Source organism: Anopheles coluzzii, chromosome 3, assembly GCF_943734685.1.
Source record: "Anopheles coluzzii chromosome 3, AcolN3, whole genome shotgun sequence".
Classification (NCBI taxonomy): Eukaryota; Metazoa; Arthropoda; class Insecta; order Diptera; family Culicidae; genus Anopheles; species Anopheles coluzzii.
This window is the reverse complement of record NC_064671.1, coordinates 68,478,280-69,631,257: the sequence shown is the minus strand read 5'-3', so window position 1 is coordinate 69,631,257 and position 1,152,978 is coordinate 68,478,280. Positions and strand designations below refer to the sequence as shown.

The 1,152,978-nt window shown below is 45.4% G+C and overlaps 49 protein-coding genes and 2 long non-coding RNA genes across 93 annotated transcripts in view; 32 read left to right on the top strand and 19 right to left on the bottom strand.

Moving 5' to 3' along the window:
• Positions 1 to 103,608: 103,608 nt before the first annotated feature.
• On the bottom strand, positions 103,609 to 105,817 carry LOC120958370 (RNA-binding protein 45-like). 4 transcript variants are annotated; one of them, XR_005752037.2, is made up of 4 exons: positions 105,412 to 105,817; positions 104,867 to 105,345; positions 104,215 to 104,823; positions 103,609 to 104,124 (listed from the first exon to the last, which is right to left on the bottom strand). XR_005752037.2 is itself a non-coding variant. In XM_040381116.2 (4 exons), the coding sequence occupies exons 1-3, from the start codon at positions 105,693 to 105,695 to the stop codon at positions 104,339 to 104,341; spliced, it is 1,248 nt and encodes a 415-aa protein (XP_040237050.2). In that variant the 5' UTR covers positions 105,696 to 105,817; the 3' UTR covers positions 103,609 to 104,124; positions 104,312 to 104,338. The 4 variants fall into 4 exon arrangements, 3 of the variants coding, with proteins under 3 accessions (XP_040237050.2, XP_040237048.2, XP_040237051.2); XM_040381116.2 differs by having other exon boundaries at positions 104,312 to 104,823; XM_040381114.2 differs by having other exon boundaries at positions 103,609 to 104,823.
• A 126-nt stretch (positions 105,818 to 105,943) lies between these two features.
• Positions 105,944 to 107,229, bottom strand: LOC125907348 (phenoloxidase-activating factor 1-like; the record flags this gene model as incomplete). The annotated part of the gene is made up of 2 exons (XM_049608987.1): positions 105,944 to 106,710; positions 106,887 to 107,229. Coding segments are annotated over 2 exons (705 nt in total), but the record flags the coding sequence as incomplete, so codon positions are not given.
• Positions 107,230 to 107,921: 692 nt separating this feature from the next.
• Positions 107,922 to 109,421, bottom strand: LOC125907525 (uncharacterized). The gene is made up of 3 exons (XM_049610331.1): positions 108,812 to 109,421; positions 108,326 to 108,732; positions 107,922 to 108,237 (listed from the first exon to the last, which is right to left on the bottom strand). Exons 2-3 carry the CDS (start codon positions 108,703 to 108,705, stop codon positions 107,988 to 107,990), a joined length of 630 nt encoding a protein of 209 aa, XP_049466288.1. The 5' UTR covers positions 108,706 to 108,732; positions 108,812 to 109,421; the 3' UTR covers positions 107,922 to 107,987.
• Positions 109,422 to 110,968: 1,547 nt separating this feature from the next.
• On the bottom strand, positions 110,969 to 115,544 carry LOC120956246 (uncharacterized). Its single transcript, XM_049608986.1, has 12 exons — positions 115,379 to 115,544; positions 114,942 to 115,019; positions 114,732 to 114,809; positions 114,542 to 114,598; positions 114,168 to 114,306; positions 113,948 to 114,103; positions 113,732 to 113,875; positions 113,203 to 113,322; positions 112,873 to 113,114; positions 112,206 to 112,792; positions 111,765 to 112,101; positions 110,969 to 111,660 (listed from the first exon to the last, which is right to left on the bottom strand). The coding sequence occupies exons 1-12, from the start codon at positions 115,464 to 115,466 to the stop codon at positions 111,299 to 111,301; spliced, it is 2,388 nt and encodes a 795-aa protein (XP_049464943.1). The 5' UTR covers positions 115,467 to 115,544; the 3' UTR covers positions 110,969 to 111,298.
• A 2,084-nt stretch (positions 115,545 to 117,628) lies between these two features.
• LOC120959407 (serine protease snake-like) lies at positions 117,629 to 118,529 on the top strand. The gene is made up of 3 exons (XM_040382725.2): positions 117,629 to 117,707; positions 117,829 to 117,980; positions 118,053 to 118,529. Exons 1-3 carry the CDS (start codon positions 117,629 to 117,631, stop codon positions 118,434 to 118,436), a joined length of 615 nt encoding a protein of 204 aa, XP_040238659.2. The 3' UTR covers positions 118,437 to 118,529.
• A 37-nt stretch (positions 118,530 to 118,566) lies between these two features.
• On the top strand, positions 118,567 to 120,579 carry LOC125907523 (serine protease snake-like). The gene is made up of 2 exons (XM_049610329.1): positions 118,567 to 119,753; positions 119,824 to 120,579. The coding sequence occupies exons 1-2, from the start codon at positions 119,091 to 119,093 to the stop codon at positions 120,169 to 120,171; spliced, it is 1,011 nt and encodes a 336-aa protein (XP_049466286.1). The 5' UTR covers positions 118,567 to 119,090; the 3' UTR covers positions 120,172 to 120,579.
• A 3,121-nt stretch (positions 120,580 to 123,700) lies between these two features.
• Positions 123,701 to 133,776, top strand: LOC125907522 (spaetzle-processing enzyme-like). 6 transcript variants are annotated; one of them, XM_049610324.1, is made up of 3 exons: positions 123,705 to 124,552; positions 124,625 to 126,325; positions 126,396 to 127,188. In XM_049610324.1, exons 2-3 carry the CDS (start codon positions 125,663 to 125,665, stop codon positions 126,741 to 126,743), a joined length of 1,011 nt encoding a protein of 336 aa, XP_049466281.1. In that variant the 5' UTR covers positions 123,705 to 124,552; positions 124,625 to 125,662; the 3' UTR covers positions 126,744 to 127,188. The 6 variants fall into 6 exon arrangements, with proteins under 6 accessions (XP_049466284.1, XP_049466281.1, XP_049466282.1 ...); XM_049610326.1 differs by lacking the exons at positions 124,625 to 126,325; positions 126,396 to 127,188 and adding exons at positions 131,197 to 132,897; positions 132,968 to 133,776 and having other exon boundaries at positions 123,706 to 124,552; XM_049610323.1 differs by lacking the exons at positions 123,705 to 124,552; positions 124,625 to 126,325; positions 126,396 to 127,188 and adding exons at positions 130,390 to 131,124; positions 131,197 to 132,897; positions 132,968 to 133,776.
• Positions 133,777 to 140,633: 6,857 nt separating this feature from the next.
• LOC125907526 (uncharacterized) lies at positions 140,634 to 141,261 on the top strand. Its single transcript, XM_049610332.1, has 3 exons — positions 140,634 to 140,754; positions 140,829 to 140,870; positions 140,954 to 141,261. The coding sequence occupies exons 1-3, from the start codon at positions 140,694 to 140,696 to the stop codon at positions 141,160 to 141,162; spliced, it is 312 nt and encodes a 103-aa protein (XP_049466289.1). The 5' UTR covers positions 140,634 to 140,693; the 3' UTR covers positions 141,163 to 141,261.
• A 282-nt stretch (positions 141,262 to 141,543) lies between these two features.
• LOC120958868 (serine protease 48-like) lies at positions 141,544 to 143,207 on the top strand. Its single transcript, XM_040381936.2, has 3 exons — positions 141,544 to 141,634; positions 142,205 to 142,365; positions 142,536 to 143,207. Exons 2-3 carry the CDS (start codon positions 142,297 to 142,299, stop codon positions 142,920 to 142,922), a joined length of 456 nt encoding a protein of 151 aa, XP_040237870.1. The 5' UTR covers positions 141,544 to 141,634; positions 142,205 to 142,296; the 3' UTR covers positions 142,923 to 143,207.
• A 195-nt stretch (positions 143,208 to 143,402) lies between these two features.
• Positions 143,403 to 145,155, top strand: LOC125907524 (mast cell protease 4-like). The gene is made up of 3 exons (XM_049610330.1): positions 143,403 to 144,079; positions 144,144 to 144,489; positions 144,675 to 145,155. The coding sequence occupies exons 1-3, from the start codon at positions 144,023 to 144,025 to the stop codon at positions 145,022 to 145,024; spliced, it is 753 nt and encodes a 250-aa protein (XP_049466287.1). The 5' UTR covers positions 143,403 to 144,022; the 3' UTR covers positions 145,025 to 145,155.
• A 150-nt stretch (positions 145,156 to 145,305) lies between these two features.
• On the bottom strand, positions 145,306 to 146,489 carry LOC120956729 (RNA-binding protein 45-like). The gene is made up of 2 exons (XM_040378439.2): positions 146,084 to 146,489; positions 145,306 to 146,010 (listed from the first exon to the last, which is right to left on the bottom strand). The coding sequence occupies exons 1-2, from the start codon at positions 146,386 to 146,388 to the stop codon at positions 145,440 to 145,442; spliced, it is 876 nt and encodes a 291-aa protein (XP_040234373.2). The 5' UTR covers positions 146,389 to 146,489; the 3' UTR covers positions 145,306 to 145,439.
• Positions 146,490 to 166,042: 19,553 nt separating this feature from the next.
• Positions 166,043 to 167,843, top strand: LOC125907527 (uncharacterized). The gene is made up of 2 exons (XR_007452742.1): positions 166,043 to 166,434; positions 167,299 to 167,843. It is a non-coding gene; the product is annotated as an uncharacterized LOC125907527 (long non-coding RNA).
• Positions 167,844 to 193,370: 25,527 nt separating this feature from the next.
• On the bottom strand, positions 193,371 to 288,870 carry LOC120957409 (cyclic AMP response element-binding protein A). Of its 2 annotated transcripts, none has more exons than XM_040379611.2 (7): positions 288,596 to 288,870; positions 285,685 to 288,114; positions 212,924 to 213,152; positions 199,142 to 199,776; positions 198,552 to 199,064; positions 198,333 to 198,476; positions 193,371 to 198,254 (listed from the first exon to the last, which is right to left on the bottom strand). In XM_040379611.2, exons 2-7 carry the CDS (start codon positions 285,736 to 285,738, stop codon positions 198,057 to 198,059), a joined length of 1,773 nt encoding a protein of 590 aa, XP_040235545.2. In that variant the 5' UTR covers positions 285,739 to 288,114; positions 288,596 to 288,870; the 3' UTR covers positions 193,371 to 198,056. The 2 variants fall into 2 exon arrangements, with proteins under 2 accessions (XP_040235545.2, XP_040235547.2); XM_040379613.2 differs by having other exon boundaries at positions 199,142 to 199,773.
• Positions 288,871 to 289,203: 333 nt separating this feature from the next.
• On the bottom strand, positions 289,204 to 304,262 carry LOC120957408 (phosphatidylinositol 4-phosphate 3-kinase C2 domain-containing subunit beta). 3 transcript variants are annotated; one of them, XM_040379610.2, is made up of 11 exons: positions 304,067 to 304,262; positions 302,139 to 302,690; positions 301,190 to 302,058; positions 298,748 to 299,281; positions 297,891 to 298,079; positions 295,098 to 297,813; positions 294,044 to 294,436; positions 293,773 to 293,973; positions 290,375 to 290,571; positions 290,053 to 290,297; positions 289,204 to 289,984 (listed from the first exon to the last, which is right to left on the bottom strand). In XM_040379610.2, the coding sequence occupies exons 2-11, from the start codon at positions 302,591 to 302,593 to the stop codon at positions 289,805 to 289,807; spliced, it is 5,979 nt and encodes a 1,992-aa protein (XP_040235544.2). In that variant the 5' UTR covers positions 302,594 to 302,690; positions 304,067 to 304,262; the 3' UTR covers positions 289,204 to 289,804. The 3 variants fall into 3 exon arrangements, with proteins under 3 accessions (XP_040235544.2, XP_049466271.1, XP_049466272.1); XM_049610314.1 differs by lacking the exon at positions 304,067 to 304,262 and adding an exon at positions 303,922 to 304,023; XM_049610315.1 differs by lacking the exons at positions 301,190 to 302,058; positions 302,139 to 302,690; positions 304,067 to 304,262 and adding an exon at positions 299,406 to 299,492.
• Positions 290,856 to 293,483, top strand: LOC120957410 (uncharacterized). Its single transcript, XM_040379614.2, has 3 exons — positions 290,856 to 291,608; positions 291,689 to 291,803; positions 291,886 to 293,483. Exons 1-3 carry the CDS (start codon positions 291,522 to 291,524, stop codon positions 293,439 to 293,441), a joined length of 1,758 nt encoding a protein of 585 aa, XP_040235548.2. The 5' UTR covers positions 290,856 to 291,521; the 3' UTR covers positions 293,442 to 293,483.
• Positions 304,263 to 304,523: 261 nt separating the features above from the next.
• Positions 304,524 to 305,592, top strand: LOC120958853 (splicing factor 3A subunit 2). Its single transcript, XM_040381917.2, has 2 exons — positions 304,524 to 304,630; positions 304,711 to 305,592. The coding sequence occupies exon 2, from the start codon at positions 304,715 to 304,717 to the stop codon at positions 305,483 to 305,485; it is 771 nt and encodes a 256-aa protein (XP_040237851.1). The 5' UTR covers positions 304,524 to 304,630; positions 304,711 to 304,714; the 3' UTR covers positions 305,486 to 305,592.
• A 2,325-nt stretch (positions 305,593 to 307,917) lies between these two features.
• Positions 307,918 to 820,665, bottom strand: LOC120957583 (teneurin-m). Of its 8 annotated transcripts, XM_040379858.2 has the most exons (14): positions 819,290 to 820,665; positions 796,113 to 796,596; positions 755,647 to 755,940; positions 410,668 to 410,847; positions 331,206 to 331,472; positions 329,348 to 329,656; positions 326,657 to 326,934; positions 325,048 to 325,264; positions 324,772 to 324,966; positions 324,020 to 324,431; positions 323,818 to 323,951; positions 323,503 to 323,710; positions 320,822 to 320,848; positions 307,918 to 317,892 (listed from the first exon to the last, which is right to left on the bottom strand). In XM_040379858.2, the coding sequence occupies exons 2-14, from the start codon at positions 796,132 to 796,134 to the stop codon at positions 311,997 to 311,999; spliced, it is 8,439 nt and encodes a 2,812-aa protein (XP_040235792.2). In that variant the 5' UTR covers positions 796,135 to 796,596; positions 819,290 to 820,665; the 3' UTR covers positions 307,918 to 311,996. The 8 variants fall into 8 exon arrangements, with proteins under 8 accessions (XP_040235792.2, XP_040235793.2, XP_040235796.2 ...); XM_040379859.2 differs by lacking the exons at positions 755,647 to 755,940; positions 796,113 to 796,596; positions 819,290 to 820,665 and adding exons at positions 478,645 to 479,271; positions 483,131 to 483,938; XM_040379862.2 differs by lacking the exons at positions 755,647 to 755,940; positions 796,113 to 796,596; positions 819,290 to 820,665 and adding exons at positions 443,299 to 443,681; positions 483,131 to 483,938.
• LOC120957586 (probable endochitinase) lies at positions 713,759 to 718,245 on the top strand. Its single transcript, XM_040379868.2, has 5 exons — positions 713,759 to 714,047; positions 714,452 to 715,110; positions 715,181 to 715,854; positions 716,170 to 717,546; positions 717,622 to 718,245. Exons 1-5 carry the CDS (start codon positions 713,984 to 713,986, stop codon positions 717,716 to 717,718), a joined length of 2,871 nt encoding a protein of 956 aa, XP_040235802.2. The 5' UTR covers positions 713,759 to 713,983; the 3' UTR covers positions 717,719 to 718,245.
• LOC120957585 (radial spoke head protein 9 homolog) lies at positions 811,965 to 813,145 on the bottom strand. Its single transcript, XM_040379867.2, has one exon. It carries the CDS (start codon positions 812,827 to 812,829, stop codon positions 812,014 to 812,016), a length of 816 nt encoding a protein of 271 aa, XP_040235801.1. The 5' UTR covers positions 812,830 to 813,145; the 3' UTR covers positions 811,965 to 812,013.
• Positions 820,666 to 841,444: 20,779 nt separating the features above from the next.
• Positions 841,445 to 859,485, bottom strand: LOC120958291 (ras association domain-containing protein 10). Of its 4 annotated transcripts, none has more exons than XM_040380977.2 (5): positions 859,130 to 859,485; positions 856,559 to 857,591; positions 843,816 to 844,453; positions 842,693 to 843,009; positions 841,445 to 842,600 (listed from the first exon to the last, which is right to left on the bottom strand). In XM_040380977.2, the coding sequence occupies exons 3-5, from the start codon at positions 844,347 to 844,349 to the stop codon at positions 841,550 to 841,552; spliced, it is 1,902 nt and encodes a 633-aa protein (XP_040236911.2). In that variant the 5' UTR covers positions 844,350 to 844,453; positions 856,559 to 857,591; positions 859,130 to 859,485; the 3' UTR covers positions 841,445 to 841,549. The 4 variants fall into 4 exon arrangements, with proteins under 4 accessions (XP_040236911.2, XP_040236912.2, XP_040236913.2 ...); XM_040380978.2 differs by having other exon boundaries at positions 857,312 to 857,591; XM_040380979.2 differs by having other exon boundaries at positions 859,137 to 859,485.
• A 74,160-nt stretch (positions 859,486 to 933,645) lies between these two features.
• Positions 933,646 to 933,899, bottom strand: LOC120959687 (uncharacterized). Its single transcript, XR_005752233.2, has 2 exons — positions 933,788 to 933,899; positions 933,646 to 933,726 (listed from the first exon to the last, which is right to left on the bottom strand). It is a non-coding gene; the product is annotated as an uncharacterized LOC120959687 (long non-coding RNA).
• Positions 933,900 to 934,007: 108 nt separating this feature from the next.
• Positions 934,008 to 944,945, top strand: LOC120959686 (microtubule-associated serine/threonine-protein kinase 2). Of its 2 annotated transcripts, XM_049610426.1 has the most exons (3): positions 934,008 to 934,117; positions 934,407 to 941,385; positions 941,470 to 944,945. In XM_049610426.1, exons 2-3 carry the CDS (start codon positions 934,497 to 934,499, stop codon positions 941,484 to 941,486), a joined length of 6,906 nt encoding a protein of 2,301 aa, XP_049466383.1. In that variant the 5' UTR covers positions 934,008 to 934,117; positions 934,407 to 934,496; the 3' UTR covers positions 941,487 to 944,945. The 2 variants fall into 2 exon arrangements, with proteins under 2 accessions (XP_049466383.1, XP_040239210.2); XM_040383276.2 differs by having other exon boundaries at positions 934,407 to 944,945.
• Positions 944,946 to 956,076: 11,131 nt separating this feature from the next.
• Positions 956,077 to 959,006, top strand: LOC120958977 (probable cytochrome P450 6a13). Its single transcript, XM_040382073.2, has 2 exons — positions 956,077 to 957,589; positions 957,656 to 959,006. Exons 1-2 carry the CDS (start codon positions 956,332 to 956,334, stop codon positions 958,081 to 958,083), a joined length of 1,686 nt encoding a protein of 561 aa, XP_040238007.2. The 5' UTR covers positions 956,077 to 956,331; the 3' UTR covers positions 958,084 to 959,006.
• A 12,346-nt stretch (positions 959,007 to 971,352) lies between these two features.
• On the bottom strand, positions 971,353 to 972,323 carry LOC120959742 (uncharacterized). Its single transcript, XM_040383369.2, has 3 exons — positions 972,147 to 972,323; positions 971,740 to 972,054; positions 971,353 to 971,667 (listed from the first exon to the last, which is right to left on the bottom strand). Exons 1-3 carry the CDS (start codon positions 972,210 to 972,212, stop codon positions 971,503 to 971,505), a joined length of 546 nt encoding a protein of 181 aa, XP_040239303.1. The 5' UTR covers positions 972,213 to 972,323; the 3' UTR covers positions 971,353 to 971,502.
• A 495-nt stretch (positions 972,324 to 972,818) lies between these two features.
• LOC120959725 (apyrase-like) lies at positions 972,819 to 975,103 on the top strand. Its single transcript, XM_040383341.2, has 7 exons — positions 972,819 to 973,003; positions 973,073 to 973,298; positions 973,375 to 973,584; positions 973,675 to 973,965; positions 974,038 to 974,322; positions 974,394 to 974,466; positions 974,534 to 975,103. The coding sequence occupies exons 1-7, from the start codon at positions 972,864 to 972,866 to the stop codon at positions 975,019 to 975,021; spliced, it is 1,713 nt and encodes a 570-aa protein (XP_040239275.2). The 5' UTR covers positions 972,819 to 972,863; the 3' UTR covers positions 975,022 to 975,103.
• A 1-nt stretch (position 975,104) lies between these two features.
• LOC120959727 (uncharacterized) lies at positions 975,105 to 977,471 on the bottom strand. Its single transcript, XM_040383345.2, has 2 exons — positions 976,852 to 977,471; positions 975,105 to 976,766 (listed from the first exon to the last, which is right to left on the bottom strand). The coding sequence occupies exons 1-2, from the start codon at positions 977,003 to 977,005 to the stop codon at positions 975,610 to 975,612; spliced, it is 1,311 nt and encodes a 436-aa protein (XP_040239279.2). The 5' UTR covers positions 977,006 to 977,471; the 3' UTR covers positions 975,105 to 975,609.
• A 336-nt stretch (positions 977,472 to 977,807) lies between these two features.
• Positions 977,808 to 978,925, top strand: LOC120959736 (uncharacterized). The gene is made up of 2 exons (XM_040383361.2): positions 977,808 to 978,125; positions 978,186 to 978,925. The coding sequence occupies exons 1-2, from the start codon at positions 977,985 to 977,987 to the stop codon at positions 978,657 to 978,659; spliced, it is 615 nt and encodes a 204-aa protein (XP_040239295.2). The 5' UTR covers positions 977,808 to 977,984; the 3' UTR covers positions 978,660 to 978,925.
• A 48,375-nt stretch (positions 978,926 to 1,027,300) lies between these two features.
• Positions 1,027,301 to 1,033,164, top strand: LOC120959735 (uncharacterized). 2 transcript variants are annotated; one of them, XM_049609497.1, is made up of 3 exons: positions 1,027,301 to 1,027,873; positions 1,027,949 to 1,028,092; positions 1,028,178 to 1,033,164. In XM_049609497.1, exons 1-3 carry the CDS (start codon positions 1,027,802 to 1,027,804, stop codon positions 1,028,511 to 1,028,513), a joined length of 552 nt encoding a protein of 183 aa, XP_049465454.1. In that variant the 5' UTR covers positions 1,027,301 to 1,027,801; the 3' UTR covers positions 1,028,514 to 1,033,164. The 2 variants fall into 2 exon arrangements, with proteins under 2 accessions (XP_049465454.1, XP_049465453.1); XM_049609496.1 differs by having other exon boundaries at positions 1,027,301 to 1,028,092.
• Positions 1,033,165 to 1,034,731: 1,567 nt separating this feature from the next.
• LOC120959738 (uncharacterized) lies at positions 1,034,732 to 1,035,984 on the top strand. Its single transcript, XM_040383363.2, has 2 exons — positions 1,034,732 to 1,035,102; positions 1,035,177 to 1,035,984. Exons 1-2 carry the CDS (start codon positions 1,034,875 to 1,034,877, stop codon positions 1,035,525 to 1,035,527), a joined length of 579 nt encoding a protein of 192 aa, XP_040239297.1. The 5' UTR covers positions 1,034,732 to 1,034,874; the 3' UTR covers positions 1,035,528 to 1,035,984.
• A 474-nt stretch (positions 1,035,985 to 1,036,458) lies between these two features.
• LOC120959737 (uncharacterized) lies at positions 1,036,459 to 1,038,565 on the top strand. The gene is made up of 2 exons (XM_040383362.2): positions 1,036,459 to 1,037,647; positions 1,037,729 to 1,038,565. The coding sequence occupies exons 1-2, from the start codon at positions 1,037,423 to 1,037,425 to the stop codon at positions 1,038,080 to 1,038,082; spliced, it is 579 nt and encodes a 192-aa protein (XP_040239296.2). The 5' UTR covers positions 1,036,459 to 1,037,422; the 3' UTR covers positions 1,038,083 to 1,038,565.
• A 1,203-nt stretch (positions 1,038,566 to 1,039,768) lies between these two features.
• Positions 1,039,769 to 1,040,783, top strand: LOC120959746 (uncharacterized). The gene has a single exon (XM_040383373.2). It carries the CDS (start codon positions 1,040,136 to 1,040,138, stop codon positions 1,040,778 to 1,040,780), a length of 645 nt encoding a protein of 214 aa, XP_040239307.2. The 5' UTR covers positions 1,039,769 to 1,040,135; the 3' UTR covers positions 1,040,781 to 1,040,783.
• Positions 1,040,784 to 1,041,587: 804 nt separating this feature from the next.
• On the top strand, positions 1,041,588 to 1,041,979 carry LOC120959740 (uncharacterized). The gene has a single exon (XM_049610175.1). The coding sequence runs from the start codon at positions 1,041,605 to 1,041,607 to the stop codon at positions 1,041,950 to 1,041,952; it is 348 nt and encodes a 115-aa protein (XP_049466132.1). The 5' UTR covers positions 1,041,588 to 1,041,604; the 3' UTR covers positions 1,041,953 to 1,041,979.
• A 143-nt stretch (positions 1,041,980 to 1,042,122) lies between these two features.
• LOC120956245 (uncharacterized) lies at positions 1,042,123 to 1,043,300 on the bottom strand. Its single transcript, XM_049608985.1, has 2 exons — positions 1,043,208 to 1,043,300; positions 1,042,123 to 1,042,485 (listed from the first exon to the last, which is right to left on the bottom strand). Exons 1-2 carry the CDS (start codon positions 1,043,298 to 1,043,300, stop codon positions 1,042,123 to 1,042,125), a joined length of 456 nt encoding a protein of 151 aa, XP_049464942.1.
• Positions 1,042,932 to 1,043,784, top strand: LOC120959741 (uncharacterized). The gene is made up of 2 exons (XM_049610174.1): positions 1,042,932 to 1,043,163; positions 1,043,226 to 1,043,784. Exon 2 carries the CDS (start codon positions 1,043,452 to 1,043,454, stop codon positions 1,043,782 to 1,043,784), a length of 333 nt encoding a protein of 110 aa, XP_049466131.1. The 5' UTR covers positions 1,042,932 to 1,043,163; positions 1,043,226 to 1,043,451.
• A 109-nt stretch (positions 1,043,785 to 1,043,893) lies between these two features.
• Positions 1,043,894 to 1,044,584, bottom strand: LOC120959744 (uncharacterized). The gene is made up of 2 exons (XM_040383371.2): positions 1,044,378 to 1,044,584; positions 1,043,894 to 1,044,323 (listed from the first exon to the last, which is right to left on the bottom strand). Exons 1-2 carry the CDS (start codon positions 1,044,579 to 1,044,581, stop codon positions 1,044,003 to 1,044,005), a joined length of 525 nt encoding a protein of 174 aa, XP_040239305.1. The 5' UTR covers positions 1,044,582 to 1,044,584; the 3' UTR covers positions 1,043,894 to 1,044,002.
• Positions 1,044,585 to 1,045,087: 503 nt separating this feature from the next.
• On the bottom strand, positions 1,045,088 to 1,078,852 carry LOC120959724 (centrosomal protein of 135 kDa). 2 transcript variants are annotated; one of them, XM_040383340.2, is made up of 14 exons: positions 1,078,500 to 1,078,852; positions 1,078,069 to 1,078,336; positions 1,077,582 to 1,077,796; positions 1,065,330 to 1,066,606; positions 1,065,053 to 1,065,263; positions 1,064,863 to 1,064,978; positions 1,049,215 to 1,049,340; positions 1,048,478 to 1,048,631; positions 1,048,054 to 1,048,160; positions 1,046,627 to 1,047,286; positions 1,046,339 to 1,046,520; positions 1,046,044 to 1,046,258; positions 1,045,348 to 1,045,807; positions 1,045,088 to 1,045,266 (listed from the first exon to the last, which is right to left on the bottom strand). In XM_040383340.2, exons 1-14 carry the CDS (start codon positions 1,078,668 to 1,078,670, stop codon positions 1,045,103 to 1,045,105), a joined length of 4,326 nt encoding a protein of 1,441 aa, XP_040239274.2. In that variant the 5' UTR covers positions 1,078,671 to 1,078,852; the 3' UTR covers positions 1,045,088 to 1,045,102. The 2 variants fall into 2 exon arrangements, with proteins under 2 accessions (XP_040239274.2, XP_049466125.1); XM_049610168.1 differs by having other exon boundaries at positions 1,046,339 to 1,046,514.
• LOC120959726 (uncharacterized) lies at positions 1,049,985 to 1,064,843 on the top strand. 2 transcript variants are annotated; one of them, XM_040383344.2, is made up of 5 exons: positions 1,049,986 to 1,051,584; positions 1,062,247 to 1,062,642; positions 1,062,723 to 1,062,882; positions 1,062,970 to 1,063,790; positions 1,064,025 to 1,064,843. In XM_040383344.2, exons 2-5 carry the CDS (start codon positions 1,062,254 to 1,062,256, stop codon positions 1,064,074 to 1,064,076), a joined length of 1,422 nt encoding a protein of 473 aa, XP_040239278.2. In that variant the 5' UTR covers positions 1,049,986 to 1,051,584; positions 1,062,247 to 1,062,253; the 3' UTR covers positions 1,064,077 to 1,064,843. The 2 variants fall into 2 exon arrangements, with proteins under 2 accessions (XP_040239277.2, XP_040239278.2); XM_040383343.2 differs by having other exon boundaries at positions 1,049,985 to 1,051,584; positions 1,062,970 to 1,064,843.
• Positions 1,066,942 to 1,068,399, top strand: LOC120959729 (luciferin sulfotransferase-like). Its single transcript, XM_040383348.2, has 5 exons — positions 1,066,942 to 1,067,349; positions 1,067,413 to 1,067,761; positions 1,067,827 to 1,067,932; positions 1,068,012 to 1,068,093; positions 1,068,182 to 1,068,399. The coding sequence occupies exons 1-5, from the start codon at positions 1,067,003 to 1,067,005 to the stop codon at positions 1,068,300 to 1,068,302; spliced, it is 1,005 nt and encodes a 334-aa protein (XP_040239282.2). The 5' UTR covers positions 1,066,942 to 1,067,002; the 3' UTR covers positions 1,068,303 to 1,068,399.
• On the top strand, positions 1,068,524 to 1,084,502 carry LOC120959732 (luciferin sulfotransferase-like). Of its 4 annotated transcripts, none has more exons than XM_049610171.1 (5): positions 1,068,524 to 1,068,966; positions 1,069,038 to 1,069,386; positions 1,069,451 to 1,069,556; positions 1,069,622 to 1,069,683; positions 1,069,767 to 1,070,060. In XM_049610171.1, exons 1-5 carry the CDS (start codon positions 1,068,635 to 1,068,637, stop codon positions 1,069,800 to 1,069,802), a joined length of 885 nt encoding a protein of 294 aa, XP_049466128.1. In that variant the 5' UTR covers positions 1,068,524 to 1,068,634; the 3' UTR covers positions 1,069,803 to 1,070,060. The 4 variants fall into 4 exon arrangements, with proteins under 4 accessions (XP_049466128.1, XP_049466127.1, XP_049466129.1 ...); XM_049610170.1 differs by having other exon boundaries at positions 1,069,622 to 1,069,697; XM_049610172.1 differs by lacking the exons at positions 1,069,451 to 1,069,556; positions 1,069,622 to 1,069,683; positions 1,069,767 to 1,070,060 and adding an exon at positions 1,084,338 to 1,084,502.
• Positions 1,070,078 to 1,071,848, top strand: LOC120959728 (sulfotransferase 1B1-like). 2 transcript variants are annotated; one of them, XM_040383347.2, is made up of 3 exons: positions 1,070,078 to 1,070,248; positions 1,070,326 to 1,070,687; positions 1,070,757 to 1,071,848. In XM_040383347.2, the coding sequence occupies exons 1-3, from the start codon at positions 1,070,084 to 1,070,086 to the stop codon at positions 1,071,424 to 1,071,426; spliced, it is 1,197 nt and encodes a 398-aa protein (XP_040239281.2). In that variant the 5' UTR covers positions 1,070,078 to 1,070,083; the 3' UTR covers positions 1,071,427 to 1,071,848. The 2 variants fall into 2 exon arrangements, with proteins under 2 accessions (XP_040239281.2, XP_040239280.2); XM_040383346.2 differs by having other exon boundaries at positions 1,070,326 to 1,071,848.
• On the top strand, positions 1,071,959 to 1,074,085 carry LOC120959731 (luciferin sulfotransferase-like). The gene is made up of 5 exons (XM_040383350.2): positions 1,071,959 to 1,072,394; positions 1,072,480 to 1,072,828; positions 1,072,905 to 1,073,010; positions 1,073,073 to 1,073,148; positions 1,073,223 to 1,074,085. Exons 1-5 carry the CDS (start codon positions 1,072,063 to 1,072,065, stop codon positions 1,073,341 to 1,073,343), a joined length of 984 nt encoding a protein of 327 aa, XP_040239284.2. The 5' UTR covers positions 1,071,959 to 1,072,062; the 3' UTR covers positions 1,073,344 to 1,074,085.
• LOC120959730 (luciferin sulfotransferase-like) lies at positions 1,074,375 to 1,075,847 on the top strand. Its single transcript, XM_049610169.1, has 5 exons — positions 1,074,375 to 1,074,908; positions 1,074,984 to 1,075,332; positions 1,075,389 to 1,075,494; positions 1,075,567 to 1,075,642; positions 1,075,720 to 1,075,847. Exons 1-5 carry the CDS (start codon positions 1,074,430 to 1,074,432, stop codon positions 1,075,841 to 1,075,843), a joined length of 1,134 nt encoding a protein of 377 aa, XP_049466126.1. The 5' UTR covers positions 1,074,375 to 1,074,429; the 3' UTR covers positions 1,075,844 to 1,075,847.
• LOC120959733 (luciferin sulfotransferase-like) lies at positions 1,076,300 to 1,077,580 on the top strand. The gene is made up of 4 exons (XM_040383353.2): positions 1,076,300 to 1,076,592; positions 1,076,674 to 1,077,137; positions 1,077,199 to 1,077,292; positions 1,077,371 to 1,077,580. Exons 1-4 carry the CDS (start codon positions 1,076,300 to 1,076,302, stop codon positions 1,077,489 to 1,077,491), a joined length of 972 nt encoding a protein of 323 aa, XP_040239287.2. The 3' UTR covers positions 1,077,492 to 1,077,580.
• On the top strand, positions 1,079,103 to 1,081,053 carry LOC120955846 (general transcription factor IIH subunit 4). The gene is made up of 3 exons (XM_040377035.2): positions 1,079,103 to 1,079,506; positions 1,079,581 to 1,079,685; positions 1,079,757 to 1,081,053. The coding sequence occupies exons 1-3, from the start codon at positions 1,079,103 to 1,079,105 to the stop codon at positions 1,080,964 to 1,080,966; spliced, it is 1,719 nt and encodes a 572-aa protein (XP_040232969.2). The 3' UTR covers positions 1,080,967 to 1,081,053.
• LOC120955847 (BAG family molecular chaperone regulator 2) lies at positions 1,081,837 to 1,087,341 on the bottom strand. 3 transcript variants are annotated; one of them, XM_040377036.2, is made up of 4 exons: positions 1,087,046 to 1,087,341; positions 1,084,509 to 1,085,037; positions 1,084,101 to 1,084,243; positions 1,081,837 to 1,082,948 (listed from the first exon to the last, which is right to left on the bottom strand). In XM_040377036.2, the coding sequence occupies exons 2-4, from the start codon at positions 1,084,745 to 1,084,747 to the stop codon at positions 1,082,584 to 1,082,586; spliced, it is 747 nt and encodes a 248-aa protein (XP_040232970.2). In that variant the 5' UTR covers positions 1,084,748 to 1,085,037; positions 1,087,046 to 1,087,341; the 3' UTR covers positions 1,081,837 to 1,082,583. The 3 variants fall into 3 exon arrangements, with proteins under 3 accessions (XP_040232970.2, XP_040232971.2, XP_040232972.1); XM_040377037.2 differs by lacking the exon at positions 1,087,046 to 1,087,341 and adding an exon at positions 1,085,944 to 1,086,161; XM_040377038.2 differs by lacking the exons at positions 1,084,509 to 1,085,037; positions 1,087,046 to 1,087,341 and adding an exon at positions 1,085,194 to 1,086,161.
• A 2,101-nt stretch (positions 1,087,342 to 1,089,442) lies between these two features.
• LOC120957386 (zinc finger protein 668-like) lies at positions 1,089,443 to 1,096,627 on the bottom strand. Its single transcript, XM_040379577.2, has 2 exons — positions 1,094,391 to 1,096,627; positions 1,089,443 to 1,090,639 (listed from the first exon to the last, which is right to left on the bottom strand). The coding sequence occupies exons 1-2, from the start codon at positions 1,096,348 to 1,096,350 to the stop codon at positions 1,089,858 to 1,089,860; spliced, it is 2,742 nt and encodes a 913-aa protein (XP_040235511.2). The 5' UTR covers positions 1,096,351 to 1,096,627; the 3' UTR covers positions 1,089,443 to 1,089,857.
• A 1,695-nt stretch (positions 1,096,628 to 1,098,322) lies between these two features.
• On the top strand, positions 1,098,323 to 1,113,914 carry LOC120957453 (uncharacterized). 7 transcript variants are annotated; one of them, XM_040379667.2, is made up of 7 exons: positions 1,098,323 to 1,098,672; positions 1,099,893 to 1,103,614; positions 1,104,431 to 1,107,102; positions 1,107,180 to 1,109,436; positions 1,110,486 to 1,110,608; positions 1,110,718 to 1,110,760; positions 1,110,865 to 1,113,914. In XM_040379667.2, the coding sequence occupies exons 2-7, from the start codon at positions 1,100,902 to 1,100,904 to the stop codon at positions 1,110,908 to 1,110,910; spliced, it is 7,854 nt and encodes a 2,617-aa protein (XP_040235601.2). In that variant the 5' UTR covers positions 1,098,323 to 1,098,672; positions 1,099,893 to 1,100,901; the 3' UTR covers positions 1,110,911 to 1,113,914. The 7 variants fall into 7 exon arrangements, with proteins under 7 accessions (XP_040235601.2, XP_049465603.1, XP_049465600.1 ...); XM_049609646.1 differs by lacking the exon at positions 1,098,323 to 1,098,672 and adding an exon at positions 1,098,679 to 1,098,815; XM_049609643.1 differs by lacking the exon at positions 1,098,323 to 1,098,672 and adding an exon at positions 1,098,822 to 1,099,102.
• A 1,470-nt stretch (positions 1,113,915 to 1,115,384) lies between these two features.
• Positions 1,115,385 to 1,131,618, top strand: LOC120956244 (uncharacterized). The gene is made up of 20 exons (XM_049608984.1): positions 1,115,385 to 1,117,066; positions 1,117,141 to 1,117,257; positions 1,117,328 to 1,117,364; positions 1,117,436 to 1,117,832; positions 1,118,371 to 1,119,571; positions 1,119,647 to 1,119,763; positions 1,119,851 to 1,119,887; positions 1,119,954 to 1,120,313; positions 1,121,945 to 1,123,290; positions 1,123,378 to 1,123,494; positions 1,123,564 to 1,123,600; positions 1,123,669 to 1,123,996; positions 1,125,611 to 1,126,793; positions 1,126,862 to 1,126,978; positions 1,127,054 to 1,127,090; positions 1,127,155 to 1,127,524; positions 1,129,066 to 1,130,338; positions 1,130,417 to 1,130,533; positions 1,130,612 to 1,130,648; positions 1,130,728 to 1,131,618. The coding sequence occupies exons 1-20, from the start codon at positions 1,115,656 to 1,115,658 to the stop codon at positions 1,130,978 to 1,130,980; spliced, it is 8,892 nt and encodes a 2,963-aa protein (XP_049464941.1). The 5' UTR covers positions 1,115,385 to 1,115,655; the 3' UTR covers positions 1,130,981 to 1,131,618.
• Positions 1,131,619 to 1,131,706: 88 nt separating this feature from the next.
• On the bottom strand, positions 1,131,707 to 1,133,192 carry LOC120957452 (nuclear pore glycoprotein p62). The gene has a single exon (XM_040379666.2). The coding sequence runs from the start codon at positions 1,133,071 to 1,133,073 to the stop codon at positions 1,131,778 to 1,131,780; it is 1,296 nt and encodes a 431-aa protein (XP_040235600.2). The 5' UTR covers positions 1,133,074 to 1,133,192; the 3' UTR covers positions 1,131,707 to 1,131,777.
• Positions 1,133,193 to 1,135,939: 2,747 nt separating this feature from the next.
• LOC120956905 (sodium/potassium/calcium exchanger 4) lies at positions 1,135,940 to 1,151,740 on the top strand. Of its 6 annotated transcripts, none has more exons than XM_040378717.2 (8): positions 1,135,940 to 1,136,324; positions 1,145,931 to 1,146,104; positions 1,146,319 to 1,146,506; positions 1,146,585 to 1,146,771; positions 1,147,219 to 1,147,296; positions 1,147,507 to 1,148,259; positions 1,149,918 to 1,150,019; positions 1,150,099 to 1,151,740. In XM_040378717.2, the coding sequence occupies exons 2-8, from the start codon at positions 1,145,933 to 1,145,935 to the stop codon at positions 1,150,431 to 1,150,433; spliced, it is 1,815 nt and encodes a 604-aa protein (XP_040234651.2). In that variant the 5' UTR covers positions 1,135,940 to 1,136,324; positions 1,145,931 to 1,145,932; the 3' UTR covers positions 1,150,434 to 1,151,740. The 6 variants fall into 6 exon arrangements, with proteins under 6 accessions (XP_040234651.2, XP_040234650.2, XP_040234655.2 ...); XM_040378716.2 differs by lacking the exon at positions 1,135,940 to 1,136,324 and adding an exon at positions 1,136,365 to 1,136,729; XM_040378715.2 differs by lacking the exon at positions 1,135,940 to 1,136,324 and adding an exon at positions 1,136,794 to 1,136,944.
• A 938-nt stretch (positions 1,151,741 to 1,152,678) lies between these two features.
• The window catches only part of LOC120956907 (sodium/potassium/calcium exchanger 3-like), a 3,687-nt gene continuing 3,387 nt past the window's right edge, over positions 1,152,679 to 1,152,978 (top strand). Inside the window, exon 1 of the mRNA XM_040378723.2 lies at positions 1,152,679 to 1,152,978. This exon is cut by the window's right edge and continues 445 nt beyond it. Within this exon, the coding sequence (XP_040234657.2) occupies positions 1,152,913 to 1,152,978 (66 nt within the window). The 5' untranslated portion in view covers positions 1,152,679 to 1,152,912.

Genomic DNA, 1,152,978 nt, shown 5'->3' with positions numbered 1-1,152,978 from the left:
CTCGGGAACAAACCACTCCGGGTTTGCTGTGGAGCCCGATCGCTGGAAAGGAACGGTAAGCAAAATGACAGTAATTGTATGAAGAAGCTTATCAAGAAGCATACCCAGATGAATAATTATAAAAGTCTATCAGCTACAAGCGCAGGTAAGAGCGCGAGGGCACACAGCACCACCAAGCAAAGGTTGGGGTGAGCTTATGCTGGAAATGGATTCCCACCACTTCCTGGTACCGGGGCTTGGCTTGACTTGTACACCGGTGCGGATGTATCGATCCATAAATGTAACACAAATTTGCCGGTTTGCGCAACAACAAAAAAAAAAAAAAAAATAACGCTTTCCCATGAATGTTGTTAGAGAAAATTTCACTAAAAGTTTCCTGGAACGGCGATGGGTGATTCGCCACCACCACCTTTTGCACCGTGTGCCAATTTTCGATAGCTCGCAATGCTATTGTATGGGGGAAAAGGGATAATTGATTCCTAGCAATAATGGAACTATGCGCAAAACAATTGGAATGAAATGAACACGTTTTGAGCATGTTTTTGCCACAAATTTTAGCCACCGCCACCGCCCAGAGCGTATAACACAGGCGCGCGCGTTCGACGGTTGAGTGGAGGTGAGCCGTGGATTGCGGGAAGGCATACATTTAGGCGCTTATACGGGAAGGAACGCTGCGATTCGTTTGCTGTTTAGTAGCGGATCCGTTTATTATTTGATTTTGATCTGTTTGGTTGTTTAGTTTGAATGTTTTTAAGTAAATAAAGTATATTATACTTTACATAATGTTTTAAAAATGAGAACAATTTACCCGTCTTACTAGCAAACAGTTGTGTGACGATCGGTTCCTTTTAACGTCCATCAAACGTCGCTCCCGCTTCCGGTTGCTAGCACGCGTAACGTTTCGTCACGCGTCACACGACCAGTGAAACCTCGAAACCTCGTGATGGATTGTTTTGAGTGCGTCAAGCAAAAATAGGACGGGCGCACAGCCGTACAGTGCTTACCTCCTTCACTCGGATGAATCACTTCAGCACTGCAGGGACTGCTCGGTACGCATGCAATCACGCCCGCCGTGTACGTAAGCAAGACGGGTTAAGGTGGGTTGGCCTATGCTCATTTCCAATGCTCTCTTATGTAAGATGCAAACTGAAGCGCTAAAGCGTACATTAGCTAATTAACACCTGCGCTCTCGGCGAATTTCTGAATCGTTTAGAGGCAGTGTTTTGTGGAGATAAATCAATAAAATAATCTTATCCCGCTGATTTGAGCGGATTAAATCGAGTGAAAATGTGCTATGGAGCAGGTGACAACATTGTTGGCTGGTTCTCCTGCTTCGCCTTCCACGGAATCCGACGGAGAAGATAATTTGATGCGGACAGATCCCAAAGGAGACGCGGGAGAAGAAGCATTTAGTATTTATAAACATAAATGAGAAACGGCTCCGAGTTGCCTCTTGCCGATTCAGAGAAGCGATGGAGCGTCGTGGAGATTAGCGATGGATTTATAGACACCCCAGCTGGGATAAGACAACCCCATCTATAGGATGTGGTGTTGTTAAAATGGGAGCAGATTAGATAAATCCTTCTCCCTTATGGGCGCTATAAATTAGTGAGCCGTTTTCAAAGAACGTAAAGTCAATAGATTCCACCACTACAAAATCAATAAAATGGACACGCGAGTGATTAAATTATCACAAGCGCGTTGATTGACCGGTGTGATGAGGATGTTTACGAATACGAAGGTGTTGTTAGGACTGCCCCGATTGGATTACACCAAAGATCGATTACCAGCACGCGCACGATCAAAGTTTCAAACGCGTGGCAGCACTGTACGCAACCTCCTCTTCTCGCCTCCCATTAATTCGATGCGTTCTTTTGGGGGGCAATTTATGCAGCAACAGGTGTGTTTTCGCGTGCGCGCCCCTCTGTGACACTGTGTGCGTTCGTTGATTGGTTTGCTTAAATGCGCCGGTTGGCGGTTGATATTTGTTGAAATTATGCCATCCGTACGGGGCCGTCGCCGTCGCTGCCGTCCCGGGGCTTGTAGTGTGTGGGGGGGCCGGTGTGGGCATGATGATTTATGTTTCGGTGAAGGGAAGCGCGGTGTGATGGTGTAAAAGAAAATAAACAAAATTAAAGTCACAGTCCCGGTCGGCTTTTGGGCGTGCATAATTGTCACAGCTGGATGGAGAAGCGAGATCGTGTCGTCGCAGTTGCAGCAGGTGCTTTGCGTGACTTTGGGTTGGGTTGTACCGAGAGTTAGATTGCCTTTTTGAATTGCCAAAACTACTGTCGGTATTGTTAAAATAAAAATCATCAAAAATAATTTAATTGACTAATAATGTAACAAACTTGAAACCATTGAATGTAGCTGAACAGCATATTTTAAACAATAATTTAAACTTATCTAGCTTTCCTGTAAACCCCTGAAACCCTTTCTCACTTCTGCAAAGGTGGCACGGCGTCATTCCAACACCACGTTCCAACTATTCCTCCAGGCCAGCGCTCACCGCACACACACACTCTCCACTACTCAATCCCCCTCCGCAGGGCACTTGACAGATGGCACTCGACTGACATTAATTAAGCTGCTAGAGCAGTTGCAGTTGCCGTCAGTGCAGAACATCACGCGGCTCGCTTGCTCCAATGCTCCGTCCCGGCTCGCCCGGATCGACTGGCGCCAGGTGTGCGAATGCGAACGCTTGGGCCACTGGGCAGGAAGGAAATGTCAATTTCCACTACACCAGGTACAACGGGCCTTTGGGCCGACGACACTGCACGGAAGAGTTTTCGGTGGACGTTGAGAAATGGTTTGTAATTGAGCGTCCACAATTTGACGGATGGCACGTTTCGTGCATCGCGAACATACTCCATGCGCGGGTTGGTGGACACTTTTAATTGCTACCGGGGTAGGTGATTTGATGCTACATTAGACGTGAAGGGAGAGGGGTTTTCTTTTTGAAGAGATTTAACTATTGCATGTGCTTTAATTATAACAACTTAATACTTTAAATTTAATAAGTATTTTCGTTTAATTTATTGAGCGACCAGGCGTCTCCATTAAACTCAAGACCACGTGGTTCATACTAATCGTTTGACTGTGCTACTATAAATGGTTAATATAGACAATTTCTATTATTAAATGTTCTTTACTTTTTTTTCCCTTCGTCTTAGTTGAAAATTTCCCCACTTTCATACGCTTTATTGTCCCTAAAACGACCGTTCTAGATAGAACCAAACCTAGACGCAACACACAGCTCGCATTACCCGACCGCTTACTAGCACACTAACGGCAGAAACGGCGCCACCCCGGGGGAAATGTTATTGTTAGAATAAACCGTCGAGCATTGTTAGGAAATGGCAGTTTTCGGTCCCGGTCTCTTACTCGGGCGAAACTCGGGCGACTTTTCTTGGCGTTTGTGGAACCGCGCTGTACGGTCTCGCTTAACTGATAAATCCTCGGCCGGCGCATAGATTGTCCAACTGCCATATGTCGGTTCTCTTTCTCTCTCAGTGTCTCTCTGTCTCTCTCTCTGTGTCATAGGAGTCCACCTTCACCAACGCCAAGTTCTCTTTCACTCTTTCTTCATTGGAGTCGTCTCTGAGACCGAAAATCCCACATTTAGCTTAACTAACGCTAGTCGAGCACGTACGCGAATGTACTAAGCAATGCGGCCCCCGCCCGGACAGGCTCAATCAGACAGATGGCTTCTGTACTAAGCTAATCTACAACTATATCAATTTTAATGAATTTTTGTTATACCCTTAATCAAAAGAGAATTCGATTTCCTTGACAAGGGTAGTTTTTACAGACACATAACAAGAGTGAACGCAAACCAAAAAGATCTTGGAGGGTGTGTTACTAACGCGAGCAACAAGTGAAACATACACATTTATTACTGCTAAGCTGCGTGGTGTGAGTGGTGGTGGTACGTACAATCGGTGCAACACAACCGTTGGCTGATATCAATTAATCAAGCCGCTATGGCTTGCGCTCGGAGCAAGCGGATTTTAGACAAAGTTTCGCGCCTGTCGTACGGTTTGTCATAACGCGTCATGCACCGTTTTAGCTTGAGGTCTTGATGAGCGCATAAAATATGAGTTTGGCCGAGGCAATGGCAAATTTTATGGGCCATTGTGAATATTTTGCTGTTTATATTGTCGGCTCATAAATATTGCGCCTGGTGGCTGGTGCAGTTTTTTTGGTGCGGCGTTTTGGTTGTTTTTTTTTGCACAGTTTTAGAGTAAGATAATAAAACTTTGAGTTGCTTCATGGTGGTCCAAATTTTTCAGCCATGAAACGTCTTAACGCCGCCTAATTAAGCACAATGTGAGGTTATGCTGCAAGATAAATCATCTAAATGAACATTTTTTATTTTAAAACGTTGGAGAAGACAACATCTTGAGGAATAATTTACAATGAAATACAGTAAAATATTATTGTCATTATCATTTTAGATGATTTTATATAAAATTATAAAAAAACATAACATTTTTAAGAAAAAAAAATTAATTAAAAACATACCAACTAAACCAAACCACCAAAAAGAACGAAGTAAAAGTGAAAGTTCATCTCAAAAAAGACAATAGAATACCAACTAATATAGCTGTCATTATTGCAGTTGCCTTCCTAGTGACAGCACGACAAATATGCACCCCAAAAAGTGCACTCTTGCAGCCAAAAACCGACCGTCGCACCTTTTACTGAATACCACTCAACGCTTGCACGTGAACATTCTCATGAGCAAATTCTTCCACGCCGCGATTTGTCAATTGTCCAAATTCTTGGCGTTTGTGCCGCAAACGCAGCGTCCGGGCGGGTTTTTGGCCCGCCGCCAAACTCACCTTCCTCTGACACAGCCTATTAGTGTAATGCGATGATGTTTTGTATTCATTACAAGTGCTGTTGTGTTTGTGCAAAGAAAACGAACAATCTTTGTTCTTGTGCGTGTTTTTGCATTTGATGAAATGTAAAGCAAGCATTCTTCTTCAACCGAAAAGTAACAATTTTTACGCCTATTCTGGTTCGCCAAGCAACTGCTCAAATCGGGTTCTATTAGTTAATAATACTTCTTCTTTGAGCTCGCTTTGAGCAGGGCGTGAAGACACGGAAGACAAACCCACTCGACGGCGCCTGGCCTAGACAACCGTGACGAGAACGTGACGGCTGGTACGGATTTATTAATGTTTTCCAAAAACACAAACGACATAATCAAACTCGCCCGCGGGCGGCCACGTTCGGCCATGACGACCAGGGATGGCGCGCGATGCGTTACGGCACATCTGTGCGGCGTATCGTTTGTTGCCTTTTTTTTGTTTTTCGACACGCGGCCGGGCTGGGGCATCATCGATCATCGCTTTATGGGGGTTGACGGAGAACCATGGGAGAACATGGTGCGTTAACGCTCGGTACACAAAGTTGCAACCGGAGGCTGCTGTGTCGTTTGCGATCGCTCGGCAAAGGTTTTACAAAGTGTTACAACATTGGGGATTAGAAATAGATTTGTGGGACGCGTGCTTGTAGCGGCGTGTTTTTATCAATCCGGAGTTTCGGTGAAGGGAGCATTTATCAAACTGTGTTATGAAATGCGCTTGAAATGATTTGTGGTTTACGTTTGCACATTTAATTGGTTGTTTAATTGTAGAACACAATGGACTGCTGTTAAGTAGTATTTATGGATACAACAGTAAAATGACTTTAGCTACTTACAATGCTTGCTTTAAAATCATATCATTGAAAATTTTGAATTAATAGGCAGTTTTGATATTTTCTTATTGCAGTTTTGTTTGCGCCTAAATGCATGTAATTTTGCTTTAGTATCTGCTTTACAAGCCAAGAAGTAATGACTTGCGCAACATTTGTAAGGCTCCACCGCACTTTTTTTTGAATGGTAACGTTTTTAATGTCAATCATTTAACAAAAGACATTCGTTTCATCGCTTTTTGTTGTATCAAGGATTATTCCTATCGCCTGTAAGTATCAGAAACGTGATATACTTATTAAAATCGTTCAAAAACAGTGCTAACAGCCTAAAAGCAACAATCAAACTGTGAAACACTTAAGGTAGGTAATAGTTCTTCAATTTCCCTAAACCACCAAACCCATCGCGACCCTCTCGCAACCTTGTCCCAGTTCCATCAATCGTGGTAAAAGCCACACACACACACATCAAACAGCACCCGTCCACGGCCAGCTATTGACATGTTTTCGTTCAAACTTCCTCCCGACGGCGTGTGAGCTGCGTTCGTGGGAGCGTCGAAAACCTTTTCCGGGCGTCCGTCGCACGTGCGACAGCTAGCAACCGGTACGGGTACGGTCGTCTAGTAAATGCGATGTTAATTATCACACCTCGTCCATCATCGATTGGTGTGGACACACGCGTACACACTGCGTCTTCGGTTACTGCCGGTTACTGAAGAAACCTGAAACGCTAGCCAACGCTGGCAGCTCGGCAGCAGGCACAAATGCACGACCGATTGAAGACCCTTGAAAAGGTTGAACATTTACGTTCCTCGAACGCTAAAACGCCGTTCGCCGCGGCAAAAAAGGAAACCAGCAACCACTCAAGCAAGATCCATCGAAACGAACTACTTCACTTCTGCTAGTTGAATAGGGTAATGGAAATGGATCTTAAAATAAATCATCACCCGCCCCAGCATCGAGGTTCGATTCGGTGCGGAAATAAGGCCCGTAGTCTAATGGAAATTGAAGCAACTTTCAAGCGCCTGGTTTGGGATGATTTCCATTTCAAAGCGGCATTCGATGTGGAATGTGCGAATGTGAGTGCAACGGTTAGGTCATGTGCAGGAATTTCACACCCCACCTTTGGGGCCTTTCCCGACGCGTAGTACCGTGATTCGTGTCACAACATGCATGTGCATTACATACGCGTGCCTGCGCACATACGCGGGGTTTGCGTATTTGATGTTTGCGACCCGCCGGCGAACAGTGTACAGCTGGCGTGCAACCTACCGACCCGTACCCGACCAAAACAGCTGAGCGATATTTCGAGCCTTTCGGTACGAATTTTGCCTCTTTCCCCCGGCGGAAGGTTTGCTGTTTTTGCTTGTGTTTATTTTTCGCCTTTACCTTCAAGAGTTTTGCGTTTCCGCTTCAGTCCGTCTCGGCCTGGCGGCGTAATGGGTGTGAGATAAACGTTGTTTTTAAACGCGGGCAAAGCGGGTCCGTATTTACGCGGGGAAGGAAGGCATACGGCTATGACATACGGCACATGTGTCGGCTCACTTGCTGGGCCAATACTGGGCGGTAGTGGGGGATGTTTCGGATTCGGGGCGACTAATTATGTGCTGAAAGATAAACAGCATCGACTTGTTGAGCGTAATTTTACATAAGACAAAATCATTCTCTCGCCGCCTCAATTGTGGCGAAGATGAATTAATTATGTGGGGCGGGAACAGGGCGGACAGCGTGCTGTATTTAAGCGATGTTTGATTTTGTGCCATTGGAATCGATATTTCTATTTCGAATTTTGATTAATGGCGATTTGTCATAAAATATTCTCAGAATAACATAAAGGGATTACTAATATCACTTTGAAAATTGGAAAATTTTAGCATAATTTTTTCAACAGTAATTTTGAGGTGAATATGTTTTTTTTTGTGATTATAACTATTATTGGGTTAAGCAATAACGTCGAATCCGTTCCTTCTGAATAACAAAATCTGTTAAGGCCGGGCTACATTGATCGTACTCGCACGCGTAATTTTGATTTTCACTAGCGCATCTGGCGGCGGCTGACCGAAGCATTTTGCCAAACAATTTGGAGCCGCTCCAGAAAATACGTTAATTTTCCATGTTTTTTACTTAAATCGGAGGAGAAAAGTTTTGTAAAACGTAGATACACATGTCTTGCACGCATTGCATCCATTTTTGCAATAAAAAACGATGGAAAAACTACTTAATTTTGAGATCCGGCTGGTCCATTCCCTCGATACCCAAAAAAAGCTTCCACCAGCCGCCGCCAGATGCGCTAGTGAAAATCAAAATTACACTTGCGAGTACGATCTATGTAGCCCGGCCTTTAAGGCCTGGGGACGTTGTACGTACTCGCTAGTGTAATTTAGATCTTCACTAACACATCTGGCGGCGGCTGACCGAAGCATTTTGCCTGACAATTTGGAGCCGCTTCAGAAACTATGTTATTTTTCCATGTTTTTATTTAAACTGGACTGGAAAAGCATTGTAAGTGATAGATAAACATGTTTTGCACGCATTGCATACCTTTTCGCATTGGAAAATGATGAAAATAATACTTAATTTTGAGATCTAGTACGACCATTACCTCGATGACCAAAACAATATTCCACCAGCTGCCGCCAGATGCGCTAGTGAAAATCTAAATTACACTAGCGAGTACGGACAATGTCCCCTGGCCTTATCAGCCCCTTAGACGACTCTTAGCAATAATTAAAAGTACTCATACACATTAGTTTTTGGAACAGTTGTAAGGCTTTGTTTCAGCTTGTAGCAGTTTACGAGGAGTAGCATTTTTTTTTGTAAATAAATTAATCATTGTTTTATTTATACTCAATAAAGATACAAATTTTTTAAAAAATAATTGATTTGTAACATTTTCGTAATGTGGCGTTATTTCTCTTTTATAGCAAGTAATACTCGCTTATTTCAAGGTAACATGTTACAAATGTAAAGTGTTGAAAATTGAGCCTATATTTCCATATTATTGGGCTAAACTTTGGTCCATTCTTCGTCAATCAACCAAACAAACTGTAAAGGCCGGGCTACATTGATCGTACTCGCAAGCGTAATTTTGATTTTCACTAGCGCATCTGGCGGCGGCTGGTGGAAGCTTTTTTTGGTCATCGAGGGAATGGACCTGCGAGATCTCAAAATTTAGTAGTTTTTCCATCGTTTTCCATTGCAAAAATGGATGCAATGCGTGCAAGACATGTGTATCTACGTTTTACAAAACTTTTCTCCTCCGATTTAAGTAAAAAAAATGGAAAATTAACGTATTTTCTGGAGCGGTTCCAAATTGTTTGGCAAAATGCTTCGGTCAGTCGCCGCCAGATGCGCTAGTGAAAATCAAAATTACGCGTGCGAGTACGATCAATGTAGCCCGGCCTTAATAATATTAAATTTAGAAAACTCTACCACACCGCCGGGTCCTTTTTTCGTCCGCCACTGTGCGTTACCGCAACTACTAAAGCGTGTGTGTCTTGATCCGTTTCATTGGCGGGAATGTAAAGCATCGGGGCTTAAAATATCACTGCGAGTAGGGGACGCTGCAACTATAAAACCGCACCGCCGTCGAAAACCGTGCTTACATTTCTCCGTAACGGCCAATAACTGTTGCATAAATCTTCCGAAAAATGAGTTACTCCTACAGCATGCAGCTGTAGAAGATGAAGTTAGAATCCATGTTAGAAAAATGGATTAACGCAAAAGCAACAAAAAAGAAAGAAAACAAGGAAAACAAAAACACCCGAAGACGTGTGTTGCGTTGGAGGATTTGTTAGACCGCTGCTGCGGTGTGACAGGTGAAGCTGGGCGAAGTGTTGATCGAGGTGACGAGATTTACATAAAAACATACATAATGTTAAACACGCCGTGCCGGATCGCGATGTGGAATGCCTGTGTATGTGTGTGCGCACACTATGGTAAGATTTGCCGCGCTTGTTCACGCTTGCGTCAAACCAACGCTGCTTGAGGAATTGGTTGCAATCATCTTATCTTCGACCTTATCGTCCGTTGAATGGAGCTTGTGGAGGAAGACACACCTGGCACACACCTGGCTGTGAAGACGTTATTGGCCGCTTTGGGATGAGTGTTTGTGAGCGTGTAGGAAACGAAAACAAGCGCCAAATGGGGTTTTGTGGGGCCTTTGTTGGTGAGACAGTGACGATCCTCGTACGTCATGCTCGTATCTAATGCGCCCCTGCGCGCTTGTTGTTGGCCACCGCACTGTGAAGGTGTGAATGGTGGTTGGTTCTAAAAATATTCGTGATTTCTGTTGAGGTTGAACCGGGGCTGTGTGTGTACGTGTATCTAACAGTCGAACGAACGAGCAATGTTATACATCGCTTACACAGCACAGCCCATGATGCTTATAAAAGGAGCTGGTGCAGCGCGTCCGCTCATAATCGTTGATCATCACAATTAGCTTCAAATATTGCGATAGCCAAAATACGTTACTTTACACGGTAAAACCTACATATTTTGCTATCGATTTTTGGGTTTGTCTTCAGCAGCAGAGAATTAAATTTCCTTGCTGGAGCGTAACCGAACTAGGAAGTACATTAGCATTCCATTTTTGCTTATATTGCTTATAATCTTACATCGTTTCCTATTGTTTGTAATTAAATTCGACAATCAATACAACGCGACGAGCGTGACGCATTTGTCTCTACAGTGTTGTATAATCGTTTTTCTAATGTCTGTCGGTTTTGTCGAATTCAAATGCCTTTTGTGTCTGTAGAAACTGTGCATTTTTAACAATAAATCATGAATTAATTTAAATTTTCGATAGAAGCACGATAGTTTCGATCAACGCCATCTATGCGTGAGACCGAGTACTAGCAAGTGTAAAAAAGCTTTCAAAAAGCATGTTGTAACAAAACTGTTGTAAGGTTTTGCATAATCACAGTGGGTCATTTAAGTGTTGCTAGTAGAATTTCGAACGATCTAACTAGTAACGATTTTTATTTTTGGGTTTATTTGAGAGAAAATTTAATTATGCAAATGCATTTTTTGTGATTTTATTTTTTTTCTAAATCCGTCAAGGCAACAAATAGAAAGAAGCAAAATAAGACGTAGCGGAATTGGGTCTAGTGTGCCATAGGGGCAAGAGTGCCACCAAGCATTTTTTCCATAAAAACTTTAGTTTAATGATCAATTGTATACACAATTGTTTGCGTTCCAATGACTAGATATACTGAGCCGAATTTCATATAAGCTCTAAAAATCATGGGAACAATCAACCGAGAAAATATTTACACCACCGTAAAGCTAAGAAAATGTGAAAAATTTTGTGGGGTTAGTTCAAAAACACTTTTTGTCACTGAAAAATCCAAATTCAAAAAAGTTATAACTTTTGGGGCAAAAGAGCCACCTCTATTTGGGGCAAGTGTGCCACCATCTTTCATAGGTGCGAGCTGTCAAAAATGTAAACATTGTTGTAGCGTGCAGCGGTACGGTGCACTTTTACGAGCGGATTCTACTCCGGAAAAACAGACCAGCAACAACCCATATTGCGATACAGTTTGTGATGAAAAGGGGTTCATTGGTGACTCAAGACATGTAGGAATACATACACTAGTGGTACAAACGTAATATTCCAATTATCTAAGAAATACGGTTATTTTAACCAGTTGGCCGTCCAGCCCCATACGAGTGACACACTTGTCCCATCAAAACACAACGTCTTTTTGGACCCTTTTTAAAACCCTTCAAAAATAGTTTTGTTTACACTTTTTTCAAACGAAACTCATTTATAAGTGAGGAAAAATATGTAAAATGGTTATGAGATTTAAATCAGCTTTTGACAAACACGTTTCAGTGAGTGATGCTTAAGGTGGCACACTTGCCCCAAATTTCGCTAATTATATTCCTTAAAAAATCTTCTTTGATTCTCAACTATTTTGATTTCTTTTTGAGTTTTATTGGTGTCATATATTTTTGTTTTGTTTTCATTCTATTATGCTTATTAATGTTTATTTGGTATATGTTATTCTTCATATTAGAAGATACTACTAACATACTTATCAGTATTTTTATAGCAATTGTCATATTAACTATACTATTACTAACTGCAAAAATAATAGACTGATGAAAGTTAGTAACTGATATTAGTAACGAATAAGTAAGATTTATATTATTTAGATGAAGATGTTATTGCTCAATGCTTTTACAGTAAACTATGATGATTCATCTTCTTTGACAAAACCCAAAATTAGCATAACCATATTTATTCAGCAAAAAAGAACAAAACAAATAATCAAGAGCAGGTGGGCCTACAAAGACACTCATATGCTCCCCTCACCCCCCAAATCGTACCTAATTTATCACATCCTAATCACATTTTTTCACACACACAAATACAGAACGTATGTACGTGAGCTCTCTGCAAACCCCCCCCCCCAAAATCTCACCCGAGTCAAACTGCTTTCAATTAGCGAACACATTCACACCACCAAAAAGCAGTAACGAAGTTACAGCAACTTCCGGTTTCCTAGCGGAGTGGGAGTTTTCTAATTTCTTCTAATTCCAACCCTTGATGCCTTCGGTGCCAAGTGCCAACAATCAACCCAGCTCACGGTGCATCACACCGGCCCGGTTGGTGTGAAAAACAAACGAAAACAAATTGAATGCCGCTGGAAAAGCGTTTCCTTAATTCTGCGTACCCCCTCCTCCCTCTCTTACATGCGTACTGATGAGGCCGAAGGTAGAAGTTTTGTGATTTCAAACCATGACACAGCGGGAAGCATTCCGTTGCTTTTGTGCACCGTTTTTGGCACTGTTTCTATGCCAAATGAAGGGTGTGACGCGTCGAGTTAGAGAAATATAGAGCGAAAAAACCTCCCCGAAAAGGAGCAACATTGAGTTCCCTACACCCGTAGGCTACGCCCGGAAATGGAACAATTTTCCACAGTCAATTTGCAAAACGCGTCAATTAGATTTCCTGCTCCTGTTGGTGGGAGGAAGTTTTTAAAATATGCCTTCAAGGCACAGTCGGGACGACCGAAGCGGCTACTCGGTACACTTCGAGTCGGATTTTCCACCTGTTGCGCGCTCCCGTGTTCGGGATAACAAAAGAGCACGATTGTGTTCTGTGTGTCAGTTGCTTGCAGCTCCGAGCTCGGTATCTCGGGTTGAAGAGAAAACCCGAATGTGTTGTTATTTCGTTGCCGGTAGATTCCTTCATTGTTTGCAGTGATTTCAATGCCACCGAGCAGGGGAAAACGAGTTCACCTTTCTTTGTTGCCTAAAGGTTTCTTCTTCTTTTATTGGCGGCTGAGGTTGTGATGAGAATTTTAATGAGCACTATATTCAGGTAAAACTCTGCAACTGAAAGAAACTCACCACTTTTGAATGATTGGAAACAATTTTCATGAAATTAATTTTCTTTCCCAATGGCGAGATTTTGCTGGGCGCATAATCTGTCTTAAGTGCAGTGCGGAAGGGGGAAGCGGTGATCCATTGTTACCGACCTTCATTAACACGTGTACTCATATTTGTTCTGCGGATGGAAAATCCCCCGCAGCTAAAGGTGCTTAAGGTTTTGCCTTCGGGGTGCGTTTTGTTGAATGACTTTATGCCGGAGGAGGAGGCTTCGGAAATGGAAACACTGTTTTCCTTCACTGCCGACAGGTGGAAGCAAAACCTGGCAGAAGGAACGGTTCCCTTTTGTCCAGACGGCTGTTGCGAGCGAGATGTAATCCGCTTGTTGTGTTTGTGGCACCCTTTTGTGGCGGATTTGCGTTTTGTGAATGAAAGGAGATTTAGTGATTGCGTTCTTTCATGGACATCAGGAAGAGGTCTGTTGAGATTTCTTCTTGCAATAATCGCGAACTTTGTTGAAGATATTATGTTCTAGTTTTGTAACAGTCCATTTACTCAAAGTTACATTCAAAGCTTCACACACTTTATGTATCATTTCAGCAAAAGCGACTAGACAGATTAATGCCAATCTTTCCTCCCCTTCCTCCTTAAGAGGTCACCGTAAATGGACGGCGACACTATTTGGTTTCGGTGACACAACAAAAGCAACGCCCCATTTCAATGAACCATTCATCTCCGGCTTTTTCATTCATACGCACACAGCGACGTTCACAAAGGGCAACAAACGGCTTCCTTTTGCACTGTGAGGCAACGTTTTGCTTGCCTTCATCCAATGGTCAATTGGAAGTGTAGGGGGAAATGTTGGAAAAGCTACCGCATGCTTGTGTAAATGTATTTTTGATGTCCTGCTGGGCAATCGGGCAGGGTTTGCTGTGAAGCTATGAAGCGCCCGAAGTTATGCAATCGTTTGTTTTATTATGTGGAAAATATGATGCAAAGAAGGGGATAGTCTACAATTAAAATAAATAATTATAAAAATAGTTTGCGAGTCCTGAAAAGTTTACGAATTGAATGTAACACTTTTGTAACCAATATGAATTTCGTAAAACTTTATAGAAGAAAACTGAAGTTTAAATTTATAGAAAAAAGGTTCAAATTTAAAAAAAAAGGTAAAAATTGAAAGAAAGTTGGAAAGTACAAGACAACGTTTGAATTAAATGCTTCATACAGGGTTTCCCACGATTTATTGGTCAGTTCCCATAATTTTTTGATGCGTTCCCATGATTTTTTGATCGTATCCCAAAGATTTTTGGTTCGTGCCCATTCTGGTAAACGGCCCAAAAATTTATTTATTTTTATTATTATTATTATTATTATTATTATTATTATTATTATTGTTACTATTATTATTATTATTATTATTATTAGTATTATTATTATTATTATTATTATTATTATTATTATTATTATTATTATTATTATTATTATTATTATTATTATTATTATTATTATTATTATTATTATTATTATTATTATTATTATTATTATTATTATTATTATTATTATTATTATTATTATTATTATTATTATTATTATTATTATTATTATTATTATTATTATTATTATTATTATTATTATTAATATTATTATTCCATTCACTGGCACCGCGTTAATTCCTGTGATTCCCGTAAAATTGCAAATATATGCAATTTTGATTAACGTTGAAACAAAAAATACAAAATCCTCCAAAATAAAGGACATTTTCTACAAAAAGATTTCTTTTCTTTTTTTTATAGAGACTTTAAGCCAATTGGCCTCAATAGTCTCTTAAAAAAAGGTAAAAACATTATTTGTCACACAAAATTGTAGAAATTTAATGCAAAAAAGTAAAAAAAAATGGAATTTTTCAAACCATTCCAAAAAACCCTGCAAAACTGTCTAGGACAAGAAATCCTAGGCTGGGAAAGCGAGGAAAATGTATTAATATTTATTGTGTGCAAAATGATGTTTCTTCTGCTTACATAAGCGTGTTCTTTCGCCCCCTTTCCCATAGAGTCCTTGCTTGGTGCTTGGGTGCCCTTTGGCTGGACAAATATGTGACGGTTTTATTATTAGACTGGTTTAACATGGCACACCATACCGGGGGCAAGGCAATGCGTAATTATGCACATGAGCTGCTTAGATGCATGAAAAAGCGAAAGAGAGAGAGAGAGAAAGCGAGAAATGGGCAGAGCGAGAACGACGAATAAAACATAATCTTTTTGGCATTTCCTGTCTCTGAATTCAAGAATGGAAGCAGTATGCGGAGGAAAGAAAAACTGTCCCCCGGCACATGTGTGCGGCAGAGAGTGATCATAAGCTGTCCGAAAATAAACTCCAAATCTGTCTGCCGGTATCGGTATGATTTGCAAAAAGCCACCCCTCTTCCCTTGGCAAATGAGTGGAATTGCTTTGCTACGTACAAGATGCGTGCACGGTAACGGTCTTTTTCTGCGAGATCTGCGCGATCTGAGCGAATTCTAAATTTAACGAACGAAACACCGCGGCACCGCTGATCCAGTGCGCGAGTTTTGCGCGGAGTGGAAGAGTTAACGCAGAAGAGATCGCGATGAATGGGGCGGACAGTTTATGAAGTGGGAATATTTTAGATGTTCTGTGAAATGCTGCTCGCTATTCATCACACGGGCTGCGAGCAGAAAGACGATACACTTCTTCCCGAGCAGTGCGTAACATATCCACTTCCTGCTGTGTGCGCTGGTTGCTTGTGTCGGCTCATTATGGGATTCATTGTTTGTAGTAACCCCTTTTTATTCGCATTTTGAAAGCGCTGCGTGGCTCATTACTCTTCACGTGCGGTGCAGATTTCGTGGCGACACTTTTCAAATCCATTCATTTGTTTCTGTCTTGAGGAATGCTCCCCTAGTGGGTTGCTTGGGGATCTCGTGCGGGTTTCTGATGAATGGTTATGAATGAGTTGTGTGCTAAGGCGTTCGTAAACAATTTTGTTGTGTGATAGAAGCTTTAGAAAAATATTCATATTATTCACATTATCTTATGATAAATTTTAACTTTTTTTAAACCAAAACGCTGACAAAAGTATCCGTCTGATGCACAGATTTATTTTAAGCACTTCATTGACTCATTTTCCCGCAAAAAAACAACACAATTTGCAATACCACACAATCCCTCTTTTGTCACCCATTCACCCACAACCCTACAAAACGGGAAGGCAGGACTGTGATTCGTTTGCTCATTAATCCTTCAAAGGGATATTTGTCGCCTCACCCACGGTAATAAACAATTCACGGCGCACTGCTTCCACCGTGAACTCATCGCCGGGTGTTACCTTATCTGTGCTTTCCCATCAGCGTGCTTAATAATAATGCAATGATGAGTGCGATGCAACACTAAAAAGGGGCACCCCTAAATGAGCACTTTTGCAGCGCATTAATAAATAAGCAATTACTTAATTTATACTCTCCGCGCTCGGCGAGACACACGCGGTTTGCGAAGAGTGGCGGAAATGCTTGAAAACTTTACATCAAATCAAAATCAAATGTGATCTGTTTAATGCTTGCTAATGAGGCAAAGCAAAGCAGCCGAAATGAAATTATCTTTTGAGTGAAGTTTGTCGTGCTCTATTCCCACTCGGTGGTATGGAAAACAGTGGAAAAAAGTGGAATCATTATATGATTATTCTTGATGTGTTTTTTTGCAGTTGCTTTCCTTCACTGACAACGATACTCTCGTTCGAGTCTCATTTACTGCCAATAAATAAACAACCATGAAAACGATGACCGTAGAGGAGAGAGAGAGAGGGATGCCCAAGAGAGCACGAGAAAAAGGTCCAGTGAATCCTGTGAATCCATTCATTTGTTCGCCTATTCAGAAGTTTTCCACTGCGCCCGGAAGGAAGCGAAGATATGGGAACAAAAGTTTTTCCCTCTGGTGAATGGTGGCGGGAGCGGTTGCTCGGGCAGATGAAAAACAGAGGCCGGACAATTGCACCTTACGTTGTCGCAGGAGAGGGTGCGCGCTATGCCAATGAAAACGGAAGCATATTTGCTTTGATGATGGGTGAAATTGGTCGCTATTTTGTTTTTCCGTCGTGATGATAACTCCCAATACACCTAGAGGGTATATTGAGTTCTTTTTTGTGTGAAATGTCTGAAGTTAGCACAAAGTAAATCGTTATTTCCACTTTCATAATAAACATATTAATGTAAAAATGACACAGAAACCTTTCTGCATTTTTATAAATTATTCTCATTTCGAATTCCACACTAATTCCAATACCTTTACACCCTTCTCAGCAAGAACCGTACCCTTCAATAGTCTTCACGGGCTATTGTACCGCTGAAGAGGACACCGATGCCCGTAAACCGAGGGCAAAGGTCGCGGAGGAGTTCGTTAATCAGGTCAGAAAATCTCCACCACTGCCTATCTCTCTGTTCATGCTGTCGTTTCCCCCATGTTCCCTTTTTGTTTCGTTTTTATTTTGCTCTATTTTGGCAGATCCTTATCACAGTGTAGCATATGAACCATTATCGTAACACTGCTTAAAATCGCACGCGGAAACAGAAGCGTTGAAGGAAGGTTGATTATTACATCGACGTATGATGGGGACTACCGCCGATGGATCATAAGACGCGGGGCTTGGACGGAGTTGCTTTCGGTTGAATAGAGCACAAATTACAGCGAATAATGTCACCGTTGATGACGTCAAATTAGAGCATATTATTAGTTAATAGACCCCGGGGTGGCACTGGACCAAACGGGCAGAGAGCGGGAGTTCATCGTTCGGAGTTTTTCTACGGCGATTGAGGCGGAATATTACTCTCTTTCCCATTAGATTTTTCTAAGCGAGTGTGTGCGTTGCTCTACTCATACCTACATCCCATCCATCCATCACTTCACGGTCCATTGGATGGTTGATTCGCCGTGTAGGAGCGATGCGTGTGTGTGTGTGTGTCCACTACCTTTGACATTTTGCGTCTGCAAAGCAATAATTAAAGCGACTCCCAGAAAGCATTAAAAATTAAAACCAAACGAGCGGCTGTGCAAAAGGGAGGATTTTGAGCCGATGAGTTGATCAAGATTTAGACGAGGAGGAGTACTTTTGATGTGTTTAAATTATAATAAAATATTTTGGTGGGTTATGAGGAAACAATTAATGAAGCGAATGATGTATTTATTGTAGTATTTGTTTAAATTTAATGGATATAATTATTAAATTAATTTAATAAATAAATTAATTAAATTTTTAAATTAAATAAAATAATTGATTATTAATAAAATTAATAAATTAATAAAATAAAGAAAAAAAAACTCATCACCACTGTAAGCGCTCTACTTATACCTCTTTTAGTCATCTTTTTCGTAGAGGGTTTAACCCACCACCAAAGGCTATAAAAAACACGCTAATAAAACTGATTGTAGCTTTATTTTAATTTCAATTCACTTTACTATCATCCCTCACACACTAATGTGAACGTCCAGCAGACTTTGCTTGATCGTTCCCGAAAACGATTCCACCTCTTTTTAACAGCATCAGCGGGGGACGCTTTTAAATGAAATTGAGAACATCAACCGAACGACATGCCGTACATAATGACAGATACGTTTCGGGGGGTATTCTTAAAAAAAAAAAAAAACAACAACAGCCACACTAGGAATGTGCGACCACGTACATGGAGGTGTGTTTAAAAGAGGGCAAAATGGCTCACAAATAAAAGCTTTAATCGCAAGCACCCCTTTTCATTGAGCGGATGCTGAAACAGTCTGAGGATGTGTGTTAAAGGCTCGCTTTAGCTGCTGGCTCATCACCCGCATGGGGGGGGAATAGAGTTTAATGGAGGCGATGTTGTCGAAGGCAGGAGATAAACGAGATGCGTGAACAGTATCAGAGTGGCAAAAGCATGGGAAGACAAAGAAATGATGAGGTTCTGGAATTCTGAGCATTAGTTTAGATTTCTTTTTGGAGGTTGAGGTAATGAAGGTTGGTGTAAAAGCGAGAGCTTTCTCATGTTGAGAATGATATTTCAAGAAACGAATTCCCCCATTCAATTCCAGCTACTTTTCAATCCACATTCCCCCTCATTCACATCTCCCACAATCGCAAAGGGAACCTGTTAAAGGAGACGCGCTTGGGTTTTTTTTCTTCGAAATCGTTCACAGCCGCTAACGACTGACCGCGGCTTTAGCTTTCAGCACAACGTCGAACCAGAGCTTAGCGGCGAGGTGAGTCCGCGGAATATGAGTCCTCTGCTGCTGCCCTTCCATTCGCCAATGCCAATGCAAAACAACAACACCCGATCCGAACCGGCGTCCGATACGATCTGCTCGGCCGGAGCTTTGCAGTCGAAGTGGTTGAGATGCAAACAAATAAAAGTTTAAGATGAAACAATAAAACATGATAAAAAATTACTCCCCATTTACATCGAGGGCACCTTCCACCGCCACACCATGCGGTGGATTCCTCTCAAGCCGCCTGAAACAATATTTGGAGCGAGGGGGAAGGAAACTGGTTTCGTTTGCTGCGCGCTTGTGCGCTGCCGTATTATGCTGATTGCGTTGCACACGCCGATTTTAATGGAATAATTACAATTTATTAACTCATTATTAAACGATGCAGTTGAATGTTGGTATTTTTTTTGGTTAGAAATATTGTAAATTTTTTTTAAAGATAATTGTGTACAAAATGTGTGGCAAAAAAGGTTTGCAGAGATCAAGCTTGATCTTCAGTGGATATAAATTCTTCTAAACACTCCATATAAGGCAACCAAAGTGGTTGAGTTATGGTTCGCTAATGAAGATCCAGTACGCACACATGCAGTCGACCGAAACGAGCAAATGCGTGTTACCTTTGCTTGTTAGGCCTTTCCTTTTACAGCGAGTTGAATCCATAAGGTAAGGGAATTCCAGCGCTATAGCGGGATTACTCAGTGACGAGTCGACGAGTAGACAGGGCTAGATGCAATAGGCAAGCCACAGCAAGTACAGCGTGTTCGTTAAAGCGATCGGGAAGAGTTGAAGAACCTGTGGGAAGCTCTACGGGAAACAGGTTGCACCAAAGACACTACCAGATTGGAGCCCCAAGATGTCCACCTTCCACGACAGCGACGAGCGTGAGCCCTAAGACCTTCGGGGGAAAGAGTCCAGTCAGGATTACTAATCTTTGCACTATCTACACAGCTCTGCACCGGTTGCAGAGTTGCATCGGGGAAACGTTCACAAACCAAAACCTGCTTCTTCTCGTGCCGATGGACCGAGGGGCAGGTTTTTTTGCAGGTCCTCCTTTCCTACCGGTTCTGGTTCATTGGCCCACTCGTGCTAACGGACAACATGTATAGAGTTGCAATCGCAATTGGACTCGAAGATGGCTTTGGAGCGCATGATCATTTATGATCGCGAAGGCAATTGAGGGCGAGTATGGGACTTTTGGTTGATTTTCAATAACTGTTTAACGCAAACAAGTCTCTTTTCGAATTGTAATACAATTCATTTATGGCATGAAATGTTAATTACAAAGAACCACAGCATCAGTAACACATTTTCAACTTCACTCCTGTGACTTCGCCTCGGGATGCATTCCTGTTTCTCCCTGCTCCGCAGTCCGCGCGTAAGATACCAACAACCTTTGGGATTATATTTTTATTGTGAATTGTTCACCTCTCCCAACCTGTTCGCCAACTCTTCTCCACCCTTCGAAGCGATCCCTTGCAGGGGATTGTCTCGGCACCGGTCCAGAAACGGGGAAACATTTTTCGATAAGCAATCGCTCGCGCGCTGTTGTTCGCCTTCCAATGCAATGCAACATGCTGGGATTCGTTTCCACTTTTTTTTTGCTTTTTCCTTCTGTGCATATTTGCATATGCTTGCAGAATGTGTTGCACTTGATCGCTCAAGAGACTGAGACTGTGGCCACACATCGAAATCGTTGGTATCGTTGTTCGTTTTGAAGGTCACGGCTGGCTGGCAGGTTTCCCGAGGGTCGCCTCGTTTTTTTTTTTTGCATATTCGGAGGATATTGCTGCAAGCCACTGTGAAACGCGCAGTTGAGCTGGGTTGGAAGTTTTAATAAAATTTTACTTTTCTTTGTGTCTGTATATTCGCTGCCATGCCATTGAGCATCCCACAGGGACAGTTTTGCCTGGGAATGATTATTCATCGTTAAAAAGTTGAGCAAACGGCTTCAATTTGTCATCGATTTTGTCAAAGATTTTCTGATGAAAACAAGACCTTGGATGAATGAAATTAGATGTTTAGAGGAATCTATTTCCTGACACAGAAAAAAAAATCCGAAAATTGCTTCACTTCCGTCTGGTACGCTGGCGAACAGCGTGGCGTGATTCGATTTTTCTTTCCCTCCGCGTGCTCAATCACCTGTCAATGGGAAGATCCAATCGAAGAAGAGCGCATTGGGTACAAAAAAACTTTGTTCGGCTTCCCAGCGGGACGCATATTGCTCTAATTTCCCTCCCTTCGCCGTCCGTGTAGCCACGGGTGAGGGTGAGCCCCCCCACGTTGAGCAAATCGGCGCGCCAATTGTTCGGAAATTACCATGTACCGTAGAGGGAAAATATGATTATAATTTCGCGAGCAACAGGAAGATCCGGGTGGGTGTGTTTGTGCGCGTGTGAAGCAAAGGAAGAGATTTGAACGCAAAAAAGATTCATTTGGAAGGACAAATTTATTTTTTTCTATCAATTTGGGCTTTGTCCTTTGAGGTAAAACGAGTTTTTTGTTCTTTTGGAAGATGATTGAATATTGTATTAAAGAAAAATTAGCTTTCTCCAACAACAAAAAGCAACATTAAACGATCGAGCAAATGAGTGACATTCTTAGAATTACGGCAGGTCGTCGTCCAATCTTCAGGTGATTGCGGAGGGATTTTCTTTTCCTTTATGCTGTGCGTGTGTGAGCCAAAACTTGTCCTTCCCGTTGCAGTCGTAGGGCTTTGCTAATCTTTCCCAACCCGAGACACACAGCTTCTGCTGCTGACAAGCGCGCTAATGGAAAAATGCCAAAGGCGAAAGCCCTCGCGAACCAACTACCTCGGGTAGTGGAGATGTGTGCTGTGCGTCAAACTTTAGCCCGTTGTGTAGCATAATTCCGTAATGACTTTTGCTGTCGGATTAAGAGCCTGAGTAGTATTGCGAACATCAAAACTTGTTCGCATTATTTCGTGTGAGGTGGACACGCCACTGTACGCCACACGAAGGGAGCAGGAGCATTAAACGTGTGGCTCACATATGATGGGTGCAAGTGGTCAGAAAATATTTATGTCCGATCGTTAACGCACAGCGAGAGATTACGCTGGTCGCTGGTTGGGTATGTTTTAAGTAGTTGGGGTACTAAAAACAAATGTATAAGCATCTTGAAGATGTAGTGGGAATTCAGATTTGTTAATTAGAAAACGACATTGAGGTAAAGCGAACTTTGTTACGTACTCCTCAAGCTGCAAACATACTTCAACATTCCAATTGAGTTGAATGGAACGATAAATGAACCTTGAGAATCAAAAAGCAGGAAATGAACCATTAAAAACCAGCTAATTAAAAGATGAATTTTGAGCCAGAACACGTTGAATGCAATTATATGCTCCGAGGTACTGCAAAAAGCTATATTTAAAGAGTAATAAAATGAAAAACCTCAAAGCGGGTCCTTAAGGTCTCTTTGAGCAAAACAAGAAAGGTATAGTGAGAGGGAGAGAGATTAAAAGAGAGCATATTCTCTGTTATGACCAGTTTTATCTTTAACAGATAATTTTCACATTAAATTTATTTAAAGCATCCCGATTTCTCAAAGGATTTGATCTCAAGAAGTCATTGTACTTTCAAGCGAGAGTCCCAAGATATCATTACTTTCAAGCCTCTGTAAAAGTATTACACAGCCTTTTAAGACTTATTTTTTACAATTAGACCGGAATGCTAGTCCTTGCTAAGCGAGATCTGGATAGGAATTGAGCTCATCCGGTCTTATAAGACACTCTTCATCATTATAATGTATCTGCTTAATGTGTATTCATATAAGACCTGGAAGATCTGACCGATAGTCAAAATTGGTAAGCTAGATCCTTAAAGTCTGATGAAATATTTCCAAGAAAATATCTACATCTATTAATGGATGAAACATAATCCTGCATGCTTGAAACATATCAAACAGAATGTAGCTGACATAAACATGTAAACCAATTCCCATGCATTCCTCGTCCCCGTTGAAAGGTTTCTCCGTCACCAAACGACGCTCATTAAACCGTTTGTTGTGCTGTCAAAAAGTCATTCCCAGAAGGTGTCCGGTGACTGTGCTGCGCTTTAGGCGGAATATCGCCGGAGGCCCCCGTCGACAATCCGGCGTTCGACGCGTCATTCCGAAGTGGACCAAAACAGCTCGTCCACAAAAAAATAAAGGGAAGATGTTGAAAATTTACGATCCCAAACTGTTTTCCAAACCGATGCCAAGATTGCCCTTGACATCGGGCGAAACAGCAGACGACGATCGGTGCCTAGATGGCGATCATCCAATGTGTTTGTTTGCGTCGTTTGTGCGGGCTGATGTCATGCTTTTAATTTCGGCCATATATAGGTCCACATCACACGGGCGGGCACAATCGTTTGTGTTGTTGTGACACAGCGTTACCCCGTTTTTTTTTGTGACGCTTCGTGGCCAGACACAGCAGCTGTTGATCATATGTGTCGCTGGAAGAACTCGTGACGCCGTTTTGCTCATCATCTCCAAACGGCCGATCGTATGTAACCAACAAGTCCTGTCCGCTGTCTTCCCGTGCTCTGGACAATGACAATGAAAGATCATTGTTCTGGCAAACAAAATCCGCATTACAGTAGGCTCTTTTGTTTTGTTGGAAGAATCCCCCGGTTGCTGCTACTGCCGCCTCCGCCCGCGTTGTGGGTCGTCACGGTGCGTCCGATGCAAACGTGACCAGCGAACTCCTCCAGCGAACCGGTTGACCTCGGATGCAGCGCATCCGGACAAAGCTCTGGCCACTCAGGGCTGTAGAACAATCGAGTTGATTGTGCTCGGGCTGACGCGGGCATCGTACCTCGCAGCGCAGCACCGCTGATGATGTTTTAATTGTGCCCACCACTCCAGGCAGCAGATCGCCCTGAGGTATTTTAGCTCGTTTTCGTGTCGGAATATTGGGACTAAGACTGAGACTATTCGGGGCTGCGCTATAAACCGAAACCGGTTCACTTGGATGCTGCGGACAAACTGAACCGTCCGTCCGTGCTGGCGGCCACCGCCAGTGATGGTAATCCGACCCACTGGAACTACTGCTCCCTCCCGTACATTTTTTTGTTGACTCCTCTCTCTCTCTCTTTAGCGCTCTAGCGCATTGCTACTTGTTTGACTTCAACCGACGACTGCGCACTGCTCGACACTGCCGCAAGTTGCATCGTTCCAAAGCCGCGCTACCATGGTAGCGAGATGAACTGCGACCGGTTGGATTTATCAATCGCTAGCGCAGCATGTCCCACTGCCTATAGAGCGGGCCGGTGGATGCTGCGTCCGAACTGCCGGAATTTGTAGCATCGAGCATCGATGGTGCGGGTGAAGATGAGATCGTCCTGAAAGCGCTTCGGAGTGTCTGGTTCGGCCCGGGGGTTTTACCCCTCCTACCGCCTGTCCAAGCCGGTGTTGGTCACCTTTCCAGCCATTGGAGTTATCGGAGGTCCTACTGGTTGGAGGTTGTTTCCCAAGATCTTGTCGGAAAGCCCAACGCCATCGTCGCGCCATTGCGCGACCCGTCGGTCAGTTTTGGGTTGCAGTTGTGGCGGGTGGAACGAGTTGTAGTTTTGTGTTGTGATAAGTTCTAAGACTTCCTGTGCGTGTGTGTGTGTGTGGCCTTTAAAGGTTCGGTGCGAAGGTGTGTCACACATCCGGGTGAGAGTCAGTGCGCGTGTTGGTTAGTGTCTGTCTGGTGGATTCGTCTGTGGCATTTTATCTATCCGTGGAGTCTACGTGTGAAGTCCAACTCATTTTCTGGAGACGATTTCAGGACTCAAACCCGTCGGAGGAATGCCTTCGAGTGGGGGTTGCTTGGGTCTCTGAAGCGTCCCTAGAATTGGGAAGGATTTGCCTGTAGACATCCAACGGATGGGTAGTGTCATGGCAACTCCACCAGCAACACACGACAGGTGGCAACTGGCTTTTGTTCGGGGTTTGATCATCTTTTCCGTCCTTTATTGGTACCCCCTCCACATACGGACAGGTCCTTAGAGCCTAATCACAAACACAGGCACATACTTCGTCTCCACTCCCTGCTGCTCTGAAGCTGTCGGCGGTGTCCGCGGTGGTGCTGGTGGTGTTGGTGTGGAACGCAAGGGAAAGGAAGCTCCCCGATCGGTGGCTCCCCGAGGCTTCCTGGTTGGCACTACGGGTTGGTGTGCTGGGCCGGCAGGGTAGCGTCCACGCTGCCCGGACAGGCACCAGGTACGGTGCGGTCGCCAGACGTATCCGCCCGTTTCGTGTGCGAGCGCTTCGGGAACGGTTGACTTTTCCACCCGCGTCCATTATGAATCGTCATAGAGAGATTGATAGTATCACTTGTGTTTTTAATTCACTTGCCGAATTTTAAATGCAATATTGAACAAAATAACATATAAAAACTCGTTTTTGGAAAGTCCTTTAACAGCAGAGAATTCAATTTCCTCGTTAAAGGTATAAGCAAATAACAAACAAAACAAAACAAAACAACCATACAAATCAAACACACAATAAATCACAAAACTGCATGGCATGGCTACAGCCTTGTCCAAGTTGAAGCGTGATAAGAATTTACATAATTTCTTCCATCAAGACTTCTTCCTTTATTTGTTTTACCGCCCGTAATTCATCGACAAAAGACATACAAAAAAACAACTGTTGAGGTAGGCTTATCGCTTGCCCGGCTAGACGAACAATAAAAAATCACAACCGAATTGCTCAATGAAGCTCAATCACGGGGCATGTTATCATGTTTTGAGTTTTTTTTTCTGTCTAGTGGTTAGAAGATCAATTTCAAAAGGTTATGAAATGTGCTGTTTTCACTCCGATCGGTGTTGTTTTGACGGCAAAACACATCGCTTGGTTTGCTGCTAGCAAGCTGGTTTAAATCTAGTAAAATTATTTTAATGTAAAATCATCTTCCATGTCTTAGACGGCATCTCCAAAGAAACAAATATGATTGACACTAACGATGACGTAATTAAAATCTGGTAAGAATCGAAGAGAAACATGACCATCGCTTTCTAAATCTGGAACATCAAAAACCGGCCCTGGGGGAAGTGTTCCGGAGTTGTAATAAATCCAACCAAATACTCCCCATGTTCCACCAAACCATCGCAAGCTCCAATGATTGGAAGCATTTCTCCCCGAAAATTACACCCATTAATCACGCGGATGAGTCAAGTGTAGCGTGGAAGTTCATAAACGTGCATAAGAATTTAGATGGACTTCTAAAATTAGTTCACTGCTAGATGGCTGTTACTGCGGCTGCTTTCACACGATGGAACCAGCGAACGGTTCCATATCTCTCTGTCTACTCTTCTTCTACTCTTCCTGCCCATGCCATTGCTAGATGAACTATCTATCTTAGGCCCCTCAGCACCCAGGAAACCATATGGTTCTTGTTTGAATGGGAGCTGCTCTGCTCTCGTCGCCCGCCTGTCAACTTGATCGGTTGATCGGAACCATTCAGCAGTGTGCAGTGCGAAGCAAGCGAAGGATGTTTTTGTAAGATTAATCTGTTTTTTTTTGTTGTTGTTGTTGCTGTTGCTTCTTTCACTCACTGATGCTGGCAAGAAAATTCAATGGAGCTAGTGCTAGATGTTTGACTGTACGATCGTTTGATGATCGTCTACGGTCTAAGAGAGCTTCCTGTACTGTTTATTTATTTCATTTACGCTCGATCTTAAGATCATCCGTCATGTTGTCGTGTGTTCTTCGTGTGAGACATGTCGAGAAAAGGGTTGAGCTAGTTCCACGCGTTTGTTGTTTCGCCGGATGTCTGGAAATGCGATCTAGCGGGTTGATCGGAACACTTGCGTTAGCGTAAGAATGATCTGCATTGTGCGATGTTCTACAGCGGTTTTGGAGATACACGCACAAGACTTTCATTGAAGATGAAGAATGTAAGGCGTCCTCTTGAACTGCTCCAATCGAACGACTTTCTTCAATATTTCAGACGCGTTCAAGGATACCAGAAGAAGCAGACCGAAACATCTCGCTCCTCGATTATACATCCATCGATACCTCCGATGCTTCACTTAGTATGATCAAAGTGAAGTAGTTTTCGTTTCTGCTTCTCGTTTCCCCAAAAAGCAAGGATGCGGCGAAAAAGTCAATAATCGTAATGAATGGCTAACATTTCGGGAGTGGTGTTTTTTTTTTTGGTCGATCCCTCCAAATCCACTTGAAGTTGATTCCCCGCGTTCACCTGGTTCAAGGGAAACCCGCCACAAATTTCACGGCTATACACATTTCCATACAGAAATGGCTTGTTTTGCTCTGTTCTCTGCTCTCCCTTGCTTTTCCCTTTTCCCCTCGCATCGGGCGGGTTCTATTTTCGGACGAAAGACCAAAGACCAAACAAATGCATGTTGTGTAGCACGTCATCAATGAAAAGTCGGCAATCGGTTGGGGGTTTGTGGTGTGTGTTTTTTTTCTCTGTGAAGTTCTCTTTGCACTTCCAGAATTCCAGCAGTCAAGAGGTGGGTCCGTCCGATGCATAATAGATGGATGTACTTTGCGGGGTATTTTTTCGTTTTTTTAAGAGTTTTACCTTTTCCAGGAAAATAGATATGCTAGCTCGAGTAGATCATCCCGAGGGCTGGATAGTAATAATTATACTAGTCTTATTTTTCGTAAATTTTGTTATTTCAAAACAGACTATTCGTGGCAGTCTTAAAGTAGAAACTGGTATAGAGAAAGGAAAAGATGGAGCCGGAGGTAAGCAAGCTAGCAAGACCTGCTGGAACGAGCCCCGTATCGTATGTATCCGTAGCCAAACGCACCTTTCAACTCCACGCGTGGAGCGATTTACGACGCCGAGCGAGTCTCTGGATGTGTGGCGTTTTATTTATAGCAAAAGGGGACTTCTTCCACTTTATTCTCCAGCCGTCACAAGTGCAGCGTACCTTTACCGCAACTCGAACGAAGAAACGAGCTGGATCGCGCCCGGAAACTTCCCGCGAATGACTCAAACACTCCGATGACGGATGCTGTTAGGCTTGTGTTATTTCCCATACCGTCCACCAGTTTCCAAGCAAAAGGGTGGTAAAAGGGTGACAAACCATACCGTCAGAGACATTTCCGGACGCTACATGTTCCAAAACCGAGCTCGGAAGCGCCATGGAAGTTCTTCCCTAGTGACCATGAATTTAAAATTGCATCTCATTTAGAGTGAAAAACAAACCCTGCGTAGAAATGGCTGCAGAATGTAAAATCTTGCCCCAAAAAAGGTGTGAAAGATACGTGCAAAATCCATAAAGAGACTATTTGTTGCGTTCAAGACGCATTTCTTATGCTCATCTCGAAGCGGTTTGATGTTTGTTGCCAAACTAAATTCACCTTTTTGACATCAACGCAACTCTCCGCAGCAAACGGCGCGGCCTAATTCGTATGCAAAACAGCGTCCGCTCTGGGTCATGCATAAATAATGTCGTTGTCTCCGTCGTCCGATGGATTCGAGCCGTGTTTTAGGGAGCAGGTTTTTGAAGATGGATTGGACTTTAAGTGAAATTAAATGTGTGTAGAGTGTGGCGATTAAGCGAGATAATTGTAACTCGGCGTTTCTAACACACACACACATCAATAAGATGTCTGTCCACCGATAAGGTAAGGTTATGATCTGTAAAGCGGCGTGCGGCTCATCAACCCCAAAAACCCATCGCCATCCGAGAACGGATTAAAAACGGGTGAGTTTATTTGAATATATACATCCCACTTGCAAGTATGGTACGATCCTTATCGTCGTCGCAACTGTCACGGTGATGTCGCTTGCGTACGCAAATAGCCTACGGATGCCCAAATGTTGCGTTTCCCCGTCTGTTAGCGGTAGCGCAAAACAGTGAGCAAACAGTGGAATATCATCATCCATCAAGGATGGAAATCTCAGCAGCACACGGGACTACAACGGGAGCGGCACAAGGGACAGAGGTTTTTCAATTTATTTTACACTTGAAATGGGAAGGCTTTTTAAAGGTTATGTTTTTCTTTTGTGTCGTTTCTTTATTCTTTCGTTCAAGTGCCTTCCTTTTTTTCTCGATTTGCACGACTACTTACCGAGTGTACGATGATAAATGAGTTTCCAATGATGGCTTAAGGGAAGCTGGAGAAGTAGGTAGAGCCATCGATTCGCCCATTGTTGCCAAACGGAGGAAATATTGTAACGAACGTGTATTGTGTGAAGGATTAATGAAGGAACGAGGGGCGAACGAAGCGGGGAGAGCTTAAGAGGTGTAGATGAGTTTGAGCAAATGAAAAGAAATAATTTTCCATCACCTCTTCTCAGCAAGGCAAGCAGCGTGGTCCTCTCGGGAAAACACGCGCCTTTTAAAGGATGTGTATGTGGTTTCTCTGTCTCTATTTGTCGCCCTCAACCCAGCTCCAGTACGGCTAACAAATGATCCTTTGCGGTTCACCTTATTGCTCCCCGCACGAAGCGATTCATTGCGGGGAAACAATTAACATTGCATGCCCCTTTCCGGGCGTGATTCTACTGTTGTGGTGTCGTGGCTTGGCTGTGGTTTTACCGGCACGTGCAAAGGGCACTCTTTGGTGAGGATCTGTTTCAGGAGGAATTTTTGCACAGAAAGTGGGAAAACTTGTTGACTTTGAATGGATTCTTATGAAGGGAGGAAGTGAGAGGAATGTGGAACCACAATGGGTTCCATTCGTATGAATTTCGAGAGGGCGTGTGTTGAAATGTTACTAATTATGATATTCTGATATTTTAGAGGGAGCTAAGAGCAATTGTTTCCTTTCAGAAGATAAAATATGAAATAAAAATTTAAAAGTCTTAATTTTTAGCCATAAGACCATGTTAAGACTTTAAAATCCCTTGGCTCCCCTGAAAATGGCGGCATTTTCACAAAAGATTCCGTTCACAAATTCAATTACAACCAATACGCTTAATCCGGATTTGGGCTCCCCGTGTAAAGACCTGTCGTCAATAAATCCTTCCGCGGTTGGAATTCGCTGGCGGCATCGGGCACTGTACGCAAAAGCTCCGAACTTCAATCGAAACCGACCGGCCCGATTGTTCGACAAAGCGGAACAATCGAGCGTCCGTTTTGGGTGGGCTGGGGGGGGGGGGGGAGTGAGTCGAGCGTATGCAAATTTCAATTACGGTAGCACATTTTTCCAATTGTCCTCACGTTCTTGTCCCAGCTTACAGTGCAGAAAGGTGGACAACGGATGAAGTGTGCTTTGTGTGAGCATTTTTACTTTTTTTTCATTCGCATTTTTTTTCAATGTCCCTCGACCCAATTATGCTGTGGGTGAGTCCAACATCGGACCTCGGTCACTCTCTTTGAGGTCCGTTTTGTCCACAGCACAACACATCATTGTAATGTCAGCCGAAGCAGCCGAAAGTGCGGTAACAGTTGCAAAAAGTAATTTAAATATCCTTTTAATCGACTGCTGAAATCACAACAACAGGGCGGGCGCGCTCGAGGCGCGGGTCCTTTGATATGAAAAGTGATCCGAATGTCAAACAGAAAACTACAAAGCACCACTTCCCCCCCACAAGGGACGATACAAACCGAAAACTGGACAAACAATCCGTACCGGTAGGTAGCAGGGGAAAAACAGGCATAAAAGGGAAAACATTATTACACCGCCATACATTATGTATATGATTATGCAAACACAATAACACACACACACACAAACACTGTGGTAGGCAAATGTGAGAAGCGAGTGAAAAGTGGCACCCAGATCAACATTACGATGAGGATGAGGATGATGGGTGATGACAAAACTTCGCCGCGCGAGTGTTGTTTGGTTTTCTTTTATTGCCTGGGTAGCTTCCTGCATTTTTTTTATTAGCTTTCTCGCTTCTTTCATCCTAAGAAAAGGGAGCAGTATTGCTATCACTTTCCCTTACAATAATGTTTTTTGTGTGTTGAGGTTGTTGTTTTTGTCTCCTGCTAGACTATCACGGGGTTTCACGGTCGGGATTAAAAGAACACGGTGTTCTTCTTTCAGTTCCCCTCTTTGTTCAAATAGTGACACCAGGGGAATCGATGTGCCGGAGTTAGTTTAGAGGGAAGTAAAGTGTTTGTGAAGCGTTTCGCTGACAAAAAGGGAAACCCCTTTTCGATGATGATCTACCGTCTGTGTGGTAGGTACAGTGAGGGGAATATTTTTAAGTGATTATGTTCGAAAATTGTATCTAAAGTTATTTTGAGGCAAACAGGCTTGATTTAAGGGTTTGAGCTCTGGAAAAATGAGAAATACTTAATACAGTTTAATTTGGTTTTTAGAATTACACAACAAATGACTTTTCTTCGAATTGAACTTCCAAAAAACAAAATAATCATGATTTAAAGAAGCTGAATACAAACATAACACACTCTTTTTCTATTTAAAATTATTTTAATTTAAAAAAAGTACTAAATGGACTTATAATTATGCTCACCACTGTACGGCAATGCCTACATTCCCCTTGACCAATGCACCAGAGCACCCGGGCTCAATTGCTACCGGATGGTGTAAAGAACCGTGACCGTCGCTGTGTTATCCTTTCCCTCTTTCCATAAGTCGAGCTACCCGAGCAAACCCGCTTTCTGCCTACTGTACTACTGCACACCGGAAGCTCTCGAAGTCCTTAATCGACCGGTGAGTGAGGACAGTGTGATTTATTGTAATCGAATGTATCCTGTCGTGTCGGCTTGCCTCTTCGGCACCATCGCTTAGGTAAATCGCTTTCGATAGATGGATTAGAGAGAGAAAGAGAGCGATGGCAAACATTCCTTTAGAGCGACCGTGCGGCCATCCAACGGTGGTCAATTGATGAGAACTGTAGGGGTCAATTTAGGGGAAGCCTTTGGGGAGTTGCTACCGGAAGAAAAGGTAACCTTCCCAAAGGGAGAAAGGGTTTGCTTCTTTTTCGGGGATAAATTATGCAGGACCTTTTAAATTGAGGTCAAATTATGACAATAAAGGTATTTGAGGACATTTTCAAGTGGTTTTTGGCTAGCTGTTTCAATGGAAAAAAGGTAAAAATAAATAAATTATCTTAAAAACGTAGCTTTGAGTGAATGAATATGCGTTACATTCTGTCTACAAGCTTACCATTTCCATTCGGTTTGACTGCTTTGTCCACTTTGTCGATAGTTTGCTGCCTCTAATTACTTTCTGTTCCAGAGGACACCACACACACCAGCACACAAACCTAAAAGGACACTGGAGGCTTCAATACTCCGGGGACTAATGTTTGATTGACAAAGTTTTCCTTCCGGCTTTCTTGTACTTTTAGCACTTCACAATCTTCCAACATCACACACACACACACGCGACCAAGAGGATTACACGGGCCCAAATACCATGGAATTGAGCCCTTCGTCTCCCCCCCCCCCTCCTGCCGTAAGCATTTCCCTTTCTTATCGATGCGTCACCATCGACAGATTTCGCCGTTTTCCCGATACCATGATAGAGGGATTAGTGTCAAAAGCTGGCGATGTTGTTTTCGGGTGCAAAAATTATGCTTCTCATGTTTCGGATGACGGTAGCGTTTTATCGCCCACCACCAAACTGCCACGGTACGATTAGGATGATAATGAGATGAGCGCTGCGGGTATTACACACACGTTCCCAGACTCCATTATCGCGCTGTGCAGCTTGTCAAGCAGTGTATTACATGATCGTTATGATTGCATTATGGTGGTCAGGGGTGTGTGTGTGTGTCTGTGTGGATTGGGAAGAATAACTTACGGTAGAGACAGAGGGACAGGCAGAGCCGTTAAATCAAAGCCCGTTGGCAATGCGACGGGCATGACTGTTGGCAGTGATGCTCATGAGACAAGCAAAAAAGCATCCGGAAAAACATTGCGCATGACGAGACTCGTGCTTGTCTATGTGAAAAATGTTTTTATTTTAAATTTTCGCAGCACAAGCCGTATTGCATTCAAAGAAAGAATTAGAGTACATCAATATTTACCTTTTTTGTGAACATTTTTCTGTTTCAATTATACTTTTTTTATACAAAAAACAAACGCTCTCACGTGCGTTCACCGAAAGTAAAAATATGTTTTTGCGCCACCACTTCAAAATGGATGACCCGTTCCATGGCAATGCGCCAAAGTGACCGACGTCACTAGGGAGAAATCGATAAATGTCACCAGCATAGCAGGATCCATAGCACACTGCGCTTCACGGAAAACCCAATGGAAATTGGAAAATGAAGAGCGGCGCTGACGGTTGTTCAAGTGACCGGTCCCTCTCGTTGCCTTTCCATCCATCCATCGACCGAGTGTATAAATGTTTAATTTTTATGATAATTGAAAAAGGAAGAAACCTTGACAGAGGGCCCGAGACTCACGAAACCTCACTGGAATCGTGAAACTGTGGTCATGTTGTGGTTTCGATTTCGCCAATCGAGCTAAGCGGAGCATTGGCAAAGGGGTAAAGTGGGGGCATTTCCTGTAAATTTATACGATTGAACCGTTCCCCGAAATCGAACCTAATCAACCCATAAGGATGCGGTGGCGGCGGCGGCGGCCAGTGCTTAATGGTTGATTTATGCGTCCTTGGTGTCCGTTGGTAACTGGACACCGTTTTCATAATTTACTCCTTGTGCTTTAAAAAGGAAATATCGGACCTTTTTTTCTCAAGAATTGTAAGAAGTGTGCAAGAGAAAAAAAGGACTCGTAAAATTCGTACGAGTTGATTGGTCAAATAAAAATTTCATACCAGTGTGGGTAGATAAAAAATCGAAGTCCGTGGGGCGAGCGAAGTCTTTCAACGTGATTAGTACCTTTATCGGTAAGTTCCGACGCAAGTAGTGGAGGATGTGAGGGATAAAAATCCCCTTTTTAAAAAGAAATACACAGTCCCGAGCTGCCCTAAAAAAGGATCAAATAACGCAACAGTCGGTCGATGGCGTTTCCTCCGGTCAATTGTAAAGGCATGCCGGGAATATCTGGCCTGCTGGTGAATGTCCACTTACGAGAGCTGTTTAGAGGGCTTTTTTTACTTGAAGATATCTACCATGCGAGTGTCTCTATGTGCTTGGACTGTTCACTTTTCGATCCCTCTTCCTGCTAGCCTGCCTCGTAAAGTGAGGTTAGTAATGCACATGGCACACGTTTTGTGGGTTTGCGTACGCTGGCGTTCGATGCGTAATTGAGTGGGCAGAAAGTGGTTCCATTTCAATGCTTGTTCGTTGATTTGTCGTTTGTCGGATTGTGTTTTCGAATGGGTGGCAAGGGTCGTTTGTGTGTGGGTTCGTTTTTTGTTGTTGTAGTTGTTGGTTGCATTGAATGTAAGTGGTCTGGGGATGTGGGGTGATTAAGGGATGGTTTATTGAACCATCAAAAGGCTAATGATTTCCTAATGAAAGTGCCAACACAAAAACCGGGAAGGGGAAAATGGAGTTGGAAGGCTCAAAAGGACGAGCTGGACGCGCTGACCGGTGCAGTCGAGCGTTGGGAATGGAAATGCGTTAACATAATAACGCTTAAAAGCACCAAATGCATCGCATGGGCTGTCGGGTTCGTCCGTTTGCTTGATCCTTTTGTTGTGTCGGGGATCAAACGATTTCCGTTTTGTATCAGCACAAAAATATGAACAGTCTTTGAAGAAGGTCATGTTTCATTAATGATGTGCAAAGACTTGTGCTATGCAATGTATTGAAATAATTAATTATGTTTTAATTAACAGAAAAAGCAAGGCCGCAAAAGTGTTCTTTCAATAAAAGGGTGTCATAATACTTTCTAAATTCGTAAGATATTTAGTTTAAGAGAGTAAAAACTGACCAAAAGATAAAATATGCAGAATATGAAAAGAATATGTTCATACTTTTTATTTATTATTAAAAAAGATGAATGGAGCGAACTACCACCAACGAACCAGTCGGTTCAAAAGACCGTTCACACCGGAAACCTCAATCGTAATCTTAATCGTCCGTTCTTCCTTCCGCTGATAGCACAAAGAGCCAGCGACACCAGCGACAACGCACAACAACACTCCGTGCTCTTGACTTTCGTACTTTTTATACATACTTTGCGATAAAAAAAGCACGGAAAAAGCAACATTCTCTTCCATTCGTTTCTGCTCTCAATATACCCCGACACCCCGTTTTGTTGGCTTTTCCGATTACCGCATTTTCAGCGACATTGTGCGTCGCCTGTCGTCTCTCTGTTCCTTTCTATTGATCCGGTGCAATGAATGGGAACGATCCGCCGAGAGGCCGTGGGGGAGGGGAGAATGGGAGACCGGAAACCCTAAATCGTTCGAAATTTCCTTTTCCCATTTGCAAACCCATTGTTGGGCCATTCGCGCGCTCAATGGATCAATGGACCGAAGGCCTTGTCATCATCAGTTATCTTGGTGAACAAACCGGAGTGTGGAGGAAGCTTTTCACTTCCTACATCGGAAAAAGTCCTTTTTTGTCATCCTTGGTAGTTTTTTTTGTTGCTGTTTTAGTTGCTGCTTGGGCGACGAAGAGTCAATAAATCGAAGTGTGCCAATGGTGGGAAATACACATCACTCTCTCTCTCTCGCTCTGCTCTGCGCTGTATGGGAAACAGGGGCTCTTTGCATGACTTGCTACGATTGTTTACCATGTTGTTCGCTGGGTGCATGTGTGTTCGCAAGTGTGTTTACGTTGACTTGTTTGTGCTACAATAACTGTCGGAACGGAAGCGCGTTTGACGTTCCTTTTGATGTTCGGATTCGGTTATTTATTTTACAACAACCTACTGGCCGCCCAGAAGGGGGAGCGGTTTAGTGATGGTGGAAAGGCTAAAGGGGGGAATTATTTGAATAGCTGTGTGATAGGAATACATGCCAAATGAGGAATATTTTCCAAACATGTGGATTTTGTATGTAAAAATTAATCCTCATTAGATGGAATGAGAAAAACTCTTGTGTCATCATTGGATGAAAAAATGAGGTAAAGATAACTTGCATCATTAATAATGAGAGATAAGGATGCGCAAACTTTATGATGATAAGCACAACCAACCTTATTGAATTTGCGTTTTGCATGTCATTGCTGCACGAGTTTCTTGTTATCTCAAAGGTTGGAATGCGCCGTTTAAAATATCTGTTCGTCAAATAAAAATGAAAAAGGGTTCGATAGTGTTAAATTCCAAAAATATGTTTAAGTGAAAAACAGCTAAAAATAAATTCAAATCGACGAAATAATGACAGTCAAAACCTTGGCGCAATATAGCATCGTCATCGTTGCACAAACCGTAAAGTGAAAATTGCAAGTAAAATGCCATTTAAACCGTAAAAATTTTTCAACGAGCACGCGAAAGCAGCGAAAGAAAAGCGGCAAACGATGCCAAAGAGCACATTCCGTCATGGAAAACCAACCAAGACAATTTCTCACCTTTCATTCACTCCCCGCGAAAAAGAAAAATGAGAGAAGAAAATCTTCTCCGTCGCTTTCGTTGTTAATTATCGCTAACGAGATACGGGGAAATTGTGTTTACTTTTGTAACCTTTCATCCTCGTTTCACCTGCAACATCACATTACTCCCCTCCCATTACGGGTTCCCCCTTCTCCTTCACCTTCACTATTGATGTGCGTCATTCTCCTAACGAGGGCGGAACCAAAGCATGGAAAAAAGATCAAACGGGGTAAAAGTTTTGCTTAAACAAATTTATCTACAAAACGACTCCCGTCCTTTTCCTGCTTCCCCGACACCCCGGCATCCCCGATACCTTCTCAGTGTGCAGTGTCTCTTTAGAATCATTTGAATTTCGGGTCCTTTTTCTCCTTCGGGAATTCAGCTCGCTAGGGTGACGAGACTGAGAGAAGCGCAAATAGAACCGATGGTACCGGTACCGTGTATGGGTGCTTGAAAATTAAACAAAAGAGCGTGCTGGAAAAACAAAAGAATCAAACCTAAGTAAGGATATCAGTCGGAGGGATGTACTAGACAAATAAATTGAAATTGAATAGACATTGAACCAACAAGGCTACGACGACGGAAAATCATTCTAATGAGCAGGAAAAACAACATAATCGAGAGGGGAAAGACAAAGCGAAAAGCAGCCACGAATCACTGCACAGACAATGGCCATTGACGTATCGCGTGCGATCTTTATGCCAACATTTTCCACCAAGCAAGAACGCTAGCAAGAATGACAGGGATTGATCCACCTTGCAAAGAGGAAAATTCCGGTTCGTTGCCAACAAAAATACCTTCACGCGTCAGGTCGCCGGTGTTTAGTTCTCTGCAGGATTCGCTGCGGCTCCGTGTTAAAGGGCAACCGGGTATTGTTCGCCTATCAGTTTGGCTCGAACACGCAATCCATTTCACTCACTCGACCGTGCGGATTTTCCACCCTCTGTTGACGCGTTTTAGCGAAGAGGAGGCGCTACAACCAGGCGCCCACCCGAACGGGGTTTCATAACAATGCGCTGCGCATTGTCAGCGCACACAACAATGGGGCGGAAGAGAGCAGGAGTTTTTCTCGCACATTCACCCTTCAAGGAATTGTGGGAAAACTCGCTCGATTGTTGCTGCGCTCCGAGGTTAAGAAAAAAGTAGGTGGAGCTTCTGTGGAGAAAACGTATCTTTTGTTGTCAATGAGCATTGTTGTACATGTTTTGAATGTCTTATGAGTGATGAGGTCCTAACCATTTGATTTGGGGGAAAAATGGGTCTATGAAAGTAGCTACATTTTGACATCACTGCGGAAATATTCATTTATATTGTTTAAAATTGTCATGAAACGATGAAAAACTAAATCAAAATTCATTTTATTTTCACGACTAACTATTACTCTTACTACTGTCTGGTACATCATTATAATTCCACTAGTCAAAACATCGTGTGATAAGCAATTCCTGTGCTCTCTTCTGAATTTCTAGGTCAAACGGATGTGTTACGAAATGATTTCGACTCTCACAACACCTCACATTGTAAGCCACATTCCACCACAACATTGTTGGGCTCGTGTATCATCCCCAACCACGGATGCTGGAAGTCTGGCAAACATGTTTGAACAAACAAGTACTGTTGTCTAAGCAACAGTCTACCAATGACAAAACAATCCAGCTTCATTGTCGATCCACTGGCGCCCTCTAGGTCATACTCGTGGTCTACGCTGATAAGCGTAGATGCAACATGGTGAAATGCAATGAGGAACTGTTTGCCGCACTTTTTGGCACACACAGCCAGAGCGCACATTCTCCGGACCTTTAAAACTCATTCGAAATCAATTCATCAACAGCAGACCGCTTTGTTTTGTTGTAAAGGGCCCCCCTCTCTAATGACAGTGACACCGACATGATTGATCGTCTGTGGCAAAAGGAAAGGGCTGCCGTTACTGCCTGTGAGTTGTGGAGTCTAATTACCACCCAATCGGGGTTGTAATTATTCCCGATGAAAGGACGGCAGTATCGGTTTGTCTTGGAGCTGGAACTTTGAACTCAGGAGAGATAGACGAAAAAAAGGCATTGGATTATCGTTGGCTCAATTTCCAACCGGCGAGGTCGTGTCTCGTCGGCCTGTCTGTGTCTTTTGCTTTGGTGACGCGTTTTTTCTCACGACTGACATTGATCGATCGAGGGACGATGGATTAGAAAACCCGGCATAGATCAAGCGACCCTTTTCGAGAGGGCCGATCGATTGACGGCTGACGTATAAAAATGTGACCCCTTGTGGCCGATCGAAATATGCAAAACGGAACGGATAGATGATGAAGATTTAGACTCTTATCTTTGTTTCGGCGCTCATCAAACGCCTGAAACCATCATCACCACCGTGGATTAATTGTGGTGATAATATTTGTTGATATTATGTATTTCAAATAATATTATTCGCCCAGCGCACTTCATGGTCGTCGTCTTGGCCTTTCGAATTCTGTCTTCTTTCCCTTGTCATTGGAGTCTCTCTCTGTCTCCCCGAACGCTGATAATGCCGCATTGCGCTACGCGAAGCTCGCACTACGCATGCACGGCATTTCCTTCGCAAAGCGCAAGGTCATGGCAAAAATTGCAGCATGGCTCCCCATGCACCCCACGCACGCAGCAGCAGCAGCACCAGCAGAGGTCTTTGTTGGATGTTTTCTGCATTGGAGCTTCCATGTCCAATGCTACCTTTCATTTGATATTATCCGCTTATTTATGTGTTGTGCGTGTTTCTTTCCCTTGGTCATCCTACTTCCCACTGGTAGGACTAGACAAAGAAAGACCTGCGCTGTCTAGCTGGGGCTTCTGGCCTTTTCCCATAAAGGATGGCGGCGAAGGAATGCGTAAAGAAGAGGCGGCAAAAATAGTCATGTGGGAATTGCACGAGAAAAATAATTAAAACAAAAACTTGTTTTACTGAGCATTCTGTGCAACCGAGGGTTGTCTTGAGCCTGTGTTCCAATTACGGATAAAATCAATCTAATAACAATCTTATAGGGGTGTTCTGTATACCTTTGAGATTGAGTGATGTGAAGAATATTGTAATTATATGAATAACATTAAAGGTAAGCAACTAAGTAGATAAAAATAAAGGAGATATTTGAAGAAAATTCAAAAGAGTTAATAAAAAGTGCTATTGTTTGACCGATTTTCTCGTTCCTCTGAACTATTGTGCAACGGAGCTCTACAAATGTTGCACTGCACCAGATGGCGCTGTTTCACACAGCATCCGAAGATGAGCAACGGCTTTTGCAAACATTATTTTATACTTTTTATTTCAAATCTCATGTTCCTTTCGCGAGGAATGTTTTGGTTTGGATAAATCCTCACAAAACTTTCACTATTGCGAAAGGATTTCAAAAATAGCTATCCCCACCCATACACCAGAGCCCACAGCAACAGCGAGATCGACGACTCTGCACGCTGGACGCTGGATGTTTGGCAGGGACATTTGGGAAAAATACGATTAACAGGTAACGTGTTTTCGCTCAACACATCGTAAAACGGTGCATCTTGGTGCTGGTTTAGTTATATACTGGCGCCCAAAATAACCCGTCATTGATTTATCAACACCGGATCGTTCGAGTTTTATTAGTTTTGCATTATTATTTGTTTTGCCCTGGTAAAAGGTATGCGTTGCTTTTGCTTTCTTTTTCTTCCTTCGTTTGCTGAGCTATCGATTTAAGCTTGATGGACTAATTAAAATATTAATATCAGATTACATCCGAGACTGCTGGACCGTTGGGTTGGGCTGACGAGATGTCAAACCTACTGATCGGAGGGTGAAACTTGCCGAAAAAAGGGGGATAGGGAAACGAGAACAGCACGGCAAAGCATAAACGTATTAGCAGCAACATAACTGAACCGTTCATCGTTTGACTTTGTATGGGTCCTTCTTTTCGGTTTTCAAGTTTGCAACGATTTTCGGATTTCTTCTTTGCCTTACAATCTTGCTCAAGTTGTTCGCCGTGCATCGTCGTAAGAAAAGTGTCATGTTTCATTCAAATTCCAATTTTTGACATGCGGTGACGTTTTAATTGTGCGTCGCTCAGCGGGTGAAGCAAAAAAAAACGTGGCGGGAACATTTAGAGGGTGGCGTTGAAATGGTGATGTGTGCTACCAGCGAGAAGGAACGAGGAATTTCGCTCGCTAGAGCTTTTGTCCAGCGTGATGCTTTAAGGAGCAAAAGCATGAAAGCACAGCACGGCCACAGTGCTTACCACGTTTTCGTTTCAAAATATTTCACTATTTTTGAAGTTCTTTTTAGTGAAATATTTCATGGGCTTATAGTAATCAAGTTACAAGTTTGATTGTAAAAGGCTGGTAAAACATGAAACCAACTTTACATGTTTTACACACTTTTGGTATTTGCTTACATAGTTTGTAATATATGTATTGGATATTTTTAAACCACGTTTATGCTGCTATCGTGCTAAAAGATGAAAACATGATAGCTTAGTTTACCTTACTTCATGAATTTAAAATAAAAAAAATATATATATATTTTTCTGACACTTTAATGGCCCTCTCCGAGGAAATTGAATTCACTGCTGCGAGAGGACAAGCCAAAAACTGTTGATTTCCATAAAGTGATATGTCTGTAGTTGTAGCGTTATTTTGTTCTACAATTTTGAATCAGCCTCCACGAACGTTCGCGGCAGACGTTTATCAATTGGTCGACATTCTCCACTAGCGATTTGTAAAAGAAATCGTCTCCAACGAAAAAAGTATATCCGTAGTGCGAGGCCAAAAGCCAAAAGCATGGGAAAAATGTCGCGACATCGTGTCTGGCGCCAGCATGTCTGAGCGACGAAGCACAAACAAGACAAGCCCAGCAGTAGGGCACAGCATCATCCAGAGATGGTTGTAAGCGTCATTTGAAGATGTGTAAAGGAAAGACTGAGTTTGTTGTTTCGAAAAGAGGAATTGATTGATTTTAAAGTCAATAGTTAAGACAGGTCAATTAGTGATGTATACATTGTAACTAGCTAATTATTCCTGTATTTAATTTAATATTCAAGCATTCATTTTTAACTGTTATTTAAGATGTAAACCAAATAGAAATTGTATAAATTATTACAGAAATTATTAAATTATTAAATTATTCAAATGTCTAGACATTTACATTACACCTATTACAACATTGCTTTGAAACTAACGGTTTCACCCGGAGATGATGTTTATTCTTGCCTACCTTCAGGCGTTGATGTAACTAGAAAGCGCCATCTACTGGAAACTAGCAAACACTCTGGCATACTGTCATACTGAAAATTTTAGACATGGACGCGTAGTATGCGTCTGTTTACAAGATTCTCTATTATTTAGAATTTATTACAAAGAAAAACAAAAAGGCTGTACTCGCAATATACTCAAATAACTTTTTATAACTAATTTAAGCTTCACTCTAAAGCTAGCACGAAAAGCATACATCAGATAATACAAACTTTTCAACTGTTATACATTTTCTAATGGTTGTCATAAAAAAGTATTGATTTTAACTACACTCTGCGCATGTGCTAGAATCAACACCAAACAATTTCCTGTATTTTTTTCAATTTATTACAACATTATGAGTGCTATACGTATTGAATGTTTTGTATAAGGAAAATAACGCCTAACGAGTTCTGCCAAAGGATTTTACTGATGAAATGTAACTATCTTTACAGTATATTTATTCGATAAAATGGCATTAAATGGATTCCAGTCAAATATAGAAAGACATTTGACTCATACAACTAGCAGCGTACATCTCTCCGGTTATACATCGCTAGCGGAACACATCAATTGTCGGATAAACCGACCTGCTCGAAGCCTCACTTGACAATATGTCAAATTTCCATACTAGCTCTTGCTAGTTTCAACGTAAGTTGAAAGGATATTTAAGGTGTTTTTCGGCAAACCTCAGACAGTAGTGAATTAAATTTCCTCGCTGAGGAGTAGTACATTGAAAGAAGGGGATCTTCAAGACCTGGTAGAGTTAGGTTTGAAGCTTCATCGGTAACGGAATCATTAATATCAAGCTAGGAGCATTGTACTGAGGACATTCTAGCAGAATATTAGTTTTGTATCAGTAGTTATTGATTTTGTGTTTACTATCATCGATGATTCATTTGGGTTTTCAGGGAAAGTGCGCATAAGCATGGAAAAAGTGCATTTTCCAATGGAGGGGAAACTCATGATGCTCTGTTCGGTTGTGTGTGGCACAGGGTGGTTGTGATATTATGGAAACTGATTTAAAACAATATTTTAAAACAATTTTTCATACAAAATATTAGTCTCTTTTATTAGTAGTCAAAGGTGCTTTAGAAACTGGAAATTGTTTCCAAATCCTCCAAGAATCTCAAACGGTTCATTTTGCTCAGAAACTTACCTCCTCATTTGTTCTAAATTAGTAATCTAAGCAAGCTTATGCAAATGAGCATCAGCACGCCCGGTATCATATCCCTCGAGGCTTACGGGACTTTGCAATCGAACCAGATACTGAGATCTCAGTGGAAGAACCATCCGAACCAAAGCCAACCCGATAGAATAACATTAATTATAAACTAATTATCTACTTTGTGCCAGCTGTTGTTCGAGCTTGTACCCGTTCGGAATGACAAGAAGCTTCCCTTTCGCATGGACAAAAGGAGTGTGGAGCAAATGTACTCTTTCCCTCATAGAAAATGACTACCTCTTTTAAGAATGAGAAGAAACAGTGTCCTCGTCATTGCGATAAAATAAAGGCTGACTTGTAGGGAAAGTTGGGGCTGTTGTACCTGTTATAATTCAACCAAACTCGGTTCCTTTCCGTGCCTTCTCTTGCACAATAGTGCTTCAAAGAAGGGGGAAAAGTTTTCCGGCACCCGGCGGAATTTTTAATAACTTCCCTGTAAAGCTGTAATCTGTTATTGGGCTGAAGAAGAATTTCCCAACTTTGCGGTGCCGGTGGAGCGTATTTTTCCCCCATTCTTTTTTATGCCCATTTCCTCTCTGGTCGTTCAAAGCAAACGTCACAATTGAGAGAGTGGCAACTTTTTTCATTAAACTTAGTGTTCTTGTTTTGTTCGTAGCTCTGCTCACCACACACACACCGTCGCGAGTTGAAGAAAGTGATGCCGACGAAATGGCACCAAGCGTAGCGCGCTTAGGTAAATATTGAAGTAATCCACACTTCCAACCACCGACCACGGATTTGACGTAAATCGGAAAATCCGCCACGAAGCCACCATTAATCAAATCCAGCTCAAACGGTTTTTGGTTGTTTTTCGTCCTTTCCTTCTTAAAGAGAAAATTCGCAAGAATTCAAATACCGAAGCCCACTTCCTTCCGCCCTGGCTTCCTGTTGGGCGCGACTCGACTGGGAATATTTTCGCAAGGAGGATAAGTTAAAGTAACAACACTTAAGACAAACTTCTGCTTCTTCTCTTTTTGCTGAGGCTGGAATGTCGGGTTTTACAGAACACTGGAAAAAACAACACGCAGCAGAAGGTAGACGTACGCGTTTGCTCGACAACATTCCAGACATGGTCGTAAATTTGCTTCCCCAAAACATAACCTCTCTCTCTCTCTCTCTGTGTTGCTCCCTCCCTTCAGGCATGATCATAATCGTTTGCTCGACTCGCCAAATACGATAAAATAACAGCCAAACGGTGAAACGGCAACCGTCACAGCAGCCGGCAACTGTTGTAACGCGACATGAATTTAAGTCCTTTCCCATGCTCACGTACACCCCTTTTGCGTGTGGACATAAATTTCGCACAGCAAAAGCAAAGAAAAAAGCACAATTTTGTGGGTGTGTTTTAGGGGAACGAAGGAGAACACGGAGGAAGAGGATTATACTTTCGCAATATTAATGCAACAAATTAAATTAAAATATCAATCCATGGGGTTTCAGTTTTATTGCTTTTGGTGCGCGGGACACATGATTGAAAGGATGATGATCGACCACCATTTGTGAAGCGGTGCGGGAACGACAGTTGGCCAACAGGGACCACACCATTTTCTACCATTAAACCACCACCATACTCTCCACTTTCTCTGTGTGTGTGTGTGGGAGAATCGATAGCTTTTCCTCTTTGCACAACCCAGGCCCGTATTAATGGCCGCTATTTAATGGGTGCCTTTTTCCATCCATCGTAAAGCAAATGCTGCTGAAGAGTACTGCAAACAAACGTCGAACAGCAGCAGTGAAACCGTTTGGCACCAACAGGGGGGCGGTAAGGAAACTGGTACTGGAGGGATTGTAAATTTTGTGATTTTGATTGACCGAACGGTGCGAGGGCACTGGCTTTAAATCCACACTAGGATCAAATCCTTCCCTCGGGGGACGACGACGATATGGTTTAACTCATCCAACAATAGCAAAGCCGCTCCACTCAGACACATGGTAGCGATGGTAGCATATTGAAACGATTTAAATCACACGCACCTCTAAATCCCGCCAACGGGACAGGTTTGCCTTGCTGATGGTTTGGGCTGTAAAAACACATTAATGAAACACCTGTTCCGGGGCTGATGGCCTCTCGTTAAGGGTGGGGGATGGATGTGGAAAGGTGTGAGGCAATGAGTAAGAAGCTCGGAGTGGTGGGGTAAAAGTAAACATTCCCAACAGACGGTATGGATGGTCATACACACGCGCGCGCGTGTACCGTCTGAGGCAGCTTACAGTTGTTGCTGTTGATGTGAGGTTCAAGAGGTGGATTTTGTCTACTTTCTAGAATTACTTTTAATCTATTTTGACTCATTAATCTTCACTTATTAATCACTTATTCTCGTCTTTTGGCTGGTCTGGTGGTACAGTCGTCAACTCGTATGACTGAACAACATGCCCGTCATGGGTTCAAGCCTCGAATAGACCGTGCCTCATACGTAGGACTGACTATCCTGCTATGGTAACAATAAGTCACTGAAACCCAAGTTCACTTAACTAGTGGGTACAAAGGCAGGCCTTGACCGACAACGGTTGTTGTGCTAAAGAAGAAGAAGAAGAATTTTCTGATTAAAAATTAATCAGACAAAAACTATACCAATTATCAGGTTACAATATGCCTCAATACTTTCCCACATCAAACTTTTTAGATTTCTTTGAGGCTTACTTCGGAAGGATTTCATAGTCTTACACCGTTGCTCCCTAAAATAGGATACTCACTTTAATAATTGAATTTAAAAGGAGAATTTTGTCCATGAGTAACATGAGTTACACAGGGTTTTCCATGATTTATTGTTCTGTACCCATAATTGTTTGGGCTCGTCTCACGATTTATTCATCGCATCCCATAGATATTTGGTTGTTTCCCATAAACTATTGGTAAAGTCTGATTGGAGATCAATACAATTGAACCAAAAAATTCTGGGAACCGGACAAAAAATCTTGGGAACACACTAAAAATATATATGAGAAGCAACCAAAAAATTATGGGAACCGACCAATAAATCGTTCCATAATAAAGTTCCATAGGAATAATTATGCAAAAGTTGACAAGCAATTGAAGCAGAAAAGACCCATAACTCAGACTTGTTTATGTAGCTCTCATCCTCACCCTTAGCTCTGAATTCCTTGGATAGGTGTATTTTTAGAACGATACAACAAACCATTAATTGACGGTATCATCCAATCAATAGTTCATAACATAGGACTATTCTCATAGAAGAACAGACACTGAAGAAGAAGCGTCTAAATAATATCAAGATCTTATCTTTAACTCATATCTACATGAAAGTTCTTTAAAATTCCTCACAATGGCTGTTAATTCTTTAAAATGAAATCAAATGAATGAGACATTGCTGGAAAGACATTGAACTGAACAGCAAACAAAGCCTAACGTTCTTTATTTGCCACCAACAAAGCCGCACTTGCAAAATTGCCCATCACTGTAATCCAAACAGCATTGCCTCTCTTTCGCTTCTCCTCTCTGTAACCAGCTTTACCTTCTGTAGCCGATTGACCGAATTTGATGGAAAGAGGTTGTATAAACAGTTTTCCCTATCCTGCGGGAAGAAAACTGCAGCCGCAGCACGGTGTGAAGCAGAGCGGCCAAAATGTTGTTATATTCCCTGTGGCCAGCATACTCAGCTCCTCGCATACCGACCACCGACATGCCGTGATGCAAGGTGAAAGAAAGAGAAGAGAGTGAAATTCCTCACGAGCGTACGAGTATGTGGGAATTCCGCCAGCTGGTTGCAAGGTGTGGTAGGACCGATCGTTGTGAGCCGGAGTGTGTCTGACCATTGGTGCTGTGCTATGCAGCAAAATTGTTTGTGGCCAACGTTTATGACATTCATTACAAAACCGGGAGCAGCCCGCTTTGGCGGGCATTTTATTTGGCAAATTGGCACTCACCCGCCGGCAGATCGACGACCGAGACGTGTGAGTTAAGATCTATTAATCATTGTCAGTGGGAATGCCGATGTCGTTACCGTCTTGAAATGTCTTTGATGAATGCGCTGACACAAGGGTAAAAGCGACGCTCATGCTCCAAATCGATACAGAATCGTCAAAGTTCTACGGCGCCTGGGAAGTGAGCTGCGTTCTGCCGTGAGATAGGTCCCCTTTTCATTTGCCCCAAGAACGGGGCAACGCCTCCCGCACCGATGGTGAAGATGAAAAATCGATATCTTATTGCTTCCGTCTTGGCCGTCCAGGGGACAGGGACAGACGTGCACAAAATTGATGACGCAAGACGTTAAGCGCCACCAGTCGTGTGAAGCCGTTGGCCGAACAGTTTTCCACATTCGCGAATTTGCGAATCGTACGGATCGCACCAAACACCAACCCCCCAAAAACGGCAGACACGTTCCACTTTCGGCACACGATTTATACCGGCGGCTGTCGCTAATGATTCAATTATAATAAATTTCAACAGGGAAGCATTTCCGCCGCGCGCACAGCAAACGTGCTCGTAAGCGAAGAACTGCCTCATCAGCAGCCACGTCGGGGTGAAAAATCCTTTTCCCATTCCCTGACGGCGCCCGCTTCGCTTATAAGTGCTGATGGGTAGGGCTTAATGGGATTACTTTACGATTTCTTCTTTCCTGTTTCCGATCGCCGTCAGAGGAAAAGGGAGCCCTACCAGCCGCAGGGGCGAACGATACTGTTATTGATCTGATTCCTTTTTCTTGCCCGGGCGAAGGCAACGGAAGGGCAATTTATATTGATGCCCGTTGGATGCTATGCAAATTTATGCTGACGCACCGAGAGCGTTTGGCGTTTGCTTGTGAGTGAAGTTTTGCAACACAGTCGGCGTTTTTGTGTGTGTTCCTGTCCTGTTCAAGCTGGTTCATTATGCAAAGCAAGCGAGAAAAATCACCTTGGGTGTCCCTTTTCGTTTGTTACTTTTTTATTGCAGTCCGGCTACAAGCAATATTCGGAAATAAATCAATACGGATGACTAGTTATCTGTCTTCCAAGGAAAGATAAATCATTATTGGAGGAAAAAACTTCTTCAAATAACGCGCTGTTGTAAGGTATTGTTATTTTTTTCAATTTTTGAAAGAACTGTTGTAGGGTTTCGTCGTTTCTGTTAGTAAATAAGATGTTCATTTAGTTTTTTTGGCTTTTTTATTCTTTGTTTCAATGCTCCATATTAGCCATGTTAAAAGATTATAAGATTTAATTTGATTCAAATAACTTTGTTTACACTTTATTAAACATTTGATGATTCGCTCGATCTGTTTCATCCTTCTCCCTCACCATACAAAGTAAATTCGGCACGTGAGTCAGCCGATGCTCCATTTGAAACGTTCCTGATACACGGCTCACGGCTGAATTACTGCGCTGGCCAGCTGCCAACCGAAATATGGCAAAATAATTCGCCTTCCTACACTTCCCTTTTCGCCCCCAGCTCGACTCTCAACGATCACTACTGCGGCGAATGAGGCATTAAGCGAGAAAATATACACTGATGTCATGCGGCAATCGTTTCTGTGGCATTGCAAACCACTTCAATATCCGGGCGGCCGTGCCGAGCGTGAGTGTGTGATTTGATGTGGAGGAAAACACATTTCCATAATAAAAGGTTTGGAGATCCACTTCACTAAGCCATTGCATTGCGTCTTTACGGTTACAGCGGCAGCAATGTAGTTTTACGATCGATAAAGCCATGTACTTAGATCGATTATTTGTGCATAAAGCCTCCATTGCTCTCGAGTTTTGGTAGTGAAATAAATTGAAATCTTTACTGTTTCACTTGCGGTATAAAGTCACAGACGTGCACCCATCTATTTGCAATTATCATAAATCTCCAGCGCATGTAAAGCGAACGCGATAACCGTGTAGTGAAAGTAATGAGAAACAAAATTCAAATTATTCGTCCCGGGCTTAAACCAACCTCCCGATTCCGTGTGGTAAGGAAGTAGTGCTGCAAAAGAGGCAGTTCGTTAGCATAACCGTTGCACATTTGGTGTATGTTTGAGGAACGGATCCAAACGGTTCAAAGGCACGGTGGAGCGCGGTACGAATAAATCACAAATGCTCCACCACAATAACAAGCAGCAAGGATTTTGCCCACTCTCACACAGCTCGTACCATTCTGCACCAGCCCAAGGACGACGCATCCGGCTGTGAGACGATAAAACTTTTCCTTCCGCCTAACGAGCAGCGAGCAAACACACCGGGACCGAGTTGTTTTTCACGAAGTTGTCGGTCCGGGAAGCAGTTCTGTGTGTGGAGGGAAACCGTTTGCAATCAACGTAGAATTTGTTCACCACACATGTAGCTGTCCCGGCGTGGTATACATTCCGGGAGGCCACAAGAAGACACCGTTGTCTGGAGAACAGCCGCCGTCGTCTTTACCATTACGGATCTCGAAGACAGCTTTAATAACGTTTGCGGTTTGACTCAGTGAAGGGCATCGTAAAACGATTTCCTGGTGGCAAAAGTCCCACCATCCCGCCGTACGATGGAGTAGAGTCGTGCCCTCCTTTCATGATGAGGCAATTAAATTGTACTTTGGGAGTTTGGCCCAAAGGATAGGATAGGGAATATTGACCTTTTTTATTGAACGCACAGACACTCCTTTTTGTCTACCGTTTTCAGATGCTATAAAATGCATCTATGGCGTTTTGTTAAGAATCTCCTCAGAGCATGGCAGTAAAAAGACACATACAATCGATACGGAATGGAAATCATTCTACACAACACACATGGTTCATGAAAAAAAGATTTCCCATAAATATCACCATATTTCATCGGGCACAAAACGAGCATGGGGATATATGAACTGCTTGAAGACTTCATCTAAAATCAACTCAAAACGAAACCGACTACCAGCTTTCGTAGTATTATGGTCATTACTCTGAACGATTCTGAAAAGGGAAAGAAAAAAAGCCACTGCTCTCGCAACAAATGCTGCATCGTCAATCATCATCAGCATTGACGAGCTGTCAGCACAAAATAAGAAGAGAGCTAGCGAGCGAAAGAGGAGGGCAAACGCAAACATCTTTGAGGTTGTGCCCTTTTGCCACCACTACTATCCATAGTGAACTTGAACCAACGACGGCAACGGAAGAAAAGTGTTGACGTTTCACCATCAATTAGACTTATCAGGATAAAGGAAGGAACTAGAGCTGGTTGTTAGCGGTAGAGATGTATACATTCTGGTGTGTCAGCAAAATACCGACACTCAAGCGGGCATGTTTCACTCTTTGTTCAGGTTTCGGGAGTCGTATGGCTGACCTTGGCCGGTTCGCTCACTAACAGCTGCTACGGAAGATTGTCACTAGATGGCGCTGGTAGCAAATTACTTCATTTTTCTTCCCACCCAAGCAACCCCACACGGGTTGAACCGTTGAAAGACACTTCAGAGACACAGCAAACTCAATAAAATTACCGATTATCTTAAATACGTTTCCTCCGCTTTCCGGCTCATCTACGGTGGCAGCACACCTCGGTACGGCTCGGATTATCTCGACAGTTTCATCTGAACGCAAAAGTTTGCCCGGGCGTCTAGACGAACTGGCGAAAAGTTATTCGCAACGCGTGCAAAACACGGCTGTCCCTTGTTAGGTAGGCTCTTCACCGCAAATGATGTTTACCTTGCGGTGCGGTTTGGTCTTATCTCGATGGAGCTGGGGGTTTCCATTCCATTGGGTAGATAAGTGTTGGATGATTTAGTCTTTAAGAAGAGTTTATCTGATTGGGGGGCTTAATTTGTAAATTGACAAAGGAGAAAAGGGAACAGCTGTGCTGGTAGAGAATAAGTATTCCTTAAATATTTTGGTTTATTCTTGCAATATCTGTTTTTTTTGTAACATACAACATCGAGCTCGTTTGCAATAAATTGACACAAAAGATCATTCCTGCTCCAAAGTTCAAACCCCAAAAACACATTGCGACGCATTAGCATAGATGTAAAATCGTTTGCAACTTCTGGTTATCGTAACGTCTTCCTTCTGGGGGGTGTAAGATTTACGACATCTGTCCTACGACGCATAGGGTTTTCCGGCTTATCTACGTCACGCAAGATGCAAAAAACGGTACGCAAACCCAACCATCCAACAAGACTTCCTCGGGTTTCGGCGACCGTTTTGGCAATCGAGCAAGAAACGGATGTTGTTGGACAAGATCTCTGGAAAAGCACCACCACGTTCATCTTCTGTGGTGCATACTTCTCTCCAGGGCTTTGTGGCGTGTCAGTGAAAGATGTTTTCATTTCCTGCCACTCGACATCAATCTGGCTTTAGGCGTTTGGATAACAAAGTAAGATGCCACATTAATAAAGACCGGAAGAACCAAGGACAAACCCTGTCACCTTTAATTCCAAGGCGTGTTTACCTTTCCCACTCGCTATTATCTCTCACCAAACAGTTTAATACAGCTGGCTTGTATTATCACAACACTCACTGCACTGTGGTCGTCAGGCAAACGAAGGCCCCATTAAAACCACTGGGTGAAAGTTTAAATTACTTAAAACCTATTAATTGGTCACCCTTGTCGTTGTGGATTAGGCTCAGTTGGCAGTGACACAGGAAGTGAAAAAAACGGAAACCAAAACCACCTCGGGGCATAATTTTCTTCGGCTACGCTTTGCCTCAACCAAGGGAGTCTATTAAATTTCCATAAAGTAGCTCAAATCGGCAGTTGCTGTAAAAAATCAATTTCCATGATACGCAAACATCCATTAGCCGACCGGATCGCCTTTCCCGGGCAGACAGTAAGTGGATAAAGAAGCCCTTAGGGTGTGTGAGTGGAGTAAAATAAAGGAAAACCCCTCGGAATGAGACATTCTCACACAAAAAAAGATGCATAATCAAATGGAAAAAAGGCACGCTCGAATAAGCAGAAGCTTGTTTAAAACGGTACCATATCGCACTAATTTCCTCCCGCTCCAGTACGAAAGCGAGTTGCTGTACGCTACGAGCTACCAGGCGTCCGCTTTAAATCCGTCGTCTCGTTCATTCTTTCCTCTCTTTCTTCCCATTATCACGAGCTGACCATTGCCTTGGGGGGATGTTGTTTCAACAAAACCCGCCGTACACGGTAGGGTTCGGTACGTACTTCCTGCCTCGAGTGGCATGTAAATGCACACCCTTTTCTGGTTCTCGTTAACAGCGTCTGTCGTGTGGTCGTGGATGAATGGCGCGTCGAAGGGAGTGTTTTTTGTGCAGCGTGAAACGAAACATAGGAGCGGAGCGGTGGGGAAGACAGTTCCAAAAGACAACCGGCACCGGCGATGACTCCATTGTTTGTGAATTTAATTACATTTCCACTGCTTTTTTGTGTAAAGACTGTGCAGAGTGAGAAAGGGAGAACGTGAAACGGTGAAGCATGGGGAGGTAAGTAATCCCCGGGAAAGGACGACATTGATCACTCGTTTGCCACTTCATCTCGTTGCTAGGGAGAGCTTTGGTATAGGAAAAATGTTTGGTTGGATCTGTTTCACTGTACAATTAAGACTTTTTATGTAAATAAAATAGAAAGAGGAAAAATCAAGTAAAAACGCGATACAATATATAAGCAACATAAATTAAAAACATAAAATTAAAGAGGATAAATGGCTTTGGCAAACAATTGGACATTATGGAAAAGAAAGAAATTTACATAAAATAAGTGAAATATTATGAATAACAATATAAACATAAAATTTAAATCAAACCATTTCATTGCAATAAAATAAAACTAAGAAAATGTGTAGATTATCATATCAAGATTTAAGCAAGTAATTCGTACTCCTGCACTACTTTTCGTTCAACCCAATCGAACCGCGCCACCAATCTCCTCAATCGCGACCGACGACCGAGCACCTACGATGATGACGCTGAACGCAAAATATCTACGGCAAACAATGGTCTCCCCGTACCGGCTCGCTATCTGTTTGCACTTTAGCCTTCGGGATGGCTGCTCCATTGGGAGGAAGGATTTGCTATCGTTGTTCCACACATCCTCCACCCTGTCCCTAAAGTCCCTGGCGCAAAAGATGGCGCAAAGGAGTCGAAGCAATAGCCGGCTTTGGGCGTGTTTGTTTCATTTTCTTTTCTCATTTTGTACTTGCTTGCTCTTATCGGTGGTCTGTCGCAGGAGATTTTCAGTAGACGAATCAGTGGATGTGTTTTGTTTTCCCCTTTTGCTCGGAGCTTCAGTATTGTTTTTGTCCCGTTTTATTGCTCATTCTGTTTTGGGTTTTGCTCTGACAAAAAAGTGGTCGAATCGGTGTCGATTTTCCTCTCCACTTCGACTCTACGTTCATCTCTGATTGCCTGGCCAGTTTCACTGCAATCGTTTGTTTTTGTTTCAATTAGTCTTCGTTTTGGTGTTCTTCTTTAATTCTTCACTTTTTCGTGCGGTGTTTTGTCGTGTTGTTGCCTTTTTGTTGCCCCAAACCCGGTTCATCCACGGTAGTTGAAATATCTCACATTTCGTTCGTTGCCACCGTGGATGGCTTGTTCGCGCCATTGCACATACACATACACGGTTTGGCTTTTGGCTGGCGGTTAGGATTTTCCTCTACATCGTGTGGCAACATTCGTTCGAATTATGGTGGACGGGTTTTATGTTGTTTGTTACGGTTTGCTCTTGTTGCTACAGTGATGTGTAAAAACAGCCGTAACGAGCGCTGACACTAGGTGGAGGGATTAGTACACGACAGTGCTTATCGAACGAGGGTTGTGTATCGTACCACCAAACAGTACGGACGGGGTACCCCATAATCGATCGCAGTGAAAAGGCAAAACATCAGCTAAATGGAAGCAATTTTCTTTCGCTGCAAAATAAACAACAAGTGTAACACATACATTTTGCCATTGTTCATTTTATTTCCTTCCACCACGCCGGTGGGGGAAAAACGGTCATCCATTTTCGTGACCCAACAGTAATCATTGTCCCATAAATCAGATAAAATAAATAAACAGTCTCATTCCGGCTTCTTTTTGCGATCTTCTTCGAGAATGTTATACTGGGAGGCGTGCTGCCTCTTTTTTGACATTTATTTATTATTTCCGAGGTAAACATGTCAGAATCGTTTAAAAAGAAAATGTACCGGACGTGGATGTAGCAAGTTAAAATTAACAATAAAACTAGTAAAACATATATAGGGCGGTGTCAGCTTGGCAAATAACATTTTACTATGCCCCACAAGCGTTTTAAAATCAATAACCCTCGAATGATACATTAGAATCGTTGCCTTAAACGATGATGCCTTACCGGTACCCCTTTCTTCCTTCCCGTGCCGTCCAAAATCAACATGCTGAATAAATATTTACCCAACATCGTTGACCGACAAGGGACGGCCCACGATGGTCGATGTGGGAGGTCAGCAAACCGATGTGTCCGGCCGTTTGCCTCCGGTGAGAGGACCAACTGGGCCAATTCGAACATTGATTTATCAAACGTCGTCATTAGCTAATGACAGGAAGGTTAAATAAACACACGGCAAGGGTTCCGGGATGGGTTTGGGGTTTTGTATCAGTAATGTAATCATTTGTTTAGTTGAAATGGGCTGAAAATTAAGTTGGCAGAGTTACTGCACCACGCTTGTAGGATGCAAAATGATTTGTTTATTTCGAATTAGTATAGTAGAAATTGATTATTATAATTTTGGCTTCATTTAACCGGTTTTTACAATGATGAAGATAATTCAATTATTTTTGTAATCATGGACACACTTGCAACAATTTCACAATCACACCAATCAGTCTGACAAACTGCGTAAAGCAGCTTGCGTAAATGCTCTTGTCGGTGCGCTATTCTTATCCACCCCGAAACCCAATTAATTATACGCGCTACACTGACTGGCTGGCCGTAGGAATTAATCTTCTACTAAGTATAGTTTTGCGCCTGTGTGTCACTGTGTGTGCTTACCGATAAACACTCACAGAGCTCCCTTGAAGGCTGGCAAGCTGTTGGCGAGCGCCAAACCCGTTGATGCAATCACGCATGAAATAACGGCCGACGGAGGCGACACAATAGCGACACCGCCGGTCACCGCACATTCCTGCAGAGATTAAATAGTTGGCAGCACAAATAACAGCAAGGTTTGTGCAATGTCAGCCAAGCATTCCTGATAGAAATCCCAGTCTTAAGCCCCAGTTTTTGTTTTTGGTTGATTATTACCCACTCTATCAGCCACCGGCAACCGAACAAACCAACGGCGAACGGCGGAAACAAAACGTACTGGGGGGGAAATAACTTCAAAACCACAAATGCCACAAAACCGAGGCCCAACTACGATACGAGAGTTCCGCCGTTCCTCGAGGGAGTGGGTCAACTGCCGGTGGGGTTTGTGCCGATAGAAAGAGGGTTTTTGACAAAAATTCTAGAAGATCTTACATTCAATCGAGAAATGTTTTATATCAAGACATGATTTCGGTACAATGAGCCGGCCCCGGGGACGACCAGTACACTTTGCGCCGTTTGCCGCATGCTCTGCTAGCGATGCGTTAAAAACCATCGCTCGTCGGGATCGTCGTTGTGTTCGGCCCGTCCAAGACAAGCCGAACCCACGTTCGTTCGATCGTGTACGATCAGATAAGAGAAGCTGCCGAACAAAGACGGCATGACGGTTATTCGAAGCATGCGGGGCAGCGCATCCTCAGCTGCATGATCGTGGAAAGCGTGTCAGGCGATGATCGTGCAGTGTGTACTCGAACGTGGAGCGACAGATACTTGCCGCATTTCCCCCCTCTCGTCGTAGTAGGGACATGTGGAATGAGCGGAGAAAATTTACGATCGCCTCTGCCATTCTTTGCCAGCCCGGCAGCGCGGTAAGGGCGGTGAGAGAACAAGTCGCGCACGACCGCGGGCGACAACATTTCCGCCATTTACATCCCGATTTTGTAATGCTCCAGAAATAAATCATTCACCAAGCAGGAAGCGTTGCAGGCAGTGTGTGGTGTCGTGTAGTAGTAGTTCTTTTTTTCCCTGAGTGGATTTAGTTTTAATTGCTTTATGCCTTGGGAAGTTGTTAGCCAAATGTTCAACGGGGACATCTGTTTTGTATTAACAAGTTCGAAAAAAGTTAAAAGATCGTTCCGATTTCCTACAACGGCAAAGGAAAAGTGAATGAATGGTGTGTTCTTTTAGAGTTCTACTCACAATACATCTGGATGGGCAAGATGGATTGAACAAGCATCTACTGGCATGCCTAATGGTGAAATGGTGAAGGTGTTTACTGTCTTTCCGGTGTCAGTTAGAGGAAAAAACCGAGGAAGCAAAAGCAGCAGCCGTTAGTTGGCTGGTCAAAAACCTCGCCACACTGCACCTGACATTGACCTACAAAATTTTGGACCTCGCCACACGGTTTGGCGACCGTTCGAGTGGGTGTTTGTTGACGAGTTGATTGCATTTCTCTTTTCGCAGACGAGAAAAAAACTCGGGGGAAATATTTGCCAAATGAATGGGTTGAGTGTGTGTGTGTGTGAGTTTGTGGATAAAAAGGGGAATATTATTTATGGGTAGCGATTTGGCTAGAGGTTAAGGGGTTTTGGTGCAAATTTGATGGAGTAAAAATTGTTTAAAAATAGGGATGCGTTCGAGAACATTAACCTGATTTTTGGTAGTTAAAAAAAACATTTTAAAATGCGAATAGTATACAGGCAGTATTGTAAACCGGTAGCTGTTGATTATATGAGCAATGAGCCCATAGTTCTACTAAGAAAAGGCTCAATAGGGCCTAGCTAACTTAAAAAAAATGTAAATTATAAACAATTTCAACACAACTTACAATACAATACCATACAATATATTACAATATATTGTTTACTATTCACAATGACGTACACCGTCCTCATGTACGTCACTGTGCACGGTTTTAAGCACTTCTTCGCATACGCGTCTTCATCCATATTCCTTCCGGAACGTGCTATTGAATGCATGAACGTGCTAGTGCTGACGGACGATGGCGTCAACGGTCGAAAGCGTCATTTAATAGGCCTGCTCATATCGATACCCCGGGACCGAAAACTCGTCAAACAAACACGCACATTTCCACATTTCCCATCTGCCCGCAAACGTGCAGTGTTGATGGATCTGTTTTGCCGCGTGTGTGTTGAGGAAAAATGAAATAAAAAAGAGTAAAGCAAAATCCACACAACGAAGGTCGGACGGAACGAAGGTTTATTTTTCTTCGGCGGCGTCCGATGTGTATCTTCTTTGCTAACAGCACGTTTACAGACTTTGTTTTTCCTATTGAAGTTTTTTTTACACTTGTCCGAAGCTGTAGAGAGCATTGATTTTGTTGTGGCATAAAACACACGCCACCTCTTGATCGTCTAGAGCGGTGTCTGGTTTGTTCTTTCTGAACTGGTTGAATTGATAAAATGATTTTTCAAAAGATTGACTCTTGACCCCATGGAGGGATTTATTCCTAGATTTGGAAAGCGAATTTAAGTGCTTTATTTGATTGATTCGAGCAGCATTGCATCGTACGACTACTCTATACGTTGAATTGGAAAAATATTGATTTTCTCTTAAGTCAAAAATCCAGTCGAAATGGAACCATTCAGATGGAACAGACATGACCAACGATCATCATGCTACTTGAAAATGGAGCGGGAAAAAGCATCCCAAAACCCCAGGCAACACCGTTGAATGTGTCGAATGTGACAGTGATGTATTTGGAATGTAAAACGTGTTCCCTTTCTAGCCGCCTTTCCCTCCACATTTCCTGCATATTTGGGACCTTTCGAACAAACTAGTACGATAGGCGTTGAAACCCTCTTTTTGCATTGGCTTCGCCACACAAATCATGGAAACAGGGGGCAACACATTGTGTCCTTTTTCCCGGGGCCTGACGGAAGCAATCAAATGGCAAAAGCTTCTTTCAGCACTTCTTGCATTTTGGGGTAAAAAGGTTGAGGTAAGGTCCTTTAGAAGGTATGTGTGTGGTGAAATCTATTCGCCTTTTTTCATTGATTTCGTCTCCGATGGAGGAGCCGATTCACAAAAAGGAAAATCAATAGGAAACTGTTTGCAAAATGTTGGGTTGTTTCGGAAGTAAACCTTTTGATGATTAGGGTACAGACATTTTTATGTGTTATGGAAAGGTTGGAAGTATGAAAGCAACTAAAGAAAATAAGAATGCCTTTATGAAGAATTTGGGATAAAATATTTATTTTTAAACATTTCTTTCATTCGCTGATCTCTACCAAGCGTTCAATATTCATCAATCACTATTGCTTAGCACTTTTGTTCTCTTCCCTTGTGTCCAATTTCCAAGACAGACCATCCTGCACAATTTTAGAAAATATATAGCATCTCATTTATTTTATCTCGATGTCCCCCAATAGCACTTGATAAGTGGCAAATACAGTCCGACGGCAAAGCAACGGTCATTGCTGCTGCTTCCCCCGCGTTAAGCAGCGTCTGCCAAGATGCCGAGTCAAGATAATTGGAAAAACATTTTTTTTCACTTTTTTGGAATACAGAAAGATGAGTGGTGGAGAGCTAAAAGAAAAGAAAAGATCTTCCCTCTGTCTGTCTAATGATAAAGGAAAACAAAAGCGGAAAAGAAAATCACCGACGGCCACTTCGCGACTTTGGCGAAGTTATTAAGTTCCGCTCGATTTCACTGCATTTTAATTTGCGCGAGCATTGGGTAGAAGACTGTAGACCAAGTATAGGGGAGGAGGATCGTTTTGTTCGCGATGGTGCGCGTACGTATAAAACAAAAGTAATGTGGTCGTGGAGGACGATTATTCAAATTTTTTCTCCTCCCGCTCCGGTCCGAGGTTTTGGAATTTCCGCGTCGTTACTCGCCTTGCATCTGTTTGATTTCATGCCCCATGTTAGTCGCGGTTTGTTAAGCGAACGATTCATTTTTTGAGTTGAGTTGGGCCCGCGACCAGGAAGCGGAAATCGGCCGACACAGGGCGGGGTAAATTATTTTCGTAATAAATTTTGCCCGAAGCAGCTACAAAGGCGTAGCATCGTGGCAAGGAATTATTGACCCACAGGTTGACGAGCAAACCGGGCGACATTGTTTTAAGACACTGTTTTTGGTCTCGGAAAAGAAGAAAACATTCGGTTAGCTTCCGTTACAGGGAGCTACATTGTCACAGACATAGAGCACACACACGCATGAGTTTGTTTTTCGCGTTGGCGTTAGCACATAAAATTAATTCACCGTACGCGACACGAGCCGTGTCGTTTGTTAATCCGTGACAGCGATTTGTGCGTGAATATTATCATTAGTACGCAACAATTACGGAGCGTCGGCACACAGTCACTCGGCGGCAACGCTCAATTGAGGACAATTAGAGGTGGCGGGTGCTATTTTCAGGGCGAGCCACGTACCGAGCAAGCCATTTTCACGTGCAAAAGACACCGTGGGCACGTTTATTTCGGCTGACATCATAACAATTAACAGTAAGTGAGTCTTTTTGACAATAATTGAGCTAGTTTGTATGACTTGGAATTAAATTGTATGATCATTATCATGTCTGCCACATTGTTTCACTTGTTATGATTCGCTCAAAGCTTTGCTAAACGATCACTTTGTTCAAATTGTTCACTGGTCTTTAATCTTCTTAAGAACAACACTGTTTTTTAATTTATTTTCTTAACACCCAGTGCGAGGAAATTTAATTCACTTCTGCCACTGGGACTTTCCAAAAAACTGGTTTTGTATTTTAATGATACCCTTCTCGACTATGCTGCGGGAGCATAGTCGCTGCTTGCAAAAATATTTCTGTCCGGAAAATGTCCATGCATGCAACGCATGCCTCCAACACCAGCAGCAGCACAAATAGCAACAGGATCGAAAGAAAACGCAGGAAAATGGGTTCGAGAGAAAACAAACGCTGAAGAAACGCTCATTGCTAACGCCACCGCATTGGAAATTGGGAGGGAAAAAGGCTTCAATAAGATAGTGGAGGAAAAATAGTGGGAAATAAAGGAGGTACTGCCCGTCACCCATTTAAGGGTGACGGTAAGGAACAGGAAACAAACATAAGAATTGCCCGGTGAGGATGTGTGCTTTTCCTTTCAAAAAATATTTTTGTTTGCTAGAACGAGTAGAACAATGACTGCGAGCCTGCCGGGAGCGATCGTGCCGACCTTCATCGAGCGAGCTCCGTGCTGCACTAGCGAATTGTAACGTTTGTTTGTTGGCTAGGAGTTGATAAAAATCAACACGATTTGTGGATCTGTCTGTGTGCGTGTGTCTGTGTGTGTGTTTTCTTCGCATCCTGTGGCATTTCATTTGGATTTCGAACCGCCGTTGGCGCGTATACCGCCTTTCATGGTCATGATTTGTCCCGCCAAACCCGGGAAAGTGAACCGTGATTGAGTGTTCATTTCAACCCCAAACGGTGGTAAATACAAACAAACAAGATGGGAAGCTTTTTGATGGAATCAACATGCAGTCGACTTCCACTACTTCCAGTCAACGGTGTGTATCCTTTTGGGCCGCCTGCGGGCAATAACAATCAGTATCGTTTAGCCGGTGGAGGGGAACGAATCAGCTGGGAAAATGAATGGCGAATGAATTCGTGGTTGATGTCTCGTGTCGATATAAGCATTATTGGAGCGTCCGATGAAGGGGAAATATGGAATGAATCCTTGGAAGAAGTGCATCGGCAGAATATTGCGCATGTACAGGAATTCCTTCTACGGGAAAGCAACTGATTGGTGGATTGGAATGAATAGTGCACGGTTTTTGTGCGGTTTTTTAATCATGAATATTATGTTGAATTCCTAGTTAATTTAATCTAAAGGTTCATAGTATCTGCTTTGAAATATTGTATCCAAAGCATGATTTTAACTTTATCATAATTATAGAGGTAAAATTATATAATAGTGCAACTGAATCTGGAATTGTTTTAGTTTCAAAATTTGAACATTATTTTAAACAAATATAATTTAAGCCTTTGAGAGATGAATTTGTTCTGCTGTGAGAAGCAATCATTGCCACAGTACATATACCACAGCTTATACCATGGAACTTGCCTTTCATGCAACTAGAAAAGCTCATAATAACATGCATGCAATGTCAATAATCGGATGCTTTACAAGTTTCCGAAACACTACAAATGTTACATTGGCGGAATGATGGGACTCATGTTTTTTTTTTCTAATTTCAGGAGTATTTTAGACAAAAATTATTAAATTAAAGATAACAGTTTTGTATGAAGCTTAGCATCTTTCTGGTTCATGTCTTAAACGGTAAGAAGCATAGCTAATGTGTAAATTACAATAAAAGATTGAAATAAACCATTGATTCCGGAAAGTTTATACATCGCTAGCACAACATAACCAACTGTTTTCAAAACCTACCCTCTTTCCCGCATTGTGTTTCTCTAGCCTAACCCAATTCGTTCGGCCATCGCTCTCGTTAATCAAATCAAACATAATCATCCAATACACTCTCCAATGTGACTTCGATTCAATTCCCCTCACAGCTCGCATCTTTGAAGTTGTTTCATGAAAGGAGCAGTTGCTTCGTTCGTTTGTAAATGCATCGTCGTGCTTTCTTTCTTTTGGCGTGCTTCCACCGCACCATACGCTTTGTTCGGTCGCCGGGGTGAAGGATGTGGTAAAGTGATGCACTCATACACAGGTGGGCACTAGCGTACCATCGCTCAGAGTGTTTATGTGTGTGTGTACGACTTTGTGGGTTGTTTGTATTGCGCCGGCGTGCGCCCGACAGGCAAAAAGCGGCTGAGAATACGGAAAGAAGCACGTTGGTAACAGAATTACGCTAGCAACGGCACAATTTTATTCTGCTTTTGGCATAGACATTTTCTTGTAAAGTTTGTTGAACATCGCAGTTAAAAAATAGAATCAAGTTTAGCAAACATATGTACAACTTTTTTCAACAACATCTCAAACTCTCTTCCGGATTTTGAACACACAACTTTACATTGAACACACTCGCAATCTTTTCTGCTTCCCATACTTTGTTTAAAAAAAAACGCACACATAATGCGTCACGATTTTCCACTTCGAGACTGACTCAAAACGCAAGACGCTGACTGTTATGACGACCAACAACAGCAGCACGTCGGTAGAGAAAAATCGATACCGACCAAGAAAGCTTCGCTCAGTTGTGTCTGTTCTTTTTGTAGGGTTTGGTGAATGGATTTTGGATTCGGCTTCGTTTCTTTTTTATCAAGGGAAGCGAAGGAATCAAAATTAGCGTGACTAATGGTAATTTGAACATAAATTGACGCTCTAACAATTACTGAGTTTCAGATTTAAGGATATTAAATCCCTGTAAGAGTGTGAGAACGACAGTATGAATTTGCAGTTTGATTTTTTACAATTTGACAATTTGACAATTTGACAACAAGAGAGTTTGAGGTGATTGACGTAGAGCGGTATAATTTTTTTTATAAAAAATGTTTGTTTTTCGTCCGTTTCTCTTGTAATATTTAAACTTTCCCCCTTTTATTTGATATTTTCTTCCCAAAATGACCCGCATAATGGTGACACGTTCTTTGCATATTCTCACGAACCTAAGCCGCGTTTTCCACGTTCCAACAAATCAGATAACGTCCACGACGCTCACCCTCCCACCTCAACACGCCCTACCATTAGCGTTGATCCAATCAGTATCAATTAAAATTCATTGAACCAATTCACGAACCGAACGGTCGAAATCTGGTCGCCCTCACTGATTTACACAGTCGTGACGTCGGTAGCCCAATACCACGGGTCCGTCGCACATGGGGCACACGGAGGACGGAAAGGAAGAAAGCTCGCACTTAATTTGTTGCATGCTCGAGCGTGACGAAATTGTCGCCATCATGACCCATAAAAACAGCATTACACGGCTGTGCTGGAACGGGAAGAGAAACAGAACAGAGCGAGAAACTGCCACCGTCGAGGCCTAATAAAAATTCATTCGACTGTAATGACCAAGTTCCGTCGGGGTTTCTGTTTTGCGTGGTTTGGGCTTTTGTTTTTGTGTGGTAAAATGAAACATAGCAAGATTTTTGAAATAAAGGTAGATAAAGGGGGAAATGATTGATTAAAAATCATATATTTCTCTTGTAAGTGTCTTAAAAAGAAGCATTTCGGTCGGCTTAATATTATTTGCAACCATGTCCAAAGGAAAAAAGAGCAAACCTCACGGAAAGAAAAACAGCCCGCTAAAACATTCATCGAGAAAGTCAACGAGGTGCTAATGAAGTCAGAAACCAACAGCAGGAACCGATGTAGTCCGATAAGACGGACGCGAGACACGAGAGCAGCCGCCCAGCCCGGGCGCTTGAGTGCATTAAGTCAAGACAAGCGCAAATAAACCATTCAACCTCCGCACTGACCCCAGGGGCGGTCCAGGGCGGGTTTGGTGGCAGTTACCAGAAAAAAAAGGCCCGACATGAAAAACATACACACAACAAGGGCAGCGGAATGGAAAGAACAAATTAAGAATACCCGCACCAAAACACATAAAGGAGCAGCTACAGCAGCGGCGAAAAAAGAAAGCGAACGGGTAGCGATTGAGCAGGTCGCCCGGGACCTGCCCAACGTCACACCCGACAACATAATTAATTAAGCGCTAATGTTTACAGGAATTTCGACGGCGAATCACGCCTTCTTGTGCGAGAAGCTGATGAGATGATGGAAGGGTGTGTGTGTTTTTGAATGTTTTTTTTTTATTGTACTACGTTTTCTGGATTTTCATGCCTGCTTGAGTGGTTTTTTCCCAAGACGTGGGACGAATGAAAACTTAGGAAATGAATATAGATTTACGTGTTAAGAAAATTAAAACTTTCTTTGATAATAAATATGCATTTCCTTTTTTATACTTGTTGGAATAAATCGATGTGGAAAAGGCATGTTTAAGTGTCGATGGAAAAAAAGGTAATAAAAGTATAACAGAAATATACAATCGACGCTCTAAAATATGCTTTTAATATATTACAAATACCATAAGCCATTTTAATAAGTTCGTTCAAATATGTATAGAATTGAACATCTTTCATAACTATAGTCAAGCAAATCAAAGCTAATAACAGCGTCACTGCAGCTAAGTAACCAAGAAAACAAATTAATGTATGTTAAGTAAAAACAGAGTATTAAAACTATTTGAAATCAAAACTGATTGTGGAAAACAACAATGTACAATAAATTCATAAAATATTACAACAAAGTAATGAAAAAACGATAACTAACAAGTGAAGAAGCAAACCTACAAGAGAAAAAAACTTTTTTCATACCTTATCAAACTTTCCCCTAGTCAGAACGGATAAAAAGCATAATTTATTCATCAAAGTTTCCCTCTACAAGCATAAAAACGATAAAAAATAAATGTCATGGTAAAAAACCGCTAACCACACACAGCACCACCAATTAAGTCATTCCGTGCTCAACACCCGGCATCGTTAAAATGTCTTTGCAACAGGCGCTAGGTGCAGCCACTAAAACCACTAAGCACAAACTACAAGCGCAATAAAAGAAGGCGCCCTCACCGATAGTCTAGCCACCCCTTTTTTCATTCATTAAATCTCAACCCCGAGCGTTAATGAATGAACTGTTTGTGTGTATGTGTTGCTACCAAGCGAAAGCATCGTACGATAGAACAACAAACAAACAAACATCGTTCGGAGGCCAACTGGCTAGACGTTGTCGTAGGTCCCGGCTGCAAAACTAACCACCAAAGGGTGTGTTTTAGTTAATGAGTGAGACCGCGAAAGAGTTGGCAATCCGCAAGACAGCCGAGAAAAGAGCGAGAGAAAGACGCGCATCACCCAACAAGGACGCGCTTTCGGGTCTTGCTAGTCTTCAATGGAAGCAGCAGGATAAAACGAAATGAAAATACGAGTAATTTCGCTGTTGTTGGACTTTTTCTCCGAGCAGGGAAACAGTGGAAAAAACGGTTCGGAAAAACTCATCCCCCCTGCGAACGAACAGCGACAGAAAGAGCAAACCATCGAAGCACAGCTTCCTGCGCTGTGTGTTTGTTTTAATTGCCCAACTCGGTACTGAGGGAACATCCTGGCGCTGATGAGTGTAAGAGCGAGAGAGAAGTCGACTATGAGCGAGCGAGACGGTGGGAGGTTTTTCCCCGTTCATGGTAGAGTAATTATCCTTCCCACGTTGAGCGATCGAGCGAGTGTTCGTCCGAAAGGGATAAATTCCCAACCCGTCGGACGCACACAAACAAACCTTAGGACGCAGGATCCCACCCTGATAAGGATTCTGTGTGCTCCCCACGCTGGTTTTTCCCATCCTCCCGTTGCGCTGTGATTGGTTGGTTTGCTTAATTACTCACACCATGGGGACGATGCTGCGATGTAAGGGAAAATGTGCTGCCGGACGAGCGAGTGGAGAGCAAAGTAAATGAAATCTCCCCAACGGAAAGAGAAACACTCTGGCTGAAAGAGGCGTCTCTTGAGGGTTTTTAGATGTCAATACAGAGCCTCTTCGGGGGGACGCTTGTGCGGAATGCCCTGAGAGCAAAATGTGCGAGTAAAACAAACGCGCTTCGGGAAGGATGTTAATTAAAAGAGAAAAAGTTGGGTCCTGAGCAATCGTTCCGATGCGCCTGTCTGCATTTTGTGTTCGTTTGGGGTCGTTTTAGCTTCGTATAACAGTGTTGCTGTTGTAAGTTCTGCCTTCTTTTTCTTCTTCACGGGGCTCTTGCTCCACGGTGGAGCTTTTCGCTCTACTGGCCCCCCCACCGGAAAGCTTAATTAATTAACTCGTTCACTCATTAGCGCGAGCGGGACGACCGGTTGCGTCGGTTTGCTTCGCTTTCCCGCTTGCTCGTGCACGCCGGTCGAACTTTGTCTTCTCATTCGTTGATTTGCTTTAGCGTGTGGCGGCGCAGGTTTTATTTTTTTTCAACAGCAGCCGTCTTTGTTTTAATTAAGACACAATTTGCGCCGTTTTGTTTTGGCTTTTTTTCTGCTCCGGGTGTGTGTGTGTGTGTTTGTTTTGCTTGCAGCAAATCAGCGAACATGCTAAGAGAGAGTTGAGTTGATTGAGTCACGAACCTGAAGCTGGTGACATGCTTCGCCTCACAGCAGATCTCCACTCCTGGTGGGTGCTTGATTTTTCCTTTTTAAGGGAATTTATTGCAAAAAGCTCGATTTCAGACTATGATAAGACACATTTGCAGCTCAAAGGGGTTGTAAAAAGAGGGCGTAACCATCGCTTCACTGGTGGGGACAGTGGTTTTGTTCTGGTGTGGAGGTCAACGGGGTGCAAAAACCGGACCGGAGTTAATTATCAAGATGCCAAGGGAGGCCACTTCTTCCATATTGATGGACGCCATGTTGGTTCTTGGGAGTTGAAGGACACGTAAGGACTGTATTCAGAGTAGTTTCTGTAAAGGTATAATGAAACTGAGGCGTAAAAACAGCCAGATTGGCTCATGCAACATTTCCGAAACACGCCAAACAAAGCGTCTCTTTGTGCGCGTTGCGTTGAAGCAAGATATCGATTTTTCTTTCCATCGTGGTCTCGAACAATCGTCGGAATTTAAATAATACATTATATTCATTCCTACGCTCTTCTCTCGGTACCATGATGGCAGGCAAAACCCAGTGCCTTGTTGTGTGTCTTATCATGGCGGCAGTGGAGCAATGAGTAGAAGAGAATTTCAGCTGAGCTCGAAAACGAAAAGCTCAGCGTTTACCATCTTAAGACCCGTTTCTCTCGCTTGAGAAGATGTGAAACCTTTTTTCTTATGTTACTGTCGCTATCCTTGACACATGCTCTCAAGACGTTCAACCCAAGGACTGAGTGTGCACTCTGCTAGGCGGCGCCTTGTTCTCTCAACGCGGGAGTAAAAATCCTTCCACATATTCACTGCGAATATTGATTTTGTTGAGCCACGGTACCAAGAACAACAACGCGCTCAAAAACAGTTTCCAAGGCCAACCCAGCCCGGAATAATGGATACCGTACCAGTCAGTAAATATTCATGACGACCGGTTTGTGGACGTTAATAATTGTGGACCGAGTTCGTGATCGTGCCCCGAGAGACAATGTATGTGTGTAGTATGGTGGTATCGATAAATCGAACCCGAAATCGATTCATCAAAAACAACACGCATTTGCGTGAAATATCCCTCCTGCGAAGGATGCGCACCAGCAGCATGGTCGGTGGTGGTGAATTTTGATTGATTATCCTAAGGTACGATAGGCTGCGTGGAGAGGGTAGAGAGAGAGGGCGCGATTTATTTGTTTGTGCTGCAGCAAAATTCAAAGCGGTAATTCGGTTCGTTTTTCACTCCCCGATGACGCAATTCTATGTACAATGGGATGTGAGATATTGTTGGGTTTTAGGCTCTGTGGGTGCCTTCGGAATTGGTTTAAAAGAATAGAACTTTGTATGAAGATTTTACAGCAAAGTATATGCATATTGGGCTTAAAGGAAAGAGAGTTTTAATGCGATTATTTCTTTGTTTTTTTTTGTATGAATGCTACTGAATCAGCCTTCAATTGTTGAAATGTTTTTAAAAGTAAAATGACTAAAACTTGAAGCCAGCTCTTACGCCTTGAAATGCTTAATAATACAACCAACAATTGGGACAAAATAGGACCTCCAAACAATACCAAAAACTGAAACCTTGACATGAATAACTGTGCCAATAACTCATCAAATATGAATCTTTAAGTTCTTTACCCTTTTTTTCTTAGACAAAAACACCGAAATTGTTTTTTTGTGTGTACCAAAACCGCGTTCCGGGAGGTAATTTATCACAGCTTGGAGCCTCCCTCCCCACAAGCTCATTAAAAGTGACATGTTGCGAACGCGAGTCACTCTAATACCTTCGGTTCAGTTCAATTACTCCACACGCATTACCGAAATTACCGACTCCCAAGTACCAGAGCCAAAAAAAAAGATAGAAATCACCCAAAAACCTCGAACCACGAAAAGGCAACAACGTAATGACCCTTTTTCGTGATCGTACATTGTTCGGAGGGGGGTTTACTGCTGTGTGCACCGCTTCATCAAATCATTTCGTTTGGGTTTTGAATTTCATGCTGGTTCTCTCTAAATGCTGACTAGCGCTGGTCGGTACGGACTGGTGGTCCGTTGGTACTTGCTCCGTCATTGTGTTTAACGAGTCCGCCGATCAAGTGTTTCGCGCGCCCTGAACGTGAACCTAATGCCCCGTTTATTCGGGATGTTGGTTGGTTTCCGCCCGCAAACGGATTGGAGGGCCTCGCTAGGCCCTGATGTTATAATTACTCAAATTTACTTCGGCTTTTGTAGGGACCTCGAGAACGAGTTGTTTCTTGAAGATGGGCTATGGGATATCTGAAGAGTACTTGAAACAATTCACTGGAATAGCTTATTTCGAAACAATTTATTACTTTGAACAACGCATTTGAGTGTTTCTTTGAAATTGAATGTCTCTTACGCACCGACAAATACTTCGAATAAAAATCCCCACCTTGAAAAAGATGGGTCCTAAGTCGCGAACTCCCCCATCAGCTCCCAAAACGGTGCATTAATCGCGAATTTTATTCCATCTCACCGCTTGCGCGTGTTTGTTGAGCAAACGAGAAGACAAGCGTTCAATTTCACCCTTACCCTCCGGGTGCGAGAGCGAGCACTACGCAACCCTCCTCGACTGTAGCAGTGCACGAACAAGACAGCAGCAAGCCATGGAAGCCATTCTCATCTCGCTTGCGTACACAGCGTGCATAGCTGGAAGCTTTCCCTTGCGTACCCGCGCTTAGCAATCGCTAGCGTAGCATGTCGCGTTGTTTACTAGGGTTACCGCCATTCGGCCCAAAGCTTTTGTTCGTACGCATTTCGGTGTGGTCGGAGGTCCGTCCCGTCGCGTTCCTTTGCCGGTGGTCGCCGTGGTGGTGGGACCATGGGGAGCGTCCATGGCTTGGGGGCTGGTGTTCGGTTTCTTGGGACGGTGCGTTAGGTGGTGGTGGTGGTAGTGACGGTGCGGTGACCCGGGGTGCAACGTTACGGTGTGTCCCTTGACGGTGTGTGCGAGTGTACTGTGAGTGTTTGTGTGAGCATCTGCATGTGGATAGTGCATTAGAAGGAGATCGAGAGGGGAGATTGGTCCCAAGAGATGGTTTGGTCGAAGGATGACTACCTTTCAGAGAACTTTATGCGCGTGTGAGTGTATGTGTGGTGGGGTTTGAAGGACGACCAGGGACGAAGACTACTTGGGTAGAGTGTCGGACAAAAAGGACTCCGGAAGTGGGGGGTGCAGTTCCGCTAGCGTGCATTTCCTGTGGGAACATTCGCATCCAGTGGCTTTGGTGGTCCAGATCCTCAGGATCTCGTGTGTACCATTATCGCAGGATCACGTTGGTGATAACTCACTTCTCAGCTTCCGCTTTGCCCTACGTCCACCATCCTGCCCGGTTGTTGCCGTCCAGGTTCGATCCTTCTCTCTCCCTCTCCTGCATCGCGGGCGCGTATCGTCTCCTGGTTCGGTTAGTCCTCCCAAAGCCTCCCACTTCGCGGGGCATAGTCCTCCCTCATCGGTCTTCTTCGGTCACATCCTCACGTGCTCATCTCACTGCTCACGCACGCTCCTCCCCATCAAGATCGCGCCACCCGTTGTTTCTCGCGATCCAATCCCCACACCCCTGCCGCCCCTTTCCATCCACTCTCTAGAGCCGGCCCAACTTCCCCCCCAGGTCAGCTCCTCTCCTCCCGCCCCGCACAGATTCATCCGGTCGGGGGGGCTGCGGCATACGGGGTGCGGCACGGCCCGCTGGCTTGTCGTACGCATCGGCGTTTTGCGTGTCTAACGGCGCACAACACAGACAAACAACGCTTGTTCAAGAGAATCCAACGCAAGATGAAATCCAACGTAGAATACAAAAAAATAACACAGTTTTTGAATACCCTCAAGTCACAGAAGAGAATTTGATTTCCTCGTGAGGGGTTATTATCATACCAAACAAAAAGTGGGAACAAAAGGGGAGAAGGGAGGGGGGGGGGGGGGTTTGCTACATCGTCGGGTCTCCGCAGGGTGTGGAGCCGGCCCATCGCGCATCTCCGCTGCTTCGCGTCCGATTACGCTGATGTTTTGTGGTGAAGAGAAGATGAGGTTTGATGCCCGCAAGGCGTAGAATTCTACGCCACAGTGTGCTCTCGCACTCTCTTGCTCACTCTCTCTGCATTGGTGTATTTCGACTGCGCAGTGGTATGATGCGAGGAGGAAAAATTATTATAAATTACTATAATTAAGCTATTGTTCGACGAATTTACCTTCCAAAAGCAGACGAACGGATGCGCGTCCCGTCTACGAGAGTTGCCCCGAAACATTAAAAAAAATCATCCCCGATAAGTGGCCTACCAACTGGTCTGGAGCTGGGCAGATTGGAGGACGAATGAAACGCGTGGCGCGGAAGCGGACGGCCACCGGGAATGGAAGGCTACGGAATGTGCGGACAACAAATCAACAACGTCCGCCTTTCATCAATCAAGCATCGCGCTTGACTCACACTCCCGTCATCTCCCGCACAAGCAGAAGAGTGTGGCCAAAGTGAATTCCAAGAGAACCCTGCGGTGCCGTTTCTTCAACAGATTTGTGGTGGAAGTGGTGGTGGTAGAGCCATTGCCCTGTGACATTACAAACCGTGGTGAGCTATTGGACTACGCGGGTAGCGCGTGAAGCATAATTAATGGTGAATTAGTGTCGGCTTTGTAGCTTCTTGGGTTTCCAACGTGCAACTCCGGTTGGAGCATTCAAGTGACCTGAACTGTGGGTAGGAGCTGTGGAATTAGAGTGAACCTGAGAACCCTCGCCCTACTGTGCCACCGTGACAATTGATCGAGCGTGACTCAGGTGAAATAAGCGTGGTGTGCGGTTTCCGGGCGGCTAGCCTAATGTCTGACGTGAAGTAAAGCTTTGATTTCAGTTCTAAGCGTTAATTGTACCTTTTGCTAGCTTCCGGACATTGACATTGATGGATGGATGATGTCCGGAAGAGATTTCTAAGCATAATGAACAAAAAGGAAAGCTTTAAAAGGTTTAATGTCGCTCAAACTCGGACTTTCTACATCTCTTCTAGCGAATGTCACAGAGAAAAGAGAATAAAAGAGCGCTCCAAAGTGATGGCAGTGATTTGAAAGAGAGCATTGCCTGTTTCGTGTCCCCAACACCCGAACGATAAGAGAAGAGAAGATGCACAAGATACGCACACAAACGCACAGATCCAGTTCGATTGAATCCCACACTGCGGGAGAGTGAGTGAGCAAGAGCAAAAGTTTGCTCCAGATTTGCTGGCTGCAATTGCAGTTCAGACCCCCTCTTTCGGGAACTGGGAGGAGCTTCACGCAAAATTTAATCCAAAGTGCAGTTCCCCTCCACCCAATAAAAAGGGTTGGGAGTAGTTTTGTTAGTGATTGTGATTGCATAAACCGTAACGTGATCATTATTTGCAGCATTGGCCGGTGAAACTTTGTTGCATTCCATTGTTCACAAAATTGTGCGCTGGGTCTGTGTGTCTGTGGAAGGAAGTGGTTCAACATTGAATGGGCAATTGTTTACTTTAAATTGATGCTAAATGCTGTTCAACTGGTAAATCAATTAGAGAGAACAGCGTTGTATCTGACTTTGCTGTGTTGCTAACTCCATTCAAAATGCTAAAGAAATATTTCCCCTTTCATTTTCATGAAGAAATCGCCGCTTCAAAATCCATTAAAAACACTCAAAATATGAATAATGTCCGTTCCAATCGAACATCATTTAAATCATTCGCCGCTCTTCTCTTACGTCCACTCATCTCGCATTCTTCCAGCATCATCATTATTCATCGTTTCGCGTTACTTTTTGTAACAATGTCGCACCACCGAAGTGGTCGATGCAATCACCAAAACATCTTCTCCCAGCAGAAGACTCCAGGGAGCTGCAAAAAAAGTAACAAACTCCACACGAAAAGCAAGAAACCACCCGTGATGGTCATTATCATTCGTTTGCCAAACTTTTGTCTGTGGCCGAGATGAATACCCCCTTACCCTGGGCGTTGCACATGCGTTGCCCATCGAGAAGGAGACATTGTGGTGTCGATGATGACACGCAACAAAACTTCCTGCCCGCCTCGAAAATGCTACCAGAATTGGGATGCACAGAGCACCTGAAAAAACAACGCAGACCAGACAAGGCAAGAAACGGCCTGGCAAACGGATGCAAACGATCGTTCATTAGTCGGAGCAGTTGAGGCCGGATTTTATGTGGCCCGGGCCCCACGTGAGTTTGATCGGACGGAGAAGACAAACAGATAAGCGATTCGTTCGTTCATTCGTTTGGTGTGTGTGTGTGTGTGTGTGAAGGTGAACAGGGAGAACTTCAAATTTACACGTTTCCGTAACGTTTCAAGGATGGATTATTGATGCCTTCATCAAGCGAAGAGCGAAGACATTCATCAGAAGGAGACGATCACAAAAGGCAAACGCCAAAAAGAAAGGAAGCTAACAGGAAGGAGCTTCTTGGAAGGATTGGGGATGTTATTTTTAGTTACTGATGCAATTTTCTTGTTGCATAAAGGCGAATGCAAATCAAGCTCTCCTTCACCTTATTGATGGTATTGTAGCTTCGAGCCCCCTTTCAAGGTTCATTTTAAAGCCTCCCCTGTCCTTCATACACACGCCTTCAGCGCCGTAAAGGTGTTTGCTTGCAAGACAACGCTGTAATAGCGCTGCCATAAAACAGTTGCTGACCATCGCCCAAGAAGAGTCACCACTTCTATGCAAAGTATCCTTCCCTTGGTTCGAGTGTTGTACGCCTACGGACAGCACCTGGTCGAGGTTGCTAGCCAGAGTTTATGCGGATAATTTTTTTTTGCTATCGACTCCCTTCAACAGCTGAAAAAAACACGCTCAACCCATCATCCATGTCCATCTGTTTTGCATGATTCATGTGTTCTTCCACTTATTCACCTCTCTCGGCAATCGGTTGCAATCGACACTTTTGACTGTCTGGAGGGTGTGGATGGATTTCTCACTTCCCTTGGCACGGTCACGGTCACACTTTCCAAAAGGGATATCATTGTAACGACTGCCTCGCCTTCAGACGGTATTAATGCCGACCGGTCGATTAATGCTTTCTTGCAGGGGACTCACAAACGCGGAAGATGGGCAAGGTGTAGAAAGGCAAAAAACGGTGAAGGATAATAAAAACACACGGCGAAAGGAAGTGCAATCTCGCAGAAGGCGGATGTTTTTGGTGCATATCGAATTAAAATAAATTATTCTATCGTTTTTTTTATTCTCCGTTTTTCACTTCTTTTTTTCCAACAACTCCCCCAGTGAAAGATCGCCTAAGGTGGGAGGTGAGGATTCTCTTTTTTCTCCCCCTTTGTTTTGATGTGGACTTATTATAGGTGAGGCAGTTTTTGCCGCACTCATCACTTCCGCTTTCCACGTTACAGCGAAGGATTCACAAAAAGGGATAGCCAGCATTGCAGGTCCAGCAATCCAGATCGATGGTTCGATTGTTCGGCATACAAACTGCTTGTATTTTCGAATGAAATCCCGCGCAAAAGCGAATTCAAAACAAAGGAAAAGTCGGTTTGTGTGTGTGTGCTGAGGCAGATGGACACAAAAAACAAAACCGCTCCCCAGCTTATAGCTTCAATGTCCTGCCAATCGCCGGCCTGAAATTGATGCCGTATCCTGGTCACGGCACCAGCAAGCGGGATTTTCGTCGAATTAAAGAACAAGACGACGAGCGAAAGAGGCATTACAATAATTCCAGTACGGGGCAAGGAGATGGGACTGGATGGGACTGTCGATTGTGTCTCGATACGTTTTCTTACCCCCTGCTCTCCCTCCCTCTTTGACTGCAACCCCCGTGGAAAGAATGGACTAACGAAAACGTATCACAATAAGCCTTGGAGCGCACGGGAGGCACTCTCGCGTTCGACCGTTGGAGCCTCTTAATTTTACGATCGTTTGGAACTGACCAGTTCCAAGCCTGGGATAGGGAGAAAAGGAAAGGAGCCAAAAAACACACCACGGACGTGACGCGCTTAACCTCGCCTCGCCGTGTTTCGCGCGCTCGTTCGTTCTCCTTAGTTCGCGCGAAACCGGAGCCGGAGCAAATGCATCATAAAGAATGCCGCGCTATATTTTTAATGGTGTTTTATGATTTATGCAAAAACGTAGCATTCTGCCACCGAGAGACACCGAGGTGAGTTGCGAGCGGGCGAGCCCCGTGGCTACCTTTTTCGTTCCAGAGCATTCGTTCCGCCGGTCGTGCCGGAATCGTTTGGCCAAATCAACCTTCACAATGGGAAGAAAGAATCTTCTTGGCTTTTGCTGGCGCGCACCGAGCTCGGGCTTGTGACAAGGGCTCATCAACCGCGGTGGTTTGAGGGGTTTTTGCGTTTTTTTGTTGTTACAGAATCCTTGCACCGAAAGGTGGTTTGTTGTAGGGCTGTGATGCTTTTTCTTCGACCGTTCCCCGTACACACTAAGCCAACATGTTTATGGCGATGGTTAGTGGTGGCGAGCCGTTTTATGCCGAGGGGAGAAAGATTGAACTCAAATTTGTTTTCCATCTTCATGGCTGATCGGTTATTTTTACGATGCTTTGCTACACACGGCTTTGCTGATGAAATGTGAGTTCAACGCGTAATGAGTTCCGATAATGAGCAGCATCGTCATAAAGGGACATGTTATGAGAACGTTTTACATAAGTAATAGTTTGTTCACTGCTGAATTGTATAACCAATTGGATTTTTAAATGCAAAACTGCACAATCTACCACCTTTTACTACAAATCGAGCAAATTTCCACAAAAGCCATACATTTTCATTTCTTCAATAACGGTTGATTAACAACCTTTTTAAATTAACGGTTGATTAACAACCAATTCTTTAAATTGTCGATGTTAAAAGCTGGTATTAGTTGAATACTGTGTTTAAAAAAGTTAAACAAAAAAATGCTAAAATAAGAACACAGTTTAGATTGATAAGCATAGTCTATGGGAGTCTGCAACATGACAGTCTCCCGATCGAATTCGAATTGAACTGGAATTAATTTTAACATTATTTACAACTATAATTGATGTCCAAAATTTTAAACCAACCAACTGACTTATAACGATAAAAAAGATAATGATAAGAATGAGAATCTAAAGAAGACTGACAGTAATCAACTTTGACCAAAATTGCATCGATGTTTGTATAACCTTGATGCACAACTCTTTACAAATAATAGGTCCTTTATACAATAAAAATAAAAAAAATCCCATTGCTACAATTAAAATCAAATCACAACTAATTGACCCAAGCAAGCAAGTTTCACTCTTTCAGGAAAGAACTCACACCCAAAACCCCAGTACCACGTGATAGTTAACGCGAGCGCCAGCACTAAAACTCTCCGTAACAATTATGATTTCCTCAACAATTATCGTGTAACAGCACACACGTGGGCCCCTGGAATCACATTAAAAAACGTTCTAGCACCCTTTCAACAGTCTGGCTCGGTGTGTTCCTGGACCGACAGCACAGCAGTCACAGCACGCTATCATACACGCCAGCCCTAAATGCGTGTGTGCGAGTGAAACGTAAATGAAAACCGGCCCAAGAGAACCAACTCACCCCATGCTGGTGGTGGTAGAGCCCCAAAAATCAAATCTTCCGCGAGCAATCAAATGATCGTGAGAGCCTTTTCGGGACGGGGCATGGGACGGCGAAGTGTAATTACACCTGCGATTATCTTCACTTTTCACTGGCCCTGCTTTGCTGGCACGACGAGGGCGCGCGCGCCCGAAACCCTTTCCTAAAGGCGATCGTGATAGCTTGGTGTTTGCAGCATGTGTGTGTGTGTGTTTTGTTGTTCTTCCGTTGTTGCGCTGTTTTTCATTTTCTTTGTTCACGGTTTGATCCCTTCGTCGCTGGCCGCGAACCACTTGCCACACCTTCAGCTTGAATCCTTGCGTTCGAAAACGCTCCAATAATCCTTTGGAGTATGGAATGCTAATCGAACAAATACACACACACACACACGAACAGCGTAACCCTTCTTGCTACAAGCGTTCCAAGGGCGAGTCCAATCATGAACCGATCCGGGCAGTTTGTTGAGCAAGTGTATAAAAACTGGTGCAAAACCCGTCGCCCGTCTCCAAAATGCAACAACGCTCCAACGGATTTCTGTTTCCCATTCCCCCACCACAAGAAAAGGGACAAAGGAACTTGCTTCGACCCAACCCATTCCCTCCCTCTGCCGCACGTACGAAAGCCAAGGCATTAGCTGATCCGGTTGGCTCCCAAAATTGCCTTCAAATTGATTTAATGATATAGAAAAGAATGTAAGTTTGAAACCTTTTTCTGCTTCGATTATAATTAAATCCGCAACCCCGGACGTTCTTCCCTTGCGGAAGGTTTTGCATTGCATTGCGTCCAGTTCCAGCCCGTTTTGTCGTATTCAACGTGTTGGTCCACCGTACGTATCCTTGCGCACCACAAGGCACAGGCCCAACCGGCAACTAACAACAATAGAACGGCAATGACTTCTTCGTAAAACCCATAATCCTGCCGTTCACCTCCACCGCGGTTTTTTACCCTCGACACATCGGTCCACTTCCATGGTCATCATTATTATGCTTTGATATCCAGATCCTTCGCGGCATGCGGACTTTCTTACGGTTAAGGTTTTAATCCCTGGACGCCCTCCCGTTCCCTTCGGTGTAAAGAGGTTAGTGCAAGAAAAAAGGGCAAAGAGCGCACGGTTGCGTCGCGTCCTTTGTGCTGCGGAATCGAACTCTGGGGGTGTGTGGTTGTTCTGGGGCAGAAACGCAAAACCGGGATGGAATTTGTATGGAGGCCGGGAGGCCGTTTACCGCGAAACCGTTGGCGCACGATTCGCTTTTTCGGCAAGCTTTGTGTGTGTATGTTTTTTCTTATTATTTTCATTTTTATCCACCCGAATCCTGCTACCAGCAGGAAGGAAAGAAAAAAAAATGCGTACACACAAATTGGATAGCCGTTAAGGAGGAAAGAATCTTCCCTTTTTTGTCAGTTCGTTTCTACTTCATTTTGCATTAGAAAAAGCTGGGAGGGAACTGTGATGCCCAAGGTAAGAAATCGCATTTGCCTATAAGAGGTATTAAGTCTTAAAAAGAACTGTGAACATTGAACTTATTATCATCAATTCAGAACTTATTGCCAACACAGATAATTTGAACACATAATGTTGATTGAATTGCACTTACACGTAAATGATAACGATATTAGGAAAAAAGGTTAAGTTTGAAATCGTTTTATAACTCTCTGTCCCTGAGTTCATGACATGGTGTCGTGCCTTGGTATTAAGACTACTGTATGAAAGGTCTTGGGTTCAAAACTAAACAATATAAAAAACTCTTCATAATGACGAGATCTGTTGAGTCGAATGTTGGCACGTGACTTCCCAAAAACAGAATTCCAACATGATTTCAACAAGTAGAAGAAAAAGATCTTAAATTCTTAGATCGTTGTTTCATAGCTGACAGTTTGGCAACTAAAATATAAAATGTATTTCATCCTTGATTGCATTATATCTTGCAAGCGGTCTTTACGAAATATGTTTTTTTATGTTGGTAGGAAAATCGTATAGGATTAATCAGATTCATTTAAAAAATATCAAATACAACATTAAACACCCAACTGGTATGATTAATTTAATTATACATCGACTTAATCGTATCATGAAAACATATTCGTAACATACTTTGATAGCAGATATCTTTCCAAAGTTCAAACATATTGCAACCAAACACAAAGTTACATCGCCACATGTTCCACCCGTGCCCCAAACACATCCACACAAGGGATTCACACTTCCCATGCTCACTCTCCCCGGTCACTAAGCTTCTTTTGCACCTTTCCCGGGATCTGGGATGTGTCGGCGACTTGCCCGTATCCGTATGGCGGCTCGTGTTTTGTCTCGTCCTCGAGCCAGCAAACGAACCGCAGCCAAACGTGATCGCCTTACGCGCCTCATCTGCTGCCCGTTTTGACGCTCTCCGGCTGGCGTAGTTTTTTTGTGTGGCTGTTGTTGTTGCCGCCTATCCCTTCTTCTAAGGAAGTCAAACCGTACGGGCATATCGTTGCAGAAACGTCCCATCGACTTCCCCCCTTTGCTTGCCGATGCGGTCAAACCGCGGCAACGGAGAGCGAGCGGAGATCGAAAATAATAATAATAATAAACTACCATTTCCAACAATGGCCACAAAATGGTTGTCCTCCCCGTCTCTGCCATCCCCTTCAGCCCTTCGCCGAATGGTTTTTCTGTGGCTTATCGCGACGATCAGCGCACGGAGTCATCACACAGGCGCGCGCGCGCGGAAACGACGCTGGGACATTGGTGCCGGTAAAGGGATGAATCGAAAGTAAAGTAAACACAGCAACAACGAAGGCAAAAAAGGCCCACAAACTATCCGCACTTGCGCCGAAGGAAGGATCGCGGTGACCGCCTTCTTCCATGATCGTTGGGCCGTGTGTGGTTGTGTTTTTGCTGCCGGTACGAACGTGCCATGAATGGGATGGGAAGAAATATCACACGTCTTTCACGTCGGGACGGCAGAAGGTACAAACGATCCTTCGGGGACGTCCAGAGCATCCAGAGTCGTTTCCAGTCGCACCGGGCGGAAAGATGCGTATCATCAAAGTGACCGTTTTTGGGGTCGTCGTTGGAGAACGCAGCCCATAAGGGTCGGGGCAAAGGAGATCCTGGGCCAGTACACAGCGCAACAAAAGGGCTAAACGAGATAACCTTCCCATCCTTCCACGGTGCATTGCACAGCAGAAGAAGGAGGAGTAGCAGAGCATTAACACGGTAGCCTTCTGGTGTCAACTGTCATCACTGGGGTGTGGAGAGTGTGTGGTATGAACGCTTCTTAATTTAATTAGCACCAAACGTCAAGCAGCCAGCGATCAAGGTTTGTCGCTGGTGCGAGCATCGAAGTCATCGAGTAATTAAAACAGACTCCCCCTTGTTTCGAAGCGGAGGGGGAGCCACTCATTAATTCACTGCACAATCAGGACGCGATGCTGATGCTGGAAAAGGTGCGCGTGCGCTTTGTCTGGTGCGGTATCTTCTCACAAATTGAGATGTTGAACGAATCGGTTAATTAACGGCCAAAAGGGTGTTTGGTTGTAAGTGTTTATTGCCTGCGACAGTGCAATCGCAGATTCAGATAAATCAACCGAGAAAGGCGCATCGGGCATGGGCTTTTATTGCAAATTGCAAGCTGGTAAATGTCTTAATATCACTCCCAGTTTTATTGCACCCTTTAAGCTAGATTGCCCTCACAACGGTTTCAATTAAAATTCCACTCCATCGCTCAGAACACCGTCCTACACTCGAAAGCTTCCCAGATATGACAAACGTTCGCATCATAAGTGTCACCTGATGATGCGTCGAAAATTCCCAATGCCACTACATTCGTATGGTCACTGATTGTGGGTTCGTTTCGTGATCACCATGCATAATTGCGTCCTACTAAAAAAAATATACGGTACCAACGAAGGCCAGTAGCAAACGGAACAGAGAAAAAAGCACAAAATAAATGGCCAACCAGCCGACGAGAGATTCTCCTTCTGTGCCCTGTGTTCACACAAATCAACGTGACACATGAATAGAACCCGTCGTTTGTCCAATTCCGCGCACCGGAGCCCGTCAGAAATGTCATTACGCGCGATGCGTCGTTGCATAATGCATCATGATGACCGCTCCGCTTGCTTGGCGATGAAGTGGGGAGGACGAAAAAGCACACCAGATGACCTCTTTCCCGTTCGGTGTCCTCTCCCTCGGGACGGTAGGAGCAGGAGGGTTTGGTTTTGCTTCGTAAATAATAAAAATACCGACGCTCTCGGCCGAGCTACGACGAGTTGAAACCTCTCCCAGAAAAAAAACCTTGGCAACTCGGTTCAATAACACCCCCGTGTGTTGCACATAGTTTTATGGGTGCCCTTGTCCAGCCGGTCGGTGCCCCGAGGGTACGCGGTTTGGGGTGAGGAAAAACGAAAACAAATCGATGATGAATTCCGGAACGAACCAACCGAATCCAAATCGACCACAAAAACCGCTGGAGCACCGCAGAAGAGAAGAAGAAGGTAGATAGAGATTGGATAGAGAGAGAGACAGAGAGAGAGAGAGAGCGAAAAAAAGCGGACCCAGCCCAGCAAAGATACAGTAAAATGTATGTTCTATTCAAAAGATGAAACTCATTGTAAATTTGAATTTATTTCACCGCTACACCCAGCCCACCACACCCACTGGTCCAAGAAGAGCTGTCGAATTTGGAGGGTACGTACGTACTCCTTTCGATTCCCACCCGTTGGGAATCCCGCACAACACAGACAAAACACGGCTCCGCGATCGGACGCATTGCGAGGGACAATTATCTTCACCTTCCACCATCCACCCACAGTGCGGGACGAATTTTGTGCACTCGTTAGTAAAAGGTGGGCTGTTGTAAGTCTGATTATTTTGATAATTCATTTAAATGTAGTCTGTAAGGTTCTTAAGAAGCCTAAGACAGGTTCTAAGGTCATATATCAAGCGCTTGGATTTGAATTCGATTCAAGTTCACTAATGTTGGACTGTAAAGAAGCTGAAGAATATTACACCGTTTTAGAGCTCAAGCAAACAAAGTTAGGGCTCTTTTGAAAATTGTTCAACTGCAAGTAAACATTTTACGTCCAACTGACATCTCTTATTGGTCTGCTCACGTTGGAGCACGTCGTTGTAAAATGGCACAGTCAACAATTATTCTCTCGGATGCTCGGTCCCTGGCTGCAGCTTCCTATCCATGTCCTTCCTTCCTATCCTATCCACCCGATCTTCGACTGAAATACTGCCTATTTGAACATAGTTCAATCGTTACTAACCATATGCTTTCTCCAATATTAACGTACGTCTATATTGCCCGGGTTCAATTCTTGGAGGTTCATTTTGTTGCATTTAATTTATGTTTTACATAATCAAAAAACTGCACTGCATGAAGCAAACAGATCAACTTCGGGATTTCAATTGTTTAGTTACGATTGAACAAAGTTCAGAGAGACGTCAGTATTTCAGATGACTGTCAAATGTATACTTACAGATGAACTATGTTCAAAAGCAGTTTAATATTGTGTACTTGGGCCCGAAAACGGTGTTATTGAACGAAAGAAGAAGAAAGGAGTTAGTCTGAATTTCACTGTTAAAGAGCTTATACAAGAAACATTCAATTGCAGTAGTTTAAGATGTTCATTCATTTAATAATTGAAACTTTTTAAGCCAAATGACATTTAGCATTAAAAAACGCTTAAAAAGACTTTTCAACTTCGTGAGACTTATTGTAAACAATTGCATTTTCGTAAAACTGTATCGTTTGCTTTATTCGTAGTGAATAAAACATTGAGTGTTGCCGAATTTTGCACTGCATTGTACCCTTATGCTGGACCGATTTTTTTATTCTCCTCCTTGCCACCAACAAGCCCTCATCAGCGACGAATCGTCGATCGCAGTAAATCTCCTCCACCGCCGCTTCAGCCCCATTGTTACACCCTTCACGTGCCCCCTGCGTCTCTTTCCCCTCTCCGCACGAACGATCGTGCACGGCTCGGAGGATCGGTCAACGATCAACGGGGATCATTTTCATAATCATCATCGAAAATAAATCACTGTCCATTTATGATCGACGAATTTCGTCGTCTCCGTCTGATGGATAGGCCTGCATTATTTGTGTATTTGTGCCGTTCGTCCGTTCGGTTTTCTTTGCTCCGAGTAATTGCGAGTAAGAATGAGCTTCGCTCGTCACCAAGGGCAAGGAGAGGAGCGTGTTTGCGTTAGCGATTTGCAAAAGCGCAAAAAACGGGACCGAATCGTAAGCGGGCAAGGAAAAGCGGGTGAAGATAAAAACCAAAATTATAAGCCACAACAGCAGCGAACGCCGTTCGTCGTGGGCCGGATTCGAGTCCGGGTTTCGCTTTAATTCGCGATACGAATCGGGATCCCGGGGTCGATGAAACGAGTTCCCCCCGCGCACAAAAAACGCGCGCCAAACAATCGAACCCGGCCGCGCGCGCACTTTTGACCATTCTAATCACGCGCCGGCACGGTGTTTTGGAACCTCGCCAAGACGACCGGCGAGTGTAGGGGGAGAACGAGTAGCAATCATAAAGCGATACCACTCCCTCGCGCCCGGGAATAGATGTAGGACAACATTCCTCCAGCGCCACGGCAACGCTGGATCCAGCTGGCACACACACCGAGCGCGTACCACCGAGCATCATCAATTATGTTTTGCGGTGTCCGGGTTCGACACCGTGACAAGCGATGCCATGATTAAACGTGTCTTTGTGGGCGTGTGTGTGTGTGTGTGTGCATTGGTGGTGGACTTTAGCGGTGGTCATGTGTTGGTGTTAGGCCAACCATTATCAATATCGTTCCTGTCTCACCTCTCTGGGCGAGCCGGTTTGCTTTTATTATTTGCTACAGGCTCCACCAAGGAGCGAACGTCGTCTTCATGGTATGTCTTTACGTCAGCTTCGTCTTGAGGTTACCCTTCCTTTCTCACACCTTTCTCTGATCGGGGAGTAAAGCTCTTTCCACACAATGCTCACGACGAACGCCCATTCTGCTGCCTCCGGGAAGAACGAAGAACCGATCTGGTGGGTTCGATGTTTTAATGTGTTCTTTTACAATTCTAATTTCAAACACCTCGAGGGGGATGGAAGCTAAAGTTGAGGCGACCCAAGAATTGTATGTGTGTGTTTTCTTCTGCATTTTGTGCTCTTGGTTGTTCTGATGGTCGTGGAGCTTAAGGCGGCAACCAGTACAGTGTGGGACAAAACATATCGATGGGAAGATTTTGAAACACTTTTCTCGAATTCAGGCATCTTCAGTTAGGTACTGGATATAGGGACACATACAAAACAAGATATTGTCAAACAAACATACACCCTAACATGATCACACCTTCACGCACAGCACTGTATTCGACTACTGTCACGTTGCCGTGTCACCCAGCTCGCGCGATCGCGCCACGGAACACACCGCCCGGCATTCCGGGACGCTCCTGGTCTCTCGTGTCTCTCACCTTTTTCTCACCTTAATCCGTCCGCCAAACCCACACAGAACAAAAGGTGTCGGAAAACCCGTTCTGGCCGAACATAACAATACAGTAAATTTTTCAACTTTTGAATGAATTGAAATAAAAATAAACCCTGACAGCGTGCGGGATGAGCAGTGGCGTAGTGGAGAGGAACCACCGACATGAACCATCAGCTCGAGCAGCAGGACACACAGCTTGGAAGCAACAAAAAAAAAAGGTGTAGATAATGGGAATGCGATACCCAAAACAAAGTGGCTTTGCAGTCACTCTCGCCTCGTCTGTCTCTTACCCGTTTCAGCTGGTCTACGGGACAGAGACACACCGTCACAGCTCAAAATCAGAGCATCCCGGAACGGTTTTGGCCGAAGCTGAAGAGGAAGGAAGCGACGGAAAGACCCAGAAAGGATAATAAAACACGAAACAAAGTGTGGCCAGCGGGCGCACCTGAAACGAACGGCGCACCGTGGTTTGGTTGTGGGGTTTTGTGTGGCGAGCTCGCTGGCTCGATGAGGTCAGAAAAGAGAGATGTAAGCGGCGACGACCAGGAGACGACGATCCGGATTCCAGCACGCTGCCCCGAGGTGTGGGTAGAAACATAAAATATACGAGAAACGATCAAAATAATAATAATAAGCATCACCTTCTCGTGCCTGGGCGGATGGGTGTGCATGGGGGACAAGAGGTTGACTATCATGAGCATCCGTGGAGCAAGAGGACGGACACGCGGTAAGCTTAAAATTAATAATTCCAAAAACCCAGGGCAACAAGCAGTGATGAGTTAAAGAAGACGATCATAACATCCCAACCAACGAAAAAAAAAACGACATCAAACCAGCAAACGTTTCTTAAAAATTGGGACAAAAATTATGATTATAAGCCCATCCCGTAGTCATGGGATGGACGCATCCGTCCATCACGCGGCCGTGAGCGTCATTTTGGGTGATAATTTTAATGATAAATAATACTCGGTTACTATCTCCACTGGCCGAATACCGAAACGAATCTTTCCAGAACTTTAGCCTGACTTGTTTCTTCTTTTTGAAAAAAAGTTCCATACACTCTTCCACCGTTATTCAATCAGCCACCAAATTATGTGTGGAGCCCGCGCGGTGGAAGATTGATTTTGCTGCGGTAATAATATTGATGTGCTCGCTGTCGCGGGTTGCAAATTAAATATCAATGTCCTGGGTGCTCTTGCTGACGCAGTGCGGACGTTGCGCGCAAAATAAAAAAAGCCCCGTTGCGACTCGTGCTATTAGCGAGAAATCAATATGATTAATGGTTTGGGTAGGGGCCTTTTGCGAGCGAGATAATTAATGGGGCAGCCGGGAAGGAAAGCTGTTGTGCGGTGATATATTTTGCCCGTTGATTATTAGCATTTGTCATTCGTCCCAGTTTTTGCTTGGTCTTGAAAGGCTGAGAGTAATTCAATTAAAATAAACTTGATGTATCTATGTGTTGGATTCCAGAAATTGGCACTCTGCTGGCTTTGAAGTTTGATATTCTGGAGAGACCTATTGTTTTAAAAGCACTAACCGGTTATGCTGAGGATCTGAGGATCGTTAAATATAGCTTTTGAGACGAATGCTTTAACACCATCTAACGTACATCGACCTGGACGACTTTAATCGTCAAAGACCTTGATCGTAAATCTTTGTGAAGTCTACCCAGTGATTCAGGAGAACAGACTAATTTGAGGCCCAATCATACTGAACCTCCTTTTAGTATCGAAAGTTGCACAAATCTTTCAATTATTTGCCATTTTTAGAGACTCTGCTTCAAGACGCCTCTGTTAACTTCACTTCCTACGGCTGTGATACAGATTTTGTAAGCAAAATAATACAAGAAACCACTTCCAACCCGCGATCAAATTGTAATAAAGACTTCTCAAGAGTATATCGTATCTTCCCAGCTTAAAGCCTCGTAGCCAATGATAGGACTTAAATGTCGAAAACCTCCAAAGTTCAGCGACCAAACATAAGCGACCTCTCGAAAAAGCGTACAAGAATTTTAAAGACTCTTGTTTATCATATTAATAAAAAAAAGGCAAGACGACAACAACCCCAAGCACATTTCAACTTTTGAGTGTGTATTTGTGTGTGTTCATTTAATGGGTTGCAGCAACAAAGTGCATCTCCGAACAGGACAGCGACGGTCCGAAAACAGTCCCCGAAAACAAGGTACAAATGGAAAAGTCAAATAACTTAACACTTCGGTACAAGATTATCGAATTGGTTATTTATGTTTTCTACCCCCATTCCGTACGATGCGTGTGACTGTGTGTGTTTGTGTGTGTCTGTATCTCTCCGGGTGTCTCCCCGTCTAAGGAGTTGGTCAACGACAACGTGCTTCGGGCACGTCCGCACTAATTTGTCTTTCCTCTTATCGACCGGAACGCGAAAACATCATCCGTGACTTCTTCGTTACGGGTTCGATCTGTGGTACAGCAGTCGATCGATCTAGCGAACGAAACACGACAAAGAAGTGTAGAGCTGAAGTTGCGGAAGAAAGCTTAGGTTGGTATCGTGGCTGAACCCAGCGGTGGTACACACACACCGGATCTTCACGCCCCAAGCCCAAAGCGTTCGAAAATCTTCCAAGCTGATAATTTACTAATTTCACGTTAAATTTACCATCAATCTGTGTACCGTTCTGCGGTAAAAAGGGTTGCGGTAGGATGGTAAGAGCACGGCGAGAAGGTGATAAGTGATTTGTTAAATACACTCTCGAACACACACACACACTCTCGGCCAAGGCATCCGTCCACAAATGCATTCGCTGGCTGGCCGAGTAGCTGCGTGGCATGATGTTATGTTACGCCTTTTTCGGGGAGAGAGGCATGGGACGGTAAAATACATTTTAGCAATCTTGGGTGAGAGCTTTACAGTGATGAACACGGAAAACTTCGGTTTAAAATTTAAAATGTTAAAAGAACATGAATAATATCACAGTTACCCTAATTAATGCGAATCTTTACGGTTAACTGTAAATCAAATTGACTTCAACAGACCATGAAATATTGATGTTAAACCATGATAATCAAATCTACCTCCAAAACGGCACACTTTAACACCTTCAAACCTCGTCAATCGCATTAATCGCACACGCACTGTACTGTGAAAGTGCTAACGTGCCTCGCGCGCGCACTGACCGTCTGTCTCTCACTGTCTATCGGCAGGAGGTGCCGCTGATGATGGTCAGTGTGAGGATCAGATTCCCAACCACAGGGAACCTTTGGAAAGAGGGTAGAAAGAGAGAGCAAGAGCGAGCGTCCGGCTTTTCCGAAAAGGTATGGTTTGAGTAAATTAATTATGGTTCAGGGTTCCACGGGGAGGGAAGCGTTCCAGAAGCTGGCCTGGGAGTACCTAAACTCCTGAAAGCCCGAAAGAGAAGCGAGAACAGCAGACGAGCGGTGGTTATTATACGCGGATTACGGAATAATTATTACGGTCCGAGCGACGGCTGACCTCACTCTCTCTCTCTCTGCGAGGGGGAAACACGGGGACGACAGTGAAACGGATCCCGTCAGGTTCTGGCTTTTTGGTCAGTTTGCTACGCAAGAAGGGTGCGAAAAACCAACTGTTGCGTTGCGACCAAAACGGATGGGAGCGCACTGTGTCCCGTCCTGTTTGTTTGTTCTCTGTACGTCTTCTTCCCCTTCGATGTCAGCGTTTTTGCACACACACACACACGGACAGAGTCCATCTGAACTGTGACGGAATTGACGCGATTACAACCGCTCGTGTGTTGTGTTTCTATTGTTTGTGTTTGACTTTTCCATGCCCAAAATGGTTCACCAATTAACGGGAGGGAGAAAGTTCTTCTTTCTCTTGCAGTCCCTATGCAAGGTGCTACGCGCTACACAACAGGGGTGCAACAGGGGACACACTCAAGACACAAACAACCACCGTCATCGTGGCTTCGTCTATTGTTATTGCTTGAATTCGATGCTTCCGTCATCCTGCGACGTGCAAGCCCAAACGACAGTTGGGACAATGAACAAACGCAAAGGGAAGCATTTAATTGACGGTTCTCGGATGAAGAACTACGGACATTGGTTGTCTTGAGTTTATTTTCTTCCTGCTTCGGGACAGGACATTCCGTTTGAGGTTTGGCAACAGCTTGCAGACGGCTGGCAGCAAATAAACAAGTCCATCATCCCTCATGGTCAATGAAATTCAACGCCCAAGGTGCTGGACAACTGTTGGTCGTGGTCGTTGCTCGGTACTTCCTCCCCCAAACAGCACATCCACCCAGGATCATCAACAGAACATTAGCTCCATTTCACGCCGCATACCAAGGAGTGCAAGGCAGGCGAACTTCTACAGAAGAAGTCACCTCCTGACTTTGAAGTAAATCTTATTTAAATCCCACTTGCCCTCCACACCATTGACGAAGCAGCCAAAGTCCATCCGGCCGTAGCCGCTGGCCAGTAGCCTATAATTAAAAATGCTTCCTCTGGCCCGAAGTGGCTCCTGTGTGAGCCTGTAAGACTGCAAGGAGGACAATTTTGTTGGACGGGGTTCGCGTCCCGCCGAGCTTAAGGTGTGATTATGTTTTACGACTACTTAGACGGCGTTGTTTTTGCTGCCCCGCGTTCATTACAAAGCATTTTCTAACGAACTTCCCCCACCGAAAGAACTGGCGCTATTTTGTTAATTCGAATGAAATCTTAACGGCGGCCCAAAAACAAAAAGCGAAGCTTAAAATGTACTCGAATTAATTCCTACTTCCTTTCCTACTGAGCACCACACCGAGTTGCAGACAGAAGAACATCCTTGGAAAGGTGGAAGCGTATAATTATTCTTCTACACTCTAAGCGGCATCTCTCCGCAGAGCAAAAAAAAAAACATCAAAATATAGAGAGCAAAGGAGAGAGCTAAGTAATTTGTTTTTGTTTTGCTGCTACAGGTCCTACCGACGAAAGCTAGGACCGCGCTCTTAGATTATACTTTTCCTCCGCCCGGAGTTCTGTGGTTTTTGTGTTTTTTTTCTTTGATTTCCTTCTGCAATGGGTTCTGCGTGGTTTCGTTTCGCTGGACGATTCCAAAACGGTCTGAAAACTGCCCTTTCTTGGCTGAAGAAGTATATAAAAGCCAGTTTGAGGAAGCAAAAAAACCTCATTCTGAAACAACGTTTGTGGTCTTTTCTGGTGGAAAATGACTTGTAATTATCAGGAAGTCCGTATGGTCCGGAGTTTATCGGTCTTGATGACTTGATGATCAGCGCACACGGTGACATCAGCCTCGCTCGGCCAGCGATAAACACGTTCGGAATGAGGAACATCGCTCCTTTTTGTCTGTTATTGTCGTGCTGCCTGCTGTCTGGTTAGAAACGCTGTCGTCTTCGTCTAAATGAGAAGTTTCAGCTACTTGAAAAGCGGGGCATCGTCGTCGAAAAAGGCACCGTACCCCGTGTGCGTGAAGAAGCTATGCCTTCGAGCGTGAAATTGTAGGGGATTTTTTTTGTTTTACTAGCCAACGTCACACAAACGGTTGTAAAGTGGTTTCCGGTGGAAGCGCTCTAATGCTGACCGGTGCGGGGAAACACGCGAACAAATCGGACGCGGCCAGATGACATTGTCACGGCATGAAATCAATGGTTTTAGGAGCGGCAGCGGTTTTTGTGTTTGTGTGTGTGTTGCTTGATAGATGATTGTTTTGATGAGTGTAGGAGTGACATCCGGTGGAAATACAAGGGGAGAAAGAACTGGTGATGGAACGCACGCACCGTGGGATGATAGAAATTATCGTGCCAGTGGCCGAGTTAATGAAGGTTGAATGCTGGTTGCTATCGAGGGACATGTAAATTTGTGACATTATTTTCCAATTTAGTGACATTTGCTGTATTTAGTCATAGTGGAAGGTTGGTTTGGGAATTTATAGACGAAATGAAGCTTTAGCTAATATCAACGTAGTTCCAGCTTGAAGTTCTGCAGAAAAGAACACTATTAGAGACACATATGAGGCTTCTTTTACGCTATCTTATTTGTTCCAATTGTTGCTCTCAATTACGATTTCCCATAATATATTGTAATCGAACCCCTAACACAAGAGCTCATTTATTACACGTGTCGTCCTTTCTTAATTCGCACACACAATCACAAATCAAACATTGTTTAGCGGCACCGTTACATAAATACGTCCATTTGCCTCTACCCACGGAACGCACCACAAGAACATGCCGAAAAATGTGTCCCTCCTTGCTTTTAATAACACGCGCGCATCTTGCCGTGGTAGAACAATCAACAGATTTATGACATTCATCCACGGCTGCCACTCCCAGGAGAGACGCGCAGCGACGACCACCATCACCACCATCGACCATCGGGAAATTACATCAATTCAACACCGGGAGCATATTCCCAATCAACTGATGGGCCAACGACGACTTCGACCTTCCACTACTAATGACTCAACCGAGAGAGTAATGAGACAGCAGCAGCAGCAGCATAATGCTCATGGCATCGGCACGAGACGGTGACCCGCCCGGAGGCATCTCATCGGTGTCGGTCGCTCATCATCAGCGTCGGGGCAGCATTTTGCGCAATAAACTAATAGGATCAAGATAAAGCGTGCGGACGAGGGAGCGATACGTTTGTTAACTCATTTTCACGCCCCCTTTACACAGGCGGATCTCGTCCAGCAGGTTACGCCTGGTGTGAGAGATTCAATGCCAGTCCGAAATTCGCACGGGTGGCAATGGGAAGGAACCTACCCTTTCCGGTCACCGTTTTTGATGGTGGTGACGACAACCCTTTTTTCTCCTTCGAGAGGATGTTTCAAGAAGCAAGGGTTATTATGGAGATTTGTTCTGCGAGTGAAGGGATTAATCAGCTCGGGGTCGGTTTTACATTCATCATCGTGTGTTTTCGGGTTTTTGTACGATGCCGTTGGTGAGGTGGTGCATAGCGAGAAAGAGTGATGAACAAATTGGACATCAAGTTGCAAATAAACGGTAAGGGGTTTTGGATGGATAATTGTGTTGATGTTGGGAGATTGTTGTCCTATTAATGAACATGGAATGTACAGACTTGCTTTGTTAATCGCCGGAAGCGTTAAAAAAGTTGGACATCACGTTCCAAATATGTTTGAAGTCTGGACGAGGATGTCAAAAAGTTTGAAGATTTTGATGATTTTTTGGAAATTTATTGAAGTTTGACATTCATTTATGTCATGTTGTAAGATGTGCATATCTACAGTCTTTCTAGGACAAATTTCTCTTGGCTACAATAGAGATTAGGCCATCAAGATTATCTAATTTGATGTATTGAATGACATGTCATAGAAAAACTCGAGACTGCGGTCAAATCCAGCCATATTTTAACACTTAATTTGTTGAATATGTGCACTCCTAAGTTGTAGGTCCTATCGAGTTTCACCTTAGACACTCTTCACTGTATTATTACTTAAGAATTATTTAAATTTTCATCACAATATCACCTCACCAGCTCGACTAGACCATAGTCCAGACAACACTCGCACTGACATTCAAATCAAAGTCAAGTGATGTAAACCAGCGTTACGTGCCATTTTGCAACTTGGCAACGCTACGCACATTTAGCAATACGTCCAATTCCGGAAGACCCGTCCCGCCTCTATCCGGAAATGACCCACGTGTCCAGCAGCAGCAGATGATCCTTTTTTGGTGATTTCTATGCCACCGCTTTCCCTTGTGGTATGTCAGTTTACTCGACCTAATATGACAGCGCGAACCAACATCTAGCCGACTCCAATTTCACCCACACGTCAGCAAATCCCGTCTGTAATCGGACACATCGCTTTTGTGTGCAAAATTCACTCCCATCTCTTCTCCCCTCCCTCCCGTAGGTCAGGATAACGATTAATTATATGTAAATAAGAATCACCCCCACCGGAAACAGCAGGCAGTAGGGAGCAGTGAAGCGATCAGCTTCTTTCGGAAAAAGGAACAGTAGCAAGCTCACGGTTGGCTGCTAACGAAGCGGGCGCTGACCGGGTGGGGCGGCACAGGATAACGAGATCGAGATAAAAATTCATTTCGATGAATTTCATTAAGGAAATGTTGCAATTCGTCTTTCACCAAGGGGCCCGTGCAGAAATCATTAAATCGAACTCGGGCGCCATACAGCACAATCGTTACAATAGCGTTTTGCTGATGAGTCGGTCGGATCGCTCGAAAGGGAAGAGAAGGCAGGCATTTCCTGATTTTCCTGCTGATTGCTTTCCCCGAGCCCATCATGCCAATATTTTAATTAAAAATGAATTTATTATGCATGTGAAAGTGAGCTCGCAAAGGGGGGGGGGGGGGCGAACATAAAGGAGGAGTGAGCATAAATGACAAACGGGAACCGGGAACTATCGGGTCCAGAAATTCGTGGAGTTGTTCGCTTCTCGTGTTTCGTTTTCTTCACTGTTTTGAGGGGGGATAGGAACAGCAGACCCACAAGTTTATGGCTCATTTTTGCGTAATTTGTTTGCGATGTACAGTGTGGAACAATTTTTCTCTTCATAGGTTTTGAAGGTTATTGGAAGGTGTCCTAGAATTTAAGAGTTAGTCCATTATTGCAAGGTACTCTTTAGTAACGCATAATTTAGAAGATTTTTTCTAAAGGTCCTGTCTCCTGTGCTACACTAAAAATCTGCCACCTACTGTACTCCCATCCCAATCAACCACTGAGTGCATTGTTTCGCTATTCCTCTGTGTGCTTGTTGAATTGAACGAAGAACCCTCCCAAGGACGATGGTCCCACAAGGACTCTCCACGTGTACCGTTCGTGCCCTGAACACGAGGGGGTGTTTTGAGGCTAGAAAAAAAAAACACCCATCGTAACCAATGCCGCCTCTCCTGTCGCGTAATCTCATCACACACTACCGCGTCGGAGTATCCCGGAGCCCTGCCAGCCTGAGTGTTATTCGGCACCGAGTTCGAACACCGGATTCACTGCCATTAAATCAGATGATTTGCGCCCGTGAAGAAGCACCGCGTAGAGTTTTTTTCCCTATTTCCCCCATTTCGTATGCCTCGCCTCTTGTGGCGATTGTTGTTTGTTTGAGGATATTTTTCTTTTTTTGTTTAGGGGAGGTTTCGTTGCTTTCTTCGTCTCAGTGGAATTGAGGTCGCGAAGGGCTACCTCCGAAGCTGCAGCCTCAGCCTGTAAAACCGTGAAAAATTGTTATCCCTCAAAACGTGCTACCGTTGTGGTCGTGATGAGGGAGAGCATTTTTTTACGCAGGAGAATAGAAAAAAGTTCCAAAAAAATATGCTTTGCTTGCGCAGTGTTGCCAGAGTGCGTCGTAGAAGTTCAAAACAATAGGAATATACACCAAAAATGGGTTTTAAATCACCTTGCACCCCGTTTTGATTCCAGTTTCAGGTGCTCATAAAGTTTGAAACAATAAAAGCCCCTTTGGAACATCATTCCAAACCTATAAACACACACACATGCCGCATTCAGACCGATCGATAGAACTGCCAGTGGTGGCAAAATGTTATTTAAATTACATACAGCAACAGACAGGCACGTCCGTGACAATTCCCAACCGCCCCGTGCTTTGCTCCCAGTTTCAATGCATTGCCCCTTACCCCACCGCATCGTATACATGTCTCGCATGCGGAAGCCCAATAACGACGCCAACCTATAATGCCCATAAATTACCGAAACGAAACTCCGAACACTCCGCTACTTATATGTCGCCCATCAGACCCATCAGACAGAGCGCCCGCACAACGCACGGGTTCGTACATGTGTACTGGGGCTTTTGGTTTTTCATGTTGTTGTTTTTTTTTTGTTGGTGTACATGGAGGAAAGGAGGGAAAGGTATAAATACTGTTGCAATCGCATGTCTGGACGATTTCCGATCGATTTTCTTACCGATTGTGATTATTAGCCAAACAGCACTCGGTGTAATGTAGCAGAAGAGGCGTGTGCCGTTGTTTTACCGTATGCACCCGAGATCGACGATTTCTAGGTGGAGTAAAGCTTAATTTGTGTGTGTGTGTGTTACGAACAGATAATTATAGATCGATTATCAGTTTAATTGATCGATAAGAGAGCATTGTGTGTGTGTGGAACTCGGCACAGGTGAAGCAGATCTCATTTCTATTCATTATGAACCGTAGGTTAAAGCAGGGTCAGTGTATAGGTAGCGTTTAAAATGAATTTAATGACGGACTGACGATTGGATAAGAGCTTAATTTACGTGATCAGAAATGAATCAGGAGCAATCAAAGCATAATAAAGCATTTTTTAAATTATAATAATTTTCAAATGTGACTCATTGAAGTAACGTCAAAATGACGCCATATTTACTCTGATTATACTAATTGATTAAATATGAAATATAGTTCAATTTAAGCAGATTGCACTGGATAATTGTAAAATAAAAATTAATTCGATCGTAACAAGTAAATAACTATTTATGTCACTATGCATCGACAAATTAACAAATTGAAAAATATCACAGTCATGTTTGGCAACACTGCCCCCAATCATTCTTTATCTCTTCAGCCCAAACAGCTCAGCTTGTTTCGCTGCAAATATGAGAAAAATAAGATTTTCCACTGCAGTAAAAAAAATCAAAATTGTGGGGGACACATCTCATGCTCACCCACAGATGGTGCCCCTAAGTGCCTAGGTTGTGTTGGTTGGTTGGTTGTACGAAAGTTTCAAAATCTCTTTGTGTGTGTGTTTGGATATTGGTCCCGTAGTCGTCATAATTTAATATCGCATTACACACAACCATCGTTGTGCCGAAAGCATGACATTAAACAAGGGCAAGGAGAAAGAGAGGAGAGATATAAGAAAGGAGGAGGTAAAAATTTACTAAATCACCAATTTCTTCCTGACGTGAAACGATGTCGTCCTTGGGCGCTTACCCTCACACAAAGCTGCTTCATTTTTTCGTTCAGCTCACCCACGATTTGAAGCAGCTAGAAGAAGAAAACCAAAAAAAAAAAAGATGCTTCACTCCGGAAGGAAAGTGGAAAATTTTCCAATCGCCAGTGGGTGAAAAGCACATTACTCACACACACCAACACATACGTAGAGTGATGGAAAAAAATAGACAGGGACGCAGGTGGTTCAAGACGAGGGAAAGTCTTTGAGGTTAGACGAAGGGCGAAGAAAACGATCAAGCTGTAAAGGCCAGAGAGAAGAGCGAGAAAAAAAATCGCAATAAGGGAAGACCGATTTCGGCGCCGGTTTGCGTTTTTGGCCACGAGCGAGCAACAATCCAACCCCGTTCTTCCCACCCCTGCTCTTATATCGTCACATTTTCCGTACCAAGCGACCAAAAAACCCAAATGAAGCATATACTAACATAAATGGGACGTTTTTTTTCTTCCTGTTTGTACCCTACTGTGCTCTTCAGTGGAAAATCTTCCCTCCCGGCTTGCTGTCGCTCCGTTCGTCCCCTTCAGTTTTTTTGCGTACACATAAAAAATGACACCCATACAGCGATGGGTGAAAACGCAAGGAGGAACGGCCTTTAGAATGTATTTCGAAAAAAATGCTGCTGCGTCGAAAAAAAAAGAACGCGGTTGCAGTTTTTTTTCGTCGTTTTCTGAGGGGTAGGATTTGCGTTTGTATGTGTGTTTCGTCCTACCCACAAAGGGTGACTCTCTGTATTTTTAGGGGATTGGAAAACTCGTGAGCAGCACCGAAAAAAAAACTCCTGCATATAACTGTACCCTTCATGCTGTGCGAGACTATTGAGGACAGTGAGTGCAGTTGCAGTTTTTTTTTCTACAAGCACCGTGGTTTTTGTGTTTATTTATGTTGCAACGGACGCAGCTCTAAAAGACTCTCCCAAAAAAAAGTCCCCTTTTTGGTATTGGAAATAGCAAAAATCGAACTATTCTTTTGTCAGGGGTTCGATCAGTTGATGCGTGCGTCTTATATGTGCGTCACATGCTTTTTTATTAATTTCATTTTCATGCCAGATGGTAGATGGTTCGCGCTGTGGGCATCCTAGGCTTCGGTTTCGGTTCGATTCCAATAATAGTTTTAGTGTGCCACGACGGCACACTACCGATGCCGAATCGAACACAGTGTGTGTGTGCCGAACGAGTGATTGAAAGGGTGCATAGTTAATCAGGCGTAACCGTGTGTCTGCAGCGTCTGATGCTATGAGGGCGCACCGTACACTCGTGCGACCACCTGGGTACGTCGTTTGCGCCTGTACGCAAATCGTTTGCTGCCAAGATGCTCTTCTAGGGGTCTTTGTTGAGTGTATGGAAAAGGGCCGTAGGGAAAGGTAGCCGACAGGGATATAATTACGCGTGTGCTATGTAGCGTGTGCCCGGAAAAGGACTCGTGCCTTCGAATAATGGGACGCGATCGACGTAATAATAATCGACACCCGGACCCAGCGCAGAGAGAGGTTTGCCTAGGAGGGACTGTTTTGTGCGGTAAATGCGTGTTGGAAAGAGATTTTAACACAAAAAAATGGTACCGGTACACATGCTATTTTCACTCATGCATGGGTTAAGAGTAACGGGTTGTGATTTACCAAATGTAAAAAAAAGAGATATTTCAATTAAAATTCCAAACTGTGATAAGCTGTACATAGCTTAGCAAGGAAGGGATGATGCATTGATCACTGATTTATTCAACTGCCAATAAAAAGGAAGCAAAAAACAACATAGATGTGAGCAACAAGAGATTTGTAATAGTAAACGAAATACATGCCTAAAACACAAAAAACAGGTATTATGTTCTCTTACCATGAGTATAATGCAACGAGATATTGACTATAGATTGAAATTTAAGGTAAGAAATGGTGATAAATCACTGAAATAAACATACTTTTGATATTAGCTACTTCAATTCGATTCGTTATAATTTGGTATTATAGGCTCTCAGTTTTATTTGTATAACAACAACAGTTAATATTCAAAATAGACCCAATGGAAACATTTGTAGTGTTCTGAAAGCTTTCTGTTTTATTGATAGAGCTTTTGTATAACAGGAAATGCCACTTGCAGCTTTCCACTGACAGATGCATTCAATGTTGCGGTGCTACAAAAGCTCGAACAACAGCTTGCATACAATTTTATGCACTTTGAAGCTTACCTGTGAGATGTAATTTTGCACTTTGCCTTGCCTGCTCGTGGCGTCTGCGAAACTTGTACAACTACCTTCGATATGCTTGAGATATCTATATTGGGTCAGAAATCTATCGGATTCTTCTCTTTGTCTCTCTGTCTCTGGCTCTTTCCCTCTCTCTCTCTTTTTCGCTCTTTCTCATTCTTTTAAATACAAATTATTTTTTCTATGGTTTATGTCGTTTGCAAGGAAATTGAATTCTCTTTTGCAAACGTACTTTCAAAAACCGTTTTTGCCGCCGCCGGGATCACCGGGTGTCTCCTCGGCGGCGCACAAGATCACGAACGTTATTCACCGGACATGGGAGCAGCACCGATGTTTCTCGAGATTGTTCCCACCGCTTGAGCAGAAGTGGTTGGAGAAGTGGCCGCTTCTATTGTCGCTTCTGTCGCTTTGGCCACCGGCCCGGACCGTTTGCAAGCCGGCGGACCCGTTTGCGGGAACGGGTCGGCCGCGGATGCAGCCTCGCCACTCGCCAGCAAACGGGTCACGGGCCAGCAACAGCCCGGCAACAGCAGAACCGTGCAACCGTGGGTACAAATCAAGAATGATCCCACAGTCGGCCCGGGCACCAGTCAATGAAACCGTGCGTGCATGGTGCGTTAGCGATGGCTAAGGGTCTTGCCATTTCCTTCATTTTCCTTCTTTCTCTTTCGTCCTTTGCAGAGATGCATTGCAGCAGCCTCGCATCTCCCACGGCTCTCCTTATCACCCGCTTTAAATGCACATGCCACGAAGGAGGAGGAGTGAAACATAATTAAACTTTGGCGCGGTCGCGCGGCAAAAGTAAATAGCGTACGCGCGCAGCCTTAAATAACGCTTCCAAAACCGCCTTTTCCGAACAGTAAATAAACCAATCACAATCCTTTGCCAGAGATTGCTGGTGGAAGTACATGGTTTGATGGAACATATATTTTGTGTCTTTTGTCGGTTTAAGTTTTGCTGAAATTATTTATAAATACGATTGCTGATATTTAACACATCTAAATAAAACACCTCAAAAATTACGTATTGCTAAATGGATATCTGTCCTTAGCATTTCATAGTGTGCACTCTATGTACAGAAAAAGAAAGAGGCGGAGCTTACTGACTAGTACCGAAACCTGCCGCCAGAGATATTTATGGCGCTTTTCAGAACAAACTAAGAGAAAGATGCTTAGTACATGGAACATTTTCAAACATTTTTGCCGCTTTGGTACAGTTAGTTATAATGAATAAGACTTATAAATGATTTAATATTTCTTACAGTTAATTTCAGCTTGGTGGATTGCAACAATTCAGAAATTATAATTCAATATTACAGTTTGATACATTATTCTCATGATTTGTTTGCAATAATTTAATATAATATTTTTTCATCGATAGAAGTAACAAAAATGAATACAACATTTAATAAATGCTTCATCCTCGCTTGCGCAATTTGCATAAAGTACTCCTTATGCCTGACGTAAATGATTTAATATGAAGTTTTCCACCTTCATCCTTTTGCAAAGAGAAACACTATCCATCAGTATTATCCGATTAAATTACACTGCAGCGCTACAATGGATAAATGCCTCATCCTTCACAAACAGCACTCTCTCCCACGGTAATAAACCACTCGAACGAAACGTCCTCTCTACCGACTGCACCGCCAAAAGCCAACCCGGACCATTATTTTCCCGGTGCCCGGTAGATCATTTGGTAGGAAAATTGAAAAATGAATAATAAAGTGAACTCACCACCAGCGCCCGGCTCATCCGACCGTGCCCGGGGGGTTTGCGTAGCCGAATCAGCGCACACCAGCGATAGAAAGGATGATTGCGAACTTCACGCTCACCGATAATCAACTCAATTTGTATTTAATTAATTTTCACACCACAAATCGCATTCAATTACGCCCTAGCTTGCTGTTCATCCCGGTCGTACGCTTCACGCGTTCCCCTTCCTAGTGAAGAGACATAAATGGTGATGCTGAGGAGAAAAACGCAAGCCTTTTCACCTCCTCAGGGAAAAACCACGCATAGCGCAGCGTAATTGGGTGTGGTGGTGGGTGGTTCGATGTTCTCATTTATTTTCCCGCTGGTTCAGGACACAACCCGGGTACCCGGAAAAGTCAACCTGACGGAGTGGTGGATTGTTTGTTTTTTTGCGAGAAGAAGGGCGGCAAAGTAAACGATAATGATTGTCAGGATCGTTAGGAGTGTAATACGAAATAAAGAGAGAGAGAGAGAAAAAGAACCAAGGTAGTGAAAAAGACCAAGAGCCAGATGGTTACTCATTCCACTGGACGTTTGTAGGAAAATCAATAGTCTTGTTTAAATTCTATTACCTCCACACAATGGCGGATGGTTGAATGAAGCTTATAAAACAATTATATGTAACCGTAACAAAGGCGCGGCGAGAAGCACCAGCGGATGAGAAAGGAGACGAGCGAAAGGATGTCTAAATTCGTGACAAGCTACGTCATTTATTAAATACACTGCAGACAAACACACACGGGTCGCTTTTGTTCGTAAAGAATCGCCGCCCGGTGAATGACGCCCGTAAAAGGTAATGAACGAGTAGCACCGGCTGTCCTATTTCCTTTCCAGTATGTGTAATTGAATTTTGTAGTAGCAAGCTAGTAGCCGTACAATCACGCCCCTCCGAACCGTAGATCGACCAATCAGCGGCCGAGACGCGGGAGCCATTCCTTTGCGTAACGTTTAGGCGTGCGCGCAGCAGTGCTTCACATTCCTGCCACTGCGAGCAATTATGTCGCTTCAGTGATTATTGTTCCCCCGAGGACGAGCTCCCACACACTCCAATGCCCCCTGCAGGAGTTTGCTAAATTGTGAAGCAATTTCCCATTATCTCCGTCACGCTGGTCGATCTGTTGCGTGTCGGCCCGGCCTGGCTTGGCGCCAGGCACATTTTCGACCAGCGCGGCTCACACAGTTACTAAAGCCGTCGGCATTAGACACTACCATCGCCGACGTGTGCCGTACCACAGATGACACGCATCCGCGTAAGGATCGTTCAAATATTCAACAGACTGTCGTTCTTGATCGGGATGCTATAGTGCCGTGTAGATGTGTGATGTGCATTGAAGTGGCCACTATTGTGGCGTTTACAATGTGAAAGTGTTCTTGGGCGATTGGCCTTACGATTCGCATTTGCTACAAACAAATGCTGTTTCTGACTGAATGGCAGTGATGATGTTGATGATGAGCAGTTTGCAGTTGGAAGTGAAAGTGTCCGTTCGTGAGTGTTGAATAGAATTTCTAAATTGTACCAATGTCGTTCGATTCCTGATCATGTACTGGTGATGAGGTTCTATAAACAAAGAGTGTGCCGTATTTTGTGGAATGAGGAATGTGCAACAGGTGGAAATGCCATGTCGAATACTAAAATCAGTTTGAAATGGAAAATATTTGCATCTCTTACAATAGAAAAGTGTAGAAGAGTATAGATGTTCTTACCGAATTTTAACTATGAAGAATATTGGATGGAAGTATCTTTTTCAAGTTAAAGAAGATTTCTAGGTCTCATTTCTAAAAGAGACATACACAGAAACTGTTCACAGATTCACAGCTGTTTTCTTCCCATTTTTGGAGAAGTCACTATATAATTAATAAGCACTGTCCTTGTTCAGTCTTGTGTAAGTTGGACTTGTCTCATACGATATTTGACCCCAGAATCCACCCCGAAGCAATCAGATTAGTCTGAAACAAAAAAAAGTATTTTTTAAGGTAGGAAGTAAAGCTATTTTCTAGAAAAAAAAAGCCATTACTTTCGTTGGTGAAACCTTTAGGCACTCACATCATGAGCATACGTTCTATCATTCTTAATGTTGAAAAACTATAGAGATACAGAGCCCTTAAAAAAAACATCTAGAAGGCCAGCTCCAGGACCCGAACCTTGTTGAAATCTGTTAAAAATCATCCATTTCATTTCATTTATTTAATCCAATATCCGCCATTATGGCTAAATGAAACAGACTTAAACTAGTTAAACACTAACTGTTGGAAACTGTTATAAGGTTCCTACGGACTGTCAGTCAAGGCGATATTTTGTGCATACACAAAGAGATAAAAAGGCAAGGAAACCACATAAACAGGGCAATAGCAAGAAAATAACCAAGAGTGAATAAGCGATAAAAGAGAATAAAGGTAAACTAATTTTTTGGTGCACCTGTAGTGCCAACCTAATAAATTAATTTTGTTAAATTTTTCCGAGTTGGAGAGGCAGTTTCTAACACTAACAAATAAACAAAATCATTCATGAAAAAAGCCTAACTAGACTGGTCCTGGCCTAGCAAAACACATAAGAAAAAAACACAGCAACTTTCATAAACTTAGAGAAATAAGAGAATAGAGAACTAACAAGAAAAATAAAAGAAAATTAGAAGAAAGAAGACGGTTACGGAAAGTGTTAAAAGAGGAGTCGAAATCAAAGAGATAGTAGAAGTGGTTAAACAACCTGAAACAGGATAGAAGAGGATCATTGAAAGTATAAAGAGTATGACGTGTTTCACTTGATAGAGGATCACGTGGACGAAGAGAACATGAGGAAACATACAGCGAGATGGACGAGAGTAAATCAGGAGCATCAGTAGTAGAAAGTAATAAACCACCAATGAAACATGCCTGAAACGCTTGGCGGCGAAAGCTTTAAGAATGAAGATTGAATAACTGCAATCGCGTTTCATAGGAAGGTAGTGTCCAATTCATGACCAATATCCTCAGAACTTATGTGTGGCCTTACATGACAACGTGATGTATTCACACTAGTAGTTACACAACTAGTAGTTACATGAACTAGTAGTTACACAATTTACTAATCTTACATTAAGGCCTTTAAGAAGGTGGCAAAAAGGCTTCACGGCATTTAAACCAAGAAACAGTTTACAGACTTCGTAGTAGTTATCTTTCCATATCCAGGACTGTTAGTAAGAGTAAAGTAAATGACACAGTAAGTGGCAGAAGGAAATGCTTTTCATCTCCATAAAGAAGCCTATAATTGATCACACATCAAGTGAGGATCATCCGTTATATTCATGAATTTCCAAAATACTATAATATTCAACCTCCAAACCACTCTAACAAATCTTCTCATAAAAAAACCTACCGAAAAGGTTATCAATTCCACAACATCTTGGCCTCCGAAAACACATCATCACAGCTAGCAAAAAATATGCTCGGTCATAATTGCACCTCGTTACCTTCCCTTCCATTACAAGATATATATCACAACTAAGCCGATAACAACGATACAATCCTTCGAAGCAATCAAAACCAAACAAATGCCGTGCCGGTCAGGACCGGGGTAGAAGCTGACACACCCTCCCCGTTGAGTGAGTGTGCCAGCTTTAACGATTCAATTACACCCTTCATCTGGAAAGGCTATGAAGTGTTACCAACTTTACGACGCGCAGTCTGCCCTTTTGAACGTTCCACCGGTAGGCTCCTTAGTGTCGAAAGAAAACCCCTTTTTTACTTGTCGTGAAAAGCATTCAAAACCGTCGGATTTACGCTACATTTAACGCTCCTTCCTAGTGCGTAACGCCTTCATCATTTGCTGTTTGCAAAGCAGGGGAAGTTGAAGCACCCCGAGAGATAGTTTGTTTACTACGAGTGCCGCTAAACAAATCCACCTCTCGCCACACACACGCCGGCTTAGCAGTTGTCGGAAAGGTGGAAGTATTTAAGGTACTTAATTTTGTTTCTTCCTTTTCCATTCTTTTCTCAGGCTTGTAGAACTTGGCGGACGGCAGTTGCTTTGCTGTAGGAGCAATTATTTCATTACGAACTCATCATTATCCGAATCATCATTTGCTTAAGAAGCAGCCGTCGCAAGATCGGTGGCAATTCTTACTTCTTTTCCACGGTAACGACCGAAAGCGGAGCTTAAAATTGAATTGTCGAATTGATATAAATGTATAATTAATTTCATCAATTATTCAGCACCAATTAACGCAGCCAAGCAACAGGAGCGTAACGCTGGGAGCGAATCCCCTGGGAAGCATCGACATTTGACAGCATTTCTTGCTGCAGTTTGGGTTTGATAACGAAATTGATCTTGTTTTTTTTTAATAAACATAATTACATATTACATACCAAGTGACAAAAGTGTGACAAAATGTGACAACAATCGTGAATTTTAATGCCTAATTACACACGAAAGGATTTGCACCAGTTCATTCGATATTGCAATTAACTTGGTGAATCCTTTCCGTTTTATGTCGATCAAATTTGATGATGAATTAAAATCTCTTCTCGGCTTTTAATTCTTTCCTATCAGCGAGGATTACCATCACCATCAGCGTTGCACGTACTGTCCAACAGAGACCGTACCGATCGCCTGTCCCCCGGACTGTTTCTGCAAACACCCTCCCGATGACGGTCGGGATCATATCTAAACACTGCAAGCAACCTATTGCAAACCTATTGCAACGTGCAATTCACACGCAAACTTCACTCACAGAAATAAAAGCAATTTTAATATAGTCCAGGGGGTAATGTATCGACATCACACAGCTACGATATGGCAGGAGGTTTGTAAGACAGTAAATAGCTACCCTTTTCGAGCACACAAAGGATCGCTTGTTGCGATGTTTTGCTTTTAAGTTTTTGCTATCTTTTTGGTGCATAGTTGATCAGTTTAGGTCACAATACTCGTCGGTGTAAACTACTTTGTCGTACAGCTTTATTCTAGCATCCAGGAGCAGAATTAGGTATTAGCCAACCGGTAGTTCTTCCCTTTAAATGGTAATCTTACAGCAGTCTTGCATATGAATAGAGCCCAGTAAGCTTTCGTTTTTGCAATCAAGCTCGTCAATCCAGTGTAACTGATTACTCAGCTCTAAATCGAGGTCTAATAGTACGGTGCAGTAAATTGTATCAGAAAATATTATCGTCAAGTAACAACAGTGAAATAACAGTGAAATAAACATAAAAACAATCTCATCCACATTTCAACACACGGCGTCAATTCATTCGTACTTTAATTTTATTTTTTGTTTTACAGGCATCAAAAGGGATTATGGTAAATCCCTTTACCATAAATATAAATTTATATTTTGATATGCAAGCCTGGTTCCAATTCTATTGAAATATCTGTAGTTTTGTAAATGATTGTTAATTAAACGCCAACAAATTCATCATCTTGAATTAAAAGAAAAGTTGATTCTTTCGACAAAATATTACCTTCTATTTAAAATTAGCATTGATTTTTGCAATAATAAAACAGGTAAGTAACAACTTAACAGATATTTGATACAGGAAATATGCAGTGAAAACATTACATTGACTGCCGGACATGCGCAGTGCCTTCCGATGTCTACAAAAGAGGCCGCATTCGAAAACCGGACACTTCAGTTGCTGTTACACCTCTGTACCGTACGGTTATCTCGATTTTGCAGACAAAAAACACTTACTTTATCTTTTGTTGAATTACTTAACTCATCTGGGACATAGTTGAACATGGAAGAAACTAAAAATGGATCAATCTGAACTTTGTTTTTCTCATTTTCTATTTATGAATAGAATAAAAAATTGATTTATACAACAATCAAGTTCTCAGGTTTATTCCATGTTCGTTAGTTAGGCACGAATGTTATAGGAGTCGACTGTGTTGAAGTACTTACTAGTGTTAATAATTATTACAGTATTCCACCCAAGTCAAATTTCTACAATGTTTGAGTTGTGCAGTGTACCGGTTATTACAACATTTCAAGTTGATTCTTCCATTCCATAGTTTCTCCCGTTTGAATTGTACAAATTGCTTAAGAAATTGTTTGTTAAAGGTTAATTAAATTTTAATTTCCTACGTTCTAGCATTTCTTTTAGTATTTGCGATTCGATGTATTTTAACAACTATAAAACAGTACTTCAGAGAATAGGTTACAGCAATACATCCAGAAGTCATTCATAGTCCTCATTTCAAACATACTATTTACTTCCTATTATTCATTCTTCCAATGCAGTATTTCGTTGTAGTCAGTTGTACATTCGCTTACAGTACCATTACAGGGATTTCAAACGTCATGAGTACATACCTGCAAACAAATAGCTTCAATTAGTTATGGCAACAGCTCTTTGATGCGGCCAACAGTAGAACAATCGCGTTTGCCGTCCGCTCCACGTACACTACTCCACAAGACGCAACACATCTGCAAAAGAACGGAAAAGGAAACAGAAAAGCAAACAGAACGCCAAAAAATCATGACTACCGCAGCAACTCACCCGCCGGCTAGTTGATGTTCGGTGAGTTTAGTGCTCCATCCGGTTCCGTTTCTGGTCCCCCGTGTACTCGGCACACTCCAGCACCTTTAGCCGGCAATCGCCCAGCTGCATACCGTGCAGCTGCTGAATAGCACGTTTGGCCGCAACATCGCTCGCAAACTCCGCATAGCCGTGCCGTTTGCCCGGTACGAGATACACCTTGATCAGATCACCGAACCGGCAAAACGCATCCGTCAGCAGCTTCACCGACACGGCCTCGGGCATGCAGATGAAGAACGCTTTCTTCACAAACTGCACCGCGTCCGGCACGAGCGGCTTCGGCGGTCCAAACTGTGTCAGTGTATCCTTCGTGATGAGTTCCTCTTTCAGCTCCTCCTCGAACCGCACAATGATCCGTTCGCCGAGCGGATACTCTAGGCCGTGGATTTTATCGACCGCCCGCTGTGCTTCCTGCCGGCTTGAATACACGACTGCTGCTGTTATATTGATCTCACCTGTAAGATATAACAACACTAGAATTATTTATGCATCAAGCAAATCATTAGCAAATCTTACTAGCTGTGATAATGCTGCAGTACTTCATCCCAGGGCATATGTCAAACAGGCGCCACAATCGGTCCTGATTGAGCTGGTTGCTACAGATCACGACCAGCTTCGTGTCACCCCGAACCGTCGACAGCCGATCGGGCGAATGGGCACGCTTCCGGTTGAACGGGTCCGGTGACAGCTGCCCCTTCTGTTCCCGCTCCTGCTGTAGCTTGCTGCGCGGTACACAAAATTTTGCTTTGTACTGAGGGTTGCAGTTCTCGATGGCCAGGGCCGTCTCAAGGAAGGTGGGAAACTTAATGTACGCCGCACACTGTTTGTCGTTCTTTTTGTCCGGCACTAGGCGTACTTGCGTTACCGTCCCGTGCGTGCCAAACTCTTCCTTCAGCTTTTCCTCCGTACGGTTGCTCGGCACGATTGCAAACAGGCGCAGAAATTGGTTTTCATTCACGTCCGCCGACGTATCGCTGTTCTTGTCACGGTTGTAGCTGGAAATATGAACCAGATTACCACACTGTCGAAGAAATCCTGTTTTCTTCTAGTCACGGACTTACCTTGCGGATATCATCACTTTAATTGGTCGCGTATCACCCTCCACAACAGTGCCATTCTTTCTCAGCCCACGGGCAGCAGACGACGTTTTGGTGAACTTTACGTAGGCGACCCCCTTGCCCTGACCGGTCTTGCGATCCGTTATCACAACACACTCTTCGATTGTGCCGTCCGGTTCGAAGTGTTTTATTAGCTGCTCCTTCGTGATTTGCTTGCCGCAAATCACGAACAGCCTGGACATTGGCGGTTCCTCGGAGATTTCTTTCGCGCGGTTCACATCCGACATGGTGTTATTACTACTTGTGTCCGACACTGGATGGACAATCGGAAAACACGGTATTTAACTGAGTAAAAGCACACAGAACATGCAGTAAACTTTCCGAAATTGTCTTCGTCACCAGCGGCAGCAGCGACTGTAAACAAACTGGTTCTTGTGGACGACAAATGTCAAAATCAGCTGACTGCCTGGCTAGAAGCTGAAACGCACTATGGGTATATATCATTCTATTGAAAGGACAATATAGTAAAACGTGCATTATCCACAGGCCGATTAATCGTGTGCGTGAAATCGACCGCTATTCAAATGAAACGAAAATTTCCAACAAAAGTGAGGTTGGTAATAATTGTTTCTATTCAAATATATGGTGTCTATTGGTGGTTTTGAATTAATTTTTTGTTTAAAAATATTTCTCTCATATTCTCAAATTCTCCCTTTATTTAAAACTCACGCAGAAGAACGAAAATTTATTTCGTTTTGATGTGAGGTTCTGATTGCTGGAAGGCTTATTTATTGCTTGTTTTGCTGTTTGTTGAGGAAGCATAAAGAATCTTATGGTTTGCTGGAGCGCGATTCATTGTATGATACTACGTATCATACAAAGTTCAATAGCTTTGTTTAAACATATTCAGTACCTCTCACTATGCTATTGCTTCAAATAATTAATTGAGTACTTTTACAAACCAATAGACGTAAGCTTCTATACGAAAAATGAAGTGAATTTCTTTTGCGTCACATTCTCTGTATCCATGTATACCAAACAAGTAATTTACAGGAATGATTTCGTCGTCCAGTATGCCTTTTAGTATAATAGGAGTACCAGGGTTTATACAGCTACTGCAGCTTTCACCATCATCTTCGGCAAACTTACACTTTACAGCAGAATGTTTCAATGCAGGAATATAGTACAACGAACAGGATCGTGTAAAGGGATCATAGATGCACATTTCAGATTCCACTGTCGGATACTTCGATATCACTTTGCATTCCTGTTGACTCAATGAATGAAAACGGCACTCATGTTCTGCAAAGTTTGCCAAAAGAATAAAATTATCAGCAATGAGCTTTTGATACATCGTGAAGCGTTGGTTACATTAACATTTGTTCAAAGAACCGATCGATTCAGCTGTTCGCAGATTTCACCATGGAAATGAGAAGCAAACCAAACCTCAATTATTTTTGCAATGCTGCATTACTTACCTTTTAAGACAGCAAACAAACTACCTTGCTGGAGTTGTTCATTGAAGCGGCTTTGCCATAGGCAAACCGGAAATAGGTTCACCGTTATGTAGTCTTCCCTCGACAGCTTTATCAGAGCAATATCATGCGAACGATCCGTTTCGTTGTATTCTGGATGAATGTGTACGGATGCTATCGGTACAACAATCCTATCAGTAGGGTGTACGTTACGCACGATGTTTGGATAAGCAAATTTCGCTTTCACACAAGAGGCCGATGTTACAACTCCCCGACTGCTGATCAGGTAACCAAGACAATCGAAAAGCTTAAAACGATCATATTCCCATCCAAGCTCCACCTGAAATTAGTAGTGCAAATTTAAAAAAATGGTCATATGATTATTTAAATATTTTCAGCATGCATTTCTGGTGCTCGTACTACAAACCAAATGGGGTGAATGGAAAGTTTTGTTCGTTTTGACATAAACGTGTGATTTTCTGAGGAAACGATATCGGTCTTCACATTCGTTGAGCTCAGTTTCGATAGCATTTGGCTGAATTTGCTCGAAGATGGCAACCCGACGAGGGCAACAGATAAGCTCTCGATGGTTGCAGTAAATACGCGTTTGAAACGGTGGAATAAGCTCATCAGCGTCATCACAGCGTGTTTCTTCGTCACAGTATCCGTCGACTCCTCCAGGATACACGCAGCTGTCGTGATAATGCAAATCCTTTCTTAATTTTATGATACGAGGTTGCAAAACAGACCTCAACCATCTTTGGTGTGCACTCAGACGCACCGCAACTATTGGTTTGCTCATATTACAGTCATGCTGCAGTAAATTCAATCCGTAAATATTATTGAAAGTTTCGTTCGAAACGACCAGTGCAGCTCCTTTGTTGATGATGCAAGTGTCCAAAGCCGTGGCTGACTTTACTTCCAGACAAAGATGCTGTGTGTTATTGTTGTGCCGTGAATGTAGTTTATCGAAACATTCTGCGTTTTGGAGCACGGTTGCGTAAACGGATGCAGACTCAAATGTCTCGTTTCCTACACATGAGGGTGTGAAGATTGTTTCAGCAATTAGTTGTTGTTTTCTAATGCTCTACCGCCGTAGCAAAACTACTCACTGGATGGATCACAATTCGGAAGCATGCGTTCCTTATAGTCTCCGGAGATCCACATTTCTTCACTGGCCAATGTATCTTCGTACCACCCCGTAGAGACAGAAAAGAACGGCACGGGATATTCCAGCATCAACACCGCTATGTTGTTAACGAAGATGTCACTAGCGTCGCCAAACTCTGGATGCACAACAACGTCTCGAACATTCATGGAAAAATCGGAAAACGCAACTCTCAGTTCATCGGCGCTGAAAATACAACAAAGCATATTGTGATCAGCACAATAATTTCACACGATCTCTTACATCAACACATTCGAAGCATTAGTATATTTACCTAAGATTCACGACGCATTCCGCTAAAGTGACCACAGCATTACGTTGAACGAGAGCTCCGTAACAGACGATGTTGTTGTTCTCGTTATCATCTGTTTGAACGATTCGTACTTGATGGTCGCTTTTTTCAAAATGCGCTTCGCATGGGTCAAATATAGGATTGCCATTAGGAACATTAAAATCATAAGCACGTATGTCATAGTGGTTATCGGGGCATGAATCTAGTTCGATGAATTCGAAATATTGTTTCGTACTGTTCTGTCGCAATACTTCCGTTATCCAGGGTAACAGTGTAGCGATGGGCATCAATGTTTTCGTGGCAGATGTTTCACAGCTGACAGCAACCAAGTGAGGCACATGTTTTTCCTTCTGTTTGACCATCGCAAAAATAAACTTTGATCTTTTGGGCTGAATAAAAATGAGACAAATGGTCATAAGCTCAATCTGTGAGGAAGCATATATGAAAGCATCTTTTAAATCAACTTACCTTGCAGTTGTTGTGTTTTGTCTTCGCGGTTGGAGTAACGTACTCAGTTTTGTTAAAGTGATCAAATGTATAAAAGTATGAGTCTAACTTTCTTCCCAGTCCCGTGGATACAACAGCGTGCGCTGACTGATCAACTGGCAATTCATTCTCCTTCCATAAACATGCAGGTATTGCGTCTAGACTTGTGCTGTTATAATAAAAATTGTAAAAAAGTGTTAGAGGCGAAAGCGATGATACCACTCCTGAATGACCTTACGGGACGCTTTTGTCCAGCTTTATTAATGCTATGTTGTATATTGCCTGGTTGCGCTGCGGGTAGTAAGGATGCGTAAACGTTTGTGCAATTTTACGTGTTAGGCAGCTCTCCTGATCCAGACTGTTTATTGCTATTTCTAAACCAGCGATGGAATGGCTGCACAAAATAGAATACTCAATTTAGTTTAAATTATCATGCATATAGACGTTGTTTTTCGTACCTTGTTATACATTCCGCAACTGTGAGCACAAAATCATCCCATATGAGGGATCCAATGCACGATAAGGAATATCGATTAGTTATAAAAACTAGGTGGGGATATTGCCACTGAGAAACAGAGGATGGAAAGTCATCTAAAAAGTAAATTAAAACAGCATTCAATATAAGAATCATTTAGTGGCTAACAAGGTATAATACTCAAAGCATAAAAATTGATTTTTTTTTTTCAGAACAAATATATCCAAACCACAATTGAACACTGTATTCACTGACCTTTTAGCTCGCCTTGAAAACACTTTGCGAACACAAATCGATGCGAAAGTGCCACTGATCCGAAGATCCAAAACACCAACAAACCAGAACCCATCTGCACAGGTTGATCTCAGAAACACGAATGGGACAAATTTGCCAAAAACTAACTATGTTCAACACCTTATGAGCCAGAAAACTTGTTTCCGTTAAGCAGATGCGTAACATACAGGGTTCTTTTCGTATATTATACATCGCCAATTTCATTTTCCGATTCTGTTTTTTAGTTGTTTTTGTCTAATGTTCTTCCTAGGACCCAATGTTCAATCATTTCAGGTTGGAATAGAAATTGTGATGAATGTATTATACATGGATGTTTTATTGAAGTCAGCAGGCGAAAAGGCTTGAGAAACACTGCCAGAACTAGCATGGCATGGCGGTGATGTGCTGGAGTGTTAATTGTTTGATATCAATTTATTATTCAACAATCGAGTTTTGTGTTTTAAAACTTGCTTTTTAAGCTTTTGGAGATTTGCGCCTTTTTGCGAACCGGTTCATAATGCGAGACATTCAAATTCGGTTTGCAGAATGCAGCAAAAAGTTTGATCCATAGAGCGGAAAGAGACAAAGCTCACCGTAAGACCTGTTTCATGGCACTATCATGCCATCGCTCACGGCGTTCATTGTTAAAATCTCCTAAACCTTGGCAATTCATTGCAACCTCTCCGCATAGAACCAGTTTTGATTAAAACAAACAAAACCCGCAAAGCCAAATAAAACATAAGCAGCTTAGCCCGACAGGAGGAATGGATCGAGGTGCTGCAGGCATAACAGCAGAAGTGAGACAATACCACTGACAATCCAGATGGCACGATACTTGATGATCATTGTTGGATGCGGCTTTGTCCCTTTCCCGGATAGTCTTGAATACACAAACTTGGTCGAGTCGGTGAGTCGGTACCAGCTGTTTCACTGTTTGAAGCGATATTTCCTCGATCAACGAACAGAAGATCCCATTTCCGGTCCCTGGTTGCAACCACCCATCTATGTAGACATCCGATCTTCAAAAGGCCTTGCTTCGCCCGACGTACTCTGACACGCATCTAGTGCCGAACAGGGTATCGCTGACGATCTTATTGGTGGGGTATTGAGTCCAGCATCCTAATAAAATGCTCTAGCCATCCAGATCTCCTGGCCTTGTGATGTTGATTATGGTATTGATACTAGAAGCATGCAATTTTACAAGCTGTTGCATTGGAATATAATGCACAATGTTGAATGGAGTTTAAAGGTTAATATTTAAAATAGAATTTTGTCATCTGTGATCAAAATAGTTCTAATCAAAATTTGAAAATCATTCAATCATATTGAAATTTATTCCGCGATTTGGAATTGATGTTGTTGGTTGCATCACACATTTACGATCTTCACACATTTACGATCTTCACACATTTATGGTAACTCTAAATAATATGGAAATCACTTTTGGTTTTGGTATTGAAACACATATTTAATCATCAGATATGGTCTTTTGTTTTTCAATGTGACCAAAAACCCCCAGTAGCTTTGAAGGATATATTTTTTTGCGATTGTGTTGACATGAGTATGAGTGTTTAGTGAGATAGTTTTACAAAAATTGTGTTTAAGCCAGGTTTTTTTTCCTTTCTAGGTTTATTCGCTCCATAGGATATTCTATCATACATGAGTCACTGTGATTGTTGTTCAATGCGCTCATACAGTTGAAGATTTTTACTCTGTACAACTTACTTCAGCACTTTTGCAAACCAATCGATGTAATATGCGGTACGAAGAATGAAGCGAATATCCTTTGTGTCACATTCTCTAGCTCCGTGTATGCCATACAAGTAAGTTACGGGAATATCTTCGACGTCCAGTAAGTTTTTCAGTATAATAGGAGTACCAGGGTTTATACAGCTACCACAGAGCTTACTATCATCTTCGGCAAACTTACACTTTACAGCAGAATGTTTCAATGCAGGAATATAGTACAACGAACAGGAGCGCACAAACGGATCATAGGGACACAGTTCAGACTCCACTGTCGGGTATTTCGATATCACATTGCATTCCTGTTGACTCATTGGCTTGAGCCGGCATTCATGTTCTATGAAGATGCAAAAAATAAAATATTAGCAGTTAGTAGCTTTTGATACATTGTGTGGTTGCTAGCTGTATCTTGAATTATTTTTGCAAAGCTACATTACTTACCTTTTAAGACAGCAAGCAAATGACCTTGTCGCTGGAATTGCTCATTGAAGCTCTGCCATAGGCAAACTGGGAATAAATTCACCGTCATGTAGTCTTCCGTCGAAAGTTTTATCAGAGCAATATCATGCGCTTCACCCGTTTCGTTATATTCTGGATGAATGTGTACGGATTCTATCGGTACAACAATCCTATCAGTAGGGTGTACGTTACGCACGATGTTTGGATAAGCAAATTTCGCTTTCACACAAGAGGCCGATGTTACAACTCCCCGGCTGCTGATCAGGTAACCAAGACAATCGAAAAGCTTAAAACGATCATATTCCCATCCAAGCTCGACCTTTAAATGAGGAAGGTGGAGCAAATTAAAGAAATGATAAGATTTCGCTAAATACAGATATTGAAATAATGATGATTGAAATGTCTAGTTTTCATACTACATACCAGATGAGGTGACTGAAAGGATTGGGCGACAAGCGACTGTCTTAGATGACGATATCGGTTTTCACATTCATTGAACTCCGTTTCAATTGCATTTAGCTGTGGCTGCACTTTATCTGGGCAGCAAATAACCGATCGATTGCTGCAGAACATAGGCGGTAGGGACGGCGGGATACGCTCATCAGCACCGGGACACTCTTGCTCTTCGGCGCACTGTCCCTTGACTCCTCCTGGATACGTGCAGCGGTCGTTAAGATGCAAATCCTGTCTTATGTTTACACTCGAAGTTTGTAAAACAGACCTCAACCAACTTTGGTGTGCACTTAGACGCACTGCAACTATTGGTTTGCTCATATCACAATCATGCTGCAATAAATTCAATCCGTAAATATTATTGAAAGTTTCGTTCGAAACGACCAGTGCAGCTCCTTTGTTGATGTTGCAAGTGTCCAAAGCAGTGGCTGACTTTACTTCCAGACAAAGATGCTGTGTGTTATTATTTTGCCGTGAAAGCTGAGGTAGTTTATCGAAACATTCTGCGTTTTGGGGCACGGTTGCGTAAACGGATGCAGACTCAAATGTCTCGTTTCCTACACATGAGGGTGTAAAGATTGTTTCGGCAATTAGTTGTTGTTTTCTAATGCTCTACCGCCGTAGCAAAACTACTCACTGGATGGATCACAATTCGGAAGCATGCGTTCCTTATACTCTCCGGAGATCCACATTTCTTCACTGGCCAATGTATCTTCGTACCACCCCGTAGAGACAGAAAAGAACGGCACGGGATATTCCAGCATCAACACCGCTATGTTGTTAACGAAGATGTCACTAGCGTCGCCAAACTCAGGATGCACAACAACGTCTCGAACATTCATGGAAAAATCGGAAAACGCAACTCTCAGTTCATCGGCGCTGAAAATACAACAAAGCATATTGTGATCAGCACAATAATTTCACACGATCTCTTACATCAACACATTCGAAGCTTTAGTATATTTACCTAAGATTCACGACGCATTCCGCTAAAGTGACCACAGCATTACGTTGAACGAGAGCTCCGTAACAGACGATGTTGTTGTTCTCGTTATCATCTGTTTGATCGATTCGTACTTGATGGTCGCTTTTTTCAAAATGCGCTTCGCATGGGTTAAATATAGGATTGCCATTAGGAACATTGAAATCATAAGCACGTATGTCATAGTGGTTATCGGGGCATGAATCTAGTTCGATGAATTCGAAATATTGTTTCGTACTGTTCTGTCGCAATACTTCCGTTATCCAGGGTAACAGTGTAGCGATGGGCATCAATGTTTTCGTGGCAGATGTTTCACAGCTTACAGCAACCAAGTGAGGCACATGTTTTTCCTTCTGTTTGACCATCGCAAAAATAAACTTTGATCTTTTGGGCTGAATAAAAATAAGACAAATGGTCATAAGCTCAATCTGTGAGGTAGCAACAAGGAAAGTATCTTTGAAATGAATTTACCATGCAGTTGTTGTGTTTTGTCCTTGCGGATGGAGTAACGTACTCAGTTTTGTTCAAGTGACCCGTATAACTTGACTTGATACGAGATGACTTCATGTCACCTTCTACAACAAGTATGTCCGTTGACCCATCAACTGGAAATTTGTCGTTCATCCAAAAGCATGTGGGAATTACATGTAGTTTTACACTGTGACGATATAAAATGCAGATTAGAAGAGAATTCAAATATAAAATGGCTGATATCCCTCAATGAGCTTACGGGACGCTTTTGTCCAGCTTTATTAATGCTATGTTGTATATTGCCTGGTTGCGCTGCGGGTAGTAAGGATGCGTAAACGTTTGTGCTATTTTACGCATTAGGCAGCTCGCCTGATTCGGGTTGTTTATAGCTATTTGTAAGCGAGCGACGGGACGGCTGCACAACAGAGAATACGCAATTTAGTATAAATTATAAAATAGCTGTTAGCACTTTGTTATACCTTGATATACATTCCGTCACTGTGAGTACAAAATCATCCCATATGAGGGATCCAATGCACAATGCCTCACGCTTTTTTACGTCAACCACCGAAACTATGTGGGGATATTCCCACACAGAAGCATTGAATGGGCAAGGGACTACGAAATGAAATAAATACCTTATTTAATGTACAAAGCAATAATCCGAAGTATTGATATTGAGTAAATTTTCCAATGCTATATTGAAAAAAAAAGACAAACCTCCACATCAATAGGATTGTTCAAAAGAAACTCGGACTGTTGAAAATTGTTTGTTAGTTCTGTAGAGGCTATTGAAGTCAGTTAAATAATTCCCTATAATCGGGGAGAAGCATCTTTTGTTATAAATACATACCAGGTGTGATCAGTTTTGTTTGGGAAGGTGAGTCGAAATCCATCTTGTTGAATCCATCTGTAAGAGAGTGAAAAGAAAAACTGTTGGAGCAGTATTTATTGATTTCTACTAGTTTTACATCCCCTGCTGTTGAGATGAGTTACGGAGGAATTGTTATAAACGAGATTATTATGTTTTGGAGAATAAATACCAATTTCTAGCAACAGCGCATCTAAGGCATGATACTGGGTTGTTTCGTTTAACCGATCTTCTTTGAGATCAGTTTCAACTGTAAAAGAGTGATAAAAATATTTGTTAGAGTAGTATGTTTTAGCTCAACTAGTTGCATTGATCCGGTTACAAGGCTATGCACCAAAAGTTTGTTTCTATACTATAATATTATTTGTTTGAGAATAAATACCTGATTCGAGCAACAACGCATCTAGGGCATGATACTGGGTTGTTTCGTTTAACCGATCTCCGTCATAATCAGCTTCAACTTTGAGAGAGTGATAAAAATATTTGCTAGAGTAGTATGATTTAAGCTCAACTAGTTACTCAATACAACAGTCAGATGTTGTGAGACGCATATGCAGTGTGCTACCTATGCGGGATAGGAATATAGTTTTGTTTATGTACGATTAGAGGAAGAGATGGAACTAACGAAAAAATAATAAAACTAGCAATGAGTATTTTAAAGAGAACACAAGTATCCCTTATGTTTTGTGTTTGTAGTGAAAACATTGAGAAGACAACTTCTTTTTTTCCAAGCAACAGAAGCAGCCAAATTATCTTCATCTATAAACTTATTTAAAACTGTTCAGTTATCCATTATTATTTGCTACATTTTTAGCTTACCATTCTCACTTCTTACGAGTACAAATCGATGCGAAAGCGCAACCGATCCGAAGATCCAAAACACCAATAAACCACAACCCATCTGCATAGGTTGATTTCAGAAACACGAATGAAATAAACCTGCCAAAAGCTCACTATGCCCAACACCCTAGGAACCACAAACTTGTTTCCGTTAAGCAGATGCGTAAAATGCAGGGGTTCTCTCTTGAATTGAACTTTGTTAGCTTCATTTTCCATTTCAACAGATTTAGTTATTCATCGAATGTAGTAGAGCTTAGCATCGAAAGACAGATTATTATTGGCTACTGTGGATATATGTTGAAATTTGTTTAATGCTTTTTTATATTATTGACACAATGATTGAGATGGTTTGAGAAACACTGCACAAGCTAGAATAGTACGACGGTGATGTGCGTGGGTTTTTCTTGAATGTTGATATGACTTTGTTATTCATCAATGTTATATGTTATATCACTTTCCAACCGGCTATGTTGGTTTTTGAAGATCAGCGGATGTGTTAGGTGTTGTGCACCATACGTGAGATACATATTGAGGGATCGCTCCATAGTACAATGGAGTAGCCAAGTTAAGCTCATACAGTAGAATGCGACAAGGTTTGCCTTCAGATCTGTGTCATAGTATTACCATTCTATTTCTCACGGTGTTAATTGTGAGGAATACAACCTCTCAAACACAAATTAAAAAAAAAAAACTTATCAATTTGTGACCGTGGAAATCTCTTTCGACCAGGTCAAATCTTGCATTAAAAAAGGGACACATGGTAGCAATGCTCATCCGATTCGATTTCAGTTGGCTGTTTAAAGAGTTAGATCACAGAAAAAAACTTTTAGCATTCGATTGCAGCGGTACCGATATATTCTTGACAAATTTGCAGTGTAAAGCTAACCTTAGTGGTATTCGCATAACAGCTTTTTGCCAAATTTGTCATGAATATTCATACGATTTCTTTTTGATTTTTTATTTGCATTCTTCATAAAATGATAAAACTGGTTTTCGTGGTCCCCTCTGGTGTCGTGAATTTCGGAGGCTTCCAAGTCATCCATATAAAGCTGTGGTGTCTTCCACGAAGGTCATTTCTCTTAGTGATCTGTTGGAATGAAGAGCATACTCTACGTTGTGCGACTGGTTACGTTTGTTTGCGTGTTATGCGCTTGCGGTAGGTTTTCAGTTTTGATAGCAAGTGCTGGCTGACGCTTGGTGACATTGTTTGATCAGTGCTGATGCTAGGTTTACTGTAGTTAGTGATATTGTACGTTGTCTTTGTTTGTTCAGATGTTTCCTGCGAATATTTTATGCCATATGAGAGAACATCTATCGACGGTAAAGGAACTTCATGGGCGGAGTATAGCAGAATTGTCGTGTCTAATTGATTGTTTCTTTGTATCATGCAGATTGCAATTTACGATATACCCTTCCACCTTCATCTAAATCTTCTGCTACGGCAATTGGAAGACCCAGTAAACCCGGAGAATTTTCTGCAATTGCAGCTATTGGCTGGACAACACCAGGTGGCACAGTCAACTGGAACTGTGGAGGATCGCTGATATGGGCAAATTTCATTCTCACAGCAGCACACTGTACTAAAGATCGAGACACGTGAGTTTCACTTATTTCTGCTTTGGCACAACAACCGTTGTTGGTTAAGGCTTGCCTGTATCACTAGTGAATTTAACTTTCAGTGACTTATTGATTACAGTAGGATAGGTAGTCTTATGTATCGCGGCACAGTCCATCAGGGACTTGAACGCATGAGGGGCATGTAGTTAAGTCGTACGAGGCCGGCCAAGTAACACTTATTATGAGCTTACCAAATGTAGCATTATTATTACAATGTTCACAAATGGAAGCCTTTCCTCTTAGTAAATATCAGAAACAATCCTTGCCTCTCGTTTGACTCAAGTCCATCAACGCGAAGATAGCTTTATCCACGAAGGGGAACCCATAGCCTCATGTAATGTGTATGTGCATTTTTTTTACAGTTTACTTCCACCAGATGTAATTCGAATAGGCGATTTGAATCTCTATGACGATCGAGAAGATGCATTAGTGCAGGAACGAACAATTATACGCGTAATACGTCATCCGCTCTACAATACTTCTTCGGTTTTCTATGACATTGCACTGTTGATGCTGAATGAAAAAGTCAAGTGAGTTTCTTAGTGAAAATTTGGAAACAATTTCCTATAATAATTAGCCAAATGTCCATATTTAAGTATATATTTTGAAGTTATGCCAACGTGTTTATGGTTGGACGACAATATACCGTTCTCAAAGGTCGAGGCTGCTGGATGGGGTACTAGCGGATTTGGTGAGTTTATGCTTCATAATATAGAAACTGCGTAGCAAAATTATGATGCTGTATTAACGCCATTGCTTAAGGACTTAGCGACGCTTTTATGTGAAAATTCATTCTTTTTTTTTGTAATCAGGATATGGCAAAACAAATATTCTCATAAAAGCAGAGCTGAAGCTAATGGCAAACAAAGATTGTGAGTCATATTATAGTCAAGTTGCTTCAGTAAAAAATGGTCTGATGGATCACCAGCTCTGTGCCTGGGATAAAGTAATGGACACATGCCCGGTAAGTCTTCGATAAAGAACTACAAGTGATGATTTCTTTCGAACTTAACATTATGATAACAAATAATGCTAGGGAGATTCCGGAGGACCGCTACAGCACAAACTAATCTTTGGAGACTATAAAGTTCCGTTTCTGGTCGGTGTAACATCGTTTGGTCTGTCGTGTGGAAATTCTCAACCAGGTGTGTACGTAAAGGTGTCCAAGTTTGGAAGTTGGATTGTTGAAACGCTACAACAACATGGAGAACGAGTGACGGCCGCCATGTTTGAGCCACTGGCTTGTGCTGGTAGGTACTTCTATCATCGTGAAAGATATGGACCATCTATATTTGACATACGGCCTCACAATGTGCAACTCATATGGCCGAAACAGCCATCTCCCGAAAGATGTTCTGGTCTGCTTACTGAGCCCGATGCCGTCCTTACGACGGCTCAATGCGTCACATTATATGGGTAAGTAGATGAGTCCAATAATTCACAAGATTTAACACTTTAAGCGTCGCGTCCAATGAAAGCGTATGACGGGTTTGCTCACCTCTCAGCATTGTATCAGACGCTCAGTGATATTCTTTGGAACGAATGAGGGAGGAAAGGAAGAACGAGAACGACATGCGATACGCCAATTATCGCAATGAAACAAAAGAGCGATAAAAGTCGCACGAAACATTGACACTCTCATCACTCTCTTGCCATACGTTACGTGCTCGCTCGAAAAACTGTGACGGTAGGCCGGCGGTCAATGTTTTAATGAATGATTTTGTTAAATGTTAAATCTTAGCTATTCAAAGAGCTGCAAAGTCCTCTCTATACTGTTTATATCTGCAATGTACAATAACGAAGTAAAATAAATACTTTATTTACAGAACTGCTCCTACCCATGTGAAATTGCACGGCTCGGAGGTGATCGGTATCGAGGAAATTGTTGTGCATGAAAACTACACAGGCAATCTTTTGTACAATAATATTGCCATTTTAAAACTTAACAGGTCTTCCCTGCATCGTCCGGATTGTATAGAATACGATATGCATCCATTGGATGCAAATGAATTAATTACAACTGGAATCCTTCCAAAAATAACATACGCCAAGGACGAAAAACAACCGACTGGTAATGAGTTCAAAGTCACTGTCAATTTTACAATATATTTTATTTATTTCTTGTCTTGCAGACATCCGTTATGAGCCGGTTGAAATCAATGTATCATTATACGAAAACATGAAATGCAATCTATCTAGCGAATTTCAAAACGAGCATTATTGTTTCGGCGTAGACGAGTTTATTGTACCGGGATCGTGTGATCTTTTACTGGGTGGACCAATTGGAGCTCCAGGATTAAAAGGAATGAATATTTTCGGGAATGATTGTGGATTTCCAAAACCGGCAGTAGCGTTGAATTTTGTATCCCACAAGTCATGGCTCGAGTCAGTTATTCTACCAACGAAGAGTCTGCGAGATAAACCTGCAAATGCTGATGTGTTGTCGTACCACGATGAAGATCTGGAACACGGATCTCAATGTAGCTATTCCAACGAGGTGAACGGTACATGTGTGCATATTGGCAACTGCTCCTCAATAATTGATATAGAATACGCCCAGAAAAGAGTTATATTCTGCAAAAGTAGCTCTGTTGTCTGCTGCCCAACCAATCTGTTGAAAATGCAGCCAAGTGCAATAGAGGTCGAATTTAGCGAGTGTGAATCACGATACAAAAGCCTCAGCAAGTTACGGATGGAAAAAATAGCAACTGATAGGTCGCTTCAATATTCACACACGGTAGGTTCGTTTGAAGTGGCCTAGGGGATAATTAAAAGTCATGTTGACTGTTTTTTTCACTATGCTTCAGGTTGCGATAGGTTGGGAAACCGAAACCGATATGAAATTCGAGTGCTACGGATATCTCATCAGTACTCGCGGAGTGGTTACGGCTGCTTCTTGTTTGCGGCTTCGATCTAGCAATCCCACAATCGTACGTCTTGGAGAACAGGGATGGACTAATAGCCACCTCATATTTAGACTGATCGAAGCTACAACCGTGCATCCGAAGTACAACGAAACGACTGGAGAGCATGATATCGCTGTGATAAAGCTAAAGGAAGCTATCCATCCTTTCGTCCATCTGTTTCCAGTGTGTTTGTGGCAGAATACAACCCACTCTCCAGTACATCAAGGCATTATGCATAGCGGTGAGTAAATAAAAGTTGTTTACAGTACAGTCATTATAATTGATGATTGGATAACGCATTTTTCATCTACAGCCTCTGGTGTGCTTATCCCCATTCATCCGATGTACAATTCGGACTGTGAAAAGCGTTTGAATCGTTCGTTTACAATCCCTGGAATGGGTTGTATGCATACGGAGCATGAAACGTTTATAGCATACATTAATCAAGAATGCTTAAAAATGCAAAAGTATACCAATCTTGATCGTAACACTTACGGACGCTTCAAAGCGGGAAATCCTATAATATGGCGAGAATATAACAAAACTGGAGAAGCGAGCTTTACTGAGTTTCTGGTCAACATCTACAGCTATGGAGACTGTGTTGATGGATTTCCATTACACATTGTGCATCATGTTGCATTCTACGTGGAGTGGTTCGCGAAAGTGTTGCAATAAAATAGAGTATAAATCATTCTAACTTGTTAACTTACACGGTGTTATTTATCTGTCTGATCTAAAAACTCAATCAGCTGTAATGAATTGGAATTTTCTTACACCCTTTTTGATATTTATTCAAGCTAAACGTATCCATCAAAGAAGTATCGTAAATACATCACTATCATTGACCGATATTGAAGCATTCAAGCTAAAATCATCAAAAGGGCCGTTATTATAATAAAAAAATCTACGAACGAGAAGGCGAGTTGCAGTTTTATCCAGGCGTATAATAGAGTCTTTCAGTGAGATATAAAATTGTTCGGAAGTAGCCTATATAGGGTAGATGTACCTATAGTGGTGGTAGTACCAATAGTGGTGGTATTGCACTAAAATGTGGTTCATACGGCAAATTACAAGTAATTAAGTTATTTACGCTAGTGTGAAATGTTCTTTACCCTTTAACAAAGGGTTTAAAAGTTAAATAGGGCCATTCCGTTACTTAATGACCGAAAAACCCCATTATTTTGTGAGATGTGTCAACATTTTTCCAAAATCCTTAGGATTCCTTAACGAAACTCATATTTCTGTTAACGATCTAAATGACCACATAACCACGCAATTACTAGTTTTTCAACATAACTGTTATGAAATGTTATTGTTTTACTAAAATTATTTGCCTTTTGACCATATTTAGGCATTTTTGAGTGTTTTTTACCATAGTGCCATTATAGGTACACAAAACAGGCATGTTCCTATAGTGGTTATAGTTATAAAATCAATAAAAACAAGTCGTTTTAGATTTTTTCGAGGATATTTTTGACATGTCGTACTGTTTTCACCAAAATAAGCAACATAAATGAGTTTTATGTAGGTAATTTACCAAAAACAGGCCAAAATTCGCTTATATGGCTGAATGAAAAATTGACTTCAAATCAAGCACATTCTTCCGGGTGTATGTTGACGACAGGTGTAATGCAGTACTTTAGTCAATAGTTTCATCGATCAAATTTATACATTTTTTTACGATCAAATTACGCAATAAACCAATATTATGGCAGTAATCGTTGCTATTCATACGAAAACAGCTTCGAAACTAAGTTATATTGACATTATACACTGTTTTTGATGCATCTTTGTTTACCACCACTATAGGAACACAATACGACGACTATAGGAACCATACCACCATTATAGGTACAACGAAGCAGTCACAAAAATATGTATTTTTTCATAAATTTGATGTATTTCATGGTAAAAATGGTTGTGATTGCGAAGATAAAACATATTCCAATTGCTATGTGTTAAAATATTCAGAAATTGTCCTTCCTGACACTTTAAATCCATTAAAACACATCGGTACCTCTACAAATTGCACCACTATTGGTACATTTACCCTATTCCTCAACCATTCAATTCTGTATTACCTTTGTGTTGCATAGGTGTATAGATCGCTCATACATTTTACATTAGACATTAGACGACAGCGCTCATAGATCGACATTGCCGTGTAATGTCATTCGACAGTGGAAAATAAGAGTAGGTTTCAAGCTTTAACACCTTATAAACAACGAATTTGTGTCCAAGATACGAAACATGCAAGAGTTCTCTCTTGAGTTGAACATTGGCATCTTCATGTTTCAATCTTACAGTGTTCGTTACTTGTCGAAATAAGAACCTAGCATCCAAAGACAGATTAATATTGGCAACCACGGTGAAATGTGTTGTAGGATTGTTTTTTAATTTAATTACTGATACAAGCAATTAAGTTGGTTTGAGAAACACTGCATCATCTAGAATAGTACAACGGCGATGTTTGGGGTATTTCCTGAACGTTCATCAATCGCGAAATGTTGCTTACAAACCTGTTTTGTTCGCTTTTGCCGTTTGACGCCGGTTTTTGCGAACCAGCTTATGATGACAGATTTACATTTTCGGCTTGCAGTTAAAGAGTGCAGTAGTAAGTGATAGTAACCGATCCCTCCACCAACCTAAGGAATAGCCAAGTTGGCTTCATGCAATAGAAAGTGACCATATGCGCCGTAATGCCTGTTCCTATCTCTCACGGTGTTCATTGTTATGAGCAGAACTTCTAAAAAAACTCGTCAATTTGAGGAAGGCCGTAAAGGTCAAATTTTGCGTTAAAACAGGAACACATGATGGCATCCTATTCGATTTAAGAATAAGAGCAGTTTAAATGATCGCATGATCGCGACAACCAATCGTAGAAAAAAAAACTTCTTGCATTCGAGTCAACAGTACCGATTTATTCCAATACCTGCACGTCGAATTTGGAGAGTTATGCAAACTCCGCTCTAAGCAAAACAGCCTTTTGCAAAATTTATCATGAATATTCATACGATTTCTTTTTGATTTTTTATTTGCACTCTTCATAAAATGATAAAACTGGTTTTCGTGGTCCCCTCTGGTGTCGTGAATTTCGGAGGCTTCCAAGTCATCCATATAAAGCTGTGGTGTCTTCCACGAAGGTCATTTCTCTTAGTGATCTGTTGGAATGAAGAGCATACTCTACGTTGTGCGACTGGTTACGTTTGTTTGCGTGTTATGCGCTTGCGGTAGGTTTTCAGTTTTGATAGCAAGTGCTGGCTGACGCTTGGTGACATTGTTTGATCAGTGCTGATGCTAGGTTTACTGTAGTTAGTGATATTGTTCGTTGTCTTTGTTTGTTCAGATGTTTCCTGCGAATATTTTATGCCATATGAGAGAACATCTATTGATGGTAAGGCATATTCACAGCTGATAATAAGCAGATCTATTATTACTAATTGATTGTTTCTTTGTATCATGCAGATTGCAATTTACGATATATTCGCCCAAAGAGCAAGAATTTTGAAGTCAAGGCAATTGGAAATCCCAGCAAACCTGGAGATTTTTCTGCAATTGCAGCTATTGGCTGGACAACACCAGGTGGTACAGTCAACTGGAACTGTGGAGGATCGCTGATATGGGCAAATTTCATTCTCACAGCAGCACACTGTACTAAAGATCGAGACACGTGAGTTTCACTTATTTCTGCTTTGACACAACAACCGTTGTTGGTCAAGGCATGTCTGTACCACTAGTGAACTTAGCTTTCAATGTCTTATTGATTACCTACAGTAGGATAGTTAGTCTTACGTATCGCGGCAAGGTCCATCAGGGGCTTGAACTCATGAAGGTTATGTTGTCAAGTCGTACGAGTAGACGACTGTACCACGAGGCCGGTCAGATAACAGTTATTACAAACTTACCGAATGTAAATATCAGAAATAGTCCTTACTTCTCGTTTGATTCGTCCATCAACGCGAAGATAACTTTACCCACGAAGGGGATCCCATAGCCTCATGTAATGTGTATGTACATTTTATTTTACAGTTTACTTCCACCAGATGTAATTCGAATAGGCGATTTGAATCTCTATGACGATCGAGAAGATGCATTAGTGCAGGAACGAACAATTATACGCGTAATACGTCATCCGCTCTACAATACTTCTTCGGTTTTCTATGACATTGCACTGTTGATGCTGAATGAAAAAGTCAAGTGAGTTTCTTAGTGAAAATTTGGAAACAATTTCCTATAATAATTAGCCAAATGTCCATATTTAAGTATATATTTTGAAGTTATGCCAACGTGTTTATGGTTGGACGACAATATACCGTTCTCAAAGGTCGAGGCTGCTGGATGGGGTACTAGCGGATTTGGTGAGTTTATGCTTCATAATATAGAAACTGCGTAGCAGAATTATGATGCTGTATTAACGCCATTGCTTAAGGACTTAGCGACGCTTTTATGTGAAAATTCATTCTTTTTTTTGTAATCAGGATATGGCAAAACAAATATTCTCATAAAAGCAGAGCTGAAGCTAATGGCAAACAAAGATTGTGAGTCATATTATAGTCAAGTTGCTTCAGTAAAAAATGGTCTGATGGATCACCAGCTCTGTGCCTGGGATAAAGTAATGGACACATGCCCGGTAAGTCTTCGATAAAGAACTACAAGTGATGATTTCTTTCGAACTTAACATTATGATAACAAATAATGCTAGGGAGATTCCGGAGGACCGCTACAGCACAAACTAATCTTTGGAGACTATAAAGTTCCGTTTCTGGTCGGTGTAACATCGTTTGGTCTGTCGTGTGGAAATTCTCAACCAGGTGTGTACGTAAAGGTGTCCAAGTTTGGAAGTTGGATTGTTGAAACGCTACAACAACATGGAGAACGAGTGACGGCCGCCATGTTTGAGCCACTGGCTTGTGCTGGTAGGTACTTCTATCATCGTGAAAGATATGGACCATCTATATTTGACATACGGCCTCACAATGTGCAACTCATATGGCCGAAACAGCCATCTCCCGAAAGATGTTCTGGTCTGCTTACTGAGCCCGATGCCGTCCTTACGACGGCTCAATGCGTCACATTATATGGGTAAGTAGATGAGTCCAATAATTCACAAGATTTAACACTTTAAGCGTCGCGTCCAATGAAAGCGTATGACGGGTTTGCTCACCTCTCAGCATTGTATCAGACGCTCAGTGATTTTCTTTGGAACGAATGAGGGAGGAAAGGAAGAACGAGAACGACATGCGATACGCCAATTATCGCAATGAAACAAAAGAGCGATAAAAGTCGCACGAAACATTGACACTCTCATCACTCTCTTGCCATACGTTACGTGCTCGCTCGAAAAACTGTGACGGTAGGCCGGCGGTCAATGTTTTAATGAATGATTTTGTTAAATGTTAAATCTTAGCTATTCAAAGAGCTGCAAAGTCCTCTCTATACTGTTTATATCTGCAATGTACAATAACGAAGTAAAATAAATACTTTATTTACAGAACTGCTCCTACCCATGTGAAATTGCACGGCTCGGAGGTGATCGGTATCGAGGAAATTGTTGTGCATGAAAACTACACAGGCAATCTTTTGTACAATAATATTGCCATTTTAAAACTTAACAGGTCTTCCCTGCATCGTCCGGATTGTATAGAATACGATATGCATCCATTGGATGCAAATGAATTAATTACAACTGGAATCCTTCCAAAAATAACATACGCCAAGGACGAAAAACAACCGACTGGTAATGAGTTCAAAGTCACTGTCAATTTTACAATATATTTTATTTATTTCTTGTCTTGCAGACATCCGTTATGAGCCGGTTGAAATCAATGTATCATTATACGAAAACATGAAATGCAATCTATCTAGCGAATTTCAAAACGAGCATTATTGTTTCGGCGTAGACGAGTTTATTGTACCGGGATCGTGTGATCTTTTACTGGGTGGACCAATTGGAGCTCCAGGATTAAAAGGAATGAATATTTTCGGGAATGATTGTGGATTTCCAAAACCGGCAGTAGCGTTGAATTTTGTATCCCACAAGTCATGGCTCGAGTCAGTTATTCTACCAACGAAGAGTCTGCGAGATAAACCTGCAAATGCTGATGTGTTGTCGTACCACGATGAAGATCTGGAACACGGATCTCAATGTAGCTATTCCAACGAGGTGAACGGTACATGTGTGCATATTGGCAACTGCTCCTCAATAATTGATATAGAATACGCCCAGAAAAGAGTTATATTCTGCAAAAGTAGCTCTGTTGTCTGCTGCCCAACCAATCTGTTGAAAATGCAGCCAAGTGCAATAGAGGTCGAATTTAGCGAGTGTGAATCACGATACAAAAGCCTCAGCAAGTTACGGATGGAAAAAATAGCAACTGATAGGTCGCTTCAATATTCACACACGGTAGGTTCGTTTGAAGTGGCCTAGGGGATAATTAAAAGTCATGTTGACTGTTTTTTTCACTATGCTTCAGGTTGCGATAGGTTGGGAAACCGAAACCGATATGAAATTCGAGTGCTACGGATATCTCATCAGTACTCGCGGAGTGGTTACGGCTGCTTCTTGTTTGCGGCTTCGATCTAGCAATCCCACAATCGTACGTCTTGGAGAACAGGGATGGACTAATAGCCACCTCATATTTAGACTGATCGAAGCTACAACCGTGCATCCGAAGTACAACGAAACGACTGGAGAGCATGATATCGCTGTGATAAAGCTAAAGGAAGCTATCCATCCTTTCGTCCATCTGTTTCCAGTGTGTTTGTGGCAGAATACAACCCACTCTCCAGTACATCAAGGCATTATGCATAGCGGTGAGTAAATAAAAGTTGTTTACAGTACAGTCATTATAATTGATGATTGGATAACGCATTTTTCATCTACAGCCTCTGGTGTGCTTATCCCCATTCATCCGATGTACAATTCGGACTGTGAAAAGCGTTTGAATCGTTCGTTTACAATCCCTGGAATGGGTTGTATGCATACGGAGCATGAAACGTTTATAGCATACATTAATCAAGAATGCTTAAAAATGCAAAAGTATACCAATCTTGATCGTAACACTTACGGACGCTTCAAAGCGGGAAATCCTATAATATGGCGAGAATATAACAAAACTGGAGAAGCGAGCTTTACTGAGTTTCTGGTCAACATCTACAGCTATGGAGACTGTGTTGATGGATTTCCATTACACATTGTGCATCATGTTGCATTCTACGTGGAGTGGTTCGCGAAAGTGTTGCAATAAAATAGAGTATAAATCATTCTAACTTGTTAACTTACACGGTGTTATTTATCTGTCTGATCTAAAAACTCAATCAGCTGTAATGAATTGGAATTTTCTTACACCCTTTTTGATATTTATTCAAGCTAAACGTATCCATCAAAGAAGTATCGTAAATACATCACTATCATTGACCGATATTGAAGCATTCAAGCTAAAATCATCAAAAGGGCCGTTATTATAATAAAAAAATCTACGAACGAGAAGGCGAGTTGCAGTTTTATCCAGGCGTATAATAGAGTCTTTCAGTGAGATATAAAATTGTTCGGAAGTAGCCTATATAGGGTAGATGTACCTATAGTGGTGGTAGTACCAATAGTGGTGGTATTGCACTAAAATGTGGTTCATACGGCAAATTACAAGTAATTAAGTTATTTACGCTAGTGTGAAATGTTCTTTACCCTTTAACAAAGGGTTTAAAAGTTAAATAGGGCCATTCCGTTACTTAATGACCGAAAAACCCCATTATTTTGTGAGATGTGTCAACATTTTTCCAAAATCCTTAGGATTCCTTAACGAAACTCATATTTCTGTTAACGATCTAAATGACCACATAACCACGCAATTACTAGTTTTTCAACATAACTGTTATGAAATGTTATTGTTTTACTAAAATTATTTGCCTTTTGACCATATTTAGGCATTTTTGAGTGTTTTTTACCATAGTGCCATTATAGGTACACAAAACAGGCATGTTCCTATAGTGGTTATAGTTATAAAATCAATAAAAACAAGTCGTTTTAGATTTTTTCGAGGATATTTTTGACATGTCGTACTGTTTTCACCAAAATAAGCAACATAAATGAGTTTTATGTAGGTAATTTACCAAAAACAGGCCAAAATTCGCTTATATGGCTGAATGAAAAATTGACTTCAAATCAAGCACATTCTTCCGGGTGTATGTTGACGACAGGTGTAATGCAGTACTTTAGTCAATAGTTTCATCGATCAAATTTATACATTTTTTTACGATCAAATTACGCAATAAACCAATATTATGGCAGTAATCGTTGCTATTCATACGAAAACAGCTTCGAAACTAAGTTATATTGACATTATACACTGTTTTTGATGCATCTTTGTTTACCACCACTATAGGAACACAATACGACGACTATAGGAACCATACCACCATTATAGGTACAACGAAGCAGTCACAAAAATATGTATTTTTTCATAAATTTGATGTATTTCATGGTAAAAATGGTTGTGATTGCGAAGATAAAACATATTCCAATTGCTATGTGTTAAAATATTCAGAAATTGTCCTTCCTGACACTTTAAATCCATTAAAACACATCGGTACCTCTACAAATTGCACCACTATTGGTACATTTACCCTATTCCTCAACCATTCAATTCTGTATTACCTTTGTGTTGCATAGGTGTATAGATCGCTCATACATTTTACATTAGACATTAGACGACAGCGCTCATAGATCGACATTGCCGTGTAATGTCATTCGACAGTGGAAAATAAGAGTAGGTTTCAAGCTTTAACACCTTATAAACAACGAATTTGTGTCCAAGATACGAAACATGCAAGAGTTCTCTCTTGAGTTGAACATTGGCATCTTCATGTTTCAATCTTACAGTGTTCGTTACTTGTCGAAATAAGAACCTAGCATCCAAAGACAGATTAATATTGGCAACCACGGTGAAATGTGTTGTAGGATTGTTTTTTAATTTAATTACTGATACAAGCAATTAAGTTGGTTTGAGAAACACTGCATCATCTAGAATAGTACAACGGCGATGTTTGGGGTATTTCCTGAACGTTCATCAATCGCGAAATGTTGCTTACAAACCTGTTTTGTTCGCTTTTGCCGTTTGACGCCGGTTTTTGCGAACCAGCTTATGATGACAGATTTACATTTTCGGCTTGCAGTTAAAGAGTGCAGTAGTAAGTGATAGTAACCGATCCCTCCACCAACCTAAGGAATAGCCAAGTTGGCTTCATGCAATAGAAAGTGACCATATGCGCCGTAATGCCTGTTCCTATCTCTCACGGTGTTCATTGTTATGAGCAGAACTTCTAAAAAAACTCGTCAATTTGAGGAAGGCCGTAAAGGTCAAATTTTGCGTTAAAACAGGAACACATGATGGCATCCTATTCGATTTAAGAATAAGAGCAGTTTAAATGATCGCATGATCGCGACAACCAATCGTAGAAAAAAAAACTTCTTGCATTCGAGTCAACAGTACCGATTTATTCCAATACCTGCACGTCGAATTTGGAGAGTTATGCAAACTCCGCTCTAAGCAAAACAGCCTTTTGCAAAATTTATCATGAATATTCATACGATTTCTTTTTGATTTTTTATTTGCACTCTTCATAAAATGATAAAACTGGTTTTCGTGGTCCCCTCTGGTGTCGTGAATTTCGGAGGCTTCCAAGTCATCCATATAAAGCTGTGGTGTCTTCCACGAAGGTCATTTCTCTTAGTGATCTGTTGGAATGAAGAGCATACTCTACGTTGTGCGACTGGTTACGTTTGTTTGCGTGTTATGCGCTTGCGGTAGGTTTTCAGTTTTGATAGCAAGTGCTGGCTGACGCTTGGTGACATTGTTTGATCAGTGCTGATGCTAGGTTTACTGTAGTTAGTGATATTGTTCGTTGTCTTTGTTTGTTCAGATGTTTCCTGCGAATATTTTATGCCATATGAGAGAACATCTATTGATGGTAAGGCATATTCACAGCTGATAATAAGCAGATCTATTATTACTAATTGATTGTTTCTTTGTATCATGCAGATTGCAATTTACGATATATTCGCCCAAAGAGCAAGAATTTTGAAGTCAAGGCAATTGGAAATCCCAGCAAACCTGGAGATTTTTCTGCAATTGCAGCTATTGGCTGGACAACACCAGGTGGTACAGTCAACTGGAACTGTGGAGGATCGCTGATATGGGCAAATTTCATTCTCACAGCAGCACACTGTACTAAAGATCGAGACACGTGAGTTTCACTTATTTCTGCTTTGACACAACAACCGTTGTTGGTCAAGGCATGTCTGTACCACTAGTGAACTTAGCTTTCAATGTCTTATTGATTACCTACAGTAGGATAGTTAGTCTTACGTATCGCGGCAAGGTCCATCAGGGGCTTGAACTCATGAAGGTTATGTTGTCAAGTCGTACGAGTAGACGACTGTACCACGAGGCCGGTCAGATAACAGTTATTACAAACTTACCGAATGTAAATATCAGAAATAGTCCTTACTTCTCGTTTGATTCGTCCATCAACGCGAAGATAACTTTACCCACGAAGGGGATCCCATAGCCTCATGTAATGTGTATGTACATTTTATTTTACAGTTTACTTCCACCAGATGTAATTCGAATAGGCGATTTGAATCTCTATGACGATCGAGAAGATGCATTAGTGCAGGAACGAACAATTATACGCGTAATACGTCATCCGCTCTACAATACTTCTTCGGTTTTCTATGACATTGCACTGTTGATGCTGAATGAAAAAGTCAAGTGAGTTTCTTAGTGAAAATTTGGAAACAATTTCCTATAATAATTAGCCAAATGTCCATATTTAAGTATATATTTTGAAGTTATGCCAACGTGTTTATGGTTGGACGACAATATACCGTTCTCAAAGGTCGAGGCTGCTGGATGGGGTACTAGCGGATTTGGTGAGTTTATGCTTCATAATATAGAAACTGCGTAGCAGAATTATGATGCTGTATTAACGCCATTGCTTAAGGACTTAGCGACGCTTTTATGTGAAAATTCATTCTTTTTTTTGTAATCAGGATATGGCAAAACAAATATTCTCATAAAAGCAGAGCTGAAGCTAATGGCAAACAAAGATTGTGAGTCATATTATAGTCAAGTTGCTTCAGTAAAAAATGGTCTGATGGATCACCAGCTCTGTGCCTGGGATAAAGTAATGGACACATGCCCGGTAAGTCTTCGATAAAGAACTACAAGTGATGATTTCTTTCGAACTTAACATTATGATAACAAATAATGCTAGGGAGATTCCGGAGGACCGCTACAGCACAAACTAATCTTTGGAGACTATAAAGTTCCGTTTCTGGTCGGTGTAACATCGTTTGGTCTGTCGTGTGGAAATTCTCAACCAGGTGTGTACGTAAAGGTGTCCAAGTTTGGAAGTTGGATTGTTGAAACGCTACAACAACATGGAGAACGAGTGACGGCCGCCATGTTTGAGCCACTGGCTTGTGCTGGTAGGTACTTCTATCATCGTGAAAGATATGGACCATCTATATTTGACATACGGCCTCACAATGTGCAACTCATATGGCCGAAACAGCCATCTCCCGAAAGATGTTCTGGTCTGCTTACTGAGCCCGATGCCGTCCTTACGACGGCTCAATGCGTCACATTATATGGGTAAGTAGATGAGTCCAATAATTCACAAGATTTAACACTTTAAGCGTCGCGTCCAATGAAAGCGTATGACGGGTTTGCTCACCTCTCAGCATTGTATCAGACGCTCAGTGATTTTCTTTGGAACGAATGAGGGAGGAAAGGAAGAACGAGAACGACATGCGATACGCCAATTATCGCAATGAAACAAAAGAGCGATAAAAGTCGCACGAAACATTGACACTCTCATCACTCTCTTGCCATACGTTACGTGCTCGCTCGAAAAACTGTGACGGTAGGCCGGCGGTCAATGTTTTAATGAATGATTTTGTTAAATGTTAAATCTTAGCTATTCAAAGAGCTGCAAAGTCCTCTCTATACTGTTTATATCTGCAATGTACAATAACGAAGTAAAATAAATACTTTATTTACAGAACTGCTCCTACCCATGTGAAATTGCACGGCTCGGAGGTGATCGGTATCGAGGAAATTGTTGTGCATGAAAACTACACAGGCAATCTTTTGTACAATAATATTGCCATTTTAAAACTTAACAGGTCTTCCCTGCATCGTCCGGATTGTATAGAATACGATATGCATCCATTGGATGCAAATGAATTAATTACAACTGGAATCCTTCCAAAAATAACATACGCCAAGGACGAAAAACAACCGACTGGTAATGAGTTCAAAGTCACTGTCAATTTTACAATATATTTTATTTATTTCTTGTCTTGCAGACATCCGTTATGAGCCGGTTGAAATCAATGTATCATTATACGAAAACATGAAATGCAATCTATCTAGCGAATTTCAAAACGAGCATTATTGTTTCGGCGTAGACGAGTTTATTGTACCGGGATCGTGTGATCTTTTACTGGGTGGACCAATTGGAGCTCCAGGATTAAAAGGAATGAATATTTTCGGGAATGATTGTGGATTTCCAAAACCGGCAGTAGCGTTGAATTTTGTATCCCACAAGTCATGGCTCGAGTCAGTTATTCTACCAACGAAGAGTCTGCGAGATAAACCTGCAAATGCTGATGTGTTGTCGTACCACGATGAAGATCTGGAACACGGATCTCAATGTAGCTATTCCAACGAGGTGAACGGTACATGTGTGCATATTGGCAACTGCTCCTCAATAATTGATATAGAATACGCCCAGAAAAGAGTTATATTCTGCAAAAGTAGCTCTGTTGTCTGCTGCCCAACCAATCTGTTGAAAATGCAGCCAAGTGCAATAGAGGTCGAATTTAGCGAGTGTGAATCACGATACAAAAGCCTCAGCAAGTTACGGATGGAAAAAATAGCAACTGATAGGTCGCTTCAATATTCACACACGGTAGGTTCGTTTGAAGTGGCCTAGGGGATAATTAAAAGTCATGTTGACTGTTTTTTTCACTATGCTTCAGGTTGCGATAGGTTGGGAAACCGAAACCGATATGAAATTCGAGTGCTACGGATATCTCATCAGTACTCGCGGAGTGGTTACGGCTGCTTCTTGTTTGCGGCTTCGATCTAGCAATCCCACAATCGTACGTCTTGGAGAACAGGGATGGACTAATAGCCACCTCATATTTAGACTGATCGAAGCTACAACCGTGCATCCGAAGTACAACGAAACGACTGGAGAGCATGATATCGCTGTGATAAAGCTAAAGGAAGCTATCCATCCTTTCGTCCATCTGTTTCCAGTGTGTTTGTGGCAGAATACAACCCACTCTCCAGTACATCAAGGCATTATGCATAGCGGTGAGTAAATAAAAGTTGTTTACAGTACAGTCATTATAATTGATGATTGGATAACGCATTTTTCATCTACAGCCTCTGGTGTGCTTATCCCCATTCATCCGATGTACAATTCGGACTGTGAAAAGCGTTTGAATCGTTCGTTTACAATCCCTGGAATGGGTTGTATGCATACGGAGCATGAATCGTTTCTTGCAGACATTCATAGAGAATGCTTAAACATGCAAAAGTATAAAAATCTTGACCGTAACACTTACGGACGCTTCAAAACAGGAAATCCTATAATATGGCGAGAATACAACAAAACTGGAGAAGCGAGTCTTACTGAGTTTCTGGTCAACATCTACAGCTATGGAGACTGTGTTGATGGATTTCCATTACACATTGTGCATCATGTTGCATTCTACGTGGAGTGGTTCGCGAAAGTGTTGCAATAATTCGATAATAAAATAATTTGGTTTGAGCTCTCAGGATCAATTTCTTTTTCGGTTATCAATATGTATTGTGCTCACCTATCCTAAATATTTTAAAGTGCTTCAAATTCGCCGGAGCGTTGCATTGCAGCCATTGCATTAAAGATTCCAGCATTTGATGCTGACATCGAATTTTTATGCTGTGTCAGATACGTGTTTTCTAGTGGTCTATGGTTGTTTTTGTAGGGTTTCGACAGTGGCTCTTTTAACCTGTCTCGGCACACGCAGACATCATCCGGTAGAGAAAACTGATCGCGCAGGCGGCATCTTAGTAAAGGAAAACGTTAAAGAATTGAATGAAAGCTTGTACTTAAAATGTTAAGGGTGTTTTATTGTAACTGCGTTACGTATTTCTGCAACAGAAAACATTATTTATTCGATGAATCGTTAACCAACTATGGACCGTACAACGAAAATCACTATAAGATTCAAATACATTCTTCATAGTATTGCAAATAGTTTCGCCCTAAACCGGAACCGCTAACGAATGATTTCTACTTTTGGTGTTTAGCACTTTGACGGCCGCGTACAACACAGGTTAACTATTCAGTAGTTGCATTGCAGAGCGCTATTCATTAGTTAACTGCTATTTAGCAAACGATACTGCTACAGTAAATAGAATGGTACAGCTAGAACCCAAACAAATTACTCGGAACAGGAGAAAACAGAAAATACGAACGATAGATGACAGGCAATAGCAAAGCACCATCAAAACGAGTCGACGATACACCGTTAAGAAGAATTACGGAACTTTATAATGAAAAGAGAGCGAATCGTGTGCCCGTTAAAGTGTTAATTACTACAAAAAATACATTATACAACTCCTGTTGGTTGGGATGTCATTGATGATGATTTCCATTTCATCAAGATTGAAATGGAAGAATCTATCACACTTAACATTTTTGCCTTGAATGATATGACAATTATACTTATATTTCAACGGTGCTCCTAGCGAAACGGCACCTCGAACCATCACATCTGCACACCTCGAAATCAGAAACGCGAATGAGCCAAAATAGATCCACGATCGCTCTGCACATCCAGCTGATAACCTGTTTAGCTGGCGTAACCTTGACTTAAAGTTTGGAAACAGGTTTTTAGTTAAGGTGATGGGTAGAAGCTTTAAAACACGCTACAGTTGGGATGATTCTGGGGGATTCCCCCAAAATTTTGGCGATGAGAATCATTCACTCATTAGTGTGCTTGTGTCGCGTTTTGGATAGCACCTTGATCACCAAAGGAGATTGGCGGATTTTATAGACCCGCTGTGAAAATCTTTTCCGGGTATCTAACCACAGGGTATCCATTGAGAGTCACCAAACGTAAACCAAACGATCAACCATTTGCACTCCCTATCTCGCTCACTCTCTTCTTCCTTCTCTCTCTCTCTCTCGCTCTCTCTCCCACTCTCTGTCTCTAACTCTCATTCTCTCTCACCTCTATGTCTATCTGTAGGTCTATTTGATTGTTGTCACTTGTTCCGATCGTTGAACTGCGTACGATTTCAGTGTTTTTGTTTTGCCAACGATACTTCTGTGCTGCTTTGGCCATTTCATTCGCTCATTCATTGACTCATTCATTCATTTTCGAAGAGATTAAAGCATTCATCACATCGTAAAAACAGGTTTCATACTACACGTTTCATCTTCGCTTTTACTTTCAGTCGATTAGTTCAATCAACAACAGCTTCTCCTGAATACCAATAACTGTTGGAAATACATTTTAAATCTATTTCCAAATATATGTAGTAACATCGATCCATAGTCGGGTGTCAATTGCCTAGTTGTTAAGGAGTATAAGTATTATTAGGAGTATAAGTGGCGAACCAGGAGGGGGGTGGGTATCCCGGGAAACCGAGTGCCTGAACGTTGGGGGGGGGGGGGGGCAGCCCGATGCTAAACAAAACGGTCACGTGTTCGCGGGGCCAGCCACCCAGTCCCATGAATTTACGACTACGGAAAGCTATAGGAGAATTACAAACGGAACTCACGTAACCGACCATACGCAATGCCCCCGGACTACTCTAAAAATGGGCTTATGGAACGTACGAACTCTAAGCGAAGCCGGAGCCTTGAAAAAACTTGATGATGCCCTGAAAAAACTTGATGATAGCCACACTGAGCATGGACCTCGTAGCTCTACAAGAGATTCGGTGGCTAGGAAACGGTGTGCAGAACAGGCGTGGTAAGCGTTGCTACGACATATACTACAGCTGCCACGACCGCCACCGCGTGCTCGGAACGGGTTTCGCCGTAGGTCCCCGGTTGAAACCGGCAATCATGGATTTCAAGACTATAAACGATAGGCTATGCACCCTGCGCATGCGAGGCAAATTCTTCAATATAAGCCTCATAAACGTTCACGCCACTACCGAAGATAAAGAGGAAGAGGAGAAGGACCTTTTTTACGGCCGCCTCGCTAGAATCGTAGATGCGTGCCCCAGGCATGACCTCATAATCATCCTGGGGGACTTCAACGCAAAAGTCGGTAGGGAGCCAATGTACCGCCAATACACTGGCTGTCACAGTCTGCATGAGCACAGTAACGATAATGGTAGTAGATTGGTCCAGTTCGCCGCAGCGAACAATCTGGTTGTAGGAAGTACCAAATTTGCGCGCAAGAAAATCCACAAGATTACATGGGCGCACTCGCGTGGAGAATCCTTCAACCAGATCGACCACGTGTTAATAAACCGCTGACGACAGTCGAGTCTGTTAAATGTCAGAACATATCGAGGAGCCAATATCGATATCGAGTAGTGATCGGTACTTGGTAAGCTTAGTGATACGTTGTAGAATCGCCCGCCCCCGCGGCAATGGGGGTGGAGAAAACACGCAGCCTCGGCTAAACACGGACTCTATAAGGGACATTACTGTCCAACAGGAATTCAAAGCCGCTTTAGACGAGTCTCTACTAACAGAAAACAGTTATGAAACTACGAGCGAGAGGTGGAACGCTCCAAAAACAAAAATAATAAACAGTGCAAGAAATATACTCCCACCACGTCGTGGCAACACCAAATCTGGCTGGTTCGACGATGAATGCAGACTAGTGACCGAACGTAAGAATACTGCATACCGAGCAATGCAGCAACGGCATAGAATGCGGGCATGCACAGAGGAATATTCACGGCTCAGACGTGAAGAGAAAAGAGTTCACCTCTTCAAGAAGCATGCTTTGGAAGAGCAAAACATGCGGGAACTCGAGCAAACCAGAGAGGCGTACGGACCGACACGAAAGTTTTACCAAGCGATAGCAGGTCACCGAAACAACGTTGTACCTAAGGTAACCTGCTGTCGCAACAAGGATGGAGATCTGGTCAGTAACCAGCCAGAGGCCAGTACTTTGATGAATTGCTCAATGACTAGGTTAGCGAACAGCTAGAAGCGCCACTATCAGATAGTGTCATGCTACTGCCACCTAGCATAGAAAAAACACGAAAGGCTATCCGTCGGCTGAAAAATAACAAGGCACCCAGAACCGACGGAATTGCAGCTGAACTGGTCAAGAAGGAGGTGCACGACTACACAACGAGATTCATCAAATTGTTACTGAGGTGTGGGATAGTGAATCGATGCCTTGTGATTGGAATCTTGGCATCATCTACCCCATATACAAGAAGGGAGATAGGTTGGACTGCAACAACTACAGGGGTACTACGGTGTTGAATACCGCCTATAAAATATTCTCCCTGATCCTTCAGGATCGCTTTGTCCCGCACGCCGAAGAGATAGTAGGAAACTATCAAAGACGATTCCGAAACGGAAAATAAACCACTGATCATATCTTCACCAAGCGGCAGATCTTGGAGAAGATGGCTGAATACAGACACGACACATACCATCTCTTCATTGACTTCAAAGCCACATATGATAGCATAGCCAGGGTAAAACTGTATGACGCTATCAGCTCTTTTGGATAACCGGCCAAACTGATAAGGCTAGTTAGAATGACTATGACCAACGTCACATGCCAGGTGAGGGTGGATGGAAAACTCTCAGGACCTTTTGCTACCACCAAGGGTCTGCGCCAGGGGGACGGGCTTGCCTGTCTCCTATTCAACTTGGCGCTAGTGAGGGCTATCCGCGACTCGAGGGTGGAGACTACGGGAACCATCTTCTATAAGTCAACCCAGATCCTGGCATACGCTGATGATATAGACATCATTGGTCTGCGGCTCTCCTGTGTAGCAAAAGCATACCAAGGGATCGAGCAGACGACAGAGAACCTTGGATTGCAGATAAACGAGGTAAAGACCAAACTGATGGTGGCAACATCAGCGGACCTACCAAAAAAATCCAATCTTACGTAGGCGTGACGTACAGATAGGTGAACGCACTTTTAAAGTTGTCCCAGAATTCACCTATCTTGGGTCAAAGGTCAGCAACGACAACAGCATGGAAACTGAGTTGCGCGCAAGGATGGTGGCTGCCAACCGGTCATTCTACAGCCTGAAAAAGCAGTTCACCTTAAAGAACCTGTCGCGACGGACGAAGCTGGGACTATATAGTACCTATATAGTACCAGTACTCACATGCGCCTCTGAGACGTGGACACTGTCCAAATCTGACGAAACCCTCTTAGCCGCGTTCGAGAGGAAGATGCTCAGAAGGATACTTGACCCCGTATGTGTGGAAGGACAATGGAGGAGCCGTTATAATGACGAGCTATACGAGATGTACGGCGACCTCACTGTCGTACAGCGTATAAAGCTCGCCAGGCTCCGGAGGGCTGGCCATGTTGTACAGTGGAAACGGACGACTCAGCCCGTAAAGTCTTTTTAGGCCGTTTCCAAGGATAGAGGAGGCGTGGTAGGCCCAAATTGAGGTGGCAAGATGGCGTGGAGGCGTCCGCCATTAAGACCGGGATAACGAACTGGCAGACGAAGGCGCGAGATCGTGAGCGGTTTCGGACACTCCTGAGGCAGGCGAAGACCGCAAAGCGGTTGTAGTGCCGGATAAGTAAGTAAGTAAGTAAATGGAGTTTACTTTGTTGTCTTGGTTCTCATTTCTATCCTATTCAAAAAATCTCAGTATAAGAAAAGCAATGGGAATCATTGGAGAGCAATTGAATGAAATGTATACTTTTCATTTGTTTCATTTTAAGCATGAAAATCCATTTCCAGGATGCTTAAAATGTTCGATAAAAACATCAAATTTGTAATCAAAATTGATAATTTATTTTAAAGTTTGTGACATAACAAACTGTTAATTAGACAACGAAATGATGATACATTTGAATAAAACCTATTGCAGACCCAGTATTATGTTGCACACTCTGCTCTGATGAATACGTAAACATCACCAATGAAAAGCACTTTATCTGTGTCTATGCATGGAAAAATGCGCAGTTTGAACTTCGCAACGTATGTAAGGTCGCTTACCCTGTCTAAACACAACCTCACATGGACAAAGTATGGTAAAACAAAGCAGAAAGTTGTGTTGGTAATATGTGATTCATCGCAAAAGATTAACTTTTTTAACCTCAAATAAAATCATAGATTAAACGTTTAAGGCCGAAAATACACGGACCGGAATTTCGCGGCCCCATAATTCCGCCTGCTGTCAAACCCATATACAAAGTGTCAACGGCAACTTTCCCGAACTGTCATATACATACATTTTTTCAGCAAGCGGAATTCCGCGGCCGCAAAATTCCAGTCCGTGTATTTTCGGCCTTACGTATAATCGCTAAAAGCTTCCGAAACGCTGCTAAAATATCTATGGACTGGCTCTAATAGTTTGATAGTAAAAGAGGTCGAAACCCTGGTGAATGTTTTGACCTTGAAAATCATAGTATCTAGCTTTGGTTACGACGCGTTTAAAAACCATCATGCGGTGATGGTGTTATCTTTGGGGTTTCTCGAGACTTTTTTCTGTGAGGAACTAATTAATTGATCACACGAAACCACGCGTTCAGATCCCTTAAAACTGAATCCGTGGACGTATATTGATATCATCGTACTTTAACCCTTTCACGACCATAATATTTCAAGGACTGAATAATCCAATACAATACTATTGTCAACATAACCGTAAGAAGATTTAGTTTTTATTGGTTTAGAAATGAATTTTCCACCAGCGAAATATATTTTATTTTGACATAGTGTCATAAATATTGGTTGAATAGCACTTCAAGAACCGATAGAGAATTTATTTTAATTTCGGGGGGATATGTAACAAATTTCATAAATTTGAAAATATTTTACATGATCCTGCAAGGGTTAACATACCAATCACCTAGCCAAATCGTCTATTTTTAGTGGGAAACACACAAAAAATAAAACAAAACGAAATTCGCGAAGAGCCAGATAACGTAGCTTTGGTATTTTTGGTGGAATTTATTCGGTCAAGCCATCGATGCATTAGTTTATTTTTCTACCATCTCAAGAAACGCTTCCTATGGCTTTTAATCTTGAATGTAATCCATTGAAGTTTAAAGATTTTTTTTTAAATTTTAATGTGACGTTTATATGACGTTAACCCAATAGTGCAAGTGAAGTGTTCAAAATATTTATAAGAAAGACTAACTAATCTCCAATCAGCAGATTTGCTTGGTTAAATTAAACAATGGACCTATGGACAACACGACTTGGGAAAGAATAGTTAATGTTAAAATACAGTGAAATATTTTTGATAAATTTTTGATCTTTACATTGAAGTTAACCAAAGCATTTTAGCTACAAAAAGTCTCTTAAAACTCGTCAACTAGCGAATCTGATTTCTAATGAACATAGTGTTGAGCAGTATTCTTGAATAGGAAAATGAATTCTTGAATAGGATAAAGATCCGGTTTTACTGTCGCACGTTGTGATCGCGACATTTTTATACATTTTTTTTTGGTTTGAAAGTTTTGGAGATAGATATAAAGCTATGGCACATCCACACTGGATCAGTTTGTTTTAGAATCTTGTGGAATGAAGATGATACTTTACCTGACGTTACTCGCAGCGATCGTGTGTGGAGTTTTTGGTGACGGTTAGTTTGCTGCAGTTTTGAATTCGAGAAGATATTTGAGGCTGAAAGTTGTATTTTTTTCTGTTTGTGTTTAGATGATGGTTTAATGATTCCGCATGAAAGGACAACTATTGACGGTAACGTTTGGCAGTGAGATTTAAGAACAAAAAGGAGCTTAAATTAAACTGTGTGATCGGTGATATCTTTTTTTTTATTGCAGATTGTAAAATACGTTACTACGCGGACATTTCGGTAGGCTTTAGTGCTCCTGCATTGGGACACATATCAATGCGTCTTGAGCATACCCACGCAGCAGCTATCGGTTGGCTGAACGAAAAAGGCAAAATTGAGTTTGGCTGCGGTGGTTTACTCATATTGGAAAGCTTCGTTCTTACAGCAGCACACTGTATGGATAATCCAAATACGTGAGTTGAAAACAAGGTTTTTGGAAAACATTATTTTTTAACTTAAGATTTGTAGCAAGCGCACAATGCGAGGCTCACCCTTGCTGTTGCCAAACCATAAACTATCGAAGCAGAATCACATAAAAGTTAAGTGTTCATATCATTTTCCAGACTCGAAAGACCATTAGTAGTTCGATTAGGCGATCGCAATCTGATACACAGTAAGGATTCTGAATATGCACAAGAAATAAAAATAAGAGATATAATACCTCATCCAAAGTATAACAGATCAACCTCCCATTTTGATATTGCCTTACTGGTGTTGGATAAACCTGCAAGGTAAGACATTTAAATATAATTTGAAGTGACACGTGGTAAGTGAATAGTGTTTCTATATTCCAGAAGAGTGTTTGGAGTTATACCGGCGTGTCTGTGGCTAGAAGATGAACTCCCCATCTCGACATTTTATGCCGCCGGCTGGGGAGCAAATGGGTTTGGTAAGTACTATTAACATCTTGCAATATGCAAAAGGTGATTGTAGCTGTCTACAGACATTTTCAAATGGGCGGTAGTTTCAATCGAGGGGAAGTTAGTCGCCGCTAAAGCTAACATTACTCAGGGGTCGCTAAATAACTCCCCGCAGAAGTTTGGTTCTCGAGAGCATGTAATGCGACCCGCGTTGAGTTTTTAAAGGCTACAAAAATATTAATTATTTTTACCAATGTATTTTTCATTGTGTATTTAAAGGCAAACCTCAAGTTTGACCTAGAACTAGGTATTTTTAGGTATTGAAATACTTTAGCTTATATAATCTTATCAAAACAACATGTGAACGTTCACCCATTAGCTAAAGGTAACGTCAAAAGTTGTCGACGTCGGTTTGGAGACCCTTGATATTGATTTGTTATTAGTTTAAATGTTAACATGCTGAAACTAGTAGTAAAACAACTGTGCTCGTCTGCTGTTCAAGGAGCTACCGCTTCTATCCATAAACTTTCAAGTAATGCAGCAGCATAATTTGGGAACAATTGTTTAGTAAAACGTATTTTGTTTTTATGATTTTGCAGATAAAAAACCCACCAACTATCTCGTGACAGCATTGCTTTTCCCCGTGACAAACGAAGAATGTATAGTTAATCTTACAGGTCAGGTTCCCCGAATGAAACTAGCCAATGGTATAAGCGATCACCAGCTATGCGCAGCAGGTATCGAAATGGACACTTGCAAGGTAATTGAGGACAATTAGCTCCAACTTACTATACACAGTCATGTTTACGGGATGGCTCATATGTTGTTTCACCTTTATCATCTCACGTGCATATGTGCCATCGTGTGTACATGGTGCTGCTCACATGTTGATAGAAGAATAATACATATCTTACGTGACCCATTTATCAGGGAGACTCTGGAGGACCTCTGTATAGCAAACTAAATTTTGCAAACAAACTAGTTCCATTTCTTGTCGGCCTGACGTCGTATGGCGGACCATGTGGATTTTCGCAGCCGGGTGTGTATGTGCGGGTGTCCAAATTTAGAGATTGGATTATCGAAACGATACGACAGTTTAATCCATCGGTGACTGCATCCACGTTTGACCCTATGAGTTGTGCAAAAAGAAACCTTTTCTTGCGTGAAGCCGATGTGCTGACGATGTTCCAAGAGAGAGAGCCAAACAGTGTGCAACTTTTATATCCGCAACAACCGTCTCGTGTCGATTGTGGAGGCATTTTGGCTGAGCCTGATGCTGTTATAACGTTGGCCACTTGCGTGAAATGGAATGGGTAAGTAGATGGCTCTAATGTATGAAAAGCTTTAATGGTCGATTTTATACAATTCTTAATATCGCAGTGCTGATCCTACCCGCGTAAAGTTGTTCGATTCGGAGGTGATTGATGTAGATGATATTGTTTACCATCCAAATTTTGGGGGAAATCTTTACAATAATATTGCAATTATAAAGCTTAAGCGCTTTTCCAACTTTCGTCCGCATTGCATTGAGTACGATACACTAGAAGATATTGCTTTGGAGCTTCCCGTAATTATCCCTACTCCCCTAAATATTATCAAAGAACGAAGTGAGTACTTATTGTTAGCCATTTTATATATGTATATGTGCTATCTTATATATGTATAATCTTATATATCTTATATCTTATATCTTATATATATATATATATATATATATATATATATATATATATATATATATATATATATATATATATATATATATATATATATATATATTGTGTCTTCCAGCACCGTTCACGTATAATCCTGCGAGGTTGCAGGCAATGTCATATGAGAATCCCAAATGCAGTAATATTACGCAATCCTTTGGTGCGTCACCTCAAGGTTTACAAAGTGAGCTGTTTTGTTTTGGCAACTATCGGTCTGTCGCACCTGGTGCATGTCATCTGGTGTTGGGTGGACCCATTTACACATCTCTTTCTAAATTTCCCTATGGTTTAAACCTTCACGGGCGCGATTGTGGATTCGGAAAACCGGCGGTGGGTTTGCTGCTTAAGTCCTACAAATCATGGTTCGAATCAGTCTTTCTACCAAGGAAAGGTCAAGGAGGAACCGGCTTGACTGCTGCCTCGGTATCCAGTGCTGCCTCGCTATCGAGTGCTGCCGCGGTGTCCAGTTTTTATCATAATCCAAACCAGGGAGATCAATGTGTTTTCAATGGAGTGAAGGGTGTGTGAGTACCGGTTGGTAGTTGCTCCACCCAAACAATAACGATCCAGAACAGCTTTCTTTTGTGCAAGAGTAGCTCGTATGTCTGTTGCCCGTACCAGCTCCAGGCTAGCAGTGTCCTGCAGCAACCGACTAAAATAGATCTAGAACTTAACGAATGTAAGACACGCTACCAACAATTTAGGATGGAGCGGCAGAATCGATGGCGAAACGATTCACGCACGCTTCAATATTCACACACGGTACGTTTAATTGGGTTGTAAATCTGAGAAGTGTTTCACAATCAAATTGTTCACTATTCTACAGGCTGCGATAGGATTTCAATATGCGACTGAATTCAAACCTGTTTGTCCAGGATATCTTATCAGTACTCGCGGTGTGGTTACCGCTGCTTCCTGTTTGGGCAAATTATCAATCGACCAAATGATGGTGCGCCTCGGCTGGCATGGCGAGGAAAGCGTTCCTTCAACAATCAGATTTGAGCCGGTTCATTCTAGAAACGTACATCCATTGTACAATGAAACGACTGGAGCGCACAACATCGCTGTGATAAAGCTAAAGAACGCTATCCAACCTAACGTTCATTTGTTTCCTGCGTGCTTATGGTCGGATAGATTAGAGTCACCAGTAATGCAACGCATACTGTTCGATGGTGAGTATGACAAAAAAAAATTCTTTATATTACCATGTTTTGCTAGCGGGGAGGTTCTATTCTGCGGTCCGTGTTTTACTTAAACGATACAGGAATGCATCAAGTATACAGTCCCGCTAGCACATATGCAGTTTTGAGGCAGATGATTTACGTTCTAAATTGACATAACGTACGTTTGATTGCAGAGTTTGAAGGGTTTGAACTAATACACCCGTTATACAAAACGGACTGCGAGAAACGTTTGAATTGTCCGCCGCTACCACAAGAAATCGTTTGTATGCGTATTGCGGATGAAATATGCAGGTCATCATCAAAATCGAGAGAATACGCTTGCAACGATCGCTTAAAATTAAAATTAAAGAAAAACTGCTATCAGGGTGGCAATCCTATCGTATGGAGAAAGGAAGACCATACCGGCCTTACCGAATACCTATTAGGAGTCTACAGCATCGGAGATTGCAAATCGGAAGTTTCGCTGCACATTGTGCAGCGGGTGGCATTCTACATCGACTGGATTGCTAAAGTGCTGCTTTGAAATCTTGTACCTTGTATACTTGTATCTTGTGTTTGGTTGTAGTGCAAATAAATGATACAATTTGAGCAAAAAGATCATTTTCATTCATTGTTTCAGGGACAGCAGTTCCTGAGTGTCATACAATTCGTTGAACCACATGTCACATTGTTTTTGGATGATTCGGGAAAGTTTCCCACGGACTTGATATAAAGGGGGAAATTCTGTTTTACTTACTTTAAAAAGTTTAATAGTCGCATAAAGTTTAAAAAGGGGTTTCACAGTGAAATATATGTAGATCGCCCTCAAACTGTTCCAAAGTGTTTCTGTTTTATTGAGCTATCATTCATGGCAAACTTTTTGTACAAGACAAGCATAGAAAACCTAACAAATGAAAGAAAGAAAAAAAAAGAGAGATATTTGGGGTACAAATATTCCCCTATTCACTACCATCGCGCACCACGATCCGCTCGCCGATAGGATACTCGAACTTGTGCAGCTTCTCCCGTGCGTACTTCGCCGACTGCGTGTTGTTGTACGTGACGGTGGCGGACGAGATCGAACCACCGTCGTGCGAGATGGAACAGTTCATCAGCCCGGGGATGATGTCGAACAGGCGCCAGATCTGGTTCTGCGTCAGCGTGGAGCTGCACAGCACGGTCAGCTTGGTCGGCGGCAGCAGCGTGGACGAGCGCCGCCTGGTGACGGGCCGGAAGAAACTGCGCGCCTCCTGCGGCTGCACCGACTCGAGGCTGACCTTGCGCGGTTTAATCTTGGCAAATTTGGCCTTGTGCTCGGGTTTGGCCGTCTCGAACGCGAGCGCCGCATCGAGGAACGACTCGAAGGTCAGGTAGGCGACGTTGTTGCCCGGCGACTTCTTGTCCGGCACCAGCTGCACACTGTTGACGGCGGAGATCTTGCCAAACTCGGCCTTCACCGCGTCGGCGTCCAGCTCGGCCGCGCATTTCACCTTCAGCCGCAAACAGTCCAGCGGTTTCGACTCGATTGTGCTGGTAGCGGGATGAGTGAGGAGAGTGTTACAGATACCCTAGAAGAAGCGTTTTTTTTACACCTGCAACTCACCTGGAAGCAATCTCGACCTTGATCGGTTTCAGCTCCGGTTCGATATGTTTTCCGTCTGCCTCCTTAAGTGCTCGGGCCGCCTGGGACGTTTTCTGGAACTTGACGAACCCGATACCCTTCGACTGGCCGGTGCTTTGATCGTACACGATGTGGCACTGTTCGACCGTGCCGTACGGCGAGAAGAACTTCTCCAGCGCGCCTACGGTAACTTGCTTACCGCAGAGTACAAACAGGCGTGAAAAGGGTGGCGAGTTCAGGTCTGGTACGGTGGTGGTGGTGCTGCTGCTGGACTGTTCCTGAGCCATGGTGGGTGAAGGCTAGAGCGCGCGTGCGGTGTCAGTGCGTTGTGTGCTGGAACTGAAGTGATGCGGCACGGCACGTTGTTAAGATGGCCCACCACCTGTACTGCTACAGACACAAGCTGTCTGCTGGCCTGATGTTTCAGATGAAACGGATTCATTGTTTTCCGGTGGTCTGAATTTCAGTTCAACGAGGTGACGAGCAGAAATTGCTGAATAACCGGTCATTGAACAGAAAGAAAACCATACTACTGTTGCTGCTACTGCTTGTTGACAAATCGACACACCCTCCCGACGCGTTCTCTCTAATCTCCGGCCTTTCCATCAAACCGAACGAACCGGTCGAACCGTATGCCCTCCGGTTAAATAATTTATCAATTCATTACTTCGAAATGAAGCAATGTTTCGCAAGTTGCACTCCCCATTTAGGCCGAGTGTGAAGAAAAAAGTGCACTTGTACGCTCGGTGCGAGGTAATCCAGCTCACCTTCGAACGAGCCACCCGAAATAACAATGCTTTTTTTTTCACCAGCTGCAATCCCTGCGCTTATCCGATTTGCTAAATTGATTTTTTCCTTACACTTTACACGCTCGGAACAAAGGGGAGGAACCCTGGGCACACTGCAAAACATTCTCTTGCGAAATTAATCGCCGATTAGTAGTGTTGGACTCAAGCGGGGCCAGCTCAAACGGGGTACCACTGCACTATTCATCGGGCGAAGCGCAGGCACTGGTATGCATTTTGCAATTTCACGCTCGAGATTTTGATCGCATGGGAGTGAGAGTAGGGAAGAAAACAGGCAAAGGATGGCTAGTGGGATTTTGGGATTTTTTTTTTTTCAATTCAACCACACAAAGTCAGCCTCGGCTCTCAACCGAGCTGAGGGTATAAATCCGCTTAAAGGACAGCATAAAAAAATAAACACAATCCATTGGCGTGGTGTTTGTTACAAAGTGGTAGTGAATGAGTAAAAACAGAAGTCGTTAGGTTTTATGTTTGCACAAGTGTCTAATTGCTTACAAAAATGAGTAGTTTTGTGTTAGAGGTCAACGTTTTGCAATGGCCATGATTTGAATCTGTGGCTGGAATTAATTAGATTTATGTTTAGTCCATTGATTCTATTAGTGATAGGTAAATAAACGTGTGAAATGAATGCTAGAAAAATCAACTATCAATTTAAAACTGAAAGAGTATGATAAGAGTTGAGACTGAGGGATAAGAAATATAACCATATCTTACATAAAAAAATGTAAGAAATAAAAAATAAGCCTTAAAGTATACTGCATAAACTGAAGCATGCAAAAAATAAATAAAGAAAAGTGTTGAAGTACTAGGGTAAACGTACCTATAGTGGTGGTAGTACCAATAGTGTTGGTATTGCACTAAAATGCGTTTCATACAATAAGTTTAACGTAATTAAGTTATTTATGTCAGTGTAAAATGGTCTCTGGCCTTTAACAAAGGGTTTTAAAGTAAAATGAGACCATTCCATTACTTAATGATTTAAAAAATCCATTATTTTGTGATATGTGTCAGCATTTTTTCCAAAATCCTTAGGATTTCATAACATAACTCATATCTTTGTTAACGTTCTAAATGACCACATAACAACGCAATTATTAGTTTTTTTTTAACATAATTGTTATTAAATGATATTGTTTTACTAAAATGTATTGCCTTTTGACCATATTTACATATTTTAAGTGTTTTTTTACGATAGTGCCGTAATAGGTACGGAAAATAGGCATGTTTCTATAGTGGTATTAGATATAAAATCAATAAAAACATGACATTATAAGTTTTTTCCGACGATATTTTTGACACGTCGTACTGAGTTCATTAAAATAAGCAACAGAAATGAGTTTTTTGTATGTAATTTACCAAACAAAGACCAAAATTCGCTTATCTGGCTGAGTGAAAAATCGACTAAATCAAATCAAGCTTTCTCTTCCGGGTGTGGGTTGACGGCTGGTACTACAGTACAGTACATACAGTACTTTAGTCAATATTTTCATCAACCAAATGCATGCATTTTTTACGATCAAATTATGTAAGAAATCGAAATTATGGCTGTAATCTTTGCTATTCATACAAAAACAGTTTCAAAACTAAGTTCCATTGATATTATACACTGTTTTTGAGGCATCTTTGTTTACCACCACTATAGGAACACAATACGACGACTATAGGAACTATACCACCAATATAGGTACAACGAAGCAGTCACAAAAATATGTATTTTTTCGTAAAATTTATGTGTTTCATGTTAAAAATGGTTATAATTGCGAAGATAAAACATATTCCAATTGCCATGTGTTAAGACATTAATAAATTTCCCTTCCTGACACATAAAATCCATTAAAACACATCTGTACCACTACAAATTGCACCACTATTGGTACATTTACCCTATAGCATGATTGCTTTCTACAATAAAAATATTGACTATATGTGAAGAATGGAAACAGAGTGAAGTAAGGGCTATATTTTGGAAAACAGTAGAACAGTAGAACATTACAAAACATCAAAACTAAGCACGTTGATAAAACAAATCTGTAAAGAGTATGAAAATGTAATACATATTAAGAATATTATACAACAATTTGCATTGTATAAAACCAAGATCAACACTGAAAAAAATCAAGAGAAGTGCTTGAAATATGTTGACTAGTGAACTTAAATACATAAAACTACTAGATATTGTAGTACGTTTGGAAGTTAGTTACGGTCGCCATTACTTTATCAGGTGTTGTTTTTTCTTCACATCTTCTCTTTATATCACTGATTAATTCATTAAAAGTTGTTATATTGCTAGGTAACCCTATTCTAGCCTTACCAGTCAGTCTGGTTCTTATGAATTTTACGAGCATTTCTTCATGGTATGGATTTAACTCGAACAATAGTGTGGAAGCGTCCTCAAATGCATTAAAGGTATCGGGTGACCCGTCATATGTGGGTACAAGACCTGTGGCTGTTTTAATATCAAAATTAGCCATTTTAATTTTTTTATGCAGCTTTAGTAAGACAAATATGATCTGAGCTAAGAGTTTAAATGATAATCTACTGGATGTTAACAGTGTTAAATTGATATTTTTATCCTCTGAGCTATTTGTAGAAAAATCAGATGACTTGTTACGTGAATCGTCGTTGGTTTTTGATGTGCTCATAGCAATGATATTTTGTATTAATGCATTAGAAATTTTGCTAAATTCTAATAGTTTGTTAAAAGTATATTTGTATCTATTTTTTTCGATGTTTTAATTGCTTCCTATTTCCTATTTCCTAGCTTTAAAACCCATTAGATTATATTTCAAAGTAACAATACCTTAATGGAATGTGCGGCGTGCATTTTGTTGCTGCTGATGATGATGCTACGCTGTTTTTATACCGGTGCTTGGTGTTTAATTGGTGTTTGGTACATACTCGATGTTTGATGTGAATTTTTTTTTTTTACGATGTCATCAGTCTTCACTCGATGTCTTGTCGGGGTTGGGACACTTGTCCATTCTCGCCTGCCAATCCAGATTGGGCAGGGAGCTCCCCTTGTCTTTTCGTCTTCCACGGTGGGAACGGTTGTTCCTTTCAATCACGCTGACCACAACTTGTTTCGCGCTGCACTTTATTGTTCCATATCACTTGCTCCACGAATCGTATAGATTACCAAAATTAGATAGGCAGTTGCATGTTATTGATTGCATCACGTTTTGCTAGAGTTTTCAATATTTTGAAAATGGTTTTAATTACTTTTTGCATGAGTATGATAGCAAGAAGTATCAGCACAATATTCAGTTTTAACTCATGGGCTTCATGGTGCTCTGAGTGAACATTTTGTGTTTGAATAATGGTAAGATCATTATCGCCATTGACATTAGCTTTAGGGTTTGATGCGTTGTTACCCATTTTATAAATCTGTGCTGTACTGTGGGTTATTGTGAAAAGTTATAATTGTTTTAAACTTTCATCGTTTCTCATTTCAACGTTACTCTACTTGGTAAATCGATCGCAAGAGCGTTCATACGTTTTTACACATTGGGATAGGTTCTCACAACACTGTGTACGGATAATGACAGTGTGTATTATAATAAGTTGTGTATAGTAGATATGCTACAATATATATACGACGAATTATATATTAAACAGCTACAAACATAGTTCAAATAATACTTTAAACATGTACATTGTAGGCATTTATTTATTTAGGTATACTGCTGGATAACTTTGAATTAAATAAATAAATAAATAAATCAATATATAAATAAATAAATAAATAAATAAATAAATCAATCAATAAATAAATCAATAAATAAATAAATAAATAAATAAATACATAAATAAATAAATAAATAAATCAATAAGTAAATAAATAAATAAATAAATAAATAAATAAATAAATAAATAAATAAATAAATAAATAAATAAATCAATAAATCAATAAATAAATAAACAAATACATTCAGCCATTTGTGGATGATTTTCCCGAAAAAAATAATAGCTCAACATGCATCGCAAACCAAAACATTCCAAAGCAGCTTTTAACATTCTCGGGCAGTGTTTCTACCCTCTGCAGGTTACAGCCAGATGCTTACCACGTGTAAGTGAACATGTAATCCGCTTTCCGCTCTCCGCAACCCCAACACAAACTCACAAACCCCCGGGCACAGTACAGCGTGCAGCATATTTGCGCTGAGGATTATTTGCGTCTCGATCGGTTTTGTCGACCGAGTCAAGCTGCCGACAGGCGAACGTATAGAGCAAATCAGCAAATGCTGCCTCGGTTCAAGATGATTTATTTTTGCCGATGTATCGCTCTTCTTTGTGCCGGAAAGGGAGGACGGCAGATCGGCGCTGCTGCTGTGTGTGTGGTCAATTCAGTAAATTGAATTAGTGCGAGATGTTATCTTGTTATTGTTATCAGCTTATTGGTCATTTGTGGCGTCTTGGAATGTCCGAAGAAATGTGTTTAGAGAAGGAAAGGTTTGATTTATTTTCTTTGCACAAGAAAAAAACCCACCCACTCTAAGCTGGCAGATGTTTAAAGGCGTCGAGGGCATTTTTTCTATTACAATTTTCCTAACCTTAGTACCTCATAAGTACCTCATGCAATTTGTTTTGACTCCTTTTCTTGGAATGGTGAGCACAAAAAAATAGGAAAAAAGAAAAATCATTTACCAAGATCAGCCACCGTGACCGAATGCTAGGTAGGATGCGCTCGCTCCATTCGCTCGAAGCGAAAACGAGAAATAATTAGGAAGCAAGTGCCTTCAACCAGTGTATACCATTTGCATAATTCGAACATAATCGTTTTTCCCCTTGCTGCCGAACCCTTGGCGAAGCAGCAGCGGAGGTTGCGAAAAAAACAACCCAAAAATAATCATAATTGAACTAAACTAAATCAGAACACAATGGAATTGGACGGCAGCAACCGAGGGAGGCGTTGTTGCTACGGGTGGGAAATCGTCTCAACAGTTTCCTCGGGACTTTGGGACCGGCAAGTTCCCATGGGAATCGGCACGAGTACACTGCACAGTAGCAACAGTGAGGGGAGAATGAAGTTAAGCGTTGTTTGTTTAGCAATTGATGATTTGAAGATTCGTTCCGCAAACGGGAAAGGAATGGGATGGTATGGGTGTTTGTGTGTTTTTGTTATCATCTGGTGTCAAGAGTGAATACTTCAGCGTTAGTAACATTTTAACGCTCGTGTAATTAAGTGAAATCATTTTTAAGGGTAGGAAAATATAAATAAACATCATTTGTACGACAAAAAGATGGATTTTTTCAGGCTCTGTTAGAACCAAATAAATGATGTTCAACCAATAAAACGGAAAGAAAGCAACCATAATAACACATTCCCGTCACGGCTGATCTAAATCGAACATTTGTAACCAGTTAAGTGGACAATCTGTTTCCGCTAAGGATGGCACTGTAAGACGAAAATGGCAGAAAACGGACACAGAGCACGTGTTTGTTTTGCGCCTCACTTCTTCAACCAGCACAACATTGTGCGAAAATGAGCTCCCCTGGGTGTAGTTTGGTTTTGTTTGTCGCCTTCAGTTCACAGCTGTGGAACGTGGTCCTGGAACGAACTAAAGGGACGCCAATGGTTCAATAAAGGACAGCTTTATGTCTCGCACCCAAACGGATCGTAATGAACATCATCATCAGTCCGGGAAAAGGTTGCAAAAGAAAAAAAAGCAGAACAAACATGAAATTGATTCAATTGAGGTAAGGGAGTGTGTGAGAGCGTGTGGTTGTTTAAACAAATTTCAATTACCATTAAACCGAGGAAAGCGATAAAGCGAAGCGGCGAGTTGAAGCCGCCTTTTAATACCCTTGCAATTGTGCCTGTCCACTGCGTATCAATTTCATAAAGCTGATTAATCTACCCATTTGAAAATGTGTCCCCAAACGCGCCAAACATTGCCGCGACACGTGTATCCGTTGTTACAGCTTTTCACCTTCCCTGTAAACGCTTCGGCGCGCGCGCTCGGATGGCACAGTTGACGAAAGGTGTGTGGTAGGCGAACAGTGGGTGTGATATTTACTTATGAATTATGGTATGAAAATGATGATGGAGATGGCATTTGCCGCGTGGCAGCCGGGGCGAGACGAATAAAAAGGTCACTCAAACGGTTGGGGGGGAGGTGACAGTTTGTAATAAAAAGGTTGCTGCTGTGATCGGCATCCTCATCACCATCATCATCATCATCGGCTAATTGCCAAGCAATCGGATTACGGCTGCCGCTGCTGGTGGAGGTAACACATCAAATGAAGCGAAAGCGGCTTACAAGATAATGAAAAGACCGTTTGATGATACGAAGGGAGCATGATAAAAAACGGAAATATTTGAAAATGTATCCCAATATTTATTCTTTCGATATAAATTTCTTGGAACTGTATTTTGAGAGTTGAGTTGAACAATGGAAAAGTTGCTCAAGCGTGACATTGGGAGAAGCTAAGTGCTTGAGAGTGAGATAAACTTGAAAAAGTAGTACAGAACTCGTGTTTGTAATTGCTGTAAACAATGATTTAGCGTGTTCGATTGATAAGAACATGGCGTTGGCTGTATGCCACGATCGATACAATCAATAATGGGTTCTATTCATTCGCCCAAACCTCACGCAGTAACACAGTTGAGGATGAGAGTTTAAACGAGATAATTATTTCTATCTTTTGCGTTGCAAATAGGGCTACAGTTTACCGATAAAGTAGAGATATTAAATACTAAACAAGTTCGGAATGCCGCAACAAACAACTGAAGATATCCACTCTATTCCAGAAACAACAAGTTCGAAAAGGCCACGCTCCTACTACAAGCAAAGTTGTTCAACCGTAGCTAATTGACTTTCACACGACTTTTGTAATGCTTCACTCGGAAATTGTGCATCCCTTCAATCGCCCTTAAAACAAAACAAAAAAAAAACACCAGCCATCGTATCGTTTAAATTCAATCAAACAATCACATCACGTAAAAACGACAACGACACCCAAGCCAGTGTATGGCCACATCCCGCGGGACTCGTTTGTCATGCTGCCGATCACCGGTAGCGTGTACTGGGTGGCGTACGAGACACGGGGCTGAGATTTGGTAGTACAGCAAGCTGGGCGCCCGTGCGTTAATGATGGCCGGTGGCAGGGCTCTTCCCATTGGTTGTTTGTGCTGTACATAGCAGAGCGATGGTGTGGAGCAAAGAAGGGGAAGATGCTAGCGCCAACGCTGCATGTAGTGGTGGGTGTCCGAACCATCACAGTGTTTGGGTGGGCGAAGGTTTGCTGAAAAGAAAAACATGACTTGCATGGTAAGGAAAACTCGCCTCCCAGCAGTGCATTAAATTTTACGTGAAGTTGCATGCAATTGAGATTGGAAAACTTGGGAAGTTTTCTTTTATGTTCTAAAAATTGTATGAAAAAGCTGGAGAGAAATTTTCTTTACGAATTTGCGCTTTTAAAATGCATACAATAACAGCTTTATGATTGGAATTTGTTTTGAAGATTTTTTAAATTTCATGATAAAAAGGCAAACGACGTTTTCATATTATTGCCTCATAAAGTTTGTCAAAAATAAAGCTGTTTAATGTGGGATTGTATGACAATATTGTTTTAAAAAAACTGGTTTAAAGTAATGTTATAACTGTCTATCTAATTGATATCGATAGGTAAGTACTAGGTCAAGGTAAGCTTACATATAATAGTGACAAAGTTACACTACATTCTATGAATAATGAATAGAAAAAAGCTACCATAAAGTAAATCAATTACCTCCCAACACCATAAAGCGGGCCCTCAATTATCTACCCTCAGCAAACATTTACAGCACGCCCGATACATCTTCCAAACACTCCATTGCAGCTTCGAAAGGCAGGAAAGTTCACGACCGCAAGCTACCATTTCACCATAGCGCCACAGCAATCACAGCCCCTTCGCACAGGCTGGACAAATTGCGTCAGAAACAAACAGCGCAAGCAGCACCCACTTCACGGTGGACTTGGTCGTAAAATTTCATTACCAATCTCTCGTGCCTTCTTCTTCACTTGCACACTGTGCACTAGCAACACACGCGGTACACCGGGCTCCACCAACACTACGAGGCTTGCAGCAAGTCAGGCTAAGCAAATCTAATTAAATGGTCACTTTATTGCCCTTCTTTTCTGCACTAGCCAAGCCCCGGCTGAGGCGTACGGTGGGCGACAGCTAACGGTGTGCAATGTAATGGAGAACGGAATAGAGTCCCTAAAAGACAACCACACACACACATATACAGGACAGTGGAAGCAGAAATCGTTCGTGTGTGCAAGAAAGCCGTTCATGCGGGGCAAACAAAAATCTCTTGCAGCGGCACCGAGAGGTAGAGTTCGACCTTCGAGTGTAGCGAAAATGAACAAAAATCAGCATAAAAAAGGGCACATTGTATGTGATGTTTCGGTACAGGTAAATTGAAAAGGGAGAGACGGTACGCTAGGTAATATGGAACGTCACCAACGCGAACAGATGGTGCGATATGGAAAAGGAAATGAGAACATTAAAAACGGAGTTTGCATTTTAAAAATGAGGCAATCAGGAGAGACGTGAGAGTTGGTGCTTGATTAAAATGTTTCGATTGCAATGAAATGTTTTGCATAAAGTGTATTTTTAATATGCTCTAAATTGCTATAGGAACAGCTCTAAATATTATAAAATGGTAAAATTCTATTCCTATCACAACCCACAAAGCAATCAATCAAATGCTACATGGCTTCCCTCCACGCAGCAATCGATAGGAGGCAAACAAATAATTTACTCATCTATCGATCCGAAACAGTCCAGCAATCGAGTGGTTTCGATAACGACGACGACTGCAGGAAACACACAAAGCAAAACCAAAGCATCAGCCCTGCCAGACCGTTGTGGGACGCGCTCCATGGTAATAATTTAATCCCCAATTCGAACCAGATCATAAACTCACACACATACAGTATTAGAGCCTTGTAGGTGTGGAAGAGAGCAAGCCAAAAGAAAAAGGAAACAGAATTTTATTCTCTTTGATGTGGGCTGGGGTACGGCGAATTCATTCCTCCCCCAGAGACAGAGAGCCGGTCTGAAGTCCGCAGTCGGAGGAAAAAACTTTTTTCCCACTGCATTAGTTTGTGGGAGGGTGGCTGAAATGGATCCTTCCATGCGAAAACTCGTCACCCGTGTGAATGGTAACCGATTGGGATGGGGGGGGGGGGGGGGGGGAAACACACACTCACAAACCGGCCACATCATCCATCAACCATCGGACTTGGGTGTGGCGGGACCTTTGCTTGTTTTGTTCGACGCGTGCGAGTGGTGTAACGCTCCCAAGTAACGCTCCCATCCGCCGCGTTGCTATGGTAACGGCAAGCGTTACGAGCTGATGATAAGAGAGCGTTTGCATCTGTGTGAGAGAGCGAAAGCGAGAAAGAGAGCGAGAGTGGCGTTTGATGTTTCATCCAACGGCGCCTAGAACGGGGATGCCTTCGCATTATCGGGATAACGTTTGCCAAAAACCACCTGTTGCCCGTAATGGGCGGAAAACTTGGACCAAACTTTACTCTCCGCTTGTTCGTGTGTTTATGTGTGTGTGTGTGTTTTTTTTTCTGTTCGTTGTTACTGAAAATGACGTTCAAAGATTGCTTTCATATATTTTTGTTTCCCTTTTTTCTTTTCGCTCGCTCACTCTTGCCTTCGTTGCACGCACCGTGCTGTCCGCTTTGGGTAGCGTCACGCTGCATGGATGATGGAGAACGAATTTCCTTTTTTTTGCACACACACCCACACAAACACACACACACACACACAATTCCCATTCTTGCCTTTTAGTTGGGATGCTGCGTTCGTCTCTTTGTTCGGGTGGTTTTTGGTTAAGGACGGACGGGTGGGTGGGTGGTTCTGTAGATGGAAACAGGCTCATGGGAAATGGCGATGCGATGAATGCGCGAACTGCAGAGCTTTGTTTCCGTGCCGTGCAGTGTCACGTGACATGAATTTTCCATGAAGCCGCACCCTCGCGCCAGCGCCACGTGCGTACGTGCTATCGTTACGTAACGGCGCCGAGTAACGGGGCACCATCGAACAAACGTTTATTGGTGTTGTGAGGGGATGAAGATTACAACGAAGTACCACAACAGCAACAACAAAAAAACACACACAAAACGGAAGCAGCTGAACAAGATCCACTTAACGGCGCGCCGGAATTTCGAAATCGATCCCATCAAAACGATTCAATCTGTCGGCAAGCGTTATCGCTCGTATCGTAACGTTACAGCAAAATAAAAAAGGAGGAAAAAACGGTGAATATAAAGTATCTCGAATGAGGCGGATCGATTGCATCGCTTCCATATGGCAAGTAAATTGTGGGTGGAAGCATCATCGAATGTCAATAGCATGCGATAAGCGACTGTATAACACGAGGCAAGGGGAGCAAAGCATAAACCTTCATTTAACAAGCGCTTGCGTTGCTTGCTTTGTCTCTATTTTTCTTCTATTCACTCGCCTCACTATCATGCTTGGACGGCTTTCGAACGTGGCAGCAGGTGTTTTGTGGGTGTAATTTTAGTCACACACAAAAAAGTGCCCGTGCGTGACCGAGCCGCTGACCGGTCCGAGCATCCAAGCCTCCCTCGGACCGAACGGGATGGGTGGTTTGCTTTGTTTTTTGCTGATCCTTTTCTCCCATTATTTTGCCACCGCTTCGTTAAATGCTCGAATTAAGACCATAGATTAAGCGGCCGGATTTTGTTCGACAATTTGTCCAACACGTCATCGAGGTTGTTTGGTTGAGCGGGAGCCTGACGGGAGCTTGCGTTTTCTTCCACCCACTTCCATCGTTCGTGTCACACGGCTGGAACCACAAATCAAACGCAATTTGCTCCACCGGGCCCCAGTAATTGCTGGTCGGCACGCAACCCCTCGGGTAGAGTGGTTTGTGGATCATCGTATGTCGTTTTTTTGTTGTTGTGTTCCATCCTATCTACGCCACATGCCGCCAGCCAGAAGGGACGGTAAACAACCAAACCGAGCGAACGAACAAACTCCAGGCCGGATGGAAAATCATGTCAATATCATAATCGAAAGCAAACGATTATGTCTTCCTTATGGTCTGTTTGCGTGTTTGCATCGCTGGTTTCCCTTCCACAATGATTCCCTTCCACAATGGTTCCCTTCCACCTACACTTTGCCCCCCACTTATAATTATAATTTTGTTATATTTTTTATCAACCTTTCGCGAGGAAATTGAATTCTCTGCTGCGGAAAGGTTTGTTCAAAAAGAAGGTTTTTTTTTTACTTTGTATTTTCAGCCACCGTTTATGCACGCGCTCTCTTGCACCACCTTCCCCGTCCACAACGCGCGACCACGGATGACACGCCTTTATGCGCCTCTTTTCACTTTTAACGGTCATTTGCGCCACTTTCACCGCATCATCGATGGGTTTGCTTGCCCGCAACACGATCTCGCTCGCGCGCGTACAATAAACAAACCACAGCGATCAGCTTCGAAGCACGCAACCCAGTGTGTGTGTGAAACCAATGCACGTGTGAGAGGTGGACAAGGATCAAGATAAGTCCTTGAAACTTGAACGCCCACAAAACACGATTATTGGTCTATCACTGCACGAGTTACGCTACGAGCGCTTCGGTGGAAAGTGTCGTCAAAGGAGGCCGGCCCAAAAGCTACTTCCAAGCAGACGCACACCACACGGGCACGACGATATGGGAACAAAGGAAGATGGAGAGCAGAGGACGGCAGGTGGCTGATGGTTTTGGTTTTGTTGGAGTAATGCGATATAGTTTCTTCGGTAAAAGGCGCGCGACTACCGCCCAGTATCATGAAGAGTCGGCGACGTGCTGCGCTAGTGATGCCTTATTCACGGTTGTGGCGCGCTTTCAAAAGTAACACAGCACAAGAGAGGCTGCCTGAGGGTGAGAGCAAGAGAGAGAGAGAGGAAAAAAGGAGGAAGCGAAAATGACCCTCCCTTTCCATGCAGGCTAGATTATCGACTACACTAAAGCGCTTTCGCAGCATGGGCAGGCGCCAAGCAGTACGAGGACGGAGAACACGACGACCACGACAACACACTACATTCCAGCAGCGTCATTATCGCCCTCTCTTGTGAAGTGGTCGGGCAAAGAGACGAGGAAAACAAAGGAAGAACAGGAGAGTGTGTGAGAGAGAGAGAGAGAGCGAGCAAAGGCGCGGATGGTAGCCACTCACTGTGAAATAGGCCACGTGGGCTATTCAAAATTGCTTCAACGCGTGGGGATGGCGCGGGAAACCCACCGTGCGGTGGCACCTGCATGGTAGTACCCGCAACAAAAGGCCACACAGGCCAGAAAAATGGCATGCAGATGGAGTAAAATGGAGCAGCAAAAACAAGAGCGAGAACGGGAACAGGAAGAAAAGGAAAACGAAGCCTCTTTAAAAATACAATGTGCCAGCCAACATAGTGCGGCAACGGGCCTAACATTGTGACGACAGATAATGCAGATAGTCGTGCCAAGTGGTCCGACCCGCCCAATTCGGCTCAAGCACCGAGAGCGCTCGTTTTGTGCAGTCTTTTGTGCGATGGGAAGAAAAAAAACACCTCCTCGTCACATGACCTGCATTGAGTAGGCTTGCTGGAAAGGAGTGTTTTTCCAAGCGGAGGGCGGGCCAGCGAGCGGGCATTATCACCCGGCGTTTTCCGCACGTCAGCAGCCGTATGAGCGGAAGGGGAAGAAGAAGGAGTTTTCCCGGTTGGCGCCCAACAATGCTGTTTATTTACGATTGTCGCCAGACAACTAACTCGCTCTTCTGCACAGTGGGGTGGAGTATATGTGTATGTGTGTGTGTGTGTGTGTGAAATGTGATACACTTTCCCCCTTCCCCCGAGTGGTTGTCTTGGCGATAGCGGGGTGCGCTCTCCCGAGAGACACACATGCGCACAGATGTTGTTTGTGTGTAAGTGTGTGCAAAAACGCTCTCTTTCTCTCTTGCTTAATTTCCCTGGTGAGTAGGCGTGCGCAAGAAAGAGAGAGAGCGTGAAAAACTCCATACGATATATTTCCGTTCGCATTATCGTTTGCCGTAACGATGCACATGCCGTTGTGAATGGATACTGAGGTGGATTTTTTTTTGTGTGTGAAGCGGAACCTTACAAATGTTTTTTGTTTGTTCGGAAATAGCTTTGCGGGAAGCTTCAAACTACGGAGCGAACTTCGTTAGTTTGCATTTGGCACGAGAAGGAAAGGTTTTCACTGTCGGTTCGGGGTGAAATATTTCCCTCCCGCAGGCGTCGTGGCAGCAGAAAGAAGTTTGGGTAGATTATTCCCACCGGCTGCATCAAGTCTTTTATTGAAGCAGTTTGGTGTTGATTAAACCATTTCATCTTTGTGCTGCTTTGCACTGTGTGTTTTTGTAGAAATGCAATATGTTGAAGGTTATGTTTCATACCAAATATGTTCTAACACATTTCTGCATCTGTTTTTCTTATCATTCTAGGTACAACATACAGTCTCTGACATTGTTCGTTAAACGTTTTATGGACTCGAGAGATTTTTTTTCTTTATTTTTATAGAGACTTTGAGCCGTTTTGTCTCATTCGCCTCTTTTAGTAATTTAATTAATTCTATACTTAACATCTAACATTCTTCCTTGCAAGCCATTTGTGTGACTAGGAATTCAGCACAATGTGATTTGGTGTGAATTCGGTATATTGCACTGTCGGTAAAAATTACGTCAGGTTTGTCTCTGCGCAGGCCTTCGTCAGCTGCAATATCCATTGCTTCTGCGGTGAAGATTGAGGTATGGTCTGGTAGTCGGATGGCACTATTGTCGCTGCTGGAGTAGATTGCCAGAGGAACCGTTTGGTACTGATCCGTCTGTGAATATGAGATGGTGGTTGTGGTATTTTTGCTGAACGAGTTCGGCAAAATGACGGTTAGCGATGACACTATTGCATGCGCTCAAGAGTGTCATTCGCACTTACGAGAGCTCTCTACAAATTGACTGGAACTTATGTGTTTGTAAATTATAATGAGATGTGTTTTTCATTTAACCTTGCTGAGTTTCTTTTGATTCTATATTGATTTGTTCATTTTCAACACATATTTATGATGATGCAAAATCCAGATTTATGTTTGAGTCGTTGTTTAAGCTATCATTAGATAGCTTGTTATTAGTTTTTATTCTCTAAATTATCTTTTATCTCCATCCTACATCACACAAACATAAACAAAACTGATGATTTTTCGAGCCGTACCCCCGTATATTGCACCTTAATTTCTTCAAAAACCTCCTAACATCACCGACCATCATCCCCCACCCGGTTGAATTCCGAGCATTTTCCCACAATCTATGTCGCCCGGTGCCGTCTTAAATCATCTTAAAATTCCCAAAACATACCTTACCCGGCTCGTTTGTCGTGTCAGCAAAACAGCACACAGAACGCCCATCCACCCAAAACCTCGGCTCTCTCTCTCTTCCCGATGAAAACCATTCGAAAACATGCTAGCGGGCAGTTTGTTGTGTGTGTGTGCGTGGTGTTTGCCCTCACTCGACGGAGCCGAGCGGATATCACCTCCAATAACTGTCACATTGCCCTGTCCCTGTCCAATTTTTGTTTTTTACGAAAAAGAAGAAGAAGAAGGGAAAAACACGGACCCAACGAGATACTCAACCTCCAATACCATTAAGCGAACACCCTTGCGAGTCAGCGGCCATAATTTTCCGCCCCGGTTTTTTTTTCCAGCAAACTCCCTCTGCGCGGTGGTGTGGTGGTAAAGGTTGTCCTTTTCGCTGTAAAATTTTCCAAAATAATAAATACAAAAAACTTTTTCCAACCTATCAAAACGAAGTGGAAGTGGAATGTGAGATCAAAACCAGGGCAAGGTTGTTGCGGGTTTGTCCGTTGTGACCGCCGTCGTCGAAAACTTATCATAAATCCGCACCGCTCCAAACAACGCCGAACGAAATGTTGCATCCAACGCAGAATGGGAGCGTAAAGTATGGCTTGTTCCACTCGGGGAATCGGTGGAGCAGCGGGAAGGGAAACCTTGTTTATCGTGCTAGCTGGCGCGATCAACGCAAGACCGAGAACATCGCTCCAACACAGCCCACGTTATGATTATGATTTCATTCTCTTGCCACGTCTTGGCACGCCGTGTTCTGTTGCTGCGCGGGCGAGTTGCTGTGCAGTAAACAGGGGGTTTAAAAATAGCTTCTCTCTTACGGCCGAGCCGTGAAACAACAAGGTGTGCTGTTTTGTTGCGGTTTTCTGAACACCCCGCGGTCCAGCCGAACGGAATGGTGTAAGATTTTCGTACCCCGTTCGTACGCGGCTGTGCTCGACGCACGGAAAACCGATTACGAGAATGCGTGCTACAGCCGGTGCCGTAAAGTGGTTGCCTTCGGCTACGCTTGGTATGCCCATTAGCAGCGCTCTTCATTAGCATTATCTGCAGAAACACTTTCCACTGGAAGCACTTGAGCTAACGCTTTAGAATGGGGTAGTAAACATGGTGCTTGAGTTCGATCGCTCTTGGGACCGATTTCTCTGCGCAAAGTGTTTATTGCTCTTGTGCTTGTAAGCGATACTCGTACAAAGGGGGAAGTGTCTGTTAGCAGTGAACGACGTGTCTCACGGCCGCACAATTGACAGGTGCCAATGGTTTGACAGCTAGCGGCGACATTGATTGATGTGGACGGGACACATTAACGCTATCCCGTGCGTGACGGATTTGGGATCGGGTGAAAGCGCGCATCCCGGATGAATGGATGCTAATTGAGATGTTGTCGGCTGCGGTTTGGCTTTCTCCCCCCACGTACCTGTTGGCAAAGGGGACGGTACCGCCAAGAAATTGCTGCCCTAATAATCCTCTCCCGTTTGCCCAATTACTTCCAAATGTACGGCCAGAGCGTGCTGCATCGTGCGAGGAAAATGAGGCCGAGATTAATCGCCACAGCAAAAGCAGCCCTCCGCTCTCGTGGCATTTCCGCTGCATCGTCATGCTATTCGCGGTGCGGCATCATGTACGGCGCTAACAGGCCGTAGATCATGTGCGCACATTGCACGAGTCGGTGCGTTTTGTTGCGAATGCTCGTGAAGGAGCCGGTTTCGGCTTCACTGCGCTCCGGAAATGAGGCAAAAAGGGGAGGGACGCCTTTGGAGAGGAGTGGCAGACCGATACGACGAGTTTAAAATGAGCACTCAGGGAGTCGTCAGCACTTCGTGCAGGTGCAGATCTGTGTTGAACCGGATGAATACCGTGAGACCGTGACCTGTCAAACAAACCATTTCGGATGGGAAAATTGTACACGAAAGAAGGAAATGGGAAAACAGGCAGCATCAAGATCACGATTGTTTAACTGTTTGAAGGGATTTCCGTGCTGTCAGCATGATTTGTAGTTGCACGGTAATAAAGGCACACATTTTTATTGTTGGCTTAGAACAAGCTTACTATGAAGTGGTTAAGTGATTTATGGAGTGATTATATTATTTTGAAAATAAATCTTTGTTTAGCTATTGTAAATGGTTAAAATGAGCTTTTTTCGTTAAATTTGTTTTAATTAAGAATCTAACTAATTTAATAAAATACATCTTTTAGATCATTTTAAACTTATACAAAAGCCATCAATTCTATTTGAGTTGACCTAAATAAAGCTGCACCATGGCTTTGTTTACCTTCTTTGCGACAAATTGTACCCCAATTTTTCTCAACCTTGACCAAACTCAAACCCCAAACCATGTCTGAAACCCAAATAAAATCTGAAACAATTTGCTTTCCCACAAATTTCAATGCAAAAAACCCCTCCTCACGCGCAATGTCATGTATGTGCGCCGCATGATAAAATACTCGCTACACGATACACGCACGAGAAAGTAAACCTGCATCATCTCGCCAACCGTGCGAGTATTACCCTCCCGGGAGAGCCCGAAGATGAACGGGGCGGAAACATATCATAAGTCATCTGCTTATGCTACATCATGACGGATGTACTTGCTCGGTGGCACACAACATTCAGGCGAGATGCGTGCAATTTTATCGTTCGCCAAAAAACGAGAAAGCCAGAAACGCGTGAAGACAGTACGCGTCCGCGGTCGGCTATTAATTATTGCATCGTTCGCCCGTTCGCGGCGTGACATCGACGATAAATCTTGGCCCCCGGGAGGGTTTTGACTGTCGCGCGTTAGACGCGCGAGCACTAGCGGCAATCGCAGCCAGTGGTTTACGAGGGGTGCGAAATGGAAGGGACACATTTTATGGCGCTTTTGGTTGACGGTGGAGATGGTGGTGGTGGTGGTGGCCTAATATTCGCTCAAAATTTGTATTATTACAATTATGAGCTCAGTGCAGGGGGTGGCAAGGAGGAGATTGCTACAATTTGAAACATGAAACGAGTGCAATGAGGAAAGCAAAACCAATATAATGTTGGACTTCTTAGGATAGAATGTCATATGAAAGCAATAATTGAGTGATCAAACTCAGTTTTGACTAAACATCTTGGATAGCGATTGTGTTGTACACAATGGCTTCATACATGATGAACCATCGAATGGAGAATCATGGAAGATAATCATGGATGGGATAGAACTAGCCAAGAAGATCAGGATTGTGTCAAAATCATTACTCTTGTTACTTTTACACACCTGCCTTTTTAATGCTTGTACATGATTGCATGGAGCCGCATGGTACTTTGTGGAGCTGCATGGTACTGTGTGGAGCCGCATGGTACTTTGTGGAGCCACATGGTCTCCATAGGATGGAGACGACTGGTGTTTTATGAACGATCAGCACATGGAGACGCATGGTACTTTGTGATCGATCAGATGGAGCCAATATTGACAAGCTAAAGATCGCTGCTTGAATTCACATTTTGCAGTAGATAAACAGCATCAAAGTTTCAGATGGGTCCTGCTAACTAGCGCCTAAGCAGCTGCTTTATGCCAGGGTGCCGTGGACTATTTTATTTTCAAGCAAGCGTCATCGAAATAAACAACATGATTTATCTCGTTTAGGTACTTGTGTATATTGTTAATTCTTTAATATTTATGAAATATACAAAAATCCACACAATTTACTGTACAATCACAATCACTTTATTCAATATTATTTCTCCGATGAAGTTATCTAATTTATGCAGCAGCATCAGTCTTTGACACTTTGACAAGAGCCAATGTCATGCATCAAAAAGCTGTGAAATTCCACCAAGTTCGGCACACGTTCTTAACAAGCCTTCAGGTTCTAAACCATACAAATCAGGCGAACCAGCTGCAAGGTTTCAGAGAGTGCCAAGTTCTTGTTAAGAAGTTCCATAGTGACGTAAAGTACCGCCTATCTCTTAATCACCCACAAAATACGACATCGAAACGGGGTTTCGTTAAACAGTCCCATATCAGCTATAAAGTACGAGCTGGCTATTTGCGATGACACTGTAAGTTCCATAATCGAACTAATTTTGAAATGCAAGTCACTCAATAACCAAAGAACACATTCACTTAAATTACAGACTGATCCACTTAATATTATCCCTCTGAAAAACCCGCAAACAGTACAAACAGATAAAGTATTTTGTTAAATGATCTCCTTTCCCGAGGAAATTGAATTCGCTTCTGAGGAAAGGTGTTGCAAAAATCGGGACGACCGACGTGTCCGGCCTGGTTGCGGGGCTTGTCGACGAGCGGTAGCCAGTCGCTGGCCATTCCGGCATCTGATGGTCCGGCACGAGTGGGTTTTGCGGGTCAATGCAAAGCCACGGCCAGCACCATCCTCAGCCGAAAGACCAAACACGACCATACCGTTGGACCCCGAACGCAGGGCCAGCTTCCGTCGGCACGTTCCTTGTGTACGATTTACTCAAATGCTAACTTTCTACATCGATTGTGTGAGCTGGCGTCGGGGCGTGCTCGTGCTCTTCCCTGCTGTCGGACGTGCTGTGCTAGCGATCGTTAAGCGAATAAACTTTCTTACGATCGCACGGCATCAAGATGCATTTTGCGCTCGGCGAGCAGCAGTGGGATGTGGCCGGACCACACCTTGTATATACCTCCCTTCCCAAACCTTGGTGGAGACGCTGGGTGATGGAGGCGCCCAGCCACCCAGTGCAGAACGGTTTCACAGAAACGTGCGTGAAACTAAGAGCAGTTTTTTGTGTCCCTCCTTCCTCTCATTTTCTCCCACACAGACCGTTGCGATCGTTGGCAGGGGTAAAATAAAGGAGTGAAAAGTTATAATTTATAGCCCACCATCAAATATCTGTTCCCTTTTCTCCGCATCGGTTACCCACGGTCAGTTAGAAAGCGGGCGGGTGCGAACGGTGAGCAGCGTAACGAATGCACGGGTGCTGAGAGAATGGATTTCATGGCGTGTGCAAAGTGATGATCGGTCAGTGCGGGATTTTCACCATTCCACACCGCGTACCGAATGCGTTTGTGTTGGTGGCACGCTGGAAGATCGTCCGATCGGCGCCGGTAGGTCGGCCTCGGTCCAGTTTGTTTGGTACGTTCTGGTGGGTCGGTTTATTGTTTCTTCACTCGGGCGAGTAAACAAACCCGCCGCGTGTGTTCATTTCAGAAAAAGGTAAACGGAAGGTTTGGACTGAGACTTTGCTACGAGTTGTGAGGTTGCTTTGAACTCAACGACGGCGAATGAAAATGATCATGTTTAATTCAGTTTTGGCTTTTGATATTTGTGATATAAAATTGCTTTAATGTTTTGAAAGAAATATATAACTAAATAAATTTAAAAAAATCATAAAAATTCTTTAAAATGTTTTTGATCAATTACATTGATGTTCATGTCCGTAAAATATTGGCCCTTAGGTATCAATTATTTACAGTGGCCATCAATTTTATCGTCTGAAGCATCAATTTTTTATTCTAATGGAGACATTTTTCAGAACTGCAATAATTTTATAAGCTACTTGGGCCGATTTAAAACAATTGTAATTTTATATTACCTAAACAAAACATGCATTATTTGATTTTTTTTTTTATGTAAAAATAATAAAATTTTATAAATTTTAATGCTTGAAAATACATCCCAACTTATTTCGCTTTATTAAAACTTCCATAATTGGCAAACAACTTGTATATTTTACTTTTATTTTACTTCAAAGAAATTATTAACACCTTAACTTAATTTCCATCAATTGGGAGCTAACAGATTCAGAAAAAATGTAAAATTTTGTGGATAAAGCGATTGACTTACAATCGAAGATTGAAGTTCAAAAGAAACCAGAATTATAAACCCAAAATTCGTGTCTAAATGTCAAAAACAAATGAATCAGAGCCATCATTTTTAGCATCGTCTATATCGCTATTAATCGTATAGATAAATCTATTCCGTTGCGTCAACATAAAATATTGGAAATATTTTCAAGATTGTTTTTTTTTTAATTTAATATTTCAGTTGACAGCTTTTTTTAAATTTTATGTTCCTCAGATCAGAAAGTCCCAACATTCCTCGCTCACCATTCAAGCGAACACAACAGAATGCGTGCGAATGCTGGCGCGAATTTGTTACATTCCGGAAAGTGTCGCACTCGCAACCGACACTCGATCCAAGACACCGTACCGACGCCTTCCTTCGCCTAGTCTTTCCTGGTCGGATGCACACGGTGGGAAACTCACTTCACCCATAATTAACCCGGCTCAAGAACGCATCGCCCCACAGTTGTCAAACGCAGTAGCGTGGACCAATCTTCTTGGGCGATCGCTACGTTGTGTGCGATCATTCTGCATTGCGGTTTGGCAACTTCTTCGCTCGCTGCACGCTGGGCACGTGACGAAATGGCTTTTGTAGGTGTGACCACCGATGCTAGCGCCGAGGAAGGATGGGAAAGCAAATAGGAAGAAAAACGGGTTTGCACTACGGTGCAGTCACTTGCCAGGAAGTGGAATCAGTTCATCAGCGCGCTAAATAGACCTATTTTTAGTGTGATCCTACACCGCACACTGCGCCACAATGCACGTTGGTGGTGCATTTTTTTGCCTTGCAAAAAATGTTTGCGAACGGGAATGTAAGACGGCTGTGGTGCACGATCGGTGTTGGTCAAGCCCGTCCGGCAAGGTGGCAGATTGTCATCTTAATAAAGCGGAACGGCTCTTGGGACGAAATTTTAGTCATGGATCGGTAGCTTGATAGTTGGGCAAGAGGATTGCATCGCACCGAAGCAGTTGATTGTAGCGCAAGCATTTGGGTTTGAGGTTACAGCTGATGTTGTGATATTGAAATGAAACAGTCATGAAATCAAGAACGTTAGATAGTGGTTATTTCTCTTCTAATTGTGTTTATTGAAATTTTGTGTTCACTTGAAAAATGCAGTTATCTTTGGTCAATCTTTTTCCATATCACAAACTGTAATATATGATGAATCAACCGGAAAATCATCAAATTTACGATCACATCTTCCATAACGAGCAAAATCTAGTTCGCTTTTTATGGCAATCATCCTCCGAGAGCCAATAAAACATCAATTTCATCATCCCAAAGGGGGCTGAACAGAAGAAGCAAATAGAATATAATCGTTAAAATTAGAGAGCAAAATGAAAATGGCTTTTCAACACATCATAAAACGAAATTGACGATGAGAAGGAAACACATACAAAGTATTAAAACGTGAAGCGATTCCTTCATCCAAACGATCAAAGATAAAAAATGCTCCTCAAAATGTTAGTGCCCGCTGTCATGTTGGACGTCCTTTTCGTTTCCAATTTTTCAAAACTTTAAAACGATGTATCATTTGTTCGCGTCGTAGACCCTTCGAACCAGAAACCCTCCATTCTTGGCTTCGATTCACATCGGAAACGGCCACAACAAACGCATCGGGCCGATTCCATTGATCATTCGGCCCACTCGGTCACGTCCATCATATTCCAATCTATCTTCGTACGAAACAACAATTTCCGTCCAGCTCTTGTCAGAAAACTGTCGCCAAACGGTGCGAAGCAGTACGGTACCAGAAAGTCACGACCCCCACGACCGTCCATGTCACGCCGAGCACTTGACAGACTAATTGAATGTGTCTGTTTGTTGCCGGTGTGCCGGGCCAAAAGACACTTTCTTGTAGGGGATCTTTACCAACCGTGAAAGAAACAGATCATGCAGCAAAGGAACACATTTTCTATCCCGGCGAACGCGATCATCGCTTATACTAAGAGTGTGTCTGTGTGTTGTTTTGATTTCCATGGGCGAGCGTCGTCAGCGTGGTAGGAGTTGAAAGTGTTTGTGTTTTCGTCCACACCCACTCTCCGAACTCCGACGAACATGTTTCAGATTTAATGAAAACTGATACACATCCCAAACCAAACGTCGACTGCTGTACAGCCATGGAAAAACACGCACACACACGCCAGCTTATGATGAACACGCATTCGAGCGCGCATTTCGGAAGAGGCAAACATAAAAATACCAACACTCAGAGCGTTCGAAAACACTCCCATCCCATTCCCCCACGGCATGTCTTTGATGTGGGCGTACACGAACAACAGCAACACACTGCTGAAAGTGATCGCGTTCGCCTCGTTTCCATCCAAAAGCCGGTTGTTGTTGATTAATGAATGGTATTTTTTCCTCTCTGAAAGCGTTTGTGGGCAAAACTTGGGCCACCTAAAAAGTGGCCATTAATTTCTAACCTCTCCCGGTTTTGGTCGATGCAATCTCTCCTGGATTCTACCCAGCCGGGTAATAGTTTATCGCTTCCTGGATGACAAATTTCCGACGCACGGAGTCGACGGATTACGGGCTTCTGGTATCGTAGAGGCGACTTTTAAAAAATGAATGAATGAAATCAAAAGCACAGGGTCATAAATTGTTTGCCTTCGGGCACATAATCGTACATAATATTTTGGCATTAAATGAGTTTAACACATCACTTGGGAGACGCTGTGTGGAAGTGTTGGGCAGTTTATGCTCACAACAAGAGCATAAAGTTATTAAATAATCGATTAATTGTTTTGAGGCTTATTAGAACGAAAAAAAACGATTTATTTCAGGTTTATAGCAGAAAACTTTCTAGGACTCACTTTGAAGCCATTTTAGGCATAAATGTGTTTTAAATATGAATACAGTTTTTCTTCAATTAATATAAAAATCGCCGATGTAAAAGAGAAATCATTAAAATTTAAACATAAACAACAAAAAGACGACTTTATACATAAAAGATCAATTTCTAAATCTACTTATTTCATTTAAAATAATCAAAACACAAATTATGCACAAATTGTGGCACACACCGTAACATCATATCCATCTTCACCAACGGTCTGAGTTTTCACTCCACCAACCATTGAAACCGTCCTTCTACACCTTTGCGAAAATCGTAAGCTGTCACTTCCTTTCGACACATTCGCTTAAGAAGCTCAAATCACTCCCGACTTTACATTTCAACTCACTACTGGTGCTGATGTGCTGGCAAGCTCCGTGGCCGTGTCGGCGTCGCCATCATCGCCATCATCATCATCATCATCGTCATCGTCGGTGTTCCACAACACCTTCTAATAGCGCAACCGAAACCCGCTGCTTCGAAAAGGTACTCTCAGCGTACACAGGCAATGGCTTTCCGCTTTGTGACAGGTCGTGTAAAACGGCTGACTTTCCCCCTTATTTTCCCTGCCAAAAGGGGATCTTGTATCATATTACCGGTGCCGGTGGTCGGTATGGATGGATCGAACCCGGGGCCAAATTCACCGCATCTGTGCTGTGTGATTGTAGGTGACGTCCAGCTCATCCCATCGATCCGCTTGTTTTGCCGCAGGCACGCACGCACGCATGACAGGTGCCGCGCAGCGTCACGCAGCGGTTTGACCACGGGTGCGTCTATTTTTGTACCCATTCCGGTTCTCCGGTTTTGGTGCGGTCCGCCAACCGTCTCGCGGTTGTCTGGCTTGGAGTGCATTGGTTTGGTGGTGGCTATTTTGACATACAGCCGTCTAGGTCCTTCTACCGAGAAACCGTTCCGTTTCCCTGAGGACGTCAAAAATTGTTTTTTTTTTCGATTTAAAAGAAAGCTATTTTGTGTTAGGGGAAAAAACAAGCGCTGAGAGGGTGTCGCACGAGCTACGGACTTATACCTGGACCGGTCGTGCATGACTAGTGATGCTCAAAAATTGGAACCAACCGCCAGATCGTCACCGTTGAGTGTGTGTAAGATTATGATTTGGATGATTTGGTGGATTGCTTGAGAAGATTAAAAATTCAGATTCAATTTTTTGTATCGAATCATTTGATTGACGTTCAAATGGCAACGATTCAATTGCAGATCATCAGTGTCTAGACGAGTACACATTCATTTTAAACATCGTAATTGATGCATTTTAAAATGTCTTCCTTCAGTTATACATACACGCCTCAATAACTATATTTTCAATAACATGTCAGACCTATACATCTGAACAATGGAAATATATTTAGTAATATTCAAATTGTAGAAATATTTTCAAATATAGTTTCATGATTCTTATTCGAACATTCATCGTCACACGACTTCTCCAGGCAAACCGGCTCTCAAGGTAACATTTGTAGTGTTCTATGTCAGGGTTTAGCAACGATTGCGAAATAACCCTCATTGCCATTCGCAGAAACATAGCATAAAGCAAATAATTAATAAAACTCACATTGGTTTCTATGCATTTTAGTTTGAGTTATTACTTATTCGTTGTACTTAAATAATATCAAAAGTTGGCTTTACCATTTCTGCTCAAGAAAAAGGGCATATTTTATTACTGATAATTTCCCCTCTAAAGAAATTTTGTTCTACTTGGTTGTTGTCTTAGATAGGTGGGTATTTTAGCCAATACCTAAACCATATATACATTACACTTGGTTCAGGTATGTGGAAAAAATTAAAATAATTGAAAGTGGTGTTCAACTTTTGGTTTAAGCAATCGCAAATTAAGTTTATCACCTACTAATAAAACTATTACAGAAATGTTGATTGAAAAATTTGATTCCATTTCAATTGAATCATCATGTTGTGTATAATTTATAAGTTGTTTAGTTTTTATTCTTAATTTGTTTTTATAGTTATTAATTGTTTATAATTTGTTAAATTGCAGACAACGATTGCAAACCTCTTTAATATTATTTTTTTTAATATTTATAAAAAGTCAGAAATAACGAATACTTATTGAAATTATCTTTCCCTTATTCTCATTTTATTTTTCATTTTTCTTTCCCGACAGCACAACAAACCAATTTGTTGCAAAGATCACAATGTCAGCTGAAAAATCAATTACACACTGCGCGTGACATTTACGACCCACCCGTGCAGTCACTGTCCACGGGCGGTTGATCTAATTTATTCCGCCCAAATTTGGACGCCACCAAACCGTTCAAAAGTCGCGCAGCGAGAGGCTGCCCGCTGTTGCTGTTTCTTTTACTACGGTGTTTCATCTTTCTCCTACACACCGTTTTCGGTGCGTTATTATAATTCCACACAGTTGGAATGCTTCTCGAGTTGTTTTGTTTGGAGACGCAGCGTCCACTCCGGCCGTCGTGACCCCGTCGGCTCAAATCAGACTCAATCGCGGAACAAACCATTAAGCTCAAGATGACGAAACGGCGATAAAACGGTCAAACACAAATACCCGTTGCCACGCTTGGTCACGATCTTTACCGGATCGCCGGTCGGTGCGGGACCGGAAAGCATGCCGTATTACCAAAAACCGCAGCCACCCGCCATTAGAGTGGGTGTACCACTTTCGGTAGTTTGGTGGACACAGCTACCCACGGTTTGATTTCTCCGTCCCTGTTTGCTGTTCCCGCTGGTTTGGTGGCGGGAGTTTGCCAGCTGTTAAGCGTGCTTGACCATCGCTAGCTGGTAACGATCGCTAGCGCAGCACGTTCGGGATCTTTGAAGATGATCTGCTCCGGCACGGTAACACACTATGATTATGGTTTTGTGATTCACCTTTCCGCGCAGACGCGGTGGAACACCGTCCGTTACATTCACAACTGAACGCAAACCTCCGTAGATGGCAAGAACGAGCGGACCTCCGACTTCTCGCGATCTTCTCCGTCCCGCATTGCATTGTCCAGTCGATCGATGCAGTCGCGTGCTCCCGCAAAGGAAGTGAAATTATTTCATTTTCCATTTTGGGAGGCTAACGGCTGATCGATTGCTTAGAGTGGCGTGCGGTTCTGGCGGGACGGATGGAGTGCAACCACGAGAGGATAGGTTCACCGGTCACCGTTTAAGCCACCGCGCAGAGGTTTGTGTCCCCTTTTTTGTAAAGCCCCTACGCAACAGTGAATTCAATTTCCTCGCGTGGGGTAATCAACCACATTAGAAACAATTAGCTCGCAGACAGAAAAGAAAGCAACGCATTGTGAGAAGTGTCTCTAATGAAGCAAAACGGCTTGCTTCGGAGGGACGGAAGACACGAACGAACGACCACAAAAGAGTTAATCGATAAAACATGCTAATTAACGAGCCACTTCAGCCGTCACGTGGGCAGCGCAATGGTGAGATCTTTCTTGCGCATCATTGTGTCACTCATCACCTCCCGCGTGTCTCGGAACCCGCTTCACTGTCAGCCAGAAGCCACCGCGACACTAATTGGGCCCCTGGTCGGGTTTGTTTGGCTGAGAATGCATTCTCAGCCATGTGATGGAAACTGGTTGACAACGGGGAACAGCTTGATACGCTTGATTTGGGAACTTGTTCTTCGGAAAGCATCGATTGACGTGCCCCAAAATGGAACCGATAGCCGTACCGCTACCGTAATAGGTACATGAGGCAGATGAAGCTACATAGCGGGAATTGGAATGATATTTGAGTAATTTTTATTTATTTTCATGTGTCTGTTGAGTGTGATAACAATAATGCTCATTGGAAGGATTGTAAATTGTACAGATTTATGTCCTAAGTTAAGGTGTGTGAAAGACTGGTTTTACTACTCAAACAGGAAATGCATGAGATGGATGGACGGACAAGCGTATGTAGATGAAGATGATCGTACAACGAGGTTGTAAAATATTGTTAAACAGAAAATAAATATTTGATGTGATTAAGCAGAAGTAAAAAGATAAATTTTCCATTATGGACTGTAGGACAATTTACTATGATTGCATTCAGTTTTTATAATTTTAAATTTTTATTCCATTCCAGCCGTACTCTAGATTTAGAACAAATCTAATATAAACTTCATTATGACTTATGCTTACGCTAAGTATGATTCCGTTGCAATAGAAATTGTATGCATAAAGCCAAAATTCATAGCGGAGCACTACAAATGTCGTCATAGCGTAAGCTGTGATGCGTTGAAAAGCGTCTTTAGTTTGAAGCTTTTCAAGCGCCTTAAAGTATGCAATATCGAAGCTTTCGTAGTTGTACCGCACAGTGAGCTCATGATAGATGAAATTGAAAAGTATATTATTATTTTAGTGGTTCTTTTTATAATTTTTAATTATACTAAAAATTGCGTGTTTTTCTCAACTTGTGTAGTTTTTATCATTTTGTTAAATCATCTCAAACATACTCGCATCGTATATGTCCGTTGATTCGATTGAAACAATTAATTAATACCTTCAGGGATCCTAACCTAAGGGCTAATATTTTTGGCAACAGTTCATAATAGTTGCATGACAAATTCCTTATATTATTCATTAGAACCTTAGTCACTGCCTGTTAAAGATTTTTCATCACGCAAGCGCACTCCTCAATGTTGCCGCATTGTTTCCACCTTCAAAGAAGATTATTTTTGGACCGTTTATTATCTCGTTCGTCTCGCAGCAGCCCTGTCTCAAGCTGTCCCGCTGCCTACGACAAATGTTGACGAACGTATTGAGCTGCTGCTAGCAACAGCCAACTACATCACTCTTCCCCCAATCAGGTGCACGACTGAGGGCTGCGCTTTCAGCACTAAGTACCGCCTGAACAGTCCACCTGACTGTTTACATATGTTGTGCCAGTGTAGTCAGGAACAATTTCCTTACATCATAATTCGCTCACATTTATGAACGATTCCGTGCCGGCGTGCTTGTCCGTGTGCCAAAAACTTCATATATTTGTCGTTTTCTTCCTTCCATTTACACCTGACGGGAGGACGCACGGTTTTGCGCGGACGACATAAATCTTCATCTCATTTTAATCGCTTAACCCCCTTCGTTTTGCATTTTTGCCCAGTTGATGAAGTGACCGCCCTACCGGTTTTGAGCATGACTAAGCCAGGGAGAAATATTAAAATGTGAAAATAATCAATTAACTGAGAGGAACCAAGCCGTTGAGGGCGTGCCAAATGTGAGGTCAGGTAAGATAGTTGATGCCGTTTGGCGCCTTTGTACATTTGAACGGATGAAAGTGATGGTGAGGGAGATTTGCAATGCGACAGCGTAAATTTGACGATCCATGACGAACGAGATCGTGGTAATAAGATCTGCGCTCAAGTGTACCTGAGACGGTGCACAGACGGTTATTTCTAGCGCTGGAAGTAAATAAATGGGCTTCTTGAAGTATTTCTCTGCGTTGTGATGAAAAATAGAGGTGTTTTCCACATATTTTACCAAATCAATATTTCTCATCGAGAAATAAATGAGAAACAAAGTGTTAAATAAACGAATGTCATGTTTCGCTCTTCACGCTACAAGCTTGCCAATGTTTTTGGCAAGCGCCTGTTGCCATTTCTCATTTTGCAATCGATAGTCAGAATATTAATAGTCTCAACATTCCTTCGAAACTGACAGTTTTTTGCACAATTTCATGCTTCTTTTACAATCATAACATTCTGTTTTGACTCTCCATCTCACCTTCTCAGCTGATAATTGCTTAACCAATCGAAAACCTTTGCCTCAGTTCTACATGAATGATTTACTCATTAGTAACCACCACCAAACCGTCCATCAAACACGCTTGGCAAAACAACACAAATTATTGTAAAATGAGCTGCGCACGAAAATAAACCATCGGTGTTCTAGTTTCTTGCGCAAACTTCCCTTCCCAAGTAACCGTTTTCAAACGCCAGACGCGTTTTTCGTCAGAGCTATTCCAAAACCCCCCAAACAAACAAGAAGTCTCCGTTGTCCACGGGGACGAGGTCAAACCGTGCCAGCTCGAACAACTCACACACCGACACCGAGGGAAGATCACGATCTTGGATGGTGTGTCTATTTTTATCCCTCTTTTCATTCTCGTGTTGAGCGGGAGTGAAAACAATTTCTATTCTATCCGGCTTTGTTTTCCACTTTTTATTAAAATTTTGTATTTTATTGTTATATACCTTCCCCGAGGAAATTGAATTCTCTGTTGGAGGAAGGTATTCCAAAAACGGGTTATTTGCACTCTCTCAGCTGATGCAAACCGGCGTTAGCGAGGGGGGTTGCACCTTAGCCTGCTACTCCATCCGCCACCGCCACAAAACTCAACTGCAGCCCGCTCGACAATTTCACAGCCCACGAGCGTTTTTATCTGGATGGATGGAACCGCCCGCGATCTGACCCCGCGTTCGATGGAGAGCCGAGCTGTGGATACGTTTGATCCACCCGATCGAAGGATCAACCAAACGTCTCCACTAAGCGCCCGCAATCGTCTCCACCTTCCGTTGGGCCGAAGCGTCAAGCGTCCACCATCCAGCGTCGAGGCTGTGTTTGATTGCCGGCGTGCAATAGCGTGAGTGATGGGGTGCGCAATGTGTGGCGGTTGGTAAGGCGGTCTCCGCTCTCTGGGCCGGTTCCGATGAAGCTGGGCAGTGCTAAAGTTTTGCTTTTGATAGAACACGGTCTGTCGTAGATGGAAAAAGTCAAAGTTCAGGTTAGGTTTCTTCAAAGTGCGGCCGCGTGCTGTACTAGCGATGGATAGAGCTAAGTAGACGATCGTCTAAGTATGAGTGGAGTGTGAGGTATTTAAATCAATATCGTTATGGGAAGATCACAAACACATAGGAGAGCAATGGAGGTGTCTGTTTATGTTTATTGGAATGAGGACATAATAAAATATGAAATAAAATGTAATGTCCAGAAATCTCTTCTGTTTCGAACAAAATCCAATCCAAGAATCCAAGAAAATGGTTTAGTTATAAACAAATATTTATAAATTTGAGGATTTGAAGACTGTAATATATTTTCATATGAATCAGGGGTTTGTTCAAAAATATTTCATTAACTCCATTAAATCTAACAAATTGGTTTTTAGAATCTTAAGCGCTCTAGGAGGATAGTGTCTTGACTTTCTTACAACGAATACCACCAACGAGACCTCTGCTGACCGTCTGCATAACGCGTGCGCAAACCATTAGCGTCTCCACACCCTGACCCAACCGTTCAAGCGTGTATGAGTGTGTGTGTCCAAACCAGATGAACAGCAAACCCTGTGAGGGACCCAAACCGAAACGCACTCGCCCTCAGTCGTTCACGAACAATTAACGGAAAAATGTAGTTTCTTGTCCACAGGAGTGTGTTTTCCCCCCGGGTTCAAATCAATCCACTTCTTGGGTTTGGGTCTTGCTGCTCTATTTTTGGTCCAAGCGCGAGTGTCTCTGAGCCAACCGAGGACGGGTTTTTCGGATATGGATAGTTAAGAAACGTTACGTTCCGAAAACCTGTGTACCTTGCCTAGGATGGAGAAGTTTTGTGCATCACGTCTGGCATGGAATTTAACGAACCATGTTGGATGTTTCAGTTAGAGCGATGCAGTTAGCACATCGTTTCGGGCTGATGGATACGCTTGTGAAATTAAATCGACGCTGACCCGAGCGTTCCCCAAATGTGATTGAGATCGTTACGCCACTAAACTAGCCTGCCGTAGTGACCGTGTTTGCAAGCCGGATCTGCTAAAGGTGTCCCAAAATAGAGTCCAACAAAATGGTGGGAAAATGTGGAAAAATTGAACGCAAGTTCAATTACACCACCTTGCTCCACCTACATCATCTGTGTTGTTTTTATTTTTGCCAGAAAAAAGACAAAGTTTCCCACTGACCAATGAAAGGGTCGAATTTTACCCCAAAGCATACTTTCACAGGAACACAAAAAACAACCCAGAAAACGTATTCTATTCTCTTCTAAGCGTGGCCAAAAAAATATTCAATTCCATTTACTTTCTTTTTCCTTCGTCTCTTCGCCTAAGGGTTTTTTGCCCCCAATCAACCAATGGCGTAGTAGACGAATCATCCTTTTGTGGATAAAAATTCCTATTTCCTTTCTTCGCCTTCCACTACGGAGAATCTTTCTAACTCAATAAATAAGTAAGTGCCACAGAGCACCACAAAACAAATAAACAAGTTCTTTCTGCCACTTCTTTCCCACCATGACGATAACAACTACGCGTTGGTAAATAACAAATTTTTCTCCCCCGGTCACAGCCAACTGTGGGTGAACTCCCACCCCCATCGGTGGTGGAAATGGGAAACAGCGAATACTCGAAGAAAAAAAAAAGCATGGTGAACTGGTGCGAAAGGGAGCAATGGATACCTTCCGGTAGGAAATGGTACGCACACGCTGCAGAGGAAATGAACTGGCTAGTGCAATGGGCAAGGAAGGAAAAAAAAATCTGTGGGCTGGGTTGAGCGAAAAGAAAAAAACACTCCCTGCACACTCCACCGACACGGGAGCACCGAAGTACATAACGGGCGTAACAGTGGGACGTACTGCTCGTGGTTTCGGTCGTTCGAAAAGGACTCGGAAAAGGAAGATAGAGAGAAAAGCAAATGGATAAAAGAGAGGCAAAAAAAACCTTTTTTTCAATTGTGAAAGCGCCTGGAGGACTGCTACACCGTAGCTGGCAAAAGTGTTTCCTTTTTGGCCACACGCTGAGACACATTTTTATTTTTATTTTTTATATAAACGTCCTTGAGATTTGGAACACGTTATGATTGGACGATGCAAAAAAATCTCCTTTTAGAGGAGGGTTTTTTTTTGCTTATGGCTGGCTGGCTGCGGTGATTTGCAAAGATTTTTTTAACAAATTAAACGCTTTGGCGCATTATGACACCCTTTTGCGCAGCTGCGTTTTAACCGTTTGCGTCATGTAACACAGACGATTAGCAATTCTGATTCATTCTTTACAACCAGCTCTTTTAATGACAAGTTGTTGTTTACTGAAACATACTTAACGATTTCATCAGGGCTGCGAGGCTTATATTTAATCATGTTTTTTAAAAACATGAAAACATGAAAACATTCTTTAAAAAAACAAAGTCAATCAAAAGTTCTTGTATAACTTTGTAGGATGATGACTGTTCATGTCATGATTGTCCTTGTCGAACTCTCCGTTATCGTGTATTGTTAAGCTTCATTCGATGGAGAAACATTTATGAACATAATAAAAAAAAAATAAAAAAAAATATATAGGCCATTCGATGTCTGTTAAGCAGCCAAAATAAAAATATCTCCTGCGCGGCAAGGCTAAACGCCTGAAAGTATGCAATCTTTGTTTTTTAATTGTTCTTATGAATTTTGATAAAGCGTGGCCGTTTCTCCCGAACAAAAACTGTAATGAAAACCCGAATATAAATATTTCATGAGTAAATTTCACAAAACGTTTCGAAATAAATTCCAAATTATTATAAAAAAAACAGCTGCCAATTTCGCTTTAAAGCCTGCAATGAACATTTACAGTCGTACATTCTTTTTTAATTTTGCATCTGACATTGTCTGTTGATGATAGTGCAAGATATGCAGCATTCATTTGGACATATTCCAAATGAAATAGAAACCTGTGAAGAACAACTATCGCCTTTACAAAATGTTTCTAAGGCTCAAATGAATCACGACGTTGGACGGGTGACAAATTCAAGCGCTGCCAAAAAGGAAGACCATCTACAAAACAAATTTCCCTTCACAATCATCTCAGACAATCGCGCGTCTCACACACGTCTGGCTTACTGTGGCAGCAATCCTTTCGTACATATGCAAGAAAAACACTTAAAATAGCGCACGTACAGTATTTAATAAGCAATTTCTCAACGCTTACAAATGCCCGTCAAATAAGTCTTAACTGCAGGTCGCTTTGTCACGCATCCCGAAACTATTCTCTATTATTTGCGGAAGAACGTTGGGCGTTGATGAGTTGCGAGATTTTAATATTTTCACCCCGTCGCACTCATCCTCCGTTCACCGTCGGCACACATCAAGATGGTGCGCTCGAGCGAATCGGGGCACATAAATTGCGCCTCATTTAGATGAATCGCCCATCCCCGACTAGCCGTCTGCCGGTGTCTAAGCTGCGGTAGGGCGGACATATTTTCTACCGCCCTGTCTGGGCGATTCACTCTCAGGCCCAGCCTACGTCGTTGCCAGCAAACATGCCAGAAATAGTTTCACCGCGATGCTGCTGCTAAAACCGAACGTACATCTTAACCGTCGGTTGCAATTGCAGCCAACATGCAGCACACATTTCGGTACGAAATAACGCAACACTTGTTCGCAATGCAGTCGCTGTGTGGTGTCCTCGGGTACGGAGCGCCACGCGGAAGGTGATATGTGTGTATGTGTTTTTTTTTTGTTTCCGCTGCTGGTTCACTTTCTTCAAAAATCTCACGTGTCCACTCGCAGGAATTCCGAGGCCCGGCTCGGCGCGTTTCTAGCCAGGCAATAAATTGGTAATTTGTCAACATATGTGATTTTAATTAATTCACATATCATCACAAGCCATCGCCGTCCCAATGGGAAATGGGAAGCGCCAATTTATCTCCATTACACACCAGCGATCACGATCGCTCGATCGTGGCGGTTAAGGTATTTGAGTAATGCGATCCGTTTAAAATACCGCCCAAAGGGGAGCTTTGGTATTTTAACAGCCTTGCGAGTAGGATCGTTTTACAGGTATGTCATCGGAATGAGCAGGTTGATTAAGATGGTGAACTATAATGCCAAACGATCGTGTGCACTGCCGAATGCTTGTTTGGCAGTGGGCCATGCGGACAAAAAGTGGGGAAAGTAGAATAAAGTAGGGACTTGTCATTTATTTCAAACACAGCTTGTCCTGCTAATTGAGTTTTAATTACCCTTGAAGGATATTTATAATTGTAAAGAGTTGGGAAATAAAAATAATCCCATTAATTTCAATTGCTTTAGCAAAACAACAACTTGAGAAAAATAAGAAAATCCATATTTAAATCAATCTCCAGTCTTTTGGACGTATTTTGAATAAATGGGTCTTTAGTAACAACAGTTACTCGCTAAAGGTTAATCGGTTCGACAATCTTAGCCTTCGATTGACGTCCAATATTCACTCGAGGCTGTAATTAAGAGCCGCGAAAATCACCCGACACCGATCCAGTACCCTTTTCCACTCGGCAGACAGTTGACGGCCGGAAGCCAACGGGGGGTTTTGATGAGTTTGACGCATGAACAGGATCATCTACTTGAATGGCTTGGAAGCGCTGACAAGGCGAGCAGAGAGAGATTCAATTTATTCGTCGATTGAGAAAAGCTATTTTCGCGCGAACCGTTCGGCTGTGATGCGTGAGGCGAAGCACTTTCTTTGGAAGCATCACCGACAAGATGAAGTAGATCCATGTTCCAGTACATTTAAGATTTAATTTCATGAGCGGGACTAGATTTTTCCAGTGGAATGGACGAGATAATGTTAATGCTAGAAAAGATAATATTTTCTAGCTTTATTCTGCCCGGAAAAGTATGATTCAAAATGAACTTTTCGATTTTCATTTTGATGTGCTTTTGTAACTCCAACAAAACTCAGTTCTTCCTACCAACGCCCTAACAAAAACCACAAACAGCTTGACTCAAAAATCGATACTCATTCTCTATCTCCTCCAGATGGATCCGACTCCTTCCTTCGTGAACAACTTCTTAAAACTCCAAAATTACATTAACCCTTTAAAACCCTCAAAACTCGAGCGTGTGTGTGACATTATTTACTTCCAGCCTTGCATCTCATCCTCCCGAAAAACTATGTAATTAAACGCCACATATGTAATCTCAGCGCTCTGTCGAGAAAGTTTCATTGCCTAGCCTCTCTCTCTCTCTCTCTCTCTCTCTCTCTCTCTCTCGCACACACACACGCACACACACCCACACATAAACACACATCCCAAACAGGTTTCCTATTATAATGAAAACCAGAAAAAAGGACGAAACTGTGGTCGTGAATGTCTTAACTTTGGTGAAACTGTCTTTCTACCGGAAGCGCTACCCAAACCCAACTACCAACTGGCACCCAAACCATTGCTTTTTTTAGGGAATCGGGCAGGGGTTTTCCATCCCAATTCTGGTTGTGTGTGTAGTGCCCCCCAAGAGGATGAGGTTGTGTCCCGGTGGATTTTTTGACGCGTCCCAAACGTGTCTGTTTTAGGGTAAACGACCGTCGACGGATGGTTGAAAGGAGATGAGCTGGGAGCATTAATGTTCTAATTTTCACACATGTTTGCACCCTTTCGCTTCCTTTTATCTTGCACAGGGCCAGCACTTTTAATGAATCAGTGACGAAGCAATGCCCTTCACACCTTCGCCGTATCCTCAAACGGGACGGGCTGCTGCCCGATGCTGTGGCGGAGGCGCAACTCTTCCCTCCGAACGCCCAAAAAGGGGTGAGGGGTTGTTTTAAAAATCAATAATTTTAAAGGAGCTCAGCACGGCGGGACCGACGGGTGCAGAAACTAAACTGCTCGACTGTGTTACTCCCGGCTGCTCGTCAACTGCTCGGCTTCTGGAGCGGATGTGTTTAGTGGTGCCGTCGCCGTTATTCCCATTTCATTAAACAACTTTCACAACTTGGCGCTCCACCGACGTCGAACAAGCGGAACCGAACTTTCCAACCCCGGGACTTGCAGCTCCTGTCCCGTCTGAAGGATTGGCACACTGCAACGGCTCACACACACACCGTTCAATTAGCCAAGCGTCCCATCCTGAGACACCGTGCAGTGGTCAGCGTGAAAAGAGGGAGAGAACACACAAAAAAACACACTCAGTCGAATCTACATACTGCACCTTTGGGTTGACCGACAAAAGCGGTCAAAAGGGTTGAACCCCTCGCTCACTGTTGCGTTTGAGCGGGGGATGCGTCCGCTAGCGAAAAAAAGGGATCGGCACGCGCCAACAACTCGGACACCTTACCATTTGGTCACAGCCGGCTGGACGGTGTGTAGCGGTGGGAAAATGCAGCAGCGGTGGTGGTGGTACTGGTGTTTGCTTCTTACCTTCACATTGCACCCACGGCAGGCTGCAGAAGGATGCGCTTCGAGTCGTTCCGATGCGTTTTGGTCGGTTGTTTAATAGGCGAGCGATGTGTGTTCGTGGCGCAACGGTCGCGAATTCTAATCTGGGACAGATAGTGGGTGACTGGTGAGATGAAGGGACTTTGGAAAGGTTGAAACAATTTTTCCGTTTATTCACAAAGTCTTGTGAAAAACTATTATGTTTGTTTGTTCGTTCAATAGAAAATTAAGTTTCTTTATATAAACAATTTTCTGATGAAACAATGTTAAAAAAAAACCATCAATAGAAAATGAGTGATTGATTCAGCAATAAACTTTATGTTTAAACAATTTGTTAAAAGTAACCTTCTGAATTGCAGATGTAAAACTTTAGACGGTTGTATGTTTTGTCGTAGGGAAATTTTAATTCAGCCGATTACTAGTTTATTATTTTATCATCTGATAGGAACATATAAGAAATCAAGTGATACAGGGTTTCCCATGAGTTATTGGTCGAGGTCCATATTTTTTTCGGCTCGTCTCATGATTTATTCATAACATCCCATAGATGTTTAGTTCGTTCTCATATCTTATTGGAATTTGTCCGATTGGATATCAATACAATTGAACCAATCTGGGAAACGACCAATAAATCGCGGGAAAGACCCTGTAAATAATCAAATAATTAAAATAGTGATAACAAAACAGTAAGAGTAATTAAAAGTACAGTCAAAATGACAAAAAAACAGAAGTTAATAATATAATAACTATAGAAACGAAAGTATGACAATTAAAACAAATAAATAATGAATTGATTCAAAGAATTATCATTTAAATTTTAATTATATCATATGCAATAGTATGTTGCTCGTAGATGTTGCAATCATTGCATAAATATATTAACCTTATATATATTTACACCTATATTATTACCTTTAAAATAATTATTCATTTTAATAATTTTACAATAATTTTATTATTGACAAAATACCACTCCGATTCATTATATGTTCAACTAACATCATAACAGGCTTGATTTGGAATATAATTAAAATAACTTTCAAAATTACCCACAAAAAGTATTAAAAATCCCCTTCATCTCGGTCTCGCCCAACTCTCGTACATTCTACCACTCGGGATTTACAGCATCTGCATACAGACGATCACACATATGCAAGAGAAGAAAAAAAGCAACAACACAAACCCAAACAGCGCCATGTAAATCCCAGTGTCGCCGGAGCAGTGTGGTGGTACGTTTCTGCGATCCTCTCTCTCTCTGTTTCCCGTCCCAAAGAAACCCCTCTGCTCCCCCTGAATCAACAAGCACCAGAACTAAACAGATGATCATGTCTTAGTGCGCGAGAAAGTACCCTCCGCTCCACTCTCTTATCCTCCCCTACTTGTGCACATTCGCAACGACTGCGCTGCCCCAGCCCCCTCCAACCAACCGCAAGGCAAACGACAGAATGCAACTTTTATTGCATTACTTGACTCCTTCACCCTTTCGCCCGCGCAGCCTGCCCCGTTTGGAGGCGGATTTTAATTTACATCCCATGTTCCTCCGCCGTTTCTACTGCTCTCCCATCGGTGTTTTCCCCCTCCCTCCTCTTTAGCAGCAGTGAATGAATCGGAGACGAATGGAGCGTCTCGCGTATGAGATGATGCCTTTAAGTTATGGCCGTGTTTCTTTGCAGTGTAGCTCTCTGCACTTTTCGCTGGGTTCTTGTGCGCTTGTTGCGGTTTGAGACAGTTTCTATGTGTTGCTGTGCACCTTGGAACATGCGTGTAGTATGAAATAAAGTAAAAAAAAATGCACAAGAAGGTTTATATGGTAATAAAAATAACGCATGCAGAAAGGGAAAGAAGAAAAAAAACATAAAAACGCACAGTCACATAAAAACATCTGAAGGTAGAAATGGAATAAAATTCATCTGAAAGAAGAAAAGAGAACATGAAACACCTTTGGAAAGGATAAAACATGTCATACAAGTGAACTCACTTAAAAAAAACTAATCAAATTGAGGCAAAAGAAATGAGAAACGATGTTGAAAGTAAAACAAAAAAGAGGATACAACATTATTCCACAACGTATTATAACTGACGCACGCGTTTATGTTTAAAATTTTGTTTGTGTTTTTTGCTGTCGTTTCTGGTCTCACTTGGTGCAGGAATTGTTGCAAACTGGTCGGAGCTCCAAAGCAAAACAAACCACCCACCGTACAATATGCAACAACGCTGCTGGAACAACAACTTACCAAGGCGATCTTAAGTGTATGTGTGCCGAGTGCGAATGGGGATTCAACAAAGCCCCCCAGTCAGCAGCTCGTGGGAACGTAGCGCCGTGCACGAGCAGGATAGAGCGGAGTAGGAAGCGTTGTGCGTTAAAGCGAAAGCAAACGAGGACCTTCTCGCATCGGCGTGGCGGGTGGCCGAGGACAGGGGGAAACTGTGCTAAGGGCGAAACAACCCTTTTTGGCTTCGGCGAGCTTGTCGAGCTCGCTAGCAATCGCTAGCGCAGCACGTTGGGAAACCTTCAACACGTCCGCATCCATCTGCCGGAGCGGAACTGTGTGAGAGGAATTCGTGCTGCACTACCGTTTTCTCGATTTCCGTGGCCGATCCGGTCCATGGGTAACCGTCCGACCGTGCGGAGGAGGGGCTGTACCCTCCCCGCCCCGCACGGGAACGTGTGCCCTGGGCGTGTGGGTTGGACGCGGAAAAGCTCCATCGACGACGACGACAACAAGCCGTAGCTAGTAGTGGTGGTCCACAATTGAGAGTTCCATCCCCGTGACACTATAGAATGCCATCAGATCAATCAGCGCGAGAAAGCGAGGACATCTCGCTGGCCACAGCACCTTCCCCTGCACCATGACCACCCGGTGCGGTACTGATCTGGCCGGATCGTAACGGCTCGGCTTTCGAGTCGAGATTCGATCAGAAAGGTGCGCCCAGGGCATGGTCGCAACGGGTAGGCTGCCGGCATGGCGCCAAGATCGTCCTTTAGCTTTCCGATCGAATATTTTGTTAGTCCTTTCACAGCAGCGAATTCAATTTCCTCGTGAAAGGCGGTCATTTACAAACAAAAATAATTACAAATTAACAAAGGTAGTTACACTGATTGAAGTCTACTGGCTTCCAGCAGAAGTGTGTTTGAGTGTGAATGAGTGTGAATGAATGAGTGTGCAAGAAAGTGAACGATTGTGAGTGAGTCAAAGCGCAAAGACAGTGCTGATAACCGTTTGATTGCTGCTGTGATTATCAGAAGACACAGACGTACTCTTTGGACTAGATGAGCCTACAGCAAAGAGTGTGAATTTAAATCTTGCAACAAAACCCATCTCAAAAGACATCTCAGTTCCTCAAAATGCGAGTGCATTACAGACGCATTCAGTCTCGCTCTCTCGCTCGCTTTGTGCACTTTAATGCATAATTCACCCCCTTCGCAGCCATTTCTCTTGATCACGATCTTGAACGCTGCTGGAACGATGGTTTGACGCACTCGTGCAGTGCGTTGTGGCTGTTTTTTTTTTGCACTCGCGCCTATATTTGCCCTATAAATAGAGATGCCGTTGCAGTACAACCCCGTTTGCCCCCCTGCCAACGCCCTTTTGCCACAGTGCCAATTGCATTTGCACCAGCGCCGTTGTTGCTGCATCTCGCAGCAAAGTGCATCTTTTGTTGACTTTTTCCTGGTGCCCCTGGTTTGTTGGAATGGCCCCGATCGGGATCGTGTGTAGATGGAGTACATTTGCCTAGCAATTGTGGCGTTTGGAAGATGTAGATGTAGAGTGCTGCTGTGGTGCTGGTGTTTGCTAAACGTGTTGAGGTTTTGTCTAGGCAATAGCTCGGCAAGAGTGGCAAGATTTTCTTACACAAAGTCTTAGGAACAGTGTCTTTAATTTAATATATGGAAGAGTTTTGTCTATTTATTTGATATGAAACATGAACAGAAATGCTCTTGCTTGTCCTTTTAATTACCTTGAGCATTCTCAATCGCTAAAGGTGTATAATATTATGTAGAATAGGGTGCTTAAATTAACCAATTAATTTGTTCAACCATTAATTTGATGATTATTTAGACTGTTTTTGAGATATCTACAATGTCTCTTTCATTATCATACGACCATTTATCTTCTATATGGTTTTCTTCATGCTCGGGAAACTATTGAAGGGAAGGAAGTCAGTCGATGGGATATTTGTGGATTTAAATCAATGTCAAAAAGCAAACTTTAATCATTCATTCGATCATTAAAGTACCATTAACAGTGACGTACGAATTGAAACTATTTTAAACGAATGAAATATAGCAATTTAAAATAGAAATCCCTTTTCTGTTAATTTATTTAGCCATCCTTGGGCTGGAATGGAAATTAAAACAGTCTATTGATTATTTTCTCCAACATACCCCAAGGAAACTCACACACGCTCTCTCTACAAGCATATAGCGACCTTTCCTCTCGGTCATGTGTGTATTCCTTGCAACAGTACCTGAAGCACAATCTTGGCTGTTTCTTCTACTTTCAGCACGATCCTTACTACGAAAAATCGAATTACATACAACTGCAAACCCCCCATCGTATGTATGCAGAAACGAGACAACCACACCAACGGAACGTCTTGGAGGTGCAGTATCCTTTTTCTTTAGCCTTTCCTCCGCACGGTGGTGGAAAATTTATGAAGACATGCGCCCTGACATGTACAAGTTCTCTTCCACATGGCCCCAAGGAGCTCGCAAGGGACGCTCTTCCTCGCTAACTTTCGTGCTCTCTTCGCAAGCTAGCAAGTCCCCGGGAACGTTGATTAGCATCGCTCGGGCGCGCTAGAAACTCAAAACAATAAAAACAGCTCCCCGTTCTCTCTCTCTCTCTTCTCTTAACACGGGGAAAGCTAAGAAGAAAGCAAAACTCTCATGCAAAGGAAACGTTTTATCAATTTCCAATCCACCACCAAGCGCCAAAGTCCCGGGCCTGGGTCTTTGTTTTTGGCTGCGAGTGCGAAAAACTTGAATTTCGAGCACAACTTTCCACTCCACCAGATCACCACCTTGTTGGAAGTCGTCGTTTCTTACCGTTTCTTATGTAAATATAATTTACGCCAGGGCAACTTTTGAATCGATTATTTTTCTCATTATGTGAAAGACTGGTACTGGAAGCTCCCAGCGATGGTGAGAAGCGGGCAGCAGGACCTTTGGAGCGTGAAGTATTGCTCCCCCCATCCGGTGCTAAATCTCAAGACCAAAGTCTGGTTGTTTCTTGAACTCAACCCACCCAGCTTCAACCTACCAACTTGAACGCTCGTCTGTCTCTGAGACAGCTAGCACCCAAAATTAAAACAACACAACGCGGCATTTTGAGTTTCTTCGTTCCAGCTCCGACGAAATGCCGACGGGAATTCGGCGGACGAGGAGCTGAAGGGGTTTTTCATCGTGCTTCAAAAATTGAAAAACTCGCCCCATTCCTTCATGGCCCCAACACGCTGGAACCGTTCTCACGTCCCCACGCCGCCATGAACGCAATGATGATAGCCGCCGATTTAAGAATTGTGCCGCTGAAGGTTTAAAGTTTGGCGCTTTGTGCTATGGGTGGGGGACACCTTTCCGGTGCTTTTTTATCAGGATCTGGTTCCTTTTGCTAGAATCTCTCTTTTTCTCACAACGCCCTAGCCCCTTCTCTAATAGCGCAAACCAAATGGCCTTTCACAGGAAGAAACTTTTGCCAAAGTAGAAATCTCCTTAGGCCTTCCTCCTTTTTGGTTGCTGACGACAGCCGTAACGATGCCGCTTTGCGCTGGACGGTCCAATTTTCCAACTTCAACACCAAATTCTATCTTTCCCCGTACTGAACGTGTGGATGGAGTGGAATGGAGTGGTGGGAGAAATTTATGCAATTTTATCTATCTTTGGAATGAAAGAGTTGGCAAAATACGGGTGCCTTGGAGGGAACTTCTTTTATCGCACGCGTATCTGCCGGTCTGCGGGGACACACTGCTTATTTGGTTCACGAAAAGCAGCTACTTTTTAGTGTGTCCTTGAAGGTGTTGGAAGGTAGGTGAGTATTCAAAGAATTTTCCCAGCTTTTCTTCGACCGAACGACAAACAGGGCTGGAAACACATTTGTCTTGCAAATTTAAATAAATTCAATTCAATTAGATGACGCATTTGCTTTGCAAAGTTGGACTGTTGGGTGCAACGGTTTTAAGTGCAAATGTTTCATTGTGTTGTTAGGGAGCAATGAGAATATTTGTAGTGTCTTTTGTATCAATTATGTGTTATTTTAAGCAAGCATAAAATGTCCATTAGTTACTAATTGACAATTTGCAGTTATATAAACAATTTGAACCAATTTTGTCAATCTGATATATTTCAGAACTATGCTATTATATGTTCTTTGCATAACTCTCTATGTCTTTATTTCTAGTAAGATTAAAAACACATCCACACATTACGCTCAATGACCCATGAATGACAACCTTCACGGTCTAAAACCCTTTGGACTCTTATCGCCTAGGTGTCTTACAGGGTTTCTCAATCTAGCACCAAACAACACAAGCAACTAATTATATTAAACCTAGCTCGTAACTCGTGCTGCTTTGACTAGCAATTGACAGACAATTGACAATGAGAATCGTAATGATACGAAGGAAATGATGCCGAAGATTTTGAACTCACTCAAAGAATTATGTATTTAGAAGACTGGAAAAAATGAGTTGAATGCTGCAATGATGTGATCTACTTTGTGTGATAATTTCTCAACAAACATCTCAAACAATTATGTGGATGTGAGAGAGAACTAAAAGTTCCATTAAGCGATTGAAAACCTTAATCGTAAATCTGAACAAAAAGGATGTTTTCAATACCTAGAAACTCGTACTTCAAACTGATCCGTAAGACAATATCAACCTCAACATGAACACCAGTTTCAAACAATTCTCTAGACCTGCACCCTGCTTTAATATTCAAACCAACCAAGGTACCCTAAAACAGCAACCACCCGGTCAGATGAATGACAATAACTTTACGTTTAAGCACCTTAATAAAATGGCACCTGTGGCCTTTAGCCCAGGAATACCTTCCTCAAATTACTTCCGAAGCAAACCGACTGACCCCTTTGTTCAGACGAAGGATTTTTTCTACTGTACAAATACCCTAAGACGTTCCGAGGAAACGCTGAGCTGCTCCGAAACAATCAGCAATCATCGCTAATTCCATTTACCTTGACTTAAGTACACTTTTTATTGGACATTTCTGTCATCATTGCATATTGTGGAAAGAGGGGGGAAAAGAAATCTCATTCCATAGCGCTTCGGGTTAACCATCCCAAAGGGCAAGAGTTAAACCATTCCCCCATTACAGGCCCGCGACCCCATCAAGGATACGACTAGCACGGCTATCTTAAGTGCATGGAACGTCTTCAGTGGGCAGCAAAAAAAGCAAAAATATCATCGCGAAAACTTCACGTTTAATTATTCATCTATTTTTCCTCGCAATTACCCTGTCATTGGAAGCAATTTCGACGGGTTGTGTCCTTGACCAACGCACCTCATCCCCGTTGCAGGTAGCAAGACCGTTGCCCACCGTATGCGGCAACCCGGAGTCAAGTGTCACCGAGCATCCGGAATTTATTATTTTTCTTTACACCGGAAAGGTTTAAACACAAGAGGGTAAAAGGAAGAGGGGAAATAACAACCCCAAACCCGCTTATGCAAAGAAGCGCGGCTAGCGGGAAACAAATTGTTTTCTAAACACTCCGGATTGAAGACCCTCGGTTAGGGAAACGGGATGGAATGGACCGAAAAAAAAAGATGTTTTAATTTTTGCTGCTACCGTAGAAGGGTTACAGGGCAAACAGTAAGATTGGTTGAAGGTTTTGGTAACGGAGGCAAGAATAATAAAGATAAATGGGATCGACACAACGGGCAAGTGTGCCGAAGTTTGATAAGTGTGTCAATGTTAGGTTGCATCTGTTTGTATTGCAAACATGTTTGATAACTTGATATTCAAACATAATTCAAATGCTTTAAAAACATATCGAAAAAGGCGTTACAACACTTTTTCAAGATCAAAACTGTCATCTTACATAGGAATAAATGGCAAGCAATTAGTTTTGCCCATTTTTTTACGTTGCTTTTACGCCGGTTTTAAATGCAATTAGACATCAATTAATCACGTTTCATTAACCGAACGCCGAACCATTTATGAAACGTCTTGCCTGAGTACCTCATTTGGCTATTTTAACAGCTTCGCTGCAGGTTGCAAAAGAGGTTGTTTGGCTCAAAATCTTGGAATGCTTTTTTTCTCTCCCGCGAAAATGGGGACGTTGTCCTTTTTTTTCTTCTTCCTTGAAGTGCAGAAGGCCACTCCCACAGAATGTTTTTTTCTGCCAAGTAAATCCTGGGCGAGAGAGTCCTTGAGGGCATCGCAAAAAAACTGTGTTGGGGGAAATCAGTTTCTCTCGTTTATCCTCACACAAAAGCTCGGTCCGTTTCGTCGACGTTAGAGGTTAAGGGTGTCTAGCCTTGGTCATTGGAGTTCCTAATCTACACAAACCTGTACGATTTTATATCTTTTTTTATGTCATTTGCATTAGCCATATGCTAATATCATGAAATAAAAGAGAGATGAAATTCAACATTAACATCCGCTCATTTCTTCACAAATTTTACGACCTCCTGATGCAGCAGCGTGATGCGCATCCGCAAACGAAACTGCATCGAAAGAAAAAGATGAACCAAGCATGCTCCTACAAGACAGATGAACCGAGAGAGTGCGATTCAGAGTGCAAACGAGCGTCCAACAAGCCGCCGAAGCCAGCCCACGATGTGCAATTTAACTGCAACTGCGCGCGCGAAAGAAACGAGTTTTTTTGCAGTGATAGTACAGTAAACAAAACACGATACCACAACACCAACACCGGCGCAACAAAAACAATCCTGTTTTAAAGAGACAGAGAAGAATGCGAGAAAAGGGATGGGAAACGGTTGAATATCATCCCGAAACGAAAGAGTTTGCGCCAAGGTCAACCAGAGCCCGGTTGTCGGGGGTCAGGAATTTTGTACGCGAACGGTGAAGGAAACAAGCGTTTACATAAACGTGGCGTGCTGTTTACAACTGACCGAACGGGTTGTGTTGTGTGTTTGTTGACGCAGAATCTGCATGCAGGTATGTCTGTTTATAACAAAATAAATACTTTTTGTAGCTGAAAATTCCTTATCAACTATTGGCACATTATTTTTCAAAATAATACATTTAAGGGTCATTGAGGACCGAACAAATTGTTATTCAACCGATTGTCTTTGACATAGCAAGCTAAAGAACAGATTTCAGTGCAACCAATGCAAATTATCTTTACAAAATATCCAATACACCAACCACCAAGCAGTACCTCTAGCGGATGCTATTAGAAGCAATGAAGCTCATAGCTCAAGCTTTTTTCCAGCAGGTAGCGCTCTGTATTTAAAAATGTTCGTTGAACGAAGTAAAACATACACGCATCATATAAGAACATAAAACATACTTACAGGAAATATTAAGTACAATAGTTAATGACAGATTTAATTTCTCACTGCATCTCACTGGATGACGAGTTCATTTGAACAGTCATTTAAATTCATAGAGGAATGCTTTCCTTATTGACATGTGTAGTAATTTGACTCGCATTCGTATCATTAATTTGCTTGAAATAAGAGCAAAACAAGCTCCGAAATCATTTACAGTAAAGCAATAACCATTATCAAGAAAACCCTACAACAGTGACAGAAAAGAAGGCCTAACTTTGTAAGCTCCCGTTGTGGAAAATCACAACTTTTCCCCCAAAAAGCTCCAATTTTCCTACGCTCCCATGTCCCATTGCCTTGCCGCCGCACAAGAGAAAAACTATTGCCGTATAGTTGGGCCACAGATGCAGTTGGATGCTGCGCAGTTTATCCGGTTTCGCATCACGCCAAAACTATCGCCGACCGAGCACGTCGCCGTGCAAACATTAGCTTAGCATCTCCCAGCCAGCCAGCGAGACGTTAATATCGATTTGGTCACAGAATCACAACCGTTCACAGCTGTTCGAAGGATAAGGACGTTTCCTTTACCCTTTGGGTTTTAATTCTTTTTTATCTCAACATTCCCAACTGTTTCCGGGCTGGGTCTGGGACCCGTCTTCTCCACTCACCAGTTTTCCGTTTTCCAACCATCACCGTCGAATGGCTTTGTATGGGGAGAGAGTGTTTTTCCGGTCCGCGACCCTGTCCGGAAAAATGCTCCCCGAGGTTCTGCTGCACGAATCGAAACGACCGACCGTTCTCAATAGGAATCTTTCGTTTATGAACAATATTTTTTGACATCCCTCTCGCTCGCATATGCCGGTACGTACGCGCGTACGTTGGCATCGTGCTCGGAGGGAAGAATAAAACAGACGCAAAAGACACTGGCAAGTGTTCAGGTTACTCTTTACAATAATGTAAGTGAGGAAATTTTATTTCTGACCCCGCGTATTGGAATTGGTTTTTCCACATTTATCTTGGTACAACACCGCTTGCGGTTGCATATTGTAGTGGCTCGGGCTTCTCTCCACATGTGGTACGCATTTGCCCGAGGCACTGTCGCATCGCTCTCTATCTCTCTCGCCCTTCTCTTCTATCGGTCAAATTAAACGTTGCATTAAACAAATCGAACAAAACAATAATTAAATCTGTCTTAAACGCTAGGCCACGAAAGAAAAAAACACGGTAATGCTAGTTGGAACGATACCTTAGCCTAAACGCTTAATGGAGAGACGATACGAAACGAAAAGACACGGCTCTGATTGTATGGGAACAAACATACCAACGAAAAGAAGAAAAACAAACCTATCCTTAACATAAAGTCTTACGCTAGGCTTATGCTATTGTCTAAGTCCCAAAACATGTCCTGCACATTCTTCACACACAAACACACATACACATTATCAATATCCGGCATGCCATCTTTAGTTGTGAGAGCTACTCACTCTCTTTCACTCTCTTCTAAGTGTCCACGCGGCTATGATTCTGGCGCGACTGTAATCGGTCTGGCAACTTCCTGTCTGTCTCGAAACCCCTCTGTTGTGTTTATACCGTCTCTTCTCTTCCTGTTAAATGCATTTTTTCTTCTTTTTCCCCCTTTTTTTTGCTCTGTTTGATAGTGCAGTTTCATGAAGTCAACGACTACTTCTAGCCAAAAAAAAACAACCCACTCCGGCCCACTGATCTTTGCACCGACGACTAACTGTGAGGCACGGTCTAAAAATAGTGCCTGCATGGTGCAGTTTCGCGGGCCGTGGATGCAGATGTGCCCGTCCGTCCGTTACCGCCTGCATGAGGCCCGCTGAAGGTGGGGTTGCAAATACCAGGCCGGTTGGAATTGGTTTTAGACATTTTCACCTTCGACTCGAGCGCGCATTGCTTTCGAGTGTCGGAGAGCACATGTGTGTATGGGGGTTTTGTTTTTACAACTTCCTGCACAAGATGATTTCATCTAACCTAGGTTAGGGTTGAACGGAGAAGAAGGTAGATATTTTTAAACCACCTCAAGTGCCACCGTTTTTGCATTCTTATGCCTTCTGCACGCTCCCACTGCAATCCACCGCTAGGTAACATAATAAATCGTTCACTGTATATGGAAACCGGGTTTCCCTCGCTATCGATCCCTTCTGTTTCGATTGTTTGGTGTTTTTAATTGCCTATTAGAAGCTACTTAATAGAAAGAAAAAAAAAGTAACCACTAAACAGTGCAGTGCGTATTTTGATGACTTTGAAGACGCGCCAAAATTATCATAAAAATAATGATAAACAAATTTAAGGTAGCTTTTTTCTGCGACTGCAAAAAAATCGAACAAAAAAAGAAGTAAACCGAAAAACAACAAGTAACAAAACAATACGAATAAGTTTAATATCTTTAGAATTGCACAGAAGTGTAATGGTTTGCACACAAAAAGTTTGATGATTGCACCTTTGAAAATGTAAACTATGACGGACAAATAGAATGGAGAAACAAATAAAATCGAAACAGTGAACAGTGAATCAGTCAAATTAGATACTAAGTCAAACAAGTAGTAGAGGAAACATCTTTAAAACAAATGCAATATATATAACGTTCATCTTCAACGCCGAAACGTTCTCCAGTGTTTTTTGTTTTTGTCCCGCTTTTAAATTGCATATTTTCTGCTGGTAATGTAAAAAGGGTTGTTTTTTTCCTTCTAAAAGACTAATAAATTAACTTCAAATATAAACAATTGCATTTCTAACGTACGCTTAAACTAAACGACAAAATAATAAGACTCTAAAGCTAGCGAATGTATGTATGCATGTACGTGTGTGTGTAACTAAATTCAAAATAAACCTTAATTTGCCTCTCACTCTTGCCTGTCCTGTGCACGCGACTGTGAGCCAGTGCTTCTCAACCGTTTGCGTTGCCGCTGCTGCTCGCAAGGCGTCTCCGAATGTAAGGCTATTAAATAATTAAAATGGCAGATTTTGATGCTTCCCGAATCGATGCTTGCAAAAAAGGTCCGAAAAAGGTTGCTTCGTGTAGTACAGTTCACTCAAGAGTTCGCCGTGTATTATTCCCTATCCGATACATTGACAGTACTGAAACCCAAAGCTTAACCTACACGTAAGTAAACGCTACCCGACAAACGAAACGTTAGGCGGATTGGATAGTATTTAGTACTGAATGAATATGAATTCCCAGCAGTTTTGGATTGCAATTGCCACACCACACCTATACCCCAGTTTGCTCGTTGTGAGAAGTAGTGCTTGTTTTCCTCAAAGGCTCATTTTGCTTATCCTTGTGTGTTTTTTTCTTCTTCCTTAAATCAATACATACTATAAGCTAATCAATTTACATGCTATATACTTAAGTCATCGATTGGTTCCACAGTAACATTGTCTATAAATAGGTAGTTTGTTATCTTTTACATCGCACTAAGTTCGCGTAGGTATGTTTTTGTTTTGTATAATTGTGTGATTACTCCACTAAGCGCACTGAACAGTTTAACAATCTGCTTGTTCAATTGTCTATTTAAGCGCGTCTCATAAGTCGTCTCCGTATTGACAATAGCTCGGTGATGAGCATTTAGTCTAAGTAACACCAAATGGTTGTATGGATGGATGTGTTTATGGGATTTAAAATGTATTCATTTATCTCACCACACATCCTCGTTGTAAATAGGCTACTATTATCTCTCTCTCTCTCTCTCTCTTCCTCTTCTTATCTATCTCTATCTGCATCTCTTTTAATTATAATTTCCTAACGCGTATAAGTATAAAAAGCGGTAGACGACTGTGTGCCTTTCGAAAAGCAAAGGCGTATGAAAATATGCGTCTCTCTGTTGTGTTCCGCACCAGCAAATACTAGCTCAAGTATGATAAGTACCACTTCGCTTCAAACCCAGCACTACCCGGGCAAGGGGGAAGGAACGTTCTTTTCGCACACTTTAGAACAAACAAAATGACTCAAAAGGTTTGACACTCGAGAGAAAAAGTTCCAGCGGTTCCGATAATCGGGAATCGCGCTTGCTGAACCAGTATGTACAGTATGATTAAATCCACTACATCTTCCCGACACACACGATGTTAAACATCGAACAAATGCTAATTACTGAATACATTTTGCATTACGATGGTGGTTGTCTAGCATGCAGCTTATTTTGTTTTGTGCTAGTAAATATTTCCTCCTCTAAAACCAAACACGGTCAAGCGTATAGCCATCCCTCACAACGCATCCCATCTGTGTAATACGTACTTGCTAACCACACTGTACAGGGTGCTTAAACGTAGTCATTGTTTTTATGCCCACTTACTCGAAAGTAATCTAAAAAAACAAACGGACAGCTTCTAGCAATGCAAATGAATGTCACTTACAACTAATCAAACAACCCAACAAACATCAAACAAACAAACAACAAGCAAATGTAAACCAAATGCGTAGTAGAAAGTAATTAGTGTTTACCCGAATCAGTCCCGAACTGTTGTCTCGCTGCAGCAGTTCCCATTTCATGCCGTTTTTTTGCGGCGAAGGAAATTGGAACCAGGTGCTTTATTTACATTTGCTACATTTGCTGATCGGTGGCAGCCAACAGCATGTAATGCCATTTTCTGTACACACACTCCTTTCTGCGTCATCTCAAAACAACGTTACAAATCAATAGTAAATATGCGTTACGTAAAGAGAAAAAGAAAACCTTGCTCTAAAAGTAACATAGGACCGGAAAATGTGTTCAAAATAATTGGATCGCATTTGAGAAACACTGCTTTCGTTGATTGGCTTGCACTAGCGACCGCTAGATGGCGCGCACGAGCGCGCAGGCGTTGTCGTACGGCTCCAACATCGCTGGACGCGTTTGCCAATAAATGCTAAGTTAAAAATTCAAGCGAGGTAACAACCTATATCAAGAAAAGCACAACCAAACTTTTTAAAACCGTTCGTCCATTCTCGCATGTAATGGAGTCATTTTTGGGCGTGAGAGTCACGCTGTTTTTTGAAGGGACAGGCAAGTATGGGTAGGAGATTGCCCACAGTGAACGGTACCTACAAAACAACAAGGCACACGTTATCAGGAACCCAACCCTCTTCTACCGCCTCTCCGTTTTTTGATAAAGATCTTGCTATAGCAACCTACACCTTCTTTCTATCTATATTATCCTGTGCAGTACCGGTCGGGTCTTTTAAAAATAGACTACAAACGCCACCTCGGCTCTGGTTTTGGAATGTTAACTACGTTCGCTTCTTGCTTGTTAGGCCTCGAAGACACAAGCACCCCTCACTGCCACAGTGTCTAATCCATCCTTTCATCCTTAACATTACTACTTACGCGCTACGAAATAACAACACTTCATCCTTACGGGGGCCTAGAACCGATGCGCTCGCGCGGAAGACTTCACCCCGAAACCGTGGGATCGGCACTTCTGACGAGGTACTCACATCCTGGAGAGACCCCACCTATCGTACGAAAGCCTTTCTAGCTTATTGCACGAAAACTGTTTCATGTTCCCCTATCCCACCCGATTCCTCACACGACCCGGCGTGTCTTCGGGACATTAGCATTAGTTTGTACATTTGTGTATGTGTGCCTGTGTGATTTTCACACTCACAAAAACAGCACATTAGGACGCCTTCCGCGCACCCTGTCGGCTGATGAGCTGGCGCAGCTTGGACAGCTCGGTCTGCAGGTTCTGGTTGCAGTCCTCGAGCGCCTCGACCCGCTTGCGGTACTCGAGATTCTCCGACACCAGTATGTCGACCCGGCGCTCCAGCTGGTCCATGTACTCCTTCTTCTTCCTTCGGCTTTCTTGGGCGGAGATCTGAGAAGGTTGGAAGAATTAGCAATTAATTTTTGCGAACTTTGAGCAGATCTTGTGGAGCAGAACTTTTCCACCTACCTTATTCTTGATCTTCCGCCGGATCTTTTTGAGAGATTTCTCCTCGGCCTTGGTCAGCGGAAGCCGGGTAGGGATGGGGTAGCCCTCTGCTAGCAGTGTTCGCTTCTCCTCTTCCGTCAAGATGAGCGTTCCCGTGGAACCCTTCTGCAAATTACACCGAATGACGTTAGTACTTCTGCGGATCTTTTGGTGTTGTTCCGTCCTCGTGGAAGGACGTACCGGTTGACTACTGATGAGCGGGGTGTGAATAGGCTGCCTCGACGAGCTGCTGGCGGACGGTGATGATGCAGCTGAGCTGTGGTGACTAGCTGTGGAGGACGACTGGCGGGAGGTAGAGTTGCCCGATTGGCTGCCACCGGCGGTGCTGCCGATCGATGAGCCGGCCCCTGTACCACCGCTCGCGTGCAGTGATGTGCGGCGGCTCGAGGCGGTCGAGTTGGCGCCGCTCGACGTGCTGCCGTGATCGGTCGGCGGTGACATGGGGGAAACGTGATGTTCGGGGCTCTGGTTGCCTTCCGACTCGTCGCTCGGCAATGAGGAGGGCGGTGTCGGTGGCAGCCCGAACGCGGTGGAGGACTGTGGTTCCATCTTGATGTTCAGCTTGGACATCACGAGCTTCTGCTGCTGCTGGGTTGAGGCCGTTGAGTTTTGCTGGGGAATGCTGGACGCGATCATGATCTGCTGATTCTTGAGCAGACTCTGTGTGGCGGATGACAGCTGGAGGGAACCGTTCTGGAGAGGGAAAGAGAGAGAGCGAGAGAAAAGTCTTAGGATGCTTCTTCATGTCTGTTGGTTGCGCCGGACACTACCTTATGCTCGAGGACAAGATCCGAGTGCGTGTAGCCGGCCATATTTCCGCCGAGACTAACGGCCGAGGCGGAAAAGCTGTTCAGGAGGGAGCCTCCACCACCTTCACCACTTCCACCACCACCACCACCGCAGCCCGAACCGATGGGGGACGGTGGACAACTCGAACTGGGCGACAGTGGCTCTTCCTTGACCGTCGTCTCATCGATATCGATGTCCGATGCGTTGCTGGCGGAGGTGGATGAGGATGAGTCGTGGCAGGACGAGCTGGAACCGAACCCGGCCAGCCCCTTCAGCCCGACGATGCTCTCCTTCAGGTTGAGGTTGTGATTCACCGCCAGATGGTTATTGTTGTTATTGCTGAGCAGACTGCCGAAGGGACCGTTCGCACCCAACGGTGCCGTCTGTTGCTGCTGCTGCTGGTGCTGTTGCTGGGCTGTCACCAAACCGTTCGACAGCATGGCACCGGCACCGTTTGTCAACAGGGACATCCCGGCGAAGGAGGGTGGCTTGCTGTCGCGCGTCTGCCCGTTGACCAGCAACGAGTTGGCATGGTGCTGCTGTCTGTGAATGATGTGCTGATGTTTGCTGCTGCCATTCATGCTGATTGCCGGATAGCATTCCTCATCCATATCTGCTGAGATGTCGTAATGGCGGAGTGGAATGGAAGGGAGAGCAAGAGCAAGAAGAAAAGACACAAAGAAACACAATTAAAAGCCATCCGTGGGTACTCTATAACTAAGCTAGGGAGTTATAAATATATCTTTTCCCCGCAAATTGATGCAAAGAAACTGCCTCAAGATACATATTCAGGTCAAAGCGAATCAGCTGCATGCACGCGCAAATGTCAGTCGCAGTTCGCGTTGTCCGTTGTTTTGACAGGTGTATTCGGAATTCGGAATAGTAGGTTTTGTTTGAACGCCTGCGCGGGACCGGGCGGTGTTTTATTTGCTGCTCCTGTTTTCTCGAGCACTCTAGAGAACGGGTTGGCTTTGCGGTGTTACATAAGACGACGGGAGGATGATGTAAATTGAGGGGGAAGCAGGAATATGGACGCAGCTTGGGGTCTTCTTAAACTTCATCTCATGGACGGGGCAGCAATTCAGGGAATTGCTTTAAGTTTCATCAGAATATGAACATGAGCGAAACCGAATGATTCAATTTTAAATTTGAAGTTCAGAGTGTACTAAACCCGACTTTTTTGTAAGTATAAACATGAAATTACTTTAAACAACTAATAAAAAATCATCTCAGATTTAGTCTTATTGAATAAGAAAATAACAAAAATCATTATTCATACATCAATTCTAATTATTGAAAACATAGAATATCATTATCCAACACAGTATGTAACAATAAATAACCGACATCAAACCAACAAACTGCAAATTCAAACCGAAACAAGGCAAAACGGCCCGATCGATTAATATTTCACCCAGCTACCGACACAATGTTGCAGCTAAATGCCCAACAAGGCATTCGACCTGTCCAAATCTTCACACCACACCGCAGCTCGTTTAGCAAAACAGGCTCCGGCACAGGGGCGGAGGACGAGATCGGGTAGCAATCGGCAGCAGAAGCAATCCTCATAAACGATAATTAATATGGTCGCTCGTAAAAGTCATCCGCCAGGGGGACCTCCCCGAGTCGCGAACGCGAGCGCGCGCAAACGCGTCGTCCACTAACGAGCCACTACCGGCCGGTAAAAAGCTTCTGTCGAGGCAAGCGGAGGCATCGGAAGAGCCCAAAATGTCAACCGATCTTGCCTCTTGGATCACACACGCGAGCCTGCACGCCAGCTACATGATTATGATCGCTTGGGGTTTGCGTTATCGTGGGCCTCGCGAAGAATGTCTACATGCTTGGCCTGTGTGTCTGTGCCTTTTCTCCCTTTCTCTCCCACTCTCTCTCTCTCTCTCTCTCTCTCTCTCTCTCTCTCTCTCTCTCTCTTGCTACACGGTAGCGTACCGGGAAGGTTGCACAGGTGAAAATGATCTTCATCTAATTAATAACCATAATAAATCGCAGCATCGAGCGCCTGGACCGGCACCACGCGTGGCTGCAACAGCGCAGTACTGTTGCAATGCAGGGAGCAAAACCGGCAAAATCCAAAACCCGTTCCAAAGATGGTATTTGCTGGTCCGGTCACTGCGCGTCGGTTCGGCCTTGCCGAGAGAGAAAGAGGGAGAGAGAAAAAAAAGCCTTCCCCCGAGCGTGCAGAAAATCAGCGCGCAATCCTTTCCCTAATTGAATGATTACAATATTGAAAGAGCTAGTTGAAAGTTGGCGTTCCCCCTCTCTCCGTTGGGCAGCGAGTCAGCGCACCGAAAGGGTCGCATTTTTCGTACTAATTGACAACTTGCTCTCCTCGTTCGTATAAGAGCTTTTCCTCGTGGAAAAGTCTCACATAATCGCCGTCGCGATCAATCGATCAAGCGTGAGCGTGCGCGCGCGCGAGCCTTTCGCGCCACGCTCGGGACGGAAATTCATTAAATTTTAATTGAAATAGTTGTGATTCCGAGGCTGGTGGCAGCGCTGGTGTAGGGTTTGAAGTAGGTTAGAGAGGCCACACGGTGCTTCAATCGACCGCATCCATTGACATTCCATCATCATCATCATCGTCATCATCGAGGAGCAAGTTTTCCGATGCACCACAACCTACACTGGCGCTGCACTTTTGCAACACTCGTCGATCGGGGTAAGGATCGGGATCGGGAGGCAAACCGTCGTCGTCTTGCAATCATAATCATAACCGCAAACTCCCGCTCCGGACCCCTCGATGCTCGATGTGAAATGACGTAAACCACACTAAATGACGCTCTTTCGATCCGTTTCGAAGGCGTGCGTTGTTGTTTTTTGTCTCTTGCCGTCTGTGCCATAGCTCGTGATCGGGCTCGTGGTGTCGTCTTCACCACGGACGTCATAATTGCCTGCCACGATGAGTCATGAGGCAGGATTTCTCTGGATTGAGGTGTGAAGGAACGGATCGTGATTTGTGACCGTCAGTTGGCAAATAGCGGTGATGTGGTTTGTGGTCTGTTTTTGTTGATTCGAGTCGCTTAAGCGCTTCTTTTAAATGATTTTGAAGGCCTTTCAAAGCACTCAAACGAACGAGTTCGACCCTTTGATTTGCTTTGCCCTAATAAATTAGTACAATCTCGATCGAGTTGCACGATACCACGCAGTTTTCCAATCGTAGCTGGGCGATCGTTTACTTTCACTAAAAGCGTCATCAGACACCGCGAATCAAACAGGCGAAGGCGAACCATCGCGCGTCACCGTCACAGACGGTGCATCACTTCATTTCGATACTTTCAAATATCACCCCAAAAAACCTACAAGCGGTGGTTGAGTTCGATTTCCATTCCACCGGCAGTTGTTACCGTTCCAACTGAGTGATGCGCGTAATGCTGTGGAGACGGTGGAGAAATGCTGTCGACACCTTTATGGCTCCGCTTTTCTTTCCTGAGTGAAGTTGCGCACAGCTCAAAGTGCACTATTTTATGGAGTCAACGCTACGCAAAGGAAAGAAACATTGAAGTTTGAAAATCTGGGAGGACTTTGATTCCTAATCTTAATTTAAAGAAAATTTCCAAACCAAACTCAACAAACGCTGCTGACTTTCTACCACTAAAAGGCAAAGGTAAATGCAGTTCGATTAACCGAAACCACCCCTCCCAAATGGAACTTGCCCTTCTTGTCCTTCTTGCCTTTCCGTTCCCCAAAAACTTCCACTCAATCACGCAAAGATCGCTTTCATTTCCATCCATCCTTCACGAAACACACGCGGGGCGTCATAAATAGTGCACCAATTCACACAGCAGCAGCAGCAGCAGCGCCAGTGTGTCCGGTAGGGCGATTGTTTCCCTTTCCCAACTGGGTGGGGGCCGATAAAACTGCCATTGTTTGAACTCGGTCAACGGCGGGCGGTGTACTGTACTGTCTATTTCCGGCACGAAAAACGATCCGAAAACGAAACGGGGAAAAGAAAATTCCACCTTTCCATTCTCTTTTTTCGGCCCGTCCCCCCTGATGCACTTTCGCTAGCCGCCATTATCAATCGCTCCCATTTTATCGCACTTTTTTTGCGCGCGGAATTCTACTCCTTTCTTCCCCCTTTTCCCATTAGATGAGCTCTTGGCAAACGGTTCGGATCCACTCACTTTGCCCAAACCCTTTAAAGAAAAAAAGATGTTTCCACCGTCATTTTTCGCGTCATAAATCGTGGCAGGCTCAATGGAACGAGACCGGGAATGTACTCCTTTTGCACACCCACACCCGTAGGGCACTCTCAGCACATTCCTACCCAAACAACCATTTTGTGCTGGTTGCTGTGGTTTACTGGGTAAAACGAACGGCGTTTCGGCGCTGCTTGCTTCAGCACATTTTTCCGTGCGTTTCGGTGCGTTTGCTTGCAAAATCGGCCCGCGGGCTGCGCTCCCGTCGCTGCCCGAACCGAAGCGGAAAACAATCGACTTTTCGTTTGAGACACAGCTTTGCAACAATGTTGCCGGAAGTATGCGACTTCAAACAGTGCCCGAAGAAACCTTTGAAGCTGTAAGCAAAAAGCCCTCTGAAACCGCCGCGGCGATGTGTGCGATCAATTTTCTCCCGATCTCCCGATAGCGCTGTGATCGTGTACGCGCGCTGCCAACACAAAAGCGACGTCGGCGGCAAAGACGGTCGATGAGCACGGTGTAATGGCACATGGTGCAGAAATGGAACATTTGTCAAAGGCGGCTTCGTTGTATTTTTTTTAATACAGATTGAAAGTGAGATTTATCGCGAGCCGTGGAGAAGTGATGCCGTGCAGCCCCGCTGGGGTTTTATATGACTTATTTGCAGGGGGAGAGCGTGGAAGGTGGATTAGAGCGATGCGAAACCGCACCAGGCAGTATACTGTGTGCAAGTGCAGTTGCGTGCAATCGATGTAACAAATCGTCCATCATGCCCGCACTCTCTTTCGTTCTCTCTCTCTCTCCCTTTCTCTGTCCGTTCCGCTCGTGGTCTCGTGCTCAGAATTTCATAATCTCGATGCGCTTGATGTGGAGCTGTTTGTCGCCCTTCGTCGCCCCGGGCCTTTTTCCAGCCTTAGACCCAGCGGTAACGCCCGGCAAACATGATGGAAGTGACAAATGCAATTGGCTGCAGATAAATCATGCATGGTACTGTGCAGCGGCTGTACAATTATTGTCATTTCCATTGCATTGGTTCCTACCCGCCGTTTCCCTTGGGCGGGTGTGATCGTTGCCTTGGGCTCGGACTGCTCTGGTTGATCTGGGTGGTGCTCTTCCTCCAGCGGACCATTTCACAACGAACGGAACGGCTACGGGAACGGCAGGACGGCGCAGCAAGATGTTTGATTGATTGTGGGCTATGGGAAGCGGTGTGTATGGACAAATAGTACAGCATACACGGTTGTATTTCCTCATTCAAGGCAAGGCTAGTGAGTGTGCAGGTGTTGGAAACAATTAAATCAATAAAAATGTCAAGAGCACCTTTATACTCCTTTATATGAAGCTATAACATAAATAACTGCTGGAGGGATGGTACTTATTATTTAATAAGAAATTGAATGCATCCAATACAATGAAAAATGAGATAATAAACGAACAAAATGGACTTCAAAACAAGTGTTACAGTCCATTCAAAACATGATATTAACAAAAACAAATGGCAGGATAGAGAAAACCATAATAAAAGAAATACACAAATTGAACAGTGACTTGTGAAAACCCTTCCACACATCATTGGCAGAACATTAACGAGCTCCATCACACCCAACAGTTGGAATGGCAAACGCTTTCGGACATTTATCACAACCTCACGCCGAACCGGGCATGAATAAATCTCTCCCGTTGCGTCATAATTCATCTTAAGCGCTGCTAAATGGCTGATCTGTCAGACTTTATCGCTCGATGTGCGTGCGAGGTACTGAAACGAACTGAACCCGGCCGTACCGTCGCACCACAGCCTGTTCGATCATCAGCATTAAAAGCAATCATACTCGAAGCCCGCTGCTGCTCCATTCCATTACCTTCCTTCCACGCACAGAGTGTGTGTGTGTCATTTAGCGACACTTTTTATGTCTTTAATTGGCTGTAAACACGTGCTAAGACGTCCCACCACCACGCTGCACGCACGCTGCCAAAGAAACGTTCGACCTGGCACGGACAGCAATTATAATGCGTAAGAGGATTTGTTTCCTTTTGCGCCTGCTTCTTCTTTGCTATTCAAAGCAGCAGCCCCTAGAAGAAGAAGGTTCAATGACATTGTGTCTCGAGAGGAGTTCGGCATGGAGATAAATCAATGGATCGTTTACAATGCTTCCACAAATGCCCCGTAGACGGGACCACCCGAGCATTTGGGTTGAAAATATCAACACGAGCATAGAAAAAAAAACCCACACACCAACAACACGCAACACCTCTCGATAGACTTGCTCGGGGATGGCTGGAACGATTGATCACGATCCTCAGACACTCCCATTCGTGCGTGTGTGTGTGTGTGTGTGTGTGTGTCTGTGTGCCTTCAAATCTATGAGCTATGACTCAATCTTCGTACCTCGCATACCTACTCGAGCCCGTCGTCTGTCAGCACGGGTTACGCTGCGTTACCTTGCTGCGGGCGAGCAAGCGACGAACCCTCTTTTTCCCCTTTCGAGATCGCGATCTCTAAAACCATTTGCTCCAGCAATTCCAGCGCCAAAGAGATTGCAATCGAAGATCGTGAGTCGATAGTGCGCAAAAACGAGAGGAGATGATGAGGGAAGTAGAAAGAGAGACAGAAAGGGAAGACAAAAAACGAGAGCACTTCACAGCGCCGGGTGAGCGGTCAGGAGAGCCCGCGCGACCCAAAGTGAAATGGATCCATCCCAAGTGCAGTGAAGTGGTTTGTGCTATTTTATTCCATGAATGAATTTTCATTCAGCATCACTCAAGAACGGCGTCAACGGTTTTGCTTTTATTTCTGTTCATTGAAGTGGAGGCAGCAAGAGGGAAAAGGGTGCTCACGCACACCCCTAGCAAACCACACGGATGTCGGCATTAAGAACAGGGGGAGATGAAACGCCAGGGGAAGCAATCAGTGTGGCTCACCGTTGGGCCCAATAGTGACATCAATGCAATCTCGTAGATCCGTGAGACATAAACGGCTACGGGCTAAGGTGCCCCGGAGCACCCGGAGCACCCGGAGCACTCGGAGCGCTATTTGAGATGAAAACAAATACCTGGGAAGAAAGCGCAGAAATTATGTCAATTTTTTTGTGGTGCGTTGAGCGTGTGTGTTTAAAATTACTTCTCGGAGGGAATGTGTTTCCCTTGTTTCGTCTTTTCTGTTTGTGGCGGCTACCTTTCCATTTTCCTAGGAAGCTGGGAAGGTGTGAAGAAGAGCTAGGAAGAGTTAACCACCATTCTCTCCCATTTCTAAGTTCTACGCGCAAACGGGAATAAGTGTTTGAGAACCAGTGTCACCAGTGGACACAAGCATTAGCCTCCAAGCGTATCAGCACACGGCACTTGGACCAGCGGATAGACAATGAAAGAAATGGTAAAGTCATAACTATCATATCGAAGTTGAGTGTTGAGTAGAGAGGCCAGCTAAAGAAGAAACTGTGGGCCTTCCCACAGTTACTGGGATGGGATGGTTGGTTGAAGCAACACCCAGATCCAGACTGTCAGCTTTGAGCGGCTGATCCAACAGAGAGTACAATAAAGCCTACTCAAATGTCTCTATCTGGTGTCATTTGAATTGTTTGAGGTCAGTCTGGTGAAATCAAATCCCATCAGAATTGTAGAACATTTCAAATGCGTGAATGCTCATTGGAAAGATCTGTTACCACACTTCAGGTGCGTTGATCAAGTACGGAGACAATTGAGGTAAAAATATTTGAATTAAGAAGAAAAAAAGATGAAGAACTTAAGGTATCAAAAAGGGAGATATTCCTTAACCTAATACTACGATTTCAAAACATACGGTATCATTCCTTCTTACAAGACGTACAAATGTATCTTCTCTCCCTCTGAGGCGCGCGTGGAAACCACAGAAAAGCAAATCATTAAATAACAATCAGCACATAACAGTACTTTAGCTTTTTTTATTACTATTTTTTGTTTGTGTGTGTTGTCGTTCGTTTTTTCGCTAAAACGAAAAGGCCGAAAACATACACACAGCTACAATAAAATCCTCAATAAACCTGTCAAACGCGAGCCATCGTTAGGCAGGGGGCCCCAACAAGGGGCACTTGATTGAAAAAATAAAATAAAACAAACGCAGAAAGGCATCCGCCCGTTGTTCGAGCAGAAAAAAGAGCTGTAAGCTGTCAAATGTGGCTCTCGATATCGTTTGCCTGCCGGAGCTTCCCAGCACTTTCTTGCCCATTTCTTCGCCTTATCACACGGCGAATGATCGGACTTGATCGCATTTTTTATTTAAAAATAACCTAAGAAGCAATTTCTGATGTCTTCAAAATTCTTATTAGCATACGTGAAAAGAAGAGCAGAAAAATATTCCCAAAACTATAAAGCACAGCTCGAACGATGGCGTAGAAAGGGCGCGTCAATGGAAGTGCGGCGCGGACGCACTCTGCCGCAGCAAAGGGCTAAAGAGCTTCCCAACGCAAATGCTCCGTTCTACTTCATTAACATATTTGCTAAGCCATTAAAATGCTCGCTTCTCAGGTGTGTGTGTCAGTGCGTATACCCGATTTTCTGGTTTTTGCCGAAAAGACAAACAACAAATGGTATGAAATAAAAGTTTCATAGCTGTGCGAAACGCGACAGTGAGTGGTTGAAAAAAAAACGAGGAGAATTAAACCCAAAAATCTTTAAACCGCGTCGGGCTCGCGCTTGCGCACAGGAACAAGTTTTGCTTCGCGTTTTCCGCCGCACGAAGCTTTAGTGAGAAACTGGTGGTGGTGGCGCGAAATGTTGCTTACGGTCAGCATAATTCAATCGACCTCAGAACCAGCCCCACTCTTGAGAAGGGGGAAGGAAAACCGGGTAAGATAATCGGGGCGGCATGTGCGCAAAGCAAACAAATTCGCAAATAAGTTATGCAATCTTGTCGAAAAGTTTTATTGTTTTCACTTTTGAAACCGAGTCAATTTCGAGCCTTGGGGTAAAGGGAAGAGGTTTAATGCGGGGTGCGTGTTCCGGTTGCCCTCGCCTACCTCCCCTCCCGGCTAGCCATTAAAAAAAGACCGGCAGTCCCCGGGAGTGTTCTGGTCCGCGCGGGTGGGAAATGCGAAACGAGTTTGCTTTGCGACGTTTTTTTGTGCTTTTCACTCATTTGCTTCTTATTTGTTTTCTTTCGCATATAACTCGTCCATTAAAAAAAAAAAACAAAAAAATCTGGGCAAATAACTAAAATTTCGCACGCAGTGTAAAATGAAAAAAAAAATGCGCTTCACGCATCAAAAGCAAATTGGTTTCAGATTTTACCATTCGCGGGGTTCGCTCAGCTGTGTTGCCTTTTTTACTTAATTGTGTCTGTGGGTGCACAAATTTGGGGTGGGGACAAGAGTGATATTTTGGGGAGTGTATAGCGCGTTTCAAAAGGAAAACTGGTAAATCGAAAAGGGCATAAATGTATAAGTGCCACAACGCGACTGATAGTGCGAGTTGTGCGAATTGTTTTATGCCACTCTTCCAATGCCGAACGCCTTCCAAGGCGCCTGAGCCGGCGTGAGTCTGGGAAAAGCGGCCGGGAATAGGAGCGGGAGGTTAGGTTCAATGAACTGGAAGAGATTTTATGATTCTAAAACAAAAGTAAACCCTTTAAGAAGACAATTAAGACACACATTTGAAGCATTAACAGTAAATGTTTTAAGTTGTTTAAGGTCATAGTTTTCTACTGCATTTCTTAAATATTGTTTCAAACAGTGGTCAGGAAATAAAACGTAAAGCAGTCACACAATGATTGGATAAAACGCTGCCATCAGTGCTGCGTGTTTTTTTTTTCTTCAACACTTTATCCAAAAATAGCCTTCCCTTACTTCCGGTTGGTTGCACCGAATCGAAAATCTCCCACCGAAAAAAAAGCGAAAAATAAAACACAAGAAGCCAAAAGCCAGCCTCAAATTCAAATTTCTCACGCACCATGCACAAACACCCGTTTAATGCCCCCCCTTAACGAGTTTGTCACATTTGGGTTTGGGCCGAGCTTAAAGTGGCGTCGCGCACACGTACGTTCGAAAGTTTTGCGACCAAATCCGAGCGATCGAGAAGACGACGGAACAAAATCCAAAATTAAAAAAAAAAAAAACGACCCAAAAGGAAAAGCGCTCGAAAACACTCTTGTCCAATATATCCAATTTGTCGATAAAGCTGAGCGAAAATTGCGTCGTTTCGGGGAGCGTTGGGCTTGCGCTAAGATGGTAAGCGACGAACGCCGCACGAGCTGGACGCCCCCTCTCTCTCTCTACATTGTAGCGGTATTTAGCCGTTGCCGGGTCGAACAGTGGCCCAAATAGAAGAGCAAAAAAAACGAGCACTTCCCCGTATTTGGAGGGCATGAGAGAGCAGCAAAATGGTTGTGGCGGATGCGGAAGAGTAGCGGAACCGATGCAAAAACGAATCAAGAAAAACGATCACACACCCCCTCGACTGTTCGGGATGCCGAGCACGTGCATTATCTTTGCGCAAACGAATGTGCGAATGCGCATTAAGCTGCGCTCAAAAGTTTGGAACGTTAAGATTCATTGATCAACGAGGTTCGCGAATACAATTGGATCATTCTTCTTGTTGGCAGATAAAGCGTTTGGCTGAGGAAATAACAGCAAAGTTAAACTGCTCGAGGAAGCAAATTGACTTCAATATAGCTTTATTAATTGGCTGTTTGTAGAATCAGAAGTGATAGTTGTCTATGCCAAACAACGGCCGCGGATTAGCGTTGCAATTTGTACTTAACGACGTTAACAAAAACATCATTTTTTGCCTGCATTACTTATCCTTGAATAATGCCAGTTCAACTTTCAAATTGTTTGTTAATGCCACATGCGCTTGGAAGAAAGATTTGTGCACCCCAAAGAGAGGCTAGAGGCGCCCAACCTCCTGGTAACTATGTACCACTATTCGCAAGTTTTTGGGGCGATTTTTTTTGTGAGCGTGCGTTCTTATCCTGTTTCATTTATCGCGGAACAAGTTGGGCGACTATTATGACATTTTAAGACAACTTTCGCACCGCACCAACTCCACAGTATACGTGCGTCACTGACATTTTGACTGTTAAGGTGACGGGTGCCCGAGGTGAGGTGAAACATATTCAACAAGAAGCCGGAGCAGTAAGACAAAATAGAGCACACGCGCTGTCTTTGGGTAGTGTTTTTTTTTTGTTTTGCTTTACTTTTCCCACATCTCGTTTAATCGAGAGGGAAAGAAAGAGAGCGCAAGGAGACGTTGTTGAATTTGTCAAACCGATCACGTCTGTGCGTTTGCTTGGGGCACCGAGACTTGCAAGATATTTCGCTGATCAACCGCTGATCACGAGAAAGCGCATTTCGATCGCAATACGCACATACACACACCCGCACGGGCTTGATTCGGCCGGACCAATTTCTTATTCACATTCGCCACCTGGATCGCCCAAATCAAGGGGGTTGAAAATGACTCAATCTGAGTACACACGGTACTGCTGTAGAGGCTGTTTTGCGATCAACTTCATGCGTTTCAATTTGCAACGGGCCTTTCCCAGGCTCAAACGAATCGATCCGATTGCAATCGTACCGATAGCGTAATGTATTTCTATTCCACCACGACCGCTACACACTCCGATGCTGAGTCATCCAGATGCTGAGCGAGGGGAATACCCCTTTACCAAGCCAAGGACAGGACGTACATAATCCTAAACATGGACGAAAAAATAAATAAAAGGGAACGTGCGCCACTCTAGGACACAGCCAAAACAATGCAAACATCGATCACCCCCGGGTTGGCTCGATCTCAAACGCCGATTAGGGTCGACTCCTCCACAATCCCGGGGCTTCACGCAAAAAGAAAAAAAGCTGTGGCTAGAGAATACACTGCGAGTGAATTTCTCATGTTAGTTCCCAGACGAAGAGTTCTCCCTACTGGAACTTCAAGCGCCACTCGTAAATCGTGATGCTGATCGATCGTGAACGTACTCCACAAAGCATCCGTACAATCAATTAACATCTCATCTGGCATTAAGGAGGTCTCGAGGGATACGGCTAGCGCAAGACGCCGAAGAAGGGGCGAGCTAAGAGATCGTGGCCCCCGGGGGAGCTGATCGAGCTTTCATCATCGCTGCAACACTGTTGCAAACGAACCAAACAACCAGAGAGTTTCCCATTCCCAGTTGCAATTGAGCTGCAGCGTGTGTGTGCAGACACAGCAGCCAAACCAAACCGGTAACCGCATGCAGCGCCAACCGACAAAACAGCAGCTTAATGTCACTGCAGCCGCCGGCTTTATTAGTCACCTCGCGGGGCTGCTGCATTTCAGTCGCTATTAAATAATTGTAATCGCATTCCGGCTAACCGATTACTCGACAACCTCAGCTCCCCGAGTTAACGGTTCTGCTGTACAGGGAATGACGAGGACATTGGGGAGAAAAACGTTTCATTCACCTATCCGGGTTTGAAAAGTGCTGCTGCCGTTGAGCACTATGTGCTCAGGATGTCTTTCAAAAAACAAAACAATTTGTTGAAAATTTTAGAACCTTCTTGTTTCGATATCGACACTCTCACTTTCGGAAACCTTGAATATGGGTTGAGCAAATTAAAGACATTTGCCTTTTTTTGGTTAGGTAACCTTGTCGCGGTACTACAAATATGCATAGCAGAGCCCAAGAGACACTAGAGGCACTGTTTGATCAGATGGTTGAGACTCTTGTTCCTTGTTTTGTCGTATTTTGCCCATAGTGGTGCTCCGGCTGACTGTTGGAAGCAAAACCACACAGCCTAACCTCAACTCCGACGTCTAGCTTCGGCCGTGTTGGGATTAAATAACTAATCCTTGTCTCCCTCACTCAAGTTTGAAGCTCACTCAGGCAACTCTGGAACGTGTTAGCACCGGAAGCAATGCAATCGATCTCGCTGCACGCGAGGCTGCACGCCTTGCAAAGCTGCCATGCTTTTTGCAATGCTTTCCAGAGGAACCATTAGTAGGAGGACCTACCACACGACAAAACATGCCAGACGTTTCCACCTAATCGTCTGTTAGGACCTAATTCCAATCAGTTCTTAGACAAATGAAGTGACATTTCAGCACCGACTAGGGTATTAGATACTCAAAACAAACAAGGGAGTAGAAGGTTGCAAAAAAAAAAACCTTAAGCGGGACCATCGAAAATGTTAACCAGATCGAATATTATTCGGAGAATAAGCGTGCTGCGTTTTGTATCTAATCGTACTACCGAGATGAGGTTTAAGACGCACACTTGGGCAAATATTTTCCATCCTTTCCTCTCTCGGCAGCCTCTCGAACGAAGCTTCGAGCGTTAATATCTAGAACAGTCGATGGGAGGAAGAAGAGACCATGCACGGTTAACAAAAAAAGCCTTGACAAGCTCCCGTGTACGTCATTGTAAGCCTTCAACTCAGCGCTTCAGTTGACAGTTGCTCCATTTGTTGCGGTGGTGCTGAGCAACACACGGCGAAGACAGTGTGGCGTGCTGTACAAATGCCAATATTGATTCAAGTGATCGCATCCAGCCATCCCGTACCCGGGCATTACGTAAAGCCGGCCCCAGGCTGATGGGGGAGTATATCACATACCGGAGTACCCGGAAACACTGGCAACCGCTCTAGGGACCAGCAAACTTACCATCCATCTTGTTCTGCAGGCTGTGCGGGGAGTCGGGAATGGTGTCCGGCAGCGAATCGCCGTCCGAGTTGAGGCTGTACGAGTGTTCGGTTTTGATCGGCATGCACGTCCCGATGATGGCGTCCGTCATCAGCTTGTCGTTCAGGATGACCGGCGGCAGCTTCGAGTGTGGATCCATCCAGTCCTGGATGTCCGGATAGTTGGACATCTTCAGCGTGTCCTGGAGGTTCTGTTGGAAATTGGGAGAACACAATACAACACGATCAGTTTCTAATTGAATCGAACAAAAACAAAACAACAGCACTGTTTGTTTGCATTATGTTAAGTGAGTATGGAAATGATGTTGTGAGTGCTTGCTATTTGCCTCTCCCGGAAGCCAATGGGAACGGTCAAAGATGCTGCCATCACGCTTCGATGATCTCACGTGCCATCTTTCGCGTATGCAGTCGTATAAATTATTCATCTTCGGGTGCAGGTTGAATGTATCGTTCGATTGAAGTTGTGCCGCACGAAAGTAAACATAGCGAGAGAGAGAGATCAAGAGAGAAGGAGAGGAAGCGCCTCGCAAGGTGCATCGAGCGAGCCCATTCTTGTACAATCTTCAAGAGGGGATCTGTTTCATTCAAGCAGCACCAACTCGAGTGAGCTTACTCCCATCGCCGTTTCTTTCATCTTTGGCGCGGCGCCTTAAACGTCACATAGCTGCCATCAATTTCAGCCTTTTATGAGCGATCTGTATCACAAACGCTCCATTTCTGGAAGCGCAATGAGCGGTTAAACGGCCGCTTGATCAACTTCCAATCGAGCTGATCGAGCTGAATTGCTCTGGTCGCGCGGCATCACCTGGCGCCCAAAGTAATTTGTCCACCCGTGGCCCAACATTCCGACCGTTCCTAAAGTCACACATTCTCCCTGCATACGGTTCTCAAACGGTACAAGCACAAAACATTCAAACCCCACGGGACAGCTTAAACATCAATTAAAGTGTCTCTCGAATCGCATCGAGGGGGTTCGTTCTTTACGCGCTCGCTGCAGTCTATCGTTTTGTGTGTGCGCTGTACAATAAATCGATCTCGTTCCAGCCACCCGGTACGGGTATGGCTTTTGAAATAATTATCCTCACAATCGGAATGTGGGCCATATGACAAATCGCTGTTACATATTCCCACCCAAAAAAAAAAACGGATCAAACGACTTCAATGCACGTCGAGCGGGGTTGGCGTACAATTTTAAACGATTTAGTAGATTCGATGATTTTGAAAGTTCTTTAACAGCTTTCGAAAGTGCGTGCATGCACTTTCCTTTCCCTTTGCGCCCCTCGCCACGACTGCACCCGAACGGGGGCAACAGAACGCAGGGCTCGGCAATGATGATGATGATGGATTTAGCTTAAAACAAAAAACAGCCCCAAGATTAAGTTGTTCAGCTGCTGCCCCACCCCGTGGCAAAGAGAGCGAGTGGAACCGGTCCTTTTGTGAAGAAGGAAAAGACGCTTCGTATTGCATGGGTAACGGTAACGGCGTTGTGTATTCCCTTCCCTTGCGAGCGCTCACATTCCCGGCCACATTCCCAGTCGCATTCCCGGGCAAAGGGTATTAGTTTTTTTTGTATTATTTCACTTGCTTTTAAATACCAATCAAAGGGCATACATACACAAAAAACAGAATGGAAAACATACGCATCGAGCATTAATGTTCACAGCGAGAAAAACGGTTTTTTCCCCGTCCCGGTTTTTGCAGCAACATTCTAAGCGCACATCAGCAGCGAAACAAATGAACCTTCTATCGCGGGGCGGCAAACCCGATCATTAGCATACGTAAGGGTGTAAGTAGGGTTGGTCCCATACCGAAACGGGTCTTCTCTATACGCACCTGTTGGTTCCAAATTTGCTCCCATGCATTCCCAGTGAGACCCAGTTTTTTTTTTTTTTTATTTAAACGGGAGCACACTGCACATTCGTGAGGCATGGTTGTTCATCATTTTCACAGGTCCCATCCATCCCTTCGCTATTTATTGCCTTGTGAGGTGAGTAAACACTGATTTGACTCCGTCCGTTTGCATGTGAACGAACTGCTAATCATAACAACAAAAGGGCGGCATTTTTATTTCCCCTCACCGACAGCTTCATTTAATTGACTTCACGTCCGTTGTTGCTGCTTGCTAGTGCATTTAAATTGGAATTAAAACGAACGATTTGAACTGTTCAAGCGGCGACGAACCTTTTATTTGATTTCTTTTTGCTTTTCTTTATTTTCAGACAGTAACATTTTCTAATATTTTTTTTCAATCGAAACTGTGTTTTATTGTGGACAAGACCATCCGCTGCTTTACTTTATTCCCCAGGCAAAGACGCTCAAAAGGCCGATCGCGACCGAGAAAAGCACGATCGGTCGAACCCTCTCTCCAAAATGCGCGCGCGTACCATCAGAACAAAGCCATTTCCATTTGAAGAAAGGAAAGGTCGCACATTTGTGTTTACCTTTCTTCTTTGCTGTCCGCCCTTTGCACCACCACCACCACCATTCCACCCATTTCACACGTGCATCCGAGCGCAGTTCGATAACGCGTAACGCCGCATCGATGGCGGTGCGGTGCGACACTTTGCCGCGAACATCGAAACAGGTAGAACTACTTTCATTTTCCAAACCTGATATCCCTTTTGCGCTCACTATCACCCTTTTTATCCCCGCACACCCCCCGTCCGTCATCCACCCCTTTGTAAACACACACACACACACACATACTGCACTATCTAGATCCTTTCCTTTCACCGCGGAGCCGCGGCCCTTTTCGGGGTTGGTCCGGACCGGCACACAAACGAGCCCTTTACAGTTTCCTTTATGCGCAACGCATAAACTTGTGGCACTTTGTGTGGCACAGGGGAAAGATGGCTTTTTGCTTTTTGCTCTCTCTCCCTCTCCTTCTCTTTCTCCTTTCCTCGACACCTTTCTTTTACTTTTGCTCTTCACATATCTCCAGCATATCCGTGTTTGATCCTTTCGTTTTTCTCTCTTTCTCCGCTTACTTGCGGACCGTTGTATTAATCGAACAGCAAAGGCTCAAGAAATGCAATAAAAGAATCTCAAACGAGCACTGTCCTTTTCCGGAGTTTTTTTTTGTTCAAGACAGGCACCGTTTAATTCTACACGCTGAGGACACTGTGCGTGACTTTTTGTAACTCAACCAGTGGACGTTTCCCAGCGTGCCCATTGAAGGTATGCATTTTCTCATCATTCTTCGCTTTCTTCTCCCTCTTCTTTTTTACTTCCACACGTTCCATTCCGATCGGTGAAAGAAAAGTGCTATCGCCGTACAACTACCGCACTTAAAATCGATCGAGTTTTCGGGATGGGGATTTTGAAAAAAAAACCCCGGCCGCGATGAAAAGAGGCAGAAGCGTGAAGAAGGCAAACGAAGCAAACAGAACCGAAAAGGCCGCCCAAAACCGAAATGATCCGGGGCGCACAGCGCGGCGTGGAAAAATACCGAAACCGATTATCGCTTATTATTTTAGTGCGTAGTACACGATTATGATTATTAAAGAGGCAGAAAACAATCTTATTAATCGATACCTGCGTGCGTGACTGCCGGGTCGAGGTGGGCCGGTGATATTGGTCGGCATATTTCGTCCTGCTTCGCTGTTGAAAGCGCGCTCCATTGCTTCAAAAGGGGGAATGTATTTAAAACAGATCTTGCTGTGCTTTTTTTCTCCCTCGTGAAGGACAATTTCTTGTTGAGGAAAAAAAGGAGAAAAAGTCCTTTTTCTCATGCCTATAAAATGGTTTCAAAATTAAACCATTCGTTACAGGATTGCTTTAGAGGGAAGGAGGGCAATTTCAGGCACATCATGTCACAGACCGGAAGCTCCAATACGCTGCTTAAGGATGGTGGAATTGAGAAATAATAATGATGCTCGTTCAGTGTCATTCTGATTAAATAATATGAAATATATCAAGGGAAAGAAGACGTCGAAGAGCTGATGCTACGTTCAATCTATTTCAAGTGAACGGTTTCTATTTATCTTCTGAAATTAATCTTCGTTTGCACCGTTCAAAGGTTAAATAGGAAAGGGTATGAAAGAATGCTAGCCACCCTCATCAATTCCACCAAACAAGCACACACACACACACAGACACACACAAACACACCTTCTAAAATTCGCCTACATTTCGCCCTCCCGTGCCGAAACCATGACGAACGACTTTGCGAAACGATACGTTAGGCAACCCCGTGTTAGAAAAAAATCCCCGTGTTGCCGCGTCTAACGCGCTTGTCGGCTGTTTTGTGACTTTCACTGCTTGAACTATTTCACCCCTCGCTTCAACGTCCTTCCCCGTCGGTCTGCCCCTTGTTGACGTACGCAAATTCCTAAACTGCATGCATGCGCCTTCTGCATCCCTCCCGCGCGAGCACGATCTATCTAGCGCTATGCCCAATCCATTTCACCTTCTTAGGCGGGACCAAGCGAGCGTATTCGCCGATCAATACCCAACAAAACCAACCACCCTGCATGGGGTGGAGTCTCGCACTCTCGGCCCTAAGTGATCTTGTTTCTCTTGCTGTCAAGAACTGAGCTTCCTCCGGGCTTGCCCCACCCTACGCGCTCCGGCGATGATTGGGCCCAAAATGATCTGTTTCGCTGTAGCGTAGGGCTTTTGTAACGGGGGTGACCTAACCACCAAGAGCCGAGGAGTGTGTGTGTGTGTGTGCCAACGGCTCGCTGGACCCGCGCAGGACGCGCCCGAAATCCTAACGCCCCGAAACAGTTTCACATTTGACCCAGAAAGTGGCCACAACTTCCAAATTGAAGCTGGACACAGTTTTAGCTACAGACCGAGTGTGTGCGCAAAAAACATCGGTTTCTTACACGGGTCGTATTTGTGTTTTTTTTTTGGTTTGCAAAAATTCACGATTACACAATCCGCAATCTCCGGTCACACCGGGCTTGCGTGGTGTTTGAAAACACGGGAGGTGTTTTATTTTTCCATCCGCTCCATCGTACCCGAGCGTGACAGAAACAGCCTGTATCGACACGGAGAGGAAATCAATCGATTTTTATGTTTTCGGTGTTTCTTTCACGCAGGGAAATGAAAGGTTTACGCAATAATGTTGCGAGTGTATGCCCTCAGGGGGAAACGGCAAGACCGGTAGCGGCGAGAGAAACCAAATTTTAACCTCAAAACTCAATCTCACTTTCATCGGTTTTTTTATCACAGTTTCCAAAGCGTTCCTTAGTGTTGGCCACCAATAAGTTTGAGTTTTGGTAGACAGAACGGTGACGAATTCACGTCACTCGATGCAAACTGTGGCCAAGCGAGTCAAGAAATCCTTCAGCTTGTGTAAATATTGAACAATTTTGAGGTTCCTTTTCGGCCACCGTGTGGAGCGTTTGCATGCGCGTTTAATGCATGAAGCGCATCGAATACTGCCGGCCGTCACGCTACAAGTAATCTACCCAAAAAAGGAGACGGAAGAATAATAGACCATCATGACGTTGGCACAACGAAGGCTCCCCAAAACGAATAGTGCAGCTTAGAAGATGCACATACACACACAACAAATAAAACGCTCAAACTAACATTGAAAGTGAAGCTGCCGCTTCGTTCCCATTCATTTGCAAATTGTGTGTACCTTCAACTGAGCTGAAGAGTGCATAATGTGTTGACATTTCAGAATCCGACGAAGGCGAAAGGGGTGGAATTGTGACAAACAACAACAAGAATGAAGACAACCTCTGGCAAGAAAAAAAAACAAATCCGGACTTACAGCGTACACGAAATGAAGCGAAAATTTAAATAAATCGCCTCTCACCAGACTAGGCCGCGGGCATCATTTTTCACCGTGCTGCGGCACCTTTCCATTATGTGGCTGCGAAACGAGTTTGCCAATTTTTGGAGCACAGGCTGAGCGTGCGGGCCACCCCCCTTCTCTCTTCCCCGTCAAATGTCAAACGGTCCTCATCTATCTTTCACTTGTGATTCACTTACTGTCTAAAATCGAAAGCAAACGCTTGCTCCGTACGGGGGATGGTTGGCAATACGCTAAGCAACGGGCGATTCATAGCGAGCTGCACCCAGCAGAAACTGCACGATCATCTTCATTACTACACGGCTGCTGATTGATTTGATGACACATTTTTCGCTCCATTCGATGGAATATGTAGAACCGAATCATAACTCACACACACGGGGCGAAGGGCGATAATTGTGTGTTTTGCTTCCCCAAAATGAAGATCAAGGAATATGGTAGAGAAAGAAAGGCTATTCTCACGGAAATTTAAAACTCTTTAAAAATTATTACCATACCATTAAACTGATTAAAAGCTCAAAACAAATTATGAAGCACATAAAACATAACCACCCATAAGCCGGATGCAGCCATGTTATTAGCAACAATAAAATAAAACTCAATTTCCAACGCGTTCAGTTCCATTTCACCTTCTGCTTGTTGCCAAGCGCCCGTCGCAAGCGCATTTCAGTTGTACTGAACACTGCAACACAATTTGCATATGATCCCTTCTTTAACACCGCCACACTCGATCGTACAATCGTAGTAGGGCCGTCACGGTGTAAACCTTTCGCCTTTTCGCGGTTCACAAGAGCTTTAATTTTCGCAACAAAAAAATGCCAACAAAACAGTATCGATCAGCCTCCTCCCCGGAGGCACCGAGCTACAAAAGATTGATCGCCCTGCAGACGACGAACCCGGTGGAGAAGAAAGTGTGTTTGTATGTAATTAATCGTGATTGATTTTTTCGCGAATAATGCGCAAAGACAGCAACAAAAAAAAGCAAAAAAAAACCACACACACACACACGGTTACGCCCTGCACGCTTTTTTTTTATTGATTTTTGAGCCCTTTTTCTTCTGCTCGATTTTATAATGCCCTATACACCCTTCTGGTCGCTCGGACTGATAAGCGGGCAGTTGACTTTCTCCTTTCATATTTTCGCTCTCCTTCGCTCCTCACCTTTTGAGCTTCCGGAGCAACAGGGAGCAGGGGAGTAACGAACTCATTTCCCTTCCACTCACTCTCTGATTAGCGTGCGGCCGCAATTTTGTGCAAACGGTGTAATTTTGGTTCGGCACCGAACGACGAACCCGATCCAGGTGGGGGAATTTGAACAAAATCGTGGCAAACTACTACGAAACGAGTGATCCTGCTTATTAGCAAGATCTATTTGAACGTACACACGCTCCACAGCAACGATAATACGTTCTCTGCTTATCGCGCCATGCCATTTTAACACAGCACTCCACCAGCGCTCTTATCGGTCAAGGGCCGACTGCACGAAGATCAAGTGCAGCAAACGCGTGTACGGATTATTCATCCAACGGCTCTCGTGTTTCACAGCCCCACGTGATCGCTACCCGCTGCAACTGCAGTTGTTTGTCCGAGCAAGCAAAAAACCCCGAACGCAGCATGCATCTCTTCAGTCACATTGTTTGTTCATTCATAAAAAACGGTGAAGGTTCGGTGAGGGAGACGGTAAGGTGCGAATATGACTAGCGTGTTCTGTATCAGGGTGTTTGGATTTATGAATGAAACTTGAGAGGAAGGGTTGGTACAGAACAAGACCATTTCTTGGGACAGTCGACGGAGTTGAGTTTCGCGTTGCATTGAGCGAATGGTTGTTTGGTTGATTTTTGCACCGATTTGTATGATTTGCTTACAGACTGGTTTCCAGGTTTGGGAAAACCCCAGCAACCCTATGTCGCCAAAGATGACGCAAGCCTCAGCGCCACAGATCTCCATATCTTAAAGCGTGTTAGCCACTCACGCTCTCTTTCTCTTAAAAAAAAAAGCCTAAGCTAAGCTAATCTCGGCATGACACGATGACTCACTCCATTTGCACCAGCCTCCTAATACATTACTCAACATTCGCTTGGAAATTGCAGTGTCGTTGCAGGTTCCACACGCGCCCCAAAGCCAGCGCCAAACCTCTTTTCTCCACCAGAACAACCACGATGACGCCCAGTGCCTTTCGAAAACTCCCAACCGGATCGAACAATCGAACCCTGGGTGGCTGTCGCTGCTAGGGGCATAACGGTTTCTTGGCGCAGACCCTATTACCTTCCCGCCTGTGTCGCCTGGGTCACCGCTGGGAGCGACGCAATTCCTCGACCTCTCGAACGGTTGAGACATATCGCCGGCAGCGTCTCCTAAGCGCCAAACGACTCTCGGGTCCAGCGGATCTTGTGCCCGTACGATGTTACATTCTTCGTGGTACAAGGGAGCAACCGACGAACACCACCAGCTACCGTGTGCACAATGGCCCGCGGACAGGTTCGTTCTTTGGAACCCGCTGCACACATTCCAACTGCGGGCAGGTAAGAATGTGCGGAATGTTTGGCCTTTTGGTGCACTTCGGGAATCAAGGGCAGCTTACGACTTACGGCGGTAGCGAGAGACAGAGAGACAGAGTGAACCAGTTTCGATCAGCAGGAATTAAACTGAAGTTTACCCACTGCTGATCTGTTTCTTTTGTAGAAGTTTAGCAATGCTCGTGTCTCGCTTCGTGTGCGTTAGGTGAAGAAACTCTGGTGCCACACCCGTCCTTGACATCGTTCCGCCAACTGTGCCCGATGGCAATGAACTTCCGCACGATTAGTCACCACCATCAACCTGTTGAAGCTAATCGGCACCGTACGCTGTTGTTCGCAAACTTATGCTAAGTAGATGAGTAAGCATCACACACACACGAATCCCACTCCACCATACCTTCCTCCCATTTTTAGCATGCCGCACACATCAAACTTTCAAACTATCAAAAAACAAGCAGCATGGGTGGGAACACCTCACACTCAATCCTTTGGCACCCGTATTTGTTCCCAGTGTTGTAGAATCTACGCCGCAAATAAATAGATGCACCGCCGCAACACACACAGGGTCTGCCCCGGGATTACCCCCGGATTGTGAAAGTAGGTCAAACTCCACACGGGTAGGATAGGTAGCACCGCTGGGGTGTGCAAAATACCACCCGAAAAACAGCGCGCCCAAGAATGTGTGCAACCAATATAACAAGAACTCCCCATCATTACAAGGCCCCCTCCCTGTAGTCCGTGTTCGATGAGCAATACCCGCTGGAATCTACTACGCCGTAGCGCGCGCCGCTGGAACTTTCTGACAAATTGGGGCCTTAACTGTCGCTAAATGGGCCAACAACATCCGAGTTTTGCTGGACAGATTTTGCGACGCTGATTGCGGTGCAGCGTCCGATCCACTGCGGCCGAGTGAATTATTATGAATGAGGTGGGAGTGTGTGTGTGTGTGCCGGTCGCTTAATCCGTCAAAGCTCGGCGTAAGGAGGGGAACGAAGATGTCAATGAACCTCCGCTCGGACTCCGCTGGGTATTAAATTGATGCTTACTCATCGCCACTGACCGGAATCGTCGTCGTCTTTGCACGGCTGTCGCGTTTAATTTATGCGGCAGCACCGTTTGTGATGCGAATAATACTCCTCCTCCGAAAACGGGGCAGAGGGTGATCCGATGACAACTGGACAGATGCTTCACAGATTGGAGCAAATCGGTCCACCACTTGTGGCGGATGCGTACAACCTGGGCGTGCACTTGATGATGCAGCTCACAGTCCCAGAACTGCAGTCACGATCGCGTCAAAAAGCTGTCGGTGGGTCTCTGGACTCCAACCGCTGCGGCACGCACGAACCGGATCGTCTGTCAAAGAGTGTGGTGGTTTTTGGGAACATTGAATCATTGGAGGAGGTCGCGTGAAGGCCTTTCAAAATTCTTCAAGAATACCCACCAGCAACTCCCAAAAGGGCGTTATGTTTGGTGCGAAATCTTCTGAATACTTCTCTATTGACACCCCTTGCGCTTCCTCGTCAATGTTTGTTTTCCATCCAAAGAGTTGTATTCCTCTATCTCTTCCTCCATCTCTCCCCATGTCCAAGAAGATTATCCAAATTGGGCGTGAGGGAGTGTCGAACTCAAGAAGTGAAATGAGTAAGACACAGGCACCGAACCGGGAGAACGTGAAGTGTGTGTGTGTGTGTGAAGTCAACTGAGGAACGTAGTCAGAACGTACCTGATGAGCCGGTCGAAATTGCGAGGTGAACGTTCTGCGTTTACCTCATCATCGTCACCGCTCTGTCCCGGTTTCCAACGGCTCAGTCCGTCGGCAAGTTTAATGCTTCCCTAAAGGCCGGAGTCCTACGTCTCGAGTGGATTTATGAGTTTGGTGTGGACAAAGGCAGCAATCAATTTAAATGAAGGTAAATTTTTATTCAAATTCCGCAACAGGTTGACGGCCCCTGTGCGTTGCCGCTGGACGCAGTAGAATGATGAAAGCAGAAAAGAATTCCACCAAGAATGGGGAGTCGCGATATTCCACCTTCCCAAAGACAATGCGTGTGAAGGGTTGTGTTCGATGCGTTTGTTGTTATTAGAAAGAACATTCGGTAACATGTATAATGTTGGAGTTCATAATCTTTTTGGAGTAAAATGAAGGATCAAATTCTAGAAATCCAGCCTTTAATGGTACAAATATCCACCAGATGTTGACAGATATAACGATAAGAGAAAGGTAAAAAATTCCCCGTAAAACCCCATTTGCCCTCTCTCTCGCCGGGCTGCAAGCTCCAATATCTGTACGGGACAAGATGCCATCTCGGTCACGCATCTGGCCGCATGGTTCCACTCATCCGTTGGGGCGTAAATTCTAGCTCCTCTGCGCATAACCTCACTTATCATGCGTAGTCATCCATTAATCTCGCAGACTCTCTCTCTCTCTCTCTCTCTCTCTCTCTGTCTCGTGGTCCTCCACTCATTCTTTGGAGGTTCGTTTCGTGTGTGTGTGTGCCAGTGTGTGTGTGTGTTTCTCTGTTTTATGTGCTCCTTTCATAAGCCGGTTGATGCGATATTATCGATACGTGAGGGCTCTCGAGAGCCGCCAACAAGCCAGCAGCGAGTAACGGCATCCCCGCTTTTGTCAATTTCGACACCGTGATATCTGCCTGCTTCCCTTCCCCATAGAGCCTGTGCACGCCAAAGTTCTGCGGGAGTGGCCCGGACCGGTTAGTGTCCATAGCAAGCGTGTCGGGCTGTCCGGGCCGCTTTTTGGAAACACGTTTTTTTCGGTGGCCAACGCCTCGGGACGAAGACGACGACGCCCTTTCAGCTTCCAAAAAAAAATCTCCAACATTCCCTGGACACACACTGTGCATGCGTGTGTGTGTGTTTGTGACCAAAACAAAAGGCAAACAACCTTAGCGGGAATGGACACTCGCGGCCAGAACCGGACCACGCCGATAAGCTATGTTGAAGCGTTGTATGCGAAAGGACGAGAGAGAGAGAGAAAGAGAGGAGAGGACAAAACACACAACAAAACATACACGCATTTCAATCATGTGACGTCTTGTTTCGCCCGCCTGACCAGATCCCTCAGGTCTCCGGTTGTGCGGCACTTACAAACAGGTTGTAATCTCGTCCAAAGTTTCGGCTCGCCCCGCACGCAGTGAAGTACACGCGCAAAAGTCCACTTTCACATACGGTGGTCCTGGAGAGTTCCCGGGGCCACGAGACTGGACTGGAGCAACGCACTCCGAGTTCGGGGTAATGATAAGCTGTCAAAGAAGACTAAATCATGCTACACTCCATCACCACAACCACCACCACTATTACCGTTGCCCAATTTCTCGAGCAGCTCCGAGAACGAGATCCCCTCCGGGGACTTGCCCAATAACGATCACAGAAAGCAGAAAGCCAAAACCCTCCACAAAGAAAGCGAACCGGGCATGCCGAAAATAATTCATCACGCACCCGCGTGTACGCACTTCCTGTACCCGTGTGCGCTGCTTGCCTGTGAGAGCTGTCTCCTCAATTTTCGGTGATTTTGTCGTGACGCGTGACGCAAAAACGCAATCCCACTGCTCGCATGGCACCAGCAATACCTGAAACGCCCCGAGGGCACATGAAATGTAGCTTCTTTTTGGCTAAATTGTTGATAATTTCCTTTCTCCAACGGTCCACCAAAGGGAGAGTGGCGAGACGGAGCAAGAGCGCTTGAAAATGGAATCCAGATGAAGATAATGATAGAGATCTACTTCAAATAAAAAGCTCTTCACTGTGCCGCTGCCGTTGCCCGCTTAGATAAGCATGAAAGCTTTATGAAGTTCTGGTGTCTGGTCCATTGGGCGTGTGTGTGCTTGCGCCTGCGGAACTATCGCTGCCCGAAAATGCAGATCCGTGGAGGTCGGTGGCAAATCACGAGCATCGACATGCTTTTAGAGCTTGCAGAATTGGAAGAGGAGCTACCAGGGCTGATCATTCCTCGAGTCTGTAATGCACCTGTTCGTGTTCGTGCAAACGTTTCCGCAAGGTTGCATGTGTGTGGCTGTTAAAGCTCTTCTGCCGACGGACGCACCAGACCGTGACCATGTTCTGGAGGTACAGGCCCCCGCCGGCGTCGGCACACGAACCCTATCTGTGATGCAACACTGTATCGACGCCAGAATACACCTAGAGAAGATGGAGCATGTGTATAGCACTTTTACCCCGGTGGAACGTGCGCATCACATGTGTTCTTCCGCCCGTGCAAGACAACATTCCACCGCTCAGCAGAACATTGGGTAACGGTCAGAAGAACCATTCAGCTGCAATTGAAGCATGAAACGATCGCCAGACTTTATACAACCTATCTTTTGCACCCACAGAGAGGGGCACATGTGGTCACTCGCCGCGTTTCCAATAGGCGATATACGTTTGGTTTGGATTCGTTCGTTCGTACGTTTAAATAATGGTGAATTGGAGAGGTGGTGCCGGCCCGACGACCCCTCAATCCTGGTCGTCCAACTGCACCTGTAACGGCGGTGGCAGCGGCAACAACCCTGGAGGGTTGTGTAATTTGCGTTATCAGTCATGGGGAAAACAGGTTTCCCCATGCTTGCAACGGTTGAGACAACTTCTAAAACATAATTATAAGCGGACTGGCAGGGCGACCTCGCAAAAAGCCTGGAACTTCTCTTGCTCTTCATTTTATGCGTGTATTCCGTGAAAATATTTTTGGAGTATATGCGGCTAAGTGAGCTTTAGAAGACGTTATCATTATCTAACTGGTTTTAATTTTTCAAATGTTTCACAATGCTCTAACTTCAAACAATACCCACCCATCACGGACAACGCTAACAACCAGATCACAACCTTTCATCATCACGAGATCTTTGGGACATTAGCATACTTTCCCGGGCCATTCTTAAGTTCTTCTCTTCGTCTCGTCTCTTCGGCTTTTGCTGTGACAGTTCCACAGCACTGTTGGGGATTATTCTGTCACGATTACGACACCCAGTCCCGTAGCAACGTAATCGTAGCTGCGTATGTAGGTCAGCGATCGTTAGTCAATGTAGTGTGGCCGGTCTGCGGCATATCGACAGAGCCGGAACTAGTTGTTATGTGTGGCATTGGTTGGAGATTTACCGCAGAAGCGAAAGCCAGGCTGCAGGCACCACGCCCTTTTGCCAGCAATCTTGGGCCCCTCATCCCATGTCGTTGCTGCATCGAACCATACCTGAACACGAATGAGCTCTGATGAATCTGACGAGGCCTCGCAGACATCGAATCGCAAAATCGCAAGTCGTGCAATTTTCCCAACCATCAAAAGGGGTATAGTTAATCCGGTAGCACCGAAGTTGCACTTAATTTGGCTGCCGATGCTTGGCTCCGAATTAGACCCCAAACACATCCCCAAACATGGGCCAGAAATCACAATCACCTAAAAACTGACATCAGGCACACGTGCCTGGGCAACGCACAAAAACATACAACCCCCGTCACGTCGTCATCTGGCGAGCTTAGGAGCTGCACCATAAATCAACGACCGTTCCGTTGTTTGCCGGATTTTCGCAAAGGATTTTGCGGGTCTTGGGGCACACAGCGAAAAAAAAAACCACACACAACCTCAAACACACACGCGAGGCTTTCGCGTTCTCCTTACCAGTGAAGCCTTACAAATAAAAAACTGTAAAACCGCTCACCGCTTCTCTCCCGAGCCGCTGAAGGAGGAGAGCAGCAAGAAATGGCGTTATGCAATGTGACTTTAAAACAGTAACGCGCAAACTTTTTGCCACTCGCAACCTGATTTATGGGGCGCGAGATATTACGTTGATATTCCTGCAATTATTCCTGCCTCTAAATGTAACTCGTGCCATGAAACGTTGACCTCTCAGAAGAACGTTTTCCCAGCGGAGGTCACTATTCGCAGAACAGCTCGCGTGGTTTTCCGATTTGCTCTCTTTGTGGCGATTTGTGCCGTTACTGATTCTATCATCCGGCATGACACATATCGGTTATGTCATCGAGAGAACCACTTTTGATGTCTTTTTCATGTGTTCGGTCCCGGGGTCGGTTCGGGTTCTGTTTCCACCCTTCGTTGCCGGTCCGGCGCGTAAGAATGCAACAACAAACAAAAAAATCCCCGAATGACCATTTGCTGTTTATTTGCGTTTTGCGCGTTCCGGTATATGCGGCGTACATACATGCCCGGTGCCACAGAGACCGTACCGTGCTCCAAACCATTTCCACCGCATCCGTAGAAGTTCTCAATACAACAGGCACAAAAAAAAAGAACACTTCGTACAAGCGCACGCGGATCGCGCGAGTTATAATTTGTGTGAAGTAACGTTTCGGCGGACCTGGGGGCCGCTTTTGTAGGGCATCTCGGTGTCTATGTAATTATTTTTTTGCACGCCGCTTCCCCGCGCTTCGCTAGAATACAAGAAGAGAGAGCGAGAGAGCGACGAAGATGACAGACGAAGAAGTCAAGAGCAGAAGTGGGATCAATCACGCTACACGCAGTGTACAGCCATCGGTTCGGTTTCGGTTTGCATCGTCGACCTACATTGGATCAAGCTTCACGACACGCTCGTCTCGTCTAACAACTAACCGCAAAACATAACCCCACGCAACGAGAGCTCACCCACCACGGGGTGAAGCGGAGAAGGGACGCACGAAAAGTGACTCAAGCCTGTAATGCGTTTTCCTTCTCCCGGGGGCGCTCTCGACAGTTTCATTCATCGATTCCGGACGCACGAAGAAATTTGATTCGTCCGGCGCCGTTTACTTCGCGCCATTCATGTCGCTACTTCTACTACTACTGCTGCGATGTTGAGCGAACCAATGTACCCTCCTAGGGTGGGCGTTTGCAGGAGCTTTCCTTTTATTGTCACTTCCTTCTCTTCCCCCATCCGAGATAGAGAGCCACCATGCCGTGCCGTGCACAGTGACGTCGCGGGGAAATAAAATCTTTCCACGGGAAATTCGATCACCGCTCGGTGCGAAACGTTGCCGCCGGACGGGATGGAGCGGAAAAATGGCCACGACAGATTCTCATGGTCAATGGCCGTAGGTCGGATGAATGGAAACGGAAGGAACCGGCAGTTACAGACACTTAGTTTTGCAACGCATTTTTTCGGTTGTTATGGGGTTTTCCTTTCTCAAGAAGGAAATATAATTATAATGAGTCTTGGAGCTCTTCGTTTCGGTTCACTGCTAGATCAAAGCGAGTAGGAACGTGGAGCGTTTAAACTGAGAAACAGAGCAGAAGTTGCTACGCAATATATAAGAGAGCTATTCAGAGACGGCAGAAGTGTATAAGAAATTGTCATCGACAAGACATATCCATCCACGAATTCTGATCTTGCTGGCACACTTTAGGACTTTTGGAGTTAATGTTCCAATGGATTTCACGCTCAGTAGTAACGCTTTTTAACTTCAAAACTAACAAATGATGACATTTAAAAGGTAAGTTTACCAACTGTCCCCTTGGCTTTACAAATTTGAGCATAACAAATTACGAAATTAATGAAGTAGCCTTGTCCAAACGAGCAACTGCCATTTCCGAAACTCATTTCAAAGTTCCCGTTGTATTAAATGTTTGTTTTCCGAGATTTCACTCATCAGTTACAGTCCAGCAGGGTTTCGTTTTGGGCTATCAATCTCCGCACCAAACGGTTATCGAGGAAAGAGAAGATAAAAAGTACCAAAATAAACAGATGATCGGCAAATGAGCAGGAACGAAGTATCATCTGCAGCTGTAGATGAAGTTTGAAATGTTTCTAGGCATTTGTTTTCTTGCAATGTTCACTGTGCTATGTCCAACCCAACCGGGATAGATCTCTGTTTCTTCTGAAACGTTATCAAATTTACAACATTTCACATCTGTCTTCCTGTCATTACCCACAGACGCTTATCTTGCCGATCGCCCGCCACATGGCCACATGTTTTGCCACGACTAGAAAAATGCAAATTTCAGCAGTCAACACCCAATCTCAGCAACAGGGTGTTTTTGGGCATCCCAAGATACCCCAGAGAGGTCGGCACACAACCTACACGAAGGTGACATTTGACGAAATACAGCGGCCGCGCGTGGAAAGGAAATGTGACATTAATCCCTCGAGGTTCAGCCTCTAACCCTGTCTCTGGACCGGATGTAGATGGTTTGAGGGAACTCAGGGAATGGCTTCAGAGGAGAGAGATAGACCGACGATACCAACACCAAAAAAACGCGTCTCTTTGATTGATGGTTCCGTTTCGGACCGTCGACATTCGGCATGCCGTTAAGCTACATGCAGAAACAAGCCCCGAAGAAAGGGGACGAAGGCAATGGAAAGGAAAACCATCACAACGTCCCATAAACACACACACACACACACACAAGCCGTAGTTTGCAAATCGCGATTCGCGAAATTGATGGCAGACTTGCTGTCGGCACTCGAGGGGTTTGATGGACCACAGCCAAAAACGTCTTGTTTCGTTTTGTATCTGATGATCGCTAGGTTAGGCTCCACTAACGGGCTACCGGCTCGCCAAAGGGGTAATTCAAAATTATCCTCCAAAATAGAAACCCACAACAACAACACGCCACGAAATTGAGAATTAACCTCATTCCGGTGGTGAATCGTTTGCTATTTTTGCCCGCCACTCGCGATCTCGAAGCCTCCGCACTTTCGGCATGCTGCTGCGCTTTGCTGTTTTAATAGCACCTCCTGTGTTCGTGACGATCGCTTCCAGTGATTAACTTCTGGGTGGAATTTTGCAAAAAAAACGGCACAAAAACATCGCCCGAACGATCGAGGATGGATCTTACGGAAGGGGCTGCTTCGATGATGAGAGTGGAGACGATTCTACTTTAATTGAATTAGGCAAACGGCCATGCTTCAAAAGCACAGTCCCCTCTCCCTTGGTTTCAGGGATCGTACACGATCGTAAATCTTCCAACAGAGCGGGCGGAGAGTGCTTGCGATCCGCCACCGCAATCGAAAGCTTAATTAAATCAACACGAACCAATCTTTGCTAACCGGCAATCAATACCGCCAGCCAATCCAAACCCGAGCAGAAGGGAAAGATGGGATAGATTATTACAATGTAGGCGCACACAATTCCCCATTCACTTCGGAAGACCTCCAAGCAAGGGCCACCACTGCAGGCCTGCAGAACGGCTCCGCAGACAGGATGGCTACAAGTTTCGGCGCTCCCGGCTACGGATCGCCTGTCCCGTAGACTTGTTTTGACCGGGACCACAACACTCACCGGTCACGATTTGCCAATCGAGCGACCTTCTAATCCGCACAGCCGCATCCGGAACGCGGGCGACGATGATGAATGAGATCTGGTGGCGTGGTGGTGGTCCTCCTGAGGGAGAAAGGAGACCTAAGCCCCGAAAGGGTCGTTCCGGTTGACTCCGATCAATCGGCCGTGTTCGGAGGGGCAAAGATCGTGCCTTTCTCCCGGCACCGAAAGAACAAACCAGCGGTGGAGGTAAGGGCTCCACTTTTACAAAACGATCGGGGTGTCTTCTGCCTCTGGGTTCGGAAAAGCCGTGAAAAACGCTCCCCCGATGTACCGATGCAGATTGAACACCATCAATGCAGGAGAGATTGGAAAAGGCATTCTAAAATTAATTTCATTACCATCCGCACCGGCGCACCGCTCTGGAATAGAGCATTTTTGCAAATGCTTCGGTGGCCCGCAGAGAAGAGTAATCAGTAAGGTCTTGGCCTCGGGACCACCGGACGAGGGACCTACTATCCCGCAAACGTGCCAATTGCATACCCGAAGCCAAAGCCACGCAAACGAGCCGCTCACGACCAGCAGTGGACAAGTGTATTAATTTGCTCTCCTCGCCTTTGTGCAGCCTCCAACTCCTCCAGGCTCCGACTTTGCGCCCTTCTGCAGCTTGTAAACTACTGCCAACGTCCCAACGTTTTCCTGGGGATTGTTTTTTTTAGAAACGATCACTTGCTGCACAACGCCAGCAACTGAACCATTCTCAGGATCCGGGTGCACGGCCAACTTTCACCGAAAATCCTGAACGAACCCTGAGCCACCACCACAGGGTTGTGCGTGTGTGTGTGTGAAAAACGTGATCAGAAGTTGATCGGAGCCGCCCGTGTTTGATCTGCGAAAGTGATCGAATTTGTCATGGGAGTCGCTGGGCTGGGTGGCACACGGTGGCTTTCGCAGGCTTTGCGGGCCGCCGTACCAAAAGGGAAGATAATGACCGTTCGGTTACAGAGCGTGCGACGCGTAATTTACCACCAGCACCACCACCACCACCACCAAGTGCCCTCACTGAGTGTCCTGAGAAAGCAACGCAACGGCTTACGCAGAACATCCGTGGAGGGGGAAAAGAGTCCACGCCACACCCAAATCGCGCTTGCAGCAACACATAACACTACCGCCAGTGTGCCGCACGGCCAGTTAAGCGAGATCCAGATCTCGAGTGCAAATTGGCAAAAAGGGCCCCTGGTGGTGGTGCTAGAGGGGCCGCGCGTTTGTGATGCCTGCAAAATTTACGGTGAAATGTTGGGTGTGCGTTTTCCCCTGCTTCCCTGCTTTTTGCTGCGGCGTCCCTTTTGTTGTGTGCTCCTACCAGCGACGTTCCTTCGCTTCTGACGAACGGGTATAATGTTTTGTTGGTTTTTTTGGAGTAAATGCTGGAACTTGTTGCTCTTGTTTCGTGGTTTTTTTCCTTCCTGCCCATTTGTACTTATGCGGCTGTTATTTATACGGGTTTATTGCCGTCCACGACAAAAGGAGGAGGTTAAAGGAAATTTAAGTCACATTTAAAACATGCCTTAAATTAAGGAATTTAAAACTCGATTCCGGTACGCCGGTGGAGTCGGTGACACTCTGTTTGATGGTTGATTCGAGTGGAGAATAAACCGAAAGTGTCAATATCGTTGAGGCTTGTTCTTGAGTTCGATGACTCGGATGGCAACTGTCTTCAATGTTTGAACTCTTGAACACCCAGAAACTTTCAAGAATAATATCTAAGGGTATATTGGTCATCAAGATTATGTCTTCACGGATTGCAACAATTTGGACATTTGATTCGGAGCTTTTTAATTCTAACACCCGAGAATCCCGCAGTTATGTTTCAAATCCTGAAGGTTTAAAATCTAAATCTAAATTAAATCACAAAGTACACTCCAAAGTATTAGAAAATTGTCATGAAATTGTCAATTACAAAACCATTAACATGACGCGTGCAAATGAGCGAAGTATTAATTCGACTCACAAGGAAGAACAGAAATCATTTTTAAATTATAAATTCCTTCATTGACCTACATTGCTCCTATTTGCTTCAGGCCGCAAAGACTTATCCTACCTTTTCGTTAGCTGCCCTGCTCTAGGAAAAAGAAACCCCCACCCAAATCTTCCCCCCGGATAGAAGACGTCAGCTGAAAGGCTCATTATTTATGATACGACAAACTTCCATCCCGATCGGCGTCGCTTTCGGTTCCGACTCACTGAGCTTGGTTCGCGCGAATGTGTGCCCCCGTTGATTACGGTATAATTAAAAGCGACTGCTCTCTCCCGGCTGCTGCTGCGGGAAAACCCGGCCCATCCTTGAGCGTTTTGCCGGGTGACATTTCAGAGTCCGTTGCCGTTAGCGGCGTTAGCCACCCACACGCAGAAAGAATCCCAAAGTTTGGCGGAATGGGGAAAACAATAGATGCTTTCCTACACGCAGCACCGAACTACACCGAGGCGAGGTGTTTTGTGTCGTTTGCTTTAGCGTTTTCCACCCAGTGGTTGCTTTCTCGGGAGTTGTTTGCCAGTTGTTGTGTCCTGCCGGGCAGCTGGAAATAGCACCAGCAGCGAGTGGATAAAAATAGACACAGACGACAACCAGAGTGTGTGTTTGCGCCTACGCACCGGCGCGTCCTTTTACGTGACGCAATCCGGCACGACCCATTACAGCTTCACGCGCGGACGCATGATGAATGGAGATGAACGAGCAAAAGCAGAAGAAGAAGAAGAAGAAAACATACAGCACTGGGAATCGAAATTACTGGTTGCGAATGGAGCTGGCTGGGATAACGAGCGGCAGCATCTAAGCAGGCTTTGCTTACGCACGCCACGAATCCTTTGGCTTTGGAGAGCAACAGTTAGCAGCAGGATTGGAGCAGTTTCGCCAGCTGTTTGCCGTTCGAAACCGCTCGCTCTTCCAATCGAATTACATCATCGGTGTACGCCACCCACCGGTCAGGGTTCGTCGACCCAGACCCTTTTCCCCTCATTTTCCTGCCTCTCCTCTCTGCTTAACACGAACATCGGCGGAAGCAACAGGCGTACATGCTGCGACTTACTTGTGACCGTCCTTGGGCCAACTTGCCGACACTGCATCGCCATCGCGTTCCGGATCATCGGTCAGGCGTGAAAATTAAATAAAAACACACACACATACACACCCACACCCGCACCGCTCGTGAGCCTGAGCCGGGACACCCTCCTGCGGTGTGACGTGATATTTTTGACGCCAACGGGGCCCAGGAAGTTGGGCAATGCTTCGGCTCGGCCAGTCCTCGGAAGTCCTCGAGACGCTTGGCAACAGATTTTCGCGTCTGGCTTTTGTTCGGGGAGTTTTTGAAGTTTGTTGGCTGGGGAGAGGGGGGGGGGGGGGTAGATGTAAAGAGGTAGGGAGTAACAGTGGGGACTCTCGCGGGGTATAAGTTTGATGGAAAAACAGCTGGCACGTGGAAAACTGAGCTGAAGGAGTTAAATCGCTACTGGGCGCTTTGCTGATGACGTCATTAACCCTTAAGGGACAGATAGAAATTCTACTCTACTTGCTAGCACATTGCAAAGAGCAGCTCCAGAATGCTGTCAATCTCTTCAGTATAAATTTAAAAAAAATATTACAAGTAAGGTTAAACAAATAAATCCATTTGTGAGGAATACAATCCAACTTTCCCCTTCAAGAGTTAACTGTTATTCTTCTCAAATTGTGCCCCGTCCGAGCGTACCGAATCGCAAAACAACCGGCCGAAAATGCGCACACGAAACATCTAATTGTCTCATTAGCAGAACATAGATTTGCAATCAATTTCCCCATTTCCTTTCCTCCAACGCAATCGTTTGAGCATTGTTACGCAATGCCCCTTTTTTGTCCACAGCCTTCCGGTGTCTTTCGCCATGAGACACGCGACCCACACAATTGCCCCGCAAACCTTCTCCGATAACGGCCAGAGCGTGGGCGCCGTTTAATACATCATCACCGTCGTCACACTTGTTAGGGCGCGCGATAAGCTGCTCGTTGCTGTCCGATCGATGACGTCACGGCGGTGGAAACGCGCGTGGGAAGGAAAATCATGCTCGTCGCCAAAACCAAAGGTCAGAAAGCGTGTGGGCGCCAGGGGAAAACATATGGTTGGTCTGAAAATCGGCAAACCAGAAAAAAACTCCCTTACCTGTAAAGAGATGGAGTGAAAGAGAGAGAAAAAAGGAAAATTATTAGAGGAGAGTTTGAAGGCACCACAGTGGCAGCTACAGAATGGGATGAAAAAGCGACATGGACGATGGAAACGATTCGGTAGAGCGCAGACAGCGCCATACTCCGCATGTAACGAGTGAAGAGCGTGAGAACCGTCCACCGGTCACCGTCCTCCAATGCTTCAAACTCCCCTCTTTTTCTCAGTGGACAGCATTTGCCGGAGCATTGAAGCATAGAAGGGTAACGGTGCTTCATCGACAACGCTGGCCGATTGGACAGCCAAGAAAGCGAGTGCGAACAACTCGCCGGGAATGATAATTGACTAATGAGTGGCAGTAGACTTCGATTGGCAGCGGGTACGGTGGAGAGCTACCCCTACAACCCGTTGCTATGACGCATAATACCTCACAACGCCGAATGCTCTGCTGCAACGTTCTTCAAAGCCCTGTGCCCTATGGAAGGTTATGCGATGGTGCATGTAATAAAGCAATCATACAGAAATGAAGACGGATGAGCAATCAAAACGACATAAAAGCCGTCCCGTGTATGGGGAAGGTTCGTGGTTGAGGCAAGACGGAAGGGGCCGGATATGGGAACGCTATGGGGGCCCATTTGCGATCGGCAGCGACCGACAGAACGTTAGACACGAGCATTGTAAAATGAACAGCATTAAAACGCTTTCTGTCTGGACGGTTGTCGGCGCAATAGCGGTCTGTATTGAAAAGCCCGGCAAAGAATGCAACTTCTTTCACCCGCGTGAGACAAAACAACTGTTCTAACACCGTTCTAACACCGAACCGCTCCGGCAGATTAACGCAACTCATGCCACCGTTCATGGGCGGAAGCGAATGGAAAGGATTGTTTTGCAGGTCGTACGGAGAAGACACAATATTTCAAGGGCCTTTTGGGCCTGCTGTTTATTGCCGTACAAATTTTGGGTACCGGAGGTGATGAAATCTTCAGTTTGTTTTTTTTTCTACCACTCTCCCCGTTAGAACATCATAAATAGCTCTTTTAATAAAACCGATTGAAAAAGATGGCGTTGTGTGAGATGCAGAGTTTTTGTTTACAATCGTGTTTGATAATAGCGTCCTGTGTTGCCCACAAGGCACGTGCTGATGTTCTGCGCCGTCCAATGCTACCAAAAAAGATACAAAGTACGGGCACCAAATTGCGTGATAGGAAAATAACGATTGCTATTGAAAAACATTTACAGAAGCTTCAAAATTGGAAGTAATAGAAACAGAGGGCCTGAGATAGATCTTGTACATTTTCATTCGTTTCTTTATGTGACGCGTGTCTGAAAGAGCGATGTGCCTAAGAATAAGTAAATGAGTTGAATCTTACAGATGAAAGTATGGACTAAATTCTGGACAAAAAGTGTAAAAATTTTGCCAAGAATTTCTGAAAAGAGTAAATATTCCTATCTAAAGTCTATAGTATTAATGGATATAGTTGGTGGTCCGATAATTTCGGAACCGACTCCGGGAGGTAGACCCGACTAGCATTATCCGAAGTCGTTCAGAATTGACTGGAGTCGTCTGGTGTCGCCCGGAGTTGTCCGGAGGCATCTGTAGTCATCAGAAATTGTCCAGAGTCGTCCGGAGTCATGCGGAGTCAGCTCCAATTGACTGCGACCGACTCCAATCAACTCTGGACGACTCCAAATGACTCTGACTCCGAAAGACTTCGGACGACTCTGACTCCAGAAGACTTCGGATGACTCTGGACGATTCCGGATGACTCCAGACAACTCCAGACAACTCCAGACAACTCCAGACGACTCCGACTCCGGAAGACTACGGACGACTTCCGATGACTCCGCAAGACACCGACTCCCGACGACTTCAACTTCGAACGACTCCCGACGACTTCAACTCCGAACTCCGACTTCAACTCCAACTCCGGGCGGAGCTAGTGGTTCCGATTCGACAAACAATAGCTGGAGTCGGATTGGAGTCGTGGATGTGCTCCAGAGAGCACCTCACCAGTCTGTAGATTTGGTAGTTTGAGGCATATGCGGATATATCGAGCCCTGGAAGACTTCTTTTTCATGTCAAATACATCACGAAAATTGTAATAGGAAGCTCTGCTCGAATCTTCGATATTTATTCGAAAAACACTTCATTTCCAAAATGATGCGTTTTTTTTTCATTCACAGTTTCAATGGATTCCCTGATAATGAGAAGCGTAAAATTGCTGTGTTCCTCACCAATCAGTCACTGTGGCAATGTCCCATGGCAACGACAAGCGACACTTTCCACACTGCGACACTTTTACCGGTGTCGGTCGGTATCGACACACGTGGCACACGATTTGTGGGCCACCATTAAAACCGGCCAACCGGTGGCAGCCCCCATTCGCATCGTGCTCGTTTTATTATCAACCACGCTACAGCCAAAACGTGCAAAACTGGCACCACCACCGTACGGCAGCGTTGGGCTCCACTTTTAACCGCACGCGCAGTGCGTCGTAAAAGTGGCCATTTCTCCAAAGCCACGAGCGATTGTTCGAAATCGAAACCTAAAAGAGTGTGTGTGTGTGTGTGCTAACGTTATCGCCACCCAACGGGGACATGAAGTTTGACCGCAAATGTCGAACAGTTTTGCACTAATAGTGTAGAAAGAAATAAAACGATCACATAAAAAAAGGTAAACCGTCCGCACGAAGTCGTCGGTCAGATCCGTCAAGCTGATTCCTTCGAATTGTGTCGCCCAAACACTTCGGAAATCGTGTTTTTAATGCTTTGTAGTTATCCCCTACCCAACATTCTGCGTCTGAATGTCACCCGAGTGTCCGTCAACTTTGCCCGACCAACGGAGACCGGTTGATCGACTCTTGACCGAAATGTCCCGAAAACATGCTCTTGTGTGTGCCGGTTTTTCGGGACGACATGCCGAGACTTTCGCACTGCCGTGGATTTGATAAAAAAAAAAGTAAAACGATCGAGTTGGAAGTTTCGTTCGCTTTATGATGGCTTCAAGTGAAGCTTATGCTCGACTTCTCTTCGGCCTGCTTTGCCTTGCTCGAAAGAAACCAAAGAAAGAAATGGTATGACTTCATCAACCTACGATCCCCGTACGATCCGCCCACGCATTTGCGAGGCAAAGTAAAGCAAAAGATAAAGCGAACTCATTAAAACTATCCTATCGTTTGCAAACGAACACGCAAAAACAAAAAAACGAGTTGACTTCTCATATGAAATTCATACCCTCCGCGCGCTGACACCGAGAGAGGATATCGATTAGAAAAAAAGGCATGGCAAACGGGGCGACAGACGGGGGCAAGTAACCAAGTTTAAACTTTTCCGCCCACGTACCCTTCTTCTTCGCCCACCCCGGGAGTGTCTCGTGGTATGAATGATAATTTCCCGCAGATAACAAAACGTGCCCGTGGAGAGAGAGAGAGACCTGCCAGGCAGCAGAAAGGCGATCGTATAATCGCATAGCAAAAAAGGGGGGGGGGGGGACGCACCTCAACCTCAAACACACAGACAAAAAAGCACCTTCCCTTTCCTTCCTTCTCTTTCTCTCTTTCGCTCTCTGTGTGCAAAACCCTCCGCAGCATAATGCTCGCGGGGCAGGCTGCCTACAACAACCAGTGCACAAGTGTCGTGAGTTTTACGATCGCCGTCAGTTCTCACCGAAGGGAATGGATGCGGGAGGAAGCGGGGGGGATGGACTAGGGAGGGAGAGGGAACGGGTCTGATAATAGTTATAACGAAATTGCATGACATGCATGGCATCCACCTAATCATAGGCGACCTATCTTTCTCTCTCTCTCTCTCTTCCCCGCTAGAAGCCAAACGCCCGGCCTTCCGCAGACAGCGAGCGTCATCGAGCGAAAGCACCCAGGGGTAATTGAGCGACTATCGCAGAGAGACGGGTAAGTGGTGAACAGGGTGAATGCGAACTTGCGACGCCCACGGGAAGTCCTACTGCATTGGTCGGAGGGAAGAAAACGGCGAAAACGGTGTAACAGATAGGCGTGTTGCAAAAAAAAAATTAAGAGACGCTGGCAAACTACTACCCGACCAAGAATGACGTAGGTCGAAGAAGTAGAAGACAAGTGTGCCCTTTTTGCACGGGGGTACACCGAGACGAGACCTCAAACCACCACCAGCACCAGTCAGCCAGTCAGACACCTTCCGTTCCGGACGCCTCGGTGGTTGGTTCCGTTCCAGCTCGTTCCGGTTTCCGGCTTTCCGGACGGCGATGGGAGGGCCGGAGACGGCTGGTTGCGGTGACACTGCAGTTCCGTCCCCGCTGACTGGCAGTCACTGGCCTGGCCGGAAGCAGGAATTAATTATTATTGCGTTTTCGTCCACACCGCCGTTCTTGCCCGTCTGGGGAGGCGCTTGTTGGAAGGGTTTGTCGCCTGCGCCGCGCCACCCAAGTCTTTTGTTTTCTGTTTTACTGTTGCTTTCTGCACACCCACTGCAAAAGGCCGAAAATGTCGGACGGAACGTTTTGGAAACGATTAGTGTTAAAGAGTGTTGTAGCTTCCCTTCCGCTCGAAAAACCGAACACTGCGCCCTAAAAAAACACAAACTTTGTATGCTCAATCAATGCTCTTCTCCCGCCCCAGCAAGGCGATCGTGGGCAATGGGGGGGGGCACCGGAAGGGCACAGCGAAAAGGGAAAGGGGGTGAAACGACACAAGAATTGCATAATTAGCTGCGACGATAAAGCGCACGAACAGGTTCCTTTCGGGGGAACGATTGGCCCTTTACAACTGGGGGTTGGTGGTTTTGTTGTTTGTCATTCGCTCTCTCTCTCTCTCTCTGCCTCTCTGAACGGCACAGGATGTGCCTGCTATCCGGAGAAGAGGAAGCGAAGGGGAGGTCTTTCCCACCGCTTGTTAGCGCGGGTCATGCCTGATAATGGTTCGGGTGTTTATTTTACGCACGGAAACGTCTGGAGAAAAGCGACCGCACTCGAAGCAAACAAACACCGAATGCCCGTAAAAGCGTGCTAAAAGCTACTTCTGTTGTCACGAGGAAAAGGGGTGGTGCTGAAAGCGATACTAGCGCCACCTGTGTAGCGTTTGGGTGGCAATAGTTCATTAGCTCACTTGATTGAAGTGACTTGAGTTGTTTTGTGACGCTAAAGGAATGCGTTTGGTACGTTTTGGGTCAAATGCCAGAAGCTCTTTAGTAGCGAGAGACCTGCCGGGAGACCTGCAATCGACAACGCAGCTGGAATGCTACAGCTATTGATCTAAGCGTACGATGTACCGCGATCAAGTGATCGATCGATCAATCCAAAGATGGAACCCATTTTTAGTTCTTCCCTTTTGTGGCATTAGCTTCTCGCGACCATTCAAGCCAAGCGCTCCCGGCGCCACGCACTCGTCTCGTGTGGACGTATTTCAAAGAAGATGAAAACACTTCTTCCCAGAAAATCCCTTCTCAAGCACCGCTCGCTAACATTCCCGTTTCATCCACCCCATCCTTTGTCGATCAATCAGGCTTCGAGAACCGGGAGGAATTTGTCTAAGTCATGTTTCTTCGTGCTCGGGCCTTTCCAAATGTTTGCTTTCCACACAAACACAATCCAGGGGCTTTCACTTCACGTCTGTGTGTGCTGCTGTCTGACCCGAACGAACGTCCAAAACGAAGAACGTAATGTGGCAACAAACAACAAAAAAAACTCAGAAATCTCCCACAGAATGAGCGCACACATATTATTCGCCGCTGCCAGAGATCGAAGTAAATTTATGCAAAATTTATGAAGTGAACGACCCGTCAAGCGCTAGCGTTTTCAAACACATAAAAAAAGAACTAGTCAGGGTGAGGGTGGAAAGATGCTGCTGATGGTTTGTTATCCCGTGCGCCCGTCGCTGCGATCTCTGTTCGTTTGTTATCCTCTTTGCCCAACAAGATGTTTAGCGCGTCTTGAGCTTTTGTGTGTTGCTGATGTTGTTAAGGTAGAATAATTTGTCTGAATCCCCCTTTTCCTGAGCGTTCTTTGCGCTACACTACAGCCTCGGCTGCGCACCTATGCAAAAGTTACCACAGACAAACAAAAAAGGGGCGTATGAAAAGTTTCGAGTAACGACTCCCTTGGAAGATACAAACACTGACAGCATGTCTTGGCGAGATAAAAAGAGATAAATATATATTGCTGTAGCCATGTTTTCTGGCACGCGTCCCAGTTGTTGAGGACTGGGAGGGGAAAGAGGGTAGAACATTCTTCCACCCTTTACCCTTACGCCACTCCGCTTGCGCTCCCAAAAGCACACCGGAGGCTCTTTAATGCTGCATTTCACGCAATCTCGAGTACCCACGGGTGAGCATCCCGAGAACATCATTATTAGCCACGGTAAAGCTTGGGCATGCGCGGCGCAGCACACTTCCTTCCACGCTTCGCTCGTGCGTTCCTTCGTTTGCGCGGGAAAATTGAAAAGAAAAACAAACGTAAAACATTGAGCGTGGCAAGCAAAATCACTATCCTCTAAACCCCGGGCGAGGAATGAAAGCGGCGAACCCCGGGAATAGAACCTTGACCGGAACGGGACGCCCTCCGGAGGTTAGAGCCACTCTTCCCGTGCACGCTCGGGAGGTCATTTTGGGAGGGAGTGGAGTGGAAAACATTTCCAGCAGAATTTTCCGCTCGAGAGCAAAACGCAAGAGCCCGAGCAACAAGCGAGGCGTGTGCGTCAAAACAACGCACGTATCGTAACAGGTGGTCGTCGCCATTTGCCTTTCCGCCCATCAGATCCTCCTCCTGGCTGGCTGGCCGGTACCGTACAGTACTTTTTTGTTCGAACATAATATGCACACGAATCGTAGCATGATCGACGACCGGGCGATGTTGTATGTTGATGCTTGTGCCGTTGCGTTATGATTTATCGGTCTGCAGACGCGCTTCCGCTCGCCCCACGCTCGGGAAAGGTGAAGCCAGAGCGCGCGCGCGCGTGTGTGTTTGCTGCGTATGGGAAATTAATTTCTACAACGGAGGCAACAACACCCAATCTCATTACCGCGCGAGCGCAAAACCCATTTTGCGCACCCAATTGCAACTGCGCGCGAACCCCCGCGCAAGGCAACAGCCCGCTCGGCCGTTCCGCTTGGATAGGAAATTAAATAGCACTCTGGATGTTGGCAAGGCGGAAGCAGCAAGGAGAAAGAGGGTGGTACATTCATGGTTGTATTTATACAGTTTTTTTCTGCCTCCTTAAAATCCGATCACTGGAAGCTACCGCAGCAGCAGGAACCACAGATACCACAACTCCCTTTTGGTTCCGGCCATTCCGCGGTCCACACGGGCGGGAAAAGCGGTATCAATTTTCCACCATTTTTTCCCGACCACTACGCGGGCAGCGTCAAGACTTCTCTCGCCAAGCGTGGCGGTGGGTTTTTTTTCATTTGTTTGTATGTGTGTTTGAGGGTTTTTTCATGCTCCTTACCACCTAAAACATCCGTCTCTCTCTCTCCCGGTTTCTCGTTGGACGTTGTCCGTGGCTAGATGAGTTCAAAGGCCTTTTGGGATCTGCTAGATAGCAATGCCGTGTGATCGAACAGTTCGGATTGCTGGCAGACCGTTTTCAACACCTCTTGACGCTTGCAAGCTATCGCACCATCCATCATCTTCCACGGCTAGAGTGAGCTGCGCTGTGATGTGATCTATTGGTCAGTAGCGAACGAGCGGAAAAGGGGAAGCGACAAAAGTTGCACAAGGAGAAAAGAAAATTTAAAAAAACCCAGCTATATGGCATGTCGCGTGCAAACTTTGTAAATCAAAATAGAAGCGCCATCTATATGGCATGTCTTATATAAATGCTGTCAACATCAACATCAAAAATTTTGTTAGACACTTCAGCAAAGTATTTAGATACTTTGGACACTAATACAGCAGCGTTATAAGAACATCTCGAACAAAAATATGACACTTGTAGAAGATTCTGCTAGAGGGCACTGCCTTAAAAAGAACGAATCACATAGATGGCGCTGCAACCAGTACTGCAAAATGTTATAAGCATCACGTGACTATCAACACAATCAAAAGCTTGAGTATAACGCGATACTCTGACGATCATGACTATTTCTGACTGTGAACAGTACTGCCAAATGCAACTTTTTCAGTCACCAACACTTATGAATGAAACGAAGTTCAAGTCAGCTCACGTACCACTGTAATGATCAGGGGTGAGACTCAAACAATTAGGTAAACCAATCGCAAGCTCGGTGACATGTTTTGTAGCATCCAACGCTTGACCACTCACTTGGTCGTGACATTTTCTTCTTATTTTAATCACGATATTGTTGGGACATACTTGGCGAGTGGTAAAAAATGATCATGCTTTCTCACTCTGTCCACTTTGATGATCTGTTGGGTAAAATTATGTCAAATGTCGCGACCAAGTGACTGACCAAGCGTTGATTGCTAAAATGTCACCAAGCATGTATTAATCACACCAACTCATTGAGCATCACCTCTGATCATCACAATTGAGTACGTGTGGTGGACATGGATTTTGTTTCAGTCAGAATTTTTAACATTGACATTGACAGTGCCATCCTGCAACACCGGCTCCAACCTAAGATCTCTTTTAGGATGTTAAACATTAGCAAATAACCTTTTCTCCTGTTTTCCCACAATTTTCACCACATTCTTATCACGTCCACGGTCATCCACTTCTCGCACGTGATTGTACGTGCGCAAGTGTTGCACACATTCGTACGAGATATGTACGCCGGCGAACAGGAATGCAGAATTACGCGTCAACCCAACATCGAATAGCTCGAAAGCGGGCATCCAAATCCATCAACCAGAAGCCCCTGCCAAGGGCCGTCGTCAAAATTCGCGACATCAACCCCGGACGCACGCGGTGTGGTGCAGATACGGTGAAAGAAGTTGTGTCCAGTTAGCTGGACAAAATTCCAGAACACTCGTGAAAGACAAGCGCGGCCGTACGCAAATCGACGCGCAAACCAATGCGTTGCTCTGCGTTACGTTCCACCGATGACGTAGCGTGGAAGGTCTTTGAACCTTTCGACAACGGGTTGTGTGTGTGCGTCGGACGTTCCTCCCACCTTCTCCACACCGCACTTTAGCGAATGTGTACAGCCGAAATAACGTGCGCGCGTCTCGGAATGCCTCTGAAACCACAACGTGTGGAGAGAGAAAACCAAGGCAGGGTGTGAAATAGTCGTAATATCCGTGACATAAATTTAATTAGCATAGATCCGAAGACGATCCACTGGGCCCAGCTGGAGCTGGCCGATCGGGACGCATCTTCACGCTGGCGCGTTCTAATTCAAATTCAATCCCCGTGCCAGGCTGGTTTGTTCCCCAGCCCCCTTTTCTGGCTTTGCTTTCTAGCTCTCTCGCTTCTCGCTGCTGCTTAAAATGTAGCCCCAGACCTGAAATAAACCACCCCCCAGGCAACCTGTTTTTGTGGGGGGGGGGAAGATTTTTGCGCCGCACGAACCCAGATTCCTCCCGACTTTCTTCGCCGGGCTGCTTATCGCTTCCCGCAGGCACCGTCAGAACGAACTGCTTGACTGCTGAAGTTGACGGCTGCCCAACCGGACTTATCACCTGACAGGGCGCACTGGCGTGCCGTGTATACGTGTATGTGTGTGTGTCTTTCGCTCTTGCCAAAGGTCGAAGTCATCGCACTTGGCAAATCGCTGACTGTGCAATCGCTCTCCAAGCGCCAAACACTTGGGAACAGTGCATGCAACCTGAACCTGAAACCGGCTGCCCTTCCCTGGCCGAACTGCTTACACTGCACCATGCACACTGCTCACTTCCTCTTCTTTTTCCTCCTTTTGCTTTGGGGAAGTTGTACATAATCACCCTGTCCAACCGATTACGCAAGCACAAACGTGCATGCGGTTCGCCTGCAACATGCCATTCCTCTCTCAGCCTCTCTCTTTCCCGCTCTCTCTCTCTCTCTTTCCCTTGTCTCCATCGTTGTCGATAAGCGTGACCGGGCGCGTTAGCTGCGATCAGCTAAATTTGGCAATTTGCGCCTCACCATAAACCATCAACAACGCCCGAGAGTTGCCCCCGGACCTGGAACTTTGCCTGCCCGGCTACCGGCCAGACAGCCTTGATCATGACCGAGGTGTGATTGCACTCTCCGTGAATGGCGTTTTACTGAATGGATGATGGCAGCAGGGTGGGCGTAGTGACCGCCCGCGAATGCACCTCCGCGCACGCGACCGGGGTGGTAGCCGCGTATCGATCCGCCTGTGTTTGCTGGTGTGGTGAGTAGAGGAGCATCAAACACTCTCGGACTCGCCTCAGCGTGGAGGCTCGTTTTTTATTTGAGCTAAGCCAAAATTGCTACTTTTGTTGAGGATATTAATCTAATCAACACAATGCCTGACTCGACTCGAGCACCACACAACACCAGCGTTTGCCATAAAACTCGCCTCAGCTTGTATCGACACTCAATCCGTGTTTGATGAGCTTTTCATTGCGGTGTTTGGCTCTTCGTTCGAAAAAAAAACACGCAAACCTATCAATGAGTTCATCAAGCAACGCCATAAGCTACAACACCGAAGATACCAAAACAACCCTAAAGGGTTTGGCTTTAACAGGAAATTAACGCATCAATAAAGTGTACAAATCCAACCTCTCCGTAGAGAGAACACAAGAAAACACACGCTTCTCTTGCTTCTTGCCGTTGAGAGGAAGGACAGGAAGCTTGTGCTGCTCCATCCACCAGCGACTGGTTGGAAATTAATTAATCGTTATTCGTTGGGCTGGATCATCCGCAGCCCACCTGGACTGTGGTGCGCCAGTCCTCCCGGATGATGCAGCGGAAAAAAGCAGAGGTAACTGAACATGAAACAAAAATACACTTTTCAGCTGAGATGTAACAGCGTATTTTCTAAGGCTGATGGTTGATTGGAATGGAGCGAAGAAGCCAGAAATTAAATGTTCAATCACTGCAGTGTGTTATTGTTGGTAGAACCAGAAATCCCATTCGGTAGTTTGAAGTTGTTGTAGAAGATTAATCAAAAACAATCTTAGATTTACCGGCAAACGCTTGAGAGCGCTACTTGCATGCCCTCATCATTTGCATTGCTTGCGAGAGAGTCAAGACAGGGAAAGGGAAAATCCCATAGTTAACCAATAAAATGAAAGATGTTGAAACATTGCTTGGGTACATCACAATTTTACCGCAGAATATACAAAACACCCAAGTGTCAGCACTCGTCTTCTTTCTTCGTTCGTTTGCGTTCCAAACTCGAGAAGCTTCGCAGACTCGACGCATTTCAGAGTGGCAACACCGAACAAGCGGTGCGATGGTTTTCACCGTCCACTACCAACCAGAGCTTGCGGCACTGTGGAATGTAAATGTTTTGAGGGCAAAACGCCAAAACACGCTGCTGTCAACGCAACGGAAAGACGGGTACCGACGGTCTGGCGCGGTGTGCAGAAAACCTGCTGACGGTGCACTGGACCTCAAGCACCAGGCAGCAGGAAAATTGTGGCCCTGTAAACAAGGGAGGACGTTTTTTTTTCTTTTTGCAATCCAATCTAGAACGAGACTTCGACCCTCAAACACACACACACAGCCAATGGGGGCAATGGGGTGGAAACGAAGAGGACAAGATTTTTATTCCAAACTGATACGAGCCCGTACGTCAGCTTGAGGGCAATAGAACACACATCTCTTGGCTCGTGGCTAAATGAGGGCAATGCACCGCCGTCTGATGCACGAGGATGAGACTGATTTCGAAGATCTTGTAGAAGAAGAGATAGAAGGTGAGATTGGAGCATAGAGGAGCATGCAATCAGGATGCAACGACGGCAACGCACAGCAGTGAGAAGGTCAAGTTCAGGCTAGGTGAACCACTCGCCAAAACGGCGCAGCTGATAAGAGTTCCTGTACAGTACACACGAAACGGCTCGCCCGGTTCGGTGATTAACACTCGAGCAGAGCACTGAGTGGATTATGTAACTGATAAGCCGAATCACTCCTGATTAGAGTGGAAAGAAGCAGCAATCAAACCACCTCCTCCCGTATGGAGTTGGTGTTGTACGCGAGTTCGAAAGGCAGTTTGTTTGTTTTTTTGGAGGACTCACTACTGACACTCTGCTGACACGTTTATCTCCTACGAAATTATATTCCAATAGGGCTAATACAAAGTAATTGCTGCAGCGGTGTCAGTTACGGTGTCGAACAGATTAAACTCATTTGATTTTGAAGCAAAAAACAAATGCTATCTAATTTCATTGTGTGTGACGCTTCCCCTCTTACATTGCATCAACACACAATGTACTCCGCCTTCTTCCTGTTGTCGCACAGCACACACGTATCCGGTAATCGTTGCCTTCTGTTATGCCATCGCAACGAAGCGAATGTCACCGCGATGGCATTGCAAAATACCAACGATGAACAGGCACCGATTGGTGCCGATCTTGCTCACGTGAGCCTCACAAAACGTGGCCGCTGCTGAAGCAGCAAAACATTGGAAAGCGATTTGGGGAACTCCAAAAAACAAAACCGTTCAACATGCACACACACCCCCTCGCGAGAATACCTGGAATACGTTACGCCATCGGGGTTTTGTGAATCGTTTTCTGATATTGATCCCTCTAAGCTTCGGCTATATATGAACGGCACAGCACAGGCATCGATCGCCCCTGAACTTGCTCCAATTTGCTGCGTGCTTCGTCCATTACCCTCGAGTAGGTGGGAGTAGAGAAGTCCAAGAGGACTTCCAGCTGTCAGCTCCCGAACGCCGACCGACCAGACAGACATACAGTAAAATATTGGAGCCCGTTTGCCCTCGAAGGTAACGCGCGGGTTGTGTTGTTGTAGGATTTCGTAGGTGTGAATGGCTTCCCGTCCGTTCGGCCGGACGGATAGGCAAGCAGCATGGTAAAAATAAATCTATTTGCATTGCTTTTCAGGCGTTATTTAATTTTGCCATCCATTGACTCCCAGGCCCCCGGGAAAAATGGTCCGTCCATGGAAGTGTGAGAGCCAGTGGGACATCTATTCCGCGAAGGTGTAGTATGCGTGTACGTGGTTTGTTTTACCTTTTACACTCGCTCACCACGTGAAAGCAACATTGCATGTCATGCCTAGGCAGTGGCAGTGGCGGCCCAGCTGAAGCCAGCCCAACAGCCACACGAAAGCTTATCGTGGCTTAGGTCGGGTTGCGCTCCCGGTCAAGCAGGTTCCCGCTCACACACACATAGCTTCTCAATGTCGAGATCATCCCCAACGGGAATAATGCTGGAACCAAGCTGAAGCATAATTAACCTCTCGTCTGGAGAGGTTCAAACGGCTGTCGTGGGCCAAGGTGTGAATTGGTCGTCAATCAACCGACCGCATCCGACACACGACTCCGACGACCCAGTTCTAAGAGATGCAAACAAGAGACACAACCCACAGGGTACGTTTGCGCCTAGTTTGTTGTCGTCGCACATCGGAATACAATGTTGTAACAATGGGGCCCCGAGCCTGACCGATTCCTAGGAGGCTCGTGGGAGAGTGCACGCTTTGATGTCTTTAATTAGTAGGAGTGTCCGACGCAGGAGTGCTTTTTTCCTCACAGAGGCGGTTTGTTTGCACAGTAGCGGAACTGGAACTGTGCGGGCACGATACGGCACAGACACACACACACCGATTTTTCTTCGTGAAGCCCACAGCTACAATGTGTGAGGAGCATAATTTGTCCGGACGTCCCTAACCGGATGAACCGGAGTGGATTTCTTTGACGGCGTGGAACTGGCTTGGCACTAATTGACCGACTCATGAGGGAAACGCAACACGCCACAATGTCCAAACATTGTAGACGGCTGATTACGGAGCTGTCGGAGAATGATGATAGTAGCAATATTGTTGCAGCAGAACGCAAAACCATTTCGGCGTGATCTTAACGAGCTTTGTGGAGATCGAATGTGAAGCTTATCTTTGCAAGTTATGGGAATGGTTCTATCTGCTATTCTGTTTTGTGATAATTAAGCTTGTGTCATGCTAGAATGCACTTCACATCTTCTGTTCATGGAAATTGTTCCTGCTTCTCCTAGTATTGCTAGCACTTCGAATGTCTCAATTCGATTAATCTACATGATCTGGTCTGACAAATGGTTGGACCTCAAAGCACACAACTTCCAGCGCTATTGCTTCCTGGAACAAATTCCTGCAGGTTCTTGAGCTCTCGCGAGTTCACGTCCGCGTTAAGATTGAAATATGATCGCAATTCTTGTATCAGCCGGGCGCCCTTCGTTGAGGAGGACCGCACAGTCCACCACTGACCTAGTTCTCATCATGAACCGTGGAGTGTGGAACACTCCTTTGCGTTCGTTTTCTTATCCTGAGTCTCGTGCAACCAACTCGGCGCAATATCTTGCGATATTCCCTGTGTCCCGATGTTTGGGGGTAACAACTTTTGGAATGTTTCTCTTTTTGTACGATCCCCTGGTCCAGCTTCGTGCATGCCCCGGGGGCCCAACGCTCCGCGACGCACATTCGATAATGCTGACGACATATGTATGTGTGTGTGTGTGTGTGTGTATGTATTCCACACTAAAACTGGTTATCGATGATGATTTCGTCTTGCCGCTTGCTTTGCGTACTGTCCCGTTGTTCTTCCAGTGCAGTGGGACTTTGAATCTACAGGAATCTCCAAAAATCATTCCCGACCGAGCGGCGGCTTGAACAGGTTGATCAAAGCCGGCAATCGCACACACACGCACACCAACATTAAAATCGTTCGTGTTTCTTGGCTTCCCTCTCCCTTCACCAATGATCGAGAGTGTCCATGATCATGATCTAGCCAATATTGAGGTACTGCCTGTCCTGTCCACCACTCTTATGGAAACGAAAGTCCGAACGAAAGAAATGCCATTTCGTCACGTGCTTTTCTTTTTTGGAGGGGCTTACAAGACAACACGATGGATGCGAGATCAGCATCACGCATTTTTTCATGTATAGCCTGCGTGAGTGAGTGAGTGTATGTGTGTGCTTTTATTTCACCGTTGTTTGCGGACATTCCGGACTTCTTTTGGAGCTGGCCGATTCGCCGCTTTGACCTATGCTTGGTGCTTTTGCGCGCGACCCAGTGACATTTAAGCGTGCGTTTCAGGGGGTTTTTTTGTTGGTTGCGTTGCAAATCTTCTCTTTTGTTGAGCTATTACTTTCTATGAGCACACTTTTTATTTTATCAACCTTTTCAGTGGAAGGATTAAGAGAGACTTCAATGCTCCATAAGTCAATGGAAGTCTTGCCGTCGGGTACGCAATAGAAAGTATTTCGTGTAAGGTTTGCGATCGGGGAATGTTTTCCAAAGGAATAGAACCACATAGCGATTTCCATAGTTCCATACACTATGCTTTAAATCATAAAATAACCGTTACGTCAGGACACATTAATGATCATTTTTTTGGTTGCTTTCGAGCGCCACTCGGAATGCTGTTTAAGGTGAGAATATTTTTCAATCATGTGATTTTATCGCCCAAAAACGATGATTTAAATTGCTGTTAATTCTAGATTGAAGCGTGAGAACGCAACGAACCCAATAGGAGATCATCGGGAATCACATAAATCCCAGTAATGATGGGCTTTTTTCTCGCTCACTCGCACACTCCAGATCTTGTTGGACACATGTTATTTTCCAACATGAGAGCAAATTCAAGAGCAGGTTTCAGATCGTTTGATTTCTTTTTCCTATTTTCTCACCCAACTAGACCTCCCATGATCGAACTACATATGATCAAGAACCACACATCACCCAAAGAAGCTTCACCAATCTGATCCCGCCTAGAAACTATCCCCAAAAAAACAAGAAGAAAAAACACCCTTTTGGGACACATCTTGGAAGCAGCGGACAGTTGCGGACCCCCTCTCTTTTGGGCAATAAATAAAACATTGAACTCCCCGAAAGGCCCATTCGGTGGTCACCGCCCTTTCCCGCGCGCATATACACAGCGCGGCGCAGGCAAACCGGCCAAACCAGTGTTGGCATTTATATATTTCGCCCATTCCTACCATATTCTGGCGAGTTTGTGTGTTTTATTTCAGTTTTCCCTTTCCCAGTGCAGCACAACATTGTTTAACATGTGTGCAATGCAAACTTACAAAGGGAGAAAGGAGGAGAAGTATCAGAATCATCACCACGGTCTCGAGATTGGGTTGATATGTTTTGGGACGAAAGCGCGCACCAATGATCGCGGATATTCCTGGCAATCTTGACATTTTTTTTTTTTTGTGTTACTGCCAGGCATTTCCTTTCCATTTTCTTTTTTTTTTTTGCTGGTTTGCCGGTTTGTCTTTAAACGCCGAATTTCAATGCTACATTCTCCCGGGGGAGTGTTGGTTGGTCTTTGGCCATAAACTACAGGGAAAATGAAAGAAAAACAACAACTACTTGAAAAGAACAGAAAAAAGCGATTTCGATCGGTCGCCTTTCTCCTGCTGAAAACGGACCACGAAAAGGAAAACATTTGAATGCCGTTGCCTGAAACGAGCGCGTCACATTGGCGGTGATTGAGGAAGAGAGAACAAGCTTTTGAGACCGATCACCGGAGAGAACGAGACAACACCACGCTAACTTCGTCCGTCGCGTGCGTATTTGTGCGAGAGAGCGAGTGTGTACGCAATTTGGAGTTTTGGAATGCTGACCAGTTCTTTTTCTTAATACGCCTAATGGCTGCTAAAAACTGCTGTTGGTTCTGCTGTATTCTCTCATACATACATACACAGGCTTGGGTTGCAAAAATCAATCTCCTTTCACTCTGGTTCCGGTAGGCAAAGAAGGCAAAAGTTTCGTAACCAGCACATGGGTGGAGGAAGCGCGAACCCTAAAGGCAGGCATGAGAGGAACCCGCACCGAACGAGTGCGTTTGACCTAAGAGCAGAACCACTGAAAGAAGCTTCAGCAAAACAAAACAAAAAATCAACAACCTTTTCATCTCGATGAAGTAAAAAAAATGAGAGAAAAATTCCAACCTCACACACCAACCCCAATTTTTGGACATCAAAAGAAAGAGAGAGAAAGAGAGAGAGAGAAAGAAAGAGAAAGAGAGAGAGAAAGAGAGCAAGAAGTAAAATCATGCTAAATCGAGAAATTTACCAAAGAAAATCTGTTGCGGAGACTCGAAGAAAAGACTTCCAAAAATAAAAGCTTCTTCTCGTGCATCGAGAAAGAGAGAATGAGAGAGGGCGTGCAAGAGAGAAGGGCAAATAACAGAGAAGAAAGGAAAAATGGGAGAAACGGCAAGCTTTCGGAAAACAGGTGAATGAACCTAGTGGGTTTACAGGCCCCTACGAAAAGAAAAAAAAAACAAGCGGTGCGCCCCGGAATAGACCGAAACAAAATATAAACAAGAAATCAAATCATTCAAGTAGCGAAAGGAGAAGAGGTGTGGTGGGGCACTCGTGAAAAGGGGTAGATGAAAATGGACCCCTTGGCGCTTACAGTGGACGGGGAATGAGCACGTGGTTGGATGAGGAAGAGCAACGAGCAACTGGCAAGTGAAAGAGAGCGAGAGATGCAATCGCTGTTCCCAAATTTCTGTATCTGTGTGTGTATTGTGAGTTCATCTTCACCTGTATGTGTGTGTGTGTGTTTTTTTTTTTGTTGGCTTTTTCAGTTTTGCCTCCAAAAAACAACCCCCAAAAACGGGGCGAATGAACGAAACGGACCGAAGCAGCGAATGAATGACGAACTTGAGAAGTTAGATAATAGTCCACATCCACACCGCACAACCGGCTCCTCTTCATCTTCAAAGCCCCATCTTCAGCGGCGAACATGGCGTGCCCGGATTTGGTCACTTTGGTTTGTAGCATTTTTTTGTTTTGTTTTTCTTTCTTCTGCTAGCCATTCTCCTTCTTTTCGTTCTCTCTCTCTCTCTCTCTCTCTCTCTCTCTCTCTCTCTCTATCTCTCCTCTATTCCAAAACCCAACCCCGAGGAAACGTCCCCGTTGTCACACTCGATTCGATCATGTGCGCGATCGTCATCAACGTGTGCGTATATATCTGTTGTGCCCTGTTACGGATTGATTTGGGATCGTTGAACTCCCAGATCACGCCGGATCCAGTTCTATTCGGTTCTGGATTTGGATGTTATTTCCAACCCATTACCGCCAACCAACCAACCAAACCGCAGCAAAAAAGAGGCGATTTTATTACGAGTACTAGCACGCTTCGACGCGTTGAACTAACGAAAGACTTCAATGATCATACAAGCGATGAACCACGCAACCGTTCGACCGATCACCGGATCGGATTGTATTCGCAGTTTTGGGGACGATTTCAGTGGTGCAATACATCGGAGTGCTTGTTTTATGACTCCTTAGCACCATAGTTACTGTATCGTGCAGCAAATTTGACCAAAAACCAGCGACTGGGTTCGATTTGTTCCAATGCCTGCACACGATCGTGTCGTGCCAAACTGCGCTGTTGCCCGGTTTGATGACAAACAAACCCGCTACTACATCCCACTACTCTATCAAGTGTGTGTGTGTGTGTGTGCAGTTGTGGTGAGAAAATGAAATGAACCAATAAACCAGCTCAGTTTGATCCTCCCTTTCCCCGTTGTGCGCAAACGTGACGAAAGTTTAGAGACGCGCCAGCGTGAGAACTGATCCCGGCTCAGCAGTTCACCCACACAGTGTCATCAAAAAAAAAAAAAAGTCAAAAAGAAAAACAAAACATGCCAAACGTTGCACACGAAAATTCGCAATCGCAATCATCGCATCGCGTGTGAATTTCCCTTGGTGGTGGCGGTGGTGGTGCAAAATCTCGCCATTGCATTGCAGCGGAGAGCAGAGCGTGCATCCGTCACCGAAATGTTTGACGTGAGTGTGTGCGCAACCACGCTGCGCTTGTAATTCAATTATGTAACCCCGGGCGACATTCACAGGCACTGCACGGCCGGTTGGTGGCTCGGAAGCCCATTCCGGGACAAAAGCCCAAACGATGGCTTCCCCCCAGCGGTTGTGCTGCAGTTAATTGAATTACGAAATTGGTAACATCGCGACACGAAAAAAAATACATAACTTGGGAATGAGTTTGCCCTCTTCTTTCGCTTGCTTCTTCCCATCCCGCAATCGCTTTGCCACGCTGTGCACTACCAAAAACCTTAAAATAATAATAATAAAACAAAACAACCTTATTATAATTACTCACAACATGGCAACAGCCACGCGCGATGACATCGAAAGCTGTGTTGAGTGGAGGCTTTTGAAGGGCACAAGGCAGTGTCCTAAATCTCATCACCCCCATCGTACTACCTCGTTTGTAAGGGGTATAATTCTGTTCCAGATTTCAACTTCACCCCGCACCAAAAAGCGCGAGATTCAAAAACTATTTTTGGTCTCAGCGATGATGATTCAGCGCGATCATCTACCAAATCTTGCCTCCCTGGTGCTGCTGCATCGTCTACCGTACATTTCTCATCAAGCGCCACACTTACCTGCGGGAGAGGAGAAGGAAATAATAATAATAAAAAAACACAATATTAATAAAGAGTGAGAAACTGAAGGAAAATTAGTTTAGGAGCAAAGTAAACGAAACAGGCTCTCCCCACTATTGTTCCCGCGCGCCCCCGGTGCCTAATTTGAGGGCAGAGGAAATTGTTTCATTTCATGTTTCAGTGTTTCTGCTGCTTGTTCAACTGTTTAACTTTCTCACTTGCCCGGTCGTGGAAAACTGAGGGCTTGAGGGGAAAATGGGAGAAAAGACTAAAACAAAAAAGCCCCAAAACGACCAGTGCACCGGTTTGAGTTTTATCTCACTCGATCAGATCTGATTCAAAACCCTCCATCGAGACCAATTAAAGCGAAGATCTAGATGACAAACGGAAAGAGTGAAATGCCTTTTCTATTCCATTCAAATGCTGTTTCTAACCGATCATTACCAGAGACACTTTAAAATGCCGTTCGTTTCGGGGGTTAAAACCCGTTAGTGTAGTGTACATTTCTGTCCCCTCGCTCCTTCCCGAATACATTCCATCACATGCACGCACAGGTGAAGTTTGTTGTTAATCAATCGCTTTTTTTTTGTTCTTTCCCAGGCTCTACGTCGCCTCAATTAATTAACATTCTCGTACAACCGAGCATTGCCAGTTACAGATGAGACACTGCACCGCACTGGCTCCTCACGAAACGTGCAGCAAATCTGGTTCAACGGTGATCGTGTGGTTAAACAATTCACTCCACGATTCTGCCATATAATACACGCATACACCTGATCGATCACCCCATCTTCCTCGGAGGACCTGATCATCGATGCATACCGCAGCGCGGCTGGCTATCAAATAGCAATAAAATCTTCTTTGCATTCCGTTGCGTCCCATGGGAGGGCATTCTTTCGCCGTCACACCTCCCTGCGCGTCGTGTGGAAGAAAGTTCTTTTGCGCGCAGGGAACTACACACCTGTGGAAGCCGTCACCGACGGTCCTTCACCAGGTCGACCAGCGTCGTGACCGTGCAGTTGCAGTCTTCTGAGGCACCAAACGAGGGATTCGCCTATGCTTCTTGCCCCTTGTTACATTGCATATGCAAAACCAAGCTCATAGGCTTTGAATAGACGACAAAGTGGTGAAGAATTCATCTGCTCTTCGCTGTCTGCCTCTCTCTCTCTCTTTCTCGCTGTGTCGTCGTTCGGTCTTCACTTTTCACACCTTGTCTTCTCCGTTACGGCTCGCCAAAAGGTACCGTTTTGCTGTGAAGAAGTCTCATGTCGCTTGTCGCTGCTCACCAAGCCGTCCAAGACATCGCACATACACACAAAAAACAGGCAAATAGCATACCACAATTTGCATAGCATTAATGCACACCGGACGATGCTGCCCTTCCAGGAAAGCATCAGCGCGTGTTCGACGAGCGCTAGAAACGAAGCGAAGCGAAGGGGACAAATTGAGGGTTCAAACAATTAGTGGCGAATTGAGATAGTCCGCTTTGCCGAGATTAAAAATAGAGCACACAACAGCGCGACAAAAAATGTGATTTAATACGACACGAAAAGTTTAGATAAAAAACGAAATAGCTCCGAACGCAAATCGAAGCAGCGCAACGGAAGGAGGGCACGAGACATGCGTTCCCCGAACTAGCACCCAAGCACCGCCAAGCACCGGAAAAGGGACGTGCTCTCTGGCAGCCCCATGGCGTCGATGAGAAAGCGAGAAGCTTGCCCGGGCGAATGAATATTCATTCACAAGTCTAGCCGAGTGCCGCGCGCGCACGTGAATTGCTCCATGGCGGCCAGAAGTTTGCATGTCCAATCTGGAAGCCCTCCGGGACCTCTGGTGCCTTCCCGCAGCTCCCGGAGCCGGTCTGTGATGGCTGAGAGTAAAACTCTTCCCCACGGGTGCGTCTCGAGGTTTTGGAATATGCAACCCCACATCGGTGTGTATGACCGTGTGCCCTAAAACAAGAAAAAAGAAAAAGCTCCTCTATTCCGCTCTCTTCAAGCGCGTCGTGCCGGGGCCGCCATAATTCGCCTGCGAGGTTAACTGCAGTTTTTCGGTTTTGTTGTTGAAGCGTGAGAAACAACACCAGCATTACACACGACCGCAGCAAAGCCGCCACCCATGGGTAGGAGGAGGAGAGATGGTTTTATTGGATTTTCATGCCGTTCGGTGTTTTTTTATGAGAACTACGGGCTACTGGGACGCCATCATCACCACCCTGGCTGCTACTCCAGGTTTTCCATGTAGATCGTCTACGAAAATCTGAACGAGCCAACGGCACTTGCGCGTTTGACACGCCATTGCTGAGGAAGTGTGATCACGCACGATGAGAGATGTCTATTGTTTTTCGATGAAAGAGCGCATGAGATATTCGGAGCAGGGAAAATAGAGCCGATTGGATCTTAAAGGCACTAAAAGATAAGGAATTTCTTCCAAAAAGCTTTTCTGATTCAATATTGTAGCTAAAAAGAGAGGCTCAACCTAATCCAGTTTGCCCTATTCCTTCTGTTTTGCAAAATCACGCGTCATATGCCGCTTTCTATGCCGCCCCTAACCTAATTTGTCGGTTCCACTATACCCGTCGACCTTGTTGAGACACAGACAATGTTGCAGGGTCACCACCGCCAACAGCACCCGGAAACGGTGCAGCAATTGCACGAGCGTGGCCAAGCATTGGAACTCCACCCCAAAACTACCGGAGGCTCTATTTCCTGCACCAACTCCACAATGCAACGCCCAGACACAAAAGATAGCCTTCACTATGGCGGCGTACATCCTACATGTTGTGGCGAAGCGTGCATACCGAAACCAGCGCCTTCTTCCCCGGAGGGCAAACCATGTTGCAGCTTGTTTAGTCTGCAAAGGATTTCGCCCAAAAGCTCCTAAATAAAACACACAGTTGTAGACCCTCACACTGCAGGTCACATTTGCATCTGACATTTCCAAAATTCCGCACACCTTGAGTATTTCCCCAGCATTGAATGTGTGTGTGTGTTTTGCAAAGTTCAACCAGTTTTGTGATCGAACGGGATTCGATCTATTGGCATTCGCTGGCAGGATCCGATCGATACGGGAACAGCAGCAGCAGGCGACGAACCGCCTGGGTGGTAATTTATGCAGACTCACGCGATCGATCGTCATCGCGTCAAGCGCAGCGCGCGTCAAATGGAAAAGGTGTCCCGCGCGAAAGGAATGTCTTCTAGCCTGTCTTGCAGACACTTCATAGCGCGCCGACAGGCGTAAGTTGGAACTAATTGCATGTAACGGCGACAAATGACTTCGCTTTTGGGAGGGGGAAAAAGAGGAAGACAGCCGGATAGTTGTCAGCTCCCGTGGGCGTTATGAGTGTCTGGGAAGGGTGTGTTTATGTCCTGGCTTGTCGATGCCTTGTCGGTACGTCTCACTCGCGTTGTCATTTTGATGTTATGCATATTGCGATCGTCAATCAGAGCAAATAAAAACGCTCCACCATGATAAGGCCTCACACCTTTACCTTTACTTTTTAACGCCACCACGATGCATTCGGCCGTCTAGACTGGCTAATCGGTAAACGCGAACCTGCAAGCAGTGCACAGCACACGCCAAACTGCTGTCTCAGCGTCAGCGGTGCATTAGAAACGCTGCATATGCCACGCTGGAGACGCTTCGACAGCAAGTGTTTTACCACGAGTCATAAAAATCCACACCGGTCGAGCCAGCACCAAAAGCCGTGTATAAACCGACCCAATAAAACGACGGTTCATTCAAGACATTCCAGTCCGGGCTAATTCGTTTGACATTTCGCCCAGAACATATTGGCTCGCTGGGATGGCTGGCTTTTTCGCAAAAAAAAATCAAAAACGGGGCCACCAACATTAAAGAGCATTAGCGGTTGGAGTGCGAGGAATTAAATATCAAAACTCGGTCCGAAGCCTTCCGCAAAGGGCAGAAGAAAGGTTAACGAAAGGTGCAACCAACACTGGTGGGCAGCGGTACCCCCGGAAGGCAAAGGAAAACCCGCCGCCGCAGCCACTGGTCAGCGAACCATCACTGGTCGGTCAGACGGCCACCTCCCATGGGTTCATACCAATTAGCTGCACACCCGCATTCCTTGCCCTTTCTCATTGATCGCCTTTAGAGGGAGCAAGAAAGAGAGACAGAGGGAGACAGAGAGATGATTAATACGCTTGCGCTTCTAATCTGCGCCAATTAGCCAATCGAAGCCCGCGAGAAGCGCCAGACTTCAAAATGTTACGGATGCCTCTTTTGCAACGGGTTCGCCGCTTACCTGCAGGTTGATGCGCAGTGAGTGATCGCAAAGAGCGCACACAAACATACACACACGTGCGAGCACTCACATGACATGGTTAATGTGGTAGAGATATGATTTATGAAGAAGCAACGCACGCAACACAACATTAGTGAAGTCTTCGTTTCCGAGCCATGATTGATGGAAATCGAGCCTAACAAGCGCCCTCTTAGGACGTATGATCGAAGAGGTTAACGCGGGTTGTTGCAATGCACCGTGTGCACTAGAAAAACCAACATCTCTTCTAGCTGCCGCCCGATCGACATCGATTTGAAAGGGGGCCAGATCGTGCCGAACAATAATCGCGCGTGTGTCGTAAGGGTTCTTCAGAAGATATCTCCAAGATACCTCAGATATGCAATGAGCACCTATAATTCCCCCTGCAGCAGCGCCATGATTCATGTCAGCTTCAAGCTTTTATTAATTGAATCATTTAGCCAATCCGTTTAGCGGGTCCGAGATCTTCTCGGTGATTTATGGTAACCAGTTTCCACTTAGTGTGGCAGAACCAGCCGAGCCGCTTAGGACGACTCTCTCGACCTCGGCAATAAAGCGGTATTTTTTAATATCCTACTCATCGCAACACTTTCCTTTTGCTGTTCCCCTTTTTCCAGGGGGGGATTTTACACTTTTCTCCGCATGCGCGCACATAACAAGAACAACAGACAGAAGCACACGTCTAATCCATTAGCCAGTGCCAAACCCCTGGCTGCACGACGAAACGACGAGATATTGAACCGGTGTGCTTTGCGGAATGAAGGTCACTTCGATGCCTCTCAACATACTTCCCACGAGACCGACGGCGACAACGACGACGACGCCGACAGTAAGTCTGTCGAGGCAGCAGCCACGGTGCCAGGTCACCGCCGAATAGTCCACCCCGAGGAAGGGGTCCGGAGATCCGGACAGGGGATCGCTAATGTTTATTGGGTTACCTTTGCAAAAGACGCGGCATTTCGACGGCCGTCGTGCATTTTGTCGTGCGCAAAGGCCTCCTCCGGCGCAGGTAGGGATGAACAATCCGGTCTGCGCTTTATTGCGGCCGACGCGCGACCGCTCCAAGACCCCGGCGGATGCCGTAACCATAGTCAACCGGTGAAAATACCGGTATTTTGCATGGCACGTCATCCCCTCGACGGGTTTATGTATGCTGCTGCTGCTGCTGTCCCTTTCGGTTCGTTGTTGATCTTCTTGTGCGCTTGTCTAATAAAATCCATTAGGCACACCGAGATGATGCCATCCCAGCCGAGGGCGAAGATGCGCCCGTGCTGCTCGATCTTGATGTACTCCTTTTTCCTGGTACCATCATCACCGCTGTGGCATTTAGCGATGATGACTCGTTGCTCGGTGGTATTTTCAAACTCTTGCGATGGCGGTGGGGGAGGGCACATAATTTACACATCCACACAGCGTACATACACACACATCGGGGGAAAGTGTAGCAAACACTGGGCCCCAAGCCCATTGATCTTGTTCCCCCGGAAACTCCCCGAGGAAGTTTGCTCGCGATCGGGTGTAATTGTACAGTCCCCCACGAGCGCAGCGATGATAACTGTCATCAGCAGCGTTTATCGGGCTGCGTCTATAATGTACCGTTAAAGGTTCGAACGTGCCTACAGCACTGCTCACTCGCTAGACCGTTCATCAAATCCTTATAATTCACTTAAAACCTCATCGCCGTGTTAAACGCAGCGAAGATGCAAGATAAATCTTCAACACTTCCGCGTGTGCGTTTCGTACGCTGGGAGACGCTGGATAATTAAGCCGACGATCACACCACATTAAGATCCCATTTGCTGCGGGACGGATGACACACACAGCCAACCACCAACCGGAATCAACGTTCTCGCCACACACCCCCAGTGGCATAGAATGGCTTTCGGAAATGCCTCACGAGCAGCTGATTTATGGCCTACCGGTGGCTACGGGTGCGACCTTTTCTTTGGGTTCTCTCTCTCTCTTTCTCTCTCTCGGTCTCTCTCTCTCTCTATGTGAGTCTTCCTCTGGGTGACAGATTACTACACCTTCGAAGGGTATGCGTTCCAACGGGTTCATGATACGGGGATCTAAAATCCAACTTCTTTCTGCCCAGGAAGCACCCAAAACAAAGGTATCCATCCCTTCCCGAACAGCCAATGAACCAGCGACACAAACACAAAAAATCGCTGTTGAAATTGATACACTCTTTTCGGTTAAATCCCCTGATCGGAAGGTTCCTCTTGGAATGGTGCAGAGAGGCGAGAGAAAGGAAATTAATCACCCATATAAGCCTTCGAACTCTCCGCCAGCGGGGGCAGAAGCAGAAGCGATGCAGGTCGACCATGTAGGTCGATAGATCAAACGGTTGCCCCCTCGTTAATTCGACACGAGCGGAACGGATGCATGTACGAAATTTAGGGCCTCTGGAGAAGGAGGACCCGCCGGTAGCGTTTAGTCATGGAGCCCGTGAAGCCTGTTCCTGGGAATTCGTCCAGTGGGACGGTACAAAACGATGTAGATATCAGTTCAGTTTTTCACTAAATTTGCACACACATACACATACACACACACTCGTTCGATCGATCACGTAGTTAGCGCTTCGTAACGAAAAGGTGCGAGAAGTTTGCTGGGGGTTTTCTAAATCGTGAAACACGATTCCGCAAGGTATTGATCAAATTTCCGTACCCATGCAGTACTGGGAGAGACGGGAATGGAGCTATACGAAGCTTGAAGTTTTTCCCAGAACCAATGAAGATCTGCTTAGAAAGATCCGCTTCCATGGAAGTGTGGGATATTGTGGAGTATAGGGCGATTGGAGAAGATGCCAAGATGCAACAGGTTGCAAAAAAAAGCTCTCCAGGAACTCTACTGTAGCTGCATTCCTGAAGTGTTAGGATGCAAGAATCCAAGATTCCATACAACCAGCTAGGTTCAACTAATCCCCGCTGGGCCAACGCCGCGGTTTTCATGGACAACAAAAAATAACAGCTCACCCCTGTAGGCTCTTCACTCCCGGTAGTTGTCGGAAGCGAACGAAAAAAGAAAACCGGTTCCATATCATTGATGATATCACTAATGATGCTGACGGTTGCTGCAACAAGCGGAACCGCTGGAGGTATCCCAAATAGCCCGAAACCCTCTACAGCCTAACCTACAGCCCGATAATGTGCCCGCTCGGAACACTCAACTCCTCTAAACCGCCGTCTCCTAAGGGATAGCATACGACCGCAAAGGCAAAACGACGATAGGCACAAATCAGAAAGAAGCGCAACGATATGATAATCTCTATTAAGGTCCGATGCGCGGAGGCCCTATAGAGGCGCACAGGTTTTCTTGTTCTGCTCGGCTGTCATAATCAATATCCCATGCCGCGCATCCTCCGGTACAGCAGCTTGTACATTCCATTCCAGCACCTGTCCAGACGATGCTCCGACGGCGAGGGGAGCTTCAGAGCCACACAAATTCTTGATTTGAATAAATAAATATTCCTATCGGTCGGAGGTCCAGCCCCCCGGGTGCCCTACGGAACAGCAGCAGCTAGTGGGACGTGTTGGACATATATTTTTTTCGGAGCTGGAGGCCCAAAAACCAGTCACATCGTGTTTGAAAACTTCTTGCGCCAGGAACTGGTCTTCGAGCAGGACGGAGCAGATTGCTCTGATGTGCTCTGGCTGGTGTAATGTGGTAATTAATTTCACAATTAGCAGCTCGTTATGTGTGCTGGATGTCCCAAGGTCCTCTAAACATGACGCTCAGGGAGAAAACCGGACCGGTCTTCTCACTCGCGGCCCGAACGCCGATAATATATTGATAAGAGGTAACAAGAGGGCTAGTAAAAGTAAATAATTAATTTAAAAGCAAACGCGCAACACACTCACTATTTATGCACCGCGTGTACTGACAAAACAGACAACTAGTGTTTGCCAGCGTTCCATTATCGATCGAGATCTTGACAAATTGATAGACTGGTTCGTCGCCCAGTTCTTGGGTAGGTGGGAATCGATCGACTTGAGGAGTGGGAAGAACCAAAACACACATACACACAGAGACAACGCTTCAAATCCTCCCCGAACACTGATTCCGAACTGCTGCTCAAGTATGCGATTAAGATTGCTATCATGCAAAGGGAACCTAAACAGCCTTCCTCAAGCCTACAACCTGCTGCATGCGCATCTCGCCGGCTCGGTGGTGCATCCACCGGCACTGTGATGTGCTGGAACAGGGAGGGAAGCGACGACGCAGGGAGAGATTATGCTGTGAAGCGAATCGGAAAAATTAACGATCGGGATCGGGCTACGTACGGGGCGCCTTTAGCCACATCTAGCCTCACGGCCACAGGCCACCACCACCAGACATGCGGCGAAGATACGGCGAAGAGAGCGAGCGCACACAAGAGAAGAATCTTTAACATAAATTAACAAGCAACATTCTTCTCCAGCCGTTTTTTTTTCTCTTCAGTTTTTTGTTGTACTGCGCCTTATATATGCTTCTCCTTCTTCAACGCGATCGGGATGTTGAGATGGGAAGTGGAAAGGGTTGGTGCCGATTATGCGCACACGGTAAGATAATATTCTTGTGTATTTATGTAAATCCCACAAGCTTTTTTCCCTCGATCGCGGCTGGAAGACCGAGCCCGTGTGTGAGGTTCCGGTTCGAACGCTTACATAAGGCGGGCTTCCTGTGCGAGGGTCCCTGCGTAGTTAAGAAGGTGCTTGCCTTTGCCTAATGAACTGAAGCGATTACTTCAGGAGATCCTCCTTTATTTCTAAGCTCCTATCACATAACTCAACCGCTTCTGGTGCGACATCTTCATCCAAAGTAAAGCCTGTCGAACGAAAGATACCACAAGGAGTCTTCCAATTTTCAAAACAGATCTCCACCAAACTTCCAACACTCGTCCAAACCCTTACTGTCCCCATTTTTTTTTTTTGTTCCTGCAATGGATCGCGAATGGAAGGTTGATAAATCGTTCGCGCACCATCGGTTTTGCGAAAGTAAACGAAAGTACTTTCTATCGTCAGGTGAGAAACAAGCGCAACACGGAGATCACGGAACACATTTCACCGGATATTTCTTCTTTTGGGGCCGGCCCGGTCGGTCAGGTGAAGAATTGCTGCCGCCCCTACGGCCCCGGGTGTGTTTTGTTTTTGTTTGGCCGTTTGAAGTGGTGGGGATTTTTGCTTCCGTTTCGAAGGGGGGAGAGGGAGGGAAACACAACCACACATGCATGGTCGCTCTAAGGGAGAGAAGAGCTTTTTTGCTACCTTCCTACGATGCTACAGCTAGTAAAGGCCACAAACCCACTTGAATGCCAAACAATCTCACTGCGCACTGCTCTTGCGATGCCTCCCCGCCCTTGTAGCATTTCTTCTTGGCCCGGATGTGTCGTCTTGTGCTGTCTTTGCCGGTGCTCGTGTTCATGCCACGCGGTGGCTTCATCCACTTGTGCCTTGTGCCGCGTACATTGCAGCGTGGTTTGGTGTGCGCGTGGTGCGCCCCGGTAACTAAGGTTATCTGAGCCTAGTCACCTCGGAGAAGGATGTACAACAGGTGGGGAGGCGTTTCGGGTCTCTCTTTTGCTCTCACTCGCTGTAGTCTCCAATACACAGCAAAAGCTAGGACCCACGAAGGGGAGAAAGATCGGCACGATTTGGATGAAAATGCCATCGTCGCTGCAACAGTGTTGCAACAGTTCAATTCCAGCCCGCACTCCGAAAGCGATTGGATTGGAGCGCACTCACAAGAGTATGCAGCATTCCAAAAATACACAATTTCACACATGCTTTCAGCTAAACCTCCCAAGTCACGGGGAGGAGAAGAAGCATGGTAAATCTTTGGCGGCCTTGCCGCGTATCGCCACTCCCCCCACCTTTAGCGAAATGAATAATTCAACACACCTCAAATGAGCCATCAACCTCGTGGGGTCTTTCACTCTGAGAAAATGCCAACCAACGTCGAGACCCCAATCACACACGCGCGCGCAGTCTCGCTGTGACTGTAAACCTTTCTCCTCGCCGGGGAGCACCGCAGCACCAGCCTTTTTCTGCTTCCAAGTCCAATCCCGTCCCAGTCATGCATCAGAGCAAGGTGAAATGCTGCACCGAAAGGCCAATTGGACCTGGTTTTGGTGAGCTGCCCGCTGCTGACCGTTTGCAAGTGCAAGGCCACAGGCAAGCACACACACACACGCACGTAGAGACGTACCGATCGCCTCGGGGCGATAAGCTACAGAGTGCGACTTTCCATCTTTCCGAAAGGTAAAAGAGAATTCTTCCTATGCCACCCATTGCTCTATACACTGGGAGAGGAGGAAAGATTGATTAACTTAATCGGTCAACGGTCCCCCAGTTCCTCTGCTGCACTGTACCCCTGTTCTCGAAAAGAAAAACCCAAGGAGCACAATCTAATCACAACACACGCTCTAAACTGTACACCTTCTCGCGGTGTGTTTTCGCGCGAGGAGACCTTGAGACGGCGAATAAAACACCCCCTACACCCACACACATGGAGGGTTAGAGCTGCACCTAATTAACCTCCGGATCGGATGTTTCGTTCTGCTCGCGTTGCAACATGATTTGTGTGTCGCCGGGGGGGTTGAAACCGCACACCACCATGCATCTACATCTCCAAATCTAATTTGACGCTGCTCAAAAGGCAAAGCGAAAAGAAGAAAAAACGCTCAGCTTTCGTTACACCGGAGCTGATAAGGACCGCTGGACTGCGGTGCAATGTTGTATAACTCAACCATTCGTTAGAGCCTCGTGGCTGGGGTTCAGACTCCATGGTGCACTATGGGTCTTAGAGCTCGGAAAGGTGGAAACGAAAAATAGCTTTCAGAAGTCCTGTTTTTTTGTTCTCTACGCAAAGAAACAACAAACCTTTTGCTACTAATGCACTGTAATTGTTTAATATATCTAACGAACCGTAGCAGAACGTTTAATGGGCGTTTAAGGCCTTCCGATTATAGCCTTCTGTTCAGATTTATTTTTCTAGCAAGGTTTTTTTTCTAGTAAGGTGCCTCTTGTCCTACAACACCTTACAGTTCCAGGAAACCCATAATATCCCCCCCGAGAAGGTGTTAATACTTTGTTTATTTATTTTCATTTACCTACCGGCCCACTGCAGCTTTTCGCGCAGCCCGTTTTCCAAGGGTGAGGGCATTTACACATGGACTACACACATAGGCCGGCACATGCAGACACACACACACACAACAAAAAGAAGGCCCCGGTACTGGCACCCAGGGAAACCCAGGGAGAGCAGCCTGGATCAACAACAGCCGCTCAGCGAAGCGGGTCAGAACCTGCGTGTGTTTTGCTGTTCGGAAAGATAACTTCTAATTGGTGTTATTACCTTCATCGGCTACCCCCTTGGCCATACCGTACCGGGCAGCTGAGTTTTGCGGCTTACGGAACCGTATCACCTCCTCCCCGGCCGGTAGAGGGTGATCGTTAACGCATAACGTACGATCGCGAGCCGGGATCGATGACCAGACCGAAAGTGGTTTCTAGCTCGCCTCAACTACTGGCGGGAAGGCGTATATGAAGACGTTTCGGTGATCGATTCGAGCCAGCGCAGAGCAAGTTTAAAGGCCCCGATGTTCTGCTGAACTCTACAGCGCGCGTCTAGCAGAATGAAAACCTCCACGCAAGGTACCAATTAGAGGCTCTACCGGTCAGTTTTTGCTGTTTGCTCACTGGAAAAGGCTTTCTTTTCATTGCTTGAAGAAGAGAGCCAGCTGCAAACCTTTCGGTATAGATTCGGACGTGCTAGATGAGATTTAAGATGTAAGTAGCATGTCTTATTGCTGCTTCATTGTCGGTATTATTCAAGAAATTCTAAGGCACCTGATAAGTTTGCGTTTTTGAACTTCATTGTGAATGGAGAGCTCCAACCAAATTAAATGCGATTTCGAAACTAAATAGAATTTTGGCAAACTTGCAAAACAACGTTCAAGAGTGATGTCCCTAGAAATTCGTTACAAAACAAAAGACATCTTCACGCCAGTCAAATGTGTCGTAAGGTCTTGTTCTCCATTCGTAGTCCATTAACTGTCCCTCCAAATAGGGCTGCAAGCCTGCACACCTTTGGCGTTACGGCATAATAATCGACCGATTTGCGGCAAGCGAAAGTAGGCAAAGAATCGTCCACCAAACGACAAATGCTCTCCCAACCATCGCGCGCCCATCCTGCGACATGCTCGGTTCTTGTGTCTGCGGTGACCCGGAATGCAGCCAGCCGAACCGATCGTGACTGTCGAGCTGTCACTTTGTTGTATCCCGTGATCTTCCGACGCTGTTGGTGCAATCCCAGCCGGCATGTCACCGTGACACACAGGTTGGTCGTCCACAGTCGCAAGGCTCGTCTGCTGTGTCTTAGACGCTTGCTCGGTGCTCTGGCGTCCATCACGCGGCGCCTGATTGCACCAGTTGCTCCGCGCAACGCGAATCACCTGCGAAAGCGTTCGATTGTGTTTGTTTTGGTGGGTAGTCGGATAGATGCGGTCGGATGACGCAACGCCCGGTGAGCGTGTTCTGCTGCGGAGTGAGAGTTATCCAAGCATCCATTCCTTAATTTGGATGCTTTCCAGCAGGGCCACCATTAACGATTGCCATGGCCAGAGTGCTCGCTTTACCATTATGTGTTGTGCTCTGTAGCCAGCAAACAAACGCTCCGAGCAGAAACAAATTGTCCACCGCGGTTAAAGCCTGTCGGATGTTTGCACATTGCCGCACGTCCCACCGTTTTGCGATGAATTTTCCCGTCTGGTGCAAAATGGTGGCGTTTTTCTTTATGGTTTGTTGCTTCTGCCGGCTCGCGACACAACCTGTTGACACGTAGGCAACCTTCCCTCCACGGCCTGACCCGGAATGGCTTCTTTCACACGCATAATTTGCACTTTTCGACACCGAGGGTACCGTTCTGTTTTGCCTTATCGGCTGGAATTGCTGAGGTGTATAGGTCGTTATGCCTGACTATGCCGTCCCGCGGACGGGCACGTTTGCATTGGGGTTTTGTCGCCCGGGACGTACGTCCCATCGTCACGCACTCCAATTCCAGTGGCGATCCCATCCAGGGGGGGGAGGCAAAGCAAAAAGCTGCCAGACTGCCTGAAATTAAGGTCGATTAGTTTGGAGCGTCGTTTTTCTTTCCAACTGAATAATTTGGTTTGGGTTTGCAAAAAAAAACTGAAAATGAAACAACCAACAAGTCGTTTATCTTTCAATCACGACCACCGGGACCTTTAGCGACCTTTTTCAGAACACTTTCGCTTTCACAAACACTTCATTTTCGGAGCCCTGGAATTTACAACCACAACGCGTTGACAGTTCAACAGTGTTTGGGATTTGTCTGTCGAGATAATTTGAACATAAAATCTTTTGTCACGAGTTTGTCCTGCCGAGGGCTTTCCCACGCATCTTACCGGACCGAAAGTCACTGTTCAGACTTATTTCCTTAAGTAATGTTCCAAAATGTCCAAACTAAAGGCAATACATGCCAAAGGCCAGACACAAATACCGGATCTCAGGCAATGAAGTCATCCATTTCACTTTTCAGTCGGAATCAGATCAGCATTTGCGATCTCTACCGATTTGATCGATCGATTGGCGCGGCGCAGACAACGAACCTTGACGTGACGGTGTTGATTGCGAAAAGCCTATCCAACCCTACCATGGGAGGTCTTGTCCACTGCAACCACCCTAGCTCTTACCCTTAGTATTCAGTGCCATCCTTATCAGTGACATAACATTGTCATTTATCGTTTATCGAGGAAGAGGGAGACGCTTCTCCGGAGATACCGCTGCATGTACTGCACCATCTCCCGCGGGAAGTCACCCAAAGACGATGGTCCACTCCTCTTTGATGTTGTCCCGCTGGGTTGTTGGGTGGTTGTGCGTTATCAATTAATTGAAAGTTTTGAAGACGACTTCCCCCCCCCCCCCACCACAACCATCTGTGGTGTTGTGTTTTACTCCCTTCCGCTTCCCGCACGACGATAAAATTCGAAACGATCTCGCCCGTACCTGACGACCCGCGGACGTTTTTCAAAACACTAATTGATAGCTCATCAGCGCGTACATCGGCCGGGTCTGTCAGCGGGCAGCCGCGTACAATGATAAAGCGTTGTCTGCCATCTCGCAACCACTACCGACCCCACCTACCCCTAAGGGAAACGGTCGCGATTGCATGCTTCATTACCCCCCGGAAAGTGACCCATGTGCACGCTTCTCACGGCGTTCCGGAACGTTATCACTCAAACTGCGCATCGTTCAATTTCGCTTCGATGGACCTATTCTGTTTGCTGTAGTTTGGCGACGACCTGCTCCAAGGGAGGGGAAAACCGCGTGAAGTGGCCTGAAAATCTGCCGGCAAAACATGCGTTTTCGATACCCAAACGTAGAATGAAAACAATTTCGAGGTCAACCGGCTCTGCGTACTGCGCACACGTTCTCCTGCCACAACACCAGCCCTCCCAGAAAAAAAGAAATGCACCGCACCTCGGTGGAACGCAAAACAGGGACACAGCAACAATCTTCAAATGACCTCGCAAACCCCGGGGGCTGGGTGATATAATGTAAATTTAATACCACATCCAGCAGAGAGCTTGTGACCTGGACGCTACACACGTGCCTCCTCCCTGGAACGACGATGATCATCGGTCTGCCGGCCGGCTTTTAGCCACTTTTGCCTTCTTTTTCTGCTACAGCTCCCCAACTGGAGCTGGAACTGGTTTTCGGGGATAAGAAGACGAGAAGTTGAGTGCATTAACTTGGTCGTTTTTTTTTTACTGCACAGGACCTACTGGAGGGTCATCACGTGAAGATGCATGTGTGTGGATTTATTATTAGGTAGGTTCGGACGAAGGACGACACATACGCGTACGCGTGCTGTGACGCTGTGCACTGCGCGTTTTATCATTATGATATGTTCTCCGGGTCAGGATCTGGTACATCGGCCAAGGAGATCAAGACATCAGCGTGTCTGCGGCGTTGGGACAAATTCGACGCAACGGACGCACTCCCAGGGAAGATTGACCCTGTCCAGTAACTGACTCCAACATCTTTCTCCCCATGATACCTAATTATGGATGGTCGACGGATGCTGGCAAGGAAACGGAAGAGCTCCATACCATCCGCTCCACGAAGAGGGATCTCTTGCGTCTGCTTTAATTACCGGTTAAGAGGCGACAGACATCCAGAGTTCCCCAATTGGTTTGAACGATCGAGTTGTAGAAGCCCCACGTTCCAGCAAGTCAACGCGTTTATCAGCCTACTAGTATGTGGTAAGCCTCTCGAGAGCCTCTCTCTCTCTATCTTTCCATTACATGACAGGCGGATAACGATGGGGTACTTCACGGGGCAAGTAAATTCCCTGTTGCCCTCTTCTGCGTGCTCTTCAATTTGTGCAACTCCAGAAGATTGCCACAACACAAACAAGACTCTGTATACAAGGGTAAATTTATTGCAACACAGCAGAAGGTTACAACAATAAGTCCCGTGAGAAAGTGATACGAAAGTGAATTAATAGTTGCCGGCACTCCGCGTTACATTTAAAGCCCCACGCCACACTATATCACCTTGAGCACCCGGGCAAATGGAAATTGGGCACTCTCACCTTCCGGTCGGTGATTTTGTTCATAACAATAGATGTCACCTAATAGAATTCTGAAGGTCGCCGACACATACACACACAAAATGACACACAGAAGGGGGAAGAGAATAAAAAAACACAATCATCATCAAAATCCCATGTTTTGTTAATGGTGCGGACACACTGCTCCAAACGTGTGCCGGAGACCATTAACAGTCCCAATTTTCTGGGCTATTTTGTGGGAAATTAACACACACATATGAATTGAAATGGGTTTGCATTGGGTCATTCTCACTCCTCCTAATTCTAATGCGCTCCATCACACGTGTTACAGTTTTGTATTTAAATTCAAATTTGTATGTAAATTCCCGTTTTGTGCGTGTGTGTGTGTGTGTGATGTTAAATCAATCATGCTCGCTAAGTAGCATCCGAAAACCTTTCTAGAGCGTTTCGAGGGCACAGTGAAGCACAGTTTCTCGCTTTTCCACCGTTTGAAGTTCTCATCGAGATGGGGCTCTCGACGGTCATCTGGCAGTAGCGGGTTTTGCGGGCCCGGTATTAACTCATTTAATTTTGCGTTTCTTGCTGTTTCCTATTTTTGGAGAGGGCTTTGCCAAAACTGCATGACGAAAATTTGCAAAACATCCTCCAACCGTGCGTGACGGACGGCTGCAAAAAACCCCGGAATGAACCGTGGAGAGCAATTGCCCAATTTCGCTGGCAGGCTGGACGCACAAAAACCTCGGCGGAAAATCCCATATGAGGCTGTCCGCTTTTTGCGTGCTGAGCGTATCCGAGTGGAATGGGAAGCGTCGCTACAGTGTTTCCCTTCCGGATCCGGATCTAGTCGGTCGATTTGGCGGCCGAAAAAGAGGTTGATTGCATCTCACCGGCTATGATGAATCGCTTGCTCGGTGGTTGCGAAAGTGTAAGCAGCAGCAGCAGCAGTAAGGTAGAAGTAGCAGCAGAAGCTGCCGTGGAAGAAGAACTCCCGAAAGCCTCCGGTGGAAAACTTAGTGTGCCCTTTTCCAATTACTGCGGCAGTCGATTGCGGGGCAAAAAATGGGGGTAGAGAATGGGGTGTGGAAAACAAACGGAAACGCATGAACAATTCGCACAGCATTTTCGGCCAAGCAGCCAGAGAGCGTCAGCGGCTTAATATGCTTCCCACCGTGCCCATATAGCCCACAAACCCGCCGCGGGAGAGTCGCCCCAGTTCTGTCTGCTCTGCTTTGCTGTGTGCTTTTTTTCTCCTACCCGTTGGTATGCGCACGCCTAACAAATCAAACCTCAAGATCTGGCTGGAGCTTTCGCGGCATCTGCTTTCCCACCAGATGCGGCAGTTCTTTGAAGAGCCATTGCCAAGCAAACGGCGGTTTCGTGCCAAAAACGAACTGAATCGTGCGCTCCGTGCAGGGTGTTTTGGCGAGTGTCAAAGGTAAAAAGGGTAACCCGCTCGCTCGCAAGTTCCCAAGCGAAGCGTTCGCGCAAGCAGTATCGCTCCCAGAAGCAGCGGGAACTAACACCCATTCACATCATCTTCATTTGTGTGTTGGGAATCGAGCGAGAGACGCAAAGTCAAATATCTAATTTATGTCTTCTATTAATATTTATACATTCATCAACATCAACTTTGCGTGGTGCGTGCTGCCTGAGCTTCTCTGTTGATCCTCCAGATCTCAAGATCTCCACTCCACTCGAGCTGCTAAGCGAATGGGGCTTGAATGTAAACATACAGAGAGCAACAAAAAAAAAAGGAAGATTCACCCAAAACCTAGGTTCGAGCGAAAGGTCAACGATTTTCATTCACCTGTAACGGCGAGATCCCACCATCCAACAAGCAGGCCAGAGGCACACACACACACGCTTTTCCTTTCTCCCGAACGCTCCAAACATAAACTCCAGCAAACTCCGGCTTGAAGTAGGCGAGGATTAGATTCACTTTACAACCCCTTACGCTCTGGCAAGTCGTCGACAGTCGTTCCCCCAGTTATGGTTTGCGAATTCCAAGCGGCTTTCAAACTCCTCGGAGCGATCTGACATTTTCCGCACACACACCCACAAACAATTTTGAAGATGAGTCGGGGTACCGAAACTTTCAATCTCGCACTCTCCCCTAAATTGCCCCCTGCCTCCAACAAAAAACAAAACGGCAAATCAGCGGGTTTGTGACGACGTGCGGAATGATTGATCGTTCACCCACAGGGACCCGATCGGTTGATCGTTAATCACAAGACAAGGGCTGCCGCCGCCGGGGCAGGAAGAAGAAGCAGCGCTGGGAATTTCTGGGAAGCAGTCACTCGCGTCACAGGCCACGAACCCGTGACGAACCCAAACAGCGAACGGCACAAAATGTCAAGTGTGAAGTACGCGTGGTGGAGAACCTCGTACACCGGTGAAAGGGAGAAGAAGCTTGTTTGGGGACCACACCAAGAAACAGTATTTTGCTTTTACACAGGCCTTACTTGTCATAAAAAAAGACAATCATATTTAAACAATCAATCGCTTTCTGATGAACGCTTTGAGGTTGCCTCCACGCATCACATCGAACTAACTCCAGCACTTCCTTTAGGCATCTCTCTTCCCTTCGGTGCATACTAATCAATTAACTTACGGGAGCTGAGTGCGGCAGGTGAGCAATAAATTCGTAAAAAATGGTTAACAGCCCTCATAAAACATAACCTGTAGCCCCAACACAATCACACAGCAAACTTATCCGCAAGACGGAAATATGTCATAACATTACGCGTCCTCAGCAAACCCAATATATCTCGGCACACACGTCAGTGCGATTACCGTTTGACCATCGGTACATGTATTGTTTCTCCCCACAACAACAACAACAACAACAACAACGACGACCCCCGAACGCAATCAACCGCTCCAAGTTGATTTTTTTGTTGTTGTTTGTCAGCGCAATGTGGCGTTAGGTAGTGTGCTTTTTACTTTTCATTTTGTTTAGTGCGATCTTGATGGTGATCATCTCACTCTCTCGGGGAAACTACACACCCCGCAATAGCGGAAACATTACAAAACTGTTGGATGAACCGTGATCTGGCTCCGCGCTCAATCTCCGGTAAATCCCCGACCTGTTTGATGGTGGCAAAAGGGAAGGTGGAGTAAGATGGCGCCCTTAAACAAGTGTACAAAATGAGTTCCTAACAACAGATTTCAATGTACAGAGGCAAAAAAAAGAAACATTATTGTTCATGGACAAAGTGTTTTAGTTTTATGGTCCATTAAATGTTGGACGGTTGCTGAAGTAAGAAGCATATTTTAATCTTTTAAGATTACAATATTCACTCTCAGTTTGGTACGCCTTTGAGCCAAACATTGAGCCCGCAAAGAGTGATTTACGTGTGAAATTCGTTACACACTGTCTGAATGGTTTGCTTTTGCAAAGAAAGCACAACACATTTTGAGCTTGTCACTTTCAATTAATAGCAAATAGATTGTTTTCAAGCGTAATGTCTGGTGTGATTTGATAACGATTTCTATCAAATGTGTTGTTATCGATACATCAGTTTATTTTAAAACATTTTGATATAACTTCTGTTTAAGTTGGGTACAATGAAAGAAAATGATTACTCTAAAGACCTCGTTTGTTGTTGTTGCTAACCTTATTCCAGTATTTTATTATGTTGTTTGTTCTTGAAGAAGACAAGTAGTGTTTATTGTTTTTTGGCCAAATGTTTTCTATAAAGGTAACGTTTTTGGATTTATAGATGTGTTGCTTGTCATTTAGTAAACAAATTCAAACAAAGAACACATGTGAGGAATGTTGCAGCTTTTGAAAAATGAAACCAATTTGTTTAGAGTGACCTTTATGTCCTTACTTCCATTAATTGCGATGCTTCATGAAACGCGCTCTCGAACGTGATATTCTACCATATTTGTTAAAGCGATGTTGGAGTTTACCCCAAAAAAAATCTAGCAACACTGCTCAACAAGCCTGGACAGTACCTGAACAAACCCATCCTTTGCTTCTCGATTTCAATTATGGCTGTCAACGGACGTTGCGAAATGGTGTGCACCACACGTTGCTTCTTCGCTTAAGTATGCAAACTACTACTACTACCATCCACCAACTGCTCCTCTCGCTTCTTCAGCTGCTGCGACAGGATGCTGAGAGCACATCTTCCTCCAGGATCACACCCTGCTATCACTCCACCTCGGCTCCAGGGTCATGCGTGAGGACTCCCGCCGACTGGAACTCGGTCGCCTTGTCATCTTGTGCGCGAACCATTAACCATGTCCGATGCGCAAGATGCGCGCGCGCGCTCCCGCCCGAGCTTGTTTTGTTGTACGCTGACTTGTTTTCGTCTCACCGGCACATCCTTCCCCCATCCCTCTATCACAAGAAGGCGATTTATGCTGCAGCCTTTATTACCCCGTCGGACGCACAGCGGGTATGTAGTGACATAATTTACACCGATCTGATACCGTTCCTCCTTCCTGTCGGCAAAACCGACAGGCCGCCTAGCGCCCGGAAAGTGCCATAAAATGTCAACCATCATCAGCATCATCGTCGGCGGCCGCCGACCAGACGACGAACCGGGGTTTGAAGTTAAAAGAATTAAAATTAATTATTTGCATGTCTCGACACGGGTCTGTCCCTTCGGTTCCTTTTTCCGTTCCTCAGCAACAATGCTCCGCTCTAACGTTGCTTCCACCAGTACCGCACACACAAATAGGCACACGCATCGGTGGTCCTAAACGACCTGCAACCGTTCAACAGGCGGGCAGAAAATTGAGGTGAAGTGAGATAATCATTTCGCGCGCAAACCGAACGTGAACCTGGCAAAAGTGATAAGAGAAAGAGGATACTCTTGACGACTGCGCAACAAAAAACGCACTCATTTCCATTGTAGAAATTCCATTCGCGCACACTCACACACAAAATAAAAACAGTAAAAAGCTAATACATACCAACCGCCGTCCCAGAAGAGCGCCCGTGCAATTGTTGCGAAAGTTTGCAAAATAGCATAGCCGGGCACATGCGGGTTTTCTGGCGGGACCCGCGGGGAGGGAATCGATTTATTTTAAATTTCAAACCATTTCGCGCGGCAATCGCAATGGTGGTGGTTGTGCATTTTTTTTTTCTTAATTTTCTGTTCACCCCATTGGATGTGGAGTTAAGGAACTAGCGTCAGCAAAAAAAAGCGCACACAAACGTACTTGGCTCCACACTCTGGGAGGGGAAGGCACTGGCCTAGAAAAAGTGGTGCTACAGGTGAACTACACACACACACACACACACACACACACGCAGGAATGGGTGGTGAAAAGCCTCCGAAACAGAAGCAAATGCGTGTTGCATTTTCGGTGCTTGCGTTGCACAAACCTACCAAACAAACAAGAATAACGAAAGAAAAACAAACAAGGAAAAAGCTCGCGAAAATCGCCAAACCGAAAGTGCATTCACCTGCACACTGTGAGCAGGCGAAAGATCGTAAAACGGGGTGATGACAAGATTGAGGTTCGCACCTTCGTTCGGTGCAGAGAGATAGCGAAAGTTTTCATCACTTTTTTTTGGGAGGTTTTTTTGTAGAGACAAATAAGCCAACCCGAGGAAGAAGTGCAGTTTCTGCGTTCACAATTAAACTGAAGTTAGCGAAGCACATGGAGGCACCAAAATATCAAGCAAACCGGCACAAAACTACCCCCACGAAGCAGAGACCGGATTGTGGGGCCACAAGAAATCGATTTGCCAAAATTGTAAATCACCCCAAAATCCGATTGGGAGCGATCTGGGGGAAAAGACCATCGAGCGGATCCAAATTTAGCTGCAATTGGAAACGGAACGGAATTTGAATTGGATGCGGTTTTACTTTTTTCTACTGCAAATTTCAAACGCGCAGGTTGGTTTTGGAACCGTCCAAGGTCTCGATGATCTCGTTGTTTTTGTTATTTAAAGGAAAATATTTAAATTTACCTTTCAAATAAATCGCTTTGAAAGTGTCGCCAGCAAAACTCATTTTCTCACACGGTTGGTTCTTCGGTGCAAGGAGAAAGAGGAACAACAAACGCTACTCACCCCTTTCTGATCGTTTTTGTTTATTGCTCACCCACCCACTCGATCCGTGGCCAACGATCCAACGGCCCCCCCAAAAACAGATCGTACCGAGACTGATGCATCTCGCAGTCGCAGCAGAGGAGCGTGGGGCGACGACACACGCTGAGCTATTTTTAGGAGATGTGTACATTCAATTGAAAGCGAAAAATTGTTAATGTGAAAAGAAACTCATTGCTACGGTACGGTACCAAAAGAAAATTGTATCACCAGTGAACAGATCACCAACAACAAAAAAACAACACGATCTTCACCAGGAAGCGATCACTGATGGTGGTCGGTGGCGGTGGACGGGAACTAAAATGGAAAGCCAAAGAAAGCGGAGCTGGGAAAGAAATGCCGATCAAACGCTGCTGCTGCTCGCGGGTCGATTAGATGATGATGTATAATAAATGAATACACGCACAGATACCCAACATCGAGATAAGCTGTGTTACGTTACGGAGGAAACGTCAAAATCCCCCGAAGGGAGAAAAACAAAACGGTGGGAACAGGGGAAGGGCATTTTTTTTTTAACTGATCATAGGTTTTTTTTTTGGGAAAATCTCAACCCTGCTTAAAAGGGAGAATAAATTATTTTTGACACCATCATTGACAAACAAAACCCAAATGCAACTGATGAAAGGTTTGTGATTAGCTAAAGAAGTTTTAATTTCCCATTTAAAAAAGTGATAGTTTTAGTGAAAGTACACAAAGAAAAGTAAAAGATAATACTTATTTGGAACACAGAAGCCCTTATTATAAAAGTAAATCACGATCAGTGATCTAAGATCGCCTCGAAAATGGTAGAACTGGTCCCAATGACAGCGTTTGGCAACACTGCTCCATCGCTTGCGCCTACCTTCGACGAGATCATTTGAATATTCCCGTTCATCTGTGTTTTTTTTTTTTTTGCTCCTCTCTGATGTCAATTCGCACCGATCGCCGCTACTCTGATCTCCGATGTGACGCGGGGGGAGATGTGAAATACGCGCCCGTGCACGAGAACAAATCCCGATTCTCCACATTTATTCAAATTCAAAGCGATTAGTAAGCAAAAGGAACGATTCCACCCGAGCGCCGCGCGTTTGATGCTCGACCTCTAGACGCCGAGAGACGAAGATCGTGCCATATTCCAGCGCGTCTTTAGGTTCGTTGTCTTGTTTGCTCGTCGGTGGTTTTGGGCATCTCATCTCGTTTCCATTTCCGAAATCTACACCAGCGCACACATGACACAGCTACAAAATGTCTCAACAACGCGTCTCAGCAACGAGCAACAATCCCGGAGAGTTGAATTTAATCTTCCCGACGACGTCAAGACGCACACACACACACACACACGCCGTAAGGTTTACCATTTTTGCAGCATCAGAAGACATCAGCAGCGTGGAAGGTGTGTATAAATTATGAGCTAATACTAAAGGTCGCGTTGTAGGTCTTCTCTCCTGAAACGTTCCGCCGCGCGTTTTTTCTATCTCACTGCGTCCTCACTTTTTTGTACGCCAATAAGCCGGCCGGTAATTCCAGGTTTCAGTCCGGTTCGCTGAACACACACAAACACATACACGTCTTCCTCCAATAGCGTCGTGTGATACGCGCGTGAGCGTCACCGAACACGTGTTCGAGCGGGCGCGGAAGATGTGATCGGGGACCGCTTGCCGCGCGGGTCCGGTTTCGACCGTTCGCGAGAGTCGAAGCATTCCAGGCATCCGATCGATACACTCGATTCGCTCAAGATGGGTAGTGCCGATGCATCGATAAGGAAGATTCAAGATCAAGATCCCAGGCTCCAATACTTCTGGATATTGGAGCTCAACGCAGATTAGATTCAGGCGTCTCTGCCACTTTGTCCATTTGTCATGATGTCCGGACCCAGTCCGGAGCGCTCATTGTACGGCGTTATTGGATATGGTACCGTGCAGAAGAAGTTCGGAACATAACTCACTGAGGTGAGACTCGCTCTCCAAAAAATGCAAATCTTGAGACATTTAGCGCGATGCAGTCCAGACAGTCAGACTCGCCCGTCCAGCGGGTATAGCCTGACTGCAGCGAAACTCCCTCCTCTCTCTCCCTGTTGAGTCTCATTGCTTCTCAATCCCAACATCCGGGAGCTGCTCTGCACCTGTGCGAAAGGGCCTGCGTCACTTGGTGGAGGTGGAGGCCAGAGCCGTGTGGAAGGCAATAAATATTGATGACGGATTGTAAATCACGGCACCCGAAGCAGAGTCGACGAATAAACAGAGTCACACACACATATGCTTGCAGTGCACACACACACGCAATCATTCCCTATCTACAGCTCGATGGAAAAGCAGTAAAGGCATGTGTGCAGTGTGCGCTACACGTGCGCAAACATACAATTTCCTTGCGTTCCGTTCCATCTGCTTCGGCTTCAGCTTCAGCACCCTGCACCCTCCACCCACTCAGCTCTCGTAGAAGGATTCTTTCATCTCCCCTTCACCCTCTTCCACCCTCTTCTCCCCCTTTCTACAAACTCACTTGGGTACATGCATACTTGTACCACTTTAGACCATGTTCCCTTTTAGCTACTTCCTTTCCATTCTTTGCCGCAAGCGAGCGCACGGGAGATTGGTAAAGGGAAAGCAACTACCAACCCCCCCCCCCCCCCCCCCTGATGTGGTCTTGACGGGGGTATGGGAATAAGGGAGGCGAGGAGCTGCATTCATAAAGTAATTTACAATCTCCGTTCCCTTTTGCTCGCTCGCTGTATCGCTCTATCTCTGTTGCGTACTTCGCTCACTCTTTCGCCTCCACTGCCAGTGATCGGTCGTTCATTTTTAACTTCCGCTTTGATCGTCGCTTGCCTGCAGAGACCGCGGTGGAGCAAATTTCCACTCAGAAGACGAATGGGAAGCGTCGTTGGAAGAAGGGGCGGCGAAACGAAGGGAAAGCATTTCCTTTTTGCTGGCCGCCGGGAGTAAACCCATGTTGGGGAGAGGGAGCGATCGCGATCGTTCCTTGGAGGCGCGCACGCGGATGCCTCTATGCACTCGCAGGTTCATTCGCGCGTTGCCATGGCAGCAGCATGGAGCCGCGCCGCACGCGATCATCACGATTCAACCCACACACACACACAGACACATATACACATGCGCCTCCCGCCGTCTTCTCTTATCTTTCACTCTCTCTTTCTCCCGTTGATTGTGTGTTCTCTTTTGTATCGTGTTCCAGGCCCCAAAAGACTGTTCCTCACCACGTCGTCCCACAGCATGGAGTCGTCCAGCTTCATGGCTCGTCTATTAGACTGACCACTAGCAGCTACATCTTTCTGTGTGTGTGTGTTTGTGTGCTTTTTATGCGTCTGTCTAGTGCTTTTTTTTTCTTCATCCAGCATGTTTCTCCGTGTTTGTGTCTATTCGTGTGTTCCCGCCCGTTCGAGCGTGACGAGATTCACCGGGCGGCCGGCCGCCCAACCTTTCCCACCTTCCGCAAGCCGCAGCGAACCAGACCTGCGGCTCAAGAATGTGCCCATCATCGCAATCTATCTTCACGTTTATTTATCTACTAATGCTAGCTTTTATAACGGTGCTTTCTTACGCTCGTGTCCACCATCTACAACCACCACGGCAGCTCTCAGGCACCTCCAGAATCATCGGAACTCCACAGTCCAGTCGTTTGTCAGATCCCACACACACATACACACACACTCACGCCTTCTAACATGTGACCATTTCTTGCCCGAGGAATTGCACTCGATTGTTAACTTCCGCAATCAGAGCATCAGAGGCGGTGGTGATGGATTGGAGCCGGGGCAGGGTGGTCGACCAGACACTTGACTTGTCGACTTTACGCCACTACATTGTTGGAGAGAGGCTCTCCCATCTTCATCACACATGGTCACGGTCCCTCCTCTCAGGGTTAACACGAACTAATGAAGATACAGAAGATCCGGGAGAGATCCGGGGGAATCGAAAGGAAGCGAGCGAGAGTGAGCGCATTTATGAGTCACGAGCAGTTGCACCCGAGACACATCTTTTGCACCTTTTTCAGGATTTGGCGTCCTCTTCCCTTCTAGCAACTCACCTTCGACATATTGGACACATTGTTACGCAAATAATAGTCGTCTGTTTCCGTTCTGCTAGGTCTCGCTTTAACGGAAGTAATGTTTAATCACCTACAGCCACCGGGGGTTGTGACAACATCACTTATCAGACTCATGGAGGCGAAATAAAAAGGTGTTCAGGTCTACTACGGGTTGTAAAAATTAAACCCCTAAATTGGTTTTTTGTTCCTCCCGTAACAAACTGGGCAATAGGACCGAGAAGTCGTCGTGCACACGAGAGAGTGATTAACTTCACGTCCGTAGCTGAGTGGTCGGAGACCGTACCGGCTGGGAGGTGTTATCTCAATCCTCGCATTAGTGACTGGGCCCCAACAAGTGCCCCAAGTGGACATTGTATTTGCCGTATCAACCTTCAAACTCTAGACCTATCCCGCCCACACGGGTCTACAGTCGTCCAATTCCCAGGCTCTGGATCGCTAGAGATGTCCAGGTTCTGATCTGTCCGGGCAAAATATGCGAAGAACATGAACGGGCGCGTAAGATGACTTTCCTGTCCTGCCCTAGAACCACCTCGAGACACACCCAACCGGACCGATTATCGCTAACCAACCTACGCGCAAACGTTGTAGTACGCCGCCAGACTTCTCTCGCGCCCCTACCAGAACTCGTTTCCGTCAAGAAGATAGGCTCAAGGTCGCCATCATTCAATGGGTGCTCCCAAGTTTTTGTTTTTTTGACACTTTCCCTTTTTGTTTTATTGAAGGCGGGGAGGGTGGTCTCACAACCACCTCTCAGGTGGCAATTTATTGAAGCCCGAAAGGGTCTCCCCCACTCGGCGGTGCGAGCTGGCACACCACCAGTTTCCAGAACAATCTCTCCTTCTCTCCCTCGGCTCTGGTTGGAGCACAGCGTAGTCAAGCGCACACGATTAGCGAATAATTGATTACAGGCCGGGTCCAAAAAGTGTGAAGAACACAAAAATCGTATCGAACCCACCGAAACGGCCGGATCCGAAATCTCGTAATGCCCTCGCTTCACCCTCGGTGGTACCTGGCGATAAGCCACCAATCGTCGGGACCACTGGGCAGTGGGAAACCCAAAGGCGCCACCACTGTACACTACAGTATTACGGCATTGGGATGATGATTGGTATTGGTAGTGCTATGACTCGGCTTATCGCCCGGGGTATACGCACGTCAAGTCCGCATCACACAAATTGCCCCTATAAAAACAGAGTTGATTTCCAAGAACACAACCAGGTCCTGAACTCTGCTGGGCTGCTGAAATCTTCTCAATAGGCGTACCAACATTCACGCATTTGTATCGGTTTTCCTCTGCGATTGGAAGACCCGCAAGAGAAGGGATAATTTCTTGAGCACTTGAGCTTGATTAGCAACACGTGTGGCCACTATCACCACCACCAGGCTATCCTTTGCCCGATGCGGCAACACCGCTTGGAGGCCCTCTTTCACTAAACATGCCCCCACTCTCACCTAATTGTCCCACACTTCATTATCGGCCCAGGTGGTCCGAGACCGGGGTAATATACAAGCCGAGGGCCGCAACAAATGCAATGCATATCGCGCACCGATCGCGTCGCCTTATCAAACCGCTCACATCACACCACACCAAACGGTGGTGGTTGCGTGCAAGGTGTTGTTGGTCAACATCGGGCACCACTTTCGAAAGGTTAAACACGACCAGGCACTGCATCCGGTGAGTACTGCAGTATGTGTACTGGATGTAGAATGTAAAGCGTTTCTCAAGAATTCCTACAATCTTGGGACAGAGTCCGATTGGGGCAGTAGCTAAGGGTGCGAGAGAGGCCAACCTCCCGAGAAGGGATTCCCGGAATCTGGAAAACAACAACAAAGTTCCAGAGGGAGATCGTGCGCGCTTCTCCGCGTGATCACTTGTCCGTTGGGCACTCTCTGTCTATGTCACCCTTCCATGGGGGGAATTCTCTCCCTGGAGAGCTGCGTCGCTGTAGAGGAGAGGGATAGAGTGGGACTATCATCACACAATGACGAGCAATGTCCATTAGCTAGCTTATCAGCTGGAAGTGGTTGCTGCTACCTGCCCTTTCTCCTCGGTGCGGTAGTAGTTTGTTTGGGACATCACTTGAATGCTCCACTCACTAGCCGTACACTCCCACTCCCAGAGGACGGACGCATCGCTCGTAACAACACCGGAGAGTCCCTCTCTTCGCTCGGTCCTCACTAATCCCCCAAACCCGTGCGTTACTCGTGCTCCAACTCCAACATGCTACCAACGCCATAAATCTAGGTCATGATGCGCGGTAAATTATATGCTTCCAAATTACGCTGGCAGACTAGATTCGCAAGCAAGACAAGGCCTAGCACAGCATCCATCCAGACATTCATTCAACAAAGATATTTTCAGAACATGACCCTCTAGTTGGTTGTTTTGCTTCTCGCCTCCCATCACAGTGGTTGTTGTTATAGTGGGTGTGCGGTTTTCCCCAAGCTGCCGCACAGTAGATCATCACCCTCGTAAAGTCCCACCACACAGCCACGATGACGCACTTCAATAAGAGACGACAATTCTTCTACCACCGAAAGCTCGGAGTCGGAGATTCCCGGTGTGCCCTTATCTTGAACCTTCAGTCACCGGATGCAATACCCCGGTCGTTTGTTTTGGTGTTTGTACGTCTCGATTTTTCGACCATTTGGGGCAGCCCACCTCCTATCCCTAATCCCAAAGTGGTTGTGGAAGTGAAGTGGACTCCAATTCTTTATTCCCCTCCTTTTTATTCACGGTCCATTTCGCGTCCAGCTCCATATCGGGAAAGGTGTGCTGTGTGCGTTATAATGATACATTCCCGCTCCCTTTCCAATGCCTTGGTCTTCTCCTCCTGCTCCTCGGACGCCCGCGTTGATAAGATTGTCTTCGTTTGTAGGGCCATGCGCTGCGTGGGCTTGGGAAGGGCGCAGAGTTCGGCTTGCATAAGCGCCTTCAAGCCGTGCGCCGTTCCATAATTACCCGATTACGTTTGAGATTACACGCACTTAGCGTCACGTATCGATCATAAATTGATAAAAATAACAGGGATAGATTTTCTGTGCTTCCCACTCCGTTTTGTTAGGAGCAGCCAATGTGTTTAGAGATGATTGAATTTGTTGTTTTAATTCCTGGAAGAGTTCTGATGCCGCATCGAAGCCATTGTATCAATCCACGATCCCAGAGCCAATCGTTTGGTAGATAGATTGTTGATAAAATACCTTTGTAAAGCTCACCACAACAGTTGACATTAACACCAACGATACAATAGCGATCGATTAGCTGCGCTGCAATCATAACCAATGCAATAATCGCATAGATCACTCTCGCATACAGACGAGAAAGGCCAGACACAAACCCCGGGCCGGAGAGACTCGCAGGAAATCCAAAGGGCTGCAAGTGAAAGGCAGGAATGTTACGACCGACACCCTTACGGACCACACCCTTTCGAAAGGCGCACAAAAACGCAACACAGTGACTAGAGGTCCATTATGGGCGCTGGTGTGGAAGTTTGCCCAGTGTCGCGGAACGGATGAGGCACAAACGGAACCGATCCTGATCGAAATTGGAGAAATTCAAGTGCACGGTGGAAGTGGCATCCAAAACGCCCCAAACCGTTAAACAAGGGGTTAACACACAGGCGAGCAAATCACTGTAGGCGACGAAATATTCTATTACTTTGTTCGATGGCAAAAAATTTTGGAGGCCCTGTCGGCCCTGTTTAACAGCTCAATTGCAAAGCGGTGGTGGTTGATGGTTGGTGTGGTATACCATGCACGATGGCAGAAGGTGATGAAGGTGGAACACCTCATAAAACATGCGTGCCGGAGCATGCCATCATCAGCATCAGCACCAGTCAACAGGTATAAAGACATTGATGAAAATGATGGCATTTCGGTGTGATTGCTTTTTTGTTCATTTCACTCTATAGAGATAGAGACAGGGGGAGATACAGTGAGGAGGGCAGGTGAAGTGTCATGATTTCTATTGTTGTTACCTCACCATGAGCATTAGCCGATCACGGGACAAACGAGTTCGGCCGGAATGTGCTGGGAGGGCGATGTGGGGATTTTTTTTACTATCAACCAGCCCGACCAGATTGGATGAATGGAAAGGAGAACCCCTTTCCCCCCTTCTCCTCAGCCACTTTTTCGCTCTCCCAGCAGGAAAAACTAAGCTCCCAAAGCGAGCAAAGTGCAGCGCACCGCCACCACACCATCATCATCGTGGGCAATCAGTAACGGTCGGTTGCGCGCATGGAATTGGGCTGTTGGAGTAGCCGGCTGGAGGGCGAGAGAATGAGGAAGAGGGCGTCTACAGAGAGAGAGAGAGAGAAAGGGTACGACAAATAAGCCTTCAATTGCACACCACTACCACCACACAAATGTTTAAGTGAATATTGTACGCGTAAATGGAAAACCTCAAATGGTTTGGGAAGGAAAAAAAAACAGGGTTGGGAAAAGTGTGACGGCGCTGCTGTTGCCTAATCGATTTAGTGTCTCACACACACACACACGCAGGCTTTTGTGTTCTATATGTCCTCCCCTTTGGGAGGTGGGTAGGTGTCTGTCGAAAGCGAACCACACTGGAGGGTGTTTGTGCCGCCCAGTCAATTCCCTTTTGGGGCTCAGGACGACAGGACGACCTGTGCAATGTGTGTGCGTGTACCAGACATTCCAAAAGAAAAAGCGCAATGCACCTTAAAGGAAAGGAAGGAGAAGCGGTGTCACTTTCACTTCACTTCGGAAGCAACCGACCACGAGAAGCGGAAGTGAAGTAATAAGCAATAACGCCCGAAAAATTGATTAGTTTCCGATCGAAAGTCCCAAATCAATCTTTTGGCCCAGGGGCGCACCGTCTAAACACACATGTGTGCGTGCATGTGTGTGACCCATTTCCAGCGGGAGTGGGGGGGGGGGGGGAGCTAGAGAGCATAAATCGAACAACACATGTGCTCACTTGGCACTGGCCGCGCCGCCGACTTTACGATCGTCTATCTCGAAACGCCCGCCCGCTCTATCCAGTCCGGTGCCGCGCCGCAGACGACGAGACCACGACTTGAAAACTCCAACCCCGGCGGGTGGGTGTCGGGAACAGGCCGGAGCAAGTATCGTGCACATGTGTTTCAATTACTTTACCAGCAGCAGCGTGTGTGTGTATATGCTGCTGCTGTGTGGCGGCCTTTTCCGGCCGGCTTCTCTAATCTCTAAACCGTCCAGCTCTGCTCTCGACACCCGCAGCAGGCAAAACTTTAAGGGACCCAAGAGCGGGGAGCGGGGGGGGGGGAGGGGGATAACTCCGCTTCAAGAAGAAAGTGAGAACAGCGACAAACCCCCTACGCACACGCATATTTCCATTCAACGCTATTTATAGTGTTTTTTTTTCTGATGCAGCATTATGCATAGTACATTGGTTTGTACACGAGCGGGCGCCCACAGCGGGACCCTAAACCCACACGCATATCCACTGCTCACAGTCAAGAGAGAGAGAGAGAGTGCATTAGTCATTCGCAGCTTTTGGGAAGAAAAGAAACAAATACAGGAAATGCATCGAGAGAAGTTCTGTTCAACTGGTCGCCTCAAGATCTTCCCCAATACTCCCTCCAAATGCAGTGGACAACTTCAAAGTGATGAGCTCCAAAGGCAAAAAAACATCTGGTTTTACGATTTCATGACGACTTACCGCATCGAGATCGGTGTCCCAAATGTCCTTCAGGTCCCCGTCGTCGAAATCCATCGCGTTTAGGTAATCCAGCTTGACGGCCGTTGCTGGGCGACTGCTCCCAGTAGCAAGGTAGTAGAAGCAAAGGTAGCGAGATATTCCACCACAAACACACAAACACTACCACGGATCTTTGGTGAAGATTCGCGGATTCTTGTTGTTTTTTTTTTCTTCTTCTTCGGGCTTAATCCCGAATATCTTCAAGAACTTCTGCACTTCGGGACAAACCCGCTCTGGCGTTTGCGGATGTCGTTGAGCGATTATTAAGAAGGGCTCTCACACGCACCAATTCATTGAAGAAGCACTGTCACTGACCGGTTCACGTACTTGTTGGGTACACATTCCACCTTGGGGCCAACCAGAGGACCCAACTCAACCCTGACCACACTCACCGGGTATACACACACACAGCGACACAAACACACCCACACACATGGAACGCACTGAGAAACACACAGAGATGCACGGAGAATACACACAAGAGCACGTGGTCGTCGTCTCACCGGGTCACTTGAGAACACTGAACGGTCGCACGCACTTCCACACACAAACACCACAGGAGAGATCCCTCAGGAACTGCCCGCTAATAAGGATCGCCTCGATCGGAGAGCACACGTTTGCCGGACGTTGGTGGTCGGAACTGCGTGATCAGTAGGGCGTAACTGATCGCACCGAGAGACAGCGAGAGAAAGAGCGAGAGACGCCGTGTTCGGTGCTAATTAGCTCTAATTATGTTGCGCTTTTGCGCTCGTTCCAGACCCACACTCACTAGGAGACGAGCAGTACACACGACTCTTCTATTCAGCAGGTCGGCAATTTTTCAGGGTCGTTCTTGGTGGATAGTGAAACTTCTGCACGCTACTCCGCACAGCTCATCAAAATGCCTTCCGAAATCGATCATCCAACACGGTAGTCGGGCACTGGACTGGAGAAACGGTGGCTAAGTTCCACACACCAGGATGTGTGTTTGTGTGCCTCGCAGTCAGTAAACCACTTGTTGCTATACTCCGCAGAATAGGGAATAATGAATTCGGCCCTTTTGTCGGTTGCAGATGATGATGGTGGTGGTATGTTTGGCTATGCTGGGCCACACACAAGAAAACGAGGCGAGACACACTCTGTGCGTACGGCGGAGACGATTATGTTGCTGCCAATGGAGAGTAGTTATCAGCATAAGTACGCGCGGGTGACATACGGGCGACGCGGGCCTTGCCTTCTGCCCACGGGAGGGTGGTGGTTGGTTGGCGTTCACCCGAAATCAAAAAAAGAAACGCAGGAAGAGCGGGAAGTTGATTATCTCCGCACGCAGCAAATGATTAGCTCTTGCCCTTCCCTAGAGCAGCAGCATCAAACGCATCGAAAGCGCCACCGAGGGAACCGAGCAGTTTTCAACTGCTTGGACGCTTCCATATGTGTTTGGAGCGCCGACAGTTTTTCCTTCGCTCAGTCCCGTTTCACCTCGTTCACTTTCCCGTTTCGCCGGTAAATTGGAGACACGATTGTTATTGCACTCTATCCCAACGCAAACACACACACACTCACACAAAATACACGGCAACACTCACAGCATGGGAGTGGGTCGGAAAATCCGTTAGTGTAATTTTCCCACTACACTCTCTTTTTACTGTTGGGCAAATGTTTGGCTTTGGAAGAGCGACGAAAAGGGGGTTTGCCGGTGCCGGGATCTCTTATCAATATTTCTGCACACTTTCTTCGTTTCGGCGGGAAACTATGCCGGTTCCGGTGACAATTTTTTAAATCACTTTACACTTTCGTTAACCGTTGTTTTCTTATGCTCACTTGCAACACGTTTTTATTTTAAATATTTTCTATGCAAACCATTCTTTAACCGTTTTTTTTTTTATTTTTTTTTATAAACTTTTTTTTAATGAAAACAATTAAATCGCTTTCTCTCCGGAAGGAACGGAAAGCCCAAGACAAAAACAAAATACCAGAGCCAAGAACCAAGAAGCACGGGGAAATTTTGTTATGCGCGCCGGGTTCGGGGTACGTCCGCTCGGTAACGCAGCTTTCGGTGAAATAAAAAGTTCATTACCCAACGTTCATTTTGAAGCGAAAGCTATACCCTGTTTGACAGTTCGCTGCCTCCTACTCTCTTCCCACATACACTCTCTCTCTCTCTCTCTCTCACCGCTCGCACACTCTACTCCTAACCGGTGTCGGTTGGAGTGAGGCAGATGGCGATATAGCGCTCGCTCGGTTGTTTGATATCGGCTTTTGCTCTCGCTTCCACCTGCGGGGAAGGCAGTAGCCTATGTTGTACGATTGGAAAGGGATGGGGAATGGTTGGGCCGGTTTGAAGGCTTGAATGAACACCTCTTCAAGCTGGACGAGGGTTGACGTTTCATGCTCGGCATCAGATGGTTGGAGCTTTTGGTTTAATTGTTCGGTTGAAAGGATGATTTTAGATGCCGGTTGGGTGGAAAAATAAAGATTAAAATTCATAATTTCGACAATACGCTATTAAAGTGTTTAACGTTTATACGTTTACGTTTTTAGTTCACTTAGTCAGTTTCAAATGATCAAATCGAATGTTATATTTGATCATTTGAAACTGACTAAGTGAACTAAAAACGTATCTAATCTGTTTGCACATCAACATATTTAGCTTGAAGAAATGTATAAAATCTTAAAGTGAAAAAGTGATTCATAAAGTAAATAATCGTATTTTATCGCTATGTGAATGAATTGGTCATGAATCATTTCTCATTTATGGACGTTTCTGAACGTTTATCCAAAATGTGTAAAATTGCAAAAAGGTAGTACAAGATTCTGATTATAAACTATTAAAAAGGTGCAAATGAAAACACGAAAAACAGTAGCACAGAAAACTTGTCAAAAACAAACTCACCTGAACACTCCTAATGGCGCCATGGAAGACCGGGTGCCTTCCGACCATCCAGTGAATTGAGCCAAAGCACCTTATCACCTTCTTCAAGACAAGCTCCTGTACTTACACTTCGGTGATGTTATGTAGCAACTCCTCTTTTTTTCTCTCTCTTTGCCGGCAATCAAATACACCTCCCCGGACGATCATCAAGATACGATAGGGAGCGAAATATTTCTCACCCTCGCCAACGCTGTGTGTATATAAATTGATAAGAACATCCGTCCGTATCGCGCAACACTTAAATTTCTTTCGCATCGCGGCCCAATCGCATTCGCTGCATCTACAGGGCGCCAGAGAGTTCGTTCGTGGCAGAATTTTCGATTTAGTATAGATATATTTTCTCTCCATTTATCTTCTTTCTTCGAAACGAATTCAACATCAGGTCACGGACACACGCACACACACCCACGGTGCGAGTGTTTCGTTTCGAGCCCATGTTTCGCTCGTTCGAGGTGCAAGTATACAATAATAAATAAAATATCCTCTTGTTAATGGATCACCACGCCCGAGCACACGTGAACGAGGCGCGGTAAGTTGCAAGCACAGCAACAAAAAATAAAGCACGAAACTACATAGACGCGCGTGTATATCTTGTTTTGCAACGAACGCTACCCCACAGTATAACACACAGGCTCGTCCTATTTGATTTGGACGAAAAATGCACACAATTAAACACAATTAGTAAAGTTATTGCTTCTGATCACGCGTTGATAAGACTCTAATAAGAAAAGGCTTGCATTGCATTGCGCTGTTCTCTAAAGGCGAATTGTGAAATGATTGTAAAGTTGTGGTAATGGTGCCTAATTGCAGGAAGCTAAACCAGTAACAAGAATACAGCTCGAGTGTCGATCAAATGATTCACCCTTGTCGTGTCTCACTACACAGCTCGTTAATATTTGCTTTCACAACCCTGGTTACCGACTCGCTAGTCTCACTCTCTTTCTCTCCTTTCTTTCCCGGATTTTTTTGAGTATACTGTGACAAGCTAAGCGAATGAGCATCAACACAACATCAAAACATATAAGAGCAATTACAATCAAATGCACAGCAATAGTAGCAATACGATAGTGCGAAAGGAAGGGGTGAGGCAAAAACGAAACCCCCGCCTAGATACGTGATACATTGGTCCAGTGCGAGACGACGAACCCGGTCCCTTTTTTGTTTGTTTGTTTAAACCCGCGTTAGGTACCCGAGCTGGTGCCACTGTATCGTTTCGCGACGTAAATCTATTTCGGCAAGCGGCAGCTCAATGCCACCGAGGAATGCATTCTCCTGCAGCGAGTCGTGCGACCAGATCGTCACCTGCAGCACCTTCTTCTGGATAAACTCGAGCGGTAGCCGATATTCCAACTGCAAATTAAAACGGATTGTGGGTGAACTCTCGCTGCATAACCCTAGACAGGCAACGTTCCGCTTACCGTTTCCATAAAGCTAGGGTTGCAGTTCTTCCGCACCACTTTGGTTTTGCGCTTGGTCGCCTTGGAGCTGTCCGGCTTAAGGTACACCTTCACGTACGTGTTGGGCGGCTGGCCACCGGGCGTGTTGGGCAGCGCGACCACATGGTGTATCATCACGATCAGCGTGTCCCGGTGGTACTGCATTGAAATCTTGATCTTTCCACCGACCTGGGGCGGCTGCCCGTCCTCCATCGCTGCCGGTATACCTGCGCAAAACAGACAAAAAAGTATTGCGGAATAAAAATGCGTCCGTTCTTGGAGCTTCCCCAATCTGCAGACTTACCTTTCACCTTGGCCGAACTGATGTCTGCTTCCTGCTGGTCGCGCAACAGCGGATGGAAGAAGGTGTAAACTAGATCGGAATGTGCAATTTCATCCGCCGAGTTGAACAACGAGATGAGAAACTGGCGTATCTCTGGAAGACGACGTTCGGCGACCACCTTCACGTTCGAGCGCCCGACATGGATGCCCGAGGGCAGGCTGTTTTTACAGAATCGATAGCAAAAATGGGATTAGAATAGAACAAAGCTCGCTAAAATGGGTCTGATAGCGAAAGGGAAATAAACATCGACACAAACACAAAAAAGCCGCCAAAGAACCCCACGAGTATATACGGGTATATGGCAAATAGCAAAAGAGCCCACTTGTCAATTAAGATAACGACCACCACATTAAGTGGGCTCCTCCACAGCGTTTAAGCTTGCTGTAGTTTTAATACCCCAACAAAGTCCTCAAGTAGGTTCCTCGCATTTCGTAACACAATCAGTATCAGAGTTAAACAAGAAGCATCATCTCGTCCAAGTTCGCCGTCACGTATTGATTAGGAAACTAGTTTGCAGTTTACAATCTACAACATCGAATTCCTGCATTAATCTATGATCGGTCCTACAGGCACAATTGCACGCTATCTTTCCATCCATCCCCTCCGAATTTCTTTGATCCGGGAAATAAAACGCTTCCAATCTGTCGCCGCACAAAACAAAACTTATCCTTGCCCGATTGGCTTCAATGGAATTTCCCTTGCACCTTCTACCACCTTTTTGTATCGACCAACACACCACACACGCACACACCGGCGTTCGTTGTGGTCGGTTATTTCATTGAAACAATATTCGGTGATAAGATATCGCCAAACGATCGACCGTGTTACAATCGACACCTTCTCCAGGAACGCATGTGCTGGAGGAGAAGGGAGAGGGGTCACAGATGGTGGTATCATTCCTCCGTGATACCATTATCTACCAGTTGTGGGGCGGAGAATCGGTGTAGACAGTGCAGAGTCGTGTCGAACGAACTTCGGATTGAGACTCTCAGTCGTAAAGTGTCATTGCGTTCGAGAGGTGCCTACAGATATTGGTGCCTATCTCTTCAGACATTGGAGAAAAGAGTACAAGACATCACACAAGAGCTCTTGCAAACATTCAGGGACAATGGGATTGAAGTTGAAATGGTTTCGGCGAAGGATAACCTTCGACGGTGTGCCACCGGCACCGGAAAGGGACATTCGCCGAAAGGAGGTAGGTGTAGTTGACGAAATTCCAAGAAATCTGTGTGACCTATACTACTGAACTGTACCAAATTCTACGCCCAATAACAGGCAACGGCCGGAACAGTGATTGGGGTGTACCGCCAAAGCACACACTTTGAGGACTTTATCGAGCCAGTTCGTTCGTCCTACTGGGAACCGCCTCCGCAAGCAATCGCCCGTGCCAGTAAGTATCTTAGCAAACGACTCCACGCTCTCCCTCTCTGTGCCAACGTCTACAAAATTCGTCCACTTTGTTTCCCCCTCAGCAATGCGTGCGAATGGCAATCTACCCACCACGTCTACAAACAGTCCCACCGCCAACTCGATATCTTCTGCCGCCTCCTCCTCCTCCACGGTACGGGCGCGTGTGACAGCGGCCCGGTCGTCCCCACCGGCACCGGCACCCATCATACCGACTGGAATCTCTTCCGTCAGCAGGCCCGTTTCAATGACCAATGTCGCCGCCGAAGCTGATAGCCGTGATAAGATAGCACCACACACTCCAGTCGACCGTTTGCAGCAGCTTAGTGCTGACGACTACGAGATGCCGCCCGAGCCGAACTATGCCGCCCCGAAGCCGCCGGTAAGGAAGGGAGTTTCCAAGGCAAAGTCGCTTATGAACCTTGCCAACTCCCTGGAGGACGCAAACGGATTTGAAAAGAGACAGCAAGAAGTGCTGCAGCAGCACGAGCTACGATCACCACAATCGGTGGAGGTGTTGAGTGATCCGTATCCAAGGGCATCATCACCAATCCATGTAGTGCCTATTACGCCGGTTCCGAGGACGACTTCCAGTAACTCGCTCCCACTACGTGAGGATGCTCCGAGTCCTGTAAAACGAGAAGTTAGCACAGAGCCCGAATACATAGTGCCGCTCGCTGCTGAGGAACCGTTCGAGGAACCAATCTATGACTCATTCGAAGCCATCTTCGAGCGAGTGAAAGCTCGCAAACCAATCAGTCCTGGTTCGGAACGGTCCAACATCTCGGCAAGACCTGAAACATCATCTCCTCTACCTAATCGAGAACCTGCGGAGAAGAGTCCGCAAGATGATGGCGTGATATTTGAGCGTGTAAAGCTTCGCAACTCTACGCCACCTGACTCGCTGAGATCTAGCACGACTGGTTCGCTATCATCTGCAAGCTCTCCATCACCTCCACCACAGCGAAAACCGGTGCTACAGGTCACTACCGCCGCATCCAGCCCACCACCGCCAACATCTCCTCCCCAGCCCAAATCAATCCTCAAGAAACGAGCTCCACCACCGCCACAGATCCCAGTCGAGGCCACATCCAGCATGGTTGAGTTTTCCAACGAAATAGTCACAGCGATCCCAACCCCTCCACCGCGCTCCATCCGAGCGACTACCCTGAAAGATGCTCCGGAACCCTCGCCACCTGTCACACCGCCAGAACGAAAGCAAGAACCTCCGGCGCGTCCAGAAACTTCCATGAAAATTACGAACGGAAACGACCACGAATCCGATTCCGACTCGGACGATGACTTCAACTGGGACTTTGTGCAGAAGCACCGCTCCAGCATCAATCAAACGGTGGCCGCACAAACACAGATCGACCCCGAGGTGCTACGGAATGCTCCCGCCTCACTGCGGAGTGGCATGGTGCAGCCGGTGGCAGCTGTGCCGTCACCGCGCAACCTGCCCGAACCGATCGCACAGCCCCGGACGCTTCGTGGCATGCGAAACCAGCGGGCTCACGCACAGCTAGAAAGCAGTGGCAGGCAGCAGGACGCGCCGGCAGTACAAATTCCACCACCAAGGGCACGTGCCAGTGACTCAAACGCGTCGGAAACTTCCGCTTAGAGTGTAACGAGCGAGTGTGACGAATAAAAAGGATGCAAAGCATTATCTTGGAATTGGAATTGGTAACTAGATTAATTAATTATGTGATTAGCGTTTGGTTGCATGAGTTATAGAACGACCACAACACACTGACTCACCCACGTGTGAGTCATAAGCAAGATACTTAAACGCTTTTTATCGAATTATCAGTAAAAGCCCTCTCTGATATCATCTGGTATGTTGTCTGATACATGCTGATACTGTATCAAAACCAAAACAAACGTTGTCGCAGGTCGCTGTTTGTCCCGTTTTTTCACCGTTCGAGTGATTAAGGCTTACGTACGACACTTACCTATGCAGCTTGGCTAGCGGGAAGTGCATGCAGAGCTTCTGGTGAAACTCGCAAAACTCTTTGTACGAGCGGAACAGATAGGCGGCGTCCGGCTGATGCTGTCGCTCCACCCGCAGAATGTACGTGTAATACTTTTCCTGGTCGTATCGCTTCTGATACCCGTGCACGTAAACCGTCTTCAATCGTCCGTCCTGGGCCATCCTTTAGTACAACGAGACGTAACAAAACATTAAAGTGTCTTGAGGTATCTGAAATTGCACCCCGAACTTACGTGTAAACGCGCGGTATAAAGCTCAGCAGCTCGCCGTCGCCCGATTCGGCGGAAAACTTCATCTGCGCAATGTTGTGCAGGAAGAAGTTAAACTGCGTAAACCACGACTTGAGCGAGATGTGTATCATCTTCGCAAACGTGGCCGCCGCCTCCGGGTTCGACTGGCCGGGCAGCAGCGCATTGCGCACGTAGTTGACCGCCTCGACCGTGACGCCCGGTATGCCGGACGTCGCCATCAGCGCGAACATGTGCAGCAGCAGATCGCTGTGCCGCCGGACGATGTTGAACGCGGTGCAGCACAGGTCGACGAACTGGTGGAACTTGGCCGATGGGCGATCGCCACCGTTTATCACATACGCCATGTCGGACGTCAGCACGAATGGCGTTCGATCACTGGAAGAAAGCAGAAATGAGTTAGACGGGGCTTACAGGGGTTTCCGAGCCAATTTCTACAACATTTTTCATTGTTTACGAGGTGCATTCCTCAACAGCTGTCAAATGTTGTATTTACATCACAATATTTTTTAGTTCTTCCACATGATTTTCAACACGTCTCAAGCTGGACTGAATTTGACAGTTGATTGTGACGTATTGAAAATCATGTGTAAGAATTGAAATTTTATTAAACAGAATTTTCCGGGTCAATTTAGAATGTCAACAACATTTTTCAATGCTTGTGAGATGTTTTTCAACAGCTGTCAAATGTTGTATTTGCATCACAATAATGTATCAGTTCTTTCGCATGATTTTCAACACAACACGGGGGATTTTCAACACAACCTATCCACTGCTGTGATGTGTTTAAAAATCATGTGTAAGAATTTAAATGTTATTGTGATGCAAATAAAACAGGTGACAGCTGTTGAAAAACATCTTGCTAGCAGTGAAAAATGCTGTTCAGATTGGAGAGTGACTGTAGAAACCCGTGTAATGCAAATACATCATTTGACAGCTGTTGAAAAACATCTTGCAGGCGGTGAATAATGATGAGCACTTTCGAAAGTGAGTTGAAAACCCCTGTATATGAACGATATCGAACGTCTCTGCTACTTACCGTTTAAAGTTACCGAACATCTGCGCATCACCGAGAAACTTGCCGAAATCGATGTGAAACAAATGTCCGGACGTTTTGAGCATAATGTTATCGTTATGCCTATCACAAATGCCGAGTATGTAGGTCGCGACCGAGTACCCTGCGCACGAGCGCGTAAAGTTCTCCACCGCCCGCTGGTACTCGAGCTGGCTCGGGTTCTGCTTCGCCAGCCACTCCGCGATCGATTTGTCCTTGAACGATCCGGTCACGCCCCACTCGACCTGTATCTTGCGCAGCGTTTCCGACTCGGACACCAGCTCGATCATGCCCTTCTTGTACGCGGTCGGCACACAGTTGAACGTGACCATCTTCAGGTCGAGCCCCTCGCGCAACCACATCTTGTCCATGATGCGCACCATCTGGATGGTCAGTGCGTCCTGCTGCAGGTCGTCCCCGGCCTTGAAAATGGCCGGCACCACCACCCGGTCCGGCCCGGCAAAGTTGATCTTCAGCGGCAGCGTGTTCGAGTTGAAGTAGTTGCAGCTGCGCACGATCACGCCCGTCACCTCGGCGCCCGGCTCGAGCGGCAGCACGGTCGGCCCATCGATCAGCAGCTGGTTGACCGACTCCAGGCCCTGCTTCAGCACCTGCAGCCGGTGCGAATCCTTCGCCAGCTTCACGCTCTGTGCCACCTCCCCCAGCCGCTTGCACATCATGTTCTGGGAGAGGAAGCGGCCCGTTAGCTTCTCGCCGCAGATCGCTAGCAGCGCGCGCAGCATCAGCTGATTGCGCCGATGGTAGCGGGCCTGATTCATCAGCACCGCATCGCAGGCCGTCTCCTGTGCGTCGATCATGTTTTGGGGCGCTTCGCCCGGCAAGCTGTGCAGCAGCAGCCAGTACAGATGGTGCGCGATGCGGGGCGATTCGAGCGATTTGCGCAGCAGCAGCATCGCTAGCGGCGACCCTTCGTACGTGTCGTGCTTGAGGGCCTGCAGCAGCTGGGGCAGATAGTCGACGAACTCATCGTTCGGCATGGCGGCGATCCATTCCACCGCCTGGCGGCGCACCTCGAGGTCTGGGTAGCGCGGCAACAGCAGCTCCAGCGCCTGCACGGGACTGAGCGCCGTCCAGGATTTGATCAGCGCGTGCAGATCGGACAGACAGGCGTAGTCCCAGCTGTGGGCCGCGTGCAATATCTTCGGCAGGGCGTGCGGGAACCGATGCAGATAGTGACGCTTCTCCCACAGCACCTCGCGCTTCTCCAGCTTGTCCGGCGAGTAGCCCTGCTCGGCCGTGTCGATCAGTTCCTGCTGCAGATTGCGATCGAGGCTGGCAAAGTCGAGCTGCACCACCGGGGGCAGGTTGCGTATGGGTTCGGGGAACACTACCGCCCCACCGTAGCTCGGTATCTCGATGCTCAGTATCGGGAAGCTGCCCCCGATCGGGTACGTGCCCTTGGACGGTGCCGGGCCGAAGAATTTATCCGTCGTCGGGGGCCACATCGGCAGCAGATACGAGCCCTGTACCATCTTGCGCTCAAAGTCGAAAAACTGCAGCGAGCTCCAGCCCAGCTCCACCTTGGTCATGCGCCCTTCTGACCCACCCGGATCGTTCACACCCGGCGCTGCTCCTCCTGACGCGCCACCACCGGTTCCACCTGAAGCTCCACCTCCATCGCTCGTACCACCACCGTCGACCGGTTCCCGCACACACCCGTACAGTACCACCACGAGCCGAGCTTCGCGCGGCAACGTACACACCGGATTGCGGAACATGATCCACGAGTTGAACGTGAGCCGCGGGTAAATCCCCGACAGCTCGTTCGAGCACTGCACCACGTAAGGCTCACTAATGTATCGCGCGCCGTGATAGATCTGCACGCCCAGATTGTACTCGTCGTGCCGCCAGTGCAGCGGGGGCCGGTGCAGACACGACACGTTCACCATCACCGCCTGCGAGATGTTACAGATCGAGATCGGGTTCGCATTGTACTCCGGCACGTTCACGCTAAAGTTCACCCGGAACGCTTGCGCGTAAATCTCCAGCAAGCTCTGGATGGCGTGCCGCACCTCGTTGCACCGGTAGCGGATCTGCTCGGCGACCGTGCGCGGCCGCAGCTTCACCTCCGCATAGTCCCCACTCTCCGACACGATCGCCAAACTACCGTTGCTGTACGCTTCGTCACTCACCACACTGTCCCGGTAGCTGTACACCGTCTGGCCCTGATCGCAGCAAGCCCTCAAATCCTCGATCGACTTTGCAATCTCGAGCGTATCGAGCGGGCCGAGCAGATTGCAGATCGCCTTCACCGCCTGTATCACCCCAGAGCAGGTCAGTATGGTGCGGCCCGATGGGCCATCGTCCGCCGACGACTGCAGCTTGTCGATTTCCGCCTCGAGCGTCTCGAGCAGTATCATCAGATCGTCGTACCCGATCGCGTGCGACGTTTCCTTCGGCAGCAGATGCTCCAGCCGCATGTCCGCGTCGCGCCCATCGTCCTGGGCGGTACGGGCAATCACCCGCATCGTGCGCGCCGTTTTCGCCACAAAGCCCAGCTGCACGTCGTGCTCGAGCTTGATGCTGTCGTGCACGCACTGGAGCTGGTTGAGGCGCGAGCGCACGCACAGGATTTCCTGTATGCCGATCGCTTTCAGCGCGTAATCGCTCACCGTGTTGCGTATCTGGCCCTCGAGCGCACAGTACACCTGGGCAATCACGTGCTCTACCGTAGTCGTTACTTGAGAGAGAGGAATGGATAGAAGGCCACGGTTAGTAGGAGTTGATTAATGATTCAAAGAGAGCAGCGGCACTCACTATCACAGGTAAATGGTATCGGTGGACCGTAGCCATCGATCTGTCCCTTGGTTTGTTCCCCACCGGCAAAGCAGTCGAGGGCCGGATGCACCAACAGCTTGATGCTCGTGCCCTCCACGTACCGATTCTCGATCTCCGCTGCGACGATATGTCCCACGTTGGTGGCTTCATCGTCGTGCCGATATTGGGCTGAAAAAAAAGAAGAGAGAAAACATTTTAACGACAAACTTCACCATTAGCGATGGGAGCTCGGAATCGGACCTACTCGATTCCGATTCCGTATTCGGAATCAATTCTGTGTCCGATTCCGATGCTGGAATCGATTCCGATTCCGAAGTCGATTCCTGAGCCGATTCCGGAGTCGATTCCTGAGCCGATTCCGGAGTCGATTCCTGAGCCGATTACGGAGTCGATTCCTCATCTGATTCCGGAGTCGATTCCGGATCTGATTCCGGAGCCGATTCCGGAGCCGATTTCGGAACCGATTCCGGATCTGATTCGAAGAACGATTCCGGAGCCGACTTCGGAGCCAATTCTGCGGTTGGCTTCGGAGCTGCTTCTGGATTTCATTTTAAAGCTGATTCCAGAGCCGATTCTGGAACCAATTCCGGAGTCGATTCCGATTCCAGATCCGGTTCCGATTCCGGATCCGAATCCGATTTCGGACACGATTCCTATTCCGGACTCGATTCCGATTTCGGAGTCGATCCCGGAGACGATTCCGGATTCTTATTCCGGACCTACTATCCGGTATCGATTCCAGAAAACTTCGGAGCTACCCGGAATTGATTCCGACGAAAACTTCCTTCTTCCCATCACTATTCAGCATTAAATAATGAAAACAAAAGCGAACCTACCTCTCAACTGCTTCACCATGCTGTAGAAAGCGATCAATTCCTTGTCGTAGCTCTTGGCAATCACCACGTTCTCGTACAGCTTGTACGGTGTAGCCCGCCGCTCCACGCCGCTGGCCGGGGCATGCTTCCGCTGCATGATCTCGTAGTTCGACTGCTCGTCCGCCTGGCCCGCTGGAATGCCGCGCAGCATCGTGTGGCTGTACCCGGCGGCGGCGGCGGTCGAGTTGCGCGGTGGCAGTGGCGGTGGCTCCCCATCTCCACCGCCCACCGGTGACTGGGTGGAGGAGCTGGAGGACGCTTCGACCGGTGCGTTTACCCACCCGTACGTACAGCTGCCGCCGGGTGTACCGGGCGGTGGCGGCAGCACACCGACCGCACCGTACAGCGACGCAGGCGGTGACAGTGGTGTGCCCGTTTTGTCCGACAGGGAGCGATTGACGACGGCGTCGTAGACGGGATCGGAGTACTGTGTGCCGCCGGAGTAGATGTAGTCGAACGGATCGTAATCTTCGTAGTAGGTCGACGCCGTGTCATCTGTTGTTTGTTGGGGAAGAGAAGAAGAGAGAGAGAGAGAGAGTTTGCGTTAGTATACGGTGAAACAAAGTGCACAGCGGAGAGTGAATGAACGCTTAAACGCTAACGCTTTCGACGCTTAAACCTTTTGACTTTCTACCAATACCACCACCACCACCGTTGGACGCCACGGACGACTTTCGAGCACGCAACATTTTCATCATTTCTTCGCACTCACAGACACGTGTGTCGTGGAATTTCATTCGAACAGTAAAACATAAACGGCCAGAGCATGATTTTCCGGGAGAAAACGTAGCAGGAGAGGTAAGGTGAGGTAAGAGTAAACTAGCTTTATTGCGTGTTTTGTGGTTCGTTTTTCGTCAATTATTTTTGTGTTTCTTGTCTAGCTCAAAACCTATCTACTTCTGTCTACGCTGCCGGCCTTGGACGTTGCCACCGTTGCAGGTGTGTCAAGTTCGTGACTGTGCGCGTCTGCGGCCCCCTGAACAATGTGTGCTGTGCCGCCGCCCTTATCAATTTCGGTTCGAGTACTGGCAATATAAGAACAGAGCACTTGTCTATACAGCACCAATGAGCGGTAACCTCCTCAGCGGGCACTATTATGTCTACGGAACACGTGTCTCTTTTTCTCTCCTGTTTTTCCTTTTCTTTTGTCCCTACAAACTTTAACCACCTTACCACCACTCCTTCCCGCCGCTCCGCTTGATAGTTTCCATTGAAAGGCACACATTTCTTCTTAAGGACACTGGCACACACACACTTGAAGTGCACTGCAGGAAAAGGAAACGCACTTTCCCTTTGTACGGTATGGCTGTTTTTTTCGCGTCGAAAAAAGGTTCGAATCGGATAAAACTATGTTTCTGCGTTTTAGTGTTAGAGCACCACGGACCACACCACACAAAGCGCGACAAAGCGCACGCGAGCCCGGTTACTCCCTAACTGATAAGATTATACTAAGATAAAGGCATTACGCGGTTGGGATTTTTGTTGTTGTGTGAAACACAAACAGAAGGGCCAAAAGGGTCCGTTCTACTGTAGTTGTGAATTTTAAAAGAAAATTATTCAATCGATTCTAATTAAAAAGGGAAGCAATAACACCGAAAGATTTGTTCTTTTCGACAAACTATAAACAATTGCACATTTGAAGTAAATATACTTCATAGTAAAGGCATATAACACTCATTCGGAAATGAGTAGATGCACTCCTAATCCAAACAAAGCATTATCCAACCCACACATACACTCCCACAGCCGACGAGTACGACTAGTGTGTGTCTGTGCAATTAAATCTCTCCGCTTGAGGAAACAACGAGCGTGATAAAAAAAGCGCAATTGCTTCCAGAATTGCCCAGCAGCGGGTGCGGAACGGGTGGCACGGCTAATAATAAGCCGATGTGGAGTGGTCGGCTAATTATGAATGTATGTCGCAATTGTGTGACGGAGTTTGTTGTCGTACTCGGAAAGTTAGTAATTTGTAAATCTACTGTCCCGGGGAATTTGGTGCCGTGACTGGGATATTTAGAGTGAAGCTGTGTTTGTTTTTGTGCGCAATATCTTACACATTCGCGTTCGAAACTGTAAAGCTAGCTAATTCAGTAGAGAACAGAGCCAAATGTAGCTCTCGTTTGCACTTTACCTCTAAGAGAGCGCGGCTAGTCGCGTAAAGCCTTACAGAATGTGCATATTTCTAGCAATACGGGCAGTGCGCGAGTCTAAACTACGTGCGCGAACGATCTTACGGTCTAAAAGCCTTATTGTCTCTTCCCTGTCACTTGTATCTTATTGTCAAGATACCCCTTTTCTCTCTCGTTCTCTCACTCTCTCTCTAATTCTCTATTCTCTACGCGCGCTTGAGCAAAAAGTGTGTATGTATGTGTGTGTGCGGTTTTGTTCAATACGCCCGTTTACCTTTATCGTCATCGCCACTGCTGCCGCTGGACGACCGATTACCGCACAGCAGCGGATCGAACGCTTCCAGCACCGACACGCGCGGATTGTCCTCGAAGCCGAGATCGATCAGATCCGTTCCCTTGGCCCCGAGCCGCTGCTGCTGCGAAGGGCCTGCACCCCCATTGGCTGGATCACTTTTCGGGCGCATCACGACGGCCGGTTGCTCGCCCCTGGCCGGCGACGCTTGGCGTCTCAGTGCGCTCGCCAGGACGGCTTGCGGTTGGGAGTAGGAGCGCCCGGCAGCACCCAGCTTTGGCACGTGCACGAGGGCCGTTTCCGGATTGGCAACCGTGGAGGAGGAGGTGGAGGTGGTACTGCCGGTGGTTCCATTCATTCCGGTGGTTTGTTGCAGTGCTGGGTAGAGCGGAGTGCCCGGTGTGCCACCCACCCCAAAGGGTGCAGCACCGGCCGATGGTTGAGGTAGTGGTGCTTGGTGAGCCGGTCCATAGTTGGCCATCGTTGGCACCGTGCCGTACGCCGGCACGCCACCGTACGCGACGGTGCCGGGATAGGCCGGTGGCACTACCATCGCCGCTGGGCCTCCGGCCGTTGCCACCGCGTACATCGGCGGGCTGTTGTACAGCCGGTGCAGCTCGTCCGGTGTGAGTGGTTTCGGTTTCGCCGCCTGGCTGCTGAAGGGTACCAGCTGCATTGCGGCCGCATTGTACGGGCCCTGCAGGTGGGCTTGCCCGGGTACGCCGACCGGTTGATAGGCCGCCTGGTGGAAGCCGTAGCTTGCAGCCGACATGCTAAGGCTGCGCTGCGTCTTAAAGCCCTGCTCGTACTGTCCAACGGGCGGTTGTGGTGGTGGTGCCTGTGTGTTGAGACTAAAACGAGAAGAGAGAATGAATTAAATGATAAAAAAAAAATCCTCAAAATCCCAGCGAAAAACGCAGCCACCACATACCGATGCATCTGTTCCACCAATTCCTTCAGATTGTTGCGCGCTTCCTCCTTCGGGTCGGGCGGTTTCGGGACGGCACTGAACGATATCAGGTCCGCTTCGTCCTTTCCGCGCGCCGGCGGCCCCTGTATGCCCGGGTTGCGCGAGTCACTGTGCCGCCGGACAGCCGGACCACCGCCGGGTGGTGGTTCCAGCGTGCTGCTGGATGTGCCGGCACCTGGCGCCGGTGTCGCCGCCACCTTGCCCGTGCCGCACGCGACACGCCGCTGCAGATAGGCCCGGTACTCTTCGAGCGTTTGCGAGACGGCTTTCGGATCGTTCGCCAGCTCCGGCGTCATCTGGCGCTGCCTCGCCCGTATCTTTTCCAGCTCGAGCGTTTCCAGGCTCAGCGCCATGGCCCGCTCGATGTCCGCCAGGTACTTCTTTTCAAACTCCAGGTCATTCGGATTCGTTGCCATGGTTGTGATTGGGTGTGTGCGTGTTGTGTTAATGTAGATGTGATGTGTGATGTCTGAGTGCGTTTGTTTGTGTTTGTAATGCTTCTGGCAGTGTGATCTATAGATAGAAGAAAAGAAAGATAAACATTAGCGGTAATTTAATTGATTTAAAAAAAACATTAAAAAACCCAATGGACGATATTTCGTAACAAGAAAGAAACTGTAAACTCATTTCCACCGCAGAACGACTGATTAGCTCGTTTTTGCGGTTTGTTTATCTTTTCGCATTCTTCGCGCTTTATGTGTGTGCTTCGTTTTCTTTTGCTTATCGCGGCAGGCCCCGTCGTCGGTTTTATGGTTGAAATGACGGCGAAGTACAAAATGATAGAAAAAAGACGAGCAGGAAGCCATTCAAAGGGCTTGCAACAAGTGTGCCGAGGAATTGCAGTGCCCCGTCATGGGCACGTAATGCGTCCACCATCACCACCACCACCACCACCACGACCGGAAACAAATTCTTTCCCCTGCTCTAACCAATTTTCCCCCCATTCTTCCCTTGCTAAGCGGCTGATGTAAACAAACCAGCAAGTTTCGTACTCATTTTTCTCGCACAGAAATAGCAAAACAACATCGATACGGTTTTTGCAAAACAAAACGAAATGAAAACGAACACGCATTTTCTGGTCGTGTTTTTGCTGCCGATTCGCCATGCCACATTCTGATTGAAGCTATAATCATAACAACTTCGCGGCCACAGAAAAGCAAACAAATCAAGTGACCAGTGCAATCGAAGAGTGCGTTGGCAGGCGAACACAAGAAATGCGTACACACACACACTCTTTCCTTCTCTTTTCAGCTACTTTTGCAAATTAAAATGCACACAAATTACAAACGGACAGGACGGGAGGCGCTGGATGGCCTTTTGACCGAACGCGAGGTCAAACCGCGGATTTGTTTGTACGAGAAGAGGGTGCCGTTCCCTCTCCAGTTTTTGTTCTCCCTTTTCCTTCACATTGGTGTTAATGTGTGCCATCTGTACACGATTAGTAGGTAGGCCGTATGTTGGTGTACGAAAAGAAAAGTAGGCGCTGGCCCGAACCTTCATGAATGAATGTGATTAATAGTCGGGCCAGCCGGCACTGCTACGGGAGGGAACACTCATCCCGTATGACTCAAGCGGGAAGAAAACATGGATCAATTTAGGTGTGTACATTTGAGCGAAATAAGTATTGCAGCTTTTCAGAGAATGTACAAAAAAAGGGGGCAAAATCCTTAAAATTCCAGCACGGCACGGGAACGTGGCACGGGTGGCACAACAGTCTTGCTTTTCGTCTTGTTTCAACACACACCACTGATGATGCACAGATGCACCGAAAAATCGACGTGGAGCAATTGCTGCTGCTGCCGTCCGTACGCGTCTTTGCCAAATGGTACGCCTCGCCCAATTACGACCAATTTCCGGCTGCCAGCACGGGCGGCCCAGCTTCCAGCTACCTTTCTGCACTGCCCTTTGGTTCTGCCTGTTCCGCTAAAGCTTCGGGGACTTCGTTTCGGGGGTAATTTGCAGCATTTTCAAACCGTTTTAACAACACCAACCACCAGGAGCACTTTTCTATTTACACAAAAAAAACATACGAACAAATTTCGCGACTGTACTCGAACTGTGTCACAACCCTACTGGGGGTCATACCGTTTGACAGTTGGCGGTTGTAAATTTGATGTTTGAAATCAGCTGTCAAGTAGGGCTGTTTGGTGAACGATTTTTTTTTTATTGAATTCTTGTTAAAAAAGAATAGTACAACATTTTACACGTAGAAAAATCCCACTTTCGTAATATTTTGTTTAGAAAAATACATTTTTGAATTTGAAAAGACGTTTTTTCCTTGATTTGTAATTCAAGCCTCCGCTATCATCCGCTGTATAGCAAATGGCGCTGCTACGTATGGCTTGAGCTGTCAAATCGCATTTATTGTTTACCTGGCGAAAGACGCGTTGTTTGTTGATTATCGGAGGAATTAAAACACATTTTTACTAAAATCCGGTTAAATACAGCGTGTGGTAAGTGTTTTTCCATTATCCAATAAACTACACCTTCCAGTGAACAGCAAAGTAACGTAATTTCCTCCCACCCTTTCCAGTGCGATGGATTTCCAGAACCGTGCCGGTGGCAAAACCGGCGGCGGCGGTGTCGCCTCCTGGTCCGAAAGCAACCGGGATCGGCGCGAGCGGCTCCGCCAGCTCGCCCTCGAAACGATCGACCTGAACAAGGATCCGTACTTTATGAAAAACCATCTCGGCTCGTACGAGTGTAAGCTCTGCCTGACGCTGCACAACAACGAGGGCAGCTACCTGTCCCACACGCAGGGCAAAAAGCATCAGGCCAATCTGGCACGCCGTGCGGCCAAGGAGGCGAAGGAAGCACCGTGGGTCATTCAGCCGGAGAAGCCGCGCATTGAGCCGAAAAAGTTCGTGAAAATTGGTCGGCCCGGCTACCGGGTGACGAAGCAGCGCGATCCGGAGAACGGCCAGCAGTCGCTGCTGTTCCAGATCGACTATCCGGAAATAACGGACGGCATCGTGCCGCGGCACCGGTTCATGTCGGCGTACGAGCAAAAGATAGAGCCGCCGGACCGCAAGTGGCAGTACCTGCTGTTTGCCGCCGAACCGTACGAAACGATCGCGTTCAAGGTGCCGTCTCGCGAGGTGGAGAAAACGGAGGGCAAGTTCTGGACGCACTGGAACAAAAACACGAAGCAATTTTTCCTCCAGTTTTCGTTCAAGCTCGAGCCGAAGATTATACCGCCGCCGCCCCCGAACGTGCACCGCATGCCGCATCCGGGCCGGCCGATGTTTAATCCGGTGCCGCCGCCGCCGATGGGCGTGATGCCGGTGCCGGCACCGCCGCACATGTAAGTGAGGAAGGGCGAGGGGAGGAAAGAGAGAGCTAGGGGAGGGAACCAATAATCTAATCTTCACGATATCTGTATGGATTAATACATAACTTTAATAACAAAGTGAAACACCAAGATGTCTTTTTTAAGCTAAATGAAATGATGACCTTTAAACTGTAGCTCAAAGGATCCTAGAAGAAGTCTCCGGGAAGTGTGTTGTAGTGATGGGAGCTCGGAATCGGACCTACTCGATTCCGTATTCGGCATCAATTCAGGAGTCGATTCCGAAATTTACTCCGGAGCCGATTCTGGAGTTGACTCTGGAAACGATTCAGAATCCGGATTCTCCGGATTCAGAATCGGAATCGCAATACAGGGTTTCCCACGATGTATTGGTCAGTTCCCATGATTTTTTGGTAGGTTCCCATCAATTTTTGGTGGGTTCGCATAGATTTTTGGTTCGTTCCCATAATTTATTGGTATTTTCCAATTGGATATCAATTTTATTGGACCAAAAAATTCTGGGAAACGGCCAAAAAATCGTGGGAACGTACCAAAAAAATATGGGGACTCACCAAAAATTGATGAGATCCAACCAATAAATCGTGGGAAACCCTGTATGCTCCGGAAGCGGAATCAGAATTAACTCCAGATTCGGGATTAGCTCCGGAATGAGAATCAGTTCTTGAAATGAAATAAGAAGTTTTAGAAGCGAAATCAGTCCGGGAATCTCCATGAGAATGGATCGTTAACGATTTGGATTCTTTGTGACCATCAATGCGTAGCATCATTAGACCCAAACGCTAATTCTTATCGAGATGCCGAAACTGATTCTGATTCCGAAGCCGACTCTGATACCGGAGCCGATTCCGGAGCCAATACCGGAGCCAATACCGGAATCGATTCTGGAATTGATTTTACTATCCAGAATCGTTTCCAGAAAACTTCTGAGCTAGCCGGAATCGACTCCGACGAAAACATATTTTTTCCCATCCCTCAGCCTGTGCCAACCGGTTATGCTATACACAGAGAACCATATCATTCCAAAGAACCTTTTTTGGGACCCATATCGCATGTTTATTTATAGTAGCAGTATTCAGATATGCCTCTATTTAATGAATACTGTCCAAATCTGATGAAAATCTCTTAAAAAACCGCGTTCGAGAGGAAGACGGTAAGAATAATGTTTGACCCAATATGTATGAAAGGGTCATGCAGAACTCCCTACATGGAGATGCTGCGTGGTCTGCAAGGGACAGAATGACTCAGACCGTAATATCATTAAAGGCAATCCACAAGAACAGAGGAGTAGTGTTAGGTCCAAGTTGAGTTGGCAATCATGTGTAGAGATTTTCCAGTTATAAGGCCGGGATAACGGAATTAGTCTGTGAGCTGTAACTGGTTTTGGACACTCCTACAGCAGGTCCTCAAGACCTCAAAGCAGTTCTAGCGCCAGATAGGTAAGAACCTGAAAGAGTATCTGAATCTCACCGATAATGGGTGCTGTAGGCATGCTTCTTCTATTTGGCGTCCTACGTCCTATGAGTACATTGTAGGCTTGAACCCATGACCTCATGACGAGCATGTTATTGCCACTATACCACAGGGCGGCCCCAAGGCTGTAGGCTTTCTATGAATCTGTAAATCGAATATGGTCCTTGGATAACTTTGAAGTTAGCACCTAAAGAAGAACCTAATGGTTTTGTGACTAAAGTCCATTGAACTGCTCTTCCCTTTATAAGTACCCAATATACTAACACAAGAACATAAGAAATTAAAAGTGTCCACACACTCTGATCAGGAGAAGAGCAGGTCCTCTGGCAAGAATAGATCTTCTTGTAAAGAGTTATTAGAAGAGTCATTCCTCTTGTTTTACAAAAGCCTCAAGATCTTCAGGGCAATTAACCGCCCATAAGGACTTAGTGGGAAGGACAATGTCTTTGCCACTTTCCAGGGCTAGGAACTAGGACCTATTACTGTACTAGCCATGGTCATACATTACATACCAGACATGGACATTTCATGAGAATGATAAAACATCCAACTAGTTCAGTCAAACCGCCACAACAATCCCGTTCAAACCCCACCTTTGCTTTCTTTCACCAACTTTCCCAAAATACCCCAAAAAGTAAAAAAAACTCCATTTTATTTTTTTTTATTATTTTTTATGTTTATTTTTCCTCATTAGTTTTATGAATAATAATAATAATGAATAATCGTAATAATATTGCCGCACCGCTCACATGTGAGCGTGCGCTTGCGTTTTTTTTTTGTTTGTTTGCTTGTTTTGTTTCACTTTCACTCCTCTGTTCTGTTTGATGTTATTATTAACGCGGCGTTGCCTTTCTGCGCGTTTGTTTTGCAACTTTTTGTTTGCTCTTCTTCCTTTCTCTACACCACAACGGATCTCACATTTTGTTTGCTACTATTTGTGTATTTTTTTGCCTTTTTTTCTTTTACTTTTGCTTTTGCTTTTGTTTGTTTAAACTTATTTTACGTGGATTTCTTCTTCTTCTCTTTGCTTTTTTCAACGGTTCCTACTGTCGCGGCTTTTGCTCGCGCTTCTCCAATTCGTTTCGTTCCACTACTATACCTTAGGTAAAATTTATACAATTTTCACGACACAACATTGCCCTCCGTCCTAGGGCTTGTCTGTTTGTGTGTGTGTGTTTGTTATCTTATCTCCATTTGAGAATTTCCCATCAGCAAACGGAGAGAGAAAGAGCGAGTCACAGGGAAGAAAAAAAATCAAATCTACATACACACCCCGCACAGTTCACCAATGAGCGCTGCCAAGGTGACGCGGGTGCTTGACGCACAGTTTTACTTGTTCTGTGCTAAACTTTCTTTAATTCTTTCTACAACTACTACGTTCGAGTTTCGATCCGGTGTTTTTTCTCCCTCTCTCTCTCTTTCTCTTTGCTTTCCTTCTTCATTTTTTTTCCTTCTTTCGCTACTACAATTCTCACTTACTAATGTGTTCTTCTGTTTACTCTGCAGTTCTCTTCCACGTTTTAAATTCACAACAGCTTTCACACTGCTTTAATGTGTTTCGTCTCACGTCAAATATTGCGTTATAATTAGTTTTTGGTATATTTACAAAAAAAACGGTTTCACCGACCCCTCCTCTTCCCACCATGACTTTTCCTTCAAAGGGCCCGCGCGAAAAGAGGGGAGGGGGGGGGGGAGCGGAAAGGAGATGTGTGATCATCTCCGTGTTCCAGTTCAATGTTTTAAAAAATGTCATGTTTCTTGCGTTCATGTTCAAATGTTTTCGCTTTTGTTTTTATCTCATTTGTCTCCTTCTTTCTTTAACTGCTTTCCTTAGTCACGGACGTTTTTCTTTATCGTTTGTTATGTTTTCGTCTTTGTTTTTTTTTCACTCTGTTTTCTTTACAACTTATTTCTTATCGCTTTTTCGCTTCCTCGTCACTCTTCCTGTTTTCTTTTTTATTCCCTTCTTTTTATCACTAAACAATATATTTACAAAGTTTTACATGCATGCAAGACGACACACTCACAGTAGCCGCGTCACCAATTAGCCTTAAACACTACTTGTGTCTGGGGAAGGAGGAGTAGGAGCAGGGTTTTTATTTTCCACATTTTGCATTATCATGCGAGTAGCTCCACTTTCTATACTCTACCGAATGATTTTTGTATGCGTGTGTGTACGTGTTTTAGAGGAAAGTAACGGATACGGAAGGCATGGGAGTAGTCGTCTCTAGTCGCTAAAGATGAACTTAACACGTAAAACAAATCTTTTTCAAACAAACACATTCATCCATCCATGAAGCACTTTTGCACCTAATGAAGGTGCGTTTTTTTGTTCAACTCTAGTTTGCTGCTCTTACAAGCTACTCTACAATGTCACGATTTCCGTAATGTTTCTTCTTCTTTTTTCGCTTTGTGTTAGTTACTTCCACTCTTTTCGTTTTTTTTCTCTTTGATTGCACAACTTTCATTTGCCTACTTGAAAATACGCAAACGAACCTTTTTTTGTCTCATTTTTGTATCATTTCACACATTTTGTTTCTTTAGGGTTTTCTGGATGGAAGATATTCTTTTGTTTTTTTTTTTGTTTTTGTTTTAGGATTGGAAAATAGCTCACGCTTTAGTTAGAAAGGGAAGGGAAATGACAGGGGATGGGAGAGAAAACAAGAATTCATCTACAGTTTCACAACGTTTACGACCGAGCTCTGACGCGTTCGGTGACATTTTTGTTTTTAGTAGTATTTTTTTTTCCACAGGTTTTTTAGTACACACTACCAGTATCTGCTTACTACAGGGGCGCTTGCCACCAGTTTTCTTTTTCGCTCGTCACTTTCTATATTGCTTTTAAGATTTCATCCATCAACCTTTGCTCCCACCCTCCCAACCCCCTGACTCGTGTGTGTATGTATGTGTGATCTGTGTGTGATCGTGTGGGAGCGACATCTATTACATAGTAGTTCTCCTGCTGCAATCGCTTGCGTCTATAAGACCTAATATTCCTATTCCGTTCCGCATCCTTTCGGACTTCGCATGGTCGTTACTCAACCTTCCCATTCTCGTTTAAACCCCACAGACACACCACAATCATTGTTACACATGCCCACGACACGATCGCACACTTTCGTCCTTCTCGTTGCTAAAACCACGCACGCATCCTCACACTCATTTCCTTGCTACTAATGTCGAATCAGTCATACTAAGAGAGAAAGCTCCTCGATCACTTTCTATGCTGAGATTCACCTCTCTTACACACTCACAAACACACATGAACAAACAATTACACGGATTTCCTATGCCTGGGGGCGATTGATAAGCGGATAAGACTCTCTCTCACTTCCACATACCTCAAAGAGTGATCTAATGACGATATGCAATGTCACGGAATGAAACAAAGGAAAGAGAAAGTGGAAAACACAAAGATACTCACAACTACAACACTTTTCTGCTCTAATTTACTGTTTTAGTGTGTGTGTGTGCTGTTTTGTTCGCTTGTCTCCTTTCACACGTTTAGTTTTGCTGAGTTCTACAATTTTTTTACCTATTCTTTGCGCTCGCTTTCCGCTTCTTGTTTTTGTTCGTTACACATTTGCACACTATTCTAGGCTTTACTTGTCTATTGGTTTACAATGTTTTGTTTATTCTTCTTTCGCTCTATTCTGCTTCCTTCTCCTCCTCCTGCATCCTCCGTTACAAATACCCTGTAGAAGCCAAAGAAATGGAAATGCGAATGTAACGAACCAGCCAGGTTCGGCGACAACGTGACTTTTAAAGTTTAATCAACCATTTGAGTGGTAGTAGTTTCATGTCTTGAGTTTACTCTAGTGTTGTGTTGTATGGATCTGTCTGTCTGTCTGCCTGTCTGTGTGTCTGTGCTTAGTTTACTCTGCAATATATTATTTGGTGGGTTTTCTTATGTGTTGTGTATGACCTGTATGAGGCGCTACAGAGAGAGATTAGCTAATAGAGAAAACGAAAGAAACGAGTGAAGTTGTGTGCAGCGTGTTGTGTGTGATTTCATTGATTTCATTAGACGATGAGTTTGACAATGAAACAAAAGCAAACCCCCTAAAGCCCTGTTCCTTTGCTATGGCGTGTGCTTTCGGTTTTACAATTGTAGTAAATAGTCTATGCGAGTCTGTACAATCATTCCGAGTTTCTCTCTTGGAGCTCCCAAACCTCCTGCTGAGAGGCCCAACGTGGACGTTAGCGCGCCAAATACTTATACAATGCTTTCTGTGATTGTGTGTGTGTTTTTTTCTCTCTCTGCAAATGGAACGGGTACAATTATGGCACGGCTAACACGGTACTAGCGGCGCTTCCATCCGACGTTTATTGCGCTTCTCAACGATTGGGCAGGAAAAAGAGATAAATAGAGAGAGACCTAGCGAGCGAGCGAGTAACCCTGCAGCGCAGTGAAACATCGCAGTCTTTAAAACACTCCATCTACTGTTTTATGAGACGATTAAAAAGAAATTCAACGTTCGCTGCTTGTGCCACGTCGTGGTTGAGATTCTCAAATGATCCTACCGCACGATGGGTAGTAAGTGTCTGTTGGTGTGTTTGTGTGTTAATTACCTATAGCTATACATCTCAATATGCGCTGCTAAACGTAACGTTACGTTAAGTAACGCCTCTACTAGTCAATGTGTCACTGTGAAGGAATGGCGTCTCTTTCTCTCTCTTAAAAAAAGCAAATCGATCGATGATCGTGAGATGATCTGTCCCACTGTGTGAGTGTCATCCATCGCTCTGTGTGATACGTGTGATACGTGATCTACGAATCTTCCAGAAAGGGGAGACATTTGGGGGATTTGATTTTTTGTTTGTTCTGCCTACACTTTTACACAACGATTAGCGCGATCTTACAAAACATGCTCCATAAAACGTAAGAAACATACACATACATACATACACACACACACACTGACGGGGTAAACCGAAAAGTACGGCGCAAAACGGAAAGTAACTCCTATGTATATCACAATATCTAGAACATCCTATGCTGCGGGAAGCAGACGACGAACCCCCCTCACCTAGGGGCTTCACGTGGAGGCGCTCGGCCGTACCGTTGCTGCCGAGGCTGACGTCACTACGACGGCCGGCACCGAAGATGGCACCGAGGACGCGGAAGTAGGCGCCGACGATGACGCCGCTGACGCTGACGATGCTACCGAGGAGGAAGCAGGCGCTGACGCTGACGTTGACGTAGCGGACGACATGGAAGAAGTCGGCACGGAAGTCGATGGTGCAACGGACGCCACCGGCAATGGCAGTATGATCGTCTCGTGACGATGCTCTCGCTTTGCCTTATGACCACCGCCGCCACCACCGCTAGAAGTTCCACCGCTCTTTCGGCGCTTCCGCTTCGAGTCCCGCTGGAACGCCACATTGCCCGGATCGTCCGCCAGCTGCGGATACTTGTGAATGCTGTGTATGTCCACCCCGATCCATCCGTCCACATCGCCGTGCGAGATCAGCTCCTCCTTCTCCTCCTCCGTCCAATCGCCACGGCCCTGGAACCCGGCCGCTACCAGCTGCTTCTCCAGCTCCCACGCCCGCTCGACCGCCCGTTTGTGCGCGTGCTTCAAAATCCGATGACGCTCCTGCTCAGGATCAACTCCGTACTTGATGATCACGACCGCGTCGGGACCGTGCAGACGCAGTTCCTTCCCATTCGCTCCACCATGATCGTTGATTTCGTGCGCGGAAATGTTAAACATACCGCCAAGCCGGCGCAACTCCTCCGTATCATCGCGCAGCTTCATCACGTTGTCCTTCACGAAGTAGAACACGTCCTGATCGTGGATGCTGAAGTGCAGATCGAGGAAGTGGGAGTTGTTGAACACGGACGACACCACGTCCTGCACCACGCTGTTCGAACCGTCCACCACGCTCACCAGTGCCCGGCCATCGATGCGCGAGATCAGCACACCCTCGCCGAACACGCCGCGCCGGTAGGCAACGCGCGGCAGCAAGTTGCGCGTCTTCAGCTCCATCTTCAGCAGCGGCTTCGGGATGAACCCAAAGTCGGCAAACTTCTCGTCCACCTTCTCCACGATGCACTGCAGCCCGGACATGACGCCAAAGTCGGGCGCCAGCTGGGGCGACTTGATCGTGGCCGTCGGCCGGTAGATCATGTCCCGCGTGTACCGCGATCCCTGCATCTTCGTCACGTCGTACCCGAACAGCTTCAGCCAGGAGCGCAGATCGTTCATGTAGTTACCCTCCGGTTCGCGCCGATTGATCGGATCATTGTTGTGGAACCGGTAGATAAACACGTCCGTCGGGTGGCGCATCTCCGTCGCCAGCTGCTCCCAGGCCGGTGTCATCCACTGGCCCACGCCCGTATCGTACAGCCGCTGCTCCATGTACACTAGCCGCGTGTTGGGATCGAGCAGTCCACCGTGGAAATCAATCGGCACGAACAGTCCCGGATTGGTGTCCTTCACAATCTTGCCGAACGGAGTGCGGCGGATCTCCTTCACGATCGCACCACCGACATCGAACAGTGCAATCGGTGAACCGTTTTGATCCGTCGCAACGTAGTACCGCTGATCACCCGTCTCGATGGCGATCAACATGTGCCGATCGTCGTACAGCAGTCTAGATGTACGGCCCGCCTTCGGGTAGTGGATGTGCGTGATCAGCTCCGGTGCGTTCAGATTCGCGTAGAAGTACTGCGTCACATTGCCCTTCTCATCGTGGCACGCCACCAGCCGGCCGAGATCATCGTAGAAGTACCACGTCTGGAACCGATCACGCTCCATCGCATGGATCAACTGACCCCGGTTGTTGTAGCGATACTTCTGCTCACCTCGGCGCACTACGTATCCACGTGCATCGTAGCTATTGAACTCAACATCTCCAACCTGCACCACCCGATCACCCGTATCGTAGCCGAGATTCGTCTTATCACCCTGCTCCAGAATGCCAATGATGTTACCATTCTCATCGTACACGTATTTCCAGCTGTTCGTGCCAACTACTTCCATCACGTGACCGTCCGCGTTGTAGTTCACCTTGTCGAGGGAAGTCGACCGGCCCACCATCACCTTGTGCGTGCGGATACGGTTTCGCAGATCGTAATCCAGCTCCAACCGGTACACATCAAACGACTTGATGTTGATCAGCACACTCTTCACCCGGCCATGCTCGTCAAAGTCCGTAATCGTGAAGAATTGCTTCGAAGTGTCCTGCACCACGGTACGATTGAAGGCGTTGCGGGTGATGCGCAGATCGCTCACCGCATCCAGCGTACCTTGAGCCGGCCCGTACTTGAACCTCACGATCGGCAGCTCCTTCCCGTTCACATCCATCTCGATGCCACTGAGCCTGGCATTGCCATCGTACTGGTACTTGAAGTGTGCCGACGCCAGTCCACTCTTCGAGCCAAACTTCAGCTTCTCGTCCTTCAACACCCCGGCATGGTACTTGAACTCGCGCCGCAACTCAAATCCAGGCTCGAGCACCTCCACTTGCTTCACCAGACTCGTGCTCTCCTGGTACGTGTACTGCGTGGAGGACAACCCTGCCAGGATCGTCTCCAACCTTCCAGCACTGTCATGCACGAACGCCACCTTCCCGCTCTGGTGTGGATGAATCTTTGCCAGTATCTGTCCCTCATCGCTGTACAGAATCTCAAACGGATGTCGATTGATCGGCGAGTAGTACTGATACTTGAAGAACCCGAGCGAAGTTTGCAGCGAGAACGCGTGAATGTGTCCGCGTGGAGTCGTGAGGGATTGTAGCGCACCCGCATCATCGTACTGCAGCAGATAGTCCGACCGGCGCGGTGTCGTCACCTTGAGCGGCAAACTACTGAACGTGTCCTTGAACGCGTACACGATCGAGCTGCCGTCACCGTACTTGATCTCGTTCAGCCGACCGGCCCGATCGAACGTGTACTCCTCCTTCAGGTTGCCCCACTTCCACGAGATCAACCGGCCGAACCGATCGTACTCCAGATCGACGTCCGCGTACTCGCCCGACTGTGGTCTGTACGCGATCGGGCGCGATGACTTATCGTACGTAACGTTCAGCAGCTCGGTCTTATCGTCCACGGAGACTGTGATCGAGGATGTATCCTTCTCGTACTCAAACGTGAGCAGGTTTTCTCCGTTTACGCGCAACTTCCTTCCAACCTGTGTGAGTGTGCGTGCATTCTTGCCCCTCACCGGTACATGGCGGATGAAGTAACGCCACTCGAAGCGATTCGAAAGATCACCATTGATCTCTGTGCGTTGTTTCGAGGGTACCGGGTAGCTTTCACCGAGAAGTGGATCAACTTCCGCAAGCAGTACGTACGGGACAGACTCAACCGACACGGCGTTACCCCAGGGGGAAACGCTCGTAGTACCACCGTCGAGCATTACCGTCGTCTTGGTAGCCGCTTCTCCCACCTTCGACACCACCGACGAGCCCTGGATCAGCATCGACACTTCGCGCTGCGAGTTCTCCGTCACCTTCACGGTGGCGCCCTGCACGCTCAGATCAAACGTCAGATCAATCACCTTGCCAGTAGGCGTCACCGCCGACGTTAGCCTTCCAAACTCATCGTAATTGTACACGTACGAACGACCAGTCGAATCAAGCTTCGTCTTCAGCAGCCCAGTAGGCCCGTGGTACTCAAACGTGACGTTGTAGTTGTCCGGTGTGTTTAGCTCGTGCAGCATCTTCATGCGCGTCATGCGCAGCCGACACTTTTGACCCTTCGTGTTCTCGATCGAGTTCACCTGGGAGGTGTAGTCGCGCAGCAGGAACACCTTATTTCCCGCCGCATCCGTCACCGTGCTCAGCTTGCCGTTCGAGGTGTTCACGTTGTACAGGAAGCTGTACACCGTCTCGCCCGTCATGATGTTCTTGGTTGCGATGTGCTGGCCGAAGCGATTGAAGACGTAGATCTCCTGTGCGTTCGGGGCGTAGATCTCGTACTCCTTGGAGGTTCCCGCTTCCGGAAGACTTGAAATAACGGAGCGGATGCGATAGTTGGCCTGATCCGCGATGTGAACATGTCCGTCTGGTGTCACAGTAATGGCAGATATCGTATTAAACTTGGCACTGATCGCTAGGTAGTGGTCGGCTTCATAGCAATCGCATCCCCGCTCGAGACAGTTACACTTTGACTCTGCACCGGCGTATGGAGATATCTTCCCGTCTGTTCCGATCACGCGGATACGATTGATGCGCTGAGAGTCACTTTCCGCCACGTAAAGATCACCAGAAGGAGCAAAGGCAATGCTCTGCGGCATAACGAGAGTTGCGTGGATCGCAAGATCTGTGTCGTAGCTGAGCGAAGCAACAGAGGAGGCTCCACTTACACCCGTGCTAACACCCGTGCCGGATCCACTAGCAGTGGCACAGTGCATCGGCCTTCCAGCAATGACTCTAACTCGACCATCCGGTGTCATGCGCAGGATCATATGGTCGTCGATTATGTGCAGCGTATCATCCAGCGGATTGATCGTCAGTTCTGTCGGCCAACGCAGATGCATCTCTTCAATCTTCAGAGTACCCTCACACGGGACCGGCTTCCAGTGGGACTTGTGCATATGGTTGCCGATCAGTGTGCTGATCACACCGTCACGATCCACCATGCGAATGTTCGTACCATCGGCAAAGTACAGAATGTTGTCAGACGAGATCGCAACACCCTTCGGATAGGCAAGCTTCGCATCCCGTGCCAGCCCGCCATCTCCACAGTGAGCTTCGTCGCCGGGAAGACAGCGTTCACCACTGCCCACCACCGGCTCCCAGTTGTGATCGGGATCGTGCGTATCGTCCTTGTTGCGCACCTTGATGATCTGATGCGACTCGGGGTCCGAAACGTACAGCGATCCATCGAGCGGACTCAACGCCATATGATAGCGGTAAGAGACGCGCGTCGCATTCAGCTTCACCACCGTCCGTACCGTACCGTCGATCATGATCCGTCGGATGTAGTTAAAGTCCCCAACGTAAAGACTACCGTCCGGGGCTGCCGCTAGCGCAACCGGCGCCAGCAGTCGCTGCTTCGTCGCCACACCATTACAATCACCACACTCGAGCGGTCGCTGATGTCCATCGCCCATCGCGGTCAGTATAACGCGCGGCTTGTGCTTCAGGTAAATGTTCGACCCATCGCCCTTCTGCAGGATGCCCTCGTGGAAGTTGTACCGATGGTGAATGTCCAGGTTCCAGCCTCCCACCTCCGAGATGCTCATGTCGTGCCCGCTCAGCTTCGTCGTCTGCACGTCCCACACCACGTCCTTGCAGTCGGTGTACTGGTAGCCCACCTTAACGACCGCAGTCGTGATGCCGTACACACGCTGCCGGTAGATGTTGAGCCGATTCCAGGGGTAGGTGAACTTAATGCCAGGGTCCGCTTCAAACACACGCTCGAACAGAATGCCCTCGATAGTGATGCGCAGGTAGATGAGCTTCAGGGTCGGCGGGATCACGTCCGGTGTGAGCTGCAGCTTGATCGTCGACAGATAGCCAGCCGCACGGGAGCTATGGTAGACAAGGTTTAGCCCAGTTCCGGGGATGGCGAGCGATTCCTGGATGACTTGCGACTCTGCCAAGATGGCACTACGATCAGGGCAAGCTCCCTGGAATCCATGCTTCCACGTGGCCAACACAACCGGCTTCATCAGATCGTAGTCGTGCGAAAAGCAAGTGTGCGGTGGCCCATGGTGCGATTTGTCGTCCGAGGTGGACATCACAACCGTGTCGATGATGACGACCTCATTCCAGGGTACCTGAACGATGCGCGTCTGCGGTCGGAAGGGCGAGCGGCCAAACTGGAGCGTGATGGCACCGCCACCGTTCACCATCAGATCGAACCACCCATCGTCCCGGGTGAGGGTGAAGCCTTCCAGCGGGGTCGAGGTGCTGACACGCACTCCGACCAGTCCCATGTTGAGCGAGGTAACTACGCGCCCACGTATGACGGCGGAACGGCTGTAAGGGACAAAACCAGAAACCATATTAGAGTGTTATCTTGCATTTGGGGAAAGCAGGCAGTTGTGGTCCCTCCGGGGACGTGTACGGGCATTTGCGAGCGAATTCTCTCTGGAGCGGCTGCTCCCGAGAGTCCTGAGCTTCTCTAGTCTTGTATACTATAAAATCTTAATTGCTAAACACAGCTTTTGCACAAAGGACAAACAGATTGGAGATTTGTTGGAGCGAAATGCGGTTGTTGGGGAGATGTTGTTGTTGTTGTTGGGAAGAAAATGAATGCGATAAAATCAAACATAATTGAACGCGATTTTGTAGTGTCGTATCAAGCTAAAAGAAGGAACCAAAAAATCGCTACTCTAAATCGCATGCAAAGCCTGAGCCATGTAACTGAATTAAGCGAAATGATGTTGCGTTCGTGATACACACAAACATCGTAATCTACGCGGCAGTCTGGCAGTCCCTTGGAATTCGGCGAACTCCAATGGTCCGCTGGACTCCCTTTCCGGAACGATAAATAAATGAACTGATAATAGAATTAAGCGTTCAACGTACGGCATGGTACAAAAACATTACGTGACCAGCCGGGTCCTAAAACAAGCGAATTCTTATTAAGAAAAAAACCCAAACAAAAAACCAAAAAACATGGCCGCTAATGCATCCACGCAAGCTGAAAAGTATATTTTCTATGTAATAGCATTAAAATGTTCAAACATGACATAAACGCACACACACACTTTCGGACAACGTACAGCTACAATTTAGGTGGCAACATGCGTTCTCCACGCGATAATGTGCAATATCTGACCCGCTTTTCCCGCCGTTGGGAGGGTTGTTTTTTTGCACATTTATTGCACATTGCGCGCTCCAGTTTTATGCAGCTGCAGCACCCAATCAGCAGTACACAATCTACATGCTGACCTCACTCAACCGCTGGCTATATACACCTCGGGTGATAAATTTCGGGTTTATGAAGCCCCGGAGTTCTTCTCCCCGCATTGCACTGCCACGATTTTCGGGGCCCGGAGGCTGTGGGATAGGCGCAAACCGCAACTGCAACATGCAGCGTCCCATTAAAAATTTCCACATGAATAACTGGCCGGGCGGCATGCACGGAGGGGGACGACAGCATGGACCTCGGCCAAGTTGGCAGGATCGTACGGTACCGAAAATGATTCGGTTATATTTTATTTACGTGTGCAGCAACGAGGTGCCTGGTGTTTGGGCTAAAATTGGGTTACTACTGGTTGAGCTGTGAGTGTATGAGCAGCAGTAGCAGTACGCCGTTGCTGTCATATATCCACTGGTGAGCGCCACTGTTGCTTTCTGGGGTTGGAGGGCTTTTTTTCAGCTCCAGCAATCCAGCAGGGACACACACAGTAGGCATGTTTTCCAGTGTTGGTGCTCCAACATCTGAATAAAGTGGGTCATATGTTACGGGGCACGCACAGATACACAGCTATCGTGTAAAGTCATTTGTCGGGGTCGTCTGCCCCTGCTGAGCCCGTTTCACACGGGCCTTGACAGGTTGGCAGCATTTCTTTTGCAGAAAAAAATGTAATTACCCGTTACGCACGTTTGGGCCAGCACAGTGTGGTGCGTGTACGTTAATAAACACATACAGCAAACAAAGGGAATCCTGTTGGACCAAGTGTGACACTGGCAGTGCCATGTAGGCATTTGATGGACAGTCTGTTCCTGAGTTATACGCGATTGGTGCGTTCCGAAGACAGCAGCGCAACACGAATGTTCGGGTCAGTTGAACATCTCAAATATCAATTTTCAATCAAAAATATCCCAATAACAGTGGTCTTCAATGTTCAAGGCAGAAAGAGCCTAAATTTACAACTAAAAAAAAACCCGTAGAAATCCATGTATAGATCCGGTTTGATATACCAACTTCTTCAGGCAGTTCTTAGAAGCTACAAAGAACTGATCCAATATTGGAAGAACTTCCATTAAGTATTTTTGTTTTGAATTTAAATACAAGTTACTAATTTGAACTACTAAATGAAGTACCTTGGTGGATTCTTGCAAAAAATATAAATTATAGATTTTTAAATGATTGAACGAGTCAAATCAGTACAAAATTGCACCAAAAATAGAATATTTGAAGACCTTTGTAGCTCTGGAACAGACTGTACTCTTTTATTTAGTACAACGCACATTCATAGAAATTATACTCTTTTTCACACATACACACACATACATACGCACGTACACACACATACAAACGAAGAAATGTAATACAGATAATACAGTACGATCTACTTAAAAAATGCAACTAAAACGGACACTACAAAACACAAATCGCTCGCAATGTCAGTAAGTTCACTAGAACGCATTTGGCAGTGTTGGTGAACACAATTCATACAAAACATAAATTCGGTATCACGGTACACAAAACTAAAGATCAAAATGGGTAAGGGGAAACGGGGGAGGGTTTTGGAACATATAGGAAGTATATGGCTTGGGACTTAGGCTTGGAACACATGCAGAATGTTACTCAAGAGCACAGGACAGGAACGAGAGTAACATTCGATGGGAGTTGTTTAGGGAAATTCTGGGGAAGGCATGAATGCTAGCAGCAAGGTGATGGGTGTGTAGGTAGCGGAAAGGGTTTTGTTGAAGTAGAAAGGTATGTGTGTGGATGGATGAAGGAATTATTCCGCAACAGTTTGATTACAACCCCTACTGGTTTTGTTTGCTTTGACCTGTGGTACTGGTGTGTTATACTCGTGTGTTATACGCTACGCGGGCGGTGTTAGTATTAGTTAGGTTAGCTTGCTCGACTTTCGCTCGTCTCTAGCTACATGCTCTAAGTGACTTGTTTTTCCTTTCTCGCTCGAATATGCGGACACGACCCCCAAAGGTTTACTCTTATTTTTCGTTTTTTGACATTTTTTTGTGGTTTCTTTTTCCGGGGTCTTACCTTGCATTAAAATGATTCCAAAAAACGCTGCACATTCACGAAGCGAATAGTAGTAGTAGTAGGTAGTGATGGTGAGGTAGTAGAGGTAGAAGTAGTAGTAGTTGTTGTTTAGTAGTGGTTAGTTTTAGCAGTGGTTAGCCGAGATTTTGTTTACGAAGATAGAGAGAGATAGAAATGGAAGGAGAAAAGCAAAAATGGAATACGTGGTTAGATTGCGTGGTTTCTCTCGATAAGTGGGAATGAATTTAGTACAAATTATGGGAACTTTGTTAGTACATTTTATGGATGGAACTGGTGTAGAGTTAACTATTGATTTTGGACCCTTTATTATCAACCAAATTGGGACTTGTTTTGTGATTAATTTCAACGATTAAGCTGTCTAAGTACCTTAGTAGCCTTTTAGTGTACTAATTAAATACACTGATAGCAACAAAAACCTATCATTACGTAACAAAGTTGCTATAAACAGGGGTTCATTCTCTGTGGCTTACAGTGTAGAAGGCAATCTGGGTGGGATGGTGGCAAAAAATAAATGCCAATGTTCAACCGGCTGTTACCCGATGGCTGGCCTCCCTCTGTGCAGGATATTGCCTCCCCTCATTCGCTCCATCACGACTGGTCGGCAGAAAGCCAATCCAGCTGGACCAACACGGCACCACTATCATGGCGCTGCTGGCTCGCTCGGGGGGCTCACTGGTAATAATTAAAATATTATCGCATTAAGTGCTGGTGTTATAATCATCATCATCGAGCGATTGAGTATGAATTAATTTTTCACGGCCTTTTTACCCGCCGTTGTGCCGTGTGTGCGGTTTCCTTCACCAGGCGGAAAGTCAACACTCGCAGGCACACTAGAGAAAAAGCTAGAGTGTGAGAGAGAGAGAGAGAGCTTCTCATGAACTCGAATCCGATCGATCTCGCGCGGCCACATTCGCGAATGGAATTTTGCTAGCGTGTGTGATGGTTTTCCACCACACCACCTGCTGGGAAAATATGACAAACGCTGTCCCCTCAGGCCGAGTGGGTGGCCCCATCAGCCACGGAACTTCAGGAGTAAAGGTTTCATTTTTTGCTGCTTGCTGTTATTGCTGTTTTCGTACTTTGCTGCTCGCAGCTCGATGATGATTAATATTTAATGTATTAATTTGCGATACATAATGGAAAATCCTGCACACAGGGAGTGTGGCGCATGGAGGCAATATCACGAACAAAGCACACAGATTTGTAGGGAGCACAACAAGAAAAAGAAGAAGAGCAAATTGCATGATAAAGCGATCTGCGAGTATTCTCTGATTGTGTGATGCACAGCGAGAGAGAACTGTTCCGAACTGTTTGCATTGCGCATTGTTTCACGGAAACGGTTTCACAATGCACATCTCTTTACGCAAACATTAAAGCGCGAAACTGAAATTGTCGCATTGGTGTTGGCCACCCCCCCCGAAGGAGTCAATTTGCACTGCGCCAATGTGGGCTTTTTTTTGTTTTGTTATTGCTCAAATTTGCCTTTAATGGTGGGAGTGTTTTAATTTATCTTCCTTTCACAGAGAGAATTGTGTGAGTTTCTGGGACTGTGTTCTGTGTTTTTGTGTTCTCAGGATGCGCGGCTCTGCAGAATCTCTCATTTTGATACATTGTAAATGACAATTTTGCTTGTGTTTTGTTCCCTCTGTTTCGTTGCTTTCAAAAAACCATCACTTCTTGTACGCTTTTGTTTGTTTTGTTGGTATTTTTCACAATCCTTTTTTGTCATGGTTGGGAATTGGGTAAAAGGGTAAAAGGTGTCACTTTTGTTTTAATTTATTTTCCATTTTCCTTCTTTTTTTCTTGTTTGTTTCTTTTTTTTTTGGTTGATGCGGAACATTGAAAATCAAAACAAATGGCAATTAGCGGGAGGATGTATAAATAGACGGGGGCACAACATAATATATTTATATAGTAATTGTATGTATATATACGATAAAATAACAGAACGTGAGTGAATATTTATATGTATAATTATTTATGTTACGGCAGTGGTGCGTCGAGGCAGTGTGGACTTTTAAATTCTTCATTCACTCTGATAGCTCATTGGTGAGTTTTTAATGATTGAAATTTTGAATAAAATAATACTAATATTACCAATATAACTGACAGAGTAGAAGAATAGTTCAAGAAATTGATGACGAACAGTTGCCATTAAAGTTGTGAAGTACAAAGAGAGAACACTTAACATAAAACAATGAACAACTCTTCACAAAACAGAAGAGCGATTAAAGCAAATATTGAAACATGGAAAATAAAACAAACAAAAACGAACGATACATACAACAGTGTATCAATTCGATAAAGTGTGTGTGTGTGTAAACATTTACAAAGTTAATGGGAGAAAACAGGAGCGAAAAGGATATAAAAAAAGAAAACAAAACACACACATGTTAATGCAAAACTGTTCGTCATCGAGTGCCACACGACTCATTTGCCTTGTTTTTTTGCTGCTTTCGCACAAATTAGCATTTTCAATTGCTATAAAAATATAATCATTGATCTCTCGCACCGCGCATTGTGGCGGTGGGTGGGGTTCAATGCGCAAAATTAAACACGAAAACAGAGAGTATTTAAAAATTAAATCGTAATGGAACAGAACAGAAGAACAAATAAAAAAAAACAACAAACTGTGGTTGGTTTGGACGCGTAACGCTTACCTTTCGTTGAACGTTTCCAGCTTGGCGTAGTTCTGCAGGCTACCCTCGTCGATCAGGAACTTCATGCGCTCGAAGAAGGAGGCGGTAATGGCGGGCGGTTGCTTGCGCAGCAGCACGTCGATCGGTTTCGGGGCGGACACGCACAGTTGGCTCGTTTTGCACGAGTGACTGCCGCAGCACTCCGGATCTTCACAGTCGACTAGGCCATCTTTTATGTAGCGAGAGAGAGAGAGAGAGAGAGATGAATCATACAGATGGCGCTTTATTATCTAAAGTCTCGCTTAACAGAGAGAGTCCTTTAGAGGGGCTACTTACCACGATCGTTATCCTTATTGTCGCCACAGTTTTGCTCGAGCGGTACCGAACAGTCGGCACCGTCCCAGCCCTCGTAGCAGCGACATTCCCACATCAGCTCGCCACTCACATGACACTGGCCGTGCTGGGAGCAGCTGTAAATCCAACAAGAACATGAATTCTTAAAACCACTCCAAACCAACGTGCCAACCTTTAACCTTACCCGCTCGGACATCCTTCCAGTGTGCAGTGCTTCCCGTTCCATCCGGTCACGCACAGGCAGGTTCCGTTCTTGCACTGGCCATGCTCGTTGCACCGTGGATCGCACAGCTTGTTGTTGCAGTACTCGCCGCCCCATCCGGCATCACAGCTGCACGTCTCGCCGACGCATCGCCCGTGCTGGCCACAGTTCAGATCGCACAGCTCCTTGGAGCAATCCTCACCGCTCCACTTGGGCTCGCAGGTGCAGGTTTGCGTGTCCAGATCGAATGTACCGTGGCCGGAGCAGTCGGGCAGACATTGCAGTGCGTCCTGGTCCATCGTGGCACAGTCCGGGCCCTTCCAGCCCTTCTTGCAGATGCAGGTACCCTCGGCACAGAACCCATGCCCGGTACAGGTCGGATGGGGACAGTCAACTGGAATGGAAGAGAGAGAGAGAGAGCGGGAGAGTATTCGATTAGCAAGAGTTATTGAATTTTAATGCTTATTGCTTTCTCAATGTTGCTGGAAAGCTGGGATTAGTAAATGATAAGCTACTGGTGTGTTTGGGTCTCTACTTCGGTGTAGTCAGTGGCATCTACAGCGCGAGATGATGATCTCTACTTCTGTTAGTTTTAGTACACGGTTTTAGTACAACGGATAAGGGCGCGATAGAGAAAAGAGAACAAATAGGAAAGACATTTGCACCCGAAACTCGGGGCCATACTCCGGGGGTGTAGCTCCCAAACACGGGAAAAAGTATCCAGAAGGATTTACCTTCTTCACAGTATTTGCCCTTGTAGCCGCGCACACAGCCGCACTTGCCGCTGACACAGTGTCCATGGCCATTGCAGTCCGGCACTTCGCACTCATCGTGACGCAGCGAGCACTCCTTGCCCTTCCAGCCCGGATTGCACTGACATTCGCCGTTAATGTATTCGCCACGCTGCGAGCACAGGACGGGACAGACGCCTGGAAGAGAAGAGAGTATCGTTTGTTAGTGCCCCACGTCCTTGATATTCCTTTTTGCTTGCCAGCAGCAGCATCACTTACTCTCACTGCAATCGTCGCCACCGAAGCCGGGATTGCACTGGCAGTGTCCGAGCAGACACTGACCATTGCCGGAGCAGCCGTTCGGGCAGTTCTGGGTCATATCCTCCGCGACGACCGCGTAGAACGCAATCTCCTGCGCGTCACCATCGTCGTTGTAGATTGACAGGAACCAGTGGCCCGGCTCCATGTAGCGGGTGACCTCTCGACGCATCGATGGCTGTTTGGGAGAACGTTGGGAAACCGGGTAAGCGATACATCGTTAATAATAATTTATACAGCAACAAGAAAATGGGAAGTAGATTGCTTTTTCTGCTGTCTAGAGTCAGTAGGAGGGGTGTGTTCGATCAAATCATGGGCCCCCGTTTTCTTCCGTGAGCTAATATTCATGTTTAGCTAACGGATATTCACGCCCCGTTAGTACGCAGCAGCAAAAAAGGCCTCATGACCTCATGGCGCTTCCTGTGTCCACTCGTGGGCCACATTAAACTTCCATTCGTTGGACGACTATTTTTATCAATATTTGCTCAGTGACCTTGTCGCACCGCTCTGCCGTCAAATCAGCGCTCACGGGCGACTGGGGGAAACGGACGAACAGAGGACGTTTTAGGGTTGTTTAGTTAACTTTTCATTATCGCTCGATCGCACACGCAAGCTGAAGCAAGGAGCACGCTTGTTACAAGCGACCGGGAGCGCTGGATATAAATCGCTCAACAAATGAGGTTGACCTGTGAGGTCGTCCTGCCGCTGCTGCATAGGAAATCGGTAAAGGATGGACAGACACGCAACCCTCTACAGCTGAGCACGGAGAGGGGTCAGGACGTACATATGTGTGGTCGGGACAAGTTACGTAAGTGGCCGTTAAGAGGATAAGAGAAAATAGAGGAGTTGGATAATGGGAATGCAGGGTCTACCGAATCATTTTTAAATGTTTGAATTGCCTGATGACTTAAGACTACCGATAGATCCCTGGTTGCAACCTTTCAATTTAATTTTTACTGATAAAACCCAAGATAAAAGCTTTTCTACAATGGTTGACGCGAGTATTGTTGTGAATGTGGTCATAACAAATTAGATTAAAAACAAAATGTAATGAAACTGTTCTTATTGAACAAAATACAATGAATAGATTGGACTAAAATTATTCAAACAAAATGTATCAAATAATGTTGAATAACTCCGAGCGTAAGACTCCCAGCTAACCCTGTAAACACACTAACGCGCAGCGCGCGGGGACATTCAATTACTAGCACGAGAATCGAACCCGAAATCCAAAACGCGATTAGAAGCGGGATCTAAAACGAGAAACACCGGGTGCCGGCACTCGTCGTGGCTATATCGTTCTAATTAATCAGTTTTGTCTGATCTTGATGGATCGTAAAAGAAGGAAGGGACCTGCGAAGGGAGAGGGAGAGTATTTCAATCCCAACAAAAAAAGCGGAGGGTTGTGAATTTGTTTTCTATTCCCAGGGTGTGGTGTATTCTTACACATGTCCGTTTGGCACCACTTTACCAGCTGCTTAAATTCAATCCCCTACCCCTACCAAAGACTTCAAGACTTAATAGGACAGACTTGATGATGATGATGATGTTGGCAGAGGACGATACTTACGTGAGTGGCACGTGTCTGGCGAGCATTGAATCCGCTCAGGACCTCTTTGAAGTGATACTGCGTGTGCGTCGGCAGGGCGTTGCGGCGCGCGTACACACCTATCGAGGCGCCCCGGGGGATGCTGTAATCGAACTTGACGTACGCCGGCTCCGACTGGTAGAACTGCATGTTCCAGTAGCTGTACGGTGTGATCTCCTTCGACAGCCGCTGGCCGAGCGTGATCTGCGAGAAGGTGGTACCGTCCGGTGGGAAGCTTCGCGCCGGGAACGTTCTTGCACCTGTAGTAGTTGTTGTTCATTGTGGTTGGTGGGTTGTGTGGGTTGGTTTTTTAAGTACGACCATTCACCCCACACAATGATCAAATCGGGGAAAATGAAGGTAGTAACGAAAAAGTACATAAAAAAGGAAGGCAGGTCGCCAACCAAAAAAGGTAAATGGTTAAGGGAAATAATAAAAATAGAAAAAAAGAAGTAGAAAATAAAAAAATAGTAAAGAATGTGTAGAAGAGAGAAACAGCGGGTACAAGAAAGGGAAGAGAAGCGAATTGGAATAAAAAAGTTAGTTAGTATGTATGTTGGTACAAGAGATTCGTTCAAGCCATCGACTACATGGGAATAGTTAGTGTGGTCTCTGCGTTGCTCCGGAAAAGACAGGATAACCTAAACTACACATACGATAGGAGCACGCTGTGCATACTAATTAGTGTGCAGTGAGAAGCTACACTATCAGACACACACATACAATGTAATGTACATGCAACAAAACAAAGCAACAAAAAAAGCCGAACTCGAGGCTAAAGGTGTAATGCGGCTCAAATCAAGCGAAAAGCGTTGGTGAACTAAAGCATGCGGCTAAAGGCGTATTTATACAGATGGGAAGGCTTAAAAGCCGGATGATGGTGTTAGTGTGTGCAGGCACCGCAGCTGTGTGACGGTCGCTTCGTTGAATTTCAAGCAGCGCTTTTGTTCATCCTTGCCCCACACACACAGAAGAGAGAGAGAGAGACACACACACAGTTTTTGAGGTTGAGCTTCCGTTTCGGTTCATTTTAGCGACTTTCAGGGCACACGCTGGGACGCGGCGTATCGATTGCTGCCTGATGAAGACACTCTTCTGTTCGCTGGATAGTGTGAGAGGCGGGCTTGTATGTACAGGGACGTCAGGGTCAAGCGGGAAGGTGTGATGATGAGATCATGGGGAAACGCTGCTGCTTGCTGATGCTACTCTGCTCACCTTCCAGGATGAGAATGGGCGGTGGCGTTACCTCGGGACATTGCGCTGCGGATGTGGTCGACGCTACTACGCTACTGAGGCTGGAGCTAGTAGTAGCTTCGTCATCATCATGCTTCTCCTCCTCCTGCTCATCAGCAGTAAGTTCAGGCAGCCGTTGGGCTGTGGTAAATTCTTGCGTCAAACCATCGTTGGCTTCCGTGAGCGCTTCGGGCGGCTCGGTGGATGATGGTTCACCCAGCCCGGTGTCCACCAACTCGCCCTCCAAACCATCCTCATCAATCTCGACAAACTCGCTATCGTCCTCGACCGGTACGGCGACGACGCGATAGCGAGCGAACGCCGAATCCGAGGGACATTTGATTGGGCAGGGTGGTGCTGGCGGTGGTTCCGGTGGACACTGTACGGGGGGCGGAACAGCCAAGTTCGCCGGTGGTGGTGGTGACTCTGGAGACTCTACCGGGGGTCGTGGCATATGTTCCGGCGGTGTTGGGATAGACACCTGCAGGACGTAGACGGAGTGCTGCACGGTGCCCGAGCCGTGATCGGTGGCGATGGAAATGTTTACCAGCAGTCGGGGCAGCTCCTCTTGAGCTCCGTTTGAGGCATCTTCGCGGGAAGATGACGTACCGTTTGGTTCGTTGATAAGGTACACCGGCACGGCCGTTGGCTGCACCGGAACCACCGACGGGGGGAGTGTGTGAATTCTTACCTCTTCCTGAAGCTTCGATGCATCACCGTCATCATCATCGCCCGCTTTGATCGCCACCTGTTCGATGGTTTTGTAGTAGTGCTTATCACGCTCCCTGCCCAGCTCCAGACCATCCTCGAGGCTTACCAGCGCTACCTCGGACTGGTCTAGCGGTACGTGCGCGTACACCACCGCAGCCGATGGGTCATCGTTGGCCCATTTCTCATCCTCGGTCGTCGGTCGTGCGTCAATAATAGCTTGCTCCGTGGAAGACTCCACCGGCGCACCAACAGGAGACAAGTCATTATCATTAGTGATAAAAGTGCCATCATCTTCTGGTGGGAGGCTGATGTCTTCACCGTCGACCGAAAGCCCATCACCGTCCCGTCCATCGTAAACGGTTTCACTGTTGACAGCCGTTTCCACAAGCAAATTAGTCATGGCTGGAGGTTCTGGAGGTTCGTCCAGCTCCCCGTACTGATCGAAGACGGGGGTGGAAGGAAGCGCTACCAGCTCAACAGTGCCCACCGAAGCATGCAACAAATCGTTATCATCAGCCCGGTCGCCGTTGCGGTCAGTGCTGCTGGCGGTGGTGTCAGTTCCGGTGACGATGTCACCCGGTGCCTGACGGCGGGAACGCTTAACTACAACCATCGTGCTGCTACTACCACTACCATCACCACTACCTCTACCGTCAACACTATCAGCTACTGCGTGCAACAACTCTACCGAACGAAGGGATGCAACAGTCTGCTTATCGGGTACTGTACCTGTGCCTGCCGTGCCGCCGGTACCAGCTGCCTTGCCGGTCGCTGCCGTCGAGGCGGCCGATAGCGAGGACGAACCGGACGCCGAACCGCCGGGGGACGATTCATCGGCCGCGATCGATTTCGGCCGACCGGAAGCGGACGGCGCCAGGGCGGACTGGTCGAGGCCGAGGCCGTCGCCGCCGCCGCCCGGTATGCCGGCCCGGTTCGCGTCCGCTATCGTGCTTTTGGCTGCGGAGATTTCTGCCTTCTCGTCGACTAGAACTGTACAGGGGTTGGTGGTTGGATATGATATACTTAAAACGTTAGATGCTGTGGAGGAAAGAGCGAAGAGAAAACGGCGATTAGAAATGGGGGATTGAAACGTCCAAATGTGACTTCCGTAAGTGTGTGCCTGTGTGTAGGCCCCGAGGGGCAAAAAAAGCCCTACAACTTTTTCACAAAAAAGGATCAAATGACCTTCATCATTATTGACCATTCACAGCATCTTCCTGGGCTTCCCGGGAGGAATCGATCGATCGTGAGAATCATTCAGAGGTTCTCATTTTGACTGTGCTACTGGAATTAATCATAATTTCAGCTGACGCACGCAAACACGCTGTGGCCATTGGAAGATTGAAAACGGATGCAAAACGGATCGTTTATTCAAACGGGAAAGATGGGATAAACATATGGTGCGCTGTGTGGACTTCTTCCTGGAGCGTGTGTTACTTTCCCCCTTGATTTTTTGTTTGTTGGACAGTTAACGGAAGGGATTAAGCGAGTAAAAGGACACCGTCGGACATCGAGGGACGTGTGTAATTCTATCCCATGTCAAGGTTAGTAAATCACGTTCATTAGCCGTCACTGGACTGGACTTCTGGTAGAAGCTCGTATGGGACAGATGAATCGGGAAGTGAGTGTAAATAGCCTCCCCAGCTAACTCCAAAACTGTGGGTTTAAATCCAACGCTCTAATGGTCAGCTGTAAAACGAATCCCAATGAGATCCCTGCGTGATTCTATTCCAACACGTGAGCGTGCAAAACTTCCAAATTAAGTGATTAAAAGTCTCCAAAAAACAGTTCCACTAATGATACGGCATAGAATATCTGCTTTTCCTGATTTTTTTTGTTGAACAAACCATTTCCAGAATCACCATTTGCCACCCTGTTATACTTTTACATCAGAATTTGGAATTAGATCTTTGACTTTACACAAATTAGCAATGTTCGCGTTGGTTCACTGTTCCACAAAAACAGAGAGCAAAAAACATGAACCGAGCTCCAATGTATACCGACCTTTGTTCCGTAGCTTCTTCCGGCATGTCCAGTTGCGCTGATGTCTCGCATGGACATCATGTTACCATCGGGCGTTACATTGCAGGACTGTACATGGGAGCTGTTCGGTTTTTTTTTGCCAGCTCGTCCAATATCCTCTCAAAATCCCCGCACCCAAAAAAAGAACAATCTCACTCGCACGGTCATCATATCGAAGGCAACAAATGGTTCAACATTTTGGAGCACTTCGAAAACCCTTTTGTTTGGATAAAAAACACCCTCACTCAGCGGATCAGATATGGTTTTTTTTTATTCAAAAGGGGGCGAAAATGTAACATAAGGCCCCGGTGGACACATGTGCGCGGGGACATTGTTGCGAATATGCTACCAATCTCCTCCATCTAGGGAGCGCCGTTTTTTGACGTCAGCGAGTCATTTTGGAGAGATGCTTTGTTAGAGGAAGGACTCGCAGGACCCAACAACCACCTCCAGTGGTCGTCTCTATAATTAGGTGATTAAAACAACGACTTGTGTGTGTGTGTATGTGTGGGCACATATGTAGGTGGTGGTCGTGTCGCCGTTCGCGCGGCTGAATGGCAATTACCTGTTAATAATAATGTTATAACGAGTATAACACTTAATAGTATCACTAAGATAGCGGTACACTTCCATGTACATTTGGTGAAGGTGAAGCCCTTGCGGAAGTTGAGCGGGGCCGAGTAGTGGTGGGCCGGCGGTCCGCACATCGTGCTGCGGGGCGGCAGTACCGGACCCATGCAGTTGCGATCGTAGCTTTTCAGCGTGTCCTTCGTCGGTGTCGAGCAGGCGGACCCGGTCTTGTAGTCTATCGGTGAGCCTTTGTTGTTAATTGCTGTAATTAAATTGGGGAAGAAGAGAGAGGAAAGGCACATTAGAATGAGGTGTTGGTGTTGGTAGAGTGATTTTTTGGTTTTTACTATAAGAAGCGAAAAGGATGAAACGCTGAAGAAATTCTAACCCAGGTGGTAACAAAAAGGTGCAAAGCTATAATTATAGAAAAGCTCTATAATAGCTGTTTGGTCAGTGGATGCTTCGAAAATGTTTGATTTCAATTCGACCGATAGGATCTACCTCTGGGTCGTTCCTTGTTCTCGCATGACTCTTTCGTGGTGGTCGTCGTGTCCTAATATGGTGATCGAACTTGCTTAATTACAGGGTTTGAAATAGCCCATCAAGAGCAGCATCAGAACAAAAACAAAAAACTGAGCAGCGTTCCAGCTGCTGGAGCTGAGAGTCATCATTGTTCCGTTCCAACGTGGGTTGGCGTAAAATCAATTAACATAAATATCAATCTCTCACGCGGGGCAATTTGTGCCCAAGTACGCACGAAAGAGTTACAATGTACCATTTTTCTGGTCACATGTGGTGTAATCGGTTTTTGTTACTGTTCGATGGCGTTATTATTTTGTAATGGAGTTTGTGTGTGTTTTATTTTTGTTGTTGAACCTCTCCCTCGTGTCTGGGCTTTGTGAAATGTGTGATTCTGGGTGTGAAATGTGTCTATTGTGCGTTGGCAAGCATACAACCCTCCCAAGTGGCGCGATGAAGGTCCGCACCAACATCAACCTTTTAATCCATCACAAACAAACTAGATGAAAGAAATTGTCCTCCCTAACACCTACCTAGAGGCTTTACACGCTGTGTGCTGAAGGATTTTCTGCGCACACTCTTTGTGTGTATGGTTCTGTCTCTTTAAGCCCATTAAGGTGGCGCTAAACTACAGCCGTCAATATTGACTGAGACAGGGGAGGCGTTGGTTTTTGAAAAAAAAAGTAGAAAGGGGTTTTTGTGTGCGTCTAGCGTTACGGCGTTACCAGGAGGAGGTGTCACGCAAAAATGATCGCGAAATGCTTCGGCAAAACTGAGAGTTGTTAGGTTGGAGGCCAAAAAAAGGGGAAGAAAAAAGTCTCTTTATAATAATGATGATATATTCTGACGATATCCCTGCCTCTCATTCTTTTTTTTCCAGGACGCAAATTGCACAAAATACACAGTACAATCACATCAGGCAAGATTATTAATGTCTCGAGCGGGGCACGTGCACGTGGTCGGTCCCCGACTGTGGTACGCTTGGCCGAGCGCTGTAACCGTGCGTGACGTGCGCGCGCGTAACTATTGGTGGCGCTCGATTGTAACGATGAGCGATGTTGGAGATGTTTTATCACTGCCCCTGCAGCAACAAAAAAGTGGTGTACATTGACGCAAAAACTTCCTGGTAAAAAGCTGGAGATTTTTCACGGTATAAACGGTTTAAGGGCCGACGAGAGAGAGAGGGAATTTAGCTGAAAAAAGCGAACAATTTGACTGTATAAAAGGGGTTCTATTTTGTGTGGGGAGGAATTGCGTTGTTGCGCTTATTGTTCGAAGAAAGCAAAGGAGCTAGACGTTCCCGATGGTTTGCTATCGCTTTGAACTCTATCTCTCTCTCTCCCCCTGTGTGTGTGGCATCCAACGAGACAAAAGAACCAGTCATTCAGATCAGATCAGCGTGCTTGGTTGCGCTGTCGAACCGAAAATAGCAATCGCAAGAGCGCAATGTAAACACACAAACAGTGTTGGCGAATACCCGCTTGTGCAGCAGTTTCTAGCATCCGTCGGAATTTCGGGCATTCCCCCAAAGGAACGCTATTTCTCTCTGTGTAGCTTGTGTGTGTGCTGTTATTGCGTTTCTCGTGAAACGTTCCAAGCGAAGAGGATAGTTTTTATCCCGTTTGCGTACCTTCCCGGCCAATAAACGGCAGCATCCTTGATGCTTAACAAAACCTTCCCCGTTCGGTAGAGCGGCACAGCAACGTCGAACTATTCCAGCGGAAGCATCCTGTTTACCTAAACGATTTTATTTCGCCAACCAGCGCACACAGCAATTGCGGAAAACTTTGCAACCAGCGGTGCACGGTTCGCTTCGTTCTGTTGACTTGATTGAAATGAAATGACACGTGGCGCAGGCGTTCGTCGGCGGAAGAATTGATGTGTTGATGCGTCCTCCGCGTCCCTGGCACAATCAAGCAACAAAATTGTCGACGATGTAGTTAAAGGATTTGGGGCGCAGAGGGAAAGAGAGAGAGAGAACATCTCCACATCGTTCTCCAAACACAGAAAGAGGAAGCTCTGATTGCAAAGTGAAGACTGCTAACGATAACATCAGCACTTGAGCTTTTGGGGGACGCCCCGACACTGCCTGCTCTGTTGGCGACCATTTTGTTAGTCAAGCTTTTAATTCCATAGTAATAAGGCGATTTCTATCGCTCTGATTGACCCTAAGTTCCCAATTCACACTGCGTTTTGGTGCTGTGGTGCTTGATCTGTGAGATCGACTGGTTTCTTATCGACTGGCGGTCAGCCATCCTCCTAATATTCAAATAGCCTTCCAGACTCGTGGCGACTGTTTAATATTCATCTAGTTGGTCGGGTGGCGACAACCAACCAACTGGTAGGTGGTACCACATAAACGCTTTGGGTGGGGAACGACGTTGTTGACGATCTTTAACTCCAAGAGCTACACACTTAGCTCGGTAGGCGCCAACCATTGAAGAACTGCCGACGTCCACCCTCCCCGACCGATCCGAATGATAATGTGCACAATTAAAGAAACGATTATTAATGTTCTATTTTCGGGTGTCCCGCACTCTCTCTCTCCTTGAATGTGTGTGTGTGTGTGTGTGTGTGTGTTTTAGCCTTGGGAACTTTGTCCGTAAATCCATTCGGTTGGGGTGGGTTGGGTAGATCCAATTTTGGAAACACCAAATCGGTAGCACCAAATGAGCGCTGGGAGTGAGTGGTGGCCGTTTAGGGTGGGCAGACACAAACGTTTAGCAGCGATCGTTGCCACCTCCATCACCTAGGAATTAGTGTTCCACAGTGTCATTACGATTGTGTTCCGTGAGCTGTGGGGGGGAGGTCTCACGGAAGGACGGAATCTTCTAATCTCACCGGATGAGTTACCGACTTGGCGGGCTCTAATGGAACGGAACGGTTTTGCCGGGAAGGAAGGTGTTGAAAAGCGATTTTCTTGCGTCGTGTGCTGGGATGAGAAGTCTAAGTGGACGATTTAAGTGCAGCAGGTCCTCTCGCTCTCTCTCACTTTCTCTCTTTAGCATGATTATCCAACGGTGCCGAAATTCTAGTTAAACTTCTGCGGTTTTCCAATCCCACGACTCGCTCGTGTAAGCGGTAGTCGGCAGATCTCAGAGGTGTTGAGAGCGGGCGAATTGGGATTTAATTGTTGCCTCCCTCCATTCTACTAACTTAGGCTTAAGAGTGTGTCTCCGTATCTGTGTGTGTCTATATGTCTGAGTCTTCTTACAGTACACGCCTGCCACATGCGGGGGACTCTGCGGTTGGTTAAGTAATTAATGATTCACTTGACCGGGCGAGTCATCGGCTGTTCCACCTCCTCCCAGTGTCGGAAACCGGAAACATCTGTTCGTAAACGATTTCGAGAAGAAATGACACCACAGCTCGTGCAGAGCAGAGCGCTCTGGGGCAAACGGGAGAGCGTAGAAGAAAACGGCATAAGGTCATAGGTCTTCGCTCGTTCATTTGGCTCGTTCGGCTTGGTTCAGCGGTGCGATTTATCGCTGGCAATTGATATAAAATATCACCCCCGAAAGTGACAGTTTTACGGCTGCATGCTTTGAAATTAAAATATAATTACAAACCCACCCACTGGCAAAGGCGGGGAGCAGGGGCGAGAAAGGGCTGTTTGGTGAGTATCATCCGCGATCGCGATTGGGTGGCGGTGTTCATAAATATTCGAAAGAGTCTATTTGTCTAGTCTAGGCGAGTGGGAAAAAGGATCCAGTGTCAACGCTGCCAGCCTCATCTTTAATGGACAATCATCTGCAGATAATGAGGCGGCGCTCTATAATAAGGCAAAGGATCTCAAGCATGCAGACTGTGGTTAAGAAGTAGAAATGTTGGGATTGAAAATACCTCAGAACGAATTTCTAGCACAGCCAGAATTGAGTTAGAGCCAATAAAAAATACTGTAAAGCAATGCACGGGCAAGTTGCGCCATCCTGAAGTGCCTCCCATTAGCAATGAATATTCGATTCCGACCATTCCATCGCGTCATTCCCTCTCAAGGGGATGAATATTTGATAAGGGGAACAAATGCACGTACTTCATATCTCTAGCACCAATGGGAACCATTAGGGACAGAATTCAGCACACGCCGGGACTTTCCTTACACTCCTTCACTCAAGGATTGAACTAACAAATAGGTTCAATATCGTCTCTTAAAACCCCAGGCCAACACAACGAGCCTGTATAGATGCTGCAATACTTAACAAATTGAACGATTTTCAATTCATTCAGTAACACACTTTCCACTTCCTGCAAGATCGAGGAAAATATACGGAGGAACCCGCCCTATAAAGTAAGGGACTCCCGGCGTCTTCAAGTAGCTTGGTTGTTAAAAAATGTATGCCATAGGTGAAGCGGTACCAGCACATAAATAAGTGTGCTGCTCTATATATATTTGTCCTTTTTATCGCCATTTTCTTCTCCAAATGCTTCCAGCAATCCCCCAACACAGCACTGAGACACGCGTTGTCGCGTTGGATGGTCTCCCCCCCCCCCTTTTGGACGGCATTTGAAGGAAAAATCACTTTCCTGATTTGATTTTGCTGCTCCAGCGTGTATCATCTCTCACTCTCACTGGGGCCTTTTTACTATTCCATCGAGCCATCCAGCTGCTAGCACCTTCGAGCAATCGATTATGCGATTTGTTCGGTCGCAAAAAAGGGGTTTTCGCTTTGATTAGGTTGGACGGTGGCGCGAGCAGACGACGGCACGCCTCGTGAAAATTTATATAAAAACGTCAAACGGAGGACGGAGGAAATAATCACGATAAGAATTCCAATATTCTTCCACCCGGGCCTGCTGGAGGACGACGATGGAAATCCAACGATAAGTGTGAGAGAGAGAGAGCGGGAGAGGCTCTCATACAGTGCCCGTCCTTTAAAGGTGTACGAGCACGCTTTTCCTTTGCGCTCGAAGCACGTGGAAGCACGTGTACAACAAAACCTTCGCTCACACTTTCCACACCCTCCAGGGGCGGAAAGCTGGAAGGTATCTGATTCATTGCGTGACCTGAGTAGCACACACACACACACACACGCCCAGTAGCACATTCAGGGGTCTCCGTTTTACTGCGCCTTGAAAAATTGCCTCCAGCACGGCGTTGAAAAATGAATGAATTCCTCAACGAACGGGGCCTACGATGCGCCTTACAAGGAAGCAACGATTCGTCCCTTTTTTTGCTACCCTTCTCTAAGGATTCCTTTTTTTTTCTTTTTCTTCACTCACACACACCCAAACACGCATTGCGATACACAGAGGCGTCATCGGAGCTCGTTTGCATTACCCCGGAAAGGGCCCAGCGCCAGTCGGTTGAATGTAGGACAGCAAGAGGCAGTTTATCGAAGTGCGTTTCGAAATTTAATTAAAGTCCCAAAAGCAACGCATGTGGAAATGCTCTCCGTTGCCGACGACTGGGAGCAAATGAATGGAAAAGGGTGACCCTTACCTCTCTTGCCACCCGCATCCGCAACTGTGGACCGGCGAGCCGACCGGGGTTTCATTTGTATTAATTCAAATTATCAATAATCACGACATACTTTCATTAGAGAAAGAGAGCGACCGAACGGACTACCGGGGGAGTGCGGCGAACGGGTCTTCGGTCGGTGAAATGCTAGAACAAACATCCGAAGACGAAGAAAGAGCTCAGCCGTCTTGAGTTGCCCAAGCACCGCTGGGGTTATGTTGACGTTCGTTCAAGGTGTGGCATACCGTTTGGGCGTGTGAAGAACGGGGTGAAAACCCATTAGACTGGGAAAATGACTATACTGGCAGCAGCGGCAGTAGTAGGAGGTGTTAGACCGGGTGAGGCAAATATTTGCGGTTGATGACACTCATATAAGAGGTCATAATAGGATCCTTGTATTGGAAGGTTTATTAAATTCAGTATAAATCTCATTTTGAAGTAGATTCTTGGGATTTACAGCGCATAATTCTACCCAACTGAAAGGTTTGATAAATACATTACAACTTACAGTGAATGACTGGAAAAAAGAAGTTTTAATTAATTCCCAAACCGGTGAATGTTCGGCAGTTCTGGGTTGTGAAACAAACACAAGAAAACCAAAACAAAATGTAACGAAAACAAACCCATTTTTACCCTTTTTTAGCCCCTGGTAAAACAAAAGTTTCGTATTTTGCTTATCTATCGCTGCCAGCCTCAATTTCGACGGCTTTAATACTTTAATGGAAATCGGAAAACCCCATGGCAGCTTCCCAACCGACGCGGACAGTTGCAAATGGGAGTTAAATTAATTAAAAATTCACCCAGCGTGTCCCTGCGAATGGAAGCTTCAGCAGCAAAATTCATGCTACAATGTGTCATTGTGAGGTTAAAGATATTTAATGAAAATTGAAATAAAAACGAAGATTTTCCATAAGAATACTCTTTTTATTCGAAAGAGTCCTTTTTCTCAGCACCACCCCCCACAGGATTTGCCCTTCACAGGACCTTATTATTAACCACCAATCCACTTCAAGGGAGCAGCGTATTGTTATTTTTCAATTAAATATTCACCCCTTCTCCCTCCCCTTCTCGACACACACACGTCCCATTTGCTTAGATGTAGTGTAATCAATCTCACTTGAACTCATTCGCCCATTGTGTCGCCTTGCTGCTGGATGGAGTTGACGCGCGTCTTTCCCAAAAGTCATTCGATTTAATGTTTCTTAATTGACATTTTCAATCCATTTGGGGGAAAGGCAGGGCCGGCGGAACGGCGAAGAATATTATTAGCCATTGGCGGTTCGTTCAGCAGACGAAACATTGTATCAAAACTGTATGAATAAGTCGGTGTGTGCCTGTGTGCCTCCCAGGTTCCATAGATCACTCGGCTGTTGTTCGACGGGTCCTGTTTTCCGACAAACGGTCGGAAAAAGGGCTGCCCGTAAAGTCACCACACACAAAGACACACACACACACAAACGCCGTTCGACTAGCGCCTTAATTGGATTCTTGTCCCATGGACTCGTCTCGGACGTTTTTCCTGTGCGAGGGAGCACCCGGATGAAGTTACATCAACAACTTGGGATGGATCGGTTTTTTGCTTCGGCCGGGGGTTGAATGAGACGGAGAGCACAACGGCAGTTTTTATCTTAATCTGTGGTTGGTTTAGGAGTGCAGATTCTTGTGTCGCTTTTTGTGTGTGTGTGTTTTTGGGAAGAATTCATGAGGAGATCCTCATCCCTTAGCAGGAGAGTTTGGCGGGCGGACGTGGTTGTGATTATGTTTCATTTTGATTTTACACTAATTAATCATTGTTTAATGTTTGTTCAGCTTGCGCGCGCAAGCGAAGGGAGGGCAGGAAGATTGAACGGGTGAAAAGTTGAAGAAGTAATTCTAGGCAAGGCGACTTGTATGCACTCGAGAACTTCTTGGACCGATTGTTACACCCGCCCGACGACGACGAAGAGGGAAGAACGGATTGGTTTTATATCGAAGGCGAAGTTCTTCTGGAGAAGTCTGTGATAAATGAGATGCCGACCGTGTGAAGGTTAGCCTGAGCTAACTGAAGATATGTGAATACTACTGGCGCTTGTTTGCCCAACAGCCGCTAGGCAAAACAGCAAAGGCCCGAGCGCTTCTGTGCCGCCAACTTTAAAGACCATTCCATTTAAAGGGGCGAATTTTTGTAGCAAAATTAAGTGTACCTTACCCTGCAGTGGCGTTCGGTGGGTTCGCTTTAAGAGTCCGATAAGAGAGACTCAAGCAGGAGGAAAGGCAGATTATCTTCATCCAATCAGCCACCCCAAGGCTTCGGCCCTCCCGTGCAACAGCAATCATCTTCCCAAACAGGGGAACAATGAAGGAGTTCGGTTCGCTTAACCGCAAAAATATTTGCACTAATGACTGACTTCCTTTTTCCGTGAACCAGATGTGAATCCCATCCTATCCATTCGTTGGAGGAGTGGTTTTGTGGCGGAGGTAGGCGGATGTTTATCTCGACAGGGGCTCTCGCTCATTAAACTACCGAACCCTTTTCCCCCTCGAGACACAGAGAGAGAGAGAGAAAGATATTGGTGTGCAGTAGGACACAAGAACAGTGAATGAAGGGATCCCAGGGTTTCCTGGGTTACAATTTTCCCCAATATTAGGTCCGATAGCATCTCTTCATTAATAAATTGTTGCGAATTCGAAATGGCGTTGTGGGAAAACGAACGCTCGCGTTCGGGCATATGTGCCGTCTTCTTCGCCTGGATGGACAACAGTTGGCCGGCTAAATATCAATTAATTCTCAATCCTTTCCGCGTGGTTCCCGCAACAATGGTCCAATCAATATCCCCTCTCCGAGCCGAGTCTGAGCCAAATGGGTGATGATGAATTTCTAATGACCTGTCTGCTGGCCGGGGCAGCGGGTGCATGGTGGTGCAGATTTTCTCAGCACGTGTGCATTTGAGTTGACCGAATTATCACGGGAACAAGGAGGCAAAAACAGGGTGAGAAAAGGGATGAAGGGAGTAGGGACGTAGAATTTCCCTTTCGCAAACGAGGTTTTTGGTGTATGTGTGTTTTTTCTTTATTTGCGTTCCTCATTGTGTGTGTGTGTGTGTTGGTGTGTGGCGGGCTCGATGAAGAACAATATTTTCCTTCGTTAAAGTTAAAACAAACACACACACACACATACGTGTACACGCAAAGCGATACGGGAAATGTGGAAAATGTTCCAGAACTGTGTGTTGCCTTTTTGCCACATACACGCACACACGACTAACGACCGAGTAGGGCGAAAGATAGGTTATGTTTTCTCCAAACAAGAGGTTTCGTTTTCTTTTGTGTGTGTGTGTGTATTTTTCTCTCTGCTGCCATCTCCTTGTACTCCTCCCCCTGCTCCGTTTTTAATGCAGAGAGCATCCTCTTCACCTTGGGCCACCCACGGACAGTAACATACGCACTGATGGTGGGGGATATGGAGGGTTTGGGTGGTAAAGTTTGCTAACTTTCGGAAGACCTTCTGGCATCACCGAGGAACCTGAATAAACACGGTGGCAATGTAATGCTCATGCATACAAATATATATAAAGCAAGAGAGAGACAGAGAGGTACATCGCGCGCGCGTTGGGAAATTCACCGTCCGTGTACCGCTGCATGGAATTTCCAAAGTATGAAGGTTGGGACATGTGTGAGAGGGAGTTTCTGCCGAAATCAGTCAGTCAGTGAGTCAGTCAGCCATAAGTCAGCTGATGAAAGATCGTGAACTTTTCCCGGGCGACAGATCTTCTCCGGAGGGGCTCTCGAGCAGTTACCACCCGCTGAAACTCAAAGCCTGATGATGTGATATGTTAAATGCGTGATGTAAGTTTGTTACGTGAGCAAAGGAATAGAATGTTTCGCCCCAAGATAACAATCGTTCCAACAGTCGTTTTTCGGTTTTCGCGGGGTAGTGGTGGAGGGTTTTCAGAATCGCGTATGGGTGTTCCTTGTCTCTGGTTGGGGTTGTTCGTCTAATTTTTGTCCCAGTGCCTCGTTAACGACGCACAAATAAGGGGAAAAGTTCAAAGAACGCAGCAAACTTCTTTTTTCGTACCAGGCAAAGCTTACGCGAGCTTACGCTTTACAAATTTCCCAGAGCTTGTCGAATTGCGTTTCGAAAGCACACGTGTGATGGTGAATTCTCAGAAAAAGAAGGTTTTTTTTTAACACGAACACTGTCTAAACCTTCTTGAGTTCAGACTAGGTCCTAGTATTTCCGTAATTTATAGGACTAAATCATATGCTCTGATTGTCTGAGATTCTAAGAGATTCTTCTAATCAATATAGAGCTTAATTAATTCCGATTCGATTCCATCCCATCGCACTTAACGCGAATTAATCAACCCGTTTTCAATTGCACTAATCCGTGAATTCCCATTCCCCCCGTCATCTTCCAGCAAAGAACCAGCCACCTGCATTGCTTTGGAACGGCAGCCAAGAACACAGCAGGGACAACTTTCCCTCATTACGTGACCGATAACAGCAAAACCCAATCAAAACCTCCCACCGAACGTACCGGAAATAGATCCTCGATTCGATGGAAACTTTGCACGACCAACGAGTGTGTGTATGTGAGTGTGTGTGTGTGAGTAAAGTTTTCCTGTCATCGTTACTTACCGGTTGCATCGTTGCTTTCTCAGACAAAATGAGGCGATGAAGCAAAAAAAGGGGGGAGGGGGAAACAAACTCGCACACACAAGACAGCACACGTCCTATAATTTATGCGCGCACATTCCCACCCATTCGATAGTGAGGTTGGTGGTTGGGGGGTTGGGGGGAATGCCCCATGAGCATGATGATAAGATTCCGACCTCCCCGTTTCCAAACCAAACCCCTGAAGTGGGCACCGTACACGGTGGAAGAATTTCACAAGCACCAGGTTCAAAGGAAAACGAATGGAGGAAAAACTCCAAATCCCACCCTCCTATAGGTACATTGGAAGGGGAAAGGGGAAGGGATTGGACAAAGAGGAATGGTGGTGGTGGTGGTGGTGGTCCAAAGCATAACGGCAATTTGTTCGAATCCTTCATGATCAAAGTAAAACCCGGCGACGTACCCCGACAGTACGGGAACGTACGCTCGGTGCGGATCCTTGAGAAAAGCGCTCGATTATGACGCTTTTCCTGGCACATGTGCCTTCGTTCTCCATGTGGGAGGGGAAGGGAGCCAGGGAGTTGGAGTTCCGTTCTTGCAAAACCGTGGGAGAATTTTTCCAACATGCAGCCCAATACCCGAGACAGCAGGTGTCTCTCCCTCTCTTTGTTGGGGTTGTAAGTGCTAACACACACTCACCCGCTGGGTGGAAAACTCCCAGTATATGTGTGTAGCATTTTTGTGGGATTTCATTCCCCCCCCCCGCCTCTCCCCCACTTATCCAACAACAGGAACGCTGTGGCAACGATTCCTGCGCTAAAGTGCAATAATAAAATAATCTCAAGCGTTCCAAACCGAACCCCGCACGAGCTCGGGGTTTTATGGAATATTTGCGTGCCTGTGAGTCTCCCGGGGTGAAATTGGGTCATGTCTGCCCGACAAGTCCTTAACTGCCGTGTGTCGAGCTTCACTGTGTGTGTGTGAGTGTGTTGGTGTAGAATCGATTCGAAAAGAAGCATTACCATTTTCCCGTACCACATACACAGAGCGCCACAGCGAGGGTAGCCGGTAGCTATAAACCTTCAGAAGCGTTTTTCCGAAGCCACATTTCTTAAAGTCTTACCTCGTGGAACTCCACCTCAGAATGCCATACTTCAGTATTCCGCTCGTGTGTATGTGTTTCTATGGAGCAATAAGTTTAATCGCTAATTCAGCGTCCTCTGCCGGGCAGGCCCGGGATTTTGGGCGCAACATCTCTCCCCTCATAAAATGTATCCAAAATCGCCCGGGCGAAAAGGGAAGAGAACTCGAGATAATTCACTCCAGCGCTGCGGCAAAGGAAGGGCAGCAGGATCTTGCGGTTAGCCCTAAATGATTGCAATCCCGTTCCCGGCCATGTCCTTGTAGTGCCAAAGGCGCTCTTTCTCTACGTATGACTGTGTGTGTGAATAAGGTTCAGGCCACCAAGTCGTCCCAGGCAATGGTTGTTTTTATTTTCCTTTCCCTTCACACAGGCTTTTCCACAGCGGTCGTGTGCCGAAGGGTCGGGCCCGTTTTGCGCCGGGACCGGGCATAAATCTATAAAATCTAATATAATTTATTATTAATTTCACACCATTTTAATAGATTTTCCAAAATAACAATAAAATTCAATTTGGCATTCCCGCACGGTGGTGGCATGTCAGTGTGCTCGGTGTATGTCTGCACACACACTCCAAGCTCCAAGGCACCCAACCAACCAACCAACAAATCCAGCCGGGTTTATGTGGAGAGGTTAGCCGTTGCATGAAAAGTGGCTGACCGTGGATGGAATCGTATCAGACAGCTCACCCTCCCAGTGCGGGTAAGCGTTGGGTGTGCTGCTTTAGAGGCGGTTTGTCTGGGCATAGACGACCCAGTGTTCGCTCGCCGCTGCCATTTCGCTTCACGGCCATTGATGATGATTGGATTTTCGGCGGAGTTTCGGGGGGGCCGCGTTCTTCGCATGCGGAGATATCCAACGCAAGGCATTCGGTTCTTTGCGGTTGCATCGCCGCCGTAGAATTGAAAGTGAACGGGGTAGTTTTAAGCCGAAGCATGCAAGGGCTGCATCAGCGCGCGTGTGTGTGTTTGTCTATTGTTGGTCCTGCATCGTTATACGCTGCATTGATTCCAGGCCTTCCACCAGCAGAGCGTGGAGGGTTTTAGGCAAACCGAAAACAACACTCCAGATTGAACCAGACGTCTCCCTCCCGCCTGGGCTAGGTGTCGGTTGCACATTCTAAACCGTTTAGCAGTGAGGCGCAGTTGATGGCTTCTTTCATTGGGAGTGCGCGTGAAACGACGACTAGGCGCGCAGGCTACAAGATCTCGTTGGCGTTCCCGGTAGAGCCAGACACAGCCAAGTCTCGTACCACCGTCATGAAAACAATTGAAATGGTCGACAGAGGATGAAAGTAAAACTCCCTTAGGATCCTGGAGCGTTCCCGAGAGAGTGAGAGAGAATAGGAGTTGTGCCGCAATACAACAACCTGTGGTTCTTGTGTTGCGTTCAAGTTATTCCAGTTTTTGCTCGCTCCAAAATCTCTCCAGTTTTCGTTCCAGCTTTTTATTCCCAAAGTCATTGCCCTTGGTGCAAGGATTTTGCAAAGCAGCAAGGGCCCGTGCAATAATTTAATAAACCTCAAGGATTCCCGCCACATCCCGCTTCTCGGTGCGTCCAACCAGAACCGGACCAACATTGCGCGGCCAAGGGTGTGGGTGGTATTGCAATAATAAAGCAAACTATTTAAACGAGAGCACTGGTGGGGGGAAACCGTAGCCGTGGACTGACGGCAGAATGACCAGGGGCGTCGTTAGTCCAGCATGATTTTATGCCCACCGCTGGCACTCCGGGCGGGAAGTTCTCCCTTTTGCAGTGCGTACGAGGACAGCGCAACACGGATGCGTTTAGAATATTTCACAGCCACCGTCAGTGCGTATTCTACGTGAGTGAAAGCCTCGTAACAGGATTGTTTGCTTTCCACGACTCCTATTTCTCGTTTCCCTCGATCTCTACCGAGCCTGAATGTGTTGAGCCTGGCGGAGAAACATCCACATAAGGGTGCATCCATAATCAACTTGAAGGACAGGCTCGGTGAGGCACACGGAGAGTGGACAGCGGCTCTGCGGCCGTCGGCACAGGAGATAAGAGCGTACTTGAGCGCCGGGTGAGCTCCGAGGGGATCGTGAGCAGCAGTAGTAGTAGTAGTAGTGGTGCTGGAGTAAATTGGATTGCATCTTCATCAAGCCGGGCGGCGCTCTGTGAGCGCTCGCAGCCTGAGCACGATGTCCACGATGGTCCTTGAGTTGGTGCTTAGCCAAGCCGGAAAGCCAAGAAGAGATTGGCTCTGCGCTCTGCCGGACGAACCGGTGACGTTGTCGGATTGTGCTGTTTAGACTACGGATTGCGATAAATTAAATATTTCAAGTGAAGAAAATCCGGTTTTACTGTTCCCGGTATCGTCCCTGCTTCACGACGACGATGATGATGATGATGGCGATGGTGATGATACGCCGAAAGAAGGGCCAAGAGAGAGAGAGAAAGAGAGACATTGCTCGGATTTTGCGGTGATAAAACAACCATCCGAGACGACCATTAGAATATGGTCGCCTGTCTCGCTGCCGTTGCAAGAATGTTCTGGCAGGACGTGTGCAGGACGTGCACTGCGGGCGTGTCCACAAAGGCGTCCCCTCCTGGACAGTAGCGTGTCCGGATGCGTCTGGATTGATGCTTAAAAATTCTCGTCTCTCCCATTCAGCAGCAGGACCCAAAAATTACGCCTCCCAAGCGTCGAAGGAACGGGCAACTCTTTTCACTTGAACGGCAAACGGTGTGTAAATGATGGAAAATTTATTAAGATCCCACAAGCTAAATGGGGAAGAGAGCAAAGGGAGTGGAAGCCTATGCCGATCAACATTGTTGCCAATGTCCGGCCGGAAAGGGGTGGTTCTCTCCGCTTCCGTAGTCCAGCAGAGAAGGACTTTTCCCTCTCCTAACAAGCTGACGTCTTTTTACAATGTTCGTATGTGTGTATGCTTGTGTGTGTGTGTGTGTGTGTGTTTGTAACACACACAACACAATCTAGAAGAGGAACCATAAATTGCATACTGTGTGCGTGTGTGTTTGTCCTTTCTGTCTCTCCAGAATAGCCCAACCCTAGACCAAGAACAGCTTGTGGGCTCCCAGACCATTGCTGACATATTTTGCCTTTCGGTTCGGTCTGGGGGGGTCTGGGGGCCAGTTTTGGTGGTGATGGCTATTAAAAAGTATGCAAAACATGCTTTCCCGACTCGTCGGGGAACCTAAACCTAGACACCCTGCTGTGGCTGTGGTGTTTTGCCTTTGATATCGACCCCTTTTTAGGACCGGGCTGGCGCAACACACGCTGGCTGGCACGGATTCGGTCGGATTTGTCTTGCACGCAGGAAGTTTCCAAAAAGGGATTCAAGGTTTCCAAAAAGAGAACCTCACAGCAGAAGGCACCAAGCACCAAGCGGAAATCTAACCAGAACACAAGCATCGACGGCGGAAACGTCTGCCCTCACAGTGACAGGCTCGGTGGTACTTCTTTTTATTCCCCGCGACTCCGGAAGCGATTCCAAGCCGGCTTGTAAAAGGTATTATGACAACAACAATATTCCAACACACATTCCCAGGTGGATTCATACAGTGAATGCTGTCCGCAGTCGGAAGTTGTACCGGATAAAGCCGCGTCGGTATCCGAACGACAATGTTAATATGGAGGACCGTGGCATGGCATCAAAGAAGTAAAAGTCAAGCAACGAAAAAAGCCCGTACAATCTAGGCTTGAACTTTGTAAAACATTCTTAGTAAGTGTTTGGAAGATTATCTTGGAAAGTGTGTGTGTGTTTTTGAGGTCCTTTTTCTGAGGCTGAAACTTCAAACGACTTAAACAACGATTCACATACACACGCCAAAAAGGGTACGGCCGAAAGCGTCCGAATCTCAGAATGGAATCAGGTGCGGGTTTGTGTGTTTGTGTGTAAAAAAAGGTCTCACTTTAACATGGAAGAGTCTGGCTAAAGTTGGAGCCACTCTGAAGGACAACAGCACTAGCATCACCCTCACCGAAGCATGGACCACCGATGTCAAACGCGCAACAAAAGCTTTAAGAAGGTACTCCACATCCCGGGGCGATGTCAAAATGGACCCACTCTGTGACAAAAGTCTCCAGTGCGGCCTATGACAAATTGAGCGCCGGGTTCACTACCTGCTCTGACAGTAGATTAATCTATTTACCATTGACCGCTTTACCGTGAGCCTACAGAGCGTTTTGACGAGAGGACGAGAGGTTCTATTTTGCGTCCTCTTGACGAATGTAAATGGATTGCGAGCCAAGACGTTCGATTCGTAGTAGCTTCAATGAGCGGACGCTTCTCGGTCATGTCTTGAAAAGAACTTAAGAAGTAAAGTAAACAACCGTATCCAGCAACAAAACAAGCCGAAGTACAATGGTGAAAATGAAGTGAAATTAAAACGGAACGGAGCAGTCGCGCAATTAGTGCACGCTGCTCGTACTTCAAACATTTTTGTGGGTATAAAAAAGGACAATCAGGTGCAAGGCAGTTGTAGTAAAAAGTCGTACAGGCAATGGTAAAAAATTTATTCACTGTATAAAACGAGCTACAAAAAAAGCCTTCCGATTGGACTGCCCAATTATGACAACTTCAAAACCTTTCGAGGGAAAAAAGGGGTAACAATCAAATACAAACTCATCGCCCTTAAATTCTCCCGAGGTTCCAGCAAAAGGGAAACCTTCAGCCGGGAAGTGAAAGCACAAACATTGTGGTAGTGTTAAGTGTGGACTGTGTTTTTCCCCCTGCTGTCCCAGGAGTAGAGCAATTCACGCTCTTTACACGCGGGGAACTCTAAACAGAAAAAAAAACACACAAAAGGAAAACTTAATTTCCACCTAACCCTTTCCGCAATAATGCAACAAAAACACGTTTGAGGTACTGAAAAAACACCTTCCTTTTCTCGACCGGCTGGCAAAAGGTTCCAGGCAGCAGAAAAAAGGCTCTTTTGGCCCACCCAACATTAAAAGTGCTCGTCGACAGGGTTTGGCAGAGCGAGGCATAAGCGAACAAAACCCTCCCTTTTATCGTTCTTAAAGGGCAAAACTAGTCCAACCGGGGAGTTAAAGGAAAAAGAACGAAAGGACATTGCACTGGCAAGGTGATTATCCCAGGGTTTTCTTAGGTTGGGAAGGTGCTCCTACACAAAAAAAACCTTCAGAAAGGATTCCGTGGGCCGACTCGCCACAGTGGGAGAGCAAAACCTCCCCAAAGGAAGCGAACACTGACTCAGCATGTTGTGTATAGGTGTGCTGGTAATGAAAATGGCTGTCTGCTGCTGTTGCGTGACGCTAGTTGGGTTGTACGCCCGTCGGTGTCGGCGGGTGGCGCAACAATTTTGACGATAGCTCGACTATGACTGTGTGTGTTTGTATATATGGGTGCTCGTTGTAATGTCAGAAGCTCATCACCGACATAATAACCCAGTGAAAGGCAGGGAGGCTCCCTTTTGGGAGGGAGAAAGAAGTAGAAAAAAAAACTAGAGCCAAGAACAACTCCCGCCCCGACAAAGACAAACATTTGTAAAAGTAAGGCTATAAAAGTGCTTAACCATGATGGGGATACTACCCGTCAAGGACGAACACGATGAGCCTCGTCCGCCGACGACGCAACGGAGCGGAGGTTGATTATTGCTGACGACTTTTCCCCTCGCGCACACACACATACAGCCAGGGAAAGGACTCGAAAAATAAACACCAAAAAAAAAGAGAGAAAAGCTAGCTGAGAGGGAAAAAGCGGTGCGAAAAAGGGTTATGTTTTAATTTCATCCGATGTTTCAATAGAAACCTCATCGCCCCTGCGCGCGCTCAAACCCGTTTGCAACTCTCCAACCATTTTTGGTAATAACTTTTCAACATTGAGAAATTATATTTAATATTTGTTTTGCCATAACTTTCACACGGGATGCGGCACAGAGCACCGAAGTTACAATCGGAGGAGGAGGCTTGCGCGCGCGCGCCCGCTATTTGCACAGTAACTCCTTCTGGGGTAAGGCTTGCGAGGAGAACAATTCGAGGGTGAACAAAAGTTTCAAACATCGAAATCAAGAAAATTAGGTGACACAGTAGCAGCAGCAGCAGCAGCAGGCCTGCTCAAGAGTGGAGAGCATTCCGCACAGGGGCTAAGGTGCGAAACAATGCTCTGGCTTATGATTTCCATTTCTCATGCCGTCGCCCGTGAGGATGTTCTTCCGCGAGGGCTCGCTTTTCCGTTGTACAAGAACGTAACACACTCGGGGGGTTTTGGAGGTTCTTGTTCGGTTGAAATTATGTTTGTCTTTAGCGAACGGTGACGAATTTCTGGTATTTTTGGTACTCGAGAAGACAATGGAGCTCAAGCGTGTCGGAAGATGTCAACGGGAACGTGGAATCGGGGAGATTTCGGGGTAGGGCTAGAGAACGTTGGTCGGAATCGCGCAGCGATGTGCACACCGGTACACGGATGTTGTTTGGCTAATTGAAATCTAAAGGTGATGTTTCACTCCCATTCCCAACCATCCAGTAGCTGGTACACACCTGTCGATGGTTTTAAGGGGAGAAGTGTATTCCAACGAACCAGGGATGCGGGTTCAAAAATCCTGGAGCCCCGTTGAACGCGTTGAATGGCAAGGACGTGAGGGAAGCAACAGCCACATTCCACTGCCTACTAGAGCGCTACAGAAGCATTCTCTTCTTATTTTCAAAAGAAATATTTTGCCTACATTCAGGCGCTTCCATTTCTTGTGAGGCACAATTTTGGCTTTCTACCTTTTGCACGGGAAGCCCGCCGCAGTTCATTAGTGTACGAGTTAACTTCTGCCTCAAAAACAAGGGGAAAGCGCGTTCTGCGCGCTTAAACGTTAATTTTCTTACTAATTATTAATTCCTTCAGGGTTTCATCGCTCGGCGCGCTCAAGCTCAGCGGATGTATCTCACACGCTCGTTTGGGTTGATGCATACCTGGAAAAGAGGGGAAGAAAAAGAGAACGAACGCGGGGTTAGTTGTTGGATCTAATATCAATTTGTAGATAATTGTTTACATTTTTAAACTAATGCTACCCCTCTATCGTTTAATGGGAAGATTGCTGCTCTGCTTTGTGTTGACGTTAGCAACATCCAATTCCCTCCCACGTACACACATCAATCAAACCGCACGGGAACCTTCCCAAACCACACGAGGAACGTTTCCCGCTTTCCACCGGCTATCGATACCGTACCGAATCACGCGCAATCGTTGTTTCTATAGTGCTCGGCGCGTATCCATATTTGCAAACCACTTCACATTGCATGCATCACATAAGCCGGGTACGGGCTGCTAACTTTTTCACTTCCCCGGAGCGAAGGGAACGACGCGGCAAGCCATGCGGGAGGAAGATTTATCCACCCACTTTAATTAACTTGCCCAGAGTACGAGGGGGATATAGCAAGTCTAGTCCATAAACTAATTTAAAAGCTTTTAATACAACTTTCACTCGAAATTTCATCAAACGCCGGCTGTCGGCTGGTCGTTCAACCTGGTCCCCGTGATTGTCCCCGTGATCCATCTGTCAGCGCAAGAGGAAGATCCACCGGGATGCCGGGCACGGCATCCATCGCCTCGGGCAATTTCCCGGTGGGGGTAGGGGGGGGGGGGGGAAGCCAAACGGAACTGAGGGCCGGGGCATATGGGCAGTAAAGTTTTTCCTTCACCAAAGCCCAGAGCCCAGGACAGTGTACACAACTTTGTTGGGATTTGCCCTACGACTACCGTTCCGGCGCTGGGGAGTTGGTTCGATACTCGCGCCACCGGAACCCGGGCACCCAGGAAGGAAGCGAATTCTTTCACATGGACCATCCTGCTTTTTTCCACATGCGCTGCTCCGTGTTGTTGGTTCGAGTTTACGCTCATGAACGTAATGTACCGGCACATGGGGAAAAGCAGTGTTCCAACGACTTGGCGAGGTTAGTTTTAATGTCGAGGAATTAACGGTAGCATAAATGGGTATTTAGTGGGGAGTCCGCGTATGCGGAGTGTTTGTGGTGGGTAACGAGGTCGATTGCATATACTTCGGTACATTGTACAGAAGTCGGTGGGTAGCTGGGAAGCCAACTCTCACAGGCGCACCTGGGTGAAGGAGCAGAGCATACGTGTACATGGGTTACGACCCAGATAAGACACGTGGTACTAAACATTGGTTGAATGGTGTCTGTGCATGTTTTGTTGGAAATAAACTGTTTGCACCACGTTACCGCACGTAACGAATTATGCAACCCAAGCATCCCTGTAACGGTAAGGTAACACCGCGTCCCGATCGATATCCGAAAGCATCACGTGGCAGTGCACTGGGTCATATGAGGTCAACAAGATGTTGGAATTGGAGGAAACGAAACGCAAATGAATCATCATCACTCATACCAGATGAATGCAAATGAAGAAATATCAGTTTGGAGAAGAGATTTCAAACAGAAAAAGCTGCCACATTCAAAATGAAGACAAACGTCAAACATTAGCCAACCTCCTCTCGTAGGCTTTCGACCCAAAAGATGTCTATTCATGGAACACGAATGGGATGGTGAGGAACGATTCTAGCAACGCACGGGACAGGTGAGTGGAATTATCTACATTTTAGGCAAAGTTTTTGATGTCTGATAAATTGTCTCCGTCCTCCGTTGTTGCTTCGTTGCTTCGGTTTCTTGGACGGCTCAGTATGACCTAAAAAGTTCCCTCAAAAGGTAACAGAGAGAGAGAGGGACAGGTGAGTTTTGTTGTTGATTCTTTCGTTTAAAATCCATCCAACCGACGGATTTTAATAGGAATGAGAAACATTTCTTGGAACCAATTTCCTCCACGGCACGGCAGTACATTCACGAGGATCCAATTTTGGAGACACAAATTTCTGGGCCGGTTTTTTTCTTCTCTTTTCTTTCGACAGTCCAATATTTATACCAGACCAGTTCATTATCGTCATTTGCCATGTTCAGGCGCGGGGATTGCTGCCTGTAGGTTGAAAATCCTGCAGTACGGCAGCTCATATCGCTGAGGTACATATTGCGCAATTATGATTGTCTTACCAGGGTTCTTGCGCCGGTGTTTCGTTTCGTTTCGTGCTTTTGTGTTTGCTTTCGCCGGCTCCGAGAAATCAAATTTCTCTCCCTGCTACCCAGACCCACTAACCTGAAGCATGTCCAGCCAGTTCTTCTGGGTGGGTGGAACGTTTTGATTGGATAATTTGTGTTTTTTTTTATTTGCCTTTCCCGCTTCCCGGATGCTGTACTCCGGCGGTGGATGTGTATCAAGGTATGACCTGATTTTTTGTTCTCCCTTCCTACTCACGCAGCCCGGATATCGGTTAACTTCCGGTAGGTCCAACGTGACCCCGATGGCTTGGAGCGTTTGCGTACGTATGCGCGCTTGGGAGACATTAATTGAATTGTCAAATAAATGATTCGCCTTGCGTCTTTCGCCTGTGCACGTGCCACCATTGCGTGGAAGGAGCGAGCGGGCGAGATTTAGGGAGATTTTGGGTTAGTTTTGGTTTTTGTGCGTACACACGAAGCGAAGCGCAAATATCCTATCCGAGGAAAGAAAAAAAGACTGGAAACATCAGGGAAAGCATGACTTTTCCTGGCCCCATCCCCCAACACACCACAATGGGTTTAGCTTTCACCGAAAATGTATACAAAGAAAATATATCATTTCGTACTTCCCGTATTTTTGCATCTTTTCCCCCTTGTTTTCTCCAATGACAAACTGGTAGGGGGTGGGGAAAGACAGAACCTTTTCCATTCCACCGGTTTTGGGACGAGGGAAAGTTGTGCTGAAATAAAAGATTGCATGTGAAACCTGACTTGGCTCCGGATGGCGACACTAAACCATGGCTGGAAAGAGCGAGACACGAATAGCAACGTCACTAAGAACACGTTCTCGAATGCTTTTTGGTTCTTTTCTTTCTTCCCCGCACAGGAAATCCCAATGTGTGTGTGTGTTTCGATTGCGGAAAATTAGATGGCAAAGCAAATATAAACAATCGACATTTCCGCATGTTTTCGTAGGAGATGGATTTTGCGCAGCTTTTTTCCCTCTCTCTCCTAGTGGGATGTGTGTTTGCGGTGGAATCAATATTGTAGCAGCCAAGTCGTTCCCTATTTCGGGGGTTTTGAAAATTATCGATAAAAATATTCGTTCGATAAAGAAACAAACGATCCCGGGTGCAAGTATAAAACAATATCGGGAACAACGACTGGGACAGGAAAATTAATAAAACTAGCCCGAGGGCGATGAAAATACAAGTTCGCAAACTATGGCACATGCTTCATGGCAAACCTACCTTTCCCCTTTTTACAACTTAACGATTTTGGGTTATGGGTTTAACGAAATCGAAACGAGTGGAAAAACAAGGGGGGGAGGACCGCTACCGAAAATAAACGGACAAACTCGGCCCCGAATCGTATAAGCTCGCCGTGTTCGTGGCTATAAATAATACTTCTTACAAGAGTTTTGCATTTGCTGCTGAGTTTGCAGGCGCTCCCGGTGTTTGCTAGCTGCACGTAGAAATTGGGATTGAGATTGCGGCGATGGAAATGGATGAAAAGGTTTAAGAAGGAAAATAAAATTTGCCAAAAGCCTGAAACAACAGGCTGCAAGAAAGGAAGATGGAAACGATGAGGCAAACCGAGTTTTCCCGAATACTATACACAGGGTGCAAAAAGTTTCCTATTTTAAGGGGTTTTGTTCGGGCGGGCAGACAAGGAGCCCAAAACACCGCGTTCGCCTTGTGTCCAGAGAATGGGATTTCAGAAAAGAAAGAATTATTTTCTTTTTATTTCCAGCAAGAAATTCAAAGGGAAGCGAAGCAAAAGGTCTTAAAAAGCATAGAAAAATTCACTTTTACGTGGCTTTTATTTTTCATCTTTCTCCAAAAATCGGCGAGCTACTGCGCGCCAAAAAGGTCCGACCCGCTGTTCATCCTTTCATCCTCAATTTATCTTGACTTGTGCAGTGCAAAATCCTTAACCATTTTCGCATTTTTTCCCGCTGTTCCGCACAACAAAAAAGGGAAAAAAGGTGTGCTACGGAACGGGCGCCATTATTTTTAGCGTCCCAAACTGTCTCCAACCTTTCCAGGGACGTTTGCAAATGATGATAGAAGATTGTCATAATAGAGTATCAAGGGTGAGTGGGCCTGGGATATAAATTTGGCATCACGTTTAATTTATAACCATCCCGGGCACGTTGCCTCAACATCCACCTGAATCGAACGACCGATTATCGATCGAATAAGCAGTAATTCGCGAACAAATCAAACCATTATCAAGTTTGACAGGGGCGTCAGGGGTACGGGAGCTGTCAATTTCAATGACGCAGGAAAGCAGGTTAGCAGTACGTCGATGCCCTTAGCGTGGAGATGATTAGAGTATTCTCCTGACATTTGTGCACCTTTGAATGGCGTCGGTTGGGCGTCGGTGTCGAAAAAACAATCGAACTCTCGGTGTCAATGTCACCGTTGCCATGCACACACACATACTATGACAGCCCACGCTGTACACGGGTCGTGTACATTCATTCGCTGGGTTTCGTTCGCCTTGTAGTGGAACATTTGGGCGAGAATTCTCCACGCCATCTCTACACCAAGGCGCGTTGGCAGCCTGGAAGCGTTACGGCTCATGACGCCCCCGGCAGGGGGTGCTCGATTCATGTAAGATCTTCGCTATAAATATCCTTACCGCAATGACGACCTCCTCCATCAACACACACACACACCAACACACATCAACTATTAATGACGCCAAACGGGTGGGAGACACCATTACTTTCGCCGTCGGTTGCGGTGCCGATGTACGTAATAAAGCCGAAAATTGATTCGAATCATTTCACCAAGGCCAAGCAGGCAGAGGCGGACGCAGGATGTATCGGTTCGGTTGGTGCAACCATACAGGTAATTGGCTTCGCAGGCTTTCCATTAGAGACCACCAAAGTGGAAAGAGGGGGAGGAAAAGCGACTCCCAAAAACCCGCAAGGATGCTGCATTATTCATTAATCGGAAAGTAGTTTTGGTAGAAAGGCGCCAACCGGAGTAATTTCCAGGGCGAAGAAACCGAGAGCTCCACACGAGCGCACACGCCACGCCAAAACAGCCGTCAATTTTGCATATGATTTACCTCGTAACGCAATTTATCAAACATTAATATAATTTGATTTTCCATTTGCCGCACACATTTCGCTCGGCGCTCGGTACCGTCACCAACTCTCTCTCTCCAGTAAATCTTTGCCCGAACGCGATAATAGCTTCCTATCGGAGTGCCCCCCGGTACGCTTTTCCATTTGCGCTCGCCCAAATAACCCTATAAATTCACTCGCCACCTTATTTTAGTGAAATCTTTATGTCCTTACGGGAAAGGCCGTACGTGCTGCCCCTTTCGAAACACTGCTCCAAGAGGTGCCAGAGCGACCGATAGACACGCAAACAAGCGCCTTCCGATGGAAGGTGGCAAACTTCCCAAAACTCGTAGCTCGTACCTGACCTGGACCTGGACGATTCGATGGTGTCAGCACGAAACGGGACACACATACACACACACGTGCTCAAGGCAAGCAAAACTGTGACCAGAAAGGGTCGTCGTTGACTTGCTGCTGCTGCTGCTGCTGCTGTTGCTGTTACTGTTTTTGTGGCAAACCGGTGAAAGCTTCCGGAGCGAAGGGAAGGAGTTGGGAAGAATTCCATGGAGAAGGACGAAAACTACTTGTACGGAAGCTCCCGGGGTGGCACGATATGTGACTTATGAGTAGTTTCTTCGTCGCCTTTCGGAACGACGGAAGGTGATACACGATGCCACATTTGCCGCATCAAGAGGCACCCGGCGAGCAGTGTGTGTCTGTGTGGCTCCTCGGTAATAATCTTCAACCACGCCTGGGAACATCATCCCAGGAAGAGCCTGCGGGGTTTTGCCCCGAGCTCCCCGGGCAAGCAAACCTGACAAAAGCCATGCATAAGGAAAATATAATTAATTTAATTTATTTACACTAGTTGCCAGTGTTCGTGTACGGGTGCGCTAAAACTGTTAAGAGATCAGTTCGCCTTCGCCTGCAGCCACCATTGTTAGGGCGAGGGACCTGCATGCACGCTCGATCCCATTACCTTTCCCGTGCCACTCAAGGTGAAGGTGGCTGCTGCTTGCGAGCCTTGGGAACGTAACTGTCGATGCCTTCGTCATGAAGGAGCTTCCTGTGTGTGCGGCCACTAGCTCATGACCTGTGTGAGGGCACGGACTTACTGGTGAGCTTAATTTTCGATCTAACGATTCCCGTTCTCCCATAAATCTTACTGGCTGCATGTTTGGATACTTTTGCCCACAGTTTCATATTTGAGCATACTGGGTCCTAGGCATTTTATGAATCCCCATAAACCCGACCGTCAACAAGGAACAGGGATCTTCACACACCCACACTCACAGACACCTGGTAAGGATCATTAAAAGTAAGGACAAAGGTTTTGTGAGTGCAGTTGAGGCATGTTTACGAAACTGTGTTACGAAACTCTATTCTGGGACTGAGCTGCTTCCATTAAAGGTGTCGATGGCTATGCTACAACTTTGTGTCCACTCTGTATTGATCGGTCGGTAGAAGCTCATCGCATCATATCCGGCTGTTGATCGGTTGTTTTCTGGCTGAAAGCTCATCTTATCGATTCACTCACCAACTGTGCAGCCCGACATGACATCATCACTCCCCAGTCGGTACCCTTTTCGTCATGAAGTCATCTTCGTCGGCAACTCTTATTCCAACAGCAGCAAATCCCGTACACACACACAAAACCCGCTTCATTCAACTGTCGAAAAACTCTTTTTAATTAACCATCATCATCAACATCAGCATCATCATGATTGGAATGATTGGTTGCATTAGGAGTGTGAGAAGCGATAACTCCCCGAAGCAACACTCTTCTGTCACGGTGCCCTGTCTTGACGGTATTATAGCAAAAAATTAAAGTCTCCCTGCACAAAGCGTCCTGCTCCCGACTGTCCGAAACGATTTGATGTGTTTTCCCTTTTGGCTAATGTTTTGCTCCAAATCGGGAGTTTGGACATATACATGTGCGCGCCCAGACACATGTGTGACACTGTGACGATGGTGACATTTGCAATTCATTTGCTTCGAGAATGGCCGAGACAGAGAACGAGAGAGTTGGCAATGGTTTGCCTTTTCCGGAGGCAACGAGCTATTTTTTTGCCTCTCTTTTCATTGAAGTTTTGTTCGCTTTCACATGCTGGCGATGAAACTGTGTTGCATAAAAAATGGGTTCCCAACCATGAGATATGGCTCGCAGTTCGAATCGGATCTTGCTGATACACGATATTGTATTCACATGCACATGCCAAAATGGTAGATTTCCTTCCCGGTCTGAAAGGACCCAATGCATTGCAATTCCATGTGCGACGGGCGCATGGGAAAAAGGGCGCGTTTGGTTTTAGTTTTCAAATTAAAAATTATAATTTATATCCATGTTTTGATTTATGAAGCGCTGGTAAGCTGGAGCGTATTCTGGAAGTTGGAAGCATTCGAAGATGCCGGTATTTCGAAATTGTGAAGATCTTGTGGATCGTTGCAGTGTCCGTTGAAACCGTCCGTTCGTTGAGATTCAGCCGACCGTTTCACGGTATTCACTTTTATTACCCATTGGGATGTCTCTTCCAAAGTCCTTTTGCATCTTCTAACCAGTTACAGCATGTTGGAGCGAACTCAGAAAAAAAACCTTTCAACATCCAGGAACGGCTACGGCTATTTTGGGAGTTAATAAAGAGTCATGTGTTGTTTTTATTTTCGTTCCTTCTTTACTTCCTTTTTGCTGTGTTGTGTCATGACCCCAGTCCAGCAAAAGGGTCATCGTTCGTCGTGTTAGTCATTTGTAAGTGATTAGAAGCGGACGGTTCTGACTACTCAGAGAGCCTTCCCGTCCCCCTCCCAAAGAGACTTCTAAACTCAAAACGACATGAATCGGAGTGGCGTAACACTCCATAAAGGGCTGCACGGCTGGGTGGTAGAAATTAATGCAATTTGCTGTCACTCAGCGACACGGGAAATGTCACCCAGACTCGCTGCCCGTGACCGCTCACAGCCTCGTGGTCCGGGGTCAGTTTATGAGGCAATCAAGCTGGGTCGAGCGCTGCGCCACACTGCAACCCCGTCTGTGGAGCGCGCACACACAATGTTCGCCATTCTCAGCACCGGACGATTGCGGACGGGTGCAATGGGAATTTATGATTCGCAATTAATGTTTACTACTCATAACGCCGTTCTGTGTCCGTACGATTTCGAGTGGGCTGCTTTTGTGTGCTGCTTCCTGTTTCCCAGCGGGGGCGACCACTTGTAATTCTCAGCGTTTTTCGATGGCTGGCAGGGCACAATGTAAGCATGGAATAGAAAGAGTTAATCCTGGAGGTTGTTGGTTATTTTGCGACCTTTTTATGTTCTCACTTTCTCCATCATCGTTTGGCATACTTCTGAGACGTAAAAAATGGATGATGTATGCCCATGGGTTTAGTAAAACCGAACTCACGGGTTGTTAACACGGGTGGTTAGGTCTGCGAAACAAAACCTTCACCCAAAACTGTTCAACGTGTTTGCCAAGGTTGCGTGCGTTTGAGTGTTTTGGGGGGGTAGTGTGTGATTGAACTGTTGGTTAATAGTTTTCATCTCCCAGCCGCCCTCTCTTCGATCGAGCCTGTAAAGTTGGAGCATGCACAGCTACGCCAAACGAGATATCGCCAAACAGCGTTAGGCCGCGTTCGGAGTCTCGCGTGTGAGTTATGATTTCTTTGCTCCAAAAGCCCCACTGCCCAAAAACCCATAAACAACGAGTGAACAACCACTCTCCTGCTCGTGTGGTGTGGGATCACCGAAACATTAATGGACTATCTCGTAAAGATCTAACCTTCGACACGCTCGTTTTGGAGGGTGCTCCGTCAGCGGGCCCGGTGTGTACCCGGTGTGCTAATGTCTAAATCACCTTCCAACCATTTCGGAGGTACTCGGGGCGCTTCATTACCAGTTTGGCAGGGTGTGTGTGTGTGAGCCTTCCCCATCGTCCCTCAAATGAGCCTCAAACGGTTTGTTTTTTCTTCTGGTGCTCACTTTGGTACCCGTATTTACGCGCTCCGCATGATTGGGACAGGAAAAAGCATTAAAATGTTAATATCTATAAACATTGGAATGCTTTTTTCTCGTGTTTTCGTGAGCGTGTGTGTGAGGGGGGAAAGGAGAGGGGGAGATTTATTATGAAGTTATTTATCTTTTTATTGTTTTTTTTTTCTTTTCTTCTTTCTTTTAGTAACGATCCTGCTCGCCGCGCAAGCGGGAATGATGGAAATCTCGTCAAACTCATCAGCAGCCGCAGCAATGGTTTATGGATTTTGGGGAACACCGGTCAGCGGTGTCCCAAAACAGCAACAAAATAACTCCTCCTGGAGACCACTCTCCCAGGGCTAGCGGGGTCGGGCCTAGCGCTCTATCTAAAAGCCCACCATCTCCGACACCGTGACGGCTCTGTGAAGGCTTGTGAGATGAATGAAGATATTGGGGGACCCCGAGAGAAATTCCCGAGACCCCCGAAAAGATAACAGAAGAAAAAAACGACACTTTCAAGAAGCTTTCAGGGCGGGAAACAAAACACACAAGGCCTAGCTGGCGGTAGTAACAGGTAAAACGTGACAGCTTACAATAGGTTAAACAGAAATGTTCTACAAAACGGTTTTTGCGTTTCGTGGAGGCCCCAACCCGACCCAAACGCTGACCATTAGCTCTTCGGTGCCCCAACAGACCTCTGTCTCTTGCTGCTCCCCTCCCCGCCCAATCTAATGCGTATGTTTGCTTCGTGCGGTTCCCGAACAACAAGAAAGGCAACAAGAAAAAAGAACAACACCATTTGCTTGATTGGTTAGTTGTTTCTTGTTGTGTTCGGTCTGTTTGAGACCGTTTTTAGACAACCCACGGGTCGCCCCTCCTTCCCACGACTCCTCCAGCTCACGGTCGTCACGCAGATTCCTCCTCCACCCCAAAACCTGGTGCGTGTTCTGTTGCACGAAACCGGTGGAGACACACAACAAGCAACACAAAGAGTAAAACAGACAGGGCCGAAAATTTAAAAAACATAAAATACACTCAAATCGGATAAAGCCTCCCCGTCTCATTGAAAAGGGGTGGAAAACGGTGGGGCACGAGGTGTACAAAATAAAACATAAAAAGCACGATCGTGGAAAGTGACGTTAATGAGATGCAAAGCATGTTGAGGGGGTGTAGTTGTGCGTTGAGAGAGTTCGTGCGGGCGGGCGGGCGAGTGAGTGAAAAAGCTTGACGCAGTTTAATGTATTCCGTTCTGTTTTGAGTTTGGCTGGATGTGAGAAGGAGAATGGCAGCAAGGCCGAACTGTGAAGGGCCACAGCCGGGGGAGGAAAAAAGCTCAATGAGCTCTTTAGTCTTAAAGCACGGTGAGATGTTGGCAGGTGGTGGCGATGATTTGGACCACAGGCCAAAAGAAAGCAAACGAGAAGATAGGATTGGCCCGACGCCTATCGAACAATCTCAGGCTGATAAATGGAGATCAAAATAAGAAGGCTCCAAACTCCCTTACCAAAGCACGCTGGTGTGTCCGTGTTCCGTAGTTTTGGAGCAATAAATTCAAACGAGAGCTCATTATGGCCGCTCATCGTGGCCTGTATCCTGTGTGCATCCTTTCTGCGCAAAGGCGTTTGCTGGCACCAGAAATAGACCGTAGGCACACCGGGGATCATCAACGGGGTAATGCCTGCTCGTCAACTTCCTTAATGGACCGAGAGCACAATGTCCCCGTCCCATGTGCGGATGGGGCGTCCATGCGTTCCGGAAAGCAGAAGGAAGTCATCCGGCCGGGGGGATAAAAACGGCAAATAAAAGCCTTTAACGATGCTCCATTAAGGGTTATGTGGGCAGGCTCCCGTTAAGCATCGGGTGATTGCATTATGAGAAGCTTCCTGGACTTTTCTCTGTGCCTTGCTTGCCTATGACAAGGGGTTTACGGTTTCCGATGGGGTTCGAGCTACCTGTGCGTATTGCTGTAGTGGCTGGAATGTCACCTCTGCCCAGATGTTAGCTCGGCGATAAATTGATCGGTTGTCGCACCAGCACATACAGAGAGCTGACCATTTAGAGCGATCAACGGCACTTGATAGGGGTTGAGAAAGAAGAGGAATTGCTCGCATCCAAAACAAGTCGTACAATTTCTGAGACATTCTGCTGAACAGATTCTCCAAAGATGTTATCGAAAACAGTGTGGAGCCTCGTGATGGAGGACAACCCCAAGAAAACCGCCACGAAATAGGAAGTATGCGGGGGGAACTCTGTCAAAATTCCGCTGTCGATCTATTACTCACAGCTTGATGGAGCGAAGGTACAGCATCGGGATCTTCCAGCACGGACACACGGCTCCCACAGAACGAATCAATCAACCCGATGTGTGCTTGCGCGGACCGGAAAACCGGGAAGCGTTAATCAGATTAGCCGAGCGTGTCCAGCGGCTCAGCGCACAGTGCTGTGGAGCAGTGTAAACGTCGGACGCGGCCTGTCGGACAACTTCACGAGATTGGTGCGGCAGATAGTGCACGCGCGTAGGTGACTCCTCGGCAAAGCAGCGAATGCACCGTTAAACCGTTGGGAAAGAAACGGGGTTCTGGGTGGCTTTAATCCTTAAAGCGCATAGTTGTATGATACCACCAGGGCTTGAATGACACCACCGGAACGGTGGCAGGTTGTGATTCCAAAATTTCTCTCTCCTTAATCCATCATCTTCCAGGCGTGTGTTTTATGTGATTTTACACTCAAAGCCCCTTTAAAAAGAGGTTTAAAGGTTTTCCTTTTTTTGGGTGTTGGTGTGTATTAAACAGCTGCATTCTTTGTGCTGCGTGTTGCCTCTCACAAAGTCACCGTTTAATTCACCGAAATAGCTGTGTTTGTGCGTCGGGCATCATCAGCTGGTCGGGGATTCTGCTACTGCTTCAAATCGGCTTATAGATGGCTGATGACGGTGGCAAAACAAATCATCTCCAGACACCGTACACGCCCCTTTGTTGTTTGGAGCTGTCGTATGTAAGTCGTATGCAATCATTGCTAGCTTCCACAAATGTTGACACGACGCAGCTCCTTATAGGCTACCCGAAAATGTTATGCCATCATCATGCCACCGTGTACGGCGTAAGACTGATAAATTGGAAGCATATTTTAAAGCATCAGCTTTGCAATGCTTGAGATTTAGAGAATTCTTTAACTGCCATTCCTTGGGAAAATATTACCCAAACAGGGAAGAAATTCCAAGCCAAGTCATAAAAATTCAAAACTCTTCCCGAATTAATTCCAAACGTTTGCTACCACGCACTCACAAAAAAAACAACAACTACAACCTGCGAATGAGTAGAAGTAAAATATTAACAATCAATCAGCAGGCCCCCGGGCCCTCACTAACAACTCCATTGTAGACGGTCATTAATTTCGCGGCTGCCAACTGTCGCGCGGGCTCTTTATCGTTTTGCTTGCTTCTCGCGTATTTTTTTGGTATTGTTTTGCGACTTAAAAGCGATTCACGCTCGCGCTATGTGAAGAATTCACTAATAAAGCTGCGGATTTCTTCGCCGCCGTTGTTCGGATGCCAACTCATACCACATTCGCATTTACCAACCCGGCGTGCTCATTCTCCCTGTTTTGCTGGCCGATAAATCATAAATTTATGATGATGAGAAGCACCCGGGCACGGTCGACGGTGGGAGAAATATAAAAGGGACTGTGTGTATGTGTGCTGGAGGGCTCTCCCAGCGGGTAAGCGACTGGTACAGAAAACAACGGCCTCGGAATCGAAAAATAAATTAAGCGAAAATCGTCCGGACAATCGATTTTCTCCCCCAAAAGCCGGGCCGAGCGTTCTTAGGCGCATGTTTCCGTCGCTGACTCAGCACAGTACGCCATCCATGGCAGCAAATTAGTTAACCTTGATCTTTTGCCGAGGATCTCGCATGTGCAGTGCACATATACACACACAGTCACCCCATAAGACACACCACATGAGGGCTCTTTTTGGCAATCGTTTTAAAAGGAAGGAAGCAACAAAAAAAGCGTGAAGCGACGAACCCAGTACGAATTATGAACCGTTCCGATCGAGTTGCAATTTTCGAGTTGCATGTTGCCACCCCTTTTGACCAGTCGCGCATATGTGCGAGGAAGATACGCCTCCAGAACCAAAGAACTCCTCTGTTTTTTGTGTTTGAAGGGGAAACGTGGGCGCAGATTGCACGATTTCCAAGAATTCGAATCGGTACATTTGGCCGTGCAGCAACGAAATATGCTTTGCAGTTATGATTTGATGCCCGCGTGCGGGGAGTTCCCCAATTGCAAGCAGTCCCTGGGACCCGGGGCGTGCAGATTGTTTATCATTGCATCCTTCGTCATGTAGCGTTGCAACATTTTGAGTGTGTGTGTGTGTGTGCGCACCCTTGCTCGTGTTAATTTAAAACTGCAGCAACAATTTTTGCTCATTTCCGTTTCGGTTTTGTTTCGGAGGTTTTTTCAGAGGAGCTGGAGAACCCCAAACCATCTTCGGGTTTAGGTTATTAAATTATTTTTCAACCCGCTCGTTTCTCATCCTGGCAATGTGAAGCTATTTCGGCTCTTTTTCCATTTCAGGTTGAATTTAATACACACTCAGCCAGCCAGCCAGCACACTATTCCAACCGTTTCTTCGCGAAGCGTCTGAAGAAAAGTTGCATCTTCACAGTGTTGTTCGGCTGGCGATCTTTGCGGATAGTTTTGCACCGGTGCCATAAATAATATGCGCCGGAAAGTTCCCCGTACATGGTGCTGGCAGTTTAAGCGTCTTTGAGTTATTTGCCGCGGGTTTTGTGCGACTGGCTGATGCTGGGGAAGCGTGTTTTTGCCAAAGGCGCTTTGTTTTATGCGCTGTTAGTCTATCTTCGCCTTTGAAGAAAATTTTAGTGAGCTTAAGAAGAGAAAACAGGCAACAAAACCCCCGGTGCAAGCCAACACTGGAAGGTTAGCCAGCTTTTCTTCAGCAACAAAGAGAAGAAAAAAAGTCGTCGGAGAGTTGTAAATTAAGCCACATCTTGGCACGTGCTGTTTTTGCTTTGCTCTTTTTCACATTTCTTGCCTGTGCGGGTGCAAGAATTTTCATTACCAAACTATGCATTGAACGCGCGAGACATTGTGGGAGGCGAGAAAAATCAATAATAAAGAGAAATAGAGAGCGAGAGAGGCAGCGCAAACAACCGGGCAGGTTGCAACATTTTCCACGCTGCGCCGCATTTTTTCTGTAACAAACCACACGCTGACAATAGCAAAAAAAATAGAGGGAGAGGAGCAAGCAAAAAGTGCAATTCCACCCACCACCATCAGCACCCAATGTGTCCTTTTGTGGTGGTTTTGTTTGAGAAGAATGTGTGTGTTTGAAGGGGTGTTTTTTGTGTGCTGATTTTCCATTCCTTGCCGCGAATGAAAAGCGATCCAAAACGCACGCCAGTCCAGGAAAAAACAACGCCTTGTTATAAATTAAGTGTCTTAAGTGCATCTTAATGTCAAACTCGCCGCAGAGGGAGGGCCGGGCGGGTTGGGGTGGCCCGTCTTCTTGCCCGCTGTTGACCACCCACCCGCTCCCTGCGGGGCACCCACTTCAGGCGAGCGATTTATGCAGAGGAAATGCGGAATATTTAACAGCAACGCGGGCATTCTAAGGGCTTTTTTGTTGTTTTTTTTTTTTATTATTTCGCCTCCCTTTCCACACTCCACAGGGACGGAGGGGGTAATGGAGCAATAGAGGTAGGGTAAGGTGGGTATTTTTATGATCTTTTGTTTTATGAGGGTTTATTTTTTGAGAAATATTTTGCCTCCTTCGGTGTTTTTAGGGCGGCTTGGGCCCCGAAGATTGCAATGGATTTGTGTTGTTTGTGCGCGTCTTTGTGTGTGCGTCATGAGATTTGTTTTGGAGTTATTTTCATTGGCATGCGGTACGAGTTTTGACCGCCCCACTCCCCTTCACCTGAACAGGCGAATTAAGGCGAATCCGGGAAAACCACGCCAGCAATAAAACCGGTGCCACGGTGTGGACATTGTTTCCGTGGGCCCATTTGCGGAAGTGACGAATTTTTTAATGACCCAAAATAAATTTCCTCTTTGCGACACGTGGGTTATAGTTTTGCCACTATCGGTGTGGTTTTTTTTTTAAAGTAGTGTGTAATGCAGTTATGTGCTTTAATAAATAACAATTAATGTGCCAATCACAGTCATTTGAAGCAGTTAAAAGGGAAGTATGCCGAAACTCAGCGAAAAAACGAATAAATAGTGAAAAGTAAACAATGATCCATATTCAAGCCACCGACAGGTCACTGACCGTCAAATGACGCTGCCATGGGCTGTGGGGTTGTAAAAAAAATGAACCTAGCCCTTCGCGAAAGAACGCGACTCCTTCCGCGCACCGGATCGATAATGAGTTTCCTTCCCTGCCGTGAGAGAGAGAGAGGGTGAGCAATGAGAAGCAATTCTTTCTTTTTTGGGAGGGCCCCCTTGCTGTGCAAAAGATACTTAATCTTCGACCCGATCGTATGGTGTACAGGGGGGGCTTTGCAAGATTGGTTTTGGGGCCGTTCGGGGCCCGTTCGGGAATCGCTCGGTAAGGATAAGGATGCTGTGTAGTTGGGAAGCGGCAAACCAGAGAGCACACAATATTTGATGATATTTCACTTTTCATCTGCTGCCCATTTTTTCCACCTAATTTGCCATTCGAATGATCTGTTGTTGTGTAGCATACGAACCGGGGAGATGGAGTGTGTGAATGTGTAAGGAAATGAAGCATCATTTTTTATAATTATTTTGCTTAGTTGTGACACTTATTAATCGTTGCTTCCTTTCACGGGAGGTCGGGAAAGGGAAACGATGTGAATGAAACAAAAAAAAACGCACAAGTTGCACCCGCATTTCAGGAGAACGGAACGACGTTAAACTAAAGCATTTAAAGCATTTTGCTGTGCTGTAGCGTGTTGGATGGAAAGAAGAATGCCCTTTTCATTAGCGTTGTTAATTTTAATCCGTCATCGAACGAAAGCTTTTGTGGCAGAAAGGAAAGGAACAAAATACCAACGCGAAACCTTTACAGGCGAATGTTCAAACAATCTTGCCTTCAATCCATCCGGGCGATTTTTGCTTACGTGCGTTTGAGCCAAAGGGACGACGACGCACACAATATTTGTCCTTCCATGTGGCACACAAGCCATAGCGGTCCTTGTTTTTTTTTGTGGCTGCTGCTGGACCTTTCCTGAAGCGGTGGTGGTCGCATAATTTTTTAATCAATTTTATCCACCAGCACCACATTCGCCCACCATCCCCATTGGGTGGGGAAGCAGATTTTATATCACAGCCCTGCAGCAACGCTCTCGGCAACAGCCGCCCGTTTGGCTGGGCTGGAATATTTATATATGCTGATAAATGGTGCGAGCATGATTTTTAAGTTTAAGAAGATTTTTTTGGTTATTCGCCGTTGAAATCAACCTCCTTTACGGTTTGCCTTTCTTCGGAACTGGTCTATCGTCTTTGTAAGAAGCGCTCGTTTTTGTCCGGGTGTGTAAAAGGGGTTTTACAGAAGAATTTTCATTCGCCAATCACCAACACAAACCCTTTCCCTCGTTTCTATTTTCATGAATGGCTCGATTTATTCATTATTCATTAAGGTTTTTCTAGACAACTTTCAATCCCTTTTTCCGACGTACCGAGCAGCAGCAGCAGGAGCATAAAAAGGGAGTAAGGAAACCGAAACCCTGCTGATTTGCGTGTGTACTGATCTGCATTAATACGTTTCATCTGATGGGACCGAAACGAACTCCGTGCCAAAGACATCTATTTCTCATTACGAAGAAAATCCATATCATCTGCCTTTCGGGAAGGGTTTTTTTGTGTATGCTGTGGTGTGTTTGTGTCCACCTACTTTAAATGGATGATGAGTTGCGGCCTTGAACAAGCATTGATGTTAGCCAAACAAAGTAATCAAGCGATGAAGCGATGACTTCAACTCCAAAGCGCACCGGAATGCCCTGGAAATAGGCAACAGCAGTTCCCGAGAACCGTTTAGCGAAGGTGTCGGCTTTAAACGATCACTTTGCTGCTGCTGCTGCTTATCAAAGCTTATGCTTGCTACTTCTGCAAACTTTATTAGCTTTTCGCTGAGCGACCGAGCAAGGGAAGGTCAGCAGTGGCAAACAGTGCTCCAAGTGGCATTAACTTTTACTTCTACAGCGCTGTTACATTAATTCCCATTGGCTCCCGTACATTAAATGCTGTACAAACTTTGCTTTTCCAGCATGCAGTGTGTGTGTGTGTGTGTCCTAATGGTGACGATCGTGGAACGTGGAACAGTAAATAGAAAACGCGTACGCGTATGTTGAGCGGCTGCACTGTGCATCGTCGAAAGTGGCGTGGACCATTGCACCACACACATGCCATGTGTTGTTTAAACGGAAATTCATTTATTTAATTTGTTATCAAAAGGACGCTGATTGACGATGATGATGGCAATGATGATGCTGTTGGTGGTGGCAGACACGTCAAGACACACACACACACACACACACACACACTGTTGTCTTAGTCGCAACGACGAAGATTAACTTTATGTTTATTGGTTTTATTCTCCACCCTGGAATGACTCCATAAAGCAGTAAACAGCTGTGATGCAGGCTCGGATGATGGTTTTTGCCACGGATTCGTGGATAGAATCGACTGCATGCTGGTTGGAGAACCAGAAAAATCTCAGTGGGTGTGATTTTTGTTCCGATTAGCCACAAATTGGATGCTCGTTTTTCCTACCCGCGCGGGTTTACGACCGCGCAGTAAGTGGGCATTATAAATCCATAATGTTTGCAAGCGCCCAACAATTCGCTCAATAAATATGCACTGTTTGTTGTAAAATTAAGCAATCACAGCACCGGTGGTGCGTTTGGCTAGACGCTTCCGAACAGGGCAGGAAAGGTGGCAGCGCTGGGGTGGCTGATTTATTGACTGATAGGGATAAAAATAGGTAAACTGGCAGCGAAATAAATTAGCCATTAGGCTTTTGTTTGGCTTTGGCGCACCAATAATGAAGTGTGCCCGCGGTAAGCAGCGAAATGGCATTTTAGCACCCACTTTACCCCCACGCCGCCACCCCATCGCTGTAGGGCATCCAATCGCTTCCGGGGAACATCATCCAGCGGGCCCGATTTTATGTGTTTTCCCTACCCCCCCTCCCCCCTCTCGAAACAAAACAAGACACCATCCGAACGGAACAATTATAATTTTATGCTCAGCACTTTTTTTTTGGTTTCCCTTTTCGCTCCAAATCAGCTGTGTGCGCGCGTGCATGTTTGTTTAGTTTTATTTGCTATGCAAACTACCGTGCTCCGTACCGGCAGCGGGGCAGGTGGAGTTGGACATTAATATTGTTCGTTTGCTAAAACATAAACACACACACAGTCCGTCCGTGAGGTGCGGTAATTCTGCACACGGTAGCGAGAATAATCTAAATCCCCGCCGCACGGAAGAAAACAAATAAAAAAAAAACGCACGCCCCGAAAAACCCGGAAGCCCTACAGTACTGACCAACACCGTACAAACTGGTACAAACACACCACCACCACCACAGCTATCCCTTCCTGTTCCAGCGGGAGCTAATTAACGTGTTTTGCAAAAGCCGCATTTCATTAATTGCAAAACAGGATATTCGATTGTTTTGTCGCGGGCGATCCAGCATGGTACCGCGGGATCTCCAGGAGCTCTCCGTGAGGGGGAGCAAACGAAGAGCACACCACCACCGGCCCGGACCAATAAAACAGCAATAATGGGTGCGAATTTAAACAAATTGATATAAATTTATGACCATCACACGATCGCATCGTGTCGTGCCCCGAGAGCAAGCCAATGTGTTGTGTCCAAAATATTAGGTCCTCGGTCGGTGAGTGTCATTCCTCCGAACCTTTGCCAGTTGTGAATCTAATTGTTGTCTACAACCAAAAAAAAAAAAAAAAACAACAAAACCCTCGATCGAACAATCGAAACATCCGCAATCGAATAATAATCTCGCGCTCGGGCGCAAGAGGGGTTCATTATTTGCTGACCCGGGACAGTAAAGAAAACGGACCAAAAACCCTAAAACAACGCGACACAGCGCGTGTGTAAATTTGGGAACATGGTTGGGAACATGTTTCGATTGGAACTTTTCCTCTGTCTGTGTGTGTGTGTGCCTTTGAACAAAACAAACACACGGGGAAGTCGCGCACAAAAAGCCGTACGCAAATTAGATCCTGCTGCTGCTGTTGATGCTGCCGGATGTTTCGGAACAGGATTTTGGAAGCCATTGGAGGATGTTGTCCCATCCTGTCGCGTGTTTTGTTGTTTGGAGAAAATTTATCTTTCTATTTTCCAAGCACGGCGAACGAGCGTGGTGGTTAATTTGATTTCACTTGTCCACGCGTCGTCCATTTTATTAATGAGCTCTAAACAGCACAGCCATTGACGGTCGTTGGATTTTCAGCACGAGCTGAACTGGCGGACGGGAAGTAGTTGCATTAGAAAGCAGCCACTTCCGGACACTTTATTGGACGACTCATTTAAGGGATTACACTCCAGTTGGTTTGCCTTTACCGAGGACGCGGGTGTTTGCATTTCAAAAGGTAAAAACTAAGGTAAAACCTTTCCCGAAAACAAGCTGCAAAACGTGTGCTGCCTGTATGGGCATGTATATAAATACGCACGTCCCTTTCAGGACTGCGAAGCATGAAAATGGAGAGCCAGTGGTCTAGGCCGTCGTAACATCAAAGGCGAAGGTAAATAATTTGATTTTGCACTGAAATAATAATCAGTGCGCTCGGTGGTGCGTTGTGCGTGCTCTCCTGCATCCTCGTGCGACGAGCACACCGAAAAGAGAGTCCGAACGCCGCTTAAAAAATGGCGGAAAACAGCCTCCGGAAGTTAACGCGTGGAAGACTTTTTGTTTCGCTCGGTTCATCGGGGGGATGCATTTCGGGTGCAAGATCCACGCACGCGTTAGTGTGTGTGTGTATATGACGTCACGTGCACACCGGACACGCCGGCAGATAATTAATGCATCCGTGGAAAACCCCGTTTTCGTGTTGATCCAGACGACGACGACGACGGTGCAAGAAGCGATTCTGCAACGCCGATAATGCAATTATGCACGAAAATAAATGTGCAAACATCAATGGAGTACGCTAGGGCCCTTTTTTCTTCTTGCAATTGTCGTTGTTAAAATTGTCGTACTTAATTTAATCTATTCGTGCAATTCAATAATGCTGTATGATGTCGAAACGCTCCCAAAGAGGGGCATTTTTATCAGAACAGAAGGCGAGCCTAAATGAAAGCTAAGAGTTGTTTGTAGTTCAATGTTTGCACAGCTTAAAAAGTGTAACAACAATATTTTCACAAACAACATACACTTCCTTGCTCTTTCCATGTACTTGGGGCGACACGTATCACATTCTGGTTTCCTAGTACGTATCACATCCTGGAGCATCAGCATAATGTTTTTGCTGTCTATTTTGTGGCATTTTTTTGTGCCTGTACACTCCGACCAATCAATCTGGCTACTGTAACAGCACCCTGCAGGCAGCTCAGTCCATAAGCAAACATAAGCAATTGACCAGCGTTCTGTGTCTGTGTGTCGTCTATCTCTTCAATAATGCATTGGTTTGAAACTAATTAATTTTGTTTTATGTACGACCCGCGTTGCTACACTGTCGTTGGTCGTGGGAATGCATTCGCGTTTTTCTGTTTGTATCGGTCGAGCAGTGATATATTTGCAGTGATGTAGCCACCAACAGCAAAAAAAGGCTTTCAAAATGCGTAACCAATGGAACAAACCAGCACGGGTTGTGGGGAGAGGGAATTTCAATTGCCACCGGGAGGCACCTGCGTGGTGTTGCTTTTTTTTGTTGTTCACTCTCTCCACACAGTGGACAGTGTTTGTACATTATTATCGAATTATAAATAAATTAGAACACCATTTGCAAACCTGCATGTCGTGCATGCCCTGTCTCCTCCTCTTCGCGAATCGTTTGTGCACGGTGACATTGCAGCAATTCAGTGCTCATTAACTATTCGCGGAGGGTATTTGAGGGTATACAAAAAAAGGACCTTCATCGTCAGCGATTCCTGCGTTTGCTCTGGTCCAGTTAGTCCATGCGAAATGATGTAAAATGGTCGTTTGACGATATTCCCGTGAAAACACGCTTTTAGCTCGAAACCCAATTTCTGGCAAATTGTCAATGTCAAGCTTTGATGATGATGACTGGTTGGAGTTGTGCGTGTGACAGTTTTACTTTGAAAACGACGCCCGTGCAGCGATTTGGTCACTGGCAGGCTTCACAGAGATCTACGCAAATTCCTAGGAAACTTCAAGGGGGGAGAAAAAAGACGATCAATATTCGGGTTTGCGAGTTTCCCCCCTGTTGACAGTCACACACGGACGTGTGCACGTCGTTTGATTTGATTCGATTCGAGACACTGTCGTCCCGGTGTGAGCTGGCTGCAGCAGGCAACCGAATCTGCATCGAAATTATATCCCCACCCGAGCGGCCCGAGCCTACCAAGCAACCGAGCCTACCGATAGAGCAACATGCGATCAGAAATGCCAAGAACGCGTGAAATTCTAAACCACGGCGGCAGCGCGCCGGATGCCAGATTCACATCTTCGCTCGCAGCTCGTCCCGCAGCTTCCTCCTCCTCCTCCTCACGCAGCTCATCCGCTTTTCGGCGAAGGCTTTCAGAGAACCACTTGGCGGCTGGTTTTTGGGAACCGCGCACGGAACGCGCAGCAACGTTCTCGAAGTGGAATGTTTAAGCATCACCTGCACGTATCGGATGCCTTCCCCAAAACCGTACGAGCCTTGCCGTGTCTCTTGGTGAAGGCGCTGGGCCCGGGGAAAATCAGCACCGCACCGCACCATCAGCAGCAGACGTCACGCGACGCTGCTAGTATCAAAATTCAATTTTCAATCGTATTCGCGCACGCACCGGGCGCGCTCGCTCGTCGGGATCGTTCGGAAGAAAAATCAAAACACCATAAGCTTTGGCAAACTTCTGCCGCCGTCCCGCAACTGACAGCCGCTCCTGTCTGACAGGGCCCGGGCTGCACGGAAGCGTAACCAGCTACCCTGTACGTTGTCCGATTGTGCTTTGCGGGTAATGAAATAACAACGCACGTGCACCGACGTGGACCACAGGACCCAGAAATCACTGGCCGGATTCTAAAACGAAATCGTCAGTGTGTGTGTGTCTGCTCTAGGTTTGTTGTTTTTGCGCTTCTTTGCGAGAGGTTTGCTTTCATCCTCGTTGTCCCCCCCCCCCCCAAACGAAAATGCCAGTTGACGGTGACATCGACATTCGGTTGGTCGAGAGAGTCTTGACGTAATAAAATCATCTGTCACATCGATAGAACCATCGTACGCTTTTTGGCTCGGTTCTAGGGCGAACTTTGGGCCGGACGAGCTGGACCGATTCCCGCAGGCAAAACCCGAGAGTTTGATCGTTTGTTGATGTGGCTGGGATGGTGTGGGGCAGGCAGTGCGAGGGATTGATTTGATCCACCCGAATCGGAACGGATCCTTTGCGGACAAACATTGGTGAGGGATTTTTTTTTGTTTGTGCCGGATTGATGGCCGCTGATGGCCACTCGGCAAAGCTCGTTTGATACAGTGCACAGGATGAACATTCTTTTGGTGTCGTGTTTTTGTTTTGTTTTGTGTGTTCCGAGCGGGATTTGTTTTTGGGGCCAAGCGGTTTGGGAAGGACACGCAGATCTCTATAGACCCGGCAGCTATATCCTGGTACCGTGGCACGCCTCCCAGGACGGTTGTAATGAATACCTTCACGTCGATTGATAGAAGTTACCGAATTTTGTTGCATTCAAGACGAATCGCTTTCGTTGATTGCTTCCCGTTTGGAAACGTGATACATTATTGGGCGATTGGGTATTTACCTGAAACAGAAAGAGCAAGAAAGGGACGTCATTAGTTTGTGAAGAAATAATTAAATATAAAATATCAGTTTTCGTGGTTTTTTTGGAGATTTGTACGAGTAAAGCAAACAACAAATGAAGCATCATGCAACATCTCTCGCGGTCAGAATACAATTCGAAAAGCAAATTTCCAATTAAACGAATTTTGGGAACCAAAACTTCAACTCCAAACAATGCGGAGTTTCCCACAGATGCTCAAACCGAATAGAGGGAGTTTTTTATAGTTTTGGAAGTAGTTTTTGGAGCTTTTTGGGTTTGCTTTTGGTTCGATGTTTTATTCAATTTCGTGTTGGTTCCGGCCCGTTCAACAGGAATCAGTTTTTGTGTGGCGTCCCTCTAACAGCGAATTGTGAACCCACACACACATAGCATCACATCCCTCTATTTGATCACGAGCTGATGTGTGTACGAGCATGAAAAGCTCGAACCAAACCCCCTTCGCAGCACACGACACAGCACCACAATCCGTTCGCCTAGGTTGACCTAGTTTCACTAATCAGATTTCAATCTTACTGTCCCGGACAGCAGCAGCAGTACTGCAAACGCCAAAAATCAACGTCAACAGTCGCAGTCGTGCGTGGTTTTCGGGGGAGGCGGTTTTTGGGGTTGGTTAGGTGCTTCCGTTATCTATCCTGCCTGGATTTGCTTGTTTTGCTTAACGAACACACAACCGCTCGTGCATTTGGGGTTTGTCATTTAGCCCCATTCGGTCTTCTGACAAATGATGCCCGGCAGGACACACGCAAACGCACCACATACTGGCCCCGATCGGCAAGCGATCAAACCGAGACCGCCAGTGGGCAAATGGGAGCTGAGGCTTGTTTTTTTTTTCACTCCCTTCTTTCTCTCTATCCGATCGATCAATTGATCGATCGAAAAAGGGGTAGTTCAGGTTCGCCGGGGCTGCCAAACATGCCAAACAAGAGCGCCCTTTAGCACGAGCGCTCCCCGTCCAGCTCCAGCTCACAGGGAGTTTTTAATTTGAATTGTCTGACAGCTCTCCGGCTCGGGGAAGAGAAAGAGTTGGTTTTTGATTTGTCATTTTGACAAGAAGAGCGGAGGATCGCGGCGTATCTGCGCAGATTAAACCTAATTAAGAGCTGTGGCGGTGTAGGTACGACGCTTATGGAGGAGGTGTGTGTATGCGTCGAGTCTCGATGTTAATCAGCGATGCTCGCTGTGCAGTGCTCTGGCAGGGTGCCATCTTATCGAACGATAAAAGAGGCAATAGAAAGAGAGAAAGATAGAGAGAGAGCACAACTGAGCGAAACGTCGACTATAAACGTCAGATTTTAAGGTCTTTGGAAAACACTTTTGACAGCTTGCTGTAGGATTTCGGCGGTGTTTTTTTTTTCATTCTCTTCGCTCCACGTCAAATCGGTGCCTTTGACCACGGCGGTAGTCGGATGCCATCGGGAGGTCCCGCCTGAGCTGCCTGGGAGGTCGTCGTCCACTTTCGGGCTGCTGGTCCGATGCGTTATAAACGATATAATAATTGGATAGGAGTCGCAACGGTGAACGTTGAAATCGAACACCGACCGACCACCACGAGGAGAGCCCACAGTTCGGGGTCATCGTCATCGGGTTGTTTGGTCTTCGGCGAAGGAAAGCTGAGCGGTCGTAAGCTTCGGTAGCTCGCGGGCATTACAGTGTATAGGAGCGAGCTACTTGAATTTCCTAGCCCGAACCTCAAACCTCAAAGCTTGTCCAGCACGGTGCGGCATTATTTTAACGCACCGGAACGGTCCATCCTAAGCTCTTGAACGTTACAGAGCAACCGTTTTACAAGCACGGGCCACTGAAGCGTTTCACCTTTAAAAAGTGACTCCCGTGCGCGTACTGCTTTACGGTGGCTTCGGAAGGACAAAAAAAACACTCGAAAATAACAATAATAACTCCCATTTCATAATCCTTATCTCGCGCCAGTTGCGTATCAATTACACGTATTCAAACTTCTGAGAGACAAAGAGAAGGCGATGGTCCGATTTGTTGGAATCAAGAGCGCTAAAACATCCACCTCGAATATCCATTGCGGTGGAAAATCCGAGCATTTGCTTCTGAATTTCAAGCTACGCGTCCCTCGCGGGGCCGCGCGGAACGGCCACAAACACAGACAACAACAGAGCCACCAGCCGAGTGTGCGAGTAATTTGATATTTATTATTCATTTTCAGTTAGAAAACTGGTGGCTTCTCTATTTCGGGGTTTTGGTGTGGTGGTCGGTGGACCACTGGGCGGGTCCGTTTGTAGCGAGTCAAATCCAATTTTCGAGCGCGAGGTTGCAATGTTGCTTTTGTTTTGGGTTGTGTGGAGCTTGTGTTTGCGTTAGCGTGTTATGTCTGATTTGGATTTAAATCATTTTTTTAGGTGAGATTAGGGTCGGACAATAAAAATGATACGAATTACTGTTTGTGAAGCTTTGAGTGATTGTAAAAAAACACCAGGGAAATATCCTGAGATATCTCTGATACATCTATGATACCTAAACTGATGCCTGTGAGCGCACAAAACACTTGTACATCTTCATCTAAAGACATCGGCGCTTTATTACTAGCAATACTAGAATCAAGACACTTCCCTCTCCAACCTGCTGTCATGTACTAGTCCTAGTCGGTATAATTTAATAATGCTTCTTGTTCATCAAGTTGGCACCATACATGCCCCCTGCAGCACGCTGAAACAACACGAAAAGTCATCCTGTAGGCTGTAGGTAACTACACTCCAAAAAGCTTTCCCCACAACTTGTCCAACAACTGACACACCACAGCAACCGCGCCGTTCCGCGTAAGTGAAGCTAATCTGTTTAACAGTCGCATCAATTAACGGCCTCATTGGATGCTGTGGCCGGGCCTCCCGGAACTACTGGCAAACCGATTGTACCCATCCATCTTGGGCGGAGGGGGTTAATTATTTGCTGAAATGACGTCACACCAAACCCTCCAAAACCACCGGCCAACTATACCGGCTCCCAGCTCAGCAACGATCTATATTAAATCAGTGGGATTATATAATAAAGACATTAACGTTATAATTTATAAGATTACACACATTTCAAGCATGTTTCAGCAGGATTCCAAGGCTTCCGAGGAAGTTGGATGTCCGGCTTGGTTGGTTAGCATTTGCTCCCCCATTCCCCTACGCCGGTGTTTGTCAGTTTCTGTGTGTGTGTGGACGGGAAAAGATAAAAATGGCGAAAACCTTTTAGTCCTCCCGGGGGCAGGTTGTGCCGGAGTGGAACATTCGGACGAATGGTTTAAGCACCATTCTCGGTTTGGTTTCGCAGAAACGACCCTTCTGGTTCCTTTTTTTTTCTCTCTCGTACCACACCGGAGCGGCTTTTGGCGGGGCCAGCTACTATCGTATGGAATCGTAAAGAAAGATATCCTTAAACCCTACTTGAGCGTTTGACTCGAGTCCGGGGGATGCTCTTGTCGGAAACGCGTGTGTATATGTGGACGGACGAATCAAGATGAAAGCGGACAGACAGCAGTTGTCTAGCTCCAACAAAAAAGAAATAAGAAAAGTCCCCCAATAAAAAAAGAAGAACAACTTGAGAAGAGAAGCAAAGAAACCCCCCCACACGAAGGATGTTTCACGTGGTTGTTCGCGGTGTGTTTGGTCCGTCTGAAGATGCCCGCTTCCACTTCAGTTGCTGCGCCGTGCGCTTTCTTATCGCACGCGCTGTGGCCGACGGTCCGGAGCATTCATTTCATTTTCATTAGAAGCTATCGTGGTTTTTATTTTTCTTTTCTGCTTGCCCTCTCGCCCAAGCAACTCTAACTCAACTAACGAACACGAAAAGCGGTGAAAAACTCACCCCAAGGGTTGATTATGGAGAAGTGGAGAAAAAAGAAATAAGCGAAGCAGTTTCACTCAATCTTTCGCTCTCCTTCTCCAGGGGCCACCTTTTTGCGTGAAATAGATACTCAAGGATCGCTCCCGCGTGCAATTGGGTGCGGAGAGTGATCTCGTTATTTCACTTATTTTCTTATTATACACTCGACTCGTGGCTACGGGATGCTGCAAACTATGACAGTCCTGGCCAACAGACCTGGAGAACCAGCAAACAGGATGCAGTGGCCATCAGATTGCGGTACGGCGCAGTATCGTATCACTTCCCGCTTGAGATGATTCCCATGTTGCCACTTTTGCTACGCGCTGAAACACGCGCTACACGTAAAGACACGCTCCGGCTGCTGTGTGGGAGAAGAGAGATAGAGCTTGCGAGAAAAATCTTGCCAAAGTGAAGTGTCTAGCTGTCCGAAGAAATTACGTCTTGATGGCGTACGATCAGCGTGCTGCGGAGGAAGTTGCTGGCTGCACGCTGCCGCCTGGAGCATTGGTAATTAGAACGCGTTTCGCAGACCAATCAAGAGGTCGAACGGAACGGAGCAATGGAAGGACTTAGCACACAGTGGAACAGTTGCTAATAAAATCCAACGACAACTAACCATATAATCCTGGGTTCAAATCCAATACGATGGGCATTCAATGAGCAAAGCTCTGGGAAATAATAATTCCTTACCCTTGCTACATCGATCTACGGAACCAAGTTAACCATTAATAAACTCCCACAGCTAAGCTTCATAATGCAATCCTCAATTAAATTTACAGCTTCTAGTCCCTCCCGCAAGGACTGCAAATCCCGATTGGTCGGACATGGTGCTTACGATATGCGATATGGAGACCGGCAGGATTAAGGGTTAAGCGAGGTAAAGTGAGCCGGTGTGAGCCTGAGCACGACCACAACTAGCTGGGTCGTCGCTCGGTGTCCCTCGCAAGGGGTTGCCGTGACACTAACTTGCTAACGTTTCTTCTGATTGTTCTCCTGTGGGAAAAGAGATCCTTTTTTGCACCCCAAACCCCGGTTTAAGGACAGGAAGATATGCGAAGGAGTCGGTAATTGTTTAACATTCCTTTAAAACCGCAACCGAACCGGGACGGTGGTTCCACGGAAGCAAAGTTTTGTTTCGCCTCGGTTGCGTTTACTGCCAAGTCGCCTGTGTTCATATTTTTGCCCGCTGGAGCAAAGTTTTGCAAGACATTTCGAGAGCTTGTGGCGAGAGGAAAAGAAATAAAAAAAAACCAACCACGTAACAGCACGTTGGATATTAATTCCATTTATCAAGGGACCGACCATCCCAACACACCGAAACCAACCATCGCGCTGACGACAACGACGACGACGACGACGACGACTGTAATCTTCCTAATGTTTTTCCCATGTAGCGGCTCATAAATATCTTCCCGCGGCAAGCTGCTGCTCACAATTCGCCCCAACCGAGACGCCTCCTTACGTCTGATTGATAGTTGACTTCTGGGCCGTAGTTGCCCTTATTTGTCGATAGAGGGCGCTACCACTGTTCCGCGCGCGTTCACTTCTGTCACGTTGTTTTGTTGTTTAGTAGCAAGCGACACCTCGTCAAGCGATAATTTATGCCGGCGTCAATCGACAATCGAATTGTGGTGGCGCTAACTTTCTTTAGCACCCAGGATGGGACGCGTGTTGAAGAAACAGAAGAAAATACCATCAGAAGAACGAACGATCTCGACACTTGGAAACACACAGATGTCACGCACCGTCTTTGGGCGGCGTCACCAGCCGTGCCGTGACGCCGTGAAACAGTCGAGATAATATATTAAATTTAATTATTTCAACATTTTAATTATCGCTCCACCACCGAAACAAGTGTGTGTGTGTGTGGGCGAGGGTGAGCGTGTAATGGACTGTTCGAAAACTTCAAACTCCATCTTGGGAAGCGCAAATGGGAAATGGAGCGTTCGGTCGTTGTTCGGAGGAAAGGTGACAACGCTGAACACAGGCGACATATGTTGGTAGCGCGCGTTTTGTGTTATGGCATCCACTGGAGAAGGTGTGTGCGTGTGTGTGGGTGGTTTTACGAGAGAACATCCCCACAGTCCGAAGAGAGGGAGGGAGTGTGCGCGGTGGAGAAGAAATGGAAATGAAGTGCGTTTTGTGTCGCAGATATTACTAATTCAATAATAAATTTCCACCCGAGCTGTGGAAAGCCAACCGCCCTAAATCAGAAGGTGTGCAAAGCAGGTGGGAGGAGCAGAAGGGTGGATGGATTGTGTTGAGTGAGACGGAAACTTTTGCTCAACATTGTTACACACCGTGTCGTGTGTGTGGATGTGTTTGTTGGGAACGACAGAATCCTCCAGGTGTGAGAACTTCGTCTGTTTCCCAGCAAAAGGGCTCTCGAAGTCAACGGTTTAGGATTAAGAAGATTGTATTGGTGGAAAGGGGTATGAGGGGGAGAATGTTCGATGTTTGAATTCTGACACACAATCACACACACACACACACACACTCACATGCTGGTCCTTTCTTCCAATACCCTTGGAGAAAGCATCCAACTGGCTGGTGGCGAAACTCGGGACCAAAGTTCAATTTGCAACTTTCACACCGAAAGTAGCATATGTATTTCCCACGTGGGAAATTGCAGCGGTCGTTGTGTGCTGCAGAGAGTTTTCAATCGCACCTTTTGTTTGCCGGACCGTACTCCCGTAACTTTAGAATGGAAGGAGGGATCCAACTTTCGAACGCTTCTTGCTTCGGGAGAGATGTTTTATTGTTGTGGCCTTAAAGTACCCAACCCTACGGTGTGCTTCGGCCTGTGACCGATTGTGTGCGGAAAGCGGGAACCATTATTGATCCGAAATGTTGCAAAGAATCTTCCCTCCCCGATTCCACGATACAAATCCTTGGCGCGAAAACTTGCTCAATCCCGGCGTTTGTGCTTGAAGAGAGGAAAGGCAAAGCAAATCCCAGCGCCAATTCCATTTGCTGATGTGTGCTTCTCGATTGCGGACATTATCGCTTGAGCGTATCCTTTTTGTAAAAAACCAAAAAAAAACAAGTAGTTTACACAACGCAATCCGGATATGTTACCTAATCCAGTTTGATTTAATAGCCCGAAACTGTTCTTTTTATTTACAAAAATCAAGCGACGGTCGCTTTATTCGCATGCCGATCATCATACAAGATACTGCCGTTAATCTCGCCCTCAAACTAATCTGCTTTGATAGCAGCTTTCTTTTATTTGCCGTTCTGTTAGTGTAATGCAATCCCGCGTGTGTGGCGTGCAAACATGAAGCTTTGCTTTTTGCTCTCCTGTGTATTGTACATAAAGCATAAAATTATTACAAAAAAGGCGCATGAAAACATCACACAAAACCTAGCGCCGCATACAAGCTTTGATTTTTCAATCTCACCTCAGCGACCTTTCCCCTTTTTTGCCAGGGCAGGCAGTGCAGTGCAAATTAGAGCTGATTTTCCCGTAAGCACAGCTTTTTCGTGTGGCAGTGACAGTGGCACACCATTTTCCAGGGTGTGTGTCGGTCATGCCTATTGCATGTTTGTTTTATTTATGTCGTTTTTTTGTTCCTCACTTTTGTTTTATGCGCTTCATGTGGCAGAGATTCATCATTTTGTACCTATTTTGCAAACGACCCATAGGTGTGTGTGGGTGTGTTTGTGCGTGTGCCTTTTAGTCCCACCCCGAAAACCTGCTAGCGGGAGGTGTTTAATTTTTCATCACAAACTGTCAACGACTCATCGTGCCGCACCTCTTTTTTTTGTTTGCTTTGTTGCTGTGTCTGCAGCGTAGCGTCTGTGGCGTTTACATACGGACACAGCACTGCCAAGTAATTATCGATCAATGTTCACCACACACACGAAAAAAAATCCCCATGTACACACACGCACGCACAGAAAAAAAGAAACTTTTCAACACGCGTGAAAAAGGACATTCGGTAACAACATAAACGCGGTACGCGGTTCAACAATGAGTGAGCATTAAACAAAACCGACCGCGTGGGCACCCTGACAGAGGGGGTGTTGTATTATGACATGTGGGTGGGGGTGGGGAGTTAAGAGGAGGGCAGGTGAGGGGGAAGGGAGAGTTTAAATGGGCATTTAAACAACTAGTAACGGAGGCGTTTTGTTGAGCGATCTGTGATTAATTGGATTTAATTGAAACAAATTATGATCACGCGCTGCTACTGCCGTTGTGAGGCGAAGCGTAATAAAAGTGAAGAAAAAACAACAACAACAGCAAAAAAATAATAAACCCCCCTCCACCCCTCTCTAATTCTGGATGAGTTGAAATAGAAAAACAACATTCTTTTTTCCAGTCGTTCACTCTCGTTAGTTTGATTCGTGGATTGCTTTTTTTTGTTGTGTGCGTTTAAATGATGCTTTTAAATTAAATTGCTAGCAGTGTAGTGATGCGTCGAGTCTGGTAGTTTTTAGGTGCTGTAAGTGTGACACTTTTCCCACACTCACCACCAGCTGGAAGGTTACACAAATATCCCTCATTCCAGATTCCACTCATACCAGGCGATCTCAAAATTGCGTTGTACTGGAATTTCTCATTCATGGTTGAGTTACAATTTTGACGCAACTTTCCCGCGACAACACGGGAAACGGCCTGATGCCTCGAAAGCTCTTTACAAATGCACCGATCGACGGGGTATTGCTGGAGCAGTACAAGCACCGGGTGGAATAATTCCTCACCGAAGCGCAGCGATCAGCAATTATCGGGCAATTGTGTGTGAACGAGCGCGCGCTCGCCCCGTTACCATAACGAACCTGTTATGGGCTCTGGGTGGAAGGAAGGATTATGATGTTTGGGGGATTAGTGTGGAGCGCTTGGTTTTATCCGCTGTTTTTTTTTGTTTTGTTTTGTTTTGTTTTGCGCTCCATTCGCTTCCTTTCACGAGTGATTTATACGTGCGGTGGTCTCGATTTTCCAGCCACTTATTCCCTGTTGGCATGTTTGGTACACCTTTTGCCACCTTGTGCCCTGCGTTTCCTTGCGTTGCGGGGCACACGTAGAAAAATGGTGCCTGTGGGGGGAAGCTTTCCCTCTCCCCGCAGGTCAACCTGTGATCAATCGTTTAGCTAATTTATCGATGTTTAATACCGTTAATTATGGAGCAGTGGAGCTGGGCACCACACGGGGACACCACGCGGTGCGATAATTAGCCGCGGCAAAGGGGTTTTTCCCCTATTTCCCGTGTTTTGGTTGGGTGCGCGCCATAACTTGGGCAATTAGTTGTGATTGATTCGTTAAAATGTAGTGTTAATATCGTTCCCAAACGTTTAATGAAATCCGGCTGGATAAAAATGGATTTTGTTCGCTTCCAATTAGAAAAGGAGACGCATGGTCCGTGTCTCGTGTTCGCTGGTGCTGGTTGTGTGCAAAAGGAAATCCACTTAAAGCTGGAAACTGGTTACAGTAGGATTGGGCGGACAAATATTGACACACACACACTGACATACAAGTACACAAAATTCATCAATATCTCCTTCCTTTGGGGGATCGGGCACGTTGCATCCTCGCCCCGAAAGTCAACCGAGTTCGGTAGCAAAAAGAAGTAAGAAGGGAAAAGCACATCGTACGACTTTTGTTTCGTACCGCTTCTCGGAAGGTTGGCCATATTTGGTAAGTGATTGTTTGCCATTGGCTTACATTGATGGCTTGTTGTTGTCCTCCTCCTTGCATGGATCAGGCTGTATGTGTGTGTGTGTTTGTGTAGCTTTGGGCATGAGCTGTGATGTCAAGCAGTGCAGGGACATGACATTTTCCTTTTTCCCAGCTCCAGGGGAAATCATTGGCACGGTTCATTTTTTTCTGGTTGCCCTCTTCCTTCGATTCCACTCACAATTCGAATGTCAACAGTAAAAGGGACGAGTATGTATTGTGTAGCAGCTTTTTTTCGCTACAGTCCTTCAGTATTGATTTTGTGTACACTCGAAAAAAATGGTTACGATTTTTCGGTGAACATTTTCTGCTTGACGTCACTCGGTGAACAATTTCAAGTACATTGCCCCAAATAAACAATCAATCGCTTCCCGTGCCTCTGTCATCGTGAATTTGATTGTGTTATACTGGCAATTCTCCATCTGTAAAACATGACAGATTGCCGAGTTGTTTGCCGCACTATTCGAAAATAGTTCCAAAATAGCATCCAACTGCAACACGCGCTCGCTCTGATGTGACGCAAAAGGTCGCAGCGGTTTGCTCCGCTGCTTTGATTTGCCACGGGACGAACGAACACGTGTTTCCGGCCATAAATCTATAATGCATTACAGTGCCACACCCTGCCCCTCCAGTGCCCCAGGGGTGACAAATTGGAGGGCAAAAATGGCAAATGTTTCGTGGGAGCCCCATCCCCCCCCATAAATATATGGCAACTCGTTTTCGTAGCGTGGTGAGGTGATTATCTTAAACGATGTCGCGGTGCTTACTTTTGCATAAAATTATGCTCACTACCGGGTGTGCAAGTGTTGGCAAGGACTAGATACACGCTGGCACACGCTCAAAACGATCGTAAAGATGTTTCGGTGTTAGTTACTTAAATTCCACCGGGTAATTTGAATTAAGAAAGCTCTCTCTGTCTCACTCCCGCTCTCCTGTGCCTGTACTAGAACGCTGAAACATTTCACGTAGGGGGGAAACCACGGCCACGGCCAAAAGGTAAGTTTTGCTACCGAGTTTACCAAAAATCGAGCGGGTGGGATGGTAGGAAAAAGGCGTAAATGTCATATTGCAGCTGGAACAGCAGCGATGCGATGCGGTAGAGAGCTGGATTGTCCGGGAGCGCGCGCCCGCGCGGAGGGTGACGTTTGACACTAACGAGCACTTTCTCGCGCCGTCTTAGAATTTATCTGTCACACGGGAATTCGTTTAATTAAAATATCGTGTTTTTATGCGCTTTTAAACGATGCAGAGGCACCGTTGTACACGCGGGATGATGATGATGATGGTGATGCGAAATCCGAGGCGGAGAGGTTGCGCTCTGCGGCTCACGTTGCGCAACGCGATCCGGTTCGAAGGACCAACGTTACGTCACAGTGTGCGCGGGCGAAGCGTGTGTTGTAATCGGTAGAAATCTCATCACGAAGCGTTGACAGCAAACGAGTGGGAATACGGGGGGGAAGAAAAAACAGAATCAAATGACGGAAACGTAAAACAAGCAGCAACAAAAAAACCCTTGGACTAGATGTAACACGGCAAATCTCCCTCTTAACACACACACAAATAATCCGCGTGATTGCAATGGCGAGTTGGCGAGAGGAAAAAGTTGTGCCAATTCACAGAAAAACATACGAAATAGGTTGTACGTGACTGGCGAGCAAGAGAAATAATGAATCCTTCGGCAACTTATTTGCTGTTCTGTATCGACTGTATCAAGCTGGTCGCAAACCAATGCGTTGACATTTATGAGATGCGATGATGGTGCGGTCGTGGTGCGAGGCAAATAATTATGACTTACGAATAGACCAGGGCAGGGCGTTAAATGGGAAAGGAAGCAACAATAGGAAGTTGTATGTGAGCGAACAAAAAACAAACCAAAAAAGAAAGGCTCTTTTGCCACGAAACACACAAAAACTCCTTCGCCCTCCCTTTGCTTGGTAAATGAGTTATGAACGGAAAAGACCATCATCTTCGTGCGGGGTTTTTCGGGGCACACGAGACCTTCCGCGTAGTGTCCCGAAAACCCGGCCTCACACTAGCGCTGACGACGTGCAAGGAAAAGCCATATTAATGTCTAATTGCGTTGAAATTAATTAATTTATGGTATAATACTTCAGGAAACTGATTAAACTTCTACCTTCGCATCGCGAACGATGGAAGTACGCGCGAGGCATGGTTGGAGGTGATTCCTTGGAGAGATCTCGTTACCTCACCGTGTGCACGCGAGGCCCGCGCGCTAAACTGAGAAATCATCCCTTTTTCCCCAGGACCGGAAACGCGAACAAGAGCAAGACGGGTCTTCAAGACGATGGGCGAAAAGTGAGCGTTCCTGGAGCAACTACAGTGCAAGCCAATGCACGGGACAGGGAAGGTAGCGTGTAATAAGACTGTATGCAACATTATCCCTTTTGCGCAATCCTATTGGCTTACAGAAGTCCTCGCTTTCCTTCTTAGCCATGTGCTCCGCGATGTTTCTGCGTTTCTGAGAAGAAAAAATCCCCACCGAGATCTGGCAAAGATCCTTAAGCTGGCAGCACCGTCGCTACCAACCAACTGCGCGTCCGGAAAAGTGTATCGCAAAGTAATAGTTTTGTTGTGGCTAAGGAAGCGAAACTAAGACGTTTCAGCCACGGCAGGCACGACATGCAACCAGCAGCACTAGCAGGATGATGATGATGATGATGATGATGATGATGCTGATGATAGTCGTCTTTGGTCGCTGTGAAACTGTATATATCCCGTGGAACGATGTCGGCAGGATGTCTTCTTTTCTGTTGGTGGCGGTGGGGAGGCACGTCGTCGGAAACAGCGTTCCGACCACCGCCACCAGCACCATCATTATCCTTCGTTTTGTGAAGACGCCGGACGTTTCCACGGACTGGCTACACCACGTCCGGGGGCGCGTCCGTTGCACTCGCGTCGGGAAAGGCATAAAATATTACCAGCGGAAGTTGCTGCGACACACACACACACACAGAACGCAGAAGCAAAATGCGCTCGCTTGCTTGCAAATGAGGACGTTGCTTGTATCGGCCGTCGCGGGAAGGGATGTTGTCAAGCGCGAAGCAACCGCTCCGCAGCGTGCGATGTTTTAATAACATTCAAAACTTTTGTTATTTGATACCCGGGCCAGAAGAAGCCAGGCGAAAACGGGGTTTGCAAACCACCAAGAAGCTCTTCACGTTCACGGGATAGTGGGCTCGGGGCTTGTGGCCTCTCATCTCGCGGCTTATGGTCTCGGCTCCGGACTTGTCTTGGTGATGGTGGCAAAAGTGTTTACTTTACGGTCGCTTTCTTCCGGATCCGTGTCGCTGTTTTTCTGCTAGAATTCGCGGAAGAAAAAACAACACGACGCTGTTGTCACGCGGGTGCCGTGGTGGTTTGCTTAAAAGCGCAACACTCCAAACAGTGGGTTGCACTTTTTCCACGGAAACTGCTCCGACACCGCCTAAAAGTGTGACAATTCCCTTCAAATGCTTTCAAGGTTCTAAAAAAGCGCACAGCAGGTACGCTTCGTCCACACAGCGCGCTGTTAAGCATATGACACTTACATCTCACCGATTATCCGGCTCCATGTTTGTTTTCCTGTACTTTTCCCGGTGTAGAAAAACTCACACTCCCGCGGAGTACTTTCCGTGGAAAATGTCAGCAAACACCAGCAAGTGGCACGGGGAACAAAAAAAGAACGGCGAATAAGCACCCCGGCTAACTGGGTGACACTTTCAATCGTCGCTAAGTACATGCCCACCTTTTCGACGACATTTTCCTGCCGACGGGCCACCCTGGGCTGCAACATTGTTATCGATCGGCGAAAAAAAAAGAGCGCGAAAAGGAAATCGTAATCGTAAATGCGCTTGGCGTGTAATTTAAATCTGCCGAACGTCGGGTTTTTGAAGTCGACGGCACGAGCAAACAACATCCGCCGTACTGTTGGTGCAGGTGTGGCCCAGGAAAGGCATAAACGGTTGCCATTACGCTGATCAGCAGCGGCTCTTTGGACGTGTGTGTGTGTTTGTTTTTCCTCCCCACAAGTTTTGCTCTACTCCAGTGGGATTCCCAGGCTGCCCCTGACATAGCAAGGAGCCTCTGGCAATATGGGAGCGAATCTCCTTTGCGTTCCTATTTTCATCCTGTTTGTCCCCAGAAGCATGTACGGAAGATTCTTCAGGTTCGCTCGCATGATGCTACCAGGTTAATGGGTTATGGGAATTTGGGCCACATTGTGCGAACAGAGACACTGTACCGATGTGTGTGTATGTGTGTGTGTGCATATTCTTTCTATCCCTGGGAGGAATAAAGGTGCTGAAAATGTCGTCGCCTAAGTGCTTTCAGGACCCGTTCCCCTTAGCTTCAGGAATTTGGAGAAGAAAGTAACGCCAAAGTGAGAACGTTGGTGCTTTCTTTGGATGCGTTTAAACATACCACAGGCTGTTGGCTTCCAGAAAAGTGTAGCATAACAGTGCGAATGACAGTTAATCGATAAAAAGCGCCAATTAAAGCGTTAGCTACTCGGTGCGTTTATAGCCGTGGGTTGAAGTGTATATTTGGATAATTGTTCAGGAATGGAGGCAAACTCCTCAGGAGAGCGTTTATTTTGAGCTTTGTTCAGCACGACACATTGTTAAGATTTTTGAGTTTAAAAATATGAATTTGAAACACATTTTCCAGCAAAATTTAGCTCATTTACTCGTGCTGCGCTAATCCACAAATAGCACAAGAGCCGAGCAGTTTCTGCTTCCAGCTGATGGCGTGTAACGCTTTTTCGGGGAATCGTTGTTGCTTGTTGAACCACTCTACGTTGTTTCTTCTTTTGCTTCTTATGCACTAAGAAGCAAAGTTTTACTCACTCGAAATACCCGACCGAAACCTAAGACAGCCGGGAAGAGCAAATCTGTGCGGACAGGCGGAGGAGTAGTCGGTTGGGACGAAGAAAATCAAAAGCCTCACGCTCACGCGCTCGCTGGCTGTACGCAACACACAGCAGCAGCGCTGTTCAGGTAATTGAAAGCGAAATTTTAATTATCATTTCATCCCTTGCTGAAAACTTGAAACACCCATCACCAAAAAAGGGCGGGAGGTTGGGCGGTACCTCGCAGCTCGCAACAACAAAACGTTATTTGGCGGTGGCAGACATTTTCATCGCCAATGAAGTTGTCGATGAAAATGGCAATCCATGGGCACGAGGGGGGAGGAGTTGGGGGTTGGAGATGTCGCACCCGGGTGTTGTTGGGGAAGCTTTCTTTCAGGTTCTTTTTTAGCGGAAGGTGGGTGAGTTGCGAGGAGAGGGCTTTTTCTTTCCCAGGTGGAAGAGGTTTTTGGTTTTTGCGGTTGTTAACCTAATTTGAAATTCAAGCTTTCAAGTAGCGCAGGTTGTCTTCGTACTGCCGCTGCTGCTGTTGCTAATTGAATAGAATTGTCGTGGCGTTTAGCGATGGGTGGGAGGGCACACTGGGAGTGCTCGGATGAAGACACTTTTCGCCCGGTGGAAAACGGTCGGGAAGTTCGGCGCGGGGGATTATATAGAATTTGCTCGACTTAGCAGCTCGACGCTGGACTGAAGCTCTTTAACGATGGTTTCAAAATTCTTCAAACCGAACAGTACGCTACCCGGAACTATCTTTAATTCGCGTTGGTAGTGAAGAAAGCCGTGCCCAAAACCCGACTGTCTGGTCTAATTTTCGGGTTTTCGGGTGACGCGGACGAAACGGCGCCTTAATAAAATTAACCGTTTTATGCTTGATTTGTGCCGTCGTCGTTGTTGTCGGTAGGGTCAGCATGCAGGAACGTACACTTGGTAGTGGGTGGCGAACAAAGATCAAAGCGTCCTCTGGCGGAATAATATTGTAATAAACGTCAGCACCGGGCGCGCGCGGCATTCCTCGTTGTCAGGTTAGCGCGCTTTTCTCCGAACCCGAGTGGGTGATGGTTTTTTGGGGGGAAAATGTATTTTTCCTTCCCGCGTGAGACTGTGTCGTCGACGCGTTGCCTGACGCCTGACGACGGTTCCAGCGGACTGTGGCTTCGGGCTGGGTTGGGAAAAGGTGTGTAATTAGATTTTAATTAGTTTTGCTGATTCGGGCACTGGGCAGGCGGGCTGGAGAGCGGATAAGCAGGAAGGACAGATCGAAATAAGGACAAAACCTCAATGCCGACGGAATATGGCATTCGTCACCATTCGTTTGTCGCTTACGCGGTGGAGTGTTTTCTCACTCCTATTTGCCAAGCGTCTGAGCGTATTTCAAGGGAAAAGAACAGGCAGCCGACGGCAGTACTGACCAATATTTAATTTTTCTCCCAACCCAACACCAAAGCAGAGTGTGTGTGTTTCCGTTGTGTGGCAAGTAAGTGTGCTCCAGCGGGCGATTTGATAAATTTTAAATTGGTTTCTATAAATAATTAATAAATTTAACGAACGAATCCCCCCTGCCCCAACCAAGGAAGCCAAATATGGCCCCGTTTTCCTCGCCCAACCTTCTACACACGTTCCACACGCTGTCACTGGCTCACTGAAGCGCAGATAATGAACGAGTGGTTTCGGGGCAATTTTCCCAGCTGCGCGCTGCTACTTCAAGCGAAATTGAAAATTCTGAAAATATGAAAACTTACTAACCCATGCCAAGCGCGCATTCGGAGCTTCATAAACCAAGCAAATAAAACCTGGTGACGACGGGCACGGGTTGGGCTAGCAAAGCACAGGGGGCGGCAATAAATTGGGCTTGAGAGTGGCCTTTTTGGTACTAGGACTAGCGAAACTAGCGCGTGTTATTAAATGCTTGAAAACATTAATGCGAATTATGAAAGCGCTAGTTGCTCCGGAGGGAAGCAAGCAATGAGCGGGCAAATGATGTGAGAACCTTTTTTTTAAAGTGGTTTTAATTATCTGATGGAAGGCTTGAAACTAAAACCGCACTTTACACCCGTGTCTGTTAATAATATTCTTCCCAAAACACATAACTCATCCTGCAGGAGAATTCATTCTTCACGTCCACAATGCATCGTTTTTTTGTGTGTACGCAGTTCTACCGAGGTGCAAAGAAATCAATCATTTCTTTTCATTGACCTTTCCGCAGCAGAGTGGAAAACAAAAACCGAAGCACATTAAAGAAGGTTCCCTACCACACGCCGACACCCCGACACCGCCCACAGTATGCATGAAATGGAATATGAAAATTGATTTCTGCTTTCATTTTCGCTTCATATTTTCACACGTCGTCTTGGCGGGGCTGATGACTGTGTAAAGAAACGGCATTACAGAAGGCGAATCCTCCATCCCCGTAACGAAACGTCCGTAAATATCGGGCAGCATCGGCTGCGGGAAGGCGTGTAAATTCACCCACGTTTGTTCACTTTTCAATCTTGAACCCCCCGTACGCCCGTGAAGAGATTGCTTTCCTGTCCGCTTGGACTATGATCCCTTTTTGGGGCTAATTTATTGAGCAAATAAAAGCTACCGCAAGATAAAATTACTTCCACCAAATCCGACTAAGTGAGACCAACCAATTACGCGAGCAGGAGATTTTCAGCTCGCACATCTGAAGATGATAAATTATGCATCTTTAGCTACGCTTTAGGAGCAGGAGTATTAGTGAATATTGGAGCAAACTGGAAAAAAGCCACATCCAGCCTAAGTGATTAAACCTTCCTAATCGATGCCGCAGCAAACCTCGCGGCAATTAAAAAACAATATTTTTTAGACATTAAGCGATGGCGGGAAAATTTCGCACATCATCTCCGCACAACGAGAAGAAAAGCTAGGTAGCAAAAAAAACGTGTTGGAAAAACTTCTTGTTTCGTTGAGCGTGAGTACAACAAAAAAACGATGTGCCTAACCGATTCCCGGAGAAGCGGAAGCGACTCATCACCGCGCGTTTGCTTGGTTGCGTCAGAGCCGCGCACACGTTGTGTAAAAAAGCGTGAACGCTCCTACGTTCGCTGCGAGCTATTTGTTTACATTTCCATCAAACGCAAGATGAAATGTTAATATTTTTACACCACCAGACGCCTCTTAGCTTAGCGCGTGTGTTAGTCCTTTCGCGAACGGGGTCTGCCGACGCCGTCGTCGTCTGGCGGCTCTCGAGAAGGCAAGTGACTTTTTCTCCGGTTCCCGCGGGGAAGACACATCACCACATTGATTGAAAGTATAACAAATTTCCGTGCTCGAGCTCGGGTCCCGACTCGAGTGCAAGGCATCTCATAAATGGTAATCAATTTGCGTCAGTGTCAGTGAGTGTGCGCTCGCGCGCCTGCAGAAGGGGTTTGACCGTGGGGACGGAAACATATAGGAGCGTTGCTGCAATAACACCATCGCACGACAGTTTCAATTTATCAGACGACACAAAATTAGCTTATAATTAATATTAACCCTTTTGCTGTGAGTCAGTACACGGAGAGATGGGAAGAGTATCGGAGTGCAATCGGACGACAAGCACATAACATAACGTTTCGACACACTGGAAAACGCGTGTTTTTCGCACAGCTCCATAAATAATCCCGCGTGACAACTTCGTTCAGAGCCCCTGGTGGCTGGCTGGCCACGAAAGTGCACATGTAATTTAATTGAAAAATTATTTCCCCAAAATAATGCACCCTGGAACCCTGAAACTGGCGACAAATCATCCGTCTTTTGCTAGCGTGTATGCGTTCGGTGGCAGGTTTGCAATCGAATCGGCAAAAATGACGACAGCAAACGACAAATGACTAATGGTGATGATGTTCGCAATTCGCGGTTGCGAGGTTCCATTTACCCGGGACTCCAGGAGGAATGGAACTTTGGCGCAAAACGCACACAAAACATTGTGCAAAGTCCATAATTCATTGCTTGTTCTGTCCGCCAGCGAGAGCAGGCAGCGAGAAGCGAGACGCTTGAATCTGTGTTTCGCTCAAAACGGTTGACAGTAGCAGTCTGCATAGCAGCAAACTACACAGAAGACACCTTCCTCATCATCATCATCATCATCGTCGTCGTAGTCGTCGTCTGGAAAGACGCTTCACCGGACAATCCCTGGGTGTAGACTGGGGTGGAAAAAAACGCAACCGGAACCGGAAACCGGCACCGATGATTGCGACACATTCATCTGGACCACATTTGGGGGTGCGAGTTTCTCCTCCGCACTTGGGACAGCTGTGGGTGCTACGGCTCCCGCGGGAACTGATTTTCGTTCTCGTTAGCAATCATATTCATCTGGGAAGGTGGAAGTTTTTCCATGTTTCGTCTCCACGGTCCACGTTGAATATGAAAAGGTGGAAAATGTCTTTTTTCCTGTGATTTCTGAGGAGTGATGGAAGAAGTGGAAGGTGCAACACATTTAAGACTAAATTAGTTGATTTTGGTTCTTGTATGCTTCGCTTTCTACCTTCCAGACTGAGGGTGAGAAGAAAGCAAATCAACGGCAAACATTTGCCTCTAATAAATGTACAAATTGTGTGGCACCGTTCTTTGCCCTGTGAACACAACCTGCAACATGTCTGGACTCCAGTGTGGAGTTCAACTTTTGCAGTTCCAGCTGAATCCTGGCAATGTCAACACTTAAGAAGAACATTCAATTAGCCGCGCTGACCTGCGGGACAAAGCAGAATTAGGGCATTCTCATTAGACATACACACAAAAAAAAAACAGAAGGAAAATAAACTTTTCCTTTCGACCTATCCTCCAAAAAAAAGAAATGGCGACTCCGTGTGACACATTCCACACAATGTGATTATTAATTAAACGGAAGACGGCCCCACACAAACACTCTCGACCACGCCGCCACTGAACAACGCACATTAATGAGCGGAAGTGAAGCCCCTGGCTCTGATAAGACTGTGCGCGGAGGGTGTGCATTCTCGGGCGTAATCAAGCAGCTGGACACAACAACAACAACAAACGTTGGCCGTTGAAGGTCACAAGCATGATGAAGTCCAGCCCAGGGGTCACCATCGGTAATTAACGAAGCTGTAAGACAACGTATTTTACTTTCCAACGCTCTCGGAACGCCCTCCGGCGGTGCACACCCCAAAAAATAGGACCAAACAAAAACAAAAAATGCCCCACAGGGAGTGTGAGATGAAAGCCAAATTAGTGGTTCTATGTTCATTTTATGTTGCGCTTGTGTTTTTCACTCTTCCCAACGCCGCTTTCCCCCAGCCTGCGCTAGACTGACCAGTTAAATAATTACCTAAATGGCAAATGTTCTACATGAGCGCTCACGGGGGAACCCTCGTTTCGCCCGTGCTTGTCGGATGAGCATCGTACAGTTCCCCTCAAAATGTTCTGTTGCTGGTGGACTGAATGAAACGATGAGCGATTCAATATGCAAAACAGTAATCAACGCGTGCAGCTTGGCTTTTTTCACAACAACCTTTTCATAGCGCGCGCCCATCGGTGTGTACAAGAAATTCAATTCCCGTAATGTACCGAAATCCCTTGAATTGGACGAGATGAATGAGCGTCAAGAGCTGAGATTTGGTGGTGCTGATTGTGCTACATTCAGCTGTGCTTTGCTGTATGCTACTCGACTAGAATAAGATGTAAGATCTATTCACCTTTGTTTTGCCTATCATATAACCATCAATGGAATGTCTGATGTCAAATTTTTGGAGAAACTTATTGGATTTTGGGTGTTTAATGTATTGAAACGCACCAAAACATCCACCATCAGTGCTTATCTAGCATTCTACGCGGCACAGGCCACAGGGAAATGATCCACCGAAATCTGTAGCCGACAATGTTCCATTAACGGACAAAGATCAAGATTTGGTCATCTTGAAGCACGGCAACGAAAGGATCAGAAGCCTCAAAGTCCTAGTCCAAAATTGGATGATTCTAGCTGGGAGTTCTCGTTGCACAGGGAGAGTGGGATTGGTGCGCCATATCTTCCTTTGGGTGAAGGTAATCCTATCCTATTCAAACAGCAAAGGAGGCAAGAGATGAGTTTGGCCGGGAACATATTTAGTTTTGCTGAAATCCTCGGCTATGCCTTTTGCTGTAACGCCCTAATGCGGGTTTTGCTTTCTTTTATTCCCGGTCACTCTGTAGAATGAACGGGATTTTGGTCAGTGCGCTTTCTCGCACACAGTCTGAAGATGACAGGGAAGAACCAATGGGAAAAAGGGGCAAGAACGTGCAAAGGTAAAACCCATGGTCCGGCCGGACTGCATGAAAGGACTTCTTAAGGTCAGTTAACCATGAATGAAAGCGAAATTCTTATCATTCTCATTTAGCTTCCCGCAGCTCTCCCCCTAGTGAGGGGATTATGGGCAGTGATTCTTTCTCTCTCTGGACCGTTTATACGTTTTGTGGCAGTAATCGGGAATGGCATCTTTGAAGCTCATACCGCACTAACACACACTGACGCACGGGCCTGTGTCTGTGTCTTTCGGTTACCGCCCGTGAGTGTCCTATCTGGTCTGTACGCTCTGGCGAGCTTCACTATCACTAGCACGCAAGTAAACCCAACGGCTCGTTCTGTCACTTTTGCCTGCTTCGTCTGCTAGGTTATGAGACATCATTTCACGTATGCCCGTTACCATGGACGTTATTACCTTAGTAATACCGCATCCAGGAGACGGAGCATAGCTTAGATAAAGGCATTCACTTGCACATGTGGTTGGTCCTTACCGGCTGGCCACACGCACACAATACACTAAGCCCAAAGTTCTGACCTTTCACTGCTCCAGAAAGTGCTCTGGTGAATATTGATAACGGTGTTCGATCGAAAATGGTGGTACCAGTGATAAGACGACGAAGAATTAAGTACAAATTGGGCATAAAAATGGGGAAAGTGAATCGATTTTCCCGCCTCGTGTATGGTTGTCCTGGTGAGAAAGTCCCTGAGTCCTGGGAGATGATGGGATTTATCAGGGCGCACCAATGCGCCACCAGCTGCGAGCGTAATTAAGCAACATTACCGCGTTTTCCTGCTTCTGGAAGAGCCTATTCATGTCTAAATATGGACCAATTTTGGTGGAAGACTCGTATGCACAATTTGGCGTTCAGCAGCACGAAATAATGATGTGTGATAGCCTCTGCCTGCTCTGCCCGTAAGGGGAAGCAATAAAACCCCCAACCTTTAAGGGTGTTTAGAAATAAATCAAATATAAAATTGGTTCGAACAGCACAATGTGCGGGCACGTGGATGTTTCATTCTTCACTTTCCCTCGACCTGCTGGGACGCTTCGAATCCGGCCGAATGAATCCTTTTTTCCAAGAAATATTTGAGATGAAAATCCCAAACCGCCAGCGAAGCAATTTGATTGGAAACTGACGGTTACGGGGCAATGAGATGGGGACTTCCGATCGCGTTAGGAAGGATTTGCAAAAGGCTTTGGATACGGCAGTTCATGCGTGCTGTTCGTTGTAAGCTGACCCGGCTAGGGTGGCCCCTGGAGAGAGAGAGAGAGGGCGCGCGCGCTCGTTATGGATGAGAGGATGTCCGACAAGCCCGAACCATGGGAATTTCGGGTAGGGTCGGAAGTACTTAACCCGGACATTCGAAACAAAATCAAGCGTGAGAGGAAGGGGAAGGGGGGTGGGGATCTTATCAAAACGTCTCAATTCTGAAACACCGACAAGGCCGACGAATGAAGAATTCACCGAAAAGTCCATCCATTCCAGCGGGGTGGAATGTTGGGTGGGAAAAGCAGTAAAATTTAATATGCTCACTGACCGTTAAGCATCAGCTGAGGGTGTCTACTTTGCCCTTTTGCTGTCTCCACGCACAACAGTTCCCGTGAAACGTCAACCAACGTCAATGGGGAGGATTTACATGCAAACGTGCGAATAATTTACACCTTTACACAGCAACACTCGGCTGGCACATTAAAGCTGCGAAACGTTTTCGAGTGGCGCTTTGTGTCAGTTGTGGTGTGTGTAACTGAAAGTGGTAAAACCACAACAATAAGACCGTACGTGTAGCAGTTCGTAACGAAACAGAAATTTTGAAGTACTCCTGAGGTACTGTAACCCTTCAATGCAAGTAATGTGTGTGTGTGTATATTCGAGAATCGATATCGTACAGGTGCATCTGTCTATGATGGACGAACAGCAGGAAAGTTGGTTGAACCTTTCAGCTGCAGACTGAAACCTCGTTCGGAGCTGGATGTTTGCTTAGGTAACAGGACCTTGCAAAATCCTAGCGAAACCTTAGCAATGTGGAGCAAGCAAGACACACACATGCCTGTGGACGTAGTGAAAAAGTGCAACAATTTAAAGTTGAAAATCACTCAACGGTTGCACATTAAATCAAATCCATCTTTAAAGACCTTTGTTTGGAATTCGCTAAAAAGCCCAAAAACAACCAGATTTGTCCAACGGTTTGTCCCCTCAAAAATTGAAACCAACAATGGCGGCTTCAATGAAACAACTCCATCAACCTCGCTCCTCCGACCGTTCGCCCGGACGCAAATACACAAACATAATCGAATTTGTACCACATTATCGAATCATGTGTTCCCGGCGTAGCGCGACGCTGCTGAATTCCACCGTACGACGTGAAGCATTCCATCGTTCCTGGCACTGGCACAGCCGCACTGACCCGAGCCGCACTGACCCGAAATGGGGCTTTATTGAATTAACTGTGGCCGCCAGCCACAGCCAGTTCGGGTGACACATACACACGCACGCATACCGTGCGACCAACCGACAAAACCCGCTAAACACTAATGGCGGCATTCGGCCTAGTCTCGGTCCCGGTGCCAGACGGTGTCGATGGACCCACCAACTACGAGGTTGACAGATGCAATCAAAATGTTTGACGGATGGGTTTTTGTGTGTAATGGAGTCGTGGTGTGGACCATCATGATGAGTGTGATGTTATCATTCAAACCCCCGCATAGAGTACCTTGCTAATGTCCTAATGTACAGCAGTGGTGCTATACGTTTCCTATTTCCCAGAATGAAAGCCATGGTGCTTACCTGTAAAGAGACAAAAAACGGACGATATGATTAGTGGTAAGCTCAGCAGTACGAAAGTAAGACACAAAAACGCGTAAGTTACACCCAACGAGATAGTTTACAGCGGTGTTTAGGTTTGCCTCCCTGCAAATGAAGTGCTTGCTGGACGTTTTTTGTGTTGTTTACGGGCCGTTTGTCGGGAGCACAAAAAGCTCCACCACCGATCTCTAATTAAGCTGTTCCGAAAGCAACTATCACCTCCCGCCGTAAACGGTCGGGTATCATCGATCGGCAGCAAAGATAATCTTACGCCCAACGGGCGTTCGGTGTGTCCGGAGGTAATAACATTAGAACGCTAATGACTTTTCGGACGAAAACTGTAAAGATTGAAATCCATTAAGCGGCAGCGCTGTGAGTTCCTTATCGGGTGTTGCGAGGGACAAAGACAAAGCAAAACACAGCAAAAAACGCGCCCCGCGCACAGACAACGAAAAATCGCACAGCACGGCAGGAAAGCAATCTGTCAAAGTGTTCCACTTCGGTGGAAAAGCTGTACGACCCTTTGCGTACGTACGAAACCAAAACCCTGCTGTATATAGCAGAACGCTCCCAACAGTGCTCTCACGTTTAGGAGCAGTGCCTCTCGCTTTGAAAATCTCGTAAAAATCTCACTTTGTTATTCAAACGCACCAACGCGGAAGACGGATGGAGCACTACGACTGTCCTCTGTGAAGCGTTTGAGAAATGTGCGACACACAGGCACTCAGGCAACTTCAAAACTGCGCGTTACATAACCTCGCTTTTGAAAAGCGTTACTACTAACCATCAACGTCAAAACAAGAGCGCCAACAAGAGTGCTGGCTGTGTGTTTGTGTGTGTGTGTGCACGACCCATCATATATCAAAATGTTCGCGACCATCATCACCACCACCGCCACCATCGAGAACACCACAACGGAGAACTTGGCGGTCTTGTTTGGAGCACTTGAACTGTTTGGTAAAAGGTTTTATTTGCTTTCGAGCGGCCACACTGTGTTGTTGGGGAGGTTTTGGTTTACGTCGGGTCTGCGTCCACGTGACCATCGAGCGGTGAGAGTGTAGGGCGAGGAAATGAGAGGTTATGTTCTTAGAAAAACGCTTAAAATTAATCTACAATCTTAATTGCTGTTAGCTGAAGCGAACAAAGACCGCGTGAGTGGGGATGGAGAAATTAAGGTGACGAACTGTATGTAAAAACTAGGGCAAGCACGGGGAAATTCGAGCTTTCTGGGTGAACACGTGTTCTTTGTTGTTCTTTGCTCAAGAATCCAATGGTTGGGTGTAAACGAATTTTGAAACATGATACTAGGCATTTCACGAGGAAGTAATTGGACGCCCTCTTAGCTTTAAAAACACAGTGGAATAATGCTTACACTTCCAAAGAGCACAGCATTTTCAATTTGGTCCACTTCTGAGAATTTTCACGATTGAATGGTTTTCTGCAAAAACGAAGCACTCGCCCTCACACCCTTAACCTTCCACCTTACAACACCTAAACCACTCGCTCTCTTAGCGTGCAAGCATAACCTCATTAATCAACATGCTGTACCGCCTGTATGCGCTCTGTCCATGCTGTCCATCCCCGGAAAGACCCAAACTCGGTTGTGGTTAAAAACCGATGCACATTGTGGAAACCCATCACCGCACATATGGCGTGAAATATGTGCTCAGATGCTGTGAATGTGTGTGTCTGTGTGTGTGTGTGTGTCTCAAATCTCACAACACAACTTCACAGCCAGTCCGGGCGAGAGCTGGAAAGAGCTGAGGTCAAAGTCATAAACAAATGGTCGTTTAATTGCCTATCTGCTTGTTTATGGCCAACGGAATGGTGATCCGGCATCGGGAATGTGCGGCAAAACGGGGTAAGTGGCATCATTTTTCGCGCTTTTTTCCCCATCCTCAGGGCGGTCAGCCCGAAACGGCGAGCGTTGGAATTATATTTTGGACTTTTAGGGATCGTTTTTTGCTGTGCAGGTTTCCTTCTTAATCCACCTGAGATAATGGGAAGCGTTTCTGGAGCACCACACCGCCTGGTTGGCTCTAGACAGCGAAGGAATGCACAAGTTTGTCGCTTGACAAACGAGTGAGACATCCATAAAACTGTCACAACAGTGCAAGAATGGTGAGAATAGAGGAAGGAAAAGAGAATAAAGCTTTTTTTGTGCGCACTCCGTTTCCTGATGCTGCCAGTGTGCTTGCTCAGAATATATAAGAATACGCCATTAGCGAATCGCTGGGACGTTTTTTTGTGCCTGTGTATGTTTGCCAAGCGCTTAATTTCTAATTAATGACACTTTTCGGTTTCGCGAGATTCCACAAGATATTGTCTTGACTTTACACGGTATACGTTAATATTAATTTCCGAATCGTCTGATCAGTGCATGTGTGTGTTCTTGAGGTTCTTAAGCACCAATGAGCAGATCTCTTTCTTACAAAACTTCCTGCTTTGGTAAAGACCTTAATCCTGTGTCTGAAGAGAAGAGTTCTTCTTTAAAACATTTCGGAATATCCCAACCTGCACACCCTGAAAGTGGAGGGGGAAAAACGGCATAACAACGCAAGGCAACGAATCAACCTGTGACTGTTGCCACATAAAAATTAAACGCCACAAACAGACAGACCGGAGAGGTCTATTAAAATGCAAAGTGTTTCATGGGGTTCGTTAGAGAGGTGTTACCACGTCGTATGCCAACGGGGTGATGTCCATCAAACGGGCTCGTTTGATGGTGACACACAGAGACCACAGTGAGGCGAAGAGTAGGGAAGCAGACGTAAAAAAACGTGACATCAAGTCTCCCACCAAGCGGTGGTGAGCATTTCGTGTGCGAAGGAGTGCGGCAGGAGGACACCAGAATACAGAAAATGGTTTAATTAATGAAGACACAGCGTCGTTGCATCGTTAGAGGTGAATGAGTGTGTATGTATAAACCTTTTTTTTTCTCTCTTCGTTACCTTCGTCGGTTCGTTACTTTCTCATCACATAAATCTCGGTAAAGCACACGAAACACGGGGGAGGGGGGGGGGGGGAAGCTTTTTCGGAAGGAGGTATATCACACATCAGCGCATAAAAAAATCAACCCTCCCTGCGACCACCGTGGGTGCTCGAATGCGGCACATTCCATCGTGGTGTGTCCCTCATCGGTCCGAACGACCGAAACGACCACAAAAGACGACGAGCTCGGATACTTCTTCGAAGCTGAACATATGAGCCGAAAGTGAAGGAAAATCATCGCTACGCTGCCACGGCACAGAGCCTCAAAATGTTGGGAAAAATGATTCCGAAAAGCTTTGAATGAACGAAAAACAGAAAAACAAGTCCCCGTGAACTCCGTGAAGGAGGAAGCTGTCGATGACGTGAGTGGCATAAATTTGTAGGTCCTTCGTCTTTCGTTCGGGTAGGATAATTTGGTTCGCTTGAAATTCGTGGCCCAATTATTCCGCATTTTCCTGCCCCACTGGAAACTTCAAACCAAACGCACACACACACCCAATGACACTGTTTTTTGCGTAGTTTGACCAAACGCTTCATTCGCACGCTGGCAAAACGCTAAATTGATCTGACCTCGCGCATGAGTAACGCCAGGAACGTGAGCTCACAACCGCGGGCTAGATTTACGGTAGCGAATGCAGCGAAAAAACGGACCAAAGTATAGTCTTGTGCTTTGGCGGGAAGGCAAAAAAAAAACTCACAAAAATATCCTGTCCAGCACTCGGCTCGGGTCGTGTGGTACGCATAAACGCTTCCAAATAATTAGCCTGTAATGGTATTTGCAGTGGCATTCACGAGCTAAGCCCGAATGGAAAGCACGACGCTCTATTGGTTCTGTTTTCACATAGGCGTTTTTTGCGGTGTGGTTGCAAGAGGCCTCAAACAAGCTCACCGGCGTGGAAAGCTTTATGCAAATCGTGAGTAGAGTGTTTTCCTTTTTTTGCGTCTCGGTACTGTTTGACGCACTCGACCGAACATTGGGGGAAATTATATAAGAAGCTCTCAGGAGGGGGAACGCTGTACTTGAACTCAACGGCAAACAGAGCACCACACATCCTTCACATTGGAGCAGAACTTTATGAACAGCATTGGGTAGCTGCATATGCTGCAAACATTCCATTCGACAAGTGAAGATCTATCGTAAGCACTTTTTGAAGAAGCTGTTTGATGAATGAATGCATAAATTTGATAGCATGGCGTGCCCTTCCGTATGCAGCGCTCAAACACACTGTGCACTTTTCGGACGTAATTCTCCACTCTCTGTACACACACTGACACTGACCAACCCCAAAAACATGGTCAAAGGGATGTTTGCTTAGCGTCCCCTCCCCGTCCGATGTTGGTTCTTCCTTCCAACCATCTTGCGCATCGATTTCTGCTGGCCGATGGCAGCGGTGGAGGGAAGACTTTCATGTTTCTAATGGAAGATAAACATTGCCTGCATGTGCGGTCAGAGGGTGGGACTGGTGGGGATCACTTCAAAATTTAATGAAATTAATAGTCTTCCGACTAGAAGCAGCAGCAGCAGCAACCGAGAGAAAATGAATTAATTTTCCGCCTGCATGCTTGGTTTGCCTTAATTTAACCTTCGAAAACTGTCTGTCTGTGTGGAGCTCCATCTTTAGACCGTCCGATGTCGGTTCAATCAGGTCCTCGTGAGCTGTTGGGCGAGGATTTTGCACTGAGTTAATGGCAATTATTTTTACTCCACACGTGGGCAACCGGCTATGGAAAATCATTCCCCAGAAATTCATCCGCCACTGCAACGTGAGTGTGTTCCGGGATGTATACAGTGTCCTCGGCCGCGTTTCTAGCCCAGTTACTACTGACGAAAAGCCGGCCAACCATTCGGAAAGGGTGTGAAATCACACCGAGCAAGCCCCTCTTCACGCAGGGTTTCGTCAGCAGCACGCGTGTCACTAGATCAAAGAGCTTCACTTCGGCGAGCCTTGCGGTAGTGCGCGTGTTACAGAACGTCAGGCTTCCAACCACCCGTCCCCTGGTTGACACACAGTTGCTCATCATGTGCGTTACCATGTAGCCCAGCGTTGCCTGACGCGTTGTTTGCACGCAGCGGGAGTCACTGGAGCAAATTGCGAACATCGCGCCCGCGCGCGGATGACGCAGGATATACGGTTACCCCAGGTGAATCATGTTACAACACCGATCTGATCCGAGAATGAGAGAGAGAGAGCGCGCGTGGTAACTGTAGCCTTCTCGCGTTGTCGTCTTTTTTGTGCTTGTGAGGGTTTGGGTTGCCACTTACTCAACCCACACGCCGTATGGACCGTGTGTTTGCGTGTGAGTGGAAATGCACAGCACGATGGGAAACCCTTTTTTTCGTGAAAATCAACTCAGAACTGGGGGAGAGAAAAAAAAAGCCCCATCTGGAGGTGTTTTAGAAACAAACCCGTCATGCCAGCCAACGTTCTCTGTGTCGCTGGAAGGTGTACTAGAGTGTTGCACCACACAGCTTGAAACTAGGACAGACGCGCCCCGCGTTGGATGGACAGGCAGAGTGACACAAACCCAAGCACAAAAGAATCTCACTTCCAGACCAGGACCCGTCTGTTGTGTTCTGAGTATGTGTCTGTTGTGAGTGTGGGTTCAAAAATTGTACAGCTAAAATAAGCACACATGTGCAACAATACAAAAATACAAAACAAAACATGTAACGAGTACTCTCGGCAGCAAGGATACTTTCTCTCCAAGGCTCCAAAAGTTCAACGCCATTAACGACAAACACAACGTTGCATGCACTGGACGGATGGCGGCACTGCGTGGAACGTCCTACATACTGCGACTGACTGCGTTTGCCTGCCTGCTTGACTGACTGACTGACTGACTGACTAACTGTCTGCCGTTCTGTTGAGTGTGAGAGTGAGTTAACTTCCGAGCACGCCACGGCACGACAACGGTGCAGTACCTGCAGCATGAATCCACCTCAAACTCCAAGCAAGTCCAGGGGTTTCGTTTTTCACCTTTCACACCTGGTAACGCGAAACCAGAACCAGCTTGCATCATCCGACATGGTTCCTCTCTCTCTCTCTCTTACCCCGTTTTGTCCCATATCCTCTTTGCGCTTTAACGTAATCGAATTTCGTGCGATAGCACGCCACGGCGAGGTGAAGTCAGCCTGAAGTCATCATGGCGACGATGCATGGCGCTTCTTGATCAAAGTGCATGCCGTGTTCCGGGTCTTTTTTTGGTTTTGAGCGCGACTCCCCTTTAATCAGCACTCCGGAAATGTCTCACCAGGCGCCCGTAAAAGCATTGAACCACATGAAAGCGCATCTTCGCTGGCAAACCATCAAACCCAAATCCATTCCTGCAGCTTTTGGCTGCTGCTCGAACAGGCTTGCACAGGCTCCGGTCACGTGCGGTAAGGTGTTCATTAAAAGCCGGACGCAACCCCAAAAGCTGCAACGCCCAGGTGGTTAAGACTTCAAAGCTTGCCGAATGGTTGGGATCCGTGTGTTTCGTGTTTTTGGGTCCATTGGAGCGGTGTGGTAGTGGGAAAGAATTTTGGCCTGCTAGTTCAGAAGCATGCACATGGGGTGGATGTCATCAGTCGACCCGAGCCGATCATCCAGCTTGAGCGCTTTAAATGCTGTGTTAAATCTAATCTCTGTGTCCCTGTAATTGGCACCAACGGTTCGTTCTCAGAATGTTGACGCAAATTTGCTACCTTTTCAGTCTGCCTAGACATTTTCTCACCAAAGGAATGGGCGCCTACCTAAGGTCTCGAACGCAAATTAGGCAACGGGGCACACAGTGGCCATCTTTGAACAACACTCCCGAGTCTACAGAGGTGTGCAGGAAGCTCCTAGAATCTGCTGAGTGATGCCTTTAATCATTCAGCAATCCTTTGCACCAGTAATCATCTAATTGCACTCATGTGTTGGGAGGGAACGGGGGGAAAAAGCAGCATACAGAATGCAAACACTCTTCCTTAATTCCCAAGCCCGGGCCGGACTTCAGGGTTGGGAAATTGCACTGCAACAGCGTTAAGTACCGTTGCAACTTAACTGACACAACTGTCAGTGAGGCCCCGACGTTGCAGTAGTCACCGTACTTTTCTCGGGTACCGTACCGCAAAAGACGAGCCACACAGCGGTACACAGCTTGTAAAGGGTCAAGAAAGGACCTGCCGTCCACACGTGTGTCCAACCGTTGGCCATTGACCGTCAATCCGGGAAGAGGTAGAGGTCTGGGTAAGGTCGGGTCGGCTTAGTCGGCTTGTGCAAAACCTCAAGCTCTCTCACCACCCGGTAGCTAGGGTACGAAGTGTGCTCCACCGTACGGGCCCCCCTCCTGTCAGGGACTATAAATTAACGCAAATTGCTTTTCAACCCCACCATAACCCAACCCAAGTACACTGCATTGCCGATGGATGTGTGAGCGTGTTTATGTGTGTGTGAGTGTGTGTTAAGCCCCAAGAGAGCAGTGCTTTCGATGCTGGTCCCGAAATTGCGCTGAATGGGACGAAAATCCCCACAGTTCCGCGGACGTTGCAAACATTTGCGCCCGAGCGCCACTTCAAGTCTTTAATTTAATTTAATCTAATTGATAGTATGCACGCACGCACTCAATGTATGTGCGTGTGGACACATACACACACACACACATAAAGCCGGGTTGGAGCAACCGCACCGAGTCGGAGTGCTAAGCCCCCCGTTCGGAGGCTTCGAGTGACGGTAATTGTTCCGATAATTTGATGGACATGTGAATGCAATATCGTTAATTTACATTCTGCGGTTGACCAAAAAGCTGCTGGGAGGAACGGTCTGGTGTGGGAGCAAGCTGGGGACGCATATTGGTTAAAGAAGAGGAAAAAAAACGAGTTGCCTGGTTACTTGAATGCGTGTCCCCTTCCAACAAGGGAGTTGACGGATCTGTCCGCACGGTTCAGGATTCGTCTGTCAAACGGAGGGTTTTGAGGTTTATGTTCTCGTTTTTTTTCAATCTCTCTTACTCTCTTTTTCTGTTTTTTTTTATTAAACTCTTCTCATGGCGGACAGGGGCACCAACCACCACAGACCACAAACATCCCATTAGCCCGGGCCGGGAGGGCACTGGGATCTCGCAGAAGGCACGCTCTGTCCTGATGTGATGTCGTTTGCTGCACACCGAAATCTCTCGGTCGATTACGAGTTGTCAATGACGGTCGGACGGAGTCCTCCCACCCGGGAGGGGAATTCAAGCTCCTGAAGGCAGCACATCAAAAATAGATAGTCACAAACGATGTCAAACGAAAAACCAACGAGCAATTATGGGAGTAAATTAAACTTGCTCCTCACACTGTGCCTCGGAGTGAGGCAGACGATGGCAAGGGCTCATGCTGGATGAGCTTTGCTGATATGGCAGCAACAAAGTATACGTTGCTGAAGCTGTGCTGTTGTTGAAGTCATTACTCCTACGTTTCCCCTAGAAGGCATCCTCTTTTTCCAATAAATCCGAAGATAAGACACAATAATTCCTCTCCCGGGAGCCAAAAGCCCTTTGCTAAATGGTGCTACACTGTACCCCAAAAGAAACGAACCCAAGGAACATCCAAGGCATTTTATTAGCCCCAACACTAAGGCAACAAAGCAGGGCAAAAATTGGCAATCATTCGTGAAGAAGTGCTTTAGTTTAAAAGGAATTAATAATGAATCTATAATGCCTTATCGTCTCCAGGAGCTTTCCATTGGTGCGTACATAACATGGACCCGATTCGGAACCGACGGTAAAGGATAAGTTCCAATCGAATGAAACTGTTTATTTTTTGCTATTATATCGAAAAAGCAAGATTTAAAAGAGATTTCCTGTAAGCATCTGGTTTTATCGTATCGACCGGACGTTGTTTATGTCTATCTTTGAACTAAATCATTGAACAGCCTTTCGGAGATAGGATCGAGCAGCACTTAGCTTTCATTAGGTAGGCACATCATCGGTTCAATCGGAATTGGCCAGTTCGTCAATATTGGGCCCACGCTCGGAGCGATCCTGAAAGCACGAAGCGCACGGGAACGTGATCAACCTCGTCAATAATTAAGGTTAGTTTTTCGGGCCGTTCTACAGAATGCACCGGACCCGTTTCGTGGAAAGTTGTCCGAGTGGAAAAATCCTACCAATTTCTCTCCATTCTGCGGAAGAGCAGCAACAAAATCACAATAAAGTTGAGTTTGTCCTTTCTTTTTTGTAGTTGGAATTTGAGCAACGCGGCCAGGAAGGAAAGCATTTTTGCCTAATGTCCATCATAGCTACAGATTTTGCATTTGATGTACCAAGATAGTTTTCCCGTGAAAATTGACGTAACTTGCGAATGATGTGTTGCGTTTCGCTTTTTTACACACTAAAGAAAACAAGCTTCTGGTTCTGAAAACGATTGCAATCTCTCTCCTAGGCATACGGCCTACACACGAATCCATTTATCAATTAGTGTTTACTTAACCGATTGAGTGGGTATTGAGGAACACACAAAAAAGAGTCGTTCGCTCGAAGCCTGTATAGATCAAACTCTGCAGCTACAAATGAATATGTGTCTGAAGTCTGGTGCCTGATGCTAACAGATCGCATGAATCAATCGTTCATCTGTTACGAACCGTACTACAGAGTTTCGCCGGAAGTTGGAATCCACCAGCGGGTAGACGACTTTACACAAATGCACACACACACACACACACAGTATCGACGGAATGGGTATGAAATAAACAACAACGAGTGCCTAACACACCAAACGCCATACACGCTCTGGTACAACCACCGTAGCGGGTGACCTACAGAGTTTTTCGACAGAGGCAAAGTGTTTCAAAGAACGGCAACCGAAACTACATCCAGCACACACACACACACAACCAAGCTCGTCCTGAAACTCATAAAGGCAATTTGTTTTTTTCCCCACGAGTGCACACACTAACGAAGCAGTGTTCGGCAACCGCCTGGCCTGGCCTGGCATCAGCAGCAGCAAAGGAGGACCCATGGAAGGTCGGAGGGGCAATGCAAACTTTAAAATGCACTCCTGTCTATCTTGCTGGTTGGTGCACCCTCAAGGCTCGATTTTTCGAACATTGAAGCAAAAAAACAGTCGCTGCTGCTGTGAGGGGGAAAATTCTCTACCGACCTTTCCGACTCGAGCTGCAAGTGATGTGCACATATTTTCTCAATTTAAAACAACAACCATCTCTAGACAGATGCACCGTGTAAAGTGAAGAGTGTCGGAAATTTATGTTTTTGGGGTAATTTCGGTTGCCAAAGGGAGAACGAGAGGGAGTGATGTGATGCCCATACGCACTCGGTGTGTTTGGTTGGTGCATGTGGGTCCTGTCCTCTGTTACCGTCGAGTGCTTGTGCCAGCCCACTTGTCGTCAGCGTCGACGTTGCATCGCACTTTGTTTGGATTTGTTTAATTTTTCTTCTTACACGCTCCCGCTTCCCGCGTGTGCGGGCAAACGCAAATAAACAAATAATTCCCTTGCATCTTGTGTGTGTGTGTGTTTACGCGATAACGATGCGCGCGGTACAGCGAAGCGCGAGCCCAAACAGAACAGTTGGATCAAGTTTGTCGTTCGTCTCCCGATATCCTTGGTACGATGTTGCTTAACGGACAGCGGAAAGGGAGTGTGGGAGAAGGCCCCGAAACGCCAGTCGCGTTACGGATATTTACATATACATATGTTCATGTAACTGTCACGGTGCATGCTGCTACTGCCGTCGTTTTGCTGCGGTTTGTCTGCAGTCTCGTGAGAATTGAACCGAAAGCAAATTCTGGGGAAAAGCCTCGCCTGCATTCCCACCCATTCACAAGCCCTGAAACATCTTGATGATGCGAAAGCGCCACTTGGCACGTACGGCTTGAAGCCACAAAATTTACAATTATTTAATCAATAGACGAGATAAACATCAACTTACGGCTCGTGCCTCTAACCGCTCCGTCCGAGGACTCCCTGGGAGCAGTTCGGAGCAGTGTGAAGATGCGTCCAAGTGCATCCTGGCTGTAGGTCGTGTTTTGCTGAATGGAGTTTGCGGATTACGCTTTTGCATAAACATAGGCTTCGAGGAGAGGGCAGGACCTACCATCGTCCATCCCAGGCTCGGAGATTCCCGGACCATGTTATCACATTGAATGGCAATTCCTGAGCGCATCGGAATACAAAACACCCATGCATCGACCAGCCGTGTATCGGAGGCTGAAAACTGAATCGATACAGAATCGAAGACGACCCGTACACGATCTCCCCCTCTCCCACCGCTGTCAATTTCTGAAGGTGTCTGTTTTACATAAAATATATCTAATTGCATTAATGAATGATCTTTATCTTTATCTCGGGCAGCTTCTTGTCCAATCGTGGGAGCAATTGGGAAGAACCGTCGACTGACTAAGGACATGCTCCTAGAGGAACAGGACAGGGAAATCAAATGATCAACCATCACCCCAGGACCAGCAACGAGCGGGTTGCGGCGGCTTCAGGCCGGAACGGATTTGCCGATAAAATTTATGCACATCGTGTCGTACACAACTTCTGCTACATGCAAAATCGCACCCAGGGAAACTCGGGAAGACACTCGGACGCGTCCCGGAGTATGGAGGGATGGTTGACGATGCAGGACATTGTTACAACGCCCTGCAAAATCCTCAACACGTCAACCAGAGGGCTTACTGGTCCCGCTTTTCCCACGAGGAAAGTGGTCCTTCGTTTTGCGGCGGTGGATTAGTGTGTGGTGTGTCGTAGCAACAACGAGCACCCCACACGCATCGAACATTACTGGACCACATCTTCGATGCCCTCACCTTCATTACACTGAGCAAAGACCAGTGCCGAAGCAACCAACAGTCTCGTTGGGGGGAGACCGTTGTGTCTTTACCTTCGCCTACCACCTAAGGAAAGGTTTTTGTAAGCATCAATGGAACAAGTTTTCCAACCGAACGCATACGACCAAGAACGTAAGGTCCGTATCGACGAAAATCCCTTGCATTACGTCGTTCGCTTGTTTGGTGAAGCACACACAGCGCCAGAGTGGCAGGAGCATATAAATACCGCTTGGTACGTTCGTCGACTAGACTCCCTTCTGTTTCCTATTGTGGTGACGTGTACGTGCAGCACAACCATGTGTGTGTGTGTGTGTGATTTGTACCAGCAGCAACTACCAACTCGGTTGACACAACACAACGCCCAAGACGACGACCAGAATGGCAATATTGGTAGCATTCGTTGTGCCAAAGACCTAGCTCACCCGCAGGTGCCCAGGTTGAGCCTCCGTTGCGCTTATTGCGCACACATTCAACCAGTGAACCGAATTGCCGGAATGTCTCTGCGAACCTATGCAGCAGAGCGACGCGTACGTATTTGACGGTCCATTACGATGCACCATTCTTACACTCGTGGGAGGGGGAGTTCCCTGTTGGATGCGGGATGCAAAAAATATGCAAAACTGTCTTCACATCCCCTCTTCCCAAAGATGGGGTAACCATCATCAGGGTTCCTTACCGAACCCAGCGACAAGACAGTTGAAGACGGTAGAGAGCGCACCAAAAGCGGTAAGATGTGTTTGTGCTGTGTTTCATCCTCGACAGCCAATGTCCCATTCTTCCCGAACGGACCCCTGCCCTGGGAATAATGATGATGCGGGCCTCCCCCCGATTTCTGCAAAAAGGCATCCATGCTGTTGGTATGTTGTTGTGCTTACTGGATGTTTCACCATCCCTCCCTCTCACAGCGCTCACAAGAGCTTCTGGGAGCTTTCTTTGCCGAGCGAATAAAGCATGATCGCTCGGCCAAAGTGGCCAATCGTTTGATGTAAAACGCTCCCGGTAACAAGCGTATGATGGCCGGGAGACAACGGCAGCTCAAAATCGCCTCTTGACTTCTTCGGCTTTTGGATGAGAGGAAGGGCTTAAAGTCCTTCGAATCGGTACCTTTTACAGCGGAACTGGTAGCCAGTTCTCAAACACACATGCCGCTGCTACTTTGACAATCAGCGAACCCCGGGTGATCCACTGGGGGAGAGGACGAAAGCCGGACCAAAAAGAATCGCGCAAGAGTGCACGTTTCAAGCGGCTTGTTTACGAGCGTATCTCCTCCCGTATTTTCCCAAGATGCTGCCACCGTCAAGTGCCAAAGAATGGCAATTTGTTTTCGTACGCTCTGTACGCTCAGTACGAGTGATTTCCTTTCGACAAATCAACCGATTCTGGTTGCATAATGCACCCATGGTGCTGACAAAAACCGGGAAAGCGCATTCCCGGTGGTTTGAAGGCACTATTAGCGAATGCGGGGATAGTTTATGGCGTTCTCGTGAAATGTTTTCCAAGCAGTTGTTGTTGAAGTTTTCACTCCAGTAGTTCCTCCCTTCGTATGCTACCGGATAAACGATTTGCTCTTTCACGTGTGCGAACAGTTGTGAGCTGAAACTGGTTTGAATTCGTTTTGATATGTCAGAGTAGTAACTTCTAGAGTACTTTTTGGGGTTTGCGCAATCGTTCTAGCAAACTCCACCAAGAAGACGATACAAGAGCAGATAGTTTCCTGTTGCCACACAAAATCTTCTTCTCCATTTCCCAAATTGCATTACGCTGATGGGTGGGGGAAGAGCGGGTGAGTTGGATGGGTGTTGAATTACGAGCTTCTACCCCACCATAAACATCTTGAGTGCCGAACACCTTAGTGCCAGGCAAATCCACTTTACGGTATCACCCCCGGCCGGTCCTTACCGCTCAATAATTCACCGGTTCGATCCAATTGTGGCAAGTATGAATCACTGATACGTTTCAATTATTCCAAGCCAAACACCAGCCAACCCGAATGTATCACCCGGCAAGTAGGTACCCTTTTCGCTTGCAACAGACACACACGGGTCGGTTTTGGAGAAGCACACATTCGTGAGCGCTGTTTAAAAATTCACCAAGGGATTTTTCGTTGGAAAATCTTATTTACAAATCCCCCGCCTGGAGAACCCCTAGTTAGAGGCGGGAGTTTCCCCGTGTATTGGGCCACTCTAGGCGCATCCCCAAACACAAACTTCCCCCCCAACCGGGAGTGGCAATCCCTTCCAACGTGTGAGGTTTTGTGTTTGTTTATCTCCTTGATTTATGGTGAGTTATTTATCAACCGGAAAACATCGGTTACGATCGGTCTGGGAAAAGGTTCCTCGTGTTCCAGCGCAACGTTTTGCACAGCGCCGTGCCGTGTGTACACACCTTCTTCTTGGAAGCCTGGATTGATTGAAACCTGGACCAACTTTGTGGCCCGCTTTTACGCGTAGTGGTCAGAGCTGGTGCCAGCAGAAATTTGATCACCTGTCCATTTTCACCTCCCAACGTAGGGGCTGGCAATGTACTTACCTAGATTTCCGCTCGGAATGTAAACGTTGCCGGACGGCGTCCGGACCAGACACGACGGTTCGAAGTCTACACCCAGCTCGGTAGGATTGCCGGTGACGCGTCCATTCATTCGATTCATGGTTGGATTGCGCGGTGGTACATCCGGTGGAGCTGAAGGCGGAACTCCGTCCAGGAGACAGCCTGTAGGGAGAGAGCGTGAAGAAGAGGAAGAAAAAGTTGTGATTAGTTTCCGATTCAATGCACCGATTCAGTGGGAGGTGTAGAAACAAACACACAAAAACACAGAACAGAGAGAGTGAAGAAAACACAGCACGGGCAACAGAACATAAATTAGTGAGAACTTTTGAAGTTTGTCGAAATTGATTTTTAGATCATCCCAACCGAACATCCCGAATGGGAATATTAATTTCATTCCACTACTCGACTGTCTCTCCCTGGGAAACGGTCTAATTGGAAGGTTTGATTAGTAACAGCGCTCAAAGCCTACCACGGCGGTACCTCCGTGCTTGGAGATAGGAGCTGATGAAGCGCTGGTGTATGATTAGGTCGCGAAATGGCCGATACCGATATCAGGGGGGGAGCACGATGACAGGTCAAACATACATCAAACCGCGACCGCCCGAGTGAGAGATTACCGCGCGTGTGTGACAATCACCACGCTTCTCGCTCGCGGCAGAATCCGGCAATCGAAGTGACGTTAATTTGATGCCTCCATGATGGCACCAGGCGAGGAGTACTCGATTAGCCGAAGCAGACTGGAGTATCCCTTTACTCCGGGTGCAAGATCGAACAGGTCGTATCGAATCGATTGACTCACGCTTTCTCTCTCTATCCCTCGCTTTGACCGCGTGATATGCCTGCGGGCAATGCGTCATATGTGAGCACGCGTCCAGGCCGGCGTTAGTAATTGTATCGCCATTCGGCAGTACAAGGCTGCGTGAGCGGATACGCGGCACTCGGGGACGGGGAAGTTTGCGGTTATAATTGGTACAAACTGTACGCCGCAGGTGAAATGAGCATCGAGCCTATCACTTATATTATTATCCGAATCATCATTATCATCATCAGCATCATTGCTGGTAGCGCCACTCAGTCCCGGAACATCATCAACATTATCATCATCGTCAGCAAGGTGGTCCTTCCAGGAAGAATCATGCTCGATGCGCGTAAGGAGCGATGATTTATGATGTGCTGAACTGGGTCCTCATCTCGTGTCCAAACTCGTGACAAACCAGTGTTGCTTGGAGTGGCATCATCGGGGGGAGATAAATTGGACCTGAGTTGCGTCAGATCCTTGGACTATCGGAGACTTCTTGGCTTGACTGGAGGTGGTAGCAGGCAAGCAAGCAAGTGTACATAAATTTCATTCCCTTTCACAGTGTAATTATCGATCAAACGTGAGTACACAACGTGTCTTATCACTATTCCGTCAGCCGAGAGTATGATAATGCGAGGCGAGTTTCGGTAGAGCTTGCCGGGATTTCAGTAGCGCACAACACAGAGCAAGTGGACGATGCAGACGCTCGTGTGCACTGAATGATTACTGTAATTTGTGTCCTGTTTTGTCAGCCAAGTGGAGCCACTTCACACAGACTCCTGGAATGACGAATTTCCCCTGTTTGATTTCGGAACAAAAACATCACGGACATCCAACAAGATCAAAGCGCTCTTGAATAATAGCGTCCCGCCCACCTTTGGGCATCAAATTGGACTGTTTCGTTGAGGTGTGTGTTGTAGCATGCCACATCGCTTGGATTTTGGGCAGTTGTAGCAAATTGTCAATCGTACCAAACCCTGTTTAATATGCACTCTTTCGTTTCCTCTTAAGTACATAGACACATCAAACGCTACCCGTTACGGTAGTTGGTGTGCGCCAAGTGCATCAATTAAATAATTACACTCAGTGTGTGCAATGGTAAGCAGAGACAGAGAGAAAGATACGCTCGACCCTAATTTGACGCTCGTCAAACGATGATGATCGTAAGCAAATAATTTTACCATCTCGTAACTCCCGTCCCGCTTCACAGCTCATCATCTCGTGGTGCTCCGGAACTTCCGGAAGTGAGAAATAAAACCCCGCGCCAGAAATGGTACGACCCCTTTAAGTGGCAAGGTGGTTCCAGGGTTTAAGAAATGGGACGCAGCTTTACAACATCAAACCCCCCTTAAACCACGCACCACGGGGTCAATTAGGCGTGCGGTGTTAGGCAGACCTTTGCTGTGTGGCAAGCTGAAACAACAAACGCTTGGGACCTCCATTAAAACTACTACCCTGATTTACGACTTGCGCCTAAAAAATCTTAAGCGACCCTAAAAAAAAAACACAACAAGCATCGAGCAATAGACACGTTTTTGGCAAAAGCATGCCTGAAGAAGTGGCCAGAATGGACAAAAACAGAACGGACAGACAGCCAGACGGATGGACGGGCTGACAAACAAACGGACGCAGACAACTACTCCAATTAACTCGACACTCAAGCCTCCTGGGCCTTCGGTAAAGCAACCAAAGCAACCGTCCCGTCAAAATCGCCAAACGAAAGATGAAGATGGACGCGCTCGTGCGCCAACCGAGGAAGAGGGCAGTTGGTTTGTGCGGCAAATATTTGCATAATTTATGTTAAATTATTTGTACGGGAATTTTATTAACCATGCGTCGTAAAAGAAAAGCGAGTGTGGGCTCTTTCTCCTTCTGGCAGGCTGAGGAAAACCTGGACAGTTAAAAATGATAGCACAAGGGGTCCGAACGGTCCCCGAAATGGCGTGTGGAGTGGTAAAGAATAATGAGGAACGGTAATAGCAATTTTCTTTAAATTTTATTTATTTTTCCCCGCCGTCCTGGCTGGCCGTGGCCATTAGAAGAAGTTTTGAAAGCACTCCTCTATCCTGTTCCACTGACGAGAGTGAAGAGAGAGAGAGAGAGAGAGGGAGAGAGGGGGTGAGGCGAAGCAGCAGAAAAGCCCATAAAACATAACCCACCCGGCCCGGGCACCATTTATCTCCGGCTTCCGGTTTCTCCGTGGGTTCAGGTGGCTGCAAGGATAACGGCGGGTTAGAGGATGCGTCGTAAAGGCGGCTTCCCTGCATCGATCAACACATCTGGACACCGGACAGTGTCGAGTGAGACCATAAAATTAGTTTAAAAGTGTAGGTAAATTGAAAAAATCGTCCCCTTTTTACAGGTTTGCTCCTGCACAAGCACGAACCGGCTCGAAGGACCAGCGGCAAGAGTGTCTTAATAAGGAAATGGCAGGTAGAAAGAAGCCCGTGTCTGCCATGCCGTTTCAGGTATACGCCTAATAGTATGCAATAAAAACGAAACCGTTGCCTTCCCGGGGTCCACTGTTTCATCGCTTTTCTCGCATGTGTTTATGAATATTTATCACACCGAAGGCCAATGTTTACGTTTACGGGTTAGCTTCGATTTGCTTCGCACACAAGGCCGATCGTTTATTTTTGTGTTTGTTGTTGCTGCTTCCACCGGTGCCTTGATGACTAATCGGAGGGCTTGAAATAACATTCGTCCCGGGGGGCCCCGTAATGGGGGACCCCATGAACGAAAAAAATATGTGCCAAATGCCCATACGCCCATCGTACGAACGACACACAACATGTGCCGTGACGGAGCCTTTGATAGCAATCGGCAAGGAATGTCGCACTGTCAGTGTGATGCTGGAACGGTCTTCCGTTTATGAGCCCCGTTTTATGAGCCCAAGAAGCAGCAGCACTTAGCGGCCCGAAGCGCGTAGAATTATGTGAGTAGGTCGACCTTCAGTATTCAACGGCTTCTCGTTTGGTGCGTGGGGGAAAAATTTGCCCAAAATTGAGGCCTTAAATTACATGTGTGTGTGTGTGTTTCCTTGGTGGGCTGAAAATGAAACAGTGCCTGACGGTGCCGCCGCCTTGTGCTTTGAAAGATGATCTTCGCACAGAGGAAATCAGATCTCGGTGCTGGGTGAGATCCATTTAGCGCTGATGGCAATAAAAACAAAACATTCAGATGAATTCGAGCGCTGTAGCGGTCGGGAGGTGTAATTTAGAGCGGAAGATAAACCGTAATGGATGTATATTGTCGTGTCAATTTTGCACGAATTTGTTAAGACGAGACTGAGACGGCTGAGAGCACCATGATGGATTGATTGAATTAACAGCGGCAGCGTATTTTTATGACATTTCACGGGAATAAGCTAAACGAATAACAAGAATTCGCCAAATCAAGCTACATAAAAAACCATCAAATCTTCCTTAAACCTGGATCACAAATCGGTTCCACTTCTCACTGCAATCTTCCTTTACCAGGCGACAGAGAGCGACCAAGAGATTAATGCAAGCAACCCCTGTTACGCAATAACTCAATCAGCTAAATCCCATTCTTTTTTTACTTTTCCAACCCAACATTCGCTGCACCCGGTGGTGGCATTACCCTGGTGGGTCACTTTAAATCCTGCCACCGTAAAATTTAACCACCGGAACATATTGAACGAATCCTTCAAAACCGGGCCCACAGAGCACACAAAAAAAGCTCTAACTCTCCACAGCGGGGATTGCGTGTCGGATGTTGTTAATGGGACTTCCTTAGCCACGCTTCCTGTACGAGTTCCAAGGGAAGTGTGTGTGTGTGTGTTTGAGTGTGCTCTTGCATCAGCGAAAGGGTTCACCGTTCAGGAGAGGCTATGAAATAAATCGCATCGGCACACTACTACTGGCAAGCCGTCTCACTTCCTTCCGCCCAGGTTGTGATGACTTTCACGTGTGAGCGTCACCTAGAGGTCGCTTGTTCGCTATTGGAAAGAATGGAACAATTCCGACCGGACGGGGACGGAAACAAAAATACATAAATAACACACCACGGTGCAGCCCCGTATATGACGGCCGTGGCCCCAGGGGCGTGCACCTACCTTTCCCGCATTCTAGGAGGACCCAATGCGGGATATTCGCTTTTTTACGACACTGCTGCTGCTGCTGCTGTTAAGCTTCGTACGAATTTTTACACACCATTCCATCGCTAGAAGTCTTTTCCCGGTAAAGTGTTACACAGAAACACACACACGTACATTGGAGGCATTTCAAAGTAGAAACCTTTATGACGTGCGGCCTGCCACTCTAGAACTGGTGCTCGTGTGTGCCTTTGACGTTAAATCCATCGCATTCACTCGTTCTTTCTTCATTCACCACCCGCTCAAAACAAGCTCGCACGTCTATTTCTAGAAGTCCTTCTTGGCTCTAAATAAATGCAGACGGGTAAAACGGTGCCATAAAAATCGCTTCCCACACCCGTCCGCCATCGCTCGCCATCTTGCACGGGAGAGAGAGATAGAGAGGTGCTTTTTCTAGAGAAGCTTACCGTGCGATCTAAACCAACGACCACGCGTCCTCACACACACATACACTCAGACATGTGGTGCCTATTTTATGGGAGCCGCGATAAAGAGACAATATGGAGATATCGTTTCGCTTCCCTCCCTTTGGTTTACCTTGGCTTGCTGATTTTTACGACCCGATCCACGACCCGATGCGACGCGAAGTGTGACGCCCGGAGCTCAAAATAAAGAAGCATTTTGTCTTCCCTGTAAGCAGCTAAAAGCTTTGTGATTCTCGTGCTTTAATCAAAGCCTTTGGTGCGTCTTAAGTCAACAGCGCTCGGGCTTCAGATTTAATCTTTATTTCTTTTTACTCTTCTTCCTGTACTTAAAGTTGAGTCCGTTTCCTCGTCTGGACAGTGGGATTGTTTCTTTCATTCGTCGGAGCTTCGGTAATCGAGAACTCCAAGCCGCTTCTGGCAGCAGAATTGATTCCAATATGCTAACCACGTCATTACGCGGCCAGACCCGTTGGTGCCGGGCCAACTTTGCCAAAAGCACGCGGAAAACAAAACCAGCCTGCAAAGCGGAGAAGTCCCCGCCAGGAGCTTTTGGAAATCGGAAACCGGAACTAGCTCGCGTAACTGATCTGCCTGGGGTTTTTTTTTGCGGAAAACGCTACATTTCGCTTGGGGTCTCGGGTTGGCAGCATTATCAAAAATCAAATATAATCACCCTGGCGCCGATCATGCGCTCCGGTCGCTTCTATTCGCCCCTCGGATACGGCATAGACCCTTTGGGGAGTTGGCAGAACGGGGTGGCGCATTTATCGAATATCTTCTTCTTCCCCGTGTGCTTTGTGTCCTTGCTTTGTCCTGCTTCTTCGCGGGAAAGATGATTTCCATCGCACGTCAACTTTACGCCAGACGAAGGGGGCGTCATATTCTGTCCCATTTCCACACTCTTTCCGTGTCCATTTCATGCACGATTAAATGGTGCGAGAAGCTTCCCACTACCAACGCGCAATTTCTGCAGAATCGCTATGGTGCTGGGGTTGATCAATTGCCATCAGCCATCGTGCCCCGCACGGGCGCTGTTAAATGACGCGAAACCAAATCGGTTCAGACCGGTGTGGTGGTACGGTCGGGTTTTGGCGAATATTTCTGCGCGCAAAATGGAAAAACCCCGCGGTAACAGCGGGAGGGAACTTTTGAGGAAGCAAACTCCTGCGAAGCCATTGACCGGTTTATCGCATCACCAACCGGGCGGCTATCACTATGATGGAATGACAATCGCTTGATGCTTCTCGTTTGCAGATCGCCGTTTGCTGTCCTGGATTTGCCATCACCTTCAACTGTCCTTGATGGGTGAGTAAGTCCTTCGCAAAAAGGAATTGCATTGCCATCTCCGGTCTGCTTTAAAGAGCGTGAAAAATGACCCATAACAAAGAGAGTAGCACATGAAGGATGCTGATACAAAGCATTATGATGGCACACACCACGTTTTGATGATGCTGTGGGCATCCGTCCTTGGCCTAGGCCTGACAAGGATTTACCTCCTATGCTCATGCTTCCAGTAGCCACAAAGGCACAGATATTTTCTATTAATCCCCGTGTTCATTATCCGTGTCCGGTTTTTGTAGGTTTGGGGTGGCTTTGCCGGTGGAGTTCCGCCATGTCAAGGCGGATGTGTGGTGTCCTCGCCTTCATCTCCGAACACTCGGCCGGAGTGTCCGGGCAGTGAAGCATTTAACATTTTAAGAAGCTTCAGCACGGTTCGAGGCAACACAAACACTTTAGGCAGGGCAAGAATGTAGTGCCTGTCGTATCCACGAGCAGAAAAAGAAACGGCAGAAGAAAAGTCACAGCAACTACATGACAATGTCATTGTCGTACGAAGACACTAGACACAGTGTTTTGTACCGTTTGTGCCGCTTCTCGGGGGTAAAGATGTGTCGTGTGTGTGCATTAAGATGTCCTCTTGGTGTTTCGTGCGCCTCTCCCCCCTCGTGTCTGTCCTCTCCATGGGCGACTTGATGTCCCGCATTGTTGGCCTGTCCATTTCATTCTCACGCCCACCCAGGATCTCCCAGCCACACACTCACACTTACTCTACCATCTCAATCTCTTGTCCGATGTTCTGGTCGTTGCCGAAACAAACGATCCTTGATATCGAAGGATATGCTCTTAGCGTGTGTGGTTGTGTATGTCCTAAACGAGGCCTTAAAGATATCGTCCCACGATATGGTGAATCACCGGCGTGCAGGGGGGAAAGGGCCAACAAAGACGAGGGTAGAGCCTTGCTGTCTTGTACTTGACTTAATATGTCGCCCCATGTCGTCCGCTCACCAGCGAAGGACACACCATTGAGCACCGAGCTGCTGTATATTGTTGTCTTCTACAACCACCCAGGATAATGTATTTTGGGACCAGCAACTTTGGAGATGAGGAGGTAGCCTGCCTGCTTCCATCGATACGCTCTGCAGGGATCTGCCATTGCAAAAGAGCAACACGATAGTGGCCGATAGTGGCCTTATCGACTGCATTGAAAGGAAAGGAGGCTCTTAGTCTCACCGGTCAGTGTGTGTGTGTGATGGAAGTGGCTGGAGGCGCAAAACAGAAAGAACTATTGACAAAAGTCTGAAGAATATGGCAATATTCCTGGGAGAGTAGGTCCAGGATCCAGGCTGGGAACAACGGCCAGCTGCCACTTATCAGCCGCAAACTCTCCTCCAGTGTACATGAAGTTGACATCCAAGGGAGGGAGGGTGCAAAAAAAAAGCTCCCTAACAAAGTGTCTTGAGGGACTTGCAATCTGTGTGCTGTTGCTGGCATGGCTGCAATGCCCTTGGCGTCTGCTTCCAGCAAGCGTCCTATTACGTGTGAGCGCATTCGTTTAATTTATGTCAAGTGCGCACACGTTGTCGTCCATCCCCCAGAGCGGGAACGCTCATAGGCAGGGGTGTAGGGTCAGTGCGATGCTGCGGAGCCTCCACAACACGAAGGACTTTGTAACATCGGTGGCAGGAAATCGATGTTAAATTGAACACCACTGGGAAACGGGCGGTAATATGCAACCTTCTTCCGTTTTTCCTTTTCTGGGATCAATCCTAGCCTAATGCACAACTAAACGTACGTTGTGTGCGTCATTTTGTGGCCTCCAGTTCCAGATCCTGGCGTTAGGGAAGGAATGGACGGGGTCCGTAAAGGTTACATGGGGCTCGCTCGTGCAAGATGAGTTCGACCTGTCGTCATAAAAACCATCGCACCATCGGTAGCTGTATTACCAGGGGCAGGGCAAGAAATGTCCACACCGTCCATCTTTGGAATCTTCTTCGCTCTTTGGACGGACATCTTGCGCAAATGAGTGCGAGCATGACACCGGTGGACACGGACACGTACGCAGGCTTTCATAGCATCATCATTACCCGGACGGAACGGAACCTTTTGCAATGTGTTTCGTTTTTATAACTTTCGTTTAGAGAGCCTCTGGTGGAAGAATCTGCCCCCAAAGCCAAGGTGGCACACAATAAACAGGAATCTTTTTCCTTCATTTTTTGCTGTTGTTGTTGGACTCGTTTACGTCCCAAGGGTCCCGCGCGAGGGTTAGACATAAAGCTGAGTGCGAGAGAAAGGAGAGCGAGAAAAAATGGTCCCAATCTTACGCAGCAAAAGAAAGGAAAAAGCGGTTCTACGCAACGTCATTATTGTTCGGGTAGCCGTCTACGGAAGGCGCCAGAAGATTCAGGTCTTGCAGGTCGCAGGGCTTATCCTTTCCTCAGCCGGTGTACCACAAAACGGTAAGAAATAAAGTTCGAAAAAAAACCGAGTGTGAGAGACGCAGTGATAGGAACGAAAAATAATAAAAATATTTTGTCACCTATATAATTCACGAAACGAACGGCGAGGACGATATTAAACACGCACTTCTTCGAACCTGTTTGTCGTCCGAACTCCTCCAGCGGATTGTTGCAAGGGACAGACCAAAGCAAAGAACCATGGGCATGTGTCTTATAGATCACACCTCACACCCGGTCACGCACACGCCTCTGGACCCACCTGAGCTTCTCGCCGTGTCTGCCTGTCCATTGGCTGGTGGGAACCCGTCTGGGGACACCCCCAAAATGAATGGGACGGATTTTTATGACCATCAGAAAGAAGCAGAAAAAATAACCTAACCTTTAGATATTCAATATCTTCCGTGATAGGGGGACGCCCCGATCGATTCCGGTCATGCTGAGTCTGTTATTATATTTTAATATGATTCCGACCCAGGGTTTTGGACATGTTGGTTTCCATTGTTCTGGGCAACCTTTGGGGCCACCCAAGCCCGAAGAGATGGGTAATAATTATGACTCGGCGCTGGAACCGAGGAAACAAAGGCTACCCCTCCCCGTCCAAAATCGCTTATTGTTTCTTCGACGCGGTTCGGGTTAAGACCTTTTTCTGTTCTGGCTTCATTCTTTTGCCGAACTATCCACGGCCGGATGTCATGTACGAGATCTTTTTGTGACCCTTTTTTTGTACGTCCAGAACGAGGATGTGTTTATGTCGGTTGACTTTTTTTTGAGGTGGATTGGAAAGGGCATTAAAAGGATGTCCCTCGAAGTATCGCTCCACGAAGACGTCCGCTGTACACGCAAAAATGCTGTGCCCTTGTCACGCAGACAGCGCCCGTGTGGCAGTGGCGCATGAAGCATTAACAATAGAAGAATTGTACAGGTTTGAACCTTGTCAGCTACCGGGCGGGAAGCATCCTTTTTCCAGGGTGCCATTATTAACTGCCGTGCTACTGCCGTGGGAGCACGCAGCTTCACGAAGTTGTCATCGACCGTTGCATATGCTACAAGCGCGCACAATTCCAAACCACATCCAAATACATTCCCTCCCAAAGCAGGCCGTACGAGTTCGCGAAGTAGCATGTGAGGCTGCATACAGGAGCATACAGTGCGCTCCAACTCCACCGCGTTGTCGTTTATGGTTATGGTGTTCTCCGCGTGGAATGCATCGTTACACACACAAGGCCCATGGCCCGAGGAGTTACCTGCAGCGCAAAAGCAATGCAGAAAATTTAATATAAATGCAAAGAATAACAGCTAAACAACAAATAGACAGCAGAATGAATAAACAATCGAGCTCCCGGTGCTCGGCGATCGGAGTAGCAGTGGCAGAACACACTCGTTACTCGGGCATGGTGGAGTTCGCGTGCCTTCGCCGAGATGCCAGCCAACACGGAGGTTGCGAACGTACGGAACGGTACGTATGGGACGGAGCAAAATGCAAAACCGCGCGCCCCTGTCGAACGCTACAAATCAATAAAGAACGAAACCATCATTACCGGAGCTAATTGAATGGTAGTTCTTGCCCACCAAAACACAATGACGTGCATTGCTGAAGATTTTTCAATTTCATCCAGTTGCAAACCTTTCGTTCCACGCTGATAAATGGAAGGCTGTTTTAAAACATTTTAAAACCCATTTCAAACTGTGTAACTGTTTGTAGATAACGCAACAGAATGGACTTGATGCTTGGTGCTTTTACGAGGGCCTCATGCAGATGCTATCGGGCGCTGCTTAAGCTTTATCGCACAGGAACACAACCGGAACAATTGCTCTCCACCTGAAAGCATTATTGGCAGCGGGGTACGGTGTTTGCCGTATATGTCTTCACTACACCGTTTAATAGCTCTACTCGCTCGCTCGCTCGCTCGCTCTCTATTTGCGAGGTTCCCCATTTAAGGGATTGCATTGCAACAAAAGCGAACTGTAGAATGCAGCACCCGCACAGCATCCCGTGCGAGTTGAAGAAATTGAACAATTTAATAACAATAATAAAGATGATAAGCGCAGTTTATGTATGAAGCGAGTCCGCTTCCCACTGCACTGCAGCAGCACTTTACCACTCGCCACTCCGCGATTTCAAACCACTTTCCCTCCAATGAATTGAGCGACTGGTTGCCGGAGTTGGCGGAATGTGAGAAGGTTCGTCTTCTGCTGCGCTGCTGCTGCTGCTGCACGGGAAACTCGTCGGCATTGTCCCGGGCACGAGTGGTAAAAAAAAAAAACAAACCCGTCTACATTATTCAGCCAAGCCGCGTCGGGCCGTGGGACGCGTTGGGGGAGGGGTGAATTTTTCCTTTTTTGGAAAATTCATCCCAGAACACGAACGCATTGGCGGGTTGCGATGGGCGCGCGTTTGTTCCTTGGGAGCGCACAGAAATGGTCACAATCGTGCTGATGCTGCTGTTGCTGCTGGTCGTTGTTGCAGGTCGCGACGGTAACCTGGTGTGCCATGGCGGCGCGTCCGTGCCTGTAAGCTTATGGGTAGGTTAAGTTTATTTAGTCCACCCAGGCAATGGTACAACCGTTCGTCGTTGCAATCCCTGCGTTGCAAAAGGAGCGTAAAAAAACCAACAACAAGCTCGAGCTCTGCCAGCGTCCGTGCCTAATTCCGGAGCGCGGCAACAAAAGAGCCCCGGTCGTATGTGTATATGGGAAACGGACACACATGGACGACGAATTTTGAACGCCGTTTTTTTTTAAACCAGCACCGGGTGGAATACATGCAGACGAGATGCAGGCGCACTCGCCCTCACCGACCAAAGTCTTGCTGCAGACGCTTTTCACTGCACCAATCGCCTTCTTTTTTTGTGTGTGTCGTCTCCCCATCCTCTGTTGCGTTTCGTTATTTGTTAGTTCAGGGGAGGGCAGAAATCCTGCAATTCGCTACGGAAGCTCTCGCGCCGTGTGTACGCACGCCGTGTGCCGTTGCGCTTGGTGTTACGAATTCAAACAACACGCGCGCGTGCAGGACGGAACGCGCGCAAAAAAAACGCGACAGGAGGACGATGCACGCCGTGTGTGTGTGTGTGTATGTGAGAATGCTGCGTAGGTGCAGCACAGCACAAGATGGACACGGAACATCCGTGGTTGGTGCGAATGAGCACAAACTCCGACGTCCGATGTGTCCGAACGTGACAACGAAAAAGTCATGTCACGTGCTAAAGTAAACCGTTTGGGCGTATCTCACATACACTCGCTTCTCCCTGTCCCTGTCCACCTGTCCACCGTGAACTGAGGAGCCTACACAGAGAGCTTCACTGTCCGTGATGCGTGTCCTTCGCAAATGGCACGCTTGCCAGCTTTGGCCAGTTTTGTGCCTCAATGACCGTGGCATGACTCCGATAAAGCGCAAGCGGTGCTTTAACCCATCGCACAAATGTTTCGCTATTTGCATGGTCGCGCTAGTGGCCTGGGTGTGTACGTGTGTATCATTCATTCCCCAGAAAAGAGGTCCTGCCAACAGCCAACAGCAAAAAAAGGAAAAAGCCTGGAATCAGGGACAGGGATTATATTCGCGAGAACTTCATCAAACCCTCGTCATGCGGCTGTCAGACCATTTTCTCCGTCAAACGTTCCTTTCGGTTACCACACAAACCCCGGGCGCTGCTAAGATTCTCCGAATTTGGTAGGAATCTCCCAGACAACATGAAGGTTGGTGCTGGTTGGTTTGGTCTATTATTCCTTTTTTTCGTACTCTTCCCGTTTTTGTACTCCTAAATAGTCAACTTGCGGGCTTTGGAGTGTACCCCGGGGCCACACAAAAGTTCACAAAGACGTCACACCGGCGGGACGTTTGCCGGACAAAGTTTACGCACCCGTCACAACGTCCGTCGTACGCCTTCGTAGGGTGGACAACGATTGACATATTTGATGAGAGTATTTTTTTTTTTGCTCCACTGCTCGCCTTCTTTTGCGGGGGACGGTGAAACCCAATCGTCGTTTTACATGACATGTGCCTGCCGAAATCAAACCCCCCTCACTTCTCAAATTGAACTACATCGGTTACTTGATTATGGACATAAGTTTTTGGGTCGTTCAGGACTTGCAAAGCGGGAAGTTTTCGGCTGCCGGCAGGCAAGGTCCGGAAAGATTTGCACAAGATTCTGATGTACGGAAATTTGATAAGCCTCTCCTTGTGGGTTGTATCAGAGTCAATGGTTTAATATGTGCTGTGCTTTCTACAAACAGCTCAACCTTTTCTCGTGCTTCAAAGATGATGTGCCAATCATCTTCTTGGAAGGAAATGCGCACATGATGGGTGGCTCTGTTTGTCGATTCCTGTCGTCCGATGGACGATTTGAAGCGACGAGATCTCTAACCTCTCTCGATGCTGCTAGTTAACTAATAAGCTACCACTTGAGGCTTCTGTCCATGTTGGTGAAGCATCCCCTTGGGGGTTTGAGGAAGAATGCGCCGAGGTCGTACCGAACAGTCCCCAGAGTTTGCACGATCTCAGATCCCCGTTGTTGGTTGTCATGTCAGCTCGCGTCCAGAGGACCCACAAAACAGGAATTGCGATTGTACCTTGGCGATCAAACGCGCTGACAACGACGATTCGGATCGATAAAAGCGAATAGCCGACCTAGATTTGTAATTCCAGTCCCGTCCACTATTGGGCAGACGCAGACGGTTCGATTCCCGCGACGCATTTCCCATGGGAGGGACGGACGGGCACAACTGCGCTTCGGACGATCGAACCTGCTGCCCGCTTGGTCGCAACAGCACACACTGCCAAAGAGGTGGGAACAGGCACATTCCTCCCGGGTACGTAAGCCACGCGTACCCACTGCTGTTGCTGCTGCCTTGCGCCACTTTCATTGCTGTCAATAACGACGGCTTTTTTTCTTCTCATTCTTGCTCTGCCAAGCAGTGGGAAAAGCGTTCGACGACGCGCCTTGCATTAGCTGCCCAACCTTTGGGGAGGCCCCTTGGACCCAGCCTGCTTCGGTCGAGCCTGTGACAGCTATTAATTATCCCGTCCCGTATTTTGTATGCATTCTGGCAAGCGTTTACCCCTGCGATGGGGCCCAGGCCGAGACATTACCGACTGGCGGCGGCGGCTCCCAAACAAAGCCTTTGCTCGAAAAACCAGGGACCGGGGAGCTGGAGGCAAATGACGTGAACTATGCGTAGTTTGCAGTCAGGGCGTGTGTTGAATATTGGCCAAAGGATTTCCATCACCACCAACAACATCAACAACGCACATACAAAATTTGTACAGAAATATTATTGACCAACCAAGATGAACCAACACGGAACAAATTCTACAGGAAAAGAACAACAATAAAAAAACGGTCTCAAAGTTGTCGACGCCGACAAGTTGCGTTCGATTCTTGTTCTGTATGTTGGTGGAGATGCTTCCTCAAGAACCTCTGCGCATGATTTCCTTCCAGCCAGGAGGTTTTGCGGTGCTCGGGACTTTTTAATGAATTCAGTTTGTAATTGAGGCTGGATGATGCTTTTCGAAGCCCCCGAAGACACCGCGCAACTGTGTTCGTGCGTTTTGCCAAAAGTTTGCTGCGTGGAGTGCGCGGAACAGCACCAGGAAAGTCAATTTATTCCTGTGCTGGAAGGTCCAAACCGTGCACCATTATGCGGTGTGTGTGTAGGAAAAGGTAAATGGAAAGGAAATCGCGCACTCTCTTTCTCTCCATGCGTACTTGTCGTGCTTCGGAGTGATGGTGGGGAAGGACCATAAGAACTAAGTAGACAAAGTTCGTTGGTTGAGTGTCTGTGTTTTTTCGTCTTCTTCTTCTGCTTGTCGCTTCTCTCTCCCTTTCGTTGCCGCTGGCCGTCTAGAACGGATCCCGTGGATGCTTCCGTTTGTTGCTGTCGCGTCGCCTGGTGCCGTAATCCCGGTGGGATTGCAAATAACAAGAATCGACCGAGCAATAATAATGCTGCTTGCGGCCTCCCAGTCACCGGTCTGCAGCTCCACATACCTGGAGAAGCACGTGAGGACGAGAAGAAGGGCAACAAAAAAAAAACAGGAACAAATGCCTATAGAATTTTACAAATCGGAAGCCATACCCTTACTCTACCTGGTCCCCTACTCCAAACTCCAAACAAGCTAAGAACGTTACGGCTCCAGTAGCTCACAAGCATGGCAATTGAAGTCATTATGTGATATGGTTCGACTATCGCCCAAGCACTTCGTTTCGCTTTTGCATGCATAAGCAGCAGTAGCAGCAGCAGCTGCCATGGAAAAGCAAAAGGCATCGTGGCTCGTAAGCAACCGTTGTTCCATGAGCTGCGGGGCCGGGAGCGATATCTTCAGCAACGCTACAAACTGCCTACAATAAATCGACTCCACACATTTGTGCACAAGCTCCGGAGTGGCCTCCGGGAGCGTGACAAAACCTTCCGCGACCACGATCTCCTCGCTTGCCACACCAAATTGTGTGATCTTGCACGGCTGATTAGGCAAAGGGACGAGGGTGAGAGCCGTGGATTTGTACACAGTTTTTGCGCAGTGTAAAGTGACTTTGAATGGCGCTATTTGAATAATTATTTACAAGCCAGCCAGAGCTCGGAGAACTCTTAACGCAGGACACGATCCTCGCCGACAGATAATGAATGTAGTAGAGAGAGAGAGGTGATTATGAAGACAAGCAATTAAGATGAAAAGGAAGGTAACTGAAACACAAAACCAGCAACCCGAGCAGCTACAAATATGGACAAGACATTGGATTGGTCCGTTGGACGCTGATGTAACCCAGGAGCGCTTGTACATTAAAGGTGCATCGGAATTCCAGACAGATACATTCCTTCCCAAAAGGTACGCTCCAGTGCTCCATGATTCGTTTATCCCTCTGGGGACGTAATTCAGTTTTTTTGGAGTGAGTCAACTCCCTTTTAAGCTATTGATCACTTCAACTAAGATGATGAAAAATGTGGAATCTCTTGCTTGGAAATCTTGATGCAATTGACGGTACGATGCTCTTCAACTGTCACGTACACACACACACACACTGAAGACAAAATGGATTTGAGTTGTTTTGGAAAATACCGAAAGTTGTTTTCCCTTCAATGAAATGAAGCGTTGTGTGTTTTTTTTAGCTGCAAAGAGACGTAAACACACACACAATTGTTTATTTATTTACAGCAAAGGGCAGAACTACAAACAGCAGTTTTTCGGACAGCAATCGGATCAAAAAAGTCCTTCCACGCGTGAGTTTCAGACGTTTCGCAGTGCAACACTCGTACGTACGTACTCTTTAAGTCCTCACGCTGAACCTTCCCCGATTTTTCGAATCATCATTCTGGCAACGAACCACCAAACAAACCCTCCCCCGGCAAAAGAGGGATTGCATTATTTATTGACTTTTGGCGTGGCTCGGGACTGGCGACAAGATTACAAAAAACAAGAAGCACGCCAAATGCTGACTACCTGTTCTTCCTAAAACCGGGGAGCAGCAGCGGGCAGGTTTTGGGCGATGGAAAATTGAATTTCACCCAAGCGCGCTGGACGCTCTCCCCTGCTCGGTCGTAAAAGAAATTGGTTTTACGGACACGGAGCCGACGCAAAAGGTCATCTTAAAGCAGCAGCGGCTCGAACGGTGGTATCGATAGAATCGAATCCTGTTTACAAGTTTGTTGATCAACCTGTTCCGAGGTGCGGAACAAAAACGCTTCTTAGGGGAAGGCTCTACGCAGCACTGATGGCTGATGGGGGGGGAGAGTACAGAAAGTAGCTTAGGAAAAGATTAATGCTTGTCACAATATTTGAACAGATTAGTCGACTTCATTTGCTGGGTGCTATTTTCGTTTCATTTTCGGGCCAATTTATTGGCCTCGGTTTGCAGTAATCCTGGATACATCGAAACATTATGTTTCTTGTGTGTTGAATCAAAGATGAAGATAAAGCCGGCTGACAAGTTGAGCAGAACTTGGAACAGAAAACAAGAACATTTCACCATAGTATAACTATAACTGCAAAGGTATGAAATTCCAACAAGATCTTAAACAGCAATAGAAATATTTACCTTAAAAGTGCAACCAAATTGGTTGGAAAGACATTGGCAAGACATACAGAAATGTAAGGAAATATCAAAAACACGCATCAGCAACAGGACAATAGGACACAGGAAGCAAAGAAACAACGGGACACCACAAGACGCCACAGAGACGAACAAGAGTAGGAAAAGAAAGAAGAAAGAAACACACATGAACAGATAAAATAGAAACAAAAAAATAACAAGAGATGCTTAAACAGAGGTAAGAAAAAAGAGGTGGAATTAGCGAGCCAAACAACGTGTACAACTTGCAACAACAGAGTTGTATGTTTGTGTGTGTGCGTGTTTGTAGTTTGAGAAGACAAAAATTGCAATTGCCTAAGATGCTGGTTAGGACCTGTGATGCTGCTGGGAAAGAGGAGATAAGGGTTTCAAGGAAGTTGGGGGGAAAAAGAAATGAAAAACAAACTAAATACACACACATAGAGAGAGAGAAAGAGAGAGAGATAAAATGGTGAAGCGAACAGAAATGGACAAGACGAGACGAACGAAACCAACGTTGTTCAATGAACGGTACACTCACCCATGTTGGGAACATTGGTGAAGGAGTTTTGCGAATGGTATCGCGGGCACACGGAAAGAAAGGTGAAAGATGAAGGTGTGTGTTTGTGTGTGAGGGTGCGAGTGGTGGTGGGTTGCAAGGGTATCGTTAAACGCTATGAAACCTCGGCCTATCAGAGAAACGGGGGGGCGATTTTTGCTTTATGGTAAAAAGGTAACTCTTTAGATGACCAATCGTCTATTGTTTGTTAATCTTATGCGCTGCTTTGGAGTGGTTTATCGTCCCGGACTGGGTTTTAGTGTTAGTATTTTTCTACCGCAAGACAAACCAACAAGAACGCATCAAGCTTTCCTGTCTCACGCTCACGGCATTGAATTGCAGACATCGACGGCGCACGATGGATGGTCCAACTGTTCTTACAAACTCTACGCACTATCCCCGTTTTAGAATACGAACCTGGAACGAGAGGGAGAGAGAGAAAGGAAAGAATTGTGGTTTTATTATTAGGCATACATCATCCCGGCAAATGGTAGAATTAAAACACACTACAGACTACTTTTCATGATGCGATTGTGAATGAACGTCGGTGCGGGAACGGCGGCAACATCCATGTTCACATCCGCACACAGCAAAACTGTCACATTCTGCCGAGTAAACGATGCTTGAACGAGCTGCCCTTCCCCTCGGTGTTGTGGCAGACGCAAAATTAACCCAACTACACAATGCACCCACAGCGTCTCATTGCGCTCACTGTACCGCAAAAGGTAGACACTGTACCCTTCGTCCATCCAGCGACAAGCCGGGCACGACGACATCGTCTCCACACAAAAAAGGAGAAATGCGATAATGCGACAAGCCTCCGCACAGTCGATGGCACAAGCAATATTGTCTATTGTCTTGCGATAATTGAGTCGACGGGGTTGGGTCGGTTTTGTGGCGGAGGGTGGCGCTGTGGCGCCACATGCTTTCCTTTGCCTCCGGAACAAACAACCCCCAGGAAGAGGTGCATTCTTCTGCCATTGTTTATTTTCATCTCGGGCTCCCCTGCTCTCTTGCTCTCCGGAAGGGCTTTCTGATGACTTCCTATTTAGCCTGCAATAGCCTGCGTTTTGGAGACATTGGAGCAGCAAACTTTCGGTCCCAAAGTGAGGTTAAGTTGTGAAGTTAACATTCCTTGGGTGAAGGTACGCTCTCAATGGACCACCATTGATAATGGACGGACAGGGCTTCATACGGACCGGAGTTCTGTTTGCGGTTAATTGGATCGAATCTACGCAATAATAAAAACAGCACCAGAACTTTGGACGCTGGAGCAGTCCCAACAACATGGCCCCCCCTGAGGTCGTTGTTATTACCCAGTGCGGGAGAGAAGACACATTCATTGACATTTGTGTATAGGGAAATCAACTCGAAGACACAAACGCAATTGGCAGTTCGGGGAGGGAGATAACGCTTTTGCAAAGCGAAAGGCAAATAATAGGCAATTAGAAGGCCGATGCTGGAAGCCGCTGTTCCGAAAATCCTCCCAGTGCTTGCGCGCTGTCGAAGAGATTCCTTACAAAGTCGGCGCGCATGCGACGCGAAGACGAGAACCCGTGGTTTTCGGGACGTTCGTTGTCAGCGGCACACAATTCGCTCACTTACTCGGCGGACGGATTGGCAATTCGAAAGGATTATGATTTATTAGAATTGAATGACATCTCATCCCCTATGCTCGATTCAATAACATTCACAATACGAATCCCCCCGTGAGCAGTGGTTCCTTTTTTGGGAACCCAATTTCAAATCAGATGTGACGCACCGAATGATGGAACAATTGGCCAATGCCAACGATATCCCGTCCCCGTGTTTGTATTTGCCGTTTTCAGGGTGAAGCTTACCGGTGACTTTGTTGCCTCCGGGGACCTCAGCAAAAGCGGCTTTTGCGCCTTTTTGGTCGCTACATGGCAGCGCATTTTTCATCTTCGCTTTCGCTTCCACCATCGGGTGCGTTTGATTTATCGATCCATACATCCACTTGGACGGTTTGTGACGGGTGGAGCACGGGCGGAGGGAAAATTACAATATAATACAATTTATGAAATATGCCTTACTTCATCGGCCAACATCGCTAACCCCTCCGCCCGCAGCAATTGCCCTGCGTGGAAAGGGACCTTTCGTTTGGTTTTTCTTAAATTAGGCATACCTTTGTTTGGTTGTGCTTTATTTAGCTTTCAATGGTTGTTTGTTTGCCACACGGTTGGGGAAGGATCCTTGGGAGGCTGTCAAAGGGCTTGTTAGGTTCTCATGTACATATGCTTCCCTCTTCCTTCCACAACGTTTGTGGCGAAGAAAGTGCGCAGGTACTTCGGGCCTGTGTATCGCTCGCAACGTATATGGAAGAGCGCCTGGGTTCGTACGGGTCAAGTATGGTATCGCACTGGGAGATGGTCCTCTTGCCTCCCTACTATTACCCCAGTCCACGCAGGAGTTTCCGACGACAGATCGATCCGTACCGGAGGCGATAAATCTTTCCCCCAGAAATCCGAAACCCATTGATAGAAATGTCAAAAACAAATGGGATGCGGCTGGGAAATGGTTTCTAGCTCGTCGACCCCGCACAAAGTGTCGATTGGCTCGGCGATTGGAGAAAACCCCGAGTCGAGCCGAGACGGGTTTTGGGGGGCTGCTGCTACTCGTTTGATTAAGTGTGCGAAATTAACGGCCTGCTTAGGCTGGAGTTGATCAAAAAGTGTGTAGAAACGAACGAAGACATCAATAGTTCTGCAGTGGTTCGTAGTCCATGCTTCATGGCTTGCCCTCCCCTGGCACGGTTATTTTTGTACTTCCCCGTCCAAAAGCCGAGGTGGCGAGAAAGCGAAAACCTTTTGAAGATTAAAAACGCTGGGAAAGTGTTTGAACAGCACATCCTCCACTAATCCACGGCCACCACTTGGAGATTCATCGCCGTCGCTGCCACCACCACCGAGCGAAGGCAGCATGTAAATCCACTCATCAGAAAGAAAAACATCCATCGAGAGAAATGAGAGAACGCTTCAAAAACTGATCTTTCGTACAAAAAAAAAGTAAAATCCTACCTTCAGGGGGCACATGGGGGCACCTTAGGAACAGTTCGACACCGTTTGGTGCTGTTTCAAACCGGTCGCGCTCGCACGCCGAGCCGTGCTCAAACAACTCAACTCTGTGAAGTGGAACTGTTGGAGTTGCAACCCCAAAAAGAGAAGAAGAACAACCCAACACGACAAGCCAGGGAGCTACGACTCCCAATTTGGAACACGCCGCAACTTGGGAAAATATTTTGATGCCGCTGGTACACTGGTGTGCGCCGTGCGTGCGTTGGCCCGTGCGAGACCATTAAACTTTGACATCGGTGCCATAAATAAGGTTCCGCGCGGCACTAAAGGAGGACTCCCATCCCTCAAAACACACACACACACACTGCGTGAACGTTTCGGGGGCAAGCGTGCGCTCCGGGTTCTACCGGGCTGGGCGAGAATAATCCCCCAGCTCCCGAATATCCACCGACTACGATGTTGTGCCTGCCAGACATCCCGGGGGCTGCTGTTGCTACTGCTGCTGCTGCGTTACATGTCAAACTGCGAGCGAACTAGCGCTGGGTGGAAACATTTTTTATCCGATTTAAGTTCCGCTGCCGCTTTCATCTCTGCGGCTGTCGTCGACGACAAACGCCACCGTCGCCACGAGGCCAAAGATGACGGTGCCGGAGAGCAACAGGCCACCGCAAAGTTCGCGCAGGGTTTCCACTTTTCTATCAAAATAGCTCCAGCGCCGAAAAGAGAAACACACATACACACTCTGCGGTCCTGGGGTGAACTAAATGATTTTTCCCGGAGAGTTACCTAGCACGCCGGATATTCATGGCGCCGAGCTCGGTGCGGTTTCTTTTGAGATAGGTTTTGGGCAAAAACCTTGGATAAAGATATTGCTAAGTTTCGCTTCGGAGCAGCGCGAAAGGATAAAGTATTTCGCAGCAAGGTCTATCTTCGTTGCGTCATACTACGCTTTCTACAGGTATTCCCCTTTGGAACAGGAGGTCTTACGATCTGGTGATGGCACTTCTCACTTTGATATCGTTTTGTTACTAAGGCAACGACGCCACAAGCACAACCCAGAACCGCGGATCTTCTCTTGCAAAAAAGCTGTGAAAACGGATCCGGGAAATCGTTCACTGTCCGTTCGTGCCGACAAAACTTTCGTCGTTTATCAGTGCCATCCCAAGCGCCTGGCCAGTGCTGTTCTGGTGTGGGTTTTTGGGGGTTGCCGCAACTTTTGCGCTGCCACTCCAGCATTCTATTGCCAACGGGATGCGGTCAAATAACCAAAAGATGACCGAAACAGAGCCGGGCGGGCAAAAGTTTTCACCATCCTCTGGTGTCTGCCATGCGAGAAGGATGACGGTGATAGGGAGCATTTTTTTTATCTGTTCGTCTCCCTGCTAGTAACATAGGGCGGGCACACACACATACAGGAAAAGGAAGAAAAAAGTCATCTACATTCTGTTCAGGAGTAACCAGCAGCAAAAAAAAAGGTAGCCAATCGCTCGGACAGAGGACATCGTGTGGGTTTGGCGGGACCTCTTTTTCTCGTTCTCGGACGTTCTACCCATTTTTCGGTTGAACTTTCTAATGAAAAGAAGTTTGACAGTAAGGATGGATAGAGCGAAAAACCTGGTACGATAGCAGCAAAAGAAGTGGAAAAAAACCATAGAAGCTTTTCGTGCAAAAAGATTTCCCGTCGATGGCAGCGATGGCGTGGACGATGTCTGCCTGGACATATCCGTTCGTGCCAAGCGCACACCCGGGAGCCGGGATTTTCCGCGAACACTTTGCGCCCTCCGTATCGGGGCAATCGGTATTGACAGTTTAATTAATGTTGGCTCGAAGCTGAAAATTTTTACTTCCTCCTCCTCTGTCGCCTCCAATGCCCGAACAAATGGGTGCTGTCAGTGTCACAAACAGAGAGCGAGGGAGAGAGTGAATGCCCGAAAGCTGATGGCGGTGAGGACCATCTCTCTTGTTATCGCCCAACCCACCCCGTATAATGTGAGGTGAGATTTTGACAGTTTTGCACCGGCGTCGCTTTCTTTCGCCGAGGTTCCAATTTCTTCTATTTGCAAAACTTTCCCCAAAAGCTGTCCAGTGCTATCAGTGCCCCGTAGCTTTAGACCCGCCAGCGCTGATGAGCTTTTCCTCAATTGCGTTCATTACGGTGTCACTTAATGGGTGTTCGGGAGGTGGAGGGTTAATTCTTTGGAGAAAGTGCTACCACCCACCAGTCTCTTAAATGACTTGCGACACATCAAGCAAAGTTTTGGAGGAAATTCAGCAGCAGCAGTAGTAGTTGTAGCAAGAAATTGGTACGTAAATTGTGCTGTATTGCTATAATACAGCTCGTCTTCATTTCTCATCATCGCAGTGAAACGATGATGCTCTCAATCGACGGATTTTTTTCGGGAACATGTTGGACATTGCTAATTTCTTTCCCTCCAGACAATGGTCCGTGAAGCGTGAGAGGTAGGCGTGGATCGATTGAAAATCTCAGAAGATCATCAAATGGCCAAGCAGCCCCGGGGAGGTCATCAGCAAAGAAGCTCTCTTGGAGCTGAAGATAGCCACAAATTAGTCGCCGGAAATGTTGATGTGTTAGTGTGTACAGATCTTCCAACGAACGAAGCAAATTATGATGATCGAGTCTGGACGATTGGGGAAAAGCGAGTTTTGCTGTTGTTTTGTTTTGGGGTTGGTGATTGAGGCCGCGACGTTAGCATAGTTTCCACGTTATGTTTCCGGGGACCCCGTCTAAACGATGTCGCAGCGCAGGTTAAGCGAAGAAGTCATAGTTAATGGGTCACCCGTTGCGTGACTAGCCAGTCCGGCCAGTGGTCACGATCGACCGAGCGTTTTTAGCATGTCCGAGCAAGCGCCGAGTTTTGTTTCAACATTTGCTTTCTTCCCATTGGAGCCCTGTGTATGTGTGTGTGTGTGCGACCCAATTCTCGATCTTTCCCTTGCCGAAGATCCCGAAGGAGGATTGGGGTGTCCCATGGTTCGCCATAACTAATGGGCGATTATTTGGGGGGGAAATGATTAATGGAGCTATTTCCATATACAGAACACACACGCCAGCTGAACTCTTTCGAACCGGCTGGAAACCAGGAAGCACGAACACAGCTAAAGATGTATTTCCCTTCTTCTGGGTCCTTCTCAGTGTAGGGACCCTTCATGGAGTGGGCCGTTACCGTTAAAGCCTGGCGCAAATGGCATTCCACCAACCGTATGGCAGCTGAGCACCATACGACGACGACCACGACGACGATGACTGTCAGGCGGGCGGGTGCAGATGTAAACAAACGGTTTCAACTGTCAAACGAGCGCACAAAGGGTCACGGCGGGACCCGCGCAGTACTGGTAAGCGGCGGGTGCATCGTGCCTGCGAAGAAGGCATGACCCCAGGATGCGCGTTTGAAGGGTTTCGTCGGGCCGAAAAGCCGAAACGGACCGCGCACATCTGGCGCGGGATGTTGTTTTGGTTAGGCGCGGTATTATATTTTCTTATTACGACCCCAAAAAGTCAAGTGTGCGCACGAACTCTGTGTGCTGGGCACTGTTCGTGCTTGGAGGAGCGAAATAATTAATTGTCGATCGACGCCATACGCCCTATGTGAGTGTGTGAGTGTGTTTGTACGTATAAACAAGTCGTAATAAGGGCGAGAAGAAGAGACGCAAGCGAGTTTTTTTTTCGAATTTTCTTCAGTTGTTTTCCTGCCCATTTTCGGAGGAAGAATTCATTAGCCCATGATTTATGGGATGTTTTATTATGGGCCCATTCGAAAATTAGCGATCCTCCCCCTGAAGCGGTGCTGCGGCAGTGCCGGGACCATAAACCTGACCGAGACCTTCTTGTGCCGCGTGCAGGGTCAACGTGTGTTGGGCCGTCTTTTTTGGCTCTGTTTTCCGCGGCGGCCGTATACTAGGTGGATCTATGATAAACGATCGATTCATCTTCAGAGGATCGCCCCAAAAAAGCGGGACTAACGAATGGCGTTTTTTTCTCGGTGGAGAAGAACACCTCATCCAGATCTGATCTGATGGGTGCCGCTTCTATGAACACATGCACACACACACATACACATACATACTCATCTAAATTGATTCCTTTGAATCACTTTGATGTTTGTTTTCTATTTATTTACGGGCCTCTTTGAGTTTGGGGAACTTGCACCGCTAGCGTAACGCGAACTATTTACGATTAATTTTCAATTAATTTCACACTCGTCGGTACGTTTTTTGTTGTTGTGAGCATTTCACGACGCGCAAACCATCTTATTGTGGGTTTGTTTGTTTGGATAGAGGGAGAAAACAATAAGCGAAATAGCGAGCAATCCTCCAAAAAGGGTCGCAAGGGTGCCGATTTGGGAGGAAACCTATAATTCGATATGGTCGCTTCGAATTCGTCGGGATTGTGTTACTTAATAGCTTGTTTTTGTTGCATTTGCTTTGCTTGCTGCCCTCCGCCACAACGACAGCCGGATCAACTGGATTGATCGGTTCCAACACTTGCGAGTCGAATGTTTGCTTTGGAGTAGCTTCGAGACACCCTTCAACAAACTGCTCGAATGTTGGGAGCGTACAGCGAATCGAATCTACGAATTCAACGATGGATTCGTGTGCTGGTGTGACCAGATGGCGCGCACACAAATACTTCCAATACTACAATCTTTCTCTTCTAAAATATTCTGATCATTCAAGCAGTTACTTGTTTCGGGCGTAATTTAAAAGGCACAAGGCGTCGCTTAAGGCACTTCATCAGCGCAGAAACGTGCACTGAACCCTGATCGAAGCGAGGATTTTCGACATTTGAACTTCAAAAACAAAAACACAAAAATCCAGAAAAGTTTCCGCAAAACCTTGTCCAGGCTAACCCTGGAACGAACTAATTATAATGCAAAAGACAAATTTCATCGGCAATTTCTTCCTCCTTCACGGGCTCCCCTTGGGGAAAGGTTACTTCCATCATTGGATCTACGCTGTGGGTCGTTTGTAAATTACACGGATGAAGTAGTAGTGTCCGGACTATTTTTCCTTGCCCCCTCTCCCCGACTGTCTCACTGCCTTCATTTCATGGTTCAGTGCAGAACCTAACGGAATCGGAGCGTTGGGGTGTGTTTGAAAATGTGTTTTTTTTTTCTTTTCTCGACCCGTGTTCATTCGTTCGCACCATCCGGTAGCGTTTTGATTGTATCGGTTTAATCTTTAAGGGCTGGTTTTTTGAAGAGGTCCTTTGGAAATTGACACGAACCGAGGGCGTACCAGGCTGTAAAGACGGGGGTCAGTTTCGAGGCAGTGTATCATTATTCAAATTAATAACTATGATCCCGAGCTTTGGAGGTTTTGGAAGGCAAACAGCATCGAGCAAGTGGCGACCAGCTGTAACGCAACAGCTCACACGACCTCTGGTTGATCCGAAGGAATGCCCCTTTTGAATTTTGAGAACCGCTCCAGAACCTCCAGAATGTAACCCATCCCATATGGATAACGATGCACGATGTGAGCCGTTGGCTTTCTGATCGGCGTGAAAGGCTATAATCAAACCCCAAGTCAACGTCTCACGCGCGTTCTGTACAATCTCTTGATTCTTTCACCAGAAAGCGGCACAAACAAGTATGTGGTTTTGCTTCACCAAATTGCTTCAAAATTCAGCTTATTAATGTCACACTCGAGGCTCCCAAGCATGTAGCTTGTAGCTGACATCATGAAACAGCTGCATTGCTTTTGCTCCCGCCGTTTACATTCCAACGCGCACTCGAAGCTATTAAACCGATCGGGTCGTTATTGGCTTCGCTGTAAAGTCGTCCAGTTTCGGCTCTCTGCCTCAGTCTCAGTACGAGCAACGTTCATTAAAAACATATTCTTACGAGCATTCCGCTCCAGAGCGTGAGCCGCAGAATGGTATCCAAATCCATGGTTCATCGATTTTTGAATTTTATGACCTCAATTGAGGTTTCCGAGGTTTAGTGCTCTGGGAGGAGGAAACCAAAACAAAACTCTCCATATGGGTGCGGATACAATCGCTCAAGCAAACAGTGGAAAGAAACATTGCTTTTCCAGTGCACACATACACATATTGTTCACCCCAAAGGTGTAAAAGGAATGGAGGGAAACAAATCGTCTACATCGGTCGGAATCGGCTCTGCAACGCGACGCATTCGTTTGCGTGAACATGTCTATATTTAAACAACTGCCTACCACCCCATCGCAGCGGGGCAAAGTTACAGATGATGACAGAATTTAGTACCGACTGCTCAAACACGAGGAGAAATAATCTTGCGCTGCTCCGCAGAGTGTTTGAGAGAGACAGAGTCGAACGTTGGAGTGGCATCTGGTGTAAGTAATTAAAGAACTATCCGGTCTCTTTCAACCGGTGCGACAGGGGTGTTCCGGTGCTCCGGAAGCGCAACGAACCTTTACGCAATGTTCTCCCCGCAAGCGTTTGGGGGATTTTGGGGCCGAAAAGAACGACACTTCAAAAGAACCTTAAACGTAAACTCATTCGTGTTCAGCCAACCCCGGAACGGTATGATTAATTAGTACAATGTCCGGAACGAACGGAAAGGGGTCAGTGGGAAGACATCCGAGCACGACCGACTGACCGTCACCCGATTTCGTCATTTGGTGCACTAATTGCTTGGGAGATGAGTTTATGAACCGTACAACGTCAATGTCTTCCTTCCACTGAAGGTAGGATTACGATACATCAACAGTACAGGGGCTAGTTTGAAGATTGATTTCCCTACAGGTTAGTGTCCATTTTAATTACCATCCCAACTACAGGTAGGCCTCAGGTCTCTGAATGTCGTACAAGTTAACAATGCCGAATTCCAGGACGTGGACGTTCAATCAATCGCTCATTTACAGCCAATCCATCCAATCGGCAATCAAGATCGATTGATCGGGATTTGCTTGTGGTTTAGCCGTTTCACCGCGAGCCGGCTGCCATTTTGCAAATATCCCCCCTGATGGGAGCTTAATGAACGGGAGGACACATACACATCAGATTGCACACGGAGTGACAGTTGTGCGAGAAAACTGGCAGATGAATCGCTGCACAACTGTCACCGTGTGCACCGTGGAGTAACTGCAGCGGCGGTGGTCTCTAATGCCCGTTTTGCCCATGTTGGGACAAGAGGGCTCCCAGAAAAGGAAGCAAAACACCGTGTGCATGGTTTCCAAAGAAGCAAGCAAACCACTTCCATGCAGCATGTTTATTGAACGCCGTAAAGAAATCGGGGATGGGTTTGTTTGATGCCGCACTGGGCGGGAGATCACCCCAAACCCCTAGTCTTAGGGTCGAACATAAATGGGCTTACCGCACTTCCAGAGCGCTACCAACGCCGGGAGTGGCTTTGATGCAGGCAGAGCCATAAAAATAGTCTCGATCCCAGCCGCCCGATACGAGCCCCAGCCCGCATTGACCTGTATTCGGTATGAATGGTTCGCATACTTCGATCGGGGCCTGCGTGTGCATATTGCTGCCTTCTTTATTTGCCGATGGAATAGAAGGTGCCGTGAGAAATTCAAACGCTCCGCAGCGACCCCATGATCAACCCACGATAATCTACGCAAAGGTGGTGGCCGGCAGAGCTACTTCACAGCTCGATGCGTACAGCTATAGCTCCAAGAGAGTGCCAAAGGGTGAGAATTAATAAAAAAGGCACGTTATGCTCTACCCCATCTGCACCGGGTTAGGACTGTGTTTGAACCACAGATGGTGTTTCGGAGGTGCTCCAGTGCGAGTTCCAACACACCCATAGCACTCGAACCACCCGAAGGGAGGACGATGAGCAATGGTGATTCAAACGTGCTAAATCACTGGAAGTGCCCATTTAGATAAACATATTATTAACAGCGAGCTTTTAAGCCTCGCGCCGGCAAGCAGCCTTTAGGCGGCTGTGAAAAGAGAAGCAACTGGCGCTCAAGTGGGCGCGCTTGTGTGTGTTGGTGTTTGTATGCTGATTAAATTCGACCACTCCACTGGCTGACTGGAGCTCCAATTGAGCAGAAAGCCGGCCGATTCGGAGCACATCAAGCAGATCCGACAGGGTGGCTACGATAACGAAATTAATGCATAAACGGTCAACAAAACGGACTCATCTTTCGGATCCTCCCCATTACTTCTTCCTTTCCTGTGTGGGAGAGATGCTTCCCTCGGCACTACTAACTGCAGACCACACTGCACTAGTTGGTAGTATAATTAAGTGGCAAACTCGCGTTGTCACATTATTTGTGGCACCACCGAAGCCAAATACCAACACGCCAGACAGTTTGTTGTGCTTTATCTCCCTTTCTCACTCGCTAAGCACAGCCGCTACCACTTGAACTGCGGTGACATAACAATGCCATCAGCGGGACCGTATTTTGACAGTTGCGCTCTAAACATGGCGGCATCTTCGATCGCAGTTGCTCCGCACCAATTCTGGCCCCGACAGTGCGGGCGACATTGTAAAGACAATATTTAAATTTTCCCAAAGATCGATCCCAAAAATGTTTTATTATGCATTCCGTAGATGCTGCTGCTGCTGGTAGCAAAACCCCAGTGTACGAAGCGTACGAAACGGATGCAGCCGACATCCGGAGGCCAATCAGCAGCAGCTCCTTCTATGGAGCACACTTGTAGACAACTTGCACGCTCCTCCTTGCTGTGCTGCTAGATCTTCGGCTTTGTCGGGGCAAACAATTCACCGCAGGCAGTTTACAGGAAGTCTCTTGCAAGACGCGGCGCAGGAGAGTCGCCAAGTCGCCGGTGACTTCTGGTGGCCCAAAACTGGAGCAGGAATCGAAGTGTGGGGGTAACTCTACGATTGCGGACGACTCACTCGCTTGCTCACAGGGTCCATGCTATATGCCACCGTCTGCTGTTGGTGCGTCTTTTTGTATCGGGCCCTGGCTGTGTTCGAACCAAAAGAGAAAGAGACGCTTTGCAGACGCTTTGAGGTAAACAAATATATTTATCTACGTCGCCCGCATACACGGGTGTTGTCGTCCCCCAACCATTTTTGTACGGTTTCAAATTCCTAGCCTGCCATTCCTGTTGCACCGTTTTTTATTCTGTATATGGTCGTGTGTTGAAAGCAGCACTCCAGCAGACACAGAGACACACACCATACAGCTGATAGTCGAAAGATGTTTTTTTGTATCTGCAGCCACTTGATGCAAACGGTTGGCAAGCGATCGCTCCTGCCGTGCTTCTGGTTGCAGCTCTGGTTGGAAGCGACCATGAGGAAGCACCATCAGGACACAAGGAGGGTGTTTAGCAGCAAACACAGCACAACAAACAGCAGAAGGAAGCGTAGAAGGAGAGTGCTATACAAAATCACAGTTGACGACGTTGGACAACGATGACGGGGTACGCCACGGTTTGCACAAATAGCGTTCTCTCCCTCCAGTAGCACGAACCAGGGATATGTCCAGTGTGTGTGGGTACCGATTGTATTTAAACTCGCTACTGCGACAACGACGACGCCAACGTCGATTTGCTGGACAGGAAAAACAGGGGGATATTGGGCAGGATCGTTGAAATATTTCATCTTTTGTTGTAGTAAATTTCCCCATTCTCCAACCGAATACCATGCCACATCCACATATTGATCCATCGTGTTGACGTCCGTGATAAATACTGTACCAACGAGAGCAACGCTCCTTTCCGGAGGGACACACTGGTACGGTCGGTTCCGGAAACTAGGACGACGCCACGTTGGTACGTTGTCGTATCTCTTCCTCTTCGTTTGCAGCAATCAGCATCTTGGTAGCAGATTTTCAGCAACATCTTACAACAGCACTCGCAGCTCCCAACCAACCAACCAACCAACCAGAGCCCTTTTTAGAGCAAGCTGGCAAAGACAAAGTGCACAGAAATCAAACCAACGCGCTGCTCCGGCTCGGGCTAACGATTTATCTTGATGATTGTTTGCCAGATTGGGAATCGGATGATCACCCAATTCGAGCGTTCCGAAGCGAAAGACGATGCTAGATACAGACTTTCGTTTCGCTTTTGTTTTTGGTTCTCCAAGCAGCCGCTAGCAGCGGGAGCTAGTCGGACGTACTTGGAGGTACGCGAGCGAGGTTTTATTTTGCAAAAATCGAATCGTCCCATTCTGTGTCATACATAGCGGAAAGAAGGCAAAACGAACATCCAACCCACTCGGGATTGTCGCTCAGTCCGCTATATTGCATTATTATACGGTGCAATCAGGAGAGTAAATAGAATTATGGACCCCGAAAATCGAAATCGGCAAAGAAACGAAGCGAACGTTTCGCCGGGAGCTTGCATGCATCAATGGTTTGGGAATTGTTGTGTTCTCTTCTTTACCTCTCCTTGATTTAGTGGCAAAGGCTCAGCAAGTTCCCGAGAGCCACCCAAAAAAAAATGCATCGAATGTTCCGCATTCCGAACACTGCCGGTACATGTTGACAAATGTTTACATTAAATCCAGAACCACTCACATATGATTCCATTATCTCGTAATAATCAATTCTCTCAATCAAATAAATTGTCGCTGAAGTGGGCTGAGCACACTTCTTCTCCCTCTCGCCATGTGCGCGCCATCTTCTTTTCCGTCACTAGAGTAGAGTACACACGCGCAGCGAGTGTGGGTCGCCGCCACCGTACCAGACAGAAAACGGAAACTTATTGCCCTCGCCGCGTTGAGTGACGCCAGCAAATAAAGTACGCGAATTCGCATACGCGCAACGCACACGCCGCACGATGGTTGATGTCCCTCGCCACTATATCCGCTGATGAACTTCGCGGCGCTTGATTAATGAGTGCCATTTTCTACTGCCACCCTTGGCAGTACCTCTGGAGCTGGCATAAGGGGACACCCGGGGAGCATGGTGGTGGTAGTGCTCAGCGAAAAATTATGGCCGCCTGCGCGTAAATGGACGCGGGCGCACTGTTTCGCCCAGTGTCTTTTGCCCTTCCTCTTCTGCTGCCGTTCGACGACATAAAGTCGTCTTTACTAATGGACTGTCGAAGCGAGTATTTGCTGGCGCAGTTCTGGAGCGCAAAAATGGAATATTTACATCGTCATCAGCATAAATAAAACGGCATGTTCGCTTAGGCGCGCGTTCTGTCTCTTCTGCGCGGGAATCTCGGGAAAGGTTTTGATGTTTTGGCATCAATCTCGCACACGGCGTCCTGTTGGAGCTGCGTTTGCTGCGAGATAATTGAGTTCCACCGTGCCGTACCAAATCGATTGGATGGATGAGATAGGGAAGGTACTCTTCAAGAACGTACTTTGTTCTTCAGGCCTTTTGTTTACATCCTATCCTCTACGATGGATTTGAAAGGTGCAGCAAATCTTGGAGCACGTCCCTTGTGGGCGTCTTCTTCTGCATGGGCGAATAGACTAAGCCTATTGCAATGGTAATGAGCTGCATATATATAGAGTGTGGTTTACCTTGCGCAACAACGAGCGCGTCCCAGGTAGCGTCAGTCGTAGATCAACAATATCCTGCAGCAACTGCTGTTACTGCTAACGAGAAAAACTGGCTTTAAAGCCATTCCAGAAGGAAAATATATGCCCATGCATTAAAGGGCTGATTATTAAATACAGCTCATTATAGATCCTCCTTGCTCTCTCCTTCTCTCCCTCAAGGGAAGCTTTTAAACGAGCTAGTTTGCGCATTCGAGCTACTTCATTAGCGTTCGGAATTTCAGCATTAAATTTGGCATTCGTACCCCATTAAGTGGAAGGCAATCGAATGTGCTACCCTTTTGAAACACCATCGATAACGCGCATAAATCATCAATTTTCGAGGGAGCTCCAAATACAACTATCATTACTGCACACGTGCACACACACACACTCTTCTAAAATACATACATAGGCATACACACACACAGACAAACAGGCTAGCACTACAAAACAGAGCGAGAAACATTTGTTCAGATACACACCTTCAGATTTACGGAAAAATGGATAGTTCATGTGTTTGAATTTTGCGAAAATTTTGCCGGAATTCCGCTGACCGGCCGGCAGCGTGCCGCTGATGCTCGCGTACGTCGGATCCAATGTGATCGCGTTTGGGTGGGCGAGGTGTTTGCAAGGGGATGGATATCAGGGAAGGGAAAGCCCAAACATACCCTTTTGACCTAACCGAGGGGGTTGAGTGAGATTTACGCGTAATCGGCGTAATAAAGTGTGTGTTATCAACTTTAAGCGCAAAACGAGTTGGATTGAGTGAATGGAACTCCACAGAAACACACAGAACTAGGAAGAGCAGCCGAATAGCATCTGGTTTGGATATCTGTCAGCAGCAAGATGGACATCGATTGCTTACCTGGAATAGAGAAGAAAGGGGGAAAATGGTTAGAAAACTCGTTTTTCTTGCGTTAAGTATTTCAAGGAATGCTAAATGGTTTCGCGCATCCAGTGCCGATGCCGCCCCGGAGCTTAATTATCGTTAATTTTACGACCGCTTGGTAGAAGAAACTGGTCACTTCCTTTTTCCAGGAAAACATTTGTTTTATAGCACTCTAGTGGTGATTTTGTTGTTGTTAGTTTTGCAAAGATTGAAACAAAAAAGCAATACAGGAATCACACATTTTAAGAAAGTTGTGAACAAACGAACGGACTTGGAAACAGAGCTACTAATTCCAAAAAGAAAAAAAAAACCCAGAACGCCCGTGTGCTCCACCGACAACGGCAAAACAGCTCCCGGGGGACATAAAACTTTTATAGATCCACTCAGGGCTCAATTCGTTTTTGCTCCCCGCTTGCTGCTGCCTTTAAGAAAGTTCTCTCCCACCGCAACAACCCGCATGTTCTACAGCCACCCCTTTCCGGCTAGTTGGGCGACCACAACACAGCATGTGGATGCTTTACTAAATCAATTAGTCTCTCTCTCTCTCTCGCTCGCGTCTCTCTTCTCTCCCCAACTGAAGGATGGGATGCTGGCCTCCCGTCCCCATGCCACGGGATGATGGATGTAGCCGGCCGGAACGGCAGATCCATTATCAAATCATATTTTTATATGACACCACTTCGTGCTGCGCTTAACCGAGGGAGTGGGCCCCCTTACCGGGTCTCGGGGCCCGCTCCGAGGGGCCGCATAACTAGCGCGCACACAGCGACAGGCTAGAGTTTTATTGCACCGCGCTTGGCGCATTTACGAGAAATCAATTCTTTTATGGTTCTGGTGTCATTGCGACGGGCTGATGATGCTGCTGGCTGGATGCTGGAACGCACAGCGGCCGCCCCGCGACGGTTTAAGACGGGCACAGCACACACACACACACACAGCGACCGCCATTCATAAGCGGAGTCATCATATGCTTCGTTATGTTTCTTTTTCCCCCTTTCCTTGCTCAGTTGATTTGGGCTTAATGCGTCCGAAATCTTTTCGGGTGATAAAAATTGATAATAGGCCGTCGTCCCAGGGCCTAGAGACTTAAGGGTAAAGGGAAGGCACGCCACCGATCACGCTATTTCGTTATTTACAACCTTTTGTGATTTTCTTGTCTGCGTTTTTTTAGTGATAGAGTATAAATGAAAGAAGAACGGGGTTAAAAGTATGTTAAATGGTTTTGGAGAGGGAAAAAAAGGTTAAACCTAAAGTGGTGAGTAGAGTAAAGCCAGCCAGCCACCAACGCGCCCCACCGTAAAAGCGTGTGCTGTCACGTGCGACTGTTGAGTGAGTGACACACGGATTTCAGCAATCCAGCAACACGAATGACAAAACATCATTCACCGTGTGTTAAGTGTGCGTGTGATGCTGATGTTGAAAAATGCATCTTTCTGCAGCGGATTGCGATAGAGCTGTGCGGCATACATACGTCCGCCTACATACACGTGACGATGCATCGTGGGCGTACTTCGACCAACACATCGCGACGTTGTTGTCTATTTCTAGGGGCTAGGAGACTTATCGCGATAATCCATACCGGTTGACACGACCTGAATGCGTGTGACGGAGGATAGAATGGGCAGAGAGAAAACTCGGAGTCAAATGAGGCCACCTACAGTGCAGCGGAACGGTCGCGGAAACGCCTCATCGCCAGCTGCAACATCAATCAATCCACAAGGCACTGTGTGACACACCACCCCCTCTAATGTTTGACTTTTCTTTTATCGTTTTGGTCGAGTTTCGGTCTTCGGTTACCCCTTTTTTCGCCCGACCAGGACCACTTATTCTTAAAGGCACCTAATTAAATCATCATGCTCGTTAAAATGATTAATTGCACCCAGGGTCGTCCCCAGGTGTGCGCTTTTGGTTTTGTTTTTTGCTCTCTGTTTGGGTTCCGATAATAATGAAGAAGTCACCAGGAGAGGAAGATCGCTCGCAGAGATAGTCCCAGCCAGGGACCCAACCAAATCAGTCATTGTAATGCCACTCTTGCCTTCATTTTCTCCCCGGCGCGGCTAGAAAAGGTGCATCTTTCAGCGGGCTCCAGAAGCATGCGGTCGATTAATTTGAAGTCAGCAGTGGAAGAAAAACAAAGCTAGTCCGTGGGTGCGTCTAATGATAAAATTATGATAATTCAAAAGGTTTGCAGTGCATCGTGGACTTCATTTTCGATTGGAAATGAGGTGGATGTTCAACGAAATGAAGTCTTCAGCAGTGGGATGTAGGCGGTGCGTTTAGTAATTATCTCTAAATTATTCCCGGCTTAAGAAATTGCTCTAGCAGTTCGCTGTCTATGAGTCCCTCAGGGTACTTTTTTGAGAAAGCGCTCCAGAAGCGAACCTCATCTTCAATTCTCAACTCTACAATTGAATACAAGATCAAACATCAAACACGGTGTTTCCGCCTGTAGCTGTGGTGGGACGAAGTGAAAAAAAGAGAAGATAAATGATTCCAATTCACTTTGCGCTGTGTCACTCTCTGTGTGGTTTGATTAAATGTTGCCGATAAGCAGAAGCTGAAGAACGAGAGAAAAAAACCCACTTCGCTCCTAGAAAGAAGACGGCGATGGAGATGACCACGGCTACACATAACTATCACATAACTGTCAAAATATTTCCCGTCCCATTCACCAAAAGGCACCTTTAGAGGCCGCCCAGTCCAGAGGGTCGGGCGAAGGCGTTTGGAAGCTTAATAACCAGTTCCCCACCACCCGTCGACGGCAGCAGTGACCGCGAAGTGGAACGGATTCGGGGCAGCCGTTCGTCGCGGGGACGCGGGTAGAAGCCCATTTTCACCAAACACGATTAGGCTAATGTTTATCGGTGTAATTTGGTGTGCCAGGAGTGTGTGGAGAGTTCCGTTTGGGAGATTGAATTCAAAAAATTCCATTTAGACTTTGCCATGAGTGCCTAAGCACTGGCGAGCCATTCCAAGCGTTAAGCTTTCTAGCCGGAATGTTTGGGGGAATTGTTTGAGGGTTGGAAAATGAAATCTCTTTCAGAATGGGAGTCAATTGTTTGCAGTCGAAACAACACAACGGTAGCCGTGTTCCATTAGCCCTTGCTGGATGTTACACACCGATGTGTCTCTTGCGGCTAGTTGCCACCAGAATTTACTTTTAACATTAACGCGTGGAATGGAACTTATTCGTAGGGTCGTTGGGCTGTTTTACACGCCTCAGTTGGCAACATGTTTTGTTGGACAGCGATCCCGCGATTCGGTTTAAACAAAAAAACCTGCGTTCCCGATGAAAACTTGACACCAGCAAGATAAGCCTCGAAGAAATACCTGCGCAAAGAATTATGCTCGCTTTATCTTGATGGAAGGTACCCTTTTTTCCACCGCCGTACTGGCATGTCGGATTATTTTCCACTTTTTTTGTGTGTGCTCTAGCCACGTTAGTCCAACAAAAGGCCGGATATCCTACGCCATTCGCGATAGGAAGCGGCCAGTTTTTGGGACATCTTCTCAAAAGCCCCCAAAGGTAGCTCCCCATCTTCCCCGATAGTGATCGCAACCACGGTTGACATCTGTCTTGTACCCTTCTTCTAAGCCCGAGCTCAGTGTGAGAAAAGGTAGAAAGGAATTAATTTCATCTCGGGTCACAGACAAACCCGAATTTCGGTGAGGCTCTTTTTGGTAGATCCAACTCCAACAGATAAACCCACCTATAAACCGCCCACTTTACACCTCTTTCTTGGGGGGGGATTTTCCTCGGCCCCTCCAGTCCGCCTAATTAACTGGCTCGTTCCGCCAGAAAAATGCCTTCTCTCGCAAACATAAACAGATCTAGGTGTCTTATCCATTTGACCGATCACACTTTGCACCATTCCGCGTTTGGACGGTGTCGTCGAAAGAGTTTGAGATTGCTGAATCGTGCTCTCTCTCTGCACGGAGATCGGAGATCAGAAGCGCTGGGGACGAATTTATGGCGCTCCGGGGACCGGGTAATCATCGTCGTCAAATATGCTCGTTGCCGTTGCGCGTTCCGAACGATCGATAGCATATTAATTATGCCCATATTTACGGCCAGCCGAGACGAAAAATGCAAATAATCCATTGCCGGTGTGCCGGTTGAAATATAGCCTCCAGTGACACTTCATCTCCAAGAGCGTTGTGGAAAGCGATTCCGTGGGATTTGGCAGGACTGATTTTGCAAACCACCATCAGCCCCGGACACACGGTCAGATGCATTCTTTGCCGGGGTTTGGCCCGATAATGAAGGCAAATGATGGAGGATTAAAATTTAGAAGGATCAATTTACGAACACACAGCTCTTCACACACGGTAAGCTTTGGGACGAAAATACCATAAAGCTTCTTCGCATTCTTGCTAAGCCTCTTAGCGGTTTGGTGGTGGTGGTGTTGTTTTTTTGCCACTATCAGTAACAGAGTGTGTGTGTGTGTGCGCAGAACCTGAACCTTCCGGAGGGAAAGTTTCCAGTCTGTAATCGGGAAAATTATGTGATATTGTTTTCGGGATGGGTGGGGTGCTGAAGTCCAACCAAAACTAAACCATCCCTCGCTCGTAATTACTGACAATCGTAAAAAAGAGCGGAAAGAACCTGGAGCTTCATGGTGCTAATGTTTGATGACGCTGAAAGCCGATTATTGGATGGAGAGCAGCGCGCGGAAAAAGCGGTCTGGTCGGTCTGGTTGAGTGTGTTGGATGATTATTTCTGGCGTCGTAAATCGACGGATAAAAGACGGGCATTGTGAGGTTGAAGGACCTGCTATCTCGGGTGTAGCAGCGTTTAGGTGCAAGAGTGAAGACATGTTCTGACAAACATTGTAATGTATCGAAGCGCTTCTCAATAACAACAATAGAAAACTAAAAGAAAAGTGTAAAAGCACCCATTTCTACACCGTTGCAACTCATTACCGTTCAATTATCGTGTCGATATTGCACACATTACATCGAAAACTCAAGCAATGTACACGTTTCTCACGCTCGGAGCAGGCTTCAAAGCCAACAACGCGTCACAACCAACGCGTAAACAGCGCCCTCTATCAGCTGTTAATAAGCCGATTTTCTCCAAATTGAGCAAAGCTTCTCGGAATTTCTCCTCCGCAATGAAATACTGTAAATAGCATCCATTCTTTGATGCCTTCTCGCCTCTGCCCTTTCTCTCTCTCTTTGGGCCATGGGTTTCATTCAAATAGATTTCTTCAGCAAGATAGAGTGAACCGCACACAGAAAAAAATCTCCATTCACGATTCCCTTCCTGTCCTGTGAGGAGTCGCTAGTAACGAGACGCTAAAAGTAAACATAAATAAATGCCTCACTGCCTCATCGCACCTTGCGCGCCCACGACACGTCGTCCGCAAAGGCTCCCGAAAGGTGTGGATTTCGTATACCTCAATACCCCGGATCAAAAAAACGGAAGGACTTGGTGCCGGTGGTGGGTTGTGTTAATTGATTCTATTAGCGTGTCAATAAAAGAAAATGTTCATTTCGGGCCCCTGCTGGCTTTTCGAGCATCGAGAGTCATCCGCAAGCGAAACCGGGTTGGCCAGGCTTTCAAATAAATAAAAAAGGCACCTCCGTAGAGCCTCTGCAAAGAAAATATAGCAGCTCCAAACGCTGCTGTTTGCAAGCGTTTTTTTTGTCGGTCCAAAGAGTCCAGAGTCTGCTTGGTTTACAATTTCCTCCCAGCGTGCGTGCGGTTAGTTTGCTCACGGCGTTGGCTACCGTGTCCAAGGTCCTGCTGCTGCTGCCGCTGCTGCTGCTGCTTCGGCGTCGTTTGCGCATTCCCTGGCGCATAAATATTTGCGCCCTCGCTCACTGCCCGACTGGGAAGTGGCATATGTATGCTTATGTTGATGCCTGTCAGTGGTGTCGTTAGTTTCTTCAGGTTTGCCGTCCGCCCCGTTCAGTTTCTTCGTTTCTGTACGGATCGGTTTTTGAGTAGATGTAGCAACATTGCATATTAATCGAAAGAGTAGCCCGAAGGCCCGGACTTCGGAGAATTGAAGATCATCCGTCTACTTATTGCCGCACACTCCCTGCGCTTCTCCCTCGCAGTGAACAATGCGTCCCGATAGCCAGTATGTATTTATGATAATGGTTATGTTTATCATTTGTTTATGTAAATGGATGGGCTTTTATTTTGGTTTTTTCTGTCCATCATTCGAGCGGTGCCCGCACTTCAGGCCCGAAGCGCGAGTTGCGCTCAACCTTCTACGAAGTCTTGATACGATGATGTCTCTGGTTTTGTCTCAATTTCTCTCTCTCTCTCTCTCTCCGAGTCTTTGGGACTTCCCGGATGTGTGGAGGAAGGCAGGAAGTTTGCCTGAATGCTCCCTCAAGTGACTGGCTTAGAGGTGCCAATTAGTATGTACTTTGAGGTTTTGTGATTTATCCAAAATTTCACCCACAACGGCGGGAATGTAACAACAGTTCGCCGGAACCAACTCTCCGTCCCTCTGACACCTACATTGCTGGGCCGTTTAGATTAAAATTGAAATAATTTTCGGAACAAACCACCAACACACCTCCCTGCTCCAGCTCTCCGGTGGCAAAACCTTCCCAGAAAAGCAACTGTAGGAGTTTTAACGAGGCTGATAATGATAGCGATTACGACCGATGGCAGAGATGAAGATGGTCCACGTTTAGTGGGTGAAGTTCTCGGAGGTCCGGTCCCGTCGGTGGCTTAGCGGTACCCACGCAGGTGGCCATCGTGCGCCCTTATTCCCAATGGTAAGGCCACACGATTGCGTAATTGCAATGATCTCGCTCCCCATCAGGAGCTCTACAAGGAGAATGCGCTCTCCCAAAATTTGCCCAGGTAGCGCGGGCGGGCGAACGATTTTTGCGGCACCCCCCACCACACACACACACGAACGTGCGGGGGAATGTGATTTATGTCCATTTTCGATGGAAATTATGGGTCATTACGCCATTAGGCAACGAGTTAAAACGGGAGACGGAGGAAGAATGAAGCGAAAACGACGCAAATGATGATGGCACGGCACTGAGCCGATGCCGCCCGTCGCTCCAAATTCTTGGCCCAGACTTGGTACAGGTTTTCGGTGGGAGAGAGTGGAATTCCATTTCGACCAACGAACTAACCTGTACGGACCAGCTGAGGAGGTGGGGGAGAGCTACTTCCAGCACGACCTCGAGATGCTTTCAAGTGAACGAGATTTATATCTTTTCCGGTAATACCTTCATTTACCGACCCGGGGAAGCCGTTTAGCTGGGAAGAAACGGGACCAGTTCCAGTTCCTGGGAAGCATTGCGCACGGTAACGGAGAGCTCATAGTTGCGGAACTAACGCTTCGATTGCAGGAAGACAAGGTCGATTGCGAATATTCCAAGACATCCCAGCGTCTTTTGTGAGATATTCACACATTGAATCCAAAGATCCGGATAAAAAAAAGCTTTTCTTGCGCAGAACTCAAACTCCTAATATCCCAATGTTCCACGCGTCCCCACTGTCAGGTTCAATGAATAAAACATCCCACCCAAAACAGGAAACGATTTGACAACAGGAATCACGTTGAGGTGATTTCCCGTAACAAGTTTGAACCCGTGGTCGTGTGGTTCGCTGTGGTCGCTCGCTGTGTCGCACTAGGATGTGTGAAAATGTTAGACACACCGCGATGCTCGGAAACACGCACACGCGTTGCGGACGCCTAGACGTGACGTGCCGATGAAGATGTGCTCACGGCGGGATGTCAACCACACCATCAAAACACACTGTAGGTGTTGCCCATCGCCATCATCATCATCGTGAACACGGGCTGACATCGTCATCGTCCGCGATACACAAAGCTCTGTATCTTCGGGGGCTACCAAAGCCCACGGGCGTGTTAGATCCTGAACGTTCTGGGTGTATTTTTTACTACTGCTCTTCCCAGCCATTCAATGCCTCTTCCAGGAAGATGTTGGGTGGCAAATATGCTAGCAGCATAACAACGCACCCCACGCCTTCCGTGAGCAGTGCCCATGTTTAGTACAACAATGGGAAAATTTAGCCCACAGCACAGCGGGACACAGGGAGAGTGAGAGAGTGAGAGACAGAAAAGGGATCCCCTAAAAAGCTCCCAGGGATATGGAGACGTCTATTGTGCTCACGGTGCGAAGCCCTCGTCTCGTGCCGGAGCCGAAAGAAAACCTTCAACGTTTTTTGTGATTCTGGGCTTTTGCTTTTTTTCACTGCACACGCGCCCGCGTTTGTGTATTTGCGCGCCTAGGCATCAAGGATGGTGCCCCGAAAATATTTAGTCCTTAGAATTGGAACGCTTCTCGCTCGCCTCGCTCTCTCTTTTTATCTCGCACTGTGAGTGGATTTCGTACAACAAAAGGGAAACCTTCACCACAAAAGGATGACTCGTCGTTCGTTGGAGTTGGGAAGGTTGGGACGAGAAAAAAAGGTAGAAAAGAGCTGTCTCCCACCATCTCACCCCATCGGTTGGACACAAAAAAGAAAAGACAAAATTCCTTTCTGATGAGAAATTGGTCCCAACTGACAATGGGAGGACACACGCAAGAATCGGACCGGGTGGTTGGGTGGTGGCGCACGTGTACTACCAAACCGGAACAGGAACGGAAGAGATGCGAGAATGGATCCGGACGGAGCTCTCTCAAACAACAACCAAGCCAACAAGAAAAAAAAAGGTGACGACCGAACATGATCATAGAAACACCCAAAACCGTTTAAAGGTCTTCACTGAGCCATGGCTTGAATAGCTTCATGGAGGGCGATGAATGAGAAAAGGGAATAGCCGGGCGAGTGCGAGAGTAATTTTCATATTTTCCGATTGGCCGTAGCCAGGGCGTCAGTAACTGAGGTGATATCAAGTCACATCTACCCACACACATACAGACACTTATCATTTGTTGTGGAAGTGACAGCCCAACACACGCACCCTCTTGTGCTGTGTTTTTGCGTTTTTTCGCGTGTTTCCACTGTAAACCACTGAGGCCTGCCAGGTTAGCGAAACAATTGAACCGGAAATTACAACTCCAACTCCGACCGTAGACGCCGAATGCCAGCATATTGTACGAGGTTGGAAAACTTCAATCAACTGCCTGGCGGTACGACCTTCAAGAAAGAAAGGACAAACAGCAGCATCCCCAGGACTGCTTTCCATTGCGTATTGTCCTGATTCGAGCAAGATTGGAAACAATTAACAAAACTTTGATTAGAGAACGTGGCGTTCGGTGTGGCGAGTTTTCCGTTTCTTGTTGACTGGGTGGACCCGGTGGAGGCTGTGAAGCACAAAACGTGATGAAATGAAGAACCAATCCATCCAACCCAGCCCAAACCCAGGATTTCTGACGTCAGGACTGGAGCAAAGGAAACAATGTCTTCTATTCTGTGTGTTCTGCTACCGTTAAGGCGTTCGTTTTTTTTTTTTGTTTCTCGAGGCCTCCACGACCAACAACCCTCAGATACGGAATCGTTTCAATCTCCGGAGCTCACTCCCATCCGCGCACTGGATGGAAATCGACCGACAAACGAACGGCCGAATATCCAAGGGCGTCAGCGTCGGAGGGTTTGGGCAGTGAAAATCAATTAAAATTTCCTTTTCATCCTCCCCCGATGCTGGAGAAGATGTTGGTGTACTCGCTTTATTTACAAACCAGCATTACACTGCCACCAGCCCAGTGCCCTTGGTTGTTCGGCGCGTCTGCTAAGGCCGCTAAGGCACGTACTAAGCTCGGTGGCCGGTAATGAACGGGGCGCGTCCGGTTTGGTGCGCGAAGCAGTACATGTTTCATATTTCTCGCACCAGAGTGTACACACACACAGCACGGGCGAACGGCAGTAGCAGCAGCAGCTGCTGGCTTTTGATCTGAAGCCGCCAACAAATAATCCTTGGGACTTGGTGGGTGACGGGGCCCACCACAAAGTAATCCGGCGCTACGTGACATAACACGCTCCTGCTGTAGGTCCGGCTGCGGTCCGCCTGTGATCCGGGGAAAGGTGAAGCCGCTGCGACATTGGTTTTAAATCAGTGGCAACAGATTTGCTCGCTCTGCAATGAGACATTCAATCCGGCGTTGAAGGGAAAAGGGAGAGAATAAAAAACAAAACAACAAGCCCGAGCCCTTTACTATCATGCCGACAGACACACTCGCGGCGCCTTCGTGTGAGGTCCTCGGGCGGCGTTTTGTTGCACGAAACAAGCGCCACCTTTAAAGCGCTCCAGCAGTGGTGCGACGTGCGGAAAGGGGTGTAATATCATTAATCGATTTACGTTATTTCACGCTTCTGGAAATTGAGAACCTTTTTTTAAAAGAAAAAAACAAAGTATGCCTCTCACACTTAAACGGATTCCACTCACGTAGAAAAGAGACAGAGGTAGCTTGCTGCGAAGAAATCGATGATGTCATCGAGGAGGCGCAAACCCGGCAAAAGGAATGTCCGTTTTTTTATATTTTTGTTTCGCCGTTTCGTGCCTCTGTTCTTCACATTTCCTGTCCAGTCATCCAGTCCTGGGAGGTGACTAGTTCCTTTTTGTGTGCTTAGCTTATTCCACCTTCACCTAAGCCAAGCCAAGACAACAAAGGAATGTCAAACGCGAGGAATCGTTCGATTCTAATCCGTCTTACGGCGGGAATTTAAATCGTTCTTTCGGCGCCGTACCTTTTCCAAGATCGAAGCGCTTCTAGATGGACGACACCCATAAGGGTAGCAGCATAAGTCATCCATGGGGACGCATGTTTTATTCACGCCCGTAAATCATCCCTCCGTGGTCAGGGTTAGGTAATTTTTTTTCTGTTGGAGTCAGAAAGTCAGAACGAGCAGTGTAATATTAAACTGCACGAAAAATATTTTGATGAGCCACTAAATAAGCCAGCCCGGAGGACCCGTCGCGGTGTTTAGAAAAATAAACGGTTTTGCTTTACACATAAATACGCACGCGGCCACATTCCACATAGGAGAGCTAAAGAGCTTCTTGTTTATGTAAGTTTGCTGGTTTGCGGGCTATTTATAAGGGCAGAGAGCTTCTTGCAAGCAAATATGGAGCGACGCAGAGTGGATTGTTTAGTATTATTACTATCTCACATCGTTTCCCTTGCTACAACAAAACAATCTGCTCCGTTTGCACTTGCTGTGGTTTGGTTTGAATTCGCCCTGTTTTTGCTGCTGTTAACGCCACCCAATCATACGCACGTAGCGATGATGACTGGTCATTCTGCAATGAGGTCATGCAAGATCGTGACTAACCACGGCAAACTGATCATCCCATAACCACAACCGTTCTCCGATACGGCCGTTGTTTTCAAATTCTTGATCCCCCCGAAGCATACACTGCAACGGTGGTCGTACAAAGTTTCTAATTGTTTACTGAATGCAACAACGATCGATACTCCAATTCTGTGGTGCTTCAGAACCTCTAGCAAAACTCCCGCGGGTAATAAAAGCCGCTCCGAAACTTCCTGCTTTTACGCCCGTAAACAACTTTGCAAATCAAAAATTCCACACCATAAACAAGCGTTTATTAACGTTTTGCCGGTGAGTAGCGTCCCGGTTTTGGAGGTGATGGAGGCATCCATCATCAGCAGACCTCCTCTGCTTTCCCGCGATAGCGCACAACCCCTGTTTCCCATGAGAGATGACGGTGAGACACACTGGGTGCTCCGACAGAAAGGGTTTTAGCAGACCCGCATCACAGCAACGCATCCCCTTTGGTTGATGGACATGGTCATGTTCTCTGCTTCTCGTCAGCTCATCCTGCAAACTGCAAGCTAATGCGCGCCTTTTTGTCTCCCTGCAAACCCTCACTCTGGCTCTCTGTATTGTATTTAATTAAAGTGCAAAATCCCGACGGGAGGGCCAAAGAACAAGTACCGAAAGCTGCATATTTTGAGCGGTGATTTGAGCGGTGCGCGCGTTCGCCCAGGAACAATATTCTATATCGCGCACTATAACCACCATGGTGTACGGCTGGTCTGGGTCGGGTGGCCGTTTCGTTGTTGTCCGTCGGCAACGTGTGTTTCGGGTGAGCTTCAGCGATTATTTTAATATCGCCAACAGTGCCCGGTGGGGCTTGTAGCTGCAAGCTCAAAGCGAACTCTAGACCAACCATCAGTACGATGGACAGTTGGTTGGGGGCTGACCAAAGGGCAAAGGATTTAAAACATTAGCACGAGAAAGAGATAGCAAGCGACGGACATCCCAAAAAAGAAAAACCAGACGAAGTAAGTGCAAGCTTACAGCAGAACAAGCCCCATCCGAGCGGAATGTAACGAGATTGGTCTCTTGGGCTAATGCTACAGTGGAAGACCCAGTGGTGGGTGATAGAACATACACGCGCTGGCGTCCTGCTACACCTCGCCTGCACCTCAGCAACGGACAGATAATTACATTATAATATTCGTAGCACTGGCGCTGGGATAGGGGTTTTAAATTAGCTCTGGATGGGTTTCGTTCACTCGTACGTTAAAGGCCAGGGCCTCTTGCAGAATGGTGAGAAGGATTTATACAGAAAAAGCCCTCCCCTCGATTTTGAAGAAGGCTGGTACGCACTTGGAGCTGCAGGGCGTGGGGGTCGGCTGTCTTCTGGAGAATTATGTAATTTTACTTCCCGGTTTTTTCCATTGGATAGCCTGTTGGTACAACAATCCTGTTACAATGGCTGGTTCTCTCACCCCGGCAGACCGGCACATGAAAGACTCGTTTACAACGTTGCGGAGCGGCACATCGCAAGGACTTGGTCGCTAAATTAAAAATTAGCAACACTTTACGTGCAACGAGGTGGCATGATTATTTAACTACAAGTTTAACGCCGCCATCGGGGCGGAGAGCCACAAAATGTAATAATAAACAGCACGCGGGGGCTCATCGCTTGCCGTGTCGTTGATCGTTCAAACATTAATTTTCCGCAACACCGTCCGTCCAACGCTACTGCTTTGAAGTGGCTACTGGCTGCCCGTACCTCTGTGCGCCCGAATAAAGACCTCAATCAGAAGTTCGCCTTCTCGTTTGGCTCGTTTGGCTGGATGCGTTTGGCGGGCGCAAGGTAATGATCACGGGGGCTATCCGCCGAAAAATCACGCGGACCAAAAACCAGCGCCCCATCAGCCAGCATCAACGCAAACGATTAGAGATGCCGCCGCGGGGGGAGCATGCGAACGAAGCAGCGGGCGAAAGAGGACTGCCCGAAAAGACGCCCGGACACCTCCCGACCTGATCGGGAGAGGGTACAACACGACAAACATGCCCGGGCCCGTACCGCCAGGAAGTACGTTATAAAGTGATTAAATCTCGATTTTCCAGCCTCGCGCGCCACAATTTCGGGAATTTCGGGTGCCCAATTAAAGTCTTGAAACAAACGCCTCGTTGCCGTCCGCTGGGTGTTTTTGGCGATCGACCGGAGCTGATAAGGACGGTGGTTTGCCGGGCTTTTCGGCCCGTTTGCCGTCGCTCGATAAATGAGCACGGAACGGCGTCGCTGTGCGTTGTCGCCCGTGTGTCCCACGGGGCGTTCATTAATAACGCGTTTAGAACGTGTCCGTCTGGGGCTGGTTCGTCTTGATGATGGGTCCCCGTGTGCTTCCGCCGTGTCAACCTGACGTGATCTTGTGAGATAAACGAAAACAAAACACGGGAACAGGTCGAGAAATCAACAGCAACAACAAAAACGCGTGTTGAGTCTGGGCAGCTCCGCAGAGACTCGAAAAAGTAAGCTGTCACTTTTGACACTGACCGCACACAAACGGACGCTGGCACGCAACATCCCAACACACACTCTTTGCCTCTCTCTCTATCTCTTCTCTGCCAAGGCCACAGACACAAAACAGGCACAGGGATTGAATTGTCAACGGGAAATGCCTAGAACAACAGTTCTGCCTGCGCTGCAGTATCGTGCGAGAGCCATCTTGACAGGGAGCGTGGAATAAAAATTCCACTGCACTGTGTGTGAGTGCTCTTCTGCCCACACACATGTGGGTTTGTTTTGCGTCGCCGGTCTTCTATCACGGCCGGATGTGGCAATCGATAAAATGGCTAGGGCACTGTTGTGGAGGCGAATGCGCACATAACACACACACAGACACACAGACACACTGCAAGCCACGTTCCAGAATAGCCATCACATTATCGGACCAAAACCTCCCAGTGACGGAGGAAGGAAGTCAACCGCAAATCTTTAACAACGTGCAGTGTATAAATATACGAATCGTTACTGCCTGCTGGTGCGCCTGTCTCCCTTTGCTGGAGAGATATGCTGGTTGGGCCCCGCTGCTGAAGTGGGCAATAATCATAAAAACAGGCGAATTAATTGTGGCAATCCACGGATTTGGAGTGTGCGCTCGCGCGCCACTCTCCACACTGGCCGTACTGTGTTCGTGGTGGTCGTACTTGACGTTAATGTTTCTTTATAGCTACTTACGGCGACAACGATGACTATTTTTATCACTATTGGCCAGCTCGTACACTTACAGTCATACACAACAACAAGCAGGATATTGAACATTTACAGCTCGCAAGAATTGGGTACGATTAGACCGCCCCGACCGCTGGGGAGTTGCTCGGCAGAGATGGGGATTAATCCCGCAAAATAGGTGTTTTAAAGCTGTCAAGTTTTTATTACTTGAGTAGCTTAAAACCAAACCCTCCCAAGGGGGTTTTGGTGGAGAAACTTAATGCAAGCAGCTTCCTCCAACACCCCGCCAGCTCAGAATTTCGATTCTAAACCGAAAAGTCTTTATCAGCAGCCGGTCATATTACTGGTCAAAGCTTGAAAGTTGTACGGTCTGCGTGGACCGAGCCGCGAGAAAGCCCGAAGGAAACTTGAGCCTCATCGCTCGTAAATTCTCGAAGAAAACCAATAGCTAAGAGATTATTAATCCTGTGGTTTCTACTCGTGCGGCACAGCTTTCCACCGGCCCCGAAAAAAGCTTTCCCAGTACGCTGGACGTCACTGTTCCGTCGGATATGCGTTTATCAGTGTTTGTTACGAGTGTTTTGGATGGTGCTTTTAAGGAAGGAAGGTCGTGTTTTTTTTTTCGCCCAGTGTATCCCACGGAGAAGAATTTGTTAGCTGCCAAGCTGCCCGATGGCCAAGGCACACCCTACACGAGCAACACACTGTATGCTCTTGCATCGTCTTCTGGCAAACGTTCAAGCCATCATGCTCGTACCATTGAGACGTTTGAGTCGTGCTCATGAGCCATCCACGTGGGTGTTTTGTTGGCGTAAATCCGTTATAAGACATACGCCAAACTAGGACACTACGCTGATGGTCTAAGACGACTTTGTAGCAAAGTTCGCGACGGCCACTCACCTCATCCGAGGGAGGGAAAGAAAGAATGGGGGAAGGAAAAAGCTGTCTTGCGCTGTCTATAAGAAACAAAACTATTTTGACATTTAGAAAAATCGCTGCTGCTGCTGCTACAGCTTCAGTAAAGAACGTGGCAGAGGAAGGCAGCGCAATCACTTCGCAATATCTTCGCCCCGGTTTTTCGTGTGGATGATCTGTGGTGTTGTATCAAACACACACACATAGCCCGCTCTATCTAGGTGGGGAAAAAATGCATGTGAGTAAGAACAGAACATAAGTCAAGCTGAGAGCTGACATAGAACACAGTGGTGGAGGTAACAGCAAGACGAACAAAAAAATAGAGGCCTGGTAGAGGAAAGTATTATCTGTTAATTAAATCTGCTTTTCCGTTCCCGTCCGTTCTCTGACGATGTTGCCAATACCCAGCTGCTTGGGGAGTTTGTTGAGAATTGCAACTCTCTGACAGGCCTGTGAGAAGCAGCCACACTTAGCGAAGGCTAGGCCGCGTGGGTTTAAGGCGATAGCACACCCCACAAGAGTCCCGAGAGAGTGACGACAAACAACAACCTACGGTGGCGACGCTGCTCGACCCCGATCAGTCTTATCGAGACCCTTGCGCAGAGGGCCTAGAGGAGTTTTGAGGGCAGATCAAGAGTTGGGTTATTTGGTTCCCGATTGGATCGAAATGTACCGCTAGAGGTTATTTACTTGTCTCCATCCTCTGTGGTCTTCTCTGTGTGTGTGTGGGAGTTTAGGCAATGTAAGAACGCTTTTGTTTTGGTCTTGGTTGTCTGCCCTCATCCATAATATTTATACTCTCTGACCCGCAGTAAAGCATTAGTTTGTTTTTCACCCACCACAGAAGTTGTGCAATATCTTCCGAACGAAATTCCAAAACCCATCCACTTTCAGGCTGATATACGACACTCTCAAGCTCGTTTGTGTTCTTCGCTCTCGGGAGAATTTTGGGTTGCGTTCTTTTTTATGGTTCACGTCTGGGTCCACACACATACCGAGCGATAGGGAGGCTTTCTATAAATATCGAAAGTTTATGAGCAGCAGTAAAAACGGAAAGGGCAAATTTGGCCCTTGCTTCCGATGGCACTTCCGAACTGGTTCGTTCCGTTCGTTTTTTTTTCCTTTCAAATCCTTCTTATCTTTGGAGTTCCTCACTGTCTTGGTCTTCAAGAAAATCATCAGCATCAACCCATTTTGCCAAAAATCCTGGGAGTAGCTTCGTTATTTGTATCCTTCCCGTTGACGCCGTCCAGTTCCAAGTTGTCACCGGAGGTTCGCTGGAGCTTCTCACCCACCCGACAATGCGAGCGTTGGTGAGTTTCGTCCGTCTTTGCTAACGAACCTCAACCGTCGGACGTCGTGGTGAAACTTTGTCGGAAATGAGGCCCGTAATTAGAATTCGTTCAAAGTTCGTTTGGCTCAAAAACTCATCCAGCCCGGGTAAGGGAAGCGCACAAGCCGAACCACGGCCTCCAAAACAATACAATGAAGACGCAGAGTATAAATAAAAGGCCTCCACACCCTATCCGCACTAATGCCCGGATGGCTCGCGTCGAAAAACAGCGAAAGGATGAAAGTTTACCTCCCAGCACTATTGGGGTGATGTGCCTCCCACGCCGGTGAAAGAGTTACGCACGCCCGTGGCGCTTCCGGACCTCCGCCACCGGTTCGCTTTCGCTTTCTGATTCTGATTAATTAATTTCGCTGTGGATGGAATTTTTCGGCCCGTGAAGCGGAAGATCGAACACAAAATTGACAACTTCATCACAACGCGGCCGGGCGGACCTTGGGAACTGATTGAAATTTGCCGCGCCTGGCAGTCCAGCTACATAACCCTCGCAGGCGCAAACACACACACACAAGTGAAAGGGAAGCGCGAAATCGAAGAAAGCACACCGAAGGCCCATTTGAAGTCGTCACTCACTCGCTCGATTGGTCGCTCTCGCGTGATCGATCGGTCTCGAAAATGGGGTGCAAAATTGAGGGTCCTCCTCGCGCCTGGCACCGGTGGCAAACTTCAGCTTCGAAAGTCACTTGAAGTACTTGAGGAATGTTCGATTTTTTGCCCCTCTCTTTTACTGCAAGTCACGATTGTCTTATTAGCCCTTTTTCTGAATATGCGCACTCTCGTAGATGTAGGGAAATTGTCGATCCACACGACCCAGTATGGACAATCGGTCCAATGTAGCGTGTTCTTTCGCTCTCCCTCCCTCTCAAGTGGCCGCTCCAGGGGAGGTCGCAGAACGGTAATTGTGTTCAAGTGACATGGCTAACTGGCGTGCTGGGCGCGCGGACACCATCATGCACGGGGTCGTGTAAACAGGCATGCGGTAAGTGTACGAACCAACCAGCCGACAAGCAACACACAATCTGGCAAATGAGTGGTGTAATTATGCTTTCTTTTCCCCCTTCTGCCTGCTGCTACTAGTCGCCTTTTCCTCGGACGATCGCAGAAGAAGAACAGCAGGAAAAAATGGAGGTTATGTCTGTGAGTCGGTCACCACCATCACCACCATCATAAGGAAGCCGCGCGTACTAAGCGAATTGTTTAATTTTAATTTAGATTTCATTATTTGATAGAACGCTACAAAAGGGAGTGCCCCCATGCGGTTTTTGCCTCGGCTGCTGAGCGGTACGGGACCCACGTACGGGACCCCGACCGAGGATCTTCAACCGTTTAAGACCGAAGTCGTTAGTACCTCCGCTTCCCGAATGCGACTGCAGACGGTTTAAGAAGCAGAAAAAAAACCCATTGGAAGTACGTCCGGAGGTTTGGCGGATGAAATATGAACTCCCATATGTGTGTGAAGTTTGCTTCCCTAGAGGTCAGCTCGGTTGTTTACGTCTGTTTTTTGCCCAACAACTTACCGAAAACATTTTGCTTGCTTGCTTGCTTGCTTTGTTGGAGCTGGAGCAAACACCGGCCGGGATGAGTATGGGTAATAAATTTATGCTACCTCATGCACCCGCACTCACACCATAATTCCTTGGGGTTCCTTGGGAGCGTTGCTGCACCGTCGCTCACTTGTACATTCACAGCTGGTCATCATTTGTTACCTCAGTTGTTGAGGTGCTCCACTATTTCTCTTTTTTTGTGTCTAGCTGTGTATTACTTTTTGTGTTGCTGTGCTGTTTGTTCCTGGCATCGAATTCATTACAGAGCGGAAGCAGCGTGGATAAACCTGCGGCATGTTGCACATACTGCGGCCCAAAAAAACCACGAAACCCAGACGGCAAGACTGCAAGTACACACTGCAGATGTTGCGCCGTCTGTAGAAGACGTGTCTTGTTTCCTCGTCCGCTCATCGTTGACCTAACTGCGGACGAGGAAACTCTTTGATATCTACCAGCAGCAGCAGCAGTTGGTGAGTTGGTTCAGGGTGCGATGTTCTACACACTCCAGGAAACAAAAACCATACTCTTCCTCAAGTCTTTACTCATCCAAAAGCATTTGATTGCATGTTCACACTTGCTGACCCATACACGGCACAAGCCTTCGAAGCCCAGAATTGGATCAAGCGGTGGTGGGCGTAATGACGCTGACCGTCCAAGGTGAGACTGGCTCACACATTAGCGGCAATCAAAAATGGTAAAATTCTCGACAGAAATGCGTCCCCCATTCGTCATTCATCAAGTCCATGGCGGGGCCAGCGCGTGGAGCTCCAAAAAACGCGATTCACACTGCCCACTGGTCTGGGTCTTGCGGGTCTTCTGACATAGCACCTTTCGGTAATGGAGATTTTAGCTAATAGCCTATAAATATAAACGATCATCAACGTGCTGCCCGGGTACCTTGTGCCCCTAGTCGCCTTCAGTTTATCTCTCTCTCTCTCTCCCTTTGGTTGAACCCACAATCCACTCAGTTTGACGTCGGTCTGGCCTGCCAAGCACACGGTCGCAAACCGGGCCGAGACGGATCATAATTTTCGATAGCAGCTACCACCTGGAGCGGTAAAGCCCACACGCTCTCGCAGTAAGTTCGTCTGTGTTGAACTGTTGGAGCTAGCCGTGGGTCGATGCTGGTGCTGTTTCACACGCGAATGAACCTGCTATGGGGCAATCTCGCTGGCTAGAAGTTTTACAGTCGATAAGCGAAAATGTACTAGCAACTTTTAGCTAGAAACATCAAGATAGTACTTGGAAGACACAATTTGGACGCTTCATTCCCCTTCTTTGCAGTTACCCCGACAGCCAGTTTTACGATCGAACCGGCGGAAATGGTCAACCTTTGGCACTTGATGGGAGCTTCAAAATCAATCGCTTGCGGCGAAACGGATATCACTCGGAAAAGACCCGAGCGCGCGTCTTCCGAGCGTCACAACAAGATTGACATCTTGAGAACTAAAACAATAAAAGAAAGGACGGTTGCAAGAACCGGAATGTGCTGCGGCAAGTTTAGCCTCCAGTGACGCAGGAGAAAACGCACGCCAAAGAACCAAACAAAAGCAATAATCGTAAGTTTGTTCCCAAGTTTGATTACATTTAGTTTAGCCCAGCCGGGCTTCGCGGGCGCCCACAAGAAGCTTGCGACCCAGGCAGTGACCGTCATCGATCGTATTGATCGACAACTTTGCTGCTTTGGCTTTAATAGTCGCTCATAGTTGACGGGAGTTTATCTAATTAGTGACCGAGCTGGAGAGACATGAGGACCTTCGCGGTACGGAGCTTTCGAGCAGATAACGATGGTGACTTTTTGTTCGGACTTCAGCGTTGACCGCGGTACAAACTTTGGCTCCCCACATAAGTGCACGCAACTCTTGGAAAAAAAAAACAAGCAGACGAGACCGATCAGCATTTTATTGAGCTAGCGCAGGAAATAGGCGAGTGGATTGTAAAACTTTTCCCGCCCAACCTCGGTCTAACGATGCGCTTCAGTGGACGAGCGGTACGTAATTTGATGTATTCTTGGAAATCGACCGGCCTGGTAATGAAGTGGCCCGGGCGCCGAAAGAACTGGGCAGGGAGAGAAATAAAAATTAATTTAACAAGCTACCAGATCAACCAAACACGGTGACAGTTTTTGACGCAAAGTTGCGCAGAGTTTTCGGGACACTGGTGCCTGAGTGAAAGCGGGAAGCTAATTTGCCATTAAAATCTAATTTCGGTACAATATTTCGGTTGAAATAACTTTAATTAGAGTCAATCACGCCTCGCTCTCTCCACAGTCCGCTGCTTTTACAACAAGGATGCGTCCCAAGTACAGAGGGCTCTCCTGCAGGGATGCTGCCCATGGACACGTATTCTCACGTTTGCCCCATCAGCTCGGTGAATAGATGGGATAAATTGTCGTCCTATTATCATTGTTGCCACATCGTGGCAGCGGCAGGAACAAACGTTTTGGACGAGGGTAATGTTTTGCCCGGTTCGTTACCAAAAAACCCCCCCTACCGTGCATGTGAACGAGCGCGCTTCCTTCCAACTCTCCGGGGCAGCAAACAACGATGGGCCCAAACTAATCTTCTTACTTGCAGCCAGCACCCGGGTGCGCAGCAGTGTCATCAGTGAAAAGCGAAACATAATCTGCCGGCGGGCACAAACCGACCTACAGCCGTCCTTGCAGTGCTCGCTCCAAGAAAACCCAAGGCAGCAGCAGCAGCAGTAGAAGAAGATAGCGTCGACCGGAACTTCCTAGCCCGTGCCGGGACACGCTTCACCCCAGGAGCGAAAGTTTTTACGATATTTAGTATTAATATAAATTGATGATTGTAAAGATAATAAACAATGGCATTATTTGACGTTTGCCGGCGCACGTCCTTGCCGGATGGCCTGGCAGGGCCAACGAGACGACGCAGAGGGTCCGTAAGACACCAGAGCAAGCAGCAGCGGTGAAAAGAAAATGAGATCTTACTTTTTATCTTCACTCGCTACACGAAGGATCTCTTTACCAACCAACGCAAGATGCGATATGCGTAAGATAGTGCGTGTACCTCCCGGGCGGAGAAGGCTGGGTGGCATTTTCATTGCTGCACGGCGGAGGATAGAGGGCCATTTTCAGGCACGCATCAAATTAGGCGTGCACGGTGGTGTAATAAAAATCATCGATTCCAACGCAAACCAAGGCCACCGTGGTGCTGCGCTGGAGCTGTTTCAATGTTGTTTGCGGTTACGGTGGAGTTTCGGAACGTTTTGGAGAACTGAAGCATGCAGAATAGTGGTACGTGTCGAATGATCGGAAGAAAACAAACCACTCACAATTACCTTTGGACGTTTTTTTGGAGTAAACAAACCATTGCAAGCCTGCAATGCCTGTTAAGAAACGATCAGTTTTTTATATAATATCCACTGCTGGAAGCGATGTCGTTACAGCCCACTGCTTGAAATTCATTGCTGTATCATGATGATGGGAAGCTCAGAAGATTGAGATATTTGTTTGCCTTGCTGTGTACCTTCTGATATTCGTTTTGATGGCTCTTACATGCTTATTTTGGCATAACGAAACAACTACTCAAAACTACAAGAACCTCATCAACCTCACGGAAGTTCGTGTTTTTTTGCGTCGGCTTATTAAACTTGTAATCAATGAGGACAGGAAATTGAGTCGCCTGTCATGTAACATCGTGTAAGGAGAGGCCAACTAAAAAAGAACAAAAATCTCCATCTGCAAGAATCATAACACGATGGCGTTACTTTATATTCAAGTACAAAAACAACACCACCACACATGACGCGAAAGACGCACAAAGCCAACACGAACACACATTCAAAACCGTCCATTAATCAGGCGATCTCTTTACCCCTACACTGTAACGAACGGGTACTGGGGAGCGCGCGCGCGCTCGCGTAAACATGCGGCTAATTGATTTATACATCGTAAAACGTCAGTTAATTGACACTTTCCGCAAGTACCCGTAGGGGGCGTCACCGTAGTCGCCGCTGTATCGCCGGCATCGCCATCGTAGTGTAATCGATTGCGATCATCGACATCGGATGTAAAGAAAGAGGCATGCAAAAGCCAAAGAGTGTCGCCTAAAGCCTTTCCAGGGGAACGGTAGCGATGCCTGTACGATAAATCAAATCGCACACACATCAATTATCAATTTACATCAATTATCTTGGGGCGTTAGCGTTATGTGTGCTTGTCGACTGCATGAGGTGTGACACAACCATGCAGAACACCGCAGCTTCCGTGGGGAGTTTAGTGCAGGAGGCCTTCTGGAGATCGAGAAGCAGAAGTTCAGGTTGCTGCTGCAGTCAGCTGTCAAATGTCAAACGTTTGTCTGGATTTTCCCGAGGACCAACACTGTTGTCCCAGGAACTCTCCCGGGAGGTTCGCCTGCAAGTCTTCCCGGAAAGTGAAACGTTAAACACACACATTTTCCACCAATAATGAAGCCTCGCCTAAACGCCTAGAGGCAGGGAGAACCCCTTATCCAGAAAAAGGGCGAAGCAAAAAAAAACAGCCATGGCCCTCGTGAACCAAATATTAGAGGAACGAACACCGAAATTGAAGGAAACCCTTGACATGTTTAGCCGCTAATGAACTACAATGGGATGTATTCAATCATTTTCACTCTGACAGATTTTTAAATGTCCGTAAATGTACATTTGGTTTCGTGTTGTGCTGTGGATCTTTGTTCCTCTCTTTCCCTAGTTTCTACTCTTTTTTGTGTTGTTCATAATCTTGTACACTTTGCACCAACTAATGGCTGTGGCATGGTGCGGTGTCCCGCATGTTCGTTACGCCCGGGACCGGGCTCGGGAAGTTTCAGGGGCCTGGTTGCGCGCTCCTCTGATGATCCCTCCAGAAGATCTTTGGACAACAGACATCCCGAAAAAAAGAAAGAAGCAACCACAACGTTTGTTCCTTGTTGCTGAATCGTGTTGTGAATGTGTGTTGCTTGTTTATCTCCCGTCTTCTTTGTGATTCTTTCAGATACGTCACACCGTAAGCGGGACACGGTTGTGTAGAGTTCATCCAGGGCAGCATCCCTGGATATATCCCTTGCAACCCTGAATCAAACATACACACACACGCTGGACACTTGGACACTGGAGAAGAAGATAAATGATTCGTGAGCTAAAAAGGGAGATTAGACCCGTCCTCTTGGTCGCAGTCCTCTTGGCGTCCCGAAAGTAACGTAGATAGATTAGTGGGTTCTCTTCTCCCGAAGACAGAGCTCACTCGCAGGGTTCGGGTTCTTACCGCTTCGCCTACACGTACAGCAGTCGCTCGTGTGATGAAGGGGTTTTGCTCGATTGTGTCGAATCCTCTTGCCGAAAAAATCATCCCCTCGGCATTCCCGAGAGACCGTTCGCCGTCCCGCACAACACAACCCTGCTCTCTGTGTGTCTGTGTCAAATTTAATGAAGTATGAATTGATCCATCATTTTTCCTGCTTTATGGATTTAGCTGCTAGCCTCGCCTGCTTCACACTCGCTCCTTGCGTGTGCCCGAAATGATCCATAATTAAGTGAGCCACACGGCGTGTGTGTGTTGCAGCGCTTTAACAGAATCATTATCGATCGATGTGTTTGGCCGGTTGGCCTGTTCTGAACAGTTTCTGTACAGCCGCCCGTTTTGGTCATGGGAAAACCGAGTTAAAGCGCCGTGTAAATAAGCCAGCATCCAGTACTGTAACACCGGTTCGATTGCAACCGAAGCGACCGGGTTGACATTCAAACTGATTGATCGTTTATTCATACGGCGTCACCTCCAATCGTGCGTTATGTGTGCCGGTGTTGTTTGTCGTTTTCTTAGGTTTCTGTTTTCGACTTTATCGATGCCGGGTCTTGCCTTGCCGTTGGGTAAAAGACAAGGGGCGTGTTGGGTATTTTGATAAATGAATGAAGCATAAGAATGTTGGCACCGCGAATAAAGAATGGGTCAAGCTACTCCCTAGCGAAGACTCTCTCCTAGCAAACTAATTAACGGAGGAGGAGCTGTTTTTTCGAGATTTTTACCCGTCCCCAGGAGAAGTTAGCGTGTGCGGAGAGCATTCTGACGCCTCACTCGTGAATCGTGTTTGACCTTTAACCCTTTTTGGCAGGTCCCATTGGCACAGCACACATGTGAACACTCATTCCTCTGGAAAACATATAATTCCACCCACTCGCGACTCTCAATGTCGACGGGCCGCAACGGAGCATCGAACAAAACGTGTTCCTTCCTCGCAGCATGATATGTTCTAGCAGTCGTCCCGGTGTAGATAAACCCGCGCGTGAGGTTTAGTTTCCAGAGAGATACCCGAAGCAAAAAAAGGGTCTCGGCCAAGTAGGCGGGAATGCTTGGGCGCACTGTGGCCATCCCACCGCACCGTATCGTGTGGCTTCGATAGGCTGGGAGATGTATTTTTTAATGTTTGCTCCCTTTCAACTCCAAACCTCCAAACCAAACGAAACTCGATGAACGCGTTCGAGGATAAAATGCGTTATTAATGATGGTTCGATTTCTCGCATGTGTGGGCCGCACCCGGGTCCAATCTTGATGGAGGTTTCATCATAATTTTATGCTGCAATGGGTTTTAAGGCTCTCTCAGTCTGTCGCTTCTTCTCCAATCCTTTGTCTTTGCTGCAGTTTGTTCACATGTTTTGGGTTCAATGAAAAGCACAACCACTGAATCGCCCCGTGCGAAAACCACCATTTACAGCAAGTTACGCCTGGTTTTGACAGTCGTAAAACCACAACGAAATCTGCACGCATCTTCCGAATGCCCAAAGGGAAAGCCAGCGGGGCCAATTTCTTGCGCTCCGTTGGAGCGCTTCATCGTGCCTCGATTTGATGCATACGATTGTGTCACAAAGATACGCCAGATTTGATGTGCGGAAATCGGGGGACCCAGGGCCCAGCGAGCGGGACCAAACGTTGCCATGGGACGGCCCCGGATCGGTGTGCGAAGATGCGGCGCACCCGAGCGTGAAAACTGCATTCCATAAGCTCTGCGTGGTGCGGGTGGCAGAAAGAGTTCTGCCGTGACACAGCCCAGACCCCAGACCAGCCAGTCACCGTCGGCCGTCACCATGGGGACAAATAGTCCGAAGCTATTTTGCAAACGGCTCTAATCAAAACTCGCTCGAGCAGAAAACTCTTCTCGAACTCCGTCCTTTCGGCGTTGTCGGCGTCGTCGTCGTCGTCGTCCGGGGCGATAATTAAAGGGCCACGGGGTAAAGCATTTTCCCCAAATGGGGTTGCGCATTAGCAGCCGCCTGTGCTGTTTCCATCGCTCGTCTGCCACCGATGACGAGCAGCACGAGCAGGTTCCGGAGCGAAGACGTTCCCACAAAAACCAATGGCTGGAAGCAGGGAAACCTTTTTTCCACATTTTCTGCTAGCATCACTGGGTTTCAGTTCGCCGGTGCTAGAAGTTGCGGCTTCACGCCGGTGCGAGAAGTTTTGTACCGGGGATCCTGTGTGTTTATACACGGTCGAGTTGATGTTTATGTGCAGCAAAATGGTAGAAATCAAGGCAAATCCTGAGGCACATTTGAAAGGCATCTGGTGGACAAAAACTAGTTATCTTGAAGTTGATAACACCAAGGTTTTTTTGTGGTGATGGGGAAATGCGAACATTCGTGTTTTAACTTCAGACACTAAAGCTTCCTATTTTGACTTTGGAGCTGTATTTTTGCAGGACTTTAGGACTTAAGAGTTGACTCTAGGTTTAAGACACCAAAGTTGAACTAACCAGGATATTGGGTCAGGGTTTAGGTCTTGATGAAACCACCGAAGCTCATTGGTCACACAGTGAACCTTGGGAGAAAGAAAACCACCAAAAAAGTTTCCAATAAAACACTAACCTAGTTTGTATGCGTTACATGCGTTCTAGTAGCTCCAAAATTCCAAGATCCCACCAATAAAGGCAAAAAACATCCATTCCACTCTATAAAAGCCATGTTTTAACTCCCTCAACTTCAACACAGCCAGCCAAGCGCTAGCGAAGGGAGATTTAGTATTGTGCTCACACGAAAATTCTGGAGAGCTGCATCCAACGCTGGCAGCTCTGGGGCCTGGTCGCGCTACCGTAATTGCGGAATGCCTCCGGAATCGCCGGGCACGTCGCTAGTACGCAAACGGTTTTTGATATTTGAACTGTGTGTAATTGAAATGGCAGGAGGGATTTCTGCCCATCCCTGCCCGACCATACATTGTCCAGTGCTCGGTTGCATTGTGTGGATGTGCGGGGCTTACGACCAGTTCTGGCAGAGCGCGTTCGCTCCGGGGCTAGAAACATCCATCGTTCGAGGGCTTGTTTTCTTTCTTTTTTTGTATTGTTGTTCGCTTCAACTCCACCCGGATGCACCGACAAAGGTCCTGCGAGCGAAAACCAACGCCAGCTGGTAGCCTGGATGTGTGGGTGTGCTTTTTTCCACTCCCAGCCGCCGCCCGATTTCCTGAAGCTTCTCACGAATCGTAAAAAATTACTGAACCGAAAACAGCACTCTCCGCCACGCGCGCTCCACGTCCGCTTTTCACGAGCACAAAAATTTGCTTTGTGGATTTTTCCACCACCGTTTCTGCCATGGCAACACACGCAGCGGAAAGCTTTTGCTGCAGCAACGTTTTTGGGGTTGCGGGGCTTCGGTCCAGTCCAGAGCGCGCTTGATCTCACTTTTCCATTTACTTTGTACGTTTGGACGAAATGTTTGCACTGGCGCCCTACCAACCGGTGCAAGGCTCCGGATAGGAGCCTTAGCAACAAAAGAGACCGGGTGAAGCGGTCAAAGTGAAAAACAACACAACATTCGCGCATACAGGCGGGGAAACCCCAGTCCAATGGCGCATTACAACGATTGGTGCTGCTGCTCCCGCGAACGTCCGGGGGAACCTTAATTTTTGTATTTTTGTCTGAAGTCAGTCAGCGAGCGCAACTGGGTGCCGGTACTGCCTGGGTGCTATAACCATAACAACAACAGCAGGAGCAGCAGCATCGTTGCACAATGTTCTCCTGAGTGCAACAACAGCACGAACAAAATGCTCCTTCTCTGCTGACTTCATCGTTTTCTCGCTCACGATGCACTTCACAGTAAACGGAAAAGATCAAGCAGGATCCTTCTGCAAATCGAGCCAGGGAAGTCTGTGTGGACCTGTGTGTGTATGCGTTTGTTTGAGAAATTACGAAATTTTCCAACCTTCTGCGAGGAGGTGGAGTGAGCAACGTTTTTCCCTTTGAAGATGGTTTCGTGAGGGCATCGTCGTGTACAGTTTCGGGAGTTTCTAGACGGCTGTGTGCTTCTTGCACATCGAAAGCGTATTTTTTGCAGTGATTTTTCCTTCGCAGAGACTGGGACCTCCCGGGAAGATTGGATCTTTTGAAGCGCTTAAAGAGGCGCGAAATTTGTCGCACTTCGTTAGCTGCGATACGTTGTGCAGCGGAGAAGCCCTGCAGGGCACCTCTCAAGCCGGAAGAGGTCAACGAGTAGTTTAACGTTGTTTTTTCCTCCCTCCTAAGTGGGAAGCAAGCAAGATTCTGTGGAGGTTGGATTTCGAGTAGACGTTACCCTGACGGTCGAGTGTTGCGCGGCAATCATTAAAACAAGATCCGAAAAATCCTCTAAAGCTTCGCTTTGATGTGTGTGCCTCGTTACGACCAAGCTGCGATGCTTCCTGCAAGAAAGCGGAACCTGTCCCGCAAGACATATGGGTGCCTGTAGGAAAAGCAGAATGAGCAATGGAAGTTTTGCTATATTTCTTCTTTTTCTCACTAGGCACACTTAAGAGGTCAAGAGAAAACGGCCCGGCGCATCTTGAGAACTGGAGGGAGGTCAAAAGAGGAAAAACTTCTTGAGCAACCCGTCTCAAGAGAGCACGGGAACGGAACGCGTCAACAGCAGAAGTTGTGCCACACTAATGACCAACAATATCTGTGCCAGTTGTGCCGCTCAGTCGGAATTTCCCCTATTCCAAAGGGAATGAACCAACAAAGTTTAGGCCAGAAAAAAAAGCTTTACATTGTCCTGTCGATTTTCCCGGCGATAGTTTTGAGCGCGAAATACTGTGAATTCTTTCCGCGAAACATGTTCCACAAACAGCATTCAATGGGATGTGGGAGATTGCACGGGGTTAAGCAAAAAAAAAACTCCTGCACGTAGTAACTACTGTTAGTATATAAATATACACTTTGTCTCGCACGTGTTTCTGTCTTTTGCTGTATTTTCCTCCACGAAAATCGGTGTAAAACCGCGGGCACATGTACTGGGGATGGTTAAGGAACAGGAGCAATAAAGAAAAAAAGCGACATCAACCAAGAACACACCGGTGCTCGAAGGACGAACTTTTGCGCTTCCATCCGCTTGTTGACGCTACCAGCATCAATTGACGATGGAATTGCCTGCCCGCCTGCAACCGTTGCTTAGTAAACGGAAAGCCAGCACTCTTCACCAAACCACCATTCAGCAAGGCATGAGGAGCATGAGAGGAGCGAGCTGCTGAGGAAGAAAACGAGAAAACTTTGCCAAATATTTACTCCAACGTGGCCAACACAATGCTGGGGACCGCGTTGCGTTGATGCCACTTCTTTTTTTTTCTTCCCTGCCCCGCGGTGCTTCCAGCGTCATCTGCCGACGTTATGACGCTGTCGCGCTCTTCCAACTTCCAGCCATCATTTTCCGTACGGTTGCGTTCTGGAGCAGCAGCAGCAGCAGCAGCAGTTTTCAAGTACACTGCCCCGAAATGGTTCGCCAACAATTTTCGGCCCCCTAAACCAGGATGGAAGGACGACGCAAAACACAAACACAAAAAAATCATCTGTGGCATCGATTTCTTCCACTCACTTCCGCACTCAGTGTGTGCGGTGGGAGTAAGAAGTAGTACTAGTCGATGTAGACGAAAAACCACCCAAAACTTTCAACCAACAATTGAACATACACACACACACAGTGTAAGAATTGAGGCAAAGGAAAAATGCTGGCCAAGTTTTCGGGGTGGCAAGGTTGTCGGAAATGATTTACTGCACTTTGCTGGCAGCGGGTCCTGCCACAATCGATCTTCAGAGGTAGAGAGGAGGCAGCAAGCGGAAGCCCGGGAAGTGTGTGTGTCTAAGCTGGCAAAAGTTAGTACACATAAAACTTGGTACATGAACTGACGATGGTCTTTTTTTGGGTTTTTTTTCGTATGCCTTCAGGGTGAAACCAAACTTGGACCATGATTGACGGAATGCTGGGAAAAAGGGAAGGACTATTCTTTTTCTAGTTCAATATTTTAAACCGATGGACTTGTTTGGGATAAAAAGTGCTTAGTGATGCTGTCCAATTGTTCATTTTATATGTTCTGTTAGAAGGTTTAATTAAGCGAATTGACCAGTCGGTGTGCCTTAAGAAGTAAAGTTAATATTGACAACTCAATGCACAATATGAATGGAATGAAGTAAAAGACCATTTAATGTGACCTTTTTCTTGAAAACAACTCTTTCTGCACGTGTCACCGAAGGTAAAAGTATATTGTCCTACACACACAATACTACGCACCTTAACCAAGCAAACAGGTACAGTGCCTGAATGCGTCCAATCCTTCCCAGAAGGTTTTCATCTCGCTTATAACCACACGTGGCTAAACGTTTTTCGCCATCACAAGCCCAGTTGTCCATCAAAAAGGCATCCGACAAAGCTGCAGTACAGGTTTGCACGATCCTGAAAGCACCCGAAGCCACCCGGGTTATGTTAGAAAATAGCTTCTTAAGGTTCCTGCGAGCCTTCATCAAACTTTTACCCATGCGCACGAAACATTGGACGAATGATGCCCGGCAGGTTTGCACGCGATAATATCCAGACTAGTGCACCACCAACCATTTTCCAATTTAATTATAATTATTCGATTAATCGATTCGATCGATTTCCTCTGTGGTGCTGGTGGTGCTGCTTGGTGGATTAAACACGACACGGGAGTTTTGTGGCCACTGCAGCCGCCGTCGCCGCCGGGGGTTCAACGATTTAGCTGGCTGTTGATTTGATTCCGGTCGCCCGGCCAGTTTTGACGCTCATTTCACTAAAAGCAAAGCGTTTTGTGGTAAAACACAGAATCCCCACAAACAGGCTACCAGTGTAAGCCACAGACACAGCGATGTTTAGAGGGTCCATTATGAATTGCACGATATTAAAATTACGTTTGATGGGTTTGACATTCAAAACAGGGAGAGAGAAAAAGGGCTATGTGCGTGTTTAATTTTGTAATTGAATCGGCAAAGAGAGCGCACAGAATAAATATTATGCATCTGTTTAATTTGGCAAACGAAATCAAAGCCACGGAAACAGTGCTCGCGCTAGAGCATTAAAGCAAGGTCCACAAACGATGGTGAAGTCTCAGGGAGCCACCCCAATAAACATCACCATCTGGAACACGTTTACGATGACACTTTTGCCCTTTTTCCACTCGTTTTTTTTCTTCTTTTTCGGCTGATTAGCTCATGCCGTTCTGCGACAGAAATCGCGTCCTTCAAGGCCAGAAATCTTTAAAATGCTTTCTTTCGCCAACGCAATTCAAACGCCCATATAAAAAAAAGAAAAACGAACGACTGCTTTCGTCATCTGTTGCAAACAGATGGCAGTTAGTGTGACACCATAACAGACCCGACCCTTTTCCTTCGAATTTTTCGCGCCCCTGATTTGACCGACGCAAATAAATGTCGCGACGTGCGCGGCGTTTCGCAAAGCTGGGCAAAATGGGAATATTACTTTTTTTCTTCTTCTTCCTGTTGTTGTTAAGACGCACACCCTTCTCAAGTACAGGCTGATGACAACGCGCGTCACATTGAATTCCTTGCCTGAATAGGAGTGAAGGAGAGTTGTTCCCGCCACGCTTTGACTTTGTGGTTTTGGAGGATTTTGTTTGCGTTAAAGATTTGCTTTCCCATCATCGATTGATTTTTCCCAGTTTTTCCGAGGAATAACACACATAAGCACACGTCGTTGCGCGTCCAAAGCAAACATTGCGCGACGAAGAAACTAACCACAAACGTGGATGCAGAAGGGGCCGCCTGTCAATGGCAAGTGCAGTCGCTAGTAATCGCTGCCGATTAGCAGCTGTTTTTTTTTTGCCGCCCACTTTACCTACCCTTGTAACGGAGGCTGAGGAAATGAATTTTTCTCGGAGGAAAAAGCAAAGGCTAACCCTCACGACACGCTCTCGTTTATGAGTGTGATTGTCGCATGAGCAAACACGTTCACCGGGAGGCCACAAATCGTGCAATACTTATGCTGTGTGAGCAAAAACTTTCCATACGCCGGAATTTGAGAAGAAAAGGGAAAGGCAATATTTGCAGGAGAAAATTTAATAAAAATCTGTACAAGTGCAATCGGTGTAGCAAACCCGGGAGGGGGAAACTAATTAATATTTCTTCTTTCCCCTAATGAATGTCAAACAAACAGTTCAAACGGCGTCTTGGTTGGTGGGCGTAAGGAGTAATTTAAGATCATCCCTGCCTCTGCCCGTTGCTTGCCTGCCTTGCTATGCTTTTGCTTGGTGGAAAATTTAACCCCCGCCCGACGCAGCTCCCACACTAATTGGGAAAAGGCTCGAAAACGAATTTCGAATAAAAACACCCAAAAGCCCAGGAAGTGGCGTCTTTTGCCCGCCACATTGCGAAGACTTGCCGCCCAAACCGACCGAAGAGAACAACAACATATGGCCGTGTCTGCCGTGAAAATATGCCCCTTTTGTCCCCTTGGCGCATTGTGAAAACCGAGCAACGCCAAAATCGTTACTTCCCCCTCGGGGGAAAAATCAACAACAATAATTGGAAAGCAGCAAAAATCATGGCAGCTCGTTTGTTTCCTGCCCTTTCGCAGTTCGGGTGCGTAGGTGTGCGTGTGTGACACATTTTGGCACCTTTCGTTTGCTTGCTTGCTGGACCACTTAATTTCCAAAATCGAAAACCGAGCGCGCCCGTAGGGGGTTTTCGTGGCAGATTTTCACTTCACCGCAGGATTCCCGTTCCCGTAGGTGACAAACGATTCGTGGGGAGTTTTTTTGTATTGCTCACCACCATGTAACATTGACCCTCTTTGCACGCCCGGGGCCCCGCGGGGTTGGGTGTGTATGGGTAAATAGCAGTTTTATGTAAATTTTTTGTCACCGTGCCCCGACTACGCAGTGTCGCAGTGGGCAGTGAGAGCTGAAATTTGGAAGAAAATTGAGTAGTCGAAAAAAAGAAAAAAAATAACAGCAAAAATGTATCCTTTATACCCACCGGAGACGGGGACGATCAAAACCCAAGCAATACAATTCCAATGTGTACAAGGGTAGAGTCGTGTACGAGAGCAGGAAAACCACCGCCGAGGCCAGCCGAGGCGGCAGCAAAACGATTTAAAACATAAATTGTTTTAATTTTGGATTGATATGCAAATGATGCGTGGCGTGTTCGTGCGTTTCCCCGATCTTTCCTGAGGGGTTGTTGGCTGTCGAAATCGAACAAACTTGAAATCGTTATCCTCGAAAGGATGTGTGTGTGTGAGTGGTAAATTGCCCCGATGATGGTTTGTCCTAGGGGCACTGCCAGGATGCGTTCTTCGAGTTCTTCCCTCTTCTGTTCTGCTTTTTCTATTTTCAACGATCGTAAAAATTCAACTGCGTGTAGCAATATTAATGATATTATTATTTTATTCCACCATCATCTCTCTCTCTCTCTCCCTCTCTCTCGTTCGCTCACTATCATCACATTGCAGCAAATAAAGGGGCGAGATGTGTTCCCCCTTTAAAGGGGATAGCGTAAAAGCGACGCGTTTTTCCGACAGCAAAAAAAGGGGAGAGAAGCTTACATCGTCAGTTGAGCCCACCGTCCACCGATGATGATGATGATGATGGCAATGAAAACTTATCCCACCGTGCACACAATTTCTTATCGATTTTTCCGCGAGCCGTGACCAACCATCAGCGAGGCGAACCAAAGCAAACGGCAGGAGGTTCATCTCATCGCCACTCGAGGGAGATTCGGGCCAGATTGGGAGCGATTGTGCGATAAGATTTATGGAAAACGTGCACACCCACATACACCGAGTTTGAGCTTTTGCACCCCTCGCTTCCCTCGCTCCCTCGCTCCCTCGCGAGGCTTTCGAATAATAAAAAGCGATGTAATCGGGTTGTTTGGTGCTTCATCGGCAGTGCGAAGGTCCTAAATTGTTAGGACGCCAAAGTTCGCCAATTTCCCGACGGGGGAATTTTTCGGCGAAACGAGATTTTTCACCTTCACCCTCCCTCTGTCATACACACATCTTTATTGTGTACAATTTTTCATTTCCATTTCATTCACTCGCACAGAGGGGGAAAGGACCGCGAATTTAAGAAAAAAATAACAATGCAAACGGAATCTAGGCAAAGGGCAGACCTTTAAAACAGGCCCTGTGTGTTGTATGTGCGTGTGTGTGTGCACGATTCTCCCGGGACGACTCTGGGTCGAGGCCTTTCCACATTTTTTCCGGCAACTCCGGTAGGAAAACCCCCGGCCACACGAAGGACGCACAAAGATGATAAATTGCAAAATTGTTTTCCCTGCAAAGGGAGAGAGAGAGAGAGAAAACCCCCCGAAATCCACCACCCGGTGGAAATGCGCGGGCTGCGAAAAGAAATGTGTGAAGTAAAATCAATTTCCAGCGGTCGATTCCACTGGGAGCTGATCTTCAGCCGGGCTCTGTTCTGCAGATGGAGAGAACGGAGGGGCAGATGAAAACCCCCGCGATTACAACGACCAGGTTGTCTTCCCCCTCGTTGTCTCTCGGATGTTTGGTGCTGCTTCGAGTGTTTCGAGAGTGTATTTGTCATCACCTTTAACTTCATTATTTTTCCCGCCCGACAGACTTGCCCAGACTAATGACTTTTCCTCCACCGTGAATGCGACGAACATGCGACGAGCAACGGAGCGAAATGTGGTTTCTGCCGATAGATTGGATTATCCTTTCGATCTTTCGTTGCGATTCCACGGCATGGCTGCAGCTTTTCCAGAGTGCAGTAAATACCGGCAAGACCTGGTGCAGGTTGCAAGTGGTTTTTCATTTGTCGTTTCATTAAGACAGAGCAGGAAAGGCGTTTTCTCCGTGCTCTGCTGGTGGTTAAAACGGGATGGGTCAATCAAGCTAAGAGTAATGTTTGTGGAGGGTTTTTTTCACCGGAACGATTCAGTGCCAAATTAGTGAGGCGATTGGTGCTGAGAGGAAAAGCCTATTAGCTGCCTGCTGGGCAGACAGTAAGCGTTGTTAAATCCTATTTGCTGTTTGACGGCAAATTAATACACTGATGTGAACGGAAAGGAGTGTCTTAATAGGAAGTATTGTTTAGTCTAGGTATGATATGATAGGAGTTTTAGATAATAGTCAAATATTGTTAGAAAATTTTCTCATCAGAATATTGTTATTCTATAAGAAATGGTTTTAAAAGACATGATTTGGTGAATTTTTTGTGTTGACATAAGTGGTAAAATTAATTTTAGCTTTTTTGTTTCTATCAAGCAACGCGTGTTATTTGTTATTGACAGGCAGACATCACTCATCCCGCATTTTAGTGCTGACTTGTTGACAGTAAAGCTAACCAAAGCAATAAACTCGTAAATCAACACAGGAATCGAATTGGACGCTGCAATAGCCGCATGAAAACACTAGGTTAGTGGGAATAGGTAAAGCGAAATGAAGCAACACAGAAAGCAAATACCAAAACAACAAAAATACGTGTAAAAGATAACCAAATTAAATAAACAGAAATAAAACAAATAAAAAATAATAACCTCGATTGGTGTGTTTGATGGCACCACGCAGGACACCGTTCTCGCGACACTCCATCGTAGCGCCGTATTCGTACGAGTTGTTCATTGCACCCGGGCGGGGTGGTGGTGATGGTGGGGCCTTGGGGGTGCACTACTGCCTTCGTTGTTGCAGTAGCACCGTTGCAGCAGCAGCTCCGTTTGCCGGAATGCAGTACCGGTCCGTGCCGCCGCTCATTGGCACCGGGCCAACCACTTTACAAGCCACATCGGGAACCACCCAGTACTATGCTGTGCTGTGGGCTATGAGAAGGTTGGTGCAATTTTTCCTCCACACTGCAGCAGAAACTTTAATTTGCACTAGGGGGTTTTTTTATTTTTATTGAGGCGTTTAACGCAACGCTAAAAAATCACGAAATAAATTCTTGATGAAAACACTTGTGCCTCCAATGAACGCACACGCACACACACTCACACGCAGGTTGTCAATTTTTCGGCTCCAACAATTCACAACCCCACGCGTTGATACACCTTTTATAGCACCGGGCACATTATAATAAAGCTTCTCATCAGCACTTTTTCACTTTTTTTTCCAAAACCAAAAAGAACTGAAAATATACGCGCACACCCGTACACTAACACAAACACACGCTGCGAGGATTAAAATGAAATGTGGAAAATGAAATTAAAATATTTTTGAATAATGCAAGGCACGAAACGGGGTAAAAAGCGAGTAACAGCAACAAAAACAACAAAAAAAGGTAAGATAAACTCTAAAACAGGCACGCACGGACGGTCGAGTATTGCCAAAAAAAAAAACAAGCACGGAAGGAATAAAACGCAACGAGCAAAAATCGATGCTCGCGTAAACGTTAAAACGTGGAGAATGGGGTTTTTTGATTCACTTGAATGTGCAAAAGAATTCGTTGAAGGTAGGCGAAGGGATGCGGGAGAAAAACACGAAAATCACACAAGTACACAGTTCGCCGGCACGCGGAAACGCTATTTTCATCCGATAAACCACACGGCCGTGCTTTGGGAGGCGAAAAAAAAAACAATTATTTCCCTCCTTTCCACACTCTCCATCAACCAACACATAGAAACACGCGCCTCGGTTTGTACATTTCCCTCCCAAAAAGGCTCCATGTTTTGGAGTTTTCCTTTTTTTTGGAGTCGAGCACATTTTTCGTGCACATTTATCCGATAGTGCACTTGAAAGTTGTGATGTTGTTTTTTTTTATTTTTGTTCAAACGAGCAGGCATTTTTTATCGTTTTTTGTGTGGAACGTTTCATTCAAACACTGAAAGAACTTTACGCGTTTTGGGCGTGAAATGGCGTTTCGGGTTGGTAAAACAAAAATAAAATAATAATGAACACAATCGTACACTGGGAAAGACACTGGGAATGAGCAATCGAAGGTATCGGAAAAAAACCCATTGGAAAAACGAACACGATTCACACGAGACTTCATTGAAAAACGCAAACACAATAAAAAAAACTATAACATCAGAACAGACGTCAGAACAGAAAACACGAACAGAAACCATGCATTTTGCATTTCCGGCAAACGGGAAATTCCGTGAAAACTTATAAAGATCCCATAAATTTTTGAATTACTTCACTATTTGTCACTGATAACGCAGGCGCCTGCTGGTTTATATTCTTCACTGAGTCACTTTTTTACGTTTTTGTTCTTTCGCTCGTACACTCACTTGGGTTTTGTTGTTGTTATGGGCATTACTTTTCACTGTACTTATGTTCCTGTAGAATTTTTTTGTATTTCTGGTGACGAGTTTTACTTCTTTGTATTGTTTACATCAATTTACAGATATGTTCCAGTGGACAGGTGCATTGCGTTGACAGCTCGATTGGTGAATTGTTCATTAAAAAGTAGTGGAAACGATGGCAGACAAAACGAAAAAGTAAAGAACAAACTAAACACAAATAAAAACGATGAAAACAAACGATTAAGAACTCGAAACAGTGGTGAAGGAACAATGTGAAGGAATGTCTATGAATGTGCGTATGCGTATGCGTGCGTGCACAACAACAGAAAGAAGAGCGATAAGAGCGATATCCCAGGGACCCTAAAGACCCATGTCCTGGTGCCGGTTTGTACATGATCCCTTCGGGGTAAAACAAAAACAGAAAGATACCCAAAGATATTGCAGGTAGAAGAGACGAAAAAAAAGCATCCATTCCGAATGGTGACTCACTGCTCTAGCTGCTATTGGAATGTCATCGCGGGCAAAGCTGGGAAAGGCCTCAGGGACAGAAGGAAAGCTGGCGCTTATCGGTTTTATGAACCAACCGCCATTCTTTTACAAAGCAACACTGAGCCAACGGTACCTTTTTCGGGTTGCTTAAGGCGTTTCCAAGAAAGCAAAGCACCCAGGTACCTCCGGGGACGCGATGGGAACGAGCGACATCCTAGAAGCTTTCCAGCATAAGGGTAGGACAGCCTTGTGTCCCTGAAAGAAGCTTCCGAAGCGGTTTACCGGAGCCGACAGAACGGAAGATACGGGAGTGATTTTCCTTACACCCGACCCTTTTCAACACATTCCTGCGCACAATACGTACATCCTCAGCTGACGAGCGCCTCTCTCTCGGTCAGGAGGAAAATCGATAAATTAATAAAAAACAAACCCACCCGCCAACTCTGCCTTCCGCGTTGGAGGTTGGCATTCGCCTAATGCGGAAGAAGTTTGGCCGTGGTTCGAACTGGCTGTCGCCAGAAGGTCGTCGTCGTCGTCGTTGTCGTCAGAAATTCTACTCCATTGGTATCCCAAAAAAAAAACGAGAACAGTTTTTGGGTTGGGTGTATTTCGCGTGGGTAGGACAAATGATTGGGCTGTGTGTCTGTGTGTGCCTGTGTGTCTGTCGAAGGGTTTCAATAATTCATCTCCCGGCACCAGCACCAGGATGACGACGAACAAAACGGGGTCAGACATCGGAATCGGCACGCATCCTTTCCTTCAAAGACATCCGGAGATGAAAATACAAGAACTCTTCTGGGGCGTACCAACACGATGGAAACGCAGCCAGGTTGTAGTTGCTGTCGAAAAATTAGGCTACTCAGGCAGGCAGGAAAAACGCACACCGTGAACTTGGTGCCACAATGGCTTGGGACACAGTGCAAGAAAGGAAATGGGAAGAGAAACGACAACAAAAAACCCAGCTCGAATTACCGCTCAGCTGAAATCCAAGCAGAGCAGCACCCCGAAATTTGTCCTTATTTTTTTTTGCTGGCGCGATGGAAGTAAGAAGAGGATTGCGAAGCTGTGGGTGAACAGGACGGACCGCAAGTTACGTAGGCTACCGGGAAGCGTTTTGGTGCAATGGACTTGGCCGCCGAACGCACGCGAAGCAAAAAATCCACCGTGTCGTCGTCCTCCAACCCGAACGTTTGGTGGGTAAAGGGCGAAAGAGAAAGAGAGAGATAGAAAAGGAGGGAGAGATGTTGTGTGTGTGCAACATTTTCATTGCCGAAAATCGGGAAAAATTACCCGAATGAGAGAGAGAGAGAGAGAGAGCGCGTGGAATGACCGGGAGAGTGTACGCGCGAATTGCAAAATTTTCACCACCCGAATCCAAATACGAGAGTTTGCGAGAGCAATGCGTTTGAGAGAGAGTGTGAGTAAATGGGGAGAGTTTTTCCAAAACCAATGTTTTTTTTGCTGGAGTAAGGAAAAACGGCAAATTCACGAGAGAGCAAGAGAGAGCGAGAAAGTGTGTGCGGAAACACCAAAATCGAGGCCAAAAAGGACGAAAACTGCGACGCACGTTTTGCAGCACCCAGTGTACACGGTTTTCGGGTTCCACTGATTTTCCCTGCTGCTCGGGAAAGCGCTGTGTGCGTGTGTCTGCGAGCGAGTTAAAAGCCCGGGAATGGAACACGAAATTTGGGGCCCAAAGGCAGTGAGGAAGGACGCGCGAATTTTTCAACTCTACACCCCAACGTGCGACATCTCGTAGCAAAAAAGCAGCTTGTTTTCCCTGGGCTTTCCCTTTGATATGGGGGAAACCCGACCGCTGGTGTGGCTCTCTTGGTAGAGAATTTTCCCACGCGCAAAACGGATGTACCGATGTAGCCTACAACAACTCCCGGCTCAGTTCGTGAGCTGGCGGGGGTGTTGCGGGCGATAAGGGCAACCAGAAGGAACCAGCTCCCCCATTTAGCAGCTCGTGGGAGGGCGCTCGGGGTGTTTATCGATTTATTGTTTTGGTTTTGGTTGGGAGCCCAGCACAGCACACAGCGCTACCGTCTTCACCGCAAAAACGCACACGAATCTTTTTGCACGAAGCGTTCCAGTCGTGAGGCTTTCCTTAAGCTGTTCTCTCCACCGAGGGAACGTATTTTATTCTCAAAGACTACCAAAAACACACACACACACACACACACACACACACCACAATAAAAACATCGAAATGTGAAACATGCTTTAATGTAGAGGCCCACTGGCAGCAAAGTTTGCTGTAGGGATAGGTAATGGTAGATGGAAAACTCACTTTCTGAACACGCTTGAACATGAATGCCGTACGACGAAATGCTTGTTGTGCGGGGCGAACAGATTATGACGCGTTGGTGAACAGCACTTTCTTCCTCTGCAGCAGCTAATTCTAATGCCACACGCACTCCCACACTTGCCTCTTTTTAAAAATGACACTTTGACTTCGCGTATTGCTCACAAACACTCCAACATTCCCACCACGAAGGATTGTTTTCACTTCACAAACGGCTCAAGATTTTGTTTCTCAATTAATGAACAATAACACTCCCAATCGCGCACACACACACAATTAGACGACCACTTTCATCACCGCTTTCTATTGCAGCTACATTCTGGAACCTGGATGCAGATGCGATGACGATGCTGTTGGATGCTGCCCAAGCAGCGACTGTTGGATTTCGGATTGTTTGTTTTTGTGCGAGCCAAGAGGGGCCCAAAACTGCCCTCAAAACTATTCGGCTCCTATCTGTTCATTATTCTGCCACAGAGTTATGGTTTGGTTGCTTCAGTAATACAGGATAGAACAATCAAACACTCACTCCTATGAAAACGCTTATTACCTCTGTATTAAACTGAATATTTCTTCACGGGTTTTGCTTTTTACTACCGAATAGTATTCACACGGTTTTGCTTCTCTTTCTTGAATTGTTATAACACTTGGTCTTAGAACACCATCGCAATGAAACCCGAGTTTCTTTTCCCCCGATCGCGTACACTGCACTGCGCGGACTGATGCGTACGAAACGGGAACGCGCGGCAGTACGTCCACACGCTCTGACGGTCGGAATCAAACTGCTCGAATACGCTCGATTTTTGCTCGAAACGCCGCCGCACGGGTGCAATTTTGACCGTTTCGTGCGCGCTACTCCCAGTGTATCGGTCTCGCTCTCTGCATGCGCTCACTCTCGCTCTCTCTCTCTCTCTCCCTATCTCCCTCGCTCGCAGCATAGGTTATGCTTTCATCTCAATTTCGCTTCGCTCTCCAGTTACGCACGCACGCGTTCGAGCTCGTCTATGCACCCGCAGCATGCAGCAAAGAAGAAACAGAGCGAATTCCGGCCCATATTGCTCACAGGATTGCTCTCCCATTATGCAGCTGATGCTGAGCGTGAGAATTGCGCGACAGCTCTCTCGCGCTCTCTGTCGTGCGTGTTTACTTTTGCACTTGACAGGATGAGAGCGCGCTCTTCGCGAAACTGCAAAAAAAAAAAAAACCAGTGCGGTGCTGAAATACCCTTAGCGAAAACGAAGATTTTCATCGATTTTCCCGCAACAACACGAGAGCACTCGCGGGACATGTTGAAAGGGCGAAGAGCGAATTTCGCTAATTTCCCCTTTGACGGGCATATCGCTTCGGTTTTCCTTTTTTAAGGCGAATTTTCCTTCTCTTTCGTGCAAAGGTTTTCTGTTTCTGCTGCTCTGGGGGAACTCAGCATCAGGAGTACGGACGAAAACTCCCAGCAAATCTCAGAATCCTTTTGAGTGCCACCAGTGCGAAAACGGGAACGTGCGGGCAGCGAGTGAGAAGGAACTTTTCGACCGACTTCTCGCTCTGGCCCGTGCAGGGTCGATTTTCGCCCTCGAATCGAAATGGCCTGTTCGTCTTTCACTTGACTTTCCCGAGGACGACACAAGGCGACACTGGGACACATACGCTCACGCAGGAGGGAAGCAATCTGAACCGAGGGACTCGACTCCAAGGGCAGACGGGAGCAAGAAAAGAGGAACGCGTCGTGAAAAAAGAAAAAAAAAGTCGGCAAGTCTCATTCTATCTCGGGCGAAAGGACGATTGAATTTTTCGGGAATATCTTCCTAATCGCCTCCGGTACAAGTCAAGCCACCCGGGCAGCCCGTTTTGGCAAAGATTTTCCTTTCAAGCAAGCGCGAGCGGGTGAAGAGTTTGACAGCTTATCTTTCGCTCACTCCTTTGCAGAAAGCCCTTCATTCAGAAATTGGGGACCGAGAGTGGAACAAAAAACACGCACACGTCCTGGGAGCACAGGGTAAATTCTTAATAAGGATCTTCGCCGACTGTGCGCTAAGAAGGTATAGGGCTGAAGGATTTTCTTTTGGGCCCCGCACTCCGGGCAAGAAAGGACGCAAAAGCCGTAGGCAAATCCGTAAGTGTTAAACTGCATAAATCCATCCCGCAGGATTGGCCCCCGGGCGTTGGTCGTCGTGTGTTTTCCGGGTTTTCTACTCCGGCGTTGCTCCATCTTTCTGAAGGAATCTGCGTCACAACGGTGAGGGGGACGGGGAGCACGCAAAGTCCCTTTTTCTTCGTTTTGGTGGAGCATCGTTATTCACGTTGCTTAACATTTCCTCCCACCGGCGGGGATTTGGATGGCGATGGGAGCTAGTGAGGGATGAAGAATAGGGAAAGTTTTATTTTCATTTTTCCACCAAATGGAGACCGGTTTTAGAAGGGGTGGGTGAAGGGCTATGGTGGATGTGAACCAGGGACGGAAAATCAGACAACTTTTACCCTTTTGCTGAAGAGTTATCTGTTTCATGTTCTTTAGTTTTGTTGTTCTGCTTTGCATCCTACCGCTTGTGAGGAAAGACACATGTCGGAAAGTTTAGAAAAGATAGGGAGCAAACACAGAATATAGGCTATATTGTAGAAGCAACATCCACATCTAGCTTTAATACATCTTGTTGGGTATAGGGCTATTCTCACAGCAACCATTGCATTTTTAATTGAATTTAAACGGGCAAGATAAGCAATTATCTGATACTTATTGATTATTAACTCTACTTTCATGGTGCTATTCTATAGTGTCGCGTTAAAGTGCTCGATCTCGCACACTACTGGCTGTGAGTTCAAATCTCGGCTACATCGACATCGTCATTTTCTCATAGATATCGTTTTATTCTGAATTATTTGCCGTAGCGAGTCATAATAATACTAGTGACGTACTCTCAGTTCAAGAAAAACCCGATTTTATCACAACACAGTACTGAACACAGTCCTTAGACTTAAAGTACTGGCACGGCGCGGTACCGATAGTCAAAACACTTTCCCTTTCCATATTCTAAAGGCACACACTCTCTCTCTCTCTCTCTCTCTCTCTCTATCTCTCTCTTTTCTTTGCAATCAAGGCCAGATATTTTCCACCCATCAAACATCGATCGAATTTTCATGCATTTAATAAGAACGTTCTTGTTCGCTTTCTATACAAGGCTGCCCTTCCTCGCACGGTCGCTCCTTCCCTGCTTCTTAGGCGGCCTTATTGCTCCGTTGCCCACACTCGATACGTATTAATGGCGTGAGGGCAAATTCGATTATGTTTAGCATATGTGACGTGTGCCTGGGATGGGTAGCGGTCCGGACCATCGTTTCGTGCCGTGTCTTTTTCGGGGCTCGACAGAATCTCGTTTTTTTTTTTCTTTTGCCGTTTCGTGAACCCATGCTGCCAAGACAGCATAAAACAAGGCCGGGGCAGGGAGACCGAACGAGAGAATTTGATTTTGATTTCCAAGGGCAACCTTCGCTCGTTACCAGGACCCGGAAAAGCCGAATGCGGGAAAAGCAGCTTACGCAGCAGCAGCAGCAGTGGTGGTGGTGGGCCCGGCGGCTTCAACCAAACGAACGAGGGGTAAAAATCTCTTGGAAAATCCTTTTTTTGCTTGCTGCCGAGCTTCACCTACTCCTGGGACGCCACGGGCGCCTCGGAATTGGATGACGGATCCTAATGGGATCACTTTATGGATTGATTTTCTTGACGATTGCACTTTTGAAACCCCCTCTTTCCTCCCCCCGCGCCGAGATGTACCTCTCGGGCACTTTTTGTGCCCAAATCTTCGGCACACAACTTCCACGGCTTCATCATTTCGAGCGCAAGTTCAACTGGACGAACATTCGGGACGAACAAAACGCAGAAGGAAACTTCTAAAGGAAGTCTTCCGTGTCCTAGGCTTCAATCAGGCCGTCGTCTGCGGTACGTCAGAGTGCAGAAAAGGGGTGATACATAAAATCCGGGACACTCCGGGACTTCCTCCTTTTTAAAGCCTTCTCGCGCGGGTTGCTTTTAGTAACGCCGAAAAGGATAAAGAATGAGCGTGCGTGTGTGTGTGTGTGTTAGTCCCAAAATCGGGATGAACACAAATGATGGAAATGCCTTGCCTTCATCGTCTCATTTTTTGCGCGCAACCAAACGGCCCCGGTACCTTTAGTATCGTTAGTTAAGATTTGAGAGCTTAGCGTCGCATGAGCAACTTTTGCTTTGTTTCTTGTGAATGAAGGCCGGATTTCGGGAGAGCGGCAACCCTTAATTTTTGGAGGTATTTTTTGTTTGCTTAAAATACAGTCTAATGATGACGTGTGGAGTTTTGGCAAAATATGAATGAAGGTGCATTTTTAGTGTTTTTTTTTGTATGAAGACTTTATAAGCCAAAAATTGAGTTATGCCAAAGATGTTTGGTGATACGATAGGATTATTCGCGTAGTTCATTAAAGGGGATGAACTTACTTATTCGTTTTACGTTCATGTTTTAGTCGATGAGGTGATATTGATATCTTTTATACCCTCTTTTTTATGTGTTAAGATAGCTTCTGCAGCTAGAACATCTAGATCATATGACATTTCAGTATTCTCTGTAGGTTTGCAGCCAATTCTCATCCTAAAAAAATCTTTAAGATTTTTGACTAAAAATCATAGTTTCAATCACAACTGACATGCTTTTCACAATGTTCACACCGGCACAGATCGATATCAGTTTCGGCTCCTACTGCCAATATTCTTCAGTGTTCATCGTTTCTTTTTTGCGTTGTCGAAACAAACAGCGATGCAGTGTCGTCGGTTTTTCTTTTCGCGGACCCAAACCAACCGTTCAACGCACGGGTAACGAACCAGTGTCGAAAGAAAGCGACCGAACTTAAACAGGTCCTGTCGTTTATTTTCCTCTGTGTCTTATTGCTCACCTTCATACCTCATCAGTATCATATTCACCTTCAGCGAAACAGATAGCGCCGCTTGCCCCCGTTCGTCGATACGTTTACCGATCGACAGCAACGCGCAATCATTTTCACCTTGTGCGATAATGTTCTTTTGCTCCCCTCTCGTTTTGTTTTATACTCTCCGCTATCTCTTTCCAAAAAGTCGATAATATCAACCCTCGCCGTGCTGCAGCTTGCCTTGGAAGTGACAAGAATTTTACGTGCCGTATTAAAATGGCATTTTAATTTCGCTTTCGTGTGTCTTACGTGGACACCGCGGGGTGAGACAATGGCAGAAAGGAAATGGCTTCTTACGCCATTTGGCGGGAGGAAAATGGAAGCAAATTTCCCTACCCAAAAAAAAAAAGAAATATTTCGTTAAATTTGCGTGTGTATTTTTTTCGATTTTTTCGTTAAAAGTGTTATTCTGTTCGATACTTTGGGGCTGCTTCGGTTGTATCTTAAACAAGGAGCCAACCAAACGGTGTACCAAAAAGTTTCGCGTGTAGTGACCTTCGAAATTTTGCTTTCATTCTGCACCTGTCGGTGCGAAACACACCGTTTCTTGTGTTTTCTTTTCGTCTAGTTTGAGCACAAAAATGAAGTGACGATTTGTGAGTCCGTTTTTCTTTGCGAGCTTATGAGCAAAAAAAGTGACGAAATAAAAGTTCAAAAGGCCTCACGCTACACGCCAGCTTCGCCCTGCGGAGCACGTAGGTCATTGAAGCTGAAGAAAAACAAAATGATTCACCAAAAAGCATCCTCAAACCCTCCCGTTTCTTTTGGCAAAGTTTTCAGTGGTGAGAATTTATACCTTGTAGCGAAATGAAAGCGACAACTTTCCATTCATAAGGTGTTGAGCCTGGTAGGGTTGGCTGTTTTTTTGTTTTGGTTTGGTTTCACCTCCATAAATGCTTCACACTTTACATCCCTTTTTGTTCCCACGCTGCTAGTAGACGCTTCTGTTTCCTAATCACGTTCGCGCTGTTTATCCCTTACGGCGCTTATTTCGCTATCGGCACCGTCCGTTTGCCGACAAGGAAGTGTTGAGCTGCGCGAATTCTTTCACTCCTCTACCAATTGTGGTATCGTTTTTTTGTAGCAAAACTTACCTGAAATGAAAAAAAAAACGGGAAAAGCAAATAAATAAAATGTATTGCAAGATGTTGCGCTCGAAAGCCAAGGCGATCGTTTCGAAGCGGATGGGGTTAAAGAAATGAATGCAAATATCTGAATGAGTTGTTCTTCCTTGTAAGGGTTTAAAAACGGTTTAAAAGGAATTTGTACGTATAAAATATAATTTGAAATTGTTTCTAAAACAAAGGAATATAATTTTCAATCTAACTGTTTTTGCACTTTCCAATCAGTGCCACACATTATCGACATTGAACGATCGTGCCAGGAAGAGGCAGCTCCTTCCAGCCTTTTTTGCCATTTTATTGTCCCTGTTTGTTACTACCGCATTACATTGCAACTGATTGCAAGCGCACGTGACGGTATGTAAAATGGCTTTTGGGTTGGCAACATTGCTACGGAGGCGGAAGAGCACAAGACAAAGCGGCAAGACAGTTTTTTTTCCTCCAATCCTTGCGCGGACCATTTAGCGTCTAATGCATTGTCTTATCGTTATGAGCACAAGCATCTGATTGTGTGTGTTTCCACGCTTTGCGTTATTTTCCATCTCACAATAAAAAGCTTTTTCCCGTCAGCTATATAAAACCAAGGTGTACCATTCCTTCGCTCCATTCCATCCACAGTGCAATGATTTACCACTCAACCTCGTCCAGGCGGGTTTGTTTTTGCCGTCTGTGCCATTTCGCTAATGATAGAAGGACACAATTTAAAACACGCCGTCCGGTGGAAGCGTTGTCAAATAATTGTAGATGCTTCCAAACAGGCTTCCGCCTCAATTTCCAGCGCGAAATGGGTGAAAAATTAAAATACAATCAAGCGAGTTGACGCGTTTTGCTGTAAAGTGTCCGAAAACAACAAAGACCCATTAGAGAGAGAGAGAGAGAGAAAGAAGAGAACAAAACAAGAGAAAAAAAAACCACAGGGACAGATTTTTATTCGATCGAAGGAAGGATGGTGGAGAAAAAATTAATGCTGCCCAGGACATAACCGCACAACCAGATGAAGCCAAGGGCTGCCGTGGAGGGAAAACATTCTACAACACTCATCCTCATCGCTCCTGTCCACTTGCTTTCCGCATTGCTTACGGGTGCCATTTGTCATCGAAGTTAATCGCTGATCGATATTGCTGCGGGATGGCAAACATCCTGCCGGGTGATGGTATTTTATTTTGCAATTTATCATTTCATCACTTTGCTTCTGTTAAACACTTAATAAAAAAAAAACAATGTTTTATAAGAATAAAGGACGTTAAAATTATGTAAGATTTCAAGACAATTTTGTTTTGTGAATCAATGAAAATGAGTTTAAAACTTTTCCAAAAGCATGCAAGAACCCCTGCATCATTAGTGGAGGACAGTTCTGTCTTCCTTCCGAGAAAAAGCCTGCCAAGAAAACTCGTCCTAACAGGCAATAAAACCTCCTCAAAAATCAAAAGCACCCCAACAAATCTTTTCGGAAGCTTTTCAGTCCACCCATGCCATCGCCCATGCCGTCAACCTGTTCCCGAAGCGGACGAAATCGATTTTCTTCACTTTTCCCGCCACTTCTTAGCCGCGAGCTTCCCTTCCACTTTCCTTGCGACAAAGGTGAACTTGACAAATCCTTAGCGCTGCTGCTGCTGCTGTGTTTGTCGCTTCGTGTCCCCGAGATGAGTGTCTGTCGGTGTGTGTGCGGCTGTTATTTTGTGTGTCCCCAAAAATGAGTGGCGATTTGGGGGAGCTTTACCCAATTTCCGGTCCCTGTCGGAGCACACCTGTGTCCCACCTTGGAGCGAGCTGGAAAGCACGCTAAAATATTGGCATGAAGGAATGTGGCAGGCAGGCATTGTGTCAAAAGCTCCCGGGTTGACTCTTGCGAGGAGCGAGATGAGAAGCACGACACAAATCTCGGGTGGTGAGATTGTTGTGGAATTGCTTCTAACGAGTTTGGAAGGGGACACACAGGTGAAACGAACTACCCGAACTCTGTATCTCACGCAAACGGTCGCGGGCTTTTGTAGGTCCTCTGCACATGATGGTTCATTTCCGGGGAGCCGTTTGGCTTGCTATTTTGGTGTTGCCTTTTCCGTCTTCCCACGTTGGCTAAGGAATGGAAAATTCGATTGGAAATTGGGCGACAGTGGCGGGGACGTATTCGAACTCTCGGATGAGCTTGCTGTTTGTGCGTGTTAGAGGAGACATAAATCCTCAAACACAGGGAGAGCGAAAGGATGGTCGGAATAGGAGAGCAAGCATTTTGCTACGATTTTTCTATAAAACAAATTCAAACAATTTAGCAATGTTTCGTTCTAACTGTTTGGTTTTACTGCTGAAATGTAACGCTTTTGTTATGAAGTTTTATTTTCAGATGTTTATTTTCGTTTAGGTTTTGTTTCGTGTAAGTTTCGTTTATGTTTTATACATTTTTTTATTATATTTTTGTTGTTTTGTGTCATGTTTACATGATTATTAAATTAGTTTTTGATTTTCAGTTGTCTCATTGATTTATTTATGTTTTGATGGGCTTCATATACATTATTGTTTAACATAATTTTCATCTTTTAACTATGTTTTTTTTATTGCTTATGATTAAGCTATTATTGTATTTACTCAGTAATCTCCCCAGCAGTATATTAAATGGTCAAAACAGATGATTTCCTTGCTTTTCTACATGCACAGCTGATGTTCGATTTTCTGATCCTTTTTTTCATCCTCTTCATCGAATCTACTAAATACGGCAAGCAAAAAATCGCATCACCTCGCCAATCTCACCAAAACTGCTCAATCGTGTGATTACCGAATCGTACTACTCGCCCTGGTTGATGCCCATTGATTAGGAAATAAGAAAATGGAACCGAGCCGGCTGGGGCCAGCATTTGCTGCCGTGTCCTGCCTTGTACCTGCCGACCGGGGAAGAAATTGGCAAATGTAAAAGAAAAGCGCAGCCAAAGGTAAGTGTACGCCGGTGAAAAAGGTGAAAGGAATTGGATTTGAATGTGAAATTCGATTTCCGGCACACCCAAATCGAACCAAACCCGACGAAAGCAACGAGTACGGGGGGGGGGGGGGACGGGGGGTGGGTGGATCACCATTTTCACCAGCACTGCTACTGATTTTCCTTTCCGGCTGCCGTGTACCAGTGTGCTCGATTTTTACATGCTTCCGGTGCTGCTGCGGGAGGCTTCAGCGGTGGACACCAACACGGGATGGCCGAATGGCAGGGCGTTAATAGGTGTGTGTTGGTGTTATTTCATAAAGAGTGAAGCAAGCACAGAAGGAGTAGAAAAATACAAACAGGAAAAGCCATAACTTTCAGACTTCTTCTCGCTCCTTCTCTTCGGCATGAGAGATAGAATGCGAAATAAAATAAAGTTAAGAAATGCTGAGTCGAAAAAAAAGGGTTAGAGCGTGCCTGGGCGAGTGCGTTTGAGTGCCGTGGCAAAACAAACGGCCAATCCCGCCGGACGGAGGTACGGGGTCGTCGTCGCACCGGGACGATAAAACGCTGATTGAACCGATCGGAACGGCCAAGATTAGGATCATTTTTCTTCCCACGATTCATGGGTTCGGGTTAGCTTCGTTAGCTTTTGATGAAAAACGGCGAATAGAAAGAGGAAAAACGCACTCAACAACAGAAAAGAAACGCCCAATCGAAAATGGTTGTGTTTTTCCGTTTCATCGACAGTGTGTGTGTGTTTTCGCCCTTCGCCTTCTTTCGCTGCTGTAATACAATTTCCATTCAATTTAGGTAACAGCGACAGAAAGCGACAGGATAAGAAAGCTCGAAGGTTTTAAAGAAAACCCCAGCTGTATTGATCTTTGAAGGAAGTGGGCAGAAAAAAAGGTAAAAGCTTGCCGGTGGCACTTCCGGTTGCTGAAAGCTTATAGAAAGAACAAAAAAAAATGGTTGAAATCGTTCCAGTGGAAGAGCAAATCTTCTCGGAAGTTTTTATTTCTTTCCTCATTTTGAAATCCTTTTAATGACCTTGAGCTAAAGGTTAACATCCGGTAAAGAAAATCTGAAAGAAAATGTCATAAAAAGGTTGCACTGTGCAGGGAACGCTGCTAATTTTAGAGCCTCTTCATTGCAGCTTCCAATTTAGGTTTTTTTTTGTGTGGAGCTGCAATAAGGTTGGTTTAACTTCAATACATGTTGAATATCGCTGAATGGTTTCTGAACTGAAATTTGTTTTAATAATTTTTTAACGATTCTAGAAAGAAACTACTCTGAACAACTCTCATGCATGTTGTTTTTGCACATTTGAAACTAGTTCAAGTACAAGTTAACTTCAGATTTTCGATAGAATGGTTCATTCAAATGAGTTTGAAATCAATTTCACTCAAAATGCTTCAACTAGGAAGTACTTTTCGGTTCACAGGATCGAAAACACGCATGAAAACTCCTAGCACGATCATCAAGTACATCAATCGCACGCTTGCTACCACAGGGAAAAGGAACATTGCAACGAGGAGCACTGCGTGAAGGGTTCCACCAGGCCAATCCGTACCACAAATTTACGCAGACTCTCGCTCCTGAAGGCTCTTTAATGTGAACCTTTTTGCCGCGCGAAGTTGAAGCTGACGGGGAAATGCGAAGCGTTGAGCGAAGGTATAAATGAAATAAAACTTGCACACACTCATACACATGCACGCATTTTGAAGGATGATTTTTGGGAATAATATAAACAAAACGGTTGAAGCTCCGCCAGCGATGGCTTTTTGGTGAAAATGCGAGAAAAGTACCGCAAACGTTACCTTGGGAATAAATAAAATCCTCCAAAAAGGCCTTTCTAGGTGTGTTCGGTTTTATTTTCCCATCAAGTGGCGAAAAACGTGAAGCTTCCAATCACCGCCCCCTACCAGCCTCATCAAACCGAACGGAAAGCCGGGCGGGAGCCTCTTGCAAATTTTTCCCGTTACCAAATTGCCGGTAAAAATAAACTCCGAAATGGATTTCCACGAGCGAGATGAAGCGAGTGGAAGAGGGATAAGACACAGCCGCCCTGTGATGAAACCTGGCCGAGGCAGCATACTACGCCACGCCGGGTTGGGGTTTGAGTTTTGGGTGGAAAGGAAAGCATGCCGGAAAAGCGCGGCCCGTTTGGTGCACCTTCCTTTTTTTGGCATTACATTTCCTTGGGAAATGGGAAATTTTCCGCAAAAAGCACTTCGCAAACCGTGCGTGTATGTGCACTCGGCGTGTGCTCTCCACCGGAAAACTTTACCTATGAGTATGTTTGTATGTATGTATGTGTGTGTGTGTGCTTTTTTCGGGAAAATTGAGAGCTTTTGCGCGCCTTTCCACCACTCCACTTGCCGGTTTTACCGTGGTGGAGGAAAATTAAATTGTTGATTTTACGAACCAGTATCGCATTCGAGTGTTGTTTCGGTTTGAAGGGGCACCCACATCCACCCTCAAGCAAAGTAAAACCTTCTCAGGTTTACTTTTTTCTCCCTTTTTTGCATCTAAAAGGCCCTTTTAGAAAGGGGGAGGCGGTTCCTTTCCGTACCACGTGGCGCACGGTGGTTCCATTTGAAATGGTGTGATTTTCACCATTTATTACGATATTATTATGAGCCTTTCCCGAGGCACAGAACATCCTTGCTGCGAGCTTTGCCGGCACCCCAAACACTGTGTGAGAAGGAGAGCTTTCCCTCGCCGGGAAAAACGGTGAAGCGGGGATGCAAAAATCCTATTAAGGACGACACGAGACCGTTGTTTTCTAATTTTCGGTCCTTCACGCACTACCACCACCAAGACCAGACCACCGCGCGTAGATAAGATTTGCCTGCAGATGGGCACATAAAAAAGGCGAAAGACGATTTTAATCAGCAACTGTACGAGATTGCTCCTTCTGCACTGTAGTGGAGGAAATGGGTTTTCGTTTTTTTTTTTGGTGTTCGGCAGGGAGGAGTCGGAAGAGCTCAATATTCTAACCATCTTTATGGTTGCCCTCTTTCTCCACCGGCCCCAGAAGAAACCTGCCACTGGTGGGCTTGAGGTCACCGAACTGCCCGAAAGCTTCCCTGCGAGCTAACGGGAACATCGTGCCCATCATCATCCTTCGATTAATGCTCAAGCACGTACATCACCTTGAGAAGCGGTAGCAGCAGTGGCAGCATTCAGGCACGCGGGTTACGTTTGCCTCCGACCGTGCCTCGAGAAACAATCGACTTTAATTCAATTGGAAACAGCCGGACAGAGACAGAGAGCGCCTACCGAGGCCTACACGCGGGTAAGGTACTAGAAACGGCAATATCTGTGCTGAGCAGCAGCAGCAGCAGCAGTAGAAGCAGCTGAACAGCACTTGATATAATTCTCCCATCGGAGTTGTCCAGTCCCAGCGGAGGCCCGAGAGCGCGCGCCTCGAAATGTGACCAACTGTCCATCAGCCCCCGGGTCGGTCAGGGATAGGGGCGGCTTAAGCTCTCATGCGGCTTAGGCAGGGGCCTGCTGAAGAGCTGAAGAGGCGAGTTCTCGTTCCACCGAGAACGAGGAGGTGAAACAGTCCACTCGAGTGTTCGGAGAGACCACTCGACTTGATCTTCGCTTTCCTCCCTCAATATCCGCGTTATGGTTTGTCTGCTGTTGTACACTAGCAGACACAACCTTACAAACTGGCGGTGGCTGGCGTTATGTTTGCAATCCGCTCTTCCTTCCCGCACTAAAGCTTCCAAAACATGCTTCCAAGTTAAACAAACACATCGCCTTTCGGTTTGTGATGATTTGCCGACCATTGGATAGTGGCTGGCAAGAATGCTTTGGAAGAAAAGTGTATGAATCTTTGTGTTTGGGAGCATAAAATGAAGAATAGCATCCGGAATCTATTGATAAATTCAACGTGAAACACTGTCCTGAATTCTAAGCTCAATTTAAGACATCACAAAGCGCCCTCTTGCGGGAAACAGCTTCCCGAAAGCCACTTCAATACTACTACAACTTAATCACTTCGGGAATTTCATGCAAATCACTTCGGGAATTTAGGAAACTAATTAAAACAATTGCTTGAATTTCGGTCTTCCAAGGCAGTTATTGCTCAAAGTTTGTCATGCTTGAGCAAACGCTTATCCTTTGAATTGGAGCAACACACCCCGTGGAGCTGCTTTCACATATGATAATTGCTTCCAATAATAGTTCGCTTCATCAAAAGCATCAGCAGCAGCCGGCAAACTATCATCTGCTTTCCATTTTTATTCCAGATTTCCCCCACAAAACAGAAGCTTCCAAGCGAGTCATAGAACAAAACCAAAACGATACGAAGCGACTAAAACGAATGCAAACACACGCACACACTCGCACGAAGCTCCCCAATGTTCTTTAGCTTCGATATTAAATGAGGAAAATTAATTTTTCAGATCTCAATTTCCAAGCAGCAGCCGAGCTGAGGTCGGGGGGAAGGATCGCTGAGCGGGAAAAGTGGAACAGAAACAAAATGTTTGGAAAGCCACTTAAGGCGGAAGTTGATCATCGTCGTCGAGTTCGGAGGTTTTTCTCATCGACTGTCGAGTGCAGACGAATGTTACTCGCTCGGAAAAACGTCGGTGCTGGGAAAAGCGAAGGATAAGAGAACGCTCGTGTGTGTTGGTGTGTTTTAATGTTGTGCTCTGCACTAAAGATGTTATTTCTGGGTGGTTCTTACTGTTCGAACCGTTCCTCCACTTCATGCTCCAGTCTGTGTGGCTTCCGGGCTTCAGCAGGTCTTTGCCGATCTTCTGCTCCAGCAGTACATGACAAACGAAACACTGCGACTTGTGATGCCACGCTCGGAGTGTGTCTTGTGTTATGTTTTTCTGTGTTTTTTCGTTTGTCTGCTCGTTGTGTGTGTGTGTTCTTGATGCCCAATATTTCATAACACAAAACGAGAGGACTTCTTAGAATCGGTTGGTCGTTTGGGCTGACGGGAACATGGGCGTACAATTAACAAGCTACCGCTATCAAACACATTGCCAGCTCAGGGTGGGAGTGGTGATGAAAAGTGGACCTGAAGTGAGTGCTGCCGAGTTGGAAGACGAAAGCAAATGGTGCTTCTTTGTAGCCAACACCAACACGGGGGCTAGTTAATTTTAAAGATGCCAACCAATCGCCCCAATCGAAGGCTGAATATTTAATGCGCTGCTGCTGCTTCGTCTGTATTCCAATAAAACACCACCGCTACCAGGGAGGCTGGAGCTCCGGAGGGGGAACTTATAGCGCTTAAATTTAAATCTTCGTTTTATCCCTACCGGGGAGCTAAAAACCTGGAGAATCCCCAGCGCTATCGTAAAGCAGGCCGTCAGCAGGCGATCGGAGCAGCTGTGAGAATCCTTTGCTGCAGGATTCCGCAGCAGCGCAGGATGGTGTGTGCCGGCGGTAGATATTTCCGTCACTACCACCAGGGGAGTCGTACCGAGGGGTTGATTCTACGAGGTGTAAAATCAATAACCAACCTACACAACCACCTTGGTACACTTCAGAAACCCAATCCACTGAACCGTGCGGAAAAGGAAGCGAACGTACTTGGGTAGTGCACGGGTGAACTGCAACACATGTGCACCGGTGCAGCGTTGGAAATAGGGTTTTTGCACCAACGTTCGTTTTGGGGCCTTTCGGGATGGGATGCACGGAGGAATGCACTACTCCGTCAGTCATTTCTCACCTTCACTGACAGTGGGATCGACCGAATGGAAATCGACTAACGGTATGATGGTTGAGGCCTTCCGAGCTGCAGGAACCTTCCGAGAACAGTGGGCTTAGTGCGGCAGGTTTGGATCGTTTTGTTGCTAGGGGAAATAGAATATTTTCAGCAAATATATGTCAAAAATGCACAAAGAAATGTTGTTTATTTGAATATCAGTAAATGAAGTTTATGTCAACAGTTTTCTTTTCTTTCTTGGGCTTATTTTGGTTAAATTTTATAACACTTTTCACACATTGTACCGGAAGGTAAGCTTGCGCTTCTACCACTGTGCTCCTTGATCAGGGCCTTAATAGTGGCACTTAGAGACCGCTCAACTCCTGGGTTTCATCGTTTGGGACCGGTTCTCACATTAAGATGTGCGAAGATGTCGGTATGTGTGTGTTATTCTGTGCTGCTGCTGCTGCTGCTGCGGCTCTTGCTAACGTGTCCATTTGGCATGTGTTTTACGCTCGCACAGCCGAACCGAAAGGAACAAGCTACCGGCCCTGATAGAGGTGAAAAGATCACACTCACCGTCCGCCTCTGCTGGTAACATAAATCGATCAGGTTTAATTGATCCCCGGTGCAACATTTGAATGATGCTAACACACACACAGGCGGCAGTCGACGCCGTAACACCAAACGGATGAAGATGTTCTGCTTGCCATGCCATGCCGTTGGATTAGCTCGGGATTCTGGGGCTGCAAAGTGGGCAATAAAATCATTCCTTTCCCGAAATTCCAACAAGCAATTCATTGTTTGGCAGCATGGGGTTTTGGTGCGTTGTAAAGTTATAGAGCCCTTGTCAGTGGGAAGAATGAGATGCGTTTGGCGTAGAAGCTGTATGATATTGCTCTTTAGTAAGTTGACCTCTGGTAGTAACGCTCATACCACACAAAGCACTTAAAATTCATCGCTAAAATGCCTTTGCACAAGACTTCGTCCCGCGTTCGGTACGTTCTTGGACATTACGGACAGCTTATCAACGTTAAGCTTATCTATCCGAACCCGTGACTCAGCTTGCCCGCGAGTGCGTGACAATGGATTTTCGGAATTCTTACATCTTTTCAGGCTAGGCTCACCTACTCACATCAACACGGTATGTTTGACATTTGACAAACCAACACACACACACACACACAAATTGTTTATATCGGACATCGAAATAGGCGATAAGAACGACTTCTAATCTACTTTCCAGCGCCAACCAAGGACGACTTCAGGAGATACCGTGCGGTGCACCGTGCTGGGTTTGATGGGACGCCTTGTCCGAGCGTGTGACAATCAACAGAGCCTGGACGGACCACCGTAGAAGCAGTCCCAAAATCCCGCAATGTACGAGTGTCCTGGAGAGCTCCGGCTCGAGGCTAATGCTTGTTTGATGTATTGACATTTGATAATATTTTCGTTGCCGCGGTGTACGCGGAGTATGAGCCCACTTGAGGTCTGAAGGCTCCTATCGCCCCGGGTCGCTGCTGCAGCGACCCGTAGAGGGCAGCACTACTTCCGACGGTGGTCGAGGAAGGTGGCTCGTTCTCAAGTGTCCGGGTGTTTATCTTTTATTCCCTTTGCCTCGACTCGTTCGCTGCCCTGTGTCGGGCTGAGGTGCCAGTTCTGTTGTGTCTTCTCATTTCCATCAACACCACACACACACATCATGGGGAAGACCATGGGAGAGAAAGGGAAGGGAGATGGAGGGACCAAAAACTCTCAAGAAGATCGGTTGTAAAAACCAATAAAACGTGACTTTTTCGTAGATAATTTTTTGGTGAGTGGTTTCCTCCCGGAGCGTCCTCCTTCCACTTCTTTCCGTCCTCTGAATGTCCAAAAACCTTTAAACCTTGTAATGTTCCAGAGGAGGGTTTTGGAGGGAGCGGAGTGTCGAATGATTTCGGTTATAGTTGTTCTCGGTGCGTTCGGACACACACACGCACCGTTCGATTCTTTCTTCTCTCTTGTCTCTCTCTTCTCTGTTTCAGCGTTTCAAAACTGTTTCTGTTGTTGCTTTCATTCAAATGCGACCACATATGGTTCTTGTTATGAACGCTGTGTACCGTGTCTCTTTTGTGCGTACCAGACCCTGTACCAGCGCGGGCTGCATAATGTTCCCGTAAAACAGGCACGAACGTGCGCCTCGGCTGTGACTGAGACCTCCAGAAGAAACCGGGAACAACGCTGAGCAGCAGCGGAGGGCACTCTTTAGATCCCCTTTTTGCCGCACGACAACTCGAACCATTCTCGTAAGAAGTGCCTAGAACATGGTCCATCGGTTTACGACGGAAAATCACTTACGAAGGACGCGGGACGCGGGTTGAGATTAACGCAACCCACTGGTTCTCTCTGTCATTCGTCTGCTGACGTTCAAGACCGTGCCACCGTTCGGGAAAGCAGGGCGAAATGTGGAGAAGAGCAGCACAAGAAGAAGACAACACAAAATATCAGAATGTTCCAAAAGTGTAAGCCAGTTTCCTTTCCCTCCTGCCGGTTCGGCCGGTTCTCGCCCAGCGCGTGACATGTTTTGTAAAGTGGCCTCACAAACAGCATCTACAGCAGCCCGCACTAATTGTTTCATGTGAAAGGAAATGCAGCAGTGCGCTAGCGAGCTATTTGTCGAATTCTGGTAGCATGAGAAATTGCTTGTACCGCAGCTACACCCTGCATACTCGGCGGCCGGTTTGCCGACAAAGCGAAAGAGTTTTTTCCGTATGGGAAGATGGAGTATTGGAGTAAAGCGATGACTGTTGAAACGATTGACTTGGTTTGGTCATCCGCTTTTCCCTTGAGAAAATTGTGCGTAAAGCAATAATTTTCACTCGCACTGTAAGTGTCAGTTTTAATGAGCGAGGGGACGATGGGAAGCGAAATAGAGTCATCGATCAAGTGTGATCTACTTGGGAATGGATTTTTACGGATTTCGTGCATAAAATTGAGACACGGTAATCAAATCTTTAGCATCTTGAATTTAGTCTCTTTTCAGCAGCAAAATATGATCTTTAGGGATCTTCCCGTTCATCAAAACCCAGGCAAGCAGTGGATTAAAACTTCAAAAAGCACACATGCATTCTGGGTTCTAAGACCAGCCAGCCATATTTCATGAGTGCTGCAGTATTCATAATTACGGCGAAAGTATTTTTCCAGCTGGAGCTGTGGAGATGTGGTTCACAGCAACCGAGGCCGCCGACGCTGCCACAGCAGCTCATAAATCCTTTGAACGTCTCACAATATTGACTCAAAGTGCACGGTTATTGTTTGCGTAGATCTCGTCTTACAGTGCAGCCGTACGGTGCAATGTCGTGGACAAATGTTATTTTAGGATGAAAGTACCGCGTTACGGTCGTTTCCGCTCGGGAACCGGGCCCGAGTTTTGGGGCGTTTTTCGACAGGAAGTAAGAACACAGAGCTGTGATGCTGTTGAGCGGTAATGTTTGTGAGAAAACGGTTTTGGGTTTATCGTTTGCTTAAAATTGGTTACTTCAGGCGAGTTATGAATGATGGAACTAATTGGTGACGGTTTGAAAATGTTTTGAAATGCTTGAGAAATGAACTCTTTGGAGCATAAATAAGATGCTTTTATGTTTCTTGGGAAACGGTCAAATAAATTCAATTCTTATTCTTTTCAATCCATAACAACAGATTAAGCTTTTGCGATGCGTGCGTTGTTGCCTCGATAGCGTGCCTTTCAACACTGTTCGAAATAAATTAACTTCGATGCAAAACAAAATGTGCAAAAGAGGTAAAACATAAATGACATACACAGAGAGAGAGGAACAGACACGATCACCAAACGAATAGATGGGCAGCAAACGGCCCGGTCAGAACGGAACGACCCATCCGTAAGGAATTGATCGTGTGCAACTTCCCGTACACGAACATGTATAAATTCACAGCATAAGTGGGCGTCAATGTTTGACCCATGGGAAGCTGGCAAGGAACGGAACGAACGGAACAAACGAACAGAAGAAAAAAAAAACCCAACCATCCCGCAGAAAGCATTAATTTATTCAAACGAACAAACGAATAAATGAACGAAATGATGATCATTTCGCGAGGGCACGAGAATTGGCTCTGGCCCATGCGGTACGTGGTCTCCCGCCAGCGACTCTGCACTCTCTCTCTCGCTCTGCCGTCTACAGCGTTTGCGGCATTACCGCCTACGTACTTACCGGGGTCTGTGTCGGGGGCCGTTGCTTTCCATGCCGTGGCGCAAACCGGTATGCGCCAGAGCAAATCGAAAATTACATGACCATTTCGCTCGGTCTACGTACTGGCGACTAGGAGAGGATGGCAACCGAAGTCCCAAACCCGAACTGGATCTTTGGACCTTAGGTGGGTGCCACAGAAGTCACCGGCGCAAGTCTCGCTGTCGAGTCTGACTGCCACAAGCTGGCCCAACAGTGCTGGCGCTGGAGCAAAAACAAACCCGTCAACAGCAACAACCCCCAACCATGTGTGGCAGTGTGGTGGTTATTCAAAGCCGCAAGAGAAAACATGCATCGTAGCAACGCCATCGCACAGTATGTCCCAGCGTGGCCCGGCCGCGGGGTTTCGGCGCAAAAGAAAGAAAACGCCACAGGAACGCAGCAAAACAACGGCGAATAAAAAATACGTATGGAAACGGAAAATAATTGCAATTATTGTACTGTTTCTTTGGAGATTTTTTGCTCCCGTTACTGTTTTGGTTCTGTTTCTGGCCTTTGCTTTCAATCCTCTCGTGGCGGTGTCTCCTGGGATAGCTGTGTTCTATCGCGGCAGCAATTAGAGGTTATAGTGTGGTGGTGATCTTAGACCATCGTTTTGAAGAAGATCCTTTGTGTCTTTATTGTTACATTGACATTTAATTTTTACGAATAAAACATTCAGTAAATGTAAGTTAGACATGTACAAAATGTATCTTAATAAAGACCTTGCAGCAGACAACAAGATAAAACAAGTGCAAATAAATATTATTTTCATGTTCGTTTGACGTTTTAAGTTATTTGTAGGAACTTTTATATATTTGGTTGAATTTATTTTTTTCCAGTTTTCTTTTATTTTAAACATTTGAACGCAAATTGGGATAAGTTTAATGTTACAACACATAAATAAAATGTTTGATGCAATACACATAACTTTTGCGCTAACAGACGCTACGAACCCATCAGTTCCGCTTGATGTAGCTTTAAACTGCATTTGCTGGAGCTACATTCGATAAACCACCATGTTTACAAGCCCTCATCTTGCGCCGTATGACACATTTAGCTCTGACTAAATCATTCCCCAAATGTTGCATTAATTTCATCTTAAAACATGTGAAACTCTTTCTAATTAGACCCCCGATGGGGTCCCAATCATTATCAATTCCCGCGCTGAACCGTGTACGCGCTTGATGCAACGTGTTCGTTTCGCTACTTCTCGTGCCCGGGACTAACCATAACAGAATGAGAGAGTCTTCTTTCGACTTTTCTTGCCGTTTTTTTGTTGCTCTTTTCTTCGTACAAATCGAAACGTATTCGTTCCTTACCGTATTCATTGATTTGCCTACGTTTGATGTTCTGCTTCCTGCGGGTTTTTCGAAATCGGAAACACATCAAAAACCCCACAAGACATACCCCGCTTAGCAACGATGGCAACGATTTTTGCTCGCGCTCCAGGAATTGCATCGCACCGCGAATGGAATCTTGTTTTAATTAGTTTAAAAATGTTCTCGTTCGCTCCACCGCCAAACGCTAACCCCTATAGCGAGGGGGTAAAAGGATTGCTCCATGTTCGGTTTACCATTTTCGACGCTTTGTGAAGCGACACAAAAAAAACCCACGATGTTACCACTTTTGTCTGCGTTTGTCTAACGAGAACAAACGGCAGGCGAGAAGTACAAACACACACACACTTGAAAGTTTGGCACGCAAACCGCACAAAAGGCTCATCATGTCCTCAGAGTGCCCGCAGCAGCAGATCCCGTTCCCCGCGAGGGAATGCAAAGTTATGCACGCGATCGATCTTTTTGCGCGTTGTTGTGTCGTTTTGCCGGCTTGGAGCGATTGACTGTGGCTTTTGTCTCAGCGAGCGTTCTTCCGCGGGCCAAACTTGGATTGGCTGCCAAGATTGCATAAACAAACAAATTTGTTACATTTCTTTACGGCTGAACTCGTTTCGCGACAACACTCGATGCGCTCTGGTTTTGATGAGCACTGAACGGGAAAGGGAAGCGGCTGCCCTCTTGCTGTTAGCACGCTTTGATTTGGTTTCTCGCGTTCCGTTTCGCTCGGGGAAGTGTCAACGGCTAAGCGATTCTTCACCACCCTCCAAAAACAAAACGGAGGTGATAAAGGATTCTTCACGGTCAGGTAAATGACCAAACAAGCACAAAAGATCGATTTTTCTTTTGCCGTTTGTGTCCTGCCTTACGGACAGTCCACACGGACACAGTGCGGGAATGCGAAAGGGTGACATTTTTGGCACAATTTTCGGGGCGTGAAATGTGTCCATAAAATCGTCCGATCGTATCGATCGGGCTGTGGCATGTTTGGTGCTGGAGACTCTTAGAATGGAGTGTCAATGAAGTGTCTATAGTTCAGACTGCAAGGAAGAATCATCTGAAAGAAGTTTCAGATCCAAACGTGAACGAAGCGTTTGGAGGAAGAATAATGTTGCATAAAATGCACAATATCTAGATGGAACGAGAAACAAGACGATATTTTGTCTCGTAACACATTGAAAATGATGTTTTATATGTATCCAGGATAAGTTCTAGTATCTTCGTGTTTATTCAGAATTTGTGGATTTTGTGGAATTTGTGATCATATACAGACATTATACCTGCTTTATGAAAGGAGGGAGAATACATCAAAACCTATATAAATTTGCAGTGAAATTCAAGAATGATATTAAATTAAATTACCTGGCTAAAAGTAAGCTCCTTGAGTTGAAGTTATAAAGAAGTATCCCGTTACATTTTATCCGAACCTCCTCCAATATCTCTAAGATAGTGCAAGCTCAGAGTAGAACAAGCAATGTGTAGACAAATAAAAGGATTATTCTATTCGGAAACTAAGATTTTGTGCTCAGGAGCTTAAAAATACGTCATTAATAATGATCATGTAGAAATCTGACCGCAATCAAGCTTGACAGAAAGACATGCAGTTGTATTAACATTCTGATATCCTCAAAATGATGGCTGTACAATGTAGAAAATGCAAAACTGGCAATCTAGGAAGATCTGTACCTTAACCACCATATCCTGAAATGTTTTAGTGATAGTCCTTGGGAATATATTGTTTTCAAAATGATGATCTTAAAACCTTTAATGTCCAGAAACGAAGAGCACATTGATAACATACACTAATAAGAATATACGTTTAAAGACACTTGAATTAGATTTTCTAGAAAGAGTTGTTTGATTTCAAGCTTTTCTGGACATTAATGCCCGAAATGGAACAACTTCATTTACCTTTTTTGTAGCCAAATAGCAAGTGACACTGAATTTCAATACACCTTTACATCATCCCGGTACAAGCTCAAGTACTCGCACACAGCCAACATCTGCACCACCACTCCACTAAACAAGATGCACTTACCGATCGGTACTCATGTCAAACAGTCCGTTCTAATGTAGAGTTCAAACGTATTCAAACGCCAAACGATACTATCTTGCCTAAAACAACAACAACATTATGAATCATTGCTTCGTGTTGTATGGATTCTGTCGCTATTCTCGTCCAATAGTCAATCCCCGCTTGAACACCGCTGGGAAGTTAATGGAGGGAGTGAGCAGCTGAAGGGAAAACATTGCATGTCCACTTAGCAACCAAGAAATAGCACACACACACACACACACGAGTGCGATCGATCGTTTACGGCACAGCGGGTGTACAGTTTCGCGGAAATTAACATAGCGAGCGAGCGTGTGTGTTATGATAAGATGATGCACCTTTTGCGCAGTCAGTTTGCTTTGTTTTTTCCTCATTCCCACCCCATGTTCCGGTTGCATGTGTGCGATGAGACCGTACGGAACTCTACCGGTAAGCGATGATGCGTTTTCATGAGTTTTCATCATAAGTCTTCGATCTCTGGACTTCGAGGAGTTGTACCTTTTTGTGCGAGGTGAGTTAAGTTCTGTTGCAGTTTGCATGCCACTCCGGGACAAGTTGAAACAATGAGCCCGGCTGCCTGCCTGGTCGCCTTTAAGCTCGCTCCATCACGGCACAACATCCGTGCAAAAAGGAAGAAAGAAACAAAATGCAAACAAAACCACGAACGATATATTCAAATTTATGCTCACGCATCTGCATAATTTCCTTCTCCGTTGCGTTGCACGTTCCGATGTGCTTGCTGGGAGGTGGAAGAGGGGCACACGAAAGGGCAGGCGAACGGGACCGACGGCTGTTGTGATCGGATTTATTTATTGGCATGACAAATGCAACTGAGCGAATGTTTGGCATTGGAAGTATGAAGGGACACAGAACACGTCCACCCAAATGCGCCACCGACGCCATCCGAGCAGGGAGAGTACCGGCAGTATGTGCCTACAGAACGCCCTACGCCTCGTTTTTTTTTGTTTCTCGCGCGGCGAAACGGATGCGTGAGGTGGCCGGCCAATTAATGAAGTAAATAAAAACGCAAAAATCTGTTCGCTGGCGCAGCGTTATTCATTCGCGTGTGCGTGTGCTTTTTTTGTCCCATCCCATTCGTTCACTTTGTCGGTTTGCTGCGGAAGGATTCCATTACTCGTGAAGTGATATTTGCGATTGGTGTGCGAGCGGGCGCACGCGTTTCATTTTTTGTTTGCTGCTGCTTCCATTTAATTTCCAAAGGCTCGCCTGTTCGCACCCGCCATTGGAAATATGATTCCCAAGCATCGATGGTGTTAATGAACGGTAGGCTCGCGCGCGGGTTTTCCCCCTTCCTGGGGCTGGCTGGCTGGCCTGCGCCCATCGGCGAAAGGCGGGAGGACAATTGCATTAATCCGTGGCTAATGAGATTGGGTTCCGGCGGACGATGATTTATGGGCTCGTGTTGGGGTATCCGATTGAGCCCCGGTACCATCCGGGTGCGTAGGATGCAGCCGCGCGTTCACTGAACTACGGAGGCGTATGTGAAATTCCGCAAAAGGCACCGACAGCCCGGCGGGAACATGTACGCTGGTCGGCTACACAGTTGCAACATTTCACAAGTGATCGCAAAGTTTTGTTTTGCACGTTTGATGATCTTTTTCACATGTCCATTGTGGGGTGGCAAACGGTGGGCTTTGAAGTTTCACGACCGTGCACCATGAGTTGGCACCAGTTTCACACACACTAAGGGCAATAAGCGGTGGCATTTCAAGGTAAATCATAAAAGATTCGCACCCAAGGCGTCGAGAAGATCCAAGTCATCAAGGGTTGGGTGTATGGACGCGTATAAAAAGCTGATCGAAGAATTGGTTCATTACCTTGATGATGACGTGTTGCCGTCGAGAATGTTGTCCGCTTGGACGCTGGAGATGGCGTGGATTATAAAATGCATCATCACTTGGTGGGGAATTTAAGAGCTTTTGGGAGACTCATAAAAGGGAGCGACGAAGACGATTTTTTTTTTGAGAGCATTGGATGCATGAAATAGGCAATTAAATCACAAAATAAAGGAGTTAACTGTGACTCAAGGACGTGGTTGTGAAGTCTATACGTGAATAATGGTTTAAAGGTGCGTTTGAATTAAGGAAGTTGAGCGCCTCAATGTCCAGAATGTTATTTTAAGTATGCTTCTGGAGGCTGTTCATAGTATTTGATATCATTTGTTGTGTTCGGAGTCTGATGCTCCTGTACTGGTTAGTTTCTTTTAAGTAAAACTGAGATATTAAATCTTATAGAAGTTAATCACTTTAGGACTTATTTTATAAAAAAAAGAAGTACAGAGGTTAAGTCATTACATCTACACAGAAATTAAATGTCTAATTATTAAAAAGTCTCCAAAGCGAGAACAGATGGGATACATGTCATAATTGGATCCAAGATATCTTTAACGTCTGGACAAATCTTAAACTTCCATAACTCCTTCATATACCTTTTTCCCCAAATCTGAATTGAAGAATATTAGTCTCGCTTCCCACAACCTCAGAAATCCATAGTATGACACATCACACACCTCACCGAGTTAAATGAGTCTTTTGCAACACAGCCACCCATCAATGTTTGTGCCCTTTCACAGCTCATTCGAATCAACCCTAATGTTCGACACCATCACTCAACACCTCTAATGAATCCGGCCCGCCGTTGCGCAAACCCCAGGCCCCAGGCTCTCACAACAACTAATGACGTGCCCGAACGAGTCTCGGAGCATTATGCACCTCCTAAACTTGCTAACTGCCAAAACCGTTCGAGTGAGCTCAATGTTAACGTGCAGCGCGCACGAACATGCTACTGGTTACTGCCGCTTCCAATGATTCCAATGTTCTCAGCCCCAGAAGGGGGGGGGGGGGGGGAAAGGAAACCATCACTTCTGGCTTCTTCTGCCATGGCACGGCGAATCGATTTCGTATGCATCTGGCGCGAAGTGACATCGTAAAGTAAGTGACCTCGAAGAATAACTCTAACTCTGTGCTGGAGAAGCGTGAGGAGTGCAGTAAGCCCCTACCAATCGGCTGGAATGGGAAGTCTTAAGCGACAAAGTGTTGAGCCGAAAAGCCCCCGCCCTCCTCCAAAAAAGCTCGAAGAAAAATGAGGAGCAACGAATACGAGAACGAACAACGTTCTTAACTTTCGGCAAATGTTTCGGCGGTGCTGGTCAGCTGTGCGCCGTCTAGCGTCTTCAATCCTTCAAAGTGAAGCCCTCCAAACGTCCAAAGCGTTCGCTCTGCTCCGCTTCGCTTCGAGCTGAAATAAGCTCCCAAAAACGCACGTCGGAGCGAAAGACGAGCGGAACAAGTACAAAAGCGAAATGCACAATAATAAGGATAATCTTTAATTTATAAACCTAAGCCAAATGAGGTGAACGGTTACGTACCGGGCGCACTCACACAAACACGAAAGACTCGTCTGTCTTCAACTGCTTGGCAGCAGCAGCAGCACAGTCTTGTTGGAGATTCGTGTGGGCTGAACACTTTCCGATCTTTCGGATAGGTGGAGTGGTTTCAGCTGTGGCAGGCGCTCTCTCACGGCTTGTAATCTTCGTCCAAGCAGGCAAAACAACAGCAAAAAAACGAAGGACAAGGAGTTAATGGACAGCGGACATGAATGTCGTCGTTTTCGGACGCTATCGGAGAACATGTGTTTTTAATTCGTTTGCTTGTTTTAACCCGCCTTCATCGGCACCGTTTAGCCTGGCGTTGTACATTTAAGGCGCTGGCCCGGGTCAACGCTTGCCACAGCTTCTCTCCACCTCCACCAGAACCAGCATCACCAACGTCCGATCGATTAGTGGGGCGCACGGCGTACACTACCTGTCTGATGATGCTTGGTGCGTTCGCTGGAAGTCAAAAGCGGCGCGTTAGGTGTTAGGAACGGTGACCCGCCGCGTTTTGTGCGGGTGGTAGCGAAACAGGGGGTAGAATTTATCGACGACGACGACGAACGATGTCGTCGCCATTTTGGTGGCTCAATTTTCTACCAGCGGAATGGGGCAGAAACTGAAAGGGGCAGAACGAACGCGAGCGATTGGGGCCGTTGTTTATTAAAGCCCGGGTGGAGCCTGCTCGATATTTATGCCCGAGGCTGCTCATTAGAGACGCCCAGCCGGTGACGAATGCTAATAGCCGTTCGGAGACTTTGTATTTACTTTTATCTCAAGGTGCTGCTCGTGTTGAACGCTCAGGGGTAATTTTGCCCGATGTAAAGCTTAATTTTTGGAAGTCAACTTCGATCGCTGTTTGGTCTGCGAAAGTTGCCGGATCGCTCGTCAACTGCAGCTGCAACAAATGTTCTAATTTTGTTTGCTGAAGTTAAGCACACTTCTCCAGCACGCTGCTGGGGATATTTTGAAGCTCATAAAGCTGCTACTTCGTAAGTCCACTTCGGTTTACCGGTGCTGCTGGAAGTGGCAAAATATGCAAATTTCCAGCATGCCATTTTTCTCTCCCAAACAAAACGAAGCAACAAAGCGTTGAAATGTGAAACGACGACAATATGAAACCTGACCAAAAATGTAGTCGCTTGGTTTTTTGCATCTCCAAAGTTGACTTGAACAGAGCTGGAAGCAGAACGTAACGGCTAAAAGAAAGTTAAGTGAGCAACTAAGAAAATAAGCAACCAAATTGACGACAACGACCCCCAACACCATCCACAACGCTACCTGAGTTGAAGGCAGGCATTCTCAGTGTGCCAGCTTTTTTGGGCAATCACCACCACCACCACCGTCAACTTCATCCAACCTGCGGGAATGCAACACTGATTGCTCCGATGGGGAGAGGGAAAGATCGTTCGTTCCAGTATTTGATTGCGATCGCAGCCGTGCCATGCAAGACGCCCACCACCCGGCTGAGCTGCTGACCTTCCGGGCGTCCTGCCCGGCAAAGCGGTGCACGTTACGAGTTTGTTTTACAAGATGGATATCTCCTCGTTTCGAGATAAGACCCGAGATGCGACCGTCTGATTGCGCGCGCGAGCTTAAAGAGCAGCAGCAGTAGCAGCAGTGGCAGCAGCAGCACGGAAGAAACCGATTGACGTCCACAAGAGCGTGGCTTTTCGGTGGCGTGGTGGCCGTCTTTCCGTCCGTCTGCTTGGCTTCTGTGTTTGCATCATTAGGATGTGGCTGCGCTTCGTGATGCATCGACGTTTTGTGCACGATGGGATTTGCCTTGCTAACGCGGCAGAAGACGGACTGCAGACGGACTGTGAAATCTGCTCGTTTGGCATTCCGGTCAGGGGCTGTCAGGAGCAGCGCAACACGTCCCTCTGCTTCCGGTTTGATGGACAGCCAGCGCTGCGATGCTGGAGCTATATGGTTTTGCAGGGAGGGAAAGGAAGCCTTGTTTGATGCTCGTTAAATGCGGTATAGAGCATTAAATAGCTTTCTTAGTTGAATGTTTATTGAAACATATTTGGTTTCAAACAATTTTCTACAATTTTATTCAATGTTTTTCGATGTACATAGGTCTTTTCAATTACTTTATTATAATTGCCTTTTAGATACTAATGCATTTAGGTAAAATAGTCCATTCACTAAATGGATTGGAGGCAGCAAAAAGACCACGCAGAGCATCATGTCTCAAGATGGATAAACTCTTGACGTATTTTGCCAGTTGACTTCTAGCGTTTGCTCGCAATTTATGTCTTTTCAATGTACTTCCATCCCATCCGCCGTATGGGGATTGGTTTACCCTTGTGCGTTTTTACTTCGCTCACATCCACCCACTGATGAGGTCGAAACGAACGAAGAGCGCGCGAGAGAGACTCGCTGCATTCAAACATTCCACCGCAAACAAAACAGCACTCCCGTCCGACAGTGACGGATGGACGCGGTACAGATTTACGCGTCGGCTCTGTGCACTATCAAGAAGCCAAAAACCAAAAAACGGCCCCGCAAAGGGGAACAAAAAATAGTTTCGAGAATGTCTTTTCCATGTCGTTTTGGAAGTTTGACGATTGCACCAGAGCAGAGCGCGCGGCTTCGTCGATAAGGCTCTCGAACCTTCAACAAAACCAACAATACACCAAAAACCAGAAGGAAGGAAGGCACAAAACTTCCCAGTGAAGAGGTTTTGACTGATGCCGTCAAAAACTGAAAATTGCTTTACGCTCTCCACACATACGCTCAACCCAACCCTATTCCAATAGAGGTTTGGCTCTTCCTTTGGCTTTGAAACAAAGATTCGTCTTTTGCGGAAAGGTTTGCGCGTTTTTTTGGTTGCGTCTTGTTCTTGTTGTGCCAATCTACGGGCGTTCAGTAAATGGGTTCAATTTTATCCTCTATCGCTCTCCATTTGGTGGAGTGTTTTGGTTTTTTGGCTGTAGTTGTTGCTTTCATTGCTGTTTGTATTACCGTTTCAGTCACGACTTTTGGGGGTAGCTGAATTTGGCATTGCGGGATAAAGTATCAAGCCCATTTAAGGTGCTGGAAGTAGATTCTTTCGCTTGAGTGTCTACATAGTTTGGGTGCCGAATTCCGAATTGGACTGCTGCTCGTTTTGCTCTTATTCGCAAATGGATGTCTGAAAAGGTGACTATATTACTATGAAAGTGATTTAATGTTATTAAAACAACATAAAAATCAAAAGAGACTAAGACTGAAAAGATTTAAAATACAAGAGAAACTACAGAAACATAAAACAAAGACAAAATTAAAAAGCTGTTTGGTAGTACAACAAAACGACATTGAAAGTATTGTAAACATTACCAAAAATAAAAAATAAAAAAGGAACAGAAAAGAAAACATAGCAATTAAAATGATAAACAATATAAATAAACATTTCAAATCCATTGCACCCAAAACAAAACACCAATTATTTGTCAATACTGCGGGAACACCAACAATTACAATCACTCCAGAAGAGGAAACCATCATTGAACACCATACTGCTCGCTTAAGCTACCCAAATCTGTACCAATTGTGTGAGTGTGTGTTGTGCTGTGTTCCAAAACTATAGTTTTGTTGACTCCGGGAACGAGGAGAGTGATATTTGACCCATCAGAATGGGAAAAGTAAAAAAAAACCCTCAACTATCCCAGACAAATGACCATAGCAACGAACTATATTTTACCCATAATCTGACCCCTCAATATCGTCCCAAAAACCCAGGCCCGAGCCCGCGTTTCAATTCCCAAGATGGCGATGATCCTAATGGGTGGCCAGATGGGTCTAATCCGTGCCACAATCGTGCCACTAGAATTCGCCGCGGAGAGCAGCAAGTAGAGCGAAACAGCAAAAAAAAAAAAAAACTGAAACGAAATATTTCACCACCGTTTTGGCCTGAAATGCCTGGAACACTTCCTGTGGTCAGTTACCACGGTTACCGGGCGGTTCGCATTCCCGTTCGGGAGGTTTTGAGCGCCTTTTTGTGCAGGACAGTTAGGAGTGGATGGCAGATTTTGATTTTGCGTGACCGTTTTTTTTGCTTTGCACCATTCTTCTCATCGTCTATCGTCCACCGACGGTCGAGTTTCCGAGTTTTTAATTCCCCAATCTCCCAACAGGAGGACACCCACACGCGTCCGGTCGAGAGGTGGCGTGACCGTGTTTTTCCTCCGTGTTTGGTACTTCACGCAACTTCAGGGCAGCCGCGGCAGGGCGTGGGCATGAATGTGTCACGAATGCAGTTCCAAGGCACCCATTACTGCACACTGCACCTCTCTCTGGCACGCTTTGGCCGGCTCCGGGGAGCGGGAGTATTTAAAGTAGGCATAAAAATAACAATGCAAAACCGAAGCGAACGCAGAACGCCGTGGTAGAAGCTGGGGAAGAGTTGAAAAATCAACATAAACCGATCGGCCTCTTTGGGTTGGAGGGGCGCGAACAGTGTGCAGTGGAAGTGCAGCGGTGGGGTTGATACGGTACGGGCTGAAACACACAGCAGCCAGCTTAGGGAGCCGCGTGGAGTTGTGTCCGGTTCGGCTCGGGCGCTGATAAGACCGTAAATGGAATTTTTATACGCGAACACGCTCAGGATTTGGCATGACGTTTATTTTTTTGTCTTTTTTACTGCAACCCAAGGGAAGGCATTGGAGGGGCATTTTGGGTTGGGTAACGGGGCACTCTTGCCCGAGGACTGCCGTTCTTCCTTCCTCTTCCGACAGCCGATCAGCGATTGCGCTCTATTATGCACATTTGGCCTCGATTTATGCTCGCAAAATTGTTTGTACAAATTGTTGGCCTCGGCCTATTGGCTGCTGTTGCTACTGCTGGTGACTCCGGTGTCACTGATAGTGCTTTCCGCAGAGTAGTGACTTTTTTGGAACGGGAACGGTTTTATGGCTAGAGAGAAATGAACTCGCTTTTCCGTTCGTGCAGAAAAAAAAACAAACGAAAAGCATCTACCGTACCCTATTCTGGAGGATTTTGTTTAAAAATGTTTGTTTTTGAACCAATCCAGGTTCGTTCAGGGGGTCGTCATCGTGAAGTGTGAGCCTGAATGGGGGTTTCGATCAGGTTGATGCTAAGGTCAACGACGATTGGGTCCATGTCGGGAGTATACTGGACTGATATCGAGTTTGAAATTGTCCTGAGGATTCATCATGAGTCGCCACGGCACATTGAGCACTTAGATTGATTTTGAGGACATTTATGGACCTGAATTTAACAAGTTATTATTAGCTCTGTTACAATGTGCTAGTAAGAACAGTAATGACAGTGAGAAATTAAAAGAACAACGTTGAGGTTTTACTCTTCAAAAACTTTTGTAGATACTGCGTTTTAAGTCGAATTCAAGAAACAGATGCTAGGTCCGTTCCTTCGGGTTTGTTTTTCATTCGCTTGTTTTTCAAAATATCACCGTAATTGCACAACTCAATATTCTCATCATGTTTTAGGTTACGTCTCAAAATAATCATTGCTGTTGTCAACTTTGACACATCGCCCTGCTGAGTGACGGAGTGTAGTGATGGTTCGAAATTAATTTACTTGTTTTTACATCACTGTGAATTCTTTCCCTGAGCACGGATTAAACCCGGTGCTCAGCAAAAAACCGGGGAGGGACGGACAACTGATGCCCGATTTCGGACAGCTCACACGCGTGCTGATACGCTCTGGGGATGTCGTACCCGATGCCCTTGCATCATACGCTCTTATCTGTCGCGTCAGTAAAGCCGACACAGCCCAGGAACGATGCTGCAAAACACTAATGATGCGTCCCACTTCAATCGCTGCGTGATGCTGATAGCGCGTAGCGCGTCCCGTCACAGATCGATGCGTTTCGATGCTTGCATAAGAGGAGCGCACTTTATCAGCGTTTCGTTTTCACCCTGGACAAACCCAGCAATGGTCGGCAGCTGCGGAGTGGCTTGGAGTGACTCTAATATTTTTACACATCGATCAACAAGCCATGCCGGAAGCAGGGAAGCGGCGTGCTGTTTCCAACGTTCACGGGCGTTGTTTTGACATGTCCAATCGGCGTACGGTTTGCGCACGGACGGTCGGATTAATTGATTCGTTTCTCCATTTACGTGCGTAAACAGTGATGGGTTTAATTTTGTTTGGCTGCCCTGTCTGTGGTGGTTGTGTAAATCGATTCGGCACGATCTCGCGCGTCGCGTTAAGGTTGATCAGAATAATAATGACTCTCGGATCTCGTTTCCGACGTGTTGGATGACTAATGCACGCGCTTTATGTAAATAAAATAGAAAGCACACAGTCAGACAGTCATGCAGAAATGCCCACGAAAGGGTTAGAATAATAGAAAGCATAAGAACAATTAGAACAACACAATGGAAGATGAATTATTCTTTATTTAGTCGAGAGGTGATTGTTTGTGAATTGCTATTTTATGAAAATTGGCCACATTCAGCACTTACGAAACAAAACGCACCAAACGATACAATCAAAACGAGTGACTAATTCTTTCCCTGTGATGTCCCATTGCACCCTTCGGGGAGCGATTTCTTTCGCTCCATTCCTTTACTGTCACCCTTAAATCACGCGCCTACGAATGGTCGTTATTTTTTATTTTAATCATGCACCCATTTCGAGTGCGAAGAAAGCACTCACTGTTCGTAGTGTGTTTCTCTCTCTCTCTCTTTGTTTTTCCTGTTCCCTTTCGTTAATCGAAGTATTTAGCTAGTACCTATGGGGGAGCCAGCCCAAGCAAACCTCAATTATGGGCCACCAGGCACGCCGCCCGTCCGAGCAGGAGTGAGGTGCTGGTGCTGGTTGGGCCGTGGTGCGCATATTAACATAATCGACCAGGTCGCAAGTAAACGCTACCGCACGGAGCGGAGAAAACGCGCTTGATTGATAATGAGAAAATAAGGGAGGGGAGGAGATGTAGTCCCTCGGTGGGTGTCCGTGATTTGGTGGAGGTGTGGGTGCACACGGTGTCGGTGGTTCATGATTTGAGTGGCACGATTTTCTAGCCCGTAAGGTAGCGGCGAGGATTTGTGCTGGATTTCGATTAACTTCTAACCTTCCTGTACCGGCCCTGTAATTCCTTTCCACTCCATTCAACAGACACAATTACTGTAACCATTTGAATCTCGCAGCTTAATTGAACGTTAACAACAAGCTAAGACCGGCAAGACTCACATTTACACAATCTGCAGCTGTTGACTCATATACGTTCGTCATTCGTCAAGCGTTTTAATCTGTCACTCGCTCTGTCTTATGCCTGGTGTGTGCGCGCGCCCGAACAATAATCTTTTCCGCGGAGGCCTGACTTATTCGCGTCAGGAAATGAGCCTACTCGTGGCGCAGATTAATCCGTCAACTGTCCACCTACGTACGAGTACACCAGTACCAGTACCCATTTCCATTCCACGCCCAGTGTGGTCTGGCATGCGTTAGATGGGGATTTTTTTCTTTCGCTTCTTTTAACGTTCCAACTCCGGATGTCATTTAATTCGCGGTTTTATTCCACCCCTTTTGCTTCCCTCAGTGTGGCGCACCAGGGAAAAGATATGCGCCAGCCTGTGTGCCATGTGCAAATGCAAACGAACCGCATCTTATACCCCACGAAAACTATGGGAGGGCTTGAGGGGAAAAAAACAACTCATATATGTGTATCAAAAGAAACAGGCAACAGAAATAAAGATTAAACAACGGCGAGCAGTGTGCGGACGAATAGAAGTTTTGCGATATTTGTTTACGGTTTCCGGTGGGTACGGCAAGCGACGGCGTCTGGCATATGACTGTTTTTTTTTCTCTTTCTTAAATTGGCATCTTGCAGAAATGGATCTCTAGGGGTGCTCAATTTGTGCTGTGTCCCCGGCATAGGGCGTAATCGATCGATCGTCACAATGAACAATGTACGACAAATGGATCTTTAATCTGGGACCGGATCGATCTTGGAGTTTGTTTCCGCTGCCCCAAAAAAGGGGAACCACAAATCTCGTCGTTAAAATCTGACAAACAAATTGTACATTAAAGGAACTTTCCCTTAGACGAGGCATGATTCGTCCGCCAAAGAAGGACATTATTCTTGAACATCTCTCCAAAAAACAAACTACACAAAATCCCGATCTCCGATCAAGCAATGTGCCGTGCGAACGTGAGTTGATGTAAAAATTATGTACAAAACGACACCAGTGTTGCCAGCTGCGTCGAACATGGTGCCGTGTTCCATCACGCGGACAAGCACAACAAAATGAAGCGGACTCAGAACAAAGTAGTTGTGTGGGGGGTATTGAAGCAAAAGAAAAAAGAAGGAAAAAAAACGGATCACAACATCCGTAACGAAATGGGATGGATGCAGCAATGTTACTAACAGCGGCCCGCAGTAAGATGACTAACTTTCCGATGCAAGGCTTTATTCACCACCAGTGCAGACACGGGGGAAGGCGGACGGGAGCAGTAGAGCAGCAGAAAAGAAACTTTTCAATTCGTAGAATTTAAAACACGTCCCTTAAAAGAAATAAAGCAGATGAGCATGCCGAGAGACCTGAAAAAGAAACTGGCGGATAAAAATAAAATAAAATGACAAATCTTTCTCGCACTGCGCTCGCTCTCCTTCTGCGTCGTTCGGAGTCGTTAGCAGCTTCGATTTGTGTGTGTGTGTGTTTTGCGTATGGGACGTGTTCGCGTAAGTCACCCACCGGGAGGCATTCCGTCGTCATGCCGCCGCACCGCAGAGCGATAGCATCTCCATCACCGTTACACACGCTGGGTGTCGCTGGGAGCACGAAGACAAATGGCAAATGCGTGTTGGACCTCGAGATTTATGACGTTCGGAAAGTCGGCAAATAGTTGCTGCATGAAAAGCCGAAGCGAACCGGGAAGGGTTTGAGAGAGTCAATGGCAAGTCTAAGTGGGATTTTTTGGTGACTCGATCCGTCAAATGGCGAGTCATCCTGGGGGTGGTGGTGATGGAATAATTTCACACCGGAAGCTGTTTGAGATGCATATGAAACTTTATTTAATCGTCAAATATGCAAATTCTTAAACAATATGCATTTTTTTAAACAAAAATCTGATGTATTTTCTTCAATTTTGTGCTTTAAGAGAGATTTCCTTTGTTGATATGGTCCTTCGATTCTTTGTTATTTTTTTGGTTTATTTAATCATTCTTTGGGGTCAATCCGGTTTGAAGGACTAAATTTCGTTAGGCTTCAGTCCTAAAACAATTGAATTACTTTCATTCAGTACATGCATATATATATATACTTTTTTTTTTTAATAATGCAACATTTAAATGCATATTTTAGTATTTAAGGTAGCATTTTTTAAAAGCAAACCAACAGCACATCTCTCCAAAACTCCTGCTTTCTTCTAACAGTACTTTGAACTACAACTTCCGCCACCATCTGAACCGATCGTCGACAGTGATTAACACTGGTAAAACATCGCATCACTAACGAATCGTCGAACCGTCGTGCATCGTGAACGATCGATCGATCACAACATGGTCAGCCAAACCGGGCCTAATGAGCCACCGGGGTAATTACTTCATCAAAAATTCACAGCTAATCGATCATCCTGAGCATCGCTCCACCGCACTTTACACTCACACTGTGCCTTTCAAATCACACACTGAAAGATCGACGCGGGATATCGTTCTAATAGTCTCGTCTTGCCAACATTTGCCAGCTGAAGGAAACCAGCAAAAACGGGGCAAGAACAGGCAAGCTCATTAAACGATCTAAAAATGCGATCGTGCGCGATCGGCCCCGGGAAACGAGCCGGGAACGAGAATCACATTTTAATTGACCAGAAAAACGGACACAGATTTTGTTTCGCTTGTTAATAGATTTTATCGCTAGTGTTGTTTTCGGGGAGGGCGCCCACTAGCCACCAGCCCAGCCGATGGCTCCGGTCAAGTGACGACACATCATTAATATTCATAACTTTCCTCTTCGCCCGATCGATCCAAGCGATCTCGCGCGGAGGACGTGTAAACAGTGAAGCTCTTCCAACGGCATCTGGAGGATTATCGGGCAACATCTGACTGTGAGGGCGGTGCAGGATGCTGTTACTGTAGCGAAATATTCCTGCCAAATCACCTTCCCAGCCCAGATCTTCCTCAGCCTGCCCATGTTCCGCGAGACAAAACCCGAAACTCCCACCGGGACCACCAACCGGCAGCAATCAAGATTGTGAAGTACGCCTCGAACGAGGTTGCTGCTGCCGGGCACTATTGTTTTTCGCCCAGCCATCGCGCGATATGTGCGAGAGATAAAAGTTTTCTCCACCACCAGCAGCCTCCTCGCGATCAACCCGATCAAACGACAATGACATTCTAATTCTTATCATCAGCTTCAAATCTCGCGACACTGAGCGCTTTCCCTGAGCGTTTCTGTGGGGTTTCGGGGTGAGAAAGCCACACCGACGAGGGTTTCACTTCGGCACACCGGCTGGAAAGTTGAACGGAACAACTTGCTACCAAAAACAACAGCAACAGAAGCAGCAACAGCAGCAGGGACAGAGGCATTATTTAGTTCAGTGCAGTACTAAATGCACCACTTTTCGTGTGTTTCGCCTGCAACAAGGGACTACGCCGGGCGCAGTAGTGGTCGGTCGTTTTTGTTAAGATCCGCATGGCCAGCGTGAAGCGAAACAGTCACCACCAGGACCAGGTCCTGAAGTTTGAGCACCCGAATCTCATTTGAATATCATTAATATTTGCAATTTCTCGACAGTGTGTATCTGAAATCAGCTCTCCTTCTCTCTCATTCACTCGGTGGCAAGCCCGTGGACATAGTGCGAACCTGACATTGAGTTTTGGTCGTGAGGCGTACCTCGTCGCTCTCTCTCTCTCTCTCTCTCTCTCTCTCTCTCTCTCTCTCTCTCTCTCGCTTTTTCTGTGTCTATAATCAAGCAACCGTGGAGCAGTCGTGGTGCTTTGCGGTTTTGTGCCCGGTGCTGAACGGTGCGGTTTTGACGCGGCCTTACCCTCGGCGACCGACCCAGATCTGACCGGTGCGATCTCGAACAGGAACGGTAAGGATCCGGCATACTTGTCAAGTGGTTGAGCTCCAGCACACTCCCAGTGCCACAGTGGCGCAAACACAGGACGGTCGGTCGGTCGGTCAATCCCGTGGACTGCTAAGTCCACTTGCCGTGACTTCCAGGGTTTGGGTGAGATTGGGTTTGGGCTGTACCTGACAACTGCACCATAAGCGAGCCGTTCGCGGGATTGGCATGTGAGCTGAGTGACTATTGTGACTGGAGTGAAGGTTTCTGTAATTGGGGGCAAGCAATGGTGTAGCTGCGTATGTATTTAAAATGTAACTTGAACGAAGAACTTAAAAAACTTCCACTCAACGCACTCCCAAAATGTGTCTGAAATTAAAGTTGTCAAGCAATGGCCGAGGCTCGAAATAAAGGCAACGCCTGCAAACTCCAATTGGCGGGATTAGCTCGGCTCATATCACTCCTCATGACCTCTCCTCTTTCAAACTTCATAACCGCCAGCACACTGTAACTGGCGCACGGAAGCCGAGATTAAAACAGTCATCTCCAGTCCTGCAAACGTGTAGCCGGAAGTGCCCCACCCGCAACACCCACTGACCCACCAGCAAACTACGCCACCAATGGCGGTGCGAGAGATCACGCGAACTTTGGAGCCTCGCGGGCTCATTATTTTATTTACATTTTAATCTCGACGAAACACGAAACGGCATGAAACACACATGAGCCGTGGTTCGACTGTGCGCGGTTTTTGCTGCGATAGAGATGGTGGCTTGTTTTTTGTTTGTTTGTTGCCCCATTCGAAAGGGATTGAGGTGCGATCTGGTACTGTGTGGTTCTTGTTTTTCATCCCTCAACGCAGAATGCCCTCGGGATGTTTTCTTCCGCCAAAAGGCTTTCGTATTCTTTTTTTTGTTCTTTTTTTGGTTCAGTAATTCAGGAGTGTAGTAAAGGAGTACGACACTCGGGGTCTCTGTTTTTTGCGACAAACATTAAATGCAATGGGCAACTTGGGTCAGAAGTTCAAGTGCTCTGTGTGTGTGTGTATGTGCAATTCGAAAGCGGGAAAGGTTCAAGTGTGCGAAGAAATACGAGAACGCACGGTTGGCTTGGTTTTATTTTTGTTTCTTCCACCCCTTTGGGACGCTTTTCGGAGGACGGGAGCCTTTTATCATTAACAATGCATACTGCTACTGGGCTGGCAGGATAGTAGACAAGAGGTCCTCGGAGAGTGGGAGAAAAAGGTTATGTGATGAATATTTGGAATGAAGCAGAGATATTCCGAGCGCAGGATCGGAGCCGGCAGGTACTTAGCTGATTAAAGTTGAATATCGGCGGATCCAACTGATTGTAGTGTTGGGGACAGTTAAAGAGTCGCGATAGAAGTCACAGTGGGCGCTTAAAGTGTTGTTGATATACCAAAAAATGTTTAAAATTGTACAACAAGATATTCTTCTTACCGTGATACAAGGTTCCCCTATCTCGTCTCATCATATTTGCATTCATTTTTCACAAAACATATTGAGTTGCTGATTGTATCTTACCTGCAAAAAATGGAAGAAAAAGAGAACCTATTTAATCAAACGCACCTAATTGTCACATCCGCTTGCTTGCAAAACTACTTCCTTCCTTTCGATGCGAATGAGGTCTCTGTAGAGACTTCCTTCCTCGAGAAAGAAACACAGCATTTCAATTAGAAGCCGGTTCGACCCAAGGGAGTGAATGACTTCCCAAGTTCACCCACCCGACCTCGCCCGCTTAGTAGTGTGACCGACCAAAACAGCAGCAACAACAACAACAAAAAAACCCAACCTCCAAACGACGGAGATCAAGTCTTGCAAAATCCCTGCGGTTTTTCGGGTCGCAAAGCGTCATTAGACTCTTGTGCGAAATTTCCGTCCACGCTCGCCGCGGTGATCTATGGGCGCGCGGGAGTTGAACATTCCATCGGAATGTTCTTTGTTGAAGTGTTTAAAGTTTTGCTTCACCCCTGCCCCGGCACTGGCTACCTTGGCTTCGAGCGCATAAGAAGAAATGTCTTGGCAGGAAGTCCCGCTCGCCTGTTGTGCCATTTAGGGACGGGGGTGCGCTTTGCGCCAGTTGGTAGCAGTTGCTCCATTTCCTCCCGGGTACTTAGTCGTTGTCGTAATGAGGAGAAGTTTTTTGTACCCGCTGCTCTTACCCCTCACCGTGACTGTGTCCTGTTTGGATACAAGTTCTTGCATTCGGGAGCGAGATGTTTGCGCGATGCCCCTTGGAAATGGAACTGGGTACCTGGGTGCAGCTTGGAGGACCTTGGTGAGCTGTGTTGCTACTACGGTGGAGGATAATTACATTAGAAATTATTATCTGCCAACTTCCGAGCATGGGAAGGGAAGAAAGCCTGAGCTACAGGCAAGTATTGCACGGCGCTGCTGGGGTCCGCAACACTTGGAATGTGTGTGATGACTTTCTTCTCTAGCCACCGACATCATCTTATGGGGAGCGTCGGCGGTACTTTAGAAAACTTCTCCAAAAGTGGGAATTCTTTCTATCACATCCAGCCCCACAACAAGCGTCACTACCTTTGGTTTTTTTGTTGTTCTCTGTCGTCTCCTTCTCTCATTCGTATTCACCCATATCCAACTTACAAAGACACGAAGAAGAACATTTCCCACTAGACTTCAATCAGCACGAGCGGGAAAGCGGCAGCACCAAAGGGGCCATAAGCATAATGGTGGGCATCATGAGAGTGGCATTAAGCATCGGTAACGCTGCGTGCGTTTATTAAAGTTTACCGTAAAAGTTAGCACGAACAAATAAAGTTCAACATCAAAGTACCAGCAGGAACGGTTTCCCTTTTTTTTATTTTCACGTACTCGCGTGCTTCGCACTGTGGAACTTGGGGAACAATGCAAAGGCAGGAAATACAGGAACAAGAAAAATAAATGAAAAGAACAACACATAACAGCGTTGTGCTGCTGCTTGAACAGAGCAAGTGGAGAAAAAAGAAGCAGCAGGAAACTTAAACATCGTGAAACCGAATTACAAGATGCAAAATAATGGCGCTTTAACAAAGTGCGATACTGCAGCAGCAGCAGCAGCAGCAACATGAAAATGAAACAAAAAAGTTGGAGAAACTGAAGCTATGGAAGGAAAAAGAACAGCGTAAGCGAAAAGTAAACAGTGGCAAGTGATGACTGTAGCTGTAGGGGCAAAAACCGGGTGGATGTGAACACCTCAAAAGCCCATGACACGACTGCCAAGGTGGCATGGAAACGTATACGTAATAGAAATGTAATTTGCTGTAAGGAATGCTTCGGTTGGAGGGTGCCTAAGAAGTGGTGCGCAGTTCTGGGAGGAACCTGAAGCAATTTTTTCTTTTTAAAATTTAACCCATTTTTCGCTCTTCTCTTCTATTAATTTAGATAAAATAAACATTCCGGTTCGAAGGGCTAAAGTCTTTTGTTTTCAGGAACAAGAGGACCTTCAGTTGCGTTTCAATAATTGCATAATTTAAGGCGCTGATAACTCTTAGTTCCACTTCATAAATCAATAATATCCTTCACCGATTTCTTTTCTTTTCATTTTTCAAGGATCACTTACACTACAGCAAATCAATATCAAGACTTTGAGTTTCTTCCTGAACCATAAAAAAGGCGGGGATATTGTATAAGTGCACCCGGCCTTGCGTGAGATTGACTCGCACAGGGAATTATGCCGTGAGCCGAGAACATGCATCCGTACTTCTTGAAGCCTTGGATTTGCAAGCGAACCGTTTTTTTTTCAATTATAATTCCATCACATCCCATTTTTTGCTCTCTTTCCTCATCTTTAAGATAAAACGCAGCAAGGAAAGTGATTCTCTGACTCCTCACAATGCAGCGGGTCCTCCACAGACGTCTGCTGGAAAGATGAAACAGTTTGAAGTTTCGTTTGGGCGCCAGGATGATCTCCTGCGGGGCGCTTGATATCTCCCGCTGGCCCTGAAGGCACCCGAGATCAGGAACGTGAAACGATGCGTACTACTCCTCAAACCCTCGTTTCGTCTTATCATCCCTGGTAACCATCCCTTCCCATTGAATGGCAAATAATATTTTCTTCGTTTCCTTGTTCGCTAACCCACTGTTATCAGTGTTGCAACACTTATCTCACTTCAAATGTTTTCTTTCCCTCGATTTCCGCTGCTCGGTTGCGACGAAGCGTGCTGAATGATCGAGTGTGTGTGTGTGTGTGTGCGTGCGCGCGGGCAGCGCGTGAGTGGCACTGATCCATTTGCCTTCTTACTTGCCATTGTCGAGACGATGCACCACGTTTACGTGCTTGTGCAGGTTGTGCCTGAGGGAATGGCCGCATGCAATGATATGGCCGATTGCATTTTGCTTCGATTTGTAGCGCTGTTGCGGCGTGGTGTTGGGGATGTGTATGTGTTTATTATTTTACCCGGAACGCTAATGGTGCGCTTAATAATGCACATGCGTTTGCAAATTGCATCAAAAAGGTTGAAAGGTTGTGAGCGGTTTTGTGTTTTTGTTCGTTTGCAAATTGCAAAGAAGATGAACATTTGCAACCATTAGTGAGAAGTTCATTAGAGACGCTCAGGTGTTGAATGTGTGGTTTTTCGCTGAACGTTACACTATAAAAAAAACATCCAAAGGATCACATTGGCAGGTGTAACGTCTGTTTTATACTTTTTGTGGTGAGTGAGTATCTGAGAAAAAACAACATCGTGAGTGTATTTAATGACAAGGTTCTTAGGATCATTAGGAACATCATTATCAAAGTTTAAAAAATAAACAGTAGATTTAATTCCGAAATGTTTCAGGTTTTGAGCCAAATCAAAACATTACGCAAGAAATCTGGTTCGAAGGACCAATTTTTCAAATGCTGCTTCAAATGCCAGTAAACCATAATTCATTCGGAGTCATGTATAATAATTCCATACAACACATGTAAAAATCACCTCAACAAAGATGAATGCATCTGAAACTAATTTAAAATACAAAGAAAAACAAATCATTTGTAAGTTAAACATTTGACTTGACTGTCTATTCATGCAATTGCTCACCGCCTCTAATAATCATTTCATTTTCACAACTGTCAATTCGTTCGATTAATGGAAGGCTCACTCGATTAAGGTCAACACTTTAACAAAAACGGCATGAACCGACTGAGCACTAACTCAGCAACCAAGGAATGTCGGTGCCGTACCGGAGCCAACTGCAAACACAATAAAAAGGTAACAAGAGAAGAAAAAAGGGAACCCAGTGTTCCAGTATTTGCAGCATCGGCAGCACCGACTTTGTTGTAGCCAGAACACAGCAAAGGATAGCGATAAATTGCGAAGCTTTCTGCAGTGTCCGTTGGTTGTTTTTTTTTCTTCTTCTTTTCTTTCGTGTATTATGTTAGCGCACACCCTTCCGCGGCATAATTAATGTATTGACATGTCCGTACAAGAAATTCACATCAATGCATTGCGCACACAGTTTAAAGGATGGAAAGAGAGGCAGCAAGCTACTCAAGGCTACTCACTCCTGCTGCATCATCATCATCATTTTCATGTCGGCTGCCTTCACCTGAACAGTGAGCGGAGCAACCATTCACGACAACTTTTACATAAAGCCTCTACAATCATCCTCCTTCTTGGGAGACACGGGTACTAGCGAAAAACCCATCGGATCGAATCAGCTCGAATCATAATTGTTAGCAATTAATTCACAAACAACGATTATGCCAGTACACACAGAGCATTAGCAGAGGTTAGATGACCCGCTTTTTGCTTTCCTCTCTCTCTCTCTCTCTCTTTCCCGTGTGAGAGCTGCCAGTCGAAATCGTGACGTGAAGAGCCCTTTCGACATGACCCATTATTGGCATTATGAGTGACTTTTTGCTGTGCAGAGGACCCACCGCCGATGCACACATCTCGCAAGCGTATGTGGCTGCGACATCACATAGGAGGAGTAGAAGAAGAATATGATGATGATGATGGCTCTGTTGATTCACTCCTCAGGCACATCACGGTATAGCACCGTACGTAGGAAAAAAGGAAACGTTGCTCCAAAGTCGGTCCTTAGGGCCCCACAAGTCTAGAAGCATGAATCATAAAATAAGTGCTCAAAATTGAGAGACGAAGGCAACAAAAACCCGATTTCTCAAAGCCTGGGTGTCTCTAATAAACCACAACGTTCACTCGCCCACCCACACAAGTGAGGGCGGTGGTGGAATGGGGTTCAGCTGGCTGCAAATGGAACAAAACGTTACAACAATTTACCCGATTGAAGGTGATTTTCCGTCGGCCTACTGCGCCATTATACCGGGGAGACTTGACGGCTAACAATGCTTCACCACCGTTTGGCCACTCTATCTACAGCGCCACGTGGGAGTGCAACATAAATTCTAAAAGCAACCCAGAACGGGACACATTAGTTCCAGCTGGTTCCGTCCGTGTGTTTGTCAACCGTCGACTACCGCCCCGAGCTGTGATTTCACATTTCATAAGAACAATTTTCAATTATTCAATCGAATCCATAACGAGCGCGGAGCTGAACCGGGGCTGAACTGTGTCATTGAGGTGGTGCCCGCGATGGGCCATTGCCGCGTTTGCGGAATGCTTTTCGAAACGTTAATTTTCGGCTGGGTAGGTGGGTTGGGATGGTTGAGATTAAATTTACGTCGTTTTTTTTTGTCTCGTACGCTTCGCCATCGTCTCTGGTGACGTTGGGTTGGAACATTTATGCATGCCTGTTGTGGCTCGTTGTAGTGCATGTCGTAGGGTGTTGATAGAGAATCGGAGGGGCGGAGTTGCACGAGATTTGACCGGGGAGATTATTTCGACCCGATGCATGCCGTTCACTCATAGCTGACATTTGTTGGCGGTGGGATATGAATGGCGCTTTTGGGGGTTGGTATTTTATACGTGATCGGTATCGATTTGTTTAATGCTATTAGTGTAGATCGATGGGTTTGAGCTTGGTGCAAAAATATAGGAAAATACAAAAGAAACCCAATGGCTGATACTTGTTTTTGTTAACTTATTTTTACTCTTTTCAAGTGCTTATTTGATTGTTAACTATTTGTTCTTAAAACTCTTATGAAGCTGATTTTGTATATTTTTATTTTGTATACTCTCTAGTGTTGTTTGACTTTCTGTTATAGATATTTATTTTCTTACCTTTTTTTAAAGTTTTTGCGTACTGATTTTGCACGTTTTAATTGATTGGTTTTATTTTTTAAAGTTATTTTTAAGTATATATATATTCACTTATTTTGTTTTGATGTTGTTGAATTATAAAATTGTTTGATGCTTTTGATGCCTAATTTCTAGTTATTGTCTTTTTTAAAATGGATTTTGGTTTTTGTATATGTTGTTTTACTTTGCTGTTCTAGATGGATTTTGGTTTTTGCTTGTTTCTTGAATTCCCTTTTTCAATCAATTTTTGTTCAACATCTGTCTTCGTTGAGTATAATTTTTTGCGATTTGCAATTGTTTTTTTTTTTGAAATTTTAAATTTTTTTCCCTTACCTTAACTTTTCATCCTCCCTTATTGCACACATGAGGACCCCCCTTTAACGTATGCATGAGTAAATCATGATAAAGCCAAAAAGCTCAACCCCCTTTGAGCAAATCATTTCAACTCGAACGAAAATCGCGCTCAAAATCCTTTCCCTTTTCGCTGTTCGTCAATTGTACCGGACCTACGTCAACCTAAACCGTACCCTGACGTAACAGTACCAACGCTCCTCGATCCACAAAGCCCGAACCCGTGCCACAGTTCGATCCATAATCGATCGATCTTTGATGTTTTCTGCCGGGGTGAATGTTGCTTGCACCGTAAGCGCAGGTTAAATGATTGAATTTGTGATAGAACCGCTCCGGCGTTGTGGCTGCGGTGAACTGTGGCAAACGAATAGGTCAGTATGGGATTTGTCGGTTCACTTTCTCTCGGTCGTCAGTATTGATCCATCCAGTGCATGTGTGCGTTGGTTACACTATTGACAGTGGAATCTTTTATGCAGAAAATCGTTCGCTTTTACTTTGGCAGTCGTGGAAAACCGGATGAATTCAACCAGGAGGGCCACTTACTAAATATTCGTTCGATTTTATATTGACATGATTGGTTGTGTGTGGTCGTCGTCGCCTGACCGGTGTACTAGAATTATATTGAACTACTTTCGGATTTAGCAACGCGCAATGCAGTGCACCGAAAACCAGTGGCCTTATTGAAAATGTTCATTATTTGGAACACAATGCGTCACTGGGACGATTGGGATTTCGAGCGAAATCGGGCACGGCCAGATGGATGTTTGATTTCACTGGAACTCTCTGCTGATTAATTTATCACTGTGCAAGCAGGCAATCGTGCACCAGTGCAGTGTATTACAGAGATTTACAACGGTGAGCTGTGTTTGATTTAGATTACGAAGGTCGCTCCACGGGGGAATACAATGCTTTGAATTATGGACGACGTGATTCTGTTTTGGGAAGTTTGGAAATCGTTGACTGATAGTTTTTGAATGTGATAAAAGACTTGCAGGACTTATATGTAATTTTGTGACCTAAAATAGCTCTAAAACGCAGCTGTCCTTGCAGAAAAATACACAATTTTCTTCAAGACGTTAAACGGCATGCGAGTAATATCGATAGGCGAACCAATGTCTTGTAGCATCCTTTACTTCCAGTCTTATCTTGCCTTTTCACGGTCTATTTACACGTTTACACAACCACATGACAAAGGAGCGACGAGCGGACACGTGTGTTAGCACAAAGGCAAATCCCATCATGTTCGGGCTTAGCCTGCGACAAGCTCGGCTGGGAAATAATTAATTAATGTCACCCTGTCGGATATCGGTCGACAGGGACGGGGGGCTTTCTGTGACCGTGATTCACTGATACTTCTTCGCTGCCCAAGGGCGAGTAATGTGTCGTATCGATCGCGTGCACTTTTGGTGGGGAAACTTTTTGAACACCGGTACACCGGCTGGGCAAACGAATCGACGAATAATAGACATATTTTCTTGTCGTAATTGTACGACAACCCTGGGCTGGAGAACAGTAAAACCGACGGGGTCGAAGAATCAATAAATGACGCAAAAGGCAAAATCCCCAGGCAATCTGAATTCTTAACCCTGGCCATCTTCTGTTTGACTTTTTCTTTTTGGGCTTTGCTTGGGAAGTTTACTTTTTGGCTCTTTGGAGCAGTTCGACCCGCAAGGCCCATTTTTTCTTCGTTTGGTAGTATCTCTGATCCTGCAAATGACCTTACCTTTCGAAGTCACCGGGGCCACCGGGGCACCACACACGCGGTCAAGTGGTGTCCGATTACGATTATTTGTGCAGTGTCTTGCAAATTCACCCGGCCTGAGCCCAAGAACGGCCGAGACTCCTGAGGGTTTAACCCCACGGGTGTGATTTTCATCGCAGAGACTGGACGCGTGGACAGTCCGGTGACCGGTAAGGTTCACTCACGTGCTAGAGTGGGTTTTCGAGACTTTATTGTTCAAGTTGTGGTAAATATTTGTACACTGGCTCGGGCCACAGCACTGCAACACAATTTGCTGCGAGCCCTTTTTTCGTCTGCCGTCCTACGTATGGATGTATGTGGCCCCTGGTTGGAATGGTGTGTCCCTTTATGTTCTCCGATAGGGACTTTTATACGAGTTTACGATTACGGGTTTCTTACTGTCCCTGTGTGAGGGTATGTTGATAGTTTGACCAACCAGGAAAAGCGCAATTTTCTTTGTCCATTCATTTGTTGCTTTGAAGCGAGCCATTAATTAATTACGTACTGCCGAAGAACGAACCTTACTAGGCTCCCCGTTTTTACGGCTAGTAGGGGGTGTGTGATGGAAAAGATTGCGCATTCTGGGTGGTCGCATAATGTGTACAGCTGCAAAGGGACAAGTTCAATGTCCGGAACATGTAGACAGGAAGGTGTCCCATTAAGATTTCAAATCGGTAAGGTTCTTTCGGTTCGTTCGTCAAAAACGTTTTAACTTGCTGCAAAGTTGTGTGGGTTTTTATCGCAATTGTTCAGCAGCAAACTGCGTTCAAAGGCATTCTGGGGTTTGGAAGGTTGTGGTTAAGACTGTCGACTTGTAGGCTTGTTCTTTCCGAGAAGCAGAAGACGACCGATACGGTCAGGTGAGCAGTTATGGTTGAATTCCGAAAGCATATCGAAACGAGTCGCTGGGTGAGCATCCTCACCATAGAGAGTCATCGGATTGACGTTCTTGCAGACACGAGATGACCGGAAGAATAGCTGGAGATGCTTTGCAGTTGTGGTCCAGCAATAAATTGCAAACAATTAAGTGTCTTTGTGGAAGTTTGATATTAAATATATCATTTTAGAAGTGTTTATTAAGGTACAAAAGTTTGATGTCTGTGCAGTTTTCCGGCTTTGCAAACGTCTCTTTTCATAATACATAAAACATACCCAATGATCATGTCATCCCCTACAGCAATACATTAATGAAGTGCATTGACGAAGTCTTCTAAAACTCGGTAATGAGTACATTCTGAATGCCTGAAGTCGATCATCAAATATCGACCGCGAATTGATTGGTAATTTCGGGACGCATCGTACCTCCGGAAACAGCTTTGGACAGCGTTTGAAGGCATGGTTTTGCCATGAAGCCGTTCAACGAATCTCCAGTGACGCTTCGCAGTACCCACTCCAAAACGACGACACACCATACATCCCCGGATGTCCGACAATTAGATCAACCCGTCTGTGCGGAGCATCAGCAAAACCTGATGCACCAAGAGCGTACTGTGCGGGAAATTACTGTCCGTCCAATGAGGATACCTTCGCATAATGCAACATGTTTACGTTACCGGCAGCAGGCACTACGCCCGCCGGTGATGCAAACGAGCGAGGCTTTCCTACTGCAAAAAGGACTTTTACGGTCAAATTCAAACGGGACACCGGCGCTTTGTCCAGCCGCAAGCGACAAATCGGGAAAATAGACTGCATAGTGATTATTTTGCAGAAAATCTGCCGTCCTTCGAGTGGTTTTGAACGTTTCACAAATTCAAAGTTGTGATGTTTCTGGCACGAGGCTTTTCGCGTTTGATGGAATTTATTCATCGAAGAATTGCTCCAAATTTGTATATTATCTTCAAATTTTCCATCAAAATGGTAGTTGATTTTCTGTACCTTTTCTTTTAAATCACTCCATCCAAGTAATTAATCACTTCAACATCAGTGCCAAACTCTTTAAACACTGTCATTCGATGTTTACCGTCATCCGAAAAAAAACTGCCACCGAAAAGAAAACACAAAATCCCACCGGTGTTGGCCACACCGAGATTTGGTGAAACCTTCACAACGACCCTCGTTAATAAACGTCCATCCCTTCGGCCCGTGATTGGATTAGCGGGACGCTGAAATGGATTGTAATTATGGTGAAAAAAGTGGTTCCTTAATTAAATTGCATCTTTCCCGCCCCTCTCGTCTATTCCCCTCCCACGGGAGACTGTTTGTCTTATCTTTCGCAAATGCAAATGATGGATTCACTGTTTGGCTAGACAGTTAGGGAAGCTATGAGGGTGGCACTGAAGCAATGAGCAGCAAGTGATCGAATCCACTTAATGCCTCGGCACTGATTATTTCACTTTGCATCACTCAGCTGTTTTCTTGGCTATACTCATTTCATGTTTTACTTTGGGAATTCCCTTCAGAGACTAACCACGGAGCTCAAAAATCGCAATTCGTTCACTTGCTCTCTCCCCCACAAAAACAGTCGCGTTCGAGATGATCCGAGCGAGAAGCGCCTTAATAATGAAAATTGCTGCGTGGATCAAAATCCGCATGATGGAAAGGTAAACATATCATTACTCACGGGTTGAGCTGCTTCTTCCATTGGGTTCCACTGTTTTGTTTCCACTTCGCTGTTCTGTTGGAGCAATCGAGAAGCGGTCAATTACGAGGGATGCAGTTTTGTTCGGGGGCTGCCCCCGAACTTCTGTAAGGTTTCTTGCTTTCGAAGTCGGCAGGCAACCATCGCTCGCTCTCCCCGGTCGGTGTAAGCAATCAGTGCAATTAAATTGTAAAACATAGCCCACCGTTGAGAAGGTTGTGAGGCGGCAGGATACTACTACCACACGAACATCGGACGGATCCTGCTACAGGCAGGATGATGATGTTGATGATGATGGGACTGCATGTGGTCTCCGTTTTCCAGCCAGCACTTTGTATTATTGAAAAACCATTCGCTTGGTGTGGAGTCATGAGCGGGGAGTGAGCAAATGTCTTGAGTAACTTCTATTTTTCTAGCACGCGGAAAACCTACTAGTTGGATGCAGTCGAGTAGAAAAGTACCGTACCGGTGGGGGCGGTGAAAACTTCCATCTGCTGGCCACATGCACGAGGGTTCTGTGCGCTACTGCTTCGGTAAACTATATTTAACCATTGCCTTTCATTCGTTTCAGACATTCCGTTTGCTCCATTCGCTGCTGTTGGGATTGCTGAAGGACTTTCTTACAGAAAAGACACGCAGGAAAAGTCATACAAAGGTAAACACGGGGAAACGGGAGAAGAATGACAGAATTACTCCCGTCCCGGACGTAGCTGAATGCTGATTGAAGCTTAAGAAGGGTAATTCAATTAAATTAATTAAAAACAAAGCAGAGAAGAAGCCTTTTGTCAGTGTGTTTGTGTGTATGATTGCTGCGTGCACAAACTGCATGAGTGAGTATTTGCCGTTACGAATGCAGCGAGCCCACCCAGACAGGGATGGGATAAAAATCACTCAGCGATCATTGTTTGAGCTCTGTAGGGCTCCAAGTTGTATTGCTGTTTGGGGTTTGATTGCTCTCTAAGAGGTAAAAACGCAAACCATTACAATGTATGAAGTCCTTTTCGAGCAATGATTATGACTGGAGAGGTTTGCTAAGTTTACTTGAAACATGTGGGAGAGATAGACATTCTGGGAAGTTCTTGATGCAATAAATAATAAAAAGTATAATTAGAAAAAAATACGTTTCTTCCTAAAAACATGCCTTATCTAACAATTAGGGAGTTTATATTATTTTGTAGTAAATCAGTTGTTGATTTAAGTGATTGTCAGAATCCATATTTATGTTACGACTTGATCAAATAGGTGAGCAGAAGTAATAAAAAAACCCTAATGACCAGTAAATCGCAACACGCAAAACGATCTTAATTAAACTGTTGTAAAGTCTTTGCATCAACCTAAAAGGTTATTTTTTTACTACTTTCAGCAACCTTGATTGCAATCGATTTTAGGTTTTTTCCTACCATCAAACACATTTACGACACCTAATAACCTGCACCGAATGACCACCGGCGCGAATAGTTCTCACCGATCTTGTTGATTTTTTTATGGCCCAAATAATGTTGTCCGTTTTGTAATAATGGGCAACAAACAAAAAACCTTTTTCTCAAAAACAAAAACCCGCTCAGAACTCCCAAAGCGAAACCGACCGAGGATGAGAAGAAATCAATTTTCCGTGGCTTGTCAAAACACTACATCGAACGGCAATGGTCTCCCATCATGTCGCCATAATTCATTTCCACCCATGGGGCCATATCGTTCCCTGTCGCTGTCCACCGCAGCGTCTCCTAAAATCGACGGTCTTGAAGGTGTTTTTGTGTGTTCTTTCTTGAACTTGCTTTAACTGGACTCAAAAAAAAGCAGACCAACCTGAGAGCTGAGGCTGAGAATCGGAGACAACGCGCACTGGAGTAGTTTTGATTCGTGCCGCCACCAGGCCGCGCCGCACCGTGCACGAGACGGAAATTATGACCGAAATGTTCGAGGCCACGGTGCCATCATTAATTCGGGATCACCGCTGTGCGAATGTCATTCATCTTTCCTCACCTTACTGTGCCGCACGGGGGATGGGTGGGAACGTCCGCAGTCAGAGTAGAGAGAGAGAGAGAGGCAAGAGTGCCACAACGCAGTTAAACGGACAACGGTAGAGATGGAGATGAACGAAAAGAACGGTTTTTTTTTGTGAAAATTTGGATGCTTTTTTGTGGAGCTATTCTCAAGACGAAACAAATGAAAGAAGATGATCGAATTTGTTGCTTCAGTGAGATGGAGGGAAAAACGAGAACATTTGCTTGATCACTTGAATGTCTGCGTTCGATGGTAGCAGTAGAAGCAGTGGTTTAAATCCTTCCCGTTGAAATAAATCCATGCGCAGTGTGTGCGCGCAGTTGGTGGTGCGTCTTAAATCCGTGCACAACAAGGCCCAGTGCCGGTAAAAGGGCGGAGGTGTTGGATTGAATTTCGTTGCCCGTGTCTGAGCTATTCATTATTGTGCCTTTTTTCTCTTTTTAATTTCAGTTTAATATGATCTCCTGGACTGGGCGGCCCGTGGCCGATCGCGTCGAGTCTGACGCGTGAAGGACACGGTGTCCAAGGGAAATCGTTTTCGGAGCTGCCTCGTGCGGTGCCCGTGACGAATCCTTTGCAATGGATCCCAACCCCTGGCACCCTGGCCAACGGTTTGGGCTTGGCCCACTCGTCGTTACGGCCAAGCCCTGCCCCAGCTGAAAAGCGTAGCTAAAAATTGAATTCTCAACATTGCCGCACCAACCGTAATCGAGGCGGTCGAGAATTGTTCCGCGCCCTCGCTAGAAAGATGGAGAAAGATGATCCGGGATGAGCAACGGTCTAAGTTTGCGGTCCGGGACGCTTTCGATCTTCGCGCGGGAAGCAAACAAAAGACTTGCGCTGTGCTCCGGAATCAAAACAAAACTTCAACGAGCGGCAAGCAACGAACCTCCGTGGGCTTGTTTTCTCGTCTCGCGACCTTCTTTTCCCCATCTTTAAACGTCGCGGAACGACTTCTGGTTCTCTTCTCTATTCAAGGGGTTGCTGTCCGTTTATAATTTTTTGGGATATTGATTTTCTTCCACTTCCACCCCTGTCTCGTGTTTGAATCATTCAAAAAAGAACATCATTTGTTCAACATTTCTTAACAATGTTATGGTTTCTTATCGCTGTTTCTTGATTTTTACTCTTCTCTTTCTTCTTTCTGGCTGCTTCATGTGCTTACTCGCGTTCAAAATGTAACACCCCGCGCCTTTTTGTTGTGTGATATGCGAGGGAAGTAGTAACCTGATTTAAAATGAGACGAAGATGATACAAAAAAGCATAAAACCGAGAGAGACAGGCAGAGCCAGCCAAAAGAAAACATAATAAAAATCAAATTATGACCGTTTAGAAGGGAATTTCTTTCAATCTGCCTTGCCACTCTGGTCCCAGACCAAGCTAAGCTTTGTGAAAGAAGAAGCGAGAGAGCGACAGACGAAGATGATAATGAGCTGGCGACGAACGCCGGTAGAAGCAAAACATAAGGAATGGAATGGTGATCGCGAAGCGAAGAGACCAGCGTAGAGCATTCTTTGTGATCGCTTTTGATGAGCCCCGGTAACGGCAAAACAAAACAAAAAAACAGTAACAGCGGTAGGCGTCGATGGACAACAAGCGAAAAAGGAACCCAACCTGGCAAAGCGGGCCAACAACGCGCAACATGGAATAAAGTGATTTCAAGCTGTGCCATTATGGAAACTGTGGCTTTTATGGGACGATAAAGGGTCTTTAGCCAACCGATGCTGCCAGCAGGCGAGAGGATGCGGTGGTCGTATACGGTGTTGAGACGTTCGTTCGTTATCGGTGCGGTAGGTCCGCAGCGAAGCTTTTGGGGTGGACACAGTGGGTGAGTTGATAGAGCAGCTGACTGATGCATCGTTAGCAAAACTGTCCAGTTGCACTTTGAGAATCAGCAATGGTGTGCTGTTCTTACTTGAAGACTTCAAATATGTTGTTTATGGGTAAGATGGGATATATTTTCAGTTGATTGGTCCCCAAATATCGTTTTGAGTCTATCATTCAGGACTTTCTGGTGTGTTTCTAGAATAGTTTTTGAATCTATTTAATGCGTAATTTAACGTTTAGCGATTAAATGCAATCATTTCAAAAATCTGATGTATTGAAAACATTATTTTTACCAGCTATTCGCAGACTCTAGTCTTATTATTTAGGCTCTAATCTCAAATAAAACTTAAACCATGTATAATATTTTTTTTTTTGGTTTAAAAATGTGTCAAAAACAATCGTATATCATCGAAGGAGACTTTATACCTTTAAAAATCATATAAATTCAATTTCAGTGTTTTTTTCCCTTTTGCCAAACTGATGCTGCCCACAACTTCAATTTGATATTTGCTCCCACTCGTACTCGAGCAAAGGTAAAAAATACATTCCAGTTGGCTCGTAGGTACGGGGAAAGGTACATTAAACAATCGTCATACGGTACCGGTGCAATGCCGTAGTGTGTTTGTACGTACCATTTTTCCGCTCGCCAAGACCCGCCAAGACACTCACTGCTGCCAAGACGCGTTTGGCGCTGTCTTGGCGCCGCCATCCTCCAGCTCCTAGCGCACCAGTGCAGAAACGCAAACACCACACTTAGTTTCGCTAAATGATGCTGAAACTTTGATAATTTTACCGGTCGCTCCCTTCGCTATCCTCCCTAGCCCGTGCCGCGTGTTATTTATTGCCGCACACTATCGTAACGATGCACACGGGCCGCTAAGGAGGAGGCAAAGGTACGTCCATCCGTTGCCAGTTGCTCGATCCTTCTGGGCTGGGATGGGTCATAAACATTCATTATCGTAATCGTCTGATTTGATGATGATTTTGGGAAAGCGAAGAAGCGCTCAGGACGAGCGTACGACCGCTCAAACGGGCACGCCGATTTACCTTTCGCTCTACCGCCACCGTGACAGATGAATAGCAATTTGGTTGCACTGCTTGTGTTTAGTGTTAATGCTACAATCCGCGTGCGCTTGTTTTGTGCTGTCGATGACGAAGTCAATCATCTTTCTGTGGCACATCTAGGCGGCTTTACGACGGCGACGAATTGCCTGTTTGCCTCCCAATCCGGTTGGTGATTAATAGGATAGAAGCGGACGCATCAGGAGCAGGGGATCAAGGGACACACACATAACTCGATGAAAAATATCAACAGCAACCGCACATTCCGCGCGAGGCTCCACCAAAGGCTCTGCCTCTTACCTCGTCCCACCCGGGTAGTTCCGGGCACTAATAATCGAGCCACCGAACAATTTATGCTTCATCGAACAGCATACCGCACCAGACTGTCAAAGGCAAAGGCGCACAAGAACCGACCGTTGCGCAACCGACCGGCCGACCTAGTGGACGTGCTGCAGAGCGGTGGAACCAACACAAAAAAATGGCTGTAGAGTGTTCGACCATGCGCCATCTGTGCCTAACGATGGGCCATAAAGTGAACTACCGCCACCACCCGGTTTGGAAGTAAAATCTGCAATATCTCCCGTAAACGCGTTATAACCGCCCCGTTGTCCTGACGGAGGACAACCTTTCACCTTTCCCTTGCACCCCCTATTTGCAACTTTATGCAAGTGCACACCAATTCGCACACTATTTCAAAGCACACACACTCTCACTGGCTCTCTCTCTCTCTCTCTTTCTCAGTCTGCTTTTCTATGCCTTCCAAATGGGGCAGCGAAAGGCCAACTTTTCAGTTGCATTTGCTGCACGATAAATTTATTTCTATTGTTTGTCATTTGTCTTTACGCGCGGGCGTTGGATTGCGAGTGGAAGGGCGCGCATCCAACCGAATCCCCAGGCAGGATGTTGCAGTTTAGCGTCCGCGCATTGGAGTTAGGCCAGAACTGTTCCTGTGTGCATTTTTCTACATTTTTATTTCCACCTTGCTGTGCTTGTGTGTGTGTATTTTTTTCGCCCCTTATTGCACCCCAGTAATCCAGTTACTATCGCAAAGCTTCATTTTTTTTCTTCACCATTTGCTAGAAAGCATCTGTGCGTTTCATTCTACCCTCTTTTTTTGTGTTCGTTCCCTAGCACTGGAGCAACAGGATGCAACTCGTTTCCACTGCTGCTGCAGTTTTGCTAACCCTGCTCCACTCTGTCTCCTCCTCAGTTGGCCAAAACCCCGCAGAAGGTTAATTAATTTATTGCAGTGTAAAGTGTGACACTTTCACTGGGTCATTCATCACACAATAAGTTGCACCCGGTGGTGGTCAGTTGCCAGCTTTGCGCGCCCTGCTCGGTCCGCTGTTGGTCTCGTGCCAGAGTGCCAGTGTCCGAGCGGGGCAGGGTGGAGGATGTGAAGGGTGATTTGCCACCACGGTTTTGACTTATGGTTTTCTGTCTGAATGTGTGTGTGTTGGTACGTTCCCTGGTGGCATTTGCACGTGGTACCGGCAGGCACAAACCAACTCCCAACCGGCCGTTTGCAGCCGTTGATGGTGATTGATCGACCGAATTGGACAACCGCCGCTTGCTCACGTTTTAGTGACTGCGGTAAGGGAGTGGGAATAGCCCGGGGAAGATGGTGGAGCGGTGGGCTGGTGTCACAGCGCTTTAAAGTTTAAATCGTTGTTGAGTGGTTGTGTAAGTGCTGTACGGTACGGTGCACTTGTAATCGATTTGTTTGCGAGGCCCGCTTTGTTTGGCGGAAAGTACGGTGAATACGCGTTTGAGTATGTTTTATGGTTGGTTTTGTAGAGTTTATGCTGCATTAAATAAAATCAAAAGATATCCAAATCATCATTTTCACACTTTTTGAACCAACCGAATCAACCGGAATGGAAAAAAATAATTAAGGAAACATCGTAATCATCTTCACATTGTTGGGTTTTGCTATTGAATTTATGTTTTAGGTCATTATTTCACATGAAACCGTTTTGTATATATCTTGAAACATTATAAAATAAATCAAACTAAAACGACAAAACCAACGACGTACTGTGGAGCCACACCTGATACCGAAGAGCCTAAACGAAAAGTCCACAGCTAGATGCGATCTTGTACCTTTCTTGCGAAAAAAACTAAACCCTCAACAGTGTACCCGTTGAGTACAGAAACCCACGGAATTGAAACCTTCCAGCTCGCTATCGCTCAATCAGATCTCAGCATAGATCAAAACCAAAAACCTTCGCCAAGCTGTACGGGCACAAAAACAAAACGGCTCATCGAGCTGGTTGGTTGGCATTTCCTTGGACAAGCCCTGTTCCCGGACCATCGCCAAGCAAGGCACGAACCTTTTGGGTGTACGATCGAGCACAACTCCTGTGCCGGTGACCACAATGTGTGTGCGCGCCCGCGCGTAACATGAGCCACGGACAAAACGTTCCCTGTCCCAGGACGGGTTCTTCCCACCTCTTTGTTTTTGTTGGCATGAACCACCGAAAACTAAACCTCAACACACTTGCCGTACGTCAATAGACAAATGAAGAGAAAAAAATTGGTTGCTAAAACTTATGATCGATGCTTCTAAATCGTGGTTTCGGTTTTCTTGGGTGCTCCCGCTTTTTTGTGCTTTGCAAGGTCCATATTTCTCAGTACACACCCCACCCGGGGGGGCTCTCCTGTCGATGGGGATGTGGTTTCACCGAGCTAACCTATCAATTTCCGTGGCTCATAAAAATTATGTACAAATTACGATGTAAAGCGTATCGCATAACCGCTCCCCAGCTTACGGGCGCGCGATTGACGCCGGTATTGATCCCGCACCCGGGGGAAGGGGTGACGCATTCGGTGCATTTGAACGAGAGACTTTCCTTTCGACGAAGCATCGGGGAAGGTGACAGGAGCGCCCGAACACGAGAGGGAGTTGATTTATCCTTGCGTAATCAGCGGCCTTTCTTTTAAAGCGAACCGAATGGCTTTTTAAATCCTCAACTGTGCGACGGCTCTGCAGCAGTAGGAGGTTGGGGGAAATAATTCACTAATATTTATAGTACAGCCCGCAGTCCGTGGGCCCCATTACGCCCGTGAGACCGCGGCCAGCTGGACCGCGCTAAGCCCGAACGTCTCGGATTTCAGCAGCAAAGACACTGTACGCCAACTAACAGGCTCCAAAAGAGCTGCACGTATTAGTTGCAGAGCGGTGGAGGAGCGCCCGGGACAGGGAATGTCGAAAATCGATCGCTGTTTTTTTGTTGTTGCTGTCGTTCACCTCTCCTTCCCTCTACCAAACCAACGCTTGAGAGAGGTATATGTCTTTGCTGGTGTGCCCACGAGTCACAGTTGGGCTTTGCAGGCGAGGTGGAGGGAGTCTTGATTGATTTTTATCGTTTTATTGCCACGCTAAGAAGCTTACCCTGTGGCGTGCAGGCAACAAGGGGAGTTGAGGAGGTCCCTTGTTCGTCGGTTTGTGGTTGAGTTGAGTCTTCAAGTCACCTTTGGCGCTATTTTTCGGACGATGCATTCACTCGTGGGCAATTGACCTGTTGAGCGGTTGTTTTATGATCGCTCAAGGTAAGGAGGCTTAGGGGTTGTGAAGATTGTGAACTAAATTTTCGGCTATTATCGTGAGCGATAGTGCCTGCTACCCCACCAGTTTGTCTCTTGAAGCTCCCAAACCAATCGAAAGTAAATTTTGCACATAAGCTTCTTAAAGCGCGATTGACTCTTTCGGAGGGATACTCCGGCATTGGCCAGCAAGTTGGGCAGCGAGTGGAACTTAATTTGCGTAGAAATTGGTTCGCTGTGTTGTGTTTTTTTTCTGTGTGGAAGCTGTAGTCCATTTAGGGGATTGTCGTCCGTGCGTTTTGTACGCTCTGTTGAGATGTGATAATTGGGCTGAGCATAAATTGTACCGGAGCGGCAAACGTTTAACTGATCGTTAAGTCTTCACAAAACCTTTTCCTCGTGCTTGGTAACGAGGTAAGGAGTTGATGGTGTTTGGACGGCGACGACATTTTGAAATTATGGTTGGTAGACATATTTCGTGAAAGGTTTTGGGAGGTTCGATGGTTAGGAGAATCCAGGGAGAGCATAATCTATATCTGGAGTAGTTAATGACAATAGTTTGGATTTAAAATAAATTGAAATTTTCAGTATGCTATGAAATTCTCAACAGCTGAAATGATCTTGTTTTGATCTAATCATAACCGACGAAACATCACTATCCTGAAAATAAATCGATTCTGCAAACTCACTATATCAAATTCTTAAATTTATTTCTTAATTTGTTCTGTAACATCAAGATCTTTCGCGGAATATATTTCTACATAACAAAAATATTTGACTTCTCAATATCATATGATTACTGAAATAAGTAGTATAGATTATCTTTTTTTTTCATGGCTTATGTTATATGAAGATAATTTGAATATTGGAAGATAATAAAGCGTTAGACTTTAACATCTTTAGGATATCCCACAAAGCCTAGAACTAGTTTTTCGGTGCAAAATAGGGATTCAGAATATAATAGACCGAACAATTTAACAAAGCTGGGAACATTATAGTCTTATATCAAAGATCTTGGAGATATACAAGAAGACAAATCCACATCAGTAAACAAACATGGCGCATTTTGAATGCAGTTCAATTGATTTCACACGATCGCTGCAAGCATAACGGTCAATTATATCAAAACAGATCCATTATCATGCCAACTAATCGTAAAGATAGATAGGCAATCATTAATAGCTTGAACCAACCTGCTCAAACATCGACACCGCCACCTGTTTCACTTTCCCTTTGTAATCGCAATGCACTTGTGCGTGCTTTCTCAGCATTTTCCAAACATCCTATTAGCGTACCAATTGGCACGATTCTCATGCATTGATTTGCATTTACAAACTGGCTCCACGGGAGATATACCTTCTCCGATTAATTTACCCACATTAATAATGCAAAGAATTCATAGGAACTGAATGAACTATAACGCACTGCGCTTCCCAAAAGCACAAACAGGGGAAAGAAACTGAACTGACGATTTCTGTGCGAGCATACGTGACCATTACCTTCGCTTGCAGTGCGGGCGAAAGAACGAAAATCATTAAATATTAAAATTCCTGAGCAAGAAGAAAAAGGGCGCCTAATGATCTCGGCAAACTCGCGCACGTCCGTCCCCTTGGCGAGGACGTCCTGGATGGCTAATTTTGCCTTACCTACCTACCCATAAATCATGCGGTCAGCTTTCGGCCCCCTAACGAAGCCGAATGTTGCAATAATCATAACAAGCCGAAGGGCGGCTCAGTCGCATCCATCGATTCGCTGACCGGCCGTTCGAAGGTCAGTGAGTATACCGTTACGCCTGGCTGCTTCCTGGTCCGTCGTCCTATTTTTATACACCCTTTCACCACCCACCACAGTTGCAGCAGGCGCAGCTGAATGGGAAAGACCACATCCTCGCCGGTTCAGGTTCGGCCGGTCAGCTGAAAGTTGTAAGCGGAACAGGTTGCCCCGCATTGCAAGACGGTAACGTTCCCAACGCCAGCGAGTTCGACTTTTTTGGACGAATCATTGTTGCTGAAGGGGCAAGAAAAATCGTACAATCACGCACCAGTCAATAGAGCATCGGGTCCGGCACGGCTCGGAAATCCCAACCATGGATGGTGATTATTATTTTCATTTCGCCGAAGAAACATGATGTTTCTTTCCCTCTTTTGCGGCTGGCCCCGCACCACGCACAGCATGCACAGTGTGAACTCGTATGAAATCGTATGAATAACTATTCTTCAAATATTTAACGTGTTATTATGCTGTATTATTGAAGTGTATTGAATGGTGATTTGAAGGCGTTTCCCGCGAGAAGGCGTTCGGTTGCGGTCGTCATCGGTCGAAGGAGCAGTGGGGCAACAATAAAACAAGGGGGGGGGGGGGGAAACCTTCACCAAACCTTGCTATAACCCTATTTCTGCTGACGTGCTGCAGTAGCGTGTGTGTGAGGAGGTAGACGGTCGAGGCGCCTTCACTCGACGTTTATGCTGTTCCTTACCCGAAAGGGCATTAGAAATGTGAGGGTGAAGGGAACAGAAGACGAACCTTACATGCACCGCGTGTTCGCGGTTCGATCGAAACACATCGACAAGACGGAAATCATAATAAAGCCAATAAGGGAGGCGGTCAGGATAAATAATAAATACAACCGATATGGGTACGGTTCTCGCCCGAAAGCTTCTCAAGGGGTTATGGATCGGCGTATCGAACCGGGCGGAGAGCAGCGTTTCGATCTTCAAACGGGCGCGTGGAACGCTTGCATAGAGCTCAGTAACGCGGAACAAAACGCGATTACAAAGCATCTCTTACCATCTTGTCTGTTGGACCATCGTTTGCAGCGGGGAAAGAGGAAACAAAAGCCAACGCCCTACCCTTTATGCTCCTCCGTGCTTTATTCATGGAGCGAGTAAATTCCTTCACATTCGATTTTGTGTTTCATTTTGTGTCCCTTCTCTCTCTCTCACACTCTCTCTCACTCGCTCAATCCTTTCTTTATTCGATTGTAGAATAAAACGAATACCATGTTCTTTCACCACGAGGGTGTCCGTGAAGACGTGATACCGCAGCAGATGAAGGATTTTTACACACACGTGGAGGAAAGCTCGCACAGCCACATCGTTAAGTGTAGAGTACGAACATCCTTCCGTAACCGATGCGCGTGTGGCAATCCTTTGGCCGACGTTCTCAGGTGTCAAAATCGATTTCATTTTGATTAGTTGCCCCAAAGGTGGAAAGGTACCGATGGGAAGGGATCGGGCAGGCACCATTTTGAGAGGTGAAAATGAGATTTTGGATAGCGATCTGTGCAAGCCCCCCCCCCCCCCCTGGCATTGCGGAGCAATCCTACATTTTGCTGTAAATGGTGATTACGTGCAATCGGTTTCGTGTCCGTGGCAAAGGATTATTACGCTACTGTGCTGTTCAAGATGTGTGAGTGTGTGAGGGAGAATATGATGGAATAGTAAACGATTTAATAACGGCGATAATTGTGTTTAACGGAGATCGATTTTGCTCGTTTATCCGATTGGACGATGTGAGACGATTCTCAGCAGTGATTTGCAGGTGGAAGTCAGGTGTTTGAAAATGATGTTAAAATGAGTTTAGAATATAAAATTACTCGATAAATCTAAAACTTTAAATAAAAGAAGATGTCTAAAACATCATGGGTTTAGTTTTGTAAACTTCTATGATCTCACTACTGTCTTTAAGATTTCTCATTGAAGCAATGCCGTGCCGGATAGGTTATTGGATACACGTTTCGACTCGTACCAAAATCGAAAAAAGTTCTGCTCCCAAACAGCTCGATCGCTTGTAGTAACCTTGTTTATACTCGAATAAATAAATGAAATGAAACTACTTACAGCTCAATAATTAAAACAAACAAAAAATGATAAAGAATAAAAAAAGAAAAAAGAAGAAGGAGGAGACGAAAGATGAGAAGAAGAAGAAGAAGAAGAAGAAGAAGATGCAGAAAAGAGAAAGAAAATGAGAAACAAGGGGAAAAATAATAAAAAGAAGAAGAAGAAGAAGAAGAAGAAGAAGAAGAAGAAAGTAAAAATGGAAAAAAGGAAAAAAAAAAGAAAAAAAAAATGGAAAAGAAAGAAGAAGAAGAGTACTTTCAAGGAGAGGCATTACAATCAGAAGAAAAAGCACAATAAATGAAGAACAAAGAGTATAGAAAGTTAAAAAAAACTTGGTGTAATAAATTTGCAAAAATGAGAAAAAAGAGTATAAGTGAAGTGAAAAGCATCTTTATCGAGGTTTCTTTATTAAACGATGATCGTAAATAATACAAAGACTCATAACATTAGGTAGTAGTAAGAAAGGGAGACTCAAAACATGCATGCTAATGCTATTCACTCTTAAAAAAGCTGACCGAACAAATCAAGCTTTTATAAAGAATAATTTAAAATCGCCAATCAAGAATTTTCAATCTTCAAACAGCGTTCACAGCAAAAATTCATCATAATTGATTCGTGTTGACAAACCCGGTCATAAAGGACCGGGCGCGTGAGCCAATCAACACGCCCACCGCAGGAGCCCTCCGCAACCAGGGAGACAAATGCGACGATAAACACCCGCAATAAATCAATGGTGATAATAAAATTAAGAATCCGCAGTGGATACTTCACCCCAGTGGCGCAGCAGTGACGATTGTCTTTGACGCTAAAAGTGGCTGCCGTGTGTCCACTGTGCCGCCGCTCTCCCACCCACGGGGCCGAGGAAGTGAAACGTTCAACTCCCAGCTGCTCTCCGCGGCTCCCTCCGTATCCCTTTCAATCAAGCAGTAGTTTTGTGTTTCCGTCAATTCCTTTCCTACGGAAGCGATACAATAGATCCACCCGGATCTTCGCTCCGCTTCCGGAGGGCCGGAAATGGCATCGTTTTGGCCAGCGGGTGTCTGCTTATCGGTATTTTTATCCCTGCTTCCCGTTTAGCGCGCCGGACCGCACAAATCACACTCACAGAAGCAGCTCGCTGAACGGCGCAGTTATTCATCTGCAGTGGGAGCGTCCTGCTCTTCTTCGGTTGCTTGCGGATGTCAGCATCTTCGTCCGCCTGCTGCCCGTATCTCGTATTTGTGTCCCAATCGTCGTTTGTCATCTCCGCAGAACTTCATAAAGTAGCCGGGCACGGCTGGAGGACCACAGGACAATGGCGCAACATCAAAGCTCCGGTGGTGTCTTCTTCGGCTGAATGAAATCCATCGTCCTAGTACTGCTTCGTTTCTCTCTTTCTCAGTCTCCCCCACCCCCCTTTCCGATCACTGCACTCAAAACGGACACGTTTTGTCCAGTTTCGAGACAAATGGCAGTGGATGAATTGATTTTTGTAGCACCCGTTGCGTCTCACAAACCCCGGAACGGAAGGGAGGTTTTTCAGCTTTTCCCAGCATTTTCCAGCATTTTTTTTTTTCGAAACAAGAGGAAATCCTTTGTACTTCGTGGGCTTAGGACCACACTTTCGCTAGAGCCCCGGTCTCCGCCACTGCCGGTCGTTATAATCGCAAATTAAATTACTGTTTACGATTGTGGTCAACCTTCCTTGTGCTGCTGCTCAGTGGCATCAGTTGGAGTCCCGGGAGTAGCCCGGGCCGGTTGAGAAATCTATTTGATTAGTGCCGGACGGTTGGACATTGCTTTTACTGTGCCGCACCCTTCCCTGCCCACGATGCAGATGAATTTATTGAACGGTCGCTCACGGCAACGGGACGACCGCATCAGTAACGAACGAAATTGCGAGAACCGGAAAATATTCATACGAGCAAAATTGCTTGGAACATCACAGCAGAACGACCAGAATGTCAATTTGTTCCTGCTGTCCCGGTGCTGCTCAATCAAAGCGTCGAGTGGCAATTTCGGGCTCGTACAGTGAGTAAAAGACAGAGCGAGAGAGAGCGCAATTTGATAAATCCGTCCGTGTCGTCGCGTGTTTGTGGTTCTTCGAGAGCTTTGCATTTATATGCTGCTGAACTTTGAATTAATATTGTACGGTTGTTGGATTTGGAGATTTGGAAAGTGGATGATGCAGCGGGGAGCTTGGAGGAGTATTGTCGGAATCGATTAGAAGTGTTTGCGGATGGTAAGTAATGAAAATTTGAATGTTCTATCCTGCTCAGAAAAACTGTTCTAAGCGATTCGTGCTGACACGACCCGTGACATCATCAGAGCCGAGGATATGTAGAAGCATTGCTCACTGATTGTATGATACAGACATCGCTGGCTGAATTGCGATCAACAAACGACAGGCAGAAAAAAATCCTCAACTCACCTCCTTTAATTAACACACGTATCTGCTTAAGTAGCGAGTTGAAACTGAATTTCTAAGACCCCGCAGGAATGTGCCTCTGTCAACAGAATTATCCCAATCAAGATCCCACAAAAAAGGAGAGCCTGATGCTTTAAAGCGCCCAGTTGAATAAACATAACTGTATCTGCACGAGCACGGGGTCACCATTGTCCACCGTCGTCCAGCTTTGGAAAGTTAAACGCTTCTTCGCTCTCGGCATGAACAATGTCATTCTAATCCGTCAATTATGAGTACATTGTTGGCAGGGTTGGAGCGTTTGATGGCTGACTCATTGCGTCCAGCTCGACGTTGCAAGTCTCCCGGTTCTACTTGGCCATTCGAAAACGGGCTGATGGCTTGATTGGGACGCCGCCATTTCTCGAGACGCCCGTAGGACCAGGTTTACTGTTGTGAAGACATTTGCGAAGGTTTCAAGTGGCATTTTCTCCCACCTTCAACCATTGGTTGCTCTGGTCGATGAGGCTGAAAAGCTGCACAAGGGTCTTTTTTGCTTTTGTAAGGCTTAATAGAATGACTGTCGTTTGAAGTTGACTAGAATCGAACGAACTACGTCAAACGAATCGTGTAACGTTTCAGATAAAAAGCTTTATCTCATTGAAGTTCGCTCAGTGTGAAAAGTCTCCAAAGAAATACTGTTGGAGCTAAATTATTACTTAAAACCCTATTTCCAACGCAATGCTGGGCAAATTTTTAAGTGCTAAAGATAAATTCCGTGCCATAAATTGCAGCATCAAAACGGCAACTCCCAGCCGAAGCAAGTAGTACACCTTGTCCCTTGTGGGGCATAACACGCTGTGCTTACCCGGAGCAGCACACAATTTTACTGCCAATCAATTGTGATTGGCAGATTTTTCGTATTAATTCCCCGTCCCACCAGCGGCGAAGCAATCGCAAACTCCCACCGGTGGATCGGTTTCTTCCTGAATACCTGAGACACTAAAATCCAGTGAATATCCTCCCAAAAAAGGAGGAAGCAGCGGAATGAAATCGAAATGACCAGCAGCACTTTATCGATCCACCGTTCGGGGGAGTCATTTTCGACTCGGGCTATAAATTAAAGGTCTCACAGGTTTCAGGGGTTGGTCCCGGCATCTCGCATGTGTCTAGAATTTTAATCCGTTGCTGGGGCGAACCTCGTCCCGTGATCAAGTTTGCAGACAGCGGCCAGCGTCGTATTGGAAGAATATTTCCCCAATTTTGATGTCTAGGAAAGTGCCTTCTTTCGTCCCCTCGAGTGTCTTAAAAGCGGAACCTAAATAAAGCTAGCAGCTGCATTCGGGAGAAGTGTGAGGCTGGGGCCGAAATTAATGATGACGACGAATCATCGCTTGAGCGGCAGAACGCTCAAATTGGACGTCGTACGTGACAAAACTGACTGTTGGTGTGCATTTTCGTGATACTTCCGAGTAAGCGTAAGGATATGTTGCTGATACCCTTGTGGTTAAATTGTGTATTACACGTCCGTCTGCCGCAAATGTCTCAGCGATCACAGTGGAGCGAGTTTTATTGGCGGTATTTTTGGACCACCAACCGAAAGAAAACGTTTCATGTTTCATCCCACAACTGACCGAAAACGTTGTTGTTCCGCCAACCGTGATGTATCACCTTCACTTAGGAACGTTTCTTTTTGCCGAACTGACCCGAGAGTGACGGACACTGGCGGCATAAAATCCTCGTCACACCTTGTCCTTTTCTTACTGTTCGAGGCCACATTCCTTCCAACGCACACGCAGGTGAAGGTCAACTCGTGGAGTGGAGGTTGTAACAACAAGCCCGAACAAAATACGCAACATAAACGTGTGTAAGGTGTACACACCCCCATTAAGCGAACGTTCTGTCCCGGTCTGCTACATCCTTTCCCTCCCCCGGAAATCCCCCTTCCTTTCTGCAACCGTTTTAAAACGCGCAAAATGGGCGCCTCGTTTGTGCCGGCAGTAAAACGGCACCGAAATAAAAATGAGGGCTCGCAGGCGTGTACGAAACGCCGAAATAAAAATAGCCCCGGCATAGCTTTCGCACTAAAAATCGCTTCTCTCGCGCTGCACTTTTGATTTACAACCCATTTACAGCTATTTAATGATTGGATATAAATTTATGCTTTCCGTGGTTGTTAGGCGGCTCGCTCCGCTCGGTGCATTAAGCGCGATCGTGTGCAACCTCTTCATTTGTCGAAACGCACAGGCGCGGCGTGAACCCGTGGATGGTTAAGAAGGTGAAGGCGAAGGCTCCTGCTCCATTGCGTTTGATGCTCAGTGCTCCGTGCGAATGAGTGGCCGAAACAAATATCGGTTAATTTACAAGCGCAAATAGCTCGCGGGACCGAGCGGTCGGTGAGCGGTCGGCGAGCACTGGCAGGACCGCTCAAAGCTGACTGACGTATTTATTTTGCGGGTGTGCAGGCGTCGGTACGATGCCGCTCGCTTGGCAGGATCTTTTGCATGCGGAGCGCGTCCTACGCAAAAGCGAGAAGGTTGAGGTTTATTTTCTGCTTTGCCGAGCTGCTTAAGGAGAGCTTGCAAAAGGAACGCAAAGCAAGTAATTATCGGCTTTAATTGGCTGCAAAATGGGTTCTTGCAAGGAGGTTCTTGCTCTCTCCCTTTTTCATACAAAGCATCGCGGAATGATATCAATTATTTCTCGGAATTGTTAAAAGATAAAGTAAAGCATTGGAGGCCTTCATTTGCAGAGTTCATAAAATTATTTGCTTTCTTAGTCTCGGGTATCATTTCACGCAATGGGTGTTAAAGGTGGTCCGGCTCGAGCTTTCGGAACGGAAATGGGAAGGAAAGCCCTGGGTTTAATGTTTTAATGTTTGCAGTTTACTGCGTGGGTCGTAAAAGAAAGCTGAAAATAACTGACGCAACTCGAGCATTTAATCATGTTTGTTCAGGTTAAATTTATTTGTACATGTGTATAATTGAGTGGCAAGTTGTGGTTGAATATCGCAAAGAAAGACGCTTCAACCCTTCCTGAGAGCGTACATTACAGGTGGTAGGATCGATTCGAATAAGTATCGATTATTTTCTAACAACAAGAAAGCTATTTCTAGAAAGAGCAGAACGATTATTACAATCGATAAGCCAAACAATAAAACCAAGTTTAGTCTCCACATCTGTATTGGAGCATAGAATTTCAAAAAAACAACCTTTTGCATGCCGACAAATTGCAAATTCTTCACACGCCAAACACATCGTCACCTTCGAGGAAGATATATGTTTCCTCAAGTGCCTTTGTGTTCACCTTAAAGATGCTTTTTTTTCTCCATTCAAACCCCGTAGGCACCTGGGACAAGAATCCACAGACACATGGGGATCGAACATCGTGCCGGTTCGGTTCCGTACAGACGCTAGCCCAAGGGCGCCTTTTGATATGCAGATTCGAAATGCTCATCAAATCGCAAATCAATCCGCCATATATTTTTTTCACCAGCCGCGCAGACAATAGGGAAGCCCATCCACGGGGAGGGATGCATACGAGCGCAAACATGTTGCTAGACGAGTCGAATCACGCGCCAACCAAAATCCCCTGTTTGCGCGTCTCAAAACAGCAAAATGCCAATATATATTGGTACAAGACGCGCGCCCTGTACCAAAAATATCTATTCAGTGTTGTTGTGTGTGGAGTGTAGAAAGCGAAATTGAAATATCGGTTGAAAAACGGGGTGGATTGAAGAGATGCCGGCGTTGCCAGCTTCGCACGGAAGTGACCCTGGGAGGAAGGAAAACTTCACGCAGGAACAAAGAAGCAAACAGCTCGCACAAAACGGAAAACATCCTCACGATGATGGTGTCGCGCGCCCAGCCACACGCCAACTGATAGTAATATTCAACGCAAAATAGAAACGCGATCTATGAATTTTTCATATCCATAACGGGGACGTCTGATTGAGTCGTTGGCTATGGCTAAAGGAAGAAAATCGGTGGTTCGGAGGTGGAGCATTCCGAAGGTTGATTCTATTCGCGTTTCAATTTAAAAAAAAGCTCGTTTTACCAGACATAGACACTCACACACATACACACGCACGCTTACAGCTTGAGTGGGTCTGGTTGAATATGCTAAAGCAAAGAAAATTACGTTCGCTGTGAGTGTGCAAACAGCAAGTATGGGGAGAATGCATGGAATTTGCAAGGCATATGACAACGATGAAGATGTAACAAACTTGAAGAAAGGATCTGGTTTTTGTCTATGTTTTATGTGCATTCAATTGTATGTAAATGTTGAAAATGATATTGCTTTTCAAGGTGTTATTTTTTACTATTTAAGTATCTATACTTTGGTTTCTAAAATCCAACCTAAAAGAAATTACTCTGAAGCGGGAAGTAGCCTTGTTGTAATCAAATTTAACAGTCCAGCCCACCATTTCCTGGACCATACACATTTGTTCTCTAATTGAATACAAGAGGATCACATCATCGCTACAAAATATGCACACAATGTCCCCGGAGCGATCCTGTCCACCTACGTGCGCCGGATACGAGCACGGACAAACCACCGGGAAGTATCGCGTCTTGCACCCACCGCTCAGGTGGTTTGACGTTTCTGCTGTTAATACATTTGATTTCGGAATCAATTTCCCACTCTCCCTCTCAAACCGAGCCCCTGGAAGCAAAGCAGCCTGAAGCGAATTTTAAACATTCGTCGTTGCAATCGTCTTCGTTGTTCACACACACACGCCCCAGCCAAGACACAAGAAAAGGAAGACGCGTTCGCGTGCAGTCGCATCGTGCGCCTGATTGAGGGCTTGATCATGATTCCGACGACGGTGATGATGATGATGATGATGATGACGGGGGACGCGATGTTATTTTCATACAATATGCCCTTTAGGAGTTCATAAAATGCGATGAAGAATTGTCGGAATTATTTTATTCCCTCCTGAAGCGCACGGCCCGCGCGCGGTCTTACATTCGGGAGAGACCGGCCGCATGATTTAGCATGCACAGTCGTTCGCATGTGTGGCTCTGCACATGGCTTGCATACAGCGGCGTTTGGGGGAAGAAAGGCAGGATTAAAGGGCGCCAGAATGTTGAGGGGGAGGTAAAGTGGTAAGATTATGGCGAATAAAGTGGCCTGCGAAAGGCTGTGCGGAGGAAGCGAAGGAACAGGTAACGATTTACGTTTTCGTATGCTGCAAATTACCTGCAGCACGGGCGGACTTGTGCCAGGGAATGGTTGAGCTGTATGCGAACGATCTTGGGCAAACAGTGTCGGATAAAACATTTGCAAATGTGGTGCTTATGTGGTGCAACGCTCGTTCATGGAATAACAAATGTAATGGTTACAAAGCGGAGTTGGTGAATTATTCATCGACTATCACTTCATAATCGTAGATTGTAGTCCATAGGTTCAAGGCAAATAAGTGATAAGACAACAAAATTTCTTCAATATACGATAGGAGATTAATTTTAGTAGACTTTATTTATTTCAACATTACAGCTAATTATTAAGACTTAAATCAAAACAAAATCTTTCTCGAATAAGTTTCGATTAAAGCTACAAATTTGTGTGTCTCAAGCTCCAGTTTTTCATTTTCTAGAATGTATCACTTGATTTGTGATAGTGTGCGTACTAAAATTGAGCAAATGACGTCACAAAATCAATAATTCAAACGACGAGTGTATTGGAGATTGAAAAGTTCCTTTTCTTGTCTAAAGAATGAAATCAATTTTCAATATCGTGTTCAGTTTTATATCATAATTAATAAGAATTCCAAATTTAAGAGTGTCAAGCTCTGCTCATTCTCTTCCATCACACTGTAGTCCATTCAAGTTCCGTGTTGCGTTGTTCCATGCCTTGAGTAGAAGCAGCACAAAAAATAGGGGATTGCAATTTATTCCCTTGTCCCCTGCAGCCACCAGCAGTACAGTTGGTGGGCGGTGGTCTTGCCCAATCAGTGCCTGGCGATCTTCGAGTTTCACCACGCACCACACCCGTCGACATCCAACATCGTCGCGCTGATCGATGCCTTCCAGCAAACGGGGCCCTGGATCGCGATCTGTTGCGCGATCTTTTATCCCCAAAAACCTAAAGTCGGATCGATCCGCGAACCACGATACGAAAATTTGCGTTCCCGTAGCGTGCAGAGTTCGTGGGCGTCTCGACAAAAGCGCACCGAAACCTGATTGAATGATTGCACAATGCCCCCCCACCATTTCCGTTTCAGACGGCTTGATGTGTGCACACGCGAGGAAGGGTGCGTAATGGGCACGTTGAGCCGTGTGCTCGGTGGAAGTGTTTGTAATGACTGAATTTTGGGCCGCCAAAGCCACATAAGATCAATAGAAAAACGCATCCTTCGGGCATGGCAATACGGCACAGGCCGAGGTGTGCAGAAAGCATCTTTTCAATTTAACGCACCATCGATTCTTGGGCTTTTCTTCGGTGCGCTTCTCGCAAGCAGTCTCTCTGCAGGTCTGCCAGGTCCGTTCGTAGGTAATTTATTCGCTTATTATGTTATTTTTATCAGTCGAGGTAATATTTAACCGTACAGCCATTCCTTTTTATTTCTTTATCCCTTTCGCTGTGAGCATCTTTGTTGCGCGATCGAAACAGGAGCATAATGTGGGCTCCTAAGGTTTTTAATGCTCACGTCACTTCCACGGCGAAGACGGCAGACGGCAACCATCGGTTAAGGGTAGTAATGCAAATCTTCCAAGCGGCTTATCGAAGATGACCCCAAACAAATAGCTCGTTTTTTTTCCTTCTCAACCTTTCCGAGCGGCAACGGAACCGTAGGCGTAGCTAAATCGAGCGCCATATGTAACCTGTTCATTGTTTGGCTCGGTAGCAGCCGTACAGAGGCGCATCCCCATACAGAGAAGAACGCTAGTACGGTCCAGACTGTGCTTACTGTAAACATTTTCAATTAAATGAAGAAATTAATCTCACCCCTTTCCTACGGCGCAGCTTCTAAAGAGCCCTGGGTTGCCTTTTTAACCGATCTTGTAGTGCAAGCGCAACGGGACAAAAGCGCACTCCGCATGCCACTGCTGCTGCACTTCTGATCGTATTCGCACCGAGATAATCAGCTGCAATAATGGGGCACATCGGGAATGTACGGGCGTACCGGCCGAAAAGCCGGCCTTGCGTGTTCATTACGGTTAATGGGTGATTATTCAACGCGTGGTTTAACGCACAGCAAAAGGAACGATCGACTGACCCCCAAGCCGGGCTTATCAAGCAACCCGGAGAATGACTTTTTAAGCGAAACGACGCCAAACCTTCCCGGTCATTGCGTGCGTTTGTTTGATTTTGCAAAAACGGTAACTACCGGTAACTGGACCGGCGGAAGATGGTTATCCCTGCGGTGGATTTGGCCGAGCTCGGTAGCAAACCCCAGCCATGTCCATTGGCAGCGAAAAGATGGCATTTATGGTGCCGACTGAGGGCACCGAAGTAGGAAGACAAAATTCCCAGCGCGTGTTGCTTATTGGAAACGTTGCTGCCGCTGTTGTTGTGAGCAAATGTCGATAGGTGGTGATAAATCTTAAAACGGATGGCAAACGCAATGCTCTCTGCATCTGGATACATTGTTGCAATGCACAACTGGGCGAGTCAAGAGCTAGAATCAGAAGCAATTGAAGCAGAAGCACCAGAGATCTTGGGAACATTTGTATGCAAAAACGGTTTGGAGCGTATAGTGACCGGTAGGTGAAACGATAAGATAATATTTAAATCGAACGACAAGCACATTGGTGAAAGTTGTTTAATAGCTGCACGCTGCATTAAAAATCGTCGCAACATGGCTTTGCTTTATCGTATTACTGATTCCTATTTCATTCATATGTTTCCTAAGAAAAATCAGAACAACTCATGAAAAGAACATGGACATGTTGAGGTGAGCTAAAAACGAATGATTTATGGCTCCCCAGTGGAGTAAATATGCTCTGGGGCATTGCAATTTTTAATGACATCCATTGCAAATTTAAATTCAATATTTACAGCACAAACTAGTACGATAACATCGATACGAAAATTGTATTTATCATCAATTCTATCCATCTAACAGGTAGAATTAGCTTTAAATAACAAAAATCCGTTTCGAAGGACTATTCCGTACACATTGCCTAACTGTAGGCGTAAAAGCTGAATAAATGCCAACGAAATCTCAGTCCAACGTAGAACTAAACATTAGACAAACACCCGTCAACCGTCGTCCCTTACTTCTTAACAGATAATCTGTACAAACTGTAACAATTTAACCGAAAACTATTTCAAATGTCTCCAGCATACATAATGTCTCTTCCGAACTGTCAAAAAAAAAAAACCGGCAAAATGTCCTCCCGCCGGATCGCAGGGAAAAAAGGTCACGTTGGCTGCCAACCAACGCTTCGTAAAATTGATGGAAGCAAACTTTTTTTATCGCTTCAGCTCGTGTGTAATCTCCATAAACGTCCCTCCCCGTTTCCTTTCCTCTCTTCCTTTTTACATTTCCTACGACAAACACACTCACACACATCATGGTTGGATTTTTCGTTCTCTCTCATTGGATTTTCCCGGTGTTTTTTTCCTTCTTGCATTCCGGAAAATCATTGCAACCAAACCCAAGCCGGGCTGCATGGCGCATTGCTTCGGGGTGAGTTTTCTTTTCCTGTTTCCGGTCCATTAATTCCTGCCCTCGAGGTGAGGTGGTGACTCTCACTCTCGGCGAGTGGTGTGCGTTCACGAAGGGACGGGTGCTTAAGGAAGCAGCGAAAGATGGAAAGCATTGCAGAAACTTTAACCTCACCTTCAAGATACCTTCGAGCGAACGTGTGAGTGTGTGTGCGTGTGTGTATGTGGACGCAAGGCGCAAAGAGTGTAAATTTAATGAGACTCACCTCATCCTGGCGGCAACGCGAACGCGAAAACCTAGCCATGATGTCGCGCGCGCACACACAGACACACTGAGTTGGTTGTCGGGAAAATGGTGTTTGCAAACGACTGGGCAGAGCAAATGTTACTTCACCGTCCCACTAGACGCTCCGGGTGTAATGAGGCAGCGGCACGGCGAGCGGTAGTGAAATGAGAAACAATAAATTTCGCCTTCCAATGGGCCGGCTCGCGCGCCTCTTTGCCAATGCCTGTCCCGGGGAGACTTGTGATGGGAGGGCGTTTTTCCTTGTTTTTCTGCTGCACGCGCGTCATGTAAGGCTGGAGGAAATTATCTCCGCACATTCTCGTCCTTCGCAGAGCAGCTCCGGCGTGCTGGCGGCGCGCTGGGTGCGGTACGTTCTTGCACAAGAAAAAGGTTTTTTCCCCCACATTTGCACCCGACGCTTCATTCGCCGGGCTGCTTTTCTTCGGGAGCAATAAATTGTTAAAAATGTGAGACAATGCCGAGCGATGCCCTCGAGCGGGAAGCGAAAAGAAAATACAAATCGAGCACCGGCACCAGACAGACAAACTATCATTCTCGCCCGGTCTCCGGTCGGGGCGTTCTATAGCCGTTCCCTGGGCCGTTTTTCTTGCCGTGCCGTTGCCGTGGCCCAGGATTGACGGTGTGTACGAGCCGGTTTGGCATTAGATAATGGTAGACAGTTTTCCTCGACCGTATGAGTGTTTTCCCCTTCGGTTTCGCACGGGTCAAATGGCAACAAAATGGAGTGTGGTTCAGGACCCTTTTCTAAGGTGTGCACGGGAGGTCCGTGGCAAAGCACGGGAAAGCCATCGCCGAGGGAACAATTCACTCGACAGCAGAAGAGCAAAGATAAGGAATCAAGTGCCGAGCGAACGGAACGCATGACAGGACACTCTCGGCACCCGCGGCTGGGGAGCAATTGTGTCTGCCACCGGTTGTCGAGCCAGTGCTGAGCCTCGTAGGAACCATATCGTACAATGCTTAAGAAGGGGCACAACTCCTGGGGGAGAGGACGAGAACAAGGGCGAGCAAATTTATCGATGATGATTTTGTAGATCTACAACAGGCTTGTTTTCGGTTGTTCGACGGGAACAAGTGAAAAGTGGAGAATAAATTAACTTCTAAAAATATACAACATGCGCTTAAGCAGGGATGTATTTAAATGTACTACTCATACTTGCTTTTATATTTTATTTTTGCTCACTGCAGCAGCGCGTTGTAAAAGCAAAGGCAAGCTTACACGGAAAAATCTCTCTGCTACAATCTTATCTGGGCAGTTTGCGCTTGGCTGTTGCAATGAAAAATTAATTGCTGCTGGTATTGTTTAAAGGGTAATTAAGACTGTGTAACGCCGGAATCCATTCATTACCCCTGGTTGCTTTGCCAAGGGGTTTCTCGTTGGCGAATGGAGTAGCAAAACTTGGCACTGGGAAGCTTCCGGGCTGACCAGTGTAAAGCCAGCCGTCCGTGGCTTATTTTCCACACGGAAGCTTTGTTTTTCTTTGCGATGGGTTTCCTTAAGACACAGGCCAATGTTTAACGTCATGCCACAAAAAGAATCGAAGAACAGCTGTAAAAAAGATGCAATGCAGCAAAATCTTGCAGCTTTAGGAATCTGGAGCATTGAGGAAATTTTGTTTTGTTGACTAAAGCCCGTTGAGGAAGAGTTGATGATGCATGTAGCTTTTCAGTTCGTTATCCATATATTAATTATCTCAATGCTGCATAGTTGAGCATATTGAACGATGTAAATATTAATATTCAAGACTCGCGAGTCTTGAAGATTTGATTCAGAATGTTCGGGGTACATCCTGGATATTAGATACATTTGGCTTACGGTTACCAAAAAATCATTTTTTTCAACAAAGAGAGTCACTTATCCAGTTCAAATCATACAATAGTATTAGGACTCTTTCAAGAAGCAAAGGATTTAAGAGGAGCCTGGAACTTGACTTGGATGCAGGCCTTGGATAGACTTTGGAGTTTACTCAGATCTTCTAATTAGACATACAATGAAAACTTCAAAACGATCATGGAATGGTCTAAGGACTTTTTCAGGAAGCAAAGGATTTAAACGGAGATTGGAACTTGACTTGGATCCAGGCCTTAAGAGGCGAATGAGGCCAATTGGCTCAAAGTCTCTATAAAAATAAAGAACAAAAAAAATACATACCTTGGTAAGACTGTGGAGTTTACTCAGATCTTCTAATTAGGCAAACGATGAAAACTTCAAAGCGATCAGGGAATGGTCTTAGGACTCTTTCAGGAAGCAAAGGATTTAAGTGGAGCCTGGAACTTGACTTGAATCCAGGCCTTGAAAAGACTTTGGAGCATCTTCGAATATTTTAATTAGACATACGATAAAAACTTCAAACACTTCTCTTCTAAAGCAACTCCTATAACTAATAGACTCTTAATAGGAACTCCTCAGAATTCAACTAGTCATTGAATAAATCATCGTTTGAATCTTGCACCTCCATGGCATTCCATAACGTCAACGTGTTTTTTTCAATTTCAAGCTTATTCAAAAGCAATTATACGAATCCATTTCATACTCTTCATTACAAACCACTCACACATTATCAAACAATTTTCACGGTGTGACGCAAATTTAATGCTCCTTCGAAAACGAACTCACAGCTTACAATACTTTCCCAGGTTCGGCCTTAATCAAAAACCCTCACGTACCGAAAATAATTATTTTCCCACTGCAGCTCTTCTTGATGCAGCGACGCATCTTCGCACAGTCACGTCCGATGCCAGACCCGTGTGTCGTACAGTGTCATCGGGGATATTCAAAGTGGACCTGAAGTCGGCGGACAGCTTAACGAACGAGCTGTGGATGGCGGCCCAGAACGCAACAGAAGACGATCGGTGGATTGACGTCGAGGCTCATCGTCTCGATCGCCAAACGCCGTCGCCCGGTGACAGTCGCGGGTCAGATATCGTGCTTCAGCAACTGACAAACCGCCCCGAAAGCTCCGTCCAACCAAGGGATGACACAAAAGACGGAGGGGAGAGAAATAATCGGGATGAGCAAATCTCTTTCTCCTTTCCATTTACGGGCATTTTTTTCTGTGTGTGTGTGGGTGCACGTCTGCTCTTTCTCTCTGTGTTTTGCGTCCCGGCACGTCGCTCCAGGATAATCATCACTTCGATCACTAATAGTCCAGGGCATGGCCGATGGAAACAATGGGCACCATGCCGGTCCGCACAAGCGGTTTCACTCGCCTTAAATCAAACGGCGGCCTACCCGGCCAACCCTGTTCGGCATAAGCGCACGAGACCTTCGGTTGCTTCCCGCGGCCTGTGGCTGGTCCCTTCACCACACGTGTAGTGCCACGGCGAAAGACGAACCACCCGCATTTCGGCCATTATGCTTCATCCGCGCTGCGAAACCATGCGACCTATCGAACACGTATTGTTACTCTCTCTCTCTCTCGCTCTTTTTCTCTCTCGGCAGCCTTGGCACTTAGTTTCATCGCTTCCACTCATCCTCTTATCCCTTCTCATAGAGTCGAAAAGCTGTGCGAGCGATTGCATCGATTCGCGAAACGCGACTTGCATCCGCGATGCATCGAATGTGGTTAATGCGCTATTAAAATGCATTTAATATCTCCCGTTGGCACACGGGGCCCGCACGATTGCATCGGCGTGGGATGTGCCCGAGCCAGGGGAGAGGTTTTCCTGCAATCTCCGCAAACCGGGAGGAAGGGACAATTGTAATTGATTGGGAAAAGGTAGGCGCCGCGGTGAGAGAGAGAGACAGTGCATACCTTTGTGCGTCTAGCCGGTTTAGGGCTGGCCGGCCCCTCTTCTGTGCGCTATCGCCGAAAGATGTGGGGCCGATCCGCTAGTTGGCCTTAACGGGGGATTTTCCGGAGGATTAAAAACTTCACCACTCCGGGCAGCGATGCGATTTTGTGCAGCACCGTAGCGATGAGGGAGTACAGTAGTGGACGTATGCATAGAATACATATTAATTCCATAATAAACATTTGGTCCACTTTTGGAGTTGACACTTTCATGGTCTGTAGAAGATTTTGTGAATTTGTATGTTTATTTTTGCTAAAAACTCAGTTTAGATCAACAACTGAACCGTGCCCCAAGTTTCAAAGTGATTTTTCAAAATCTCAAAAGCGTCAAACATTGTGTCAATCACTGTGTCACTCCGCTAATGCACTGAAGATAAGCAGTCAATAGCGATGCGGGTGCGAGACCACAGTTTTACTTCTGCTCATCGTACTCCGATACCGAACCGTGCCCGTGGTTGTGTGGCTGGCAGTGTGCATCAGTCTGTCTGGCATCAGGGACAGCCGCGTCCAACCGAACCCCACTTGGAAAGGAGCAGCCCCTCGTTCTCCGCGGCCAACCGAGGCATGTGAGCGAAAATCCTGTCCCGCCGTTTTTCATCTCCGGCTTAGACACCACCGGCTCACCGGTGCACCGAGATTCAACCGATTCACGGCGAGTGCAAAGATGCTTAGGGGCCGATTAGTGTGCCTGTGTGTTTGTGTGTGCCCGATGGGGTCCAATTCTGCTGCCCAGCTAGACGAAGACTGGTGACTTTCTCCTGCCCCTTTGTGCGTCAGCGGTACCCCATTGTTTCGGTGATCGATGGGGACGAAAAGCTTCTTCCTGTGTGAAGGAGAAGGCAGGGATGAGAGGGAGTAAGAGAATTTGCTGTGCTGCGCAAATCTACATACCGAGGGATACCGAGCGCTGCAGTCAGGCTGACCAACTTAACGGCAAAGCCCCGGCCTTAAACACCGGCACTGGCCGCAGCGCAGATTGAGGTCAATTGATTAAGAATGCAATTATTTTGCAGAATGACTGTCCCCCGGGCGAATGGCTTTCGTGGTGGTATGGTGAGAAAGGGGAGGGAGATGAAAAGGGAGAGAGTGGAACGTACGGATGTGCCGGGAAAAGGGAAGCAATTGTTGAAGTCAATTGATCGTTTAGCTCGGGCTAAGTGTGCACCGCAGTACACCGAGTGCATCAGTGATAATGTTGTGTTGTGTTTTGTGGAAATACAAGCAAACTTGGTCGTTTGCGTTCTAAAAAGAAAGAGGTATTTTGAAGTGGAGGAAATAGTTAGCAAAAACAGGTTATGAATATTTTAAAATTCAATTCTTGAGAGAAAACAAAACATTTTTCAATTGTACCTTTCTTTATCGAAATTATAAAACAACTCTTTAATCCTCTCAGCCCGTCCTTATGAGCAGAACATTCTGGTCTTTCTGCTAGCTAGCAATTATAAACTGCATTGAAGTCATTTCCGGCTGCTGGTGCTGCTGATGCAGTCGATTCCAGGACGCATCCTTTTCTGTTGAAGATCCTCATTGGTTTGCAACATTAAATATACGCCTCATTCGTACCTTCAACTGCATCGGAGTAAATATCCGGTCGGAGAGTATACGGTGTGGGGAAATGTGAGCGTTATGCTAGACTTCTTTTTGATGGAGTTATTTTTGCACTTCATTTGAAAGAAATTCGTTTCAAAATAACATTAGGAAGTTTCAAAGGAATTGACTTTTTAACCATTTTTCTTACAAAAATTTCCTTCTATACATATTTAGGATAGTATTTGAAGTGTTAGGATCTTTGAAAAAATGGCTACATCCTTCGCGATGACAAAATAACCTTGAGTATGTTAAAACGTTATCCATAGCATCACTTTCGTTTGCATGTTCCGGTGGCATGTTTCTATTTTTGGTGACACGTAAAATAAACTAACCGATAGGGTTTCCAGAACTTCTTAAGCCCAAAAAAGACTTATTCACACACTACGCAGCCGCTAAAGTACATAAAAACACGTTCCAAAACAGTAAGTAATATACTCTTGAGACTAAAATCTGATTTAAAATGACACGCATTTATACCACTTCTTCATAGCCTAATAGACTGTTCCTTTGAGTTACTTAACAAAAAAAGGGTGTAGAGTTGTATCTTATCCTCAAAAATACCCTAAAAATGCCACTCAAGCTCGGCAAAGTCCATTCCAGCAAACCCCGGAACCCATGTGCGCCATAAAATCGCTCCCCCTTCGAATGGGTTGGACCGGCAAAGGCACCTTGCTACGTGCATTAAACATTTTATGCTTTTTATATTTTGTTTGCATTAGCTAAAATAAATCATTAATTAGCCGCCACCGTGTACGGTGTGCGAGTGTATGTGTGTGTGTGTGTTTGCCTACCGGACTGCCCGCGCCCCGAAATGGATGGAAAATGGACGTTAGCTTGAAATGTCCTCATCAATTCCCCCCCTTTCGTTACCGCAGCGGTTTTCCTGTGTTTGACGCTCTCCCGACTCGCCCGATCAAATAAACCACATCGTCGTACCGCAGCACGAACCCCGGAGGTGGGACTCTGTTTGGTGTGTCTCGGTTGAGGATAATATTAAATCCGTAATTTATCGTTATCCATGTGTTGTGGCATAAAGAGGATTTTTAAGCAGCCGCCTCTGGTTTTTTCTCTTCTTACTGGAAGAGGGCTTGAACATGGGAGCATAGGGAGTGGCGGTGATGGTGTGTGTTTTGGTTGGAGTTATTTCAGACATAGGGTACATGAACGATACGGCCATTCGCGATTTTAATGGCTGCAGACGCGAAAATGGAGATTCCGGTTCAGTGAGGTGGAAGACATTATGTATGCTTTAGGATGTCAGATGGACGATTTGATCAGGTGAAGTAAAGTGGTTGACTCATCTCAATTGAGGCACAGAAGGATCATAAATAAGGAACGAACGAAGTGCAAAAAGGGAGCATATTTGGGTCATTTTCAAAAGGCTTTTTCTACATCCTATTTGACATATATGCTAGACACTGTTAGCGATTCCAAAGGCCTTATCATTCCCATTCAATTCCTGGCTCTAAGCACAATTGCAGTGATGTCACCTTTGCTCTGTCTGGTTTAAAAATATCCTCAATCGCTTAGACACGCACTCCAGCTCTGTTTGTGCGTCTTCGGTGGCTGCTTAAAACGAATACCGTGTCTAGCTAAATTATGTAGTGCACACTAAAAGGATACCTCTTGCTGGTGCCGAAAATAGTACAGACATGTGGTTGCACTGCTCCTCAACGTGCCACACATGCTAATGTTGGCTACCGCTAGATTGGAACGAACTAGAAGGTTCCGTGGGAGCCAGAACCGTACCAGATTGTGGGTCGATTTGGAAAACAATGTAGCTGCTTCTCGATTCCTTTCACGCAACGTTGGGCGTGAGTTGACTTGCCCCAACTCTGGGCTGAATATATATACTATTTGGGTGGGCAATTTTCTGAGCCAAGACACTTACCTGAAATGGGAAAGGAAATAGAAACAATTTCATTATTCAAACAGTCATGTTTCGTCTCAATTTCATATTATGAATTTACTTTGAGCTGGTTTTTAAATACATTTTTAGATGAGTATACTTCTCCACAACAGAAGAAAATTGATTCAACACAATTCAAAGGGCATCCAGCAGGAAAAACAATAGTCCTTGCCTCTTCCTTCTCGGTATTCTCCTGTTAAAACAAACAGTCAACGCAACTCTGTACTCAAATTGACGCCTTCTTTCCAAAACTCTTTGTCCGCCAATTGATACAATGTTTCGTTTGTTTGGGGGGCAACGTTTACCCTATTTACCCAAACGCCGTATGCGATGTGTGATGAAACTTGTGCAACAGCAATTGCAACCTCAGCTTGCCACCCTTCAGCTCAACGTTCCGCGATCGGCAAAACACCACAGTCAACCTGTCAAACAAGAGCGGCCCTTGCAACGTCGCTATCGAAGTCAGCAATGGAAGGATTTACGTCTAGCACGCATACACGCGCTCACATCAGAATGTTGGCGTAAGCGGAAGTGCGCCGTCTTGCGTTACGCATCAATCGTGTGTATGTGCGGGTTCGCCTCTTGTGGCAAAAAAAGCTTCCTACAATATCCTGGCGGGCCCAGTGAAGGCGGACGGGTTGAAAGCTTCCAAGGAGAGGAAAAAATATCGCTCCCTCCCCTTCTTACCACACTTTCCAAAACGCTCCGAATCGGCGCAGCGCCATGTAGCAAAAGTTTTTTAATTAAAACTTCTGCCGCATGCAGTGCAGTGGAAAAATATGTAAACCAATCGTCGGTTTGAAGTTTGCCTGGTGGGGTTTGTGAGTTTGCCCGCTCAATTCCACGACCTTCCCCTCCGCATTGCTTCCTTCACTCTCTCTTACTACACCTCATATTTGCATTGGATTTCTTACGATGCAGCTGGTGTGTGTGTCGGCGGTGGATGATGCCGTCGCCAGGTGTGCAAGCGGGGAACCCGGGATTTGCTTTGAATATTTGCGATTTATTTCAGTTATAATAATGTGCTCTCGTGATTTTGCAAAGTTACCCCCTCCCGTCCACCGCCAAAGCGGAAGGAAGCTTTTTCGCTTCGAAGCAAGGCGCACTTGCGGGTTGCAAAAGTTTTACCATGTGCACTGGAAGCAGGGAAGGAGTGTGGGGAGCAAAAGGTAAGCAATAAAAGTGATTATGAGTTCGCGGTTTTTGATTGATCTTTAGTCGATCGGTTGAGGAGTTTTCGGGGTACTTGTTGGGAAGCAGAAATTTTACCAATATGCACTTAGCAGAACGTCGACTTGCTTTATTTAATTAAACCCACTAACTTGATCAATTATCTTGCTTGCAAGGTAAAACAGGTAAAACAAACCGCTACTTCCCTTACTGCCACCAGCTGGCTACCGTACAGGAAAGGAGTTGTTCATTATTTGCCATAAAGATACAATCAATTTGCGAACAAACAAATTTGCACCGTCTGGTGTTCGAACGGAATCGGAAATAACTCCCCCTCCATCCGCTCTCCATTCTTCCCCAAACCAATTACGAACAAACGCACATCATCACATCGCCACTATCGCTCATAATTCGTTTAGCCCTGCTTATATTATGCGCAATTTTCTTGCGCTTCAATCATTCACGTGTGGCTGCTTTTTATCCTTTCTGACTGGCTTCGAGCCCGAACAATAGAGACATCCGGCCATACCGGTCATGCGGCAAACAGATGGAGCTGACCAGGCCCTGACAGTGTAGAAAAGCAGGGCGAAAGGAGCCCGGAGCGTCGTATAATTATTGATGAAAAATTCATAAAACCAATTACTTGCAAATCGAATCTTCTCGCCTGCCAATCGGCACTCGATACGATTGCCAGAGAAAGAGACTGTCCTTAAGCCAAATGCTACGGGACTAAAAGGGAACGGAAAAAGGGACAAGCGGCAAAGGTCGCAAGTTGGCAATCAGCTGACGCAAAAGCTGGCAATCCAGGCCAGTGTTTCAGGAGCATTTAATACCTTTATTTATATAGTTGTTGAAATATGTTATTTTTCATAGTAAATTGCCTATATCAATTATCTTACTTGTTCTTTTAGATTAATACTTGAATTGTACTGCTTGCTTTTTATAAAACAAATTAAACGACCTTGAAGTTGTGTTCCAGAGAGGACCTAACTTTTTTGCCTTCCAGAGCCTCCCTGCTGGCTGATTTACTCGTTAATTGATTTAAGAAGCACTGATCAGGGCTATCTTTCATCGATGTCATCACCAATTCCAATGACACTACCGGACCACAGCGCTCCAGACAATGTCAGATGATTTCTTCCAACCAAATACCCCACCGGCGGTCACCCATGAGCTGCTGAGCTGCCAGCCCTCCAACACTCAGGCACAGTAATGTGCCAACGGGCACTGGATAACAATATGTTGTGTGTTCGGTAGCTCCGGTAGCTCACGACTTCGTTTGGTCCTCGCCGTCGTCGGCATCATACCAGGATTACCGGACACAAATCCCCGACGCTAGCCGCCGTCGTCTGACCTGCGAAAAGGGGCAACAGCAGAGCAAGAATGCGATAAATTCTGCCTTCCCAATATCCGTTAATTATTTATGCAAATGAAGGGTAATTTATGGACTATCGACGTATGGCTGGACACGGTGTTTGGCGCTGGACACTGTGTGTGTGTGTGTGCGCCCGCGCTCTCGGAAAATCGTTCTAGCATCGTGGTGATGATGCGTCCCCCCCTGGTCGCACCCGGTCGCTGTGTGGTCAGGGCGCTCAGTCCCGGTGGTTGAGGTTTTGCCACTTTTGGTGGGAGCATAACGAGCGTCGAGCGCAGGCGACAAGAAAAGCAATGGACAACAGCTCATCCTCCCCACTGTCCCTCCCAAAACTCATCCGGCTTTTGGTTTCAGATCAGATCCAACGAGAGAGAGAGTATGTGTGAGAGAGAAAGAGAGGAAAAAGAATCGCTAATGAACATAAATTCATTACAGCCCGAGTGTCTCTGGAACTCTGAAGTGGCAGTGCTGTTTCTACTGCTCGTTTATGGCCATTTTCTTTAGAAGCTTTTGTTGGTTTTCGGACCCAAGCGCTGTTGTGTGGGATGTGCATCAGTATACTACGCTGCCCTGTAACTGCCTCTTTCTGGAAATGAGTGTAATACATCTGTTTTCGACATCGAACACGACCTAATCGGTGGCTGAACATCGCAGCATTAGCGATAAGTGCATTCGGATATTCGACGTCTTATCGGAACCTTTGCTTTTAATAGCATGTTAGAGTTGTGACTTAAGCTCTAGCTTTAACGGAATCATTTTTGTTTCAAAATGTGCACACAATTGTGAGAAATTTATAGCTCCTCTCTCTCTATCTAGCCCAGAGGCACTTCCAGAGCACCACACTATCCGTCAATGGGATGAACATCTTCAAAAAGACATAAATTCTGATCGCAATATTAATAGGTCCCCGAGCAGCAACTGTAGCACGAAAGAGAAAGCCCTGCTGCCAAGAAACTGCACCACCGACCCATTAAGCGTGGTCCTCGTCCAACGGGTTGGGTGGTCGGTTCCTTATTAAGTAATTTCCGAGCGTGAGTGTGTGCTGTGCAGTCGATCGTTAAAAAATGGGTTCTTCTCAGCCCGGGAACGATCGATCGATCGCGGAGCGAGCGATAACGGAAAGCGGACTGTAATTTACCAATTATGGAAGTTCAGGGTGGAAATCGTGCCGTATCGGTACCGTGGTTTAGTTTAGGTCACGGTCGCTTTCGGGACGGGGACTGTGGATTTTTGGTTTTTAGGGAAACAGGGTTCAGGCTATGTTCGGTTTATGTAAGGGTAATGCATTGTCGATGGCATGAGAATTCCTTTCTCTTTCGATGAGCGGCAGAAACAAGTTGAAAGTTGTTTTAAACCATATTAACAACAACAACAACAAGGAATAGGATCATAGTTTGAGGTTAGTTTTAGCATCATTTCGCCTTTCAACAAAGTACTGATTCTTTGAAATTCAAAAAGCCAGACTGTTTTTCATACGTCCATCGAAAAAGGCAGTCATGGATGAGCAAATCTCTGGTTCTATGGTCCACAAATCAGGTCATCGATTGATAGACATTCCAGGACACAACCGACAGCAGACGTCCAGTGTCCAGCATCGTGTCCTAATGAAGGCAATACCCGGCAGCAAAGGTGGTTTTATCGGTAGCCACAGCAAGGCTTATGCCCAAAACTGCACAATATGCCTTGCCGGCATGGATTGTAACTGCTGTTGACTGTCTCACTGTAACAGTGCCAGCAGCAGCAGTGGAATGTCATGTCAATCGGTATTAACCAAATTTTGCCTAAAACCATCGGTACCATCGCTTTGAGCAACGTTTTAGGCTTGGACACGATGGGCACGATGCAAAAGAGATTTCCCCGTCGGGGACAAAACCGAACCTGAACCGTATCACCACCGTGTGTATGTGGGATGTTGTACATACGTTTGGCCGGGTTGGCATCAAATTGAATCAAAGCGCTAACGTAAATCTGTACCGAAACTGTGAATAGCTCTTTGTAACAGTTCTGTCATCTCGGAGGCTCAAATATGAGGAAGCTGAAACGGACAGAAGTTGTTGTCTTTTCGGGGAGATGGTTCCAAAATGTGTGTTTCTTTCATGATAGTTGAATGATGTTTGCGTGTGTCGTTTTGGATTGTACTGACTTTGTAGATGGAGGATTTGGTTCATGTTTGGGCATGGAAAACCTAGGCATATAGCTATACATTTCCATGATATGTAACAACGTTTTCTTGCAAAGTTATGTAAATAATAATAAAAATGAGTAAAACGTTACATATACCCTAAACATTTACAACTTCAAACAATTTTCGTTCCGACATATAGAAAAAATGAATCAAACCGCCCTTGATTGTACACACAATTCACCCATTTCCCTACAATAGCACACGGAACGTGCTGTCGAGCGCGTGCTTGATGATTGTGTAAGGCAAAAGTTTATCCCCGTAAAAGACAAGATTATCAACGAGCAAATGCACTTACACTCCAACGGAACGAGCGAACGAGCGTGCGATCGGGTAAGCTTCCCCAATGCCCCAGAGGGCAGCAGCGTGTGTATGCAAAAATGGTATGTTTTCTTTCGCCCCTTTTGCCACCCGCCATCATCCTCCCACTCACCATCCGTGAGCAGAATGCAATCAAGCGGACGAAGAAGATGAGCAGGAAAATTGCGCATAATGCACATGATCGGAACTAATGCAATGATTCCCGTAATTTAAATTGGAGTTTTGTCGAGCGTCTCCAGGCACACGCTGGAGGGACTCACCGTCCGGTGTGCCGGTGCTGCAAAAGGGAGAACGCATTCGATTGACTTCAATCGACGGGCAAATGGATGCCTTTGTTGTGCATTCTTATGCTGCTTCTGTGTGTGTGTTTTCCGCTATGCTAAAGGCGAAGAAATCTATGCTTCGTTTACTGCGGGAGGTTTGATTCTTTTTGTTGTTCTCGATTGCAGTATATGATGGGGAAAAATTCTTTGTGCAGCGCGTTTGATTTTACATTTTTGGTATGAGTTTAACTGTTCGTTCAAACATATTTTATGTGCTTAGGTACAATAATTTGTTCTAAAGCCATTTTAAAGGTTTGGAGTGACGTCTTAAGAAGCTAGCCAAGTTATTATCTTCTCCATTTCACTCAGTTGTTGAATATGATAAAATCATGCAGATCATTGGAGTAGTAAACAAGTATCCTTATATGAAAGAAGCAATCTTAATGGAAATATTGTACCCTTTTTATTCAATTACGGTCCGTGTTTCTATACGAAACTGCCCAATTTCAGATAAGCTATCTTAAAGGCAGCATTTTGAGGGCAAACGATTTGTGAAAGCACAACTGCTGTAAAAATAAGCTCCAATGTTAATCAATGACACGTAAAATGCAGCGATTTGCTTGATCCATTTTTATCGAAATTCTTACGGCGCTGATGAATACGTGGGAAAAATACTATCGCATAAAAGTTAAACACACTGTCGGAATGCTCTACCAACATGCAAAAAGCCAATGTGGAATGCATTATACCCAGCCCAGCCCGGCAGCAGGAGAAAACCATCGTGAAATTAAATCATTACAATTTATCTGAGCTGAAACAAAATGCAATCGTGCAAAATGCTGATAACCAAAAACAAAAACAACAAAACACGCCTTGTAAAGGCATGATTGCAATCCCTCGCACTTGTGACTTGTTAAATTTCAATCAACGACCAAGCTGTTGTGTGATGGTTTGTTTTTTCTTTTATTTTGGGTTTGGTTTTGTTGAGTCGCCCGTGTCTACAGTCGGAACAAATTTGCAAATTTCGAAGTGACCTGCGGTCATGGCACAGCGGTCGGGGTCAGGCCATTGGATCAATTCGCCTCCCACCGTACCGACGGATCGAAAATGAGTTAAAGCGTGAGTCCCATTCAGCTGTTAACAGCGTAACAGTAGACAAGCCAAAAAAATATAGAAATTAGAACGTTTGCGTCCGACGGGGTTCAATGGGCTCCAATTAGAATTTGAATTGGACGAAATAACAGAATAACGGACGCAACAAGAAGAGCAGGAACACTCTAACGTCCGAAAATTGATTCCCAGCTTTTCAATGGCCCCGAGGACAAGGGGTAAGCTCTGGTTAAGAACGGCAGAGATGGAACCGGCTGGGCAAGTGTAATAACACTCGACTTCAAACGACAACGGACGACGAACACTACACACGTCGAACGGGGTGGCGCCAATGGTCCGCCACGGTGAAAACATGCATCCCTCCTCACGCGCCGAATGACGAGCCGGGGATGATTATTATGATTTCTGTTTTCGTGTAATTGAACAAATTGGAATAATTGTTTTAATTGATTTTAATTGGTTGCAACGACTTTGTGCGTGTGTGTGTCGGTCGTGCAGATCCTCCTGTCTCTTTGTGTGTCTCATTTTGGCCGAGCCGAATTTTTTTACATGAGCTTTGCTTGTTGTTTTGTGTGTGAGTGAGTGACGATGAAGCTTCATTCATGATTTCTTTTGTATGCTTCGAAATTTGATCGTTCTGTCGGAGCGTTGTAGGAACTGGGAAAAGCTGTGGCGTAAACAACTCAGCATATTGATTGAAGTCTACCTTTTCAATAGTGAAAGAAATGAGTAAAATTAATCATCATTTCAATTTCCAATAAACCAAGTAAATAAAAAACGACTTAAGTAAAGAGAGAAAAAAACATTGAAAATGAAAAGATAAAGAAAGAGGAAAAAATGATCTTCAAATACCAAGTACCAAGAAAAAAGGTATAAAGTTGAAAATAAATCTAATAAAACATATAAACAAGAAAAATATAAACAGGGTATACATAAAACTGCAAGAAATACACTGAAATGAAATCAAAATTAAAAAAAAAAACATTTAAAAAACAGCGTAAAGAAAAAGTGTAATAAAACAAAACACATTTATTACAAAACTGTTCGGTACTCCAAACGGTAAATCAACTGCAGCAAATGTAAATGGCAGCAGCAGCCGCAGAGAAAACATCTCTTTTCGAATGAACTCCCATTGCCGGGCGATTTCTATCGGCAAAACTCATTTACAGCGAACCAGTGTGTCACCGGTTCGGTTTCATTAAAAATCTCCAAGCGGCAATCTGCCACTAGGCTGCTCCCGTACCGTCCCGCCCCGTCGTCCCCAGCTCCCTGTTTCTTTTCTAGATGACCAGTTCGAGATTGTGCGGGTGTGAATAGTGTGCTACTCTCCGCCATCGGCACTAGTGCTTTCTAGTTTTATTTTTTAATGAAGTAGCACAGCAGCACTTCCATTGATAAACATACACACAAACACATCCTGCATCACAATCACAGAAAAGGGACGGACGAGTGCCCCAATCCTGCACTCCTAAGGACGAACGCTGAATAGTAGTAGTAGCAGCAGAAGCGGGGACAGCGAATGGTACACCCTCCGGGAGTGGACTGTAAAGGTACAGTAAAGGCATGTGTTTTTAAATTGAAACATAACCCCACTTTTATGCTGGTGAACCCTACCGCCACTTGGTACACCCGATCAGTTATTTGCAACATTCATTCCAGCCTGCACACCTTGCGGAAAGGAATGGGGGGAGGTAAAGAGAGAGAGAAAAAAAGAAAAGACACAAATCCACACATGTACATGCACTCGCTATTGAAAAGGAGTCCTTTTACACTATTGACGCCGTTAAGAGACCTTTTTGCACAAACTTGAAGAGCAGCAGGGAGAGGGATCCGAAAGCTGATGCAGAATAGTTTCGCTTTCAATGCAGTTTGTATTCCCTTCTCATTCTCAACTGAATACACACAGACACTCACACACACACGGCCCTCGACTGTTATCCTTTCATCATTTGATGTAAATCTGTCCTTTCCGTGCTTCCGGAGGGCTGCAGCACGATCCCTCGGCTTGTTTGTTGCCTTTACGGCGATGAGAGCAACATACACAAACATACAAACAGTTCTCCCCTTTGGGCAGGGGATGGCAGCGAACCCGGGGTCCGTTTGGGGTCTTTGGTTTAATTATGCTACCGAGCGAGTATGAATGGAAAACGAGGCACTTCCGAGGCAGCCCTTTTTACAGACGATTTCCCGCGCGCTACATTCTGAGTTTATGTGTCTCCTCTGTGTCTGTGTGTCCTTTTCTGTCCACTTCTAAGAAGCGGAATTGTAACGAGCTTGACGCGGGCACGAGATTGCTCTCCACAGTGTCCCTTGGTGCGCCAACTTTCTCCGGGAAATAATTACACATTGAATGTATTTTGTACCTTGTTACAACTTTTGATAGAAAATAAATTATTCTGTGTTTTAATTTTGACAACTAAATCCTCATCTCTACTCTGCCACTCCTACCCTTCGCTATCGATTGCGCAGTTACAAGCACAAGCAGTCTTAAAATTGGCAACGCTTCTTAAACTGATTACTTCATTGCCAACTGTCTCGGGCGCGGCTTGGCTTTTTAGCGCTCCAGTGACTCATCAGATCTCCCCTCTTCGCCCTCCCCTCTTCGCCCTCCGGAAGGTACTGAAATGAACTCAACTCGCACAATTCGCATCCGCCGTCCGACTCAATTCACGTCAATAATGTCGCTCACCCCCATTGAACGCTAATTAAATTCGTTGTCTCCCGCGCAGAGCGGCAGCGATTGCGTGTTATTCCCCAGTACGGCAAACGAAGAAGGGACGCCGAATGGAGGACAGTATTTCCTTATTGAAACTGCAACAACAGCAGCAGCACACACAACAACGAAAAAAAATGCCCTCCGTCCCTGTGAGTCGCTGTGTGAAAGGGAATATTTCATAATTTCCGGACAGGGCAGCATCCGTACACTTTGCGCGGCCGACGGATGGGAACGGTGCGCGTGTAATTTATTTACTCGCTATTCTTCTGGCTAATCCGCTCTGGTGCCGAAAACCGAATGGCAAGGGGGAGGAGGTAGGGCAAGAATCCTTCAATCCCCTACTGAACGACGGCGGAAGCGGAGGAAGAAGCATATTGGCAGTGAAAAGGATTCAACCGCCCGGTAATGGCTCTGCCACGCAAAAATGGCAAGCGATGACAACGCTTCGACCGGCTGCGGCTGTTGGTGCTCGGTTTTGCACATTTTCACATAGCGCTCGAGGGAAAAGGCAGTGGAGATGGGGTTGAATTTATTAATGAGCACCGATTGTCCTCCGGGAGCAATTGGCCAAACGCAGAGGAGGAAGGCCTGCTTCCGGGGTCTAGCCCGGGCCGGGAGTAACGGCAGTGCAATTTGAATGGCTGAATCTGATGTTCTGCAGATGATGTTCTTCTTTTGAAGAATCGATGGAAAAGGGAACACGGGGGAATGTGTCTTAGTGCACTCGATTGGATAATGCCGCAGAAGAAAAGGGGGTTGATTTCTTCGAAATTATCTATGTATGACTAGAATTCATATAAGAAATAATGTATTTATGTATAGAATAATGTCTAATAAACCAAATGATTTGTCGGAATAATGTTCGTGTAATTTACAGTCAATTTATTACAATCTCACATTGCCTTTGCTGGCCTACACTGACGGACGACTGTTTCGAGAACCGATTTTCCTTTAAATAAACACCGTTCCGTTATCAATTATTCTAATACCATTCACCTACTTAGCATATTTAATCATTCACGAGCGGTCAAACGCCGTCGCACAGTGCACGGCGCACGCGGCACTCGCAAAACAAACCTGCTCCGCTGATGAACAGCATGTTCTTGGCACCGGTGTACCTTTAGGGACATACATCCCCTGCCCTCCGTCCATGGGAGGGGGAGCCCGGGAATGCAAATCGTCTCCCGGGCGAGACGAACACGCACACACCGCAGCATCTTACACGACGCGTCGGGCGCGTGTGAATGTTATCATGTTTGCCCAACATCATGATTAATTAACCCTTTTTCGTCACCCGCGGGCCTCTCGAGAGGGTGGCCAAGAGAGTGGGAAGTAACGCTTGCCGCAGGAAACATCGAACGGCTCAAATCAAGAGCGGGTCTGTGTATGTGTGTGTGTGTGTGTGTGTGTGCTAGGAAAAAGGGGTGCGACCGAGGCGTGTGCAATCACGCAAAACAATGATCTGATGCATAAATGCAAACGACGAATGCGGAACAGTGCGCTTACTAAAGAGAGGCTGACGTTTTGAAGTGACTATTGAATGCAAGTACTGAGGTACAATAATCCTTTTTTTTTTAACAATAAGAGTTAAAAGGTGTCAAAAAATGGCACAAAACTTTGTTTAAAAATTATTAACACTCATCCGTTAAAACAGCTCAACCAATTATCAAAGGCTGTCAGTGTGGCAGTACAGCGCAATACTTCAGCAAAACGTCATCAAACAAACGCCCGTACTCGTTTTAATCCCACCACCAACCAAGCGCTAAGGGGTGAAACCAGCGCATTGTTTAAATGGTTTTCCCCTTGCGCGAGGGGGTGTGTGTGCTCTCTTTTTTGTCCCGACTGTCCACTTGTGGTTTTGCGTGCGGTTATGCCCTAAGACGCGCTTTGCGTTGCTCTTTATCCTTTTTAACCCCTTTTTTTGTGGGCCGTTGTTTTTTGTTGTTGTATCAATCTGTTTTCATTTCACGCATAATGCACTCGCATTTGCCTGCATTGACACACTTTTATCTTGCCCTCGCGCCTGCACGACAACACGTTTCCGAAATTGCTTTTGACAGGTTTTCCCTTCAATTCTACCGGGTGTGTGTGAGTGTGTCTGGGTGGGTTGGTTGCGTGATGTGACAAATAAAGGATTCTGCTCTTATGTGGCTTTTTTTGTTGTTGTTTTTGTGTTGCTGTACTTTGTTCCTTAATATTGCTACGCGTTGAAAATATTGTGCACGCTGCACAGTTAATCCTGCGGCGGTGGGTTTTATCGTGTTCTGACACGATTGCCTATGAATTGGATGGGTGTGTGTGTGTTTGGTGTGCACTTGCCTTCTTTGCCACCGTTTTAATTGCAAAGTGGTGCAAGCTCTCTATCCCTTTTTTGTTCTGCTGTTATCTGCAATGTATCACGCCTAGTTAGAGGGGTTGGATTTAATTATTGGCATTATTACTTTTACTTAGAGAATACGCACGGCCTTGAAGTGGCGTTTGACATGGATAACAATAAAAAAAGATGTTTGAACAGTTCATTATGAGAGCAAATTTACTAAATATTGCTTAAAATCCATTTTTTTGGGTGTTTTAAGAAAGAATAAATGCTATAAACGACACACAGTCAGGGATGTGCCAAGTCGGGTATTTTCTATTTCGGGAAAAAAATCCAGGGTATTTTCCCGGGCAGATTGGGTTTTTTTTCAATCGCGCAAAAGCTAATGAGAGTTTTTGCATATTGGATATAAATGGTATCTATAACATGGCTACGATGGAACGGTATCCAAAGGAAATTTGCAGTGAGAGTGCCAAGCATGGATGCACGTGTAAGTGTAAGTGATTCCAGTAGAACATATCTTAAACATTGAAAACATCAAAGTGTCGTACAATTCGATCCGAAAAATACATTAGGTTCAGTCGGTGCAACATTCCGGTAGGTGCAAGACACCATAAACGACTTCAACCCAACGATGCACCAAAGATTTCGGATTGGGTCAGGCAAAGGTATGATCAGTCCTGGGTGCAATTAGTTCGGGTTGACTTGAATTATCAGTAGGTGCGAGAAGTAGGTTCAATACTCTAGCCGAACTCGCACTCGGTGTATCACTAATAAATTTGCTTGCAAACAAATAAAAAGCCAATACAGTTTGCCAAAACCAAACCAGTAAGCGTCCAAAATCTTAAATTCAAATATCCCTGCTGTCAGACCATATATCCCTGAAAGGTGACAATGTGTCTGAAAAAGTGTGCCGCAGTCTTGCAATAAAAATCCGCAGATCCCGGTATCGTCAATGTTTTCACGTATCGTTCCGCAGTCTTGCGATTGACTCTCGCCGATTCATCAAAGTGTCCCGCGGTCTTGACTTCTATCTGAATACCCTGTATCAGACCCTATACAGGCTATCGAGACTTAATTCATTACCATGCAGTCGGATAGTCAATCCTTGCTACGGGAGGACAGTCTAGGCTTTAACCTGTGACGGGCATTTTATAGAGTCATTCGTGTTGACGACTGTACCACGGGGCCGCCCCTACCTGCTATTAGATTTAATTTGGAGGATACCAAATGTACCGGGTAAAACGCTTTGATTAACCGCATTTCAGCTTATTGCTTAACAATAGTTCTCAATTCGAAGAAATAGTATTTGCTCTTGTTGATTGAAGATATTGAACACTTTGTGAAATATCAAATCGTCCTTTTGAATGTTTTGATCGAACAAATCGTTTGCAAAACATCTTAAATGAAAACCTAGGTGTCGCTCGTTTGCAGTAGAACCACATTTGTTAAATATATAGGTAAATAAACCTTGTATTCGCAGAAACTGCATATAAGGAAATGGAAAAGTCTATTTTATGTAACCCTACAGAATAATTTCCAATAAAAGTGATTAAAATCATTAAAAATTCAATTCAATCGGAAATATCCTATATTTACCCGGTTGAAAACGAAAAAGGTAAAAACCCGGTAAAAACCCAAAAAATAAATACCGGATAAAAAGATATTTGCCCCATATTACAACGCTGCACGCAGTCGTCAACCCACCAGCTACTTCATCGTTTTATTTAATGCCCAAAATCCACCAACAAGCACAATCGGCTGCTTCTTTTATCCAATTTCCATAGAACTGATTTGCGTTGATTTAAAATTAATTCAAACACATTCAAACACATTCAGCACCTTCCTGCAGCCTACGCCACGCGCCCAGATCAAACGAATCAAACGTTTGAGCCCCAAAGCTCTACGCCAAACGGTAGTTCCGAGAATGTCTGACATTCAACACCGAGATTGAAAAATTTATCACGTTTCCACCCGCACGGGAAGGCCCCTCCTCCCCCCATCCTACCCAAGTTGTCAGAGAAACAAATGTTTTGCTTCAGAAAAGTTTGAAATCCGATCCGAACCCCCTGCGTAGGCTAATGCTACAACAAGCTCAGTATCAGCAACTGATCGATGTTTGACATACGATCTTCGCCCCGCTGCTGGGCCCGATCGCTCCGCAGCTTTGGCATCTTTGCGTGGTTTGCTTAGCTCTTTTTATTTTTTTTGCTTCGCTCACCCGAACCTCATCCCATAACAAATCGATCGACAATGATGGCAATAAATATGTCCGGTTTCTGTTAAAATGTCACCCACGTCCTCTGCCGGGGTCCGCTGCCTAGACGCGAGCTGAACGGCTGAATTATTGCCGCCATCCACAGAAGTAATTGACCGGGACGATGACGACGACGACGATTGAGTGAGCCTTTTGCGATTCCAAGCTCTTCAGTGCTGCGGAATCGTCAACGGAGGCGGCGGGTGGATGCGTGTTATATGGGGAATCATTTCGCGAAATCCATGATGAAGATTCATTCCTTCGAGGGCATCGCCGAAACGCGAACCAGCAGTTTGGATTGCTAGCTTACAAACCATTGCCCGCTGGCGTCTGCCAGCTATTGCAGACTTCGAGCCCGCGGCGGGAGCTGCGTAATTAATCACGACCTACGCAACCCATCAATCAGTCAGCGGGTTAATCAATCAAAAGTATCGGAAGCGGGAGTCGGCTACATAAACCGCAACAACAGCAGAGGTCGCTCGGTGCGCCGGCAGTGCCCGGTTTTGGGCTTTGGGAGCACGCCCGGAGGTTTATAGGCAGCAGCAACAGAAGCAATAATCAATCGAACGTCGGGATGCAGGGGGCATATTCTGGTGGGAAAATGCACATCGGGACAGTCATCACAACATGTCAACGATGCAATGCACCATTAACTGCAACCATTTGCCGTCCGGCGGAACACTCCATCGGCTTCGGCCATCTGCTTTAAAGTCTTTAAAACCTTCCCTTAGTGTGCGTCGACCGAGCTGTCAATTACGCTTTATCTTACAGCTGCGAAAAATTCCATCCAGTATAGTTTGTAGTGCAGATAGAAAAAAAGGGCGTATTAGAGGGACCTTTTCCTGCATAAAAATACACCAATTTGACAGTGAAGTAAGCTAACGTCCCTAATGGCGTCAACCTGACAGCGCAAACCGAATCTATCATTTTTTTCCGCCGGCAAAACAGTGTGTCTGTACTGTACAGGGCCGGAGCATCGGGAATGTTTCGGGATTCGACATGTGTGGTTAAATTGAAAAGCAGCTCCATTTGCATTCGGCATCCGAGCCGCAACACAGGCCGCGGGAACAGGATTTATTACCAAAATCCATAATCATAAAACCTGACATCGTTTGCAATTTATCTTATTTACGATGCATTTCGAACGGTTGAGCCGCGTGTGTGTGTGTGTGTGTACGTGTTTGGTGGCTCTTTTTTGTGTGTGACAGCGATACGTCTCTATGCAGCTTATTGGTGGATTTAGCTGCGCTTTTCGACGACAAAAAACTCTTTAGGTCGTGAGTCAATATTATTGAAAGACTGTGCAATGCCTTTTAAGGGTACGGGAGTAGTAAAAGGATTTTGTTCTTAAGATGGATCTTATCAAAATTGAAACGAATTAAAATACATGTAAACCCTTCTTCACCTGAACCATGGGGTGAATGAGTAAGGAGGAACTGCATTGCAATAAAATCCTGAAAATGGCTCGCAAACAACCACAATAAAAACGGCCTCACATCAAACTCAACGACGCCACTGGAACTAAAGAGTCATTATTTAATTAATGTAAACGGTGGAATAAAGCACACACACCGCATTAAAAGCATAAAACCATCAACAGAAAGACTCATACACACGCAAAGATGGAATGTAAATGGATCCCCGCGGTCGGCGTGCGAGTGTTCGATTGCTTTTTTCCATAAAGAAACGGACCATCAACGTGAGAGTTCAAGAATGACATATTCGCGCACTTATAAGGTGGACGGCTTTCGGGCTCGAGTGTGGATGAAGATGATTTCGATTTTTATGAGATGATTTTATCATTTCTTATGGTTCTTCGCTACGGTCACAGCCAGTTTCGATGTTTCGGGACATAACACACACGCGTGTGCAGTGCTTTTGATGAAGCACTGACAAGCGCCTGGAAACGGGACAGACAATTTATGGTTTAAGAAACAGGTGGGCTAAGGAAGGCTGGAACGAATAGGGAGGGGAAGGGATGTATTTTGGGGAGTAGATATCTTTAAAAAATGCTATTAAAATGCATTCACTTAAATCAAGCAGGGCGGTGACAGTTTGAGGTGAGTTGTGAGAGTGACGTTGTTGACATGAAATGTAAGTTATCATCGTTTTGAAGTGTTTCTGGAAAGGCATTTTGTGATGTTAAGTTTATTTTTGGACAAGATTTGTTTCATTGTAATTCAAAGGGCTGTATTAGTATTATATCTACTCTTAAAAAATACTTTTTTTGGATGTGATAAATTGTCAAATTCGTTAAAATTTTCTTCCTGCCAAGATCTTCTTAGCATTACCATTCTTTGCTTTAAAAACGATTGCTCTTTGTATGCGCAACAATAGAAAATCCAATCCGACATTATTTTCTTCCATTTAGCAAAAATACGCCTGCACAAAGTGCGTAAAAAGGGGGAATAAAAACCATACCAACCTGGGTAGGGGTGCAATAATGCACACGATTCACTTGAGTGCAGTATGCGTACGCACTTATGGCGTGGGTTGTTATGCTTTTTTTCACACGCACTCGCACACACTACCAATAATACCGCATCTAACCGCTTCCCACGCGTGGAACCAATCCAGGAAGCGCTGTGTCTTAAGTAGCTGCATCGAGGGAACGGGTTGTCCTTATGCCATCCCCCATTTGACGAGTCACACCATTGCCGAAGTGCGTTTATTTTTTGTTCCTCCTTAACTGTTAAGAAGTGATGCATTGTGTCTGGTTAATAACAACGACAAAAAAGGTTCATAAACAGGGAAAAAAGGGGTTCCGTGGCGTTAAGTGAACGTGAGACTGACATATGATCATCCGCACCGAAAGGACTCTCGCCCCCGGAAGTGATGCGGGCAATAATCGCTTCACGGTGATAAGATGCTATCAACAAACGGGGTTGCCTCCCTTTAAGGAAGGTTTTTACATTTTTAAACTCTACTCTACCAACTCAAGGGTTGCGCAAAATGGGTTCCTACTGGGGAGTTTTTTTTTTCTTACCATTTGAGGGAAGTGGCAGGAATTACCGGTGCAAGCGTTAGAGCACCCTCGAAAAGTGTTCCGACGGCGCTTCCCGAGCGGACATAAAAATTGATTTAACACCTCGCGCACGCTGGGCCCCTAGAAGAAGGCATTTACGACAGCACAAGGGGGGAGTTGTTGGTGTTAAAAATAGCACCTACCCACACACACACACACACACACACACACACACACATGAGGCAAATAGTGAAGGAGTTGGAGCCCGATTTACCTTCAGGGGGATACAGCACTGCATCGTAGAATCGATTTCACCTGAAAAGTAAGCAAAGCGAGGGAGTACTGTACTTGTTTCGTCTCCCAAGAACAGACTTTGTTGTGGGCGCTTTGGGACTATAAAAATCGCAAGAAAACACTTCCACCGCCATATCTGGCAGCATTGGGGTCGTAAAATCGATTCCCTAGTCTCGTTCTATGACCCTTTTCCGAAAAAAACGGACGCCGATCGCTTTAATTCCTTTACAATCGCTAACTCTGGGTGCATCTTGTCCGGGTTTACCTGGGGCCTGCTTGAGCTGCATAGTTTTAACGACACTCTCCCGCACCTAGGTGCGATCGTAAATTCCTGCCGTAAGCTTGCTGGAACAGACTGGCCACGACGCACGGGGACGATTTAAACAGCGCACGGTTGAGCTCGAACCGCACTGAGTGTAGAATTTATGAGACCTATTAACGCCAACGCAACGCTTGACACACACGCGCCCTGTCGCACGATCGTACAGATGCAGATGCAATTTTTTTTGTTGTGTGGGCTCCCTGTCAGATGGATGCTGGTGTCGTTTGCGTTACGTAAGGAACGTTGTGCCGAGAGGGAGATGTATTTTACAGCGCGATGACAGCGCACCGTCCGTAGATGCCAAACAGATTGACGCAATGCGACAAAACATTTTTACTCGGCGTGGGGAGGGAGAGTGATCGTCACCGTGGTTCAAGTGTCATCATCGGCTCGTTGATCAGCTTTACTTTTTCGCTGTAGATCGAATCAACAGTGTGGAGTGGAAATTGGCAGCACCAAAAATATGGGTAATTGCATCGATTAAATCTCCTTCAAGACATTTACCAAGAAATCGATCCAAAACGTTATAAACTACATCATACTTTGGGAAAAGTGTTCAAACACGAATCAAAATAGAATCTTTGCAATTCCTCCTACTCAATAATTTGTCGGTCACTGTTTTTGCTCCACCAAAGACACAGTAAACACATTTGTCACATTGTAGCACGAAGCAATCGTAAAGTGTAGGTAAAGTTTTCCCTCTGGGAAAGTGTCCTCAGGGGCATCCTGAAACTGGAAGTGAGCAGCTCCCATCACTCGCGTCTTGGAGGGAACGTACACATACACCACCACCATCACCATACTGTCGTAATTTAGGAGGTGTTAATCCCGGTCGAATGGTGATTACTCTGTTGCTTCCACTAGTGCCACGACCACAATAGTTTTGTTCGCTCCACTTCGGGAGACATTCCATCGATCGACATCGTTCGACGATCGAACAGAGCTCCACAGTTGTTTTTCGGGAACGCATTCGAGTCTCTCGACAACGGACAACTTTAGGGCATTGAGGAACAGTTTCCGATTCTTCTCCGGTATCTTTACGATTTGTTGTTGATGCGAGAGTTGGTGAAAATGCAACCAAGAAGTCACCCATGTTAAGCTCTTTTTACGATAATTGACCCATTTGCAGGACGGACGCGAGCAGCACGACCGTCAGGCATCGGAGGGTGGCTGGCAAACCCCCATAAATATGCCAATGTTAATGGGTTTTCAAATATAAATAATTACCTCGCTTCGTGTGCTGCGTTCGGTCTATCGAGAGGTGAGTTATTTTCAACATTTCATGGACGATATTTACCTGGAACGAGAGTGTAACAGTGAAAGAAAATAAACATTAAATGGTGGCTCAATAATGAGGTGTTTTCTGGAGCAAACGTTTCCCAAACCACATTTAAAGGTCAGATTTATTTTTGGCCTCATTCTAAGCTATTTTTGAGGCAATCGTTCCACGCAGACATTCCAAGAATCTTTGTTTCGCGTTCGTGAATGAGTCTGAGGTTTTGGTTTCATTCAGCTATTTCCCGCACACACACGCCCAAGCAGAAGGCACTCACGCATCACTGATGCACACGGATGCTGTCACTGTTGCGAAATGATAATGCTTCTTTACGAACTCACTCGCCCCACGCTGGCACGAGCGTCTAATGGGTCGTTAATTAGCACGCGAAGAAGGTCAAACGGTCCCGCGATGTTTGAGGGCGAGTTCATTCAAAACCTACCACTCGAGACACACACACAGACATTCCGAAACTCTTTCATTTTCTCTCTTCGCAGTAACTTCAGGAATGTGTTTCGATGCACGCAACAGCACATTCCAGGAATGTTTCAGCCCATGTTACAATAGCTTAAGTTGGTTAAAAAGAAAACTCAGCTGCCTCTGCACCGTTTCGATTGACGGACATTAGGGAGTGACAAAACCCGCCGAGGTGAGCTGATTGAGATGCACATACACACACGCAGTATCCCGGGTCTCGTACACCGCCTAATTAACTGTTGGAATTCGCAAGAACGCACGAAAAGGTTTGGGAGTTCATTAGACGAAGCACGAAGCAAAAGAGCGTGGTGGGATTTGTGGAACGCGACAGATAAATCTTCGGCAACACCTCTTGCAACTCGCAGCAGCATTGCATTCCGCTGTCGCATCATTCCGGTGGTGTATCAATGTGTATTTTGTACTGCAGAAAAGGGGACGGAACACCTCGAGCAAACGACAAATCAACGGAGATCAAAAGATCGCGTGGTTCAAATATAGCTTCATTCTAATGCCCGTGACCTAATGTAAATGAGCTGTACGTATCTGTCAGCCGAGTGACTGTGACTGCTGCTAGGAACGCTCCAAGTAGGTAAAACGAGTCCCCAAAAAGAACTGAAAGAAATGTAGCTATTTATCATTTCTATTTAATCTCAAATTAGAATGAGCTCAAACCCAAAAAACAAAAAAAGGAAACTCTGAACAAGAAACTCATCTCGCAAAGCGACGATCCAATCGGAAAAGCGAAAAGCTAGCACACCCGTGCACATATTGACTTAACTAAAACGACATCATTTCATCTGGGTGGTCGGGCGGCGCACCAGACAGAACAAGAAGCGGCAGGATCATGCAGGCGATAGCGACTTCGTTAGCTAAAATAAATCCCGCTGAACACCATCCGCGCAGCAGCCCGTGTTTTTTTGGGTGCACTATGCATTTTTCTTCTCTCCTTTTCGCTACAAAATGTGTGCTCTGTGTATTTATCTGTCTTGCCTTTTTTTTTTCTAGGAGATTTGTGACATTTTTAATCCCTTTTCTTTTTTGCACACCCTTTGGATGGTCTAATTTCCAGCTCGCATCTTCTGTCGCATCATGTGATACACGGATCTAGCAGGGATGTGCTGTGTGTGAAATTCCGCTCCCTGGTGCTTGCATCCATCCATCCAATGGCAGTGAAGGAGTTGTCTCGTTCAAGTGGAGCTTCATTTGAATAAGTCTCTCCAAATGAGGTGCCATGTGTGAATGGAGGAAATGCAGCAACAACGACAAGCTCTGACTGCGGAAAAGCGATTGAGTGTGTGTGTGTGTGTGTATGTGCTTAACCTTTGGTGCAATTGCCGGTGTCACTAATGAAGTTGCACTTGACGGGGTTGGGAAAGAGCCGTATGAAAACGGAACCAGTGTTGTGCTGCTGATACACTGATGAAAGAGGAATAAGTTCTGTTTGTCGACCTCGTTGGTAAAGACTAACTACAAAGTGTAGGTAAGATTACAGTCTTTATTAAGTTTTTTTTAACTTCTATTACACATTTGCAACATTTTTTAATGAGATAGAACAGTAAATCATTTGGTTGGGGATAGATTCCCTGGAGTTGAAGCAATAGAAAAAAGGAAACAAACTTAAGTAAGATTGAATTAGTTTCAGATGGTGGTGGCAAATCACTGCATGTTTGGCACAAGTCCTCTACATTCAGTGCGCCATGTTGCGATACACCAGCAGCGTCAAACGGACGATGCATTACTGACTGGTTTTGGATTTTTCATTAAAATATTTTGATTCAAGGAGAAGGTTTAAGCTAAGTTCAATTGCTTTCTGTCTTTAATGAGTAGTTTAATCAAATGTCAAATAAACTTCATCATAACCGTTTCAAAACCAGATCAATCAAGAGTAATTTCTTCGTCCTACCTAGAGCTTCCGCGAGCGAACTAACATTCTTCACAGGTTGTAATTTAAAAGAAATCAAACTCGGTCACGGTTACAATCTCTGCCACGCCATTCGCTCCCGATAGCAGCAAAATGGGAACAATGCAATCGCTTCGACATTTATTGAAGCTCGTCAACCGTCATCGGACGCAAGTAGTTCTGGTCAGCGCCTTCCAGCGCTTGAGTGCAGCCAACTACCACTAGCAGCAGCCAGCATCTATCGGCAGCCTAATAAATAACACCTAATGAATCACTACGCCGGTTCCGCCGGTCTTTTGTCGTGCATACACACTTTTCTTCCAGCGCGAGAAGGAAAAGAACATTGTCGTTGCAATTTTTATCCCTCCCCCTGCCCGACCGACACACCGACAAAGGACAAAGCAAATTAATTTTCACTGCCCCACCACACCTTCGATTGTGTGTCGTTGTAAATTTTCCGAGAATGCACTTAACGCTCAACCATTCCGATAAGCGAACAAAGCTACGGGGTAGTACCCAACGGCATCAAAAACAAGCAAAAAAAAAACGCAACCTTTTGATCAAACACCGTCCAATGTGTTTGTGTGTGAAGGGACGCGGGAGAAAGTGGTAGAAGACCATCGACTCATAAATAGCAAAGAATTAGAAATAAAATTTTTATTTATCGTTCCGTGCCCCGTGAACGGGGAAACCGTTGTTCGTTGGTACGGTTGCCCGAGGAAACTACCTTCCGTGTTCCTTTACCGATGTGTCTTGTTTTTTTTTTTCTCCACCCCACCTCCAAGGTGGGTGAAAAGTGTTCCATTCTTTCCGGCCAGCCCCTGACCAAAAGGGAGTAGTAACCTTATATTCGTACGGACGGAAACGACAAAATCCATAACACTTTATTCAATTTCGATTCAACTTGCTCCCTTTTTTGTTGCTGCTCCCGTTTCTTCGCTTCTACACTTCTACCCTCTTCGGGGCACACTAGCGAGGGGGGGCAGAAGGATGTACTGCATCAGATGTACGGCAGGCACGGTGGTTTGCTCTGTGTTGCAGTTTTCTGATGCAGCCACTGACGTTCGGCCGGTGTTCGTTTGTTTGGTTGCGCAGGATGCAGCTTTGCAGTGGCAGCGGGAAGAGCAAGACGAAAGGCGAGCAAGGGAAACGTCGTCCCTCGTTCAACCCTGTGGTGGTGGTGCACTAGCACTGCAACAGCCATTTCCTTCGGCCGGCTCGTTCGTGTGCTCTGCTGCTTTCTCGTCGATGCCCTTTTTCCTGTCAGCAATTTCTTCACCTTTTTGCCAAGCGCTCGTATTGTGTTCTGGGGGTCTGGGAGGGTGGAGAGACCAACCCTTGGACGAGCTGATGTGGAAGAATTGTGAATTGGGTATTAGGAACGTTCATGGTCGGTTTGGGGCGCCATCTGGGGAACGGTGATGAACATGTGGCTGGGCGTTTGGCGTTGGGAAAATCTCCTTCTCTCCTTTTCTATTTCTCTCTCTCTCTCTCTATCTCTCTCACTCTCTCTCTTTCTCTCTCTTGATAGAACTCTGAAGCAAGCTGCAGAGGCAAAAAATATCCGCTCAAGAGGATTGTCCTGCGTTCGCAATGGCCACTGCAGGAAGCTGGCGTACCGTCCAGCCGCCGTTGGGACAGGTTATAACCGCCAGACTCACCTCGAATCTCTTTATCTCCTTCACCCGCTTACCCCACCCATGGATGGATTTGCAAAATCCGATTTCGTCCGACCGTAGCTCCATCCAGAAGCCAGATAAATTCGAAGATGTCACAGCAATGAAAGATAATCGAAGCACAAAACGGTCGCCTTCCCTGCTGCCGAATGTTTCTAAGCTCCGGGCGAACCCTGAAATGTTTGCCCACTGCACCGGTGCCGCTTTGTTTATGACATGGTTATTTTTACTTGCTCCTTTTTTCATTTCTTTTCTCTGCATGTGTATGTGTGTGCCCCATAGATAGAGTACGGTTGTTGGCCCTGGTGATGCCACTGCTGCTGCTACTGCTGCTGTCGGTGCATGATGGTCGATGATGCAAGTTTTTGGCAAATTGACAGCAGATAAGCAGATGAGCCGGCTCTTTCTACAGTTGCGGTAGCTGAGAAGCAACCAACGGGGGAACGGCACAACTAAGTGAGACAGGTGCAGTGAAGGAATTGTGATTTGACGAGGCAAGCTTTTGCAGGTTTTTCGCCTGATGGACATTGATTTGTGTTGATGATTTGGGGATGATGTATTTGTTTCGATTTCGATTTCGTTTCGTTTGGAATTGAGTTACCGATCTCGTAGCGAGGGAAACTGTTTTCGATTATCTTGCATCTAGCTGGATGAAGTTGTGGGATTTTTTTAGAATTTTCGTTTCGCTGATAAATGAACTGGAAAAATAATAATTTATTGTCGATTGAAGAATTTAACAGCTTATGGTGAATTAGAAACCAAACGATGCATAACTGTATGATTGAAACGTTTAATTAGCTGTAGGTTAAACAACATTTTATTTTGCCATCAGAACCAATTCGCTTGTAAATGATGAAATGAATCAAAGCAATTATATTAAAACAATGAACGATAAAAGCGTAATTTTACCGTGTCCTTTCATCTTTAATTTTCCATTGAAACCAATTTTCCCAATTCCACTGTACTTTATTGCACAGTGAAACGCATTTAAACTGCTTCGAAAATGCAAACATTTAGCAACACAGCACAATACAATACCGAGCCGAAGGCTCCGGAAGGCTTGACTATGCATTGCAGCATTTTTCCCCGTTCCAGAAACGATTTCACGCGCAATCGACACCGTTGCGATGGTCCCCCGTTTTCACTTGGATCCCTTTACACCCCAACTCGCCCGCAACCATGTAAAATCGCAACGCGTTTTAAAATGAAGCAGTAAACTGTTGAAACGAGCTTTTGGTGAACCGCTGCGACAACGCGCGGCTTTTCTCCCCCGAAATCGATCAGGACGCTCGGGAGCGCCAGCTCAATTAGTTGCGTTAACCTTTGGCTGTTGCGTAGTCACGATAGGTTGTGATTGCGAAGGGTTTGGGGGTTAATTTGCAATTTAAAATCATCTAAAATTACTACCCCTAGAGCCACCGGTCCTGTGGTTGGTGGTTTTCGGGTTTTTGGTGCGGGACACGTCGCGCTCTCAACCACCGCGAACCGGTTTCCGGTGCCGGCGGAACAGACCAAACGCGCAATAGTCAAATCAGCAACTTGATCTGCGACAAAATAATTGATATTTTGGGCCACTCCCCTCCCTACCCAACAAGCAGTGTCCAAGTCCGGGGCTAAGCCGGGTATTACTTTGCGGGAAAATCGTTATCATTTTTTGGCTCACCGCCCAGCGCACCGGCACGCCAATTGGATGGCCCAATTTTCTGCTTCAATCGTTGCGGGGTTTGCTGGTGGTTGTAATTTGTACAGTGTGGCTGGAATGTTTGGAGTTCGTTTATCATGCGACCGGCAGGACACAATTCTATGATAATGATAATGATTTAAAAACTTTAACGTTCATAATTGGCCACGACTGGCGACGTAATGATGATGGCAATAATCGTCGCAATCGATGCAACTAATAATAAGCCACCGTTGTCGGCGGAGAGATTGTGTACACGTGGCGCTATTCTTTCGCGGTGCGTTTGGGCAATTGTTTGAACAATCAATTGTTGCATTTTTCGCCGGAATCCGATTTAGTCTTTTATACTGGTGGAATCATTTTTGGCGGGTGGAATTATTTCACACGCGGATTAACAATTCTTCCGCGTACGATTGCGGAAACGGCGCCGAGGCTAACTTGCAACCCAAACAATGCAGCTTCCAACGTGGACGTTTTGCCCATCGTTGTGAGGCAAAACTGTCGAAATTATAGAAATTATAACAGCACCAGGCCCATGTGAATGGGAAGTCACCGAAGCGAACCAGCCGCCCGCCCTGCACAAAAGTCGGTGTCAGTGAAGCGTTACGCACACGGGGACGATTCTGCCAGTACGAACAAACCCAGTTAGAATGACACACACACACACACACACACACACAGTCTAATGCGCATCCATTGTTCGATCCAGTCCAGCCCAGATCCAGTTGTGCGGACAATCAAACAATGTTCACTTGATTACAGGTAATTATGTAAAACGGACTGCGCGCACTGACTACGCTGTTGTCCTTTCTTGACTGAGTGCTGCTGGTTCTGCAATTCTGAGTCCAACCGGCTCGCCGAACCAACGCTATCAGCGCCCGGGCAGTCCTGGTTGGGCTGAATTTATTATAGCGAGTAGAGCGCCTCCATTGCAATTTACTTGCTGGGTGGAGGTCGATGTTGGCCGGCGGACAGTTTGAAATATTCAGTGCAAATTATCGGATTAGTGAAATTGTCCATAGAATGTGTACTGTGGTGGTTGAAAGTGTTTCAGAAATTCAAGGCTAGGGAAGGTGGTTGCAAAAATTATATTCTTCTAATCAAATAAGAATTTTATATTCCTTTGGTTTACTCAACCAAATAAAACAATTATTGACATAAAAGGCAATGGGCTGTAAGCTTGTAATATCAATTTATGCATCAGGGGAAGGTAGGTAAAGACGGGCACGAAATGGTAAAAATCTAGGGATATATAAGTGCAGAAAATGTATTGAAACTTTTAAGTTTTCATCAATTTTTGCGTATTTTTCATGAATGAAAAAATGATTTTTTTCGTCCAGTTTTGAAATGTTCGGGTATGATGGACACCTGATATGGGAAAATGGACACCATGAAAGATAAGCCTATAAAAAACGTTGGAAATTGAAGAGGTTTATAGTATTTTAACATATCCTATTGCTTTCCACATCATGGTACGTACATAAACCGATTCTAGGCCAATTGCATCGACGGTTCATTCAGCCATGAATTTAGAAATTGTAAGTGGCGCTTGTAATATGTCGTAGAATACAGCATCTAAAGCATTATTGAAATGTCGTGCACTAACAGCTGACGTTGATCCAGCATATAGAACAACAGTCTAGAACTTCCTTTTAGGAAATTACTTCGCGAAAGATAGCTATTTTTTAAGAGACTTGTTAATAATTTAAGCCGTTTTCCACCATGTCAAAATTAAACATTTGGTATTTGTAATTCCATAGAATTTTCTCATCTATTCCTGAACGATTTCATATCAGTGGTTCCTCTTTTTGTTGATTAAAGTTGTTCAACTCTTGGCAAAATATTGGGGTTTGCGAATTGCCTCATCAGCGCCGAGCGAGTAATAGCATAACGAAAGGCTACTATTTTGACCGGTGCTCTCGGTTATTTAAATACTTTCTCTAGTTGCTGATTGGTTTATAGCTTCGGAATACCCTTATTTAAGGTATTTGAAGAAAACGATTCATCACCAATTGAAAAAAGAAGTATAATAAATCAATAAATTCGGTGTCCATCTTTCCCTACAACAAAGTGTCCGTCTTTCCCGCTTTGGTGTCAAGATGTTTAAACCACCAGAAAAACAATATTTTTTACTGCTTTCACTCTCGTTCTTTCGCCAGTTTTTTTATCAAAAATCACGATAACTCATTCATGAAATAAAACTTCCGGAAATATAAACAATACGTATTGTATAGCTTAAGATCCGCAGTAGTCAGATCAGATCCACAAGGTTGCACACGATTGAAAATTTATTTTGTTCGTGGATTTAAACAATGTTGAATATATTATGCCAAAAATGTTCTCAAATATGTTGTTTAACTTTAAGTTAGGATGCTGCATTGTTGATTTTTTCGAAAATTACCTTTTTCATACATTTATGAAAAGTGTCCATCTTACCCGTAGTGTCCGTCTTTACCTACCTTCCCCTATGCTTGTGTGAGGTGACCAATGCAACTAAAAGTAAGACAATTATATGTCCCACACGTAAACAATACTTTTAAAAACGTATGAAAATCATAAAACTGTGACAATAAATCGAAATGACCCCGGTATGTCATTCGAACTAGATTCGCTCATCAGAAACTCGTAAACGCGCTTGGTCTCCCTCCTCACCAAAAACCGTCATAAAAATAGCTCCCATGCAATGCGAGAACGTTTGCAAAATTTTGAGTACCGTATTAATGGGTGCGTTCTATTAATTAATTTCCCCCTTCGGTTATCGTCCTCCCTCGCACATGAAGAGTGTAGTACATTTTTAAAAGCTCTCCTAAAAACGAGTTAAGCTTCGCCTTTTGGCCATTTTATTCCCCTACACATACACGGGAACACGCTTAATGGGTGCCTATTTGGGCTACAATTTCATCAGGTAGTTTGTGCAGTGTTTTCTGCCGGAGCTATAAAATGTCCCGAACCCGTGCCCCGGTGAACACGCTCGTTAAAGCCAGTTGAAAAGCATTTCTGGTGGCATAAATAGGTCGCTCGGCTGCTTTCATTTCAAAGGGCGATAGAGATGGTTTTTTTCTGTGTGTTTAATTTTGCACTCCGGGAAAGTCCATCAAACGCAGTACGTGCTGTTGATGATTAATAAGCAGCGAGCGGAATGCGCAGGGATGGAGGGATTGAAGCAGGGGAGGATAAAATTAAACTCACTTTCCCGGGAGCACCGAGCACAGCGATTAGCTTTGTGTGTTAATTACCGGACGAGATTGAAGTCATTCAAGCCATCCGTACGCCGTTAGCGAAAACGTTTTTCAATGCCGAATGATGAATTGAGAGATGAGAGACAGAAAAGAGGAAAAACAAATCATTTCAAACTATGTTGCTCGGGGTTGTGGAAACATTTGGGACTAATTTTGCAGCATTTGTACACTGGTCAGTCTGTATTTTCACGCACCATGCAGCGCTTTTGGAGCGGGTTTTGGGTGAGGCGTCCGGTACACATGTTTTCTATTTTCAGCTGCTATAAATTTATAGCAATCACTTCAACAGCAATTTCCCTGCCTTTTCCATCCCAATTGCCACTCCCTTTGCTGCAATCAGTTTCCACAACCTGTGGTGTATGAGAAAAGTTTGAGCTTTTTCCTCCGTTGCATAGTCCTGCTACTCGTACCGAGTAGAACCTTCGACAGCAGGGAGTTGCTACGCTCGGGAGCACCACATTGTTGTTCCACAAACTTCCCATCACTTCCGAAGGGAGGTTGAGAGAGAAATCGCAACTGGGGAACGGTGGTTGAAATTTTGTAAATTTTAATTTTAATTTATCGCCGTTGATTTACAGCTCGTTTCGGACTGCAAAATTACCCGCTTTTATGAGGACTTTTATGATCCACAACAACAGTCGTCGTACCTCTCAACCTGATGCCGTTCGTTACCTTTTCTGCTGCTCCACCACTACCACTACCTTCAGTAACAACAAAAGGGCCAGGATTAAATGCTTGTAGGTATAGAGGGTGAACCCACCAAAACCCACCAACCAACCGAAAAAAACAAAATGCTGGCATGCTGGCTCGACAAAGAACGAAAAAGTATACCAACACACACTTCAACACTTTTCCATCTGCTGCACGCTTTTGCAAATCACCTAAACCATTTGCGTGTGCGCTTCGTGAGGACCTTCCTTTTTTTGTTTGTTTGTTGGCCGCGGTTGGTCGCGAGGGGCATTTTGAAAGCTAAAGTTTGAATTTTATGATAGCTATTTAGCGCTACGCCTCGGCTACCAAAAGGTGCGTCAGTGTTATTGGGCTCACCATCCCTCTTACTCTCACGCCCACACACCGTTACCGTTCGGTAATGAATTGTTGTCGAGGTTTGTGCTCGTGCAGAGTTCGGCTAAGGGAAGAGGATTTCCATAATCACATAAAAAAGCAAAAGAAAATTGTTGATGGAATAAAGAAAAAACAACAATCAGCGTCCAGTGCGCTTGGAGGACGTTGGACAGCCTCCCTCCCGTGTCACCGTGATCTCTTGGGCGACACAATATCACAGCGCGAAATGGCATAAATCCTTGCCCACCATTTTCACTATCAACGATTTAGCAAATTTTCACTGAGAGATAGCTTTTTTTGTTTGTTTTGTTCTTGATGAAAGAATTAAATCCCTGCCAACCACTTGGGCAACTATGGCGAGCTCTACGGCGATAAAGCAAAAACTTTGGATCCTGTAGTTGTGGTGGAGTTGGCGGTGGATCATCTTGAAGGTGAAAAAATGCTTCCCCAGAGGGCCAACATCGAGAAAGTCCTGATTCATTGCAGACCTCATGAGAATTCCCTTGTGGGAGGTGAAATTGAAAATATAATCTGCTCGAGCCATTGAAACGAGTCGTTTCGTGGTGAGGATTGGTTGGGATTAAAATGCTCAGGAATGAGCATGTATTTAATTTCGGTTGCTTAGAAAAGTCACTAAAACTGTTGCTAGACAAGAGAAAATATGACAAAAAAGGTACTCTTAATTTGATTTCATTTATTTAAAAATGACTATCGAACTAAAGCCTAAAAATAGACAATTAATGCCGCTTTTATGGTCATTGAAATCACCAAAAATGTTAAGAATGGAGGTAACATAACATTCTCGCCGTACTCGGGCAAGTGAAGCGTGCTCGTGCCCGTCTGACCAAATGGCTTTGAATGGTTCGGAAGGGTTGGAAAAAATAACTTTTACAGCAGCGCGTGTGTTAAAAGCGAAAGGTCAAGCGCGTGGTTTCCCTTTAATCTTGTGGATCTATTTCCGAGGATGTGGTAAAACATAGTCTTTGATCTTCTGAATGGATTTTCAGAGGGAAAATACACCTGCTACAGGTATCAGTGAAGCATGTGAGCAGTTTCGGCGAAAATTTGCAAACACGTTAATACTTTGCTTTTATTATGTTTCTAATATTGAGTTTCATGTTTTGAAGGACAGAACCAAAATACCAAAAAAGGAGGAGAGAGAGCGAGAGACAGAGATAGAGAGAGAGAGAGAGAGAGAGATAGAGAGAGAGAGAGAAAAAGAGAAAGAGAGAGCCAAGTTGACAGAACAATGAAACTACAGTCAAGAGATGATTTAATGTAATAAAAACCTCACAACTTTATCACACAGTTTGTCTCCGTAAACTCCTAAATCCTTCCAAGAAGAATTAACACATGTCTCACATGAATAGCACCGCCCCTGAAACGATAAAGCCCGTAAAATGTGTGGGTCTATTCATCGGTTTTTAACGCACTGAAAAGCATAGGCTAAAAGTTGCACAAGCACACATAAAGTATGGCAATTTCCTCCAGCAAAGCTTTTGCTTTCCCTTGCGGCAGAAGAATGATAATAAGCTGCACTGGCACGAATTGTGTCTATGTTCTCCCTCGCAGTAAGGGAACACATCTGACAGTAGCCCCGAAACCAAGCTGCAGCAGCACCGTTGCACATCCGGCAAGCTACCAAAGAACAATGTTGATCTAACCTTTTGACGAACGAGACAGAGAAAAGCGGGCGACGGACGTAGGCTTTTTACGGAGCCGGACTGTTCTCGTCAATAGGGCAAGCTTTACGTGAGCTTGGCCAGGCCACGACGAGACCCATCGTCAGTCCGAGGAGGCAGGTTTATCCACTGTTTTACTGATGCAAAATGGCACGGCCAGAGGCGGTGGCAAAAAATAAAAGTACCCCCGGCCTAAGGTCGGCACAATGGCCCGAAACGTTGCAACGCAGTGGACGCTGGGAGAGCTTACGTTCCGTTGCCTTTGCAGATGGCAAACCGGAAATCAGCGGACAAACCGGGTACCCTGCACACATGCACACATGCCGGAGGTCGAGAGGATTTTGTGGCAGGAGTACATTGGCCATGGACGCCATCGCCCGCCCGGAACTGAACGATACGTCGCGCGGCTGTCGTACCGTTTGCGGTGGAGGATTTCATTGAGTTTGAAATTTATTTCATGCGGATACATAAAACATACAGCCATGTTGCCTGGATGCCCACGGTAGGCTGCCTCCTGCCTGTCTGCCGTTGATGATGGCGTTTTTACGGTTTTTTGTGGGTGTGTGTTTGTTCTAAACTCCAAACGCATTGGTGCAAAAATGTGTCTAGGTTCAAGTTTAGGCCCCATTTTTGAGCGGAGCAGCAAAAAAGCGAACAAGAAAGTCTGTTGGTTTCAGCTCAACTTCATGAAATGCACACCCGTCTTGTTTCTTTTTTGGGTTGCATGTCATCTACGGTCACCTCAGCACAATGATTCCCCATGGCAAGGTGAATGTGTGTTTTATTTATTGTTTCTACTTGCATTATTCAAAAGGGAATGCTCTGAAGAGGGGAAGAAAACACAATGTCCGAGAAAATCAGTCTTTAGTATTCATGACAGGAAAAAGGTCATGCATCATGTCCGAAAAGGTTAAAAATTGAGCAATTTTCGGTCAAATTTGAGCATTGAAAATTTATTTGTGATTTGTGTGTTTCAATCAAAAAGCCTCTACAATGCTTAAAATGTTGTTCACTAGCATCGTATTTGATTTTGCTTAATTTATTCTCAAACATACTCACGAGCATCAGGTGATTAACATTAACTGATAGCACTCGGTACAAGAACGCCATTGCTTCTTGCAGGTGAACATTCTGGATATAAACCTCAACGTCACCCAATGCAACCTACTAATTCCCTGGATACAATGTTGTTAAGCATTCTATCTTCAATTCTGAGCAAACTTCAGTTGAGTGCAGATAATAAGAAAAAACTTCGCTCAAATGCTCAACCCTCAACACATGTGCGTTCTTCGAATGAAACGTGAGCACTGAGCTGCAACTGGCTCCAAAGGCATTCTGACTGACGCGGCCACATCTGGCGATGTGGGTAGAAGTAGTTAGGTGTAAGAAACTCCTGCCCGTGTAGAAATCACCCGCATCATAATTAATCCGCATGTCCCGGGGCCCGGCACGGACACGTGTACCCTCTGCCAAGAAGTCTGCACCGCGTCCAAAACTTTGCCAAACACGCATCGACCGAATTTATGCTCGATAATTTGCGTTCCCCGTAAGACCAGCTGCGTTTCGGTGGGCGCATTGCCGAGCACTCACGTGAAGCTTGTGAATACTGGATGTGTTGTGCGCACTGGTTTGCCATTGGGGAGCAGCTTCTTGGGGAGCGAGCGAGTGGTTTACAGTAACCATAAGCTGGTACGGCGTTGCGTGGCAACGTGATGGTAGGAAGACTTTGGTCGACACTGTCGTCCGCGCGCTAGAACAGATATCTCCCGAATATCTCTGTGACCATTGTTCCAAGGACGGCTGTCGGTGCGGACGTGGGGCGAACGCTCAGGAATGAAATGAACGCTTTGAACTTTGCGGAAGATTCGGACGCGTTGATGCGTTGATGAAGAGAAGTCGATTCACTGGGCTGGGAGAGGCTAGGAGATGTTCTATTCAACCACCACAAAACCCCTCAGAACCAGGGAGAAACGGTCGGTTGAGTGGACGACGGAAACTAACTTTGACTATCTAGCCCAAGTGCGAGCTACACACCAGACGTGCCAACACCTTCGAAACCAGGGACCGCTTTTCCCGTCTCGTTTCCAACCAACCGGACTAAGTTCCTTGCTTGCTAGCAACTAGACATGACTAACTAGTCCCTGCGGAGCATTCCTTAAGTTCGCAGCGTACCGTAGCAACATTATCCCGTTTTGCCACCTTTTGCTAACGTGACGATGAAGCTGACAGCTGGAAAAACCGCCCCGAGTGATCCGAAAGTCCCGAATTCAGCTCCCAAAAACCCAGTTTCGGATTGGACGGCGAAAGTGCATCCGGTATAAAAGGGGTCGACTCTCCGTTCGTGTTACATGAGGTACACTGTATCCGCTAGCACGAGCACGGGAATACATTCTTCACTCTTCCGAGCTAACAGAAAGATCCATCGGGTCTGTGATGCGGTGGTCTCGTTGTTACCGACGCCACCGCACCCCGGGGGGGGAAGCATTAGGTTTGCGCAACTATTGGTGCGAGAAAAACCTCAAATTCTGAAATAAGGTAACATGGATGATGCTCCCGGTTACCCTTCTAACTCGATCCCCTGGAAGCCCCTGGTAGTCGAGTACGTTCGGTCAAAAAGTAAATCAAATTAAATTATGGCAGCTTGCCCTGTAGCTTACATCCGTGTAAAAACCGCATGTATATTCATAAAGTCTGAAAGTGTTAATCAGGAAATTCACTTTGTTTCCCCCACCGTTCTCCCCTTGGCAGATGTGTTCCGGGGACGGGGATGCTTGTTATCTGAGGAGTGTTCGAGTGTGCTTTAAATCGAATACCGTCAGTTGGGTCTGGACTTGGAAGTATCTTTTGCACCGAAAAAGTAAGGAGTCTCTCCCCGTGAATGACCCCTCAGGGGTTGTCAGTAGTAACGAATGGGAAGATTTGGTTGTAATTGTGGTTTCACTTCGATACGATTGAGCCAAAAAGCTGAAAACTGGTCGGGTTTGAGTGGTAAGCTTGCTGTATGTTAAATTGCAAGAAAATGGTAAGGGATGTGTGTTGATTTCGGGATACAATGAGAGATTTCACTTCTTGGTTCCAGATTTGCTGGAAAATGTGTATTGAGATTGTGTGCTTCGTCTAAAACTCTGAAGTCTCCAATCTTCAAAACTTATGCCATTAGATTCGTTAGAGGTTTCCATGAATTCTTCAAATTGTGCAAATGTCTGTTTTAAGATTAATATATTACAATTGTAAGTAGTTTACTTTACTTACTTAACCCAATCACTCCAAATCTCTACAGCAGATTAAACCCCGTGTCATACATAAATGCGCATATGTATAAAACCAAACACTCAAATTGACACTGAAATAAAGCTACTCATCTCGCAACCCGCTCCTCAACACACCCTTAAAGCAGTCTTTCCTTGAGAAGGGTTTTCACAGGGCCAATCAGGTTGACTCACTGGCTCAAGTGATTGGGTTCATAAACTTTCCTTTCGTCTTCAGCATCACCAGTTAGATTGATTTTTAAATCACTTCAACCATCACGCCTGCTCGCTAGCGCTGGTTTTAATATACACGCGTGGGTACGGGTAGGGCATCACAGGACCCCAACTGGAAAAAGGGTTGCCTCATAAATGAGCAACCGAGCAGCATCTCATACCATCGGTGCCGGTCTGCCGTATTGGGTCAAGTAGCCTGAAAGACATTAAACTCTGGGCACTCTGAATTAGTTACATTGAAAGACTTTCACCTTCGTTGCATCTTATTGGCAAAACTTTCGATACTGATGGAAGAATACGAGAACAGGGAGGTCTTTTCACTTCCCGGAAATTGGGAGTTTTTGCGGCAAAGTTCAACAGGAACGAGCTACCGAGAGAGATTACCAGCGTGGAAGTGTGGCGTCTTTATTGCTTTTTTAAAAGAGGCGTTTTCAGTGCCCGGTGAATGACAAAATAAGCCTACCGAGCCTGGGTTGATTGTTGAAGAAAACGATAACTTTTGGTAAAAGGTTCGATCGAAGGGGCTTGGGATTCTTGGTGACGAAATTTCACCAGAACCAATTTTTGCAGGCGAAAACGAGCCCATCAACTCGCTTGGAGCAACTCGAGTGTGTAATTTATTCCGAGGTCTTCAAAACAATCGCTGGTTGGGGAGGCGGGAGGATATTCTGAACTTTCCAACACGGCACCAAGAAGCCGTGTTATGGCTAGAGCGACTAGAAAATGGCTAGAGGAACCTGCAACATTAAGCAGGGCAAACAACGAACATCTCTTCAATAAACTCACCACAACAAACACACACACTCGTTGCCGCTACTGTGGCAGAGCTTTGTGCGTCGAAGAACGAGCAAGCAGGCTTGTGTCCTTGGAAGGAAGCTCATGTCATGGTTTGTGTTTTCGTAGCATCCCACTCCGTTTGTTCCGCCGGCTCGTGCGATCTCGCGCATGCCGGTGGGAGGAGGAAGAGGAATTTTAATACTTTTGTTTTAGTTTGCGCCAGAAGTCAACTGGCACGGGGCAAGCCATCCAATTGCGCCAACCCACTCCCGCGTTACATGGTAGCGGAGCCGTATTTAGTCGCGGAATTAAAATAACGAGCATACGGTTCGCGCCGGTTCACTTCCCAAACCGCGGCAAACATGCGAGCTTGCCAATGCCGCTGGTCCACAGAAACGGAACCGGCGCTCAAATCCCCTCCTCCTTCTCAGCTTCTTACTTCGCTTTGTATGTTTATTTGTTTCTGCATAATTTTCCTCTTCGGTCGTTCGGTTTGGCGCGATGTTTGTCGTGGTGGAAACGATGGTGCTATTCTCTCTTTTTTTTTGCACTTCTTCCATTTCTGCACACACGAGAGCGCCCACGCTTCCGCGAACCGGGCAGAAGCATAACGCTCTAAGCTTCAACCCCGCTTGCGATGTGTCGCCGGGGTTTTGTTCTTGTTCTGGCGGGATGTTTGTATGTGTGTGTGTGTGTGTTATGTTCCGCTTTTTTACCCCATTGTCAATCCTTCCTACCAGCGCCGTTTGGCACTACTTTGGTAGGCCTCTTGAAACAGAAACACAACTTTTCCGATACGGTTAGGCTGGGCTTATATGGAGGTGCATACACACGTGACAGGATGGTGTACAAACTCAAGCTCAAGAAGAGGGACGGGTGTAGGGCGTCCAATGGGGGGAAAAGGAAAGCTCATTAGCCAGTACAATACAGTTCCGAGCAAGAAATTCGTTCTGGTGTTGAGCCTTAAGATATTGTACTTGTAGCTTCTAATGAAACTCGCGTAGCATGGAGTAGCTAGAAGGGAAGAGTTGTTTCGACAGCGGAGAAGAACTGTGGCATTTTGTCCGTTAATGATCTGAAGTTCAGGAACATCTTTGTACAACCTTCGAGAGAAGTATTTTATCCAACAGTTTGATAGTCTAATTAATAGGAACAACATCTAGTGCTAAAAGATCTCTGGACATGCTTCAGGAATTATGATATTTTTTAAGGGGAATGGCAGACATCATATTAATATTCTAGATCCAAAATCAATAATAGACCCTTGTTGGTAAGACTTTTAGCAGCCTTGTATTAGTTTGAAGATACCATAGCTAAATATCAAATTAGAACATTAATTGATCAGTTGATGTGAGTCAATTCTAGTATCATAACTTAAAAGCTATTTGAAAGTACACATTCTGGGATAATGTTTTGGTCCAATGTGTAGTACGGGTCACATAAAGATCACGGAGATTCGTTACCTGCAAATAGATCATATGGAATACTTGATGTGAAGTACAGATTCTGGCGTAATGTTTTGGTCCAATGTGTAGTACGAGTCACATGAAGATCTCTGCGGTTCTTTACTCGCAGCTAGATAATATGAAATATTTGATGTGCTAGAATACTTTTTCTGTGTAGTATTGTTTTGAGTAAGTATCAAGGATTTTTTTATTCAAATGAACCCATAATTGTACCTTCAATCTCAGCACCTTCAATCAGCTGTTCTATTATCTTTGATTTGCGGTCCTATCAATACAGAGTTAATTAACGAACTAACAGCAAGAAATCTTGTTTCACCTTATTTCAGAAGGAAGACATTGCAAACTGTTGTTCAGATTACTACAACTTCATAGAGATGTATTGCAATCATCGTTAGTTCATTTCATTGGAAATTCATAAACTAAACATATCGTGTGAAACGCTGGCAAATATTTTCCAGAAAAAAACCCTGCTTAGAGAGCTTTTTCATCATCGAGAGTAAAATATGAAAAAAGGTCCCACGAATACCATCGCCATTGATACCGTTGGCATGGTTTTGCTGTAGCTGCTAAACGATTCGTATGCATAATACACACGATCCATTGCGATGCGGACTGAGGACGCAACCCCGACCGGAGCAGCCTCATCAAAACGACAAGTGACATACGTCCTGATGGGTCGTCACCACCATCACCACAACGCCTCTGCTCTCCCGGCGCATGAAGTGATTCCGAGCCTTCACTAAAAAAAGCTCCTGCTAGCATGAAGCCCCTTTCATTCCCGCGTGTGATCTTGATTTCCCCCCCGCAATGTGCGGTGAAACGCTGCCCCATCTCAATAAAGATGATCCACTTCTTCCCAAAGCATAGGAAAATGGGTCCAAAAGGAAAGCAAAAAATACAGAAATAGCGAGAGAACAGAGAGAAAACTCAAAAAGGAACAACACCCGGAGAGTATAAAAATCTAAAAGCCACACTCAACTCGGAGCTTTTCCGTGAATTTTAGACTTCCTGGAGAGGGAAATGCCAACCCGCTTCCAGGGGGCGGTGTTGGGGGAAACATGTGTCGTCGAAATGTCAACAAGCGGAATGGAAAATTTATTGCGACGAGAACTCATCGTTCTGATGACTTTTCCTGCACGAACGTATATGTGTGTCTGTCTGTTCGATTTTTTTATTTCTTTTCCTTTTTTCCCCACACCCCATCTGCTCCCCAAAACCAAGAGGGAAAAGGTTTACATTTTTTTTGTTGCTCCAATCCGGTGCAGCATAAATGTTTGAGGTTTTGAAGGTCTGGGCGATTTTCTTTTCCCTGCCCCGTTCGACAAACCCAGGGAAAAGCAAGCCAACAGCGGCAGCAGCGTGTGTTTGAAATTCATCCAGAACGAAGCTCGGTAGGAAAATTTGCACAACCTAATTCGGTCGGGTTCGTTGGGTGAGAAAATGTCAAGGCTTTCCACGATGCGTTGCCTCCAATGGCCGCCGTGACCCATGTACGGGTCACAAAAGGTGAAAATGCTTAGCAGAGTTTTTGCTGCAGAAGGGTGGCTAACTGCTCCCGGGCGACCTTCCTGAGTGTTAAGTGTGTGTGTGCCTATGTGTGTGTGTTGATGTGTGGTCAATCAGTTCTAAAACTAGAAAACACTCCACACATACACACACACACAAACCAAACGAGCCGGGAGCCTTAACACGCACGTAAAGCAAACGAACTAACTGTGTTTGCTTCGGGTTAGCTTGTAGGCGTACCGGTGAGTTTATAGGTAGGAAAAACAACCGTGCCTCTCCTCCCTCCTCAAAACAACACACACACACACGTACAAACAAATGCATGCTAACGAACGGGCGAACATACCGAAGGCTCAGCGGAAGTGGAAAACAACCTTAAACCATCAAATTTATGAGTCCCGGAAAGCGCACCGAACGTGGGCAATGCATTCACGTCAAAAGTTAGGTGGTGCTCCCAGCTCCCGCTGGCGAGGTTGAGGTGAAAATTCTAGCGAGTTCGGTGGAAATCGTTCACGAGACCACTTCTAACAAGAACAAGCAACCGAACCAAAACCAAACTAACCAAACAAAAAATAGGAGAAAAAATAGGGATCCCCCACGAGGGTGAACTTTCCATCCGCTAGTGCGCTATATTTTTGCGCTAGTTAAGCGCGAGCCAACACCACACCGTGGCGGGAAAATGAAGTACTAAAATCGGCTGGAAATTAGCTCAGGAGGAGTGGCTGTGGTGTGAATGAAAATGGGAGAGTGATGGAAAAAAAAGAAACCTCAAGCCCCTCGTCAGTTTGAGAAAAACCTCTCGGTGCTCAAACTCTTTTACTACCTTACGGTTTGCCTCACGAACGTACGGACTCTACTTGGTTAGTTTTCATCCCTCTGCTTCTTTCGCTTGGATAGTTCTTTTTTTAAACGCCACCTTGCTGCACAAGGCAAGCATTTTCAGCAGTACCTCAGCTAACTAGTAGCAGCAGCAGCAGGAACAGCGGCAGCAGCTTCTCGAAACGTTCCAAAGGCACCAAAACTCACTTGACGATCTATTGGAAAAGTCCGCAAGGGAGGTGGAGGAGGAATTGGGTTTGCCTCACCTTACTTTTCCGATGGGGACGGGTTACAAAAACCTACGATCACCGCAAAAGCTATGTTAAAAAGAATTCATGAATAAATTATTTAAATTTATCCACCGAGTGCCGTTTGGCGCGCAGTTCGAGGCCCGTTTCACCTTTCCGAGCGCGCATTGTCGGCGAGGTGTGCCAGGAGCTTCTATGTGTATGTGTGTGTGTATGAGTAGTTTGTGGTGTATTTTTGTGTACAGTTTGTTCTTATTGAAGTATCTTGTAGCTAAATAGATTCATCAAGTAAGTTTCGATTTTATGTGCAATGACGCGGCTAGAGAAGTACTATTTTCTTCATTTTTCTTTTTTCGTTCATTTTTATCTAGTTTTTGTTTTTTCTTTTCTTAACTTTTCATTTTTTTCTTCTCTCGTTCTTTTAGATAGTTTTAATCTTTTTCCATATAGTTTTAGCTTGTTCTACCTTTTACTCTTTCTCCCTTCACTTTTAGTTATACATTTCAAGTGTTGAGTTGTTTCTATTATTGTTTGATTTTTACATAAAAAGGACTATTAAAAGACAAGACTATTAAAATTTCACTTTATTGTCCTCTCAGCACATTCGCTCGAGTAATGATTGAAAAACACAACCAGAAAAACCTCCTACAGCACATTGCTGTACAAAACTCCCATTGAAATGCGCAGGACATCAAAAACATACCCAATGGATAAATGTTCCAAATCGTGCCAACCACGACAGTGTAACAATGTTTTCATTTTAAATGTTAATAAGAAAAGTTTTACCCTCCCGTTGCTTGATTTTTCCCACAAACAGTGCAGCTGAGGTGCCATGGGGATGCGTCTCGACCTTCTTGGGATAAAACACGTCGAGAAAAACACGGACAAGCGGCGTTTCAAAAGGCGTAGGAGATGGAGCAACACGCAGCTATGGAGCAAAAACACTTCCTCGTAATAGCTCAATTGCTCTGGTAAGGAGGGAGAGATATCGGAGACACTCGAGTGTGACTCTCCCGGAACGATCAAGACGCAAGTTGTCACAATCAACGTTTCTGCCTCCCCATGGGGCCAGCAAAAATAGAGGGACGGGAACTGGTACTTTCGCGTAAATCGCGTGTGCGTGCACCATTGTGAAGGAGTTTTTCGTGCTCTGTGCGTCTCTCTCCATCGCTGTATCTCTTACTCTTACCCTACGCTTCTTAGATCCTAGTCATCTTTCCCTCCGGTGTGTATGTGTTTTCACGAAGAGGTTTCCATATCTTTCGCCCTGTCCTTGTGGCACACGGGGCACAGAGGGCAGCACGCGAAGCCAGAAAGTCAAGCAGAATGGATTCCCAGATGATTTATGATAACAATGTATTCATAACTTGGCAATCTCGATGACGACGGTCCAATGGGTGGGACTCACTGGAGCAGAGGTTGATCGGGTTTTTGCTCTTGGGTGGATTTTACACGAATCAGCAATGTGTGCTATCCTTACCATCTCACGGTGTTGTAAGTGAAAGTTTGCAAAAGTTGAATACCAAAGTGACGTTCAAATAAAAGGATTGCTTAGCAGGATGCGAGGAACAATTTGTTGCGCAAAAGGTTTGATTTGTAGTTCCGTGCAAAAACAAACAACATTTGGAAGCTTTTAGTGTTACAGAAACACGTGTAGGCTTTTGTTAACTTATTTCGTTATAGTACTGATATTAACTATAGAACTAAATTTCCTTAAAAAACTAATAATTATCATAAAAAGATTCTGTGCCATTGCATTTGTCCGTTTTTTCGCCTTAAATTTCCTTTTGAAGTCATTATGGGTTGCCTTTTGCCACAACCATTCAAAGCCTTGCAATCCAAACTAAAGCATTCCTTCGGTCTGCCGGGCAGAATCGATTTATATTTCCATCACGTTCAGCGCATAAAAATTACCTCCAAATAAATAATGGAATATATATACACATTTCCCGTACCGCTTTTGCTAATGGCGCCCAGAAGGGTGCAAAATTATTCGACCCACTGTGCACCGTCCCCATGCCTTCAAAAGGGTGTAGCTAGCTATTATCGCAGCCCCGAAAATAGGCTCTGCTTCGTATTGTTTCTTTTTTTTTCCACCCCGTAAGGGTTGTTTTAGTATTTTTGTTTCTATTTTCCCCCATTCGAAGAAATGAAGCGTAATGCATACGCATGGTGCTTTCAACAGTGTGTCAACGAAGTTCGGCTTGCTGAACTGGGAAATTTCTTGTTCAAAATTCACCAAGCTTGGACCTGTTACAGGGAAGCATTAATTTCGCTCTCTTGCTTTGAACCACGTGCGCTTCCGTGTCCGTCCGGTTTCCCGTGCGTCGCGTGCGATCAATTTAGGCAAACACAGTGGGGAGAAATAGAGGGAGCGAGCGAGCAAGGAGGAAGAAAAGGTGATGCCCATTAGGCTTTTGTTTTCATTGCGCTTTCCCCGCCATTGCGAGCGCCCGCCAGGGGGAAAGGCGTTAGGGGCAAGCCATAAAACATTTAGCAATAAAACAAATCAGCGCACTAATTCAAAACGACCAATTTGGGGAGCCCAGTGAATGGGATTGCTAGCTGAAAGGGGAGAAAAAGAAAGGTATTTTAGGAAAAAATATTTTTTTTCGGTACATTGCTTTATCCGTTTTCATGTTTTTTGTCGAAAATTATATTACTTGTTTTTCATTCAAATAAATGAGAACAACGCAGTTTTGTAGAGAAAAATCAAGGAATACTTTGTCAGCATTTTGTACACAAAGAACTTATCCTCTCTTCAATCAGGCGTTAAAAGGTTGACCAACATTTTCAGCCCAATCGAGTACCAGACCAACACGTTTGACTTGTTTGCTTATTTACCTGTTTGATTATTTTCCTTTTTGTATCGTGAATGAAATACAAAATAAAGTTAAAAGCAAAAAGGACCTCCATGCGAATGGTAGTACGTCCTGTTACTACAAAATGAAAGAGAAAAAAAGAAAAAATAACAAAAAATCGTCCGTTTCGATAACGGTCTATGGTATTTTCGCAATTAAGCCAAACTCAACCACGCCATACAGGGGGCTGCTGCTCGTTTGTGGAGGAATTTTCCCGTGCCTTTTTCCCTCCCATTAGACCTCGCATGGGACGTGTGTCTGTGTGTGTGCACCTTGCTGCGGGTTGATGAATGTTTATTGTTTTACTGATTATTTTATTGTTGTTTGTATATTACAATCTAGCCGAAAAGGGACATTCACATACACACAGACGTACACATTTTGGGCTGGTTTTATTTTTGGAAAGCAACACCAACAATGCTCCTGCACGCCAGCAATCGATGGCAATCTACGCGGACCCAACCCCCCCTTATCGCCGGATATGAATGGTTCGTAATGAAAATCGTTCATTCGCCGTGCTTTCCTTCCTTTCGTTGTGCCGTCCATTTGGAGCGCAAGATCATAAACAATGGCAAACGAATGGGAATTGTCCTCGTCAGCGAAACACACACACACACACACACACACACACACACACACACAGCGCGACACATACTACATTCGTTAGATCATCATCGAAAGCCATCAATTGGTCTCTTGTAAAAATATTTTTCATTTTCAATTGGTTGTGTTTTGCTGTTATTTTCGGTGTAACAGGACGACAATTTCCAGCGAGATTTTCCCTGAGCTGATAAGATAAAGCACTGCGGTAGTGTTGGTGTTGTTGGGCAAAATGCAAATACCGGATCCCGGACTTGCACGGCAACCTTTTTGGGTGGGTTTCGCGATTGCTATTAGTATCCAGAGGAATTACGCTTTCCATTGCCAAAGCGCTTTGCCGCTTTGCGTGGACATGAGCTTTGCAAAAAAGGGGTTTGTTTTACCTCCCCCCCCCCTCCCTTCCCTAGCCTGTTGTTGCTCTATCTATCGTTCATTTGCTTTTGCTGCTGCATCCGAGTTGCTGTTTTATTTCATTTCCCATTACCAGCAATTTCGATCCTGCTGCTACCAAAGCGCTGTGTTGTTGTTTTTATTTCGTTTCCGCGACAATTCGGTTTGTGTGTGTGTGATGCTATCGCCAGCCAGCCGGACTGCACTGTGGTGTGTATTGTTTGAGGAAATGAATTTTCACAAAACTACACACTCACACGCGTGCACTACTTCAACCTCCATGCCCAGAGTGGTAGCGATCGCGGGAAATGTAGTTTTGGAGTGCGAAGATTGCAGCGTGTTCCGTGCGCGGATCCTGTGTTCACGTACACGCAAGTGGAATTCAATTTATTTCTGCGCTTAAGCACCCCAGCAAGAGCAACGCAGCGAGGGAAGCGCTGGGGAACACCGAGGACAAGACGAAAAAAAAAAGACAAATATTGCACTTTATGTTGGTTTAATTGTAGATTGGTGGGGTTTTAATGAAAATAGCGCTCGGACGATGGTAACAGTAGTTGATGGATTGGGAATAGATAGTGGAGCAGCGTTCGGCATTTATTATGTGGAGTGAGAATAAGTTGAAATATATTTGCTTATGTTTTTGCATTATTTCAGGAAAAATGTGTGTTGGCTAAAACAAATTGAAATAAACACAAGGCTCCAAAAGCTGACACAACGAAAAGACTGTTATGCTTGCTGGAGCATATTTTAAACACATTTCACACACGCCATAATCCACCCATCGCAGACAGGGCACTAAAAAATGCATATCATATCACCGGACGGATGGTGGCGAGTGCTGAGCTCAAGAAGTAACAACAATAATGCGAAATGTTATAAAAATAAATACAAAGCCACTGGTACACGGCTCATTCGCTGCTTTGGTTTGGGGGAAAACGCTGCCGTTTTCACGCTACTCTGGAGTGAAGTTCGCGATGCCTGTATTTTCCGCCCTGTATCCGTCTCTCGCTTAGAACCCTGTTGTGTCTGTTTTGTTTCATGCTTCATACGTGTAGCAATCGAGTTGTGGTGTGCCGCCCCGTGTACTTTTGGGAAAGCTTTTACTCGGCAGCATTTGAAGAAACTTTTGCTGGTGGTTGATCCTTCCCCACTGATGAGCGCCAACAAAGGCAATGAGCCGTACCGAGTGGAAAAGCGTCAAGGCAAATAAGGGCACTTTGTGAAGAATCGCGGCAGACATATGCTTCGGATGAATTCCCCAACAATAGCTTGCACGATAAAGCGTTGGCTTCGCAAATTTTAATCACAATAAATGGTGTGTTTCTCTCTCTCTCTCTCGCTCTCTCTCTCTTTTTCTCTCTCTCTCTCTCTCTCTCTTTCTCTCTCTTTCTTTCCTTGCAGACAATAAACCATCAAATGGTGAAGAAATTTTTTAGCAAAACTTTACCAACCAAAAGCATTAATTGCCACCATCCGACATGGATTTTGAAGGACAAATGGAGCATATCTAAGACACATCCACGGGGAACACATCCAGGGACTTCCTTTTCTTCGAAAGATGTGATAGCGGAATTTGGGGCAAGTGTGCCATACGGGGCAAGAGTGCCACCTAGCATTTTTCCTTAAAAACTCTAGTTTAATGATCAATTGTGTATACAGTTGGTTCCTTTCCAATGACTAGGTATACTGAGCCGAATTTCATATAGACCAATCGATATTCCCCATTGTTTTGAACTGATTTATATTGAGTTTCAAAATTGAGCAGAATATTATAATTTTTTAATTCAACCAAATAAGCTCTCAAAAATCATGCGAACAATCAACCGAGAAAATATTTACACCACCGTATAGCTGAGAAAACGTGAAATTTTTTGTGGGGTTAGTTGAAAAAAACTTTCTTTTTGTCACTGAAAAATTCAATTTCAAAAAAGTTACAACTTTTGGGGCAAGTGTGCCATCTCTGTTTGGGGCAAGTGTGCCACCATCTTTCATAGGCGCGAGCTGTCAAAAATGTAAACATTGTTGTAGCGTGCTGCGGTATGGTGCGCTTTTACGAGCGGATTCTACTCCGGAAAAACAGACCAGCAACAACCCATATTGCGATACAATTTGTGATGAAAAGGGGTTCATTGGTGACTCAAAGACATGTAGGAATACATACATTAGTGGTACAAACGTAATAATTTCCAATTATCTAAGAAATACGGTTATTTTAACCAGGTGGCCGTCTTGCCCCATACGAGTGGCACTCTTGCCCCATAACCCAAAAAACAACGTCTTTTTGGACCCTTTATAAAACGCTTCAAAAACAATTTTGTTTGCACGTTTTTTAAGCGAAACTCATTTATAAGTGAGGAAATAGATGTAAAATGGTTATGAGATTGAAATCGGCTTTTGAATAACACGTTTTAGTGAGTGATAACTTGACATGCTTAAGGTGGCACACTTGCCCCAAGTTCCGCTAAGAGCGGAAAAACTGTCACAACTGGCACAATCGAAACCGTGCAAAATGGCTGAATTGCTGTGGCATTCGCTTTTATTTGGGGAATGAATGTTGTTACGTTAACACTGTGCAACATCCTTTGCGCAACATGACAGCTTTGGGATGCATAAGCGTTTGGTGGCAAAAAGGCTAAGGAAAAAATGGAAGAAAAAGCAGTCTGCATACACACACATATATATTGCACACGATAATGAATGAGCGCGAGCGCAACATAAAGCATCGGGGGTGAAAGGAGTCAGATAGCGTGGCCCGACGCAAGGCACTATGGCTATGCACGGGACAACCGAGATGCCGCCCGTACTCTATAAATGGTCGATGATTGTGATTTATTGCGAAAAGTGTACGGTTTCGGTCGGGTTTATTTGCGTACTTGCGATACTTGTGCGGGGGAGTGTGAATCGCCCCTGCTGTTGCCATTTTACAGTGCTGGACGTTATAGCAAGTGTAAACACATGGAGGAAAATCATACTCAAAAGCATACAGAGAAACATTTTGTAAATATCTCTTGACTTATTATATGATACTTCCTTTCCGATGTCACTAAAATCATGTTAAGAATCATATAAAACCAATTAGTTATAAATAAACAGCACTCACTGTACGGTTACGCTGGCAGCAGTTACTATCACCCACTCCCACCCCACCACATACAAGACAAACGTCCTACCGATGCCGTCTCGAGCCGCCAGTCACCATGAATTAGTATGTTCGGAGATTTATACCGTCTTGTATCGAGAAAATGTTTCCTCCCCTTTGGTTCATCTCCTTGCTCCCGCAAGCAAACGGAAATGCAACGTTACGCCGGCCTAGTTTACTTCCCGGGCCATGATAACAGGCTTCGAATTTTGTTGTCTCATCTATCGCCACCGAGAAAACGCCACCGACACCGACACACACACACACACACAGGCTCCTCTTACGCAAGAATGCACACAGAAACCAAAACGGAGCCTGGAATGGACGCCGTTTCCAACGCCCAACCAGGACAAAGGGTGCAATTAATGCCCGGAAAGATAGGGACGCTATCGGGCGCGGGTTCGGCAATACGTATTCGATTACTACCCAGCCGCCCAGTCCCCAGTCCTTGGGCTGTCGAACCCAATTTTATCCCACCCATTCCCCGGTCCACGAAACGGGTTCCACAGGGCTCGGCAAACTTTACCACATCGATTCACCAGCTTTCCCACTCCCACAGTGACCTGCTGCACTGTAGCTACGTTGACCTTTTAAGGGGTCGAAGGAAGGTCCTGGCTGAAAGCAACATTATTGTTAGCCTTTTTTTGTTGTTGTTGGCCAGGATGGGTCACACGATAGGATTTGCTGTGCCGGTTTATCAGTGATGATGTTTGTCTTTCGGGTTAAGCCTAAGACATTTACTGCGGGATGGGAAAAATCAAGATTTTCTGCAAATTATTGTTGTGTGCTTCGGTTCCGTGCTTGGCTGAGCAGCAGCAGCCGAAAACGGGAGGAAGCTCGGGGGATCTGTTTGCTTGGGCAAAAATGTCAGCAAAATGTTATGCCATTATCTGATCGATAGTGAGGCGTATCCGTTACAAGACGACGATGCGTTGATTTGTGACCGTTCGGAATCATTTCTCGATAAAAAGATTATTGCCCACGGTGAGATGAATGTACAAATAGCTTTCTAAAACACTATTGTGAAAGTCACTTTATTTGCTTTAAACGACAAACTGCAACACTTCAATTCACTTCGCTGTGAATGTGAGTTTTTGTTTGCACTCTTGACAACTTCAAACATCAACCTTCTGATCCTTATTCCATTAGCAGCCGTCAAACTGGGGACGAAAGACGAAGGCAACGCGGTTAATGTCTAGAAGCTAATCCCCTACCGTCTTTGTACAAACAAAGACGTTCAAAAAGAGAGCCAAACGCGCTCCAAGTCGTTCGTTAGCGCTGTCAAAGCCAAAGAGTGTTGAACGACAAAAGGGTTTATCTCTTGATCGCTTTTATTATCGCCCTTGCTGGATGTTTTTTTTTGTTCGCTCCCTCCTCACTTCTCCGAAGCGAGGTTAATGCGAGCGACCGATGATCTAGCCCATCCTTGTCCTATCCGTCCGCGTCAGTGAGAAAACACAAAGACAAGTTAGTCATTGGCGTAGTCGTTTACACAAGTCATCATCATTGTCACCTTCGACTTCCTGGCGGTTGCATCCACACGCGCGCTCCTGTGCAAGCGGCGCGAACGTAGCTAATGAACGCTTCGATCGCTGCAACAAAGAATCACTTTCAAAAAAGACAACCAACCCTCCTGCATCGAGACCATGTTCGCTTCAGATGAGAGCGAGAGAGGAAAAAAAAACAGCGGAATAATGATCTATTATGCCCGTAGCACACGTGTTCCTTATGAGCTGCTGTGCTAGCTTAACCATACACACTGTCAAGACAAAAGAAGCAGTTTTTCGGCGTCGTTTTTTTTTTGTTTCCTCGATTCCTTCTTCGGGGTGGGCGAACCCGATTAGGTAGGTGTCAAAATCAGTTTTCCATTTCCGGGAAGGAGCTCTAGCTACGGAGTCCCCATCAGTCCCCTTCCCCAGGGGGTTTGAAAATAGTTGAAGTTTACATCAGCGTAAAAGATTCGATCGATAGAGCGAGCAGCACGTGAGGAGTCGTTTCGGATGCAAAAGTGGCTGACGACCCAGGGACCCGGGTCCAGAAAACTCCGCTTGACAACGGACGTGACGGAAGGTGTGAACGACAGTTTGATTAATTGTTTCTGATAATGTGATGCATTATGGGAACTCATAACTCATTGACAGGCCGGGGACAAGGCCTCCCCACACGTGTGCATTCGTGCGAATGATAAATTGTCGCGGGTTGTTGGGCGTCAAAAGATGATGCTGGTCGGGATGCTGGGGAGAGACACGAGGTGTGAAGACATGGCGCTTGGTTTGACGTGCAAAGAGGTGGAACGGGGGACAAAGAAAAAAAAACGGTTGTTCCTTCCGAGTTGTAACCGAGTTGCTCAGTTATTGATCTGTCTGATGGGGTCGTTAAACATATGCACGGTTGAGTTCTGAGAATGTTGAACATAGAGCTGGGCTTTAAATTAATGCTGAGTGTTTAATGCGACGTGGAATTTATTCAATAATGTAGTTGTTTGTAGCTGTTGGCGTAGAATTTTAGTTATTAATGTTAAAACTGTTTCAATCGTCAGTCCACTGGTTTCTCAAAATTGATAGATGAATCCGTTTTTCCAGAAAAATAATAATGTTCCATTCTGATGGCCATCCTATCGCGTTAATCTATTTCAGGAAAGATAAAAGAATTCCACGAATGGAATGTTGGAATGCGGAAGCTATGCGGAAGCAGCGAGGGTTCGCGTTTTTTGGCGCGGAACAAAAAGGGAATCCATCAAAACCGCGTTTACCCATCAGTTGTAGCCATGGCGTGAATAATTATGCTCTAATGAAATTTATCCCCCTTTTCCCTTCGTTTCCCGAGAAAAAAAAAGCAAAACAAAAAACGGATTCGAACTTCCCAATTCAATTGCGCGATGAAGTGTGCGGAATGGCGTATCGTCGCTGAATTTGCTCGAATGCTGCCAATTTTTAATATTTTGCCAACATTGGACCAATTCTTTTTTTTTTGGGTTTTGCGGTTTCCCCATCCATTTGGGGGTGGAAAATATTCCATTCCAATACTTCCGAAAACTTATCGGCCAAATATTCCACTCCATGCGTTTGGTGAATTCTTTTACGGGGGTTAATCTCCGCCCCATCCGCCCTTCGAGTGGAGTGAATGAAATTCGAATATTCGATCTATTTGGCTGGCCGAAAAGTTGGCGGCACAAATTAACGCAAGTGACTGATGGCAGGCCGACTGATTGAGAGCACTAAAACGCACGATTCGGAGGATTCGATTAGGTGGTAAGCGTAGGCAGCGTTACGGTTGAGCCTTATGAAATTAAAACCACGCTCCCGCGAAGCGCTTTACCAATCAAAGCAATTGAAGCGTTCTGTGTTGGAAGAAATTGAACCGCCGCGGGTGGAAAATGTTCCTCTGTAGCTGGGGTGGAAAACAGTGGGCAAAGCCTACATTCCCGAGCACCAGGCAGCTCGGTGGGACGGTTCTATATCGAGCTCATCAATTTGAAAATGCTTTTCACGTGAGCCTGTAATCGATGCGTAAGGGTTTGGGTAAGGGCGATCCTGTTTAGTAACAGTGACGAACGAAACAAGCACCACGAGCTCATTATTGGTGTTATGGGCTTGATTGTAATGAAATTAATTGATGACACTTTATCAACACCCTGGTTGCCCATTTTTGCATGATAAAAATAGTAAAATCAATACACATTATGCTTTTAAGTACTTACTTTAATATTTATTGAAGCTATATGACGTCGACTGACATTTAATCGTCCAAACACATGGTCTTATTAACACATAAGCTTTAAGATGAAATCATAGTCGGACAAATATTTCAGAGCAACTCAACAAACAACTGGACAAGCGTGTTTTGAAATCACAATCTGTAAGACATTTGCTTAAAAATACATTTCACTCATCGATACATTCACGACGATCAGTCCCTGTTTGATGAGCTTTTAATATCCTTTTTCACTTTCTTTTCACTTTCACCGCAGCAAAGACAACTGCCAAATCTCGTGCCCGAAAACACGTGCAAACGAGACAAACAAAACGCCACCGCTAGAAATTGGAAAACGCGTCGTCTCCATTTCGCCTACTTGGTATGCGCCACCGTTAACTAATTCATCATGTAAATCCAACCATTTACCGTGAACTCGCGAGCAATTGATTCCTGGCGTAACTTTTTCCACCACTCCACCCCCCCCCCCAACTCCGTGTCGTGTTTTGTCTCCGATCCGCTGTCGTTTGTAAATGAGCTGCTGCTTGCTTGGGCGGCAAATACGATATCGCCGGGCGCTTCGTGTTCGCCGGCCAGAATGATAATGATGACAAGGGCAATGATAACTTCTCCCTGCCGCCAGTGGACCGTGGCAGCAATCGTACGCGGCACGTACCACGCTTTTATGTCAATTTTGCTCATCGTTCCGATTTCGGGCACATTTCGTGCGCCGGATCAACCGATGCCCGCCCTCCCGGGCCGTGAATCACTTTCACTTAATTTTAAAACGATTCAAATTAGACAGATTCCCGTTTGCCAGCGGGAAATGAATAAACATGATGACACAAAGAAACTTTTCCAGCGGAAAAATTGCCACCGCTTCCGCAGGTCGTTCCGCAGCGTCGCGCTAGCGTTTTGCCCTCCGTTATGCGGCATTACTTGTTCGAATCTTTTCGTGTGGAAAAATCCTTTCCATCTCGCGTCCACCAGCGCCAGCAAGCGGAAAACCGCGCTTCCAAACTGCCCGCTTTGGAACGCCGTGAAAATGGCGACTAATAAAGGCTCAGTGCGTGAGGGCAGCGCACTGCTCCGTTGTGCGTCTTGTGTGATTATCATTTTTAATCAAATTCCAGTCCGCCGAACTCTCCGCTCCGGTTGTACGGCACTCGTTCAGTGGATTTTGATTTTTTTTATAAAGGGCACGGAATTTTCTTCCTTTTGTTCACTGAACGCTTTGAGTTTTCTTCTGCAGAAAAGAAGCCCTGCTCGTCAAGTTTGAAAAATTTGCCTCATGAACAGATTGTGGAACTGTTTTTCTCACTTTCCACCACCCTCCACACCTCCACCAAGGATCGGTTTCACTCCCCCCCCCCCTCCCGGAGCGGTTGCGGTGGATAGTGGAAATATAATCGTGTGGCGCGGACCACAACATGGCGTCGGCACCAAACCTTCGGGAAGATCGCAAGCAAGCAACAAAAGAGAAAAAAATCGTTCCGAAAGATGCAGGGAAAAACTTTCTATTTGAATATGCTAATGAATTGAATTATTATAGATGGTGAATGGAAAGTAAAAGGCGAAAAAATAAAAAAAGCAACCATAGAAAGGATGTTCGCCTCTTTCTCCGGGGGCGTTTGAAATGGCCAACTTTAGCAATCGGGAGTGAGATTGCTTCCACTTTGCGGCATATTATGCGCCGCCGCTGTAAGCAGTGTTGCCGTCTGGTTAGTGTGTGTTTCTTTGGTATTTAAATGTAAATTGCGAATTTTTTAAAACATTTTTAATAATATTATCGATTTATATTTGCATTCAATTCCATTTTCGACTCGATTTTTGTTTTTCGATTTCCAAGGTGGGTCAGAAAAGTGATGCTTCTCAGCACAATTCTAGCAGCGTTCACTGTTAACATTTCAAAAGTTTGGGCATTTTATTTTCATCGGTTCTAGGTATTTTTGCCCAACAAATTCGCGCTTTAACCATAACCCATCAAGCAAACAGCACTTGTACCCGTGGTTTGGTAAGTTTTTTCGGGCACCAGCATCGCCCGTACCAGGAAGCATCAACTTTTCAGTTTTAGCAATTCCGAACACGAACAAATCGTTTTCCAGCTCAAGTGGACCGAAACTGGACCAGATTGAAACCACCCATGCCACGGCTAGGGCGGAATCAAGAGAAGCAGAAAAAACCATGCCTTCCCGGAGCGGCCAAAAATATCCACCGGAAAAATCCCAACCAAAGCCCAGCCGAACGGGGAGAAAAATAAACTCTCGTTGCCGCACAACATTTGCACAGCACAACTTCTGACCAAACTGTTTGGCTCGACTCCGCCGGTGTGAGAGTAGGTGAAGAGTGCCCGGTGGAAGACTGAGTACACCGCGAACAGCTCGAGAATGGCTCGGGATTCCTGCGAACGGAAGGAGGAAGCAGCAGGTCGCCTCATCGGTCCCAATGGCAAAGTTTAAATAATTGCGCTCAATTTATTACAGCCGAGATCGATGTCTTGGATCGATTTTTTTGGTTGTATTCCCTCAATGGCGTTGGGAAGGAGGTGAGTAAAAAGGATGGGATTTTTTAAAGCTGCATCCCCACTGCACACACACACTTCCACGTTTGATAGGAGATGGAGGGAGGCCATTATCAATCGAAGTTGGAATTTACTTCCGTCCCGTGTCCCATTCCAAAAATTGCTACCAAGTTCCTGCACGTCCATGCTCCTCCGGGCGCGTGGTGCGACTCGCGCGTTCGAGGAAAGTGAGAAAGTTTTATACAAAGAGAAAGAAAGAGAGAGAGTGAAGGAAGGATTTTAAGTCCATCATTTTAAGAACACGATATGGCCGATCTGATGGGGTCGATACGGGCTGTGAGCGGGTAAGAAACTTATAGAAGTACGAGTTTTAAATCAGAAAAATCTTCTTGGTAGGATTACTCACTCCATGGAGGTCACACTCCAGGGATGACATTCTAAGACATGGGGGGGTTCAGTACCATGGCAATCACGTAGCGATAGTTCTGCATAGTTAATGACACATAATGTCCCGGGAGCGAGTTAGTTTATTAAACGATTTCTTAATTCGAGCGGTGTCCACGGGGGAAAGGAAATTAAATTGGTCTAACTGGTTGTCTGGAAAGTTAAAATTACATGGTGATTTCATCTTGAGCATATCTTCAGGAGTACCTACAGGGGCTCGAGGGATATCTTGAGAGAATTATTTGTTTTTCGAAACTATCCCATTTTATTGAGAATAGATTTTTCATATATTTACTGAAGACTACAATGTAGTTTGAAATTTCAATTAAATGAGACTTCAATGTAGCGCTACAACAGTTCCGTTGAATAATTCAAAATTTATTTCGCAATGTGTGCCTTTACAAATGGAAATGAAAACCAAAACTCGAAAGATACATTAAGAGGACCTCTGTGAAAATTCAGATAATTGGTCTCTATGATTCAAAGCAAAGCACAAACATGTCCATTCATGTTAAAATAGAAGGTAGACCTTTGTGGAAGCTATGAAAACATTTCATCTAAAGGTAATTTCAGCATTCCTTTATGACAAGAAAAGAAAAACCTTGCACTTGAACAGGAAAAGAAAACATCATACGACTAGACTCATTCATGTTCTGGCCCATGAATGAATGGGTTGAGAGTCCTAAAGGGGAAAGAATTTCCTTTTCACGAACACTACAAACCCTGTCTAAAAGCATTTTGAATTCGTTTAAAGCTAAAAAGGATAAGTTATTATTTTCCCAAGAATTTTAAAATAATAGAATACAAACCCTTTGCTTAGGTTTAGATAATTTGATCACTTCCAAGAAATTTAGTAGACGAAAATACTTGACTTACTTCTCAAGTCTCACATGCCATGCCGCTTAGAATTCTAATATAACTTTCAAGCTTGCCCTTTTATTTGTACTCAGGCGAAATGGTTCGTTTCATCACCGTGACGCCATCATGCATGTGTCCCAGTATGCTGGTTTTAAGTAATCTTCCCATACTCCTTTCAACTCGCACTCGGGAGCGCTTAAGTATCTACTTGCAAGCAATCCAGTGGCGCTCGTGCTAGAACCGTTCGTTGGCTCGTCGTATCCCATCCGAAAAATACCACCAAGCATACCAACACGTCAAAGCGGTGGACGGTACCGGTCCGTTCCGTGTTTTAAAGAACCTAAGAGCCCGTAACTGGGACAGGTCGCGCGAATCAGTGTGTGTGTGAGTGTGTTCCCGAACGGTGGATAATTTATGCGTCAGAAAAAAGAACCCGGCATCCTTTTGCGAGCGGTAAAGTTCTTCATCCACCACGCACAAGCAGACCAATAACCTGCAGCTTAAGATGTCGGCCACGGCGTTTCGCTGTCGCGCTTTCGAGGATACGCGCCTGGGACGTCAGCTTCTCGCACAGGTGGAATGTGCAAATATGCGACGATCCGCTTATTAAATTCCTCATCTTGCGCGAGCGCGAAGATGCTTCGGGTGGATTTTTCACACTGTTAAACACGTGCCCTCCGTGGTCGTGGTGGGTGTCTCTGCAGTCGCTTCACACAAACACACACACACACAGACACAGTGGCATATACACGTTGTGGGTTTGGCTGCTGGTTGAAATAAAATGTCACACTCAATATTTAATTTATGACACTGCACACCGCGAGCACGGGCAAGTGTTTCGAGTGGTCGTGAATCAAACGGCATTAGACTGGCAGCCAGTGGTTGGAGGGCAATTTTGTGAGCATGGTGAGAATATTGCAATCGTGTGTACCCGTACTCGGGCGTACTTCAAAGCACGAACGACGTCGTTTGAAGGCTCACAATAATGCTCGTTGGGATCTAAAGTGGATGCGCTAGAGCACGAGATGAAAATTAAAAATAGTTGCAGTGCAGAGGTTATATCTTGGGGGATCCACCACATTTTATAGGAATTAGATCAATTTTCAGCTTGTTTAGGCTTCATTTTGCATGGAATTTAAAAAAAATGTAAACTTAGTAACAGTTTTAGCTCTTATTAGCTTTGAAATAGTGAATATTGAAGACAAGTAATGAACGAAAATTAAAGATAAAGCCATTGACAAATGACTTTTGGTGTCTTCGAAGCATTCAACCCGTTTTCAGGCTTTAAAATGCTATTAAATTTTATAATTGTGCTTTTTCATTCGTCAACTGTTTTGCTCTCCCACTTCAAGCACAGTTAGACACATTCCAGCTGGGAAAATACTTCACAGCATCCGTAACACCACAGCCGATGCTTAATCATGTTGTCCGCTGTTCATTAAATGTGATTCACCATTCGCAGGATCGAAAAGTAGTGGAAAAATTACACGCAAACCACAAAAATGGACCACATAGGGGCACATAGGTCATTTAATTTGTCAAAAAATTAACGCCTGGATGGCGCCGTAATTGCATCACCACCGTCCGCGGGAAGCCACCGTACGTGGCTGTGGTCGGGTATGGGCACTCATCCTGCTCCTGCTGGACAGCGCCGCAGTCACGTTCGCAGCAAAAAACGCTCACCCACACGGTCTGGCATCGCAACAGACAACTTGGCACCGGGCGTGTTCGAAACGTTCGATTTTCGCTATCGGTACTGCCACTGCAAACGTCACAGGGAACGCAGGGCAGATATCTTTCTCGCCAGATTTGCACAATCCACATCCACCGCAACGTATCCGGCCGGGCCTGGTGAAAGGATCCGATCCGGTGCGTCTCGATACCATCGTCTTTCTTACACCCCTTGCTTCCTAGCCCCGAGGGACCGTTGCGGGACGATTCACTCCGCAGTCCCCGGGATCGATGAAAGACCCGACCAAACAGCATAAAGCCCTTGCATCGGGATGCAATAAAAAATGATATATTGCAGCGGGGAATAATCTCACGTGCGTGCGTACGTGGTGGTGAGCGGTGAAAGGGTGGCCCTTTGAGGGCCAAGAGCCGTCAACAGCTGTTTCGTGATTGTGTACCGTGGGTGCCTTACAGGCGTAACGCAGAAGGACCATTTCCATTCGGCGGATGCGATAGGGATAGCGCGCTGTTCTTGTAAGAAATTTGATCCTCGGTGCGTTTTTCGGAGCGGTGCGGTGTGGCATCGATGAAAAATGACTCCAGAGCAGAGTGATCATCGGTACGGGTTTTTCCTCCTGGGGGCGAGAAACGCTACCACAGGCCGTGGTTGGGCGAGTGATACGATTCTAATCGTTTCGGTTTGCCCCGGGTGAAAGTCCCTGGGACGGGAGGATGTCTTCATTTTGAGCGGCGAAGAGTCTTTCAATTTTTCCAATCCAGGGGTGGTTGTTCGCATTTGTTGCTCGAAGTCGTGTAAGGGAAAGGATTGTAAAGGATTTTAGGTAAGGGTGTTTGTTTTGTCGGCACTCCAGTGATTTACATAACTGATAATGTGCTTTGTGCGAATGAAGACTTTCAGAAACATAATGCGATGCAGACAATTTAGCAGGAATAAAATAGGAAAAATCTTTATTCAAATTATAAGTCAGACGAGCCATGGAATTATTCTTCAAAATATAAAAGGATTGGCATAACCAAAAATTGATCTGATGCAAATGTTTCTAAAAGTGGTAAGTTCGAAAAAAGAGGACAAAAAAATAACATAATCTTCAATTAAACTGAGAAAATGTAGGAATATGCTTAAAGATGTAAAAACAGTAAATAAAACTTTAAGTAATTGAATACAGTTGAAACTAAAAATAGAATTTAGTAGGTTGTGTGGCACAAAACTCAAAGGTAATTCACAAACTAATCAGATTCTTCTTGTCAAACTGTCGTAAAAATAAGCTATCTAAATTCAAAATAAATAAAACATTGAATAAAGCAGTATCATTGGATTAAAATGTTAAAATACTTCTCTGCTAGTGCAAACCAAAACGCTTTGCAACAGTTTAAACACCAACCGTCACGTGAGATGTTGTAACCGCGCGTCACCAAGCGCACAAGCTGTCTCAGTATTCCCTTTGTTCCAGTTATTACACAATCATCGACCCGCGAAAGTGTCGCCAGCTGCCGGTGAGTGCTTTATTAGCCCAACCACCATATACCACCAGTGCATATACCTACACATCTCTTTGCCACATCTCGGTAGTATATGCATTTGAGTGGCCCATACACACACACACAAACACCCACAGCGGGGAAGTTAAATGGGACAGTTTATCCTTTGGCGCGGATTTACCTCCCTTTTTCGCTCGCGTACGATTGGGTGTACGTTCTCTTCGTTACACAGCGCAAAGAAAGTATCCTTTCCCGCCGTACACACGTACACAAGAGGTGCGAACAAAAAACATAAAACCACGTCCAATCTCACTCCCAACCTCGCCTGCTGCAACACAACTGCATCGCTGGCACACGCTGGCTGACAAGCGTGAACCATACGCGCGTAAGGTAATAAATATTTCGTCGGTGACATCCTGCTTGGCGCGGGGCGAGACATGGGTTTGCTCCCGCTTTTCGGTAGCCGGCTCCCTGTCACTTGTCCTTCGAGTGACACTCGACGGGTGTGGAGTCCATGTGGAGCATCGCGCGCACATTGTTGTGGAGGGAGGTGGAAACAAATTCAAGTTACTCACGAGGAGATAAAGCGTATCGCAGGGGATTTAAGTGTTTGCCACTTGATGATAATGTTCCTAAAAGGGATGGTTTCACATTTGAAGATTTTGTTTTTTTTCATGGCCTCGAACGATTTAAGGTTTTTGAGGAAAATTTGAAGTAAAATTGCTGCGTCTTTTCTATAGAACTCTTAATAGAGACTCACAATGCCTTCATTACCACGATATGCTTCTGGACACATATTTAAATGCTTTAAAACCAATCAGTTACTTATGATGTCTTTAATTTGTCCAGTATCATAACGTTCGTTCTAAGCGTCTGTGAAAGCAAGCAGCCAGGAATAACTATCCAGCAAAGTGATTCGTTGGCCGGCTGATCTCTTCTGGAAGCAACACACCCACACACAGATACCGAAAGTTAAGCTTGCAATTCGAGTGGAATCATTGTTGGCTAATCTTTTGATTACACATGAAACTTTATCGTTCTGACGACACAAACAGAGTGCTGAGCGCATTCTCACTTAACAGGACACACACACACGCCGGTTGAAATTACTTTTTCCCAGTAAAGTTGAGATTGGTGAGCAAAAAAACACAAATGAAAAGGATTCTATTTCTAGTTACAGAACTTTCACTTTATAGTCAATATTTTTTTTTTTGGGAGCGGGTGAATGAGCTCCTAGTTGACGGTCCCGGAATTGCTGGCCGGTGGCAAAAAGGTGGAAAAGTTTTGCTTTTTTTTTGTTGGTTTCGATGTTTCAAACCCATCAAAAAGCGATGCGTTGATAGGAAATCCATGAGGATGCGTCCTTTGATGCCACCAAACTGCAATCACCGATAGCACAGAGAAAATGCGGACAAAAGAATTAAGTTTCAACTCTTCTACCTTCCTTCACGGCCGCATTTCAAAGCAGTAGCAGAGCTTCCTTTACAAAACCTACGACGGAGAAGTAAATAAAGAAGCTCACCGGAATTGTACTTCAACTCGGGCCGTGAGGAAACTTTTCTACAAGGACCCACAATCATGCGGCTCTTCTATTTTATGCTCACAGATATTGATCTTTCACAGTTTTGTCAATGCAAGTTTGCGCTCACCGTTAGTAAGATGCAGTTTTTTTTTTTTATTTCACTGTTGTAGTGGGGTTTTCTCGTCTCGTAGCAGACCGAACTACCAGAAGGACCGTAAGGAATTGCAATTTTCTTAATGGATTCCATCATCTTACCTGTGGGAGGGGAGAAGAAAAAACAGACAAGAATACAGAAAAGTTAGTGAAAAAGAACCCAGAACATCGTGGCGAAAGATAACGGTGAGCGAATGAGCAAGAGTTTTTCTTGACAAGAGCGGCCGAAAGAGGTGGCAAAGCAAAAGAAAAAAAAATCTCAAAAAACTATTCGCCTTAAACACGGCCATTGCGCTTACTCGCCGCTACCATTATGATCTTAAGGTTCTGCAAACCGAGCAGGGCGCGTTTTTCATTCAGTCACATTCATTTATTATCATTCGAGAACGCTGCCGGGGTTTTGGTTTTCCACCCGCCACCTTTCCACCAGACACCAGCAAAAGGGGTGCTCGCGTCGCCTTTTGCCCCACGCGAACTAAAAGTGTATCATAGCCACAGTGCCGCTACAACAGCAGTCACTTCCTTGCCATCCGGTGGCACTTCCGCTTCCGGCATCGGTAAGCGGAAACAGCCAGTGACCGATGGAGAGAAAGCAGAGAGTGTGAGCGGGAAATAAAACGGCACACCGAACACGAAGCTATCACTTGCCACGAACAGAACAGAACAAATCCTTACGCCAACCACTCTCCCCTCAACGAATCGGGAATGTTGGTCGACGGGAAAAACGCCAACAGGGGGAAAAGTGCATGATAAGATTTTTGCTGCGAAAATGCTCACTCACTCGCTGCGTTTGATATCGGTCACCACCGTTTCCAGCGGAGGACAGTGAATCAGGACGGTTTTCACATTGAATGCGTTAGCGGCACCACGATGGTGGTGGTGCTGGTGCCTGTTTCACCAAACCATCGGAAGCTGCAAGATGAATGTGACATCTTGACGATGGTTAAAGATGTTTTTCATCCCCAAACCCTCCTCCCCCCCCCCCCGCATACCAACCGATCGTTAACTGAAACAGGAAAAGGGTGACAACGAAGTTGACACTAAATTGTGTTTGCATTATTAAGGTGCTCTCTATTTGCGTATCGTGGCGCGCGCCTTTCTCCGAGCAGCAATGGTTGTGTGTTGGTGCACTGGTTAAATAAAGTCATTTGGATGCGTTTTTTTAACTTTGTACAAGAATATTTGATAGAAAGAAACATTTGTTAAACACATTTCATGGTCAGTTTACAATTAACTTGCTGCAGGTTAAAGTAGACCTGTCTTCTCTACAGCAAACAGGAGGCTCTTTGGCCTACTTAACATAGTAATATTTATGTTTCATATAATCCTCTTTTGATTGTCATTGTTTAATTATATATTATTCATTACTATCAATTACTGTGGCAATTATTATCCATTAAGTCAATTATTATGTCAATTAGCCTAGTCAATGATGTACCATCTACATCTTAGGGGAAGGTAGGTAAAGACGGACACTGCGGGTAAGATGGACACTTCTCATAAATGCATCAAAATGGTAATTTTCGAAGAAAACAACAGTGCAGCATCTTAACTTAAAGTTAAACAACAAATTTGAGAACATTTTTGGCATAATATATGCAAAATTGGTTAAATGCACGAACAAAATAAATTTTCAATCATGAGCATCCTTGTGGATCTAATTTGACTACTACGGATCTTAAGCTCTACAACTTGTATTGTTTATATTTCCGGAAGTTTTATTTCATGAATGGATTGTCGTGATCATTAATGAAAAAACTGGCAGAACGAGGATAAACGTAATACAAAATATTGTTTTCTGGTGGTTTAAACATTCTGACACCAAAGCGGGAAAGACGGACACTTTGTTGTAGGGAAAGATGGACACCAAATTTATTGATTTATTTTACTTCTTATATCAATTGGTTATGAATAAATTTCATCAAATACGTTAAATAAGGCTATTCCGAATCTATAAACCAACCAGCAACTACAGAAAGTATTGAAATAAGCGAGAAATGAAACACCGGGCAAAACAGTAGCCATTCGTTATGCTATTACTCGCTCGACGCTGATGAGGCGCTTCACGAAATCCAATATCTTGTCACGACTTGGACAACTTTAAACAATAAAAAGAAGAGGCATTGATACGACATTGTTCAGGAATAGATGAGAAATTCTTTGGGATTACAAATATGAAATGTTGAATTGTGACATGGTGGAACATGGATTGAACTATTAACAAGCCCCTCAAAAAAGACTGGGGTTGTGGACTTTTCCTAAAAGGAAGTTCTAGACTGTTGTTCTGTAAGCTGGAGCAACATCAGCTGTAAGTGTGCAATATTTCAATAATGCTTTAGATGCTGCATTCTACGATATTTTAAAAGCGGCGCTTACAATTCTTAAAACCATGGCTGAATGAATCGTCGTTGCAATAGGCCAAGAATTGGTTCGGCACGTACCAGGGCGCGGAAAGCGATAGAATTTATTAAAATACTGTAAAACTCTTCAATTTCCAACGTTTTCTACAGGTGTCCATCTTACCCTTCATGGTGTCCATCTTTCCCATATCAGGTGTCCGTCTTACCCGAACATTTCAAAACTGCACGAAAAAAAACACATTTTTCATTCATGAAAAAAACGCAATAATCGATGGAAACTTAAAAGTTTCAACACATTTTCTGATAAACCATGAGTTTAGGATAATGTATGCACATTTTCATGGTCGTTGCATTTATATATCACTAGATTTTTACCATTTCCCTTAAGGTGTCCGTCTTTACCTACCTTCCCCTACATCCACGGTACCTCTAAACATTGCTTTACTAGAAGATCAACCTTGAGAACATGTGTCATATACAGTTCTACACCTTTGTTCAGTAGCGCGTGAACATTTAGTTAGAAGATGAACTCATGAACTATACGAATTAAGTGTAATGAACACCTAAGTCAAATGAATCATGAACAAACGGCATTGAACTTATGAAACCGTGAATCAGGAGCATAAGGATAAAGACACTGAGCTATCTTTCGGAATTGGAGGAGAAATCATGAGTAAAAGTAAGGGAAGTTGAGCGTTCCCATCCAACACATAAAAATAAGAATAAGTTCTTATTATATATATTTTATAATAAACTTAATGAACTAAAAGAAATGCATCAGTTTTACAGAGAGCGTAAGCATGCATAAAAATACAATATCGGGGCCCTTCCCGTTTTAAGTTCGTAGGCTGAAATTTCAGCTGTTTGCATTGTATAGCAGTTTTCGAGCAGCTATCTAAGTGGGTATAATATGCAGGTGGGCTTAACTCAATGTGTTTGAATTTAGATTTTTATCGCTTCTGCTTCTGAATGAAGATTTGAATAGTGTTTAAACCGATATTATACACAAACTTTCCGCTGTTTATCTCAATGCCTTTCAATCTCATTTGCTGCAACTTAAATGCAACTTAAAGCAGCAATCGTACTTTTTCTCCCGATTGCACATGTTTCCTTTGAAGCATCGACAGTGGTGTTTTATTCAAATTCACAAGATTTTCATTTCGGACAGTATATCTCGGGCATAATGCACACAGACGCATCAAACAAAACAGGAGATAGATGCCAAGACGTTCACTGCAAAGAAATTTGCATCTGAAAAAGCGTTCCGTTTAAGGAGAAAAGTTAAAATTTAAATACAAATTCCTGCCACCGCTGCCGTGGGTAAATCCAATCAAACCCGGTTGCAGCAAGCGCTCAGCGCGCAACCGAACGTGTGATGGATGGGCAAAAATATTTCCACAGCTTACCGGTGGGTTCACCTTCCTGTGGTGTTTTTTTTTCTATCTCTCTCTATCTCTCTGTTCGTTTGCAACCCATCCTGCCTTAGAATGATTCTCCCACAGCTGATGATGGCTGCTACCGACCGATGCTGCTGCTGGTGCTGCATTCTGCACGATCCGGGCATGTTTCTGCCGGTTCAAGCCGGTCCAAGTAAACGGAAGGTCCATCAATACGCTTTTACGATACGACACCAATCAATCGTACCCCCGGCCCGTAAAGGGGGCCGAGCACACATTCCGAGCACACGCTGGACTATTCGAACCGCCCTGGGAATGCTCCAACCGAGGGAAATATGCCAGTGTGGGCTGATTTTGCAGCTGCTTTTTTCTCGTTCGCTGTGTTCAGCAAAGAAGGATGAAAATGAGGACAAAAAAAACACAAGCTCACCGTGCAGTACAGTATGCTTTGTTCTTGGTAAGCTTTTTTCCTTCTCCCTTGCCCTCATTGTGGCCTCGCTTTCATCTGCCTTCAGCCCTCACTAAAAGGGCCGTGAAAAACTCCACCGCAGCAATTAATCCTCACTCTCGATTTGATCCTTCGCTTCTGCAAACGAAAGAGCCGGTGTACGGTCATCACCTTCTCGTCTGGAATTCGATTGTTGTGGTGAGTGGGGTCGTGGGGACTGGTGCTGGTGGTGCTGGGGGAAAGGCCAAGCCGTCCTGCAGCGATGCAAAGACCCGCGTCACGGACGGACTGGTCACTTGAGCGCTCTGGGTTCTCACACACTGCCGCTGCTGCGGTGTCGGCGCACAATTACATGCACTTCAAGCGTTCGGAAGGACTCTTCTGGCTCTCCTCCCCCAGTGGGATACCATGGTCAGCGGCTACACAATGTTTGTGTGTCCCGATAAGGGCAGCTCACCAAAAAAAAAAAAGGCAGCAAAGAAAAACGCAACCATGCTCGACCCAGGTCGTAGAAAAAGAAGCGCCCTAGCCCGAGCTGCCACGGCCACCAGCTAAAGAACTCGGGAAAACTCGGGGTGAAAATTCAAAATTTATAGCCCCGGCACAGAGCAATTAATCTTTCACGTAGGGACGGGTTGGGATCGGTGCATCGGAGGGCGGTGCAACGAGTGGTGCAGCGGGAACGGGGAAACAATCGGAAAAGCGGATTTTGAAGCGGAAGACTAGCACGACCTGATGGACCTGACTGAATGCGGAGACTATTCCTTCGGGAGCTTCCGATGGCGGAGGGTTTTGATGTTTTCTTCAGCAATGCAATGAAACGGATCGAGCGAGCTCGTTTGCTCGATTTGATGTTGCGCTCGTTTTCACTTTGCCAAGTGTTTGCTCTTGATTGTTGACGATTCAGTATGGCTGGAACTGTTCTACAAAGTCAATTAAAGGTTGGATGGTGTGTAAATGTTGGCATGCGTTCAATTTTAACATACCTCGAAGGTATTAAAATGGTTGTGTTGGCAATTTTTAAGATACCAGTTACTGTTTAATTAGTTATTTTCAATAATCAGTACAAAGGCGAAGAAAAACCAGTAAGTCAAATGAAAATATATTTATTTTTAATATTTCTCTTAAAGCAACATTACAAAAGATTTCATTTTCATCCTATCCGGTATGGTATGGTACCTTGCCTTCCACAAACACAATGCTCAACTGCGCCGCGAAGTTATTTTCTGGCTGGACTTGTTTTGATGACCATCACCACCACCACCATCGCAATGGCCAACGCGGAAAAACAAAGGAGTTACTCATTCAGGGACGGTTGGTTGTTTTTCCCTTTCTTCTTCGAAAGCGAGAAACCTTTTTCGCTCGTTTTAATGCATTTCCTCTTGCGTCTGGCGGTAGAATCAAAACCCAAGCGCGTGAAAGTAGCCTCAATGCCCTCCTGCTTTACTCCAGCCCTGCCCCATTAAACTCGACTAACAATATCGAACCTGGGCAAAAGGATCAATACTCAAAGGAGCACTTCCCGCAACCGAGCTGGAATGTGAATGCGTACGTTCTTGAAATAAATTACATCGAACTCTCGAGACCTCCGTCTTTCCCCCCCAATATTTCCGATTTCTGGTGTCCATTCCCATTGGGCAATTTTTGGGGAAGGATGGTTTTACTTCCACCCCTTCATGTGTATTTTTTCTTTTTCTTATTGGTTCTTACAAGGGGTTTTGCCTACGTTTTACGAGCTGTTGCGTAACGCGCTGGTAGATAATGACTTCCGGGGAAGAAAGGACTCGGAAACAAACGAATGCGCCCCAATCGCACGGTCCCGTGCGTCCACCCGTGCAAAGACAGGATCCCACCACCACGGGCGCACAGGGTGGTGAAAGGTGGGCAGGAGAGATTTTATTGCATCCGGTGGCAAGAAATACTTTCATACCGTTTTTACTGTACCACGGTACACCCGGTTTTCGGTGCGTTACAGTAATATCCCAAGCCCGCAGTTGGTGGAATAGGTTGGGCGTGGATGGTGATTAGTGCCGCTAGCCCGAAAGGTATGGGCAGCAGCACTGCCCCTTGGAGCAGGCTAATCATTTGCGATTGCACTTCATTTAACCGGCAAAAGTCTCACCGAATAATCATTATCATTGCAGGTGGATCGGTGGATGGTCGGTGGATGCGGACGGGGGCTGGTCGGCAATGTTTACGACCTCGAATGCACACAGGATGACCCCACTTGAACGTCATTAGTTAGGTATACAAGAACGCAGCGAGAGAAAGGGGGAAGCAAAGGACAGGCGATGTAATTTACAGCAAACAAAGAATCCACATTTAAGGAGGGTCTTTGGGTGTTTGTTGGATATGAAAATTGTTTTTTTTTTGGTTGAGTTTCATTTGGAGAAAAAGACTCTTTAAGTTTAAACAGCGCTTTTGAATTGGTTTTTTGGTAACTACTTTTTTCTTATTGATTGATCCGTTTTCTATGGAAATTTAATCTTTCTTTATTGATCATTTCTCAGGTCTTTTATCATATTTTTCATATTGTGATAAGCTTTTTATTTTTTTCTTTCATTTTTTTCTTATTGTGATAAAATTACTCTTGTTGGACTTTTTTGTTTGTTTTTGTTTTGTTTTATTGTGTTGTCTCAAAAACCTTAATTATCTTGTCTATGAGTTTTGTTTGTTTTTTTTTTGTTTTAGTTTTCAAATTGATTAATTTATACCTTTTCACTTTTTTAAATGGTTTTGTTCATGTTCTTGTGTCTTGTTTTGAATGCTTGTCTGCTCTGTTTATTTTTATTAGACAGTTATTTATCCTCTTTATCTTCTTCCTTAGAAGCATTTATAATTTTTATTTGATTCCTTTATATTCCTTGAATTATTTTTCAAAACATCAAATGGCACCGTCAAAACTTTATGTATTTTCAGCTGTATTCATACAAATTCAGATAATTTATAAAGCTTGTGTGCTTGCTTCTCTCAAATCTTCATTTAACCTGCATTTACATTCTACGATATTAATATCCACTTTTTCAAGAGCGAAAAAGAATCCACTGCGCTGACCACTCATTATTTATTCCCTGTTTCCAAGGTCACTAATCCTCGAACAATGCTACCACTCTGCGGGCTGCACTGGTGGTCAGTACACAAAACCAAAAAAAAAAAAAACTGCACAAATCTGACCGATGAAATTTAAAAACGAGCTGCAAAATTTAGTAGCTTTAGCGAAACCCCGGGAAACGCTACCAGTTTGAAGGAAATATTCCCGCTTGAAGTCTTCATGGCTACGAGCTGGGCGAAGAAAAAAAAAACACCGCTGCATTGGGATTGTACTTGTCTACTGCTCAATCACCATTCGGACGTAATCCGGGGCAGATTACGTTATCTCCGCATTTTACCTGGTTACCCGGAAGAGTGTTCTGCCGTTTGTTTTGTCTCTGTCTCTCTCTCTCTCCGTCGCTTCCGCTTCTATTACAGGAATGCCGTAGAATGTGGGCCGACACACAGCGAGCTGGAAAATGTACGGAATTTAACCACCTATTTGGTCAGGGTTTGGTATGGGGGGGGGGGGGGGGGGGGGCACCGTCCCCGGAACGGAAGTGGAACGCGGTAGCTTAGGCGGATTCACGCGGAATTTAGCACTCTCATCGCCCATCGCGGCGGTGGTGGATATTTTTCATCGTACATCCACGCTGAAAGAGGCGGGAGCGTTTTGTTTTATTTTGTGTGTTTTGGTTCTTCGTTCTGGTGGATTATATTTTCTATTGAAAATGAGGTTCTACGCTGTGGTTGAGAAGCGAAAAGTGTCTTCTTTTTTTTACAAGAAAAAGGGAACAGATTAAGCTCCTCGCATGCAATGGAAGCAGTATTCTAGCCTTGTGGTAATACTTTTCACCTTCACCGTGAGAGTCTTGATCTGATTAATTAGCGGCGGGATTATAAGGATTCAGCTGTCAAACGCACGGCAGCCTATCTGTTCGCACTAGCTTACTATCTTCGAATTGTAGTTTCCGGTAAGACTCCTTTAAACGATTCGAGCCGGCAGAGGATTTGCAGTCATAGAAAATAGGAAAGCGAGCAACCAATTTCTCCCTATTCCAACACATCCCATTCTGCTTGCACTGATCCCCTCGTTGGAGTGTCCCTCCCGTGTGCCATCTTCGTGTAAGTAATCAAAAGTTTTAATTCGAAAAATCCCACCCATCGAAACGGAGGGGAAAAGCGCTTAATACACTGTGCGCTGTGTGATGACCGTTTCCACAGATTATGGGGCTTACCCTGCCTGCTCGGACGGCTAGGCAACCCTCTGGGCAGAAGTGTACACTGTTGCCTTGTTTCTGTTTATCCTTCCCGGAGTTCGTCAGTGTGCAGGAACTCCTCCATAAAGTGTCCAAAGTCTTCCCCCAAAGAGCTCGCTTCGCACTTGGATGCGTTTTTGCCTTTTTAATTATGATGCTTGTGTCCGGCCACCCTGAGCTCTCAGTGTGGCGAGGCCTTTGCAACACTCGTCCTGACGAGAGTGGAAATCACCGCCTCGACAGCATGTCGGCTCCACTCCGTCCAGTGAAAAGTCCAGGCCGAGCGAACCAGGGAAAGGTGTCGGCAATGATTATGCCTTGGGGAATTTTCATCCTTCTCTCCGATTTCGGACGCTGCTTCACGCGGGAGGAGAGTGTACATCGACACGGACACTCTGCACAGCAGAACTTCTGCAAGACACTAAACGCAGTGCGTTTTTGGATAGGGCGCCACTGGGAGCGTTTGCTCGGCGGTTAGGAGAAGAAAATAATACGCACGTGAGGGTGATTACATTAAAAGTTGTAAATTTATCTCGTTCATTGTAATTTTTATCTTGCCTCGCGCACATCAACTGTCTTGATGGGACCCTCGCCATGTGCTGCAGGTGGTGCTGGTTGGTGCTGGTGTGAAACAAGAAAGCCAGAAGGGGAAACTTCCTGGAAGGCTCTTCAATATTTCGCGGAAACGGAAAGAAAAAGTAAAATGGGGAGGAAGAGGATATTCTTTCTCTTCACGAGTAGCCCACAATAAACAGTTTATCTTTCGTAATCTGCAATGATCTTGCGGTAAGTATGGGAGAAGAAGTGTAGTAGAACCTTGGTAAATGCGATGTACAGCAGGATATGACGGCTTATTCTTAGAATCAGTATCAAAATAGGCCTCACGGCGATACTGAAATTTGGATTTTGGTTTTGCAAATGCAAATATTGGAATATAAAGAAATGTAGCCTTTATTGATGTTATATAAAAATACATTCAAGCTTGGATTCTAGCAAAACAAATAAAACCCCTAAGCTGAACTCAATCTCCAATTGAACTCCAAAGTCTAGACGATGAGTTAAAATAACCTCATTGCAGACACAGAAATCGAATCTTGTCATCATTCCAAAGCAAAATCCTGCACCATCAGATTATACACACAAAAAAAGTATTCTCCCCTGCCCCGAAATGAATTCACCACCGTACGCTGCAAAACGAACTTGAGGTTTGCCCAGCTGTGCAATTGTCTACGGAGCTCCCAATTTCAGTAGCACCAATTTCTTTAGCTTCATCGAACGGAAAATTGATGATGAAGTTTATCACGATTTATGGCACTGCAGATAGCCGATGAGGCACTCGTGCATGGACAGAGTGCTTCCCGCAGCAGTGTTGATGAACCTCGAAACCTCGAAACCACACACACACACACAGGTTGCATACACGTGTACAGGTGGGGCAAGTGTGGGAAATCGAAATTCCTTTGGCAAGCAATTGTAACAGGGTTAATGGTTCACAAGCTGAATGTTTTCTGAGAAAAGAGAACATTTTGAATTGAAAATGAAAGCTGCATACAAAAAAAATCCAGTCGTTTAGGAATTTTCAATGGTCAACTTTATATTGAACAGCGCTTTAACTGCTAAACGGAAATGAAACAAATTGAACTTCTATTTTGAAATTCACGTATGGATTCGGTTTTAAATTTACTTAAACTCCTATATTTTGCAAAAAGGTGTTCTTTCATCAGCAATAAATCATCAACACGCCAGAGTCTAGCACTCGTAGGCGACCAGTACAAAAACCACTTGCTCCTAAGAAAAGAAAAGGCAGCTACACTCCTCCGGCAAGAGGAAATGTAATGAATTGATCGTCGTAATAATAATTAAATCGAAATTCTGCTCAATGGTATGGAAAACGAAGCGGACGGAGACGGACTGCCGAGACGGACCGACGGGAAAAGGATTTACTGATGGATGATATGTCCCGAATGAAGTGGTCTCTGAGACAAGACGGCTCTGTAGAAACAAGAAACAAGCAGAGCAAAAAAAAAGACACGCCCCTGACGATGGTTCTTCCGACGCCGAGCAAATCCGATAAGAAATTGATAATTCATTATATCTCTCATTCCCCCCCACCCCAGGTTCCTTTCTGCTCCATATTTTCACCGAAAACTTTACCCTGCCACCAGCCGGAGTCAACCCCTTTGGGCGATGCGGAAGCATCTCTAATGGGAGATAATGTGATTTGGAAAGTTACTTCTTCTTGAAGCCTCCGGACCGTTTTTCCCGAAATGAAGCCCAAACGGTTCTTGAAGGATTCGTTTCATTCTTTTTTTTGTCACTTTCACTCGGTCGGTCCAGAGTGCCAGAAGAAGCCTTTCCATTTGACTGGGCCAGCTGGATGACGGGGGTATGGACGAGCTCAGCGAAAGGGGTTGATACCGTCGCTAGAGTTGTGCTCGACAGGGTGTAGGATTTGGCTTTCGGTCTGGCTGGCCCGGAGATTGAGCGGTGATGATTAATCTGTCTTATTTGCTGCGGTCGTTCTGATTTCGGTCATTATGGTTTGGAGAGGTGATGATGAATATTGAGCCGGTGTCTGTGAATGAGTTTCGGATGGTTGGGTGCTTTTCTGGTGGAAGCGAAGCGTTCCGTAATTTACTTCTTATCATCGTCGGCATGAAATCTTAGATGGCAGGTATTTATTAGAATAAGTTGATGGCTCTTAAGCATCGCACTTCAAATCAATGCTCATGATTTGCTTGAATTTTATTGTATTCGTAATTCAGACGAAAGAAGCAGATATTTCAGATTTTTCTGTCCTATTATTTAGGTATTGAAAAGGGTAGGATTGTTCTAGTATACAAATTGAACTTAATTATTCTGAAAAATCAGCTTGAAATTTGGAATTCAAAACAATTGAGCTGTGATTGCTTCAGTAACATCAAAAGTTTAAAGCAAAGCCTTTAAGTCTCCATCGACTCCTTCTGGTGCAAATAACGTTTAAGCTCGTGAATCTATTGAAAATGGCTCCATTCACCCAAAGAATCGTCCTTTAACACAGAGCAGATCGTACGTTCTCTTTGACCTGCCCTCTGAACTCTGGGTTCAGTTCCAAGATCAGACCAGAGTAACGCTTCCGCTGGGAATGGCTCGTAAATTCCATCCCCGTGTAGCTTCCCATCGGATGTGTCTTTGGGTCTTTCGCTGCGTTCCTTTTTGTACACTATACCTGTGCTGTGATCAAAATCAATGAACGAACCCGAAACGATAAGCGAAAGGGCGTTTCTTCTGGTTCTGCTGCGTCTCGTTGCAATCTTGCGCTCCTCAATCTACAGCGCTATCTCGTTCTCTTTCTTGCTTTTTGCTCCAGGTGCATCGGTTCAAACAATGCCATCACCATTTGCAACCATTGCACCTTGGAGAGTTTCGGCAAATGGTGCGGTAATCTCAAAGGATTTTTGAATAAGAAAGCTAGCTCAATCTTCGCATCAACGGCTGAAGCAACGTCACACACACACACACACACACACACACACACACACACACACGTATCGATTGTGATCAGTAAGAAAGTGATGAGAAAAAACAGCTTCACTGTTCGGAGCCATATGCTGCCGGATTGCGTTACATCAAGGAGAAAAGAAGAATGCGCATGCTGTAAACACAGACATTCTACGCAACAAAGCAAAAGCGCAGCAGCAGCAGCACACGAAAGACCTTTCGCATCACTACACATGTTGTGCATTAAGATGTCGATCGGATTTCGGAAGCCAGCTTCAGTAGACCTTCTTCTTCATCCTCTGCTTCCCGTGCGTTGTGGTCCTTCTTACGGAATGAAAGGGCCTTGTAATCCGATATGCGTACATTGTGTGGTCTTCCTAATGCTCTAGCATCATAAGGGAAATGTCGATGCAGTGTGCAGCAATACACGGGTACAAGTATTTATGTTTGACCCACAAATAACAAAACAAGCCGATGGATTAACTGAAACGATTTTAAAATTGGTGTAAGTCTAGGCAGTATCAAAAACATAAACTTTATGCTAAACACAAACGTATGGTGTGAGTGTAAAATATTCTCTGCTTGCAAGAATTTATCTCTCTCGTCTCTGCTTAAATACCTCTTGACCATCTTCCCACAACCACATACTATACAACCAACATAAATAAACACACACACATCTGAGGGAGAGTTATTGCATCTTGAATTGGGTTCATTAATTTTATTTTGTCACTCACTTTAACGATCCTTCTGTTGGGCACGCCAAGGGGGAACTAAATGTTTTGGTTTCACTTATTTGGCATGTGAGTAAAATACGGCTACTTTACCGTGTCTGGGTGGACGCGTCACCCCCTTTTACGTTGCAGGAAGATACACAGACACACACATACATTTACTGGAGTGTCAGGGAAAGGATGAGAAGAGTTTGAAAATGTGAAATAAATTATCCATAATGTCCTGTGCGCTTGTTTTTGTCCCCAAGACGGATGGAATAGACAAAAAGGAAAGGGCCTGCTGTCTCGTCGGTGGGTTTTCCGGTTTAACGTTGCATAGTTTTGGTTTCATTTTATGTAAAACAAGCTCCATTTCATTCTCAGTAAATTTGGTTTTAATAAAATCATTTTACTTAGGATGATATTTGCAAGTTTGCGTCATTAATATCATGTTGTAAAATTATCAGTTAAGTATTCTGAATCAAGCAGAATTTCTAAAAAACCACGTTTTCAAAACATAGAGAATCCTTCAAAATTGGAATGTTTCACCAGGGCAGTGGACGTTCCTTACCCAATCCTCCTTTAAAAGTCAAGTACTCGTTTCTAAGTTGATGGAAAATTTATGTTTCCATAGACATTTAAAGGGTGAAAGAGCATTTTAAGTATCGTTAAAATGAAGTACCACTTCGCGAAGACTTTACCAGTTTGTGCAGTTCATCCCGAACCAACCTGGTTTCTTGCCAGCCAACAGGCCTGCCCATTAGTTTGAATGGGCTTAAATAATTGTCGTATAAAAACGTCTCACTTTCACCACCGCATAGTAATGAGTCAATTTGCAATGCATTAATTATGGCAGATGAGATGGGTAATGGTGCCAGAAAAAAAAAAAAAAAAAACAATTCAGCAACCCTTTAAAACATCAACTCCTGCCGACACGGGAGCTAATGTTGTAATGGCAAATATCGGTATAAAATTTTCAGCAGCCCAAGGGAAGCGTCCGGCTTGTTTGGGCGATGCTGCTATGGAAATTTGCTCTCCCTGCTGAGGGTGGAGGTCATTAGAAAAATGAGTGAGGCTGCGAGTGCATGCGTTTCGTGTGTCGATGCATTCTCGACGGTGGTGGTTAAAAATCAAACACATTTAATTTGCACTGTCATGTTACGCTTCATGTCGCTGTCAGTCAGGCCGGGATGAACCGGTGGTCAGGCTACAGGCACGTACCCATGGTTGACCATGGAAACGGTCCCGGTTGGCTCCGGACGCCCGGGCGGGAGGGCGCAAATACAAATCAAGTGTGTGCAGTCCGGTCACGGAAGGAGTGTGGTAGTGTGGGGAAACGGCTGAAGTTGCATGATTGCATGCTGCGGTTCCGTGATATTTGATGGCGGCCACTGTCCATTCCGTACTGTCGTTTTGTCAGCTCGAGCAATGTGGAATATGGGGGTTATGTAAGCGACGAACGCCAAAACGTCAAATGAATGAGATATTCATTCCAACACACACACACTCACACACACGTAAGGTATGAAGTGCACTTTGGTGATGCAACGTACAATGAGGGTGCAATAGGGTACGTTCTAATGATTTGATGTTTGCAATATCTCTTTAAATAATTCATCATTCTATCACGTACGATGTTAGAAAGGACATTATATAATAAACAAATACAAAATTGAGTTTCATTATTTTGAAACTAAGAATTGATTTAAAAACTGCACATCATTTTCACACTAAAAACATTCTTTGAAGAGGCTTTTAAATGTGTCATTAGAAGCCATTATAAAAAGCTCTTTAAATATGCGTCACATTACTATCGAAAAAACAAACCCACTCAACCCGTTGACTCGTCGTCCTAATCGTAGTCCAAACATAATTAAATGATTCAAATAATTGAACAGCAAACCAAACACTTCATCACATCGTAATAAACCAAAAAACCACTTAATCAAGCGCCGTATGGCCATTCAATCACTGAATAACATTATTTCCGATGCGGACATCCCGACCTCCCGAGGCTATTTGACGAGCTGCTCTACATAGTCCCAGACACACACACACACACACACATGCAGTCGAAAAATTGGCAACAACTCCCCGGTACCACGCAGGACACTCATCAAAGTTTGCATTTCCTTTCCTTGCTCGAAGAAAAACAGCCTTCAGAAACGGCGCACCAAGGGACGCACTGTTTACCGAGGCAACCTTTTCCAATGCAGAAAACAACCCTCCCACCACTGCCAAGCAAGCATAATGCCAATCGATTTAGCTGATTGTCCTCCGGGTCATAAGCGTGTGTGTTTGTGCAAGCCAGCGACGAACCCGACCCGAAGGGATCACTTCACCCACGGAATTCTCGGTTTCGGGAGAACATTATCAAACATTTACCGATTGATTTGACCGATCGGCCTGAAGGGATATTGATTTGCTCTCCCCGCACGATGTGATCTCGAACTTTGGGTGGATTGAACAAGGCAGGTTGTGGTTTTTTTTGTTGCAGGAAGAGGTAATTATTCCATTCCGGTAGCGCATTTAAAATATGACTACTCATTAGTTCTGTTGACGCGTCCATCAAATCGGCGCGTCCCAAAGCCCAATGGTTGAAGATGCAAAAATTGAGGGAAATCTGTATTTGTTGTCATGCCGAGTTAGTTCCGCTTGTCTGCTTCACAACGGCCCATCAGCAGCCTCAGGGGATACGAATGAAGAGAGACCAGTAGCGCACCATACAGCCAGCAAGGGGTGAAAACCCGACAATGGAGAATGACACACCTAACGTGACAGCTAATGATGGGTGGAGAGCATCGGTTGGTTCCGTCCGGGAATGGTTTGTCGGATTCAAGGGTTGCTAAAGGACACGTCCGTGTCCGTGGGTGTGAAGAAGCAAAAAAAAAAAAGGCGAGTGACAATGATGAGCCAAAAGTGATGTGAAAGAAGGTACAGAATACGCACCAACTACCGACTCACTGTCTCCGGGTGGACCGGCAGGGGTTGCAATGATGGTGATTGCAATTCCTCATCAAACGACGTCATCATTAACATCAGCCATCAGCGACCGTTCGTGTGTCAGCTGTGGTGGAGAGGGAGCACGGGTATTGATGCACCATTCCCGCCATGACTCTTTATTATCGTGCTGATGCGCTTTCAACTTTCCTGCCAACGGAGTGGATGGTTTGGTCTTTTCGCTTCATTAGCTGGCACACAGGATACCGGACTGGCACAGTGGGACACGTTGAACAAAAGTGTGAAAAAGTAGAACTTCTTTTTCACAACTAATAGTATTTGATTTCTTTAAAGCATTTGTTTAAACAGCAACGAAAGGGATTCGTTTTTATACTCTCCAATAGCTTCAATATTGTGTCAATTCTTCTCTGTATCTCCAAAAGCCGTCGTCCTATGCAAATATTCTATCGATACGATTCTCGTCTCCCACACACACATACACCTACTCACCATGCACACTGGGGTTCGTAGTTTGCAGCACAGGAGGAGAGGAGAGTATCTGACAACACTCAATGAATAAGCAAACAGACGAATGAATGACACTGTATCACGATACGGAAAATCTGAGCTTCCCGTGTCCACGTTCCGCGCCCGGGGTAGGATAACAACAGTACCCCCCCCCCCCTCCCCCCCTCTTCTCCATCTCTATCCCTCGTCAATGAATCCGTCCCGATGTGTATCGGGTGAAGCGGTGCGATGTCAGTCCCCAAAATGGACCTAATACATCATGATCAGTATCGGGTGGGCGATACACTCCCCCGAAAAATGGCACGGTGAGTAATTCCCTCCGGCCATTTGCCCCGACCAGCGTTTTGTGTTTGCATAGGCATTTGGTTGACACATTCGGGAGCAGTTTTTGCCGGAGATACCACCGCAAGCCTTCCGGCAAGTCAAAAACTCGTACTATGCCGGGGGTGAAGAGCATTAGCGTATTTTGGGTGCGCAGAGTACCGAAACGGTCAAACCGAAAAGGGATAAAGGAAACGGCCAAAAACTTTCACTCCACAAATGCAGGAACACACCTTTCGGAGTTGGATGTTTTATACTCTCCTCCCCTCCCGGAAAATGCTGGCTAGTGGACACCCGGAAGAGCTACTTATTGAAATCTTACCGTTCTTAAAAACTTCCCGTCACGCAAAGTTTCGACGCCGAGAAGGGTGGCCTTTTTATTTTAGTCCTTCGTCGTGCGACGGACGAGCTGAGGAGGAGGGCAGGATGCGGAAGGAAATGGACAAATAGCTTGCTACAGTATTATATGTGGATCGCTGTGCAGAATTGGCATTGGCAATGGGGACCTCGAGCAGGAGAGCCGTGTGATTCGAACGTGTCGGAAAAGATATAATAGATGGTCTCATTAATCATTCCGTCGACTGGCCGATGGCGGTGGTGATTGTGGTGCAGTGATTTCAAAAAAAAAAAACAAGCATCTATTAAGGGGAACCCCTGTTGTCCTTTGCTTGGAAAGAAAGGTGTACATTGAAAATGGAATTTTATGTAAAAATGAATAAAATATACTTATAAAAAAGATTGTGCTCTTTTGAATGGATAGTTATCGTAGATAATGAGCAAAGGACTGTCCGAGTCAGTTCCATGATAATGGTGAGTGCATCTTCACCTTTTCATCCTTTAATGTACATTCCGTGAAGCATCTTTTTAATGTGCTTATAGAAATCAAAGTGTGTTGAAAGAGCTCCAGCCAGCCACACATGTTGTTGCCACTTCGTTTCTGGTTTTTAAAAGCAATTTTATCCCTTCAAAGCACATCAAAAGGAAGCGTAGTGGCAATTAAAAATATGAATAATTCAGTCACTTTCAAACGTTGAATTGTGGTCAGATAAATGTTAATCCACAAGAAGTCTGAACTGAAAAACGAACGAATGTACCTCTTAATTTCGCTTTTAAAACAAATTTGACTGGCTAGATAGAATGTCCAATCTTTTATGTAGCCGTAGACTGAGACACCTAGATCTAAGGTTTATGAGATTGTAGGCTAAAAATGTCATGTCATTTTATATTATTTAAATTATGTAGAGTAATATGTAATGGATGAAGATCTCCTTAATACGTTAAAAGCTAGGCTAAACACTGCAAGTACATTTATAGTCTAGAGTCCTTGAAAATCCACTAGCATCCACAGCAAACGTTTCATCCATGAACGGTAACCTCTATAAAGTTATATAAGTACATCATATGTTGCTCCTATTTTTGCATTCCCATCACGGCTTTGTGTTTCAGCAACTTTATCTAAAATTCCCACCGGATCAATTAATCGATGGATCAGCACAGTGCCTTCACTCCGAGTGTTCTCTAGATGCCCCTAAAACAGCTCCGACTCATCATCAACCCCGGCAAGGCTAGTGCACGATACAGTTTGTTGATGAATTTTCTGCAATAAAGCTGTAACCGGCTTCTTTTACTAACGTGCTCATCTTCCAGACAGTGAACGAACGAATCAGCCAGTCTCAGCCCAAGCTATACCGCCCAACGTTAGTGCATGAGTTTTGACTACGATGACGAAGGAAAAACTGCTGACGAAAACGGCGCTGGCGTTGAAAGGGAACTCCCAAAGCGATTGCGTTACGCTCCCTCAACAATCAGCAAGCATAATAGGTGAGCAATGTCTGATGGCTGGCAAGCGGTCTGAAGTTTGAGCCTCCCCGCTCATCACTCATCGCACGCGGGAGCGCTGAGATTAGAAGCGTTCAAGGATTGTACAAGTTTTCCGTTTTCCCAAAAACACCTTATGATGGAAGTTTTAAATTCGTAAATTTTGCCCCGCTCTTTTTGCGTCAAACATTGTGCTGTATCATCGGGCTGGCCCTCTGCTTGTCGCCCCGACCCTATCAACAACCATTACCCCCTCGAAGAAGCGTCTCGACGACTCAGCCAGGTCTTCACTTTTGATCCGGCTGTGCATGAAATGCACATAAGAGCCATTCCCCTACGGGCTCATCTAACGACACCTAGCAAACTTCTTCCCCCCTCCCCCCCCCCCCCCCCCTTCGAAGTGAGTCTCTGTAATCCTCCGACCCATGACCAGTCAAGTTCACCCCGGGCTCGATTAAGGGATTTACCAAAAAACGCAACACACCAACCCTCATCCGTCATCGCGTCAGCCCGTGCGACGGCAATCACCATCGATGTCATGCTGCTGCTGCTGCTGCTGCTTACTCTGAAGCTTCCTTTGGAAAAGTGGTAAGGAAAAACGGTCCGTAACAGTCTTCTTGCAGCCCAGGGAGAGCACCATCGAATGCATTTCCCTGCCAGTTTGCCTGCAACGTTGTGCAACGTCATCATTACCGTCATCATCAAATGTACCGCCAGCAACGAAGCGAAAAGTAGAGCGGGAGCGGGAGAAAGTGCTTTAAAAGCGATACAAAAGCGAACAGCCAGACTCGTTGAAAATGCAACCAGCACACACAAATAGTGTTTTTTGTCTCCCTCTCCGGATGGGGTGCACACAAAATTTCGTGAGTCATAATTTTTCATAAATTTGCTGCACTCATCATCCTCGGCTTTCCCCCCATTGCTCGTGCGGTCGAGTGAGAGAAAACTCATAAAACAGCATCAACCGTACCAGCTCCACCAGCACAAACTAACCCATTAAGTAATGGCAGGGCAGGGGAGTGGGGTGGGAATTTATTTTATCAAGTAATTAATTTCGGAACACAGCTCACAACATAACACGGACAAATCCTTGTGCCCGCCTCGCCAAAGTCAAGGCTTAACACGGAACAACTTTCCTCCACCTTTAGCAACATTATGCGTCAATAAAAATGGACATTCATTTGCTTTCTGTTGGCCGTTTGTATTTGTTGCTCTTGCCAAAAAGTAATGGCGTGGTAGTAGCATGTCGGAACAACATCCAACAGCAGTAATAAATTCCGACATGTTCCAGCGGACAAGCGGGCAGGACGGCTTTCAGCATCATGCCGACGACTGGTCCAGGCGTCAGGCTTCAAACAGTTTTGTTGCTTGATTTCGGCCAAAGGTGCACCGATGCTGTCCGGGGGTTGATGAAATGTTCATGAACATAATTTTGATGCCATCGGGTTTTCGTTGCAGCGTTGTGTTGTTGTAGATTTTCTTCTCCCCGGGAGAGCACTTTACTGACGCCCCGGCTAGTTGATGTCCAGCAAGGAAGAGGTTGGACACACATACTGACACACCTTTAGGTGCACGGTTGACTGCAGCTGATCACATCTTGATTTGTCTGATGCACTCTACCGTGCTGTGGGTGGTTTTGCAGCAAAAAGACACCCCTTCCCGTCGGTCCGAATCCTCGCCGGATTCGTTTGGACGAATTACGTGATGAGAGTTTAATGATTATCTCAATTTTGGTATGTTAGATGTGTGACGAGATGCATGCACTGTGTGGCGGTGTTTGTGTGCAGCATTCGGATGAGGAAGATATTCCCTCTGATCTGACCAACGTGACTAATGGATTTGATGTTTGAGATGAAGTCAAGACGGAGTGTGTTAGGAGCTTTGCTGAAATCCGCCTGAATGTATGCAATCCGACGTACGATGGAGACGCATGATGAGTTTTGAAGGCAAACCTTAAAGCGGGAGGTTTTTGGGGGGACAATATGCGTTTAAGTGGAGAGGAATTTAAAAGCAGTCAAATAGATTCATGTTTTGGTGACATTTCAGTTAAAAAATATCACAAAATAGCTTCTAAATTATTATTCAAAAATAGAAAAAAATGAAAAAATTGAATCAAAATAAGTGAAAGTATAATAAAGGATAAACCATTCATTAGTATCCCCTTCATCAAATCAGCACATCAGTCCCAACCGGCTCTAGCGATAGATACATTATTTATTTCCCCCTTCAATTATGGAGCACACGAATGTTTTTTTGGCAACCTTCATCTTCCCTCTCGATCCCACTTGTCTGATCGAAATGATCAAACGAATTTTCCTTTTGGGAGCAATCATGCAAATCGTACCGCGTGCGAGCGCTTCGTGTGTTTTTTTTACTCATCCTTTGTGCTTCATCATTACCTTTTCCTTCACCTCCCCCCCGAAACGCAAAAGATGCGGAAGCGATGAGGTAGGCAAATTTTCCAGTGCCGATACCCAACGCGGATGGTCCGCACCGCACTTCGCGCACCCGTTTTCCCATCGATTATTCTTTTATTGTTTCTTATGCTAAACATTCATTCGGCGGGTTTTCGATAATCTCGCTACCGAAATCACATCAATCAAATTACACACCGTATCGAATTGGAACGAATTGGCGCACGGGCGAAGTTTGGTCCGCTTTTGATTATTATCCCGGTCGGAATTGGTCAGCGTGTACTGATGGGATTTCTGTTTTTTTTTTCGCCGTTGTTATCATATCGAACTCGAAAGCCTAAATGGCAAAACGTTGGTTGGGGTTTGCTGTGATAATACGGGCATTCCGGAAAAATATGATCGAACGAAACAAAATCGGGTCCCAAATCGTGCGTACTGTTTTTATTAACCCGAACCCGAGAGATAAAGGATCGTCAGCCCTTCTCGAGCGGCTGGGAGAGTCATGGGTTGGTTGGGGGTCGAATAATTTCAAACAAGTCACTTCAATTCGCTTTCGTTTTCGTTCCGATTGGGTTTGTATTTACGCTCTGCCTCTCTTTCTCTCTCTTTGGGAGAAGAATTTCCACTGCCTTCCATTCATCGAGGAAAAACGTTCAATTGTTTAGCCAGCTCATATGCTTCTGCTTCCTTCTTCTGCTCCGGGAGGGAAGCGGAAAATGCAAGTGAATCAAATTTATCGTTTCCGGTCCTCCATTTGAATGTGTGTAGCTGTGTATTTGTTTTTCCTTTCCCCGAGATCAGCATGCCATTTCATGCAGAAGAAGAAGAAGAGAAAAAAGGATGGACTGCTTTCTTCCAGGCTGAGCGAACTTTCTTCCCATTCAGGGAGACAATGCAATGAGAAAGGAAAAAGATGAGTTGCGGAAAAAATGTGCCCAGACGGCATGTTTATGCGAGGCATAATGTTTTGGCGCTAGTCGTCTGCCTCCCGGTGCGGTGAGCCAGTATGTATGTGTGCGGCCCAAGGAGTGCGGGAGTAGGCGTTCGAAGCGATAGCGCAAAAGAAAATAATCAAAATTCTTATCGTCACATCAGAAACAAATAAATTCATTCCCATTGCCCATGGTTGGGGGTGGGGGAGTGCTTCTGCCTACCCCACCGGAAGGTGTCTTGCTGTATCGCTTGTGGGCATGAGGGTTTTTATTTTGGTATCGGAACCATTTTGGCAAGAACTGTTTACGCTAGCGAAGCTGGTGCTGAGAACTGAAATTGGACATAAAAGGAAAACAAAGCGAATGGAATGGGCAGAGGAAATATAATTCTGTTTAGCGAGGGTGAATGAATAAGGCGGCACGCGTGGTTGAGGTGAAAATTGCACTGCAGAACAATTGTGCACGATTTAAACGAGAGGTGTGAAAATATATAAAAAAAGAATTTGGTAAAGGAATGCATTGAGTTTTACCAAACTTTTATAATAAATTTTCGTTTCTTCAGCATTTTTTATTATTATTCTCACTTCAAAAACCAAAGAGTAGATGAGAGAAGAATTTATTTATTCAAAAATTAAGCTCAAATATTAAAAAACCATGCTTCCTACCGTTGTGTACATCACTCGTTTCAAAACAAAGAACTGTTCTGAAGCATTCCAGCATTTTTCCCTGCTGTGGCTCAAACTCAGCAAGAAAGTAACATTTTCTTATCAGCATCCATGCACACAGACAACGCACGCTAGTCGTATAAATCCACTGGAGAATATTTTACTTCACAATTGCACTCGAACGATGCAGCATCATAGAAACCCAGCGCAGCCCACACTCGATCATCTCGACTCCTCTTCCAGGGCCTGACGCGTCTGCTGTCGACGAAATGGACCGAGCCAAAGCGAGCACAAAGTAGCAACTATGTATGACTGTTTGTCTGTGTGTGCTGTTTGAAAAGTGCTCTCAAATATCTTCCCATTTTCCTTAGACATCGCTGTATCGTTCGGAAGGGGGCTGTTTGTCTGTGTCTGCGGTCTGGAGTGGGTATGAAAATTGTATTTATGATCATTTCGGTTGAAATATCCATAACGTTTAGCGGAGGTGCTGCAAGGTGTACGTTGTGCAGTAGTTCTTTTATGTGTAAGAACGTGCAAATTGAAGCAATAAAACGATGCATTTTATTCATCTTATCATTATTCTTTCCAAACTTTGTTGACTATTTTGCATCCTTTTTATCATTGTTTCCTCTATTTGAGGTTTTAAAAAGAACTTAAACGTGTAAATATCACTCATTCTGTCGGCAACACTTCCATTCCCGCGGGTTTTTCAACATCGAAAGAAGCACCATTCAATGGTTTAAAGCTAGATGTAAAAAAACGATCGAATAGAACCGCGAGAAAAACGATGCACAAATTACATATGCATGACGATTACAATTTATTTTCGTTTATTATGATTACCACCGCCATGTTTTTTTTGTCGATGACGAAGAGAAAAGCAAGAGAAAAAGGAAGACACAGGGAAGGAGGATATCGTATTCCTTTCCTCCCAGAAGAATGGTTTTGCCGAATGGTGGCAGGCGGTAAACGGAAAATAAAAATACACCAAACTGCACACTGATCCCTTCGAGCACAATATGCCCTCGTTCCTCAGCGACCTCCCTTAAACCACTGGAGGATCGTCTTTCTTCCTCTTCTCCACCGTGCAAGCCATCGTCAGCTCAACGCGGTACGCTGGGAATTGGGTATGTGAAGATGATAAATGGTAAAACATTTGCGCCAACCGGGGGCGGGTTTTCTTTCCCGAAACGCATGACGAGAGATCACGCCACGGATGGAACCGTTGAATTTGTCTTTGAAGACAACGTTTCCCCGTCCATTTGTGTGTATCGGGAGTGTTATTCTAAACGATGCTCTCTCGAGTAAGCGACGACGAGAGCAGCATCAGCAGTACAAAGTGCAATCATATTTGTCTTCATTTTTCGGTCCGTCCCTTTGGTTGGCAAGGTGTGAAAATAAATCGTTCTGGTTCGGTCGCGGGCAGGGCAATACCATCCAATTGTGGGGAAATTTCCTTACGACAGGTTTGTTTGAAGAACGATGAACGAAGTGTGTAGTTTGCAGTAAGTAATGCCTCTGCTAAAAGCATCATCGTCTTAGGGCTGCAAAATACTTTTCAAATCAATTTAAACTCTTCCGACATCAAACAAACTGCACTTTACTGGTTGTTTGCATTTTTACGCCCATTGCAATGCGGGCTCCCTTGCCGTACTGTACTGTGCACTGCTTAATCGAACTCACTATTCCATTATCGAACTATCCACCGAACCGAGGAAGAGTTATTTGCATTTATTTCGAGTGCCGACTTCCTGCCAGACGGCAGCCATTTGCTTCCCAAATTTTTGGTGCCAAACACTGCTGTTACAATGAGACATTTCTCATGCGGTAGTTTCTACACACGTGTGTGCATTCTTCAAGGGCACTTCAAGTCAAAGTGCATCGCAAATGCAACGTGGCACCGCAGCATCCCATCCCATTGCGTGCGGAACCCGAATGCAATCAGCAGCGCAGCTGAACCATAAAACAGAACACTATGAAATCCTCCTGCCTGCCTGCATTTGTGTTTGTCTTTTGGGGTTGTGGGCGGAAGCGAAGCAAATGGAAGCGGCGTGCCGACGAGTGTCCTAGTGGAAAGGGAGATGCATTTGATGAGTTTAATTATTAGTGAAAATTTGCAATGCTTCGAGAGTTTGGGCTCGGTGGCGGCAGGTCCATCGACGCATACGTGCACATTTCGTCATGGATTTTCAGCAGCGTTTGTGCAAAGTTAACCCACACAGACGGTTGAAAGATGGCAGAAGGCATTATAGACGGGCAGGGCATTTCCTCGAACAACTGCAGTCAAGTGCTGAGTACACATATGCATTTTAGTTTCCTCAATTCAATATGTTTCCTCTCTGTCGATCTCTTCTTTATCTCTCTCTCTCTCTCTCTCTCTCTTTTTTCTCTCTCTATCTCTCTATCTCAATCAGGATATTATGATATGAACAGTATTCTGATGAGGGTAACATTTTATTCTAGAGCGGAGGAATCATTACGTTTTCTTAGAATAAATCAATTTAGCATCGAATGCATTACAAATATCAAGCCAAATTCTAATTTATAGAACGTTTCAGAAAAGTTAGTAGCAAGATCCATCCGAGTTCATTATGGTGAAAAATTGGCTTCGAAGTCAAGTTGTATTTTTATTCGTAGTATCAATTAGAAATGATTAAAACTTTGAAAATTCATTACCGTATTTTCTATGATTGAGTTAAAATGTATTGTGTCTATTACTACAACGATGAAAGAACCAAATTTAATACAACTTCAGCTTACGCATGTGATGAATAAATTGCAGAAAATTTTGAAACAATGCAATTACCAAGATACTTGGTATAAAATAAGTTTCTTTTCAATTTACCCAGTATTTATATTACTTACTTCTATTTTTTCTAAACAAACAACATAACCTGTTAACATCAGGGATTGCTCAATGTTGAATGGAAGCAGATAATTCAATTGTATAGCTACATTGCCAAGCAAGTTATGCATTTTTCCAATACAACGCCAGCAAAACGTGTGCCACCTACCAACAAACATCCGGAGGCAAAACTTCCCCGAACAAGCTCCACAAGCAATACAACAGATTAACATTCCTGTTGGGACATTTTTGTTGCGAGTTTAGCACACCTAATAGCACACCTTAACCAGAGCATACCATTATACAAGACTGGTTTTGAGGACGGAGAGTGCCACGGCAGGGCAGGTATAATTTTCCATCAACACGAACGAACTTGTGCCGTGCCGGCGGGAGTACTGCTCAATCCAACCGAAGCGAAAAGTACACCAAGGTGCTTCGTTAACTTCACGCCCGCTCAAAACGCCACTCAAACGGTATGTTGTGTCTAGGTCCGCTCCTGGCCGTTGGTGGTAAGCCAGCTTGTCATTTTGATTTGGGTATTTTAGGGGCAAAAAGTCCACCGTCCGTCGGCGACGCATATACACACACATAGCCTGAAAGGTGCCGATGGTTCCGATGGTCGAAACTTTTGCCCATAACCATAATGAGAAGTTCCGTAATGACAGAGCGCTCGTAACTGCGCACCGAGATGGATAAATTTTCGAAACCAAACGGTGATGCAACCATGGGCAGCGTTCCTCCTTCCGCAAGGCGTCACCAGGAGCATAGTTAGATAAAAGGTGGACGGGTGCCGGAGAACGATGAATGTTGGTGTCCTAGCGGCTTGACACAGCTAGCTCGTCGGGCAATGTAGTACTGGTACCGGATCTTACGGCATGTGTCTTGGTGATGGTGAAATAGTTACAGGAGAAGATAAAACGAGCCATTTAAGCCTTACCTGAAAGTATGCAAGAGAGAGAGAAGGAGTAGTCAAAATATGTTAGTTGAGTTTGGGGAAGAACTTTTAGTGCATTTTATTAAACAGCGTTTGACTTAATTTGTTTTGTTTGTGTAATAAAAACAGTATACGTTAAGAGGTCGTAAATCTTTGAAACAATCCATAAAGGCCTTGTTCGTTATTTAGCATTGATGAGAAAACTGGACTGCACATTTTAATTAAACATGCAATAATATCAAATTATTTATAAATTTACAAACACGACCTGTCCCCAGAACTAATAGCACATTGCAGCTGAAAAACATCCTTCCACTTGCAACCGTTGATTTATTTCGCTACGTTTGCTTCCTTAAAACTCATAAAACACCCAGCAACGACGGCCTGGGTTAGCCCTTGCCGATTAGGTGTGGGAAAAGCGTACGGGGGCCCGATGGAGCGAATGAAGATCTATGACGATGCAGTAATAAAACTGCATTAAAACTTGCCCAGCGCGAGCAGAGGGTGCCATATGTGCAGCTGGCTCAAGTGAACAAAAAATCCACACATTCAGAGCAACAACAACAAAAAAAGGAAGAGGAAAACCTTCATCAAGCGAGCGCTCTGTACGATGCAAACGATGCTCACACACAAAAAAAAAACGCTGGAAACCCATCAGGAACTAAACTAAATCCCAAAAGTGCATCCCACGAATACGAGCAAAAGTGGGCAAAAGAGAGTGCATCCAGCTCGTGGACAAAAAGAGAGAGAGAGAGAGAGAGCACGCGCACTAACACACAAATTTGCGATAAAGTACATATTTAACATGTCATGCACATAAATCACGATAATCACATTAGCATACGCGAGGAGACATCGACGACGACGACGACGACGACGACGACAACGATCCGCTGTCCTGTCCGAAGCGCAGCAGCGACATTCAGGGCAGCGAGTGCAGGCGCCGACGTGCGCACCAGCACAAATCCCAAAAAATCAAGGGGGAAAATTGAAAGTGCATCCTGTGCGAACCCGTGACCGCCGGTGAAGAGCACCAATCCGCCCGGGAGCACACGAGTTCAAAGAGCGCTGCACGGGGCACGCAATCACGACCGATTACTGATTTTCGGAGCGCGGAGGGTTTTGGCGGAAAAACTTTGCCTCCAAAGCTGCGCCAACGGCGTCCGACGATGGATGGTCTCTTAATCCAAAGCAGGCAAGGGCCGATAAGATGATATCCAATCGAATCGGTTAAAGTGTGTCTGCTGCACAGGCTGCTCAACGCTTCCTTCCGGTCACGTTCCACGGCTAACAGACCATTGCACATCGTCGCCACCGTGCGCTCGGAACCGTCACACAGGCACATAAATTGACTTTAAAACGACTTTCAAAATTAAAACTTTACCCTGCTCGAGCGGGCGCAAGATGTGACGCTTCTACAAGGGCGGTCGATCCACTGATAAAGAAGTAAAAGGAAAAAAAGAAGTTTGTGGATGGAACAATTTACGATCGGAGAGCTATTTTTGCTACAGGACGTGGTTAAGCAGCGCAACTGAAGCGCGAAAAACATAAAACTCCGCTTCATTTAAGCTTGCTCCCTAGTGAGTAGGTCAAATATGTTTCAGTTTTTGGAAGTTGATGAATTCGATCCAATCCATTACACTACAGACCTTTGAGCACCTTTGAACGTTCGGCCAACTCCCGAAGGTAATGAGTGTTTATATACCGACAATTTAATGATTACAGGCTCGTATTAACCCTATACAGTTCATGATTGCTTTAAAATCACTTCATAAATAACGATTGCATGCCGATTTCCATAAATCCTTCAATTACTACCAACCACCTCTTCCATTTTGATTGTGTGTGTGCGCGCACGTTCACAGAAAGATCACGAAAGCCAGCTCTATTTGCTCGGAATGGCCCAGTGTTGTTTTTTTTGTCCAGCAGAACGAATATTTCCATGCTTTATTAAGCCTCCGATGGAAAAGGAAGAAAAAACCAGAAAAAACCACACAGCTACAAATAAATAAGCAAGGTTAAGCGCCCATATCCGTTACCCATTTGCTGTCATTTGTCTCGCTTGCATTGTGATGCATTATTGCAGCGATGGCGCGATTGGGTTGCATCGATTTCACATCACTACTTGTGTTGTGCGCTTTTTTTCTTCTGTTGCACTCATCTCCGATACGGTCAATCCTGTTATTGGCAGTGTAAATGTATTTCACTCTTTCTTGCTTTTTTGTGTGTTTTTCCTACTATCGAGCTCGTAAATTGTCCTTAATTTATGAACCGGCAAGCAATAAACTGCCGCCGTTTGGGTTTTCTGTATCGATGGGTAATGATCAACCGAATCAATCGATGAGCCGCAGGGGGGGGGGGAGGCTTTTGGCACAAGGAAGTGCAGTTTGATACGATACGTGATGGCTTCCAGTCGGGACAGAGAGTGCTTCGTCGAGTGGTTGATTCGATGATCCAACTCGCTTGCTTTTGGCAGTTGTCTAGCAGCTCATCGGGACACGCTTGCGATAAAAAGTAGGATCAAAAAGAAAAGAACAAAAAACACAGTGAAATGCAATGATGCAGCTCGATGCGAGGCACGTGACGTGATTCCTTATGAGACGTTTTTATGCACTTCTTTTAGAATTCACGGTGTTAAGTGAAAATTCAATTAAAATAAAATAACAAGGAGATTCTTAAGATAAAAAGGTAAAATAATAACAGGAAAAATTAAACATTTTCAAAAAGTTGACTGATAACAACTACATCATGTACAGTTTGTATCTTTGTGATACTTGTAAAAGTTTGAAAACCTTAACGAATAGTGAAGAAATGCCAGAAACTTGGTGAATAAAATGCATAAAAACATACATAAACAAAAAGGAATCAAAGAAATTGTTCCTTAATCAAAATTGCCAGAAAAAAAACAATAATAAAAATAATAATAATAACAATAATAATGATAAAAATATAATTAATAATAATAAAGATAATAATAACAATAATAATAATAATAATAATAATAATAATAATAATAATAATAATAATAATAATAATAATAATAATAATAATAATAATAATAATAATAATAATAATAATAATAATAATTATAATAATAATAATAATAATAATAATAATAATAATAATAATAATAATAATAATAATAATAATAATAATAATAATAATAATAATAATAATAATAATAATAATAATAATAATAATAATAATAATAATAATAATAATAATAATAATAATAATAATAATAATAACAAAAATAAAAGTTAGAAAAACAAGAAGAAGAAACATAACACTGAAAGGTTGTGTTGCTAAAGAAATTTAGATTTCACTCTCTTCTTCTCTGTGCAGATTTTATTTTAACGCGTTAACTAATGAACGGAAAGAATTAAACCATCGTAACATCAATTAGTGATGATTGTGTAAAAATAATGTCTCGTTAACATTAACCATCCAAATTACTGTAACAAGCAATCCGTGTGTGTTTTATTTTTTGCTCCCATGTATGTAATTTGTATGTGTTGCTTTGGTCAGTAACAGCTCAATACAGCAAAGCAAAAGCCCCTGGTCGTATTTCATTAACGAAGCAATTACGCACCAACGACTCTATGATCAGCGCCCCACGACGTCACGTACGGCGGCAGGCAGGACAGGACACTGCCTGGACACACGTGTGTGCCCGCTGTGCTGCGCTGTGTGTATAATAATTATCTTCAGCCAACGACCCCATCCCGATCGTCCCTCTGTCAGTCTGGCTGCGATTTATTCCCATTGCAAAACGACCATCACCACCGAGCAAGTGTCAAAGTTTTGCGCTTCATTTTGTGTGGCGTGCCTTTCTGCCAATGCCCCGAGCAGGACGATTTGCCCATCATTGGAGAAGTTAATCAAACTCCCATTCGCCACAGAGCTTAGCCACAGTGCCTGGCCCCCTTGCATTTTGACACCCATTTCTTTTTCTCGCCTGCCTGGCGAGGTGAGTCACTCCCTGATTTTTTCCTTCCATTCCCCGGTACGATCCGTGTCTCATTAGCTGCAAACCCTCACAACAAGAAAGGCAAGAAAAAATAGGCTCAGAATATAAATCGCAACCTTTTGGCTTGATCTCGCCCCGATCTGGCTTGTGGGTTTTGTGCTGATTATTCATTAAACATTGTTTCGTTAACACATTTTTTTGCCTTTCTTTCTTTATTACCCCTCCCCACTCGAAAAAGCCTTTCCATGTAACCCTAAGGAGACTAGGGCCCTTCTTGCTCGCCTTCAATAACACCGTCCAACGGGGGGAAACATTTTCGCTTTCGCAATTCGTTACGGGACGCTTTTCCAGCAAAAAGGGACCACTCTTATGTCGGTTCTGCATGCAAACTCCTCCTTCTCCTCCTGTCATTGGACACTTACAATAAATCACACCTCGTTTCCTGGCACTGATGGCTCTCGATGGAATGGGCCAAACTGCCTGCTAGATAAACTGCTTCCCGCACGCCCCACAAGACAGACGTTCGATGTAAAAATCATACCCCATCAATGAACTACTATCCTTCCCCCCGGTGCACGGAACCCTGCAAATCAACCGTAGAATGGAGCACAGTTTGGATCTAATTGGAGGGGAAAGAGAGCCCGTTGATGGAGAGAGAGAGGGAGAGCGGCCCGAATGACCCTTTGGAAAACGGTGGAAAGAAACCTCGGAGCTCCCAAACGCAACAACGGTGGTCATCAAAAATCGGTAAACCTTGCCCACCTATTGGACAGTTTCAATATGGATGTGATAAAGGCAACCCAAACGAACGAGAGAGAGAGAGAGAGTGAAAGAGCTGGTCAAGTTTTTGCTCGATGCTGTCTGCTAAATCTACATAAAATACAGGCCTAATGTAATTAGTGTTTCATGTGGCACGATGACAACCCATACGGTATGGGTCGAAGGGGAGGGACAAGTACTTTCCGTGCCTGTTGGAGGGCAAGCGGGTAGTGAAAATCCATGGCTGTCCTTTATTGAAATTTATATATTACGGCAATTTAATGCATGTACCGTAACCGACACACCGAACCGGATTGGGGTTGAGGGCTGATCAATGGCTTCTAACATTCCCCCAACAGCCCAACGCGCTCCAGGCGGGAAAAGGAACTGGCCAGGCACTACACTGCCAGAGCCTGAGCTAGGCTAAAAAAGGGACCGCTAGAACCGCTTGTCGGGGTCGTAAATCTAGTTTTCCAAACCGTACCGCACACCGAAATACACACACACACACATGTAGTGACTGTGAGTTCGATCCTCTCCACAGCCATAGTTCTGCACTCGCTGTACACGCTGGACTTCAATTAATCGAAAACATGTGTGTGTAAAAGAGAGAGAGATGAAGGTTACAGCAAAGGACACAAACTCCCGGAAACGCTGAAGCCCCGGTCCGGTGCTGTATTCGTATGCAAATCGCGACGGCCAGAAGTTCGGCCCGTGCACCTATAGCCTTGGCAGGGTGATTGCACGATTAGGTGTAAAATTTTCCGCTTTCTTTAATAGTTTTATTGCATATATGGAGGGATTCGAAACATTGCACAGCACAGTACTTGACTTGAAAGCAAAAAAAGGTATCGTTTTTGTGTTTTCATCTTGTGCTGGGGTGGAGTCGGGTTTTTTTTTTGTTCAAAACGTTTGACATGAGTTTTTACAACTGCGTTACAGGCTGTTGTAGAATCAAAGGAAAACACTGTGGCACCGTCTATCGTGGTGGGATTTATTTTCCAAAAATCGCTGGAAAAGGCAGTGTGGAAAAAAACGCACACACCGTTTAAAGCAGAAACCTTTCACTGGGGACTTGTCAAACATGACCACTAGGGGTTCGTTTAAGAGTACGGTGATTCGGTGTTCGGTTTTTTTTTTGTGTTGGCATGTGTGTTTTTGAGCACTTTAAGCGTTGGGATGTTCAGGGGTCCGATTGGAGCGGCCGTATGTTAACCATTTTTGAGTTACAAATGCTGAATGGTATCGTGGGTATTGTAGCAAAACGGAAACGTGTTGCGAAATGTTTTATGGTATATTTTATGTTCTGGCTTTAACGTGCTCAACAGGATGTTGGAGAAGTGTATTAAGACTTTTCTTCTTCACATACTAAAATGACTAAAATGTACTTTATTTCAAGTCAAAATTTTCATTAATTTGTTTTATCAATTCTAGTTCAATTTCAATGAGAAAATATAAGTTTAAATGAGAATTGTACATTATTTGTGTGTTGCACAGACTGATCCCTGTTTTCCAATAAATTTACAGAAACAAGTACCTGAGTGTATTTTAATATTCCAAACAGTCCTCTAACATAGTGTTTGAACAATTTATTTTAATTTAAATGCATTTCCTGAAACTAATTATAATCCCATAATGGTTTTCTTCATTTACCCACGGTTAATTGTACAGAATTTTCACAACAACGCAAGCAGTTAGCTGGTAGCCATCGTTTAATTTCGATCCAAAAACTATACAAAGCATCGCTCATGTTCCTGCCCCATGAATGAGTTGCAATTTTTGTATTTCTCATCGAAACAACACCCGAACAATAAACAACCTCATCTTTTAAGGCTTCTATCAGGCCTCTCCACCAACACCAATTCATTTCCCCTTACCGTCGCACCCGGCCTCAACTTTCGGTTGATTGTTTTCTATCATAATGCTAATTAAAAATATTAACTTTCCTTTTTCCACCAAAATTCGTCATCCCCACCGCTCCGAACCGGAACTGACCACCATGCTGCATGCTTTTCTTGGCTGTGGAGTTTTCAGCCAAATTTTCAGTGTTGTTGTACAGCCCATCCATCGTTCTGTAGCAAGCCAGCCGTAGCTTGCTGTTGAACCAAGCGAACTAAGTGGAACTTGTCTCGTCAGGAAGTGAAGCGGACGGACGAGGTCGAAAGCAAGCAAGGAGGAAGGGGAGGAGGGGAGAAAGGGACAGGGCGAGATTTTTCCTTGACTTCCGTTGATTGAATAAAGGCAGCGGAAATCTGTTTGATGATGATTAAAAAGGGATTTTTCCGAACGGTGCCAGCCCTGTGTGCTACTATGCATCGTCCGACCGGAGGGTTTTCGGTCAGTGTGGTCGTTAGCGACAGGAGAAGGACACGGTCTGGGTGGTCAAAATTTCCTGTCTAACTTTTGCGCCGATACATACACACACACCGTGAGCGTTGATAAAAAAGAGGAGCTCCGGCTTTTGGGCATGTTTTTCGACCTTGGTTCGTCCACACGGCTACCGAGACGATCGACGGCATGAAAAGATGCCATAGTAGTCTGTGTTTTTACCTCTCTTTTTCCTCTTCTTCTTCTTTCATATCCTGGTCGACGAGCCGTGCCGGAAGTTAGTCTTTTCGTTCACGCAACGCAGGATTTGCTCGACCCTGCTTGCCTGCTGGCTCGCACGCTGATCGGGGAGATTTTTGATGGACGTATTTTAATAATAAAGCAATCAGACTGATGAAATTTCCTGCCTTCAGTGCAAAATACATTAAAAAAACAGTGGCAGAGCACCTGCAGTACACTGCATGCCTGCGCTTGATAACAAAATGCGTACGGACGCAGTAAAGGGTGGAGAGTGAGTTTTGTTTTTTTTTATTCAAACTGGCCACAATTTCCTAAAGGCTCTTGAAGTAGCACACACGCATCCGTAGTGGATGGTACAACCAGCAACACTATCGATATCGTTGCAGAATGTTGTACCGCTTTGCGAGGTGAGCAGGGTGGTTAAATCCTTTTGCAGCTTCAGCACGAACAAACAAACTCTTGACTTGGGCTGGCTAGCTGCACTTCTACGCCCAGCCAACAATGGGTGAAGCGAACCATGAACGTGCAACGAAGGTTTGCCTGCCTTCCGGGTTGAGGCCGCAAGGGGGTAAGGTTGCATAAATTATTTACAACAAGTTCGAGTAATCAATCAAACACGATATTATTGAATTCCGGTGAAAGTCAGGGCGCACAGCGGGCTTGGAGCATAGTGTATCGGAAGGCTTTATTTTAATTTTGAAGGGAAAAATCCATAAAATTCTGAAATTGCAATTTTATCTTAAAACATTTATATAATTTTTTTAGTTGATGATTCATAAAAAAATTACATATGTTAACAGAGCTTTTTTACCAAAATATCGTGTCTTTTGGACGTAGTGTGTCCTTGCATTGCCTCCCTAGAACTCAAAGCAATCAGTCTGCCAAACAATTCATGTACCAGTTGTTCGTCCATGGACCGTCAAATCGAGCAACCGGTCACAACCTTGCAACCTTCGCACACGCTGTTTCCAACGAAAACTTTAAGCTGTATAGAAATTCAAAACTGAAACAGGAGTGAGCGGCCATTGCTTCCGGTTGCCTTTCGGCCACACACACACACACACACCGGAAGCACTGAAGCTGATGCTTACACTGAAACTGGCCTTCTGTGTTGTAGGTAGAAAACATTCCAAATTCGTTCGCTTTGATCACGGCTCGGTACCAGGCTGAATGGATCGTAACGAGTAAATGTTTGATGGGTTTGATGCTTTGTCCAAATCAATTTTCATAATTGCAAATCGAACTTTTCCATGCTGCACATAAAGGTACAGAAAGCTGTGTAATAGCATCGGCTAGACTTGCTGAAGAGCTCCCATTACAAATAGAACGTAAGTGTTTATTGCAAAAAAAAATGATATTTTTATGTATAATATGCCTTACATTATGTTTTATTTCGTCAAAATGATTTTCAACCAGTCCGTTCTAATAATTTTAATGGAATCTCAATGTTAAAATGTCTGAAATTTGGAACAAATTGAATGAGTTTGGAAATATATTTAGATAGAAATTCATTTTTGCAAAACCAAATCAACATCAGTGTTAAAAAAAGGAGCCGTTTAATTAAAAAAAAAACTCTTAATACTGTTCTTAAAACCTAACAGCATACAATTCGACATTTCCTTTGTTCCTTGATATTGCCTGTCTTTAATGTACTATGTGATGGATCATAATTGAATTAAATTCGGTAAGGTTATTCACCGCAGCGAATCTCTTTATCGACGACGTGCGGTAACATACGCTGCCTGCATTAGCTACACTAATGTGAATACACTGTCCCTGGAATGCAACATTATCCCGTGGCTTGGGTTTGTGTTTTTTTTCGTATTGCAACATTTTGCTCAACATCGCAAACACCCTCTCTTTTGGCACATTTAATACACCTTCGGTTTATTTCATGTCGCTAAAACCCCCTCACGCATATGAACACGCACGGTTGCACGGTGTGGTGGTGCGTTGTCATAAAGCGGGCCCCGTAATGAACGTATGAATAAAAGTGCAATATTGTATATATTATTAAATATTTCATACATATATATGTGTGTGTGCGTGTGTGCGTGGTGACGTATAAATTAAGGTCGTTTATTTTAATACGGTGACATTCGTAGCGTATTTCTTGTCCGTGCGAGTGTACGAGGGAGTTGGGTGCGATATTACGTTGCACTTGTGGCGTTACGCAGCGGGCACGAGGTGTGAGGTGAGGTGCACTTGGCTGGCACCAAGGGTGTCAATTCCAGTTGTCACTTGGCCGTTTGCTGCAAAGGGCAGAGCGCGTACAAACACAAACCGCACACACCTTCGGCAAGACAGTCGGAAAACCTCGTACAATCTTCCCTTTTCGTTCTCATGCAGCACAATTCGGTGGTGGTGGTGGTGCAGTTTTCTTTCCATTCACGCGGATTACCACATGCTCAGCACAGTTTAAGCAGGGCCAAGGGCCAAATATTGCCCCGAAAACGTTCGAAGAGTTCAAATTTTGGACCGTCCCTGCGACGTAAGCGAGCGTTAGATTTTATGACGTTTATTTGCTCACCGACCCCGCTTTGGCAGCGCCGAAAACCAGCGCGCTTTTTGGGGCAAACACTCGAAAGACCATCGGAGCCACCTGGCGAAGAAGTCGCTCCTACTAGAGCGTCATCGTTTCGAGCCACACGGCGTCTTTGCATGTTGCAAATATCGTTAGCACAGCAGCACAGAAACACATACGGCATATGTGGCTGTACTGGCTTTTACGAGCAGCTCACACTAGCTCTGTTGCCGAAATCGTCGGATAGAATCTTTCGCTGTGTATGTTTACTTCTAACCATGATGTAGCAAGCAGGAAACGTCTGAGGAGCAGAGAGTTTTGGGGATTTTGCAAGTCGTAAAATAAGAATACAATATTTTTCAACCACTCCGTTCCATCCTAACGTCCTCCCGGCCAAACATGTGTGCTGCTTTCGCTTTCTAAAGGGTACGAATGGAATCAAGCGGTGGCTATTTGTATTTAATAACGGATCGAAATGGGACGATTAGAGAGAGCGCAGTTACGAGGTGATAACGATTTGACAAATTTTCAATCTGCATTCTACGCTCGTAAAGTGTGGCGAGAAGAAAATGTCGGTTTGAGAGAAAGAATTCTTTGCCTTTCTCTTGTTTTGAACTAAAAAAATCTGATTTGAGGCGCCTTTAAACACTTAAAATGTTACAATTTCAAGCTGCATTGAATATGATTCCCTTCTGGAAGCTACTGATGACTTGTTGAATGATATTTATCATTGGTTTTGTCTAGAAAATGTCATATAAAAACTCTATAAGAACTATTTGCCTTTAAAAACAACCACTTTACTTAAATATGATAACTTTGATCAATGAAATCTGTCAGTTGTTGACAGTTTAGGTATACCAATGTGATTTTTAAAGCATAATATTGGTCTAACCATTTCAAGAGCTCATTGTCATTCGCTTAAAAGCACTCATTTGCTCGTATTTTATTTGCATTAATTAGATAAAACATATCATTTTTAAAGTTTAGAACATTTACTGCATTTGATGATAGTCTCCGGTTGCAGCAAGCAGCGCTAGCCAATGACATAAACACAACTCGTGATATCGTCTGTCCATTGTCAATGGAAATGCTCCAATCTCGTCCTCCAAACATTATCGTCCGTTGGCATGAAAATGTCCTCTCCCTAGCAAGTGAAAGTGTTCCCATAGCAACCCGTCCTCCCAAGCGATCTGCCGAAAGCGAACTGATTTAGCAGACACCGTTTAAACCACCATCAAGCTCGGTAGCGTCCCGTTCTGCTAAAAATAAAGCGAACATGTACAACAAAAAAACCCCGACAGTAGACAGCTACAACAACTCCTAAAACACACAACCAAACCAATTCCAGTCCAGTAGTTTTCGGTCGCTACAACACACCAGCGTACCAACGCTGCACATTCCGACTGTTGTTTTCCATCGAACCTGTGTTGAACATATAATTTTCCGTTCATTTCATCTGACGCCCACCACGGCCACCATCACCACCGGTCGGGGCACGTACGACGATCTGGCGGCTGGGCGGTCGGGGAAAATAAACGACACCACATCATTGGACTGCGAAAAACCGCCCCGGAGCAGCGACCGGTTGCTTACGCTTCGTTGACTTCGCCGGCCCGGCTCGCCCATCCGTTGCTTTGGTTGTCTCCGGAGCTGATAATTTTGGAGGTTGATTATTTCTACTGCGACTGCAAATCGTGTACCAGCGGGAGTGCTCGGGAGAAGCAAACGCGGGAGGGACCGGCCACATAACAACGGCCATCCTTCGGGGCCATCCTGCTCATTGTGCCATCGGTGAAGCTTGGCAGGGAAGAAAGGGTAAATTGCACCCAAATAAAATGGAAGGTGCGCTGGTGTCTCGCTGGAGTGCGGCAACGAAAATGAGCTCATTTCAGCGAAAATTGATTGTGATACAGTCGCGCTCGCCCCGTTTGGTCGGTTGGTCGTCTGCGTTCTGCTTTCGGTCAATAATGGTGCCTCGTTCGGAAATGGTTGTGCGAGTGGCATACGTAACGGAGTGTTTTATCCTTTACGCCCATGTCCCGTGCCCACCGTCACACACATTTGAGGACGGCATTAAAAATCAGGCTGCTTCTGCCGCATAAAGATTCCACTTTAACAAGGTGGCCACGGTTTCATCATCATCGGCATGATCAGTAGCAGCAGTATGCCGGTTGTTCTTGTTATCGGTGTGACACTGGACTGTACGATATGTCGGTGTTCGTGTTTAATATGGAGCTAGTGTTGGGTTCATACATTCACATTCATTGCCGCACGAATCAAGGCTTTGATCGGAATTGAAAATATCTAAAGAGATTCAACCCGTTCGCTCATTGGGCATTAAAAAGCTCTTTATTGTTAGGCAAATGTCAAACATATGCAGCTTCTATTTTCACATTTTATACATCACCCAATATTGCTTTATTGATCTTGAGTTTCTAAGACAATGTGGCTCAATTTTCTGAATTCACATAGTATGTGAACTATTTGCTATGTTCATATGGACTTAATCATTTTTGTACAACAAGCAACCTCTTTCTTACCTGCTACATCGAAAAATGACTCAAAGCATTGCATGACAGTGTAACTCACACAGTAAAAGTGTCCCCAAAAGCAATTGCCCAATAAAAGGAGGCCAACAAATTATAGGCTGCCCCTAATATGTTGATCCATTTAGCAAATGTTTACAACCCCTTTTTCAGCATCGCTGTACATCACGTCTCACTTAGCCCAAAACATGCCCAAAATCGATGTTGCTTCTTAAAGATTTATTTCCTCACGTTTTTAACCTGCCCTTCCCGCACCATGCACCTTCTCTCGCACAAGCAAAGCCCCCTCTGGATAATGTTCCCGCGAGTTGCCAAACCAAACCAAACGGACAAGGCAGTTCACACTTAGGAGGCGACAATTTTCAATCTAAATTTATGATCATTGTAAAAATCGCATGTCCTTCTGCTTTTCGTCAAACCTGTCGCGGCTTCGACCCCGCGGGACTTTCCTTGCCGACGTTCTGTCTGCAACAGTTGAATGATTTTCGCGCAAAGCCCGAGTGAAAAGCAAACCCAATCCCCGAGAAATAACAGTGAAAAGAGCAAAGAGGCAGCAAAAGGGAAAAGCCCGTTCCACCGTACCTATCGGATGACAATAATCGTCGAACTCGAACGGTGAACATAAAAATCATCCTCAAATAAAACAGAATTGTATCACAGGCGCGAGGTTTCCTTTCTTTCGGTGGGGTCTCAGTGGGACACTGGAAAGGGTTTCCGGGACGTGAAATGGTTCGCTTTTTATATCGCGCCGCTCGGAAATTGGTTGTTCTTGCTTTATGGGCACTTTTCACTGTAAAGCGAGAGTGTGGTTTGCTGCAAAGTTAGCGAATACACGCAGCGAAAAGAATCACATTTTCCCAGCAAGGGGTTACGGTGCCTTCGGGGAGATCTTCTCCGCCCGAGTGTCGCTTTTATTCCACTGTATCGAAGGCCTGCTCGGTGGAATTGATCGAAGACAATAAATTTCCTCACATTCCGTGCGGAAAACGCAAAACCGTATTTCTTGTCCGCCTTTTTTCCGTGCCACACGGCAACACACGAAGCAGCGCAACGATGATGATGGTGATAATGATGATTGCGCTAGAAATGATAAGGATTTTCACGTGTAAATCCGCAGAAAGAAAAAAAGCGCCGTGCGTAGCCGACCTCGTAACACAACAGGCGAGGCGCTCCAGCAATGAGATGGAAATAAAATAAACACGTACTTCGAGCGGCCGTCTTTTCGTTGCGTACACGCAAAACCGCGTCTGTTTCCCGTGAGGGTTGGCACCAAAAAAGCGCCTCGAAATTTTGCATGATTATTTTGATCGTCCGCTGATTGGCGGTGCCGGGTGTGATGGGTCGATTGTGAGCTTTCGCGGAAAATTGATGCGGTGCGGGTAATCGAAAAATGGTTTGCGGTGAAGGTGAAAGGATATGCTGCAGCAGGGTGCGTGCGTAGATTTGACGATGAGCGGTTGGATTTCTGCTCTGAATTCGCCGCAAAGAGAAGGAATTGAACGTGGGCTTGAGTAGGGGCTTTGCAATGATTGTTACGCAAAATCGGTCGTAAATAGATTGATTTGGTTGAAAGCAGGGAGCTTGATTGGAGCTTTTTGATGCTTTTAATGAGTTAGATGTGAAAATGTGATGAATATCAGGACGACTAGGGACCTTTTTGTTCTTGGAAATTTGACGGAAATTATTCCTTTTGTAATGCGTTCTGAGAAGCTACGGTCGGTGTTGTAATGGGTTCGGAAGATAGCTACAGTCGCTATGTAATATGTACATACGGTACAACTGTACATCGATCAACCGTCGCGGTAGGTCAGTGTTTCGCTGACATGTATCGATACAGCTTTGGTCGAAGCGGACTTTTCAACACTTGATCGTCCAGGCGATCTTGGGAATCCGGAAGGAGTTTCCCTTACTGGAAACGTTGGAGTTTAGAAGCCTTACCTTGACTAGGGGGACATGACTAAATTCTTAAAATAAGTTGGAAGGCAAAGTTTTTAGGCAACGTAACGTCCCATCTTGACAGTCCGAACGAATCGGACTTGCCATGGTCGGAGTTGGTTTTATTTATTCTCAAAAGATATTATGCAATGTGTTTTTGTCCTAATTAAAGGATATTGATATGAGGTGCAATTTATACATTGTATTGGAGTGAGGTGTCTGTCATTATGTGCCTATGCTGCGCTTTCAGTGTTTTTACGAAGGTTCTGGAAAGTTTAAACTGTTCTAACCAAAGAACGGGTGCGTCAGTCGATTTTTGCCTACGTTGCGCTTTTAGCGATAAGTTGCTATGCCTTCTCTGTTTGTCTACTTTGCTGCAGTAACTCTTGAATTGCTTGTGTTGCGCGTTTCGGTGTTTTTCGATAGGTGTGCCTGAATTGTTTTTTTTTCTATAAACGTTATGGTCTGGGTGTGCTGCTATGGTGTGGATTGATTTGCTGATGTGTTATACAGGGTATTAAACGATTTATTGATCAGTTCCCATCATTTTTTTCAGCGTTCCCACGATTTTTTGATCGCATCCCATAGATTTTTGGGTCGTTCCCATAATTTATTGATATTTTCCGATTGGATATCAATACAATTGGATCAACAAATTCTGCGAAACGGCCAAAAAATCGTGGAAACGCATCAAAAAAATATGGGAACCCACCTAAAACTGATTATGTGATCTGGCTTTCCGAAGTGTGTTACAATGTGTCTATAGCTGATATTGTGTATTATAATGAGTTCTGTATTGTAGAAATGCTACACTTTCTTTTTGCCTGTTACAGTCTATAGAGAATCATAAAGAAAAGCTAAATAATCTACACGATTCTCGACACATTTTTGTGTTAAATAAAGACATGCTTTATTATATTCTTCCAAAGATTTTTACCTCAAGATGTACGCTTCATTCAAAATGTAAAGCGTTTCTGACTAAAATTGTTCGAATGGAGTGAATGAGTAGTTACGATTGGCTCAACTGACAGAACATGTATAAAACGAGAGCATTTCTTATCTCTTTTCATAACAAGGTTTGTAACAGAAAGATCAGTTTTGCCCTTTAGTCCTCATGAATATCAGAATCTGTTGAATATTTCACGATAATCCCCTTCGTTGATATTATCCAATGAAAATCATTTCACAAAAGTAAACGCAGGTGTCTGCCAGGTACGACAAAGGATCTGGATTCGCATCTTGCTAGAATAAAAATAACTGCTTCGTATTTCTTATGAAACCAATTTCTTCTATCGTTAGACGTAAATTACCAATCTGCCGACTGAATAAAATCAACATTCTGACATACTACTTTACTTTCTCATTCAATGCAATTCCAGCCTGCACACGCATCACTGCTTCAGCCAGAATCGGCCTGTCTAGCTCTGCCGCTTGCTGCAAAACAATAAATTTCTATTTCCATAATATTACCCCCTAGGAAATCACTTTCCTAATGCGCAAATCAATTCCTTCCTCCACGCTTGACCGGACGCTTCATTTTCGGAAATTGAATCGATCCTTAATATGGTCGCAAGTAGGGTTGTCGCTAGACGCTCTACCGGATGGGCATTGCAGTAGCTTCAAAGGAGGGTGCACTCTCTGGTCCGGGGGAATCCCGAACGAATCTTTGATTTTATTCCCGTCGCTTGTCACCGTAGCCGAAGCCAACGTGATATAATCTGTGTAATCAACAATGAGGTTTTGTGGGGTCTCGTTTTTTTTCTATTAAATTACCCCAACCTTCTTTGAATGGCATCAGCGCGATGCTTGTTCGAGGTTCCTTTACCAATCTGGAAATTTGATAAGCAGGTTGTGGTGTTTTAGTTGATTTCATTTTTTTCTCACTGGTCTTCCTTCATATATTTTTCGCTAAAAATGGGGTTCTTCAAACAAACAACAATCAAACCTACCGGTCAGCACATCCTACGCCCGGTGACCTTACCCCGTATCCTTGTGCAAATACGACCAGCTCACACACATATGTGCCACACGCACACCGTCTAAATCTGTTGTGATTTTGCCGTTTGAAGGTTTTGCGCAAGCGGACGTGATCCTTTAATCGAATCAATCATCGAATTGTACGTTAGCGTATTAAACATTTCGATCGATGTTATCATCAACGCCTTTTCCCACCCACCTACTACCCACCTGACACCCGCCCGACAGCGACGAGGACAACGCTTTGTGCCCGGAATCGTTCAACCGGGAAAGGGATTTACTGCCGGGCCCAGGAGGAAGCCCAAAAAGCAGGTCTCGGTACATTCCCAACGGTTTGCCTCGCCGTTCCTTTCGCCCTCCCGCCTCCCTCTTCAGAGGGTGGAGATTCGATGAAAAGCCACTGCAATCGATAACAATTATGATAATCCGCTTAGCGCGCAAAAGGCGCTGCTTTTGCCTTTATTTCCGTTAATTAATCCTACACCAAAGTCGAGTGCCTCTCGGGGCGCTGGTGGTGGTGATGAGTAAGGTAGGCGTACATGCACACACACACACACACCTCTGGTGCCTGTGGCGGTAGGCCGATTTTCCGGAGAATTTCCTTCCCTTTGCCAGTGGCGCGGAGGTGGCGGTGCTCGGGGTCTTAAATCCGGGTGCAATCGAAATCGATCCCACCCGCCGGTGGCCGCTGTTTCCTTGATCTCACTTCTATGCTTGTGCTTCTTCTTCATCTCCTCCTGTTCTTCTTCCCCCATCCATTGCCAAACGGGCTCTCACGCGGGAGACCGGCAAAAGGATTGTTTCGTGTTTCCGGACGCAGTGAAATAATTACGTTCGAATAAGCCGGCAAACCGAGGCTTCGAATTAAGTTGGCTGTGTTGTGGGTGTGCTTGGGGTTCTAGGTTTTTATCTGTTTTGTTTTATTTTTGTCTGCTCCATGCTTCTGTTCCTTTGCAATGCTGTCGTTACTTTGTCGTGCTTAATGCGGCTGACAGGATGAGGCTGGATCAATGAGGCTGTGGAGCAGAAACAATTGGATCCTTCTTGCATTGAATGTGTTTTAATCTATTTGAAATTGAATAGCTTTGCATGTTAAATTGCATTTTCATGATGTAGAACGCATCTAGGCTTGTTGAAAAAAGTCTGTTTAACAAATATACATTTATCATTGATTGAATTTAATCATCTTGCATCGCTGGCCTCAACCTCCAAACCGACTTCACGCTGATTTGATTTGAATTTGGACTTTAAATTTGACAGCCATGTCTAAGCAACGTTTCGATCGATTCTTTCTTTATCTGACTATCTGCCACCTGTTACACATGCTTCAGCGATTCACATGAACTACATGGATCGGAGCGTTTCACTGCTTGTTCTAATCCAAAAATTAAATTTAAACAACTCCAGTGTCCATCAGCACGTCACCAGTGAGCGAAAGACCGTCCCGTATCGACCGCTGGCACCAGCTGGCACTTAATCGACCCATCATCTTCAGCCGAAGTCGAAAAGTGGAATGCCGGGAAAGCCGGAAAGGCAGCACACCAGCTGGTGCAGTGGGTCCACACAAAACCTCGAACCTCGGGATATATTTTAAGGAACATTTTCGACCCCTTTTCCATGGACTTCCTGTGCCATGCTCGTGTCACCGGCACTGTGACCGTCTTACTCGATTGTGCGGAAAAATGCTGCTCCGGAACCTTCTCAAGAAGCAGTCTTCAATCTCAGCTTCTTGTGGGAAGTAAAGGTGACAAGAAGCAGACAGAGAGAGGGAGAGAGAGAGAGAGAGAGAGTGGGCGAGAGACTTTGGGGAACTTTATCGTAACAGCTCAGAAACTCCTTCCGGTTGATTTCAATCTGTTGACACAGCACTAAAATGAAGCTTGGATTTGTTTTCTTTCACCTCGTTCCCGGATGCTGTATGAGTTTGTATGTGTCTGTGTGTGTGTGTGTGTTTGAAGATACTATGGAGAGAAGGAGAGAAATAAAATTTCACCCACCACTGCAGGGGATGAAAAGTTTATTTTGTCCCGATTTTTTGAAGAAAAAAAAACTTTACTTTTCTACATTTGCCTGATCCAGACAGACGTCTCGGTATAAATTGTGATCAACTCAATTTCAGTTAGTTTCGACCAGTCCCTTCCTTCTCTCCCTTTCTATGTGTCATCACACACACACACACGGATTCAGCATGCCTGGACAGTCGGAAAAGAGGAAAAAAACAGGCATTGTAACTAAACACGATCAATTTGTGCCCGAAATGGACAGAATAGTCCGAGCTTAGGGCGTGCACAAAGGCACCAAACGGTTTGCTGGTGAATTATATTAAATTTAAAATGATTTCACAAATCACCTTCCCCCCCTGAAAAGATACCGCCCGTACGATTGTAAAAAATCTCGCTCAAGCGTTGAGCGGCAAATGGACCGGACGGGAGGGAAAACGTGTGTCGCCAACGACCGGTTGGATTGCACTGGTGCGTGGAAAACTCTTACAGCGGCCGTGGGCCGTTGGGAGGGAGTTTTACATCGGTGCTGCCACTACCTTTCCGTCACGTTCATGCGTACGTGTTGTAGGTGGCACCCGGGGCAGACCAGACCGATCGGAAAACCCAAAGGGACCACGGAACAGAGCACTAAAACACCAGATGGTCAGCAGTGAGGTTTTTGACGAGATTTGCCAACAAACAAACCGTGACAAACCGTCCGAGGGCGAGGCGGGCTGCGAGTGCTGCGGTGGTTTGACAAAATTGGGATTTCAAGAGTGGTTTGGTCGCGTTTTTTTTCCTTTTCGCTGTTGGACAAAACGGTTTATGAGTTAGAAAATGAAAAATGACCGCCGCACGTTGATTTGTCCCTAATTTTGAAGGGGTAGATTGAGCCAGTTGACAAAGTGGACGTCATTTGGAAGGATAATGGGGGCCACGGGATGAAAGTGATGCTACAAATTAGAGTTGTGAGTCGTTTTCAATAAATTTAGCCTGTCTGTCGTAAAAAGGGGGATATTATAATATTTAAAAAAAAATGAAAAAATGCTTTCGGGCTGGTTGCAAGCCCACCTGAACGGGCAAGGAAATAAGCCTCTGTTTTGCGTACTTTGCATATCTCATTATCCATCTTTTAAAAGTGCATCTGCTCTACGCAAACTCACGCTTGGCGTGCATAGATAGATCAGGATACGGCGTTCGTTTCGAAACCCACCGGTCGTTCGCCACGGTGCCCGCTGCTACAATGAATAACAGCGCGTTGGTAATAAACTAGACGGCGTACACAACCCACTCGTTTTATTGGTCCACCCACCGCGCTAAACGGATGCATCGACCAAATTTGCCAACAAAGAGACCCAAAGAGAGATAGAGAGAGTGAGAGAAAGCGTTGATCCGACCCGTGGTAGGATGTAAGCTGGCAGGACGGTGCAACAATTTACGACTCCACACGCTTTCCTGGATGACCTGGGGAAGGAACGATCGGGAGAGGACATAAACTCAAGTGGGGTTCGGTTTTTGTGTGTGTTTGTGTGTGCATAAAATACGATACATCCCCATCCCTTTTCGGTCGTTGACGCCTTCGAATGATTAGTTGGTGGGTTGTGTGGCAACTCAGTGGAGCCCCCACTGGAGGTGCTGACTCCAGGGAAGGGAGGGCTCAGGTAGGCGAAATGGACAGTGCGAGCAAAGCAGAGTGCCTCGGCAAATCGTATGCGCGCTGATCGTTTAGCTCATTTTCAGCAACAATCCCTTTCCGGGTGGTTTGGTAAGTATTGGTAGATTTTTAGAAGAACATTACAGAAAATATGTTGTTTTCATTTTGAATTGTTTGAAACTTATTTTGAACTGAAGTGAATGTCTAACCATGTGGCCATTAGACAATGTTGTCTTTTGATATCACAAATGTGTTTTTTAACACCACAATTGCAATCGAATATTTTCATAAATTTACTAGAAAATATCTCCTGAAAATTGATGAAGTTTTTGAATATTATGTTTTAATAGCTTGGTAATTTGTTAAAATTCATGTTAAATAATGGACTTGAATTCCAGACATACACAGCGACTCATTCTCCTCAGTATGCAATGCAAGAAGTTAAATTCATTATGTGATATCAACCTACTGATGTTGAAATACCGTTATGCTTCAAATTACGGACAGCTTTAAATTCCGGACATTCCGAAAATGTTTTTTCTTAAATTATTTCATATCTAATAGCTGACCATACCACTTTTTAATTTTGTATAATTGCCATGATATACTAGAATAAATTTAAAAAATGTGTCTGACCCTTGGGAAGCCTTGGTGCCACAGTAAATACCTATTTCCTGTCGGTCAGTTCACCACCAGAGCCATTCTTAGCAGGTTTACTTTAAACCTACGTCAGTGTTATTTCTTCGATAATTCTTATTATTCGCGCCCACGTGCATTGCAATACATTGGAGTCGATTGTGGAAGTAGTTTACAACGCAAAAATAATAGTGTTGTGACATTTTGTGCTCTGAATTTCATTAAAACACGTATTTAATTCTCTCTGGATTTTTTATCTTGTTTTTTATTCCGGACAGACCAAGAAAATTGTGATTTATTGAATACACATATTTTTTTAGACACTAATAATAACAAGAAACAACAATGTTTGAGTATGTATGTGACAAACGCATTGATGGCCTACAGGAAAGCCCGTCAATTCGACCGTTGTATTTAAGACCGTCGTTCTATCGGTCTAGGAGGACAGCAACATACAGAATGAACAGTCCAGACCTTAATACAAGTTAAAAACTAAACAAGGCGTAGTGTGTGCATAAATTCAAAGGTTATAACAGGAATTTTAAGATTGTCCGGAATATGAATAAAAACGTCCGTAATTTGAAACATGAGCTAGAAACTGTTCGCAATATGAAACAAAATATCGTTGCAGTTTTATGGTATTTTGCAATGTTTGGAGTAAAATTATTGGAAATATATTTTTTTCTCAAATGTGGAAGGTTTTTTTTAGTAAACTAAGTAACACAGTCGTTTGACCGATTAAAATTGAATTAGTTAGAAAATATTAAATTTAAAAAAAACGTCTTGAGTGTCCGTAATTCGAAGCAGTCTTCTTCTTTCTTTCTTTGGCTCAATAACCGATGTCGGTCAAGGCCTGCCTGTACCCACTTGTGGAATTGGCTTTCAGTGACTAATTGATTCCCCCCCATAGCAGGATAGTCAGTCCTACGTATGGCGGCGCGGTCTATTTGGAGATTGAACCCATGACGGGCATGTTGTTAAGTCGTACGAGTTGACGACTGTACTACGAGACCGGCCAATTCGAAGCAGTACGGTACTGAAATTGAAAAATTGAAGTCTCGCAATAAAAGAAAACTCCCTTTTATCCATTCCACAAACCTTTCAATCCACAGAACTGATTCGGCCCCTAAACAAGAACTGGCAGAAAAGTGCAACGAGCCCTGTTGGAAGCGGAGGCAGGGCGTGGGTATGATTTGTTTCGTCGCCTCCCATCCGATGCGGTGGGGAGGCCACATTTTCCGCGTGAAATTAAAAGCACGATTGCTAACCATTGTGCGCCGAGAGACGTAGACGCGCCCACCAGACCTACCGAGGGGAACACGCACACACACATCAAGCACATGTTTTTACAATCGCACACCCTGGCCTGGGTGGCAGAAAAGACTCTAGGCAGAGCGGAAAAGTATCATACCACCGCGAACTCCCCCCCCCCCTTCCCAAACAGCCGAGAGTCCTGGGGATTTTCTTCGGGGGAAATGTTCCCCGCCCTATGCTCCTGTTCCACAACGGCAAACGCTCTCGGCGGGCGTGTATGAATGTGTGGGCGTTTTAAAACAAAGCAGCGCGCGATAGTAGTGGTACGTGGAAGATTTAAAATTGAAAAATAAATTTACATTTTATATGAGTAGCGGAGGTGATTTATTGTTATCTGACTTAACTAGCCCCCGGTGCGGACCGCCGGACGGACGGGCGGAGGCTTGGCAACGCGATACGCCCGCCGTCTGGGTGTGTGCCGTGTGGGTGAGTGTTTTGCCGCAGGATTACCGCCAGACGGTGGTAAATTATCCTGAGTCACTTGTCTTCACTCGAGCTCGGGAGCGTTTTTCCTTACGGCTGCTTTCACAACTCGTTTCTATTGGGAGACCCTTTACCCCGGAAATACAAACCAGAAATACAGCGCAAAGTAACAGCGCGAGCCGCACGGGGCGGATAAAAAGTACATTATTATCAGCCACAACTCATTTCGCCATTCTCATTCGTCACTATCGATTAAACAGCCATTCATCATAAAATAATGATTATTCATCAATAGACACCCGTTGGGGGGATTTTATTTTTTGTAGTGTTCTTTGTGCTAGTGATAGTTAGCGCTTGATGGGTTGGGACTGTTCCAATTTTCCTGCACTCCCGAACTGGCTAACATTGGATAGAAGGGTTCCCGAATGCAACGACAAGCATGGGATCCGTTTAATGAACAAAAAACCAGCAAACCACCAGCCCTGGCGGCGGGTAGTGGCCATTAGGCAGCTTTTACGACGAACCACCGCCGGTAAAAACGGTGACAGGCGGACGGTGGCGGTTGCTGCAACATGATGCTGCACTTTTTTGCAGCAAAACATTGCCGCTGTGAAGGAAAACCCGTCGCCCCGAATGACGGATGCGCGCCACTGCAACATGAGTCCACCGACATTTGCCTTTGTGCCGAAGCGACCGAAGGGGTTACAGAGAACACAACACCCAACGTTCAATTTGTTTTTTTGTTGTTGTTGCTACCCTTACTCGCCTTGTACACGAGCTGGATCGATCGAAAAGTCAAAGTGCGCAAAGGGGGAAAATGCGCCAAAGATAAGGCATAAACGCGCGGCCACACGCGGATGTGCGCTTATGGATTCCCATTAGCTGTATCGAATGCAGAAATGACTACCGAATGACTCGGCGGGATCTTGTGGCCTTTTGGGGTGAGGGTCGAGGGAAGAAAAGGAATAATAAAAAACGAACCGTCACAGATGCTAGGAAGTGGGTAATGTCCCTGGCAGCAATGCGCAATATGGCAGGGGCGACGGAAAGTTGGGTGTTTATGTCTCGCTGATGGTTATCTAGTTTCCGTGATAGCATGACTCGCGTTTGAAGCGGTCGAAATGGATGATTTTTGATCCGTTGATAGTATTTAATTTGGATATTTTTTAATGAATCGATCGCTGTAACGATATGAGCAGGGGTTGAAGTAGTAGAAATGGAATTTTTAATGTTTTCCCTGGGGTAAAGTGTAAAGAATAGAATGATGAAGGATTATGAATGATTTTCAACACAACTACACTGGTTTGAACTTTCATTTCATTACAATATTTTCATGTCTCATACAAACGAGATAGTCCAAGAGCGTCTTTGAAGCATTAAAACTACACAAAAACTGTAGTAAATAAGGTTCAGCATGCCAGCTTGTCTTTCGAGGAACATAATTTGCACATCAGAATTTAAATAGGTGGTCCTGCACAAACAATTCCTCTCCCAATCAGGGCTCCACCCAATAGAGCCCAATTCAAAACATCTGCCGCTCCACGTGCAGCTTGAAAAATGCTGGCATAATGCTGGCAGTTTTTTATGGAAGATGGATTAATTGTAGTCATTCTATAGCAGCGGCTGATCAAATTCCAAACGAACAAACGCCTTTGTTGAGTAGCTAAGTTCAGTTTTAAAGCTTCACTCTCTATCTATACGAACACTAGCTGTCACCAGCCTGTCAACACGTCGTTTTATGTGACGCTTTGCACACTGTAATTAACGATCAATGTAGTTCTAATAGGAAAAGTAATCAGTTGGAACGATCGGGCACAACGCTCAATCGATATATCTAATTGCATTGTCAACAAGTTTCTACTTACGGAATTAAACTACAAAAATGGCACAAGGATGCTTACCTGAAACGAAAAGAAAAATATATACTTTAATAGTTTTAGCAACAAAACTGCTCGGTTGAAATGATTACAAAAGAGCATAAAGTAAAACCGTTGCAACAGTGTTACTCTTTGTTGTTAAACAGCCTTCTGGTGCTATCAGCAGAAACTGTTTGCCTCATTATCTTCCCCGTAGAAACTACTTTGCACGCTTAAGCCAAACCTACTTTTAGCAATAAAAACCGTCCTCCACCGTTGCCCTTTCCCACGCCGTATATTTCCATTTCGTTTATTTCCATTCAAAGTTTTACGGCTGCTCCGGTACTGCCGGAGGCTGTTTTATAGTTTTGTCCAGCCAAGGTGGCGCTACTGTTTCGTCCACATTGCCGGCGGTGGTCACATTCGGCGAAAGTTTTACAACAAACTGTAGCAAAACTGTCGTTTTCAAGCGTGGTGAAGAAATCGTCGCCACAGTTAACATTGTGTCACTAGCAGAAAACCGCTCGGCGGAGGGAAAGATATGCGCACAAAATAAAGGTACAAGCAACTAGAAACTTTAATGAAGTTATTGTGCGTGCAAAATGAACAGTTTAAATATAAATAGATATAAATATAAATATTAATATAAAAACCTGAAAAAAAATGAAAGCACCTAAGCCCTTTTTTTTGCTCTAAATCATGATTCCATCGATAAAGAATGACGTGCTAAATTGTGTCAAAGATTGTTCATTCCATATCAAACAAATCCCCAAAATGAAGCAGGAAACGTTTGCTTCACGAAATGGAATGAACTATGGCACACCCTTTCCGGGTGAAGGCATTTTTTTTCTTCACTCTGAACATTTACTAAAACCCCCCAAAAAGGCTAAACGTCCTTCCCAGTAATCAAATGCCAATGGGCTAAACGGGACAGCAGAAAGGCTGAGGGGAACAAAGAACGCATTTTTCGATTCATTTTTTTTGTTCGTGCACCTTACTCCTTCATTAGCACACCGTTCCGTTATCTCACTCGTCATTGTCTCTGACATAGCCTTCAAGAAATAGCCTTAGTCTTTTGCTTGTTGTTTTAGCCTTAGTTCTTTTTTTAGGAATTCCGATGTGACTTTCCCATTCACAAGTTAACAGCGGAGAAGGAACTTTCTTCATAATGAGAATGAAAAACCATCGAAGCCCTACCCATAGACTTTGTGATATGACGTGATATCTGTTCGGAAAAATCCTTCGCACTGGGCCTTAGTTTCGACCACCACAAGAAAGGGAAAAAAATATCCAAAAAGGAACGGTGCAAAGCCATTAATGGACGCACCTTTAACGTAACTGAACCGGAAATTCTGGTGGCAGTTTTACTGATTTTTTTAGCCTTCTCCCCATTTGCAACCGTCAAATTGTGTTTTTTTTATAAGAGGAAATTTGTAAATATAGTTCACGTTACAGTTAAGCAAGCGGAAGGAAATGATTGACCAGAACCTGTGTGCTTCAGCTACGGCAGCATTGGATTGTGATTCGGAACGGTAAAAGCTATCGTACACGAATTTCGAAGTTACAAACTGCCGTGTTGTCTTGCAGGTCTGCCATTGCTTTGCCTGAATCTCAAGGGAAGAAACAAAAAACTTGCACTATAAAGATGAAGTGCTTTGCAGGTGATAGCTATCTTCGGGCCCAAATTTGGGCAGCGAAAGGGATTAGGGTTGTAGAGAAAAATGACTTTTTTATGTGTTTGTTTAGTCAAAAGGGGAGAAAAAATGAAACGATCTGATGTGAAATGATTCGTTGCAACATGATTGCCAACACGTGCCGCAAAGCAATCAATTCGTTTTTACTTTTTGGATTGATAAATCAAGAGTTTCGGCAATGATTGACATACTTTTTGGACAATTTAGTAACGGCTCATTTTTTTTGCCAATTCCAAATAAAAAGAAAGCGCAAAATATAATAAAGCAAAATTATCACTTTTCCCTGGCACAAAACTATTAAACCCCGTTTCAATGCATGAAATCTCCCAACGCAATATAAGACACAACCGAAGGCAGAGATATTAAAACTGCACAAAACATTTAAGCCGTAAAGGCAAAGTTAACCGACTGGAAACATATTCATATTTCCTGGGTCGCTGCTCGGTTACACAAGATGAAGCGACATTGATAGAATTTACGCTTTCACTTTTCCCTCTTTGCACTGCTCGTAAATTCTAAGAAATGTTCGAGCAAAAACCCGTGCTCAGCGAGCTACCATCCTTTCACTCGACCGAAAGCAACACACCGCACCGAGCTCGCAATTTAATCTCGACTCTCGCGGTGGCAGGAAAGCAGACCGACCTCGGACGCCGGCTGATCCAACGCCATGAATGATGAAAGACGTAAACAGAAGCGTCTTTTCTCGCAGCAATCGTCGGAAGGATTTCACTCCCCGTTGCCCAGATGGACCACATGCTTGCTTCCCTCCACTTCCGTTACAAAGACTCCCAGGACCCGGGCCAAACACAGACAGCGACGTCTTTGAAGATCGGATCGAGGTTTTGGGGTTTGCCTTTTTTTCGAGCGACCAGCGGGGCAAAGCGGCGACTGGCGAACTAAAAGATGCGCAGTGCAAAACTGGGGAAAACCCCGGATTTGCACTCATGCATGGACGCGAAATGATGCCTCTCCCCCCTTTCGTTGCTTCCTCAAGACCCACGCTTGAAAGCCGCCTGAAAGGGCCGTCTAGGAGCGAGCTGCAGCCAAGCGCAGCAACGTTTGGGTTGGGTTTTTTGGTTATACTAATGAGATTGCTCCGTTTTTTTTAAATGGGCACAGCCTTTTTGGATGAAACGATTTTGCACGGAAAACAGGAAGTGGTGGAGGCGGAAAAGCGGCAGAGAGAAAGATGAAAGGTTTATAATGGTTTGATAAAGTGAAATCCATACCGGCATTACTATTCCGCCACAGCTATGCAGAGTCAATCGTGTTCAAGTACGATAAAGGAGGAGCGTTTTTTGCAAAATATTTCACGCAAATAAATGGAAAAAAAATGCAATTTTGCTCGTTTTATGACCGTTTTATATACGTCTCAAAAGCCATTGGAAGGCTGTTCAAATGAAATAATGCAAAAATAATATTTCCAAACAAGTTTTTGCTCAATTTTCAACACAAATACCTTAAGAAAAGCCCATCTCCAAACACTCTAAACGCCACTCTAAGCGTAAGGAAATCACTCACCTTTCTTTCAGCTGCATTTAAATGCTTACACCTCGCACCTACAGCTCAGACTCGTCTCAAAAAACAGAAACAAAAAAAAATCCACATAAAGCGCACAACGGAAAGCACTTTCCATTGTTTACTCTGCTAATGGTGTTTTTTCTACCATCAAGCAAAAGCACATAATTAAGACGCACGTTGGTAGCGACGCGGATATCTTCTGCAGGTTACGTTTGGGTAATGGTTTGCTTGAACGCATTCAAGCAAAAAAAAGGACACGAAACGATTTGAACGCCATCCAACACCGTCTAAGGGTTGCTAATGCGAACGTGCAAATGGAATCTTACCACAAACTCCTTTTTTATGAGGTAAAAGGTGGAGAAAAATGGCAAAAAACGATAAACCTAAGGAAGCGCTTGAAGAATTACTTCCAAGTTTTGTGTCGTAATTCGTAAGTTTTGTTAGTTTAATACACAAGACAACTTTAAATCAGCCAACAACCAATCCTCGTCGAACTTTGATCTTTGTAGCTCATGCACAAACTCATCAGCGTGGAGAGAAAAATGCTTTGCACGGTGAAAAATGTCGTCCCGCCAAGGTAAAATATGGCTTTATTATTCGTGTCGTTCCGAGCCTTCCGCCCAACCGCTCGGGTGTCACCCGGGCTGTTCGATAAGGCCAATCACATCACGCAGCGCGAGACGGCAAGAAAACGGGAAAAGACAATTCGTTTAAGGTGATTTATCACCTTCCGTGCTAGCTTATCGTCAACCCTCCGACAGCGGCAGCGTCAAGGGCTCGCGACTGATGGTGTAGTACGTTATCCACTGCAAATAGACTCCTGCCCCGGAGGACACAGAGCGTCGTACAGGATGAGAGGTTGATAAACAAATTGTCTTTCCTATCAGACTTCAGAGCAACCGAAGCGACACATACGAGCGAAGAACGGAATGGGAACGAATGTAAAATTAGAATGTAATTATGATTCTAATGAATTCCAATCTATTTCCAATCTCGTAACGCTTTTGGCTTCGATCCGATTGACTTCTCGTTTTGGAGCGGGCTTCCTTCTTGCTGGTTGCTCATCGACAACCTTATCTAACAGTTACACTGTTGTGTTGGTGGAAAAATTGAAATGAGTCCTTCCCAGCCCACACACACACACACGCACACAAGCACATTTATCAATCCTCCAATGGTGCTTCGTTCTTTGCTAAAACAACGCGACAAGCGTCCATGGTGGTGTGCTCAGGTGGAAAATGCAGACACCCCATACGACCCCAGCATTTAAGCGCAAGGACTCTAAACACTGAAGCTCTACACACACACACACATACACACATACACCCGACCACGTAAATACGCAGCGAAGCGAGTCCTTTTTTAATTGGATCACCGGAAATGGGAAAGGCGTCAGTTTTTCTTGGGCTAACTGTTTTTTTCTTCTTCTTTTTCACTTCCAACTCCTACCTTCAGTGGAATTCACTTCGGTCGCACCTTAATCGGTTTCGCCGGTAATGCTGGTGGATGCCGAATCTCCCTTCCTTCCTTTCTTCCCAGAGTGTGTTCTCGTTAGCTTTTTTGCGCTTTTTACCATTTTCCAAAACGGCGGGCGCGTTGCGTTGCTGCTCGCTCGTTTTCATTTCTAATTTCTTTCTGTGACATTTTCATTATATCTGCTCCTGCCGTGTGAGTAAATGTATGTGTGTGTGTATGCAATGGAAGGTTTAACCTGGGTGATGTATCGCGCTTTTCCGTTTGTTGCCGGTGGTTTTGTTGTTTCCTTTTTTACGCCTCATTGGCCAGGTCCAGAGAAAGAGATCCTCTACCTTTTGCGTAACCTTGTCAGTACGCTGCTACCTTTTGTGCCCCTGTGCCTGTCCTTACTGATATAATTTAAAGCAATTAAATGGTAGGCTTGCTAAATTGGTTATCATTTTTCAAGTTCCGGTTTGGTTCGCATCCGGCAGCACCGAACGTAGCGTGATTGTAACGAGATTAAAGCGACCTGGTGGAAATGGTGTGCTTTAGATTGATTGTTTGCCGTCGGAAGTCGGGAAAAAATGGTGCTTGTTACACCATGTGTAATTGCGAGCACTTATCATTGTAGCGCAAGTGATTAATGCAGTGGATGGGAGAAGGGAAAAAATGCAATTACAAATAATTGATTAGATAAACACAGGTAGATAACATTTCTTAAGCATTCAACTGGAAAGAATGGGAAATTGTAGCTTTGCAGTGCTCAATTGCTATGCGAATGACTTGCAATTGAAAAATCGCTGATCCAAATTGAAACCAAAGGACCAGGGGTTTTTAGATCCTGTATGGTTTTACTTGGGTTTCTGAATGATGATTTGTAAGATGATAAGATGCTTTAGTGAAATAATGTAATAAAATAGTGCAATAAGTCATTGAAACCACAACAGCCATGACGTGTTATTCGATGATGCTCAAATTGAAGTTTATGAGTCTGAGAGGTACTGTAAGTCTACTCAGATCAGCAAACACCACTGTTAATAAGACACTGTGATTAAGCTTACGCCTAATAAACAAACTAGACCAAACAATCAATAATGTTTCTCATTTCATATTATTCTTCCAGAAGTAGTTTTAACGAAAGCTATGATTCTTGTTGTTGTTTGCAATTAAACTTTAATCCAACTTTGTCTAAGTAGACTCCAGCTTAACTAAAGATAAATTTTACACCCACTTGCTGCTTAAAACCTCTTCAAAAATGTAGTTGTATTCTTCTGTTTTGACGCTCACCACACTTTTCATACTGCTGCTGCTGCCATTTCTGCCCTATTGCACCGTTCTTTATTTACACTTTGCCATGCAAATACAAAACCTCCCCAGAAGCAGAAGGAGAGGAGGAAAAAACCATCCACCCATCCACCTTTGTACGTACTTCTCTTTAACCATCACGTTTTGAAGTACCTTTGCTCTGCTTTCTACAAGTACATCGGCTCACTGATTCCAGACCTTTTCCGCACAGACGCAACTCACCCGTCTGTGTACAGCAGATTGCACTTTCCTCTTGCCTTGGAGAGTGAATTTTTCCAATGATTGGAAAATGCCTCAACCGCCGGGAGGATGGCTGGCTATCGATGAACGAACGTGCCCTAATGCCATGGTTCGTGGTTAAACTTTGTAACTAAACCTACCGGCTTGCGAGGATTCGTAGTTGTGTTTTGCTCTGCTTTTCTTTTAGCTTTGCACTGTGTTCTAGGCGGCACGAACTTCCTTAACTGCGGACATTCAGCAAAGTCAGTGAATGTAGCGCGCAGAGTAGCTGTCAAGAGGCGAGCTGATTTTTTGTTTGTAGACTGCGTTTGGGACAGTATTTTCGTACCATCGAACACAATCTCAATCTTTCGTCACAGTCTGGCGAGTTTTGTAGATGCCTGTGCAGCTGCAAGGGACGAAAAAGGTAAATAGAAGTGGAGTTTTGGCCGTTGAGTGTTTGTTATTGATTAACGTATTAACAGCAGCCCGGTGTTGGTAGGAATGAGTTTTGGAACAGAAATCAGAGTGTAGCTTTACGTCACAGTTTTCAGCGAAAAGAATGAATTTCGAAATGCAATTATTTAATTTATCAATGTCAAGTCTTCACCAAACTGGATCACTTTTTATACATCAAGGAGATTCATCAAGCTATAAACAATCGATTATCAAACTGCCACATCGGCTGCCACAGAGTCAGTTAATTGATATTAATTAAATGAACTCATCTTTGACTAATTTCATTGAAAGTTGTTTCGTGCCTCACACCTGTCTAGCCTTTAAAAAACATCTAGTTCGATGTGATATCGTCTCGTGGATTTTCGGCTAGAAGGAATTAAAAAGTTACGACAACATGAAACTTTCGCCTTCAATCGTTTCTTGATGGAACAGTACACGCAAAAGGATAACAAAAAACTGCAAAAATACATCCTCGGAAAAGAAATCTCGTGCATAAAACTCTTTTACATTCAAACCACCACATCTACCCAAACACACTCGACTGGTTACCAAAAGGCTGCCAGAATCAAGTGTCCCGCTCGAACGGGCGCTCGTCTGAAGTTTCCATTTTCCGCCTGACGTAGCCGGCTGGGCGGGATTTCGGCTAAGTGCAAAGTTTTCTTCCGTCTCACTGGTTGGTGCGTTTCATTGATGTCTGCTTTGAGCGTCGGCTCGCACAAAACCCACGCCATGTAGAAGCTCAAATTAGGAGTCACTCTCCGGTATGCCTCTTTTTCTGTTCAGGAAAAATGCTTAAGATCGAGTATGGAAAAATGGTTATCATTTCAGGGTCTTCCCATTTCAAGCCAACCTTATTTTCTCTATTGCCTGCAACCACCACAAAGTACTGACGCGAAGCTCGAACGAGTGCCTTTTTCATTTCCTTTCCCAGTAGCCAGCTTCAGGCTGTGCCATTTCCCCGCTCGAGCGCTGCTCGGGATCGGCTCGTCGCCGCTGCGCGAACAAGGTAAAGCGAAAGCATTCATAGCGAAAGGCAATAAATCATCGCATTATAATCATGAATTCATAATGATCTAATAAATTTCGATTATTTTCATAAAAACGTCAAATAAAATATATCTACTTTCGGTTCCGGCCCCGGGGTTTTCTCGGCTGCTTCTGCTTTTGCCCCTTTCGCCCGAAGTGGATTTTTACTCTGTAAAAGCTTTTTTCAGTGTTACTTCTGGGCAGGAGGGTCTTTTATGAATAGAAACATCGAACTAAAAGAAAAAAACAAAAGAGGATTGAAGAAAGTATTCCTGTTGTAAGTAAAACATGAGCCTATGAACTATTACAATGAATAAAGTATGCTTTAAATAGAGCAAGCAAACTACAAAGCAGTATTAACGGAAAACGAGAAAAAGTAAACATCGAATCAAAGAATCAATGAGGGATGAATAAAAGCTCCAAACGATTGCAATCTTGAACTTCTCTTGAAATGTAATGAACCTTGCATACTCGTTATCAATTTCAGGTAACAATTTCTGGCCGACACTATCAACTCTTATTCCATCCCTTGCTCCAGTAAGTTCATGCCCACAGAGAGCATTTTTCACACCTCACACCCACACAAAACCTCTGTCACAAGCGAGCTGGGCACGGTCGGGACGGGCGAGAAGACGGGCTTTGACAGACATGATAGAGTTCCCAGAACTATTTTCGCCCCGGCTCGGCTGAAAAGTTGGGAATAGTTTCCTTTCCCATTTACAAAAGCCTGACAGATAAGAGAGAGGCGAAAGATTTATACGATTTTCACAAGGTAAGGTGCTCGTACTAACGGGCAGCAAATGGAATGATAAGAGCGTACCGCAAACGATACCTTCGTCCCCGGTCGTGGAACAATTCTACCGTGATGGAACAAATGTGAAACCACCGTGTGAGTTTGGAGCCTGGGCAGGTGATCACCATTGGTGATGATGACTTTTGGGGAGGGCAAAAGTTAGTTAAGATTTATCGATGCTGCTGATAAGACCGTTTCCAGGAAGCTTCACGCACAGAGGGCACTAGGAACTTCAGTTTGATGTCGATTTTTGCAGGAAAAGAGACGATCGATTTGATGTTCATCAAACATTTGAAAACATCCAAGGTAAGGTAGGAAAAGTAGTAGAGAGGATGTCAGGTGAACTCTTGAAATTTGATATACCTTGATATACGGCTCATTAGTGATATGCAAGGCTACAACATCATGTAACAAACGATTCACAATTTCTCAACTTGTGCGTACTTCCTCAAAAAGTGTGAAGATCTCGTTAGATCACGAAAACTCGCTCATTTCCTTCGAAGATACGACGCCACGGATACTATTTACCGAGCATTTTATTGTATTTTGATCACATTTACATCCCGCTGCGGTGCCTTAAGTCTTGTTTAATTGTTTTCCCAGACCAACCACCCTCTTAAGCAGCTCGTTTAATTTGAATGAATCTGACAACGGAAAGACACACCAAAATGCCTTGTCTTGCGTCTCGCAGCGAATCGTAAAATGGCAACAAAATGGTAGTAACGAAAAAACTGATGGCGCAAATTCTTCCATTCTCGTTGGCAACTTGTCAACATCGAAACAATTACCGCACCGGTGTTGTCTCTACTGCGTGGTGTGTGTGTGTATGGGGACAATTATAAAATAATTAAATCCACAAATTATTTTTTCCTTTGAGATCAGGAGCGGGTAAGAGTGAAAAGCACACAAACAATCACACACATTTGCATCACTCTACATCGCACTTGGCGCACAATCGTCCCGAGGTATTCTTCCGGTAATTTTGCGTTCCACCAGCCTTCTCGAGCAGCGGCGGTTTCCTTCCCGACACATGCTTCAATTGAAATTGAAATATAATGCAAAACGCTCGTGCGACGCTCCTTCATTGTCTTCTGGTGTAATTAAAAAGAAAATATACATGTCTGGTGCAACTGTCTTTGCCAAGTGGGAAAATGCCACGTCAACACGGGCGGAACTTAATTTACTTTTACACGATTTGCTTACGATCGTTGCCGTGAAACGGGAGGGCACTTCAGGTTACGATATGGGATTTTCAGGCAAGCAGCAGTCGTACCTATTTGTTTTGTAAAGTCCCGTGGCAAAGCAATCTGTTCGGCAGAGAATGAGAACAACGGTGAATGCTCAGATTTTATGTACAATTTATGAAGGTAAAAGGTAAAGTACCTCATATAAAAGGTGGGATTATATCAGAAATTTTATATCACGTTTTAAATGCCAAGTTCATAAAAATAGTAAACGTCAATGCTAGAGAAAATTGATCAGGAACAAAGGAAATTTCTTCCCTTGCTACTCTGCTTAGGGTTTCGCTTCAATAAAAATGATAAAATAAAATTAGATTGGTAAATCCTGAAATTAATCACTGCTTATCCAATTAGAATTGTAAAAATTAAATTCACTCCATTATTTATATCACTTATTTTTGATGAACTGTGACCATCTGCCAGCCTCAGTTTTGGACGGTTTCAATAGAATTCTCATCGAAATACACTAAAACCCGCCCAAAACTAACGCACGCAGTGATCAGGTTTGTTTTGATGAAATGTTTCACATATTTGGACGATTCCTTCGCTTAGTATAGATGATTACGTTTCACTAAACTTGTGTGAGGTATTCTTATTCGCGGACTCATAAAAACGACATTTATTCACAGAACTGTGCAATACAAACGCCGATCTATGTATATTTTTCACTTCAACACAGAACTAAAATAATCACACTATTCTTGCACTCTCGCCATGATTATTGCCCTACGCGAATCCACAAATATGGTAAACGTCGATCAATATACGTATTTTGTTTGTGTGCCAAAATAAGGTGTGTCCTCCCACGAACGAGCTTACGTTTTGGTAGGTGGTGCATTATCATTCGCCCGTCAGTCATCGGGGGACAACTGGCAAACTACATTCCCCTTCACCACTACACCAGCATGCTACACGTCCAACTACTCGTGGCATCTTATAAGAAGAGGAAAAATTCTATTGCCACCAGAAAAAAAAGTCCAAAAACTGATTCCATATTTTTTGAAATGCGTGGGACCGCTTGTATGCGAATGTGTGCAAATGCTCTTTGATGCTCCGGCGAAAGACGATAAGACTCGTTGCAGCTGCCGGTGTAGCTACTTACCCTGAGTATTATTAAACTTTCAAAACGCAAACAAGACTGCACACTCGCGTACAACAATGTGGCACAACATTGGGGCTGGCTGGTTGATTTCACATACGCTTTGCACCAGATGGTGGCTGGTGCTTTTCCTTCTTGATTCGTTTCGTTAACCCAACAGAGAGAACCAACAAAAAAATACACACACAGGAACCACCATTCCCTTGACAACTCAACTGTAAGAAAACGGAACAGCGAACAGCATTTCCACATTACCGCTAACCGTCAGGTAGAGTCGTCCGGACACCTGATCTTCGCGCACTGACAAGTGCACGCAAGTGGAAGACAAATTCGAAACCTACTGCGAGCAACGGGACTGGCTTTACTTCTGCAGATGCTCCCGAATGCAGTGGATTGTTGCACACTGGGCGGAGAAGGAATAGGGAGACGAAGAGAAAATCTTCCGAATGAAAGTCAAAGTAAAAGCTTTTACCATTCATATCAGTTACCTTTTTTGCTCAGGATAGATGTGGCGTGATGCGTATTCGGTTACCGGGCGAGCTACTGGTTGGCAGAAACTGTCTTGCCAAGGTTGTGAAAGTTAAGCTTGTGCTGAGTGGAAGACTCTACCTATTGAGTTATGGTAAGGATTGTATAAGCTATGGAGTTTTTAAATGATTCATCCCTCAAACCATCCTGTTAGACACTTAGGACAGCACGGTAATCGAATAAAAAACAGGCTATTTTCTTTAATTAGATTTGCAATCAAGACTTCGCCATAGTGACTGTTACGATCATTAAAACACTCTGATCAAAGCCAATAAAGCTCATCACGATACTCTTGCTCTAGCGTCGGATGAAACAATTCACCGACTTTATCGACACTCTAATTTTCATCTCCAGTTGCATCTTGGGTGGTGTGTATCTCTTCTCTTAGGTTGAATGTTCAGAGTAGACGAGATAGAAATTAAATCAATTTAAAACACACCGATAGTAGGTCGTTGTTTTTTCATGTTCTTCATCGAGGTTGATCTCATTCATGCCTAAACCGATTGGGTTTCAGGAAGTTAGGTTCGTGAATTTCCACTACCTTTTTTCATTTAGTTGAAAATGTGGTCCAAAGAGTGTTAATAATGTCTCAAATGAAATTAAAACTTGTGGTAACAGCATGAATGACATTGAGTGGCAAAAAGAAAATAAGAAAATACCACAAAATGTGGATAAAAACTTGAATTATCTACACAGCTGTCGAAACTAATTAATGTTGAGGTTTCTTCAATTTTTTTACACACATTGTTGATCGATGGAGAATATAGTACGTTACCGATGGAATGATTTTTCGTCGATCCTTACCTGAAATAAGAGAGAGAGGAATCAATAAATGATGAGACGATACATTGCAGTTAAAGACTCTTAACCTAACGTATAAAGCATAAATACACATTTCTTGAAAGCTTTGTTTCAAACTATTTTCAATAATGCACACTTTCAGTAAGAATTAATTCCTGCCGTACTTCCGATTCGGTGTTTCGCCGCGCATTAGGTATGGCAAGATATCTTCACTCCGCAGCCTCTGAAACAACCACAAACGAGTGCGCCCTCACCGCAGTGGCACCCGTTGCCGACAGATAGACGCGGCTGCCAGGCTCGAAAGTAGTTTGTTTGCATTCGGGCGTTAGCGTGAAATATTTAAAATGAAAGTTTCCGAAAACCGCGCTTCCCAAACACCGACCCACAGATACCGGAAGTGCTTCGACAGGGAGCACCCCGAAGAAACACCGGAGCAAAAACCGCATCCAACATTGAACATCATTCTGGCACCACGAGCCGCACTAAGCTTTGCCCCAGAAAAGGCTGGTTCAATCGTGGTTCGCTGTGGTGGTGGTGGTAGTTTTTTGTGTCTACTGTTTGCGTGTGATGTCGTTGCTTGCGAGTTTTGTGGAAACTCGAAAAACAAGAACAGTGTGGTATTTTTAAGATCCTGTTGAGGTACTGCCGAGTAGAATCTGAGCACTAACGGCCGGGGGTTGCTGTGTTTTTCAACCACGAAAAAAGTTTTAAGCAACGGAACGATGCTGTTTTGCAAAGAGTTTCAATTATTTAGCAGCCAACTGGCTATCAAACTTAAGCTCCTTGATACTATCATTCGGGACGAAAGAAGTTTGAAGGCTTTGCATAAGCGAGACGTTTAAACAAACAACATAAAATGTACAAAATAGAACATTTTTGGTAAAAATGATTTATAAAGTGACATTGAAATGCACTTTAAGATAATAAAAATTAAAATACGAAAGAAACGCTTTCAAAAACATCCAAAATGAATTTGCACAAAACACCAATAAAAAACGACCGTTGTGCAATTTTGTGTTCATTTGCTCCAAGACTGGTCCAGACTGACACCACCCAAAGGGTGATGGGTGTCACCACGATGCTAATGGGTACGCGTAAGCTTTCCTGCAACCCAAAGCCCATGTCCTTTAGTAGTGTCTGCTCGCCTTTCGCAATCAATCCCAGGGTAAAACGAAACCCACCTCGAAATAACGTGGACTATCACCATCGTTTCGCAAAATTCTCACCACCAGCGTCGGAATGAACTGGAAAAGCGTCAGGCTGTTTGGATATGTGTGTATTCCCGGGTCCCGGGTGCATCCCGGCTAGCACACTGGATTGGTTGGCACATATTTTGCGTTTCCCACATTGAAAATGTATGATACAATTTCGGGTACAAGCAGTCCCAGGGAGTAAGTTCTGGTTCATGGAACGTTTCCCTTGGTGACGAGGACTTGGACCGACGACGAGTGAGGGAATACAGTTCTTGCAGTGCTCCTGCTGTTTGATGCCTTTCAATCGATAGCATTACGCTCTTTTGAGTTGATGCATCTGTGCATTTCAGCGGCGCATTTAAGCAGGGCAAACCCAAATTATTCCCCATAGAGGAGTTCTAGGTTTTTTATTTATGATTTTTTTTAAGGTGCATAGTCGTTAAAGAATAACTACATAAAATTCTAGATCATGTCATTAAAGTGTTTTCAAAAAACAAATCAAATAATATTAAATGCTCCCAAATTCATGAAAACTGAAGACCAACCACCCTTGCTTTATCAGTTTGTCCTGAAAAAGCCACTAGATTCAATTTTCGGCCGCTTATCCGAAATGAAAATGAAGCGCCCTAGTCAAGCCTTTCATCCCATTTTCATTCAATCTCCAGTGCCGCCCGCAAACTGTCCGAAATTCCGAACCCAGTGCATCGCGCACAAGCCCACTTAAGAATGCTCTTTGCGTTGTTCTACGTCCACCCGCGTACTTCACTTCACCATTTCGAGATGCATGTCAAGAGATAAATTGCGCGCACGACAGCGCCAACAACCCCGGTGACCAACAACACTGGGGCGCTCGAAAAACCCCCCTGCACCAACAACAAAAGACACGGAACACAAACAAAATTAAGATATCCTTTTTTCCGGAAAAGCTCCGCAAAGACCTCAGATATTGCTGCTGCTGGATTTAATGTGCTTGCTTTATCCTTTCTTTGCCACACCGTCCGTCCTCCTTCGCCTTCGCTAAGAAGCGCTAGACAGAGAAGCCTCCAAAATGCTCCTTGGGGTGGTAAGTGCAGCCTGTAGTGTTTTGTTGGTGCTTTCTCGGCTGTAGTTTGAACGTTTTCGTGCTTCGTGACAAACACTTCCACCGTCCACTTCCATTGCATGGCCCCGTGAATGCTTTCAAGGGTAAGATAAACGCTTCTTTATCGCACTAGCAAAGAGCGAAGAAAGATAACAGTTGGGTTAAGATGGATTCTGCTTTGCTGGTGTCTCTCGTCACTACTTGTGTCATTGTTCTCTCTCTCTCTCTCTTTCTGTGTCACGCTCGGTGCTTTTAGTATTCAATTTAGACGCTACGTTTTTGGATGAGACAGAAGTGAAGGTCCATTTTTTGGGTTTTGTTGAACAAGACAGTTCATCACGCTCTCGGACACAGTTTACACCCGTTTGGCCATACCGGCACTTACCGGTCTACGAAAGAAAGAGGTCCCGTGTCCAATATATATACTCGGGACATAGAAAACACTGCCCCAAAGTGCCGGTAGTGCCACTCTCCAATGTCCGATGAGGGAAACATGACAGTGAGCTGAACAAAAATGGGAAAGAGGTAAACCTGTTTCCCAAAAGCATCGTTCCATCTATCATCACTCCTTTTCGGTACCGCTTGTCACCTTCTTTATTTCTCTTGAGTTGATTTACTTCGCAAGGTGCTTTGGGTAGGTAGGTAAGCTTCCAAGCTCATGGTCCCGAAATTCGAAGGACCCGATCTTCGCCTTCACTCTTTGAGTGGATCGTGTTTCTGCAATCAATTTTGCATGCTTATTTCATTACGGATAAGAACGAGATTTTCTTCTACATCTTGTGTTTGGAAAATGGCACAAATAACCTGAGAAAGGGTTCAAGTTACGTGATGGGACGGGGATGAGAAAAACCTTTTCTCCTCCGCTGCCGGCATTTCATTGAATGGATAAAGTGTAAGAAGCAACAAGAATGAGTCCGCTTTTCTTCCAAAGTACAGTAAGTCATTGACCTGTTACAGCACCTGACCCTCAGGATCTTTGGGAGGCGTAAAAAATCTTTATCCTTTCCACAGATAGTGCGAAACATGTTTGGAATATGAAATTTTCTATTTATCCTATTTATTCCCAACTTTGAGCGTGAAGATTGAAAGACTCGTTCCGCACCTTTTGTGTAGCCGCTGGGCAAATACCATATTTCATCGCTCCGCAGCTATTCCGACTTCCTTCTTAATGCTACAAAAGTCAAATGGACCAAACAAGCGGGCAAGTACCGTAGGGAGTTGTTTCCGAAGGGCGGCAGACAACTCCCGCAGGCTATTTGACATATCTGCAGGGCATATCGATACAAAAAAGGAAACACATGTTCAGATCAATAGCCATACAGTGCAGGAATTGTTAGGGAACTTTTTCTTTGTGAACAAAATAAGACACGAATAATCCAATGCATAAAGATTCTGCGAGCTCTTATCCGCTCAGATAAACACACTCCGCCACTTTCCGATTATTTATTTTACTATCTGTTTTCTCCATCAAGCAGAAAAGGCACATACACACAAAAAAAACTCATCTGAAGGCTTAACCTCTCCAAATGTCTTTTAGCTAGAGAAAAGTCACCCACGTGTAGAGCAAAATCGAAAAGGGATCCGCTGTGTGGATAAACATTAAAATTATTACGATTCTTACTTCGCTGCCGATGCGAAAATAGCTATTCTTCGAGAAAAGTGGGGACAAACTATTTACCCAAATAAATGCCCATTCTCGAAGCGCAGAAAGGACACAACCCCGTCCAGCCACTCGCCGCTGTACGTGCGTCGAGAGCCGTGTTGGACGATGGCGTTTCGGTTCGGGGTGACGGCTAAAGACATTCCTGTTTTTTTCCGATAGAGTTTGAGCATTAGAGGCGTCCAAATCAAATCGATCCGGCTCCGTCCCAATATCTCCTTTCGCCATAATTCGTGCAACGTATACGGTCACTTTCCTTTCGCTTTCGTACGCTGGGCCCTACCGAGGAAAGGTTGAAGTTCATAAAAACGTGAGATCAACCGGGTCCTCGCACCACTCTCGCATTCGCCCGGGCTCTCTGTGCAATGGGAGGATGGGAAACGAGTTCGGCCAGGGTCGGAGCCGATTGTCGGTAATAAAAACGCATTATTTCGATTCGTTATGGTCATTCGGGCGAGGATGGCATTGGCAAGATTTACTTTTCCGATACGCGGACCTGCACACAGACAAACGCAAGAAGCAAAAAGAAAGAAAAAAACGCAAACGGTTTATGTCCTGTGCGTGCCTTTTCCGGACGAGGCGAAAAACGGGAGAGGATGCAAAAACTCGAGCAAAATCTCAAAACCCATCGATAGCAGCAAACTGTCAAAACAAAAGCAGGAGCAAACAGTTAAAGTTTGTCGAGCGGTGCTCGTGGAAACATTCCACCATCTGCAATAAATTTCAAATCTTTGATGTTTGATTGCTTTCCGCGAGGAGCGATGCAATGGTTTTGTGCTGTTTTTTGTTTTTTGGATTAGATTTTTCAAAGAATCGGTCTAGGATTTGCTAAACTGTTTCGTGATTCACACTTTGAAGGAAGCAGGAACTGCTGGAATGCCTGGGATTGATATTAATGGAGCAGAAATTATTAGAATGAATGTCGGTACGCTAACGAAAATGGATGGATGCAATTTGAATGGGAATATTTTCATGCTTATTGGGTTCTGGGGAGAGCGTTCCTTTAGCTTAGATTAAATATATACCAAAGATTTTTTATAAATGCTTTAGAGAAAATTCCTAAAACGAGAATAGTTTAAACGAACGATTTGATGCTTTTTTCATCAACATTCAACATGCTGCTTGAGACATAATTTCTATACAAATTAAGAAAAGTATGTATTAAAGCCTAATCTAGCTTGTTAAAATAGGCTTCAAAATGGAAAGAGAAAAGTTCAACAAACAATACATTAGTGTGTACGTCCAATTTCTATGCATTCATCAATATCAATCAATCTCTATTGAACATGCGAAACCCGGTCGCTAATTTAAAATTTAGCGGATGATCACAACCTGCACCATTCGGGAATGCACTACGTTTGGGACCTTCCTTCAATCTGCATCTCATAAAGTATTAACGCTTCTATCGGCATCCCCAAACAAAAAAGAGCTTCCATAAAGAATGCGCTTCCATTTCACTCTATTGGGAATTTCTTACTCTATTTAACTCCACACTCAAGTTCGCCTACAGAATTTGTTCGTCCCATCGTAGGTAGAAGTTTGGATTTTTGTTGCTGTTTTAATCTCCCTCTTCCAGTTCACCTCACTCACGGTTCACGGTTAAAGATTTCGATTTCTCATCATTTCTCATTTTATCTTAATTAAAAGTGACAATTTTCGTGCCCGTTTGGTAAGAGCAGGAAAACAACAGCGAATGTGGCTATAGCTCGAAAGACAAAAGCAAAACCTGGGTCGGGGCTCGATTAGGCAGTGTGGGATGAGATCCGTTTCCCTTCGAACGGTCGCTCATTAAAACTAACGACTCCGGCCGAAATGATGATCGAATTAACGCCTACATCTAAGCCGCAAGCATTCGAGCGCCGAATCTCGTCGCACACCCGAATGACCGACCCCGCGGTGTGGTCATTAACCGATCATAATCGATTATACAACCCGCATCAAGCGAAGGGAATAAAAGCGTGCGGAGGGTGTTAAGTGCGGTTATGTCAAGTAGAAGTCTTTTTCTGTTCGGTTGCTTTGCGCCGCACTAAAACACTTTCGGTGTTTTGTTTTTAATGTTTGTCATTGTGGTTTGTGGTGTGTAAAAGCAGTCTCTCACTATTGAGTGATGGTGGAATTGATGAGATCGATCTTGAAACAAAATTCTCCATAAAACGTGCAACGGTTTAATGCGTAAAGTGGAATTGTTAATTAAAATTAAAAACGCTTCATGTCCTTTGCTACTCGAGCCTCTCAAGCTACCAAAATGACGCCCCAAAACTAAGAATAAATCAAAAATTTGTCCCCAACTAACTCAACCAACCAACCAATCGAGCACGCGAAGCGCAAAATTCAATGTTTAAAAATTTAATTTCTGATTCACGGCGACGGTTTTGCAAAACGACGATGGCAGTCGTCAAGCGAAAAACCATCCCCCGCTCATTGAAATGGAACCTGTTTCACACACCAACACCGCGGTGTGTGCAGGCTTCGATTGCAGGCCTTGCTGCTCGTCACCCGTCAACCGGTACCGGGACTCGTCTTGAGCGTGTCACACGCTGATTGAAAATGTCATCCACATGCAACGAGCCTCACATTCCGGCTCGAATCGTTTGCAGCTGCCCGTGTTTTATGTACTCCCAGCTGCATTTGCATAGCTGCACACACACGCATGCACACACATGCATACACACCGGAGGACGGTGTGTTTTATCCCTTCTAATGCGTGATCCCTCTCCCCCGGCAACTCGTAGTTTGCGTTTAGAGCGGTATTAGTGGATTCAGGTGGATCATCAAACGGATCGTTGCAGGACGCGTTCGCACGGAATGTCACTGAGCAGCGTTCCATTTCGCGCTGGGTAAACTGGGAGTGTGTTGAGAATGCAAAAGCGTACCCTGTTTGCCAATGGATACGATTGCTAGAGCTCGGGAGTGTTTCCAAGGTTTATATGATATTGCACATTAGAGCGAGGGAAGGATTTTGATGTTCGATTTAATTCCTGATATTGGAAATAAAATAAAACAAACCATTTTAACTAAATTTTGTGTCAAATATCAAACTAACTTTTGTCCTATAATCGAAATCTTTGACATTGAAATGCAATTTCTTTTTCAACGTCACTCTTATGCACATTGCAATCCTGTCACTTGGCGTATCTTAAACAGCATAAGCTCTTCGTCTCAGTGAATAAAACGACCCTTCGGATGGCTCGACTCCAAAATTTGCTACTCAAGACAACGACCAACGGATGAATGATTCAACTGTCATTTTAGTGCACTCGAATCACTCACGCAAAGAAAGCCAGTGGCATCCCAGTGCTGTCATGCCAAAACCTGTCTTGCTGACTCCCAACACCAAGCGACCAAAAGTGAATGCAAAGCTTTGACGAGCGAAGAAAGGAATTTAAATCCTTCTGCAAATCGACAAAAAGAAGAAGAAAAAAAACGTTACAAAAACAATGGGGTAATAGTAAGAAATCTTCCATTTTCCCATTGCTGCACGATAAGTAGAATGAATTTGCTACAAATGCTCTCTCTCTCTCTCTCTCTCTCTCTCTCCGCTGCTGAAGAGCAGGTCAGCTTTTAATACCAAGGAAAAGAAATAAATGAATTCAGCAGCACTTTAAGAACGCACAGGAAAGCTTCACCTTTGAATGCACATCGTTTAGTGTAGGTGCTTGCCTAGTCTCGATCCTCCCTTTTGCCCGTCCTTTGTGCCTGTGTGTGTGTATGTGAACACTATTCAGATAGCTTTTTAGCATCGGAGATGTTGCCATTTGGTGTTTTCTGGCTGGATGCCACCATTTTCCATCGTCCCGCCTGCTTCTTCCTTACCGAAAGAACCGGGAAGACACACCGATCACCATTTTGCCGCCGAGACGTCCATCTCACCATACACTGCGCACTCCATTAATATTCATTAAAAGCGTGAAAAGAAAACTTTTTTATCCTTCGGGTCCATCAGCGGGTGCCAACGCGGAGGTTTGTGTCTTGTCGGTTCCTTTTATTTTTGCTTTTTTTTGTTTTGAGGTTTTTCTACCTTCATTTCCTTCATTCTACGCGAGGAAGTAGCATTTGCTAGCTTTTTGCAAGCTGCGCAGTAGATTTAATAACATTTCTGTCGGTCTTGGGTTTCCATCTTGTTTTTTTTTCTTTTTTGCCCATTGGCTATGAGGTTAAGAAAAGGTGTGAATCTAAAAGTTGACAGCTTAAGGTGAAGGTAGCAGGGGACGGAAGAATGTTTGCTGACGGAGGGAATAACATTTGCTGCGGTTAAACGCAAATAATACTTGAATGAGTTTTCTCAGTGTAAAATTATAAAAAAAAAACAATGTTGAGTTGAAATCATTTAAACCCTATCAGTAAAACTGTTGAAAAGTCTCATATCCTTGTTGACACAACAGAAAATAACTTAATTTCTCAAAAATATCTACACAAAATGCTTCCTTCACATACCCTCAAACAACTTCAATCAGACAAAAGTTCAATAACGAAGAAAATTGGAACACATTTAGATACACGCTCAATTATTTCAGTTACGATACGCAAACGAACAGCCTTCAATCGATTCTCTTATCGCATTCCCATTTCGATTGCCCTCCTTTTACTCACTTCCTCCCACTTATCATTAAACCCACTACACCACTTCCGGTATGCAAGAACCGTTTCCGTCTCGTGCAGCAAATCCAAAAACGAATCCTCACAACAACAGCAACAGCAACAACAATACGACCATCACATCTCACCCCACGTGCGGGATAGATATGCTCCCTCCCCCAAGCGCACAGCTATTCTATTGATACGAAATAAATTGAACGTCTGCTCTGGTAAAAGACATCATTATTTTGAGTTCCGCAAGCGTGAAACCCGCCCAGCACTGCCGAAACGGAGCGAAGTAAAGCGCACAAAACCATTCACCTCTCCTCCCGTGCTTCAATGGATTAACGCAATCGGTTTGGCGCCCTAGGAGGAGAAAAAAAGTTTTGTTGCAAATGCGTACAAATTATGCCACCTACTGTGTATGTGTGTGTGTGTGTTGTGTGTGGAGGTGGTAGTACTGGTGGAGGTTTTCCGGTTCTATTATACTTTCCCAGTGGATGTGGCGACTACTTTCTCCCGGGGGTTGGAAGTTGGGATAAATGGATGAATCTTTTCCCGATTGATAGGGCCACCACAGCAGGGGTAGGGAATGTGGAACCGGACGATATCGGGATAAGGTTTTCTCCGTTCGCCACCTAGTTGCGATGAGGCGCACGGTACGATGTTGATGAAGCGAAACGAATTTGTCTTCCCCGGTTCGTCGTCCTTTGATCCGGCAGTGGCGTAAAACTTTCCACAAGGGTTCCGAAATTGAAAAGAAATGAGGTGCAAATGTGCATGTATTCGGTGCGGGGATCTTCCATTCTTTCCGTGTTGGTTTGGTTGGCGCAAACCTAATGGAGCAAACTAAAATGCACACAATCGAAGAAATATGAGCTGCTCGTCAAATGGGTTTATTCTTCTCGCTGATAGTTCATCAATCAAAGCTGAACGCTTTCGATCAGGAGAATGTATTATTGATCACAAAAACATATTTTTTAACACATTCTATTCCTTAAAACAAACCAACGAACAGCTCAATTCGTTCCAATTAAAATTATGTCAATAATATTAATGACTCCTCAATTTAAAATCTATTTCCAAATCAATATCCAAGAAGACACTTCACTCTTGCATGTTCGATGAACTCCAACAGTGGCCAACAGGTCGATGAAAAGGGGTCTAGGAAAGCACGAAAAAATGTAAAGCAAAACAAATAAACCACCGGCGCCCCCCGGAAGACTCTTTACGCGAAAACGGAGCGGCTCAATAAATAAACCAGTCAAAGTATCATCAACCAGCGTCACAAGTTGCCAATTGTTGGACCACCAAAAATTGTGCACGCTCCACAGGCGACCCACATTCGCTAGGTCGCGGGTGCTATCACGGCATTCGCACGGTAGCTGTGCCGGAAATGTTAGGAATGTTTCTAGCCAGCCATGCCAACCAACCCAAACCCGAATAACAAAAACGAACCATAAGAATCCAAACCACAGGCAACTACTGTACAGCTTGGTAGCAATTGGGTCCGTTTCGCTGAGGTTGCTGTGTTGCTTGTCGTTGGTTCGTTTGGACTCGGTGGACATTTGAATTTTTGCTTGCAATTATTTTGAAGCCACAGCACGGTGCACACAGGGCAGGCGGAGAGTGAAACGCTTTCCATCCACCTTCACAGAGCGCACCAAGAAGCAATTCCTTTTTTTTTTTTGCTACTATTTACTGAGCGAATTAAAACAATCATCTCGCGTGATTTGGCTAAATTTGTTACATTTGCATGAACGGTACGCTTTTACCCCTGGCTCCCAGTTTCTCTCTCTCTGTTTGTGGGGTTGTAAGTCCAAGCACTCGCTATTTGCTGAATGCTTTGCTTTCCGGCGGCAGGGAGCAACACACTATACGACTTGTTGGTTTTCCCTGCTGGCTGCAAGGGGACGAAGCCTTCGCTGGGAGAGAAGGAGCGAGCAAATATGAATATTAAATTGCTTTGTTAAAGCACTCCACATCCGGTGTGGGCAGAAAGAGTGACCAACCTCGTACCCTCTTGGACACACGGGCACTGGTTGACCACGGGCTGCTCATTACGCGTTTGCGGAAGGTACGGAAGTCGTTGTCCTTTCGGTGGCTTGAGTAACGGCGGATGAGGGAAACGCCGGAAAAACAAACACAAAATGCTTGACGGTGAAAAATGGAAGGTGCGTTCTTAACCTAGTGCTGGTGGAAATAAATTGTGCGAGGACGAGGTTTTTAGTTTGTTTGCTTTTTTAACTGTAAGTTTCTGAAACCTTTAAAAGGATTTAATTTTTTTCTTAATGAAGTAATAAGTATAGTGCTTTGAGGACATTGGTCAGATGAAAATTTCAAAATCAGTCATGCCATTTTTTATTTTGAAATACAAATCTTCTTCTGTCTTTACATGTATTTTTATTGATGATATGGGCCCTTTTTCTGTTGCACTTTCCATTCCCTGGCAAAAGGGAATCTCAGCCCGAAACTGTCAGGAAATAATTTCAAGTTAATATATCTCCCCCTGACATCCTCATTATTTTCGGCAATGGAAGCAACACGAAAGCCGTTGTTCCTGCCGCCTGACGTACCCGATTTAAACGAACGATTCGCTGGAAAAGATGAAGTAAGAAGAACCGGAAACCGGAAACCCACCGAAAAAACATCCGTCTAGTGGTCCCATTCAAAAGCGAACCATCAAGAAAAAGGTACACCCCAGCAAAACCATACTTGCGCAAATGGCTCGAGCAGAAGAATGAGAAATAAAATCCCCCCGAATGTCTCCCGCAACGGGGCTCGTACTCCGAGCAATGGGAAATAAATTACAATGAAGTGATCCGCAAGCGTAGAGCTGGCAGAGGAAAGTGTGTCTGTGGGGCGAGAAAAGATCGTAGCAAAAACGACACAATGAAACACACACACACACATTCACATGGGTTTCCCTCTAGGGGTTCCCATCCGGTCAGCTTTTCCTGTGGTTGCAGCTTGTTGGGGTTTATTGGACGAAAGGACACCTTCCTTGTGGGGCGCAGGAAGAAGCCCTGCTGGGTGCTAGCCACGTCATCTGTCGCGCACCTATTGGTCAAATAAAGGATGGACCCCTGGCGCGATAGATTCACACTGGGTGGTGGGGGCCATGTGGAAGAGGTCCCGTGCAAAGGTGGACACTAAAATCCGCCTGTGAATTATTGTAAATGGGGTCGATCATCAATCAATTGAGGTGTGCATGTGGCAAGCAAATGGAATGATAACGCTACGCAAGGGGGAAGCACAAATCATACCTTAAGCAAACATAACCTCTTTAGCAAAAGCAGCATGTCCGTGTCGACACTTACACGTGTTCGAATTCGAAGTGTGCTGGAGCATCCGCGCGATAGGCAATCGAAAAATTGTGAAAAAAAACACACCATCAAAAAGAATGTCTTTCCACTACATCGAGAGCCTTCTTGAGACTAGCCGGACTCCACCCAGCTCCATGATTCATTCCCCGTGCCAGCCCATGAATTTCGCCCTCTAGTGGCAACACAAATCAAGGATGACATCGAATACTTAAGGTCATTAAGCGGACTCTCTTGCTTGCCTTCCCCCTGACTGGCTTGGGTGTCACTGTGTCGGTGGGTATCTAATAGCATGAACATCACACCGGGCTTTATTGGACAGACCAGGGCGACCAGCTCCCGACGAGCCGCCTAGGACGGCAAAAGATTGCCCCGGTTGTGCAAGATAAAGAACGTCTCTCGCTACTCGGTATCAAAATGGTCCGTTTTTCGCGAAAATGCCATGACATTCCAGAGTGTCCAAGGAGAGAGAGAGTGCGAGCTGTGGCTATTCGAACGAAGCAAAAGTATCATGTTAAAGTAGCGAACACAGCCGACAAAAGCAATGGCAGACAACAACAAAAAAGTCCAGACTCTTACATTCTAACATTTATAAATGGGCAACGATAGGAAGCTGGATGAAGTGTCGATGTGTTTCTCGTGTTCGCTTACTCTCTCTCTCTGTCTATATCGAGGACGTAGCGCTCTCTGCCCTGTCCCCAAGTCTTCCTCAGCATGTTGTTATTAATGACCCGTCTATGTAAATATTTCGCTACTCCTCCATGAGCGTGGATTTCACCGCCCAAGCATTCCATGCGTGGTTCTTGTGATGCTGGGATTTTTTTCCCTTCTCTTCTATTGACAGCATTTGCCCTGGCTGTCATTTTTTGCATGTAGCATGTTTCTTTACACAGCATTCTTTTTTTGCAGTTTGTTTCGTTCAAGCATTTAAGCATTTCGTTCACTCATTTCAGTGGCTCACGAGGGATTTTCCATTGGCACGGTGGCAAAGGAAGCAAAAAAAACTCCACGCGCTGGCAAGATAAAACAGAGGCGAAGCATGGCCAAGGCCCGTTTCGGGCCCGCTCGGAATGGAACGTGTCGATTTTTCTGACACAAACTGACAGGACCTTAACCTTCAACCTTCCACCTTCTGCTGCAGGACGGTCGTCCCGATGGTTGGGAAAATATTTGGATACTTGATGAGAAAGTGCTTTGATTTTGAGACAAATTACGGCAAATGTTTCATGCTTGCTGGCTTTTTTCTCTCTCTTGCTTCTCCCTCCACACACTTTGTCATTACCACTTGGTCGCTCTCCGCAGTGAATCCTTTTTTTACACGTCAAAGTGGCCCTAAGTTAGTCCGAAGGGTTTTTTTCTTCCCTTTTGGACCATTCTTCATCACTCTCGGGGATTTCGCTCGATCGACAGTAAGAGGCAGGATGTTTCGCTAGTGTTGGAATTTGTATGTTCTGTTTTTTTGCATGTTCTCTCCCCTTCTTGTCGACACTTTGATCCTTCGTTCTACTATGTTTGACCTCCAACCAATCCGATGAGGTGACGATCGTGTGGAACGAAACAAACTAAGGTTGCGCCATCATGTTGATATTACTCATTTTTTGTTTCCCTGCAAAATTCTCCATTTCTTTTAAATCAACACTTTCCAGTAGCGTCAAATGAAGGTAACCAAATGCTTCTGCATTGGGGTTTTTTTTGGGAACATTATTAAACATTCAACACATGACGGTGACATGGTGACTGGTTGGAGCGTCCGGCAGGCGAAAAAAAACGGAATATCATTTTTAATTTTGAAAATCAATATTTAAATATCCTTTCGTCACATTCCCATTGATATGGGTGGGCAAATGAGACAGGAAGGGTTTTAAAAAATGTGCCTACAGCAGGTGGTGCAGTACAAATGGATGTGCCTTTGTTTTTTTTGTTTTTTTGCTCTGCTTTCGCAACGGCTTGCCCTGAACGGTGTACATAAATCAATCGTAATGTAATTTGCTCCGGACATAATCTGATAATTTGCCAAAAGAAATACTACTTTTTCACTGCATACTCTGCCAATGTGTTAAATCATTCACATTTTGGAGATACAAAATTCTTCATTCTTTCACAGAAATCTGTCAAAAAGTAATGACAAACATTACGTGCATCTTGCACTGAGATGTTCAATTAAACTATTCCTTTTTTCAAATTTAAATAAACAAACTATTGAACTATCGGTGCGACCGTGCGGTTTGTCCGTACGACCTGTCTTCTGTCAGGTAATAAAGCAATCATACATCATGCTTCAATTTTATGCCTCTAACTACCACTTCCACTACAATGTATGTACACCACCCTCTATCCACCGTTGAACAGAACCCGATTGCAAGGCACTTATTTCATAATTCACAGGTTTACAAGTGTTAATTTACGAAACGCACCACAAACCTCCTGACGAAGGAATGGGGTACTAAAAAAGGAACGTCCAGCATATATCGTTCACTCCTGGCAAAAAGGCATCGATTTAACGCCAAGCTGCCCTTCCTACGCCAGCGTGAATAAAAGCAACGTAGGTTTATTGTGCTACGCAGGCTGCAAGGTGTATGTTGCAGTTGTTTTTTGTGTGTGTGCGTTTTGTTGGACCTCAAACCTGCAGCATGAGTTGCATGAGTGCAACGCATAAACGATAAGCATCGCCCATTCGTGCCGTGATGGTTAATGCAAAGCGGGAATGGTAAGGCATGATTTATCGTGGTAATCAGAGTGAGGGCTTCCTGTTTTTTAATGCACACTTTAAACGAGGCTTTTTACGAAAAACTTTGATACTTTAACATGATTATTGTAAAAGCAACACACCGATATCTATGGCTTTCCCATGAAACAGGACATCGCTAAGCGACAAACGCAATAAGTCAAGCATTTTTGCCTGAAGATAAGAAGCGTTCCGTTCGATTGCGAGAAGTGGAAAACAAAACTACCTGCTTTACCTGTGAAAAACTACCCGCCCCCAGCGTACCAGTGTAATTGTTCGCATCTCTTCCGATCGTACGATACGCGAACACGATACCAGGACCGGGCAGTGTGGTGTGGAAAACCGCAACCAAGCTCGCAAGAAAAATCCCTTCTGGCAATGAATCTGTAATCATCAGTCCCACTGCTCTCCACTTTCAACGCCACTCTCCACTTGGCTATAAAATTCCTCCGTAAAAAAAGCACACACCTCAACCACCTGCATTGCATCCATAGCGTGTGGATTGTGTTGCATCCCGAGCTTGGAGAAGAACACACTGGAGAAGCGACGGGAGTGCAGGATGCACTGCAGCTTTTTCCGACAGACTGAACTTTCCACAAAACCCGCAACCCGAGTTCTCAATTCGTTGGCTGGGAATGGGGAAGAGAGAGAGAGAGAGAGAGAGAGAGAGAGAGAGAGAGAGAGAAGGAGGGGGGGGGGGAGATCGGGCAGTTGGGTTAGCATTGTGGTCGGTGGAAACAATTCGATTGCTCGTAAACTTATTCGCTCGGAAATGTTTGATAGAAATGTTACAGTTGTTATTTGTACGCCGGTGGCGCTGTTTTTTTTCTGCATTTTGCACTGCGCATCGCCATTCTCGTTGCAGCGGTTATCTCCGTGGTGCCCTTTCTTCTAACTTTCCGGTTGGTTCCTTTTTTTTCAGGTAGAAGTAGTAGCAGCAGTAGTCAATGGTAATGGTGCAACATGGGTATTGTGGTTGGGCACGGTTGGGCACGGGCCGTCAGGTGAAAGGGAAGTGATTTGTATGATAGTTTTCACACCTGCAAACATAACGATGTACAGCTAACATCCATGGTGCTTGCAGGATTTTCGCTCGAATCCGTTCGGACTGCGGTGCACGGTGGTGCTGCTGCTGCTGCTGCTCCTGCTGATGGCAGACTATGATTGAGCAGCATTTCAAAGCGGGGAGCGATGCAAAAACATGTAACGTTAAAATCGGGTTTGAAGGTGAATGTGTGAATAATTGAAGGCACGGGCAGAGCGATATGATCGATGGTAAGCGTGTTTCCTGCTGAGCTGGTATGATAGGATTGTAGAGAGGGTTAGGGTTTAATGTAGCTTTAATTGCGGTGCATTCTTGGAATTTTAAATGCCACAAAGCAGTTTATTGATTTGTTTGTTTCATATTTTAAGCAGCATTGTTTGTAGAATCGATAGAGTGTTTATTAATTCGAATGAAAATGATTCTACTGTACTCACAAAATAATAGAAAGTAGACAATCATTATAGTATAATTTTCCAATGAACGATTCCTCACATTCGGATTGGAATCGAATGCGACGGATCGGTGCTATAATATCCTCACGATTCCATTGAAAATGTCCTCCACGCGATGATTGATTTTTGTATTTTGTATTAAGCTAACAACCATGTGAAATACAGATATTATAGCTTAAATGTCTCTTAGCTAAGTTTTTGATGAGTTAAGAGCCGTCTTTGAGCTAAAACGATATCACAACTATCAATTTCCAATACAACAAAAATGTCTAGACACTTCCGAATGTCCCCCAGAGCTGGGAATATTTTTATTCCACCCCATAAAACCATCGAACCAGTATGAAACACTCAATTAAACTGTTTTACTACGTGCTGCTAGGAAGCATTATGATAGTTTTATTTTCCCCTGGAATCGATTTAAGGACTGACGCTGCAAACAAGCTTCTTCCACTTCCCTACTTCGCTCAAAGGAGAATCATTTGCTGTCGTAAACATAAATCACTGCATTTTACAACTTCTTTCCCGCTTTACACGGTGAAACTGTGCGCAACTCTACCGTTTCCGTCGGTACCGAGCGAAAGTTGACGCGTGCATATCCTTTGATAATTTCACCCAAATCCAAACCGGCTCGACTCCTGCTGTTCCCCGTCAATCAAGGCTGGAGCGACACGCACAGCCCCAGCCGGCCTGCCAATGTCTCAGCACCGTCGAAGCAACAAACAGGAAAAGGGGGAAGATGTTGTACATTTCCCATTGAGCCCCGCTCGTTTTTCAGGTTTCAAAGCAGCAAGCGAGAAGGAAGTGGACAGTTTCAGGGATTTGTCCCCGGTCACTCTTCATCGCTGAACGACATGAAGGAGGACCGCTGCATGCGGTCCTTTACCCGAACGCTGACATATGCGCTTGTTACTGTCATGGCTTGGGCCCCGACCATCACTGGGCGCTGTCGCTCGGTGCTGGGCGGCCGAGTTGACTTCCTTGTATCGGTTGACAGTGTCGGCTGACGGCGTGTAGGTGACATCAACGGCTTTCTGATGCAAAGAGGGCACCCGCGCTCAAAAGACGTTCCCTGTCCACGCATAACATACACACGTGTGTGAGTGTGTGTGTGGCTCTTTTGTAGCTGGTGTTACGGGCAGCATGTTTCCTTTCGAGCAGGCTGGCTGGTGATTTACGGTACTTCCGTTTTTGCGCACCACCGGCGCGGTTCCGCCAACACCGCCATCTTCGATCGAATGAAGCTTTATCTTCATCAAGAATCCTTCGGGGAGTACCTACAGTACCTGTGTGGAATACCGTCAGGCCTCAAACCTCCTCCATCATACCAATAAATGCTGACTCGTCGAATGGCTGTTGCGTAGCGGCTGTATGGATCGCGAAAGAAAGCCATAATGCCTCCATACATCCTATCACAAACAGGCGCAATATACACCACTAGCTAGCACAGCTCGGCATCGACAGACAAGCGTTGTGTAGCAAGCGGTAAACGGTTTTCGGCAAACATGTCTTCAGCTTGCCGGTGGCGCTGGTAGAAAGGGAAGATGGTAGAAAGGGAAGATAATTTTCTTCCACGAAATACAATCATTAATCATTTACATGTCACATTCTGTGTGCGTTGGCAGGTCCCGTACGGGTGAGCGTAAAATCACGGCCAAGCTGCTGGAAGGTGTTTTCGCGGAGTGTGTAATTTTGCTTTCGGCGTTTATCCGTGCCTTCCCCCCGGACGTGCCGTACGTGGCCTTTTGGTACAGTCGAACCGCATACAAACGGTTATCGTACACATGCAGAAGATACAGACAGTGAAGGAAGAACGGTTTGGGGTGATTTTCAAACTCAAACTGCCGTGCTCGAGGAAGAACGTCTCTCGTCCTATCAAAGGAATTGAACTGTCAAGACTGTGAAATTGGGGGCCGGTGGCGTTTGGCGTTTTCAAGCGGAGGGACCGTATGAAATCAAGCGAGGCAAAGCGAATCATAAATGGTTACATTCACCAGTTGGGGAAGGAAGAGAAATCAAACTGTTAAAACTGAAAACGGGAGGGGACTTTGGCATTCGTCGATAAGTAATTTCACCTGACGCATTTAGTTGTTTAGTTGTTACTTGTTCTGTCTGCCCGGATCGAAGAGCGTGGAAGCTCTTGACAGGTCGATCTTGTTAGCATACGTCACTACCTTGACGTTTGCAGCAATGTTATTATTTTGTCCCATTGGCTGTGACAGGTCGCGAAGCAGCTGTAGCTTTAATTACATTTTAATCTTTCAACAGTCTAACAGTCATCAGAAGTAATGAAACATTGAATTTATTTTGATGATATGAAGATAAATCATCCAAATATGTATTTTTTAACATAATTTAAGCTATTTTCATCCAACATTCCTGCCCCTTTTTGAATATATTCGTTTCTTCTCAAACATCAAACTGTCTCATTATTCCAAAACGTCTCCAAAAAGCGTTTTCAGCTCGCCTCGCTAACGAAAGAAAACGAACACCCGAAGGGAGAGCAAAACATCCTGCCAGAGCAAAACAAAAAAAAAAAAAAAAACAAAAAAAGCACACTGGCAAATATTTGCGGATAATATTGTTAGTGGAGTTTGATAAATCCAGCTTTAGCTTTTGTGTTTAACTTTGCTCCCGCACACAAACACGCGCGCACGGCCCGGACAGAACAAAAACTGTCTCCCTGTCTTGCCACCGCAAGCGCAAGCGGGATGGATCGCTTTTCCTTCCACGGACGGCTTCTCAAGATTGTGTGCGCTCGCTCGCTTTTTTGCTGCTACCTGTCGCCGTCACTTTTCCGGGGCAATGTTTCTGTTTGATTTTCCCCGGTTCCGTTACAGTGCGGGGTGTCCAATACGGGGTGAGGTGGAGGTGGGCGGCCGTTTGCTTGTAGGATTTCCACCATTTTTTTTTTGCGCAGTCATTGTTGGGGGCTCGCAGAAGAAGATTGGAAGCTTCGGAAAGGAAATCCGGAAGTATAGGAAGCGAAGCAAAAAGCTCAACCAATGGTGCACAAAAGAAAATATTAGTTTACTTGTTGACCACCCCAGCACCGCCACCATCACCACCACGTTGGAGCCGGCTTTTTTCCACATTTCACTGCCCAGCAATAAGGATATCGATCCGAGCGCGTCTCGTTATTGTGGTCGGTAGCCGCCAATATGGTCGGACAAAGTCGTACGATTTCTTCGTCTTTCGCTACCGTCCCGTCCCGGAGAGCCGGGCTGGCGCGACTCATTCAATGAGATGTAATAAATCCTGGATCCTTGGCGTACACCGTACACGGGCCGGTCACTGGTCAGTATCCAATTTCATCGGTAAACTTAAGCCCTGAAGAGTACGGAATCGTAAAGAGCATCGAAACGGGACGACGGGACAGGATGGGAGCGTTTTTCCTGGGAGATTTTACATATTATAGCACCGATCCGTCGCATTCGATTCCGATCCGCATGTGAGGATCGGATTGGATGGTTTCTTTCCCTGTCCCCCTCACATACCGCAACCGCACAAGCCGTCCTTCTTTCTTCCTCTCCTACAATCTCAGTGTGTGCTCAGGGCACCGAATCTAACCTTTACCAGCTATCGTGAAGCCCTGTGCCTCTTACGATTCTGGCAATTCAATCGATCTTTCGGACGGTTATCCGCACAATAAATTCGATACACAAATAAATGCTTCATACCTGTATGTGTGTGTGTGTTCGTATGTCCTTTCTATCCGTGCAGGGCACAACCCCGAGCTTGCTGCTGTCTTACCCAACTCACCTTCTGCTCTGCACTCAAACAAAAAACCAAGCAACACAACATCGTAACCGTTCGTCAGGGCACCGGGTTGGCTTTTTTACTGCCCTCCCTTCCATCTCGCTCTGTGCTAGAAAATCCCTTCGGACCAAATCAGCCGGAAAATCTGCACAAAGACCGATCGAGTCGACCTCCCGGTTGGGCCGGTGGTTCTGGTTGGTGTGGAATTAAAAGGCTGACCAACCTTTTTTGCCCTGCCGCGCATTCCTTGTCCTTGCCCGTCTGGGGCACTGGAAAGTGTTTCGCTTCGTTGGCTTCCGGGAAGGGGGCAGCTTTGCCAATTTGGAGCTCCTGTTCGGGCTGTAGGCTCTTGAGGTAGGAAAAGGTATATTACGGCAGCTTTCGACAGAAATCAATAAAAATTTATGATTCCATTTCTTCCATCCGGCATGAGGTGCTCGGATGGGAGGGCTTAGATTTGCTGGGGACACATTCGACCATGGCATGCTTCATCAGTGATGGCGACGCTGGTGGAAAATGTATGTCATGTTTAATACATCAGCAGCTGATAGATTTCTTTTCGGTCAGAGGTAAACTGTTTTCAAGGTGTTTTAATTGAATCCATGATAATAAACGATTGAGACAAAGCTTTGTAAATGCATTCGGTTAAATCATTGATTTATAGCACAGTGAATAAACGAACAAATGAATACTAATGAAATACACTTAAGTGAAGCACTTTACCTACACCTACAACAGCGCATCGACGAGATCAAAAAGCTCTTCAATCGGTAATGTATCCTCACCACTCAGGCAGTAATGGATCTTATCGTTTCAATCACCATCTACCGAACGATGTGTCCCACACAACAACTTAACAAAGCAAAACATGCCATCGCTCATTCCCTTTGGAAAACTATTCCATGATTAACCGTTTCCACTTGATGAGGTTTCCAATTGCTCCCATTTTGCCTGCCCGCAAGCAGACAGCAAAATGGCTCCTGGGTCGGCCAATCGAACCGTATTCCAGTAACCCATTTCCTTCCGATCCACGCCCGATAAAGGGGTACACAACATTACCCCATTGAATAATGGCCGTCAATGTCAACAGTTCGGTCGTTTGGGGGTAATATTTTGCTGGCCACTTTTGCTCCGTCCGCTAATGTGGACGATGTGGATAGGTTCTCCCATATTTCTGTCTCACTTTTTCATTCTCTATTTACATCGTATTGATGGTTTGTGTATGTTTCTTTATTAATTTTGTGACGCCATTGAAGGAGGACTCGTTGATTGGCACACAAATGAGATGTATTTATCAAAGCGTAATCGTTCAATTGGTAGAGTTGAAATTACTTTTTACTTCTTTTTTGACAATATTAACATTCCATACTTTAAGGCACTAAACAGCTCTTCTAATACAATCATATTTTTGGCTTCATTTACAACAATCAAGGCAAATATTTCTTAAACATAAAAGTTTCTTGAAGACCAGAAATAAGGCGAAAAAAATCATTGATCCGCCTTTTTTTGCATGAATTGAATAAATTGAGCACAAACTTCTAAAAAAATGTAAAAAAGCAATCCAAATTCTGCAACTGCACAACGTAACCTGCTTTCGATGTAACATTTTTGGCAACTAGCAATGATTTGTACCATCACCAAATGGACTATCCAAGCACAATTGAAGCTTCCTGTTTCCACCGCCATACTTAGCAAATAGAAAGCGAAAGAAAAATAAGACAAAAATAGCAATAGATAAGAATGTTGGGTGGGAAACCAGAAACACACACACACACACCCAAAAAAACCCTATGATCCAGCATAAAAACTGGAAGCCACATTTCATCATTCGCGGAAGCAAAAGTGCACAAAACAAATACATTGCCAGCGCCAGTCTTCACGGCGACGGTAAGCAATAAAAACGGGAGCAGCAACCGATACAGAAGACATATGTAACCAGGAAAATCTGTGAACGTCGCTCGATCACTATCAACCTTTTCGCAACGCGACTAGAGCTGTCATCTGGAGCAGTACAGCGTTTTCCACACTTTTTTTCTGGATTGTAGGGTTTTGTACCGTGTTGGCAGTTTTATTTCCTTACATTTGAGCAGTGTGCACCCGTTTCCGGTTACTTACAGGAAAGTATGAGACAGGTGCAGTAAGTCAAAGTCGTCGATTTGAAAAGCCAATCTCAACTTGGTTAGATCCATCTCAAAATATGAGTAAAAAACAGTACAATGAAACAGTATTATAACGCAAGCAGTAACGAATGCGCTCCATTCATGCAGAGCGAAATGCCCAATCGTCAACCGTAGTGACGGTAACAAAAAGTAAAGCTACCGATCGACTGTCACCGCCAAACGTGTTGCGGGGAAAGACAGAAAGCGGTAGCGATAAAATTACTTTTCAATGGAAAAATTAAATTCCTGGCAAAACTTCCACAAACTAATGCAATGAGCAAAAAAGAGCGAAATGACAAAAGTGGTAAAGGAGCAACAAAAAGGACACATCGCAATACTATAGCACGGAAGTTAACTTCCTAGATAGAAAGTCAGTCAGTCGGGTTAGTAAACGGGGGGATAAAATCAGGAAGGAGACCAGTAAACGCTCGCTCAGGGATGCAGGAGGATCAGCAAAACGAAGCAGAGCGAGAAAAAAGCGCTGACAAGCGAAAATAGAAAGAAAGTAAACAGGACGCAGTAAACGAACTGCGATACAAAACTGTATTAAACTTGAGCGCAGTGTTGCGCAATAGCGCCAAAACACACAGAGCCACTCACACACACATACACACACACACACACACACACACATACGGGAAAACGCGATGACCAAATTGCAGCGTGCTCCACTACCTCCAATAGGAGCCCCGGAGCTCGATACGGAACACCAGAGAATTGGCGAAAAAGCAAGCGACAAACCCGAGAAAGGCAGCAATCCAATAAAATGTAACTAACATTTTTACATTACTTTTATGGGTTTTGGTGCAGCTTGCCAGCAGCTTGCCAGCAAACAAAAAGCGGCCAAACACACTCACACAAATTTGGCTCATTTTTCGGACAAGTAATGTCAAATTACGGAGAAACTTTAGCTTCCCGTCCATTTCCTGGGTTCGCTCGTTTTTGTTGTGTGCCGTGGCATTTTTATGTTTTTGTTTCGATTTTCTGAACGAAATGCGAACTACAATTCATTTTAGTTTTATTAACTCGCATAGCCAACAATATGCTCCATGGCACTCTGTTCCAGGTTTGGCACCACAAGCCGGACCGGAACAAGCAAAAAAAGGAAAGCAGGATAATGTTTTGCTTGATGCACACTGGCGCTGGCAAAGTGTCATTCCAGCACGTGCACGTATTTATCGTCCACGGGTGTCTTGGGTAAGTTCGCTCCCTTACTCGCAAACGGAAACAATTGTGCCCGGCATAAGCAGGTTACCTAGCCTGCCCGTCCGATTGCGTTACCTTCCCTACCGAGTGCGAGTTTTATAAAATTTCAATCAACTGATTCAAAGCGATAGTTAGTTTCATTATTAATATCGTTCGCGGCAACGAGACGCGCCAAACTGGAAGGGCTCACTTGGGACGGGTACGCCGTACGTGCCAATCGCGAGTAGCTGGCCCGTTTTTTTGCCATGCCCAAACACCATTGGCAGCATATTGGTGTATTAAAATGTCGTAGGGTGGCTCGCTTTCGGTTTGGCTGGTTTGAGCTCTCCACCTTGCGTCTGAAGTGGCTGACAGGTTCAATTTTCACGGTCGACGAACGTGATTTTGCAAATAACCGGAACATGAGTGTCCCGTGAATAGACACATTTTCCGTACGCCTTAGCTGGCAGGCCGCTTTGTAGAGGGAAGGCACAGGAAAAAAAAGGCTCGAAAACTACGTGCTACGTACACTTGCCGAAACATCCGCCACTAGAAAAGTGGGCAAAAAGCGAAAACCCGGCCGAAAGGTAAGCTTCTGCGAAAACTTGGGGGCACAAATTCGGTTGAAATCAACGCACGAACACACACACATACACAACACGCCCTTCCGCATGCTTCTCCTTGAATGCGGAATCTAATAACGCGTCAACCCTTCCCTTATTCGCTCGATTCGCATGATTGATAGATTGAGCGGAACGCAAAACGGGTGGCCGGACGGACCCCTTTACCGTCTCGTGTTGGCATTTTGTCAGCCTGCCGATCCGATCGAACGCGGCGCAGAGGCCCTAATCGAGAACGTGTGGACTCGCACACACTCACCGAGCAGCACGTCGCAAAATTAGTCATCAACGGCCGAAGCGCTTAAGTGCGCAAGCAAACGCTCCGCCCCGGCACAACGGAGGGTTTTGAAGTGGTGCTTCAGAAAAATGAACATATTTTCAGCCTCTTTGCGCGCGCGAGCAGATTAGTAGATTGGATTCTGTCGATGGCAAGATTTCGCACCGGTTGGGCGATGTTTTGGGTAGCAGTTTGGAGTAGCGTTATGGTGAAAATTTTGATTAAAAAATAGAGCTGTTTGTTAAATTGCCTGTCAGAAATGCCGTAAGTGAAGTCACGCTGAGCTTGGAAAATATTGCACATTTAGTGAGAGGAGTATTAAGCAAAACTGTTATGATAAATTATCACTAAATTGCTGGCTGTGATATACGAATTGCCGAAAAACGAAGAGCCAACTAACCAATCTGAATTCATTTCATAATTCTAATTTGAACTAATCAGTTTAAATAAATATTTGATTTCCAACAACTGTCTTAACATCTAGCCTTGGAGAACTGAAGAGTTCATATTTTAAAATGTAGCAATACAGCAATATTGCATTTATAATTTAGAGGTACTGGCTTTGGAGGATCTTTAGTTAGCTCATTTGATAATTAGGAGATATTCTCTTTAGAGAGACATGAGATTATAAATACTGCCTGTCAAAGAATACATATCACAGGAAGAATGCAACAGAAAATGATTCCAGATTTTAGAAAGTTCTCTACACTCCAAAAAAGTATGACGTAGTCTACATTTAGGCGCATACTCCTTGATTTTGATTTTGACAGAGCTATCACTTTGTAGCGCTTGGGACACTCTTGGGACTTCCACCACTCTGCCCATTGGCGAGTGTCTCTGAGTGTCTGAACTTGTCCTAACTGACCTGTAAAGGTCATTATAATTTCTTCTTCAAACTTTGCTTTAAATTACGATCCCGCTAATTAGCGAAGCATCTGTACAGCAAGTCCAAAATCAATTCCAACCATTTTCTTATCTGTTTTAGTGCCAGAACACACCTTGACGCCTTGATTTGTGCCAGTAACGTGCACTTCGTTCCACCAAGCTCAACCCGCAAACCTTCCGCGCGCATGTCACACCCATCGCTCTTTCGCTTATTATGCACACTTTCCCTCTCGGCCAACTTTTCTTACCTTTTCGCGCGCCTTAAACCCCGCTCCAAAGCGCAAAATGCGCAACGTGGCAAAAATCACGGCAGCTGCAAACTGTCCCCTTTCCACAACACAAGCCACAGCTTGCTTGCTTGCCTTCTTCGGTCCGCTCGCGACCCATTAATCATTGCCGCGCGCGCACCGAGTCCCCTTTTTCGGTTATCTTTCGGGCTGACGCTTACACGGTGACATCTTCAAACGGTTCCCGACCGCCAGAGTTTGCAGGACGGCCAACGGTATTAACGGCCAAAAAAAAAAAAGGTGGAAAGGAAAATTCTCCTCCCAACACTCTCAGCAACACTGCTTAAAGAGCAAACACTCCACAGCGCACCAAAGATTAGCCCATTTCGAGTTTGAGCAGGACGACGAGGACGACGTGCGCACACAGGCGCATCCATAAATGACACCGTGACCAACTGTCGTCCTTCGCGCGGAATTGGGAGACGGCTATGCCAATGGGTGGGTGGAATGAGGGAGGGGGGGGGGGCGGCGAAAATGGAATCATTTTATTTCGCATTTAAAATTGATTACATTCGCATTTGGTTCGCCGTACAACTCCCTCGTGTAATGCGCGTCGAGTGACGAGAAGCGGAAAACCTTCCTTCTTTTTTGCCTTTGGGTAAGTGAACTGTTTTTTTTTTCTCTCCTACTTCCACTGCATCTACTTCCATCCGTCTCAAGACGCTGCGAGGGAGTATTCCAATAAGTGTGTGGAATATGATAGTAAAAAAAACAGCCGTGGCGAGGTAACTGAGGGTGAGAATACAAGAATGTTAATTTCTTCGCGTAAAATTGGGGTGCCAGTGTTGTGTGTGTGTGTGTATGCTCGGCAGTAGTGCTGGTGGCAATTCATTAAAATAAAAATGACTTCTCGCTTCGGTTAATATTCATCATTTGCGGAAACGATTTCCGTGCTCCACTTTTCCTCCTCGTTATTTATGATCTTGTTTTTTTTTATGTGACGCAACTGAATGTGATGCAGCAGTTTTGGGTTTGATTTTCACAATTTTAAAATTGCTTATTCAAGCACTTACAGGATTTTGTGATAAGAAAGTATGAACATTAAAGCAATATTTATGTGCAACGACGCAAAGTGGCAAAATCAAGCGCAAAATATGCAACACAATGGAACGGAATGGTTCCCCGTTTTTTTTGCCAACGTCATCCCCAAACACTCCTAGGACGGAGCTGAAACAAATTTTCAATTTGCCAACACAAAATTTGATAAACTCGGCAAACACTCCACCGACGCGCGTTCCGTGTGCAGTGTGAAGTAACCCCGGTGGGGGAATGGGGTGTGGGGAACCACACAAACACTCTCGCATACGCATTGCTCGTCATCGAATAATGGTTTGGAAGAGGTTTTCTGGTGGGGAGAAATTTGAATAAATCACTTTCACGTGACTCTTTCAACCGCGCGTCTAGCAAGCGCCGGTTCGACGTTTCGCATTGCTCCTGGCGCTCACACTTACTATCTGCTGCTTCAAGCGAGCGAACGAACGCACCCCAAATGCCGCAAGGAAAAGGTCACCATCAGGGGGTAGGTACCTTGTCTCGTTCTGGGGGCTCCGCAGCCCGATTTTTTTTTGTTCGGTCCAAAGTTTCTGCAAAATGGCAAATCACTCGGTAATTTAGTTATGAATGTAAATATGACTAGCAAGCGACGCGATGCTGACACAACCACATGTGTGTGCGTGTGTGTGTGTGTTTTTCGATATGTCTGTGTGTATGGGAGCACTTACACTCAAGGCCGGCAACTTTTGTTGACGGATCTGATGTTACAACAAAACACGTTTTGCTAGCAAGAGTTTTCCGACCAGTTTTTCCTGCTATGGTGCAAGCTGACGGTATTTTTTTCTCTTCTTAAAGATACGTGTGTCTGGAATTTCGTGGAAGAAACAATACGCCAAAAGATGGGAAAGAAAGGACGTCTTTCATCGATTCAAACCACAAATCAAATCAACCGCACAGTGAATTCTTCGAACAAAGCACACACACTGCGGCAGGGGATGACAATGCCCAGCAAAGTAATATAAAGTAAGTTTGGTTCGAAGAATTCAATGCCTTTTCGTGTTTTGAAATGGGTGTTTCTTTGTTTCATGTATCTCGCAATATGATGCTGGAAGCTTATGTAATATAATACTCTTAGTAAAAGTATGAATGAAGCTAAAAATGGCTAAAGTGACGACCTCTTAACCAGACAAACAATATGACCAGACAATGAATCGGTCTAGATTATCGATAAAAAAAGATAACGCACTAAAAAAGAAACAAAACTAATTGTAATGTCATTCTTATAACACTCAAAAATAACATTATGGCATTCTTTGCTCTAAGGTAGGTCAAGTCGAATGGATGATATTAAAAATAAGCCCTTTTTCAACATTCCTTGAACATTTAAATTGATCAAAAAATTCCACAAAAGATCACAAAGGTTAAGCGCTCCAACAGGCATAGAATAAATCATCCCCTAAATACCCATAGGCAATGATGTTTAAAGACTAAATTTAAGGCCTACGCAATATTTCCTACCAACTGACACATGACGCAGTATCAATTTCATGGCTCGATTAGTTTCCATTTCCTACGGGTGATGCAGGAAAATGCGACAAAATCGATTACATTTAGCTGTGGCGGTTGGCTTCGGAAGCAAACCCCCATTTGGTTAGGCCGGTTTTAGAAAATATTTTGTATCATTTTTTTGCTGCAGGAGAGTTTTCTTTGTATTCCTACAAAATTACATCAAACTATTTGAATAAAAACATAAATATAAGGAAGTTAAACTGACTCTCCATTCAACCGCAACAGTAATCTACCAATGTCACGGACGCGTAGACCGAATGTCGCAGATGATCGTATAATTTATCTTGCAAAGAGGAAAAACAAACCACACCCAGAGACACACATATGAATGAACGCATCATCTGCTGAAATTGTTGGCGCAGTACAATGGGAATGAGAACAAAACAACTCATCTTAGGCCCCCCTTCCCGACACTGACTGTGTGTGTCTGATGTGCCCTACATGGGCAGACATTGTTTGCCGACTGATAAGGTTTAATCATATGCGCGCATATTTCGAGGAAAAAGGTCTGCCCCGTTTCCACGTCGCAGATTAAAAAAGATCGAGATCTGCGAGACCGCAAAACAGCGAGCGTGCGCCGCCAGATATGCGATATGCATGTGCGGAACCGAGTTAGAAAACAATGTTGGTGAGGTGAATGTGGAATTTAAAAAAAAAAGAAAAGAAACCATCCCACTCTCACCACACACACACACGTATTACGGAGGACAAAATAGGCAAAACTAACGATGGTAGAAAGATGTTCCCCCCCGGATGGGGTGGGTGGACGATGGGTCGGGGAGTGAGTGATAACAACAGGCGAAGCAGCATGAAACTATGCGACAAAACTTCAAAACTCGTTACAACCAACAAGTTGTCCCTGTGCGCAAGCAAACTGTGCGGGGAAAGGGGAGGGGGAGGGGGGGGGGTTGAAGGGTAGCAGGATTTGTCGGTGGCATCGCGGGTGGAAAAACTTAAAAATCTCATCTCGTACCTCGTACCCGCAACACGCGCGGCTCTTCCCTTTTAAATCCACTACCACATGAAAAGACTGGCATTTGTGCATATTTCTCCCTCTCTTCCCTCCCTCTTGGTTTGCCACAAAACATTTTCTTCTGCTTTTTGCAAAGCAACGCGGCGCAACGATAAGGATTGGTTTTCCACTAGCACTTGTACTGGCGTCCCGGGGCCTTCTTTCCCTGAGCAATGGTGAGACTTCCTGTTGATGGTTTAGTTTCACGCTGCTTAAGAAGCAACACTCTTACACTCTGCCCGCCCGCCTCCCCTCCTCTCACCCAGGGTTCGGGTGTAACGACCGCACAAACACAAACCAGGAGAGGGGTGAAGAAAAAAAAGGGCCCCAGCTCCAACGATACATGTCCGGATCGTAGCACAAGATCGGGTATGTCTTAGCAAACATCCTTCGGAGCGCCTGCGGAAAGCTTGTGCCAGTTTCCTCTCCCCTCGACAGTCGAGGTGAGGATGAGGGTGGAAAACTTTCAAACCGAAAGGACAAATTGGTGCGAAGCTTGGCCGGCTTTTTTGCCCCATTGTTTATTCCATGCGTATTCTGGTGTCGCTTTCTACACGCTCAATCTCTCTCTCTCTCTCTCTCTCTCTCTCTCTCTCTCTCTGTCCCTGCGCTGCCACCGTCTTCGGCGGTACATTGAAAACCTATCTTGCGGGAAGAACTTCGCCGAATGGAAGACGACCGCAATGCAAATTGAAGAGACACATGGGAAGGGAAGGGATGGTGCAAGACGGTTTGAGAGCAAAACCCACAAGAACAATTTTTGCTCGAGCATCACGGGCGGGAAACGGGGAACGGGCACCGGCGACGCGCTTCGAACTCGTTCGGCTAGGTAAGAAAAGTTTGAAATATGACTTCGAGGAAATATGACGACTGTGCTGTCTAACAAGTTTCCCGAAGCGAAGAATTTGCATACGCTGGTGGAGCTGGGTGGAGGAAGAGTTTTTCCTTATCTTGTGGAGACTTTTTTTTCTTCTATGCCTTGCCTTACCACATGTTACAGTTGCTATTTAATCTATTGATTTTCCGGTGGTTTCTACGGGATGTTTTGTTGTGCACAAGAGGGTTTACTCAGAACATGATTAAATTTAGCAACAATTAATTACATGTTTACCTTTTTTAAGTGAAAGGCAACGAGGTTACGAAATAGTTTAACGAGTCAAAGCCGTGACAGTCGCTGCAAACTACATACCTGAAATGAGAGGAAGAGAGAGAAAAAACACAAATTAATTTCTAGTTTTCGAAGACAGCTGTGTTCTTAATTTGTTTTTTTTTCTTTCGTGCATTGAGGTAGTATTAAAGATAAATTTAATGAAGTTTCCTCCCCCATAACACCAGTGCTGTCGTTTTCCAATTATTTCCATACCCCATAGCATTGGGATGCGAAATCAATCATGCGATGCGAATGACTTAGAGAATCGCACCTCGATTCGATTTAATCAGGACACGTGCCCGACCATGTGCAGTCCTCGACAGCCCACCGGGAAGTCGATGAGAGACTCTGCTGGGCTCTCCTGGGATCCAATTAGCGGGTATTAGAAAAGAGGGCGTGTGATATACGCAGAATAGAGGGCAAGGGAAACAAGAAGAAAAAGTGAAGAAAAAACAATTTGCGTTGTCCAAAGAGTGAAAATACTAGATGATTTGATTTAAGGATCCGAATGGTTAGGAGAGAATTCTTAAATTAAGAATATTGCGGATCGCAACGAAAAAGAACTATTCGTCAAGAAGCTGAAGTTCATTGTTTTAACTGAGAAAAAATCAACAAAGTTTGGTTGAAATTGACACATTTTTATTGCATCAAAAAATAAGTCTCACTGTTGTCTGACGCCTAAATAACTTCCGTCCTATCAACTGTTCGTTTAATATCCAGAAGTGCTATTGTCATGAACAGACTCATGCACGAACATCTGAGTTGCTGTACTGAAAGACACAGTCTACATGTTTGCTTGGGTCAAACAGGAAGATACCCACATTTTGTTATACACCAAACACACGGAGCAAACACGATCTCATAGCGCTTTTGCAGATCACGCCAGATAAGACAGATTTTTGTCCAGTCCGTCCCCAAACTGCCTTATCAGCTCCGCAAATTTGGCACCTACTCAAATTGCACCTTAATCATGGTCCCCTACAAGTGTATAAAAGACTCTGTCGCCACCGTTCTGCTGGTTCAGTTCAGTTCCGTCCCGATTGCGGAAAGTGAACACGCGCGCACAGGCTGCAAGTTCTTGGCAAGTTGTTCTGAAAAAAAAAACAGTGCAAGCTAGTGCAACCTGTTTCCTCCGTGTGTTTGTGTGAGAGAGTTTTTCATCTTAGACCGAGTGATTGTGAATTTCTCCCCGATTCTGGAACGTGTGGAACGCACGCAAACCACCGTCAGCAATGAAGGTTGCCGCGGTAGCTGGATTGCTGCTGATCAGCGTTGCTAGCATTAACGCCGCTACCGGTATGAGCAAACTTCAATGAACCGATCCTAAAACTAGACTAAGTGTGATAACCTTAGAGGAAGGGTAAAGCCTGTAGAGCTGTCACAAACTGTGTTCTGTCAATTCTGTCTACGAATGTACGGAAAAATCCGCTGTGCTCGATGATCACGACGTACAAAGTGAGGACTCACGTGACTGTCGACTGTGGAGCTGTCGCTTCCTACAGTTCGTTCGTTTTGGTTGTGTTGTGTTTTGAAATGAAGTACCTTGGTACTCGATCTTTCTGTGGTGGACTATTAATAAGGAAAGTTTTCATTGCAATAGCATTCGAATATTCGACCCTAACTCGGTGTTGCCACTTCAAGACGATTAATTCATTCTTTTGTGTGTGATTATTTTCTTTCCCCGTCTTCAACTCTCGTAGATCGCATCGTGTGCTATTTTGGTAGCTGGGCTACCTACCGCATTGGCAATGGCAAGTATGACGTGGAGAGCATCAATCCCAACCTCTGTACGCATATCGTGTACACGTTCGTGGGCCTGGATACGAAGGGCAATGTGAAGATACTGGACAGCTGGCTGGACATCAGTCTCGGTGGCTATTCGCGCTTCATTCAGCTGAAGCAGCGCAACCCGAAGGTGAAGTTAATGGTCGCAATTGGTGGCTGGAATGAAGGATCCGCCTCCTACTCGACGATGGCCAACTCGGACCTGCTGCGCGCGGTGTTCGTCGAGTCAGCCGTCGCATTCGTTAAGCGGTACGGTTTCGACGGGTTTGACGTGGACTGGGAGTATCCGACACTGCGCGGCGGTTCGGTGGACGATCGAGTTGGCTTTGTCAAGCTATTGCGCGATCTTCGCGCCCGGTTCGATCAGGAAGGGCTGCTGCTGTCGATTGCGACTGCTGCGACGGCGGACTATCTGAGGTCCGCGTATGACGTGCCGGAGATTAACAAGTACGTACACTTTGTCAACTTGATGGCGTACGATTTGCACGCGTACTGGGACGCTCAGACCGGTGCGAATGCACCAATGTATCCGAACTCTTGGGAGACGGGTTATACCTCCAGTATGTTGAATGTGGTAAGTAAAGACAAGGCGAGAGTAGATCATTTCACCAGAACTCTACAGAGAACATTGACTTGAATTACAGGACGCTTGCGTTAAGGCTTGGTTGGGTGCCGGTTTAGAACCATCGAAGCTTGTTCTTGGCGTGCCCGTGTTTGGACACACCTTCAAGCTGTCCTCTACTTCGGACACTCGCATTGGTGCACCGACCATCGGTCCGGGAGATGCCGGTCCGTACACACTGGAACCGGGCACCCTTTCCTATCTGGAAATCTGTGAAAAGCTAGTTGCTGGTGGGTACACGAAAGCGTTCAGCAGTGTTCAGCAGGTGCCATACGCGTACCGTGGCAACCAGTGGATATCGTACGACGATGTCAACTCGATTGCGATTAAGGTACAGTACGCGAAGCGTATGAACTTGGGCGGCATCATGGTGTGGTCTATTGAGTCTGATGATGCGCGAGGAATCTGCGGTGAGGGACAGCATCCAATCACGTCGGCCGTGTACAGGGAAGTGTTTGGAACGGGAGCTCCAACACCGGGAACAACTACAACTACTGCGAAGACCACCACTACAAGCACGGCACGACCCATCACGACCACAACAACGCAACGACCGTTAACCACGACCACCACTACATACAGGACCACCACCACTGCTACGACTGCAAGGCCGAACCAAAAGCTGGTCTGTCCTGCAAGTGGTTTCATGCGGGATCCAAACAACTGCGCCCAATTCTACCAGTGTTATCCGGGACTGTGAGTAGAGTTTGAATGAAATAAGCACTACTTACTGTTTACTAATTGGCAACTGCTATCTGGTTTTGTTTCAGGCCGATTCAAGAAAACTGGTTGTTAAAATGTCCTTCAGGTTTATTCTTTGACCCAAAGGCTAGCGTTTGCACGTACCTCTTCAATACGGACTGTACAGTTTAAGCGAATCACCACTGTCTAGCACTAAGAAATCTCTCGAAAACCTTTTTATTTAATAAAACCATATTCCTTCCTAAAACGCTTGTTGGCTTTTTTGTGTTGCACATTTTGGACCAAGCTTCAAAGTCCTGTTTAGTGTAGACAAATAACTAATCAATTTACCGTCCTCATTTCAGATAAGCTGTTCTGCTTCTTCGACAACAAGGCCACGTACCGCGTGGGCGATGGTAAGGTGACGATCGAGGATATCAATCCCAACCTCTGCACACACATCGTCTACAGCTCAATCACGCTCACGTCCACCGGCAGCATCAAGCTGCTCGACAGTTATGCCGACGTCACGAATGGCGGGTTTGCACGCTTTAAAAGCGTCTGCCAGCGTGCTCCCGCCGTCAAGTGCATGATCGGGCTGAACAGTCTCCAGTCCGGCTCGAGCCCATTTTCCACCCTCATGAACAACACCATCACCCGACAGGCGGCCGTCTCCTCGATCATGAGCTTCCTCATCCAGCAGTACCAGTTCGATGGGCTCGACTTTTACTGGCAGTATCCCGTGCTGAAAGGTGGCAACCCTGAGGACCGGTTCAACTTTGTCACCTTCATCTCGGAACTGTCCGCCAATCTGCACATGTACGGGCTGCTGCTAACGCTCAGTGTTGCACCGACAAGCGACTTCTTCATGGGCAGCTACAACGTGCCGAGTTTGGTGCGGTACGTCGACTACTTCAACGTGATGGCGTTCAATATGCACAACTACTGGGATGGTAAGACGGGCCATCAAAGTGCGCTGTACGCTAGTGGCAAGGAAACGTCCCTCTATGAAACTCAGCTCAATGTGGACGCCGTCATTACCGGGTGGATCGCGGAAGGTGCACCAGCCTCGAAGCTCATCCTGGGAGTTACTCCGACGGCGAACATTATGAAGCTGTACGCAGCGAACGATAGCGGCATCGGTGCACGAACGGCTGGCCGGGGTGATATGGGCCAGTACACAACGACCGAGGGCATCATGTCCTACCCCGAGCTGTGTCTGGAGCGAGCGAAAGCAGGATGGGAGACGGTGCTCGATCGGACGCAGGAATCGTTCTACGCCACCAACAAATTCTCGTGGGCCACCTACGAAGAGGTACAGACGGTGCAGCTGAAGGGTGCGTACATTATAACGCGCGGACTGGCGGGCATGGCGCTGTACGATATGGAGAACGATGATGTAAAGAATCTCTGCGGGAAGGGCTTTTATCCACTGCTGAGAGGTGTTAATACGGGACTGGGACGAAAGATACCGGATGGTGAATCTTCCGGCACGACGACCACTACAAAGGCAACAATGACAACCACAACAACAACTAAAGCAACCACTACGACGACCACCAGAGCACCAACGACCACAACTTCAACAACGAAAGCTACGACGACAACCACTACTTCGCCGCCTGTTCTGCCAACAACATGTCCTAGGAATGGATACGTTCGTGATCCAACCAACTGCAGCGTCTACTATCGATGCATTCCGAATGGGTAAGAATGAATCGCTCTCTGGTATTGGTTGATCTCTATTGGGCCTGATTCCATTTTTAATCCTTCTGATTGCAGATCGTTCTTTACCAGCTGGAAATACACCTGCTTGAACGGGCTGTACTTCAATATTGCCACAAGCACTTGCGATTATCCGAATCGTGTGGCGTGCTAGAGGTAACTGAGTGAATAAGTGAACACGGCACCATTGAGGTTCTTGTTCACCTTAGTGATATCTTTACACTGGTGTTGGTTAACGTTAACTTCAGATCTTTATATTTCCAAAAAAAAAAAAAAACACCTCAACTATAAGAACGACTTGAGCGGTTGAGGTTTGCGCACAGTTTTTCCAGGTAAACTCCAAGGAGAAGTAAAAACAAATTCATTTGCACTACCAATAGAACAAAAGTCATTTGTGTGTAAATGAGATGACGCGTCAGTGGGGAAGTTGCACGGTGTTTGCGACTCCGGGATGTCGGGGAACAAAAAAACCTGAAAGTCATGAAATTACCCTCGAGAAATGAGATTCCGATGTCGAAGTTACTTCACAGAGGTGTGGCCTGGGCCAGAAGTGTGGCCTAAGAATTGAAAGTTTGCTTTAAAATTGCGCAAAAAGAATGATTTTAAGCGAATCTTCGAAACAGCTTTAAGACAAAACCAAAAGCAAATAAATGAAGCGATTTTTGTGTTGCAAACTTTTAATCAGAATTGAGTTTCCCTTCATTTGTTCGTTGTACAACAAGATAAGAACGATAAATATTCTTACTGAACCTATCATAAACTTCTTGGGTGGAAGCTTTTTTCCACCTTTTCTTAGCCACAAGCTAACCACGGACACAAACCACAAGTCAAACCAGCTCAAACAGAGGGGGAAAAAAGTCACCTTTCACAACTAGCCCTGCATTTCTTCCCCCCCTCCTCCCCTTCCAGCCGTTGGGTGCGTTTAATCAAAAAACTTTTCTGATAACAATAAATTTGTATTAACTTTCTGCTCTGGTTTATGAAACTCCCTAACTGGAATTGGTTTGGGCCTGCAAAGAGCAGGCAGACACGCTGCAAAAAGGTAAGCTGGACACAGGAGGTTTTTGCATAGCCGTGCTAGACACCAGACTGACCAGATTTTTTGTTTTGGTTGTACGTTGTCCGCTCACTACCAGCAACGACCAGCAAACTATTTTCCTTTCATTCCTCCTAAACCCTGCTCGGAATCCTGCCTCGATGCAGCATTCTTGCGAGATCCGGTTGGATAAACGTAACTAAAAGAACGAGGAAATAATTTCACTCCTTCCTTAGTAGTTACTCGAATAAGGGAACTCGGCAAAGTTGCAGACGGTTGCAGTTTTGCTCTGCTTCTGCATATCCTGCCCACTCTTGCTAGTGGCGCGGTTGTTTGATTTTCTTATTGAAACATTATCATTGCTTTCCGATATTGCCACTCGCACTCCGGCCGGCGTAGAAGATCCATTTGGGGTAGTATCATCATTTTCTGGGGGAAAGTTTTTCGATGGCGTAATTATATTTACCCGCCACTGTTTCCACAGTGCCACAAACAGTGCCGTGACACGTAAGCAAACATCAATTTCCATTCCGATGCCATCGCGAGACACGACCCTTATGGTTGTCTTTCGGGGCGGATCGGAATATTGTAATTTATCTGCAGGCCACATCACATCACCGAAAAGTGACGTTTGGCGGCGATCCTCCCAGGCAACATTCCTACGGAAACCATTACAGGGAGGGTGTACAAGGTCCGGAGAAAGCAAGAGAGACGAGAAAAAAACAACCCAAGCCATCCAAAAAAGTTCCAGAAAATTGCGCTGTTTAAACGGCAATGGCAAATGGTACGCCTCTCACAGGTTGGTCAGAAAAACCATCATCATCTTGCTGAAACGTGGCGAAGCGGACACCGGCAGCAATGAGTGGATGGAAATATGGCGTCTTAGACATTGTTTGTCCAACCACGGCGGTTGTACTCGTACACCCTCAGGGCGCTCCTGTTTCTTGCCAGCCATTAGCATGTGCCCGGCGACAGATGGGAAACAAGTCAACAACAGGACTTCAAACGATATTTATTTAAATTTATTCCAGCTTCGATTATCAATATCAACATGATCCGAATGCGCCGTTTCTTGCGGAGCGCGGCCGACGTTCGTTATCTTTACGGTTGGTGGTTTTTTCCTCCTTCCCGCTTTTCCTATTTTTCCCCCCACATCTTCGATGGAAATGCAAAATCGTCTTTGAAGTTTGTCCTGTGTGTGTGGTCTGTTTTTTTTTCACTTCTCCAAGAGTCGTTCGATTACTTTTCAATGTATACATTACGGACCCCTTAAGGACAGTTTGCCAATGTGACGTTGTGTTGTGAATGTTTACGCGTTTTTCAATCGTCAAACGGGAAACCGTTACCCGCGTGTACGTGAGCAAGTGGACTAAGCATTTAAGCGATTCGACACCGGTTATTACCCCTAGCGGAAGGAAATTCAATTTCCAACTGCAATGAAATTATGGGCGAGGGAGCGCCGATTTTGTTGACGATTATTGTGGAGATTGTGTATGGATGGATGGAGCAATTTGCAGTACAAACATTACTTTAAATTAGCAGAAACACATGCAAACAATGTTTGATGGGAATGGTTATGATGTACTTTCTTTTTCCTTGGAATTATTACTAAAGAAGCTATCATAAAACAAGCATCCAAAATGGTTTCTTATTAAAATGTAGCTAAAAACTTCATTTTTATCTCAAGATCTTAAAGCAAATTTGTATAAGCGAGACAGCTTACAGAAAATAACATACGAAAGTACTAAAACATTCGCGAAATAACTTCTTCCTGCAGCTCACCCTTAAAGCGGGCAATCCGAACGACAAGCAATTTACGGTCCGCTACGACGCGTGACGCTAGTTTATCGTCCTGCCCGTGACACGGCAGGAAATTACAAGTCAAAGGATCAATGTTCACTCCCTTGGTTCTTGGTTCCTGTGCGAGCCAACGCACCAGCACCTCCATCGCCAGTAACGCCAGCGCAGCAGTCGATTTTCAGAACGTTTCGCAGCTGATTGAAAGCTTCAAACAGTTTCGCAACAAACACACACACAAACATACACGAACTATGTGATTTTCAACCTGTGATGCGACACGATAAACTACGGGGATAGGGTTACAAATACTCTGGCGTTGCAATCGAGAATGATGAGGGCAACCTTGTCGCTTGTCGGAAGAAAGCATACTTTAATCGAAGGTAATGGCAAACAGCAACAACGAAGAGCTCACTATCCCGGCCAAGGGAATGCCCGGTTCCGAAGATGCTGTTCTCTGTGTCTTTGTGTGTATGTGTGGAAGAGGAAGCGCAATCAGTTTTGTTTAATTTTCAGATTATTTATTTTACTGATTGATGTTCGTTTCACTTGCCAGCAGCAGGAAACGGAGCGCGTCAGACATCAGACAGTGTCGAAGAGCTGGCGAAAACAAGCACGAGAGAGAGAGAGAGAGAGAGAGAGAGAGAGACGGAAGCGGCATTGTGGGAAGAAAAAGTTGCCCCAGTGTGGAGTGGGATGGGATGTCAGCTCCGTCCTTGAATGTCTTAGGTCGATGTCTCGCCATCTTCCGAGATCGTTTGTCTCGCTGTCAGAGCCCCAACCAGCAGAAAACTACCGCCGCGTACTATCGGGCATGGTTGCGTTGCGGGCCGTGTTTAACTAACCATCTTACACAGATGTCGTGTCCCGCAGTTGTTACTTGTTTTGAATATCTATCGTCACGGGCGGAGCTTGCTATCAATCAAATTAGCTATCGTTACCCAGGAGACACAAAAATGAGGCTTAATCCGTACGGTCAATATTTGTCCCGTCCCACACTTTGTCGGCAAACAGTTCCTGGAACGTAGGCAGCCAGTGGAAGAATCTTTGGGCGTATCATGGTTTAAAAGGGCAGTTTAAATCCAAACGCCCTCATTAGAAGGAATCTTAAGGAATTGGCGTTTAAAGCTATTTCTAAAAGCGTGTAGTAATATCTGCTTTGTCTCAGAAATGGTTCCAAATATCCGCGTTATTCTGAGAGCTCTTGATTGCCGGAATTTGAGCTTGCTTTGGTGAACCCCTTGGGGGACTTTTTGCACCTTACCACATCCTCGCTAAGAGCGCACAATTCGTGAGTATGTTATAAATTAATTAGATCAAACATCGCCCCACTAATGAAGAGCTTTGACCCCTTGCCACGTCTCTCTCCGGGGGCCGTTGGTGATTACCGCCAAAGGAAGGCAAGTTCGAAGGTGACGAAAGTTCCCGCGAGAGAATATTGTGTGCCGTCTCGTGCAGGAATGCTTGCCCCGCCACACCCACACTGGGGGCCGTTCTCGTTCTTCATTACGCGCACGATCATTACCCAGCCGAAATAGTTCAGTTTTCGGTGGGGTGGGAAAATTATCCACCAGGTTTTGGGGGATTGGGGTGATGGAGTTCGCAGTACTCGCGGCACTCCATCATACGCTTGCCAGCCTTGCGCAACCTTGCACAACAAAACTTTGGGGGCCGAAAGTTCTGGATGATGTGGTGTATGTGCTTTGAGCTCGCTCGGTACATTCATCGCACATTCGGTTTGCGACTCCGGCGAGACTCATCTAATAAAAGTCACACTAATTAACGAGCAGCTCATCATTGTCATTGTCGGGTGTAGTAGCGGTAGAATGCCAACAGACACACATTAGAGCGCGTTATCAGTCATCGTTCTTGTCTTCTATCTACTGCGGTAAGATAATAACCGTCCCGTGCGCTCCATATCATTACTAGTTGCTAGTGTTATCATCGTTTTGCTCAAGTTTTTCACCCCACCTGACCAGCGCGAATAAAAGTAAGTTCAAGGTCCACCGGGCCGGTAAGACCGGTAAGACGATATCGAGCACGTGCGCCCTGCAAATTAATAACTTCACAACAATAGCGAAAAGCTGCGCCTGCTGCACAACAAGTTATGAAATCCTACGATGCTGTAAGGAGAGCAAATGGAACAGATCTCTTTGACCCTTTCTTCGCTTCTTTCGTGGATTACCGAGAAGCAGCCGTGAAGTAGCGTCGCGGAAGAAAGCGCGATGCGAAACGAACCGACAGGCCGTTTCCCGCGACACGACAAGGGAAACCGGAATACCGCGCACAAAAGGCTGCAGCGTAATTATTTTAATCTAATTAACTTACTACGAGTAATCCTTTCCAAATGTAAATAGCACTGCAGCGGTGCGATAAGAGCTAATCGGAACAGGAATGGGACGCGGATCGGACCAGGGCCGGGAGAGGATTCTTTTTTCTTGCTTTCCATTTTGCAGCGCTGCTCTACCGGCACACTTAATCCTTTTCGATACGCTGCCTGCAGGGGTGCTCCAACCGCTGCATTGGAATTTAATTTTCATAATTATACGGTACTGTGTAAGAGGTTATGTCACCGGAAGAATCAATTTGCTGTAGTTTTATTTAAAAATAATGAATGAATTATTGCAGGATGCAACTTCAGCAAACGTTCAGTAATATATTACGCAACAAATCCTTAAATTAGAGCAATCTAAATCATATAAAAAATATCAGAGAAAGTTATTTAACATAAGGAACAAAACTAACAGCAGGATGCCTAACGGCATGCTCAAAACCGTAGACAACTACCAAGCAACACCACCGACCGAGTGAATGAAGGCTGGCTTGAGCGTTATAAGAAGATTATGAGGGTTTTAATTATGTCACAGTGGTTAGCAACCGTACGAGACATGATCCGTAAGCAGCGCATTGAAACCCGATGCAAATAAAAATGCATGGAAATAACTTACTAACCTTAAAGCTTAAACAAAACCGATCAGTTTCGCTCTCGGCCCTTTAAGCCCTTGGAGCGCGTGCACGAGTGTAACCAAGTGCAGAGTGAAGGAAAAGCGAAGGCAGAAAGGTTACCTCCAATTAAAGGAACATTATAAACATTTTTCCGTCCATCTACTATCTCCGCTCTCTCTCGCTCTCTCTCTCTCTCTCTCTCTCTCTCTCTCTCTCTCTCTCTCTCTCCATCCAAAGCCACGTTCGCCCACAGGTTTTGGCCAAAGACTTAACGCACACACTCGTTAGGCGCTTGTTGCATCCTTCCTCGAAGCGGAAAACTTTTCGGCCACCTTGGTAACCACCGTCCTTTTCTTCGGGCCGAAACGGGTGACGCTAGCGAGCGGGAGGCGTGGTATTGCAAATGATTTGACCCGTTAAATTTTTGGCTTCAGCTAAACCCCAAGGTTTTGGGTTGCAACAGTATGAGAAGAAGAGAGAGAGAGAGAGAGAGAGAGAGAGAGACAGAGGGAGAAAAGCAGTGTGAGAGCAACTTTTTCGCTGACGCTCGTTTAGCACAAAAGTGAGGAAAATGTTTCTTGCTTTTCAAATTGCACCGGTTGCACCACCTTCCCAACCCATCCAATCCCTGCCAGTTGGCGTCCAACCAAGAGACAACAAGAAAGCGAGAGAGATATGTAGAGAGAGAGAGAGAGAACGAGGAGGGAAAACTTGGTAGCGCTTTCTACCTACCAGAGTGGGTTCGCTCGCTTGCGGCATGCATCAACATCGTCAGCAACGTTGTTTTCCGCCGAGTTGCAGCCTGTCGGCACAAGCGAGCTGATCTATCCCTTCCCTTCTCTTCCCTTCCTGTCCACACCTCTCTCTTGAAAAGGAAGTCGTATAATAAAGTATTTTTAATCATAACTCCTTCTTCCCGGATGCGCCCAGTTTCCGGCGCTGGGTGTGTGTGTTTCGATGTGTTTCTGACATTCGCTTGCAACGGGCCGCAACAGAACATGGCGAGTGAACAGCCGTCACTCCCTGCCTCGCAACACCCCGGACACCTTCGGGCGCAAGCAACTTTACACTCGAAAGCCAAACCTATCGGCAGGTTCATCTCTTATCTAATGCCGCCGTTTCTGCGCTCGAGCTATAGACAAACTTCTTCGTTGGGCGCATCACAGCCATCCAGGGGGCGCTGTAGAAGGGGGAAGCAATTGAAATGCAAGCAAGCGAAGGGAATCGGTAGTAAATCGGAGAGAAAATTTCTACCACCTCCTTTTTTACCCCCTGTGCCTGTTTTGTACCCTCTCTCCCACCTCAAATTGGGTTTCATAAAACTCCTGGCGCGAGGAAAAGTTGCATGCTACACACACCTCGCCGGTTCACCTCAGACGGCATGACAGACACTGCGCGGTACAAGACATTGTGCGGTAATTTTGAGGCTGGTGTAAATGAAGTCGATTCACAAGACGGGCTACAAACCGGGGAAGCAGGAAGCATCCCGGAAAAGTTCCAATGCAACGGGAGGAGCGGCATAAATGTGTGTGTATGTACGGAGAAAGACAGGGCGGGAAAGAAAATAAAACTACAATTAACTTTTATATTTATTGCCCAATTGAGAGTTTCATTAAAAATGTGATGCTCGTGCACATTCACAATTCCGGGACGGGTTAGACTGGTTTGCTTTGCTGGGGAAGGGTGGAAAGTTTACGACTCAAGTGAGAGAAAGCTTTCGCTAGACAAGCAAGGTGTGGGAAGACATTTTTCATCGCTTCCGGGCTCTGGCAGGATGAAGCGGGACTGCCGGACGAAAAACATGTGTATTCGTGCGTGAAGCAGCAATCAGTGAGGAGGTTGTCTAATTAATAGGGTGTGTGAGAGAGACAGAAGAAGGCTTAAAAGACGCTTGAATTGTAATCAGTGGTTTGGGGATATTTCTTAAAAGGATTAAAAAAGGTTTTGAAATTGATAGTGTTGATGTTTATTTGAATAACGATGTGAATTTGAAAGGATAACTATTTAACTTTGTGCTTTTAATGCATCAGAGTACACTTTGACACTAAGGCTTGACTGTCATCATCTTTTTCATTCTTGTCGTAGGAATTTGTTCATGCTGTTCTCACAGGAAGCATCTTTTCCCTTTTCCCCCACTTAAGGTACACAAAAATCTTGCCGTAAATAAAAAAACAATGTCTTCTTAATTGCAATTTCAACGACCAATTTGCATACCTCATTTGCCCCTGACCCATTCATCTCTTCTGCAATTGTCTCCTGTCAATCGTTCTTAAGCGCCGTCGCCACAGGCACTTTCTGTTTCTTTTCGCTACATTTCTTCTTCTTCTTCTTGTCCATTTTTCAACGACAAATACATTCACTCTTCAAGCTTCTTTCTTTTTATCCTCTCTCTCTCCCCTGTTCCAATCAGCGTCAAAACCCTCGGCCAAACTTCATTCTAAGACTGTTTATTCAATTTTGCTGCTTAATTACTTTTACTTTGCCATTTTTACGAGGCCTTTCCGCGCGGGGCCTTTTGATCGAGCTGCTCGGTGAAGGAGGAACTGAACATTTTGGCCAGTTGTTTACTGTCCCTAGTGCCCTCCAGGGGGGAAACAGTGCTACCAGAGTCCGGAGCGGGCAGAGCGAGTGAAAAGTTTTGTCCCATTTTTTGTTGTTTTGTGTTGCCTTCATTTTGCTTTTTCTAAGAAAGTCCTCCCGAAATGCGCTTCTAGGAGGCCGGGGCGAGAAATTCATATTTTCATCAAATTCAACCAAAATTAAACCTTATCTCTAATCCCAGCTCTTCAGCACAGAAAAGAAAGAGAGAACAAGAGACATAGAACAGCAAAAAAGGGACAGTTTTATTCGCGTTTTATTCCGTCTTCCCTGGCAGCTTCGTATTTAACATATCAACACAACCTCACCACCTCACCACTTCCATCGCTTGGCTCCTTCGAAACGGCTGACCTAATATTTGGACCGGACTGCGGATTTCCAAAAAATGGGAAAGACTGGCCGAGAAACTCTCACACCGGCTTCCATTTTTCATGCTTTCAGCGTGCCATTCAACTCACCCACTCATTTGCCCCGTGGGAAGCTGACCCGCACGGTCGCGAGCAAGCGGTCCAACGACCACTTAGGGCGCCACTGCTTAAGTTTTGTTATTGTTATTTACAGAGATTTTCTTTCTGCTCCGGTCTCTCTCCTCCCCAAAAAACACAACCCCGGCTACCGGGTGCTCGCGAAGAGTTTGTCTTGGGCTGCACTGAGCCGTTCGAGCATCCAGTGACAATTTTTCATCATCGTCATCATCATCATCATCATCATCATCACCATCATTATCGGTGTTATCAGCGGCATCAGCGCCGGTTCTTCTCTCAAGTTTCTTCGTGCAAGTTAGGTAAGAAAGAGAACCAATTTGGGTTCCTGTTGAGGCAACTTACTTGCCTTCTCTGTTGTGGTGTGTCCCCAACTAAATACCCCTCAGTAATAAGTGGACCAATTGACAATGACTTAAGGAGACCTTCTTTAAGAAGTTGAATCTTTGGCAAGCGAGAAGATGAGATTGTTTCTGTGCTGGTGGACCCTGACGAGGGGAAATTCATTAAAAATTTTAATTACCTTTTGTGTTTGGTTAATACAATTTGGCTACTTTCTAGTGCTGTTTATGGAAGAGGAATGCTGAGCGAGAAAAAGGATTTTAGGGGTAACAACAACACAATTTCTATCTAAAGAACGTTTTAGGAATTTGGTCATTGAAATCACGCATTAAAATGAACAAAAAACCCTCAGCGGCCAAGCGACAAATGCAAAACTGTGTCATGTTTGTAAAGCAGCAAATTTCCACTCTTACACATTGAAGCAGCACGTTTCTCGCAGCTATTTGCTCAAAATCCTTAGCTTACAACGTCCGCACAACACCGCGGAGGGTCTGTCCCTCCTTTCAATGCAGCTTCACGACCATCTGAGCTGACTTGTAAACATTATTATCATCCCCCAATCCTCCGAACCATCACCTCGAGATCAAATGTAGTACGAGCTCATAAACAAAATTTTACGTTCGTTCGGTTTTCCTTTCGCTTTCGGTCACACACACACATACATAAAAAAGGTTCATGTGCGGGTGGGTAGTAAAAGGAGAGAAGAGAGAAAAAAACAACACAACATCACGCAGTAAAAATCAAAAAGTGGTCAAAACCAGGCATCGCAGCAGTGTGGCAGCACGGGGCAGTACATTTTTCATGTCAACATAAACCCACTTTCTAAGCGAGAAAGTGCGTTCGTCGCGAATGCGTCCGTTTTCTTGGGGGGCCCACCGCCGGGTTTCTGGGGGATGAAGTCACAGTACACATAAATTCGATATTGATTAACTCGTAAATTTATTTTTCGCCCGTAAAATTATGTTTACATTTAATATTTACGCAAGAATGCCATCTCCCCCCGCCGGCCGTGCGTGCAGCAGGGCGCGATGGGTTTGCCGGCTTGTTAGCTGTTTGTGCCGCACAACGAAAGAAAAGGAGAAATACCTTTTGGTGGGTATTGTGAGGCAGCCCGGGAAAAAGGAGGATGGATGAGGCAAAAATCGATTAATGTACTTGAAGCAAATTGACTCATGAACCGAAGACTATTAAGCCACCTTCCAGTGGTGAGCGCGACGCAGCATAATTCCACCATAAGCAGATGATTCGGCAGCGGAAGGAGGCAAGCGGCTTGGACGCATAATGCACTTCTCTTTGCGAAAGCTTCAGGAATAACATTAAGGTGAAAATTAAGAGATCTAGTCGGGACAGTGAGTTGCAATAGGTTCAAGATGCTGGGCGAGTGCGTTCAGAGCATTTTGTTTGCTGTGAACAGGATGAAAACGGCTAGAAAATGTGTTGTCTAACAGTGGTTTAAGCCAAGATGGTTTTTGGTCAAAAAGAAACTCAAATAAATATTTAAATAGGAATAAAGAGGATTTAAAAGGCAGAAAAAGTAAGAAAACATTAAAGAGAATAAGAAAAAATGCCCATTGGAAATTGCGCCTAAAGTTATGCATTCGTTGAAGCATCATAGAAAGAATAACTGGTCATTTCTTTTAAAAGTGACGAAAACCTATCTTTTGCTTAAATTTAATTACTTATTTAATTATAAAACCAACAACTTTAAAACATTTAAATCTCCATACTATTCACACAGCTTCAAAGCAAACAGTAAAACCGGCTTCGCCCCAAAACATACTTCCCAACGTTGCATCTTAATTCTAAATCCATTCTTTAAGAGACCCAGCCTGTCCACCGGAATGAAGTGTTCCACGCCCAGCACAATCCGTCCGTTTGAAGCTCGTTATCGTTCTGCACCAAGAGAGAAAGAGGAAGAGAGAGAGAGAGAGAGAGAGAGAGAGAGAGAGAGAGAGAGAGAGACGTCCAGCTTCTGTCCCCGTACGAAGAAGTATCCTGCCTGCCACGGCACGGCAAAGGCAAAAGTCCGGCGACACTCCGATCGGTACCAAGCGACAACGATGCCGACGACAGTTGCATCAGCAATCACGATAGAAAACAATGAATTATTCATCCCGGACAAACCCACCACACTCGGACGGATAACATTGTGTTTTGTTTACTGGGAATGTGGGTTTCTTCTTCTGCTCGCTAGTACTTTTCAGCCAAGCAACTGCAACTGGAAAGCTGACTGTGTGTGTGTGTGTGTGATCGTATAAGGACACGTGTCTCGGTGCTTAGCGTGTGGCTTTTTCTTGAAGAAATGGGTTAATGCAAAGGCGGACGCAAACACAGGGGTAAGAGATAATGCACACAGTCCACCATCCTCAACCCCTGATTGCTCGCTGCACACGGACGAAGACACCGACGCATCGTTTGTGGACGTCCAGTGGAGAGCTTTTTTCATTCGTGTGTGCCAAAGTGGACAAACAACAACCGGCCAAATGCACACAATCGAAACAAATGTACTCACACTCACGCTGCTTTGCTGACGTCTCACGAGAAGCTACACTTTCGGACGCTACACACAACAACACCGTGCTGTTGGAAGTGGGCAAAGAGAAAGAAAAAATAGAAAAAAACGACGAGAAGCGAAACCATCGCCATGAATAAATGCACAAAAATGCATCCCGTACACAGTCGGTCGGAAGAGCCAGCATCTCGCTGCTACTGGAAAATCTCACCAAACGGTAAAATCCTGGCTATCACTATCTTCTGCTACGTTTGTTTTCCCATGCCCGGGCGCCCCCCCCCCCCCCTCCCCTCTTCGGTGCAATACATCCCCGGAAGGATCGGTTTTACTTGTAACAGATTAAGCTGTACAAAAGATTCAGCTTCGTGCCACCCATGCCACGCTCTCTCGCTTTTTAAGATGGCGTTAAAATTCAATGTTCCAGCAGATTAGCCGCTACGATTGCTAGCCACCCTAACGATAGCACCGCTCCACGGGGGTGATGGTGGTGGTGGTTATGAACAGTAAGCAATCGCTTTGTTTCTGATTTTCCGTTCCTGCTGCTGTTGTTGGTGCATGTGCTCGCTTTATTTTGCTACAGCCATTTTAACGAGCCGGAAAATCCAATGTACTAGTTGTTTCGGTGCACTGCTTTTTGCCATTCCTTTTTGTTTTGTTGCTGCCTTACACCTTTCGGTGGTTGCACAATGAATGATAATGTTTCCTCCTGCTGGAGGGTGCAGCTTGCCGCTCGCTCATCGCCCTCAAAACGGTTGGTTAATGTAGGTTTAATTTATGCTGAACTGTGCAGGGATTTCGATAAAGCGTGCATTCTTTTTTTGTGCAAATTTTGAAACAATATATCGTTCGATGTTATCGCACGCTGATTATCGCTTTTGGTTCGTCGTTTAATTGACTTTTTACGGGGTGCTTTTGTGATGAAACCATGTCAAAAATATTGCGCATAAATCGTACCAACAGGCAGCTTTTCAGCCACAAAAAGCTTTCATCAAAATGAACAACACGCGAGCGACAGTGCAAAAAAGATTGATTTTTATAGAGAAAACATAAACACAAGCACGCATTTAATCGAAATCAAAACAGGATTAAAAATCTATTCTTCATTTCCAACACAGAAACACGAAAAAAAGCACTACAGGAACGTGCGGCCGTGTTGTCCGATGAATTTAGATTACCTTTTGCCTAACCCATGCCCGAGCGCTGGCACTTTATTTGTTCGCTTTTTCCACCTACAGCGATGCATTTTTGTTATGGTTACAGGTATTATGCATCATCACACGTCGATGGCACCAACCCAACGCAACCAGCCCGAGCGCGAGAGCGAAAACATCGGAAAAGCGGCAATATTTTTGCCCAAACAACGATCTATCGTCCATAAACAACTCATCCCGAGCCGAGGTGTGGTTGCACGCCCGGAATGGAATATGTTTTTTTAACAGCACAAGCAACGCAACCACGCCTATGCTCATCCCACTGGTATGGTGCAGTTTTATGTCCTCGAGCCCGAACGCCGGAACGGATAATTAAAACAAGTGTCGGTAAGCAATAAAACTACAAATCCAGCCATTGATCGGGTTACCTAATCCGCTTTTCGAACGGTTTAAACAACCCGCAATACGTGTGGAGGCGTGTGCGAGAAACCTCACAACTCGGCATGTTGGTTAATTGGAATTGGGTCAGAGCTTTTGAATAAAGCTGGCGTTCGCTTGGGTTAAGCTTTAACATACGTCAAAATGGTGCAAAGAGTAATGAATAATTATATTTCGTTGTTTAAATAATGTTTAGAATTATTTTTCAAGTACTATAAATAAATTGATATTAAAAATCAATATTTTCTTATGCTTAATCAATTGGTTGATAAACATTCCAATCTCCAATGAAATTATTTCGTTTTATTTGAGCTTAGGATGCAGATTGAACTGCGTCTTGGGCAGAAGCACAACTGCAATCAACTCCTCAACTCTGCAGTTATGATCGGTTTATGCGAATTCCATCAAAGTTCCACTCTACACTACACTTCAGTCGCCCGGAAGAGAGTCTTCCAACGCTTAGAAGGAATTTTGCAAGATTAAATTACAACGCTGCTGTGAACTTCCTGCCCCGGAACCTGTTTGCTTTCATGTGCTCTTCACCTCATTCCTGTAAATGTTTACCATTGCACCATCCTTAGTGACGGTGACGTTTCGGGTCATACATCATCGTCATCAGCACGAGCCAATCGAACCATCGAACGTTGCACATCTCACCTAACATCAATGCACCATCGATTATCCTTTCATTTGGCGACCCTGTCCCCTTCTCTCTCCACTCCGGCAGATAGCATCCCGAGCACAAAAGGCAATTATCGACAGCATTATTGTTGTCAGCAAACAGTGTAGCCTTCCCGGCGACGGTTATGATCAATTGTGCGACTGAATGTGTACGAACGTGAATGTGCATTTCGTTGGCTGTAATTACCGGCACGGTGGGTGTGTGTAGGTGTGCTTCGAGATGGAATTTGTGCCCTGCACACAAAGTGACACAAACATGATTACACAGCAATTGTAATAGGTAATGATCGGTACTGTGCTTCGCAAATGAAGATGAACTTTATGAAAAGTCTGTGTCGGGGTTGGTTTTGCTACCTTTCGTCACGCACTCAAACTAGTGCTAATGCTTTAATGTCCTTTTGAGTAGACAGAAATCGAACGTGCAAGCAATGGCGCTGAAAAACATCAAACAATAAAGCAGTTTGTGTGCAATAGAAACGGTGTTCGATTGTTCAAACACCAGCCCAAGCATCCCGAAACTGAATTTTCTCTATTTTCTTTGCCTTCCACCAAACGGTACTCCTTCTCGTCTGTGCGTCTGGCACCATAGTTTAACAGCTTTAATTGCTTTATAACGCTATTTATGGCAGGCCAAGGAATATGCAGGTGTAGACACTGCCAGGAATTTTGCACACCCTCAACCCCTCCCAATCAAGCTTCTTCCTCGGTGCGTTCCTCAACGACCCGTCCCGATCGCGTGTAAAGCGGCCTCGCTCGCTGGATGCAACTGTAATCCGTTTCTCATTTAACACACTCTGCCAGGGCCAGCGGATGGCTTTCTGACCTCACAGGACTCATTGCCTTTCGCCCCGCTCTCCCTCCCACTGCGTTGTTTACCCATTCGCGTGCTGCGGCCATCTAACGAGAAAGGCCACAAAACTGTTCGTGTCAGATGTAATAAAAAGTAATTGCTATTCATGTCATGGCATGTGAGTGTGTGAGCGCGCGCGCGCGTGTGTGTGTGATTTGATGTTTTGAGGGGATTTGTTTTACCACCTTATTCCACTGGGAAAGTTGGTGATGGGGATGGTGCTAGGTGGAAAGGCGCGATGTGTAACACTAGGTTAAGCAGCAAACAGCGGCGGCCACCGCACAAACCACTCTATCTCTACCGGCTGATCTGACACGAGCACTTGGGGCAATGCTGGAACAATAATAACAATAATCCCGACCCCAGTGCCAGCCCGATAATTGGCATGAGTTATGTGAACAAATTAGCTCCGGTGGCATCCGCAGTCAGTGTGCGGATAATTGAGCGAGCCTGGCCGGAGTGCGGCTTCTGTGAAGGGGCCAGGGGGAACAGGACCCTGAGAAATGAGGTTCTCGAAGGTTGGAAATGTTATTTAGTGGGGTTTAAGAAGTCAATAAAATTACAGTAAAATAGTTTGTTTGCTACACAGAAACTAACCCAAAGACCAATAAGTAAACTGTGTGGTAATAATACAGTGAAGTTACCGGTAGATGGTGCTCTGCTAAGAAGACTATTTTTTCGGGCTGCCAAGTTTGTGCATTGCAAAGACGTCAGCATAACATAAGTAGCCATAGAAGTTGAATATCACAACTTTAAGCCAATTAAAGCTTAAATGTTTGTGGATAATTGTTTAAAATGGATGAATTACCCACTAATTGAGATTTTAGTAGGGTTCTTGTCATAAAAAGTAAACATCCTGAATAAAATTGCTTTATTATCTCAATATGAAGGAAATTGATTATGATTTTGATGCTCATTGTGCCAAATAAGTACAATTTAAAACAGCAACAATAAAAGAACGACTGCTTTGCCCGAATGAACACCAATCTTTATATCCCAAAAATCGAAACAAGAATTGATGTGTTTCGTCTGTGAAACTAAACTACAGTTTTCAGCAAGTTTTTAAACATCCACACTCAAAACCAGGTGTACTTAATGAACCCATCACATCTCGTGCGTTCACCAGAGCTGACTGTTTTTTTTTTTTGCTCGACCCTACTTTACATTGCAACTCTCTGCTTTAACAAGCTTTCACATATGTGTGTCATTAAGATATGGTTGAATCGCTCCGGCTACTTTTACCTCGGCGACAGCGAAACATTCGGCGAGCTAATAAAGAAGACCTCATTCGCTAATTTCCCTGCTCGCTACCATATAATCAGAACGTACAAAAACTTTCAACCGGTAGGTTTGCAACTGAGAGAAAGAGAGAGAGAGAGGGAGAATGAGAGAAGAGAAATAAAAAAAAAAATAAACCCCGCTACCCCCTGGATTCGTAAACTCTCATACCCCTCTTGCCGTGTAGCAAAAGTGTGGATTCGAAAGGTTTCACACGAGAAGTTTCGCTACATTTGCATAAATTTTATCTCCTATCACACACACACACACACACACACACACAGACATGCACGCACTCACACACAGTCGGTGATCTCGTGCGGGTCCCATGCTGAAGGACTCAACCAAGTGCAAAGGGGTGGAACCATCGGGGAGGAAGGGGAACCAGTGCTTATGTGCAGTATTTTATGGGATTTACCGCGATGAGGCTCCAACTGCTTCCTTTCCATGTTCTTTCCACCTCGTTTTCCTCGTTTGCCTCATCCCAAAAGCTTTTGCCCGCACACACACACACACACACACACACACACACACACACACACACACACACACACACACACACACACACACACACACACACACACACACACACACAAGCCCATCGAAACTAATAGCATTGGGCACAGTGTGGTGAGAATGAACCACTCGGTGGCATCCCATTACAAATGGAACGCTTTTCCACGCGCTCCATCCAGTGAGCTGTTTTGCACGGGAGCGGTCGGGGACACACACACACGGGAAATGGGACAAAACGGAGGTGGGAGAGAGAGAGAGAGTGCCTTAATAAGAAATTGTAATGATGCCGTTTGAAGATTTTAATGGCATTTGTTCCTGTGGGTCCGTGGGGCCCGTCCGTTCGGCGGGGACGCGTCCGGGGGAGCGTCAGATTTTGCATCGGTGGTTGGGCGGGAGGACAGAATGAAAATGAAAAAAGAAACGGATGCTTTTATGAGCGACGAGAAGATGTTTCTATTAACTCACTTGTCGTGATGAGTTGAGCGTACAGCTGCTGCTGCTGCTGGTTGATGATATTAGTATACGGTGACGAGAGTGATATAGCTTCAGTGCAATGTGGAATAGGATATTATAAAGGCGACTAAATTCCTTTCAAACTGATCGGTGCAAAAAAGATAAAGGATGCAGATAAAGGAGGCATCAGCATTTTATTGAAAAAATGTAGCCTTTCTTCACAATAAACAAAGCGTTTTTGGAGATGAGACAAGCTACTATCTTTTGCTTTTTTATCCAAATCTCACTGAAAACCTCAAAAGAATTTATCACCGCCTCTCGATCTCTGTTTGGCCTCCCAAACCCCAACCAAAGAACAAAGGACATGCAAGCGTGTCCAAAGATGTAAATTTTTCGCACACAAAAAAGCCACAACACAACCTCAAACAGTAGCCAGACGACCCCACGATGTGCCACAAATTTCCCCTGCTTGCACTCGCTAAAATCCACAAAAATCCAACCAAACACTCATCCCCAAGATCCCCTGTCGTTGCCAACATCAAAGCAAGGGTCCCTTGAATGAAAAGGCGGAAAGCGCCCGAAGGAAAAGGAAAGCGCCCGAAGTTGCGGAGGGGAATAATCGCGCCTAATGAAAATCACCTGCAAATTGTTTCACCTTAATGTACGCACCAATTTGCGCAACGGTGGCTCCACGCGAAGCTGAAAGCGATCCATCCACGCGGACGAGAAGAAAATGAGCCTTCCCATGGTTCAGCCCGGCGAACGGGCGGAATCGTTTGACCAACCGAGACGACCGTGGCTCGGTGTGTGTTAGATGGGTGTACGATGGGTGGGGTTGATTTATCAGCGACGGGAGAATCATAATGATGACAGCCATTATCGCTCGTCATCCATCGCTATTCAGGCGAGGCGAAGCGATGTCCTTTCCGCGATGACAACCGGTACGGGTGGTACGGCTCCGAAGGATCCGAAGGATTTGTGTGCGGTGTGAAGCTGTCGGCTTATCGTGGACCTGCTTCTGGGCAGCTCAGATGGAATGAGCTGGCAGCATGGCAGTGAGCGTCAGAAGCGTGATGATGGACGGTGCTTTCGACAGGGAAGCAAGAAAACGGGAAATATTTCCTACGATTATCTTGTCGTTTCGCTGGGCTTTTGTTACTGGCTGGGGCCTTTCTTTTCGGCTGCAATCTTGCCGTAATGGGAAAGGGAAATCAATTTTATTACACAGCGAAACAGAGACGGTGTAAGTTTCAGGCGCGTGGTTAAATTATTTAAAGATTTATTAAACGAGACAAGCTTCCTCAGTCGTACATTTTGTGTTGAAGAATTGAAGGATTGGTTGAATATCGTATGATTTATTTACAGTTGAATTTTCAAGTCACCACAACAAAAAGGCGTTACTAAAATAAGTCATTTTAAAAGACTTTAATAAAAGAAAGAAAATACTAGAATAATATTGGAGGTCTCTTGGACTCTGTACATCTGCAATACCTTCCGTAAAGTCTCAATGTTCTTACTTAAATGCTTCCTAAGAGCAAAACAAAAAGATCTTTACCCAATTTTTCTACGATCGATGTTTCAGAGTTTCAGTTGGGCTTAAATATTGAACAAGCGCGGATCTTTTTCGCAGAAAAAAAAGGTAAGCCCTTCCGTTTCGATTACACTACAACTACCGATGGATCTCATTTTCATATCCCAGCCTGATCCCAACACAACCGAAGCAAACTTCCCAACGCTCTGATCCTGAAATCGGCACTGAACCGATATGGCTGCCGATGCTGCTGTCACCAATGGATAAAGGTATGGAGCACATCTCTGATCTGAAGGGGCTCTCGCTCCATTGCAGGAAACTTCAACAAGGCCCCGTTGGTGACATGCGAATTTTCCACCATAATCGGGTGTACATTTCATTTTAATGCGCATCCAATGTGTGTGTGTGTGTCGCCCAAAAAATTGTCCACAACCGTACCCAACCCACTTGCGAAAGGCGTGTGAGTGCATTTCCGGGTCCACAGTTGTTGATGATGTTCTTCAGTGACCCAGTGAAGCGAAGCTTTACTCTCACGGCTCCTCCACGCGATGTTCTCCCGTACTCGTGGGAAATGCAACGGATTGGAGGACACAGGAAAAAAAAACACACACACACACATAGACACTAAATTCCCACACAGCATAAAGGAAGAAAGCATTGCGCGGAGTAGCCGGGCTGCTCGAGTTTTCGAGTGATTCTTTGTCAGCACAGTCCCCGTTTCCTCATGCTGCCACAATCAACTGCCACAGCTGGCAGCAGTGCAGTGGATTTATTTTATTGTTTGTCCCATCGTTCATCGGTGTGCAGTCAGCGCAATGGGGAGGTGGTAAGCATCCCCGGAAAACCGGCTGTGCATAAACATTTATGCGCACATATGTGCGCCCTTATTCTTTACGCCTTCCTTTATGCGGGATATATGGGGCACCAGTAGCAACGCGCGGCAGCATCCAGCGAGAACAATGAACCAGTCCTTTCCGCAATTCCAATCCACACGCCACGCGTTCGTGTTGTGGTGGAATCTCTATTCCTCATTATTTTAACGAATGCTCTGTTTGTTCCATCAAAAAAATTAAAATCATCTGACCGAAAGTGCACAGCGCCGGGAGAATGGCTGGCTGCCGTGGGGGGCTGCGGGGTAAATTATTCATTTTCACGACCTATTTCGCTTCGGTGCATCTATTTCGGAGCGCGATTGCGAGCGGCAAACCACACGGCAAAGGCTCAGAATACACAGCTCTTTTGTTCTGCTTGTTCCACTTTCGAGGGTTTTTGGGCCGAGCATGATTTGGATAAGCTTCTTCTGAGTAGCTCTTGAGGCGGGGGAGATTGGGAATAGATGCCTTCGCATGTCTATTTAAACATCCTCATTGTGTCTTTCCGATGCTCTGCAATTGTTGCGAGCAAGCGTTCTATGTTTGCTTATTGTTAGCCTGAACACACTGATCAAATTATCAATTCACACTGACCACAACGCCCTTTTTGTAACATTATTCGCTTTTTGCGTTCCAGAGATGCCCTTCAAAACTCCAAAAAGTCACCAAACAAGAACCAGAAAGGTCGGACAGAGCTGACGATACATGTGTGTGTGTGTGTGTTGAACTTCAATTTTCGCACCCAAAAGCGGGCCGACTCATCCGTTTGGAAAATTGTCCGTACAACGGTTAAGCAAATAGTCATCATCGCCTCCCGAACCGATAGAACAAATAGCGTCCAACCGACCGGGGAAACGTCCCGGTCGAACCTAAACAAACATCTCACCGAAGGCCAACACAGACGGTGACTCGGGTGACGAAGGCAATGATCCAGTTGGGGCCCGTGCCGAAACTTTGAGGAGCAGTACTAAGGCTTCGCTCGTCAAAAACCGCCTGTCCATGCGGGAAAGGGTGACACCGCGCAGAGCTCAGACAGAATTTTGGGAGTTTTGGGTGGTGCTAAATGGATTCGTCCGTTCTCTCGCAGTGGGTGTTGCGGGTTGAGGTCGGCACGAGGGCAACAATTTTGGCAACACGATGCACCGCCACCCGCAAAGGTTATGTTGTACGCTCACGCAAACTTACCCGCAACAGCGGTGGGGCAGTGGAGCAGTTTTCGAGCAGAGTTTAGAAATTTAAGTAAACAAAAACCTTAGGGCCCTGTTGAATAGGAGTTCTGAGAAGCCTTACCTGTGGAGTGAAAGAAGAAGAAAAAACAAGCGAGTGTCATTAGAGGGATGTCAATTTTTTTAACATAAATTTTGGTATTTATTGTAGTGGAACATTGTAGTGGATTTCGAAGAGTAACTGAAAAGTAACTGAATTGCAAAACAGCTCCTGTTCATTACATCACTAGTTTTGTGTTTCTTAGTGATATTTGTTTGTTTTTCAAGAGTTTAGCATAATTTAATTGTAATTTTAGTAATATTCTAAAATTCTGTGTGAAAAATAAATAAATCGAAATGACAAAAAAATTTCAAACTACAAACTGGTGTCGATGCATTTAATTCCTATTGCATTTGACAGTTGTTATCTACTATCTACACCAGCGCCATCTATCGCAAAAGTGTCTATTTAAATTTGAACGCCTCATATTATGTTAGCAAACAAATACAAACGCTTTAGCCCATCTCTAGCCTCTATTATGTCCTGAAACTGTAAAAAAAACGCACAAAACCAAACACGTCTAATCATCGGCTGAGCGCTTTCACATCAACACACCCTCGGGCGGTAATCTACAGGCTGCCCAGAGGAGGAGATGCAGTGAAGGATAAACTTTGCACTGACCAATATACTACTACCACTATCACACCCTGCCTAGCCGGAGTAAAGCTGTAAAACCAACACTCTAACTTACAAATTTAACACTTCCAGCAGACAGGTCCCTGCACATTCTCCGCAATGGTTTTGAAGCGTTCAGTTGCTCCCCAAAAAGTTCCCAGTGCGGGAGGGTTTCTGTTGACTCTGGTAATATTATTTTATCACCGATACACACACACACACGTGTTCTCTTCCGTCCTCTGGCATCGCTATCGCTTTGCAGCCAGCACTTTAATGAACGTTAAAAAACATGCTTTAAACCAGGCGGCCCAGAATGCAGCAGAACAGTGCACAGACGGCAGGGGAAAGCGATTGGAGAGTGGAGGTAGAGACAACCCGATAGCAGGGGCTCGCTAGGTCAGAAACTCTTATCCAACTCCCGAGTGTCCACACGGGAACGACTTCGATAACCTTTCAATCCAATTATTATTCTACCGCAAATTGCCATCCCCGTTCTCATAGCGACCCCCCTCCCCCCAGCAGTAACCATAAATTTCACCCACTTTGCATCGACTGTCGATGCCTACGGTCTCTTCTCCCTTTAATCGGCGCTCGTTGTCCCCTGCGTCGGCTTGCACACGGGGTCACTGCCGGTACCGTCTCAATTATCATGCACCCGATATAAATGAGAAATTATTGCCTAAAGATAAACTTCATGCAAAAATATCATGCGCTTTCCACCCACACAAACCCCCCTCCCTGGAGGGTGGGATATGGTGGTCGGTGCTGCCCAAGCGCCCAGCGTGCTGCCCAACCGCTGCACTGGGACGTGCTGATACTTCTCGGCGCTATAATCCCATTCGTAACATCGCATTAAAACTCATTTATGCACCGGTGCATCGGGCGGTCACCCTTTTCGATGGGATGAAGGGAAGCGGGAGGAAAAGGTTGGAGAATAGTGGGCACAGAGCAGGGGGTGAAAACTCGATGTCGATGTTGCTTTCACACGTTGGTGGAAAAATATTTGTGCAGGCAAAAGTGCGGCTGCAGCGCGCACTGCAACTCCAAAGTCATTCCCGGCCGGTTTGCAGCTACATAGCTGTGGTACAGGAGAGCTGTGTATGTGTGTGTGTATGTGGTCGAGGGGGGGGGGGGTATTAGAGTGTCCTGAACATCCCGATCAATCGCTCTCTGAAAGAGAAAGAGCTGACGTTGCGTTTGTGTATGTGCTTAACCGATCGGGTTAGTTAACCAGAGAGAGAGAGAGAGAGAGAGAGCGAGAAAGAGGTACGTACGGGGCTGCCACTGACGGAAGAATGCAACGTGGAGGGCGGGTGAGGGAGAGAAATCCTATCAATGCATCAAAACAAATACTCTTCGGGGCTTAAGTGGTGCTATGCGAACAAAACAAAAAAGGATAAATAAATGCATTTAACGGTAGTGAGTACACGCCAAGCCATAGCACTGCGCTGTTGGTTGACGTAGTGAGTGGTGCTTTACTGGGAAAGGGGAAGAAAACTTCATCTAAATGCTTTGAACATGTTTGATGAAAAAAATTAAACAGTAGGGTATATCAATGAAAGCAAATGCAATTGTGAGAAGATAATGTAGTACGTTAAAAATGATAAAAGAAATATATAAATTAAAAACGATAAATCTAATAAAAACTTGAACTAAACTAAGATTGTTTGAGCAAATAAATAACAACTTTAAGGACTACTACTAGAATAAACAATATATCAATAGCAAGAAAAGGTAGCAAGAACTAGAAAAGTATGTAATTCAAAACATTAAACAGTATTCAGAAAACATAAGAAAAAGAGAAACATATGAAAAAGAAACAAGAAATTGCCAAAGAAAATGTAAAAAAAAAAAACAAAAATAAAAATAAAACAAGAAGTAGAAGAATAAAAAGAATAAAGAAAATAACAATTATTAGAAAAATCCCGAACAATAAGAAGTCCAAAAACTACGAGCTTAGTGGGGGTCGCCCCGTGCGAGTTCCACCCGGAAGTGTCGGTATTGTGCTAACCCCGCTTCGACCTGGATCTGTGCAAGTGTTGGTGAGTGCCAGCAGCCGCCGCTTCGTGTACCGTGGTGTCTGCAGCAGCTGGCATGATTTGACATTTCACACCAGGCCGACACCAGGGCAAATTTAACGAAGCAACAAAAAGCTTTTTGCAAAATGCTCCTTTCTCTCACACCAGCACACACACATATACGAGCGCGTGCAAAAGCTCCGAAGTAAAGCTCTGTTGACGTTAAGCGTACAGGTGAGAGAAAGGAAATGGAAAAAACGAGAGAGCAGTATAAGCCAGAGGAAGAGAGAGCATGTGTGTGTTTGCGAAAAAGAGAGAGAGAGAGAGAGAGAGAGAGAGAGAGAGAGAATGAAATGAAAACATCTCAACACCAAATGCCAAACAGCAGCGTGAGATAATCCGGGAAGCTTTTCCGATTATTTTTTCTCCCCTTACCACGATGCGGTTGGATGCTTTGGCTCGCGTTCAGTTTTCTCAAAATCCGTTGTTTTTTCTTCTTCTGATTTCTTGCTATTGCTCCCCTTTTTTTTTCTCACGTCAGGGAAGATTCTCTCCAGCACCCGAACGACACCGACACCGAAAAAGCTTACCTTCCGAGCTGTCAATTGCATAGTACATTTAATCCTGTACGGCTGGTGCTGATTTGATTATTCCTTGCCCGCCTGCCTTGCTGCACCCGAGTGTGTATGTATTAATTTTTTGTGACACTTCACTCATCACCCTTTTCCACTGCGGTTGCTGAACAGAGACGTGTTTTCTGCTTTTTGCTTCCTTCTCGGTGTGGAAGGAAGAATTTCTAGAACGTTGAATTTTATTGTTTTGCTTTTTAGTTTTAATCCCTTTTTAAGTATCTCTTGGTAATGTTTTTTGCCTTTTCACACTGCTATTATCAATTATAGCTTGTTTTATATGTTTGAAATTTGAAGCGACAGGCATATGTTTAAAGCGGTGCCTTGTATTTCCTCACAACAAATGGAGATCCGTAAAAGGAAGCAGCCTGAAGAAGGATCACAACCACGGGGGAGGCAAAAAAGCTGCTAGCGCTTACAATACGCACTCAATATGCATTTGCAGACATATCACACTCGCTCCGACAGCTCCACACATATATACACAAATACATTTAAACACATTCACGCACACACATCCGCACAGACAGCTGCACAAACCGTTTCGCTTGCAGATGCAGCCGCGTCGCACGGTGTGCTGCAAATGAACGACCAATCAACGGCTAACATTAACGGCTATCAGAGCACGCACTCGTACGCAAGCCAGCATACACGCACTGCACAAATCGTCCGGCCAGAACGGGCCAAGCTTCCGGCATATACACACACACACACGCGCGCGCGACAGCAGCAACAACAAAAAACGCACTCTCTCCCACCCCCTCCTCCCTGTACGCTACGGAGAACGCGTGGAAAGCCGAGTGCGGAAAAACACGAACCAAACCATTTGCCAGCACCAAGCACACACAAAACCATCCGCAACGGTTTCGAATCGTCCGTCGACTAACGCCACCATAAGCGCACCGAGCGTGGAAAAGCGGCTGACTTGTGGAACCGTTCCTACCCCACGCGTTCGCTCCATCCACAGGGCATCCTTGCCCCCACTTCTTGGCTGCTGCTGCTGCTGCTGCTAGTGTGTATCCCCCCCTTTTAGCTTCGGTACAAAAAATGGCAACAAACACGCCGGAATCAGTTGCTCGGGGAGTCGTTCGGCACAGCGAGAGAGAAAGAGCGAGCGTGTACGCACTCGTGTGGAGATGTTTTGGGGCCACGCGAACGATCGTACCCGTCCCCGGAACCCATTCACAACATCGTCGGAGTGTCCACCGACGATGCAATGGGTTGTCCGTGCTTCGGCATCGGTTCGGTGTCTCGTTCAGTGCACATGGCAAGCATAAACTACCATGTGCGAGTACCTAGCGAGAGCGAGCACGCGCTAGGACAGTCGACGTGCGAGCGAGACGGAAGCGCGAGAGACAAGCCACAACTGCCACCGAGAGTAGTCAACAGAGCGGGAACTTACACACGGGGAGAGTGATTTTTTGCAAAGCACCAACACAAACGCACGGAAAGCTTTTTCGGTGTCTCCCTTCCGATTTTCCCTGCAACCCTGCTCAACCACGAAAGCATCAAATTGCGTGCATGCTTCAATGGGCAGCAGCACCGTCATGGCCGTCATCAGCGTCATTGTGGCACGGTGCGCTATCTCTCATTTCCGTCGGGCTAGAATGAGGGATGCTTTTAGGGGTGAAGTGATCGCTGCCGTTACCGGTCACCCATGTCAACTGGATGCGGTATCTCATTTTCAACCGGTTTGGAACTCATTCAACGAACGGGAGTTCAATTGCTTTGTTAAGTACGCTTTCACTAGCAAGCAGGCAAGCGGTAGCAAGCAGGTTCTCGAAATTGGTTGCAGTGAAGCTAATCATTCAGCTGACAGTAGTTGTTGGAGTTTATGAAAGATAAAGCGTTTAAAATGTGAAATGTTCTCTTAAATAACAAAAATGCTCCTAAATAACATTTAAGTGATTTGTAAACGGTAAAGATAATTTTTAAACTCCAATATAACTGATCATTGTGACTGCAAAGGCTAAACAAGGTACGAAAGTTTTATCAAAATTGTAAATCAAGTGAAAATGGAACAATCACCAACAAGATGGAGACGCCTGGTAGTTGGTGTAGTATTTTTACTTTAATTATCGAATATTGGTCATTGCACCGTGAAATTGATTAACATTTTCAGTTTCAAGATTTATCTTTTGGTTTAAAAAAAAACACACTTGTTATCACTAAAAAATTGAACTATAAAATAAAAACATGTATTTAGTATTTGTACAAAAAATATGATTTTGATGATGTCTGGTTTTACAGACTGTTGTTACTGAACTGATAAATGTATATTCATCCCAAAACGAAAGAAATTTCCTAAGTTTATGTTTATAAGTTTGGATATTAAAAGCATTTGTAAAGCAATTTAATCAAACATTTCATTTAATCCATTAAATCATCACAGATTGTCTTTAAGGTTAAACCGAGGATCAAAACTTAACTTATAATATAATAACAATAATTCAAGAACGTAGAAAACCAATGCAAAGACATGCATTTGTAATCATTTTACCTTCACAGGTGCGTCGAATTGAATCAAATTAAAATTACTATAAAAGCCAACTTTAAGAAAATTTAACATCCTTCACCATTTATCTTTTTATGAGAAATATCAGATACAAAGAAAAAACGTTCTTAGCCATAAACAAACCATTCAATCAGTAAGATAAGGACTATCGCTTTTTAATTCCTCTCTTAAGAGACTGATAGCACCGTGCACCGAGCGCTAAGCCTGCAGCTGAAAATCCTCCTCATAACGCGTATCATTTTAATATAATTGATGGCATTAATTATTACTGAATGCATCCACCATCATCCCTCTCCCCGAAAAGGATGAATAAAACGGCTTTTGCATCTCCCGTTCACCTGCAAGGGTAAAAAACATGATCTCGTTCGGTGCCCTTTCACGCCCATGCCCGGTGGCGGATTTACTTCAATCGAAAGCTACCGCTACCCGTGTAGTGCAAACAAAAAAAGGCGATACCTTTCCGGCAAAAAGGAGATAAAATAACGAAGAATTGATAGTGAACAGTCTGTCCCGGGCCGGGACCGGGAAATCAATTTCCTCCCTGCCGAATGCCCGAGCAGAGCGCGGCGCGAGCCCATAGCACTGCAGTCAATTGGAAGTCAGCCCAGACACTTTCGACGTGCTCTTTTCGGCGCAACGGCGGAGGCGCACGCTACCCCGGCAAAAGTTCTTCGACCGACCGAGTGGGTTCGGGCAGGCACTGGCGGCACCGAAACATTGCTTTTGACCTGCATTCGTCGTGTGCAGCACCCGCTGTCACTGCACTGCTGTCTGGAGCAGGCTCTTCCTGTACACTCTCTTCCCGACACAGCACAGTCTGGTGCACCGTGCCCACCGTACTCCCAACTGCCTGGAGGACTTTAAACTGCCGAGCAATCGTAGCAGAAAAATGACTCCAGCCGCACCAGGCTGGTGTTTGCTATCGCCTTTTGCTTTCTACGTTTTTCCACACAACAAGCAAGCACAAGCACAAAGCACGCTGCATTTCAACAAATGAGCCGAAACGGTATGGGAAAGCGAAAGAGCCGTGCTCGCTTACACGTGCGCGCGTCTAGCCTTTGCCGCCTCTTTCGTGCTGGAATGCAACTGCATCTTCCACGAAACGCATCGAACGGGAAGGAAAGGAAGGATTTTTTATGTGTATATGTGAGTGAGTAAATGCAAAGCAGGAGGCAGTAAACGTGGCCGTCTTTCATGCACACTTGAACGCACCCAGACAGTTCACGTTCCCCGATACAGCAGTGAGCCGGCTTTTGACTCCGTCCTTCCTTTGGCAACCCCTTTTTCCGCGCTGTTCTCTCCCTGTGCTGTTACAAAAACAAAATAACATGTACACTTTGTTGATGGGGTTTTTTTTCCCAATGCAAACCCCCTCTTTCGAACGAAACAAAAGCGAAGTACGGAAGCGCAAAGCATATGCATGCAATCATGGTACGCCAAAACGCACATGATACGCGTGTGCGCGACAGACAGAGCAGGAAGGCAGACCGAGGGGAAGCGCATAACGCACCAGACATACGGGGACAGCCTATGGAAAATGAATACTTTGCACACATACCCTCTCACACAGACACACGCAGATGGATGCGCATGGTTTCGTGGAAGTCAAAAAAAATATAGGCGAAACAGAACAGTTTGACACATTTTTTTTTTTTTGTTTCGTTGTCGTTCGTGTTCTTTACACCATTGCAGCGTGCACACTAAGCCACAGTTAGTAGTGTGGTACAGGAACCGTGGCTTTCTTGGCAGGATTCGAACAGTGGCCTGGAACGGGGCCGGGACAGTCTCGGGCGGCGTCTATTCATTGCGTCCAACACTTGAGACAAATTTGATGACATCCTCAGACGGCGGTGGAGTTGTGCTTGTTGTCGTCGTTGCCGACGCGTTACCGACGCTCACGCTGCCGCTCACCATGAGGCAAAGGAAGCCATGAGAGTTGGTGTTACGTTTAACGGATTTTGAGCTTGCAGCCGGACGTGGTTTTAAGGCGGCAATACGATGTGGTTGGTTCGGTGCTATTGATGTAGTGGTTGAAAACAAATGTTTCAAATTAAACTATTAGGAATTGGCAAAAACAAGTTTCTTAGCTCTAAATATCTTAAGAAAGACAATCTTTTGCTAATAAAAATGAATAAAAACATTTTTTCAAACATAAAATAACGATTCATTAAAATAGCTTTGACTCTTCTACTTCACCTTCCATTATCAATTACAAACAAGTGATGCGCCAACGTTTTCATGGTAATTTGACATTTTATGAACCATTTCACATTCCACTGTCTTTTCGGTCTTGAGCGCAGGCGATGATTGTTAGCCAAAACCCCAAACTAGCCCAACAAAACCCTTCCACCTAGCTCCACAGCTATCCACAAAAAAGGCAGATCATCTCCGACCGAAGGGAAGATGCGATGCGGGATATATATTTGAATAATTTATCACCGTGCGCAATAATTTGCGCACCCCACCCGGCACGCAACAACGACACCAACGACTTTAACAGTAATTATTATTCATGTTTAGCGCTCGTGCGCTCGTGTTGCCGGAAACGGTGCAACACATTCCTTTCGGTTTAAAGGGAGGAGCCGTTTTTTACACGAAAGGGTTTAGCTAAAACTAAACTTCTAATTATTTTATCATTACTTATCAGGCTGCTTACGGGATGGTGATGTTGGTGGTAGTTTTAGCGCACAGTGTTTGGCGCCAAAGTCTAATAAATTGTCGTGTAATGATCGGGAGGCTTCTTGGCGTTGGTGCTAAACGATCTCAAGCGAAGATGTGCGATGTGGTGCGAGGTTGCTCGAGAAGTACAGTGCGGTGATTCAGAGCCGTTTGCGTTAGATTGATTTATTTAAGAGCTTTGTGTCGTGAGGTGCATGACTCGTACGAAGTGGATTTATGTCATGGTAGTTAAGGTTCTGTTTGCGTTAATTTTATGATCATCGTCACCATTCATTTGATGGCTGTTAAAAGCAGCTATAATGTCACACAAAAATCGCACTTAAAACGGCAACGTTAAGAATATTAAATTTACATCAATTAACTGCCTCTGCTTAAAACCCTTTTCGACACGCACACAGTGACACTGCAAAAAGAGGTGCATGAAAAGTTACACACCCAGCTCGATTAATGCCAATCGACCGCAAACGATCAATTACTCCCTGGCTGTCGTTCGTACGCAAAGGCTAACCAAGAGTGCGCCCATTGGCCCCACTATTTAGTCATTTGCCGCGGTAGGTCCTTGCCGCCCCGCACTGTGCGCAGTGACAATTAATTCCAATTCTGTGTCGCGGGGATGCATTTTGTGAATGCCGGCAGCCACCCAAAACTAGCGCCACACAACCGGGCGCACAAAGTCAATGGACTCATTTACATTTTATTTTGTTACAAACACACACAGCCACACACACACATACACTCGCAACACAATTGCTTGCAACCGGTTGGATAATCGGATTGCCGCGCACGCCGGCGCACGCTGGGTGGATTTAAATAAATAAATTTAATTTAATCGGATAATCGCGATTGACCAGTTGGTTTTATCGAATGATTAAGTGGGACCAGGGCCGGGGCTCGGGAAAGAGGAAGAGCGGCTCCACCATTGAAGAATGTCAATTTGATGTGAGTTTATGTAAGCGGGTTTGGTTTGGAGCTTTATTAAAATGAGCAGAGACAAAGTAATTGAGTTCTCGGGTTCGTTTTTATGGTGTAAAAATTGGATGCTTTTGTTCCTTCTCGAACTCATACAAACCACCTGCTGAGCATGTACAAAATGACATGTATAATGTAGCTCAGTACAAGCATACTAAAAGTCACCGTGAGCTACCGTTATTGCGTCATCGCCTATCACTCTTCCCGGCAGCCATACCACACTCCATTGAAATCAGGGTGCCAACGGTCAAAAGCGGCCTCATTCATCGAAACTCACCAAAGGTGCAGCAGAACAAGTCAACAGACAGAGAGTGAGAAAAAAAAATCATCATGCTACCAGCTGCACTTAACATAATGATTATGCAGTGAATAAACCCCATCCGCATCGCGGTTTGCCGTTTAGAAAGAAAGTGACTGGCGGCGTAGTCTAGCGAGAGCACCATGGCCGTGCAAAAAGGGTACCGTGTCGATGCCAAGCCATGCACCCACGGCAAGAGGCCACTCAATGGCAGCGGGCTGGGATTTTCATTTTCATTCGCAGCCTCAAGGGACGTGTCTGATGAACCGCGCACCCGAACTCATAGGCAACCCAGTGGAGAGGGCAAAAAAATGCAACCCTGAACATAAAACTAAACCACAGACTCCTTCAGGTGGATTTTGTGCGGGCCCATTGGATGCACCCGCTATGGCTTGGCAAAAATGATCCACACCAGACCAGATGTGCGGAGTGAAAGGGCTTGTACGGAGAGAGAAAAAAGGAACGCATATTCCCGCCCGGCACAAACAAACCTCATAACGTTCGCAGAAAGGCAGAACACCCCCGGACAGATAGAGAAGCTAATCATTCGTTTAACGATTCACCACTGCTGGAGTGGGGTGGAGTGATGCAGGCTGGGAGCAAACCCCGCACAGAGAGGCGTCTTGTGCACGGGCACATGATGCATTAATTAGCATTTTAAAAATCCATGTGCAACCATTTTCGCTTCAGCACGGCCGTGTTCGTGTTACTACACAGAGTGGTCCGGTTAAGTAACGCCAGTGAAAAAAAGAAGCAGTTCGGCTATGTGTGAACGATGATGTGGAAAATGAAAGCATCAATAGGGAGAATGTAGGGAGTGTGGGAAAAAAACCTGTTACCTGAGCCTTATGGATTTTTGCTCCCTTTCCCCGTGTGCACATTTCCATCCAGCTCCAGCAGCAAGTGAACCGTGAAACGCGTGAAAAGCGCGCTCCGGAACGGGGCTAAGGCAATTTTCCTAATGGATTATCGGTTCGGATGGGAAAGAATCCACCGCTCGGATCGGTGTGTCTTCCCTCTATGGCCGTGCATTATTTTTGCCCGTTCCAGCGACAGGGATCCATTTGGCCGGGAGCCGGGAGTTCATCAACTCGGGAGATTGAACCCAGTCACCAAGTTCGGGGCTGACCGGTGTGTGTGTGTGTGTGTGTGTATGTACATCCTTTTGAAGATTGGAAGGATTGCAGCGCCGCCTTCGGGGTGCAGAGCATGCCAGTCCGTAATGGAAGTGATTGCCAAGCCAATCTCGTCTTCTGTAATTGAAGCAAATGACTCCCAACAGATGGGGATGGGGCGGCTGGGAAGGGTTCGTGCATGCTGGAACAGGGATGTGATGCTAAATCGAATGTATGATGACGAGCTGGACACTGCTGATGCTGGGGCGCCCCATATGCGTTCGGAATCAATTACTCGCTCGCTTATCAAACGATCGAAGCGTTGCCTCAACGATCGAAGGGCATGGTCGTGAATATGGTGATAGAAAAATTGGTGCAGGGAATTTATTAAGGTAGCAAAGAGTAAATCATAACAAAGTCGTCCATAAGAATGATTGCCATATTCTGTTTTTGTATAATCTTTTTGTACTTTCTTTAATACTGACGACTAGCAACATCTCTTATCGCATTTAACTTTCTCTAAGACTATTTTGATCTATATGTGAATTAGGATTGTCAAATTATATACAAGAAAGTATATAAAAATGTTCAAATTTACTGAAGATTTCAATTCGACATATTTGAGTTGTCAAGTTTTTGACAAACTCAACACACTCCTCATAAAAATCCATCAACTGTGATGGAAAGAAGAAACTTACGGTACGCGTGTACATCTTTTAAACAGGTCCTACGCGTCCCCAGGTTCGAGCACTGTGCACTGGACGTCTAGTGCACTTGAACTGACGGAACTTATTTCCTTGTGAAGACTTGGGAGACCACCTTCACAGCCAGAACTCCCGCGAGAGCAGCTCGAATGGCTTCTCGGAAAATGGCGATTGCAAGAACTAGAGCCAATTCTCATCATTCCAGAGAACCACACGAGCGCACATACACACACACACACATGCGCGACTATTCTGAGCACGGGACGAAAGTAACCACAAAAACGACGCTCCTCTAGTGCCCTTGGCTAACCAATACCCGTTTTTGCAAAACGATGGCGACGGTGTGACACACACACCACAAGCGAAGCCAACAAGCTAAGCTTCCCCAAACAATAGCCATCACGGGGGATGTTGGGATGTCCTACCGATCGAAGTAGAATGGAACGGAATGGAACAGAAACACCCGAGTGCGTTTGAATTCATCCTCACCGTCTTAAGAAAGTCGGAACGAAAGTCCGAAAGATTGCCGACTCCCACCTGGACTAATCGGATCGGTGGAAAAGGACGTAGGCTGGGGGGGGGGGGGCGGTCAAAGGCAGAACTAACAATCCATCCTCTTACGGAAGGGATCAGCAATCATCTTTAGCATCGACCCGTGCGCTGCACACCGTGCGTTCACCGTGCCGGGAAGAAACTGTGCACCGAACGAAATTGAGTGAGACCGAAACCACCGACGAATGATTTCTTCACCGTGTCGCACTGCCCCGAACGCATCCATTTCGGCGGGTAGAGGAGCAAGTGGGAAGAAAATGCTGAAATTGCCAGCATACGTGAGATCCGGACCGTAATTGAATATTATTGTGCTGACATTTTTCAAGTGGATTTACCATCAACCAATGTGACAGATTGGACAAGACGGACGGTTGGTGGTGGCGGTGATGGTGGTGGAAGCGGTGTATGGGTGTGTCATGCCCAAGCGATCGTTGATTGCCGGCCAGCACCTGGTTTTTGCGGTGAAACGGATCCGAGCGTCGACTGGGGGCTCAGGGCCGGTACGTGGGTCGCTCCTTGATTGCGTTGGATGCTGTTGCTGGTAGGTCACCACCGCTAGTCGACGTGTCTTCCGGTGGTTCGCCCGGACTTGTTAGCTTGTTGCCAGCTCACCGTTGCGCCAGTTGTCATTCACCTTTCATTTCGGGATGTTGAAACAAAAAGGGTGCATGGCATGACATACCGTTGCGTTGTCTTATTGAGGTTGAAGATGGCATGGGAGCAGTGTCTCCTCATGGTGGTGTTGACAATCATTTTTACATGTTTTGCAGAGAAAGGACATGCGTTCTTTTAATATTCAAATTTAAGGAATGCAGGGGATATGTGGTGCCTCAAGTTTATGTTTTCTTGAGTTTTTTATTCAGAGCCTAATGCTTAACATATCCCAAGAGTGAAAATGATTTTTAGAAGAACTTTTATGCAATAAACATCGCCCATAGTCGGTCGTTCATGACGAAAAAATGCCACACTATGAATGTGTTTTGAAATAATTTGTAGCATCGTAGACCAACGACGTAGGATAAAGACTTACAGTTCAGTTTGGTGCCTAAGAGATCAAAATAAATGACCGTGGAGGGAATAGTTGGTGCTTTGGAGACAAACATTGAAGTATACTGTCAAAATCAATTGACTGTTAATCTATTAGTTATTGCTGAAATTACCAAATTACAAACTATTTATTTGTAAATATCCAAAAGCTCTGCTTAAGTGCACTCTTTATCGTTCATTAAATGTTGAAATCCAACAAGAATTCATAAAATCTGGTAATCTTAAAAGGAAAAACGGCCAAACCTTTTATCCAACCATCTGGGTGCATCGTCATCATCATGCCGGGGCACATCTCTGGCCAGAGTGCAAGACACACTTAGACAACACAACAGCAGCCACACGCGTACCATTTATCTCTGAACGGAATTGGCTGCCCACTTTCGTATGTTTGCAAAATACTTTCTCGTTCTCGGAATGATGCCCGCAATCTGCAACCGGCCACCTCACGAATGCGTCCTCTGCTGCTCCACTCAAGAACTTCTTTCACTCCTATACCCACATCCACCACAAATCCCACCAGAAGGTGTTCCTCCCGGTGCGCACAGAAAAACATGAAAGTCAATGCAAGTGACAATGATTGATGATGTAAATAAAATCCTGCTTACGACGGCAGCCCGGCAGCTTACGATTTGCGTTACACTTGCATGTTTATTCGACATTCGAACGATTTAGCATCCGTTTCGGTTGCGGTTGGTTTATGCCTTCCACCACACACAGAGGCGTACAGCCCTTGCCTGTGCCGTGCTGCTAACCATGATGCTTCGTGTCATGCAATTGAAAAACATCACCTTGCACTTGCACAAACAGTGTTCGACCGACCGGTATGAATATTTGTTGCCGAACGGGAACGGGATGCTTTACATTGATGTGGCTTACCATGCTGCACGCTCAAGCTGTTGCATACAGTATGTTTCCATAAAGCTACAGTTGTAGTTCTTTTTGCGATATAAGACTTATTTTATTGTTAGTTAAACAAATATAAATTAATTAAAAACGCTTAAACTAATCTTAACTTACCATTATCTTAATCTGATTTTAAAATACTTCGAATTGATCTTTAAACTGCAATTAAATATACAAACAACCCATTCATTACCACCACCAGTGAAACAATGACACAATAAAACGACTCCTAAAAGACAGCCCTGTGCGTCATCCGTTCAGGCAAACCTTTCCCCTATTTACAGGCGGAAACTCCATCCAGGTGCATTTTATTCTCACGCAAGCGGGTAATTTTGGTGCACCTTCGAGGACGATGTGCCCGTGTTTCACCACTCGCTTTAGACGGGATTAAATTCTGGGGCAAGATTTATTCCCACTTTTAACACAGACAGCTCTCACGTCCTTTTCTTTGCGCCGTTGTTTTTTTGCTCCCATCGCCTTAAAAGCAGCTTTAAGCGATGCTGTCCGTCCGGAGGAGTTTTCCCATTTTCCTCACAAAATGGAGGCGAAATAGAATTTTTGTACCGAAACCTTCACGCCGAGCCCTGAACGCACCGAGCTGTAACTCCTGGGAGAACATTCAAATAAGCACCTTAATTTAAAATCCATTCAAAGAAATTATTGGATTTAGAGTCTTCTCCCAACGCAAGGCGGAGATGGTGCTGAGACTGTATGTGTGTGTGTGTTTCTGTAATTGCCTTCAGCCCAGACAGACGGAGAGTGTGCAAGAGCTACTCAACGAGACGATTCGCAAATTGTCTGTACGTGTGTCCTTCCTTTTTGAGTCCACCTTCTCCGCACAGTTTCATTGCGATTGAGGCGTGTGACGCTAGACTTTAGCGCCCCCCAGTTGGTTGAGGTGTTGCCGACTCACGTCCCGGTAAAGTGGCTCGTTTTTCCCTTGATGAATCCTTCGGCTCGGTCTCGACACTCGCCTGGTCTGGACGAGGAACAGGGAGCGTCACACACTAAAAATGGCATCTTTTGTATGAGCCCACTCGACTCATATGGACTCACACCGATCGTCTGGGATGTGATGAACATGGAGCACACGCAGATTGCATCCCGAAATGCAATGAACATTGCATCAAAATTGCATTCGGCTCTGTTGTCCAATGGCCAATTACACGACTCTTTACGACGCTCGGGCTGTCCCTGGTGCTCTGGTGTGCTATAAAATTGTAATTTTTGCCCAGAATTTTCAGGTGGCCATTACATTGTGGTTAACATGTACCTGATTTCATCGCTACGAATTCTTTGGCAAACTCTCTACCTGGGCGAACGCTGCTCTTGTTTTTGAGGAGGAAAGTGTGGGAGTCCGAAAAACCGCACTGAAGAAATTTGCCAAACCAAAGAATGCTTCCGACTTCGGTACGGAATGATCCAACACCTTCCCCCTACTGCAACTGCAATGGCATTCACTGACCAAAACTATCGTTGGCACCCGGGAAGCATGTCATTCGACTCTCTTCCTTTCTCTACCAACGCTACCTCCAAAACCTCGGGACAGTCGGTGTGACCACAAATATAAATCCTGTGGGAAATAATTGACTTCCGTAGAATTTATTATTCACTTCACCACCACGACGGTATCAGAAAGGGAAAATGGGTGAAGAGAAGTGCTCTCCCAACGACCAACCGGACTTATGCTTTTCTTGGGCGAAAGCTCATCTTTCGCACCAGCACCATCGGTCGGCATTGGACTCAGCAGGCGTAGAAGTATTTGAATCCAGCTAGCAACGGGTTTGTTTCCCCTGTAGGACGCAAAGGGATACATTGAGGAGGGGTGCAAGCCAACACAGCCAACACAGCCAACACAGATTAAATGCCAATTGGCGGTTGGCCAAGCGATGTGAAAAGTTTCTGTTTCATAATTTACCATGATGAGCTTTAAACTCTGTGTGTACGTGTATCTGTGCATGCATTTGAGAGGAAAGACACTTTGAACGGTAATTATACGAAGCTTGGAGTAACTTTGGCGCAGACGAGGTAGGTTAATAGTTTTGGACTTTGTGTTAAATCAAACGCCTAATTTTTGTTGAAGTGTTATTATTTCAGGTGAAGGCATTTTTCTATATGCCTGGGGGTATTATGGGTATATTTAATAAATTTTAAAGGCCTTAACGTACGAATTAAATTAACGTGTCTTTAGATTAAAACCTTAAAAACTGTTTGAATGTGCAGTATTCTGTCATATTAAAAATATTGCTAGAAGCATGCTAGTGACGGTATTGAAGAAAGAACTGCATTGGTTTTTGGAGCGAGACAAGTTTTCGATTCGTCCCGGAACTGAGACAGTTTCTGGTACAGTTTTTGAATTGGATTCAAATAACGAAAGCATCTCAGACTAACGATCGAACGTCAGATATCAGTTTCAGGATCAGTATTGGTTCTTTTTATGTTCCAGGACTAGAATGTTCACAGATTCAGCATCATCTCCAAGACTGGTATGATTCACTACCAGGTTCTGGACATGTAGGAGTTAAGAATCTATACGAAGACCTGTGGACTTAGATGGACCTATGAACTTAGAATTAATTCCAAGTCCTTTCTGGGTCCCTGATCAGCTCCAAGACGAGTGCAGATTCAGTATTAGAGTCAAAAACGATAAGGGATCAGAATCAGTTACAGGAGCTGCATGAGTCGGAGATCAGTTTTCAGACTAGTATGAGTTCAAGAATTTTACCAGAAACAGTTCAGAATCTATTCTAGAACCGGCATAGGTTGGAGATCTGTTCAGGGCGGGTATTAGTTCAAAATGAGTACAAGGATTGGTATGGATTCAATATCTGAAGTACTACAAATGTAGGTTCAGAGCTAGTATCCCACAACCAACATCTTCTCACACTTTGTTCTTTGTTTGAATGAAACCATGATCTCCGTTAGTAAAGAACCACAACATCCTTCATTTTTGCCTCGTTCCTTTTGTCCTAATGGGCTAATGTAAATCCCATCAGCAGTAATAAAACTCCGATTAGCTATAATTGTTCACCCCAACCATCTGTATACTTTACCCAAAGAACCCAACTAAAAGCAACAAAAAATAAGAATCCCCCAAACGCAAATTGAGCTCATCAACTCGTCATCGGCACTCAGCAACAACCATTTACCACACAAAATGCGTAAACCGCACTCATCTGTGCCTGTGACGATTGGCCGGCCTAAAGAAAAATCAAGAAATGCTGCAAAATCAATGGCAAACCCAAAACTTCCTCTATTCTCTCTCTCGATTTCCCCTTGTTTAACTCACCGTTATTGACGAGCAGCGTGTTTTCCCGGGCGAGCGAAGCTTCCGCGTCGGTCAGCGTCGCACTGGAACCGTTCTCGGACGAGGGGGTGTTGAGGGTGAGCGGATTGACTGTGGTGGCAGCCGGGCCGATCGCCCCGGGCACGTTGCCGCCCTTGGCGGTGCGGTAAGTGAAATTTGATTGTCTTTCGGCCGTGCCGATGGCGTTGTACGGCTGGGCGTAGATTGACCGATGGATCGGACTGTCCTCGTTGTCCGAGCTGTTGAGCGAGTATCTCGGATAGTGGCGCGATTTTCCTGCCAAAGAAACAAAACGGAGAAGAGAAGGATGGGTGTAAAAGTGTGTATGCACATTCGGGGCAGAAACATGTGGGCTTTGCTTGTTAAATGATAAGCAAATATTGGTCCGTTGCTGGAGGCGATTAAAACGCATAAGCGATGCGGATAGGAGCTTTCTCTCTCGCTCTCCTCATCTTGTACTGGCAATGTTGACCCAAATAATGCATCTACGTGTCGATAACTAAATACGGCACCTTTTTCCCTTCATTTAATTTCACCTCCACCAACCTTACCCTTGGGCCACTTCAAGAAATTGCATCCAATGGATAAGCCAACCCGGATCTCGATGCTCGTCTCTACAGGAGTTGATCGTTTCGCAATGCCCGGAATTTAGACCAAGTGTGTATTGCGAGTGCATCGGCTCGTTCGTACCGACACAGCCCGATCGGAGTTTGAAATACGACCCCCATCCTCAGTGCCCTTTCCGGCCACCAAACCACCATCACCACGCCCGGGAATGGTGAAAATGAACGGCAACTACGCTTTTAATGGCTCTCAGCCGAGATAACAGATCAAATTTGTTTTCGATTAATTTCTCAGCCGGTGGAAAGCGCACACCGTCCATGGGAAGAGTATGGGGTTATGCGTGTGCAATGCCTCCTCTTCCGAGGCAGTTCGCAATTCGGGACTTTGCGTCCCACAAGCTGCACCAACCGATGATACGATTTTCGGCACCGAACCTCGCTTGATAGTGCAATTTGATTTTAATTTATTTTTATAGCTCCCGTTACGCGCATCCGGGCTGCGTTCGAGCCTAGCGCCATCGATGCTAGCTTTGCTTCGTGTTTCGCGTAGCTAAACCACACCGTAACGGATTTTGAAGGTCGTTCATTTAGCTATTTGTGATGGGTTAGAAGAAGAAGAAAAAAAACCCTGCATGGAAGCCTGTTTTTGCTGCGATAGTTAAAATGGTGTTTAAAATCGCACCGAAGGATTAGTCGCGCTTTTTTGCCGGTGGTAGGAATGGAAGGATTTAATTCAAAAGGGTCCCCTTTTCACCCCGACTCTATGGTACGGTTTCGAGCGATTGCGCTTGCCGAAAGGGTGGAAAAGATTAACCTCTTCGGGTTTCGGCTTAAGGTTTTGGAAGGCTGTGAAAATTTCTGTGGAAATAAAAGTAGTACGCTTACCGCTTTCAGATGGGATTATCGTTTGGTGGTGTGTTAATTAAACATTTAGTAATGTGAGATGGGCAATATCTGCTTCACGAGCGATTAGCTCAGTTTTTTTAGTTGTACCAAAGGTTTATGATTTGCACAATATTTATATAATTATCAAGTTGAATTTATCAACAAATAAACTAATAAATGTATTGTAACTAACAATATATTGCGCCTGAAAGAATTTTTAATAAAAATCTTAAACAGAACACAATTTCATTCCACAAGATGCGATACGTTTTCCGAAAACCGAACCACAACTACTAGCGCCATCTATGTGTGAGATTTCAAAACCGACCGTCGTCGATTCCCAGGCAACAATATCAAGCCGAAAAGATGCTGCGAATGTGTTTTTTTTAAATTCCGTTCAATACTTAAACAATTTGTTATGAAATTTTAGAACCATTAGATAGTGAAAATTATAACAAAAACATGAAAATTATAATCTCAAAAATATATGATAAAAAAGACAAACCTAAAGGTATAATCAGGAATCTTCAACTCAGAATGGATGAGAAAGAGAATTATTAAAAAGGTAAAATTATTAACCACCAAAATTTAAAACCTGTTATTTTCAATCACAATTCGACCAGCACTCTTCTAAATCGAAGCAAAAACCACCTCGGGCTAAGACTGTGAAATAAAATTACGCTAAGCTCGGATTTCATTCCACACAAAAGCATAGAATTCACGCCAAAAATAAAGCGGATATACATTTTCACACCTTTCATACAAAAAAAACCTTTATATGGAAAATTCTCTTTCTCTCTCTCTCTCTCTCTCTCTCTCTCTCTCTCTCTATCCGTCAGCCTTGCCTTGCCTGAAGCGAAATGTGTCCTTGCGTGTCATTGTTACAAACACAAAATTGCATTCAATCGCACCTTGTTTGCACCCTCGGGGGGTTTTCAAAACAAATGCCATCATCGCGGTTCGGAAGCGCACAGCAGCAGCAGCAGCAGCAGCCAGAACAACAAAAAAGAATCACCCATAAATGGACAATTTTTGGGCCCGACTTGATGGGCCTCGATTCCATTGCAACGCCGTACATCACCCGACAAAGTGACGTTAATAGCACCGAGTGACAGTGGGACACACAAACGCACACGCACAGAACCCTGAAAAGGACCCTTACGCACGGCGTGAAATGAAAACACGGCGCAAGGTCAGGACGTGGATTGTGTAACGCTACCGTGTTCCGGTTGCATTTTTTTTCTCTCTCTCTCTTTAGCGTCTTGCTTTAATGTCCCTTTCGGGTGAGAATTTGTGCCGCACATACACCGGAGAGGGTCTTTCCTTGGATGCTGCGGCCTGTATGCGGCAGCGCTCGGTTGAAATATAGTCATCCGCTTTTCCATTATCGCGCTCACCTAGTTTCCGCCGATCGGTCCTTTCACTGTACACGCATTGATCGATATGAAATAAGGATAAGAGAGGGAGAGAGAGTGTCCCTATTACATCGCTCCCATCGTGTGCAAAACAAAAACTGCATTCACTACTGGGTGCATGTGCATGTAGGGTGCTTCTCTGTGATACCCGTAGCTTCGGTCACACAAATCCGCACCTTTCAACAGGGATCAACCCTCGGTATGTTGCTGCCGTCATTATTACTTCTGTTGCAGGGCCTCGAGGTGTTCCCGGGATGGTAACAAAAAAAAAGAAATTGTCACTTCAACGTGGCGGGGAATGGGATGAAAAACGTCCCTGCCGATTCATTGCTACACCCGGTGGTCATTGGTGTTACGCGATCGCTCGCCAAGGGGACACCCGTTCGCTTTGCTGTTTGCCTACCAACCGGTGCACTGCCGACTTTGGCAATATGCAGTTGACTGCGATTCAATTCACATTCTGTCGTCGCCCGGTGGTGTTCATTTTTCAAACCACCAAACCGTTACACACCCTTCGGCGGGTTCATTAGCCGTATTCGGTGTCGATGGGTCCTTCTTTCCCATTTGGCTGGGGGAAAACATGGAACAAACTTTCTCTCTCTCTCTCTCTCTTTTTAATAATCCATCACGTGCAGTACACATTTCTGGCACGAAAACGAAAAAAAAAAACAATTACCCAAACGTAACAAACCGACAGCGGCTGTTTTGAAAGCGTTTATGAGACGTTGTTTGTAAATAATGTTGTTAATTCCCCTTTTTTTCAACGGCAGCAGCTAAGCGCATCTTTCGATTTGGGTTACCTTCTGCCGCGCGTTTTATCCGCTTTCAAGGACGAATGCACCACGAACAGAAAATTCTTTTTTTTACTGAAATTGGTGCGTTTTTTTAACGTTGTTTTGTGCGTCACAGTTTACAGCCACGTTTGCAATTCTACCATTTCGTGTGGCGTGGCGAGATTTACTGCAACGATTGGACGGAAAGTAAAGCCGGATCAAGTTACAATGGGAACGCGCCCAGGCACGGGACACGTGGAAAACATTACCGGTGAATTCGTTTGCACGTGTGTGTATATGTACGTGAGATTAAGTAGGAACCATATTTGATGCTGGTGCTGGTCGAAATTTTCCTTCCAATTCCCGACATCGTGTCATGGACAATTTAACGAATGGGTAATCAAAATTTGCATAAACATAATGCATCGTGCGGCGCACGCTGTTATGAGAAGCACAATGGACACGGCTAATGAAGGTGAACCTAGTGGAACGGAAAAGGATCGATTACCAGGGCAGGATTTTGATAAGTTATGGAGATTTTAAGGCACAGCAAGGAGAAGCAATGCTTGATGATGGTTTCTTATCGATTAAAGATATCATCTACGTTAAATTATGCCGGTTTTATTGTGCATCATAGTTATTGGAATAAATTGTTGATGACATGCAGATGTAAGGTTCATTTTGAACATATAGAGAATGTATTATTCTAGATCCAAGTCTTAGTGGGGTCAAAGCAACAAAGTACTCCTCAAACGAAGTTTTTTATGCTCTCAAGCAATTGTAGGACCTCAGCTCTCCGTAGAATGTCAAATTAAGGTTCGCAATAGCCTCTCTAAACTAATAATTACCTTTTTCTAAATCTTGAAATATTAATTATATCCCATTAAAGATATCTATAATTCATGAGATGTCATATAAATCATTTAGTTGCATCTATGTTAAAGGAATTGAGTCTGAAGTTCTTAATCCTTGCTATGACAAGACGAAGAATTTAAATAATATTTCAAATTAAACGACATTAAAGTATTACCACTCATCGAACAACTTCTCACCGCCTCATCGCCACAATCATAACGTTATTCATCAATTGTCAAATGGAATTTGAATGAAACATGCTCCCCGTAAAATTTCGTCCTCCAAACCGTTCCAAACAGCTAGCCGATAAAAACACCGTCTCAATAAATTTACATCACCCACCGCACACCCCGTCCCCGACGGTTGCTAACCAAATTTAATTTAACATTATTTATTGCCCACCGAAAATCAACCGGAAAAAGAGCCGCCACACCGCGAACACAGCCCCTTCGCTGTAAGAAAAAAAAAACAGCGAGCCCAACAGAACCTGCAACCTGCTCGTTGCTCAGGCACGCTTAAAACAACTATTGGAATTTATGTTTGGCACCAATAAAAATACCTTACCAACTTGCTTGCTCGGCGGAGTTTTCCACAACCCACCTCTCGCCCACTAACAACGCGATCGGTAACCACCGAAAACACGTTGTCGCCGTCAGCAGCTGCTTACCAGCAGCGTGCGGTGGTAGCATTATTTTAATTCATTAGAAAGTGTAAAACGGGAACGGCAGGGAGGGGTTTTCGGTGGGTAAGAAATACTTCTTTCAACCAGTATTACATCACAAATACCGATTGAAGTAAACGGGGAACCACTGCAACACCCCTTTTGTTCCTGTTCCGAAGCGTGAAATGTCGGGGCCGTTCACCATGCACACACAAGGTCGGTTGGTGGAGGTTGAGGAAGCGTAATTGAAGGCGTAATTTTATCGTGAAGAAGTACGTTTTCTTTCGTCACGGAAACCGACAAACGGCTTTTTAGTTTGGGAAGGAAGTTGGCTTTAATATTGGTCGGCAATAAATTTGACAATTTTCTTTCGCCATTTCAAGCCTTTTGTGTTGGGGAAGTTTAGGATGGAGATTGTGTGTGTGTGTGTACAGAGAGGCTGTTTTATGAACTAAAAGCTTGTTGTTCAGGAATGCTGAAAGAGCCGCAATACGGCCGTTTTCGAACCGTTCCTCCTGAATAAAAACAAAATTATGCTGAAAGACGAGTTGTATGAATTTTGCTTCAAAAAAATATAAATTATCCAGAAACGATTTTCCTCATTGTTTGCCTCCCGATGACACTCTACTTCATAAATTTTAATCCTTGCAACAATTGACAGCAGCTTTCACACATCCACCGACTATTAAAACGCTCTACAAATCTACGCACGGGTGTGTTTGTCAGCTTCAAGAGACATTCCTTCGGAGAGATTATTAAAAAAAAGCAAACCTGCTTGACATCTCATCTTCAAATACGTTTTTTTTTTTTTGTTCCCCAAACTCTCAAAGCTGATCTACCGTTTATCTCCTAAACAAACGACAGAGAGCGGGGAAAAAACAAACACTCACGCCACATCATATCACACGATTGGTGCTTTATTGACATGATTAAGTGCCACATTTTGTTCCACGGTAATATTTATGATTTTAATCATAAACGCTAGAAAGACACGCGACACGCGGGAGTGAATCGAAATAGGTTCGTTTACGTTTAGGTATTTTTCCCAACCCCTCTTGCCGAATGTTTTATGATACTAGCTCACCAGCAACACACACACACACACACACACACACACACAAGCGTCACCAGCAGCTTTCGGTGTGACTTAATTTGTTTTGGCAAGCGGGCAAGTCAACAAAACAGGCAGGTTATGCTTGTGTTTTGACAAAGAGCTGTAAACGATGCCAAAACCATAACGTTTGATTTCCTTCGTTTTTTTTTGTGTGCCTCAACACCGTATTGCAGAACATTTAGCGCTGTAAAAAAGCATGCCAAAAAGGCGCATTTTGTGTGCGGAGTTTTCATAACCTCGAATGTAGGAAATGTCTATTTCACACTCAATTTTTAGCGCATTCTTGCGTGCGATATTTCCTCCAGCGTCATACACACACACACACACACACACACACTGTCGCGGGATGATCCTGCTGCCTTCTCAATCTTTTTTCCCGTTCGAGCACCGGGTGAGTGATTTTCCACCGTTGTTTTCCCTGGGTGCAAATTTTTTTGGAGTTTGTTGGGAGGGAGGGAAGGGAGGCAGCCGGGACCTGTAAACCTCGCACCAACTGCTGCCATAACACGCTGAATTTCAATGAGATTAGTCTTCATGAAATATTTATGTTTGTTTTCAGCCAGCCTTCTTCCCATATCGGGATGTGCGTCCCGTTCCTCCGCACTGTCATCCGCTCCACACGTCAGCTCGCTTGCAGCATTTCGCTCAGGTGTGAAACGTCTGCTTCCTGCTGCCAGGGAAGGTTTTTGTTTTCGGGGGACCACCGTTTCGTTCCTGTCGCAAGCATTTTTTGTGGACTTTTCCCCGTGCACAGTTAGAACACAGCGAGAGAAAGAGCGAATGCTGACGCTGTACATACACTCACTCATCCGACCAGGCTTAGTCGTAGTTGGGACGCTTTAAAGGGTGCAGCGATTGCGATTGCCATTTTTTCTTTCGCGAACGCCTCAGCCCAAATAGGATGCAAAATTATACAAATTTGCACTCATCCAACATCCCACTGGGGGGGAAGAAAGCAGCGCAGTGTTCAACGGCTGCAGAGTGTCGCCGCGTGTCGGTGCGTGTGACAGGTGAAATTGACGTTAAGAAGGATTTCGTTTTCCCACGTTTTCGGTACAAAAGTGCGAATAAAAAAACGACACAGCCCCAGCACAATTGAACCCAATTTTCGGTGACGAAAATCTGACTGACTGACGAGGGCGTATGGTAAATCACACAAAAGTGAAGGGACAAACCGGCTGCTTTCGCATCGTTTTGTTTCGTGGCCCCGTGATTGAAAAGCGAACCAAAGCGACAAACCGACCCCAACCCCCTTTTTTGGCAGGGAAAGAAAGCAGAATTTATGCCAAAAAGTGCGAATTGATTCGATTGGATTGAGCACCTTTCTACGGCAACTATATTTGTGGATGAGCAAGGGAGAACGGCCACATCCTTACACGCAACCAATAAGCCGTCAACCGTCAAGCTGTGCAAACGTGCAAACAAATGTGTGCGCTCATAAAATTTGAATAAGCCATTCTTGCCATTCCTCCAACGGCAACGCCTACACACGTGGTGCTTCCTTGGGGAGTGTCTTTTTCTTCTCTCACTCTCACTTGCCTGGATCATCCCACTTCACTGCACACCGATAAGCAAGCAGGCGTCTAATCTAAGGCACAATGCGCAATATTTAAATGCTACAAATCGTGCGTGGCGTTTGTTTCGTGGTGGTGTCGACGCATCAAACTCCCAAGTGGAAATGAATTCCATTACGGCAACTCTACCGTAAAAGGCATCATTTCCTCTGGTGGATGTGCGATGTCTCTCGCTGGTTTGATAAGAAAAGTGCCACGATTAACGATGGAAGCAAATTTTCCTTGCCATGATGGAAATATTCCTGCGCTGGTAAATTGATTGAAATGTATATTCAAGAGGGAACGGGATTGTGTCAACAAAATTCAAATCAAAATTCATTCTTGTGGGTTGTCCTCGTGTGGGAATGCTTCTGATTGATAATCAATGTATGGGATGGTTCCTATTTACCTAAACCAATCGTTTAAAGGTAATAAACGCAGAGATTAGAATGCCAATGAGATGGAATAAGGGAAATGGAATTGAGATGGAAGCAGATTGGAACGAAAAACAGCAAACAATACTTTTAATACAGAGATCTCCAGCTTAACTCTTCAATCTACAACAATGTTTGTTCCACTGCCTCAAGAGCATTCTTTCTCCACCGAGCACTAACTGGCATTTAATCCATCAAAAACGTCACTCGCCTAAAGGCACTCTGTCCAAAGTTTGCTCTTCTTGTCCATAATGCAACCAAGCATCTCCTTTCTCTTACCAGCAGTGATGATATCACCCCTTCTCAAACGACCACGACCACCACCATTATGCTGGTCGGGATTTAAAACGCCACTACGGACACATGTTGCAATTCGCACGACGTACGGCGTTGCACGAGCAGCGACACAGCTTCCGATTGCAATCGCGTGCGCGATTTAACGTTCCCATTTGTTGCCACCCGGGTACGACCAGCCGTGTGATGAGCCGGATTTGTCCTCCGTTGATCCGCTGCGACAATCGCTGGGATGGGAAGAAAGTATGGCGAGTGACTTTTCACTTTAATGCATTGTAATGATTACGGGCCACTTCTGTTCTAGAGCGATTCTTTTCCCAACGTTCGCAGCTGATAAGATTACATCGAGCCAATTCTTGCGATCGAATCGTGTTTTAGAATATTCTTCTTTGTGATTCTTGCATTGTGATCTTCTTCAATGTGTGTGATTGTAGCTACTGATTGACTCTCTAAAGCAAAGGGGACATTCCTCCTTCGATTGTGTAAGTCAAGAGATGAAAACATTACCCAAAAGTATGATAAGTGAGCGCAATCCGGCACGTGTCACACTCGACGCCCGTTTCCGGGGTCGGAGTCGTGTGCGCGAAGAAATTGGAAACACTAACAGAAATCCTCTTAGGCTTATTACTGTGCGGCAGCCGTCGACCCGTGGCCACGTACTCGATACGATCGAATTTTCGAACCGATTTGAAACAATTCTCCCTTTGAAAACAATCGCCAGACAGCCGGTGTGACCACGGCGAGGAGTCGTTTTGCGTTGATGTGATTCAATTAGACCGATTGCAGCTTGCTGGCAATATGGCACCTTTCCGGTGGGCGCGCGCGTGTACCATAATGCCTTCGTCGGCCGCTTGTTGTTAGCTTAGCAGCAAGAATTTCACTTAACACACGAGTGGCACGCCGCACCAGCCTTTGGCCACCGTTCTACTGAACGGACGACCGTTGCCATCCATGTAAAACACCGTCAATGTGCTGCAAATCCTTGCACAAAGTACAGTGGTGGTAGAATTTGACGAGCAAATATTTACTTTTCCATTTCGACTTTACCATACCGTAAGCTGAAGGACTCGGTCTCGGCCCCTTGGCGGTGATGGATGGAATGCAAACGAGCGCAGTCTGGCGGCACACAAAAACGCAAACGGTGAAAGAAAGTTGAACAAAGTTGCCACTGCCAGCCTTTAGAATAGGCAGTGCAGAATTTCATCTTGTTAATGGAAGTAAAAATGGCTTGCCACTGCCGGCGAAATGGATTCGCGACCATTGTCGGATGGTTTTTGGAGCCTGGGATAGCTATGTTCGGACAGGAGTTTTCTCGGCTTGTTGCCATTTGTAGCGGCACACTCACCATGGAGCACACCATGGAGAGTGCTTGAGATTTGCTTTCAAAATGGAAAATTGCATACTGTGTGCGCTTAAGAGACCATAATTGAATGATAATTCGTTAAAGTAAGGGTTGAAAGACTACAAAAATAAATGAAAGTATTTTTGGAATTAAAAATGCTCGTAGAATTCTAGCAGAGCGACATATTTAGAACGTACTCAAATCTCATTAAATCCCATGACACCCAGACGCTTTCCCTTTTGTTGAGCCTTCAGCACACTCTTTCAATGAAATCATTATCTGCCCTTATTACCCCACACAAATGTCATCTCAAAATGCCTTCGTCACGTTCACGAGATAGATATCGAATGTCCTGAAAATGAGAAAATGTGTCACCAAGTTATTCCAAGGGGAAAGACCAAGGGGCCAAAACCCATTCTAGCAGTGATTTCGATGCCTCTCCAGACAGTATGCAGCGGGTGCTTCATTTCTCGCTAACGACCCAACTATCGGCCGCTTGGCAAAACCCCGGCAATGACACATTTCTTTCCCAAAAATCGAAGGGTGATGAAATTGTCCAAAAATCATACCGTTCTCCCTCGTGGCTTTGCCATGGACTGCTGGCTTTCCGCAAGCCAGAAAGTTAATTGGGAAGTCTTACGTCCTCTGCTTTGGGGGATTGGAAATAAGATCTACAGCCACGCCGATGATGATCCCTCTCACGACTCCTACCCACGATTGCGCTAAATCTCTCTCTATTTATGGACCGACATGTGGCCCCGGTGTAAGCCATTAGTCGCACCGAACGTGTCGCATTTAATCGGAATCGAAAAAATCCACCCACCGTGCCAATTAGTGTGGGCGAACAGGAGCAAACAGAACGTCCATTTGCCTCCGAAAACGAGCTACAAATTGTTGTCGGTATCTTTTGAACCTTTCCGGGCTCGAGTTCACGGGCAAATGGGAAACTGTAATTGTACGTATTTTTTGCCTTCAAGCGCGTACCTTCAAACGGTGGTAATAACGCCACCATTAATCAAGCCAATTTTTAAACCAAACGCAGGTGACAATTATGTGTCAATTGGCGTTTTACAGCTAATTTTTACACCCTCCCCGGTTTTTGCCATTTCCTCCCGGGAGATGGGGGGAAAACCTGCCGGACCTTAATTATCGCCACTCAATCATCCGGCGGTCCCATTTTCCATTGTCGTTCGTCATTGTTCCGATTGTCCCGGCTGGTGGCGATAAGGCCCGCAGGACGGATGGAAATTATGAAGACATTTGTACCATTCGTTGGCCGGCTCGGAATGGAGAAATTAATTCCTTTTTACTGCAAAAACGGGGGAAGCAAGAAGAAGCAAAAAAACTGTCCCATTGTTCCCTCTCTTTTTTTAGCTCGACAGAAAAAGACGTCACAAATCTGAAGCGCGTCCCAAAGGCTTACCCTGGATCCAGGGACTGAGGCTTTATCGTAAATGATTAATAGTGAAGTGCCCTTTGGGAAATGTGCTTGTTCCCTTCGCCGCTTTGCCGAATTGGAATGGGATTATTTTTTGCTTGTGCTGTTGATTTTCATTTCAAATGGTGCAAAGATATGGTGCTCACCGCGGGTGCTGTGATTTTGGGACGTATTATTGCCGAAGAAATGGTAGTCAAAAGTATATTATCAACACCGAATGTCTTCGCTCGAGTAGATTCCCTTTCCAGCCTCCAGGAATAAACAACCCGGAAGAGTGTTTCCTGGACTCACTTCATTACATCGCTTCATGTCTTTTTCGTTGGGTTTGTGTGTGTGTAGATGTGTACACACACGTAACGAGGCACTCCTCTCATTCTAGAGCTCCTAATAAAACACATTATTAAACCCAAACCTCCCGACAAGGCAAGGTTCGTCCTTTTCTTCGGCAAAGCAAAAACTCTCCTTCCTCCAACAAGTCAACACAATGTGGCCGCTTTATCAGGGCGGCAGCATCTTACCAGCGTACCACTGCAACATGTACACATTAAAAACATAAAACAAAGCCCAAACAAGCTCGTACACAATGTGTGTGTGTGGTGCTCGTGTGCAGCCCGACCCTAGACTGCGGGAAAGTCACACTGCAATCAGCACAAACCGACGGAAACCCTTTACGACCCGTCCTTTCACTCCCGTGGAAAACACACTCAGACCGAAAGAGGTATGAAAAACTTAAGAATTATCTTCCAACCAAAGACGATGGTCCCGCTTGATGGTGATGGTAGTATTGGTGTCGCTTTTCTTAAGATATAAACCATTCGGACACTTGTTTTCCGGGTTCAAGCACACTCCGGCGAAAAGGGGGTTTCAGCGGACCGACCATCATTTTCCATTGTTTTTCCAGCCCGTGCCCTGGTTGCGCTACAGAAAAACAGAACCAGAAGAAAGAAGACCGTGTGTGGTCGTAGCCACACCGCAACGATTCGTGTTCGTATGTGCTTATTTATGGTTGTTGTTTTTTTTTCGGTCGTACAAGCAAACCCAACACAATCTCTTCCGCCAGTCAAGGCGAAATGTACTGCCACAAATTGCACCAAACGATGGTGCGGCGCACTCACTTGTTACAGTGGCCCAGGTACCGGACTGATTGCTGCAGTGGCAGGCAGCCATTCACGACTGCACGAGGATTTCATCGGCGAACGTAAAACTTCAAACACCCCACCCACAGGATGCTCCATCGCCGTGACCGGTTTTTGCAAAGACGGGAGAGCCGAACGAAGGAAATTTAATTTTCCAAACGGCATCGTACCCGTTTACGGTTACACGGGGCCAGTCGTAAAGGTTCGTTGTCTACCGCCAATGGATGGCCGGGCAAGTCGTTCGAGTGCTTAACAAGGCGTACTAATAAAGAGCAATGGTGCTTTGTGTGTGTGTGTGGTTGCGCTTGCGATGAAATGGTGGTCTTAAATTTGCTTGCGTCTAATTTGAATCTGTTTCGCGTGGGAGTGCGCTTTTTACAAGGTTTGTTTGAATTTGAAGGGGAAGTTGGAATCATTTCCATTGTAAGGTATCTTAAAATTTAATTAGTAACATTAATTGTTAGATTCATTAGTGTATTGCTGGAAGGAATGGATGTTCCTCGCGGTTCACCTAGAGGGCGCCACCTACTGAGCAATACTCATAGTTTAAATTTGGACAGAAAATTTCCTTCAGAACTTTAATTGCTAACTGGAAAAGAGCATACCATATAGGTACAAATAAACAGAACTTTCTAATTGAATTTTACTTTACATTGATTTTTTAGAAAGTTCTTGACATTACATTGAGTTTTCTTGAAAGCATTTCTTTAAGTTAGTGGGACAGCTCAAGAACGAACATCGTTCCTTTCTTCTACTTCTTCCCAATTAAATTTAGAATTTTCTTACCAATACAACCAGACGATTCTTCTTGAAATGAAGAAAAAGCAAGCAACGATCCATTAATTCGAAGATAAGAGTGCGCACGATTTGTTGCTGTGTACAAGGATCGTCTTCTTATTGTGTTTCTTTCAAGGCAAGGTATCACTACACTCATTGTGTACGAATTGAATGGAAAGATTAAGAGGGTTATAAATAACAGGGCCGCTTGCTATGAATAAAACCAGTTTGAATAAATAACTGCATTTTTTTCTCTTTCTCTTGCTTAGCTTCATAAACTGAGCAAAGCCAACACCCAGACAAAAAAGAGAATTTTAATAAATTAATTTACCAATTGGAAAAACTAACAACAAACCCTAAGCAATCTATTCGTGATTAACCAGCCACTGTGATGTCTTTCGTGAATGACAAACAAATATTCGTACCTTTCATCATTCCTAACAACCTTTCTCTTCGCCTCAGGCAGTAATCGCACCCCATCCCGTTCATTCCACTCCTCCGGAAAAAGGGAAAATAGTTTTCGAATGAAACGTCAGTTGTAATAAAATAAATCCGCACTGCTGTAATAACAGACGCCGAGCTACACCCTTTTTCACTTTGCTGTCCTCAATTTGGGACCGCTCTGGGTTTGCAGGAAGGTCCCGAGTCCTCTTCCTTTCCCTCCATTACATTCCACATGTACACAAAAGTTAGCCCTACCCGTTTACGCACTTAGGACAACTTTTGGTCTCGTTCGTACCGTGTGTTTGTGTGTGTGTGCCAATCGGTATTACGACATGACAGAAACTAGGAGACCGGATACGAGACAGTGTATAAAAACCCCTTAAAACTATGAATCCTTTTTTGACGGGGTTTAACATCAGAGGAAAATCAGTTCCTCATCCCTATAACCATTCCGGTTGAATTCTTCATTCATCTCTTTCTTATATACATTTTTTTTGCCTCCCAAAACGAAATTGAAACAGTACCAATCATGCTACCAGTTGTCTTTTCGTGTTGCTAGCACTGCTGTTGGCACAAGGCAAACGGTTCAAACCCAAAAGATGAACCCCAAAACCATGTCAGACGATACATTGGGTATGTCGATGCCTGCTCGAGGGGTGAGCCTTGCCCGTGGACCAGTTTTTCCTGGTCGAGGCTTCAACCGTTGTTGTTACATTTGAGGGGAATAATTAGGGCGATCGGTTGGCGTATTAGTGAGATGTGTCAGCGACCCTTTTTTCATGCGCGTCAGATTTTGCGATTCACCCTTATTCTATCGTTTTTTAGTGAACAAATCTAGGTTTGCTTAGCGCAAAGAAGAAAAAAACACTACCCATGTAAATCAACTTCGGCCTTCAAGTGAGTGTTGAAGTTAAAAACTATCAAGTGATAGGTACCAATAAAAATTACACGTACGCACACACACACGGTGGGACCGAAATGGAAAAGGGTGCTTCACGAACAGAGGTTGATGGTGGTGCTTGTTTGTACCGTGAATTAATTTGATTTTTATTTAAATCATATATTTAAACCTGCATAAATCGTTTAACAGCTGTGGGTGCGTACGTACAAACACACACAAGGACGCACGATTGCCTGAAGCTATTTGCTGGAAAATAGCTGTTAGTGTTTGAATGGGATAGTGGAAAGTAGAAGCATGTGTGCTGGCCCGGCCGCAACTACATTACCATCAATTTCAATTGAGTTTGATTTTAATTAACAAATTGATTGTGGAATTTCAGTTGACTGAACTGTTGGTTGGTCATTCAAGCTGTGAGCTTCGAGCAAGGGGCCAGACAAATGCAAAGGGAAAAATACTTGAAAAGTTTTTAATATTAATATTAATATTAAGGAAAAATAAGATTTGTATGTAAGGTATTCTTCATTGTCTACACTTTTACAGAAACGAACACCTCGTTTCTTTTTGAATTAAATCGGCTTTTAATTGCATACTCGTGCTAAGTATGCAACTCCTAGCGCCATCTGTTGGTGAAACTGCCTCTCTGACAGTGTGCTGGGAACATCGTCTCTTAATTTTTAAACAAAAATTTAGTCGATTTCGAATATTCAGCCTGTTTATTACTTTTTATTCAATTTAATGTATGCTTGAATTAAAATTCAAAATTCTATAAATCGTTGTTATTGAATTTCCACTACTTCTCTGGCAAATATCGGAATATTCTTTCACATGTTATGTCTATAACCAAAGGCTTATAACAATAATTTTAAATAAGTTCTTGCAAAAAGTATTTATTGACCATAGATCGCTGCTAGTCCGGTGTAAAAGATCTAAACTATTATCCAATAAGTTCCCCATAATCGGCTTCAATTGAAGCCTCCCTTTACTATAGCTATTGGTTTTCCTACTCAACACACTACTGATTGCTCACACTGTCACTATACACTACAAATAAAGCTACTGTTTGATTACACATTCCATTTTTTTGAACGCAAATTCGCGCCTTCCAAACCCCTTGATGGCGTAACGCTTTCGAGCAAGACGGTACGATTCACGCTCTCAAAAACCACAATCGGAAAATCTTGCTCCACAGCCATTCAAACCTTCCCTTTTGTGTAAACCCTACTCCCCATCTCAAGCCACCAGCCGGCCTCGGCTGTTGATGGTGGATTTTGTAAAAGCGAAAAGTTAACACCCATCCCCAAAACCGTTGTGCGAAGCGCAGCAGCCCAACCCAATGCAACCCGCTTGTGCCCTTTTTCACAACCGATGTGCGAATTTGTGAATATCGCTCTTTTGCCAGGCTCCCAGCACCCAGCAGACACGAAGACGACGACGACGACGAGCTGGCTGACTGGTTGGAATTGTATGTTTACCATTCACCGGTGCTAGAACTCGGGGCCGGAAAGTCAACACACGTTCTACAAGCTTTTACACAACGACGGGCAGAGACGACTGTTGGCACAATGTTGTATTTTGCGTTCCACGGAAGAGTGCGCGAATTGATCTCCCTGCCCCGCAAGAAGCCCGCTGCGTGCCGAGATTTCCCGCCGAGTAACAAAGGCTCTGAGCTGCTAACGACGTCACTTTTTTCTCGCATTTGCTGTACACACGAAAGGAAGCGAAAGGGTACGAAAACGTATGTAATATGTTAATGTGGCACAACGCAAAACGCAAGCCCTCGCCAAACAGCTCAACAAGCGGAAGGTTTCCTTCAGGAAGTGGTGCTGGATAGCGAGGCGCATGAATAAACTGCCGCAAGGAAAAGTAGTAGTAGTAGTACTTTTTCTTCTCCTACCGCAATTCATTGCTTAACAATTGCTTTGAATATCTCCGGCTGCTAATTTGTAGTGAACTTCCCTTTTTTTTAAATCCCATTGCCGTAATGAAATAAAAGAGACGTAAGGCTTGTTTGCCTCCTACCCGCACAAAGCGAAGACACCAAACAGAGTACAATAATCGTAAGTTTTCTTTTCGCTCGAACGAGAGAACCAAAACCTTCCCGAACCAACCGAAAAACAAAACGCTGCGATAATAACAGTGTTATTGAATTTATTTCAAGCCTAAAAGGGGAAGCTTTAATTAAAACCGCTCCTAATATACGACCCCAAGGAGTGGGCCGGAGATAAGAGCATTCCAACTAAGCCGGAACAACAGACAACAACAGCAACAAAAAAAACGTCCCAAAATATCACCATTATCCCTTATCCTTATGGGCTTGTTTAATGAGTGCCAACAGAGAAAAAAAAACACATCGCATGCTCCCTTTCGGTCCCGCTCGAGCACGACAGTGGCCAACTATTCTCATACAAACTAATAAGTACAAACTAATCCTGTAGCTCCCAAAATCTCCAAATTTTGTTACACATTTTTCACCAATGTTTGGAACCCGGTTGGGTTGAGTTGGGCGACATGGTTATCCATTTCCAAAAATTCTTTGGATGGAGGGAAGCAGCCTTTTGGGGAAGCAGAATGGAAAGAAATCTGGGAAACAGGTTTTATCGAGCATTTGTTGATTTTTTTTTCTATCGAGCTCCTCTTCTTCCTGAACCCAACCATAACCACATTAAAGCATCTCTGAACATGTGAAGGAGAAACTATTTGTCACCTTTAAAAGGGCAGAAGTAAGTTCTCCTTCTCCTTGTCCTCCGTGTCCTCGTGTCCTCCTTCTACGGTCGAACTGCAAAGCGTTTAAATGTTTTAAATTTCACATTTAATTTCATAGTTATTCGAGAGCTGTGTTCGTCCGTGTCTGCCATCCATGCCCGTTGAACAAAAGCCTTGTCGTACTGCATCTAACCCCTTAAGCATTCTGTAGAATTAGAAAAACTCAGAATACTTTCGATCGAGCACGAGCCAAAGAGTAGGCGAGGGCTTGTAAATATGATGACGAAAATCCCACGCAGAGCTAACTTTTTGCGGGGGGCTACCCAAGGAAAGAAAGTAAAGCAAAGGGAGAGGGCCCTGCTCAAACCAAAACCCGAAACCTGTTTTTCCCTTTTGGCTTACAGTACAAGTACCACCACCACTACCACCACCTCTACCGGAACAAAACCGTTCGAAATAAAATTGGCAACGAGGTACGGTTTAATTTAATATAATTTAATTTAATAAACTTTTCCTCACACTCCCCGGGGCGGGATGGAGCCACCCAACAGTTTGCTATCTCTAGTCGATCGGGCATGGTTTGTGGGGAACAGAACACAATGTTTAATTTTCGTACCTACGTGTGATACGTTTTGCCGCTTCGTTACGCGAGAGGAAACTGTTGAAAAAAAACGTCCAAACCTCAAACAATTCCACCTCTTCTCCGTTGCAGACTGCAAACAGAAGGTGCAAAGCTGGAGAAGATTTTTCGAGAGTATGGTTGCTTTGGTCTACCGAGCGAACGAGGATGACGAACCTTCCTGTATACGCTGTCCCCCAAAATCCTGTGAATGTTTCTATTTCACCCAATTTCCTCCGTGCGGCAAGAGTGAAAGTCATTGAGAGAAAAATGATGACAACGAAACTCGCGAACGAACCCAGTGCGTTGATGCTCATTTCATCCTAGGGGGAAGATATTAGCCTACCATCACACGGGGATCCTTCATGCTGGAGAGGGAGTGAGAGAGAGGGTGGAACAATCACGTCATGAAGCGAGCCAGTTTTAAGCAGCCGACGATGTCAAAGCGTTTGCTACAACATTGCCCCGGCTCATATTCGCCCACGGCACTCGGTTAAGGATGATTGAGGCTTCGGCTTAAACCCGAAGACGTGGAACAGCGTATAAAGGGGTTGGTTGATTATTCTATTAAAAACGGAAAATTGAATAGCACGAGGTGTGAAAGTCGGATTAAGGCATTCAGAATCAATGTGGAAAATTAATTTTTACCCCGTAGAAAGGCCTACCGAAAAAGGCGGCCTTGCTGCTTTTGCATGAAGCCAGGTTTGCCAGGTAGAACATACCGTACAAACTTCTACCTTGTGAGCTCCATCACTCCCCGTACTCTGTGCGCACCGAATTGAAACAATAAAGATGGTTCCAAGCCTTTGCACCGTGGCGACCGAAAGACACCGATGTTCAGTCCAGAGGCGTGCAGGCTAGATGTTTTCTTTTCATTTTCCACAAACACACTGTCTCTATTGAGAAGGAGACAGCTTTTCATCAAGTGTGCATCACGTTTGGGACGCATCATGACGTGTTGCAATTTTCACTCTCAGCACAGAAGGATGTGGCTTAGAACTGGTCACAAAAGAGCGAGCGAGTTTTCATTCAGCCTCCCAAAGACCGGGCAATGTTGGGGTAAGTTAGGAGACAGCCCGAACGGTTTGGTGTGTTGGAGACTTTAATCCTTGCATCAACAAACTGTTCCCGTTCCATGGTCGGTCGTTCGGTACACGCTCGCTGTGCTCGACTTATCGCTCTAATGGGACTGTTATTGCAACTGGACCGATTATCGACCGGACCGGTGCTCGGTGACCGGTTTGAAAAGATCCACCCAATGCAACGATATTGTTTACGTACGGATCAATCCGCTGGGCAAGTTGTATTCGGTGTAATGTTGCCGGGGGAATTAGGTTGTGTTTTTTTTTTAGTTTGTTCGAAACGAAAGAAAGCAACACAATCTTTAAGCCTATTAGTAAGGAATTGTAACAACAGTGATAGAGAGAAGAACAGCCGTAATGCACACGAGCGGAAAGTAACTGCATCGAAGAAGCAAGATAATCAATCAAACGAGCATTAAGTCAAGGAAGCAAGGCTTCTGAATTAATTTTAAAACCGTTTGCTTTGGATTAGGTTCAGGGTCTGTGATAAGTACAGATAAGCACCGAGATTGCACACATCATAAGTCATTTGAATGGCAGAAGGCAGCTCCAAGATGACGTCGATGTAGGAATGGTCCAATCATTTGTGCTTGAAAGTTCTTTCTTTTGAGTCATGACATCAAAATATTGCTTAAATTATCATTTACTTATTACATCCATTAACTTTAGATTTTAACCGTTACAATGTGTTGACACGTGACAAAAGCAGATAGAGAGAAAGAGAGAGATAAAGCGAGAGAGAGAAAGAGAGAGAGAGAGAGAGAGAGAGAGAGAGAGAGAGAGAGAGAGAGAGAGAGAGAGAGAGAGAGAGAGGGGGGGGGGAATAAGAATATTCGGAGCAATCACGGTTCACACAACAGGTCAACTATCGAAGATTGGGAATCGGAAAAGCGCACGCAGATTCTTTACCAAATCCAAATCCATAAGAAGCAGAAAATCCACCAAAGGGACAAGTCCCAGATCTATAAGAAAGTGTGTATATTTTAAATTAGTCGAACAATACACTTTTTTAAATTTGCGTTCAACAAACGGTAACGCTTTCACAATTTTTTTTTTTTCATTTCTGTTTGTTTTGTTTTGATACCTTTTTTTCTTATTTTGATCTTGTTTTTTTATGTACGTTTTGTACCTCTGTTTCACTCTCGAGCTTCTTGTTTCCATTTTGTTATTTTCTTTTTTTTTGGCCTTAAATATACTTTGAGAGTCTCATTTGATTTCAAACAACTTTAAGCATCAGTGCTTTTTGTGATTTCCATATTATTTCACTTTCTATTATTTTATATTTTTTTGCTTTATTAAAAAACCTTCAGCCATAGTTTTCTTATTTTGAATTAGTTTTAGTTATAAATGATTAATATTTCTTTAGCTGCATATGTCAAATATTTACTGAAATTTTTAAAACCACTTTTAAAGTTTTTAGATACCATACTTCTACATTAAATAAGCAACTTTAAGCCTAAAATCTCACAGTGACAATTTAAATGAACTGTAAAACAGTTGTCCCTTCAACTCGATAACCCCTCCCATGCTTCAAATCGATTTCATTGTACGAGTTTGGAATTCCAGCACCCCCTAGTCCATTGACCACCAAAATCACTCACCAATGCGAAAGAGCATGTGCGGCAGTGAGAAGTGAAACAAAGCATACATAACCCGCTGCCGCCAACCATCGGCGAAAGGAATGTGATTTTGCCACTGGATGGAATATCGAACCCCACCCAAAGCATTGCAACGATTTAGTGTTTCGAGTGTACGGCTGAGCGCATTCCAGTAGCCAGTGGCCACCCATTTCCATTGCCATCTTCCCCCTCCCCGGTAAGGTTTAGCAACAAACGCTCCCAACGAAACCTTTTCTGCAGCACTTCTGGCGTCGCTGGGCAGCAGGTGCTTAGTGGAAATTTGTTTATTGATTAGGCAAATTCCGGCGAGTGCAAGTGCACTTAAAATCCGGATCCCTCTCATCACTTGCTCCCCGAAACACTCTGCCCCCACCACACAGGCTTTCCGTGGGATCGTTCGCAACACGACACGGATCGGGTACAGCGAAGTTTAACAAACTCTCCATGCTTAATGAACTGTCCGCACGTTTTGTTCGGTTTTCGTGTGTGTGTGTCTGTGCGTCTCCCACCTGTGTACCGGCCGCTTCTGCATCAAAAACTTTCCGAAATCCTACACACACCCACGGCGGAGGCTGCAGGGAAACTGCGGCAACAAACTTCTGCTACTAATCAATAAATCCACTGCACTCCGCGTCCCGACACTTATACACGCTCTTGAGCAGCTCTACACGGTGCTGAAAGGGCCGGCCTCCCCAGCACGCCCGAGGCCCTCCAGGGGATGCCGTTCCGTTTGAGGTCAGCTGGGAAAACAAAAAGCCCCGTCCAACCAGGTTCCGAAACCGAGTGTTTTCACCGTCAACTTTACGGTCGGTGTCCTGCCGCAGCCCAGCGCTACTGATTGTGCCCGAGCAATCACATCGATTGACGATAATGAGCATGATTGGCTCTCCCTTTACCGAACACACACACACACAGACAAAAAGTTTCGATTGTACAGTGGGGGATACGTACAGCGCGCGCGGCAAATAATCCGAAAATCGGCCGGGCAGCACGCAAAAGGATTTGCGAACCCTTTTTACTCCGCTTGCCGGATGCCCTTTTCCCAAAGCCACTCGGGCTGATTGTTCAGTCGGTCATCATCTGGCGTCTCTGTGTGTGTGTGCGTTTGTGTGTCCGGGTTGCACGAGTTTTCGGGCCGGAATTCCAAATTAAGAGCGAAAATTCACCGCTCTACTCGATGATACACGCTGGTGCGCTTTGCAGAAAAGGTGTGGAAAATCCTGTCACACGTTCGAAGCCCTGCGCCATAGAAGAATCGATGATAGACCGCCACGATGGTGATCGAACGGACGAACCTATTGCACCGATAAAACACACACACACACACAAGCACACGGAGAGCGCAGAAACAAATGCGGCAAATAAAGGCAACTAGAGAGAAAAAGAATTAGGGAAAGAATGGCCACCGAAAACCGTCCGAGGGACGCCATGGCTGTACGTGATCTGTTTACCGAAACGGGGGCACACCAACGGATCAACGGCTAGCAAAGCAACGGCCAACAAAACTACGTCAATGAGATGAGAAAGTTGTTTGTTGGGTTGTGATGGAGAAGAAAGAAAAAAAACAGAAGAACCGATGGAATATCCCCAACGGGGACGTGAGCCATTCCTTCCCACCCCGTCCAAGCGCAAGGCCTAGATGCCTAGATTCTCCCGTGGGAGTCGTTACCGGTGGACGGACGCTGCTTAGAAATAGATGACTCGGAGCAGTAGCTTCTCACCAACCATAAGGATGATGACGATGATGATGATGATTGGAACCATGACTTCATATTACTCGGGTTCTACACCAAACACATAAAGTAAGGCACCAAACACGAAATGTTGCAACATATCCACACACACACACTTTGACTCATTTCCCAAAATAGGTAACAACCTTCTCCGGTATGCACTTTGCTTCTGCACGTACTGCCCATTGCATAAACACAGCCGATCGTGCGTTACCGATAGCCCAGCCGCCTTGCTCGGTATGCTGTGCTGGTTGTATTTGCTCAATGTTTCGGTATTTTATTGCTTTACGGTTCACTGGCTGGGCAAGCAGAGGGATTTGGTCAAACTATGGACCCAGCCGAGCGTGATTCCTCCGATCGAACGTTCAAACCGATCGATTTGTGGACATTGAGCTCCTGACGTTTTTGTTAGCGAACTTTAATCTCCAAAACTTCTCCTAAAGGTACTGACGTTTGGTGTACCTTTTTGTGCCTTTAAATACCAGTTTTGCACCTAAATTAAGCCGTAACCTTATCATAATTACACCAAGACACTTACGCGCCTCATTTATAGCGCGGTGTCGCAATATGCCCGGAGCCTCCTCAAAAGTCCCGGAGTCTTCCCGAAACCTCCCGTCTCGGTGATTAGTGTGCAAATTTATAGTCCAAATTTTTGCCACCGTGTGCTAAAGGTGACATGATGAATAATTCTTCCGTGCCAACGTTTCCTCACCCCGAAAGAAACGACTTTTCCTAGGGTAAAGAGGCCGTAAGTGAGAAGATTAGAAAACCAACGCCCAACTCACCCCAAGGACCACCGCCGTTGATGACGCTGCAGGAATGTGTGCGCATCTATTTCGAGGAAGGGCAGATGTGAAGACATCTTCGAACCTGCCCCAGGGAAGCCGGAAAGTGTGCTATAATTCTGCAATAAAATTTAAATAATTTCTCCCCGGATCAACTTGGTCGGGAGGGGCGGGTATGGGAGATGGTGGGTCACAAGATGTATGTCGGTTTGTTGCCACCATCCCCACCGGAAACTGCTGCCGATGATTATCCCGTGTGCTACCCGCTGTAGCGGGCAAAGACGTGGATTAGAAAGTCCTAACGAAAACTTTCCTCAACTTTTCGGCCGTACCGTGGCGCCTTAGCACGAATGCAAATCGTCGTTTTGTGGAGGAAAGTTGCTTTTCTGGATAATATTAAGAATTCTTCACACACACGGACAAGTACACAAACCCACTGTCATTAGGTTTGGGACGCTTGGTAATGGCTGCAGGCGGTGGGAGGTCTTTTGGAGGTGAGACATACCGTGGACACTCCATCCGCTCGAAATCTTCCTAATACTAATGCTCGTTTTTTGGATAAAGGTGGTAATATATGTCCACCGCTGTGCGCAACAAACCCAGACACAAGACAATGGCCGGGACGGGTGCCTTCACTAAACCGGTTCATTACCGGCACCCATTACCGGAAGCGGCGCCCTCGCCGCACGCGGTTTGTTGCGACAATATTGTCACACGAGCTGCGGTTAAGCCCGGTGAATGTTGCATACACGATGAATCAAGTGTGAACTATCCGACGGGGTAGCGTCTAAATGGTTGGGACACAGTTTTTAGTTGGCATACACACACACACACGATTACACGGTAACTTCACGCCCGGTCCAATTGTCAAAACCGGAAAGCCGGGATCAGCTGCACGGTGGGCCCTGAGAGCGATAGGGAGTTAATGAAATTTTTGTCCCCAAAATGAGCTTACAATGGAGGGTTTTGGGATGAAGTTAACCACCAGGGTAGTTGTCGTGTACTTGGCGAGGTAGACGAATAGGTCTTTTAATGAACCTTGAGAAGTTTGGTGAATAATGAGATCTCTTAAGAATGTTAAGGCTGAGAAGCAAAGGGCGCATTCTAATCCTTGGGAAGGACTCCTTGGAATAGTTGGTTTTAATTATTATTTTTATATGTTTTTGTTAGCCATTTTTAGTAAAATATGATATTTTAAGTAAGAAAATTGATTGATGTTTTGAAGGGGACTCAAGACTTAAAGTAAACTTATTGAAAAACCATAACAAAAGTATAATAAATTGTTAAAAATCTTCCATCAATTAGCAATGAAATTAAAAACAACTGCAAACCTGCAACAAAACGAAGTAAAATAAATCGTTTTGAAGTTAAACACACAAATACCACACAATAAATACAAATCATGAGCCAGTTCAATGACAATTGCAAAACGCTCGGAGGGTTTAAACTGCTACTTTAGTACAAAAAAATATGGCTGTCCCTTTCCGGTTGAAAAAAAAAACCTCTGCGGTGGCACCCGGCAATGGAAACACCATCGACCGGAACATTGCTTCAATCAAAATGGTAAATATTCATCTCGTTAATGTAACATTAAGTCAATGTAATAAATTACTCCCTCTGCATCCCACAACCACCACACACACAGTCAGTCAGCATATGACAGTCGCGTTCCCCAACCCCCTGTGAAGCCAATCTGCAACCGAGCGACGGGGAAACATACATTCCCGCTGGTTGTTGCGCTCCCCAAGGACTCCGACCATGCGGCAACAGCAACTGGGTGGGCTTGGCGAACAAAAAAAAAAACAACAAAATAATGGAAAACTTTCAATTGCATCATTCGGTTTTCCTTCGTGCTGGTTGTTTTCAGTGCCGCTTCCTGTCTGCCCTGTAACGCATTGCCTTTGCTGCAAACCTTGTCAAAAGACATCCTCACCGGGTTTCTTGTTAACGCTGGTACTACTGTTACATCGTTGTACTTGGATGTTGGGAGGCAAAAAAAAACCCCCTGAAGAAATATATGCTAATCAGTCAAGTTGGCTTGGCGCACTGACGGGAATCGACTACCCGACCGACCGGTTTTGCTATAAAGACGCACAAGGACGCTGTTCCTTCGTCGAGGGAACAAATTCCTCGAAAAACCAACCGCTGAACTAACCACTTGAAGAACCCACAATGCTGCACCAAGTGTGTGTATGTGTGTGGTGGTGGCGGTGAAACTTTTAATAGCATAATTTTTGTATTAAACTTTATGATTATTAGCTATTTTATGTACTTTGAAGCTATAAATAACAAGCGAAGCGACGGCTGGCGTAGTGAAGCATCCCACACGGATGGTTTACATTTTCCTGCTGATTGCGCTGGTGAGTGGTGAATCGAGAGTTGAAGCCGACGCGCGCGCTTCTTCGAGCTAATAAGACGTAACTTTGCTCCGGAGACGTGCAAGATGCGAACTGCATACACTGGTGGGTCGTACATGTAAGCGAGCGTTACTCACTCAGCTGCGGTTGTACGAGCGGGTACGGTCGTGGCAAGCTAAATATTTTCACCCGAAAAGTCCACCCAGACGCGGGGAAGAGGTACCATACGGGCGGCAAGAAAACAAGGACTTACGATAGGAAAGAAATTTCCCAATATAAACACACTTCACGTACGCTCCATTTTGCGTGCCGATAGAGGAGGGAGATTTTTCTTTTTGCGGTCTTGCGACTTTCCTATGCTGTGGACTCTTGGATCGTTGGAATGAGAGTTTCATGGCAGTGAACAAATTTCAAGCGCTGATTTCAAACAGTGGCACAGTGAGATCTTATAACTCAGATAGTTATGTTTTTGGTAATAAATTTGAAAACTGAAGATTTTATATTTTTTTAACATCATAAGGACCTTAATTGATAAAATTGATTGTTTGTTAGTGCTATTTCAACACTTTTACTTCCATCAAATGTCAAATTCAACATAAGAAATCCAGATGAGGTCGTAAGAGTTTATGTCCCAATGTTTTATGTCTTTTATAAATAGGAAAAATAGTAGTCAAAGGCTTTTAAGAACGAACAATCATGACTCATGACTTAATACAAAAAAAAATTCAAAATTGTAAATAGTTCAAGTACTAATTGTAGCATCAGCATGTTGTTAGCCCTACTTCAAACATAAATCAGAGACATTTTCATGATTTCTATTTTTAAATTATCAATCTTTGTTTACTTTTGAATATAAAAAAAGTCATTAGAACAGTACAAGATTGTCTTCTTTAACCATTTCATAATACAATGCTTCAAAAGTGCAGTCCAAACTGGAACAGAAAAGTCTGAAAAAATGCTCCAACGTTAGCACATATCAATCTGCTGATTGCAGACAGTTTTCTTTTTTCCCTCTATATTCTCCACTCCTCTGCCAGCCATTGCCTTCTGTCCGGCCATGTGCTACAACACGTGTAATAGCAATATTTATGCGTTATTATTAGTCATCGTGCTCGTAAAGTACCTCCACGCTCATGTAGAGCCCATCCTAGAGAAAAGGGAGCAAAAGCCTGGGCCCGAACGTAATGATGTAATGAAAAGCGAAGAAGCTCCCTGCAGAATGTTCCCGCAGGGCATACGCCGTACTCTACCCGTTGGAGCTTAAGCAAGACACCCCTTTTTTTACACCGCTCGCTCGTCCCGTCATGGCATCCATTGCAGTGAGAGCCGGCTCGCCCGGCTACACGAAGCAATCAAATAAATCCGACATTATTACAACCACGCAGCAGCCGCCCCGAGTGCCGCCCGTTCCCGAGGAGCGCACGTGGAGCTCGTTTCGGCGGCGACGTGGTTGATTCCAGCGTTTCACACATAAGTGCATCCTTTCGGGGCTTGCGGGCAGTAGTAGCAAAAAAAAAGAATATAAAAATGATGTCTCGTCACTCATCGAGTAGTACATCGTAGCCACCGTCGCCGTACGTGCAGTGCGTTCGCAATGAGCTCAGTGTAACCGCCTCGCCGATTCGGAAAACTAGCATCCTGACGGCTGAATCCATGTCCCACCCTCGAAAAGCATGTTGCATGTTTTTGTTTTCCAACCGTCCCAAACCCACGAAAATGGGGTTGGGGATGGTGGGCCAGCCATCAAATAAAACCATCGTAAACCATCATAAACTGTGAGCTCTCTTTCGCTGCTGTTTGTACGTACTGTCGCCTGCTGATCCGGTTTGAGTGGAGGTGGATATTTTTTTCCCAACAACATGCGCCCTTCTGCCCTCCTCCCCCATTGCTCCACCCCGCATGCACTTGCCGACCCGTAATAAATCGATTCCCTGTGACAAACTAGATGGTTGTGTACATTGCGACCTGCGGGCGGTTGTGTTTGTGGATTAAGGACTTCATCACGTCCGTCATACGCGGCCGGTGCCTCTGAATTCTTTTTCCTTGCTTTGCCGACACCCTTTTCGCCTAGTATCATTCTGATGCGCGCGCCAAACGGGGGCATGTTTATGGCAAATCGCTCTAAAAGTCAGCCCGATTATGAGCGTGTAATATTCGGTGCCGTTTTGGGCGACCGTTTAGCGACGCCTCGCCACTAGCGACACTAAATCCTACCAATTCTGTGCTGCATCATGATGGTGATGGTGATGATGATGATGATGGTGGTGGATTTGATATAGCAATGATTGGTGACAATCGTTTGATGGTCACACTGGTCGTAAATCGCTGCGTGTATTAGGTAGCTGATTGAGCCTCTGTTTGACGTTGGTTTGGGACGTGACTGAGGCACGTCCTGGTGGTTGCGGAGGTGGTGAATAAAACCATTTGCAATTCGGGGAGCATGCGGCGAGGAGGTAATATGATTTATATTTTCACTATTTTGTTAACAACAGAGAGAGAGAGCTTTTGTACTCTGTAAGGGATTAATTGATGAAAAAATTTAAGTCCAATACGCGTCTAGCTTCGTGTATGTCTCATAGTTGTTCATTTGCATAAACGCTCCTTTCGATAACAATTCTTACTTAACGCTCCCAAAACGCTCCAAACTACCATCCTCATCTTCCCAATTAACTGCTATCAGATCGGAAAAAGGCGCTCCATCTAGGCATAGAGCAGCCTGCTCTCGCTCCCCATTGCCTCAGTCTCAACGCTCCGGATCAATCGAAATAAATCAAGACGATTAACCGAAACCGAAAACATTGGCCCAACCACCGCGAGGTGGTATAAATATCCGATTATGGCCTCCCCAACCTCCACTCCTGTCGAGGGAGTTCCGGAAGAATAATTATAATTCACCAACATCAAACCCGCCAAACCGCACAGGTTTCGAAATTGGATTCTGTTTCTTTCCCGTTTTCACGATCCTGCCTCCTTTGGAGATGTAGCTGTGAGTAGCGTTGTTAGACGTACACCTTCGCTTGCTTTTCCTTCTCAGACAGGGTTTTTTTTTTGTGTGTGTCTTACTGCACGAAACGACTCCCACACCTAACGCAAGATAATGGTGATGATGATTATTTCGGCATGCCGATAGTCGTTTTTGCGTGGGTTGCGCTCTTGACGGCTGTGCTAAAATCGGCTTTTCCTTGGGCGTCTTTTCCCCTTGCCAGCATTCTTTCGCATTCTATCTTACTTTTTCACACCCCCTCAATTTATCGAGCGGGCGCTATTTCCATTCTCGCGCTTCTGCTCCTTCACCGCAGCGATTTTTTCCTTCCTTCATTCATTTATTCCACCAAGGAAAATGGTTTTGCAGGTTGGTGGGAAGGAAAGCAGTCCGCCACACAGCACGGAAATGATAATGTGTACGAATGAATTGAATGAGGATTAGAAAATCGTTCAATCGTACGCAGGGAACTGGTGTGCAGCAATTTCACATTTCATATCGAGTATCGAGAACGATTTCTCTAGAGATGAGATTGTTTTTTTTTGTTCGTCATACTTTGCCACACTGCTTCATTTTTGCTTATTTTATTTCAAACCGTTCCAAGTGGCTTGATTGTACGCACGAGTGGTTAAATTTATGAGCGATGTGGAAGATTGAACTTCCGATTTTTCTCCATAACTTATTTATCCACCGCAAGCTTTGGCGGAAATAACTTTCCGCGTCCCCTGGGTGTGGTTAAGCAAACTCGCAAAATTAGGCTTTCACGAGTTTAACTCAACACATCATAATGAACCTTTTTTGCGTTAAACCATTTGTTGTCAATTCTTTTTGTGTCTTCACAAATCTCAACTACTGTTCAACAAAAATTGGGAACAAAAAAAACAACTCACCTCACTGTTGCATCTCTCTCTCTGGACAACTTTCTCGATCGCGGTAATAGAGCAAGCGCTGCAACTTGCCGGTGTAATTAATTGAACAACCTGTTTTTCTTTTTTCGTCAACAGTGAAACTGTTGCTGCGCCAGGCGAAACGCTTTCCGAAATGGGACAACTAAGTTTTGGGAAGAGATTTCGTTCCTTTTTTTTTTGCTTTTCACTGCAGGTTGAAACGCCAGCTAGCAGTGAAATAAAGAAGGTAAAGATGTTTTCCACCAAGAGAACACTCTCCGGTCCAACTTCGGAACGTGACAAAAGTGCAATTTTATGCCATAATTAACATGAAAGTAGTTTTTAAACTCACCGGAAGCCACTCGGGCTAAAGTTTTCAATGTGCGGAAAGCACTAGAACGCTTCCCAGTCACGCTCAAGACGGTTGAGTTGGAGTTTGTTTTAAAAGACTAGGCTGATAGATTCGCTCAATAAGATGGTTCACTTCTAATTCAATATACACGGTAGTATACTAAAACGAAAAATCGCCTAAAGGTATGCAATGGATGTACATTTGCTGCATGCTGCGAACAAAATGCCTGATTATTAGAAGTTTGCATACCTTTAGGCGTTTACCGATTTCTATTAACCGCATTGAAGCATCAAAAGGGTTTGAGCGATGTGCTTTGGTAGCTTTAAATGTGCTGAAGTTTAAGCTTAAAATATGAAGAAAATGTTCAGAACGGTCGATTGCAGCGTCATACGACACTTACGATTGTCATTTAAACAATCTCTCAACACAGCATTTTTCAACCCTACTCCCGCAATAGTCCTTCCCGCTGTCACTTCCATTCGAAACCTACTTCACGCCTAAACTAGCGAAATGGTGCAGTAATTTGACGCTCTTCCCGCACTCCACCAACCCGTCACAATCATCAGGCATGCACATAAATCAACCTTCTGGACCGTTGATTAGCTTCAAATCAACACACACACAACCGCACCAAACCGGCGCTGCTGCCTAAGCTTCTCATAGCTCCTCATTCCCTCCTCATTCTCGCGCTCTCAAACTGCAGTTCAATCAAGTGCCGTGTGCCGTCGGTGACTGCTTACGCCGGCATCCCTTCGAGTGTATATTGTTCCTCATTATGCTAATTAAATTTGATCCACCAGCAACGCATAAACAAACGACTCCGTCCCCAACGACCACACCATGCTCCCCGGTTCCGGCTGAAGTGTTGTGCCGCATCGAGAAGACTGGTTGAAGGTGCTGGCTGTATCCTCCGGCTACTTTCCTTGGCTGAGGCAAAGTGGAAGGACGCGTGGTGTAAATATATTCTCCTAAGGGGCTCTCCCTCGCATCGAGGTGGAAAGATCATACATTATCAATTATCGACTTATTTTATGTTGCGTTTGGAAATTCACTCTTCTACCTCATTCCACTAGCCACACAACCATACCACACGCACTTCAAACCCGAGGCACCGCTGCCAAAGCCCTCATCTTATCGCTCCGTCGGGCACCGTCGTGCGCCCGGCCAACAAGCGAATCTCAACCAACCAAACAATAAATATTGTTTTATGCAAATGAAGCAATCGATTGCTTGTGCGCGTAAGGATTTTCACACAAAACCCCGTTCGCCGGCATTTCGCTGCAGAGAACGTGTAGAAGCAGAAGCAGAAGGGAAAATTGAATCCTCGATCTGCCTGCGAAAGGCTGACGCGGCCCTGGCTGGAAGCAGGCCAGCAAACTCGCAGCGACTCGTGTGGAGCGACGGGGAAGCTGCTGCCCGGTGTGCGCTGCGTCTGTCAAATGGTGGTAATTTATTTAATATTCATAGGGTGGTGGAATTAAATCACCTGCACACCCCGGTGGGGTGACATGTAAGCGAGCCGAGGCGCTATCTTGGCGTGAATGTTCTGGGAACTCTGACATTTGATGCGGAATTGAAGTTCATTAGCGATGTGGCGAAGTGCGAGCTTGATTCAGTGTATTTACTTCTTGAAACTACACACAATGTGCTCTTAAATGATTCATGTCATCAGTTCTTGGGAATGATTGAAGATTCATCTTAAACTTTAGCAACGCTTAAAATTGGTCAAAATATTCAAATATACTCGTGCTCCATCTTTTAAAGCGCTTTCTTTCCCAAAACCTTGATTAAAGAGCTAAACTTCCACACCATGGGTTTCCTATTTCAAATCCATTTGCATGCCCTGCTCTTGTAGAAACTTTTACCACGATGCCCCAGCAAAATTGAGAAGAGAATATGTGTGTAAGCTGGAAAAAAAGTAGAGATGAAATTTTTGGCACATCATCTAAACCCGAACCTATTACTACTTCCCCCCAAGGTTTCACTCACTTTCGCTGCAGCAGATCAAAAAGATTTCACCCACACACCGCCCCACACACTTCATTAGCATATCGTTTTGCATAATATTATATCAATTTATGGTGCTTGTACCGTGCTGCTTTCGGGAGAGTTTCTGCACTGGATTTCCACAGCAGCAACCCCTCCAGCAGAAAACTTACACAATCCAGTCGCAGCAGCACCAGCAGCAACTACACTGGCGTGGAGAGTTTGAGTTGAGCCCTGCGACATGCGGACACGGCGCGTATCCAGTATCGACACAGGTGGCAATGTTTTTGCTACACACACACACACCCGGCCAAGCTCTAATATCCCATTATCGGGATCAGAAACCGCCATCTCGATCCCATTTTCGTGGTGATTCACCGTGCGACGATGATGATGATGAGGGTGATGATGTTGGCGCTTACGCTAATACGTATCCAACAGCAACTCCCCCCACCATTCCAACGGAGCTATTGTCCTTTTCACTGTCCTTGTTGTCCCAATCCGGTCAATTTCCTCCCCCCCCAGGAAGCATGGTCAGGAAGGTGTGTCGGTCCATTTCGTAATTAGAGGGAATTCGATTACAAAAGGACAATCAGCTTCTTCTCTCGCTCCCAGCGTGCCTTCGGATGCTCTTTTTGCAGCGCAAATGGAGCGAAAGGATGTGCCCTTGTGTTGGGACCGCCACGGTACGTCGTAACATGCCGAGATCATCTCGCTTAAGTTTTGAAGCGTCGATATTTAATGATATATTCAAATTCAATTTCTACTCCCATTATTGTGGCTGTGGTGCATTCTGTGGAGGTTTTTAAGAGTGGGGGGGGGGGAGTTCAGAGACACTGGAAGGAGTGCAAATGTCACCATCACACCTGAGAAGCGGAGAATGATGGTGATGGCGTCTGGCGACGAGGATTAGATTATGCTAACGTGAACGATTTTGTAACCCGTTAGCGCCTGAATGTCTGCAATCGAGTGTTTTGATGGAGCATCGATGTTTGAAGTTAACTTTTTTTTTTGGAGTTTTGTTCAAGAAGAACTACAGATTTCCTTCGTACGATTACCAAATATTCGTTTTGAGTGCAGTTTTGAAACAGTAAGAACTCTTGTAGCGTAAAACTGGAAAAATATACTTTTTGGCATGAAAAGAGATTTTTGGAAACTTCCCACAACTTTTACCAAGTTTTACAAGATATAGGGACTTTTGGCAAAAACCAAAGTTGTTTGCAAATGATTTAACACACTGTATTGAAAATGTATAAAGTTTAATATAACTTCATGTTGTTGATAGAGGACTATACAGCGTCTTAAAGATATCAAATACCATCGTCCAGAAAGTCGTTCGTTCATCGGAGCTCCAAAAATCAATTATGTCCCCCAGAATATACAAAAAACCAACTTATGCCCCATGTAACATGTCTACCCTATTAGCTCGCTGCTTATCCAGTCAGCCACACGCGCTTAGCTAACTAGCTAAATACATGTACCTTTCCCGGGAGCGAAGTTCATCCTCCACGTCAGCTTCCGAGTTATCCCTGCTGCCAGCATACTGCCAATCTGGCAGGGCGTAATGAGAGGGCGGCTAAACAGCCCAGCCCGATCCTGTACCGAGAGGCAAGCCCGGTGGACAATGATAGAGTTGTTGATGATAATGATGAGCACCATCACTGCATGCGTAATTACGGCGCACACACGAGGACGAACTGTACGGGGAATGGAGCAGGAGCGAAGGCACTAATGTTCCTACGGGGAACACCGAACCCCCGTTTTGCATGGCTTTTGGGCATGCTTTTGTACAGCAGTGTATGCCACCAACACAACGCCGTACGATGTAGAAGTGGGGAGCGGGCTTTGTGGTAACCCAGGACAGGAGTTGTGGGATTTAAACGGGACAGCCGGTTAAACCGAGCTCAAAGTCGAACCCAAAAACCCAACAAAACGGTCCTCCCAAACATGACCACCTCGTTCCTGCTTCTTCCTGCTGCCCACAACCGGGAATGATAAATGAGTCTGCATTTTGTCATTATGAATTCCAGCCTGCTCGCGCGCGCGGTCGGAGTCGTTCGATCCCCTGAAAAGCGGGCACGCTTCATTACATGGCAGGTGAAAGTAAAGCGCTGAAGTGCACTCCTCCCCGCACATGACCCACCTTTGTCCGGGTCAATCGGAAAAGGCCTGCACCCGGAATCTGCTTAATTATATTTGAATAAATTAAATAAATACACCATTAAACGCTCCACGGGGCGAGCGGGATTTAGTGTGGCGATCAAAAGGTACAATTGCCGGTTAATTGCCGGGTGTCAATGTGGACAGCCGGGGCTGCACTGGCATTTACACACACGCACGCACACACACACACATGGTTCGTGAATTGGTGCAAATCGAATCGTGGCTCTGTGTGTGTGTGTGTTTGAGCGCACAAACCGGGCGTAAATGGTGATGCAATTGGAATATTGGGTTTGGTTTCGCCGGGACTTATTTAGAGGCACGCGTAATTAGATCGTCCGCCCCAGTTCGAGGTCCACCCCGAAAGCGCCCCGAGAGAGCACATTATCGAGTTTTCAGCGTAATTGAGCTGTGGGATGGATGCCTCACTACCTCAGCTCTCCCCCAAAAAAACCCATTCAGGAGGTTCGCGGTTTACTGAGTGTGCAGCGCAATTTAACCTAATAAAAAGCAAAACTTTAAAGAAGCCATTGCTCGTTAGCCTTTTGCCGCCTTTTTCCACCACTTCGCTCTGTTGGGGGATTGAGTTGTTTTTGTTTGGGGGGAAAAATGGACCAAAAGTTTGTGCTTTTTCCGTTTGCCAAACGCTTCCCAATCAATCGATACGCCTAACAACAGGCAGGCAAATTCGCCCCGATGGGGGCCATTTCCATCTATTATCCCTTTTTTTCGTTGTTGTTGTTGTTGCTCACTCCCTTCAGGGAAAAGCCCAAACGCTGATAACAATTCCCACACTCACCGTCAAAACAAGGGGAAACAACTGACCATAAATTGTGCTTATTTCTGAGCTGCTTGTTACACACTTTTACCCTTTTTCGCTCCTGTTGGGGAGCAAAAGCAGCATTTTGAAGCGACAGGAAACCCGTTTCTTTCCACTCTTTCTCTCTCTCCCTCTCTCTTCTCTGGTAATTCCAAAGGATCGGTATCATTTTTCGAACACTTTGGCCATTCAGATGATGTCCATCGAATGATAATGGGCATTAAATTTTATGACTAAAAATTTCCGGACCCGTCCAATCCCGTTGCGTTCGCTCCTGTTCGAACCAAAAAAAAATCGGAATGTTTCTGGAAAGCTTAGCATAAGGAGTGTTTGATCGGGGAAAGGGATCTTTTGCTTGACCTCTTCTTTTTTCGCCCCTCCCAGCCTAAGCAACACTTGCCTGCTGGCAATAGACAAAATTAAATTTTATCTACTAAACCTCCGGCCGTTTCAAGTTTTGTCGATGAAGTCGTTACCGGTAAATGACGACGACGAACCGGCCGCTGACGCAAACCACCACCAGCAGTGCATCCGGGTCAACCGGGTCGGATATCCGGACCGGGCGTTTGTTGCCGTGCTTCAAAAAATCTTTCGCCGTGCCGAAGCGGAGTGGCCCGTTAAAGTGGCCGGAACTGAGGCATCTCCGGGCAATATGAGATTGCCATTGCCGTTGACTGAAGTGCACGGTCACACCGGTGTCCATTTAGAGTAGTTCCTTTTTCTCTTGCTCGCGCGGTTTTCTTGGATAAAAAAGGAACCGAATTGCTTGAGTGTCGATAAGACAATAACTTTTTATCGACGAATCGGTAACAAAACTTGACAGTAAGGGCGAAAATAAGAAAGGAACAGTATTAATAAGAAGGCGAACAGAACAGAAATGGGATTCGAAATAAAACCAAACGGTGAACCAATTTCTCATCGATTTCTTCGAGCAGTCGGAATGGAAACCTGGAAGAAGTGCCAGATCGCTCCAAGCACCAAGCCGTCCCAGTACCGATCGATATTGAATAAAATATTTGCATAAAAACGAACAGGAGAGGGAGAGGAACATAAAACCACCAATCCCGTCCGCTTGGCGTGAAAATCAAATCATTAATTTGGGAAACTGTTTCCAGCGGCAAAGCTGGAAAAATTGGCTGAAGTTGCGTTGCGTGACCCCTGGCGGTGTCTTGTGCCGGTAGGCCAAGGTGGAAGCCGGAATTGCCAGTCCGCACAAGAGCAAAACACAATAAAATCCTACTCATCCGATGCTCGATGAAACGCCGCACCGTGGGCGAGTTGGTGGAAAGTGCTTTATCAAGTGCTGGCTTTTTGTTTTTTTGCTTTCAGTTCAAACGTTCGTTTGTTGGTGTTTGGGATTTAATTAAAAAAGCGAACATTATTTGTACCACGCAGCAGAGCGGAATGAATTGCCAGGAGCCTTCGAGTTGTACGGCACGGTAAGGTGTGCACGAATGACAATAAATTTTCTATTTTCATTTCAAACCCACCACTCGTTAATGGTGAAGCATTAGAGTGGCAAATTTACGAAATAGGAACAAGTTAATGGTTAGGATGTGGGGCAGTTAGAACAAGTGTTCGACGGAACATTGATTTTTATTTTGTAGTGCTGGTGTAATTAAACAGATTCACGTTTTGGTAAGGAGCATTTAGTGATCTTAGGTTTCCTTTAAGACACTTTTAAACGAGGAAAAACTAAAATGAATACAATATGGATAAGCTTTAGTTGAGTACAAGAATTCCGATAAAACATGATTAGAAAAACGTTATACATATGCAACATACACAATAAAGGGACTTGTGGCTGAAGCTGAGTTGCAAATAAAGAGTGAACAGAAAAGCCTTCAATATACCATTTCATGCATTATTTTTTTAAATATATTTTTTCCATATGAAAGCCATGAGTCACTTTCTTTTCTTCAACAAAAAAATCCCTTTCAAAAACAGTTGAAACCATTAACACATTCCTCCAAAACCGTTAAACATCCTTGTTCCCGTGTACACTCACCACCGCTGCACGTTGCCTCTCTCATCCCACACCTGCTACACTCCGACACATGCCCACACACTCCTGCAACAAGCGCTCGCATGAAGCTAGAAAACACGTAAATCCCCGAGGCCACGCGTCCGGGGGAAACAGCCGGAGGTAAAAGCATTCATCACCGGTTGCCTTTTGAAATTCAAATTGAAAATGAAGTGCAAATTTCAATGATTCATGCATTCACTCGAGTAGATCGAAATGCTATCACCTGCTGCTAGCCAAGGCTGCCCCGGAAGTAGAGAATGGCAAGGAAAATGAAGTGGACGCTGAGCGTCCGGGGCCGTGCACAGACGCACATACACACGCGAGGGCTTTATCAGTGCCGCATAGAGCGGACCGCACCGGGATGATGCTGACGCTGATGACGACGACGACGACGATTGAAGGCGAAAGGCTCATCGTTTAAACGTTGATGAGACCTCAACCGAGCGCCGCATGTGCAAGCTGGATTGTGGATTGGATTGTGGAAAATTTCCGCTGAAAATGACGAATGCTGATGAACTGCTCCTCGCCTCCTTTTCCGCCCGTCGTTTTCCGCTCGGACTGTGTTTTACTGTGATGTGGGGAGTGAAAAGCACCACCGTAACGAACACACATTTTTAAGGAACAAAAACGGCTCTAACACATTGCGGGGTACTTGTGTGTATCCTTTAAAATGTGCGAACAAGTGTGCGAACAAGACATAGCAACAAAATCCTCATTCCTCAGCTCGTTAGAAAGCGCGACTAACAACTGCAACTGGGTTTTTATAAAGCTTCACTGCATCTTCACACAAAACTCACACACACATGGGACATAGTCAAAGGAAAAAGACTTGCTGATAAAATATAATGGAAGGATGCAAAACAAAAAACGTAAATCCTCGCTTCAGACACATCGAAATCGACAGCAAAAGATGGATGAATGTGTGAGGATGAACGCGAAAAGACACACAGTGACAGAGAGCGATACAAGCTCTGAGAGCAGCATTCGCCTCATTTTGCATAAAGACACAGCAACCTGGGTCGATGCCACACACGCGGCACAGGCGGCGCATGTAGATTGGTGCAAAAATTTCCAAATTGAAACGGGGTAAAACTTTTATCATCAGCGCGAGCTTGATGAATAATTCTAAACTTTCCATTTTGTTTGACAGACACTGCGCCACGATGTTTGCATGCCACAAGTCGTTGCTACCGTGCTACCTTAGCCTGGCGAGAGGGGAATGAGCTGAAGCTTAAGCTGTTTGCAATATTTTATCTTAGTTTTGTATCGCATTGAGGGATGCTATATTTTTGCTCTTAATATGCTAGAGATTGTTTTTATCTCGTTTTTTGTTTATTCATTTTAACTATGGTATCTATTCAATGAATTTAATGCATAAACATCAGTTCATATCACTAAATTTCCAAATAAGTTTTAATATTTTTTTCATGTATGTTTAAAGTTCCTTTGAAGCCTTAGATTGGGTGTTCTTAAATATCTGTAAAATTGATTTTAATTGAAGAAAAATCTAAAATTCTCTTTGCATCTTTCGAAAGCTGTTACTTTTTAGACATAGATCTATTCAAAACTAACAAACCTCTTAAAATTCTCCAACATATCGGTTTAAGTTATTCGCAACAATCATAAATAATCAATTATTGTATGACATTGCATAACTTTAGGCGTAATTTTATTTCATACGCATTTCCTTGTGCAAGTTGAGTTGGGATACATTTGTCGTCCTGTTTTGACATTATTGGAAGACTTAAACAATCACCATATAAAATAAAACAACAAAATAAATATATAATGCTCAAAATATGAGGTGAAAATAGTCATATCGAATAAAATGAGTAAAGTTTATAGCTCATTGTAAAATCCACAACGATTATAGCATCGTTCATTGCTCTGTTATCTTTAAGTTAGTTGGAAAGCTATATAAAAGTGAATGATGCTTACACAACCGAACAATACAATTTTAAAACACTTTTATGACACACCATCAACTACCTCCACCTTTACAACATCCGGCAGGCTTGACCAGCGCCCGGCGCTCACCCCTTAAACCGTATTGTTGATTGCACTGCACTATAGAGATGATTGCCAGACCGGAACCGGAACTCTGTTCATCCCACTCGGGACTTCAGAAAAGGGGAAGGGGAGGAGGGAGCTTGAAATCAGGTCTCCCATGGGATGCCTCCTTCGCCGATAAAAGTTGCAACCATCATTCGAAGCCCATCATCGAAGGAGCCGACACGCTCAAGCAGATGAACAGGATATTACAAATTTTCTCATACGAGAAACGTCCGACGTGTCCCGGTCGCCGTGCAGTAGTGTCGATGATGGCGACGATGACGATCTCGCCCCCAAAAGGTAGGCAATCAGGCGGTTAGCCCGGCAAAAAGCAAAATCTCCATCTAGCAAACAAGGTAGGATGGGCCGGGCTGGTACAATTTAATAATCATCGTAATAATGCAATCTTACTGGGACGGAGGGCCCTGGCAAAAAGGCAATTTTCTCATATAATTGCGTTCGAGGTGTTCGTATGTGTGCAAGTGTGTATGGTGTGTGGGAGAAGGGGAATGTCTCGAGAGGACAATCAAGGTGCAAACGATTGTTCTTTCAGGGGCCGCTTGACCGAGGAAGGCGCCTCTTTTCCTCGCTGCAAAATTGAGCGAAAATATCCCACTGGGGGATTAGTGTTTGGCAGTTCGTGGTGGTGCTAGGATAAGTATATAATATGGAACGATTTTTAACATTGTGTAAGCTATATAGTTTTGTATAATAAAATAAATCCTGATGTCGGATATTAAAGGTAGGGCGCACTTTTACGACAATGTCCTCAAGCCAATCAGACATGCCAGTTAACGATGTGATGCACTTTAGTGAATGCTTGGGAGTCTCCATAAAAAATATGTTCAAAAGGCATGCATTCAATCACAAAAAAGTGTAACATTTGTTTGTAAATAACAGAATCCGAACAAGCTACAAACCATGCTATTCACATGTTCATATCCTTTTGTTGCACAAAACACCATAAAAGCAATAATTTCAAAAATGTTATCGAACAATCATCATCCAGCGGTACGAAAACGTTTGCACTTTTACCCTCTCGAAGCGTGAATTCCTTTTGATGTTTTGTGTAGTGGAAGTTCTCCTCTCCCCGTTGGGAATCTCGTTCTTTTTTATGTTCATTTTTGAGCTACAAAACTCGTCGGACCGAAAAGTTTGGCGTTCATTGCTACCATTAAACCTTGCAGCCAGGTTTCGCTGGCTCGTATTGGTTGTGGAGGCAAAATATATTTAAAAAAACGGCGATGCATGAGAACCATAAAATTGCATCCCATCGGGTGGGGAGATGGCACTAGAAATCATAGGCAGCCGTTTGTAGCAGCAGCAGCATACGCGAACATCAAAAGATCAATTTAATATGTGCAGGCGCTGCAACAATGACGGTTTTGTTGATGCCCCCTTTTTGATGCCAGAATCAAACCCGCTGGCTGACAAACATACACACACACACGTACGGGGGTTGTTAGGTGTGCAAGTTTCGTTCACCGCCACCGTAAACAATGGCACAGCAGCAACATAAATGCTTTTAAAAAAGCTTTACTCAACGAGGCTCATCAAATTTGGTTAATTTTGTATTTTATTTCGTGCAGTAAATTCCCAAAAAAAGGGAAAAATCATTTTCTGAAAAATCCGACTTTAAATCGCTTGCACCCAGCAGTGCAACAAGAGTGCTCCTCAAAACCCCTCCCATTTCGCTTACCTTGCTGCTGGTAGCCGCTCATCGTACAGTCGTCGTTTCGTGCGCTTCCTGCGGACACACTGGCATGCACGGAGCGCGCGCCAGAACACCAACCTGGATTTTCTGGTTTCGATTTTCCAACCTTCCGCTCTCCAAGCACAATCACACACACACTTGGATGGCAAATAAATCGACACGCAGTGTTTTGTGCTCAGTCAGTCAGCTGCTGCCGCTGCTGCTGTTGCTCGGTCGGATGTTGGGGATGTTTTTCACCGACCACGACACGACACATCACACTCACACAAAAACCACTCTCCTTCCCGTCCTGCACCCAACGAAGAAATGAAATGAATACAAAATACACTTCACTGCACTGACACTGACACGCCGTAGGTGTGCGTGTGGCGGGTGGCGCTCGCTTCCGGCAAACCTTCTCACTGGATCGAACGGAAATGCTGCCTTAACCGCCGGGACATGTTTTGTTTATTGATTTTACTGATTATCCCTGAAAGTAGAGAAAGCGGGGAAAGAGAGAAAATGCGACCACGGGGTAAGTAGGGTTCATTATACTTGCAGCTACAAGGTGCGAGCTATCGAACGGGTTTGGGAAATTTGCAAACACAAAACTCTACGTAGCGGTGACAAAACTTGTTCAGCGGAAAATTGAGGAAAAAAAGTCAACACAGAAAATCGATACACGGCAGGCATTCGGGATGGAAACTAAGTAAAAGCGGGAAAATACAGCAACATTCAAATGAAATCAAATTAATTCCTTCCGGGCGATGGTTTACGTTCCATCGGGATAATCCTTGCTACCGTTTGTCAGCTCTTTTCACCCAAAAAAGGGAAGATCGGATCGATTGTGTGTGTGTGTGTGTGTGTGTGTGTGTGTGTGTGTGTGTGTGTGTGTGTGTGTGTGTGTGGGTGGATGTGTGTTTTCTACCCGATTGGATTAGGTTGGCCACAAAGCTGCTGCTGACTTTTCCAGTAACTCCATCGCTTGAAACCTGTTTTTCGGCTGTGCTTTGTGCCCCCTTGTCTCTGTACCGGTCCTCAACGAATGCTGGACATCAGAATCCCGACACAGAGGTTTTCACTCTAGCCGGCATCCCATCACCCGGACCAAACAAACAAACAAAGTAGCACTGCCAGTCTCCAAAACCCCTCGGTTTCTCGGCCCGATCACTTACGCGGCCTGAGATATGCATGAGTGTTGCAGCACTAACCGTATTATAGCATCGACCCGAACCCGATCAAAGAGAATTTCTTGCTGACAAATCGAAAATCAAACACTGCTGCACTGTTGCACCACACACACACACTCGTGGCAACTGCATTCGAACATCCCGAGAAGAGCTTAATAATTAATTGTTGGCCATTGCAGCAACACAACCATGATGCAAGCGAAATGTGCTCCTTTGGACTCGGATCGATTGAACCGTTTTCCGTTTCCGGGCCACTCTACTGGTAGTCCGTCATCCCTGGCACAGGCGAATGATTGAAAGTTTTTGATCAGGCGTAATTACACACAGCTGCAATTTATACCCGTCGCAACTATTTACCTTGCAATTCGTCTCGGTCCCGGTGTGTGTCTGTGTGTGTTTGTGATTAATGGTCACTTGAACTTCTTGATAAAGTTTCGATTCTCGGTCGGTCAAGATGGTTTTGCCGCAACCGGGAGTGGTTCGGAGTGTTCTTTGTGGTCAGCACAAAAGCAGGCAATGCCCCTGTATGCTTTATGCCGCTTAAAAGTATGTGTCATGGTCGATGATGGTGTTATGGTTGGACTTTCATTTGATTGTTCTGAGCGGGTTGGTTGATCTCTGCAACAAGAAACCACTTCTTAATGGGAGCGAGAAGCTAACAGTCCAATAATTTATTGCTTTTTCCAGCAGGAAACATAGCAGCAAACGACAGTACGACAGAGTGTATGAAGTTGTGTATGTATCAAGTCTACAACTGAAAATTGGAATCTTAAGACAATTATCCAAACTTAAAACATTTATCTTTGTCACATTAAGCAATCTATCTGGTTTGTTCTTATGGAAATATGTTTTAGTGTTCAAAATTTTGAAAAACTACTAGGATAGTAATGCATTGCATACTTTCAGGCTTCCTAAGCGCAAGAAGCGACATCCATACATTACGTACCACTTTTGGTGAGAAATTCTTAAATGTGTTTTAGTGTTCAAAATTTTGAGAAATATAGTAGCATAGCAATGCATTGCATACTTTTGGGCTTCCTAAGCGCAAGAAGCGACATCCATACATTACGTACCATTCATGGCGAAAAATTGTTACCTCCTTGGACTGTGTAGGTCCCGTATTGTAGAACGATTTGACAAGTAGCCAAAACTACGTTACAGGAAGTTTGACATCTAAGAGCCCTTTTCAATTCAAATTTTATTTGTGATCAAAAAGATATACCGGTCTGGTTATTGCAAGAAAAATGGCAATTGGTTCATACATTTAATAGGATATGGTATGTATGCCTGTAGTAACAGTAAATGTTTGAGGGAATGATGAAATTTCAAGGGCTTTTAGCAGTCAAATACTATCCAAGGTGGCCAATCTGATTTTGGCTAATATTTGACTTCGTTACTACACAGTCCTTGCCTCCTTATATTCATTTCCTTACAGATTAAATATTTGGCGTAATTTATGGCTCGCCCCTGAATGCATTTCATTACACACAATGATTGAATTCGCGCACGACACGTCTTCCGCATGACAAATTGCACTGCCACCGCATGCTGTCACCAAACAGAGCGATTACAACAAAAGCCACACATCCACTAGTAGTGTTGCCTTGCAGCAAAAACAAAGCTCTTCAGTGTTTCTCCTTTCCTGTGCCACTGGCTGCAAACTGTCAATTGCAAAACTATTTTCCACACCATTACCCCCAAAACCCCCAAAATCACAACAGCAGCAGCAGTAACGCCACTGCACAAAGAAACGCTGTCACTCGTGCTTAGTGGCCGACCTCCGAAAACTTGTCACTTAGCAAAAGCAAACGACATGCAACTTTTGTCGTTAGTAAATATCGAGCGCAAAGTGGAACATTTTCCCTCCCGAACTGTTTGTGGCTGTGCTAAGGGACCGAGGTTTGTCGCTTAAAAACGGAATGCAAGTTGGCATGCTTGGAGGTTTCCTCTTTTTGTGTGTGTGCCTTGATGGAGTAGTGTATGAGTTTGCTTCTGTTCCTCATAGCACAACGCAGCTGTCAGTCAGCTGCATATGGGGCCGTTCCGTTGGCGCTGTTGCGATTGTTATTCATTAATCAAAATTTTGATACGTCAAGCCGAATGTTAATGCACGTTTCAACACGTTGTTTGATGATGAATTTATTATTCCTGCCAACGCATTTTAATGTCGGGCGCCACTCGCTTCTCCCCCCGAGCGTAGACCGAGGGCACATATGGTGTGCGAACGACACACTTTCCAGTAGAAAGTGAAGGGATGGAGTTTGCCGTGTATTTGTAAAATGCAACCTTCTGTGTGACAAGGGGACCCTTCCGGGTAGCCCCAGTGAGGAATTCACCACCGTACCGGGGATGGATGGTTGTTGGAGTTGTCATGCGAAACGGTGTTGGCGTTCGAGCCAGATCAGTATCAGCTTTTCCTACGACGGGGAACCGACCCGGAACCGGAAAACGTAAGCGCAAGTTCGCAAGTTTGCGGTCATGTGTGTGCTGATGTGTACGTGCGTTGCGGACCGGTGTTTCGGAAGTCGTGCGAAAAACCCCTTTTTCCGATGCCCTGCTGGTGCTGCTTAATCGACTCTCCAGTGCCAGGACGTAGCCGTAGAGTTGAACAAACATGCATACATCCCGATATATCCGGATCGTAATCTCACTCGTACGAAGACTACCGTGTCGTGGATTTGACAGTGGAATAAATAATCAGAAACTCATTGCTTGCATCGCCATTGGTGCGATGGAGGGTTTTTGTTTAAATCCGGTGGGAAGCAAATGCTGGGACTCTGCGAATCAGTTGCATATCAATCTTCTGGTATGCTTCCTGAGGCACCCATCAATCTACCGATTATCAAGAGTGTTAAAGTGTGCACAAGAAGCTTCAAGGGTTTGGTGGGAAGTTTACAAATAACTTCAATAATATGATTTCCATTTATTGCTTAATTATCATCATTAATTATCATTATCTAGAATTATCATGATATAGAAAAACAAATTTGCTTAATGCATCATCAATACTCGTTACACGAGACCATCATTATCAATACATTTTCAAGCGTTTTGCAGAAAGATATGTGTTAAATATATTCATTAAAGTGTTGAATTAATATCACAACAGCTTAGTATAAATTTGATAAGAAGAGTGCACCTTAATCGCCGGTCTGTTTGCAACTGTGTATTCATTTGCCCCTTAGTTCATTACATAATTCATTACAAAGTTCATTCGTGTAGTTCGAGCAAGTTCATTACATGCAGACCAAATTAGTCAAGTAGTTTTATCTATATCCTATGGTTTTGTTCCTTCTAATTCATATGTGTTTTCTTGTTGAATTCATATTTGAAATTTTAACTGTATACATCCAAAATCCAACAGTATCCCTACAGCTAAACGTTAATCATTTGCTATAGAATAAACTGCTTACAGTACCATTCAAAACCGAATGAAGTCAAATAAACAGACAGAGCAAACTATTATTTACAAAACAATTTAAAAACACGCTTGTCATTCTAAATTATGTTTGCATTAAAACCTGTTTAACCACTTTCATTCGCTTCAAAACGATCTTCATTTTAGAAAAACAGGGGGACATTTGCAATGACCCCCTAAAACACCACACTCGACGGCCGACGTAAACAGCAATGCACACTGTTTACGCTCCACTACATGCTATGTCTGTGTGCATGTGTTTGTGTGTGTGCGATGGTTCGCTTTGTTTGGCCAAAGTTTGCATTCCGGATGACCTCTTCAGTGGGTCTCGATTGCAGAACAAACGCGCGATGCCATACGGGGCCGCATTGGAAAAATGGAATCATATGCTCACCTAACACACACACACACATGCACAAACAGGAACAGTATTCAAGTACAGGATTCATGTTTGCGTACAACGCTTTATACACTGGGGATGGAAATTGTGTGGCCTCTGTGTTTCGAATGTGACAAGATTAAATTAAAATTTCAATGTGGTGCAGAATTCGATTAACGATTTTGGTTCGGTGCGGGAATGCATTGAATTATTTAAAGCCTTTTTTTTAGGAGAGTAAACGGCTATTTTTGCTTTATTTGATTGAAAACAAAAAGGTGCAATGGTGAAGGTACAAGAATTGAAGGGGTTTTATTTTATAAGCAGTAAACAGATAAGCCTTTATTTTCCTCCCCTTTAAAATCGAATTTCGCGCATAAAACTCAACGTTGCGTTGCGGAAATAAAGCAAACAGCAAATCCCATTGTAACGACCATCCATCGGACACTTTGCTTTAATAGCTGCAACCATCCTTTCCAGCCAATTAATCTTTGCCAACCGTACAGCCGAACGAATTTGCCGCTTTGCCAGCCTGCCTACTCATACCCTAAGCAGGGGACTCGTCCATTAGCGCGCTCCGTTTGCCGGAAATCGACGCCCCAATGACGGCACCGTGCACCGTTCATCACTCACCTGTTTGCCCCCCACCACCACCACCACGGCTTAATCCAGTTTGAAAACGGCCCCCGGAATACTGGATACAGAGAGGTGAAGAAGCGGTGGGAAAGGCAAAACCCGTCGGTTCGACAATAGCTTCGCTTTCGCTAAAACAATTTGCCTCAATTTAGAACTAATTTACAATCGCTTGCTCCATCGCTGCCAGGGCGTACCGGGCGTCTCCATCTCATCGGGGAACAATTAATCTCTCACGTGGTCCCGGAGCCAGTTTCGCTATTGTGTGTGTGTGTGTGTGTGTGTGTGTGCTCGCACTTGTACATGTGTCACGTGCCCATAAATCGACTTCCTTTTGCCCAACCAAGGAGGGGTTGGGGCGAGGTAATGGACAACCGGGCAGAGTGCTTCGGATGCACTTCCGACTGAGTTCCGACTGACGATGACTTTGCCGAACCAGAGCCACTTTGCGATGTGGGCCGTTCCATTTCCGCCATTGCCGGATATTCATCCGGCGTGCTATTAGCGAACGGTTGAGGCAGGTAAGCTACTTTAAAGTGGTGTTAGAAAATACCTGGTGGCCCGTTTCAGGGAAGGAAACATTTCAAAGCTTAAAATAAATCTTTCCAATTAAAGATCATCGTCTGTCGGTCCTGCGTAAGCTGCGTCAATCCACCGTTCACAACAAAGCTCTCCATGGTATTTTCAAGTGTGTGTGTGTGTGTGTTTGTGTGCTGCTCCCGCTGACCCAAAGCCGGCGGGCAATTGCGTACCGATCGTATTACCGAAGCCATGATCCTTCACTCATTAAAATTAAAGCATCCAAGTCCTTCCATCGCCGTAGCTTCCCACATTAACTGCGCCACGCTCTATGAAAGGACAATCGGTTATCCCGAAGCGGTTGGTCATGGTCATACCTTTTTCCAAACCGTTATCCACTACTGCCAGAACAGCCAGCCAGGCAGTGAGACAATAAGGAGCCCCGTTTGCCAGTGCGAAAAACGCTGCTCGGTTTACTAGCTCACCGTCAGCCGGAGTCGAAAACAACGAACGACTTACTGATAGCAACGCCAACGGTCTATGCTAAATGTGTCTCTCTCTCCCGCTCTGTATGGGTGTGTGTGTCTGTATGGGGCACGGACGGAAGGTATGAGCCTGGAAGGCAATTCCTAGGACAAATGTGTGCTCATTTAAACTGGCAACCGGCTCATACTACGGACCGAGGTCGGACTGGATCGAGTATGTTAATGTCATTGTTTGTGATGCTGAAGTACCCAACCAGGGAAGAAGGACCCGACCCGGGGGTCCCGGGGGATGCTGTGGTTTGGGGCCCGGTTTGGAGTGGGGATGCAGGGGGAGGCGGCAATTGTGCCGGTAGATTTAATGAGCATTCATTTGTCCACTGCTGTGGTGCTGCTACCGAAGCGACCCGCTACCAGTCCCAGCCCCATGCGTTTGGTAGATGCAGCGATAGAGAGGTTTTGCAGCCAACAATGGAGCCAGGCATAACACTAGCGCTGCCTGGTGCAAATTAAACGAACAATGTGCTCGATAGTGGTAGTTTTTATTTTATTTAAATTCAGTAGTTAAAACAATTTAATCTTTATGAACTTTAAACTCAATCTTGGTGGAGAAAGATATTTGGAATTAATTAACATAATAATATTAATAATTATTTCGTTAAGATTATGTTTTGCTTTACGGGATGAAATAGCTTTAGTACATAAGTACTCGTGTTATGTATTATTTATTCATGCACAAAAATCAATATTTTTAGGACATCATCATAAACCTCCTTTATTGAAATGTACACCACCACTAAATGTAGGCTGAATGTCTTATCCCTTCAATTTCGACCTCCAGCCCACCATCCTGCCAAACCGTAACGCCAAACCAAACGGAAAATTAACGTAATTTAATGTAGAATCAAGACATTAGTTTAATTTAATCGCCTGCAACACCGGTACAATATACACATTTATTTATTTTAAAACCCACTTCCATTCCCAGGCGCCAGCTTATGGCCAGCACCAGCAAACGAATCGTACTCGAATGGGCACCGTCAACCGCAGACCCGAGGAAAAGGGTGGTCACAAATTAGTGGTTTGGAATGGAAACGCTTTTTTTCTTTACGCCTTGGTTCGCCCCACCGTACCGTACCGTACTGTGTGTGGTAATGGTAAGCCACCGCCCAGAAGGAGGGACGCTTTGGAATGAGGTTTGGCCATTTTTCCAACTCAGTTTTACCCGGGCTGGTACTCTACATATACAACGAGTAGGCCAGGATGGTTGAAAAATTGAAAATACTTTGTAAGCGTTTCGACCACAGCCAGGGCAGGGATGGATGGATGGGGCGAACAAATTAAGACGTCATAAATAACCTGATTTTCTGGTTTAATTTCTGTGCTATTTCCCAGCTTCAGGTATGCTAGGTAGGGCTGTATTGCTGTTGTGGTAAATTAGAAAGAGCCCTTTTTATTGTTTTTCTGATATCAAAAAAGAGACAGAGAGAGAGAGAGAGATAGAGAGAGAGAGAGAGAGAGAGAAAAGAGAGAGAGAGAGAGATGTCAAAAATACTAATTTGAAACTAATTAAATGCCATAAAAATGCTATAAGCAAGTCTCATTTAGCCTAAGCTTATTGCATTCTTATTTGAACTCTATTATTTTAGAAACGATTGAAAGCTTTTCTGGTATTTTACTTACATTTTAGCATGTATTTTCCCTCCTCCAGAATGTCAGAAAACCGTTCTCGATGAATAGCAAACGCTTCGTTAAACGCTCCTCTCGAAAACCCCAAAAACCCCCGGGCACGCAATTGCCTACCAGCCAGCTTTATTGACACAAGGCCCGAGCGCTCCCAATCAAGGAGGCCTTGCCCCAAGGATTGATCGCTCTGCAAAGACCTTCATCAAGGTGGCCTCGGGCTTTGCAAGGCTCCAAACCTTTCACGTACGTACAGGGAACGCCCTGCACATACCGTCACAAGGCACACCAGCCAGCGCAGCACCTTAATGATGCGTTGGAAACGACAGCAAAACGTCGTTCCAATGACGCCTGTCGTGTCGTTTCTGTGGCTCGCCTGTGCACCAACGGCACGACACAGCGAGCGTATGTAAATTCAGCATCCTTCCCTTTGCCTGCCTCTCTTCTTCATCGTACACCCATTCCGTGAGGGTAAAAGCTCGCCATCCGGGCTAAATGTTACGGAAAACGTATACCACACACACACCGTGCCACACCGTGCCATCTGCCATTTTCCAGGCTTTGTCCGTCCACCGCGATTCAAAATATGGTGTTCACCATTGGTGCGCACGGAAACACACCGACAGAGACAGACGGACGCTCACCGGGGCCGCTCGACGGTGGATATCGTAATCGGGGTGGACACACACACGCAGCACACAGACATACACCGCCAGCCAGCATAACCATCGGAATCATCATCGACGTCATCATTGCCATAATCACCGATAAGGGACGATAGTGGACACGGCACATACATTCTCCGGTGGGATGCCACACGCCTCGCCATTTGATACGGGTGATAGAAAGAGTGACAGAGAGAGAGAGAGAGAGAGAGAGAGAGAGAGAGAGAGAGAGAGAGAGAACGAGAGATAGTACGAGCGATTGAAAGCAAAATTCATCCCGCACCTTCGACGTGAAAGGTTCATGAATATTTGATTGAAGTAATTTTAAATAATTACCGGACCTGGCTCATGCCGGTCACTTTCCCTCCCATTCGACATGTCCTTCCCCTCCCTCTTTTATGCTTCCCCCACTCGACAGTTACATCAGTGCGCACAGTGCCGTGAATGCGGGACGATTTATTTTGATTTCAATGCGAATAATTTAGCACCCAGCCCCTGGCCCGACCGTTCCAGGCGGGGTTTCCTTTTCCTCTGAGCAGAGCGTCCAGCATGCATCGTACATCCCAGCCAGCCCATGGAGCGGTTCAAAATTTGCATTTTCAAAAGCTTCCTCCAATGCGAAACAGTGACAAAATTCGGGCTCCAAATGGCAACAGGGACGAGCACGATGTGGGCTGGGAGGCGGTTTTTTGGGGCCACAATTTCCCACAAACGGGAGCGCTTTTTCCATCCAATGCGACGTTTGGAGGAGCATCGTGATGTGCTTTTATGATTTTGAAACAGAGAAAAAGGCGTCTTTTGTTGCAAACATGTAATGGAAAGAGTTTAACAAAACTCGATTCAAAATTGCACATCGACATCATACAACAATTGAGGGGATTTTTTTCTTCTCTTTTCATCTTCGCCTCCTTTCAGTTCAATTATCGTCCGATTGGTTCGAGCAAGCAAAAGAACGTCCCCAGCCATCGAACACATGCTTCCATGCGTCCCTGCAGCGTTCAACATTGTCATTAACTTGGTCGAACAAGGGCACGGGACGGTAGCTAACTTCTTAACAGCTAGTGATTATTATTGGAAAAACTTTTACAACATCAGTTTAAATGAGACACCCAGGCAGGGGAAGAAACGCGCACGATAAGATTGCTTTCGCTCGGGATGATCCTGGATCCTGGTGATGGCGCTGATTTTCTTTTGAGCCATTTCTTTCACGACGGGAAACAGATGGCACAAAGGCGAGCAATAGTATTAAAAGTGGGAGGGAGCTATTTTTTTTAAAGAAGACCATGGGGCTAGCGATGAAAATTGGTCCCGAACAAAAGCGTCTGCCGAGAGATAAAACTTTTCTAACTGAAGTATATTGTGTTCGCTGAGTTTGGAGACGGCGGAGAGCATTTACCCAAACAGGCATTATTGAAAGCTCGACGCAGTGGAATGAATAATGTCGCTGAGAGGTTGTTTTTTTTTTTTGTTTATTCGCTGCTGGTTTAATAAAAGTTGTACAATGGATGTTCAATTTTCTTGAAGCAGATGTTTGGATAAAGAAACTTGAGGCTATAATTTAATTTATTTTAAAATAAAGAGCTGCATTGGCATTGGCTCAAAGCAGTTCGAAATCATCAGGAAATTACTGGACTTGAATTTAAAATTTAAACAACTACAAAGCGTAGTTCTCAATCCTTCCAGTAGAATGACACTTCCCAATCCAAACGGAACAATATTAATCTGTTTCGACATTGCTCCACACATTGCTCGGTCGCATTCGTGTCCACTCAATCATACAAATAAATTTCCCAATCATAAAACTGCTGAAATGTTGTACCCTCCTGCTCTGCTTGGTTTGGAGCGCAAAGTTGGAGCAGCAAAACTTTTTCGATAGAATAGAATGCTTACTCCTCCCTCCCCCCAAGCTGACGCTGTTGTGTTGTGATTCAACCGGAAGAGTCGAAAGAATTGCTCCAGCTCCACGGTCGACCGTACACACCCGATGACGATAATCGAAATGGATTGGATATTGCCTCAAAATCCGCAATCGTTTGCGCGCCGCCTCCTGCAAAAGAGATGGGGAATAGGTAACAATAGAGCACGCTGCATGTACCCCGTCTTCCAGATCCGGGCAGCATGATTGTTTCCCGATTTCACATTTCCCTTTCCAGCCTTCCACGCACACAAGCACACTCCTTACAGTTTGCTAAACTACTGTCCACACATTTCGAGATATAGCGCCTCCGTTAAGAGCTTGCAATGACCGTAATGGCTGTTGGAAGCGGTTTGGAGCAGGCGGCCGACGATGAACTAAGAGGTCCCCTGCAATGACAAAGATCACTTTCCATCTTCCTGGGGGGGGGGGGGGGGGGGGGGAGGGCACAAAAACCTCTCCCGCTCAAAGTGGAAGTTCAGCTATTCATTGTCGTCTTCGGTGCGTCGTTTGCTGCAAACCAGGAGCTGGTCCCGGTACTGGTAGACTTCACTTCCACGGCCACCGGGCAAGGCAATGGCAGGTAAACCCCCATTGCAGCGAGCGCGGGCGGTAGATGAAAAGATTAAAGTTCTTAATGATTTCCTTGCAAAAACACGCTCCGGCTAGTGCAATTTATCTCTCCAGCTTTCTTTTGTTGCGTTCCAACCGCTCCAGGATGGGGCACGGGACATACACAATACAGCCCGAGTGCCCGACACCACCACGCCATGTTTCATCACCTTGAAACCTTCGTGGGAGGGTTTTCCGGTCTTTTACACTTGTAGAACAGGAAGACGGTACAGCAGAGAAACAGAACAGAGCAGAAGAAAACAAGAAACACACACAGAGAAGAGCTTATCCCCTTATCTGCCGGCGAGGACGAACGAAGTCATCGCATTGCACAGGACACACTGCTGCCTGCCTGGACGACTGCCCATTCAATGAAGTATCGCGCACGAATCGGATTCCATACTGCAGCTCCAGTCTTTGCACGCCGGTTTCGCTTTCTTCCTGCACTCTCTCTCACTTCAGCTTTTACGCCAGGCGCCAATCCAAGGGTAAAATCGAATCCAGCTCCAGTCGTGCTCGAAGATCGAACTCGAGGAAATAATGCAACCAACAGCCAAGTATCGCCGCCACCACCAACACCACCGCCACCATTTTTGCGAGCAGTGGTAAAGTATCTTCGTTTATTCAGCCAACTTGCTGCTTGCTGCAGGCCGGGCAGGGATAATTGTTGGTAGCCAAAGTCAACCTCTTCTGTCCGCTACAATAGTGCGGCAGCGCAAAGAAAGCAGGATATTTATCGACTCCAGTCGTTCGTTGCTTCGGTATCGTTGAAGCACTAGCGTGGGGAAGAAGGTACACTAGGGGCTGAGATGGAAGATTTAAAAAATTGTATCTGACATAGTTTGCTGAAGAGTTGGTCGATGTAGCAATAGCGAAAGCAATCATTCTTCGCTCCGCAGCACCGGAGCACCTTGGCCGGAAGCGGACAGGTATGGTTCGGGTAAGATAAGGTTAGCTTAGGGAAGCTTCGTTCGAGGTATAACTTGAATGTGAAAACTTTTGTCAATTTTTGCTTCTTTTATGAAATTTATAAGATTTACTTTAAATCCATTCTTTTCAAAGCTATAATTTTACCTTTTTATATTCATTTCATGTTTTGCCTTACACATAATTCAAGCATTTGATTATTTGTAGTTTATATTATTTTAATATTGCATTTTTGCATTTGATTTTCATATTGTTCACGATCTTTCTCATAGTTTCTGTTCTTTTCTTTGTTTTACATTTGATTGCTTCATGTAGTTGTATGTCTTATTGCTTGTTACTTGTCCTCTTTGTTTGTTTTACTATTTTCTTATATTTTTTTATATTTCTTATTTGATTAATTATCTTTACTTGTTCTTAGCTAGCGCTAACAATTATAAAAATTTTCTTTGCAAAGCTTTAATTTTATCTTTTTATATTCATTTCATGTTTTGTCTTACACAGAATTCAAGGATTTGATTATTTGTATTTCATTTTATTTTAACATTGCATTGTTGCATTTCCTTTGCATATTTTTATTGATCTTTTTCATAGTTTCTTTTATTTTCTTTGTTTTAAATTTGATTGCTTCCTGTAGTTATGTCTGTTCCTTGTCCTCTTTGTTTGTTTTACTATTTTCTAATAGGTTTTATTTTTATATTTCTTACTTTATTCATTATCTTTACTTGTTCTTAGCTTGCGCTTACATTTATAATATCTTCCTTTCCAAAGCTGAATAGTGCTTAATTTTTTGAACATTAATATATTTGAGAGATACAATGTTCTAAAGAGCTATTCTATAATCTTCGCTCATAGTATATTATCTCCCAATGCGAGCATTTCTAAATAAGGCATACTTTTCGCATCTATTCTAACTCTGTAGCCTGCAGCCCTAAACCAGACAACGTCCTCCGGATGCACTCGTGCCATACATGTGCCCAAATTAACAGGCCAGCTGCAATCGAACTGTCATTATCAATAAAGTATCCGCATTCACAGTCACACTGCACGATGCATCCACCACTCAACAGCGGGACAACAGACGGGTCAGGACGCAACGAAACGAAACTAACAAATGCCTGCCGGGTTGCAATTCGATTTTATTTTGCTGGTGCGCTTTTTATCTCCGCCCGTATCTGGTGTGCTGTGTGGCCAACCTATCCCGGGTGCAACCTGCGCAAACGTCTAAACAGGCAGTGGGGACACACACACAGCGGGGAAATTGACTAAATTCTACAATACCACCCCGGGACACGGGACCAACCAGGCAGCCTTCCCGCTTTATCCCATCCATAACCGTTACCGTAAAAATCACACATGCTGAACTTCGAACTTATATTTCTCCCCAATGAATCGCCCACTGCTGGTGCACAGCCCTATTGTCCTTTTGTCTGGCATGGGTGCACCGGTGGAGGCGATAACTGGTAGTGAATGGTGACGATGATGATGATGATGATGATGATCCTGATACAGTTCGACCGTTTAGGGGTTAGAATGTGGCGCAAATAGGCCAAACAGTTTCCACTACCCAAAACCCCAGTGCGCCAGGTCCCGCACACGCTCGCGCAATCGATTGCAATTTGGCATTCAACATTCACGTGTGTCCTCGAGCGACGGAATTTCAAATTTTCCCTCCCAACCCAACGCAGCCGCATTTTGCAAACCTCAAACAGCGCAGCGCATCCGAATGGGGAAGCACATTTCGCAGCAACCTTTCGTGTGAAACATTCATGTTGCCCTTGCCAACAATAACAACCCAGAAGACGAACGACGAGCGGGCGACGATGGGGCGAAGAGCGACAAACACGTGAAAACAGATAACGCAGTAGCAGCAACAGAGTACAGGACAATGAGAAAAAAAAACCGATTCCAATAGGAAAGAAAAATCAGGCGGCTGGTACGATCAAAACAATAGGAAAGCTAAACGGTTGCAGCGAACGTTAACGAAAAAGCTCGCTCGTCGGTTGGTTAGTGTCCGTTTTGTTTCAGAAAGGTTTTTTCATCCCTTTTTGTCACTACTGTTTTTGCGTTTCCGTTGTCCCTATTTTCATCAATTTGTCCTGCTGCAATATCGAGATGCAAATTTGGCTGCAATGTGGCACGCATAGTTATTCTTCACCACCATAGTTCGCGATGCTTTTTTGTGACGCGTCTTTTTTTTCAAATGCTGATGTGCTTTGTGTGCTGTTTGCTATTTCACTGTCATTGATCCGGTGTACTGCAAACAGACAAGCGAAAATGTTTAGATGTTTTGTGTTTAAACAATATGTATTGCTCATTTCAGTTATTTTTGGATGTTCTTAAAGTGTCGTTATTTGATTTTAGTTCTGTTTGCTTATTTTTTCATGTTTTTGTAAGTTTTTTGTTTCTCACTTTGCATTTCATTTCTTTTTCATTTTGAGCCACAGTTATTTTCATTTCCTTATTTTAACAATGATTTTAGTAATTATTTGTATGATAGATATTTTGTTGTTTTTCGGAAATTGTCTTACACTGTTTACTATGATATTTTCGTCTTTATCTTTCTTTTTTTAATGTTTTCTTGTAGTTTTGCTATATGTTTCTGATTTGTTGTATGTTATTTCATCTTTTAAATATTTTTTCCTTTTGCTTACATTCTGAGAACAAATTTGAAACTCATATTACGCTGTTATTCAAAATACTTTTCACTACAAATCTTTAAAAAAAAAACTTCAACATCTGTAAAATTTTGTTCTGTAGTATTTACTCATGCTCAATGACTTTATCTCCATGCACTTCAACCACTTTAGCCTCGTCACAGACAAACACCACTCGGTGCTCGCTCAAATCTTTCTTTTCCTCCACATTTTCAGCAATCATTCGCTTACATGTGCAGTTTTTGGCAACCCCAAATGTCCCCAACATGCTCACCTGTTTATGGACTTGTTTTTTTATTCATTTTTAAATTTTCATCTTTTTTCCCCCAAGCCACATTCACAAAGCCGCCACGGGTTTCCACTAGCGAGTTTAATTTTGCTGCAAAATAGAACTTATTACCCAGTTGAAGTGGCTTTCGTCGCTAGCGCTAGCGGTGCAATATTGTGTACGATTACCTTACCCTGCGCCGTGCCGCGTGATGGGTTTCGCCTTCAACCATTCAAGCTCCTCCCACTGCCAGCCCCACGCGACTCACTCCACATACGCATCGAGAGGAGAATTGAACCAAAAAAAATACCACTTCACTCGGAAACTGTCGGAAAGAAAACGCAGACCACGCGGTGGAAGGAAAATTCGTGGCTGTTCGGCTCGTGCGTTGAGTGCCTGCTGCCGTTCGGTACGGGGAAGAAACGATACGAACGATTGCAGCGCACCCTGGCGGGCGTTCGGTGAAACTGCAGCATCCTTAGCCAAGACACAAACCATAGCCAAGACAACAGCACGTTAAATGTTTTTCAAATGGATCGTGTTTCTTATTTAGTCTTTCATCCATTTACACCTCAACCATAAATGGAAGATCCCAATTTTTACGCCCATCGCCCTGGTAAAAGAACCCGTACACATTGCTGTCCGCTTTGTGGAAAAATTCCAACCCCAGCCAGTGCAGCGAACTCCACACCACCAGCCGCCCGGAATCGTCCACCCGCATGGTGAAACTTTTGCCTTCCGGCAGCACATCCACCTCCAGTCGATCGAACACGTCGAACGAAAGATCGCACTCCTTCCGGCCGCGCAGATTCTCCTCCGCCGGCCGCTCCGGTCGCCGAAAGTGTTGATAGTTGGCCAGCTGCACCATCTCCGCGCGCGTCAACCCCTGGAAGAACGGGTTCAGCACCACGTCCCGCTCGGTCGACATGCGCAGGGCGCCACGCGGTACACCGGCCGCCTCCCGCAGGATCGCATGGATCACGTACCAGAGCCGATCCTGTTCGCGCACCACCACACCGGCACTGCCCGCCGCCAGCGAGCGCATTTTGAACGCGAACGACGCGTTTCCGGTAAATTCTCCCCACAGTCGGCTCCACTCTTCGGTCCAATCGGTCGGCTCGAGCAGCAGTATCCAGTCGACCGCGTTCCGGCTGTAGTAAAACTTTCGCTCCCGGAACACATCCAGCCCGGGCGTGCCGAACGCGAGCAGGTATGCGACCGAGTGGGCCTCCAGCCGGCCGAGAAAGTGAAGTTGGCTCAGCTGGTGATCTTGCTTCAGCAGCGTCAGCGAGCTCTCGAGCTTGAGCTGCTGGGCGGCCGGGATGGTGCGCCAGAAGTTGGACAGCAGCGGCACCAGCTCGGTGAAGCTGTCAATCTCCATCGTAGTGTTTTTTTTTTTTTTGTTTTCGGTTTGATGGAATGGGAAAATCGCGCTGGGAAGCTGTTAACGAACTGCTAATGAACAAACAACTTTTCTTTGGGGCGAAATTTTGGGCTATTGTGCAGGTTGCTGGGATTGGAAACGAAGTTGTGCCTTTTCGTGTGTATGCAGCCTACTTGGTATTGTGCGTTTTTTTAAGAATTTGCTCCACTTACATACTAAGGATGTGGATGATGCTTCGCACTTCCTCTAAAAATCAGTATTGGAACTAGGGTAAATGTACCACCGGGTCGGTAAATGTTTTAATTAATGCAAATAGGCAGACAAAAATGTTGAAAACAGTTTTACACACCTAAAATCGGTGTTAAACAACACTTAAATTATTAATTTTATGTTGCCCATTTTGGCTATTTTGCTAGCAGTTTTTACAGTCTCTTTGATTTTAGTAACAAACATAGTAGGCATTGGAGAAATGAGGCTGCCTGACGGCTGTAGAGTACGGCTCCGACTGGCTCACAAATTAATATTTTTCTCTCAAGTTATTGGATTATATATAATGAAATTGGTGAAATTTGATACAAAAAATGTGGTTGTATGTGTCCACATACGCATTGTAGTGTTCTGGTCAAGATATTAATGAATATGCAGTAAAATCAAAAGTGTGTTATTGTTTCAAGTTTCGGTGGGAGCCCACACCATTGATCTATCAAAAATCCACATTTACCGTGTATCTATTTTCGGCAGCATTTAAACTGAATAATTATTTGTTTTTCGAGTTTTAAAAATTCCTAGCGGGCTAGAATAAATTCTGCAACCATAGAATCTTTCATAAAAACCACACTTTCATGGTTTATGCGCTCTGGCTCTCTGGTAATGAAATCTGCCGAACTATTGGCTAACATCAAAACTGCCGAAACATGTTAAACTCTGCACATTTCGTTCGATATTTTGAAAAATATGCTAGGAAACAATGTGATACTTCGTATATGAATACCAAATGACTATATCTCTATTTAAAAAAAAATATATGTATGGAGACTATTTCCAACGCATTTTTGCGTAACTTCACGTGTTTAGTTATCCTGCCGAAAACAGGTACACTGCCGAATACTGGTACAGTTACCCTAGAAGCAATAAATAAAACATTATTTTCCACTACGACTAATATCAAGACTCTTTTTGATGCGTTTGCATAAGTAACGTCCCGAAAAATTCAACATTCCCGTAGGAATTTCAAAACCACACACAAATCTTCAAGCTCAACTCTCCGTCTCTAATCTATCCAAAAATATTCCATTTGCACAGCGACGAAAACTGCAAATGGAACTCCAAATTAAACACTTCATCCCTTCCCTTCATGCAGCCGGAGCATCAAACCGGATTTGCAAGGAATTTGCATACTTCTATCGGCTTAGTAGAACACATTTTAGCAGAGAGCGAAGAAAAAGGAACATCAAAACTGCGACAACGGAAAAGCCGATCGGGAACCTTAACATAATTAATATTCTCCAATCCATCCATCGAGCTCGACAGCTGGCTGGTACGTACTGGCTGCACGGTTTCCGTCTAACAAATTGTCACAAAATCGAATCCATTTCACCATGCACCAGCAAGCAGTTCGTCCTGCCAAAAAAAAAAGGATAAGCTCGCTGTTCTTGTCTTTGCACTACCCTTGTTCCGTTCACGTTTATCGCTCTGACTATGAAGAAATTCAAATGCTTCACAGGAAAACGATGCATTCATATTTACCGTTCATTTGCCTTCTCATTTTCATTTGCAATTGCTGACGGTGGAGTAGCATTCTTTTTTTTCTTCTTCTTCCCCGGCATCGCAAGCGACAGCGAGAGCTCTGCTTCGCTGCTAGGCATCTGCTTTCCGTTCCGGACTCATTCGCTCATTCATTTATGCAAAATCACTTGCAGAAGGAGAAGTCCTCGGGCCGGTGTCGGGAAATGGATATTTGTGACAAGGAATATATTTTCGGACACCAGCTGCATTTGGAGAAAGAATGTATGCAAAAAAGTAGTTTTTTTTACTTTGTTGTGCTTTATACAAGTAGCGAACTTGTGCAAGTATTGAAAGTTATATTCAATCAAGATACCTTTTTCCATACTGCATGTAAGCTATTTATCAACATTTACAAATTATGTTTTCCAGCCAAAACTCAAATCCAATTTAAGCTCTCACAGCCATTCAGAGTATCCGATTAGTCATGCGATATGCCGCAACGCTTCAATCTTGCGCCGCGTACACCGCGTGTGCAAAAGCGCAAAAGCTCTTACGCCAGGAAGGAAAGGCATTTTTAAACGCTGGAACTTCGCAGCCGACTTCATCAGCTCTACCAGCGAAGCCCTACGGACAAGCGTACCGTACACCGTGAAGGCCACTTGCAAAACCTGGAAAAAGAATTTCCACTCTGTATCCTTCCTTCCTTGCTGGTGCGGAAGTACGAGTCCACCGGCCAATCAAGGACGAAAACGACAATTTCAACACCGCAGCAACGTTGCTGCATACTAACCTCGCTCGCACTGGCACCCACCACACACACACATACAAAACCTCCCCAAAAAGGGATACAAAATTTGCAAGGGAAATAAGAATTGCCCGCGAGCTGTACTGTGGGTTGATTTAACACTCTGGTACTCTTCCCTCGCGCATTTGCCGTCGAAAGGGACAGAACGGAATGAAAAAAAGACGCTTCTCTCAACACGGCGACCAAGAAAAATTGCACTTCAGTCCATCGCCATCCGGAAGGAACTGGCTTGAAGAGGAGCACGCAACGAAGTGGAGGTGGAAAACTTTTTCCTTCCGTTTGGCATAATTATTGAATTTCTGCCCCACACAAAAGAACCAGAACCGGTGCAGTACAATGCAGTTTGTCGGTAGCTTAATTTGTGTGACGGTTGGAAAAAGGAAAAAGGAAAAGGAAAGAAAAAGGCGAACGAAAATCAACCCGAAAGAAAGCCAAAGCAGAAGGTTTTTGTCACACACACTGAGAAGAACTGAACGGAAGAAACTGGATGCAATCCGGAACCACTGGCCACTGGAGCGGAAAACTGGAACGGAGCGGAAACGGGAGGCTGCCAAAGGGCTGCCAAGAATGGCACAAATGGTAAACCACCGGTGTGAGGACTAGTGTTGGCCAGAGGATGCCTTCGCTAGTGGTGACACGCCTTCAGGCGATGACACCACCAGTACCTTCTTTGACCAACTGTGCCGTCCCTGTCTGTTCGCGTGTCTTTTAATTAAGTTATTTTTGCTCCTTGCGCGAAGCCAAGGCAGCTCCCATCCGGAGCGTGTGCACCGTTGTCCGGAAGTCGGTGAAAAAGTGATTTCTGTGCTTTTGCTGGTAGAAAGAGATAGAAGCGTATTTTTTTCTTTTCGTCACCACAAATCCGGTGAAGTGGTTTTGTGTGCTTTCTTTAAGGATTATTTTGTTTCAGCGCGCAGAACAGGAGACGAACTTTTCTCCACTGCTCAACTTGGACAACTTTTGATTTTATCACTGCTGTTTGACGCGATTTAAATCATTGTTATCGGGTGTTTTTGGCGTTTGTTTCGAGAGCTTGCAGCTGGAAGCTTAAGGGGATTTTCCAATTTACGTCCCCAGCTAGTGAGCGCTATTGTTTATGGGTCTTTGTTGGACTTGATCACTATGAAGATGTACTAGGCTTGAAGGAATACATAGATAAGGTGTCTTTATAGGAATTATAGACTCAATACAAATATTATTTAAAAGTTCATGGTTTAAAGCTGTCAGATGACATTCAAACCCATATTGTGTTTAAGCCTCTAATTAAGAATGACTTTCTTGAGGTAAGTCCTAAACATAGAAATGATTATCTATAATATAAGGATTCTCTATGTTTGACTTATTTACACTACGCATTCAGCAAAACAAATCACTGCTAACGGAGGATCACGAGTTTTCTGCTGGGAATTGATCAAACGTCAGGCCTTGTAGAAGCCAGCGCAGATATACAATAGACCACCGGTCCGCCTAAGCATTGGATCTCTTATTAAGCTTCATAAACAAGAGCAGCAGCTTTATATCAGCATCAGGACCTACTGACTTTATGTGATGGATTCTGAAGTTTACAAGAGTTCACATCATATTCTTCATACATTACGAACACAAAACAAAGTTCCCAACCAAAATAAGTTGAGTTATTGAAAATAATTTACAAAATTGTATGAATTTTTTAGGCTTGCATTAAAATTGTATTAATAATTTGCTGAACCGATCTTAATTGATATCCAAGAACCAAAAATAATCCAATAAATGTGTCATGTGTCATTATGAACTGATTTTCACTTCTGTTTTTTAAGAGTTCGGTTAAGTAAAACTAATGTATAGAAGGCTCACCGGAAGAATAATCATTGGTTGCTTGATCTAAAGCTCTTAGCAGTTTCTAAAAATAGTCGCTTAACAAGCCTTTTGAACACTTTCAGTCACAGATTTAGTTCAAATACTCCTTTTGATATAACTGAAACTGAGAACAATGCTTTTCAGCTCATTCTGGAGAACATTTCAACTATTCTGCCCCAGCAGCAAGCCTCTTCAAGTAACTTATTCGATCGTCCGACACTCTCATCAGCTCCCCCTTCACAATCTATCCAAAACTACGAACCCCATTTGTCATCATCATTATCATCAGCACCATCGGCATGATTATCGTCGTCACCACCATCGGTGTCGGTCGGCTTGGGTGACAGCGCCGGCTCGAAAATCAGCAAAAGTGGTATAAGCGGTGAACAATTATCACCGTCAGCAGTAAAACCATGTCAAACTAGGCCGTAGGAACGTTGTGCAGGAAGCAAACACCAGTCAACAGCAGCAGCAGTGGCAACAGCGAAAACAAAAAACAATGACACGAGAAGAAGAGCCTACTCCTATGCTAGTCACGCGCAGCGAACAACGAGACATTGCTGGTGGTGCAATTGCAATCTCGAGGGTGGCAGGGCTGTGACAAGCTCGGTTGGAACCACCGAAAAACCCACCGGAAAAAGTGAACTTCAACAGTTTCAAACCGGAAACGTGCAAGGGCCAGAGCATTGGGTGTGTTGAGGAAGGACGGTAGGGGGAGTCAGACTTTGTTTCGATTGCGGTGAAAGTGCATCCATGAGTGACATGCGGCAGACTTGGACACACACACACACCCAGAGACACCGAAAGAGAAGGGAACTAATTTTTCCGCCTCTTTATCGGTGTCAGACAGTTTTCAGCAGTTTTTAAGGGTATGAAAAAGCTTGGTCAGTTGAGATACGATCAAGCACACACACTCACAGCAGCACAGTCGAACGTTCAAAATGAACAAACGGAAACACACAGTGTCCTCGGAGTTCCTCTTTTTTTATAAGAGGAGATGTATTTTGCAGGGTGTAGGAATAGTTGCTCGGTCCGAAGTAGAGGTTTTCCAATTTTTCCTCTGCAAATGTTCGTGACCGAAAATTTTAATTATCTCCAAGTGCACCACTGGGTGTAGTGACGTGTTGTGCCGATGTTTGGGCTGGAGATAGAATGATACTTGAAATTAAAATGGAATATTCTTTAAAAAGGTTCAAAATTGGATGAAAATTGGATTAATTGCTCCTTTTTTAATGTCAAGAACTTTTTTTTGTCTCTAAAATTCATAACTTAATCTCCTGAATTAGACTTATTCCTTTTAAAATAACATTTCCAATAAGTAGCTTCCTTTCAAATGAATTATTTGTAAACACTCATAGTAGTTAAATTAATACTCTTCAGTCATTAGGTCATTCAATCAACACAAAAAACGATTGTTGTGGTATTTAGTACACTCGCAAAGCAATCTAACAACGCTTTAAAAAGTACCTTAAATTACCATTCAATCCCGTTTGCAACATTGTCAAACACTCACATACACACCAAACAGAAGCAGATTATCGCAAACGAGATCCACTACAAGAGCTTCTAAGTATCTTTATGTTTGCACAGAAATCCTCGCCATGAGACACCGCCAGCGACTAGATAAACAGAATCAACTTTGATCCCCCCAAACCAAACGCACGGAACACGAGAGGGCGAAAGCGAAAGAAAGCAAGCTTCGAAATGACTCCAATAAACCTTCTATCAAATCCCGGAAATCCCTCATTCCGGTAGGACGAACCGAAGCGAAGAGCGACACCAACAAATCACACTGTGCAGCGTAGAAAATCCAACAGCTCTGTCACCTAATTTTATCCTCCCTCTCCCATTCCGGCGATGCTGTGTTTACTCTGCACCCTACTTGTTCGAAGTTAACCCAAAACTCGGGGACAGCAAAAAAAAAGAAGTGTGGAAATGGATAAAAAAAACTTTGCAACTAGAAGAAAAAAAAACAGCACCAAATGAAAAACGAATCAACTTTGAGACACCTTCTCGGGTGTATACTTGGGTGTCGTTTTGGGCGAGCACAAACAAAAAAAGAAGCGCAGGGAAGATCCCAATATCACTTACCTTCCGAGCGAGCGAACGCGATGCAACGAAGAAGGAAAACAGTCCGTTCTGGTACCACCTTTGCGGGGAAAGGTGCTTCAACCAACAACGACACTTCACGCAGGCCGTCTATCCTCTTGACTTCACACTGTTTTGCCACTGGCTTCTGGCGCTCGCACTTGACCGCGTCTTGCTGCGGACGGTGGACACCGTTTTCCACTTCACTGCAATTTTCACTTCACAAGTGTGCGGGAAACGCTTCCTTCCTTTGCCCCAAAAATTGGTGTTTTTTACTCCCTCTCCCTACCGTCCGGTTGCCGATCTAGCACGTAGCAGCACGACTGCTACCGTGCGTCTGCAAAGGTTCGAAGTTCGAAGAGCGAGTGTGCCTGGTGCCGCCCCGAGGGCTTGACTTCTTGCTACGGAACTATCGGCACGTGCTTCACACCGTTCTGCACTGAAAAGACGTCCGCCTGCGCATCCAAGAAAATTATTACGTGTTTAACGCGCTGGGCCAAAACGGTCCAAAGTTGGCAGCGTTGGGTAAGCTGAATGCGCCGAACGGCACACGTAGTGTGTAGTGTGCAGTGCAACTCCCGGTAAAGGTTATGCTCGTTTGACCTAGCGCACTGGCGGCTACCGGGAAGTCGGGAGATATTTTACCCGATTAGAAAGGCGTCCTGTAGCGGGAGCAAATACGTCGGCTCTATTGCGTTCCCTTTTTTTCCACTCCCAACAAGTCACCCGCTCTATGCCACCTCGAGCACGACATCGAGAGCATCCCTTGCCCGGTGCTTTTCACGCCTGTCTGCGTTGGGACACATTTTTCCACGCGCGCGTGTGTGTGCGAGTGAGTTGGAAAAACTCCCACTCGAAAAACAGGACGGGTTCACGCCAGCTGGTAGGACGGAACAGGGAATCCCCGGAATCACGACCGTTGTTCCTGCTGCTGCTGCTGCCGTAGGTTGCCTGTCGTTTTTCCACACCCGTGAGCAGGCGGTGAAATGAAAAACATGCTACCCCTTGTATGTGTGTGTCTCTCCTTGCACGCTGTTTTGCTGTGTCCTCTTTTTTTTACTTTACTGAGGCACGCAGTGTGTCCTTTTGCACCTCGCGTCTTCCACGGAGGTTTGAGATGCTGTTTTGATAATTTTAGCGAGTGAACATGTTGAACCAGAACATCGAGTGGGTGAGCTTTTGCTTTGACAATTGTTTACCCCGTTCGTTGTTTTTTCTTCTTCTTACCAGCTTGCCTTTGTTCTTTGCACTGTGCAGTGTGTTTCACCCCTTTTCCGTCTGGCTGAGCAGGCTAAGAAGCGTTGGTGCCAGCTGTATCACAACGACGACGACCGGTACCGGAAGATTGTGTCAGCTATCGTGGCCCGGAAGGGCTGGAAGGTTCACAAGGGTACAATATGGGGGGCTTGGGGTTTTCTTGTTTTGCGCTTTTAGCGCAAAAGAGCCTGCCGTTTGGGGGGGGGGGGGGGGGGAAGGAAGCTTGTTACAGCGGTACGACAGATGCACACAGTATTATGACAGCGCCACACGTGCCGTACAAATTCATGTGCGATATTAAACGCCGCTCACACGCTTGCAAACACTCAGCCACCGCGATAAGCACTCGAAATGGAAGGAAATGTACAGACAGCCTAGGTTTTTTTAAAGTCTATAGACAAATCCCGAAGCGAGAGGCTGTGAAAGTATGCAATTGCCCTTTTCTGTGTTCTGTGCGCCTAAAGGTAGACTCTGTTAATGCACTAACGCAGGATTAAGGGACTAAACGGCGGCTATTAATAACTGCTGCGAAGATTTGCTTCCCTAAAAGGTTTCCACAAACACACACACACAAACACAACTATACACTTATTCACACAAACACACGCACACATACGGTTTTCGTGTTTCTTCTGTATTGCTGTACACTAGAGTCTATTGTGGGAAGATGAAGATCGACTACGATCGGTGATTATAATCGTTGTTGGTTGATGGGTTTTCTGGTGTTTTGCCTCTCTGACTAACTCTAACTTTGAGTAGATGTGGATTAAGGGGGATAAAGTGACTCCTCTACGCCAGCTTGCGATGCGGGGAAAAGGTTTAACAACTAGTTCACAACCATTTCTAAACACTTAAGTGAGCATCAAACCCTGTTGCGACGGGGTGTGGGGATTATTCGGGAACTAAGCAGAAACTGGAGAACGGAAAATGGCTACAACTTAATCGACCCTGCGATCGTTCTTGCTGTCTTGCTGGTCCTGTCAAGCTCTTCAAAGGGATGTCCGCGGTTAGATTTTACCTAATCAAGGGTCCTAACGATTACTTTAAGCTTCTCTCAGCAGCGATCTGAATCGTATTGCACACGACACTCTTGTACGATCGTTTACTCACTCGCGCACACTCTCACCCACAAGCATACAAACACACGCACATACACACTAATGGAAGCCTTTTTCACGAGTGTACAAAGGCTAATGCTGCTTCCTCCCCCAGGACAATCTTGTTACAGTGATATTCTTCTTCTTCTTCTTCTAGCTCGTCGCCACTTTTCTGACCGCCCCCGGGCGCAAGCTTTAATCGGTTTCAAGTGCCACTTGACAGCATCGACGCCCCTGGGTTACTAATGGGTCGATGGGCTAGGTCTTTACACGCTGGTACACCGCGATAAACTGGCGGCCCTAGCGCGGCCCCGGTCGGTCTACCGATCGGTGTCGTACCATAGTGTACACATACACACACACACACGCGTGTTCGTGTCGTCGTCGTCGCTAGTCCTTTCCTTGCAATGCTTCGGTGACTGCAACTGGCTGCTCGTGTGTGTGCTGCCAACAAAAAGCGCCGTTTTGCTCCACCTCCGTGTGTCCGCTCCAGATGAAACCGACCTTCAAAAACGCGAATTGCTCCCCAATGGAAACGGCTAGCCGACCTAGCCTATGGTGCGCTCGTGTATTCCCAGCAGGATACCTTACCCGAGTGGCTGGTGCGAACGAGTGAGTTCGTCGCGTGAGTGCCGTCTGGATGCTGGGTTAATAGGAATTTAAGATTTATTTCATTTTGAAAGAACGACATCAAATATATTGTTTACGAAAATAATAATTAGCGTTTATTTAAAGGTCAATAGAAAACCATGTTTTCAACAAAATGCAAACAAAACATTATGTTTTAGAGACATACAAATTCAAAAGTCACTCACCATCAACGACTTCGCTCGGACTCACCAATCGAGAACTCAGCAACAGCATTTCCCCAACAAGGACCCGAATCCAATGGTTCGAACGACTCCACACGTCCTCCTGTCCTGCACTGCACACCACTCTCCTCTTCTACATTGGAGCACCATCGGGCTCCCCTGGTCGTATTCACCAACGAACCAGCACGACGACGACGAACCGTTCGTGCTTGAAAACCGTAATAATATAATTATTGTGCTGGGAGTAAGGACGACTTTCCCAGGATGCATCTTACTCGTCGCGACTGCAGCGCGATGGGACTATTATGCGTTTGCTTTCTTGTCTATGTGTGCAATTGCAGCTGCTGCCGCTGTTGCAATTGGCATTCGGCTTTCGGTTCCAAATGTGCAAAGGCTACTGGGTAGAAAGGCGTTTCCTTTCCGGGAAACTTGAAGATTACGAAACAGAAAAAGATGCTTCGATGGGTGTAAAAGTGATTTAGCCCTTTTTAATAATTTATTTCCTTTAAGAAGCTTTGATCAAAACGACTTCCTGTAACACATTTGATTATAATATTGCACAAAACTTATTGTTCTTTTTTTCCTCGTATGCTGTTCCAAAAACATTCTTACTACATTTATTAACATTTTTATTATTTTTTTTGTTTGATTATTTTAATCACAAAGGACTTCTATAATCTTCTTCATAATTTCTTACATTTTCCATGATATTTCCTGATTTTTATTTCTTCTAACTATTCTAACTACTTCTTTTCATTACTGGTTAATACCTTTTCATTCCATCAATATTGCCCTAATTCCCATTTATATTTCCTCTTACCCTTTAAGTAACTCAAATGCTCAGTTAGTAACGAAACCGATTAGCTGCTGCCGATGCGCTCTCGCATATTTTCCAATTATTAAATGCGTCCTCATCGTCCATTCATCCTTCTTCACTCGACAACCTCTCCACACGAAAAAAAAAAGCACGTTAAATATTATTAACATTACCAGGTTGTTAATCAAAAAAGCACCTTCAGCTAAGGGTCCTTTAGAATTCGTTTATTTCTCAAGTGCTAACCATCACCCTACGCTCCACCTTGTAAACACCCGCCCGTTACATTAGGCAGAAAGCGTGAGTGGGAGTCCCAAGCCGTGTTTGGTATTGCCAGGACCTGCGCAATGTCCGTTCGCTTGACGGGCTGAAAAACTGCAACAACCGCCTTCCGCGCCTGTTTTCCATCGAGTGGTGCGTGTGTGTGTGTGTGTGTGGCTGAGGTTTTTGTTTTTCCCTTTTTTCACCAGCGGCCACCGTCTTCGGGTTCGGCGTCGGCAAATACATTGCCGGAACGCGAACCACTATCCAGGGGGAGCAGAAAATGTTACGCGACATGCAGCATGTTGCTTACGTGGAAAGCTCGCAAGCAATGCGACAGCAGTGCAACAGTCGCACCGCGTGTCGCGTTGTACCGGTTGCAAACCGAATTTATTTAAACCGAACACGAACAGATCTATTTATATTCATATATTTTATTTTTATCTTTATCGTGTCTCCGTTTTCGGTGGGCTTGCTGCTTTGGAAGGGAGAAAGGAAGGGCCAGTCGCCAGGTGCCGGTTTGGTTTAGTTTGGTGTGCTTTGCCCGGGGCCTTTCGATAAAGCCTCTCGCAGTCTGTCTGTGTTGCAGTGCAATAGTTCGGTGTACGAGTTTGATTTAGTGTCGTCCTGTTTTTTGCTTCCCGTTTTTTATCCAAAAAGGCTCCTTACAGACACATTTTTCTTTGGCTTTAAAATGTTCTGATGCAATCTCAAACAACCATTTTATTGTAAACTAAACTGTTTATTTTGAGCCTTCTCTACAGCTTCCTTTTCAGCTTTTGCAAATATTTACTTTGTCTGGTGGAAAATACCCGGGGCAAAATAAACATAAATCGTACACAAACAGGGACGATCGCCGATAATTGATGGGGGGCATTTAAACGCTTCACAAATACGCATACACCTGCCAGCTGTTGTTTGCCTGGCCGTGGCAGGAGGTAGTACCTTCCCGAAGCAGGAAGTGCCCAATAATGCCCAGTCAAATTAACCCTTTTCCAACCAGCTCATCCCGATTTGATGCCCAATTGACCTGCAACACCCGATCTGGACCGATCTGGGTCACGTAGTGTACCTTTCAATTCAATTATTTAATATACATTTAATGACACCTCCACGCCACCACTGCAGAAGAGAGGAGAGAAGGTGCAGTGCTGCTGCTGCCACCCTCTTTAGCGGCGGAACGACGCAGCCAGCCTCGTTTTAACGCCGTGGGCGATGGTAGTCGATGAATATTAAATGATGATGAATTGCCTTCCTGCCCCGCACCGGCGTCGTCTGCCACCGCTCCCACTCCTCCCAAGGGTTGGTCACTTTGCGGCCAAGGCCAAAACTTCCGGCTAGCGAACAACAACAGGCTTTTCGCTTGTCTGGAGTGGATAATTTTTTACTTCCTTCCGTTTTGCCGCTCGTGACTCTCGCTCTCGCTCTCTCTCCGACGACGACGAGGTGAGTGCAAATTCGATAACATTTTCGCCGGGGTTTTTCCCCCCAAGGGAGAAATATTATTTTGCAAACCGGACGTACAGGTCATTGCTCATTTCCGGCCCACTTTTGTACACCTCATTCGCACACCCCGTTCGCCCCTGCCGGCCTGTGTAGTCAGAATTGGTTTCGGTCAAAATGGCGTTACTTGTACAAACGCTCTCCCCCCCACTCCCCTCACCCGCAGCCACAGTTAATTAAATCATGCGTCCACTAATTAACCTGCCCGCTTCCTGACCATTCCAGCACACACTGACATTCGCACACACACACACACACACACCTACAAACCCCAAACCGGAACGACGCATTATCGTTTATCGACCGTTTTCCGATTGCCGTTTCCGATTGCAAAACGGGTAAAACGGCAATAAATTGGTGAAACGATCGAAAGGCAGAAACTTTCCTTTCATACCCTCCGCTCTTTTCCGACTCCCCTCTGCTTCGTCCTATTTATCGATTTGCTGCTGGTAAACGCTTTTCCCCCGATTGGTGAGCTTTCGACGATGCAAATCACACCGCGGCGATAGAAAAGCAATTCAAGTACGCGCCTAAAGGTAGGCAACGCGCGATACACCGCCAAGAAGGAAGAACCCCGGGCAGGGGTTTCTTAAGAGGCTGAAATAATGAAAACTTTTTCCCAAGCTCGCTTTTTTGCTTGTTTTTTTTTTTCTTCTTTTCTTGCCAGTTGAAGTGTGCCGGGTGAAGTTTTCAGACAAATTTGAAGCTGTTGCAGCTCGTTTTGTTCGTCACTGAGGCGAGAGCTTGGATCGGCCTCTTTCTGCCCCGTCCATCCTTTTTTCGCTTGGGATAATTTGCAAAGGCGAAATACGATTTTCATTGCTTTATTTTGGCCGGCTTTGATTGGTCACAGGCACGATCTGGCAATGGTGCAATTTATTTGCCGAAGGCGTTGAAGAGTTTTCCTTGCGGTGGGGTTTTTATTACATCGAATTACGTTAACGATTGCTATTTAACGATGGTAAAAAAAGGTAGAATTACAAGGTAAACGTATATTTACAAAAGGAAATTTAAGTTTTATTCCATTGTTTGTTTTTTTTTAATTCAATCACTGCTGTCTGCCAATTTTGATAGAGATATTTAACATCAAATCGATCGGACGCAAGTCTGAGTCATATTTCTTCTTGATCTTCTTGGAAATCTTTTTCTCAAAAACCAATGCTCAACTTGGTTCGAATTTGCTTGCCTTGCTCCATAACTTTCTTTCTCGAAATCTCTTCAAAATCTTACCTACGTAAGCATTTTAAGGCCCTCCAACAAATAAAAAAATACTGAGGCGTAAAACCAGGGTATCACACTCAAGGTAACAGTGCGAAACGACGAACCCCTCTAGTCGCGTCAAATCCTATCTGCAACGAAGCTTCCGATAGTACTAACTCCACCCCAGGTGCAAGAAAACCAACCAAACTTTAGCAAATATTATTAAAAACTTTTCACTTGTTTCGGCTTTCCAGCATGCTGGCGGCTGCTTCCACAGAGTGTCCACAAATATCACAAGAAAGGTAAGAAAACTCCCCGAAAAACTTCTCTCATCATTGAAAAGTCAAAAGGGGAAAAGCATGAACAGCCGGTGTGATCTTTTGTCGGTTGTGGACTGAGGGGATATGATACTGCTGGGAAGATACGTTCTGAAAACTGTTCGTTTGAAGAAGATTAAATGTTATAAAATTACTACTAAATGTTTCACTCTTTTATTGAATAAGTCACCGTTAAATATCTACAACAAGTGTTTAAGAATTTACCTTAAAATAAATGCAAATATTACTTCCAAAGATTTTAGTAAACTTATCATTAATTTTGATTCTGTATTTAATTGAACAATCCAAAACTAATTCCAAATTACTGCTCCACAAAACAAATGAAGAACAAAACTACATCGTTTCCTTTAATTTCGTTTGGACATCATTAGACCAACTGTCACCGTCCGACATCGACCCACGACATCGCTAATGTACTGCACACTCGTCGTTAGGATATGATGACGAGAGAGATTTTGGTTGAATAATTTCGCATCAATCCCCTCAAGCGTCCTTCTACGGACCCTCCCTAACAAACTACTCCGCCCCACGTCGTGTCATGTTCTGCCGTGCCACTCGCGTAATTCTTTCCCGCAGGCGAAATAACACAACACCACGGACACCACCGAGCTGGCGGAGCTAAATGAAGTTGAAGCCCCCTTCCCCGAAGCAGTTCATGGGAAACTTTTCGCTCGCCACAAACGCGCCCAACTGGTGACGAATACTTGTGTGCCGTTTTGCCCGCTGGAGCATCGGGTGTACGTACATCTCTCGTGCTTTTTTGCTGTTATTTTGTGTGACTGTGTCTTTTACCCAACCAACCAACAACTGCTTGAGGTTTTGCTCCCCCCATCTTCGGGCCCGGTTGTTTTGTGTGCGTGCGTTGTGAGGCTTCGGGAGGAAAACTTTTCCTCCATTTTCTATCCCACCGGTCGCTCCGGTTCGTTTCCGTGTCCCCCAGAAACACGATGCGCTAGCCCATGAGTGTCATTTAAAGGATGAAGGCAAAGCCGAGGTGAAAAGCCCTCAAGCTCTGTGTGTGTGTTTTTGTGTGTATTTTGCTTCGTTCTCTGTATCTGGAGCGGAACCAAGCGCAGCATACCGATCTGCCGAGGTCTTGCAAGCTGATGTTGGGATTTGTTTTATTTTTCCTCTGCTCTCTCTTTCCCTGTTGGCTTCTTTGTATCTTTTACTCCACCATTTTTGCATACTGATGGCTAAATCTAGGGGAATTTAAAAATAATAAAACCGGGCACACTTTAAAGACTTTTCGCGCATAATTTCGCCGCTGGCCGAAGGAATGGCACACAGCTACTTAAGAATACGGTGCTACTTTCGAGCGTGACCATGTACGTGGGTGGGGTGGGTAGTATGCAACGGTGGCCCCCTGCTGCTAAGACGATTATGAAGCCAGTCATGCTATTAACTCTCGAAACGGGATGAAAAGATAGTTAAGATATGCGTTGAATGCAATCTGTTGAAAGGCGAAGAACTGGTTGTACTTTTTTGTTCCCCAAGAAATGTAAGCTACGGTGTTGGGGAAAATAGTTCCTTACTGAATTCCACCGCCATATGGTATCTTTTCAGCCAAGGGTTCCTTTGAGTTGATTATGGTAATAAGCGAAGTACTGAGGGATTTATTAACAGTGCGCTAAAGTGAATCTTAAACTGCAGTTGTACCAAAGTAGCAGCTGTTAGTAGATAAAACATCGCAAAAAATATACTTTATTTGAGTTAATTACATTAAACAAGTTTACGCCTAGAAGTATGCAATGTTAGCGTTAGTAAGATTAAAAAGAAAGAAGCGCCTAAGGGTATGCAAAATTATCACTTTACTTGCTTGATAGCTTATGAAAGCTTATTTTTTTATCCTGCAGAGGAGTTATTGAGTCTTTTAAATTATTATAATACCTAAAGCTTCAACTACATTATTTTAATCAACTCAGATCTTATTGTAAACAAATATGAGATAGAACTACACAATTGTATACTTGTAGGCGTTTTTCAATCGACATTTGAATTTCAAAACTCGCGTTCTAATTCCCCTACTCGCTCGCATTAAATCAAACATTCACGCTTTCAACTAACATATCATCGCCCTGTTTGAACATTTTCTGCATATGCATTGCATCCAAAAAGACACACCCACCCACACATGCACAAACCAACAGCCTGCAATAACAAGCCGTTAATATATCTCGTCGGTTTAACTTTCCTCCACCCCGAGCCCGGCATACCGACACGGAAGCGAAACCCTTTGAAGCGAACACCGAACCGAAACGAGCAACATTTTGGTCCAGGCTGGCTGGCGTAAATTTGAGAACATTTCTTTTCACATATGAATCTGAAATTAAAATGTTTCTAGCCGCCGGCCCTCAAGCCCAGCCACCTTTTCGACTCTCTCTCTCTCTCTCTCTCTTTTGGACCGCCTAGTTTGAATTTGCGATTGCATAAACCAACCATTCCTTCCGCTTCGGGTCGTACTTTCCACTACCCCTCCGTCGTGTATGATGTATGACCGTTCGTGGCTAGGTGTAGTTCCAGAGGCTGATCCACGGTGCCACGGTTAGCACACATAATCACATGAAAGAAACCGGAGAAGCTCCCCGACGGAGCTGTGTGTGTGTTAAGGGCCAACCTGCCATTTTCGGTGCACCGTTTGGTCGTACGTGAATTTCCATGTTTAACTTTTCTTGCCTGTGAGCTCTCGCTCTCTGCCTCTCTCTCTCTCTTGCAACTTCGCCTTCGCCACTGTTTGGGCCCCATTTATTGTAGGTCGCCTTCACTGGACGGAGGTTCTAATAAAAACATTATTTGAATAATTTTAAACCAAAACAGGGCAACGCCGGCGGGAGGCTGTCAGGACGCACGGCGAATCAGGCCCACTAACAAGGGGCGTACAGAACACATAACGTGGAAAGGCTCGTTTCCGTAAACAAATGCTTCATTTTGCTGGCGTCCTATTTTCCGGAGTTCTCGTATATGTGTGTATGTCAGATTTTTGCTTCTTTTCAAATGCTGCACCACGCTCGAAATGGTGTAAAACTGGGGAAACACACTCACACCCACGTTTAGGGTCACCGTCAGTCGATTGATTGCAATTTGCTTCGTCGCTTCCTACCTGGCTTTCCGCTTTGCCAAACAGTGACTTTTCCTTTTCCGTTGTACCAAACAAAGCTGGAACGTGAAACCACCCGGGAGGTGTCATAAAATTTACAACCACTTTTCCACTCCCCGCGCAGACCTTGGACGAACTTTGCTGTTCCCGTGCCTACTTTCAGCTTTCCCATTGCGAGGATTGATGCTTGAGCGCAAAAGGAAACTTTAAAAAATACACCCCCGAAACGCTCAACATGCAAATGGCTACTTAGCATGGAGGCCAGTGAGGCTACTGTGTGTACGGGGTGGAAGGAGATGGTCCCAAATTTTACCGAAACATAACCACAAACCACAAAAGGTCAACCTATAAATCAATTCCCATTGTTTGTGTGGGATGTGAGTTATTTTTTCGTGCTTTTTGTTGTTGTTGTTGTTTGATAATCGATTAGTGTCCGCAAAATGGACTTGAATGGAAGAAATCTGTCTTGAGGATTTATAACGAAACAGAAAAGAAAAGTATTGCTGTAGATTTTTAAATATCGCCGAAGTTTTTACTTCTACGCCCAAAGGTATGCAAGATGTATTCTTGTAAGAAATTTTCTGCTTATTTCACGTAATTGTCTGCTGAAGCCTGATATAAAATGAGATAAGTTAAAAATCTGTTTAATGCATAAAAAATTCCAATTAGATTATTAAAAAAATTTAATTAAAAACTAACAACAAAAAAATCAAAATAACTCCTTTATACAGGAGAACACTATCGAACAGAAATTCAGTCCATTAAAGACATGTCATCCTTCAATCCTTCTTTATCCGTTCCCAACCAAAGTTTATAATCCTTCCTACATAATAATCGATTTCTTTACTCCCTGACAACGGCCTCACAACCCTCCGGCTCTAATACTTCAAGCGACATTAAAACAAACGCGAAAAAAGCGCATCCTCAAATCCTCCCCCAATCGCTGCAGCAAATAATTTTCTGCTAAATGAAGCTCCCGATCCAATGATCCTCGCGCGTGAAACGAACGTACACCGGAAAAAAGCCGGGGGAGATGATCTGCACACCCTCTCTCCCCATCACACATCCTCTCCGCAGGGAAAAAAGCCGGACACCGAACGGGAACGAACTACTTCATCCGGTGCGCGAGCGCGGAAGCGTAAAAAAACTCGTTGATCCGTAAAATTGGAAAATCTGTCCAATAAAATGTAGCGTTTGTTCGTTTCGCCAAACTCCCAGCCCCGATTTCCACCCCATTTCCGACTTTCTTGTTAATGCAATTCTCCGTGCATGCCTGCCTGGTTCTTTAAATGCCTGTGTAGCGCGCCGCTTGTGTTCGTGATAGGAAATCTGGATTTTGAACTACTTTTTTCATTCATCGCACTGGCCCCATGCTACTGCGGGACAGGCAAAGCTTTATGCATTAGCTGCGTAGCAATAAGGATAATAAACTGCCCGCGTAGCGTTCGGCGCTGCCCGAGTGGCATCGATTACGTTGGTCAATTTTTGAGCCCTCGCCATGAATCTCGACCAAAACCCAAAACCCATGCCAAAGGGCTATCAATGGGGTTAGCCCACGCACGGTGCGGGTGGAACAAGGCAGTGGTGGCTTGCGAATGCAGCACAAAAATGCTACCTACCCAACAAATTAATCTTTAGCACAAAAAACGGTGAAAACATGGGCAAAATGTGCCTACGAAACAGCACGGAACAGAGCCCAACATTTTGATAGAGCAATCAGTTTAAACTCCGATCGAAACATTGGGTATTTGGGATAAAAAATCTCTCTCTCACACACACATGAAGGCTTTTAGGAGTAAATTGTTGTGAAATGAAAAAAACTTCACCAGTTCACGCACATTGCGCGCAGTTTTATCGTTCCAGCTAACCGGTGATGAATGGGTTTGATTCTTATGCCTGAAAGAGTAGCAGGCACAGGGAAGCTGCTAGGAGCTCTAAGGGTTAATTATGCAGTCATTGGGATGTACTGAGAGCGTAGGACTTGTGGTTTTAGTACGCAATATTATTCTCTTGGTACGAGAATGATGATGATGTCATGCGTGGATCAAACATTGTTGAGATTTTTAGTTATTCTGGGTTATAAAATGCAGTAAGCTAATGAGGAATTTGTTAAGTTGAGTGAAATATGCTTTTAAACCGATCAATTTGCATTTTTTTCTAAACACCTTTCTTAATCGTTTCAAATTTAACGTAGAATCAATTAAACACTGCTGCGGAACCATAACTAAACATGATCAGTTAGTTAGATTGACGAAAATATTTTAAGGTATTTACAGCGGCACCCACAGTCTGATGACAGCTCCACAGTACGCTTGCAACATTCCCCTAATCGATTGCAAAACTCCCCTAAGTGATTGCAAACATCCACAGCTTGCATGCAATATTCTCCTACCGATTTGCAACATTCCCCCAAGTGATTGAACTATTCCCTTATATGATTCGAAACCCTGTATATAGTTGTGCAACAAATCTGAGATGCTGCGTCTTAAGCTCACAATTATATTCTATGAGAAAGTTCAAAAAATGTTGTATTTGGTCACCAAAAAATGCGCCTACAATTTACTTGAATTCAGTAAGACCAAGGCTATTTACCATGTTCCATTAGGCTCGTTCTTCCGATATGTAACATTTACAAAACGTCCCTTTTCCAAGCCATTCATTTACTGTCGCTACACTATTCACGCAACCATTCACCATTCACGAAGGAAGGTTTTCGCATCACAGCCAACTGTCCAATCCATCCCGAAACGATCCTCCAGTAACAAACGTATCACAATTAGTGACAATTATTCGATGGCATTAGTCACCGGGAATGTCACACGAGGTTTTGCACAAGCTCCCTGCACAGCCTGCCAGACAAAAATCCACAATCAACACGATCGGTGTGTATACGTGTGTGTGAGTTGGCGCAGATAAACCGCAAAAAGAACTGTAACATCAGCAGATATCGTTCCCCGAGATTCGTCTACTCGGCCTTTTTTTGTCTGCCAAAAGCGTTCTTACCCCTTGCGGTTTACATTCAGCGCATTTTCCAGCAGCATGAACTCTCCATTCACGTCCTGCCGTACTCTAGAGTTCGGACCGACCAGCAAAACAGGGACATCGTACGAGGTTTAATATTTCACCCTAACCGCATAATTATACGCATCTTACCGCTCGTTCTGGTTTCAGGGACCGAGCTGAGCTTTGATTGGTCTCATTTCTTCTCCAGAATCCCACTCTCCTGTCCTCTCTCTTAGTCGCTTAAAACACGATTGAGCTCACCTGAAGCTGGAGCTTGACTCGCTCAGTCAACCATCGAGCCCACAATCACAATGCGAAGCATCAGATTAAAACGAACGATACTGGTCAATCTCGAATTCGGAAAATGTTTATAGATATTGTGGTTAGGGTTAGGGCCCTCTAGTCCCGGCGAAGGTGTCGTGAGTAAGAGGCTTTGTCTGTAGCTGTAGGACCCTTCGAGTCGAACGTGGTGAGATTTCGCTGGATCCATCCTGTGCGTAGAAGCTCCGGGTGTGGATAATTTTAGGCTTTCGGTCGTATAGTGCCAATTAAACAAAGGTCTCTGTCGAAAATGGATTGAGGAGACAAAGAGAGATAGAGAGAGAGAAAACAATGAAAGTGCTCTTAGCAAGACCATGAGACCTTTTTTTTCTTCTGTGTGCTTTTATTGCACTCAGTCAGAGACCATGTTGCTAAAGCATTAGAGACAAGCACCTAGACAAGGTATGTCGTAGTTTAAATTGCACCAAGAGCTCCTAATCGATGCCCGGGCAATAGAGTACGGGTTAGGAATTAACCAAATTTTCCCATCGATATGATGCTAATCTGCCATTGTCCTGCGTAGGATACGGAACCGAACGGAGCGGACCAACACTATCATTCGGCAGCAACAAGAGCGGGAACTGGAAGTGCGCTCCGTTAAGTGTAGCTTGTGGTTTTGTTGCAGAATGCACCTTTGACGATGCTGCAGCAAAACACAAAGATCCTACACCACCGGCACCAGGAACGATACGCATCGGGTACGGACGAATTACTGCAGAGGATTTAAGCCTCTCAAAGACTGGACGTCCTGGTGGGTGGATTATTAGCCTGATTCCCTTCGGTACGCCTTGGGAGAACCGGGTGAGATTGGATTAAAATGGAGATTTAGACGCTTCGGAGATTCGGATCACCGTTTTGGACCAGCTTTGAAGCTGGTGATATGGTACGTTTAGTTAAAAACAATTACTCCAATCCCGCCATGATCCTGCTGGAGCTTTCCGGATTGAAGGATTTGAATTAGTGCGAGCCTTGTCTTGGTAGAATAAATGATTTGAATAATCAACAGGAAGTGAAACCTGCAGTTTTAGACATCGAGTTAAAAGAGCTAAACATATCTCTAAATAATACATATAAAAAATCGTTTGAAGATATATTTTGGGTATTTATTACGTACCTCGTTAAGTCCTTCTTCCGGCACTTTATTACATTGATACACGTGGATTTACATTGATGTACTGCAAATTTTAATGTGCTCCAAACGCATAAACAACGGAGTGGATGTTGAAGTAAAAGTAACCATTCAAAGCATACTTACCATAAGAAACGAACCAAACACACACACATACTCAACCAAATCCTCCAAAATCCTTCGGAATGCAATCGAAAAGAGATAAAACTATACCGCTTCCGGCGTGGAAGCGACAAAAAAATCACTCTCACCTCCAAGACGAAGGAATAGTAGAAAACCGAAGGAGTCTAGGGTGTAAGGAAATCGCTCGCCATTTTTCCCTCCAATTTGCGGTAGCTCAAAAGCACCTCATGGTGGGTGTGAGACACGCCATACCGGTGCATCGGTGTACCGCCGGGGCATGCCAAAATCGGAAAGAAACAATTTTCAAAGAAACTGATTCCGATTTCATCTTCCGAGCAGCTGCAAGGGCGGCCCGGCAAGAGACGATCCAGCAGAAGTGCGATTTGAAGTGGGTGTCCTTTACATGGTACCATCGTACCGGCAGGCAGGCACTAAGAGAAGTAACTAGAACCTTCCCCACACGTGGCGTAGAAGCAATACCCCGAGACGCTTATCTTTTGTAGTTCTTTTCTTTTACTCCCATCCAACGATTCACCGATGGCAGAAGCAGCAGCAGCAGACGCCTTGTCTAAAAGAAACCCAAACCTAAAGGTAAGTTTCAAACGGTTGAAATTCACCCGCAAAAAGAAACGAAACCATATAAGGGTAAGCGAGCAAGTAGAGAGTGAAAAAAGTAGAAGCAGACTCCAGCGTCAGGATAAGAATACGAGTGAAAAAGTTTACCGTTTCCGGTTGGAAGGTTTTTAAATCTTCTGATAGGATATATATTCTTCTTTTCCCCCCCGGTTCGCTTTCTTTTGCTCCCATTGCACGGTGCTGTCATCCTAGCAAAGGCACGTATGATGCGCGTACCCCGTGGGAAGGTGTTCCATGTCTCACTGCGTAAAACGGCACGAACTGATGGGAAAGTTGCACTGCACGCGCTTCCAGCAGAAGCAATTTCTTAAACGAAGAGTCCCCACAATACACCTTTGACAAAAATTGAACAAAAAAAGGAGCTTCCGAGTGCACTTTTTCGCATTCAAAAACTCGGGTTGAGACTGCTGTGGCTTCATCTTGAGCCTCCGCAAGCAACAGGGCTGAGTGAAACAATAAAATCAACCCCCGGATCCGATAAATAGTTGGCTGGGATTTGGCAGGGTTAAGCCCACCAAAAAAAAGGACGCCTTGAACCGAATTCTTTTGTAGCAAGTTTGGCCAGGATAGGAAATAATCATACTCAACGGTGACTTACCACTAGTTGAAACAAAACAGAGCTCCAAATGCATTTTATTGCTCCGGCTAGGAAGAGGAACTTTAAGCAGTACACTTAACAGTAATCCCTGGCCGAATTGTGCAATGGGCACTTCCTTCCCGCACAGCCAAAATAAAAGCCAATTCAATTCACATAAACAACGCATCGCAACATCCTCGATAGCGTGGTCAATTCGATGGAAAATCCATCCCGCTCCACGTTGTCGGGGGGGAAGTTTTCTCTGTCCGTCCAAACTTCTTAAAGACACACATTCTTCTGCTCGACACTCCACCCGACCGGTACTTTATTTCACGTTGGTAATCTTCCGTTTACGATCGAATGATTATTTATCGCTTTGAAGAGAGACTGAGACTGCTGCTTCTGCTGAATCCCTGTGGCAGCAACTGTCCCGTGCCAACAAAACATGACAGCTTTTTCCGGTGGACTTTGGCAAGTGTGCGATTTATTGATGCGGATTTGCGTCACTCGGTAGTGACCGCTAACCAATGGGGCGCTATTGCGTGCCCAGCCCGATTATCTACCGATAGAAATCAAATAAGAAACCCAATCGAAATGCTAACTGTGCCATTAAACAAACGGTCACGAGTGGGGTCAGAATCGAGCTAGAAACCTTAATCGGTAAATCCCATACACACGCTACTTCCAATGGGGGTAGGGCAGCTTTAGAGCTACCGGAACTGGATTTCAAGCTGTCAAAGTTGGTAGCAGATCCTTTCGCACGGTGAACGGTGTCTGGCGTCACAGGGTCCACGGATATCCGGTAGCCGGTCAATTAATCCCGCACTTTGTTTTCTGATCTCGAATCGATTAGATGCGTTTCATTGATTATTGGTTGTGCTGCTGGAAGAGCAATATTGTGTATCGGCGAGAACGAACCAAAGACAATGCTTGGAATAGAGGTTAAAGTTATTCGTTTTATAGTTATTTTTTTGGTACATAGGTACACAAACTTCTTGAAAAGCGTTGATTTTTTGTATTATTTAAAACAATCTTAAATTAAGCATTTACGGAGCTGTGTTCAACAGGTCAAATTGTGCTAACTTATTCAATTGCATACATTTAGGGGTCGACAGAATCAGTTTGTTTGAAATATTTCAACGCTCGCTTCAATTCACCACAATCATTTGAAATATTTGTGTTGTCTGTTTAATTTTGCCAAATCCTCACACATCTTCAGCACGAAAAACACACATACACACACACGAGAGCAAATAAAAAGTTGCTATTTTTCTTTGGCTAATTCAAACCCATACAGAGCACGTTCCTCATTTCAAAACGCGAAAATAACATACTCAAACACAAAGCAAAGCCCCTGCGCATGCAACAACCCGTTTGCCGTCCGCGTACTGAGCATGCTTCATTGGAAAGTTCCCCATTTTCCCACGCTAGTCGAAATTTAATAATTCATCTCGGGAACCACACAATTCTGCAGCTTGTTCGTCTCCATGCGGAATATCCGTACCGACCGCAGATAGGAAATTAAATCGCTAATGTTTGTTGTTTCTAGCATCACCCCGGGGACCTCAGGACCGCTGCCAAAGCAAACTTCGGACCGGGCGGCAACGTCATCATATTTTCGACGTATGCATAATTTCAAACTTCAACTCTGCGCCTCAGCTCACCCACTACTGACCTCTTCTGTCAACAGTGACGTTTGTCGAACAATCCACCAATCCACCTGACCCGACCAGTCATCCAAAACCGCGCCACGATTTCCACGCGAAAGCAGGATTGAAATGTTTGCACAAATGTGCTGAAAAACAAAAAAAAAGGAGGATTTGAAGCAAAAAGCGTTTTAGTTGGACACGGCGGAACAAAAAAATCTCATCTCACTCACGTTGCGGACGAGGAAAAAAAGATCCTTTAGAGAAGCGATAGAAAAGTAACTAACGGGATGGAAAAATCGAACGCACAAACGCGGACAGTGGACGAGAAAAACCGCCAGTAGTACAACGTCCCACAGTTGTCGAACAAGCGGACGGGCAAACTGCAACAAAGCAAAAAAAAAAGGAAGAGGAAAAAACATTGAACATCACCCGCATACATCATCATCATCATAACTCATATCGGATTCACACCTCAATCCGCTTTTCCACGATTGGGTTTTACGGTTGCCCGTTCTGGACGACTCGTGTGTAGGTACACACAATTCGTCCAAATCCATCATCACACCATCAATGCGCGAAAGGGCCACCCGGAAAGAGTTGTGGAATTCATTATTTAAAACAAATTTTCGCAGGCACAAATTAATGTTAATCTCATACATAAACGTCAAAGCCCGTACCCTTGCCCCACTGGGCAATCGCGTACGCCTCCTCCACGGTTGCACCGCAATTGTTTCGGTGGTTGAAAGTGAAACAGAGAGAGCGAGAGAGAGAGAGAAAGGCGCACAACGGCAGCACACACAAAGCGATAACGCCTTCGGGAGGGCGAAAATGTTTGCCAGTGGGCCATGTTGCCAGCATACCCAGAAAGGGAGAAAGACAGAGAGAGAGAGGTTGAGTGAATTGTTCAACAGCCCAAAAACATTCCCAGATTCCAGCACCGGCACAAGCGCAGCCCGGGGACCGGTCTTCTGGTCTTCTCTCATCGCCATTCACTCCTGCACCTTCACTCCTTCCTGGCAAACGGGCCAGTGTCGAATGATAATTTATTCAGTACCCATAACATGCATACATTGCCACCCGGTCACCCAGTACATTCCAAGGGGAGGATTTTCCCCTTGCCAAAGGTGTGCCGGAAAATAGGCAACTTTGCTTGAACGAGCTATGCTCGGGAAGCCGGCGCTGCAGGACAGGAAAGGAAAACAAGAACGTCACAAACCCTTTATTCGTATGTGTGTGTGTGTGTTGGTGTATGGGTGGGTTGCGCCACGCAAAGCGCGCACGATAGAACAACGCTTAATAGATGGAAAATGTGAACGAGATAAATGTTATTAATTTAGATTTGCATTCATAATCAACGGCGAATGTTCGGGACAGGCGAGACAGAAGCAGCAGCTGTGACAAAAAATCCACAACTCTTCGAGAAAAAAAACGGCTCTACTGTGACCATTATATCCAATCGCGACTTGACGGGAGCTAACTTTGCGCTCCAAAATCTATTCATTTGTCTAAAGCGTTTCGTACGCTTTTGTGCGGGAAAAATGTCACTCCAAAGGGAAAGTTTTCCATCGCCGTTTGGATCCCTTAAGCGGTTAGAATGACCCCTTAAAGGGATTCTTTTTAGCCCAAACACCACCTGCAACTGGACAACCGTGCCAGCTTCATTCGGTGCGGAAAAGCATTGTCAATTTGCGTATGCACCTGACCAGCCAACCGGCCATTGTGGGTGAGGCAAAAGTACAAGAAGCCAATCAGATCAAAAAATTTAATCCGCTTAAGAAGCAACGACAGTCAAATGGGAATGAAATATAAATTAATATTTGGGGACAGAGTGTGGACCAGCAAGCGCAGAAGCCTTGCGCTGGGTGTGTAGTTGAGCTGCAGTAGGATTTATGTACCCGTTTCTGTGAAAAGGTGGTGTGCATTTCCACAACTGGAATGTAATTTTACAGTCTGCTGACGCTACAGCAATGTTCAATTGATGCTAATTCGGGAAAAAGAGGAACGAGCCGAAGCACTTTAATTGCATAATTTTACATAAAACATTAGCCTCCGTCTCCATTACGTTGATTGACGGTTGAGCGAAATGTTAAGCGGTATTGCTTTACTTATTGTGAATATTCAACCTAATGTAAGAGAAACTACGGCTAAAAGGATCATCTTTAGCTTGAAAAACGCCTAAATGCATGCTATCTGTACAGTAAAATAAGCTTAACAGTGCTGTTAACCATTCCTAGTCGTCTCACAAGGATTGTAAAGCATGTAACAAACCCTTTTAAAGCTTTGCTCAATGCCCCGAAAGCACTTTAACGATCGATCAACTCAAATCTCGCCAAACTCTTTGCTCAAAGCTTTCCCCTTTCCCCTAAGCCACCTCCCAAAAAAGGGGTACAATTCAATGAAACTTGATGAGCAGCGCAACCATTTCCGGAAGACGCAGCTTCATCGGCGTTGTTTGAACTGCAACAAAATCAAGAAGAGAAGGAAAAAACACTCACAATCAACCGCAAAATACTTACGAAAAGCACCCCAAAACGCTCGTTCGATCAACAGCACAGACACACGTCGACACGCGAGCGATGGGAACCAAAAACAATCCTCCAAAACAGCAGCAGCACCGGTTTGCAACCTCTCCAGCACTTTGCATTCTTGCAGTTGTTTGCGAAGGATTTGTGCAAACCCGAGAGGGCTGGTGGATTTTCCTTTCTATACTTGCTTTCCTCACTATCGTGCGCCCTTTGGTACGCCCTTTCTCCCAAGGTTCTTACCACTCGCTTGCCTTCATTGCGAAATGCGACTTGCGAAAGGATTTTCCATGGGGTTTTCCAGGGATTCTAGCTGAAAGCTTACCCGCTTTACCCACTCTCACTCCGCCTCAACCTTGCTCAAACCAAAAGAATCACATCCCATCACCGCGATTGTCAATGCTAATCACGTACTTTTGCGGCATTTTTCTCAACTTTTATTTCATTTCTTGCGCGAAAAGAATTGTCGAAACATCGCTGAAGCGTCACTCCGCTCCTCCCACACCGGCTATCAACTAGCGTGATGTGTCTTTTATGTCGATTTTTCTGCTGAAGCTGAAGGGATTGCTCCGCCAAGCGCCAATCGTCCGTAGCAACGTCTTCTTCACTCCATTCGTTCGCCCGCTAACGGGGGAAAGAAAGTTTACACCCTCCGTACCCTACCCCACAGCGGCTGAAGGGATTGTGATTACGGCTTCCGGATCAACTGTGCTGCAGCCCTTTTTTCCACTGACAGCACACCTCAACTCATTCGTTTTTAACAATGCGCCGCAACCACACACACACACAGGCAAAAGCTTTTATTTACCGTTTTCTGCGATTTAAACGATTTTTGTGTTTTAAGATTCTGAGCGAGAGCCAGTGCCGCTAAAACTTTTTCCACCGCGTGGTGTGATTTACATCGTAAATGTGTTTCGTTGCTGGATTGCTTCATTTTCAATAGATTTGTGAGCCACAGTGAATGTAAAAGGTTTAAATGGTTCCCCCCTAGGTCTATTGAACCGAAGAAAGTGAGATTTCGGCGACGACAAATTGAAATCACATGTAACGCATTGGCATGTAACGTACCAACAGTAGGCGCCTACATGTATGCAATTGATTAACACGTGCAGGGTTAGTTTCGCGATACGCATGGTTTCTAATGATAAAAATATATCAGAAAATATAGCTTTATTTCATCGTTTTGCACTTCTATCAAACACGCCGATCCGATTGAACCTAACATTTGTATAAATATGGTATTGAACGTGTTTATTTGGTTAAGTTATTCGCTTGCTGCTACCACTCCGATCGCTCCCATCTCTGCTCATCACACTTTCAAAGTGTGTTGGATCGCTCGATGGACGAGATGATTCCCGTGCGTCATTTTTGCTACGTACACCCCGTTAACATCTATTCGTAACTAGTCGCCTACACTCACTACCTGCTCGTAAGTAAACAAACAATACAAACCCAACAAACAAACAAAAATGCTTTGAAATCTTACCATTTGACTAGCCAGCTTAGGGGTCTACTACCGCTGAGCTGGACGGTAGGAGCAAACGACACGGCATTGCGCCATGGAAAATAAACGCAAAGAACGCACAAACTCATTCGTCTAGTTTTCAACAAACAAAATACTGCTAACGCTAAATAATAATAACTCGCTTTGTGCCATAGATGGGAATGGTTTTGGGAATGCAAAAGGTTCCAGGGGAGGGAAACATACAAACGACACAACTTACTATACTATATATACTTTACTAGCATTCTTACTTGGTACGGATTTGTAATTTGCGACTATGATGTGATGTGTTCTAACTCTTTTTTTTTCTTCTTCAGCGTTCTACCAACCTCCAAGGTCCTATCTACAGTGCGATGCCTATTCTTCGGTTTCGTTCGATTTGGTTGCGAAAATTGTGCTGCTTCTCCATTTTCCACCGCCTCACACCAGCGTTCCCATGTTGGCGAAGTCCTCTGTCAGTGCCTTCACCGTGCCCTGACCCTCGACGGAGGAAACGGCCGAATGGAACAGCTGCTTGGGGCACACCTTGTCATCGATGCTGGTGTTACAGTTCGTGCCCAGATTGTTGCTACACTGGATGAACTTGTTGATCTGATGGACGGAAATGGCGTCCGGCGGTACGGCCAGCCCGCTCATACCACCCACCGGAGCCGCCAGGGCTGGGCGCTGGAAGTTCCGGGGCAGTGTGCTGCTCGCTATAACAATCTTGGCCGGTTCTCCCGGTCCAACCGGGATTGGAGCAGGTTTTGAAGGGATCTCCGCTATCGGGTAGAGGGGATAGTTGTGCTGCGGTTTCGTAGGACCGTACGGTACGTACGGTGGATGTGAAGGATGTGCCATTGCGTTCGGATGACCATCAACTTCACTCGGTCCTCGATCAACCCTCATTACGGGGGTGGGTTGCGAGAAGTCCATGATCACTTTGGCATCGGCCGCTTCCTGATGGTTCAGCTCTTCCGCAAGACTTCGGAGCAGTTCGTTCTTCTCCCGAAGCATCGCATCCGACTGACGCAGGCTTTCGTCGATCAGCTGCAGCTCGTGCGTATCCTGATCGATGGAGGTGTTCAGCTTGGCCAGCGCTTCTTCCACCTGGATCTTTGCTTCGTCGGGCGGATCCTCAAGCTGATAGTGACGAACCTTCTGGTACAGCTTCACCGCCGACTCTTCCTCACGCTGGATCTGTTTGTTAAGCGAGACGATCTTTTCGAGCAGTTTGATCTGCTCCCGCACCGACGCTTCCGCGCCGCCCGATGCATTGTTGTCCGAGTCGTGCTCGGGGGCAAAATCCATCTCCGGCGAAGCCGTCGTCGTTGCCTCCGACGTAATACCGCTATCGATCGCATTAGGATCGGTCTCGGTTGCCTCCGTCAACCCCTTCAGGTACGTCTCCAGGAGATAGTTTTTGCCGTGCTCCCGCTCCCGCAGCCGGTGCCGCTCCTCCTCGATCATGTTGATCTGCATCTCGCGATCGCTGCAAAGGAGGAGAAGAAATTATTACTCATAACTCATCCTAATGATCCTGTTATCCCTTTTTTTTCTTCTGCTGAGTCCTCCGCAACTTACCGCAGCTTCGACAGCTGCTGCTGGATGATGTCACCCTGCTCGAGGATCAGCTTCATCAGCCGCTCGATCGACGTTTTGGACGACTTCGGATGGATGGTCTGGCCGTGCGTCATCCAGGCGAAGGTCGACTTCTGGGCCCGGTGCCGCTTGCGACGCACTATTGCACTGTTGATACTGCCCGTAGGACTTCCGCGACCGCTGTCACGATCACGCTCGACCGTGCCGTGCGGTGTGCCGGTGGCCGTCGATGTCGCTGCACCGCTGCTCGCCCCGCTCGCTCCATGGGAACCGTCCACGCGGCGCAGAATAAATTTCACCTGCGGCAATAGGGATTGTGAGGTGGAGAGAGAACGGTGAGTGAACGCATTAGGGTTCCGATTAGCGGTGGTAATGGTGGCTGTGCCATTTTGCCCAGCGTGAAAGGGGTTCCAGCAGCCGCCAGTGCCCTTGAGGTGTTCATCTAATGGAGCAGCTTGTCAATAAAATGGTTAACATTACGGATCGGTTTCTGCCTCTTCGTGGCATTTGAAGCAAAAAACGCTCCACTCCGGCCGTGTCCTCGATGATTATCAATGAGCATTCATGGACTACCATTTATGGCGCATATGACGCGCGAGGCTTTAAGACGCCGAGAGCAGAGAGCTTTAATGGTTTTGTTGGGGGAACAGTTTGCAGTATCTAACAAGCGATCGGTTGTAAGGTTTATGGTAATACTGGGTGGTAAACACGAAGGATAATTAATTGATATGTGCTTTTGATTAACGTTAAGCTCGGCGGTAAAGTCAAGTGTTTTAAAAATGAACATAAATTAGCGATCAGATCATCGTTGGGACTCATAAAATTTAACATCTAAAAGTCTTTTGAAATTCAAAATCTATTTGCTGATTAAAATAGGCGAAAATAAAAGTGAATCTGTGTTGGTGTCATACATAAGCTACGTCATGCTAGCATTCAGACTCTTTGAATCGTCTTTGAGTGCAACAAAATGTAACTATGGACGCAATCCTTCTCCATAAATGACGTACAGGTTTGACCTGATCGTTACGTAATTTATGGATTCCATCGTAACCCTCTAGCGGCACCTATTGATACTGATTTTGACTCCACAGAAAAGGATTCTTACCTCCGGTTGCGCCTTTCCCCATGCCGTCCAGATTTGCCAAATCTTCGTCCCATTGTCCAGGACCTGCTCCACCTGTCGCCAACGCTCGGTAATGCAGTAGTCCTTCACGTCGGGGGACGCTGTCGCCGCGCCAGCGCCCTGCTCCTGCTGTACCAGCACCTCTATCAGATCGCCACAGGTAGTGTCGTCGGACACGCCCGATATCCACCGCTGCTCGCCCTTGATCCACACCGGTATCTCGTCCACCGAGAAGTCGCTCACCGTGCCAGACGAAGATTCGTTGCCCTCGCTGTGCACCGAGCCACTATCATCATCTTCGCTCTCGTTGCGCTCCTCCTCGGCAGCATCCTGTTTCGAACGGCGCGGTAAGCTTGCCGCCTGTCCGATCGGAGACGGTCGGGTGGGCTTATACCCACCGCCGCTGGTCGCCCAGTTCGAGGAGGAAGCGATCGCTGCCGTCGGATGCCGTGCTGCAGCCGTCCCGGTAAGCCCCTTGGGACGGTGGTCCACCACGGCGACGCTGCTACCGTTCATGATTAAGCGATGCACTGCAACGACCACCCGGCGATCAGCATGATCCGCTTGGCCCAACGCACGATCAAATCATCCGTATCCGTCCGTAGGCTCAACACTGGAAGCTGGAATGATGCGAATGAGGCGAGAAAAAAGCAAAGAAAACACGTTAAAGAAGCACTCCCTGCTACAAGCAGTCAAGACAAATTGATCAATTTCTACAACCAGTTGCAGTGGAGGGAAGATTATAGAGCCCGGGCCCGATACCCGAAAGACGATCCTCAATTCTCGATTTGCACAAAACGGTTACTCCGTCTGGTTTAAAGAGGAGGAAACGCAAAAAAAAACACACCCCAAACCTAAACCCCCACAAACCAACAGAACCTAACGTGATGATAATTGGTGGCCTGGTTGGTAGAACGTCCACAACCGAACCTAAGATTATCGTCGGCCGCTTATGCAACAGGTGCACCTTCCGAAAAATGGTCCGCTTTTTTAAGCGGGTCAGCAACACGACCTCCCCTTACTTGTCCGGAGGGTGTCCGGTGCGGCCCAAGCACTCCCGGAGCGAACGTTAAAAAAGTGCATTTGCTTCTGCAATCGATCGCAGGAAATCGATTCTTTCACCTTTTGTGTATGCGGTGGACCATTCTCCTTTTTTTTTGTTGCGCTGCGTTGAAGCCGGCGTTCGAAGCGTTTGCGTCAGCGGAAATTATGTTGCGTGCGTTGATTGTAATTTGCGGACCGTGCGAAGCGGGACGCAATATTATTAACCGCTTCCGAAACGGTGACCCAAAGATAAGGCTTCAAAAACCTCCTGTTGTGGCCTGGAAGCGTAGCGATTAAAAGAAAAAGGTGAGACCTCTGATACAGCTCTATAAGACAGTGTGACAGTGTCGTTTTTCGAGTAGGTTTTTGGAGAGCGTTAGACGTTCACTTTCGGGGCAGACCTTCGTCCAAAATGTCACCCACAGAAAGGCTAGTCACTTAGATTTCGGTAAGATGAGCATTAAGCAATCAAATATCTTCCGAAATAGATGGAGAATTGCGGTGGATTTGGATTTTAGAGCTCTTCCATCAAATCCTCTATCAAACATTCATTTGGCATTTCATGAGTTTTTTTTTTCTCTGAAGACATGCCAAGAATAATGGTACGACCTTGATAGAGTAACAGCTATTAAAGCACAATTAGCATCCATTCTTCGCTCTAATGGAACGAGATGGAATTCTTGTTACATTTCTTAGGCATTAGAATTGCTCAATTGCACTGCAATAACAGCAACGAACGCTCGTAAAGGTCTCCCGAAAGCCACCACAAACCACCACCGGCAGTACACCTGATCCGGTAATTGGAATAATCGTGGCATCATACATCCTGCTGCCACCCGGCATGTACTTCGGCCCTATGTACCGGAGCGCTCATATTCATTTGAATGCCAAACCCTGCCGTTTCAGGACCGTTGGAAATGATCTACATCCGCGAGCGAACACCGCCGACCGCCGAGGACCAGTCGGTCACGACTTCTTCTTTCCCGACCTGGCTGGCAGTGTAGAACCTTAAACGACCGCGGAAAGAATGGATGCAGCTGCTGCTGTTGCTGTTTGAGAAAAGGGAGCAGTTCCCAGGCAGTTTAATTGCTCGTACTTCGGGCTGGTACACACGATGAGTACATGGCCATTGTACAGTTTGACGTGCGGCGGTGCGTGTTCGCGGTGCAAGCAGGTCAGCCGAGCTCCTCAAACACGGGCGGCCCTTCGGTACCGTTTGCTACCGGTGGTGTTGTGTACGTTCAACCCCGAGCCTCGCCTCGGAAGCCCTGGTTGTTGTGAAGTGTCGAGTGTCGAGTGTCTAAGCGTGAGATCTTCCTCTTCGACAAGTCTTCGGCCCGGTCGACACTTGACGCCTACCGACCTCGTTCGAGCTGCGGCCACAATCGATCGTGCTGTGGTGTGAGGAGAGATCTTCAGCCCGAAAAAAGAAAAACACGTCTCCCATACGCACACACACACAATAGACGACGCATCTTGGCATTCGAAAATGCGCCATCCTCTCAAAAGCGAAGGTGTCTTAATTATGTCACGGACAGGGGTGTACCAACGCGAGACAGCGGCCACACGACACACGCCCGATAGCCATATCGCTTAGCGTTCAATTTGAATATATGAATACTAATTATGATTCTACAGGCCCTCTACTCCTCCCATCCAACCCAAGTCACCGAGGGATAGGCGGAGTAGTTCCTTAAGACAACGACCAGTACAACCAGCGCAGAGAGATATGATTTGTGATCTGCTGGTTGAGCTGGTGGGTTGGTTTTTTTGTTCACCACTAACTCCGCTTCGGGCACGGCTCGTGATCTACTCAATCGATCTTGTCCGCGCCTTTTTGCAAAAAAAGCACTCTCTGTCTCTTGGAAACCGCTTCGCCACGGGCCACGTGGCGGAGTCTGGATCGTGAAACACTTGCCATGTGCTCCCTCCCCGTACAAACGACTCCTATTACCACCACCGCAAGCCCGGAGAGTGGGGTAAACCGATCGATCAAACCCGCTCGTATATGGGATTCGTTAGGCACTGGTTAGGCTGGCGTTATTCCACACGACTCGCAAAACACCCAAACGGCCAAAAGGCAAATGTTTGTTGCAAAAATCAAAACGGTGTTACCCAAGAAGACCTTTTGGGGCAAACGCATCGCGAAGCGGATGGGACCCGTCGTGGCGCCACACAAAACCGCCACCGCCGTGGCACACTAAATGATATTTTTGCCGCACCGTTGTGGAAGGAAGGCAAATAATTGGAACCGGAGCCGAGACCATTCAATTACCTTATTACAGGACCCGGTTTTGATGGGACCTCCCCGACCTTTTGAGAAGGCGGACAGGACGGAGGTTTGCTGTTGCAAAGGGTACACTGCGCTCTATTCACTTCGAGGCGAGTCTCAAGAGGAGGGTTTGTTTTCGGCACTGTGAAGCATCATAACTAAAACGCACCGACTCGAGTCGCTCGAGAAGCGGAACGTCAGCAAATCGGAGCCGAAGAACCTTGGCCTATGGAGAGGGCCTGACGGGCCTCTCATATTCACATCACACCTTTCTCGTTAGGCAAACGTGTCGTAAGCTGGCAAATCGTAAGCGTAAGCAGTAAATAAACGACTCAAAACCCGCTACACCATTTCGCAAACATTAATGACTCATATAAAAAAACGACGAAAAAACAGTAACCTTACACAGCCATCACCAAACAGAACGATCGCGTTACATTCTCTCCCCGGTTGCGCTGAGCGAGAACAGAAAAGTAAACGAAAACAAACCATCCATGACCGGGGTATGGAGCATGTTCCTCTTTAGCCAGCTTTAAGCTGCTTGTAGAACAGTGGTTTGCTTCGCCCAAACATTGTTTCACGTTTCACGTTGATCCATGGGTGACAGTAAATAAGCGAACCAGCTCGAGGAACTCACCGTGAACGACGTTCGTGGAGAATGTTTTTTTTTTGCTTTTACTCCCCTGTGCTGCAGTACAGTAGCATGAGAAATTCACACTGAACTCATCGGCCGAAAAATCGTGATGTGATTTCATTATTCAAACCCACACATGCTCCCGCCAACTCCTTCGCGGGAAGGCACTGCAACGCTCTCACAAGAATGTCGCGACTTCGTACCGACTGACTGGGAGCTTCACTGAATGGGTTTGCAACGCGATGCGTCTGCCATTGCTTTTGCGTTTTGGCGCGAGGGCAAACACAAACCAAGCCGTTGCCAAGGTTCATATTTTCGCTGCTCCAAAGCGCGCGAGCTACTTCCCAGCTTTCCAGGCAGCGGCACGCGAATGCAGAACCATCGCTGTTGGAGCTTGATAAGTATGCGCACGCCGTTACCGATCAAAAGCAAATTGATTGATTGTCATCACGTCCCCGTGCACGAATGCCCCGTGCACACAACCGTTCGTCCCACCGGGAGGTTCTTCTGTGTGCAATGGAAGGCGTTCTAAAACGGAGAGCTCTGTGAAGCATCGGTTATGCTGGATTTTGTTTTAAAAGCAAACAACCAGTGCCTCACTGCATCGAAACGAACATGTGGAAGGTTTGCAACACCTTCCCGTCGGTGTAGGCATTCCGGTGGCATTCAATCCTGGGGCCTGAAGTGAATAAACGACGGTCGCTGGTAAGTCGTTGCAAGGTTTCACACAGCAACAGCGCATTCATATCGCATATTGTCTCCGGCCTGCCGCCAGGAAGTAACAGCCGTTTAGCAATATCCTCTACGCTCTGCAGACTTCCTGTCGTTTTGTACGATGAAATGGAAAGGAAGCAGAGTTGTGTATAACTTCCGAATCTTGGTTAACAGATTGTAACTTTTGGAATTGCAGCTCAACGGCTGTTCATGATGTATTCTCTTCAATGTCTTTGGTGTCATGTTAGCTTTCATGTACCCTTGTCCAAGCGCAAATATGATTGAAAACTTATACCTCTCGGTGCAACTGATCTTCAAAGAATACCTATAAAAGCTTCCAATTTTTTACCATTGTTTAGTCAAAACCGATGTGAGATTCGATATCCCACTTACTCGCATTACAACCTTCAAGCAACCCTAAGTATATTAAATCGTCGGCAAGCAACGAATAAGCAAAAAATCTCCAAAATTCTAACTACCCCTCCCAATGTTTCTTCACACTTTCAGTACTCAAACACACCGACACACATGTGTAGTGGCAGTTTTTCGAGGCTTGTTCCCCTTGGCATCTTGATTTTTGGTTCGAGAGTGCTCGTGTATCCTTCAGCCCGTGCCTGTGCCTCTTTCTACAATCACCTACCTACAAAGCCTGAGCAGAGGAGACACAGGTGGTCCTTGAAATTTGAATACACGTCCCTCCAACTTCCACCGCACCGTGAAATCCACCGTGATTTTGACAGCTTCAAGCACAGAGATTATGGCACCTCCGCGAACCCCCGACTCCAAAATGGATTGACACTTCATTTCGGCATTTGGAAGCATTCGGCAGCCTGATGACCTTACAAAACCAGCGCCAACCAGAAGCGAAGGAGGGCTGCTATTGAAATTTGGGCAATGGCGCTTAGGGAAATCGAACACATCGATGGAATCATTTCATATATCCTGTTGAGTTGTATGTGTGCGTGTGTGTGTGTGAGTGTGTGTATGTGCTTATTTTTGTAAGCAATTTAAAGTCTGCTCCAAAAACACCTCAAGGACACGCACTCAATGCTGAATGGGAATGTAATGAGCGTTGAGTGCGATTAGTGCAAAATTGCTGCCTCATTGAATGTCTTGCGAAGGCTTACCAACATACACACAGAAACACAATCTATCCGGTGGCAATGCTTTAACCGGCTATCTGCTAATACAAGCTAATGCTGCTAAACGGTTGATAACTTCGAGCCGATCTAAACGCACCGCTAATCACCGCCACTCGTGCGCGTTCGTTTGCAAGTCGACTGTCGGCCCGACAGTGCTGCGTAATCCCTTTTGCTCAGCTGGATTGCGTGATGTTTTCAGAGATCTTTTTCTTTCCCTCTTTATCGATTCCACTCTGTCGTCCATCCTGTCTACATCTTGCTCCACACCACACGCTAATAGATTTTTGCTAACCGATTTGGCCGATACGCGTTCCACGCGAGAGAACGCTCTGAGCTGGCCGCACGCCGTACCGCTTCGCTACACCTGACAGACTTTCGGCTGCTGGCAAAAGGGATAGAACACAACCATAGCCTTCGAATCGGCACGGATATTGCAAAACGCGACCGTGGACAAACAAGAAAACAATCATCAATCCGCCGTACTTACGCTGGGTAAATATAGAAACAAAACGATTGAAGCGATGGCAGGTGCCCGAGGTTAAGCATCGGTGCATTAATTTCAATAATTTCCCAAAAAAAAAAAAAACAACTGTAAGACAACAAGGCAAAGTGAGAAGGGGTTATTGAAAAACAACAAATTTCGAGTAAGCAGCTGAATTAATTACTTCAAAATCTCCTGCTAGAGCGGTTTCTTCGTACGTTGACAAACGGGCAGTGGTTTTAATGTGCAAAACAGCTCCTCCAAAAAGGCGGAGAGAGAGAGTCTCTGAGTGGAAGTTAAACAAATCTACACAACGAATATACATGATGTCCAAACAGTGTTGAGTCTGTGCGTTGCGCCTGACGGATCACGAGCATTCAAACGGTGAAAGACTCTGCTGTTCAATGCCCTCCCGAAAGCTTCCTCGAGCCACTTCTGCGGGATGATAGCGGGAACAGCTCAGCAGGACGGGCAGCAAAGCCTGGACCTGTTAATTTCGTTCCAGATTGGAACAGTCATCAGAGCGTTACTAATGAAACAAAAAAATCTCTAACGTGTGCTCTAGTAATCGCATGGCTCTTCGTTTCTTCGGTTGGAGGTTTTCGGGTTTGCGCAAGCAACGACTAATCCTGCTTAGAAGAACGGCTACTTCGCCGTGGTTTGTGCACAACACAACATTCATATCGTACGCGTGTGTCTCGAGCCCGCTCAAGCCTGCCTCAAACACTGCTGCTACATACATATTCATACGCCGAGGCAGATGTTATCATACGGCGACCCCGAACAGGGCAACCCGAGCGATATTAGCGCTAGACATTGCCAGCTGTTGTGCTGTCTTCACACATTTCGTCGATTATTTATTCATCGATTCTAATTAGGTTTGCTGGACGATATTCGACCAGTTGTGTTTCGGCAAGAATAGCTAATTTTAAAAAGTTTGTATACATTTGTAATCGCTCACACTGGCAGGTTCCATAAAGCATTTCGCCCAAGAAAGCGAACGCCCTCATTGCGAAACTCTTGTTTTTTGCGGCCACACTGGCCACAGACACACAATAACGCCATGGTAGCAGAAGTAGTGGCACAAGTTTATGCTTTTATTTTCTGCTCACTGATCACGCACCACCGTAAACTGCCGGGGATCGCGCTGTTTCACTGATTTAATATTTTTCAACCGTAGGTATCTCGGACCCGTCCCGTACGTGAGCAGATCGCTATCTGCAGGGCCGTAACGATCCGCAAGTGTGGCCGGTAGCCACGTAGACGTTCACCCTTAACCGTCGGTTGTCTTGGCGAGCAAGCCTAAAACCTAATAAAGTCACCCAAGGGGGGAAACTCTCTTCCAACGCGAGAGCCTACGTTGCTCAATCTACGCCGTTGCGCTTCGCTGAAGGGGAAAGAAACAAAGGCTTTCCGTGAACTACCGGTACATTGGTTTGCCGCAACTGCAAAGCGCCGGGCGCACCCACCAGGTGAAAGAGGGAGCCCCGGTTTTGTTGTAGTAAAACCGGCTACACCGGCCACACGGGGGTCACAAGTTCGTTCGTTTCGGTGTAATTGCTACGACGTCGTTCGCTATGACAAGTGTGCTTGTTCGGAACTTGTCTGGTTTGGAATATTTGTCCCAGTTTGCTATTAAAAGCAAAAAAATGCCGAACAATCAAGACAGTGAAGTAGCCGACGAAGCTCATTAGCCTGTAACCCTAACCTGTCTCGAGGACACCGATATAGACAGAGAAAGAGCGAGCAAGGTGTGGTATGTCTAACGGACCTCTAATTGCCTTGTTTGAGAGGGTCTTGGCTATCATCACGATAAAAGAGTCAAGGCTACACTGCCATGGCAACATATCAGCAGGGTTACACTGCTTCATAACTCATGCCTGATATGTCAATCGGTAGCAATTAGGCAATATATCCGGGTGAGTGCGAGTGCCGTTTATCCTCAAACCAGTCGTTTGTGGAGTTGAGAAAGCGTCTCCTAGATGAAAAACAACTCATGTACGCAAACAGGTAAATAAACTATAGCATTATCTAACGCACTCGATTCCAGCTCGAACTCGAGTCTCCTTGGCTGTCTCGCACGCGTATAATTAATTCATTTAGAGCAATAAAACATTGAATTAGCCTGCAATTATCCTGCCGCCCGCCCATGCCCCATCTGTGCCCTTCGATGTAAATGCTCAGTGTCGCGATCTCAGTGGCTCGAGTTCGATTAAAAATGGGTGCCGCATAATGTCAACCGCAACCGCAGCACAACGCTTCAAGATGCCAACGCGTACGGCCATACGCTGCTGCATTAATCAGGCGAACAGCGTGTCCCCGCCATACCAAAGGACAAAGCACCAAGCAACTGGCGTTGCAGTTTGCACTTTCATAAATCACAATTATTAATCCTCGGCGGGGTTCGTCGCTACCCGTGCGACCCAGCGTGCGAAGGCGTCAGCCCGTACGCGTGAGCCGCCTAGACAATAGAACGCCCAAATTCCACGAAACTTCGCAACCGCCATCAGATGGTGCTGATTGGCGTGTATGTTTGTGTGTGTGTGTGTGTGTAAATTTGAAAAATGGCGCCTCAAACTATCAAACATGGGAGCAGAGGCGTATCGAACCATTTTCGAATGGTTCGATATTGTTTGGGTTTTTAGTTTGCTTTTTTATATTGTTTTTTTCTTCGACGGATATCCGCCTTCCAAACTATCTATTCTGGCACTATTGTGTGTGTCTGTGTGTGGTGGAGCTTTATCAGCACTTATTATTCGAGCGGAAATTCTGGAGCTAGCTAACGGGAAAATGGTGAAGAATGGTTACCCTTCCCGCCAGCAGAGAAATGATATGCAGAACCGTACTGTTCCAGCAGAAAGAACGCGCTCACGGTTTGGTGGCTCACGGGTGTGTGGTGAACACAAGGCAGCCGAGCAGAACGGAGAAACGAACTATTGTACTGTCTTGTTTTCCTTCTTGCCAGGCTTAACAACTGAGTGGAAAGAGGGCTGGTGACTCAAGCAATCAAGAGCTGATTAAAAACAAAAGGGGAATGACTTGCAGCAAAAGGTTTCGGGTTTTATGGTGACAAGTGGAATTAACCTTGCTTTGCATAATATTGCCAAATAAACTGACTCTAAACGAGCGTATTTCAGGAGTAATTTAAGCGATCGTGAACTCATAGCGGAGCTCTCATTGAGGCACACCTCAGTAATCTTTCCTTCGACTCTTACATAGATCATCACGCAACCTTCTCCCAAGCGATCGTTAAACGCTCAGCTCAAAAGTTACCTTAATAGGCACACGGTATCGATAGCTGTCGATACCTTTCCAAACACGATTACTTCACCAGCACAAAAACAGAAAACAAACTCTCCAAAAGAAGCGGTTATCGAAATTTATCGACCGAAAAGTCGTACGGTGATGATAGTAATGGTTTGCCGTTTGACCTCTACCAGTCTACCGAAGGCGCTTCACCAAAGGGAAAACACTTTTACACACTGACACGGGGGCCCATCAGAAGTGCAACAAAGTAAAAGAAAACGAAACACGCGAAACAGACCAAACAACAGCAAAAAAAACAACACAACAACGTGTGCCGTATGGTGGAACTAGGCCATATCATAATGGTGGTAATGAAATCGTAATTTAGACAAACCGTTTTTTTCTCGGTCTGCATTTTCGCCCGCGAGTGTCTTTCTGCATTCAGAAATACCACCGTTTCCTTTCCTTTTGCCAAAAAATCCTCTCGAGGTGTGTGAGCGGAGCGTTTTCTTTTTAAATTTCGGTTTTCCCTCCCGCAAGCAAGCGTACGCGTGTGGCCATCCGTGCAATGATGGTTCATTCCGTATCACGCATCCGCCCCAAAACCCAAAACCTTTCACGACAGAGCGAGAGAGAGTAAGAGAGAGAGAAATAAAAAGATATGATGAGGAAGGGAGGTATGAATCATGCCCCATCCGCTTGTTTCCGTGCGCGGAGAGGGTCAAAGAAAGTTGAACATGCAAAGTATGGCTCTTTTTTTCCTCCCTTGCTGTTGTTTCGCGCTATAGATCATCATCCACACGCTGGACACACGCAGACACGCAGCCAGAGGGAGGAGAAAGAAATTTGCTGTGCAAAAGTTTAAAAAAAAAACCCGGACACAACATAACCCGGGCATCAATCTTCATCTTGTGCTTACGAGGTCACAAGGCCACGGAATCACGTTTATCACTCGCACAGGACTTCAGTACCGTTTTTTGTGTATGTGTGTCTGTGTAGATCTTTGCAAACGGCTCATTTTCTGTCCAAGTCCCTCCAGGGGAGAGAGAGAGAGTGCAGCGTTGGCGGCTTTTTTGCAACAAAAAAAGGGAAATGAAGTTCTTTGCGATAAACGGTGAAAACAGTAGGTAGAACGATGGAGAAAGGAGTAGACTGGGGGTAAGGGGGGGAGGGAGAAGCGGTATGAAAAATGGCTCCATAATCATTAAACACCTGCACGGGGGCACCAGGCGGTACCGAGTGGCCCTATCATCAGGCACGCCGAGAACGAGATCACGCCACCGCGATCGATTGGCACTGGCGGAAACGATCCCTTTTTCACCCGAGCCCAAAGCCAAGCCCATTATTTGCATGCATTAAACCACACGGACACAGCGGCGTGTCCCCTCCCGTGTCAGCGGCTTCCGTGCTGCCGCTTGATCGAAATCGAACGATCGAGTCTGAACGAAAGATTGCAATCGCGGTGTCGAAAGCGACGAACCCCCGAGTTAGTGTGTAGCAAGCATCCCACGATTAGTAGCATGCTTTGACAATCTCGATCCACGAAACACGGAGCGCGTAATCGCATCCGATTGATCATCGCACCCTCCTATGCGCGTTCTATCTCCCTCGGCCAGAGCCCCGCGCGTCATCCGCAAGGTATCAATTATGTTTGCACCTGTTTGTCGCACGCTCGTCTTTGCACTTTGCGTGTGCGTATAACACATTCACACTTCTTGCCAAGCACGGGTTTTCCTTGCGGCCAAACCAAATGCTCTCTCGGTTGCGCTCGCTCTCTCTCCCTCTCTGTGGGGCAATATTTCATACTGGAATCGAACCACTGCCCGCGAGCGTCGTTGTACTACGAAACACACATGTGGTTGCCCCCTTTTTTTTGCTTTCCTTGTCGTCTTCTGCTTGCTGCCACTAAACCTCGGCTTAGGGCGCAGCGGTAACACAGTGTGTCAAAGCCTTCTGGCGCGAACACGTGTGTGTGTGTGTGTGTGTGTTTTCCCTTTCCCTTTCGGTGGTTTGCCAGCGGGCGGTGGAAGAGTGTGTTACGCTAGATCCCGCCACCTGGGTGCGCCGCGTACGAGACCCCTGCTTTGCGCAATCGTTCGCATCCAATTCCTTCGGGCTTGCGCTTGCGTATTCGTATTCGCGCTGGTCGCAAACCCGATTTATGGGCTCAATTTTTTTGTTTGTCGTTTCAGTTTGTGTTGTTTTCATGTATGTTGGACATGTTGGTTGATAGTTGTTTTTTGTCTCCAGCTTGTCACTAGACCTTAGTACACACATCATCATGTGTGTTTATGTGCTTTTTTATTTATTTATTCATTGCAATATTGGTGCAGGGGATTTGTGGCGTACACTTCGATGAGAACGCGTGACACTCTTTGCCTAGGAAATGGTTCTAATAAAATTGAAGCATATAGATTATTTTTTCTGAAATTTGGTATGCTTCGTCAATGCTATTTTGACGCAAATCAGAGCAGATTTAAAACAAAAATGTCTAATAAATAGAGAAACACGATATTCGATGTCTCCAGCAAAGCCCTGTACAATGGTCCCCATGGCAAGGGAATGCCAACTCCCCCCACTCTCCTCCGCTCCCGGTCAGTATTGCCGATATCGATTTGTGTTTTACCACATTCCTGCCTCCTTTTACGCATCAACACAAGTTCAGTTTCAGTTTCATTCAGACCGCTGTCCTTCGAACCGGTCGCGGGATTATTACGAATTCGTAATTCCCGGGCTAGGCTCTGCTTCTTTGCTACTTCTTTGTACGCACACGCCTAATGGAGTGGCCAGTTTTCCACCGCGAGCGCGCGCGCGTGCACCGGTTTTCACCACATTTCTACTTTCCACCCATTCCCAACCCACAGTTCCACCGACCGTGGTACACGCATAAATATCAGAATCAATTAACTAAAGAGCGATCGATTCGATGCGAGTTTCAACTGTGTGCACGATCGAATTCATAAACACAGACACGTTCACAGACACAGCACATTGGCGAAACGAAATGCATTGTGAACCATTTTAAATACTCAAAAAAGCATAACGAGTGGCTAGCAAAGCTGAATGAACAAAAAAAAGTCCATGACTTCATTTTGGGCGGTGTGAAAGTTGACTAATTTTTTGTTTCAGCTTTTCCAGATTTTGTTTTGCTTCTTCTTCATCGTCCGGTTAAGATTTCTGTGTGGTGTTTACCTTTGTTAGTTTTGCTTTTTTTTCGGTCTCTTTCTCTCGCCGGCTAGACTTTTTGCTCCTTTCCTTCTCGGCTCGACAGCCACTGCCAGGGGATGGTTAATTTATGAGCAGCTTCTACCGCACCGGTACGCTAATGATGATGCGCGAGCGCGCGCGAGGAAGTGTGAAGGTTTGGATCACTTTCCGAGAAACGGCAGCCGGACAAAACAGCATCCAACAGCGCACCGACCAACATCAAAAAAAGGCTTAAACTCTCCAAATTATGTCTTCGATCGCATACAGCATCGGAATTGGACACACTCAGGCACCGAACAAAAAAAAACGCGAAGCCTCACTCACTCGGTACACTTTCACATACGAAGGCACTGGCTTAATCCCATCGGTTATGTTTGCGGAACCTCTTAAACCAAGAAAACAACAACAGCACACGCGTTAAAACACACCGACACGGAGCATCACCGTACCAAAACTGTGCGCGCGATGATTGATGACGTCGAGGTCGCAGAATCGAAGCACCAAACACGAAGCGGTGGCCGAGGTGGCAATAATGATGATGAGGCGAAATTTTTTAATTACTTAATTCCCATAAGTCACGGAAGTGTCCGTTCAGAATGAGGCGATACGGTGCGAAGGCGACCCTCGCCCCAACAACTACACGTCACACAACAACAACCGGTCGGTGCGTATAAATTAAAGCACCCGCACACTTTGTGTTTTTTGCTTCTTCACGTTATTGCTGCTGCTGGCACTTACACTCGTCTGCGTAAATTTCTCGTTAAGCACGAACAGTGCGTGCCTCGCTCTTGGGAGGCATTGAAGTTACTTGTAATAGTGAAGAAAAAATTACACCGCTGATGAGGATGATGATGATATCACTAGACAAGGCTTGAACGAGGAAAGTATGAGCTTTCCTCCACCCTTTCGCTGTGTTTTATTGCACTCTTCAAATACACTGTTACAGCACACTGACCACAACACTTTGCCGTTGTAGGTTCGTCGCTTGGGACGTACTTTACAAATCACTTGACGCACGCTGCAGAAGAAACACACACACACATACATAAGCACAAGCAGAGAGAAGGTATAAGAGAAAGAAGCACTAATTTTTATTATTTTTAGCTTTTACCCGCACCGTAAGAAGGAAAAGCTTTCGTGTTCTGCTTCATCACACTGATTGCATTTTCCCTTTTTCCTAAATTCCATTTTATACAGCTTCGTGACACAGTTTTTTTTTCTTCGCCCTTCACAGCACAGCACCGTCCAGCAAAAGGTGAGCAGATTCCCTACGGGTGGACAACTACAAAGCTCTTGTTTTTTTCCCGCACTCCCAACATTCAATGGGCAATTACGTTCGGTGTGACTGCAAGCGATCTATTTATTTTTCATCACTTTCCACACATTTCCCGATAGCATCATAAATTCATACCTCAGCTGGCGGGCTGCTTTTACCTTCGAGGGAGTTCCCAAATGTATTTTAACCGCTGTCTTCTGTTCCGGCCAAGCTCGCAGTGCGGAAAAGGGGTTAAATTACCCGTCCAATGACACTGGGCCATTCTCTAATGGACGTCTTCCGTCAAAGGGCGATTGTTTTCACGTCAACAGCGTGCGCGCACAGGTAGATCCGATCTACGCGAACATAGTGCCAACACTTCCGACAGGCCAAACGGGGATCGCTTCCGACACGCGCACGCCATTCACCTACGCAACCGAGCACCGAGGTGGCGTAAAAGGTTGGGCACGGACCCACAAATGGCGTCGCCTTCGATGGAGGTGCCGGAGACGATCGTCGTTTTCACACCGTTAAATTTGAATAATACCCTCCCTCGATTGCGCGGCACCGAAACTTGAGAGAGACTGAAACTAGAAACGGCCCACTATGGCCATTCCAACAAAACCAAAAAAAACATAAGATGCTCAAGCAAGCACAAAAACGCCAAACAGGAATGAAAGACAGAGAAGAAAACAATAACAGACTGAGCAAACAAGATCTTGAACGGATCGACGGGACGGGAGATCTTCTTGCTAGGTTGAAAAAATTCGTTCGCTCCCCTCGACGGGCGAAATTTGTTCCGTATTTTTCATGGACGCATTAGAAGCTCGTCTAAGCCAAACTCGTACGTACAATAAACCACTCGCGACTGAATGCCAGAACGATCGTTTGGCTTAAACGCTTCTGCTGTTGTCGTTCTTTTCTTCCTTCAAAACACTCGGCTCGGCTCAGTTTTCAGTTTCCTTCCCTGCTTGCGCGGTTTCCAAATACTTCCAAACGCCTTACGCCTTACAAAGTCACTTTCAACGAACTTCACCTTCGCTCACACCAGTGCCCGCAACGCCTCGTGACGCGTCGTGGAATTGTTCACCGTTCCCTTCGACAAACAGCCCAAGCCCGATGAATCACACTCGAGTACGGCGAGCTCTTCAAAGCCCAAATGGTTACAAATTCTTGCTGACTCTGCCACGGCGCGCTGCCCGTTCGTTGAAACAGGTGTTCTTCACGGGTAATGGGGTTTAGAAACAACGCACAGGACAACAACACAAAAGGCACACACACACACAAACAGGAAAACATACAACAAACCAATAGCCAAACGGCATCACAAATAAACGACTGCACTGTACCACGACGGAACGTAAGAATACAACGCACGACAAAGCGACGAACCCAGCGTCCGATGCGCACCAGCGTAAACCCTTCATTGATCGTACGCGCGTTGGCGCGGTTTCGACGGACTCCAGTGCGCCAGCTGTGAGCTACCTGGCACTCACTCTCACGAAACTCGAACCTGGAAGCTCAGCCCGCTCAACCGTGTCTGTCTGCGCTCTCTGCTGCTGCGGTGGCCCGCGTTAAAGAACTGTGCTCTTGACCGTGTGCGCCTGCATTTGTGGGATAATTTATGCCGTAGCCGTATCTCAACACTCTCGCAACGCCTTTACCGGGGAGCCCTTTTTAAGCCGTCTCCAGCAGCATGGCAATGGCGTAGGGGGAAAAGGGTGCAAAGAAACTAAACAAAAAAAAATACGTTAGACATTAGATTGCATATTAACATTTGCTCGTGGTAGATAAGTATTGTAACGCAACCGAAAGGGGCTTTTAAATGCTTGACCGCATTCGACCGTAGGGGGGGATAAGAAACGTTAAGATCGACGCTGTATGAGCGTTCGCTTCTTACGATTAATCAAAGATAAGATAGCCCAGCTGCATTCGGCGTGCTTTAAGTACACGCTTTTTGTCTCTCTATGAAGGGATTTTTGCATTTATGCAATGGTCATATTAAGCTTAACTTACTCGCTGTACTAATAAAAGCGTATCCCTTGAATCACGCTCAAGTGAAAGCATCTAATTCGCTCCCTTTCAACTCGACTATCCCTTAATCAATCAATCATCTTTGCTTCTTTCTGCGATGACGCCGAAGTGACGAAAAGCGAACGATGCGCATCACCGGCCCCAAAAACGGCCTCGCATCGATCGGCGTTAATCAATCCAGCGCAACGAGCTGCGGCCGGGTGTCAACGCAAGCTGCGAGTTTCTGCAAAACCCCAATCAACCTGTGCCTCAAAGAAAGGGGGGAAAGGGAAAGATGGTTTAATCGAACCAAAACAAAACAGAAAGCAAAAAAGCAAAAGAATCAACTCAATCCATCGCGTGCATCGAAATTCCATTAGTGTCGCCAAATCAGGGTCGCATCGGTTTCGGGCTGAATTGGGTGGCGTGAACGAAAGTGTGCCTGCGATGATGATGCTGCCCATTCCCTTCTTTTTGGGGAGCACCGTGCACACTGAAATTGAGTTCGGAGGAAATAAAACGCGACAAATCTAATTTACCGACGCCTCATCTTCGATTGGGTCACGCTCCGGATGGACGGCCAACCTGAACTGCTCGAAGTGGTTTTTCGGGACCAGGCACCAGACTTTCGAGTGCCGGCGCTGAGCCTGTGCACAGTAAGCGGATGCAGCGCGTGAGGGTGGTCGAGAAAAATCGGGCCACCACCATCATCACCGCAACAAACTAGCAGCCATTGCCAACGACGCATGCGTGTGTGTGTGTGTGTGTGTGTGTGTGTGTGCAAACATTGCCCAGACACAACAGTTTGCAATCGCCACAACACAATGTGCGAACATCGATCGCACTTCGAGAAGCGGACTCGGAAACCGTTTGAAACTGTCCCGCTCACAATCAAACGACTTTGTGAGCGGGGTAAGCGACGAACCTTGCAGTTGCACCGATCATACAGCGGGCCCAGTCTGTGGAGTGGGATCACTGTGAAGTGGGTCCTCTGTGGACGAGTGGGAGTGGCTCAGGGGGAGGAAGGGGCGCCGTTTCGACCGTAAACTCTCACTCCAACAGCACCCATCCCGGGCCGGACCGCATAGTACCGTATAGCCCCGTTTTGCGCGCACACGTTTCGATCGATCACCTTCCCTCTGGGTTCTGCGCCATCGCATCCACTCGAAAACGCAGCGTTGAACTATAAAGCACGTTATTATTGTTATTACTTTCCAGGCATCACTACCCAGGGGTCTGGTTAAAACAACGTTAACCGGGCACCGTCCACCCCTCCCACTTTGGAACCTGCTTTACTGCTTCACGGCACCAGCAGCAGCTGCTGCAGCTTCACTTTTGGGGCCATCCTCCGGCCAAGTGGTGGCCGAGGTGCAGCACCGACTAATAAGACAACTTGCCTCTCCCGCCCACCCCTGCCTGCTCCAGACGACCCCAGCGATCCTTATTTTCTTTACGGGCGATGTTCGGGGGGAGCCACTGCTCGACGAAATGAATGAATTACGGACAAAGTGCCGCTTATTTCTCCTTTCTTGGCACTCTGCACTGGTGCACTGGCAGGGAAATGTGAGAATAATACAGTAAGCAGAACGGTGCTATAGACTGTGGGGGCCGGTGGCGCTGATTGAAAAGGCGCACCAAATGCGAACCGACACCGCGTGATCGACCGGTGATAGACTGTACGCGTGCGCGCAAGTGCTGCATGCCAGCATCACACCTCGGCGGGCTGGAGGCGATGCACCCGACGATTGGCTTCATTTCATTAGCACAGCGATATGGTGGCTTTGGTTCCGTTCGGTGGCAATACACAATGCAACGGGTGTATTTTTCTATCACTGTGGCCATTAAAGTCACAACTCGGGTCGGTAAAAGTGTAAAAATGAACGCTTTCTTAAGCGCAAGTTTTGGTCCTTCGAACCGGATTTATTTAATTTCGCTGACTGAAAAGCAACAAATCATAGAAAAAGCAAAATTCTTTTTCGAAGAACTACCATATCCGCTAAATTGCATACATTTCTAAAACTATGAGTAAAAAATAATAAATACAATTTACCCTCTAAAAGCTTAAACAAAAGGCTCCTTCGCTTTAAATATTAAAATAAAATTGGCATTTGAAGGCAATTAGCCGCTTTCGCTCATTTCTCATTCCGGGCAGCTCGGTAAAACTCTTACCGCCATAATTTATACTTTATCGCCACTTCCTGCATTCCAACCGCTAGCGTCAGGTGAACCGTTTGCTCCTTCCCTTTAAAAACACGCTCGATTTACCCTTATCGATCGTACCCGAAAGCTACCCCAGGTTACAGAACGCAACACCACACCGCACCCTTCACCCGGTCATCCCTCAACCGGTCGGAAACAATGTCAGATAACATTCAACTCGAGCTCCGAACGCCGAAGGGAACATTTAAAGCTAAACGTACACACCGTTCGGTAGAAGAATGAACCACATTAGGCTACCCATTTGCCGGCGCGGACTCATCGTGGCGCGAGAACTAGTCCAAAAACCCATTCGTTTGTTGCGTTTGTGTTGTGGGGTCCTCCCTTTCTTGCTTGCGTCGCCCTTTTTAACCAGTGCCTGTTTCTCCCTTCCCGGCACAGCCACTCATAAACACGTCCGCTACACATTATGGTCACCCACGACGCAACGACCGACCGGCCGGTGGCTAGACCGGTGCATTTTAACGCTGCACCATGTGTGTTTGACCAGCACACTGTTGACCTTTCTCGCTACCCGTTCGGGCTCATAGGTTTTGTTTTCTTTCCCCTATACTTTTTGTTTGGTTTGTCCCCGATCCTGTTCCCGTCCACAGGTTTTCTGTCACATTGCAGACGTATGGGTCCGCTTTCCGGAACCAGGTCTCGCTGCATGTGCGTCGAGTCCAGCTCACTCTCCCACACTGTGCTGATGCGCACTTCCGGTTCCCAGGGTCAATGCGTTGGAAGCACTGTTGGCCGGGTGATAAACTACCCTTGAAAGCCAGGAGACTGCTTTGCTGCCTATATAAGGCCAATTACTCTTCTGCATCGACGAGACGCTCCCATCGATCGACGCAGTCGGGACAAAGTTGCGCATTGCACATACACATTGACAACAATTATGAGGATCACTGCAAAGTGCATACCACACCGCATTATATTACCGGTCCCCGAAGCGAATAGGCATCCCAGCTCCCATCGAATAGGCGTCCCAACTTCAACAAGCAATATTCTATGAGTCGCTTGGTGGAGAGAACTGGAACTTCCACAAGATTACCATTTACAAACGACTCCGTGCAGAATGCTGCTCGTTCCATTCCAGCCTTTTTCCCTATTTGTTTGCCCGGCCGTACCCGAACAGAATTGAGAACGAAATAATTAGCAGACCCCAGAGTGCCGGCACTATCTGTTTTGCGAGTTGATTGACTGGTTTTCTGGTGATGAGGAATCCTTTATGCTTGCCTCCACCCGGTGCTTATCCCCGGTGCTAAGTGCTTTTGCTTGCGTGTCAGTTTATTTTTACCTTTTGCAACCCAAAATTTCATTAGCAAAAGGGGTGACTTATGGCAAAAAAAACGACAAAAGAGATCCTATGTAAAATAAAAAGGAAAAGAATCTGGATACAGCAACAAAAAACAACCTTAAAAAAGACAGTTTTATGAATATCACATCACACAAACAAGAATGTGCGCACACACGAAACACGCGCAGCGGGTTCGTCACTTGCCTGCGACATGAAATCTTTTGAAAGTGAAATAAAAGGCCCCACAATTTGATGGAAGCTGCAAGCGCGTGATGGGTTCGGCTGTATTTATGACTTTTTACACGCTGCTTTTCTGCGCGTTCGGTTTTTTTGGGGAGGAAGAAGTCCTTGAGCCACTGCCAGGTAAGTTACAGCCGCGTGCCAAAGGTGACGGACCTCCGTCAAACAAATCACAACGGATTAAACACACCACACGCACGCGCGATCCTGTTCGACTGGAGGGATGGGTTGTGGGAAGGAGTGGAGCGGTGACTCTCGTTTGCAAATCCAGACAAATTTGACAGACAATCAAAAACAGCAAACCACAAAAAAAGGTGGCAAAGCAGACAGAGCAAGAGCAAACACATGCACAGAAAAGGGACACCTGGTGTAAAGTACGATTGTACGACGCGGTAACTGTTTGTTTCACTGGCCAGACAGATGAACCCTTTATTTTCTTCTTTTTCACGATCAAGACCAACATCAGCCAGCCAGTCAGTGACTTTCACGGGGTTGCATCTCCTAACGGAACGCCGATCACTTTCGTGCTGGTCGTACTCGTCGGCCGGGCACACGCGCAATAATACTTCGTAACTTCGTCCAATGACTTTACGCGCAGCACCATAAATGTCCGTCCGACGGGCGGCATGTCTGAGTACAAGTTCGGATCCAGTTTGCAGTGTCAAACCAGTGCGCCTCCCGGTGGTGGCTCCTCTGCATGCACAATGAACCCCCACCAGACGAGAGGATGATGCAGTAGAAGCATAAGAAGAGGATCGAGCAAGACGTAAAAACGACCAATAAACCACAACGCACTTACAGCCATTCGCAGTTAATTGAAAGACCGAAGAAAGTAGTTTCGTACATGGATTTAAATATAATTGCAAAAACCCATTTACACATTGCCGCCGTCTGTCCTCCCTGTGGGGTGTTCCACAATGCGAACACAAAAAAGACGAGAAACTGAAACCTCTGCTTAAACATGGGAATAAACAACAAAACCGACAACGCGTGTGGACGAGTTTCCCAAAATGAAGATGACTTCACGCTGGTTAACTAGTTTTCTACCTTTATCTGATCGATTTTCTCGAGTTTTTGTCGTGCGATTTCTATTGCCGATTGGCGCACTAACTAATCGACCTGGTCGGCGAACGCGCCGATCCATAAATCAAACTGACTCGACCTAAGGCCAACCAAATCAAGAGGCAAAACAGCACCAACATGGGTTTTTTCTCTTTCGGGGTGATGTATCGGTTCACCGGAATCTACGAACACGATCAGATCAATCGTTTAAGTTTTTTGTTGGCCCATCTTTCCCAGATCGCCTTCAGAGCGCAGGAAAAGCGTAACCCGAACCGCTTAAAAAAGCGGCTGCATAACATCATCATTAGTGGGGAACGATTATTAATTTAAAAGTCGTTTTGCTTCCTCCACCGCTTAAACCCAAACAGCAAATTAATGCAAAGTGTGTGGCGCTGGAGAGGTGAAGCAAACAAGGGTCGATTTTAAAGTGCCAGAATCTACCCAAAATGCACCGGATTCATTAATTTTTGGCCCACCATGTTTACAGACAGCCAGCGTAAAAATTGTATTCCATTTGGAGCGCCGGAGGGGCCTTGCACAAAAAGTGTCAGGAAATCAAACAAACACGGCAAGCTTATGGGTTCCACCCCCCTCACTCGGTTTGGAGGGAGCACTGATCACCGAAAACAATACGGCCCAAAGCGGAAACGGTTATTTCCGATTGGTCCCGGAGCCGTCGGACCGCACGATCCGATCGATTGCGCGCCCCATTGCGCGGTTGTTTTCACGTGGCTCGTGCGGATGGAATTGGCCGTTTACGTTCGGCACTCGCTCGATTGTTCAACACACTTCGACGCGATGGGTGACTCCGTGATGGTGACCGTTTTAAGAAGGATTTCCCCCCCTTCTGGGTACGTGTGTGAATGGAATAATAATAATTTGTCGGTCGATCATCGTCGATCGATCGGTGCTCATTCGGAGCTGTACTGGAACACTGTCCCCTGGCTTGTTCGATTGATTGATCGCTGCAAAGCGCTGCTGCGTCAGAAATGGTTGGTGAAAGGGAGACAGAGAAGGAGAGAAATTATGCACAGCGTTGTTGTGTAGCAAAACAAAAAGGCAGGGGGTAGCAAAACAATCACCTATGATCGTCTATTATGTCACGCGCGCGTAAGCAGAATCGTTAAGGCGGATGGGATTGAAACTGCGGCAGAAAAAAAAGTCCAACAGAAACCATGGGAAACAATCGAAGAAAGGTTGGGCTCCGGCTCATTCGCAGAAATAAAAACGGAACGGTTTACTTGAGCGCTTTTTTTTCTTATTGAGGCCAAAACGGCTGTCCGCATAATGAGGGAACGTTTGCGAGCAATTTCCATTTATCACCTGTTTAATGTAATTTCGAACGTGCCTATTATGTCATTTAATTATGTTGCTGCATAGCTCCATTGGCTTCCCTAGTTGACTGTACAGTTAAATCGTAAACTCTTTATCGCAAGTAAATATTAAACATCACAAGTATACTTGCAAACGCTACGGTGAGCGAGATCCTCACACGTGCAAAAATATGCTTCCACCTTACTACGCGCGTTTGCGTTAGATTTCACTGTTTGCTTTGCGTACCAGCAGCTACCAGCCTGCACGGCCAAGAAATGCGTGCCATGCGAGGCATGTTACGAACCACCCGGCCGATGACAGGCGTCAGCATTGGACGGCGCGAGCGGAAAGTGAACGAACGCCATGCGCGTGACTCATCCAGGAGTTCAAGTGGGTTCACCACATTCCATCGCATTTCACACTTCTCAAGCGCTTCCTGGGGATAGATATTCCAGGCGCGATGTTGGTTTGATTCGGACCGAAGTTGTTCTGCTGCTAGCTGGCGTGCCTAATTGGTGGAATGTTGGAGCCACTGTGGTATGATATTGGGATGATGTTTTGAGCTTAGAAAAGATTTGAATTATTTAAAATGAATTAACGCTTTGGGTATAATTAATTGTGATGAATTAGTGTATTGGCGATACAATGTAAATTGAAGGCCTCTTAAAAATAAAAAATACATTTTGAGAGACACTTTGTTTGTTCAATTCAATGTAATTCTATTCCCCAACCAACAGATCACAGTGATCGTTTATTTTTCGCTTAAATCCACTCTAACATTGAGCCACACTCATTTGAGAAAGTCCAATCGATCATCGCAATTTACCCTTCGTTATTGTAATGCTAAAGCTGTGTGTCAATCATTTCCGTTTCGAGCAGCAGTAGCCTCACATCACAGCCTCGTACAATTACCGTTCGTGCGTCATGTAGAAGACATCCCGCCATCTTCCTTTCGTGCCATTTCTTTCGTACCAAAACAAGGGCGCAAAGCGCTAAAGGGTTGCCTCAATTATTTCAACAATTCGAGCATAACACAGCATTGGCCACAACCGACTGCTGCTGCTTCCATCGAAGGCAAAGCGCTTCGCGGTTTTAATAAATCGCGTTCCAAACCGATGGACCCGCGACGGTTTTGCACTACCGTTTGCCGTTTTTCCATCATCGTCTTCATCAGCTTCATCGTTTATTGCGCTTGCCGTAGCTTTGCCAGCTTCTTCCATTTCGGCCGCGTTACGGTATCTGCGCCTTCCCACTGGCCACTGGAGGAGGATAATGCACCTGCGCCCGCACAACTGAAGCGGAACGACCAGCAGCAGCAACAAAACCATCCAGAAGAATGGGCTTAGAATGAAGTTTCAATTTAATGAAAATATGATTTCCCCGCTTTCTTGCTATCCACTGTGTTGGCTACCTTTTTTTTGTTTTCTTTGCCGGCTGTTTTTCACACTCTTTCAACCAGGGCTGGGGTGTTGGCAATATGATGTAAGCAGCAACAAGCAGCACCATCATCATCAGCATCATCATGACGATCGTCATTCGGGAAAATCGCATCGCACAGGTGTTGCCGATGCGGTTCGGCATCGAACATGCTTTTGATCTTCCCATCCACCGCTACCCACCCTCCGCTCGGATTGGGATAAGATCGGTTTCGGTATTCGGTGCCGGTTCGAAAGAATCAATAACGTCCGCACAGGAATGCACACATCTGCTCGAACGAAGAGAAAGGAGCGAAAAAACGGGAGCCATGGAGCACCCGTCTCCCCCGTATCCATTCCGAGACGATCTTGAATTAAAGTGATCTTAAGCCAGCACCGAAACGCACCTTCCCAGCCCATGTGAAGGTGAGAGAACAACATTGCTGCAACAACAGCATGGTTCAATGAGCGTAAGCATAATTGCTTCCTAAGCTTATTGAGTTTTGTAATTTCGATCCCCTCCTTACGGGCTGGAAGGTTTTTCGTACCATTTCTATTCCGTTAGCTGATGCTGATCGACTTCCTTCCTTCCTTCCTGTTGGTGTGCCGTCATGTGTGTGTGCACACACACACATAATATCGTTTGTCTGTCCCACTCAGCTGTTTTTTTTGCTTCTTCTCGCCACCGCTAAAGAACGGGGCTCGATCACGATCAATGCACGATCGCTATAATAATGCGTAATATCGTTTGATGCGGTTTCGCGATACTTCCCTCGAGGGGTTCCATGCGATACGATCCACTTACGTTTTTGTGCCCATTAGAATGTGTATGCTTTTCAACCTCCTCCCGAAAGCAACAAATGAGCGGTGACTAAGGCGCATTTAAAGAAATGAGAAAACCAAAGCATTATTTTCAATTTCTTCAACAACATACTATACGCCGAAAAGAAAGAACGATTCAGCAAAGCCCACGGACCGTGCGATAGGGGTGGAAGGGGAAACTACCGTATGTGTAGTATCATGGAACGGTGCACACCACCCCATCACAGACTGCACCACCACAATCGCAGACACAATTCGGTATTGTTCTGTGGGGCAATTTTCAATGGCCAAAGTGACGAAGATACGATCACCCTTTGCAAAGGTACATGACACACCGTACGGTACAGGTGGGTTGGTTCGAGAGGATGAGCCCGACACCGGTGGTTGAGAAACATAATTAAACTATTATTGTGTTATGCTTCCAGCCCGCAATGGGACGCCCATTTCCGATTCGTTGCAGGTACATCATCTTATTAGAAAGGATTTTACACCATCGCCAATGAATGATACGCTACTTGAGCGCAGCGTGTTATTCAACGGGTGTTTACGGAGCTAGAAGATGAAGTTTAAATTGTTGTGGTTTTATTGCTCTTCAGTGCCACTTTGAAGCAATGGAAAGGATTGTTTTGGTATCTTTTATATATTTATTTGTAATTTATTTGTAAAAAAAAGTTTTTTTTTAACATTTTAGTATTTAGTCGTTTTATTCGTGTAGTTTTACATTTATATGGTTTTTAACATTTTTAAATCATTCGTTTCGTTTTAAAACTCTGTTTTTGAATTAATTTTTAATTAAAATTTATTCCAATAAAAGCTATTCTTGCCCCGTTTTCCTGCAATCAGATACTGTCCTTGACGCTGTACAAACAAAAACATCAGCCCCACTTGCTAATGAACCATTACCATACCAAATTTGCTTTCAGCAACACTTTATTAATCATTTACAACAATTGTTCACATCTTAAAGCTTTTACTGCGCGCATTAATTTATAACCTACGCCGCCACCGTCTTCAAGAACACGCCACTCTCGGTCTAATTCCTACAAAACAACGCACCTAAATGGCACTGTTTAGAGCAATGTTAACATAGAAACACAAAATGGGGAATTGGTGCCTTCAAAGGCAGCATCGCTTAAGCTCAAGCATCGCTGTTGACACGCAACCAAGCCTCGCGCTACACGGCACAGGAAAGGGATGCAGTTTTTTTAGTGTGGTGTGAAAACTATTCACCCACCCAAGAGTGTACAGATTGTTCAGATTAAGGTGCATGAATGTTTTGCTCTTTTTCGTAACCTCCAGCGCAGCAGCCGACGAGCGAAGGTGTTTTAGTTTACTTTTATTGCGCAAACGGTCGCTTCATCGCTCTCATGCCATCTACGATCTACGATAGCTTTATGAGCGACCGTACCGACCAAAGATTTGCCCGTGCCGTATCGCACAAGATGATCTTCGAATCGAGACGACCAAAAGAGCAAACGCAAGCCTACCTTTTGGGGCCAGAGTTTGAGGTACGACGGCTTTACGATTCTTTTATTCGAGCTGCAGCTGCTGTGCACTACAACATATAAAAATGGTCCCGTAAGTAAGTAGCCATTTATTTTCAAATTATTTTATTATTTCACCTGAATAGCTACCCTTTATCTGATCACGTTTCCTTGAGAAAATGAACGAAAATAAACCTTCAACCGAAGCAAAAAAGCAAGCCCTCAAAACACTGAAAACAAATACAAAAAAACACGATCGAACAGTTCCCCCCTTTTTTCGTACCTCCATGCGTGAGAAGAACTGCACAGTCCGGAACAATCGAAAAGACTTCAAACGAAAGACAGCAACGTGCAGATCGGCGACGAACCGCCGATGCGGGAAACATTAAACATTTTAAGGTTCAGCCGGAAGATACCGTTTGGAAGCAAAATAAACCCCCAAACGAAACGCAACCGGGACCGCAAATCAAAAACCATCGAATGGACGATTCCCAGCACCATTAAAAAAAAGCTTTATCGGAAAATGAGCTGCCGGGTGTAGAGCGTAACGCTCAAGACGAAATGTCGATAGGGAGAAGTGTTTCATTCAGATCGTCTCCGTCTCAGGGTTGCATTGTTGTTTGCTCCCCTTTTGCTCCCTGTTGATCTCACCAGCCGCACCACCACCAAGCGTATGACTCATAATGGTCACCTTAATCTCCCTTTAATCGAGCAATTGCGAAACGGACCCCAAAACAACCCCGGAACCCGGCTGACTGGCTGGCGATCCGATTCCTGCCAGACCACACGTTCCACGCATTTATTCAACTCCCCAACTCCTCCGGTAACGATGACTTCATTGCCTGAACCTGAAACGCAACCCAACCCCGAGCAAACAACGAACCTGAGCGCCGGAGCCATGGTGTGAAAAAACAGCCTCCCCATCTTAACGCTCAATAAATCATTTCTTTCCTGTGCCGGTTGGTAGGTTTTGTGGAGGAAGCTCTCGCACTGCAACCACCTGGTGACCTCTGGGAAGGGGGCGAGACACACGTACACGCCACCTCCCCCGGGAATACGCTGCTGCTGCCTCCTTCTGCCACGGCTCCGGGAATGAATGAATAGCCCACAATTTCGATATTGTTTCCCGCCAGTGGTTTTCCATGGTTATTTGGGACCCTCCCTTTTCCGTCACCGAGTCGTTTCCGCAGTGTGTGTGTGTTGAACATTTTTCAGATGCCCATTTTGCTCAGAAGTTACAGTTAGCAAAGTGCGTTTGGTAAAGAGCTTCCGAGCTTACGCCTAGCGCCACCAGACCCAAAACCAGTGGCAGTGTGTTCTCATTTCTTCTAGCCGTCGAAAAGCTTGTTGAAGATGAGCCATAACATCGGTTCCCCGGTATGGAAATAAGGTTGGACGGCAAGCACACGCTCAACCCGTTCTGTGTGTATTCAATCCGTAGTGAGGGAAAAGGGAGAGGCAGTTGAGAGGGAGAGAGAGCCAGTGGGAAAAGATGCACACAGCATCTTGTGGATGGGTGAGTATGTGTGTGTAGCTGCGGTCGTATTTTGCATGCGAGGAAGAATTAATCAGTATCTCGGTCAGGTTGGTTTCGAGGGTTTTGAGGGTTTTTGGATGTGTAGGAGGAGGATTGAGGGGAAACCCACTAAAATCATCCACCACCAGCAGCAGCAGCAGCAGCAGCGGTAGTAGCGGAGAGGCAACAGCAACAACAATCTGGCTTGATGGGGCTTGATTTTGCGTTGGTTGGAGGCTAATTTTGAATAGGTCAAAGCCGTGTGCTATAAACCACCCCCTGCTAGGGGGTTGATTGGTTGGTTTTAGCAAGGCATATTGCGTTGCGTCTAAAATGTAATTGATCGTTCCACTTTAATCTTCAGGTGCGGAGAGGTGTAGGGGACTGTTGTGTACGTGTGTGAGGTAAGAAGGAAAATAATCGGAGCACTGCTTATCTCAAGTAAGGTCATTGTGGTCTTTTGGTGGTTGCAACTGATCTGTTTGCGTCAATCGAGAGATGCAGTAAAAGAGGTTGGTTAGGTTGTAATTAATAATGCGTTACCTACTACTGCAGAGGTTCCGTGGTATAGTCGTCAGATCGCACGACTTTACAATACGCACGTCATGGGTTCAAGCCTCATATGGCATGACCGAGTAGGTCACTAAGTAGACACTGAGTCACTAGTGTCACTTGAAGTCAAATTTGGAGTTGTTCGGAGTCTGAGTCAATATCAAACTGAAATCGAGATCGGCATCAAACTTAGCAGGGAAAGCAATGCTTTGCGACTGCATTCTTGCACCGGCCAATTTCAGGCCCTGAGACTGACCTACCCCAACCGACTCCGTCTCCGGATGACTTTGGATGATTCCGCAAGACTCCGGGCGACTCCGGGAGACTACGGATGACTCCGGATGACTCCACACGACTCTGGATTACCCCGGACGACTTTCGATGATTCTGATTCCAACTCGGGCTGACTCCAGACGACTCGGTATGGCTCCGATTCCCCGTGAGTCCAGCTCCGGATGACTCCGGAGCACTCCGGAAGACTTGAGATGACTCCGGATGATGTTGGACTACCATCCATAGTCCGTCCTGAAATTTTACGGATCGAAGTTGACACTAGATTTTTTCCAAACTCAAGCCTCATTAGTCATTACGCCAAATAGTATAAAATACTGAAGAATTTATATTATTTTGTTTTAGATGTATTCTGACGCATATAATCTAAAAAGAATACAAAAGCATGTCAGTAAATGTCAGAGTCGAGACTAATATCATGCAAAGATACGAGAACGAGGATGAGATTTTAACAAAAATAGAATACATTTAAAATAAATTAAATACGTAAATTTTCAAAGAACCAAGCAATGACACAAAAGTTTTATGAAACGGGAGTTTAAAACTAAAAAAGGAAAATTAAACAAATTTGAATTTCTTTTAATGCTATACCAAAAAAATGTCTCAAAATATGGAGCCACTTCACAACACATGAACCTTCATTTGATGTTTTTAAAACAGTTTCACAATACGCGTGACAATTACCATCTCATGTCGCTCAATTGTTCCTCATTCGGAACGGGAGTAGCAAATTCGATTACGAGCCCCTTTAACATGCAACTTATCACATCGCGCAGCACACCGGCAGCACAAACTTTCACGCATCGGTTCACCCCGGCGAGCCCAACCAAGGCCACGATCACTGTGACTATCTCAGACCAAACCGTCGCCCCGAGAGAGTCCCCCTGCAAAACCATAGTCAAATTGGACGCATCGAAATGTGTAATTTTAAAATGGCTAATGACTAATGTGCCTCGCCTGCCTTCTGCTTCCCAACAGACCAGCGACCCCGGGGATGGGGCATTTCCGAGCGACTAATTTTCCATAAAACCGATACGCTTCGGAGTTTTCCCGTCGCCGAGTGGTTCTCTCTCTCTCTCTTCGGTCGCTCAAGACATTGCCCAAGAAGGCTGCGTCTGTCGTTCTTGCAGCGGAAGCGACCGGCAATGGGTTCTGTTTTCTGCATTCGTTGCGGTTTTCCTCTTACCCGACCGAACACGACACACCGTACACGATTTCTTCGCACACTTGACTGCACTTTGCCCAATCGTTGGCACACGGGCATCTCTACTCTACCCAGAACAAGACATGCTGCTGCTCTTCGGACGCAAAACGCTCACACACAGCTGAAGGCACTTCTTACCGAGAGGTCTTACCGGGGTGGACCCCCGAGATGCCAGGTTGCGTTGGGTTAAAGTTCTCCGTCTCATCCAGGAAGTCAGGCATACCCGGGCATACGGAGCATCATCAGCACCGACACACGCTGAACGCCCGGGAGTTTGTTCAAGTATTAAATTTGTTAATTAAATTGCTTAACAGCTCTCGACGCACGGCAATAGGGGGCTTCCGTGCAACCGTGTAGCCAAGGTTGGCGGAGAATGGCGGTCGTTTCATCACCGAAAACCGCACTCGTTTGCAACTTTTCATCGAACCGGAGGAGGGGCGGCGGCCAACACAAGCAAAAGCAGGGGAAGCGTTTAATGTATGTCACAGGCAAAACAGCAACTAATGAGTACAGTTCAACCTTGCTTCACACTGGTGTAGAAAAGCCTTCACCTCGAGAACTCAGAAATTGTTTCCAGTTAAAGCGATTGAGTTTTCAATTATTCAATAAAATTTTATCACCACAATTCCACCGTTCCAATGTTACGTTGGCTGGGCGGGCCGGAAATGATAAACCGGAAGAATACGCGAAACCCACGGTTGAAGGTTGTCGCGAGCATGATTCATAAATTTATGCTTATCTCTTTCTCGAGCTTGCACGACCTCGCCTCACGCGTACTTGTCTTTTACCAGGAGGGAAGCCAATCCAGGCAACTAGAACACGCATTAGAACATAAATTGTCTTGCGATGTATGGGCGCGTTGTTTGCTCGTACGGAGGAGATTTTCTCTTCGTACGATTTGGGGGTTAAAGCAGCACAACATGCAAATGAAGCAAGGTGCAAGTTCGCAACCCGAACGAGCGCTTGTTATTTATCGTTTTAGAAAGCAGGAAGTGGATCGTTAATTAAACATTGCCTAATGGAATGGTACTGCTGCCAGAGTACTGGCAAGAGATGAGTTTTGTGCTAAAATAAAGCTGTCATTAGCCACTGAAAATTCAACGCAATTTGTTATTGTTGAAAGTTTCTGTTGCTTAAAGGTGTTGCAAAGAGGTCATTTCTATTGAGTTTTTAGGACAATTTTAGAAGTGTCTTAAATATCTGGCAATTTTGAGACTTTTCGTGAGCTATTTGATTACAAGCACTCCTCAACGACTATCTTCCCTCAGCCTATCAATTAAACATTATTAAACCACTACATCATCTCAAATCTACCATTCAAAATCCTCTCCATAATCTATTTCTTCCCCTGGACTTCACTGCGACAAATGTAACGGAATGAAACACACTTTTTCTTTTACTCTCCAAAATTACGAAAAGTTTACGCAACAAAAAAAAAACACCAGCGTTTGGTAGGACACACGCCTCGAAGAAAACTGCTTCAACATCCATTTTCCAACTCGATCACTGTCCATAGGTCGTTTTGTAGCATCCTTGTCCGGTAGCTATCCTCATCCAAGTGTGTCACAAAAGAACTCTCCCACCACGCTCTTGCCCGAACAGACACGGAAGAAAGTGCAAAAGTCCATCCGCAGTTTTCGCAAAAGTGTATTCGATTAACTCGGTCCCCACGGTTTCCTACCCGTCTTGGACGGTAGGACAACGTTTCCGTTGTCGATTCGCCACCACCTTTCTCCGGTCCTATTTTTTTTTCGCTCCATTCTTTCCAACCGAATGCACACGGCACGGGGCGCGTATGGATCGGCTGGCCATGGTCGATGGCACCCGTGAAAACTGTGCTGACCAAATCAATTTTATTAATTCGCTGTCATATGGTTGATGATGGTACTTTTTCTTCATTTCGAAGCCCGGACGAACAGCTTGGAACTTTTCCTCCTTTTGGAACTTCCACTCCCGTTTTTTTGGAGTAACAAATCGAAAAGTACATCGAATCATGTTCCCTTTGCAACACACACACTCACACGAGCAGATCGTTAGAAGTTTGGCTCGTCGTCGTACCGTCTGTTACGTATGTCTGTCTTGTAAAAGCATGATCCACAGTGTAGATGGATCCACAGCAGCTTGCAGCGCAGGCAGCGCTGTGACAGGGGAAGAATTTATTAAACTGCATTACTACCGGTATGCGATGCGATTTCTAGTGGTGTTTCTTCTCTTTTTCCTCCCTTTCTGTGCTGATGGGGAAAAGTTTTGTGATTTCTAGTTTTTCACTTTTTATCTTCTCTCTGCTGCTTCAGGACTGTGAAATGATACGATTCGTTTAATGATTTCTAAGTATAGGTATGAGAGAAAGGGGGCTGAAACACCATTGATAACTTTTAAAATGATTACTACTGTACAGAAATATGAAAAGTCCTATCAAAATTCCATAGCTAGTCACAAAAAAGGTATTACTTCGAATTGTTTTGTTCTAATTTTAAACATTGTTAAATTTAGCCAATTTCAATGGTACTTTGAAGCTCATTGGGAGTTAAGGTAAATAAAAACAAACTTTATAAGCCCCATGGCTTTGAAAACATTGCACTTTAACTAAACCTTCCCCTGCATTAGCGTGGTCAAACGAATGAGATCATGCTCACAATGGCATTTAATCGTACTTGGCCTTCCCAGCACCATAAACACATCGGCAATTTCAACTAACCTTTTGTTGTTCTTCAAACTGTGTTAAAAAAACAACTCGTAAACAAAAAACCTTGTGAAACCTCGTACAAAAAGCAAAACAATCCGTCGCTGCATCCGCTGGTGACAGTCACCTTTAAACTATTAGCGAGAAAATTGTAAAATAATTGCTCTCTTTGGTTAAGAGAAGGTGACTTAACGTGGTCAATTAGTGTGAACGGCTACTCAAGAAGCTTTTAAAATTTCAAAAAAATGCATTTTTTCGTATAGAATACTACTTAAAGCGTACCTTTAACTTGTAGCACAAGAAAACATACAAAAACAAACCACTCACAGCTAGTACTGTCAACCGTCGAAGCTCGTATGCGTCTCCGTTTCGATTCCAATCTCGCTTTGCCCAATATTCCCGCACCAAAAATCCACCTGCCAAAACTGCCAAAACGATTGTGTGCCAAATGCAAATGATCGATAGCAGTTTAGCATGCCCACACTTCACCCTTGGGCTCAAGCTTCGCTTGAATATATTTCCACAATTTATCTCCCATCATACATTGCCAGCAAGTCTCAGCAGGTTTCTCAACCCAGCCACAGTCCAAAATTGACTGCCTTATCGGTTTGGAGAACTTTTATTCGAGCAGCCTGCCAACGAAGAAGGGCAAAGAAAAAACAACCTCCGTACGAGGAAAACGATTTTGCCGATTTCTTAAAGATAACCCAAACAAAGCGATCGAAACCGATTGGAAGGGAAAACCGCTCGAAAAACGGTCCCCATACTCTCCCGCCTACCAATACTTCTTGCCAGTGACTTGGGCGGTTCGTTATTTTGCCTTTATTTTTCCACTCCTCAGCTGCAGAAGAAAGGTTTGCTTGATTCTGATTGAAACTTTTCTTACTCCTTTGGCCTGCTACCTGGTACTACTACTACTACTACTACAACAAAGCTCAGCAACCTTTTGGGCACGGATGGCGGAAGAGGCTGAGTCCTGGAAAAATTTTCACCGCTATGAATATTTCTTCTCCCAGCCTTTTCCCAACCGCAGGAAAGAAAAAGCAACGCAAACTCTCGCTATCGTACGGAGGGTAAAAGATGCTCCCGACGCCAAAGCGCCCGCGCGACGTCATAATCGCCATCGATGTCGTCATCCCGCGTGCCCCCTTCCCTCACAGGACGACAGGAAGAAAAATAGACCAAATTGACTTTTCCTCTCTGCACTCTCCCATATTTCCCCCCTACAGAATGGGGTTTTTTTTTCTTCTTTAAAGCAGGCCTTCCCTTGTCAACGGCACTCGCTGCCACGGAATCGGAAGCAGTTAGCAGACGAAGGCAAGGAGACAAAGGGTTGTGCGGGCGAGAAGAAAATATTGCTTTCCCTTTACGAAATTGGCTGTCGATGGAGTCAACCTGGGATCGAAGCCTCCGGGGGCACCGAAGCAGTTTGCAGTTTGTATGCGGCATACAGCCACATAGGGGAAGCAGGAATGGCCCTTGGGGGCCACCAATCGATCCACTCGATGCGGTTGGAATATATGACAAATTCAGTCGTGCAGGGGTTTTGGCCCTCCTCATCGATTCCCCCTTCGACTGCCGGGGCGATTACAAAACGATGAATATTATCAATTTAAAATATTCCTTTCCCATACGTGCGTTTGGTGTTCGTTCCTTTCGCGAGCGCGCGTTTCGCGTTTTGTACAATCAGACAGTTCGCTTTGGGATTAGCTATTTCTGTAGGCCAGATTTTTCACCTTGTATGTTCATTCTTAAACTTTTCCAAGAAACCATAAGATTTGTTATCTAAAAGGATTTTAAAGCTCCCATGTTTATGTAGTAAATTGTTTCCATTAAATCTGAACGGAAGTTTTATAGACAGAAAGAATATCTAAATATATCCTCAAAACAATCAATCTATTTTCAACAATCAAATGATCGAACGTGTTTAAACAGCAGGTTTTGTTTCATTAGTTCTCCTTTAATAGGTCTCTGAAAGAGCACATTAAATCACCATCAGAAAAAAGATGCACTGTCACACCAAAAACCAACGCAGAACGCTAAAGATTTCCCAAGCATTCTGCGAATGCTTCTCCAAGAGCTGCCTGGCTTTTGCTCGTGTCGAATGAAATATATTGGCCGTAAGAGCATTATTATTATACTTATGTCTGATTTGATGCACCTTCTCCTTCGCTCATATCGCTTCGTTCACTATCGCTCCAATGCCACCTCTTCGGTCCATATTCTGAGCTGCCAGAGCAACGTCTACAGCAGCCTGTTCACGTGCTCTGCTTCGAAGGGACCCTAGACACAGACGCACACACGGGAAGAAGTCAAACGAAAGACACATTTGTCTGCAACAGAAGATTTAGATACGTCGCGCAAAGCTCAGAGGATCCACGCGAAGCCTTCCCAGGTAATGCGGACTGCAATCATGCACCATTCTGCCCCGGGGGGAAACTACTGCAGCAGAGCCACGGCTAGCCACACCATCGAAGCTTGCCTGCATAGCGCGAGGAAAAACGATGAAGGACTGATTCCCCACCCCGGGGGGTCCACATTGCCCCCATTGTGCAGACAAATTTGACTCGCGCCATTGACGAGGAAACGATCGGAACGGTTTTTGGTGTGCGCTGGAAAAGAGATCCCGAAACCTCCAGAAGGAAGCCAATTGCAAGGGATTAAGAATTCACTATTCCTGGATGCTCCAATAGCGCCCCATCTCTTGTGCTCTCGCTCGTGGCAAAGGTCTGGATCAGAGTCGTCAAGAGCCATCCCAAGACGCCAAAGTCAAGCGTCTTGCCTGGTTGGTGCATTAGCCTGTGCCGAAAGGACATGTGTCAACGGGTGTTGACACATCTCGCATTCAGAATGGAAAAAGAATGACTATCTCTTCACGTACTTACGTAGCTTTATCAATTTCTTTCCCCTCCCACAGCAGGCATCATTAGCTTGGGAGCCCACTGTTGCTGGGCTTCTGTGTGTGTGTGGCACGTCGAAGGCTTGGGAAGGATCGTTAGAAAAATCCCAAACGAAGAAAAGTCGACAACGGAGTGCAAAGCTAATCTTCATCAAAACCAAATCTTTTGCCAAACTTCACAACACACTGATGCCTGAAATGGAAATAGATGCGCAAATCCTTTCCCTCCCTCACCGGGAACATTCGCAGTGCATAGTGATCAACACCAAACAAAGATTGATTTCACCTCGATTATCATTAAGCGTGTGTCGAAATTTCATATAAATGCGCTTCGTTGCTATCCCCGGAAGAAAAAAAAACGGACTGCCATCGGTATCCTTTCCGGAGGAGTTCCGGATTTTTCATCAATCTCGAACCGTTTTCCCACGAACGCCGCGCGAACGGCAACCGGTAAATATTGGCTTCCATTTCCCACCTTCCATATTGCTTTCTTCCGGGCGACTGAGGGGCGGAATTGCATAAAGAGAAGCATTTAGAAGCTCTCAATGCTCGAACACTGTGCCGATATTGGATTTTGCTTTCGTTCGTTTGATGTTCGACTTTTCCCATCAACAACCTGATTCTTCTTGAGCTCTTGCTTCCTTGCTTCTCTCTCTCCCTGCCACTACGTAAACATCAATTATCACCTTTCACCTCTGGGAGATCCTTCATCTCCCCCCCCATCACGTGGCCCTCTTCATTTCGATCCCACACACGCCACATCCCGTACGTGTGCGGATAGAATCGATATCAAAATTGCATTAGATGTTTTTCCTCGTCTCGTTATCTCTGGGCGGGTATGTTTCAATCAGTGCGTATCGGACGGGAAAGTCACACCTTGGAAGGAAGCGGGAAGCTCGATTTGGTACGGTACGATAAAATTGGGTTTCACTTCAACGCACGTTTAATCAGGAGTGATAAGTCCCTGGGATAAGTGCAGGGTAGGTTGACAGGCACACCGAGCCAAATGTGGGACATGTGGTAAAGGGACGATGTGTGACGTATTTGCGCAATTTTGCTTCATTGATTCGTTTGGGCAAATCGTACAGATAAGAAGCAAGAAGATTAAACATGAAATTGAAACTTGCAACATTCTAACGATAAAGCATCGTTGCAAATGCAATCATATGAATTAATAAAAATGGATCAAACTTTTTACTATCAGATGAATAAAACAAAAGATAAACTAATCAGGAAACATAGAGACATACAAATAAGGAAATTAAAACAATGTTTAAATAGAGCAAACAAGACATTGATGAAAAAAGCAAATTAAAAGTAAAATAAAAAAATAGCAAAAAAATAAAAACCGAGAAAAAGAAAAGTGAAAAAGAGAACATTAAAGGGAAGTATTGAATGAGCGAATGCTGAGGAATGTGCTAAAGAATTTATAAAATCCTAGCCATCAAGAAGTCATCACTTCACACCTTTCTACTAGAGAACTTGAGAGCCAGAGAAAATAGAAAGAGAGAGAGAGAAAGAGAGTAGGAGAGTGGAAAAAAGAGAGTGACAACCACCAAGAACAAAAGCCAAGCTGACATCCTTTAATAATAATGCCGTACATTCTTCTTTTCGGCTCAAGATGTCATCTTTCTACAAGGAACGAAATTTTCTTTTATTATTGTGCGTTTCATTCTCTGGAGTGATCATCTACCACTAGGTTTCAGCAATTCTTACAAAAGACTCCGGTCAAACAGCCTACAAATGAGTGATTTTCTTTACCCGCAGTGGTCTATAAAGCCGAGTCTAGTCAGGAAATCTTTTCTTGTTCAGATTTTCATTCTTCGTTTACCAGAGAGAGAAAAGGAAAGAAATCGGAAAATCTTGAAGAACATTTTTATGACAAAAGAACATCCACTTCTTCCCTTTTCGTATCGGAAGTTTAACGTCACTGCCAGCTGTGCAAAAGGAAAAGAATGAACGAAGGAACCCCAAAGGAACGACCACAATCCATCCGGGATGCTGGCTAAGCGGGATGGACGTTAGCAAGCTGGTAGCAAAAACACAATCGTGTGAAGCGAGACATGGTCGAAAAGTGATAATTAAATTTTATTTCCCAATTATTAGCAAACCTTATCGGGGTTTTGGTTGAGCGAGCGACGCGGTGCGGTGTGAGTTTTACGGCAAGGTGCAATGGTGAATAGGAAGACTCTTCGACATTCTTCGATGATCTCGAACCAATTACGTCGTTTTAATTGTTTCCTCGAGTGTCAAAAACAATTCGTCCCTCCTTCGCTTGGCGCTGTGTCTGCGTGTGCTGCACCACTTTAAGGGAATGCTGCAGCCAAGCCAACACACTCCACGACCACCCCCATTGTGTAGTGTGGCCATGGTCGATTTGATGTCACCCTCACCGCGAAGTGAAGACAATTATTCTCACCCAACACTTACCCGGTGAAAAGCCCGGTGACCAAGGTGATGAATTTTATGACTTTATTTTCACCCCCAACCGGTGTGACCGTTGTTGTTACGTGACAAGGTGTCGATTAAGGCGCCGTGAAAAACCTCAAACCCAAGCAAAAATACATCAGCAATAAACGCAATCAGTGCCGTAACAGCGTGGGCAGCCAAGGGAAAACAATGCCGTGTACCGCACGTCTTCGTCATCGGTTGGAAGAATGTAATGGAATAAAATGTGTGACTGTGTGCTTGCTCATTACCTTTTACACTGCAGTCGAGTGGAGTGGACGTTGAAACAAGAAATAAACACAATCGAGCACCGATTACCACTGCACCACAGGACTTGAACAACGAAAATGTCTTTATTCAGAGCCTCAGTAGGAGCTTTTGCAGGTGGGTTTTTGGGCTATAATTTAACATACAATCTTCAGAGAAGCAAAGGTGGAGCAAAACCATGCCGCACGATTATGTCATGAGTCATGACGGTCAAATGGAATGACTTAATAGTTTATACCAATATTTAAACTGTGCATTGTACTGCAAAGAAACGTATAATCTTATTTTGTTTTCAATTTTGTATTGAAAAAAATCAAAAATAGACATAAAAAATAGATTAAAAATTGAACAAATAGCTCATGATAGACATTTCCCTGATTAAGACACTTTTAAGAGCACACAGAACAATTTAGCAGCTTATTGTGGCCTATAAAAATATTGCCCATTTCACCCGTAAAGACCAAACAAACAAACAATAGTTGAGCAGCACTTACCACTCAAATAAAGCACTCCCTAACATTCACCAGTACAAAGCAAGCCCGTAGCACAAACATAACCGTCAGCTAGGTCCGAACCCAACAATATCCCAAATACCACGATGTTTACGAGCAGTTTGCCGCGGGCCCATTTATCCGGGTAAACAGCATCTAAACCCCCAAAACCCCAAGCGCTCTCCATACCATTCAAACCCTTCCTAAAACCAACCAGCTCTAATCAGTGGTCAACGCGTTGGCTAACCCAAACCGAGGCGACAGAAAGGATGTCCTTTCGCTAATAAACTAATTCCCCGATTCGCTTCCCCGGCTCGCAAGCTACGTGCCTGCATGCCAAGCTAATCGGGGGAAATTATTTTCCCCACACAGCTCATAATTTGTGCGCCCCACGCTGATGTAGGGTAGAATAAGCGGTAAGGACTATTTATCCAGCTGGAAAACCGCCGGTGCACAATCAGACCGATGCGCTCGCTGTGGTGTGTATCGCCGCGCTGACCACACGTATCGAGAGAGATTAGGAACGGCAGGGCCTGCTCACAACCACAACGCACAATGAACTGACATTTTTTAAAATACAAAAGGGCCTCTATTTTATGTGCAGTGCACAACACAACACATGATTTCAACTGATAGATAGGCACTGGAATCTAATTCTAATAATCATCTAATTTGTAAGAGACCTCCTCCAAACACACACACACGTTCTCAAAAGGCGTCAACTGCTTCGTTTAAATAAAACCAAAGTGACTCCAAACTAATCATTTTATCGCACAAAAATGCTAATCAAATTACCTTAATTGACAATTCATACATCATCGAAAGGAGCCGCAGCTTTACAACCCACAGAGCCGAATAATTGGCCCCACAAATCATTACAATCTGGTGCAAATTTGTCGCTCCCCGCCGTCAGTACGTTGCGTTCCTTAGACAGCAGCCGACAACAACAACCAAGCAGTACCAGCCTGCATTCACCATCTGCCTACGAGCTGCGGAATTAATTGCACATAAAAATGAACATTATTTCGGTGTCGGTGCAGAGGCGTTTAATTAGGTATGCAAGCAATGACAGCACAGCACAGTACAAAAAAGGCGCACGTCCGCAAGTTCATTCGATGGGAGCACAAAAGCGCAACCAGCGTGCAAGTAAGTTTGTATCACCCAGTGTGAGTGTGGAAGGACTAGAGCCTCTTCGATCGTTTATCGAGCCGTTTATCGAACGTGGTGTGCAGCATAGAAATTCGATCCTCCACTACTCCGCATCAACTAATAAAGATACGCGAATAGTCACCTTCACCGACTGCATAACCGGAGGCTCGCAGGCTGCATGCCACCGATTCGAGCCTACATCCGATGCTGATTAACATTCATTAATTATGAATGCATGCATTTTAATTCGTACCTCTGCCCGCGGAGGATGTATGCAGAACAAACCGATTGTCACCTTTGTTTCGAGCGGTATACTAATACGATCGCTGTTTTGCTTGCGATTGGGTTGATTTTAATAATCCCAAATCCTATTTTCAGACTCACTGGTAGAGGTTTTAGATTGTTGGCAATAGCAAGGTTACTTAAAAAAGGGTCATGGTTGTATTCAAAAATATTTTCGAAAGCATTAGTAGTTTATTAGCAAATAACTTACCGAATAGTGTTTATATCTTTACGAGGTATCAAATAGAAGACTTTATAAAAAAGACAAACAAGGGCATGAATGATACTCTACAATAGAAGATATAAGGGAAGTTCAGAGACTAAAAAAAATGACAATTACTGATGATGAAAGCATCTGAAGAGTATTTCTCCTTATCGATGTACAAACTATTGCTACAAACTCTATAACTCTTAGTGACTTAAGTCTTAACTTAATAATTATTAAGGCTCTCATGGGTTAATGAGAATCCGTCAGCAGAAAAGTCAAATGATAAGATTCTACTCGGTCCATACGAACCAAAAACGAATTTTTGGTGTGCTAACAATTGGACCACGAGGCTACTTCAGTATCAATGATTTAATAAGGATACATGTATGTACAAGAAGCTCATACATATCAAAATACATTAATTCAGGAATTCGTGAGCCAAAATAGCATTACAAATTTCCAAAATTTTACAAAATCTTAACTTGTAAATCTTAATCTTAAATCTTAGTGTTTGTTTTTGTTTCGATTACTTTTTCGTTGGATCGTTTACTGGACTTGTAATCGCTGAGATACATGCATCTAATCTGTTTACTGCTATCATTGTATCCTTCCGTCTGCAGAATACGCACAAATTGGCATTTTCACGCAAGTTAAAAAAAAAACAGAAGAAATTCCTGTCTTAATCCCATACTGTAGATGACTCTCTGCTTCTAAGAGTCCTTCAATCCCATTTCGAATTCGCTATCACTTTGTAACCATTCCGGCATTCCTGTACTCTCGTTGCAAATTCACCTCCTGCTTTGGAAATGGAAATGCGCCCAGCCAACAGCGTGCATCACTGCACTGAGGACGCTTTATATCATTGTCGAAACGGACCGGCACGAAACAGAAACACTCCACGCGAGTACGGCTGGCCATGAGTGTATGGTCGAACCACCGACATGACCACCGAACACGGCTGCAATCTCACACGCACACACACACTCACTCTCATAGAAGCAGTACCGTCCGGCCGGGGCATTTATTTTCAATCAGATCAGACGTGACAGAATGAGTTCGGGAACATGCACTATTAATTATGGATTCCCTGGACAGTATGGACAGTACGGGTGCCAGTTCGGGACATTTGCTGTAACGGTTTTATCGGCCACGGTCCAGCCCGGACGATCGGGGCAGTTTAGTCAACGTCCCTTGAACTTGAAGCACCTAGCCGCCTATCGCAACGGCAGCCGGCCACCAATTCCTTTCGGATTTCGTTTTTCATGGTCGAACGGGTTCGACAAACACCGGTCGCTTGGGAAAGCGGCTTTTCCCCCCTGGTCGGTGGTACGTTCTTACTACAGATGTTCTGTTGTGAGCGAGTGAGAGAGAGAAAAAGAGGGATACAAAACGATAGAATGCAAACTGGCTCGGCAAGATGTTGGTGTCCTCTCACTCCCCAGCCAGCGTAGTAAGCCATCAACTGGCCAGCCCAATTGGTATGTCCAGACCGTCGGCTCGTTTCACGGCTTACTGCGCCACTGTTTTCATTGAGGTTTTTCACGCGGGAAAGCGAACGCGCTTGCTTCTCGCCAAAATGTTCACCTCCACACAGTAGTTCGCCCCCCTATGAGGATGATGATGATGATGATGATGAACGATCGAACGATGGGGCTTGGTTGGTAAGCTTCTGCATTCCAATCGAACCTCAGCGAGCGCCACCAAAATGGAAGGTGTTGGTGTAGAGACAAAACCGACACGGCTAGAAAAACACCGACGTGTAAGAATCTCGGCAGCCGGGCTACCGGGCAGAATCCCTGCCCCCCGAAATGGTATGTGGCGTGATTGATCCGATTTCAGAGCTCGCACACACCCCGTTCGAAAGCTGCCAAACTGTAAAATAGGGTACACGATTTATGGCCACGTGTATCGGAGGACCTGCAGGAGCAAGGGGAGGAAAGTAGAGGAGGTTTTTGCACCATCGCCGTCGCCACCGGTTGAATGGGCGCCGGTGATGAGCATGGAAATGGACAGCGATCGGAAAATCAGCAGCACCAACATGCTTGCCGAAACCAACGGTACGGAGCGTGGACAACAACAACAACAACAAAAACCCCTTCTCAACCCGAAACGGGTGTCGGGGTGCAATCTTTTTCTTTCCAGAAGGCTGATTTTCTCTAAAACGAGCTTTGAAGGCTGTTTTTTATTCGATCTCTCTCGCTCTATCTTTCCGTTGATACGGCTATGTGTCGTTCGGTTATCATGATCGTTTAACGGCGAAGCATGGTGTTGCATTTCAAGCTGTCACACCGGTGATAGATCGGTTCGAAGGCATGATAGAATTTGCATATCATGAATTGTGTGCAGTTTTAGAATGCCGTGACATATTTTGAGGATTTTTCGTTTTAAAACCAGTTGGAGAGATTTTAGGCCCACGATTTACACCTCATGTAGCTTTTCACTACTACATTTTTGTAATTTATTTTAGTGGAAATATCATAAAATTTCTTAAAAAGAACTTAAGACTTGATATTATTCACATTCTGAGCATCTGTCGCATCGCATTGTATCGAGTCCTAGGTAAATGAAACGCCTAAAAGTATGCAACATACTTTTTACAATTTTTATTATGTTGCTTTACGAACCAGGTTTTGTAAAAAATGCTGGAAAGAGCCATACAAGCTATTTAAATTATATAAAAACAGATTTTCAAAATATGAGATTCCCGTTGTTATTTCATTTCATTTCATTTCATTTATTAATTCAATATCCGCTATCAAGGCTAAATAAAACAGCCTTAAAATTAAATAAATCCTAACAAATAAACAAAATAATTCAAGAAAAACTAAGCCCAACTAAACTAGTCATGTCCTAGCAAAACAATAAAAGAAAAAAAAACATAGGTAGAGCGTAGAGACTATCATAAACTTAATGAAAACTTAAAAGAATAATTAAAGAGAATTAGAAGAAAACATACGGTTACGGAAAGAGTTAAGAGAGGAGTCGAAATCAAAGAGATGGTAAAAGTGGTTAAACAACCTGAAACAGGATAGAAGAGGATCATTGAAAGTATAAAGAGTATGACGTGTTTCAATTGACAGAGGATCACGAGGACGAAGAAAACGAGAGGGAACATGTACTTAAACATCTTATAATTAAACTAGATTGTCAACACATTGCATACCTTTAGGCGTTAAGCAGAAACTCACGGAGCAATTCAAAGGTTTTATTACAGTTTCAGTATTTCAAAGAAGTTCTAATTATTTGCAGTCATCGTAAAACAATAAATTTGCACAAAAACTGTCTAATTACCCCCTCAATAAATGTGAAACAGAAAAACTACCTTTCTTTACTCCTCAGGAACCCAAAGTCAATCAATCAATAGGACCGGGACATCAATAGTACTCAACTACAACCACTCACGTACGTACGTACGTTCATACGTCACAAGATCCGGTTCGAAGGACCAAATCTCCCCAGGTACGACTTCGCTCTCTTAATTGCCCCCTATCATAACTCCCGGTCAGTCCACACTGTATGCAAGCGTGTGCGTGCCCTGCTGTGCAACTGTTAACGACAAGCGCACATGTGTGTGTGTGTGTGTGTGTGTGTGTGTGTGTGTGTGTGCGTAATGTGCTTAATTTTATGCACATTGGAGCACACGCCCTGCTGACAGAATGGCTAGCACTAAACCACCGCTGCGTCGGCACTCCTGGGCACACAGTGTCGACAATGCAGGGACAAATTAATATGCCTGCCGGCCCCTGCCCCCGGGCCGGTGGCAACGTGTCAATCCGGTGGGGTGCCTTATTGGTGAGGCCTCTGATTTTGTAAAGCCTTCCCAAGTGGCTCGTTCCCCGGGGAGGGCGTAGGAGGGGGGGACGCTTCTGGGAGTTGATAATTAAATTTGTATATTGATGATTAGTATGCAAATGCCAATTTCCTTCGACAGCATCGAGGCGGCCACAATTCGGACACAATGTCGAATGGTCACGATTGCGTTCGATCAGCCGCTTTTACGGTGAGGCAAACGTCCAGTGCTGTGAGTTCCCTTCGGAAGACGCCAGGTTAACGCCATTCACTCTCTCGCTCACTCTGATTCACTCTCTCTCTCTCTCTGTCGGCTATCTCTCTCTCTCTCTCTCTCTCTCTCTCTCTCTCTCTATCTGCCGGCTATCTCTCCGTGTGGTTGAAGGAAAAGTGGAAAGTTATTCCCTCGTTGCATTTGACATCCCCGGGAAGGTTAACCTCTCGGGAGACGGATGGGCGGAGTGGGCTGGTCACCCCCTGCCACCGAGTTGAAGAATGACTTCCGGTTGCGAACGTCAAGCATAAAGCATAAAACACATGTAGCGGTGCGGTTTTCGATATTGCGAAAACAGATTCGTCCCGTCTCCGAAAATGGGAAGGGAGCGATCAAAGCGGCCGGCGGACGGTGGGTCTCGAGGTCAGGTACACCGACCAGGTGGTACAAACCACCCCCGGCGGGTTGCATTTGTTGTGTCGCGTTATGTTGAACCATATTTTACCCGACACGTTCGCACACACACACACACACACACACACGTACATGACCCGACCAATGGCCCCCGTTCGATCGGTTTGGAATCGACCCGTCAGGCACGCCAAATCCACTGTTGAGGCCGTCTCGCGCAGGACGGGCGGTAGGACAAATTTACAGCAAATTTATAGGTTAGGCTCAACTGGCCGCTCGCTCCATCTCCGCCCCGGTATTGATCCGGTGCTCGAAAAGGGTAAACATCCTGGCCACCTGTATAGGCAGACCGGCGCAGCGTTTTGCTCCTTCAGCGATGGTTGCTCAGCCTTCGGCAGTCGTGACTTCAGCCCGTGCAGCCAACAGCCAAAAGGTGACCAAATCGGACGGCACAGCACCGACCGGGCGGACCGACGATACTTATGTGTTATTTATGTGTTGCATATTTATGGAAAACCCATCATCCCCTGTTACCTGCAGTGGAGCTGTGCACCGAACAGTATGCACCAGAAGTAGCTCTATTTTCACTTTCTCTTCAAAACCCCCACCCAGCAGAAGGGCGGAAAAGCACCCTCGGGGCTTGTCACACTGCACTGGAGCGCATGCAAGCCAAGCCGGTGCATTGCATGGGAGTCACACCAGTTGGTCCGTTTTGGCAGACGCCTAACGAGAGAGGGAGAGAGAGAGAGAGAAAGCCGCCCGAGTGCGCTTCCTAAATCCGATTTGGAAAATAATAATCACATAATCACATCTGACATGTCCAATATGGCATTATGTATTATGCTGTCATTGATAAACTTATGCATAGCGAAGCTGCCTGCCAACGATTCCTGCCCCCGGTTCGGTTTTGCATACGATCTCCGTCGCTGGAATGCGTAGTTTTCCCGCTTTGCATGACTTTTCTCTGCTCTTAAAGTTGACTTTCCATTCGCTTAGTGCACCTGTGTGTGTTTCTGTGTGCTAGGGCTTACCTTTTCCGGCTTTTACTGCTTCGAATCGATTTTTCACCCGCGCGTCTTGGCATGGGAAGGAAAATAGAGCCGCTTTTCTCCGCTCACTTGCACACCGGCAGACTTGGCGGCGTTTTTGTCATTACCAATTTTGACAGTTCAATTAGCGGCTCGTGTGTGCGTTGCTATGCCTTTCTTAGTGCTGTGGGCGTGAAAATTGTAGCCATTTTGCTGGATCATTCTTGTCCGCCTTCCTTCTTTTTTGGGGTAAATTTTCGTGTGGGTCGTTTTTAAGGCTTGAAAAATGTCCACTGGTGTCTCTATTTTTAAACCATTCAAAAAAATATTGGATAAAAAAACTCCAAAATCACACATACGCGCACACACCCCTTTTTCTAGTGTGAGTTCCCTTTTTTCAAATCGTATGAAAAGAAATTTAAAATCAAATTAACCCACTGAACCATATAATTAATTTTCGCAGATCATGAAACGCATGCCGATGCGACCGTAGCAATGGTTTGAGGTGCGTTGCAGCCATGTTTTGGAGGGTGGTGGCCAAAAGCAATAACAAAAAAAGTATCAAGTTTGCATAGGATCATCATCGTGCTCGCGGAAGGGTTTGCTTTTGGTAGAGCCAGCCAAAACAATCGTGGGACGAGTATTGCAATTTAATCAAGTAAAATTTGCAAAAATGTGGAGATGTAAGCTAATATTATTAGTAAGATAATGTATTTAATATTAGAATGAGTTTTGAAATTGTTTTTGAAATTATGTTCACAGAATTTAAAGTCTTGCGATTTTAATGCTACACAACCAAAGCGTATGCACTTGCAAGATTGATTTAACATGATAAATGATACATAGCTAAAAGGCCCGTCCAAAAAACCTTCGGAAGGGAAGCCAATGGTGACGGCGAAAAATTGGAAGGCAAATAAAAACCCTATTTTTTTGCTACATTCTTTCATTTTGGGCATACCTGACGTATGCCCGACGGGGTCTACCCTGTAGGGACTAAATTAAATTAGTCGAATTGTCACAGGGATGAGGCAAACAAAAAACAACAGCCTGCTCACCACACACATACGTAAGCTTTCATAAACGGTACGACGCCGCCCGGGTACGGTTAAATTGTCCCAACAGTCTCAATTGAAATGATTGATTTATCGTCTACCACAGGGTGCGAATGGCTTACGTTTCATTTGCGTTCGGTATCTGCTTCTTTCTCTCTCTCTCTTCCTCTCTCTTTCTCTCTCTCTCTCTCTCTTCCTCTCTGTTTCCACCATCCTTTTATTCACAAAGCAACGCTTATCCCGGGGCAGCTAAAAGGCCGATTAAAAAAGGGAATATTTTGACCTCCGGAACTCCCACTTTCAAAAAAACGGTTGGAAACGGTTCAACCGTGCCACGATGTGTGTTTGACAGTTTTGCTTTTGCGCCGCCACATACATGTGCACGGAGTGACAGATTTTCTCTCTTTTGTTTTACAGTTTTCCGGGGAGTTCGCGATGGGAGGCGAGGCAAAAACGGTTGGAAAATGCCCCTTTTGCCGCTTGTTAGCGCTAAAGCTTCGTACGAGTGGGTGATTGCTTTTTTGTTTTGTTTTATTGCATTTCCATTTTAATTTATCCCACTTGTTCTGTTCAAATCATTTAACATTACCCTGTTTTCAGCTCTGCTTTTGCAGGTCAGATGGGTGGGGTGTGAGGTACTAGAAAAACGAGGCCACAAAATGCAATCGTTATGCAAAGCCCTACACGTCCGACATTTATTACTGAGTGCAAAATATATTTACAGTTTTTTCCCGATTTTTACGCTTCGGTTAGGTACATTTTTCCCTCCCGAAATTCACATTTTCCCTCCCAGTCGGTACATTTAAATTGATTGATGTGCTTATGCCACTACTGCTTGCCCGGTGTAAGCAAAACAAACCAGTGAACAATGATGACGAACGGTAGCCAAATTTGTGTGTCAAAATTTCGCATTTTTACACGCCGCGGGATAAAGTTAACGTCCTAAATTGGAATTGATTGGCATGAAAATGAATTAAAAGTAGTTGGAATTTGATGATCAATACCATGTTTGTGTCACAAGATCGACAGAATGTTTGTTTTTGGATACAGATCCAATTTCGAGTACTTTTAGTTTAAAAATAAGCAATCAATATCAGCACTGACCGATTACACTCAACGCTTGTGTGTACAACACATTCTTTGCCACTGCCTATCACTGCAGTGATGCAATAATTCCGGCTGATCTCGAAAACACACAACAAGCAACATGAAAGGACATTAATGCAATTTCTTTTCAATTTTCAAATCTCTCCCTCGTTTACCATAACGGCCGTTTGTGTACCCCTTTTTGGCGGAAATGGGTTTTTTCCACCCGTTTGGTCAACCTTTCAGCCCCGGAAGCAGTTTCGGGAAAATTTACCCATGCCGAACACCACAAAACAAACACACCCACATGCACACGATGGAGGCGCCCACAAAATGTCTTTCCGATGGTCAATCGACCGACCTCCCGTTCTCTACCCCTACAATCAGGGCTCGAATGTGTGGTTCTGTTTTGTGTAATCGGTTCGGTTCTCTAATGGTTGAGAAATTGAATGGAAAATTTGAAATGAAAGAAAAAAGTCGTATGCGGCCCGAGGAATCTGTGTACCTCCCAAAGAGATCACAGATCAAGCGTAGGAAGTGAAGAAAGAAAAAGAAGAGAAGTCAAGCTAATGGCGACTCGCCAGCAGCAACGTAAAATTGACCGGAATCAAATTGGTCATTCGAATTAGGTTCGAAAATGTTTCTGCCTGCACACGGGCACACAGCGGATGAGCTAAAAATAAAAAGGTTTGCTTTGAAAGGCAGCTAGGGCTTTGATGCTTCTCTTGCGCTCCGGTGGCCGAATAGGTGCTGGAATATGGAATTATTACAGCGAGCCATGAAAAGGATGTGAAAGGGAAGCATGATCATACTTGTTTGTGTGTTTTCAATCGATGTTGCAGCAGTTGGATAGTTTTTGGAATGAATAAACGGACAAAACCACTCTTTCGTTAGCTACCCAACGCCTGAAAGTATGCAAACGGTTTCTCTTTAGTACATTTTTAACATTTTCATGCCTTCAATATATGTCTGCATAATTTTACTCTTTTTTAACTTTAGCTGTGCGTGTACTTATATAACAGATACTAAGAGAAGGTTGGTTGGTTGCTTTTTTGGCTTATAGAGACTTTGAGCATCACTGCTTCATTTGTCTCTCATTATGATAAGGTGAAAATATCAAATATTTGCATACTTTCAGGCGTTTTATGATTAAAACTGTTGAGTTTTAGAGGATTTTGTTTACTTCATAAATGCAATTTCCAAAGGCATACTTTCTTTCTTTTCGAAGAAAAATAAAAAAAACTCTTCCAAAGGGTGAATGACAGTCATTCCTCTGCAACACTGTCATATCTCCTCAGCAGAATCGATCGGAATGCTCTTCTATTGCATTGCTTGGCAAAATAAAATAAAATAAAAACATTCTACCTTTTCCCGACGGCAAACTTTTCGCCCGTAGGTCCAATTTTTCGTCCCTTCCTAACAAAACCCCGTAAACAAAGTCTCTTCACCTTCCCATATTCTCTTTTCCCGTATTCTCGATGATAAAATGAAATGACCGGCCATAGCTACATTTCCCTTCGCAGGCAGGGCGAATTGGAATATTACCCCACCCGTCCCCACCTTCAGCGCCCAAATCAGTCGGCCAGCCAAAAACTGTACACCATCATACCCCCAATGCCTACTGGTGGCAGGTGATCAAAGAACCAGTTCCAACGGCCTCTTTCAGCAAATGAGCTGCACTCTGGGAAAATTGACTGTGGGAGGATGTTCGGGGGAGGGAAGAAAAAACTTTTCGCCCTGCACTGCCGAAAGGTGCAAAAATATGAAAGTAACAAACGAGCACGGGCAAATACACATTCAAATAGGCACACTGAAATGAAGTCAAACGAAATGCAATCTCAGCAGAAGGTGCCCACCGAGCAGCGGCAACGTCATTCGCTCAGATTCGATGCGAGGGTGAACTTTTCTTTTCCTTAAAGAGTTTGTTCCCCGCCAACTCGACCCTGCGTTTGGCGAAGAAATCTTCCCCCGAAAAAAGTTATAATGTTGTGAAATCAAATAATAAAATAGACTTTCATTTCGAGCAGCGCTCTGCTCTGCCGCCCGTGTGAATCGGTTCTCCTAGCCTTAGATAAATCTTTTTCATCTTTTTCCCGCCTTGTTTGGGGGGGGGATGAGTTTTGGTTTGTGTCTCATCCCTGCTGCCTGCTTTCCCTTTTACAACTCCAGAACTGTATTCATCTTCCAAAAAGGATTGTTCGCATCATTCAATCTGCGCCTCGCAGACACTACAGCCCATTGCCGCTTCCTTCTAGGGGTGTTTTTTCATGTTTTTGTAGGAATTGAGAATTTGACTTTCTTCCCTGTCCCGGTTGGTTGAAGGGTTGCCCTGTCCTGCAGTGTGCAAATGTCTGTCGTAGAAAGGAAAATGTCTATTCCATTCACTTTGAGTGCGTCACTGAAGAATGAACACAGTTTTCCCAGGCTCAACACCATCCGAGATATTCGTTTTTTCCCACAACCCTATGGTTGTATGGGATGTACGGGAAAGCATAATGATAACACCCGGGTGTTGTTGCATTCAGCGTCCTTTTTACTGATGCACCGGGGTTCAGTTGGTGTTCGTATACGTGGGCCAAATAAACAACATCTACGATGGATGAGCCAAGGTTTCGACAGGATGACAGATGCAACTGAATGTTCTGTTCTATTCCATTCCATTCGTTGATGTGTCGATGTGTTTTGCATCTGGCGCAAACAGTTGTCAGCTTTGCTCATGGTGACAGGCGGTTCTTTGAGATGCAATACCGGTTTAAACGGGTGTGGAGCCTCGATCTTAAATGACATAATTTCAAGTACAATTGGATATTCTTTGGGTAGGTTGTATTAAAAGTGTGCCATTGTAAGCCTTTTCAACATAGACTTCATTAAAACTCTTGCAGCTAGTAACATAATTGCATACATTTAGGCGACTGCATTGCATACCTCTAGGCGACTCAAGCGATGATCATTATCCTTTGTACGGTTGAAAAAAATCTAGAGATTTATTTGAGGCAATTATAAAACCATCGAGAGTTACGTCATACAATAAGTAGTAGCTCAAAAATGTAGAATATTGGTTATTTAACGTAGCGATTATTGTGATTAACAAACTTAAGTAAAAATAATATCCTTGATTGTTTTCTACAATATGTATCTATTTTGTCATATGATACACTGCTAAAGACCATTTTCACTTCTTCACTTTCTGGCTCTTGCTACAAAACTATCCATTGAAAAGAATCACTCACTTCAACCCAACGTGTCGACCTGTATAACAGATGATAGCTCGTACATTAAATCCACAATACAGTCCATGGCAGACGGCGTCTTAGAAGCTTCTTCGAAGGCCCTATTCCTTTCTCTCCCGCAAGTATCTCTGCAATGCTCTGTACAAACAAAAATTCCACTCCCTTCAGCAACTCCCCATCCCTAAGGGAGATGCGCTGCTCGTGCCTCTCGTACATCATGCACAAAACCCTAGGAGCTCACAGCTCAGGATTTCGATTTCTCGATATTTATCATGTTGCCAAACCGAAAGTGATCCCTTCTGCTTACATTTTTTTTACTTTTCTCGTAACCCTACGAAAGGTGCAGTCTGCTTTCGGCTGACTGCAATCCGGGGTAAACGCAACCTTTACCGAAATCCATCCAAAACAGAACCTAGCCCCTTGAAAGCGAAAAGAAAGTTCCCAAGGCTCGTGGAGGGAAAGAAAGTAAAATTGGAAATTGGAACAGAACCGTATTTAAGGTTCAATATTAAAACATATAAATGCAGATTTGCCTTTCCATTTCTCACACCGCGGCGGAAGGGTAACGGAAGCTTCTTCCTGCAGTGGCTGCAATGTCTAACGGCGTCCCCGGCAATGTCGATTGAAATCGAACAGTTTTTTGTCGTCTCCCACCAGCGACCCATCCCTTTCGAGACGATTTCTTTCAAGTAAGGGGAAAAAGAAGGCGCAGTAGAAGGACTTCGAGGGTGATGACTGGAGGATGTGTCTCTGAAGTTCCTTGCTACTCTACATGCTGCAGCCGGGCGTGCCTGGAGAAGGTAGGCTAAAGTGGATTTCGGCAGCACAAGATGAATGAAGCTGTTGACAATGTATTTCAGCCGATCCGTTTTCTGGCTCAGATTTTGGAAACACTTTCCATCGTGCATCACGAAATGCAGATACGTTTTTTTTAAATAGCAATGATTTGAGAGGATAATCTTTTGGGAGGTGTAATAGTTCATATATTAGTTTGAAGCTATTTAAAGCATCTGACAATTGAAATATATACAACTTCAAGTCTATGAAGACCAATTCCCAAGAAAATCAATATCTTTTTCCTATCTCTCCCAAGACTTTAAGGTGTCCATCAAGCTTCTCATTTTCATTTGAGAAATGTTCAAATCCCGAAATTGAAAGAATAACAAACAAAACGCCTCCATTGCTAGCCCATACACAAATCCACCCTCGACTGGTGTCGAGCTTGACAGTGCCCTATCGATTACTCGTCACCTTATTCGGCGAGAAAAATCCACCCAAAAGCCGAAAGGAACACGTGCCGGGAGGAAGCTCATGAATTAAACAACCCGCCAATCTTCAATTCCACCATTCAAGTGGTAGATTGAGTAAGAGCTTTCATTTTGAAGCCGATTTTATGTATCTCCTTTTTTGTATCTTTCCCAAACCACTTCAGGGTGTGGGAAAGATAAACTGTGGGTATTTGTTTCGCGCGAACGAGCAGTCTAAACAGCCAATTTCGGGTGAGAATTATCACACCGTTCACCACCCGGGTCTACCGCGTCGTCCTGGAAGCGAGACTGTACTAGGGAGACGGTGTAGCAGTCCTGCGATGAAAGTCCATGTTTTCTTTGCCTGCAAGGATAAAAACCTCTGCCCCCGAGCGCAGCGTTTCCGTTTGGTTGTACAGCCGGCGCTAATTTACAGGACTTTGTTTTGCATGAGTAATTCGATAGTGATTTATTTCGTGGGGTCGTTTTCTATTTTTTTTGTCATGACTCTGCTTTTGCTTTTCAAATTAACAAATGTCACCCTGCGGGAGGCAGCTAGCGACTAGAAGGAAAATTCATTTCTCACCCTCCGATTTAAATTACACACCAGCACCACCTTTACGCTAGATAATGCTACTCGTAGTGGAAGAAGAAGGAAAAAAACCCGAACCAAAACACACTTTCCTTAATCCATAATCACATTGTTAGCCGTGTCAATGAACACACGGCAAGGCGGGACATTCACTTCCGGCCTCCCCGAGACGGTGATTGGCCTTCGGGCGTCCTGTGCACAATTGTACGACAGAACAGGACTTTGAAAGAAAGCCACCTCCACACGGTTTGCGTTCTCTGCCATTGCTGCTAGCCGCTGCCTCTTGGTGCGAATGATTAGCGAATAATCCATGGCGAGGACGTGAGACATCGTAGGCGACGTGAGCGGCAAAAGCGCCGGACTATCGCGAAATGAAAAATTAGCATTTAAAATTAAATCCCATGTAGTGGAAAGAAATGAAAGCAAAAACCAATGCTGCTTTGAGCATTTAAAAAAAACACTCACCACCAGTCAGCTATGCGTTTCCTTTATTTCCAATATTCTGTTTTTTTTTACCTGTTTTTGGAACAAAAACCAAAAAAACCGTAAAACTTGCTCTGCTAGCACGCGTTGGACCTTTCGGTTAAAACGAAAGCGCGAAAGTGGCAAGGAAAAACTATTAAAGAAAATCGAAAAAATTTAAGCAATCCAATTTGTAAGACGAAACGAAACTCTTCCTTGTTGAGAAAACTAAAGAATGAGAATGAAGCTAAATATCAAAAATCAAACAAGAAAACAGAAGTAGAAAGCAAAGGAAAAAGAGAGCGCGCGGGAGAGAGAAAGAGCAAGAGAGAAAGCGAGAGAGAGAGAGAGAGAGAGAGAGAAGATGAATGGAATCGGATTCTACATCCGTTCATCGCCTGTTCATTAGTTTTGCTCTGACACTTTCTGTGTTTTTACTTCTTTGGTCAATTTTTGTTTTCCGATTTTTCTAGTTTGATTTCACTTCTTACCTTCATTTTAATTCACAATTACTGTTTGTAGCTTTGGTTTAATTGTGTCCCGGTTCGGATAATGCATGCTTCATAATTACTTTGCCTGCTCAAAACAGTGTAATGGTTTTGTTAGTTTTCTTTTTTTATTTGTTTGTGAGAAAATAATTCATCAAAAATATAAACTATAACACCTATAACACATACAAATTTCTACAAAAATTCAATTTTAATACATATAACTGAAAAACAATTTGACATCTACCATTACGTTAAACGTAAGTCAAATTTTCCAAACTTTAATTAAAAGAAGCAACACCAATCACATCGGCTCTATTATTTTCCTTCCATCGTTTTCCACTTTTTCAAATAAATACTATTTCCTTTTTAGTTTCTCTCGTCTTGCTTCACGTTTTTAATTTGAACTTCAAGAACCGGCCCCAAGAAAAAAAAAGCGAACCATACCGAACAGTAATCGTGCCCACAACAAACCAGCAAGAGCGCCCTGCTCGACACTTACCCCAACCCCGGCGCACAATCTTGACCGATGAGGCTAATGAAAGATGCTACAAGGAAATGCGCGCGTGCTTGGGAAAAGGAACTTCTTACCGTACACTAACCGACCGACCGACCGACCAGGAAAAGGAAATTGAACAAGCTTGTTCGTTGGTAAAAAGGGGAATGCGAACACGCTGAACGCTGGACTCAGGTCAGTCCCGACAACACCCAATAATACACCCCGCAGCGGACAAAGCGTAATGTAAAAAGTTTTGATAATAAAGTATTTAATATAATCCATTTAGCTTTGTGTGTCGGAACGGGTGCAAATGCGATAGCAACGGTGCACGGGATTGTGAAGTGTAAATAAAATAGGAAGCAATTAATATTGTTCATACACTTCCCCGTATTTCCGCGATGTACCGTGGAGTGCAACGCCATCTTATGGGGGTTTTCGGTTGGCAAAGGACTCTTCCTTCCTGCACCCGGAAAGTCGACACCGGCTTCCGGGTTGTGGTGGGTGTTTGTTATCTACAAGGGGATACTCACATTCACCCACCAACACACAAAGTCAAAGAATCACGCTGTGCACGGACGAATTACGCGAGCATTACTGGCGCCGAGGAACGATTCGCTCTTTCCACGCGAAGCCGCCGAAACTGGAAAAGCAGACGGTGAGGGTGTTTAATTTGTGATTAATAAGTGGAGCTTACGTGCTGCGAGGAAGCCATTTATGTCCGGAAAAGTGTTGTGTCCTTCCACTTATCGGCGCCGCACTCGGACATTAAGGGTGAGACTTCTTGTTCCTGGTTCTGCGGAAGCAAGTCGCCCGTCTGTATTTACCACCCCGATAATGCCAGACACGTCGGTAGATAAAGTACTATTTTTAATGGTATTATAATTCCTTTCGATTGTCCCTGCTCAAAGCGTCAAACTTTACCGCCTTGGAGTTTCGGGACGCGCTACTCGAAACTCGATTCTTCAGAACTCGAAACGGCGAGTCTCCACTCCCGAGCACCATTTTGCATGTGTGAACGTACGTTTTCCAGATCACTTTCCTTTACCCACACGCTCAGGCAGACCCGTATTCGCGGCAGATAATAATATTTCAATTTGCTCTTCCGCGGGACACCGGAAAGCGTCGCCGCGCCAGCAACAACTCTCCCAAAAACTCATACGGCCGCCTGATTTCCCATGGGACCTTCTGCTTGCCGAGGAGTTACGACATTGCCCTCACCCCGGGGGTTTCCCTTCCGCCAACCGGTTACGGGCTTTCATCACCCATGGTGACGGCAAGTCACCTTCCTTTATCACGTCGACCACCGGCGCATGTATGTCTGTGCTGAGAGCAGCAGCCTTCTGGTACGTGAAATTACTTCGATTTAATTACCGGAACTGCGAAACACGACCGTTGTATGAGTGTGTTTGTCGGTCGGAAGACGAACACGGTGTAACCTTGCTGTGTGTGTGTGCTCCACGTTACGATGGGGGCAATTGACTTCAATTATAGCATCGTCGTACAAGACGATTTCTGATCTGCCTTCTGAACCTCTAAGGTTAAAGTTTGGACGGCATGGGGTTTGGGGTTCCTGTGGCTCTCACGTACCTACCGTGCTTCTGATGAGCGTAATAACTGGAGTGTCATTGCGTAAGTGGTTGAAACGTATTTGCGTCCCACGTTGCAAGAAGAGGTAGCAGTCTTCAAATCACGGCTGCTGTTCGTGATCCTTAAATAAAGGTGTAAGGTATACGAGGTTGCACAACTTTGTATGATGGTTGAGGAGACCAAGAATATAGAGGTAATTCCAAAACGGTTTTGGTGACAATTTGAACGGATTTTGTTGATCGCTTTTCTTACAACGTCTAGCAACAAAACTGGTGAGGTTTTGGAGCCTAAGACTTCTTGGCTCCAATAATTTCTCGTTCTTTTGTGGCATCGAAGAATATTGAAGTCCTCAAGGAATTAAAAATATCTAGCCGGCCTCAATGCTAGTAGCTCATGATGTTAGTCTCTTCCGTCGAATCCCTGACATCCCAACAATATTCAGAATATTCAAGTACCCAAACCATATACGTATAAACGTTTACACGAACTTGTATTTAACACACTCATAATTCATAATATCAGCATTATTAATACTCAAATTCCTCCATAGACTAACTCTCTTCTCTTTTCTTTTCCACCTTGTTTTACTTTTCCAATCAATCTCAGGCCTCCGCGTGGACTAATTTTCCTCCCGGGAGCGCTCTTGTCTCCTCAAACCATTTTAAAAAGATACTGATTGCATCATAATGCACAATCCCTATCACTGTTATGGGTAATAAAACATACCCAGCTCGATTCCATAACATCCCACGCGTTCTCCACGAGCATTTAGTACAAGAATTGATCATTGCCCCCCGCGCGTAGCATTCACGCAACCACAACAACATTCGACCAAATGTGCCATGAAATTGGTAACGAGTCTCCGGGTCCCGGGGTAAGGTTAGAACGACCAACGATTGCCACATGGTCTGACCGGTAAAAGCCCGGTTGCACGCGAAACTACATCGGCACAGTGCGGGGCAGCATTGTTCGTACTACGTCACACCGTGACATCCATATTTTATACCACTTTCGAGTATTTATCATTTTGAAGTGGTACTATCAACAACCTTTCCCCTTGCTGTCCACGTACGGGGAGGGGTACATCCTCGTCTGTCACTCGCGTTGTAAAACATCCCGTACAATTGCACCGGATGCAGTGGGCAGTGGCCTTTGACATCTTTCATCGGTAGGATGATGCGCGACGGTTTCGGGAAAATCGCGCTTGGACATCCGGGCGATGGCTGCACGCGCGCCGATGTACTACAGCTATCGTCCATAAATTATTAATTTGAACTTGCCCATACCAAGTGGGACACGCATACAGACAGTGTCAGTGAATTGCTGGTGTTTGGATTGATGGTACGGGTAGGCACAAAGAGTGTCCGCGGGACAAAACAAATAGGCACAAATTTTAAATTTATATACACTCCGGGTCGTGGTGCATCTATGGGAGAGGTGTAAGCTGGAGCTGAAGTAGTCCTTCAATCGTAACCCCAATGCATTCATCCATTCGCTAGGGTCCAGTAACACGTTGTCCTTTCCCCCTCTCAGTATCCCTTTTGCATCGTTGGAATGGTTTTTAAATATCACGCTTTTACTACTGTTGCGCTTTTTTTCGCTCAACCCAACCCCTATCATTTTCGTTTTGTATGGGTGTTTGTGTGCTGAGCTGTCCCCTACCTCCCATACCAACGCAAACAACAGAACCGATACTGTGCAAACGTATGTTTTCGTTCCATTTTACGCATGTAGAAAAGGTTGCATTTTATTTTCTCCTCCCATAGCGCCGATCGATCGATCTGGTGGGAATCGCACTTTTTACGTCACTTTTTGGCCTACCTCGGGTGAGCCAGAATCACCACCAAACAGCATAGAGCATGCTGGTGGTGGGGTTTTTTTCCTCTTTTCCTTATACTCTCTATCTCCATCTATTAAAACATGCTAACGCACCATTTTTGGAAGCGTGGCCTGCGACAGGCATGTGGAGCAACATCCACCAGCGCCGTCCCCCGATCTGAAGGACCCGGGGAACTAGAATTAAGATGTACATGCAATTTGCGAGCGAACTTTGCGAATCGTAACGGCTGTCGAACGGGGTTGGTAGTAATCAATGAAGTTGTTGCAATGGGCAACATGTTCGACAACGGCTTGCCGCGCAAGAGATAAAGAGGGATGGGTGAGATGAAGGTTGTTAGAAGCGCGTTAAGACGACGGCAGTAAAGGAGATTACATACATCCTTAGCGAAACAGGTGCAATAACATTCGTTTTCTTGTACAGTGATATGCAAAATGGTAAGATAGGTTCTAACGATAAGTGCAATAGGCAATAGTAAAATATAACTACAAGTTGTGTGCGATAAAATTTAAGCAATATAATAATAACATTGTTAAGTAAGCAATATGATAATAATAATCATAATATTAACAATAATAATAATAATAATAATATTAATAATAATAATAATAATAATAATAATAAAAATAATAATAATAATAATAATAATAATAAATATTATTAATAATAATAATAATAATAATAATAATAATAATAATAATAATAATATTATTATTAATAATAATAATAATAATAATAATAATAATCATAATAATAATCATAATAATAATAATAATAATAACAATACTAAGAATAATAATTAAAAAAAAATAATAATAATAATAATAATAATAATAATAATTATAATTATAATAATAATAATTATAATAAAAATAATAATAATAATAATTATAATTATTATTATTATATTTACATAAAGCGTATAAAAGTATTAAAAAAAAAACAAATAAATAGAGACAAATGTGATAAAAGAAAACTCAAAACAACAAATATCAAAAAACTCCTCATCGTGTAATCAGTATTAAAAAAAACTTAGAACAATAAATGGAAGCGTGCAAAAAAAAATATTTTTTTATGAACATGAAATACTTTGAAATGAAAGAACGTTAAAAGGTAACAACTTTGAAGGAGCTTAACAATAAGCAATATAATATGCACTAGCAACGAGTGCGATCACAACTGTTTCAAACAAACATGCAACTATTCCACACACTACGCTCAAGTACTCGCTGGGGCAAGCTGCGATCAACTACGATATACTCCACTCCACATCTAGATAAACTTCGGTAGCCGGTATGGGCACCTCTTGGCCAAATCTATGACCACCCGGCCGAGACAAGGAGAAGGCTTCGCGTGGGATCCTGCGGCGTGGAAAGAGGGAAGTGTTGCCAGCAAGATGGACACAAATCCGATACACGGGGCCATATGCCGGACCAATCGCCTATAAATCTGGGATATTTGACACTTGACGTACGGACAAGTAGTTACACGTTTCTGGGGCTGCCTTTACATCGCTTCACAATCTGTCGCCCCGGATCGGCCTCCGAGGGGAAGGGTTGTGGAATGCCGCAACGGACACCGTTTCCGTTTTGAACGGGGGAAGGGCTGTTGGAAAATGGGTGCCAGACACGGGGAAGAGATTTATGTTGCATAAGCAAACGGCGAAAAGAGCGCCCCGTCCTGTTAGCGCATGCAAGGTGCGCAATACGCAATACGCAACCGCCTCGCGTAACGCACACACACATTACAAGCTCGCAGAGGGTGAGAAGGAGGAGCGTGTCTCCTCAAATCGGAGGTTAATTGGAAGGAAGGCGAATGACATTTTCCCATTCACGGACGCTGCACCGTTTTTGCCACTCGCCGGCGAATTGACGGGGCGATCGTGCGAAGTTCTCGAAGGAAGATTTAGTCCTCCTAATCCTGTATAATACGACATGACACCGTACGGACTCGTCAAACAGTGTCCCTGGCTTGCCCGGGTCCGTAATTTTAACCCCGCTTGCCGACGTTTCGCAACAATCATTGCGAGCTCCCTTTCCTGAGCACAGACACAGGCGAGGGATGCTTTTTTCACGGTTCACCTGCAATTGCTCTGATTGATGGCGATGGATGGTCAGTGGATCGTGAACGTGAATCACAACCACCACCACCATCGGGTTTGTGCCATCCCCGTTCGAATCCCGTGCACTTTAACCTCAGATTAGTTACTGTGTGCCGATTGTACGAGCGGCCCCTTGCTAGGTCGTAACATTTAACCTTCCAGGGTGGAAAGAAACGCAAACCGGGGGGCAGGAGATGTTGGGATTTATCTCTTGTCGGAATTAAACACCGGAAAAAGGGTTTTGCTACCGATTCTGCCACCTTTTGTCCGACGCATCATCTCCGCATCAAGTGATGGAGCGTAGCGAGTTGAAAAAATAAACTCTGGTAAGTAGAATTAACAATATTGGTTGAACGGATTAGCCGTCAGGAAAGTGGTCCACGTGCCCGTGTCTGTGTCTGGTGAAATTTTAATACAGTTCAGCGAATCAAGCGATTGGTTTTAATTGAAGGAGAGAGATTTTTATTGCTATAATTGATTCCATGTTAGTTCATTCCAGCCCATGTCGATTAGTTCAGTTGTAAAGGCTTATATTCAAAAATAAAATTAATTGAAGAATAGCTTGTGTTAGAAACGCGGAATGCAAATATAGTTTTCATTAATACTGGTTTCAAGATAAGAAACCATGCTTTCAGGATTCATGGGCCTTAAGGCATTCATGTTAAACCGTAAAAACTAACTGCACCTTTAAGTATGCAATCAGCTTCACAAACTTATACAGTAGAATATAAAAAAAAGATTGAATGTTAAGGACGTTGGTCTACTGATCGTTTCATTTGCTAAATTGATGATTATATTGACCTTATGGGATGAAAGTAGTCATTGTTTACATGTCCCTAATTTCCTGATGAGATATGTGTAACATCCATTTACATACCAAAACTAACCGCCTGAAAGTATGCATTTATATACATCAGATTGGTAACAAGAGCAATTAAACCTGCTTTTTAACATTTTCGTTTGTCCATTTCATCATGCTGCTTTGCTACATCGTGTTTTCAATAAATGCTGATAATTTTGCTCCAAATGTTGTTGTAATAAAACAAACATTGGAGACTTGTTCTTGTAATACTTTTTATGACCGTTATTACGTTACGTTTGTTACGACATATTTCATATGTAGCCTTAATTATTTGCTCCATCGTTAATAATAGAACAATCAGCTGCTTCAAAGAAAATTGGCATACAAACAAAACCGGAAACCACTGTAACGATGCATTCTTCTCCACATAAAAACGTTGTCGTGGTGAGTTACAGTGAATACAAGTTACAACAATAAAGACACACGCCCGACCGTATCATCAACCGTGAACCACACATTCTTATCTCTTTTTACCATCCTAGCTTCCTCCAAAACCCACAGGTTCGCGCTTTTCCCATGTTTCTTAACGGCCTTTGATCATTTGTGCACATTGGGCAACCAGTTTCCTCGAACCAGTGCTACCAATGAAAACGGAATTTCGTTTCAGTTCGGTTGATTTTTATCATTTTCCGGTCGGTTGTTAGATCCTACTGCAGCATGTATATGATGCTCGAGTTCTGTTTCTATTGCCCTTGCTCCAGCGCTAGTCATGTGTCGGTGGAGTGAAATTTTCTTTCAATTTTCAAACGATAAAAGTAAAGCTCGTACAAAATGGAACGTACAATTACTTACTGTTTTACCACCATGCATGTGTCTCCTCGAGCGATTCTTCGGTGGTTGAACCACTATTCGCGGATGAACCTTTTCCACCCGGATGGGATGAGGTTCATCAGAATGCAAAGACGGTGTCGGTTGGATAAATCAGAGACTCGGGCTGCTTACCGTCTCCTTCCCAATGCTTGTTACACCACCGTATCGGAAAGCGCGACGAACGATTGAGAAATTATGATGGTTAAAGATTGCAGCTGTCTTCCGGATCGATGATGCTGAGAAAGATGCCTTACCGATACCTTTTATCGATCGAACGGAACCGGAAGTGAGATAGATGTCATACACCGTCATCATCATCATCATCAACATTGGCGTCGTCGTCTTCGCAGTGCTGCGGGTTTTCCGCCACGGTGTGGCCGGAATTGAGCGTGCATCAGCACTGAAATCAGCACTGCTGAACAAACGAGGCACGTGCAATGGATGCTCGATCAACCGTGCAGGACAGGGATCGCTTGCCTGGGACAGGATATTGGCACTCGCTGAGTCGCCCCCAGCTCCACCGAACATCAGTTACCTCGAACATCACCGTTTGATGATAGATGATGAGGCCGCCGCTAGATCCGGTGCGGCGCGTCCTGTGGCCTTTTCGGTACGTGGTTGGGCTGCACTATTAATGATGTGCTTCGGAGGACGATTAATGATAAATCAATCAGCAGAAGTTCATTTTATTCATACTAAATAGAGGACTTACTGCCTCAAATCAGTACATTCTTCAATACAATTCCCATAGCTATGTTGCTTTTTCCACAGTCCTACCTTATCCTCTCGGACGATGAGACATTGCCCTTTGTATGTCCTACGCTTGCTATCTGATCTGGTCTCGCCGCCCAGTATCATTGCGCGTTCCCCACCACCAAGGGACGCACGCGCCACCCTCATTGGACCGTGAATGATTTGTAATGAGAATGAAATGCATGAGTAAGGAGAAAAATTGTCTGAATTTGCATATTAAAAAGCTAAACGATGAGGGATATAATCTCTGTGCGTCCGATGGTGCAGACACTCACTGTCGCTCGCACGGGCATGTAGCGCGCGCCGCAGGATAGTGGTCCGCTGGGATATTCGCTGCCACAGCCGCCACACGATAGACGGACTTTCCCTTCTCCCGAGTCCTGGGCTGAATGTAAATAGAACGGAAGCAAAACTCCCCGAGAATGGCTGACGTGCGGCTAGTGTCTAGGTGTCTCTATGGTGTATATGGGAAAAGAAACACACACCTTTGCTGTGTTGGGGGACTTTCCCGAACGACTAGCGGGATGGGGATGTCAACCGTACCGTGATCGAGTGACTTCCGTGGATGGAGAATCACCTGCTCGAGGGTTCAGGGGTGTTTTTTCTTCACTGTAAAGGTCGAGTTTTGCATAATCTTGTCCGGTTTCATTCACACGGTACAAATCGCATTTTAGCAGCTCTTTAAATTTGATTGAAAGTTGTTTGTATGTTAGTATGGAATGGCTTAAAGGATTTTTCTATATTTCGCTTTTGTTTATTTAGTATTATTATATTAGATTTATGATTTTAATCAAAACGGAAACCAATTTCTATATGACACGATTACATTCTTGTTTACGGTTACTGCATATAAGAAACGCCTAATGTTATGCTAAACAATCAGCAAATAGTCATTCTATAAAACATTGCATATCTTTAGGCGCAAATTAATTGACGTCAATTGGAACTGAGATAAATTAACAATTTGACAAAACAACACAAATGCTTTTCAATTACATAAGTTTAGGCACAACGTTTCAATTGAGCAACGTAGACAGAACAGAAGACTAACACCACGCCTATGTATGGTATCATCATAGAAATAAGTACTCCATACCATCAACCCAAATTATAAAAATGCTGATCTAGCTCGTTGTAGCTAGTTAACCTGTCCCCTTGCTACGAAACGGTAAATAAGACTTACTCTCCCTAGCATTTCATTCAAAATCCCACCCAGTGATGAATACAAAACGATGATCCACAATCTTCTTTTGACCCTCTTGCAGCAATAAAACGGGCAACAGCAAAAAATACCATCGAGCAGCGCTCTTCCGTCCCATCTTCAACTCTGCACCATTTATGATAATCCATTAAGCATCGTTTCCGCGATACAAATGCGCTAGAAAGACAAATCGTTTCTTTTTTTTATTTTCCTTTTATTGTGCCACGCTTTGAATTCAAGGAAAACGCCTTAAATAACACACTAAAGTTGATTATGATTATGGACATGATGCCATCAAAAACGAGACGAACGAACGGGGAGGAAAAATGTGAAGGATATAGGTGCTGTTGCGTTATAAATTCCCTGCGACGGCAAGTTTTCCCATTTCCAACCGGCGCACTACCCACTCATCAGTCATTCCTGCGTGGCATGTCGATAAATTTAGGTCACAACGAGATGGCCCCGGACGTCACCTTCATCCATTTTGCGCTCGGATTCGAATTGAATTTATTGATTCGAATCGAATTCGGGAAGATGGAAAGCCACAAACCAGCACAGCCTAAATTAAGTCAAGCCCTTTTCGCACCCCGAAGCTGAATTATTCGTGTTGGAAAACTGGAGCACATAACTGCCACTGCGAGCAGCAAGCACAGCCTTCTCCCATGGGCATTTAGTGACATCGCATACAGCCTCGAATACAAAAAGCGTCATCCATTTCGTTCGTCGTTCAGCCTCCCATCATCCCGCTGCCCTGCCGTTTCGTTCCGCAATGAAGACATGCTAATGAAAATAATTACTCTCCGTTAAGTGCAGCCTCGGTGATAATTTATAATGAAAATGAACTAATTTGTTCCTAAGCCTCGGGCGCTTCCAGTTTTCATTCTATTCCGATTCGAAGCTGCATTTTGCATTCCTTGAGCCACTGAGCCACCTCCCTCCGCTCCCTCCGAGGGGTGTGAAAGTGGCAAAAATTTCATCACCACATCGTTGCCATCTACTTGTCCGTGCGTCCATTGCTAGAGCGCTTAAAATGGTGCTTAGTGAGTGCGTTTCCCCCTTACACCAACCTCTTTGCACTCGCTACAGCTTCCCGCCATGCGTGCCATTGCAATCTCAGCAATTCCTTAGGTGCATTTGTTCCTATTCTCTATCCTCTAGCCAAACGGGATTTGTCAATTTGACACGCAGATGGCAGCCGAAGTATGAAGAAGTTGCTGGAGAAGTGTTTTTTTTTTTAACTCGTAGCATAAAAGAGGGCTTCCTTCCTCGGAAGTCAAACCATACGCTTTCTAGCGAGAGGTTTTCTATAAAAATCGGTCATTTCGCAATGAAAGAAACTATCCTTTGCTGGTACGAACAATGCCTTCAAACGGTGTCAGCGGAATGAGTGGGAAATTTTGTCGCATGAAATAAAGCCGGTGGAAAGGAGTGCGAGCGAGAACACGGGAAACGCTTACGAGAACGAAAAAAAGTTGTCCAGAAAATGGATTAAACTTTTTCGTACAATTGAAAATGTTGTCTCCTGGATGGAGTGCATTCCCACCACCAGCCCCGGCTGCTTTCATTCATTTGGTTGTTTTTTTTGCCCATTTTTCAGCGAAAATGCATGGAGGAAAAGTTCCTACTTCATCAGCGGTCGGATGGTAGTCGGAGGGATTAGTACTTCTATTGTTGATTAATTTCGCTGATCTAGATTTTTATACGCTGTTGGTTTCCTGTCCAACGTCGTTTGAAGAGGGCTTTTGTGGGTCCTCTTTTTAAAATCGTTTTGTTAGGGTAGGTCCCAATGGAGGAACTTGTTTTAAAATCGTTTTAAACTTTAATAAAATATGATACAAACCTATGTTGAAAGTCGACAAGTACGCATTAAAATAAGTTTGCTGCATTCGAATTGCATAGCATTAGGCGTTTTAGACGTGAAACCTTCTGTTGTGAGAAACCTCCTGTCATGCGATTTGCCTACCCAAAGGCGTTCATTCCCATTTTGGTATAGTTTAAAGCTTTGTTCAGTTGTTTCGTTCATCATATAAAGAGTAATAGTATTGATCAAAGCTTTTGGTTCAAAATGGTTCAAGCTGAAGCTACACTGCACAATAGAGCAATAAAAAAGTGCTACTTGTAAATATTTGAACCTACTTATCACCCGCAATATCGTTCCAGCTTGGGCGAAGATCAATAAAGAAGCATCTACAATACAAATGGCCAACATTTGCTGCTTTAAATCTCGTGGATCGATTTTCCTTGTCCACCTTCGGCAGACCGAATGTCTCTTGTTTTGTCAGGTAAAACTCACCTACTGATTGCAACAAAACCCACAACGAAACGATGAAGAACAGATCCTTTGCGATACAAAGAAAAAATCAACGTGACGGAACAAGACTTCCCATTTCGTTGTGCGCACAAAACGGAACAGATTTCCTGGGAAGCATTCGGCACACAAAGGCACAGTTGCACCTGGCCTTTTATTCTGCGTCGAATAAAAAAGCTCTTCCTACTTCCCTGTGACAAATCAGGGGAAAAAAACATCCCAAGTGTCTGAGCAAATCCGGATGGCAAATTATCAATTCTAATGCAAGGTGGAAATCCGTCTCCACTGGGAGCGAATTTTCCCGCTCGTTTCGTAAGCAACACTCCGTCCCAATCGTGCAATTTGTAGCCCAGACGTCAACTGAAGCGTCTGAGTGAATCACGCCATCTCGAACCAGCTACCACCTGCTGCGGTACTTGCTGGAAAGAAAAGGCTTCTCCACAGCGCGACATCTCGTTAATGTCAGCGACCGCAGATGCACCATGATGGAAAATAAAGTCCTCTCATGACACACTGCACATTTCCATCATCCCGGTGCTAAGGGTCTTTCCGATGTTTGCTTCCTACCGTATGTCAAAGCCCCACTATCACACTTTCCTACCGTTTGGGTTGGAAAGTCTTGCGGGAAATGCAATGTGAGCGCGCTTGTTTCGGGCTTTGCAACGTGTGGCATGCAGACAGAGGGACAGGGAGTCCACTACAGCAACCGGTGCCGGTGTTCATTAAATATTGAACGCGTGAAAATGTAAAGTGCTATTTATGTGCTCTCGCAGCATCTCCCATTACACGCGCTCGTACCGAGCACCGCAACATTAGCCTTCTTTACGGCGCTCTTTGTTTTGCACGAACGATTCAATGGTTTGTTTCAGTTGGGTTGTGTTTGAATTGTGAAAATTGCACCCAGAAGAAGAAGTGAGGATAGTTCAGGACACAATGCGTTGAGCACGGGTTGAGAGTTTTTGTCTGGAAGATTATCCACATCGCTTCCCATTAAACTGGCATCGGTTTTGTGAATCAACTAGTGATTTGGATTGTCCCGATAATCGATTATCTCTGAATCTTTGATACGGAACCCATGGACGACCAATCTGATTGTTGCTTCATCTTTCCCTGTTTATCTATTCAACACTCGAGCATAACATTTTCGGCTCTGTGAGTGTTCGGTAGCTGAAGAAAGCATGGACGTTTTTCGATTATCAACAGTTGAATAAAAACTCTTCTGCTGTTATAAACTATGTGAAATGGCTTTTAGGCAAGGATGATTGTACTTTGCATACCTTTAGGCGTTTCTTCGTTTTATAACCTTTATTAGGGGCATGGACGTCTTTTTATTACTCATTAAGGTAATATCGGTAGCCTTCTATTAAGCAGGAGATCCAGAAGCAATTACCAGAAGATCTATTACTTTCTGAGCAGGAATGGAACTGTTGCTTACATTTTGGCGTTTCATCACTCATGAATCACTCCACATTTGAGTGAAATAATACACCTAAAAGTATGCCAGTACAGGTATCCCCGAGATACGACTGTAATTGGGACCGAAAAAATGTCCCAAAGCAAGGCGTAAGTCGAAATAGTCGTATGTCGAATATCTGTGAATATAAAGTTTATAACAGAAATTGAAGAGTCGGAATCTATGAAGTCGTATATTTTATTTAAAATAATATACGACCATGTATTAATTTTCATCCAAAAGCCGTTTTCACAATATAGATATTCAAGATGGAAGAATTGTAGAATCTGAGGAAATATGTTTGCAACGGTTATCTGCACAGAAATTCAAAAAAATATATCAATTTTGTCTCAAAAACAACTTTTAACTGTCAAAATCAAAATCGTCGTATCTGCGAATCGTCGTAACTCGAGAGGGTCGTAACTCGGGGGGACGCCTGTACTTAAATGAAAGCAAATTAAATACCGATCCACTGCACCATTTTTAAACTGGTGAATTTCCTACTCGCTATTTTGCGCAAACTCTTTATCATTCACAACCGACCAATCAGTCACCGTCGACCATTTTCCCATTTTACGCCTCACCGGTCGTGACTTGTTGGAATGACACCGTAACGAAACAAAACGACACACAAAAAAAAAACAACAACGAAACGGCAAACAAAAGCCCAATCGATTGGATGCGGATGAAATTCCCCAATCGGTTACCCGCGGCTGAACGAGACAAATGAGCTGCTTATTGGGCACCTCATTGCAATTAAATTGATTTGTGTAATCGATAACTTCAACACCGCGCCTTCCGCGGGCCCGATCATGACACGATTCTGCCCCCCTCGAGAGATCCTAACCCCATTGTGGAAAATCAGCCTCTCACTCGGTGGGTGCTTTTTTTTCGTTTCCTTGTTTGCAAATGTCCCATTCTGTAAATGGCAGCGAGTGTGAGGATGAAGAACGAAAGTGTGGATTGCAAGGATAACAAGGAGCCACAACAAAAAAAAATGATTGCCAACCTCCGTAGGTACACCGCCACCTTGTCAGCGCGCCAGTTGACACTCTAAAAACGATAATTAATTTGATTCATTCACTTTCGACGAACGGTCACCATAAATCACCCCCAGGAAGGCTATTAATTAACATCTGTTTCCATTTGCCTTCGCTGCCCTCGCGTGTGCCTCGATGCCACGTGTGCCACCCACACACATACGGTCAGATCCCCGTGTCCCCAGTGCCTTCGGCCTCGTTGGTAGCTTTCACTGCATAGCAGGTGTCCAACAGATGGAGCGAGATGAAAATTGCTCCACGAGCTCCAGGGACCCGTCCGGTTTGTCGGTCGTTGGTGAGCCTGCGCTTACACAGACCTGCTGACGCTGTAGTAATATATCATAAAAGTTTACCCCTTTAACGCCGAATCTGAAGGCCCTGCACCGACCCTATCGTCTCGTCCTCCATTCATTAGCTTATCCTGCGGGTGGATGAGACCAGATCCTCGATCATTATCAACCAGGATGCAGTAGCCCAACATTAATGCCAACGACGATACCATTCGGCCGGGCGGAAAATTCGCGTTCGTTCGCAACACCATAAAATATCGGCGTTCCATAGCTACCGTACAGCAAAAGGTATCTTCTTACTGGTGTGGTGGTCCTACCGCGGTGCAGGTAGCTGGCTGGCTGCCTGGCTGCAATCATACAGCGAGCGAGACAATCAGAACACACGCGTACACACATTTCAATTAGATCGTTGATGCGTATCGCCGATGTTCTGCTTCGACGGGAGGTGCAATAAATTTTGCGGGAGTCACACAAACTCTCTATGGCGCGTCGAAATTTTGCACCGACGGCACGCTGATACCAAAAGGGGCAGTTGGGTTCGGTTCTTCGCAAGGCTTAGCAAACCGCAACGGAATGGTACGCACCGTGTTTCACGTGGTTTCACGTGAATGAGATTATTAGTATTAATTGTGGCATGGCTTGGCAGGCAATCTGAGAGAGGGGAATGTTGGACGAAATTGGGGTAGGTTTTTATAATGCAAATTTAATTTTAAAATTCCGTCTTTCAAGAGCGAGATCTAACAGTGGCAAAGAAGAAGAAGAAGATGAAAAAGAAAAACAAGAATAATAATAATAAGAAGAAGAAGAAAAATAAGAAAAATAAAAAGAAGAAGAAGAAAAACAATAAGAAGTAGAAAGAGAAGAAAAAGAAGAAGACGAAGATGAAGAAGATGAAGAAAAGTAATAAGAAGAATAATAATAAGAATAATAATAAGAATAAGAATAAAAACAAGAAGAAGAAGAAGAAGAAGAAAAAGAAGAAGAAACGTGAAAAACTTAACGGCAGTTTATACTTGTTTCATGTAGCTCAAATTTTAATTAAATAATTTCTGATGCAATGACAGCAAACGAAAATTAGTCTACTGTTTGTGTTTTTACATTCTTTTTGGTTGCGGTGCATTTTATTTGACAGTTTTTCATGTTTAATTTAGCGCAATTTTTGTCGGTTTTTTTGTTTATGTTTTATTAATTGTAATTCATTTTATTTTGGGTATTATATGTTTTGCATTCATAGTTTACAATTTGCTTACTGCTTTTTAAATCGTTTTGAATATGTTGTATCAATTTAGGAAACTTTTAACTATTCTATTTTACACATTATTATTGACTGCTCAATCAGACTCTTTGTCACAAAATTACACCTCAGCACAGCTTTACCATAAAAAAACACTTCAAATTTGCTTATTGTCCACCGACTGCACCTTTTGTCAACATATTTTTGCCACCCCCTTTTCCTTAATAACCTTTAGACAAACAAACCCCTTACTGCTCCATTGCTCCAAATGCTTGGACCAACAGCGCTAATTAAAAGCCCCTCATTACAGCCCCGGCCCTAATGCGGCCAGGTAATGCGAACCTATCGCTGCACTTGTGAGCTTGTGCAACCTTCAAACAATTATTCCGCCGCGGCCACTTTTGCTTTCCGGTTGGACGGCTGCTGTTGGACGACCGCCGTCGCTCTAATGAATATTAGCCATTTCCGTCACTTGCCCGTCATCTTTACAAGTGTGCCCGGATCGGTCGCCCAGACTCGCTCGGTGCGCAGCAGAACGCTCTAAAAGTCTTCCAATTGTTCATAATTACAGCCCAATTATTGTGACGACGAGTGTAGCAACGTGAAGTGGCCGAGGAGGGAAACTGCTTTTCACTAAGATCCCACACACTAGTCTGCAAGCAGCAGCTGCTATTTATGCAGAACGAATAGTGCAAACACACACATAAACATAAATGTATATACATCGTGTGTAAGTAAGACATGTGCATTCAGTCCGAGCTGCTAGACAGCATCATCATCATCATTACGTATGACAAAAAGCGTTAGTGTGCTCACACGGCCACTGGAGGTCACGTGAAAAGGGCAATTCAAAAGTGTTCTCGTTCAAAACGCTGAAGAATCCTTTTCTTACTTGTTTGCTCCGAGATAAAATGTCTCTAGTTAGCTACAGAAAGCATGGAATCACTCTGCACTCCTAACGATCATCATCACATTCTTATTTGCTATTCTTTGGTAGTTTTTTAAATGCATATTCGGCACTTTGTAAGACCCGCAGTTACAATTACATTCAGCACGAATGTCTGGCGCTCCATCTTCTGGATTGGTGGCGCAAAGTGTCTAGTGAAATATATTTATGCTCATGATTACATTTTTTGACTGACGTAGTGAGTTTTCTTTTCTACTCAATTTAACCCACCGCCACAGTCGGACGGGACCACGATCGTGCGCAATTACGATTATGACCCCTACAGAGGTAGGAATGCTCCAAAAACCGTCTGATTCATCCTTAGCCAAGGTACTTGACGCTTGCAGAACCCATTGCTATAGCCCATCCTTACGGATTCCTTTCCTGGCACGGCATTAGAAAACACATTTGGTCAAAGATGTTTTGCACTTATGACTTCATATCTCAGCACTTTTTTTTCGGCGATGAAAAGGATAGGGCTGTTTCCTTTCAGGACACTCTCGAGAAAGAAACGAATAAGATGTAAATTTGAGGTTCTGTTCTTTTTTTATTTTTTCTTTTTGCTCCCTTTGAAGCGTTCACACAAAATTGTCCCAAAATGAGAGGGAAATGTGAAAATGTAATTATTTTTCTATTCGCAACCCTGACGCCCGGTTTCCTCTGGCACAGGGACACAAGCGATCAACCCATCCAAATGGAGCAGTTTTGCTCGCTGTCTCTCTCGCTCCACCTCTCTCTCCCGCTCTTTTATCGCTATTTAAGTGAACCACGGTCCTTTTATCTTCCTGGAGAGCTCGTTACGGTGCGCGGCAGCGAACGAAAATGATTTTTCCTTACAGGCGAAAGTGAAAGAAGCTTGGTTTCCCTTGGTTTGCCGCGATCGGTCGGCATAACCCACCAATGGGACCCACCCCTCACCCAGGGCAGCCCGTGCACGAAATGCATATGGATGAGTACCAATCCAATTAGATTGAATCGGTGCACTCGAGTGATTGTGCAAATTGAAAAGACGTCTTCGTGTGCCCTGCCACCTCTTGAACGGCTTCAATGTTTCCATCTCTTTATCTCAGTTGCGCTGGCCTTTGTGTGTGCAGCGACTTCCTTAAGCAACTGTTCGCTTCTGTCTTAGTGAATTTTTGGGGTGAAAATGCCGGTAATGCCGAGACTCGTTGCAGTGGAGTGCTAGGAGCTGTGTCTTATCTTGGTCGTGCCAGCATCAAACACTCGGGTATTAGAACATGAAGCAAGTCGTTTGCTGTCTTAAATTAGCTGGTAAGTAGTTCTTTTGTCGTCGAATAGTTCTTTACAGACGAATGTTTTGGAAAGGATGAAACTAAACAAGGAGTCAAATTCAAAGAGAACAAGGGATGGCAAATAACCAATAATATAATTCGTAGCCAACAAACATGAAAGTGAAAACAATATAAATATCAGATATCAAACACATTATTGCATACATTCAGGCAATCAGCTAGCCTGGGTAGGTTTGCTCAACTTATGGTCATCTAGAAACTCTAAACCGCTGTACTTAAACTATCCTGATCCGTGACAACAAACTAAGCTAGTAGTACATAAGTCTGGTGTAATATTGATTCGAGACTCTAACGGTTATTTCATCCACAGAGAATGACATTTGTGTGAGCTTTTTCTCCTTCTGTCAAGGTTTTATCTGTTTCATTCGTTCCTACCATTTTCCATTTTTTGTTTTCTTATTTATATTTGCCTTCCTGATCTTCTTCTTCTTCTTGTTTTTTTCTTTCCTCCTCTTCTTATTTTTCATCATGTTTTCCTTCCCTATCGTTTCTTGTTTTATATTTCTTCTGATTTATTGTCAGTAGACCTTTCCGGTCTTATTCATCAATACAATTTTCTTCCACGTAAATGAACCACGCAATCACACAGTCAATCCTACTCAACCCCTTTGCGCAAAATTAGGAAAAAGAAGCAACTGTACAAATAACGTTCACTTTAAACTTGCATTGCATACCTGTAGGCGTTCATTGAGAAATGCACCAGAAACAATATCGATGCAATTGTACATGGACATTTTCACATTTTCATGAACATTTATTTACCTTTTCTACTTTCTTCCAGAACAGTTTCAACTAACGTTACATTAATAACATTTATTTCAGTTTGAATTTCAAAACAAATCCATGCAAAAGACCTGACAATTTTGTTATTGTTGACGTTGGCGTTTTGTTGCGTGGGCAACAACATGCAACTACATTGCACAGTGGCTTAATGTTAAAGAGAAATTGGCCAACGTTGGACGTGGTTTATGGCTCACATTTTAAGATTAAAAATATATTGCGTTTGATCAATCTTTTAGAAAAAAAACTACACTTAACATATGTTTTTCTGGTAAAATATTTTTTTTTTTTGTAAATCGCATTATAGCACATATTTGTGCAGTTATTGTGTGTGTTTTTTAAACATAATGCGTACTTTGAAGATTTGTAAATGATCAGCTTTGTAAAATTAATTTCTGATATTATTTTCTATAAAAAAAAGTATTTTCTTGTCCACACAAACGATGCAGTGACCCGTTGCAGTCACTTCCCAATATCAAAATGCAATTGGGCTGCACTTCTCCATATTGTCAATCGATTTGACGCATGTGCACAAGCGTGCAGTTGGAACTTCAACGTTTTTGACCACTATTTTAACTTTTCTAATTTTTTTCTACCATTTTCATTTATAAATTTTTTTGAAATACTCAACTTGTCGGCTACATGTCATTATTCACAAATGTTCTCAGCACTTTACCAAAAATCTACACACAATCGTAATCACTCCCTGTCCATCACCGGTCGCGGGCAAACGTCAAACCAAGGCGTAGCTGTCAAACGGCAGCGCGCGCACGATCCAACCCGGTTCGGTGCCCCACCACATCTTGACCGTGCTGCAGCCGTCAAACGAAAACATCACGGGGAAGCAGACGAGGAGAGAAAAATTCACGAAAAAATCGTAAAAGGAAGGTGTTTCTGTGCGTGTCGGTCGGACGGTGCTGATTATCACCGCGAGTGCACCAGAGTCGTGTTTGCTGAAACGGTGGCTAGAAGTGAAATAAACACACCCTCACACACAGCTTTTTCCACTGCTTCCGTCGAAGAAGGGTAAGAAGAAGGAGCAGGACGGAACGCGGACAACCAATCAAGTCAGCTGCTGGGTCTTCGATTTTCACCCTGACGTGACAGAGAGACGGCACCAGTCCGAGGGTACCCATTCGCGTGAGCTGGCTGGCAGGGAGGTGTCGGTAGTTGTGTGTGTTTCTGTGCTACAGAAGAAGAAGGCAGAAAATCGATTCTCCCACACACCTGAGGTGCAACAATAATGCATAGAGTGCGTCTTGGTAGTCCGATCGGTGGGTGGTGCAGCCAACGGCAACAAGCAACTGGAGGACGTAGCTGGACCGCCACCAGCGGCAGCTTCCGACGGGTGGTCCATCCTTCCCGACCAGCCGCCGTCGATCGTCGGGCGTAATCCGTCGGCGTGTTTGTGTGTCTGTGCGCGTAGGAAGAAGGTTTGTTGTTTGGCCGCTTTGGAGGGCTCTGTGGGGGGCTGCATAACCACCCCTTGCCAAGACCTTCGACCAGCCAACGCCTTCGGTGGCTGCCCAGAGGTGTTTTTGTTCGCTTGATAAAACTGCCCTCAGCATTCGGTCAGCATTGAGCAGCAAGAAGCAACGCCAACAGCGAACGAAGTGCGTGCTTGTGTGTTTATGTGTGCGCACACCCATGAAAGTGTGTGCGTGTGTGTAGAAACCAACTAGCAAAAAGTGGTTTTTCCTCTCGGGTCGATTCTCGAGCGGAATCGGAATTTTCGAGCAGCTAAATAACCCACAATCGAGCGAAAGAGGGAGAGATAGAGAGAGGTCCTTTTTCGGAATTTTATGGTAGTGAAGTGAGTGAAAACCACACAGCAAAAAAAAGGTGGCCGATAATGCAGAGGATTTCGTTGGCAATGGCCAGCGGAGGTTTGACGTCGTCCTGGGACGTGTGGTAGTGTGATTGAGTGTGTGTGTGCAGCCGTGCGTGCGTGCATTTTTCCCCCGTGGGTAGTAAACACACCAATCATTCAGTAGGAGGAAGGTTAGTGACGAAGGGGCAGGGGGGCATATGCTTTTATTTTGCCTCCAACAGGCGAAAGGAAGAGCAAATGATAAAAAACGACCATTGATTGTGTGCCCCTGTTGAGTGTGTGTGTGTTTGTGTGTGAAGCTACGTGAAGGTTGTGCGCGCGCTCCAGTTTGTGTGCCCGTGCTTGTGTGTGTGCCACAACGAATATCCTTTTTGGTTGGGTGAAAGCAGGCGCAGCACACTGTCTACTTTGATTCGACCCGGAATCATCTTCCTTCGAACGAGTAAAGGAGACAGAAGCACAATCGATTCTTTCGGTGGAAAGGCAGCAGGAGCCCCTGGAGTCAATAACGAGGGAGAGCAATTAGGAGAGGAAACGGCGGCAGGAAGCGGAAACGGCATTTGTTGTGTTTACCAAATCTCATCTGGCTGCTGGCCCTGTGACGCTGGGCAACGCGTAATTGATGGAAAAAACGCCCATCACCTTAACAGAGCTGCGTGATTGTTTTTGAGGACGATAATAAAGCTCGGACGTGTTAGAGAAAGTATCACACCAACGGCGCATAGACCCCCGTCATCGTCTTGTTAAAAAGGTAAGATTTTTCAAACATTATCTTTGAAAAGAAACACTTTTTTTGCTTTTTATTTGTAGATTTAAAGGTAAAACGGCAATTGTGTTGTAGAGGAATCACAGTTTAGAGAGGCATTGGTCACACACGCACGAAGGTCCGAAAGTTAGCGACCGCAAAGCGAACAGACCATCAAACGGTGGTGTCCCTTCACCCGTACAATGTGGGGGCCTTTTTCCTTCGAAGCGACCACACATACACACAGACATTGATTGCCAAGCCAGGCCGGTACCGAGCGGGGACTTTGCGAGCCTTCACCTTCAACGGAGCGAACCCGCTCGCTTTTCTAATGATTCAGAAGAGGAGCTATGTCTGTGTGTGTGTGTGTTATGCACGATGGGTGCCGCATGGGGTCGGTCAAAACTATCGTTGACATCTGACATCCGTGGGAGGAGGGTCATGCGCATACACACGTGCGTGGCGGCCTGCCTTTTCTCCTTTCCCCCATCAAGCTCAGGTGGGCCCGCGGTACAATCTATCGGAGCTGATTCGATTAAGCGAGGGCACACCGTTTCCTGGCCCGACCGAGGAAGTTGGGCTTTTGCACAACCATCCTGCCCGGCCGCTCACCACCACCGCCAATCGAAACCAGGCGCAAAAAGGAAAAATGTGAAGGACCCTTTCCACTTGAAGGGAAAGTAATTAAATTAAGCACGAAAAGTGGAGTCGGTCAACACACCTTTCCCCAGCCGCGCTTCGTTAGAGTTGGTCGAGGAGAGCCTCCCAATAATCTAATAGGGGCAAAGTGCCAAAGGAAGGAAGAAAACAAAAAGGGGTGCAGCTTTTAATCGCTCGGCCCGGTTCGCTTATCGTGGTGCTGTTATGGCACACGGGCGACAAACAGCAGTAAGGGTAAACAGAAGACCCAGCACAAGCTCATCAAGATCGTGGCGAGGTTTTCAGGAGCCATTTTAACTCGGAGGGAGGACTTTTATCTTGCTGAAAAAGATCTACGAATGTGTTTGTTGTTGTGGGCTGAAAATGAAGGCATTGTTTGACACTTTAACCTTATCACACAGCGAAACTGGCTGCTCTTCATAAACAATTTTCGATCTCTTTATTTTAACAAACCGCTGAAGCCAAGTACTGAAGTAAAATTGGGGAACGTTTTTGCCACAACGAATCGTGCCTCGGTCCCGCCCGGTACGTACACGGTGCTGGTTCCGATCGTACCTCATGCGAGCGGCGGACGCCCATACAACCATGACGGGCGAAAGGTGGCAGAGAAAACGGCTTGCGTTTAAGGCTGTGTGTGTGTGAGTGTGGGCAAGCAGAAACCAGTGTCTGGGCTTGGCTTTGGAGCACCCAAGCCGCCGGCATCACACACCATTTTGCGAGAAAAGAAAACCGATCCGACCGGTGTGTCTGCAGAAAAGTTCGCAATGAAGGGCCCTATACACACACACACACATATGGCGAGGTGACCGGCGAAAGAGAAAAGACGCGCGTAACGATGGTCAATCCCTCCGTTCCCTTTTTTTTCTGGGGGACCGGTACCCCATCCAGGGGGTGGCGGGCAGCCGAGAGAGCCGTGCGTGTGATGTTTACTATTGTGTTTATTTTTTCTCTCGCGTGTTTATCGACGCCCCGGGGGCCCAGCACTTCGCCATTCGTCGTTATAAAGATGCGAAGAGGCACGACGATCACGGGATGAAGCAGAAAGGGGAAAAAAAGCGTTTCCGATCGATCCCCGGCAGCACACACCACTGAATCATTGGGATTTTATTTTCGCATTGTAGAAACTGCTTGCTGCATGTGAAGGAACAAGAAAGAGCGCCACAAAGCAAGGGATGGGAAAACCACGGTCGAAGAAATGACTGTACATGAGCTTCCATGAAACAAAGTGAGAGCGCTCCTGAGGCCCGTTTTTTTATGATTTGGCAAAGTTAAGGGAATGAAAACGATAAACAACCCTTGGAAGCTGGCCCGGGCTTTGACGCACCTCTTGACTGCACTTCCTATTCGCTTTTGGCGGGCATCAACACACGGACGGAACACGCCAAAAACTTGCCAGATGCCCCTGACCTCCTCGGCAACATCCTTCGGTGCGTTTTTGCGCTGCTTCACCATTAATGGAGTGCAGAAGAGATCTGCACTCGCACACTCAAAGGGCAACGGAAGAGAGAGAGAGCGAGAGAAGAAAAATGCAGCCCAAATTAAGGCGCCGGTTCGGCCGTCGAGGACGCCCAGAAAGACGTGCGCGCGACTGGTGGCGGTATAGGCAGCACGAGCAGCAAGATCTCCGTTTTGCTCTCGCGCCAGCGTCAGAATGAGCCGCTGTTCTAAAATGCACACCTCCCGATTATACTCCCGCCGGTGATGGGTCTGTGTTATGCGCGCTGCAAGCCACTCGTTTTTGTCCCTTCCGTATGCGCGTGACCCGATTTGCGCATTCCGCTTGTTTGGCGTGTACAAATTTGGTCAAAAGTACGAAGGAAACACACACACACACACAGAGCAAAAGCCCGCCATCATCACCATCATCGTCCGACGTGTCATCCGTGTTTTGGTAGAGAGAGGGGAAAAGGTTGTACATTGCATTAGACAGCTGCCGTCGGGAAAGACTGACACCGCAGGGTTTCTACCGCCGAAACGAGAGAAAAAGGTTCACACAAGAGTTATTGCAGCCGCATGAGCTGCCGCACAAATTACCAGCATGTGTGTGTATGTTTGTGTGTGTCTCATCGTTTGGAAAAGACCATGCGGTGACTCATTTTGCTCTCCGCTCGATCTTCGACACACGACCTTGCGACAAGATCGGTATACTTTTGCAACTTCGGGGGGAGGGTCGTTAGGGCCTGGAAGGTGGCAGAGATCGTACACAAAACACTGGGCAGAAAACCACCTACTACCACCGGCATCGGATCTCGGTGTGGTATGACTCTCAATATGGGTAACGAGGCGGATCTCTCGCTGTGAGGTTTGGGGAAGTTCCGGGGAAGTTTATCGTTGCAATACCCCGAGCTGCTACTGCCAAACGCTGCGCCTTTACCTTAATGCCACGTTCTCGCTTCTTAAAATCATAATTCAAGCAGCGCCATTGCACGTGGGGGGGATTCAAGATGGAACGTGCCACCGGGGAGCGACTCCATCGCTCTATTGTGCGTGTGGTAGTGCGCAAGCCCACCGTTTTTTTTTTTTTTTTTTTTTTTTTTTTTTTTTTTTTTTTGCTAAAGGTCTCGAACGGTAATGGGTCGGCGCTATTTCCATTACGCTTTTTTTACACGCTCGCTACGGCGCGATTGCCTTATTGGTGTAGTGACTGGCAGCAGCAGCAGCTTAGAAGCGCACTTAGGCGACGGATACGGCACGTTCCGTCGGTTCTCAGCACGGTTGCACCACACACACACGTTGATTCTCCAAAGTCAAAGTGGAAGGGAAAGACCAGATTGCTTTCCGCAACGGCAAAAGCAAAAAAGAAAACTCCCTTCTCCCTCTTACTACTCTCATGCACACCGGGTCGAATAGACAACCAGCCAGTGCCACACTCGCGGTTGAGTAATTTAAGCAGCCAGCGATTGCACGGTGGTGCGCACACCGGTTGACCGCAATCGCAGCACAGCCAACAGCACAGTGACGCCGCCGCCGCCGCTTTGCACAACGACTGTTTGGCGTTCTCAGCGCGCACGGCAGAACGGTGTTGTGAAGTCTCCACTGTGCAACTTCACCCGCGGTCCTGGCTCTTGGGGCAATGGAGAACCAACACTCCACTAGACTTCTGTGCAACAGAAGAAAAAAATGGAAAGTAGATCAACCGATACCACAGTGTTGAACGCCCGACGGAGGCACGCTCTAATCACGCGCACGGACGACGATGTTGGAAAGGGCACACGCAAAAGACCTCTCAACCTCTCTAATCCTTCAAAGCGAGCCGAATCTCCGTCCTCGGGGTGTTGCTATATCCATCGTGGGTTTGAGATCAGTGGTAGATGCTTGAAAAAGAAGCGAAACAGATCTAACAGCAGGTAGCTGGTTGATCTTTTATATCTTGGATCTTATGATAGGATTTGTTGAGCAGAGATTTTAATAAATGGTTATTGTAAGATGTAAGAGTACGCTTATGTGCGAGACATTTGTGAGGCAGTTGTCTTTAGGCTATTCTTCAATGCCTTAATGATTGTTCAAGGATGCTTAGCTGTAGTTAGGATCGTAATCTCCTTACATCTCTAGCCGGGATGCTCTTTAATGTCTATACATTCAATCTACATGACCTTTTTCTGTGAGCGTAATGATACAGACAGGCATGATCAACCTAATGCAAATGAATATTGATGAGTCGCTGGCTCATCGTGGCTAAATTATTCCAGAGAAATATGAGCGTTGTAATACAATTATATAAGTAAAATTATACATACATGTCAGGGTTGCCTGGGACCGGGTTGTACGTGAGCTTCGGCTTATTCAAATTTAATGCAAGCTATGTTTAAATATTCCGTCGCCTTGTTAGTTGAAGTAATCAAGAGAGACGGAGAGAGAGGAGGAGATCGTCATGCTCAAGGCTTCCAACTTCGAAGACAAAGCCAGTTTTGTTGATTGTTGATATTGAAGAATCTTGGTAATGAAGGATATTGTTGATTATACGCTCTATTATGAAAGATCTTGCCAATAAATTGATCTAACATGTTGGGAATGACATCCGACAATTGATTCTGTAAGGATCTTCCAAAATCCAATATTATAAAACGGTAACATTGGTTGATCATTGTAGATGTGACTTAGAAATTGCTCAACCCAAACATCTTGCAATGAATGCCTAAAAGTATGAAGACTGATGCTGTGAACCTTCAAAATCCAGTATCTTAGAATCCTAACATTGGTTGATCATTGTGGATGTGAATTAGCAGTTGCCTAACCTGCATACCTTGTAATCAACATCTAAAAGTATCTGTCTTGCTATCTCTTTGTGAAGATTACACCGCAAAAACCTCGGAGGTACTGTGTCTTGAGGTAATTCAATCTGTACAAACGCTACCGCTGGCCCAGATGTTTCCACTTCCGCCCGTTGCAACCACAGACCGAGCGCAAATACCGCGTGCCCGCCTGGCCCTTGAATTTGTTTCATTAACCTTGGTTTCCATACCGCCAGCAGCCCGGCAGCCGGCAATGATGGCAATGTTAAATGCAAAATTAAATCCTCCCCCCCCCCCCCCCCTTTCCCACACTATCGCCCAACCATTCTGCGAGACATCTCTGCCAGAGGGAGGCCGTACGAATAATTAGAGCTTATTTTCGTCACCACAGCACGCACTTGGGCCGTTCGTCGACTTCATAGGACCCAAAGAGTGTCAAGCCCGATGAAGTCACGTTCTCTCTTGGGTTGCGTCCCCGTGCGTCGAGGCAAGAAACTCGTTTTGTTGGTAGCAGAGTAATCCGTAATCCGATTCTACCATCCACCACCGCACTTGCTCTAGACCTGAGATTACTCCTTCGCTGTGCATCACCGCAGGTACGAATCACGATCATGACGATGATGATGATGATGATCGCGAATGTGTCCGGTGCTATTACCGTTTCGGTGTCACACAACCACACGCACGCACGGGGAATCTATTACGCACGGCTTAGCCGCATGATCGTCGTTGTCGTCGAAACAGTTGGCGAATTGCGCGGCTCGTCTAAGAGCTGCCCTGTCACCGTGCCGTGAAGGCAGGCGGTCTGTTTTTCTGTTTACATTCGCGCGTATTCAGAAAAGGGGACACACACACACCGCTCGCTTCAAACTTACTGTCAGAATAAATTACCGGATCAACGGAAGGGGTCAAGCGGTACATTAAAAAAAGTGATATTTATATATTTATATAGTTCCCGTGAGGATGGGGCATAGTTGTAGTTGGGACACCTGTTGGCCCTCAAAGTACTCCCCCTTTTCGCCCGGTAGGTCATGGGAAGGCATCTTCTTCGTCCAAATTCCGGTCGTGATGTGTACCTTGAAAACCGACTGTCGTGGCCGAAGATTTTGGTGTCTTTGTCCTGCGTTCTGTAGCTTTCTGTTACTATGGGGACACTGCGCTCACCAATAGTTTAATGGCCTACGGGGGTGTGTGATTTGCGGGTCTCGCGCTATCTCGTCTAAAACCATCAAACCGCGAAACGATGTAAATCGTGTGTGTTAGGCATTTTTAATGATGGCCCTTGGTTTTTCTTCTTTCCCTTCGGCTTAAGTGGTTTTAATTTGCTTGAGTTGATTGACATTCACACCTGACGAACCGAATCGGACGTGCTGGGTGGTGGATTGATGCGATAACCATCTGCCTGTACTGTAGCTGCCCCCGACCAGAGGCAGATAAGCTCTTCAGCAGCGGATCAGTGTTGTGTAAATGTTTTATTTAACAAAAAAGTAAGACAAATGCTCTTTATCTACTGTTAATAAATTATAAGTGAAGGAATGGAGCGCGGTACTTCGTCAAGCGTAGTAGAGCAGCCTCCAATCTGTCTGCAGTTCGCGCGCATATTTACGTTACGGCCCCTCCCCCGTAACCCGCTGCGAGTCCGTTGCTAATATCTATTTTTACCTTTTTTATATCCAACAACGATGTGCGAAGAAAAGACATCGTGTCACCAAAACACGCAATTGTCGTCATCATCGTCACCGCGGTGTCTCTGTACTATTTTCTGACCCTCTTCTGCTCTTCCTTGTCGCTCGCTCCGTTCGAGCAACGCAGCTCAACGTCAATCGGCTCTACTGGGCGTTGGATTGGGTTGTTATTTGTCGTTTGTAAACATTTGCTGTCTAACAAACCGAACCGAAAAAAGTCGATTGCGCGCAATTTTGGCAGAAGAAAAGCACCCTTTAATCGTTGTACAAATCTGTTCTGTTTAAGCATGAAGCTGTTCCACCAGTAGCGCTGTTCGTTTACTTCGGATCGGTTCGCAGCCGAGCGCTGACTCTCGCTTCGTATCCACTAAATATGGAATCGTGTCAAAACATGCCCTTGATTAATCGGCCGATTAAGTGGTGGCGGGGAACGGCCGCTATTTGTTGTGTTCGTACGCGGCATCAGGCGGGGGGGGGCTATCATCGAGGTTAGGCGGTTGAGACGATCCGTACCGTTGCAACCAAACATAGTAATGGGTAGGGTCAGTTGATACACGGTGCGAAGTAAGTGGTTGTTTCTTCTGTTAAAACACAACCAACGGCAGGGGTAGTAGGGACTTTTTTATGATGGCACTCAGACAGCCCCAAAGTATTTTTTTTTTGTTGGGTGCCAACAAATGGCCCTACCATGGATCGAAGATTGTTCTTTTTTTTGCTGTTTTTTTTCTATCTCAATCCATTATCTTAATAGATCCTGTGCGGGTCGTTGCGACTGGCTGTTTGTTTTGAACTATAAATTCTACTCATCAAAACGCTCCTTCTTCTCCCTTCTTCCACTCTTGGGGTGATTAGACGCTAGAGCATCGAAATATAGCCGGGACCGATGGGGAGTTTGTTATTAGTTCGCGTGAACGGCAGCCAATGTTTTGTTTTGACATTGACCGTTTGCGATCGCCCATGAGACGGTGAAGAGCGCGAAAACAGTCTAGTGAAAATGTGTGTGTGTGTTTTTTTTTTTTTTTGCAAACCTGACACTGACAAAAGGTAAAAAAGCCGGGGCCATAGAGAGCGGGTTTAGTCGTTTCAAAGCCCCTCAAAACTTGATCATCGAACCTTTCGAAGCTCATCTCCCCTTACCACGGCAATGATGGGCAAGTCAGTGGGGCAGTGAAAACTGAAAAGCGAAACCACACGATCAGCTGACTCATATATGGCGTTTTGCCCGCACGCCCAAGTGACAGCGAAACCAAATGGGTGTATGTGTGGAAATTCTGTATTTCACGCTTGCTGCCTGCTGCTCGCTAAATTAGACGCGATTCTCTCGCGGGCTGTGGTAATGATGTGCGAAAAAGCCGGCTAGTAACAACAACAACAAACGTTTATGAAAGGGGGAGGAAGACGAGGTGTCATGATATCTGGCCCAACAATCACCAACCAGGCTGACTGGCCGGCTGGCTGGTGGACTTAACCGTGACGCGCGCACGGTTTGGTGAATTTTCACGCCACGCCAAAGAAAGAGTGCCATCAAGCCTCTCTCCTCCTCCCTCGATCACGCGAATTCGCGATGAAATCGTTTTGTAGAGAAGGCGGGGAAGGTTTGAAAGCTAAAAAAAAATAAAAACAAGATCTTAGGGCCATTTGTTTGCCATCACGGTGGTGATCGGGCAAACCGTTTGGCCCGTAGAGTGACTGTTGGTGACTATTGGTGCTATTTTTGAAACGACGCAAGCAATGCGAACAATTTTTTCGGCCGGTGGTCATCCCCCCGAAGCAGCAGCAGCAACATTCCTCTCAAGAGCGCATACAATTTCGGTAAGCTGTGTGTGTGTGTGTGTGTGTGTGTGTGTGTTAGTCATCCGTGCAAGGTGTAAGCGGTGTCCGTGACCTTCGTGATCGTGGGGGGAAAAAGTCGATGATACGGGCCCCGGGAATGGCTTTATTTAAAGTGCCATTAATTCCCTTTCCAACTTCTCGCTGTTGTTTGGTTTTAGAATGGGTTGTGGAGAGGGTGAGTTGTTGCTATCAGTTGTTTAAAAGGGTAAATAATGCTCGCCTCGATCGTAAATCTCGGCCGTGCGATCCCGTAACCAAAAGCATAAATTCCGCCCGAACGCAGCTTCATCTGATAAGAGGTTGGTGGTGGCGATGGTAACGGTTTTGTTTGTTTCTAGTTTGCTTATGGTTCAATTAACACCCTATGGGCAGTGGTCGGCAAACTAGTCAAATTTCTACAAACTAGAGCGAGTAAAGAATCATGATTCAATAACCCAGATGTAAATTTTGATAAAACTATGTATTACAAAAAAAGTTTTTGCAGGGAATTTGTTCCCAGCTTGGTAATTGAAAATTTAGAGAACCCGGCTGCCGAGAGTGATTATATGTTAGGGTAAGGTAATGGTCTAGCAGTAAATAACTTATTGAATGTGGTTTGCAAGGTTTAAATGGGGTTATTTCCACATAAAAGCCAGGGAACTTTCATGAGCACAAGAGACCAACGTTTCTTGGGCGCCACAAAAATTAGAGAGTGGACAACTAATGGCAATTTTCGGTGAAGATCTTTCACAAACACATGCCGAACTTGCAGAGACATTCTGGAGCATGTCAAGAAGTGTATTTCCATCGATTAAAATCAATAGAAATTAGTAATAAGGCGAAGAATTAGGTCCCATATAGAAATAGGAGCAGAGACGACGAAAGACGTTTGTCCATTTGTTAGCAACTGCTCATAGGGCACATGTAAACAAGTTCTAAGGTGCTAAATTTACTAGTGTGATGGTGAAAAGGAAGTGGAAACCAATGGAAAACATTTTGTACAATGAATAAGTAACCAATCTTTCGCAAAAATGGGTTGAAGTTCGTTTAATATCGCTACGAACCTACTGGTACTCCCAATATACTGAACAATCTAATGAATCATAGCGATCAGTGTGACTTTGTAAACCCTTCTGAATACTACATCGTTTTCTAATACATCACTCGATGTATTTCCCGATAAAAATCTCCATTTCAAATAACCTTGTTGATTTTGAAAAGCTGATTCAGTGACTAATGTGATGGTTGGCAAAAACGATTTCTGACTAGCTCATCTGTTATCAGGAACCGTAACCCGAGTGCGTACAGTGCTATAGAGTGACCTGCGTGAACCGTAATTTGCCGACCACTGCATCTACCGGGCATTATCAAATTGAGACTACAGTTTGTGGTTTGTAAACGCCCTAAACCGCCGCTGCCGACGCAGTACCATTGTAAATGATTGTGAGCTAAACAAACGAGATACTTCCGTTTGGTAGCTCCATTGCGTTGTGTCTGTTGGTTGAGGGTATCTTATTGGAAAATAGAGCACAAACACAACTATTTGAAGTGCAGAGCGTGTTCCTGTGGAGTAACTATTTCCTATATGAGGTTTGATAACCTATCTTCTCTATATAGACACTCGTGCCGCTTCCCATTTGAGCACAGAACGCCTCTCCAATGCGCCATCCTTGCACACGTCCTTTTGTTTAATGAGCAATCTTATCCTATTTAACTGTCCATTTTCATAAACATCATTTGCCGAGCCACGCATAGTCTCGCGTAACCATAAATCAAACCGACCGCTCAAAACAAAGAGATGAAAAAAAAAACAATAATTCCAGCGCAAAAGCCTTCATGCTGGCGCGCTTCAGCCATCTCCGAGCGAACCCAACCATAGCAGTGACATGTGGCGTGTACGCCGATCGTATATGGGTCACAACGATCGCGAACCGCTGGACAGACGCAACAGGGCACGCGTGTGGGAAACCACAAACACACGGCACGGCAAGGCAACATTGAAATCAGCAATAGGGGAAGCGAAAAACAACTCTAAGCCGTGTAATTATTCACGATCCACGGTGCGTGTACTGTTGCGTCGACACAGACCTTGCAACGGGGAGAGGAGGAGAAGCTGGAGGTTATCCGCCGATGCCCCAAAGTCACGTCGACGTGTCTGAGGAAGTAATTTGACTACCGGTGCGGAGCGCATAGAGTTTTGTACCCAACTTGGTTCGCAGTCCAGGTAGTTGCGCGACAAGGGCGCCCTATTATGACGTCTGACACACACGGTACACAATGATCCGTTTGAATCGTACCTGGTATTTAGTGTCTATGTCGTCTATGAACACATAGAACACGGCTTTGACTCTCGATCAAGAGGGCGGAATGCTATTATACCTGCACAAGCTGCGAACTATTTCTAGCACCCCTTGGCAACGGGGCGCCACCGCCAATATATAATGCCCGTCGTCGGCCCTCAAAAAGCACCTAGCCACAGGCATACGGGGCAGACAAGCAAAAAATAGACACCGGTAGCTTAGCATCTGAAAAAAACCTACTCAAAATACCCAACACCGTCCGGCCCTGAACCTTCGGTCCGATGGTCATCAGAAACGGAAAGTAGCAGCCTGAGAGAAGAGGGTTTTTTTTTGTACTGATCCACCCTGTGCACGATCGATTTGCGTCGCCACCGGTGCCAGATCGGTTTTTCGATCATGAGCTTGGAATAGACTAGACTAGAAGCTCTATTTCTGCGAGCGCACGGGCACGGGACAGACTTGCACAGGATGTCGCCAGACACGTGCACACTGTATGCTGATGTATCTTGACATGCTCTGGGGCATCTCCAATCGGAATTGTCACGTTTGCCGGTCACATTCACTCACATACTGCGTGATCTCCACCGTAGCTGCCGTATCAACACACTTGTGGTGGAGATGATCTGGTTGAAGAAGTAAACGGTAGTGCCTGTTGCCTGTGTCTCTGTGGCGGAACATAATTATCGCTGCTGCTGCTGCCTACCCTTCACCAACTAGGCTTATCTGCGCAGGGCTTTTGGGGTGGTGGTGTCTGTGTGCCTTAAGCCCACACAATCCACAGCACAAACCCTCCCCTCATCACAGTGGGTCGTACGGTTGTTGTAGATCAGCTTCACCAACAGCAGGAGGGGGCCCCCGTTCGTCATCACGAGCAGCGTGCCCCATCAACCTTGTACACTTGCTCGCGCACTCTTCCTGCGTCCGGGGCAGCAGCAGTAGTCAGATGATCATCAGCCTGCGGTCACCTGCTTTCAATATGCCGGCTGTGCCCCATGGCCACACTCGAAACCGTGTGGCTGGTCACGAAACCGGAAAGCTTAAACTCGATGCAAGATAACATGCGGTTGCGATGGAGCAACCGGAGCAGCAGTGTGTCTGTGTGTGCATTTTTTGTTCGTGATCATCGTCCCTTCCATAACCAAAAAAAAAGCCTGCAGAAAACGTGGAAACATCTTCAGCGAGCGAGTGACCGGTGAAGGCAAGCAAAAAAAAAAAACACCCAACGATCGTATAAAACAATTTCCAAGCAATTAAACACACCCGTATCTGTTTCACTACTGTTGGTGGTGGTGGTCATGAGGATCCACCAAAGCACAGCAAATAGGCGCTTGGGTTTCCCGCGAATGGCCAGCGAACTGGCTCTGCTGCACGCGCGTGCACGTGTTCGCAGATTATCATTTGAAAAGGGAAAACTCTTCCGTCCGCAATGGAGGAGAGCAACTAAAAAAAAGTAGAGGAAAACACGTTGGAGGAACTAGAAAATGGCCAACTATTTTTTTTTTGTTTTTGTTTTTGTTTTGTTTTCATATCGGTATCGGAATACACGATTGACGCAGAAGTGATACCCACCGGTCGATAGCTGAACTCTCCTATTAACGATCGCTGTTGGAAAAATTTCCACCACGGAGAGAAACTCTGGAAATGAGGAGGTTGCAATTTTCCAAAATAAAACGCTCGGCGAAAACATGTTTATAAAAATCAGGAAACGTCATTTACGGTTTGTTTTGGCCAAAAAAAAGCTCCTTTTGCTGGGCGACTTGGCCAGTCTTTCCAGGGCTGTAACGACTCATTGATATACCGTCTGGTAGTCGCATGGAAAATGGTTTGATTACAAGTCTGTCACCCATTCCCTTAGTGCGCGCTCTCTTGTCTTATCAACACTTATTGCCCCGCGGTGTTATCAGAGACCGGGTGAGCGCAATGTTTGCAGTGCGCTTCAGTTGTTTAAACTTTACACACACACGCGCCCCGCCGGTGTGATGGATTGTAAGTAAGTTCTGCTACTTTTTGTTTTGTAACATGTAGCAGTGTTGAGCTATAAATAATTCTCCTATCAATTTACAACTCATTATTCAACATGAACGAGCAGAGAGCACATAGAAAGCGGAGGGACAGCTGATTGAAGAGTGCCCTCTCGCAGCACAATTACTGTTTTTCCTACGGAATTTCTCCCACGGAGTGCGAGGAAACAAATGAGCTTAATTTGTGTATCACCATTAAACTGACTCGGGCACCATATTGATCAACGGCCCCGCTGCCGACCCTCTTTTTTTGTTGTTGCTACATTACAAATTAATTCCGATCACTTTGCCGCCGGTCCGGTGCCTTTCCGTCTCCGGACTTTCTAGCAAGCAGGGCGAATTCGACCGCGCGCACCATCTGGGGCCCATCTTTGCCCAGCCGCGAAACCAGACGAACCGCAACACCGCCGCGCAATAGCGGAAGTGTCGGGTTTTGAAAGTTAAAAACCATTTATTGCGCTTACTCAATCGACCTGCGTGTGTGTGTGTACATGTTGGAGCCCGCGCTCACGCACGCCAACACTTTCCGGGTAAGGCACCAAGGCACCGGGAGGGGAGGTTTACTATAGCGTTAATTATAAACACTTGTTCGTTTTAGCTACCACGTAGGTTTGTTAAGATTCTGAATTTTATGGTTGAAGTGCGATTTGTTGATAAAGCTGAATTAAATTAGCCAACCCGTCACTCACTTGACACGACGATCACGCATGCAAGCATAAAGACTTAATTCAAGCTGATCAATGTTTCTATTATATTTTAGCCATTTGTGTGTGTGTGTGTGTTTGCTTCCTGTGTTTGAAAGCTTCTGCTTCACGGTTGGGAAGATACTGAACGCATAATAAAGATAGTACTATTGAAGATGCTCGATATTCAAATCGATAGACGCATTGGCTCCTACAAACCCGACCACTGACCAAATCTCATCTCGATCGCGACTTTTGCAATTTTTCTTCAAACTTACAACTACCAAGCCCTGTACATTGCCAAACAACAACAAAAAGAAGAAGAAGACACAATGTACAGAGTGTTGTATATTGTGGAATATATTCATATCGCAAAGAAAGTCATCCACACATGGAGAAGGAGGAGAGGCGTGCCTGTTTTTTTTGTGCTCCGATCCGTCTGGGTTTGTGTGTTCCGTCAGCTGATCCGACCCGTGCCATGACCCTCCCCGGCATGTGGAGGCTGATGAATGGCTCCAAAAATGGGAACAAAGAAAGAAGCATCAGACCCCCTCCATTCCTCCCTCCCTGTGTTCATACGCTTCCCCTTATCTTCGGTCAAGGAGATTAGCCCGAAGAGAAACGATAGAAAGCGAACACGTGCGTCCATTAGATGAGGTGTGTGTTTGAGCTTTATCGAAGCCCCCCCGAAAAGGTTTCGATTGCTCTGTACTCTCGCAGAGGGGGGGGGTTGGCGATGTTCATTTGTTCGAGATGGTGGGTCAGAGAGATACGGATCGCTTTACAGAGGAGCAGCCCACAAAGGAGCGTATCTTAAACATCCGGTTACGTGTGTGCTGCTCGATCGGAACTGAGTTTTGTTTGTGTGTTCGATGAATAATCCGTGGCAACACCGAAGCACAGGCAGCACAGAACACAAAACATGATCGCCAAGCGTTACCTTCACCTCGCGCGAGGTAAGCCACTACGGGTAGAGGGCCGTCCGAGTGGCAACATCAAGGACCCAGATCGGTCTGATGTGCGTGTGTCGGAAGGTAGCAAAAGCCTCCAGGGGGTAGTAGGGAATGACATGCCGGTGTCGACGGCTAGCTCAAAGGCACACACACACAGAAACGGACTGTGTACCCCAGTACAACCATATCAAAACCGTTCGAATGCAATTGCAGTTTGCCTTTCGTTATCTAATAAAACGTGTTTCCGCTTGTCGTCGCTCTGCTGTTGTTGCTGCTGCTGCGTCTTATCGGCCTGTACAGCCGAACGACAAACAAACGGGTACACGCTGATTCCACCACCAGCCCGGGCTACTAATGAACTTTTATTACCGCATTTACCGGTTTTTTTTTTTCTTCTCTATAATCATTTAATATGTGTTTTTTCTCTCTCTCTCTCTCTCCCTTCTCGGGGTTTCCTTTCTCTCCCTCGACAGCACGATGAAGACGGCGCCGAACATGGACAGTTGTCAACCGAGCCTCGTCACCTAAGGGTAGCCGAAATTTTTAGCGTGCGTTATTATCACAGCCCAGCGCATCGCTGCTTACCTCACCGCAAGGTTCGAAACGGGGTGGTAATTTCACATACACTCCCTATCCCGCTCTCTCTCCTCTACACACTCTGGAACTGGAAAGTCAGCGAAGAGTGCATTTTGCTGGTCTGATTTCAACTTCTGAAGAAGGCGTGAGCGAGAAAAGGTGTACGCCAGGTGATAAGAAGCGAAGAACGTAGCTGCACGAATCGATAGTGTGTTTGGGTGCGCGTGAGACAGCGTGACTTCAACGACAAACGGACGAGCTGCTGGGACGAATACACTGCGCTGCGTACAGGAACCACCGGACGAGTCAAACCGGCAAGATGGTGTTATCTTAGAACAGGTTAGTGCACGTCCAGCCGTGAACTTTGGGAAGAAATTCTAAATCCCATTTCACCTTGACAAAGGCAGGGCACAAAAACACAAACACAAAATATAAAGCATTTGTGACCTTACGGGCAAAGAAAGAAGGGACCGGTTCAAGGCAATGCCCTCACCCTGCCGGTGTCTATGTCAACGAACGTGCCACGTCCTCCCTTTTTTCCAACGCTTATCGATCGATTCCCTCTCGCTCTGGTAACGCTTTCCTGATAACCATTTGTTTCCCTCCCGCTTTGCGTTTCGCTTTCCAGATTTGCCTGATAACATCCCGGAACCTCCCGAGTGCGCGAGCGGTGCACCCCAGCGCGGGCGAACGACGAACATCAGCCAACACAGCAGAAATGAGTCAGAAGACATCGACGAGCGGTGCTGGTGCAGGGGTTGGTGGTGGCAAAAATAAGACTGCGCCTTCCTCCACCGTCAGTCACAAACAGTCGAGCGAAGGGGCAACTTCAGCGGCCACCACACCGTCGACCGATGGCACGACCCGCACCAAGTCGGCGCATTCCTCGGTGCGCTCGCTAAACTTTGACGATCCGGAGCTGCTGCTGCCGATGGCTGGGTCGGCCACCACCGGACGCAAAGCTGGAACCGAACCGTCCGCCACCATCGCAGCGAAGGAACGAAGCAACAGCAGCGCCCCCATAGGGACGAAGTCACTGGCCGCCGGGACGATTGTGTCCGCGTCGAAGCCACCGCACTCGAAGCAGCCGCCCCACCAGGAGGAGCAAACGAGGGCGGGCGGAGCGGGTGGCACTAGCCCCAACAGTCAGCCGCCGGTGATAGGCAGCCCGGGCAAGATGGGCGTGAAAAAGCTCATCCCACAGCAGGCTGTCGCGCTGCAGAAGCAGGAGCAGCAGGAGCCGGCGAGCCCGCCGTCGGTCGACCGCAAGACGACGTTCATGAAGGCATCGTCCGTGCCGGCTCCGGCGTCCGGCTTTGGCGTCGGTGCGCCCGTCGCATGCTCTTCGCCGCTCAGCGCCAAGGTACCGCCGTCGGCCAGCGTTTCCCCCCATCATGGGCCGCCCGTGTCGCCCCAGCCATTGAACGCGCCTGTGATAACGACGACCGTCGGTGGCGCCTCGCCAACCACCGCGACGACGGGCGCGTGCGCCGCCGTCGTGATGCGCACCTCGTCCGGCTCGAGCCTGCACAAGTCGGCCTCGTACCGGAAGTCGTCCTACAAACCGCAACACTCGCACTCGCTGCGCTACTCCGGCAGTGGCAGCGACATCTCGAACCTGGTGCGCGTGCGCAACTCCACGCTGGGCAATTCCGCCCCGACGCTGTCGCTCAGCGCGAAGGAGAACGGTGGCTTCGGGCTGGGGGCGCTCGGTGGCGGCGGTGCGTTCTTCGCCGGCCAGAAGCGTCCCAACTCGTCCGCCTCGTCGTCGTCGGCGGCCGCGGCCGCCAGGAGTGCGGCCGTCGCCCGCCACCGGCTCAGCTTCGTCGCGAACATTTCGCCCCGATCTCACTCGCCCATTCCCGCCAGCCCGATCGACAGCCCGCGCATCAACTCGCCCAGTATTATGCAGTTCCCGTTCATGCCGATCAAGCGCATCGCGTCGACGGCGGCATCGAAGAGCTGCGACAGCCGGCGCTGGTCGGTCGCGTCGCTGCCGTCCAGCGGGTACGTGACCACGCCCGGCAGCTCCAACATTTCCTCGCAGTGCTCGAGCCAGGAGCGGCTGCACCAGTTCCCGGCCGTGCCGACCAACGACGATCTGCAGCTGCTGTCGCTGCACTTCTCCTCGAACGACAGCAATCCGGGGCTGGGGGAGGCGCGGACGCATCACAGCCATCTGCATCATCACCATCTGCATCATCACCAGCACCACGGGTACGGGCAGCCGCAGCACCATCATCCGCACCATCCGATGGTGGGCCCAGCGCACCATCACGCTCTCCAGCAGGCGCAGCAGCAGGCGCATCTGCATCACCATCATCATCATTCCCTGCCGGCTGGTGGCGCCGGTACACATCAACACCCGCTGGCGATGGGCCCGCCACCCTCCTCGATCTCACCACAGGCGGGCGGCAGCGGTTCGCTCTACCACCAGCAACCGCTCAGCCTGCAGGCGCACGTGGGCTACGGGCCGGGGCCTAATGCGCCCACCGGTCCGCCGCTGGCGTCCCATCAGCAGCACTGCGCGCTGAAATCCTCCGTAGGATCGTCCGGCTCGGGCAGCTGCGGTAGCGGCGGCCCGCCCACCAGCACCAAGGACGAGCTGAACAACTTCTGCGGCTGCCGGTCGCCCATCCATCGACCGCGGTCGCGCAGCCTCAGCAGCCCGAGCCACTCGCCGATCACGGACAGCGAAATCTCCATCATGAACACGTTCTACAAGGAGCGCTTCCCGAAGGCAACGCAGCAGATGGAGGAGCGGCTGAGCCACTTCATCAACGAGAACAAAACCATCGTCCACGACAGTGCGCGCAACTCGCAGCCGATCGTGCGGTTCGTGCACCACCAGGTGCTGGAGATGGCGCGCGACTGTCTGCACAAGTCGCACGCGAAGCTGATCACCTCGCGCTACTTCTACGAGATGAGCGAAAACCTCGAGCGGCTGCTGATGGAGACGCGCGAAAAGTCGCCCGAGGCGGCGCCGGAGATAACGGGCGTGATCAAGAAGCTGCTGCTGATCATTTCCCGCCCGGCCCGGCTGCTCGAGTGCCTCGAGTTCGATCCGGAAGAGTTCTACCGGCTGCTGGAGGTGGCCGAGGGGCAGGCGAAGGTGACGCAGGGCATCAAGGCGGACATTCCACAGTACATCATCCAGAAGCTGGGCCTGAACCGGGATCCGATCGCGGAGCTGCAGGAAGAGCTGAACATCGAGACGGCCTCGCTCAACTCGAGCGTTAACTGTGCCGATCTGGAGGAGGAGGCCGAGCAGGAGGAGCTCGTTGATAGGCGTTCGCGGCTGCGCAGCAATCGGGCGGTAGTGCGGGCGGACGATAGCGAGCTGGCCGATGCAAACTCATCGATCGCAAGCGATCGAACGTCGCGCGCCGGCGATGAAATGACGTGCTCGACGCCGAAAGGGTCCGGCTCGTCCAGCTCGGCGGGCAATAGCGCTGCCAGCAGCACCAGCAATGTGCTCAACAACAACAACAACAGTAGCACTGCTGATGTGGCAGGAAATGCCCCGGTGGGAGCTGCCAACTCTTCGGCCGGCCCGACGGCGGGCACCGTCGGCAAAAGCTTCAAGGCACGCTCGAACAGCGCGGTGCCGAACGAGAAAGACTTTGACATCCTCAAGCTGATCTCGAACGGTGCGTACGGTGCGGTCTATCTGGTGAAGCACAAGCAAACCCGCCAGCGGTTCGCGATGAAGAAGATCAACAAGAACAGCCTGATGCTGCGCAACCAGGTCGAGCAGGTGTTCGCCGAGCGGGACATACTCAGCTTCGCCGACAACCCGTTCGTCGTCAGCATGTACTGCTCGTTCGAGACGAAGAAGCACCTCTGCCTGGTGATGGAGTACGTGGAGGGGGGCGACTGCGCGACGCTGCTGAAAAATCTGGGCCCGCTGCCGTCCGACATGGCGCGCTTCTACTTCGCCGAGACGGTGCTGGCGGTCGAGTATCTGCACAGCTACGGCATCGTGCATCGGGATCTGAAGCCGGACAATCTGCTGATCACCGCGCTCGGGCACATCAAGCTGACCGATTTCGGGCTGTCCAAGATGGGGCTGATGTCGCTGGCGACGAACCTGTACGAGGGCTACCTGGACAGCGAGACGCGCCAGTTCTCGGACAAGCAGGTGTTTGGGACGCCGGAGTACATTGCGCCCGAGGTGATCCTGCGCCAGGGGTACGGCAAACCGGTCGACTGGTGGTCGATGGGCATCATACTGTACGAGTTTCTGATCGGCTGCGTGCCGTTCTTTGGCGAAACGCCCGAGGAGCTGTTCGCGCACACGGTCAACGACGACATCGAGTGGCCGGACGGGGACGACTGGCCGCTGCAGGAGGAGGCGAAGGATCTGATCACGGCGCTGCTGCAGCAGAACCCGCGCGACCGGCTCGGGACGGGCGGGGCGCACGAGGTGAAGGAGCACTGCTACTTTTACGGGCTCGATTGGAACAACCTGCTGCGGCAGAAGGCGGAGTTTGTGCCGCAGCTGGACAATGAGGAGGACACGAGTTACTTCGATACGCGCGTGGATCGGTACAATCACGAGATCTGCGGGGACGATACGGACGAGATGGAGGACTCGCCGCTGTTCGGGTCGTTCAGCTCGTACTCGCCGCAGTATCGCAAGCAGCACAGCCTGTCGCAGGCGTCGATCGGGTCGAGCGGCAACTTTGGCGGCAGCACGGGCAGCCGGCTGAGCGGTGGAGTGGAATGCGCGGCGCCAATTGTGCCCGTGACGGTAACGGTAGCGGCGAGTGTGGCCGTCGTACCAACACCAGCAGCTCCGTCCGCTTCATCGTCCGGTTCGTCCGTGCCGGATGCAATTGCACGTGACGCTGGTACGATTGTTACGGTGACCGGTGCGTGCAGTGTCACCACCACACCGCCCACAGCGACCGTTTCTTCCGCCACCGTCAAACCGACGATCGCACCGGCGGTGGAACCATCGAGCGGGCCGCCACCCACCATCACCACACCCTCGACGCTGGTGAAACCGCAGCAGCTGCCCAGCCTGTTCGAGGACGGGTACGACACGGCCCATGCGCGCCCGAACGACATCAGCAAGCTGATCATTACGCCCGAGCTGCGCAAGTTCAACATCAACCCGTCGCGGTACAAGATGCCCTCCACGCCCGATCTCGACTATCTGCCCGAGCTGGCCACGCCGGACCGGGAAGACTTCCTGGCGCATCACGGGATCAGCCTGCGCCCGGCCGCTGTCAACCTGAGCGCGATGCGCGGCGCCCCGGGCACGCCGGAAACGCCGGACACGAACAAGCGGTTCAGCGACTTCTACCCGCTGTCCTCGCTGAAGCAGCTCAGCACGCCGGAATCGTCCCAGACGGACAGCGATGACGTGTCGCCGCAGATACAGCGCAAGCGCAAGATCGTGCACAACCGCATCCTGCCCAAGTTTTCCATCTCGATCGAGGACGACCAGAGCGGGCACGAGACGTCCTCGTCGACGCCGTCCCAGATCGTCACCTCGTCGCCGTCGAGCTCGCTGCACAACCTGAGTGGCGGCACGGCCTCGCGCCACATCGTTAAGTCCGCGTCGGCCCTCGGGCTGTCGCTGATGACGTCGAGCGATGATTCGTCGTCTGCGGTGACGACGGCGGTGGGCCGCTCGCTGGCGGGCAGCATGGCAATGGCGGGCAGCCGCAACGCGACCGGCACGACCGCGTCGAATCTGTCCTCGTCGTCCGGCTGCAGCACGGGCGGTGTCGCCTCGTCCACGATGCACTCGGCCGGCAACTGCTCCAGCACGGCCAGCTCGCGCGACACCTCCCCCTGCCGGGAGCTGAGCCCGCTGGTGACGAACCTGAAGCCGCCGCTGATCATCAAGCGTGGTCCACGCGGGTTCGGCTTTACCGTGCACACGATACGGGTGTACTACGGCGACACGGACTTCTACACGATGCACCATCTGGTGATGGCGGTCGACGAGGGCAGCCCGGCGTTCGAGGCCGGTCTGCGGCCGGCCGATCTGATCACGCACGTGAACGGGGAAGCCGTCCAGGGGCTGTACCACACGCAGGTGCTGCAGCTGCTGCTGAGCGGCTCGGAGCTGGTCAGCCTGCGGGCGACGCCGCTGGAGCACACGAGCATCCAGACGGGCGGCCGGAAGCGCGAACCGTGGCAGAGCAAGTTTGCGAAAAAGTCGACCCACAGCCGGCGCAAGCAGAAGAAGGACAACGAGAAGAAGCGCAAGGCGTCGCTGTTCCGGCGCATCAGCAGCAAGCGGGCGAGCGCCGAGATGCAGCAGATGGTGGCCGGCATCCAGTCGCCGACGTCGGTGGTGCCGCCGAGCCGCAGCTTCCAGTCGCTCGCCCGCTTCCAGGGCAGCCAGCCGAACCTGCTGCAGCCGGGGCTGGTGGGACCGGTCGGGGGGGTGGTCGGTGCGCCCGTGCCCGGGGCCGGTGCCTTACCCCAGTCGCCGGTCGGTCCGCTGCCCCAGTCCAGCCTGGCCGGCGGGACGGGCAGCTCGCCGGTGAATCGGCTCATCCTGTCGCCCCTCAACTCGGCCGGCACGCTCTACAATCCGACGCTTCCCTCGCCGGGCTCACCGAGCACGTCCGCTCCGAGCACACCGACCGGCAGCGTCGGCAGCGGTGGTGGTGGTGCTGGTGGTGGTGGTCCGTACAATGACGGGGCCCCACTGTACCAGCGCCCCTCGACGCTGCACGTCCTCAAGCACAAGCTGCACTCGTCGCCCTGCGCCAGCAACAAGGCGCTCCATTCGGCAGCGGCCGCCGGCGGTCGCCCCTCGAACCGGCGGAAATCGGCCGACCACATGCCGCTGTCGCCGCTGGCCCGCACCCCCAGCCCGTCGCCGCTGCCCGCCTCACCGACGCGCTCGTCCAGCCCGGTGGTGCATCCGCTCGGTGCGTCCAACACGACACAATCGTACAGCCCGGGCGGACTGCCCACCGCCGCAGCCCTCTCCGCGACCGGACTGCCGTCCGCCGTCGTGCCCGGTATCGTTACCGGCGGCATTGGCGGGTCGCCGACGCCGCCCACGAAGAAGGGGTTCCCGCGGGCCAAGACGGCCGAACCGAGCTCGCCGCTGCTGCGACGCGCCCTCTCTCCCGACCGTCTCCATCCGCGCAGTGCAGCCGAAAGCAAGTGCGTCCTGTCGCCGCTCTGCTGCAACACGTCGCTCAAGACGACGCCGCGCACGGTGGCCGGCATTTGGCGCTCGAACCAAAACTCAACCATCACGACCGCTGCTGGCAGTGCAGCGGGTGGCGGTGTGCAGCAGCTGACATCGTCCACGGTAGCGCCGGAGTCTTCCGGCGGGTTGGCGTCCGCCGCGAACAGCGTCAACAACAATCCACAACCGACTGTGGCAACGACGACGGGAGGTGATTTGAAGACATCGAAGAATTCCACCGGCGGGAAAGCAACACAGCAGCAGCAGCAGCAACAGCAGGGAACGTTGGCGAAGGAGGATCTAAGCACTAAGCAGCAGCCAGCGCTCTCGTCCGCGGACAAGCTAATCCCACTGATGGAAAAGATGGCGATAAAGGAGGGCGAACCGTCCGGCAATGTGGCGGTGGCCAGCATCAACAATAACGGTGGCGGTGGCGTCGGTAAGAAAGCGAAGGAGTAAGATGGCCCATGCGAAGGAGGAGGTAACACACGACACGACAACGCTATTATTATTATCATTTTAGAGCCACCAAGAGCGTGAGAAGGAGAGTGAGAGAGCTTTTTCTTTTAATTTCAAGTTAACGTTTGGCTGCCACCACTGTTTTGGGGTTACGGTTTGGCCAATGTTGTGAGCTTTTTCGGTGGAGCTCTCGAAGGTTGAAGGAGAAGTTAGGTCCTGAGCAGGGACGATACATTGTGTGATCGATCGCGGCTTTGCGTGTATGTATATTTTAATTCTGATAGCCCCTAGAGGTGTGGAAGGTGTCCCACAGACCTGCCCTCTCCCTTTCCCCTCACCCTTTAGCATCTGTTATGTTTAACATCATGTTTAAGCGATACTGGTTAGTTGTTAGTTTCGCGGCATCATCGTCATTATTATTATTATTATTATTATTATTATCATTGTGGTTTAATTATTATTTTGTGCGTAAGAATCCATGCTATTATCGCGACACACCGTTTTTTTACATTTACTCCCGTGTTTTTCTTACTATCTCTTTCTCCGCTCAATTTATTTTTTATTGCAACTCAACTTGATTTCATCCGGCAATGCGGAAACAAATATAACAAAAACAAAAAACACAAAAACGAAACGATTATGCTAAACACAAACGAAAATTAGTGGTTTGGAGAGAGAGCGAGTTGGATCAACTAAGAAATAGACGGGGTCGGGGAATGACTAAAGCTACTAACGCCTCTCTCTCTCTCTCCCCCACACGCGTTTATCACTGTTTAAAGCGGAGGAGAGGGAAACTAAGCCACTACACTCCCCGTATTTTTGATCGATAAACGTAATCGAATGCGGAACTTATCGTGCGAAAAGTGCACAATCTTATACTGTGTGTGATATTCTTGATTTTGAAGGTAGCAGTCGGGAGAAAACAGTCAGAAACAGTCGAATCAATAAACAAAAATCAGTAGAACGTAATGTCTAAAACTCGATATATATGCATGTGTGTGTGTGTGTGTGTGGAGCAGAGTTGTGCGCAGAGACGAGTAGCGGGGACGCGTTAGTGGAGGTGAAAAGTACATTTGGAAAGAAAAGCAACGCGTCAACCGGATATGCAATGTTTGTACTAGAGAGAGAGATGGTAGCTCAAGATGTATGCTAAAGCAAGTCAGCAAAGCCGTTTTGTAGCCTCTCCCTTCCCCCGTTGTAGTGGACGCGTTGCTGTATCCGTTCGGGAAAGTACAGCTCCTCAATCAATAACCATCAGCGCGTTAATTAATCGGAGTTGTGATGTGAATCGGATTGTGTAAGCGAATGTGATGCATTTGCCTCGCTTTAGGGTTCTTGCGTACGTTGTCGACAGGCTCTCGCGTTAGCGCCCAGCATAATTGTAGATAGTGAGGAGTGGTAGCAACGATGGATAGAGACGGCATGCAGTAGCATGTTGCTGCAGCTCGTACTTGCACCGCACCAATGAGATGTGTAGTATGTGTTGGCTAGTCTCTCTTTATTCAAATGATGTTTTATATTTCCCCTTTTTGAACAGGGGGAACAAAAGCTCCCGCTCAGTAATAGATGTTTTGCCCTTTTTCCATTCTAAAGCGCGTTTGACTTGACTAATAATTTTAAATCCCAGTTTTTGCTCTTTCTTTTCATCAAGTTGTGCTTCACCTTAATGTTCCATAAACAAGCAACAATTTGCCGAATTCAAGTAAGATACTGTTGTAACCACTACTATAAAATACACAATGAAAAAAGAAGAAGAACAAACCCAACCACACTTGCAATAATAATAACTCTAACGTTTGTCCTCGATGTGAAACTTTAAACAAAGCAGCACAGTAGAAATCCTTGCAGAGAGAAAGTATAATAGCAACGGGCGAGATGATAATATTACCAGCAAACCAGAGCAGAATTAACAATACACAACCTATATACCTATTGACAACAAAATAGTGCAATATTAGTGCTGGCAAGATAGAGGATAAAGCACGCCGCTTGTTACAGGAGAGTTCAGAGAGAAATAAGATGGAGTATTAGTTTGCAACAAGAAAACACACACACACAGAAGAGTAGTTAAACGCATTGTTCACAGGACAGAAACACTTACCTTACACCTTTTTCCCCTCCGGTTGATGAAATCTCGCTCCACGGAAGTGAAATGTTTGTATTTAATGGTTTCCTTCAGATGTTTCACGCATAAATGTGCTACATTGCAAATATTGATATTGTTGAGATTGATTGATTGTTTAGAGTTTTTGAGGCAAATTGCGGGCGGCTCTGCGATCGGGTGGTGAGGGCGGATATTTATGAAGGGAGAAGCGGATGTAGCGAAAATGTAAAGTAGAAACAAATAAGAGACGGCAAACACACAGAGAGGGCGCTGTGGAGAGAAGAAGAGTAAAGGACATATTTAGTCAAATAATAATTAGAAGGACACCGAACAGGAATAGGAAAACAGGAAAACAGGAGAGCGGGAAATTTAAGGGAATATCGTTTTTGTGATCTTTATGTAAATGTAAATGCTTCGAGAGTGGATCTGATCAGTTTCCTTTCTCGGATTTCGTACACCCCGTTTTGTGATGATCCGTTCATGTGTCCGTGTGTGTGTGTGAGTGTGTGTGAAAGGATAATTGCGTGTGCATGTGTGTGTGTGCGTTTAATTTGTATAATTTCCCGTTGTAAATATTGCTTTGTTTCACTTAAAAGAAGCGATCCGATAGGAAAGAGAGAGAGAGAGAGAGAAGATGAAAAAGCGAAAACACACGCAAACCCCAGGATAGTTTATAATTATAACCAGATATAGCAACACAATCTTGTTGTAGCTTGTAGCAGATTTTGTTGCAAATCTGTCTAATGCTTCTCAAATTCGTCACCGCCCCTCCCCTTCAAAACGTTTGCCTTAATGGTTCCTTTTTTTTTTGTTTGCATTTGCAAAACGAATGCTCCAGGACAGGGCAGGTATGCTTCTAAGCGTCTAAGGCAAATAAAACGGTTGCAAAACAGTGCAAAAGTAGCGTCGTCGTGCACAGGACCTAAAGAACCGAAAGGTTGCAAAGGAAATTGCAAGTGCAGGAGGAAGCTGAAAATGTAAAACAGGGCAAACAATGAAGCTTCCACTGGCAATGAACTGACATGGAGCTGCGTATTTTTCCCCCTTTATTCGCATTCAACGCGCCTTTAACGCAAAGATGTACGCAAAGTAAACGCAATCCCTTATTGGTGTTTTATTGGTGTGAGAGGAGACACAAAACAAACGAGCTCAGAATGAAGTGAAAGCGACTTTTTCCTTCTAAATTAGAAGAATGAAGGGGGGAAAAAATAATGTACTGAGAAGCAAAACAATGCACTGAAAACAATGTAAATCGAAGAGCAAACTTATTAAGTGTACACACCACCACCACCACCACCACGACTTTCCCCTTCTCCAAATGACAAGGCTGGCCGAAGGGCTGGACCGCAGATTTGAATTACCAATACACAACCTATACTTATCAATGTTGCCTGCAGTGTGGCGAATAAATGAAATACAAAAATTAAACAAAAAAAACTGTGCAAATGTAGTAGTGAACGACTTTATGCTCAAGTTTTGGAAGAAAGAAATGTGGAACGTTTTGTTGTCGAACATTGGTCCCAGATCATCTACTTCTGTTGTCGGGTGAGTAAACAAAGGCCTGCTGGAAAAAAAACACCGGATTTTATTGCATAGTTTGGGCTTATTTTTATATAAATCGTTGGAAATAATCCGATGGAAAAGATTTTCTTGCAAAATATCTTATCTCTTTAGTCAGTTTGATCATATATTTATTATTTTAAGCAGTTAACTTATTTTTTATATTTTTAAAACTGTTTATAAACTGTTAAACTGTGTACAAGATTCACTTCCCAACCCAAAAGCACCCCCATAGCATCATATTTAATTTTCTCCCCTTTTTTATTTTCACTTCAGAACGCACAACAACCGAGAAAGTGAGAAACGAACGACGAGCGAGATTTAATTCGAAATTATTATTTAACAATTTGACACGGCAAGCGGATTACCCCTTGCCCTGTCCCCTGGTTGGACACTATTGTCTTACAGCACCGAGCAGCGTACCGTTCTGTACTTTCGTGATACCAGGAATAGGATTACCGGAAAGGATATGCGGCTGGCATATCGGCATGATGATTAAATTGCAGAAAATGAAATCCCCCATGCGAGCGAGACGGAGTACTGACCGTCGACGACGTTCACAGAACGGTCGAACCATCGGTAAGGTCTGCTTGAAGTCGTTAGACGGCGCACACTGTTGCACTCGCTGTACAGCAGTAAGCAACAGCGCTGTGGCACCGTATGGCTTCCAGTCGTCGTAATCATTGCTAAGGATCAGCACTAATATCGCGCACTACTGGGGCATTTATTCCGCACTAGTGAAGCTTCCCACCGAGTGGTCAGTCTGTGAGTGTGTTTGGTCCTCTCCAAGGACCAAGGGACTCGCCATACAATGGATAATGCAAATTCAATCCACAAAATTTCGCAAACTCGTACTCCAGAAAAAGGACAGGAGACATCCTTTTCTATTTCCATCGTTCTGCAATGCGACGGTGTCCACGCTGTGAGGGATATCCACACACACACACACACACACACACACACACACACACACACACACACACACACACACATTTGGGCGATACGCTTTTATCTGTCCCAAAGTCAGTATCCCCGCCGGGTTGCCTCTGTAAGTGAGTTTTTATACCTTTTTTTCTCTACCTTTTCCAAACGATAGTAATATGACCGTTCCCTTATACAGTTACTCTCCATCGTAAGGTGAAGGTTTTTCTTTTTTTATGAACGAGGTTTTTCCTTCCTTTCTAGTTTCCTTTTTTTGTATTTGGCTCATTGTTAAAACACAGTAACGAATTGGGGACTTTTATCGAGCAGTGTTCGCTCTGTATGGTCAGGTCGTCTGGACGTATTTTGCTACGACGAGGACAGAAGGAGAAGAAACCAAGTAAAACAAAACGCTCGTAGACGATGGGTCAATTGATTTGAACGATTTACCTTTTTGGTAGCAGCAGCATCAGTTTGAGGTGGGGAGGGAGGGGGGGAGAATGATTGCACGACAATGATCTGTTGTAAAACATGTGTAAGCTGATTTGGAAGAGCAGTTTTATTGATTGCTTTTTATATTGGGGCAGTAATGGGGTTTTTTTATAGCAGTTTCCGTTTCCATCCTTTCTTCTCTAACAATTGCATTCATGTTTCTTTAATTTATTCTTTATTTTAAAACTTTGATTTAAAACTCTTCATTTGTACTGTAACTGTTTGATTTACTTTTCCAACAGGAACCAATGTTCGGCAACACACGTTCTGTTTCTTTCATATTGCTTTAATCTTATTGGAAGTTTTGTTTAATGGTTGATTGTTATTCATATTAAAATTATTGTTTATTGAAGAAAAATTATTAAAGTTATTGATATTTAAACGATGCGCTTTACGTTACTTCTCTTTTCCTAACATTCAACTTCCCTTTTCTTCGCTCCAAATTGGCCCGTTTTTCGCGCTCTAAGTAGATTACGAAACAAACCATTTTTTCCTACTGGCGCTACCGGTCCAGTCTCTGTGTCCTTTCGCGACCACCGATGCTGTCATGCCCCGAGTCATGGTTGCAAACGGTCGGTTTTTTATTGGACTTTTGTTTGCGCCCGCGGTCATTGATGGCTGTTGTGTGGGACCTGTTGTGTGATGGCATATCTCGCTGCTTCCCTGACCTCGGCTCGGCTGTCATGGGTCGCTTCCGGTAGACCACCGCAAAATGAGAATATTGTTGGAGGGTGGGTTTTTTGTTTTGTTTTGTTTTACCTCCATCATGCCAACCTTTTTTGTCGCGAATGAATGGTTTAACCAAGCGTTCTTCCCCGGAGGGGTCGCTTCCACCCGCAGTGGACAGTTTGACTAAATGCCATTTTAATGCGATTTCCATACTAATTATTATGCAGATTTAAATTCATTATGTTGTTAGGCGCCACCGGGTTTTATTGTGCTTCAAATATGCGCGTTTCTTTTTTCAGTTTTTATGGAGTTTTTAAATGCATTAATTATTTCAGTTATTTTTTATCTATTTCTTAAACCATTTTGCTCTCCTTTTTTCTATTTCTATTTCTTTTTTATCTTATTTTAGTAGTTTTCATTTTTGCTTTCTTAATTTAAAGTAATTTTATTGGAACATTTATGATTTCTACCACACTCTTTTCTTTTCTTCTTTGAATGTTCATTTTTTTTCATATTGTTTATATTCTTCCTGTGTGTAAACCATTATTCAATACTATTCTCCATAAGACAGTGTTTATATTTCACACTTTCTGCAATATTGTTAGTCAACATTCAACATTCTTTCAGCACAAACTTCCAGAGAAGATAGTGCCCATTTTTCCATTCCATTTCACGTTCGGCGCCCCCAAATAGTAGTTGCTCGTTAAAATTTCATCCTCAGCACGATTCGCTAAAACACAGCCAATTGGCACGTTCTCCTCCAGTACGGCGCGTAATTTACGCCACTTTCGATTGCTGTTTTCATACGCTTTCTTTCCTCGTTCTGCTACTTGCTGTCCATTTTCAAACGCTTCGCTACCGGTAAACTTTCAGCCCGTTGCTTCCCGTTTGCCCAATCCAACAACCAACACAATCACCATCATTAAAGGAACGGTTTTTGGACAAGCCCAAAAACACGGCGATCGATGCAAATTGTGAAACTATTGCACAATTTCGAACCCGTCTTCTGCCGAAAGCTGTTTGCAATATTCTTGGCTAGTTCTCTCTCTCTCTCCTCCCACTTGCCAGTTTTTCCCATCGCGGAATTAATTGGATTCAAACACTTGATTTTTAATTTCCCTCCTTCTTGCTCGCTCGCTGGCTTTCAATTGCTTCCGAGCCTCATGTCTTGCCGGTACAGTGCTATGGTGTTGCGCTAACCGTTCACCAAATCGCTTTGCATTCAGTGGACTGCGGACTATGCTTCTATTTGGGTGAAATACACGATTCACCTTCCTAGCACTAGCACCATTGGAAGGTTGTGTCGGTGAAGCAAAATAGCTAATAGTTTCTCTGGCCAGCCAGGGAAAAAGATTCGTGATTCAAGCAGTTTGGGACAAAAAAAAACTACATTCACAATCTTGGAAGAAAGATGGAATGTATAAGATTTGGAGATTCAGCATTCTAAAACGGTGCTGTTGATATTGGTTTCAACATTTCCATTTAATTAAATTCCCATCTTGCGATCATTCGTAGCAGACACACGGCTTCAATCGTTTCAAGCTATTTAACGAGCTTTTATTGCATCGAACACGGAAGAAGGAGGAAAATAGCCAAACATTTGTGCTTGATATTGGATGAATAAAAATAGTGTACAGTGTGAAATTAGCATATATAGACAATTGCTGAATGTATCTTCTCTCTACGCTTCTTTTTTGCACACGCTTAATTACAAGACTGTTTCTACGGTAACGCAATTAGTACAACTCATCAAAATACTTGTACCGTTCTATATTCGCAGATATTTACCATGTATTTCCGAAAGAGGTCGCTGTTTGTCGTATACTTAAGCGAGAATAGTAGTTAATGCCATAATAGTGTTCATTTCAACATAGCTTGTGCCAAAGTGACTATTTTAAAATCAAACTCTAATCAGTTGTTAATTGAAATATCTATTTTTGTTATAAAAATGGTCAAAACCTTCTAGGAGAAGTTAGGTAAAGACGGACACTGCGGGTAAGATGGACACTTGTCATAAATGCATGAAAAAGGTAATTTTCGTCTAATTCAACAATGTAGAATCCAAACTGAAGGTAAAACAACACATTTGAGAACATTTTTCGTGTAATATAAGCGAAATTGGTTAAATCCACGAACAAAACAAATTTTCAATCATGTACACCCTTGTGGATCTAATTTGACTACTGCCGTTCTTAAGCTCTTCAACTTGTATTGTTTATATTTCAGGAAGTTTTATTTCATGAATGGGTTGTCGTGATCATTAATGAAAAAACTGGCGAAAGAACGAGGATAAACGTAATACAAAATATTGTTTTCTGGTGGTTTAAACATTCTGACACCAAAGCGGGAAAGACGGACACTTTGTCATAGGGAAAGATGGACACCGAATTTGTTGAGTTATTTTACTTCTAATATCAATTGGTGATAAAAATATTTCTTCAAACACCTTAAATAAGGGTATTTTGAAGATATAAACCATTACGCAACTAGAAAAAGTAATAAATAAGCGAGAAATGAAACACCGGTGAAATAGCAGTCATGCGTTATGATATTACTCGCTCGACGCTGATGAGGTTCTTCACGAAATCCAATATTTTGTCACGACTTGGACAACTTTAATAAAAAAAAAGATAAAGTGCAGATATCAAATCGTTCAGGAATAGATGAGAGATTCTATGGGTTTACAGATATCAAAAAGTTCAATCTTCAATGTAAGAAATGGCTGGACCTATTAACAAGTCCCTCAAATATGCTGTGGTCGCGGACTTTCCGCGGAATAATTTTCTATAGCGAAGTTTTAAATTGTTGTTCTGTAAGCTGGTGCAACCTCCACTGTTAGTGCCCGATATTAAAAAAAAAAGATGCCTTAGATTCTGCATTCTACGTTCTATTAGAAGCGATGCTAACAATTCCTAAATTCACGGCTGAATGAATCGTTGTTGCAATTGGCCAAGAATTGGTTTATAAACGTACCAGGACGTGGAAAGCGATAGATATTGTTAAAATACTGTAAAACTCTTCAATTTCCTACGTTTTCTAAAGGTGTCCATCTTACCCTTCATGGTGTCCATCTTTCCCATATCAGGTGTCCGTCTTACCCGAACATTTCAAAACTGCACGAAAAAAATCATGTTTTTCATTCATGAAAAAACGCAAAAATCGAAGGAAATATAAAAGTTTCAACACATTTTCTGATAAAACATGAGTGTAAGATAATGTATGCATATTTTCATGGTCGTTGCACCTATATATCCTTAGATTTTGACCATTTCCCTTAACGTGTCCGTCTTTACCTACCTTCCCCTATATCTTCTCTCCCGCCAATTCTATTTGTTGAACCCCTAAAGGTATGCAATTGATAATTTACACAAAATTTGAAAGAATAACCGCATTTTTTAGTTCTGTACCTCTTATTGCTAGGAAAACTCAATCAAACTTATCTTGTTGTTGATAGTATGTGATAAAAAGAATCCGTTTTTTCCTCCTCTTCATAACTTTATCACCCAAATGCCAATCGGTATAAAATTCCCATAAATCTTCATCCACGCGGTCGAAAGTCAGGCAAAAAAGTCACGGCGCGCTTTCATAAAACAGACCATGGTTTTCACTCCTGCCCAACGTAGATCCCCATTTTGGTCTCGTTTATTGATTGAGTGTCAAGCGAGGAAAAATGATTCGCGATGGCAAAACGATGATGATGATCCCGGAACGAGAGAGCTCATCGGACGTAGGGGAAAGCGGGGCAAAATGGGCATGTGGGGCAAAATGGGCACCCTCTATTTAAGCATTATTTGACTACAAAGATGCTTTCCAATGCTCAAAATGTATTCATTAGAGTGAACACCATGTGTTGACACACTATGAACACCATGTAAGTTTCATAACCCTTACATAACAAATAACTAAGAAAAATGCAAAATAAGGTTTAGCAGCATATTGATGTAATTTTTGCCACTTCGAAAATAAGCTTAAACGTGTGTCACAGGGATGCGTTGAAGTTTTTCATGATATATTTTTAAAGATATGATATTTCTTTACAATTTGTCTGAAGAAAGCAAGGCGATTGAATGCGTATTTTTACTAATATAATAAAAAGTACAAAAATGCTTCACGTGGGGCAAAATGGGCAGTTACGCTTGGGGCAAAATGGGCAGATGCTTTTGACATACGGCGCGTGGTGAGGCTATGGTGTTGTATTTGTCGCCTCAATAATGATAACAGGCACAGCTTCAAAACATTCGATTTTGTAGATTTAAACGTGTAAAAACTGTTATAATTTTGATAACATATTTTTGGAAGAATTTCAAGGGCTTTTCTGACCAGCAAATCAAAAGATAGAACGAAAAATACATTTCACGAAACGTGCGCAAAAGCATAGACCATTACCTAAGCGCAGTTGTTGTGGCCCATATTGCCCCAGTGTTTTGACGTTTCACAGTTTGTTTACATATGCCCATTTTGCCCCAGGGCTATGCCCATTTTACCCCGTGTGTCAAAATAGCTTCTCGTAAAACATCAACTTTTATTTTACATTATTTTATTGTTTTTAAGTTGTTTTCATTATATGTGGCAATTTTAATCCATAGATAAATGGTGGAGGTATACCATAATGAAACAAAAATTGTGTTTTGTGGAATATTCAAAGGAATATTCAGTAAATTGCTTAACATGCCCATTTTGCCCCGCTTTCCCCTACATCAATCCGCGGGCACCTGGCGTCCCATGACACACCCACTGACGGATGCGAACTCACTCAATCAAAAAAAAGGGAGAAAAAGATATCAGTGTAACCGAGTGCCGAACGACGAGGGTCGCCAAGTGCACCAAACTACCCATTCCCTTGGGGGTTGTTTTTAATCGACAATCTGAACGAATGTCATTATTATAGCGTATTAAATTTATTGCTTCATCCTTCCCTCGATTGAGCGGGATTGCATCGAACGGGAAAGCCGGAGTGCAATTCCAAACCATTGTATCACTATACAAAACGAGCTTGAACAATGTGGATGAGTTGACATTGATATAAATCAATTATGATTATGTGTTTCATCGTGCCAAAACGCGCGAGATGCAGTTTGTTCATTCGTGACAAAAAAGCGGACAAGCGCCTTAAAAGACACTTAAAAAGGAGCTTGGGGCCGTTTGCAAACGCAAAACGGATGCATTTTAAAAGCAATTTACACGGCACCAACATTTAATGAGCTTGCCGCTTCTGCACGGGCGTACGAAATTGAAGGATTAACTTCCGCCCGGTTGAGCGCTTCGCTCGCTAATTTCTCTCTCTTTGGTTTTTGCGAAGCGCCCGTCGTAGTAAAGCCACAGTTTAATCAGCTTTCCGCGGGCACATTAATGTCCAGTGAGGTGTGATGAGACTGGTCGCTGGTTCCTGTTTTAAGCTGCTCCCTCTTTTTTTCTGGTTACGGTGTAAAGGGTACGTATGCTACCCACTTTTAAGGCTATTAAATTGAGTATCCAATTTATGGGATGAAACGGCAAATTATATCATTTAAGCTCTTTAAAAATGGTTCTGTTATTTATAAACATAAAAATCCTTGTACCATGCTATGAAAAAAACATATTTTAAATAATAAATTAAAGCACCAATGTGGCGTCCCCTCTCACTCTCTCTCTCTTGACACGCAATCAATCTCCCGGCATTCTCAACCCGCCTCAGCAACCGGGCGCGTGTGCACGCACCATACTGCACCCGAGTGCAATTGTAAATGAACCGTAAAATGTTTAATGATTGGTAACAATTGTGGCAATCATTTGACGCCCCCGTTCCTTTGTCCTCCCACCATTGACACATGACACAACCGTGGCGTAATGGTTGGGACCGAGCGCAAACGCACACTCCATCTCCATCCCAGCCATCGTCCGGGGTCGCGCGCTCTTTTACGGTTGCATTATCAGGATAGATTTTGCACTGGAAATAAATAAAAGTGTTTAAACAAGCACGTGATTTTTCTTTTATAATACTGGGTGATTGTGTGCTATGTTTCGAGCACATTATTTCCAGCTGAAATGGGAGGAAGAATGCCTTTTGCGATTGAAATTGTTATGGCGCTGCTGTGTACCATTACATCGGTGTACTGTTCGTGGGGCTGGAGTGGAGCTCTGTGCAGTGGTTTTAGTATTTATTTATTTGTTCTATGCATTAAACAGAGCTTAATGAACTGTATTGAGCATCGTTTGTGGACTGAGCTGGGAAGCGATCGCTCGGAAACAAGCGTGTGAAAAGCTTTGTTTATTTTACATCCTTTGATGATAGTATTTGTCCATTAGATGCCCTTTATAACGTTATCTCAATCATCCTGTAATCAGCTTATAGCTGGTAATAAATCTTTCCCCAAAAATAATGCCAAAAAAGCAGATCACTATCCGCGACAACAACAGCTCCCACCAATTATTGGTGAGCTATCTCCCTTTTCCATCACCTTGAACGACTTTTGCTAGATAGGGGAAGTCAGGGTAGGTTCGACACCTTGCCGTTTTTGTATTGATAGAACTTTTTGAAGAAAAAAATTAGTACACATTATTTATATCAGCTGTTTCGAACAGTTGAGTCACATTTCACTGATTAGAAGCCTGTCCATTGTCAAAAAACAACCAAATAAACACATGGTGGTTCTGATTGACAGCCGATGTAATTATGACGACAGTGATGATGACTGTATAGTCCGTTCAGTGATTGAATATGCGCAGGTTGTTTGGAAGCCATCTTCTCAGCGCTTATCTGCCCGCATCGAGTCAATACAACGCAGACTCACCCGTTATGCTTTGCGTCTTCTCCCATTGGCAACCAGGCAGTCAATATCCATCCTATGAAGCACGCCTAAAGCTTCTTGAGTTGAAAAAAAAAACTCAGTGACAGGCGTCGTATAGCGCAGCAAATGTTTGTTGGAGGTCTCCTAACGGGAAACTGTCGACTGTCCAACCCTACTCCACCGACTGGACATCTATGCTCCAACGGCCCCTTTATGCCCGCGACTTCTGCTTAATGTCCCTCGTTGCCGAACGAACTATGGCTCAGGAGACCCTATAATCTCTATGTGCAGGGCTTTTAACGTAGTCTACCAATTTTTCGATTTTGATGCGTCTCTAAAGTCGTTTAAGTCGTTAAAGTCGTTTTATTCAACAAAATTACAGTTTCCGTGTTAATAGTATTGTTTTATAAACACTATTGATTAGTTTTGTATCAAAGTGCGTATTTTTGTATATTAAACTATATAGTATAAAATGTCACTAAAACTTGTGTGGCCAATGCACAGTGGGCAACCGCCATACAAACGCCGGGATGAAAATCAATTCCTCGTGCTATTGCAATTTATCTTCATTCAATACAATTGCTCTTACTATACAGGGTAGTCCTATACTTAAATCGTCAAGACAGCGAATAAAACTTAATAATTATCGCTCACAACATTGCATTATTACGTATCAGTTAACAGCATCAATAATAATTGTTAGGAATTAAAACGAAGGCGGAATAAGTTTCTGACTGTAAACGAAGTTTTAAAGTATTACGCACTAAAAAAGTTGTGTTTTTCTTGGTTTGTTTGGAAAAGAACCGATTCCTATCTTACGACCTTTTTAAACTGTTTTTCCTCTCTTCAGCTTTGTTTTCTGCCTGTTTGTTTCAAATGCCCGTTTATGACAGGTAGTTGGATACTGGTGGTGTATGGCTCATACGACAACACGTCAAAATCGCTCGCGTTATTTTCAAGAAAAAGTTTAATAATTTTCGGGGTCGAAGATGGTCGCAGCTAATTTTAACGACAATGCGTAGGAAAATTGTTGATCTTTCCAATGATATACGACTCACGAGTGAAATCGAGTCGAATCATAAAAAAAATCACTCTCCAAAATAAAAATATCCAAAAATTCAGCAGTGATGTTTGGTTTTCAATCATTTATGAACTTTAAAAACAAGTTTTTGCAAAATATTAAGACATAACATCAAAGTATGACAAAAAACCTTTCCAACGACACATTGATTATCAAAATCTAACCATCATATACTAAAATATGATTGTTTATATTCGGTCGAAAAATAGCTCAAAGTTGGGACAAAAAACCCAAAGTTAACACTTTGATGGCCTATTTCTCAGTAAGTTTAAGATAAAAACGTGAAATATTTTGGTTTCAACTAAGTTTAAGTATCTATTTTAAGAAAATGATTATGGTGTAAACCTGCGATGAAGTTGGTTTTTCGATTTTTATACAGGCGTTTGCCCAATGTGCAATGGGGGTAAAATCGACACCATACTCGGTAGTAGTGTAATGCTTATTTGTAGCATGTTAGCTTTTTTTATATCGTAATTTGAAAGTGCTTTTATTTCCTACAGATGTCTTGTCACTATGTACGGCAAACGTAATGATCAAGCTGAGCAAACACGCAATTAAAAATACCTTAGAAGCTTTAAAACTCGCGATATCAACAAACCAAGGAGGTGATAATGGTGGAGTTTAGCTATTATTCAAACATTCAAACATGTATTTGATATATGGTTTAGGCTTATGAAAATTAATATTGTTATGGCTTTGTCCGTATTTTAAGCTCACTTTAGGCCAGACAGGCTTAACTGAAGAAAAAAAAATAGTCGCTGGTATGGAAACACATTGACCGATGTTCGACTTTTGGCTTCCGAGTTGGCAGAGAAAAATAAAATTGAACATCCTTCGAATTTATGAAAAAAAAGAAGAAGAGTACTGGAAGATACTGGCTGCCAGGTTACTTTTTTTAAATGAATCTTAACCATTCATTCCGTAAAGCAGATGCTATCGCCGCAGCTTCTACTACATGGAGTCATGGAGTACATGGAGTTTGTTATTTTAAAAGCTAAAACCAATGTGTCGTAATCACTCCACAAGGTGTCGATTTTACCCCATCATGATGTCGATCTTACCCGCACTGCAGTTGTGATGCAACAAAAAACACACTTTTTTATTTTTATCAAAATGTTATCAAAATCAATCCAGAAGCCGTAGTTTCTCGCACGATGGTACATAATGAATCAAAAAAGCTTTTTTGATGTCTGCTAGTAAGTTTACATTGGTAAAAGTATTGCAATCAGGGGAAAACCTTAAGGTGTCCAAACTACCCCCAGTTCCCCTACGTGTGCCTCCACAATCACACACTCACACACCCCCGTTATCTGGCTGGAACCGTCCATCATAATGGTTCTGCACCCGTTGACCCTTTTTCGACGCCCTTGCACAAAACGAACCGGTTTCGCATGCACCACACAATGCACTTTGTTCACCAACCGCACCGTGCAACTGCAACCCTTGCCAACTGCAGTACGCCGACGACCACGCGTCACGGCAGCAGTGCAGGCTAAAACTACTACTCGTTCCGCAATGGCCCTACCGATCGCGTTGTATCTGTGCGTCAGTGTGGTGTGTTTGCTGGTGCTTTGGATACGGCGACGGCGCAACTACTGGTCCACTCGCAATGTACCGACCATACCGGGCCACTTTCTGCTGGGGAACTTTGAGGGGCTGCGCCGGCAATCCGTCGCGGACGTGTCGAACGAGCTGTACCGCCAGGTGGACCGGCGGGAACGGTTCTGCGGCCTGTCGATCATGCTGCAGCCTACCCTGATGATCACCGATCTGGACCTGATCAAGTCGGTGCTGATCAAAGACTTTGCCCACTTTACCGATCACGGTGTGTACCATAACGAGCGTGTCGATGCCCTGTCCTGCCATCTGTTCTGTCTCGAGGGTGCCAAGTGGAAGAGCATCCGGTCGAAACTGTCGCCCGCCTTTACGACCGGACGGATCCGGGCGATGTTTCCCATCCTGCGGCAGGTGGCCGACAACTTTGCCCACTTTCTCCGGACGGAAGTCGATGGTAAGGCGGAGCTGGATATGAAGGATTGCTGTGCGCGCATGATGATCGATAACATTGGCGGGTGTGCGTTCGGGATTGAGTGTAACAGCTTTCACGAACCGGACAGTGCGTTCCGTCGGACGGGTGAGCTGGTGTTCTATAAGCCGCGCCACTCGCAGGTTGTGAGCAGCTTGCTCCGTCTCTACCCGGCACTGGGCCATCTGCTCGGGCTCAAAGTGAACCACGACGAGGTGGTTGAGTTCTTCACCGGGATGATGCGCCGCACGGTGGCGATGCGCGAGAGCAGCGACACTGCCACGCCCAAGCGGAACGATCTAATTGACATGATGCTGCAGCTGCGTGCGGCCTCCAACGGTAGCGCCCTCTCGATGGACGAGCTGATGGCGCAAGCGTTCGGGTTCTTTCTGGCCGGGTACGAAACGTCCTCCTCCAATGTGACCTTCTGTCTGTACGAGCTGGCCCTGAACGAGCACTGTCAGGAGCAGGCGCGTGCGTGCGTGCGGGAAGCGCTGCGCAAGCATGGCGGCTTAACGTACGAAGCGCTTGGGGAGATGGAGTATCTCGATCGTTGCATCAATGGTGAGTGTTACATCCGCTGTGAGAGTTTCTTTTTTAAAGTTAATCTGTGCTTGCTTTCTTTTGTAGAAACACTGCGAAAGTATCCACCACTGCCGCTGCTACCTCGGCTTACCTCCAAAGCGTACCGCATACCGGGCAGTGATGTGATACTGCCGGCGAAAATGCGAATCCATCTGCCGGTGTACGCGATCCAGCGCGACGAGCGCTACTATCCCGACCCGGACCGGTTCGATCCGGATCGCTTTGCGCCGGACCGGGTAGCAGAGCGACACTTTAGTGCATTTTTGCCGTTCGGGGAGGGGCCGAGAATTTGCATCGGCCAGCGGCTGGGGGTGCTGCAATCGCGCATCGGTTTGGCGACGGTGCTGGCCAATTTTCGGGTGCGGCCGGGCCCGAGGACACCGATACCGCTGGTGTTTGCGAAGGATGCGGTCACGCTGCAGTCGGCCGGGGAGGTGTACTTGCAGGTGGAACCGTTGCAGGAGCAAGATTAATTTTGTATAGAACGGCAAGGTGTAGTGTTGCTGTGGAATGATTTCTGTGATTTGAGTAGGAGAAATTGGTGGGAGGTTTTGATCGAATGTTTAGGAAAAACTCACACAAAAAGGTCGTTATCTTCATCCAACTGCCTCAGTACATTTGAACGTAGGCAACCTTTTATTAAATGATGTTTACACTCCAGATAACTTGGCCCCGTCTAAAGGCTTGGGAAAATAATGATTGAGGTTTATAATATATCTAGGGTGCGAGCTAAATTTGTGCAGAAGCGCCCGCTATCCACAGGATACAGCAAGAGAGACTTATTCTAAACCATTGCCCGGAGTGAACATTGATCCTGATCCCATACTTGTACTGGATCTTATCCTTAACCCCTACCGATCCAGAAACTAATCTCGAATCCATATAGCTCCAAGAACTGATTCCATATCGTTACTGGAACTAATCCCCAATACCGGCTTTGGAACTGACATAGAACCCATATCGGCCCTAGAACAAGTTCTGAACCTCTATCGGTTCTAAAACAGATCTTGAATTCATACCGCAATTCCACAACTGATCAGTCCTGAAAATGCACTAGTCTGAAGGCACTAATATTCATGGAATCCAAATAATTTCTAGAACTTCTCCCTTTTTAATTGTGACCCTTTCGAAAAAATTCCTGTCCAAAACAAATCCAGTAACTGATTCCGATACCATGTTTGTCAATGAACCATTCCCGATAGCAGAGTTTTGAAAAAAAAGGTATTCAGCATAGGACTGTGGCCATCCAATCAGCCAGGAAGTGCTCGCCACTCTTTACTAAAATACCAAAATAGCAACTAATATACTTACAAGACTAATATTTTATATACTGATATCATTTATCTTCCTACACAATACATTCACTCAAAATAAAGCCAATTACAGCCAAAATAAAGCCAATGTGGTAAAATGTATTACTTCCCGTGTAAAAATACTTTTTGCTGCTAAATTTATGATTCCACAGTAATTCCCCTAGAGGGCGCTTAGATAGTATGTGAGAGAGACGCGTGAAAAACACTACAAATGTTCCGAATATTTATTTTTCTAATCACTTATCCACAATCCTTTAGTTTTACTATACAAACCCTTAAATATTAAAAAATCATTTTATTGCCTCTTGAAACATGCATCAAACACCGCCATCACGAACACCATTCCCACCGTGACACTAGCATTTGACTTCAAGGGTCGGCTCTCAATAAACATCCAACGAACGCTGTACCAAGCGGCTGTAACTCGCCATAGGAAAACTTCGACACACCAAAGCACAAAAAAAGAAAACAAATTCCCCAACTTCGAATCGAAATTTATCAAAAAAAAAGAAAACAACCAGCAAAATGACATGATTTATTTACGCTGCTAAACGATATAAATTTTGCAAAAACGCCTGGACACGCTCGGGTAGCAGTAGGAAAGCGAAAAAAGAAAATCACGTGGTCGCTCGGAGAAGAAACAACCGGTCAAATATAAAATATATAAACGCGTCCCAATCGCTGCTGCTTGTGAAGGATAACAAGCGAAAAGAGCAACAGCAGAGAACACGAGGTGGTCCAAAACCACCAGCAACACCAGCATGGCGTAACGGAGCCCCGCACACAGGCAAAAAGCGAAAATTCTACACAGCGAGGTTGTCCAATTTGTGTTCGGCATGGGAGATAGCGAGGAAGGGATTTTTTATACTTTAACTACACCAAAAAAAAAAATGGACACTGTCACACTGTTAGATCGTGCCCTGTTAAAGCACGGAACTAGGTACGATTTGCCACACTTTTTTTCTGGTCCCAATTTTCCCCTTGGGGACGTTTTTGATAGTTCATGTACCTAGTTCATAGCCTCCTGTTGCTCGTTTTTTGTTCTCCCTATTTTCAGAGTGTCTCATCGCGAAGGACCACAGCGACGTGTGGCTCCTGCGATAATAGGCTTTGCTGGTAGCCTCGAAGTAGCCTCGGGATCGCGCGTGTTGTCCCGACTACCAGCATGCATTATCGCAACGGCTTCGCTTGCTGTTTGCTGCCAGTTGGAATCGGAAGTGAACTCTGGCGAAAGAAAAACGACCACCATTCGCGTGAAATTGGTTGGTGTCAAGTTGTTTCGCCGACAGTGTCAGCCGAAAGTTGTGGCAGATTGCAGCACCGCGAACCGGTGGGGCGAAATTGCGCCAAAGGTGAAAACCCTCATGGAAGGTAAGTTAAGCAATGTTCTTTCCACAAAATGCGCTTCAATTCCATCGGGGACGAAAGGAACATCATACAGCACAAAGGCATTGTAGTATCTTTTCTGTAATCAAAATGCAAAACTGGCAATGGCAAAAACCGTTGCTTCTTAGAAGCATACGAGTGGAGAGTTTGAGATCTCCGTTTGGATTTTATGCTGTGGTGAACATCTAAAATAAAAATAAATTTAAAAACTCCTTCCATGAAAGCAAAGAAGTGTATGTGTGTGATGGAAACTCTGCGAGACACTTTTGAGAGTGCAATCCAATAACCTGTATGTTGTACCAACATATGCCACCAGGAGCTAGAGATGAGGTTCGTCCACAGTAAACCGCGTATTTGTTCCTTTGCTGTTGACCAGGCTTGTGGCTGGGCTGGGTTAGAAGTTTGATTACAATCAGGACTAGTTCCTGCCCGCTTCCTTCACAAAGAAATTGGGAAAGATATGTGTAATGCGCTCGGTAAAGTTAGATTAGTGGAAAGTTTAACACACTCTAGTTTTGAATACTCTTCCGATCGTATTATTCTGCTGTCAGAGAAGTAAAACGAACTTCTTGTTCTGTGTAAAACATTTAATTTGTACTGCATCATTTATCATACGCCGCATTTCCATTCACACTCCCTTCTCGCGCGAAACGGAGGTACTCGACAGTGACTTCAAAAATTGTAATTAATTGCGCAAAATTTAATAACCTTCACAATACATATATATTCAAATGGACTGTGGTCAGCCGTGGCACAGCTGGTGCCGTTGACGCGAACAGAAATTGTCGCGCACTTTCGCACCACGTCAAGCAGTGTAATGTAACAAGTGTAACCATGCTTTGGGTGCTATTGCAATTTACAATCCAGCGGCTTCTGGTCCCGGGGCTACCAAAAGTTGGGTAAATTGTCGTATAATTAGTAGCCAGTTGTGAGCAAAGCTTTGTGGGAATTTTTATGAAGGGATTTTTTTACACAATTGCAAATGTTACATCAGTTGAAGAAGTCTTAGCCAAGTGGTGCACATTAACATATGATTTAAAACAGTATATTTATCATTCAATTACGTCAAACAGTACTGCAGGTACAAGATTTTTGGATGTAGAGGGTAGCTGTAGAATTGAAACTGAAAGTATAAACTCTCGGTTGTACTAAGCCTCTACAGGTTTTCGTACTACAAACTTCAGTACTCTTTCTACTCTATTTCCCTTCTTTTTGCCAATTGCAATAGATAAAGCAGCGTCAAACCGTTGTCCTCATTTCAGTTTTCCTGTTTTACTATCACTTGTCTAGCTCATTTTAAAATTGTATCCTCTGTTCGAAGTTTATTCCTTTTTTTATGTCCTATACATAGCTCACCAAATGCGTTCCATCCGTTGCTATCGGTTTCTGCAAAACAGCCACCATTAACAATTGACACATTGTGTAGCGACAATGTGGCCCAACATGCGCGCTGTTGTATCCTTTCCATTTCCCTATCCCCTTGTCGTAAGAAGTTTGGTCTCGAGATGGTTGGGAAAATTACTTCGAGATAAAGACACATGAACACACACACACACAATCCTTTCCGACCACACGGCCTTGTGTGCCGGACGCAGCTGCTCATCCGTTCACATTCCGGGCGGGGGGGAGTGGTACGAATTCTAATTGAAAATTTCCCAATTTATTGTTTGGGAAATTTAATTTATATCACTTGTCCACCGTATGCAGAGTTGGATGTTGGAGGGGGCAGGAGTGTATAAATCCTTTCCCAATGCTCTCTTTTGGGCGATAAAGTAGGTAAAACTGTGCGGACAGCGCTGATTGAAGCTGCACCAATTGCGGAAGTACAATGGAGCTTTTACTACGAGCACTGGTCGAAACGATGAATTTTTGGTGGATTTGCCAAACCACCACTCCCCCGCTAAAGGGTGGACGTTTTGTGTCCCTACGGGGATTTTGCTGGAGGTATCACATCGTTGCTTCTCCAGTGAGGATTTACATTTCAATAGCCGAAAATCCTTGAGGGAGTGCTTGGTAAAAACGTTGGCAGTAGCAAGGAGAAAGGATTCACTACTGCGAGTGGAGAAAAGTTTAGCCTTTTCTCTCTCTGGTGGTTGAGCATGCATGGTTTTGGGGACGATATACACCGTTTGGTTGGCAGAACATCAAACAAATCTACTCAAACGAGGGGGAGGTGAGTGATGATGTGGTGTAACTTATTTTGGATTTAAAAAATTATTTTTATAAGCTTATCAACGGCGCAATGAAATGCTACATTTTTGTCAACAAAATCGTTCCCATCTCACCCTGTAATGTGACAGCGTCCCTTGGCCTTTTGGGACCCACAAAAACGTCAACCATTGCCGGTTGAGTTTGAGATTTACCGAGGTGCAGGCAGGCAGCACACACAAAAGCTGCACAAACAATACGTCTTTCTCTCCCATTTGACCAACCGTTTGGTCAACCTCACTTTTCAATCCATTCCCTATATCTCGCAAAACTCCAAAACAATGCTACCCACTTCCCAAATGGCAACCAAAACCTCCACAAAACTATCTTTTCTGTCAAGACTTTGTCGGTGGGCCTTCGAACTGGTAGCACCATCCGACAGCTGCCCTGGAAAAGCATTGAAGCTGCCCAACCGTTAAACCGCAGCTAGATGGGGGCAAATCCGATCCCCGGGTCCAATTGGATTTATTGCCAAACCACTCACAAAGCAGGAGGATACTGTCGCGTGATGGGAGAGGTCCTAGTACTGAAATTTATGCGATCGAAATAGTGAAATGGTTTGCTAATTGACTTATTACCCGTAATTGGATTGCGAGATGAACAGCAAGCGGGTGTTGTTTAGAGTTTTTAACTTATTTAAATAGCATGGTTTATTGGGTTACCGCCATGAAGGTAAAGTGGTACACAATTTATTGAATTGAATGTTGCACAGTAAAAGCTGATTAATTAATATTAATCAGTTTGATCAGTACTGCATTGTTCCGATTGGTATTTGATTGCACTATTATAACTGGGCCGGTTTGGCGGTACAGTCGTCAACTCGAACGACTTAACAACATGCCTGTCATGGGTTCAAGCCCCGAAAAGACCGTGCCCCCATACGTAGGACTGACTATCCCGCTACGGTAACAAAAAGTCGCTGAAAGCCAAGCCCACATCACTAGTGGGTACAGGCAGGCCTTGACCGGCAGCGGTTGTTGTGCCAAAAGAAGAAGAATTATAACTGAACGATGCAGTCTTTAGGATTAATTCTGAAAAGAAAGTGTATCATACACATGGGTTATGGCTGATTCCTCCAGTGAACTTTATAACGAGACACTGAAGCAACGGAACTGCAACGGTCAGAGGTTGTTTGTCGCGGGACTTCTTGACAATCGGATCGACTCGCCCGCGCTTCTTTCGAGGCTCAACATGTATGTCCCGCCGAGATCGCTCCGAGCTAAATCGCTACTTGACGTGGGGGAACGCCGCACTCGCTTTGGCTCCTCTGATCCGTTTATTCGTATGTGCCGTGAGTTTAATGTTATTTGTGATCGTCATCAACCTGACATGTCGCGCACCGCATTGTTAAATAGTATTCGTGTCATGCGTCCTTTTACATGTTAATTATGTTACTTAAGACTAAGCGTGACAGATGAATGACCGAAATGTGACTATGATATAATGAATGAATGTAAATGAATTCGCTTCAAGTGGGCCACTCGTGGTCCGTTGAATTTTAATTAATAAATATCAAATAAATAACAGAAGAAGAATTTGAGCTTCATATTGAATATATGCATATTGAAGTCTTAGGGTATTTGAAAGCAATCTACTGGAAACAAAATCATTGAACTTTAGGTCTTAACACTCAGTGATACATCAGATAACGTGTTGATACTTCCAACAAGATATCAAAGCTATTACTGACACTACCATATTCGATTACGATGAATGTTCTCTCAAAGGCTATGCTATTCCAAATTAAATTCTTGCTTAAGCACTTCAAATTAAGTTTCAGAGTTTTGAATACAATCTGAATAGAATTTGAATGAACCAGTCTCATCATCAAGCTGGTCTCGTGGTACAGTCGTCAATTCGTAGGACTTAACGACATCCCCGTCATGGGTTCAATCCCCTAATGGACCGTGCCGCCATACGTAGGACTGACTATCCTGCTATGGGAGGAAATCAATAAATCCACTGAAAACCCAAGCCAACAAGTGATACAGACAGGCCTTGACCGACAATGGTTCTTGAACCAAAGAAGAAGAAGAAGAAGAAGAAGAAGAAGAAGAAGAAGAAGAAGAAGAAGAAGAAGAAAAAGAAGATGAAATAGAAGAAGAAGTCTCATCATGTTATAGCTTGACAAGATTACACTTATGGTGGAATGCTCTCACCATAGCTTACATATCCTGTAAGTCGTCACATAATGATTGATTGTTCTGTAAGTTGAGTTGAGATAATTTCCTCAGTATTGGGCAGGTTACCTATGTGTGAGTTTAGCATCTATATCATATTTTATTCCAAAATTCAAAATGTAGATGAAGTTACTCTGGGACATAAACAAAAACTACCTTTTATTCCTAAGTTAAGCTATTTCAACCTTTTCCTACGTCATTCCAAGTCGGAAGTAGTATACTTTCTTCGCAATTAAATTTAAAGCAACTTTATCATTTTTACGCTCACAAATCTAGCTTTCATGTCATCTTGAGTAACGCTTTCCTGTGAAGGTGTGAATTTATTAAGTCTCGGGGCAAAAAAAGAAAGAAAAAAAAATAACCTGCACCCAAAAGCCAATGAAATATTTCACACAGGTTAGTGCAGGGAAAAAAGTGCAAAGGCAATCAAAATGGTAAGAAAGAAAAATGATTACAGTAAGTATGATTAAATTCTACACACAACCCCCCCCCCCCCCCCCCCAATGGCGCATAATTCAGGCCCTCATTTGCACCACCCACTGACATGGGAAAAGTTTTTTTTTCGCTTCTCCTAGACACCACTAACTGTCCAAACGAAAAGAATTGCGCCTTAACGTAATGGCGACGGGAAACGGAATCGTTACGTTAAAAGAAGTGTACCTATTTCTTTCTACATTCACACACACACACACACCACACACATCATGATCGTCAATTACGGTAGGATAGTTTGGCTCACTCTACTGACTTTCCGCCCCCTTTGTCTGAGTTGCGCCACCAGGCTGGGTGTAAGGAGAAAATGAAACTAATGAGGTAAAAATCACCTTCAATGCGCACACTTGACGCTGTCGTAAAGACTGGCCTAGACGCATTTGGACTTTTTACTTATTTTTCTTTCCTCGCGAGAAAGGGAACCTTTGTTTGAAGCAAGAAAGGACAGAAAATCTAATTAAGATTTTTCCAACATCCCAAATCCGCTCTGGTGCAAGTAAACGGTGCTGGTGACGCATAGGCCGACGAAGAGTGGATTTGGGAGATGACGGACCAGGAGTTGGAAAGAATTTCGTAATAATATCTGGATCGGCTCCCAGATGAAGGAGACCAGACGACTGGACCTGACTCCCAGCTTTCCAAGGATTTGTTTGAAGAAATATTATTGTTATTAAATTCCTTTCCATTGCATGTCCTCGCCGACAAGAAGCTTGTCCGATTAAGGTAAAATTATAACTACTCCCTCCATTTCCACTATCTAATTGCAGCTGTCCCAAAGGGCGGTTTCTAGTGAAGCCTAACGATGAAGCTACTAAAGCTACGTGACATCAAACCAGCCCATTAACGCATTCACCTTTGCTCTAAAACGCTCGTCAAAGGTTGTGTCATTGAAAAAAAAAAGAGACAGCCATCGTCCTTTTCCACGTCAAATGCTGCAACAAATTGGAGCCGTACTGTGAATAACACAGGGGCACAATCAACCTGTCTGTAATGGGACACCTTTCACCTTCATCTCCAAAACAGTATCCCCCCCCCCAGGTAGAATGTATCTTCCCGTAGCGATAATAATCCCAAAATCTTCCAACGACGATTTAACCCTCATCTCCGCCAACGTGAGCTACTGGCTGTGACGAGATTGATGTCAAGCGTGTCTCAAAAGCGGCCGTTGATTGTTGGTGCCGTTAGGATGTGCCTTGCTGTCGCAATCTCAGCTCACACCTGGTGGAGGTGGACCGTGCTTTCTGATTGAAAAAAAAAACGAACGGAGAGTTCTGTTAACAATCAGTTGTAGAAGATATCGGGCGCTTTCATTGCCCGGTCACATTATAGCCGTAATGAGACGTTTTGCCGCTGTTCACTCGATAGGACAATTGATTCTTGGGCATAAGATGTGATGAAAAGACAACTTGCCATTTCCGTTTTTCGGCTAAGAACAAAATGAAACTAATTTTCCAACTCAGTTCATTACGCATTGTTTTGTGATGTAAATGGAGGGGTAATTTGTATTTACAGTTGTAAGCATGGTACAAAAATGTTGTCGGTAGAATAGCAGTCTTTTATTTACTTTCAATTCGCCTAAGCCATTGGTCAATTGTTCTTTCTGAATAAAAATGTCATTGGTCAATTAGGTATTCTGGGACAAACTGGTCATGTCTGGAACAATATCAAGATATACAAATTGACAATTCTTCTGTAAAAATATCCATTCATGTGCATAAATTGAGGTTGTTTGTCTCAATTTTAAATCCTTATTTAGCGATTATGCCCTACCTATCATATTTTGCATTGCATTTGCATACTTTTAGGCGAACACTGCTAACCATCAGGCGAATATTGCATAACTTTAGGCGTTAAGGTGCTAAATTTAGCTGTACTGTTTGGCTAATTACTCTGCAGAAATTTTCGAATGCAAATCTTTGTTAATAAAACACAAGCAACCCATTTGATATCTAATTCTACACTTTACAATACTATTGTTTGAGACAAATCGTTGCTAATTAGGAATGATTTCAAACCGCCGACAGCTGCATTTCGCATAACCCGTTCGCTTTATTAACCTACCGCATAAATTGACCACTGCAACGTTTAATTCCTCTCGTGCCACTGTATGTACACCATCCGCCCCGGGTACGGTGTAAAGCGCATACAAAATGCACTCATTATTATCGGCAACACTCCCATCGGCAACGCAACGAAATTCGCGCAGGAAGGTTCAGGAACATTTAGCTTCTTATCATTGCGGCACGCCGGAGGGGATTGGTCTAGCAAAACGGTTTCGCCCAGTGTCGCTTCTCCTTGTCGCTGAGATCGTTTATTACAATTTTGCTGCGTTCTGCTTGATTATCACGTACCCGGGCAGCGTCAGGGCTCGTTGTCGTTGGAGCTTGGGCTTTGTCTAATCATACCCATCAGAGCTAGTAGCACGGCTAGCCTCGGACCTCGGTCGTCCAGACCAGACGTCATAATTTAAGCCCGTTGCCTAGCAATCCACCCACGGGAGGAAACTCCGCACGCACACACGGTCACACACACCCGGTAATTGGGTGTCAATTCGTGATTAGACCTATTTGCATATAAAATTATCCACCAGTACACAGTGTGTCCCCGGGTCTGTGTGTCTGTGCGTGCGAGTGTTGGTGGCGCTATTCCCAGCAGTGTGCGAAGCGATTCATTTTGTATGCAGTTTTGGGTAACCTGCTGGGGAAACTGTTCTACCGATGCTGTGTAATCCACCATACCATACACAGCCACTCGATTGGAGCCAATTTATTTCAATAATGTTAAACTCCTCGCTCTTTACAAACGGCAAATGCGATAAGAGCAGCAGCAGTAGTAGTAGCAGCTAGTCACAAGGATACTAAATGCATCCTATTTCTACGATACTGACGCCGTGTTAGGATGGCACATTTGTAAATGTGCTGTACAAACCATGTGTATCATGTGTTTGAAATTAATCTACAACACTGTACTGTTACACAATAAATTGTTGGTGATTTCCTACATTTTATTCATAGTAAAATGTAATTAAAAACTAAACTTAAAGAAAAATCTTTAAAAATTTCTATGATATACTTTGAATTATGTCGATGAAAGTATGAATATGCTTTGTATGTATGTTACAGTCGTTGTGGCATTTTGACTCCAACTCACATATTTCTGTCTTTGACTTTGGATTTTGGAGGTTTTAGTGGAGTGAAAAAAGTTGGCGTGTATATTCAGGTGTAAACAACAGCTTTAGAATTTATAAAATGTTATTATTTTTTCACCTAAAATAATCAAATTAGACGATTTTTCTATTGTTTAAGTCATTTAAAATTACAATTGGCATACATTTGCTCAAATACCTTGGAAATAATTATCATAATTCCTACAAGAATCAAAACTTGATGACTTACAGACAAAAAATAGGTGCGCATTGTCAAAAATTGATGCTTGAGAGCCAACATTTAGTGACAACGACTGTATGGGTTGCAATATTGCCTGAAGACTCTGTTCTGTTCGCTGGTCAGATCGATTTTGGAGTACTGCTCAGTAAACTACTGGTCCCCTACATCTCGAATCCACGTGGAACGTATCGAGCGGGTGCAGCGATCGTTCACCAGGTTTGCTATATGTAAAATCCTGGCTGGATTGTCCTCCCCCATGCCTCCTTACGAGGGCAGGTGTCGGCAGCTTGGCCTAGAACTATTGGAAAACCGCCGTTCCCATGCCCAATCCACCTTTATTGCCGCATTACTCCTTGGTAATATTGATTCTCCTTCCCTTCTTTCTTCTATCCCTTTCTACGCCCCTAACCGTGTTCTTCGTAACCGCCCTCCCCTAGTGATCCCTTCCCGTCGAACTGCTGTGGGCCGTAATGACCCCCTTCTTTGTGCAATTCGTCGATTTAACTGTGTATATTCTATGTTTGATTTCAACCTTCCCTTATCTTCTTTCCGATCCCACATCAGAACCCTCCATAATCCCGAGCTGCTATAATTTTTAATTTTTAATTTTAATTTTTCATAATTTAATTTAATGTAAATTTTTATTTCCAATAGTCTTAATCTTTTTTTTCCGATTTTATGATAATTTGCGTTCATGTTCGCTAGGTTAGGAACATAGGTAATAAGTATTATTTAAGTATTTGTGTAACCAACCGGTAGACAAATAAATATGATTATGAATATTATATTGTTCACAAAATTGTACAAAACAGTACTAAAATGTTTGAAATAATATGAATCTTCTTTCTTAAACTGAAGAGTGGATTTTTTACGGCATTAATAATAGCCGTAATACGAAATAATTAAAATGTCCTGTCCATTAAAGATGGTTCAGAAAATCGTTTAATTATTGCTGTTGCGTCAATCATAGAAATTATTTGTTTAATTTTTACATTACTACTCTTTAATGGTAATGTCAACCAATTTCTCCCTTTCAATAGGTATCATTGAGAAACAATTGTGACATATTTTTCACCAAACCCAAAAGCCCGGATTTACCATCCCCCAAATAAATTGTTTAAAATCTGATAAAGCTGGCCAGCAGCACATACACATTAATTGCTCACTGAAAACAATTCGTCCCGAATGGCTTTTTTCCCCCCGTGCAGCCGCAAAACCTACAGTACAAAGGGGTGGAAAATCACGGACCTCCCTTTCATCCCGCACCATGTATCGACCACACCACCACAGGACGATGATGATGACGATGATCAGCAGTTTTTCACGGTTCGACTAATTTTAATAATAACCGTACAAATTGCTGACCGGTCAGCAAAATAAAGGCAATCATTTAAAAACGCATAAACTCGTCGCCCACACACGCTCGCCCCACACACATCGATATCAGTTTCAAGTGCTCGGCTGGCCGGCGTGGGGCCCCAAAATGGTACACCAAACGGACCAAAGTACCGTACCGGCTACAAATTGGCGCCCTTATCGGGTTATCGGGGACAATGATCCAACCGTCCCGCCTGTTTCTACACCCACAGGTGTGCATCGACATTTTTAACAGCCATTAAAACAAGCTAAACGAACACCACCCGACAGGCATGATGGTATTCCTATTTTTTTAAACGCATTCCGGGTTCGTTCCTTCGCTCCCTCTATCAATCATTGTTGTTCATCCCCATCCGGTAGCGTTTTCGTTCCTGGTGAACGATTTTCGACCTGTTCACGCAACAATCCCGAAGCCGTCAGCATCGACCGAACGTCGACGATGGTGATCCGTTGTTGATTGCATTCCTTCTTCATCCCCCTTCCCTTATCGGTTGAATGCGCCTGCATCACAACTGGCCGGCGGTTGCGTGGGTTGCATCTTTTATTCAATTAATATGCAAATTTTTGGTGCCGATGTGCTTTCAAATTAAAGGATGTAGTTGAGCGTTGCAGGCCCAACGTTGCGACCGGGATGCGATGCGTTTACGTGCACAATAGTATGGTACGGTTGACTTCTCCCATTACCCTGTAGATGCCTTTTTCCGGAAAGGTCACATAACTGATGGTGGACCATGCGGGCTGTATGATTTTGGGACGATCGAACCCCTTTTGTCCCCTTTTTTGGCAACAAACGTTTAGATGCATCACAGCCGTAGTTTGGAGGGAGGATAAAGGTATTGTAATCTTAAATGGCTTGTAAAAAAGAAATGCATGTTAGAGGTGAATAGTTTTTCGTGTAAAAACAACAGATATAACAACAGTAATTGATTGTCGGTATTTAGGTAAACAGGGGAGCTGTAAGATGGAAGAAGAAAATACTAAAATGGGAAAAAACTTTAGTTTACTTTTTTTTAAAAAAGTTTTTTGGGAAAAGAAAGTAGAGATGAAAACTGAAATAATAAATCAATTGGAAGAGTCTTAAAAAGAAGCTAATAACAATAAAACAAAAAGTAAGCAATAAGCAAAGATCAAATAATTCACTTCATATAATGATTCAAAACAATAAACAATAAGCAGTAATGTAAAAGTTCTATGAAGACTTATACAGATTTTTCACTAAAACTTGTTAAGTGTATTCCATACAAAGGATTATTCGTTGTTTTTTTTACACTTTTTTATAGTTTTTTATGTTTATTAGCATTATATCGTCTTTTTTATCATTTTTAGAGAAAATTTAATATAAATTCCATCATCTTTGTACAAGTGCAGTTAATCTAATCCATCAAAAAGACCATCAAACGTCCGAAGCCTATGCATTTATTTCAAAGTTTAAAGTTGCTTTGCCACACACGTACACACACACATTTAAAAACGCTAATACACTCCTCACTACTTTCTTCTTCTTCTTCCTTTTCCGCCCATACTTCTTCTACTTCCTTGTGATGTAAATCTTATGAAATTTCGAAGTAGAACGACAGCTTAAACACCGGATTCTTGTCGGTTGCGTTCGGCTGCTGATGCTGCAGGTCCATCTTGACGATGTACTCACCGGGCGGTACCATCTTCACCAGCATGTGATCGTCGCTCATGCGGAACCTTCGCACACGGTAGTATCCCTTTTGGAGTGGAAAAGTAAGTCAATTGGAATATTAACAAGGATTTAATCGTGCAAGCATCCAACCACCTACCTTCTGAAACGGGCAGTTGAAGCTAAGGTTGCCAAACTTTTGCAGCTCGTCGTTCAGTAGCGGCACCACCGGATCCATGCCGGTGTCTTCCGCACTGCACAGCTCCTTGGTCGTGCCGATCATCGTCATGTACTCGCCGTCCATCTTCGAGTCGAGATCGATCGCGACGGACACACCCTGCGACACGTCCAGGAACAAATTCCCATCCACATCGACCGTACTGCCCTCGGTTTCATTGTTGACCCGGACCTGCATCGTTAGGTAGTCCGCGTTCGACACGTAGTCGACCTTGGTGATCATAATTTTGGCCGAATTCTACAACAAAATGGGCAGCAGCCACCCAGAAAAAACGGTAATTATTCTGAACAAAATTAAACAAAAAAACGAGGCAAACAAACAACACTCACCATACAAACGAACGCAACCAGTATGATCGCACACGCCCGGGTCCATGGTTCGGTGCGGTGTAACATTTCAGCTTTGCCAGTGAAACTAAAGCTCACGCGTGAGCGCCATTTTATAGGCGCGCTTGGACGCTGATGCCGCGATCACTTCCGTTATCTTTGATCTTCGGGCGGATTAAGATAATGCCGTTGCAATTTGGCGTGTAATGACCCCAGCAATAGGGGCATAATTAACTAACCATTTGACATTCGTTTTCCAGAAAAGAGAGCGCTCATTTGAACAATAAGTTGGTTGTTTTTGGTGTGTGTCGAATAAAATTCAACGAATCTATAAAAAGCAAACAGTTCCCATCCGAGCAGCGGGTACGGTACAGGGTATGCCTTTCAGATAGGTCCCAACAAATGAACATTCAAACCGAGTGTGAATTCAATCGATTGGAAACCGGATGGAAGCTTAGCTGCTTCGCTGGAAGCTTTGCTAGCGTCTGTGTTTACCCGTCAGAGTTGCAAAATGATAAACGCAACCTTTGTATCAATAATTGGACCCGCCATAATCCGGACAACCTATCGCGTGACAGCTCACCGATTGAGAGAGAGAGAGAGAGAAAGAGATGCAAAGATGATGTATGTACAGTTGGCTGGAAGAATTCCATCTTGCTGCCATATAAAAGACACCATTGCTAAACAGCTGTCACAAGGTAAGCAATCACCAGTGGCAGAATGGCACTGGTACGCTTCGCTACGATCATTACGCTGCTCTGCCACTTAGCCATCCAGGACGGTGCGGCCAAAAGTTTCCCGCACGGCGAGAAAGCACCCTTCCCGCTGACGCTTATCCACATCAACGATCTGCATGCACGGTAAGGGTGTCGGTAACGGTTCCGATTAAACCAGTTCCAGCTAAAAAACCTCTTCCCTTCTGAAACCAGTTTCGACGAAACGAACCAGAAGTCGTCCACCTGCACCAACTCGAAGGAATGTATCGCTGGGATAGCGCGCGTGTACCACACGATCAAGCAGCTGAAGAGTGAGTACAAGACGAAGAACCCGCTCTACCTGAATGCGGGCGACAACTTCCAGGGAACGCTCTGGTACAATCTGCTGCGCTGGAATGTGACGGCGTACTTCATCAAGGAGCTGCCCCCGGATGCGATGGTAAGTGGCAGTGGAAGGTGTGCGACAGAGTTTGTGAGCTTGTTGGAGTAATGCTCTTATGTCTCTGCTCTGGTAGACTCTTGGCAACCATGAGTTCGACCACAGCCCGAAAGGTCTCGCCCCGTACCTGGCTGAGCTGGAGAAGATGAAGATCCCCACGGTTGTAGCTAATCTGGAGAAGAACGGTGAGCCTGCGCTGAAGGACTCCAAGATTGCGCGCAGCATCGTGCTGAAGGTTGGCAATCGAAGGGTTGGAGTGATTGGAGCACTGTACGATAAAACGCATGTAAGTTATCGCTCTCTTCTCTATCTTCAATTCCTGATCTACTCCGGAGGCATGATGTTACTGTGAGCGATGCTTTCCCCTCTTTTACAGCTAGTAGCACAAACCGGTATGGTAACGCTGACCAACTCGATCGAAGCCGTCCGCAAGGAGGCGCAAGAGTTGAAGAAGAAAAATGTGAACATTATCGTGGTGCTGTCCCACTGCGGGCTGGACGGCGATAAGCAGCTAGCGGAGGAGGCGGGCGATCTGATCGACGTGATCGTCGGTGCCCACTCCCACTCGCTGCTGCTGAACAAGGATGCGAAGGTACCGTACGACACCAAGTACGACACGATCGAGGGAGACTATCCGCTGGTGGTGAAGAAGAGCAATAACCACACGGTAAGCCACTGCCCGCCTTTTGTCACTCCACACCAACTAATGGCGTATGTGCCTATCTGTTCCCCGTCTCAGGTGCTCATTACGCAGGCCCGCTCCTTCGGCAAGTACGTGGGCCGGCTGACGGTCAACTTTGACTGCGAAGGTGAGGTACAGAGCTGGGAGGGCTATCCGATCTACATGAACAACTCGGTCAAACAGGACGAGGAAGTGTTGCGCGAGCTGGAACCGTGGCGGGCGGAGGTCAAGCGACTCGGTACGCAGGTGATCGGCACGACCGAAGTGTTTCTCGATCGCGAATCCTGCCGCTGGTGCGAGTGTACCCTGGGCGATCTGATTGCCGATGCGTACGCAGATCAGGTGAGTAAGATGAATGACAGGGCGAGAGTACAAAATAGATCTGTTATCTATCGATTTCCAATCATTTCTAGTACACAAACAGCACGGTTCAACCGGTAGCGTTCGTACAGGCTGGCAACTTCCGCAATCCGATCGAGAAAGGAGGTAAGAACTCACTTGTAAGGATATCTTGTCTTGATCATGTTCGATTGATCCTCTCTTCCTTCTCCAGACATCACAAACGGTCTAGCGATTGAGGCTGCCCCGTACGGCTCGTCGGTCGACATGATCAAGCTTAGCGGTGCCGACCTGTGGAGTGCCATCGATCACTCCTTCACACTGGACGATGAGTTCCGCTACAACACGGCACAGGTGTCGGGTATGACCGTGGTGGCGGATCTGTCCAAAAAACCGTACGAACGTGTACAGAGCATCGACATTGTCGGTGCCAACGGAGCAAAGACTGCGCTTAAGAAGGACCAGATCTACTACGTCGTGGTACCGTCCTACCTGGCTGACGGTAAGGATGGCTTTGCCATGCTGAAGAAGGGTACGAATCGTGTGACGGGACCGCTGGATTCGGATGTGCTGATCGAGTACGTGCGCAAGCGTCAAACCATCGCGAAGACCATGTTCCAGGAGAAGCGTGTGGTGATTGAGAACCACACCAACGGTACCTGCTCGTGGGATCTAGATAGCCAGCGGTATAAGCCTAAATAGGCGTGACGTCACTGTCCTAGGAAATTATATTTCGGTTGGATTTATTGAGTAATAAAAGAAAAAAAAAAGATCTTTGATCAAACATGGGCTTTTCCTTGAATCTACTAGATGATCCTAAAGAAAGGTGTCATTTCATACCTAAAATTTCAGCACATTTACACAAACTTTGTGTAGTAGTCGTTATGTCCTATAGCCGTAATAGGTTAGTGTCCTGTGCCTGTATAGCGTCAAGTTGAAACCTTTAACCGTTTTTGAATTATTGTTTTAAGTATAATTTCCACGAAACTTTTAAATCCAAACTTGAAATAGCTACTCAGATGAACAGCTAAGATGCAGAACTTACTAAGAAACTTTCGACCATGAAAAAAGACGCCTTGATGTAGGCAATCTGCACGACTACAATACTCTTCATTTGAAAAAGTCGACATATCGGTTATATGTCGACTCACTCAGAACCCTTCAACAAATCTTCTTTTTATATACATTTTCTGTTTTTCCTGATTTTCTATATAATTTGCTTTTATCGTTTCTTAATCTCACTTTCAGTACCTAAATATTGTTTAATAAACACCTCAATGGATTGGTACATTACACCAACAAGTTGCCCACTGGCCGCTCGAGCACCAAATGGCCCGTAACCGCATTGAACTCGTTCACATCGCACGCATACACATACCCATCCTCGATCGAGTTACGATCCCACCTTAACCACTGTACCGCATCACTAACGTCCTTACACACCACATAGCCTGCAGCGATCTCTTCCGGTGTTGCGTGCGGATTGTTCACGCCGACCAGTGCGAGCCCGGCATCATTCGCCTCGTCCAGCAGCACCTTGTAGAACAGAGCCGGTGCCGGCACCTTGCCCGCCGGCTCACGGTTCGCATCGTAGTCGAGGAAGATCTCCTGCCCATCCCCATTCCCGTCCAGCAGCTTCAGCACACCGTACGTGCCGGTGTACACGGTCAGCCGGAGATCGTTCGCCGCCACGTACGCCTTCACGCCCGTCTCGATGCGCTGCCAGCTGAAACCGTTGAACCGTTGCCACTGGGGCGCCACGTTCATGAACCAAAACGAGGCACGCTGGTGCGCACCGAACACAAAGTCCGACTTGGCGGCCAGGTGGCCGCGGGCAAAGAACAGCCCCTTCTTGCTACTTAACAGCGCATCGGCACGGGCCGGCGAGCTCAGAATGCGGGCCAGCGTTGCGTGCTGCGCTGCGAAGCTGTACAGAGTGGCCATCTTTAAGTCGCCGTAGAATTCACCCTGCAGAAAGGAGGGCCGCTTTACCGCTCGCTGATGATGGTCGTTGTGGGGCGTTAGCCGGTGTTTGGTGTAATGCGTGCGCAGGTTCCTCTCGTCGAAGCACACCTCATACAGCGCGGCAAACCGGGCCTCGTCAACGCTAAAACCGACGCGCACAATCGTCCCATTGTCGTAGCAATGGGCACCGGTACGCTCGGCTACGTGATAAACAGGTCGCTGGCAGAGAAAGTGCGACATGTTGTGCGCCTCCGATCGATAACCAAGCCTACCGTCACCGTCGCAGGTGATGGTGGCTGATTTGGAGCGACCTGCTGGAGAGCCCTTGCGAAAGCCGTGCGAACAGAACAGCTCCACCGATTGGCCATTGGCGAGGCTGACGACTGTGCTGTTGAGCTGTGGCCACACAAACTCATCGGTGCCTGGTTGGAGCAACAGAGGCTGCATGACCGTTAGGTCACGGCTTAGAGATATCGTACAGGCTGCGGAAGTAAAGGAGAGAGAGAGAGAAACAGAATGATCTTTAGAATTGAAGTGGTCAACAACTTTCTAATGACACAAACTCACCAGCAGAATCATCCTCAGCGGGGATGTCTTTCTCCACCAGCGAGAGAAGCTCGGTAATTCCCTCCGTCGAACTCTGGATATACATACGCGATCGTACATCTCTCCCAGCTAGCAGCAGCAGCAGCATCAGCACTGTATTCACACTTTGTCGCATGGTTTTTGTTTTCTGCTTTCTTTTCGTTCTCTGGCTACTTCCACTCACCAGCAGCTCTCCGCGGTGAATGAAGTTGAACGAACCGCGTTAGAATGGGCAAACAGCTGTTTAACGGGAGTGGGGTGCTCTCTCAAAAAACCCGACCAACGCACAATGGACGTCTTCAGAGAGATTCGGCCAGCACGCGAGATAACGGAACTTATCGCAACGGAACGAAGCGCAATCGCACATCGTGTGGATCTTCGGCCATTCCTCTGGTGGTCGTGTGGTGAGATCGTACGCGATCAGCTGTTTGCGGGGTTCTTGAAGGAGACTGGCTTTGTGGTCGGAATGGTCGATGTGGTTGGCTGGCGTGGAACTTGGAATGGAAATAGGAAGCTCTGATAGCAATGTTAACGAAGGTTGTTTGGCCACAGTTTGTTCTTCTGGTTGTTCTATGTACCGCACAAGTGATCTTTATCTGGTCTTTGTTATGAGTAAGAAACGATCAGTAGAAGCATACAGTCAGGACAAAGTGATCTGTGTCTATGGGTAGACTATCAACAGTATCTGATGAATTATGCCAAATGTCTTACATAGGAATAATTCGGATCCAAACAACTTACTGCTACGAGCTAAGACAGCAAGCAAAACTTAAAATTCCCATCAAAAATATTTGAGATGTTGGTCTTCAATTTTCTTTAAATTCCATGATTCCTCAACATAGAATTTCGAGGATCTTATCTGGGAACTTAAAGCAGCTACTGGCTAAAGATCATTACATTACGCATCATTATAGGATGCATGGAGACTTAGTTTTAGCATAATAAGAATTAAAAATGAAAAAGAAGATGGTGGAAATAATTACTTCCCACTCAACCATTATCTCTTCGCCATCTAACAGTTCACAGTTCGCTAACATCTATTAAATGTCAAATTCAAATCGCGATCGCATGGGTGAACGATTAGAGCGTCAAAATGAATTCAGTTCGTAGTAAGAATGGAACCGATCGACACGTTGTCATACGGACACGACTCCGGCCGGGGACAAATTATCTTCTTGCCATTACTGAAAAGTCACTATCTCTTACTATGGAGTTTCTGTACCATCTTTCTACCGAACGCACACGCTGCACTCAGAGTAAGTGTAAAGAAAGAGATTTGAAGGATTCATATATTTTGTATTTTTGGACTTCAACAGAATGTAGTCATCATGGAGAAGGTAGAAATTTTCGACACTCCAACGCTACGAACGACCGCTAACATCACCCAGCACAGTCCAGCGTCCGTGCCGGCCGTTTTTGCCGAAATGATGGCCCTGCAGGACATTTCTCAGCTAAAGATCAACAGCGTCTTTACGGTGCGCTCCCGGACCGGGGAGCTGCAAGCGGCACTGTATAACAGTACGCTTGGGTTGTGCGAATTTCTGGAACATCCCTTCCGGAACCGGCTGCTGCAAATCATTCAGCTCGAGCTGATCCGCCACAGCAACATCCCGACCAAGTGTCCGATGCGGGCCGGCCTGTACTACATACGGAATGCATCGTTCGCCCGTGCGCGCATACCTTCGTTCCTGCCCGCCAGCTACTTCCGCGTGGACGTTAATCTGTTGAACACTAATCCGTGGCAAACGCTGCTGGGGACCCGCTGGTATGGGAAGCTAATCAAAAAGTAATTGACCAGTGGCGGTTCGAGCGAGCTCTCTTAAGTGCAACTAATTTCCGGAACGAAGTCGAAATAATAATGCTAATAACAATGAATTGTTCTACATCAACCAGCACAACTATTAGCAAACGGATAGTAGACGGATTAAATTGTGCGAATAAATTCTTTGCAATTGACAATGAATACAAATAAACAAAACTTTTCGAAAAACCAAAACGATTACCAAATACCAAACATTACATGTATGTTTGTAGAGACCTGTGGTCTTTTCCTGGGGACAGATTTTATTTTAGTTGTTATCAAACACTGCAACAACTATTTTTCAGCTAGGATGACAAACCCTGCAGCATCAATTCACAGTGATCACCCCCTCTAAACAAGGTATGATTAAATGGATCATCCACTCCGTTTTTGCGCATACCATTTTTCTACCAAATCATTCTCATTTGCATCGTTATTCGAATCCCTTCTCGCGCCCGATCAACATGCGACCTCTTGTTGCGTTCCTGACTCTCCTAATGATCACACACCATTTCCCACCGTTAGTGGCCTTCATAAAGGTACAATTCGTAACATTTCTACTATAACCGATCGTTTCAATACACATCAACAGTTTTTTTTTATTTCTGTTTTTTTGCAAAATCACAGCTCATTCCTGCCGGAACTCGAATCGAGCAGAACAGTAACATACGAAACGTTAACATTTCCTGCACATTTCACAATCCTAAAAACGTACTAGAACAATCGGTTGACTGCGATATTGACGTTATACGGCAGATAAAGGAAATGAAGGTAAACTACACAGCACACACTAGCCAGCTTGCTTTGATGTGTTCTCTTCTTTTCAGCTTACCGTTGCGTACTACAGCGTGTCAAAGAACGTTACGGCCCAGACCGCACTGCTCAAGCGGCAGGTCGATCTGTGCTTCTTCCTGCGCAATCCCAAATCCGACCGAATGGTTAACTTGGTCTACCAGCTCATTATGAAGGCGGGCAAAATGCCCTCCAAGTGTCCGTTCGGGCCGGGGCTGTTCTATGTGCACGACTTTAAACCGTCCGGCATCGCCATACCGCCGTTTCTGCCGGAGGCCGAGTTTATGCTGGAGCTCATATATCGCTCCGAGATACGGGCCGAACCGGTGGTACAGTTTCGTTTCTACGGAAAGCTGGTGCGTGTAATTGAGAACGTGTTTCAGAATACTACCAAGTTAATGTCTAATATGAGTGTAATTTGAGTAGTTTCCTGGCATGAAGGCATCGAAGGATTCGTGTGTGATTTAGTGGTATCTGATTCAATTGAATAAATGGGAGCAATTATACTATTAAAATTATTGGATCGCAAGTAATGACTTCATTTCACTTCATTTGAAATAAATATATGGCAAATGGTTCTATTTAGAATGCGTTTCACATCGTTATGAAATCCCGAATGAAACTGTTATACGTATAACAGACCGGCAAAATTAACGCTTTTTTCAGGATGTTTTTATTACAATTGGAAATTCCAAAAATGATTTTATACATTGCAATTTAAAATAAATTGATATATTGTTTCTATATGTTTCCCATTTACAGGGGTTTCAATGATATTATTGACGTGTTCAGCGAGTTGTTGATTCGTTCGGGCATATAATTCACACTTTCAGCGAGATATTGAATTGTTCGGAAGCAGGCGTTGACAAGTTCGGCGATACTATAGAGCTGTCACTTTCGTACCCCTTGGACTGCAGCTTGGATCATTCTCATCAGAAGGTAAACAAACGGTTTTCGTAAAAATATGTTTGTTTTAACTAATTCATGAATTAAACAGCTTGGGGAATGATTATTAGCTTCTTTTAGGACTTTTCAGAATGAAAAATTGAACCCTGCGGCACAGTGTGTAAACAAAACAAATGACAACACTACAGAATTGCTGAACTTGTCAACGCCTGCTTACGAACAATTCAATATCTCGCTGAAAATGTCAATTATATGCCCGAACGAATCAACAACTCGCTGAACATGTCAATAATATCATTGAAAACCCTGTATGTCCCTAAATTCATTCTAGGAAGCTTTGCTAACCCTGCAAAAACCAGTATATACTAACGTTGACTATGCGTATCCGTCATGGCGAACCATTTTAAACGAAACATTCATCGCTTGTCACTCAGATCGACTGATAGGCGAGGTTTAAAATACGCGCATATAGTTGCGATTTTATTCGATCGTTTGCATTTCCATCGTAAGCATGCGGCTTTTCATAACGACTACTTTTTTGATTACTTTTTGCTGCTTAATGTACATGGGCCATTTTCCGACGGTGCATGCTTTCGTGAAGGTAATCTACTTTCGGGTGGGCTATTTATAATTAGCTGTGAAGCAAACTGTACCCAACTTTCTTCCCCAGCTGGTTGCGGTGGGTAAACGGCTCGAGCTGAAGAACAATGCAAGAAGCGTTAACATTTCCTACACTTTTCGTAACCCCAAACGCTTCCTCGAGCAATCGATTGATTTCGACGTTGACGTACAGCGGGAGATAAGGGACATGAAGGTAAGCGCAACGGATCCGGCGGTGGTGCATTACGTCCATCCTCTATGACCATTATCCTTTGCGCTCGTAGCTTTCCCTGGCGTATTACAGTGTTTCGCGCAACAATGGCACACAGACCGCACTGCTGAAGCGGCACGTTGATCTGTGCTTCTTTCTGCGCAATCCCAACTCGGACCGGCTTGTAAATCGGGTGTACCAGCTGGTAAAGGCGCACGGTACCATGCCGACCAAGTGTCCGTTTGGCCCCGGTTGCTTCTACATGCGGGACATGAAGCCGTCCGAAATACCGATACCACTGTTCCTGCCGGAGGCTGAGTTTGTGCTGGAGCTGATCTATCGCTCCGAGGTGCGCTCCGAGCCGCTGGTCGAGTTTCGTTTCTACGGCAAACTGGTGCGCATGGTGGAGAATTTGTTGCCAAAGTTTGGTGAGCTGAATGGACAATAAATAAGTGTGCTCGCTAATGCGCGCTAATCGCTACACTACAATTATTGTTGATTTCTTTTCAATCACACACAAGGCAACTAATGTTACTTAATGTGTTTTTTATATTTAAATAGTGTTTTTGTAGAGGATTTCAATTATTACAGGCTATCAAAATAATTAGAATAGATTAATCATGATATAATGTAGGCTGGAATGTTAAATCAAACTAATTCTTTGGACCCATTTTCGGTATGTCTCATTCATTTGTTATCTAATTCCTCATTGCTACACATTGATGCCACTCATTGATTCAAACACTAAACACTAAACTGAAATATTTAAGCTTTCATGTAGAGTTATGTATCAAAGTACTACAATCATTGTACTCATTGTACTAAACAAGAAATGAACTTGTTGATTGGTCCACCCAGGGTTTAAACACCACACGCAAATATGGCGAGTATCTCCAAGGTCTTTGCGTGTGTCTCTTAGTGATATGTTTCACATGTTGTCTGCTATTCAAGTCTTCTAAGGTTCAGAAGTGTGTGGAACCTTTAATAGTAGACACGTTTTATAACCATCTGAAGATAAAAACTTTCCTCCAAATTTTTCAAATAGGTCCTTCCACGTGCAGGCCTTCATTAAACGTGAAATATCTGCTAATATGTCTCGTTTCGTTTGCCCGCCCTTTCATAGATCGGAAGGCTTGGGCCTAGCGAATATCTTTAATCACATTCAACTTGGTAGAGCTCTTGGGCCAGTATGTTGAATGAAGATGATCTACACATGCTTTGATATTAGTTTAAAAAGCCAACAGTAACCGCGAGGCCACATGAGGTGAAATATCTGACGGATAAAGCATCACAGCAATCAGCTGATGTGTAATGTAAATAAATATCGTTGACTAAATCGTAACTAAATCCATTGCATGACTTCATTATCAAGTACTTCGTCAATTTTGAGTAAACAGTTCATAATTTCTTCCAATTAGGGAATGTTCTGCTTAAGAAGATATTATTTTTAAGTGAATTTCGAAAGTGGAAGTTGTGTCTCCCTCAACCCTTTAGCTGAACCTATCAGATATTTCACCTGTCAAATAATTAATTTCACTGTACATTTCACCTCATGTAGCCGCGCAGTAAGGCGCATCAACAAAGAAATCGTTGATAAATTATGCACATTTACATTTACATTTATATTGAATAACATTCAAAGTCTTACCATATAACAACAATCAATTAACCTTATCAAGATACCTTCGCAAACCATTAAGGATAATTGTACATCTTGATAACAGTATTATACTTATTGACATTAGCTCTTATATTTTCGCGATCTTTACAAATTGAGACATTTTATAGCCAATGTGCTCATCTTTTACCTAACTACACTTCTGCTCTTCAGACACACAACTACGCTGCACACAAGGATTTTTAGTAGTACGGCCTGGCCGTTACTACTGAATTTCAAAAACATGGGTATTTCGCCCAAAGTTTTCCTTTCAGCTTTCTACATCCTTCACTTGCAATGGGCAGTAACCGATGCGTTCATCAGGGTAAGCTTACATCCTTAAATTGCCAAAGTGTTTGAAGTGTGATGCAGCAATGGACATTCGCACGCTTTAGATGATTGCAACCGGCACCAAGATTGAGTTCCACTACAATAAGGCAATTTTCAACATATCGTACGCCTTCCACCAGACACCAGCGCTCGAAGACCAGTGGCTCGATTTCGATATCGATATTAAACGGCAACTCAATGATTTGCGGGTAAGTGGAGATCAATCCGACAGAGCGATTGTTTTTGTGTTCCAGTTAAATATACCCAACACCCTTTTATGTGTGGGGGAGGATAGCTGTATTTTACCTATTACAGCGTCGGGAATGATGGAAGCCTACAGGTCGCTCTGATAAAGCGACGGGTCGAGCTTTGCTCCTATCTAAGAAATAGAAACAAGGACCGCTTGATCAAGAACTTTGTCGATTATCTGTACGCTCGCAGCCACCTACCGCCGGGCTGCCCGTTCCCGGCCGGTAGCTACTACATGTGCAACCTGAAGCTATCCGACGTGCCGATACCTGCCTTTCTGCCCGAGGCTAACTATATGCTGGAGCTGCAGTACTTCTCGGAAGTGCGTGGCCGTGCGTTGGCCGAGCTACGCATTCACGGTAGGATAGTGCGGCTGATCGACAACATATTGGCGTTGCCAACCAAGACCCCACCGCCTGTAACCAAAAAACCAGCGAAAGTTTGAAGAAACTGTCTTAGAAATCGAACTGCTGCTACAGTGTTTGAACCCAGGTATATAATCAAAGACAGAAATAATTTAAAAAAAAGATAAAATCTCCGTATGCCAAAGTTACATTCGTTGTTAACAATTTCTAATACCAAAATTACATTTGAGGTTAACAATTCAACATAAGCAATACGGCAAAACCGTCCCTCCTGAGTAAAAAAAAAACAATTCAAAGAGAGTTTTTTTCTGAAACGATTTTTCTTACACAACTCCAACTACTATAACAATTAATTCCCAAATAATTAAACAACCATTTATGAGTTATCGAGTGCCAGTATAATCAAACTACCTGTTGCTAAAGGGCGAATAATTAAATGCTAAGCGTCGAAGCTGAACAGACAATCATTTCAATGACATTTAAACAAACATTAGAAAAAAATGGAGTCGGCTCACCATTTTGATTCGTATCATGTAATTGAGCTTCTCATTCGGAACGGAATATACAGCAGAGACCACAACAAAATTGGTCGTTTAAAAATGTATTAAGCAGATCTCTAAGCTTATAAAGTTTATTGTTTTAAGTATACCCACCAGTAAAACTTTCAACAATAAACATTCTGCAAATATGTGATTATTTGAACGATTCCATTTTTTCTTCCTTCTTTCATGTAATGAGTCACTTTAGCAACAAAAACTGACATTAAAAAGATACAAACGAACACAGTATTTGTTTTGTAAAGTTGTTTGAATAAGTACATCTTTGGTCAATAGTACTTTGCTGCATTCTAGCAGCTGGCTGTGTACATCAGTCGAACCATTATTGGCTGCGATGTTACATGTTTTTGATTTAAGTAAAATAATTGTTTTCTCAGCACTTAAGCTTAGAATCTATTTTTCTTCAGATTTTTTTTAATGTAAAAAAATGACTTCCTTTACCAAATAGCAATGATATTACAATGAAATACTTCAATAGCAATGCAATAAGTGAGGTTTATTAAATTTGCATTCCTTTTGGTGTCATTAAAACAAATGGATTCTGTTTAACAAATTGGAGCAATTACAGCAACAGCAATAAATACAACATCAGCAGAACTATTAAATATTAATTACTTTAATTAAATATTTCATCATCAATAACCTGTACTGGCTAATCGTCTTCTACAGCTCACTTGGCACTCGTAGTTTGCCTCATCAACTAGCTCTTACATCAATTTGTCATCCATTTCTGTATTGTACAGAAGCTAGGTTCGCAACATGCGCTTTGATTTGAAACTGTGCCTCTGGCCATGTATCACCATCATCAAATTCTGGAACAGTACAGAACACACCGACCTTCACTGTACATACACATCAACCCAAGCCTTTAGTCTACTATTATTGCAACAAAAAAACTGTCGAAACTGTTGGCAAATGGCACAGTTTCGACACAAAGAATTGCAAACAAACGCACACAACTATTTCCGTCTCGTTAGAATTTAATGACAGCACGAGATCGACACTGTTTGTATTGTTCCGTTCACCATTTGTGTTCGTACATCACTAGAGTAAACATGAAGCCGTTGACTGTCATCCTGCTTCACACAGTGTTCATCCTTCTCGCCAGCGTTCGACAATCAAATGCTTTCGTTAAAGTATTGCAAACCTGCTTCTAATGCATGAATTGTTCTTTTACATTAACGTTTGTGTTCTACTTTATCCCGAATTTCATTTATATTGCCTGCCTACAATTGTAGACAGTAGCGTACGTGAAGAAACTCGAGTACCAATCACACACACCCATCTTCAACATCTCCTACCGGATAAATAATCCGCAGTCGTACGCTAACCAGTCGCTCGACATCTTTCTCGACATCACACGCAAAGTGAAGGACCTAAGGGTAAGGCTGCTGGCTCATTTGTTTCAAACACATTTATCCAACACTGCACTTATCTGTCTGTCTTCCCCCTTTTTCTCTTTTTCAGCTCCTATTCATTTACAACAGTGTTACATCGAACGGAAGCATACAGCACGCCATCATCAAACGTTCGATCGATATGTGCTCCTTCATGCGCAATCCCCGAACCGATCGGTTGCTGAAAAGCTTCTACGACTACGTACGGGTGCATACGAACATACCGCTGAAGTGTCCGCTGCCACCGGGTAGCTACATGTTTCGCAATGTGCGACCATCCGATGCGCCCTTACCAGCCTTTCTGCCAAACGTGGAGTTTGTGCTGGAGCTGATTTACCACTCGGAGCTGCTCGCGGAAAAGCTGATGGAATATCGAGTGTACGGGAAGCTGGTGCGATTGTATGATAAAATGTTTAGATGAATAAAGATGTACCTTGCTGGTTGGGGTTGCTGCGTCTAGAGAAACCATGGTGCTATTTGCTCGAGCAGTGTCGGTATGAGAAAACCATTGGTGGCCATTCACTGCTCAACTTAAATCGTTATTAAGTCGACAATGGTTGGTTGACGTCATTATACTAAGAATAATTGCAATATACTTCATCATCATTTTCCATTTTTAACTTTACTTCAAAAAGATGAACTCAAAATCGAACAAGTAAATTAAGTAATTAGGAGAAAAAATCCGCTCTTAGTTACCAATCAAATTCTCTATCGGCATTGCAATCTACTTCCATATTAGACTGTTTAGACATCCACTTGCGTAAGCACAATTGCAAAAATTGATTTGTTTTATTTTATCGAATTAATTTAAATTTACAAATCCCCTTGCAAAAACCCCTCCAGCATTGATAACTCTATAAAGTTCCTACCACTATACTCTTCAACTCATTAGTTTATCTCTGCTAATCAACGACACAGAGCCTGTAGCTGCCCGCAGAATGTTACGAACTCGGATTGGCACTTTGATGCTCCTTTCGCTTTATACCTATCCAGCAGAAGCATTTCTAAAGGTAGCTTATCATCACGACTCTACTACATGCTCTCACTGCTCGACTCCACACCACACCAGCTCATTCCAGTGCTTAGCAAAATTGTAATAAAAGACAACACCAACGTTATAAACGTGACGCGCATCCTGAACAACGCCGACACACTCACGCAGCAAACGGTCACCTTCGAGATGGAGATACATCGCGACATCAAGGACATGAAGGTAAGTGAGTATTGCAAATGTAGGCTTCCTGTTGCTTGTGTACCCTGCTCCTTTGGGCGTATTTTTGTAGGCAACATTCTCCTACTACGTGGTAGGGCTGGACGGTAGCTCTCTTAATCACATTATCACCCGCACGGTGGACGTGTGTGCGTTCGTCAAACGGCCAACGATGGATCGCTTCGTGAAGAAGTTCTACGATGAAATGCAACGGAACAATCGCATCCCGACCAAGTGCCCGATTGCGAAAGGATCGTACTACATACGGAACGTGAAACCGACCAGCGTGCAGCTGCCCGGGATTTTTCCGGAGAGTGGATTTGCCTTCGACAACAACTACTACACTGGCATCAACTCCGAGCCGCTGGTGGAGTGCCGATTCTACGGAAGGCTAACAAGAGTGTCGGATGAAATGCTTGCATGACCATCAAACGGCTGTTTCCTTGAAGCATGATGCTCGAATGTGTGCTCGAATGTACTGCTACAACCTATTCGAATGTATCTGCTCTTACTCTAAAACTTTCTGGATTTACCCAAACCTCAACAGAATAAAGAATAAAGGTTTTAGTCAGATTTAGGAAGAAAACGTAATGCCTTAAAACATGAAATAACGCATTGCTTTAAAGAACTGTTGTCTATTCCCATGGTACGATCGATAGTTATGTATGAGTAATTGTCATTTTTTCGAGCCACGATTTAATCACACGTCAATTACATTTCATGTCGTAGTTTGATCTTTTGTCCCTTTGTCGGACGATTGTTGTTTTGGTCTGCTTGTTTTATGCATCAGTTCAGCAGTATAACCGCGTGTGCTACGTCAAACGAGTTCATCTTCATGTGTCCGCCATCACACCGGCAGCATGGCATATTTGCTGTCCATTTTACTACTGACAGTACTGGCCTCGTTCTCCCATTTCAAGCTACCGTGCAGTGCCGTTAATGTATGCTTTAAACATTGCAGAAAGGAATTTACTAAATTGTTTGATATGTTTCTCCTTCGTTCTCTTTTCCAGATAAGGTTGAGCGCCGTCGGCACTAAGATAGAGACGAGATGTTACGGTAAACATCTCAACGCATCGTGCACATTGCACCAAAAGCATTCCACCGTCAATCAATCCATCGATTGTGATATCGAAGTGATGCGTGAAATCAAAGACTTGAAGGTAATAGATGTTCCATCAAGGTGAAATCACCGAATTGAGCTCTTGTATTTGCTTCGTGTGCTAACACACAGCTTACAGTGAACTACAACGTCGTTGCTCTGAATGGGCTCGCGCAAACCTCTCTGCTAAAGCGCACGCTGGACCTGTGCTTCTTTCTACGCAATCCGCGGTCCGATCGGTTGATTAGCAGCATCTATACTTACATAAAGGAGCGCAGCAATCTGCCACCAAGATGCCCTCTGCCAGTGGCGCACTATACTATACGCAGCTTAAGACTCCGCGACATACCAATACCGGTTTTTCTGCCCGAGTCGGACTTTGTTCTGGAGGAGATCTTTCGCTCGGAGGTGAAGCATGAGACGCTGTTCGAGTTTCGATTCCACGGTAAGCTGGTACGGTATATAGATACTGAGTAACAGTAACTTTTCTGCCGAATTGCTAGTTCACCTCATAGAGCCAAGATAAATAAATAAATAAATGATGAAATTATTGACTGATTTTTTGCACAATATTGGGGTGGAAACACTTAACAGTTTGGTGAATTCTTCTATGCGTATTTTCAATAATGAGAACAAATTTAAAGATAATGTTTCAATCAACTGTACGATCTGCGAATAAATTGGTCATCCTTATCCAGTAATTACTTTGCCATCTTTTGACCGGTTGAATGGTGTATATATTGTTTCACGCTACAATGTACACTTCATTGATTTCGAGTCCGATCACTGGATCTGGACTGGAAGGTCCGCGGCCCACTATCCAAGGATAGCATGGCAAACTTACTTCCTGTGTCGCTGTTACTAGCGCTTCTCTTTTGCTCACAGCTTCACCCCCTGTACGCTTTCGTAAAGGTAAGTTGTTGCAAACATGATGCGAGCAGTTCGGTCAATCTAATAATCAAGCGATGATTATCCCCCAATCCAATCAACAAACCTACACAGCTCGTAGCCGTCGGAACGAAGGTCGAATTCAGGAGCAAGGTGAAACACATCAACGCTTCCCACCAGTTTTGTCGTCGTGATTCCGTGACGGAACAATCGCTCGACATGAAACTGGACATTACAAGCCCGTTGCGTGAAATGAAGGTGCGTGGTGCCTTGCCTGGTTCGGACTCTTACATTGATCGTTTCGTGATCATTTTCCTTTTTCGCGAGCAGCTTTATTTTAGCTACTATCCCATCCTGGGCAACAGTACGGCGCGGACCGCGCTGGTCAAGCGGACGGTTGACCTATGCTTCTACATACAGCACCCAAACTCCGACCGGTTGCTGAGGATAGTGTACGATTACGTTCGGGAGCGTTCTAACCTGCCGGAACGCTGTCCGGTCGAACCCGGCAGCTACTACATACGGAATGCGAAACCGTCCGACGTACCGGTGCCTGCCTTCATACCGGAAAGTGAGTTCATGCTGGAGCTCATTTACCGGAACGAGGTGCGGCGTGAAATTATGCTCGAGTTTCGCTTCTACGGCAAGTTGGTAAGGATGCTTGGAGCATTCTAGAGCAAATACGAAGTTACTATCTTGTTACTTACGATCATATGCAATGTTTTTAATGATTTATCAATGGAACAAAAAATGGTTCAGCAAACTATTTCCTATGAGTGATTTGCATCTTCGTCCATGGAAACTAACTTCAGCGATGACAAATGGTTCAAGTCAATGTTGACTTGAGGGTTTCACATTGATCTGTTGAACTCATATCAATATTTCACGTAAGATTTTTCACATATGATTTTACTACCAAACACTCGGGGAGAAAAATGCTCATTCGTCCGGCTTATGGGCGAATTTGCTACAAAGAATGACCAAGTTAATTAACAGGTATTACCGTTGGAAGTCTTTGGAACATCATGAACTTCATGAAATAATCGTTTAATCACAGTAAAATGAAACTGAATTGAGTAATTAAAATAAAAATTGCATCAAAGCATTTTGGAATAATTCACACTATTTGCGCGACCATTCTACCCAACGCTATCAGACAGTTGACTCTTTTCAGTCATTCCAAGTATTCTATGCTGTTCACTAGCGTAGTAGACGTCTACGTTGAAAAAACATGAAATACTTTACTAACAATTTCCATCTAATTGGACTTCTAGTCGCAGTACAGTTTGCAGCAACGGGCGCTTTTCTCAAGGTGGTGATTATTTTAACGACACAAACATTCTTTCGCTTAGCACAAAGCACCACTACCACTTTCTTTCTTCTTCGTAGTTGATACCGTTTGGCAAAAAGATCGAGTTTATCAGCAAGACAAACACCGTGCAAGTTTCGTACGCTCTGCATCAGCCGAAATCAATACTAAATCAATCGATTGATTTGGAGTTTAATATTACACGTCCTCTAAAGGAAGTTAAAGTAAGCAGGCTCGTAATTGCTTTGCCACTTTCATTAAACCGCTTAAGCGCCCAACAGTATACCCATGTTCTGTCTTACTTTTAGCTCCAGTTTAGCTACCATCTCACAGATGAGAATAGTGCTATTCAGGCCCTGCTAATCAAGCGCACCGTCGACTTGTGTTCGTACATGCGCAATCCAAGCACCGACCGTGTGGTAAAACAGGTGTACGACTATGTCGCGGAACGGACCAACGTTAAGCTGCAGTGTCCTATCGCTGCCGGCAACTACTACATTCGCAACATTCGACCGTCCGATGTGCCCACGCCGGGCTTTCTGCCCGAGGCGCACCTTGTGCTGGAAACGCTCTACCGCTCCGAGGTGCGACGTGCAACTTTGATCGAGTTCCGGTACTTTCTCAAAATGGTGCGATACATTGAAAATATTTTCTAAGTAAAGCAATATAGGAATGGGTAATCTTTCCAACAAAAGTAGTCTGCACATGCGTTTTATGTGCACCGTACTGTAACACTGTGTTGTTGAATTAACATTAAAATAAAGTAAACGAAAAGGTGTTTTATAAATGTTGTTTCTCATTAAATATATTAGCTAAATAGTTTGCTCTCACTTGTAGCACTTGTATGTAGCTTGCTTTTATCTTGTACTACCAGCATGCTGGCAGCGCCCTCTGGAAGGCAAAATTATTAATAACGCCCTCGTAATAGTCAATGATCAGGACTTCGATTTGATTGCGCTGTGTTTTGAAATATGACAAATTGAGCAGGATTTGTTTGTTTGCATTTATTCAGGTTATCAGTGTTAGTAGTACCTAAGTGTTGTAGTGTTTATTTTTGCAAATGTAGCTATTTATAGTTACAAAATGAAGGGAAAAACAACGTACTTTATAATTTAAAAACAAAGGTATGCTGTACCATGTTCCTATATATCATTAATTTTATGTAATTATACCGTTTACGAAAGCGTGCGCCATATTCAATGCGTTATTAAACTTTTCAAAGTTTTTTTTTGCTTTCTTCTCCCACAGTCAAATCTTCCTCTAAACACAGTCAAATGAGCACACCATTAGCTAATCGCTTTGTTTGTTCGTTTATTCACCGCTGTAAACGTCACAGCACGTGGCACGTGAAAGCAATGAAGGCGTTTAATCATTCATAAAAAATAGGCTATACAGCAAACACAAATATATAACCAAATAAACACTTTTCTCGACTGTCCAGATTGGGTTCGGAAATAAGTGCGAAAGTTACTTATTAAGTTAAGATACTTAGATAAATTTAGTTACGGTAACATGAAAACATTTGATTGGCTTTTGATGGCGACTGCACTGCAAATACTATTTTGTTTCGATACAACATACTGCTTCGTGACAGTGAGTGAGATTGAATAATTTATTATAATATTTTTTGTTTAAGCTCAATGTACGTTACACTATTCCATAGATGATACCGGTGTTGAATAAGGTTGTGTCTAAGTTCGACGAGAGACTTATCAATATTTCGTACGTTTTTGAACATCCGGAGTCTATCACAAATCAAAGCCTTTCGTACGAGGCGCATGTTCTACGAGAGTTGAAAGATATGAAGGTAAGAACGGGTATTAAAAATGAAATTAAACGTTACAAAGCGTTACATTTTTAGTGCACATTTGTGTACGAGAGTAGAGAGAGAGGGAGAGATTTCTTACTGTGCTGTGATTATGCCCATGTAACGATAAATGTAACTTAATTCTCTTCAGATGACAGTCGCCTACTACGTCGTGTCCAGTGAATCCATGAACCGGCTTTTAAAGCGCACCGTCGATGTGTGCTCCTATGTCAAGCGTCCTAACTCGGATCGGCTCGTCAAGGTGCTGTACGATCACATGGCCCGCAACAATCGGCTTCCGAGCGTTTGCCCGATTCCGGCACGGGAAAGGTTCTACATACACGACCTGCGCCCTGCCGCCATTACTATACCGGGCTTTCTGCCCGAGAATAACTTCATATTTGATACCAGCTTTCATACCGGTGCGTTATTGCAACCGCTGTTCCAGCTGCGTTACCACGGCAGGTTGATGCGAATCATCAATGGTAACATTTTTCCTACCATGCAACCACAGCCTAGCACAAGGCCCAAGTCGCCAATGAGCGATAAATAAAAATTATAGCAACACAATCTTGATGTTACATGGTAGATTACAGGGGCATAAAGGCATGCAAAGACACTAAAACTGGTGAGCAATTTTTGGAAATAAATAATTATTCGTTTAATAATTATCTTCGCGTGTCGTTAACTTCTATTCATCATTAACCTCAAAATCAGTTCATTAATGCAGTTATTGACTATTACGTGGGACATTGCAGCATCTATCACTTACTATGCGATTAAAACCGAATTATCAACTTCTCGTGATACTGTACAAAAGGAGCTTTCGAGCTGCAGTGTAGAATCAGTTGAACAAACATCTTCCAACATGGCAGAGCACTGTTGGGGTCAAGTCATAATCGTAGCACTGCTTAGTGTTTCAGATCTATGGTATCAGCACTACCATCAAAGGTCAAAGTTCAGCTAGTTAGTCCTGCTTCGTGGTACAAGATGGCCTCAATGTTTAAGTGTTGGAAGGATCGTGCAAAAATTATCGCCCCTGTCCTCTTTCAATCCCCGAGTTCCACGGACACCTGCACGCCTCCACGCCATCTCAACTTGCGCATACCACGCCCTTTCGGTCCTTGTGGGCGGCGCGCACAAGCGTAGTAAAATCTGCGTATTATATTGCCCAACAAACCGTGCAATTCGTTGTGCCATTGATTTCTGCCATCATTAAATGACCATTTATTTTCTGCAAAGCTTAAACGGTTGCACAACCAAATAGTGATTAATCGGCAGAGAAGAGTTTTGATTTTGCCGGTCTTTGGCACACTGTTAGCGCAGGTTTTATTATTCGACCAACACTCATTTGATCTAGGAGCACAAAACATTGGAGCAGTGTGTGCTAGAATGCGACCTCACCTGTTGTGCATGTTCGTATTATTTGGTGCATGGTGGGTTATAGCAATTGATATGATGGTAAGACTCTGCTGCCTCCATAGTGTAATGCAATACGTGATCACAATAAATAACCTCTCTTGTCGTCGCCCAACAGCTGTATCCAATCATTACCCATTACGATTTCAGTGGCAATAACAAGTACATCAATTCATCGATCGTCGTCATCGGCGCCAATCCATTGAACAAATCATTTATACTGGAGTTCTTTGTGTTACGTACAATAAGAGATGCAAAGGTACGCTTCCCTGTTGTAACACCTTACATAGTAAGTCAACCTCACTTCTAATTCTCCGATTGCAGATCGTTCTGACCCTGTCGGTGAGAGCATTCGACGGTGTGGGAAAGACCGCACTCTTTACCCGGTTCGTCGACGGTTGCGAATTCATACGGCGCCCAAGCAGTGATCGGCTGATCAAAGCGTTTTATGAGCAAATTACAAAACATAGTAGAATAAAACGCTGCCCGTACTATCCAGGTGACTCGATCATGATAAACATTACGCCGTACTCACTGGCCATGCCAAGCTTCGTGCCGGAGGCGGACTGTTTTTTCGATGTCAAAACCTTCACGAATGCACGCACGGAACTCATCTTCGAAACGCACTGGCACAGTACCATGACCAGGCGCGAAAATGTAAGGAAGGTGCTGAGCAAAGCGCATAATGTGAAAACGAGATGAATGATTTGAAATGTCGCAAACAATTGACTGTCAATAAAGCCTCCTGTTATGGAGAGGAATGGAATGAAGGGAACGTTTATAGCGACTCTGATTTCCTAAAAGATTGATTACAATATATTCCTCAGACTTAGGAATGACATGAATAAAGATCAAGATTTTATTCAAACTCGATCTATACTTTGCAAGACACAGATCTTGAAACAATGTTTTTGTTTTGACCTCACTGTCACAGGGTTAAATACCAATCATATTCGATTTCTCATACTCTCACAGGAGGATCTTGACCTCGCTGGTACAGGAAAGTTTCATATATTCCTACATTACTTTAACAACTTTTTTGTGCATAAACCAAAAGGTTTTAGAGATAATGAACAACTTCAATTGCTCTGCTCATGGGGGTATAAAATAACCTAGACATACTCGATTTTTTAATCATCATTTTGAACTCAACTTAGCCTACCTAAAAGGGGTAATTAAAGCGAGAAAAACTGCACAATAATTTTACAACTTGTAGCGCATTTTTCAGTATTCGATTCGCATTCAGCCGCTTCAGTTGCGTTCCAATTCATTTGAACCTGTACAAACAAAAGCGATGCGACCGTACTACATTTGTATGATTGCACTGGTTGGTACTTGGTGGGTTACGGCTTTCATTAGATTTGACAAAAGGGTAATAGCATACACCGTGCACAACATATCATGTACTTCACAACCCTGTCCGTGTTAACCGTACACGTAGGTTTACCCGATCGTCACATACTACGACATCAAAGGCAACGGAAAGTACGTTAACGCATGGATCGATGTGCTGGGCGAACATGTGACGAATAAAACATATGTAATACAGTTCAAAATATTGCATGTGATAAGGGACGTTAAGGTGCGGGCTGTTCCTTGCACCACCATAAAAAGCGATCCGACGTTCACTCGCGTCTATTTCTTTCAGATGGTACTAAGCTTCGGTGTACCGGGGCTTGGCGGATTGGGAAACAATGTGCTGTTTACGCGAAATATTGATGGGTGCGAGTTCCTTCGACGTCCAACGAGCGATCGGTTTGTGAAAATAATTTACGACGAGATCAAGCAGCACAGCAAAATACCGCGCTGTCCGTACAAGCTTGGGGACAGCATCGTGATGAACTTTACGCCGCACGCTATGACCATGCCCAGCCTGATCCCCGAGTCGGAATGCTATTTTGAAATGAAGTCCTTCACAAAGGCTAACACGGAGCTGGTGTTTGAAACGCGCTGGCAGGGTACGTTGAAAATGCACGAGTCTACGCGAAAAGGAATTGAAACCGGGTCGGGCTAACAGGTTGAAAGAAAGGTAGCACAATCAGTAACTTGCAAAAACTTGACTGTTGATATTAATGTGAAGTGCAAAGACAGAATTTCTGAGCATGGATAGGTACAACCCTCTGGATCGTTGTCAACTGATATTGTTAAAACTAAAATCACCAACCAAATGTCGCTTGAAACGAGTTAAATTTATAGTGGATGTTTTTCTGAACTTCGTTTATCTGATCCTCACAGAAATAAATGCATCCGATACAATCTAAGTAATCACTCTATCTATCATTTATGAGCTTTCAATTCACTCAGCTATCTGCCCAGACTAGTGACTAGACGATGTGACTGTTTACTACCGATCGGTTAGTTTTGGAGAAGTCGCATTAAATCAAGTAAGTGTAAAGATAAATATACAGCCAACCGATCATAATAGCAATGCTTCATTTAAATGAATGCTTTAATTGAACAAATATCAACAGTTGCCTGTAACGGAGCGCTGAAAATAACACAGGACGTGCTTATCTAATTATGGCGTACGTCAAAACAAAACAATTGGAATGTACTTACATAGAAAGTAATATGGGTTCTATTCTTGGACGTTTAATATAAAGCAAACCATGTTCATGTTCATGTAAGTAAACGATCGATATCGCGCATGGATAAATAAAAGACGATCAATTGCACCATACACTGAGTAATCTAAAAAAATTCCAGTTAATTTATAGCAATTAAAAATTCATTTTACTAAATGCTCATGTTTTGCTCGCTGGTGTACTGAGAGTTGGGCCAAAACATAGCTTTTTTTTGTTTATTACCAGTAATCTTCCGGAATGAAACTCATGTGTTTCAGTGGTATTTTCATTACATTCATCATATGGTGGATGTCCACCATTCCATGCGAATCCAAGGTAATCCCAGAGCATACACGGAAGACCGGAATTATTATCATTTGCTATCTACCGTTTCCGCCTAAGCAGGTTGTACCCATTTTTTCATACCATGAGATTTTATCTAACGAAAAATATGTAAACGCAACGATCGTAGAAGTGGGAGATGATGCGCTGAGCAAGTCCTACTTGGTGTATTTCGACATACTGCATGTGGTAAAAAACTTGAACGTAATGTTTTTTTGTTCGTTTGTTTTGTGTATTGGAGAATCCACAGTATCGAAATGTTCGTTTTCCCATTCCTTTCCAGACCCTCTTCTCCTACTCCGTACGTGCGCTGAATGGTGCAATCAAAACCAAGATTCTGTCCCGGTGGGTCGATGGCTGCGAGATCGTGCGACGGCCACCGACCGATCGAATGCATTAAACAATTGATCAATCTTAAACCCTTTTTCCTTGATTTCACTGACTTACTGACTTTTATACCTTTTGCTCTTAAGAATGACAAAAACTTTTCTGAACCAAAAGGAGGACCATTACAGGGTTTACCTAGCCAATCGGGCGTCGTCAAAGCGTTATCGGTCGCCGTAAATACTTTTTCGGGCGACGTCAACCCTCAATTGGGCACTGTCATTTCTATTCGGGCCTTGTGAAGTATGAATCGGGCAAAGTAAAGAATGAAAGCGTCCTACTCTTGAAGATGTCAAATCGGTCGCTCCGGTGTATTTGATCCATTAAGTTGTTTAAAAATACGTATTTTGCATGTTGTATAACTTAGTATGTAATATTTTAAATAGTTAATCTAATTTAATCACCAAACATATTTTATGTTTAAAAAAATATAAAACCAAATTGCATTGTACAGGTTTGAATTAAAAAAAATAAATAAGGAATTTGAATCATTTTTTCATGTAATTTAACTTTAAAATAGTGAATTTTCTTACATATCAGTTAAACTACTCGCAAAAAAGTATTGTTTTACAACTAGAAAGCAACAAAATACAAAGTAGGACGCTTTCATTCTGTACTTTACCCGATTCATACTTCACAAGGCCGGAATAGAAATGACAGTGCCCAATTGAGGGTTGACGTCGCCCGAAAAAGTATTTACGGCGACCGATAACGCTTTGACGACGCCCGATTGGCTAGGTAAACCCTGTATCTGACACTATTTCCTCTGGCAATCCAAAACATGCAAAAATATTTCAAGCATGCAATATCTCTATGACATTTTCTGCATTAGTGCTTCTCATAATTTTAACCTCCATGAACTTAGAAAAACTATCGACTATTATGAATAGTGTACTATTTTCAAAAAAGAAAAAAATAGATATGCACTCTCTGAAACGGACGCGTGCATTGTAACCATTTCGTTGTGACTATTTCTTTTGGTACGATTTGTCTACACTGACATATTTGACATGCTTTTATGTACTGTTCAAAATCTCTATCCATATTTTTCCACCATACGAGTTTTCTAGCTGACATGTTCATTCTTAGTAACCCATCATGATTTTCATGGAATAGACTGACTATTTTATCTTTTAGCTTATCTAGTATTACTACTCGATCGTTGAAAAACAACACTCCATCTTCGATTGCTAAACTGTTGCGAATATTATGCTAAATCTTTCAATTCCCAATTCACATTATTTGACCATCCGTACTTCACATTTACGTAGATTTTATGCAAATAACTATCTGACTTTTGGATTTGTTTGATCAACTGGATACTGGATTCACTAAATGAGAGTGTGTGTCTCATTACGGAACGTATGAAACCATCCGATCAGTTGCTATTGCTCGGAGATTTCAACACTCCCTCTCTCTCTCTCTTGGCTCCCGTCGCCGACGCTACCGCTTCATTTCACTGCGACCAGCACCTCTACGGGAAATGCAGCTCTCATTGATGGAATGTCGTTTAACGGCTTGCTTCAACTGTCAGGAGTAAAAAATTCTCGTGATCGTCAACTTGATTTTATATTCGGAAATACGATCGCTGCCGAGTTGTGCTCTTCAGTGCTGGAATCACCCCTACCCCTTGTGGCGCTTGATCAACATCATCCTGCACTTGAACTATCCGTTAAGTTTGCAACCCCCGTCACCCAACAATATCAACCTAAATCACACCGATCTCGATACCGAAGATTTAACTTCCGTAGAACAAATATAAGAAAACTATGTGATATCATCTTGCAGACCGACTGGTCTGTCATCGAACAATACAGCAACATCGACGAAGTAGTATATAAGTTCAACAATGTAATCACCTCCTCCTTTCCTCTCTGCTGTCCACTCCTGAAACCCTCCCCAAGTCCCCCGTGGTCGAACAGGTCGCTTAGGACTTTGAAGGCCGATAAAAACCGCACTCTCCGGGCATATAATCGTTCGCGTCATCCATATTTCCTACGGATCTATAAATATGCAGACAAAGCCTACCATACATATAACAGTGCTTGCTACGCGTCCTATGTTGTGCGCCTACAGGAATGATTCTCGATGGATCCAGGGTCCTTTTGGCGCTTTGTCAAATCCCGCACTTCTAACTCGGAATATCCCTCTACCATCTTCTTTGACGACGAAGTCGCTTCCAGCACTCAGGACAAATGCAAACTTTTTGCAAAGTACCTGTCAAGCGTGTTTGTCGATCCTACCACTCATCAGTTCCCTGTATCCGAAGGACTTTCAACAACGCCTCCCGATGTTTTCTCATGCAACAATGTGCCTATTACCACGCAAAGTGTCCTTGCCGCCATGAGTAAACTGAAGCCTTCGTTCTCTCCTGGTCCCGACGGTATTCCATCTTCCATATTAAAACAATGTGCAACGTCTCTTGCTACCCTTCTGTCCCGTATTTACTCCAGATCAATCCATGAGGGTTCCGTTCCCACAATATGAAAATCCGCATTTCTTATTCCCGTTCACAAAAAGCTCTTTATGTTCTAATTAGCGCGGTATTGCTATACTATGCTCAATGCTCAAAATTATGGGTTCGATTGTTCATTCGTACCTGTCTCCTATTGTCTCCACCTATATATCTCCTCTCCAGTATGGCTTCATGCCCAAAAGATCCACCGTTACAAATCTAATGTGTCTATTATCTGTTATATCTCCAGCACTTTCATCCGCAAGCCAAATGGACGCCATATATACCGATATGAAAGCAGCTTTTGATAGCATACCAATCAATCTCCTGTTAGCTAAGCTTAAGAAACTTGGCTTCGGAGGTTACCTTTTAGATTGGCTCAGATCTTACCTTTCTGGCCGTTCCTACAAAGTACGTGTCTGCGATAGCTTCTCCGAAACATTCGCAGGTTTCTCTGGCGTACCTCAAGCAAGCGTGCTCAGTCCTTTGCTTTTTATACTGTTTGTCAACGATTGTGTATCTGTGCTCCCTCAAAATAGCTGTCTTCTCTACGCCGATGATGTAAAAATCTTTTTACCTGTTGCCTCATCTCATGACTGTAATGTCCTCCAGCATGTGCTGGACAAATTTTCTGATTGGTGTTGCCTCAATGGTCTCCGTTTATGTCCTCAAAAATGCTCTGTCATATCGTTTGGTCGTTCATCCCAAAGTTCTCTGGAACTACTACATTTGTGACTCTCAACTTGTTCGCGTCTCATCATTGAAAAATCTCGGTGTATGGTTGGACGAAAAATTACTGTTTAATGTACATGTCGAATTCGTCCTAAAAAAAGCCAACAAAGCTCTTGGATTAATTTTTCGTTTAGCATCCGAGATAAGAGATCCAATGTGCCTTAAGTCCTTGTACTGCTGTTGGGTCCGTCCCACTGTTGAATACGCTGCAGTCGTTTGGTCTCCACCCGGTATCACTGCCATGGCAAGGCTAGAGAAAATCCAACGCAAATTTACCAGTATTGCCATTCGTCGCTTCCTTCCCGATCAGTCGTCTATTCCTCCATATCATGTCCGTTGTCGCCTGCTTAGTTTGGAACCTATCCAAGTCAGACATTCTATCATCCAGTCCCTTTTTGTTGCCAATCTTCTCTCCTCTGACCTTGATTCCCCATCTCTCTTGTCGCGTATACCCCTTTATGTTCCGTCTCGACCCTTAAGGCCCCAAAGCTCTCCTCTACATAGAATTTCGCCGAACCCGTTACGTCCAAAATAACCTACTCCTACGGGCGTTAGCCACCTTCAATGACCACTCCGATCTCTTCGACTACCATATCCCACCCTCCCGTTTCCGCTCCCTCCTTCACAACAATATCACCCTTCCCACTCCATAATGCGTTAACCCGTACATTTCTTCCTCTCCTTAGTTTTTAAGCAACATATTTTTAAGCCTTAGGCGGACAATTTAAATAAATAAATAAATAAATAAATAAATAAATAAATAAATAAATAAATAAATAAATAAATAAATAAATAAATAAATAAATAAATAAATAAATAAATAAATAAATAAATAAATAAATAAATAAATAAATAAATAAATAAATAAATAAATTAATTAATTAATTAATTAATTAATTAATTAATCAATTAATTAATTAATTAATAAATGAATAAATAAATATATAAATAAAAAAATAAATAAATAAAAAAATAAATAAATAAATAAATAAATAAATAAATAAATAAATAAATAAATAAATAAATAAATAAATAAATAAATAAATAAATAAATAAATAAATAAATAAATAAATAAACTCAATATCTATAATTGAAGAAGACGACATCGTGTTTAATTGTGTGAATTCATTTTCTATCTCTAAAACTTCTGCCAAGGGTAATCTGCTTAACCCATCCACATGACTCATACATTTTCCAGGTCTATGCTCTATCACGTATTCATAATTCGCTAATAACAATGCCCATCGGCCTCAGCCTAGCTACTGCTATAAAAGATATTGTTCTTAACGGTTTAAATATTTCTTTGATGCCTGAATTATCAGTTACCAGTTTAAATTTGATGCCGTAAATGTACTTGTGAAATTTTTGGACACCAAAAATAACAGCTAATGCTTCCTTATGAACCTGAGCGTAATTTCTCTGTGCTTGAGAAAGAGTTGTTGAAGCAAAATTTATAGGTTTTTCTACTCCTCCAATTTCATGAGACTCAATTGCTCAGTATTGTTCTTGTTTACACAGCAATTAAATTGCCATTACTGTGCAAATTGCATCTAAAATATTGCCAAAAAACGTAATCTTATCAACTGCAGGTTGTTAATATTCGATCCTTTCTTTTTTGTATTCTTAGGTCTAATGTCTTATAATTAGAATAATAATTCTAATTAATGATAATTAGGTCGAATGTATGACAATGGTCTAATAAGGGACTACTGACAGAAAGATCTCCTTTTTACAGTTTTTTTGCAAACACGAATACAAACTGAAACCACGTCTAAACTCTAGTCATCATCGTTAGTATAGCTGTAGCTGCTAGCTACACTGGAGCAAGCAGCAGACATGAAAGCCATTATCGTTTTGTTTATTCTAGCCTTTCATGGAAGCTGTTTAAGGGCGCTGGACATGAGGGTATTATCTTATAATACAATAAAGCAAAACAGTTATTTCATTTAATATTCTTTTTATAATTATTACATAAGCTCATTCCCATTATCGACCATAAAGAATTGCAATCGGATGGAAGGTTCCTGAATGCAACGATCGTGGAGGTTGGCGATCGCCAGTGGAACCGAACATATTTGCTGTATTTTGAAGCACTGCGTGACATTAAGGAATTCAAGGTTTTGATTTTCCCCTAACATACCTACATCTTTCCGGAAAGGAATGTTTACTACAGTGTTTCATTCCTAGGCATTCTTTTCCTACTCGGTACGGGCGTTCGATGGTGCAGTGCAGAAGGTGCTCCTTTCCCGGTGGGTCGATGGTTGCGAGGTATATAGGAAGCCGCCCACTGAACGAATTGTGAGATTGTTTTACGATCCCGTCATAAAGTACAGTAAGATAAGTAGCTGTCCTTACAAGGCGGGCCAAACGATCATGCTGAATGTTACGCCGTCCATGCTGCCCGTTCCGAGCTTCGTCCCGGAGAGTGGATTTTTGATCGAAAATAAGGGATACACTAAAGCGGGTGCGGATATTATCTACGAGACGCGCTGGTACGGTAGACTGGTGCGAATGTTTAATGTTGATAAGACGATATAATGTAGCTACCAACCAACACAATCCTATTGATGGAACATACCAAAGGTGCATCAAAACTGTTTGAAATATACGAGCAATACGGGTAGTATACTTTTCTAGTGCCACATTTATGGAGAAAAAATATTTTTAGTATTTGCACGAGTAGCATATCAACAGCACGATTATTTGTAAACTCTTTTTGCCAAATTTATTCATTTATTCAATGTTTGAATTGCCTGATGCATTAAGAACGGATCAACAACCGGTACAAGGACTACTTGCATCATTCGGCATATCTTATTATATGAATATTGCAGTGTGTTTTTCCAACAAATGTTTACTATATTGTACTGTTTTAATCACCATTGAAAACTCCAACCACCGACCAATTCTAACTAGAGGAACTTTTATTTCAAGCTATTACACATTTCATCATATCAACTGATGCGTATGACCCTTAACTGTCTATAAATACATACAACACATTGAATGTTCATCAGAACCTATTATTTAACAAAGCTTATTACAAGGTTCACAACACCATGAAGCTTTGATTTGTTGTTCCACCATGACCATGCTCACCATAACTACATCCGAATAATTACAATAGTAAACAAATCACTTTTGTTTGTTTGAATTATCAGTTGTCATCTGGTTTGAATTATGCTCGCAACGCGCTTATAACCGAGACACGAAGAAGAAACAATCAGTTTGTTGTTCGTTTTTGGTAGCTCTAGCATTTTAAAGTGTTGGAACAGTCTAACATGCAGCTTTACCAAGGATGCTTGTTTTTATTGTTTGGAGCATGGTGGATATCCTTCGTTACATCCGACATGAGGGTAAGATAATACATTGAAAGATGTAAGAGCATGTGGATTCAAACTAATTCAATTCCAACAACAGCTGTACCCAATCGTCACACATTATGATATCCAGGCTAATCAAAAGTATGGAAACTGTTCCATCCAAGAACTGGGAGACGTTGTATGGAACAAAACGTACGTTATTGAGCTTCAAATTTATCGAACATTACAAGACTTGAAGGTGCGTTTCAGGCCTCTTTTAGGCTCAACAGATGTCACATCTACATGACAGCATTACCACTGTGTAGGATTGCGCCCTACACTAGATAGTTAAATCTCGCGACTCGAGTTTTCTATGGGAGCAAAAATCCGCACAGATACCATATTCACCGGAGAGCGCTAACAAGTGTCAAGCAACCCGCCAAGGACTCTATGCAAGATTTGCTAGCAAGGTGATATGAAGATGTAGAAATAAATTCTAGCTCCAAAATCTGTGCTGTTAACTGGATTCTGAATGTATTTCTTGGAGTACTCATTACAAATTGCTGTGTTCCGTTTGCGATGATTACATTTTTGGGTTTGTACGCTGGCTTAATTTCCCCTCTTTCCGTGGACATACAAATGTTTCCTAATTATTAGTCAGTATTACAACCCGTTGAATCCATGATTTGCATAACTAATCACGCAGATGGCGCTACTGTGAAGTTGGGATTAATTGTGTCATTGCCTCGAGATGGCGCTGCTATTGGTTTTATGGCTTAATTCACGTGTACAACAAATTGCCTACATTTTGGCGCATTTCAATCCTAAACATCCTGCCACCTTAAATTGGAACAATTTAATTTCATGCAAAAGCAATCTCGCTCTGTACTAGATCTACCCTGATTAATGTTCCTTTAGTTCAATATGAAAGATTAATAACTCTGTGAAATAATGACAAAATTCATGTAAAATGGCACACGTGTGCACGACGAAATTGATCTACGTATCAATTATAGATGTTTTCAATCGTGCCCAAAGTTCCCAATCGTGGTTTCTTGGTCTACCCGTTACTGATATGACGCCACCAAAGTCACTGCTACCAAGACAGACTGCGGTAGAATCACTGGTGGATCTCTCAGCTGCTCTCTCTGATGATTTAGAACAGAAGACGTCAGCTACGGATGCTCCTTCTCGTTTGGCCCGTCCGACCCTTAACTCGTCGTTCTGAATTTCGATTACTCCGTTGCGCAGGCCACTCTGAAGATCACTACGATGTCTGATGACTGCGTTGCTGACAACTGGATGATGTGACAAGGACATTTCAGCGTTGTCCTCTGCTGCCACCATGCTCAAGTTGTCCGTGATTAAAGCTGTAGCACACACTACTGGATCAGACGCTGGTTCGATGAGTGCATTGCCACTGACTATCCAAACAAATTTGGATTCTTGCAATACTGGACGATGCAGACCAAATGACACGCGGCGCTCCTTCAGGAATTCGTAAAACAGTTCTGCTCCAAGGATGATGTCTACACGTCCCGGCTGGTTAAAGGTGGGATCAGCTAAGATGTAGTCTTCCGGGATGTTCCAGCTACTGATGTCTACCGGTTGGGTTGGTAAAGATGCCGACGGGGTAGCCAAGACCAACATATCCAAAGTGAAGGCGTCTTCGGAACAACGTGATCGTATTGTAGCTCTTACCGAATGTCGCACATTTATGGTTGAACTGCCACCTATGCCCGACAACGGAATGTTCACTATCTTCCGTGGCAATCGTAGCAGCTGCACGAGTCGTCCAGAAATGAAGTTCGATTGTGCGCCACTGTCTAGCAGTGCACGAGCTTGATGATTCGTTCCTTGATCGTCCACGATGTTCAAAAGCACTGTCGATAGCAGGACGGTAGATTTTGCTGCTCCTTGCACACTCAAGACAATTTGAGGTGGTGATGGGCTGCTTGAAGATGATGACCCTGTGCCTGATGTCTCTTCTTCTTGATGTGACGCGGTTGCTACATGTTCAGAACTTGGCATTTCAACAGGCATGCTCAAAATGAAGCAACGTGTGATGATGATTATTGCATCTATGGCATGTCCTCCTTGATTCGCATCGTCGTGAAGAGTGACCAGTCCCAAGGCAATTGTAACAAAGCCGAAGTTCTTGAGCCTTAATTTGTCTCTCTCGTGTTGATAACGCCAAAAACTCAGGACAGTGAACGATGTTATGCTGATCATCGTTGCAGAGCTTGCAGTTTTGAATGGAAGCTGTGTACACCTTGGCGCTCACCATTTTGCCTTTGTCGCCTCTTTCTCCTCTCTCAGAGGCACACTGATCCAGCACTTCGCACTGTCTGCATAAAAACTCCAATGTTGTCTTCAGCTTCGGAAACTCTCCTCTGTTCATCGTCCGCTCCCACAGCTTCCTTGTTTCAGGATCGAAACATGAAGTCAAGATGTGGGTGATGATTAATTCGCTGGTTCCATCAACTTCTTTCTTCATGTAGGATAGACCGTCTACATGAGTTCTACAGCATTCCAGCAACTCGCGCAGCCCACGTGCAGACTCCTTGACCACGGGTTTCATCTGCAATAATCCCGCGATGTGTCTGTCCACGATCACGCGAGGATTTTCAAAGCGATCCTCCAGCAATTGCCATGCACTTGCGAAGTTGTTTCCGGCGATAAGACTTGCATTCAGCACGCCACTAGCCTTTTCAATCAAGGCCTTGTTAAGGTGATGTAACTTCACCGCATCCGATGCACTAGATTCCTTCACAATATCCAGGAACATGGCCTTGAACTTAGGCCACTGTTCATATGTTCCATCAAATGTTGGCATTGGAATGTTCAGATGATGTAATGAAGAAGATACCACAGGAGTCACTGCAGTAGGTGCAGCAATTGGAGTTCCGTTTGCTATCATGGTGTCTAATTTCATGTACATACAAGCACATGCTTCGTCGTCAGAAAAGTCGTTTTCGATGTCTATTGGGTCCAGGGCTACTATTTTCTCAAAGATCTCTGTTTGTTTTGCTTTTAGATCTTGCAGGTAGCTGTATTTCACGTTGTATGTAGTTGCATTTACTGGTGTTGTTGTGACGTCTTCCACCACCTTTTCGAGTTTTCGTTGCTGACTAGAATGATGCAGTCGCAACATTTTCAGCTCGCGTTGTTCAGTAGACACCTCTGCATCATGGAATGATTGTTCAACAACTGCTTTCGCTTTGGACTCCATGGCTTCAGCTTGTGTTTTTGAGTGCGAGGCTTGCATCTCAGGTTGAGGTGTTGCGTTTTCTGATTCCATTGCTTGGCTTTCCGTACGCTTCGATGTGGATCGAGTTGTTGGCATTACTTAATTCGACGCTGATTTTTTGCGATACAATGATTTCCAACGAAATGTGCCGAATGATGAAACGAATCTCACGCTGAGTGAGCAGTGTGCCGTTGTCCGAGTCAACGCGCACCACGAAGGGAAGAATCGGCTGCCAGTGGATGAACCTGCGCTGGCCAGCCGTGTGCCGTTGACCAAATCAACGCGCACCACGAGGGAATGCACCACGCGCACCACGAAGGGATGAGTCAGCTGCTAGTGGATGAACCTGCGCTGGCCAGCCGTGTGCCGTTGTCCGAGTCAACGCGCACCACGAAGGGATGAGTCGGCTCCCAGTGGATGATCCTGCGCTGACCAGCCGTGTGCCGTTGTCCGCGAATAAAGAAATAGAAATAGAAGTAGAAATAAATTCTAGCTCCAAAATCTGTGCTGTTAACTGAATTCTGAATGTATTTCTTGGCGTACTCATTACAAATTGCTGTGTTCCGTTAGCGATGTTTACATTTTTGGGTTTGTACGCTGGCTTAATTTCCCCTCTTTCCGTGGACATACAAATGTTTCCTAATTATTAGTCAGTATTACAACCCGTTGAATCCATGATTTGCATAACTAAACACGCAGATGGTGCTACTGTGAAGTTGGGATTAATTGTGTCATTGCCTCGAGATGGCGCTGCTATTGGTTTTATGGCTTAATTCACGTGCACAACAAATTGCCTACATTTTGGCGCATTTCAATCCTAAACAACCACTATTTTTTTCCTACTGTCTAGGCATATTTTTCCCTTTCCGTCTGTGCACTGGACGGCCTGATAAAGAATTCGCTCCTATCGCGGTGGATTGATGGTTACGTGTTCATTCGCCAACCGCATAGGGAACGGTTGATGAAGACGTTTTACGACACGGTGCAGAAAAACAGCCAAATTCCTCGCTGTCCGCTTAAGCCGGGAGACATCATGATACTGAACATTACGCCGTCCGCTCTGCCCATCCCGGCCCTGATCCCGGAAACGGATTTCTTAATCGAAGCCAAAACGTACACCAAAGCGCGCACGGAGCTTATCCTGGAGACGCACTGGGAGGGTAGCTTGATGCGACCGGAAAAAATTAAAAAAGGTGGCAGACGAAAGACGCAGTAGTTGTTGAATTGCAATGCTTCAAAGTTCGATATGCGTTGTTTGTCCATATTTCACATTTGGTTGCCGCGACCTCTAGCGGATTATGTTTGCAATGTTTCATTCACGACACTTCGCACAACATTGTTATGTAAAAGTGATAAATTGATGTTGTATTGACGAATATAACTTCCATTTCAGACCCCCTCAACTCCATGATTAGGGTGTTAAACGAAGTTCGTCATTTGTTTGATTTTTGGAACCTCAGTGCAATCCTTTAAAAACTGCCTTAGAAGCGAATTATTAAGATGATCTAACTACTTATTTTAAACTAATATTAGACTTAAGAACATTCACACGGATCGATTGTTATCCATTGAACGAGTAATAAACAATTAAACAATACGAATACTGGCAATTGAATCAAACCACTGGCAATCGTTTTGTGTTCAATAAATAAGAATGAACCAAACACCTTACCCTAGCACTTCTTTATTATTAGGAAGCTTGGCATTCACCTGATGAACTTTGTAAATAAAATATTTTACTGGTGAAATGTGTCGTTGGCTATTATAGAACGGATACAAAAAGCTTTCTTTCAGTTCCCACACAAGTTCTTCCCTCGCTTTCAGTATGTTTAACACTACAACAATAGTCTACATATCCATAATTAAGTCAATCAATCACCATGTTTACAAAAAAGCGCAAGCAAGTAGATTGACACATCTTTCGCTGAACAAATGTGATAAACTTATTGGAGGCAACATACTTCAATTTAAGCGTTTAATATTCATTTCCTTTTACGTCATTCCTCTAGAACATGATGTGAAAATAATTGGTGGCGATTGAAATGCACAGCACTTTACGAGTTTATCGCCCCCACAATCTGTACATCTACAGTAATTTATAATCGATTATTATTTGGTCCCACCAACGGCACCGAAAAACAAAACAACACCGATGAAAAAAACTGTTTTATAACCAAGAGATTGTACATAGAAGTGTCTAGCTACAAAAATATCCCCAGATAAAAATATCTACCAACTATATTTATTTCAGATAAAAAAAGGATAAATCAATACTAACAAGTATAAAGTGAAATGATCCATTCTATAAAAATGTCATCTTCTCCATATTGCTTGTTTGCAACCTTTGCGATTTGATATGTTCGTCCTGTTACGTGCAACGTGAGTAATCTTCCGGAATGAAACTCATGTGTTTCAGTGGTATTTTCATTACATTCATCATATGGTGGGTGTCCACCATTCCATGCGAATCCAAGGTAATCCCACAGCATACACGGAAGACCGGAATTATTATCATTTGCTATCTACCGTTTCCGCCTAAGCAGGTTGTACCCATTTTTTCATACCATGAGATTTTATCTAACGAAAAATATGTAAACGCAACGATCGTAGAAGTGGGAGATGATGCGCTGAGCAAGTCCTACTTGGTGTATTTCGACATACTGCATGTGGTAAAAAACTTGAACGTAATGTTTTTTTGTTCGTTTGTTTTGTGTATTGGAAAATCCACAGTATCGAAATGTTCGTTTTCCCATTCCTTTCCAGACCCTCTTCTCCTACTCCGTACGTGCGTTGAATGGTGCAATCAAAACCAAGATTCTGTCCCGGTGGGTCGATGGCTGCGAGATCGTGCGACGGCCACCGACCGATCGAATGGTGCGCTTGTTTTATGATGTTATCGCTAATTCTAGCAAACTGATCTACTGCCCGTACCAGCCGGGATATAAGGCAATGCTAAACGTAACGCCATCGACCTGGCACATGCCAAGTGTAATGCCGGAAAGTGATTTCATGTTCGAGAGCAAATCCTACGTGAAAGAGCGCACCGTGCTGGTGCTACAGTCGCGCTGGTACGGTAGTTTTGCTAGAGCGAATGTTGATAAAGCAAAGGTTAAAGGTTTATAGTTTATTTTTCTTATGCAAGCTTAATTGTAAACATTACTTACTACCGATCGTTTTGAAATATACACATTGCAGTGATTTATTATTCGTATTCAACTTTACATGGTCTGTAGTTGTTGCTTCAAACGAATACTAGAGGTTTGTGATATATTTATTCCATTTCATCAGAGAATGCAGTCACCTTCTCTCAACAACGGAAACTCACTATTTAACAGATCAAAAATATGTACCACTTGTTACAGAAAGCTAAATGTGTTTGGTATGTTTTATCTGATACGAACAAGAACAAATCCGCAGTATTGGATTTTTGGAGAAAAAAAGCTAGTGATTCATAACCAGAGATTATTATATCACAGATCCACAATAATCGTTATTAACTCATCAAATCTTCGAACACATATCCATCCATCTATTGTATAGGTATAATTAAAATCAGCGAGTAAGTTATTATATCAGTCTTTTTTTAATTAATCATGCATTTTGATTATCTATGCTTGCTTGCAAAAATTTTCATTTTTACAACACTCGTATCTTATTTTCAGTAGTTCTGGTTAGTTGCAGCAACTGGGTAAGCCGGCAAACATGAAGCCATACAGGATTTGGATTGTCCTAGCCTTGTACGCTTCTTGGATTGAATCTGTCCCAGCGCTGGACATGAAGGTAAGACCTTATGTAGCATCAAAGAATTGTGCAATCTAAGAACCTTTTTTCTTTGATTTGAAATATTCAATAGTTTATTCCAGTCATTGTTCATAAAGAATTGCAATCGGATGGAAGGTTCCTGAATGCAACGATCGTGGAGGTTGGCGATCGCCAGTGGAACCGAACATATTTGCTGTATTTTGAAGCACTGCGTGACATTAAGGAATTCAAGGTTTTGATTTTCCCCTAACATACCTACATCTTTCCGGAAAGGAATGTTTACCACAGTGTTACATACCTAGGCATTCTTTTCTTACTCGGTACGGGCGTTCGATGGTGCAATGCAGAAGGTGCTCCTTTCCCGATGGGTCGATGGTTGCGAGGTATATAGGAAGCCGCCCACTGATCGAATTGTGAGATTGTTTTACGATCCCGTCATAAAGTACAGCAGGGTAAGTTGCTGTCCTTACAAGCCAGGCGTTAGCATAATGCTGAACGTTACGCCGTCCGATTTTCCCATGCCGAGTTTCCTCCCCGAGAGTGAGTTTTTAGTCGAAGTTCGAGCATTAGTGATGTGCTTTATGGAGCGCACCCACGGCTCCGATCCGACTCCGACTATTGTTAGTACGGTTCCGACTCCGGCAAAATGGAACCACTAGATCCGCCCGGAGTCGGAGTCGTTCGGAGTCGTCCGAAGTTGACCGGAGTCGTCCGGAGTCGACGATTCCGAACGACTCCGAACGACTCCGACTCCGAACGACTCCGGACGACTCCGAACGACTCCGAACGACTCCGAACGACTCCGAACGACTCCGACTCCGGGCGGCTCCGGGCGACTCCGGACGACTCCGAACGATACCGACGACTCCGAACGACTCCGGACGACTCCGACTCCGGGCGACTCCGGACGACTCCGGACGATTCCGAACGACTCCGGATATTGCAGCGCGGACCTACCTTCCGGAGTCGATTCCGAATTTATCGGAGTCGGATCGGAGTCGACTCCGGATTTTTGCCAACTTTTCCCATCACTATCGAGCATACACTAGAGCGCGCGCGGATCTCATCTTCGAAACGCGCTGGTACGGTAGGCTGGTGCGAATGCTCAATGTTAACAATAACATATAGAAAAACATTGCGACTACCAACCGGACCAAGAGTCACTACTGGTCATATATAGCCTGGGTGCACCTAACACCGTTTAAAATACACAACCAATAGGGAATAATGCAATTTATGAGCCAAGATCTTTTGGCTGTTTCTAATTATATACGTTGGTACAGGAGTTTCATTTTACAGATTTAATAGCATGAATTAACAATATCCTAGAGAGTTTGAGGCTTGTCGTATTATTCATTGGTACATTACATAATCGTTTGTCATATTGGCTATTTAACCATAAAGATCACTGAATTTCATGGACATGTCAACAGTACGTTTCTCAGTATTGTTCTTGTTTACACAGCAATTAAATTGTCATTACTGTACAAATTGCATCTAAAATATTGCAAAAAAACGTAATCTTATCAACTGCAGGTTGTTAATATTCGATCCCTTCTTTTTTGTATTCTTAGGTCTAATGTCTTACAGGGTTTCGAATCATATAAGGGAATAGTTCAACTACTTAGGGGAATGTTGCAAATCGGTAGGGGAATGTTGCAAGCAAGCTGTGGATGTTTGCAATCACTTAGGGGAGTTGTGCAATCGATTAGGGGAATGTTGCAAGCGTACTGGGGAGCTATCATCAGACTGTGGGTGCCGCTGTAAATACCTTAAAATATTTTCGTCAATTTTACTAACTCATCATGTTTAATTATGGCTCCACAGCAGGATTTATTTAGTTTATCATGTGTACAGCAGAATCCCACACATGACATGAGGGTATTATCTTATATTACAACAAAGCAAAACAGTTATTTCATTTAATTTTCTTTTTATAATTATTACATAAGCTCATTCCCGTTATCGACCATAAAGAAGTGCAATCGGATCAGAGGTTCCTGAATGCAACGGTCGAAGATGTAGGCGATCGCCAGTGGAACCGAACATATTTGGCGCACTTTGGAGCGATGCGAGCGATAAAGGAGTTTAAGGTTTTTACTCATAGGCAACATTTTTAGAAAGAAACATTAATTGCAACAAGCGCTTCCCTTGTTAGGTTTTGCTATCTTACTCGGTACGGGCGTTCGATGGTGCAGTGCAGAAGGTGCTCCTTTCCCGGTTGGTCGATGGTTGCGAGGTATACAGGAAGCCGCCCACTGACCGTTTAATTATTTGTTATTTATTTGTTATTTATTTATTAAAATTCAACGGACCGCAAGTGGCCCACTTGAAGCGAATTCATTTACATTAATTCATTATAACATAGTCACATTACGGTCATTCATTTGTCACGCTTAGTCTTAAGTAACATAATTAACATGTAAAAGGTCGCACGACACGAATACTATTCAACAATGCGGTGCGCGACATGTCAGGTTGATGACGATCACAAATGACATTAAACTCACGGCACATACGAATAAACGGATCAGAGGAGCCAAAGCGAGTGCGGCGTTCCTCCACGTCAAGTAGCGATCTAGCTCGGAGCGATCTCGGCGGGACATACATGTTGAGCCTCGAAAGAAGCGCGGGCGAGTCGATCCGATTGTCAAGAAGTCCCGCGACAAACAGCCTCTGAGCGTTGCAGTTCCGCTGCTTCAGCGTCTCGATGCCAAGCAACGCACAGCGTCCCTCATAGTCAAGTTGGACACTCCAGGAGCGCAAAGCGAACCGCGTGAATTTGCGCTGGATCGACTCTAAACGAGCTAGGGGACGAGCAGCTGTAGGCCACCATACTACAGAAGCGTATTCTAACACTGGTCGCACCAAAGCACAGTATAGCGTCTTGATGCAAATCGGGTCAGTGATGTCTCGTGCTATTTGTTTTAGTAAGCCGATCAATTGGTTACCCTTAGTGACAACGTGCTCTAGCTGGTCGTGGAAGCTCAACTTTTCGTCAAGGAGCACTCCTAGATCCGTGACACAGCTTTTGCGACCAATGGTAGATCCATTTAACGCATAGTCATACACTAAGGGGCACCGCTTTCTCGCAAACGTAACGACAACACACTTCTCGACGCACAATTCAAGACCATTCAAAGAGCACCATGACTGGAAGGCACTTAGAGTGGCTTGAAGGCGGAGTTGGTCTGACCGGTCGCGGATAGGCAGGAACAGCTTCGCGTCGTCTGCATACAGTAGGTGGCCGTCAGGAGGGAGCAACCGTGTTACGTCATTCAGGAAAATGACAAACAGCAGCGGTCCAAGATTACTCCCCTGCGGCACCCCAGAAGAAGCATCGATACGGCGCGACGAATGGGGTCCCATCTTCACGCAGTATGTGCGACCAGTAAGATAGGAGCGCATCCAGGCCAGCAGCTGCACAGGCAGACCAAGCGTTTCGAGCTTTGCGAGCAGCAAGGCGTGCGGAACGCTATCGAAGGCAGCCTTGATGTCCGTGTAGACTGCGTCGATCTGCGAGCCGGCATCGATGGTCCTGTGGCAGAGGCTAACGAACTCAACCAGGTTGGTGGTGGTTGAACGCTGAGGGACAAATCCATGTTGAGCTGTGCTAATGTAGTTCGAGGCAGCTGCGAGGAGAGGTTCGTACACCAGGAGCTCGAAGACCTTAGCGCAGGCACAAAGCGATGTAATGCCACGGTAATTACATGCATTTGATTTGTCCCCCTTTTTGTGCACTGGAACAAGCCACGAAGTTTTCCAGCAGGCAGGATAGATGCCCGAACGCAGCGAGTCGCGAAAAATCGAGGCCAGGATAGGCGCGATGGTGGTGCCACAACGCTTAAGCGTGGAAGCCGGGATCCCGTCAGGCCCTGGAGCAAACGAAGATTTCAGCCTGTCAATCGCTTTCGAGACTGAATACTCATCGATGATCGGCAAGTTTGGGGCCATAGCATCCACCGGTACGTTTGATAATGCGTCGGCTATCTGCCTCTCATCAGTTACAGCTGGAAGGAAGGTGGCGGCAAAGCGCGAGGCAAAAATATCACATACAGCAGACGGATTGATCCATAATTAAATCGTATTATGATCCTGTCATGAAGAACAGTAAGGTAAGTAGCTGTCCTTACAAGGCGGGCCAAACGATGATGCTGAATGTTACGCCGTCCATGCTGCCCGTTCCGAGCTTCATCCCGGAGAGTGGATTTTTGATCGAAATTAAGGGATACATTAAAGCGGGTGCGGATATTATCTACGAGACGCGCTGGTACGGTAGACTGGTGCGAATGTTTAATGTTGATAAGACTATATAAAAATATTGTAGCTACCAACCAACAGTTACTGTTAAAGGAACATAACAAGGGCGCATTAAATCTGATTGAAATACACTTACAATATGCTTTTCTAAGGTCAGAATCATCAAGAACTTTTATTTTGTAGTATTCGCTCTAGTAGCGGTTTAATCCCCATCTTGTATGGTACAAGGACTACTTGCATCTTTGAGCATATGTTGAAAAAATCTAGAATGAATATCGCAGTGTATTTTGCCAACAAACCTGAACTGTATTGTACTGTTTTAATCACCATTAGCTGTACTATGTTAACCACCGTCCAATTTTCACTAGAGGAAATTTTATTTCAAACCAACTGATGCGTATGACCATCAACTGTCTATAAATACATGCAACACATTCAATGTTTATCAGAACCTATTATTTAACAAAGCTTATTACTAGGTTCACACAGCCATGAAGGTTTGAATACTGGTAAGCTTCTCTTTTTTGTTCAACCATGACCATGCTCACCATAACTACATCCGAATAATTACAATAGTAAACAAATCACTTTTGTTTGTTTGAATTATCAGTTGTCATCTGGTTTGAATTATGCTCGCAACGCGCTTATAACCGAGACACGAAAAAGAAACAATTAGTTTGTTGTTCGTTTTTGGTAGCTCTAGCAGTTTAAAGTATTGGATCATTCTAACATGCAGCTTTACCAAGGATGCTTGTTCTTATTGTTTGGAGTATGGTGGATATCCTTCGTTACATCCGACATGAGGGTAAGATAATACATGAAAAAATGTTAGAGCATGCGATTTCAAACTAATTCAATTCCAACAACAGCTGTACCCAATCGTTACACATTATGATATCCAGGCTAATCAAAAGTATGGAAACTGTTCCATCCAAGAACTGGGAGAGGTTGAATGGAACAAAACGTACGTTATTGAGCTTCAAATTTATCGAACATTACAAGACTTGAAGGTACATTTCTGGCCCCTTCTTGGCTCAACGGACGTCGCATCTACATGATAGCTTTGACACTGTTTTATCTTTTTTCCCTAGGCATACTTTTCCCTTTCCGTTCGTGCACTGGACGGCCTGATAAAGAATTCGCTCCTATCGCGGTGGATCGATGGTTGCGAGTTTGTTCGCCAACCGTATAGGGAACGGTTGATGAAGACGTTTTACGACACGGTGCAGAAAAACAGCAAAATTCCTCGCTGCCCGCTTAAGCCGGGAGACATCATGATACTGAACATTACGCCGTCCGCTCTGCCCATCCCGGTCCTGATCCCGGAAACGGATTTCTTAATCGAAGCCAAAACGTACACCAGAGCACGCACGGAGCTTATCCTGGAGACGCACTGGGAGGGTAGCTTGATGCGACCGGAAAAAATTAAAAAAGGTGGCAGACGAAAGACGCAGTAGTTGTTGAATTGCAATGCTTCAAAGTTCGATATGCGTTGTTTGTCTATGTTTCACATTTTGTTGCCGCGACCTCTAGCGTATTATGTTTGCAATGCTTCATTCGCAACACTACGCACAACATTGTAATGTATAAGTAATAAATTGATGTTGCATTAACGAATATTCAGAAATTAACATCCAATACGAATAATGGGAATTGAATCAAACCACTGGCAATCGTTTTGTGTTCAATAAATAAGAATGAACCTTATGACACTTGACCATACACCTTACCCTAGCACTTCTTTATTATTAGGAAGCTTGGCATTCACCTGATGAACTTTGTAAATAAAATATTTTACTGGTGAAATGTGTCGTTGGCTATTATAGAACGGATACAAAAAGCTTTCTTTCAGTTCCCACACAAGTTCTTCCCTCGCTTTCAGTATGTTTAACACTACAACAATAGTCTACATATCCATAATTAAGTCAATCAATCACCATGTTTACAAAAACAGCGCAAGCAAGTAGATTGACACATCTTTCGCTGAACAAATGTGATAAACTTATTGGAGGCAACATACTTCAATTTAAGCGTTTAATATTCATTTCCTTTTACGTCATTCCTCTAGAACATGATGTGAAAATAATTGGTGGCGATTGAAATAGCACAGCACTTTACGAGTTTATCGCCCCCACAATCTGTACATCTACAGTAATTTATAATCGATTATTATTTGGTCCCACCAACGGCACCGAAAAACAAAACAACACCGATGAAAAAAACTGTTTTATAACCAAGAGATTGTACATAGAAGTGTCTAGCTACAAAAATATCCCCAGATAAAAATATCTACCAACTATATTTATTTCAGATAAAAAAAGGATAAATCAATACTAACAAGTATAAAGTGAATTGATCCATTCTATAAAAATGTCATCTTCTCCATATTGCTTGTTTGCAACCTTTGCGTTTTGGTATGTTTGTCCTGTTACGTGCAACGTTTTTTTTTTTTTTTTTAAAGAGCAAAAAATGATTGTGTTTATTCATACACTAGAATACATCGATTGATTCAGTTCAGTTGACGAAATCTTAGCTAGGTTTCCTGCCTGGTGGTGTTTACGCTAGGGGTTTGAACTTACAGCTCAAGCTTTTCTTTTGTTTGAGGAAGAAAATGAATGTTTTCCTTAATAACAGCACAGAGTGGCTATGTAAATGAAGCGTTTAGCTACTGTGAGGATAAAATCCATAATGAAATTGATAGGAGAAGAATATTTACAAAAGCTTACTACACTAACTACCCTAGCTTAACCTAACTTAATTGCGAACTAGAGTACTAAAATAAGTTCCTTATACTATCCGAATCCGAATTTATACAGGTCTGTCGAAGTCGATCTAGGATATCCTGGATCTTCTCCGTTAAAATGGGCAAACCAGTTTGTGCATGCAGATCTGTGGTGGGGTACCGATTTGGAAAGTTCATTATTAATTTCAAAAACCTGTTTTGAATGGTTTGTAACGATTTAAAATTGGAATTTGAACATTTATGCCAAACGTTACATGCATAGGTTATCGATGGCAAAACAATCTGACTGTAAATAATCTTTTTGTTTTCCAGTGACAAACTTGATTTGCGCTTGATGAGAGGGTATAGACTCTTTAGCATCCAGGTTGCCTTGACTTTGATGTTTTGGACATGATGTTTAAAACAGAGCCGCTGATCAAAAACTACACCTAGATATCGTGCGGTGCTTGTCCATGGAATGTTAATGGGACCCATTTTAATATTTCCAGCCTTACGCTCTATTGTGGAAGTTCTAGTGCCAGTTCTGTATGGGACTAATAGCATTTGAGTTTTGTTGGAGTTTATGTTAATTTTCCAGTCGTTCAGATACTTGACAAACGTGTCAAGGCCTCTCTGAAGTCCGGTACCAACGTGTCGTAAGGTCCTGCTTGAGCACAAGATGGCAGTGTCATCCGCGTACAAGGCCAGATCCGTGCCTGACCTCAGTGAAGGAACATCGGCCGTGTAGCAATTGTACAACAGAGGACCGATAACACTCCCCTGTGGTACACCCGCACAATTGGAATATGATTCGGATTTTTCCGAATTCACGTAAACAACCGATGTTCGTTCACTGAGGTAGTTTTGGACCAAATGAACCAAGTAGGAAGGAAAACCCTGCAGTCTGAGTTTGTAAATGAGACCATTATGCCAAACGCTATCGAACGCCTTCTCCACGTCTAGAAGGGCTATGCCAGTGGATTTTCCACTTGTTTTGGCATTGCTAACAATCTGCATCACTCGCTGTAACTGCATGGCAGCCGACCGCTGCCTCCTGAACCCAAACTGTACGTCCGGTAGGATGTTGTTAGCAGACACGTGGGTCTCCAACCTCGTGTGAATTATCCTTTCGAATATTTTGCTAATGGCACTCAATAAAGAAATAGGACGATAACTCGATCCCGAGCATGGGTCCTTTCCAGGTTTCAGCACTGGCACTACTTTAGCAAGTTTCCACACTTTTGGAAAATATCCCAATTCAAGGCACCTGTTAAACACCCTAGTAAGCAAGATGGCAGTGCTGTAACTAACGTGTTTGAGCATAACATTGAATATGCCATCCGGTCCCGGAGCCTTGTAGCTAACACTGTATTTAATGGTTTTTAGAACTTCCCCGCAGGTGACACGGTCAATCTCTGTGGTATCCACAGGTACAGAACTTAACTCCCTGATGCTAGAATGAACAGCATCCTCAAACGGGCTTGTGAGTGGATCACTAAGCCTGTGGGCTAGCGCGAAATGAGAAGCCAAAGTTTCAGCTTTTTCACTAGGAGTGAAAGCGGAAGTAGAAGTGTTTTTAAGAATGGGGATAGGCTTCCTTTTTTCTTTCAAAACTTTTGTCATACGCCAGAAGGGCCTCGAGCATTTTGGGAAGGTACGTACCCTGTTCGCAAACTGGTTGTTCCTAACTTCAATGAGTCTGGCCTCAACCAGTTTAGCTGCTTGTCGGAATGCAGAGTAGAAGGCCTTATCTCCTGTCCTTTGAAACCTACGCCTGAAAGAGTTTTTAACGCGTATAAAACGCTTTGTCACCGCATCCAGTTCTAGAACTTTATCTCGGATGTGTACCAAGGGGACCGCGCGTATCTCGGCCTCCCTCATACAATCAACGATGCTGGAGATTGCTGCGTCGATATCCTCAACCGTAACGAGAGAGGGGGAGGCATCGATGTGCTCCCCCATGTGGTGTTCAAAACGAAGCCAGTCCGCTTCCCGATAATTTCGCTGCTGTCGTCTGATTTGTGACCCCGAAGCACTGATGCTCATCGTCACCGGTAGGTGATCAGATGAAAGTCCCGTGATAGTGGTCGGAACATCAATGCGGTTGGATATATTTGTTAAAAATATATCTATCGTTGAACTAGAATTACCTGTGTGGTACGTCGGACGAAATGGGAAAGCCACAGTGTAGGACCCCACCTGTGAGTCCTCCCACAATAGCCGCCCGTTTTTGTTGGCGCGGACGTTGCCCCATTCCTGATGACGCGCGTTCAGATCTCCAGCTATGATGAATCTAGCTGATCTACGTGTGAGGATACGGAGATCACGTTGCAGCATTTGTGTTGAACCATCAGCGTCGCGAGCCTGCTTCGGGCAGTAGACTGAGATGAAATCAATGTTGCCCTCAGCTGATGGCACTTGAATCCCAACTGCCTCAATAAGCTGTGTGTCAGGTAAGGAGAGTGTTTTGAATGCTAAAGATCGACGGATAGCAATCAACACTCCTCCTTTAGTTTGATCCAGGCGGTCAAGGCGTATTACTGTATGCTCTGGCAGAAAGAAGGATTTTTCTGGTTTCAGATGCGTTTCTGTCAGCGCAAGCAAGTCGACAGCCTCATTTCGGAGGAAGTCTATTAGCTCTAATCGTTTAGGTAGGACAGAGCAAGCATTCCATGTTGCGCACTTGATCATCTTAAAGATGGCTCGTGATGAATTCGACCATTTTCATAAGAATTTGATCTGGTGGGCACATCTTCGAGATGCGCTTAATTTCCACCCACAGGCGGACAATATCGCTGAATTGCGATTTTACTTCTTCTTCGCCCTCAGCATCAAGTCGAGATCGAAGATCATTCAGTTTGTCCTGTGCTGGTTGACGGTGGATCTTTCTTGGAGCTGGATGAGGCCCACTGGTGGAGACGATGGACTGTTGTCTCATGTCATGATGTTGAAACAGCTCACCATGCTCTGCCGTTTCCATCGTCACAACCTCTGAGAGCGGTTGTTGTTGATGCTGCTGCGCTTGATGTTGATGTTGTCGCTGTTGCCGCTGGTTTCGTTGACCTTGTGGGTGCTGGGGCGGTTGTAGCTGTTGTTGCTGCTGCTGCGACCGTTGCTGTTGCTGCTGCGGCTGTTGCTGCTGCTGCTGCTGCTGCTGCTGCTGCTGCTGCTGCTGCTGCTGCTGCTGCTGCTGCTGCTGCTGCTGCTGCTGCTGCTGCTGCTGCTGCTGCTGCTGCTGCTGCTGCTGCTGCTGCTGCTGCTGCTGCTGCTGCTGCTGCTGCTGCTGCTGCTGCTGCTGCTGCTGCTGCTGCTGCTGCTGCTGCTGCTGTTGCTGCTGCTGCTGCTGCTGATGCTGCCGCTGCTGCTGTTGGAATTTTTGCTGCGGCTGCTGATGTGTCTGGGGCCGATTGACCTGTTGCTGCCGGTTGGGACAACCAGGACAGGAGCAAAAATGCTGGCCTGTAGGACGGTGGTTTTGTCCAACCCAGTTTAATGGTTGTTCCCATGACGATCTGGTTGGAATTGGCGCAGGAATAAAGCGCTTTGGTGTTGACGCTGTCAAGTTGCGTTTTTGCAGATAAAGTATTCTGGTTGAGCAATTTCTATTGTAAGGACTGTGGTTTCCCTGACAGTTTGCACATGTTTGTTCACCACCCAGTTCTTTATCACACTGACGGGTCCGGTGATTTCCAGCGCATTTCGCACAACGTGGCGTCATGGCGCAATGTTTTGAGGCATGTCCGAAGTGCAGGCAATTTAGGCATTGCATTACCTCAGATTGTTTGGGCTGGAATCGCTCCCATTTTACATTTGTGTAGTTTAAGTGGGAGATTTTTTGTAGCTCCTCAAGAGATGTAGCGCCTTTTGGGAAGGAGACAACAAATAGTTTGGATGATAAGCCACGACTTTCGCCCACTTTCAGCTCACGTACTTGCGATGGCAATAGTTCTAGGTTCCGTAGCATTTCGGAAACATGGTCTTCGGAACCAAATCGAAGTCCTTTCAGCACAACTTGATAGGGTTTGTCTGCCTTAAAGTCATGGGAGTAATATTCCCGTTGAAATTTGGCCAACTCCAATTTGATCGCCTGATGATCGGCTCTAGTGGCACAATTGATGCGACAGGTGTTTCCTGCCGTGAAGTTGAAGGATGCATTTATGGTTCCCTTCTGTGTAGCCGAACAAAGAGAAGCATAATTTTCTTCATTTAATCCAGACACCACAATGGGTGGGATTTTTTCTTTGCGAGTGATTTGTTCTCCCGCAGTATTTGGTGCAACAGCACCATCCATTGCTGTATTAACAGCTCCGTCGTCGGCAAAAGCCGGCGTAATAATCACCGCACCCTTCTTCTTCGAATTCATGGGTGTAGCTTCCAGCAGCTCTCCTTCACGCTTCCTCGCAGGCATGGCTGCACTCTCCTCGTTCGCGCTCGAGAGAGAAAGAGATGCCTCTTTCAGAGAGGCGAGATAATTCGGAGGTTTCTTTATCCTCTTCTTTTTCACACCGCGTTCTGCCTTATACGGCACCATATACCAATTTTGCATCTATACATGTATTGGCGTGGAACTACCACACACAATACGATCAAACTGTGTTTCACTGGAAGTCGTTCTTACAACTGAGATTGTCGCGAGCTCAAAAAACACGTCCGAACTGGACGACAGCTCCGTTGCGACTTTACGTGCAACGTGAGTGGTGATCATCATACTCTAGACATACGACGATCGTTTCCCAACTTTACTCAGACTTCTGTTGTTGTCCGTTTAGTCCGCACAGCTGTACCCCGTTATCGAATACTACGACATCAAAGGTAACGAGAAGTACGTAAATGCAACGATCCAAGCTATAGGTGAGCATGATCTAAATGTAACGTATCTGATGCAGTTTGAGGCCTACCGACCAGTCAACAGTATGAAGGTATGAACCACCACACTTTACTTGCCACAACTGCACCCCACCAATGTTTCGATTTACTTTATTTTCTCAGACATTGTTCGTCTTCTACATCCGAGCACTAGATGGTGCGGTCAAGAATGTACTCTTTTCCCGGTGGATCGACGGTTGTGCATTCCTCAGGCGCCCGAATAGCGATCGATTAATTAAAATATTTTTCGACGTTATCAAAGAGTACAGCAAAGTACCTCGCTGCCCGTACAAGCGTGGTGATACCATGGTGCTGAATATCACGCCATCCGCCTGGCCGATTCCAAGCGTTTTTCCAGCGACAGACTTTTTACTTGAAGTAAAAACATACATTAAGGTGGGAGTACTTCTGGCGTTTGAAACACGCTGGTTCGGTAGTCTTGTGAAAATCGAACAGGTGAAAGAACGATGGTCTGCGACAAAAGGGAAGAATTGAAGCTGTGCATAATAATATCCCTTGCAAGTTACGATTTCTCGATTTTCACTACCCAGTTATGTGTCTTACAAGCCAATAAACATTACTTTTAGTTTATGCATAAATTATCGTCAAGATCCCGATGAATTGATGAATACACTATAAAATACAAAGCTTTTACACAAAAAGATACACAAGGCTTACTATCTGTTTACAGTGGTGGTGAAACGTCACAACAATTAAGCTAATCATGTGATCTGTACCTATATTTGCACAGAGATATACTAAATAATTGAAACACTAATGGAATGCTCAGGGGTCGGTATAATTTTCCTGTAGTAGCTTTCATTGAACTGTTTGCTGCACTGGACTTATTGTCGTCATTATTTCTGTTCTAATGCCACCGGTCGCAACACAATTATTGTACACATGGGTGCACAGTTCTCGATGATTCTGGAATTTTTGCATGGCTAAAATCTGATCATTAAACTAAACTATTTTGCACCACTTCCCATCAAATAGACGTAGGATGCCGTCATATAAGGTATGCATATTTGTAGCGTTGGGAGCTTGTTGGACAACGTTCGTTTCATCCGAAAGAAAGGTAAGCAAAAATCATACTTAAATGGACTTAGACTCGCCAAATTGATGGATTTGTGTCTGCGTACCAACAGTTGCTTATCGTGATTACACACAAAGAAATCTTAGCGAATAAAATGTGGGTCAACTATTCGCTGGTTGAAACGGGCGGCCATGAAACCAATGTCACGTATCTAGCATATCTAGAAGCAGTGCGCGAAATAAGAGACATGAAGGTACGCTTCGTTTGATTTTATTTGCCAAATGCTAACAGCTACCGACGACACCAAACCAAACCATTTGCTCTTTCTTCCTCATTCTAGACCTACTTCACATACTCTGTGCGGGCATTCAACGGCGCGATACAGAATCCAATCATCTCTCGGTGGGCCGATCCGTGCGAGCTTATCAGACGACCTCCGAAGGAAAAACTGCTCAAAATGTACTACGATCCGCTCGTTAAGCACAGCCGAATCATTCGTTGCCCTTTCAAGCCCGGCGACAATATGCTGCTAAACATTACGCCGTCCATACTGCCCGTCCCGAATTTCATACCGGAGAATGACTTCTACATCGAAGCTACCACGTACACGAGGGCGCGCACGAAAATCATCTTCGAATCGCGCGTGTACGGAAGTTTGTTGAGGGTAAACGTGCATAATAAAAAGTCCTAATGGTGTACAATGAGTATCAGAAGTCACAAATAATAATTAAACTATAAGAGATCACTTCTTTCACATATCCATGGATCCATGTAGTATAAGGATTTCCACTCGATCTATACCGCTATTCTCTTAAACGGGCAATGAAATATAATTTCTCAAAACATGTTTTACTTGGTCCAAATCAGTTGGATCGATATGACGAGATGAGTCATTTTGCCACAGAAAGAATCATCCGTTTTGACTCATATACGTTTAAAAAATCACATACCCTGCTGTTGATTTCCTACTTTTGATTTTCCTAGCACGCAAAACGAAAAATAATTGATGTACACAGTACAATTATTACAACTCGCTTGAATTTCAGAATGTTCCAGAGCTGGAATAAATTCGAACAAGGTCATTTCGAACATTTCACCTACTCGACTGCGAAAAAGCCAATCAGTACATCGACATTCTTCCATCATGAACGAGCACTGTTGGGTTAGGATTTTAACGCTGGTATTGCTTAATATCACCCTATCCAACGGTTTTGTGACAGTGCGTAAAACATTCAACCGTGCGTTACGGGTTTCAATGATCTCATTCTTGTGGGTTCATTTTTTTTTGCAGGTTGTACCCATTATAAGTAAAATGGATTGTAAATTCAACGCACGTATAATCAACTTGACCTGCACCTTAAACAAACCGAATACCTTCATTAACCAAACTGTTTCGATGGAGATGGAAATCATGCGCGAGGTTAAAGACGTGAAGGTGAGTGGTTAGAGTCGGTACACTTGGAATACATAGGAACATTTGCGGAGCATTCATTCTTTCTCTACAGTTGGCGGCGGCCTATTACGTCGTGTCAGAATCCGGTGACTCGTCTCGTCTCGTGCAGCGTACGGTCGACCTATGCTCCTACGTCAGGCACCCAAACAGGGATCGACTCGTTAAAGTGATCTTTGACAGATTGAAAGAAAAGGGTAACCATTTTGTGACTAAGTGCCCAATCCCAAGGAACGAAAAGTTCTACATACGTAACCTGCGACTCACGTCCGTTCAGATACCGGGCTTTATCCCCGAGAGTAGCTTTATTTTTGAAAACATCTATCAAATCGGTGCACTGTTTGAGCCGGCCGTTGAAATTCGCTACTACGGTAAGCTGGTACGCGTTATGAACAAAGATCTCCAAAAGCCACGTACGTAACCTTTCCGTTTGTAGAGTAGCGTATGTACGAAAGCGGTGAGTATCAAATGTGGTAATGACATATGCAGAATTAACATGGATTTTTTTTTATCTTCCAGAAAAAAAAACATCTGATTCCACATCATGTGTCGTCAATAGATGGACGAATCTCAGTAGTTTACTTCAAATGCCACCGTTTTCAGCTAGACAAAGATAATAAGAAGTAGTTACGCTCATTGGTTCCTGTTGCTTAAATTCCTATTACAAGAACATTACCTCCCTCTGCTGTATGTTGCAGTTTTGTCCACTATGTCTGTACCGATAAAACTGAATTGAGAATTACAATAATAATGGCAGTAACGGTCCTAATCTTGTCCTTTCTTCTTCTTCTTCTTCTTCTTCTTATTTCAAATATAGGCCGTAATCTATCTAGGGCACTAATAGACTTCAAATCAAATATTTAACAGTTTCATATATTACAACCATACCATCGGTATCTGAGCTTATGCAGCGACCAACTGAAGCTAAGCAACTTTTCCTATATCTCTGGAGATAATGTGTCCGGACTGCTTGCCAGAGGTTGACTTTTTTAAGCATATCACACACTTATTCTCAAGGTACGAAAGTCTGGTGAATGTTTTTTTCGAGATCCAGCCTGGAAGTTTGTGAAGCCATGCCAGATCTCAGCAGCCGTACAACTGACTTCCAACAATATCACATCAGTAGGAGGCATAAATGGATCACGACATTGTCCGAGTAAAACTAACCATAGCTCAGATTTCTCTATCTTCAAGTCTCTTCACACCTACACCGCATAGAATGAACCAGTACAATGTTATACAGTACAAGTAAAACCAATTAGGTAGACGCAGTTCATCGATAAACGCTCTCATTCAAGGTATTCACCGAACGATCTGTACAATCAACGATAATTTAATAGCAATTGTAATTGTAATTGTAAAAAACTAGGCACCACAGCCGAAGCCGTTCCTTCTGACTAAAAATAAAATGGTAATAAAAACAATATCTCGCTTTTGCACCTTTTTAGTCCATTTTCAGTGACTGAGTACATTCGTTTGATCGATCGTAAATGAAGCTTATTGAAGTTTTTATTGTCGTTTTACTCTTTGCTTGCCGGGTATCTACCATCACAACCGTAACCAGGGTATGCAGAAAACATCCAAATGCAACTGCACGTTCTGCTTTTGATCATATTCCTGTTTGATGCCATCTTCTAAACAGCTGGTCATCACGCACAAAGCATTCCTGGCCAACGATAGGGTGGTCAATTTCACGCTCGTCGAACAAGGCAATGCCGAGTGGAACAAAACCTATTTGGCGTATTTGTCAGTTTTGCATCAGATGCGTGACGCGAAGGTTAGTATGGTCACGTTTTGCTTTCTAAGATAACGTTCCAGGAACTGCTTTACGTCTTGGTTTTGATAGACATTCTTCACCTACTCGCTGCGAACGTTCAATGGCGCTATACAAAATCCGATCCTTTCACGGTGGATCGACTGCTGCGAGCTACTGCGACGACCGCCAACCGATCGGCTGGTGCGCATATTTTACGATCCCGTTGTGAAGGTCAGCAAACTGCAAAACTGCCCTTTTCAAGCTGGCGAAGGTATAATGATGAACATAACGCCGTCCACATGGTCAGTGCCGAACTTTTTGCCAGAGACCGATTTCTATATCGCATTCAAATCGTACACCAAAGCGCGTAAGGTACTGTTTCTCGAAGCACGCGTTTACGGTAGTCTGGCGAAGTTTGAGAATGTGTAGTAAAGTTCAGGTGTACGGGAAAGCCTTTCTAGTATCCATTAAATATTTTAAAGCCTTGAGAAAGAAGTAATTATCATCGAATATTCAGCAATTGTTGAACATACAATCCCTTGAGAAGCAAATGTTGAAGGGAAATTATTCTTCATATGGAAACTTGTACCCAAAAATGGAAAGTTACGATTTTACTTCATTTTTAAGCTCAACGACAGTACGACATAAATAAACGACACAAAGTTTATTTTACTTTCACTATGTCTTTCCTGAAACGAAGGACAATATAATTCTGTTATATCACTTGCAGTCCGGTACCAAGGTGATGAGCAAGATGAAGGTGACCCGTTCCCAACCTCCAACCGAAAATCGATTTCAATGTCGTATTTGTAGTATTAATGTGCTAAAGGTTCGGACGCGAATTTCTGCTGCATCATGTACAAAAACAAAAAGTCTAAGCCAATTTATAATTGGCAAGATAAAAGGACTGATTTTCCTTGAAAAATAATTACCCAACTGGTATATTTTACCAACATCTGCCTATCGATTCGATCACTCTGGCAAAGTAATTAATATTTTCAATCAAGCAATAGGTGTCATTTTCGTGGTCGGCCTTAGTATCTGTGTAATTGATGCGTGCTATCGACTCGGCATGTATCATGTATGGCGTATAACCCTACAGATTGCCTTTTAATTGCTTTATCTGCGTCCGGCGGTGTGCAGTTTATACTTGTAGATGAAGAAAACAAAAAATGATTAATCGAATGAAACTAACAGTAAATAAAACACTCTAAATTATCTGTACATCCACCCTCCCTTTCGTCTAAATTGTGTTTATAAATATCTGTCACGGTTACGTGGATTCATTCAAAATGTATAGATAAAAGAACATGTCTCTGTCAGAAACAGTGTTTATCGAATAATCTATGCACGCCGCTTGTACATAGCATCGATAAAACAATGTCCACCGTCAGGCAGCACAAATACGCCAGTTGCATACAAACAGCTGCCGACAGTAGCACAGATCACGATGAACGCAGCAACGACCTTGCTCGTTCTGCTTGCTTACCTGACGGGGACGGAAGCTGCGAAACCGGAACGGGTGAGTTTACTGTACAATCTAGCGACCATTTTATTACATTTTAAACCCCCCTTCGATTGCTTTGCTTCGCTTCAGATGCTTATTATGCTGACCAACGCGGAAGTTACGGCCACCACGCGCTACTTGAACGCATCCGTCGCGCTGACCCGATACCCAAAAGCGCCCTTTTCTACGTTTGACTTGATCGTTAATTTCCTCGAGAAGCTCAACACACTAACGGTACACACTTCCCTTCGACTGTTCAATGAAATTCAAGAACTTTTAACACATCTCTGTTTTAATTCTCTCGTACATCTCCAAACAGCTTCAGTCGCGCTACTCCGTCCGTACGGGAATGATGGAGAACGTACTGTACGAAAGTACGATTGACCTTTGTGCATTTCTGCACCGCCCGAACGAGCGCTTCGTGAAGATGGTTTTTGATAGCCTCAAGCGGCACGGCCGAGTGCTTACCAGCTGTCCAGTGCAACCTTTGCAGCTCCATTTCCGCAATACCACCCTTAACCACGTGCGGCTCCCGGTGTATCTGCCCCAAACGAACTTTAAGCTGGCGGTGAAGTGCTGGACAGGACCGGAGAAAACACTGATCTTTGACAGCCGATGGTACGGTCGACTGAAAAGAGTACCAATTGACGATTAAACAAGATCCAGCAGGCTATGGTCTTTATGTCCGATGCATTTCAATCACAAGCAAACGTGATTGAGAGTGCAGGTAGCGGACACCGGGGTGTAACATCTTTAAACATTCGCTCTTAAATGTCACACGGGGTTTCAAATTAAACACACGCAATGCGCAATCGGAATAAAACTGTCACTTCGTTTAACGTTACTGTCTAGACTAACTGAACATGATCGTTAACATAGTCTGAAATGAGTAGGAGGATCATTAACGGGGATTGACCCTATCATATCATATCCAAAGTACTTAAAGATTGTGGTTAAAGTAGCCTGACCCTATCATATAACATCCAAAGTACTTGAAGATTTTAAGCACAATCTAATAAAAAATCTAATGTGAATTTTATAGATCTTGATCTTGAAGATCTACAATAAAATGTATACAAGAGCATACATTTTTGTACATGTCGGTGATGATTACACTCTTATCTCTTTCATGCTACACAACCAATAGTTTCTATCTGGATTGATGTAACATTCAGTGCAGATCTTGTACCGTTATATGGCAAGGTACCCTACGAATGTTCCATTCCAATCGGTCTCAACATGAACTTTGGTATGATCACTGCCCAATTGATACAGCAAGCGTTTTACGGCCGGACAGGATTGCAAATAAATATAGTTATTCTTATTACCTTTACGGCACTATTCAATTAATCGTCAAGCTTATCAACTGTACTGATCGCACATTTAGGGAGTATGTTTCCCTGCATTTAAGCATCACCGATAGGCTCAGTGCCGATAACGCTATATTCACAATATCATGTATATAGCACATGCTCGTTCGTAGTCACCAGTCCAATGTATTTCTACTATCGAAGACTGCTGCTCAATCTGCTCCTAGCTCTTGATGCAGTAAGAGTGATCGTATCCCTAAGCGGTTACAGGCTTACACCCTTCATAACACACGTGCAACTAACCGACAATCCAAAGTACATGAACATAACAATAACGATTACCACCACAGAGGAGGAAAATCTCATCGATATCGATATGAACGTGATTCAACCGCTTCACAATCCTCAGGTAATATTCGTAAACATCACTACTGACAATCGTTACATACTCTACGTACTCTTCCTCCACTACCAGGCAATCGTTGTCCTGTTCCTCGATATAGCGTCTGGTGCGTTCCAGACACCTTTCTATAATCAAACCATCAACATCTGCAGTCTGCTGAGACATCCCGATAAGCATCGTCTGCTGCAAATCGTGTATCGGGTTATGAAAAAGCATGGGAACGTACCCAGCGGATGTCCCATCCCGGTGGGTCTTTACAAATATCGTGATATACACACGGCCCTGGTCCGACTGCCGGCGTTTTTTGGCCGAGCAGACTTTATGGTGGAAGCAATCGGGCTCATCGGTACGGGTAAGGTTCGCACGTTTGAGGGACGCTGCTACGGCCACATTCGCGGTGTCAAATGCAGCTCTGCGAGTCGATGCTGATTGCTCGAACGCCCGATGGTAGGCTATAAATCAGTAGCTCTCACGAACCATGTGCAACAAGACTAGAAATTAAGAAATGAATAAATAAAATGGTCTACTAAGAGAATTCTAGCCGCGTTCGAGAGGAAGATGCTCAGAAGGATACTTGGCCCCGTATGTGTGGAAGGACAATGGAGGAGCCGATATAATGACGAGCTATACGAGATGTACGGCGACCTCACTGTCGTACATCGTATTAAGCTCGCCAGGCTCCGGTGGGCTGGCCATGTTGTACGCATGGAAACGGACGACCCAGCCCGTAAAGTCTTTTTAGGCCGTCCACAAGGACAGAGGAGGCGTGGTAGGCCCAAATTGAGGTGGCAAGATGGCGTGGAGGCGTCCGCCATTAAGGCCGGGATAACGGACTGGCAGACGAAGGCGCGAGACCGTGAGCGGTTTCGGACACTCCTGAGGCAGGCCAAGACCGCAAAGCGGTTGTAGCGCCGGATAAGTAAGTAAGTAAGTAACTAAGAGAATTCAATAAGCAACCATTGTTAGATATTGCGTTGGAAATTCAGCTCTTGTAGGCAGCGCAAATACATGGTATTTCTCGTACGGAATTCTACATCAATGGCATTAGACCACGTCATCTAGATCAGAGCGAGAGATGATAGATTGAGAGTTCAAAAGCAAAAAGCTTTGAGACAAGTGTGAAAGTGTTTGATTATCATCTTCTACACAAATTCATACATTATACAAATTCTTTTTTTGTATTTTAATCTCCTAATTTGCCTTCATTTCCCCCAGTTGGATAATAACTACTGCAGCAATATTACTGCTGAAATCAATCATCACTGAAGGATTCGTAATTGTCCAGAAATTACTGCTAGAACTGCCCGATAATCTGGCCGAACGACTACCCCCTGCGAATTAAAGTAGTACCGTCAAACCATAGTGTAATTTCGAACCAATCCAATGTCTTTGTTTCATCGCAGTCTGTTCTATCTACTCCTAGTGCTCAATGCAGCCTCTATGATCGTGGCCCTGCCTGGGTACAAGCTGACACCATTTATTACACGCGTACAAATGACGAGTAATTTAAAGTACCTAAACCTTACGGCACAAGTTAAATCCTCGTCAAATGAAAACCACATCGATATTGACATGAATGTCATCCAACCGCTTGCAAACCCTCGTGTAAAATTTAGTCTGACCAGGTGAAATTTGACCGCACTAACGTGCCCCGATTTATCTCCCTTTACCACAGATATCCATTGTCCTCTGGCTTAATTTAGGAGCTGGTGCGATTCAAGCACCTTTCTACAACCAAACGATCAACGTGTGCACCATCATCCGCAGCCCGGAAACGCATCGTCTGGTGCAGATCGTCTATCGGGAGATGAAGCGCCACGGAAACATGCCGCTCGGTTGCCCGATAGCGGTCGATGTCTACAAGTTTCGCAACGTTACCACCGGACAGATGCGTTTGCCAGCATTTTTTGGCAGGGCAGACTTCATGCTGGATGTCAACGGTTTGCTAGGAAGCGCTAATATACGTACGTTCGACAGCCGCTGGTATGGGTTCATTAACGGCATCAAATGTACCTCAACTAGCCGTTGCTGAACTGGTGCGAACTGATGAATCTATATAGATGGAATCGGGAATAGATAATAAAGAAGCTTCCAACTCCCTACGGGGACCGCCGTTGGGAAGTTCATAGCAAACAGTTCTCGTGTTTCAAGAGGCTGTGCTATAGGTAAGTAACCACAATTCAGTCGAGAGTTGAAATAGCGACCTTGAGCTATCATGGTAGTGTCATTGCCGTGTGTCTTAAACCTATGTTGATTATTTTTGATCATTCATAGCGGGATAGTTAATCGTACGCACTTTCCATGTGTGGTTTGAACCAATAACGGGCATATTGTTAAGTCGTACGAGTTGACGACTATACCACAGGATCGACTCTGGTAATGAGTAATGAGCAATGGTAATGAGTCTATTATATACCTAAATCTGTTGGACTTGAAGAGCGATCTGTTATCAAGCACTGTTTCACAGTGATCGATAAACAAACATATCAGCTTCATCAGGGAAAAACAAATTTATACTGATAAAACTAATAGTATCAATTAGTATCACATTTAGCGCTCATTATTATTTAAAAGACGCTTAGTTAAACCTTTATTTCAATATCATTTGCGGTAGCATTTTACGGTCTTCTGTCATCCATGAAATGTCGTCATCCTGCAGCGCGATTTTACTGGGCATCTGGGTGTTTGGTTCTCGAAATGAAAACTCGCAAAATCATTAGAAAATACGTCAAAACAACTCAATCACCGATGGTGTATTAGTACACATGTTCCCAAAATTCCACGTGCCATGTATTTAAGCGACAATTAATTTCACATTTGCCACGTGCAAGTGCCATTGTTTTTTCTTCACTATCACACTCTTTGCACTTTATAGTTGTTTTGTCCGTTGTAGATTTTGGTTGTTTCCTTTCGACCCTGTCTGATGTTGCTGGCGTGTAGATGGAGCATTCTCTTACTGTTTCTATTGACTGGAGCGGCGCTCTCGCCCTTCGTCCGGGCGGACAACTACATTCTCATACCCTACTTAAGTAAGCTGGACGTTATAGCGGACTTGAAGTACATGGTAACAAACGCCAGCTTACAAAACACAGCCACAGAAAGTCGTATTAACACGGAGGTAACGGTACTTAAAACGATGCAAGACCCATGGGTAAGTGGAGGTGCACCTTGCGTGCTACATTTCGTCCACTGCCACTGTATCAATGTTTGCTTCCTTTCCCGCTAAATAAAGTTACGAATCGGGCTGCAGATCGATGTTGGCAAAGGGGCACTACTGCAGCCTCCGCTCAACAATCGCACCTTTAGCCTGTGCAAGTTCCTGGCGAATCCGAACCTCAACCGGCTGGTGCAGATAGTGCATCGGGAGCTGAAGCGTGCGGGCTACATGCCGAACAAGTGTCCGCTACTACCCCGCCTCTACGCGTACCGTGGCGTCCGTGTGAGTGCGATGCGTCTGCCGCCCTTTTTCGGTGAGGCGGGTTTCATTTTCGATCTCATGATTGGGATAGGGAACGACGTTACCTACGATTCCAGATGGTTTGGAGCATCGAAAAGAATCAAGTGTACTAAGGCGATGCGCTGCTAGTGCTAGATTGATCTAGTAAACCGATCTTACATGTTTGGGATTTCATTTTTGCAGCATAATTAGCAGAAAACTAGAATCCAGAAAAAAGAAGGTAGTGCGCCCGCACCAGTCTCACGTCTTTCAACAAACTGTCATCATTACTTTCCGTATCCGTAACATCTGCGTCTAATATGAGTATGCTTCTTCGGCGACATGAAGTACATGACGGCGAACGCCACCATACTAAACACAGCCACGGAGAGTCGCATCAACTCGGAGGTAATGATGCTAAAGACAATGCACGACCCATGGGTAAGTGTAGGCGCATGCCGTGAGCTATTGTGCTCGCACTGTATCAATGTTTGCCTTACAATCCCTTCGAAATAAAGTTACGGATCGCGCTGTAGTTCGATATTGGCGGTGGTGCACTGCAAGCTCCGCTCAACAATCGTACCTTTAGCCTGTGCAGGTTTCTGGAGAATCCGAACGTTAACCATTAGGTGCAGGTAGTACTTCGCGAGCAGAAGCGTGCCGGGTACGCGCCGAACAAGTGTCCGATACCACCCCGTCACTATGCGTACCGTGGCGTCCGTGTGAGTGCGATGCATTTGCCGGCCTTCTTCAGGGAGGCGGATTTCATTCTCGATATCACGATCGTAATGGGGGACCACTTTACCTACGATTCCAGATGGTTTGGTTCGTTCAAAAGAGTCAAGTGTACGAAAACCATGCGTTGCTAGTGTTGATCTCTGTCAACCAATCATATTTTTTTTTTTGTTGAGTTAATATAGTGTGTTTAGTCTTAGGGTTATGATTTGAAATGTTTGCAGCAAATAAAGTATTGCGTGCGTCTGGACACACTGAACCGTGAGGTGTGGATCCGTCAATCCAAAATGCGATGATATTCGATGAGAAGGCTGTATGTAATCAATCTGTTTTACGGCAAAAAATGTGCATTGCACATGGCATTTAATCGAATTTCATCCCGCCATACAAGATAACAGTTGGATACAAACGGATACATACATAATTGTTTCGCGTGAAATATTTTAACTGTGCTGATTTTGGCTACTCCTTCACCTTTCACGTCGTGACATTGTCATCGGGTAACGTGAGACAGTGTGCTTTTTTTAACTTTAACATAATTCCTCACCATGAAGGCGTCTTCTGAGCAATCATCTGCAAAACACTTGATTTTACGCATTACACTCAGTTGGAGCTTTACAGCCATCGAAGATAACTTACATACCGTTGCCACAGTGCAATACTTTCATTATTGTTGCCACAAAATCAATGTTAAACACCGTGCAAACATTCTCTCGCACAACTTTTGGTAATCCTATCAAGATGTCTACATTACTACAACATTTTAGCGCGAGCTCTTTCAGCGTTTCTATTATTTGATTATTCTGCTATCGAATGGAAGTCGGTGCGACATACCTTAATTGATTCTAAGATTTTCAGCAAAAGCTCACCAGCATTCATTCGCTCAATTGATTCAATTTAATTACAAAATACCGTGCTTAGACAAGTCCATTCACCAGACATCTTAATTTGTTTTATAACGGATCTAAACGATCACGAATTAGCTGCACGTGTGCACTTTATCACTGGAATACATCACAGTCGCTAATAAACGCATTATCTTGCCCCATTACCAACGTATAAATACTGTGGATCGAGGTGAAATTAGGCATACATAGGGCATCATTTACGAAAGCAGTTTAGAAGTGCTCCCATGGCATCCTTTCAATTACGGACGTGCCTTCTATGTTGCCTACTTTTCATAACGATCCTCCAGCCGGTAGCGAGCCTACGGTCGTACAAAACGATCCCGATCGTCAAGAACGTGATCACACAGTCTAACCCAAAGTACCTAAACGCAACTACCGTGGCGCACAACACACCAACCGAGCACAAGGTGGATCTTATCCTAGACGTTAAGAGACCTATGTCCAATTTGCACGTAAGTAAATTGCTATCGATCTATTTTACATTATCTAAACAGCAAGTGTCACATGGACACACCTTCTTTATCAGATGACCTTTGTGGCTTGGATCAATGTCATCTCCGGCGCACTGCAGGCCCCACTGCACAATCAAACCTTCGATTTCTGCGAGTTTCTCAAGAACCCAAGTATGCACCGCTTCGGTCAAATCATACACCGCGAGGTGAAGCGGAATGGAAACATGCCCCGCAACTGCCCGATCACTGCCGATGTGTACGCGTTTTACGGCATACCGATGGCTACGGTATGGCTGCCAAACTTCTTGCCTGAAACGGATTTCATAATGCAAATTTTCCTTCGTACAACGACCGAGTTGATCTACGATGCCCGTTGGTACGGGACGATCAAGCGAATAAAATGTTCCAGAGCTGGTCGATGCTAGGATATGTTGCAATTGGTTGTTCGTTGTCATGCTAATGATGTTACCGGCATGAAACGTTTGATGCTAACATATAACGCTGTGTACCTCCACTAAGATTTGCTCACCGATTGTGCACGATAAGCACAGGGACAAGGAAACTGTCTCCAACAGACACGCTAATATCAGCACACTTCACGGAGAATATGTAAGTTTTCTAACACATTCTAACACTAAGCTTTAAGTGTTCTATTCTCAAACTTCTCGCTAATAGGCACCTACAGCATAAAATATAATAGTCGCTTCTTTACGTCATTGGAAAATTTGCAAATAAAATGCAACGCTTTTACATCTTGTAAAAGATTCCATACTTTGAGTACATATATGTTTATACTTCACCTACAATTCCAGAGAGTCAAGTGTACTGAAAACGATCTCTTAGCGAGATCCCTCATTAAAAGCAGAATCAATGGTCTGTGATTTAACTAATTATCCTGCTGGGCACAATGCACTCAATTAAATTCAAATTCCCAAATTGAATGAAAAGAAAACAGCATATGTTTCATTTGATAATCTCAGTTGAATTGCTAAAGATGCAATATTATGGCATTTGATTTCTGGTATCAAACCCTGTCACAATTCCAGCAAGGACAGTCTTGAAACATTACTCCATTTTCAACAGCTTTGGAGATGTCGTTCACTTGCAGATGGATTTTGCCTGCACTGCTTCTGCTCTATTGGACACTGGCCGTGTCCTCGCAGACCAGTGGCTTCATCATAGTGCCCTTCCTGACGAAGGTAAACGTCATTGGTGATATGAAGTACATGATCGCTACCGGTAGCTTGAATAATACGGCCACCGAAAGCCGGTACAATACGGAGGTAACGGTTTTGCAAACACTAACCGATCCATGGGTAAGTACTATACGCTGACGTAGTGAGTGAGTGGTTGGTTTACTCACCCAGCTCTCCCTATGTTTTGCCCATCTACGCAACAGTCCAGGATAGCACTGCTGTTCGACATTGGCAAGGGTGCATTTCAGGCTCCGCTCAACAATCGCACGTTTAGCTTCTGCAAGTTCATCGGCAATCCGAACGTCAACCGGCTGGCGCAGATATTCCACCGGGAGCTGAAACGGTCCGGTTACATACCGAACAGGTGTCCGATTCCGCCGGGCGTGTACTCGTTTCGTGGTGTCCGTGCAAGTGCCATGCGTTTGCCGCCCTTCTTTCCGGAGGCGGATTTCATCCTGGATTTCACGATCGGCGTCGGAGACGTGCACACTTACGATTCCCGATGGCACGGATCGGTGAAACGGATGCAATGCACCAAAACGATACGTTGCTAGTAGAACGCTCGAATTCGAATAATGCTCGACGATTTGTAGCAACGAAAAAGATCACTAACATTCGGAAACTTTGCTCTTTATATTGCAAAACATGTGTTTATGATATAAATAAATGCGAATGAATTTATTTCGAATGCCTTTAGCTTGATCCTACCATTCGATTGCTACAACTAACAATAATGTAGGCTACTATGATACCCTAACATCAACTGCTGAAGTATCAACCTACCGACCGTCAAACGTCTATTATTGTTTTAACACATCTGTCAAAAAAGTTTATTGATGTCAACCAACAGCTTGAATTGGAAAATACAAAAACACATACAAAAACATGAACATAATACCGCCAAATTCAACTTGATACGCTTCAAACCCCCATCGGTCTGAATGCAATTCACTAATAATCTCAATTCACATTCGCCAACAATTATTTCCGCCCCAGCCGTAGGGTTATAAAACCTAATGTAACGTTTTGAAAGCCCCATTGCAGATCTCTTTTATTCTCAATCACTATCGTGTGTTGTTGTAGTCTGTGCTACAATTGCTTTACTCTTTCCAACTGCCCGCTGAATGACTTCATATTTTAAGTGGATTATTTCCACACTTTTTCTACTGAATGGAGCCATATTCGTATCGGCACAGACGAGCGGGTTCATTGTGGTGCCGTTCCTAACGAAAACCAGCGTCATCGGTGACATGAAGTACATGATCGCTAGCGGCAGCATTAATAACTCTGACACGGAGAGTACGTTCACCACCGAGGCTAAGCTAATGAAGACCATGTTCGACCCATGGGTAAGTACGCGCTTTCGTAAAGAATTCGTCTCCTCTTTATGTTTCTTCTGCTAACCGTTCCCAACCTCCCACTTCATGTAGCTCAGAATCGCCCTTATATTCGATGTTGGCAAAGGTGCGCTGCAGGCACCGCTTAACAATCGCACGTTTAGCTTCTGCAAGTTCCTGGGCAACCCAACCAGCCACCGGTTGGCGCAGATCTTTCACCGCGAAATGAGACGCACCGGCTACATACCGAACAAATGTCCGATACCGCCCGCCCTGTACGCGTACCCTGGCGTACGGGTGAGTGCGATGCGTTTGCCAAACTTCTTCCCGGAAGCAGACTTCATTCTAGACATTACGATTGGCGAAGGAAAGGAAAACACGTACGATTCGCGATGGTTTGGTTCGCTCAAACGGATTAAGTGTACCAAAACGGCGCGCTGTTCGTAGGCGGGACGGTTCTGCTGTCGTTGTATACTGGTGGTACGTCCCGATACTGATCAATGCACTGTTAGACGGGCTCAAAGTAAGGTATTAAAGTGTGCTTGCAATGTGTAAAAGTTTGTGAATTCTTTCACATCATAGGAAAGAAATTGCTTACGCTGAAGTTGTATTTTGAGTACTTCCAGTGACTAGTCTACTAAGCGTCAAAGTGTACTTTGACATTATTCAGCTGTCAGAATGCTCTTGATTTTACCTTAGCATTACACTCAGTTGGAGCACACATGCCATCGCAGATAACTTTCATACAGAGAGCAAATCGTTGGCTGTGAATCAATATTATACACTACACACTCTCTAAAACATTCTTCTTATCAAGACGTCAAAGTTTCATGCGTAACGTAACTTTCAAATCAATAACCAATTCTCAAACCTTCGTTAATTATTATCGCATAACAACGCTTTGCCCTGAGTTTCTCCAGTGTTTCTATTATTTGGATACCCTCTATTATTTGGACTTCCGAATCGCGCCGCCCTAGCCTAATTAATTCCAAGAATTACTTTTAATTTCTCCATTCGCTCGATTCATTCACAAAAGTCCATGCTTGTGCTAGTCATTAAGTTTCATCTTAGTCATTTTATAATCGATCCAAAAAGATCCCATCACTAGCACACTAATGACCTCATTACCTTGCTCCATTATCAACGTATAAATACTGCGTTTTAAGGTAAAATTACGCAGAGGTTGCATCATTTACGCAAGCAGCTAGAAGTGCTCCGATGGCATCCTTTCAATTGCGGACGTGCCTTCCATGTTGCCTTCTTCTTATAACAATCCTCCATCCGGTAGCGGGCCTTCGGTCTTTAAAAACCATACCGATCGTCAAGAACGTGATCACACAGTCTAACCCAAAGTACCTGAACGCTAGCACCGTGCCGCACAACACACCATCCGAGTCCAAGGTGGATCTTATCCTAGATGTTAAGAGACTTATATCAAATCTGCACGTAAGTAAACTGCTACCAATTCGTTTTCTATGGTGTACCCCGAGAAGTTTCACATTAACGTACATTCTTCATCAGATGAATTTTGTGCTTTGGGTCAATGTCATCTCCGGGACGTTGCAGGTGCCACTATACAACCAAACCATTGACTTTTGCGAGTTTCTCAAGAACCCGAGCGTACATCCGCTGGGTCAAATCATACATCGTGAGGTCAAACGGAATGGCAACATGCCCTCAAAATGTCCTATCGCTGCCAATCTGTACGCGTTTTACGGCATACCGATGAGTGGCATACGATTGCCGAACTTCTTTCCGGAGGCAGATTTTATGCTACAAGTTTTCATCGGCTTAGCTAGTGAGATGATCTACGATGGCCGGCTTTACGGAACGATCAAGCGTATACAATGTACCAGAGCTGCTCGATGCTAGGAAATGTTGCAATTGGTTGTTCAGTGTCATACTAATGATGTTACCGGGATGAAACGTTTCATGATAACATATAACGCTTGGCGTTATATCCAGTAAGATTGCCTGATACTGTCTCACCGACTGGGCACGATACACACAAGGACAGGAAAACAGTCTCCAACAGACACACTTATGCCATCACGCCACATCTCTTTAAAGCTTTAAATGTTTTTATTTTTAAATTTAAATTAATTTTCATTTCATTCTGAAAACTGCAAATAAAATGTAACGCTTTTACATCTTGAGAAAGAGGTTCCATATTATGAGGACATATTTTTAACATTTTGAAGATTAGCTACGGGATTGGACGTACCGCCGCAACAGCCTAATCATTTTGAGTTCTAGAATCTTCCTCATCAACGTCATAGACACACTGGTTTGCACCAACCGCTCTTTCGCGTTTCCAAACCGATGGCACATTCATTTCAATTACAATTAATTGGCCTATTCCTGCCCTCTTTCCCAGCACCCCACAAAACACAAGACCAATAAATACGAAACCTTTTGTTCAGCTCGTTTTATACCACGTCCGCACCTTGACGTTACATTGTCGTACTTTGTTGTTACAATTTTCCCTCACGCTTTCACGATGTTTCCATTTCAAAGGACGGTAATCCTACTGTTCTCACTAGCCTGTCTGATCATCTCCACATCCAGCCGCAACACCCACAAAGTGATACCGATCGTGACCAGCGTCGAGTTACGGGATAACTTGAAGTATCTCAACTCTTCCGCCACCATCCACAACGCATCGACGGAAAGTAAGGTCGATCTCGCCATTACGGTCACACGACCACTTCCAGATCCTTGGGTAGGTGAACTCTACTCGCTACTCCAATGCACAGTGGGTGTTAGATTATTCAACCGCTTTCTTTCATTCCACCAGATGAACTTCGTCGTGTGGATCGACCTAGCTGCTGGAACGTTGCAGACTCCGCTGCAAAACATAACGTTCGATTTTTGCGAGTTTCTCAAGAACCCGGGACTGCATCGGATCGGTCAAATACTGCACCGCGAGGTGAAGCGGAATGGAAACATACCCAACTGCCCGATCGGTCCGGGGCTGTACAAGTTCTGTGGCATATCGACGGCAGCGATGCGGCTGCCACCATTTATACCGGTAGCTAGCTACATCATGCACGTATTTGTGGGTGTAGGAAATGAAATAGTGTACGATTCCCGCTGGCACGGATCGTTGAAGCGTGTCAAGTGTACCTCCAGCATGCGCTGTTAACCAGTGGAATCCATTTGCTGAATAATTGCTCATGCGTATCTGTATGAAACTACCTACAGTAGGTAGTGTGTAAGTTTAGCAACCGTTTTACTAACACAACAAGAAACTATCAGTTGAGTATATAATGTAAGCAAAGTTGCAAACTATATCCTTATCAGAACTGCTCTGAACCACTGATAAATTCAAAGTTTTAATCTTTTTTTAATAACAGCAAGAGTCTTTGTAGTGTTCCTGTTCTTGATCAAGCCTAAACACAAATAGACCACAATCTGCAAACACATAACTAAACAACCCGAATTAAAAGCTATAGGTTTCGTGCAACGCAATAGCACCAGATTGTCTAGATTAGTCGAAAAGGCATCACCCGTCCTTGGATTCATTAAAAAAAACAACATAAAAAACTTAATTGCAGCCATAATTACTGAAGTAACATAAAACTAGAACCCTCATTATAGGCCGATTATGATACCAGAAGCTTTATAATCGATTCCATTGCTGCAAAGACAACCAGATCTTTCTACAATGTCCTCTTGCGGGAACTTTATCAAACTACTTGTGCTACTTGTGGTGTTCCTTTCTTCAACAAGTATCGCAAAACTCGTACCCGTAATTGCACGTATCGATTCGACATTTAATGCACAATTATCGAACAGCAGCATCACACTGCTGACGGAAGGTCCCCAAGGCCGACGACGCATTCCCGAGTTTACAGTGTCGATCCAAACCTATCACTCCGTCTCCGAAGCTTGGGTAAGCACTAGGATCCTAACCGTTTGCAGCTGACACACAACGCTTCTCTACTACTCTACTGCTCTCTTTTCTTTATGGACACAACGAAGCTGAATGGAAAACTTACCATCAGCACTAAGAATGGACGCATCAGCCAGCCTATCATAGACACCACGGTAAGCTTCTGCGATCTGTTGCAGAACCCACAAAAGTATCATGTAATGTCGCTGGTCTACTTCGAGATCCGGCGCTACGGGCGCGCACCCGACCGCTGTCCGATCGCTCCCGGTCTGTACGTTTACCCCAACGTATCGCTCAAAAGAACGCAAATACCGTCCTTTCTGTTGGATTCGGACTTTGTGGTCGAGGTGAGCGGAACTACCGGTTCGGCAAGAAACCAGTTTGTCAACGTGAAAGCGTACGGGTCGCTGAAGCGCTTTTAAGCAAACCAGCAAACGAACAATAAATGAATATATATATGCTTGGAAATACTACTTACTAATGTATTTAACACGATAGTAGCTTTATTCATATAGTGCCATAAGATTGCAATAGAGGGCGCACTGCTGGCGTAGAATAAATTGAGGGCGACCCCCTTGTCATGCATCTATATTCAGGATTCTTTGCGCATCTCGCCAAACCAACTGCTCTGAAAGAACGGTGCGCTGTTAGGTCGACGGAAGTATACGTCGATGCGAAAGCTACTTTCGGGGAAAAAGCTCGGCACCTGGATACCGTCAAAGCACGTTTTGAAGGTGTACGTTCCCGGAGCTATCGGGCAACGCTTGGGCAGATTTCCACGCTGATCTAAATGTTCGTAGATGATCTTCAGTACCCGATCGGTAAAGGGCTTCCGTAAGTAGGTGCAAAAGTTTATTGTCCGATTGTAGAACGCTTGTTCATGCTTGCCAACTAGGTTGGGTACGTAGTATATGGTAGACACCTGGCGAGGACGAGACCATGTAAGTGGTAAGTACTATCAGTTTGTTACGTATAGCAGTTGTGCTACCCTTACCATTACATCTGGAATTGGTTCGATCGCTTCAATACGGAAATCAACAGTATTCTTTATAGTCGACGAACCACACTTCCGAAATGTGACAGATGTATTAACCGTTTTGATATTTTGGGTAATATCTGCCTTTTTCATATAAACGACCAACTACCAACAGATAAAACGTTAGAGAAATGAAAAATAGTAGATAATTAGTATTAAAAATGGCAGCAAGTGTGTTTTTTTTTTGTCATAAAAGTATGCTCAAAAACCTTAGACAAAACGTGTGAGCTAAATAGTAGCCAACAAAGCACCATCAAAAACACGATCCTTTTGCCTGCCATTTCCACCGAGAACTAGCTCTTCCAGTTGGTAACGATTCCACCCTAACCGTCCGTACCTACGCGCGACTTAATTACTTGGAGTCGATAACATCAATTATATTCAATGATTTTAATGGAATACCAAATTAAGCTGCACTGACTATTTAATAAGTGCATTACCAACCACATGCCAGTATGAGTTGAACGATCTTCCTGGCGGCTTTCTTCCATTACACGCGCTACAGACATTGTAATGTTCGGAAGGCGTTTCAGCTGTGGAATATACTGTTGCATTTTCGCCGTACTCGGAGGGAACTTTGCGGCATTAACGCAATGGGTAAGTGGTACGGGCTACATACACAGCCAGCCACGTAAACTTACTCCAGCCCGTCTTTCCAGTTGGTACCGGTACTGACCCGAGCAAAGATCGACAGATCTAACTACGTTAACACCAGTGTCGCTATCCATCATCATGGTTCGTATCAAAACTTTAGCATGGACCTGGAGTTCCACGTACTTTCTCCGCTTGATAAGCTCCGAGTAAGCGCAGATACCGCCCACCAATCCTCTGGAAAGAAAACGCGTAACCTTTGCTTTTTTTCCAATTTTCCCAATTTTTGCCTAGATGAATGTTGGATACTTTGTGCGCATTATGAACACCGAAAAATGGATTTACAACAAAACGTACGACTTTTGCGGGTTTCTGCAGCGACCAAGCGTCGATCGGTTCGGTGCATTAGTGATAGATGACTTGCGGCAGCATGGCAAAGTGCCCACCGGCTGTCCCCTCCAAGCGGAGCGCTACGTTTTCAAAAACGTGACGCTAAATCGCGTCAAGCTGCCACCGTTTCTGCCGGAGACGAACTTCGGTTTCACTGTGAACTGCTACATAGGACCGAAGAATGAGAAAGTTTTTCGCTCCAACTGGTACGGAGGATTAAAACGAGTAATGCTGTAGAACGGTTTCCGGCGTTGGAGTAAAATGTTTTAAAAAGTGAAAAATAATTTGGACCATACCATTTCGGACAATATAACTAATTTCAGCGTTTTTTTACCTCCCAAAACATGGCTTTATACACCGCACAGAGGAAACATGATAGCATTTACACTAAATGCGAATTAATAGTCTTACCGTTAGCGTGAAATTGCTGCTTAAACAGCAGCATCCGGGCAAATTTACGTTGCCGTCACAAACCAGCGATTCATTTTGATCTCCTTGCCGCGATGATACACGCCGACCTCGATCAGAAACTCGCCCGACGGTACCACGCTCATCATCAGATGGCGATCGTCGATTTCAAAGTTCCGCACCTCGTAGTGCCCAGTCTTGATAGGGCACCGGGTCGTCAGGTTCGAGTGTTTCACCAGCTCCGAAGCAATGTATCGGTCGAGCAGATTGCGCGACCGGCGCAGCTCCTTGCCGCAAAGCTGCTGCTTGCCCGTGTACATCATCTGATGATATTTACCGGCTACCCGTTTGCACAAACGCACATCGTACTGTAAGTAGTATATACGTTATACTAAGAATTCACTCTGTGAGCTCCAACTTACCTCAACATTCTTGTCGAGCTCCTGCTTAAGATCCAAATCAAAATCGATCGAAGTAGTTTGGTCCAGCCGACGGACGCGCAAATCCACATCCAGATACTTTGGATCCCACTCGTCCGTGTAGTTGGTAATGCGCACCGACGCCTCTAGCTGGTGGACATACGCGATGCCCGCAACGATTGCCACAATCCACACAGTGCGACACATAGTGATTACGTGATTTTGTGCCTAAAATTTCCAACATACTTCCGTATATATATCCAACATCTGTCTGTTCCGTTTGTTCTTAATGAGAAGCTTGTTATGCTTCATAATGGTAGTACATTACACATCCAGGCAAGGTTCATTTAGCAGAAGCCATCATTATCATTTTAACACGCTTACTAAAGCAAAAGAAGCATAGCCTAATTCAATTTCATCACAATGGACATTTCATGCCCGAGCGCACTTGCACATCAATTAGAAACGTCTCATCAAACACAACATACATCACCATTTGAAACAAAACGATAGCGAAATAAATATCCCAAACGAGTAAACGATTCAATTCGCGTTTGAACTAACTGGCAATATCGTTCATTAATCAGATGCAACAACAAAATATCACCAAATAGGATTGGTAAATACATACAAAAAAGCTCAAATTTAGCCTAACCGAAAGACAGTTCATGAAGAGACAATAAACAATAAAAAATATAAATATCATTTTCCCAATGATCGCCCACCCTTTATGGCGGTTTGCTGCTCGGCACTGGCATCTTCACATGAAACCGCAGATGATAGTTGTGCGTAGTGGTTCGTTCCGACCGTTCCACACTAACGTCGTTTGTAGACGGCATCACCGGTACAAGCACACCATCGCCAGCAACGGACTTACCCCCGGTCGAAGATCCTGAAATCAAACAAACATACATTTTTGTTAAAAACATCCAAATTTTAATCACCTCCAACGAGAAGTGGGCCGCCTAATTACCTTCGCCTGCCGACTGTTGGAGCAATATTTTCGCCCACGTGTCCACCACCCGCGTCGTTTCTGCACCCGGCGACGCCGTTGCGGTTACGGTCGTGTTACAATCGATGGTAACGGGCTGCTGCTGCTGCTGCTGCCCGGTTGCAGCAACTGCACCAGCGGAAGGTTCATCAATAATCATTACCCTGCCAGCCGCCAGCACGCTACTGTGTTGCTGCGACTGCACCGCTTCATCGCAGGCCGTCCCGGGAAGACGAACGAATGGGCTTTGGGGTGGGTTCGTTTCACTGCTCCGTTGTTCGGGCTGCTGGACGGCCGGTCGGGGGGAGTGCTTTAGCACCAACCGTTCACCGGCATCCGTTTTATAGATGACTACCGTTGACCCTGTCCCATCCATTTGGCTCTTAACGATGCCGGATGCACCTGCCACACCGGCCACCGCACCCGTGTCCTGCGCGTTCGGCTGGAAAAGTCGGGAAAAGTCGGAAATAATATTATATACCATACGTCGATAGTAATTAATGGAAAACGATTAGCAGCAGCAAATGGGTCACATTTCTCTTCTTGTCCGTTCTGCAATCGGCCTTTTTTGTGCTGAACTGAAGCAACGAAAGCCTTACCAGTGGGTAAAGGATTCTGTTTTTTTTAAACAAACTCAGCAATTTAACAAGAGCGTCTCTTTAGAGCCGTACCCCTTACCTGATCGATTATGTCGTACGACAACGAGGTAAAGGCATCGGATGCAGCAGAAAATCCATCTAGTGAGATGGACGTGTTTGAGCAACCATCGTCACTGTAACCTTGACTTTGGTCAGTGTCGGTCGGCTTAGGGCCACCGGGTTTAGCCCGTGCTTTAGATGCGGAACGTTCGTAATTCGTTATTTTCCACCCGCTAGGTGCAACCATTTTCGGCTCTAGAAGTAAAGCAGTGATCCACCACAGTGAATATCCCAAGGACCAAGGACCCCCGGAGGCGTTGAATGCAGCAATTTACCAGACTTCTGGGTGGCTCTAGTGCGAACACTCGAATCACGTTTCTGTTTCCTTCCTGCCGGCAGCGTTTGGGTTGCCATCGTTTGCACGTTCTGTTTTTCTTTCCCAATTTCCACACCAACCAACGCCTCTTTCGAACGCTTCGCTCTAGCTTTATTCGCCACGTCTAGGTATCGTCTAATTCTAGCCCGTTTGTTCCGCGTTTCGGTTTTGAATATAAAAGGGCATAAAAAAGCTTACACACTAAAGTTGTCCCCAACAGCGGCCACGCCATTACATCGTTGAATACCTGTTGCAGTCGTCATCGTCCCCATCGTCGCCTTCATCCTCGTGGTGGATATCTTCGCGCTCCGTTCGCGACTCACCCGCACGCGATCGCATCAGCGCAAACCGTTCGTCCGTTAGCTGCCGCCTCAGCTCCTGCAGCTGCACACCGTACTCGCTGGCCAACGCTTCACTGCGCCGTGCCTTGTCCTGCTCGTCGGCCATCCTGCTGCGCAGCGCGTCCACCTCCGTCCGCAGCTTTTCCGTCTCCTGCTGCTGCTGGGCCAGTGCCAGTCGGTGCTGCTCCAGGTCGGCCCTGCTGGCGGTCAGCAGCTCCTGCAGCCCGTCCACGGCGGCCCGGTCGCCGGTGCGCGTTAGCGTTAGTTCCCGCTGCAGCGTACCCTTTTCGCGCGCCAACTGTTCGCGTATGTTGGAGTGCTCCTCCAGCTCGGCCTGCAGCTTGTCCTTCTGCAGATCGAGCTTGCCGCACAGCTCCTTGGTAGCTTCCAGATCGAGGGCGAGCGCTTTGTTCTCCTCTCGCAGTGCTTCCAGCTCCGACTCGGCCGCCGCCAGGCTGGCGGACAGCTCGTTTATCTGATGCTCGCACTCGCGTATGTTTTGCTCCCGCTCGTTCGTCAGCTCCTCCAGCGTGGCAATGCGCTCTTCCGCTTCCTGCAGCAGTTTCCTTTTAGGAATGTTTAATACAATATATATAAAAAAAGGATGCACTCTAAATGGCACTGGGGAGGGCAATCCCCAAACAAAGATCCCCCAATCATACTACTGTGTACTTTGCAGCGGGGCGGTAAGCTAGTGGTAGGAAGGGCAAAAATCTAATTATCTTCGATACATGCGTCTATACCTACGGCACACAAACCAACAACACACCATTCCCGGGTTTTTGGTTAGGTCAGCCAGTCCACAACACCGTTCGAGCGAGGCAGCCAAAATAATGAAGGTTCAAAGTTAATTCAAAGTTATTTTCCAATTTACGATACTCTCATGAATCGGTTTGCGGGATGCTGCTTTCGACTTCCGGCTAGATGCTGGCCTCTATCCTAGATTTATTTTTCTATTTTCCATACCCGAAAACTATACCGCAAACGATTTGATTTTTCCCCCCCCCAAAAGACTACGACAAATAACGTTTACTTGTGGTTGAAGGATAAAGTACATTCTAACACCCCTATCACTCTACAACTTAATGAGAACTGTGTCCTGGGAGGCAAACAGAACATCACAACACTACGTAGATAGTTTACTGAAATGTGTATCTATAAATCTATGTTCAACCAGTTTATACAATCTATTGGACAATAATTCTCACAGCAAACATTACTTCAATGAAATCCCTTACGAAAAATGCTTCAAATTATTTCGCACGTTAAAGTAAAGTAAAATCTACTTCTTGCTAACTGATTATGATTATTGCTTCGCTACCTTAGTGCTTACCTCGCTTCACTCGTTTCTGCTTCCAGTGTGTGATTACTCGTCTCAAGCACATTGACGCCTTCGGAAAGTGATTTGAACCGCTCAAGCATACTTTCTCGTTCACGTTCCTGTAGCGAAATAAAGATGTAAATTATAAAGCATTCACCACACAAAAGAAACATTTTTCACAAAGACTTAGAGGACCAAAAAGAAAATGCATCTCTCCGACTGTCTCAAACAAATTGCCTAGGATTGCTAATTAGGTTCATTGCACCTGCCGTTTCAAAAAGTTTACCAAATGTTTTGTGCTTCGTTTCGTTTTGCGTTGCTCTTTAATCGTTTGTTGTTTTCCACTTTTCGAAGAACCAAAGAACCGATGGGCTCCCGTTTATCCTTCGCCACTGGCCACTGGTCCCTCCCTGTGGGAATGATAGAATTTAATTACCTTCTCGAGCAGGAGCTCCTCGGCCCGCTGCATCTCCTGCACATATTCGCGTAATTGCGTTTTCATCCGTTCGACTTCCTGCTGGGAATCCTTAAGTTGCCGCTTCGTTAGCGTCAGTTCGGCCAGGGCGTCAGTTAACTCGTTCGACAGGCGTCTGAGTTTTTGGGACGGGCGAGGGACACGAGCACACGGGTGCGCCGACACCGATAGAATATGAAATCAAAGGAAGGAGAAAATGGAGTTGGTGTTGAAGCGCGTTAGAGGAATAACGTGCAGCAAAAATGTCGCTCGGCAAAGGCAAAGACCTGGCGAATGTATCAACACCCCTTTATGCCTTTTCGACATTGAAGACACAGTGAGTATGGCGTGATTGGGATGGGTCGAGGCCTGGGAAAGACCAAAAGCCTCGTGCAATATGAAATCATATTGTGGTCTGCAGTTTTGGTCGGCAAAAAGAGATCAAATTAAATGGAGCTTCATTTGATTAGGTATCAGTCCCGGCGTCGGACACAGCTGATAACCCGTGCGTGGTAAATTGTGTCACTTTAATTTGTATTTAGTGGAATATGGTGCATAAAAAATGAATATATAATTGATTTCTTATATCTTGAAAGAGGAAAACATGCACTAAATCGTTTTGCAAAGGTACAAATTATAATTTTAAATTCATATTTTTGTTTTTTAATTTTTTATATGAACTGTTCCTGAAAGTAGTCCACGTTAGCGAAGATACTCACCCATTCTCTGTCGAAGCGTTGTCGTTTTTGCGCTTCAGTGTCGCCATCTGTTGCTTAAGCGTGTCTGTCTCGGTCGAAACGCTTCGCAGCGTGCTCTCTTTGTGGATGTTGTCCGTGCTAACGTTGCTGCGAATGGACAAACAAACAAAGATGCGAAGGGTTAATTTTCGAATGAATTGAACAGTTTGCTGAATAACGATTAAACATTGAAATAACAGAGAAATGCTATTTGAAGCAGAGAGCACACTATAAAATTAAAGAAAATGACAAAGTGATGCTGTCCTTGAATATTATAAAAAATAACTCGAAAGATAAATGTGAAAAAAGATACTGAAAAAAGAGATTAAAAGATTTCACCATCAAAACTGTAAAGTAAAGAAGAATAAGTTCAACCATTTAATGCACTTTACACCAAAAGATCTCTGTTAGAAAACTACTTCTACACACATTTTATGGCTCTTGCAGATCTCACCCCAAACGCAACAAACTCACGCGACATAACAAACGGCCCAAGAGAGGACCGCCAAAAATGGACAGGGGAAATCGATTAATTTCGCAATCGCCGATTATCGCGCGCTTTGGCGGCATCGGAAGTAACGTTAAATCATCTCTCCCTTGTGAAATGTTCTTCCTGCAAAACCTAATCCAACGACAAGCGAAGCGTAAATACGGTTACATCACAGAAAGCACGCATTAGAGTTTTAGGCGAAAATTTGAAGCTCTCCGAAGGGTTACCACCACATGTAATGAATGGAAATACAAATGTGGATGAGATACAGAGCAGATATGCCGATCTTCTAACCCTGTCTATAATCTTTTATCCCGTTTGATACAACAATTCTATTGGATCGTTCTCAAGCGTGCTTCAAAGGCGATTGATCGTAACTGTAAAATCAGTTTTCGATCGTATCTCCAATCAAGAAAACAAACGTACAAAATTCCTTTTAACTTTTACTCTCAGCGTCGTGTCTGCTACACTCGTAGTAGCATCTGCGGCTGACTCTTATGCTTCGTTCTGCTTGTCTTTCTTCCGAGTCTGTCTGCTCGTCTAGACAGCTTCTTCGGCACGAGAATTTCCTTCATCTTTCCCGTACGACTGTACGTCATATTTTTGCTCATCTTTCCTCAACCTTTTTTATTCCCATACATCCATCAATCCTTTATGTCCGATCTTTATACTCTCTCTCCTTCTCCTTCCGCCCTTGAAACATACGCGGTTTTACAAACATAAATTCATTTTCTCATTCTCGCCCTCTCTCTCTCTCATCGGCAGGTTCGCTTTGATACCGTCTTTCACAATAGATGCTACCAACGAGACGACGAAGAAGCGGGCACAACTCCCGACGAGTGTGCTTCGACGATGACGTTTTACCACCACCGAAGAAACACCAACCGCCCGACGAGAAGCGGACCGATCGTACGCTGCGCTCTGCCACGGATCTCGCAGTCTCGCTTGTGCCTTGCGTCCGTTGCGATCGTGCACGTTTTTGGGGTGTCGGTTGGTTTTGGTGCCAAAGTGGTAACCAGCAACGGATACATTGCGTGATTGTGGCTCGTCCAACCGTTGTGATCGTTTGTTGGATTATTTGCAGAATCTTTAAACAGTTTTATACGTCACCATTTGATCCTCGATTATGAGCGAAGGATTTTATTTCTTCCTCTGCGCCGCTGTAACAAAGAGAAAAGTTCTATCCAAACACGCCTAACGACGGCTGAAGATCATGAAGTTATCCTTAAACAGGTTTTCAACAGCCTAACAGAGCGTACCCGCTGCCGCCGCCGCATCGTAGTGTGGTGATGATCCCTTTCAACCTCACACCCCACAAGGAATCAGCTTGGTCTTATAGCCCTGCATTCTGACCATCCAGTGTCTCCGTGTGCCTAGGGCAGTGTACGTGCCTTTAGGTGTATGGTTCTGTGCATCGACCGACTACCTGTTGTGTGTGTGTGCGTGCGCCCAACTGTCAACGGAACACGGGGTGTAAGGGTACAGCGTAAATCTGGCAAATGGTTAAGATTCCGTTTCATTCAACTTCTTATGCGTGTGTGCTGTGCAAAGTGTGATCGAGCAGCGATTGAAACGTCACGGTCAATACGTTCACCGTGCGCAAGAAACCCGTACACACCCGTGGTCAACTGATCAAAGAAGCGATCGTTTCTTGTACCGCTAATTGGGCAAAGTGCAACCAAAGCATGTGATAGTAGGTGCTTTAGTGTAACAAGTTTTCCACCTTGTTTAATGTTCATCTAAAAAAGTATATAATATATATCACCAACCGGAGAGCATTTGCGGTGTCAAACGGAAGCAACAAACGTAGGCGCAGGATTGTCGGTGCTTCTTTTGCATGTTTCATGTGCTATAATAAATACGTAAGTACAGCTGGTTGGTTTTATTCTCTTACAGCCTTTTTTTAAGCATCGCTTGTTCCCCATCTTCTGTCGAAGGTTCGTCGCTTAATCTTTCGTAGTCCAAGTCTTTTGATTAATTATGGCGATTGATCATCTCGTTTTTTTGTGGCACATGACTCACACACATAGCAAACGGGCTTCAAATGAAGCATTTCATTACCATCCATTAAGCTGACACACACACGCCCGTGGGGGACTGGTGTCGTCGGAAACCCATTCTAACACACCTCCGGAAACGTGCCACAGACAGTGCGCGCTTGTGCAAACAAAGCAAACGGTTCAAAGACCTAAGCGAAGCAAGTGTCGACGACATGACAAGACGTCGACAGGGCTGGGATTGTAAATAAACTCCTTTTTACGCCAACGTCCCAACGAGCACCATGTCGCGCAAAGGTAAAACACCGTTCGGCTAGAACGATGCGGCTCGCCGATCTCGCGCACTTGGCACATGGAACTGTCCCCCCCTCGCCAATGTAGAGAGGCAAAACAGTCACTGGAAAGTCCAAGTAAAGTCCGATGGCTAGAATTGATTAGCATTAATTATCACCTTGGTATACTTGCATCCACTTGGTTGAGTATTGGAGTTCTTTCTTTCTCTATTTCTGTTAGAGCAAACAAATTGCAAGCCTTTAAGTGACAAATTGTTTGCCATTAAAAAGCTCTTTAACGATCAGAACACAAACTCCCCTATCGCTCACAGCGATATACAATCACTTTCAATCTGTTTAGAAATCGAGCTGCCATTTCAACAGCACCAGACGAAACGTTGAAAATAAAAGGATTGCTGCTGACTTGCTCACTTTTCACACTTCACTTTCCAAATCGAACGCGATTGCAAAAATCGAGAACCACTCCAAAACAAAAAAACGGCAAAACATGCAAGCACACTCGACATAATTACTTTCATCTGTGGCAAGATTCGCCCGGTTTCGTGTGTCAGAGAAACGATTAGCCGCCATAGCAGTTGCACATAAACGCGAGGTTCTGCTCGAGCTGCACACGTGCAATGGCGAGGAAAACGAAACGCTCGACACGTGCTTGCCAAATGTAAGGCTTTCCCCCACATAATGTGCGCCTCATCAGACACGTATCGTTTAAGAAACTGATGCTGGTGGTGCCGCAACACGAGCGAAGAAGAAAATTATTGACGATCCTCCTCTACCTCTTGGGAAAGCTTTAATGCAGCAGCTTGCCGAGAGACACGCCCGTAGTGGTGGTGATGGTGAAGTATGTTCAGGCGGGAGGAGAGGCTTGTATGCTCAAACATGTCCGTTGCCGCAATGCATCTTCGTGCAATGCAACATTTGTTGTTAATGAGAGCTAGTTGCACAGCGGGCTGAACAAAACAAACAAACAAATTTGTAACCCTCTCTCTTCTGCAACCTTCCCCCTTGCTCGCTTGCTAGGTACCGTTTTACCCAAACACAAACAAGGTTCGATTGAAGAAACTGTCCATAATGAAGACTCCGCCATCATCATGCGGTGTAAAACGAATTTTTAATTTCTATTTCACTTAGCGTCAGGCAAACAGAAACCGCCATTGCTAATGCTACCGTTTCGTTTCATTTCATTTTCCTTTCGATGCGGCGCTAAACTAGTAGCTGCACCGACAGCACGACCGATTCGTTAATGAACAAGGCCGTATTATTTCGAAGCATTAATTGAAAAAGCCGCGCAACTATGTGCGGTACATTTGAACAACAACAAACATTATGCTACAATGCACAGTGGCACAGTTTGTGCGCATTCAAAATCAAATCATTCCAACAACATGGCAGCAATTATGGTGTTCGTTTTTTTGTGGATTTGTTTGCCACTTTAAATAGCTTTTGGATGATTTGAGAAGCAATCTGAGACGTGTTTTATATTGGTATTAACAAATTTATTGCTCATTTACTCACAACACAACAACCTCGTTTTACCTTGAACGGAAATCCTTGCGGATAACACACTTTCTCGATGATTTCATCACACCGTTCGCAGTGATGTTGTAATAGTTCATGCTTCTTCCTTGAACTGTCGCCCGTGCGATCCTTCAGTACAATCGCCCCTAGCCTTCAGTTCTTAGTCAGACACGAAACATTAACAAACAAAAACCCACAAATGCAACCTTCACCAATCGCGTGCATGATTTACCGTACCCTGACATGGGTTGTAATTTAAAATTTCTCCCACCTAATATCCCTGCCCGATACAAGAGCCAAGGAAATAAAACGTACAAACTTGACAATCAAAATAAACACCCTCACTATTAAGCCTTGGCACCATCACAACGACACATCACGCCGTCTGCCCCGTATTGCGCAAACTAGTCTGTCAACGGGGAATGACCGTGTTGGCGGCACGCCGGTGCCCTTGTTTAGCCGGCTGTGGAAGCACACGTTTTTTGTCACCATAAGCCGCCAGCAACATCTAACATCTGTTTGACAATGAGAGACACTAAACATACATTACACTACACGGTGAGCAAAAGGTATCACACGCGTGATGCGCTAGTGTATGAGTTGTGAAGGTATTGTTTGTATTTCTTCTGTAACATTCATCCAACGCTACCAGCATACGTAACGCGCAGCACCGCATACATTGATAGCCTTGACTATCAAACCACCTGCTGTAATTTGCAGGGCATGCATGCATAATTTCCGCACGCACAAGTGAAAGATTCATTGTCATTGCCCCGCACAGAAACGTGTGGAGATAGAAAGGTCACTAAAGCGTTATAATTGACACAAGCGCAACGGACGATACAGTACGATATGGAAAGTCTCACTGTCGATAGCATCAATTCGGTGCAGAGGGTAAGTTCGTGGTCTCATACGCTGTCGGTCCTTAGTTCAAGTCTCACATGCGGACACATAGACACATAGTAGCAGCAAAAATCGTACCTAACATTATTTAATGCGATTTCCCATCTTTTCAAATGGATTTGTTCTCTCCTTTAGTCTTGACACTCACCCTTATCACAGTCATCTTACTCACAACCAATTTCAGACCCTTTTTTGCTTACATTTTGCCTGCACACTCACAGACAGTATCATCTCCGCTAATAATTATTGCGATCGATAGAAATTACATTAAACATTCCCATCCCTCCGTTCCCCCATCGTCAAAACCCATCTTCCATCGCAATTACCAAACGGATGTGAAGGCTTTTCTTTCCTTTTTTTTACTGCCCCCACAACATGCATTTGAGCAATTTCCGATCACTTCGAACACTCTGCAGCTTTGGCGGACAGACACTTTTTCTCTCTAGCCGTTCTCCCCTTCCCCTTTTACACTTTTCTTTGACTGATTTCGTAACCGCCATCCATGACCATGGTCAGGAGGCTTTATGCAGCCCGGCAACCCCAAAGCAACCAAAATCATTTTCGGAACGAAATTCGATTCGGAACCACGCTGCTGGTGTTGCATTTGCCAACCTCTACCTCATTTTTTGTTTCCATTGTACCGGTAGAAAAGGCCTCATAATAATTGGCAACCAAGAGGGAACACGGGAGAACCGCACAGACCGCACCGATACTACAAACGATCTTCGGCAAAAAAAACTCTTCTTCTTTTACTTCTCAAGATGCAATCATCAATCGTGATTTTTATGCAATGCAACACACGAACAATGATGCAAAATGAAGAGCGGTAAACGGAAGAAAGCAATAACACCAAAATGGTAACAATATTCAATAAGCTGAAGCTCTGATTCGATGTCAGCATTGAAGGCACGCGAGAGGGAGAGTGAAGATAGTTTGCGAATCGAATCGCCCGAAGAAAAACCAAAGCGAAGCATCAAGCGACGAACCTTTTTTTGTGTGTGTGTATGTCAATTCTTTGCAACAAATCCCCGACCGTTCCCAATCGGAGACACGTCTTCAATCATCTTCCAATGCAACTGTGAAGCATGAAAACGAGATGACGACGATCGAGTCGTCTGAATTCGTTTTCAACGAGAACCGGTTTACGGTTACATTATTTAACCGTGGTACCGTGTCTTTCAATCAGAGCTGTCTCTAGCCCGAGTGTACGACAATAGAGCTTCAATCGTACGATTGGAGAACGAATCAAACCAAAGGGCAAAGCCCACACCGAAAAACCGTGATCAAGTGATCGCATTACCATACATCGTGCATCGTGAAATGCTGTAGCATTAAAACGTACCATCACGCCGCGTCATATCCTATCCTATATCCCACTTTCGAGCCGTTGCACTTTCCTCATGGTACGGCGGTATAAAATATGTCAATCGAAGAATCGCTGCCAAAGAATCGCAGCCCATTTCCCGTTCGATTTGACACCTTTTTCTGCATTTGCTGATTAGCATAAAACGTTCGTCGCTTACCGTCGCGCGCATGCAGTCTTTTGTTTGCATACACATTTGACTCGCAGCACAATCGCATTGAAGCGTGCGCACATGTTTCAGATTTGTTGCTATCATCATTGCTTGTATGTTGCTTTCTCCGTCCAAAGAGTTGAGTTGGCGGCACTCCTTCGCTAGCCGCCTCGTTTACAATTTTCTCCAATGAATGCATGTGTATGTGTGTGGCTGTGTGTGCCTTTACGATTATGTAATTGCACCAGACCGGCGGCATCAGGCTCGTGTGTACACACTAGGTCGATTTGGAATATGCAACCGAAACGAAACTTGTTTCATCCCCCCAATGAACCCCAAAGACGGGGAAGCTCTTCTAGGGCGAGAGAGAGAGAGAGAGAGAGTAGGAGAATGCAATCTTTTTCTTTGGAAAAGTGCCATTGCGGGAGTGACATTTTCAATCGCCACAATTGGCCACACGTGCAATCGGTGCGCAGTAGACTTTGGCACCTCACCGCACAACGTTTTTCCATGGCCACGATGCTGAGGAAGCACTATAAACTGTGCTTTGGAAAAAGGCCATTAAGCGACAAAGCAAAACAGCTGCATAAGCTTTCCTAGAGAAGGCTCTCCCACAAGGAACGGGGTGCACGCTGACGTAACCCACGTTCCCTTCCTAGCCCGGTGTAGCACAACGTGTACCATTTCTTTGGCAATTTGAAAGTTCAAACCCTGTCCCACAGATTGCAAATTCCGTCCAGTGAACTACCCCCGTTTTTTTGGTTTATATGTCAGTGCGGCGAGGCGCTTGAAGGCACCGGTTCCTCTCTCGCTCTCCAGGGAAGCTGGCAGGCGCACTACTGTGTACGATACCTGTACGCGTTTGGAGGGTTTTATAGCTTCCTTTCCCCCGCTGCACCGAGGAAACTAGGTGAGCAACAGTGAACAGCTGTGGAAAACAGGTACGATCTACCAGATTAAACCCCCTTCTTCCGCTCGAGCTGGATTATCACACTGTGTATATGTGGTAAATTATTGATTACCCGGAGGCTTAAAGCACAGGGAATTAAATAATCACATACACCCCGCTTCTGTCTGCTTCATTGCACTTTGCACAAACAAATGTAGAAATGAGGGTACGGGAAAAAGAGCACATACGTTTTTACAAAAACGCTACTACTTCCTCGATGTGGCCTATTTTTTCTACACACACACACACACACACACACACACATACAAAACAAACAAGACCACAGTATTCAACTATCCTTCGGGCAGTAGCGAGGAGAAGCGAATTAAAGATTTACTGCCAAACGCGCAGCTTTCGCTCGCACCCCATGGGGCGCGTGTTTTACTGGTTGACCTCACTCCCGTACCTCATTGCCTCGATATCAACGGATATCAGCGGACACACAAAAAATACCATTCCATTTTAATCATAATTTGCCCACTATACAGGCAAAACGGAAACGGAATTGAGCGACTCTCATAGGCACAATTCTTCCTGCAGCTGCATGGGAAAACCAAGACATCAAAGAATCGTACCTTTCCGTGGTGCTCTGACATCATCTAACACCGTCATGGACACGGAACCACCAGCACCGTAGCCTTGTCAGCTGCTGCGTCTCATTTCCCTCTCACTTTCCGCTTCTTTCCGCCCCATTCCGGAGGAGTCCGCGTGTATTGCAAATTCAAGCGAGACACCGCTTAAAACAACTTCCCATCAGTCACACGGACTCTACGGTCATGCCATATCCATTGTGTCTCTCACAGGCACACACCAAGGTCCACCAAACCCATTTTGCGCCCTTTAAAATGTCACAGCGGTTCAGGGAGACAGATGCCAATGCAAAAAAGGAAAGGAAAAGCGACGTTTTTTTTTGCCTTCTCGTCTAGCGAGGCGATCCGTGACGATTATCTCACCCCGAGAGACGATACAAATGTCGTTTGAGACCGTAAATCAAACAAACGCCCTATACAGTGCACACCGCCCTTTTTCCCCGCTGCAGGTGGGTGACACAATCAACCGGAACAAAAGTCAAACCATAAAAAAACGGCCGCCCATTAAAGTGAGAGTTCTAAACGTGACACCGATTGTTGTGTATTGGCACACAATTGGCGATGTGCGAAAAGGAATAGAAGGAACAAACATTTTTGTTTGGAGAAAGTACAGCATTAATTTAACCCCTTAATCGCACCCAAATGTGTGCAGCAACCGATGGAACGGCTATTACATCAACCAAACAAACGATGACTAAACCATTATTGTAATCTGAGCGCAGAAAAGCATAACCGGAAAACCATCATTGACTGACCACCGGATCTAATAATATCTGCGATAGCGAGGCACTCGCCATGCTGGCGCTCCACGCTGGTGTAAATAATTTGCGGTTTTAATAATCACTTGCAGCGGCGTCGTGTCCATGGAGCGCGATATTAACGCGTTTGAAGTCATCAGCAGACTAAGCCGAATGGTTTAGTTATTGATGTGGTTTTGTTCTCGCCCTTCCCCGAAAAGGAACAACATACAACTTCCGGAGGTGACGACGATACTCTGCTTAAAACAAGAAAGAAACATGCGTTTAACATACTGTTTTTATCTTATTTAATCTACAAAACTACATCTAAGAATTGCGAAATGTCTCCTGGCGGAGCTGCTTTCCCACGAGCGACGTTCGCTAATTGTCGGTGTGCGCCCGTGGGGCATTTGTGAAGTGTGGGACACGATCGTCATGCAATAAATCTCATTAAAAACCAGTCGCGAAATCGTTACGTTGGACGTAATTTATAGAATTGTCTAATCTGCATAAGCTGCTTTTTAATTGTTGAGTGCTTGAGCGCCCTCTCTCACTTGGATTCCATGCATTAGACCGGCCCACTTTTTATCATCGTAAAAACCCACAATTGCCTCCAAGGCCGTTCGGAAAGTAAAGATGATTGCTTTTGGAGCAGTTCTACTTCTCCTGCGAGATTAAGAGAGCATTACCATTACGGGTAAAGCAAGATCTGGGTCATTGGAGTTGAAGAATTACGAGCATGTTTTTCCACATCGCTCCCAGTTTTGTGTTGCTTTTTTAAATGCCAACGGCACGTGCCAGCCTACCTTGCTCTGAACGGTAGGATGAGAGAGCAACGAAGAAGAGTCCATTGTTTGTCTGGGAACGTACTAACTAGTTCCCGAAACTCTTTTTTTTTCGGAGCTCCCGGGGTGACGACTTCCAAGCTCATTCACCTTCAGTTGCATCAGGTGTGCGACTAATCAGTGGGAAAACTCGGCTCCCCAGACAGGAGCGCCTTTCTGCACACTTCTATCATCACACGATCTTTCGCCCCCGTGCAGCTTTACTCCGGTCTGGAATGATGATGACAATAATTTCGAAACTAAGAGCCACACCATATAGCCACCGGCAGCAAGCACCGCCGGATTGCGTAACCTTTTTTATCGCCGCCGCACTCTTCAATTGGTGCCAAGATTTGTAGGTCACGCCGGAGGCCTCCCCCTAGACGCGATGGAAAACGATGTACCACCGGTCGCTGCCGATCGATGTCATGTGGGATCGGTTTTGGACAACGATTCGTGTCTTTGACGAGTGCCGTGCGTTCCGATGATGGGGAGGAGGTTTTTAAACGCTAAACCTCACAAGCCTCAGAAATGGTCGTTGATTGTACCCGTACGGGGAGGAGAAGATCGACAAACCGCTAGGTCATAAAAGAAAACATTCAACCTCTGCGCGCGTGTAAAGTGTTGTCTTTCTTCACAGCGTTATAAAATGAACGGACACATCCAACCGTTCGATGGTGATGATGATGATGATCACCATCTTAAACAAGGTACTCGAACAAGAGATCGAACCATGCGATCTTCAAACCGACTGCCCTATCCCACTGGGAGACTGGCCCGATAGGGTATAGCTCGTTAGGATGTTCCCTTTGGGGTTGAAATTATGTAACAGCCGAAAACCAAACCGGTGGTGTACCACCTTCCGGACTCCTCACAGATAGTACATCTTGGAAGCCTCGAACCGGCTTTGATTGTGTGAGTATTGACAGCCTTTGCTAACGCGCAATTGTTCGCAACCGTCTGGGGAGGACGGTAACTACAACTTCCGGGTTACATTTGAACCATTAGGCATGATGAAGATTTTATTTTTCAATTTATCATAGCGCTTTCAGCGCTTGCTCCAAAAGTTGTTTGCCCTTTTAGACATCAAAAAAATCTACCTAAAGGCGTAGGCAAACGCACTGATTTGGCACTGAGAGCTGTTAGATCTGGTCCTAATGCTGTGCGTGTAATGCCCGTTTTACGTCATCGCTCGTTGGAGCAGAGGACTGTAATCAAGTTGTCAGCAGTCGTAGATTTAGCAGTCACTATTAGCGACAAGCGGATCGTGTCAATGCTACCACTACACACACACACACTACCTAAGCAAACGCACCAATAACAATGACAACGATATTAGTGCGTTTGACAGCGGAACAGTGTTTGGGGTGGTAAAGAAACAATCACCACACCCCGTTACAGCCAGCCACCAAAAGTCTAGTGTTTCCATGTGGTTATAACATATCCTGTCGTTACCACCAAAAACGTAACACTGACGTGGAACTGCTCAAGTGTTCCTTTTTTTAGCGTTTTCGTACACGAAACGACACTAAAACGAAAAGAAAAAGATTAAATTGCATTCTGTTCTATATTGCTGTGGTTGGTGGTAAAAGTAATTACGAAAACAATTCACTTACGAGCATTGAGACGCATAATGTGAACCGAGCCGGCAGCATCACATGAAACACCCTCATGATTTATTTATGACACACACACGGTCATCGATCGTCGCGCAGCAAAAACCTGCATGACCGGGTGTGGAGCTGACGGACAGTTTAACGGCTTCCGAACTCATGGCCTTGAAACGGCGCTGTCGCAGTTTACTACCGGTAATAAACGATACGCCTGCGCCACAGCCACTTTCGCCGTTCACTCCATGCGCAGCAGGCTCGTTTAAGCGTTTAAGCATCGGAACACGGAGGCAGACGACGAGATAAAACAAAAATGGAATGAAAAACGCCAAACAAAACCCCACATCTCCCAGCCACTCAAATTGCATAATAACTGGAGCAGATGACAACAGCGTACAAAATGGCAAACAAACTGAGTTAACCCGTTTGGCATGGCATGGGCATGGGGGAGGGTGGTGCGAATTAGCGCAGATAAAAAGCAACAACCGTGCACCGAAATTCGTAAATATTACGCACAGCATTGTGCTGTTTTTGTGGGAGCATGCATCTGGACCAACGGGAAAACCCCTCCTGGGGAGCAGGGCACGATAGTGCAAGATTCGAAATGTAGGCCACCACCAGCCGTACGAAATGGCACGCGGGATTGCTATTGGGCAATGGTCACCGACCCACCAACACATTCACTTTCCTGCGGGACGAATCGTGTACCACAATCGTGTATAAGCAAGCAAAAAAAAAACACAAAAACCGGTATTTAAAAACTACTTCTGTCCAAAATTGAGATCAACAGATGTTTGTTTTGCTGTGCGGCCACCGCCGCGTAGCGCCACCTTATATGGAACTCTCGAGCGCGATCGAGCGGGTGATGGCCAATAACACAGCAAGATATCGGAGGCAGCGCGCGTTAAGACGCATGCTGAGCGTGTTCCAATGGATGGAAATTTATGCATCATCGCCCGGCGGCAATGTGGTACCAATCAGCGATATTAGCTTAAATGAACCTTCCAAAATCACAAATCGATGCTGAAACTGGTGCTGCGCTCCGCGTCAAGCAAGGGGGAAACATCTTATCACTTTACAAATGGCACTTAACAACCAATCCTTTTGCCTGCTGCGAGATAGAGATTGAGGATGGGCATTTGAATCCTCTCTCTGTTTTTGGAGCGAGTTAGGCTTTTACGGCCGGGGGACACTGTCCGTACTCGCTAGTGTAATTTAGATTTTTACAAGCGCATCTGGCGGCGGCTAGTGGAAGCTCTTTTTGATCATCGAAGGAATGGTCGTGCCGGAACTCAAAATAAAATATAATTTTTATCATTTTTCGATGCTAAAATGGCTGAATTACTTGCACAACATATTAACCTATCAATTACAAACATGTTACAGTTCAGTTTAAGTAAAAAAACATGGAAAAATAACGTATTTTCTGAAGCGGCTTTAAATTGTTTAGCAAAGTGCTTCGGTCAGCCGCCACCAGATGCGCTAGTGAAAACCGAAATTACACTAGCGAGTACGGGCAATGTCCCGCGGCCTTAAGTAATTCTCTGAGTGATAATACCAAATTTTCATTCTTTTTCCCTTTCCCAAACCAGCACTGTGATGAGGCATGCATCCGTATGGATGTGTATCCTGCTGACATTCTACAACCTGCAAGCGACGACGCTAGCCGCCATCGTGCCGCCGCCATGGAGCGACCCGAACAAGAACCCCTGCGCTAGCCAGCCGGGCGGCTGGCAGCTGCTCTACTGGCCGCCGCTCAAGCGCTGCTTCAAGATCTTCCAGCTCGGCTACCCGTGCCCGGACACGATGGAGCTCAGCCCGGTCGGGGCCGGCTCGACCGGGCTCGGTTCCACCGCCGAGTGTCGCTGTCCGCCCGGTACCGCCCAGTCGCCCCTCACCAAAAAGTGCCACAAACTGTTCGAGCGCGGTCCGTGCGACTTTGGCCAGTACTTTGCACCGATCGCCGATTCGGCGGGAAGGAGTGCCATGTAAGCTGGGCAAACTGGTCCACAATTCTGCGTGACCTTATAGCTCTAAATGCTCACATATTCCAATTCGTTTCTTACAGACCGAAACAACGCTGGGGTGTCTGCAAGTCGACGGAAATCTGTGACAGCGGTATGATCTACTGGCCGCAGGACAACAAATGCTACCAGATACACACCAAAGGACCCTGCCCGAAGGGGAAGCTTATCAGTCTAGATAACAACGGAATCGCACGCTGCAAGGTAAGCCCCCATTTCAAGCGTAATTCGAAACAATTCCCTTCACTAAAGTGCATCTTCCTTCTCTTATCAACACAACAACAACAACAGTGCGAAAATGAGGGCGATCTGAGCAACTACTTCCACGAGGATACCGAAACTTGCCATGAGTTTTTCACCAAAGGGCCCTGCCTCGGTACGGGTGAGCTGTTCCTTCCCTCGCGCAAGTGCGCCTGCCACGAGCGGTTGCCCCACTACCACAACGAAACCAACCAGTGCTACGAGCTGGGCACGATAGGGCCGTGCCCGTTCGGGCACACGTTCATCGTCGCGGATAGCAAGCGCCAGTCGGACGGGCCGAGCAGCGGGCTGAAGGCGGAGTGCCGCTGCAAGGACGGGTACGTCCAGTGGAAGGACGGCTACTGCTACAAGCTCTACACGCAGGGGCCGTGCGAGTTCGGTTCGTTCGTAACCGAGCAGAACGTGTGCACGCCCAACCCGTGCGAAAAGGGGCGGCTGTACTTTCCGCAGGAGAAAACGTGCTACCGCATCGGTGCGCAGGGACCGTGCAGCCTGCACCAGGTGGTCATCTTTGACTTTACCTCCCGCCCGTCGCTGGACGGCATCTCGTACAATGGGATGTGCGGCTGCTCGGGCGTCATCTCGAACCTGGACCAATCGTGCACGGACGAGGCGGACCAGATACCGCAGAGTGCCTGCGACAGCACGCCCGACATGGTCGAGGTCAACCGGCAGTGCTTCAAGCTGTACACGCGGGGACCGTGCGGCCCGGGTCAGTGGCTGGAGCCGAAGAAGATACCAACGCGCATCAGGTCGGCGGCGTGCGTCTGCCGGCCGGGCTACACGCCGTACGAGCAGCCGCTGGCCAACGGAGTGATCGGTTGTCAGGCGCCCAGCGTCGGCATTGCCAGGTACTTGAACGAACGGCGCCATCTACACTCCCGCGCACCCGGCAACCTAACACTTCCACTGTCCTAACGAGTCATCCCCTTATACCACATCCTGTCTACTACACCACAACCCATCCCTCCCCCTTGCGTGTACATTTGTGTGTTTCTGTGTGTTTCTAACACCTCATTCTCATTGGCCTTTACTTTCTTCTTTTCACAATCTTGTCATCTCGATTCACCCATTGCTTATGGCAGGTGGTTCATGAGCTTGCTTGGCTTTGGCACATCCGACTCGGACGAGTACTGAACAGCATCACCCACCCACGCCGACCACAAACGACGGGGACAGTAAACGCCTGAGGCTAAACCTTCCATTGCGCAGTGAAGAGCTTCTGCCATTTCCTTCATATCTCATTTTCATAAACGTCTTGTGCATCACACAGCAGCATCAGCCAGCTCAATGCACTCAATCAGTAGAGCTTCCAAAGCACATTTCTAGAACGCACCATTTATCCTCACTGGCTTAAATAACATCAGCTTTACTGTAGGTAACCTTCGCACACACACGCTCACTTTTCCTGCTTCGCTTACGGGCGTGCCCGACGGATTTGATCCAACCAAGTGTGCCATAGGACAACAAACTGGACAAATCCATTTACCAAGAGGGTCGTCTCACTGTAAATCGATTACTCACTATGCCTCACTTTCCTATTTAACTGTGTGCGTGTAAGGATAATTATTGCAGCTGTAAAAAGGTGGAGCTAAGCTGTCTTTTTGTTGCCCAAAATAGATAAAATTCATTTAACTTAAACACATAGCAGCAGTTCGTCAAAGTAGTTAAATAGAGCAGAAAAGATATAAATTGACCAGTTTACGAAACACGAGGCTACCAAGGGCGTTTTCTTCCATACTGTAAATGCAAATACATTCCCAGTTTAACACAAAAGTGCACAAGAAGAGTGAAAACGAAAGCTAAATGTACGTTTCGCAAGTAGACTGAATAGAATGTAAGTCATGTGTGTAGTAGTAGAAAGACTAAATAAATACTTCTAATAAAACCAATAAAACTACCTACTCTACTGTGCCCACTTACTCAAGCTTTTGCTGCATCCGATCGATCGTGGATTTCAGCTCTTTCCGTTTCGCCTTCAGCTCAGCAATTTCCGCTTCGGCGGCGTACAAGTTTTCGGTCTTCTTGTCCAAATCCATCTAAAATAAGGCAGTGTAAGTCAAGATTACGGTATTTTCACAGGCGCCCTTCGGGAGGCTTCTCTCGTACTTACTAAAAGCTTATCCTTTTCCCGCACAAGAGATGCATTCGATGCTCGCAACAAGCTGATCTCGCCCTTTAGCCGACCAACTTCGTTCTGCGCATCCTCTACGGTACTGTCCACCCGCTGTAGCTTGCTCTCTGCCGTTCCAAGCTGCGTTTCGGTGCTTAGCAGACGATGTTGATGCTGCGCAAGGGCACGCTCGGTTTGCTCATGAAGAATCCTTCAAAATTTAATTGAAATTAATGATCATTGCTTCCCTAATAGGTACCTCAATCGGCAATCGTACTTCATCTGTGAGTAGGACAGCTTCAGCTTGCTGTAACTCTCCTCCAGCTCCTTCACCCGGGCCTGCAGCTCGCGAGACTCCTCCTTCAGCAGCTTCACCTTCATCTGGGCGGCAGCCTGTCCCCCCTGGAGGTCACGCTTTTCCGCCTCCAGCGTCACTACCCTGCCACTGTACTCGGCGATGGCATTCTCGTGTTTGGCCACCGCATCCTGCTGGCTGCGGGTGGACAGCTTTAGCTTTTCCCGCAGTGCATCCCGCTCCTGCTCGAGCTGGCGGACCTCACTCTTGGCCGCGTCCCGCTCCCGCTCGATACGGTGTATAGCCGCCTGCACGGAAAGTGACGACTGGCCCGAACCGTGCGAATCGGCCGTTCGCAATCGCCCCCCGCCACCCTGGCTGGCCGTCGATGGCCGGTTTGACTTGCGCAGCGCGTGTAGCTCATTCTTAAGCTCCGCTAGCTCGTGATCCTTTTCGACGCTTTCCCGCTTCAGCTGACTAACGACCGTGCGCTGCCGCTCTGCGTCCGAGCTGTACCGATCGCGCTCTTGCTTGGTGTGGCGCAGCTTCTCCTCCAGCTCGCTACAGCGATACTGTAAGGATTGTAGCTCCACCTGACCTTCGGCACTGCTGCTAACGGGCTGGTGATGCTGTGTTTGTTCCAGGGCGGCGTGTTTTTGCTTCAACCGCGTGTACTTCGTTTTCACCTTTTCAAAGTCCGCCAGCAGCGACTGTTCGCGATCCTTCAGTTCGTTCAGCTGTTTGTACAGCAGACGTTTTTCGTCCGTCGCTTGCTGCAGTGCCGTTTGTAGCATTGCATCCGACGGACAGGGGGAGGAGGATATGGAGCTATCGGAGGGCGGCCGTACCTTGCCCGCACCGGGACCGCACAGCTCCAGGAGCGATTCGAGCTCCCGCACGCGAACCTGCGACTGCTGCAGCTTTACCTGCAGGTCCGAGTTTTTGCGATCATGCTCGAGCATTTTCCGATTCGCCTCCGACTCTAGCTTTATGGCGGCGCTTTCGAACTCGCGCAGCTCCTTCTCCAGCTGCTGGTTCTTCTCGGACAGCCGGCTCAGCTTGCGGGCGGTGCGTTCCTGCGTTTGCTGCGCCTCGGTAAGCGTCTGCTGCAGGGACAGCTTCTCCTGCTGCAGCGTGGCAACGTCATGGCCGAGCTCGTTCACATCGCGGTAGCAACAATCTTTCGCAAGCGCTGCTGCCGGCCGCCCTCCGGCAAACAGTGCACCGAGACGTTGAATTTCCCTGTCGCGGGAATTTACCTGCAACGAAAACAGACACAACAGTAAACACATCTATTATAAAAAAAAATCCAATGACTCAAGGGGAAGAAGGCAGGAATATAAAGCTTGAAGGCGGAACAATAAAACCCACCGGGGGAGGCAACAAAGTTCCAGCCCGGCACAGAGTTTGAAAACATTAATTAAATTCAATGAATCTCGAAACCTGGAACGAGAGAAACCCGGTCTCCAACTGCACTTTTGCATTCTAACACCCCACTATTAGTCTAGCCACGCATTTCCTAGCCTAGCGCCTTATCAGTTGTTTACTACCTGATAAATCGACTTGCAACTTTGGCTAAACATTCGCTATTTATACAACGGCCTTAGCAAGGGCCGGACCTTAGTTGATGCAGCGCCCGTAGTAGGTCCAAGAGGATGGCTACATTCACGTACAAACCACTCACAACCGAGCTAGCGCGAGCGGTCCAGGTACCAACCAACGGTCCCCTGGTAGAAGTGCATCTAAACGACACGTCCAACCTTCCCAAAGGCGATGGAAGCCGAACAGGGGCTGCACCGGCTCACTGCGTGCTGAATGAACACTACAAACTGTTTGCCGAGCGCATCCGGAACCTCACCGTGTACGAGGACGACTTGTGGATCGTAACGGCACCGAAATGTGGCACCACCTGGACCCAGGAAATGATATGGCTGCTCGATAACGCGCTGGACTATCAACGCGCCGTAGAGATCAATCTAATTCATCGATCCATTTTTATCGAGTAAGCTTCGTTCGTGTTGCTTGAGTCCTAACATTTCTGATCGCTTCACTAAATGTCCTCTAGATTCTCTGCTCTAGTGCCCGGGTTCGACCAAAACACGATCGCGCTGGTGGAGCAGATGCAGCGTCCGCGGCACATTAAAAGCCACCTGCCAATGGCACTGCTGCCGCAGCAACTGTGGACCGTTCGGCCGCGGATAGTGTACTGCGCGCGGAATCCGAAAGACATGGTGACCAGTTTCTACCACCATTATCGCCATATGCACGGGTACACCGGGCTCAAGGATACCTTTTTTGAGGCAATACTGCACGATCTCGTTATGTTTCAGCCACAGATACCGCACACGCTAGACTTTTGGGCGTTACGCAACGAGCCGAACGTTCTGTTCCTGCATTTCGAAGAGATGAAGCGGGTAAGATAGGAGTCGTTAGGTCGCTCAATGTTTTGAATAATCATTTACTTTGCACTCAACAACAGAATATGGCTGCGGTGCTGAAGCGAGCATGCGAATTTCTTGGAAAATCATACTCGCAGGAAGAACTACAGCGTCTGGAGCAGCACTTATCGTTTGAGGTCATGAAAAGCAAGTCAAAATCGCTCTTTAAAAAACTAAAGAACAAACCTCATTTCATCATGTACGACCCTCTTTTCCTCCCTTTTAGCTAACGATTCTGCCAATAATTCTATACTGTTGAAGCTGATGAAATCTATTTCGGCAACGGACGACAACAAGGACAGCTTTCAGTGAGTTTTGTTCCAAACGCAACGGTATCTGATTAAAAGTTACATCTGATTAGAATCAAGAAGCAATTTCTCCCCCACTTGTCCCCAGGTTCATGAGAAAAGGAATGGTAGGCTCCCACCGGGAAGAACTGTCCAGCGAATACATCGAAAAGCTGAACGCCTATATTGGACGCCAGTTACGAGGAAGCAGCTTTAAATTCCATGAGTAAAACAAAAACCGATTGTTGCAACAAATATTCTCTGGAAAGAAAGCTCCTTCTACCCACAACACCAATTTGATATAGAGACTTTGGCTCCAACACAAGAGAGCGTTTTGTTTTTTTGTTTATACTTTTTTTGAGAATGGCGAAACAGAAGTTTGGGTTGATTCGCGATGCTTCAAGGTCACCAAAAAAACACACAGAACAGGTTTGTCTCCTCCATTCAACTCATTCGCGCAGCAAAACTGCACTGAACCAGTCTGTGTTAGTTGCGCAGAAGCGACAGTGCGATCATCACAAGAAAACGTTTGTTCGAGCTCAACTCTCAGGAAATAGTTAGTATGTTCACGGTCAAACCTTTGGAGACGCCTTTGGCCAAAGCTGTGGAGGCACCGATGCACGGCAGCACGGTTGAGGTGCACCTGAACGATGGCAGCTATCTTCCGACCGGCGAAAAGCCTCGCAAACCAACGCACTGCGTACTGACGCCGAAGTTTGTTACGCAAGCGGAACGCATTCACCACTTGACGGTGTACGAGGATGACGTTTGGATATTGAGCTTCCCCAAGTGTGGAACCACCTGGACGCAGGAGATGGTGTGGCTGATCAGCCACGATCTGGACTACCGGACAGCGTCCGAGGTGAACCTGCTCGATCGTTCGGTATTCCTCGAGTAAGACATCACGCAGACAAATGGAAGAACCATTAGAATCTTATTCAGTCTCTCCCCAATATGTACCACAGGTTTTCTGCTTTCGTGCTAAACTACCCCGGCGATACGATCGAGCAGGTGGAAAAGGCAACCCGTCCGCGACACATCCAGTGCCATCTGCCGATCGCACTACTGCCCAAACAGATCTGGACCGTACGGCCGAAGCTCATCTACTGTGCCCGCAATCCGAAGGATGCTTCGGTAAGCTTTTTCCACCACTATCGCCATCTGCACGGTTATCGCGGGACCATGCCGGACTTTCTTGATGCCCTCCTAACCGATCAGATACTGTTCGGACCGCAGATACCGCATACGCTCGACTATTGGCACGTTCGGCGAGAGATGAACATATTGTTCCTTCACTTTGAAGAGATGAAAACGGTAACAAGTGGTTTCCCCTGAAGAAGCGAATAATTATTTTAACAGAAATGTTTTACACTTCCAGAACATGGGGGATGTACTACGTCGTGTTTGCAGATACTTTGGTAAATCGTACTCCGACCAACAGCTGGCCACATTGGAAAATCATCTCTCGTTCGACGTTATGAAGAGTAAGAGTTACGAAAAGTACCCAGACTTTTTTTTTTTAGATAAGTAACACTATTTTTCATTTTAGACAACAAATCTGCAAACAACTCATGCGTTTTGGAGCTGGTAGAATCACTCTCCGGCAAAAAGGTGGAGAATTTTCAGTAAGTGTGTTTGTATGCTTTAATTCAATTGCTTGTAATGAACTACAATAATTTCTAATGATTTCACAGATTTATGCGCAAAGGAAAGATCGGTTCACATACTGAAGAATTGTCTGAAGAGTACATAAAACGGTTTGAGGAATACATCACGAAACATCTTGAAGGAAGCGATTTTCGATTCAAATAGGTATCCAATTGGTTTCAATCAGTATAGGAAATAGGATTCCTAATTCGATAGTTTCTTCTGCGTAAGCATTTCACTATCCAGTTACTAAGTGATAGCTGGGATGACGATAACCACGTGCTTTGTAATGTAGTAAACGATGAAAATAATAAAACAAAATGAAATGTTTTGAAAACAAATGAAGTAAAAATCATGCAAATAAATGGCACTCAATCTGGCAGCACTGGTCGCTACAGCGACATGCCACCCTCAACCCCGTAACTGGAATCGCTCGCACCCATACAACGATCATGCCGCTGAAGGTTGTGATACGAAAGCAGTAGATAGAGAGAACGCGTTAAAAACAAGACCCTTCCCCGTTTGCTCGGTAAATATCATCCCCAGCAAGTTGGCGTCATTCGTTTCCTTCCGTTCAACAGTGTAAGATCCACTTTGTAACCACAGCCATTCGACCGCGTATTGTCCACGATGACGTTCGAGTACATCGACATCGAAGATCCCGTCTTTAAGGCTACCAGTAGCGAACGTAATGAGGAAGACTACGTGCTCGTGCGCTGCAACGACTACGCCAACGTACCGATCAACCTACCCAACTGGACGCCGGACCCGGTCTGTCTGTCGCGGCGCTTCGAGCAGATAGGACAAACGATCAAGGACATGGAAGTGCGACCGGATGACGTGTGGATCGTAACGTACCCCAAGAGCGGCACCACCTGGACTCAGGAATTGATCTGGCTCGTCTGCAACGGGCTCGACTTTCAGCAGGCAAAGGACGTCCCGCTTGATGCACGCTTTCCCTTCATTGAGCAAGTCTACCTCCACCGACACGATCCCTCCGCCGAAGCATTTCAATCGATCGACCTCCTCTTCCACAGCCTCTCCGGACTGCGCAACCTTCCGGAACCGTTCAATCCGTTGCGCGATGCACTCGCAATGTCCTCGCCGCGCTTCATCAAAACACACCTGCCGCCAGCCTTCCTACCGAACGCACTGTGGACCGTTCGCCCCAAGCTTGTGTACGTGCGCCGGAATCCCAAATCGGTTGCCGTCTCCTACTACCACCATTCCGTCTCCCTGCACTGCTACCGGGGTACGCTGGACCAGTTCGTGCGCTCGATGATGAACGAGCTGGTGTACTATTCACCGTACCACAAGCATCTGATCGAGTACAGTGAGCTGCGCTACCCGAACATGCTGTCGCTGTGCTTCGAGGACATGAAGCGTGATCTGCCCGGTGCCATTCGGCAGGTTTGCCGCTTTTTCGACAAATCGTACACGGAGGAGCAGCTGGCAGCGCTCGCCCACCATCTCGACTTTGGCCAGATGCGTCAAAATACGGCCGTCAATCGCAGACAGTGGGTCGAGTACAATCTCCAGCAAACGAACCGGCCGGACCGGGTGAACGACAACGACATGCAGTTCATCCGGCGCGGTGAGACGGACGGCTGGAAGCGGGAGCTGTCGGGCGAGTTGATCGAGGCGCTCGATCGCTGGACGTTGGACAGAGTCCCCAAGGATAGCAAATATGCGGCCCTGTTTCAATGACTTTGAAGGGATAAAAATATGTAAAAAACTAATTCTAAATTATAATTGGTCAATCATTGTAAATAAATCACCTTAAACTTAAAAATTCCACAAAAAAGGCCTATTACATGTCTGATGACTTATCAAACACACGCGCTGCATCGCACATAGACCGTAACCACTTTACTTCCGTATTGATAAGAACCGGTCACCGCTGATGCAACGCCCATGCACTTGGCCGCTCTTATCGCAAATTTTATAACAAGAAAACAAACAGTAATATGCCACACCGCCCTGCTATAAGCCCTTATCGTTTGCGGTTTGTTGACATCGGTTTACTTCTTTGTTTTCTTGCTTCCATTCCCCAGACTACAGCCTACGGTCCTCATCGATCAAATACCTCTCTCGTTACTGTGTGTGTAATAAACAGCAGACAACCGCCATCGTCCCACATCTGTTGTGGTTTCCTTTCACTTTTGGACCTTGGACCTTTACAGAACACATGGATAGTTACCGCAAGAACTGACCATTGCGCAGAAGTAGTGATTGCTCTAGTCCCGCTGCTTTACACTGCTGGACGGTGTTTGAGCACAAAAAAAGGATTTCAGTTTCTGTCTGACCTTACAACCAAATACAACAGTCATACCAACCAAAGCAATGGCCAGTGCGTTCACCATTACCGATATCGAGACGGATCTGGCCTGCCCGGGTGCGTCCTCCTTCGTTCAGATACAGCTGAACGATCTCACCGATTACCCGTTGGCCTCTGCCGGCGTCAATACACCACCTGCAGCGATCGTGCCGGCCAAATTTCGCAACTACGCCGAGCAGGTTCGCGACTTCCGCGTGTACGACGATGACGTGTGGATCGTGACGTACCCAAAGTGTGGCACCACCTGGACGCAGGAGATGGTCTGGCTGATCGCTCACGACCTGGACTATCAAACAGCCCGTGACGTCAATCTCAACACACGATCCCATTTCCTGGAGTATGATCGCGACCATCGAAAGCTCCAAGTTTTTTCCTCTTTGAATATTCACACAAATCGTACACTATTATTGTGCGTGTTACAGAATCGGAGCCATTGCAGACAAGATACCGGTCGATACGGTGACGGTAGCAGCCCGCATGAAGCGTCCGCGGCACATTAAATCCCACCTGCCGATGGCGCTACTGCCCCGCCAGCTTTGGACGGTAAAGCCGCGCATCGTGTACGTCGCCCGCAACCCGAAGGATGTGGCCGTGTCCTACCTGCATCACTATCGGATGATTATGGGCTACCGGGGCACCAAGGAAGCCTTCCTCGATGGGCTGCTCGAGGATCGGGTAATGTTTTGTCCGCAGATTAGGCATGCGCTCGATTTTTGGACGCTGAAAGAGGAACCCAACGTACTGTTTCTGACGTATGAAAGCATGAAGCGGGTAAGTGTGGACGAGTTTCAAGTATTTTGGTATTCTTAATCATACAACCTGTTAACATGACGCATTAACACAACAGGATCTGCGAAGCGTTTTGCCCCAAGTGTGTACCTTTTTCGGGAAAAGCTTCACCGACGAGCAGCTGGATGCGTTGGCCGTGCATTTATCGTTCGATCAGATGAAGAGTTTGTATTTGAAAAGTAAGCAAAGAGATGACACTCTGTATAATTTCCGTCTTTTTTTGCAGAAAATCCATCAACAAACAACGACCAGATGGTACGAAGTGCGATGAAAATGAATGGCCGGGAAGGGGAACAATTTGAGTGAGTCAAACTCCCCAACCAAAAACATGCCAGATTTTACTAATACACCGGTTCTATTTTTGTTTTTTTGGTAGGTTTATGCGAAAAGGAATTGTTGGAGATTTTCGCAATGAGTTGTCGGAAGAGTACATCGAGAAGTTTGATCGCTTCATCGAGCAGCAACTTGCCGGTAGTGATTTCAAGTACGATTTATAATACTCTAAACTAGTGTTGGGTACATCTGATTCAGATTCATGAATCTGAATGAATCTTTAAAAATCTTAATGATTCATGAATCCCCAAAGACTCATGAATCTACAAATCTACATGAATCTTGAAAGACTCATGAATATCCAAAAAAGATTCATAAAACTCGAAAGATTCACGAATCTCAAGGCATTAGTGAATCTCCAATAATTCATAGAACTTTAGCTTCCCATTATTCTTCCTTTTTGTGTAACAACTTACGTTGTCATGACAGCCTATACAGGCTTTCGAGACTCTTTGGAAAGTACCATGCGATCGGACAGTTTGTTTCGCTATGGGGAGACGATCCATGCAGACTTGAATCCATGACGGGCATGTTGTTAGGTGGGATCGTGCAAATGCAATATTTTGACAATCATACACCATATAAAGATTCATGAATCCCTGGAGATTCATGAATATTAAGAGATTCATTAATATTTATAGCTTCATGAATCTTTGAAGATTCATGAATCCTTGGAGATTCGTTAATTTGTAGAGATTCATGAATCTGTCAAGATTGGTCAATCTGTAGAGGTTCATGAATCTTTGAAGATTCGTGAATTTGAGAGATTCATGAATCTTTAAAGATTCGACTCGAGATTCGATTCACTCACCACTGAAGATTCATATGAATGAATCTCATCGAAAGATTCATCAATCCCAACACTACTCTAAACTGTCAATAAATAAGCGCTCAAGTTTGATTACACGTTTTGCATGAAAATACGAAAATTCAATAAGCGAAAGAAATTGGCAAACACGCACAAGCAGCGCGACACGTGAAACATTGCCAACATTGGATGTGTCTAAATGTAAAGTAAACATATTACCCCTTGCAATGATTGCGCCCTGTAATAGTGGAGAACAGTTAGGTGCTACCATTCGAACTGAAAGTGCATACGATTCTGTACAGTGTACGCGATTATGTAAATTAAATAAATCACATGATCAAAACCCCAAGTTTTTCCTTCAAATACACTTTAGCGTGCAACGTTTGCTTCAGTGATTCATGATGCACAGTAGTACCGCATCAACAGAACGCGTCCGTTATCAATGTTTGTGGGTTTTGCTGCTGCCAATGTAAACCACCACCAACCATCGCCCACATACGATCTCGGTAATGCCTATATTCTGCGCCATCATATCACAGTCTTGCAACGGCGATCGAGTTGCGTGCACATCCGACCTACGAGAAAACAGATGGCATCATTTACATTTACCGACGTACCGAGCGATTTAGCGGAACGTGGATACGATTTCCGCAACACCCTCGTACAGCTGACCGACCTAACGGACTACCCGTTGGCCGAGTGTCCCAACCCACCACCGGCCGCAATGTTCGTGTCCAGCAAGTATCGTAACTACGCCGAGCGGGTGCGCGACTTCCGCGTGTACGAGGATGATGTGTGGATTGTGACCTTTCCCAAAAGTGGCACCACCTGGACGGAGGAGATGGTCTGGCTGATCAATCACGATCTAGATTACGAGACGGCGCGCAATGTTAAGCTCAACACACGCTCTACTTTTCTGGAGTATGCTGACTGCATTTTAAGTCTATAAAAAAGGATATTCATTAGTTTGCTTGTTTATCCACCACCAACCACCAGATTCGGTGCAATTGCGGATCGTTACGATGTTGATACGATCGCCCTCGCCGCCAACAGGGAGCGTCCTCGGCAAATCAAATCCCATCTGCAACTGCCGCTGCTGCCGCGCCAGCTGTGGACGGTGAGGCCGCGCATCGTTTACGTCGCCCGCAACCCGAAGGATGTGGCCGTCTCGTACTTTCACCACTGCCAGACGCTGGTCGGCTACCGGGGGGATAGGGGAGCATTTTTTGACGATCTGCTGAACGATCGCATAACGTTCTGTCCGATGATACAGCACGTGCTGAGCTTTTGGGCGTTAAAGGACGAACCCAATGTGCTCTTTCTCACGTACGAAAGCATGAAAAGGGTACGTGTGTTAGACAATCTCTTTGCAAACCATAATTCATTGTCTTTTCTCGACAGGATTTGCGAGGCCTTCTACCAAAGGTGTGCCAATTCCTGAACAAATCCTACACCGACACCCAGCTGGACGAGCTGGCAGTGCATTTATCGTTCAGCGAAATGAAAAGTAAGTAGCACATTCTAACCGCCAAATTGAGGTACCTTCAACGTATTTCCCCTTTTTTTAACTGTGTTTCAGAAAACCCTGCCACCAACAAACACGACATGGTACAGAACACCCTCAAGTCAAACCAACGTGAAGGTGCACCGTTTGAGTGAGTGTAATTGTGCCGCAAAACGGCACCTTCCTTTCGACTTATTTAAACCGTTACCCTTCTTTTTGTCTAAACAGATTCATGCGCAAAGGCATTGTGGGCGATTATCGTAACGAGATGCCGGAGGAGTACAGCGAACGGTTCGACCAGTTTGTGGCAGAACAAACGGCTGGAAGCGATTTCAAGTTCGACTACGAATAGCCAACTAACAGTAATGCTTTAATCGTCCCCGATTCATAAACAGTACTACATAGATCGAGCCAAAGAAAGCTTGCCACTAGAAACCAGATGAACCAGTTTGCCGCTACCAGCAACTCTCATCCTATCCTTCCTCATCCTTTCGCTTTCGCTATCTCCCATCCCGTGGTCGTTAAACTTGCGCTACTTATCGGTTGCGCATGCCCACCCCGTCATCGTGCATGGCGTTGCCCTAGGTCTATGCCTCAAGAAGTCAATTATCTGCGCGTACCTAGATGCTCGCACCGTTTGCAATCTTTTTGCCTTCCGCAGAAAAGGCTGCAAGCCATAGAGAGAACGAAGGAGAGATAGTTTCGCACTCGGTGATTGGAATGCAACTGACCCCCCAGCGGATCGATCGCAAAGCTGCGTTGCGTTAGTTTAACGTTAGCTGTAGACCGACCAACAGCCTCTGCAACGATGATACGGTACGAAAAGTACAGCAACCAGTACACCGATCGAATTGATTGCCCAGGCACGGAGAAGCACTACCGGTTGACGCGTGCCGACCAGTGGTGCATCATGATCGAGAAGTTCCTGCCGCTGGTAAGTCCCATCCAGCAGATGGCCGTCTACGAGGACGATGTGTGGGTCATCACGTACCCCAAGTGTGGCACCACCTGGACCCAGGAAATGGTTTGGCTGCTGAACAACGGGCTCGATTATGCGCGCGCAGGCAAGCTAACGCTCGAGGAACGCTTCCCTTTTCTGGAGTGAGTGTTAAGCGGGTGGGGATTGATAGTTCTTCTTTCCAGCTTTTGATTTTGACACCTCTAAAACACCATTCTTTAAAGGCTCTCCGGTGCGCTTTCGCTAATGGATGGTGATTCGGTCGGTCGGGTGCAAGATTTACCCCGCCCGCGTCACATTAAGTGCCATCTGCCGGTGATGCTGCTCCCGGACGCGATTCGTACGGTGCGGCCGAAAATTATCTACGTCTCGCGCAACCCGAAAGATGCGGCCACCTCCTTCTACCATCACTATCGCAACATCGTGGGCTATGACGGTCCGAGGGAGCACTTTTTTGACGCCTTTCTGAACGATAGTCTCATCTACGCACCGTTCAGTGAGCATGTGCGTGCGTACTGGGAATGGAGCAAGCAGCCGGATGGTGCGAACTGTCTCTTCCTAACGTACGAACAGATGAAGCGCGATTTGCGGGCAGTGATTGGGCGGGTTAGCAACTTCCTCGGCAAGCAATACACCGAGCGCGAGGTGGACGAGCTGGAAAAGCACCTTTCCGTGGAATCGATGAGAAGTATGGTATTGAAAGCCATTTCATAAAAGCGTTACAAAAGATTATTTTCCCACCGTTTTAGACAACAAATCGTGCAACATGGACGATCTGCTGGAATGGGCCAGGAACACCACCCACAGCGAAGAGCGTAAGCAGCTCTCGAAAACGAACTTCCAGTAAATGCTCGCGAAATCGATCGATTGGGTGTATGTGAATAAAAAAAGAACATTTCTTTTTATGTTTTTCTTTCGCAGGTTCATACGCAGCGGTACGGTTGGCTCCTACCGCCACGACATGGACGATGACTACATCCAACGCTTCGAGGAGTACGAAAGGGCCGCCACCGAGGGCACGGATTTTGATTTTTTCTTCTAAAATAGATGCAGTAATAAACCCGCTACAAGTTTGTCGCACCCGTGGCCGCAAATTCAATTCAATAAAAAATAACTCATTTCCACCACCAACCTGATTCTTGAGCGCATCGATGACTCCCTGCTGGTTTTGCGTTTCGACACGCAACCGTTCCACCTCGTGCAGCACGTCGACCTGCTTCATCTGATTGCACGGACAGCGGCAGGTCGGTGGCATACCTCCCGGCTGCTGCATACCGCCCTGTTCGCAGCACTTTGGCGGCTGGTAAAACGTGCCCGCCCGAACAGTCGAAATGAAGGGTTTGCGCTCTGGGGGGAAAAAATGGACGAAAAAGGAGGGTTTTATTAGATGCGGAACAGCAGCCAACCACTAACACTTCCCCGGAGGGACCAACCACACTGGAACCACGAACAACGAACAAGGTGCTACTTTTCACACGCAGTTAATCATATTCTCCCCCAGCCCCCATTTCCACTGTTGACGCACACGCAATGGCGCACACACAATCGTCATTAATCGATACCATACGGCGGGGGAGTGGTAACCCTCCCACAACACACACAAAACGACCAATACTCACGCTTGTTGGCAGTGTCCTTGCGCGATTTCACACTTTCGCTCGAGCCCGTTTGCAGCTCCCGGATCTTACACTCGGCCGCGAGACATTTCTCCTCGAGCTGCTTCTTGTCCGCCTGCAGCGATCGTACGCGCGATCGCAGCTCCGTGTTCGCCAGGATGTGTTTATCCTGCTGCTTGATCAGCTCCAGGTGCAGCGCGTTACATTCGGCCAGCAGCCGCGAGTTGTCACACTTGTACGGCTCCACGCCCAGCTCCCAGGCGGACTTTTCCTGGTGCGCAAATGGAGTAAATAAACAGTACAAAATAAAACTTTTACTAAAGGCAATGGTAGAGGGACGCAGGACACCTTGTGGGGGTCTGGTCTGCCGCTAATCACTGCGGTTTGAGCATTGCCGAAACACCTGCCGATGGTTGCTGCGATTGTGCCCGTACCTGGTGCAGCTGTTCTATCCTTTGGTTGGCACATTTCAGCTTTTCCGACGTTTGGATCAGATCGTCCAGTATTGCGGAAACGATCCCGATCGCACTGAGCGGCAGCGGATGCCCAAACCCAAGCACATCTAGCCGCGTCCGCAGCTCACTGTGCCGGGCTTCGATATCCATCGTGTTTTGGCTTGTTTCGCTACTAGCACACTTATTTTTCTACTTGAACACACAGCGTAACTACAATGAACACATTATGGGACGGAGAAAGAGTGGAATTTTAATGCACAACACGCACGACACGCACTGCGCGCTCGGCGCGATTCAAAATAGCAACGGCTCGCGGCGTTTGTTTACATCCCGTTGACAGCGAGACCCAAACAAACCATCGAATGCGCGCACAAAGCGGAACATACGTTCTTTGAATTATGAAAATGTTATAATATTACGAACATTGGCAATATAATTGGTTATGAAAATTCGTTTTTGTTATTTTTGAATTGTTTAATCGTTTGAAGGGCTATAAAAAGGCTTTAAAAATTAAAATTCCCTTGCGGAATATGTCCATTCCCATCCATCCGTCAATAGACAGCTGTCAGCGCTTTCACCCAAATGTCAACCAAGCCAAATAAATGCTCCTGGCAGTCCTTGGTGTTTTATTTACGGTGCGGCTTGCTCCGGCCTCGAGCCAACCAACTTGTCCGTGAAATCCTGCCGGCCTCAAAACTAGTTTTTCGCAAATGCTGTAGCTCACCCACAGCTGCCTACATCCGTGAGAACAAATTGACTTCCGCACCCCCCCCCCCCTCCCGCGTACCGGCAACCATGTCGGAGGCTAAGAGCAGCCAAGGTAACAGCGGCACCACCAGCAAAGGATCGTCCTCGTCCGGCTCGTCGCTCATCACCAAACCGGCTAATTTAGAATGCAAAGATTTGGAAGAGTATCTGAAATCGCGTCCGCCCGAGGTGCTGGAAAAGCTGTACAACTACCCCGCCATCTGTCTCGCCGTGTATCGGTAAGCTTCCATGGAGATACGGTATCGCTTTTATCTTAAAAAAAACCTGTTCTCTAATGCACCAACTTTTGCAGCGAGCTGCCAGAAATAGCGCGCCAGTTCGTTATAAGAATTCTGTTCGTCGAGCAACCGATTCCACAAGCGGTCGTGTCCTCGTGGGCAACACAGGTGTACGCAAAGTGAGTACAAGTTCGATCGGGAAAATACAGCTCGCACAGTTCACTAACCCACCCCTCTATACCATTCCCAGAGAAAACACATCCGTCTCACAGGTGTTGACCGAGCTGGGCGTATGGCGGAGCGCGGCCTATCCGGGCGGGCTGGCCGCCTGGGAGCTGTGCCCAACGTTCAAGAAGAACCTCAAGATCGCACTGCTGGGCGGCGGCCGGCCCTGGTCGATGTCGAACGCGCTCGATCCGGACCAGAAGTCGCGCGACATCGACTTCCTGGACACGTACGCCATGTCCCGGTGGCGCTGCGTGCTGCACTATATGGTTGGTGCCGGTAGCTCCAAGGGCATGGAGGGGGAGGGCATCTCGCCGGACGCGGTGCGCATCCTGCTGCACGCCAATCTGATGAAGCGGGACGAGTCGGACGGCAGCCCGGTCATCACCCGGCAGGGCTTCCAGTTTCTGCTGCTCGACACGCAGGCCCAGGTGTGGCACTTTATGCTGCAGTATCTCGATACGTGCGAGGCGCGCGGCCTCAACCTGCCCGAGTGTCTGTCGATGCTGTTCCAGCTTAGCTTCAGCACGCTCGGCCGGGATTACAGCTCCGAGGGGCTCAGTCCGGGCCTGCTTACCTTCCTGCAGCATTTGCGCGAGTTCGGGCTGGTGTACCAGCGGAAGCGCAAGGAGGGTCGGTTTTATCCGACGCGCCTGGCGCACAACATCACCTCGAAGAACGCTACCCACGCCACGACGCTCGCCCAGGACCAGGAATCGAACGCGACCAAGGACAAGGGCTACATCATCGTCGAGACGAACTATCGCGTGTACGCGTACACCGACTCGAACCTGCAGGTGGCCCTGCTCGGCCTGTTCACCGAGCTGCTGTACCGGTTTCCCAACCTGGTGGTCGGTGTGCTGTCGCGCGATTCCGTCCGGCAAGCGTTCCGGGGCGGCATTACGGCGGAGCAGATCATCAGCTACCTGGAGCAGCATGCCCATCCGACGATGCTGACGGTGGAGCAGGCAATCAACAGCAAATCCTCCCTGCCGCCCACGGTCGTCGATCAGATAAAGCTGTGGGAGAACGAACGGAACCGGTTCACCTACACCGAGGGCGTCGTGTACAATCAGTTCCTGTCGCAGGCCGACTTTATCACGCTGCGCGATTACGCCCAATCAATCGGCGTGATGATCTGGCAGAACGAGCGCATCCGCACGATGGTGGTCACGAAGAACGGGCACGACGATGTGAAAAAGTTCTGGAAACGGTACTCCAAGGGTGGCAGTTAGGTTATAAGGTTGGTTTAGTTAGCGTTAGGAAGAAGCGTGCGCGTCAGTGTCTGCGGAATAAAGAGTGTAAGTTCATCTAAAAAGCAATGGAAACCATTTTTTTACATGTTTTTAAATATTTTGTGTATTTTGCATATGAGTTTATTATTTTCCAGTTGCAGAAACCGGTTTATCCCTTTCTGTCGTTTAGAATACATTCCGACAGCTGCCCAAAGCGGAAGATGCTTCCTTCAGGAAGCAGCCAGCGGATGTGTGTACATCCGGAACAATCCAGTTCAAACAACATAATTACTGACCGTTTGTACAGCTTCTTTTCTTCGCTCTGAGGAGAAGCTTTTTCGGCGACAGCCTTTTTTTAAGCATTTTCCCCGCGCGGTCAGCATAAAGGGGCAGTGTGTGTGTTTTTCTGTGTAATCAGAACTGATTTCCTTCCTGCAGCTTTGTGATGTATTTTTTCCTTCCATTCAAAATCCCTAAGTACTAGCGAAAAACCAAAAATTACTATCTTTGGAAACTAGACCATGCTTCTCCAAACAATTTTTTTTTAAACAATGCTTTAAAGAGAGGGTGAGATATTTTATCGTCATTTAAAAGTGCAACAAAACCATTCTTTTTTCAGTCTATTCATGTACTATTTCGTTTCCTTTCTTCATCTAAACTGGTATGGTATGAGAAAAACGATTCATGTTCCACCTAAAACCTTGCTTCTCACTGAAATAACGTTAAACTCACTGCCACGGAAGATGTGTATCGATCAATGAAGGAATAGTTTAGATCGAGATGATTAAAAAAGAACTGCTAATTTAATACAGAATTGGAGAGGAGAATTCATCGGATAGTGGAAACGCAATCATTTTCATCATCGCCGTGTTACAATTCGCAACGCCGCATTTTCTTTTCATTGCTACAGATAATGGCTAAAATAGTGGAAAATTATGAAAAATTACAAAAAGTACAGAATTAAACGCGCGCAGAAACAATTACAACACCCATACTCCCCCGTTCTCCATTCCAACATTGCTGAGGAGGGAACTAGCAGCGGCGCAACAGCGGGCCTTCGTGTGTGACGCATCCAATGTACGTCACTTTAAAAGAAAGGTGCCCCGGAATCTAACAAAGCAGGAGCGGACAACTGCTAGAAGTAGCAGGTATTCTACCACCGTAAGTTCGCTCTGTGCGTCCGGTCCAATCAAGCGTATTGATTCATCCCTTCTGTTTCCTTATTTTACTGCATGTTATTTTTTTGTGCTGCGATTGCATAAGCTTTTGTTATGAATTATGTTTGATTTACCAGAGCTTCCGATGGCTCCGTCTAAACTGCTTAATTAGACCCCGTGCGCTTCCCGCTCGCAGGCACATGATACACACGCAGACTATCCCTCGCCAATGCGGTAACGAACACCATGTGCGTCCTCCCTTTTCCTACCTTTGGAACACCTTTAACCCCCTCGTCCTTCGCACTATCTTTCCCACTCTAACGAGGTATGCCTGACCGGAATTCCAACCCGTTGTACCATATGCTATGCGCCCATGCGCTGCTGTGTTTCTTATCCTCCTGTCCCCCCTCCCAATTTGCGTTTCGGTCACGGTCCCAGCATGTCCCTTCTTCTTGTTCCTTCAGTGGACGATCGTTTGCTGGGTCAGGTAGACCAGCAGCGCCTGCAGCCGCTTCTTGATCGTCTTCTGATCGTCGAGCGTGCAGCCGAGCAGGACGCTCTCGAACTTTTTGTCCGTACAGACCGTGTGCGGGTCGACGTCCGTGTACACGCTCGTGTCGGTGGTGCTGCACGCGTTCAGATACTGTTGGCACTTTTGGCGCGAAATTACCGGGTCGGCGCTCGCGATGATCAGATCGATCAGGCTGTTGACGTGGTGCAGCGAATCTTCCTGCGCCTGGTCACGCACCGTGCACACGTTCAGCTCGACCGTCCCAAGCCGGCTGCTAATCCGCTGCACGTAACAGTCAATCTCTTCACGCTCATCTAAAAAGGAGAGGAAATTGAAAAAAAAAATGAAATGAGTAATTAGTCAATCAAAACGATTGAAGGTTAGAAATCCAAAATTGTATTTAGTCCTACGCAGCAGATGAAGTGCGCAAAGCCCACTCATAACCGATTCAAAATTTAAACCGATTGAAAGCAAATCTTCCAATAACGCACCTTTTACGGTGAGAGCTTCCACAAACGTTTCACAAACCTGAACTCAAACCGAACCGAGAAAACAAAACCGGTTATAGCGAGCTGGATGGTACCAAAGCTGGTCAAAATATGCATATTGCTTCCTCCGACCCTATCCGCGCGTGGGTTTATTTATTTTAGGAATTCTCTTTATCCCCCGAGAGAGGTGAAAGATTGGCACGCACCCTAAATGTTGACGGTGGGACCCCTTTTCCTTCTTTGTGCATGAAATGTGTCTTTGTTCACGTTTTGGTTTGAAACACCATCTTTTTTCCTGTCCAAGGGTGGTAAAGGGGATTAATTTAAAATTAAGAATTTCAAGCAACACACATCATCGTCTGCACATTAACGCTCTTCCGCGTAATTTAAAAATATTTCGCCCATGTTTCTATCGGAGATTACAATTTTGAGCATGTTTTTGTGACGCATCTCTTTTTGTTCACCTACAACAGCATTCGTTCGTGATGAAGATGATGCCAAAAAATAGAAATGCGCGTCTTCCCTGACCTAGCTCAACATTAGCCGAGAGCATGCGTCGTCTTCGTCGTCATCGTACACAAACACGCACACATAAAAGCATCGAACATACCCGAATTCGACTGCTGGGGGATTGTTTGCGATAATCATAACATCCTCCCCCCAGCACACCATATCAGCGGATGATGCGACAAATCGCACCCAAAAAAAACAAAGAAAAGAAAACATTCGACAACATCTGTGTCGGGGGCCGTCTGTGGAATGTTCTCGTATGTGCTCAAACGTTCTCGAAGGTTTGTTTTTTTTTTTTCTTTTTCTTTGACGTGACGAGTGCGAACCAAACTAGGACGGGGCAATCATCCCCCCCATGCCGATTGGGTCCCGCGCTATTGCACTTGCTTCCCTTATCGGTCTTGAAAACGAGCGCAAGCTGATAATATGTTGTATTTTAAGTTGAAACACCCACACACACATACTTACTCTCATTTAGTCCGGACAGGTATTCGTTGTTCTTGAGCAGATCCACCGACATGGCCAGAAAGTCCTTCTTGTCGCGCAGCACCATTGCTTCCTTGCGCAGCGATTCCACCTTCGTGTCCAGCTGGTCTAGGATATCGATGAACCTGGTCGTATAAGAGCGTTACAATTAGAATCGTGTTGGAAACAAAATGTCTTTCCAATGAATGGTGGGGGAATGATGCCATAGTAGCACGGGAGAACATGGGAGCAATCTTAGGTGGAGTATTCTTGCAAATTTGTAATTCTACAACTGACGACGTGCAAACACTGTAACTTGTGAACACACTCAAACGACGCAAGAGAGAGCATGAGAAAGTGTTGAAATAGGTGAAAAAGACCAAAAATAAAGGGTGGGTTCGTGGGCAGCACCTTTCCATCGGTGGTTTGTTCAGCCAGCTGCTGCCGGCCTCATCGACGCGGGGCGACCGAGGCCACTCGGAGCTGGTGGAGGCGACAGCACCACCGCTACCACCGCCCATCGCATCCATCACACCGACCATCACGTCCGACACAAACATGTCCACCTCCATGCTTTCGGTGCCGCCGGTCGTTGCCGCTCGATTGCCGGACGAGGATGCTGTACCACCAAACACGGGTGCCGATATCATTGACGTTTGTAGCTGCTGCTGGGGAGGTTTTCTTTTCCCTTTTTGGTACACAGTTTCCTTGGTAACACGCACGGGCTGATCACACTGAAGCGGTAAATGTGTCTCTCGCGCAGTCCGGATTTGTCAACTGTCACTTCAGACGCTTTCAATTGTTTCACACCAAATCGAAGACGAACCACACACACCGATACAGGTTCAACACAACTGTTTCTCACATACACACTGTCCACCTGGTACGGTTGTGTGCTCTATTGCTGTCACAATTCGGTTGCCTTTTCGAAATGTTCTCGCTGTTTCCCACCGGAAATGCAAGGCGACCGCGCGCGTGTCCACCGAATCACAACCAAAAACCAAACCAGACGGAACACAGGAACAGGGACCGCGTGCAAAAAAGGGAAAAGAAAAAGATCGATTTAGTAAAAAACAGAAATTAACACTTCAGTTACCTTGTCGTGCTGGTCACTGCCGAAGGGCCGAACTCGGCATCGAACTGCTGATCGAAACGGGACCGCTTGGCGCATCTACCACCACCCCCTCTCGCACGCGACCATTCGTCACCCATCTGGCCGTCTGATGCTGGCCGCCAATAAAAAAGGCCACCACCACCACCAGCTTCTTCCTTTCCCGTTCAACGCAACCAACTTTTCGGCTGATGGCGCGTTGCTCGTTGCACGTTTAAATCTATTTTTCTTTAACTTTTAATTAATTGCGACCAATCTTATTCATTTTGAGGGCACACAGCACACGGCGCCAACCAACTCCACACACCAGCACACACACACACACACTTCTAATTACGCACGCAGGCCGCGCTACCGTTGTGTCTCTGGCGACGCGCAGGAAGCAATGCTTCTAGAACATTTTCGAAAACGGGTGCTTTTGCTTCCGCTGTCTGCCGCGATGTGGCTTCTTTCAATTTGCGCTTGCTTCTGGCTGCACTTTGCTTTGTGCGTTCTGCATCCAGAGATGCACCTGCAACCCGCAACTCGGTCCAATGTCGGTCAAGGACGGAACGGAAGGATGGACGAACTAAACAGAGGCACTCTACTACCACCGCGGGCCACACTTTTCTCCCTTCTATTGTGCGCACCGTTTCAAACTAAACAGCACATACACACACACAGCATCCCATCTTGGCGGAATGTAGACATCAGCATCATCCCCCCCTAATGTCAGTTCAATACGGTTTTTCCGACCTGGCATAGTGGCGCACAATCACAGGAGCCGTTTGCTTTCTGCAGCGTTTTTCCTTCCCGATGTTCCCGTGCCCGTTTCACAAATTTTGTCTTTTTTCTTTTCACTCATGCTTAAGCACTTTTCTTTTTCGGCGGAATTTTCCCGAGGAGCAGCAAAAGGTGCAAATTTTGCCGATCGATGGCGGCGCGTTCCGTGACGCTCTCTTGCGCTGCTGCCGCCCAACCTGACAGTGTGTATGTGCGCGCTGGTGGTTCGAATGAATTTTCCAGAAGCAATTCCCCTGCATGCTCGGTGGTAGGGAGCGAATGGCAACAACATACGGCAACAACACCGTCCTGTCATAGCAGCTGACCTGGGACCTGGGCGAAGGGGGGGCTCGCGTGGAGGTGAGGTGTTTTTGACGGACATGCCAGGCACGCACGCACACAAACACGGCACGCAGTGGGTTGGAAAAGAACTCGGAGCAGCATGGCCCTGCATGAGCGGGGTGGAAAATGACGATTCTCGGTAGAGTTTGGGGTGTGAAAATTGCATCTCTTCATACTGCTCGCTCGTGCGCTTTCGCTTTGTTTGTGACAAACGGTCAACGAACGTATGCGTACACCTTTATGCTAGTCGGCCGCTGTAAACCATTCTAAAATGCACTACGCAGTATGATCCGGTGCATTACGCACACACCTTGGGCAAAGGGAACGGCATAAAACGGGGAGGTAAACACGATCAAATTATATGCGCTGAAAAGGGGCCGACAGTGAGAAGGCCTTGGTGCTGTTGGTGGTGGTGGTGGTGATGACAGAGACGGTGGTTACCTTATCGACCCTTCCATCTTGTATTTGCGTGCGAGGAGGCACGACGGTCGGTGTGATTTTTCCGCAGAACTTTTCGTCGTCATTTTCACACTTCCGTTTCCCACACACCGAAACACGCGGCGTGGGAACGGGGTGCGAGGGTGGGTTCGGAAAATCAATGTTGATTCTAGTGTCGCCGAGGGGATCGAGTTTCTGGGCCGCAAGGGTTCCGTTTCGATGCGCCGATGTGGAGCCCTGCTGGAAGCAACCATTTTTCTTCCGCACGGGTAAAAAACAACAACACCGATCTTACCTGTATTTTGCGGTACGATTTTATCGCCGTTTTTTCCACTGGTCACCACTAAAACTGTTGTTTTCACGCTGAAGGTGCACGCACCATTTTCTTCGTTCGCCGTTTCGGCCTGCTGCGCCTGCTGGGGGCTGTATGCCGTTCGCTGCTTTCAGGTTTGACGTTTGACGATGTTTTGCGCTGTGGGCTTGTGTGTGTGCGTGCGTGCGCGCTTGTAGTAGTGAGGGCACAGGGAACGTGCGATGCAGCACGCACGGCACCGTGTAAACGAACTGTTTTGCAGCAAATATCGAAACGTTGATGTGTAGTTTACGAAACTATTTTCACATTATTTGTGCGGACAGAGTGAATTTACTAGCTCTGCGTCGTGTGGTGATGATGATATTGTACCAGCACGATGGGGAACAATTGTGAACACTTATTTTAAAGCGACAAGCTGTACAAACAACCCTTCTCACATTACGACATAACCGTTGGCGGAGATGGAGTTTGCAGCGGAATCGGTGACACTCGGGAAAATCAGGAGAAGGTGATCTCACATCATCGATGTGTTGATAGCATTCGTTTGAGCGGTTCGAGGTGATTCTTTGAAATAGCTCTTGAACATTCGCCTCGAATATGAAATTAAAAGAAAAATAAGCTAGATTTAAATTACAGTAAAGCACCGTTTACCGGGCTCATCGGGGCGTGGGACCTGCCCGATTCCGTGTTCGGAAACAATTCCGGGACCGAATCCGATGCTGGAATCGATTCCGATTCTGAAGTCGGCTCCGGAATCGTTTCCGGGATCGAAATCAGCACCGCACTGCAGCACTGCAGAATCGGAATCGACTTCGGAATCGAAATTTGCTCCGGTAACGGAATCAGGGGGCTCCGGATTCCGAGCTCCCACCACTCCCCAAAAAGCCAAATTTGTTTAAGCAGCTAATTTTGGCATGCTAAAGATCGCTGCTTTAATTCACCTTTTTCAGTAGATAAACAGCATCAAAGTTACAGGCGGTCCTGCTAAATAGCGCTTAAGCAGCTTCCTTATGCCACGGCGCCAAGGATTATTTTTCTTTGTGTTTTATTTTCAAGCAAGGCGTCATCAATTGGCGCGTGGCCACGGAGGTGACAAAATGTTGAAAAAATTCAACTTTTAACCTTTAAGTTGGCAACCGGAGACCCGGTTTTTTTCTAATTTAAACTGCAATAGCTTTTGATTCATTGCTTTTATTGACCTGAAATTTTCCGTAGCCTCCCAACTTTTAATTTATGATTTTTGGTGCATAAATTGTAATTTTAAACAGCCTGTAAGTATTTTATTTTTAATTTTTTTAAACTTTACCACGTAAGTTGGCAACCAAAATACCCGGGTATTCCATACATTTTGTATGGAGGATGACGTTTCTCTTCTTCCTCTTTTCGTATTGTGCTTATTTTCGAGTCAAATTCAAGCGATTCCAAATTTCAATTTGACCGTTAGTTTTATAATAAAATGAAAAAAACTTAATGAATAAATGAAATAGAAGAGAATATATGGTGGGCATTACTTGCTTACAGCATTAAAATATAGAAAGCATTGTTTACCTATGAAAATCGTTATTTTTTGCATAAAAACGTGTGGAATACCCGGGTATGCCGGTTGCCAACTCTACGGTTAAAAACTGCTTGTCAACTGCAAAAATGAGATTTTCTCGTGGCCGCACTAAAAATATACACAAGAAAATTTTGAAATTTTGACAAAGGCTCAAAAAAGTGACAAAAGCTCACGTTTTGAAAAAATTGTCAGCATTTTGTCACTCCCATGGTCTTGCGCCTAATGGAATAAACAACACGATTTTTGTTTTTTTATGTGCATGTTTATTTTAAACCTCTTAAAGCTCTTGAATTTCACATAGTTTCACATAGTTTACTAAAAAAATCTCACTCAATCACATCAAATCACTAAATATTCCTCCCAAATAGCTAAAATTGCTTAAGCAGCTAATGTTGACATCGAATGAAAATGGGTTGAGAATATGAATGCTTTCATAAGTAAGCCGAGGAAAATATTGACATCGAAATAAAAGTTGTTAAGATCAATGGCAAACGCTATTCCAATAGAATGGAAAACCCTGTATGTTTTGAAGAAAAAAAATTAACCCAGTTTTTATTACCTTTATGTTTTTCCAATGAGAATATTTGAAATTTGCCATGATTTATTGTGTTTCTGATTATGACTCTGATAACCGTATTTTCAAATATCCTCCTCAGAACGCAATGGCACCTTTGTATTGAGCTGTCATTTATTAACTGCACGGATAAACGGACAGCCGGATAAAAGCTACCCGGATAAACAGCACATGACGCTAATTGGATTTTTTTATCGTTTTTCTTTGATCACACTCAATGGAGTACTAAAACAAAGTCTATTGCGCGTATAATGCATACATGTTTCATTTATTTCAGTAGAGCATTTTTACTTCTTAATTAGCTTCCTACTAAACTGTATCAATTTAAACGCTCTATACACTCGTTAAAATACTCTTTGGCTGGCCAAACAACATAGACAAGTGCGCTCTATGGTCGCTATCGCAGCTCATATTCCATTGTAGTTCGATGATTGGTTTCCAGTTTATTTGGTAAAGATTGTACAGACGGGTTTTTGTTTTCACCATTTAATTCCATCGTGCTTCGTACCTACCTGCGTACCCACCACAACCTTATCACTAAAAAAAATCCCTTCCTGCCTATGTTTAAAAGTCTTCGCCCCTATCCGCGGAGGGCGAGAAAACAAAGGAAGTAAGTTGTAGAATTCCCCTAGAAAAATAAAACACATCTACATCTCCCACGCTTAATCAAAGTTTGGCTCCAGCTTGATAATCGATACATCGTCGTTTATGAGTGCAGCACCGTGGCCGTCTTTCGACTGTTCGGAATTATGCTTGAGATCGTTCGTGGTGGTACGACCACCACCGTCACCTCTTAACGACGAAGAGGACGGATACATGGCCAGGTCGGCTTGCTGCTGGTGCTGAAATAATCGGTCGGAATTGTATAGCTCGTCGTCCTCGCTCTCTTGCTGCTCCTGCTGATGCTCCTTCACCATGTGCCGGGCGAGCTGGTTCGGGTTGCTAAAGATTTGCGGACACTCGTTGCAGCGAATCAGCTGCACCTGCTGGTTGGGCTCTGGCTCTTCCGGCACCTTCCGGTGCCCTTTCAGATGCATATTCAGCTGCCTTAGCTCGAGAAATTTGGCCGAACAGATGCGGCACTTGAAGATGATTGAACCGTGGCTGCCGGGCTGGACGCGCTGGGACGAGTGGATCAGCTGGTGGCGCAGCAGCGTACCGCGGTACCCGAAACGGTAATGGCACACCTTGCAGCCGTACGGTTTAGATTTGTCGTGATTTTTACGCATGTGCATCGTTAGGTAGCAGTTGTAGGGGAACTTTTTATGGCAGAGGTCGCACTGGAACTGGGACGGTTCTTCAGTGGGCGATGACGCGGTAGCACCGGATGCGGTCTGCCGCCGTTCAAGGCCCCGCGGGCTATCATCTATCGGTATTAGGCCGCCAGTGCTGTGGCCGTCGTTGTCTAGCGAATCGTCGTGCTCTATTAGCTCAACGTCATCATCTAAAATTTGGAAAAATTGAACAATTAAAAAATGAACATAAAATATATCATGTGATATAATAGTCGCTCTTTTGTAGAGTAAAAGAGGAGTAAATTAATGTTGCAGTGCAAAATGGTAAACAAAATGTTACAAAAAATATGAAAAGAAATGCGAAAAACTATGAAATGAAAAGCTTTGCAAATATAAATTATAAAAATATTAAAATTAAATGAAACAATTTACATTACAATTATAAAAAAGCATGCTAAAATAAATTATATAAATTTAAATAATAAAACTAATAAACAATTGTTACGAACTATAAACCTCTCTTAACTACATTATAACCAAACTGTAAAAACATGATAGTGACGCGAACGAAATAAGAGCAGAACAGAACAAAGCAACTTAACCATTTAGCTAGAACAAATAAACAAACAATAGATAAAAAATAATAAGTAATAGTAATATATAATACATACATAACATAAATGATGTAGCGCAAACTGAATAAAAAACATATACAAAAAATAGAAAAAGACATTAGACACACTGTGAAATGAAAGCATAGGTTAGAATAAATTATAAAAATGGAAAAATATTTAAAAAAAAAAATAAAAATATTATTATCTCGAGTGAGCAGTTTCAGGCACTCCACAGCAGTTCGGAGACAGGCCAAGACCGCAATGCGGTTGTAGCGCCAGATAAGTAAAAACGTAAGTAAGTAATCTTTTTACTTCTTTAAAACAAACTATAAAAAACTAAACAAAATAACAAGCAATAGATAAAGAGGCAAAAATAAGTTTCATTACTTTGTTGAAATTAGCAATAAACAAAATTTATTTTAAAAAATCTAACAAAAAAATTAAAATAAAAGCTTGAATTACATTTAATCCATATAAGAAAATAAGGATAAAACACAGATATCAACACATAGTTTGAAGACATGTTATAATAAATAAATATAACCAATATAACCTTTTGACCAACTTGCATAAAAAGTATGCAAATGTATTAAAAATTTCAAATAAGTCATATATGCACAAGAAGCATTAATAATACAAAAAACTAAACTTCTAAATTTTAGCTCTATATGCGTAAATCTAAAAATATAAATACAAAAAACTAACTAAATTACCTAGAAATTAATGGTAAATAACTATCACAAAAGAGAGAAGTAAAAAAAAACAAATACGTTGCTTAATTAACAACGTTTAAAACAACAAAAGAAAACATACCACAACGAATACTAACGTACAGCCTACACCCGGAAGTGCGACATAATGCATTAGCCCTCAATAAGAGTGGAGCAAAAATCAATACGAGAATAAACAACTAACGGCGAACATGAATGGCTATAGAGCAGCAGTAGCAGCAGCAGCATCGGTCACATATTAAGTTGAGCAAAGAAGTACGAGAAAAAAAAGGATACCGAGCTATTTATTTACTTTGAACAATTTCCCATAACTCCCACCTCTCTCTCTCTTTCTATCGTCCTGCCTCTTTTATCCGGGAAAAACCATTCCACCACGATCACCATCACAACGGAAAAATGTACCCCCTAAAGGAAACTGAACCGCGGGTCGAAGGGTTGGAAGGTAGATTGGGATGCCCGAACCGAACGCGAGGGTGGTGGTGGTACGTAAAACAAAGCTACTAGCTGTTTTCTGTTTTTTATGTTGTAGCAAAACACACGCTATAGGCCATGGCCGGAAGGAAGAGGGACGTGAAACCAGCGCACCAAACCCTCCGGAAGAGGGGTGAAACTACGACTGCATAAAACTGGTTTTAAGTTTCGTAGGAGAGTATGTAACCCGCCTCCAGCATTGCGCAGAGGTGCTATGGGGGGAGTCACAAAAGGTTGGAAAACTTTGGGTAAGAAAAGTGTGTAAGAGAAGGTGGCAACGAGGCGATTAGCCGAAAGATAAATAGAAAGCTATTCAATAGAAATAAAATACAATACAACGCCCTTTCCCCTAACAAAAAACAGTATAAAAGAAAAGTTAATAAACGATATGTAGCTAACACAAAAGCATTAAGCAACGACGATATCGATTATTAATTGCGAACAAAGAGAATGGCGTTGTGTTCGATGCACTCGCGTAAGTGGTTGTAAAACCATTCGCTAAAGCTAATGAATAAAGTGGGAAAAATCGACACCACTACAGCAAACACACACACACCATCGATCGATCGAAAGGAGAACAAAGGAAAAGGAGAAGAGGAAAAAAACAGATTAAAACATAGACTGTTGAACAATACAATATGACAAATCGACAAAACCCGCACTGTCAACAGGAAATGCAAATAGTATAAAAAGAAAATAAGAGAAAAACTGAGAAAAAAACCAGATAGAAGCAACAAACAAAAGACACATACAAACACAAACACACTCACAAAATGGAATTTGTATCTATATAGTTTTGTTCTCTTTTGGTGTACTTGTGCAAGGGAAGCGCACACCGAGCATGGCCTGCCCCGACGAGGTTTGTTGCTAGCGTTAGCAGAAGATAGCGAAGAATGTAATAGAAAACCCATCGGTCGCAACAAAAGCCAATCGCACCACACGACCACCACCGTCACCAACAACGTGCGCACACCCGGGGGGATGAAGGCAATGACGATGACTCTCGTAATTTGAGACCGAAAATTGCACGAAGACGATTATGAGAATCTAATATAAGCAGGGAAAGCAAACAGGCAAATGCAAGATGGCACAGCAATACGTTAAAGAAATGGTTAAAAAGCAATACATTTTATCAGGTAACACAGAAAAAGATAGTGATAACACTCCCTCTCACTCACAATCGCTCTCTCTCTCCCTCTCTATTCCTTTAATGTCTTATCAATTTCGCTGGGTGGTGTTTGATGCTTGTTTTTTGCCCATTCAAGCGCCACCTCACTCACCCCTCTTAATATGAACATAAACTTATGTGCGCGTGTCTGTGCCTGACAAAGTGGTCTTGTGGACAAGTTCCACACACAGCAAAAGGGAGGACAGAGAGCGACAGTGAGTGTGTGTATGTTGTGCCCTGCTTTTAAAAATTGCATAAAACTTGCTAAAATCTATCGATTTCAGTGGAATGTTTCGGTTGGCGGGGGGGGGGGGGGGGGGGAAAAATGGGAAAACGAGCTTGTTTCCGGAGATTGGGAAACAACATTTCTCTGTTAATACTTTTCCCAACAAATATATCATACACACACACCACCTACAAAGAGACATACAAGCTACAAATGCGCGGGGAGGGAAAATATGATGATGATGACGATGATGAAATCTGTGTATCGCAAGGGTGGTTTGTGCTTTTTTTTTGTTTTCTGTAAACTCAGCTTTATATCGCAGTCGCAGGTTGGGCTTGAGCGGCCAACCACCTTTCTAGGGGGGTAATGTAATTTTACCTCAAAACGTTTTTTAAGCCCGTCATTGTGTTGTGTGTGTGTGTTGAGCTTATTTTTATACTAAAGCTAATGATAAATCAATAACATCAAAACAAATTAGAAGCTTGATGGAACTAAAACTAGACAAGCGAGAGCAGACAAGCAAAATGAGAGGATGAGAGAAAGGTTAAAAGGAAGCATAGCAAAAAAAGGTTGTGGAAATTGTGTTATATAAGATGAAAAGAAGAAAGGGGAAAACCCGGGTACATAATAAAATAAAAATACTGAAGCTAACAAGCGGAAATATGAGAACAGGAGAAAGAACAATTAAAGTTAAAAAGGAAGTGCATAAAATGTCGCCTGCTCTACTCTACAAGTACACAGTATGCATACCGGTTGGGTCGGGCAGTAGGCGTCGCTTTTTGTCCATTATCCGCTTCCCATCCAGTAGGCGCATTTTCATCCCGGGCAGGGCGGTCAACCGTGGCATCATCTTCGGCTGCGAATGTCCTCCCCCACCGGTCGGCGTGCCGGACTCACCCATCCTCGACGACACGATGCCAACCTGCAGCCGGGTGTGCTGCTCCTTCTGGTGCTTCTTCAGCGCTTCTCGCTCATCGAACTCGGTGTCGCACACCGGACACACGTACGCCATGTCGCTCGGCGGTGCCGGCGGCAGGGACAGCTTCCGCTTCAGCCCGCTCGGACCACCGGAGCCGCCGGGTGGGCTGTTGTTGTTGATGCTCGTGCTGCTGTTGTTATTGTCCGTGCCGGATGCCGCTCCGCCTTGCGCCTTTGCCACCGGCACCAGCCCGAGCGCCACCGGATCGAGCACGCAGGACGGCTGATCGGTTTGCTCCGGCGAGAGGGGCGGCAGTGGTGGCACGCTCTGCTGCATCTGCTGCTGCAGCTCCTGCTTGACCAGCCGCTCGAGATCGAGCCGCCGCTCCTTCTCCTTCTCCGCCGCCAGCAGCTCGTGCATCTTCATGTGCGTGTTGAGGACGGTTTCGCGCGCAAACGTCGCCTTGCAGATGATGCACACGTACTCGCTGCGTTCGCGCTGCTCGTCCGGCCGCGCCCCGCCCGGCACCCGGTACACCTGGTGCGCCTTCTTCAGGTGCATCGTGAGGGCGCGCTTCGCCACGAACACCTCCTCGCAGCGGTCGCACGGGTACTCGCCCACCTCCGAGCTGCCCGGCGACACGCTCTTCTCGTCGTGCACCTTGGCGTGCTGGGTCAGCTGCGGCTTGGTGGCGAACCGGTACAGGCACACCTCACACTTGAACGGCCGATTGTGCACCACGTGCACGTTCCGGTGGCGCTTGAAGCGCACGGACGAGTTGAACACCTTCCGGCAGATCGGGCACGTGTACGTCATCTCGCCGGTGCTGTCGTTCTGCGCCTCGATCACGTCCTCCCGCTTGATCTGGCCGGCGCCGTGCGTCACGATCTTGTGCCGCACCAGCCGCAGATGGCTGGTGAGCGTGCAGTAGCACACGTCGCACTTGAACGGTTTGGCCGGGTTGTGCTTTTGCGCGATGTGCATCCGGCACTGGCTCTTGTACGCAAAGTCCTGCTTGCACAGCCCGCACACGTGGTTGCCACTGTCCTCGTCCTGCTGGTAGTGCTCGTCCACGAACGCTTCCATCGGATCGGGCAGGTCCGCTTTCGACTCCTCAAGCAGGTTGGCGTCGTCTCCCTCCTCCTCCTCGCCCGGCTCACGGCCACCCTCCTCCGTCAGCAGGCTTACGTCGGGTTGAATGCTGAGCATGCTCATCTCCCCGCTCGCGTCGTACACCGCGCCCGGGGCGTCCTCCTCTTCGACCCTACCGCCCGGTCCGTACCCGTGCTCCTCGTACCCGTCGTCGGGCGTTTCTTCCTTCACACGGATCAAACCGCCGTCCGCTGGCGGTGCTTCCGCCGGCTGCAACACCTCGCCGGCCAGTGTCACCTTCCCGGTCGGTGGTTTCCGGGACGTTTCGGCGCGCAGCTGCTCGTCGCTGGCCAGCGTCGTCTCGTACAGATCGTACGCCGACAGCAGCTTCCACTGGCAGTTGCGGCAGATCTGCTCCGGCAAGCCCTGCACCGTTTCGCGCTGGTTCAGCGGCAAGCACACGGACAGCAGCATGGCGTACAGCGTCTTCTGGTCGTACTCCGGCACCGGGCTGTGGATGGATATCATGCGCGGACGGGTGGAGAGACAGATCCGGCACACTACCACCATCCTGCCACCGACGGCAACGGCCGACCGTTGTGTGGCTTCGTTCGGTGCGGCCGCTGTCATCGGTTCACTTTTCGTCCCGTGTGGCGACGGTGGTGCGGGTGGTGGCGGTGGCGGCGGCGGTTCCTCCATCCCTCGCCTGCAGCGGTGCCCTGGGGCCTCCCCGTAAACAACAACAACAAAGCAAAACGAACACCTAACACTACCACGGCAACACTGTTTTCGCTTTACTGTATGTGTGTATGTGTTTGTATGTGCGCGGACTTGATAAGGTTGCTGAACACAGGAATGCGTCCAGCAAGTGTCGCTCCAGGGGATGTAATATGCAATCAGTGCATCAAGCGAACGAACTCGGCACTGTTGTAGCTTCGCTGCCTGGATTCTGACAACTACAACAAAAGCGCATTTGACATTTGCTGTGCGCTCTGACAGCTACGCTGTGGCCGCAAACTTCACTGTCGATTATGACCGTTTGGTAACGGCACTCTATTCCACTGTGCCGGGCTGAACGTGTGTGTCGACCGTGATGGACAGGTTTTGAGAATGTGCTCTGATTTCTCGCATTTTCGTTTGCAGATCTACATGAAGCAAGGGACACTTAAGTGTTTTAGTGTACTGAAACCCATTTATTTGTGTATTTTCATGATTTGATTCAACACTCGCCGCACGGTCGGAGCGATTCTACACAATTTGAACGCCATTTTCGAACGACAGAGCGAACATGTTCGAATAATTAACCCTTTCGCTGTCAAGCAAAAATGTATCTTCATTTTCCAGACATGTAGAGCATACGAGAACATGCTCAACTTTGGACGTGTATAACTTTCAAATGCATGATTTCATTGCAATTCCATCGACATTTGTGAAGATCCTACTCGTTGGTTCTATTGTGTGATATTTGATTGATGTTTGGTTCACTTGCTGAGTTTCTACAATTTTAGTAATGGTCAGAATCTTGCCGCATGCGACAAGAAATTAGTTTTCTCTATTTTCTACCTATATCACCTCTTTTTTTATGTATTGTTGCTTCTCGATAAGGATAATCATTATATGAGGTGATTTTAAACATTTGAAATTTAAAGCCAAAAATATACGGACCGCCAAATTTCGGTCCGTGTATTTTAGCCTAAAGTCAAATCGCATGCGGCGAGGTTCTGACCACCCAAGCGCCGATTAGATTAAGCTTAAACGACTGGAAAATCGAATATCGAATCATAGAAAAAAAACGAAAGCTCCCTAGCTTCATTGGTTTGCACAATAGATGGCATATTAAAACTGATCACTATATTGCTGTCCTGCAATGTGTTTCGACAAGTTTCATCTAATCATGACCTATATAACCTTCTAACTTGCCGAGCAAAAATCTATATGAATAGTCGTGTGGTCAGATACATGAGTATCGACACCAAAGACCATTACTCAAATCTCACTTGCTTCAGTGCTGGTTGAATATCTTGGAGTTTAGTATTTAAACAATCGTATCGCCGTTCTAGTTCTAGAGCAAAGGAGAAAGCTTTAAACGCGAGGATAGCTCCACTGTGTAGCCATCCCACCAACAGATGGTGCCACTAGCTTTTTAAATATTTTTAAAATGCATCAGTCGTTTGCTTTCTGCTAACCGAAGTATTTTTATATTCCGTTATAGGTTGAAAGCTTGAGCCGTTAAGAACCCGTTTAGTGATCGTTTAGTGGATATGTGGTACTTGGAGTCTCATAGTATGTTTTTATAACAAACTTTGAAGTCATTTTTCGACAGAACGGCAAAATGAGCTTTTTTTATTCAGAAATTAGGTATCAAATTACATGGGACGAGACCACCTGGTTTATAAAGATTATGTAGTCTTTGCTTCATGAACTCAAAACTACCGACGGGAAAGCAACTTGTCAAATGATAGCAAAATGAACAAAATAAAATAAATGAATTCAGATTCAAATTACTATTATAAGCCAAGTACTGAGCACCCAGTTGAATACGTACATATGTGCGCATTTTTGCCATAATTTTCTAAAATTGACACATTTCTAAACGTACGAACGTCTTTTTCAAATGCAAGTTTAACCCTTCCACATTCCCGAACGGTTTGCTACTGTCATGTACGCGTACGCGCCATACTTTCGTTACGCACCGCATTTGCCCAACCTGGCGCCTGTTCCGCGTACCCCTTTTGCGGGCCATCCCTTGCAAGCGAAAGCGGGACGGAAAGCGTAAAAAAGTGTAGCGGCGAAGAAAACTACGAGCAGGAAGTGGCGAAAAGTGCATCTTTAGCGCACACGGCTCACACACACACACACACACTTACACGGACACGGACATACGGGACATACAGGCGAAACCGAGTGAGAGAGAGAGAGAAGAAAAAAAAGGCGACGTCGAATCCCGTCGCCGCGACGATCGGCGGAGAAGAAGATTCAGTTCAGCACAAGTTTAGGGCGACATACCCGTTTTCCCGTGTGGTGGGTTTTTCTTGTTTGTTGTATTAATTCTCAATCACCGCTTGGCTAGTTTCGGCTTTAGTTGGGTGGGCTTGCCGCGCGCGCTCAATTACCTCTTGCCGCGGATGCTGCGGGGGCCATTTTCTATCACCATCTAATTGAAGGTTACACGCGCGCTTGGAACAATAGTTTTCCGTGGTGTGTGTATGTGTGTGTGTGTGTGTGCGCCTCGGTCATTTGCGGTGTTCGCACCCCCCGCGCTCTCGCGCTCTCCTTTCTCCGCGGGGGAACGGTCGGTCGGTCCGTTTCTTCTTCCCGTATGGACGACACATAAGTGCGTGCGCGAGTGTGCATGCGTGTGCGAGTGTGTGTGTGTGTGTGTGCTCGCGTACTGTCGCGCTTTTAAACGGGGAAACGAAAAGAGGACAGTGAGCTGCCGCTGGGAATAAAGGTAAGGGTGAGGGGGGTAGTGGGAGCCGCGAGACAAAAAGGGACGGCTCAGCGAACGCTGGCGAAGAGGAGCAGGCGGAGTAGGAGGAAGAAGAAGGCGAAGAAGGCGAAGCAGACCGACACATAGCGAGCGAGCGAGCGCCATCACAACCACACGTTGTGTGTGGGTTCTAGGTGTGTGGCAGCGAAGGAGTGTGTGCGCAAGAAGAAGAAAGGGGCAGTGTGTTAAATCGAGCAACTAAAGCTCACACAGCCAGTAGCAGTCGCGGCAGGAGCAGCAGCAGCAGCAGTAAAGCGAAAACCGCGAGCGCTTCCCTGTCATTTTTTTTTTGGGTGTATGTGCGAGAGCCGCCCGTGGTGTGGTTCCATGGCGTTGTAGCGAAATCGGTCAAGCCTCCGTCTCACAGTGGCCATCCCCCATTACCCCCATTTCTCTATTCCCCTTTTCGCGTTTTGTAGTGGTGGTTGGTGGACGGGGCCAGTCGGTGTGTGTGTGTGTAATTGTTTCTTCCAGCAGGGGCGAGCGAAGCGGGGGGGGGGGGGGGAAGAAGAAAGAAAAAAAAAATACAGGAGTGTGATTGCGCTTTTCGCCACCAGCCACAGTCTCCTTCTTCTCCTTCTTCTTCCTTCTCCACCACCAGCACCACCAGTTCCCCGTCCATTCCAATGTGTGAATTCCTTGCACTCCCGGACGGACGGGAAGGTGTGTGCGTGCGTGCGTACGCGCCCGCGAGTGTGTGTGTGTGTGTGTAGGTTTGTGTGAAAGTTCTAAAAAAATGCGTATTCTGTAGGACCAGCTTTGCCGACGGCGCTATTATCCCCCTTGCAAGAAGAACACACAAGCCCAGCGACGAGAGGGCGCAACCAGCGCCGACGACACCTCGAGCTGAGTGAGCCAGAGCGAGAGAGAGAGTGAGAAAGTGTGAGTGTGAGTGCAAAGAAGACAAGCGCGACGGTGAGTGCGACAGAACGGGGAGCGAGAGAGAGTGTGTGTGAGTGAAAGAGAGCGAGCGATGCGTTGCAATAATACACGGGTGCGGATCAAGATGGAAGATTGTTTGTGCAATTGAAGCACCACACACCACCAACAGCAGCAGCAGCAGCAGCAGCCGTTTACCCGTGTGTGCATGTGTGCGTACACGAGTGTCGCTGCGCGCGTGTGTGTGTGTGCGTGTGTTGCGGTGCGTTTGACATCGAACAAAAAAAGTGCATCGAAAAATCGCAGCAGCATCTTCACATTTCACTGAAAACGCAGCAGTAGTAGCAGCAGCACCTCTTCCCCCCGTGTGTGTGTGTTTGCGGGCGGTTTTTGGTGGTGGGAAGGGAGTGTGTGTGTGTGTGTGCAAATAAAGGTGGAAAAGTGTGGTGTTTCGGTGGTCGGAAAACGTCGGAAAAGAGACGGCCCGCGGGTGTGAAAAACGCTCTCGCTCGCGGAAACGACCGTACCTTGTCGAAGGGGGAGGCCTCGTATGTGCACACGCACAGCCCGCGAGCCGCCGCCATCATTGCGCCCACCCTTCTCAAGCAAAAAAGGGCCACATACCGTGTGTGTGTGTGCGCGCGAGTGTAATTGTGTGTCGCGAAGTGTGTGCTAGCAGCAGCAGCAGCAGCAGCAGTTGGAATCGGCGGCATATGGCAGCCATCAATCCGCCGTATTGATTGTACGCACAGGATAATCACACATACACACACAGAGACACCGCGGTTTTCGATCGGTACCCGTCGATTCCGTGCCGTGCGCCATCCAGCCAACCAACCAAAAACCCCAGCACACGGCCCCGGCACGATAACGATGGCATAATGCATCCCGAGGAGCTGAAATCGAAAGCATTCGTACTGGAACCTCAGCAGGACAGCAGTGGCTTTGTCGGTACGGGACAAGTGCCACCGCAGTATCTCAACCACCAGCAGCAGCAACTGTTCCAGCAGCAGCAGCAGCAGCAGGCGGTTTTTCAGGAGCAGCAGCACCTTCTGCCACAGTACCACCAACAGCAGCAGCAACAGCAACAGCAGCACTACCATCATCAACAGCAGCAGCAGCAGCAGCAGTATCAACAGCAGCAGCAGCAGCAACAGCAGCAGCAACATTTCACCCGCCAGACTGCCACCTCCTGCATGCAGGACAAGTACAGCGCTGGCAGCACACTACGCGGACAGCTGCCGATGGAATGGGGCGACAGCCTGGCAACGGAGCGCGTCATTGCCGGAGGGGGTGGGACCGTCGTCACCACCGTCGGCTCGCCGATGACGCCCGGGCTCGGCGGGCACCATCACCATCAGGGGGCGGCGGATGTCGGCGTCACCTTCGTCACGCACGGCGGGTACGGCAATGAGGCGGGCCAGCGACGCATGATAGCGACGGCCGGCGTTGCGCAGTATGCGGCCGGCCGCGTGGTGGACGGGTCGGCGGGCGGCTCCGGCGCCGGGTACTTCCACGATCAGCTGGCCGCCCACGGCCAGTCCGTGGTGGGCACCGCGATGGGCCACTTTGTCGCGGTGGAGGCGACGGGCGGGGGCGCTTACGCAACGGGCGGCATTGGGGGCGGTGGCGGTCGGACGGTCGGCCCGATGGTGGCCAGCCCGAACGCGGCCTCACCCCCGGGTGTACCCGGCATGGGCGGGGGCAATGCGTACGGCCATGCGGCCGGTACACCGACCCACGTGGCGTCCTACCTGCAGCAGCAAGGGTCGCCCAGCGGCATGCAGCGGCTGAGCGATATGGGCGCCATGCAAACGACCGTCGTGGTGACAGCCAGCTCGCTCGTTGCCCAGCAGCAGCAGCAGCAGCAACAGATGGTACCGGAGCATCGGCGGGCCCAGCAGCAGCAGCAGCAGCAGCAGCTGCCCCAGATGCATTCCGACTTTTCGTCCGGCGCTTCCAGATCGCCGTTCTCGGCGGCCGTCTCGCTACCGTCGTCCAGCCCGTGCCTGGTCGATGCGACCGCCGTCGGTGGACAGATAGTGGCCTCCTGCTCGAAGCCCTCCGAGATGGTGCTGAACAATGAGGCGCTCAAGGTGGCCAACCAGATGCCGGTCATTACCCAGCAGCAGCAGCAGCAGCCGAGGGCAACGCAAATGTACGGCCTGCAAGGGTCGGGACCGATGGAGGTGTCGCTCGAGTCCGAGTTTAGCTTCCCGGGTGTCGACCAAAGCGACAATGTCCAGCAACAGCAACAGCAGCAACAACAGCAACAACAATCTCTCTCCCTTACCCTCAGCGGCAACGGTGGCCAAGCACCCGTCGCCCGATCGGAACCGCCAAACGAACGCATCACACGCTCGTCCACCGCGAACAATCGGGCCGCGGCCCGGCTAGCCGCCAACGAAGGTTCCGGCGATGGGGAAGCCGCCCTCGAGGAGGGCCTTCCGTCCGATTCGCTCACCAGCAACGACCTGCACTCGGTGTTGGACGGGAAGTTGCTGGCGGACACGAAGCCAAACATCAACAGCATGCTGTCCCAGGGTGGCGATGGCCAGCAGCAGCAGCAGCAGCAGTTGACCCCGGCGATGGTGCTGCCCCAGTCCGACCAGCCCCGCAAGCGCTCCGTCAAGCACGTGCGCTTTGTCGAGCCGAACGAGGAGAACTCGTACGACGGGATGCGGCAGACGCGCGGCAACGTCGTGTCGCCCCATCCGCTCGGGCTGGGCCAGCGCACCGACGACAACGAGCAGGACGAGGAAGAGGACGACGAGGAGGAGGACGAGGAGGAGGACGAGGAGGGCGGGGAGGAAGAGGAGGAGGAGGAGGACGATATGGATGGGCTGTCGCTGATGCAGAACCTGCCGCCGGTGGAGAGTTTGCTGGTCGAGATGGACGAACCGCTCGAGGAGGAGAACGACGACGAGGAGGTGGAGATGGAGGACGACGACGACAATGGGAGCCGGCGCCGCCTGTCCGGAAGGCGGGGGCGACGCGGTGGCCACCACCTGTCCGGGCTGCACCGCCCGGGCCGGCCGCCCAAGCACAGCGAGTCGATCGAGCTCGAGCTGGAACCGCTGCTGCCAGAAATCGAGATGAGCGAGGGTGGCAGCGGCGGCCTGGGCGGGGCCAGCGGTACGGGCGACGAGAAGGGCGACGAGCAGCAGCGGATCCCGCCGGTGGCGCACGTGTGCCGCGTCTGCCTGTGCGACGAGAAGCCGGCCGGCGAGGACGGCGAGGTGCGCCCGATGGAGTCGCTCTACTGCACGGTCGTGCCGGAGTACCAGTCCCGCAGCCTGTACTCGATCCTGGTCGCCGTCTGCCACCCGCTACATCTCGGCAGCAACGCCGGCATGCCGGACCGGATATGCGCCCCGTGCAAGACGAAGCTGCTGGCCGCGTACGAGCTGTACGACATGTGCCTGCGCAACGACGAGATGCTGCGCCGCAAGTACCAGGAGAAGCTGCTGCTCGCGTCCAGTGCGGCCGGCGGCGGGGGCGAGATGCGCCGCATCAAGAAGGAAAAGCTGGACAACAACGGTGTCGATGCGCTCGGGGGGGACCACGACGACGAGGATGACTACTACCGTGGCGGTAAGTGTTTCTTTCTTTTTTCTTTTCTTTCCGGGCGCGTCCGAAGGGTCGCGTCTCGCCGAAGTCGAGGTTGGGGGGGAAAGTAATCTGTGTGAAGTATGTTAATTAGATAATTGAGCAGCAATTATCGATCGGGGCCTTTTTTTTCGATGGTTCGCGCTTCACGCTGGGCGCTTGCAGCTCGTTTTTTATGGATTGAGGTCACATTCCGGCTCTCTGTGGTCGTGTTTGTTCGGTTGAGGTTTGGTTGTTTCGTTTTGCTTTTTTTCCTTTACACCAAACCGGATGTTTGACTCTGTTTCTTCGACGTGTGGTTTGTGACGTCACGATGCTCTAAATGTTACCGTTTTATTTGAATTTGAGCACAAACTGTTTAAATGAATTTGAAACTGAAGCGTGCAGTACTTATTTTCTTCTCCACCCTTAGGGAGGAGGTTTGTTTCACTACCTTTGCACGCCCTTTTTTGCTGCGTGAAGCAAAAAAAAACAAAAACGATTGAAATTTAAATGTTGTTTAGAAAACGGAACGCCGAATGCAAATTCAATAAGTAGGGGGAAGAAGAAGCATCAGGGCATAGGAAGCGAAGGAATACATTACCGAACGCGACAAACTGCGCAGACAAATTACAACGTCACGAAGAAATCGTCACAGAACACACAGAACGAGTATCGTACGCGTGTCGTAGAAAATGGCGCACGTAAGTGCGATTTTTTTGTTTTGCTGCACGACAGTACGTCATGTTCCCCCACTCCCTTTTCAAACTGCTGATTTGTTTGTTGTTTTTTTTCAACCACAACTTCCGCTTCTACTTTTAGGCATGCCGAAGCGTGGCTCGATGCGCGTGAACGATCACGACGACACATATCTGTACGATCGGCAGTACCCGCTGCATTCGGCCAGCGCCGTCGCGGGCAGAAACTCCACCATCGCGGCCTTGCAGTCCCGCTTCCAGCACCAGCAGCAGCCATCGCACGGAAGATGGGGAAAATATCAGCGCCACCAGTCGCAGCTGCACCAGGTGGCGAACGGGCCGGAAGCGCTGCGCCAGCTGCACGACGGCCGGATGAAGCAGGCGGGCGCAGGCGGCGGCGCCGCCCGTTCGGCCGCCAACTACGACTACAACGCATTCCACCGCGTGCTGCCGAACGGTAGCCACCAGTGCACCAAGTGTATGCGCGAGTTCAAGTACCACAGCTACTACAAGAACCACTACATCAGCCAGCACGATCCGAGCAAGCCGTTCAAGTGCCGCAAGTGCCACTACACCTTCCTGACTGAGCGGTGGCTGATCGTGCACATGCGCACGCACATTGCGGCGGGCGATCTGATGCCGCTGGCTGGTGGCCCGGCGGCGGCGGCGGCGACCCAGGGCGCGGCCGATGCCGGTGCGGTCGATTCGTTCGACTCGTCGCTGGACGGCAGCGTGGAGCGGAGGAAGGGGGCGCGCGGCTTCGACTGCTACTACTGCGACATGACGTTTCCGGCGATCGCGCTGCAGAAGCGCCACATGCTGTCGGTTCACGCGGACAAGCATCGCGGGCTGGAGTGCCCGATCTGTCAGTGCCGGTTCGCGAACCAGTCCAGCTTCCTGATCCACCTGAAGGAGCACAAGGAGCAGAAGCGATTGCGCAACAGCAGCGGCGGCAAGCAGGAGGAGGCAGGCGGCAAGGGAGAGGACGCTGCGGCCGGCAGTGCGGCGGTGAAGCGCGAGTACGGCTGCTCCGTCTGTGCGGTGACGTTTGCGCGCGAGGTGCTGCTGAACGAGCATCTGCACGAGCAGCATCCGGACGCGTTTTTGGCGCAAAACAGCGACCTGGCGTACATGTGTGGCGTTTGTTTGGCCGAGTTTAGCGACCGGGCCGCCCTGGAGGGACACACGAGCAGCACGCACACGGAGGCGGAGCTGGCGGAGGCGGCGGCAGCAGCGGCAAAGGAAAAGGTGCAGCCGCCGGCGGCCGAAAGCGAGAGCACCGGCACGCAGCAGGACGATGTTAAAAAGGAGGGAGAACAGGAAGGGGAGGAAGAGGAGGAGGAGGAAGCGGACGATGAGCAAAACGAGCAAAACGATGCCGATGATGGTGTGAAGCAACAACAGCAGCAGCAGCAGCAGGAGGAAGTGGCGGGCGAGGAGGAAACCAAAGGAGCGGAAAAACCGCCGGAGGGCTGCTCGCTGGTGTACAAGTGCAAGCTGTGCCAGTCGCGCTTCGTGACGAAACAGTCGCTGGCCACGCATCTGGAGACGCACGTGGCGGCGATGAAGCGCGCCGCCGGCAAGCGGCCGTACAGTGAAACGGGCGACGGCGAGGGCGGCGACGGTGCGGAGGGTGCTGGTGGTGCCGACGAGGACGACTACAGTGGCGAGGACGACGACGAGGAGGAGGAGTACGGTGGGTCGCAGAACGCGGGCGGAGAGAAGCGCCCCAAACGCGCCAAGCCGCAGGCGGCCGAGGAGGACGACGACACGACGACGGAGGAGATGCCGATCGATCCGGACGAGATCTCGTTCAACCCGGACACGGGCGAGCAGATGTTCACGTGCCAGGTGTGCGGCAAGGTGATCAACACGGTGTCGCAGTTCCGCCGGCACAAGCGCGTCCATTCGCCCAAGGGCCGGCCGTTCGAGTGCCACATCTGCTTCTACCGGTTCGCGATGAAGTACAGCTACACGGCGCACATGCTGCGGCACGAGCTGGGCTGCAATCCGACCCAGCCGACCACGTACCGCTGCACCAAGTGCTCGGAAACGTTCACGCGCCGCAAGCTGCTCAGCCAGCACATGGCGGCCATGCACGGGCGCTGGTCGGACGGGGGCAGCCCGATGTACGGGTCGCCGGGCCAGCCCGGGTCGACCAGCGGCCGCGGCACGCACACCTGCCCGATCTGCTCGGAGTCGTTCACGCGCGAGAGCGTGCTGAACGGGCACATGAAGACGCACAACCTGGAGGCGGCGCAGCTGCAACACTCCGAGGTGTGCTACCTGTGCCGCGTCTGCAGCAACGAGTACGAGTCGCGCGAGCAGTACGAGGCGCACGCGGCCGAAGCCCACCCGGGCATGAAGATGGAGATGGTGGAGGCGGGCGTGTCGGCGGACGTGCTGCAGAAGCTGGGCAATGTGCTGGATGCGGCTGCGGCTGCAGCTACTGCGTCACAGGACGGCGACGGCAACGCTGCGGTCAAGACCGAAGAGAAGCGTGACAATGGCGCCGAGGGCGAGGAGGAGGAGCGTGTCGGGGCTGGCGGGGACGGCGGGGAGGAGGAGAACGGGGAGCAGAAGAGTGCGGCCAGCGCGGCCGGCGGGGGCTTTACGCTCATATTCAAGTGCAAGCTGTGCTCGGGCCGCTTCCTCAAGAAGAAAACGCTCGACTGGCATCTGCAGACGCACCGGTCGATCGCGAAACAGGGCGACGGTGTGGCGATACTGCCCGATCTGGGACCGGACGCGATCGGCGACCAGCCCAAGATGAGCAAGTGTACGGTGTGTGGACAGGTAAGCATAACTTGGTGGTGGTGGTGGTGGCAGTCCGGACACGATTTGATGATTTTCCTTTTGCCTGTGCTTTGCAGATCTTCGACAATGAGCTGCTCTTCCACGAGCATATGCGCACCCATCAGCGCGGTCCGCGCCCGGGTGTCCACCTGGGATACGGAGGGATGGCGCAGCAGCCGCCAACGAGGCGCCGGCGAACCGGCGGCCGCAGCCTGATCCAGTGCGATCTGTGCAAAAAGACGTTCATGTACCGCAGCCAGCTGCACCAGCACACGATGCTGCACCATCAGCCGGGCAAGCCGTACGAGTGCAAGATCTGCCACTACAGCTTCGTGCACAAGCTGAACCTGAAGCGCCACGAGCTGACGCATCTGCGCGAACCGCCCCGTCAGCTGCTCGACCAGCAGCAGCAGCAGCAGCAGCAGCAGCAGGACGCGGATCAGGACGATCAGCTGGACAACTCGCACCTGCTGCAGCCGCTCGTGCTGATGGCCGGCGGTACGGAAGAGGAAGCGACGAACGGTCGGGGACGTGGTGGTGGTGCGGCCGGAACCGCCCAAGACGATGGTGGCGACGGCGATCAGTCCGGCTCGGCAATGGATGGCTCGAGCGCGGCCGACGACGGTACGACGGGCGGCAGCGGGCGGTCCTGGACGGCGAAGAAGTTCAAGTGCGTCGTGTGCGCGCTGGTGTTTAACCGGCAGAACGAGCTGGTGGTGCATCTGCAGACCCACATCGAGCGCATCAACGAGGTGAAAAACCGTACCTCGGCGGCGGTCGCTTCGGCGGCGGACGCCGGCATCGCGCCGACCGATCGGCAGTGCAAGCTGTGCCACAAGGTGTTCAAGTTCAGCTGCCAACTGAAGCAGCACCATCTGCTGCACCACGCGCGGGAGAAACCGTTCGAGTGCCGCACCTGCCACTATCGGTTCGAGTTCAAGGGCCACCTGGTGCGGCACCGGGCCAACCACCATCCGAACGAGGCGAAGGAAGACCAGGACTTCCCGAGCCCGTACCTTACGTCCACCCCGCTGCGGGGTGCGCGCGGCGGCGGCTATGGAGGGGAGGCCAGCAGCAGCAGCCAGGGCAGCGGCAGCGTGCCAAAGTACGGCGGCATGGTGACGGACGACGTGATTATCGCGCCGACCACGTCCTCGCCCCGGTCGGAGAGTGGGTCGGCCCACCAGTGCCCGATGTGCTCGCTCAAGTTCATCAAGGCGCGCTCGCTGGCCATGCACATGCGGATACATCTCGGCGGGCGGAAGCTGCGCCGCGTCATACCGGCCTCGACGGCGGCCCCGTCGCCGCCGGGTGAGGCCCAGCCCGGCACACCGACGACGGGGGCGGACAAGCTGGTGTGTCGGTTCTGCGCCGGCACGTTCCCGACGGCGCACGAGCTGAAGACGCACATGATGACGCACATCGGCAGCGAGGCGATGGATCTGGAGGTGCCGTTCGGTATCAGCGCGTTCAATCTGCTGCACGAGAACATGTTCAACGATTCGATGGGAGGCGAGGGTGGCTCGTCGGCCGGGGCGCTCGGCGGCGAAGATCACAGCAGTATGGGCGGCGAGGGTGGCAGCAACAGCCGGGCGGAGGGTGGCAGCACGGACGGCGACTATCAGCAGGACGATGGCGAGGACGGTAGCGGCGGTGATCCACTGTTCGACGGCTCCAATCTGGAGCTCGTCCTGGAGGATAACATTCTCGATAAAGATTTTGGAATGCGATATCAGCAGCAACAACAGCAGCAGCAGCAGCAACAGCAAAAGCGCCGGTCTGGCAAGTCGGGACAGAATAATGGTGACGGTGGCGACGATGCCGGCGAAGAGGAGGAAGACGATGACGAGGAAAACGAGGACGACGTGACGGACACGAACGATGGGGACGGTGGCGCCGGTGAGGACGACGAGGAGGAGGACGAGGGCGAACAGTCGTCCGCGTCGACGATGGCCAGCTTCCAGCGGCACATGAACCTGATGGCGACGCACCGGTCGCGGCTCGCGGCCACGGCCGCCCTGTCCGCCCGGCTGCAGGCGACCCCCTCCGCTTCCTCTTCGTCGCAGTCGTCCTCGTCTTCGAAGGGCAAGATTGTGTGCGAGCTGTGCAAGAAGGAGTTCCTCTACCCGTGCAATCTCAACCAGCACAAGCAGCTGCACCATTCGAAGGAGAAGCCGCACGAGTGCCGCATCTGCCACTATCGCTTCGAGTACGTCGGCCACCTGCAGCGGCACATCCGGCAGCAGCACGAAAAGATGGCGGAGGAGCTGCTGGCGCCGGCGGAACCGCAAACGTTCGATTGCAACTTTTGCGGCGAATCGTTCGACTCGAAACGTAAGTGTGGTGGACAGAGCTTTTTGATATCATTTTTTTTTCTTTTTTTTTTTGTAATCAGTACTGCAAAATGTCACAGTGAATGTCATAAAAAAATCTGACTGGAACAAAATTCATATCAGCGTCACGTACTCAATTGTGATAATCAATGGTGATACTCAAAACAATTGGTCGCGCAAACAATACAGGCTTCGTGACATTTTTGCGACCAACGCTTGGTCAATAACTATGTCATGATATTTTTTACTGTGATCAGTTCTGCAAAATGTCACTGATATAGTCATGACAAATTTCGGCTAAAACAAAATCGTGTCAGCGTCACGGGCTGTACTGTGATGATCAGAGGTGAGACTTAGCAACAGTTGTTGCGATCATCACATGCTTGGTGACATTGTGTGCAACCAATTCTTGGTCAGTCACTTGGTCGCGACAATTTGTGTCGGTGATCATCACGATAGTCATGCGAGATATGCGGTGCGTGTTAGTGGTTCCTAGAAACCAAATGAGCATGTTTTCTCTCTGTTTGACCCGACATACAATCAAAGCAGACAGAGCGAGGAAGCATGCTCATTTTTTCACTTGGGACCACACGCCAAGAATGTCATGACGAAGTGCGTGATCAAGAGTTGGGTGCTAAACAAAATGTCATCAAGCATGTGATTGGTCCACCAACTATGTGAGTCTCACCACTGATCATTTCAGTTGTGTACGTGAGCTGATTTAAGCTTCGTTTCAGTCATGACTGTTGATGTCATTAGGCAGCACTGTTCAGAGGCAGAAAAAATCATTATGCATGCGCCGGCATTATGCTCAGCTTGTCAGTCAGAGTATCGCGTTGGACACAAGCATTCGCATGTCGTGTTCGGCATGTCATGGCGCACTTTCATTGAGTATTAGCAATGAGCATCAAGCTACCACGGACATGTTCATTTTCGTTGTTTTCGTTGGTGAACATCACGTGATGCTCATGATATTTTGCAGCACTGTTTGTAATTATTGATTTTATGTGATTTGTACCATTTTCTTTTCTTGTTTGTCCTTTCTAACAGCTCTGCTAACGGCACACGTGCACACGTTGCACCGAGGCGAGAAGCCGTTCCAGTGTGACAAGTGTCCGGCTACGTTTAGCTATAAGAAATCTTACGAAACTCACCGAGAGGAACATTACTTGAGTAAGTGTTGAAGCAACTGTGCGTGTGTGTGTGGTTGTGTGTATTGGTGCATTTGCAAATGTGATCTTAATGGGTGTTCCTTATCTTATGTCTTTGTGTCCTTATCTAGAAGCCAGTAATGGAGCCTTCAAGTGCAGCTTCTGCAAGAAAACGTAAGTAGCATCCCACGAACGAGGGAAAAGGAAAGAGCGATAGAGGGGTAAACATGACCTAAAATAACGAGCTTCTTTTTTTATTTCTTGCTTGCATTCCACAGTTTCAACAGCGCACAAAAAGTAGACAACCATGTTTGCATTCAATAGTGAAACCGGAATATAGAACACCACTCTACAAAGTAATATAATATATATACTGAAGCAATGCTAACAATTTACGCTAAAAAACAAACAAACAAAAACCGCCGACCGTTTGTGTGGAGGATAGCGGCAGAACGAGCGGTGGTGGCTAAAACAATACAAATTATAGCAGCTATAATGTATCTTTTTACAACACACACACACTCACACATACTCAACACATATGCGCCGAAGTTCGTGTAAGTTTAGTCGATAGGGAAGAAAAGTGAAACAAAAAAGATAAGTATTGTATAAGCAAAATCAAGATAGAAATTATATACATATACATATATACATATACATATATATATATATAAATATATATACATATACATATAGTAGAAAAGCAGAGGAAACAAACAAAACATACAGTAATAACATTTGCAGGAATATAAATCGCCTATAAACTGTCATATGGGAAACGAGACACAACGTGTAGAGGAGAGCGAGCGAGCGAGAGAGACAGAGAGCATGTAGTTTGTAAGAGAAACAAATCAAAACAACAGACATAAAGAAAAAAAAAAGAACATGTACGTGTATCAAGCAACAAAACAAAACACTCAGATGTAGAAAAAAACGAAACGAAAACAACAATGAAGCAAGAAAGCGTGCGTAAATAGAACGAGGCCCAGTAAGCAAGAAGAAAAAAGGAAGGAGAAAAAAAAAACAAATTTGAAAAAAATGACAAAGCAACACAAAAAAACGGCAAAATTGCAACAGCAAACAAACAAGGCAAAGTAGTAGTTCAAATTGGATAAGCATATTCCTACTTATAGTTGTATTGTTATGCATGAAATTGTAAAGAGAGACAGAGAGAGAAAGGTAGAAAGGGGAAGTCGAAACAGTGCATTCTTACACCTGCTCTTTGGAAACATTGGTTTAGGAGAGGGGAGCAGCAACACATCACCGATAGATTTATTCCTGTAACATGGAAGAGTAATTAGTACTGTAAGTGTAAATGCATTGTGCATGTGTGGTGTTTTCATAAAGTGCGCAAAAAAACACACATACACACATGCACTAAATAATGGAAAAAATGAATGCGTAGAAATGCCGTACAAGCAACAAGCATGCATGATATATATGCAGCCTTGTGGAGGAAGGAAGATGCATTTGTTTCCACGGCAGCAGCAGCAGCATCACAGTGTCCGTCTGTTGCGTGCTGATGTTAGCAATGAAGCCAGCGTAGTGTACTAGATTGCGCCACAGGAACGTGGTTTAGGCATGCGCATTGTTGCTGCTCCTAGTAGCGTATTAGTAGCAAACTGCACGCGTTGTTCTCGTTTTAGTTTTCAGCCGCTTTGCAAAGCAACAACAACATGATTTGTGTGTCTGACTGAGTTCCGGCAAATCCTTTTCGCCGCGATGGCGCCTCTCGTTAAGCGTTTAATTATTATTATTTTTAAAAATTTCTTAGAACCCTCCAAACGCGTGTACATGAACTGAGCAAGAGAGAGAGAGATAGAGCAGTGGATGTTTTATGAATTAGTTTTACTTTATCATATCATATCAATCTTTTTTTTGCCGCATTCACTGCCCGGCGGGTCTCGCCCATCGGTCCCTGGTGTGTCTGCCGGTGTATGTGGAAACCTATTTTATGCTTATTTTATTACAAGTTTTATGCTAACTTATACAAAACTGTGTAGGATTAGTTGTGTATGGTTTGAGCAGCATCTTTATCATTATTGCACCCCATACTGTAGATGAAGCAAAAAAAAAAACTCGCGAACCCCCAACACACGGTGTTTTATACTAGTTACTCAGTGGTAGTACTTTCTTCCGATGTTTGCGCCTTCCCCTCCCCCCCCGAACCGCCAATCATTATCACGCCACGTGGCATTCACGTGCTATTGGAAAGTATTTTCGGCTACCATTACTACTGTACCATGTTTTTTTTGTTTGTTTAATTGTATCATGCCAGGTTTAGTCTTATCCGATTTTTTTTTTTAAATATGTTGCCCCGCCTTCCTTCATGCGCGTTCTTCGCGACAACCGCTTCCTATAAATAAAAGCGACGGCCAACACTGAGACACGTTGCAGGTGCAATTAGCTTACGTTTATTATTTTTTTAACGCACTTTGCTCCGAATCGAGGGTGGTGTGAATGCAAAAGCAAGCAAACTAATGATGATGATGATGATGATGAAGCAAAGGGAAAGGATTATTCTATAGTATGCGTAATAGAGTAGAGAGAGAGAGAGAAAGCTAGAGCAAGTAAATGATGAATGATGATTATGACACATCCTCCTAGAGCAGCCCGCCCATATGTAATGATTGTGAAGAAAAGTAAAACAAAACAAAACAAAAAAAGGGTCCGTATGGATCCGTTTTTGCCGGTTTGTAATAACTCGAAACAAAACTTAGTTTATCCGTTAAAGCAAACAAAAATACCACACATGTAAGAAGCATACATGCAAATACAAGCAGACCGAATGTAACAGTCGAATTAGTGCAACTAGTAAAAAACCGCCCCCATTACATCTATCTACAATCAGATCAAATCACAATGCAAACACAAACACACACACACCCACACCTGCACTACTGCAAACACTGCGGCAGGTGTGGAGAAAATTTCATAAGCATCATTAATTTATTATTATATTTATTATTGTACTTGTAATAAGATATTTAACCGACACCCCTCACCCACCCCACATATGGCGCAAAAATACACACTAGAGGGGAAACAAGAGATTAAAGGCAAGCGAAGGAAGGCGCACGTAACGCAAAAAAAAAAAAATCGCACGGCGGTGTTAACAAGCGACGTCTCTCAGCACATTGTGGCAAAGAAGGAACTCACTCTGCGTGCGTTAAAGAGAAAAAGAGGGAGAGAGAAACAACAAACAGTGAACACACAACTAAATGATCCAAAACGGTTAGAACAAAATAGGAATGTAAAGAAAAATGATAGAATGGCAAAGTTGGAATGGGAAATTAAAGTAAAATAAATATAAGATTTAGAGATTTAATTATTCGCGTTGCGGTGTTTTCTTTTTGTACTGAAATTGTTTGTACATGTATGGCCATGGCAGGGCAGTTTCGCGATTCGTTCCTTAACTGAGGTCCAGGTAGTACTGTTCTCGAATTGGAAAAGTCCAGTATCAGTTTTAGCAACGGTTTCTTTTGAGGATCCGTTTTAGAATATGTATAGGGACTGATACACTTGTGACACGTTCTCTACACAGAACAATTTTTTCCATACAAAACGGGCAAAATTTGGTTCCAATTCTGTTCCCACCGTGTGAGGCAGAACAGAAGTGGCACAAGGTAACTGAGCTGAGAGTCACTCACTTTTGATGAGTGCCCCTATCATTTTCAGTGAGAGCAAATGAAGTAGAGCACATTCATAACGATTTGCTCTCTCCCTTCTGCTAATGTAGGCATAGGAAACGTTCTGTGTGTAATTTTGATAGATCAAAATTAAAAAAAATCATGAAACCTGAATCAAATGTGAATCTAATGTTGGAATTGATCACGAATCTATCTTCGTCTAGCACCTGAGGGCCGAAGGAACTAGACCTGAAACAGAACTTAAGCTTCCTGAGCCAATAGCTTTCCATTTCAAGCGAATTTTAAAGAGAAAGATATCTAATATGTTAATTTTTAGTCGCAATCATTAAAAATACTATGGAGGAAATCCGTTTGTCCGAGTGTTTGTTAATCCGGGTGCTGGAAATGACACCTTATATTTATCGTAACTCGGAGTATGATGCAATTTTATCTCGAACAAAAACACTATAATTCTTAACACTCGATTCTTGCCTAATCCCGTGCAATCCTATCGTAAACATTAAAGATAAACTCATACAGTGAAACGTCGATTATCCGGGGACGGATTAACCGGCAGGCGGCTTAACCGTGCGCATAAATCTGACAGCTGTTCATGCGTACGGCGAAAGTTTGCAGCGATAGTCAAGTGGGTAACCAGTTCCTTGTGCAGCTCTGTAGTGTCTAGTGGTATTTTCGAAATTCCTTTTTGTTCATGAACAGCTGTTAAACCTATAGTTTTTGATTAAAATAATATTATACAAGCGATTAATCGATTGATTCCAAGTGAATTAATCATAAAACTAGTGAATTGCATATTTTTTATATGCGTTTGACATTTCTTAGACCATTATCCGTGCAAATCGATTAACCGGCAACCGTCCGGTCCCGAGCTGCCCGGATAATCGACGCTCTACTGTACTTTACTACTTTACATACTTTTTACTTTATTTCCGATGCTCTTTATGCTCACACTTTCTGCTTCGGGTTTGACAGCCCTGCAACCCTGTATGTACCTTGGCAACAGCTTGTTACCACGATGACGTTTGTTTATAGACCGACGACAAACAAGTGGACGAGTTCAAGGTGTATTTATTGAGGAGGTGAATTATTAGCGCGTTTGCCGGGCGCCATCATTGAGTATTGTTATGTCACATCGCATACAATTTTCTATACCCCCCTCCAGCCCTTCCCGATTTTTATACCGGAGCCCCCAGTATTGTTATGTCAAGTCGTGAAATGTTAATTTGCTCTGAAGCACTTCACCTCCTAATATCCATACACCTTGATGTCAAGTCGTGAAATGTCAATTTGCTCTGAAGCACTTCACCTCCTAATATCCATACACCTTGGACGAGTTTGCTAGCATCGGCTCGTAAACAACAATAGCGATAAACAAAATTTTAGTGTAAATTGTAAAGAAATTGTTCCCAACCGCCCGCGATGGACATGAAGGATGAGGAATATCCTTCCACAGCGGCGTTCGAGTCGGAGTGGTGCCGGGTCTGCGTGTCCGAGCCGGAGGCGATACACGGCATGGACGAGATGATAGACGCCGACCATTCGGTAAGCCTTAACATGATGCTGGAGGCAATGTTTCCCATGTTTGCCAGTCCGGAAGGGAAAGATTCACCCACCACCCAGCAACACTTGCCAACGAAAGCGTGCGATAGCTGCAAGCACAAGATCATGATCGCGTACGGGCTGTACCTGCTGCTGATAGAGAGCGAAGAGCGGCTGCAGCGCTATCTAGGGGAAGCTCCACGGTCCTGCACGGACGATGAGAAGGCGGAACAATCCTGTGCACCGTACGAGGTGCTGATCGAGTGTAGCTTTGACGATGGCGAGACAGCACTGTCGAGGGAGGAGGAACCACCCGCCTTGCAGCCGTTGGAAGCGTTGGACGAGGAAAGTGTACCGCGGAAAAGAGGCAGACCACGAACCCGGCCACTACCACAGACCACCACCGTGCTCGTGGAGGAGGAGAAGCGACCGAAGCGAATGAGTAAACAGGACCGGACCAACGAGAGCGTCACGGAAGAGGAGCAAATGGTGCTGGAAGAAGATATCGTTCTGCTGGATGAATTCACGGGAGAACAAACCTCCCAACCAGTGGCAAAGAAACGGAGTCGAAAGCCCAAAGTTCGGGCAGATAGTACCGATCAGCTGGATGAATCCACCACGGAACAAACAATCGAACCACCGGTGGCAAAGAAACGGGGTCGAAAGCCCAAAGTTCGGGCAGAAAGCACCGATCAGCTGGATGATTCCACGGCGGAACAAACCGTCGAACCACCGGTGGCAAAGAAACGGGGTCGGAAGCCCAAAATTAAACCCGAACCAGCCGAAGGCGACGAAAGCAGCACGGAAGGCAGGAAGGAACGGAAGCAAAGCGCAACGATCAAGGTGGAAGCGGCCGAATATTTGTCGGATCAGGGTGGCAGTGGCGTTGAGCTAGAGTCTAAGGTGGACGTGTACAAATGTCAGCTGTGCGAGGGGCCAACGTATGGGTCGCCCACCGAGCTGACCGATCACCTGAAGGCGGAACATCCGGACCTGATACGCACGTGCGACAAGTGTCCGAAGGTGTTCATGACGGAGGCGGCGTACCAGCATCACCAGTACTGCCATGCGACGCTGCGCTCCTACTTCTGCATGTTCTGCGACAAGGGCTTCCAGACGGAGAATCTGCTGAAAAGCCATACCAAGTCGCACACGGAGATGGCCGAGTTTTTGTGCTCGCTGTGCGGGAAGAAGTTCAACAACAAGAGCAACTTGCGGCAGCATCTGGTGCGCCACACGGGCGTGAAACCGTGGGCCTGTACTCAGTGTCCGAGCCGGTTCTGTACGAAGGGTATGTTTCAGGGGGTGAATCTTGTGTAGCATGATATGTTCTTGACCTGTTTTGTTCGTTTTTCTTTTGCGCAGGTGCATTAAACTTACACCAGAGAACACACTCGAAGCTAAGACCGTTCAGTTGCGATATTTGTGGCTCACAGTTCCACACACGATACTCCCTGATCAAGCACCAGCTAATCCATACAGGTAGGCATGAACGAGTGTGATGAGTGTGTGCTTGTGAATTATTATTAAAATATGATCTCGTTATTTCCAGGTGAACGTCCGTACAGTTGCGATCTCTGCCCCATGAGGTACGGTTTTGATTTGACATGCAGACGATCGCAGTGCAAAGGACTAAAAATTATCCTTCCCTCTCTTACAGATTCGTCTCGACCTACCACGTGAAACGACACATGCTTACGCACACCGGTGAAAAGCCGTTCAAGTGTACGTACTGTGAGCGCAGCTTCGCGCAAAGCAACGACATGGTGAAGCACATGAAAACGCACGTGGGTGAAAACCCGTACCAGTGCGATCGGTGTGAAGCATCGTTCCGGCTCCTCACCGATCTGCGCAACCACTACAAGGAGACGTGCACGCCGGTCGATAAAGGGGCCGGTTCGTCCGCGGACGAGGGGAAAGCGATACGATTCACAAGCACAAGCATTTTGAAGATGCGATACGAGAAGGAGATGGGCCAGTACAGCGAGCAGCGGTACGAGGAAAGCGCTGGCCAGCGGAAGGTTATGGCAGAGGCGACCGAGTTTCCTGCAATGGAGTAGGAAGGGCAAAAAGAGTCGCCACCGATAGTTTATAGATGAAGCCAAACTTATGTTCCAGTTTCGTTTTCGTCCGGGGCAGTGGGAAGGCTGCAATTATTTTTAAGTTCGACAGCTTTTCACAGTCCCAAAAAGAGGCATTTTACTAATTGAACCGCGTAACAAATGATATTTTGAAAAATATAACAAAAAGTTGTTCGGCATAAATTATCATCTAGAAATAAGAACGCAAATACTTTTTTTTAAATCACTTATTTATAAATGCATTTTATACATTTTTATTTCTCTCATTCCAAAAGAAGCAATTTGTTTGTGTTGTGCGTTCCATTTGAATGTAGCACACCTTGCATGTAACGACCTCGATTGCTTTAAATGACGTTTCGACGCGTTCGTTTGACAGCGCATAATACAACAAAAAAAGAAAGAGAAAGACGCCTCGCTTGGGCTGAGCAAATCGCTAAGCTCATCTGCGGGGTAAACAAACAAGCACTTTGTCCCATTTCGTTTATTCCCCGTTAGCAAGTGCAAGTGCAATTGATCCGCGATGGACGTGGACGTGGTATGGCCATCGACCGACGCAACGGCGTGCTGCCGCATCTGCGTGCTGGAGACGGAGGCGGCGGACGCGTGCCGCATGCACGAACCGCTGGAGGAAAATGGGTCCCAGAGCCTGCAGATCGTGCTGGAGAAGCTGTTCCCGGGCGTGTTCAACGAGGAGCAGGTGCAGCACGACTACACCATGAACTGGCCGATGGTGGTGTGCCGGGAGTGCAAGCGCAAGGTGCAGGAAGCGCACGAGCTGTACGAGACCTGTCTCGATAGCCGCGGTCGACTGCAGAAACGTTCCGCCAAGGAGGAAATGCACGCAGACGAAGCGATCGTACCGGTGGACTGTGTGGTGGACGAGCAGGCGCAAGAGTTCCTGGAGTGCGATCTCATCCCGGAAACGGAGCTCGAGCCGGAGCTGGAACCACTGCCCGCCTCATCGCGCCGACGTACGGTGAAGGCGCGCAAAAGCGAACCCGCACCGAGGGGTTCGCGGACGAAGAAAGCGCACACCGCACCTGCGGAGGTAACGGAAATCAAGAAGGAGCTGGAGGACCCACAGGAGCAACTACAGGAGGAGCAGCAGCCGGAGGTGGAAGTGCTCGAAGAGGAGGAGTTAGAGTTTGCCGATGAAAGCAACAGTGCAGAGCCGGAATGGAAACCACCGTCGTCCGCCGGAAGAGGCAAGAAAGCGAGAGGCGCACCGAAAGCGAAGCCGACCGACGAGAAGGTGCCGAAGGAAAGGAAGAAGCGCGAGCGTAAGCCAAAGGTCGAGCCGGGCGCGGAGGGAAAGCTCGAATCCAAGACGGAGCTGTACCGGTGCCAGCTGTGCTCGGGGCCAACGTACGAGACGCCCGGTGAGTTGACGGAGCATCTGAAGGCGGAACATCCGGCCCAGATACGGCCGTGCGACAAGTGCCCGAAGGTGTTCGTCAGCGAGCAGACGTTCCAGCACCACCAGTACTGTCACGCGACCGGCCGGTCCTTCTTCTGCGACTTCTGCGACAAGGGATTCCAGACGGAGGGGCTGCTGACGAGCCACACCAAGTCGCACACGCGCGGTCCCAAGTTCCTGTGCTCGTACTGCGGCAAGGGGTTCACCACCAAGAGCAGCCTGCAGAAGCATATGACATTCCATACGGACAGCAAATCGTGGCCGTGCCGTCTGTGCCCCTGTCGGTTCAATACGAAAGGTAGGTGCGGGGACAGTAGGAGGTAAAGTGCTGGGGAGCAAGTAATTATTTATTGCTGTGTGTGTTTGTTTTCAGCCTGCCTGCACGTGCATATGCGTACACACACAAAAACGAAGATCTATACCTGCCCGATCTGTGGCTCGCAGTTTAACAAACACTACTCGATGGTGAAGCATCAGATCATTCACACAGGTAACAGGAAAACGGCATAAAGAAAGCGATTGATAAGTGTTTTTGTTTGCTAACGAGTAGTGTGTGTTTTGCCCTCTTTTTTCGTAGGAGAACGCCCATTTGTCTGTGAGCTTTGTCCCATGAGGTAAGAACATATTCATTTCCAACTGTCTTAGTAAACTTCTCTAAACGGGCCACTCTCGCTTCACAGGTTTGTCTCGCCGTACCACGTGAAACGGCACATGCTAACGCACACCGGGGAAAAGCCCTACAAATGTACGTACTGTGAGCGCAGCTTCGCGCAAAGCAACGTGCTCGTGAAGCACATGAAAACGCACGTCGGCGACCATCCGTACCAGTGCGATCGGTGTGACGCGTCCTTCCGGCTGCTGAAGGACCTGCGCAACCACTATCAGGAGCACTACGTGGAGAGCGAGAACGGTATCGGGCCGTCCCCGGTCGTGGACGATAAGGATATACGCTTTACCAGCACGGAAATCTTGAAGCTGCGATACCAAAAAGAGATGGGCCAGTACAGCCAAAAGTATGAGGGCAGCGGTGGTGACGATTGAGCAGGGCGGAACAGGTCTGTAGCAGTTTACACGGGTGTGTAACAATGTGGGGGGATTGGGGATATAGCATATACGCAGTCGCGGTACTAGTTTGCGCTTTACGAAGCTTACACTTACACTAACCACATACTTTTAGGAGAATAAATACGATACAACTTGAGCCGGCAGAAATCGCAACTGGAATCAGATATTGAGAAAGATATTGTATGCGTATTGAAAGAGCAAGCTAAATTGTATTCTTTATAGGGAAGAGGCGTTTGTAGGTGATTGTTCTAGGTAATGTAACTTTTTTATTTTATTTTATTGTTTTTATTATGGTGTAATAGTCTCGTATTAGGTATAGGACTACCTATGCCGCCAGTAATTCTAACGCGCCTGTATCGTATGAAATATATATTTTGTATCCAATAATGATGTGAAACCCTCATAACGGTGAATGTTGTCGCGAGGCTCAAAGTTTCTATTAAAAAATTGCTTCCATAATGATATCGGGTTATATTTTACAAAAATTGAACCAGTGTAGTGTAAATTTGATTCAGATTCAGTATGTCGGTTGGAAAGATTCGCAAATCTCAAAAGATTCACGAATGTCGACAGATTTATGAATCTCGAAAGATTTACGAATATCGAGTGATTCAGAAATCTCCAAGGATTCATAGATCTTGAGTTTTTATCATTCTTCTTCTTGGCATGACAACTTACGTGGTCATTAGTGTTGGGTTTCATGACTCTTTCGATGAAATTCATTCATATGAATCTTCAGTGATGAGTGAATGTCGAATTGACTCTTCAAAAACTCATGAATCTCCAAGGATTTATGAATCTCGAAAGTTATAACAATTTTCAAAGATTCATGAACCTAAAAGATTAATAAATCCATTAAAATTCGTATATATCCAGGGATTCATGAATCTTTAGAGATGTATCATTTGCAAAATAATTAATTTGCGCGATCTCACCAAACAACATCCCCAACATCTTAAACAACATGGACCGTCTCCCCGTAGCAAAACAAACTATCTGACTGCGTGGACTTGCCAAGAAGTCCCGAAAGCATGTATAGGCTGGAATGACCATGTAGGTTGTTGCTTCAAAAAGAGTAATAATGAGAAACTTAAGCTCTATGAATTTTTGGAGATGTATCAATCTCATGGGGTTGATGAATCCCTAGAGAGATGAATATTTTGATATTCAAGAATCTTTCGAGATTCATCAATCTTTGGTGATTCAAGAATATTTGGAGATTCATGAATCTTTGCAACCGGGATTCAAGTTCATGAATCTGAATCAGTGAATTGAAGAATCAAATCACTCATCCTGATAATTCATATGTATGAATTTCAACGAGAGATTCATGAAACTGAACACTAAATTGAGCACGAATAACTGCTAACATGTCCTACACAAAATGTATAATCCAATGAACAACGGAAGTCGGGTTCCATTTCGAAATATGAATAAAACAAGACTTGTTCAGCTATTCGTCATACCTTAACTCAATTACTATTTGTCATACCTTAACTCAATCAACCTTGATAGTGTGTTGTTTTGGAAATTGTCTGTGCTGATGACATGTAAACATTGGAATTCTGTGTGTTCGAACGGGAAAGGTGCAATGTACCTAATTTTTTAGTAAATTGAACCATTTTGCAGGATTTTATTTTGTAGCAATTTACGCAAGTGAGTGCCAATTGTCCACCGTGTACCACACCATGGACGAGGAAAACAATTCAGTCGAGCTATCGCTTCGCTCAACCTTCTGCCGCATCTGTGTCACGCCCTGGAAGATGAACCACTGCATGCAGGAACCATGCGATCCGGGCGAATCTTTAAGCTTGCACTGCATGCTGGAAATCCTCTTCCCGACCATCTTCAACGATCATACTGCAAACTGGCCGGCCAAAATCTGCCAGGACTGTGGCGAGAAAGTGTTACAGGCGTACGCTTTGTACGTGCAATGTGGGCAAAGTGCAGAGCAGCTGGAAAGGTTGTGCAACGAGCAGGAGGATGCGACGATGTGCGATGAAGTAATGATTACGGTCAAGGGGGATTACACGCCCGATGTGTTGGTGGAGGAGGCAGTTGTTATATCTGAGCTGGAGCCGGGAATAGTGGATACTGTGGCGAACTGCAACCCACTGGAGGATAATTCCGACGAGTCGCTCGAAGAAGGTCAAGTGCTGCATCGCCCAGAAATCGTCATAGCGAAGCAAAAGGTGCATGAAAAGCGTAGAAATGCTGCTGCAACGAAGAGGAAACACAAACGCATACAGCCCTCGGCAAGTAATGAGCGAGTTGTTGCTGAAACTCAAGCTCCAGCACGGACGAGACAGGGGAATCGGAGGCAAGTGGTCTTAACTCAAATGAAAGCGCTTGAAAGTGTCGAGGACAAACTGCCGGAAGAAAAGAGCAGGATAAATGATGGCAGGCGTTCAACGACGCGTGAAAAAGGCAACGCCACTCTAGACAACAGCAGCACCTCCCGATCGGATGACGATACCGAACCAAATTGCAAGAAAAGTATCAAAAAATTGAACGATACGACAGCAGAAGAAGCGCCCCAGCACGAGGAGAAGCTCGAAACGAAAAAAGATCTCTACAAATGTGTGCTGTGCGATGTTCCGGCGTTCACCGGGCCGGACGCACTGACCGACCATCTTAAGGCGACGCATCCGGACCAGATACGGGCGTGCGAGCAATGTCCTAAAGTGTTTGCAGCGCAGGCCGCCTTCGAGCAGCACCAGTACTGCCATGCGACGGGCCGGTCACACTTTTGTCCGTTCTGCGACAGGGGCTTTCAAACGGCACTGCTGCTCAAGAGCCATATACGCACGCATACGCAGCGGTCCGACTATCTGTGCTCGCTGTGCGGGAAGGAGTTTAATGTGAAGAACAACCTGCGCCAGCACATGATAATGCATTCGGGCGAGAGGCCATGGGCGTGCCCGCTGTGTCCCTGTCGGTTTAGCACGAAAGGTAAGGTATCATGGAAAGATTACAGTTTTCTCGCGGCGGATTATCTTTACCGCTGTGCTTCTTTTTAATACTGTTTTGTTGTTGTAGGAGGACTAAAGAGCCATCAGAATACGCACACGCGAATTAAAGCATTTAGCTGTGACACTTGTGGATCACAGTTTAATAAACATTACTCGTTAATCAAGCATAAACTGATACACACAGGTAAGCTGGGGGGGATTGTGTTTGGTAAATGGAAAAGTAACTAAAAAATTGTCCATTTTTCCTCCCCAGGTGAACGACCGTTTGGGTGTGAAATTTGCAAAATGAGGTTTGTGACTGGTCAGCTGAGATTTCCACAAAGAAATGTTTAATTATTTGAACATTCATTTTTCACAGATTCACCAACAGCTACATGGTAAAACGACACATGCGGACCCACACGGGCGAAAAGCCCTACAAATGTACGTACTGTGAGCGCAGCTTCGCACAGAGCAACGACATGGTGAAGCACATGAAAACGCACGTCGGCAGCAATCCGTACCAGTGCGATCGGTGCGATGCCTCGTTCCGCCTCCTGGTGGACCTACGTAACCACTACAAGGAGCATAAGCAGCCCGGTGAGCTAGGGGCCGGCTCATCCACCGAGGAAGATGCGAAAGGGATGCGGTTTACCAGCCAGGACATTCTGCAGTTAAGGTACAAGAAGGAAATGAATCAGCAGCAGTGAGGAAAAGTCGGGCGAATTGAGCGATGAAATGGAAACTGTTGTGGTTCTTCTGTGTGGTTTGCTGCATGAAATCGGCTTTTTGGATTACCATGAATAGATCTACAAACTTAACTGCCCCTCTTATTTTAAGATAGTTTAAAATGGTAAATTATAGGCGCGAACTTAATTGGTGGATCATCTGGTACATGATAAAATAAAGGAATGTGGCCGATTAATACAAGATCGTTGTGTCCATAGGTATGTAAAGAAGAGAGGCGGTCCCGTGATACAGTTGTTGGGTTCAAGCCTAATATGAACCGTCCCCGCGTAACAACGACTGACTGACAATCCGGCTGCGTGGTACTGAATAAAGTCTCGAAAGCCTGTATAGGCCGGCATGTCCTCGTAGGACGTTGCGCCCAATAGCAGAAGAAGAAGTCAAGAAGAGATGGCATGATTTGGAGTAGTGGTGGGTGCTCGCAATCGGACCTATCTGATTCCGATTCTGTGTTCGCATTCAATTCCAGTGTCAATTTTGTTGTTGGAATCGATTCCGCAGTTGACTCTGGAGGCGATTCGGGCCCGACTCCAGAATCGGCTCCGGAATCTATTCCGGGATCGAAATCGTCTCCGAAATCAAAATTGGCTCCGAGATCGGAAACGACGTAGGAATCGCAATTTGCCACCGAATCAAGATTTACTCTAGAAATTAGTGGTGGGAGCTCGGAATCGGAACTAACTGATTCTAATTCCGTATTTGAAATTAATGCCAGAGCCGATGCTGGAATCGATTTCGGAGCCGATTCCAGAGCAATTCCTGGGTTGACTTCGGAGCTGATTCCGGAGTTGACTTTGGAGACGATTCCGGAGTCGCCTCAGGAGCCGATTCCGGAGTCAACTCCAGAATTGGCTTCAGGATCGGAAACGACGTAGGAATCGCAATTTGACACCGAATCAAGATTTACTATAGAAATGGAATTAGCTCCGGAATGAAAATCAGTCTTTTAATTTAAATAAGCAGTTTCAGAAGCGAAATTAGTCTGGAAATTGCATTAAGAATGGATCGTTTACAAGTAAATTTTAATTATTTGCGGCTATTAATACATAGCGTCATTGGACCCAAACGCCTGGTGAAGGTGCCGAAACCGACCCCGTTTCGAAGCTGATTTTGATTTCGGAGCCAATTGCGATTCCGGGGCCGATTCCGATTCCGATTTCGATTCCGAAGCCGATTTTGGAAACTAATTTCGGAGCCGATTTCGGAAACTGATTCCGGACCTACTATCTGGAATCGATTCTATGAAACTTCGAAGCTAGCCGGAATCGATTCCGACGAAAACTTTATTCGTCCCATCACTAATTCGGAGCTCCCAATAACGGTCTACTCAATAAACTAAACAAAACACGTTGGGATAATTGCAATCTTGGAATCTGCAGTGCACCGTTCTCAACGGTCAATTTAAAAACCACAGCAACATTCATATGCAAGTGCTGGCACATCTAACCCGTCTCAACACCTTGTGCACTATGCCAATCTTGACAGCGGGGGGAAGATGTCACAACAAGCAAACAATTTGTTTATTTTGTAAATCCACGCATCGTCGTCGTCTGCCAGGCCCCGCGCACTGTTAGCTAACAGAAATGGAGGAAGAGTTTTTGATTTTAAACCTAAAACCGACGACCTGCCGTATCTGTGCGACGGTCAGCGTCGAACAGTACTGCATCTACGAAACGATCTACAAGGACGGTACGCTTAGCATGCACGCGATGATGGAAAAGCTGGTTCCCTCGGTGTTCAACCCGGAGCAGATGAAGGTGGACGAGTACATGTGCTGGCCGCGGAAGGTGTGCGAAGACTGCCGGGCCAAGGTGCTGGAGGCGTACGCACTGTACGAGCAGTGCATGCGGAGTGGCGATCTGCTGCGCGAATGCTTGTCGCGCAAACCGGGCGCGCTGGTCATTGAAAACACGTACGACGATGAGCTGAAGCAGGACTATGCGATCGAAACGACGGTGGAGGAGACAGTGTCGGACTTTGTCGATCACGACGAACCGATCGTGCTGGATCAGAGCACGGAGAGTAGCGCCGGCACTGCCACCGGCCGGCGGGTTAGAAAACAAATCTCGAAAGAGCCAAAATCGGGCAAGAAACAAAAGCCGGATTTGGCGGAACCGCGTACCCCATCGCCGACCGATGACTTTGGCTGTGATTCGGAGGAACAGGACGAAAAACCGCTCAGCAGCTTGGTGGTGAGCGAAAAGGTAGCACGCAAATCGCGATCGGCACGAAACGCAAACGCTAAGCGCAACAGTTCGGCTACCGGAAAAAGCAACGAGCAACGAACGCGTGGAAAGAAGGGACCCGGCAGGAAGCCAAAGCAACCAAAGGAGGAAAGTGACAACGATACGGAGGAACCGAAAACGAAGGTCGACCTGTACCGCTGTCTGCTGTGCGATGCACCGACCTACACCTCGCCGAAGGAGCACACCGACCATCTGCTGAAGGAACATCCGGACCAGATACATTGCTGCAAGCAGTGCCCGAAGGTGTTCATGACCAAGGCGGCCTTCGAGCATCACCAGTACTGTCACGCGACGGGGCGTTCGTTCTTCTGCATGTTTTGCGACAAAGGCTTTCAGACGGAGCAGCTGCTGAAGAACCACATGCGGACGCATACACATGGGACCGGGTTCCTGTGCTCGCACTGTGGGCAGGAGTTTAGCAATCGGAGCAATCTGCGCCAACACTTGATACGGCACACGGGTGAGAAGCCGTGGCAGTGTAATCTGTGCCCGAGTCGTTTCAGTATGAAGAGTAAGTAGACATGGCGTGTTCATTTGTGCAAAAACGGATTCAACTGGAGCTACTTGCTTCCTTTTCAGGTTACCTAGACAGACATATGCACACCCACACGAAAGCCAAGTTTTTCAGCTGCGACACGTGTGGGTCACAATTTAGCCGGCACTATTCGTTGGTAAAGCATCAACTAATCCACACAGGTACGATTGCTGTAGTGCTGTTTGCTGCATTATTACAATCTATTAAATATTGCCACATTTTCTCATTATTTTCAGGAGATCGTCACTTTACCTGTGAGGTTTGCAGTATGCGGTAAGTGTGTGATAGTGTCTCCACCTACTATTGGTGTGCTAACATTCTTTCCCCTGTATTTTAGATTCACCTCGAGCCACCACGTTAAACGGCACATGCTTACGCACACCGGCGAGAAACCGTTCAAGTGTACGTACTGTGAGCGCAGCTTCACGCAAAGCAACGACATGGTGAAGCACATGAAAACGCACGTGGGCGAAAATCCGTACCAGTGCGATCGGTGTGAAGCATCGTTCCGGCTGCTCACCGATCTGCGCAATCACTACAAGGACCACTATCTGCCGGGCGGCAAGGATGCACTGTCCGGTGAGGAGGACAAGGGTACGATACGGTTTACCAGCACGAATATACTGAAAATTCGGTACGAAAAGGAAAGAAACAGTGGCCGGCCGGTCAAGCAGGAGGTACGGGCGGCTGGGCACAATCAAACGATGTAGAGAGGTTTTGGCGAGAAGATTGGTTGGATTAGGAGGCATTATTATATATGGTGCCCAGGGAAACGGTGAATTATAAAGTGAAGATCTCTCTATACTTTATTTCATTTTTTTAAAGCCAGAATTGATTTGCCACTTTGCGTAGAGAAGCTTCAAAGGAAAAGAAATGTACAAGTAAATTACTTTTACGTATGAGAGTTGATGGTGTATGTTAAGATACAAAGTGTTGTTGTATTAGGATCACACTTTTTTTTTATTATTAAAAGACGAGAGATAAGAGTAAAGATATAATTTCTATTTTTTTTAAAGAACTGCACATGACCTGATGCCTAAAGGACCAGCGCTAAGTCTATGCAAGTCCAGGAACTGATACTGATCCCAAACCGGTCCAGGAACCAATACTGTTCATATCGGTCTTAGAACTGATGATGTACCCATATAGGCTGTAGAACCTATCATGAACCCATACAGGTCCTGGAATCTATCATGAACCTGTACTGGTTCTGGAACCTATCATGAACGTATATCAGTTCTGGAAATTATCATGAACCCATACGGGTCCTGGAACCGATCATGAATCCATACCGGCCCTGGAATCTATCATGAACCCATACCGGAACTGGAACTGATACTGAATCCATACCAGCCCTGGAACCAATGATGAACCCATATCGGCCTTGGAATATAACCCATATTCGGCCCATACCGGTACTACAACTGCTCATGAATCCTTACCAGTCCTGGAATTGGTAGGAATAAGTGTAGAAAATTTAGTAGAACTTTGTACAGGCGGTCCCAGAGATACACGGTTATTGGGGACCGAAAACGGCCGCAAAATACCGCGTATCTCGAATTTCCGCGTAAGTCGAATCTCGTGATTTCCAGCCAAAATATCACTAATTTTCGTGCAATTTTGCAAGTAGGGGGTGGTTTTAGCCACCAAATTAATTATTTGATATGTTTCTAATGAATTGAACAGTTTTAAACCTTTTTAAATGGTATTTTACATTCGATCAACACGGAAATTATTTGGTATTTCACAATGGATGTGTCAAATCAGTACAATTTGCTCCAAGAACTGTCAAATTTTGAAAACCGCGTATCTCCGAATCCGCGTATAAGAGGTACCGTGTATCTCGGGGACCGCCTGTATTGTGATTAGTAAATTCCCATAGATGTACCCAAAGTGGGTTTATTATACAGGTGGGCTTATCCCGAACAAATTGACAGCCGTACTGTAGAAAAATGAAAACGAAATGACAGGAGGGGATTCGATCATTTGTTGATGTATGCGTGTGAATTCCAATGGCTATTTTGGATGATGTGTCGTAGTGTGGGTGAAAAACTACGTATCACAATCGAATCCCCTCCTGTCATTCGTTCGTCCAATATGGCCTTCCCGCCAAACCTATAAGCCCACCTAGTCCCTATACCCACTTTGGATGTACCTGTTGATACGATACTTGAAGGGTTAAAAGTCACGATAATCACACATCGTTGCTACCGCTGCTCATCTATACACCTTGAGTCTGTTATGATGCTTTCCGGAATGTAAACAACGCACAGCTGTAGCGCAGCTTCTTCGCCTTACCCACCACAGTGTCGCAAAACTTTCTCTGCCGCCGCCTCCAGCTACGATGGAGAAGGAACAGCCCCAAGACCAAACCATGACGATACAGCTAACGTTCTGTCGCATCTGTGCCGTCCTCAGCACGGAGGAGCATTGCATCTACGAAGTGGCGTACAGTGCCGGCACACTCAGCATGCACGCGATGATGGAAAAGCTAGTTCCCTCGGTGTTCAACGCGGAGCAGGTAAAGGTGGACGAGTTTATGTCCTTTCCCACGAAAGTGTGCGGCAGTTGCAAAGCCAAAGTGCTCGAGGCGTACGGGCTGTACGAGCAGTGCGTGAGGAGTGGCGATCTGCTGCGCGACTGTTTAGCGCGTAAGAAAAACGCAACGTTCATCGTGAACATAACCGGTGCTGGCGGTGGTGGTGGTGGTGGTGGTGGTGGGGTGGATAGTTCCGAGGGCAAAATCATTGTCCCGCTGGCGTACGAAACGGAGGAAGTGTCGGTAGGTGGCAAACCTCACACTACAACGGTGGTTGAGATAACGACGGAAGAAATCGGCCCACACTGTAAGGTGGAAAGTGAAGGCGAAAGTGAGATAGTGGAGTTGGTTCCAAGCCAAGATGAAGATGCCGCTGAGCATGTTGCCTCGGAACAGGGAGATCATCCGACGTGTTCCGAGGGAGAAACTGTAACGATACCTGCTCCCAAGGTAAAGCACGAAACGAGTAGAGCAAAACATGCACGAACACGTGCGACAACGAAAAGAAACGTAAAGCAAGCAAAAACGACGAAAAGAAAACAGGAAGACACTGCCGACGTGCTGTTGGAAACAACGGAACAACCAAAACTGAATCCCGTTCAATTGCGCTGCCTACTGTGCAATCGACCAGCGTTTGCCGCACCGGCGGAACTTACGCAGCACCTGCACAGCGAGCATGCGGATCAAATATTGCGCTGCACCCTCTGCCCGAAAGTGTTAATGACCAAGGCGGCCTTCGAGCATCACCAGTACTGTCACGCGACGGGGCGATCGTTCTTTTGCGCGCTGTGCGATAAAGGCTTTCAGTCGGAGCAGCTGCTGAAGAACCACATGCGGACGCACACGCACGGGACCGGGTTCCTGTGCTCGCAGTGTGGCAAAGAGTTTAGCGATCGAAGCAACCTGCGCCAGCACGAGCAGCGCCACACCGGCGAGAAACCCTGGGCATGCAGTATGTGTCCAAGCCGGTTTAGCACGAAGGGTAAATGGAAAGGGGGAACTGTCGTTTGAGGAACTTTTAAAAAAATGTGATCAAAATGATTTTTTTTCTATCGTGCAGGCTATCTGACGGTACATTTGGCCACCCATACAAAAACGAAAGCATTCAGCTGCGACACGTGCGGATCACAGTTTAACCGGCACTACTCGCTGGTGAAGCATAAGGTCATCCACACAGGTAGGTGCATCGTTTACTGTTTTCGATTCGCAAACACGATTCACAACCCACAAGTAATGTTCCACTTTGCGCTTTCAGGAGAGCGTCACTATGCCTGCGAAGTTTGCAAGATGAGGTACCAAGGAATCGGGTTGCTTCTATTTAAAAAAATGCATCGTTTTTATAAACTTTGCTTCACTTTTCCCTCTCTTTAGGTTCGCGTCGGCGTACCACGTGAAAATACACATGCGAACGCACACCGGTGAAAAGCCGCACAAATGTGGCTACTGTGCCCGTGGCTTTGCGCAGAAGAACTGCATGCTGAAGCATATGAAAACGCATGGCAAACCGTACCCGTGCGACCGGTGCGATGCATCGTTTCAGACGATAGCGGATTTGCGGGTACACGCGAAGGAGCACGATCGGGTGCGAAAGCAGGAAGAGGTTGATTCCCCTGCGGAACAATAACCACAGTGCAATGTAGATGTAAGTGTCAGTAAAGGGTAAAGTTGACAAAAATCCGGAGTCGACACCGATCCGACTCCGGAGTTGTTCGTAATCGCCCGGAATCGTCCGGAGTCTTTCGGAGTCATTCGGAGTTGAGTTTAATGGGGTTAAGGTTATTAGTATTGTTTAATATGAAAACTATTTAATTTGGAGCGATTAAAAGGGTACAGAGGTACTCGATGGCGGAGACGCTCGACTCTTATTTTGGTCCAGGAACTGAACCTATCGCGTGCTAGGAATTTATTCCGAAACTGCTACACGATATCTATATCAGTCTAGTAAAGGAAATCGAATCTCTACAGGTCTAGGATGCCTATCCCATTCTTACAACGTTCAGCTGGGATATACAGGGTTTCCCGCGACTTATCGGTGGGTTCCCATCTATTTTTGGTAGGTTCCCATATTTGTTGGTGCGTTACTACGATTTTTTGCCGTTTCCCGGAATTTGTTGGTCCAATTGTATTGATATCCAATTGGAAAATACCAATAAATTATGGGAACGAACCAAAAATCTATGGAACACGATCAAAAAATCGTACGAACGCACCAAAAAAATCATAGAAACTGATCAATAAATCGTGGGAAACACTGTAACAATGCATATTATTGTCGTTGTTAGGGATTAAATAATGAAAGATTTTAAAGATAGATAAAGAGAAAGATATTTAAAAAAAACCTAACACAATGTTACCGGTCCAATTGGAATACAATTTATTTTAAGTTCATTTAACCCTAAAGAACATAATCCATAGCCCCCACTACTGATCGTAGTACGTCAAGCGGAACGATCGTTCATTATCCTTGCGCAGCGTTTCGTGCATCTTGTTGATCTCCTCCAGCCGGTTGGTGATCGCGGTCGAGGACGACTCGATCCACTGCAGCGAGTTCATGTGCGCGTTCAGTATCTTGCCAATCTGCACGAGCGGATCGTTCGGGTCGGTGTACTTGTTCGCGTCGTTCAGATGCTCGATCACCTCCTTCAGGTCCTCGTACATCTGCTTCAGCTGCGAGTCGAGCGTCTCCGCCATCGAGTACGTCTGGCCGCGCTCGAGATCGATCTGGCCGATGCGCGACAGCTCCTGCTCGAGCGGCACGATGCACTCCTCCAGCTCGGTGTGCTGCGCGGTAATGAACTCCAGCTCCTGCTCCATCGCGTTCTGCTCCGCCTTCACCTTCATGACCGCCTCGTTGAGGGCGACGATCTTTTCGCCGTTCGCGAGCAGCATGTTGTCCCAGGCGTTCACCTGCGTCGCCTGGTTGGTGAACAGCTTCTCCTGCTCCTCCAGCTCGAGCGTCCACTTGTTGATGAACTCTTCCAGCTGGAAGAACTTGAGCTGCTGGTTGGCGGCGACGGCGGCGGACTGGGTCGTTTGCGTGTTGGTGGTAAGGCTGGCAGCCAGGCCGACGCTGGTGCCGGCGGTGGACGCTGCCGTGTTGGTGGTAGTGGCAGCCGGCGTTGTTGTCGCCGTGCCAGACGCACCGAGCGACAGTGGGTTCTGTTCCGCCGGCTTGGACAGGCCGAATCCACCCAACGACAGAGGAGCAGCGGCGGCGGCGGCGGCGGTGGCTGTCGTTGTGGCCGGTGCGGCAAGTGCTGCACCGAGCGGGTTAATGCCCGTTGTCGTACCGGCGGCCGGTTGATTCGCATTGGCCGGAGCGAGCGAGCTTGCTGTGGCCGACGGTGTACCGAGCTGTGGGGTTCCACCCAGCGAGCCAAACGTTGGCAGTGTGGCTGTCGTTGCGCCTGCCGTTTGTTGTGCCCCGGAAGCAGCCAGCGAGGGAGTGGCAGCAGTGCCAGCAGCAGTTCCGCCCAGCGATGCTCCGAAGGAAAGTGTTCCCAAACCTCCGGCGGCCGGTGCGGTTGATGTGGCTGCTCCTGCTGGGTTTAGGGACAGGGTTGGTGCCGCAGCACCCGTACCGCCGGTGGAACCGAAGGTTGGCGTTGTGCCGAAGGAGAACCCTCCTGTCGGTGCAGTGCTGGTGGCAGCGGCGCCGAGAGAAAACCCACCGGTCGTGGCGGTTGTAGTGGTGGGCGTTCCGAACGAGAAATTCATTGTGGTAATGCGCGTTTCTTTGCGAAACGAGGTAAACAACAGACTAAATTTAACGCGCCCAACAGAAACACGGAATACACGCGCGATAAACGAGAAACGTCAAACAAACGGAGTGGTCGAGCAGCTTGTCGTGCAGTTCGCAGGATTTCAAACTGCTCGATAAAGTCAAGGTGTGTAGCGCGATAGGCAAAACCGAAACCGTTGGATGTGATGAGACATTTTGGATCGTTTGTTTTAGTATCATTTCTTATTCGTTGTAATAAATTGATAATTTGAGTAATAAATAGGACTGATTAGAATGATTGGAAGACACTATTGATAATTTCACGCATATTAATTATTAAACAATTGGTTGACTAGTGTTCCAATGCAGGGAATCTATATAAATTTTGATAAATACTAGTTAATGTGGCCAGATTACAGGGCTGCGCAACTTAATTTCTAAGATCCCCTTTAATGTACAGAGTACACCGAAATTAATTGCGACCTCTTAAGAGACGTAAGACCAACATCAAACCTATACTGATCCTGACATAAATACTTTACCTATTCTGGTTCAAACTGCACATGCCCTATCATGAACCCATACTGGTCCAGCAACCAATACTGGTCATACCGGTCCTTGAACTGATTATGACAACCCATACTGTTGCTGGAACCGATAATGATCCTATCCCGGTCCTGGAACCAATCATGAACCTATACCAGTCTTGAGACCTGTCATGAACTCATCCTGATCCTGCCACCGATCTTGAACCCATATCTGCCCTAGAACCGATCATGATCCCATACCGGTCATGGATTCGATCATAAATCCATACCGGTCCTGGAACAAATACTGAGTCCATTCCGGTCCTGGAACCACTCAGGAATCCATATCTGCCCTGGGACTGAAAGTAAACCCATAAATAACCTGGAACTGATGCTAAACCCATACTGGTCCAGGAACCAATACTGGTCATACCGGTACATGAACCGATTTTGAATCCATATCGGTCCTGGAATCGATCATGAACCCTTCATGATCCAGAAATAGGTCCAGATTTCATTTATTTTTAGGAACAGTACCTGTAACTTTTCCGGATTCTGATTTGGAACGATATTTAGACCTGATCCGAGTTTTGAACCGATACAATTCCTATTCCAGCCGACAGGCAAAGCAAAATGCATAGGAAATAGCGTAGGAAATTTAGTAGAATTTGTATAGTGATTTGCAAAATTATAAGTGACTTATTTTAGTCCTTGAAAAGTTGGAGGTTGGTTCTATTCTTATGAATGGAACAGGCTCCGGCTTTTTGTATGGGCGGTTCAAAAATGTATCACTCTGCACTACTGTCCTGTAAACAGCTTTAGACACTCTGCTTAAATGAAATTGACTTGCCCCATTGCATCAACGGTTTTATCTGAAGACCAGTGGTTGGCATGGCGCCGAGAGCAATCAAATGATGCTCTAAGCCAGGGGTCGGCAAAGTCTGCAGAAGCGCCAGAGATGCACTAAACCAACTGTCGTCAAACGTTACGACCGAAAGAGTCAAAATTCTACCATAATGTTCATAGAGTTTCACGTGAAGAGCTTAATCGTTAACCAAGAGCAAACATGTGTGAAAGTTCTATGAAATATATGAACTGTTAAGAGCGGCCATCTCGATATCAAAGAGCCGCATGTGGCTCGTAAACCGCATTTTGCCGAACGCTGCACTAAACGACTCCTAAACGTGGTTTAAACAACTTAACCTCTCAGCCTAAAAGGAATTGAAGACTCCGTTTAGCAAAAGGTAAAAGACTGGATGATTTTAAAATAGTAAAAAGATGGATGGACAAGCCTCGCGTTGATAAGGCTAAGATCGGTTAAAGGTAGATGAAACACAGTATCAGAAAAAAGATAGAAATATAACGATCATTAAAAAGTGACATCTATAGAGCAATTAAGTGTTTTTGTATGAACATTTAGTTCCAGTCGTTTAAGCTTAATTTGTTTGGGTAACGTCTGAAAATTTCTTTTATTCTTATCTTTCTATCACCGTTTCATAATATATCAGGAAATAAGAGTATCTTTCACAAATTTGACCAACAGCCTCCTCAAACTTGACCTTTTTCATGAAAATTTTGCCGACGCCTGCTCTATGCGTTTGCAAACAAATGGAATAAATTCGGTTAGCAAGGAAATTTTATTTTTTGTCGATTTTTCGGTTAATTAAACAGACTTTTTATACCAACTCGCAATAGATCCAATAAGTATAGAATTACTATAATTTTTCATTTATTTATCCTTTTATTTATTGATTGATTGATTAATTCATTTATTTATTTATATACATATTTATTTATTTATTTATTTATTTATTTATTTATTTATTTATTTATTTATTTATTTATTTGTTTCTAGTGTTTTTGTACTAACTCGCAATAGATCCAATAAGTATAGAATTACTATAATTTTTCATTTATTTATCTTTTTATTGATTGATTGATTGATTGATTGATTGATTCATTCATTTATTTAATCATTTATTTATTCATTTATTTATTTATTTATTCATTTGTTTATTTATTTATTTTTTTATTTATTTATTTATTTATTTATTTATTTATTTATTTATTTATTTATTTAATTATTTAATTATTTATTTATTTATTTATTTATTTATTTATTTATTTATTTATTTATTTATTTATTTATTTATTTATTTATTTATTTATTTATTTATTTATTTATTTATTTATTTATTTATTTATTTTTTATTTAATCAATTAATTTGTTTCTGTACTTATTTATTACGATTATAATTCTCGAACACTGGCATTAGAAGTGTAGGGAAACAGAAATCTCGCTGAATGCAGTTTGCGCGATTCGCGACATCGTGAAACATCATGCGTCTCCTTCGAGCTGCTAAACGACTTCGTCAAACTTTATTTAACCCTTAAAAACACACACACACACACACACACACACACACAATCCGACCACATATTTTGCAAGCACTGTGCGCGCGTCTTCAAGCGATCAACCGTGGCTAGATCGTGTACAACCTGGCTGGCGTTCTAGCCCACATTATTGATTGATTAAAAGAACGAGCGTACTAATGCGTAGGGGTTCGCTCTCGAACCAGATCGCGCTCTCAAGTGCTCTCGTACCGCTCGTACGCCCGATACGCGGTATCAGTACGCCGTCCGTCCGCTGCAGCAACAGCCGATCTATTCTCGTTCCAAACGTGCGCCCAACCGTCGCGCTCCGACAATATACACAATAGGTAGGTGGAGGTGGTAGATGATGAATGCTGGGAGCACACAATACAATTGACAACAATCTCCAACATATATACATACGTGCTAGCCGATCGGTCTTCGCTGTGTGCGGGAGAGCGCACCGATGATCAACACGCTCGCAAATCGGACGCGCACAGTGGGACACAGCACAGCATGCGGTGCCGGAATTCGTCGGTGTGTTGTGCCCGCGCCCATGTGATGCTGTGCTGCGATGTGCGTGTTAAAGTTCACCGTATTCGACCCCTCCCCCCCGCTCGATCCCGTTGGTTCGCTCCCGCGATGAAAGTTTAGCTGCGGCGGACGGTACCGTTGCGCCGGGCTGTCATTACGCCATTGACAGCGCTGTGTGTGTCACCGCAGCGCGACGCGAATGGACCGACCGACCGGTGGTATGTATACGGATATACATAGAGGTGTAGAGGGGGTGAGCGAGAGGATGGCGGGTCGGTTTCGTCGATTCGCCTGGCCTGGCCCCCGTTGGTCACACTTTTTGCAGCGCGAGCTATACATAAGCGCAAAACGGATTCGGTTGGTCAGTTGGAATTTGACTGTGATTTAATCAACATGGACGAATCGGACTACTGGGGGCTGGCGCGTAGCAATGGTTAGCGATACACGGATACACTTTGCCTTTTTAGCCGTTTAGGAGTAGGAGCAGAGTCGAGCTAATTTACACGATCGTTGCTGTTAAAGTGTTTTATGTTGCGCGCTAGATTCGATCGTGCGATCGTTTTGTGTTGTCGTTATGTGTTGTGCCTCTCTATATGTGCTAACTATAAGAGTGATTATTAGTTTGGTGAAACAATAGCAAGTTTTGTTTTCTAGCTTCTTCAAAGCATTCCTACAACTCTTATCAATAGTTTAATAAGCAATCCTTTCGAATCTATCCTGCGTGTTCCGATAACCGATGCCTTGCTTCCACTGACGGAGCAGCTCTCATTTGCGAAACGGAAAGGGAATGACGGATGTTTCGAAATCCACTCCACTCCGCGGCATGGGACGGCAAGGGCAAGGGGGGTGGCACACGAAATTCAAATCATGAACGCAAAGTGAAGCTCCCGGGCGGCTTCGGTGGCACACGAAATTGAGTGAGTGTGTGGGGTAGGGGAGGCGGGAGGCCAGCACCAAGTTTGCACCGGCAGCAGCAGCAGCAGCAGCTTGACTTCGCCGGACGATCGTATCGGATAAAACCCTCCCGGTGGACGGATAAGGGGCATTATGGATAATCATAGAGAAGAATATGGCACTTAATTTAAGAAAATGGGAAGATTGAAGAATAAAGTGGTCACAAACCAACCCGTCCTAACCAAACCCGCCGTCGTCTTCGTCGTCGCGGTCGCCGTCGTTGCGGTCGGAATCGAAAACGCTCACGCACACAACGCTGCTGGACCACAATAAGAATTGAAGATTGGACCCACCTTTGCAAAGACCATGTGAAGACGCGTGTCTGTGTGTGTTTGTGAGAGAAAGTGTGTGTGGTTGTGGTGCCCTTTTGCACAATGCTGCATATCCGTTCGAAGGTAGTAGAATAGAATCGTACGGAAAATGAACAGAACAGATGATATTACATGAACATTGGAGATGCTGTGTAGTTTAATAGAAGAACGCTTAATAAGATCTTTATTGCTTGCCAAAATAGTTTTAAAATATGCCTCCACATGATTAGTTCCACAAATTGATCTATATTCGAGCGTCTTCAAGTGCCTTTGGAACGATCGCCATCGCTCGTGGATGTCTCCGGATGTTCCCATCCTGCGTGGATGTCCCATGGACTGTAACACCTGCCTTCCATAGTGTTCGTTCGTCCGCTCAGTTGTGCCTGAGTTGTGGCTGTGTGCGAGTGTGTCTGTGTGTGTCTTCATTTCTTCCCCGGTTCAATTTGCCCTGTCGTCCTGAATTGACGACCATTGTGTAACGCTTCTCGTTTGATGTGGTCGGCCGTCGGAAGATAGTTGCTAGATGCTTGGGTATGTTTGGTGAAGAAGCGACAAACCGCAAACGACTCCAGGTGAACCAAGCGCAAGCGTGTGTGTGTGTGTGTGTGTGTGTGTGTGTGTGTGTGTGTGTGTGTGTGTGTTAAATTGGAATTGGAGTCGGATGAGAGTTGACTATTACGAAAAGTTAAGTGAAGACAAATATAGGTGTTGAACAAGCTGTTGAAAGCACCCAAAAATTAGACACAAATGAATTTATGTCGATGTAACAATGTCAGTGAGTGATCAAGTGTTTGGTGAAAAAAACAGAAAACAATTAATCTTCTTTTTGGTAAAATTAGTATCAATTTAAATGTTGTACCTGTTTAAGGTATTGTTAAGTTGCAGACATTGTATGAAAAAGTGGATATTTAAAAGGAAATCCTCTCAGTACATCAGTTTATTATGCTGTTCCTAGAAAAGGTGTCTTTCGATCTTCCGACGCAAGAAACGAACCCCACAAAGCAAAACCGAAGAATGTATGCAAATTTGCTGCTCGTGCTGCCCCTGTCGTGATTCTCCACGAATCAAAATACAAATGTACACCTCCCGCTCCCCATATTGCTATATTAAGCTCGGCCCAAGAAGCTTGACAAGCCGGAAAACGATCAGGCCTGGTCGCCGGTCGTACCATTTGCCGAACACCCTTCGGTGGCGGGCGTGAGCGGGTGACCTGAGCCCGAGCGGCAGTTTTATTTGATAAATAATGCTCCACAATTTCTTCACAATAAGATTCAATTAATTTCGTTAAACATCTATCCTCCGAGCGACCCCCGAGAGAGCGTGCTCGATTGGGTTGGCCGCTTACATACATTACTTGCACCTTTCCCTCTCCTGCTGCGACCTGCGATCGGGTGCGCCCAAGCGGGGGTTTGGCTTTCCAGCTCCGTTTCGGGTACCGTATTGGACAACCTTAATGTGTATCAGTAGTTGAACCAGCCATCAACACCCCTTCGAGCGGGTCGATGATAATTTTACGATCTTACAAATGCTTTTGCCATTTGCTCGGAGGGGGTGAATTCTCGGAAGCGTCATTGTGGCATATTTGGACCGTGGTGTTTGTGTTTGTGTGTGAGAGAGAGAAAGTGTAATAACTTGATCACTGTTTGTGATCGGCAAAGATTTTTGAAACGCTATCAAGTATCACGTACTTCAGGAAACAGGAATTGCATGGAGACGCCTGGTAGCTTATAAATTGCTTGAAACAACAAATAATATATATTCCAAATAACCAGCAAAATGGGTTGAGAGTTGGAATTTGAGTAAAGCTATTTTTGTATCAAAAAGTAAAAATAATTGATTTTTTACAAATTACTGTAATCACATCGAAAAGTATTACAAAATGAGGAAAATTTTCACACACTCTAATTGGAAAAGCAATTTTGCTCTATACTTTCGAATAAAAAATATACCATTTTAATTATCTCAACAATCTATACAACAACAAAAAAAACTAAGAAAACATTATACTCTACATTAATAAAAATTGAAGCGTTGAAAAAAATCTGCATTCCATTTAAAATCTAAAAAATGACAAGAGCTTCTCATGAATTCAAATTGGATTTTTCTCAACCCTCAAACATCATAAATCAGTTGATTGAGCAATTAACTTATGTTTACTTATGTAATACTACCTATTTTGTATTAGTAATATGCTTTTGAAACAAGAGTTTAGAAATATTGAAATGTTTTTTAAACTGTTGTGTGGTATACTTATGAATTGATCACCTATTTAGGGTAATTTGCCAATTGTTGCATACTTAAGGGAATATCCAACTTATTTCATATGTTTTGGCATAGATAAAATCACAATATTATTTATTTTATTTTAGGTAAAAATTATGAGTAATGTCAAATAATGCTGATTTTTAAACTAATTATTGCAAACTTAAGAAAAAAACTCAAAATTCTATTATTGCTCACTTTAAACCCGATTATTGCACACTTTCCAGTATACTGAATCCTACGAAAAAGAGCCTAAAACTGGAAAACTAGGCAACACTGTCAAAATGATGTGACTTTCTTTGACTTTGGAAGCACAGCAAAGAAGACAGCAGCTTTCTTTGCTCGAATTTTTAAATAGTGAATTAAAATTAGTGTTTTTTTACAATTGTCAAAATGTTTGCTACCGAATCGTGAGAATAAACTATATTTGCTTGATCACAATCAAAATATTTAGTTTAAGTGTTTCACTGGGCAAAATAAACCTTTTTTTGTGAGGCACAATTCTAAACTGTTTAACTAAAAAAAACATTCGTTTTGATCCAAATCAGTCGAAATCTGTTCATTAATGTTTAAAAAATAGAAAAAGAACTCTTAAAAATTGTGTATATTGTGATAGAATTGCATAATAGTTATGAAAAAATGCTAGCTTTCATATATGTTTTATAAATGTGTGGAAAACAACAATTTATATGTAGTGTGCAATATAGTTGGGTCGTGTGCAAAAATTACCCTATTTGGTTTGATTAGTTTATTGAAACTAACGATACAACGTGCGAAGATTTCAAAACATGTTGAAAAATAGTCAACCATACACGATATTTTTCAATTTATACAAAAAACTTAGGTTAAAAAAAAATAATAAAAAATCCAAAATAAAACGCAACGTAAAGTTCATTCCCTGCTTTATATGCAAAAACTGGCTTCCACGCGATTCTAACACAAAACCAACGGCTCCCGGCCTCCGCGAGCGACCATGGATGTACGACAAATTTGTTTGACCTTATCGTATCGCACCCTGCACGCCTGTCAGGCCGCGTGTGGAAGCTGTGTGGCGCTGGCTGTTAACAGTTTACCGTACCGACAAATAGACACATTTAGCAGGCCGGTTATCAATACACCGGTAGCATCCCACCCTCAAAAAGGGAAGTGTTCCGTACATGTGTGTGTGTGTGTGTGTTTTTTTTTTACACATTTTGTTACTGTCAAACTTCCGATCAGATCGTTCGCTAGTCAACACAAACTCACGATCGGGTTGTGTTGACTCCCCCCTTAAAAGCAATAAAAAACAACTTCCCATCCCCTTCGCACCACAACCCACCCAGTACAGAAAGGTGGTCGCTTGCAACACTGACAATTAGCATTCAATAATCTACTGATTGGCCCGCTCCGATTAGGGGAAGCTACCGCCCTGCGAACGCTGTCAGCTGTGTGAGGTAGGCAAACGGGCTAGAACGAGAGCGAGAGAGAGAGAGAGTCAGAATGAGATAACAAGAGAAGGACAGTGGTGTGTGCGGAACTTTACGCGGGTGCACACCGTATAATTAATGCCGTCCTGTAGTGCAATGCGCCACCGCTTCCCTCTAACACTCCCCGTCAATTTCTGTTTGGGGCGTCGCCGTCCATTCCCAGGCGATCGTTTCGGATCGATAGCGCAACGATGGGGAGCCACTGGCGGGGGATGCTGTGACGTTGTTGTCGTCATCGTTGTTGTTGGTTGTCGGAGCGACCTTGCGCCGTAGTATGGGAAGATCCCACGATCAAAATCAATGAGTCCACCACCATGAAAACTGCACACTGCGTGGCGAGAGAAAAAGGTATTTTTTCTTCTCGTTTGGTTTAAATTGCCATTAGAGCGTATATTGATGACGTTTACTTCCTATCGACAAGTGTGTTTTATTACTAATATTTGCAGGTCGATCATATTTGCTCCTTCAATTTTCACCCTGAAACTCATTGGTTGAACATCTTTTTTTGTGGCGTTCAATCTTGTGCCATTTTTACATTCTTTGTATTTATAATATGCACTTCTTCTACTACAATTGCTACAACTACTTCTACTATTGCTTCTGCTGTACACGTGTGCTCTTGTTCCTGTTTTTCGTCACGTCACACACCCTCCATTGTATGCACGCTTGTATGCAGCAGTATGTGGCAGATCAATCATCTGATTAAACAGCAACACCGATCCGAACGGGGTGTGTGTACGATTGTTGTCGCATAGATTCGTGTTTGACAATGACTCAAACTCCCCCTGTTTTGTTTTCCACCGGTGAAGCTTTTTGTAATTTATTTACTGGCGCTAGGTTTAGGGGTTTGTTCTCCCCCTCCCCTCTCTCGTCGTTTCCTGTACGGCACTACAATGTTGCATGTGCGGGAAGATGGGCAACATTGTTGCACTTCATGTTTTTGCTCGGAAATGCTCGGGGAAGTGTGTGAAGGTTACGTTTTAATTGATTGATTTATTCACCAAATCTTGCAAAATTGTTGTTTTTGTACAAAATGATTCATACGGTTGAGGAAAATTTCCCTTGCTGCTTTAGATTCTCACGCTAAATTAAGCCCGGATTGCACTTCCAATGAAATTGATCGTGATATTTTGTTTTTCTGCTGTATTTTATTCAATTTTAATTAGATTATGGCTCATCATACACCAAAAGAAAGGATATTCAATTCCCCAACTATTTAGACTATAAAATATTTTAAAATATTGAATTAAACGCATTGTAATTCCCCGCTGACTATTATTGTTTTACCGTGAAGCTTCAATATCCTTTCTTCTTTGTGTATGATAAGCCATATTCTGATTAATATTTAATAAAATATAGCAGAAAAACAAAATTTTGCGATCACTTTCACGTCAGGTCTAAGGCGACCTTTAGGAGGAAACAGTTAATTCTGCATCAACAAACTATTAGAAATTATATTTAAAAAAAGTGTTAAGGTTTACGTATTGTTATGATTAAAATATTTATTTCTAGAATGAACTTAATGTATTCTGTAGCCTTTACTTTTACTTACATATGGAAGATATTAAAAATAAGCATATCCAAAACGAAATCCCAAAGTGATCTACTTTAAAGGAACTCTAACTTGAAAACATATTCTGCCCAAAATAACATCAGAAGCGACGTAAGTTAGCTAGATACAATCATTTATTTGAAATGATCGTTTCTGGGAGGCCATGAAACTTGCTAATATAGTGTGATAAATGTGATCAGGCGTGATTTACACTGGTTTGGCCTAACATTTTCATTTGACAAAACGTTCACCAAATGAATATGATTGTTATTCGTACAGCTTTTAAGTTCGTGGGACATTATACAGGTTGTAAGATCGAGAAGAATGCGATTCGGTAAGATTCGGCTAAAATCATAGTGCATTTAACACGTATACTTCGCATATTGTCTCGGCAGGCTCATGTTTTTTTTCCGTAAAATGCCATCGTACACAACATCACGGCGTCATTGGCCTTTTGTCAACAATACGCACCCTGTTTTCGAGGGTCGTAAACAAACCGGCTTTGCTGTTTTCGTTCGACACGAGATTGATTGAATTGGTGCAATATGAGCTACGGGTACGATACGATACAAACAGCGAGGGTGAGGTTCAACAACAACAACACCACCACCGACCGCAACCAGAAATGATACACTAACAACAGAAAGGTCGTTGTGCTTCTCAATTACGGTGAATTGTTGTTAGGTTCTGGTGGATAGTAAACAAACAGGTAGTTCCAGAAGAACGACAAAAAATGACGACGATTCTCAAATGTGGTGAATAGTCTTAGAACTAATATTGCTTTGGTTTGTGATTAGTTATAAGAAGACTGTGTAAATATTCAAATACAAATTTAGTAAACACTGTTTAGTAAATTTTGATGGATTAATGCTGTTAGCTGAAATGATATAATAATCTCAACAGCAGCAATGGAATCTAACATCTAGCAACTATAGTGCTAGAATCTAACATCTGTACCTTTGACAAATAGTACTTTGATTTATATGTTACCTTTCAGAACGGTAGCAATCTTGAAGACAAATCTTGACAGGAAAATTTTCGAGCCAATGTACATTTACCACATTACCAGATTTAATCGAAGGCGCAAGATGAGCGTAAAACAAACACAGCACAGGAAGCCACGTATCATGGTGTTGACAGTTCAGGGATAATTTTTGCGATGTAATGATGGCCTTTGTTTGATTTGTTACTAGTAGATGATTTACTACTGGTTGTTATCCGGTGTAAGTAGTGTTTTTGATTACATCTTAAGAAAATAATCACGCATGTCATAAATCATACGCTTCAGGTGAAATAGTGATTAGCAAGAGGGATATATGAGTGTTTTAAGGGCAGTCTGTAGTCACTATAATTATAAAAAAAAGACCAGTGAAATGATAGATACAATAGCAGAAGAGCAATAATTTGCTGTTGAAAGACTCAGATGTAACCAAATTATTTTGATTTACAAAGTCGCGAATTAACACGAGTGGAGCCCTTAAGCGGTCACACGAATGTAGACCTTTCTGAAGTGTTGAATGTCGGGGTGCCACACGCCGCTTAGTTTGCGTACTGCTTAATCTGGTCCTGAATTTACGGCCATTACAATATGAATTATCACCAACAATGAAAATTAAATTAGGTAAATCTTGATGCTTGATGAGAACAACCGCTGTGAGTATCGTGTTGTAGCCCTTCCTTCTTCGTCGGGGTCCATAAGATATATGCAGTAGCTAATGTCATCTGACGGGACTAGTCGCAATTCGCATTTGCATCTGCCACTGCAACAATCATAACAATTAAAGCATGATGGACATGTGTGACATCCCACCAGTGCATTGCAGATGAACCAATTAAATATGGTCACACGAATCACTTGGCCGTTTTTCCTGTAGGTATAAAGCGTTTAAGAGAGTGGTTGAATCATTGTAATGATGTAGTACTTGGAAATTCCAGGCTATTTGTGGGAACTCTTCTTGTATGATAAATGTCACTATCAACAAATGATCCTTTTTGAGGCGACATAAAAGTTCTTGTCATGTCTGCGAATGTTAGTTTCTTCGTTTTTGTGACCAATATCCATTCTGGCAACAAAGATTATAGAAAAAAAAGCTTCTTCATGTGAAATACGATCAATAGATAGATACTGATCTAGAAGCACACTAACAAGCGATGTGACGTCCAGCGGCTTATGCCACTAATATAAAGGTCAGCAGCAAAACGCCCCGTACGTTCGCGAAGCAGTTAATTAACGGTGATGAAGAAGTCCCCTTTCTTTAACTGCCTCGATCATATGACGTGTAGCTAAGAGATTTGCGTCAGCTGGCGCTACGCTGAGTGGAACGAAAATTAAAACGATCAAGGCTGACAATTCGACGGTGCAATGGAAGAAACATAGCTGAAAAGGGTTTAGGATGAGGCGAAGCTACCACCGTACGATTACTATTTGTTTCAATTAAATCTACGGGCATTATGTTAGTGAAGACACTGATAGATATTGTTGGTATGTGTGGTTTAGTGGCATAGTGACGTGCTCTACCATATGTTATGGCGTTGAGTTATGGAGTTGAAGAAGCTTGCCTCGGTACTGACTAATTAAATCACTTGCCCAATGCTCTAGAAAGTAGGAGCAGTACCTCTGCTCGTCTGTAATGATCATGAGAAGCCGCCCGGAACTATCACTGTCGTAAAGTGAACAAACGAACCGACTAGAGGTTAACGTGTGAAGATGTGTGGTCCTCAATTTGTTTGCTTGTAAAACACTTTGACAACGCGCAATGGCTTAATTATAGTATCAGTTTAACAAGAGATGTTATCACCATTCACCAGAAACTCAGGCTCGTTTTGCTATTCACATTAAGTGTGTGTGTATGCCTTCTTGCATGCCTTCCACAGGGATGAACTGCACACAACCCGCCATCGATGACTTTCCCCGGGACCTGTTCACCGAGGCGCAGCGCCAGAATGGGGCAGTAGTGTTACATGCAATCGCTAGTTTATATTTATTTGTAGCTTTGGCCGTAGTTTGTGATAAGTATTTTGTACCTGCCGTCGAGAAGATTTGCCAAGGTAAGTGCGGTGAATGTTGCGCGAGGTGCGCTCAAACTTAAACGGCAAACAGCGTCCCTGCTGGGCTTGCTAGTTGACTATTTGCCTCGCTTAGCGGGATTCTGCATGAGTTTTAATTAAATCGAAACCAATATGCACACACACGCACGCCCATCACACCACTAATCGACTGATTGTAACAGGACTCGCTTTTTCTTGTTTTACCTCCCAACAGCGTTAAACATGTCCAACGATGTAGCCGGTGCCACGTTTATGGCAGCGGCCACCTCCGCCCCAGAACTGTTCGTGAACGTGATTGGCACGTTCATCACCGAAGGTGACATCGGCGTCGGCACCATCGTGGGCTCTGCCGTCTTCAATATCCTGGCCGTGGCGGCCTGCTGTGGCATCGGTGCCGGCATGGTAACTCCTAACGCTAATTTCTTCACGCTTCTTACACTTTAATTAATTTGCATGCTGCCTTCGATGTCTTGTTGACAGGTAGTGCCACTGGACTGGTGGCCGCTGACGAGGGACTGTTTGGCGTACGGCATTACGGTGGCCATCCTGATTTGCATCATCCATGACGAGCGGGTCGAGTGGTACGAGGCACTGATATTGGTGTTGCTGTATATTGTGTACATTGCTGTGATGTACTATGATAAGTCGTTCCAAAAGTGTGCCAGAGGTAATGCCATAATGTAATTTCGGTGTTGTACTGCACTACAAAGTTCTTAAAAAGACTACACATAAGTGTACACTTATCATAGATGCCTAACATTTAGGAGAATATCACACAGTTCTACCAGGTATTAAGAATTATTGAGTTTGAAATAGCTTTTCAAAATATCTAACATCAAGATATTGGAATTCAAAATATGATGTATCCAGTTTCATGATAAAATATTCTTCTGTAACAATCATTCACACATTTTATTTTCCTTTGAGATTGAATACCAATCAGATACTTGGTAGAATTGTGAAATGGTGATGGTTTGCATAATAGTTATGTTTAAGAGATTAGAGATCCTAAATCTCCAATAGTTACTAAAACCTGGTAATGGCCTATGGATTCATTATTGATGCACTTCACCCTGTCTTTCCTCGCTTATACACACCTTTACATGCAACACAGGTGGTTTGAAGCACGCCCGAAAGCGAAGATCCCACGATACCTCCAGTAGCCTCAAGTCGGATTCTAGCCGAACGCAAGGTAGTGTTACCAGCTATTTCGATTTGGGTTGTACATGCCAAAACAGCACCCAGATCACAACTATCTTTTTCTTTCCGGAGACCGTCAGTAATAAATCTTGTACATCTTTTCTTCCACTGATCTTCCTACTTGCTGTCCAACATGATCAACTCCGCATAACGTATAACGACGACGATGATGACGACGACCACAACGAACCAATCAATTTAGAGGCAATTGAGGCGCGCACACCGCTGCGCATCGGACACTTCCAGCAGAACGGCAACTTGAAGAATGTGGCCCATATCGATGCACCCGCGGAATTGACGTCACCAGCTGGCGGGATGGACGTAGAAATGCAAATTAAGCCATTTACATCGATCGACTTGCGTGCGCCGCCGGGCGGGACGGCAACCGCCACGACCGATCTCGAAACACACAAGCCAAGCGCCGGCCCATCGTCGGTCGACCCGGCCCCAGCCGAGGGTGAGGTGGGCGATGTGCCCGAGCGGCCACCGCCACCGCCAAGTCCAGCCACACCGCCGGTCCAGGAGCAGGACGCCGGCGTGAATGGTGTGAAGGAAACGGTGGCCGGTACGCTACCGCCGAAGGAGTGGAACGGTGAGAATGGGCACGGCACCACCGGTCCGGTGGCGGAGGCCGTTGTTAGAGCGCTGGAAAGTGGTAGCACTGGTGCGGAAGTCGATGGCAACGTTGAGGGCGGAGCTAACGGCAACGATGGAGAAAGTGCACCAGAGAAGGATGATGAGGATGAGTTTAAGCTGCTAAAGTACCCGCTCGGCAAGAGTGCGTTCACGCAGTTCTCGTGGATCATTACCTGGCCGATCCATCTGCTGTTCATGTTCACCATACCGAACTGCGAGACGCCACGTTTCCGGAACTGGTTCCCGCTGACGTTCATCATGTGCATCGTGTGGATTGGCTCGCTGTCGTACGTCGTCGCGTGGATGATTACGATCATTGGTAGGTTTTTGATGCTTTTTTTTACAAAGGTGGGGAAGTTTTTGTGGAACATTCCAGGCAAAACTACTAGGTGTTATATAGGTATAAGAGTGTACATAAAAGAAAAAGGGTATCGCATTGGAAATCACGGTCAGGATAACTGAATAAGTTGCCAAATCAGTTTAAAAATACCTTCTAGGCTTTTTGGACAACGGCAATTTATAAATGACTCTCAATTACAGGGTTCCTTGCCTCGCCTAATACAGTTGCCATAATCTCTGTGGCATTATGGGATACGTTCATGTTTCTTTTTATTAACTTGCCTATGGTTTTTTGGTAGCATCCCGAAAATGTTTGGTTGCTTCTTTATATATTTTTTTGTGCTCTTGCAATTTTTTGGGCATCCCCCAGAAACTTTTTGGTTTAATTGTATTGATGTCCAATGGGACGATATCAAAAAATCGTGAGAACGAACCAAAAATCAATGGGAAACGATAAAAAAAATCGTAGAAACCCTGTATACTTTGACGTCAGCCGACTTTTTACCGGCGTCTCCTACAAATTGCTTATATGTGTAAAATCTTTTTGGTTTCGATTACATTTAATGGCAATAATAATGGTATAAATTGTACAGAAAGTTTTTTTTAAACAAAAATTGATATTATCAATTTAATTTTATGATGTTGTCAAAAAGTCACCCAAAATTAAAAACAAGTAGCCATACAAATTAAAAATTAACATAATTGACTACATTATGATACGGAATGGATTCCAACAACCAATTAAATATGAGTGATTTGGTCTAAGCTTCTACATTACTGAAATTGAACGATTGAACGATTCATTCAAATTGCATTTGACACATGATATCATCAAAATACATGCAATCAGTACTGTTTGGTACAATTTTGACGAAGCTCTAAATTTTCATAAATTAAAACTTTTAATTAAAATGTTGTTTTAATGTTTTTATAACCAAACTTACAGTACTGTTCGTTATCATATGTAATTTTTCGGTTATTTGTGAGCTATTTATTGCTGGATTTATGTTACAAACTAATATTAAGCGTTAAGGCCACTTCGCTCGGCCAATTACTTTCTCAAAAATCAATTCTATAGAGTACAATATAATATAAAGAAGTGACGCCTACGCGTTTGATCGCAATAACGTGAAAACTTCAGATCCGTCTTGGAGCAGTCTAGGACGCAAAACGCTGTACGATAAAGTAAATGACAGCCAAAAATAACGACTTACCTTTCAACTTCAGAATGAGTTAAGAAAATATGAAAATGCGCAACCAATGGATACATTGCAACATAAAACAATAATATTATCAACATTTTGCGCATTAGCAGGTCTTAACCCCCCGCGAAATAGATAGTGTGTGGTAATAGTCCGTAGGGCATAGTGAAACAAACATGTACAATCATTGCAGAAAAAGTTTAATTTGATCGTTTTGCCTATCATCTACACGTTCGAAAAACGTGGTCGATAACGCTGCTAGTATCGCTCAGTACCTACACCAACACACAGGTCAAACATCCTCATCAAAAAGAATATACTTATCAGATAATGATGGGCATGCGGGTCGCCCCCCTCCCGTGCCCAACCATCCCCAATTCCCACCTACATTCCGATAAACTAATCCTCCGGATCTACTTCTGCTTTCCACACACAGGCGATACGCTCAAGATACCGGACTCCGTAATGGGCATCACGTTTCTGGCTGCCGGTACGAGCGTGCCGGAGGCCGTTTCCAGTGTGATAGTAGCAAAGCAAGGTTAGTACCCCTGGGCTGAGCAGCACACGAACTGAAATGGTCCAACCTGTACGTACATAACCCTCCTTTTACCCTTCAGGTCACGGTTCGATGGGCATCAGCAACTCGATCGGGTCGAACACGTTCGACATACTGCTGTGCCTGGGGTTGCCCTGGTTCATCAAGGCGGCCTTCTCACCGATCGAACCGGGCCACCACTGGGTCGGCATCAACTCGGCCGGGCTGGAGTATTCGGCCATCTCGCTCCTCTCCACGCTGCTAATGCTGTACATCGCCTTTTCGCTGAACAAGTTCAAGCTGGACCGACGGGTCGGCAACGCCTGCCTCATCATGTACGCGGTATTCCTCATTCTGGCCAGCCTGATCGAGCTGAATGTGTTCTTCCGCGTCAACCTGCCGACCTGTGGACGGTGAGCCAGCGTAGATGCTGGGATGTGTTTGTGGTGTGGCAGTTCTGCAAGAAGTTCTGCTGCCCAGGAGCGGGCAGTTGTGCGATTAGGGAATCGAATCGAGGGCGGTATTGGGCGTGCAAACCTTTGGTGGCATTCGGAACTAGCACCGGGTAGCGCAGCGAAGGTTTGCTAAGGTCCAAACATATTTTTTTTGGATTCCACTCCTCTTGGAGTGGAAGAATACACATCTTGAGAGGTGAAAACCCTCTGACGGGTATGTAGATCAAGCTGTATGCATTGTTGTCCATGTATCTACCAACCCAGCCAGCGTATTATAAGCTCTCTAGTTTACCTATGACAACGGTAATCTCTGCAGTAAGCTGTCGAATGGTCAGTTAACGGGCTACACATTCCAGAGCTATCGGGTGCCTCAAACACATCTCAACACTGTGGATCACCCAGTAGCATTAAAGTTATCCACAGTATTTTCTTCACAACTCACAAAAAACACACATAGTTGGCGTAAGCATTCCCCTTTTCATACGACAAAACAACTTAACCATAAAGTCAAACCGTCGTTAGTTGTTTATTCGAGTTGGATATTTGGATGTTGTTGTCAGGAAAGCAGATATGACTAACAGCGTCAAACAAGACAATAGAAGAAAAGGAATAACAACAAAAGAATATTTGTAAATTGTAAGCAATTGTAAGTAAAGCATCTATCAAAAGAGGTAACACAGGATACTACAATCACTAAAATTTGAGGAGTAAATCATTTGATCTTCGAAAGTAACTACAAGAAAACAATTACAAACACATATAAATCAGTTGTGTGCACACACCATAGTGTGGTTATGAGAGTAGATGCCAAGCATACCTTTTTCCAACACAAACTTCCTTTCTCCAAGCTGGACTTAGTTGGGCACGTGTACCGCGTCACGTACTGTTGGCGCACTTGAGCTTCTCGAAAATCCCTAACCTCGTTTGCCGCAAACGAGATGATGATGTCGATGATGTGTCTCGTGTGCTGGAGCGATAACCGTTGATCTGTTGTAAATATTTAACCTCCATCCCGCGAATGCGATTCCATGCGATCAAGTGTACCTTCTGTGGTAAGCTCTAACTCCAAAAAAACAGCGTTTCCGTTTTCCCCTTGTTAGTTGTGTACGATCTCTTAAGAAGAGAAAAAATAAACTGCATATTACAGACATCAACAGACAAAACAAGCAAACCAAGATGAAACTAACAAAGAGTGTTTGTGCGTGTTTCAAAACGTAGTAGTGAATTATGAATATACAGAAATACATGTTACGTTGCTAAGGTACAGATCATGCTGGTTTTACTTTTCTGTGGGTTTAATAATATCATTCAGTATCAACAGCAAATGTCTAAAATGAGTCCTACAGACTCCCGAAATGAAATAGTTGAACGTGGTAGCTTACAACATTCCTCCTAAAGTCACTTAGTTGGTTTACACACGTGTGGATGACTGGCTAGAACAGCATCCATTTAGTAAGGAAGGTCCCAACTGTCTACCACGTTGCCGTACTTTAACTTTGGCTTGCTAAGGCGCTGCAGTTCCCATCACATTCTCTTTTCCATTCCACGCGAGCGTCCAAGCAACCTGCACGAACTGAAAAGCTCTATCACTGCCGAGCAAATATTGATCATGAAGGCACTGTGCGAAGCCGCACTCACATCACCCCAAGACATGCACATATGAGGAACCAAATGAGCGTTGCGGCCAAGTGCATCTAACTTCCTGGTGAAGCTTTGTCACTAATTCAAAAGTTATCCATAGGAGCTGAACAGATGTGAAATTATTGTGATTTTGCCAAAGATCCTTATCAAGTGTCCAATTAAAAGAGTTCGGCACTGAATTGACCATACAGTAGCATCATCGCAACCAACGAAGACGCATTTGGTGTACAACCTGTCGCTTATCTCTGCCGCGCGCACAAACTGTGACGATCAGCTGAAATGGAAAAGGGACAACAACGCTGCACGGCGGTGCAGTAACCGGGCTGCGACGGATGGTTGTTGATTTATGACGGTCACGACTTACACACACACACACACTTATACTCACCCACCCTGCAAACAATGCACAGAGGCGAGCGGGTTCTGCTTACCGATCTGACAACATCCGCATCTTGACCCACGGCGTCTGCTCCAAGCGCAGAATCCGATGACAAACGAGCAGGACGGATGCTGTCGCATCGGGCAGCCATGGTAGACAATGTATTGAGCGGTGGAACTATAAAAGCGCCCCTGAACGGGCAGGTTGACTTTCTTCATAGACTGGCAGTGGTTGTGTGTGGAAGAGCGGTGCGATCCCAAGGATACGGTGCACAGTGCAAACGTAGGAGTTGTGTAGGCACATACAGTAATCTTAGCAGTGATTCCAGCACGAACGACAAGTGAAGCGAAGTTATTGCGTATCCTTAGTTATTTGGGATATTCGGCAGAAGCAAACTCGAGTTCGAGTGTCGGCACGTGAGATGGTCAAAGCTGGGACTAAAACCTCAAGCGATAGTTCGTTCTGTGGCATCCGCAATCGACGCGTG

Coding starts and splice junctions, on each gene's coding strand:
- LOC120959736 (XM_040383361.2), top strand. CDS start 977,985: ATGGAACCGATCGACACGTTGTCATACGGACACGACTCCGGCCGGGGA. Junction 978,126..978,185: donor ACGCACACGCTGCACTCAGA/GTAAGTGTAAAG, acceptor GGACTTCAACAG/AATGTAGTCATCATGGAGAA.
- LOC120957453 (XM_040379667.2), top strand. CDS start 1,100,902: ATGCATCCCGAGGAGCTGAAATCGAAAGCATTCGTACTGGAACCTCAG. Junction 1,109,437..1,110,485: donor CGAATCGTTCGACTCGAAAC/GTAAGTGTGGTG, acceptor CCTTTCTAACAG/CTCTGCTAACGGCACACGTG. Junction 1,110,761..1,110,864: donor TGCAGCTTCTGCAAGAAAAC/GTAAGTAGCATC, acceptor TGCATTCCACAG/TTTCAACAGCGCACAAAAAG.
- LOC120959733 (XM_040383353.2), top strand. CDS start 1,076,300: ATGATACGGTACGAAAAGTACAGCAACCAGTACACCGATCGAATTGAT. Junction 1,076,593..1,076,673: donor GAACGCTTCCCTTTTCTGGA/GTGAGTGTTAAG, acceptor CATTCTTTAAAG/GCTCTCCGGTGCGCTTTCGC. Junction 1,077,138..1,077,198: donor TTCCGTGGAATCGATGAGAA/GTATGGTATTGA, acceptor CCACCGTTTTAG/ACAACAAATCGTGCAACATG.
- LOC120959731 (XM_040383350.2), top strand. CDS start 1,072,063: ATGGCCAGTGCGTTCACCATTACCGATATCGAGACGGATCTGGCCTGC. Junction 1,072,829..1,072,904: donor CGTATGAAAGCATGAAGCGG/GTAAGTGTGGAC, acceptor TTAACACAACAG/GATCTGCGAAGCGTTTTGCC. Junction 1,073,011..1,073,072: donor ATCGTTCGATCAGATGAAGA/GTTTGTATTTGA, acceptor CTTTTTTTGCAG/AAAATCCATCAACAAACAAC.
- LOC125907523 (XM_049610329.1), top strand. CDS start 119,091: ATGAGTTCAAAGTCACTGTCAATTTTACAATATATTTTATTTATTTCT. Junction 119,754..119,823: donor CGCTTCAATATTCACACACG/GTAGGTTCGTTT, acceptor ACTATGCTTCAG/GTTGCGATAGGTTGGGAAAC.
- LOC125907524 (XM_049610330.1), top strand. CDS start 144,023: ATGGAGCGGCAGAATCGATGGCGAAACGATTCACGCACGCTTCAATAT. Junction 144,080..144,143: donor CGCTTCAATATTCACACACG/GTACGTTTAATT, acceptor ACTATTCTACAG/GCTGCGATAGGATTTCAATA. Junction 144,490..144,674: donor GCAACGCATACTGTTCGATG/GTGAGTATGACA, acceptor GTTTGATTGCAG/AGTTTGAAGGGTTTGAACTA.
- LOC120959742 (XM_040383369.2), bottom strand. CDS start 972,212: ATGTTACACCGCACCGAACCATGGACCCGGGCGTGTGCGATCATACTG. Junction 972,055..972,146: donor TGGTTGCGTTCGTTTGTATG/GTGAGTGTTGTT, acceptor ATTTTGTTGTAG/AATTCGGCCAAAATTATGAT. Junction 971,668..971,739: donor TCAACTGCCCGTTTCAGAAG/GTAGGTGGTTGG, acceptor CCACTCCAAAAG/GGATACTACCGTGTGCGAAG.
- LOC120959407 (XM_040382725.2), top strand. CDS start 117,629: ATGCCAACGTGTTTATGGTTGGACGACAATATACCGTTCTCAAAGGTC. Junction 117,708..117,828: donor ATGGGGTACTAGCGGATTTG/GTGAGTTTATGC, acceptor TTTTGTAATCAG/GATATGGCAAAACAAATATT. Junction 117,981..118,052: donor AAGTAATGGACACATGCCCG/GTAAGTCTTCGA, acceptor AAATAATGCTAG/GGAGATTCCGGAGGACCGCT.
- LOC120959686 (XM_040383276.2), top strand. CDS start 934,497: ATGAGTCAGAAGACATCGACGAGCGGTGCTGGTGCAGGGGTTGGTGGT.
- LOC125907526 (XM_049610332.1), top strand. CDS start 140,694: ATGAAGATGATACTTTACCTGACGTTACTCGCAGCGATCGTGTGTGGA. Junction 140,755..140,828: donor GTGTGGAGTTTTTGGTGACG/GTTAGTTTGCTG, acceptor GTTTGTGTTTAG/ATGATGGTTTAATGATTCCG. Junction 140,871..140,953: donor TGAAAGGACAACTATTGACG/GTAACGTTTGGC, acceptor TTTTTATTGCAG/ATTGTAAAATACGTTACTAC.
- LOC120959737 (XM_040383362.2), top strand. CDS start 1,037,423: ATGACTTCATATTTTAAGTGGATTATTTCCACACTTTTTCTACTGAAT. Junction 1,037,648..1,037,728: donor AGACCATGTTCGACCCATGG/GTAAGTACGCGC, acceptor CACTTCATGTAG/CTCAGAATCGCCCTTATATT.
- LOC120956245 (XM_049608985.1), bottom strand. CDS start 1,043,300: ATGATGATGGATAGCGACACTGGTGTTAACGTAGTTAGATCTGTCGAT. Junction 1,042,486..1,043,207: donor AACTGGAAAGACGGGCTGGA/GTAAGTTTACGT, acceptor ACAAACTGATAG/TACTTACCACTTACATGGTC.
- LOC120959727 (XM_040383345.2), bottom strand. CDS start 977,005: ATGCGACAAAGTGTGAATACAGTGCTGATGCTGCTGCTGCTGCTAGCT. Junction 976,767..976,851: donor CGCTGAGGATGATTCTGCTG/GTGAGTTTGTGT, acceptor TTACTTCCGCAG/CCTGTACGATATCTCTAAGC.
- LOC120959741 (XM_049610174.1), top strand. CDS start 1,043,452: ATGAATGTTGGATACTTTGTGCGCATTATGAACACCGAAAAATGGATT.
- LOC120957410 (XM_040379614.2), top strand. CDS start 291,522: ATGGGATTGAAGTTGAAATGGTTTCGGCGAAGGATAACCTTCGACGGT. Junction 291,609..291,688: donor GGGACATTCGCCGAAAGGAG/GTAGGTGTAGTT, acceptor GCCCAATAACAG/GCAACGGCCGGAACAGTGAT. Junction 291,804..291,885: donor GCAAGCAATCGCCCGTGCCA/GTAAGTATCTTA, acceptor TTTCCCCCTCAG/CAATGCGTGCGAATGGCAAT.
- LOC120958868 (XM_040381936.2), top strand. CDS start 142,297: ATGAAACTAGCCAATGGTATAAGCGATCACCAGCTATGCGCAGCAGGT. Junction 142,366..142,535: donor TCGAAATGGACACTTGCAAG/GTAATTGAGGAC, acceptor CCCATTTATCAG/GGAGACTCTGGAGGACCTCT.
- LOC120956244 (XM_049608984.1), top strand. CDS start 1,115,656: ATGGACATGAAGGATGAGGAATATCCTTCCACAGCGGCGTTCGAGTCG. Junction 1,117,258..1,117,327: donor GCACCAGCTAATCCATACAG/GTAGGCATGAAC, acceptor CGTTATTTCCAG/GTGAACGTCCGTACAGTTGC. Junction 1,127,091..1,127,154: donor TGTGAGGTTTGCAGTATGCG/GTAAGTGTGTGA, acceptor CCTGTATTTTAG/ATTCACCTCGAGCCACCACG.
- LOC120956246 (XM_049608986.1), bottom strand. CDS start 115,466: ATGCAGATGGGTTGTGGTTTATTGGTGTTTTGGATCTTCGGATCGGTT. Junction 112,793..112,872: donor TCCGAATTGTGATCCATCCA/GTGAGTAGTTTT, acceptor CCTCATGTGTAG/GAAACGAGACATTTGAGTCT. Junction 112,102..112,205: donor CCTTTCAGTCACCTCATCTG/GTATGTAGTATG, acceptor CCTCATTTAAAG/GTCGAGCTTGGATGGGAATA.
- LOC120959730 (XM_049610169.1), top strand. CDS start 1,074,430: ATGTTTGTGGGTTTTGCTGCTGCCAATGTAAACCACCACCAACCATCG. Junction 1,074,909..1,074,983: donor ACACGCTCTACTTTTCTGGA/GTATGCTGACTG, acceptor ACCAACCACCAG/ATTCGGTGCAATTGCGGATC. Junction 1,075,333..1,075,388: donor CGTACGAAAGCATGAAAAGG/GTACGTGTGTTA, acceptor TTTTCTCGACAG/GATTTGCGAGGCCTTCTACC.
- LOC120959746 (XM_040383373.2), top strand. CDS start 1,040,136: ATGTTTCCATTTCAAAGGACGGTAATCCTACTGTTCTCACTAGCCTGT.
- LOC120957408 (XM_040379610.2), bottom strand. CDS start 302,593: ATGGCAACGAATCCGAATGACCTGGAGTTTGAAAAGAAGTACCTGGCG. Junction 302,059..302,138: donor TTGGTGGAACAGATGCATCG/GTATGTGGTGGC, acceptor TTCTCGTTTTAG/TCTCAACACACAGGCACCAC. Junction 294,437..295,097: donor ATGTTCGGTAACTTTAAACG/GTAAGTAGCAGA, acceptor GCTTTCTTCCAG/TGATCGAACGCCATTCGTGC.
- LOC120958370 (XM_040381114.2), bottom strand. CDS start 105,695: ATGTCGGATGTGAACCGCGCGAAAGAAATCTCCGAGGAACCGCCAATG. Junction 105,346..105,411: donor AAAGTGATGATATCCGCAAG/GTAAGTCCGTGA, acceptor TCATATTTCCAG/CTACAACCGTGACAAGAACA. Junction 104,824..104,866: donor CTGCAGCATTATCACAGCTA/GTAAGATTTGCT, acceptor AAATAATTCTAG/TGTTGTTATATCTTACAGGT.
- LOC120959729 (XM_040383348.2), top strand. CDS start 1,067,003: ATGGCTACATTCACGTACAAACCACTCACAACCGAGCTAGCGCGAGCG. Junction 1,067,762..1,067,826: donor ATTTCGAAGAGATGAAGCGG/GTAAGATAGGAG, acceptor ACTCAACAACAG/AATATGGCTGCGGTGCTGAA. Junction 1,068,094..1,068,181: donor GACAACAAGGACAGCTTTCA/GTGAGTTTTGTT, acceptor ACTTGTCCCCAG/GTTCATGAGAAAAGGAATGG.
- LOC120958291 (XM_040380977.2), bottom strand. CDS start 844,349: ATGAACGGTAGCAGCGTCGCCGTGGTGGACCACCGTCCCAAGGGGCTT. Junction 843,010..843,815: donor GGGGAAAGGCGCAACCGGAG/GTAAGAATCCTT, acceptor CTATTGCCGCAG/GTGAAATTTATTCTGCGCCG. Junction 842,601..842,692: donor CAGCAGCTGTCGAAGCTGCG/GTAAGTTGCGGA, acceptor CCTCCTTTGCAG/CGATCGCGAGATGCAGATCA.
- LOC120957452 (XM_040379666.2), bottom strand. CDS start 1,133,073: ATGAATTTCTCGTTCGGAACGCCCACCACTACAACCGCCACGACCGGT.
- LOC120956729 (XM_040378439.2), bottom strand. CDS start 146,388: ATGGCTCAGGAACAGTCCAGCAGCAGCACCACCACCACCGTACCAGAC. Junction 146,011..146,083: donor AAGGTCGAGATTGCTTCCAG/GTGAGTTGCAGG, acceptor TCCCGCTACCAG/CACAATCGAGTCGAAACCGC.
- LOC120959740 (XM_049610175.1), top strand. CDS start 1,041,605: ATGGACACAACGAAGCTGAATGGAAAACTTACCATCAGCACTAAGAAT.
- LOC120955847 (XM_040377036.2), bottom strand. CDS start 1,084,747: ATGATATCGGCACCCGTGTTTGGTGGTACAGCATCCTCGTCCGGCAAT. Junction 1,084,244..1,084,508: donor AACAAACCACCGATGGAAAG/GTGCTGCCCACG, acceptor TTATACGACCAG/GTTCATCGATATCCTAGACC. Junction 1,082,949..1,084,100: donor CCTGTCCGGACTAAATGAGA/GTAAGTATGTGT, acceptor TCTCCTTTTTAG/ATGAGCGTGAAGAGATTGAC.
- LOC125907522 (XM_049610325.1), top strand. CDS start 125,663: ATGAGTTCAAAGTCACTGTCAATTTTACAATATATTTTATTTATTTCT. Junction 126,326..132,967: donor CGCTTCAATATTCACACACG/GTAGGTTCGTTT, acceptor ACTATGCTTCAG/GTTGCGATAGGTTGGGAAAC.
- LOC120959725 (XM_040383341.2), top strand. CDS start 972,864: ATGGCACTGGTACGCTTCGCTACGATCATTACGCTGCTCTGCCACTTA. Junction 973,004..973,072: donor ATCAACGATCTGCATGCACG/GTAAGGGTGTCG, acceptor TTCTGAAACCAG/TTTCGACGAAACGAACCAGA. Junction 974,467..974,533: donor CAATCCGATCGAGAAAGGAG/GTAAGAACTCAC, acceptor TTCCTTCTCCAG/ACATCACAAACGGTCTAGCG.
- LOC120958977 (XM_040382073.2), top strand. CDS start 956,332: ATGGTTCTGCACCCGTTGACCCTTTTTCGACGCCCTTGCACAAAACGA. Junction 957,590..957,655: donor TCTCGATCGTTGCATCAATG/GTGAGTGTTACA, acceptor TTTCTTTTGTAG/AAACACTGCGAAAGTATCCA.
- LOC125907525 (XM_049610331.1), bottom strand. CDS start 108,705: ATGGTCAAACAGAAGGAAAAACATGTGCCTCACTTGGTTGCTGTCAGC. Junction 108,238..108,325: donor GAATGCGTCGTGAATCTTAG/GTAAATATACTA, acceptor TTGTATTTTCAG/CGCCGATGAACTGAGAGTTG.
- LOC120958853 (XM_040381917.2), top strand. CDS start 304,715: ATGGATTTCCAGAACCGTGCCGGTGGCAAAACCGGCGGCGGCGGTGTC.
- LOC120959726 (XM_040383343.2), top strand. CDS start 1,062,254: ATGAGGCATGCATCCGTATGGATGTGTATCCTGCTGACATTCTACAAC. Junction 1,062,643..1,062,722: donor TCGGCGGGAAGGAGTGCCAT/GTAAGCTGGGCA, acceptor CGTTTCTTACAG/ACCGAAACAACGCTGGGGTG. Junction 1,062,883..1,062,969: donor ACGGAATCGCACGCTGCAAG/GTAAGCCCCCAT, acceptor CAACAACAACAG/TGCGAAAATGAGGGCGATCT.
- LOC120957386 (XM_040379577.2), bottom strand. CDS start 1,096,350: ATGGAGGAACCGCCGCCGCCACCGCCACCACCCGCACCACCGTCGCCA. Junction 1,090,640..1,094,390: donor CCTACTGCCCGACCCAACCG/GTATGCATACTG, acceptor TCCAAATTTTAG/ATGATGACGTTGAGCTAATA.
- LOC120956905 (XM_040378715.2), top strand. CDS start 1,136,905: ATGGACGAATCGGACTACTGGGGGCTGGCGCGTAGCAATG. Junction 1,136,945..1,145,930: donor GGGGCTGGCGCGTAGCAATG/GTTAGCGATACA, acceptor TGCCTTCCACAG/GGATGAACTGCACACAACCC. Junction 1,146,507..1,146,584: donor GTGGCATCGGTGCCGGCATG/GTAACTCCTAAC, acceptor TCTTGTTGACAG/GTAGTGCCACTGGACTGGTG.
- LOC120957409 (XM_040379611.2), bottom strand. CDS start 285,738: ATGGATTTCGACGACGGGGACCTGAAGGACATTTGGGACACCGATCTC. Junction 213,153..285,684: donor GGGACACCGATCTCGATGCG/GTAAGTCGTCAT, acceptor AATTTCCAACAG/AACCTCCAGGACACGCTGAA. Junction 199,065..199,141: donor ATCTTGTCCTCGAGCATAAG/GTAGTGTCCGGC, acceptor TTCCCTCTCCAG/AACGGTTCCCTCCAGCTGTC.
- LOC120957583 (XM_040379858.2), bottom strand. CDS start 796,134: ATGAGCGGCTACCAGCAGCAAG. Junction 320,849..323,502: donor CTGGAAACGTTCAACGAAAG/GTAAGCGTTACG, acceptor GTGAATGTGCAG/CGTTTTTTGGAATCATTTTA. Junction 317,893..320,821: donor TGGAATCATTTTAATGCAAG/GTAAGACCCCGG, acceptor TGTCCCTTACAG/CCGTTCCGCCGTCATACGTG.
- LOC120959732 (XM_049610170.1), top strand. CDS start 1,068,635: ATGTTCACGGTCAAACCTTTGGAGACGCCTTTGGCCAAAGCTGTGGAG. Junction 1,069,387..1,069,450: donor ACTTTGAAGAGATGAAAACG/GTAACAAGTGGT, acceptor TTACACTTCCAG/AACATGGGGGATGTACTACG. Junction 1,069,698..1,069,766: donor AAAAAGGTGGAGAATTTTCA/GTAAGTGTGTTT, acceptor ATGATTTCACAG/ATTTATGCGCAAAGGAAAGA.
- LOC120957586 (XM_040379868.2), top strand. CDS start 713,984: ATGAAGGTTGCCGCGGTAGCTGGATTGCTGCTGATCAGCGTTGCTAGC. Junction 714,048..714,451: donor TAGCATTAACGCCGCTACCG/GTATGAGCAAAC, acceptor CAACTCTCGTAG/ATCGCATCGTGTGCTATTTT. Junction 715,855..716,169: donor TACCAGTGTTATCCGGGACT/GTGAGTAGAGTT, acceptor TGTTTAGTGTAG/ACAAATAACTAATCAATTTA.
- LOC120959744 (XM_040383371.2), bottom strand. CDS start 1,044,581: ATGTGTCGCACTGTGTGGATTGTGGCAATCGTTGCGGGCATCGCGTAT. Junction 1,044,324..1,044,377: donor AGCTCGACAAGAATGTTGAG/GTAAGTTGGAGC, acceptor TACTACTTACAG/TACGATGTGCGTTTGTGCAA.
- LOC120957585 (XM_040379867.2), bottom strand. CDS start 812,829: ATGGAGATTGACAGCTTCACCGAGCTGGTGCCGCTGCTGTCCAACTTC.
- LOC120959738 (XM_040383363.2), top strand. CDS start 1,034,875: ATGGCATCCTTTCAATTACGGACGTGCCTTCTATGTTGCCTACTTTTC. Junction 1,035,103..1,035,176: donor GACCTATGTCCAATTTGCAC/GTAAGTAAATTG, acceptor CTTCTTTATCAG/ATGACCTTTGTGGCTTGGAT.
- LOC120959728 (XM_040383346.2), top strand. CDS start 1,070,084: ATGGCACTCAATCTGGCAGCACTGGTCGCTACAGCGACATGCCACCCT. Junction 1,070,249..1,070,325: donor GACCCTTCCCCGTTTGCTCG/GTAAATATCATC, acceptor TTGTAACCACAG/CCATTCGACCGCGTATTGTC.
- LOC120959724 (XM_040383340.2), bottom strand. CDS start 1,078,670: ATGGATATCGAAGCCCGGCACAGTGAGCTGCGGACGCGGCTAGATGTG. Junction 1,077,797..1,078,068: donor CAAGGACACTGCCAACAAGC/GTGAGTATTGGT, acceptor TTTTCCCCCCAG/AGCGCAAACCCTTCATTTCG. Junction 1,045,808..1,046,043: donor CGTACGACATAATCGATCAG/GTAAGGGGTACG, acceptor CGACTTTTCCAG/CCGAACGCGCAGGACACGGG.
- LOC120959735 (XM_049609496.1), top strand. CDS start 1,027,802: ATGAACGCAGCAACGACCTTGCTCGTTCTGCTTGCTTACCTGACGGGG. Junction 1,028,093..1,028,177: donor AGAAGCTCAACACACTAACG/GTACACACTTCC, acceptor ATCTCCAAACAG/CTTCAGTCGCGCTACTCCGT.
- LOC120955846 (XM_040377035.2), top strand. CDS start 1,079,103: ATGTCAACCAAGCCAAATAAATGCTCCTGGCAGTCCTTGGTGTTTTAT. Junction 1,079,507..1,079,580: donor ATCTGTCTCGCCGTGTATCG/GTAAGCTTCCAT, acceptor CAACTTTTGCAG/CGAGCTGCCAGAAATAGCGC. Junction 1,079,686..1,079,756: donor GCAACACAGGTGTACGCAAA/GTGAGTACAAGT, acceptor TACCATTCCCAG/AGAAAACACATCCGTCTCAC.